Source organism: Coturnix japonica, chromosome 2, assembly GCF_054131305.1.
Source record: "Coturnix japonica strain WE chromosome 2, WE-NBRP24, whole genome shotgun sequence".
NCBI classification, from domain to species: Eukaryota; Metazoa; Chordata; class Aves; order Galliformes; family Phasianidae; genus Coturnix; species Coturnix japonica.
This window is the reverse complement of record NC_140664.1, coordinates 130,842,786-131,996,218: the sequence shown is the minus strand read 5'-3', so window position 1 is coordinate 131,996,218 and position 1,153,433 is coordinate 130,842,786. Positions and strand designations below refer to the sequence as shown.

General features: G+C 39.1%; 11 protein-coding genes and 1 long non-coding RNA gene across 79 annotated transcripts; 7 read left to right on the top strand and 5 right to left on the bottom strand.

The window, feature by feature from the left end:
• Positions 1-43,156: 43,156 nt before the first annotated feature.
• RNF32 (ring finger protein 32) lies at positions 43,157-56,124 on the top strand. Its single transcript, XM_015852833.3, has 8 exons — positions 43,157-43,247; positions 44,323-44,593; positions 48,004-48,146; positions 49,663-49,695; positions 50,094-50,218; positions 50,380-50,488; positions 55,187-55,351; positions 55,720-56,124. Exons 1-8 carry the CDS (start codon positions 43,224-43,226, stop codon positions 55,957-55,959), a joined length of 1,110 nt encoding a protein of 369 aa, XP_015708319.2. The 5' UTR covers positions 43,157-43,223; the 3' UTR covers positions 55,960-56,124.
• Positions 56,125-57,270: 1,146 nt separating this feature from the next.
• Positions 57,271-119,236, bottom strand: LMBR1 (limb development membrane protein 1). Of its 3 annotated transcripts, none has more exons than XM_015852832.3 (17): positions 118,934-119,236; positions 107,373-107,445; positions 105,519-105,558; positions 103,129-103,268; positions 97,002-97,105; positions 80,576-80,702; positions 80,034-80,102; positions 77,874-77,938; positions 77,044-77,116; positions 71,690-71,770; positions 70,787-70,863; positions 70,496-70,573; positions 69,541-69,614; positions 69,215-69,305; positions 67,658-67,724; positions 64,155-64,316; positions 57,271-63,631 (listed from the first exon to the last, which is right to left on the bottom strand). In XM_015852832.3, the coding sequence occupies exons 1-17, from the start codon at positions 118,994-118,996 to the stop codon at positions 63,549-63,551; spliced, it is 1,467 nt and encodes a 488-aa protein (XP_015708318.1). In that variant the 5' UTR covers positions 118,997-119,236; the 3' UTR covers positions 57,271-63,548. The 3 variants fall into 3 exon arrangements, with proteins under 3 accessions (XP_015708318.1, XP_085396816.1, XP_085396817.1); XM_085540690.1 differs by lacking the exon at positions 118,934-119,236 and adding an exon at positions 114,450-114,567; XM_085540691.1 differs by lacking the exon at positions 103,129-103,268.
• LOC116653005 (uncharacterized) lies at positions 119,026-132,130 on the top strand. 3 transcript variants are annotated; one of them, XM_085540693.1, is made up of 4 exons: positions 119,026-119,362; positions 130,338-130,385; positions 131,447-131,532; positions 132,021-132,130. In XM_085540693.1, the coding sequence occupies exons 1-3, from the start codon at positions 119,026-119,028 to the stop codon at positions 131,452-131,454; spliced, it is 393 nt and encodes a 130-aa protein (XP_085396819.1). In that variant the 3' UTR covers positions 131,455-131,532; positions 132,021-132,130. The 3 variants fall into 3 exon arrangements, 2 of the variants coding, with proteins under 2 accessions (XP_085396819.1, XP_085396818.1); XR_014943672.1 differs by lacking the exon at positions 119,026-119,362 and adding an exon at positions 126,710-126,831; XM_085540692.1 differs by lacking the exons at positions 130,338-130,385; positions 131,447-131,532; positions 132,021-132,130 and adding an exon at positions 125,315-125,559.
• Positions 132,131-135,543: 3,413 nt separating this feature from the next.
• Positions 135,544-149,269, top strand: NOM1 (nucleolar protein with MIF4G domain 1). 2 transcript variants are annotated; one of them, XR_014943671.1, is made up of 11 exons: positions 135,544-136,399; positions 137,151-137,275; positions 137,781-137,976; positions 139,815-140,138; positions 140,600-140,710; positions 141,460-141,627; positions 142,254-142,375; positions 145,797-145,865; positions 146,212-146,343; positions 147,342-147,451; positions 148,292-149,269. XR_014943671.1 is itself a non-coding variant. In XM_032442975.2 (11 exons), the coding sequence occupies exons 1-11, from the start codon at positions 135,554-135,556 to the stop codon at positions 148,467-148,469; spliced, it is 2,445 nt and encodes an 814-aa protein (XP_032298866.1). In that variant the 5' UTR covers positions 135,544-135,553; the 3' UTR covers positions 148,470-149,269. The 2 variants fall into 2 exon arrangements, 1 of the variants encoding a protein (XP_032298866.1); XM_032442975.2 differs by having other exon boundaries at positions 145,733-145,865.
• Positions 149,270-157,571: 8,302 nt separating this feature from the next.
• Positions 157,572-160,458, bottom strand: MNX1 (motor neuron and pancreas homeobox 1). Its single transcript, XM_015852810.3, has 3 exons — positions 159,823-160,458; positions 158,459-158,619; positions 157,572-158,332 (listed from the first exon to the last, which is right to left on the bottom strand). The coding sequence occupies exons 1-3, from the start codon at positions 160,364-160,366 to the stop codon at positions 157,991-157,993; spliced, it is 1,047 nt and encodes a 348-aa protein (XP_015708296.2). The 5' UTR covers positions 160,367-160,458; the 3' UTR covers positions 157,572-157,990.
• Positions 160,459-198,315: 37,857 nt separating this feature from the next.
• On the top strand, positions 198,316-258,163 carry UBE3C (ubiquitin protein ligase E3C). 6 transcript variants are annotated; one of them, XM_085540666.1, is made up of 24 exons: positions 198,318-198,638; positions 198,683-198,818; positions 205,388-205,441; positions 208,315-208,389; positions 208,921-209,067; positions 209,617-209,732; positions 210,963-211,120; positions 213,109-213,262; positions 213,912-214,132; positions 214,382-214,536; positions 216,183-216,370; positions 223,376-223,462; positions 223,671-223,828; positions 224,583-224,815; positions 229,462-229,566; positions 230,433-230,520; positions 233,267-233,364; positions 236,286-236,418; positions 238,150-238,397; positions 246,433-246,645; positions 251,484-251,672; positions 251,779-251,845; positions 252,322-252,452; positions 254,588-258,163. In XM_085540666.1, exons 2-24 carry the CDS (start codon positions 198,753-198,755, stop codon positions 254,756-254,758), a joined length of 3,255 nt encoding a protein of 1,084 aa, XP_085396792.1. In that variant the 5' UTR covers positions 198,318-198,638; positions 198,683-198,752; the 3' UTR covers positions 254,759-258,163. The 6 variants fall into 6 exon arrangements, 4 of the variants coding, with proteins under 4 accessions (XP_085396794.1, XP_085396792.1, XP_085396793.1 ...); XM_085540667.1 differs by having other exon boundaries at positions 198,318-198,818; positions 224,589-224,815; XM_015852830.3 differs by having other exon boundaries at positions 198,318-198,818.
• Positions 258,164-260,577: 2,414 nt separating this feature from the next.
• Positions 260,578-372,389, top strand: DNAJB6 (DnaJ heat shock protein family (Hsp40) member B6). 45 transcript variants are annotated; one of them, XR_014943666.1, is made up of 14 exons: positions 260,578-260,670; positions 268,346-268,451; positions 269,909-270,018; positions 271,949-272,008; positions 272,343-272,453; positions 278,978-279,109; positions 279,696-279,837; positions 280,744-280,814; positions 298,043-298,249; positions 357,298-357,425; positions 360,152-360,274; positions 363,909-364,007; positions 368,687-368,943; positions 369,629-372,389. XR_014943666.1 is itself a non-coding variant. In XM_085540675.1 (13 exons), the coding sequence occupies exons 5-13, from the start codon at positions 268,387-268,389 to the stop codon at positions 319,174-319,176; spliced, it is 1,062 nt and encodes a 353-aa protein (XP_085396801.1). In that variant the 5' UTR covers positions 260,578-260,670; positions 264,736-264,831; positions 265,560-265,663; positions 265,940-266,058; positions 268,346-268,386; the 3' UTR covers positions 319,177-325,148. The 45 variants fall into 45 exon arrangements, 25 of the variants coding, with proteins under 25 accessions (XP_085396801.1, XP_085396802.1, XP_085396807.1 ...); XR_014943662.1 differs by having other exon boundaries at positions 368,687-369,428; XR_014943664.1 differs by having other exon boundaries at positions 368,687-369,871; positions 371,309-372,389.
• An 8,256-nt stretch (positions 372,390-380,645) lies between these two features.
• On the bottom strand, positions 380,646-989,312 carry PTPRN2 (protein tyrosine phosphatase receptor type N2). Of its 4 annotated transcripts, none has more exons than XM_032442979.2 (23): positions 989,000-989,312; positions 928,437-928,487; positions 844,305-844,418; positions 785,976-786,093; positions 781,000-781,162; positions 767,796-768,276; positions 760,122-760,385; positions 758,727-758,767; positions 756,837-757,210; positions 737,656-737,742; positions 721,158-721,237; positions 608,367-608,431; positions 482,599-482,811; positions 463,181-463,375; positions 439,332-439,479; positions 433,240-433,313; positions 424,891-424,968; positions 413,464-413,583; positions 412,203-412,369; positions 406,230-406,283; positions 404,123-404,187; positions 390,643-390,716; positions 380,646-385,336 (listed from the first exon to the last, which is right to left on the bottom strand). In XM_032442979.2, the coding sequence occupies exons 1-23, from the start codon at positions 989,118-989,120 to the stop codon at positions 385,265-385,267; spliced, it is 3,219 nt and encodes a 1,072-aa protein (XP_032298870.1). In that variant the 5' UTR covers positions 989,121-989,312; the 3' UTR covers positions 380,646-385,264. The 4 variants fall into 4 exon arrangements, with proteins under 4 accessions (XP_032298870.1, XP_015708299.2, XP_032298871.1 ...); XM_015852813.3 differs by having other exon boundaries at positions 760,131-760,385; XM_032442980.2 differs by having other exon boundaries at positions 767,805-768,276; positions 989,000-989,308.
• Positions 989,313-999,318: 10,006 nt separating this feature from the next.
• NCAPG2 (non-SMC condensin II complex subunit G2) lies at positions 999,319-1,042,688 on the bottom strand. 2 transcript variants are annotated; one of them, XM_032442983.2, is made up of 28 exons: positions 1,042,571-1,042,688; positions 1,041,161-1,041,256; positions 1,038,540-1,038,731; positions 1,038,292-1,038,406; positions 1,037,646-1,037,803; positions 1,036,578-1,036,712; positions 1,034,178-1,034,272; positions 1,033,286-1,033,355; positions 1,031,583-1,031,669; positions 1,029,485-1,029,580; positions 1,027,333-1,027,458; positions 1,025,450-1,025,629; positions 1,024,428-1,024,580; positions 1,016,769-1,016,991; positions 1,016,072-1,016,181; positions 1,015,432-1,015,605; positions 1,014,166-1,014,236; positions 1,013,721-1,013,874; positions 1,013,367-1,013,540; positions 1,012,783-1,012,899; positions 1,012,527-1,012,670; positions 1,011,357-1,011,456; positions 1,010,527-1,010,711; positions 1,009,581-1,009,724; positions 1,008,367-1,008,470; positions 1,007,421-1,007,518; positions 1,006,917-1,007,019; positions 999,319-1,003,508 (listed from the first exon to the last, which is right to left on the bottom strand). In XM_032442983.2, the coding sequence occupies exons 2-28, from the start codon at positions 1,041,233-1,041,235 to the stop codon at positions 1,003,457-1,003,459; spliced, it is 3,435 nt and encodes a 1,144-aa protein (XP_032298874.2). In that variant the 5' UTR covers positions 1,041,236-1,041,256; positions 1,042,571-1,042,688; the 3' UTR covers positions 999,319-1,003,456. The 2 variants fall into 2 exon arrangements, with proteins under 2 accessions (XP_032298874.2, XP_085396785.1); XM_085540659.1 differs by having other exon boundaries at positions 1,041,161-1,041,251.
• A 27-nt stretch (positions 1,042,689-1,042,715) lies between these two features.
• LOC107308899 (uncharacterized) lies at positions 1,042,716-1,049,045 on the top strand. 2 transcript variants are annotated; one of them, XR_001552983.3, is made up of 3 exons: positions 1,042,716-1,042,808; positions 1,045,421-1,045,507; positions 1,047,377-1,049,045. It is a non-coding gene; the product is annotated as an uncharacterized LOC107308899 (long non-coding RNA). The 2 variants fall into 2 exon arrangements; XR_014943649.1 differs by having other exon boundaries at positions 1,042,723-1,042,808; positions 1,048,511-1,049,045.
• Positions 1,049,046-1,049,897: 852 nt separating this feature from the next.
• Positions 1,049,898-1,111,316, bottom strand: ESYT2 (extended synaptotagmin 2). 7 transcript variants are annotated; one of them, XM_015853057.3, is made up of 24 exons: positions 1,110,755-1,111,296; positions 1,088,891-1,088,932; positions 1,088,076-1,088,210; positions 1,086,836-1,086,912; positions 1,083,888-1,083,960; positions 1,082,915-1,083,004; positions 1,075,119-1,075,174; positions 1,071,366-1,071,486; positions 1,070,884-1,071,060; positions 1,070,437-1,070,519; positions 1,069,083-1,069,131; positions 1,068,379-1,068,468; positions 1,067,780-1,067,875; positions 1,065,694-1,065,795; positions 1,061,555-1,061,617; positions 1,059,538-1,059,612; positions 1,057,717-1,057,803; positions 1,056,883-1,057,032; positions 1,056,256-1,056,644; positions 1,055,873-1,055,971; positions 1,055,371-1,055,502; positions 1,054,109-1,054,214; positions 1,053,049-1,053,098; positions 1,049,898-1,052,938 (listed from the first exon to the last, which is right to left on the bottom strand). In XM_015853057.3, the coding sequence occupies exons 1-24, from the start codon at positions 1,111,106-1,111,108 to the stop codon at positions 1,052,893-1,052,895; spliced, it is 2,742 nt and encodes a 913-aa protein (XP_015708543.1). In that variant the 5' UTR covers positions 1,111,109-1,111,296; the 3' UTR covers positions 1,049,898-1,052,892. The 7 variants fall into 7 exon arrangements, with proteins under 7 accessions (XP_015708543.1, XP_085396786.1, XP_015708545.1 ...); XM_085540660.1 differs by having other exon boundaries at positions 1,110,632-1,111,255; XM_015853059.3 differs by lacking the exon at positions 1,065,694-1,065,795.
• A 3,128-nt stretch (positions 1,111,317-1,114,444) lies between these two features.
• On the top strand, positions 1,114,445-1,139,417 carry DYNC2I1 (dynein 2 intermediate chain 1). 3 transcript variants are annotated; one of them, XM_015853056.3, is made up of 24 exons: positions 1,114,445-1,114,604; positions 1,115,586-1,115,639; positions 1,117,000-1,117,423; positions 1,117,873-1,117,922; positions 1,118,547-1,118,870; positions 1,119,790-1,119,851; positions 1,120,792-1,120,849; positions 1,123,232-1,123,309; positions 1,124,480-1,124,675; positions 1,125,800-1,125,902; positions 1,127,749-1,127,878; positions 1,128,385-1,128,496; positions 1,128,864-1,128,958; positions 1,129,258-1,129,387; positions 1,130,258-1,130,430; positions 1,130,968-1,131,130; positions 1,132,605-1,132,718; positions 1,133,138-1,133,199; positions 1,133,906-1,133,957; positions 1,134,506-1,134,566; positions 1,134,814-1,134,910; positions 1,136,113-1,136,244; positions 1,137,676-1,137,899; positions 1,138,985-1,139,417. In XM_015853056.3, the coding sequence occupies exons 1-24, from the start codon at positions 1,114,590-1,114,592 to the stop codon at positions 1,139,154-1,139,156; spliced, it is 3,081 nt and encodes a 1,026-aa protein (XP_015708542.1). In that variant the 5' UTR covers positions 1,114,445-1,114,589; the 3' UTR covers positions 1,139,157-1,139,417. The 3 variants fall into 3 exon arrangements, 2 of the variants coding, with proteins under 2 accessions (XP_015708542.1, XP_015708541.1); XM_015853055.3 differs by having other exon boundaries at positions 1,117,870-1,117,922; XR_014943648.1 differs by lacking the exon at positions 1,133,138-1,133,199 and having other exon boundaries at positions 1,117,870-1,117,922.
• Positions 1,139,418-1,153,433: the final 14,016 nt, after the last annotated feature.

The window sequence follows — 1,153,433 nt, the reverse complement described above, 5'->3', positions numbered from 1 at the left end:
AATTCTTCTATCTAGGTATTGAGGAAGCAAGATGAGTTTCATGTGATTTGTTGTGATCACAGCCCATGCTAGTAAAGCAGCAAACCAGTCACAACAGCAGACATTCACATGATCAGAAGTTTTACTGCTGCTTGCAATAAGGGAATACATCCTCATCTCATAAATCCTCAGTTTTAAAGAACTTCCATTCCCAAGCTTCTCCAACAGAGATAACCAATATTACTAAAATTGATGTATAACATTTATTCAATCTGAAAGAAGATTAAAAACATTTCTCAAGTCTACAAGCTCAAATTTATATTCCTTTTACATTAATATGGACTTTCTACCTTTATACCTCATTTGCATTCACATTTGCAGAAGATAAATGAGAGGATGGGTGGTTTGGACTTAGATTCATTTGATTGTGTAACTCAGACCTAATTGCAGGTCTGCATTGCAGTCCTTTAACACTTTTGTACACAGCGTGCATAATCAGCAGACTTGGATGATTCTGCCAATACCACAGTTAAATGCCTTGAGCAAACACACTACTGTAATTTTGCACCAATTTGAAAATATCCATTTAAATGTTAAATGAAGAGGAACTAATCAATAAAAACATGCATAGAGTCTCTGAGGAAGTATACTGGAAAAGACAACAATAATCTGCCATTAACATGCAAATAAAGACACAGCAGGAAACAATAACAGTATTGACTTCTCTGTCATACTTTCGGAAGAATGTTTTACTAAAATCTGGGCCAAATTCAACTTTGATTGAAACCACTGTAAACACAGACCAGCTCATTATTGCACAGTGGAGAATAACAGATATTCCAAACAGCTACTGATAAATGCTGATTGGCACGACTGGCCCTACTGTATGTATCTGGTGTAAGGCACTGAACAATTATTTTTAATTAGACCACCTAAAAAAATTAGCTTATGATACTACATATAAATGGAGTAAAAGGAAGAAGTCACATAGCGCACAAGAAAAGTACTTGAGCTGGCCATGAGTATTTTTTTCCATCTAACTAGTTCTTTTTTGTGCTAACATAAACACAGCTATTTATCTATAGCCTTCCACATAAACCTCATGAGCTAGTTCCATGAAAGTGCTCAGCAGAAACAGATATTAAATAAGGGATACAGGGAAAAAGAGGATTTCTTCTGAGGTCAAGATGCTTTGATAACAGTTCATCCTCAAAATCCACAGTCAATGAACTTTTTCTGCCACGAGATAACACTCAGGTTGCCTTTTTCACCACTCAGCTTGAACTAAACTACCGCCAACCTACTGCCATTGAAGTGAACAAAAAAGGCCCATTCAAGTGTCAAAACATGCAACTGGAAATTCACTGTTAATCAATACTAGTTTGTCCTATGAATACCCAAACAGCCTGGAACGGTCAGATATTCCTGGAAAGTAAAGATTTTGCATTCAGTAAGATGGAAAAGTGTCTTCTAACTCAAAATGATGGCTATTTTTCCAAACTCCAGAACCTCATCCTGCTGGCAATGGTACAACTTCCCTAAGTGTACATCGTGCTGACATTGAAGAAGTAAAACAAAAATACTCAATGTACTTCTCTTTGTTATTCCAAACACTGCCAGCCACAGACTGTCATCCGTAGGCTGTACAAAGCTTTTCTTTTTTTCTTTTTATTTTAATTTGCCTTGAGAGTCTACACATTTCCGTCCTCAGGACTGACTATCCTTCCCTCCAGCTCTTCAGAACTGGCACAGATGAAGGTAAAATTTAAATGAATATCTGAGAAACAGATTCAGTAACAATACATTCCTGTTGGAATCAAGCATTCACCCCTGAAAGAGGCTAGAGAAAGCTGAAGGCTTATTCAGCTAAGATGCTCCACGTAAGGGAGAAAATGGACTCCATTACAGCAAACAACCTTATGTGACAAAAGCATAAACAGGCTCACTCTCCTGGCTCCTTTTCCCCTCTTGCAAAGTTGTGCAAAGTTAGAAATTAAACCAGTAGAGTTTCTATGCAAAAGATTCTTCGCCTTCTTTTTAGCAATAATTTTCTACAAGTGCTAACAGTTATCCTTAGGATTGCTCTGTATAGTACTTTAGAAATAGCAGTGAATCTTAAGGACAAAATCCAGAGCCCCCTAATTAACCCACTCAGGGGAACATCTTTTCTGACTTTGGAACTATTTGGCTATTTTTCTCCACAACCAGCTAACTCTGATAGCAGGTCTGGACACTGGTTAGAGATCTGTCCTCTGTGGAACATTAACAAAAGCAGAGCAAATAGGTAGGCTCCCACAGATGTTGTATAACAAGCAGACTCCTCATTTCTTTTCACATTTCTTTATAAAAGCTGGGCATGGCCTCCCTTGGCCTGGCCTTAAACAAAACCTCTCTAGTTACACAGTGGTCTAGCAATTGCCACCTTGTTAATCTGTTTGACAAACCTTACTTAAGGCATTCAGTCCGCCTCATACACCTAACCACAGTGAAGCTTAAGAATAAAATATTGAATGCAGTTCCTATTTATACATTTCTGTGACCACAGAGTGGGGGGGGGAGGGAGGGGGGGGGGAAATTTACCTGATGAATCAGACAAAAGGAGCACTGGCATCGGCCCATGCTCTGATCTCACTCAAGCCAGCCTGCTGTCTGATTAATGAGTTGTGATATCATAGTCTGTGAGGAGGCATACATAAGTGGCAAGAAGAATAATAGCACTAGACACCATCAGGCTGACTCTGTCTAAACCTGGAGAGAGAAAAATAAAAGGTTATGGTACAGGTTCTGATAAAGGAAGAAGAAAATATATCAAGGTAGCTGGACTGTTGGAGGGCTACTCCTTTCAATAAAAATATATTGGAAAACTAGTCTTTTTCCCAAACTGCAGAAGATTTCTGTAAAAGTGCTTTAAGCCATTAGTAGTTACTGGAAAAACAAAGGGTATTTTTAACCTGGAGAAGTTCTTGTAGCTGACACCTTTTAAGATTGCTTTGTGCTTTGCTTACAAACTAGCCAAAGGAATATCCAAATTTTCTTGGAGAAAAAATGCTTCTCAGAGCTATTTGAAAATGAAAACCAATGTGTCAGGGGAGAAGGATATTTCAAGGTCAGAGCTGGTCAGATGAGACTCATTTCTGTCTTTTATGATGAATTTCTTAATCATTTTCAAATATGGTATCTGATACATATTGCGAGTGTTTTCATCAAACCCTTCCGGCCCTTGGAGTTTGTAAGAGACTCTGAAGAGACAGGTATTTTCTATTTAAATTATGGGAATGGACCTCAGCATTGCATTTATCCCTGATTTGTTCACAGATTTCATAGCTTACTTCAGAGAAATATTTTCCCTCATATCTCAAATTTCCAGCTGCAAAATACAAATAATAAAATAGAAGAGTCTTGCCCAACATTCATTAAAATATATATTAGGTGCACAGGCATTTGATCTAGTTTATATTATAGTCTCAAGACCCTCATTAGTGCTTAGAATTAAGCTTTCAATAACAGCTCAGTGGTCATGATCTCCTGGCCAGATCTCCCAGTACTGCAGGTCTTAGGGAGGGAGCAGGTATCCCCTTGACTGTAAGTGGCAAGGAAAGGCACATGAAGGGTATGTGGAGAACATCCCAGCAGCGGATCACTAGGTCTCACTGACTGCTGCTGTCTCCACTCCAGCCACTGAGGAAATGAAGCTTTCAGACATAAATGATAGCTTGAAGGAATTAATCATATATCTAGAAAGGGATGTTCAGCAACTGGATTTTGAGAAGCAGTTTTATGGGCATCTACCTCTGTCTCCTAAAAATTATGGAGCTAACATGAGTAAAAAGGGATCTCCTGAAGCCTTCTTGAAATCCTTCACAGAAAATGTTGTGTTTGGTAACTAGCACTGTAAGGAAATCCCTACAATATTTCATACATCACCCAGTTAAGCCAATGTAGAAGATACTGTCTTCTATGAAGACTGAATAAGATTAAAACGATCAAATATAATAAACTGTAGGACGAGGGCCATCATTTTCCTGCATATGAGATAAATTATAGGCTTAAACTCCTTGTGCGTATTAATATAAACACACTAAGGCTACATTTAAACCTACCAGTCAGGTAATATCTTTCCTTAAAACTAACGAACTTCCAGGGATTGATTTTTACCGTAGAGATCCCAGTTTATAGCACCATTTTTCTAAGTGATTCTCCGCACTAGAGTATAATTAAATGATGGGTTCCTCTCAATTACTGTCCATTAGAAGACAGGAAAACATTAAGTTCAGGTGAGGATTATGAGAATTATGGATTACCCTTTAAGTGAAGAGACTGTAAATGAAAACTACTTTTTAACATGTTCATTTCTGATGCTGTATAACAGAATTTTGAACAAAACAGTTTACCTAAAAAAAATGACTTTTAAAATAAAAGCATCTTCAACTGAGGAAAAGCAGACCAGACAGCAAATTAGAAGTGCAAAGAACCCCAAACAGCAAAAATGGTGAAGTATTTCCCATGACTTTTTCCCCTGATTTTAAATGGTCCCTGCAACCATAAAGTAGAGAGTGGCCGATATGTGGTGCAGGTGTTTTGAGCTTGCAGACAGGAAAAGACAGTGAGACATCACAAGCATAATTCATGACTGGGGTAGCACCTTCCAGAAACACACTTGTGCTGCAAACACACATTTTTCTATACGCCAAAGCAGAAGCTGAAGGCTTTTACCTGAATATGTTGAGACTAATTCAGAGATATGACAGTTTGGGGTTTGAAAGACCAATTTGTTTGAAATTAACTTCATGATTCTTTCAGACTTATTTATTAAGTTATTTGTTTATTTGTAGGACAGCTTAATTAGAAACGACTTTTTTCCCCCTTAAAAATGACCAGGATATCATCCCAGTACTATAAGAGTACAAAATCTTTCTCCCTCTGTATAGATTCATGCGGAAGCAAGAGAGGATGAACCTTTCATATGACACAAAAACAATTGCTCTGCAGCTGCTGCTATGACCCTCAGGCTACAGTAGAGTCATGGCACACATCCTTTCCCCTATAGAGATCTTTAGGTTAATGTATCCATTCAGTTTGCAATCCTATTTTATGCCAACTTTTTAAGAATTTCATAGTAGGTTGCTATCTATCTGTACATCCTGCATATCCCCATACAGTAAAATAGCTGCATTTAAGCCCTATCTACTGAAGCCGACACTACCAGAGATTCCAGGAATTTTTATGTTGAAATCTTTGTTTTGGTGAGGTGATTGATAAAAATTGTTAGGCCAGGATATTACCATAAGTCCATTTCTTTGTTTAGTGTATCTGGAAGGAGTGAATTTGTACACCTACATAATAATTTCATTAATATCCAACAGTTCACTTTCAACAGCTTTCATAACAAATACATAATACAAAATAGTCCAAAGAAAAAAATGAAGACAAAAGAGATTCCTTTACAGATGTCTGTGCATCATGTCTGTGCAGTCAGCCATCAGTATTGTACATGATTTGCAATTTTATGGTACTTTCAAGGAAAGCTCTCTACCAAGATGGGTCAAGCTCCTCATCACACACCTAAGAAGACAGAGCTCTCAACTCCTAGCACTGAATATAAAAACATTTTACAGAGAAAGGAGAAGTCTTGAGGCAGAGAGAAACATTGACATCTCTCACAAAAGATGTTTGGATTTTTACTTAAATGAAAATAGGAATTGAGCTCATTGCTTTCCTTTTTGTGTTTTCTTTTACCTTCTGAAACTGGGGCTCTTCTACTCCTCTTTTTGGCTGTACTCCAGCACCTACACATGCAACAGGGATTGATGACAATAAAATACACTAGTATTGAAAATCTACTCATCATTAATAAGGTAGATGAGTCATTACTTTTTCAACATGATGCTAACAGGGGAATAAACTTTTATTGCTATGGGTCTTTCATTTGTTTACTTAGGATCTCTGTTGTTCTTGCCAATGGTTTAAATCTGTAAGAAAATGAGATCATCACAAGCAGTGCAGCAATGACACCAGTCTGACCCCTGTACATTCCACTCCATGACAGTTTTTCCATTCTTCTAAATTGGAATAGGATCAACCCCACTGTAAATCACTGGAAACTTCCAACTTCCTGTTGCCATTTTACAGTGTTTAATTAGGAATCCTTCTTAACTACGCAATCCTCTAAGGACTTGATATACATGAATGCTAGATATAGATTTATTTAATGTCTTTATGCAAAAGGTAGCAAATGCAAAGCCCATGGCAATGATACATGATGTTCCAGATTGAAGCTCTGCATAGCTACAAAGCAGTCTCTTCCCCTTTTCCCACATCCCAGTGCTCACTGAATATGTACTTAGAGAGTAATGTAAAAGCATACTGGGACCATGAATACACCAGGAGGGAGATGACAAACCAAACAGCAACTGGCCACGAAATGATGACATTATACCAAACTAAATATTGGAAAAATTAGTACTCCAGGTTTATGTCTTGAAGTAGTTTATCAAATCTGTGCTCAGGACAACTTTTTTAGAGAGGCCTCTGTTTACTCTGAGTCTTCACACCTACAAATGTCTTCAGTCTTTTGTAGGTTCTTTGGCTTTAAGGCTGTCCAAGACCAAAAGCATGACACTCTTCAACAGAAAGACCCAAGCATAGTAAGACTTCCATTTTTAAAATGAGAGGTACGAGATCCTAAAGCAGCCTATATGAATGAAGCACTTCACAGGGATGTAGGAAACCCACCTTCATGGACACGCTCCCAAAACCTACCTGGATAAATGTTATTTTTCCTATCCTCATCCAGATAAATTTAAGAGGAAGCTACTGCTCTTCCTCTTCATGTAAAGCTGATAGTGGTTGTTACAGAAAATGGGCAATTGTATTAAATCATGAAGGGAAAATTCCCAGGCTTTATCTGAAATGAAGAAGCTGAATATCTTGCAAAAGCCATACATCATAAATTGTGCCTCTGAAATTGATTCTTGCTTTTCCTTATGCCAAAAACCTAAGAATTCCTTCCTTCTACCAAATTGCAGGAAACATCTTATCTCATTAATGCCACTCTTCGTTAGAATCCCTTAAATAGGTATTTTTCATTAAAATTCTAATTCTTGATAAACTGAAAGCAAGATCTGGTGACAAAGAGGTTATAATTAATCTAGCAAGAGCAGTCAGAGAAATCCATGTAATTGAAGGCGAATGTATGAATGAGGGGACTAATGCTACAGAACTTCCAAAGTCTTTTCTGTGGAATTAATACTACAGAGACCCATAAAAGATTAATCAAGATAAGCAATCAATAACTTCTCAAGTGCTAATAAGCACTGCCATGTTCCATGATATGTTGAGCAGTTTATCATGTTTAACCATATGAAGATTTATAGAAAATCCATTGTTAAAACCAAAGGATGAGGTAATGCACCACTTAGTAAATGAAGTGCAATTAAAATTTATGCTTGATATTACACATTCAAAAGATCTGTAAAAATCATCTTGATTTCCTCTTTTTAAAGAAAAGAAATTAAGGTACAAGTTGCACGGTTCCGTAGTAGTCCTGGGATAGCAGAGAAGACAGCAACAGTATTCTTCAAGTTAATATCTGCTTTCAAGGGAAAGGTGATGAAATAGCCTTAAAAATTGTTAAGCTTTCTTCTCACTTCGTTTTAGTCAGTGATCCAACTTTGCTTGAAAATTTTGTAAGTTAAATAGAATACCTATTAGGAACATAAAGGTCTCTGCAATCCATCAATCTGATAGATTTGCAGGTCAGATGAGTGAATGACTTAATGGCCAATTAATAGTCCATAAACTACAGGTCTTGACCTTAGGGTCACTGTGACAGAACTCCACACTAGAACATATTATTAATTAAAACCACCAAATTATGTATTTAGTAAATCAATCCTTTAACGATATTGTGATCTCTCAAACATATTGATATTATTTGTTATTTATTTATATGTCAATTGGAAGCAAAAATCTTCTCAATACTATACCATAAGCATCCTTAATATATTTAACAAAGTTACAGCAACAGAATGTATACCAATTCCATTCTTTTATATGTAGCTATTGCTTGTTTGGGGAAATACTTTCAAGTTAGAGATTCCCTTCCAAAACTCAACAAAAAAAGAATTAATTCATAAATTTTTGCATGGTAGATATTTCCAACAAACAAACAAACAAACAAACAAACAGAAAGCTTAAAATCCTGTCTGCTTTCTTGATTAATTTCTTGATCTTAAAAGATTTGAATTCAATCAGTAATACTCCCTAAGTACATCACCTTGCCCTTGCAGTGTCCCATGCCATATATTTTTTATATATACCTATATAAACATACACGTATGCCAAATCATTTCTATGCTCCCTATTATGGTCAAGCTGTTCCTGTTTTCCTATGGCATGCAGATAATGATGAAGTAGAGAAAATATGCAAGCTATACATTGTCTCTAAGAGTGTACAAAATAACTATCAAACTTCAGCAAGAAGAAGTCGGATTTCCAAAATGCTGAGTGAGGTATATTCAAGACAGCTCTGTCAAGACACCGGTTAAAATAGGTGGCTGCCACCTGGTAGGGCCGATAGTCACATACCTAACAGGAGCTGCATACAAAGGGGCCAGGCTTAGGTGTGCATGGACATACAAGACTAGGATGAATTGGATCCCAGCCTCTGACAACTCCTGAGAATGCTTATTTACGTGTACTCATCCTATTTCAGAAGTGAAACTCTTATTTCATCACTATTGCTCACAAAGAGTGTTTATGTGTCCAGATGTACAGGCTCTCAATTGCCCTCTGGGGTTACCTGTGACTCTCTCTTACTACAGGACACTGAGGTTCCTAACTTCTGCTGTTCTGAATCACACTTTAATCAGATGCCTTAAATAAATACCATGATTTACTTCCCTCTATGGACAATAAACTAACCATACAAATGTATCACTATAAATTAAATCATTATGATAGATACATACAAATGAGGGTTTATAGTACCCAATTAATTAAGTAGCATATTCATCTACAATTAGCAAATAAGCTCTCGACTCTTGGCATGGTTACTGTAAAGTATATAAGGCATGACTATGCGATTAGAACAAAGTGTGGTCCTTTTTTGTGATAGTTTCTATGGGGAAAAGTATTCACTCTAACCTAGATTTGCAAATTGCTCTGATTCACCTGAAACAACATTTTTCAAAACAAATACACTATTCAGAAGGATTATTAAGTTTATATTGGAGACATACTTTGCTGGGACATCATTCTTTCAATGTTTCTTACTAAAATTAGCTGGTTGTTTCAACAGCTTAGCTTCAGATTGGTACAAATTCTCCACCACCACCTCTAATTGCATATAGACTACCCTACTTCAGGAAGAAAGCGTTCCAGAAACATTTCAAGCTAAGGTAAGTTTGTTTGCAAAGTGGGACTGTCTCCTTCTCTGATATGAGTAGTACAAGTATAATGTTCCATACTGCATCACTGCCTGACACATATCTCCATTTTCAGTAGTGATACCTTATCAGTAGACCCTGGCTGAGTTGTACTAGGATCTCTTAACAGCTGTGATCACACTGACTGGGAAAAAAAAATCCTGTTAAATACCATACAACACTTCTATTATTCAGCAGAGAGCTGTTTTAACTGCCTCTGATGCTACCCTTCTTTTAAGTCAAGCACAATATTTTTTGCAACACCAGCTTCTTAGTATAACCTTCCCACTCAGCCATCACATTCAAACCAAAGTACCACCTAAAATTATAGTGCCAAAGCACAAAACCAGTCTTATTTAATTCATAATTTGCAAGCCATACATAAGGGTGGAAGCCAACAACCCACTTCCTTGCTAAGTCAAAGCAAAAATCACTCTTGAATAACATGCAATCATTAGTCATCAATACAAAAAAGAAATCCAGGGATGTTAATGTGTCATGTTGGCTGCACGACCTGCAGACAAAACACTGCCTTCAGAGTAACAAGCATTACCAATGATAAACACGTTCCTTCCTGGCATCTCTAGGGCATAGGGTTTACTGAGTTTATAGTAATAGTCTTAATGTATTATTATATTAAATGTTTCGGGTACTTTCACTTACCTTTCAGAATTAAAGATTAATCAATGCCATGATTGTGGACATCTAAACAAAATGTATTGATCTCATTCATTTTTAAAAGCAAGACACTACATTGTACTTCAATATGTCATATTTTAAGGCAAGCTTATTGATCATATTTTGAGAACTTCTGATATCCAGTCGAGGCTTAGGGTACAGAGTAAGTGTAAGATTTTCATTATGATGATGTGTCCACAGAAGCTACAGTCTTGTGAAATGACAAACTCGGTTTGTGCTGAGAGCCATTACTATTATTATAAGCAAAGACTCATCCTAAGAAACATTCCCCATTTTGGTGTTTCAAGTGATTGCTCTGGACCTGCACATAAATACTAGCTGCAAGGAGAAGGTCCAAAAAACTGAGAGCAGGCTCGTAGATTTCATGTTATAGATAAACCTATACTGCAAATCTGCAGAATCTGGTTAGATTCCTGGGATTTATCTTACTGAACCCAGCTGCTGACTTTCATATTTAGAACTGCTGACTGTTTCAAATCTTGAATGACACAGTTTTGCTCCTTTAATACTCGAGGTAATGTTGGTGTAGTTGTGTACTAGAGGACACACCTCATGGCGGCATTAAGCAACAAGTCGTCAATCTCTGGTACTATTTTCAAGATTTACAGCTCTGTATTGCTCAGCCCTGAATGTTCATGGAGCAGAAAATTGAATTGTTTGGAAAAATAAAAAAACGAACATCTCACAACTACGTTCATCAGTACCAAACTCATATTTCTACATTTTCCCTTTTCTCTGACCCTGTATTTCTGAATAGATGGGCAGAAATTAATCCACATATTCCAACTGCTATGAATTGAAGACCAAATGCTAAATGCATACACAAAGGGCATGCTGGAAACATGCCAGTTACACAGTAGTTTGCTGAAATGGGAATAGACTGAGTTATAAGAAAGGAATGAATAATTTCTGGATGCTACTGGGAACCAGCTTGGTAAGATGATCTAAAGGAGATGGCACATACCCGAAAACCTCTCCTCTGTTCATGCATTTCACATGGCTGCTCTTCAGCATTGCCGACATCGAAGACATTCAAGTATCTTTCCTAAGTAATAAATGTTATGTAAATAAAAACACACATAAATAAATTATAGAGCTCCAGGCAAAAAATAGCTTATACTATGCTACCATAAATTATGAAGACTGAAATTGCTACAGCCTATAACGTTTTAAAACATAATTGTGCTGATAAATACATGTGATAAGGCTGAGTAAGTCTTACTTATTTTCAGAGCAGAGTAAATCAGTTGATTTAAGTCAATGTAATTATAGAAGTAAGGTATTATGATGAAGTCCTCAAAAATTCACTGACTTTCTCACAGTCCTTTTATAATTCCGAGATAGAGGAATGTAAATAAAATCTGTCTAAGATGCTAAAAAACACACAGTGAACACAAAAGATGCTGAACTCCCACACTTACTTTGAGAACCTTTCTTTTCTAGCTACTTCTAAAAAAAAAAAAAAAAAAAAAAATCAATATATTTTTTTCAGAAGAAGTCAATAATATCCTTTTATAGACTGTGCACTTTATTCTAGATCATTTCCTGACATGGTAATTTAGATTAAATATAAACTCTATTGGCACATATCACAAACAAACACGGTAGCTTACTTTGTGAAAGGAAACAAAAAATCCAGCCCTTTCTGCCTAGATATGAGGTTTCTCAAACTGTGTGCTGATTCACCAAAACAGAGCTGAGGCAAAATAAAAAGCTAAAATTCTAGAGGATTGAAAATTGAGATTAAGATTCAACTTGTGACTGCTTTGAAGGAAAATATAAATTTATTAAGCAATTTAAAAAACAAAATTCAAAAGGCAGACTGTCACCCACTTTTCCCTAAGAGGCAATTACATCTGTTACAAATACCAATCCCTGTGCTCCCATATCTGCAGACAATTAGCATGGTAGCAACTGCTTGGTGCAGTAAATGTCTCTCAGAAATCTTTAGGAAAGGCAGAACTGATAAAAAACAGTGACATTTCCCAGTTTGCATTCTGAAGTTCTTCTTTTGATTTTCTCTCAGACAATTTCCTTCAGGTTAATTATCTGTCAGTCTGAAACGACCTCCTCTCCCAGCCAAAAGGTCTCACTTCACCTTCTACAGATACTGTTAGAGCTAGGATGTCTATATTTTTATTGTATCGTTAATCCTCAAGTATCACACCTCAGTAGGCGAACCGTCTTCGGTTAAAGGCATTTAATTAAGATTCTTACGACCCAATAGGAATAGTACCACGTTTCTTTTCCTTGATACTTCTCTAATGGCAACAGTTTTTTCTTGTTGAAATCCCCATCATTTTTCCCTTGTGGAGCCCTCATATCCAGACCTTGAAGCTCCCTTATATTCTAGATCTCCATCTGTGCCCGTATTTATCATCCTTACTGCCTAGAACTTAATTTTCCAAATTCCATAATACATTCTTGTTCTTCTCAATCTTTCCAGCTCAGTTGCACTTGAAACTCAGCTCCCTACAACTCCTCTCTTTCAGTATGTATCTTCAAATCTCCCACATCTATGTTTCTTCTCCCTTTCAAAGCTTTCTTTCAAAGTCACATCTCTACTTTCATCTCCTCCTACACTCTCTAGCTCTGGCATATCTATGCTTTTCACCACCTTTCATGTATATTCCTTACTTTCTACCACCCAATTTGTCTGAAACAAAGTCAATTATTTGCCAAATTCTCCCCCTCTCCTTCTTCATCTGCAAAATAAAAACTTCACCCTTACTAGAAATATAAGCCATTCCGGTTAGCGTAGGTGCATAATATGGGTCTATCTTGCCTTACCTGTAACATGCTTGAATTTTGGATAAGCATCTACAGCTGATGCGGTCTTGAATAAGGTAAATCATAGTCATAGAATGACTTGGGTTGGAACAGATCTTAAAGATTATCCAGTTCCAACTTCTCTGCCATGGGAAGGGATGCTGCTCACTATATCAGGCTGCCCATGGCCCCATCCAACCTGGCCTTGAGCACCTGCAGGGACTGAGCATCCACAACTTCTGGGCAGCCTGTGCCAGTGCCTCACCACACTCTGGGTAAAGAACTTTCTGATAACACCTAACCTAAATTTCCATTCTTTTAGTTTAAAACCTTTCCCTTCTGTCCTATCACTGTCAGACCGGGTAAAAAGTTGGTCTCTATCTCATTTATAGGCTCCTTTAAATATGGAAAAGCTGTAATGATATCTCCCCAAAGCCATCTCTTCTCTGTACTGAACAAGCCCAGCTCCCAAATAACAAAGTCTTTTTCCCAGAAACTGTAACTTTGGGAATAAAATCTTATATAAGAAAACGATGATCAACACTGACTTAAAGTACATGTATACGGTCCCTTAAGTCCTTTTCAAAATTTAGAAGCAGATAAACTGAAAATTGGTTTTCACATAATTTCTTATCACAGATAATATTTTTACCCACTCATATTTGTAAAAATGAACATATAATTATCCCTAATAACTTACCACTGGAGAATCAAAAGAATGCTTTGGGTATTCCAAATTCACTGAATACATGATATTTGGTAGATTTTTGGAGCTTTCTGCAGTCATCATGCATGTGGTAACACCAAGAAGTTGTCCTAAGGGTTTGACATCAGTTCAAATCTCAGAGCTTTGATTGCTATCCAGACTAAAAGCATTTTGCAAACATGCCAAATTAATAAAAATTCCATCTTGATACAGTTCACCTGGCCTTGTATTACCTGTCTATTCCAATTCACAGCAGAGAAACAATACAATTTCGAATTGGAGATTCCAGAATTCAAAAGTCATTTCACTCCTACTGGGAACACTCATTTATCTATACTACTAGATACTAGAGTAAAAAATAGCTCCTCTGCATTAATGTAAGCTTGTCTATGCAGACAGTAGTTTGCTTTCTACTAGGTCTAACTGTAATCAAATTGTAGATTCCATAGATCTCATCGATGAGTCCAAGTTTTTCCTTGCAACTATTACGTTTTAACATTACGTATTAACATAACATAAATTCACTTGTGGATTTTGCACGAGAACAGTATTATTTATTCCTTTATTCATTTATTTACGTCAGGAATGTTTCCTAGAAAGCACATATTTTAATGACATTCTTTATATCTTAAGGCATATCCCATTACTTATTATTAAGAAAATGAATAATGCAAGTACATAAAACACATAAGGACCATCCATCTTTAAAAGGAAGCAAAGGAGACTAAGTTAATAAATAATAGGCTAACACTGACCAGTCTAAAAATATGGCTGTAGAAGAAATCCCTTCAAAGGCCATGTGGTTTGTTGGTTTACTTTAGAGTAGGAAGAAGAGAGATCATCCTTAAAACTATCAGCTCCAAAGAGAGAAAGAATAGAAACAATGGTAAAGCACTGTCAGAAGTGCTGCTGTATAGAAATCACTTCCAGAACCAAAAGTCTTAATACTACACTGCACATTGTCAGTATCTCATTTACATTCTTGAGCTTTTATAACTAGGTGTAGCCACTCCGCTCAGTCAAATGCCTTTTCAGATATATTTTATAAATGGGATACCTGATTTGCAGCTCTGCTATTCCCGCAGAAAATCTGACCTTGTAACAAGAAATTTCTTTCAGAAAGAAAGGAAGAAAGGAAGAAAGGAAGGTTAAATACAAAGCAAGATATAATGCTTTCAACTTTGTGTGGTGGTAACCTGATATTAACATTACTACATATAATAAAGAAACAGTAGCATGCTATCAGGACACCTCATGCTGTTGTAGAGATACAAGAGATTTCAACTTCCATCTTATCCCCAAAGCTCATTAACACACAAAATTGTTAACACTATGCAGGTCTCTATGCACTGTGGATAATATTCTAATATTACTATTAATGTGTTGATATTAATAATATTGGCATGTGGTCAGAAGCACCTGGTTGCAAAAATCACATGCTTTCCTTCTGAAGGTGAAAGATAAAAGTCTACTTTAGAAGGGAGAATATGACAACTTGAATGGAATGCTGGTCTACTTTCATACAGAGCCAAATTTCTCTAATATCAACTCCAGAGTTTCACTAAATATCATCAAGTCCCACTTCTAAGGGCATCTCTTCCTTTCCTTGGAGAATTTTCTCATTTTATGTTGTAGTCATTAAAAGTAACTTAATCTTTATATGTAAAGCTTGTCCTAAATCTCACTAAGTTCATATATAACATTAAAATAATTTTATTAGTTTTAGTAGGCTTTGGAGTCATCCCTTATTTTATTAACTCAAGACCAACACTTATTGTTACCAGAGATCTGACATGGGCTTGTGTAGCAGCACTACAGCCAAACATGCAGGCAGCTGACATATTTAAGATTGGAGACGTCACTGTTAATTCATCAGTTTCAAATGCATAACATTGATTAATGAAGAAAGAGTTGTAGAAGTTAAGAGAACATTATCAACTTCTGAATGTGACAGAGAAAATGCTTGTGATTTACATACTTTTCTGTTTGTTGCCCATATATTGACTTCTACAGCACCTTGGTATTTGGCGTCAATAAGTATTTCTTGGCATAATTCACAAACTATATTTCATATAGTTTTAATTTCTTTATTTCTAATGTGCTCATCAAAATCATATATCATAGAAAATAAACTGATGCAAGAGGACAATATATCATCATAATGTGCTAACAATACCACTACAAACCAGAAATTGAGCACAACTTACCTAACTTCCCTATTTACCTTCAGGTCTTGATTCAGCTCCCCAGATGCAAGCACCGGGAACCAAGATACCACAGAGTCTCTGAAAGTCATCTGACACATAAGAAGAGATGTAGGATTTGAGAGCTCTACACACTTCAGGAATGGCAGTTGCAGGCCATAAGGCATCTCACATGGCTCTAGACAGCTGTGGTCAGTCAAATGAATCCAACTTCTGATGTTAACAATGTAGGGACTAGAAAATTCATATGGTATGGTGTGGACAGGCTCATACTGCATCATATGCTATTATAAACTGATTACACTCTATCATAAAATCTGTAAATATCTTATCTCTCCATAGTTTGTAACAGGAAGTGACATCAGAACGCCCTGATGCATACAAATCCTGTTCATATTGCCAGCTTTATTCATGGATGATTAAATCCTCTCCAGCTTAAATAGCTCTGGTGTTTTCACCCCTTTATAGGTTTTCAGAGAGAAACCACAGTCACCCTAGTGGGTTTGCTATGCTAACAACATTAGGCTTTAATGATGATTTTTGTGATGGCATTAACAGCCCTTATTGCTACTGGAAATATCTTGTCTGTAGTCTGCAGTCAATTTGGTGAACTACCTTCATCTGATTCTTAACTAGTAGATCCCATCCTATCAGTCCCTCTGTTGTTTCAAGCAGGTAAGCTTTCAGATTACATAAGATTTGTCCTTCTATTAACTCTAAGGTATACTATGTTATGATATTATTTCATTTATTTTCTTTTATATGTACAGCTAGGTTTTCTTTCTGCCCCAGTTTAATATATCCTTTCTTTAATAAAACCCAACTTCACTCAGCTACTGCCATCTCATCAGCCTTTGGTGTAAACGAAGAAGCTCTAAACTCACAGCCCAAGGACTGAGAGAATACAAACAAGAAAGGAGCAAGAAAAAGCAGCTGAAAGCAGTTGATTATCTGTAGCAGGTGTATCATTACCCTTTTGAGAAGTGTAGAAAGGACAATGGCATTTTACCAGCATCCCTTCCTCCAATAAGCCCAGAGGATCCAGCCAAAAGTCCACTGGAGAAGAGCCTAGAATAATTCACTTGTCTGTTAGGTCTCTCACTGATTGTAATTGATAAAACAACCAGTTTCAGACAACTGCTCAAAGTGAACCAAACCTCACGTCACTTCCTACTCATTACCTTTGTCCATTTCCACAGTGATATTATTGCTCAGCCAAATGCAAGTCCATTTGAATTTGCTTCCACTACATCTCCTGACTTGAGTAAATCAAATCCATTGTAAGGCACAAAAGGAAAGGCTTTCTTCAAATCCAAATAAATTATGTTCAATGTCTCAGGATTGCCTCCCAATCTGCTAGTGTATATAATGCATTTAAATGAAACGTATGCATATGAATGGTGATTGCTCCTTATTGAAACGCACATCTCTAAACACCCTGTAATCTTGTTCCTTACCAGTGTCTCCCAGAAATTATTCATCATAAGAGGCTCTCTACTTCAGGGAATCATAGAATGGTTTATCCTTAAACCAGTTTTAAAGCCATACAGCAAAAACTGTTACTCGAGCTCCTATATTGTCATTATTTTTACTATTTATTCCCTTTGCTCGCACACACAGTCTTAAATGTTTTTCAGATGTATTAGGGAAATTCTTGAGACTGTAGTTTGGTCACAGATTAAGAGATAAAGCAATAAATGAAAGACAGAAAAGAGACTCTCCTAATATTCTTGTTCAAAAATGAGCAATTATTTAGAGACCTCATCCAATGTTTAGTGACAAGAGTAGGAGACTTCTTCTGTATTTCAATGATTTTTTTTGCAGCCTGAATACTTTTCCCATCAGGCAGTCTCCCAGAACCATCTGATCTCCTAAATGAGCAAAGTAAATGAGTTGCCCTTTCTATGACTATGCCTTCTGATTCTGTATCCACCAATTAAAACCCCAATTGACTCAAGGATTCATTAAATCAGTACACATTGTCTCTGAAACATACACAAAAGCTTTCCTATAAGATTTTGATCATAGCTATGGGGATATGTTTTTACTAATTCTCAACTGCTGTCAGATCACGGTTTTTCCAATCTGCCCACCAGCTCTGTGACCAGAAGTAAATTTCAGATTCCTGTCAAAATGACTTAAAAACTTAAACTTCAGTTCCCAGATGACTAAGGTACTTCAGACTTAAATTACACTGAAAACCTCTTACCTGCCTAAATCCCCTTTGAAAATTGAAAGCTTCATAGCCCTTTCCCAAAACCACCTACATTCTCACAGTTCAGTTATAGCTCTGTCCATTTACTTCCAATTAACAAGGTGGGAAAAAAATAAAAAATATAAAGAAAAATCAGAAAACAGAGATTTCATCACTGAAATAAAGAAAATCATCTAGAATGATGCCATTTAAAATAGGCTGGTTGCAGGATGATTCTTACATAAACAGGTGATGAAAGAAATACATTCCCTTCCTGCCAAAACTAACAGCTGTATTATTAAAAATATTGTCAGTATTGTGCAAAAAACCCGGTCAGATCACTACTGTGAGAAAAAAAAATACCTCATCTGCTGCTGCTTCTTTTTAATACAGTAGCAAATATACTGCCTGGTTTGGCTTCACGCCAAGATTAATTTTAAATTGGACCTCATGAAATATTTATGAGGTCCAATTTAATGGGATTGCTTTCCCTGGCATTAAGCCTGTGTGGATAGCATTTTAAACACTGATGTTCTTCACAGAAACTCAAGACACACACACAAAAAAAAGATCCTTGGATATTAATAGGCTTATTAATAAATTGTTAAAGATTATGACAGCATATTTTAGAAGTATTTTGACAGCCCTTTTGTAGTGAATCTTTACCTGCTTCTCTCTAAGCTTGCACTTTGCAGTTCGTCAATCAAGTGCTGCCTCACATTTAGCGAAACCGTAAATCATCATTTGTTGGAATCAATCTGAAGTGAGAGCAAAGAGATAATCATCCTTAGATGGGCTTCGCTGGGAGCTGACAGTGCTCGGAGCACTGTGGACACCACCCCGTGCCTCCGTGGCTTTCTTGAATCACTGAGACATCATTTACCTTTGGTTTCTAATTACATTTAATAGTTTAACAAGAACAGTTTATTGAGACACACAAAGCTACAGAAAACCTCAATGTTTTGCACAAAGAAAACATCTTGAATAATTGATACATCATTTTCCTTCTCTTTTTCAGTTAAGATCTTAGACCTAATATCTGGAGCAAATCATTTCAACTGCATTTGAGCCCATTTCTATGTAGTTCCTTCACTAGTTTGACATCACTGTTCATGGCGAACAAAAATGAGGACCACAAAGTAACGTTAAAGCCAGTACAGACCACAGAAAAGTCTGATCTCAGTCTTAAACCAAGTTTTTTGCTAGGATTAATCAGACCTTCCTTTATTGTATTGGCATGATGTTTGTTCTAGATACAGCAGATTTGGCTCATTCTTTCCAAATATGATTCAAAATGCAAACATTATGGTGGTTTAACTTTATTTTCACCCAACTTTTACTACTAGGCAAGACTATTGATGTGTGGCCCCTCTTAGAAGTGAAAACTATTGTGGATGCAAAACACCAACTAACTTTTTTAATCAACTCTGCAAGCTGCAACATGATTGCCTGAATTACAGCCAAATACATAACCCATCGTTCTGAGAGGTCTCACCTTGCGTAATTCTGGCTGCAGTGGAGGGCAATGTTATTCTGCACCACCAAATAGAATATATTCTTATGTTTTTCATAACATGATCCCAGGACAATACATTGACTTTGGTAAGAGGCACAGAGCTGAAACGAGCACCTTGTACCACTCGCAAGACTGCCCATCCAACATGCTTTGTTCAACAGAATCTGGAAGAACAAGAGTGCCAACCAGAAGGGTAGAAAGCACCAGCCAGAAGATAGCATGCATTTCAAGAATGAACTAGCTCAGGGGAAAACCAAATGAAATTATATCAAATGACATAGATAGCTGGAAGAGCACCCTTCCATGTGAATGCCATCAGATTTTAGTACAATGCATAACAGCCATAATCACATTGTACAATATGACATTATAAAATAGTTGCTTTTTTACTGCACATAGACGTATTGACCCTCAAATTCCTCACGTATACTACTGATACTCTATTCAAAGAGGCAGAAAGTTGGATTCATCATTTGCATTCTGATGAACCAATATGTTCAACAGTGAAAGTTCTTCAACAGAAATAAAGCTGTGCTGCTAAGAGTTTGGAACAAAGAAATAAAGAGATAAGGAACTAAATAATGAAACTATTAATAAACGAATGAAAATCAAAAAAAAAAAAAGGAACACTAAAATTCATGTGAGGGAAAAGTTGTAAACAAGTGTAGTTTTGTCCCCTTTCCAATACTTCTGAAGCTGACAGCCATCAAGTTTCCACACTACTAGATGGGATGTGTAAGTAACATTCATCAGGGATCTCTTCCTGGAAGAAATCAAACCATATGAATTCCTACTGTAGACAGTAGGATAGAAGGTGAACTCACAGTGTATTATCTTGAATTCATTCCTCACTGATATAAGGCTATGTGTGCTCTTGGTATCCTCTACCTGTGGCACTGAGGGACATAGTTCCAGTGGTTGTGTGAGTGGGCTTCATGATGATGGTTGATGGCAGCACTCTGATTCTGAAGTGCATGCTGCACCCAACCAGTTTAGTAGTGCCAGGTCAGAAAAAAAAAGTCTGTTCATTTTGCTGTTCCAACAAAGATCAACAGCGTTAAAGAAAAGCTAAACACAGGAAGGCCACAATTCATAGGCAGCTATTTCAGATGAAGGAATCCCACCCCACACAAAGCAGCTCTATGGAGTAAAACTTTGAACTAGCTACTTCTGTTCAAGAGTGCTGATAGCAAGATTAATTATCCTTCTGTTGAGAGGCAGAAGCTGCCACGATGATGTGTCACCAGCACTTACCGAGCAAGGATGTATTCATCACAAGTGACAAGAATGTAGAGAAGTGAAATTCTTGTTTAATATTTGTATGCTAATGTTGGTTGAAAACAAAGTTCTGTAAAGCTGGATCAGAGGGGGAAAAAAGAGAAGAAAAAAGAAAAGGAAGAAGAGAAATGCTTTAGTCAAAGTAAACGGGAAACAAGGAAAGCAATTTAATTTTTGACTCATTTTACAGACCTTTTCAGATTTAATCTGCAGAGCCATTAGGGATTTAAAGAGGACTGGTGTTTAACTTGTTTGCCCATTTGACTTAAGACAAATCCAGCTGACAACAACAAAGCACTTCCTTTGTCTTCGCCACCACTTAATTTTAAGGGGACATGTTTACTAGCAGCTTAATCTGTTTAGTACAAATAGCCCTTTACATTCTTAAATCCTGTCCAAAAAAAAAAAAAAAAGAAAAAAGAAAAAAGAAAAAAAAAAGAAAGAAAGAAAAAGAAAAAAGAAATCACCTCCAGAAACCATTTGGTCCCTTCCAAAGCTGGACTCTAAGGCAATTTGATATTAGTAATATTGCCTAGCTGTGCAAACACATGGTGCTGAACAATCTACAGCTTCTTTACAAAGAGAAAAACGTTACTGAGGGTCTGTTGTACTGCATATGCTTCTTTTTTTGGTAACAAAATGATTGGTCTGCAGGAATGATATGGAAATGCATGTGTTTACTTCATATAACTGCAAACACAAAGCATTAACTATCATTACAAAGCATATAGAAGAGCATAATAAACACATTTTCTTTCAATGTCACTTTTTTTCATAAAACTTTCATCTTCTCAAGAATGTTCAATGGGCTTTCTTCAATTCACAATTAGCTTTAAATTGTACATATAATCTTCTTACCTGCATTTTTCTTTTAATATAGTCTCTTCCATGGCCATCAATGTCTCTCGACTGTTTAATATTAGTAACAACAGAAAATATCCTAGAAGAGAAAAACATGATTGACCTGCTGGTCAGGTTTATTCTTTTCTAATGGCCTCAGAATAGCCTGGGTTGAAAAGGAACGCAGTGATCATCTAGTTCCAACTCCCATGTTATGTGCAGGGTCACCAACCACCAGACCAGGCTGCCCAGAGCCACATCCAGCCTGGTCTTGAATGCCTGCAGGGATGGGGCATCCAAAACCTCCTTGAGCAGCCTGTTCCTGTGTGTCACCACCCTCTGAGTGGAAAAACTTCCTCCTAATATTTCTCTCTATATGAAGCAGAAAATATATTACTAAAATACATGCGAGGCTTAGTTGTTTTTATACAAGAAGTTACAAAAATGATCTTGTTTAAGCTAAAGTGCCAGTGTTGTTTCATGAACCTGATAGTTACTAAAATAAAGCTTTTTAATGTCAGATTCAAAAAGAAATGGAACTCAAAGACAACTCTGACAAAAGTGAATAAGTGAATAAATTAATGCACAAACTCAGCCGTACATACAGCTAAGTGATTATTAGTTCTTAGTCAAACAAGGAGCTGGTGGATGAAAGGGGAACAAGACAATACTTAGCATTTAGATAGACCTTTTCACTCAAGAATTTAAAATATTTTACAAAGTAAACGATAACAACAACAACAAAAACAGCACCTCATTCTCAATTTTATGCCATAGGTACTTCATAGCAATCTTCCTCAGAAAATGCTGGTTCCAGTATAAGTTTGTTACATACTTTTTACACACAGCTTTGGTACAGATGTATTCTGTAAACAATATTCCTATACTAACACATCTGCTTTTGAATTCAGATCAATATTTAAACTTTATTACAGAAGCTTCTGTAAAACCTAGTTACATCCAATAGTATAAAATCTAGCCAACTACTTTTAATAATATAAATCATATTACAGCAACTGTATTTTCAAGTTAACAGCACAATAAAAATAGCCTAAAGACAGTTTTGATCCACCTAGTAGCTATAGTATTTTCAAAGCAGCACTATAAAACAGATCAGATTTTCAGAGGTGTGCCTGAAAATTTGTTCCTTAAAGAGAGCACTTAAGATTTCAGGTTCTTTTGGTAAGGATCTGCTTATTTCTTTTGTATTACAGTAGCACCTGGAAGAAAGAAGACTGCATGCTATGTGTCACAGTCATGTAAATGATTTAAAAAACTAGTAGTATTTTCAGCAGTCTTGTTGATCAATTGATGAGAATATCCAGCTTGGCCTCATAAATCTTAGTTTCAATGAGAGAAACAACATCATTCCCCAGAAAACATTGTCCCATCACATTTGTAGGGCAAGAATACTTGGCCGCATGTGCCAACAGCACACTCCAATTTTACTGACTTCTTTTGAAAGCTCACTGGACTTTTTCTTAAGCTTGAAGATCGTAACTGAGGCTGTCATTTCCTTCAGCTGCAAACATACACATGTGGAGTAATTAAATTGCAATTAACTTCTAACCACCTTTTCTCTCAACAAAGTGATTCTCTCCTGTGGGAAAGGAGAAAGTAAATGGGATTTGGAAGAGTGGTTTACTTCCCTCCCTGCTTTTCTGAGAGCTGAGGAATGCCTGCTCCAGCTGGGAAAATATAAACAGTGATTCACTGAAGTCTGGATACCTTGCTCAGTTATTTGATGGCAGATATCTCACAATGAAGTCACTCACTAATCCCCATACCCATGGCAATTTTGGAATAAGACAGAGTATGAATAGCCACTCAGTGAAGACAGAGGCTTTTAATTAGCTTTACTGATAAGATTAACAATTTTAGACCACGCAAGTGGTGTCATTTAAATTTTCTGCCTGATCTCTCGTTACGCTTTACACTTCCATGTACAGAAACTGTAAGAGAAGTTTCAGGTGTCCTTTCTCAGAGGAATTTATTCAAGAGAGGTACAGTTTTTAACATAAAAATAAAATTCCTTGCAGTCAACATCAAAGAAAATGGACACAGTAAAATAAAAGAAGTCCAGTTGAACTTCACAAGTCCTACAGCATACAGTAATTCCAAGGGAATGGCAGCAACCACACGTGTTCCAGGCATAACTTCTGCCTGCTGCAGTGCAAAGCTGGATGTAATTCTGAGAAAGGAGAGAGCCTGAGGAGAAGGTATAATTGCTTTTTAATCAGCAATTATTATTTCTGTCTAATAGGCAAAAGTATAACCCATCAAAGTAAGGGCAAGTGAAAGAAAACAACTTGTTATGGCAAATTTTCTGCTGCAGAAATCTTATGCTATCAACTGTAATCCTTTGCCATTACTGCACAGTGCTTTAGTTTCATATGAAACACTTGAAGGTGTACTTCAAATCTGCTTCGCAGAGAAGACCCCTAATTGCTCATTGGTTATAGCGCCTGCAATTGTTACTGATGTATTTTTGTTTGTCTTTTGACTTTCTATTCTTCTTCTTTCAATTAATATTGGCTGCAAATATGTGCATTTTCAGCATCAGTGCTCTAAGTTGCTCTCTAATGTGCAACCATAAAAAAAAAAACAACCCCTGTATAAGATTGTAACCTGTATTAGAGAATTAGGCCTTTGCTGGGATATATTTGTAGGAAATTCAAAGTTTCTACTTCTGTATGCACATTCTAATGTCAAAATTCATTTCCTATTCAAAATGCTCTCAAAAACGTGTCTCACTTTACTGTGCTACACACCAGGATGTAAGAGTCATAATTCATTTAATGCTTACACAGCATCACCTCCAGTCTCACACTGACTAGTGGTACATAGTGTGCTACTCTCCTTTTTACTCCTTTCTTAATGGTGCTGTACTAATTTTAGTAGTTCTGCTTATTTTGACAAGGTAACACTGATTATCAGCAAGGAACAAGTAGGAAACCATTCACTGAGCACCTTTTCACTGGCCACAAATCATTTCTATAATTAAGATTCTTTTCATTGTTTTCAAGATGATTGTCAGTGCAATTGGAAACAAGATTTACATAAGGGGAATATTGATAAGAATTAGGTGAAAGATTAATCATTTATTTATTCCCATTCCATCAAGAGCCATGCAAATTTCTGTATGTTTAATTTACAGTGGCTGACCTGGGCATTACACTAAAACTGAGCAATGTAATATGTGCTACCAGAAGCAAACAATGGAAAGAGAAACTCAAGAATACAGCCTCATTACTACAGGAAATACAAAACTAAATGACTAAAGGCTCTTCCTTATATACACTCCTTTTGCTTAATGAGCTTGTCAGGACAACAGAGGATGATTTGCAAGTGCAGCGAACAAAGACCATAAAAACGGACAACAAAGATAATAAACTTTGAAGATATCAGGGCTCTTAATCAGACATTCACTATAAACCTGAGCAGCAAAAGTGCTGAGGCCTTTTAGCTGCTAATGATTTTGCCTCTAAAGTAATGCTTTGTTGAGGATGGTGCTGGTAGGAGGCAATTAATCAGAATTTTGGTTTGTTGTGCTTGCTTTAAATACCTTTTGATACAGGACAAGAACCCTACTTTCATATCTTTATTGAAGATTATTGTGCCAAAGCATTCAACAGAAGGTATGGAAACCCTTTTTCAATCTTATAGATAATCAAACACAGATACTCAATAGCTCTTGCTTAGTCACAGTGACAGCTGAGAAGTTATTGCAAAAAAAAGTAAATTATTTGTGAGAGTTACTGTTTTTAGCATTGAAAAGCTAAAAAGGGACAGAAGAATCTAACTGTATGTACAGAAATTATTTCAATGTCTGACTATCTTTCATTCAAGTGAGGGCACAAAACAAGTCTGATGCACATCTGTGAACATGGTGTGGTAAATTCAGATTATGAGTTCTGTAGCACACTTCTTTCCTAGCTCAGCTTCTCCAAGCAAATGCACCTCTCTTGATGCGCTCATTCTTGACAACGAAACGTAACAACTGAAGTATTTGTCTCATTGAGAAAACTGAATGCAGGAAGCGCGAAAATTACAAGTATTAAAGCAAAAGCATATATATGCTAAAAATAATAATAATAAATAAATAAATAAATAAATAAACAATCATATTTATCACTAGTGCAGGAGAGTACTCTGTGAGTTTATGAGTGACCAAATATAAATACTTGATAAAATAGAAATGCCATCTTATACAACTTTACAAAATGTACTGATTAGCAGCCAACATTATCAGCCAGCAAAGCCCCACCATCTGCTTAAGCTGAGTTACATCAACCAAATTTGAGGGTCAAATATTATTGTAATGTATCAGAGGTGATGAAGGGATGGACACAATTAAAAGACAAATGGTATAATGTCGGGTGCAAGGAATGGAAGAGGCATGAAATTATAACACCAGGCAAATAGGAGAATGCAAAAAAGGATATTAGGGATGTGAAAGTACACCACTGCCTGATCCTCTCTCATGCTTTGCAGCCTTTGGCTTTAAATGAAAATAAACCAACAAACAAGCAGCAGCTTTCAAGAGTTTTGAAATGAAACAAAGTGAAAATATAACCCCATTGGACTTGCTGGCATGATCTCATCAACTTCAGTGCTGACAAGAATTTTAATCTCATAAAATTAAATTATTCAACAGTATCGGTAGTTAAAAATGGAAAGATGAAGTATTCGTATTTCAAAAACCATTCAGACTAATTAGGTCTCTAATCTCTTTAATTGCCGTTCACACTTACTCACCTGAACTCATCTTCATTTGCATGAACGGAGAATGTCTCGGTGTCTCTCAAGCATCACATGAACACACTGGGACATTCATAAACAACTCTTCTATTATCTAGCTTACACTATACGTATACTAGGTATATACACTTACACGTATACTAGGTAACCAACACCAAAGTACTCAGTGAACAAAGATACAGCAGGAAAATAGACCAGAAAACAACAAAAAATGAAATTAAACGACTCTGAATGATTTGGGGAATACTTATGAAAAGAAATATATTCATAGAAACTTGGATCAATACATCTGCCAGATTATTTAGACTGGAAAATTACATATATATATATACATGTATTACATATATACGTACATACTTGGATAACATTAGTCAACTTTTTTGTTGAGAACATTTAGTTTGGTTTCTAGTTTGAGCTGCTTCAAATTAAGGTGCTTCAGAACTTCACGTACTTATTATTTTTTTTCAGGAATGTGTGTTTTTGATGTTGCCTGTAAAAATTAAACCAAGTTAATTGAGTATATTGATGCTAGTTAAGGCTGGAAAAGAACAGAAGGCCTTTCTTCTCTGCTCATCTCTAGCAGTGAGAAATCTTAATACCAGATGTGTCAATACACAAGTCAGTCAGTAGAAATTCACTGAGCTCACACCCTGACTGAACCTCTCTGATAAAGGAGGGAAAGCTGTTTTCATCCCTACTTTCTCATACAAATCTCACTGTCAACTGAGTATCAGCTGCTAATGAAAGGTTCCTTCAGACCGCCTTGTACTTTATATCAAAGTATCATGACTGCTTTCACCTGCTTCTGCCACAATAATCATTTGAAAGTTGATCAAACATCTCTGAACCGGTACAAGAGCAATAACTGATGGAGACAGATGCTGTCAGGTAGGAAGAAGTCTTCACGCGCTATTTGTTCAGCACTTGTCACCTTTGGATCACAGTATTTCTGTGTGCACCTTTCTTTTTTATTATGACAACACTGAAGTCCAGTAGCTTTCATTCCTGAAAGCTTGATGAAAATATGTGATGATTTTTTGAAATATGAGAAGAAGCTTCTTTATCTTTGGAAAGATGTTTTCTTTGATGCCGATGTAAAAATGTTTGGAATGCATCTAAACTCAATTAAGGAATATTTGTAGTATCACTTAACCTCCCACAAATGCTTCCTGGCCAATTGTAAGGAGAGTTGATCTTTTCTTTGAACAGAAGAAAAAAGAAGCAGGGAGACGATATTAAAACATGCTTCTTGTGAGAATATGGCAGAGGAAATTTCTTCCCAGAAGAGAAGAGTATTAGAGCTGCCAAGAAAATATAGTGCTGTGTAACATCGTTTCATTAAGGGTTGGATTATTCAAGCTAAAACCAATTGAAAGTATTGGGCAAGTTTGCAAAGACAAAAAAAATATTTCTGTTCCTTAGGTCATGTAAGTTGTGAAGAACTAAAATGGGGTTTAAATTTGAAAAATAAAGTTGTTATTGTTTTAATTAATTTCATTATGGCTGATATGCAAGAGGAAAGACCCTTGAATGGACAGATGGTGTAATAAGACACAGCCCTGAGATTCCCAAGTATGTGAAGAAATATAGACCTCATCACTTTCAAGCTGACCATTTCAATCTAAACTAAGTCACAAGATGCTCTAAGTTGGTGCTTCTATCTTACTATTATTTTACCCATCTAAAGTCTGTAACAACAAACAGGTCATTCTTTGGTTCCTAAACAAACTCTCATGGTCCAGATTCTTATAACCCAAATCCTGCAGAAATCCCAAGACATTTGCTGCTTGTTGCCTGTTGGTCTTCAAGGATTTTCAAACAGAAAGCCCCAGCCAAGTAGAGATTAGGCCTTGTGAATCATGGGTCTCAATATCCAGATCCAAACACTGTCTCCAGGGCTGCTGGTTTTAAATAACAGTCTTGAAGAAAGAGGGGAGGGACAGTAGGGTAACACATTGTGTTTGTTTCCCCTCCCTTAGCCTATGTCACTCATTCAGCTGAGACCAAGCTACAGACTTCAATCTCCAAGAAAGCTGTTCATACAGATCCTCCAGGCACTAATTAAAAAGATAAAAGAAGCTGATTTGCTTTGCTTCTTTTGTTTTAAAACACAGATGAACAAAGTAAACATCAAAACACTGCATGATTCTGAACTTCAGATCTCAGCTACATTCTTTCACTTAGGTGGATGACAGAATTATGACATCAACAGGTTCTTTAAGGAACAATACTGGACCATTTATGACAGAATAAATGAAATGGAAGACAATTCTTTGCCTGTTCTATAAATGCTTACAAGGAAGGGTGTGTGTTTGTTTAGCCAGCATAAGGATAAGGTCAGAGGTGACAGATGAAGAATTAAATGGCAACCTGATAACATCAGCATTACGAAATACTATTCATAGTGACAAAATGTCACCTGTCCTTGATTAGCACTCATGAACAGTAATGGAATTACTCTTGTACTGTGGACAGTTCCCTCCATCACATTTTTCCACATTAGAGAAATGTGGACAATGGTTAAATGAGTGGAGTTTACGCGGGCAAACATCTACTCAAACTTTATGTGCATTGGCACAGTGTCTATTCCACTGTCACTACCACACACAAAGCCATACACAAGCTACCCACAATGAAGTCAGCTCAAATACTGATGCTAGATACCCAAGTATTTGCCCAGCTTCCTGGGAGGGATTTACAACCCATACTCCCATGACAATATTGTTAGTGGTGGCCATTATCTACTTTTTGTACAAAGAGTACAAGCTGTTGACCAAAGGCTATTGTATCATGAGATAAATGACTTCCTGGAATTCCCAGGATAAAGGCCCTGGGAGATAATGTAATACATAATGACCTCAGGTGGCCTTTACACAAAGCCTAAGCTGCCATAAGCAGGAGAAACTGGAATTTCCTACACTGTTCATTGAAATGGGAATACATTTTGGTAGTTTCCAGCCCACCTTTGGCATCAAGGAAATAGGAAAATGGGATGTGGAATTTTAAATCACAGCTCCTTTCCTTCAGTGGGAAATAAGAAAGTATCACACCAGAAAGTCTAGCATATATATGCATGAGGTCTTCTTTTGCTTGATTCCTGCTGATAGAAACAAGCAAGATAATTAGTAAACATGTTAAACCATACGAAGAAAAATATCACATCATTTTTTTCCACCTTGTTTTACTGTTTTTATGCAGTTTTAAATTTACCAGAAAGTGCGTGTGCACTTTTGAATTCCTACTAGTTAATGTTTAAATGCTCTGCCCTCTGAACATTCAGGTCTTTTGATTTGGTTGTGTTATCCAGCTGACCCAGATTGGGAATATCCGACCCTGTCATGATTTTGGGTCATCGTGAATAAAATATTCCAGGTCACTTTGGTGTTTAAGCCAAAATCCAAATACACTCCATTTCACACTGATACCTAATAAATACTTTTACAGGTATACTTGATATATTGTACAGTACCCAGAGAAAAGGATACTACATTGCATTTATGATGTAATGAAGGAACAAAGATTCCATCCCATGGAGCTGTGATTCCAGATTATAAACCCTTGATGTGTGGGAGATCAAGAACAAGATTCTTTTCTCTCTTTTCTGCTCTCATTCTTCTAGTCCACTCTTCCATGTAGTTTTTCATTCTGTAGTACTTCCTTTTCCATGTAGTTTTTCATTTTGTAGTACCTCTTTTTCCCATCCTCCTTAGTAATAATGCTCAAATGATTTAAACACAAGAATATACAAAAAAAAAATACATTAAATATATGAACATGGGGAGTCTTATTTACTGATGAATTGAAAAAGAAAAAGGATCAGTGGGATTATATCAGAAATATCGAGTCACAGAATGGAAAAAAAAAAAAAAATCCTAGATGACTACAGCCAATGTGGATCTGATAAAGTTTGATATCAAACATATTTAGATACAATTTGCCTGAGATTTAAGGTCTTCAATGCCCTAATCTGAAAGCTTAATATCCAGGCACTGGGAAGGAGCTGTTTGTTGGAAAGAGAGGATATTAAAGAAGGCCTGTGTGAACATATAAGTGTCTGGCAAAGGGAAGGGATTAGCAGGTCACCACAAGGATCAGTATGAGGACAGCTTTTCTCACACTAGACATTACATACAGTAAGGACGCACCTCAAGGCAGAAAGGCTTGGCAGATATTTAAATAAAGAAAAGCAAAGATCAGTATTAACTTTGGTACCAATAGTTTTGTAAGTGGCCTGAGCAAACAAGGAAAGCATATGAGAAAATTGTTGACATCCTTCTAGCAGCATGCAGAAAAGTGATTTTTACAACAGTAAGCATCTATTAAATGTTTGTATGCTACAGAGATTTGTATGAAAGGTCCTCCTAATAAGAAAGTATTTGTATCCATTTATTCACTCCAGACTACTTATGCTTCAGTGCTCAGAAATTCTGACAGAGGATTTTAACAGAAGTAAAATCACATGACATCCTAATATTGACATCCAATGAAAAATCTCCATATTTACCTAACATTCTGACTGACCATAAAGAAAATGGTCTACTAAATTATTACAGTGTACAAAAGCAAATGATGAGGTAACATTGCCTTCCATTGTGCAGAGATCAATTCCTCACTTGCAAAATGGCCTGCAATCTTTGGACCTTATCAACAAAAAACATATAGCTATAGATAACATTCCCTCATTAGAAACAGAAAACATTGATAATATTTGAACACTAAAGTTATTTGGGATGCCTATAAGCTTCAGCTGAGTAATTTCTAGAGACATAACACTGAATAAGCTAACACAGCCTGCCATCCAAGCTCCTAGCACATGCAAGCAACGTGCCCCAGATACTGATTGCCCTGACAATAATATCATGATGCCACAGGATCAAACCTGACAGTAAATAGTAAATCTTGCCTAAACTATGATTTTTAGGCATGCATTAAATGGAAAGCCTGGCTACATGCTCAACCATTTACTGGTCCCCTCAGCGTAAACAATCTACTGTGGTAAAAGATTTGTTAGGAAATCTGAGGTGAGGGGCACCTGTTTTCTTCTAGGAAAAAAATCAGCACTTCAAATCCCCTTTCAATCCACTGAATATAAACAAATAGCAGTGAGTCTTCTCCTCCAGCATTAGGTTTAAGAGTGTTACATCACTTTTTCTGATTACCTTCCTATATACTGAAATTACTCTTTTCTGTACTTCAAAGCCATGTCAGAGTAGTATCATAACAACATCTTTATTTGATAGCTAGAAAGGAAGACAGCCTTCTAGACACCAGTGAGCAGGAATGGCATTAATTTAACCTATGAGAAGCTTCTACTATTGGAAGCACTAAATAATATTAGGAATACAAGTGAAAAAATGCAGCAGCAAAGTTCATTCTCAAATGGAGCTGGAGGTGAACAACACCGATTAGTTACAGTCAGTGCCAAATGAAAGATGGAATAGCCTTCAGTTTAGAAAGCCATTTCTAAAGTTATTTGACTAAGTTAGAATAAACCATATTTGTATGTGAAGTAGAATTAACAAGGGCTGGAGTACATATGTACACCCAGGCGGGTTAGGAGGCGTTACAAAAGTAACATACAAAATGTTCTCACTACCAGGATTATACAGTTCACAGCAGTGAACACACTGCTTGCGGAGGATGGTGTACTGGAGCAGGGCCTGTCTCAGAGCTCCCATTAGAAGACCCTCCCTCTGGGAATTCAGTGCTTCCTCAAACTGCAAAGTTTGCACTGAAAGTTTTGGAAATATCTCTGACTGAATCTGAATTTTTCAAAGTTTGAGCTAAAATAGTTCTGCTCTTTTTCAGGGAGCAGAGGATGAATCCATCACTCCCTCCGTTCCACTTATGGGTTGTTTTTTTTTGTTGTTTATGAGCTTCTGTGAATCTGCTCACATGTGCTGAGTGGAAATATTAACTATATAGCAGGTAATAAGGAGCACACCACATATTCAAACCTGCTGGGCATGAGCTGCAGAACTCCGCAAGCCTTTCTGCCCGCCTGCAGTCACCAGACCCACGGCCTAGGAAGGAAAGCAGTAAATTTTCTCTCTCCTGCACTTTTTATTGCCTCTGTCTGTTACCCTTCCTCTCCTCAGTCATGGTTAGGAAGGAATATTGCAAGTTAGACACAGTGGAATGAAGAACAGAATTAAAGAGGTAGAATAGACTTCTGGAGGCCATTTAGTTTAACCAACATGCAGCGAGTCCCTATGTAACTTCAGTTTCAGCAGCTCACCAGCACTAACCATTAGATATATCCACATAAAACCACTTCACTCAGTGTACCCAGCAGACAACAAACTCACCAGGGCTATGCAGGAAATGAGTCTGTCATCTGCAAGATGCTCTCATTTACTGCAGAAGCTGAAGACACGCAGTGTGTAAAGGAAGGAAAGAACGTAGCCTTGAGGTTAAAAAGCATAAATGTCATCCTCAAGTTCTGGAGTCTGTCCAGTTTGGGCTGCAGCCCGTATGCTGCTGACTAAACTGCCATAGAACTTTTCTCTGCTGAACTCTGATTGTTTGGACTCTATTTCCCAAAAATTCCAATTTTCTGAGATCACAGAAACTGATTCATGAAACAGCTGAGAACTCAGAACCACAGCACGAGTCAGCCTCAGATCTGCTTTGGCTACAAGCAGCACAAAGCATTATGAAATTTATCACGTTTAAGGGATCTTACACTGAACTGAGAAAATCCGTGATAGCTTTTGCCCTACATTGTTATCACTTTTGTCTGCTCGTGTGCATTCAGTAGGCAAAAAGCCTTCAAACGGTGATTAATCAAAGTGTTAATAAACCACCTTCTTATGGTACTGATGTAGAAAAGTACTTGAGGAAGTTGATAATCATGCATTCAGTTCTGGCTGGAACGGTGTGCAGCAAATAACTCAGTAGTATACACTGAGCAATTCAGATAAAACATTTAAGAGAGCTCCTACTCAGTGGTGTCTATTGTATGTGTTAATGGCATACACCTCATGGAAAAAGGTAGCTATGCAATCATGTAGTTTAATATCTCTGTCATGATGCAGATGAACAACCAGAAAAATTACCAGAATTAAGAATGCTGACGTATTTTCAGTTTTCTCTATGCTTGATTTTACAACTTTCACACTCCTGTTACGTAGCAAGACATAGTGAATTCCTAAAAACCATTTTTCCACTTCTGAGTATTTCCATGTCAGGAACTTGTAAACAGCTTTTTGTATTCAAGTCTTACCACTATAAAACTCCAGGAACTGAAGAAGTCACTGCACTGAACTTTATAGCTAAAAATATTAGTTCATTGTGCATCTCTGGTAACTTGGAAGGTTGAATCTGACATTCAAAAAATACATGAAAACGCTGTATCATTTATCACATAAGAGTATAAGACCATGTTCAGTGACCCATTTAGGAGAGTATGGGGGTAGAGGCCAGAAATCTGAAACTATCCACTTTAAAATGTCTCCCTTCTTTAACGTGCATCAATTAAGGAAATGGTTTGCCATTAAATTATGGCTCTCCCACACACCATTTAAATACACACTTGACTCCCATTGAAATGGTCAGTTCTACTTAAATTAGATTGAACTGTGCATAAACAAAAGACTACCGGAGACCACAAAACTCCCATAGCACCCTCTGCTGATAAAGAGGGAATGGGATTAACATTCATACAGAGCAGTTCCACAGAGCAGGCAAAGTAGCAGAGAAAAGTGAAAATGGGTTTTCTCTGCAGTTCAGAATTTAAGCTGCTGCTTAATAAAAGGACCCTTTCAAGACATTTACACTCAAAGGCCCCATCCTGTAGTCCTTACTCTGGCAAAATTCCAGCTGAAGTCAATGGGAATATTGCCTCTGTAAGGACTATTCAAAATTAGTCAAACTGTCTGAATATCATTCAATCAGCCCTAATCGCTGCATTGAGAATAAAGGCCGTAATTTTGGCATTTTTTGTCACTTTAAATTCTTCAACAAATACTTGCATTATTCTCTGTAAATCATCTTGCCAAGCAGTATTTGTCAAATAATTGGACAATTTTTTTTCCATCAACCATTGAATAAATTATGAATAACAAGCACTGATTTAACCATGTGACTCCCATCAGTCAATTCTCAAGTTTCCTCTGAAGGGCTTAGCTGAGGGTTCTATTGGTGGCTTAAACATTAGAAAAAATCTCATCCAACAAGAACTCGTCAGCTACCTTTCCATCAGTATTGACAGTGGGAAGGCTGAACCTAAACTGTGATTTACTTCTCAAATGGTGTGGAGTAACATCCATGGTAGCATAATTTTGACAGAATGTCTGATTTAAAACTCATTTTTCCAAGACTGAAGTATAAAGCATGTAAAAAGAATGTGAAGTTCCACTTAGAAGAGATGATATATGTAAAGAGACAATTACTTCTATTACATTAATCTAAATTCTTGTTAAATGTATATTCTTTCTTAGGCACATAAGCCTCAAAGAGGCACAATAGTTACAACACTACCACAACATTAGCAACATTTATGTGTCTCCTATATAATACATTTCTTATTGGTGAGAGAGAACTGCAATTAGAAGTATCAAGGCCATTAGGAAATTTTAAAAGGAAGAAGAAGTTGCAGCTTTATCATCTTTTAACTCCATTATTATTAATAATAATAATTATTAGTAGTAGTAGTAGTAGTAATAAGAAGTATTAGAAACACCAAGGCACCAGAGCGCACCAGCAGCTCAGAGACTAGTTTCTGAATGGTGTGACTTCTGCTTTGGAAGAAACAGTTCCTTCAGAAGATCTATTATTGTGCAATATAGAGCTATGGGAAAAATATTATCTTTATCCAAAGCTGCCATAGGTACTATTGCTGGAAACATCTTTTGAGTACCAATTATCTGAACAAAAATTCCCCCAAATATAGAGCTATGGGAAAAATATTCTTTATCCAAAGCTGCCATAGGTACTATTGCTGGAAACATCTTTCGAGTACCAATTATCTGAACAAAAATTCCCCCAAACCCCAATTCTACCCCCCAAAAAATAGCTTCTACTTCATCAAGTTGGATGTACAAACAAGTTGATGACAGCCATTGACAAGACTAAGCAAGTGCACAGCCAGAGCCTTAGCCACCTCCTCATCTCCAGGATGGACCCAGCAACTCAATGACTTTCCAGCAAGCGATAAAAATAAAATAAGATGGGAATGCGAAGACAAATGAGAAGATCAGCAAGAAAACTGTTATGAAAGTTAACAAAATAATGGAGAATTGGTAGAACAAATGGAAATTCCATAGGGAGAAATTCAACTCTAGAAGGAATTACTACTCTGCGCAGAGCCTGCCCTACAGAAGATTCTCCCTCTCACCCCCACGTGGGTATGCCTGTATGCACATTTCCATCTATCTTACTTAACTCCCATTATCTTTCTGTTTCCCTCTCATTAATTCATCTTTTATTTCAGCTAGTATCAGGAAGTGCAATTAAGCTGCACCGAGCATGTCTTCACTATGCAAATTATTTATGCCGTAACTATTTTTATAATTAAGTGGTTTAACACCACTTATTACATTTTTTCAGTTGTTTACAACTTTGGCAAATGTCAGTTGTTTTCCATGCCAGGTACTTGTGTCAGGAAGAAAATGTTCTGGATTGTTTCCGCAAAAACTTCCCGAGAGTGGGAAAAACACATCTACATTCAGAGTATTTTGTCTCTCACTGATGCTATCAGTACCACAAGTGCAGAAGAGATATAACATTTGGCCATATTCTTCTACGGATGCTCAAGGGATTATTTTTGGAGTTGCCAGAGAGTCATTCCATCCACACAAAGCTCTGAAAGTCGAACCACATTGAGCCTCTTTAACTCCAGCAGTTAACGGATGGTTCTTTATCCTTGTATCCTCGTTGTAGTCTATACACGATTGCTCTGCAGCCAGTAGATGGATGGATACAAGGGCACAGAGACCAAAATCAGAAAAAATACAGCTTTCGGTCTTACGCTGCAGGGTGAGATTTGTGGATACACATCTGGGCAATATAACTTGGGCAGTTTAACAACACAGACAAATCTGCCTCCATGGGCACAGGCCAACCATCTGATTATTAACACAGATTTTCAGAACAGCATTACAACCTTCTCCAAAGCCTATGCTTCAGTGTCGTACTGGCAAGACTGAGCTCCCCATGTTAAAGCTAATGTGAGGATGACCACCAGGCACACTTGCCAGTACAAGCATTCCTTTTCACTCTGTAGCATTTAACTGAGAGAGATAGGAAAACTTCCTTGATGCACAGAATAGCACCTGAGAGAAGGCAAGAGACAGGGATAGACTAAAGGAAACTGGAATATGAGAAGAGAAAACCTAAGCTAAAAATTGAAAGTGACTTTGCATCAGCTGTAAAAGCAGATCCTAAGCAATGCACAAAAGGAAAATAGCTCTAAAGAGGCACATAGTGTCAATTATGGCACTTCCCCACCTTCGCATCCTTGCTTTTGTAATTAGATGGCTTCTACTCTCCGTCTGTGCTATAATCACTCTGGTTTTCTCTCGCATTAGAAAGACATTGGTGTAGATTCTCTGCTAGTGTAAATTGGCACAGTGCCACTGATTCTAGTGGAACTATGCCAATTTTCATCAGCTGCAAATCCGGACCATTCTTGTTAATTTACTTGTAAAGAAGCTCCCCCACATGCCTCTAATCATTTCCATTTTCCCTCTTGACCTTTTCTGTGTTTGGCATTGTTGTTGTTTTTTTTTTTTAATCTTAGAAATGTAGCGATAAAATGCTTTATTTCATTGGGACGCCGTTAGTCATCACTTCCAGCCTTTCCTCCAAATACAGACTGACAATAGGGTGCAGCACATAAAGCTCTATGCCACTGCAGATCCAGGTTGGTATATCTCCATGGCTCAGCATGGTGCAGGAAGGGAAGCACATACAGTAGGTTGCACCACATCTCAAGTAAAAAGATGTGTTTACTAACAGTATTTCCCAGAAGTATCTGTACGGCTTTGGAATGAGGGAAGGCATATGCTTTTGCTCACTGGCAGTTTAGAAGTGTCCACAACAATCCTATTCACAGTCCTAGATGCTCCACTGACTGGCTTAGTTTCCTGACGAAACATGTTGCTTTCTATATTTGTTTTATTTGCATAATGTTAGTTATCAAGTTATTTTTCCTACGATTAACTGTATTACCAGATACAGTCTAAAACAACAATCTTTAGCTCCTTCAGATTCCTAGGATGAATGCCACGTGTTCCAATTTCCAGTGCCACTTAATTCATTGGTTATTGCAAGCCCTGAATACACATCCCTGTGTTTTTCAGCCTTTGTTGTTTGTAAATAGCAGCAGTAGGGAAGGTAGTTTCTTATGATCTGCTCAAGTTCTAAGCAACCAAAATGCTTTGTTCCTGCATGAACTCTTTGTCCTTTCAGCTTGCACCCTTTGTGCCATGGTGACTCCTCACTTATATCCTGTAATACTTTCAGCACACTATCACCACATCTCTAAGAATTCTTCAGGCTCCCTGAAATTCATTAGAGGTTAATTACCCTTATATCTGAGCCATGTGCCTTTGAAATAAGCATTAAATACTTATTTATTGCACACACCAAAAGTTGCGTTCCAAGCTTCACAAAGCTCATAAGGTGTTTAGTTTATATTGTGCTGTGCATCATGTTGTGATATGATATGGAATGATGTCATCCACCTTAAAGCACACTTGTCCTTACGTTTTTCCTGAGAAAAACAAACTGATCTTTACTTCCTATTCCTTAGTGTTAAATTCACCCTGTTCTAAGTATTATTTAGCCTGGATATTCTCTCAAGTTCTTATCCGTGCTTCACATTTCTGAATTGATCTTCCATATCCCAATTTGTTTTTCTTACAAATTATACAGACACAAAATATTGTACCTCACTGATTGTTTTCAGTATCTAACAGGTGGCGTGTTATATCTGAATAACCCTAATGCCAGATATCGAGCCTTACCCGGAATTTCCTTTAAGCTCCTGACATTATTCTATTAGTATTTGCAAATAGTATTACCTTGCAGAAATGTTCCTCTTTCAAGTTCCCTTTGCTTTTCTGCAGCACAGCAGCAGCAGTTGCTCCGTATATCTCCTATTCTTGCACCTATATTACAACACAGAGATATCTGAACAGCACTCAAGGAGCCAGACATTTCAATCTAAAGATATAGTGGGAAGAAAATTATGTAACAATAGGAAGAAGGTTTTGTGCTGCCTCCGCACTAAGCAAAGAAATCCTTGTCCTTCATAATAGGTGTTGATGACAATAAGAGAACTGTAGGTTTGAGGTAGCCATTCGAACAACCTGTTGGTTTTATAACTCAGTGCCTTTTTGGCATTCACTTTTGCAACATAAACTCCGTGAAACAGATTATTAACCCACTGGTTTGTTACTCACAATATTAATTTCCCTAGAGATAGAAACTAGCAAAAGGCAAGTTAATTTTACATTAAATTAGAAACAGGGCGGGAGGGGGAGGGGGAAATAGGGAAAAAATGTGCTGTTACAAATAGCATTTAACATTAAGAGAGAAAAAAGGGGGGAAAGAAACACAAACACCAGGGCTGGAAGTATTAAAAGCAGTCTCTGAAACCTCAGTGATGACAGTTTGAAGAAAGCAGCTTTTATGTGCTACTGAGCCCACCTCTACAATGTCTTTTAAACGCAACTGTTTACCTAGAAAATATAAGCAAGGGCCAGAATCTCGTCTAGAAGAGGCACCTTTTGACTGCAGACACTGAACTGAATCCTTAACTAATAAATTGTTCCACACCTTTGTCTGAAACAAGAAAAGCAAAGGTCTGCATTTTCTCACAAGAATGCACAAGCCCCCTCAAAAGCAATATGTTTTTCTACATCTAAGTCTCAGTATTTGTTGACTTAAAGAGTTTGTATGAATGACAATGCACATCACTGGTTTGTGACTTCTGTCATCTGTGCTACTGAGTGTACCTTGACTCAGATCAAAGTTGAAAGCTTCTAAAAAGATACACAAACCACAATGTGACAAATAGCATGCTTTGCTTGACACGGCAAACAAGAAATTACTTTCATCAGCCCAGGAAAAGAATCCTGTGTTTTCAGTGCTAATTCTGAAGACCGCAGTGATGGAACCAGGGCTTTACTTCATTCTCAAGGAATGAGAACCTCTTACAAGACAAACAGAGAGGAAGAGACACTATCAGTGCATTAAAAGCTGGCCATTGTATGAATCTGAGATTTGTATGTAGTAGACATCTGCAGAAAAATCAGCTTTTACCTGATTAAACTGATTTCCCACAGAATGGAAAATGTCCACATTAAGCAAATATTCAACTGCTAACTGGAAATTACAGATCAGAACAGAAGCAGCACTTCACAGACGCATCCAAAACCGAGCACACATTCACAGCACTCCTCATTCTGATCGCACACACAGTTAATAAAGACAGCCAACAGAAATACTGCATAACAGGTGCTTAATATTACACCAAAGCCTTTCTCAGTGTATTCCGATAAAATGTCATAAACAAATATTATATAATATTATAATATTATATACAACATATATAATATATATAAATAATATAACAATTATATTGTAATTGTTATAAACAAAAAGCACTACAGCTCTGTAAATCCTCACCAATATGTGCACTATTGCGGTGCAAAAGTTTTCACTCTGCCACAGCATCCAATAAAAATGAAAGGTCATGCATGAAATCACATCTGGCTTGGGATCTCATTTGTTCCCAAAGCGTACATATGCAAATTTCCCTTTAAATTAAGCTCTTCCTCCCTCAGAAGGAAATAGTATTTACTTAACAGAACAAGTTCTGAATTCAACTATAAACCAATGACAGCCTTCTCATTTACTTGAAAGGGCTTTAAACGAGAGCTAATAACAGGACTACTACCCTTAATACCTACAGCTACACAGGGAAGCACATGCCTGGGAATTAGCAGAAACTGGAAGAAAGTGCAGAAAAAAATAAACCCAGAGCACAGCAATGAAAAAACACAGTGTCTGTATGTATGTGCGCTTCATGTACTTTACATACAGTAGCATAAATATCCTTATTTCCAGTGGGAAAAAATAATAATAATCTATATATTCAAAGACATAAGAGTCATTCCTCATCCTTTTCAACATTCACACCCTGGACCTTGGCTGGGAGACAATAACACACCCCAGCACTGCAGTAACACTGCTATGTAGCAGCCCTTCCACTCACTAAAGGTTCACCTGAGTACAGCATTCACCTTTTCTTGCTTCATACAACACCTTTCCTGCTTCTTCTTTTTTCAATCATGTCAATATGTAATTTTATAACACGTTCTTCTAAATCTGCCTCTTCAATGTTGATCAATTAGAAATGCCTTCCATGAAGCAGAGCATTCCTTTCAAGCACTACACTTTTTTAACGCTCCTCCAACATAACAAAGCGTCAAAACATGCTGCAAACAGCATCATAGTAAAAAGCCCAGATTTCAGCATTGATTCACAGAATCATAGAGGTTGGAAGGGACCTCCAGAGATCAATGTGTCCAATCCCCCTGCCAAAGCAGGTTCCCTACAGCTGGTGAACCCATTCAACCCATTCAAGCTCTTCTTGGAAAGTTCTTCTCATCCTATTGATGGCCAGGCCATCTGCTTCTGCTATTTAGCAGCACCCAGCTCAGTTGCTGCAGTACTAGAAGGATATAGGTTGGCTTTTCTGCTGGTCCACTTTGTGCTTTAAGACCAGAACCTGCTGAACCCATGTCTTCCACCTTCACAAAGACTTTATTATGTGTCTCACACTTGTGCTGATAACTTGTAGCTAAAACTTCCATTTTTCATAAATCTTCCTAAAAAGAATTCTCCAACCTTCAGGCCTTCTTGGCAGACCTGCGATTTCAGCACTATTTAGAAAAACAATTACCTTTTCAAATAATAAGCAGAGATAAAAACAGATATCATCTATCACTTATTAGTCACCTTTAGAGCAGGCAGCACGTCCATTATGTTAATGTCCTTCGAGTGTTTAAAGCAACCTTCTGCATTTTAAGTGGAGGCTCTCAGTAAAAGGTGGCACTTAATAAGAAATGGCAGTTACTGAGGCGTGCTGCTCTCCAGAAGACTGCAGTATGAATTGTAATTTATTTCTGGCCATGCATCAGCTGGGGCTAACGCAAACATTTCAGTTTAGAAGCAGCAAAAAGTACAGTAACAGCACACACCAAAATAAGAGATGACACTAATCTTCTCTGAGTTTCAATTAAGGCCCAGCACCTTTGGATTAAAGGCTTATTTTAATGAAAAGCCTTAATTAAGCATACGTGTGTATAAAATCACCTTAATGAGGTATGACAGAAATGGAAAAGAAGGTAACCTCTCTGCTTATTAGCAACTTTGAGGAACTCGGTAAAGGATTCAGGGAAGGAAAAAGAAAAACAATACAGAAAAGCTACAAGTAATGCCAGACTAAGTTCAAGGATGATGAACAGTGAAGCCAAAAGGAGTATAGGAGGAAGTGTTTTTCAGTTTTTGTTTTAAAACTGATGCATAGCTAATGTTTTTTCTGTAATCCAACTGATTTATTTTGCAGCTGTGACAGCATTCGCACTTCCACATAAATTTTAGACAGCACAAAAAGAAGTTTTGTATTTTTATTTGCTTGGTAAAATTTATTACTAGAAATGCATTTAAAAGCATATATTATAAAATCTCCCTTTGTGATGTTACTGAGTCAGGTTTGGTGTCAGGCAAACTTACACGTTCACTTTAAAAACTGCTATTTTATCTTTCTGTCCTCAGAAACAAAGGGTGATTTCATGTCATTATAGCCACTTCAGATGTTTTTTTTTACATCTTCCCTGGCACTACAGAGGTATTCTCATTTGCAGATTTGAATTTAAAGTAATTACTTATAATTACAGAGAAGAAATGCATCCAGTGGATTAATCACTCCATTTATATGCTGCTCAAAGGATTACTCTCAGGACAACATCACTGCTTTCTCTTGGAAAATGTCACTTCCACAAGAAAATGATTTTTTTTTTAGGTCAGTAGCGGTTGAGAAGGACTTTGAATGCTATTTAAGCCCAAAAGATTATTAAAATGGCACACCTGGACTTAAGACAGCATCTGTGCCTGTCCTCTGCTTAGGGGATAAAGGATCTGCAGGTGTCAATGCAAAGGGAAAGAGCCAGTGGAAACCTATGCTCTTACTATGGGCTACGAGTCCCTTTGCAGGGCTCTGGGCCAGAGAGGTAACCAGTGATTACCACAGAGAAGCGCAATGCTTCCAGCTCAGGTCATGCTCCAAATCCTGAAAAGTCTCATAGGGAAATATGTTCCTTTAAGCCATCACTTCTTGTTGGGACCGAGGACAGGACACTGGGTGACAGATGTCTTTGGTTTCACCTTTGTGGATAGAGCTCACCTCTTCTCTTTATATATACGTTATTTTTTTAGTAACTCTACAGATTTGCCAAAATGCAAGTGACCCAAAATGACAATCATCCCCATTCCTTCCCTCAAAGACACCAGTGCATAACTTCAAATGGGACAACTTTGTTTTGGTTAACAGGAGAAAGTGTGAGTCCTTCACCCAACCCAGCAAGAGACACAGCCACAACCACCACACTATCCAACTAATGGTGCTTTTAAGGTTGGAGCCACTGGTGATTGGATTGTCGTAGATAAACACCCTGCTGGTGCTAACACAGAACTGACAGAGGAGCACTTGGCTGAAGGCTGTGCACATCCAACAGTCCAGGTTCTCTGCCCCACCCAGGCCTTTCGTTGCCAGGCATTTCTGGCACCGTTTCTGTTCCTAGAGCCAACTGACTTTTATAGACCTGTCTGGGGATGATCGATGGAGCATCATCGTTTTTACAAGGTATGACTGCACACCTTTGAAAGAAGGCAAAGGAGTGGGAAGAACTGTAGGAATCAGTAGATAAACCCATTACCGGCATAAAAATAATGTATTCATTTTGCTCCAAAAGTAATGCCTTCTATTTAGTTCCCCAGAAGATAAAATGAAGAGCACAAAATCACTATTTGATAGAGCAAATTCTCAGCTACAAAACACTAATTTTCAGCATAGTCACCACCATTAGCTATACATTTTTACCAGTAATGAACAAGAGCCTGTATGCCACGCTTGTAAAAATCTGCATGACCATCCAGAGCGTGGCTTATCTTTCACACTGCTGCTGTCACCATTGAAACGCACCATCCACTCACCTCACTGTTGTGATGTCCACTGTTTGGTCTCCATAAACGTTCACCAAGGGTCAATGGATGTCAATGTGTGCATTTTTTTCCTCCTGGAGGAATTCAGTGATGCACCTTTGCTTCATACTCATTTCATTGTCAGACAACAGAGTGTCATGCTGCCCCTCTTCTGCCATCTGTCACAAGGCAAAAAAAAACACAACAGAATATTGGCAGGAAGGTTCTACCTCTACTGCCATATCACCAACATCCACCTCTAATGTTCTGGGCCAAAAAAATAAAATAAGAGGCATTACTTTCAGAGCATCACTAGTATTTAGTATTCTGGAAAACCACGTAAGCCCTTGGGATTGTTTTTAATTGAAATAAAATGTGCTTGGGCATGCCAGGCTTTTATAATCCATGATGAGTTTATTGCATATAGTAATTATGGACTCCATAATTAAAACTGAAAAATTACTGCTATTTTACTTAATACAAATGACAAATGAAAGATATCATTTTACTTTTTGTATGTTAAAACTGGGTTGTGTCAGAAGCATCAATCTTAGACTTCACGTCCATGTAATTGTATGTGAGGCTTCAAGTAAGCGAGTTGCGTGTGGATAAAAGCCTTTGACAAGTCAAAAACTTTGGCTAAGATTTCTTTTAATTTAGTATCACATACATCTTTTTAGATCATTTGCAATAATAATTATGGAAAGCTTTTTTTTTTTTTTGCTGTTCCTTACTAGGGCCTCGCCTCCGAACGAGAGGGGATAGCAGTTTCTGCAGTTGCTTTGCAGGATCATATAATACACAATCATCAGCTCCAAGATCTTTCGTTAGCAGATCCTCTTAAGTCAAGGTCAAGGAACATCAGGAACATTTACAGACCTGTGAAGAAAGAGATGGTCAAAGCAGTGGTAGATACTGGGCTACAAAAAAAGAGAGCTCAACAGAAGAATAAAGAAGATGCAGAAAAGGAGTATGTTCTTGATCCCAATCCTCCACGGCTAACGTTAGGTAAACTTCTTTATATTCTCATTTGTGATTTTCTGCTCTTTATTTACAATAACTAATACGAGGCATCTAGACTTTCTATTCAGTAAGGCAATTGTGCGCTAAACAGCATTAATTCTTGTTTTTAAATTAGTCAAAGTCTGATCGTTTAGGCCACCATATGAATGGTCATTTATAGCAGTGGAATTGTCCTCAGTGGCTTGAATACAGCTTTAGAAATATATTAAGACTTATTCTTCTTATGAAAGTGAATGAGAAAGAAAGAAAGAAAGAAAGAAAGAAAGAAAGAAAGAAAGAAAGAAAGAAAGAAAGAAAGAAAGAAAGAAAGAAAGAAAGAAAGAAAGAAAGAAAGAAAGAAAGAAAGAAAGAAAGAAAGAAAGAAAGAAAGAAAGAAAGAAAGAAAGAAAGAAAGAAAGAAAGAAAGAAAGAAAGAAAGAAAGAAAGAAAGAAAGAAAGAAAGAAAGAAAGAAAGAAAGAAAGAAAGAAAGAAAGAAAGAAAGAAAGAAAGAAAAGAAAACAACCCAAAAAAAAAAAAAACCCTATCTTGAGGAAGAATTCTTCATTAAAGGGCAGGGAGTCTTTTACACCATTTTAATATGCTTTGCATATTGACTGCTGCAACTTCCATTACCTTTTATTCTCATCTTAAGCATGGATACTGTGCTTATTTTGAAGATTGCAGGATGAATAAGGTGGGTTTTATGTCTTTTTGAAATGGTTTCTTTTTTTCCCTATTCAGTGAAAAGACACTTGTGCTGTGTTAAATATGTTCTGTTAACATATACCCACCTTTACTCAAAGTTAAAAAGGTTTGTTTTTGCTATGGTCCTGGGGCTAAATCCAGGGAGAATTAACACCTGTAGCTAAATACCTTCTTCAAATTTAGAAACAAACATGCAACAAGATAAAAGTCACAGATGTGAGGGCTTGGAATGATGCCTGGTGAGAAAACTCACTTTTAAATAGCATGATAATAACGCAGTTGTGCAGCAGTGACAGATAATACTGGCTTTAAAAAAAATCCAGGAATCCAAAGCCATGAAGCGTCTCAGCAGAGCTGGAGTCCAAATGTGCTTCCCAGCAATCAGTTTCCATTCTCTGCTTCCCTTTAAATGTTTCTATGGTATTCTTGCCGTGATCATCCCACCTCCATCCTTTTGGTTGTCTTCATTAGTCTTTTCTTGGAGCTTTCCAGCTCCACGATTTACAGTCTTAAATGTAACAAACTTACATCATCATTAAAAATTGTTTTATTTATTCTTTGTTTATAAAAATGCCCGAGGCCTCTCTGAAGATCGTGTTGCCTTTGCTGGAGGAGCTGTCACAGTAGTCCAAGCTCTAAAGAGAACCATGTAAATCAATGAGGCTCCATACAAGCACAGGCATCTGCCTTTTGGAATCAGCTTGAGGTTGAGGGGGTAACTTAAGATAATACACAATAAGTGAGTGTAGCAAGCATTTGGACAAAGGTAGTAAGACAAGGTGGTTATTAGTATGTTTGCCTGGTTATACTTCTAAAGATGGGAGTTGTTTTTTTTCTCCTTTGGTTCCGTTTGAAGAGGAATTTGAAAGGGGAGAGGATTCCGGGGGCAAAGCCAGCAGAGAGCTACTGGGGTTAACGCAAATACAAATAACGAGTGATTCTGGAAGCTAAATGTGGTGAAAAAATGCAGACCAAGTGTGAGCATGTTCTCTGCAACTACAAGACAAAGTATTTTCTCCTTAAATCCCAGCACTGACTGAGAGATCCTACACGAATGTTTGTGCAACCGATTGCAAAGAATGTGCTGAAAGATTCTAAGAAGTCATTGCCTTTGTGTCTGTGTTTGCTCATTAGTATTTTCACCTGTAATCTCTCATTAATGTGTAATGCTTGTGTCAAACTTTCTCTTTTTAAGGACTCTGTGGTTTAAAACTTTAAGTTGTGAAGCAACTTTGAAAATGTAATTTAATGTGTTTTTTTCTTCTTGAGTTTGTAGGTAATCAAACAACCTCCGAGGGTTCGGTCATTAAATTTTTCTCAACGGGGGCTTGTGTCCTAAAAGCTAATTATAAGGGCTTAGAGGTTATTGTATGTAATTACTTCGCTAATGTTCGTTTTAGGATAAATAACTCAGCTGTGTGTCAGTAAGCAGGTTGGGCTTCTGAGCAGTGCATAAGAATGAAAACTCTTGGATCTCCTGAGCTGTGATAAATGTAGGCTTTCGTTACTTACATTTCTTCCAAGTGCAGCTTCAAAAATATCTTCACAGAGCCTTTTACATCAATCACATATCACTTCTTCTGTGTCCTGCTGCCAGTTTTCCTTCATCAACTGTGTTGTGTAATAGCTTTCCCTTCTAAACACCTGTGTAACCTGTCCCTCACAAATATCCCATCTGGTTTATATTATTTAGAAGTTAAGTTTTGCCTCCAATCTCTTCCTATTTGGCAGCATTAATCATCTTTATATGGAAGTTTTTAATAAGCTTTACTTACTTATTTATTTACTTATTTATTTCACTCCGGGCACATACAAAAGGCTTCCCCAATGCAGTCACACTGTCTTCCCCAGAACAGTTTCTGACCACAGTGACTGGAAGAAAATAAAGGGCATTTTTTATTCTGCGAGTATTTAACACTGTGACTGGTTTGCTGTGTATCCAGATTCTGTCATTGCAAAGACTATCTACACGTGTGTGTTGGACCATCCACACAAGATCCTCTATTCTTACTCATTCACTGATACTCTTCAATATTACTGTCAGGTGAAGCCTGATATATGTTTTTAGTAAAGGTAAGATATGAAACCAAATTTGTTTGGTGTCTTTGAAGAATGTTCTTTGCTATAAGGAAGCTTTATGCCAAGAATTTGGTTGGATCCACTGTGTGGTACAAGTGATAGAGTTGACCCTTTCCCATTTACAACCACAGCCCTCTACCTGGCACCATTGCTTTACATTCTAACTATTTAATATACCTTTTCTTTTCTGATTTTAGCAAATATTATGGATGCCCCATCATGGACTCGTATTTTAGATTATATACCTCAGGCATTCCTCCACTATTTTCATTCAGTCCACAGATGTTTCTTCTGCTCCTCAGTATGACATAGGTCTCATTTTACTGTACCACTTAGCATCATTTTTTTCACTACTGAGATACTGATGCTGACCTATATCCCATATGTGGGGGAAATACTGTATTTTCACAAATTCCTTCTTCGAGAAGACTGATTTATCATGGGCATTCAGCATGGTACCTCACAGTTATCATTTGAGACTGCCTAGCGAATAGGTAGCCAGTATTAGGAGGTATGTTGCCTGCCAGTGGTTTATGTGATGATAAATTTGTATGCAGCATCTGTATGCAGTATTTTTAAATAAATGAATGATGAACGTTATCTGGTGATTTGTTGTTCTAACTGTCTGCAGCTCAGAAATTAGGACTAGTTGAGCCCCCATCCCTGCCGCTGACTGCTGAAGAATGGGCGAAAATAAAGCAGAGATCCATTCAGCATGGAGACTCCATCCAGCCCTGCGCAATATGCAGGGAAGAGTTTGCACTTCAGCCTCAGGTACGTGTGTAACTTGTGGACTACACCATTGTGTGTAACTAAGATTTTCCAGAGTTACTCCTAAAAGTCACTATCTGGAGGAAGAGAAGAAAGAACCAAGAGGTTCAACTTTAGAATGCCATTTAATCTTTAGCAGCTGTGTAGAGCTGTGTTGGCCAACTCTGAACTACTTTGCAAGTGAGATGGTAGAGAAAGGTCGGTAGCGTTTGTTCACTGATGCAGTTATGACAGTAGTGGAAAAGGTAATCAGCAGTTTTGTTTGATTTTGCAAAGCAATTCTAGGCTATATTTTGCTCCATTTAAATTCCCATTAGGTACAAACTTTGGTCTTGTTAATCAAAATTGTAAATACGCGCTAATTAACCAATGTACATTATATTTTCTTTTCTTGCAAATTTCCTTACTTTGTAGTTTAATTCAGTAGTTATTTCCATTTTGAAAAGAAGTATTTCTTCAGATAACATTTTACCTTGGTGTCTTTATTCAACGCCACGCATGTAGCATGAGCACATCCATTGCACTTTATTACAGCCTCTCATGTATCATATTGAAAACGTGAAGTGACGAGTGACTGATTGGAAAGGAATGCTGCTCTCACAAACCTTAGATGGAAGGATTTTGCTTCCCTCTACATGAACATCATTAACTGTAGGTGTAGAGTTGTCCAAAGACAAGTGGGATGGATCTGGCAAAAGACCATTCTACCCTAGAAGTCTAAAGCTGGACCAAAAGACAGCAGTCATTAAGGTTACTTTAGATTTGACACAAAAAGGGAAATGCCCCTGGAATCCTTTTCTTTACTTGTCCTCAGAATTTCTTTTAGGTTTCCTCCCTCAAGGGAAAAAAGCCACTGTATCTAAAAGCTTTCCCTTCAGCTGGCAGCCAGCCATTAATCCTTTTGTGTTTGCCAGCTCAATAGTGCACACTACTTGTTCTGGTTTCCCCACTCCTTTCCCCATTTTCCCTTCCTCTAAGAGCCAACCACTGTTTTTGTCTCACTCTATCTTTTGTCAGGATGGAGATCATCAGCATTTGGTGGGAATGTAGGTCAGATAAAGGTGAAGTTTTCTTGTAGCCTGTGAACACACTTTCTCTTTTTCTTGTTTTTTTTTCATCTTATTTTGTATTTTGATGTAGTTTTATTTTAATGTATGAAATGCTGCATTTGATTTACATCACTTCTTGAATTTTTATGTGTTTATGGGAAAGCCGGGGGGGGGGGTGAGAAACATCTCTGTTTCTTATAACACTTATAATACTTTTATAACACCTTTGTTATAAGTATTGTCCATAATATGTCCATAATATTGTGCTGTAGTTGGCATCTCACACGTTCTGCCACTCCATGTATTGTTAACTCCAAATTCACACATTGGTTTAAGCTGTAACTGATTCAGTAATTCCTACAGAAGACTGAAGATAGTATTTTAACCAGAAAGAATGCACAAGTCACCCGAAGAAGATGACTTAGAATGGATTAAAGATAATTTTCTCTGTTTTTTCCTTTGTAAAACAGGTGTTGCTTTCCTGTTCCCACGTATTCCATAAAGTGAGTACGTTTTTATTTGATAATTCGCGCATATAGTTTTAAATTACTTAATGAGGATCTCAATGAATCAATGTAATCATCCTGAAAAAGGACTTTAATTCCAGATTCTTAAGATAAGAAATACAATTTAAAACTATTGAATGATGAGGTTCTTTATTCCACTGTGTTGTCTTTTTAAGACTCAATGGGAAAGCAGAGTTTGTACCGAACAAGAACAGTCTAACTCAAAAAAAATCATGAGAATATACATAGATTTACAATTAATTTTTAGCATTTTACTTACAAAAACATGTATGGTGTCCATGGGTCGTTGAATAAACGTTTCCTCACATTCTGTAATCAAACCTCTTTCCAGTGATATCAAATGCGTAGGAAATAATTGCAATTATTTTTTTCAGGCATGCCTGAAAGCCTTTGAAAAATTTACAGGCAAAAAGTCTTGTCCAATGTGCAGGAAAAATCAGTATCAGACCAGAGTGATACATGACGGGGCCCGCTTGTATAAAATAAAGTGTGCCACCAGGTGAGCCTTGCTTCTGCTAGAGGTGCCATCGCTGGAAAATATCTATTTCTAAATAATGTTCTGAATTTGTTAAAAACTTTTAATAAGAAACCAGACAGAAGAAACAAGCAGTAAAATAATGCAAATTTAAGCTTCCTCTTGAGCAATCTTGTTTCTTACAGAATTCAGGCCTCCTGGAGGGGATACGTTGTTAGAAAATGGTATAAAAACTTGAGAAAAACTGTCCCTCCTAAAGACACCAAACTAAGAAAACAGTTTTTTGAGGAAAAGGTACGTTACATTTGCTTCTTTGGTCCATTCTTTGGTCTGACTCAGCTCCCTTAAGTCTAAACTCTTGGGTGTCAGCTCTCTACCTTTTCATTTATTCCTTGTCACTCATATCAATAAAGCAGCATTGAAAACACTCTGTTAACAGTCTCCTCATCCCACCCTATTTTCAAGGTAAAAGTAGGGAAAATAATTTAAATACTTAAGGCCTCTCTTAATATATAATAATAAGCTATGTATTGTTCTGGTATGTACAACAAGGCTTTTTCCGAGAGTTGGTATTTCCCTCCTCTTTGTGATTAGTCACAGTAATCTTGTTTTCTGTGAGGGGTTGTGGTTTATTAACAGGAGAAATTAATTAATCCATAAACAGTCATGACTTATTTGCATTGTCAGTGTTTCTTCACACAGCGCTGAACTGGGTAGCTCCATCCTATGGATTTGCTCTTCTCCAGCTTCTGCTCTAATTCAACTCAGGCTGATGATGGAGGGTCCTTTGGCACTGGAGGTGGATTGGATGGAGGGTGCTAAAACATTTGTGTTTGGAAGAAGTGAAGAAATACTTCAGTAGACTGTGACTGTCCTGAAGTAAACAAACTGATAAAACTGCTTAAGTTTCATCAGATGACTGTAAACCATAGGATAATCTTTTAACATATATTTCATGTATCATTCGCAGCACTGGGAGATCATTCTTATACGTAACATTACAGGTTTTGTAGGGAACATTTTTCACTTTTGCTTACAAATATATTTATAAAATTGTCACACGTGAATTCATAGAATCATAGAATGGCCAGGGTTGAAAAGGACCACAGTGATCATCTGGTTTCAGCCCCCTGCTATGTGCAGGGTCACCAACCACCAGACCAGGCTGCCCAGAGACACATCCAGGCTGGCCTTGAATGCCTCCAGGGATGGGGCATCCACAGCCTCCTTGGGCAACCTGTTCCAGTGTGTCACCACCCTCTGGGTGAGAAACCTCCTCCTAAAATTTAAATCTGGATTAGCCAGGTTTAAAAGAATTTGGTGCCAATTAGGATTAAAGGATATGTAGCAGATGATAGATGAGTTTTGCTAAGTTAGCTCTTACACATTTAAGTGCTGGTCAAAGAAAACACCAAAGAAATTTTTCACAAGAATCTGTTTCCAGACACTAAAAAGCTTTTCTAAAATAAATTTTGCCTCAAAAAATAAAATAAAATAAAATAAAATAAAATAAAATAAAATAAAATAAAATAAAATAAATAAATATTGTGGTGCTTTTTAAATGTCACTTCCTAAATGTTAGCATAATCAAACAGCACCTCAAGTGGAAACGAAACTAAGTTTTTAATAATCCTGCTTCTCCTGGAAGAATCACAAAGGTTAAATGTCAGGTTTCACGCTCTTCAATAAATATCACGAAATAAAACAAATGAAGTCTGAAATATTAGCACTAGGAGAACATATATTGCTTATTTCAGTGTGATATGGGAGCCCCGATTACACCTATGATTAGAATTTGTAATAACTCAGATCAAAGGAGATACAAAAGGTCAGAAAGCAAAGCGTGCTACTTCTTAGCACCACTGCACGCAGAAACAGGGCGTTGCTTCAGCAGATGAGGTAGCAAATTTCTTTGATCCTATCCATAAATGTCACTCGTGCACGTCATTTAATTGCGGCACGGCCTTTTATTGGTGCAATTAAATCTTTTCAAATGCATTACATTATCTCCAGCTTTGCTAAATGCGCTGACCGTTGTTTAGGAAGCTGGGTAAGTCACTGTGAGATGGGCTGGCTGGCTTTAGGTTCGTTCTCCCCCTCCATGTGATTTCTCCCAATGATTTTAATTTAAATCTCTCCAAACAGTGTAATGGTCCTAAAATTTGTTTAGTCGTTTGACTTCCTTTATCACATGGAGATGGTAAACATTCTGTTGCTAACTTGAAGTGGCTCCAAGCAGCCAAACGAGGAGGATATTAAACCAGTAAAAGCTTATCAACTGATTCATTGATATGCTGTAAATTCCAGCCTTTTCATTTTACTTTTGAGGGTTGCCATAAGTCAACACATTAGTAAGCAATTTGCTGACACTGGATCACTTTAAAAGGCTTCCCTGTGGACAAAGTTCACGCCGGTGCTTTGTTTCATCGTTCGGTTTTATCATAGCCCTTGTGCTGCCCTACAGATGACTGAAGGAGTTTTGCATACCAACAGAGTTTTTCAAATCCTCCGCCTGTGCTTTGCTATTCACACTTTAAGAAGTTACAGACAAAATAGAGGTATGGCATTTTCAGAAATAAATTCAGTTAGTTTCAGATCTGGAAGAAATCTGTCTGAGTGTAACACAGCAGGATTTAACATGTAAATCCTAGAACATATTAACGTAAGATTAACAAATGATGTGAAGTTTTCATTACTTTCTGTTTATTTTGATAGTGCAGATTTGCCAGTTAACATAAATTTGGAGTTATATTTTAGTTGCAGTTTTTCCCTTCTCAACCCTAGGCTTTATTTGCTGATAGATGGGATGCAGGTTGGGTCAAACCATGCTGCAGGAAATCCAGGAGCAGCTCAAAACAGACCAGTGTCTTAGAAGCAGGGAAATTAATAGAATGCTGACCTCTTAGGCAGCAAAAGAACTTTCTTCTCCCTCCTTTACAGTGACTGCGCAAAGTTGTTCATGAGGGGACTCTCAGGATCACTTAGTGAAATGGGGTAGAGAAGCACAAGTGCACGCTCAGGGAAGAAACGAAGCTTCTCCCCGCTGAGGGAAAAGGAACAAACAACGCAGCACAGGAAGAAAGGGGACACTACGCACTTTAATGCAGCTCCAGCCGCTTTCATTGCCTCCCGCTTTCAGCTCTTGTTAATTTCCCTCAGCAGTCAATCTAATCATCCCACAGTGTTTAGAGATGGGTCAGGTCTTGGAACTGACCGCATGCTGATTGCGCTGCTCTCAGCTTCACAGAAATAGACACTGGATCAGGGATGAGTTAAAATGTAGTTGTTTTTCCCCGAGTTTTGGGTCCTGAGAGGCTCACAGAGAAAGTTAAAGCATCTTTCATGGCTGCTCTACCTTTCAGTTTCATTGCCCTGGCTTTCTTACAAAAACAGTTCCGCTCTGTTCACGTTTGATGCTGACCTAAATGAAGATTGAGCATAAATTGGGATAAAAAGTATTTTCATCTGGATCAACTTTTACTTGATGCAGAACAGAAACTGGGAGTTATGTAAGTCTTGGTTGTAATCTCAGGCCAGGTTGGATGGGGCCCTGGGTAGCCTGCTCTAGTATAAGATGGAGGTGGCTCACTGGAGGGGAGGGGGAAGCACTGGAACTTGATGATCCTTGAGGTCCCTTTCAAGCCAAGCCATTCTATGATTCCATGATCTTATCTTATACCTTCCAAAGTCTAGTTTGGAAATGAAGTCAGAGAGAGCAGTTAACGTTACTGTGTGAAGCAGGTCTGGTTTTACAACTCAGGTGACAGCAGTTCAGATTGACCAGTGACATTCCTAGTAATCTTCATTTATAGATTTACATCAAACCATTAAAGACATACCAATACACTGCACTTTAATCAGCTTATTTTGCATCTCAATTATCATTTGGGGTTGTTTAGAAACCCCATCGTGTAAATACTGGAGAAGGCCTGAAGTGGGATTTTTGTTTGTTTCTTCCTGCACACAAACCACTACTAAAGGTCACTGTTCACATGGTATAGCATTAGAAGTTTTTTCTTTCTTGTCAGTGAGCAATCATGGAGGGAGCATTAGAACATCCATCCAATCTTTGCCAGATATAAAATGTCTCATACAAAGTATAGAAAGTTCTTCTGCTTTTCAAATCACATTGTGATTTAAATACACTTTGCAGGAGGCTTCAGAAGGCTTTTGTTTTTAGGTAGATACACTAAATTAATACCTCAGCATTACCTTGCACTGGTAACTAAAGCTGATTGGCGCTAACATGGATACATCCTTTCAACATACTGTTGTGCTTGAGATCATTTTTTAATACAATGAGGCAACTTAACAGGTCTTAGTTTATCAGTGTATCAAACTATTAAAAAAAGAATAAAGCATCATCAAGAACCAACTGACTTCTCTTCTGTAATGGGTTTCAGTATTTATCTGCCCTCTTTTAATGTTTGTCTTCAAGTCTCCACTGAGAAACACTACATTATCAGTGGAAAACATTCTCTTACTTGTACATTATGTGAATATCTCTCCTCTCTATATATATATGTTAGTAAACATCAGCTGCTTCTGTGAGGTTTTTCATAGTTTTAGAAGGAAATGGGAAACAGAAGGTTTGAAAACTAAATGCTAAGTAAGATTTTCAAGTATTTCTGTGGCTGGTTGTTTTTTGTCGGCTGTTTTGGTTGGGTTTTGTTGTTGTTGTTTGGGTTTTTCTCTTTTGTTATTTGTTAATTGTGTAGCCATTGGATTCGGCCTCTTGCTTCCATCGGGTTTAAAGAATTCACTTTGAATACTCCATCATATGCTATGAAGGGTCACTTTTAGCAGTTATAAGGGGTGCACATGTCTTGGTGTGAACAACTGGCCAGAACTGAGGTGGAACAGCAAGAAGGTATTCAGGCACTGACCTACCAACAGCTGCTGTTACCCCTCACTTCCCATTCCCTCCTCTCTGAAAAAATGTCTGTTTTCCAGGTAAGTTTTCAATCTAACAGCAATCCATTTTCTTTTCAGGTTCAACAGATCAGCAATCGGCTGCTGAGTTCTTACGACATAAACCTAGATGATTTTCTTTCCAAGATAGACTTTTCTATAGCTGCTTGTCGGGATGCATTTCAGCAGCTGGAAGGAAAAGAAATACTCCTCAGTGAAGATGACTGGGAGAGGATCCAGATGCAGGTTCGCTAGCTTTATTTGTTTGCCTGTTTAAGAACTCTGCACTTATCAGCTTTTACACTCTTTGGAGGCATGGCAGCCTTCAGCATAATTGAGATTTTTGAAGGGGACGGCGGAGTTATGTTTTTTAATATAACCTATTCTAAATCAGGAACATTCAACAAGTTTTTTATACTTGAGGTCTCCTTTTACTTCAGCAGCAACTTTCCTCAGTTAAAGAGCCCAAGGAGACTGCAGGCAAAATCAAGAGTCAATGTTGTTTGTTCATCAAAATACACCGGTCCAAGTTTGATCGCTTTAATTAGTAATTTTATGATACATTTACGCTGTTTCACTACCATAGAGGTTTTTCTGTTGCTGTTTTTACTTAGGCATTTCGGCTGGAGATAGCTGACTGTCCTATCTGTATCATGCCGCTCAGCCCTACTGCTCAACCTGCCTGTGTTTTTTCTGGTACCAGCAATCCGTTTTCACGACAGATTGTTCTGCTTTCTTGTTCACATTTGTTTCACCATACCTGCCTTGAAGCGTTTGAAGAGTTATCCTTGGGAGTGCAACATATCTGCCCTCTGTGCCGCTCATATTATCAAAAGAAGATCCTCAGGTGTTGATACCCACAGCTCAGTGAAGTACCTCCTAGCAGAACAGAGCTGACAACAAACGTGCATCGTTCTAACTTGGGAACCTCTTAAGATCCAGATGTTTCAAGTAGTTGCTTTTAATGTACAATGGCATTCACCTTGTCTTCGGAGAAATAAAAGAGTACTGTTGCTTTACTTTCATAGTAAGTTTCACCTTTTGTGGCATTTTTCATCTCCCTCCCTCTGGCACTTTCACCTTCCCTCATTTTCATTTTAAATAAAAATATGGTTATGACTTTTCAGCTACATGTTACCAAAACCAATTCAGGTCACCACATGCAACTTACGGGTCTGAGCACAACGACCATCTCATAGAAGCTACAGCAAAAGTATCACAAAAGTAACAAGAAAGATCATTTTGCACAAAAAGGGAATCGTTGATTAACTATTCAAATGGAGAGCTTTCAAATAATGCTGACAAGATCAGATTGTGTCAAGCATCAAGTAAGGCGGTCATCATATTTCCAGGTACATGCATTTAAAGACTTGAGCAAGAATAGACAAATATTCTGACAGGAATTTCTTAGGCAAGAGTTGTTCTACAGAGGGCAGCATCAAACTGCTGAGAGAACTGAGAGAACTTCACCTGTTAAAGAGAAGACAAAGGGAAATACAGCCTCTGAGCCTTGGAAATACTCATGCAAGCAGAAGAGTTATCTTGCTTACTGTGGACACTTGAGAACCAAATTAAAGCTCAACACGTTGCAAGGGCCACTTACACTTCACATTTAGGAAACCCTGGACAATTAAACAATGTATTGTCAGACAGCACAAAAGTCACAGATATTCCTGGTATTTAACCTGCATCTGAGGGACTAACAGATATTTTTGATCCTGTTCAGTTGAATGGCTCAGAGGTCTGCAGGTCCTTTCCAAATGTGCAATGCTTGGACTTCTTTTAAAGACAACAATGCTGAAGTCTCCAGTGCAACTGTTTCAAAGAGCTTAAGAACCGTCACATTATTAATATGTAAGAATTGCACTTCAGCCATACACCGTTAACATCACACAACCAGGATACTCTTCTATGAACAATCCTCACTTGCTTGGAGCGCTAGAATGAATAACATGCTTGTAAAACAGGGCTGGGCTGTCATACCTCTGTGTGTACACGATACGTGGTATGTGATGGAGATCCACGTAATTTTCTTCATGAGAACCTCAAAAAAAACCATCAAATGCAGGAAGGATGGGAGGGAATGCAACTGACAGAAACATTGAGAATGCTTGGAACGCCACAGATCTTCCTCACTGCTTTAAATAACAGAATCAAAACCCCACTATGAATCACACTTTATTGAAAACACAGTAAGAAAAAAAAAAAACCAAAATCCTTCTTCCTACAAAACACTGAACGTAACATTTTAAACAATGGAAAAAAAAAACTACAACCATGGCCTTCCAAAAAAAAAAGAAGAGTCAACCTGACCACGGCAGCAAGATTTACTTTCATCAAGTTTTGTAACACAGCAAAGTATCCACAACTGAGAACACTGTAAAACACGTTTCTGGATGACCTAAAATACTCTAAAAAGGGTATGGTGGGGAGAAGGTGTTCATACAGAATATTGTTCTGTTTGCATTAGCAAAGAGTGTCATTTTTCAGCCATATTTTACCTTGGTCCAACATACAACCATGTGAAAGAAAAGCTGTTGTTCATGACTACAGACTCTACAAGGCCTTAAGTACAAACTGTACAACTAAATCCATTCAGCATCACTCGGGTTCACACACAGTTAAGATTGTGCAAATTTTCTTTTCAATTTAGAAAAATTAAGACCAATCTAAATGAGTAACAGTACAGTGAAAAAACTGGAAGTCCATGAGGGGAAGTACCCGCTGTCATTCTTACACTGAGAGCAGTAGCAACACCAACAGGAGCACTAATTCACTACTGTACTCTTATGGAAACATCAGCAGAGACCACCTGAAGGTGACCAGGTGTGATGAATGGCCAGCAGCACCCAGGTGCTCTCGTCTCCTTACAGGGGATTTTAGAGGCAGTGCCTTTCAGAGTAATGTACCTTTTTTTTTTTTTTTTAATCTAGGTAATGTAGGATTTGGTTCTCAGCCCAAGGAAGTAAAAGAAACCTACCCTCCTTTTGTGTACATGTTCCTTTTATGCATGTTAAGATTTCAGATCCTTGACCCAAATGTATCCGTTTTCTGTCCGCTTATTTTAAAGCAATAGGACTCAGACCAAATTAGACAAAAGTTCTTTGAAGTCTACCTCTAAAAAAGAAAATGAAAAAAGGCTCCAATTTGTTCTGTAAAACAATATAAAGCAAGAGTGGAAACAGCCACAATGATTTTGTGAAACCAAGTGTTTTGGCCCAGGCTGGGAAAACCTATGTTAGGGGGAAAACAGGTCATACATCAGCTCATTTCCTCCTTGGGCATTTAAACACAATTACAGACACAACACGGGTACCGCCACCACGCTGCATTCCTGCATCATCACTTACACAGAGGTCTGAAATATTCATATATCAGCTTCTTCACAAGAACAGCCTTCTGCACGATCTCACATTGATGGTACAAGGAACAATCTTTCTTGCACTGAAAAGCAGGTAGGTTGCCTCGCATTACTGGAAGTTAAGAGCATGACTGAAGCATTTCACTCCAAATTCAGACCCGGTGGTAAATTCTCAGAGTAGTCAAAAAGGACCGTTTTAATGGAACCCAGTATCAGAAAACAGATAATGTGCAAATGAAGGAATAAATACTAAGATGTTTGTAACAGAAAAACATCATCACTGCATTTCTGGTTGTGCTCACCCTATATAAAAAGATGTTAATAACCAACAATTAAGGCCAAGTTTAGCACAGTTTCATAAGCACTTGAACTTCATCAACTTAAGAATTTAAAATAAGGACTTTTTCTGATGTTCAGTTCTAAAGATCAAGTAGGAGAAGGATGGAAGAGCAAAGAGATGGTCAGCATAGATGTGAGCTACAGTTTTCTCCCCAACTTTTCTGCTCCAGCTTCCTAAAACCATTGTGCACAGCAGGGATTCCAGAAGTCACATTCAGTCCAATTTTCACACAAGACGCAAACTCCTTCCCATGGTTTTGACTGCAGACTCTGAGAACATCAATCACAAGTGATCCAAAAATGCAGCAACTAGAATTGTGTAGCAGATGGACAACCCATGGGCCAAGCTCCTCACGCCTACAACAGAGGTGGAGCATCACGGCTTCTTTGGGCAGTGTCAGATTTTGCCTGAAGGACAAGCATTGGGCAAGACAGGAAGAGGTGGCAGAGGTTATCGCCAGCTGCAGACATCACCTGCAAACCAGGTTGGTCTGGAATCCACATCAAAGCAGGCCTGGGGACAGAGGTCTGCTTCAATTGCTCTCTTGATGAGTTGAAAAGCAAAATTTTTTAACACTCACATGCTATTAATGCAACTAGAACAGACTGCTAGTTAACCAGTAGTGATACATTTAAGAGCACAAGATACTAGGCCCTGAAAAATACAGGTGAGAAGAATCAGGTATATTTGTATCCTAGATAGCCTTCAACACTATTTCAAGTCAGCACTAAAATGAAAAAAATACTAACAGGAAGGGCACAGGGAGCTTACAGCCTTAGTTGAAGCAATTAAAGGTTCACAGTTCATATAAACTTTTTAATCAAACAAAATGAAGTTCGTTTCTTCTTAAAGAGATTCCTAAATTGGTCATAGTGTGCTGTCCCTACTGAAAGGGCTTTACCTACAGAAAGAAATTTAAAATTGACGTATGCATTAAGTAGTAGGATTTAGCAGCGCTCCTGCACTTGGCATTCCCAGTTAAACATGCTGCTCAAATACAGAACACATAAACCTCAGCTACTGCGCACCGCCTGAGCCCACCAAGTTTCTGCTAGAGGAAGAAAAGAAGGGAGAACATAGGCCATCCTTAAAAAATGCAAAGAAAGTCACATGGATGGGGTTGCTCTTTGCTTTTTACCTTCATCCTGTACATTAGAGGGTAAATTTCTTACAAAAAGGGCCAGCTTGTCCTTCCTATGCAGCAGTGAGCCCAGCTGAGCTGCTGCGGATATGGGTGAGGAACAGGAAGGATTGCTGCAGCTCTCCCATGGCTGTCGCTCCTGGTGGCACACATGTCAGTTACATCGAGGAGAACACGGCCCTCTGCAGGACTGCATGCATCCATCCCACTCAACACAGGGCTGCACGAGCTCCTGCCCACACACACAGCTGCCCCCCGTATGGCACTCAAGGTGGTACTTTGGAACCAGACAAGGAGAGAAACTTGTCAAACCCTTTAATTTCTATGGAGCAGTCAACAAGGGAAAAGACAGTGAAGGAGCAGGGCCAAAGATGAACATTGCATTACAAAAAATAAACAAAGCTTCCTACAAATGCAAAAACTGTTACTATACAGTAACCAATACTGCTATTTATCATCTTAAGGTGTTAAGTATTGACAGTGTGCTTTACACTTATAATAAATCCCACGATATTACAGCTCTGCCACTGCACTTAATATTGTGCTACCAACACAGAATGAAGCTAAGAAATGGCTGATCTAAAACACCTAATTTACACCTACTTTGTTGGGTTTTTTTGGTCTTGTGTGGTGTCTAGTTGAAGATGGAAGCATTTATGTGCTTTTTGCCTCCTAAGAAGTGAGGCAGATGTTAATGTTACTAAGATCAGTTGTATATACCTTGAAGGTATAGACCACCTGACTCTACATGAGTCAAAATACTAGGAATGCATCATCATATCCATTAATGAATTATCAGTTGCGTGTATTTAAGTGACCACATATGCTTCTGTGAAAAGTATACAGTGACCTGTATCTTACACACAGGATACTTGAAAGTACCATTGGATCTGTAAGGAGTTCTGCATAAGCATGTCATTTTCAAGGCCAAACATGATGCAGACAGTGTTACAATATAAATAGTTGGTTTTTAAACAAAGCACTGTCACTAACTGCACAGAGTAGTTCTGAATTTCTTATCCACCATGGAAACTACACAGCATCCTTAAGCATCCACCATATTCCAGTGTAAAATACTCTCTTTCAGGCTTTACCCACACATCTCTCTGACTAGAGAATCCAGAAGGGGTGGGAGCAAGTATGGCTGTAACATTCACTTTGAAAGAGCTTTCAAGTTTTGCCTGAATCTTGCAGGCTCATCAGCAGGAGCTGCCTCTGCTCAGCTTAAGTAATTGCCCAACTCGCTTTCAGAAGCCACATGCACCTCAGAAGCCCATCTCTTCCTGCCTTCTTGGATCAGCGATGCTGGGACAAACCTCTCAAAAACATTGTCTCTACTGAGAGAAGTGTGAAAACCAACATCTATGTCAGTGCACCTTCAAATCCATTCACTCAAAGACCATATTTATATAATCAAAGTTGCAACAGAAATACTTTAACAAAGCTAACTAGCCTCACTCACAGCTCACCTGCGCCATTTAAGACACTAGACAACTTTGGTCATACTATCACTTATGTAGACAAGTGGATACATTTCAGATGCTTTTAGCTATAATGATAACACATAAGGCTGCAAGCTCTGAGAATACCTGAATTATGGCCCTAATAAGAAAACTCTCCGTGTTTAAAATGTAAACATTCTCAAAGAAATTCTAATTATAGCTCCCTGTTCTTGGCTGAAGAACTAACTCAGAAAACCTTCCTCACTAAAAGAACGATAAACAACAGAAATAGATGCTTGTAAATCTTAGTAAAATCAAGCAATTTTACTTAAAGTCCTCCGAAACTCAGTACAACACATCAATAGTCAGTTTAACAAGCCTTGAAATTATACTAATCACACAAAAAGTAACTCCAGCATATTTGCTACAGCAGTATTTACATGATGCCCCAGTTCAAGTCAGAAAAGGCAGCCTGTAAAAAAACCAAAAAATTCTCAGGTACACTGGAGCTTGATTTTTTGAAGCTGTCTAGGAAAACAAAGAAAAAAACTACTCTCACATTCACGCACACACACACACACACACACCAATAAGCCTACAGCCCAGTGCAGATCTCAGTAGATACCACCCAACAGCTTCTAACACGGGGTTTACCTCAGAACCCCACTGGTGAGTTAACTGTCACAGTCTAATCACACTCAAGACCTCAAACCACAGACGGACATACTTCAGTTTAACAGGAACCAGAACGACCAGGAACATTAACTGATCCACTACATGCGGTGCACATACTGAAGTTGTCCTTATTCCAACCCATTTGAACATCACCTGTAACAAAGCAGCACAAAAAATGCAACTAGAGTTTCAGCAGCTGTGGTTTTGTTGGTGGGTGCTGGTTTCACCTTTTTGTATTTTTTTATTATTACTACAGACAGCTAATAGGATTCCTAAGGCAGCAGTGATGCTGAGAAAAATGACATTACACTCACCGATGCCATTCTGAATGTAAGGCCTCCGGGCAGTTAAATTGTAACATCACAAAAACTTGTACTACCAAGCTTGAACACACAAGCTTTACTTACCAAACCACCTACACCATCTCTATAAGCTTAGAATTTAATTTATGGTATCTACACATGTAGTCCTATATACATGTTTGTGTGTACATTAAAAAACAGGCTAGTGAAAGATACTGGATTATGCCACTGAACAGAAATCCTCATAACTACCGTATAAATTCAGAGAAGTAATTTACTTCAAATTAAAGAAGACACTAAAAAAAAAAACCTGCAACCACAGCCTCCTAGACTTGTGCTACCTGCATGGGTTACAAGTACTGCTTACACACAGGAGTTCATACAGAATTTTAAGGGACGCACCTAGTAAGATGAGTGACCTCCATGGTACAACATCTTTACACAACTGTAAGAGCTGTGACATGGGGTCTATGCAGCTTTTTTTTTTTTCCCCCCCCAAACCACACAAGGCTCAGATTTAACACTGAACTTAATCTCCATTGTGCTGCTCACTATTTAATTAGACATTGCCTGACTACCAGTAAAGCAACCTGGCATTTACAGCTGGGAACAGAGAACTGAAAACACTGGCCTTCCAAGAAAGCTTCATGCTATCAGCCAACCAAGTCCAACTTGAACTGTGGTCTCTACCAGTAACTTTCTTTTTTAAAACATTTTTAGTGGAACTGCTTATCTACTGTCAAGGATGTCCACTCCAAGTAGCTTGCATTTCCAGTAAGGGCCATACCGGGCTTCAAGTGTATCTTGAATAAAGAATACCCCAAAGTTACTCTTTACAACTGTGTTTGCATTACACAGGAGGTACTGTGCATTCAGAGGGTAGCAGGTTTGTATCTAAAGATATGAGACTGTCAATAAAAAGAAATTAATTATTCTCTTCAGCTTCCAGTCTTCAAGGCACCTCCTGCATTAACTTACTGGGAAATAAACAAGCAGACCAAAAGTTAACTGGAAAGAGAAGAATCTGATACAGCTAAGTTCCTCAGAAGCACACAGCATCGAGAAATGAGACAAGGCTGGACCCAGATTATCAACAAAAGAACAATATAAAAAAGCTGATGAGATGACAGGAATGCCACGAGGTTGATGTTTTCAGCTCTGTTGATTGCAGGTGATTGTCAATCACAGTGTTTTCTGATGCCCATTTGCAGACGGCTTTGTCTCTGAGTCTCTTGGATTGTTTGACAGATGAAGTTTATCTAATCCTGAAAAACATCACAAAATAAGGAAAAAATGAGATTCTTCTGAATTTCATGTGTATAGCTGTTCAGAAAAAATACAAACTAAACACTTCTTCAACAAAGCAACTCTCTCAAATCAACTATGCAACTTTTCTGAAACTATTTTAGCATAAAAACCAATGGATAGATTTACACACTACTTCCCTGGTCACCTGCTCCCCTGGAACTTGAAAACTCAACATCATAAATGACAGAATGGCCTCTGTTAGTCCTAGAGAAAGGCTCACTCTAGGAAGTGCTTGGATTTTGTTCACCAAGTTCCCAGCTCTGGAAAGCAGTAGTCAGTGAAAACTAACACAAGTGCCTTTTAGACACTTCAAGTCGATGTTTATAAAAAAACCCTGAAGTTTCACTGTTAGTCCATTCCATTTAAGCAAATGCTATCCTATGGTTGTAAAAACGAGCTTTATTCATTAGTAGACATGAGATGCAGTAACAACATCAAAGTAACATGAAGTATGAACTAAATTTCCAGTGCTGTTATTACCTAATGCCTTCAGGAGCTCTTCTCGCACAGCAGAAGTGAACTTTCTGACCAGACATAATGTTGTCATGATAGCAAAGAGCAAGTTGTAAGATAATACGATATAGAAGTTCCCCAGCCAGTTAAACCTTCCAAAGTCTCCAAGCAGATCAAATCGAGTAATTCCTGTTAAAATTGAATTTGAGACTTGCATTAAAACCTTGACCACATTTTTAGAAAAGCACACAACTATCACTCTGTGGAAGTGAAGTAACTTCAGACAAAGTACAGTAAGACATGGTTAAACAGACAAGAAAATGCTATCAAGTCGTTTGCCTCTTTGACTACAGTAAAACTAAGACACTTAGCAAAACACTGAGCTTCTGTATGTCTGTGTTCTTCAGAGTATCTGCTTTTGAAACTGAAGTTTAAAGACTCCTTTCCAACCGCACCTTTTTTCCCAGAGCTATCTGCCTGTATTTGCACAGAAGGAAAAGAGCCTGTCTGAAAGATGGTGCTGACAGGTCATCTTCACAACTTTTTACACGGGTAGACAGTGACAGGAATGGTTTTAAGCTCAAGGATCATGGCAACACATTCTCACAGGTCAGACTGTGAAGTTGTGAAGGAAGGAAGCCTATCTTGTGCCAGAACTAAAATGGCATCGGAAACTAGACCTGGTTCTGCAGGGTCTGAAAGCTTTTTCAAAACCTTATTTTTGAAAAGGTCGAGGCCTTTGAGAACTGCAACTTCACCAGTAATACTAGGTGAAGAGACAGAATGGAAGGCCAGCTACCTTCCTTTCAAAGGTAACCTCAGCACTTACAAATCTCACTATGCCATAGTCCTGGCTCAGACCCTCAGGACTCCTCAAGCCAGCCATCATCATATTAAAAAGCAAATGCTTCTTGTACTCCGACATTTAAATTGAAGAAAAAAAAAATTGAATCAACTTGTGTTCAAGCAAAATAGGACACAATGAAGAAAATGAGAAAAGTCTGAAAGGATAAAAGGGGTTAAAAAATAACAACCTCAAGTTGACCAGAACAGCAAAATAGAGGCAAGTAGAAATAAAGCAAGAGAAGTGAAGCACAAGCTGACTGAATAAGTGGTAAACAATTGAAAAATAACAGTTGTTTTCACACTTGAAGACAAGCAGTGCCCTTAAGAACATTTTCAAAGCAGCACAGTGTTTCACTCAGGCTGCAGAGCTACAGGAAAACTGAGAAAGTCAAACTTGAATGTATAGACTTCCAGAGCCTCAAAGGAAAAGGAACAAAACAGGCAGAACATTGGGTGAATTTATCTGGACACAAAGGGGGGTTCAGAAGAATAGCTGGCAATGGTGTGGGAGTTCCGAGGACAAACAGAAATGAAGCACAACACTTCTGTAACATAAGCTACACATTTTCCTCTTGCAAATACAAAAAAGTCACTGCTCATGAGAAAATCAGACAGCATCATTCTGTAGGCGGGCTGGGGAAAAGGTTAACAAGCTTTTGTGACTCCTCAGAAGCACAATCTGCACAGCCTGCAGAAAGAAAAAAAAAGTTCCCAAGACCACAACTTGAAAAGCTGCTCAGAACTGAAAGCTTCATCTCTAGTAGACTTAAATCCATGAAGCTTCACAGCAGTTTCTCAAATGAGGCACTAATTGTTAAAAAAAAAATCATATAAAAATCGGTTCAAGTTAAAAAAGAAACACTATTTTAAACATTTGCAAATGAGTTTCATGGCACTTTTTGCTCAACCATTACAAGCAAAAGAAGATTTCTTGGAAAGTTTTCATCATATTAGAAAATTCCATTTTGTTCACAATTCTTTGCTTCTATATTTCTGTCTATTAAGTGCCCTGTTCTCCATTTGCCTCATGGCAAAACAGTGCTGCTGGGAAACAATTTTCAAGCAGGAGTTCTAAGGTTAAAGAGCTCTGATACAATTAGTTTAGCGTAGTAAGTATCATAGAGTAAGAAAGATTAGAGACAGTTCATCCACATGCTGTTTAATGTTAAAAAACGCTGGAATTTCCATCTTTAAAACTTGAAGAAGATCCATACATGTATCAGATAACTTTTGCTACTTTACCTTTCACATAACAATAATAGTGTTTTCTGCACAGTCTAGAAACTTGCTTATTTAACGCTGTGAAAAGACAATGATCTGCTTAACGTATTTCTTACTTTGCACCTCTTCAGTCCCGCAGGGCAGTCGCATGTAGTGCAACACATGTTGATATTTTTGCAAAGCGCCACATGACTCACTGTACTCTAACACACTCTATTAATCCTGTTTGGACAGCTGTGTCTGTGCATTTGTTAGCTGTGCGTTAATTGTTCCATCCTTTTTCTTCTTTTATTTATCTCTATGGCAAACTATTCAGGAATTTCATTTGTCTGCCTTTTTTTTTTAAGTGAGTTTTACCATTAATCTGTTTCCTACGAGACAACAGTGCACCCAGCATGTATACTTTCTTCCACAGAAACCACTTATTATCAACCGTTAATCTCATAGATTGTTAACAGTTATTTTTAAAAGAAGAAAATTATTAAAGAAAAAAAAAGAGATTATTTAGTATGTAGCACTCATCTGTAGATATACACCACAAAATATACAGCATAGCTTAGTGGAAAACACTAGCTACCCTTGATTGAACTGTATTCTGGTTGGAAATAATTGGCTACAGAACTGCTACTGAGTACAAGTTGCTGCTCTGTGGGCCTGAGCTTTAACTCAAACTTAAGACATACAGTCTGAGATAAAGCTTTTTTTTAATGTTCCCAATTAAATTCACATTAGATGCAAGTATCTTCCACTACTTAAACATCTACTTTTATGTACTTTGTAATAGCCTTGCGATCTAACTTTTACAACTGAAGATCAACTAATTCAACAAAACTGAGATACAAAACATCTTGAACATCTTGTATTTCCAACTGGCTACATCGATTGCTTTGAATTCTACTGCTGGTTCTTAAACAAAACATCAGGATTAGTTGCAATGTTAGATTCAAATGGTTTGTATTTTAAAACTGAAGGAATGCAAAGTGCAAGCAGACTTCAGTGAAACTGAAAGTAGCCTGTTTATCACAGTGCCAAAAAGAATTAATCAACAAAGATTCATGGAATTATTTTAGAAGGCATTTCCACTTAATGTTACTTCATTTTATATTTGAAATCCCCAGATGTATTTTCTCCGTAAGAACAAAGCACTGCAATTTGACAGTGAACACAAAATCATTTTATTCTGCCCTGCGTGTACTGTATATTCTTCACATCTCCTCTCAATAATTCTAAAATCTGACCTGCCTTTTTAAAACTGTGTTCTCCAGAAAACGCATTGCTTCTGTTTTTTAAATGCACATTGTTCAGTATAATAAACAGCTCGTGTTATAGATAGGGTCCCAAACACAGCCAACAGCATGAGTTACAACTACACGTTTTGTTACTCAGTTGAGTGTTCTTTTAACCCATTCTTAAATGCCCTGTATTCTAATATTTTGTACTATAACATTCTATGCTTCACTTACCCAGCGTCCTTGACATCACTGGCAAAGCCGAGCTCAGCACCAAGATTGAGACACAGTTTCCAATTATCTGTTTGAATACATCAAATAGCATTGAGATGATAAACAGGACCGTTGAAAGAAAAAGGAAAAAAAAAAAAAAAAAAAGAAGAAGAAAATCTGGTCAAGATGAAGGAAAAATAATTGCATAAAACACTGTTCAAACTGAACTTATTAATTATACAACCTGTTGGTAGTCCTGATTACCTCTGTCACACCTCTCCTAATGGTGTTACACCATTGATCATCCAAGAGTTTTAAAAAAGAAATCAAATTCATTTATTTTTAATCCAAGTGTTAAGTATGTCCTGATTCAAAGCTACTACGTTGCAAAGCCATCAACTATTTAATTCCTGCAAACATTTTAGAAAAGAACCATTTCATGAGCTGAACTAAATGACTGATACATCAGCTGAAGCTTTGTATGGATTGCAGGATTAGCATTATCTAAAAAAAAAAATTACAACAAAGAGTTTCTTTTCAATTGAATGTCTGATGGCCACTTTAAATGGTATGAAAAAAAAAATCACAGCTGTTAAGATTTTACTCCAGTTTTTGTAAAGCCTTTTATAAAGAGTAATTGAAACTTCTTTCTCTCAGGAGGGATCACTTTCTTCAGCATTAATTCTATCAAAATTCAAAAGAAAAACTCCAGACTTGTTAAAAAACAGTAGATATACATGCATCACTATTAATTTCTATACTATTTTTGTGTACTGCAAACAAACTAAACAAAACATTAAGAATATTCCAACTCCTTAAGTAATCTACTAAACCCTCTCCACGTTTACCTACTTTCCCCTTCCAATAATTAAAGGTAAAAATATTTTTATCCAATATCTTGGATATTGGATAAAAAGCACATTGACAATATGATTATATAATGTGCACAATATAAGCACATTGATATATAATTAAATTCAACATCTGTTCCTCAGTTACTGAACATCTCCCCCTTGTCAGCTGTGGGAATATTTTGCAAAAAAAGAAAATAAACATTTTCCTCAGCATTAGGTAACAGCACTTGTTGTACTCAAGCCAGTGCTAAATTGCAGACAGTCAAATTAGCCTCAAACTGCAAAATGTTACTGAATAGACCTCCTTAGTCTTAGTTTAATTATTCAAATTTGAATTACTCTGTCTGTATTACTTCTAGCAACCAAGTTCTTCAGATTTCAAACAAGCTCCCTGAAGTACAGTTAGCACAATCAAAGTTACTCATTAGCAATACATTTCCTTTGAAAAAAAGTTCTTTCACCAGCTTTTCTATAGCAAGTAAAAAGCTGGGAATAGCAGAGCTTGTTAACAAGTGAATGGATGCCATCCAAACTAAACAGAGCACATCCTTTTTCCCACTCATTCAGCATTTTGAAAATCTTCCAGTTTGTGTTTACGCAGCTTACAAACAAATAACGATCGCTGCAAATGAGCCATTCGGGGCAATTACTAACTAAAAGAGTCAGTCTGTCTTGGGTGGCAAGAGAGAGGAGGGGGCTGTCAGCATCACAGACTTTACCTTACCTTTGTCATAGTTGTATCATCCTTCCTGGGAATGAAATTTTCAAAAAAGCGAAGGCTGTAGAAGCCGACGACAGAGGATACCATGAGATAGCTGTGAGAATCAAGGAAAAAGGAACCTCCAAAGAATGCTAGTTTCACTCAAGTTCTCAGCAGTCTCCTATAAAAGTCTTCAGAACCAGAGGAGAAAAGAAAACAAAAACACTTCGAGTGCTTGAGAAGGACCGACCTATCTCTTTCTTCTTTCCAAGCGCCTTAGTAAAACGCCGGTGTCCCAGAAAACTGGACAGAATGCTTGTTAACAGACAGAATTCTTAAAGAAAGGATACAAAATCAAAATGATTTCAAGTGCTGCTCCCACAAAACCAAAGGTGGATAGGGACGCATTTCCTATTCCAGGACCCTAGAAGAAAAATACTTGGCATAATTTAAGAACATACACACAACATACATACAGTTAAATTATACATCTTAGATGAAGCAAAGCTTTTTCTTAATTAGTTAAGGATCACACAGATGCTCTAACCTGCAAACCTCACATCCCTTGCAATTACATCATCTTGCTTTCAAACTTGACTGAAATGCATTAAGTCAGAAGTTACAAAGTTTCACAATTCATGCACATTACATCTATCCACCACACTGGTGGAGAGCTCCAGAAACTAAAATAGGAGCAGCTGTTCGCAATGCAACAGACAGTGCAGACAACAAACTAAATGGCTTTTACAGCTCTGCAACCTCATCTAGAGCTACAGGCAGGGGAAATCATCACCAATTTACACACCCTTGTGATTAAAAGGACTACTACTCAGTATGCTATTCTTGACCTTCTTGAAGTTTTTTTGTTATTTACCACAAAGGAGGGGGGAAAATATCACATTTTGAAAGATGAACACAATGACCTGAAAGGCTTTTCATATTGTTTCATTACTATCTTTTTTTTTTTTTCCCTTAAACCGAACATTTTTAAACTGTATAAAAGTAGATCATGCCAGAAAAATGCAAAATTCCATACCAGTTACTTACTTGACTGAATCATTACACCTTTGTAAAGACTATAGACAGGTTTTATTATAACACATATATAACATATATAAAATGTTATATATTTTATATATATATATTATAGTATATACAAATATACATGTAACGTATATAATGTGTAGTAAATGCTTCAGCAGGGCTGGAACTCAGAAACAACTTCATAGTTTCAAAGTTCACTTTTGCAAAGTCTCCAAAGCGTTACCAAAACTAAAGAAATCACACAAGAGAAGTTTACTTTACCCCTGATCCTTTTGGCATTGCAGTCTCATCAACCAACAGGTAAAGAATGTTGAAAGCAACTAACAGAACTGAGATGGACTGCAAAGAAGAAGAAACAATCTAATTAATTAAAATCACTCCACATTTGAATAATGAGTATATATATCCTCACCAGAATTCATAATGGTAAGTTCTTTTAAAATGAACAGGAAAAGTATCGAGTTTATTGCTTAAAGATATCACCCAGAATTTTTAAAACAAAATCCCCAAATTCTTCATAATTCCTCCTTTAAAAATAAATAGAATTCTTACTGTCTCAATCAGTAGCAATATCATAACAGCTGGATACACTAAATTCCTCTCCCAAGCAGAAGCTTTTTTCCGACGTTCTGTTCAGAAGGGAAATACAGAAGTGTATTAACATTGATCAGCTTCAAGTAAAACAAGCAGCAATTATTTAGGGTTCTATAAACTCTTGCATGTGGATAGCTAAGCAATCTTCTCACAAACTGACACCAACCAGTTCATCATAATAACCACTCTGAACAGAGGTACAAAGCAATGCCCCAGAATGAAGCCTCCTCTCGGAAAAGTTAGGAAGAAGTATAAAAACAAATTATTCCCTCTTGTTTAACAGTGTTTCCACCATAACATTTTTTGCCCCTGGCAGACTGTAGTTTAGCAGAGATTAAACTTCAATGAAATTAAAAACTTTGTTTACTAATGTTCATAAAGTCTTCTAGATAATGGCGCTATATTCCAGACCTTGCTTCTGTAAGATGTTACAACCAAAAACAAAAGCCAACAGCTCCTTACTGCAGTCTTACCTTTTCACATTGATAAATGCAAAGTATTCCAAGCCTGTGAATAAGTAGGGAGATTCCTACTGGGTGGTAGCCAAATAATTACAAGTGTCACAATATATGAAAAAGATTGTGCTACTGATCTCCATGCCAGGACGCCAAGTATTACAATTTCTTTGTAATTGCATTAAAATTAAGATCCAAATCAGACTCTCTTTAAAACATTTGTTAGACAGGTACAATGATTCCATGTAAGGCAATTCTAGAACCAAGGACACTTTGAAAAGACTGCAAATGCACATATTTAGTTAGAAACAATTGGTATTAATCAGGTGACTGTTGCAAACTGAACACAGTACCTTAAAGTCACTTAAATTGCAATCCACGTGAAACAGCACGAAAAGCGTATTACCTAGATTTGTTTTCTTGCACTTCACTTTTTCAAGCTCCCGTTCCAACTCTACTGTCTGGTTTTCCAATGTGGAAGATATCCCTTTGAAAACACAAGACATTATTTTGTTTTGGATGGGACCAGATATAGTACTGCAGGACATACTGTGAATGTTCAGATTTAGGAGACATCATATTAACACTTGTGGGTTCAAGTGGCAGGTGTTTTCTGATTTTGTTCAAGTACTTTATAAATACACTCATAGTGTGGCTCCTTGTTTTGCCTCCATATGACCATCATATCAAGAAGCAAAGAATCTCTGGATGCCCTTCAAGGGCATTATTATTTAGCAACTTAAATACAAAATGCACTTTTGCTCCCAAATTAAGCAAGTTGGTGACAGGACCTCCTGTTTCAACTTTTACCTCTCTTTCCCTTTTCTTAGCCCACCGAGTCTCCATCCTACTGCTCAACCTGTTGCAGTTTCCTCTGCCCTTATCTCCATTTTACCACCAGCCTATTGTAGTCAGCTTCTCTGTGCCGCAGAGCTCCTGCCAACAACCACAATTCAATCTTCCTCACAGCCACCCATGAGATTCCATTCTTTCATACCCCTTTTCAGTTAATAGCATATACACATCACCAATAACTAATTCCTCAAACTCCTTCCTCCACACCAGCTGAAAACTGGCAGCTGCGTTAGTTCTTCTCTGCCTTGAAGTTCCTCATCAAGTCTTCCTCCCTTCCTCCAAGTAGGTCTGGAGGAGCCAGCCCATCTTTCTTCTCCATCCTTTTCAACCTCTGATTCTCCTTCCGCCAGTTGAACTTTCAAGTGCAAGCACACTTATGTTTCTACCCCTGACTCCAGTTGTTGGCCATCCCCTACCAATGGCCTCACCTTTGGTGGCAGGCTAATTTCTATGAGACTTATAGTCTCACAGCATGAACTTTTATCTCAAATCTTGATCATTTGCCTACAAAACCAGGCAGACTTAGGTTGCTGGCATGCTAACACTACTTTATGGTCCAGTTTGACTGTTTCCTTATTTCTTCAGTACGAAATAAGAAGAAAAATTTCACATCCTCCATCCTTCATATTCTTGCAGTATTCTGCAGTGTGACGTCCCACATGAACATTAAAATAAGCAAATATATCTCTTGGATTATTATATTTTTTTGTGAAACATTTACTCTGTGTGAATTTTTCAATGCAGAAATTTTCAGCACTAAAATCTTTCAGAAATTCATTTCTGAAATGTTGCACTGCACATTTCTTTAACACAAAGGAAATGTGTTACATGCAAAAATGCGTGACATCTAAATGTATCTTTCATATATGTGTTATATTACTGTTATGATAACATCTACATTGGCTTCGAATCTTATAAAGATCTCAAATCCCAGATATAGCCAGAAAGATGTACAGATGCAGATGTTAGTTCTAACGATTTTCATTCGCTTGAATGGAAGTGTCTGCAATGGCCATAATTTAAAATATACATAGAGAGATGAAACTAAGTTTCATCACATGGGGGGGGTTTGTTTTGTTTTTTTAAGAACAGAGGTTGTTCTGCATGTTTGTTTTAATTTGTAAACAAGTCTCAATATTATTATAAAAATAAGCTGATGCATTTCCTACTCCTAAGACAGTGTTTTATGGAACAACTAATTACTGTAAGTTGAATTAAGAATGTAACTTTAGAGCTCAGTGGAAAAAGTCTCCAGAACCCTAATGCAAGCAGTTAAAATAAGAAAACTTAAGTTAGCATCTGACATTTTCTTCTCCATAATTGACTTAGTGGACTCTAGGGAAAATCTTTATTTGAGGTATATGCGGTTTTTTCCTTTTCAATATAAGAACGCAGAGCTCAAGACTAATATCCATGGGAGCCTTTCCAACAAAGTCAGCATAATCAAATTAGATCTCTAATGAGACACTTTCATACAAATTCTGAATTGCATCTAAGTGCTCTTGTGGTTCCTCCTTAAAAGTAGTAGCAAACAGGTTTCTATACAAAAGGATATTTTATGAACAGGGAAGGTGAAGTTTCAGATCAGTCAAAAGAGTGTTTGAAAAGGATGCAGCTAAATTCTTAAAAGCTCTATACCATTAGCTTTATTTCAAACATGTACAAAGTTCAATGTCAGCGCTGTCTAGCCAATAAATCAAATTGGTAGAGAAGACTTGTTTGGACTAGCAATGAAAAGTTAGAAGGGATTCTCCAAGAAAGCCACAAAGCAGCTCATTTAAGGTCAATTTAACGGTATTATTCTGTTTTTCTTCCAGCCCCGACATAAGATTTCAGTACCTCAAAGGAAATTGTAAGAGTATCTATTTGCATTCCCCCTAGGTGATTGGCAGTTCAACACCAATTAGTTCAAAATTACACTGTTACTAGTGTGCAATAAAAACAACACCTTTCATCTTTCTTACATAAGTAAGGATACCTTCAGAGCCAATAACTTTGATCAAGTAAGTATTTTTGATCCTACCCCACCCGTCTCTTTGGATTCAGGAAAACTAATAGCCAAAGGCAACTTTTTTCTTTTAATATAAAAAAGTCCCAGCTTTATTCTTCAACCGTAGGAGTGATGTGGGTACTGAAATATAATACACTGGAAACAAACATTTTCCCAAATCCCAGTATCTCTTCAACAGATAAAAATACTAGGGTAGATAACGCGATCAAACCCCTCCCTCCCGCCTCCTCCAATTTTCACTTCTATACTGGAGAAGGGAGAAAATTAATTTTCACAAAGAAAACAAGCAGTTTCCCAGATATATTTGTGTTCAAATAAGAGGAGGTTTGCATAAAATTTTATCAGTTACACCACAGCCACAATAGTTACATGTACACTAAGAAAGAAGGGCACAGCTCACACAGCCGAACTCTTCCTCGATAGATGCTTTACCCAGCCAACCCTGTGGGAACAGAGATTCATACTAACCCCTGACTACATCCAAGCACTGTCTGAGGAAACATTAATTAGGACTGACCACAGTAATACTATGTGTGAAAGTAATTATTCCACCACAAAATAATCAACACTGATAACCACCAAGTATTGCTTAAGTCTGTGAGGAAAGGTCGAGAGATCTGGGGCTGCTCAGTCTGGAGAAGTTTGAGGAGGCATCTTATCAATGCTTATAAATATCTAATAGGCAGGAGTCAAGCAGATGGAGGCCAGGCTCCTCCCAGTGGTGCCCAGTGCCAGAGCAAGAAGCAATAGGCACAGACTGGAACACAGAAATCCTCTAGGGAACCTGCTTTACCAAGGGTTTGAACTAGATGATCTCCAGAAGTGACTCCCAATCCCTATGATTCCATGATCCTCTGAAAAATGGACTCTGTTTTCCTGGTATAATTTATGTCTTAGAAAGACTTCTGGCAGAAAGGATGAAACTTTCCAGCCTTGCCACATACATGAGAACTATGTTTAATTACTTAATTACTCACAGAAATCTTGCAGAATGCCTTGTGCATATAACATCCACCTCCACCTACATGTTATTTAGAAGTTAAGCTAAAAGGCAGATAAAATCTTAAGTCCACTATTTTTCTCTGTATACTAAGCATATGTTCTCAAGCATTTTTCCAGATAGCAGTGGCAACATCATTCTCTCAGCATGTGAAGTAGAATTCATTTCCCTCTTATAGGAAGAATTAAACACCACATCATTCATCCCTCAAGCTCTATGAGATATGAGTGCATTGCTGATCCACATAATGCTGAATTCTAAACAATTCATCAAAAAAAAATCCAATCTTCCTGCTACAAGTCTGAAATGCAGATCCCAGTAGATCCATCTCAGAAGTGATTGCAACAGACATCTACGCAGAAAAACAACAATCATCTAAATTACATTCTCCTCCTCAATGGTGAAAACCACTCTGCACTACTTCTAACAGCTACGTGAATAACTCTATTGGTTCATTTTTCAGTATTGCTTTTTTCTCATCCCTGAGCACCATCACCATGACAACATAAAATATTCAGTAACAAATATTTTACAGGTGCTAGCCAACATCAAACACACCAAATTATAATTATCCCATCGTAGCTTCAAAGATATTCACTCCAAGCATCATTTTGCACGCTTGTATGCATATGCATATATATGCATACATACATGTCAGTATAAAAACCTGTAACTTCCAAAACAGCACATGTAAACGTTACCTTAAAGCTGAAACAATGCCTGATTATTCCTCCACCCATTTTAAATGTTGAAACAAAGACCATTATCTACTGTTATCAAAGATCCCCTCTCTGAACAACTTTTACCAGAGACTGAGAACTGAAAGAAAAGATTGAGGTATCACTGTCTCCATATATATATATGGAGACATATATATATCTCTGTCTCCATATATATATATGGAGACGTATAAGAGAAAGGCAGGAAATGAAGAAAATTAAAGCTAAAATAAGTCACATCTTCTAGAGAAGACCAACAGCAGATGAAAGGAAAGACTGTATGTTGTGTTGAGGGACAAGGTTTAGTGGGAGCTATTGGTAATAGGTGAACAGTTGGACTGGATGATCTTTTAGGTCTTTTCCAACCTTGGTGATTCTATGATTCTATGAAAGCCATGACATGAAAAATCTTTTTCCAAACTGAAACAACTGTATAAATTGTGGCTCAATAGCTTATCCATGCAGCTAACAGCAGTTTAGAGAAGAATATGTACAATGTGATTTCTAGATTTAAAGAGCTAGAACTCTGACACATTTTCCATAACAGGCATCTGTTAGGCTGCAGTATTCTTCATCCTAGAAGCTAAAGATTCACGTTGCTTTTTGAATACTCTGGAACATGAATACTTTGCCAAGAATTGCAGGAGCATAATACCAACAGAGAAAGCCCAAAACATTTATATAATTTATTACCTGTAATGATTCATTCATGGATGAAAAGTAACAATTAAACTAAACATATAGCTCCTAGAATACAGTAAACTACAACACCAAGATTCTAAGCTAACAATTCATTAAACAACTGAAACAAAAAAAATCCTACAAATAAACAGAACTGAAAGTGTAGGACATTGAGACTTCTGCTGACAGAGTGAGTTACTGCTCTTTGGGCAGGGATAAAATACAGCCATTTATTGATCCAAATTATTTTTACAGAAAGGGTGGTAGGTTTGGTCAACTCCCACTTCATTTTTTATTCTGAATATTAACATATTAGTACTGATGAATATATTAAAAACAAAACACACAAGCCAATCCTGAACACAGTAAGCAATGAACTGTAAGCTTATAATGTTAAGTACAGTTTCATACTATTTAACATTGAGATCGATACTCATAACTAGGAGCACTGTACTCTGAACACTGTATTTGAAGCAGTAGTAGAACAAGCATACCATTAAGCTTCCTCTGAATTGCTTCTTCCTCTAAAGTGATGATATACATCTGCTCATCTAGGTCCTCAAGAATCTGTATTTGGAAACAGAAACATGAATTGACTGATTATCAACAGAAAGAATCACCTTTTGATTTATTTAGGTTTGTTTTGTTCCAGTAACCTTTATTTTAAAAGTATATTCTACAACTCCATATATGAATAGAAGAAAGAATTCCACAGAAGCCTGTCTACCTTAATGTCAGGCATTTCAAATTTAAAATTTACAAGCAACTAAACAGTTGTATGTTTTCTTTGCATTTTCAGGGCTGCCCTGAGCTATGAAAAGGAATGCAGGACCTAAACGCACTCAAATTTTGGTAATTACAAACTAGGAAACATGACAGCAAGGTCACCAGAGCATCTGCCTATGGCACACATTCTTCCATTCCCTCACTTCATTCAATACAACTACAATATAGTAAACATGTTTAAGAATTTCTCACAGTTGCCAGCTACCTACATGCAAAGTCAGTTTCTCTCAGTTAAGTATATCCCCAGGTACCTCTCTGCTCTTGTATCCTTACCTCTTGAGCTCAGAACAAGCACACCTTTCAGGCACTTGAAAAACAGACAGTAGGCAATACTGGCAATAATATTAGCACTGGTGCATTAATATTAACACCAGAGGAAGTCTACACTATTAAAAAAAGCTCTTTGAGAAAAGCAGGCTCTTGTGCTGTAATGACTATAGAAGAGAGAATTATATAGCAGTGCTCTGCAGGTAAATACTGAAATGCCACCGTACCTTCTCCCAAATAGCTCACAAGGACAGGTTTGTGTAACACTTACTGTTGGCTTCACCAGCAACTGACCCATTACTGTAAACATCCGTGACAGTCCCACTGGCGTGCATACTACAGAGGAAGGAACATTACATAAAACAGTCATTTCTAAGTCAAAGGCTAGCTTCTCTTTGCATGTTCAGCATCACATTACACATGCAACCACATACAGTTTTCAAGATAACTGAAAGACCTTCAAACTACACTCTAAGCTTTAAAACCTTATGCCATTATATCAATTTTGAACAAGACAAGCATCACTCCTTCAAGGGTATAACTGATTTTCTTTTTTGGATATCATGGAGATACCTTATGATGGGAGATCTCATGTTTTGAATAAATAATCCTGTGAGCAAGCTTATGACACCAGAGGCTATGACTATTCTAGTGAAATCAGCAGTGCCAGAAGACATTCCTGGATGCTCAGGCTAGACCCAAGTAAATTGCTGTTAACTATCTCTCTACCATGAGATTGCCCTCAGTCAGGTTGTATTTTCCCAAACAATTCCCAGGTGTAGTTGTAGAGCTCACACAGCCCAGAAACCATTGTCTTAGGGCAATATGCACACAGAAAATGCAATATATGACACAGGGGCCACTGTGCTGGTGAACATCTCAGACATTTAATCTGCTCTCACAGGCGCAGTTGTATGGTCAAGAGATCACAAAGATGTAAAACTTACACTGCAACTTCAGTTGACAGTAGGCTCAGTTGTAAGATTTTAAGCACTGTTTTCTATGAAATAACAATTTTTCCTTTTCAACAGTAGCCTGTGAAAGCCTCCAGACATGAAGCATGAATGTTTACTGGGACAAAGTCCCAATCTGACTTTTATTCTATTTATTTTTTTTATTATCAAGTATTAGGAAGACTAGCCTTCAAACACTGACGGGTGAAGGAGATGGAAGGCACTTGTTTGTAACAGCATGAATGTGGACATTTATAGTTAACAGTATCATAAATGTTGTTTAGAAAGGAAATGCAGCACACAAGATGTTATAATGAAGTTTACATTTGCTTTCATTAGCTAGTGCAACAATACAACTACTACGTATCACAGAAATAAAGAAGCATTCAACAATAGCTAACTTAAGCTACTTTTCCTTGACTAAAGAGAGAGTCTGCAGGCAAAGGAGAAAAGAGAAAAGCAGCAGTGCTGCAAATCATCCCAGCAATAAGCCTGTCATTTCCTTACCGGTACAGTGCTTCAGCAATTAGGCCACCTGAAGTTCTTATGAAGCTCTACCCCAGCATCAATGTGTTCCAAGTTGCCCTTGTTTTATTTCCCTCCACCTTCACTCCCCACTCCCTTAACATGGGTTTAAGAATCTCCACATACAAAGAACCTAAGGAGACCCACTAAGTTCTCCAAGCAACACCTTTCCTAGACTGACCTCCTTGGTTAAGTAAATGTCTCAAAGTGCCAATCCCCACCCATTTTTCTGTAATGACAGTTCTGTAAATGTTAACTGTCAACCTTTCAAGACCAGAGAACAGGCGAAATCACAATTTATAGCAAGGACCGTGTTCTGGGCCTCCCCACACTATCAATTTCATTTTATTTTACAGAAATAACATGTGAGCAGTGGAGGTGAAAAGAGCCCTGAAGCAAAGGCTGATTTGGAGCTTCCTGTCATCCTTCCTATTCCCCTAAGTAGGGATGATGGAACTCTGGTTAAGACTAGTTGGAATAAGACTGGTTTTGAACTGTGCTTGTTTTGTCTGGAAGTCTGCTGTATAACTGGTGTGACACCAGTCCTGGATTAACTGCACTATGTTCCAACATTCGCCTTTAAAGGAATATAGGAATATTTTCAATTAAAAACAGGAAGAGCACAGCTTACTGAACACAGGACAAACTAAGTGCTCTAATTTCACGCTGTACTCACGATATCTTGCAGACATTTCATGTAAAAAATGCATTTCCATAGGCAGAATGAGAGTCCCTCCTTTTCAAACGTTTGCTTTAAGAAATTACAGTTACAGGTGCAAATGCAACAATGCATTTGTTAACAAACCTCAGAATTCCGACTTAGCAAACTTAAACCAAAATGTCAACTTATAAAAATATACAATTTTTCACACCCAACTTTGACAAAGTTTCCTTGCATCTTTAATAATAAAAAAGAAAACTACAGTTTTGAAAAAAAAAAGGGAAATACTTACACAGAAGTAACAAGCATCCCATCAGTGATATACAGGAATATAAATATGGGAGGTAGAATTCCCAGAGGTCTGCAAAGAACACAATAGGCACAGCCTTAGCTAATAACAAACGGGCTACTTATGTCATAGATACAACCAAATTAACTCCTTTCCCTAAGCTTTCTTCCTCAGGATTGAAGTATTTCTATATTTTGAAGTATAAACTAAGAATTACTTAATTAACAAATCCGCTGGCAACAAAATCCCGCACCACTTAACTTGAAAAATATCTTCAGCTTCGATTCCCATCCCACTGAAATAAACTGTTTTTAACATACACGTACAACACCTTGTCCACAAAAGCATATAATGTATCTGCTGATATAATGAAGTTACTGAAAGGGAAAAAAGGTATTGACTAAATTCATACAACCTCTTCTCAAATTGTGCAATAGTCACATAGCATTTACTAGGAATAAACGTAATTGAAAACAACATCTGTGTACAGAATTAAAACTAGTGCAAAGGAGTCTTTTATTTCTTTGTTCTTTCAAGTTCCATACCGTACAAAGACTCCATACTGGCAGCATCATTGTCTATGAGTGCTGAAGCCACCCATACGATTCCAAGGATAAGCAGTGCAAGAAGTATGAGCATTACGAGGGTCTCCAGAATGCGTGCTCTGATCCCCTGTGGGCAGAAGAGAGGGAAGAGAGAAGAGTCAGAGACTTTCAATCATACATTTTCAAATATAAGAAAAATATAAACAAATAGCAGTTTCTTCTTCCTTGATATATATCCGTATTTTATTGTGCAGACAAAAGGATACCATGTAATGTGCTTTTAAAATACAGTCTTCCATGTGCATAAAAAGGAAAGTACTTATGGTTTTATAATGCCTGGGTTGCGTTTTTCCCCTTAAAACCATAGAAAACTGCTTTAAATTGCATATGCCTTACAGTTCTCATTAATCTCATTATTTGATAAAATATTCTTTATACCGCATGATTTTGTCTGAGCATTTTTAAAAGATGGATTACTTTTATAATACTTTCAGCAAAGAAAGTGGATTAGCAAATTTTTATCTATGATTCCAATCAAGGGAATGGAAAGCCAATTATGGCAAATAGCCCAGCAAGCATTAAACCTCACATAGGTACAACACACCAATTTAGTTAAAATACATTCTTCAACTGAAATTGCTTCTGCCCCATTCCTCACAGTCTGCAGAGCCCTCCAGCGCGCGCTCGCAGTAATGCTCCTTCCCAGCCAGCCTGCTCACTGTTGCTGCATCGCTTCCAGCAGCACCAGCCCTGAGTGCTGAGCTGCCTTGCTAGCACACACATCACACGCCTGCAGAGCTCCGTCACAGTTGTTTGTGAGTACAAATGTCACAGCACTCCAATAGCCAAGCGTTACATTTGCACATCTATGCCAAAAGTCTTTGTTTTACATACATACACACAATATTATAGTACGCATGTATATGCACACTGTGTTTTAATGCTTGTTTTAAGCAGTCAGAACATCTTCAGATACCCTTACTATTAACAACACAACTTCAAACTATTGTTCATAAAGCAATTTTATTTTTCCTGGAATATCAGTATATGCATCTCCACAAACAAACTCATTTTTCCGTTCCTTGTACCCCAACTTGAGTGCATAAGACTGGAAATCTAACTCACAGTTCATGGAAGGAAGTTTTACCCCATTCTTTACCCACTCTCTCTTACCAACCTTTCACTGCCTGCTTAGCACAAGAGAGTAGTAAACTCCACACAACATCTTTTACCTTGAAAATTAGGCTCTGAACAGCATCAATCAATGAAAGAATACCTGAGACATCTTAATCACATGCATTCATCTCCTATAAACACCAGCTCCTCCCTGCCATCAGTCCCCTGCAGAAGGTTAATATGAAGGTAGCACAAAGGGAAAACCAAACAACTTGAGACCTTCACAGCATTTCTCTTAAGGCTTCAGTGGACGGATGGAAACTAATGCCCATCAAGGCTCTCAGACATCAAACTTCATATTATAGGTAATATGAATTACTTAATCCTACTTAACTTTACTTAATCCTACAGTGTATTTCACGTATAGTACAAGTGGCCTTGAGAGTCATTTATTAAAATGTTACTTTTATAGCACTCAAAAACTTGCTTTATTCCATGAGATATTTTCAAGGCAAGCATATAAGCAAAACACATATTTGAAGATTAAAGACATTGCATAGACACATTAAATACTGAAGTTGTGAATTTAAGCAATAGGTTACCAGAAAATCAATGTATTAGAGACCAATCTCTGTGGTGTTACCCCACCCCAAAACATGAACTTCTTACACATTTAGAAAATACACATAATCTAACCTTAAGAAGTAAATAAAATATGTTAAACCTTCTGCATTCACCTGCATCTGTCCTTCTTTCAGTACAGGATAGATATACAGAACCTTTGCTTTGCAGCAGAAAAAAGCCACAGCAGTTGAAGATAAGCCAAAACACTCAAGGATGCAGGAGGAGAGACCTGCTCCATGCTTTACAAGAAGATTGAAGACTCCTCTCTTAAACAAAAGTGAAGTTGTCCTCTGGGATTCTGACAGCCTGAGCCACAAAAAGTGGGTTTGTAACTTGTCTGTTACAGGACACATACAGAAACATCAGACTCTCCAACTTGTTTCACAGCAGTTTCTTCTGGGCAATATCTGGGAAATATTTCATCTTACGTGGAGCCCAGAACATTGAATTCTCCTCCTCTGGATGGATGGAGTACAATTGTCAGAACAGGAAAACAAGAATTGCACCACGATGCAGCCATAGCTGATAGCAACCATAAACACCTTCCTTCCACATTTACTGTAAGTTTTCTCTGAGGACAACATTAGGACAGACCATGCAAATAACACTCTCACAAAAGGGAGATGAGCACAGAGGTAACCACTGAGACTATAGGTTCAAACTCCACAAACTGCAACATACCTGCATAACACATCCTCCTTTTTTCCATGCTACTCAGAAAATTAGATCCACCTCCTTTTGTTCTCACTAGTTCTATCTCCACAGTTACATAACACATCAACAATTTTGTCGTCTTATGTACACACTAAAGCAGGAGCAAAAATCTTCAGACTGACTTTTTCATTTTGGCTTAACATTTCTCCTTTGAGTCATTTCACTTTACTTCTCTCCAGCAGTTTGTAGGAGCACATTTATTGTTCATGTTCAGTCTGCATCCTATCTGCCTTGAGTGCAGAGCTAACAAATGCAGCTTTGCAGGACTACTTCAAGTCAACGTTTCAACTAAGAAAGGAAAAACAGTTGTACGGTGCTGAATCTTAATGTCAAAGAAGCGAATGCATTTGTATCACCTGGAAACGTCCTTTAGATTTCTTTCTGGTGTGCAACTGGAAACTGCTGAAATCTGTACAAGTGTCAGAGGTGAGCTACCAGCAAGTTGCATGTGTAGGTAGACACGTGTGCACACAGGGTTAAGGCATGTTCAATTGTTTAATTGGGAGAAATAGCCTCATCTGCACTTGTGATCTTTTGCTTAACATAATCATGGAAACTAAACTGATTACAAGAAAGAATAAGGGGGAAAACTGTTCACGGTTTTTGTTTTCTGCATTGTTTTCATGAGGGAAAATGAGATTTAGTCCTCACCTGGTCTTCCTTTCCTGATGGTTCTGACAGGTAGGTAAGAACAAGAAAAGCAAGCACTACAAAACCAACCACCTTGCATTGGGTTTTTTAGAAAGCTTCTCAGTATCACAACTTTGAAGCCTGCATGATAATACAAATACTAATTAATTAGTATGGCGTCCTTCATTAAAGAAAAATGCGCAGATTACAATTCCCTGTTTCATTAATTATTTCAGTGCAATTCAACTTGCAATTTAACTGGTTTTAAAGGAGGAGGGATTTATTTCCAAACGAAGCACAGAAAACAATTCAGAGCCAAAAGGGTACATCAAAGATACTTTCCAACTGAGATAAACTAGTTTGCATCTATTACATGCTCTCGTATATAAAGGATAATTCAACAGCTTCATTCAGTTTGCATTTTTTTCTGTAAGCATCTGTAAAGCCTATAAGAAGGGCATAAAGAGCACAAACTTGACAGCACGATGAACTAAAGGTAGTCAATTAAGTTATCAAACTCAGATTTCAGTACAGCATTAACCACACAGCCTTAAGTAACATTCCCATGCTGTAGACTTATGAGATGAACACAGTCACAACCTTAGAAATAATCAAACATGTTCCCTTCTACCTTAGGCTAAGTTGCGTTGTTGCTAAATACAGCAATAAAAAAAAAAACAAAAGCTGCATGAAATACAATTGCACTTGAAGTAATAAAATGACCTGGGTAATGGAAATAAACATTAAGGTGGTGATAATCCTAGTTTTACTGTTCTTCAGTAAGAGTACTGTTGTGACCTCACAACATCCGTTTCTTTTTGTGGGCACAAAAAGTGGAGTGGGAAAGAAAGGAATATGAAAACTAGCAAAGATCAATTAATTCCCTTTATATATTTATTTATATATATATATATATATATATATATATTCCCTTATATATATATATATGTATAGATGGGATTAGATATAGATATAGATATAGATATATATAATGCCATGCTTTATTCTCCATGACTTGACAACTTGCCAGTAAGAAAGATCAGAAAATTTCCATCTTTGACCAACATGTACAGTCCTCAAAATGAAATGGATGAAGTGATGCATACCATAGTTACTTCTTCAGATGCTCCCTGAAGATCTCAAAAAATAAACAGAACATGAACAGAAGTGAGGGAGATCAAGAAGCATCCTTTTAAAAAGGAGAAAGATGAACTGGATGTGAAGTATGAAGTCCAAAAGGGAAAGGATGGCAATAACAAGAGATAAGAGAATGTATTAGAAGTGTCAGGAAGAAGAATCCAATCCTGTTCTTCAGTCTTCAGTTTTTACATAATTTCTTTAGTAGGCCCCAAAATGAGAGGAACAATTCCACAAGAACAGACTCATCCACTCAGGACCATCCTTTAGGAACAGTCTAAGCCCCAACTGGAAGGAAAATGTCATTTCCTTTGTTAGGCAACAATTTTAGTTTTGGTAGACCAATCTAAAATCTTTTCCCACAACGTTATCTGACAGCAGATTCATTACCACTGCCTCCAACACTTATAAGCACGTGATGATCTTTGATAATTGCTGAACAGGAAATCAAAACACATCAAACAGCTCGCAATTTCCTCAAGTGAGTTTCAGATCATCTGCAAAGCAAAACAAACAGACTTCCCTAAGAAAATTACCTGCACGGTTCCCTGCTGTCAGGAAAGGAGAAGCTTGGCATCACACAGGCCAACCTGACAACAAAAAAGTGTTTTCCAGAGGGAGAATGGAAAATTATGCGGTCAACAAAAACTTTAGAAACTAATTACAAGTTCAGATATTACAACTAAATTCTTTATTAAGAAAATTAGGAAGGAAGACTGGCAGATCATATCCCTTAGCCTCTCCCTTTAAGTGTTTTTTCAACTTCAAAGAACGTTTCACAGTCTAGACAAAAGCTCACCTATGCTTTTACTCACAGCATTTTCAAAATTCATGCAGTTCTTTAAAGTGTGCACTTAACCAAGTGAAATACTTTGTTAAAGAAAGATGTTTAACGCATCAATCCAAGCAACCTGGAACTTGCCAGAAGCCTAATAATATCTGTCATCTTCTGTGTACTCTAATGAGAGGGGGAAAAAAAAAGCATTTGAAGCTTCCAAGGCATGCCTACAAATAAAAGCTATCCTAAGAACAAATTCTAAGGATCTTGTGGTTTGTAAAGCCTTGCAGATATCTGACTCTCAGACTTTCAGCTCTTTAAAAATCAATTGCTGAGACATTCTGAAGTTTTTATACTGCTTAATCCTGAGCTACTTGTACTGCCTGTAGCAGCGGGCCTAAGGGTTCATGTTTCCAGAAATGCTGTGTTTTAGCAAGAAAGGTTTTAATTATTCTAAGTTCTGACAATCTTTTTTTTTTTATTATTCCCCTCTTGCAACTCTGGAAGGCATCATCAGAATCTCACCATGTCGCTTTCATCCTGGATAACAAATATCCAAAATGTATTAAAAACAGCACATGGACAAAAAAAGGTGATTTGCGCTGAAAAGCCCAATGAAGTACAAAGAGCAACAAGCGTTTTGAAAGGATGACAGATGTCATAAGAAATTCAAAACTAATATACATAATTGCTAAGGAAAAAGAAAAATCATTTCTGCTCTTCAGTAAACAGGTATTAAATGAGATTACTATTAAGTAATTGCAACACATTAAGACCCGCTGCACACTGTGTGTTCGTAAAACACCCAGAGGCTGGGTTTTACTGCAGAAGAGAATTTATAAACATAAACATATTTGAAAATAGTTGTAGAATTTAAAATGAAAATTAAAGCTCAGCTTACTGTCCCAGCTAACAAGAAATTCTTACTTTGTTCATTGAAATTCTGTACTGTTACATTTATCCCATCCTAAATACTTTGTCACTCAGTCACAGCGTGCATAACAAATGAAGACCTTCCTCCACACAGATCATCCAAAAGGTTTTGGGTACATCTCGTACATCTCCTAAAGGGACTACTATATAAGTGACAGCAATAAAGCCTGGTTGGGCTCACTTTTGATCTTTCAGTCATGATTAGGAAAGACAACTGTTATTTCCCAGAGGTTTAACACATGGACAAAACACTACCTGGATACAGTGATTTTGACGAACAAATTATAGCTCCTGTAACATGAACATTTCTGGAACTACACTGCAAAAGAAAAACACAGCTTTACATGAATTTGTGTAGATTTTACAGGAGAAAAAAGGTAATTATTAGTGAACTAAAAATCACTGTGTGTTAAACACAAGGAGTCCTAACAATGTTTCTATGGATTCTATGTTCTCCTTGGACATCCTGACCTCTTGTGAGGTAGGTAAACATCACTCCTTTTTTTTACACTATGCCCTGACCCATAGGGAAAGCCTGGGAAACATTTCTGCAATCACAGCACATTTAAAACACACACGAGACCTATTGTTTTCATGTGACAAAAAGGAGTCCTAGTAACCTTAAGATGTGCTCGTTGAGATAGTGGCTGCAACAAACACACATTCTAACATCCGCAAACATAGCCAGAAGCACTACAGAATTAGAATTATGGAAGGTATCAGGTTGAAAAATGTCATTGTGCCAATGGAGCTAGAAGAGGCAGATGAAATCATTTCACTCTGTAGAAGCTTATAGTTATACAGTACAACTAACAAAATATCAAGATTACAAAAAGAAGCACAGAAAATAAAAACAAAGTGAAAATTAAAGGATCATGATGGAAAAAGAATTCATGAATTTTTTGGGGTACCAGCTAAAACCATGAATGCAATATTACAGGCGCAGCCTACGCCGAACTGGAAACAAAGATCCAAATTTACCTAAATAGAGATCAAGAAAAGATGCCCATTTAATAGGTTGGTGAAGGCATCTCTCCAGGAAGCAGTACACCCACTGGAGTGACTCTCTGCCTTGTGAATCTTTTTTATCCACCATCCTAGAAGAGTATCATACGCACTGTAACACATTACAGACTCCCTGAAGGTTTGCATCTTCACCATTAGGATGGAAGAGGGTTTTGTCTTCTTTTTTAACCCTAGGGTTTATTTACTTATCCAAGACAAATCAAGCACAAGGAAGAATGATAACACGAGATTTACTGGTTGTCTGACAGCTAAAGCATTGATTGAAATACACAGATTCATACTACTTGAGGAAAGAGCACACGTCTGACTCTTCCCACATCAAGGCATCATTCAACTGTGTCAAAGCTCACATTATAAGGGACAGATGCAGATCTCCTGTTGACACAACAGTAGAAGCACAAAGCCCAAATATTTGGGTGAAGAAACGTGAAAGGATACACAAGGTAAAATGATGGCTGTCCATCCTCCCCTCTTCCTCCACAAGTTTCCTCTGTTGCTCCACTAGCCAGCTCAGCTCTCGCTAATCAAGTCTTTGGTGCTCCACTCCCTCCGCCTACCAAGTTTCCCAGACTTTCCAAAGCCACCTGCAGCAACAACATGGGAGCCATGGGATTTCTGACAGCGTGAACCTCCCTACAACCACTTAATTTTGGATGAGAATCTTTACGGCTACACTGAAGTGACAGGAAGAAAAATAGATACTTTCCACCTTCTTTGTAGCTTGGCAGAAGATTAAAATAAGTCGTCTAAAAATATAAAAGAAGACTTGGAACTTATGATAGTGGTCTGGTGGAAAGACGCCATAAAGATGAGTTCTCTGAAGCAAATGACACATAGAGGAATACAGATTGCTACTAAAGCTCTAAAATCAAATTAAACCTGAAGGGGGGTTTTTTTGATGCTGATCTCAGCATGGCTAATTAAGGTCAAAAAAGCACATTTCTAGGAACTGGCCAGAGCACCAGAATGCTGGAAGCTCCTTTCAAAAAACTGGGAAAGAAGTGCAAGACAACAAAAAAATAACATGGAAGCGTCCAGGGATTGGAGACACCTTCGTTGCTTTCCTGAAGCCTTTAATTCTGACATGCTTAATTCCAATGCATTCCCATTCCAACAAAATTTTGAACTACTCACTTCGCTCCTGCCTTAAAAAAGAGCATCTAGAATATCTCTGTCATTTCTAAGGATTCCAATTCCAAGTGAAATGCTTTGGCGCACGAGAAGTCCAGTAACAGAAAAAACATATAGCTCCCATGGGACGACGTTATTTCTAGAACCTACGTATTCCTAAAGAGAGCAACGATTGACAAGTTATTTTATCTGCAGCTCCACGTTAAAGCTTTTAATGAAGAATTACAGAAATTCCACAAAACATAAGCATGCTAAGTATAGAAGAACTCTGTAACAGCTGCGCTGTACAAGTTCAGAACAATGTAGGAGTGGGGAGAGCAAAAAGTTCAGCCATGCATTTAGTTCCTGGCTCAGAAGAGCTGGAATAACTAATGCTCCAGTGCTAACTTCTGGAGCCTGATTAGTTTCACAGATGACTATCTGCTCATGCAGGAGTCATCTAATACAGTTTCTCACACTATGCTAGAAAAGTAATGGTCAGAAATCCGCTTTTTGAAATAACACCAAGTACATTTGTTATTTTTATCGCAAAGCATTTTTACTCCAATACTGCTAACAATGTTTCATTCTGTTATCCTATTGATTTTCATAGAATAAACAAAAATGTTACAAAGACTATACATTAAACGAGCACAATTTGCTTTTCTGTCTACTTGGAAGAGCTCATCACAAAAGTATAACCTCAAACCATGAACTACTGCAGATAAGCAGAATCACTGCACAGCTCTGAAGTCACAGCATGGCAGGTATTGCAGAAATGCAATGCAGAGTGAAGTATACTTTTAGTTTATGTCTGGTTACCCTATTTTCCGTAACTTGCTCTGAGGCATTTTTAAAAGAAGTACATTCTAATTTATGGAAGCAACCAGCTGACATTTAACTACTTCAATGAAACGGAGCACAGATCACATCTCATCACATCTTGATCCAATGTGTGCAACAAGCAACATCCACTTACTCCCCTCCTCAGCTGCCCCCAACATTCAGCAAACCACAGATCTGCTTATGGTGACAAAAAGGCCAGATTTTGCTTGTAATGTCCCTGAAGGAGTTAAGAAGTCTTACAAAGCCTTATGAAATATTTTATATGTCTACAAAAACAAATTTGCATTAAGCCATTCTTTCTCAATAGCCACAAATTTCTCCATCCTAGACACTGATTCTCCAGTTTGTTTTTACCTTGATCGTATTGAAACACAATTGGGTCTGAGGAATGCATGTTGTTTACCATGAAGTTGCTGTCTTTCTTGCACAGCCTTTGTTCCTCCCTATCTAAATACAGACAACACAAATAACACATACGGAAGTACAGGCTTTGAAATACAAAAACAGACAGCCCCGATATTCCCAAGCTCTTTCTTACCTATACACAGCACTTCCCAGGTTCTGTCTTTAACTTAATCTTACTTACATCAATTTTGAACAAATAACAGGGATCCCTGCTTTGATTTAATAGACGAATCTATTTTAATCTTCTACTAATCTCCAGTATAATGACATATTCCAACCACAGGTCCACAAAAGCAGACCATGCACTCACCTCAGTCTCTTTCAATTAATTTGCTGGAAATTTTCTTTTCCTCTGCAGAACTACAAGGATCTGGTTGTACAGAACTGTGATTTCAATGTTTCAGGCAGTTTAGCATAGATACTCATCAATGTGACATCCTCATCTACTTTTTCCTGTCATTTTAAAAGCTCTTCTCATAGTCAGCGTTAAATGTGCCTGAATCAACTACAACTTAATAAACAAAATCACCAGGTATCATTGTTCACATGCTGTTTCTGAGACTTCAAGGAAAGCAGGATTTACCATTAAATATGTTCCTTAACTGCTATCCACTGTGCATCTCACTGATCACGTTATGGGTTTGTATAACTGTCAGTTAAATACGCTTTTATTTCAACAAGGGAGGAGAAGCCCTGAGCTTGTCAAATCAAAATCCCCAAATCAGCAGGATCTGCTTCTACACATCAAAAATAGTCTAATAAATATTAAGCGGTGTCATTTTAAATGACTCTGGTTTAAAGAACTAGCCTTCATAACTGAACTTAAGATGTTAGCTTATGTCAAAAATACAAAACCAAACAGCTGCCTTTGATGTGACTGATTAAACAACTTTTGTCTCTGGTATTACTAATGGAAAGAGTAAATGGGCTGCAATATAATGTACAATAATTCAGTTACATACTAGTAAACATTTCATAGAGATCAGAGCCCTAAAGTTTCAGTTCATGCTGAATGATTTTATAGACAAATAAATATGAGCTTAAATGCCAAATAAACATCCACTGCTAACAGGGTACCTTGGGACTATTTGGTGAGCCATTACACACAGTGGCCCATGGCTATTGCCACAGAGGTAGAAATAAGCATAAAACATGAAGTCAAATGCTGTTTTCCAATAAGGTTTAAGTCCCTTGCATTCACTTTTGCAGTGTAATTGGGACAAATTCAGAAAACTGACTGGCTTGAATTCAAGACAATCTCATATTAGGAAGGATTTCCAAGCAAACTTCCCCAGGACCGTTTGTTATAAAGACAAATTGCCTTCTATGAAGTACTTCTTGAAATTAGCAAAACAGTTTCTAGAAATGAATACTTCAAAACCAATTGTGAGCAAACTTCCTATATTTTCATCACGTACCAAAAATATTTTGGGTGCTCTACTTCTACAATTAAACCAGAGTCCTATAACTACTAACGGGAAAACTGGGAATGTTTTGTTTACACTAAGCATGGAAAAAAACAAGGATATTACAATTTCTATAACCATCAAGAAAGGAAAGCGGCAGCTTTAATTATCTACACTGACTGGGACGTTTACTTACCTAAAGTTTGAAATGCTGTAACACAAAAGCACGCAAAATTTAGGCAGATTTCAGCCTTTTTATTTAGTCTAACATGAGTGGGAAAATCTATCAATAGCAACGACAAGCCTATCAACCAACTCAAATGTTGGAGATGGAAGCTGTATACACTGTAGCTCCTTCCAAGTTATAACAGCTTATCTTTACAGAAATAAAAAAAAACAACTTTCATTTGCATTGTGCTCCCTCCCCAAATAAGTAATTATATTTGCAACGAACACTTTCAAAACTATTGAGCTCTGAAGAGGAAGGGAAGAAATCAGCCTTCACTAGCAAAAACCAGGGAATTTCAGTATTGGGAATGGAACCCACTTCCCAAGTTTTACTTTCAAGGGCTAAGCTGCAACTGCTAATACAATTTCTAATACAACCAGGACTTCGCAGCCACGACAACTGAATTTTATACAGTAGCAAGCACTACCCAATAAACTGTTCCGAACTCCCATCTCACCTGCCTTAAGCTACATTTTTAGGTGGTGTTTTTACTAAAATAAACTAAATGAAAATTTGGGAAGAGATATCAAGGAATGGCAAAGCAGATGGAGAGCCGAGCTGACACATAACAATAGCTGGTGAAATATTACTCTTATTTTCTGTAATAAACACCAAGATCAAAACATTATGCAAGTTAAATTTCCTTGAAAGGTTCCCAGCAGGAGTTTTCCTTTTTGTTTGTGCAGTACGCGATTTCCTCTCACCCACAAAAAACATACCAAGAATGTGCATGTGCCACTAACACTAAGCAGCACTTCCTTAATCACTCATTTCCAACAATTTATGGATGATCAGTGGCAAAAAACGAGCAAAAATAATGAAAGCATGCAATGAAAGCTCATTGAGACAAACCTGTTTGGACTTCCTACTCATTTCTGTGTGTCTTTAAGATGAGGGTCTGATACAAATTAGCCACTGGGAAAAAAGTCATCTGGTCATAAAATACAGTACAGGGTCACTTTTATGTAAGTTTGCCAAAAGGGACATAAACCAGGACAATTTCAAACTGTGACACAGGATAGAAGTATATTAAAAAAATCTTTGTTCCTCCTCCATTGTGCTGTCATGTTGCTCAGCTTTATAGACATTCTGAGCACCAGCTCTGGCCTCTTCGCTTCCACCTGGTCTACCTAATTAATTAAGCAAGGAAGTTACCTCAAATTTTTGTACTATTTGTTTTTATTATCATGCACTACTTTGATGTTCCAGGAGTTAACCTCTTAATCCAAAGACTCTGTGTGTTGTGTTCTGAACATTTTGGGATGTCTGGATAATTTGGATAATTGGTCAGGATGTTGCTGTCGCTCATGTTAAACTTTATGCCGTGACTTCGAGTTCAAAGATCAGTATTAAGGTAAAATACTTCATAAAGCCTTTTTAAAACTCTACACTCCTGATTACGCAATACCCAGCTATACCAGTTTCTCACGGTGGTAAATCGCACTTCTGTATTTTCTTACAAGGAAATTACTCCTAAACATCTTTATCTTTGTCATCTTCAAACAAATACAAATTTCAGTTGAAGTTACATCAAGAGAAAGCACATTTTAAGGTCAAGGAAGGTACAGCAATTATCTCTTCAAAAATGCTTGCCTTCCTCACACAGCAGCATTCATGTAATTCTCTGTGCAGCCATATCGTACATGGAAACAGCAGCACTGCAAAATATAGATGCTCAACTACAAATAACAGTTTCCTCATAAGAATGTTAAAGAGCAAGGTTAATTCTGACATAAATGAACACAGCTAACACCTTTTTGGTTTCATAATTGCGCTACACAACAAGAAGACCCATGAACTGTCAGAGGGTCTAAACCCAAAATACAACTTTATGTAAAGACTCTGCAAAGATAGAAATAGATTTATAAAGACATGCAAAAGTTTTCAATTCTAATGCAGGATATTGGAGGTACTTCAGGATATTCCAATATCTCAGTTAATAGAACTGGCTGAGGCATAATGTTACAGTGACACAGTCAACTCTGATTACTTCAGTAGTCTTGAGAAGCCTAATTCACACCTGTTTACACATAAATGTGTGTACAAATTCACACTGTGTATAAAGTTTTACACATCTCTGTAGATGTGTATATATAATATACACACACATCTTATTCCAGATAATAATGGCATCTGCTATTAGATGGAAATAAACTATAGCAAGAAAGAAGACTTAAACTCTTTAAAAGTGCACTGTCAGCCCTCCCTTAGGCCCCAAATGCCCTTTTTGAATTAAAATAGTGGTTTTAATTAAAAGCGAAGCAGAGAATCAGTTTGATTTTTCAGTACAGCGCTGCATCCGCCCATGGTGAGTGTCTAATTTCCGTATTTCTCTCCTCTGCATAATATGCAAGTGGTTGGTTGTTTTAAACTGTTGCCCTAGGGAAGTCAATGAGTCTATAAGAGGGGCCATGTGCCATTTAGAAAGTATACTAGCGACCAAGAAAAAAGACATAGTAAACTGGAAGATGGTTAATCAAACCCATTCAGATTCATGAAACTTAAAACAGTTAAGGGGGCAATACTTCCATAAAAGAGCATTGGAATTAAAGTATACAGACCTTGGAATACTAACCTCTGTGCTACCTGAAATATAGCTTGCAACATACAACAGATGGATAAAATTCAACTTTTAGCACAATCCATGATAGGCAGGCAAACATAAAAGTTAGGGATTTGGGCCCGTATGTAATAAGAGCAAACATTACTGTCACAATATAAGATGAACAAAGAAACCCAATAGCAAAATAAAATAAAACAGTCCATTTCAGATCTGAACCTCTTATCCATTTTTCGTAACTTCTATTAAAATCCAACATGTAATTCTTACAAGAACATCTTCAAATTGGTATCTGGACTGTATACCTAAATCCCAAAGGAACTACATATCTATCAGAACAAAGATTCATCATAACAAAGGCAATTCTATGACCCATTTAAGGTGCCATCCATAGAAGCCTCCAGTGAAACAGTCCTGTCATCCAAATTAGATCTAAGCAGGTATCTAAAATCAACTGCTTTCCCCATACCCAACTCACAACTGAAAGAATAAAGATAAAATATTCCGCATTGAACCTCTTTATTCAACACCCTCATATTTACAGTAGATCACTCTTCTCTTAAATGCTGCAAGCTTTGCTACATGCATGAAATGCTCCTTCAAATGAAGATCACCGGAATCTGATTTTGTCAATTAACTGTAACAGCATTTGAATCTTTTTCTTTTTAATCTCTCTGGCCCATTAATATAATACAGTGAATGACAAGACGTGCACAAGTATTAACAAACTGGTTTTAAGCATCAGAATTTTACAAGGTTTCAAAGTCTTCTCTGAAGAGAAAGAGTTAAGCAATGTGTTAAAATGTAAGGGAAGTCTTTTATTGACATCTACAGACAGATTATGGTTTTATCTCGAGTTGTAAATGCTTCCATGTGTAAACAGGTAAAGGTGACCCTATTTATCTTGTTACTAGCTACCAACAGACCTCATTCATATGTTTAACAGCTACAACATAACTTTTAATGTAAATCCCAAGTCTAAGGCAGCTAGGATACACAACACAACTGTTGCAGTCAACAGCAATCTACAAGTGAAAGGAACACACTGTGTAAATATAATACCTGGAGGAAAAGTAGTAATTCTTGTCAGCATTCCAATCAAGGACAAACTTGACTAAGAGCGGACAACCTACTTCTATACATTAACTGTAGCTAGATACAAACACAAAAGCAAAATGGAACATTCTCCACTTGAAAACTGAAAGGACAAACTGAGCTGCTGAAAGTATTGTTAGGCTTATGGATATCTGAAGCGAAGGAAGTAGATGGAAAGCAGAACGTTCTGTAGTCAAAGTTGAATAAGTAGAACTCAACACAGAAATACAGACAGCAGTTAATCTGCTGCCAGACTAATGAGCTGAAATTAATGTGGTCATCCAAGCTTACACTGAAGTAATTTGCATACATCTACAGTTCAATCAGCAAAACAGAACACCAAACAGGTATTTACACACCATCCCAGTAGGGTCCCACAGGTCCATTCTGACAGAGCTGTCTTGCTCAGTCTACGGAGTTACCAGACACTTCAACTGTAGAATAAAGTCCCTAATTCTTCACATTATTTGTTCTGAATTAAAGTTTCCTTCATGCTAGGCTTTCCAAGAACACTTTCTTTGCTTTTCCTTGGTCCCTCAAGTATCTATACGAACTCAACTATCCCAAATGCCGCACTTGTCTGGAAGCTACCCCAATTCCACCAAGAAAAGCAGTGATTTCACCTCTGTGTATGTGGCCTTGTCAACATAACCGAGAATTCTGTTTTCCTCCGCACCACAATCACCACCTTGTTGATGTTACACACAAACCACTCAGTAGACTTCTGCACTCATCCTTAATCTTTCCATTTTCCTAATTTCAGGCCACCTTCCAAGATCCTTCACTGTCTACTAACCATCATCCAAAGGGTGTGGAATCCCCTTAAGTGTAGTATCATTAAAAACAAAAGTGTTATCTTTTGGATGATGAAAACTACTAAAAGCATGTGCTTCAAATGGTCCCCAGACAGTCATCCCAGTTTCAGTTATCTGATGTTCACCATTTGCAATTCATTTTTCTGCGACTCCCATTACAGTAATTTTTCAGTATATTTCTTTAGTTCACATATCATTATTCATATTATTCTTATTATCACATTATTCAGAAACTGCTTTCCCAAGTTCCATGCTTCATCAAAAGTCCATCCTCTCAACATGATCGCATTCAATAAACTTGAAAATTGTTTGTTATTTTCCACTCATTTAAGACAGCTTTCTTAATGCATTGTTAATACTGGTCACAGTACGCCCCACACATATCAGAAGCACTTGGATAATGCCCTTAATAAAGTTAAAAGCTTAAACTTTTGCTTAGCCCTGTAGTGATCAAGCAGACAATTTCTGAAGCTCCCTTTAAATTGACCTGCTCTAAATAAAATCTTTTTTTTTGTTATATTTTAACTTACAGAACTCACACATCATGCTTTTCAGTTTTCTCTGGCTCGTGTTATTTAATCAGCCGCCCAATTAAGAAGCCTGCACTCCTTCCCACTGCTTTATTTCTAGTGCATTGATTGAACTTGTTTGTGTAAAAAAAAACACTCCAACTAAATTATCTTCCTCAAAAAACAAAACAAAACAAAAACAGCCTCAGATAAAATACTATTAAAAAACAAACCACAAGTTAAACCATTTTCTTGTATTTTCTTGATGTCAGTGTACGTGGGACTTTTCCTAAGGATTACTCACAACCACGTATTGTGTACTCACTTCATCTGCTCGTTCAAGTTGGCACATCTGTATATACACATTCCCATAAGCGTACACAACCCAGCAAAGAAGTTCTCCCAGATCTGTAACTTGTTCCACTAGAAATCAGGACTGAGAATGGAACATGTTCTGCAATTACTCCATACGCGTTTAACAGCATTTTCCTACCTTTTTTAAGCCAGCAAATCCTTCCGATTCCAAGAAGAAAAAGGCAAAGGGCATCAATACAAACAAACATAAATTGGAAAAAAGAGAAGCAAGATTCCACAAACCTGAAATGAACAAGAAAAAGTTTACATTACAAGTTTCTCTATATTAGAAGTTAGTCATGTTACATTTTCCTTTGTTACACACAACAACGAAGCGAACATGCAAGTACTAACAGAAGCCAGAGCGATGGATATACAGTTATGTACAGGTCACTGCTTAAAAAAGAAAATACCCATATCATTCTGCATTATAGGCTTTAGACAAGAATTGGTACTTTACCCAGTACCAACTTCAAGAGAGAAACTGGGTGAAATCCTGGGAAACAGGCTGCAAAATTAGGTTGACTACTTCCACTGTATTCCACATTTTGATATATTCAAAAAACAAATTTCAAGATAAAAGTGCTTTATCACAAGCAAATCTCAAGAAAATCAGTTCTACATATTCACTACCTCACACATTTTTCCTTCAGAGAAACTTAGACAAACTGTGGACATTCTGAAAAATACTATCACTACCTCCAAATTGAAAGGCTGATGTAACAGCAACAGCAGCTCCCACTATGATACAATTAGCTCAGTTGTAAGAGGAGAGTATTAGACTATCTGAACCTTAGTAATGCTTTCAACATCATCTCCCAGAACATTCCCTTGGTGTAGCTCATGAAATACATAATAGACAACTGGACAATGAATGGACTGAACACTAGCTAAGCTTTTAGGATCTAAAGGTTATGAGTAGCAGTATAAATTCAAGCTAGAAACCAGGCACTAGTAGTGAAGCCCTGGAGTAATGAGGTTAACATCTTCTTTAATGACCTGGATGATAGGAAGGAGAGCATCTTCAGCAAGTTTGTCAGCGATAGAAGGAATAACGTTCTGCTGTTCAGATGAACCTCAACAGGTCAGACAAATGGCACAGGGCACACTGAGGACCAATTGGTGAGAAAACAGCTTTGTAGAAAAGGCCTCTGAGGTCCTGTTAGGTACCAAGTCAAACAGGAGCTCTTGCAACAAAGACATCTAAAAGCATCCTTTGCTGCACTAGGAAAAGTGCTGTCAGCACTCAAAAGGAGGAAACCCTTCCTCTATTCAGCACTGGTGATGTACATCTGGAGTGCTGAATCCAGCTGTGGGCTCCTCCTTCATATAAATGGGAATATATTCTAACAAGACCAAAAGACCACAAAAATAATTAATCTTCAAGAAAAAAAAGAGCTGATTTTATCAATGTATATAAATATCTGATGGGGATGATGGTAAGGAAGGCAGAGTTGGACTTCCCATAGTGGTACCCAGTGAAAGGAGACAAGGCAATAAGCACAAACTGAAAACAAGAAGGAAAAAAAACTTTTTCACTGTCATTGTGGTCAAACACTGCAACAGGCTGCCCAGAGGCACCTTATAATCTCCACTTTCAGGTTTATTTAAAACCCAACAGCACACTACCTTGAGCAGCCTTTTCTAACTGACTACATTAAGCAGGGGCATAGACAAGACGATTTCCAGAGGTCCCTTCCAACCTCAACCACTCTGACTTAGAAGAAAAGCCAGCAACTGACTACTGCTAGGACATCTGTAAAACACATGTGACATCTGCAGGGAGGCAAAAGGTTTAGGAAGCAATATGAAGTGATAACTGACTTTTATTAAGGCTATCTGTTTTAAGATTTTCTGATATGGACACCTGAAACAAATATGTACTAATCAACATCATCTTATCAGATGCTTACATGATGCTATTTCTTCTTAGAGAAGTACTGTAGCTTAACCTGCAATTTCATCCTAGTGTAGCTATCAGGTTTGGCTGGTGTTACAAGTACTGCAACTTGAAAATACAGCTTCTATTTTGTAGTTGAGAAAAATACACAAATATCCACAATTCTACGTGACCAGTATATCACATGAAATCCAAAATTTAGCATCAAAATCAAAATACCACCTTCCTTCTCACATACAGACTTGTTTCCTTTCTAAAAATTGTCCAGTTTGGAAAAAAAAAAGGAAGACGAATGTGCTGCATGTTATGAGAAGTCATCATAGAATAAAATTCCTGTATTAGTTCAAAATGTGAAATGGTTTGGAGTTATCTTCACCTACTCGCTCCTAAAAAAAAAGAAGAAAAGAAGAAAAAAGACTTTCACCAGTCTTATGTTTTTTTCCCTGTAAAATATTAAAATTTAAAGGAGGAAGAAAAATGACAGGGGAATGTGCTTCATCAGTTGATAGTGCTAGGACATAAGCTTAGCCAAGTAAATGATACAAAATAAGACAAGAAAAATCTAAATGACACATGAAATACAATACTGAAATGCTAGAGAAAACAAACTGCCTGAAGGTGGCTACACTTAGCTAACAAAGGGGGGGATTTTTCTCTTTAGAATTTGCTGTCAGGAAGCTCCTGTTACCATGCAAGGAACATTAACACACAACAACATCAGGAAGAATGTAATCAGCGGTCCTTATCAGAAATACAATAACAAGTTCTGTTTACGTGTGTATATATTTATACATAAGTATGCACACACCCACTGCTCCAGAAAATGCACAGAAGTTTTTGAGCTGAAATACTATCCAATTTTGGTTTTCTGGGGCGAGGAAGAGGAAGAAATCTTCCTATCTCAGACATTTTATTTAATGGAAAATAGTACATTCAATTATCTGACACTAACAAACAGAACTAACTAAAATTGTTTATATATAGTTGTCAAAATTTCAACAGCTGTGTTACATGTATCTACAGATCAAAACAGCGCGAAGAGATGTATATAATATGTACAGGGCGGGATGGTGGTACACATCTCAAGTGATGTCTATGAAGCTGAAATCTAAAATTTACACATTAGGAGCTGATACACAACATGAAACTGCAGAGCTACAATAGAAATTTAACATCACGAGAGGTAAGGACAGCACTGTAATACGTGTATGTATGTTACCAGCATATATAAGTATATATGTATACATTTCAACAGGTTACTGCTTCTCTTTCTTCCCACCCACTTCGCTGGCTGAAGATAGAGGGCCTTCTACCCCTACTACATTTCTGAATTATCAACTTAGGATAAGAAATCAAATTAAAATACACCCAGAAAATAAATAGTTACTATTATACAGATCGTACCATTAATCTGCCTAAGACGTTTGCAGATCTTAACATATATAAAGCTTTAAGCAGTTCTAGCGGTTTGTTTTGGAGGAAGGTCCCTTTTTTTTTCCTTCAATGTTTTTGCAGCGACGTAAGAAAACCCCTAAAAAAATAAGTTAATAAAAAACTAAAAACTTGGTCTTTGGCAACCATAGAACAGCAATTCTTTTCTGATTAGTGACTGTTTCTTTGCATTTTACCTCCACCTGGTGGCTGTACCTAACAACAGCACAAGTGAACACTTAACAGCTGTTAGAAGCTCAACCCTGTCTGGCTTTAGCTCAACACACATTAGTTAAGATTATTTAATCTGGGCCTAGCTAAGGGTGCTCTTCCTACTTTCAAAAACTGAAAGCATATACTTTATTCTATATGGCGTTATTCTATATGGCGTTATTCTACACGGCGTTATTCTACACGGCGTTATTCTACATGGCAAAACTAAAGCAACAGCCAACAGTAAAAACAACACACCTTAAGATTACAATTAAGTATCTCAGACTATATCTGCAATTGATAAATTAATACAGGCATTTTAAAGCAGTATCAATTTTCCCATTCAGTAACATCTGCATAACAGTAAAAAAACATATATAAAGGCAATGATAGACAGTTACAGAGATAGTAACATTTTCTCTAACAGCTCTCAGCACATATTATTCATAAATCACGTCAAGAAGGCAGGCCATTCATTATACTGGAACAGAGTTATACAAAGCGAAGAAACACTGCTCTGTAAACCCAGTGAATGCCACAAGAGGGAGCCCCTTCCAAAGGTAATGGTTTGAAATGAACGACTCCTGTCAAGCCCCGGGATGCCCCTGGTCAAACCTGAAACCTGTTTAAATCTCTGACAGCTTCACACTAACTGAGCTAAACCCTGTTTTAGTTCAGTCACGTCTACCACTAGCATCAGCTTTGATCTGTGTGTGGAAACACACGGATGCTGACTGCCTCCCATGTTGGCCATTGGACTTCAGAAATACACACAATACCATGCAGGCATAAAGACTAAATCAAAAGATGATGTTTGCAAGATAATTCAGAGGATTTTCCAAGTGAAAACTACATTTTTCCAGCAGATTTCCAAGTAGCCTGCATTTTCTGAAGTACTGTAAAAGCTCTAACATACAAAGAGCATTGCAGAATTGCTCTGTATAGAACTTTTACCCTCTGCAATACTGCCTTGTCTCCAAAGTAAACTCAGTGTGAAGGATTATTTTCTATGAAACGGTCTCTTTTCCCATGTTTGGGAGAGAATATAACTGCCTGAACATCTAAATTCCTCATTGCCATGTGGGGGCCACACTAAATTAGCAGTGCCCTATTACACATGTGACAGCATAGAACATAGAACAATTTGACGACCAAAAAACTTTGATGTCATCGAGTCTCTAACTTAACACAGATTATCTGCAGGTGCAGTCAGGCTTCTCAAAGCTTTAGCCTGTTAGATTTTGGAAAATTTCCAAGGATTTAGTCTCTCCAGACAGCCTCTTAACTATGGATTGTGAAGCATATTACCCTTGTGTCCTGCACACGTTGCTTCTTGCCTCACACTGCATGTGGCAGAGATAAATTCTGGCTCTTTTCTCTACATCCCCATGTAGGCCAATAAATACTGCAGTCAGCACCCTGAGCTTTCTCTTTTACAGAAACTCTTTGCACCCAGGGACACAGCTTACTGATTTTCCTTTTATTATCTAACCCAGTTGCCTCCTACAACACCCAGGGTCTTTACCCTCCCCAGTCTCCCCCTCTGGCACAGAGACCTGTAAAATCCGAAAGCAGATCTCACCAGCAAACACTGAGGCAAGAATTACGTCAAGTTAACAGCAGGATGATGCTTTACTCGATCTTGCTGTATATTTGTCCTTGTGTCCCAGTTAGGAAATCAGGCTTCCCTAATTTCACCCCAGAATATCAACTCGGGTGCTATTTCTATACTCCTCCCAAGGCAGCTCATCCCCACTTCTACCATCTAAGAAACTCCAGGTTTGACCTCAGGAGTTCCCATTAGGCCAAATCAGCCCCTATCACACCACAGCTACTCATTAATGAAACCTTCCAAGTTAGGGATGGATTAATTCAGGAATTTGCTATCCATATTATCAGATGTCTTACTGAAGTGCGTATTACCAAACAAAAATGAGATTTCTATGCAAATCCCAATTACCATCTTAACTTTATTCATTTCAGATTAAGTACCTCCACTCTCTGAAACAACACATTATCTCCTTCCTCCTACCAATTCCTTTGAAGAACATCATGTTCCCACCAGCTATTTCCCTCAGACAAACAGAGGTATGCAAGAAGTTATTAGTATTCATTACATTTATTTTCTTATACTCAAGCATATTAATCAGCATCAGAAAGAATACAAAGCTCAAGGCATCATCCCTCCAAGTACGTTCCCAGAAGTTACACTCTTCTTGAACTGCTTCAATGAAAACAAGTTGCGTTTTTACCCTGCCTCTTTATTATACTTAATACATTTACATTCTGATTTTCCTCTCTTACAAACAATTAAGAGTTGAATTTAACTATCTAATCGTAACTGCTCACAGCTACCATGTTTCTTCAAATGCAATTATGTCTTTTAAATACAAAGTTATCATCAGAAGCAAACAGGCTCATGAAATTTGCATTTACACACAAGGAAGTTTCAACAGTATGTTTCCAAGTTACTTAGGCTCTGGTAGGTCTTATTTACAATGGTATTCGAAGCAGTCATTTTGGTTTATTAAAGGATTACTCAGGCTTTAAGGGATTTAACAACAAAACAGTGAAAACAGATTTTTATGATGCACAATACAGCAGCAAACGCAACTAACCAACAAAACACCAACAATTCATCTAACATCTCAAATGAAAATAGCGTTATTAGTTTAAAAATAATGCAGATATCCATTTTAATTACATTATGCTGAGTACTAACCATGAATTAGTGAGCCATTTAACCACTGAATATAGTAGTTTTGTGGAAAAGAAAGCAGGATCTCATTGCTGATTATTGAGAAAGGCAGAAGCAGGACTGCACCAGCTGAAACTGCTAGAGTGAAGGTGCTCAAGAACAGCCTGAAATTTAAAGAAATGTACCACTGTTACCAACAACAACATGCTCTGAGCAGGGTTAAACAAAGTAGTTAGCTACCTATTAATCAGTGTCTGAAGGCAATCCTGTGGTTTCCATAGTATTTCATATCAAACAAGCAAATTCTGATACCAAGTAGTTTACGGAATACACTGAAATACTAACTAGTAACTAATTATTAGTAACTAACTAGTAATTCTCTTTAGAATTACAGGCATTCAAAATTACAAGATAAATTTCTAAAATTCATGGAATTTCTTTTGATAACTCTTTTTGCTTTTAATTTCCTCTTAAATTCTTACTATACTTTTTTTAAAAGCAGAGTAGTGTTTTAATGTCTACAAAATGGGTACAATTACAGAAATATATTAACACCAAACAAATAATCGCTGCTTTTCATTCACAAATTATGTAACTGAATATCATCTCATAGCTTGGGGGGTTTTGGTAACTGCAAAGTCAATACTGAGGCATCATTAGGATTATGTAAAGTACTCAACCTTATTCCCTTTAGATGACAAACACAATTCAAATGAAATGCCATCTGGTGGTATTGGAAAGAACTGTGCTCTTCAGAAAAATATAAGGCAAAAGCATTCCTACAGAGCAAAACCACTAACAAAGCTGAACAAATTGGCAATTATCTGAGTTTTTAACAGGAAAGTCAATAAGCTACTTAAAGAAATTTTACTTTTCCATAATAGTCTCTGCAAATTTATTATTCATTCACAGTACTTAATTTACAGAAGAAAGTGTGGTTCGTTTCATTTTAGAAGGCATCGCTATATGCTTTTGTTGGTGGTTTGAGCTATTTTTCTTTTCCTTAAGGATACTGAATTATTCTAAGCCAGAATTGTGAAACCTAACACACCGTCTTCTAAGGTGCCACAGCAGTTTGACTGTTTTCTCCCCCACCCACCTCTTAGTCCTGAAAACTGTGCAAAGAAATACCTATTTGCATGTTTGATAGCCATTGCTCTCTGAAAAATAATTCAATGAAAGGACATTATTCTGAAGTGCTAATCCTGTCCTGACTTACACTGCAGTCTTATGAAGTATTTACAGAGTATTTACAATTGATATTTCTTATATTTTTAAGCTAAACTAGGAAAGAAGATGCAGGGAAATAAAATTTGCTACCAGGCAAATTTTACTCTTTGGATGCTGAAAAACTGGGAGTCAAGCTAGGATCACTGCTGCCACAAGAATCATTCAAACCGAAAGAGTTTTAATTCACTGCAGTTTTAAAGCAGAGGAAAGAACCTTCTCTCTAACTTAGAGCTGAGAGCTTCCTACACTAGAAAGGTAGGCATTTTTTACCTCTCTTGATCTGAAGGTCTTGTGGCAAATGAGCACTTCAAATTCATAGAGATATATCAGACATCAGTGGGCAAAGCATATCTAAGCTTTGCCTCATCTTTGTATGCCTTTCAAGCTTGCCACAAATGCACAACCAAAAGTGAACAGCTTGCAATGTACTCGGCACTTTCCCAGAGTACAAGACAAATCAATAAAACATGCAGTGAAGCTCTCCTTCCAACAGGATGACAGTACCACCATGGAAGAGCTAAGAATATCATAAGCAAGTAGCAAACCCACATAGTTTAGCAAATTACAAAACTGAGAGGGCAGCAAAAGCTCACAGATGTTCTTTAAATCTTCAGACATATTTAAATAGGAGAGATTAATATCTAGCTTTATTAAGAAGAACAGGAAGAGAACAGTCTCTGGCAGACCAGCAGGTCTGGCAAGTGTTTCACTTCTATTCATTATTCTTTTATAAGCACTCTTCAGATGATCAAATGCAGATGTCTACTTCAAGGCGAGTTAAATCTCTCCCAAGAATCCATTGCTCCCCTTGTTAAGATTGCTATTAAGTAGCGCAGTGGGACATACTTCACATATAGACGCCCACATTTCAGACACCTTAACTCAGATGCAAATCTTGCACCACATCGTACCTCTAGCATTAGGTCCCCATGCAACCTTCTAACCAACACAGCACTTACCAGGGAGATCACAGGTGAATGAAGTCCTACACCAAACTGCATTCTATCATCACACCTTTCAGAATGCAGGTTCCCACCTAATCAAATATTTTTCCTCTGCCCTACAAAAGCACCATCTATTTATCATCACATTTAAAATAGACTTTTACTTAATTTGGAAGCATACACAATTCCTATCATATATTCAGGAAAACAAAGTGGTCTTAAAAATAGAGCTATACATACGATATTCTGTTAACTATGGCATCTTCATCCTCTTGCTCATCTGAAAATAAATAAAGAAATACATAAATAAATTGGAGCCAGTAAAGGAAAATCTGTTGCTGTATATTCCAATTGTTTGAAATAAAAGAGGTCAATCACTTACACCCCTCGTGTATCCTTTATGCCCTTTTCTGTACCTCTTGGTGTTATTTACACATCTAATACCATCTCAGAGTGAGTTTTGTTCTTTAAAGTCTGAGGTTTTCCATGAGGTTACTCAAAAATTATTTTTCTACTTAAGAATAAACAAACCAGGTGTTTCAAGTTTAACAGTCGTGGACATTCAAAATAAATGTGTAGTCACCAACACAGTGTACTTTTAACAGAAGAATTTCCTAAGAACATGATTTTTTTTCCCATTTCTTTGAGTGGAACCTGATGCTGTTTTGATGGGAATCTTATGGCATTTTCAGAGACCAAGTGCAGGTCTCTTAGGAATTACTTCAGGAAGAGAAGTTGTTGTAAAAACAACAAACAACTTAGAAAACTCCAGAAGTGCCAACTCTACAAACTTATCAGTAAGATTCCAGCAAGCAACTGGAATTTGTCTATGTAAATGCTCACAAGACTTTCAAAAAGCAATGACAGCTGCAGAGCGTTTCTTCTCACTAACTGATGAGATCAGCTGCCAAAGAGGGTAAAAGTCCTTACAGCCAACAGTTTGTCAAACCAATTCCTCCTCCCCAATACATACCAGGATAACAAGGTATTACATTTTATCCACTTGTTTAACTATTCACTACATTTAAAGAGCATACCTCATTTTTAAAGGAATACTACATTAATTTAATATTTTACTTTTTATTTCATACACAAGTCCATCTATTAAATAAATTTTTTATATCAGGTCATTAAAGACCAACAATCAGTTTCTACTCAAATTTAAAGCATCAGCATCTTGAGGCACGCAAATGCTTTCCCAGCGTGACTGACTGTGCATCAAGTCCCAAATAAGCCATCAAGAGTCAAACATTCTGCTGCTGCATACACATTTTTATGCTATTTGCCTTTAGAAGAGATAGAAGAAAATGACAGGGGTCCCTAAAGATTACAGATTAGCTTCAGACATACAGAGTTTGTAAAGTAAAGGAAAATAATTATTAACTTAAGGAATAAGAATTCAGTAAGGAGGTCATAAAGAACAGGTTAAGGAAGAACATCAAAACAACTACACCTGAACAAAGTAAAATCATTAGACTAAATCTACTACTCCCCTTCAGCAGTACTGGTAATGTTTTTATTAACCAGCTAGAGTTGTGAACTTGATTTTGACACAAAAAGACACCAATTCTAGTAAAGACTACACGAAGGAAGATCTAAAGGCAATAGAGACACAATTTCCTACTAGAAATTCTCCCCTTTCTTCTGTCTCAAAACAGTTATAACCCAGGCTGCCACAGCGCCATAATGAAGCAAGTTGAGGCCATCCACACCTCCTCCCTCCAACCACATACGCTCACTCCATCATGAAGGATCAGCTGTGGCACTCGCTGATCTTCACAGACACTTCAGTGTGTTTCCTCCCTTCACGTTATCAGAAGGCACACTGAAGGCTCCAAGAACTGCTAGAGCTGGAATAACAGAAGAGATGGAGAACTCAAGGCTTAGGAACAAAGGGAACAGTCAAAAGGTAAGACAGCAACGTATACCAACAGATCAGCTCAGGATGATGTGGTACTGCAGCCAGAGAAACACATTTGGTCAGAGATCCAGGCAGGTTCTTCTGTTTTTCTTGTGGTAGCAGTAAGGAAAAGAATAACCTGCTCACTCAAAAAGTAAAACACACAATGAACATATTAACAACTTCATGCTTACCTGCTTTTCTTTTGTATCTTGTGATTATGAAGTAGGACACTATGTAGAGTACAGCAAATAGGAGAAAACAGATCTGGAAGAAAAAAAGTTGCATTATTTAGGTTGAAAAATGACTGGGGTATAATAAAAAATAAACATAAAATTCAGTATCAGTCATTTAAAGTTCAGTGCAGATCTATAGTAGTACTGGTACCACTAGCATAAAATCAGCACTTTTTTAATGGCTTATATCTTATAAATAGAAAGTTAAAACAGTAAGAACAACTCAAAGTAATATAATGGATCCACTACAAGTCCATCAGGTTTTGCCTTAAAATAAAAACAAAAACAGCCCTGCCAGCAACAGTTTGTTTGCTTTGTGAGTGTTTGGGGTTTTCCTTTAATTGCAGGGTTGGGGATTTTTTGTTTGTTTGTTTTTAGGTTTGAACCTGTTTAAGTTATGACAATATGAAGAGCAGTAACACATTTCACAAGGGGTAACTGTACAATGGGCTTTTGAAGATCTATAACGGAATAAGCTATCAACATACACAAAGAAAAAAAGCAGCTGTTTGCTGTTTCTATCACATCTTGAGCCCAACCAATTCTAAGCAACAATATACACCAGTGAGACTGTCATAGTGGACACCCATGCATGAGCCAGTCTAACAGTCTCTACAGTTAGAGAAGCCAAGGGCAGAGCTCCCCTCCTCACAAGCCAGACAGCTTATTGAGGTCAGACATACCTGGAGCCTGGGATGACTTTCTAAGTTTCTAAGATTTGGCACTAGAACTTCAATATAATAAGACGAGGCCAAAACAGCTACAAATACTTCAGGAATTTGGGAGGGAAGGAATTGAATGACAAGACAGTTTTAACCCTCCATATCTTCGGGGGTAATAAAAAGAAACAAGTCTCTTGAAGGAGACTTCAGTGGCTCAGCTTTGCGTCCTTAATCTAGTTTACTGATGCCTATTAAAAACATGAGTCAGTCAGAAGACAGTAAAGCATGTCACTCTGTGATGATGTGACCCTTAATCTTCTTTAGTACTTGAACAATAACAGTAAGGTGCTGTATACCAGCAGTGCAATTCATTTTTATTAGCTTGCAAACACAGTACCTATGCGCAAAGGCTAAGAAACTACTTGAAGCAGCCCTAATGACTATTTCTCTATTTCCTTTTGCTTGTGCACAATCCCAGCAGTCACCAAGGAGGTCTCAGAACACGGCAGTCAGCCGATTAAGCCCAAATTCTTTTAGCAGGTTTTATTAATGAAGAGAGTTCACCCTATTGCCTGCATAGGTTTTTCAGTCAGTTCTGCCTGCATCTGCAAATCATAACATTGGAACACTGATACGTTTTTTTCCAAACCAAGTTTTAATCTCCACTTTGATCTGAAATTGCAAAATCACTTCACCAGGCAACACTTAAACTACTTCTTTAATTGGTTATTTAAAAATCTGTTGCCTTTAATCATAGAAGAGCTTGGCTTGGAGAGAACCTTAAAGACTATCAAGTTTAAGCTCCTTAATAGGAAAGATGGACTTACTTAAAAATACAAATGAAAGTAAACTAGTGGTGTTATTTCTCTTATGCAGCCAGAGAGATAAGAATCAAAGCACAGCCAAGCATGGCATCAAGATGCCTGGAGTTTCCCTACATGCTTTCCCCAGCAACAGTACCATGCCATAGGTCTGAAGTGGCAACTGAGCTCATTCTGAACTGACAACACGCAGTGATGACATCAGAAATACCAAATTCCATAACTATGTCTCTGAATTCAACTATTTCATCCAAATAGAGTTTGCTGCCCCAGCTTCCCAGAAGCTGCTTCAAAGACAGCAACTTCAATAGGGAGAAGTGATTCAATAAAGAATACGCTGGTATATTTTTGAATTGGAAAGGGCAAAAACCTTGAGAAGCACCTTGGGTTTTCAGAGCACTCCAATGCAGCCTGTCCTGTCAGTAACAGATAACTCGGTGCTAGTGCTGAAAAGAGTCCTTCTCTAAGTTTCCAGTTCCTTTGAAACTAGACCACAGAGACATCTAATTTTAGGCATCTGCCTTTGAAAATTAGGCATGACATGCACAGGGTCAAGTCAAATTATTTTTACAAAGAATCCACGAGACCCAAATAACTTTGTTTTTGTCTAGAATACCGTTAAGCTCTCTTTTATTTAAGAAACAAGAACGTAAGTATGACTGCAATCTCAAATAAAATAGATGACCTTTACTTTAGCTGTGATCGCAAGGTTACAGTGAAAATGTGGGTCTGTACTCACAAGACACCCCTGAGATAACCGACCTATTTGCAGGGCACAGCAGGAGAAAGCTGCCCAGTAACATGAACTATCAAATGCTGTATTTCTGGTCTTAGATGACAGCTACTTAACAACTCAGCAATAACGTGTAACTATATATCTTGGTGTAATTACCCTTCTACTTCTGTCAGAATGAAGAAAAAAAAAATGTTGACATTGTAAATATTTGGTGAGGTGTTTATTACTGAAAATATATAGAATTTTAATGAATAAAGAAAAGAAAGCAGCAAATTGTCATCAGTAGAAGCTTCAGGTTCTTAACAAGTACAAGTGTTCACAAGTCAAAGCTTTGTACTATTTGAAAGAAGTCAAGGAAACTCAAATGTGTCTCCAGTCTCAATTTATAGACAGTGGAACCCATGGTCCTGAGCTGCAAAATCCTGCTTCTAACTATTTTTAGAGTAGAACTCCTTTAAGATGAGGAAAAGGAATGTGTTTGTCCATGAGAGCTGAAGAATAGACTCCACTGTCTTCTTATGCTGCAGTCCTGGGCTCTTACTCCTCACAGTGCTCTTTGTTTCAAGGCATTTTTGTATGGCAGCAAAAAAAAAGAGTACTTGCTTGCATTTGTGATTGTATGCAGTGCTCCAGGTAGGCTCAAGGCTACCAGCAGCACTACGCCATCCCTTCTGCACTCCAAATAATTCAATCTGTTCACCCAAAAACCAAGTTAGTAATTGAATTATCCTCCAGTCACTGAATTCATCCCTGCTGTTCTCCCCATCTGCTGAGCAGCTCTCAGCATGGGATAGAAACTTGTTTTCAGGGCTCAAGTGCATCACCATGTCTTTTTATCCCCTGTAGAAATCACATCTTAATCTCTACTGCCTCTGTTTCAGGGTATCCAGGTCCTTTGTACACTGTGTTCCACTGATACAGTGTGTTGAGCAGATCGCCTGAAGAAATGAGCGCATCCTAAGAGCAAGAGTTCCCTTCATTGTCAAAGCTGAGCAAGATCGCTCTTAATGCTGAGACCTGAGGAAACTGAATAGCAGATTTTTCCTAATGTGACATCTGTTGTCCCAGACACTACAACCAGCTCCTTATTGACTTCACAGCTCCACTACAAAGGCATATCTACTCAGTTTAAGAAGCGTGTTTATACGTATTCTCTGGATACAGCCCTTAGCATATGCAAAGGAAACAATCTAACAACATTCACGTGTCTTTGAAAAATAATTCTTAGCAACTCCTTTATTTACTCCCCTTAAAAAAAGGCTTAAAATAGGGTAACTCCACATATTTATATGTTCACAGTATCCTAAACCAAAAGTTAACTTGCCTTTCTAATCAAAGTTCTTAAGAAACATCCAGGTAATCATACTGAAATAGAATGCTATTCTAAAAAGCACATCACACACAAACATACATTGGTATCTTCAGTATACTTCAGTAACATATATAAGCTAACACCACAGTGTGCCATTAAACCCAAGTCATACTGCAAGCCATGTTTTCAATCAAGAAACAGTGTTTTATGCCACCATTCATCTCTGCAAGAAGATCTGACAGAAGTTGAAGATGCTGCAAAGGCAGTGAATCTGGGACAAGTCGTATTGCTCATAACCTACAATCTTCTGCAAAGAGTTCGTCACTGGAGCTCAAATTAAGCTCTTCCAGATGCAAAGGGAAAGTGAAGACAATGTACACATCTGTGATTAATGAGGATTCCTGACACTGAAGGCATTAATTAAAAACTTCTGACTTGAAGATTTTTCACTTCCTTACGTTTATTTTAATTTTACAGAAGCATAAAGCAGTCATCATGCTGCTGTAGTCAGGCTGCTCCTAGGAAGCTATGTCAGATCTAACCATGGCATGTTCTCACATTATAGGGGAGGCACACGATCTTTGATTGACCAGGTGCACTCAAATACAAAGGAAACTAACAAGAATGTAATTTTTATTGTCAGGGCCCAACAGTTACACAAAATAATTTGATATGTGTCTTTTTCTTCTAACCACCACCCAGCAACTGAACACAAAACCCATGGATGCGATGCTACATTTACAAAATCACAGAATGGCCCGGGTTGGAAGGGACCTCAAGGATCATGTAGTTCCAACCCCCCTGCCTGGCAGGGCCACCAAACATACACCTTTACTAGATCAGGTTGCCCACGGCCCCGTCCAACCTGGCCTTGAACACCTCCAAGGACGGGGCATCCACAACCTCCCTGGGCAGCCTGTTCCAGGGCCTAACCACTCTCCTAGTGAAGAACTTCCCCCTAACATCCAACCTAAACCTTCCCTGTTTTAACTTAAAACCATTTCCCCGTGTCCTGCTATTGTCAGCCCTTTCCAAGAGTTTACTCCCCTCCTGGGAGTAAGTTCTCTTCAGGTACTGAAAGGCTGCAATGAGGTCACCCCGCAACCTTCTCTTCTCCAGGCTGAACAAACCCAACTCCCTCAGCCTGTCCTCATAGGGGAGGTGCTCCAGCCCCCTGATCATCTTCCTGTCCCTCCTCTGGACCCTTTCCAAAATCTCCATGTCTTTTTTGTACTGAGGGCTCCACACCTGGACACGGTACAACAGATGGAGCCTCACAAGAGCCGAGTAGAGAGGGACAATCACCTCCCTATCCCTGCTGACCACCCCTCTCCTGATGGAGCCCAGGATCCCATTTGCTTTCCGGGCTGCCAGAGCGCACTGCTGGCTCATGTTGAGTAATTTAACATTTAGGTTCTTCCTTTTGACTGGGAGTTAAGAATTCATTTGAATTTCTCTGCATAGAAGAAAAAAAGAAACATCTGGCTCAACCAGCAAATAAACGCATCCTTTCCTGGAGGTCTTCACGTTCATTTAGGAAAGGAAGCACTCTGTGTTTCTGCTGTGATTATACACAGGACAAATCAAGAGAAACCACTTCTGGAGATGCACTGCATTTTGTTGTCTTATATCCAACTCTTCCACAGAGAATCATACTTCTGGATCTGTACCAGACAGCTCAGCTCCTGTGAGGATGAAGCTGGAGATGAACTGCATGCTTTTCAGTTTGTTGCTATGTGCATCTGAGGGGCTGGAACTGCAGACACAGATTAAACACAAGTAACAAAAGTCTGAACTAGCTCAAGTTACCTTGTACATATCCCCAGTAGTCAATAAAGATCAGCTGACAACAATTTGTCCGTGCTGATGACCTTTAAAACCTTGGCAATGAAGTTCATGCCACAGATTGAAAGCCATCCCCCTCTTCTGTTAATTACTCCACTCTAGGCAGTGATGCTGTCCTGCTATGAAAAAGATGAGTATAGAACACAGTGCTTTAACTGTAAGGAACCACCACAGAACCCTCATTTAAAAAGAGCTCACAGCCCTTAGCACATTTATTTAACACATAACCTTTTCACTAGAAAAGCATCCAAGCAGACAGCTGATCACTTCTTCATACTTAACCGCACACTGGTGCTTAGAGTAGGCAAAGCAAGTCTGAAGAAGCAACACAAACAAGACAGTGTTGTACTGTGCTCGAGTGAAATGAAAAAGGAAATATGGAACAAAGGAGGGAAGAAAATAACTTCAAAGTAGCAGCTATGCCAGTGTTAAAGATGAAAAAGCAACCGTTATTACACATCCAGCAGCTGAAAACCTTCTTCCTACTGTTCCACTTGGCAAGTGCTTTTGTTTACACCTGGAAGAATGGCAGGAATAAAGAACAGGGAAGCACAGGTGGAGATGGATCAAAGCTGAATGTATGAGGCACTACTTGTCATGTGAACAACCAACAAGACGGCTGCAGCAGTACCAGGACGCCTCTACCTAGTCCCATAGCTTTTACAGTGATGCATCACCCAAAGCTGCTAATTGCTACATGCGTGAAAGCAAAATACAATCATGATGTTTAAAGTCTCTCCCATTCCCACATTAAACATCATTCAAATGCTTGCACACTACTAACTACCAAGAAGTCAGGGCCCCTAGCCATTTAGATGTACACGTTCACAGCCTTGGAGGGACTGGAAAGAGAACAGAATGTAGCAGAAGTTAAGGTTTTCCCAACAAGAATCATCACTAACCTCCAAAATGAGGATATATATCAAATCAAATATGAAAACAAGAGAAGACAGAAAAGGTGAAAGCACATTAAAAATATATGAATTAATAAATCACTTGCAACCTTCAAATAAAAGCAGTAAACTCACACTTCCACCTCCCTTGCTTCCATTATGTAAACAGAAAAAGCAGAACTCTCCAAGAGTTGCTTGTTTATAAGCACATCCCTATCTGCTCATCCAAGCCATGTGTTTAGAGTCACCTATTGATTCCAGATGGATCCACCAGCACTCATCTTCAGTACCAGCAGCCAGATGATGACTCACTACTTTATGAAGTACAAAACAGCATGCATGTTTACCAGGAAAAGTGTATTTTTAAGATAATACAATGCCGCAAGCATTTTATATATATATAATTATGTTATTATGTGCAATCTTCTACCTTGTTTCTCACGCCACTGCCACAAGAACTCCTTTCTCTTTTATTTTCCCCCCCAAAGAAAGCTTTGGAGAAGAGGCAATACTGAGAAACCTGAGCAAAATTCTTTTTTGAGATGCAAGAAGCAGCTCAAGTTATAAAGTACTCAGCAAATACTCACAGCAAGGATAAAAGAAATGTTAGTGACTATAATAAACCGGCATAAACTTGCAGGTTCTTCTTCTACATGAAGATATGCTACTGCTGGCATTTGTCCCCTATGTGGCTGTATAATGAACCAGAAGACATTTTACTAAGAAAAACATTAGTTGTTTTTAATAAGTTGTTTTTAAACATTACCAGTGCTGCTAGTCAGCATATTCCCCTTGGCCCACAACCAGAATATCATCACTTCTGGCATAAACACTGCTCTGCAAGGACCACAGCTATTGTCCAGAGCAGAAGATGAAGGAAGCAGAACCGGTCACAAACAAGAGCAGGCTGCCAGCAGGCCCACAGCACTCCAGGGGATCAGTCTTCCGACAGCCACACACGGAACAAACACCAGAAGCAGCCACACACCAGATCCCACTGCAGAATCCTGAACACCTCTCTACCCTGAAATACAACAAGAGGACAAAGAGTGTAAATACAAAGCAAGAGAACAAAGCTGTTTCAATATTTGCTGATACTTGCATGAAGGAATTAAAATAGCATTTTTGTGTTCTAACTTATTCTGACCTCCCCCCCCACACACTCCCCATAAGAATGCTCTCAAGAACTAGAAAACTTAAAATAAATAAATACCAACTAATACTGCAGAACAGAGGACTCAAATGGGAACAAATGAGTGTAAGAATATTTTTCAAAGTGAAGCCAGAGGCACTTAACTACTTTGAGTTTGGCTGTGAAAAGTTTTAGCAGCAATCGGGACATTTTGATTATGTTGTATAAACAGATGTAGGAGAGTGGTTAGGCCCTGGAACAGGCTGCCCAGGGAGGTTGTGGATGCCCCGTCCTTGGAGGTGTTCAAGACCAGGTTGGACAGGGCCATGGGCAACCTGATCTAGTAAAGGTGTATGTTTGGTGGCCCTGCCAGGCAGGGGGGCTGGAACTACATGATCCTTGAGGTCCCTTCCAACCCGGGTCATTCTGTGATTCTGTGATGTAGAAATAGGACACAAGGAAAAACCTACTCCCCAAAAGCTTATGTAGCTTCCATGGATGTGCAAGAACTCAGCAAACAAGAAATGAGTCAAAGGATCAAGGAAGGTGAACTAAGCATACAACAAAGACAGCAATAGAATAGCACATGTTACCTGGCATTTATGTATTACAATACTTGCACACGCATGCTGATCACATAGAGAAGGCATGCTGCCCATGCCCTGTAACCAACTAAAGCTGATATGCAGGACAATGCAACCAGAACAGAGCACGAGTTCAGCTTGGTGAGAACAGGGCTTTACCTGGCTTAGAGCAAACTCATTGTTCTGTCATATCTCATGTTTCTAGTACTGGGTCATCAGCTCTCAATCTCCATGTTTACCTTATAGTATTTTAACTGCAAGACTGACAGTTGTTTGTTCTGCTAAGTAATCCAAACAACAGGCCCTACAAGCAATACTCACATTTCAAGGATGGTGCTGAAACTAGGTTAGAGAGTAAGGAAGGGATCATCCTCATGAAGCAACAGAACAAGGCAGGCTACTCTCACGCAGACAGGTACACTCCTGAAAAACCAGACACCACACCAGCACACCAAACAAGTGGATCAGAGATGGATGCGCCTAAATTTAATTGTGCATTAAACCACAGGGAAGGTCACTTCAAAAGCAGATGAAAGATTTGTTTTATTTAGAAAGCCTTTAATTATTCTTGCTTGATCTATAAGCATACATCAAAAACTTTGCTCTTTCAACAGAGAAATTATCAGAAGATGGCACCTATAGTAAAAAAAATCAGATGCTGACAGCAGAAGGGCAACAAGCTTTTGTTTTATGTTACACAGCAAAACTTTAAGGAAACTTAGAAGCTTGCTTGTTCTGAAAATAGATGAAAGAGAAATGAAGCATTACACTGAAGAAAAGCTTCACCTGCCTTTAGGATTCCTCCAGGAAGTACAATCTAGAAACTCTAAAGCCATTCAAAGAGAGTGAATACAATTCACTAAACAGAAGAGAAAAGAGTCTGCTTTTCAACTACGTCAAACTTGCCCTGATTTCCTTTCCCTCCTGAATGCATCATTCTGGCTTCCAGTAAAGGTCATGACACAGAACTAGGTCTGCAAAGAAAGGAAGACACTAACAGATTCCATAAGCTCGAGTGGTTTCTGTGAACAGACACAGAAGTTCACTCTGATGCTGCAAAAACTTCAATCCTTTTATTAACCCCCCCCAGTGACCCCACTGCACCTGCAGCTGGCATGAAAGCCTCACACACACATCAGACAGCAGAACATATTCTCTCCTTCATTGAAGGACCTGTAAATGAACATTTGTGCTGTGCATACATGTCTGACAACACGATTTTCATCATGCAGCTTCAAGACCAGCTAGAGCAGAGCTAAGTGAGGGGGTTGTGAGCATAAAGGTGCATGTAAACAACACGCTCTGTGTATTTCATTACCTGTAAGCTAATGACAGGAGCAACAGGAGGCCACGCAACACTCACACTTGCAATACACTTCTGCACCTGTGCAAGTGCTACAAGAAATGTACACACAACTGCGGCCTTCACAGAGAAATTAAGGGTAAGAACATTACTTTGTGTATGTTTCGAAACTGAAAACTTACTGTCCTCGCTGATTATTAAGCAATAATATAGAAGTTTCTTCTCCAAAGATCAGACTGTAGTTTTTGCTGAGTACTTTTCTCTTCACAAGAAGCAATACCGCACCCCTGAATTATGCATTCTTGCTTTCCCATGTGAATACTTCCATGACTACACCAATAGGAAGAATTAAATTGCACTCAGAAGGACTGCAAAGCTTTAGAGAAGTAGTTTCAGTACACATCAGTTCGTTCTTTAAGAATTCAATACACTAAAATAGCTTAATGAAGAGAATGAATTTGTTAGACTGTGCATCTTCCCCAGGTACGTAAACAGTACATAGCATACAAGGTGTCAGAGAATCATAGAATCACCGAGGTTGGAAAAGACCTAAAGATCATCCAGTCCAACCGTTCACCTATTACCAATAACTCCCACTAAACCATGTCCCACAGTACAATATCCAGTCTTTCCTTGAGCACCCCCAGGGTCGGTGACTCCACCACCTCCCTGGGCAGCCCATTCCAGTGCCTGGCCACCCTTTCTGAGAAGTAATACTTCCTAATGTCCAGTTTGAATCTCCCCAGCCATAGCTTGAAACCATTCCCTCTGGTCCTACCACTAATGACACGAGAGAAGAGGCCAACCCCCAGCTCACTACAATCTCCCTTCAGGAAGTGATAGAGAGCAATAAGGTCTCCCCTGAGCCTCCTCTTCTCCAGGCTGAACATTCCCAGCTCCTTCAGCCTCTCCTCATATGGCCTCACCAGCTTTGTTGCCCTCCTTCGAACGCATTCCAGGGCCTCAATGCCTTTCTTGCAGTGAGGGGAAGAACAAGTCTCTGGGGACACAAGCATGACATTCAGCACACACAAAAAAACCAACCCACAAATGGTTAAAATGAACACTGGGGAAATGAATCTAGCACCCAAAAAGAGCTGCAGGATTTGTGTACGCGCTTCTGCTTTCATCACACAAAGAAGAGAAATAGTTCCTTACTGAGAAGCATTCGTCTCTCAGTGACCCTCCACTGGTCATGGCACTCCTGACACACCTACCATCCATTCACACAAACAGGAAGAGCCAGAAAAAACCTCCCAAAATACCAACTCTCCTCATAGCAGCTTGTGTTGCACTCCTAAGAAAAAAGAAGTATTCTGAAAGTGTAATACCACAGCGCAAGAAAGTTAGTGTTAACACATGGACTTGTAAGATACAGCAATTATCACGCTAGGGATCCAGTCGAGTCTCTTATCGAATAACTGAGTTATGTAGGCCTATGGCAAAACTGACAGCAATATTTAAGACTGCTTCCTTGTATAGCTGAAGAACATTTAAAGCTAGGAGATTATATTCTTAACCAAGAAACCTCCTAATAATCACAGAGTAGTAGCTGCAAAGAGAATGTAATTAACCCAACAGAGTTAGAACTGCATGTGGCAGGCCATAACAGTGCCTCATAGGTGCAGCAAGATATAAGTCCCATCAGAACATCCCTACGGGCCTCGAATAGCCCTGAAAATAACGATGAGGCAATGTGGGAGGAAACCACAACAGCTCTCTCCATCTGCATGTAAGGTGCAGCGCCGAGGAAGATGGAACAGCAAAAGTGCTGCTCTATGAGCTGTATTCCTTCACTCAGAGACCACAGCACAGAGCAGGACCGGAGGGATGTGAGCAATTGTGAAGGTTATACACTGCTTGCAAAGGATGTGTGTTCTTGGGTATGAGCTCCACAAGCAGTGCCACCGTAACCTAAGTATACCCTCATGGATACAAGGCTGCATCTGAAGGCTGAGGTGCACAATACAGCTCAGTACACCTACATACACAGATGTAAGCACTCATTGATGCATCCACACTTACACACCGCCCCGCTTTGCTGGAGGCAAAGGAAGGCACACAGTGAAGCGGGACGCCACAGGGAGCCGGGCCGGGCACGGAGCAACCCGGGCCGCAGCCCGACCCCCGCGCTGCCCCCAACAAGGCCGGGCTGGACGGCAGCGCGGCTACAAGGAAAGCAGCCCCATGAGGGGTTGGGAGGGGGAAGGTCCGGGGGTGAAGGCTCGTACCGTGTACTCCCGCACTTGGCTGTGGAAGTTCTGCTCGCGGATCGACACCTCGTCCGCCTCCATCCTTCATAGTCCCGCGGCCCCTTCGCGCAATGGCGGCCGTCGCCGCCGCGCCTCTTGCTGTCCCCCCGGCGGCGGGCGGGCCACCATGGCCGGCGGCAGCGCCCGCTGCTCCTCTCGAGCCCGGCCGGAGACCGAGAAACTCCAGCGGCAACGAGGACGATGAGGAGGAGGAGGTGGAGAAGAAGGAGGAGGAGGAGGAGGAAGGGCGGGCAACACCGCCTCAGCTCCTCCCGCTGCGTCACCACGCAGCGACCGCGCACAGCATGGCCGCGCCTCCAACAGCCCGAGGGAGGGGAGGAGACAAGTGGAGCAAACACCAGGACAGGCGAGTGTATTGCAGACAGAATCAAACAGGGAGTGTAAGAGGTGAGAAAAATCGCACCCTCTGTCCTTCTGAAGTCCACTGCCTGTGCAGGGAGAGCATCTCAGTACTTACTGAGACTATAGGGACATGAAGGGACCACTAAAAATAGACCTGGTGGAGCAATGAGAACAGCATCTTTGACACAGTTCTGTCCTACTTCACAGCTATTCAGTCCACAGCAACAGATTGTACCTGACAGATAAGATAATTACTTGTGTTTTCTTCAGCTATCCCCTTCAGTCATCTCTACTTCTAGGGATGCTGTGTGCTGGAAGCATCTGTAGCTGCTAAGATGACTTTTGCATGAGACTTTGGCTTGTGAGAAGGTCCTACTCCAGACTTGGTCTAGAGACAATAGTGCAGCTCAGGCAAGGTTTGAAGACAGAAGTAATGTATTTTACCTTAACAATAAACACAAGTGGAAAAAGCAGACAACAATTTGTTATGCAAGAACCTGTTTTCAGTGCTCTCAGCTGTCTTCAGGAAGTATGTCAGTAGACTTCAAAGACAAACCCTATTCTTAGAAAAGATCGCACTTAGTGTTTGTACAGAACAGACAGGTTCCCAGATTTCATTGTCTTACACGCAGTAAATTACACAATACACATACGCTGCAATGGCATGATAATCATTTAGGCCTTCACTGTGATGGAAGCATAAGTACATGTAGCTTGAACAAACTAGGGCTATGATCCAAGGAGGGCAAGAAGGTTCCAGGCAAAGGGGGAAAATGGGAACAATCAGAGATTAGGCCTGCAGTAAGTAGGTAAGAAAGACACATACTGATATGAAGACGAAGGAGGAGCACAGTTGAAGTTCTGGCTGTATATTCAATTTGGAATGTACCCAGCAAGTAGATACAGGACATAATTTGTCTCGTATTATGGACTGGCAAGTTCTTTCATCCATTTCTAGCAGCTGCATCATCAGAAACATGAAAGATATTTATATTTGCTGAAAAGGCAGGAAAAAAATAATAGCTTAACTCCTTTCTTGGGCAGAAGTTATTGCTCAGTTCCAAGGTGTCTGCACCGCAAAGGAAGGTCACGGTAGCTACCACAGCAAAAGCTATTTATATCAAGGGATTTGCAGTCTACTACAGGCTACTGTTGCAAACTGATGATAATGTTTAGCAATAAACACATTGATGTGGGTTCCTCAGTATGAAAGTAATATTGGAAGTGTACTGAAAGAAAAACACTAAATATGAAAATGAAGACTGATGTACCTGTATGAGTAGGTAAAAGACTGCTGGAGGCTTTCATCCATAGCTCTGACACAGAGGAAGAAAGACAGTATTGGAACTGTCCTTGGTGATTCTTTTGACCTACTCTGTAAACCTAAGGAGTTTGTCCTAAGTATAATCAAGAAATTTTTCTCAAGTTGCCAATGTACAAGTACACGCACACCTAAAAAGAGTAATGAAATGCAGACTTATATTAAACTGACTCGTAGAGGTGCCTAAGGTGCTTTCTTTTCCAGTCATCATTCAGCCAAATAGTTTTAAATAAACAGAAAATGGGGTGTTATTCCATCAACTGGTATGATTACTCACATTATAATAATCAAGATGCTACCTAAGAATTGGCCAGATTGATGCCTAATGCCCAATTTATTATGTTGTTGAGAGTGGCCACTGATTTTAGATAGAACTTGGGGTACACACATACCACAGATGAGTAAAATATATCCATTGCTGTTACCAAAGGACACTGAGAAGGTGGAGTTACTGAATGCTTTCTTTGCTTCTTTGCTAAGACCTCCCCTCAGGAATCCCAGACCCCAAAGGTAAAAGTCTGGGGGAAGGAAGAGTTTCCCTTGGTCAAGGAGGATCTGGTTAGAGATCATCTAGGCAAACTCAACACAGACAGATCAATGTGTCCTGATGGGATCCACCCACAAGTGCTGAGAGAGCTGACAGAACTGTTCTCTATTATCTTTGAAAGATCATGGAGAACAGGAGATGTGCCTAAGGGCTGAAAGAACACTGCTGTCACTCTAGCCTTCAAAAAAGGACAATAAGGAGGAGCTGGAAAACTACAGGCCAGTCAGCCTTGCCTCCATGCCTGGGAAGCTGATAGAACAGCTTATTCTGGGTGTCATCTCCAAGCAAGAAGACTGTCAGAAGTAGTCAGCAGGGATTCACCAAGGGGAAATCATGCTTGACCAATCCAGTAGCCCTTATGTTATGACAGGGTACACGGTACAGGGTACATGGCAGGCTGTGTACATGAGGGGAGAGCTGTGAATGTAGTGTACCTTGACTTCAGTGAGAATTTTGACACTGTCACCCACAACATCCTCATAGGTAAGCTTAGGAAATGTGGAATAGATGAGCGAACAGAGAGGTGGATTGAGAACCAACTGGCTGGGAGAGCTGAGAAGGTTGTGATCAGCAGTGCAGAGTCTAGCTGGAGGCCTGTAGCAAGCAGTGTACCCCAGGAGTCAGCACTGGATCCGGTCTTGTTCAACATCTTCATTAATGACCTGGATGAAGGGACAGTATCTACCGTCAACAAGTTTGTTGATGATACAAAGCTGGGAAGAGCAGCTGATAAGCCAGCAGGCTATGCTGCCATTCAGCAAGACCTGGAGTGCCTGGAGAGCTGGGTGAAAAGGAACCTGATGAGGTTCAACAAAGACAAGTAAAATCCTGCATTTGGGACAAATAGCCATACGCATCGATATGGGTTAGAGGCTGACATGCTGAAGTGGAGCTCTGTAGAGAAGGACCTGGGTGTTAGGGGGGACAGAAGGTTGGTCATGAGCCAGCAGTGTTCCTTCACATCCAAGAGGACCAATGGTGTAGCGGGGTACATTAAATAGATCATTGCCAGTAGGTTGAGGGAAGTGATCCTCCCGCTCTACTCTGTATTTACCAGTAGAACCCCAAACTTCTGCCAGGGTCAGTAAATCAAGAAACAAAACAAAGCCTCCAAACAAGCTTCGCTTTCATCAGTCAGAAGTTCATGTCTGATTAAATCAGTCCCTGACAGGGATTCAGCCAGAGTGGATGGATCAAAAGAATAAAAACTTACTACTTCTCTTCATGGTATGTTCAATATTTAATTACCATCTATATTAAAAATCATGCTTTGCTTCTGATTTGAATTTGACTGCCTTCAGCTTCCAGCTACAATTATTTTTCTGTCCTTCTCAAGTACAGTGAAGAACTTTAATACTTCGTATTTCCTGTTAATCATAGAAGTCCACCTAAAATCTCCTTTTCAGTCAATTAAAAGATTTACTCTAGGAAAATTTACCTTTTATTTTCAACCACAAACTCGTGTGTTTTTTTTTCTTTCCTCCTTGAATTCTTACCAGTCTTTAAACATAGGCTGGATGCCTACCATCTGTGAGGAAAAGAGTGGTTTGCAGGTAGATCTTGATGAGCACTTGGACCTGGAAGCTACGGAGGTTTTGTGGTCCCTTCAGTTTAGATGGAGTCACTAAATCCAGTTTAGGAATATAGTGTTTCCTCACTGAGGAATCAATCAGCAGCAATCCATAGTTTCTATTCCAAATCATGGTTTTCCTGGGATATCTCTGGTTCAATAGACAAGACCTTGATTCCTTGTTCTTCATGCATCCATGGACACTTGACTAAATATAAGCCCATTTTATTTTCTATTTCCCAAACACTTCAGATTGCTCTGTGTAATTACTTCATCTTTGTAACTTATCACTCTGTTATTTTCCAGTATTTGCCAACCTTTTTCTTCTTGTGTGTATCATCTGCCAGTGATATTAGCAGTAAGTAGTTTATCAACTGGAATAAATACTTGCACAAAAAAAAAAAAATGTTTCCTTCTCTACGTTTTCATCCAGTTTTGCTCATACTTTTTCTCATCTTTGGGAACTTCCTTGAAGTAATAAGTACATATAATACTTATTTTATTGGTTGGAAATGTTGGTTGCTCATAAGGGATATGATCTTGCCAATATCGTGTGTTGGTTCCATGGCAACAACATAACAGTATCCAAAAGAGTCATTTCATAGTGAAGCCAATATTTTTTGTGTTAGCAAATAATCATTAGAAGCTGTAGTGTTGTTCTAGCACTAGAGGAATGACAGCAGCAGCATATGTTTCAGAAACTAGTCTTAAACAGTTTTTCTGTTCTTACCCAATAACTGCTTTCTACTCTGATATGCTTTCTCCTCAATGTTTAGTTCTCATCCTTAAAGCACTTACACTGCATTATTTAAAAGGAAAACAGCCTCTGCTCTATTCACACTGCATTACAACATTACATCTACACAACATTCTGCACTGGCTTTAGAGTTTCACCCATCATTAGATTTCAGCTTTCTTTGCAAGTTTTGCTGATTGCTTATCTTCCGTTGTTTCTCTCATTTTTGAATATTTTGCTTTGATTTTTGAGCCATTCAACACATTTCACTGGACATCTTATTACATCAGTTCAGTGTTGATTGTAAAACTCAACCATGCATTAGCTGTATTATGAATGTAATGCAAATATCCACCCATACTATCAGCTCCTGGCTACCTAACATTGCTATACACGTTGTCCTTTAAAAGTAAATAAATAAATAGGTAGATAAATAATTGGCAGGAATACATGCTTATTTGGAACTATTCTCAAATTATTTTTCATGACTTCCATATTTTTTAGACATTCAATTTTACAACAATTTTTTGAGAAAATGGATTGCAGTGCCAAATCTCTAAACAATAAAAACCACCTTTCTATTAGTTAAATCATTTTATTTTCTTCTCTTAAGTTTAGTATCTGACTCATCATGACTAAGATAACTGTGCTGTTAAATACCTCATGGAAGGCATTTCAAAAATCTATCCAGTATTAAACTACAACCATTTTTCAGTAAGGTTCAAAAAATGATATGTATAAATTTTGCCTTTGACAGTAAGCCCTGCTCTTTTTATGGAGGACTTTTATCCAAAATGCTAGGAATTTTAAAGGGAATAAATCATCTTAATTTCTAAAATTAATGGGGGCAAGATTTATTCTTAAATCATGGATACTCCTTTCTAATTAAATTCAAATGTGTTTAATGCATCTCAGGAGTGTTAAGATAATAAGTAATCCTTTTCTGGAATTTAACAGCCTCGATCCCTGTCAATATTGGGTGACTAATAAAATATAATGCCAGGCGTTTTTTAAATCTTTATCTTTCTCCTCTGTCTCATTAGCAAAATGAATAGGTTTGTTCCACAGACACCATGTAATTCAGAGAATTCAATGTTGCTCAAGGACGTTCCAAATAAATTTCAGCAGGTACTTCTTCATGCAGTACTCATACATAAAGTAGACTTTCACATATTAAAAATGGACTTTCACAATATCTGCCAGTTACCATGCTGATGTTTTAATTTGATATGTAGGGTTATTGCTAATATCAGAGGCTGGAAGGCCCAAAAAGGCCACTGCAATTAAGGTCTCCTGACCAGCAGAACTTTGTGCAATTATCCTGTCAAAGCCTATACTTCAAGCTGAGCTCCAATGATCAGTATTTGATCCACAGAACATATAACACTCATCCATTGTACTAGTGGTCTATCAGGAAATGCTGAAATTATTAAAACAGATTATTATATAACATAGGCCAATGCTTATTTTCAGTAACAGCCCTCAGATATAGCAAGCCTTTTACCAAAAATCATGCCAATAATATGAAATCAGCTTATTCAGTTTTAAGAGCTTAGCTTCCTTTTTTAAGTAGATATTACAGTAAAGTAATAGCCTCCAAATGATGAAAATATGGCAGGATTCTCAAGACCTGGCATAGTCTTCTGGCATTCATATAAAACAAAATCCATCTATGAAGATTAGAAACCAAAGCATTTGAGTGTCTCTAAGCAATTGAGTAGAAGACTCCAGAGATTTCAGACTGTCTTCCTAGTGGGAGGATAGAACAAGGAATAGGTTGTGACTCATCCAAGTCTAAAATATTTCCCCATTTCTAATTTTAGGCCCTGAAAACCATACTCAAAATATACCCACTTTGGTTGTTTTGATGGTTTTCTTCATTGATGAAGATGTTGAAGAGCAGCGGTCCCAAGATCAACCCTAAGGGACACCGCTTCTGACTGGCCTCCACCCTGATACAGAACCATTAATCACAACTCTTTGGCTGCGTCCAGCCAACCAATTCCTAATCCATCGAACAGTCCATCCTTCAGATCCACACCTCTCCAATTTAGAGAAAGGGATGTGGTGAGGGACCATGTCAAAGGTCTTCACCTTGTTCAACCACTGAAGATACCTCCCTTGTCTAGCCAAGAAGCCTGTTCCCTTCAAAGTGGTTACTGATAAGGTTGCAACATCTATTTTAACTATTTTCAATGCTGTTAAGATTACAAAGAAGTCATCCATTTGAAACAGATGGTCTTTTGTTTCTAAATCATGCTGTTCTATTATTAATCACATGTAAAGGATAGTTCTAAGTTATTGAGGTTTCGCCCAAAGACACTGTACAATTCAAAGCTCCCCACATGTAATTTATTTTTATGCTGCTGCAGACCAGTAATCTCCATAGTGCTTCTGAACACCCAGGAGCTGATATCACTTCAGCACTTTGAAAAAGCATCTCTCAGGTTGTAATGTCCTTCTTCGATTTGGTTCAGCTACCCCTCCAGCAATATTGATAGAGCAGTACATGGCCAGAGAGACTTGGGGAAAATAAAACAGTGAAAATAAAAGATGAAAATGGAATGAGTTCTCTGGAACAGTTTGTGTTCACACAACAGAAGGAGCAGAACAGGCTGCCCAGAGATCTGAGGATGCTCCATACCTATAAGCACTCAAAGCCAGGTTGGATGGGGCCATGGGCAGTCTGATCTGGTGGGTGGCAGTCCTGCACATGGCAGGGGATGAAACTGGATGGTCTTTAAGGTCCCTTCCAATCCAAGCCATTCTATGATATAACTGAGCAGAGCAAGCCACTCCAGCTATCAGTTAGAGAGAAAAGTGCTTGTGAACTACACCATACACTCAAACCAATCACAAATTTGTTTTTCTGTCTGGCCTATCCCATTTGAAATACTGAGAGTAACAGAAAATGTGAGGTACTATAATGTCCATTTTCTTTACACACCTCTAGTCCTCATAGAGAACTAATTAGTCAAGAAGTAACTACAGACTTCAAATAATAGTTCCTGTGCTCTCATGGAGTAAGAAATACTTACACACAATGTCAGCAGGACAAGCTGATGGCATTTTTGGAAGAATTTATTAAAAGGTTCGCTCCTGCAAGAAGTTTTTAAGTGTATGTTTTACAGTTTTTATGAATATCTATATATTGCATTGTATGTACACTTATTCATGCTGTGTGTGTATTTATTTGTGTGCATGCTTATTTTTATTTAAGGTTCTCTGAAATAAACTGTTATCCCACAACAAAAATAAACTACCATGGAAGACAGCATTTCACAGTGTCCTCCACAGAATTTCTCTACAAGCATCAAAATACATTGATAACTACACTGAGGTAATTTGAATTAAGGTATTTATTTTCCTTTCTTTGACAAAATCACTATCTACTGACTTAACTACTGATGGTGTTTTTGCCTTTGTAAAGGAGCAGCAGCTTGTAGTATTCTTTTCAATGAGTCTGTGTACATATATTATAAAACAGAAGAATGCAGTTTAAACTCTTTAACATATTTTAGTCGATTATAAAAACTGGCAAGTTTAAATAATATAAACTCAAAAAATACTGAAATAAAGTGTCAGCTTAGCTATTTCCCTTTGTTACATGCATCACTGCATTCACTCAATAACGTACCACAAATCTATGTCTATGGATCAAAAAAGGGGGGAACTTTAACTACACAGAAATATATTAAGAACTTCACAATGTGACCTGTAGTTTTTACAGAAATAAATTAATGGATGGGATGCAGATGCCAAGATTAAACAGAGCAGTAACAAAACATTAGTAAGCACTTTTAATGTAATTAATTTTTGATATATTACAATTTTTAGCATGTAATTATTTTTGAAGGAACTGCAGACTAATATTGGATCGTGTGTTTATTTCCAGCTAGTTACTAAAGAATAAAATGTGACAACATTTTGAAATTCTATTGCAGAATAAGACTGAGTTGTCTATCACAAATAATGATGCCAAGATTTCTCTCATCTGATAATCAGTTTCAGTGATTCCCTACTAAAAGGTCAACGCTTGGTACTACAAATTCCCCTGGTCAGCCTAGAATCCAAGCAGGCATTGAAATGTGCTATATAAAGCACCTAGGATTGCAGTGACCTTGAATCTGTTTCCTTATTGCTGGAGGCTGGGATTGTTCCATGGCTACATTCCCAGTCTGCATCAAGAGGCTGGTACTAACATCAATCTTTAACACCGGTCTTTAAAACAATTTTTGATGTTGGCCTTGAATAGGTCTAATAATTTTGCTTAATCACCTCTGTTCCTACACAAAAACTGGAATCTAGGCTGACTTCTAATTTTTCATTCTTGTGAAATCCAGCCACAGGCTTCCTGTCTGCCATCAAATATCTGGAATCACAATTAGAAAAAATATGTCAGATGCCCTGTGACACCCAATCATCTTTATTGCATAGAAGTTCACTTTCAAGCTTAGAGTAGAACAAATTCCACTTGGCTCAAAGGTCTGTACTTCCAAAGAAAAATGAGAACACTCATATGCATATTTAGATATGTAGATGTGATGAATCCAATTTGCATTGTCACCTAATGAGAATGACCTTTTCTACTGAACAGAAAAGGCGACTGTTGAACTTGAGCATGTGAAAGTTGTGGTTAAACACAGAATTCCAAATGTCTATCTAAATACATCAACTGCTCGCTTCTCTTAATCAAAAGTAATCATGGTCGTATTCAACTCTAAATCATAGAATCATTGGATGGCTTCAGTTGGATGGGACCTCAAAGATCATAGAGATTTAATCCCCTACCATGGGCTGGTTGCCACCTAGAAGCTCAGGCTGCCCAGGGCCCCATCCAACCTGGCCATGAGCACTTCCAGGGATGAGGCATTGAGAGCTTCTCTGGGCAGCCTGTGTCAGTGTCTAACCACTTTCAGTGAAAAATCCCAGTGCTTCTTCATCTTTAGGTAAATTCAACTAGGTTCAGTACCTGAATTTTGCTTCTTCGTTCTAATTCTCACGACACTTCTTGCCTAGCACCCTTCCTATTCAACCACTCTTTACAAAGAACTTCTAAACACTTCTCTCACCATCAGTGTTAACACGTAGCATATTATAAGTATCTTGAAAAACTAAATTCATAGGAAGGGATTAAGTGAGTTGCTCAGTGCTTCAAAGAGGCAGTTAATACAGCAAGACTGGAACTCAGTTTGACCTTGGTTTTGATCCTGCGTTCAAATACATTAGATCAAGTTTTTAGCAATACTCAAATTGAAATGGAAAAAAGCCACGATCGATTTACCAAGCAGCATTAGAGCTGTATAACCTGAGTTGTTCTATTTCTGTGAATGCCATCGAAGGAAAACAACTCCTGCATGTAGGCAGCTCACCTGTAGACAAATAGTATCAGTATTATGGCCATTTTGTTACTAAACCTTTAGACACCCTCTGTACTGAAACAAAAGGTCAAATAGTCAGTATGCTTGCCTTCTTCTAAAGCATACTCTTTTCATCTGCAGACCACGAGTGTAGGCAGTAATATTACACCACACAGGTGATAAATAGGTCTTAGAACTGGAATCACTCACATGCACCATTTGGGATTAAAGAAATGAGAATTCAAGCAAACATCCTGGCATGCCTTATAGGCAAAGGCACTATTATATATTCTTCCTGTTGTTTCTTTTTGATTAGGGGACTGCATAATCCTCCCATAATAGATAAGGGCTCCATACAGTGAGAATTTAGAAATATCTAATGAAAATATGGCACCTGCAGTTACAAATTTACAACTGCCAGTGTAAGATTAAGAATAAAACCCTTCCAGTTACTTCTGTAACTGTAGTACCCTACATGATACTAACACACATCCTCCTTTCCCATGATTATATACAGGAGTATGTGCACACACATACACAGTTGTGTAGAACCTTGTTCTTTATATTAGTTTACTTGTCAGCATGCTATTTTTGCAAAATTATTTAGGAGAGCAAGAGACAGAAACCTCATGATAAACACTGCAACTATACAAAAAGGGGGGGTTGTGGTTGCTCTTGTTTTCACCTGTGTTTCAGAACCTATTTCAGACTTGGCACAGGTATTAATACAGATGGGTGCAGCAGAAAGACCAACTGTGCTTGTAGAGTAATGAATTCTCATTTAAATCAACACGGGAACTAACTGTCCCACCAGCAGGATATCCTGACACAGTACATTTTTGCAATCTGCTAATGGTGTCTTTTCATAACTCATTTAGCCCAGATGCAGCCTGTACTGCCATTGGAAAGGGCACTTCCCTTTCCTACTGCTGTCTACCCATTTCTGCAGCCAAAAAAAAATAACAAAAACAAAAACACCTGATCCAGGACAAATAACAGCTTCTTAGTTATGTTTGGATCAAATCTTGGATTTGGTGGATTATGCCATGGTGCTAGTGTAAAGAAGGGTAAGGAAATGTATTGCCAGGACAAGTAAGGCAGAATGATGTTATCCTATAGCAGCTGTATAAAAAAATAAGTTGATCTGTAAAGATAGAGATTGCCTGAAAGAGACATTACCAGATGTAGAAGTATGTTAGAGTGGCTTCCAGAGTCAGGTATGTTCCAGACTCAAACACAAGGTTGTTAAAATTTGTATATGCATGATTTTGATTCACTGGCCCATCCTTTGGGCAGCAGAATACCAAATAATACTCGGCTGCCTAAAACAATTGTCTGTAACTGTCATGCAAACCTGCCTCTTGAATCAGTGGAGATCTCACATCTGGTTAATGGAGACTGAGGTGCTGTCCACTTCATTCTGGAACCAGAGTTTAAAATGAATTAGATGAGTTTTCTCTTAAAGTGACTCCATCTTGTCTTTCAGAACTAAATCGGTGCTGCTATTTCAAAGCACTTTGTGAGAACAATCCAGGTAAGAAAAGGCCTTGTCAGGCTGGAATGTTCTGATGATTGTGGGCATTATAAATGTCTTGTGAGAATATAGATTAAAACTGGTGATGATTATAAAGTCATTCATGAGGATAGAAGTAATACTTCTAATCCATCCCTACTCACTAATCCAGCTTTCAGCACAGTCACAGTTGCATCAGCAAATCACAGAGTGTTATGCCAAAATGACAGAGGTACAAACTGGTAATCACATGGTGGATAAAGATGTGATCGCTGAAAGAAGGAAACAAGATACATACAGTCTATGAAAAAGCAGACATCTACAATGACTTTTCAGCTGGACTGATCTCTGCAGGCTCTCTTAATAGTCACTGTAGATTACACAGTGATTAACCTCTTTCTAAAACAGTTCCTCACCTCTAGAAGCTTATTTTTCTTTTCTTTGAGTCAAGAGGGACCCTAGGTTAATTTTCTCAACTATTTATTAGTTACACATCTATTTGCAGATAACTAAAGTTAACTGGTAAAATTGCATCTTCAAGGCATGCAGAGACTAGGAATCCAGTCTTGGGAAAAGTTCAGGTACTTTGATCTGCTTAAGGCTCTGCTGAGCCCTCTGCTTTCTATTTAAACTGCAACAGACATAAATCTCATTATTTGCTTGCAGGCAAAGAAAAGAAAGTCTCCAATTAGAAATGTCACATTCTAGTTATAGTTGGGCAAGTAGAGTTCCTGAATAAGAACTGTATATAAATTAATGCTATGTCAAGAACAATAACATAACATATTTTAGGAATAGATATTAAGATGTGGAACAGCAACCAACAAGTATAAATAGGTATTACTGTTACATGCTGTAACCATGATGTTACCAGATCCAGAGTTTGCTGTCAACATGGAAAGGCTTCCAAGTGCCTGACTGTGCCTTGACTCACATTCATGTCATGTTCTGTACGTTTAACAAAGCTGCAGGAATAATGGAGTAAGACTTTTGGTAATAGTTAAGAACACCCTCTGAGCTTAAAAAAGCTGCTGGAAATGGTCTCTGAAAACAATAATCTATGAATTAACTTAATTTAACAGCGTGTTAAAAGGCAGTGGGACAAACAGTAACACTGAACATCACTATTGACGAATTGCTCCTGTGAGTTACAAGCAACACATTGAAGGTAAGTAATTACAAATAAAAGGAGAAAGAACAGAGGAAAAAAAAGAAACACTCCTTGTTAAATATTTACTTCATCTCCGATGAAAATTGCCTTGTCAATGACAGTATAATACAAGTGTTCTTTAGCTAAGGTCAACTTTCAGTGTAGACTTAAGACTTCTATAGAGGCATTTCATTGATTATATAAATGCCATATAGGAAATGCAAAGTACCATAATGTGGGAGTTTGATCGATGATGTTATCCTGATTTATAACTGTGTATTTTTGGACTGTGATGTGCACAAAGCACTAATTTAAAACCTCATTCTAGTTGCAACCTACCTCTTCCTTTTAATAACAAGAAAGTCATCTGATTATGATCTTCCAGTTATCCCCATGTCACGTATTAGATAATCTCCTTATAGTTTAAAACTAAAAACGCTAATGGATTGGGGAAATGGGATTTTGCTTTCACACATTATACCTGTCTTTTTATGCTTGCCTTTCAGGTCATTTATCTAAATAATAACCTTCAGTACCCACTCCTTCCTTCCAACGAACTAAAACACATTAATGATTAAAGTCAGCAAAGACATCTTCTCCCTGATCTAATTTTGCCTGCTGAGATTACCACTTTCAGCTCCTCCTTTCCTACTTCTTTTTTGGAGGGAGGCCGGGGGGAAGAAGATGGGAGATTGTTGAGTTACTGACTTGTAGAGCTACATCTATGATTAACTCCTAGTTTGTTTCAATTAAAACAGCCTGTTTTAGTTTACGCAAACTGTAGATTGTTGTTAATGAGTATCACCAGTCAGCAGTGACTGAAAGGGCATTGATTTCAGGGTCTAAAAGTCAGAAGTGATATGAAAAACTCAGCAAACATCTTTCAATGAGAAAATCTGTTGGGGCAGCCTATAAAAAAGAGGAAGCAATATGCACCTGCATGTGAAGGTGCTGCAGGTGGTCACTTCTGCTGGCAAACTTGGAGATAAAGGAGGAGGCATTTCAGTGTCAGAATGAGGGAAGATAAGTCATCCTGTACAAAAGAAAAAGGACTGGCCCAGGGCCAGATACAAAAACTGGAAATTCTGGATTGAGTACTTGTGTAGTCCAGCTTTCATTATGCCTGACTTAAGGAGTTGTAAGACATAGTTCTGGAAAGAAGGGGAAAAAAAAAATCTCAGCAACAGACGATGTGTTTTTAAAGCAATGAGGAAACAACTTATCTCACCTACCAATAACTTCAGAGGCAGATGGAACTGAAGCACATTTCAAGAGCCATCAACTTCGTACTGATGTGAGACTCTGGAAAACATATTCCAGAGGATAAACATCCTTTCACAGCAAATCTCTCCCAGCAGCCCTCCTTTTTCACACAAGAACAAATGTCAGTTCTGACCACAGTGATGGCAATATGACATAGGAGTGAACAGTATCTCAGGTACCATGTTAAAAAGGTGGAGCTGTCTCAAGGAAGCTCACACTCTTCTGTTGCTCTCCTTGCTCTGAATAAATTTACCCTGGTACTAACTTTTCAGACTCTAGAGTCAAAAAAGTCTTTGGACTTAGAAAGATATTCTTTACATGAATCAGACTGTTTTCTCCATGGATAAAAACAAAGAATGACCCTGTGAAATCAACCTGAAAGTCTTCCTGAAACAACATAGATATTTCCTGTGCTGATAAATCACAAGCTATTCTCAATAGCAGCAAATTACAAAAGAGCAAGTATTTACCTATCTGTGTAATACAGACACTAAATAACATCTTCCTGACTTGTGGGAAGCGACCAGGAAAAACAGCAGACAGATGGCTAAAGGATGGGTATCCAAATCATTCTGCAAGGGGAAATAAAAAGAAAATCCATGAATAAAATTTAATAGCAAATGACATCTGCTAACAAAGGTTATCTCAGCAGAAAGCAAAAACATGCGGAAGCAACAATTCTATATGAAGTTTCATTTCCAGTGAATCATGCCATTATGTTCAATTTAATTCTAAATACAAAACCTGCCCTTACTGCTTGTTCTCTGCTGTGGGATCACTGTCAAAACAAAGAGCAATTACAAAACGTTCCCCCGGTTCCAAATTCAGATTTGCAAAGTGATGCTGATGTGATGCAGAGATCTAAACGTGAAATCTGTACGGTGGAAAGTGAATTTCTCCCCTTCTGTTTAGATGACACAAGGAAGCTGGAACTGGTTTAAGAGCTTCTTATAACATCATGACAAGAAAACTGCTTTTACTGCATACTAGAAGCCAAACTGGTAAATGTAAAACAGTAATCCACAAAGTTCTAGAGCAGTATCTGAACTACTTGTTATGATGTATTTATCTAGATACGGCATCCCTAGATTTGCATGATATATCAATCTATGCAGACTGTCATTTCTTTCAATATAGCATTTTCTTGATGATTGCTTTTAGATTTCCTCTGAAGTTCTGCTTTACCTTAATTCTTAGGAAGTGTTTGCAAGAAGTGATGATTATTCTACTTCCATATTTCTTGCTAAAGTAGAAGGTCTGTTTTCACCCAAATTTTGGATTATATATTCAGCAAAATACACGTTTTCCTCCAATGCACGAGCTGTTGGTGATCATGTAGGTGGCAAACATCAGCATTCTCTATCTTTGAAGAGATATGAGATTTCCCATTATTGGAAAGCCCTGTTGCCCTGAATGACAAATTACACAATGAGACAGAAGGAGGATGCAAATCTTAGTTTTAAAAGCATCTAATGTTTGCTCAAATTATATTCAGATGTATTTAGCCACCATTCTGGCATGCTGATGGAGCAGAATTATCAATAAATCTATAAATAGGATGCAAAATGCATGTGAGCTGTCTATGCATGAAGAAGGAGCAGAGCAGCAATAAATCAGAGCATAATATATAGTTGAAAATGTAGCAAAAGGAGTGCCTCGACAAATCAACACAACATATTTTGTCACTGAGAGGGAGAGATTCATTATACATCAGCCTTGAGAATGTCAGATTTCTGAAGCATGGGGTCATCCAGGACACATGATGTCATCGAGAAAGCATGGAAACATGCATAGAAAAGCAAAAATAATCTGTAGAATAATAATACCGTGTTAAATTTTCAGCTAAAACTGATTTTTTTTTTCCAGTACTTCAATGCTCAGAAGAGTTCAGGAATGCAACATGAAAGAAAAAAATAACAAAGCCTGACTTCATATGGATTTGGTACCCACGGGAGATTCAAAACTGATCCTCTTTCTGAGTCTGAGTCATATATGCAGGGTTTCCTTTGCCTGGATTTTCTGTGATGTATATTAATGCCTAAGTTTTGTTTAGCTGAGAAACTCTTTCCCCTACAATGGGAACTCTGGGGAAAGTCTGTATTGTGGAGAACTGAACTCTCTTTGGGAACTGCCAAACACGACTGAAACTCACCATGAGATTTCAAAGTTGGCTAGAGGAGAGGACACAGCCACGGGGCCAAATGCATACGCTCAGTGGATTACATAAGCATGGAGGGAAGAATAAGAGACTCAAAATAAGATCAAGCTTCCAATTAGTTTTCCTGCTGACAGCAGCAAAGGGACACAGGACATCTAACTCCTTCTGACCGCAGAAATGACAGACAAGTTGCCTCTTCTCTCGTGTAATCAGTGATAGAACTAGAGGGAATGGTTTTAAGCTGCATCAGGGGAGATTCAAGCTGAACATCAGGAAGTATTACTTCTCAGAAAGGGTAGTCAGGCATTGGAATGCACTGCCCAGGGAGGTGGTGGAGTCACCGACCATGGGAGTGTTCAAGAAATGCTTGGATGTGGTGCTGAGGAATATGATTTAGCCTGGGAGTATTGGTAATGGTTGGACTAGATGCTCTTCTAGGTCTTTCCCAACCTTGATAATTCTGTGATTCTGTAAGAAAGAAGGGAAGAGACACCTTAGCAGCATTTGTGGTGGTAAGACAAGGAGAGCGAACTGCTGCTCGCACTCCGGCCCAGCAGGGGGCGCTGCAGCCCCAATCGGCGCCCGGGATGCGGAAGTGAAGCCCCGCTGTTCCCCAAGATGGCGGCTCCCAGGCGCGGCGTGGCTCAGGGCAGGATGAAGCGGGCGGCCGGCCGCGCTCGCCGCGGCGACGGGAAGCTGGACAGGCTGCGGCTGGCGGTGCAGGAGTTCGTGCAGGCGGCCGGAGAACAGCCGCCTCCTGAACACCCTATGAAAGGCTCGGAGAGACCGAGCCGAAAGAGCCGGCGGGATGCGAAGAAGGAGAAGCGTAGGTTGAAGCGGAGCCGCCGCCGCCTTCTCCAACGTGGAGTGACGGGGGACATCGCCTCCATGGCCCGGCCGGCTCCTGCTGCACAACCCGCGGCTGCCGAGAAAAAGCAGCCGGAGCCAAAGCGGCAGGAGAAGGTTCCACCCCACAAAGCGCCCAGAGCAGCGCTAGAGGAACCGCGGCCTTCTGCCATCGCTTCGTCGAGGAAGCGGGCACTGCTGGAGGCCAACGAGGAGGAGGACAAGGAGATCCGGCGGCTGGAGCGGCAGCTGAGGCTCGGCAAGCGCCGTAGGAAGAAAGGGGAGGCAGCGGCTGAGGAGCTGCCGCAGAGCTTCATGAGGGACGGGCTGGGATACGTGCTTGGTGCGCTGGGATCCGGCGCCAGCCTCGCAGGGCTCTGCCACAGCAGCGACGATGAGGAACCGGAGCCGAGGAGGCGAGAGGAGGGTCCTAAAAAGGCTGAGAAAATCCCTAAAAAGGCTGAGGAGGACCCGGCAGAGAAAGACCCGGCTGAGGCCTCTGACAGCTTCGAGGAGTCAGATGGGGAAGGGCAGTGGGACAGCGAGAGTTCATCCCCTGAGGATGGTGGGATGCCTGAGAGAAGTGAGGCCTCGGACCAGGAGGAGGAAGAGCAAGAGGTAGGGAGCTAGATTGAGAGATGCAAACTTGCTTCTCAGAGTATGTGCAAAGCAGACCTGACGTCACCTCTGCAAAGTGCTGGTGTTTGCTGTCTGACCAGCGTGGAGAGGTGGTGGTGAAAACCATACTGGGTCCAGCAACAGTATTGACTTCCAAGCTACCAAGTTCTAAAGGCACACGCTGGCACTTTGCACCCCAACACATAAAGCCTTGTTTGTGTACACACAGTCAACAAATAAAAGGAACAAAAGTGCCACCGTCCCAGAGCCACATTAAGCACTTGCCTAAGATTGTAAAGGGCCTGCAAGACAATGAATACACATGGGAAAATGGAGTTCCCCTTCTTCCTGTGGATCCCAGATATTCTGCTTGTGTTTGGCTTTGTAGGGCAAGTGGAGGAGAGGAAGCCAAACGTTATTTAACCACATGGCACTGATAGCACTGCTGCAGCTGAGGCTTTCACCTGTGTGAAACCTTTCAGTTTGTCTGGTTAAACCAGAGACCTAAGATGTCAGTTTTATTAGAAGTAATTTACTTAAAACTTCACATGAGGGGGAGAGGTAGGTTCTTTTGCTTCCCTCAAGCTGATCATAAGCAGTAACTTGCTACTCCCTGAATGAGGTTGTTGCATTGGCATTAGTTACAATACACTTAGCAAAAAGTCTGATATATTAATCTCAAATAGAAATGTATACTTCAGTTCACATGTTTTAAATGCTAATCTCATCTGCTGATTGTTTTCTTGCTAAGGATCATAATGACGGTGCTACAAAGTACATTCCCCCTCAAGTGAGAAAAGCTCAGGAGGCAGTCGATGACAAGAAGAGAGAAGAATTGGGAAGGCTGAAGAAAATGGTGAATGGTCTCATTAATAGGTAATGTAATAAGGACGAGTCGTTAATCTTTCTGATTCTATGTGACAGTGCTCATCACTCAAAGAAAAGTGGCGTGGATGTGAACTTTTGTCTTTGCAAAGCGTTTTTAAGTTGGCAGCCGTGTCTGCTATCCTTATTAATAATTGTCTTTGTTGATAGGAATTCTTCACAGTTGGTAGTTATAGAAGTTGAAAAACCTAGCAAATAAATTTAAGCTTGGGCTGAATTCCCTACAGCAGCTATAATTCTCCAAGTGTCAATTTCAATACACCTATTAAACAAAGCCCTGCACTGGGAGATCCTTACTATTCCCCCACCAGTGCACTGTGTGGGGGTTTTAGTTCAGTGAACACAGCAAAATACAAGAGGTCCATTAGATTCACTTTCTCGCTCATTTTAGAGGAACTAGCTGGGCTTAAGAACACGTTGCGAGTTGGATACCTTGAAAATGGTGCAATAGTGCAAAGAGGCAAAACAGCAAACATTGAATTTTGTTTCTCAACAGGTTAAGTGAGCCAAATATGTCCTCCATTAGTGGACAGCTGGAAGAGCTCTACATGGCCAACAGTAGAAAGGACATGAATGAAACTCTAACAGGTATCCTTATGAATGCTTGCGTTACTGCAGTTGCCATGCCTGCAAGACTGATGATGGAACATGTCCTCTTGGTCAGCATTCTTCACCATACAGTAGGAACTGAGGTAATTCCTCAGGGGGCTGGGGCTAATACTGTTGAATGATCCAAGTTGGGAGCATGCTGGTACTTTGGAATGCCTTTTAGTTTCTGATTGCGTGTCACTAAATAGCATCTGGCATTGAACAGATGTTCTCTTGAGCATATGAGAATACCTGTGCACTGTGTATAAAGGTAAGAAAGACTCTATAGTTACAGAAGTCCTTCCACATCAGTGGAAAAAGTCCCTTTTGTTCTCTTAAAGCCCAGTAGTGCAAATCATAGCGAGGTATAAGTGACTTCAAAACATCAAAAACTTAAGGAATTATAGCAGCTTTCCCAGAAGTTGAGACTTTTCTGTATTTTTAAAGATAATGGATGATTGAGACATAATACATCTTGTTTAGCGTCAGGAAGCTGAAATTATAAAGGACATATTTGAGCTAATTTCAGTGATATTTTCTTTAGAGAATTGAGGTGTTTCAGCATCCAATCTTATTACATTCTCATCCTACATCTCTGGGCACAAACTGCATTGATGTAAGTTCTTCATTATGTATTTGTTGACCAGATAATAACTGGTCTCTGAAGCCATATTAAATATCAGATTAATGCAGTTGCACCAACTTCCCTATGCAGCCTTGCTGTTAAACTTATTGTTTCTCTGCTTTCTGGAAGGCTGTTGTTAATACAAGTAACACATGATACTATAATGCCACTTTAAGAAGAGAAAGGTATTCTGCTCAGAAGATGAAACTTACTGTATAATAGGCAGACTGCTTTACATACAAATGATCCTCTTACTCAGTACCTTTGATTATAAGTGTTCTGTTTGCAAAGAAGCAAAATCGTTTCAGACAAGTTCTCAGCAATAACTAGACAGAGTATTCACAGGTAGACCAATAGCCATACACAGAAAGAACAGAACTCACCCAGCTGGTGAAGGGGCTTTCTAGCTACATAGCACACCTGAGGAAGCAGCCCAGATCTAAGAGATGCTCTCCTTTCAGTGGCTGGTCCTTGTATGAACCCAGGGGGACTCCACCCTAGGTCCCTTCTAGCCCAATGTGGAGTGCAGGTACAAACAATTTACCGGTGCTCCCTGAGTCAGCCACACCCCTTCACCAGGTGCTCAGTCACCAGTTCAAGCTGTGTCCTGGTAATTCCCCTACAGTAAGTTTGTAGTGTTTAACTATATTATGAAGTACTGTAGGGTTGTTTTGGTTTTTTCTTCCATAAAAGGAATCTAGTGTATGCGTTACACACAAGTGTAACACAACTGCATTTTGGATTAGCTTGGTCAGTGCGCAAGTTAAGATTCTATAAGCTGTGTTTACACATTTGTGCAGTGGGATTGCTGGATAGTTTAATCTTCAGTTACTGGAGGTTTAGCATGCAAGTCAGTGCTACTGCCAGGATGTACAGATGAAGCAATAAAAAGCAAACAACCAGCTAATATTACCGCAATAGTAATGATGAGGAGAGTGGGCTGAGGGTAGTCATGTTTGAACCCTAGCAGTGATGTGTTCATTACCTAACTATGCTTCAATAAGCTTTTTAATTCCATTCCTTAGCATTCTTTTTTTTCCTCATGAATACAGATTCTGGGATTTTTTTTCAGCTGGGTCTCTTGCACAGACTTTAAAAGGCATCTGTGAGGCATATATGAGGTTAAGCAACACACACTTTAAGAAAATGTAACCCTATTATATATATATAGTGCACCCATATTTGTAGATAGGAGCAACAATATTTCTTTAAAATTAATAATATCAGTGCCCCTGAAATGAATGTGTTGCAGATGTCTGTACGATCTATCAGTGTTTAAATGCTGACTATTTCTTTCCTTAATGGAACTATTGCCAGGTCGGTGCTCACTTTTTGGAAGCTGTGGTGAAGAAGTTTGATGAACTCAGTCGCAGTGATGCTGAAGGGAAAGAATGTGAAAATCTGCTTGCCTTGATTGCTCACCTTTATAACTTCCACGTAGTTCATTGCCTGCTGATCTTTGATATTCTGAAGAAACTTGTTAGCAGTTTCACCGAAAAAGATATTGAACTCATTTTGTTTCTTCTGAAAAACGTGGGCTTTTCCTTGAGAAAAGATGATGCGTTGGCTTTGAAGGACCTGATCAGTGAAGCCCAGAGCAAAGCAAACTCAGCAGAGAAGGAACTTAAGGATCAGACTAGGGTATGTGTATATGAAGGATTTTTTTTTCTGAATCAGCCTTGATAAGTATTTGGGTACAAGTGCTAATTTAACAGATCACCTTCTGCTGTATTCCAGGTTCCCAGTTAGAGCTCAATCATTGCATTTAGTTATTTACTTTCTCCTTATCTATCTTGCAACTGGTGAAACTAGAACTGTTGCGTGTGTTATGCAGTGGGTAATTCCTCTGTTTCATGTTACCCTTTACACTTCAAAAAGTTTGGTGTTTAGCAGCTAAGACTTTGAATTCAAGCTTGAACCCAAACGAATACAATAGGAGTTAAAGTAAACATCCTCCTCTGTGTTTGTATCCATGTCATCCGAATTTCAAAGTACGCTGCCAGATCAGTTCCTTATTCCCACAGAACACTATTTTCAAAACACATATTCTACTTTATTATCTTGCAGCACAGAATTCCTATAAATATTTCTCTTCCCTGTAGGTTCGTTTTATGCTAGAGACCATGTTGGCACTGAGGAATAACGACATGCGTAAGATTCCTGGTTATGACCCTCAACCAGTTGAAAAACTCCGCAAATTGCAAAGAACATTGGTGAGAACTTTGTTGACAGATATAGTATAGCTGCTCTTGCACTACAGATAATCAATTCTGGCTTATGTCATTCGATGATGATAATAAAGTGTGTAATGTGTAGTAGAGAAGATAGTTGTGTTTATGGAATACATATATGTATGTTGTGTGTGTATATAAAGGAGTATTTGGGAGTCCTTTTAACAGTCTTAATCTCTTGTGGTCAAAAATGACTTTAGAACTTGAACAATCTCCTGCCAATCAGAACAATCTGCTAAATTACGTAATACTTAATCAAAGATGTTGAGGCAAAGTCCATGTCTCTGACCATGACAGAGATTGTGGAACGTTTAACAGTTGTGTCGAACAAATGAGTCATCATGACAGGTTCTTTTCTTCCAAAGACTTTTTTATGCATGGATGCAGATACTGCTCCTAAATTGACCATAATTCTGGAAGTTCTGAAAACTTTCATGTGTTGCTTTATTCTTTCCATATTTTCGTATTTGGGAGCCTTGTGGATGGTGTCTAAAACAATTCAGTTTTGATTTCAGTTCGGATTTGATCAACTTCATCTATTTGAGAAACTACAGCTAAAGAAAAATTAGTGAATTTTCTTCAGATTGTTGCTTGGAAGAACAGATGGTGAAATTAAATGAAAGATCTTTTGGAGATTAGCTTTTCCTTGTTTATTTGTAGCGTTTAGTTAAAAGTAATATTAAGTAGATAAAGTGTCTTAATCTTCAAAAACATTGTTTTTGTTCTTCAAGGTTCACAGCAGTAGTTCTGGAAAAGAAACACAGCTCCGTGTCTCCCTGGAGTCCCTCCTCAATGCAGATCGAGTCGGTCGCTGGTGGATCATAGGCTCATCCTGGAGTGGAGCACCAATGATCAATAACACAGACAGCAAGACTCAGCAAAAACTGCATATTGGGAAGGTAAATCCCAGCAGGAGTGGTTATAAATCCCATTGTTGTCTGTGTTCTTCTGAATGTTCTTGATAGAGGTGAATAACTCATTTTGGAGCCCACAAAAACTACTTTGTAGTTTTAGTTTTTGTAGGCTCCTGTAAGATAAAACTTTTGAATTTTAAGTTCTGCTCTTAACTGTTGGACTCACGACCTTCATAAGAGCTATTATTCTCATAATACTTTGTTATAGTTTGTTTCCTCTTTATCCTGTGCAATTTTAACTGTGGTGCTGCAAAAGTAACTTGTTACGTGAAACAGAAGGAGATGCTTAAAGTAGAGCTGATGATTTGAATTCTTACGTGTAATGTTGTCTGTCTATGGGTGGTGTATATCTAAGCTGATTCTGAAAGTAATTTGTTGAGATGGTAATGGCATGGTCCCATATGTTAGTAAAGCACTTCTTAAAAATAATTGGCACAATTAAACTAGATTTCCATAGTTGAAAAAGCTCCTGATGACGCCTATACCTTTATTGGACAAAAGTTCAGGACCTTTGGATTCATGCTTTACCATTTACTGGAGATTTTCATTAATGCTCCTATTGGAGGCTGTGCAGAAATAGCTTTATTGAAAGCTTTTTTTCTTTTTTTCAGGTGAGTTCAAAGATAATGGAGCTTGCTCGTAAGCAGAGGATGAACACTGATATCAGGAGAAGTATTTTCTGTGTGCTGATGACAAGTGAAGACTTCATGGATGCCTTTGAAAAGCTACTTAAGTAAGTACTGACTAGGTCAGAAGAAAGCCCAGTACTAAAACTAGCATTAGCTGGGTAGGAAAACTTAACATTGCTGTTCTAGACTTAGCAGCATTTAATCAATAATATGATCACAGAAGTGTGTAATTGTGCGGATCCTCATGAGGATGGATAAAAGGATGAGAGGGGAATCAAAATTCTGTAAGGACTACAAGGGGTCAGGCAGAACTGACTGGCAATCAGGGGAAGTAAGTAGCTCTTTTTATTGGCATTCATGTCCAGAACTGTGATTTATGTCTTCTTTTGATTTAAGGAGGCTCTATGTTTTTTCTGTTGCAAAAATATGGATGCCAGTCTAGCAGATCCCAGTCTGTTGCAGACTTGCTCTTGCCACCTTATGCATCTCTGCATACTTGTAGTAGTGTTCTAGCACCTGAGCTTCCCTCCTGCAGAAGGTATCTATCCTGGAGAATTTATCAGCTTTGGATTTGCTCCAGGGTCACGTATCACGTTAAGACCAGTTTCCACAACACTTAGCAAACAGCATTTTAGAAGGCTGTGATCAGGGGAGGGTTCAGACTAAGTTATTCTTTGTGTCTTGTCAGAATATTGATTGCAAGCCTTTAGTAAGGGGGAGATCAGGTCTGAGCTTTCCTGTCGCAGACTTGTAATTCAAAGGAATTGTTCTACCAGGATGGCATGCAATTATTTAATTTGCTAACCAAACCAAAACAGGCTCTGTAATAAAGTCAACTAATATTTGATTAAATGCCACTTCTGCAAAACACAGCTTGGATTTAAGACTGCAGTGGAATCATTCCAATATCTTAATATGGCCTTGTTCAATTAAAAGAAATTAGCTGCTGCTGCTGCAGTTCTTGCCAAGGCCTGGTAGCTCAATTTGCAAATTGATCCTTGCTTCTCATCTGTGCTATTTAAACTAGTATACAAATCTGTATACACACAGGCTTGTCAGAAGAACTACGTCTGCAGATTGCCTGATGTGCATCTATACTGATTTCTATGCAGCAAATGCAGATAGAGGAGGACTCTAAAATCTGCCCGCATCTGGCAGAGCATAATGGAGAGTACAGAGAATTGTCACTGAAGGAATTAACTTCGTTATGAACATGTTTTCCAGGGAGTTTGGAAATTTATATGTTTCATGTCAGTCTCTTGAGGAAGACCATGAAGAACACATAGAGATGTATTTTAATTGCACTTGTTGATTCGTTTGCTGCTAGGTCTCTGGCAGAATTGAGGTGTGGTGAAATGCTGATTTAAACTGTTTTAAATCCAGGCTGCTCTAACTTGCTTCTTTCTCCTCCTCTCAACTAAAGCAAGCCATTATATTGTAGCCAGAACTGCTCCCTGAAGTGGCTCAGCATGTGAGTGTTGAGAACATGACTGGAGCCAGGGTGAGACTTGATCCATTTCATTATCTGAAAGGCTGCACATCCTTACCAAACCACACACTCACACTGGAGGGGAGATGAGTGCTTCTAAATTAGATGAACAGGCAACTTCTTAAGTTATTTCATAGACTTGAAGAACTGGGAAAGCTCTGCATTTCACAGAAAAACTGGGACAGTTGTAGAGGTCTTAGATATCCTGTTGTGCTGTGTTGTGCAATTCAGAGTAATGAGTATATGATTGTATCTGCTGTAATCGCCTGTATCAACTTTTAAAAGGTGATACTGAAAGTTGCTGTTTTTGATCTGGAGCCAATGATAGTTGTGAGATTCAGCTGATGATACCTAGTCTGCTTGGAGGAGGCAGGCTTATGTCGGTGATAAAATATCTACTGTAGAGGTAGTTATTTCATGTATAGAGGGAAATGTTTAAAGTGATCAAGACTAGCAAGTCCAAGAAGTGTTGTACCTCTTGAGCAATTTAATAGGTGGGGTGATTGCAGCTTCTTTATTGAAAATAACCAGCCTTCTGAAATCTGTACAGCTGTATAGTGAAGTTATTTAGGAATACGAGGTCTGAAAAGAAGTAGTACTGCTGGGCTCTGCACAAGTGAAGATAAGAACAAAACCAAACTCTGCTTTACTTGGTTACAAATGTTTGGCAACATGAGTACTTCCAAAATACCTAAGTTGTGTTAGAAGTGGTAATGAATAAGGAAAAGGAGACTATACCAAATTAGTGACTGCAGTGTAACTTCATCTCTTAGATATGTTCCAGATAGCTGAGAACTTGTGTATTTCGTTCTGAAAAGACTTCTGTAACCAACTCAGACACACTTTGGCTGATAGGAGAGCAAGTGAATGATATCCCAGATGTAGCAGTTACGGTGCTGTTTTGTTTAGGGAAAAAAGGCTTAAGTTTTCACTGCTTATTAGAAACAAACCTAGAAATCATCTCAATTTTTTCAGTTGTAAAACCTTAAATTCTGTTCTTTGACTGAATGACAGTATTTTTTCTGGTACATATCTATGATCAAATATAATGGCAGGTGTCTGGAGGAGCATACAGCCAATGGCTGTTAGCTCAAACTGTGACAGCCTGTACCCTACAGACTGTAGAGCGAGTTCCAGTGGGGTCGAACTTTGCTACAAAATACATTTGAGTTATATTGATGCCATAAGAAACTTAAGCTTGAAGCAATGAAAATAATTTTGTTTGACATTTTTCAGATTATAATATTAAACATTCTTCATTTTAATTGGTTTTAATGCTGCCAAGTGTTTGACAGCCCTGGAAGCTAAATCATATTATTCACAAGAACAGGTGCATAGTGAGTTAGTTGCTGTTCCTTGCCAAAGTGCCTCAGCCCTCTCTCAGAGTGGTCAAATGTTCAAGTGGGAAGGCTATTTGTCCTTGGCCTTGATGTGAAGAGACAGACTGTAACTTCCTAATGATATTGTTTTCTTGCTTTTGTTTTGATACTATAGATTGATACTACAGTACCAGTACTTTATCTTCTGTATTGGTACATTGGGTTGCAGTGCTTGCTGCAGTATTTCTGCTCACAAAGGTGCAAACAATGACAGACTCCATGATGACCGGTCATCTCCTCTGTTTTCCTTTGTGGAAAGCTTCAAACACGGAGTGGGCTACTTTTCCCTATCCAGGAAGTAATTACATTTGGATCACTCCACCTCTGTCCATTTTGGTGTTGCTTTTGCAGCCACTTCTTTAACACCACTAATGCTTCAACACTTTGATGTTGCCATACCAAAGTACTGACTTAGCTTATAGTTTAAAGGGTTTGATTCTGTTCAGTGCTTTCAGGACTTTGTAAGAACTTCTCAACATGAGGTTTGTCTGTGGGTTTTTTTTGTGAGTTGTTTTGTTTTGAAGGTACTAAAAATGTTGACTGTTTTTTTTCCCCCTTACTAAACTATTTTCATTCTCTTGCCTAAATTTTAGGCTTGGGTTGAAAGATCAGCAGGAGAGAGAAATTGTTCACGTTGTCCTTTATTGCTGCTTACAGGAGAAGACATATAACCCCTTCTATGCATTTTTGGCTAGCAAACTTTGTGGATATGAAAGACGATTTCAGGTAAAGAAGTTTCTACTTTCGGTGCCATTGTTGTAGTGAGACAGTTACTAAATGTCTGACAGTAGATGCCTGTTGAGATCTCATTATCCCAAGGAAAGATTCTCCTTGTATATGGGGATGTATTCAGCAAGATATACTCCGAGTCACACCTGAGTAGGAAACAAAATGTCTTCTTCTTCAGGTTTGCATTCTTCTGTTTTGCATATATGGAAAGGAATTGAACTGTCTGATCAAATATTTCCTGGTTAACAGAAGACTCATAAAGAATAGAAGGTCCAAAGATTTTGCTGTTTCTCACTTAAACAGTCATTTGGTTTTGTTTCATTTTTTTTTCTGCGATATTTAGGTGACGTTTCAGTTTAGTATTTGGGATAAAATCAAAGACTTGGGAAACCTGTCAGCCAGTGCCATCTCCAACTTGGTATCGCTGTTGGTTCACTTAGTAAGGACAAAGTCATTGCCACTTTCGGTTCTCAAGGTTGGTGTATTTTACTTAAAAATAGATGTATGCTCTCCTTGCATTTACAAGTTCTGTGTAAAATGTATATTCTGTTACCCAAATGGTGCTTTAGCTGCTTGTTGCCATAAAGACGAAAGTTGCTCTAAAATAAGCAGATTAATTTCACTGACTACACTAACACTGTCCTTTGGGGATAAAGGAGCCTGAGGTGGCCTAGGCATACAAAAATCCTGAAGAACACAATGCAGAAACATCTTTGCATCTGGTAATCAATTAATTGGACCTAGTAGGCTTGGGTAACTGCCTTGCCATCATGGCTTCTGCATCAAGCCTGGGCTTCTCGTGTGCTGTGCTGCCCTTCAGTCCCTAATTCATGGGGGATGTATCTGTTGTACTGACATAACCCAGGGAACCAGTGGTGCTGCTCTGCCAGACTGAGAAGCTGCCTTGGAACAGGTGATTTGGGTCTCAAAGCTGTTGCCAAAGACAGTGTAGTGTACCACTACATGTACAGGGTAAACAAAGCCTTACAATCCCTGTAGAATTCCGTATGTAGAACATTTATAAGATTTGGAACTGAGGCCATTTCATTAGCAGGCTTTGGATTTTGTGCCATGCATTGTAGTTGCTGTTGGTTTTTATTAGACCAGGAAGAAATGTACAGAGTGCTTGGATTTCAGAATGAGAAGACTGTAGAATTTATTTAGAAGAGTGATTGCAATGCGATAAGCAGGCAATATTCTAGATTGTTCTAGGTGCTTCTGAAGCATTTATCTAATTGAAAATGTATATACTTATACTCTGTTACTGCTGGATGGGTTATTCCTTAGAAACGTGACTGTTTCCTTTTTGATTGGCTTTATGGAGGCAGTGTGCTCAGATCATTCTTCTGTGCCAAACCTCAAACTCAGTATATATGGGAGGCCAGTAGGTTTGCTAAGAGCTCTGTTCACTGTGAAGAGGATTCAGTTCTTTGAAATACTTGAGCTGAATGAATTTTCTCTATTCTAAACCAGGTAATTGAATTTGGTGATCTAGATAAACCCAAAGTCCGTTTCTTGCGACAAGTACTAAGCACGCTGTTAGTCAAAACAGATGGTGACGACATTAATGATATTTTCGGGAGGTAAGTCATCAGAGAATCTTTTCATTAGTGGTTATTTAGAAAGATAAGAGATTTGCCTATTTTGTTTGGAATTATACACTGCCTTTTTCAAAGGCCAGACGTCCACTCTTGATAAGTAAACTTGCCTGGGGGAAGCTGGAAGTGGGGGGGCAGCAGGTATCAGTTGTTTGTTAGTGTAGGTTGTGGTACACCTACAGCTGTGAAAGGTATCACACTGAATATCTGAAAGCCTTATTATGTATGTTTCATAGGATTTCCATGAGCAGAGCTCCGTAACCCTGCATACCTTATTGCTTTGCCATCTGTGTGCGCTGTTTCAGTCTTTGCTGGTAGATTTCTTTAGTAATCTTTCCTTAGTGTTTTCTTTCTTTCTTACACTAATGAGGGAAAGCTTTAAGGTTTTGTTTTGCTTATTGTTCTTAAAGAATATTGTGTGGAAGATCTTATTGTTATACATGGGACAGGGAACTTCTAATAAATCCTTCTCCATAGTGTTCAAAAGACATCAGCTCTTTTGAATGGGCTAAAACATTGCCCTGATGCTTCCATTTCACCCAGTGCACTACAATCTATAAACATATCTGTGTACACCCATGTAAAATGCAGTTCCAACGTTTTGGTTGTAGTGGAGACAGCCATAGTTTACACCTTCCCCCTGGAGGTAAGTTGTACTGCAGTCACAACATCATACAAAGTTAGGGGGAAGTTGTTTCAACTATTTTGCTGTAACATGAGGAATTTCGAACTCTGTGTTTGCTTTGGTTTTGGGGTGTTGTTTGTTTGTTATCTGTAATGTAACTGTAGAAGTCTAATACTATGTTTTAATCTATATCTCTACAGGATATCTGACAATCCCAAACTGGGAATGCTACGGGAAAGCTTGAAATTGTTCCTTACCCACTTCTTACTGAAAAATGCACAAGTCCAAAACAGTGATGAAGAAACTGGCTTGTTAAAAGAAAGAGCTGAACTTGCAAGCAAAGCTTTGCAAGCAAAAGAATCCAAATTCAAACTGTAGTTATGTTTATCAAGTATAACGTGCAGAAAAACTAGGTTTGCATGTAGCTGCAAAGCTTGTTTAGTCTTTCAGACCCTAATTATTGGGAATGAGGAGAGCCTTGTATCCATTTTTGTGATGGAAACTGTGCCCAGCACACTAATTACTGGATTAACTGAAGGCCACATAAGGTGTTTCTGAAGAAAGGGAAAATGTGGTGTTTTTTTTGTCATGTCCCTTTAAGTGTGGGTACTTCGTGTAGACAAGTATCTGGAGAAGAGGTTGGATTCTATTGTGCCGTATTCCTGGTCAGCAGTGGTGTTCAACAGTGCATATTTCAGACTTTCAGGATGCTGACCGCTGTATGTTAACAGCCTTAACCAAAGGCTTTTAATAACTAGCAGTGCATTTTCCTGGAGGAGTGAGCCACTAGATGGCACAAGTACTGATGAGTCACTTTGGGAAGAAAGTAACTTCCCTCTTAAAGTGTTGAATCGATCAACTAATTCTATGAATTGTTGTAGTAAAAAGACTTGAGGATCTGACTTAGCCCAGTTATGTTGGGTGCAGAGATTATAGCAGAGTTTTATACTCCTTTAACCTGTTTTTCTCAGCTTTAACGTTGGAGTTGCCAGTCTTATTCTTTGTGCTAATCAGATTTTCTAGCCGTGAACAATAGCAGTCTTTTAGTCAGAGAATATCTTCTTTTAGGGTTTGCTTCCACTTCCCATTCAAATGCCTTAAAAATTGTGTATGTTTCTTTGTGTAACACTCAGATTACTTTGTCATCCCACAACTACACATGAAACTGATTTTCTGAAGTGTTCTGCTGTTCATGTTGTCTTTATTCCAGCTGGATTCCCAGCAGGGGAGTGACCTGAAATGTGGGGGGCACTCCCAAGTTCACAGTAAGTACCTGCATCTACCTGTATGAGGGCTGCCAGTTAATTTCTATGGCAGGCTTGCCCTCGGCTGCTCAGCAGTCCCATCAGTTACGGTACTTCCTAATTGCATTTATTACCACTGATCTATTCTCTTTCTTTGGATCTGTTCCCATGGGGAAGATTTGCTCCCAGAAGGCATCCACAAGCAAGTCTTGAGTTCTTCAGCAAACGAGCCTTACAAGAATATTTGATTTGTTTTTAAATGGAAGGTGAATGTAGAATATTTTGTAACCACTTAGAATGCACATTTTTGCTCAGTTGGGTCTTAGGTGCAACAGAAGGAAAAGTATGAAATCTTTCTAAAACCCATACTAATTAGAAGCAGCATAGGCAGCATCGTGCTGTGTCTCAGTGGACTATGTGACACGGAAGGCAGGATGCTGAGGTGTGCCCACAAACAGCACCTTTACAAACAACTGTGGTAAACCTGGTCAAGTTTTGGAGGCTGGGCATGGGAGAAAATCTGTGCAAGCCTCTAGAAATTGTGCCTGCTTTGGAATGCATGAGATGCAGATAAGAAGTCACTCCTTCTGGGCTGCAGCAGCCACCCGGTTAATCACCTTTCTGCAGGGATTGAGGAGGATCCAGCATTTCAACTTCTTTGTGGTTTAATAACATACGAATGCATTGCTCTAACAGGGAGGTCACAACAGCTTTGCTCTTGAAGGCAAATCTTGAGCCATCTCTCTGGAATTCAGTGCAGCCTCACTCAGTGATCAGAACTGAGCACCACTGCCCATGGAAATACTGCCTGGTGTTTTATGGGTCTGAGCCCATTCCCTTGCTGCAGCTGGCTGAGGTGGTGCGGTGCAGGTGTTGCTGTGCAATTAGAGGAGATGGATTTAACCTCACAGTCTAAAATTACAATGTCTGGGTTTTTTTTAGTGCATACTTGCCTTATTATTTATGCCAAACATCCATTGTGTTTTGTTCTAACTCACGGCTGATTCTTGCAGCTATTGCTTTCTTTCAGAAGGAAGCAGGCTTTACCTGCCTGCAGCTTTTACGTTCATCACATTTATGCACAAACATAAATTTTGGGGGGGGAAACTGAATTTCCAAGGAAAGCAGCCAAAACTCGCTGCATCCTGAGGCTGTAAGGCACATGTGGAAAGGAAAGCTGAGATGACAATACACTTCTTTTAAACCCTGGAGGGGAAAAAAACATCCCCAACAAAGGCAGCCCTGCCAGTGTTCTTCCTCTATAATTGGGCTCAGCCCATATAACAGCAGCAAGCCCTGTGCTGGCACGCTGCTCCCTGCAGAACTGCAGGCTGAACATAAGCTGCTAGGGGAAGGTATGACAGCTTTGACACTTAGTGCTTTGTCTACCACAGGGTAAATGCTCAGTAGCACATGTACAAAATGGATCTTGCAGAGGATCATAGAATGAGTTGGAAGGGACACTTAAAGGTCGTCTGATCCAATTCCCTGCAGTGACAAGGGACACCTACAGCTCCATCAGGTGCTCAGAGCTCCATCCAACCTGACCTTGAATATCTCCAGGGATGAGGCATCCACCACCTCTCTGGGCAACCTGTGCCAGTGCTTCACTGCCCTTACTGTAAAAAAAAACACTTTTAGAGAAGCTTTCATGCAGGCACAGCCCTCTAAATAATGTTCCCTTTTTCATACTAATTAAGAGGCTGCAGAATCCTTACATGAAGCAGGAAAGGGCTTCTAATTGATGTCAATACCCCACACTGGAAAGGCGAGCAGCTGCACCAATCCTTACACGTGACAAGCTGGTGGAAAACAGTGGGATTTGCATTAGGTGCCTTTAGCTGCTAGCCGGATGCTTGGGGTTATTTTAGCTATGCAGCAGAAAGTTTCCCACTTAAAACTAGGCAGTAGTACCCCCTCACAGCTATTATCACTGCTTCCATTTTTGTTTTCTTTTAAGCTGACCGATGATGTTTTTCCCTTTCTCTGTTTTTTGTATCAATATTAACAGGGCAGTGAAGTCTGGTTTTCAGCTTTGGCCTGAGCGTGAGGCTGATAAATCATCCCCAGTCCTTTTGGCAGGGCTTTAGCTCTGCACCTGAGCGCTCCAAGTTCTCCAAGCTTCTGAACTTCCCATTTTCCATTGTCCCGTGCAGGGGGGGACGATGAGCTGATAGCAACCGTGCTCCGAAAGCGCAAACGCAAGCAGGTCTGCCCTGTTAGTAAAGGTGTGCAACTCAACACCGTGCTCCCAGCACATCTGGGATCGCTTGGTTCGCGCTGTGAACTCTGTGTGCTGGGGGCTGCAGCCTGGGAGCAGCTGCCAAATGCAAACGGCAGAGCTTTCGGCACAACGACTCCTTGAGTGTCAGCACAGAATCACAGACTATCCCAAACTCAAAGGGACCCATAAGGCTCATGGAGTCCAACCCCGGCTCCACACAGCAGCACCCAAACCCAGCCCTTCTCCAGGGCTGCTCTCCAACCTTTCATCCCCCAGTCTGAACATACATCTGCACTAATATCCAATACATTAGTTGCCCTTTCCCAGGTCCAGAATCTGACACTTGCTCTGGTTCAGTTTGATAGGACAATTAGATCCATAGGTCACTTTTCCAGAAGGCTTGGGCTCTTTGGATGGAACAGATTGCAGGAAGTCATAGGTAGAGATGTGACTTCACCCCCTGGAGGAGCTCCCTTCACCCTCTGGTGATGCTCATGTATCCCTATTGGCACCAACATATCTTCAAACTCATGGGCTAGGACGTAACGCTTGGTTGACTCGTGAAAACTAGTGCGTGGATGGGAGGCTTTAAAGTGAAAACATTTAGAAATGGCAAAGAAACATGAGGTAACTGGAAGGAAAGGTGCACGGCAACACTACAAATAGAGACCCTTTATGAATGGTTCTATTAAAGCCTGCTGTCAGTAGCAGTGAAATGAATGTTTCGTTTCCAAATGTGAAAGGTTTCTGAGCATGGCACAGTTTTCCACTAAGAATCAGCTGAAGCTGGGAAGGGAGGAGTGCATGGCTTTGCTACAAAGACAGGAGATCCAGATGAGTGTACTCAGCTTCACCTTGGGAAAAGAAAATCATCCTACTTTCATGTTCTAAGCTTCCACCTTATGCACAAAATCATCTCCTCAGCCAAAGCCTTACATTCTGGATGGATGTTTTTTCCTTAATCTCTATTTCAGCTTGCTCTAAAAGCATCAACGAGATGATTCTTACTTTCCAGATTTCCCCACCTAAATGGTTAGATCAGATGGAGGCAGCAGCCCGCTGCTACAGCACTGAGTGGGTTTGGCTTTCTTGTCTGCAGTCTGAAGGCAATATGGGAATGTCGCAACCCCATTGATGCTTCTGGCACTGCCCTTCTCTGGGTCTGGGAGCTCAGAGCACCCCTTGAGCTGCTGAAGGAGAAACAGACCTTTCTTCTTAGTCAGGTTTTGACACCCCCATGGATGCTGAGCGATGCTTCTCCTAAAATGGCTCCTGCAGGGAGGAGCTGGGGCTGCCCAAGGCTGATGCAGAGCTATCTGAGCCACGCTGAGCTTTCTCCAGTGTTATTCCTTCACTGATAAAATGGATGCTCAAATATCAGATCTGGGTGTAGTAAAGAGGAAGTTCTGGAAGAGCCAAGGAGTGGCTCTTCCACTTTCAGGCATTTTGCCATTTCCCCAACTAATAAAAGAGCTTCCCACCTTAAATCAACCAGCACCACAGGGGCCTGTGCAGTAACTGAGGCATCATCTCCAGACAGATGGTCAGTGGAAGAACTGAGCTACCTGGATGGTTGGGACACACAGTCTGAATCCACTGAACAGCACTTGAGTATGAGCTGAAGGTTAAAACATGGATAAAGCGTACAAGTTTTGTAACAACAGACCTTGTTATCCCATATAGCTGTTACTCCAGCTCCTCAATAGTGATTAACAGTGGCTGTGATCCTTTCAGCAGAGGTCACCAAGGCAAATGAAAAGGCACAAAAAGCTGGAAAGAGCAGCTGGGTGATGAAGTGGAGGGCAGGGAGAGGTGATGCTGCTGGCACGCGCTGTCCCAGCAGAGTGCCCACAGGGCAGAGCTTGGTGCTGGGATGCTCAGGGCAGGACTGCAAGGGCAGCAGCTTTCTGCCTGGCATTGCCCCCATCTGCTTCTCCTCATAACCAAGAGTAAGTGAAAGTGGGAGCTTGGACATCTTCTGGTCTCAGTCAGGTATTCCAGGGAAGATGGGGACTAAAAGGTGGAAAGAAGCAGGAAAATCCCTGAAGAAGAGCAGGAGATGGGAGATGGGGAGGGAGGAAGGCAGCTCAGACAGCGGAAACCACTGACTTGTGCTGCTGGATTGCTGTCTTAATTACCCCTGGCAAAAGCACAGTGATTAACATCACTGACTGCAGACAACCTTTATGTAATTAGTCATTAACATTTCTAAAATTGCACCCACCTGCTGCAGCAATACATGCTTTAGAGATTCATCATGTCGAAGCCTGGAATGAGCCATCAGCTGTCTGTGTAGGGCGCTGCACGTTGCCAGCTGCTGTTACGCTGCAGAAATCAGCAAGGGGAGCCTTCCACTCACCTTCCCATAAAGGCACCCGGGGACACAGGGCTCCCAGCTGGGCTCAGCCCTGCACCCCATCCCCAGGCTGCAATCTGTACCGCCTGCTTTGGTTTGTGCTTCAGGAAGATGCAACCACAGCCCCCTACAGGGACAGGAATTCTCCATCCCTATGGTTTGGGCAGGGGGAGGCAGAACAAGGGGTGCTGCTGCAACCATGAGCCCCAGCTGCCAGCAGTTACAATCGGCCAAGAACATCAGCAGAGGTCCTGTGAATAATAACTCCAAATGATGGGTTAATTAGGGGAAACTGTGATGTGTTTGCTAATATCCTGCAGGCAGTAAAATGGAGTTCAGCTTCCAGCTACACATTGAGGAGCTCTGTGGGGCTTTACAAAAGCAAGAGCTCGTTGTTCTCTTCATCTGCTGATGTTGGAGAGCATCAGTTAGTCAGCAGTTAGAGATGACTCAGAGAAACCTGTGTCTTTACCAAAAGGAAGCTGGCAGCCAAGGTTTGATCATCTTTCTTTGTGATCAGACAAGGATTGCTCTGATCTCCTGAATACCGTGAGCAATTCCATCCTATAAAGGCACTTCCATTGCTTCACCAACGACAGCCCCAGGGCTCAGTGAGCTGAAGCTGTTCAGTTCCCAGAGCATATTCTTCATGGCAAGAAAAAAAGTAAATCAGAAGTTGAACTACTTGGTCTTCAGAGGAACCTTCCAACCCCTTCAATTCTGTGATTCTATGAAAGCAAAAAGTCATAGAAAAGGCTAAAATGCCTAATCTCATCCAGGATAACTCCAATACCCCTTAGCTGGAATGCTGACCACATGAAAACCGGTTAAAATTACAAACAAAACACCAACCTGCTGTACCGCGGTCACCAAGCAGCTCCCAGAATCATACTCAGCTGCCATTGAACTATGGGCAGACCTGAATTCTGGGAGCAGAATGGAATTTGCTCATCCCACACAATGCCAAAGAGAGACCACGTTTCCCTGCCAGCTTCTTACTCCATCGTTCATTCTGTATGTCCATTCATGGGATTCAAAAGGGGCACTGAGATCCCTTCCAGCCCCAACCATTGTATGATTCCATGAGCCATGGGTGCCACCAGCAGGGAAAAGGCACTGCAGGTGGTTGTGTTGGATGGGATCTTCCTGAGCACTGCATGAAAACTGTATTTAATCCATTTAACTTTGGATGAGTGGAGGAGTCTGGGCTTCAGAAATAATCAATAGTCCTTCTGCTGGTGAGGAATTCCATCCCCAGAAGTTTCATGGGGGATTATATATTTATGGTTTCCCATTTGAAAGACTTTTAGCAGGTTTACCTCGACCATATGGCTCCTATTTGGGTTCTTTTGTTTTAGCACTTAATGCTTATGAAATTGCCAGTTAATGACATCCATGCCTAAAGCACGGTGCTTTTTTTTTTAAAGGAAAACCTCTTCTCCAGGTCCTTGTTCATACCTCACCACTCCTCGAGTAGGACAGGGAGGCTTTAAGAGCCCTGCTACCTCCTGAGGATGGGTGGGGAAACAAATAGCGTCATTAAATCACAACTGAGGGGATAAGATCACTATTGAGCACTAGGTTAGAGCCATGCTGGGCTATGTGTGGGGATACTCAGTTGGGCAGCGTAGGATAATGGGGTCCCCCCTTATCCATCTCCACATTTCTTTTATCACTCTGTTCGTGAGCCTCGGCCCTTCAAAATGGAAAATCCCAATTAAAAGGATTTTCTCCCCATTGGAATCACCACCTTTGCATCCCACCGTGAGAGGGGCCGCCGGGTGACTGCAGTATGTTTAATTCCTCTGTGCCCCCTTCTCGTTCTCTTCTCCCCCTTCCCCTCCTCTCGGTTTTGGAAACACCTGGTAAGCTGTAAAATGATTTACGAAGTGAAAGTGTTAAATGAGGCCACCAGCTGTAAGACTGACAGAGCTTTATGAGTTTTATTAGGTGCCCTATTATGGAAAATAAACTTTAATCCGTCCATAAAAACAGAATCTGAAAAACATATTTGCCCTTGTAGTCTGGAACACTGAAGGTATTCTTGTAGGGGCCGGGCTTTAAAAAGATTAATTTTATTGAGACAGACACAATGCACCGACAGCGCTTTGATAACGGAGCCCGGCAGCGGCTGCCCGCACCCTGCGCGGCTTTTGCATGGGCACACAGCTCTGCGGCGTGTCGGTGTGGTTAATTAGCGAGGGGTTAATTGGGTATTAATGGGTGAAGTGTGGTTCTTTTTGAGGGTGCGATCTCAGGTCGCCATTGATAGATACATATATATTTAAAATGTAACTTCTTACTCTTCTTTTCTCCTTATTATGACTATTACCGTTATTCAGAATAACGAGGCAAGTTGTCCGATTCCGGGTATTTCGGGGGAGGTGCAGATGGATCTCAGCCATAGAGGCAGATTTGGGCTCCGGGGCAGAGAAGCCGCCGTGCTGCGCCGAAGTTGCGCACTGAAAATCGCACATTTGAGACTGAAAATCGCAAATCCATCTTTCCTTTCCTTCCCTTTCCTTTTCCTCACTTCTTTTTCTTTTCTCGCTTTACGTTTCCCAAACCCCGCGGCCTGCAGACGAAAGGAAATCGTTGTATCAATTGAAATCAGAGCCCGTAACGCGATTGTTTCCCTGCAAGGGGAGCAGGCATCGATCAGCCTAAATCAAGTTTTCCCTCGATCAGGTTTTTTGACACCTGGGATCTGCCCAGATTTATGCTCTACCCCGGGAACGGCTTTGAATTACAGCGTATTCCTGCGGAGTGTCGGGCAGCGAAGTCATAAATAACAGCAGTGCCGCTAAATCCCATCACGGGGAGCGACGCTCGAAGCAATCCGGGATCGGGATGGGGAAAACTGGGCTGCACTCCGCGGAACGGGGGAAGTGAAGGTTAAGGAGGGACTGTGAAAAAGATGCTTTAAAAAGAACGACAATAATTAAATCAGAATTCGAATAACAATAGTAACAATAAGAAACAAAAAAAGAATTAAAGCATATATGATTTTTTAAATGCACGAAATCAAAACATAACACGGATCTACGTATAAAACGTACGAGGGGGAAGCAGGATGCGTTCCACAGAATCACAGAATGACCCGGGTTGGAAGGGACCTCAAGGATCATGTAGTTCCAACCCTCCTGCCTGGCAGGGCCACCAAACATACACCTTTACTAGATCAGGTTGCCCAGGGCCCCGTCCAACCTGGTCTTGAACACCTCCAAGGACGGGGCATCCACAACCTCCCTGGGCAGCCTGGAGTTCCGGAGGTCTTTAGCCCCCTTGTCCCCCATACAAGCGGTTGCACCCGAGCTGCGCGGCTGCGGCTCCGCCGCTCGTTGGCGAGGTTGAGCCCCGGGGAGCAGGCGGGGCTGAGGCAGTGATTGTATTTAAATACCCTCTAATTGAGCAGGGGAAGCGACGCCGTGACAAGGACCGATTGATCCGCGGATTTATTAGAGAGAGGAATCCCGGAGCGGCCGCGCTTGGCCCGTCGGAGGGGCTCTTTTCAGCCCCGGGAACCCCTCGTCCCTTTGTACGATCCCCTCTCGCCTTCTCAAAAGGCGAATTAACGCCGCTTTGGATCCGCAGATCCACAAGTGGGGGGAATCGCACGTCAGATAGCCCCAGTCCCAACGAGACGAACTCATCCCCACAGTACAAAACGCTCTTTATTTATATTCGTCCCCCCCACCTCACAGCAGGAGGGGCTGGGTAATAATTTAGCATGCATAAGTAGAGGAATTCATTATTATTATTATTTTCTTTATAAATACGATATACAAAAATAAAGACAGTATCGAGATTTGCAGCAGTTTTAACGTTCATGACATAAACACTTTTCCCGATATATGGTAAGAAGGAAACGGTTCCGATGGGGCAGGGCGGGGGGGCTCGAGTCGTGGCCGCTTCTCAGTCAATAATAACACTGTGTGAATCCTCCCCCGCATTCGGCAGACGGGAGATCCCCTTCCGCGTCCCCCTCGGAGCAGGGAGGGATGGGAGCACGGGATGGGGAGAGGGGCCAGGAGGCTCCGTTGCAAGGGGCGGCCCCGACGGGGAGGCTGCGGGCTCACTGCGGTTGTGCAGGGGGTGGCGGGGGTGCTCCGGGCCGCCCCCCGGGCTGCGAGTCCTCCTCGTCCGCCTCGGAGCAGTCGGAGGAATGGTAGGGGCAGCACTGCCCGGCCTCGGCCTCCTCTTCCTCCTCTTCTTCCTCCTCGTCCTCGGGCTCGCTGTCGGGCAGCTCCCGCAGCCGCCTCCCTCCGCCTTTCTCCGGGCCAGGCAGCAAAAGCTCCTCGGCCGCTTTGTCCTCTCCTCCTCCTCCCTTCTGCTTCTCAGCCTCCTGTGCCGCCTGCTCCTTCGCCTTTTTGCTGCGCTTCCATTTCATGCGGCGGTTCTGGAACCAAATCTTCACCTAGAAACGGGAGACAACCTCCTTATCCACCGCCCCTCGGCCTCACCCCCCCCCCGTGCCTTCCCCAATCCCCCTTTTTTATTTTCCTTTTTAATTACCCCATTTTTTCCTTATTTCCCTCCCCACCTGCGTCTCGGTGAGCATCAGTGAAGTGGCCACCTCGAATCGCTTGGGCCGGGAGAGGTACTTGTTGAGCTTGAACTGGTGCTCCAGCTCCAGCAGCTGTTGGCTGGTGAAGGCGGTGCGCGGCCGCCGGCACTTTCCCAAGAGGTTGGACTGAGCCTGAGCTGCGGGAGGGAGAGAAGAAGGGGGAAACGTGGCCATCAGCTCCGGTCGGACCCGACGGCCACCACGGGTGGGACGGGGGCGCAGAGGAGAGAGAAGCGAGAGGGGAACAGAGGAGCGGTGGTGGTGGGGATCCCCTGTAGGGCCGGAAAGGGGTGGGGAACAATAAATAAAATCAATAGAAATAAGAAAAATTCCTTCGTTCTCCCCAGGGCCGCACAACGAAGCGCTGCCGGGGATCGCGGCGAAGCGGCGTCTCCCGGGAGTGGCGATTTGTTGCGTTTAACGCGTTAAGCAAAGCCCGGCGGCGGCAATTAGAGGGATGCGTTAATTAATCCTAACCCCAATGGACGGGATGCTCTGGTTTAACCCTAACCCAGAGCCAAGGGATGCGGCAGCGGCCGCATTCGGTAGCGCACCGTTAAGGGCTGAGATACTGGAAATGCCTCGGAACGAGGGATAAACAAATTCTCTATATTACAGATATGTGCCAACGTTCCCGTTTTAGAAACGATCCAAATGGAGGATTTCATTAACATAAACTAAAATGCAGGAAGGTACAGCGCGGTTCTCACCGCAGTTCGGCACTTTCGATCCTTCGCTTTAGCAAACAGGGATGGCAGCGGAGGCCCGGAGGTATTTTCGCACCGCGGTGAGATTCTGCCATCCCTATTCCTCCCCCCTTCCGCCCCTATTTGAGGGCAGCGCTGGGACAGCGCTATTCTATGGTCCCCCCCTCCCCGTCCCTGAACGCCGCAGTCCAAACAACCCCAACCCGAGAGCAAACAATGGGGTTTTGTCTCCGCGAACGCGAGCAGAGCGTGGAAAAAAAATCCATATCTATTAAAAATCGGGGCTGCTTTTGGCATCGCTCCGGCAGCGCTCATAGACCTGCTCTTATCCCGCGGCCCTTCGTTACCTCCAGCAAACGCGCAACACCCCGAGCTCAGAGGAAGGTGTTGTAAAGCCGGTTAAAGAAACAAATAAAGCGTAAATAAGCACAAGGGTGATGCTGGGGGGGAGATGCCCTCTCAGCACATGGGATTGATCCTATGGAAGGAATAGTGCGGGACTGCGGGCGGATATCCCCGTTATCATAATAATTGATTGAAAATAGTAAGAATAACACAGTCGGCCAGCGCAGCTCGGATAGGGAGGGTTTAAGGGAAGCTTCGGGAGCCGGGGAGCGAGCAGCTCATACTCACAGCCAAAGTCGGGCATTTTGGGCAGGATCATGCCGGCCGTGCTCGCTCGCAGCCACTGGTCCAGCTGGAAGGTGCCGGCGCTCAGCTTGATGGGGTCGGCGGAGGGATGCGCGGGGTGCGCTCCCTGCACTTGCGAATAGGAATAAGAGAGCGCCGGGTGCTGCCCTCCCAACGCCGGGTACCCGTACACCGGGTGCCCGTAGAGGCCCGGCCCGCCCGGCCCCGCGGGGTGCAGCCCCAAGGCGTGATGCTGCGGGTGGCCGCCCCCGGGTCCCCCCCCGGCCAGGAAGGCGGCTTTGGGCAGCAGAGCGCAGTGAGCGGGCAGCAGGCGAGGAGGAGACGGGCTGTCGGTGCGCGGGCAGTCGGCGGGGAGCTCGGAAGAGGAGGAGGAGGATGAAGACGACGACGACGACGAGGATGAAGACGGAGGGCTGCCGCCGCCGGAGCCGCCGGTGACCAGGGCCAGCGGAGCGCTCTGCGCCGCCGCCTTGGGGGGATCGACAGCCAACAGCGCGTCGATACGGAAATTTTTGGATTTTTCCATGGAGGCGGCGAAAAGAACCGGGAAGAACCGGGACTCACCGCGGCCCGGGCCGCGTCTCCCGGCGGCGGGGGCGGAGTGCGGCCGGGCGGCGCTGAGCGCCCCTTCAAGGCCCGCAGGCGGATCCCATTGGGCCGCTCCGCCACCGCCTCCATTGGATGTAGCGGGAGCCGGGGGTCGCCATTGGCCGCACCACGCACCTGTCACGGGTGGGGGCCGCCCCCACCGACCACCCCCCACCCCCACCCTCATCTTTTCCTTTTTCTACTTTTCCTTCTTTATTTTTCCCTTCCTTTTCCCTCTTTTCTTCCTCCCGTTTATCTTTTTTTTTTTTTTGCCCTCCAGTTTTCACCTTTTATTTCTTTTATTTTTTCTTTCTCTTCCACTTCTTTCCTTCCATTATTTGTCCTTTTCATTTTCCTTTTCCTCTTCCTTTTATTTCCGTCTCATCTTTCTCCCTTTTCCCCTTTTTCTCTTTCCCCCTTGGTCTCTTTTCTTTCTCCTTCCTCCCCGTTCCATTTTCATCTCGTATTTCTCTTTACTTTCCCTCCCCACCATTTCCTTATTCTTTTTTTGTTCTTTTTCCATTTTATTTCCCCCCCTTATTTTCTCATTTTTTTCCTTATTTCCCCCTTTTTCCTTTTCTTTTTTCCTTTCCCGTTTTTCTACTTCATTTCCATTTCATCTCTTTCTTTTTCTCTCCTCTCCTCTCCTCTCCTCTCCTCTCCTCTCCTCTCCTCTCCTCTCCTCTCCTCTCCTCTCCTCTCCTCTCCTCTCCTCTCCTCTCCTCTCCTCTCCTCTCCTCTCCTCTCCTCTCCTCTCCTCTCCTCTCCCTCTCCTCTCCTCTCCTCTCCTCCTTTTCTCTATTCCCTCTTTTACTTTCTCCTATCCCTCTTTTCCTCTTTTCCCCTTTCCTTTTCCTTTCCTTCTCTAACATCCCCCACCGCTCCTCCCTCTCAGGACACCCCGCACTCCCGCAGCTCCCACCTGTGTTGATCCAACGCCCTCCCGGGGCCCAACAATGCCCCGTTATCTCAGCGGCGATAGCAGCGCTCCTCCTCTCCCCCCCCCCACACCTCGTTGCTCCCTTTGACCCCCCCGTGCCCGGGACACGCCGACCCCTCCGCTCCCTTTAAGGGCTCCCCGGGACAGCCCCGTGGGAACGGCCACAGCCCCGTTTGGGGTTGAAGGAGCCCCTCGGATCCCCGGAGACGCTCCTCATCTCAGTTCCTAAACAAAACGCGTCCTACAGCGCGACATTTTGTACATGAGCTAATGATACACGAACCCCCCCCTGATAGATGTGACACCCCCGGGATGGCTCTAAATGAGCCGCCCGCATCGACTGCTGATAATGGCGAGTTTATGAAAGCAATTTCGGTGCGAGCAGCGCAGGGTCTGCTCGGTGTAATCAGGCTACTCGGCTAATGGACGGGGCGGGCGGAGAGCTATTGACACTCCGCTGCCCTTAACCTGTTTCCCAATAAAGCTGATTGGTTTTTGTCAATTCATCAGCTCACCGCTCTCGCTGCGACTGCATCAAAGCCGGATTTGCTCAGGGGAAATCAACAAGTCGCTGCGGGGGAGGTGCGGGGGGTTGCGGGGTTCAAAGCCGGTCTGGGGGTCTGCCCGGAACGGGGAAGCGTGGGACAGGCAGGGACGGTGGCAGGGCTGGGTGAGCCCCGGGTCCCCTCCTTGAGTCCCTCCTCGGGGAGCTCTCCCTGGGTCCACCCTAAGTCCTATGGGGTCCTCTCCTTTGGTGCCCTCATTAGGTCCCCCTCCTGGGTCCTCCCCACTGTGACTCCTCTCGGTGTCCAGCCCAGGTCCTATTAGGTCCCATCCCTGGGTGCTTCTCCCCTATGGTTCCCTTCCATGGGTCTCCCCCCCGGCTCCCCTCCCAGTAAAACGATACGTCGGAGGTGTCAGCCCAGTGAAGAGGGGCTGGGCTGCAAAAGGGCCGCTCGAAACCCTCCCGTCTTTTCCGCACCACACCATCCACCGGGGGGGGGAAAGCTGTTAGTTCCTGCGGGTGTAGGCCGTGATATCGGGATATTTCCCTTTCAAAACTATTTGATTTCTTTGTTTGCTTGTTTGTTTTTTTTTTCTCTCTCTTTTTCCTTCAAACCAACTTCCACAGTCCCGTTCCTCGCACTCCCCACGGTTTCGTTTCGTTGTTGTCCAAATGGCGTCACCGTTGCCAAAATCGCACCTCTGATTCTACTCCTTCCACAATCCCCGCACCGGACTCCATTTATTTACGACACGTCCTTGTTTTACTGTGTTATTACTTTATTCTCCTGGACTAACGAAAGCCCGACGGCCCCCGCTCGCCCCCCAGCACCACCCGTGCGCGGCCCCTTTAAGCGCCCAGCGCCGGCCCCGCAGTCCACCCCCCTTCAATTTAATTTCATTAAAACAGAGCATGAATATTTCTATTAAACCTAAAATGAAATATGAAGCCATTTAGACTCTGCCTGCACCAATCACGCAGATTTATGGCTTTTATTCATCACATCAAGAGCTGGGAAAAATGAATTTTCTTCACCCAGGAAGGAAATAAAACCCCTGCCTTGGTCATTTCCAGAAAGCTGTTAATTTGCCCGTGTGGTAATTACTTTCACAATTAACTAAAATACAAATCAATCTGACAAATCGGGTTAGTTTATATATTAATTAGCCGCCTTAAATTTATTCATTATGAAAAGACAATTTCAGAGGACCCCGGGTGTCTGTTTTATCGCCATAAATTAAGGTTAGGAAATGGGGGCAGATAAAATATCCCCCTTATCGGAGGGCGGGGAGGACGCGGGGAGCAGCTCCTGCTCCGCGGGCGCGCAATGGGCGCGGGGTCCCGAGGGAGGGGCTGGATCCTCTCCTTCTCCCCTTCCAACCCCCCCCTGGGCTGCGCTGATTTAACGCCTCATCGATGGGATCATCGGCCGCCTTTTAGCTCGTGATCTTTATAAATGTCCCGCTATTAAATTAGAAAATGATTCTCTCCTCGTTTAATTGTATTCTTTCGTTTCTTATTTCCAATTAATTAGTCCTATCGACGTTGCAATATTTTAAATGACTGGAGTCCGTTTACAGTTTAAAATATATGGGTCAGCACATGCGATTTTAGACTCGGCAGAACTATATAATGCGGCTTTTAACTACTCCGCTCTCATACGTCTTCAACATCTGCCCGAGCGCAGCGTCGAGAAACGCGGCGCGGATGTCTCGCACTGCGCGGATTTTGCGCGGGGAGGATATTTCGCCCTGCGCGGATTTTGCGCGCCCCGCGCAAGTCCCTCCCGCGGGTGCTGAGCTCAGCGGAGCCCGCAGGGAGCTGTGGGGGTGGGTTCTGGAGATGGTTCTGCCCAGCTCTTCGCGACCGACAGCGGTGGGGGCGGTGCTGAAGGTGGGAAGAAACAGCGCGATTTGGGGAGAATCGTGGGGCTGCGGCAGGGGATGATCCGATGGCTGCCCTAAAAGCCGCAGGGTGTCCCGGCTGAGCTCATCCCTCGCTTGTGTTGTCCCGTCCCATCTCAGAGCTCTGCCCCAGTGCCGCTTTTGGGGCTTCACGTCGTCCAGGTTCGGGACCGCTGGGGCCCCCGTGTGCGTGTCAGAGGGACGGCATAAATGTCACCCCGGATATAAGATGAATCTTAAGGGCAGATTCGTAATGTGACAGACGCTGTTGTCTCCTGGCCTGGGCTCCAGCGGTCCCTCCCATTCGTGGGGGCTCAGAAAGCACCAAATGCGGCAAATCCCCAATGCGGGCCACTCCCAACATCAATTGTACCCACTGTCATCAGAGTGGCATCAATCACAGCGACTTTAGGAGACAGTGGGATGTGATTCCACGAGGCTGTCGTTGTGATGTAGCATTGATTAATGCCCGTTCATAAAATGATATAAAATTTACTTCTATTCTATCATTCAGCCCCAAACCGCATCCCAGCCCATATTTCACACCCGTGTTAATGTAAATGCTCAGTGTTGGAGGGTGATGGTGATGGTGTACGTGGGGCTGTGTGGAGGGGTTTGCAGCAGGGGCAGGAAGAGGTTAGAGAAATTATTTCCATAGCAGAAAATTGCTGTCTGCTCTAAATTATTCCAGGTGCTGTGGGGTCAGAACGTGCCTCTGTCCTTCCATTCCATGTGGAAGAGGGGAGATGTAGATATCTGCACTGGGCAGAAACCTGATGGTATGGGGCAATGTTGTCCCTGTGGGCAAGAGGCAGCAAGCCCCTGTGTGCTGCTTCTGCCTGGAGTGATCCTTGGGGCTCTGCATCCTTAATCGCTCTATGATCCCCATCACAATTTGCTCACATTCAGATGGGATTTGATCTGACCCAAGGACTCTGGCTCTCAACACATAAAAAATCCAATGGTTTGGTAGTGGAGCCCACACTGGGAGCTACAGGTAATGGATACCTGTAGCTCCTCCATTCCCTTTGGCTTTTAGCTCATTGCTCAGAGTGTGTTCAGCCAGACACTTTGCTCTCTCATTGGGTTTCTGGATGCTGAAGGCTCTGCTTGGCACCGGGCCTGCTCCGAAATAGCTCATGCTCTTTTATTTCCTTTTTCTTCTTTTTTAAGCCACATACCAGGGATGGTGATGTGCATTCATAATGCTGTGCGAGCCGGGATCCAGCTCTTGCAAAAAAGATCAAACTGGGGAAGCAGGGAGGAGGCTGTGCAGGGCTGCAGGGGCTGGAAAAATAAAGAACAGAAAGGCTGAAAGTTGACATCTGGATAAGGAACGGTGGAGAATTCAACATTTGTTGCTTTATTGTATGCAATTTAGGTACAGATAATAGATAATAGAGAATCCACAGGATCGCTTGATGGGAAATCTATTGACGATCCAATTTTTCTTTGCAAAATGTATGCAAGGACCACAGTTTTGGTTTAACAATAAATTCAGCTTTGAAGAAGCATCTGATTCAAACCTCTGCTTTTTTCTTTTCTAATGGCGTTCACACTTATTAATACCTGTCTCGCCAGCTAAAGAGGTTTTTAAAAGAGTGCGCCGGGTGTTCTGCAATTAGAGTGGCCGTCTGCCCTTTATTAAAACTCCATTAACCTTTACATTAAAATACATTTAGAATGCAGACGCGCTGAAAATATCCAGCACAAATAACAGAGATAAATCGGAGTGGTGTCCCTGCTTTGCTGGCTGCTTTGTGCAGAGCGTGGCAACTCGTGGCACCTCCAAGCTCCTGGGGGCAGGTAGCATCATAGCATCAATTTGCCTGTGCTGAGGATGGGAAATAATTACAAGGAAGTAATGGAATTTAACACCAGCTCTGATTAAGATGCTGTAGAACACGATCTTGTTTATAGCAGGCTAGAAAGTCAATTAAAGTTCATATTATTAATTTTGGAACTAATTGCTTTATTTTAGGGGCAGAACTACTTTGCTTTGCTTATGCGTTTCTTGATTACAGCAGTGGCGTGCCAGAGGGATCCAAGTAAATACAACGATGGGAGGTTTTCTCAAAATATTCTGATAGATTTGGATTAAATTCAAAGTATTTCCAGTAGATCCTGTCACAGTGCTCCCCAGAGCCTCGTGTCTGTCTGTAAGGAGCGAGAGAGGCAGCACTCCCCTGCCTGAGTTACTGCTCCTGCGGGCAGAGCTGCCAACGTGCTCTGTCAATAAATATCCCCCAAACACCCCTTCTGCTTCTCCTTTCTGAGCTCACCAGGTTTGATCAGCAGGGGCTAAAGTTCCTGAGCTGATATATCTGCCTGATTTTTGAAGTTATATTTAAATTCAGGCACCACCATCTCTGCCCTATTGGTGTGGTGTCCTCACTCCTGTTGAACGATGATTTATGGCTGCACACAGGGCAGATCAGTTCCCCTGGCACGGGAGCAAACCTCCTGTCACTGACCCCACAAACCCAGCCCTGGTCCATGTCATAAAACTGTCCAAAGCAGAAACTTCGTGAGCTCTGCAGTCCAGATCCTTGGGTTCATCTTTGCTTCCCTCCCTTTAGCTGCTGTGTGCAGAGAGTAGTGAGAAGTTGGACAGTGATGGGAGGGTGAAAAGGGATGAGGATAGGATGAGAATGGCAGGGGGATGGGATGGGGATGGGATGGGAATAGGATAGAAATAGGATGGGAATGGAATGGAGATAGTGTGGGGATGAGGATGGCATGGGGTTGGTATGGGGATGGGGATGGTGTGGGGATGGGAATAGAAATGAGAGTAGGAATGGAGATGGGGATAGGGATATGGAAAGGGATAAGGATAGGAATAGGTGTAGGGAGAGGGATGGGGACGGGGATGGGGAGGGGATGAGGATAGAATGGGGATGGGATCAGGATGGGATGAGGATGAGAACAGGAATAAGTGTAGGAATGGAGACGGGAATAGGGACAGGGAAAGGGATAAGGATGGGGATGGAGAGGAGATGAGGATGGGATCAGGATGGAATGGGGATGGGATCAGGATGGGATGAGGATGAGATGAGGATGAGAACAGGAATAAGGGTAGGAATGGAGACAGGAATGGGGATAGGTAAAGGGATAGGGATGGGGATGGGGATGAGGAGGGGATGGAGATGGAACGGGGATGGGATCAGGATGGGATGAGGATGAGAATAGGAATAAGGGTAAGAATGGAGACGGGAATAGGGACAGGGAAAGGGATGGGGATGGGGAGGGGATGAGGATGGGATGAGGATGAGATGAGGATGAGAATAGGAATAAGGGTAGGAATGGAGACGGGAATAGGGACAGGGAAAGGGATAAGGATGGTGATGGAGAGGGGATGAGTATGGGATCAGGATGGGATCAGGATGGAATGGGGATGGGATCAGGATGGGATGAGGATGAGATGAGGATGAGAATAGGAATAAGGGTAGGAATGGAGAAGGGAATAGGGATAGGGAAAGAGATAGGGATGGGGATGAGAATGGGAATAAAAATAAAGATAGGAATAGGGATGGGGAAGGCTGAGGAGGGCAGTAAGGGGAGTGATATGATACTGGGAAGCAGAAGCATTGCCTTGCAGGAGAGGCTGCAGCTGTGCTCTCCAGGGCTTGGAGAGGAGCTTGGGATTACAATGCTCTCTTCTCATTGCAGAAGTGACTTTGGAAAAATTCAAGCATTTCAATGATACCAAGGAGAAAATGCTTTTGTTTGCAGTTTAAATTCAGGTCCCAGCAAAGCCCCACTGATAGGAAAATGGTTCTGAGGAACAAAGTGAAATACTCGCAGCCTTTCAGTTGCACAGCTGGTTCCATGGATCACTGTGTTATTTTCTTAATTGCATTTTTGATAGCAGAATCCACATCTCCCTGGATTGAAGGATCATCATGGAAAGAAAAAGAAAGAGCTTAGCTTTCAAACTGTTTTGTGGTTTTCTTAGCTGGGTTTATATATGGTCCTTATATTGACAGTACTTTTTGATTAATATCATGTATAACATTCCTTAATGCATCAGGAGAATTAATTATGCAGAAAGATTTGGGGCACCTGGACGTTCCATTGGTGAAATGATGTTTTATTGACAAAATGACAGTTTAATACTGAGCTTTCCTAAAGCTCTCTAGTGAATAGGAGGTTCGTTGCAGTTAGCAGGATGGCTTGTGTGGATGTAGAAGGAATCATAGAATCATGGAATGGCCTGGCTTGAGAGGGACCTTAAAGATCACCCAGTTCCAATCCCCCTGCCACAGGGCTGGAAAAATAGCTTTATAAAGCTTACAAGTGACTCTGGGGCACGTGTCCTATGACATGACCTGGGTCTTCATTCATGCAGGCGGTACTGACAAGAAATCATACCCGTTATTGGGATCTTAACTTCTCTTTCTTTAAAAACTGGAGTGTAGAGGCAGTTCTGGTGATGGAGAGCAATATTGACTTTCTGTAGCTGATAGCAGAGATCTGAGTGTGCTGGGAGTTTTCCAACTAGATGGTTTTTCGTTGTTGTTGTTTTCTTTTTTTTCTTGGAAAATGCTGATTTATTGAAACTGAAACTTTCCATGGGAACGTATCAGTACTGATTAAATTTTGCTGAGAGAGATTGCTGAGGTCTGAGCCAGAACTTCTGGCTGTAAGCAGAGTGGGGTCCCTGCATGGGGAATGGCCAGCAGGTCAGGGCAGCGCTCTGTCTGGGTCAGGTGGAGGAGAGGATGGACTTTGGAGTTCTCCCATAACAGACACAGCCCTCGGGCTGCTGCTTTTTCCAAGGATCCTTCACTTGTTTTCCATAAAGAGAACTTGAAAACTCCCTGGGATTATTCTACAATGGAACGGGATGTTTATCTCCTATCCAGGTTTTTTGAGATGTGAACATTTTGTCACAAAGGTCTTTGAAGATCGAATGTGTTGAGTTATTGGTGTGCAGCTGTTACTCCTCATTTAGACAGAGCATTGCATTGCTGGCAGCGCTCAATGCAACTGCTTGTGAGAGGGTGTCTGGATGTGAAATCCAAAGACTGAATCCTATGGAAGCAAATTACTGGTAACTGCATTACGGTGATGCTATTATCAGTAAATGTTATTAGTGTGTGGATTTGTCCCCGTGTCAGAGCAATGTTAATACAATATTAGTGAGGTAGGTCTTCGGTGTCAACATGAGAATATCAAATGCAAGCGGAGGAAAATTGTATTGAATTGTGGGAGATGATGGCAAATCAATGACACGGAAAATCTATGGAGAGCAGTTCATCGTGACACCAGAAAGCAGTGTCCACATAAATCAGTAGAGACCAATGGACACTGAAAAGGAATTTCCATGCAAGATTAAGCGAACATTGTTATCATGTCAGGACTGTGTGAAATAAGTGCAAAATGAGGATGATACCATGATAACAACATTTAGACTAAGCAATGTCAACTGAAATTACTGTCCCATAAGGAGAAAACAATAGACTAATGGCCATCTCAGTTAGAAGCTCTGACAGCAGCGGTGGCAGCCATTGGGATAACTGAGGGATCAGGGTGATGGATGATATCCTACTCTGGTAGTGGGCAAGCACACCCATGCCACAGTCCCTGCTCCCAAATCTGGCAGAGATGGGCCATAGCAGAGGCCTGTAAAGTGGACATAATGTACTGAGAGATCATAGAATCATTTAATAATTTGAGATGGAAGGGATCTTCATACGCCACCTAGTCCAACACCCCTGCAGTGAACAAGGACATCACCAACGTCGTACACAGTTTGGTGCCACCAACTCAGAAGAGATTGCAGAAGAAGTTAAGATCGGAGGCAGCCTGTGCTGCAGTGACCATGATGTGGTTGAACTCATGATCTTGAGGAATGTGAGCCTGGCAAAGAGTGGAGTCACGTCCCTGAACTTCAACAGAACAAACACTGAGTTGTTTAAGGAACTGTTGTATGAGATCCCCTGGGAAACTGTCCTTAGGGATAAAGGAACAGAGCTGGCAGCACTTTAAGGATGCCTTTCCAAGAGCTCAAGAGCTCTCTATCCCCCCAGAATAAGAAACTGGATAAATGAGGCAGGAAATCAGAATGGCTGAGCAAGGAGCTGCTGATCAGGATGGGGGAAAAAAAGGAAAATTATAAGCAATGGAAGAGGGAATAGGTAGCCTGGGAAGAATATCAGTATGCTGTCCAAATGTGCAGTGATGGAGTCACAAAAGCAAGGTGCACATGAAATTGAACTTGGAGAGGGATGTGAAGAACAACAGAACTTCCTGAAGGGGGGTTGTAGTGAGCTGGGGGTTGGCCTCTTCTCTCGTGTAATCTGTGATAGAACTAGAGGGAATGGTTTTAAGCTGCTTCAGGGGAGATTCAGGCTGGACATTAGGAAGTATTACTTTTTGGAAAGAGTAGTCAGGCATTGGAATGCACTGCCCAGGGAGGTGGTGGAGTCACCGACCATGGGAGTGTTCAAGAAACGCTTGGATGTGGTGCTGAGGAATATGATTTAGCCTGGAGGTATTGGGAATGGTTGGACTAGATGATCTTCTAGGTCTTTTCCAACCTTGATAATTCTGTGATTCTGTGATTCTGAGAAAGGGATTCTTTAGATACACTAGGCCAAAAAGACAGGTGAAAGACAGCGTACCCTCTTGATAAATGAAAAGGGAGAGCTGGCCTCCTCAGGTATGAGGAAGACTGAGGTACTTCAGAGTTCTTTGTGTTGGTCTTCATGGTCAGCCAGGCTTCTCATGCCTCTCGTGTCCCTGAAATGCTATTGGGGGCTCAGGTGAGCAAAATCCCTCTAAGGGTAAGCACAGAGCAAATCCAAAACCACCTCAAGATGATGAATATGTACAACTTTATGAGGCAAGATAACATGCATCCCATGGTTCTAAAGGAGCTGGGCACAGTATGAGAGAACTGGATTTCAGGGAAATTTGTGGGAATTTTGCCACCAGTTTGAGAGTGAGTAGAATCAGGCCTTGTGTCTGTAGAGCAGCGTAAGTGTCCTAATGTGTTTCGAGTGTTTAGAAAATTACTGGAGTCAGACCCATTTTTCAGCCCAGCCCATTAGCCTTTCACATGTGTTTGTGTGGAGAGCAGTGCCCAGGCAGACTGGCGGCTTGTAAATGTTAAATGAGCATAAATATCCCAGCCCCTGTGATGAGCAGCCATGCGGCGACGTCCAGTGCGATTAACATAGTGCAGGGGAAGGAAATATTGGCATTTTATACATCCGTATCTCGATAATGCTGCAAGAAAAGTGATATCAGTAATGCTAATGGACGCGTAATTGATGTTACTGCGATCCTTACCACTCACTGGGAAGCTTGTAAAAGAGATAAGATTAAAGGAGATAACAGCTGTAGTAATTCCAGCTACATTGCTGGCAGCAAATTCTGGGCGCAGCAATACTGGTAGTGTGATTGCAGGCATTTACCATTCTGCAGCCACAGTGGGTGCAGGGGATGCTGAGCACCTCACAGGACAGAGCAGCTGAGGGTGCTGAGGAGCAATAGACAGACATAGGGATCAACAAAAGGTACAGCCGCTTGGCTTCAGGCAGTGCAGGTGGCTGCTGTTCAGGAAAGGAAAAGCAGAGCTCCCTCCCAGTGCTGTCCATGGCAGGGTTGTGCTCCATCTTTACATTGCTCAGCTTGTATTGATAGCAGAGGGTGCTGTGACCTAGGCGCAAAACATTGCACTTGGCTTTGCTGAGCCCTGTGAGGTTCTGTCAGGCCCACTGCTTAGCCTGTCCAGGTGTCTCTGGAAGGCATCCCACCCCTTGGGGGGGATTGTACCACACACAGCTTGGTGTCATCCACAAACAGCTGAGAATACACTCCATTCCACTGCCTATGTCACTGATGAAGATAATAAACAGCACCGGATCCAGTACTGAGCACTGAGGGATACCACTTGTCACTGGTGTCCATTTGAACACTGAGCCATTGACCACCAAACCATTTAATGGCTGCTGTGTGATCTGCAGAACGCTGATGTGTATATGTACATCACGGTCCCTCGTTGCTCACTCATCCCCAACTCCAGTGGTGCTGATTTTGTATCCACCACATCTGAGCAATCAGGTTCAGTGGACAGAAAACGTCTTTGGGATGTTGAACAACCTAAACTCTTTAGTCCACAATTGTTTACCCCCAGAGGGATTTCGATAACTTCTCTAAACATGGCAAGCATCCAGTACGTTGTCTTGAATCACAGCCTAGTTCCAGAACAATCAACTCTAAGTTGTTTAAGAAGACTGTGTACATTAAAAGGGCTGTAAATCAGCATAACAAAAGCAACAACACATGAAGAAATTCGTTATATATCTGATCCACTGGGGTGCTATTTTATTATTTAATGCGTTTATGCTTTATGCCTGTTTCACAGCATAAAAATCAGCTGATGAATGGGAAATTACAAACTGCCGCCACTTCTCTCACAGTAAACAGAATGCATTAAAAAAAATAAAATAAACACCTAAATGTTTTATTATAATAAAGTTACTTGAGGCCAAGAGTTCAATAAGGAGAATTTATAAACATATCATCTCAGATCTTGGAAGGATTTCAACATAATTTGCTTGTGGTATGGTAAGTGAGGTGAAATCCATCTACAAGGCTCTTGGGAGTAATAAATATAGAGAACTGTCTATTTATATTTGCTCTGAATTTACTGTAGAACAAAAACACTCCTGACTATCCCAACCAAATATGTGTGATTTTTGGGTAAGGAAGGGATTACCTGCGCATCTTATTCTTAAATAAGATCAGTGTTGCCTCTTGGTGAAACCAAAGCCCTGTCCTGTCCTCATTCACTGGTCTTGGTGCCAAGAGCCACCAGTGTAGCTGAGGCTTTGAAGGATCAGACCCCAGGGCCCCACTTCCAGCAATATTTTTGGATATGCTTTCATCTGAGTTGACAATGTAAATAAATTATCATAATTGAGTCTTCATTTTATGTCCATTTGTAAATGAACATAGATTTTTCAATTCATCTAAGTAATTAACCTTTTTTAGAACCACTGCTGTAATGCAATGACAATTTCATACACAAACAGGCGCCGGTGACTATCTGGGGGCATTTTGGCCTTGCTAACTAAGTCAGCTCTTGAGCAGATTCTGTTGTGCAGGTGGATCATGAAATCACAGACTGGCTTGAACTGGAAACCTCAAATATCACCCTGTTCCAAACCCCAGCTGGGGGCAGAGCTGCCAACCACTACCTCAGGCATCAGATCGGGCTGCCCAAGGCCTCATAGTGGATAAGTTGGAAATGCCCCCTCTGCTAAATGCCTTGTCACAGCAGAAGCATCTGCCTCTATAGGATAGAGAGATGTGGTTGCAGTGGTGGACAGCTTTGTTACAGCTCAGTGCTTGTCCTTGGGGGCATTGCTGGGATTTTCACCTTTGCTGCCATTTATCATTTATCAACCTATTTCACTAAACACAGGACTCTGAGACCTTACACAAGGAGCAGAAGGAATGAAAAGCCACCCGAAACCTCTGGTGCAGTTCTGTTTAGGGGAGCTGCCAGTTGCCACCACAATTCACCACTACCACAATTCACCAATGCCACCTCCTTTCTAGATGGGTAGTTTCAGGCTCACTTTGTAGGGCTGCTTTGTTCACTTTGGGCCGACTCCTCACATGCTGAGAATGAAGCCCTTCTAGGTATGTTTAAAATTGTTTTCATAGAATCATTTGAATTGGAAGGGACCTTTAAAGGTTATCTAATCCAAATCCCTGCAATGAACAGGGACACCTACAGCTCCATCAGGTGCTAAGAGCCCCATTTAGCCTGACCTTGAGTGTCTCTGGGGATGGCGCATCCAGCTCTCTGGGCAACCTGTGCCAGATCTTCACTGCCTTTAAGGTAAAATAATCTTCTTTATATCCATTCCAAATCTCCCCTCTTTTAGTTTGCCACCCTTGACCTGTCACAATAGACCCTGCTAAAGAGTCTGTCCCCTTTTTTCTTGTAGCCCCCCTTCAGATACTGAAAGGCACCTGCAGTCTTTGCTGCATAAGCTATCCCCTTCCAACACACCTGCAAGAAAACAGGTTAAGTCAGGCAGGGATCACTACAATCAGCCTTTTTTCAAGCTCACAATCAGCTTTTCAGTTGTTCCACCATGAAGGGGATCTGCTCGCAGGCATGCCATGTAGGAGCAAAGAGAAGCCTATGTTTAATCTACAGCAATGTGGAGGATGACCTGGCAGCCAGCAAACTTGTCTTTCAAACTTCCACAATTCTTTTCCAGTGCAGTCTTACAGAGCCTAGAAATCTGTTTGCTCTGCTTAAAAAGGAAGTTTTAATAAAGACCTCCTTATTCCACCTTTACTATTGAGCCAGAATTGAGGAAAGCGGGGAGTGGAATCAAAACAGGATCAGGGTTAAGGCTGTACCAGTGGAGGTCCTGTAAAGCATGAAGGGATAACTACAGAAGCAGGAGGGGCATGAGGTCTAAGACAGCAAAATAATTTTTAGCAGATTAGGCAGCAAAAGATCAATCAGAGATTAGGTAGGTGTTTTTGGGGTTGGACCAAGGGCTTCTAAAGGTCTGTGACAACTCTATTTCTAAGGCCTGACAGCAGCTTCAGGCTGAACTGCTGAAAACCTGCTCTGTAATATAATTGATTTTAAAAAGTGCTATGAGTGATTCTGGCCAATCCAGGGGAGAGAACATGTCCCTTCTGTCCTCTTGGCATGCAAATGTAAGATGGATAATAAAATACAGGTCATGACAGAATTGCTTTTCCCTCTGTTTTGGAAATGAATGACTTTAAAGCATTGGCAATCTCCTCTTGCCTGGGTTTTGAACTCCCAAACCCACATTTTAGCATGCTAGGTTCTTTCCATTGAGAGAGGCAAGGCAAGCATTTAAATGGTTTTGATTCTGGCAAGAAGAGCAAAAAATCATCAAACCCTAAAACTATTAAACTGCTCAGAAAGAAAGCAACAAAGTCAGCAAAAAGTTGCAGTGGGAAGGAGCCTCCATTAATGAGGGGGCAGAAGGAGGATCCTGAACTTACTCTGGGACCACAGAGTCATTGCCGTGCCCATAAAAAGGCAGAAGCTGACAGTGGGAACTTTGAACTGGGAACAGCTTTAACAAGGAGAAAATAGTTGGCAATGAGTGAAAGTATGCACAAGATTAAAATTTGGAAGAGCTTTGAAATCAGATCCCCAGAGAAGGATGTTTGCACACCTCTGCTCATCAAAAGGAAGAGATGAAGTGGGAAATGTCCAGTTCTGTCTGAATAGTGGAAGGTGCTGTTACAGATGAGGAAGGGGAACTGGAACCCGTCCCTGACCTCATCAATCTAAGGAATCTTATTTCCTGTTAGGAAAACTTTCATTGTTGATGTATTTAGAAACTCCTTCCTGAATTCAGACCTTTTTATAGTTACCTCTCTAACTCATCCCCAACAAAGAAATGACAGGTTAAAAACTTATATATATATATATATGTATGTATATATATATGATTATTCTGCTTTTGTTAATAGAAAGTGATTTTGGAGAATGGAAGTAGGCTAAACCAATGCTAAGGAAGCTGGAAAACAGTCAGCATTAAGAAACACAGCAGAGAGAGATTGCTTGTTCAGTCTGCCCCAGGCCATGGATAGAACAAGTAATGCATCATAAAGTGCCTGATGAGCACCTAATAGAAGATAGTACCCAAAATAATGTACCATCCAGAGTCCAAGGAGGGGACGGAAGGAATGACAGAATTTGGAGTCTTAGAATTTGGGTCCTTGAACTTTGTTGGATGCTGTTTGAATGTCACCACCACCTGATTTGCCCACAGATTAACCATTTTTGGTTTTAGGATGTTCTGTCAGCTTATAGGTGGACTAACCCAACATACTGTGGCTTGCACATTCATTCATCATCTCCCAGTCAACTTCCTTGCATCCTCCCCCCACGTGGCTACTATGTAGAATGCCTGCAAGACATCCATGCAGAGTTTGACTGAGCCTTGCTAAGAATTCCTGCTGTGAGATGCTGAATGAATGACCAAGTGTCCCTTGGGTATGAAAGATTTCTCATGCCCTGAATGTTCCCCAATACAACCCATGCTTGAAAACCTTCTCTTCATGTGGAGGCAGTTTGGCCAGAATTGTATTCTGGGTAGTTTTCAACAGGCAGTATAGAAATACCCAGTCCTTCAGTCTGAGCAGGAGCTCACACGCACTTGTGAGTCTTAAGTGAAATAGAGACTGCTTCTACAACAGTTGAAAACTGAAACAAAACAAAACAAAACAAAACAAAAAAAGCAGTGCAGAAAACCTGATGCTGATTGGATGCCCCAATATAAGGGAACCATCATGGAGATTCCAGGAATCTGTTTGATTCAGGTGTGTTTCTTTCCCTACAGCTCAGTGTATGGTTTGTGTCTGTGGAGTGTGTTTTCTACTCCTGTTTGGAGTCATCACGCAATGCATCAGCTTTAATGCATCCTGATACCAAACTGACCAAGAACAGAAAGATGCAAACAGACCCAACCCAGAAAGTTTCAACCTGGTGAATACTCAACCACTAAAATCAAGATATCATCCATTTTCCTTGTATCTTTTATCCTTTGAACTAGATGTTCTTAAATTCTGTTATTTAAATGTAGTTTAATTAGAGTGATTAAGCAAAAGGGGCAACATACACTGCGTTGGGACGGGAGTTGCACTCTCTCTCACTCGGTGCACATTGCTTGGAGTGAAGCAGCCCTTTAGGCTTACATACAGTATTAGAAATTAATATAAAGTGAAGACATATGGATTCATTCTCCTCCCAACTGTAGTTAAGCAACCTGGGAGCAATTTCATTAAAATCAGTCTTAGCAGTCTGAAGGTCAGAGGTACCAGATTTTTGGAAAATTTGCTTTTGCACAAGAATATCTGCTTTCATTTCTGGCTTCTTCTCCGTTATTGATTTGTCTCTATGGTGCCTAGTCCAGTATCCACAAACTGGTTTCTCTCTAGACATTTCCTCCATAAAGTTCAGAATATTCTTTCTGTTTTGTATTTATTATGTGGGCTGGATGTTTGGTACCTGGAAAAGATACAAGTGCAAGTCTTTGCTCCAGAAGAATGGCAAAGTATTGCAATGGGAACATAAAATTGATACCTCATGATTAAGAAAGTAGGCGTATTGGATTCTGGGAAGTATTGAATCTGATTCTGAGTTTTAATAAAAATCAGTCAATCTAAAGTGATGATATCTGTATCTGATCGCTGACTTCCACATCTGTGATACAGTCAAGTTCATTATGTTTCTCTTGTAGAAGGGACTGGGTGACTATTGGAGTTGGGAGCATGTTTGTGGATCCCAAAAGTTACAGGAGAGAAGACGAATATTCTCAAGTGGGTGGCAGGATGGTGTGTAATTGTGGCCACTGCAACTTCTTGGAAGGAAAAGGCGTAGATTGTCCTACTCTGCCAGATAGGGTGACACAAATTGATGGGGCAGTTAGGGAACCCTTGGGTCAGCTGAGAAGCATTTAGGAGGTCAGGAGGACACAGCCAGACATCTAACCCTCTTCCATGAAGGATTTGATTCAAATCCCTATGAGGTGGAGAAGGAACATTTCTGTAGACCTCGCTGGACTCAGGCCATAGCTCAGAGATGGGATATGTTGCCTTTCTTGGACTACATTTCTGAAGTGTCCATAAATGAAACAGGAACTGAGCAGCACACAACTGAAATCATAGAATCATAGAATTGCTCAGGTTGGAAAAGACCTTATGATCATCGAGTCCAAACACAACCCAACCATACTACCCTAACAACCCTCTTCTAAACCATGTCCCTGAGTACCACACCTCTGTGGTGATCTCTGTGGTGACTCAATAGAGACACATGGCTCTATTGAAACTCATACAGTTAACCTTGGCCCATCAGTCCAGTCTATCCAGGTCCCTTCGTAGTGCCTTTCTCCCCTCTGGCAGATGAGCGCTCCCTCCCAACTTGGTGTCATCTGCAAACTTACTGAGGGTGCACTCAATCCCCTCAAAAAGATCGTTAATAAAGATATTAAATAGAAGTGGCCCCAGTACCAAGCCCTGGGGGACACTGCTCGTGACCAGCTGCCAACTGGATTTAACTCCATTGACCACAACTCTTTGGGCCCAGCCATCCAGACAGTGTTTCCCCCAGCAAAGTGTACTTTCCAAATGTTATCCATCCCTCTCACCCCTCGGAGACATCTCATGTGCTCACTATGGGCATTCCTGCACAGTAGACTTCTGCTGGCTTAGGTAAGTGAGTGGAGAATGAAAAGTGACTCTGATGAACACCTCATGTTGTAGGCCCCAGTCTTTGTTGCCCATTGCCGCACCTGGGGATTTATCTGGTCCATGGTTACAGCTGTGTCTACACTAAGACATTATCTCTGTACTGCTTCTCCAGTCCTGGGAAAGGGATCATAAGTCGTCTGGAAAAGCCATTTGACCTCCAGTAGCCAATGCAGAGGGGAAATATTTGCACTGGCCAAGCCTCATTCTTGCTTGCTCAGAATTGAGCAAGGCTCTCTGGAGGTCAGTCCAAACTTGCTCATCACTGAAGCACTGGCCAGGCCATTCAGCTTGTAAGAGCAAAAAATATTGCTTGGCCAATGTGTATCCCTGGTTCATTCTTTCTGAGTTAAGTAAAGATGGTTAAATCCCAAGTCCAGACAAACAAGTCAGCAAGCTGAGTAGAAACACTTTTAATGATCTCAGGCTTAATTCTTATTTCACAACATAGACACAGATGTACTGTGAGGGGCATTGTTCAATGGAGTCTGATCCAGTCCTAGAATTAGGATGCCTCAAAATGAAACCAACGTGGTATTTTGCCCTCCCTCTTCCATCATGATTTAAAGAAGCCAGGTGAACCTTGTTTCAACCTTGTTCTTGGGTTCTAAGTGATTGTTTCATTTAGGACATTTGACTAAAAGCTCTTCTCATGGAACCAGCTCCTGCAGGAAAGATGCCAGCAATTAATGAAAGATGATAAAATAATAAAAGAAGTAATACATTAACTATATTATCTGTGCACATTTGGACAGTCCTTTTTCATTATATCCTCTTTATAGACATCCTTCAGCAACATTTGAAAAGGTACTTTATTGCTGTTCTGTGACTGTTTTGATTACCAGACATTAACAAGTTATTTAAATGCAAAAGTCCTCCTTTGCTATTCAATTTCCTATTGATAGATTTGATGCAAATAATAATAATAAAAAAAAATACATTGCATCTATACAGTTTCAGTGTGTGTGAATACCAATACAATAGGAAATTGGACCTTTGGCTTCTCTTTCTTTCTCTTTCCAGCACATAATCAAGTATACCTTATAGATACCGCTATATACTCTCCTGGTTGTGTAGCATAGTACTATGAAGACATATTATCTTTGATTTACATTATTTATCACCTGAACCAATATCTCCTGAGCAGAGAAACCAGAGTTCACCAGTCCATGATACATAATTTTCTCAGCACCTTGGAAGCAATAATCTCTCTCCATTTTGGGTTTGATGGGAATCACACTGGAGGTTCAGGACAGATTCCTGTCTCACAAATGTTTGAAGGTTGAGTTACTCCTTTGGTGCTAGTTCTAGAGATAACATGAGTAACGTGTGTGAATGGTCTGGAAGCACCATTCAAAGCAGGTAGGAATGGATATTTTTGGAACCCAGGTTCAACCTGCAACTTGTAGTATTATTATGAGATATGAAATACGGGTACGGTCAAGTCAACAGGCAAAGTTAAAGATCAGTTTTGTTTTATTCATTCATTCAGTGCTCTCCAAATATCTACAAATAACTCATTAACAAATACAGCAGTGGAAATAGGGCTGAGATGTGGTTTCTAGGCTGCGTTTATACAGCAGGTCAGGATGCTTGCCTCAGAGTACTTTTTATGCAGCAAATGCTGTATCTGATTTTTCATTCTACAGTAACCCTGTGGCTATAGAAGTCAATGAAACTAACACCATTCTCAATGTTATTTTTGTTTTCCACATATAGAGCCATCACTCTAGCTTTGTACATGCATACATACACATATGCATCTATGTATATGGATGCATATACTTAAATCCACAACTATTAAACAGTAGTTTGCCAACCTGGAAGAAGAATGTGAATGAACTGTCAATTATTTATACTGAATAGCTGATTAACTGGCACAATGTTAATCTCTAAATCAGGAGTAATAAATTCTATCATTTTTAATCTTGACCTAAAAGTACTAAAACACTTCTAATTGTCACTGTTGCTGTTGTAGGATGACTAATTAAACTGCATTTGTATCATCATCTTTGATGGTCCTAGAATCTCCAAATGACAGTCACATCAGTGACTCAGTGCCAAGAAAGCAAAGGGATCTTGCTTTTTCTTTCTCTCAGGAATGCCTTGAATGGGAAAACCTGCTGTTTTTCCCTGGCAGTACTGGACACTGGCCTCTAGTTTTAGTTATTGTTGCAATATTTATTATTTCCTGTGTCGAGTCCCAGTGTGTTAGGTGTTATACAAACCCAAGATAAAATGGTTCTAAGGCTGAGAGGTGAAGAATAAGTACAGGTAGGAAAGAAAAAATGTCCCAGAGCAAACAGTACAAGACACAAGTTCCATGACATCAATTTCTTGAACTTTTGACAAGTTCTCATCAGACATCAAAACCAATGGGTGTTTTAAAGAGATGAACATTTAACATTATTTTATACATTATGACATTATTTTCTAGCAATTCAGCAGCACATGTACCTTGGAAGACAGCTTTACCCTGACTCTTGTATCCATTCCTAAGGGAAGGGCTATAGCCCAAATCCCACTCTTCTGGTGAACCATAAATCCTGGGGGCCACAGGCAGATGGGACTAATGAGGAACAGCCCAGTGGTCCCAGGATTAGGATGGCAGTGTCCACGCTTCCATTCATGTCTTCTCTAGGCTGAACACAGCTCAGCCTGACTGGAAAACCCAACCGTCTTGTACTATCATCATGTACAAATAGAATTTGTAGAGTAGTATTTTAACCTTGTGAAAAACAGTTTTCTGACAGCGAAGCGAAGCAGACCATCAGGAGCCAGCCCTGCCTTCTTTGAAGTTAGGGGAATAAGGGATGTTTTCTGGCAGACAAAACATCGCTCACCCTTCCTGTGTGAGTTATCCAAACTGCTGAGAGATTTGAGTGGCAGCTTCATGTTGTAAAAACCTACAAAAATGAAGTAAAAATAATAAAAGACCTAAATCCTGCTGGATTAAGCTGAGGCCCAACTTCTAAACTTTTGGGAACTAAGTCAGTATAAAAACTCGGCTAACAAAGTCACAATGCTTTCCATTCCAGATCCTTGGATTCTGTTCTGTTTTCTTCATTATCAGCCCAAGTCTTGTAGCTGCAACTTTATTATCGTTCTCATTCCACATGTAGTTCGCAGATGAAAAAATGTTGAAACTGTACCAGATGTGATCTGGAAGAAACTGGGAAAAAAATAAATCCAGACCACCATGTCACAGAAACCACAATTTTAGATATCATAAACTTCATCCTGCAAGCAAAATTGCATTTGACAGTATTAAACTATAAGTGGTTCTAATGCCTGAAAGTAAGAGTTTACAAAGCTGAAAGCCTGTGTTTTAGCAGAAAATTGACTGAACTTATTCAACACATCTACAAAACCATTAGAAGGATCTGAAAACAATGTGAGCAACATCATTCCTTTTGCCTCCCTGCATGTTCTCATAGACCCAAGGACAGCACTGAGCGCTGCAGGATTTTGGAGAGAGACGCTGGCAAAGCAGAAGGAAAGAAGGAGTGGAAAGGCACAGCCCTCAGCTCAGGCTTCTCTCAGTAAATACAAGGCAAAATGCCTGTGGGGGCAGATTTAGTCACAAATATTTGTGTTGCCATCTTGGGAAGTGAGAGTAGCAGTGTGAGATAGGACAGAAATGTCTCTTGAAGATGAGGAGTTTATCTCCTTATGGACATGCAAGGGGCTGGAAGGCCAGAATGCTTCCTCCTTATGATAGAATATTCCCACATTTTCTTCCTTCAGTGATGTATATGGTATGGGTGCAGGTGTCAACTGGAAAGTGGGTTTACTGGTGTGGTGTAAATCTTCTCCCACAGATCAGCACTATGGCGCCAGAAGGCCATCAATGAGTACTGGTGGTGCACCGTTGTTCCCGCATCTTTGAAACAGCAAGGAATACACTGAAAACTTTTTATAAGTATTTTAATTCATTTGGGTGTTTTTTGGAGAAGAGGACTTTGTGGTAGTTCTCAACGTTGCTCTTGTTTGCTTTCCTGGGGAATTTCATAGATATAATGTAAGCAAGTGGTGAGCAGTGACTGAGTGAATGGAGCAATGAGCTTAAGAGGAAATAGGGCTGTGAAGCCAGCCAATTTAATCTTCTCCATGTAAAACCTATGGTGAGGAGGAGGAAACTCCATCTGATGGCCATCTTTCATCAGACGTTCATCACCTGAAGTTTCCTCTATGAGGATTAGAAAGTATAACAGTATAGAGTACTAATCATAATTGATTTGGCTTTTAAATTGACCTCTATAATTTCTTTAGGATTTCCTCTGCTTTCAGAGCACCCAATTGCTCCATCTTGTGCTCTAAAAGTAACGTGAAAACGACTCTTCTATCTTTAACTAAAGAATACATGAAGGATTTGTCTTGTTTGTTAAATAAAGAGCTTACACTACTTGGTTACTACCTTAAAATTACCTGTGATTTCTCTGAGCACATCTGTAGAAGTGGGTGTACCCTGACTCCAAAAGAGAGAGCTGGCATCTAGCAGCCCAAATATCAGTGTCTGAAATGATACGGTTATTAAAACCAACACCACCTTGGAGTTCTCTGGGAGCCACTTGCCCAGTAATCCCTGTTTCCAGCTGTCATTCTCCTGTCTCTTGTGATGTCTTGATTCATCAGCTTCAAGGCACTCTGGATTTCTGGTGCAGGTGGGAAATGACTGTGTCTAAACAAAAGAAATAAAAGTAGACCCTAAGAGAATAACACATTAAGCCCCAAATGCATACATAGAACACGCTTCTTGCCTTCCTTGGATGTCAAGAAGAAGACAAAAGAAGGGTACGAGCTCAGTTTAAAAGGAAATTCTAGTAGACTTTGTCCTGTATAAGGATAGTTCCTGGAACACATCCAGATGTCTCATAGCATTTCCTCATTTTTAATGTATATGTGTCCAAGCTGACATATCTTATTACAATGCTTGCATCCATAGGATGATTTGTACAATAGGTAGAGATCATATACCTCTAAAATGACTTAACTGGGAGCGGCCATGGTAGGACTTTGTGAGCTTTTGGCACAAATCTCCCAGTACTGTGGGATATGTGACTTTTCACAGGAAGATGTGGGATTGCTGATGGATTTCCTTGGCTTTCTTTGTGTGGGGTCACATCCATTTCTCATGCTGCCTTCTCTGGCCTTCAGTCCTGTGGCCAAGCATCTTCACCACAGCCCCAGAGCTGCACTTAAACAGAAATGATGGGGTTTTAGCTCTGTGGGAAGAAAACTCTGCACACAGGAATGGAGGAAGACACCAAAATGGGTGACTCTGTAAGACCTCTTGAAAGACCTTGTATGGCTTTAAAATGGGAGCAGAATCCATGAGTAGTTGAATGCTTCTGATTTCTAGCATACAAAAGTCCTCATGGATTTCAAGCTTTTCTCTAGAGTTATGGAAGCTGTAACTGAAAGCTGAGATTCCCATAGAGCCACTTGCTCTACAGGCTGGCAGAAAGGCCGAGAGAGAGAGAAAAGGGCAAGTTTGGGGCTCAGATTGTGGCGGCAGGGCCTCAGCGAGGGGCTCCTGCCAAGATGCTCTCACCCTGCAGGAGATAAGTTTATAACTAAGTCTCTGAAGTGCTGCATCACTTGACTGGCAAAGCCGAAGTTACTCCACAGCTAAAATATGTTATCTCTGCTGTTCTCTGGGTGACTTGTTCTGGGGAAATACAGCACATAGCTTATGCTTCATCAGAAGGAATTAATACAAAATCAATTATGTGATGCAATATACGCCACGAAAAGTACTTCATGACAAACTAATTTGAAAAGTAATTTACATCAGATACATTTTGGGAAGAGTTCTATAATATGCAGCAAGCTCTGCATTATGAAATTGTGGCGACTCTACTAAAGCCAACATCTACACATTACGAAACCTTAAAATAGCCCGTGTTCTAAATTTTAGAATAATCTACAAATGGGTCATTTTTCAACCTACTGACTTTAGAAACTCTATTGTTAGACAGATCCAAAGATGATTTTTATTTGCCAATAAAATTTTCCAAAGGAACTGCTTTAAAAATGGTTTGAGCATAATGTAACGACTTTATCTAACAATTTCAGCTAATGGGTACAGTTTCCTATGACTAAGAGTTTGGGACAGAGATATCTTATTATTCCTATATTACAAAATAATTTCATTCCTATTTTAGATGCAAATGTCAGCACTGGGCTCCCTTTTAGCTATTTGTCATCAGATCCATTAGTCATCTGAATCTGAAGTCCATTTGTGATTGGATCCATTCGTCACATCAGACAATATTTCTTTTAAGGTAATAATCATTGGAACATTAAGTGATAACATTCACATGATGATTTGAAGATTGCAGAGGCAAGGCAAAAAAAGATATTACTGTATCAACTTCCAATTTTCCCCCCAAATTTAAAAGAGTTTTAAACTGCCAAGATTTAAAAATAGTGTACTGCAGTTGCTACAAACATAAATTAGAAGTAACAAATCCAAGGAGTAAGAAATGCATCATTAGCAGATTCATAGAATGGAATGTACTTTCTGTCTTTACGTGATCCTGGGCAACCCATGAAGACTCTTCATGTCGTCTCTCCAAGGTTATAAATATTCCTATTCTTCAAACTCTGTTTTGTCTATTAGACCCATGATTTGATAGGATGAGAGCAAATGGCCTCAAGTTGCACCAGAGTAGGGTCAGGTTAGATGTTAGGATAAACTTATCCAGAAGAGTGGTCGGGCATTAGAACAGTCCGCACAGAGAAATGTTGGAGTCACCCTCCCTGGATGTGTACACAGGGACAGGGTTTACTGCCATATTGGTTGCAGGTGGGTGATTGGACAAGATGACCTTTGAGGTCTTTTCCAAGCTTAATGATTCCTTGATTTGATGAAAACAGGAAAAGCGTTGATTGTTTTTTATTACTGTTTCAAAAACAATGTAGCTCCAACTTCAAGATACTGAATATGCTACCATGATAGAAATAACTGTATTTCCTGACACTTCTCTGTCTCTCTTGTTTTGTTTTTCCTTACCTGTTACACTGCATGTTTTTGCAGCCATATTTCTCATTTCCCTATTGCAGAACCTGGTGATGACTGCTCTAGGAGGGCTGGATGGCGAGGGTTCTGTGACTGCCTCCTGTACTTTGTTACAGTAATCTGCTCAATGTATTTCATTATCAAACACAAGGTTAAATACATTATAGAGACATTTTAGGCTTGAGACTTGCAAGGTTAATGCAAGTACAGTGGTAAATGCTCTTTGAATATAATTATACTTTCACCATATTCACTCAGCTCTATATATTTTTTCTGGATACCAAAGTCATGTTATGGAAAATGTTACTTCCCACTAGGCCTTGTTCTTGGACTTCTCAAGGTTAACATTCTTAAAACCAACATGTAATCTATGAAAGATGTCATGTCTTGGGAAATTTTTAGCAGAGATACTACATTTAGTGAATTAATGATACCAGTGACATACTGCAAGCAAATATAATATGGAACTGCTCTGTAAAACTGTCATTCTAGTAGCAACAGACTGAAACTAAGAAAACAGTTTTTCTTGAGTTCAAAAGTTAAACATATCTGTAAAATTCAATCCTCCTTTCAGACTCATGTGGTAGATAATGGGCAGGGCCAACCAATATATATCACAGCCTGTATGTTTTTTGCACCATGTGGTGCTTTGTTTGCTTTTGTGGGTCCTGAGGACAGCAGCTTTATCTAAGAAATATCAGCTCAGTGCAGAATCAGGAAGAAAAACTGAACTTTATCACCATAGTTTCTAAAGAAAACCTTCACCACAACTAAAATTAAGTATTCAAGATCTCATTGTTCTATCTCTAAAATCACGTAAATAAATATCTAGAGATTATTTGTGGTATGGTTTCTAGTGCCCCAAGCCCATACTAAACATACCACAATATCATCATTTAATAACAGGATACTTCCTAAAATTCTGTGCTATAGTCACCTGAAAAACCTTATCCCCTTCTGTAAGAAACTAAGAGGATCAGATGCACGAGTCAGCCTCTGAAAGGAAGTCATGGTATTTTCTTCACTTAAAGTTAGCTTTAAAGCATGCTGTTTCTAGGAAGACTTCCAAAGATAGCCTGGATTAGAAACAAGTCCCATTTACAAAGCTCAATTTGAGCAAACAAAAATAACAAGAGGGTCATAGTAATGTGATATAACCTGTGTATCTTTTACTCTTTTCTCTTTATCACTTATTCCCTCCATTAGATTTTGGTTACTGTGGACTGTGAAGAAAACAGTCCAGGTCAGGTTGTCTGCCATAATGTGGCTGCTTTGCATCACACTTTCCTTAGAATGACTGTCATCCCTGTTTAGTTACTGAAGAGATGCTTCAGTGAAGAAGAAACTGTCAAGCCTGTAGGGTCACCAGAGATGTTCTCTAAAGCTTGTCCAGCCTGCCCTGTATAATATGAAGGTCACTCCAAAAGTAATGCCTCCTATTCGTTCTCATGGAAATGACAGCAGATACAAAGAGCACAATATCACTATTTGATGGAGCAAACTCTCAGCTATAAACCACTATTTCTCAGCATAGTCACTGCTATTAGCTATGCATTATCACCAGCAATGAACATAACATGCCGTAAAAATCTGCAGCAGTGGAGGTGACCCATTGCTGCTGTCACAACTGCTGAAACACACCACCCGTCACCTCACTGCTCACATCCACCGTTTGGTCTCCATAAACATCCAGCAAGAGCTGATGAATGTCAGTGAGTGCCGTTTTTCCACATGGAGGAATTCAGTTCTACCCCTTTGTTTCATATACACTTCCACGTCAGACGCCATTGAGTCAAGCTGCCCCTCTGCTGCCATCTGTCTTACCACAACAAATGGAACAATACTGGTGGGAAGGTTCAGCCTCTACTGCTGTACCACCAAAGTTCACTTCTAGTGTTGTGGAGCATCTGTCATAGTGCTGTTAATAACTTTGAGACATATGAAAATTTGCCAATAAATTAAAAGGCACTGTCAGTACTGAAGTAAGCCTGAATATCCTTCAGAAGGTACCCAATAACTGAAATTATGGGATTCAAGACACTCTTTGTCAGTCTGGGGCCGTGCTCACTGCCCTGGGCAGCCCGTTCCAATGCCCACCACCCTCTGTGGCACAGCCTTTCCCTTACCCTCAGCTGCCCTCCCCCAACAGCTCTGTGCCTTTCCCTCAGGTCTTGTCATGTCCCTCTGCTCCCTGTGATGAACTACAGGGCCATGATGCCCCCCCTCAGCCTGCTCTGCCCTGTGCCCAACACACCCAGGCACCCCAGCTGCTCCTCACACCCCTTGCACTCTATCTTTGCAGCCCTCCTTTGGACACTATACTTATGTACTATATATACTTATTATGTTGTGGTGCCCAGCACACAGCAGAGCAGGATGATCCCTTCCCTCACCCAGTTAGCGTGGTAGATATGAGAAAAGTAAATGCAAACTATGTAATCAAATAAGTAAATACAAGGAGATAGGGTCCTGGAGATGGCTACAGCCAGACTTGCTCTGTCTCACTGCCTACTGAGCTGATGCAGCTCTCTAAATTGGCACAAAGTGTTTTACGCTGAGTTATTTTTCTACTAGTTTAATAAGCTGAATCAAAATGTCAGACAAGAGCCAGAACTGGTTACACAGAATAAACACATAGCCAGGAGAGAGAGGAGGAGACAAAAATCAGGGCTCATCCTTTTCAATGGCATAAGCAGCTGAGTTGACACAGCTGGGTTCTGGAAACCTCACCTAATACAGCTGGGCAAGGCTTGCTCAGACTAGTGAAACTGGAAGGGGCAGAAAGAAGATTCTGTTTGTGTTTAAACACTCCACCAGATAAGACAGAGGCCAGTGCTGGTGTGAGAACAAATGGATATAAACTTGCTATGAGTGGAGTTAGGCTGGAAAATAGGAAAAGGGTTTTAGTGTCCGTATCAACCAGATTCTGCAATAGCTTCTAATAAGAATAGGTCAGGAAAATGAGAAAGGCCTGAAAGTTGTGGAACAACCAATATACACTCAAGTGCAAAAAGTAAAGCAAACAAAAGGCAGCACTTTTTCACCCGTGGAGAATTTTATAGGCATGCAGCACCAGGATTCTGCTCTTGGAGAATGTTTCAGAGGGATGAATGAACTGAAAGATGGATTGGCCAAATTCCCGAAGGATAAACCCATCAGTTTTTAATTCAAATAGCCTAAGTTTTGTTAGGCTGGAGCTCCATAAATTTTTGCAAAGGATTATACATGTGGAGCCAGTGGTAGCAGGGAACGTGCTGGTTGCAGGATGCCTTCTCAAGCCCTACATCCAAAGTGTACGGATCACTGCAGAGGAAAAGGATCAGATTCCACATCCTGCATTACACGAGCCCAAACCAGTGTTCTTATCTGCCAAAACATTTATTTGTGTAAGGATACTGTATCAGATAATGTAAAGCAAGAAAAGCTTGTAGACAAGTTTCCATGTCTCAGTGAAAAGTGTTGTTGATTCTCCATCATCAATTGTTGTTATTGACTTCAGTAGCTGATGGGACTAATTGATAACCACAGAAAATGGAACTGATGAAAGTTAGGATATAATTAATACGGAATACACTGTGTGTGTTATTTCTGTTATTCAGTTTTCATTGTTTAATTTCTAAATAGCAGGCTATTGTTCCAGAGATGCGTAGTACCTAAGATTTACCAAAGTCATACCAGTGAGTTACACAGTTCCACACAATTTTTCATGGGCAGCCCATAAGTATTTAAAAATGATAAACTGAGCCTCAATGATTATGATGCATCTGTAAGAATTTTTTTTTTTTTTTAAAGGAATCAAGAAAATTCTGACTGCATTAAAGTCAATGACAAACCTTTCATGAAGTAAATGACAAAATCCATATGGGAATCTTTTAAATTGCCTCTTGTTTTTTATGAGCCTTCAGAACTCACCTATGTCCCACTTCCAGCTTCTGTAACTAGAAAATTAATTTTCCTCTTTAACTGACTGCTGGAGTTTCTCTGCAGCCTAATAACTTCAGAAGCTGAAGCACTAAGAGAAGCATTAGTTATCGTAAGGTTTGGGTGTCGTTATGAGAATCAGCTGGGGTGCAAGTGTGTCTTCTGTAACCATCTTAGAGGATGAGTGCAGTGTCTGTCAGGGATTTGACTACCCTTGGGATGAAGAGCTGGGAGTGTGGTCCAGCCAGCTCTGGAAGGGTGCAGGAGACCACACTGGGAAGGTGAGAGGTTGAAGCTCCCAGCAAACCTGACCTTGCCATGCTCCTTATGGGACAGAAGGGTTGGAGCAACACTGTCTGCTTTTGGCACTGTCCACTCCTTTCCCCATTGCTGCCACTTAAAGACCTCTCCTGATTCTGGAAGAAAGAAACATGGAAAATAGGTGGGAGTAGCTACCTGAAAAATAAGAATTCAGCCCAAGGAGGGAAAAAATGAGATAAATCTGTTAGAAATAGGAGTGACAGCAGAGGGGCAAAAGTGACAGAAGTATTTCAACTAAAAATAAACCCAACTTCTCAAACTTAAATATATAAAGCTGTCCATTAAAAAAATAGCTCCAGATTACATCTTTACAGTGCCAAATAATTAATGACTTTTAATAACCCTAATAAATTTGGATTTCATCAAAACCTTGTTGCATATCACTGACTGTTTCAAGCAAGGACTATGGGCTCTTAAGGGAGACTATCACCTGTATTAAAAACGTACACTGCTGACATTGTTCCCAGGTACATCAATTATAATTAAAGAGCTATAAGAATGCCAGGATGGACTTCTCAGGCACTTTCATGCGGGAGCCCCAGCATTTAAAATTAAATCCATTAATTGTAACTACTGTAAGTTTGTGATCTCTCAGACAGCGTACAAACTAATTCATTGCTTTTGCAGTCATACCGGTCTGCGTTAATTAAGGCTTGTGATTTATTTAATTTGAGCAGAGATGTATCAGAGTGCCCAAAACCGGACTGATAAAAGGTCAGTAGTTCATGCTGCTGGAGACAATTTGTATCTGATCATGACAAACGTTTCTAGGAGCCTGACAAAAATTGATTAGTAAAATGGGCTCTAATTGTTTAAAGGAAAGCTTCATATTTTCTTCAACCCAGCCACCTGAAAGTTCATATGTTAAGAAGTTCTTCTCACTCTGAACTGGCTCTGAAATATATTTGAAGATAAAAGGCTGTTTAAAAAAAATTAAAGGAAAAAATTGTTGGCATTGCTTAAGCGAAGAGGCAGCCACAGTGCTGTCATCAAATGGAAACTTTATTTCTTTTTTTCTCTTTCCATATATAGCAGCCAACATCACAGTCTGTGCATGATACTCAAATATTCCTGTATCTGGTCTTCCAAAAAAAATACTGAGGTGGAAGTATCTCTGTATCTTTAGAAATGGCAAAGTGAGGTAAGGAGCAAAAGGCTGATAGAATAAGTTGTTACGGCTTAGAAGAGGCTCCTTTTGTCATAAAAAAAGATGTCAGCAATTGAGCAATAATGCTGAGCATGGACTGGTACACCTCATCTTAAAGTCAATACTGGATGAGTCACACCATTGATATCAATGGGAACCGAGGACAACTAGCTCAGATGTGAACAGTCACCCTGCAGCTATCTAGCTAGCAACATAATCAAAGAACTGGAAAACAGCTTGGGAGATTGGAAGGGACGTACTGACTTAGTACAACACCTCTGCTCAAAACAGGGGCAACAGGCTGCTCAGCACCTTGAGTAGTGAAGGCCTGGATATCACCAAGAATGGAGGGTTCATAAAGTATCTGTGTCCTGTTGCAGTATTTGACCATCTCTATCATGAAAATTTCCTTCATAATAGCCAGTCAGAATTTCACTCTTCACCACTTCATTGCCTCTTGTCATCTTGCTGTGCAATACTCCAAGAGGAATTTGGCTCCAGCTTCCCCATGCCCTGCTATTATCTACAAGGAGCAATAAGGTCTTTCCTTCAGTTTCTTTGCCTAAGGCTAAACAAACCCAGTTCTTGCAGTCTCTCTTTGTATCCTATGGTCCGGCCTCTCACCATCTTGTTGGTCCTCTGACACATTTGCTCAGGTATTACATTGCCTTTCTTACTTTGAGAAAACAAAATGGGAATCACTCAACAGTCTTTGGCTCTTAGCATCCACCTGTGATGATAACAGTAATGATAAACAATTTGCCATCTAGGTCTCAAAGTCTGTTTAGAAGTACCTAAACATTAGGGCTCCTTTATGGATGAGTGTTGTGTGGTTTGTCTTTAGTAATGAGGAGTGTAAACTCATGCTGGCTAACTTCAACCACATACAATGGTCAGCACCTACTCTCTTTCACAAACGGGTGGTCAATAAACACTCATAACCAGCATGTGATCAGCTGAACCCAGTATAAGGAGTCAGAAGAAGGAAGTGCTTCTTTCTATTATGAGGTCTACGTGAAGAGGTTAGACTAGAAACCTAATATTTAGACAGCTAAAATTAGATGACACTGATCTCACTCATAATGAAATACTAGTGTAGGCAGGAGTAAAAGCCAGGAAACTTATTCTTGGGCAGCATAAATTGTCTTCATTTCCATTGAATTGTGTATAACCATGCTGATTTTTATCAGCTGCAGAGCTAAGCTAATGGATCTTAGCTCTGCAAAATTTTAGTTTATAAAGGAACATACACACATCATTTAGCACGAAGCAAATACAATCAGAGAAGAAAATTAATCTGAATAACTTGAATTATGTTCAAAGGTAAGTCAGAAGAATCTTCTAGATCTGCATTGAGCAGCTGCAGTAAATTGTTCAGTCATTTAAGATATCAGAAGTTTATTGTTTCCTCTTAGTTATCTTAATAGGGTACTTAGTTATCTTTAAGGTACTATGGTTAGGCTGTGGTTGGACTTGATGATCTTCAAGGTCTTTTCCAGCCTGGGTAATTCTGTGATTCTGTGATTAATTGGTTTCTCTCTTTTTTTCCCCTTGTTTTCTCTTAATTATTTTCCAAGGATTATAATTTATGCCCTTTATATAATTTTTGAACAGGTATTCAGAAGATGACCTTGCCAACTGCTTCCAATTTCCATGCTTCTAGTAGGTTTTGAAGGTCACTTTCATCTCATAAATATCTTCTGACTGGGTATGATGTTGGCTTATATTTTCATTACTTATTTTCACTGTTATGAGAGCCAGTAGACCAAACAACCCATCTGAGTGTTTGTTAACGCTTAACGATAGGTTGGTATGTACTGGGATCTTCTTCAGACATTCAAATCCCTTAAAGTTTTCAATTATGGGTAATTTTTTATGAAGGACCTCTTCAAATTCTTCTTCTGTGAGACTTTGCTAGAAAGCACTTCCATATAGATCTATATCCATATTTGCATGTATGTGTGTGCTTTTCACTGGATCAGAAGGAAGTCCACGTAACTTAAACTAAAGAACTAAATTGGTCTGGTTTTCTTCCATTCACATGAATGATTTCACTTAGATAAGGCTCTTGTTTACATGGGCACCAAGGGAGGGTGAAAATACTCCAAACAATTTAAATAGGAAATGAAGTGGAACATATTTTGACAACAGTTAGATATGTGTACATGTTTCTGTCAGCATAAAATCAGCATGTTGGAATTTGCTTACAGTGGTAATTTTTACAGTGCTTATATATAGGGAAAGCCTTTAGGTGTATTAAAGGTGAGCCAAAGATAACAAAGGTAAGTATGAAGTTACATTCGTACTCACTCTTTGGCAGTTACTCTTTGTAATTGGGTTTTCGAAACATGTAAGGATTATGGACACTCCATTTCTATTAAAATAAATTAATACTCGAGTTTTTAGGCAGACTAGGGAGAGAGCATCCTAATCTTTACTTTATTATTTAGCTGAATATCTTTGCAGCACTAGTATTGGAATTAAGTGTGTTTACAATTTTTAAATCCAGAAAACAAACTAGGATTTATGGATAACTAACACTTGCCAAGTAACATAAAATGGCACTCAATTACAGCTATAAAAGTATAATAAGCCCTAATCCCCACACTACTTAGAACTGGATGCCTAAAAGAAATGATCTTGTTCAATCAAAGGCTGTGAATCAAATGTAGGAATCTCTGAGGGGGAATTTTGCTATGTATATCCTGTAACAGAGCTGAAACCACAGGGTAATAACAGGTTTGGATGGTTTTTTTGTTTTTTTGTTTTTTTCTAAGATATTGGAAACTATGGATATGAGGTTCCTCAGTATCTTTAGTTAGACATTCCTGCAGAGGAATAAGGTGTCAGTATTGTGAAAGGTACCAATGGTCTGATTGTTTTAGAGCCCTGGGAGCACGAATTGCAAGCAACCTAGAGGTATTCACAGACCTCTAATGGAAACCCCCAAATCTGCTCAAGTCAAGGCAACGAAACATGAAACAATCACCTCAGACCGGACTCCAAATGCGTTGCTGTAGTTCGCTGATCTGATTAGTTTTGTAGAACAGGATGGATCTGGTCCATCTTTCAAAACTGGGCTAAAGCCTTGAACAGTTGTTTTGGTAATGTAGATGAGGCTTTAGGTCTTAATAGTTCCTGCAATTACTGCTGAATCTGGCCTTGGCTCAGGAATAAACTCCTTGTACTGAAAAGATTTACTACCCTAACTATATCTGTATCTCAATTTAATGAAAATGTTAAGGATAATTTGATGGTCTCTTGCCAGTGTAATTTTAAATAAAATGTCTTCATTCCTTGGCAGTGTCTGTTGGCACTCAGTTTAACTAAAGGAAGTGCTTAAGTGAAGTGCTTTTTACCTTACATTCTTGCCAGTATCTTCTCTGATAGAAGAGATTTAATTTTCAGTGTTTTACCCAGAGTAAATAAATTAAAAAAATAAATAAATTATGCCCCACTATCAATCCTTATAAGTAGCAAACCTTATTAAAGTATTTCTAGAAATCAGATATTGGCCTATCATAGCATTTGGAATATTCTCAAGCCTCATCTCCTGTAAATTAAAGTATTTCTAACTTATTTACTCTTCATTTATTATGCACTCTCGCAAAGAATGTTTCTGCATCTTGGAAAGAAATATAGCACGCATAGATTTTCATCTGAGTTCAGCAAGTCAGCATAAAAGTTTAGGACACTTTATTATAATTGCAGAGGGAATGGAAAGTAATGGTAAGATGGTGACAGTTTGGCCATCGTATCCTGTGATACTGAGCAATTGCCAAATACGCTCTTGATTGCTTACCTTAAATAAGGATTATACCAACAGGAATAATGGTACAGAATAGAGCTGGACTGACAGTTCATTGGAAGTTAAGTGATTTGGGTACTAGTTTGACAGTAAAAAACTCTTGTAGGTGAAGAATGGTGCTCATCCAATGGGTAAAAACCACATGCACAATATTTGGTTTTTAGGGCTTCTTTTTTAGTATATAAAAAATTTATAAAAATGAGAAAATGCCTTCCTCACAGAGACAGAATGTGCCTCTATTCACAACATAAACTGAAGGCCTTTGTAATCATTGGGAAATCATCCTTTTTTCCTTTTCAATACTGCTCACCATTAAACGATCATTCCTGGTTTACTGCTGCTCAGTACCAAGGAGTCAACAAACTACGTTTAGGAGAGATCTTTGCTCCAAGTCATGCATAGAGAAAAGAGAAAAAGACAAGAGAGAATAAGGAGCTATGATCTTAAAACAGCCAGATACAAACCACACAATTTTTCCTGTACTTTTTATTCTTAGGCCCGTGATTCTCTTCAGCCTGCGACAGAATCTTCAGAAAAAGTTCTTTCTGATGAGAACCGAATTGCACTTTGCCCTTATTTTTCAACAAACACAACTGTTGTGTGTGTGTTGCTGCTTTCATTTCTACGCCATGCATTAAACAGAAGTTACTTTCATAGCTACTCCATACCAGGGCCAGAACTTAATCTGACTTCAGTTTAGGCATAATGTTTATCAGTGTTTCATTCTCTGACCCCCATCTTCAAGCAAAAAAGCAATAGATAGGCAAAACTTGATGACATCCCAGAGGAGCTGTGAAATATGCTGAGATTGGGTCACTGGACATACATATTATGGTTTAGATTTTAATGATGTAACCACAGATTTCTGTCATTGGACATCTATGCTCCAGGAACGCTCCATCTACGCTACAGCAGGAATGGTAGTACATGGTGCAATCCTATTTTTTCAGTGCAGTAAGCTCAAAGGCACAAGTTTAGAAAACTGCCATGCAGTTCAGCCTGCTTCATTCATCACCACCTCCTAGTGGACCTTAGCTTGTCTCATGTTGACCAGTTCAGGGTTGTAATAGCAAAACTATTAAAAAAAAAGTAATAAGAGGGAGGAAAGAGTATTTTTCTGCTTGTGTAGTTCATCTAGGGTATGTTCGTGAGACAGAGGATGGGAATGTGTAATGAGAAACAAAGTAAGTGGAGTGGGACTTCTTGTTCTGCTATGGCCATGCCCCTACCCCCCTACAATGAACAGGGACAACTACAGCTTGTTCAGATGCTTAGCGCCTCATCCAGCCCTACTATTAATGTCTTCAAGGATGGAGCATCTACCACCTCTCTGTGCAACATGTTCCAGTGTATCACTGCCCTAACTGTAAAAAGCTCTTTCCTTGCATCCAGTCTGTATCTTTCATTTTACTTTGAAACTATTTCCCCTTGTCCAGTCACAACAGACCCTGCTAAAGAGCCAGGCCTCCTTCTTTCTCCCTTTCAATACTGAAAGATATTTTAGACACCAGAAGATACTTTAGATACTGAAGTTCCTCAGTTGCAGTGACTTATCTACACTGCACTAAATACAGATGCATGAAAGGTGCTTTAGAGCATTATATAGTTAGAGATATATTATTTAGAGATATTTTGTATGTATGTATGTACTTAGAGAAAGTGATTCTTAGATCATGGTGAGGGTTAACAAATCCAACAACACTGAAGAAGAAAAGGGAACTTGAAAATGGAAAGAAAGGATGAGGAAAATGGAAGAAAGGGAACTTGTCATCAGTGATTCTCACATATTCAAACTGAATAGCCCAAATACCTGCTTTCAAATAAGAGGCAGAAAAGATCAATAAGGCTCAGAGGAATTAAGACAATTTTGAGTAACAGAAGATTTTTAACAGTTTGCCGTCTGGTGAACAACTGGACTTCTGCAGGCAAGTAGTACCTGGAAGCAATGTGTGCATATACATGCAAAGAGGAAAAGGAACAATCAAAGGTCATAAAACTGTAAGAAGGAAAAAAAAAAAAGCCTCATGGAATGTGCAATAAGAAAGGAAATGGGAAAGATGGGAAACTGCACATGAAGCTAACTTCATTGCAGCAGGAGAGGCATGTGGATGTTAACACAGGCATCCATCTGAGGTATTTGTTTGTCAATGCTCTGAATGCACTAAGAGGACTTAATTGTCCTGATCAGCTTCAGCTGGAAGTCCCACTCACTCCTTGCCCCAGGAACAGCCCAGGAGAGCTGTCTCCAATTCTGTTTCTAGGATGAACCTTGGGCCCATCTCTTGTTTCCGGCTACTTGTGGTTGGGCATTCTGGACTCTCCCTCTCACCATGTCTGAGGCTGCCAGTGGATTCTGTAACCACTGATTGGGTTCTGCCTGCTATTTTGAATCCTGTAAGATTATGTCCTGGCATGGCGAGGGCATTGCCTGTCCTTGGGTCAAACCTGCGCCCACTCATCTTCAAGGAACCTTGCTCTTGATGCTCCCTGAGAATATGAAAGCAGTCCCCGCACTGACATCTTGAAGAAGAGTTTTCTGTCTACTCACCTGTCTTCTCCACTGGTATATAAACATATATTTTGCACTAAATTAAAAGAGAAAACAGGTTTAGTTTCCTGTATGCCTCCTTAAATTCACTGTATTCAAAATACAAAACCTCAGTTTATCCTTAAGTTATCCTTGTTTAATAAAATGACACCTAGTGTGGCCTCTAGGGGCACGCACAAATCATTCCTCAGGCAAACATCCATCAGTTGGGTCAGTTACCAGCTGCTTCTTCAGCAGGGAGCATCCTGGGTCAGCAAAGGATCTTGTGGCTTTCTAACATTGAAGCTGGTCCCTGCCAGACGTGTATTAGTCCCAGATCCATTGTACAGAAACCCTCCTTATGTAGAGTATTCCATTTTCTTGGTGCCAAACTGCCCAGCAGTGGTGTGACATTACATCAGCAATACAGCGTGTTTCAACTGTGAATCAACACTTGACACGGTATTTCACAACGCTCTAAACCTCAGCTGCACCAGTAAACAGTATTTATAGGCCAGACTTGCTCATACCGAAACTGTTATCTCAGGAAAAGCACAGCTCATATACAGCCTTGCCAAGCACTTGTGCCATTAAAAGACTGATATGTTAAAATCTAGATGCTTTGAAATCATCAAAATTAGAAGAAATATCAATGAATTGTTTCTTAGCTTGGAGACTGATGCAGGCCTGGATTTCCACACAGCCTTACCTCACGGATCCTTGCCATTACTTGGGATGCAGCAATGTGAGAACTCACATTTCCACTAAAGGAAATGAAAGCGGGAGTGGAGCACATAGATTCACTTAACACCTCATAGCTGCAGAGTGAATAAATGCTTTTTGTTATTGCCTTCATCCCTATCACGTCTGTGTCTGAAAGGACACCAAGAAATGGCAGTTGGTCGGGCTGAGGAATGTGACATAAAGAGCCTGGGGTGTAGTTTCACCCCAAGGTGTGCTGATATGAGGTGACAGCTGCCGGCCTGGTGAGGCCCCAGCCCCACTCACTCAGGACTGTTTCTCTGGTGAGTTTTCAGACTTCGACTTTGCAATGGGGGTAACAGCAGCCACAAGCTCATTCTACAGAAAGGACGGATGAATTTAGAAGTACTGGTGTTTCACAGAATGACCCGGGTTGGAAGGGACCTCAAGGATCATGCAGTTCCAACCCCCTGCCTGGCAGGGCCACCAAACATACACCTTTACTAGATCAGGTTGCCCAGGGCCCCGTCCAACCTGGTCTTGAACACCTCCAAGGACGGGGCATCCACAGCCTCCCTGGGCAGCCTGTTCCAGGGCCTAACCACTCTCCTAGTGAAGAACTTCCCCCTAACATCCAACCCAAATCTTCCCTCTTTCAACTTAAAACCATTTCCCCGTGTCCTGCTATTATCAGCCCTTTCCAAGAGTTTACTCCCCTCCTGGGAGCAAGTTCCCTTCAGCAGCTCCAGGCTTCTCCATCCCATCTTAGGGAACTGAGGGGCGGCGCGGCCCCATCGGTTGCGGGCGGTGCGCGCACGCTCCTGTCGTCGGGAGCGCGCGTGGGAAGCTGCAGGCGGCGGCCATCTTCTCTCAACCGCCGGCTGCTCCCCCAAGTGCAAGTAAAGCAGCCCCGCCAGCCCCCTCCTCCTCTCCTTCCCTCCTCCTTATTCTCCCTCCCACTACGCGCAGCCGCGGAGCCGGTCAGGAGGGGGGCGACCGGGGGAGAGAAGGCCGCGGGGCGGGGAGAGGGGACGGGGGGGGGAGCGGCGCGGGGTTCGCCGGCTGCGGGGTGCCAGCCTGGGGGGGAGCGGCTCCCCGGGGCCGTGGAGATCCCTTGGAGATCCCTTGGAGATCTCTTGGAGATCCCTTGGAGATCCCTTGGAGATCTCTTGGAGATCCCTCCGCTCGGCGCTGGTGGCGGTGTCCGCTCCGGGCCGGGCTCCTCTCTAGATGGGATAAGCTGTAAACATGTTCAGCTTTGAAGGCGATTTCAAAACAAGGCCCAAGGTGTCTCTTGGAGGAGCGAGTAGGAAGGTAAGAGACGCCTCTTGTCTTGTCTCCGTGTTTACGTCCGCTTGGCTTGTCCTCTGTTGTTATTTTTACCGTTGGGCCTTTAAAAAAAAATAATAAAATGGGAGCAGCTATGACTAAGGTCTACCACGGAGCCCAAATCCTCCCTTCCTGATGATGCGTTTATCTCCCTGCCTCTTTTCTCTTATTTATTTCCCTTCCCTTCACACCACTCTTCCCCCTCCCAGGCTCATATGGGCCCAGAGCCGGGGCAGCGGCCTTAACACGGCCCAGGTCAGCGCATGTTGCTGGGGAAGGCTTCACCCGCACGGCTGGAGCTTGTCAGGTCGCTGCAGCTGGAGCTTTGCTCTCTCAGGTTTCCATACAGCAGCAGTTTGATGGCTGCTGGCTTTTATGGATGGAGAAGAAGCAGAGTGGTTTATTTTGGTTTGACTGCCTTGTCCCAGCTGAATGGTTGGGCGCAAGGAGTGAGAGAGAAAGGCCTGATGTGTCAGGGACACTCTAATGCACTGCTACAATACTAGTTCCCTGTGTTATCATTGTTACATCTCTTTACTGTTTTCAGTGTTATTTTAATCTTCATGGGAGCAACAAAAGCTGTTGTTACTGTGCACTATAAGCGAGTTCAGTTCTCTTGTAGGGTTTGGCAGTAAGTTTGGAAGGTAACAGAATACTTAAGTGTGTGACATTAAAGTCATGACAGAGTTTTCTTCAGGCATCTCACATCTTTTAGTACCGAGAATGTTCAACAGAATGGCATTGAAGTGCAGCTTCTCACCTGAATCATCTCATCTGAAGGCAGTTCTGTTCATTAGACCACCTACAGTTGCATTACATGAATCATAAATACCATCAATGTTGCCTGGTTGAAGTAGGAATTGGCAGAACATGCCCTGGCCCTTGACAATAAGCTTTGGGAACTTGGCAGCTTTTAGCATCAACTTGCTAATAGCATTACTTATAGAGCATGTTTCCTCTTCTGAAAATAAACAGTTGATACATCCTTTGTTAAACCTACTGATTTCTTCATGGAAATTCAACAGAATTTCTTGTTATACATATTAGTTGTATGTGCTGACTTTCTGCAGGTACAGATTTACCAGAGTGAATATTATACAAGGAAGGAAATGGAAACTGAAACTGTTGTATAAACTTCACTCAGTCCAATAAAGGGTAATATTTCCCAATCAATCAGCTTTACACTGAGCGGTGTATAGATTGCAGGGCATTACTGCACTATATGGGATGCTTGTGCTGCATCAAGGCAAAACACTCAGTTGCAGCTCTGGCCATCCTGAACAGCTGCTGGTTTTCAGAACCTGTGCAGTGTTAATGACTTGAAAGTGCAGTTTATGTGCACATCTATGTGAACACACTACAGTGGAGCGTGGTCTGTGTCTCTTGTCTCATGTCCTAGGCTGTTTGTGATCACGTTTCCTTTTACCTGTAGGCTTGTATGCTGGCTGCTTAGTGCTGAGAATAGTTTGATTTGGGGAACTTTCCCACATTTTGTTGCACCTGGATAGCTGTATTTTGACAAAAGCAAGTGTAGAGTCTTGCACCTGGGTAGAAATAATTGCATGCACCAGTACAGGCTGGGGGAAGACCTGCTGGAGAGGAGCTCTGCTGAGAGGGACCTGGGCGTCCTGGTGGATGACAGATTGACCATGAGCCAGCAGTGCACCCTTGTAGCCAAAAAAGCCAATGGCATACTGGGGTGTATTAAAAAGAGCGTGTCCAGCAGGTCGAAGGAGGTGATCCTCCCCCTCTACTCTGCCCTGGTGAGGCCTCATCTGGAATATTGTGTCCAGTTCTGGGCTCCCCAGTACAAAAAAGACAGGGATCTCTTGGAAAGAGTCCAGCAGAGGGCCACAAAGATGGTGAAGGGCCTGGAGCATCTCCCCTATGAGGAGAGACTTAGGGAACTGGGTCTATTTAGCCTTGAGAAAAGAAGGCTGAGAGGGGACCTGATCCAGGTTTATAAATACCTGAGGAGTGGGAGCCATAGTGGCGAGACTGGTCTCTTTTCAGTAGTGCGTGGGGATAGGACTGGGGGTAATGGGATGAAAGTACAGCATAGGAAGATCCGTATGAATGTACTTCAGAGTGAACTTCTTTACAGTGAGGGTGACGGAGCACTAAAACAGGCTGCCCAGGGAGGAGGTGGAGTCTCTTTCTCTGGAGATATTCAAGACCTGCCTGGACACCTAGCTGTGTGACATGGTGTAGGGAGCCTGCTTTGGCAGGGGGGTTGGACTCGATGATCTCTAGAGTCTCCCTTCCAACCCCTACAATTCTGTGATTCTGTATTTAGCAGAACACGAGCACGAAGCCAGGCACTGCAGTGTGTGGAGTCGGTCTGTCAGCACTTCACATGCCAGCAGTGTTGTTCTGATGTGGGTATAACTACACCGACATAAACCATCAGCAAACCTGACTGGTAAAGGAGAGGTTTGGCTAATAATAACTACAGCCACAGCTGGTAACCTTGTTGGTCTTGGGTCACATATGCTGGCAGCCCACCTGACATTGCCATTTACTTCTGTAGTGGAGATGTACCAAGACTTCCTTAGGCCTTCTGACACCTGAGTTCTACCAGCATATGTACAATGATCCAAGTATTGCTGTGTCTAAGATGGGACTTGTGGTGGCAGTTAGAAAACTTCCAGTCCCAATGTGATTATAAATTTATAAAGACTTAAGGCAGATTAAAGTTAATAGATATATTAGTTTGAGGAGGTCAATTGTCAGATTGTCAGACCTACACAGTAGGTCTTGATGTATAGTGTGTGAAAATAAAAACAGGGGTTTAAAAAAAGGATGATGAGATGTAATATGAAATGTTTATTTTAATTACTAGCAGCTTTCCCTACAGAAGGCTCTGAACCCAATGTGCTTTCTCACCACTAAGTTTTACCATGTTGTTGAATGGAGAAAGCAGCAGCTTCAGGTCTGTGTTTACGCTGTATGTATCTTGTATGTGTTACACTGTATGCATCCCATTCATTGGGATGGTCTGGGCTGTGAATGATGTAGAAAAGCACTGAAATCCAGCTTAGCTTTTTACCAGGAGTTTGCTAAGTCTTGGATTGTAGGATTAATTCAATCAAAATGACTGCTGCTTTCAAATCGTTGTGACATTTTAGTGCTATATTTTATAATAGGTGTAAAATATAGATGACATTGTCAGCGTTTGGACTATTCTGTCCACCTCCTTTCACAAATCTGCTGATTCATCTGGGTTATTGCACTGGTTGTGTATTTGATAGAGGGAATGGATGCTGTTTTGGTGTTTTATTTACAGTGTGATAAGTTGTACTATGCTATTGCTGACAATAGCAGGACACGGGGAAATGGTTTTAAGTTAAAAGAGGGAAGATTTAGGTTGGGTGTTAGGGGGAAGTTCTTCACTAGGAGAGTGGTTAGGCCCTGGAACAGGCTGCCCAGGGAGGTTGTGGATGCCCCGTCCTTGGAGGTGTTCAAGACCAGGTTGGACGGGGCCCTGGGCAACCTGATCTAGTAAAGGTGTATGTTTGGTGGCCCTGCCAGGCAGGGGGGTTGGAACTACATGATCCTTGAGGTCCCTTCCAACCCGGGTCATTCTGTGATTCTGTGACTAATGTTAGGGGTCTTTATTGTCACCGTTAAAACACAATTCCCTGCTTCATGAGGCTCCTCAGAAGTTATTTTCATATGTAGTTTTAATTATAACTGGTACAACTTCTTAAGTATTTCCTAAGTTATGTAGGCCCCAAAATGCATGCTGTTATTTGGGATCGGTATGGGAAAATCCTGTGGTGTGCTGAGCAGGAATAAAGGGGGACACTTGAAGAGCTGTTTTGGGGTGTACTTCAAATTGAGTTAACCTGCAGAATCACAGAATGTAGCTCTACATTCATCATGTAGGTGATGAGCTCTATTAACGACTTCTTGTAAGTCTTCAACAGGGGAAAAAATGGTTAAGATGTTATGAAGCCAAATGTATAATCTAAAACATATGGAGAAGTGCTTTTACAAATCCCAAGACTTTTAAAAATAGAGTAATTTTAAATTACAAAATGAGACAGCTTTACCAATAGCTTTACAAAGTCCCCTTTGTTTCTTTTAATGCTCTTGTTTTTATAAGCAAGGAACTGTTGCTTACCAAGTTCTGTTTATTTCTGTTACTGACATCACGTTCCTGTATATTTCCCCTCCAACTTCCAGGTAAAGTGTGTATGGGGAATTAGGTAGTTAGTGCATATGAGGTCATTGTGGGTGACATTTAACATTCTCCTCACTTGAAAAGAAGCTACAGGTTGTAGTTAGCTGGGAGTGGTGATGGAATTGCTGCTGTCAGGTACAGGCTGTTGTCTCACACTTGAATCACATTTCTGCTCTTATACAGGTGTGTATTTAGCGTAGACTATTTTGGTGCTGAATAGAACAGCGTTTTCAACTTAAAAGGGGAATAAGCTCCTCTATTTTTACAAAGAAATCACAACGATTAATATTTCAGTTGTTAGCATTGTTGTTTTCTTCTTAATGTACTCAACGTTTAAACACTATGTGAAAATAATTGCTCTGTTTCTCATTTACACCTCATAAAGTTAGGTTTTATATTGTCTGGTGTGGAGTTAAGATGCCTTAAGCAAGATGACTGTCAAGTGATGTTCAGTTTTGAAGGACTTGGCAAATACTGGGAATATTTGGGGGAAAAAAACCCAAAATTGTAGGTGAGGAGGGGTATTTGAGAGGCATCTATACTGTATCTGGCTATAAGAAGTGAGTGTCTTACAATGACCTCCATAGGCAAAGATAATTTTGGTCATCTCCTTCCCACTGCGAGTTTCTTTTCTTTTGCATTTTCATAGTGTTATTTCTTAATTTCTGAACAGGTGATATATTGAAACTGTGCTGAATAACTCTGAAGGAGATATAATTATTTAAAATGCATTTCTTGTGTTTAATTTGGATACAGCTATAGGCCATATATTAGATTCCATTCCTGTTTCTCATCTGTTTGTGTATCATGTGAACAAGAACAGGAAATTTTTTCTTCAGTTGGGCAGTACTTACCTGTATATCTAATCCTTTGGCTTGGGACAGTGCATCTGTTACGTTTAGTTTAAGAAGGTGATGTATGCCTTCAATAATAGTCAAAGAAAGTACTTGTGTTTGTAGTCAGAGTGTATTGACTTGAGAGGAGCTCTCTTCAGGGAGACCCCAACGCAGAGCTGGAGATGCATTGAGTGAGGAGAGGCTGCCCACATACAGCTGTCCCTCTGACCAGCAGCTGGAAAAGAATTAATGTATATTTAAAAAGAAAAGTATTGGAATTTTAGGCTACCTGTTGGTTATTTCTCCATTTATTACATTATCAGTGTATCTTCTATCAGTTCTTTCACTTCACGCTTCCAAGGCAGACACAAACCCCTGCCTGTTGCTTGAGTTATGTCGTTTTAGGTATGGGCTTTGTTGTGATTTCCTCTTATTGTGTTTAACAAGTGGAATAAACCCTTGTATTTAGAAGGCAATAGCTGCATTTAGTGGTGTCTTTGGCTGTAAAGTACTGTCTTTAGAGGAAAAGCTGGTTAACCTTATTGTGGGATTTCTTTCTTTGGGCTTGCTCCAGTGGATGATCTGAAACACAAAACCAGTTCTCAGTTCCTTATTTTTTTTGCATCAGTGCTTTGCTTTTCATTGCCCGTGGTGCTCTGTGCTCAGGTATTTTTGGTCCTAATGAAACCGGGAGAATCACGAAGCTCTTGCTTCCTCTCTACCTTCAGAAACATTAGGGAAGAAGAATTCTGCCATCAGTTTTCGTTTCTGCCTGTAGACATTGAAATATTGCAGCAAGTTGTTTCAGAAGTGATTCAGTATTAAAATGTTTGTCTGCCATCTTCAGGTTTATGTTTCAATATTTAGATGCAGGATGTTTTCAGCTTGAGTGTATTTTATTTCGGAACTGCTCTGGCTTAGAAAAGCCACAGAAAGAGAAAGTAAGTTATGTGTATAAGAACAGTGAAAAAGGAAAGTTTCCTTCAATCTGTTGCCTGCTCTGAATTGGATTTAGGAAGGTTCCATGGTTTAATCCTTCTTGCAGGTTAGCGTGGAGCTTTGTAGCAGTAGGTGATTGCTTTGAGGTGCCACAGCTTGCAGTGCACACCTGGGCCAATAGCTCACATGTCCAGTCAGGAAAGTGCTCAGCAAACATTCGAAGTACCAGGTAGAATTGGGACCCTATTATGTTTCCACTTCCTCGTTTATTAATGAATTCTGTTTACCTTGGTTACCTTGGGATGCCAAGAACACAAATCTGAATGTAGGCCGGTGGGTTTTGCTATTGTTTGCCTATTCTTGTGGTTTTTACACAGGCATTGTCATTGTTCTTCTGGGAGGGCTGTGTTAGGTGTGCTTTTAAGTGCAGGAAATTATTAGTACTTAACTCTTGTTGAGTGTTGTGTGTATGGCACTATGAACAATCCCCCCCCCCCCCCCCCCCCAAAAAAAAAAAGCTTTGATGAAATATTGTGAAGGATTCAAAATCTTGTGTTTGAATGAAAATAACCTTGTATCTTTGTGTTGTTTAGGAGGAAAAGGCTTCGCTCCTGCATCGCACTCAAGAAGAAAGGCGAAAACGAGAGGTAAAGTGGACTACAAGCATTTCCATGCATGCAGGATTTGTCTTTGATGCAGTAACCTTTGCAGTCCAGTGTTGCACATCTGCTTAGTTCAGGATTGCTTGCTTTCAGTTGGCAAATCTTGTGCAATATCTTCCAGTATACTGTAAGCAACAAAAGCGAATGCTTTTATGGTCCTTCCCAGAAGTGATTTTCATTTCAAAAGAAGATAATTAAGTATGCTCTGGGTGCAAAAGGAATTAATCACAGAATCACAGAATTGTAGGGGTTGGAAGGGACCTCTAGAGATCATCGAGTCCAACCCCCCTGCCAAAGCAGGCTCCCTACACCATGTCACACAGGTAGGTGTCCAGGCGGGTCTTGAATATCTCCAGAGAAGGAGACTCCACCACCTCCCTGGGCAGCCTGTTCCAGTGCTCCATCACCCTCACTGTAAAGAAGTTCTTCCACACATTCGTGCGGAACTTCCTATGCTGTACTTTCATCCCATTACCCCTAGTCCTATCCCCACACACTACTGAAAAGAGACCAGACTCATCATTATGGCTCCCACACCTCAGGTATTTATAAACCTGGATCAAGTCCCCTCTCAGCCTTCTTTTCTCAAGGCTAAACAGACCCAGTTCCCTATGTCTCTTTTTTCTTTTATTTTGATGCTCATTTGATCTAGTCTTTGTTGAGAAAATAGAGGAATTTGGTCAGTAAATTCTTCCATTTATTTATCTTGTAGATTGATATTGGCAAGCCATTTTCTATGCCTGTTTCTGCTGTGGCTTTCAGAATGACCTACAGTAAACCTCTGCCCAGTTTGAGTCTCAGTTCTGAAAGGTGCAGTTGAAACTATGATACCTGAATGTGTGGTAAAGCTGTTGGGAATCAGCTGATAATTAAGAAAGAGAGAAGCAGTTGTGAGGCTGATGTATGAGTTTTCAGGGAATCTTACTAATAATGTGTGATGTGCGTTACTGCCTTTCAGGCATTTGAGCTGGAACAAAGCAGAAAAGGGGAAATACACATAGGAAGGAAAAAGTTGAGTTCTGAAGCACAGTGTTGTAGTGAATATGTTCCTTCCGGCTTGAGCTGTTTTGTAATGCTGTGCTATGTGCCAAAATGAAGATCCAGTTAGTAGTATAGTGTGAGTGAGTGTATTAATGTGGACATTCTTTTGTCTGCTAATAGGAGGAGGATAAGAAAAAGGTCTTGAGAGACGGCTTTAAAAGTGTTCCTGAAGTTTTCATGCTAATCAAACAGCTATTTGCCCCTTTGAATATGTTTGAGCCTTGCTGGATTAAATACAGTTTTATGGCGGCTCATCCCTTTCTTTGGATAGTTACTCCTTTTTTTTCCCTTTTCCTCTCTAAACTAGCTATGAAATTGCTAGGATTTCACTGGTTACTTAAGAACATTGTTTGTAATCAGATTTGCAACCACTGGAGTTCTTATCAACATAGGCAAAAATTCGCTTGTACTTCAAAAGCATTTTGCCGATTATCAACCCATTCAGTTGCATGTTTATGAATATAATAGTTGCATCAAGTAGCTCAGAGTTGATGCAGTGTCATATTTCTATATGTATGCACTGACAGACACGCGATCTCGTGTGATGTGCATCAGTTCTTCACAAAATGAATGGGCTGCTCTTGGATAGGAGTGATTAGTATTATTGTTTTTGAAGGATGACTCCTCTGAGACTAAGACCAGTTATGTCTTTAAAAAATGCCTGTAGCTGAACCTTAGCAGTGACCTTAGACTTAAAACCTTCGCAATTATGGGTCACTAATTGACTGCTACGTGCACTAGGGTAAAAACAATATCTAGAGAGAAAGAGGAGATATCCACTTTTAAGTGGAGCATTATATTATGATTATGAAGAGAGTATGCAGGTCTGTAATTGGAACTCTCCTTCTTGTTCCCATACTTTGTACTTCTGCTGTTGAGTATCTTTATTCTCTGCAGTATTTTTTGGAATAGAAAGCTTTCATTTTGGCTCAGGCTTGGGAATTAATCAGAGGATTTCAAGGACAGGTTTATTCAGAGGAGTTGTTTAAGTATTTTCTTCCTTCTTTCATCTCCTAAGAAGTTGTGTGGATGCTGTTGGAAAGGGATTTATGGTAGCCACTTCCCAGGGTTATTCCTGTGATCAGATGTGTTGGGGGTGTTGTCAGGGAATGTGCTGGTTTCTTTCTCTATATTACGTGAAGCAAGCAGGCTTTCAGTTACCCAGAAAGTAAGCTCTCTTACAGGGATGGTTATAACTGCTCATTCTAGTTGGTGATGAAGGCTTCATAAAAGGACTCTGACTCACTTTCTTTGTCTTGTTTAAAGCAGAGCAGGATTATTTTTTTCCTGTAGTTTCCCTGTAGAGCTTTTAGGTTTGAATCATTGCCTTCATTTTTATTTATTCTGTCCAAATAAACATTGTGTGTTTTGTTTTTATTCTCTAGTTGTTGTTGCCTCCACTTGCTAATCTAAACTGTGCTGGGTTCTAAGTACAGATTTATCACTTGAATGGAAAAGGATGTGAGTCTTCAATGTCAGCTGATCTGTGCAGAAAGAGGATTAACATCACTGAGTTTGAGTTCTTCAGCGTTGTAGCTTTAGGGCTGTCAAATAAAGTGTAAATGTGTTTGTGTTGATTTCTGTGCTATTATGTACTCACTGAGTATTAAGAATTCTTTTGCTATAAGCTGGTGGTAATTGCACACTTGGAGCTTGTGTGTATTGGATGCCGAACATCAGATACTTTTTCCTTAATGATAGTGCTTAATTTGAGCTAAAGAAATGTCCTTTTGAATGCAAATTTATCAGATAAAATTGTAGAAATTAGAGCTGGTTCCACTATGTTTCTTTTTATTTATTTCTCCTTTGTTTTACAGGAAGAAAGACGAAGGCTGAAAAATGCAATAATAATCCAATCATTTGTAAGGGGTTACAGAGACAGAAAACGTCAGGTAAGTACTTGTTTGTTGAGAAACAGGTAAAGCAGTCTGTGCTGGAAAATCAGTTTTCTTTTTTTGGGGTGAGGGGGAAGTAATTTTTATGTATTTGGTGTGCTGATGAAGTGTAAGTTCTTATTCTCTATTGACATCTGCTGAGACTCGGTTCTTTAGCGGGTTAATGCTTATTCAGCAAAGCACCTTCATGACAGCTGACTTGAGTGGGATGATGTATTTTTTTTGACTGGACACTTACATACTTGCAGCTTTCACACATCAGCAAAACTTCCTTGGTATGTGTAACTAACGTAGTCATCTGAGGCAGAAGGATATTCTTTTTAAGCTGCTTGGCTTGATTGTTCTGGGAAAGAGTTCTGCCTGTTTACATTTGCTAACATTGATTGAGTAAACTGGCTGAAAATGTTTGGTGTGATAATTTTGCTACTAGTTGGGATGGGAAACAAATGAGATTCTAAAAATGCCACATTCTTATGTAAAATCATAACAATTATCAATAAACTAATGTGTATTTTCCTTTGTTTGAAGTACTCTATCCAGAGAAGTGAATTTGATCGCTGTGCTAATTTGGCCCAAACTGGAGGAACCTTTTCTACTGCTAATGGAGCTAATTTGACTCTTTTAGTTCGTCAGTTACTTTTTTTCTATAGACAGAATGAGGATTCTAAGCGTTTGGTGAGTAGTGTAAATAGTTTGATCTGTTCTTTCACTCGGAAGGCTTGGGAAGGGATGCAGAAATGGATTTGATGACTTCAAGAAATTCATTTTGCTGACCTGCACTCTTTTGTTTAGATGAAATAACTTAAAATTAGATTGAATGATGAAAAATCCTTTGTGTGTGGTTCACAATAATTTATTAAAAAACATAATAAGAAATATTTTTAAGTAATTTCCTGCTAACTCTTTGGGAATTCTTAAGATATTTTTATTAATGAATTTGTTATAACAGCTATTTGTAAGTGTATTTCTGTTAATATTGGAAGTTAATAGTCATATTTTGTGTAGTTCAATAAACATTTTTTTCTTTAACTGGTATGATTGTCTTATTTTATGTTTAAGTTCTCCAAAGGAGGTGTTGCATACATTATAAAATCAATTTTATGCAAGACCTGTATTTATAAAAAAATGGATATTGAACCTTTGTTACATACAGCTGCTCTTCACGTGCTTGAAACAACAGAACTGAGATATTGTAATAAATAAACTTGTGTGTATGTTTTCCAGATATGGTTGTGTCAGAATTTAATTAAACAGAGTTCTCAGTTTGTTAAGCAATTGGATGGTCCAGACAGACTTACTTGCTTATTCCAAATCAAAAGACTGTTGGGGCTGTGTTGCAGGTAAGTTCTTTTTTCTATACGCCGTTGCCTAAAACACGTTCAGAAATTGCATTGCGCACTTGCTTGTTTCTTTGTGCAGCAAATGGAAAGAACTTTTTATGATCACTACAAATATAGGCTATGATAAATGACATTTTTTCATGCTTGAGAAAAATGAAATGCTCTCAATTCCGTTGACTTTTAAGTTCATATGCAATACGTGCTAAAGAAACATAATCCCTAAGGACAGACTTAAGTCTATCCTTAAGCGTTTGCATGTAGCAAAGTCATTACAAGTCTTTGTTGGAACCAGAAGGTTTTCTTGAACTGATAGTGATCAAAAAGTATCTGAGGAGTTTGACTGTTTTTCCAAGGATGTGCTTTGGGTGTTCTAAGACTGATGTTGAAAATGTCCTTCCTTTTGCTTTGGACTTAAGGCATGATAAGCAGTTATTTTACTGTCTTCAACAGTTGATTCATTATTTGTAGAGACCTTTTTACATTCATTTCAGAGAACCAATGTACATCTATGTAACTGCTGGAGTAACTGTCAGCTAAAAGCTGATTTCGGAAATGATACAGTTTATTCAGAAATGATACTTTTTAACAACACTCTCTTAGAGCCTTAGAGAAATCTTGTTTCCTTTTAATGTCCAAGATTTTCTTTTTGTAAATGAGTGCATTCAAATCACTGAATCTTGCTATGCTGTATGGATTGTTTTGTGATCTACTTACAATTTGGTGCAGAAGCCCAGAAAACAAGAGGGTGAGGAGCATTCATCTTTTGTAAGCTCAGCTTTGTGACAAGTTGTAGCTTTTGACATTACTTTTAAAAACCAAAGGTTGCTTGATAGAAGCTGTGTCTGCCCAGAAGTTCTTGTCAAAGTATCTTTAATCTGTTTAGTGAAATGCCTGAGCCGAGTTATCAGAGTCACTTCTGCTGCTAATGTCCTGTCTTACTGGATGGCTGTGAAAGAAAGGGCACTGTCAGGGCAACTCTGCCTGTATGTGTCTCATTGTAACAAATAGTTTTAATTCGGAATGGGCTCTGAATTGTCACAGTTTCAGTCGTTGCTCCTAGTTGTTTCATAAGCGATTTGCTAAAAGGTTGGGGATGGGTGTATTTTATGTCTTAAGTAAGTCTGTAGTCAAGGATGTTCTGGGGAACATCATATATTTAACTAAAACAGTGTTTGTGATGAAGTAAGAGGAATCTCGGGGTGAATTACTTTTCTTTTGTATCGTCTGTAGGCTATTGCAAAACTGCAATGATGACAGTCTGAATGTTGCACTTCCTATGAGAATGCTTGAGGTATTTTCATCAGAGAATACGTATTTACCTGTTTTACAAGATGTCAGCTATGTAACATCACTAATTGAACAAATTTTGCACTACATGATTCAAAAAGGTGAGTAGCTAAGAACTGGAAGTTCTCAACAACACTCAAGAGCTCAACAAAATGCACAATACCTGAAGGCTGTATTGTTTCAACATGTTTTTCAATTACTACAGACACAGATTAAGTGCTACATACACTAACCCATGCATGAAACAGATATTTTGCTTGTAATGAGATCACTGCTTGAGAAATTACTATTTAAATTCTTCAGATATTCTGTTCATAAATTTAGTATTATCCTAAGTTATATATACAGGCTTTTACTACAGGGTTTGAGAGTAGATGGATATAGTTCTCTGTAACTGCTGTTGATCATTATTATTGTAAATTGGTATTTTCTTCTCGCTAGCACTAGAAAAAGACATCTTAGCAAAGAGATTGTGACCTAACCTTTATTTGCTTCGTGGCATCATCTGTAAAACTGTTTGCTGAGCTGCAATCAGTTACACCTGTGCAAACATACTGGAAGTTAATGAGTTGTGTAGTTATCGCCAAAATTCGTGTTGTCTTGAAGAAATGTTGTTGCTCTGAGGATGTGTGAAAAAAATAATTTGCTTTTATGATGCCACTTGAGTTTACAACGACTGGTAGCTGGGGAAAAATGCCAGAAATGGTATGAAAAAAGACCCTGGATCCAGCTTTGTGGCTATAAAATGTAGACTAGCACCTTCCAATTGGTTAATCTTTACAATAATTCTGTACTCGTGAGTTTTAGAGTACATTCAGTAGAACAAACCTCTCTTAGGCTATAAGGATGTGTGCAGATTCCACACTTTGAAGTTTCTCTAGGGAAAAAGTGAATTCTTCTGTAGCACTTTTAATTTCCTTGACTAAGCATAATTAAGACTGTGGAAATACTTGTATTTATCTCATTGTTTACCTCATAATTAATGACTTCAAAATCGCTTAAATATATTTCTTCTTTTAGTGTAATATTCACTCTGATATATCAAGGTTTACCAGGATGTTAAACTATAAATTTTAGTTAAATAAATAAATGAAATAAAATTAAATATATATATATATGTGTAAATCAGCTTTCTAATAATGATTAAAACAAAAAGAAGCATGCATGCACAACAAGTGTAGAGCTTCCTAATGTATGAGGGTTAAGTTGTAAAGAGGCCTTATTCAGCTTTTAATACTTGCTTTGAAATACAGTTCATTCTCCAGGTGAGTCTCGTCATTCCTCGTAGCATTTTCCTTTTGTTACATTATATCTCAGTTAGGGTTACTGTGACAAAGTGTCCCAGACACAGTCTCTCAATGAGAGATAAAGTGCTATTTATGCATTTACAGTGGTTCCTGTAGTAGTGGAACTTGTCTTAATTTAAGATTTCATTGAGTAAGAGGAAGTTGGATTAGGAAGAATGAAATCATGTGATTCCATTTGTATTGTAGTGAGGCAGAAATAGATTCTGACAGTGAGACACATTACCCTCTACATGCATCTTTGTGGCTCCAAATGGTAATACATTTTATTACTGTCTGAGAGGTTCCTGTTTTGGAACAGTAATTGTATTCTTCAGTCTGCTAAATTAAGGTATTTGTAAACTTGAGTCTGAGGAGCCTTGTTAGCAGAATGTGTAAGATACCCTCATGTTTCTGTGTAGAGGGAGAAAATTTCTGAAAGAACAAAAAGCAAGCTGTCAAAAAGAGGAAAACTTTTCATAGGTCATTGTCTGAAATAATATATCAAATTGCTCACTTAATCAGCAGGATTGGTTGGTCTTTGAAAGTCAGACTGACTCTGAATGCAGTTATTTATCTCTGAATTTATAAAGTGATTACTTCCAAAGATAAAGCTGATATCTGTTGTTGGTTATGTGAATATGACTGTAGTGGTAATATATATTAATATATAATATAGATAAAGCTTCTTATATTGAATTACAGAGTTTTTTTAAGGTTATAATTGTTAAGTAAGTATTTGTTTTATAAAGAAAAGAAGTAATACTGTAACACTGTATTTACATAATGATTTTACTTATTTGCAGGCCACTACAGGTCGCTTTATTTGTTAATTAATAGTAAGCTTCCATCAAGTATTGAGTATTCTGATGTTTCTCGAGTCCCTCTTGCAAAAATACTTCTGGAGAATGTTCTGAAACCATTGCACTTTACATACAGCTCCTGTCCTGAAGGTGCAAGGTAAATAAAAATAGTATTAGATACTTGTACTTATTTATTATTGTCAGATCTTCACAGTTTATTGTTCTCAGTGCTGTTCAATTTGTATGCAATAGTAATGCTTTATGAAGGAGCAAAGGTGTGTGTGTGGAAAAACTTAGTTGAGTATAAAGATGTAGCCAGAGGCAGATGAAAAGAATTCTGCATTTAAGAATTGTGACAGGTTTATGAAAGGGAAAAAAAGTGAGTCATAGCTTGCAGGGGGAATGAGTCAGGTATGTGGAAAGACAGAAAAATGATGGAACTGGCTCTGCTACATGTGTCAGTTTTTTCTGTTACAGTTAAAAGTGAAAATAACTCAATCAGGATTTTTTAGTTTATTTCACGATTAAAACAAATTTAACTTCAGAATAGTTTTCCATGAGCTGACTTTAAGTGTAAAGGGTAATGTTACCATTAAGATAAGCAGGGAAAAGACAGTGTGTAAGTACTGTATTTTTGAAAAAAAATCTGAGGAATTCAGATTACTGGCACAGAATTGAAGTGTCACTTTGCTGTCTTTTTGGTTAACGTGTTCAAACTTGCAAAACTGGAACTCTCGTTCTATGAACGTACTTGTAGGAAATGTCACCTGTATTTTCCATCAAGATGTTTTTTTTAATCTTTTTAGACAACAGATTTTTGCAGCCTTCACAGAGGAGTTTGTGGCAGCACCTTTCACAGATCAGATATTCCATTTCATCATTCCAGCGCTGGCTGATGTGCAGACTGTTTTCCCTTATGAATTCTTTCTGAATGCACTATTATTAGCAGAAAATGGATGTTCAAGAAAATGTGATCGAGCTCCATGGCTTTTTTACTTCGTGTTAACAGTTGGAGAAACATATTTGGGTGAGAAAGTTACAACCAGTTCATTAATTTTTCATATTTGCATTAGTATTTCACGTGTTTCCATAACCTAGTTTGTTGCTAGCAGTATTAGAGATCTATGTTTTTTAGACACTTTTCCTCTTTTAGGAAGAAAGCATTTATTTGGGAGGGTTTGGCATAATGTGGTGGGGATTTTTTTAGATATTTCCAGTAAAATACATTGAAGAACTGCCTAACTAAAGATCTTTTATTTCAATGTATTTGGTATAGGATCCCTTTCAGAAGAAGGACTGCTTGTGTACTTGAGAGTACTCCAGGCTTTTCTCTCTCAGCTGCCTGTATCTAGTGCTGGTACAGATTGTCAAGATGCAAATAGTGATTCTGAAGATGAGGATGAAGAGATCAGTAAAATGACAACTACACCTGTAAGCATTATAGAATTTCTTTGAATCAGTTTGATTTACAGTATTGGCAAATACAGGCAAAACCATGTTCACTGTAAGTCCATTTTTTTTTTAGATACTCATAGCAAGGGCCATGTTGGCATCTTATGAGTCGGTGGCTGCTCATTGCAACCAAATAGAACTCATTGTTTAAAAAAAAGTAAAAAAAAAAAAAAATTCAACACAAATAAAGCTTTTAGTAGAATAGCATAGTCCAGAAGTTACACTACTTGAACAACAGAGCTTTCTTCCTTAACAAAAATGAAGCTGTACTTCTTTAATTTTACAGAGACTGGTACTCTCCTCATTCTTTAAGGTCATGGTGCCACTAGGATGTAATGAAGCATGCTGATTTGGTCTTCCAAAGTTGTATTTTTTTTTCCTCATGGAAATGCACATTCAAGTATAGTCTTTACCCTGTTGAATCAGCTCAGTTTTTAAATATATACATTACCTTCAAAGCCTTCAAGGTGAAACACTTAGTTTCTGCAATTATTTATAGAGAGTAACATAAAAATGACTTTTCACTAGAGTTTAAGCATGTTGTAAAACTTTGACTAACAAAATGAATCCATGCTAACTTTAACCTCCTAACACTCAGACCAAGGTTTTGAACAAGAGTGTCTGCAGAGATGTAGATTCCATGGTTTCTTAGTGGTCTTTATATAATCTCTCAAAATATATACTACTACTCGGAGAACTAATGCAGTGTGTAGTCTTCTCTTGTGCAGTGTGTGAGGGTACACCAAATTTAGTGTTTGTTAAAGCAAAACAAAGAGGAGTTGGGGGAGCCTAAACACCTGTGTGGGTGATTTTTGTCTCCCACACTGAACTGGGGTTTTTAGATGGAGTGTATTACTGTTAATAAAAAATCTTTATCAGTATAGTGTGGATAAACTGCCTTTTTTACCCAGTAAATAATATATTGTCCAAAGTACAAAGTGATTGCCATTTTTTAACTCTATTTCTAAGCATGCCTATATTAAAAAGCAACAAAGGGTATAGATTGGAACTTTTATCCTTTAGTGGGCCAGAGTGTTTTCTGCTTTCTTGGGCACGAGAAAGAAAGAGGAAATAAATAAAAGTATTTTAAGCTCTGCTCTTTTCTGTGCCAGCAAAAAGGATTCCTCTTTGTGTACTTCTTACTCTAGCTTGAGCACATGTGTTAGGCACCCTGAAGTTTGTTAGTCCATGGGTGATGAATGTGAAAATGTCATTTCTAAAAGAATGCACAGGAGGCATCCATTTCTGGATTTCATACCCAGTGCTAACAGATTTCGCTGGGGGAGAGGTAAGTATTTACATATTTTATGCCTGTAAATGGTCTTACCTTATTGTATTCAAGTGTTGAAGAGCATTAAAGGGAATCTTTCCTACTGACTTAAGTGAGAAGATCAATAGCCATGATCCAGCACTTGCCTGCCTGTCAATTTAAATTGACTCTAAGGTGTGATACTCTCAGGAATGCTCCTGGTATAGACAGATGTGCTCGTGTTGTAAATATCATACAGGAAATATTTGTTCCAGTGAAATTCTGATATTTTTTATTATTTTTATTTTTTTAGAAAGGAGATACTTGATCATTAAAAGTAATTCAAAGATTTTTTTTTTCTTTGGTATGTTTATAGGGTGACGGGAGAATATCAGTTCAGTACATTACTGAGGAGTGTCTAAAGAAACTGGATACAAAGCAGCAGACAAACACTCTGCTGAATATGGTTTGGAGAGATTCAGCTAGCGAAGAGGTCTTTACCTTGATGGCATCAATCTGCCACACGCTAATGGTACAACACCGAATGATGGTGCCAAAAGTCAGGCAAGTATAAATAACAGTGACATTGAACGGTAGTACATCTAAAATTCTTTTAGCTGGATAGACTGGTTAGATACTTTTTTTTTTTATTGAGATCTTTTATGATTAGCTGAAATAAAGAAGAATGTTCATTCCATTCCTTATGGCCAAATCTGTGAATCCTGAAGTGTGAGCCCATGTTGTTCGTGAGTTGCATCGCTGCGTTGAGGGACTGTGGGATGGTGTTTGTGATCAGAAAAAAACAGTGTAAAACAGGTGTCAGTGGCCAACTTCGTTTTGTGTGATTTTTACCATTTTATCATCAGTAAAAAATCTGTAAGTATTAAGGCAATTGCGGCGCAAGTAGCTGTGAATAAGTGCTAGCAATAAACTAAGTATTTAGGGAATGCTGTAAACATAATCAATTCAAACTGCATTGTAAACAATGATACAGAAAACTAATTTGGTGCTATCTAAGCTCAGTGGCGTTTATAGCTGTTGGAGGAAGTAAGATGTCAGTGAAGCTGTGATTGCTCGATTACGGTAATTAGTCCTTTGTAGACTAATTGCATTAGAACAGGATGTGAGACCTGAAGATCATAGCAGCAGTTGAATGAATTACTATCCCCCCTTTATTGTTGAAACTAGTACATTGCCTTGGATAGTAATTACTGAGGTTAAATGCATCATTGCTTTGACTTGAGGTTTTCTGGTGAACTGTGGAAAGGATGCTTAATGAATGAAGAAATCCTACACAAATTTAATTATATGAGTATAGCATCTATTTCCTCTGAGAAGCCATATTAGGTCTTTGCAGTCTGTTATATCAAGGTAGTTAACGTAAACTCAGAAGCTATGAAGTCTCTAGTCAACATCTTCAAATATGGGGATTGCTTTCCATTATAGCTCTTGAATAGTTCCAAAGTAGCTGAATTTGCCAATTTTAGAAGATACAGTGTTTTTAATGGGTAATGCTTGTTGAATTATTTTCACAATCAAAATTATTGCATACAAGCATTTGATAAACTAAAGTCAATGTTAACTAGTTCTGACTCCTAAGTCAGTTGTGATGTTGGGTTTACCAAGCATAGTTGTGTCAGTATACGTATATATATATATATATAATATATATATATACACACACATACACACACACACACATACATATATATATACACACCATATATATATACTATATACTATACACACACACACACACACAACATATACATATACAATATATATACAATATATTTTGTCCTGTTCAGACCTGGCCTGATTTTCCAAGCAGATATTCTAACTGTTCTTTTTCAGAGTATTTTTCAAGGAATATTTGATGCTTGTTTGAAAGTTAATAAACAATCTGCAGTTTAAAAATAACGTATTTTCTTTATTAATTTCAATGTTGGTTTTGCATGTTTTTTTTTAGTTGCCTAAATTATTTTATCAAATTCAATGAGTATTTTGCAAGACGCTTAATCTTTTTGAAGTTAAATTTAACGTGAGTCAATATTTACTATAAAACGCTGATATCTCCTTAGACCATGCTGAAATAGTTTAGATAGTTTAGTCAAGCAAAAGTAATTTATTTACAGTGACTGGAAATTTTTAAGCTCTTAGAATACATTAATATATGTATTATATATATATATATATATAATATAATATATATAATAATAATAATAATATATATAAGGATATATATATATATATCCTTAGATCTATCTATCTATATGCATGTGTGTGTGTATATATATATATATGTATATATACACACACACACACACATATATATATATATATATATATTTCCTTAGATGGTCCCGGATTGTATTAGCTACATTAAATTTTGACTGTATTTTGTAAAGATGTGAGCAAATTCAATTAAAAAGGAAGCCCACAACACAAAAATCCCCACAAGTCAGTATAGCCCTCATTGCCATTATGAAGAGATTTGCAAGACTTTTGTCCATTGAAGCTATACTTCACTAACAGATTCTAATTCTGTAAAATATTTAGGGAGATAATTTATTATTTTAATTTATTAATTAATACCATAAACTTCAGTTCTATCAGTACAGTTTAGTATCAACGAGCCATTGGCACATCAGTAGTTGTCAGCGGTCTGGTTGGTGGCCCAGGGTAATTGCTGGCTTGGTTGAACCGTTATGTACGTTGATGCTGTTTTATTTACATAACGCTTCTAATCTTACCCTGTGGGTGAGAATTAACTGGAAAACTGACTTAGGGTGTAATAGGAGCAGTCTGTGCCCATGTATGTGCTGAATGAAGATGCTTGGGCTGTATGTAAGGCTGTTACAGCACTTGATTAGGGGACATTCTTGTGATTTTCTGAAACCAGAATCATTGTATATGAAGCCTTGACAGTTTTTAAGCTTCATCTTCTTTATTTTTTTTTGCCCAGTACAAAGAGACAGAAGCATCAAGCAACTTAGAGTGATGAAGTGAATGGCAAGATTGCTTTGCTGCTTTCCCTTTGCTGTGCCACCTTGCAGCTGTGCAGTGCCAGCCCCCCTGCCCCGCTGCAGTGACCTTTATCAGACGCATGAGCTCCTCTCGTCCTGTTGTATTCTCTTCATTAACTTAAATGGTCTCAGTGGGAAACTGGGCCCAATTTATGGCCTAGACTGAAAATCTTGCCTTTAACTAATTAACTCGTAGTGGTGCCTCAGCTAAATTAAGCTTAATGGGTCATTTAATCTGTCCCATTGCGCAGGAGGAATTTGACGCTTTTTTTTTTTTAAAACCAGAGGTGCCCAAAAATACCTTTCTGGCAAGTAGACATAAATCATGTGGCCCATGTGAACAATTAGATGCCTACAGAGAGAAACAAGGTTCTAAGTAAATGGCCATTATGTTAGTACTTCGGGGAGCGGATAATTTAATTTAGCATGTGTAAAACAGATATTTCACAGAAAGTCGTGGAGTGAATTAACTCTGTCATAACCTGAGCTGACAGTCTTCATTTTGCTGCTTGAGAGGAGGCTCATCCTTTTTGTTAGTTGAAAAATGGTTATTCTCCCAAACTATAGTGATAAATCTGAGTATTAAAGCTTACGAGAAAAATCTATTAGTGAATCCATTATATAAAACCACATTCAATGATCTCATAATAGAGAATTGGTAATAGACAGTAAGATTTCTCAAGAAATTCAGTAAAAGAAGATAGGAGGGGGTAAAAAAAGTCAGAATTTAAGCTTTAGCTGCTTCATTTGTTCTTTAAATAGTACAAATTATTGAAAGTGAATTCCTGAGTTAGAGTGTAAAAGAGAAATGTTTCCTAATCTTTTTCATCTCAAGTGGTTGTGTGTGGTTTTGAGACTGTTTGAACAGTCAAGCTTTATATGAACTTTAGCTCATCTACAGACTTTGCAGACTAAAGGTGCTTTACCTTCTGGTTGTGTAACTGTTGTTACAGTTGTGTAAACTGTAGGATCACCAAGGTTGGAAAAGATCTCTAAGATCATCCAGTCCACCCATCACCAATATTTCCCACTAAATCATCTCTAATTTTCTGCAGGTTCTCTTCCATTGCTGCTTTATGTTGTGTCAGTCTCACATATTTTTATTTGGAAATGCTGATGTGTAGCACATACACATTTATTTCTGATCTGACCAAAGTCAGTGAAGTGAGGTAGATTTTAACCTATTTAAATTCTACATATTCAAGCTCTTTAAATTGTAAAATTTTAGGCTTTTTTTTCAGGTTTTCTTATTTTGAAGTAAAAAAATACTGAAGCTATTTAAAAACTACTTCTATTTTTTCCTAAGCACAGCTGATTTCTCCAGCCTTTGCAAAGATGTGACTCCTCACAGGGTCATCCTTGTCTTTTTATTGTTCATTTTCCTAAATATCAATACCTTTGATTTTGAATGCAAAGCTTTGTGCTTAGAGCAGGAAGGTAGGGGGGTGGTGTTCCTTCAGCAATCAGTAATACTTCCTTTTAACAGACTGATGAACTCGGTCTTATATATTTAGTTTGTACTTTTGTACTTATTTTCTGGTAACTGTGAGAGTGTTAGAATTGAAGAGTTTTTCTGTTTTGTATTTAGTAAGTATTTTATATTGACAAAATAATCTGTATGATAACATCTTCTACCTACCGTATATGGTGTATTTAACCTGATTTTCAGGAAAGGGAATCACAAAAGTTGAATACATCCAATGTTTCTGGAATTGGGCCATAAAATGTGGCAGCTGCTACACTTGGCTGCCTGGATTGCCAATACAGAATAAAAATGGGTAAAACCGAGACAAAGGTTATTATAATAAGCTCTTAAGGTTTGTCCTTTTTTCCCTTAATTATTGCTGAATGTTGCTAGAATGAAAAAATGAATTCCATTATTACGGGTTCAGTGTCCATAATGTTTGTTCATTTCTGCTAAACCTATTAGATAATTTCCAGGGATGATTGTCAAATTAACAAGTTTGTACTTGGAAGCCCTCTGAGACTTCACGGCACGGTGCCAAATTACTTTTTCTTTCCATAGGAGGCTAAAAACTGAAGGTCAGTAAAGAGGTTTCTCATCTTAGCAACCAAGATGTCTGAGCTCTCGTTCAGATATTTAAACGTTAAAATATATATCCCTATATTTCTGAATTATCTTGATATAAAAACCCCTTCCTTACATATTCTGTAAATTCTACCCAATTGTCCTAATGTGAATCTAGAAGAAAATAAAATTAGCACCTATCAAATTCAGGTTAATTTAATAATAAGAAAAAATCTGCATACTTGGAATAGAGGATAATTTTACAGTTAAAGCATACATTTAACTAACTTTAGCTCCAGTAGTTTGACTTACCCCAGGCACCTGTACAGGCTGGGAGGAGTGGTCCTTGAGAGCAGCTCGGCAGAGAAGGACCTGGGGGTCCTGATGGACGAAAGACTCAACATGAGCCAGCAGTGCGCTCTGGCAGCCTGGAAAGCAAATGGGATCCTGGGCTCCATCAGGAGAGGGGTGGTCAGCAGGGATAGGGAGGTGATTGTCCCTCTCTACTCGGCTCTGGTGAGGCCCCATCTGTTGTACCGTGTCCAGGTGTGGAGCCCTCAGTACAAAAAAGACATGGAGATTTTGGAAAGGGTCCAGAGGAGGGACAGGAAGATGATCAGGGGGCTGGAGCACCTCCCCTATGAGGACAGGCTGAGGGAGTTGGGTTTGTTCAGCCTGGAGAAGAGAAGGTTGCGGGGTGACCTCATTGCAGCCTTTCAATACCTGAAGGGAACTTACTCCCAGGAGGGGAGTAAACTCTTGGAAAGGGCTGACAATAGCAGGACACGGGGAAATGGTTTTAAGTTGAAAGAGGGAGGATTTAGGTTGGATGTTAGGGGGAAGTTCTTCACTAGGAGAGTGGTTAGGCCCTGGAACAGGCTGCCCAGGGAGGTTGTGGATGCCCCGTCCTTGGAGGTGTTCAAGACCAGGTTGGATGGGGCCCTGGGCAACCTGATCTAGTAAAGATGTATGTTTGGTGGCCCTGCCAGGCAGGGGGGTTGGAACTACATGATCCTTGAGGTCCCTTCCAACCCGGGTCATTCTGTGATTCTGTGACTCAAGTTCAGTAGTGTTCATCATCACAGAACTTTAATGATGTGTGGCTTCCAGTTCCTTTTATAATATTGAATATATTACGAGGATTTAAAATCTGCACTTCTAACAAAGGGGATGTTACATCGGCAAAAAATGCCTTGCAAACTTTCTTCCTTGTCTTTCATTTCTCCTTTGTGCTCCTGTTCTGGGCCAGACTCGCAGGCCCTTTGTGGGTCCGCCCACCCTTGGTTGGGTGCATGGCAGGTGAGAGCCTGAAGAAGAGGTTGGAGGCATGAGAGTGGCTGTGCTGTAGAGAAGGCAGCAATAAAAGAGCCCATGGAGCTTAAGCAGCCAGTAAGCTCGGACCCAGTGGCATATGATATTGTGCAGTATTTGTGTGTGGGTATGCTAGGGATTTTGTTTTCCTGTCTTGAAATGAATTGTTGCTTAGAAGCTTTTCAAATGTTCTGAAGTGTTTACTGAATATTTTACTTTTTTTTCCTTGATTAAATGTGTGCCTCCTTTTACCATCTGGCAAATTTTAATTTATCCACGTGCTCTGTAATAAATACTGGTTTCTCAGACAGCCCTTCTTGTCTGTTTTCCCTGCTGCATTTCCCAGCTTCCTACTTCCTGTGTGTATATTTGGTTATGAGAAATTTCAATGCTCTGAGACTGTCGATGTCTAAGAGGCAATGTCTAAGAATGTCTATGTTTCCGTCTTTAGCCTGATAGTGGTTGGGATACCTTGGAGAGTAGCTAACTGAATATAGTTCTTCAATATCAGTCAAATGATAGCTTAGTCAGTCAAGTCCAGATTTGGTTCTTTTTACTTCTAGAATATGTGATTTGTTTGTTCCCAGTCTTTTTTTTTCCTGTGGAGGAAAGGAGTAGGTTACTTTTAGTATCAAGATGCTCTTTATTTTTCACTTCTATAGAAAGTTTATCAACTCAAATCATGTCTGTATTGACATTGTAAAGTCAGTCCTGTATGTGGCTGATTTGTGGGCATACTTATTTTTCCATGAGTATAACTACTGTTGCTACTGGTATCAATTTTAAGGCATTAGAATCTACTTGCGGTGAAAAAAATTCTTTATTTATTAGTGTCAGATGAATCACAGAAGTGACCTCTCTATGAGTTAATGTGATTCATTACATTAATTTCTAAACATTCTCAGAAAAATAACAAGTTGTATTTATTTAATGCTTATTTTTGTGGCATACTGCAAATTTGGGTCTGTATCACATGGTTGTTGCTGAGTTAATGGAAGTGTATTAGATGCAAGGATTTATGTGCTTCTTCTAAAACTTTGGAGCTTTTACCAGATATGATTGGAATAAAAACCCCATCTTGAAAAAGCACACCTGAATTGTTTAAGTTTGAGGAGTGCTTGACAGTAAAGTTATGTACGAAGCATTGTGTTTTGTAAATATGCTGTACTGGCAGACATGATTTATTTGAACTTCCTCTTACAGGCTTCTTTACAGTTTAGCCTTTAATGCCAGATTCCTGAGGCATCTTTGGTATTTGATATCTTCAATGACTACACGAATGATTACAGGGTATGTATTACGCTATCTCTGAATCTCAGTTGTTTGGGTTTTTTTAAGAATACTATATATATATATATATATATATATATACACACACACATATACATATATATATATATATATGCGCTATTTTATTTTTTTACTGGAATGCTTAAGTTAATGTATTTTTTCAAGTGTTTAATTAACAATGTCTTAATTTTGAATATTGTGTTTTCAGGTCTATGGTGCCACTTCTTCAAGTAATTTCAAGAGGTTCTCCAATGTCTTTAGAAGACTCTAGTCGAATTATCCCTCTCTTCTACCTATTTAGTTCTTTGTTTAGTCATTCACTTATTTCTATTCACGATAATGAATTCTTCGGCGATCCTATAGAAGGTGAGAGTTTGAAGCATACTTGATAACAGTGCTTTACAAAACAGGTTTGTGTAAGGCTACTTAAAATGTTGAACTGTCAGACTTTGAGGACTAAATCCATGCAATTCAGTTGCTTCTGGGTGATCCTTTGTTAAGAAACAGGAATATTAACCACCTTCTACTTTTCTTAAAAGAATGGAGATTCACTACATGCTTCTAATATGACAATTCTAGAACAAATGTCCTGCTGCCATATCAATTGGCTGGGAACTGCTCAGTGTCTGCAATTTACAGCTTGAGGATTCCCTGGGCAATGATTTGCTGACATCTGTGGGGAAGGTTTTGCTGGGTTGAATTGCTGCCTGTCCCTTGAGCAATCATCTGTCATGTGGTTCTTTCATGATGATTGCATTTGGGGGGGGGTGTGAGGGGAAAGATGGTCTGCACCATGGGAACCATAGTTTTACAGGGTCTATTATGCAAGTTTTTAATCATGGTAATTTGCAGTGAACTGGTGAAGTGAATAAAGGTCTGGACTGAATCTATTGACTAATTCAAACTTTTAACATAGTTGCTGGAGAAAATAAGATAATACTGTAATTGTGTCTGTAAACAATTATGAGGTCATTGCTTTTTATAAAGATATTCTCGTTTTGTGTGATGTTTTTGATTGATAGCAGATTGTGTGTGAATACTAAGGTTCCAATGAAATCAGTGCTTTTTTAATAGCAAAAAAGAAAACATTGAAAGAAACTTCAACTTCTGGTTTTTTTAGTTGTAGGTCAAAGACAATCATCAATGATGCCTTTTACACTAGAAGAGCTTGTAATATTATCACGCTGCCTTCGAGATGCGTGCTTAGGAATCATAAAGTTGGCTTATCCAGAAACAAAACCGGAGGTTCGTGAGGAATATATTGCAGCATTTAGAAGTGTTGGAGTAGCAAAAAATACAGAGATGCAGCAGTGTATACAGACTGAACAAAAAAGGTGGATTCAGTTATTCAAGGTAAGTTGTGTCAGTTTTCTGAGTAGCTTAAAATAACATTTTCAGACTTAGGCTGAATAAATGAGACTGGATGTGTTTTATTTTTGCTAGTTTTTTTGGTTTTTTTTTTAGCACTTTTCAGGAATATGGACTCAAAAAGATTGATTTTTGGACTAGATGCTGAACTTTAAGTAATAAAATTCCGATAACTGTATTTTTCACAAGTCTTTGTTTAACTTTCAAAGAAAATATAGGTACTACATAGAATAGGCATTTTGACTTGAAATCCTGCTCAGCAGGATGCTTAGTATGTGATTACAGCATGACGTGGGCATGCAGTTCTAATGGGATCGTGTGGTGACTCGGGTACTTCAGTATTGGAGGCTTCATTAAATTGCTACTAGTCTTCACCACTGGTTTGTTGGTGTTTTACCAGGACGTGATGTTGGTACTCCTTTTGGGCTTGCTGAAATACTACTGAGATGGTGAATTTGGCTTAACAAATCTAAACTTAATGTACATCATTTCTGGCTATCTACCAATATATTTCTGTTAGTTTTATCCATGGCATTCTAAGACATAAAAGAAGCTGAAAATGTTGGCAGGGAAAAAACCTAATTTAACTGTTGCTGAAAAATGGAGTGCTTGACTTGTCACGAAAATTCTGCAGCAAACATATCTAGTCAGCTAAAATTGCTCATTAAAGAAGTGGGAGCAGAAGAAATGCATTTTCCAAATTGAATGGTAGATTTACAGTCCGTTTAATACTGGTGACCTCTCGCACACTAATGTTCAGTTCGAGTCATCAGCTGTCCCTTCAGGTCTTTTATCACTGCTTTTGTCAAGCTATCTATTTAATTGAAAGAAGTTAATTGAATGAAAATGATCAACTAAGCTTGTATTAATATTGCTAATGGAACTTTCTTCTTGGCCATGTTTGGAGAAAGATGTCATGCTAGACTTTAGGAAAGGCCCATTAAGACTTGCACTTAACCTGATGGGCTAATTAAGGAATGCTTATTCATTCTACAAGTCTAAGATAGCCTCTATCCAGCCTATTCTGTCTGATTTTACAACACATTTCACTTATGAGCATAAGCATTAATAGCAGTGAGAGTAACTGATAATGTTTTGATTGCATTGAATACAGTCCTAATGCACCGCTGAATCTGTAATTTGCACTGATTGATCTAATATATGTTTGCACGATTTAATTTAATTACTTGTCTTTAAATTGCCAAATAAACTTTCAATTTAAAGGTCACAAGTGAAAACCCCAGTATGTCTATTTCTCTAACAAGAGCAGCGTATTAGGAGCGTTTCTCTGTTAGCGGTTTATTATGTGCCATCTTCTGTTTGTTCTCCTTCCTTTGTCTTATTTACTTGTTTGTTAGCATCTTAAATTTCCAGTGAATTTGATCATACTGTGCTTCCATGCTGCAAGTTGTTAAATTCCAAGTTACTCTTCCTCACTTTTGCAGGCGGGATTCAACTTGTATCAACTTGGTCTGCTGCTTATACTTTCAGGAGCCAGAGTTGTCTTCCGTTAATTGATACGTCTGTGTAAATCTTAGGGGCATCTTGAAAACTGGTTTTACCCATAATATAGCAAGTAACAAAGCTTAGCTTGCATATTCCTCCAGAAATGTATTGCATATAAAAGCTCAATACAACTGAAGTTCGCTCCATTAAGAAGCACAAAATCTTTCCTGAGGGCAGTTTCCAAGTAGGTTCTCATTGGTAAGCAGGCAGCAGTATCTTCTTCTAAGAAAAACCATCTTAAAACAAAGCTGAAGCAGTTTATAAATTTAAGGTGTTGAGGTAGAAATTACTTTTATTTATGCTGTGTCAAAAATGGGAGACTTGTCCTTTCTGAAGCTTTTGCAAGGTGCCTACAGACATAGGCATGTTGCTTCCCTATTATCCATTGCTTCCCTAGCATTCCTTTTAATTTCTCACACAAGTTTTCCATGTCACTGATGTCTGTATGGAGTGCATACCAGCAGCAAGGCAGTGGTAAACCTGAAAACAGTGACTGCTAACAGTACTTTTTGGCTGGCAAATTGTAAGTTCTTGGAAGGGTAGGATTTACGTATGAAAATGTCTTTATTTATTAGTACCACCTTTTTTTTTTTGGCTTGGTGTAATATGCCTTGTAGTCAGCTGCTACAAATTCTGCAGAAGAACTTAATTTCAAAGAATTAATTCAAAGCAGTCTGTGTTATTCCTTAATGAAACTTGTTTTCATGTACTCAGAACTTAAGGAACTCCAGTCTCAGCTAGTCTGATTCAGCTTCCTTTAGGGTCTTTTATAACAGCTTTTAAAAGCACTTTATTAGCATGGTCTTCACGTGGAAAAAAAATTTCTGCCTTTTTTTTTTCCCTTGAGTATAGTGGTAATAGGACCACAGAGCTTCAGTGACTCATCTCACCTGCATTGAATTTTATAAGGGCAAGGTGATGAAAATTCCTGTGTAATCAGACAGTTCCCTTAATAGCATTCTTTTGTTCTTTTATTCAACAGGAGCTGGATCTTAAAAGGTCTTTTGTATAGCATCTAGACACAGATTCCTTTAGAAGGCCCATTAAACACGGTGTCACTCTTTGACACCTGCCTATTAACGCTGTCTTTTAGGAAGATTACTTCAGGAAAGCTGTGTGTTTTTCTTCCTTTCTCAAATGCTCTAGTTCTAAGTTTCAAAACAGGTGCGTGTTTATCACAGCAGCGGTAACTTCTTTGAGGCTACTAAGTTAAAATCGTATTGATTCCACTTAATTTTATGTAACATTGGTTGAAGTTGATTCTGTCTTGCACATACCTTGTACCTACTTTAGGGAGAAGACATACATGAAAGTATGCCAGTGCTTTTGATGGAGTAGGTGTTACCTTGATGCTTTTCCTTCTGTTCTGGATTGGAGGAAACTGACAAGAAAAATAGAATTGCAGACTCACTCCTATGATCGTGACAGACATTTTTCCCACAATTTTCTGTTGTTTTCTCATTTTCGGGCTGTGTAGTTATAATGACAAATTTACCTTTCATCGTTTGAGCTCCTTGTGAATTAGAAAGCGAACTGAACATAATGGTTTAAACTAATGCGTCATGCCTTGTGGTTGAGTGGCACAGGGTTGTAACATCATGCAGTGTAGTTCAGCTGATAAGCAGAAATCTGTTAGGCCACTTTACCACATGGCTTCCAGGAAAACGCTTATACGTTTTGCTGGGCTTACTGACTTAACACACTGAAGGGCTTTTACTTAACACATCTTAGTATGTAAATAACATTATAATATACTACATACATATATATCAAATAGAAATTGCAACCCACCATGCTGTGCATGTATTTTCAAGACTGTAAGTCCTCCTTACGCTTCTTATCCTGACCACTAGAATAATATTGGCTTTGATTCCTTTTTTGCAAAGCTGTCCATTTGTAGTCTGCTGTAGGCTGGGCCCTTCTCAGGAACATGTTTGCTTTATGAATCTGTTAAATTGAGTCTATTAAGAATCTTAGAGTTTAGCTAAAAATAGATAGAAATAACTGAGCTAGTCACACTAGGAGCTGTTCTAATAGAGACAGGGTCTTTGAGGGTATGGTTTATTTGGTAATAGTTAGATACTTTAAGATAACTTTTTTTTTTCCTACCTAGCTCTGACGACAAAAAAAGGGAGCCCACAATCTCTTTGAGATGTAGAGCTTTTAAAAATATCAGCATTTGTTTTTCCATGTGGATAATCACTTCAGTGAGGTGATATAATTGGCAGATGCTTATGACTTCCCTGAGGCACCTTTAGCAGAAAAGGAGTTAGTGCAGCAACTAGAACTAGTTACATCTTTCATGTACTTCAGAAATGCAACTTTTGGTGCCTGTTTAGTGCTTTTGCCTTCTCCTTCTGTTCTTTTTGAAACTGATGTTGGCTTCTGTAGACTTTGACCATTAAGGGGCATATCATGTGATCTTCTGCTAGCTTGTTAATTAAGTTCATCAATTGTAGGCAGACATACCTGCTGTAATTGATTGATACCTAAGAATTATCTAGTGTGGTGTAGTATGTGACCTGTGTTATCTTAAGATGGAAAGCAAAAGTTCCAATCTTCTGTAGATCATTTTCATTGAAAAATGATGCATGGAAGTTTGAGAGACTTCTTTCCTGTTGACAGAGAGAGAATTTAGCCATCTGCCAGGTTGTTCAGAATCTTGGATTTGGGCTGCTGTATAATAAAGAGCTGGCATATATCTGTCTCTTCTTAAACATGCATCTATTTGTATGCTTAAGTTTTTAAAAGCCTGTATAAGTAAGTGGGGGGAAAAAATGTATAAAGCAGAGTTAAATGACTCAGTTAACTATTATTTCTGTAAAGAAGTAATTCAGTGTTAGTAATGATTTGATTATGCTTTGCTGAACCAGCATTTCACTTCATAGGTGTGAAATCCTAGGGATTACTAAATCCTAGCTCTTAAAATTTGAAATGAGTCTTTAATAAGCTAGGTTTTTTGGATTACATACTAAGTTATTTAAGTGTAAAAGCAGGGTTTAGTAATGCATGAAATCAGTACTTACTCTAACTTACTTTTTTTCCCTCAAGTTTTAGCTTGTAATTTCTAGAATTTCGTTCACAGTTCTAAGTGTATATTGAATGTATGTATTTCTGACACCTAGGTCATCACAAACTTGGTGAAAATGCTGAAAGCAAGAGATACAAGGAGAAATTTCTGTCCACCAAATCACTGGCTCTCAGAGCAAGAAAACATTAAAGCAGATAAGGTAAGTGTAATTATATTCCTTCTCACAGAGCATTACTGATGATGAAGCTTAATTTTTGATTCCTAACAGTACCAGCAGTGTTGATATTTTGCAGTTTTAACATTGGTTAAAATGTGTAGTAACACTGCTTATCTCTGTAGTATAGAAGTCTTGCATCTGTTACGAAGCCTCTATGTTAAATTGCTTTACCAGACCATAGTGTAGGACCCACACTACAGTGCAGTATTTCAATTAAGCTCTATATACAACCACAGAGAATTGGAAATTGTGTAGCTTTTTTGCAGTTAATTTTCATATTATTTTAAGCTTTTCTCAGTATAAAAATAGGGCAGTTGTTCTCTCATGGAATCATACCTCAAAATTTACTTCCAAAATACAGTAAAATTCAGTCGAGTTTTCTGTGCTTATCTCACATAGCGATCACTTCTTTCCTAAAAGCCCTTGAACAAAATGGCATTGCTTGAACTTGTGTATGTATGCATGCATATGAAAACGCTGTTGTAAATGTACATGCGCCTCCTTTGAATCATTGAAGTTGGATCTTAAGCCAATCATATCTGAGGCAAACTACCATGCAGTGTTAGATGTTCCAATAGTTGGATGTGCTGCATGGCAATGAAAAGCTATAGACTGTTCCATTTATTTTTGATTATTGCTTGTTTGCTTACCTTGTGTTCAAGATTTCTGTGTGACAGTTCTTCAGAGTTGGTGGGAAATAATGCCCACCCACCTTAAAGTAGTAGTCTTAAGCAGTAGTGTTATTTTGATTCTCAATTCAAAGTAAGAGGATTTATTTTACATCTCAGAATTCAAACTCTACTTTTGTAGGATCTTAAATATCAAAATTTAATGTGTTCATCTACTAGGTTACACAGCTCTATGTGCCATCTGCCAGGCATGTATGGAGAGTCAGAAGAATGGGAAGAATAGGACCATTACAGTCTACTTTGGATGGTAAGATACAACCTTTGGCTTTACTGAGGCAAAACACAGTTGCCTAATGCGTAGAAAACCTATCTTTTACAGAGTTGAGCTGAACATCTTGTATAAAGTTTTAATAATAACAGAAGGCAAAGCAGTCATTTATGGTCTTATTTGAGTGTGTTTGTTTATCTTTGGAATATTGTGTAACAGCTTCTCCAAGCTTCTGCTGGTTTTGCTGGCATTGATGAGGTGTAACAGTAACAAGTGATAAGTGTTAAACAGTGTGAGTATGTATGAAAGGCAGTTGCTGAAGACAGAAAATGCATATATTTGTGTAATATACAATATAATAATGTTTTATTTTACTGTATACATATTTTTGGTATCATGATAAGTATTACAGTTAGTAAATATCGTCTCTGATTGGACTTCTTTCTTTGAATCACTCAAAATAAGTAAACTTTTAGGTGGAACTATTAAAGAAGCATGTGAGAATTGGGCTAACTTAGATATCAAGGAAAACTTACACTAGTTTAATTAAACTAATGCACTTTTTAATTTTGACAGTCTGCTTCTGCTTTTCAGGCTCCTTTATCTTCACTATTTTAGAATTCTACCTTGCTATGTTCTAGTTAAGTCATAAATACTTGGGAAGATTTTAATATTAGATTAAAAATGAGAACTTTAAGCAGCAAAATAATTTGTCTGTGAGTCCATTCTCTCTTTGAAGATTATTTCACTTCCCAGTGTCATAGCCAGCAGATCGTTTACAGAAGACCATAGCCTTTGTATGCTACCATAGAGTTCTGCAGAACTAAGAGATTTGTCCAAGTTTGAAACATAAGGACTTGTTCTTGATGACCAATTTTGTTTGAATAGTTAGAATGATTTTAGTTTACTTTGATTACTATAGTAATCTAGTTATTAGGTAGCAACTAGTTGATCTAGTGTAAGTACTCCTCAGAACTCTGAATCAAAATTTTTTGTTCAGTTTAGTTTCTCCTTTTGGAAATGACCAGCTCTCAGCAGTGGGTAGTAGGAAGTCTTGAAAATAAGAGCTTAGCAAAGATTGCTGAACATCTGTGTGCTTTCTAGGTATTGCCGTGCTGTATTGCCTCAGCCTCTTCCAAATTCAACTTCCTGATGTCAGGCCTGTTCCATGTTTGTTACTCCCAGGTTCTCATCCACCTCCTATCTTGCTAGCCTCCTGCTAGCCCCCTTCCCCTCAGACTTGAAACACCTTGAGCTCGCTCTTTTCTCTCCCTTCCCATAACTCAGTGTTCTCTGTTTCCCGGGTTAGCTTGATTTGGGTGACAAACACATAAGTAGGCCTGATAAGAGCTGAAATCTCTTTGCTTTTCTGTAGTCACTAAGGGAATTTCTGTTCAGCCAGTTGCAGGTTTTTTTTGCAAAATTTGAGGATTTGTGAATCCTCTGTTGAATTTAAAATTAATCTGTTTAGTTCAAAGATGTATCGAAGGGAACACGTCAAGAGAAGATTACACTGCTGGTGTAAACATCATTTTGATAAGAAATCAGGCTAAAACCCGTGCAGTCACCTGCTTGTTTTTGCACATTCATGTTAAGTGTGCGTGTGACTTATGCAAGCCCTCTTGACTCCATATGGGATAAAGCCAATTAGCATGAAAGTACCGCTGCATCGCATATGGCCGTGTTTATTTGCACTTTTTCATTTGCCTAAATGGCAGACTCGTAAGTTCTAAATGCCCTCTGTATTGATGACTCCATCCCATGTTTCTCTTTAAAGAAAGAAGCTGTGATGGAGAAATGCAGATAAAATTGACTAATTGACTGGAATAATTGAACCATTGAAGTCGTGTAGTAGTTTACCCTTGCTGTACACGCACTTTTTATTTAAAATGCTTTTAACCCTTAGCTTAATAGACAACACACATTGACTTTAATTAAAAAACTAAGTGTAATCACAGTTAAGTATTTCATCAGAAATTCCAAAGGCTTGCAATGTTCAAGGTTTCCCCAAATGAGTATACATCAAGTATAGTGGTGTATTGGGTTATGTCCTGTTAATTTAGTGCTTATTATATCTCTGCTTAAAGTGCTTTAAGGAGTAAAAATAACACCAGAATCAAACAAACAACCCCCCCCTTCCCCCAAGCAGAAAAGCCTGACAAAACAAAAACCAACCTCCTCTACAAAACATCTCATCAATGAACATTGCTGCGATGCCCTGTTGTAGAAGGGCAGTATTTCTGTAGTAACTAAGATTTCTTGTGATTACTGTAACCTTGCTATTAGGAGAGAAAACCTAGAGAAACAAATGCTATTTTTATGTTAATTTTTTTTTAGATTTGTTTAATTCTTATTTAATGTGTAAAAGAATTTGTTTGAAAGTGGATATTGTAGTTGAAAGCGCTTCAAATGTTTTGGATATTGGGATGGGAATGTTGTGTATTCCTGTGATTAAAGTCATAATTACGTATATCTTGTCTTCTGTGATGTGCTTTTTCTTAATTAAGAAGTTAAAAAATCAGTGATACGACAGTAACTTTTCTTCTGAAGAAACTTAAACATGAATACGTTTGTATAGATTTAGTTCTGAGACTGCTTTTTATTTCTGGTTGCCTAACATGTTGAGAAAGGTAAGGCTTTGTGTTACTGTTTCATAAACTATTTTAATACCTGGATTTTAATGCAAAGTAAATTGAGTTACTTGATTTAAAGAAAGAAAAAAAAAAAAAGTCAGAACTGTTTAAAATTGTTTCCAAAATTATTAAAATATTATTTCTATTTTAAGTGGGTTTGGAACCAGCACCTCTTTCTGTATCTGAAGAACGACAGCTTGCAATTCTGACAGAGCTACCTTTTGTCGTTCCTTTTGAAGAAAGAGTAAAGGTACCTAATTTCTAAGTTAATGTTCAGTTTTGGTTTTTGAGATTCTTTGTTTCCTTTTGTTTTTCAGTAAGCTTAAAAAAGCATGTGGCTAACTAGAAACTGGATTGTTTCTCTGCAGAAGTATGTGACATGCCATACTTGTTCATGTGGCACCTGAGTATATAAAGTCAGACTACTTTCTTCTTTTTTAATGATTCTGTTGTCCTTTATAGTAAATGTATTAAAATTAGGAACACAGATTCCAAGATATGAGAGCAATGATGTATTAATTCCTGATTGATCTACGTGATTGCACCCTCTTGTGGTAAGCAGTGTGTTAGCTTGTATATCTACGACCAGCTGATTGCAGGGGCAAGACTGGAGCCTGGTGCAGAGAGTGGATTTACTAAGAACAAGTTGATAGATGTCCATTTTAACAAAACATTGACTTTTTGCATTCAATGTCTGAGCAGATGAACATGAAGAATAATCCAAAATTATTGTACTGTTTGACTCATTTTTCTGTATTTTCTAGATTTTTAATATATAATTGCTAGTTCTATCAGCTATTTCAGTTTGCAGTATATACTTCTTTTAAGCTATAATTGTCATAGGGTTGTTTTTTTTTTTAACTGCTATTGTTGTCGAAAGTACCAATTACTTAAAAATAAAATGCTCAGTGAACTGTCTTGGAAACATTTAATTACAAGGCACCATCAAGGGAATGAAGAACAGCTCCATAGGGAAAGTAAATCAGTATTTGTCAAGTACTGCCATGTGGCAGGACTGAACTGGGATCACAGCAAAACAATTGGAGGTGACTTCAAGCAGGGGCTTGTATGTTAATATCCTGTCACTGTCTATAACCTCTGTACTCATAAAGCTTGAAGTTGTACATATCTTAAGTTTCTGGGAGTCACAAAACCTGTTTTCTATTATCACAAAAACTGAAACTTAGGTTCTTGTTTTGGAGGATAGCATATTTTCAGTCATTAAGAATTAATTGAGGGTTTGTGAGAAGGACAAAGCTCCAGACTACACGCTTCTGTTATTCAAAGACAAGATCCTCTTAAACTGCTTGTCAGACCAAGTTTGGTCCTTTTTGTGTAGCAATAGGAGCCTACATGCTTGTGGAGTTTCCTACCACTCCTTTTACTGCAGGTTGTTTTGTAGGAAATAGCATTACTATTATTTTATCCCCTTCCCAGTTGTCATCCCTTATAACAGGCCTGGTGTTAAGGTTATGTTTGCTCCGTATATCCTTTCATTTTCTAACTTCTTCAAATTTCCAAAAGTTAGTCATTGTTATAAGCAATTACTCAGTCCAGTTTTATGGTGAGTTGCTCAGCTTGCTAGACCCAGGTTCAGTACAGTTGTTCAGACAACTTTCAGTCTGCCTCACTGTCCATTTCCCTTAACCCATGCTATTGTCAGCTTGCCAGCGATGATGTTACAGTGTGTTTCAGGCACACTTTTCCATCTGTTATTCTTAAGTCACTGCAGATACTTCAGTTGCACGCCCCTGTTCTTGGTTTCAGGATTTGCATTTGCATGAACATTGAATCATGTAGGAGTCCAGACTGTACCAAAACAAACTTTTTTCTTTGACAACCCCCCACAAATCACTTACTGTACCTAGTATTGTGCAGTAGTAGCTAATAAATCACACTCAGTGTATTCATATGCCCTGTCCATAAAATGAAAGTATGCCTGGTTGTGTGTCTTGAAGACATTCAGCAATAGGACAATTTAGATCAGAAGGGACTTGTTGAGGTACTCTAGTTCACTTCCCACTTCAGTCAGGGGTACATTCAAAGTTAGATCATGACGCTAAGTCAGTTGTCCTGATTTCACAGTCTGTCTGTATGATCTGTTCTGCTATTTCTGATTTTTCTTTTTTCTTCATGCCTGCTGAGTGTTTCTCTTTCTGTACCTTATGGCTTTTATTTTCTTGGATTTTGCTGATCACCATAGGGAAGTCTGACTTTGTCTACAGTGATTCTCCTACCAGGAGAGTCTTGTTTGCTAACTGTAGCATCCATACAAGTAGTAGATGTTAGATTTCACTCTAGTGTTGTCTGCTCGTGTCAGATTTTCCTCTTTCAAAACGTGTGCATGTGATTGTAAACATCTGTGCAAAAACATTTTTAGTTATGAAAGCAATCTGATATTACTGGGAGATTACATCTCTTAGAAAATATACTGAAGTATTCATTCGATATGGGAAATATGTGAGAGGACATCAGTAAACAGATACTCCCTGCACTGGGGGTATTTCGAACATTATTGATGCATTAGGCAAAAAAGCCATCCTGCATTTTGGTATAGAAACATAGTTACAATTATTATTCAGAGGAAGTCTTAATGGGTTCCTGTTGTGATGACTTGCACAGGGGCAATGTGAAATTCAATTTATGCTTCAGCTGGCATTATTATTATTATTTTTTTAATGTTAGTTGGTATGACATTCAGGCAGTGCTGTCCACTGTATCACTGGGAATTACTTGCTCACTGCTTCCAAGAGGAGTACTGAAACCTCATATCTTGCTACTGGAAATAATTGTTAACTAAATGAGGATTGCCTCTGTGTTCAAAATACTCATATGACCTTTTCCCTTTGTCTTTGAATACTTTGCATTTCAGAACTCTGAAAGTTAGGGAGAGGAAGCTGGAATGACTGACACAAAGTCTGTAGAGGTGCCTCTTTATGTAGAAAGAATTGAGGATGATATCTTAGCACGAGAAAGTTTTTGCATGTCTGTCCCCTCTTCTTCCCTCCCCTGGGACATGGCTCTGTATTTCTGGAGCTCGATGACAGAGAAGACAAATCACTTGAAAGTGAGTGCCCAAAGCAGCTCAAGGGACAGTAATAGTAGTGAATAACCATCTTTTATTGAATGTCTAGATCTATACAGTAACTTGATTTCTTTTCATTTTAACAGATTTTTCAAAGGCTAATCTATGCTGATAAACAAGAAGTTCAAGGAGATGGGCCGTTTCTGGATGGAATTAATGTCACCATTAGGAGAAATTATATTTATGAAGATGCTTATGATAAACTTTCTCCTGAAAATGGTAGGTTTACAATGAAGTTGTCAAATTCTAATGTATTTAATCCATCTCATCAAGTATTTATGTATTTGCTTACTTGAGCAAAACAGTAATGAGCTACTAGATCTTTTGCAATGGCTGTGACTAAAAATGGCTATCTGTTTTTTCTAGCCAGCAAAGGAATGCGGGAGAGCATTTCTCCTGAGTGAAGAACTAACTAGTAATTTTTTAAACACAATTCAGTTTGTGGGAAGACTGGGCAGTTCCTAGTAGATCTAGATGTATTCACTAAGTTCAATGCTTGGTGGTTCAGGAAAGATTGTGATGCTGGGCATTCTTTCATGAATATCAATTGTCCATCCATAGTCTGTGCATGAAATGAAGCAGTAGAAGGTTACTTACTTACTATTGGTTGGTTAGTTGGGAAGTAAGTATGGTCAATACAAAGTTTATTATAAAAGCTGTGTTTATAGTCTAAAAGCCTTCAGTGAGTTGAGCAAAAGGGCTTACGTTCCCAGGTATGTATACACAGTTCTAGGATTCAATATTATTTGCTCTAGGATTTGCATTAGAAAAATTCAGAGAGAATTTCCAGTGAAGTAGGAGGAAAAAAAAAAAACCACAAACATTTGAGCCACTTCTGTCTTTCTGCCACCTCCCCACCTCAAGTAACTGTTCACATTTCCAACAGAGAAATGGCAGATAGCAGCTGAAGTTTAAGATTAGATTTTTTGCAAGAAAACTGAGTTAACCTCTTGTTGCTCACGAAGCACCATCAGCTCCTCAGCCTGGGTATCTGAATTGCCTGTGGTGCTGACCATGTTCTTTTCTAGGGGTAAGCAGTTACCTATCAGAGCAAGCAGGAAAGTAATCCAAAGAAAGGGATGAGCACTAAATCAGTGAGCTGAAATGGATCACTTCAGGGTTGAGAAGAGCGGACCTATGGAAAAGGGGATGAATGGTGGTGGATAAAAGGAGAGTGGGAGCACTTCATTTGATGGTAACAGGCTGAGAAGTGGTTTCATTTATTTCTCATTTCTTCATCCTTTGTGTGTGAGGAAGGCAGGAAAGGATTGTGGATGATGGTATCACCTGTACCTCCTTGTAAGGTTTCTCTGTGTTGCAAGCAGGTTTGTACAGTACAGTATTTTTCAATCAACAAATAAATTAACAATGCAGTGTTGTAAGGTTATTTCTAGGATGTAGCAACATCGCAACTTCTTAATCCCTCTCAAAAGCAATCTTCTGTGAAAAAAGCAGAACACATTGAACTTCAACACACCTTGCTCAGTGGAATTATGTGCCATAGCATGGAGTCCAAAGTAGCAGAAGTATTAAGTTGGTTTCAAAGAATATTATTTAAGGTGTTGCACAGCAGTCAGTCCCTCTAAAGGAACGTAGCACATACTGACAGTTCCTTCAGACAAGACAGAGTAGAACCTTTCATTCACAATGCTTTATGCAAATAGAATTGTCAAATAATTACTGGGGCTTGTGAAAATATTTAGTAGAATTTTTCTTCCCCCACCAGTGTCTTTGTAATTCATCCTTTGAGCTCTTACAGCAAGATGCCTTGTGCAAATTGAGTCCTACACATTAAATATCCTGAAATTCAAGCCAATTTTGCAACAGTACTACTTACTAGTGCCTGTTTTTTTAAATATACAAATAGCATAGATAGAAACATACAAGTAGTGGCAAGCAAAATTCAGGTAGCTAGTTACATTTAAGTCTCTCTTTCTCCTTTCTCTGCAGAACCTGACCTAAAAAAGCGCATTCGTGTTCACTTGCTCAATGCACACGGTCTTGATGAAGCTGGTATTGATGGTGGTGGAATTTTCAGAGAATTTTTGAATGAACTACTTAAATCAGGATTTAACCCTAACCAGGGATTTTTTAAGACCACCAATGAGGGTCTTCTTTATCCCAATCCTGCTGCACAGATGCTTGTTGGAGACTCTTATGCCCGACATTACTACTTTCTTGGAAGAATGCTTGGAAAGGTAAAAACAGAGCTATGTAATTTAAAGCTATTGTAATACTGAAATTTTTCAGTGAATGTTTTTGGATGGGGTAGATGGGAAACGTTTTCCTCAAGTGTAGAAAGATCCTCAGAACTCTCAAATGTTGGGTTTGAGCATTATTTCCACATCTTACTGAACTTTCTCATTCATTTCACTAAGTTGCATCAAAAGTTTTGCTATCTAAAATGGAATGTATTAAAAATGAAGTCTCATTTGTCTGCATGAAGTATTTTGGAGCCTAAACCCTGTTGATTTACAGTGAGATTTCACATGTGGTTGGATGTCCTTGTTTTAATCCAGCTGTAAGCTTACGAGGATGTTGACAAACCTGTGCTGCTGAAATAGATTGCTGTTCTTTAGTTCATATGATCATAGGAAGACTTCAGTTGGAAGAAACCTACGTAGTCTGCCCTATAGGCTTGTATGTGTAGTTACAAGAAGAATATTTCAATAAAATGATTGTAACTTTGAATCTTTAATTTTTTCTGGCAAAACAACACATAGTTTTCTGTAACTGGATTTTAAATGTTACTGCAGAGAGAGAAGTTGTAGAGGGTATTTTATCTCCTGTAAGTTGCTGCAAGTACACTTTCGTCTTTTTAAAATCAGAAGGTCTATTATTGAACTTTTTGAAGGCGTAAATTGTTTTTGTATTTGCAGAATGTTTGCGTAAGGTATGAACTGACAGCATCATTTAATAATTACCCACATCCAGCTGCACAGGCACCTTTTTAGTCATGTATTTAGAGACCTGATGAATCCAACAGAAAGATAAGGCACGACCATACAGTTCAAAACCTGCCTGTATAGTGGTCTCAGTTCAGTTATTGAATACCCACTCACCTGTTTTTAACAATGTGTCTACTTTATGCTTTGCACAGGGTTATTTGAGAGCAATAGTAGGTTATTAAAAGCCTCTTTGCAAACAAAGCGGATATATTGCAAAGGAAGCAATCAGGCATCCACAGCAATTTCTTATTTGTGGAAACCGGTATGTAAAGAACACTGCCACCGAAAACTCTCACTTAACAAGTTTCAACACTACCAGAGAACAAATGCATTAAAATATACTAATCTATCAAAATTCTCTGTCTCTTGGTAACCACAGCTCAGCTTTCTGTACTGTAGGATTGCACCTGATTCACTTTTTATTCTCATTTTTAGAGATTTAGAACTTACCTTTAAAAATTGTGCATATAAAAATCATGCATTTAAAAATTACTGTAACCCTTGAGTGAATTACTAATTGTCCAGGTTGTACTTGTGTAGCTAGACTGAAATCCATGCTGTGCAAACTGCATGGCAGCTTTTACTGATGGCTGGATGAGCAAGAAGTCTTGTGAAAAAATACCATGTGATGATGTAGTCACTTATGTTGTCTGAAACCATTTGTAAAAAAAATAAAAAAAGAAAATAGACAAAAAAAATCCAACCAATATAGAAATGAGTTTGCTTAACCAGGAGCTACTCAAACACTTCCAAAGTTTACATTTCTCAACTTTCAGTGACTTTGCTCTGCAATGTATTTTATTGCAATGTTATTTTAACGTTAGAACTTTTTGAGCAGTTTCCCTTTCTTGAGAGTAAAAGCTCAGTTTACCATGAGCACCTTGTGTAGTGGTATCATACCATCGGAGGGCTTTGCAGCTGGAAACTTCTCAGTTCCCCTGCTGGAAGAACAGTAGTGGCTTTCTCAACCCAGAGAGCTGATGCTGTCGTGTGCTCTCAGGGACATTCAGACAGAGGTATTCTATCCCCAAATCCTTCTTTGTCCTTTCTGAAAAGTGAAGATTTGACCCATGTAGCCTTTCACAGTTGAGGATGGGATGTTGCAATCCATTTGCTCTCACAGTAGGTATGATTGGGCAGTCAGCAAGCAACCTGTTTGGTTATACATGCAGTAATATTTTATCAGTGCTGAAAATCTTCCCATGTGCGGACTTTGCTGTTGCAGCTTTGGCAGCGTAGCAGACTTGATTTGCTAGAACACAGAAGTTGTGTTGGCAGGCAACCGAACCTTGAAGCGACAGAACCAGAGAGTGGGAACTTGGGAACAACACCTGAGAATCTGAAGTGAGGGGTTTCCCTCGATTGTTTTTTGAATATCTGCTGCAAACATGGAAAGTTGGAAACATTGTTAAGCGCTTCAACAGAAGCAGGGATCAGGAAAACAGTGACAGCTGCAGAATTCTGTCACTGGGCACCACTGACAGCCGAGACCCATCCACTTGGCTCCAATTCTTTGCATTTAGAATTAGTTTATATCAAGTATAGATAATACAGTTGTTTCATGATATATTAGCATTAGTTTAATTACATGTCAGGAAATCCACTGGAAGAACTATCATTTTTATGGTTTCCTTCCTTTTAGACTTGAACTTGCTGATTTCTGTTTACGTGGCTCTGCAATGGATGTCTTTGCACCTTTAAGAGGCTGACTCTGAAGCTGGAGATTCTAGTTTCATGCAACGTCAGTTGTACTGAATTCAACCATCTCCAGTTCTCTTTCCTTATTCTTGCATATTGAAGTGAACAAGCAGGTTGTGCATTCATTTTGCTGAAGAACATAAGAACTACCTTTGACATATAATATTAGGTTTCTTATCTTAAGCAGTCTGTGGTCTTTTGAAGACACTGGATTTCTGAGAAGGTTCATAGTTGTTTTGTCAGAACTCAGATTCAACTTAGATGTTTGGGAAGGCAGAATCCACGCTTAGGTTCCACCACTTCCACCACTCCGCTTTTATGCCAACCCACCCCTTTGCTTGTTGTCCTTTAAAGATCCTCTTTGAATTGTGAGTGAAACTGATAGTTTGTGGAAGTTATTTCCTTACCTATTAGTGTAGATGTAAGCTCTTCTGAATCTGTTTTCTGACATGGTTATTCAGCCTGACAGTCCCTTTGTGTACTGGTTCATTTAACATAACCAATTATCTTTTGATTACAAATAGCTATATTGGTAGTAACCTTGTAAATATATGTCTAATGCTAAAAGACTACCAAAATGTGGTATTTTAACTCTAAATCTTTAGGAAGGAAAAGTGTGTATTGATTGATTGTGATATTTATTGGGTCATAATGTATTTAAATTTTCTTTAATGCATATGTTAGTGATTGTTTACCGTGATAAAGTGCATAGAGGTCTCTGCAAGGAGTTCTGCATGGAAAGAATTACCTCATGTCACTGGTCACTCCTCAATTAAAAGTTCCATTAGCAGATGATTCCTGCTTCTGGTTTGTGTACTGATTGCATTTTATTGCCTCTAAATCAGGTTCCTAGACAGGGAATAAATAAACAGCTAGAGTGTGTGGTAATGGTATCCTGATCTTTTTTCATGGTTGGAAACACCTACATCCATTTAAATCAATTAAGTTTGGAATATTTACTGAAATTCTTTATTGGATTTGAACTCTCTTTGAAAGTGACTATTTTCACTGCTATTATAATACAGATTTATCTTAGAAACCCATCCAGAGGTTAGTCACATAGCAGTGAGCGTTCCAATTGTTCCAAAGATTGAAACTTAAATAAGGAGATGTCCACCTTTTATCTTCTGTTCTTATTAAATTATGTTTAAATTTGAGTCAAGAAAATCTATTAAGCATTTACAGGAACTTCAGTAGCGAATGATTAACTCTTAAGTTATCCAGTACCTATAACCCTTCTCTATCCCAAATGATACTGATTGCAGTTGATGCTGTATATTTAGACTAAGTTACAGAGGTAACTGATGACCTTTACCAAAATTTATGAAACACTCAATTTTGGTAATAAAACTTCATGTAATAAAATTGTATTCTAAATTCTTAGAATAAAAGTAATTGAATGACTTGACACTTTGAAATTGGAAATGAACTCGAGGTTGTTAAAACTGTTATGCACCAACAGTGTCTAGAAATGCATCCCTGCTTTTAAATGTTGATGTGTTAATGGGTCAGTCCGGAGTTCACTTTATGCTCATCTCATTCCTGTAATCAGTTTTGGGTCTGTACGTCGAGCAGAGCAAAGCTGGCAGGCAAAGCCCTTCACTCACATCTACGCCTTTGTCACCCAAGATGTTCCCTGAGAAAGTGACTTAGAGCTACCAAACAGTGGACATAGTGCATTGTGGCATGCATTAAATAGAAGTAATTTTAGTTTCCTGTTTTGCCATATCAGTTTGATTTTGCCAACTTTAAAGGATGTAATTGAGTCTACCTTTAAGAAAACTATTTTACCTTAAAATTACTAAACAGTAACTTTAAAAATGCTTCAAGAATGTTGGGCATATGTCAGTTTTTACTTATGTTTTAAGTTTTATCTTTTTTGTTTGCTGGCCACAAAGCGTTTTTGACTATGGTGAAATATTTATAGAATATAAATAATGCAGTAGAAGGAAGTGATAATGCTTTTGCCATTCTTTTACTGTTTTAATTAATGGTTCTGTACAGCTTTGAAGATCTATTGCGCTCTGTAAGTGCTAAGTATTATTTAATAGTAACTGTTTAAAATGACTGAAATACAAGGGGTTGAGGTCTCGAGGGCTGATTAGGGAAGTAACTGAATTGGAGTCCTATCATTTACTGCTTCAGCCCATAAGCCCTGCATCTTTCTAGGGGTGAGACTGTACTCTTGTTTAGGTTTTAATATGCAGTTCTGGGCTGTGAAATATTAACATAGGTGGGAACAGTGGTTAATTAAGTTTTACCAAGAAAGAGTTTAGTTGAAATGATAAAAGAGAAAATTAATTGCACACCTGAAAGTGTAAGTAAAAGCAGTAAAGCTGCTTCACGCTCACAAAGGTTTAGTTGGTTCACCTGGGAACTTGTTTACACAACTGGAACTTTGTTCAGCATGTTGTAATGTCCTGCGTCCTCTCCTGTGTAATGCTGGTGTGTGTGTATGTTTGTAGGAAGTGATTTGATGCTCTAAACTTTGTCCTGTTTTAAAGGAGGTAGATATAACTAAACAGGTACGCTGTGGGACCTGTAGTGCTTGGATAATGGACATACCACAGTCCCACTCAGATGTAGTTCTTGTTATTCTGAAAGCAAGGAAGAGCCCTCTGAGCCCTGAGAACTGCATGCTGCATATTTCTACCTGCGTAGAATCATAGAATCACAAGATTGGAGAGGACCTACAAGATCATCTGGTTCAACTGTCCCCCCACAACCTGCCTTCGTAGCTGCTGCCTACAGCTGAGACGCACTCGAGTTGCTGAGATGCCTCTATTCTGAAATCTGTTTGCCTGAGCTGTTCCCTGTTCCTGACATCACAGATAATTAACAATTCAGAGTATTTTTAAGTATCTCAACATAATACCCTCCTAATTCTCAGTTTAGACTATCAAATTGTCATCCATGTTGCTGAAACGAGTAAAGAGTTTTGTAACTACTCAATATTGCAATCAGTTTTAATTGAACCAGGCTGTACAAATGCTTTACTGCAGCTGTAACCAGCTAATCTTGTTAAAAAGATTTCTCCACAGCTGGTTATCTCTAAGGGGTGGTCATGCTTCCCCAACTGTAGCTGTTTCTGTTGCAGATGGCCAGTTCAGAGAGCTGGGTGGGCAGGAAACAGCTCAAAACTGGGTAACAGTAGCTCCCAAGGCAATTTGTTAAGGGAATATGAGGGAAGGAGTGGATCTCTCCCCTTAAATCTATAATCCTGGCTGCACCTTGGAGGCTGGAGTTCATGATTTTACTTACCAGCTTTTTACTGACCTTTTTTTTCTTTGACTTTATTAGGACAGCTCGACTTTTATACTAATTAAAACATTATTCTTTGTCTTTTTCCCAAAAATAATTTGCTTCTAACTCTGCAATTACTTAACTAAAAGGAGTGGTACTAATTAAAGTTATTTTCAAGTTGCAAAATTTAGTTTATTTAAAAATGCTTTCTATAGTTTTTAGATGAAGTTATAAATGTTCACTTTGGAATTACCTGAAGATTAATAGTGATGCATTTCAAAAGCATTATTTTTTTATTGATTCTTAATGTAGTAAATTACTGAAGTTATTTGGCAGCAAACAGAAATAGCCAGTGATGTTGTTCACATTTATTTTCCTGATAGCGTCACGATTTGCATTAATTGCATTGCAGCTGCACTCACTTATATTAAAAAGCTTCTACTATAATTAATCCTTTTTATTTCAAATCATTTTGGCACAATTTCTAGCAATAAACACTCATAAAAGACGGACACTTGAAAAATAACATACAAGTTTCTTCAATATACCTATTGCTGGTTTTTTCCTGACGCGGAATTATTGATAGGCTTCTAGGATCAAGTGTTGCGAGCGGCTGAGACTTAAGACCAGTTTGAAAAATGCTAAGTGGATTATTTTGCATAAAAAATAGACAGGTTTTGAATTTGTGTAATTAACCTGTGTTTAGAAAATACCTTGATTTATGTCTACATTTGTATTTCACTTGCATACATTATGGAAATTTAATTTATAATCCATTTAGCTGATGTGATCATAGTTTTTAGTGCTATCATTTATTAGTCCTTGTATATTAAATGCTCTAAAGGCTTAAACCTGCCTCGTGTAAAAAATTGCACCTCTGCATTTCCATTTTATGAGTCATAGATGGAATCCCATTTTAAATCTGGGTAGCTTTGATATATTTAAGGAATTACAATGGCTTTATTGTTACTAATGCAGGAACAGCAAACACTGACCTTATACATTGCAAATTAATGATTTATCCCTCTAGTTTGCTTTTAAAGTCAACTATACAAATGAGGATTTCGACTTTACACCTTGAATAAATCATATAGCTCTAAATATAATGCACCCTTTGGCTTTGAACTCGTTATTGTCAATTCTTTCTGCAAGGTCTAACTCACCTCATAGAATTGTTCTTTCAAAAGTTTTAAGAAATTGTGTGTATTTTTCTTGAAGTCTTTGGAATATCATTTAGTGATTACAGCTGCATTTATTCTTTCTTTTCCTTTATGTTCATTGTACTGTCCTGATTTATGTATTTATTAAGCTTGCAGCAGGCTACAGATGAATTAAGCAATGCCAAAATACAGGTTTTGCAGAGAACAAACAGCGGTGCTGTGTTGATGATGCTTTTCCTGATCAGCCCAGCTGGGATAGTACTGATAGCATGAAAATCTGAGGTGCAATGTGGCAAATAAGCTGGGCAATAGGAAAGGCCATAAGTAGGCAATGTATTTTAGGGCTTTCTTGAAAGGAAAAGTCTTCTATGTTTGTTTTACTCATGTAAGCTTTCTCAAAATGCTTGCGTTTCCTAGCTATGAAGTTTCCATCTCTCCTTTTTGGAAGAGTTTCTCTGAATGTCTTTATCCAGTTATGAACGATTATGTGAAAAATGTGTAAAGTTGTACTTTACTAAACTCTTCATTGTAAACTGAAGTGTAATCTATTTATGTACACTGAATCAGCCGAGTGTTTCTGTGATCTTGTCCATTTTCAGTAATTTCCGAGGAAGGTTTAACTTTACATTAAAAATACACATTTTCATGAATACTGCAAGTTCAGCTCAGACTCATTTCTGAATCAGTAGCCATTTGGCAGTGTAACGGTACCAGGTGTAGGAAGAACGAGACATACAGTACAGGTGTGACAAGTTCTCCACTTGGACGTAAGCAGGAGTACCATCATTCATCCAAATATGCAGCAATAAATTTGTAAAAGCTGGATTTTTTGGTTGTTAAAGCATAGCTCTTCTTGCAGAAAAAAAACCTGTACAATTTATGCTCTTCCAATTTGCCATAATACTTTGCACACAAAGATCAATGGTAAGTAAGTGGTGACCTTGCATTTTAAGTCATTGCATCATTAATTTGTAAAATTTTGGAGCTTTCTATTTCACAAAGATGTTCAAGTTTCAAAACTGTGTTGAAACTTTTAAGATTATTGCAATATCTGGGCTGTTGCCATACTTAGAAGATCCTATTTGGGCACCGTATTACTGAGCTGAGAAATAGACAACGGTATTTGTAATTCTTTCATGTATCACAGTGAAATGTAATGTGCTTTTAATTGCTTTGCTTTTCAGGCTCTTTATGAAAATATGCTGGTGGAGCTGCCCTTTGCTAGTTTTTTCCTCTCAAAATTGCTGGGGACAAGTGCTGATGTTGACATTCATCATTTAGCTTCATTGGATCCAGAAATGTACAAAAACTTGCTTTTCCTCAAGAGCTATGAAGGAGATGTAGAAGAACTTGGACTAAACTTCACTGTGGTAAACAATGACCTCGGGGAAGCACAGGTAAGGAGCGGCTTTGGGGTTGTTTGGGTTTTTTTTTTCTCTTCAGTGTATGGCTGACGAAATATTAACATCTCTACTCATTTATTTTCATTTTGAAAGTGATAAGGAATAACTGTGACAGATAGTGTCTGTTGTGAGGTATCTGTAGGGATTCTGACCCTGTGTTTGAAGTAGGAAATAATGCTTTTTATACTTTGGAACTGTACTTTTGACAGTGATAGAAGGGTCTGGCAGTTTGAATAATAAATAATAGTGATGTTATTTGATTCCACTTCAGACAATTGCAGAAGTTAGATGATAAGCAGACTATAGAAGAACTGTTTGGTTTTGGAATTGGAGTTAGAAAATGGTGCTTTTAAATAACAGTGATCCCTTGTGAGATACGGGTGGTTTCAGCTGTAACCAGTAGTCAGAGGAGAGGGCCTGAAATGGAACTTCAATTTTTAGAGAACAACATCTTCATTTTTCTGGGTTACTGAGCCACCAGTGAGTCAGAGAAGTGGAATTCGCTGCTTCTAGAAGTGGGTTAGTTAGGTCCATAAGTTTGAGTCTGTAGTGCGCTTGCATTTTGCAATTAGACTATGGCCTGTTTACTCTGTTGTCAAAGCTAATGATCACTTGTGTGTGCTCATGGTAGAAAACAAATGTCAGCGTGTGGTTAATACAGCTAACCGCCTTTGTCACGATCCTCCTTTGACTGTTGAGAATTTACAGTTGGTGTGCTTGTGGACTGCTTTCAATGCTCTTTAATTAATATTTGGGTCAAATAGTAGATCTGACGACATTGTGATGTGCAGCAGCATACTGGTTCAGGGCTTTTTCCTTGTGAAATACATAAAAGCTCTATAAGTGAGAATCGAGTTCTCTTTGGGTTGCAAGCTGGCTGAGGAAGGCTTGGTCTGGGCATGCTTGCACAGCAGTAGTACCACTGAGATGCAGCAGCGAATCTTTGCAATTGTGATGTCGAGTTCTTTTATTGCTGTTTAAATCATAGCCAGATTGCTGTCCAGGACTTGTCTTAACAGCATCAGGCTTAGACTTGGTCTTTACTTTTCCCGTTACCAATTTCCTGCCATTTAGGAAGCTCTTAAAACGTGGATTGTATTGCAATTTTAAAATAATAGCCTCAGATTTTGGGTTCCTGGATCATCACGGTGAGTTGATTGTAAGTGGCTGAATTATTATACTGAATTCATTTCTCTGCTATAGGTGCATCTGGTTATTGGGTTGCAAAGCATACGAGATGACAGTTTCTAGTGTAAACTAGGACTTTCTTGCTGGGAGGGGAGGCCTGTTACTGTGTGTATTCTCTATCTTCATTTACATAAATCCAGTTTAGTTAATATCTTCTGCAGAGGTGGTAATTTCCATACTACATATGTCCACTACATACACCCTCAAAAACTCAGCCGTACCAGCAAGTTAGAACCAACCTCAACAAGTAAGGTAGAAGGACACAGAAAAGTGAAGTAGATCAGAAATAACACACAGGGAGATCCAGGACAGACATGATGCCAGTGGCACCTGCTGCCATAAAACTTGTAATAAGTGTATACTTGCCTTTAGTTACTTGGCATAACCTTAAAGGTTAAATGTAATAGTGAGCTTTTGAGTAACTAAGTGAAACACAGGTTAAATGAAGTACTGCTGTTTATACTTGGAGAGAGGACACTATAATCTTGAAGTATTAACTGTCTTTTAATTAAACTGTATCTTAGTGCAGTTTGATACAACTAATTGGTTCTTTTCAATATCTTCTGTGTTTTAATGCAACAAGTTGCTTCTTCTATTTCATTTAATTATCTTAATAAACCTTGTGGATAAATACTCTGTCTGGTATTTGACTCGTAACCATTGCATACTAATTGATTGTGTCAAGGTAATGCTAATTCACTTTGGGAAAAGAGCTTAATTTGGCACTCCTTATGTTGAATGTACATTATCTCCAGTTTTCATCTAAACAACCACTTTAGTGACTAGTGAATTAGTGCTCGATAAATGCATCATAAATCTATCATTGTAAGTAGCCATCTGTGTGACAGTGTCCATCCAGCAGTTGTGGCACAAAAGCATTATCTACAATGAAAGACGCATTCAGAAGGGGCTCTATTGCCTGTCAGTGGTAGAAGGTAGAAATTCTATTACCAGAGTATTGATTCCAATCCTGTAATGTGCTTTTAGATCCCATTAAACTATTGTCAAAGTGCATTCACCAGAAGTTGAAAATGGTACTTAATAATTTGCACATTAGACCTGTTAATTGGGGAGCTCTGCCATCAACCTTACCTTCCAACACTAGATAGCTTTAATTTTTGATGAAGAACCATCTAATGCAGTAATACCAAACTAGTTTTTAGCTGCTAGATCAGCTGTATAAAATGGCAGCAAGTAAAAAGTCTCAAAAGGACTATGAGACAGCAATTTCTATGAAACTCAAAGTGTAGAAGTTGATGTCAGGACATGGTTGGCTTCTTAAAGCAGATGTGAATGCTGTTTTTGTTACTGGAAGTATTTTAACAAATGAAAGTTGAGTTCTTTGCTTTTAAATTTCTACGGGAGATGATTCTGAATTCTTAAAAATAACCACATAAGTTTCTTTTGTGGTGGTTTCATTATGAGGATACAGTAGGTTGGATGGGTGATAATGGAAGTTTTTTGAGAAGCAAAATGTTTAAATTGAGGCTGATTGTATTCAGACAGATTTATAATGCTTTTAGCAGTTGCATTCTTAGACAGTCGAGTTTCCTACCTGGGACTCTGCTTGAACATCTGGAAGGGAGATGATAGGGAAAGGTAGGACGTTTATCTACATGTTTCCAGAATGGGGAAAAACTTCAGCGATGGTGTGAAAGGGGAAAAAACAACAAAGAGTGATGGGAGGCCAAGAGAAAAGAAGAATATATTCATCTGTGCTAAAAACAGGCTTGTAAGAGTTCTTGACTTTATTTAATAGAACAAATGCTTTTTGAAGTTATGTAGGTTACTTGTCTTAAGTACTCAGATGCAAAGAAGAGTTCTTCATACTTCAGAATGCCTAGGTGACATGGCCCTTATTCTTTCATAAAGTATTCCACTCCCTTACTATTCCCTTATTCTCTGTGAGCCTGGGAAGCCAGTTGCCACATCTGTGCAGGAGTTACATTAGTTTGCTAGTAGAGTTGCTGCTGATTGCCGCTAAAGACATTGCAAAGCAGCCTTGCATGTTAGATAATTATCAGCGAACCAGAAGATAAATCTCCTGAATTCATTCTCCCTAAGTGGTATTTTCTACTGTTTCTCATGGTGTGTATGTATATGTACTTCTGTTTTATTCTTGTGTTCAAAGTAGTAGATGCAAGTCAAATGTGTGTCCAAACTGTTCACTTGAAATGCAACTGTACAGAAATTGTGTATATATTTTTACAAACTGTAATGGTCATACTCTAAATAGGGATACAAATGTAAGCTATGCGCAGTTTCTGGAAGCATGTATTTGCAGTAACATATCATTGTCTTTATAGCCTTGAAAGTTTTAGGTGGTAATAAGAAGTGTGCGCAACAGTAACTGGAGGTATCTGTAACCTTGAGTCAGAGGCTAAAAGCAGAACTTCTTTCCACAGTCCTGAAAAAACAAAGTAAAATTAGAAGTAAACCATCTTTCCTAGCAGATTTTAACAAGTGTGATACTTTTCTATCCCATGTTAATATATTCTTTATTTTGAAGACACATTCTGTGAGTTTGGAATAAAATTACAGTGTTGTATGGTATTGTCTGAATTATCCAAACACCTAAATATGTATAATTCATTTGCTTTTAAAAATGCATTATTTTGGTAAGGAACAAAATTAAAGTGGAATATACGTTTTAACTTAGACGTACATGATAGAAAACAAGGTGATGGCACAAGGATTTGCATTTTGGGAAGCCTCTGTTCCATCTTGTACCTGTGTGTTGCTGCTTTGCACCATCTAGTGGCAGAAGGTGGATGGATGAAAACCAAAACACGCTGATAGAACATTAAAGACACAGTGGCTTGTGTTGAGGTCTTTTTGAATAGGAAATCTTTACCTGGCATTCTCAACTTTATAAATTAAATAGGAAAATTAAACACTGAATGCATTTTCCCTTTAATCCACTGTGACGATACCGCTGTTACAATGCAAGCGTATGCTTGTGTTTGTTTTCTTTATCTGCTAACCTGCAAGACTAAACTCATCAGTGGATTTATCGAGTAAAAGGCAGGAATCTCTGAATAGAATTCTGTAGCCTGTGTTATCTGGGAGGTCGTATTCACAGATCTTAATGTTCTCTTTTGGCCTTTAAAGTCTATGAATCAGAACAAGTGTGAATGCTCAGGGGAGCTGTGTTTTCTTTAGTACTGAAAGAGCTCGTGTTATTGGGTAGTGTATTGCAAAAGAAAAATATTCCTGTGTTTAATTCTGTATACTCTAAAGAAAGGATTATTATTCCTGGCTGAAATGCACTACCTTAAAAATAAGTAAATCCCTGTCTCTGCAGGGTGGAAAGCCAAGCACTATTGTGAAAGGTTCCAAAGGTGACTGTATTGCAGCTTTTCAGTTACTTAATCCTTTCAGTACTCTAAAAGTCTGTTTGGATTGGGCTGCTATTCAGCAAAATTATCCCCATGTAGTAAAGAGTAGAATAGGTAAAAACCAGTGGCTTTTTGATGACAATTACTGTTTTATGTCTAAATGCAATTACAGTAGGTTTGTTTTCCTCCATTTTGTTTTTTTCCATTACTTTTTTACATTCACATACTAGAATGCCTTGCCGTTCAGTTTTCCAGTTCAATGGGATTAAAGTTTATCAGGGTGATGAAGCCTAGCTGTGTTTGCAGGTGGTTGAGCTGAAGCCAGGTGGGAAGGACATTCCTGTGACCAGCGCTAACCGAATCGCCTACATCCACCTGGTGGCAGACTACAGGCTGAACAAACAGATCCGACAGCACTGTCTGGCTTTCCGTCAGGGATTGGCCAATGTTGTGAATCTGGAATGGCTACGAATGTTTGATCAACAGGAAATACAGGTACTCCTGCTTTAAACTGCAGAAAACATGCTTTAAACTGCAAATATTGGTTTTTTAATTATTACTTTTGCCTCTAATACAGTTGTCTGATTTCCTTCACTGTTAGGTTTTGATCTCTGGTGCCCAGGTTCCTATTAGTTTGGATGACCTTAAATCTTTCACAAATTACTCAGGTCTGTATGTTTTATGTGAGGTAAAGTAAATGAATAAATAAATATCTGTTATGACTGATAAGGCATAAGTTAATTTGCTTCTTATGCAAGTGTTTTTTTAAGTAAGCTTAAAATGTAATTCTGCAAATGACTTGGTCATTTATTTTTCAGACAGCCCAAAGAGAGAATTCATACTTATTCCTTGTAAGAAAATGTAAGGTGTCTTCATTCTTCTCTGAATTTACCATGAATACAACGAAAACTGTTAGGTTTCTTAGTGGTTAAGAAGCTGAAAGGGACAGTAGCCATGGATAAGCAATGAATGAGACACTAGAAATGCCGTCATTGAAGATACCTTTAAATGACAGAGTTAGCCTTGTGAACCTTGTGGCGTTGAGTTTTTTTGCAAAGTTTTCAAAATTGTTGGTATGTTACCTGAAGGGTTTATTTCTTGCATAAAACTGCTCTGTCCGTAAATCCGTTAAATCTCTTTATAGGTGGCTATGCAGCAGACCATCCTGTAATAAAGACGTTCTGGAGAGTTGTAGAAAGGTTCACTGATGAGGAGAAACGCAAACTACTCAAGTTTGTAACGAGCTGCTCTCGGCCACCTCTTCTGGGGTTTAAGGTATGTGTCATCCTGACTTCTTAGCCAGTTTCTCTCAGCATTACGTCTTTCAATACAGGCTCTTCTGTAGATTTACTGGGCAGGAGTTAGGCCAGTTACTTGCGTGGTGCTTGCGGTTTGAGTTATCCTATGATTTGTTCACATGGGTTATCTAAGTCTTTTGTTAACATGGCTTAACCAACAAACCAGGGAGTTACCAGGAAATGAGTAATAGCCTGTGACAGTGTGATGTTTACATCCACCCACACCCTTCCACTTTTCTTAAAGTTAGTGCACATTAAGACAGAATAGAACATTTCAGTTTGAAGAGTCCTTTAAGAATGATAGAGTCCAACACCTTCCCCTCTCTCAGAAGCTGTAGGGAGCAATGAGGTCACCTCTCAGTTTTCTCCCCTCTAGACTAGACAAACCAGACTAGGGAATCTCTTGACATTCATAGCTTATACACAGCACAGCCTAGCTTTGCATCATTTAAGAATTTCTCACTGCCAGACTCAGAATAACATTTGCTAAGGCTAATTAAAGTTTAATAAGCTTAATAAATGTGATTGTTAGAGACACACAAAAAAATAAATCATGAAAGCATAGTTGAAAATTGTTAAGTTCAAATCGGGTCACATAATAAATTGATGATACATTTTACTTCCAAACTATTGCAGTTTCCTGCTGTGCAGTATTTAATTATGCAAAAAATGGTGCCCTTGGCGTGACATTTCAATTTAGAACTTCATTTTTCCATTTTTAAAGCTAAAATAGAGGAATTCAATTAGCATTTTGAAAGGAACACTAAAAATTGCAGCATTTTAGCCATGAAATGCTTTTTTTAAGGCCTCCATTTGAGTAATAATTTAGCTTAGAATCTCATTGACCTTCTGCCTTTGGAGCAGGGCTGGTTTTTTCAGTTTCTAACATCAGAAGTGTTCTACTTCAGGCAACCATTTGATCAAATGAATGCTTTGTTGCCAGGAGAAGCAGTACTTTAGAGTAACAAATATCTTTCTCACTATGGTCTTTCTGGGAAGAAAGGAATAGTCCTACTTATTGAAACAAAATGTTACATACAGAATTACATGCAAGGGACAAAAGTCTATTCTTCACACCTATGGTTAATCATATCACAAAAATAGTCAGGATTTGACAAATGTGTATCATTACAGTGTCCTGTGATTGTGCACATCTGTTTCACCCCCATTAAGAGCTGGGTGATTTTGTAATCACTCTATGAAGAAACAGAATAATTTATGTAAATAAAGTTAGTTCTTCATTTGAAGAATATCTATTTCTGCTTGATTTAGAGTTAGACTACACTAGTGGAAACAGTTGTGAAATCTTACACATGTACAAGTCTGTTCAAGTCATTAGTTCTGCTTGCCTTGAAATTAATAAATTTTAGGCTTAGTGAAAGATTAGCTCAGATAACCGGAGTTACGTATAGTAGCAGACAATTGAATTAAATGAAGAATATGATTTTGGTGGGTAGAAGTAGAGCAAAGACCACATCTGCTTGAAGAATTTATTTGATATACCTGGAGAATGTCTGCAGACTAATGCTCTGGAATGTAGAAAGGGTATGTTTGATCACGGGTTGTTTATTTGTTTAGGAGTTTGGTGGTTTTTGTTTGTAGGTTTGGATGTCAGAGAAAAGAACTCAGTGTGGTAATACAACTTTATATATAGTCCGGTCATATGCATTTGGTAGGGCCTCGTAAGAAGAGTCTGAAGTTCTTGATCCTTTGTTTCTCTAACATACAACTAGAATTTTCTGCATGCTGCTTTATGATTTCCACTTCATATTTCATTGTTTTGTTGTGTCACATATTTGCAGAATAGAGTGTGTGGACAGTAACAAATTACTGTTTTTCCTTAGAACTAGGTAAATGGCTTTGTGTTCTGTTAGTTATCTCATCCCCATCAAAGCCATTGGGGGAGGCACTACCCTATTAAGAGGGCTTTTGTGGTCATCAGGAATGAAAGAAAATGCTATTTGAATATGTCATTGTGACAGCCTTTAATCTAATTATTTATTTCCTAGAAAACTATGGCAGCTGTTACGGGGAAGCTTTTGGCATGTATTTATTTCTTGGGTTTTTTTTTTGTTTTTTTTTTTTTTTTTCTTTTATTCTTGTATTTTCCAGGAGTTATATCCTGCATTTTGCATTCATAATGGAGGATCTGATTTAGACAGGCTACCTACTGCCAGTACCTGCATGAACTTGCTGAAGCTTCCTGAGTTTTATGATGAAAATCTTATGCGGAGCAAGCTTCTATATGCCATTGAATGTGCTGCTGGATTTGAACTAAGCTGAGTCGAGCTGATGCCTGTTTGGATGATCTGCAGAGGAGCGAACCAGTGCCTACTCTATAAGCAGCACCCGTATCCACACAGTTTTGAGGGAATTCTGTGTAAATTTCTGCAGCTCTTATGTCTTATCAGATGCCCTCGAATAGTTTTCATTTTTAAACAAACACAATCCGTTAGTTAGCTTTCATTAATTAACATTACATTGACACTGCTTGATGATTCAAAGTACCGAATGCTGTTTGCAGTGTGATTGTTCTCCGTGTTCATGGGAAGAAAGAGCACATGTAGAAAAAAAAAATAGTGACATCTCAGTGAAATTAACCAAAGACGAAGCTTTGGCTTTGTGCTGTTCAAACAAAAGACAAAAAAATCACAAACTGGCATTAAAGTTGTGTACCATGCAGCACGTTGGGATGAGATGAGCCTAACATCCTGTGAGTAGTCTCTCTTAGATGAAAGTGAAGCAGATGGTTGCAGATATCCCACAACTGAGAGGATGAAAATGTTCATTACTGATAACCTAACATCTTCACTTATGCTGTAGAACTGTTTACAAACCACAGTTGTTGCAGTTAAGACATAACTGATTTTGATACTACCTTCCCTTAAGATGGTAGGCACTGAGATAAAACGTTTATGATACTTTGTGCTTTCTGAAATACCTTGAAGGAATCAGATTCGCATGCTTACTTTGAGTTCGACCTTTGGCTGCATCATTATCACTTGAACACTGTCATAAACTGATATGATTATCCACATTTTTCTCTGTTCTGTTTGTCTTTTTGTGCCTGTACAGACTTTTAATGTATCAGCCTCCTGTTGCATATACAAAGTACATGCAAAAGTCATCACTTCAGAAAAATACACATGTAACAGCTATTAAAATTATTTAAACCAAAGTTATCAGGCTTCCTTTTATATTTGAAGCCTGTGGTGTTCACATTCCTTTCGCCTGTCATTTTTTTCCCATCCTCAATACCTATCTGTGCTGTAGTTGCTAGGCTAATCACAAGAAATAATGAATTTGACAGCTTTGACATCCATCTGCCTGCAGTATTTCTGCTAAGAGAAGTAGATGGGAATATGCTGCTTCGTGTAACTTCATTTCTGTGAGTGACTTGGTTTTGTGTGGAAGGAACTGATCCTCTGACCTACTTGTAACCTACTATAGGGAGCCTGCTTTAGTGGTGGGGTTGGACGGGGTGATCTGCAAAGCCCCCTTCCATCCCTATGGTTCTGTGGTCCTGGTAGTAGGCACTGGGTGTTTGTATGGGAACTGCAGTCAGTTTGAAAAAAAGGAACTATAGTCGAAACTGTAAGATTAATGAGTGCATCCATCTGAACTTTAGTTTTATATTTTAAATCATCAAAATCTACAATCAGTTTTATATTCATCTCTTATGCAAAAAAAATAAATAAATTAATTAAAGTTGCTGTTACTGAAAACTGTTGGATTTCGTATTTAAAAAAGCAGTAACCAGCAATGTCCTTTTAAATGTTGGGAAATGGAGTGGTTTTAAGATGTTTACTGGTAACCGTATAAAAATGTATAATTTCTTAAGTTGGGTAAAAAAAATGGAGTGTTAAAATGCTGTTTGTAGTCTCAATGTACAGAAATAAAGTAATTGTTTTTCTTTTTGGTTTTGCTTTAGGCTTTTTATTTATATTAAATAATACATAACCAACCTATACGTTATCCCAGAACTCTTTTCATGTATATTTTTTCTACGTAAATTATGAAGCTTGTAAAGAAGTTGAAAAAGAAATGGCTAACAGTGAAACTGCCTCCACTTAATTGCAAAACACGAACACTTCTTGAAAGCATTATTTATTTTATGACCCGATGCTTTAAATATTTTGAAATTATTTTTCACTTTCGTTCTTTTGGGAGTGTTGTGTCTTTATTTTGTAAAAAATGATAATAAACAAATAGTCCTATTGAAGTACTGTGTTGAAGTCACGCTGTGTAATCACAACTGGTATTGTATGCTTTTAGCTTTGGTAAGAGGAGGCATTGCGTGCTGTTCTGTTACTGCGAGCTCAAGGCGTGGGCTAGGCTGGAGGAAGAAGTACTCAGAGTGCAATAAGAAGCAGGTAGGGCTGTCTATTGGCAACAGGTTTTTCAGTTCCGACTGTCAACTGATACAGGCAAGTTGAAGTGTGAGATCCTGCTTTTCCATGCTTTAATGCCGAATATTTTAAGGGATAAGAGGATGAGAAATAGTGTGGTTAGTCACGTCCTGATGAGCGGAGTGATTTAAACGATCTCTTGTAGCGCTCGCATGGCAAGAATTGTTAATATACAAAAATGGATTTTCTGTTTTTTAACACCAGTGCAAAGTTCTTCCCAGCTGTGATGCTCACGGAGTTTAGATTTAAAGCACTTTGCGTTCCTGTAGTTCTTGATCATCAGATGGGCTGTCCCAACTGCAGTCATGGAGTTGCAAGGGAAGCAGCCCTTCCGTACATTCTGTGTGTTTTCCTCTTGGTTCAGTTCTTTGGAAAATGGCAGCATCTTCTTTTTGCCTTTTCAAATGAACTTTACAAACAGGCTTAAAAAAATAATTAAATCCATCTTTATGATGGGCGAAGTACAAATTGTTTGTCTCTCCATGGTTAAAAGGAATAAAAGAGACGTGAAAGAATAAATTTAACACTTGGTCTTTGTCTGTTGGTGAGAATTCTTCTGGATGTAACTTTAGTCCTGCTTGCTGGTATTAAAGCCCCACAAAAATGGCCTGCCATGCTTACGTACATTTTGCAGATCTCACTTCTTTATTTCTAGGGAAAATATCCATCTACAAGGAGAGATTTATCTCTGGCTTCACAAGTGAACACCGAGCTGATACAAGGTTGAACAAGGATATCTTTGGCTAGTTTTCTGTGTGGTGCTCCGTATTGGAAGTAAAATGAGCTGCTTGATGCTATCAGTAACGGTGTGGACAGGAGTTTTGAATAGCCTAGTAGGAATATCCTAACTTGATCTACAAAGGGGCTTGGAAATCAAAGGAAGACTTCAAGCCGTGCGGCGAGCTCACGCTAAATGGTGGTTTAAGCTCAAAGCACTTTGTTAAATGCCAATAATGCAGCACATACTCTTTCCACCACTGGAAAAAAAACAAACAATGCAGCACAGAAACAAGGAAAAACGAGCTGTTTTTTTTGGGAGTGTTTTGTTGGAACTGTAATACTTTCTGTATTTATATGCAAAACCTTTAAAACCTATTTGCTCATATACATGAGTCTGTGTTAATAATGGTCTGTGATGTAAATGCTTGTTATTTTTTTTCCCCATGTTGCTTTGCCTGTCAGTAAAGGAGAAACAAACATGGTCTGTAAAACTGGTCAGGATATCTATATTTTTATTGACTTCTGCTTTTGTGAATAAAACAATTTGAGTTTTCTTGAAGCTTTGCAGAAACACTCTTTTTCTTTTATTTTGCAGTGCATTTGGAGCTCAGTGGCTGAAGTTTGATAGCATTCCACAGCTTATAACAGGGGTGCTGCTACGGACTCTTAGTTGGTCTTGAAGTTACCGCAGCTTCATGATGTTACGTAACTTCAGTTGTCATAGAATCACAGAATGACCTGGGTTGGAAGGGACCTCAAGGATCATGTAGTTCCAACCCCCTGCCTGGCAGGGCCACCAAACATACACCTTTACTAGATCAGGTTGCCCAGGGCCCCGTCCAACCTGGTCTTGAACACCTCCAAGGACGGGGCATCCACAACCTCCCTGGGCAGCCTGTTCCAGGGCCTAACCACTCTCCTAGTGAAGAACTTCCTCCTGACATCCAACCTAAATCTTCCCTCTTAAAACCATTTCCCTGTGTCCTGCTAACATGTCAGGCTCTGGGGTTCCCACTGTGAGCCTAGCCTCAACCATAAGGCTTAGCTCTGACTCAGCGCATCCTTCCATCAGTGCACTTGAGAGCACAGACACTCTGATAAACTATCTGCTGCTTTGCACAAGCACGTGTTCTGTTTGCAGTATTTAATGTATCCATAAGAGTGGTTTGCTCAAGTGTCCTGTATATTCAAGATTATGTTTTTCTGCCTCCCTACAGCAGCCGTTAGTTAATTCTATGTTATGTCTGGACGTTACAAAAGATAAGTTTTGCTTTATTTCTCTTTTGTCCTGCTTATAGTTGCACATAGTTCTTGGCTGCTGAAGGAGGAAGTGTGCATTCACCAGATGGTGTTATTGCGGATCATCTTGCTAATTCTGCTCATCCAAATGTTAGATCCAGGAAAAGCATTTCTCGTCAGCTGCTGTGCAGCTTTGCTTTGTGCCGTCAAACCCGCCTTCTGAAGAAATGACTTCCTTCTTTCTTTTGTATCTTTCATCAGGAATGATTTATTTCCATTACTGCTCTGCATAGCATTTTTCACCTCTTGTACTTTCAGACAGTGGCAGAGCTCTGAGTTATTTGAGGTGTACTTACCTGTTAGACCTACCTGGCTATATCATTCTTACTTACCTGTTAGACCTACCTGGCTATGGATGAAGAATGACATAGAATTAACATGTATTTGTCACTGGCGTACAGATAAGGAAGCACATCTCAGATCAAATTAATGAATAGAAACGCTGATCAGGCCGTCCTTGCAAGGAATAAGCACCGTTCACAGGCTGTAAGATCTCATGGCTGCCAGCAGCTGCTCATCAGTAGAACATATCTGATGCTTCATGTCGTAGTTCTCCTCAAGCCTTTGGTTACAAAGAGGCAACCGGATAAACCTGCATCCTATTGATTACCTAAGAAGCTCCATACAAATGAAAACTGAGATTGTGCTCAGCAGAAAAACTCGGGAGAATTCTAACGATAATTGATTATTTTGTGCTTTTAAAGCTTCTGCTTAATGTTTTAAACGTTAGGTGTATTGCTCGTATTTCAAGTCTAATTGTTTCTGATAAGGTATCAGCAAAAAAAGTTAGTGCTTATATTTAATTAAGTGGCACTTTCCAGAATTACTTTGCCAGTATTACTATAATTAAATGATGTGAGAACAGTCTTTGATGCATGCGTTCTTCGCTAACACCGAAAATAGAATCTGTAAATAGAAAAACTGGATTCATTAAGCATCTGAGCAGAGCAGCAGGCCAAGAAGGCTACAGCCATTACCGCATCAAAGGAACTAATATTAGTCCCTCTTTTATGCAGCATTTTCAAGTGTTTCTTATGCTTCTGATGGGCTTTTCATCTTTGACCCCCATAACTGACCTCAGAATCACAGAATTATCAAGGTTGGAAAAGACCTAGAAGATCATCCAGTCCAACCATTACCAATACTTCCCGGCTAAATCATATTCATCAACACAACATCCAGACGTTTCTTGAACACTCCCATGGTCGGTGACTCCACCACCTCCCTGGGCAGTGCATCCCAATGCCTGACTACCCTTTCTGAGAAGTAATATTTCCTAATGTCCAGTCTGAATCTCCCCTGGCGCAGCTTAAAACAATTCCCTCTAGTTCTATCACCGATTACACGAGAGATGAGGCCAACCCCCAGCTCACTACAACCCCCCTTCAGGAAGATATAGAGAGCTAGAGAGCTGAGAATTCCTTAGCAATGGAGATCCTCTGATAACAGGATGCCAGCCCAAGTCTTCCATACCAACACCCATAAAGCCACCATCCCTTATCAGCTGCCATCACGAGACCATATAGAGACAAGCGTAATCGATGACCGTGATAAAAGGAGGCCGCCCCCTGCAGCTCCTCGCTCTGCCGCCAGGGGGCGCTCCACCCCCGCCTGTACAGGAGCAGACGGTGCGTGCGTCGTTCGAGAAACTTCCGGAAACAGCCGGGCGGAAGTGACGGCGCTGTGACGGCTCTTCCTGTTTGCGGCTGAGGAGCCGCCGCCGTTGCCGTTGTCCCGGGGCTGCCGGCTGGGAGGTCACTGCGGCGGGTGAGCGCGGGGCTGCGGGCGGGTGTCGGTCGGTACCACAGGGGGAAGGGCTGGGACAGCGGGAGGGGGCGCCGATGGCTGGGCCGGGCCGGGCTGGGCCGCGGCTCGTAGCGACAGCGCTGCTGGGACCGGGCCCTGAGCGCGGCTGTTGGTGACGCCATGCTGGGCCGCTGCGGGATGTGTGATGGTGGATCCGCTGGGCCGGAGTGGGGGGAGGGAGGGAGGCTGCTATGGGGCTGCTATGGGGCTGCCCTGCGCTCAGCTCAGCGCTGGGGGGGTTGGTGAGCTGTGGGATGTCCCACACCGGCTGTTCTTCGTGGTTACCGAGAGCAGGGAAGGGGAAAATCCGCGTTTCTATTTCTGCTTGGGCTGGTTTCGGCCGCAAAAAGCGAGGAGTCAGTGATCTAGAGCCTATTGAACAGGCCTTTCTGTTTCCTTTGTTCACTGAGTAATTTTGGCACGCTTGTAAATTAAACGTGCCATTTTCTGTCTTCTTCTTTCTATCTATCTATTTCTTTTTCTGATAGGAATTGAGTTCCGTTTTCCTTTTAGTAACTCAGAGCAGGGTCAGAACTAAGTGTTGTGGGTGAAGGCAGCAGCGTTTTGAAAGCCGGATGTTTCCAGGTTGAGCTGCAAATTCATTGTAAGGCTGATTGTTGTCATGGTCAGTGTCTGCTGCGCTTCTGTCTGAGTGCTGGGCTGGGAAATGAAGTTATTTATGGCCAGTATTTCTGTTTGTTGCGCGAGTTCATGTTGTGTTGCAGTTTGTCAGCACTACTGAAAACTGTGCAACATCCGTCAACCCACAGAAGACAGTAGAAAAGGTTCATCAAAATGTGGGGGCAGGTTCCTTTTAAATTATTCTGATAAGAGTAAATTGATTGGCTGGTTCCAATCTGGGTGAGGTAATGTCAATAAGGTTGAATATAAAATGATGGGGATGCTTTTGATGTTGCATAGCCGGTGGTCTGGGCTTGATGTTTTTATGGGGTGAAGTGTCAGTGTGTGAAGAACAAGGTGTTGGTGTGGAGTCAGCCCAGCTGCTCACAGAATGACCCGGGTTGGAAGGGACCTCAAGGATCATGTAGTTCCAACCCCTCTGCCTGGCAGGGCCACCAAACATACACCTTTACTAGATCAGGTTGTGGATGCCCCGTCCAACCTGGTCTTGAACACCTCCAAGGACGGGGCATCCACAACCTCCCTGGGCAGCCTGTTCCAGGGCCTAACCACTCTCCTAGTGAAGAACTTCCCCCTAACATCCAACCTAAATCTTCCCTCTCTTAACTTAAAACCATTTCCCCGTGTCCTGCTATTGTCAGCCCTTTCGAAGAGTTTACTCCCCTCCTGGGAGTAAGTTCCCTTCAGGTATTGAAAGGCTGCAATGAGGTCACCCCGCAACCTTCTCTTCTCCAGGCTGAACAAACCCAACTCCCTCAGCCTGTCCTCATAGGGGAGGTGCTCCAGCGCCCTGATCATCTTCCTGTCCCTCCTCTGGACCCTTTCCAAAATCTCCATGTCTTTCTTGTACTGAGGGCTTCACACCTGGACACAGTACAACAGATGGGGCCTCAAAAAGCCAAGTAGAGAGGGACAATCACCTCCCTATCCCTGCTGACCACCCCTCTCCTGATGGAGCCCCACAGCAGGCCCTGGCCCTTGGTCCTCCAAGGCTGCACTTCCCACTGCGTGCTGACCTTGATTTCTGTTTACCCTTTGGAGATGGTTGTACTTTCGTTAGGGATTATGTTCAGCTGATGATCGAGAGCTTGGTTGCTGGAGCACCATTCGGTTTGCTGGATTATGTTGACACAGAAGATTTGTTTGGCTGAGCGAGTGAATGTATTTACCCATCTCGTCTCTGATTGCCCTTTTTTTGCGTGTTCCTTTTCAGTTGTTTAAAACTAGAAGTAAATACTGAAGTAGCACACAGCGCTTGTGTAACTGTTTCCTACTCTTGTCTCATGCTGCAGTTGGAGCAGAGAGCAGGAGCTGCTTGGAGGTGCAAGTCAAACTAGGATTCCGTTTTCTTTAATAACCACAGGTGAAGGTTGTATCTGTTCCTAGCACTATTCGGGCTCAGCTATATGGATAAATATACACTTTTAACTCTAAGATTCTTCAGAACTCCACCCTGTGTTTGACACATTTGAGGTTGGATCAGAGAGATGTTTGTGTGTCCATGTGATGTTTGGCATTGCGTTTGGTCTGGCATTGAGTGAGGTTGGGCAGTGACACAGCCATGCGTGTTAACGTTCTGCTCTTGTGCTGCTGGCGCATCTCACCCATGTCAATACACAAAGCTCCCAGCGTGCAGTAGATCTTCTGCTTCATGCATTAGAAATCGTGATGCTTTGAATGGAACGTTTTCTATCAGCAGCTTTATTGTGGCCATAACGTTAATCAATTTATTAATGGAATGGAAAGAACAGCGACAAGCTACTTCACCTTGTCAAAACTTGTTAGTTTTTGGGATGATTGTTTGTTTCAGCATAGATTTGAATTGCTTTTTGGATCATATCCAGAGGAAGACCCAATGGCTGGAACACTATAAGGACAGGCTGAGAGAGCTGGGGCTGTGCAGGGTGGAGAAGAGAACACTGGGGAGACGTGAGGATGGCAATGCCAGTACCTGAAGGGGAGCTGTAAGAAAGGAGATAGAGTCTTTAGCAGGGTTTCAAATTAGAAGATGGTAGGTTTAGGTTGGATGTCAGGAAAACCTCTTTTACAGTGAGAATGGTGAGGCCTTGGGACATGTTGCCCAGAGAGGTGGTGGATACCCCATCCCTGGAGACACCTTTCAATACCTGAAGGGAACTTACTCCCAGGAGGGGAGTAAACTCTTGGAAAGGGCTGACAATAGCAGGACACGGGGAATGGTTTTAAGTTAAAAGAGGGAAGGTTTAGGTTGGATGTTAGGGGGAAGTTCTTCACTAGGAGAGTGGTTAGGCCCTGGAACAGGCTGCCCAGGGAGGTTGTGGATGCCCCGTCCTTGGAGGTGTTCAAGACCAGGTTGGACGGGGCCCTGGGCAACCTGATCTAGTAAAGGTGTATGTTTGGTGGCCCTGCCAGGCAGGGGGTTGGAACTACATGATCCTTGAGGTCCCTTCCAACCTGGGTCATTCTGTGATTCTGTGAAATTGTGCTCTGTCTTAAAATGTAGCGTGAATCTGGGGAGGTCTGTGTTTGTCATACTGAGAAGGAATGTTACTTCTTCAGTTGGTTTAAATAAAATCAGACTCAGAAAACCACTTCAGGACAAGTGTTTTCTACCATGGGGGCATGATGTTTGCTGTGAGCATAGGATTAAAGTAAGCGTTATGGAATGTCGATTTGGTTGGATTCATCTCTCGGGGATGCTCGGTAGTATAATGTGATGAGGGTAAACGTTGTAATTTAAGTACATTTTGCTAACTTCAGTTATGCTGCGTATTTACATTTACATATTTACATTTTTCATGCAAGAAACCAGTTTGTGGAGCCTCTGAAATGAAACTTCTGAGCTGAGGTCAGTGGAAGTTAAAAGTGCCGAGGTTTTGCGTGTAAGTTTAGTGTGCTGTGCTGGGTCAAACATCCTTAGTTGTTGTACGAGTGGGGTTCTGTGCTGAAGAGTTACATGTGCTGTTTTTTCTATGGCAGTTAGTGCTTTAAGATTGACCTTTTTTTACCCTTCTTGTAGAAGATTTGCTTGGAAAGATAGAGTGGGCAAGTCATTACAACGCAGGGATTATATTGGAGATCTGTAGGCGGTGAGCAGTCGACGTGACTGTATTTCATCCATAGGTTGTTATTTTCAGCCTGGAAATATTAGGGTATGCCTCTGAGTTTACTGGACTGTAAACAATAAGACTTAGCACAAGTATTCCAGCTATATAAAAATCAGTTAAAGAGATACTAGGAGACTTGAGTGTTGTGTGCCATCCTGTCCGTGGCCTTGGATCCAACAGTTCTAATGCTGCTCGGAGTGTTTGTTCTTTGAAGGAGCGTAAAAACTCATCAGGTCTTACACTCTGCTTTCTAATAAAAGCTCTTGGAATGTGAGAAATCTGATTTCCTTAATCACAGGTTGTGATTCTCAAAGATCCTAGAGCACGTTTGTCATGTGAATGCATCATCTATGTGACATACCGGAGACGTCTGTGAGTTGCTCACTTGCTGCTGGTAGGTCAGACCCAAACTGAAGCTGAGCTGGCGTTTGAAAGAGGATGTTTTCCTGTGTTGCTTTCTGGATGTAATGATTCAGATGTGGAAAGCAGGCAGGTAGGAGGGTTCGGATGGTTGGGAGGCTCATAGGGTGTCGATACCAACTTGTTGGGTAAATTGTGGGATTCAGGAGTTTAGGGCTGAATCTCCTACCCAGGTGACTGAACTAGGCACTGAGCTTGAGCTGTTGTGGAGTCTTTCAGGACTGCCCTTGTTGCACCATTGCTTCATGGCCAGAAATAGATAACTTTCTGACTGCAAAGGTCACATGTTGTCTAAACTGACTTGTCTAAATTCACTCCTGGCTTATTTAATAACTTCTCATTTAGGTGCCTACTCTGCACTGTATTTAGTTTGGGCTGCTGCTTTGTCATTCTGGAAGGCTGTGCATCTGATAAATTACCTCTTCTTTGCCATCTGATCTTATAGAAGTTTATGACTCTCTACGTGTCTTTTGTAAATATACTCCTGCCTTTTTTGTAGCTGAGGGCTTCCCTGCATAGAGAGACAACGAGACACGTTTCATGATCATTCTGAACTGATTTGGCTTCGGGCTTTACCGTAAGAAGAAAGTCTCAGGCCTCAGCATGTTGGTTGCTTTGTATGAGTGTGAGTTCTGTGCTCTTTGCTAAGCCAGAACTTCTCCTGTGAGATCTGAGAAATCTATGAAAACCTTTATTTCACAGGAATGTTTGGCAGTTGAGTTTCTTCGTGCTCGTGAGGAGTTGGAATAACTGATAGAGTCCTGTAAACACAGCGCAGTGACGCATACAAACAGCTGTAGATTTTTGTGAGTAAAAAAAAAACCCAAGGTTATGAACAGTTTGTGTCTGGGATATTTTTGCTTGATTTTTCTTTTGAGCTTTGAGGGTTTGCTGTGGTTGGAAGCGGGCAGTTCACTAATATGGGCTGGAGTCGCGGTGGAAGGAAGAGGACCCATGAGTGCCTAATGAATGGAAATTGCTTGTGTATCTGAGGACAAATCTTTGACGTATTTGAGACTGGGAAAAGATCTGTGTGTCATTTCGATTGGGGCAGCTGAGCAGTTCTGGGTTTTGCTTTGCAGGGGGGTGGCTGCTTTGTTTCTTGGAATCGTTGGGGCATTCCAGCCGTGCAGGTTACTACTGCCTTTAAACTGCCAACCAGAACTGTTACGTTGCAAGTTGATGGTGGTTGTTTTCCTGGGTAAATACTTCAAATCTTTTATTTTCCTGTGTTGTGGGCAGGTTTCTTTTCTAATTTGTGAGGTTTTTCCCCCTGCTTACTGGGTGCTGTGCTGAAATCCAAGTATTTTTAAGGGCCAGGACTTTAGCTGATGCTATCTCTTCAGTGGTTTAGTATGTTTTGCCTAAGCTGGATGATAGAAAAAGCTTCAGATGAGTTTTCTTCATGTAAATATTGTTAAAACTTTCTCAGACACAAGAAAACATTCCGTTGATGCCTGAAATTGTAGCGGGGCAGTTTATGCTTTAAGTAACAAGCAGATAGAAATGTTGATTAATTGTAGATGAACTCTTTCTGTTGCCTGAATGGTTGAGTGAGAGAACGCGAGCAGTTTGTTTTCTTCAGAGAGCTGCTTGCGTGTCTTAACTGCATGTCCCCCATTGGTGGCAAGTAAAAGCTGAGGAATACCACATCCACAGCAGAAGCGACATGCCAACACACTCGATGTTTTTCCTTTGGATTCTTTCTGTAACATATATGTTCTAGATGTACTATTGCTCATGATGATCGGCTCCAAGATTAGATAATGTACTTAACCCCTGCTAACTGTGCTGCTCATCTGTGTGATAGTAGGGCTGCTCTGATCATTCATAGAATGGCCTGGGTTGAAAAGGCCCACAGTGATCATCTGGTTTCAGCCCCCTGCTATGTGCAGGGTCGCCACCCATCAGACCAGGCTGCCCAGAGCCACATCCAGCCTGGCCTTGAATGCCTGCAGGGATGGGGCATCCACAGCCTCCTTGGGCAAAACCTGTGTGAGAAGTGTGAGAAACTTCCTCCTAACATCTAACCTAAACCTCCCCTGTCGCAGATTAAAGCCATTCCCTTTGTCCTATCACCATCCACCCTCGTAAACAGCTGTTCCACCTCCTGTTTATACGCTCCCTTCAAGTTTTGGAAGGCCATAATGAGGTCTCCCCGAAGCCTTCTATTTTCCAAGCTAAACAAGCCCGGTGTCCTGGTTTATTCTTTGTAACCTGTTTGCATATTGAAACTTGCTCTTATTATATGTGTACTGGCATTCTTGATGTTCATTTTACCGTGTGTCTTCCAGCATCCCTTCTTAGTGTTGGTTGCATTATTAACTAGTTTTTTCCAGTGTGGAGGTTTCATCAAAGAGCAGAGTCAATTAGAGGTCTCCTTACCTGCTGCACTTTAATGTTTTCAGTGTCTGTGGGACTTAGTAATTAATTAGATTGCAAAAAGCACGTAGCTATTCCAGTACATTTGTTTCTGTTGGTAGGCAGGTGGGAAGTGCATGGCAATGCCAGTTTAAGCAAGAACCTGCCATTTGGGGAGGTGTGTATGTTACCACATCCCCCTCCTTTATAAATTCGTTTGGCTGTAACCTGCAACAGCAGTGTTATTTTGAAGTACCACCAAATTACTGTAAAAGGAGGTTTCACTTCAGTGTTTGTGTCTCAGGGTATTGAAGGATGCATGTAGCATCAATGGAGTAACTTTATTTCAGAGTGTTGTGCTTGATTCTTACAGCACTTCTTGGAAGAGTGTAAAGATGGAACTACCTGGACTGAAAGAGGAAACACTGAGTGACTTGAAGGGGGGGGTGGAGGGAACGTGGTTTCAGTTTATTTTTGGTCCTGTGAAAACTCTGTTCTCTCATTCTAAGGACTACAGGCAGCTTCCATGTTTGAGTTGGTTGGGTAGCCTTTGGTTCAGTGGTCTTTTCTGGCTGTGTTCTTGCTGTTGGTAAACAGTAAATGGCATTCAGTAGCTTTGGCAAAGCGTGATTTCTCTGTCAAGATTTGAGTACAAGAAAAGCTCCTAAGAAGTACCGTGAAAGAACATTGCTGTTTGCTTACACCCATGTGCTTAAGATATCACCTACGTGCCATAAAGTGGTATGATGTGTGGCTGCTTTTCCATTTAGAAATCATTCATGTATATAAAAATGATGGCATGCAGTACAATTCCTTCTTACTGTAGTGATTAAAACCAGCTTTTTTGTCTGATTTATTTCAGAAACCTGCTGTTTTCCTTAATCTCTTCTCACTGTGTTTCAGTGAAATTAAAGAATGTGGATCCAAATTAGAATCAAAGTAATGGCTCATGTGTCAACCTAGAATAAGCAAATCTTTTGTGTGTGTGTCTGTGTGTGTATGTTTGGAGCATTCGACTATGTAAAGATAGTCTGGAACAGGTTTGGTAGTAGCACATACTAAGTTCTGCCTTGATCTTAATGCAGCGTTACTGTACAGACTTCATTTACAAGCTCTTGTTGTTGCAGGATTTGAAAGTCCAACCTGTTAACAAGACAACTGCAGAAACATGGTGGATTACTATGAAGTTCTGGGAGTGCAGAAGCATGCCTCAGCAGAAGATATTAAAAAAGCGTAAGTATTGCTTTGGTATACATGGGATGTTGGAAGGAGCGAATGTATCCTCTTTGTTTTCAATACTTGGGTGAATAGTCATCATCTGAGGTAATATTCCGTGGCTGAACTGCAACTCATTTTCCCCTCCATTTGCAGAGGTGCTTAGATTTCTAAGTTATTAACAAGTATTTGGCATGCTGCCTTTTGTTTTGCCCTAAAAGATACTGTTTACTTTACAGCAAACTATTGGGAGGAGACGTTCCCACAGTTCGTGTTCCTAGTATACCAAGAATGTTTGACATTAGGACGCAGTTTTGAGTGACCTAGAAATGCTGTGTTTATCTTGCCTTCTCCTGGGTGCCCTGCTTTACAATTAATCAAATTGCTCTAGTGCATGGCAGCTTATTTTTTTGTCCCTTGTATGTGCAGGAATTTGCACAAGATCATCTATGTCAACTCAGAATTTGAACTGTAATGCTGCATGGCTGTGTGAAATGCTGCAAATCAACGTTAACACAAGCTTAGCTTTGCTCCTCTGTGTAGTTTTTGAACACTTAGCCTGAAATATCCCTTTTGAGGATAAGGATTGTATATGAGTGAGCCATCAAACGTGCCTCTGATATGAGATAGAATCACAGAATGACCCGGGTTGGAAGAGACCTCAAGGATCATGTAGTTCCAACCCCCCTGCCTGGCAGGGCCACCAAACATACACCTTTACTAGATCAGGTTGCCCAGGGCCCCGTCCAACCTGGTCTTGAACACTTCCAAGGACGGGGCATCCACAACCTCCCTGGGCAGCCTGTTCCAGGGCCTCACCACTCTCCTAGTGAAGATACTACCATAGTTATTTACTGAGATGCTCCTGGATCTTTATCGTCTCTGTTTGGATCACAAGAGTACTCTTGATGCTTACAGTAGTTGGTTGTGGTATAGTGTAGATGGAGTATGGGGTGTTTAACGAGGAGTGTATAGCAGAGTTGTTATGGTTTTGCCACACCTGCCTTGTGTTCAGAAACACTCAGGAATAATAAATCTAAACTTATCTGAAGAATTCCAGTTTTTAAAAACACTTTTTAAGGAAATCTGGGTAGGCAGTTCTTTGTATGCCTTCAAGATCTGTTGATGCTATTCTAGAGGCAAGATATAAAGCACTGTGAAATCTATAAGTACTTGAGTTCCTGAAAACTTGTTTGACATATTTTGTGTTGAGAATCACAGAATGGTTTGATTTGGAAGGGACCCTTAAAATCACCTTGTTCTAACCCCCCTGCTGCAGGAAGGGACACCTCCCTCTTGACCAGGTTGCTCAGAGCCCCATTCAGCCTGTCCTTGAATGCCTCCAGGGAAGGGTCATTCACAACCTCTCTGGGCAGCCTTTTCCAGTGTCTCACCACCCTCACAGTAAAGAATTTCTTCTTGATATCTATTTCTTCACTTCAAAATAAAATATCCTTTTATTTCCTTCCATTTAGGTACCGTAAATTGGCATTAAAATGGCACCCTGATAAGAATCCAGAAAATAAAGAAGAAGCAGAGCAGCAATTTAAGCAAGTAGCCGAGGCCTATGAAGTTCTGTCAGATGGTAGGTATTTTAAAAGGGCTTTTGCACTGCAGCTCTCTGGACTGTCAGTTTAAGACTGAAAATGCTGAGGAGAAAATTCATGGTGCTCTTTAAGGGGTATTTTAACCTTATCTTTCTGTGCAACTAGACTACTTCCTGTGCAAAAGGAAGAGGGGGGTGGGGGAAAAAAAAGCTTGCAGGTAAGAGAGAATGAGCAGAAATTTCGAAACTAAAAATTCAGTATCTTTCTAGATGAGTAGCCCAGACAATTTCCTTCTGGAAGCTAAGATCTACTTCTGTCTAAGGAGATCAAATACAGGGCAAGTGTCATTTGGAATCAGTTGCTTAGCCTTACCTGGAGGAATTCACTTTCTAGTTCACCTGTGTCTTTTTGCTTGAAAAGCAGCATTGACTTTTGCAAATGTCTTGGCAGAAGCAGTCTGAATCATAATGAAGTGATTTAAGCAACTTTGATTATTTTCCTTTATAACTGACTGCAGCTGTCTGTATTCTATTTCTGAAGTGTCCTTGATTTCACCTGGAACCAGTGAGTGAGTGGGAAAGCTCTATTTAAAGTAGCAGCAGGATCTAGATTACCTTTCAGAATTTGGCCTGGTTTAGCTGTCTTTTACACCGTGTCTTCAGTTTGATTTTGATTCTTAATAGAAATAAAACTGAATTTATGAATTTTCATCTTCTGGAGTGGCTTCACCTTCTTAAGTAAATTCTTTGAGTAAGCTGAAAGTAGGATGCTGGTCTGGGTGGTATGCAGATCTTTAAGTTCTTTGGAAACAATACATTCCTGGAATTTTAGAACATGTTCTGAAAATATTTCCTGTTCTTGGCTATATACCAACCCAAAGTTACTGGGATCTTAACAGTTACCTGTGCATAAGCATAACTAAATCCTGAGCCCAGTGGTTGAGGGGCAGTCAGTTGTCCTGCAAACTTAAGTTTCTGACACCATTTCAGGCTTGGATGAAGGCAGATTCTGTAAGGAGAGTAGCTGTGTAAAGGGTTACGTATGCAAAGGATGTTGCAATGGTCTGATCATAGAGCACACTGAAAATGTTACAGTGGGAGTAACACATTAACATGAAGAGTCTGAAATCAGATGTCCTGACTGATGCTTCCACAGTGGTGCAAGTAAAATACTCTTGGATTCCACTCCAGTGCCAGCAGTGCAGGCTGATCTTGTGTAGTAATGTGGAATGAACTTGCTTTCTCTTCCTTACTCATGGATACTGGGATGCTGGTTTGCAATGAAATGAAGAGCATTCCATGTCTTTTGAAACAATAGAGAGCAAGCAGTTTGGTCTCCTTATTAAAATAAAATGTCTGTAATTGAATTTATAGTCACACAAAACCCTATTCTTCCTCTGTTACTACTTTCTCACAATGAACTTGGTCTTGCAGAATGAAAGACAAAGATCTGCAACAAGGGATGTTCCAGTTGAATAAAAGGAATAAAAGATTGTAATCTTTACAATGAAAATCTTTCAGCACAAGGGACAGTTTGTCAGAGAGCCTGTGGAGTCTTCTTTATCGCAGATAGGTGACCAGGGCTTTATCTAGCCAACATAGAGGGTTGAATCCTAGATCTTTGCAGGTAAAAGTTTTCCATGGTAGCTTTATAAAGACGGGTTGTCCTTTTGAGGTTTGTTCATACATTGCAGTATTTTTTTTCCTAGTATAAGGGAGCGTAAGGTTCTTTAACTATATGGTAGTAAGTGTAAAATGACTTGTCTGCTCTTTCTGAACCTAAACTGCTTTGGTAACCCTCAACAAGATTTTTTACTAGTTTCTTGTCAGAACTTAAATAAACTGGCTTTGAGAAGAACTTTAGCTGAAAAGGCAAGTTAAGTGTTTTGTTAATTGTTATTATTTTGACTTTTTTTTAACCAGTTTATTGTATTTATTTACTGATACAATTCACAACTTCTCCTTGTAGCTAAAAAACGTGACATCTATGACAGATATGGAAAAGAAGGCTTAATAAATGGAGGTGGAGGTATGTTGTCAATTGGCAGTTCTTTCTTTGTTCTGCTGGAAAGCCATTTTCTGCTGCTTTTTTAAGGAAGAATCTAGGATTGCCTATACTATAACCTAAAGAACATTATGATTATTGTGTTTTATGATTTGTGTACTGATACCTGGGAAAAAAAAAAACAAACATAGAATTAATTGCATTAATATTAATTAGGAATTAAGTATTACGTTCATTTACTTTGTGTGATACCTCAGATGATGTTAGAAATATTAGGGATTTTAATATATGTTGGCTTGAACTTTATTGGTAGTGCAAGTGTGTGAGGGTGACTGAAATTCAACTTGTTTCTTTGCAGGTGGAAGTCATATTGATAATCCATTTGAATTTGGCTTTACATTCCGTAACCCAAATGATGTCTTTAGGGAGTTTTTTGGTGGAAGGGACCCTTTTTCATTTGACTTCTTCGGTAAGTAACCTACTTGTTTCAGTCACATCCATCTCTGGTGTGGCTGATTCATTTTGAGCTTAGAGAACATACATAGCTAAAGCAGCTCTGTGAGAAGTCACTCTGAAAGTAAGTGGTAAACAATTCTGTATTAAAATGTCTGTTGCAGTCTCCTTTTTTTTCTCAGTTGATTGATAGTACAGGCTAAGTTTGGATTACCAGCTCATGTTTGTCAGAAGGCGTGGCTTAAAGAAAACTTAAATTTGTGGCAGCTCTGGCTCTGTAGGTTGGAAGGAAATAACATTGGACAGAAGTACACACTGGGATTCTGTGTGGACTTTGCCTGCTGAATTTGACCTGTTTTGATCTGTAAATATTGAATGTAGTTTGGAGAGCTTCTGGACTGACTGGGTTACTTTGATAGGTTACAGTGCATCTCCCAGGGTGAACTGCTATATGAGAAATGATTTTCTGTATCAAGATAAGAACAGCTGCATGCATCATCTAGAGAATGTTCCAGGTTTTAGGTCACTTGTTTTCCTGAGGGATGGAGCCTCTGTAGGTACAGGTATCTACAGATAATGTAGGTATCTCTTGAAGTCTGTGCTTCATTTAGGTAGAGGAAGCAAGTGTGTGACAAAATTGTTAAACTGATCTTACCATAGTGCTGATGCTCGTTTGTCATTGTGATTGTATTTGCTCAAGTGTGTGAGGATCTTCTCTGAAGTGGTAGAATTCAGCATCTCAGTGTGTGTTCTGCTGCATGAGTTGTGACCTATAATGGAGATCAGATCCTATGTTCAGTATATACTCTATAACTTCTGTATGGGCTGGAAAGTAAAACCCAGGTTCTAGAGCTGGCCACTACCCTTCAGTTAGCAGGAGCTAGGCAGGATGCTTCAAAGTATGTCAAACAACATTAGATGCCTGTGTGTCTAGACAAATAAATCCAGCAAGGAATCGTGCTTTTCTCTGTGGTCAGATATGTTAAGCTGGATGTTCTTTCTGGACTTTGGCTGAGAAAAGTCTTTCTCATTCTATATAGATAATTAACTTGGCAGCTCCAGTGCGTATAAATGCTTGTTTTATCAGTGTACCTTTTGAGATCCAGAACTCTGACAGTACCTTTGATTTCCAACAGTAAAAATGTAACTTTGTTATGTGGCCAACTAGGCAGATGTTTTTGTCAAAGAGGAACTCAACTGGATATGTTATGTAGTTTGGTTCCATTATATAACAGAGACTTATTGCAGGTTGATTTCTGCAATACTGATTGCATAAACAATAGGTGGATGTTCTGGAGAAGTGTGGTGAGTTACTTTTAATGTGTAGTCTAAAGAGTCTTCACCTGGAAGAGGAAAATTGCGTGCAGTAATCCTTGTAAAATGTATTTTATATGAAATATATTTTAGGACATTGTTTCAAAAGTAGCATAACTTCATGAGGCTTTTCATCACAAGGACAGAAGGTGACTATTGAGTAGTTGGAGCTAAGGGAAGATGAGATAGAAATAAGGGAAGGTGACATAGAAATTTCAGGGTAAGTTACCTAGAAATGGCAAGATCACATTCAAAAGCCTTTTTAATTTAATTTTATTTTAAATTTAGCTACATTCTTGCTAGGGCATAAGAGCAAAACCATAGTTTTAATCCATGCGTAATCCCATCTTGTGGTAATTGTGATGACTAGATATTCTAAGGCAAAGCGAATTTGTTAGTCAACATTTTTTACATTAGTAAAACTGCAAATGAAGGTGGCTTTAAATTAAAGCTGTCTTGTATGGAAGCATGCAACGGTTATTCATGGCGTGATCTGGATCTTACTGTCAGTGATGTTTCAGAAGTAACTTCATAGACTCAAAGGAAGCATTTCCCCCACCAACATTATCACACAAGAACAGATGGAAATAATGCAGTGACTCCCTACAGCTTGTGCTGTTGAAGAGTCCACCCTCCACATTCTTCTCCGTATCTTAAAACTCAGACCCTTGGCTGCTGTCCCCCTGGATGCAATGAGGAGCTGTTTGATAGCACAGTGGCCTAAGAGGAAGTCCCAGACGTGCCTTCTTTCTACCTTTAGTCAACTGTATTAATTGTGTGTGTCTCTGAGCTGGTTCAGCTTGCTAGTCTCCAGAATCGTATTTTCCTTGGATATGTCACAGGTTAAATTTGTCTTTAAGAGGACAAGCAGGTCATACAGTGATAGTAGAAGAATCCTTCGTTTTTAAGTTATGCCTGAGCATTTGCACAATGATCTGTATCTACGTAATTATGGCATAGGTGGGATTAAACGATAAGTTCTCAGTCTCTTTTCTGTAGGAAATTGCTAATCCAGAATCACTGCTATATATCTTTAGGAAGACTTTTCAAATGCTAGGACAATTCTGCTGGTAAGCTTTCATAAGTAAGTGGGACAAGCATCTGTTTGACATTTCATTTATGGAATGTGCAATTATAAAAGACTGTGGTGAAATATACTAGGCAGGTGAATCAGCGCTGTTTGCAACAGCATCTTCATTTTATTGTAAATATGTGTTATAAACCTATAGTGCTTTGTTTGAGCATGCTATTCTGATTCTGCTATTCTGATTCTGCCATTCTGACCTGCATTTATTACAATGATTGTGATATGGTCCATACAGTTACCTACAGTGTGCTTTGATACATAGAGTTTGTGGCAGGCTCTGTCTTTGCTTGCTGAAACAAGGCAGACTGTAATACTGAATACAGTTCAGTTATACTGCTCCCTTCTGTAGGGGCTGAGCAGCTTTGCAACATCATTTTGCTCAGTGCATTGCATTTATGGTGTCATCCTCCTGCATATGCAATATAGGCGTTGAGCTTTTCCTCAGTGTCATATTTTAGCAGAGGCAATAGTGTGGCTTCCCTTGCAGTAAACAAAAGGAAAGAAGGTTTACTGGTTGGGCAGGTAGTCTATGGGGTGGTGACTGAGCAGTGATGCTGTTTTTATAGTGACCCTTTGCATGCTTAATTGTAAGATTGCCAAAACCTCTGACTGCAACAGTTCGTGCAGTGAGAACACTTGCAGTGTGACTCTTCAGTTTTTTAGAGGTGAACAGGGGCACTGCGTTGGGATAAGCTTTACTGTGTCATGAGGGTTAACATGGTAGTACTGCTTATTCCTTTCCTCCACTTTATCGTGCTTTCCTGCCTGCTTTCTTTCAGATACTCCAGTCTTGCCAGTGCTGAGTCAGGTTAGCTCACGGATGCAGGGGAAAACTAACAATACAAACATGCAGTGTTTTCTTTTGGATCAGTGAGTTAATGCCACTTGTCATACAGTCTGCGATCATAGGGCAGGAGAGCAGAAAGGAGCTCATCTTTTCTAGTATTCTGCAAGTGGGTCATGCTGCTGACAGTGAGAAAATCCTGTGTCACAGCTGAGAACTGAGGGTGAGGAGGGGATCACGACCCGCTTCATTTTGAGCTGCAGTGAGATTTTCGGTGGTGGTGGTTGTTTGGTTTGTTTTCAGGTTGAATGATGTTGTGTTCCTTCCTACCTACATATTAACTTGGCTTATGTCACTGCAGACTTTCCACCTAACAACAGCAAGAATCCCAGAGTCCTTTGCTGTGTTTCATTTTTTCCTAACAGTTTAGGGTGAATTCTTTGCTTAAGCACTTTTCTCTCCATCGTCCCTGTGTCATCCCGCTGATCCCAGTAGAAAGCTTTCCCTGTCTTCCCAAACCCTTCACCTTTGGTCCCTGTGCTTTTTACTGTTTTCATGATGCCATGAGTTTGACATCAGATGTGTGCTGACCATTTCTTTTGGTGCCGCATCTGATAGTTTGTCATCTCATAAGCTTCTGATACTCACCTGATTAAAGTGAACAATATCCAGTAGTACCTTAAGGTCCAGCATTTTGGCTTTATGATGTTTGTCAATTGCACAGTATATTGTATTTTCCATTTTTGGAAGGGCCTTCACTCGTGGTATCACAAATTACAGCAAAATTCTTATTGTAAGAGGAGTCATTCAAACAAAACCCCCCAATATTTTGCTATTAGCTTCATTTGGACCATTTTGGAGAAGCTGTCTATTTGAAAAGGTTCTCATGCATTTGAAAGGTGGTGCTAAATCATAAAAATAGAGCTGACAGGCTGAGATGTTATTATTGTGCTGAGTGGGACTATTCATCATCCTGATTTACAGCCTAAAATCATAAACAGTGCCTGAGCAGTTGTGGGGTTGCTTTATGCGTGTGGATGTGGTGGTGGATACAACAAATGATGGTGCAGAAGCTTCCTGCTGCCATCACTGCTCAGTGTTTTTTGGCATTTTTTTCTCTGTACTGTACTTGAATGGCTGTCAGCGCAGCCATGAGGAGAGAATATTGCCTTGGAAAAGCTCCCCATGTCCCTGCCTTGTGAGTTTTCTTGCTGAGGATTCAGCAATCAGTTGCAATCAGGTTTCAGCATGTAATTTATTGGAGAGAATTACTGGCAGAACATGGGAGGTTTATTAGCAGAACTGCAATCTGGAATCACCTGAGGCTGGAAGTGGAGTAAAGACTTCAGGTTTTTTTGGTGTGTAGGGTTGCCAAAGGCTGAAATAGAGCACACCCAAGTGTAGGTTAGGCAAGGAGTAGGCAGTGATGCGTTTACAGCTGTGTTGACAGTGGGGATCTCTGGGGGATTCTGGGATCTCCCATAAAACCATCATTTTTGGCTGCTGCTTTGTGGGAGAGTCCCCTGTAGAACAGGCTGATAGAGTGGGGGGATCGTATACTCAGAGCTTACATGGCAGGTTGTTTTGTTTCTATTCAAACTCCAGGTAACAGGAAAAATTGAGCTATTAATAGAAAGCTTAGCAGTGAAAGTAATATAATATAGATCATTTGTACACGTGAGTGAATGACCTTCATAACTAACTTCTGAGTCACCCAAGCAAGAATATATTAGGCTTCAAAACAATTAACTGCATTGGTTTGACTTACCAGCTGATAAACTATCTTGGGGGGGAAGCAGCTTTAAAAAGAATGGTTACAGTACTTGTTTGGGAAATGCTAACCATAGTTATAGGTTCCCATGTTGCTATGCCCAAGAACTGGTTTGGCTTGTGATGTTTTAAAGATAATAACAGATTATCTTGAGGTAAAAAATAGCGCAGGAGCACAAAAACAAAAAAGCATGGAAACAAGGAAACTTAGTCATTGCTTGGTGGCGTGGGTAAGATAAAAGCTTGGTCCTGCCTTTTCTATTTAATAACTGTGTAAGCTAGGGTTGTTTTTGTTGTTCCTCGCATTTTCTATCTTCCCTAGTGGGAATATGTTTTTGGACCTTAGGAGCTTTATTTGTTCAGCCTTAAATACAATGTGACTCTTCTGTAAATGAATCACGTGTGCTAAGTAGTAATTTTTATTACCAGATTGATTGCTTTAGAGATGTCACCAGTGAGTTTACTTGGTGATGTAGAATGCACCAGCTTGGGCTTTTGTGCTGATACCAGGAGTGGGCTAATCTTTTATCTGTTAATCTGTTAATCATCTTGTTTGATGAGTTGAAGTTCTTGAACTTTGGAGTTTAAAATAAGAAATATATATGTTGAGTATGTGTTACGTGATTGAAATCTAAAGCTCTTTGTTTGAAGAGCGTTAGTAAAAATCTTTTCAGATAGCCACAGTAATGTCTGTATTTTAGGAAAGCTTGATTGCTTCTAAATAAATAGGGATATTCTTGCACAGGTGTTTATGTACATATATGAAATCATACATAAACAAAAATGTGTTAGGTGGGCATTTTTATATGTATATAATATCTATCTTTAGAAAGAATCTATTGCTCTGCTAATGGGAATGGAATTGATAACTGATGCTGACGTAACTGTTGTGTGTGAATCTGACATGTTTTTTTCCATGGCACTTTCTGTTTTTCACCTTTTTCTCCTGCTTGATGGTGTCTGAACGTCTCTTCATAAGTTTGTGCACAGTGTCCCGTAATTTACTACTTAAATCTGCACCAGAATAAATGTTTAAAGTACCTAATGTGGCAAGGGCTAAAATAAACACAGAGTAGTTGAAATTTGAGTTATTGTTCAGTCATTGATTGGGCTTTTTATATTTCTATTATTGACACAAACCGTTTGGAAGTTACTTTTCAGAGATCCCATAGTGGTGGAATGCAATAGATCTGAAACAGCAATAAGCTGTGGGCAGTATTTATGTCCAATATTGTAAACACTGTTAAGTTCTGAGATTTTAATTTTTCCACAGTGTTACTCCTTACTGCTGTGTAGAGATCGTGATAATGCATCTGATGAGTTCTAAATCTGACAAATACTGAGTGGACACAGTCAAGTTGGTATTTATTTGCATTTCTTTTATCATGATACCCAGTCAATTATGCTGTGTGAGCATCTGAAATAAGTAAACTTCTGTTATAACTCTTACTATGCTGAGACATTACAGTAAGTTTACTGTTGTTTTAATACTAAATGGCTAAAATGATAAGGAAATCAATTGCTTATAATTGTAATTCTATATGTGAGGTGAGATTAACCTCTTTAAATGTCTTTTGTTTTGTAGAAGATCCTTTTGAGGACTTCTTTGGGCGCAGACGGGGTCCAAGGGGAAGCAGAAGCAGAGATGGTGGATCATTTTTCAATGCCTTTGGTGGATTCCCTGCTTTTGGAAGTGCTTTTCCTTCATTTGACACAGGTAAATAGTGTAGCATTTAACAAAGAATACTTTTGTCTCACAAAGGATTTCAGTGTGGTAAGCAGATAAATACTTCGAAAAGTTGCCTTCATTCAGGAAATTGTGAGACTGATATTATGGGAATTTAGTCTGCTTTCTAAAAAGTCTGAATGTAAATAAAACCTTCGTTACAGTATTTGGTCTACTTGAAAGTTGATAAAAAGTGAACAGACCTCTAAGACTACGTTGCAGTTGTTTATGGCTTGAGAATAGTTTTGGTTCTGTTTGTCCTTGAGCATTGGTGTGACTGTGTTAAGTTTTGGAAAGCATCCTGGGAATATTGTGTTTTGAAACTTGTGGTACTATTTAGAACAAGTTCTGGAATAGTTAATTTGAATGGTGAGGTCTGTGTCTCAGAGCTTTTTGAGAGTTTATGGTAGTTAGTATTGTTTCAAGTGTTAAGACTGAGTATTTGTTGGGACGTTTGCAATACAAAACAAAACTAAAGCTAGGAGGTGGTCTGATTAGCTGATAAATTTGAAGATCACAGTCATGCAAAATTATGGCTTTAGTCAAATAATTGTCACGTTAACATTTTCCCCGATAGGTTTTACTTCATTTGGCTCGCTGGGACACGGAGGCATTGCTTCGTTCTCCTCTACGTCATTTGGTGGTAGTGGGATGGGAAACTTCAAATCAGTATCAACCTCAACTAAAATAGTTAATGGCAGAAAAATTACTACAAAGAGGTAAGAGAGAGATTTCCATGAAACTATGTAGAAATACATAGTTTTGCATGTGTATAACTATTTACATACACACAGTATATATTTATATTTGTATTGGTTTGTATTACTACTCTTGATGCTGTGATCATCAGAAAATTTGGATTTTTCTGAAAAAAATAAAGGCAAAAAAATGGTGTTGGGTTCTGTGACCATTGGCTTTGCTGAGTTGCTTATAGTTATAGCATGTAAAAATGGAGAAGGTAGTGGTTTTGTCTGAGCTCCTAATAGCTGAGAATTGTTCAGCCTTGTAGGGCCTGCTGTGGGACTGCCCACTTGTGAAATGAAGGTGTTTTCAGGTATTGCATGTAGCCTACACATAGGGAACGGAGAAACTGCTATATTTGGGAAAATGTAGAGTACCCTGCATTATGTTCAGTACTCTTTCATCTTATTGATCAAGTAATTGAATATGATTATTGCACTTAAACATTTAAGGAAAAGAAATACCCAATGAAAATCATTTTTGCATAAAGTTTTACTTTTGAATGGGAAGCCATTCTTCCATTTTATTAATGTGGATGTGTTTTCCTCACCGAGTTTGATTTCCAGAGTTTATATCCATCTATTTCTTCATTTTAGTCATGAAGGGAGAATGCCATGCTAATTAAAATCTAGGTGTGAATTAACTGTATGATTCAAACTTACAGAAGGAAAATTGCTTTCTGGAAATGAGCAGTATGAGTGATGGAATACACATGGTTACTGGTTACAGCTTCTGCACTGTTAATTGTGAAACGTTGCCAACTACTGTTGTGTTAAGCAGGCAGTGCTCTGTTACACTTAATTATCTAGAAGCCTAGGTTTGGTGTAGGCTTTCAGACTGCTGTTAGCGCTTTAAAATAGGTAACTGTCTGTTCTGTCCTACAGAATTATTGAGAATGGACGAGAGACAGTAGAAGTTGAAGAAGATGGCCAGTTAAGGTCGCTAACAATAAATGGTAAGGAGCAGCTGCTGCGCTTGGATAACAAGTAATTCAACGCACGCATTTAACAGAATTTTAAGCTATAACAGCCACCATTTGAGGATTGACAGGAACAATTTTTGAAGATTTCAAATGAACTCAACTTTCTGTATATCCGTACTTAATCTTAAGTAGTATAAATAGCTCACTGGAGCTCGTATTTGTCATAGACTTTTGAGTTAATTGTTGGGACCACATCAATAGGACCATTTTTTGTCCTTAAAATTGTTGTAAATTTCTGTATGCACTTTTCTTTTTAACATATATGATCCAAGGTGAACCATGATCCTTCAGTAGCGCTAGGGCAAGATGTACACTAACAATAGCATGAATCTTGCTTTCTCCAATTTGTTTGAAATGTGAGCCAATAGTAGTTTAAGTCTGCTGTGAAGTTAACATTTCCAGGATAAGGGTTTAATAATTTCAACTTTTTTTTTTTTTTTAACGTTTACTAGCGAACGATGTTAATACATTTCTGGTAATGCATTTCTGGTTTAAATAAATTAAGGATGTTTTCTAGTTGTGCATGAATGCAGACGACTTAGTAAGTTTTGACAAATGTTTAAACGTGTAATGTAAGCAAAAGGTTAACAAAAGTGAAGCAAGTAAGCTGGGTCTTTTGTCATTTGCTAAAAAAAAATAATTCAAAATGAATAAATGCTGATGTTTGTGGTGCATTCTTTCATGAATGGCATTTGTAACCTTCTTGTGTCTGTGTGTGATTCGGGCAACTTGGGAAAACAGTGCTTTATTTTTTTCCCCCACCACCTTTTTCTTTCATCTTAAGGACGAGGGCCTTTTTTTCTTTGCGAATGTTTGCTTCAGTGTGACTGAAAATGTATTTAATTTCTTTTCTAAGCCTGTGTTTGAAGCACATGTTTTTAAGAAGCATTCATTGGCTGACTTTCTTAACTCCATCTTTTGCCATAATGCTGTTTCCCAACCCCCCCTTCCTCTGGACCAAAAGTGTGTCCCTCCATTTAAAAACAAACAAGTTTCCTGAGGCTTCAGGTTCTGAGCCTAATTCAAAAGATAATGTCCAACATCCAAAAGAAAAATCAGCCTTTCTGATTTTGGTTTCTGAATGCTAAAATGTTTTTTGCACATTTTGAGAACAAGCATAGTTGATTTGGAGAAGATTTATGCAAAACTGTCAGGGACAAATGAAAGGGAAACGTCTGGATGAAGGAACTCGGTTTTGACTTTTTGTCATCAACTGAGAAAATGATGGTTGAATGTCCCTCTCTCTTTCAATCTATATCTATATATCTATATCTGTACATAGATATATAGATATAAATTTTTCCTTTCAACTAATTGAGTAAGGCAAAGGGTCACTTTGTAGCTAAGTCCAGATTTTCAAAGTTTAGTGAAAGATGATTTGAGAATGTGAAGAAATATGGCACGCAAAGAAATATTGGTATATGTGAATGCCTGCCAGCCTCTGTGTAATGTCACACTCAAATCATGGGTGTGCAGCTTCTGGCTTTGCACAAGCTTTGAACATCTGGCCTTCACCACGTTCTGTAGTCTGGCTTCATGTTTAGGAAAACAGCATGGTGTTTTTGGGTTATCATTTAATGCCTTCTTATTGAGCACCATCTACTCAGTACTAACAAATGCATCGATTATTAAATACAACAAAGATTTGCTCCACTTTGTCATGCAAAAGAGCTGGTTCAGCTTTCACCTAAAGCCACCAATCTGAAAAAAACTGCTATAATTTAATGCACATTGAGAGCAGAGTTAGCCTCTCAAATTTCTCACGTTAAGTGCAGAGAACCAAATTGATAGCAGACATTAATGTATACTTTGATTTTGGGACTAGAGATGTTATGTCCTTTTTCAAGTTCTTTGCAGAATTCTCAGTTCTTCAGTGTTGTGGGTTATTTTTTTGTGTAGAAGCACAAACTCAGTCTGGAACTTAACAGACAGTGTTTTCTTATTGATGCTGTTTTTTCCTTCCCCTTGTGTGTTTCCTCTTGATCCAGATGACAACTAGACAAGTAATTTATTTCAATCTCTGACTTTGTGCTGTCTTGAGTTCTGAAAAATGTTAATTTACCTTTATAGGATGTGTTCCTTTAAGTTATGTAAACTGTTTAAAAAACAAAAAGCTTCTAAATTGATTAACCAACTCAAATAAAATTAGGACAATCTGGAGCTGAGTTTGAATTCCTTCCTGTCGATACCCATTAGGTTTTATGTTGAGCTGCTGAACTTTACCTTCTATTTTATTCTCTTTTTTGATTTTTAGTTTAACACTTAAAGTAGCTCAAGTTAATGAGGCAGTTCTGGTAGCACAGCTGCACGTGGCAGTTCTGTACCGATGTGCTTGCATTTGTTCTTAGAGATTTAAAACATTCACACAAGGGTAAATTGCAGATTGAAAAATGGACACCTTACACGTGACCAAAATGTTGTAGTCTCCACCTGTTTCAATATGTAGGATTATTAAGAATAGTTGAGCTCCACAACACCCAGCTTGGTTTCTAAAACAAGAAAGAATCCTCATCCCGTGCTTATTGTGGATCCAACTTAACGCTCTTTCTTCCTATTATATATTAGATGTTCAGACTTTGTTATTTTGCTGCTGAAACGAGTTTCTTTTCTCTGGAAAAATACATTTATTAGATTGCTCTGAAAACTTTTGTATCATTTCTTACTAACACGTACTTAGCATGTTATGTTCAAGGCTGACACACTGTGGATCATCCCAGGCAGCAAAAATCTCCTTACACCTCCTATTTTGGCCCAGGTACCTCAGAATACTTAATAACAGCAAAGGTTCCTGATTTTGGTGAATTCTACACATCACATACGCAGTAGGATGAGAGCAGACAAAAATGGATGTCATATGGTAAAAAGTATCATTTCTTCATACTGGAGGGATTAATTTGAATGCTTGGGGGCTCCACCCAGTTTAAATCAAACCTCTTCTGGCGGTTTGGAAAAACTTAAGATGGAGTTCTTGAATCTTTGAAACCTTTGTCACTTCCTCTTTCATGCCCTGCTTCAAAGTTCATTGGTAGAACACAATAACTTTGTAATGCTTTCTCTTGGTGCAGCCTCCTTTTGGTCTGTTGCGCATGGTGGTAACTTCAGTGCAGCACACTAAACTTTTCAGATTGCATGGCATCTACCCTTTTCACTTTGCTTTATTGAGAACGCTGTGATTTTTGCCTCAGAATGCTTCACGTTTTAAAATTGTTGCAGCTGTTGTGGCTCTCAGTTCTTAGAAGACCTCATCCTTTGAGAATCACGGGCATTTTTGTGGTTTAAGTGGCAGAGCTGTGCTCTGCAGAGTGAACACGCATGGTGTTTGTAGGTCAGACTGTACCGGCTTGTGACTGAGGGACTCTGTCTTCGGATGCCGAAGGCAGGACTTGGGAAAGACTTTAAAAAACCCAAATGCTCTAAATAAGCACGAGTATATTTTGTACTTCTCTGTTATTATTTGTGTCTGACTGTACTGTGTGCTTGCCTCCCTGCTAGCTCTAGGTGCAAGAGGAGATACGGCTGTGTTGTAATTTAGTGTGCTTCTGTGTTTCAGATCATGACAAGGGATTTGTTTTTTGAGTCCTGAACTTTCTTCCTGAATCTGTTTCTGTTCTTTCTGAAACATGAGCTTGCTTCCTGTTTTGCCTTGGTTTAATTTGTGAGTGTAAAAAGATAGCGCCTAGTTCTGAGTGTTGCGTTTTGCAATGACTGTGTTATAGATGTGTGATGCTTATGGCCAGAGAACTTCTCAAAAGAACACTATATTAGTACAATGCTTTAACATGGTGTTAGAATTCTTGTTGGCCTTCTTGTGTTTTAAAAGTGATTTTGGAAGATCTTTCTTTGGTCCTGATGTTGTGAATGTCTTAGACTTATTGTAAGTCATTGTGTTCTCTCCAGGTGGTTGCAATGCAGACATCAGTAACTGGATAGAGCCAGCTCTACCCAGACTTTGAAACTACTGTTTGCTCCCTCTGGCCTTGTTTACTTAAAGACTGACTTGTACCTTTAAATTTGCTTTTCGTCGTACTAAAAGTAGTTTGGGTTTTCATCTTGTTGTTGCTTGTCTTCAGGTGGTTGTCAGAGTGCTGTCAGCTGGTCTTTTCAATGCAGCCAACTTCAAGTGCAACTTCATAGAAAAAGGGGAAATAAACCTGTAGTTGCTGACTTTCCAGCACTTGAAATAAAGCTGAATTATTTAACACAACTGCATGTTAATTCTGAGAGAGATTAAATGTTAACAACTTGTAAAGACTGCAGTAAGGGTGCAAGTCCTTTACGTGGTATGACAAATGGCGTGTTGTATTCAGGAGGCTTCAGTTCTTATTGACTGTTGAATGTGAAATATGAAGCCTGCATTATTTCTTACCTTTATGTTTATCTGAATGGGTTAATGGTGTGGGTTAAGGAATGTACAGCCTGAGTGTCCATGTGGAGTTCAGATTTTAGAGCACACGTTCCTGATGGCCAGAGGAGAGTTATTTTGGTTTTGTCTGTAATGTAGTTGCCTGAAGCTGTTAGCAAAGCAGCTAAAGATGCAAAGTAGCAGCTCTGGGATAGAATTTTTCTATCTTTGCTTTAATCACAAACTTGATTGAAATTTGTTCCCAGAGGGGACTTTAGCTGCAGAAACAACTCCTTAGGTCTGCAGAAGCCTTTACGCATCCCGTAGAGGAGCTGAGCTGACCAGTGGCCTTTCAGTTTCTCACCAGAAGTACATGCGGTGTGTGTTAATCATTGAACCTGATACATGGAATAAGATTAACTTGCTTATTTAGCACAGGTTTGTGTAACTGTCTCTATAGCCACCTCTGGCAGTTTCCATGGGCATGTTGTTGGAGGCTGCCCTTTACTCTGAACCGAACAAAAATGAAACCATAAACTTAATCAGTATTTGTCCTCCTGTTCTGATATTTGTCTTACTCAGCAACAGGCTTTCACTTATTTATGTGAAAGTACCTATTCCATAGTGCTTTCACATTTGGTCTCTGTCATTATCCTTCCAAAGGGAGCTGGGCTGGGAGTATTTTGAAGTTGTTTTGGGCTTCTCTTTGGAAGCTCAGCCTTTCCTCCAGGCTGTCTTAGCTGTTCATAAGACTAAGTATTTTTTCTTCTAATAATGCTACGTCTCGTCAGATTACTATTTGGTATGTTGATTTCTTTGGAAATGCCCTGTTAGGTTGTTGCTCAGGCATGTCCCAGAATTATTCTGCTGATCTCTACATATATGTGCCTCATGGCTGCTTATGGGAAATACAATCAGATCCTTATCATCATATATACTTAGTTTCAGTAGAATCATAGTATCTTCAGTTGGAAGGGACCCCAAGGATCATCAGGTTCCAATCCCCCTGCTGCAGGAGGGAGATTCTTAAACTGTTCTTTACAAACTGGGAGGTGAGTGAATGTTGTGGGAAGCAGTTAGAGAGCTATAAATTCAGTTTGCTTTGGATGCATTCAGATACTGCTGGCAAGCATGTGTAATGTTCGTGTACTTCTTGGCTTGAGTCTTAAACTTAGCTACTGATCAAGGCCAAAGTAGTAGATGGTTTTTCTCTCAGAAGGGTCGAAGAGAAAACAGGACAGTCATCAGACTCTTCTTTTCACTGCATACATCCAGTTGAACTTCCATTTTTCTGGCTTGTATAGTTCAGCTCCAAAAAGAAACATCCTTGATATTCATGATGCTACTTCTCAGTGTACCTTGCAGAGCAAAAAGCCAGTAAAGGAGAAGTAAGAAACCAACTCAGCCTGTTTGGGCCATAGATTTAAATTCCAAAGACTTTTTCCTTTACTTGGCCTTTGCCTTTTCTTGTCAGGAAAACCTGATCACAAGCTGTCACAGTGAATCGAGAAGAAGTGGGCACTTCTCACATCTGTTCACACCTCTGTGCTGGCAGATGCTGTGTGCCAGGGCAGAAACAGGAGGTACCTCTGTAGTCTGAAAATGATGTGCCAAATCCAGTTTGATTCTTAAAAAAAAATAATAAATTAAAAATAATACTTATACCAGAAAGGTAGAACTGCATGTTAAATTGTGCCTTGTTTGGAAGAATATAAATGTTTGTTTGAAGCAAGACAAATTAATATAAGGACATGCGTTTTTTAACGCGTGGATGACAACCTGTTGAAGAAGCTTCCATGAGAAGTGGTTTCTCTGGCTTACAATGTCTTGAAGTCCATCTTGAAGTCATGCCTATAACGTTTTTTTAATGTTTTGAATGCCTTAGTGATGAAGGAGTTGAAGGGATGGTTGGGGCCGCGTGTGGTGACGACTTGGCTGTTGGGAGGGGCGGTGGAAGCAGAGTACTTGGGAAGACAGGAGGCAACACGTGCATCTAGGACACAGGTATTGTGTGATGAGTATTGCTCTAGAGCATCCAATTTGGGATGTGTGCCTGCCGAGAGTGGAATTTATGTGGGGAAGATGTTCTGAACTGTTAAGGTAAGTTGTTGCTTTGTTGTAGTGGGCAGATTGGGTGTTTCGTGACAAAAAGGAAACCTGGACAAGGACCTCAATGACTGTCGCAGGGAACTTGATTTGTATTTACTGTGTGCCCTTATATATCTCCTGTTTCATTCCAACAAAACCTTCAGAGATCCTCATTTCAGGCCCTGGGATAAAAACAAAGACATCTCTTGTTAACATGAGGTTGTGACAAAGACAAAGTTTTGCATTATGGACTGATTGATCAAAAAATGTTCTCAAAAGCTTTAATGGTTTCAAGTTTTTGTTCTTAGTGTGAGTTAAATCTGAAGAGGACAGCAGTGTGCGTGTCCTGAATGTGGAGTCACTGCAGTGGAAGGGGATGGCTTCTTGTTAACTGGAGCCGTTTTGGTAGTGTGCTAAATACTTACATAGTGTCATAAGCAGCATCTCCTACAGGGCCTATGTGCATGAAAAATGTTGGTCTGTAGATGCTTATTTGGGTTTTGAATACACCCAGAGCTGCATTTGTTAATATATTAATATTCATCCTGAATCAGATTTATTTCTAAGAGAAGCTTGTGGACAGGCAAGTTCCTGGAATTCTAACTCAGCAGCGTTTGGGTCATAAAACCATAAAGCACATCTTGGAACAAAATCATAAGACAGTGTTTTATCATGTAACTTAATGGCACAGTCCTGGTATTTCAAGGTCCTTCCTTACTTTATTGGGAAGGTGCCCTGTGTGGAGAGCACTGGAACTCCAGAACTAAATTGGGTTTCTTCTGAGGTCATTTCAACCATATATTTGAAATCTAAATACTCAGCACTTAGAATAGCTTTTGTGAAGCTTTTTCTTTCTATACAAATTGCAAAAGCTGTGTTTCCCTTTACTGATTAAATAGCAGCCTCAAAGCAGGGCAGCTTCACCAAAATAGCCATAGCTGTGGTACCCTGGAAATTCATTAATAGAAAAACTAATAAGTGTATGTGCCAAACTGCTCGGCCCTTTCCTGGCTTAGAAGTGCTGCACAGAAATCAATCTACACTTGAAGTATGTAGGCACTGTACAGCTTGTATTTACGGACACTTTGTTAGCAGATAAACCACTTCAAGGCTATCAATTTCAAAAGTGTCAGGCTGTAATTTGTTGAAACAAAATAGTTACATCCAATTTACCCATCTTTTCCAAGGAACTTCAGCGTTTTTGAGTTGCATTCTACAGGGAGCCTGTTTGAAGTTAGGGAATGCAACCGTTTGAATGACACGAGTCCCCTTGAGTTGTGTGTTCAGTGTCCTCGGGCAAAACACAACAATTTAGCTGGGGAATTGGGTTGAAAATGACAAAGTAGGTTATAGTCTTCTCCACTGCTTAATAAAAAGGAAAGAAGTTTACTTTGTGATACATGTTCTTAGAGATTTGTGATGTTATGTCAATATCGGCTAATAATGGAGGGTGTATCACTTCCAGTATCTTTTGTAAGGAGGGATTGCATAGGAAAGGACCTAAACGGTCGTTGAGTTCCAACCTCCCTGCCATGGGCAGGGTTGCCAGCCAATGGATGAGACCTTCCAAAATAGTTCTAAAGCTACGGTACGGACTTATTTTTTGCTCCATTTTGGGAACGTTAACCCAGAAGAACTGGAAGAAAATACTTTTCTAAAGGTTAAAAGGCAGTTGAGTAATCTCTCCCAAATCCTACCCCAAGCAGCGTTTGCCTTTAGTAATCTTAACTACGCAAACAATGGTTGCAATACAGAGTTATGTGCTGTGCAAGAGGAGATGGAGATGAAAGTTCTTCCTCATGCCATGAAGCTAGAAGATAATTCCTACAGTCACTCCTTAAAAAGCTAAAGATGAGGAAATAAGCCATTTCTCAGAGAAAACTACGGGTGTTTGAGCCAACCTGTTCTTGATGAACAAATTCAGGGACGAAAGATTCTTTGAGCACTGTGCCGTAGTTTCCATCCTTCCCTCTCCTCTGCTCTGAGATCACGTGTGTGCTTTGCTCCTTGAAATGTTTATGTAAGATGACTGGATCCCTGGTAACTGTATTTGTAGAAGTCAGGGAGCTGAGTGCAGGGGAGGCGCTTGTTGCCCTGGGCCGAATAGTTTCCAATAGCAAAAGCTTTTTTCTTTAAGCAGGAGGTAGGGGTGGGTGGGGGTGTGTGTTTCACCTCCTGGCCTCTTCTCTAACAAAAAGTAGCCTTTCATTCATACCTGGCTGGCCCTGGGTACAACTAACTCTTGTGTTTTCCAGGTGTGGTGCTAAAATCCTCCCAATTATCGGCATCTCAGGTGTTAAGTGTGGGCCTGTGAGCGGCACGTAGCCAAGTCAGCAGCTTAGAGTGCAGCTTTAATGTTGGTTGGACAATATATTGCTAACAGAGGTTAAAGCCTCTCCAGTTTTATGCTTTTTGAGACATGTTCCCTTAAAACAGAAACATTTTCAGTTGAGATAGTAATGTAGGTGGACACTAAGGTCCCTGCAGAGTTTTTTCCGTAATCAGACACATCCCAGTGTCTTTGTGTTATGGGCATGGGTTTATTTATCACTTCTCACTGGAGATTCCGTGTTTGAAGGCTTCCCTTAGTAAAGCTGTTTCTCAGCAGGTGCTGGGACTTATGTCAGTAGTTGATTTGCATGCATGTAAATGTGTGGTAATCTGTTTCATCTGTTGTGCATCTGTTTCGGGTTTTCTTTTGGTACCACAGGGTCACTGCAATACGCTTTGAACTCTGCAGGGTGAACAGTAATGATTTTTCAGAGTTGGGGGAGAAACGCTGTAGTGTAAATGAGGTTTGGCATCTTAAAGCTTAGCGAAACTTGGCAAGCGTTTCCGGGAAGGTTTTGAGTTTATTGGTGTTGAAGAGAGGAAGGGAATTAGGTTGGCTGGATCCTGCACTTTGGTCTGCTCACTGTACAGAAATGCGTGTAGTGAAACAATTCTGATGAAGCATTTCTTTTCCCCTCTCAAATATTTATTCCGCTTGGTAGAGTGAGTCTGCTGATGAAATCACTGAAGTATTTGGAAAGGCTTTTTGTTGCCATTGCAGAGCCACAGGAGATGCAGGGTAAGCTGGGTGATGCTGAGCAGAGCTAGTTCCGTCAGCCGAAGGTGGTGAGTTGTTCTCCTGGCATGCAGCTCCAATGTGGGTGCATCACTGGTACATCACTTCCATGGGTGCGTCTGCCTCTGCACCGAGTGCTCCCCTCTGGGACTTGGCCTTCTGTGATTTCTCAGCCTTTATGGCAGCTCTTCAATTCAGCTCTGCCCTTTTTGCCATTTGGTCCCAGTGATTGTGCCCCGAAGGTGTTATCGCCGTGCTTTGTGCTTCACCCCCTGCATCCCAGAGGTGTAATAAAAACAGAAAGCAGAGAAATGGCGTTTGGGATGGTGTCAGACAATGGGCAGCTGCCACTTTGTGCCACGGTTGCTCCAGTGCCGGATGCATCTCAGGTGGCCTTCCCAGTGTCTGCGCTGAGCGTACCAAGGAGATGCTGACATCAGTGTCCGAGCTCCTCCTGCTTCATAAAGCCCTCTTGGTAGAACGCCCTCTCTTCCAACTGGATCTCTTCAGAATCAGCATGGAAAGTGACTGATGGCGCTGTTTCCAGACACAAAGGATCATTGTAAGTACTGCTGTTGCTGCATCATAGAGTTTCTGGTGTGGTGTTTTTTAAGCTGTGAAAATGTTAATTTCTCTGCTTTGCACTGGTGGGTTGATTTGGTCAGGAATTCAAGCAGTGTGTACAGGAGTGTCTCTAATTTTGTATGTATGTGTTTATGTATAAGTGTGTATAAGTTGTATCAGCATTTATTGTGGTAGGCCTTAGGTTTGGGAAATACCTTGTAGCATTCATAAGCTATTGTGGGTTTGAAGGCTGAAGAGCTCAGTGTAGTTGGTTTAGAAGGGGAGATGTTGAACAGCAAGAAGTGCTGTAGCTTGGGAGTGGGGGGCACCTGTGAGACCTGAGTGCAGATTTCTAGGTAAGAATTTAATCAAAATCAGCTATTAAAGTCAACTTGCAAGATTATTTTTTTTTCTCCTTTAAATTAGGTTTTTATTTGTCAGTATTGAACTAACTGCACAGTGTTCTTTGTTGTCACGAAGGTGTCAAAAAATGGCATTGGGTTTTGCTGTGAAGGTTCATAAAGCAGTGCCAGACCTCTGTCCCAGGGAGCACGTGGTGTTTTCAGGGTCATTTCAAAGGTTCTGACATTCTTTGTGCTCTCTGTAAATCAGGCAGCTGTGCAGACCCTAGAACACTGCTCTGGGAGCTGATGTCCTGTGTGCTGTAATAGATCTTGTGGGGCGTAACCAAAGAGGGTGGATAGCTCTTCTTATAACTGTATTTGAAACCCTTGTTGTTGTATTTAAGGCTCGGGGTATAAGAGAATATATTTCAAATGATGAACCTGAAAAGATGAGAGCTGATAAACTGAACAAGGGCAACGCAGCGTCAAACGTGGAGCCTGCCTTGTGTCTGTAAGGCTTCAACAGCACTAACAGCCATTGGGTCAGCACACAAACTTGGCAGTCTTTTGCTTTTGCCAAATTACTATGGAAGTGTTGACAAAAACAGCTGTGGAAGTCATTCATCACATTTCTGTGAAGTCACTCATAGGATTCTTTTTATCTTCTAACTGTGTGGCTTTGCTTTTTGTGCCGTTTCACAGCGGACTGGGTTTGCTGTATATGAAGCCTTTGAAAGATGATTTAAATAATCAGCAGGTGGAAAAAGCAGTATAACATGGCGGTCTGATTTGCAAACTGTGGCTTGCTCTGGGGATGCTCCTTGGGGTGAAGGCCACTAAGAGGACACAGGATGCAATGCCTTGAGAATTCATTATAGTTAAAAGGGTTAAAGATGAGTTTGCAAGAACAGAAGAGATGGAAACCAATGAGCTTTAAGTTGCATCATAAGAGTTGGTTGTTTTTTCTTTCAAGAAGCTTTTTGTTCATGCTTCAAAATCCGATTTCAGAGTGAAATGTGAGTTCTGAGTCCCTCATGGTAGGAAGGAGACCTGCTGGCACGTTTGGCTCAGGCTGAGGTGGAAATCTGTGATGTATCTGTACCCTGTCAGGTATTGTGGTTCTGTACCTTAGCACAGTGTCAAGTGATTCAAAGGGAAATATGGCAGGGATCTGGCGTTACGTGGCAGCAGGTGGAAATACACTGAGAGTCCTCAGAGTCACCTACTTTGTCTCAGGTCTTTTTTGGCATGAGAAATATAGATAGCATTAGCTTTTAAGTAAGTCTCTATGAGTAAAGACCTCTGTGTGATGGAGCCTTCTGCATGTAATGAAATTCACACTGAGGAGCAGCGTGCAAATGGAGACGTCTCTGCCTGCTGGGAGTGTGAGGGTTGGTGTTACTGGGCTTATAAAGGTTCATCTGGTGAGTATGTTCAGACAGTGAGGAGATGAATCCATGTTCTCCCCTGTCTGCAATGCACCAGGCTGCAATGCTTGGTGCACTCAAACAGGAGTGGCTGTGGGCATTGGTAGCTCAGGTTGGATTCACATAGGATTCGTGTTGGTTCAGGCAGGGCTGAAGGGATCAAGGGGGTGTAGAACATTGCTCCTTGTTGGAAGGCGCGGGGCTACAAAGGATATTGCACATATCCCAGGTTAGTGGTGTCAACAGAAGGAAAGGGGCAGTGGGGATTCCCCTGCCTTCCCCTATAGGGGAGCGTGGGTGGTGCAGGAACAGGCTGAGCACGGGTGGAGCAGGAATAAAAGGAACAGATGTGTTGCCAGCTTTTAAAAGCCAGAAGGGCAGAGGATTGCAGCGTGCGTTAAGCAGAAAGCATGGAGGGAGCCCTGCCCTTGCCCAGATACGAGGCACGCTGCAGCCTCGGCTGTGCCTTGACAGAAATAGATGCTTAGTGTTGACTTCAACACTCCGTCCTTTCTCCCTGTCCCTGTTCTTTCCATCACTTCCCGGTGACTTCACCACCACCTCCCATGCTTTCTGCAGCCACTGTGGGCTTGTTTTCCTCTCTCAGCAAATGGGCTCCCACAGAAGAAGGGAACAACAACAGCCTGGGAAACCTTGCAGAAAATCCCTGAGATTACAGATTTAGCAGGGGAGGCTGTAGCAGCAGGTGGATAACATGGGTCTGATGCCACACAGCTGTGAGATGAGGGAGGGGTGAGGTGGAACATCCCCACTGCTGGTTGGAGAAGGCATTGACTGATGGAGAGCCCACAGCGCACACTGTTGTTAAGCAGCTCAGCACTTGGGCACTTTTCCAGCTCAGTGTTTCTTGCATGGGGGACATCAGACACCACAGCAAAGCCCTTCATCTCCTCCCTTTGATAATGGCACTGGGGAGGGCTGGGCAGTTGCTCCAGAAGAAAAACTATCACTGGTAACTGGGGAAAGAGCTCAAAATGTCCAATGCTTCACTGTTACTCCCTTACGGTTTATAAAAGCTCTGCCCAGCGGTGATGGTGCAGATTCTGCAGCTGCTTCAGCATTCCCCGGATGGTTTCAGAATGATTTCAGGCTCTTTGGGCTTCAGAGGCCAATTGCGTTGGGGTTTTTTTTTGTTATTATTATTATCAGTAGATTTCAAAATGGCTGCTTTTCCTCTCAGCATCGCAGGAAATCCCCGCTTCCTGGTGGCAGAGAAAGCAGCTCTTGTAGCCAGCGGCAAGTCCCTATTAGCCTTGCTCTGTGTTCTGCTGTAGCTGCTTGTTGCCCTGCCCTTCTGTCCGTGCTGCATGACATTGGGCACAGAGCTCTAAGAGAAGGAGCAGCAGGAGCAGGTGATCTCTGGGAGCTGCTTGGGTTCCTCTAAAGCACCGCGTTTCCCAGCAGTGCCTGGTCTGAGTCACAGAAGAATCCTGCTCTCATCCACCGAGGTAAATATCAACACCGCAGCTGTTGTAACAGCGAACAGCTGTACTGCTATGACAACCTTATCAGCGGGTTGTGGCACTTGTGACGTATAAACATCCTCTAGTGGGGATTTAGTTCTCAGCATGGCACAGATCACAGTGAGCACACGGCTACACCGCAGTGGCCCCGTGAGTTCAGTGCTTGTGAATCACCTCAAATCTGAAAGTGTTAGACGGGCACTTGGCCGCACTCAAGGCCATAACTGAGAAAGATAGGAGCAGAGCGAAGTTCTCAAGGCTCACAAACAGCCACGTGGGAGCCTTAATGTGTCGCCTGGTTCCTGTGCCCTATTTCTCAGTGCAGGAGATAATCCTGCGTTGGTTTTCCTTTTCATTAAGCATGCAGAGAAATGTCGTATGAATAGTAGGGCTGCAGTGCAGGAGCCACCAAGACTCAGTTTCCTTTTGCACGGGAAGTGGTGGTAAACTGAAATACGTGGTTCAGTATCCTCAGGATGTTTACCTCCATTTGCTCTGCTTCTTTTAATTACTATCTTTCCATTAATTACTACCGATTCCTGGTAGGAATTCAGTTCAATTCCAGATAGCCAGGATATAACACTAATTAACACAAAATAACGATGCTATCATTATAAAAAGTGTTTTTAGGATGAACACGTACATATTTGGTGGGCAGGGCTCCTCCATTTCAAAATGAGAAGCTTTTACACAGGTGATGGCATCACCAGCCTCGTGGTGTAGGCGTGCTCATTAGCCACGTTGGGCAGGTGATGCAGCCGTCAGTAAAGAGCTATTACTTCCCACAGCACCTGACTGCTGAGGCACCAGCAGCTCCAGCATCACTGCCGCCCACTTCATATAGATGTGAACGTGAGTTGCTCCGTGTGCTTTGGAGGAGAAATAAATGCTGGGCTTCTGCCCCCAAAAAATCCTGAAAAGCATCAATTATCCCGTATTTTAAACAGTCAGTTTAAGTTTTTCACACAGAGGGTGGTGATGCACTGGAACAGGTTGCCCAAGGAGGCTGTGGATGCCCCATCCCTGCAGGCATTCAAGGCCAGGCTGGATGTGGCTCTGGGCAGCCTGGTGGATGGTGACCTTGCACATAGCAGGGGGTTGGAACTGGGTGATCACTGTGGTCCTTTTCAACACAGGACATCCTGTAGTTCTATGATTTCCATTTCCCAGGTGTGGATATGGGCCCCTTGGCTCTTTGGCTCCCCAGAACGCCCAGCCCAGCCAAGCATCAGGCTCACACATTGAAATCCATACATTGCCCAATAAGTCAGAGTTGGCAGGGACTTTTCCGATAACATTCCCCCACGTGATAGGCAATATTGCCCTCTGCTGGTCAATGACAGCTTAAAGTCTCTACTTCCCCCCACGCCTCAGCTCTGCTACCACATGCTGGTTTTCATTCCCGGGGTCTTATTTGGTGCCTTGAGACATCCCACCCTTTGGTTTGTTTATCACCAGAAGCAGCTTTTCCTTGGGAGCACCTGAAAATCCAATTCTAATGACTGTTTTTAAAGGTTAGAGCCGTCATTCTGAAACCCTCATTTTCAGAATTAACCCTTAGAAGCATAATTTCTCCGAGCTGGTTTTGCAAGTGAAAGAGCTGTGAGACCTTTAATTAATATTTGCTTTGGTTAATGAGATCTTCTGTGTATGGCAGCTGTAAGCTGGGCCCCGGGAGCTGCCCCGTCCCCTGGTTTTGTGGCACATAAGGGCTGAGCTGAGTTATAAATAAGCTGATGGAAAGAGCATTATTTTTAACCCAGGTCGGTCCCTGCTGTGGGACTGCAGACGTGGGTGCTCTGGGCAGGGATGAGCTGGGGGACGTTGATCCAGAGGTGCTTTGGTGCTGCGCTGTCCCCAAGCATTGGGATTGATCTCACACACAACTGGGTGTAATTTATTGGGGTGTGTGCGGAGCACCCAGTTTCATAGCCAATTGCAGGAGGTACATGTGAGTTCAATTGGATTATGATGCACAGAGTGAGATGCTTTAAGGCCTGCAGTGCAGTCAGTGCAAATGCTGCGCGTTCATCAAGACTTATATATTGGAAGGAAAACAACATGGTTTGTGTTTCCATGGGAGGGATGTCCCAGTTCTGGTGCACTGTTAGGATGTGAATGATCTCGACTGGTTTTTGCATGTACAGTTGTTGATATGTGGCTTTCCTATTCCTTCTCATTCCTGGTGTCTCATTGGCTTCACCTTGCTAGAGCCAGTACCACCAGACTGACATGTACTTCAGCGCTGTTTGTATAGCATGCGAGTGGGAAACCCTGTAGGATCTTATGGGAAACTGGGAGTTGCTGGGGGAGGTTCTGGTTGGATATTAGGAAAAAAATGTTCTCAGAAAGAGTGTTGGGCTGTGGCACAGACTGTGCAGGGAGGTGGTGGGGAGTCACTGTCAATGGAGGCGTTCAAGAAATGTGGCAATGAGGCCTGTGGTCCGTGGGCATGGTGGGATGGGTTGGAGTTGGGCTGGATGGTCTCAGTGGTCTTTCCCAGCCTTTATGATTCTATGTTCTATCCCCTGAGCTCTTCCTTGCCCGCTGCCTTGCTGTCCCCATGTGATGGCAGCCAGCCGTCCCCTGCCGCAGAGACCAGCGTGCCCACAGCCTCACGCTGGCATGGTGTTTGGACATGGGGACGTGAGCCTGTGCCAGATCCCTCCTCTCCCCGAGGCCTTATGTTGTGCTGTGAAATGACTTCTTAAAAAATACCTTGCCTCCTCTTCATCGTGCCCTCAGAAGCATCTCCCAGGGTGCGCTTACAAGGTAAAGACGATGCCGCCTGCTTGGTTTGGAGCGTCGGTTGTTTGGTGCACACCGTGGGGTATTGCTGCAAACATGGTCCTTTTTCCATCTTCAAAGCATTTTCCAGCCATGAACACGCTGAGAGCACACACCCCTCCTGAAGCAGCTGATGCCCAGGAGAAACCTCCCCAGTGTGACGCATCGCTTTTGATGCAAACAGAATGACGCCGTATTTCATCAGCGCTATTAAAAGTATTTAAGTAATTGAGTTAATGAAACTTCCAATAGCCTTTAGGAGACAAATCTGCTACACACCCTTCTTGTCAGTTTTTCTTTCTTTTTTTTTTTCTTCTTCTTCTTATTTTCTTGTTTTCCCCATGGAATGCTTTTATTTGTGATCTTACCATTTGCTTTTCGATGTATGGGTTTTGTGTTAAGCAGCCGGTTTCCGTACTTCACAGCATTGGTACTGTTGTGTATTCAGCAGCAAGAGTGTCTTCATTTACAAAACACCATGAGAATGACTGGAGTGCCTCATCTTTCATAGTACTTTTACCAGACATCGGGTTTCCGTTTGCTTTGCGTCCATTGATTAAAGAGTGCATCTGTTTTATTCCTTGAGCTGTGCTCATCTTTGGCATCTTCAGCCTTATTTCCCACCTTCATTTGATCTCCAGTGCTTCTCCACCACCCTTGGATATCCAACATCCATTCCCTGTGAATCCACGTTTGCTTTGTTTTTCCCACATGGCCCCCATAGCTGTTCCTAGCGTGGGTATTTCTCCCTATCCCTTGCACTCAAACAGGGCACCTCAAACAGGGTGTGGCAAACTGCTGTGCTCTGTATCAGTGCAATATTGTCCTGGACAAGGTGCTCGGATTGCTCGCCCTTCCTTCCTATATCAGGGTGGCCCCAGTATGGTGAGAGGCAGCTGATGGAGCCTTCAGCTCCAAGTGCTCCCCTTCCTACAGGCAGACCTGGAGACAGCTCTGAAGCCCTCTTGCATGAGTGGGCAGACAGCCAAGGCAGGAGTTCAGTGTGGCCCTATTTTCAGCCCCCATTTCCATCGTTTCACGTGAGCCCTTCAGCATTTTGGATGCAGCTCACTTTTCTCACTCTCTTTGATTTTCCAGGTGAAGCAAACGAAGAAGCCTTTGCTGAGGAGTGCCGGCGGAGAGGACAGCACGCCCTGCCCTTCCAGCCCACCAACACTCGCCTGCTGAAGTCACACAAGCCTGCCAGTTCCCCCAGATATGCCTATCATTACAATAGCGATGAGGTGGAAGAGCAAGAAAAAAGCCGGGTTGCGAGCAGCTTGGAGAACCCCTTTTATTTATCAGGTGTGCAAAATCACGTTGACAAGAAATGCGCAGAAAAGGATTCATCAGCTAGCCCAAAGGGGAAAAACAAAAGCCAAGACAGGGGGTGTTGCTGTGTGATTTAATTCTGGTGCCCGGTAGATAATAAATAGCCGGTTGAGTGCCTTCGTCTGCGTTAGCTATGCTCATCCGTGTAGCCTAGATTCACAAATGTCCTGTGATACCCAGGGCCTGACCCAAGGATCCAGGGCAAACTTTGTTTTGTTGTGCTGCTGAAGTGCCCGTGCTCTTTGTTCTTAAAAGTGAAGGCCTGTTAGGGAATAACTAATCGCAGTACTTTGCACATTCATTTATCTAAATAGTGCTTGGCTTCCTTGCTGAAGGAGAAGTTCAGCAGCTTCACGTTAATTCTGAAAGCTGCAATTTTGGGCATCTAAATCCTAATTGAGGGGGCTGAGGCTGTTCAGGCAAACAAGGAAGTGTAGCAATTGGCCTGGTTATTTTTGGAAGTGCTTAGTCCTTTAATGTATTTCCCATCTGTAATGTTTTGGCAATATAGTCCAGAGGCTCATTTGGGCAACAGAACCCTCAGAGCTACTTGATTTGATCAGAACATGCGGTCAAGGCTCGCTCAGGACTGCCAGGACAGGTTACTGTGTTAGTGACTGAGCGCCGGCATGGGCTGACCAAAGAGGCTGTGAGGTGTCCATGGAGATCTCCAAAATCCACCTGGATATGGTGCTGAGCACCTGCTGGGCAGGGGTTGGACCAAATGGACCCAGAGGTCCTTTCAACCTCAGCCACTCTGTGCCTCTGAAACGTGAAGATGCCTTGGTGTGTGGATGCCCATGCTCAGGGCCCTTCTCAGCAGTGCTGGATTCAGTGAGCTGCTGGGAATTAGGAGTGCCTGGGCTCCTCAGGGCAAACACAGCGCGTGGGAAAGGTGTGCTGCAAAAATAAATGAAGGAAGAATACCCCGTTCCCCAAAACACGCACACATGGCACACACGCTCCCAACGCTATACCAAATCCTACTGCATTTGAGCCTTTAAATCTAACACCCTGTACTCTACAAAAGACCTGCAGATATACCATATTATACAATGCCAGCTTGCAAAAGTAATCAGAAATATTCGAATAAATGTTTTCCTGATCAGTCACTTAGAAGTTTAGTTTCATGAGGGATAATTTGATTCCATCCTTAAGAAAAAAGAAAACTCAAAAAATCTCCAGAATCCTCCATCTGGGCTGATGTACTGAAGGCTCCTGTACAAGGGTTACAGGGCCAGTTTTCTATACATATAGCTGGCAAAAAACCCCCAGTAACTTGGCTCACTATTTGGGGACTTCAGGTTCCCTGTGATCCTAACAATGTTTTGTAGTAGTTTCCAAAGAGCAATTGGAGCTGTTAGAACATTGCTCGGGGCTTCTAGCTGTGAGTCTATTTATGCTCCAAGGTGCACAAGTTTGCAATTAAAATTAATTTCCTGAATTATTTGCACAATCCCCAAATCCTTTGCCCTACCCATAGATTGCCATAAAACAGATATAAAAGATTCAGGGTAGAAAATAGGATTGCAGTCAAGACTATGATTTTACTGTTGCTTTAAATGTTTTGCCTGCTGTTCCTCTGATAGACAGACAGTGGCTGCTGAAGGACTGGTCGAGTTAGTCATAAAAACCTACGTGAGTGTCTTCATTTCTGCCTGGGAAGTTCATGCTGAGCCCTGGCCATCAATGCTGTTCTCCTCCATGGGTGCTCACCTCTGTCAGCTCAGCAGGCCGGCTCCACAGCTCTCTCATTGCACAGACCACTTGCTTGCTCCCGCTTGGCTTCTCATTTATCACTGTGACAGCTGCCATGCGCGGGGGAAAGAGCTGCATCGTTCTCTGCCTTGATCCAAAGCCCGCTCTGCAGTGGAAAATAGCAGAGCTCAATGGGCTCAGCCTGGCGCAGCGCCACTCGGATGGGATCGTTTTTGCCACTGTTGGCACGCAGCCCTTGGCAGCGATTGCTGCACAGCAGTTTTAGATGTTGTCCCAGCTCTAGCACCCAAAGCAAATTCTCAGTGGTTAATGAGTCACCTGCAGTGAAATGGTCCTCTTTTCCCAGCTTGAGGAGTGGGAATGCTTGTGTTTAAATTTGAAAGTCCTTAGCAAACTGAATTGGAAGGGCAGGGGGGTAGGTTTCATCTTGGATGCGTGGTGAAGCCCGTGTCTCCCTAGCACTGACTTTCAGACCAGCGAACCGTATTCAGACGTGCAGTGAATCCTCTCTGCAGTGAGGGCATCCAGTCATTGCAGTGAGGTTTTAATAAGAAACTAATTCAGTTGGACCTGATTCTCCACCTTAGTTGGATGCTTTGCGTTGAGGCAGGAATTGCTCTGGGTTTCATGTTGTTATGGTTTCACAATGGTCACCTTGTGTTCTGGGGTTGCTAAGAACAGTTTTCTAGCTCCAGACAAACAACTTTTTTGCCAAGACCTCAGGTGCTGCTAGTGATGCACTCCAACTGTGTGCTGTTCATCTGAGTAAAGGTATCCAAGCTGTACTGTAGTGGTACAGCATAGTCCTTCAGGTTGCAACTGCTAATGGAACTGAGTTTTGATCTGTATCTAGCAGGAATGATTTAAATACTTAACTGTAAAAATACTGGGAAATACTTGATACACAAAATGGTTGTTTGAAAGACGATATTGCAAGGTTTGCTCTTCCTTTGGAATGAAATAGCTTGTGTTAACCTAAAACTTACTACGTTAATAATTCATTTTTGATTCATTTTCATCTGCTGGCATCACCAAAGAAACCTCTTCAACAGAATGAGCTTAACTAATCCTGATCCTTTCTGGCATGGGTTCCTCTGCTGGAAACTTGAGCTATTCAAGCTTCATTATGTCTTTAACACAGTGTCCGTTCTTCTTACCAACGTACGATTTCCTGAATTACGCATTACTAACTAGTAAATTTGAAGTGCTGGTTGTCCAGACTAATTACCTTGTAATTCCCTCACATACTTCTATTTGGGTATGTAATGGAAAGTAAAGCCGCTTTGTTTTCTGTAGAAACCTAATACATGAGGAATGCTGGATGTGCGGGTGTGATGGGAATGAACTGTCCCGCTGCTCTCTGTCCTGCAGTGTGGTTCCCTGTCCCGCTCCTCTGTGGGCAGAGGGTGGGAAGAATGCCTACTGGCTTGGGCTCGTTGCCTCCCTGGCTCTACTGGAGCTGCCCTTGTGCACGGGTTTTTTTTGGCTGCTGGTAGTAGAGCATCCCATTATCCTTTTGCTTCCCGTAGAAAGCGGCTGAATTGCACATGGAAGGGCTTCCAAGGCTACAGAGCCTTGCAAGCTTTTGCTTGCCATGTGGGAGTAAAACCTTGGACTCTATTCAACAATGCGTTACCTTAATTAAGAGTAGGTAAGCAGGTTGTATCTGGCTTGGTACGTTCTTCTAACAATTCTTCGCAGGATTGGTGATGAAAATAGTATGGTGAGCAAGCATGAAGGAAGGCCCCAGTAAGTTTTTTCAGTCCCCTAAAAGATCAAAGTGTGAATTACATCACGGGGTTGGACAGTGAAACTGGAGAACTCATCCCTTGGATTTAACAGCCAAGGTAATTAAACAGTGGAGTGACATACCTAGGCAGGGTGGGATGTTTTGTCACTGCAGCCCTTTACATAAAGGCAGGTTCTTTTTCCACAGTGCTCTATGGCATGGGCAGCAGCCATGGTTGTGGTGAGAGGATTAGTAGGTCAAATTGTGGTTTCTGTTGGGCTGTGGCTTGGACTGAAAGCAGGGAATGTGAAAGTAGAGCTATAATTGTAAACTGAGTAACATGCATGAAATTATACTGAAGATGTGACTGGGGGTGAATTTTTGTAATGGTGTTTCTGAGTCTGGCCAGGCTGCTGTAGCAGTTGGTGGCTTCAGCTCAGATAAGCCAGCAAACTTGGAAATCACTTTGAAATGTATTGTTTTGATTAGAGAAATACCTCTAAGAGCAGAAAATTAAGAAGCGTGGTCTGCAAAACCCAACCTGCACAATGATCTGCTGGCCCATTAAAGGTCCACGTGTGCGTTGGGGCCTCCTGGCTTGCCCCTTTGGGTCCATCGCTGGAATTAATACACCTCACTTACCATTGCCTCCCAAGAAAGCAATGAATTCAGAACAAAACTAGCTGTGCCTCTGCAAGGTACAGATGGCTGAATAGTGATAAACCAGGAGGAAAGTCAATCTGGGACTCAGCAGAGAGGCTGCCCAGTTTGTTTCGGTCCTTGTTGGGTGGCTGAGGGTTTTGCATCAAAATGTTGAAAGCTGGCTTCAGCTTTCAGCAGCTTCCTGAAGACCAGAATAATTTCTGTGCTCTTTATGGGTCTTCTGGAAGGAGGAGAGAGGGAGAGGTTCAGCAAGACGCTGTTCATTGTAGAAAAGAATTATCCAGGTTGTAAAGCAGGTGAAATTCCAAATGGTGTGAATTCTTGCTTTATCCATTCTTGGCAGCTGACAGCAGCAAGAAAGTACCAAGTTAGTCTGATATCTGTCTTCATTTCAGTGAATCTGATTCCAAATATCAATGCTTTGGGAAGCTCTCAGAAACTATTCTTCCTCCACCCTCCCCAGAGGCTCTTTATCTTAATATAACACAATTCTAGAGTTTAGATGGATAACAATTACTTCCAAGGGTGGAAATTTGCCAAGCCACTCTCCAGGACCAGGACTGCTTGGTTGAAGCCCGTTCAGCTGGGCACCAACTATGGCAAGTTTCCATGAGCACTTTGTGATGCTGGCGACTCACCAGGACACGTTTACTCCAAATTAATCAAATAGTAATGGGGCTGCTGCTTCCTAATTCAGATGTTGTTCTCTCACGACTTTGGGGCTAGGCTTTGAAACCAAGGCAGCTAAATATGCTTTTAATTAGTGCTGATTGACGCAGTCCAGTGAAAGGTTACATCTTTTGTGTGCAATACTTATTTTTGTTAGGAGCTGCTCCACTTGTTTGGATCAGACTTCTGGCTGTTATCGCCCAGCGTAGCATCACCAGAGCTAACGGACAAAGTTCGACCTATCCTTTCTTCTTTGGTGAGGGTAGAAAGGGAAATGGTTGGGAGTGAAATTATTTATCACAGCAGGCTAGCAGCAGAAAGGACCTGGCAGTTTTCTCCTGAGGAATACTCTGTATTTGTTTGTTATCTCCTACTTTGGCCAATCTGTTTCTGTGTGTCAGCGATAACACTTGAAAGATTTCCACTTTTTACCCTTATCATTCCTGTGCTGGTTGGAGACTGCATTGTCAAATAGCTAGATATCTTCATACTGCATTACTTTAACATTTGAATTGTTTCATTTGTAAGACAATGAATTATGTGGTATTCACTTGGAGCCATAATTTACATTTGACTCACAGTGTTCTTAAGGAAAAGTTGCTGGGGTTGCTTTCACAACCTCACACGTTTGAAGAAAGTAGATGAATGCGCAGAAAAAGAAACTGATATAAAATAGCTGCATCAAAAGCAATCGTGCCTGTATGTGGAAGCCTTTTGGAAATGCCGACAGTGTTGTGAAAATGAAAAATGACCAAGTTATGACGCTAATCACCTGTTGGGGTTTAATGATGCTTTCCCAAATAGGTGTTAATGTTTCATCGTTATTACGTGAGGTTGTTCTGATCAGCCGATATGATGCTGTTTTTCCCTCCAGTGAAGAGAAGAATCCTTTGAATAACACTCTTTGAATGACCAACCTTCAGGAGTCGGCATGTCTCCTCTGCCTCCATTGGCCTCTGTGGGAAAGCCAAGAGATTTGTGAGCCCTTCTGGGCCGCATCCCTTACAGCATCTTTTAATGCCAAGGGATCCCAGTTCTGACAGTGTATGGCAGACTGAGGGGCTGATGTGGAAGTAAACTTTGTGGAAGGGGCTCTTAATGAGGAAATGCTGAGGCAGTGTTGCCTGGAATGGGGCTGTGTCAGGAAGGTGAGAGGGCACCAGGCAAACAGATCATCACCTGCAATTCCACAAAGCACTGGTAGTTTTTTTCTTCCTTAAACCATAGCAGTGTTTTCCATTCTAACTTTGCACAGTCTAGTCACTCATGGCAGAATTTCTAAATAAATATCCTTGTTCTTGACTCAGATGGTTGCAAAAGATGAAGTAATGCTGTTGATACAGCGTAGGAGCTTGAGTGATAACCTTGGAGCAGTTTCCCTTTGCTGCAAGGGAGTGTATTTCCTCCAATACACAAACCTTTGCTGGCGTATGAGGTGGCTTTAGCCCAAACACTATTGTGTGATTCTGCTGAAGCCTTAAACTGAGGAATTACAGCACAACAAAAGTAGTTGTGCTTGGGAGGAGCTCATTTAGATTGACCTCAAGGAATCCTGGTGGTCATGGCTCTCTGACCTCATGCCACTTCCTTTCTCCACCTTCATTTTGCTGTCAGTGCTAACTGGAGGTGGTGAGGTGGCATTCTCAGGGTCCCATCTAACTGCTTGCAAACCAACTGGAGAGCAGAAGCTGAATTCCAGGCAGGCAGAGCTGTGCCCTTGCTGGCCATTCTCCAACTTACAGTCTGGATCCTTGGTGTCTTGTAGGGGCCCCATTCCCTGTGTGGAGCACACAGATTCCCAGGGGCAGAACACTGCTGAGCTACAAGATCGCTCTCAACACCTCGTGACATGATTTGCTTTTAGTTATTTGAGGGAAATGCTTTCTACCTCAGGGTTGAGATTTCAAAGTGCACTTGGTAGGCACAGTGCTGGCTCTGCACAGTACTGGCAAGGCTGCGCTTTGCTGCAAACTTGGAGGAGAGGACATGATGCAGAGCAGGAACTGATCTCCATGCATTTATCTGGGTTGAAAACCACTGTTGGGATGATGATCACATGGCTGGAAGCTTGTGCCTATTGAACCAGTAGCAAGTAATCGATGCTTGAACATGAGCTGCAGTAGATAGAGCCTGTGGCGCATAGTTAAGCATGAGCAGGCTGATGACCTGCATGTAAAATGCATATTGGTAAACACCGAGCACCTTATTTCCTCAGAATTCTCAGCATTCCCCATTCTTTAAATGGAAATGCAAATATTGTGGTAACTCCTGAACTCCTGTGGGCAGGAAACACCAGTACTGAAATGGCTCCTGTTGTGTAAGTCGTACTTATTGCTTCTGTCTGGAAAATCATTCTGGGTTTGCATGTGCTCTGATTTTGAAGCTTTTCCTGAATGGCTTTGAAGTCTTTTGGAAAGTTCTGAGATATTTTCAGACTTCAAAGATGTGGTTTTCTTTCTGTCCTAGTAGAACAGATGATTGAAAAACAAACCAACAAAAATTGGAAAGCCAGATGTTTTCTTTAAGACTCCTTAATCCATTCAGAGAATGTGTGCTTTTGATAAGATAGAAAAGGCCTTGGATACTGTGAATGGTGTTTCACAAGCCCTGTTTCCTCAGGATACAAAGAAGGCAGCAAGAGGAGGAAGCAGAAGCAGAGGGAGGAGCAGAAGAAGAAGAAGTCAACCAAAGGGAGTTACTAAAATGGACATCTCTGCTATGCCAATCCCTTTATTAAAACGGCAACTTGTGTTACATTTGAGCACACCTCTTCTGTGTGTATTTTTCAATTGTTCACACTGCTAGTAAGGAAGTGACTCATGTTTAAGACTGTACTAAAATTGCACTATATTATTCTTTTTAGTTTTCACGGAGTGGCTTTCTTGCCAGTCAGGTTAAGGAGTTTGGTTGGGGCTGATTGTGGTTAGAAGTGTGTTATGTTAGAAGATCGGAGGGTATGACAGAATCTCTTACCTCTTCCTTCCCTGGGACTGAAGTTCCCCTCGTCTTGAATTAATTTGCTTTGTGGGATACAGAGGGTTGTGCAAACACCTGTTTGTTCAGTCCCCCCAGCATTACCAGCAGGCTTGCTGAAAGAAGAGTTAAGCACCAATCCTGTTCCCTCTGTCACTGGGGGTAGGACTGAGACGTGAGCTCTCTCATATGATAATTTATGCAAACTTAATAGATGTCTTCAGTGTTTTTTTTGTTTTTTTTTTTCCTTTTTATCTCCCAAGCTGGGCAGCAAAGGTTTGTCCCTGCTATGGGAATGATCATTTTAAAGCGTATGGTGAAGTTACATCCTTTGGTTTTAACCAACTTGGCGTAATGATGGTCTGTAAGCACTCCTGCTGATTTCTGCAACCGTGGTTGACTCCCAATGAATCATTTAGTGAAATCATTCCTTATTTTAACATTTTGCTTTCAGAAACTAGAGACGAATGACCTAAGTGCCACTTTACAACTGCTCTTCCTGCTGAGTAGATTTTTAGATAATGAACGTATTTCAGAAACCATGTTAAGATTTTATCAGGTTGTTTCTGCAAAGAACTCACACCTTTACGTATGAAAGCATTCTGTATCACTTTTATTGCAGGACTTTGTTGTTGTTGGTTTTTTTAAATTTTATTTGGAAATATGTCTTCAGTTTAAAGGAAATCTGCATTTCCTGGCTAGGTTACTTCCTTGCTTCCCATAATTCTCTCATGTGCATGATACATTGCTTCCCTTAACCTTCTAGTTTGTACAGTGCCCTTCTGTTGCCTTAAGCATTTACCTGCATGTTTCTTGTCAATACGTTGCCTCTCTTTTAACCTCCAGGCGGGAGTTACCAGCCCATGGTTTTGTGTTGTTCCTTGTGTCTTCCTCTCGCCAACGCGCTGTTGATGTAACAGGCTTAAACCTGGCAATATTGAAAGTCCGCAGTTCCTGGAGAAACTCACTCATCCTAATAGAGCAACGCATATAATGGTGTAAGGAAGGAGCTAAACAGAAAAATCAAGTCTGCATTTTAGCGTGGTTTGATATAACAAATTCTGTGTCTGGTATCGGAGCGGTTTAGCTTCAAGTACATGACGTAGTGTAACCTTTTGCAAACGTATAACCGTATGTGAACTGTTAGGGTATAGAAGTTAAGCTCAATATGAAATAAGCCTGAGTACCAGTTTTCTGTCACTTAAGTATCACTTTTTCATTTTGTGCAGTGTTACTAATATTTAAAAATAAAGAAAGTTCTCCTTTATGCTTTGTCCTCTTGCACTGTACTGTAGACTAGAGCTGGCACCAGACCTTCATCTTTAATTTCAATTCTAGTTTAAGCTGTAGGCACAAAAGAGAGAGCCCACCTGCATAAAACACCCACAGCCTCACCCTCCATGATGCCTTTTGCTGAATCCACGTGTGACTTGATACAGAAATGAAGAAATGTGGACCCAGTGCCATAATTCTTTCCTTATTTCTGGATATTAACTGAAAGGCAACGGGGTGCCACAGAGCAGGGTTACCGGCCTGGGTGTTCCGATGTGTTGGGTTGCAGGGCTGCCTGGACCTGGGTCTATGTCTGAGCAGGCACATTTGTGAGGGCTTTGCATCCCTCTGCCGAAAGTACTTTAGTTATGTGCTGAGGCCGGAAAATGCAGGTGGACGAGAGATAACACCACTGATAGCGTTGGCCCACGAGTGATGTGTGAATAAATGGATTATGAAAGGTAGGAAGAGATTTCCTGACCATCCAACAGCACTCGCATGGAAGATCTGAGGATAGAAACAGACCTGGTGTGATGTATAAAATGTGTTGCAAAAGGATTTGTTACAGAGCTGACACTGGGGCTCAGAGACACGAGGTGTTTTCAATCCCTTTCAGTATCCCATGAGAAAGTTAAATGTTACGGGTGAAGAATACACAGCGAGCTGAGAAATGGCATAATTAAAATGATACACTGAAAACAAAACAGTCTTATCTTCAGGTGGGAGGACGTGATCACAAACAGGCGAAACAGCGAGAGATAAGGGTTCCTGCTCCGGCCACTATGAAAATGGTTTGAATTCAAGGTTGTTTTTCACACCTTTTAGAGATGTGCACAGTCTGTTCTTTGAACTCTGGTTTGACAAGACTTTGATCTTAAATGATCTCGGGGAGAATAGGTGTCAAACTGATAAAAATGTGCTTTCAAGTTGTTTGCCCAGACCAGGATTGATCGCACCGGGGCAGCCTTCAGACCTGGAAGCACCGCTCCCGAAGGTAAGACCAACCCCAGCTCATATTTTAGTGTTTTCCTACTCCATCTTTCCTATCAAGCATCTTTCTTCCTTCCCCATAACTCCTATGTTGACAGGGGCAGCGGTAGCACCGCCCTTGATTAAATATATTTAGTTATTCTCTTCCTGGTGTGTGAGCTGGAGTCGGGTCTTCAGGGACTTTTTATCACTATTTGCAGAACTCTGCCCATTTCTATCTGTAGCACTGAGAACTCTAAGCAAGGCAAGGAATATGTCCTCTCTGCTGATTGAAACTGGGGCGCGGGGGGCTTAGAGTGGTCTACAGATGCTCAGGTTCAGTAAGCTGAATTCAGTAAGCAGATTCAGCTGCCTTGTGTCCATGCACTTTGGCTTCCCACAAGTGTTTCTAGCAGAAAAGGCTTGGGTGGGTTACTGGGATGCGTCAGGTTTGCTAAGTGCCTTGCTAGTGCCCTCTGAGAGCAGCTGTTGGCTTCTGACAGCAGGAGAAGCATTGCCAAAGTGCTGAGCTGCTCCGAGGGGATGTTTCCATGTGCAGGGTTAGGTTACATCATTGCTCTTGTCACAAGGAATAGACTGCTCGCCTTATTTTGCGTATCCTGAACTGCAGCACCCCAGAACTTCCTTCTTCCTGGATGCCTCATGTTGTCACTGCAAAACCAGCCCGAAAAGTGAGTGTCAAAGGGAAATAAAAACACGTTCTCATAATGAATCTGAATACTTTGATTTCAGGAAAACACCTCTGTGTCTCATCTGGAAGTGATCACTGATCTTCTAAAACATCTCCAAAGAGGGAACAATACCTCACTGCACTGCTCGATTGCATCTCCTCAGCGTTGTTTCCATTGGTGTGCACATGCACCTTTCTACTTACAGAGCACACATCATTTTTTCCATCCCTTGTTTGGGAAGTGCTCATCCTTTGATCAATGCAGAGTGACTTGCTTCTCCCGTAGGCTGCTGGTGGTTGCAGTGTGTTGTGATACGGAAAGTGCTGTTTTTACGTTATCCCAATATTAAAGAGTTAGGCTTGGGAGAATTTCCTTAATTTAAAGAAACAGAATTTGCTTCCGGGTGTTTAAGATGAAAGCTTACAGCACAGAGTGGTTGATCGCCCATTATGTGAACACATCTCATAGAGCCATAGAATATCCAGTGTTGGAAGTGACCCGTAGGGATCATGAGGCCCAACTTCTGTCTCCTATCTCGGTAATGTATACAGTTAAAATTTATGAGATATGTATTTCTGCTTGGATTTTGGACAGCCTTGGATGTTTTAATATGCTAAGCAGAGTAGTGCTGGCTGCATACTGCTACGTGAGACCAAGAGAGAGGTTGAAGCTCCTGTAATTAACTGAGCACGCAGAGAACTAATGAGCTTCAAGCAGCCACAGAGGAGCACTAAGTAGATGCTTTTCACAGCACCCGGAGGGGACACACACCAAAGGTGCATGACTTGATCCTGCAGCAGATGCAAGCCACAACCTGCTGTACCAGTAGTGTTGTGACAACCTGGTCTACACTGCTTTTGGATCCAAGTGAGTGGGTAACCAGCACCAGGTCCTGCCCAGCGCTGTTAGTCATGTTTTACACCCACAAAAATGATTTGTTCCCTCCCTGGCCCACTGGCCTTCCTTCATTAGTGACTAATGGTGGATGCTTAGAGGAGAGCACAAGAGCAGGCTGAGCACGTAATAACATTTCACTGCACTGTTTTCCCAGCTGCAGCACTCAGAAGTCAGAGGCTCCTAGAAATGCCGGGTTTGGGTTGCTTAATTTTTGTTTGCATTGATTTCCATTTTCCAAGGAAATTGCTTAATGTGCTCAATATCCTAAGGCAAGGAATCTGCTGGGAGAAGAAAGAATGCATTTGTTTTAAACCTCACCCTTTGGTTTTCTCCCTTCCTCCATCCTTTCATTAGAAGAGACCTGGTACACCACATTCTCATTCACCTTTTCCACACTACGCCTGATTTTCCCATGAAGCTCAATGTGAGCTCATTGCCATGGTAGTATCTCCAGAGCATGGAAGAGACTTTAAAGGTCATGTAGTTCCAACCCCCTGCCACAGGCTGGTTGTACCCACCAGCTCAGGCTGCCCAGGGCCCCATCCAACCTGGCCTTGAGCACCTCCAGGGATGGGGCATCCACAGCTCTATGGGCAGCAGTGCCAGGGCCTCACAGCTCCCTGAGTAAATGGTTTCTTCCTTCCCACACCTTCCCCTTCCTTCCTACCCACATCATCTAGCAGTCCCTAGTGGCTGATGGGGTGCAAGTCCCTGATTTCTGCAGCATGACACCACTTTTCCCCTTCCAACTACATTTTGTTCCTTATCCAGATGGTATTTCCCAGATGTGGAAATCAGGGCTGTGATCATCCCTATTCTCCTCAGCACATTTTGTTCAGGAAAGGCTGCATTCAAGCATTCACTTACTGGATTTTAGGATCACCAGCTTCATCTGGGAAATCTTAAACAGCTGAGCAGTTAGTCATAAGGAAATATTAGTGATGGTAGGGGAGGATTTGCAGAGATGGGAGGGTGCAGGAGATCAAACGATTCTTAAAATGCAAAGTCAGTGCTGGCCTATTGCCTAGCTGGATCCAACCCCCAAAAGCTTGTGTCAGAATCTCTCGTGTTTCAGAGCTCTGAGGCTCTGGTTTAGATCCCTTTCCACTTTGATTATGATTTTCATAGAATGACAAAGGTTGGAAAAGACCCATGAGAGCATCACATTCAGCCATCACATTTTGCCCAACCAGTCCATCCTAGAACAGACACAAACTCGAGCAACAGTATCTGTGCTTGCAGCGTCTCTGCTCCTGTAACAGCCCTGCTGTGGTCAGCAGGAACATGTTTTGTGTGCACCTGAGCCCAACGTCTCTTCTTTCTCAGCAGAATTCAGGTGTGGTGCTGGTGATTTTTTAATCAACGCGATGACTTTCCTTGGAAACACAGATTTTTCTATCATGAATGCTTAGGAAAATATTATTCAGCTGATGTGTAATGCGAATCTCAGGTTGCATTTGGTGATGGGATGTGATAGAACACGATGGCAATGAGTCACCTCATATCATGTTTTATTGTGATGTGTCAGCTGAGAAAGCTGAAGAGCTAAAGATGTTTCTACCAGAACAATTATGAAACAATTGCTGGTTCATGCAGAGATTACTAAGTTTTTCCTAGGCTAGTTCGCTGATAGGTTTAGGTCCGTGGTTTAGCAATGTTTTATTAAAGTTGCTAACAATGAGTTGCTTCAGAAGCTATTTTCCACCCAGAGAAGTCATCAGTCTGTTGTTGCCACGGGTCAATTTTAAAACTGGAGTCATCAGGTGAAGAGTGGCTCCCCAAGCCGAGGGGACATGCTTTTATTTTAGGGCTACTTTCTGCTGGCTTCGACTAGAAAAATGCAGTGATACCATCATCTGTTGCTTCCAAAGAGCTAACAGTATGAAGGAATGATGTGGTAATGTATAGATGTGGTACTCAGGGACATGGTTTAGTGGGCAATATTGGTGGTAGGTGGATGGTTGGACTAGATGATCTTAGAGGTCTTTTCCAACTATAATCATTCTAAGATTCTATTCTATGACATTCAGAAGTTTAGAGACTGGCCTCGTGCTTTTCAGTTTAATCCAAAGATGCCCAGAGACAGGCAGATGAGCTCATAAGGCTTCCTAAACAGGCTCTTCCTTCCCATTACTGCTGGCTGCACTACTGGCATTGGGTCAAAGCACTGCAGTCATCAAGAAGCAGCAAACGGTCCTTCAGGATTTTTGTTTATTTGTTTTTTAATACACGTTTGGGTGAGTTCTGGCCATAAGGATTTGTGCGTTCAGCTTCTCTTGCAGCGCCATTTATTGTGCATGTGAGTGACACTAGCGGTGGCTGTGGCCCCATTGCTCTGTGCCTTCCCCTGGTGGTGACTCCTCTGTGGCTCCCTCCCTCAGCCCCGTGTCTCTCTGCAGCACAAAAAACCAATGTAGTTGAATGTTTTTGGGGCTGTTTTCATGTTGATAAGCTGCAGCCAGGGTGGGACCTTTCCGCTGCTTTTGATGCTATAGTTGGGCCTGCAGAGAGAAGCTGAATAATGGAAACGTTAACAGACCTTTCATTACACATCATCACTTAATTTCTTTCCTTTTGTCTCCTGCTTTATTTATTTATCTCCCCCCTGATCAATAGCATTCATCCTACTCAATGAACGGACTTGATACTGCTTTTATGGTGTGAAAATTACTGTTGCTTTGACTGGCTCCTATTACCAGGTGACGCTGCTTGACAGAAAACAATGAATCTTCCTATTATTTGGAAAATAAACGTGATTTATGGGACTGGCAATCGATAGTGGTCTGTGTCTTGCAGTCAGAGTGCCTGCTCTCTTGAAATAATGCTTTTACCTTTGGAGTGTGAAGGCTGTTTATCCACTGCTGCTGAGCTATTTACAATATACATGTATTAACCTGTGCTTTTATTGAGAATTTTTTTCTAAACGTGATGATCACCTGTTATGAAAGGTTTGAGGCTTGTTTGGAACGTGGTCAAGCAGGTGTGAAGCTGTGCTGGCAGGGAAGGATGCAGCATGGGGGGAATGGAGGAGCTGAAGGGAGGAGGAGGAGGAAGGGGGAACAGCGTTGAGCTCTCACCTCCCTGCACTCACTGGGAGATGATGGTCAGCACTGAGGATTTATTGTTAAGTTCCACAATACTGATAAAAAAGAAAAGCCCACACAGACCAATTTAACTGCAGGGATGCAGGGCTACTTTGCCCAATAGCTGTGCAAGATGTTACCTAGAGCTGTCTTTCGATGAAGCTGTTCCTACTTCTTTTCTCTGTAGCAAACAAACAGCCTGACTGCTGGGTGAGTCCTCTGCTCCTTTTGTGCCTCTCCTAGGCAAAGGGATTAAGGGAAGGCTCTGATGTGTGTGGTGCAGCCAACACACCCGAGGGATGGGATGCCATCCAGAGAGGCTTGGACAGGCTAAGCCCAGGTGAACCTCATGAAGTTCAACAAATCCCAGTGCCAGGTCTTGCACCTGGGTTGCCAATCTCCCTCTATCAGTACCTGCTGGTAGGTGTAAGGAAATAGCGCAGCCCTGCTGAAAAGAACTTGGGGGGGGGATGGTGACTGAACATGAGCCAGCAGTGTGCCCTTGCAGTGCAGAAAGCCAGCCATACCCTGGGCTGTATCAGAAGAAATGTGGTCAGCAGGATGAGGGAGATGACCCTGCCCCTCTGCTCTGCCTGGTGAAGCCGCATCTGGAATATTGCATCCAGTTTGGGACTCCTCAGTTCAAAAAGGACAAGGATCCCCTAGAAAGAGTGCAGCAGATGGCAACAAGGATGATAAAGGGCCTGGAGCATCTCCTATATGAGGAAAGACTGAGAGATGTGGGGCTGTTCAGTCTAGAGAAGAGAAAACTGAGAGGGAATCTGATCAATGTTTATAAATATCTGAAGTGCAGGAGGCAGCTGAATGAGGCCAGGCTCTTCAGTGGAGCGTAGTGATATGACAAAGGAGTAATGGCCAAAAACTGGAACACAGGAAGCTCCACACAAGCATGCAGAAGAGCTTCTTTACAGTGAGGGTGACAGCACAGGAACAGGCTGCCCAGAGATGTTGTGGGGTCTCCTTTGGAGAAGATCCATCTGGATACCAGCCTGTGTGACCTACGGTAAGGAACCCCCTGTAGCAATGGGGTTGGACTCAGTGATCTCTGGAGGTCCCTTCCAACCCCTGCGATTCTGTGAACACAGACAGTCAGAGGTAAGACTCTGGGCTCGTTTATTGCTTCGTATATGTCACATAAATAAGTTAGTATTATGTATGTCACTGAATCTCACTCTTAATTTGATGATATTACCAGGATGTACCTGGTATGAAAGATCCTGAAATGGGTTTCCTTTTCAAATCGTACCTTTTGGAGTGCACAATGCCCTTCTGAATGCAACTAACCAAACATTAATCTATCCTTAGCTTTTGCTGCACTATTTGCACTAGTATATATTGATATTCAGTGAATTACATCATGATGTATCCTTCCAAGTGCAATGGTTAAAAAATCCCATCAACTCACATTGCCTTTTTGCAGCCCTTGCCAAGTAATCTGTACTGCTCCATACATGGAGCACTTCACTGTGATTAACTCAGATACCCACACAGTAAACCCCGAAATCCTGCTGTCCTTTATGCATCTAGAAGGAGCCTTGCCCACTGTACTTAATGTACTCCCACCAGGTTCATAAATAAAGCAATGCTCTGCTTTCCCACAGGAAGAGGGTGGCATGTTCCTGACTGCATAGGTCAAGTTGAAGGTGTTCTTAAAACAATTTATTAGGCATCAGCCAGTATCTTTATGTATTGTAGAATTTTGATACAGCTGAATTTCCCAGCTTGTTAGCCTCGTATTTATCTACTTTGTAAAAGCCTGTTACAATTTCTTCTTCAGAACCCATTTGGTGTTCAGCAATTCTTAGCTTTGGGCACTGCAAACTGTATTACTCTGGGTGGTTTGATATATGATACATGGCCACAATGCAAGCCTAACTCTGTTCTTCAGAAGAAGGCTTTCATGGTTGAGTGAGCAGCCTGGGACTTGGGGGATCTGCACACAGTTCTTGACTCTATTCTTGTACTCTTTAGTCAGTCCTAAAATGGTTGCCAACCAGCTGTTCATTTGGGTCCCCGTAATATAAAATAAAGCAATTTAATCCCTTTCTTTTGCACTTCATTCAGTCCACTTAGCTCATTAATTCTTCAGAGCAGCACCTCAATCGTGCCATTTCATAATGAGAGCGCACAGAGAAATAACGTAGAGCAAGCTTAAACAATCTTGTAGCCTATAAAAGTTGAATTCAGCCCCACAGAGCACTCTCCCTTCCTCCCAGTACCGAGATAACACACTTCTGCTTCTCCCTGAAATCCAGAGGCACCAGAAGTGGAGATGGGGAGGTCTGCTGAGTGCTGCGCTCCACCCTTCTGCTCTCATTGCTTGCCCTAATAGTATTTGCAGTGCAAGTATTTGTACAATTACAGTCATATCTGAGGGTTTTCCCAGAGATAAGGGGTTTTATTTCACTTCCTATCTGAAAAAGCAATGTAATTAGTTTATCCCATATTTGTCAAGAGAAAACAGAACCGAACTGTTTAAGTGGTGTTTGGAGGAACTGCTATGGCAACACGCTTCTGCCTTTGGCATTATTCAGCTTCTAAATCTTTATCCAGCTGTTCCTGCGCTGTGTCTGTGTCTCCTGGATGTGACATAGAGCACGACTATAGGAATAAATATGCCTATTTTAGAGAAAAAAAAGAATTGCACATCCATCACAGGAATGTTATTCAACTCCTTCAATTATTTATCTTCTGCATTTGTAACCTGCCAATTGCAGGTGCTCACATTGCTGGGGCATGGTTTGACGCAGAAGCAATGTCATCCATTCTCTTCTTGCTTTCCTTCAGCTCTGCTGAACCAGAACAGACCTGTGACTGTCCTCTGCGAGGGCCTTAAATAGATCATCCCACTTGTTGGATAGGCCCAAAGTAACCCTGACTGGCCCAACCAACTGGTGCAAGGAGATGCTGCAAGATCTCAAGAATTCAGAGCAAACGGAGGAGCATTTAAAAAGCCTCCTTTCCCCCTTCTCCCCCCCCAGACAGCTACCTTTAATGGAATTAGAAAGCTTATCTAAATAAATAAGGAGAAGCTGTTTCTTGTGGAAAAAAAAGAAAAGATTTCTCAGTGATTTCCCCTGAGGTAAAATCAGCAGAGCAAAAAAAAAAAAAAAAAAAGAGTCATCGTCTACAAAAAAAAAAATCCCTCACCATAAACCCAAAGGGACTTGTCAGCTCCAAGGCAGAAATTGGAGAGACCACTCAAGCAAGAAGAGGATTAGGCTGTCTCCTATCAAAGCATACACGGACTGGATTTTTCCAACGACTTCAACAGAAAGAGGGGTAGGGTTTCTTTTTATTTATTTATTTTTTGTTCCTTTTCATTTCCAATCGTGGAAAAAAAAAAATTGGAAGCAAAAAAAAAAAGAATTTAATACGGACCTTGAGGTAATGTCTCTCCAATGGGACCAATGCCTGTGTCCTCCTCCTGGGTCTGTCAGCTTTCACAGTTATAAGACTGGCCCCGAAGGCAGCATGAAGGATTTAAATCCGTACAGTCCAACACATCACACTGCTTTGATTTGGAGGTGAGCTGGCCTGGCTGGAGAAAGAGATGCATATGGGTGGTGACAAAATGGCTGCCGTGATGGACTTCCAGAGGACCACTCAGAGCCAGGCCTCTCTTTATAAGACTAGTTGTTTTATACCAGAGAGCGTGTATTTTGCCTCTGGCTTAGTTTATGAGACTACCAAGCAGACTGTGTTGACAGTGGGACATGGGTAAAACACTGACAGCAGCTCCCTGGGGCTGCATGGCCTTCCACCGCGAGTCCAGCCTCCTAATCCCCATCCCAGACACATCAGCGCTCAGCTATTTTGAGTCTGCCTCAGGCTTCCAAAAATACCAGGCATGCTCTGAGCACACTCACATTAGCACAGCCTGTGCTGTGAGAGTGTGGCATGAGCTTGCTAGCAATGCACCTCCATGCTAAAGGGTGCCACGTGCGCCCACCAAGCCACCCGCCCACCGCTGTAGGACAGCACCGCTCTGGGTATAAACAGCAGAGATCTGGCAAATTGTGAAGGGGCTACAAATGGATGATTCCTTATTAAAAATCCTTTTTCTTTCTTTTTCCTCAATGAACCTTCATGATTCTATTATGAGGCTTTATTAATTGTTTTGTAGTAATCCATGCTAGGGCAGTGTAACTGGGTACATGTGTCTTCAGACTTGCTGGTGTAGGGTGTGTTCAGTGCCTGGTCCTTCCTTGTCACACCGTGATTCAGCCCAACTCCTACCCTCTGCTTTGTGTTTTAACCAGTTTTCCTCTGAAGAGAGAAAAATATGGTTTTAATTTGGAGTCTGCTTCTAGGCTTTCCACTGTTCTCAAAGTCATTCATTCTAGGACAGACTGAATTTTCCTTCTCTGTTTTTGCCTCAGATTCTGGAACCACTGAGGTAAATTGCCTCTATTTATCGAGCTTTTAGTTATAAAACCCTTGCCACTTCCAGAACTCTTTTACCTTGCCACTCTACCAACAGCTGGGGGAAAAGTGTTATCTCCTTTCCATGGGCATAGAATGAAAAAGCCCATGCTTCAGGAGCTACTCCAACATGGTTCTTTAACACTATACTATCAAATCGTACTCAAGGATGCCACTGATGTACATGTGGCTGTGTCAAGGCTAGCTGTAGTAAACCATTCATTGCTCAATATCACTTAAAGTGGATTCCATATCTTTATGACTTATGCACTTAGCTTCAGACATTTTATTACGGTAGAGATAAGCTTGCAAAATAAACACGTGTGTATCGTTTTACACTGTAAGGAAAGTGACCATCATTCCTACCTTGCCTAGTTTTCCTGTTTTAAAATGTCTTGATTGGGATTTTTCAGATCTGTAAAACCTCACTTGAATTATTTCAGGATAGAAAAATTCTGGGAACCTGGGAAATATTTTGCTGGTATCTTCCCCACCCCCCAGAAAATCCATTCATATTTTAAAAACTAAAAATAAAACCAGATTATTTGCCAGTTCCCAACTGTGATTTGCACTTTATATCTTGTGGAGCACTGCCAGAAACTCTCATCAGTCCATTAGTGATGTATAGATGGCTGTTTCGAAATAACGTATGGCTGGAGACGAGGTGTGTATGTACAAGAAAATAACGGCTGCTGATGTTGCTATCAAAATGCTCTTTGACCTTGACCCTTGTCTGCACTATGTGATTAATTTAAGTCCTGTGTTGTCCCTTCACTCGTAATAGGTGTTATGTGTGGCCTTCATCACTAACAACTGGATACATATTTCACAAATAGGGAGTACAATCACAGCACCCCCAAAGCCCCGATCCATCCGCTGGGTTTCTTACTCTCAGCGCCCTCCTACTAACAGAGTACAGGAACAGAACTAATATTAGAAAATATTAAACTTGCTTTTACTACAGAATAATTTCATTTGAAATCACTAGCCTAATCCCAATTGAATTTATTTGATGAAGCACAAGCCCTTCGTGTAGCACAGATACCATTTTTTTTGGCGTGAAAGAACAGATTCTTGCTTAAAAAGATTTATATGTTATTAATGACATAGCTGCATTTAGACTGCATGAATCAGTATGTGTCATAAACTGCTTGAACACTCGTTAAACCTGATAAATTAAATAACCCTCCTGGGCTGGAGAGAGATGTCGCTGTTAGATTTTATGATATATCATACATCACATCTGTTTGTTATTGTTCTACCCGTGTTATTTTATGTGTAAAAGGGATAAAGCCAGCAGGAACAAGTCCCACTTATTTTGGAGGAAACAGCTGCTCTGCAAATAGGAGACAGTGCAAAAAATCTGGAAATCTGCTGGAGGTCTCCCTTATAGCCTCAGGAAACACTGCAAGACTTGTCTACATGGAGAGAGAGCTTGGAGAACGTTATGATGTTATTATTACTTATTAAACTTCTTTTTTTAACTTCAGTTGAGCAACTTGAGTTCCAGTTTCAACTGTTGGACTGTAGAAGTGCAGCCACAGGGGCTTGCTGATCCTTTGCTTGGGTCTCTTAGGCTGGAGCCTGGTCTCCAGCGATACTGATTTGTGTCTCCTCTTCCCAGGCAGTACTGGACTGGGGCCCAGACCTGCATTTCAGCAGTGCTCTAAACCGTTTAAGGCTTGGGTGAAGGTAAATCCTCTTAGAATTGAACGCCAAACGTTGTTCTTTTTGTTTTATCTAATAAACTCTTTTTCTTTATTATTATTATTATTATTTTTTTATTAGCCGGTAGCACAATTCCCCCAGTTCTCAGGTTTATGCTTTTGGTTAGTTGTGTATGCATTGGCGGGCTCAGGGCAGCTAATATCAGCCAGAGCCAATTCCCAATGCAGTCAATGGATTCTGAGCCAGGCCAGCTGCCCTTGGCTGTGAACTGTAAAATAAACATTTCTCTTAAACACGGAGCATCTCGAGCATGTCAAGAATGTCTCAAAAGCCAATCTAGGCTATGTCACATCATCTTCATATGCAAAAGGGAAAAATCCTTTCAGAACTGAAGCATGGGAAGAATGTAATGCTGAGATGTGTCATTGTCTAAACTTCAGGCAGGGTGGGATGTTAGGGGAGGTTTCCAGGAAACCAGAAAACTTTCACAAACTTACTGGCTGACATCCACAGCAAATGTCATTCCCGATATGGCAGAGAATTAAGCAGCTCTATAGCAAAATAAACCACATCCATAAACTAAAGATTATAACACTTTTATTTTCACATTTAACGGTAAAAAAAAAAAATCAAGGGCTGTAAAAATCAGTGAGGCTGGGGAAGAGACTTATGCTCTGATTCCTATCACCCTGGCAGAAACCTATATTAAGCTTGAGCTGAGTCCTACTTTTCTTGTTCAGACTAAAACCCTGACATGTCTTTGTAGGTACGCAGCCATTGCTTTGGGTGGAAGTTTTCATCCTTCCTCCCACTGACTCTGTCTTTCTGCAACCTTCCTTATTGTGGAAAGCGATAACCTTATTCTGGGTCATCCAGGCCCTCAACCTGACTGAGATGTAACCAAGCTGTCAATGGTTCCTGACTGCTTACTTCTTTTACAGCCAACACGTCCCATCAATGCACACAGCTCTCCTCCAGACATCCACATTTCATTCTGGATCACTGCAGGTCCTTTTCTTTCACCCTGCTATTAGCCAAGGACTGCCAAAGCTCATTCTGGATCATCACTCACCTTTCTTTTGCAGGGCCATCACTGACAACTTCTTATCAATTACACTGAACACATACTCTCAGGGCCCACCTTGGCAGGTTCCCTACCTTTCACATCAGCTTTGGCTGTCTCTTGAGGTGGTTACTCTGTGCCAAAGTGCCATCACCCACTTGTTAAGCTTTTCAACAAACTCCCATAGTCCATTCTTCCATCGAGCCCTCAGGCTTGGGAAAGCCACCCTGCAAGCAGCCGCCAAGCTCCATCATTACCTGCCTTCCAAGCTCTTCAAGATCTTCTTTGCAATAAGACTTAAGAAAAAGCCACCTTTGATTTTACGCAGACTACAAAAGTATATTATACTAAATAATGTGCACTTTTTTTTCATGATTTCCCATATTTCCTGTCTATTATTTTCTTTATTTCTTTGACTACAAACTCTTTGGGAATAAGAAACATATTCTCATGGGTTTGTTATTGAGACTCCAAGAATCAAGATGATGATGTAAATACATGATAGGATAAATAAAGGTGGATCTTCTCTTTCATTCTTCTTTTTCATTAAAGAGAAGCACATGCCTGTACTTCTTGTCGATCGGATGAACTGAACTCAGCCTAATTCTCTCACCTGACACTGGCACTGTTTCTAAGGTAATAAGGGGTTGTTAGCACTGGGAGACGTCAGAACACCTCATTTCATTTCGTGATATAAAAGACTTCTTCTGTAACGCTGCATTTTTTTGATAAGCCACTGGAGGGACACCTCCGCTACAAAACCAAACCCAGCACGACCTGCGGGAGAGCTCCCAGCCCAAATGGAAGACTCCAGCCAGAGGCGGTTATTTTTCTGCTTAGCAATTATTTCTGGTTAAAAACGAAAGCTCTAACTTGACCCCAAGTCATTAGTTCTGCAAACATGTTGGGAAAAGAAAGAAAGGAAAAAATGTTTTTTGTATCGCTTCAGCCTGGCGTTACAGCTCGCAACTTCACTGAGGGGATTTCACAACGGTCCTGCAAAGTCCAATTTGCTGCTGCAGTGTTTTTCCTTTTCTGTACCAGGACTACTTCTGTTATTACAAACCATCTCCTGCCACATCACAATTTCTTCCAGGCTACATCAACTAATATTTACAGCCCATCCGCTACTTTCCTGTGAAAAGAAAAATCACCCAGAGAAAGTGTCAATCTGGGGAAGAGATGCCAAATGTGTCTGAAACATCATGGGGCAGATAGGATTCTATTTTTGTCTGGAACAGAAGGCAGGAAGCATTTATGTTCCTCGGTATCTAAATTTATCTTCCAAAGAATATTTATTAAAGTCGCCATAGAAACAGTTATTTAGAACCCTTATAGTTATTCCAGTTTTTCACAATTACTATTTGCTCTACAGCTTGATCTGTTATGTAGAAAATAATGAACAGCTCAGGATCTGTCACAATCTTATTCTATAGGTTTTTGCTCCTTGATGGAAAAGCATATATTGCAGCTCGTGAAACTGAACTGCTGTGGGCTGTTTTCATATCATGAATTCTGAACCAGTGCCCCCCAGTTAGCCCAGCAATGGGACACAGCCCGAGGTGTTCCCTATGTGTTATGGAGGGGGTTGCACATGCTGCCTTCCTGCCTGATTTCCAGTGTGAATGAGTCTGAGATGAGAACTACTCTGGGCAGTGAGCTCCCTGTAAACAAACATCCTACAAGTGCCAGGATCAGAAATAACTGCTTGCATGTGCTAAAAAACAACTATGGCCATTAAAAGTGTTCTGTGTAGAAGTAAACAGGCTCTGTACTCACCCACGAGGTGCAGCATTTCACACTATTTAGTATGGTGGCTATTTCAGGTTAACAATAAGAGCTGTGCAGTTTATGGTACAGCTGATGGGAACTTCCTATCATGGAAGCTTCACCTTCCTTCTCCGACATATTTTCTAAATGCAACAATGTAATCCTGTATGCAGGGGTTATATTTATCACAGCTGGCTTAGGCAGAGACAGAATTAATTAGGAAGTGTCTCAAATGTCAGATCATTAAATGCAGTTCTAAAAAGGTAAATCGTAGTCTTCGGTGAGCAGATACAGCACAAAACAAATACAGATCCCTGGAACAAATTGCAGCTGCTGTGAAATATTCATTTCTTCTTCCCAGTCGCTTCCAGGGACAACGTACATGGTTCCATCTAAACACCAAAACTTCCTAATTTGATGTGAAGGTCGGCATAGAGGTCATGATGAAGAATTTCATTCAGTCTCCGAGGAGCGACTAAACACGGAACAAATATTTAATTTGCATTTTACATTACTATTGAATGGACTTTTCTTCTTCACAGAATCCCCCTGGAGTTTATCTCAGTTCTTCCTTTCTTTGTTGAAAAATTACAGGAGTAAAGGGGGGAATAAAAACAACACCCAGGTATACATAACAAACAGCTCGCATTATAGAAAAGCTTTCCTTTTACTTTGTTCATATCAAGAAATAGTATTCATATTGCAACAGTGAAAGAAAGGAAAACGCAAAGTATTTTTTATGCATTCTAATCAAAAGGATCAACTTTTACCCTGAAATCAAAGAGATAGATTTTGATGGAAGAAATGTGTAATATACATACTTTCCAAGCCCTGATGGTGAGGGATGCTATCTTAACATGCTGTTTGAGTCCAGAGCCTGGCAGCAAAATTCCACAATCAAGATGCAGTTACTTGCATTAAAAAAGGTAACAAGTTAAGACAGAAAGCATGTGGGGGACAGCATGCTATCCTCCTCCCTTCTCCCTCTTTCCTCCCCAGATCAATCTGTTTCGACTGAATCACTTTAAGCTACCACATCAAGGCACCATGTTATGGCAATGGATGGTTTGAAGGGGGCCCCATCCATTTGCTGGGATATTTTGCTGACTGTTTTGTGAATATACAGGCCCTTGCTGCTTGCTGACATGACGAAGAGCAGCCTGAATACATGTGAAAACACAGAGGAGTAAACAACCCTTATCCCTGCAAGAACTGCAACAAGAAATGGTACTAAGAGCAAGTGCCCTCCTTTCTCCCATTGCTTCTGGTTTGTGTGGGATGCAGGAGATCCACAGGCAAAGAACACAGCACATGGCAATCAGAGTTCAGGCCCATGGATCATACGCTTGCTGTGCTGACAGCAGACAGGGAGGGCTTGGTGTGTTGCCTCTCTTTGTCTCTTGTAGATTCAAAGCAGCATAATTTGGAAAGGTGGGTTTCAGTGTTACACCTGTGACTTACCTTTTCCTGTCGGCACACAGTGGGTCTGGCAGCTCAGCTAAGAGGTGAATGCATTCCTAACCTGCTGTAATGGAGAAAGCGGTTGCATCTGGATCCTGGCAGCCCCACACGCCTGTCGGGCTCACAGCACATGCTATAAAAACGTCTGTGTGCTTAAAGGAATCCGAAGGGGACTTGACCATCAGCGTCCAATCTTCTGCCAATCTTGCTGAATTACTTTCATTCAATCTTCCTTTGTGTTCTTACCTTCTGATATCACACTTATCCCTTCATGCACGTTCCTCCTATTGAAAGCGTGAGGCTTAGTCATCTGTTAAGAGGGTTCAGAGAATGTTACATGAGTGTATTCTTGCAATTTTTTCTTTGTGAACTGTTAAAATTGCTTCTGGTGGATGTGAATGTCTTTTATGGCCACCTCCACCCCCGTCTTCCTCTTTGTCTTGAGAAGTGTGGGTCATGGTGCGTGGGGGCATGGGATGTATGAAGCTTAACAGACGAATCACAGGTGTTCTGTCTCATTCATATAGAAGAAATATTTGGGGATTTTGTTTTCTCTTAAATGGATCCTTCTGTGAACAGGCTGATGTTGGGCATCTTTTTAAAAGGAGATTCCTTTTCTGAGACAGCAGCAATTAGAAATTAGGTCTGACTGCTTTTTATTTCATATTATACAATGATTAGCCTGAAATAACTATCAATTATATTTGTGTAAGAACATTTTTCCTCACTGTTTTTAGCCACGCGTGTTGCGCTGATTAAAGGGAATTGATCTTTGCTGCCATAGGAAAAGTGGGAAAACAAACATGAACTCAGTGATTGTACAAGATGTGCTTGAGGGCCATAATTCGAGCCAAGAGGAATGCTTTGTGGATTAGTCAGACGATGCAGACGAGTCTATCAAATGTACAACGTGTCATATACAGATTTCTGTTTAGTGGACCTTTCTGTCCCAGCCTCCACATTTATCATTGTCTCCCTGACAGGAGCTCTGCCCTGTTATCCTGACTTGTATGTCATTTATCAGTGTTAAGTACAACAAAAGAGTATCTCTTTAAACCCCCTTTACCCTTTCACATGCTTCCACCCTTGAATAATGATATCTGTCTTTGCAACCACAAATATTCCATTTCATCCTTTCCTTTGTATTATGTTAGTTGCTCAATAAATGATTAAAATGGCATTAATGCACTTTAAAAATGAAAATTATTATATTATTGTTGGAGTCGTGTGTAAGAGAAGAGATAAAAACATTTGGGTGCTTTTGCCCCCTTTTTCTGCCAAGTCAAAAGTATTTTATATATAAAAAAGCACATCCATAAACTCAAAATGCTGCGTTGCCAACTCAGCCCAAATCACACAGACCCAAACCCAAATCTAAACTTTCAGCCACGGGTATAAATCATTATCTCCAATGCAAAAAGAGTGAAATAAGAACTGAAATTAAGGTAGCATCAGTGGCCTTTGAACACACTTTCACATACGTGTCTTCCACTTGTTTTATTCAAGGACCAAGGGGAAGGTGTGGGAAATGGGTCATGAGAAACAAAGCGCTAGAAAAGATGCTTCCAAGTAGCATTTCACATCTATGTCTGCAACCGTATTTAATACCAATGGAAGGTCTTTATAGAAAGGAACATGCTGGAAATCATAAGTGTGCAGAATTTATGTCTAGCTGCTGTCTTGTAAAATATTTTATTGAGATGTGTTAGCAACTCTGTATAGCGGGTATGGTTCAGGCTCAGGTTATTAACTCCAGTTTGGAATTTCAGTTTATAATCAATAAATATCCCAAACCAATTACCACTTTGAAACTTTGCCTCTCATTCTCTCACATGTATGTTAACATAAATCATTTAGTTCTCACACCTCTCCTCTTCCCTCTCCAGTTCTGTTTTCCACACTTTGTTCTCTTTCAGGAAGACAGAAAACAGCCTGTCCTTTGCATTCTGCCCTGCCTTCTCATGCTCCTTCCCTTCTACATGCTGAACCTTTTGGATGTGGTGCGTTGGATGGGGATGCGTGACCCCGAGCTGGGCGCTGTCCTGCAGCAATGCCCTGCTCCCTCGGTTCGGTGAGGCTGTACCTCACTTTCTTACCACTTCATGCAGTAGCTCGTCTTGGATTTTGTGTTCTAGAAACTGCTGCTGTAACTGCGAGTCTTATACTGGAGGCTGTGTTTTTATACTGTATTTTTGTACCACTTTTTGAGAAGTATTGGTAAAGAGTTTGCTTTTTTATATAAGAAAAACTTTTTGGATGTGGTGCTCCTCACCTTCATGCTGTATCACCTTAGGTATCACTTAGAAGATGCTGATGCTTAAGGGATGAAAATCAGGTCATCAGCTCCTGAAGCTGGTACCACACCTGGCACAGGATTAGAAATGGAAACTGGGGAGTTGTATGGAAGGCAGCTTGATGCTGGGAGCTCCAGATTCCCAGACCTGGCAGCTGGAAAGGCTGCTGGGTGTCCAGGTGCTGGAGGTTGGTGGCCATCCCTGAGCAGATCTGCCATTTGTATTTTCTTCTTTGTGAGCACTCACTTTCAACACTGTAACTAAGAACCTGGCCATACACCTTGCAAATTTCCTCTTCTTTTTTACTTGACTCCCTGTGCACACTGTTCTTAAACACATTCAGCTGGAAGTTGGAAGATTTTTAACCAGTGGAGGGATTGGGTTCTGGACCACTTTTTCAGTAGAAAGGAATAAACCCAACCGTGAGATTTACAAAAAAGGTCCAAATAAAGGAGTTTGCAGCATTTGTGTGTTGGCCTGTCAGACACCAGGGAGTCTGAGATATCCTTGAAGGCAGTGCCTTTTGTTGATGAGTCACTGCTGACTAGAGGCCTAGTTAATGCTGTCTAGGAATCAGGCTCTCCCAAAGGCTGTCGCCTAGAATCATATACATTCTTCAACTGTCAAGTCCAAACCTTTGACTGAGAGTATCTCTGGAAGGCAGTGAGGAGGTCTGAACATGCTTAAGTCCCTTCTTTGGGTACTCTGCAAGGATACCACCAAACAACGTCATTCCTACACGATCATCAGAGTCCATGAAGTATTTCAGATGAGCTCATACGCAAACAAAGCTTTACTCAAAGACTAAAGTCCAAATGTCTCCACTTTGAAGAGAGGACCAAGCCATTGGATCAGTACACTTGGATCACGATACTTAACATATACATCCATAGGTCTCCTAGAAATAAGACTTTTGGAATAGCTGAAAACAGCTGTCTCACAACTGCCCCAGGCTGGAGGCACACAGCTGCCTTAAGATCAGCTCCTGACCTCTGAGTCATTTCCCTGCAATGAGCTCCTACCTCACAGCGGGTGATTTGGACAGACTGGTTTTTATTTTCTATTTCGAATGAATTTCATCTCATTTCTGTCTGTATTTCCAGTCCAAAGTGTCACACAGTTCCTTCTGTACAACACACCAGTTCATCTCTGTTTCAGGAACACCTCCCAGCTCTGTGCCATCAACACACATCACCAACACACTCCTGACATTTGTGCCAATTTAGCATTTGTGCTTAGGCTGTATTTCCAACAAACCACACGCTACTTGGTACGCCCTGGTGGAAGATGACTTAACTCCATGCTGTCACTCAGCACAGCACTTGATGCTGAACACCCTCCTAGCAAAACTGCTGTAACTCCCACTGAAATCCACTGACGTAGAGTATCAGGCTACAGCATCAAAAAGACTGAAACGTTGAAGAACAGTAAGGGGCAAGGTTGAATATGCCAGTCATTTTTAGGGTAATTTTTGTAGCTTTGTATTGATCAATACAATGGGGAAAAAAACCCCAACACCCTGTGTTTAAACAAAATTACAGTGAATTGCTCAGAGGCAAAACAAAATTCTCTGCTCAGCTGTTTGGCTCACATTCATCTCCCTTTACTCCTATAGAACTGACATTTTAATTAACTGTGTCAGGTGGATGTGCAACGTATCTGCTGAAAAGCCTGTATCTGCTCAGCTGTGTGTCACAGTTTCCATACCGCAGACGTCTACAAGAGGTCACACTTCTGTGGCAAGAGGATCCAAATTCTGAACAAATGCTTGATAATACATAATCTAGCTCAACTTTTTTCTTCTGCTTGCACAGATCTACAGAAAGTAGTGATTTCCCTGTATTACTGAAATACATGGGTTTGGGGCTTTCTTTGTGAGCAAGTGAGAAGTCTCTATGGCTGGATCAAAAATCAGTTCTTTGTGGGTAATAAACAGTTTTACGTGGGACTGGCTGGCGAAAAGGTAGTGATTTTGTTCTTCAAGTGAGTGCTTTTAGCTCTGAATACCTAAGTGTGCAAATGTAAAACACTGCTCCTGCAAATATATGTGCAGCTCTGAGGTTCACTTTCTGTGAATGTTAATGGCAACAGAATTCAATCGCATGAATATTCAAAGAAAGTGAACACAAAAGAAGCACAAATGTGGCTGAAGCAAATATTTAAAAATGTAAGCCAAGAAACACTAGGGTGAGTGCCTTAAACTTTGGGATCTTTACAGTACTGAGGGGACTCTGAATTCTTCAGGTGAACACATAAGTGATACAAACCATGAGACTGAATGGAATCTTTTGAGGAAAGTATTGATTTTTGTCACAAATTTTGACTTGGATAGAAAGCTTTTATAGCTTATTGCCAGCTCAGATGTAGGTTATAATGCTGTGGTGAGAGCAATGCTTCTTCTGGGGTGGCACGGACATGGCCAAAGAAGAGCATCACTAGAGGATGGTACAGGAGGAATGAGAGTGGGCAAGGGAAAAGAAGTGTGAAATTCTATGAAAGGTGAGGGAGGAATACAAGCAATACTTTTTAGTTTTGGACTGCCATAACAATATATACTGGGGTTTAAAATGCAAGTGTGTGATTGTAACAAAGATGAGCGATTGGCAGAAACAAAGGAGAAGTGGAAAAGTAGATGTGCTTCTACATATACTTGAATATATATTCTCAATCTGTCACCCTAAGACATGCCCACTTAGCTGCAGCTGCGAGTGGGAACCTCTGAAATAGTCACTGAAGCAGGAGTGGGCATACAAATATAATTAAACTGCAGGAGGCTGGAGTGCTACATTTTGTCATTCAGGAACTTTCCTGATGCATTTTGATTTTACCCATAAAGAAATCACACACAGACATGCTCTGTAAGGAAAGAACGTTGGAGGTTATGAACGAAACCAGCTAAAATTAAAGCGAGGCAGTTCAGACTTTTGGAGAAGTCAATGGCATTTTCCTGAGGACATTATGTGCATGTGTGGGAGCTCACCGTGCAACTGTGATGTGGTTTAATGGCAGCTCCCCCAGCAATAATGGGGAAACTGAGACACGTAACCAACTGGGGGACTGGGACTTTATTTTATAATGAAATATGTATATTTTAAATATTTTCCTAAGATAAAATTGCAAGAAGATCTCAAGACCACAAAAGGAAGCAGTGGGATATGGGATTGGGTCAGAAGTACTGCTGGGACACAGCGGTGACTGATGAGATGGCAGCAAAGTGAGGAAGTGAGGAAGAGCAAGGAGCGAGGTTGATATTGGATGGATGAGATATGAAGGTACGTAGGAAGCCTCAGAGGGAAGAAGTTTCAATTGAAATTAAATATAGCACACTTACCATGCAGAATATGTATTAACAGGTTTGGGTTACGTGCCCTCACAGTACATCACATAAGCAGGGGATACTAGGGGAAACATCACTTTCCCTCTCCATTCACCCTGCAAGATTTGCAAGGCATGGAAGGGCAGAAATAGTTCCATTTATTTTCTGCAGGTTCCTTCCCAATCCTTTTCATAAAAATTTAAGCAAAGCTACAGTGGTAAGTTCAGCCTCTGTGGCCAGAATCTGCCATCTTCCTTTCTAGCACACTTCTTCTATAGTTTCAGTGGAATACAGATTGTGTTTATATATTTAGCTAGTAGGAAGGATTTGGGATCTCAATGCCTGTTCTATCTGCTGATGACAAGCCCTCACCCATCAAATCTAAATGTATTTTTAAGGAAATTAAGTACTATCTGTCTTCCATTATACCTTCTCATTGGCACTATGACAGCTGCCATTTTACTGATGCTCCTTGAGAAAAGAGATCTGATGGAAAACTGCATTCCAGTGTACATTATTTAAAACAAAATTTATTGTAGCATTCTGTGGTTGACTGCATAAATGTCTCACGATTGTAAGATTACAACTAACTCTGTTTATATACTGTTACATTAGGACCTACCAAAACTCTGGTACACAAGGTCCATACTCTCTGTGTGAATCCAACAGAGTAAGTCTCTCCCTCTTGCACTCAGCATCCACAACACCTCCCTCTTCTGGAAATGCCACTGAAAGACTTGGAAATGGCATAAACACAATCATTTTCCTAAAAAGACTGAACATTGATGTGTGGTGAGATTTGCTCTGATAACCTATGGAAAACTGCTGGAAAGGCTGCTGTCCCTGGCTGTTTTTCCATTTTTCTTCAGTGAGAGGATATGGTGAAAAAGCAGTTTTCATCTCCTGTGACTTGAATGGTGTAGGAGTCAGGCACATAGTATATACACCAGCCACGTGGGGTCCCTCTGCATTCAGTGAAAAGGACAGACGCCTTCATCCCTCTTAGGGTGGGCTCTCAGAGATGATGCCAAGGGGCCACTCTGTGACTCTGAGCAGTCCTTCCTCAGGAGAGATTTGTTCTCTGCTCAGAATTTTGGCTTAAAAAATATCTGCTGTCCAAAAGTTTACCTTTTAAATGTCTGCTTCACAAAAACCTCTGTGTTCTTTGATAATGCTCCGATCCTTCACTTTGAACAGTATTAAAATACTGAAATAAAACCTAAACAATGTCTTGATGCTAATTTTCCATTCAATACTGCCTCCTTTCTTGACATTTGTCTCTTTCTTCTCCTTCATTTTTCCCGTAGAGGGAAAGCAGAACATAAAATATGGAGAGAGAGGAACAACCTATTTAACTACAATGTCAAAGGATTTCCAAACACAAAGCCAGGACCCAACCTGGACTTTCAGAATAAGCATGACTTCACTACAGGACATTTTCTGCAGAGGCGTATGGGATTAGGTGAAAGGGTTACCTCTTCACTTCCAACTTAGCCATTAACCCCCAGCAAGGTGCTCTTCATACTCCCTGAATTCTCTGAGTGGAAGGGATAAGACAGAATTTACAGTAATGGCTCACTTGTACCAGACCTGGGCTCTGGCAGCAGACAGGCTGCACCTTTATCAACCTGTTGACTCAGAGCAGGCAGGATGCTGCAAGTCAGACACAGCAGGCTGCCTGATTGTTTGGCAAATATTTTGCTCTTTCAAATTTGCTTACATATCAAAATATGGGTTTAGCTGATAAAGGCCAACGGCTCCATCAGAGTCCATTACAATCTATCAGGCAAATACTCAGTCATTTCCAAATTATTACATGGGCTACAATACATTCAAGCGATCTTTATAATCTCTCATAAAAAAAAAAAAATCCACTGTTACAAGAATTACCTAAAAATGGATTTACCAGGCAGATAGCTTGCAATGTAAATGACTTGTGTTTGTATAGGTAGAATGCATAGCAAAATGCATGCTCAAATGAGAGACCATATTGACTCTTTCCAAGCTGTTATGGTCTATTAGATAAATATTATCTTTGTTCTGGATTGTGGTAGTTTTCTATACGCACAGTTTCCTGATAAGCCATATGGGCTTTCAGATAAAATTGTGTCTTCAGATTTAGAAAGTGATATGGCTGAATAGCTGTAATGAGTATGAGGAAGCTCCTGTTAACCAATTAATCAGTATGTGTCACAAAATCCCCCTCCCCTTGTTTTAGCATGTGCCATAATACATATAAAAGGTGTTGCGGTTACAGCAAACACACTTTTCTTGGTGGTATTTCGACAAAAAAAAAAGCATTTCCCAAAGGCATGGCAGCCAATTCTTGTGCGGATAGAAACACAATCAAAACTAATGGTTGTAGCTGTATCACAGCATACATAGAATAGGGTTAAAATACAACCCTAAGTCTACTGTGATTCCAGCTATCTTTCTGTTTGGTATTTTTTTCTACAACGTTTACATACTTAACATAGACTTATAATCATGACTCACTACAATTAAGAGAAATAAGTACACCAGTTTCAAAGGCAAGGATTTCAGTCACACACTGCCTTCTTTCATTTAACAATAACAAACTAAATGTGTTTTTCATTCCTCAGGGGCAAAACTTCAGTGGATTCACAGCATTTCACCTATGTGTAATGTGAGATCCAGGGAAACCCATGCAGCTTGTGAAGAGTTCACATGCACTGAGCAGGCTAACTCACCAACTAACAGGAGAATCACACACTAAACCCAGCTCCAAGCTCTGCAGGTGACACACCAGGCTCCCTCTCCATCTTTAATGACTGCAGGCATTTGTTCTGTACATTTATATTGCATTGGTGTCTTAAGTTATGTGAGGAATTTGTTTGCTTCAAGTGACTATGCATCTTTAGGGATGACTTTTTTCTTTTCCTGCTTTGCACATCTTGCAACTGCTACATAAACAATTCCTATTTCTTCTGGATAAATCCAATTTTGTCTACTTTTCTCTGTATGTTTAAAGGAATAGCTTTTCTTCTGAAGGACAATTCAGTAACACACTGTTAATGCCAAAGGGAGCCAGTGGGATATAGTGTTGATATGCAATGCATGCATGTGTATTTTCACATACATTTTTAGATCCAAATTTACTTGCTCTGCTCTGCTTCCTACTTGCATACATTCATATACAACAGGCTTTAGATGGGAAGTAGGGTATTTTTCCGCCTAAGAAAAAGCATGCATGGTCAAGCAAGGGAAGGCCTGGATGAACACAAGTGTTTGCTGTTCACACATAAAATGCTTCCTGTTCTGGATGTTTCAGTCATTTGCTTTGGTGCATGGAGTTACACAAGCTACTCTGGGAAACGAATGACACAGGTGCAGGCAAGGGCCAAGAGTGCCACTGTATTATTATTACTCACAATCAGGTTAAGCAGCTTTATTTTAGACCACTGCTTATTTCACTTCCTGACCCTAGAACTTAAGGCAACAGATGGCATATTAAGAAAGTAATTACATCAGGTGACAACGTATCTTCATTTGGACCTCTGTCCCATGACTTTCTTGTTTTATTAATATTATTTAAAAGTAACTCAGCCTTGAACGGCTGAATTCATTCTCTGAAGCATGCTGCTGAAATGTAAACAGCATGCAACTTTGATTTCCTATGAATATAGAACACATGCTGTTACTGAAAAGAACACAAGATTGCCACGCTTTCGGAAATCAAATGTTAATTATAAGTTGGGACTGGAGGATACAGTAAGCTTTTGCCCATTCATTGTGGACAAAGGTAATTCCCAAGCCTTTACAAGATTCTTAATTTGCAGGATTGTCTGAATTCCTGTATTTTATACGGAGTGCAGTACTTCCAACTCCTAGACATTGCACAGGGAGCTGGGGCTGCAGGCACTGCCTAATGCTGTCGCTTACCTTTGCAAAGACAGCATCTAAATCTTGCCTGTGCTCATGTTTACAACCATCTCCCATAAGTGAGTTGTAAGATACTCAGCTTTAAGCAGCTTTGCTGTGTTGTAAATGTGCTATTGACACTTTTTACACGGCTACATTACATTTGTCGTGAAAACGTACCTCTTTCTGTGAATGGTGGTCTTTATGTCGAGCTTGGAATGTGGAAATGATGCGGTCATGAGCCTGAAGCATAAAGAGGCGTCAAAATGAAACAGAAGGCACACAAGCATCTCTGTCCAAAACATGAGGCTGTTTCCATGTGAAGACAGGCAACTCATTTTAAGTAGTGATTGCATCCACTGAAATGCGCATCTTACTGAATCAAAGTCGCTCACCTGGCAGACATTTTGGCCTCCCCTTGTTTTTCCATACTCAGTTGTTTTATTCAGGCCATTTTGACTAACTTGAAAAATAAAGTGAGAATGAGCCAAGCATTGATAATAATGTCCTAAGTTCTAAAAAATACCGTGAGTGTAAAAAAGCACATTGACTCACCAAACCCAAGATAAAGGTGCAAGAACATCCTATTTCCAACACGTAAGTCATGTGGGAGGAATTCAATGCTGGGCAGAGCAATAATGGGCAGTAAATACCACACATTTTATTCCCGCTGCCACAAGAGCTCAGCTCACTTTATTCCAATAACCTTTTAAGAAATAAGCTACATTTCTGCACCTTGTATTTTAGTAAGCCTTCTATTGCACTTTCAGACTCAAAACCAGCATGACACTTTGCAGATGGCTGTTCCGAAGACAGATACTCCTTCCACTCTCCAGGAAATGCTGCTTTCATAGGATTTCCAGCGCAGCCCATGATCTGTTCAAAAGGTTTGGATAGGCTTGAATAAACAACTGACCTTCTTGAGGAAGAAAATGCAAACCTCCCTCCCCTCCCACCCTGGCTGTGATTCTTTTGAGGTTCTTTTCTACTATTTGTCCTTACTTATCAAGCAAAGACAATATGTCTGCCTCTAAACAGGAACAGAAGACTTTCAGACTTTAGGATTTCAGCTATATTGGAAACAAGTGAGGAAGTTCTACATTCCAGACAGGCACTGAGTTTGCAGAAAGGAACTGCATGGCTTGATCAGCCAGGATTTGGAAGCCTTTTATGTTTTTATTTTAGTAAGGCATTGCCTTTTTCAGCCAATTTTAATGCGTGCCATCAAAACCCACAAGTAACTTTAAAAGATGTGAGTTTTTTTATTAGATGCATACTTTTTCACCTGCCTATTTTCAATGAACATTTTACATCCTCCTTCAAGTTGTTCTAGGTTCAGTCTCCAAGAGAGTAGTGAGGCAAAATCAGGCCATTTAAAAATAAAGTAGATTACTTCTGCACAGCTTTCTTTAATCAAAACCATTATAACTGATGGCTCAGAGCCTTGATTACACATCTTCAGAGGGCACCCCTTGATTTTGTGCGACATCCCTGATTATTTTATTTACTTATTTATTTATTTATTAGCTTTTACTTTCTGCCTTGATTTCTAGGTCACTGAGTTGAAGCTCATTCTTGCTTTAAATGGATGTGCTTGTATCACAGTGGCAGGTTATTTTTCTTACAGGGGCTACAAAATAAACATGCCCCTTTTTCAGAAGAAGACAAAAATTCCTGTGATCGCATATTCCTGGAGTTCATTCTCTCTCTCTATTTTTCCCTTAGCCCCCGTGGAGAGTGAGATTGGACCAAGAGTCATTCCCCCTGACCTCTCCCGAGCCCCTGCGGAGCTAAGGGCCAAAAGGTCATTTTCTCAGGTTCCCTCTAGAGGAAGAATCCAAAGGTCATTCCCTCCCTCCCCAACTCACCCCCAAGTGCAGCTGAGAAACAAGTAAAAGTCCTTTGAAGAGGAAGGGGAGCAACTGAGTCCATGTGCTTTACCTACGGTCCCTCAACAGCAGAGATATGAGGTAGGCTGGGAACCTGCAAGCTCCTACCAATTTAGGGCTGCCCTTGGGTGCAAGGTTTGGCACCCCATGAACTTCAGAAGGGATGGGCACAGATGCTGGCACTGCTGAGAAGTGGACCTAACAGCTTCTGCTTCCTTTCAATTCCCAGATAGACTTTCTCCATCCTACAGCCCCCAAGATCCTCTTTCATCTCCTCTGTGGCCTGGGTTTCAGTAGAAACTTTACAGATGCCATTGGGTGGTGAGCTCCAAGAGCTCTGAATCTCTCAATGAATAAAGCCTGCTCCTAATTCTTGGGAACTGAGTTGCATGGATTGTTCTGTAGATGTCCCTGGAAAACAAAGCCAGACAAACACAGTTGCATTCAGAGCCAGTGCTGCTGCTTGCTAACCTGTCATCTGTGAACACAGTGGATCAGTTTGGGAACCACTCCGTGTTTTCCAAGGCAGAAACAGCAAAAAGTTAGTACCTCTACAGTCCTGCTCATTCATTTCAAGGAAAAAGAGAGAGTATTCTCAGCGTTAATTTCTCTGACCTGCCTGAGGAAGGAAGGAAGAGAAGAGCAACAGTTATTCACAAGGTCCCCTGCAGAAGCGGGGCAGTAAGGGTCACTTCCTCTCAATCCATCCCTTTCGAAGGAGAACAGTCAGGCTGTGTCAATGCCACGGTCTCTTTTGTGGTAGATAGGCAGCCGGAGGTCAGCCCCTGCCCCAGCCTTGCTCTCGCAGCGTATGCACACCCTCTGTGGCGCGCCTGCTTTCTCTGGCACATGGGGGGTAGGGAGATTATTTCTTTTTTCCCTCTCTTCTCTTTGTATGAGGGAGCTCACAAGTCACTACCTGGGCCCCTTTTGGAAAAAGACAATAACAAAAGGGTCATTCCTAGTTTGCTTTTCTGAAGAATTTTCAGGGGGGCTGCTGAGGCATTGGTCAAACAAAGCTTTAAAGTCCAAATAAAAGGGAAATGTTGCAGTGTAGGTTTGAAGCCACTTGGAGGCAAAGTCATAGCAAGATTTTTGCTGACCTCCACATACACAGCAGCCCTAAGTCGGGATCAGCTCCCGTGAATTGCTGTGAGAAAGCAAGGAACAATGAAATACATCAGAAAAGGCAAGTTCTGTGTTGTTTGCGGTATGAACTACTGCAAGATAGCCCAGAATAGTCTGATCCAAACATCTTAAAATCAGCATAAGTGTTGGGGGTGAATTTCACATGCTTTGGTTCATGCCATGACCAGGCTTCCATCTTTACATCAGTCTCTGGGGAGGCCTTTAAGGGACTATCTGGAATTGAGATCTCTCATCAACAGCCTTGTTTTTTGCAGATGATCTGAATCTTTCACATCCTAGGGCCAAATTACTTTAGAGACATGGCCCTGCAGTTCACAATGAAGACCAGGAGCTGGTCATTGCCACCTCTAAAGCAGAGCCATGGAAAATAAGCAGTGTATTTCTGCTTACACTGGAACAGGAGCTTAGCCCAAAAAACACAGCAGAAAATTCATTTCTACATTGTAAAGGCATTCAGCCTTCACTATTTTAACTGGCAGGAATGGCAAGCTGCTCACAAAAATATGCACGGACTTCCTATGAGCTCACAAGACTGGTTGAGCAGAGAAACTAATTTGTCAGTGTAAATTAATTTGTACCCAGAGCCTGCATTAAATTGCTTAGCAAGACTCAAAGCTCCCCTTGATGAAGTCCAAGACCATTTACAGGAAGACTAATTGTAGTCAAGACTTCTTTCTTTTCTCCTCCTTCTTACTTCTGCAGAGTCAGAGTGACTTCTTTTAAGGCTTGTTGACCCCTGGTACTGTGACTACATTTTACCTAAGTCAGTGTACTGAAATTATTCAGGGCTTTCCCATCCAGCCCCTGAGATAATGCACCATCTCCACAGAGGTAACAGCACTAAGTGTGAAAAAAACAGATTTTCATCCCTCAGGTGAAACGTATCTCTGTGATGACCTGAAGCTTGGCCAACGAATGGCTGCAAAATGCTTTGGGATCCCTGTGAAAATGTGCAGCACTGTTTCTACAGCACCTCAGCACTGTGGAGTTGAGGAGAGATGCCATTCGTCACTTCATTAGATGAGGATTTAGCCCTTTGTAAGTAGAAATTATATACTACTCTACTCACTTTGTTGTGTGTGAGTGGGCTGCGGGTCCTCCGCACAGCAGTGAGCTTTCCTGTCCACACATGGAGTCATTCACAGATGTCAGTGGGAAGAGTATCCTCTCTCCTGAATAGACCCAATGGACTCCTTTGAGCATGAGCTTTTCCCACGTGTGCCCATGGATCTGTTGCTCTGCCTTGGCGTGTTCCACACTTCACACTGAGCATGCAAGGATTCTTTAATGGTAATGGTTTCATTGAGGAAGTTATTGCCACATGGTGCTTCTTGTTAAGAATCACAATGAATTTCAGTCTTCGCAGTACCCAAATGCAAAGCACAAATCCACTTAAAAATCTGAGATCTTTTGACTTCTACCCGAAACTTTTATCCACATAAGAGGATAAGAAATTCATTAGCTTAAGTTGTGTGATTGTAACAGCTCATTAGAGAACACTGTGCCTTTCAGAGTGAGCATGCCTCCAGCCCTACATTGAATCTGTCAAAGTTAAGGAAAAAGGTGTGGGACAGCTTAACCATCCTGGAAGGCAATTTCTTATTTTTAACTATGCAGACCACAGGGTTCATTAAATGATTTTAATGAACAGTCACAGGCCTGATGTTCATGTTTGCATTGGTGTCTAATTGCAAGTAAAATATGAAATTGCTAAATTCATCCTGCTCGCCAAAGAAAAAAAAATATGTGAATTTTAATTTACAAAGAGTAATTATGTTTTCAGACTCACTGTGACTAATTGTTGTTGTTTCCTTGAGGTAAAACAAACATCTTTATTTCAGGTTTAAATGCTGCAAAATACCACTACAAAAAAAATTTGTACACGGCTCCTCTTCAAACAAAGGAAAACCAGCCACTTTTAAACAGGAAACGTAGTAATTAGGGCTACTAATTCATGGAAAGAAATGAATCATAAAGAAGAGTTATCAACCATCTGACAGATAGAAAAAGTTGGGGATATGGTATTTTTTCATCCGTAGAATCTCTGAAGGAATGGGTCTGACAAAGCAGCTTGTTTGCAACGTTTTATAGAATACACCAGGATAGATTGGAATGTATTTTTCAATCTTCCTCTGGGAGCCTTCATGGCTTTAGTCAATTTATGCATCATCTGTTAAAGTTCAATATGGGGCACTGGGTCCCAAAATGTACTTTGAAGCATCAATAGCAAATCTTCTAATCTCAGCTTTCGCTATCTGAGCAACATATGCATTAGAGTGGAATTTGGGATTGGCTTTTGGGTTGAGGGTGAAACGCTTGCTTTAGATAACCTGCGGTATCGTGGCTTCAAGTGCAATGTTCAGGTTTGGATAAATGATTGCTTTTCATTTTCCCAAAAGATAAACAAAAACAGATACAGTTTTATACCAGGATTTATATACCTCTGTACCTGCATATAAATGGACACAGAGTAGTTTAAAAAATTTCAGTTAAATATGAATATTTCCAGAAAAGCATTTCCTTGTGCCATCCAGAGAGAAAAAAAATGGATTATTTTAGAGAATACGATGGCTGCAATAAGCTGCAATTCTGTGCCTTCAGGGATCAGGCGGCTTTCCTATTTACAGTACACTTACTTAATCCAAACAAAACCTAGCACCTTTCCTCCCCCTCACTAAAGGAAATTACACATTTCTGTGCAGGTAACAGCACTATGACTTCCCAGCACTTAACAAAACTCCACAACCGAGCCGTGTGTGGGAAGGCTCCGTGCTTTCTGCCCTTCTATTGCAGCTTCCACCACTCCACCTTTTTGTTTCCGTATCCCCACTTCCTTCATTTTGGCTTTGTTCTGTGTCAATGCAGAACAATGGCAGTGTCACAGGAGGCAAGACAAGCTATTAGTGTGTAAGGGCAACTCTGCTGAGCGGTAATTATTGTTGTAGGGTGCAACTTTGGGAATGAAATACCAGTTTTTCAAGGTGATGCTCTGAGCAGACCTTGGAGTTGTGGAGTGCGAATCAGAGCAGGTTATTCCTGCTTTTGACGTAGGCACCTGCAGTTAGAAACCTTTATTAACAGATGTGCACAGGTGTCGTGCTACACACCGGCCTTTTCCCTTACAGAACTCACCCTCAAGCTAGAAGCGCTTCAGAATATGTACTCTTGCCTACAACCCACCCCTATTCCATCTCCCGTAGATCAAAACTCACCCCACCTTTTACTTGGGGCTCATTCCAGACATACTGTTAAGGTTTGGTTGGACAGCCTTCCCAAAAAGCATCTTATTTCCACACAACGAACCCACCCTCTCCGAATCACGAACTGCACCACCTCGCCTGGGCGGTGCTGCCCGATGGGCGATGGCGCCTCCATCTCTACCGCCCCTTCAGATTGGCTGAGCGGCCGCTGTTGCTATGACTCTGTTGCTATGGCCTCGGCCGTCTCCAGGCCCTGCAGGAAACATGTAATGAATTATGGATGCTTGATTTTCTCCAAGAGGCCTGATCTGTAATGCAGATGAGCTGCAAGACCCTCCTTTTCTACTGGGTTCTTAAAAATATATATATTAAAAAAAAAATCAGAAAAAATATAATAATAATAATAATAATCTGAGTTTTAAATAAGAATCTGGCATTTGCGTAGTCACCAGTCACAGCAGTGACTCCTGAAGGCTGATGTTAATTCTTATGCAAAGATGGGGCCAGAGGTCACTGTCTGTTATTTGTTCAGGAAAAGCTTGTAGGATTTTCGCTGAACTCTGTGACCCATTGGGGTATTATTTTCCCCCCTTCTTTGGTTCAGAGACAAAATAGGATACAAACAGCAGAAGTGCTATTTTGCAGCAGCTGGAGAGGAAATGTTTAGTGTTTGTATTTTACTATACTTATAACACTGATGTAAAAGTAGACATCTCTCTCGTGCCTATGCAAAGTTAAGTGTTTTTCCTTTCTAGTGACAAATTACTTCTGTCCTCTCTGTGTTAAGCTTCTGTGGACAAATATGAATTGAAAAATGTGTCTGGTTTGGCAAAAATAATGAGTTGTTTTGTGTTAGATTTAACCACGCGTAATTTTGGCATTCATTAGCACAAAGGCCAGGCTCAGCCAGGTGTGGGTATCCACAGCTGTCTATATATTGACCACATCAGGGGCTCTTGGTACCTAGAAGGTTCATGACTGATGTGAGGAGTATGTTGGACCCACTCCCCCTCAAAACCCTGCTTTTAAGGTGACTACACACTAAGCAACTTTCTCAGCAAGGAATTAACTGAGCAATTAAATGAAATTCTATAGATTCTGTATTTTGGAATTCATGTTCGTTACACCTCAGACTGTTTCATGGTTCTTCCTCAGGGAGAAGTAAGTGACTTAAGTGAGAGCTCTGAGATGAAGATGAAATACATCTGATCCTGCTATTATTCCAAGTGGAATGATACCTTATTTCTGGGATTATTAAGCAAAATGTTTTGTTGTGAAAAAAAAACCCAAAACGAATGAGTACTGAAAAAATCATAAGAAAATCCTTGAAATGTCATATACAGATATAGAAAAACATGCTCAAGTCTGGCCACTACTTGGCTTAAGAGCTGTGATGACTCTTACATTTTATTATTTTCTATTAGTAAGATGTTTTATGTTGAAGAAAGTAGAACAAAACTGTATTGCCTCTCCCACTCATTCCTGACAGAGCACTAATCAAATTCCATTTTAAAAAGTCCAGGCTACAGATGTGTCATTAGAGACACAATGGTGCTTAAACCTCAGAAATGTCCAATGAATGTTCTCACTGCTCAGTGAAACCATTGGAAGATTATTATTTGTACATCTTTATAAATGGAGCACACACCATGAGATTTGGAATAACTTAAATAGTCTGCAAATGTTCTGGACAAAGATACAGTTTAAGCACATACATGTTTCCAGTGCTATAAATGGGCCTAGTGTCCCTCTATTACTTCTACTGAGGAAGTAGAATGATAGAATTATAGAATTGTTTGAGTTGCAGGGGATCTTTAAAGGTCATCTGGTCCAGCTCCCCAGCAGTGAACAGAGACAACTAGGGCTAGGTCAGTTTAACCTCGAATATTTCCAGAAATCTAAATCTGGATGCAGTACTCCAGTTGAGGTCTCACCAGCGCAGAGCAGAGGGACAGGATCACCTCCTCCCTGCTGACCACTCTGCTTTGGATGCAGCCCAGGATATGGTTGGCTTTCTGGACTGTGAGGGCACTCCACTGGCTCATGTCCAGCAGTACCCCCAAGTCTTTTTTGACAGGGCTTGTGTTGGTGGTTGTTGCTATATAAGAAATTTAAGCAGTGTGACCTTTTGATAGCTACAGGTTGTGGCAAAGTCTTAGTAAAGCTAGACACTCTAATGATATCTGCTGCATTGATTATGCTTTCATGCGCTGGTCCTAATATCACCAACAGAGTACCTAACCTGCAGAGCCATAAGCCCAGTGACTTACACAGGACGTTCTGAAAGCAACTTCTCAAGGAGGAAACTTGCCGAGTTTTCCTGAATAAGATTTTATAACTCCCAGGCTGTGTTTGTGTTCTGAGGGGTGCAGGAGGGTTTAAAGGCCTTTACAGCGTGGGCATAACAACAACCTTACTCAAACAGATACAGTATATATTGGACAATAGTGACAGTAGTTCAAGTGCAAGAAAGGTTCGGAGTCATCAACAGGGGGAAAAGTGGTGTGGAAAGCTTTCACAAAAGCATCAGCTCTTAAGGAAGGAGCTGAATGACGAGAAGAAACTTTCTGGTGCATGATGAGTGGGAGGCTGGTATATGCTCAGACCCATGAGGCGATCTTCAGAGTGGTTATGACAAAGGAAGGCAAGGAAGTAAATTATATTTCTTTCTCTATATCTGTAGCATCTGATTGAAAAAAAAAAATCAAATCTATTTCCACTGAAAACATCAAAGTTGTATTTTTCTTTCTCCGAATTTTTGTTCTTTATTTTGGTAGAAGTTTCTTACTTTTAAAGACAAAGGGCATTTTTTTCAATTTACTTCAAAAGAGTAAAAACTTTATAAGGCTTTCTTTCTATTAAGAACTGTTGAAACAAACAAACAAAAAAAAAAAGCTTTGCATTTTTAACTATAACAATTCTAAAATACTGCTTTGACACAAACGTAGTCTTCACAAATATGCTTCTATAATTTAAAACATTTTCTCTTGAAGTAATTTCAACTGGTTTATTCTGTCAATAATCTTCATAGAGTTTACATTAATCCACAAACATTGTATGGTGTGATGAAGTTGATGAGAATCAACAAAGGATAAAGTAGAGTACTGCAGCCCAGATAAAGAAACCCACTGTTTAATGCCAGCTGCTCTGGAAATGTCAAAAGCAAAGTGAGTTTCAGGTCAAGGGCACTGGGAACACTCTGTTAGCAAACCCTAAGACAGGCAGCTCTCGTTATTAGTATGAACAAGGATATGGTGAACCCTTCTTAATCTGTCCCTGGGCCTCTGTCTGGCTTCACAGACACAAACCTTATCCATTTGGACTCACCTCTTTGAGACTATTGGGAGTTTTCCAAAAAATACCCTTGTTTGACTTGTCATAATATACAAATCTGTGGTAACAGTTTTGTAGTTGGAATCGAGGATATTAGGAGTTACTGACAGGGAAGAAAGAGCTGAGTGGTTCGGACCCAGCTGCTGCCACAGAGGTTTTTGCTTCTTAGAGTGAGGCAATGTTTCAGACTTGGTTTTGTCTACAGTCTAATTATCCTTCTGCATGTTGGTAACAGAATGAAGGAAGTGCAGCCAATGCAATGCAGTCTAATAGGGACCAAAACCTTCCATTTCACAGTGATGGGATTTATTTCATCACATGTTAGACATTTACAGAAGAGATATCTACAGTAGATATAGTGAGCTCAGACAATGGAGATTAAAAGGCTCTTTTTGCTTGGTATATTTAGTTCTGTCTTCCTTGGGTTGAGATGAACCTATGTTTTGGAAGTCTGCATGTTGGGATCACTAGACCCGAAACAATGTGCTGTCATGATGGGCTGCAGTCTTTAAAGCTTTTCAGGAGGCTTACTTTGTCGTCTTCAGAGGAGCTCAGTATCATCTTAACACTTACCGGTCATGCTGTTATTTGCTGTTTACTGCACAATCTTCTGCATGCCACTTGTTTCCGAGACTGGAAAAAGCCAGAAACTGTTATGCCAAAGGAAATGGTTGCTGTCCTTCCCTTCCCACTCCTGCAGCAGCTGTTGTTAGGATCAATGCAAATGAAGCCACAGAAAATGCTTTAAAGGCAGCTTGGTAGGCTGGCAGGTGACTTGGAAAGATGAAGTCAGCCAGTAGCGAAACGATCTCCAGAAACCACTGAATATTTGCAGCAATGACCATAGTGACACAGCAGTGTGTCGTCTGTGTTCTACGGTCAAATAGAATAGGACAAAACGTTGCCATTTATCCAAAACTGAGATAAAACAATGACATAAGAAGGATAATGAAACTTTGGATATGGTCTTCATATCCCATAATTTCACTGGATTTCAAATACCTGACATTATGTATCTCACAATGGCCTGGGGAAATAAGTTCCATGGCGGGCAGGATACTTCTCTAGACAGGACCACAACAGCAGAATTCCAGATGCTTGATAAGGAGCGAGTGCTCATGTTGCAGAAACATTGATATGGTGGCTGGTTGCATGAATAGAAGCGGCACAGATCATTAATGTGTGTTTGTTAATGTTACATAGCTTATTTGCAAGCAAGAGCTCCAGTTCCCCTTTGGCATATCCTGTGTGACCCAGTGGTCTGCTTGATTCTGCATTGTTTGAGCTTGTCAAGAAGGTCTTGAACTCATAGCTACTAGCAAAGTAAGTTGGTATGTTTGAATCATGCCTAGGCTAACTTTAAATTTATAGGAATTTTGTTGACATTGGTACCAAAACTCATATTGTGATCAATGGAAACACTGAACATTGATTTCTTGAAGTTATTTATAAATCCCTAAACCCCTAATCATATACACCTGGCCAACTGTGTATGAGGCAGAGGATATCCTTTGTATCCCACCTCGCTGAGGCTCAATGAAACCACTTCTTTTAGGAAGGTGTTCGGTATCACCTCAAAACCTCCAGCCAATAGTGAGAGCCCCACTTTTGCTGATAATCTTTTAGTGTTTAATTACCCTGTCTGCCAGAAAATTACATCTTGTTTCAAGGTTGAATTTGTCTAACTTCAACTTCCAGCCATTCAATCTTGTTCAAGTTTTTGTCAACAAGATTGAAAGCCCATTATTTGGTATCTTTTCCACAAGTAAACACCTATATAAATTGATAGAGTCATTCTATAACTTACCTGAGGTTTTGCTTCTGGAAAAGCATTTCCTAACCCTCGCTCGCCTCCTGACAGAGCTTCCTTTCTTCTACATGCTGCACAGTTGGAAACCAATCCTGTCTTGTTGCAAGAGATGAGGAAAAAGAAAGAACTTATCTAGGAAAGAGAGAGGAGAACTTCAAAAGGAATGAACGAATGATTGATCACTGCTCAAGTATTTGGAAGAGGCATTTTCTCTTGAAAAGCAAATCTCTGCTAGACGCTCCTTCCCACCTCCAAGCAGCCTGCCAGCTCATTTCTACAATACTGATAGGTAATGTTTGCAAAGCCTCATCCTCGACCGTACCTGATATTAATCAGCCAAACTCCAATGAGGTTGTTTCCTGCCAGTGGAGCTCTCATGCTTTATATCATTTGTAGATGTAGAAGGTGCTTAATAAACAGGCACGTGGCTGTTAATGAACGCTGGCTGAAGCAGTGATAACCTGCAGCACTCTATGACATTACACATCCTTAATTCTCTTACCCTCAGAAAGAGTGAATGGTCCCCAAATGATCATCAGTGTGTTTGCAGCAACAGCACAGAAAACACCAACCACTTAACTTAGCAAATCTGTATTAAACGTGAAGGAATAATAAACATTTCACTGTCAGTCTTCTGTCCATATGTTGTTTCTCACCCCACCCATCCATTTATTTTCTTAGCATTTAACTTCTACGTCATGAAAATATCAAAATAGAGCTGCCAGTCTAAGACAAAAACGTAATGCCATCTCCATTCCAGCAAGCTTGTGGGACTGTAATAGAAACTATTTATAGCCGACTGGACCAAAGCATTTAGTGTAGAAGGAATGAAGGAGCCAAAACAAGAAGGTGAGTATGGCTCTTCCCCAGGGAGGAGTCACGGTCAGAATTCAGCCTTTGCCATTGTTGTAGTTTCTGTGTGTACCCTGCAGGGTAAGTTCTGGAGCAGTGATTTATTTCAAACATCTTTTGTTGTTGTTGTTGTTGTTGTTGTTTTTCTCCCAGGATGAAGCGAATGTTTTAAATTACAGCTCTGGAGAGAGAATTTAACTAAAGCAGAGATATGAGTCACAAAAACATTCGTGCCTTATTTTCAGGGTAATAACTAAACACCTGCTAAATTCCATTTTTCAAAAATTACCTTGTATTTCACAGTGTATTTTATCTTTTTGTTTATTTTCTCTCTTAAGCTCTACTTGGATCTGTGTAGGAAGATTGTCTCAGCCACGCAGAGCTCCCAAACCTTGCAGAGCTTTGTGAGTACCAATGTTCTGCCCAGGTGTTTCTGAAAACATGATGAGAGCTGAGGTCTGAGCAGTGGGGACAGCACTTTGCTGTATGTTTAAGCACGGTTTTGGCACAACAGTTTGTACCAGCTCAACACAAGAGATCATTACACACAACAACAGCAACGACAACAGTGAATCAAAGCATGCAGACCATCAGAGTTCTTTGAAAACACATGCGATGGAAATAAGAATTTCTGTTAAAAGTTGGCTGATCTATGCTTTCAAACCTTTCTTTTCTCACATCCTACTGTTTGATTCTGTTAGCAACTTTAGTGTAGTAAGGAGTCGCTGATGAAGAGAATGCTGTAGGTTGGCATTATTTCCCCAGAGCTGTAGTGAGCTTATCTGTGTACTCTTGGGATCATGGCAGAGGGTTCGTGCTCAGTTATCTGTTTTGCTTTTTATGTTTTCTTTAGTTGTTTTCCATTTTGGCACTGAGTGGGCAGACAAGACTCTCGAACAATCTGTAATTACATAGTGTCACAGTTGATGAGGTTACAAAGGAGTAAATATGTAGTTGGTATTAGAGAGGATATTTTTAACAATACTCACCCTACATCTAATAGAGTGCATCTGTGTCCTCTGCGGGCACCCTGCCTCAGATAATATAAAAGGAGAGCAATGAGGAAGAGAGTAGCATAAATAATATCTGCATAGTCTTCAGCAAAATCAGTTTCTGCAAATACACACTTGACATCTGAACTCTTTCATACCAGTGCTGCTCCTATTGATGGCAGTGGCATCTTTGCCCTTGAATAGGAACAGGATTGGATTCTGACTGTTGAATCTTATGACACAAGAGGTGGAAGTTTCCCAGTGTGATCTGATTGCCATAGTCAACAAGAGTTTTAGCAGACCATCATGTAAGTAATTCTTGACCTGGGGTCATGACTGTGTCTCAGGGAGGCATGACAACCCTCCTTTTTGGCTCACAGGGAGAGAACAACAATCTGATATATTTTTCTGCTGTAACATGGATCATAACACAGCATAGAATAAAGCAGTTTCATCAGCCTGCCCCTGTTGGGTTCTTACACGCTGTGTTTCCACTTCTGCTAGCCAAATTTCGGTGTCTTGGTGATACAAAACAGCCTGATCTGGACAGCACATGTTTAAAGTCATGAAATCCTATTGTATCTATATCACTCCGACCTGAGGGAAATAACTTTTTAAAGAGTCAAGGACCCTTTAATTTTATTTTATGAAAGCAATGTGAAATGATTTGTTTAAAAGTCCTTTGCATGCTAACGTTTGGTATCCCATGGCTGCAATAGGTACTAGACGTGCTCTTGGTCATCTTCATTATTTATACTCCAACACAAGCCATTAATTTAGGTATCTTGTCCAAACATATGAAGTGACATTACTTGAAAGTCCACTAGTTCTTGATTTTGGGGCAGTTGTGAGAATAACTAGACTGAGTGTCATTAAATACTGTCAGTTCACCTCTCCATGTGCTCAGCAATTACAAGCTGAGGATGTGACTCAGGCTCCTGGGAACATCCCTTTACCTCTCAGCTTCACAGTTCAGCATAGTGCCAGCGTGCTGATGATCAGCAATGGCATCTCCTTGTGCACGTGGCAACGAAATGGCAGGGCTCCCCTGTGACTGGGGATATTGTTCCTTGACTTATTGTATGGCAGTAAAGGAAAAATCACTATTCAAACTACCTGTAAGAAAATAAGACAAGGGCAACAGTATGCTTACTTTGCCAAAACATGGGCAGAAGTGTGGACCTGCACTATTTGCTAAAGTTGCCCTCTGATTCCTGAAGAAATTGCTAATAATCTGTTTTTGTTCTCCTTGCCACGCTCTGTCTCTTTCTTCCTCAAATCCTGATGGCTTTCAGCATCTGACAATAGCACTGCCTACGCGATACAGCAGCAAGGATCAAGAAGTAAGGGGAGTGGTTTAGAGGATCTGCTTCCTGAGCAGCCTGCTAAAAACCATCTTCAGTATGAATAAGAGGAGTCAAAAATGGCATAGGAGAAATCCAGCAGGACTCACTTGCTGTTTTCCCCCTTCCCTTTAGCCACGGGAGCATACCAAAGCAATCCAATCCCCCCGGGCTGGTTGTGGTTTGGAGGGATTATCTCTTCCTTCAGGATGAATGCTTATTTGTGACTTCTTTTGTTTGCCATTCATTCTGTTTTCCCTGTTTTGATGATCTCCCTCTCGCATTCAAATTATATTGCTCCTCTGTTGGCAGCAAGATGCGCTGGACATAGCAGAGCCATGCCTGCCTCCATCTAGATGGCAAAAAGAGAAGCAGTCCATTTCCAATTGACTTCAGCATATTTGGTAGGGTCCTGCCTGAGCTGCACCAGTGATTTCTCCACCTCTGCTCCTCCTTTGCTCTGCCCATTCAAATCTTCCTGCTGCTCCTTTTCCCCTCTTGTCATTTAAAACCTTGATGATGTTCAGGTAATGAATGCCACCTCACCTTTTTCTCTCTATTCGCTTCACTCTGATGTGAATGAGCGCAGTGACACCAGAAAGAAGGAGATAAGAAATCCCCCAAAGAAACACAATATAATTTGGGGCAAAAAATCTCTGCGGGTTTATTGAAAGCACCCCCTTTCCCCACCACACACGGATTTATTTATCGCTTTACTGCATTTTGCTTACGTCAAGAGCTGGCTTGCTCCTGTGCAGCCCCCTCACCAGGCAGATAATTGCTACATATTCTTTTGTGTTGCTGCCACCACCTCCGCCATCGGGCTCATTCTCATGCCATCGCCCGCACAGCCTTGCTGCAATCCATCTCCCTGCAGACAGTGGGAGAACGGTGCTTTGATATTAGGGGTCTCCCAGGAGCAGGTGAGAGTCTTGCGTCTTTTCTTGAAAATCAAATGAAGTAAATACCGTGCATCTCTCCTGCCTTTTCCAGATCATTAGCAAAGATGTTAAATAAAAACGGGCTGTCATGCTGACAGTTCCAGCCTCTTCGTGATGGTATCTCATTGGCCGTCACTTTCACGCAGACACACCGACCTGATGCAGTGTCATTTATCATTACCTTTTGTTTACAGCCACTCAGCCACTTGTCACTCTTTGTGACAATGCCCATATTCAAGCCAATATGAATTTATTCCTCAGGAAAGACTTTCTGAGCATAAAGTTCATGCCTCACTAAGGACCCAGCTATACTGTGTTACTGGCAAGACTTTTTCCTCCACTGCCACCCATTATATTTCTGATTAAACAAATCTTAGCGTAGCCTGGACTTTCTGTTCTTGCACCTCACTGCTCAGGGTTTCTTTGGCAGTGCTTGTCTTTTTGCTGGGTATTCATTAAAAAGTCCACTGCTATCTGTTCAAGCAATAGCAAATTTTAGGTTTTCTTTGATTTCTTCCACCTGCCTCCAGGTTCAGTCTGGTTTTGCACTCAGCTCAGGACTGCCAGGCTCCATCAGCTGCAAGCAGCCAGATCCCAGCAGTGCCAGGACTAACCGTGGAACCCAGCTGGTGTCATGGGACTGCCCAGTAAAGGTGGGAGAAGTGGCAGATTTGGTAGCTGGGCCACATCCGGGTGTCCCTCTCCAAGTGAAGAAATGGCTTTAAACTGCAGAGGGTAGAGTTTAATTAGAGGCTAAAAAGGAATTATTTGCTGTGAGGGTGGTGAGACACTGGAACAGCTTGCCCAGTCAAGCTGTAAATGCCCCTTCCCTGGAGGTGTTCAAGGCCAGGCTGGATGGGGCTGTGAGCATCCTGGTCTAGAGGACTAGATGGTCTTAAAGGTAACTTCCAACCCTTAAGAAGATTCTTAATCGTATCAGGATGGTATATTCTATACATGCCTAACATCAAAAGGCAAATAAAGTATTTGGGTAAATGAAACATTTTGTTTCATCTGACATGTTGATTTTAAAGATATTTTTTCTACTTGTTAAAAATAAACAAGACTATTTGGAATAAGACACAATAATTTCAATGACATTTTTTCCATTGCTACCAGATGGAAATCAATTACCTGTAAAGCTCAGATTAGACGGTCTAAATCAAGAATGTTGTGTTGAAAATCTTACGTCTTTTAGGAGGTAGATGCTGGATACATATATATAATATATATGTACATAAGTGTGCAGTTATATATATATGTATGTATTTGAGTGTGTGAGTGTAAAGCTTAAACAAAAATAGATTGTGTCGTAGCAGTTTTGTCCACAAATATAGTAGCTCAATATAGCTTATGGAGGGGCATGCAGTGTACATTGTTAAGGATATTATTTCTCTACAGCTTTGGAATCAGTCCAAGTTTTAAGCACATATTTATGTCTGAGTGTATCAGTAATCACACTGAGCTTTGCTTGCAAGTTTTCCTTAAGTCTTTCCTAAAAGTCTTCCATGAATATAGAAAGTGGGATTTTGTTACAAACCCTCTTAATAGTTCCCTGTATTCCTTGTTGCCTTCTGTTGGAAACCATCCCAACCCAAGAGTGTAGAGCTCTGTGCTGTGTGTGCTAAGTGTTTGCATCCTGGCCTTTCCCTGTGATTCCCTCGAGCTGGGCCACACGCTCGCTCCCATCCCTGGCAATACCATCATCAGTAATTTCAGCCTCAAGCCTCCCCAGGTGTTCATGGATCCATCCTCATCAATCCTTCATCCTCAAGGCAAAAATCTCAGTTTTACCAAACCCCTCTGAGCCAGACTGAGCAGCTTTTGCCTCAATATGGACAAAGCCTGCACTGGGCAAGAGGCACAGCCATACCAACACTCTGCAGATGACTTGAAGGCAAGTGGAAGCAAGCAGCCATAGCTCAGGCAGCAGAGTGCTGTGGATCAGCTCCCACTGATGGACAGAAGCTTGGTGTGGAGGCAGTGTAGCATAGCTTGTTTAATGCTGCATTATGGTAATGCATACCAGCGAGCCGTTAACACGGGAATCTTAGATTTAGAATATAAGTAAGCACAACGTTCAATGTTTTGTAGCAGTGTGTGTTCTGGAGTCATAAGCACATAGTTTTTTGATCAAGTTTCAGCCCAAAGCAAATTTCCACAGCTAAGTTGCTCTCCAATCTATCTATTCACAGACATACATATTTGTTTTTAATAACACTTGTTAATATTTACCAGACGCATAATGGGACAGTTATTTTTACCCAGAGTGCATAGTTTACCTATTAAACGTTGTAAAATCTTTTTAAAATCAAATTAAGTGAAAAGATTAGCATCAATCCTGTGAGCGTAAGCACTGTTTTAAACATGTAGATGTTTCCAAACACCAGAGTGAGCAGAAAAAATATTGCTGCCTTGACTGTCAGATTGCATTTCTTTCCTATTGAAGCTAAGTGGGTTAAATTAAGTGATTAATTAACTATGCATCTGCACAATTAGGTGGGCATTTATATTCCATTTAACTTATATATTTATTTCTAGTTTGGGAAGAAAGGAACCGTAAGATGATGAAGGGATGAACACCGACAAGAATTAGAGATTTCCAGTAGCATTATTATATCTGTTATTATTATTTCCACTGCAGCACTGTGAATTCATTGGGTTTCTAACTCAGTCACGAAGAATTGCTCCACAGTGAAATTTCTCAGAGAAATTTTTTTGGGTTAGATTTTATTTGCTGTTGTTTGTAGACTTAGGGATGCCGTGCCAACATCTAACAAAAGTAACCAACTTTAATGCAGGTTTCCTGAGTTTCTTCTTGCCTTTAGCTGACTGAGCCCAGTCTACTATTGAGATGCAATTTCCAAAGCCAGCTTCTGAGCTGCACACTCTGTGGTGTGCATGAAGGGAAGTCTGACGCTGCTTCACAGCTAGGGAATGGCTCAGATCATGGAGGAAGCGTGGGGTGAAAGCAGCAGTTCTCCATTCCCACCCTGACTTTGGAAGTGCAGGTGAATACAGTGGAAGAGGAGCACCTCAGCTCCTTGTGCAACTGCCTGGTGTGGGAGGCAGCAAGGAGCTGCTCCTTCCTCAATGCAGCTGTATGCTGCCTTGTGCTGGATTTCTTATCAAATTCCCCTCCAAACAGCAAAAACAGAAGTGTTTTTTCTGCACTGCCATTTGCCCAGCCTTCATTCAGAGACTGTTTTTGTCTCCAGCCCTGCCAGAAGCCTAGGACAAATGCTGTAAATGGACTAATGTGGGCCCAGCAAGAGCTGGACCTACTGCTTTGAGCTGTGCCTTTGAAAATAATGAGCTGGATTGTCCCAGCCCTCTGTCAGCAAGGCAAGAGAATGAGAACCCCGCTGCTCCCCTGTGCAGGCTGCAACTCCAGCTGCAGGCAGCGGTGGCCATTCAGCAGAGGGGGCCTCCAGTCAGAAAGGGCTTTTGACAACATAGTAGTGTGTTGTTTTTTTCCCCTTCCTGTAACTTTTGGTTTATCTCTCCTCTCCCCTTCCCTTTTCTGTTCTCCCTTCCTTCTCCTTCTCCTTCTCCTTCTCCTTCTCCTTCTCCTTCTCCTTCTCCTTCTCCTTCTCCTTCTCCTTCTCCTTCTCCTTCTCCTTCTCCTTCTCCTTCTCCTTCTCCTTCTCCTTCTCCTTCTCCTTCTCCTTCTCCTTCTCCTTCTCCTTCTTCTCCTTCTCCTTCTTCTCCTTCTCCTTCTTCTCCTTCTCCTTCTTCTCCTTCTCCTCCTCCTCCTCCTCCTCCTCCTCCTCCTTCTCCTTCTCCTCCTCCTCCTTCTCCTTCTCCTTCTCCTCCTCTACATTCCCTCTCCCTTCTCTTTTTCTCCTTTTCCTTTTCCCTTTCATTTTTATTCTGCTTTAATTTAAACCACTTTGAAAGCAGCATGACTTTGTTTTGGAATGAGTTGTGCTTGTACAAATTTTATTGTGGAGGCATCTCTCTTTCAGTGACTACATCCATTCTGGCATTCTTCTGACACTACTCACTTCCTACAGCTAGCCCTCTTTGCCTTGCTTCAGGCCTCCATTAGGAGGAGAGAAGCCATGGGAACAAGGGCCAGGACCACAACCCAGGAACATCCAAGCACCACTAGAATACAAGAAAACTCTCTTACCTCCCCACACCTAAAGTTCTGCACATGTTTTTTTTTTGTTTATTATTATTATTATTATTATTATTATTATTATTATTTTTTTTTTTTTAATTATAGGTAGGTATAAATAGTAATAGTTATAAGTGATTTTCTTTTTGCAGTTTCCTTTCAAATCTACCCCCCATCCTTCCCTGCTCATACGGTGCTTCTACAGTTTCATATTTTTAACAGCTTAAATTCCTTCAAAGAGTTTAATTCTGGAATAACTGGTCAAACAGCACATCCTTTCTACATGTCCATGTACTTATTTCTGTTGTGTCTGTTTAACCACTGTTATAGAATCATAGAAGCAGAGTTGTTTGAGCTGGAAGGGACCTTCAAGGGTCATCTGGTCCAACTCCCTGCAATGAACAGGGACACCTACAGCTCCATCAGGTTCTTCTTCCTCACTCCACACAACAGAGTAGGCATTAAATATCAATATTGTTCATGACATGGTCCACAAAACTGTAAGCAAACACTGTCTTAATTTCTTAACTTCATTAACAGCAGAGGAAGTAACTTGCCAAGGTTAAACCATGAAGGCATTACAAAAATCCACAGAGATGATAAGATAGAAATTCCCAGACATCCTCTCTTACAATTCCTCTTCCAGGCTCATGAGCTCATCCCCACCAGCATTTCCTGCTTGGTGCGCAGGCATCAGTCTGGGAACAACTATTATAAGGAATTCTTGGTTATTTCTAATCGAATCCCTGGAATTTTAACAATTCAGATTTGAACCTATTATTATGTCTAGTAATTTTGAAGTGTGCTTCAGTGACTGAGAAACATATGGAAGAGGATGTAAAGGAAATTGATGCTCAGTGACTGTGCCTGGATTATAGAACAACGCACAGCATCCTTGCAGGGCTGTGCTCATCCGGTGTTGCTTTCCTACTCCAACAAGGTCTTTCTAAGCACTGGTCTGGTACACAAGCATTGCTCCATTTTTCAGGCCTTTTAAAGCCATTTCAAGCTAGAGGCATTTCTGTTTTGCAGCCCAGCATTTCAAGAAAACATCCAATTACATAAAGGAAATCCATGAAGGTTAAGAAATAATTACAAACCTGTGCTTAACTATTATAATTACAAATAGACCCTGTGCACAAACCACCCTGTGCTGGTAGTTAGTGGTTTGAAAATTGGGCACAATTGGACAAATGAAATGAATTGCAGGATGAAGACTATTGGGAAGTGATTAGCTGGTCCCTATGTCCTGGAAGTCCTGCAGTGTGCTTTAAGGAAGCGCATCCCTAGAGCCAATGAATGAATCCTGTATTACGGGATGTCCTCCTAGGACACTGCAGAGTTATTCTGGAAAAAAAAAAGAAATACTTCAGTACTTCAATAAACTTGAAAATTATACTGGCATAAAGAATAAACATTTTCTTAGGCATGAGGCTTAAATGCATAGGAAAATGGCAGGAAAATTAGGCAAGTGGTGGTGTTTTGGCTTGGAAATCTCTCTCTTATAGAAGAGTGGCCTTGAATTTCATTAAGAGAAGCACAGCAGTTATTTCATTTTTGAGCATGCAAAGAGAAGAGAGAAACAGTGCCCATTCCCCATTCTACCTCTGCCCCAGGGCAGCTACAAGCTGTCCCCTGTTCAGGGCAGGCAGTGCAATCACAGCTCAGCACAGCCTCGTGGGGCTGCTCGCTGCCCTAACAGCTATGTTTAGTTGTGTGTATTTTCAGAATCAGGACTTGGTGCTGTAATCCACATCACACAGCACCTGACTGGCAGATGTCTGGGTACACAGTGAGGCTTTGAGGAACTGGTAGCTTGGAAGCGCTGAAGATTTTTCAAGTGTCTGTGTTGATCACATTGTCTGTATTGCAAAAGTAAACTTCTAGCTACGCCCACAGTTCTGGGCCAGCAATAAGCCATTATTTGCATAAAAACAATCTAATTTGTAATGCTACAGAAATGGCAAGATCTTTGAAAATCTGACAGATCATTAATAAATCGCAATCCCAAGTCAACCTGCTTTAAAATCACTTAGTAGATGAGATCTCATTTAGCTGACAATGAAATGAAGTTTAGAAAATGCAGAGCGTTGGGTTTTTCTTAAAAGTCTTGTTTTTATTTACTATTGCCTGTATGTGTTTATTTCAGTTTAATAACTATAAAAGCATGTCTGCGTTCTGTTCCTGGCTCAATTCCTCTGAATAGTTCTCTTGTTCAGAGTGCTATTGGCCTGGCTTGTTGGTTCACTGATCAGCATGACTTTAGAATCAATGTAACACAGGAGAGGGTTTACATTACCGCTGCCACAAAATGTAATCAACTGCCTAGCATATTTGTCTGAAGAATTATTAAAGCATAGAATGCAAATTGGCAGAAATAGAAGTATAATTCTGGTAAAATCATCAAAGGATGCAATAACTGAGTTAGAAAGTGCAGTGACAGATCTAATTAACGAACTAAATTACAATTCAGTCCAAAAATAATTGTCATTAGAAGTAAAATCACATTTCTGTCTGAAGCGTCTCAGCATGTTTGCCGTAGTGATTGGTAAAACTAGAAAGAAACCCACTCTCATTATTTTTTTAATGCAATTATTACACACGAAAATCAGTCATGAAATCGAATGTGCCAGTTTAGCAAACCGTTCCCAGTTACAAGCCCTCCCTCTCACACCACGAGGCAGGGGGTTAGAGGAGAGCTGCTGCCTTGCAGCACTCCCCTTTTGTGCTCATGTTGGAGTCCGTGCTGTTTAAGGACTGATTCCTTCCTCCCAAAGACTTCTTCATTTTCTGAATCAAAACAGCAGAGCGGTTATTTTCTACATTCACCTAATCAGCATATTTGAGTCAGTTGGAAGCTAGATAACAAAAGGAAAACACTAGCAGGACATGTGCCCGTTGCAGTTTAAGTTGGGCTTGCCTTTAATATAAGCTGAAGAGCTTTTGTATTAACCTCTAACAATGGGTAATACAGCCGCTGAGCTGATTACTTAAGCATCTTCTGGATATATTCACACAACAAATTTGAATTCAAAGTATTTTGCATACTGTTTCCACTTATGTAATTGTCCGCTGGCCCTTATCATTATTTATTATGCAAAACTGAGCTTTTTTTTGAAGCGTGAAGAATGAAGTAATTTAGTATGCAAACAGTTAAAACTCTCATGTGGATTCCGATTTCGTATGTGTTGATAAATTCACTTACGATGACTGACAGTGTGAGATTTTTTGGGGTCATATCGGTCACTCTTTCCATGACACTGATGAAAATGATAAACTAAATGCCAGAAGTGTCCCTGGCGCATCGTAGGATGAAATGTGTAAAATGTCAGTGTCTAGCCGATGTCTATTAATAACTAAATATGATTGCGTGTAATGAGCAGAGATTTTCATGTTGATTGAAGTATGATTTCTTTTGATCTTCCAGATGTTGCTGCTTAGAAATTCATATTGCTCTTTTGCTGCTAAATGCATAATGACCTTTTAAAACCTTTTAACTGTTAAAAACCCCATTATTTGCAACAACAAAGTCAAGCTTCGAGCTTTTCTCTGTTGGTTGGAAGTTCCTGTCTGCTTCCTTCCTCACATTCCCTTTTCTCTTTCATTGGTCCCCTCTTCCTCTCTCCTTGCTCTGCCCTTCTAATGCATTTCTACCCTTACAAGTACCTCTAATACAGATCTCTAGCAAAGTTCATGACAGCACACTGACTCCTCAGAGAGTCAGATGTGGCACACGATTTCTGGACCCCATCGCTCCTCATGCCACCTCTACTCCCTCATAGAATCTGACCCGACCAACTGTTTCAAGCAAATACACAGTCACCTCACTTCTGAAGTAAAAAAGACACAATGGCAGGTGTCAGAAACAAAGAGTCTTGTAGCTGATGTTGATAGCAGAGTGATCTGCTCCAAAGAAAGGAATTGCAGAGCATTGTAAGCTTTCTGCATGCATAATGCATTCGTGTCGCTCATTTTTGGGCTTAGTCACACCCTGCCTTCCACATTTGGCTCTTTATAGTTGCACCTGTGCATGAATGGTGACTGGTTGAGAGCTTGCAAGAACAAAATGAGTCCTGTAGCAAAGGCAGCAGCAGCAGCGGTGGCGTAAGCTTCCCTTTATGGTTTAGCCTTTGTGCCTCCCTGCAGTAGTGTAAGGCTGCCTCTGGCCTTCATGACTCAGCCGTGTTAATGCAGGAAGCTGCTTCTGCACTGTTTTAAGCTCTTCACTCATTCAGTGGCTGGCCACTGTATCAAGCCAGCGCAGAAGGGTCCCACTATTCACAGCAGTGCTAACTGTATGAGCTTTAGGATGCTTCAAGATAAGATTTACAGTTCCAAACCCTCTTCATAGCCTTATTTGGAGCAAATGCACTGTCTTCAAGCAGTATTTATTTACTCCCGGAAATTAATACAAGTACAGATCTGCTTGGAACAGCAGATCTGTATCCCATAGCAGACCCTATCCCATTGCTTCTGAATCACCCTTTGGGCCCACTGCCATCCCACCTAGGAAAGTTCGCTACTTCTTATCACCTGGATGCTGGTAACGATGGGAGGCTGCCAAGGGAAAGAGTGAGGTCTAGGGCCAACCAAGGTGTAGTTTAGCCTCTGAAGCAAGGACATGGTTCATGGATCTGTTTTAGCTGCTGTATAGCAGGGCAGGAAAGTGTATTACATCTGCACAGTCAGTATACAGATGGAAAAGATGTTAAAAAATAGTCTTATAAATTAAAAAAAAATAGCACCTTATAAATTAAATCTCATCTTACAAGGTGTTCTACACCTGGGCAATCTATAAGAAATGATTCTGGTATCAATCGCAGGCTCTGTGGCAAACATGCCATGAAAACCCAGACTCAAGAAGTTCCTAGGCTCCTGGAGGATCAAGTCTACCACAGCACAGCAAAGTGGTTGCTGCACCAGATTCTGCCAGATTTTTTTGTCTTCACAGGTGAGAAATGCTGCCTGCTGCATAGCATCTTTGCACTATCTTCATTGCAAAGATGGCTCTCTGTGTCCATGGCTGCATCGTTTGCCAAATTCCATTTGGATCTGTTTGTCTGTAATGCAATAGCGACAGTCCAGGGACTCGATTGCTCTCAGCTACTTCTGGTTCCTGTGCAATGTACTGTGTCATTCATTATATATGCTGGTCCCATCTGGTCTAACAAGGCTTCTCCATCCTCAGAAGCGATTACAAATAGTAATGATGACAAAACCCAGAGAATTTTTTTTTTTTCCGCTTTATTTTGAAAATGATTGTTTTGTGTTGCATGATGGAACCTCCTGCATATCTCTAGGGGCACCTGGCAACCATTTGCTAACCTCCCGCCATCAGATCCATATCAAGCGAGGGCATCTGGAAGCTCATTTGGGTGGGAGCTGCTCCCTTTCACCATCCCTGCTGGCCTTCCATGGCCAGAGGTGAGGCTGTGCATGCGATGGATTCATGACCATTGCCGTGAGAGAGGGCTATTTAAATATATATTGTAAAGCTTCCATTTGTGTGCTGCCAAAATATTAAAAGAAAAGCGGATGCTAATATTGTATCAACCAGCAACACTGCATAATTAAGCACGCATTATTTGCAGTTGATGTTTGTCTGTTTAATAGAATTAAGGATAATTAAGAGAAAACAGAGAGGAGACATCATTGCAAGATATAACAATCTACCAAAGGAAGAGGAAAAAGTGAAAGCAATGTTTCTGAGTAGGACTGTTACCTTGTGTTTGCTCCTTAGTTTCCTTAATGGGTTGCCAAATAATACATATAATATAATACATATATATGCATGTATATTCACACACATATATTTATTTACAGACACACATATATGTATGGATTAAGTGAAAAAAATCAGTAGGGAAAGCAGAGAGATTGTGGCTAACGACATAGTTACTTGAAACATCCTGAGCTCTGAATGTATCACCAACACGGGCCAGAATGGCCTGGGGAACATCTGCACTTCAGCTTTGCTCAACAAAGATAAATATGTCTCACTCAGTGCTTTGCTCCTGTATTAGTTTCCATATTGGTAGAAATAATTCAATGTATCTCGGTAATTTTGTTAAGGCAGGCTCACCGGTTCCCCCATCTCAGATTCAATAGTAATTGGGTTGATAATACCTGCAGGTATCTTTGCTAGAAGATGCTGTTAATATCACTACTCCAGAAGCTTTATCAATACATTAATTGGTGCTAGAAACTTGACAGCCTGCCCTTATGAGTATCTGGCTTAGAGCAACCTGAAACAGAAATTATTATTTGAATTATTTTTGTTTTGGAAGTTAATGCACTACAGTGAGGCTATAACAGGCAGCATCCTTAGATGGCACCCTGCTTTGATGAATGGATACCTAATGCAATCACTACTTTTATTTGTTCCTGTAGTGAAGGCACACCCAGGGGCTTTGGTGAGGATTAGGGGCTCAGTGCTCAGTCCTATGTACAAATCTTGCAATCGAATGTGGATTCATATATAAGAAAATGAAACCAGCCATTGCCTTTCAGAAAAAAATTGAATTCCCTTCCCCACAGGTCAATAATGGAAGCTCAGACAATGGCGGTTGTAAAAGGGAGCTGCCACAGCAGCTTCCTTCCTTGGGAAGGTCCCTCGTCTCCACAGGGCTCCAACAAGATGAGTCTTGGCCCCTTGACAGAGCTTTGGGAAAAACTGTGCTCCGAGAAAGAACTTCACCCCTCTGTCTTCCTTCTTCCAGGGCTGCCCTTACAGACTGGCACAGATGGTTCCCTGCAGCAGCTGGGGCTGGTCCACTGCCTCATTCTTCTGACCAGCTGCTTGTGAAAGCTCTGTGGCACATTACAGCCCTGGTGCCCAGTCTGGTCAGTTGCTATCTGCACAGCTACTGGCGTAGACTCAAGGAGTCAACCATTCCTGGTTCTGGAGTCAGCCTCCTGCTTCCCTTCTCCTGAGCAACAACCAAAGCAGCTGGTCCTGCTCTCCTTCCCAAGCTGTCTCCCTTCTCACGTGGTCCAGCATCTCCTGTTCCCCACTCACTCAGCATTTGGGCAGATGGTTCAGCAGCCCAGAGAGAACTTAGAAAAAGCATTTTTTTCCCCAAACTGGTGTCTCCCAGCTTTTCCTTCCTACATCCCTCCCCTAAATATTCCTTTTTTTCCCCCCTCTGCCTTTGCAGAACTGAGTTTTACCAGCCTTGAGCTGGCTCTGCATTCCTCAGCCCTGCTGGGAGCTGATCTCAAAGTGCACCTTTTCTGCTGGATTTTGCAGAGCTCTCTAAGGTCTGGTCCCCATGGGCTGCTGAGATAATCTCAAAAGGGTAATGAGGACTACTGCCAGCATCCTGAGCCCAACTGGTCTAATTAGCATACACAGATGAAATTTAGGGACCTGGGATGAAGAAAAAAGAGGGAGACATCCATTTAAATCTCTCTGTCAGGCAGTGGCATAGGAAGCTATAAAGACTTGCAGCACAGAGGTTGCTTCTATTTGCTTTGCTTGGGGAGGGGGGGGTGATGGGGTGCAGCGTAAAGAAAAGGAGCTACTGGAAATGTGAGTTGTTTTCATGCCTTTGAAATTTGCTAAATCTGCTTTCCTGTAAAGTGGGTGTGTAGTACTAGCGGAGCCATTTCCTATGTTTTAAACTACTCAGCAGTACAGCCTAGGATGGGGGATATCTAACTCTCAGCTTTCTTCAGCCCGAGATGGAAATATTCTCCCATTTTCAAGACTAACAGAACATCCTGTATCCTGGATGAGAGCACCCAGCTCTTCTTTTCAAGCCAAGCCGTGAAAGCAAAGGAGAACCAAGCAGCAGCCAGGTGAGGCATTCATCAGGCACGCAAGAGCATGTTGCATTTTGCCATGGCTTCCTATTGTGTCTTTATCCAGCAATGCTTGCCTTCAACATCAGAGACATCCCAAAGTGATTCAGCCATACCAACAACAGGGAATTCACCCTGGTGATACCAGGAGAAATCCCAACTCATCTCCAGGACACTGAGGCAGAGTGTAGGAGCCTGTAAACCTCCACTGAGGTTGGTTTTGGAGAGGCTGACCCAGCTGGGCTGCAGCATTAGGGACTGCAGCAAAGACCCTGAACAACATTCAAGCTAAAACTGCACAGTTTTAGATACCAAGCGTCCAAACATGCAATTGTTTTAAAGGATGAGTTCCATCCAGCTGCACCAGTGTGTGATATTCGTAAGGCAGTGTTTGTATGTGTTATGTTTGTTCACACCATTCTCCAACGGCCCAGTTCTTAGATTGGTGTGAGGATAGCTCCTCGGAAATTAATAACTGTTAGGGCTCTGTGGCTCAGTGAATTGTTTACTTCCTCATATCATTAATACTATCCTTGTGAGGGGAAAGAGTGTTGGAGATAATAAACACCCTTCATTAATATTCTGAAGACTGAGGCAGCAGAGGCAAGACAGGACCGCCAGCTATTGTGGGGCCTCAAACACACAGCATCCAGCTGCTGCTTTGCTCCGTGTTCATGTCTTTTCTCGTCACCATAATGAAAAAGTGCTATCAGTAAACAAGCCGAAGTTTGCTCCTCTTCTGGCGTAGCGACTCTTCTGCTGTCTCTCTCTCTGTGTACACGCACTGTGTACAATGCTGACAAAACACGACGGGTTTCACAGGTGTGGGTGATGATGCATCTGTCGGGCAGCCGCCCCTGTGAGCTCAGGGTTCAGTAGGTGGCACTGTTCGCTCTGCGTTCCGAAGCAGGACTGAGTCCCAGCGGGGCTGAAGGGGGCGGGCAGCCGGGAGCGCCCTGCTCCAGGTTAGCGGGTGGGGGGTTACCTCTGTGAGCTGCCCTGCATGGGAGGAGGGCTGACCTTGGCATCGTGCTTAAAATTCACTGTGTCAGTTCAGTCTGTTTGTGTAAATGCCTTTCGTACATTCAACTGTGTGTTGTGTAGCCGGCCACTCAGTTTACTACATTAACTAGTTATTGCTGCCTACCCCAGAGATGGCTGAATTCCTGTGGTGGAAAAGAGATGTGTCCCTGCGTATTTATCCTTATAATACTTGATGGGAGTATAAAAACAGGAGGAGGAATGGCTGCTTATGAGGGTGGGTAGTGATAGGACAAAAATCTGAGACAAGGGAAGTTTAGGTTAGATATTAGGTGGAAGTTTTTCGCACAGAGGGTGGTGATGCACTGGAACAGGTTTTGCCCAAGGAGGCTGTGGATGCCCCATCCCTGCAGGCATTCAAGGCCAGGTTGGATGTAGCTCTGGGCAGCCTGGGCTGGTGGTTGGCGACCCTGCACATAGCAGGGGTTGAAAACGGATGATCATTGTGATCCTTTTCAACCCAGGCCATTCTATGACTCTATGATTCCTCCCCTCACAATGTTGAATCTTAATTAATTACCACTTATAAAGTGCTTTGCAATCCCTGGAGGAAACAAACAAACAAATGAAAACACCCCTCCAAACAAAAAAAGCACAACTGTATACAAGTGCAATGTATTGTTAATAGTTATTTTAGCACTTTTAAAGCACTAAAAAGACCCAGCCCAGAAAACCAGCCACAAAAAGAAATATGCTCTAATTCTGAATTCTGCATGAGAAAACTTGAGGTCACAAGGGAATTTGAAAGGTTCCTAATTAGGCAGAATTCACAAGGCAGACAAAAAGCTGAAAGACAAAGGTTAGACAAAAGAGGCGAGAATATATTCCATATGAATCCAAAAGAGAATTAGAGAAGTGCGGCACAGGAAGGTACTTGGTGCACACTGCAGAGTGGCTGCAGGGAGACATGGGTCCACCAGCACTTATTGCACTGGTAAATGCATGGGGTGAGCTCAGGCTTGTGTTCACTCCAGCAACCTGCTTGGGGTGGCACCAGAATCTGCTTGGTTCCTTTTGTTTGGCTGCTATCGCAGTGGCAGAGCTGGGGAATTCTTCTGACACTGCAGTACAGTAGGGAGTGGCTGTCTGTGTGCTGCTGACTGCCCATGGAGGGTTTGGATATTGTACTTCCCCCTCTCTTATTTTTGTTGTTATTACTAGTAAGTCCTGGAGTGAAGGAACAAATGGTTATAAACATGGAGCTGCGAGGAAGCAGCAGGCCTGGGGCTGAGTTAACAGGGACAGCTTTATTTTGTAAGCCCAAATATAAATCACTTCTTACCCCCTATCTCCTCCCAGGTATCACTCAGTTCCCTAAAAGTCCAAGTATCCACTGGTAAAGTTTGCCAGGTGCCGTGGTATTGGGCTTGTGTGGATCCTCACCTGCAATGTGCTGACTGAGATGTCTGACATGAGTTCCACGGATACATTTCCCTTTGCCTTGAGGAAAGGATCCTGCAGCCATACCTGGAGCTTCCATCCCTCAACTCCCTGCACCTTCTCACACAACGCAGCCAAACACTCCTTTCCCCCTGGATGCTCTCCCTATGGTGGAGGAACACCACAAGCCAAAGCCCTGCTCTGCTGTTCCTGATCAGTATCTTACAGCCAAATCTCCCCTCTTCTGGACACCTTATACTCAATGCACTGAGTTCGGCAGGATGAAGCAGTCCCAATCTATCTCACAATTGTTATTTCCCATTTCATAGGAGATCCTACCTGTACACATATAACTTAATATTCAGAGAATTAGGGTCCCAACCCTCTCTCTGCCCCTGGTGCATGGCAGGATCCAGCCCCCAAGGCCGTAGAATCAATTCCTTACAGTTTCTTGCTCCCTGTGATTTAATGAATATTTATGTCTTTATTGCAGTGTGGAATAGCTCAGGTCCCATGAGCACAGCAAGAAGGGGGAAATGTTTGATTTGTGAGTCTGAAATAGGGAGCTGCAGCAGCTGAAATTCAGGTGCTGTGGGGACTTGCAGAGGGGAGGGGAAACCTGGACATCTCTGTAATTTAGGTAGCAAAGAGGGGTGGAGGAGAGCTGGTCTGCAACTTAATGCACAAAACAACAGTTAGGCACCCCAGCACCCTGCTGAATCTGGTACCAGGGACTATGGTACAATATTCAGTCCTTATCTACATATTTCTGTTATTCAGAAAGATTCTCACCTCCCCAGAAGATTAAGCACAAAGGGCCTACTTCTATATTCTGCTGTGATATCACTCTTAATAAGTATTGCCGAAGTCGATCAGCAACGCAGCGCTTCACATCTGCCTTTCTGAGAAAGGGATTTGTTCCTTGTCTACTGGACAGCAGTGTTGTCAGCAGACTAATCCAAATGCCCCCAGAACGGCTCCTGTTTTACAGTTGCTGTAGCATTTCCTCTTTGGACGTTTGCTGCGTATCTGAAGAAAACAGAGCTTCTCCTTCCTTCTTTGGCTGATTGCACCTGTGTTCAGGATGCATGAGTCAGTGCTCATCTCGGGGGTGTAAAATACAGCAGATTAGTTCAATATCCTTAACAGAATGTCTCAGCTTCTTCATGGGAGAGTACAACAGTTACTTATTGGGGTTGAATCTTTGCAGGTTTTTGACGCTGAGTGTCCTGAAGAAGATGCTGAGATCACGGCAATCAGCATTCACTGAGTGAGCGCCCACTGCATGACAACCCAGGTGCTTCCTCAGGTAATGCTTCATGAGGCAGCTCGGCCTTTTGGCTCAAGTGTGTTCTTCTCACTGCAGATGCTGTGCCCTCCCTGGTCCCCTTGCATTCCCCAGGCTCTTGTGACACCTTGTGATCTCAGCCTATGAAAGGAACACAGCAGGTATGAGGCCATACTCCATGGCAGAGATCTGGGAGCTTGCCCATCTGCCTGTGGTCCTTCACTGTAGGGGTGAACAGATGTCACTCCTCTGTGTGACTCACTTCCATCAGAGCTCCTGTCCAGCCTGTCTACAACAAGCTAGACCCAAATGCTTTAATTAGAGCATGCTACCATTACACAGACCACAAAGCAGAGGGGAAAGAGGACACCTATGAAGTGGTACAGGCTGAGGCAGAACACGGGCTGCTTTCCCTCTGTGTTTGAGCCTAATTACTGTACTAAGAGTCTATCTCCATTGGAGTCGTGGAGCCTTAAGGCTCAGTGCTGAAAGTGGGTAAGTGCCAGCAGCAAAGCAACAGGGTACTCAATACCAGGACAACAAAAACATCTTCATGAAGGCAGTGACCCGCACGACTAATTAGCTCTGGTAGCAGCAGGACCCAGCTGTGATGCTGAACACAGATCTGAAGCTTGAAGAGACGCTGGGCAGCCACAAGCAGTTTGCAAGACTGTGCCAGAGGGAATAGGGGAAAATTCTGCTGCGGTGACATGAAACGGCGCTCCAAAGGTGTCTCAGGCTCTCGTGCCAGCTGGCTGAGTGGTGGCAGAGCTGAGTGATAGAAACTGATTTCTGGGAAACATAAAGATATCTATGCTGAATATGGCCCGTTATGTCTGTTTGCAGCCTTAACGTCATGACCATACACAGGCTCCAATCTTCTGCCCTGTGACCCCAGTCACCTGATGGAAGGTCATTTCTGTACATCATGTTCTTCTGGGTTTCCACTTCCATTTTCTACCTAGAGAAATGAGAACCATGAGGAACTTCAGTGCTAAATACTGATGTTTGCCCATGCACTCCAAATGCACCGATAGGTTATGAATGAAGATGGGTTTAGGTTAAACTGCTTTGTCAGTTTGAAGATGACATGCCTTTAGACTCGCAAGATGAGACAATTCAAACTTGGCCTTGCCACTCCATGTACTCCTCCCTGTGTTCTCACAGAAGCTTGTGCAATTGTGTGTTAATGTAAAAAGGCACTTTCTTTCCTTTGATTATTTATGTAATCAGTAGGAAAAGAAACAACATGATGAACTAAACTCTGCGGGTCAGCCTCTGATCACTCTAATTTGAATTCTGGATGAAGAAATAATGTCACAGGCAGCCAATATCCTGAAAGAGAGAAAATTCACAGGGATGCTGACAGGGGACTGGCAAAGAGTTGTCACAGAAGACTTCTCTGGTTATTTGCTGTCTTTCTCCCTATGTGTCATCTGGTCTTTTGCTCCTGAATTACTAGCTTAGTCTCCCCTGCATGCAAGGCAGATGCCTAATTTGTGGATAACAACAGGAGTCATATCCAAAATAGATGCTGATCTGTTCAGACCTGTTAAAGCTGAGAAACTTCTGTGTATGTCCAAGAATACATTAATTGCTGCAGGAATGCTGATGTTTGAGGCTGTGATGACCACAGATGCTGAGGTCCCACCTGGTTTCACAAAAGCAGTAGTTTAAAGATGCTACTTGTGATGAACTTAAGATTCAAAATGATTTAGTGGTGGTATGGGCTTGTAAGTAAGTCTGAGCCCTTGGTGTTTCTGTGTAGCAAAGATGGGATCATCTCTGCCTTGCCAGCACTGCTTGCTCAAGGGAATGGGCTACAGCTTTGCAGTATTCAGACTGCTGCAGCTCTCAGAAACCAACAGAAGGAGCTTCAATTAGAAACACAAAGTCCTACACATTGGACAGAATCAACCCTGGCATGGTAAAAGGCTGCCTAAGCCACAGTGTTCCTGGAGATGCCCTGGAGGAAGATGATGTTGGCTGACTGTGGGCCAATGTTGAGCTCTGGCAGAGTGTTATTGTAGTGTCCTGGGCTATATTAAGAGAGCAATGGGCTATATTAAGAGAACTCAGAAGTAAGGCTGTGCAACATCCATGATTCACGATTTTCAAGTTCGAGCTACACAGAGCCCCAGACCTGGTTAGATGGTGAGTAGGAAGATGGAATCAAAAGACATCCAGAAGTCTCATCCAACCAACAACTCAGTGATTCTGTGATTTGGACAGTTCTGGGCATTTCTGTAAGCTGTTATCTGCAGCACAAAAGCAGTTCCTGGCTTCTGAAATGATGATGAGTCAGACCAGGAAACTAGAACAACAAAAAAATTGGAGAGCAGAAGTTTTACTCTAAAAGCCAGTGTTCCAGAAGAGTGGATTAACTTTGTCCATAAGCTGGTATAAAGCAAAACACTGTGTGGTAACCGGTACATACAAGTGGACCAACTGTGCATCTCTTGTCATGTTACAAAGATATAAGGGATAATTTCAGAAGGAATCTGCTGGAAAGAGACACTACATGCTGCAGTAGTGAAAAGCTGCATCTCAACTGACAGCAGAACAAAGCCTTTTTATGCTCTGAAATTATTCTTATAGAGACCAGGCAGCTGCTCTGTATGGGGAGCTCCATTCAACTCTTGACAGAGGTGGTGCTCTGGATTAAAATTGTAACAAGACAGAAGAAAATACCTTGAGGAAAGGAGTCTACATTAATTTTACTGTTACTCGGTTTGGGAGTGAGTAGTGTGAGTAGTGCTGAAGTCTCAGTCTTGCAGTTATCCAATAGCCCCCAATTTGCTCTGCAGCAAAGAAGTCTGCTGTCAGCACACATACACACATACACCACCTTTCAGATACCTGCTAGCACAGCCAGCTTCCTGTGTCATTAACACATTCCTCCAGAGTGGGCAAAAGTAACATTTCCAGTTTTCACTGTACAACAAATCTCTGGCTGTATGGGCTGGCTGCTGCAATGAGAGCAAGGAGTGCATTGCCATGTCGCCTAATCTTGTGTATCAAACCAAACAGCAGATGGAAGCTATGGTGAGCACACATCAATGTGCATGGATATGAAACCTAAAAGAGAAATAAACTTGTAGATCTCCATGGATCTACTTAAATACAATACTTTATTCCATTCCATGTAGCTTTTTAAACAGTTTTTATCACCATGGCAACAGAGGTCCAGCTCTTCAGAGGTTATTTAGGTATCCTTCAGCACCCAAATCTACCAGGTAGGGGTATTGTCTTCATTAAAATCTTATTAAGCTGCTGCACACTCCAGTGTGTGTCCAAGATGACTGAGTAATTGTGCTGCCTGTAGCTGAGAAGGGTTCCTTAAAAGCTCTGAAGCAGGGCCTGAAAACAGGTTATTGAAGTGAGAATTTCCCCAATTGAATATCCAGTGCCTTGAAAATGTTGTAGGAAGATGGTTAAATGGGATATGGCTCATCCAGTAGACGTGCTAAGGACAAGAATGTCCACGTATTTCATAGAATGATGGGATCATTAAGGTTGGAAAAGACCATTAAGATCATCTTGTCCATGTACCAGCCCAGTACATCTTGGTGGTTAAAGCACCTGTGCATGACAGACAGGTTCAAAATTTACTCTGATTCATCTGAAACCCAAAAGTACACCTCCTCCTCCACATCCCGTCATAACTCTACTTCCACTTCTCTCTGTTTGAATGAACAGGCTGAAGCAAAAATATTTCCTCTGCAGAACACCTTCCCCCTAGGGGAAAGGTTCAAATCTTGCCTCAGATGAAGCAAAACCAGGGAGCTGAACTAAGGCTTCCTGCAGCACAAGATTAACAATCATCTGCCATGGTTTTGTCCTGTTATCTATCTTGCAAAAGGAGATATGTGTGCAGGGGAATTTTAAAAATAAACAGATTTCTGTGCATATAAATGGTGTACTTCTCTGCACGTTCCTACATATGGATAGTGTATGCATATTTCACAGCACTGTACAGATATTGTATGAACAAAGGTTTCTGTGCACACTTTTTTTTCTATGTTCCCCTCTCTAAATGCCTCAGTATGTATTGCACACTGTAATGTTTATGTTTGGTGTGCAAGGCTGTGTGTGCATGTGCCCTATTTGACGGGGGAAGGGGATCTCCTTGGCACAATACTTATTAGTATCATCAATCATCGGGAGTGTCATTTCCAAATTCCCTTTCCCATACCTAATTTGCTAAACCTAATTCTTTATCACTCTGCAAAACCCAGCATGAGAGATGGAAGTGATAATATGAGGTGGCTTGCTTATCCATGCTCTACTGTATAGAGGCTATGTCAGCCAGGCGACTACTAGGGAGAAATTTACCACCCTCTTTCTCCTTCCATGTAGTCTCAACCCACAGCAATGAGCAGCCCATTGCATCCCTATTTCACTCTGGCTTTATTTATTTCTGGCTTCTCTGCGTCCTTATAAATTGCTCGGGAGTGCCTAAGTAAGGCACCTCGCTATGCTCTTTGCTGGTGCCTTCTTGGCTTAGATACATTTGCTAATGCATCCAGTTCAGGACACCTCCAAAATGTGCTTCATTAATCTCAACAACCTAAGGCTATATATATTTTTTCTAGGTCTGGTACTAAATTAACAAAAGACCTTTATCAAAAACTTGCTTTATTGAATTTGCCAGCCTTGTTCAGCTTGTGCAAATAATTACATGTCTTTAAAACTTCCAGGGAAGAAAACAATGAACCATGAGTAGAATCTAAACTACCAACTCCCAACTCCCATCCTGGACATGGATAGGGACAGAATTTCATCCTGTGCTGTGCTGTTGCTCCCACCCTACAATCATCCTGTTCTTGTCAATGATTTTCACCATTGCTCTGGGTTTATTGACTGGAATGTGCTACACGTGGACTCCTAATGGGAGCAGTGTATGGCATCCTGCCCATGTAGATTAAAGCACTGGACTGGGGCATACCATTTACAGGTGTGATTTTCTTTCACCAACAGGCCTTCTTCTCTCAGTTATCATAGAATCATAAAAACATTAAGGCTGAAAAGACCACCAAGATCTAACCATCAGCCACCATGCCCACTGACCAAGTCACTCAGTGCCACATCTCCACAGTTCTGGAACACCTCTAGGGATGGTGGCTGCACCACCTCCCTGGGCAGCCTGTGCCCAGGCTCCTTCTGAGAAGGAATTTTCCTAATATCATGAGGAGAACGCAGGAATAAATGAGAACAGTAATAAGGCATGTCAACAGTTCTAGCAAGAAAATGACTGTCAAAATCTCATACACCGTAAGCATAAAAATATTTGTTTGTTGCAAGATGGGGAATGTCTGTCCAATGAGTGAAGCTTGTAACACCAACACAGAGAATCACTGAAGCCTGACTCTTCTGTTCGATCAGGAATGAGTAAGACTCGGAATACGAAGATGTCACCAATTAGCAGCATCTTAGCTCGAGGTGTGAATATTTTTAGGAAAATGGGAAGAATGGGAGGTTTATTTTTAAACAAAGAAGAGCTTTTAATCAGATGGAGAAACAGATATTATGGGGGATGCTTTACAAAAATCCTCCGGGAGCTTGGTTGCTTAGTTCCAGGAGGAATGCTATCTAACACTTCTGGTTTCTTTCTTCACTTTGGACATTTTTAATTCCCCCAGTGATGATGCAGTCCTGCGAGGCCGACCACGTGGGATTCCCTGCTAAGACACAGTCAAGAGATGACATCAGTCTTTGTAGGAACATAGGAAATTGCATCACAGGTGAAGGCACAAAGTACTGAAGTTTCGGAAGAAAAAGCAACAACACAGAATCTTTATATATCAACCCAGTAAAAAAAAACAACAAACAACATCAAAAAGACCCACCTCAACCTCACCACTTGGGAAGGATCTACTCAAAAGGCAAAAAGTCACGTCAGTACTTCAGCCCAGCAGCAGTCAGGATTTATCAGAAAATTGGAAGAGAACATTTCTGACACAGAAACTGAGATAACAGGAAATGTACAGAGAAGGGTCTGCTTTGATAACTGGATTCACGGTGGTGCACTTTACCCACCCCATACGTCCCCCTGAGGCAGGCAGACAGATGTGCAGGAAATCTGTGTTACTTGAACAGCCCATGTGCAGCAATGAGAATTCACTCAGCTGTTTGCTCAGAGGCCCTGAGACCCCAAAGGCTGCTGTTCCTTTACAGAGTGGGTACCTGTTTGCTCAGCTTCCTGACTGCAAGTTGTGCTGTAGCCACAGCTCTAGATAAAGGCTTGTACAATTGTATTTGTCTGCTACACTGACCCAATATTCCTTCATCTATTCTTCATTGGCTTTGGGGCATCTCTGTAACATTTATTCTCCAAGAAAAAAAAAAATAAAATTAAAGACTAGAAAATCTAAATAACCCCATCAAGCATAAGGGAGAGCATGTGCTTGCTACAGCTGAAACCTTTGTGGTAAACTGTGCTCTGACCCAGTCATGCCATGCCCAAAGGGATCATGCTAATGCCAATGTCCTATGCTGATGGCCAACTCAAGAGCTGCTTAACTTTGTTTAGACCTTAACAACCAGCCACAAAAATTAGTGAAGCTCTTACCTGCAATGGTTGTGTTTCCCCTCCACAAAGGCAAGCAGATATTGGGTGGGTCTCAGGCTTTTTTTTTCCCTTCTTTCAGTCTGTAGAGTTTTAGTGAAGTCACCAAATGATTGCTGTGATAAATCTTCCTCACATACTTTGAAACCGAAATATATTATACTTCGTGGCAAAGAGTTTTTTTTGACAGCTAAGTACTTCATGATTCACGTTTTGCTTTCATCAATCACAGTAAAAGTCAGGTAAGTCAAGTTAATGCCGTGCCTGGTAGATTTTTTCCACAAGGCTGCAAGGCTAACCATTTCTACTATTGTATCTACATGACTGCCATGGCCACCTACAACTGGGTGTTCTATACTAAGAAAAATCATATTAATTTTGCATATCCACCCTGTTGTGCACTGGGGTGCGATTCAAGCTAGTGTGGTTATGAAGGCAGTAGGCACAAGACCCCTGCTGTTCAAAAGTCTGCAGAACAGTTCTGGCCCGGGACCCAGCTGTGCACTATGTCACAACACCAGTAACGTTCACCTTGGGGTAAGGCTTAGTGGAACTCATTGGTTTTAATTTGCAGCTCTGAGAAGTCTAGCCATCTATGTTTTATAGATTTTTCTTTTCCTATGAGGGATCTCATCAACTTTGATGTCTGTAACTATTGATTCTCTTTATTAAGGGATTGGTAAAACAGATTAACCACAATAGCATGTTAATTAAGACCATGTTTCAGCTTTCCAAAATTACTCTCTTTCTGCAGAAAGCTGATGAGTTGACTGGCATCAGAGACTTTCCAAACCAAGGAGTCGGATGGAAAGGACCACGAGGGAAATTGGCTGCATACCCAAGAGAAGGCTTTGAAACAATGCAATCCCGTTTTCACAGTGTCCAGAATGGAGATGTGATGTCCAAATCTCCAGTGCCACTGTGCTTGCACGGGCAGAGCCCTGCCAGCTGTTCAGTCAGGCTGTGGCTGAATTTGCCATAAGTGCAAGTCCTAGGATTTGGATTCAAGACGAGGAGTGGGACCTCATCCCACAGAAAGCTTTTCCACCAAGCAAGCCTGGGGTGTCAGACTGGGAGCCTGTTTCTGTTTTCTACATTGTATTCAGCTCAATCAATCATTCAGCAGCTTCCATCATCCTTATTTTTCCTCTGTCTTTCCCAGTTAGACCTTGTTCTCTTTAGACCGGTGGTAGGTTTGTGCCTTCTACAGAGGGTGCTCACCTGAGCTGGGGACATGATGGCTGCTGTCACGCTGATCATAATTTTCCTCAGAAAGGAAACAGCAAATGCCTTCATGCTTTGTTCTCCCACCATTATGCTCCCAAACCCCGTCTCCAAGGACAGGACCCCTCCCCTTTGCCTCCTTTTTATGATTTGCCTTGCCTTCCCCAAGCCCTGCTGCTGACTGCACTCTCACTGATTATTTTTTTTTTAGAGGCTGTAAACCTCAGCTCCAGCTCAGCTCGCATTACTGTCAGAGAAGTATCTCTTGGCTGTTTACAGAAGAGAAAATGGAAAGATGAGCATTATTTCATGTGAAATGTGGTAGAGAGCCTATGCTGAGCTTCTTTGAGAGGCCTGAGGCTCCAGCTACCTGAAGAAGGCAGTGAAAGCTTCCGTCATCTGGTGATTCAGCTCTCCCTGCCACGGCTCTGGCCCTGCTCTGCGTGGGTGTCTCACAGCTCTCATCAACTCTGATTTTGATGCAGACCAGGAGCTACTGGGCTGATCGCCCAAGTTTACCTTGTATGAAAGAGTTTGCTGGCTGTTCAGTTGTCTGGTGTTCTCTTGAAGATGTAAAATAAATAAATAAATACATACATACCTAAATAAAATTCAGGTTTTTTGTAGATTGTTTTTCAGCTATTTCTACTAGGAGTGAGAAGACGGGGATCGGTGCTCAAGGGATGGCTCTGGTACATGGTTATACCAGTCCCAATCCCCTCTTGGAATGAGATGATAGCACTGCATGGTGCCTAAAGTCACATTCTTCATCAAGCGGAATCCTGTATCCAACTCCCTGCTGTCCCCATTACCCATGACGAGGGCATCCAGCACCAGCAGAGTTTTGTTCCTTATAGCACAACATGAGCTGAAATGTAGGTTGGGTTTCCTGGAAGAAACACTTCAAATACAGCTCCTCATGGCCACATGGACATTTCTGTTAATTCCATTTATATTTGGGAGCTGCAAAACTGAGGAGCTTAGGAATATTGTTTAAAATTACATCTTTCCAGGGCAAAAGGAAATGTGAAAAATGTGGGTATCTTTTAGAAGTTTCTGTCTTATTATTACTTTGGTTTCCCATCTTCAGTCTTTTCTGGATGGGAGAGGGATGTTTTGTTCAGAAGTCATTTTAGCAGGTTCCATCTAGTTTGCTGAGCTGAATTCCTTCCCCCCAACCCTAAAAGGTTTTCTTTTCAATGACAACTGTTATTTCTTTCCAAGTGCTGAGGAGAGGAGTCCAATAAACCCCTTCTTGGGTTGCTTCCAGAAATAAAAAAGCATTTCGGCTGTCATTCAGGCCTGGCTTTTCATTAATTCTATTTCAATGGTGTGTTTTATATGACCACATGTCTGCAAAGAATCTCAGTGGGATGGAGCAGCTTAATCGATCGACAATCCTGGTCACCCAGAAAGGGTGTTAATTGGCCTCGGTACTTGAAGCATGTGACACCGCCTGACCTAATCATCAGAGCTGGAGGAGTCAATAAATTAGAGCAATAATGCAGATGGATAAAATAAGGACACAGTTCTGTACAACATGCTGTGAACATTCTTCTTGAAACCAATAGCAATATATGGAAAAGTCAAGTCAAGCATTTGCTGGATAAGTCTCAGGGGAGCTAAGAGCAAGGATAATTTTATGTTGTCAGAGCTTCACCTTTAAGTCTTCCAGTACATGTTTGATGTGTCTTAGCAATTTGTCTCCTAACAGAATCTATGAAAATAATCCATTTTCCTGCTCTAATGACCTTTGGAGAGGGATACTGGGAGGGGCAGCTCTGTCCTCACTGCACTCATGGCTGGTCCAAAGTCCCCAGGATATTTCTGGGGAAGATGCAATGATAAAAAGCCTTGGTTTTGCATGTGTATGAGCCCTGTTCAGCCTATGGTCGTCCCATCAGCTAGCTACCAGTGTGAGTAGATCAGTGGTGCATTTAATACTCACTGCTGGCACGTTCTGTTGGGATGTGTCAGATGACACAAGCTTCTCAGATGGTGAGACAGGAAACCAGGGGACATACACCAGTCTCAGGCATGGAACAATTAGGACTGAAGCTCCAGGGATAAGAATCCTTGAATTCATCTGCCACACTGTTTTAAACATTTATTGCCTTCTTGTTTTTGTCTTTAAGGCTAATCGTGAACAAAGTATTGTGACTATTCATGCAGCCATAGAGCAGCTCCTCATGGCTGGGATGGTTTAGTAATAAAACATTTGGGGACACAGTAAGTGGTAATTTTTCTCCACCCAGAACTCTATGGTGTGATACTACAGTCTTCTGCCTACAGAAAGTGGCAAGCACTCAGAATCTGGCCTGAGAAATGGAAACAGAAATGGAGAGTTTCTTATTCAGACCAGTAGCTGTGTGGTTAAAGTCTCACTATGAGACAACCAGTTCTCACTGAAGGGTCCTTTGAATCCAAGCATCCTGAAGAGTAAATTTCCAGACTTTTTTCCCCATTGATTTACCACTAAACATTGTGTTGTTCAGTTGAACTCTGTCAGTTTTACAGCAAATTCTCAAGCTACTTGGAAATTTTAAAATAACTATTTTAATTTTAAATCTGTCAATTGGTATTAAAATTAGCTCCAGAAATCCTTGCAGTGATGCAGATAATTTGACCTTGTATTTTGCATCTTGACCCACTGTGTACAGCCACAGGAGGGAGAAAATCAACCTCAGAATGTGCTACTGCCTGTACACACTTCCCAGTATTTAGCAAGAATGAGTGTCACAACCCTTGTTTTATACATGGAAGAGGAATCTGAGCATTTATTCATCCCTGAAGTTCCATTAGGGAATGAAATGTGCTGATTTCCATGTTAGAAACAACTACCTCCCTTTTGTTATTTTATACACACCCCAGACTACATCTACAATGAGTGGTTGCTGGAAGTCTATTGGATTTGCAGTTTCCTTCCATTTAGAACGTCTTGTGTTGGTGGAGTCTCCACAGGGAACATCAGGGTGCAGAGGGACTGCTACCAGCCAGGAACACTAATACAGGCAGAATGACTCCAAGCTCCCAGCAGAGCCAAGATGGTAGCAAAGGGGTGGGCGTCACCTACCCCAAAAAGCTACAGACGCCCAATTATGAGTGAGTGAACATGTGCTTGGTAGGAGTGCAGTGACGCTATTTTATCCAGCACCAACGTCTGGAGGTACACTTATCCATCTGTTGGCTATTCATATCCATAGTATTTTTTTTTCTGTTGTTGTTGTTTATGTATATATAGGTCTGTGGTATATAAAACACTGCTCCAGAGCTCTTTGTGTGGATAAACTGTATGCAAGGCATGGGCCACAGTGGGAAAAAACTGTGTTGGTAGAGAAGCTAAGCAAATTTGCAGTCCCATTAGTTGAAATTGTACAACAAAATGCGTTTTCAAACATAATCAAGGCGTAGATAAAGGAAAACATCAGGAAAAAGAGCGAGCAAGGAAATACAAACTCATTTAGTTGCACTTTAAGTGCTAGGAGTTGTTCAGAGACAAAAGAGCAGTTTATGCTAAGTCGAATACGGAAGGAAAGTAGACCAGATTATAGTAGCCTGCTGGCCTTTCAGTGGGGAAGGTAGATTTGAAAAAATAACAATAATAAAGCTTTCCATTTGTATTTTAATAAGGAAACAGTCCTTTTTATCAGATTACCGGGCCTCTCATGACTCACCTCCAAGCCCTTCATTTGGCTAATGAATTTATGCCTCTCTCTCCAGGGGCAGAACATCTTGTCAGTCACATAACAATGCCATTATCAGTGTATCTCACACTGAGGCAGGGAAAGCAAGCCCTGTGCAGCTCCATTTGTGCTTGGAGCCATAAGGTCAGGTCCTCACTTGGCTCTGAGTCTGCTCTGCACAAATGCTGCTGCTCCACCTAAGAGCATGTGAGCTCAGGAAGGACAATGGTGTACTGTGAAAAAAAGCCACCTTGTGTTTTCTGAGATGGGGATCTGCTTAGCCTGGCATGGTGCAAAAGGCTTCATTGATCCTGCTTGGGTGCAAACCAAGTGGAATAGGCTCTGCCATTGCCTAACACAGCCCATCATGTACATAAATGTTGAACCCAGGATGACATCTTGGCTGAAACGTGGTCAAAAGAAGTCTGGAATTTGATCTCATTTGGGCCAGAAGGTGACCCTGTGTCTCTAGTGTGGACAAGATCCTAACCCAGACAGCCCCAGTGCTACTCAGGTGGCTTTGCCTAAATCCTAACTTTATTAAAGACAGGTTGTATTCCATTCTCAACAGCACCTAGACATTTCACACCACACCAGGGCAGCTTCTTAGCTTGGCTTCACCACCCCAAAGGTACTGCCCAACATCTGGGCTCACCCGGCAAACTTAAGTCTGAAGATGGCAGAAGAGCAAACTTGTACCAAGGCACAAATGATATATCTAAGAACTGGAATGCAGTCCAGGTATGGTTGTTGATGTGTCTGGCTAAAAATAAAAAAAGAGGAACCAACCAAACAACAAAATCTATGTTTGTTTGTTTGTTTGTTTTCTCTGCAACTTTACTATACCCTTATTCACAATGCCTACACACATGGGCAGTTCCTGCTGTCCGCTCACCATCTGTGTGCCACAGCCCTCACAGCACATCAAGGAGGTTCTGTTGGAGCTGAGCCCAGCAGCTGCCCATTGGCATCACCACATCCTCAAAAGAGATACCATTTCCCTGACCAGAGCCCTGGGCATGCTGCAGATCAGCAGCTTTCAGGGGAGATGTAAAGACACAGCTTTCAGGGAGAAGGCTTCCTACATATTGTGGTTGGACTAGATGATCTTGGTCTTTTCCAACCTAAATGACCCTATGATCTTGTTATGATGCTTTTTCTTCTGTGACAAAGCCTAGTAGTGCCCAGCTTGTATTTTCCATTGGAAACAGTCTTTTTCCACTTTCAGACCCCAGACAATCTAGGCTAAATAACTTGCCAGAAAGAAAGAAAGAGAGAAAGAAAGAGATAGAGAAAGAAAGAGATAAAGAGAGAAAGAAAGAAAGAGAGAGAGAAAGAGAGAAAGAAAGAGAAAGAAAGAGAGAAAGAGAAAGAAAGAAAGAAAGAAAGAAAGAAAGAAAGAAAGAAAGAAAGAAAGAAAGAAAGAAAGAAAGAAAGAAAGAAAGAAAGAAAGAAAGAAAGAAAGAGGATTCATCAGGATTGAAAGCTGTGGATCCGATTTGATTTCTGCCTAACAGATGAGGTGTAGGATCAGTAATACCATGGAGCCAGTCTTGCTCATGCTCATGCTCTATGGTAATATCTGTATGCAGGAACAAACATTCTAACTTGGACAACGCAAATGAAATCTGCTGGAAAATGGAGCAGATTTCCTGAGTGAAGGAAATAGCTACCACATTTAGAAACAAGTGCTACTAGAAAACGGCTGTTCACTGGTTTCTTTCTTTATTTCTATTTTTAACATGAACTCAGAATTCAAAATACCGGGTTTTTGGCCACTTTTCTCCTTTTTTCCCTTCTTGTGCTGGAAAGCAATATTGCCGGTGCTCCCACACAGGGCTGTCACTGGCTGTGAGGTACACAAAGCCATTCAGTGTTCCCTACCAAAGGGTTGACTTCCAGTTGTGCCCTATGGTTGTCACCACAGCACCTCGTGCCCAGCCTTGGTGTATACTCAAGAGACACTGTCTGCTGCAGAATCATGGCTCTCTCTCAGATTCAGGGCTAATGGGAATTCAAACAAGCATAAGGATGATTTTCAAAAAGTGCTGTTCGTTTGGGGGCAGTGGCTGCTGTCCTGTGAAATTCCCTCCTGTTACTTGAATTTCAGTAGAAGCTACAGGATACAACAGACAGAAACAGGATATGGGGTTCAGTTGCACGAATTCAGGTACTGATGCCATTTGAAGCTCCTTGGGAGAATTAAGGCACCAGTACAGGACTGGCCAACAAAACACAAGGCTTCAGACCCTCAAACATTTGGCATGAGTGCTGGAGGCCAAGCAGGATGCCACACCTCAATGCCATCAAACCCCAATGCCATCAAACATTTTAGTTGATTTTGTGTATTTAGCTTTCCTAAAAGTGCTTGGGAGAGACTGTCTCAAGAAAGGTTATTCTAGAAAACTGAGCTGCCATGGGTTTAAGGAGAATCTCTTTAGTTGATCAGTGTGTGGTTAAAAGACAAGAAACAGGTTGCAAAGAAATGGGGAGTTTTTGCAGCTCTGGTGATTCCCCAGTAGAAACAATGTGAAAAGGGAGGTGATAGTGAGGTGCCAGTGTGTGGATGACACATATTATCTACAGTCCTAAAAACAAAAGTAAGTGCCAAATGTCATGGAGAGATCTTGTGATAATGTGAGACTGTGTGAAGATGGCAGATGCAATTACTGTTGATAAACATAAAGCAATGTGCATCACAAAAGACATCCCTAACAACAGAGATAATGATGGTGGGTGGTGAATTATTTCCAGGGAGACAAGGAAGCGTGGTATTGCTATGAATGAAATCCTGAAGAAAAGAAAAAAGATAAAAACATTAACACATGATGGTGCACTACAATCTGGGCCTTGTTCCCACTCAGTGCAATTGTAGTAGAAATAGAAATTATAGAATCATGGAGTCATAGAATATCCTAGGTTGGAAGGATGACCAAGTCCAACCCCTGGCTCTGGGCAGCACCATCCAACATTCATACCCTATGTCTGAGTTGAGGTGCTGCCCTCAACTTGCCCTATGGAATTCTCACCACCTCTGCAGCCCTCCTTTGGACTCTAACAGTTTTATGTCTTCCTTATACTGTGAATGGGAAAGATAAGGTGATGGGTAGCTAAGTTGATTGGGCACGGGTCAAGCTCTGTAAGAGGAGAAACGAGTCTTCGGTATAGAAAAGGAAAATGGTTTATTTTCCTCCAGTGATAACAAAGGGTTGTTATGATGACTCTATGCAAAAACTACACAAAGGTTAGTTGAAACTGACTTCTAACTTCTACTGTAAATGATGGAGTACCACATTCCATTATCTTCGAGGACTGTGGCCAAAGCAGGTGAAGGGGAAAGACATCATATACCCTAAAACTTAGCTTAAGTCTATATCTCCCAGGATGGACTTCCACGTAGAACCCCTTTTCTGTATTGCTGATTTGCACACGTGGGTGTAGTTGGAGCATTCTCAAGGTGGAAGTTAATTTTTGGTTTAACTCCACTGCAATATGAAATTCCCTAGGGATTCAGTTGTCTGAATCACACAGTGCACTGGTCCTAGCACTAAGCCAAGAATAAACACAGTCTACTGTTTACCCCTCCCTATGGATGGTAGCTCTTTATATTTGTTCAGCATGCAAAATGGAAATATCAGTCCCATCAGCCCTGAAATTTTACAGCAAGCTCTAAAAATGAACACCCCGAGGCTCTTCAGGCAACCTGAGAAGACTTTGTTTTTCATCCTGCCATAGCAGAAGCAAGTCTCTCCCTTTTGCCATATTGGGACAGAAGAGAGGGCAGTTTTTTCCTCCTCCCCAAGGCTGCTGAGGCAGCTGGTGCAATGATGGGCTGGCATCAGGACAAGGGCATGCCATGGCTCCTGTGTGTTTCTGCTGGGTTTCTCTTACTAGTGCAAACTCAAACTCAAACTCAGCTCTTTCCTGAGACCACCAGAAGTTAATACCCAGTCTGAGTTAGAGCTAGTGATGTGTAAACAAGATCATAAGCAACAAAGGAATGCCCTCTGAGTGCAGCTGAGACACTAGCCCACAGTCTGAGAGCATTGTAGGGAGCAAGAATGGGTGCATCTGAGTAGCACGAAGCAAAAGCAAGCAATGTCTGTATGAACTGATGTATGCACAACTGTCCTAGAAGATACATAATACTCCAGTAGTTATATAGTTAAATGTTTTCCTCTTTTTGTCCTCCATCTGATGTTACCAGAGGCTTTCGAATGCTATCTTGCAGATGAAAGACCTCCTAAATTACAGCAACAGGAAAATAGCTGTAATGGTGCATATATTCTGCTTCCAAGATGAAAGTCACCTTCTTACACAGAGAAAGCCACAGATATTAAAACAGGCAACTACATAAACAAGGTTAAATAATGTAAAATATGATTCTTCAGATGGGAAAGGAGTGAGCTGGATGAACGTGGTTTCTGCCTTCCTGTTTATTTACATTTTTCTTGTTATTTTCAGGTAAGCAGTGAACTTCAAAACACAACCGAAGTTTCAGCACACAATACACAGCCATGCAAATTGCCACAGCAGGGCTGTCTAATCACAAAGCCTGCCTCTGATAACAGCTAACAATAGATGCCTCATGCGAAGATACAGACGTTCATACAATGGACTGTGTTGATGGGAAAATTACTTTCTATCTCCAGGGAAAAGGCCGGTTATTTTATTCTGAGCTTACATGGGAACCCTAGTCTTCACTCCTCTTAACCTTACTTAATGTAACAGTGAATATTTTCCATTACCCATTCAAATCCTTCTGTCAATCCTGCAGCTGTTTTAAGCCTGTGAAACCTCTGGCAGCCCATAACCCCCATTATGCAAAGCTCTGACCCACCAGCCCACATCCACAGCCCACATTTTTTTCCACCTCCCTGTTGCACAAGGAGAGTTTCCATCGTGTGGTCATTCTCCTGTATGACCTGAATGCTGGGGTCTGCCTGGAGCAGCGCAGCCTGCAGCCCTCCCTCAGTTGGGAGCTGCAGAGATAGAAGCCCACACCCCAAAGGCAGAGGTGGCTGCAGCACCTTGCAGCAGAGAAGAGAGCACCTCTAAAGCTCAGCAGGACCCTGCCTGTCTGCTTTGTCAGCATGGGGATAAGGATCCAGTGACAGGAGGAGCCCTCCTGCCCCCAAATAAAAGCAAACACCAGCTGCTAATGCTGCATCCACAATACCGTGCTCCACAGACAGCATGACTTTATTCACAAATATGATTTTTACAGAGGTAGAACAAAATACTTTGTATAATCTTTTTTCTTCTTCTTCTTTATATACAGAGAAAGAATAGAGTGGCGAGAAAGAAAAGGTTGTAAATGAAACAATATTATGCCATCAAATACAGTACAAACAGCATGCAAGAACAGCTCCAAATGAAATCTTGCTGGTGTAACTTTATTTCTAATGTGGTAAATGAAGAGTAGTAAAGAGTCATGCTCTAATTGGATTGAGTATGCCACAGCTCTGCAATTTTGTTCTCATTATGTATTTTTTTTTTTCTCTTACAATAAACCGACAGGACAGCTTCCTTCTCACTGTGGTGGGGGATGCCTTTGTAATGTCCAATGTCATCTGAACAGAAAAATAGAATCATCAAATCTACAAAGTGTGCTCTCATTTAAAAAGCAAAACCATAGAAACTGTACAGTTTTAAAAAGCGAAATTACCCAGACTGCTTCTTAAAGAGAATCTTCCGAACAAAGGATAAAATATGCAGAATAAAAATTAGGAGAGCCATTGTTCTGTAACAAAGCTAATCAAATACTTGTTTTCTATTCCAATAAACACTTATTTATTTATTTTTAATTAATGACTAGTCTGGAAATTATGAAGTGGGCCGGCTCTTATTAATTTTTCACTTGACAAATAAAGCATGAACTCCTTACAGGTTCTATAGCTGTCGTTCCCCTGGGGATGGATGGAGATTGGTTCTGCATGCATGCCAGAGACAGAAACAAGGTTTAGTCACTGGTGTAGATTTAAAAAATATTCATAAATGTTTTAAACCTCTCGTAGCATCTATAAAAATAATCTTGCTTGCTTTGCTATTGAATTAAGATTTGGATGTGGGATTTTCTGCTACAACTCATTCTTGACCCTTACAACTGCCAAAGACTTCCACTGGCCGTCACCCAGGCTGTTCCAGCTCCCGTGAATGATGGTCAAAGGCAATGGATAGAGCTTCACCTGACATAGGTGAAGGTGACAGCAAAACCCACGCTTCTTTCCCCATGGCAAGGACTGAAAGTCAAGGATCTGGGCTTTGGGGAACTAAGTTGTCCTGTTCTTCTGTCCCTCCAAATCCAGTGCTTCTTGTGGGAAGGGTGAAAGCAGGGGAGGGACTGTGCTGCTACGCCTACAAACTACCTGTGTTGGTAGCAACCACTTCCCTGTCCCTCATCTCTACACCCACTGGCACTATGTAAGTTTGGGGCTACCGGTATCTATCTGGTCACATTCACTGCCATGCTGGTGGGAAATGAGGCTTCTCTCCCTGTGCTTTGAATGCTGAGGAAGGAAACTTCAAGTCCTGGAGTTAAACTGCCCTCTGTCAGCTTCCCCTTTAAATATCATTTTAAACTTCAACCACATAAGCAGCATCTGTAGATTTCATTTGCCTTCAAGAACACCATGATGGTCCATATTGAACATGTGCTGTCTGTGGGCATGAATAAGGTGTCAACCCAGCATCAATGACTGGCCATTTACTAAAAATGAAGCAGAACATTGACCAGGGAAGGACTGTGGGTCTCATCTGACCTTTGGCTCTTGTATGATGCTGGCTTCCAACCCCACTTACCAGGGAACATGGAGCAGGTTTCACATCCAGTGCAAGTGGCCTGGAGCAGCCCAAGCCACATCCTTTGTCCAGCTGTAAGGATCATGAACTGCAGTCAGAAAAGTAAAGAAGTACCTGTCCTGCATGAGAAATCTATCATCTCTGTGGTTTCACCAGGTTTGTTTTTCCATTTTTCCATGATTTTGGCATCTCCTTGGGAAATGGATTATCAGACCCTTCTGGATCACCCTGGTGCAACTGAACTGCATTTCACTCATAGGCTCTGCAGCAAATGACTACCCACAGAAGCAGGGCGTTTATGGAAAGGTGTGAACAATGTCCTACCTGGACAGATGAAATTATCTGTGTGGTAGCTTACAGTCAACAGCATAAGCCCGGCACCTCTTTGTGGAAGAACTGTGCAAAACACAGCTGAAAAAACAGGATTGTCCATGACATTCAGTGGGAGATATCCCAACCCTCTGAGTAAGATTGCATCATTCCATTGTGTAAATCAGCCTGCAAGTCTGAATAAAACAACACATCCTTGCCCCATTAGCCCTGGGGAAGATTAATGCCCTCTAATTTACACTAAATAAACTCCAAAGCACGAAGACCAATATTTTAGTCTCATACTCAGCTGCTTGTGAAATAATAGAGATCACCCTGAAATTATTCTTATGAAATGCAAATATTGGCAGAAGAACAATTAAGAAAATATTCCTGAAGTGCAAATGAACAGCTCGTCAGCCATGTTTGTGGTATGCACAGGGATGGTCAGGAGGAGAACACTAATGAATCTCAGGGCAGAAATCTGTGCTGAAATCCCATTATCCCACTGGCAGTAGGCAGCGGTTCAGCAGCTTGCCCTGAGAAATAATTTTACCCAAGAATCTGAGAGGTTGACTTAGGATGCCCTTATTTTGATTCCTTGGACTGTTTGTATGGATATAACTACCTGTATTTTCAGAAAGCTGCAGTACATGGCTCACAGTAAATCTACCTCAAACAGTTGCTGATACTGCTCAAACTGATCTCATCTGCCCTGATCTGCAATTGTATGTTAGCTAAAGTAATAAAAGAAACCTGTTAAGCCTAAATTATCAAATGAAAAAGGCAATTTTCTCATTCATACTCCATTAGTTTTTTTAGTTATTGCTAGGAAAGCTCTAAAATGCTTAGGCCATAAAATAAACATGTGGCTTAATGTACAGCATATGTACTTAAGAGGATGATGGCATCTGCAGTAAATGCTCTGTACTGCCATAGTAATGGGATGCACAAATTAAGCAACAGCACATATCAAGAAAAGCATGCAGAAATGTATGGTGAGAACTAACAAGTCTTCTGCTTTGTTGTCGCTGTTGTTGTTTAAATAGCTCTTTAATTGCTAAAAAGAAGAAATCACCACTACGCATGCCTACAACACAAAACTGCAACCTGGGTGATTTCAATAGACGCCCATTACCTCCGTTCCAGCAAAACTCTCCAACGTTGAATTTTTAACATTTCACCAATTAGAAGTTCATAAAACCTTCACCCTCCCAAATTAAATTTATTATGTATTTTCCAGGTATTTAATGCCATTAAGATTTTGGGAAAAAAAACCAAACAAACAGACAAAAACAACCCAAAAACCCAACCCAAAAAACCCAACACGAAAATCCTTAAAGTCACAGAGATACAGGATAACAGATGAAAGTGTCCAGTTTTGAAAATGAAATTGAGCCACCTTCGCAAATGTCACTTTCAGGCCCTTCATTCAAGCAAATCAGAGTACTTTCCATCAGTAGCTTCAATCCTTTTATAAGAGTGCCACAACTAAAACTGTGGATTCACACAAGCAAAATTGCATAACCAAGCCATTTACAGACATATTTTAGCATTACTTGGCAACAGTAGGCATTAGGATTTTGAGAACAGAAGAATCTCTGAAATTCAACCTATGTGCTTCTTGATCCATTAACAGTTAAAACAGGCGTCATTCAGGAAAAGGAAAGAGCAGAAAGGTGCAACAAATGTCTGGCTCAGACAAATTTGATGAGGATCATAAAATGCAGATTGGCAATTCTTCCTTCAGCCAGGCTTTCACAGAAATATATTTCCCTGGCTCAAAAGGATGGCACAGCACAGCTTCAAAGAGCGAAATGCAAAAATATAAAGAGAAGAGTCCCATTTTCTTCCTCAGTAATCCCATAATGTCAACAATCCATGTCCATGCCAGCTCTGGACATGTACCTGGTGGGCCAGGCGCCTTGCTCATGGTTGGAAGAGCATCTATGCTTGCCTGTTCCACACTGTAGATACTTGGCCAGAGCTGTGGTGCTCACTGTTCCCCAGGTTCCCATTAATGTGACCAACTTGTTCTCCCCAGTTGCAACAACTGTGCTGGCCTATTTACTTATAGCTCAGATTTTCTTCCATTCACAGCACAAAGCTGAAAAGTAAACAACAGTTAAGAAAATGTTTGCTTGCTAAAGCTCAGCATGAGAAGGTGCAAGCTCCCTTTGCCAGAGCCCGGAGCTGTGTTTACTCACACTCTCTGCACAGTTCCATGCCTTCGCTTGGCATTGTAGAGGGACAATCGCCATCCCTTTCAGGCCCCTCACTCTCATTTGGTTTTTAAGGAGTTACGAAATACAACAGAACACTGTTTTCTGAGACTATATTGACTGCACTAGTTACCCACAATACTGAATATTTGCTATTGAGGAATGTGTGCTTTCCAAGTTTGACATTCAGGTCTTCAAGGATGAGAGAGGGATTAGGTGGAATGTTCTGTCACTTAATCCGAGGCTTTGATGTACTTCTTTAAAATTTGTTTTAAAACCCCAAAACAGAAGACACATTTTAACTGTTGAACTTTTACCAGCTAAAGGAGTTTCTAAGGACCCTACCACTATGTGGTTACAACAGAAGATACATAGTTAAGGTCAGGTCACGGTTTCCAAGAACATTCACAGGGACTGAGGATGAGGAAATGAGGAATGGATCCTGCGGGAACCTCCGGGACACCGAGCTGCTCACTGGGGAAGTGCCTTGAGTATTGCGTTCACTTCCTCTGCCACAGCTGTCAAAGCAAATTCAAACTGCTCCTGTAGAGAGAGCAAAGGCATATGATAGAGTCACAGAATATCATGAGTTGGAAGGGACCCACAAGGATCCTTGAGTCCAACCCCGGCTCCACACAACAGCACCCAAACCCAGCCCTGTGTCTCAGAGTGGTGTCACAATGCTCTGTGAGCTCCGGCACTCAGGGCTGTGCCCGCTGCCCTGGGCAGCCCATTCCATGCCCACTGCCCTTTGGGGCACAGCCTTTCCCTCACCCCCAGCTGCCCTCCCCTGACAGCTCCATGATATTCCTTCAGGCCCTGTTGTTGCACCTCCACAACTTGTGCATGGCTGGTGATTGCCCAGCCCTCCAATTAGTTAAGATCGGTCTGCAAAGCCTTTCTGACCCTAATTAATTAACCAAAAAACTTTCCGACAGCCTGGAGCACTGCTCTGCAGCTGAGCATCCTCAAGACATTGTTGAAAATGGGAATATGCAGGACGAACTGCATGTTGCAACAGCAAGGAACGAAATGTTTGGGGGTTATTGATGCCATATAACATGTTTGACAGCCTCTTGAAACTAGAGTCATTTTAATGGAGAAAAATGTTGGTAGCAGAAACTAAGCTAGTGGGACACAATGATGTATTGCAATTGCTTAGCCATAAACATTTGGGAGTAGTTGATCACCAGCCATTTCTTTCTGACACAAAGATGGAAGCTCATTAACAAAACTGAGATATGAAGTAGGTGATACGCTGCAAAAGAGAGACTATGGCTTCTCTCAGGTGTTTCTAGTTGAAATTAGCTAAATATATACTTCCTTACATTATGCCTACTAAACAGAGAAGTGTCTGCTTTTTGCTTTACCTCTTAATAGTCTTTCCCAGCTTCTTTTTTTAACTGCTCTTTGGTACCCATAAATTATCTAGCGATATTTTGTCCACTTTATTCACATTTAGGAAATAGTTAGGAAGGTTTATGCTATTAATTTATCATAAGCACAAATACAAAATGAGTAACAGATTTTCTGTGCTGAGTTAGGGGAGGTGTGAAGGACTCCAGGAATAGCCACTACACCTATTTGAGACCCTAATATGCTCCTAAACTGTCTGGTTCTAAAGAAGGACAAAGGAGCTTTGCTTCTTCAAGGTTGGCAGGTGTTGTATTTTCTAGAGCAAGTAATCTTTCTCAGAAATTTACCTTAATGAAATATCTGACAGGATGATTTTCTGTCTGCTTCTCTTCAGATGGAAAAAAAAAATGTGCGTGGTTTACTTAGAGAATAAGCAAACCAAGGACAGCAGTCAAGGACTGTGCAGAAATGTTTGGATTTTCTAGAAATATTCCAGTGGTTTACAGCAACTGGGGTTAAAAGCTTTTGAGGAAGTGACTTCAAGAATAGAAGTCTGAGATGAACCCTGTGTCTCCAGACAGAACAGGAATGTGCAGCAGGAGCTGCCCAGGACTGCGTGGGATGGATGGGTGCAGCAGTGGTAAATGGCTGTTGAAGACAGCCAGCCCTGAAGGTGGTTACTGGTCTGACAGCATTCACTTTCAACAATGGAAGTCTGCAGGAAGGATGAAAGGACAAACTATAGGTGAGTGACTCATAACTCAGGAAGACAACTGACTTTTGAATCCTGCACTTCAATGTCAGTCTCGTCCACTTTGTCTTACCACTGTGCATCTATCTGTGTGCAGATGCCTCAGAGGGAAGCCATAGTAGGCACAGATACCAAGCAGAAAAAGAAGTCTAAAACTCAGAATAACTTCTTAGAGTAACCAGTGATCAAGAATTTTACCCTCTGTTTGGTTCTGTCAAAATGGCATTCTTGCACATTTGCTTGACTGCATCCAGTGTTTTTTAATCACGCATCAACCTCAAAGATTAGAACTCACTCTCATTAGTAAAACAGAAAACAGTCTGTGGGTCTGCCTGTGCCTGCCTCAAGGTCTCTGCAATTAAAGAAGATGAGGAAATGCTGGTGGTGGCCACCCAAGAGCAGCAGCTGTATTTTGAGCACAGCACAATGAATGTGTGAGCATAGCTGGAGGGCAGGGAAGGTGGTCATCCGGATGTACCATATCAAAACCAAAATGGGGAGCACAACAGTAGTAGGGGAGCTGATCTGAGCACCGCTGGGCTGCAGGGTGATGCAGCCAAGTGTCCACAATGGGCAAATGCCCCTTCTGAGAGGCTGGTGCCAGTTCAGAAGGAGGGAAGCTGCCATCACCCATGTAATATGGTATTTAATGTGCCCTTCATTTTACCATAAGGAAAAACTTGTAAGATCAGGGACTATAATAATTTTAACATTAGCCCCATTGCTGAAAATAACTTAATTCGCTGAGCAAATGAGCCCTTAAATGCCTTTGCCTTTTACAGAGGGTCACACAAGAGCACAGGGCATCGCTGCACTGGTTATGGAGAAGGCAGCTCTCACCTTAGGACCCTGAATTGTTCAGAACCAACTTCCAAGCTCAGACATGCATTTTGGAGACAACCTCAGTGGAGACTGCCAGCTTGCATCAGGTGTGACCTTACATCAATGAGGCAAAACAACTCATAGAGCATCTTTATGCCAGAGCTCCAAAGTGACTGTGAAATGTTGAGGCTGAAAAGAAGATGTTTGATCATGAGATGTTTGAGGGTCTTCTGGGGATGCTGCATCTGAGCTCTTCTCCTTCCTTCTGTCTTCATAACACACGTGGGAGAAGAACACAGTGCAGCTCCCATCAAGGTGTACTCTCATTTCCCAAAGAAAAGCCTTCATATCCCTCCCATACCTACACATAAGGACAACCACAGATAAAAGGAGCTGCAGCGATTTTAAAGGAGCTCAGTTTGTCATTCCCTAGAGCTCATTCACATGTGCTACTCACATGGACAAGACTGGCTTAGATACCTAGGCTTTGCCTAGAAAATGAAGCTGGGCAGACGTGTTGTGTTTTCAGCCCATCTACAATGCAGAGGTGACACGAACATATTTAGAAATAATACATTTAGAAATATATAATAATATGCCAAATTTCTGTAAGACATCAAGCAAAAATTCTCTGGAAAACAAAGTAGGTGCATGTAGTACATAGCGTATATGTATAATAGGCACAATAGTACAGATTGCTAGTGGAAAGACACAGGAAAGAGAGAAAGGAAATCTATTTTTCTCATGACAGAGAACACACTTCTTCCTTCATTCATTACTGTTCCCTCTCACGTGTGGCATATCAATTTTATTTTATGATTCCCCTGCAAAAAAAGTAACAAAACCACAAACCCTCTATTATGCTCCTCAGAAATGCAGAATGTCGTTATGATAATTTCATTACTGTTTATTATGTAGTGCTTTTGAATTAAAGATCCTTTCCAGAAGACAAAATGTTACAAACAAATCTTTCACATGCTTATTGAAAATGTGGAGCGCTGCCTGCTGGAAACACAATCACATTGCTAAAGTAAGTTGGTGTTTATTTTGCCCAGGGATATTCTCTAACTGGCATTTCTAACCTGACTTTTAATCCATTGTTTTAAATTACTCCAGGAGTCTAATATTCCTCATTTGTATTCAGTTGGGAAAGCACAGGGGTTTGTTTAAATCCGTCAGAAAAATTCTCTGGGGATAGCACACTGCTAGCATGCAACCAGATATTTATAATTTGCAAGACATTAGCTTGAATAAGTGATTTGGGTGGTTCTGAGAACATAAGAATGATGGAAGAAGGAGCAAGAGGCGAGATAAGCCACAGCCTGGGAAAATTTCTCATCCTGGGTGAAAACATTGGATACATTTGCTTTTCTGCAGCTCGTCCAGAGAGATGTTTGGAGGGGAGAAACATGTCTCCAGTGACCTTCTCAGAGGACTCAGGTAACTATTACTGAGCTAACTAAGAGAAGTTATCCACATCATCTCATTCTTTGCTTTTGAAGATGTTCCTTTTTCCTTTTGTTAAAGGCAATAAGCTGTAATGTCTCTGAAAAGAGAGACAAGCCAAAATCAGAGCTCCATATTTCTACAGAGCTGCCATAGAAATTGAGTGCATTTACAGAGTTAGCTCAGGACTTGCATCTTTCCTTAGAATAAATATGTGAGATACTGGATGCTGTGTTCTATGGGCATTTTTTTTCACTAGTCTGATTAATCAAAGCAGAAGAAAGATGTGTGCAGTGTTATGCCTTCCTTGCTGATAAGGGTTAGTTAGCCTTGGCTGGCTCATCTTAATTTTTCACCTTCTTTCTTACTGGGTAAATAACATCTAATGCCCCTGCATCCAGTCAACCCTTCTCCCAGTTTTCCAACATCTTTTCTAGTATTAATGAGAAGATAGCATGATTAAGAACTGATTCAGGAGAAGTTATGAACCAGTGATTCCTGCAAAACAGATTTGTTTCACATTTGCCCCCCAGCAGCTTCAACCCCCTAAATGTTACAAATGTTCCTATCGGTTCCTCCCTGACCATGACAGTGCTGTCACTTTGCTCCAGTTATTCACTTTGGGGTTATAACTCTTATTCAAGATTTTACAATATCACATTCAGATTTATTTGGTCTCCATGTCATGAACAGCTTTCTTTATGGTCATATGTGCAGCTTTAACTTGCAGCAAATATCCCCCAATATCATTCCATATATCACTGAAAATTGTAACAATGAAAAAGCTTCCTTCCTAGTGGAAGGAACAGCAGTCACACAATCAGCTATCCTTAAAAGTTATATATATAATATAACTTTGAGGCTGCTAAAACTGACGGTAATTACAGAGTAAGATATTCACCACACCACAGGGTACAAATGCAGTCACAGTGTTTCACCCATAAAGGACACAGCTTTAGGCACGCTGTAAGCTCTTCCCCTCAAAGGTGCTAACAATGACTTGATTTCCTTCAAAACTACATTTCCTTTAATTCAGAGCTTTACTTTCAGGAAAAGAAAAAATCAAATCCAATAGCCAAATTCACTTTAATGAGTTGATGTCTTTTAAAAAATATTAAATGCACAGTTAAGCACGCTTGCTCTAAGAAAATAATCCATATTTTAGGATTAAAGCAATGACATTTTTTCCAATGCATGTTTTCTTTAGGAAACTACAGGCTGTTATCTTGACTGCCCTTCATATATGGCAATCAAGATAGATGTTGGGGATGTTGCAAGAAAGAGCAGTAAACACCAAAGAACGTAGCCTAGATAAATCTTCAGCATAAATAAACCTCAGTTGGTAGGGAGCCAAACAGTAATCAGCAAGCGACCTGCGTTAAATTAGGTCATACCCTCTCTCTTCTGTCATGAAAACAACTACTGTGAAAGACCTTTAATGTATTTAAAATCCCAGTGGATTTATTGACAGTACCTTTGTCTGGACCATGCCTGGTCTCTGGTCCCTCAAGTGCTCCAGGGTAGCAGCAATATCAATCTCTTTAGCACCTGCAACAAACCACAAATTGGGCTGAGTTCAGAGCACAAGATAATCCATGCTGCATCTGTCAATCTCTTGCTATCGGGTTCCCTTTGGGCTAACAGTACAATTGAAAATTATTACATCCATCTCTCAGCAGACTTGGCAGGCAGCTGCAATTTTTGTGTTCATATAGAAAAATAAGAGGTTGGGGCAGCTTTTATTAACATTAATTTAAGAAAAGCCAGAGAAAAACAAATTCTAAAAAATGCCTTTGTACCCACAGCAGAATTTATTTAGCAGAACCTAAGGGTCCACTGTGGCCAGGCCACCGAGTGCCCTTTGTCACTTCTATGAATATGCGTGAAACGAAGGGCCTAACCCCACACAAATATGGATGTTGCTGAAACAAGGTTTAGGTGAACTTCAGCCACCCGCCACCGAGATCCTGCTGTTTTCCTCCTTGATTTCGTCTTCAGTTTGAGATTTCTCTTGATCATGTCATTTTCCTTCAGTGCCTAACCAGATATGTGTTATTAGAGAAAAGAATCAAAGTTCTGGTTCCTCCCGTTAGTTTCTGCATGAACTCCAAGAACAGAAGTAGGGCTGGAAACCCTCCCTGCTGAGAAGTTCAGTGATGAAATTTGGCCATCTCACACCTGTCCCGTCTGCATCTTGCCAGAACAACCCGCTGCACCAAAGCAATGGGCAGATGGGCAGTCACCATGTCCACAATGTGACTGTCCCATCCCCACTGTACATCCCATACCGTCCCATATATTTGTCACTTCTTAAGAAGATAATCAGTTTGCAAGTGCCTCCCTGAAAATATCAGCTGTATCAGAACTGGAATGAATTCATTCGGTAAATATAACAGCACCAGCTTAGATATTTTTGCTTACTCTAATGGCTTGGGGGCATTGTATGTTTGTCCTGTCTCTCTCCCTCCATACTGTAGAGGAATTTCCAGAGGATGGCATTAGACAAAGTAGTAAGTTTTATTAAAAAGCAAAAAAACAAACAAACAACCCAACCCACATGTTTAAAAGGATCAGAACAACACGTATTAACACATGCTTTTAGGTCTGGCAACAGTGACAGTAGCAGTAATTATGCCTCAGGTCTGCTGTAGGTTTTACAGCTGCGTTTCATCTGGAAACCATCAGTAAAGGTACAGTCTTTGTGAAGGCGCAGCACAGGAGCTCATTTCGGTGTTTGGTCTCACACAAGCACAAATTAGTGGGAATTTCCTGTCCCCCCACTGCCTTCCATGGGAGCAGGTTTATATAAGTATCCCACATGCTTTATAGCCTTACTTGTGGCCTCATTACATTCCCAGGATTAAAATATCCTACTAGCACATTGGCTCAACATAAGAGGAATTCTCTTTCTCAGAAATTAAGATATGAGGAAAATTTAACATGCTGACATGCATGGATGAGGTTAACCACAGTTAACCTGGTTAACATCCCTGCAAGGATGAGCCCCACTGAGTTGGTGAGCCCATGTATCCCATGGGCTGTGGCGGCAGATGCGTGTGCGCCCTCCACAGAGAGGGATGCTCTTCATTTGAAGCTACCCTTGCCTCAGGACAACACAGTAACATATTAGGTGCTGGGTAAAGGTTTCTGACAAGAGCTAATAACACTCCTTAATAGCCAGATGGGCTTCTGAGCCTATGTTTGAAAGGGTTAATTCCTTCAATCTCTGTGACGCAGATTGCAGGCATTGGTGAACTGATGCTTGCTTTTTTATCATCATTAACAGAATGACAGGCCTAATAGTATGAACAATGCCTGACCATAAAACCCTGATTTAGCAAAACACTAAAGCATATGCTTGCACTGGAACATAAGAATAGTCCTGGTGGGCTGAGATGCTTAATGGGAGGCAAGCTTTGGAAGGTTTTGTCAACAGAAGTCCCTGGATCAACAGTTTTTACTGATCAGTAGCCCTGAACCCATGGGTTGGGATCAGCACAGCACCCACAAGTACTTCTGATGGTCTCAAGCGGAAGTCATAGAAAAGTAAAGTGAGCAGAGTATGATTTTGCCCAAGGCACGTGTCTGTCTTAGAGAGACCAGGGATGGAGAGGCAAAGGCAAAGCACAGGCACAGATTCATTTTCTATCCCTTTCTCACACTTCTGAATGACTCTGGTACTATGGTGAAAAGAGCTACCTAAGTGCCTGGAGAGGCAAAACTTCATGCTGCAAAGATGGGCACCTGTTTTGGAAGAAAAATAACCTGGAAAAGAAAATTCATGAGAAAAAGGATGAAATTAGTGGCAATGGATAAAGCCAGCATGACTTTTTTCTCTCCACTTGAACAGACCTCTCCCACATCGAGCACGTTCTCCATCCAGTCCCTTAATATGCCTAAACCAAACAAGTTTGAATATTAATTGCTAGACACAGAAATGTGCCAAAAAGGGAAGATTTTCTATCTTTTCTCCCCTCCAATATTTATTTGTTTAACAATACTACTGGTATCTGAAATTAAAAGGGGAGATGAAAGAGGGAGCATTTAAAGAATGAAGAACTGCCTTTTCACTTCTGGCTGTATTCCACCCAGTAGGGAATACATTGGGTTCTGTTTGTGATAGGTTCCTTTTTCACACAGGGTTTCATTACTTGCTTTTAATGAATGGGAGAATGTAACTCAGAGCGAGACTGAACTAATGCTGTACCAGCAGTGATGCAAGAAAACAACCACGCAATCCCTTTGCAGCTCAGTGAGCTAGCTGAGCAAATACCTCCTAATGCATTTCCACACCAGCACAATGCAGATTTTAAACTTCAGTAATTAACCACCATCCTTCTAAAGGCTTTAAGTATGCATAGTAAGTGCACAACAGTCCGCATCAGAAACAACTGGATACACTGAGAGAACACAAGAGAAGATGCGAGCTGAATTATACTTTGCCGCTGAGGAGAAAAGCAGTTGCTGAAGTTTAGGGTCATATCCTTTCCAGCCTTTTCTCTCTGCACAGACAGCAGTGCAGGAAGCATGCTAGCACTTAACAGCTGGTGCTTCTGATTAGCAGGCCTCAAGGGGTTAAAGTGTTTGCCCTCAAATAGCCATATAAATGGAGGATCCAGTGTGTCATGAGAGCACGGGTAAAAGTGGAATCCCTAGTTCCTCATGCAATAAATAATGAGCTAGCCAGTGCTGCTGCATTAGGCTCTATGACACGACCAGCAGCAGCTCAAAATATTTAAAATGATTGCAAATTTTCTAATGCTAGTTTTATTATTGTAAAAATGTAATCTTCCCCCCCCTCCCCCCCCCCTTCCTCCTCCCTCTAAACCTGGCAGAGGACCTATCCTGAAAGGCACAAGATGCATGAGAAACACTTGGTAAAGGATGCTCCCTTCCACTCTGCTGCAGCACTGCAACCACAGTGATGGTGTGGGAATGGGGCGAAGTCTGCAAAGAGGATAAATGTGTTTTTATACATAAGCTGGGAAGAAATGACGATGCCTATCACGGAAAAGTGGTTTTCAGGTTCAACAAAATGCAGAGATTGCACACCTGAAAACATGCTGGCATTTCTTCAGTTCTAACAACAATCAGCATTTGTTACATTGGTTGAAAATTTTGTCTTAATTAAAGCAAGCTTTGAGCTTTTGTTTTTGTGTAATAAGCTTGAACTGAAAGCAAAGGCAAAAGTCCTATTATTTTATTCATTCCTAATGAAAAGGGCAGTGCAGATTCTGTGAGACTGAGAGAATTTTATATTAAAGCACAGTATTAAAAGGAATTTTTTAGATTCAGGATTCTCTGAATCTTCTGTATATTTATATAAATAAAATGATCCTTAAATACTTCATCAAAGTAATTATTTGTGGGGGGTTTCTTTTTAAATTACCAAAGCTGAAGAGTTTTCTTTGTGCATGTTTCACAAATACATATCACTCATAAATATTACATTAAAAAGGATTTTTCTAGCTGGGAAAAAACTTTCAGATCTACAGGCACATATCCTCCAACAGATAGGATTATAACTCTGCAGAACAGCTATAAATTCGTTACTGCAAGTCCTAAAGGACAGCCTGGTCATTAGGGTGCTATGTTTAGACACATTTGACTTCCCTTCCAGCCTCAGATTCCACCTTCCTGCACCACTTCAGTTAAGTCATTAAATTCACCCTATGTTTCACACCAACATTTCTAAAGTGAACCATCTTTCTTCCTACCTTGCAAGTTATTATGAAGGCAAATCTGTTTACAAGATGTTTGGATAGTAAGAAGGTGAGGACCTAGATAAATACTCTGTGTTTTTTTGTTTTAATTCAACACCCTTTAAGCCTTTCTCAGCCCTGCTTCTGCTCTTCGTGATCACAAAGTGATCCCAAAGCTGAATATATGTTGCAGGAGTCACGGTGAGAGTTGTAAATATGGGATTATTAGCACTGTTACCATTTCTCCTTAAGGAGCTGAAGATGATCGGAGGGGGAGTAAGAATTTATCCCACAGAAAAATAAGCACTAAGGGGAACACAGAACCAACTTGTCAGACACCTCAATTTTTGCAGCAGTAAATATTCAATAGTCAGATATTACCTTCTTAATGCATCTTTTTATATGTATTATGTTCTATAGGTTTTGAATTAGGCCTTAAAGGGCAAAGAGACTTGTTAGGTCAGATTAAAAACGGGCTTGTTAAAATCTTGAAGGAAGGGTCCCCAATGCCGTTCTTTCCACTGATGTTGCTAGAAGCTGAAAAAGACCCAATTAATATTTGCAAGAGGCTGCTGATTGGCAGCTCTTAGCCTCAGAGTCGCTCAGTCGGAAGACTCACACCTAACGTTATGAACTAGTAAGAATACAAGTGAGAAAAAAAATAAGGGCAAAAACACAGTGTCGGCACAGACAATCAGTTGTCTCATCACAGCAGGACTGCATTTTGGAAGAATACAAGCGTTTTTCATGTTTGGGTGATGACTGCATGACTCACACCAACATGAGATGCTTCAACCAACCCCGTGCACAGCCGCTTCACACTGCCTTTCCTCTCACCCCACGTGAGTATTCTCACAAATGGGCTCTCTTGGGTTGAGCACAACATTTTCCAAATCTTTTCAGAGCTCAGCTTTGTCTCAGCCATGAGGCAGACAGGGAACTGTGGAGACGCAAGGACAGACATCTCCTGAAGAAGGGCAGACAGTGCCCAGAAACAGGTCTGTCAGAAACCTAATGCCAGCATGGTACAGGGTACAGTAAGAAATAGGAGTGGGCTCTCTGGGGAGTTTGCAATGTAAATCAGCACTCATGGACTATTACACTCTCACAGCTATGCTGTTTCTAGTGTCCATGCCAGCTGGACATAGCGCGGATACACCACAGATCTGCATTGCCCCCAAAGCCCTAGATGCCTTCAGCTTCCCACTGACAGCCACTAAAGGATGGCTTGCATAGCTGCTCCAGCCAGGGTCTGCACCATTGAGTGCTTAATGTTGCTGTGAAACATTTAATCACACCATATGAGGGGCAAATTCAATCTGATTAAAGAAGAGAGGGTCATAACTAGGGGGAGTGTAATGCCACTTCTTCACTGACCATTAGTTTTAATGGCACACCGGTAGTATTTACTAACTAGCTGAGTCTCAGAGGCTCAGCCTCATCTTATCTACTCCAGCCATCCTTGAAGTTCGAGCAGGAGTTTGCCATCTCCTCTCCAAACAGCCAGGGGAGTGAGGGAAGACCCTAGTGGGCAATTCATTCACCTGAGAATTACTCTCCAGAGGTGCTAATCATTCTCGACTGGTAACTAAAGAGACATAAACAACTAGGTTAGGTGAGATGCTTAATGCTAGATGCTTTATACTGCTACAGTTATCTGTAACAATCCTGAGTTGAAAAGAGATGAGTTTTTGCACTGTGGTTTCAGGCTCACAAACACTGAAATCTGTTAAATCTAATGGTGTTTGACTTGTGTGTCTTGTGGCTGCTACCTTCTCCTTCCCTTACACCCTGCTTTTGAAACCTTAATCGAAAAGGCAAAGGACTTCAGTTACTTTAATGAAGGTAAAGAGATGAAAAATATTGTGTCAGTATTATACACACACACACAAACACGGCATATACATACATAATGTGATACTGTTCACATATTTTATATTTGAAAACTGAGCTTGCATGTTACCTGGGCCTATAAAAGCAACTGATGTGGCTCTAGTGCAATGCAACTCAAAGGTGATACTAAAGAAGGAACAGCTAGGAACTGCTATAGGAAAACAATTCTGCTGTGCTTTCACTCATTGACAGCAATAGAAACTCGCTACTGACACACCGGTTTTTAAGGTAATATCCTTTGCCAATGAAGAAAAAACATGCAGATCAGGCTCAAATGGGAGCTAATGTGAGGCCCAGGCCTTCCCCACTTCCACCATACATAAGACAGTATTACAGCATAGTTCTCAACATACATAGCTTCTTTGTTACACACAATTTTCCCCAGAAGTAATATGCCTAAATTACTATATGTGAGAAATTGAAGTTCAAAATCTATACTCCATACGGGGTAATACATCCCATTGTCACCCATGATGACTCCAGAAAACACTAGGGCATGCACTTACATTTAACTTACACATGCATGCTCACACATGTACACAAAGGGTAATGATGACTCAACAAGGATTGTGGATGCGCTGCTACTGCCTGCTTATAGTCAGCTCCTATGGAGTTCTACACAATCTGCTTCTTTCTTTCTACACCTCTTCTATAAAATGCCAGATAACGAACCGAAAAGCAGTTCATCTCCATGTGATAAAAGAAATGTGAGCAAAGTTAAGATGCTTACCAAAAAAATCTTATTTCTGAAGATGTGCCTCAGTTTGCCCTATGAAGTCTTGGAGTCCCCTTTGGAAAATGTGAATTTACTTTACCCAGGACTCAGAAGCAGCTCGCCCACTTGAATCTATTAAATTGGAAGAGCTATGTTTTAGATTACTTCGATTTTATATTGCACGTAGGTGGTAATGCTTTCACAAGACAGTACATGGATTGAGTTGAATAAAAGATTCAACTATTATGGATTCCTCCTTCATGAGTTTATCCTTAAAAGTGACTAAACCGGTAAGGCCGTAGAAGTTCACTAATATATACTGTACCCTTTAAAGCCAGACCACCACCATTCAATTAAATACTTCTCTTCAAATTGTCTATGGACTTCTGCATGAGATTAACTACAAAAAACTAGTTATTCACTCTGGATGTAAACGTCCCTTTCCAAACATTTGCCCAGCTGCTTCTTGAACCAACAGCACTGTACCAGTCTATGACCAGCTTTTCCACTTTTCCATACTCTAACCTACCCATTGTGCAAAAAAAATGCCGCCCAAATTCCTTATCTGCTTGTCTCCTCCTTAGTTTCAGTCAATGACCTCTTGTTTTCAAATTAGTCACTATCTCAAGCTGCTTACAGACATCAATACATTCCTTTCAGGGTCTTCTGACGCTCTATGGGGACCCCCCTTCGTGCTCCCTTTCCCAGGGAATAGCCCATGTCTGATCAGTCTTTCTTCACAATTCCTTTTCCCCAAACCCTGAATAATTAGGTTTGCTTTCTACCACCATTTCCTACTCCCAGTTCTTTTCCATCAAAATCCCAAGAACAAAAAGAAAGTACAAAATATATATATTTCAGAGTAATCCCTGACCACTAAACTATTGAAAAGAAAACAAAGAAATTACATCAATAATTTCCTTTTTATTATATATTTTTTTCTTTTTGCTTTTAAGTCTCCATATTTGTGTAGGAAATCATGTAAAAAAAACAGCACACACAGGGAAACAACCAACTACACCTTCTAAATGGTCACTCATTCATTTTAGTAAGAATCTGTAGAACATGCTAGGTTTGTAATGGATCTTCATATTATTTTTTTTTCACTAATTGATGAGCGTGGTGTCAAGAATATGTCAAAATTTCAAAACTTTATGCATTAAAATATAGTTTGCAAAAGAAAACAAAAACAACTGTTCTAAACAGTTATTTTTTTTGCCTAAATAGTGAGAGTTTCCTAAGCATCACAGGCTGGACCATAAAAAAACACCCTATACATTCTCTATACACTTCTGCATGTAGCTGGGGGCCCAGCTCTCATTGTGATTAATTATCTGCTGGGAAAGGCTGCAAGAATGAGCACTATTTGCCTAATTGTGTTTCCAGGGTAACTCATTACATAAAAGTTACAATACATAAATGCAGCTCATTTGAAAAACAGACCTTATAACATACGATATGTTTACAAGGACACTACGAACTTCCTTTAGAAATTGAAATAGTTACGTTTCAGATTTCCACGGTTAAAACTGCTGCTAAGAACTGAAGCAGTCTGTGAATAGCTCAATATCACACAAAGAAAAAGCTAATTTTTTTTGGCTTTGGCAGCCTGTATTTTTTCCTAGTGATAATCATCTATTTCACACAAACGTCAAAAAACAGTGATGCAACAGATTCAGATATACGACATGAAAATAATTGCATTCTAAACTTCTAATCTTTTTTCCTGCTATGATTTTTTTTTTCTCCTCAATAATTCCAGTTATTTCTAATCCCACTCCTTTCTCTCTTAACATTAAATACTGTTTTTTCAGAAAGCAACATACTATATATTCCCTCAACCAGCGTTCCACCTGTGGTATTTGAAGTTTTTTTTTCATGTGAGAAAGTGGATTCTGGGCTGAAGAAATACCCTCTCATTCACCAAGAACGTGTCAGAAATAGAGTGCTCTGGACTTGAATCTGTACAACTGAAGACTAGAGTATCCTCTGAATTTGCATAAGGACTGAAAAATAAGAAAACTGAATCCACTTCAACATGAATATGGGCAATAATTTTCTTTCATAAAATCCCTTCAAAGAGGAATCAACTCCACGACTTCACTATGATCTCTAAATTCACACATTAGATAAGCAAAACTTCAACAAGCATTCCGACTAACCAAAATCATTTGATTGGGATGAGTCAGAAGGTGGCTCTAGGAATCTTCTGTTTTGTCTTAAAATGTCATTGTAGAAACTGCACCTGCTCAGGAGCTGACTCACAAGACCCTCAGACAATAGTGTGATGGGGGCAAGGAAAGGACTTCGGGAGATAACCTTTGCAGTCAGCTCAGGCCAGAGTGCATGTGCTCATCAATTACAGTCCACGCTTTTGAATGGGAGAGAAGAAACGTGGGTTTGCCTTCATTACATCAAATCTTTTTGCTGGGTTTTAGAATTCTGAAATCAATACTTTAAAAGGAGTTGAAAATTCATATTCACTTTCCCTTTGACTCATCTTGTTCCAGCTAGTTCAAACAGAAGAAAATGGATGGTCAGCAAACCCTAAACAGCTGCCAGCTGGATTAATATCTAAAAATCAAACTTTTATCAACACTATCCAAGCGTCCCAGTTCAGAAAAATGAAAGCAGGAAGATCCATAATGTTATTCTTTTCTTCTACATGCCAGAAACACTTAGTAAAAATGACTTGTAATACATCAGACTTCTAGCTAATAAAATATGACTGCAGGAAGGACAAGAAATTAGAAAATTCCCAAATTTGCTGTAGATAAAACAACAACAACCCATACTCATCAGCTCAGAGTTACTGTGAGTTTAGGGTGAGGAAGGAATACCAAGTAGATTCACCTAAAACAGTTCATCCTCTTTAGCAACAAAAGATAAAACCTGTAAATACATAAAGAACATTAAAATTCTTAGCAGAAATCATCCTCAGAAAAACAGCCTGTCAAAAATCCAGCAAGTACTGTTATCTACAAAAACAACCGATTATCATTTTCTGCACTTATTTGAATCATGAAAGCACCCAAGGAGCTGAAATACATCACTTACAAACTTCTCACTCAAAACTACAATTTGCCCTAACCCGTCAGGGAAATCAGAATTAACTCTTATAACAATTTTCATATTAATGTAAAGACAGCATGCTACTTTAAGGCCAGGCTCCACACCACAGAGTTTTTGTTATTACTTTGATGGGGATAGGACTAGGGCCTTGTAACTTCTCTGCTCATAAAAATAATTATGGTAATACGGTATATGATATACAGAAGCACTGGATTGCTGGAACAACTAAGCAGAAGTACATCCTTGCATTTAAAACTTTCCACTGACACGACACAGCAATGACAGTGCTGAATAGACATCGTTGTTCTCTCGCTGTTCCAGTTCCTAATAAGATTATTTAATGTGGCTCCTTGGAGTGAATGCACAGATGCAGCCATTATATTTACTGCAGACAGAATAGCGAAATTCATTAAAACCTTGACCCAACAGGAAATCCTTCGTGCTGCCGTGCTGCTGGGGGAGGCCTGTGGGCTGGCAGGCAGCTGAGACCCGGCCCTGGCCTGGGGGCTGCAAGGCCTCGGAGGGGACATTGCCACCCCTTCCACTTCTCCTGTGCATGAAAATAAGGTGCCTTACTTTTTATTATTATTATTATTATTATTATTATTATTATTATTATTATTATTTTAATTTTCATGTTTAATTTCACTCTTGCTTTCTCAATGGAGCTGCAGCTGCCAGCCTGGTGTGGCAGATGTTGAGCACAAAATCCTCAGTTTCTTTCTCCCTGCTTTAGGAGCAGGGCTCTTGCTGGTGGTTTTCAGCGTGTAAAATAACATAAGTCACAGCAACAGGCAAGATAGGAGGAGATATCAATTTATAACATGCTTAATAGACTAAGTATTAGCACTAATTCAATGAGCAGTAGGGGAAAAACTGTTAATAACAAAGGCATTTACAGTTAACTGTCTAAGAGAATGTGGGGAAGTAAATCATTAGATGAAAAAGGAGCTCCCTTTCTCCATCTACCCCATTAAAAACCCCACTAAAGAGCCAAGGCATTTTTTGATTGCTTTCTACTTTCCCACTGCCGAAACTAAGTACTCCCCTATTTACTTTGATTTAAAAATGCATTATTGTCTACTTTCTAATAAACCAGACAGTGGAACAAGAAACTCAAATTATTCTAAGTTTATTCTTAAAAGTCCTTTTTTTTTTTTTTTTTTTTGAAAGACTGAAGGCCTTAATCCTTAAAAGCCTTTTTGAAAGAAATGTTACTAGATGCTGGCCCTGCAGCTGGGCCCAGATTGAAAGTGCACTTACATTTTTATGTTTAGCACTGAAGGACTCTGAAGTTAGCCCTCGCACTCTACATAAAAGCTTTGGAAACGGCATTCTTTGCCACTCGTGCAATTCATTCTCTAAGAAAAGGAAATGGAAAGAAAGATTTCATGTCCAGGGCTTCAAGGCCTTTGATCATTTGATGAACATTGGATCCTCAACCTGGGCCTCCAGCTTCTCAGGCCAGACAAAGAGAGCTCTGGCCGCACAGGCTGGGCCGCGGTTCCCTCCCGAACAAAACCTTTGGTGGCCGCACAGTGTGACAGCCTGGGAAAGGCCCACCTCAGCAGGGCTGAGATGCTCGCTCTGCCCTTTGATCTTTCATTTAAACCCCAGCCAAAGCACCAGGTCAGGGGATTTCGTGCTGCACACCCCCATCGGCAGAGGGGAGCAGGTCAAGAACAAAATGGGGGTGACCGATCTCCAAAAAGCCCTATGACGCCTTTCTCTGGCCAGTTTCACATGACTTGTCTCGTATTGTGAAACACTAAGCCCGCACTTAAAATGGAATTTGACATTACATGGTACAATGGAGTCAATAAATGGCATTCTTCAGTGCTTTTACAACAAAGTCAACCCTCCCTTAAGTGGCTGAAAGCCCGGAGCTAGAAAATACTTCTCATTTACTTTCTTATGCAAGTAAATTGCATATGTTTTAAATCTAGTTTTCATCACAGCTTCATGTTTCTGATGACTGAAGTGAGCTGAACAAATACCTAAGAAAGGTGTATATTAATTTTACTTCATACCATTGCTCCTGCTTTCAAAGACTAGGCTGTCATGTGGAATGGAACAAACACTGTGAATATCTCCATATTTCCTCACAGAGGGAAAACCTATTTTCCAGTGAGCATGAAAAACTGATCTCATCCCACTGGAAAATCTTCAGGGCATGGCTAAGAAGAAAACAAGCACACAACCTCTTTTAACATCAGGACTGAGTTCCACATTATGCTCAAAGGCACAAAACGTGCCCCTTTATGTCCATGTGTGACCAGGAACATTAACAGTCAGAATACAGAGAGGAAAAAAATGGTAGTCTTCTTTCTGAAGGGGCATCACATCAATACGTCCCACAGGACTGTGATATGTGGATGCAATAAATGACTGCAAAGCATGGAGTGTGTTTTTAAAGCACATCTAAAAGTAGGACTATGTTAGAAGGTTTTCGACAACAACTGTAAAATAATTAGAAGTCAAAGGACTAAATACCACTTCTCCAAATAAATTAATTTATGTTATTACAGTAATCCTTTTTCTATAAATACAAACACATTATGCTTAATAACAGATCAAGGCAGCTTACAAACTCAGCATAGGAATTAACAAAGGCAAATGACAATTTTTTTAAATTTATTTTCTTTCTTACAGGCTACTTTTCCTCCTGAAATGCAGTTCTATGACAGTGTGACAGAAACATGGACAAAGGCATGGGGAAGGGGCACGATAAATCAAGTTGACTAATATGTCATGTTTACTTGCCCACTTTTATCTTCCCTCCTTTTAAAAACAATATCAGTATTAAAACCATGGTTTAGTTCTACCAGACAGAGATTATTTCAGGGTACCTCAAGCACTTCCCACTAAATGCAAACCACTTGGTGATCAATAAGATAAGTATCCCAATCTCTAGAGGATCTATAGGCTTTGCTTTTAACAAAGAATAGTATACATTTATGATAGGACAGATGATTTCCTACTTCATAAGTAAAGTAGGTTTTCCAGCATTTAACAGATAGTGGCAGACGGCGAATTAGGTAACTTATTTTCAGTCCCTTGCATTGGTCACTGTAGCATTTTTCCTCCTAGAAGACAAATCTGTGCACAGGGTAACTTTTCTGGTAACAGCTCTTCAAGGCAATACAGTGATAACAGCAAGCTACACAAAGAAAAGGAACTGTGCTTGACCATCAGGGCTGGATAGGTGACAGCAGAGAGAGCAAAAGTTATGAGGCATCCCAGGACCTAACCCACATAACCGCTAAGCAAGAATTGTTCAGCCACAAAGTATGTTCTTCCAAAAACTGTAATAACTATTTCCAATAATGAAAAGTTTAAAAATTCAAATAGTTCTCAACAGCTCAAGAACATCTGTTCATTCAAAAAGCATTTGCATTTCAGTTTGTTGTTTGAAATCATTATGAAAATAAAAACTTAAGAACATTCAGGAAAATATACAATTTGCCTCTAATTTATTCTCAGGTTTTCTGTGAATATTGCTCCCCACGTTGCCATAGCAACACAAGCACATCTTTCAGTACAGAGGAAGTAACAAGCCTTTTGATTCTCACCTTTAGCCATTTTATTGAGAACCATGTCAATTAGAATGTAGGTTCCACTTCTTCCTGCACCATCACTGCCAACAGAAAGGGAAAAAGAAAAAATGAAGCCTATCAATGTGCATCTCAACATAAAGGTAACTGCCATTATGTTACACTCTTACACGGGAGGCAGAAGATTGAATGAGGGTAAATGTAGGGTACTGAGGAGAGAGAAAGCTCACCCTGAGTTAACACTGGCTGTTTGGGGAAGGTTAGCCTGCATTGATAACGGAGCTTTGTTTTGTTTTTTAACCAACTCGCATTTACGCAATAAAAACATTTTAAACAAAAGTGGAGAAGTCAGTAGCCCTAAAACAGGATGACATTTCTGCCAATAAATTGTAGATACAACATGCTTATGGTCACCTGCATATGAGTTCAAGAACCACAGAATAAGCCTAACCTAAGCGTTATCTAGAATTGTCCTCAAATGTTGTGGATTACATTTGAATGCTGTGGTCAGTGAGAACACGTGCAGAGACCTGTCTAAGAACTGAAATATTTGATTAATGATGGACTGCAGTCTTTCTTCAGTGTAAGCTACAAGAGATCTGTCTTTTTATTCTTTGCTTTATCTCTTCCTTAGTTGCAATGACCAGAAGAAAAATTATCAAGTAATTCCTGAGAAATGCCTTTAACTTTTGGTACCCAAAGTCATTCCTCAGAGATGTGAGACCAAGCCTTGGGATGGGAAATGCTCCCTAATGTGAATGCAGCTTGTGTCCCTTTCAGACAGCAATGTGTAATTGCCAGCATGATGCTCTGTTAGAACCGTTGTTAGCAAATATAATTAAGACTTTAAGTAAAAGCTTTTTTTCCTTCCTTCTCCAAAAATTGTTTTCAGAGGTGCATGTGTGACCAATTAGAATGTATGTAGGTTTATTAATTAAGCCATTATTTTTATTGATAGCTCAATTTGTGTACGAGTATAAGTGAAAGGAAAAATAATAGAACAATGTGAAGCTTGTTATTATGTTCTGTTTATAGACAGGCTGTGAAACTTAATTTTTCCTAAGTCTGTGTAGACAGGTTTTTTTTTTTCTCTTGTCCTTCCTAGATCACTGCTTAGAAAGAGGTAATGGTAATATATTTCTTTCCTATGTCTGTGAAGGGAACAAAGACACAATCTTATTAGTTAAGCTGAATAGCAAGAGACAAAACAGTGATCGAGTCCAATAAAAAAGCTACTGAATGAACAGTAGACATTTTCATCCATTATAAGAAAGGAGGTGTAGGAAACTTAAAAGGCTCTTCATTTGGCATCAAATATTTCTTTTCTCAGGCTTCCTAAAGGCAATGCAAAGGAGCCTGCTCCAGGCTGCTCTCATCTGCAGAAGGCCTCCTGGCATCTAGTAAAAGCAGCTGCTGAGCCACCAGTGGCACACATGCTCCCCCTCTTCCCTCCCACAGACAGTGGAATGCCACATGTCAAACAACCTGCCTCTCAGCAAGGCTACTTTTTTCTGCCTTCCTTGTCCATGAGGGTATCTGAAATAAATAAGTACAACGTTCTTCTTCTAATTTAGAATCCCTGAAACCAAACATTAGCATTCCTATGGCAAAGTTTTCCATTGACCTGCCCAATAGGATTTGTTTGCATCTATGAGTGTCAGGCCCAAAGAGAAAGGTTTACTCAATCTGTGGGTTTGATTCCACTCCCTAACACTTCCCTCTCCTTACCATGATCACTAAAAGAAGGAGAAGAAGAAAAATACTTTACTGAGATTGAATAAAACAAAGATGACTAAATCAGAAGGGAACATGTGGAAAAACAGTTCTTTTGAAAGACATGATTGAAGAAATTGAAGAATTATTTGTATTTGAAAAGGTGGCTATACAGTATTAGTTCAAGACATAACATCCATGAAATCACAGGTATCAATAATTTTATTGTGAAAATAAGCCCTAAGCATTATTTAGCTATAAGAACCAGATGATTTATATTTAATACCTTCAGCCTGCCTTACTATCTGTTTAGTGATTCATCTAAAGCTTTCATCTGCATGTTTTGCTTACATCTGTATTAACTTCTTGCTCATAGAAATCTCTGCGAGGCTATGTTAGAAATTGTACTTGCCTGCAATGAACAACTACTGGACAAGAGCGACCCCTGTAGCACTTGTTTACTTTCCTGAAATAAAACAGACACAAAAAATTAATTAAGCATATTACACACTGCTTCTTCAGCCACATACCAAAAACAAGCAATATGAAAAAGTAATTATTACAGCCCTTAAAGAAACTGTCTAATCCATAATCTCCTGATATAACAAGCAGTTGTTACATACGTCATCTTGTTTAAAGTTTGCTTCTGCTTGGCTGTTGCAGAGGTCCCAGATAACATCCCTTCTTGTCTAGGTAAATGAAATGATCTCCTTTCTCCAGTGTCTCAGACGTTAGCTCCAAAAAGATCATCATGAGATGTTTTAATTTTAAAGCCAACTTTGAGTTCATGAGCTTACTCAAAGAAAGACTGAGGGGCATCAAACTTAAAAATGGTGATTCTGGTAGACTTTATATAGTGCATATAATGCTTGCTGTTTTGTAAAACCAATCCTTTCCAAAACGGCAAACAGTCAACCTTCTGAAAAGCTTCTGACAAAAATCTAACATGTATTCCATTTGTTGTAAAAATAAGTCGAACAGTCCCTAAGATGTACCGCTTTGGGTCTAGCGCAAAGGTCTGAAACATTTAATATTCGAATGACTGCCTTCTCCAGCTTTCTAGCTGAAGATTCTCAGTGGTGAGAGAATGTATCTGAAGGGAAACAATAAATGTACATCTATGTAAATTCAACAAAGGCACCTAGTCTATGAATAGAGTTTGCAACATTGGCTTAGATCTATTTAAATTGTCTTACAAACACCAAAATCCCAAATCTTTTCTTCTGCTCCAGAACGTATTTTGCATATAAAGTATGTTGCACATCTAAAGCCCCTCAAATATGCACACATATGTTAACAAGGCAAGCCGAATAAAGGATTAAACAGTGAAACTCTTACTCAGGAAATCAAAACCTTTCATTTTCCTTGTTGAGCTGCCTGAGCTTAATAGAGCTGGAAGGTCTCCTATAAAACCACATCACAGGGCAGCTTTTGAGGGATGCCCAGCCACCCTGATGGTGGCCAGCTTAGTGCAAGTGTTGCAGCAGATCCCAACTGCTGAACTGAAGAAGTGAGTTGCTGGAATCTGGGAAACTGCTACGATGTTACTATGAATTTTAAAACATAGCTAACCTCCTGAATCATTTAGTTCTTTCTTGGCTTTTCATCTATTCACTATCATCTGTGCTGTGAAAGCATGCATATAACACTGCTTACAGTACAGCCTGAAGATGCCTAAGCTTCTAAATCTGACAAGGAGTCTGGATACCTGGAACTAAATCCAATCAGGCTACAGAGATTCTGATGACGATGCAAGAAGCTGGAATTTCACATTCTGCTTTTTACCATTTAGGATTCTAACCAAATGTGATATTAAGTTCTTGTAATAATTCTGTTTAAATGTTAGAATTCAGGACTTTTCACAATCCTTTATCTTCTTTTATGTAAATTCATACTTGCATTCTATTTGTTTTTATATTCCTTGTATGCAACTAATTGGTGCCATAGGAAAACTTTCTATTGAAATAAGTGGCAAGGCACCAAGAAGCACGTGAACTTGGAAATGATATAGGACCTATGTATGTCCATGAACACAGACATACACAGGCACTATCAAGCGAAACACTTCTCTGCTTTCAACAACTTAAGCTGCAGTAGGGTTTTAGCATGAATGAGTCACTTGATTCTTGATGGCCCTATTCAAGGATACAAGGATAGAAGGGCTGCTCCAAAAGTAATGCCACCTATTTTATTATGTTGGCCTTTGAAAGCAGAGGTGGATGCTGGTGGTGGGGCGGTAGAGGCTGAACCTTCCCACCAAAAAACCATTTCATTTTGTTGCTGTGCAATGGATGGAAGCAGAGGGGCATCCTGAAATAATGCTGTCTGACATGGAAGTGCAATATAAAGCAAAGGTGTAGAAGTGAATTCCTCCATGCGGAAAATACTGTACCCACTGACATTCATTGATGCTTGCTGAACATTTATGGAGATCAAACAGTGAATGTCAGCACACTGAGGCGGTGGGTGGTGCGTTTTAGCACTAGTGACAGCAACATGAAAGACAAGCCATGTTCCAGACGGCCATGCAGATTTTTACAAGCATGGCATGCAGGCGCTCTTGTTCATCACTGGTGAAATGGTGGTGACTATGTTGAAAAACAGTGTTTTGCAGCTGACAATTTGCTCTATCAAGTAGTGTTACTGTGCTGTTTGAATCTGTTGCAGCTTCCATGGAAATAATTAGGAGAAATTAATTTTGGAGCAACCTACGTACAACACAAAAGTCTCATTTTTATTTTTCACATTGCACAGTAAACTATTTTTGAAATGTCTCTAACATCATCTGATAAAATGAGTCTGCATTCCCCACAGCAGCTGGTTATCCTCCCCCCATCACGTGCACTAGTAAGGAGTAGTTTCTGAATGTAGTAGATTACATAAAGGCTAAGAACTGGAGGGGTATTTACCATTTCTTTTTCTGCTTGTGTGGTTCCTTTGTTCCTTGACACTGCTAATATGACACTTGCATGTTGTGACTAGCCACCTACCACAATCCTAATATACTTTCAATGACAAATTGAACTAAACCTATCAGGAAATCAATCAGAGACGCACATTAGGGAAAGACACCTTATGTTTATCAGTTTTATTGAAGGGTTTCCAACATTTTCATTATCACACATTTCAGAAAACACATTAAAATAAAGGGTTTCAATCCAGCTGGTGCATAGCTCTATCTGTATATAGTGTAAGAAAATATTTAGAACTGCGGCAACATCTCACTTCATTCCTAGTTCTGGCTAATGAGACTGAGCTGAAAATTCATCAGTAAGCAAAGTTCTTGAATGTTGAAGAAAATATATATTATATATATATATATATACATATACAGGAAGAATTAACTTAGAAAGAATGATTAGTAATACAAACCAACCCTTGGCTCATTGAGTGAAAAAGAAATCATCATGCAAACCATCAGCAAGCAAAGGTCAGAGGTCGTTAGAGGCTCAGAAAAGGGGTTTCCCACATTGTCCCTGCAGCAGAGTCACAGTTTCCAATGATCACTTTTGTGACTATGCAACTGGGCTCATATTACTAGCTGCAACATCACAAAAATGACACTGGCAACCGCTAATTAGCTGGCAAAATAAGAATTTGTCCATTTTTAAAGTGAGCAGTGTTAGTAAATGCCATTGCACACAGCAAGAAGTGATAGCATAATAGATATATAGTTTAAGCAAAGCCCTCACATGTGATGCTAATTATCTTTTAGCTTAGCAGTCCCTCTTTATAGTGTAAATGTGCTCCCTCTGGGCTCAAGAAATATTTAATTACACATATCAGTGCATGACTAACAAGCTAGTCCAGAGCAATAATGATTGGTCTATTGTTCAAAATGAAATTAGGACTCCAGAAGCATTTAGAACTGACCAGCAGTTTCTGCAGTAGCCTCACCTCTCAGGGACTGTCTTTTGTACAGATTTTTGAGATATGTAAAATAATCTCTTTTTGGCAATTTATACCTGCGTTATGAAAGTTATGACAGATTATTCCCCAAGGTTTAATGTGTCTGCTAGATTCTAAAACACTGATACATAGCAAGAGAAATGTAAGCTTTCACTTTTCAAAGAGACTTGCAAAATTCACTTGAATAAAGATTGTAAGGTCCATATTTCCACAGACTCTGGGCAAGGTAATTTTGGGAATCCAATTTTTCTTGGTGATGAATTATAAAAAATAGAGGGTTGGTTATGTATATGCTTAATTTCATATATGTATGTGAATATATAAATATACACACATATCCATATATATATACAAACACACTGAATGCACATAGAAACATAGATTAAAGGAAATGAGAGCAGCCCCTTCCTAGCACCACCTTACTGTGAGTATGGCAGTGCTGTCAGACATTTATTCTGGGGGCTTTATGACTCAGCTGTTGTTATACAGCAGAGCTTGTACTTTAAATAGGAAGCTTCAGGTGCAAACATGTATTGTATAAATGAATGCCAAATGCATTCCCTTTTTTGTCCTTCAAAACCAGCAACATTGGATGACCAAGAAAACTGAGATTCATAGACCAGCCACTGTGCATGCCAAAATTCCTTTTCAGAAGGAATTTTACTATGCATTCAGTATTATGAGTTCATTGTACAAAATCTGCACGTAGCAAATGATTACAGTACCCTACGCTGGACTGCGAATACATATTAAATGAACACTCAGAATTCAATTAAATCTTAACAGGTTCATTCCCATACTTGCTTTAAATGGAAAGGATAGCAGCTCAGCTACTCCTCTCATCCAGTTACAATTTTGCTTTTTCAAGCTATTGCTCAACATGTCTTCAACACGGCTGTTAAACTCCTACTCAGTGTCTCCAAGCAGCACTTGATTGGAGATGCAAGATGTGACACCTAACCCTGCAGTTCACAGATGGACCTCAAGTCTTATTGACTCAAATGAGAGTTGAGGGGCTCCAAGCTTTAGATGTACAGGCTGTACAAGCCGATCAAGTGATACCAAATTTCCCACCAACTTTAAAAAGCAGAATCAGGCACTGTGTTGAACCAGTGCTGCAGCCTTGCACAGCTTAGCGAAACCCATTTAGTATTTTCACTGCAGGCAACTTCTACAATACCACAAGCAAAGGAAAATCAACTTATAAAAATCACATTAAAATCTGTATTTGAACTCAGAAGAGGGAACTTTGGAAAAAATTCAGTTACAGTTTCAACTCCATCCTGAGACTGTGCTTCCTTCCTGTGCTCCATGACTGGAGCATGTCCTTATGTTCTTACCTAGCCCCAGCTCTCAGTGACTGCTGCACTCCGTCACTTGACATGCAATGAGTGAGGTGGCTCTGCCTTGAGAATGATTGCAATACAAGACTGCTGGTGGATAAATGGTGGCATTTGGCCCTAAATTATTAAGGGTAAAATTATGCCAGCAGACAACTGTGCAACCAGGTCCTGCTTGGACATAAGCCAGCGTATCACCACAGATGCATATCTCTGCATCAGAGCTCTACGACTAACTGATAGAAACAAGATTGGACCTTATGGGCCCTGAGCCCTGTATAATCACTTTGGGGGGTTGTGGATAATACTGTAGTGCAGAGAAGAAAATGGGAGATCCCAGGGGCTGCTCATGGATTGAGAACCAACTCTTGAAACCTCCTGGAGATTCTTTTCATTAGTCATGAGCGCACTGCAGTGGATTAGTGGGTACACGCTAACGCCTACGCATGGTGTGCTGGGCATGGTTTGCAATCAAGTGAAGATTATTTCTCTCCAATATTTATCATGCACGGCTTTAATTTTTGAATTAAAATTTAGACAGACCCAGCAGACATGAAGGAAGGTGACAAGTTTTCACAGTTCTTGCCTTTGTCTGTTTGTATTTTAAAGCCACACTGACTTTCTTTAAAATCCTAGAGGGCATGCTTTGTCAACATTTTCATCTGCTTTCTCTAATTTCCCCTTTTCTTCAACCAAATAAAGTCTAGAGGCTTCACAAGCAAACACTACCATGGCAATGCCATTATTGCCAAGTGACTCCAGCGTGATTTTCTCTTTAAGTGTGCTCATACAATGCACTCTATTTGTGAGATGCCTGCAATAAGGATCATAGGAAAGCCACACAGAAGGCCTGGAATTTCCAGACGTCTAAATACTTGGAAAACAAAGAAGTACAGAAGCACTGAAGAGCTGTACAAAGGGAAGAAGGTAGCAATCTCTAAATGGGAACTGAGTGCATCTATTTGTGAGGCAATAGCAAAAATCAGTCTACTGCAGATTTTTAGGTTAGTTTATCATTGCAACATCACAGGATGAGGATGCCCTTCCAAAAGAGAATTATTAGAATTACAGATAGTTTAAGTTTAGTTCCTCAGATTTGAATTGCCTTAAATAAACTTCCATACTTTGTGCTTTACCTGCGGAAATCCAGCAGTGACCTTGTGGAAGCAGGAACTCTCTGATCATTCCAGCTGAGGAAATGGAACTGAGTCACCGTGCGGGTCTCATTTGTCTGCAGGTTCTTCAGGTAGAAGCTCCTCACCAGGAAATCCTCACACCAGATGTGCTCGGAGACAAGGTTTACCTGCACCCCAGAGAACAAATGGAGATCAGGAATTCTAGTTGCAAGCCCAACTTCAGAATTGCAGGTGTAAGATGTCTTGGATGAAGGAACTGAAGGAAATTTTATTATCAACTTGAGCATTGCTGTGAAAATAACTTTTTCTAGCAATCCGTGGTGTCAGGAAGGGGTTAGCTGCCTCTGCTGTCTCATTTTAAACATTAAAAAAATCACTGATAGTTTTAATGCCAAAGGAAAAAAGATGAAATTGAAACCTGACATTGTACAAATGCAAAAGGCACTGCCTAAAAACACACCAGACTTCCAGATGCTGTGCACACAGAAATGCCCACCATCCATTGCTCAGCCCACACAGAGTGGTCTTAGAAATCTCACAGTGGAATCCATGTGAGAAATCAGAAGTCAGATTTTCAGCTATGTAGAAAAATAGGCATAAAAACGGAACTTATTTTCAGAGTTGGTCTTTTCAGAAAGGAAGCTTTTTCACTTGTTAGTTTAAATAGCAATAGTTCTTGATATTTTCCTAGTTGTATTTGGCATTATGGTGTTATTTTCTCTCTCTGCTCAGTGAGACAGCTGGAAAAACATGACAGCCATTGTCAAGGCTACACTTCAACAAAACTGATGACACAGTATTTTGGGCTAGCAATGTATAGCAGAAAATAAAAACGTGTATTTAGTGTTGTGACTGAGGCAAATGGTAAAAATAGACAGCATTAATTACGAAAGCTATATGGAAGCTTTTCTACAAACATATACATATGGCTTTCCTAAGGCACAATCCACCAGTTCTAAAATTACTATTAGTCCTATAAAATATAAAAATACACTTCTGTATATCAACCACTTACAAGACTGTGTTAAAGATGAAATCACTGCCCTTGTTTCCCTGTAAGACTCAGTTCATGACGTTATGAGGTGCAAGCCTCAAGGCAATTAAAACCACCCAAATTTTTGGCCAATCTATGACTACTTGGAAGACACACTGAGGCTATTTAAGATGTACAGGACAGACCAGGTGAGACAGCATTTTGCCCTGTATGAAATGAAGCCATGCTCTTCTCGCCCTGCTTACACCCAGTGCTTTGTTTCAGTACCTCGTAGATGTGGTAGAGGTTTGACCCTTCGTCAGGCCAGTAGTGGTAGCACTGCTTGACTCCGCTTTCCGTGAGGGGTGTCAGCATGACAATAACGACACAGCCGTTCTCCCAGACCATCTGCAGACAAAGAAAGACACCATAGCCACACTGTGACTGCCTAATTACTGCGTGACATGTATAATTACTGCACTCAGACACACAATCAAAATTTATTCCATTCACAGGAAATTTATTTCATTTTCATTAGACACTTTTACTCTGCAGCTGCTTTCAAATCCCTGAATAAACTGGCACCATATTTTGCAGGCATCCATGAAATATTAAAGAATTTCCAGTGATTTCAATTCACGTCTTCTGTAAAACCTCTCCTTGTTCCTGGTACTGTGTTCAAATGCTTTTCTACCAAACTTTTAGATCCACAAAGGAAGCACTGAACAATGCTTGCAAAACACTCAGCTCCTTGGTGCTTGATACTGAATACCCAAGGAGCACAGATATGCCATTAGCAGTGCTTTGACCTGCTATAGAAGTCGCATTTGCTGAAACCCGTGTGTGTTCTCATCCCTGATTCCTTTCAGTTTCTCGCACAGTCAAAGCTACAGAACTGCCGCATTGCTGAAAGTGGCATAAAAGTTGCATCTCAACAGTAACAGGGAAATAAGTAAAGGGCAAAGGGAAGAAATAAACTGACCAAACCTCTTCTTCCAGGAACACTTCAGATGGAGAAATCACCCTTTCACACAATTAGAAAAGAATCATTGCAAATGTGCAATACTTTCTTCTTCCTTCCTTCATGTTTCAGTTTCTTTCTGCTCCCTCCTTCCTTCTTTTATTACTTTTTTCTATCTTTTTCTTTCTCTTTTCCTAACCCTTCTCTTCTTATATTTCTTCTTCTTTTTTTTTGTAATCCTGGCAATCTGAGGGAAGTCCGACCCATGCTGCAGACTGTGCCCCCTTGGAGCACAGGTACAGCATGAACGAAGGGGAGCTGTATCTTCCCCATCAGCATGAGCTCTCAATAATTCAGACTGGCCACAGAGCAGAGCACAGGAATCTCAGCCGAAGGATTTGCGGCTGCCTCACACCAACAGCAGAACAAGATGAGATGCTCTGGTCTGGCGCATCTCTGTTCCAAACACAGCCCATGGCTGAACAAAAAGGCTCCTATGAATTAATACCAAGCAGCATAATCACTAAAAACTGTTATTATTACGCTGTACATTGATGTTATATTTGCATACAACTTTCATTGTCTTTTTGCTCGCATATGAAATTACTGAATGAAGAGTAAACGGCTCTTTTTGTGAAGGGTTATGTTTATTTCACAGAAATATTTATAAGCGACTGTATTGACATGTAAATTTTGTAAACAAAAAAGGCCTTTGTCTAAACTGAGCAAGGATGAGATGATACATTCAATTCAAGGATTATTTTTTTTTAATTACATATCAAATAAAAAGGTTTCCCATTCATGGATAATGATGTTTTCTTCTCTTTTAAGAACAGCTTGAATATATAGAAACAAATAACATTTTTTCTTGCTTATTTTTCTTTCCCCCATTTTGTAACATAATAGAAACAACTTTTAAAAACAGCTTAGAATTATTTAGAGAAATTGATGTAGGCTTTGCACAGAATGGACTTATTTGTAATTTTGGACAGAAGCAAAGGAAAAAAAGACTGCAGTTGAATACAAGGAATAAAAATAATCTTAATTCTCTTTTTCTCCCCCGTGAAGAGATTTTAAAAAAACAAAATATCCATAATCCATCCACCCACCCTCCTGCTAAAAATTGACAGCACTGCAAGAAGAGCAAAATACTTTAAACTGATAGATAACTTATTTTATAGACTGATGTGGATTCAGCATTTATATCTTGTCTCTGCGTTCCTTTTGGGACACAGCTGGCAACTTTCTCTGCATGTAAGGAAAACAATACAGATTTCATTCATTCTGTTGTAGTTTCACCTTTTTTTTTTGAGTCAGCAATCAGATTACTATCAGAATTCAAAACATGTATCTTACTTTAAAACTAGACCCACTAAATCAGTACTTTCATCACATAACAATTTAATGTGCCTCTAGAAGGTATAGAAGCTCATTGAAGCCATTACGAAAATGAGGAGAAACACAGTTTTTATGAGTGTAATAAAAATACAATGATCTAGACCATAAACTAATCATCGAGCACTCTGCTTGTGCCACCCAAGTGTAACATTATAAAAGCCCACTCGTTTAGAGAGGAATCCTTACAGTTTGGCAGCCCCGTTCATTGGTTCAAAGACACAGCATTTCATTAGACAGGGGCTGTCTGCATCTCCGAAGATTTCATTAAGCATAAATCCAAATGAAAGTTAATTTAAACAAACAATTTGAAAGTTACTCTGGAGTATAATATTTCTTTTCAGTCATAGAGAGAAAATGTCAAAGTCAAATCTACTAAATCAAGAAGGTAACGCAATCTATTGGCAACATGCCTGCTTCAAGCAATTGTCAGTTCATCTCCTTTGCAAACCATTGAGATGGGATATTCAGCAAGACTCACAGGCTGCGACTTGAGCACAACGGCTCTTTTTTTTTCTCCTTAATAACTTAAATATTAGAACATTTGGCTGTTACCCAGATTGCTTTCCAAATGAAGCAGAAGAGGGATGAGTAAAAAGCTGTTCACAGAGTTTCATACAGTCCATTGTCCCATCTGTAAGTCGGTAGAGGATTCAGGAACAGCTCCCACCACCCAGCACTCAGCTGTGCTTTAGAGAGTGTGGATATGGCCATGTGCTAGAAAGTGGCCCCAGTGACTGCCTCTGCAATGACAGGCAGGTAGCATAGCCTTAGGCTATACAGTGCTCCACAAGCTCTAGGAAGCGCCTTTGGCTACCAAATGAACATTTCAACTGGATCTAGAGAAGGAAGGATGTTCCACTGCAAATTCACAATAATTTACATAGTTCTGAACTTTGTATTATTGCATAGCATACAGGAAGCCACTGCATGCAATATAAGAATAGAGTGAATGTAGGGTTCTCAGAGCAGGAGCTTTTCTTTTTAGGTATCTGTGCGGAGCCTCACAAAATTAAGTCTTAGACTCTAAGTGTTAATTACTGTTAGGCAAAGAACCATATAAAACCAAATGCTAGATCACTTTGCACAGGTAGTTTCATGTTTGTAATTTACAGTAATATTTGGAGGAGAAGAAATGAATAGAGATTTCCAAACAGAAAAGATAAAGTCTGAGTTACATAGAGGAGCTCACCACAGAGTTTTAACACAAACACTTCACTGAAAAGGAAAGACTGATTAATTTTGTGTGACGTGTCTACCTTCGACCTACATGCTATGTTAAGTATCTCTAACGAGCTTCTGCTGTACATATCATTCTCAAAGCATTTCTCAGACAAGAAAAATGGCATCCCTTTCCATTTATTGCAAAATAAAGGCTGAATCCTGCAGCCCAAAGATGAGCAGTGAGTGCGTTTGACATCTGCGGGATTCCCTGTTGATGAAACCTACCATGTGTAGAGAACCCACACTGTGGCTATTGAGTGTGCCAGTCCCACAAGAAGGACTTCTGCATTGGGAGGAATTAACTTTAGTGTAAATTACTTGCAAAGGAGGACAGAACTGCTTTTTTAAAGAAGCCACAAATAGGAGAATCACTGCTACAGCAACCATAAATCTAATAAAACACCGTCTTTTGGAAGCTAGTAAGTATATTTTAAAACCGTGTTCTTTACTGGCTTGTAAATTAGATGGCTAATATGAATTATGAATTCCTTATATATATATATATATATATTTAGAAACTTAATCACTTTGAAGCTTCAATTTACAGTGAGAGATCCAACCCAAATCCTCTTTTTAGCCATTCTCTTCTTTATTTTAGTGATGGGGAAATGACAAGATACATGCTTGCATTCAGACACCGTTCTTTTGACTAGAACTAGTGAAAAAGGCTCTACAATGTGTTTATTTAAAAGTAGAAAATAACTGGGATGATCAACTAAATCCAGTCTGTTAATTAAAAATTACATTTTAACCACAACAGCAGCATTTTGAAAGAGATCTTCAGAATCAGACTCTTAACTCCCCAAATAGTTGGAAACTGCAGCTGTTTGGATAAGCAAGCAAACAAAAGCCAAATAATTTTTAATGATGATCAGAAATTAATATGGATAAAAACAATTCCTAAAACAACAACAAAGTAAGGTACTAAACCTTACATGATTAGAATATACACCCAATGCACATCTCCACTGTGATTTCTTTCAGGTTCTCCACTAGAAATAGGAAATGTGTTGAATAGAAGGAGCTGTAAAACAATATTTTATGGAATATTTTAAAACCAAGGCCCGTTTTTTTAAATGGATTTGAGAGAAAAGGGAGGGGGCTTTTAACTGCAAAAATATTTGGGGGCACTTGGAATTTTGGTTTTGTGCCACTCAAAATCAAACTTTTTGCAAAACGTTTTGGTTGTCAGTGGCATCCTTTGGATATGAAGAAGGGTCAAATCTGACAAAGTCAGTGTGTCCATTTACAAATCCATAGGTGTGCCAAACAGCTCAGTAGATCTGTAGTTTTAACAACTAGCTATCAGTAATCATCTACGTTTAATTAAAAATTGCAGTTTCAAAGGCATTTTAAAACATGAAGTGAATTCAAACTGCTCCATACATCACATGCACTACATCTGTGCAACACTTCTTTGGAAACCATTGAGGAGGGCAAACTCAAGATGGCTGCATGTGTTGCAGTAACTTCTGCTGCACCCAAGAAACATGAACTACTCTTCTTCATGGGAGACTGATAACTCAAGCCTTATGAATAAATTATTTAAATATTTCAGTCCTTCCTTTATTATTGCAGTGCTGACAAAACCACTCTAAAGAGGGACAGTCCCACCAAGACTGCCAGAAATTAACTCTTCACTTCAGCATTTGAGATATGGAATATAAAAATTAAAGGGACAGAATTTATACAAGGACCACTTCTAGGTACCTCCTCTGACCTGAGCCATAATTAGAAGTGAGCGTGGTAAGCACACACTCCTGTACTGAACGCTTATGGAATTCCTAATGCTGTATTTTATTTCACGTTGCTTGATAAGTTACTAGAGCTCTAGGGGCTACTGTTCTGTGCCTCTCTCTCCCTTGCTGTTTTTCTTTTATTAAATTAAAACATGCATATTTTACACATTGAATTACTCTGTGTCTTTTCATCTGCTCTTCTTTCTGAAGGTGAAAACTGATTAGACATGCAGAAAGTCCCTTCCCAGGCAAGGAAAATAAAACTTTGGAGCCAAAACAGCTTGAAAGCACCACATTCTGCACAGAACAAAATACCAAAAAATAATTTAGTCTCTAAATTAATTTCAGCACTCAAAATGCATGCTGAACTGGGGGTATGTAAACCAGCAATTAGATCAGGAGAGGGTCTGCTGTAGCTGTGCTTACTCAACCCACGGGCCTGAAAGATGGATTTTGCATCCATCTTTGATGAGGAGACTCATTAAGTTACAGACACATGGACTTCTGTCCATAGGGATTTTCCCTTGGAGATCCTGATGACTAATCCTTTTTGCATGGGAAACAACCAACAGACAATTCAAAGATTATGTTCTGAACGTGCTGGTATGATCTGTGAGGAAAATGACTGTCAAATTTTGAACCATCTGACAATATACTCTTAAATATGGATAGAGACTTTTACTATAAAAGTAATTTTAGATTAAGAAATACAGACTGGGGGCAATGAAAAGCAAATGGCATGTGAACTCCATGGGCTCAAATCAGGGCTTTGGTCTTGGGACTCTTTTTGCACCTTACAATTAATAGTCATGCAATAAAAAAAGAAAATAATCAAAGGAGCAGCTGTATGCCCCAACCACAGGAGCATAAACCTCTGTTCCAGCCAGTAGTAGTTACTTGTCTTTAAAAAGAAGTGTGAAATCTCAATTTTAAGAATATTTCATGTATTAGCAAATAGTAAAGATGCAGTAATGAAAAGCATGGGTTTGATTCAGAACATGTAGGCAAAAGTTCTTATTTCTTCCTGGAAGGATATCCTAACCTGAAAGGGTCAACACCTGCATTCTGTCCTGGATCTGTGACAGACCCAGAGCTGTTCATGTGTGATACCGTCATTGCCAGATCTCCAGGAATAAGGGTCTGGGTGAACTATCTAGCCTGAGCTATGCACCTCTTCAGGTAAAAGACTGGGAATTTCCTGGGCCAGACTACAAGTGCTGACTTTATTCAATTTCATGGCTTACCATTGTAGGTGCTTTTAACTTTATTGCTTCTCTGCAAAATTAAGGAAGTCATATTTCTCTATTCCTTTCCCAGAGGTATATGGTGTTCATATACTTTGCTGATTATATTGGCCATGGATATGGTCATGGATATGGGAAATCGCAAAAAGACAGCAAATACTTATGTAAATACTTATGTAAATAAGTATTGTATCTGATTTGACTTTGCAAGGAAACAAAGAGGTATACAGTAGGCAGTTTGGCAGAGACTGCCTCATTCCTCTCACTATTTCACCTACTACAGTAAAACAGAATTAAAAAGAAATGCCCTTCTCCAAAAAGGAGACACAGTGAGGCACATTGTGGGATACTAACAATTCTAAAAGGAGAATAAGACTGTATTTTCCAGAATAGAAAAGATTATTGCCTCCTACAGCAATCTCCTTTTGGAGGCAATGAACTTTAGCAGACATGCAATTTATAGAACTGGTGTAATTAAGCACATTTTTTTTTTCCAGTCAGCTTGAAATATCCAAACTCCTAGGACAGTTTATTGCATATTATCCCTGGTCTTAGAATACCTTAAAAGTTAAGGCATGTACTTCATGTCAAATACTTCATGGAATTATAACCCAGCACATACGGAAAATAATAAAATTTTATGCCTCCAGAATTATTCACAACATGGAACTCCTGCTGCGAAAACTTGTTATAGATCAGAAATGTTCTACATCCTCTTTCTTTTGAATTATGTTCAAAGAGATGTTGAATTTTAATAGTGCTACGTGAAAGAGCTGAGTGAAATCTCACTGAAGCTGCTGGACAAAATCATCACCTTCCATTCAAGATAAATGCAAGAAACAAGCAAACTCTTTTAAGTAGCTTGATAAGTGAAATTACAGAAGTTATCATCAAAAACAAATGAAACATGAAGCATATAGACCCATGAGTTTTTCCTGAAACTGATATGCTTAATGTAGAGAGAGAGAGGCACTAATAAAGGCAAGATGATTAATCAAGATAAGATGCAAAAACATGTAAAAGGAATAAAGAAAGCATCAGCACAGCCGACAAAATAGCACTGTGATCCTGGTAGAAGAAAAGCTGTAAGAAAGGTTGGGGGCAAAACACTTGGTGGATGAGGTTTGGGAAAAAAAGAATTTATTACCTGTTATTTGATTCTGCCTCTGTTTATTTCTGTTCAAAAAAATAAAATTCTGTACTTCCTTTGTAAATAAAATGGAACTGTGTCAAAAGCAATGCCCTGTCCTGATGATGAATTCTCTTTCCAGCTGAGAGGAAAAAAACACACAGACCTGGCAAATTGCTTAAGCACTCAGGTAAAAATGGATTAAAACCGTGTGAGAAGAGTCATCCAGTCTTCAAGAAAGGGAATTGTGAGGTGGAATTCCCACTGAAGCAAAACAGAATCAATGAATGAGGTATATCTCAGAAATAGTAATTGGTAAAAAGAGATGAAAACAAGACCAGATGAAATTAAAAGAAGGCCTAAATCAGCTGGAGGCTTTTCAAAATTAATTAAGTAGTGGCTGGAAAATTTCCAGAACAGTCTAAGAGATGACATGCAGGCAGAGATGAAATCTCTGCTTGAGCTGCAAACACAGGGAATCCAGACAGATTAGGAAGCCCTGTGGCAAAACAGATCAATGAGGTGACTGACAACACATCTGCTGCAGGCTAGAAAGTTTTCAAAGAAAAAGGTAAACCAGGGAAGCTGGAACTAACTTGGGGCTTGCTGGCTGACAGGAGTTATGGTAAGGATATAAGGAGCTGGAGAAGTAGACTGGAGGGAAGTCTGATGCCTGGAAGTGGATTTGCATCATCAGAAAAGCCACAGTAAGACATTTTTTTTAGCATTATTCTTTTTATGACCTGAAGTTGATTTGAAAAATATTTGAAAATAACCCACATATGGGTGTGTGGGGTATCTACAGCTTAAAGACTGCTTCTCTGAAAGAAAAACTTCCAGTAAGCAAATCTCTCTCTGCTTGACATTAAAATCCAAATGAACAGAAACACGTACAGAAAGTGCTACATCTAATCAGCAGCTCTAGTGGCCCAAGTGAGATGGTACTGAAGAACAATACTTGCTCTTCTTTCTCATCTTACAAAAAATAATATTAAAAAAAAATAGTGAGAAGATGGAAACTAGTCGCCTTTCAGCCTCATAGGGTACTAGGCCTGGATCTGCTCATCAGTGCTAAACAAGATAAGCTTGGATAAAGCCACATCAGTGATTAATAAAAACTGAATAAATTAAATAAATCTTTGCATACACTGGGAAAGAGAAGACACTGAACTGACCATGATCCCTGTTCAGATCTGGTCAGTGTGAAAAGAGTAAATAGGAGTTTGACCACTGTGTGTCTAACAGCACTTGCATGAAAATACTGGGCACAGGATCAACGTACCTGGTTTTAGAAGGCCTGACAATAGAACCAGTAATAGTTATCCAAAACTATATAATCAATTTGGTATTAAACAGAGATAATGAATGTGAGTGACCACATGATAACACAGAAAACACAGAGATGCACAAGAGCAAGCACTGCAGATCAGTGTTGGAGCTAAGGAACTGGGTTCCTTAGATTCCTGAGATTCAGCAGTATCTACAACTTCATCCCTCTGCCAACATGCTTTTGGTCCATCAGACCACCAGAATGTTGGTCTAATGTAAAATCCACAAAACAAGTACAATGCCTGACTGGTAGAAGAATTCAATCCAGGTTTAAGAGAAACTAAGTTTAGAAACTGAGTGTCTGGAATTAAGCATTGAACCTAATTAAGACAGGTCAGGAGCAGTCTGGGTTTCATGATGGATATTAGTTGTGCTGTAAATGCCAAGAAATTGTTATACAATTTCAAGTTAAACAAATATTTGTAGACAAGTGTTTTCCTGAAAGCAGCTTGAACTGCTTAAAGGAGTGGAAACAATTACACTGGCTTCTTGCTGGGGTAGCCTGACAGCCAAGGAAAAGTGGAGTGGCTGGTTCTCACTGTGCAAATAGGATTTTAGCCTCTGTCTGCAAAAAGAGGAAGCAATAGATGAAGTAAATACTGGCAATGAAAGCAATGCCAAGCTTCAAGATTCTCTGTTGGAATTGGTAAAGCATGGCGTTGTGCATTTAGACAAGGAGAAGGTGAATGATCCCTGGTCTCTCTACTGTGGAACTGGTCACTGTCATAACCATCAGTTGGTTATGTGTGGTTAAAACTGCTCCACTGAGCATGCAGAAAGTGAAAAAGCAGCTCAGCTTGGCATCAGCTGACTTGAGTGGAGGAGGGAGAGGGAGGAGAACCACTGAGAAGATGTAACAGAAATGAATAATTGAACCTTTAAACAATCCCTGGTGGCAGCACCACCATCTGAATAAACTACAGAAAACCGTATTCAAGTAAACATGAAAGGATTATGCCCTGCAAGGAGTTAACACTCTGTTCTCCATGGCAAGTTTCCCTTACTTTACTTAATATAGCTACTGTTAGGTGAAAAATGAATGCAATCTCAGCTCCTGCTTCTGGACATGAAGGACAGGAAGTTCAAGCAATGGCTTTTTACTTTTGCAATGGACTTATTGCACTTCAGCGGCTATGGCTACAACACTATGCAAGGGGTTAGTCTCTCCTAGTTTGTTTATCACACCTGGTTAATAGCTTGGGCCAGGTAATAAAGCTTGGGACAAACTAGAATGTGACTTACAAAATATCTCCTTTACACAACATTGATATGATTAATTCTGATTTCTGTGTCAGCTGCAATGCTTTTATACAAATTGTTCTTTGAACATCTCCTTTAAAATTGAGGACATCATGTTTCTCAATAGTAAAAACAAAGCAACAGGTAAAAATATACAAAATATAAATATACAAATGTGAAAGAAAAATGCAATTGCAAGAGATCTTAAAATAGGTCTGCAGAATAGCTAACATGGTATTTGATTTTGTTTCTTTACTTAAGATGCTCATTATCAGGTAGGATGCCTGATACAAGGAATGCTCTCACTAAAGAAAAAAATATCAGCCTTCTCAACTGTTCCTAATTACCAAACACTGAAGGCAAAAATCACAATTTACTTGAAAATTTAATCCAGAACAGCAGCTCAACTCACTTCAAGCAGAATGCATTTGTTCTGCACTTCTAAAAACAAGGCCCAAAATATCTCAGGTTGAGCATTTAAATATCCAGACACTCCAAGTCAAACAAATGTTCTGAAAACTTCCTGATTGCTCTTCTATTTGAGAAACAGTAGGGAACTGTGCTATGAAAAGCATATAGCATTCTCTTTAGTAGGGTCCCATTGATACTTATAATCATAGACCTATTGGTGCGGACAAAGAAAGAAGGTGATTTCAACTCAATGGAAGCTCCTAAACCACAACAGCTTTTCTGAAATACATACTTCATTTCTCTTCGAAGCAATATAAAATAAAAAAATATGCTCGTGTTGATAATAAGCCCAGATCAGTTTAAGACTTTCTCCTTCATCAGCTTCCATAAACTTTCATGCAAACTTCTGTGCTTTCAAAGGAGTACATACAGCATGTAATGGAGGCACTTAGCCTGGCCATATGTGTATGCCCGCAGCGGAGAGCTGCGCAAGCACTTGAAAATGCTACATGCAAAGTAACTCCTATTTGTACACTGGTAACTACTGTTTATAGTCCAGCAGAAAAGGTATGGACCTATTTTACTTCATGTAGCAGGATATTAACTCAGCATTCAGCTACCTGTGGTAGGGCAAATACACAAGCACTTGAGCATTTTGGAGAACTGGGGTTTGCAAGAAATAGATTTTGGTGCAAAAATTCACAACACAGTGTGCTGGGTCCTTTTTGATCTGGAGAATGAGACTGAATTGTAACTATGCCCTTAAGAAGGTCAAGAACTCTGAAAGTCACTCAATCCTTGACAACAGTTTAGTGATATGTTTTTCCATATCGTTTCTAGATCAACTCTTCCTTAGAAGGGATTCTCACATTCATAAATGGTTTTAATATCCACACACTAGATTTGAAGGAGTTATTTCAGCTATGGTTTTTGCAACTATTGTAACTCAAGCACAACAGATTTTACACTCCCTGCATTTCGAGAATGCAAGAAAACATTTGACTTGCAATATGAAATCAGCTTTCAAAGAGGTGCTTAACTTACCTGCCAGAAGTCAGCAACAGTAGCAGGGAGAGGGCCCTGGGTGGCAATAAATGCTGGGTTTCGGGGGTCGTGGTCCATCTGAAATAAGGAAAGAGAATACAGACTGGATTTAGTTGAAGGAAAATCCCTTGCTGTGTTACAGACAGGAAATATGCTGGGGCACTAACAAGGGTCTTCCTAAAGGCCTGCTATGTCACTCCATCCTTCACTGGCAAGCAAAGAATTTTATTTCTATTTATATGCCCAGAGGAGACCTTTTTCCATGAAAGACTGATGCTACCACATGAATATCAGCACGCCTGATGAGCAATGTCCTAGGTCTTCAATACGCAGAATAAGATCATTTTATGGTGGCTGTCAAAGGCATTTATTTGAGATCAGTGCTGTGGTTTCATAGCAACCTAGAAGCCATCTGAAACATTTTTCTACACTGAGTGTTAAGAACTCTCCAAACATCTAAAAATGTTCTTCATTTCCACTATGTCAGTCAAGGGCTCGTGTAACTCAAAAAAAAGCAAAAATGGGGAACAAATTCAGTTTCTGGCTTTTTCTGGTTAGATGAGCTGTCTAAATGCATGGATTTGCCCTCAACAGAAGAAGATCTGCCTAAAGACCTTAATTATAACATTTAATTCAAGGAGCAGAAAATTCACTGAGCAGAAAAAATAAAGAATCTAAGAAACAAAGCCGTGAAGAGTAAATAGGATTAGTGTGTTACAATGAATGTTTTCTAACTGATGGGTGGTGGTTTTTTTTACTTCTAAATCACAGGAACCATTCTTCTGAAAAAGAAGATCTGCTGATGGGAATACAAAACAAGCAAACTCATTCCGACTCTGAACTAGGCAAGACAAAACTTTGAACATAAAGAAAAAAGACACTGAAAATGGCAAAGAGTTAACTTATACCCATGTAGCTGAAGGCAAAATTTGTCTCAATGCATGATTCTGTTCTATAAGTAAAGATCTGAATAAGAATGAATGTGAGTCACATTTGCATTAACAGGCATCTCCTGAATTTATTCATAGCCTATCAAAATGTTCAGTGATGGTACATGTCAGCATAAAAGAAGGCACCTCATAATTATATGCAACATAAAAGAGGGAAGAACCATAAAAGAACAGATGTAAGTTATTCTAACAGAACAACAATATGATGAATGTTGCAAAAAAGAAGAGAATCCTTTAATGCTTCTAATTTTCTGATGTATAATTAAACCAGACTTGATATTAAAATTCTCCATGACAACACAACACAGGTAAAACGAAGCCACTGAACAAAAGCTTACTTCTAATTCACCACCCATGGTTATCAGAAACCTTGACCAGAGTGTCTATAATACCATCATTTTATTCTGAGCTTCACCGAGATGCTTCTCTGATCAGCAAACAGCTCTTCACAACAAGCAATTGCTGAGACAAATTCAGCCTTGCCTCTTGACAAAAGCAATTTTGATAGCAGGACATTTACTACTGGGTATTTTGAGATTGGTGGAAAATAACTTTCTTCAGAAAGCAGTATTAGTAGAAGAAACTTACAAACCATTTCAAACTGGGTACTTTTTTGTGTGCTTTGCTTTCTGTTACATTTGAGACCCTGAATTGAACACTGAAAACAGCAACGGATGTGATTAAGCAGAGGCAGGCCTAAAGGTTATTTCTCTCTATGGGCAGCCTGGTCTTGTATTAAATGTGGAAGCTGGCAACCCTGCCTGCAGCGAGGGCATTGGAGCTTGATGATCCTTGAGGTCCCTCCCAACCCAAGCCATTCTATGTAATGGTAACTCTACAGCTAAATAATTTGTTTTGTTTTGTTTTGAATCCCACAGAGATCCATAGGACTTAATCATGTACTTAAATGTTTTCCTACTGCATAACTAAAATCTTAGCTTAGAAAAATTAACCTGCACCAACAAGGATGTACTACTCCCCATGGAAACTCCTGAGAGCTGCTTGCATGCACTTGAAGATGATGCTGCCTGTCTACTTGTGGGTTCAAGAGCCCGACTTGGAAATATAAGCAATGGTGAACACATGAAACTTTATAAAGATAATAGTTTAATTTGTCCTTAAAGCAAACTCATTAGTACGTAGACATGCCAGAAAACAAAGGCAGAAGAAAACAAGGATGATGCAAATAGTGCTGTCATGGAGGAAATACTTGTCAACATTCAGCTGGTTAACTCAGAAATAGGACAATCGTGGCATTTCAGCATAAATCAACCTCTCTCACAAAGGTGCTGTTGGAACACAGCAAACATTACAATAAGCACAGAGTAGTGAAGTGTATCAGCAGTTTAGCAATAATTCAAAAGACAATTACAATTATTACATTCCAAGCACATTGTGTTGCGCAGAAAACAATTATGAGCAGAAACTCTTCTTGCTTGGAGCAAATAGAAGACAGCAAAAAGCCCCATCACACTATTAAATGATCTTTAACTGAATAAAAATGAAAGGAAAGATTAAACTAATTAAATTAAATTCCTGGTTTCATCAATTTTCTATTTTATGGACTCCTAAGGCCACATATTTTGAGCCAAATGCAACCAATCACTATTCTGGTCATTCGGTTTTAATGTGACTAGGTGACTATAAGGGACAGTTCTTCAATGTTTTTGTTGTGGTCTTTTTAATTGTCTCAGGGTCACCAAGGGCATCTTAATATATCAAAGTTAACAGAAATTTGAATAGAGAAATAATAGGAAGCAACAGGTTTTAAATTAACTAACCAAAGATCAAGTAAAAGGCCTTTTTTCAGGCAAGGATCCCTCAGATTTCTCACATCACAAAATAAAGCAGAAATTGTATTCAAGAATAGGGAACAGAAAGCTTCATACTATCAAGTATTATGAAAGTGAAAATCAATTGCTTGCTAGTATTTTACTTAGGAAAAGCCTTCACAAATCATTTGAACAGTAATGGTTCAAAAAAAGCAAGATTTTTCCCTTTATGTTCCCATCAAAGCACAACATTCGCATGACTTGCATCAAAATTGGTGGAACAGCCTTTTTTCAAAAGAAAAAAAGGTGCAATTATTACAACAGTTATGCCGTGGTAGAAATCACATTTTCTGATGTAATACTACAGAGGCAAATCTGGTGATAACGTTTCAGCATGGGATTCCATGTCACTGTATTAAGGAAAAAAGGAATCAAGGAACAAATACTATAACGGGCCATATTAACTGCGGTCTTTCGGTCACTACCAAAAGCAAACAGGATCAGCATTCATGTTTATTGCTAGAAGACAAGTGCCACAGGAAGCAGTCCCTAACTATTAGACACATTAGTGGCATATCGATGCTTTGCCACAGTAATTTGTTTCTTTCTTATTAAAGTTGGTTTACTGTACCTCAGAGTAGAAAATGTAAACTGACTTTACTAGTGACTAAAAACAACTTATTTCACTTTTCATACAAGGGCTCCACTATCCAGTTGTTCCATTTCTCTGAAGAATTCTGTATTTTTGTGAGTTAGAAATCCTACGGCTGCATGATTTCACTGATAATGCTGATGAAGTACAACAATATCAATACATACTGGGAGAAAATCCTCAAACCTATTGTGTTCAACAGCAGTACATATAGATCCATGTGAAGCAGTCTTCATAAAACTGGAAACTGAAGTAAAAGCAAAGCTGTTAACAGGCATTGATGGCCATTTTAAACTCTCATGTACATCATACATTGATTCATTCCTGCCCTGTACCTTCTACCTCAGATTCTCAGATCCTTAATTTCCGCACACTAAAATGCTGGGTGTGATGTGCTCTCAGCCACACCATATTCACCTTGACCTAAATCTAAGCTGAAATATTTCTATATCATATAAGATCAGAATGAGATTCAGTGGAGACTAAATATGATGGAAAGAAAGTTGAACTTTGATTAATGCCTTAAAAAATTGAATGAATTTGAGGTACTGGATAGTTTCACATTCAATGAGCTTATATTGTCCAAATAATGTATGTCTCTTCATCTATTTACAGCACCCTGTGAGGCATAAATAGTCTATAAAAGGGAAAAACAAACAACAAAGTGAATCCAGCAAATGCTTTTGAACTTTGCAATCACTTAAACTTCAGCATAAAACAAAAGAAGGTAGACTAGGCCTCACCTTCATGTTTGGATTAAAATTTAAAACAAATTTTCCATCCCTCTTTTAAAACCCCTAATGGAATGAAAGAAGTAAATCTGGCTGTGAATGCCATTATGAATTTCAGAGCCTATTCTTGGTGATGAAATTTGTATGCTGTGTTTGAACAAACTGTCACGTTAATGACATTCCTCAGTCTGGTGTCTTCAGTAATAAGCAAACTGAGTTTTTAAATGTAGTTGATGGGATTTTTTTCTCTCCCAGACACCCTATGAGGAAAAACAGAATTCCCATTTACTTTCATGACCTCTGATTTAAAAGCAAAGATTGCACATTATTTACCACTGGATGATTTTCCCGAAATTTAATGAGGACTAAGTACAAATATGACAGATGTAATTATCACAGTTTTATTCTGCACAGTCAGGGTCTCCTTGTGCTGTAATTGCAAGCCTTTCATTCGGCAGCCAATAGCAGAGTTATTATCATAGCACTTTATTTTGTTCCAGAGAGGAGGGAAACAGATTTCTTCCCCACTTTTACCCTGCAAATTCTCCCAAGGATTCATTTTTCCTGGCCTGGCACTATGTGGAAATTAAATGGCTACAGAAAAAAACAGGACTAAATCCCCGCTGGTTCTCCTCACCTTCTTCCAGGTATACTGAGGCCATCAATCTAACCCCAGTTTTCACATCCTGCTAAAGGGAAAGCTCCTCTTGAGGGGGCAGCACTTTTTAAAAGGAAGGAAGATGTGGGCAGGTGGCCAGCTCATTGTCTAGCAAACAAGATTTTTTTACTGTGTTCTGTTGCACTCATTTAGACTTAAGGTAAGGTTGAGTGATCCCCAGCTGGAGGCTGAACCACTGACCCAGAAGCTGGAGATACCCAGCAACATGTACATGACTGGAAGTCTCCCTGCCCAAAGCTCAAATATAATGACTTTATTCTGCACTTTTCCTCTGTCAGACAGCTCACAAACACTGGGAGGAGAAATTCTCTTGCAGTGTAGAGCCTCTGCTATTAGCACCCATCTTGCAGTTCACGATGCTCTCCCAACCCAAGCGTTGGGAGGTACGAGTATACCAGTAACATCACAGTATTGACATGGTAATTACTGATGTTATTTAAGTAGAAAGGCAATGTTCTGGAGGAAAGAAACAGCAGAACATTTGGAGTATGAATAAAAGTAGACTTGTTTTTACTCCAAATCCACTAAGAGAAAATATCTCAAACAAACAGTAGTAGTAATAGCAAGTGTGACCTGCTCACAGTGCAGAAAATACTACAGGATCAAGGGCCTGACAGAACATTTTGGTAGGCTTCTGAGGTGATGAGGAGCACTGAAGGTCCCCATCACTTCTATATTCTACCTCACTATACAGAAGCAATTCCAGGTTGACAAGAAATTTACTGTAACCTTAGGATATCTCATTCCTCCTGAAATAAAGCAGTTTCCAGGGAATCTTTCTAAACCACGGGCTTATAAACTAGTGATTTCTTCCCACCAACCTTTAGGAAACACACATTTTAAGTACTGTTTTCAAAACAGCATGACTATTGAGTTAGCTAAACAAACGCACAAAACCATCTGGAGCATCTCTTTCCTTGGGCTAACAGGTTGTCTACGCAAATGCATGCACACTGCAGGATCCCTACCCTTAACTGTTTCTGTTGGCAGTTTTCTATGGCTATGAAAGATCATGGGTGCTTGTCCACACCCAGACAAACACTTGCGTACTTACACATCTCTGTGCACATAAATACCACTGTAAGAGACAGGGAGACAGCCTGAAGAAATTCATTTCATCGTGTGACTTCTTTTATTGGACAAAACTCTCAAGTCTGATAAAACTGTATAAAAGAATATCTCTTCTAAACTTGTAGAAGATATCCTTGAGTGCTGGATAGAGAGACCAGAATAGAACCCCTTGTAAAACCAGAAAAGTTAATGCTGTGTCAGTGGAGACCCTCTCCCTGCAGTAGCGTGGTGCATCCAGACAAAGTAAATATCTTGCCAGTTATGTCAGTGGAATATCTTGGCTTCTCCATTCCTGGAACTACTTGATCTAATACTTGGCTCATCAATGCAGTTAATCTATACTAAAATCCAGAAATGCAATTGCAACAGGTATATAAATGCATTTCAGATTTTACCCCTCAACCAAGCAAAGCTGCGTACCAAAACCAGTTAGACTGTGCCAACACAGGCTTGCAGGCAACTTGCAGAAGTCCGTAGTCTTTTGTTCAGCAAAAATACAGCATCTGTGCTGCTGCCAGCTCTGAATCTGTCTTAGAACCATATATTGCAAAGTTGCAGTTCCATTTCTTGTAGTAATACAAATTAGCACCATGCACTTAAAGGAAAAAAAAACAGTATCTCAGTCCCTGTAAACACCCTGCACCCCTGCATGTGCTTCTAAACCTCTCAGCTTCTGCTATCACATCAAAACTTGGGCAAACGGAGCTCATCCAATGTGCTATAAAAACAGGCAAAAAGAGCACTGAAGCCCTGGACTTGAGCCTATGGTTTTATAAGTGGGATACAAATTTCCTGGAGCTCCAAGTTACTTTGATGATCACCTGATCATGGGGCCAGCTAAAGCTTGGTCTACAAGTGCTTGAAGATAGCCTCAAAACAGCTTCAATCCATTCACATCTTACCTCTGTCCTCTGAAATGGCAGCTGGCAATCCCTGAAGACTGCATTTGCTCTTGTCTATCTTCAGCCAAAGACAAAAGTTTCCCGAGTATGTCTGCTGCATTCTTTGTATTTTAACTCTTTGAATTAAACATTTGTATATATTCAATGAAATGAGGCTTTTGAACTTCAATCAGAATAAATAATATGAAGAAGAGAACAGTTTTGATGTTTCCCAGCTCCTCCCCTCATCTTCTTTTTTTGGGGGAAAGTATCATCAACAACATTGGAAGGAAACAGCCTGTAATCTCACGCTGTTGCAAATTGCCAGTTGCCCTGCCCACATGAATTGATTTAACTGAGGGAGTGATACTCCCCAGGAAAATGAGACAGTAATGGCACACGTAGCCCACTCCATCCTAAATTCTTTATCATAAAGTTTCACTCTAATAACTTTTTCCAGTAATGTGATTAAAAACCACATGCATCGTAGTAGTTTCACAGAGGTCAAAAGAGACAGCTCCTTTCTTCCCCTTCAAATGGCATCCTTACACTTCCATTGAGAAGCTAGGATAGAGCAGCGCTACTGGCTCCATCAAACCTGCTTTGTGTCTAAAAATAGAGAGCTTTTCTCCCTATCACCTTTCACAGACAAGCAAGGATCCATACTCAGTGTGAGTAGGACAAGAAAGGGCAGCTGGGCTGTGCTGAAGTACCTGGAGGCAACAGCTAGGTAGACATAATTTGCGGTTTGAATGAACATAAAGAGATAAGGGAACTTGCTATTGCTTTCAAAACAGCAAGCCCCCCAAAGAGCCAGGGGAGCTAAAGAAACACACAGCTATGTACTAGGAATGCAACAGATGAAGTAAGGGAAAAGGAAATGTCACTTCTTGCTCCAAAAAATCAGAACCTTGGGAAGGTTGGTGGTCTGCACCTAAAGAAACCATTCCTCTTCTGACATCAGTCAGTCAGACAAGCTTAAAATGAATGAATCATAGTTCACAGAATTGAATGAGTTGGAAGTGACCTTTAAAGGTCATCGAGTTCAACCCCCTTGCAACAAACAGGGACACCGACAGCTCCATCAGGTACTCAGAGCTCTGTCCAGCCTGACCTTGAATGTCTCCATGGATGGGGCAACCAGTGCCAGTGCTTCACCACCCCCATCTTAAAAAGCCTTTTGAATTATATCCACGCAAAACTACCCCTCTTTTAGTTTGAAACCATTTCCCCTTGTCCTCCCACAACAGACCCTGCTCAAGTCTATCTCTTTCTTTCTTATAGCCTGCCAACCAACCTTTGCCTCCTTAGAGAAGGACAGCAAAGCAAAAGGCGTATCACTGATTTTTATGATCAGTACATTGCTAATATCAAGTAAAGAAAACTGACATTGGGATAGAGGAACAACTGCATAGTGACTCTGTTGTTCTGATACATAATCCACAAGAGAATTGAATGCAAATGTAGGAGATTTCTTTCTCTTCATTTTCAAAGGACACCCTGAGACATCAGTATTGTGTGGCAGTGAGGTACTCCAAGGCAGTGTATTTTAAATAGCATGGAAATGCAGGGAAAGATTACTTGGATTATTTCTCATAAGCTGCTGTACTTACAATTGGGCTAGCATTGATGTAGTCTGAATTGTCGTGGCTATTTTCAGCTTTCAGACATATCCTGGAGTGATCATCTGCAAAGGCAAACATAAAGAGATGAAAGTTTCAATACAAGTATCCTGTCCACCATAAAGAAAACTGAAATTCAAAGTCAGATTAATCAAAGACAGACAAACAGGGTAAACAGCAGACAGGATACTTCCTTCTGACTCCTAACACAGAGTAATTTTGATACAACCACACAGTCACAGCCTGGCTCAGGAATGAAGCTCTGAGATATCTCGGGGGCTGAGTATCAATATGTGTGCACCACAATATGGTGCTGCTCAGGGAGTATGAGATTTAAAGTAGGAAAATCACTAGGAAAAAAAAAAAAAGTATTATAGAAAACAGTCCTGTGTTTGCAGGGTCATGGGAGAAGCAAGCTGATGGACTTGGTCCATCTGGCTTCTCTATAAAATGAACAGCAGGAACACCGAAGCACAATTTGGAGCTGGACAGAAAGTTAATCTGTCCTGATCAAACACCACTGCTGTGTGGTGCTATGCCAGTGATGTGAGGAAACAATATGACTTGGCGATGCTCCTAGGAGAGATAAAACACAGAACAACTACAACTAAATGTATGAGTGGAGCACACACAGATGTTGCTGCACTGCTGGCCATGGAGCCAGTTCAGACTTCGTTGGTAAAGAATACAGCAGCTCTGGTCATAGGAGACTTATTCATGGAGTCGTCTATTGTCATGATTCTTTTAATTGGTATTTTTAATGGCTCTAGCTCAAATATGCTTACAGCAGGTACATCTGAAATGCCAGATCTCTTCGTTTAGAATTTCAGAATGTACATAATAGATGGAGTTTATTTGTCTGTATTTAGAAAGCGACGGTGCAGATGTCTGCATCTGTTCCAGTCATCGAGACTCACTTTTCGTTAAGAGAAAAAAAAAAAAGTTTCTGGGTCATGAATCATCTCATCCTGATTTAGCTGTCTCAAACAGGCGAGACAAATTGCTCTCAAAAAGCGCCCGTTTCTTTCCAATAGACCAGACCACATGCAGATAATTTATGCCAGAGATGTCTAAATCTTTACATATGAATCTCAAACAACTTGTATCTGATACATAACCTGTACAGTTTACACTTCTCAGCAAAGCTACCCTGCATAGTGCTTTGCGGAGAGAGGTGGAAGAGATGCCCCTCCAGGAAATCCTCTACTTTGGGGGCTTCCAAGTCTGCTTGTATGACTTCATTAAAGTCTTAAAGTCACTAGATCACCACCAAAATTTAACACACTGATGTGAGCAGTATTCTCCTGGAATAAGACTAGATACGTGCAAGGCATGTCAAACAAATGAAGATCCATTCTTTACTATTCACACAAAATGCACCTTCAACATAGCATGAGGAACAAGAAGATGAGAAAGAGAGCTTGCTCAACTACATTGTTTGCTTCTAGACTTACTTTGGCACTGCTATACCAAAAATATGTAACACAAAAATGATCTTGTTACACCTGAGATCTTGGGACTAGCCAATATTTCTTAGAGGAAGCTTTACAGTGAGCATTTCCACAGAGTGCCTGAGGACAGCTCTGAAACTATAGGACTCACACAGGTTAAATGCACTGGATGTGATCCCTCACATATCACAGGCCAAGTAAGCGCTGAAGAGAAAGCACATTCATTGGACAGCAAAACTATTTGAACTAATCACCAACGAAAGTATGCGAGGAATTTTCAAGTAATGAATGTGGGAGAGTGGAGACAGTGATTCATCAGTAGTTAGCAAACAGATGTCAGCGTGGCTCTCCAATAAAAAGTCAAGATTCAGATCTGTACTTTTTTATTTAAAACACTGTATTTTTTCCCTACCCTCTGCTTTAGTGTACCTTATCATTATCCCGCTGCCTTGTAGGGTGAGATAAGTTAATGCTTTGGTAGTGGTGAGATTCCATTCTTGCTCTCAGAATAAAAAGGGTGCAAAAGAGGTTGGACACATGTCTTCTGCATATATCAAGAGTTTTCACCCATGTGTGCTTCAGTTGCAGCATCAAGTGTTCGTATTGACAATGAACAGATTGTGCTTGTCTATGCCTGTTATCACCTCAAAGCTTCTAGGAATTAGCATAATAGTGCCTCCGAAACAAGCAGAAAAAGAAAAATGCAATGGGCACGCTTTAAAAGTGAGCAATGTCAACATTATCAACAAGCGACAATAAGCAATAGGAAAAATGCTGAATGTACAAGCGTTTATTGTTTTGTAAACTACCTATTCATTATGTTAGATGCAAAAGAAAGAGGAGCAAGAGAAGGAGGAAATACAGAAAGAAAAGAAACGCACAAAGGAAGGAAGGATGAGAGGAACACAAGAAATATTAGATTAATATAAGAAGCAAACAAGATAGATGAATGAAAAAAAAAGGAGAGGGGAAGGAATGAGAAAGAAGACAAATACTGTTACTTGCTGTTGCAATCTGGGCAAGCTACAACTAGCCATCATTTCAAATGTCTACAATAGCTGCAGCCAAACGCTGCACTGCTCTGCATTTTTTATCACTCCAGCCAAACCACAGCTGAGACAAATAAAACACATAGATGAAGTGTAAGGCAGAGAAAGGCTTCCTAAACAAGAAGTCCACTACCAACCTATAGCTGAGGAGAAATACAATGCAAGTTGTGTTTTGTATACATATAAAGTATAAGTGTAGAGGATGGAGGACAAAGGATAAAATATGCAGCAGATATGTGTGAGTTTGTACTATATGGATACTTAGTCTATTGGTTAGGAGGGCACAGGTCTCCCACAGAGTCTTTGTTATTCCTCCTAGTGAGATGTGGCTGCCTTGCCTATTTTAGGCATCTCAAATGGCACTGAACTCCTATACTTAAGCAACTGAGTTGGGCCCCAGAAAATCCAAATTATTTCAACAATCTTCAATACTACAATAGCATACCATCTCACAACCTTCTGCTTATCTCACAGTGGCCCTGTGACTTAATGATTAATCCATTACCTCTGCTGTTTTCCAGATGAGGATTGAAAGCTTGGCAGTATAACTCACAACTTAGCTAATGCTTTCTGTCTTCTGTGTCCTTCTAGTTAGACACTTTTGAAGGAATAGAACCAGCAAGAAATTCCAGACACAACAGATATGAGAAGCCTTGGGTTCTATGAATCCAGGCTTTGCACAGCAGGGCACATCTCCCAGCAATGAAGATGGCATATTCTGCCAGAAGTGTCATTTTCTTTCTTATAGATTTAGACTGTTATTTCCCTGCCCACACATGAATGTATAAAAAAACACTTTGCAGAACTGCATTGGGGTAAGAAAATGAGGAATGGCTGAGGAGCAAAAGCAAAGCAGTCTGAAGACTGTGAAGAATCTGAATCTACTAATCAGTTATTTTGCCCATAGGTTATCTATACAACATGGAACTCTTCTGAGATCTGAACTGAAATCAAGTTCATTTATCCCAAAGCGTTTGCCAAATGTTTAAAAAAGATATACCCATCTATGTATTCCACTGCCCTAAGCTATAGCAGTGCTTGTTGGTTGGATAAAAAGGATGCCATTTATTAACCTAGGTCTAAATTAATTCACTTATTAGAATTTTTTTTAACAAGCAGTCATTTAACTAAAAGCAGAGTCAAGGTGATTCTGACACTCAGTTGTATATAGAGAAAATATGTAAAAGAGTAAGTTATGAAAAAACTGTGACATCTATAAATGGCACCAGTTGTGTAACCAGTAAAAAATAATATCCTCATATTTTAAGACCGGTTGAGAAAGGAAAACATAAAGTAAACACAACACAATATGAAAGCTCCTTTGAAGCTTTCCTAAGATGAAATCTATTACATGAATTGGCAATCCTGATTTACCTTGTCAAGGTGATTATGAATATGAAAAGGTCAAGGATATGCTAACAAGGCATTACTTTGAGAATACACTGAATGCAGCATAACAACTTAGCAGCGTATCAAAAGCGTATCAACAACAGATAAAAGAGACCTGCTCAAACTTTTTTTTCTCACCCCTAATTTTAGAGTCTACAATAACCAGCATCTTATCAAAATGCCACACTTTCCATCCACTGAAGTAGTTCTAAGGATGCAACATGACAGCTGTTTACCAGCACACAGCACACACACAACCTTGGGAAGGGAGAGCAGGTAGTTCTGTGCAATTCAACTGAAGAGGAAAGTTCCAAGCACACCCAGAGCCAGAACAGAAGCTTCCATATCATAACAAAGGCAATAGATTGTTATTTACTCTTGCAAAAGAAAGAAGGCTTTTTAAATGTGCCAAAAGGCTTCTAATTAAATCATCAGATAAACTGTGGCTACTGTGCATCTGTACATGGGTAGCACAGGCACACAACATGCTATGCAAGAAGCGAGGGGCAGAGAGCTGTACACTCATGGCTGATCACTACAGGCTGATTCATCCATGTGGTATGATACGATTAAAAGAGACAAACTGCCAACTCACCTCTGAAAATAGATCAGCTCTCTAGTGTGGCATGACACCTAAGCTAAAACTCTCTGCTCTTTAGCGCTGCTACAGCTATATTGCTTCTGGACTCACTGCCAGAATGGCCTGAAGGTCCCTATCTTATTGCTCACCATATTATGCAGACACGCTTACTGCATCAGCTGAACAACCAGCATCAATTTCTGGCAACACCTGCAGCTTCCACGCTGCCTCTGAGGCAGGACCCAATTTGGCTTCATTCATGAACAGAGACTCAAAACAGCTTAGGACAGTTCAGCTGCAAGTCCACATTGACAAGAATGCTTTAAGCAGAAAGATCAACTCAGATCAATACATGTTATGGAGCAGTTTTCACTTCAGATTATGTCCATAAGTGCTATTTTGGGGGGATGGAAAAGAGCACAGAATTATCACACTCTTAACTTTTGTCCTTACTTCTTTAGAACTTTTCAACAGACATGATCCCCAAACACATGAAGTCAATCAAGTCTTGCTACTGTCCTAGCAGACTTTTGACCTGCTGGTATTTATTCAGAAGAATGTGTATTGCCAAATTACAGCGCTCCTCTCCTAAGCAGCTCAGTACTGCAGAAAGAACCTCTAAATTAAGATGAGAGCCAAATCCCACTGAAACAAATATGTGGGCACTGATGGGCTCAGTGAAATTACCAAGTAGCTCCAAAAAATCTTCACTCCAAATCTGGCTCTGACATTTACTTAATGTCTTACCTGTCAATTCCCCACTTCTAAAGGAAAAATAGTACTTACACGAGGCTCTCATAGGGAAAATTAATGTTTTCAGGGCACTTGAAAAATTAAAGTAGCTGTATGTGTTTGCCAAGCTACCCAGCTGGATTGTGGGCACACTGACTGAGAGCATTCTTGTTACTGTGGACTCTGCATATATTCTCAGCTTCAGTTTTGTTTCATTGGTTGCTTAATAAAATGTGTGGTCGCAGATTACCAATGTAAACCATGAGAAATACATCTGCATAAAAAAAAATACATGTTCTTTTTATTTCAAACTCAAAAAAGTGGCTGCTTACAGAAAAAGCAGATTCCAGGAATATAAACTGGCTCCCTTTTTATTTTCCTTCTTTTCATCCTAAGCCTAGCAGAGGAAGAAGCCAGTTTGCAAGCTTATCCACTGAAGCCTAGAGGGGCTCATTCAGTACGGCTGAGTATCAGATAAACAGATCATCCAGCTCTGATTACAGACTGCTGGTATTACTGTTGGATGGACACGATAGCAACTTGTCCAAACACAAGCCAAACTTCTTTCTGTTGAATGGCTACAGATGCCACAGAAAGTATATTCCAAATCACTCTGGCTGTTGAATTTCATGAGACAGCACAGCTGCAGCAGCAGTGATTGGTGACATAATTGTGCATTTTTGTAACATATACGCAACTTATGAAGAGACAAACAGGGTCTGAAATGACAACAGGACATGGATCCAGACAACATTTGTAGCTACAGTTCTGTAGCGTACATATACACCACTCTGTATTCTGCTTGCCTGGCATCTGTAAACTCCCCAAGCACTGTGCAAAGGATATTGAGAAAAGAAGCCACGGAAATTAAAGTATACATACATGGTACTACAGCCTGGGAGCGATTCTTCTGTATATTCTCCTCCTGCTGTGCAACAGTGGTGGCGTTGGGTTCAGCCTGGTAAGCACAAAGAGCTTCCCACTCTTTCTCCAGACGATTCTTGTTTTTCAGGTGATCTTCCATGTAGGACTGGAATTAAAAGAACACTGTATTAAGCGTTGGCTTATCTGGTCTCAAAGCCTCAAAGCTAAGCTAAAAAGATGCATCTCGGGATGGTAAGCAGAATAGGAAGACATGAGGTAATGATTAAGAGCTTCTCCAAATATAAGTACTTGCTCGGAACCTGTTTCCAGTGAAAGCTCAGGAACTGCATTTATCCTAAAGTGAGGGGAGAATGGTCAGGAGTGAAAGATCAGAGAGTAGGAATCCAAAGCTCTGGGACACAATACACTGCTAATTCATTTATTGAAGTGACTTTACTTCAAGCTCATTTGTGCTATACAAAATCAGATCATTAACATGTACCAACACTAACTGAGAAGAAATGCCTGAAACCTCCAGGCGTGGAGCTTGGGGAACAAGATATTTCTTCTTCAGAGTCTAGAAAAGTACAACTGCCCACTTCACCGGGCAACACAAGAGGAATCAGAGCCCATTGATAAAATGACTCGTTACGACAACATTTCCAGTCAGACTGAAGGCTTTTAAAACTAATGTTCAAGCACATGTGCAAACTCAAAAACAACACAGCTACTGATAATTTAAAAAGTGCCAGACTTAAGTGCTGGGCCACAAGGAGTTCATACTGCACATGGACAGGCATCGAGTAAGCTTTGCACTGAGAGGGTGGTGTTAATAACATATGCTGTTAAGGACTGTGCCTTGTACCTGCTATTCAGTAAAAGCAACAGTTTTTAGGGGAATTGCCTTCGAAGAAAATAGAACTGCTATCCCAGGAATGATGGCCCATCAGAGTATATTGGTGCATATCTTAAGTCTTTGAGGCTCTGATAAGACCAGAGGTTCTGTACAGTACCAGATTGGGAATTCACATCCAGAGGCTTTCAAAAAATGAAATAATAATCTGCTCCTTCACCTCATGGACCTGAAAACTGTTCTGAATAGGTGAGGGAGGAGGAATGTTTGGGAAGAACATCCTCCCCTCTTTGCAGCAATAAAATAAAGAAAGCTACCATCTGGTACTGCAGGTCAATTTACACATCCAAATTACCTTTCAGAGCAACAGAGTAACCACACAGCACATTCAGCTCATATTTGTTAACTAACCTCCTCAGTACCCTTACAAGTTTGGCTGAGGGGCTCCTGCTGGACCATGCCCTGCTGCAGTCCCATCTACACCTGTTTAGGAAACGTTCTTCTCAATCCTCCCCCGCCAAAACTACAAAATTGCTTAATTATTTTTTTTTTCCATGTAGCACCTCTGTTGTACCGAGGAGTCTTCAAACGTACTTTAAGGAAGGGGAGTTCTGCCCTCTCAGCAGGCTCAGCAGAAGGTGCAAAAAGCTCCAAGCTCATCTTCTGCCAAACTGAGCTCTGCTAAAGCTGTCACTCACCACGCTCCCCACCTTAGAGGGCATGGGAACAATTTTTCACTTACAAAATTGCTTCTGACACACAGCCATGTCTCTGTGCAAGGTTTGTTGCATGTGTCCATCTTTACACGAGATTTATAAATCATGCTTGTTACTGAAATGCAATTTGAGAAGTGATGTTTCCAGAAAGACCAGCTAAATGTTCCTTTAAGGAAGCATACTGCGCTAGAAAAAAAGGCCTCTAAAGGAGGCAGAAAATAGTATTGGCCTAGATACAATCAAAACACACAGTGCATGATTGCTTCCTAGTGAAAATGAGGGGAAAAGCAGGGCAAGAGATGGGGCCTTTGCCTGCAGGATGGGGGGCTGAGGGCATGAGCAGCTCCATGAGGGGAGTGGGTCAGTGAGAATGGGCCTGGCCCAGGCTGCTGGGATGGAATCACCCATCCCTGGCACTTCGCTTGTCACAGAATACATCATAGAATTGTAACCATTGGAAAACACCTCTAACATCATCTAATCCAAATGCCAAACCATCCCCACCACACCCACTGACCACGTCCCTCAGCATCACATTTCCATGGCTCTTGAACACCTCCAGGGATGGTGACTTCACTACCTCCCTGGACAGCCTGTTCTAATTCCTCATCACTCTTTCTGAAAAGAATTTTTTCCTAATATCCAACCTGAACATCCCCCAGAGCAACCATTTCCTCTTGTCCTGACACTAGTTATCATCACTAATTACGGCTAATTGTCCTTGCCAAATGGCTGCTGCTGCTGGGGAAACAGGGGCATCCCACTCTTTTTGTCCAGTAAATCTGAGCCTGGATCTGGACACTGAGCAGAAAAAAAGATAATCTCTCCTATGCAGTGAACAGTTGGTACATAAGAATCGCAGTGAGGCAAAGGGGAAAAAAAGCAGTGACATCTGACAATATCACTGAGGCAGCCTGCTGCTCGAGGAGAGCAGTTCTGAACACAGCAGGCAGAGCTCAGGCAGGCACGGGGCAGCCGCCAGCTCCTTCCCATTCTGAGCTCCAGTTCTGTAACCTGCTTCATTCTGACATGCCCGTCAACCCAGACTTCAGGAACACTTTATGCAGATACATGGTTCTGCCAACAATGAGCTTTGCTCAAATATCACAGGATCCATGAAGGAAAGGGTCCATGAATGCCTGAGCACGCAGCTTCCTGTTGGCTCCAACTTGTCTATTTGATGACCTCAAAATTTAAGTTTTATTAAGGAAGTTAAAAAATATGCTTTAAATTGTTAAACATGATGTAGCTAAGGTATTTTGATTGCTTTCAGTGGACATGAACTATTAAACAACTGGTCTCTTCTATAGAAGGAATATTTTCTACATTTACCTTCCTTCCTCAAGGAATCCTGAGTGTAAATAAATGAATGCACAAGTTAAAACACTGAAATCTTCACTTACACCAGAATCACTTTCCATGTAACCTCAGTGCCTGCATCACACAAATGAGATTCATAGGGCCTTTCTGCCAGGTCTTGAAAAGGCCTTGGACTATATAAGCAGACCTGTGGAAGGCTCTGCTCAGTATGAACATCTGCTTTATGCATGTTTAAATAGTGGCTGAAAAGAAGCCTGCTTTAAAACATTCAGAAGTCAGACAATTCCCTCAGAGTTAGGCAATCTTTCATTTACAGTCCTTCAGCGCCCCTACTCTCATCCCCATTTTGCTAAACAGAAGCTTAGTGATTTTGAAATGTTCTCACGGGAGCTGCTGGATGTACATTAAATTGAGTGGAACTTCTGATATTTTAGAGATTGTATGTCTACTCAGATCCACTCCTTAATTAGGATGTTTTCATGAGACGTTCTGCAGCATTTGCCTGGTACGAAAGAAATTCATTACCAACACGTCAAACACACACATAATTTTCCCTGTCCCACAGCAGCAGGCAAAATAAATAGAGGTTGTCACCACTGCTATTGCAATGCTCCTCAGAGCCTGCTACAAAAGGCAGAGCTCTGGTCTCACTAAGATGCCTGCATCAAGACATGTCCCATAACCCTAAGTACATTCTATTTTTTTAAGTAGCCTTCTCAACCACCTCACCTGACATACCTTAATTTACATTAAGTCTTAATTTTCCCTCCACAACAACAAGTGGCAGCCCAGTCTGCACTTTCTCTTCTATGCACAGATTAGATACTCTTGCTACCAAACATTTCCTGAGGATAACAAGGATGCAACGTCACCCCTCTTTCATCAGTGTACATGGAAAGGGGGAGGTGCAGAAGCAGCTATCACTATTGTGTGAGATGTGCCAGTCATAAGCAAAAAGATTGGCTTTCAGTCAGAGGATAAAAAAAAAACATCTCAGGGACAGTGAATCTCCAGCCAAGAGATTCTGTGCCAGTGGCAAATGCCAAGACAGACTCACGTGCCTTTACACAGACACAAAGAGTACGACGGCCTGGCTCAGATTTGGTAAAATTTCCTGAGTGCTTGGTTGATTCTACATTATGGTCACAAACTGCTTTCTTTCCCTTTGCTTTTTCCTTTACTCAAGAAGTGGCATCCAATACATGCTCTGCCGCTAAATTAAGGTTAACAAACATCACAGTTAACTTTTTTATTGGTCAATCTCCAAATACCTTCTCCAAGAGACACTAGACACTATGGTTTGCATCTGACAAGCTATTCGTTCTAAAAATGCCTATTTTATTAGCTGATGCTCAGCTATTACAAAAAGCAATTATTTTTGACAACATACTCCAATACGGCACTTGATTAGGCACTCTCTTCCTGGCTGAGGATGTCTCCTTTAATGAAAAGATGGGCAGCTCTTAAATTGACAGACTTGACAGCTCTAATTCAATCTCAGATGTCAGCTGAGGAAGTGGATGGGACATTATCTTAATCCTTATGAACGGTGACCACTGCAACCCACACCCTTCACCTAACAATGTGAGAACCACTGCTCTCAGACTGCTGCTGCTTCTTCCACATGTGTAGAGAGAAAATCAAAGTAAGAACCAGATGTAACAGCATCTCAGCTGTTGTTGTTGCTCAGGGAACAGGAACATGGGTGAGCACAGCATTACTGCCAGGTACATTAATGTACCATTTCTCCAGCAAAGAGAAATGGTACTATATCATAAATCTCAGTTGCTCTGGGATAATTCTCACACTCAGCCTCTGCTCCTCTTCTGCATACTCCCCGGAGGCTATTAAAAAAGTGAGCTGCCCAAATCAGGGTAAAAGCAAGAGTAGTTTTACATGGCCCTGAGGCACACAGCTCCCAAAGGGAATCAGTTCCTCCAACACAGACATCCTTATCAAACTGCCAACCCTTCTGCCCTGCCTCCCCTCCATGCCCCAGAATGGCACAGCACACGCTAGAGCCTCCGGAGAAATCAAACCCTCCCACAGTCCTGGCTTGTCCTGCATCGCTGCATGGAGGTGGTGGGGTAGAGAAGGTAACAGGGGCCAGGCAATGTCATGGTGCTTTTCTGGCTCCTCAGTAGGATTTTGGATGGGAGAGAATCAGTCTCAGCTATTACAGAGTAGCTGCAAATGTGCACTAACCACTAAAAATCCATACTGAAAACCATTCATTTTATTATTCTCACTGATTGACATACATAAAGGGTTGGTTTCTTTGTTTTTTTCCATCTTTTTAGCTTTGATTCTTTCCTGTAGACATTCCCAGCATTCTTGTCATTCTACTCAAAACTTCGCCTTCTTCAGCGCCTATTTCAGTCACTGCATGTATTCACTATAAAAACATGTAATATACTTTTCTGTTTAGATTCAGTTTACTTTCAGTGTAGCACATGTTCCTCTTCTTGCATTTTCTGGCTCAATATTTTATCACTGGTGGCATCAGAGTAACATTTTCCTTCCCATTCATACCACTCACTGTGTTGTAAAAGTTAGAGAGCCCTATCTGATTACCCACCTTACATATAATGCCTTGTTTCCCCTACCTCACAAAGACATTTTGCAAGCTGCGTTTAGATGTCTGTATCTAAAGGAGAGGTCCAAGACACAGTTCATAACTATTCCTCAAAACACAAACATTTCTGGACTATACATACTACTTGTGGAAATGGTCAAATATTTCCAATAAGGAAGAATGGCACTTATCTGAGATGGCTTTTTCAAAGGCATGCCAATACTACAGTTTTCCTGTTACAGACTTAATGTACTACTCATTGTCAGCAACCCATGTATTTCAACTCTATTTTGCTCATAGAAAACATTATTCTTCTATATATCTTCCTTCCTTTGTACATCAGTGTCTTCACTGTGCTGGTCCATCTATGCAAAATTTATACCTCTTCTCTCAAGGCTCTTTCCTTGAAAGATAACTTAACTCTATTTGTTGTACATGTTTTCAGGTCTAAGCTTTCCGTGCTTCTGGATCGCTGCTCTGTCATCACCTCTGTGCAGCACCTTGCAGTGTGATACCACTTGTGAAAGCCATTAAGTCACTTCCATCCACTTCCAGATCACTGTTTAAAAAGCTAAATACAACTGTAACCGCCATCAGCTCCTGTACGCTGCCAAACACTACCATACTGCATTTAATCATTACTCTTTCTGCATCATCCTTTAGCCACATTTCAGTCCACATAATTGTCTTCTTAAAAAACTGACATTAATTTTTCAATTAACTATTCATGAGACAGTTTCAAGGCTTTATTAAAATGTAGATATATTACATCTGTTGTTTTCACTTCATTTCACTTCGTTTTGTAATTTTAGTTAAATAAAAAGCAATCAAGTTTGTCCAGGCAAGATTTACTCCATATAAAATTATGCACATTCTTACTCATTGTCCTGTTATTCAATGGAAAGGATGGAGGAGATTAGCAAACAAAGGAAAGACTCCAGTCTTCCCATCATCTTAAATGAGACCCTCATACTTATCTCCCTTTTGTGCCCTTGAAAAATCTCTCCCCAGATAATCAGCAATTTCTTTTTTAATATGTGTTTCATTATTTTCAAGAGCTGGAGTCTGGACTCACATAATTGCAAAGAAAACGAGCATTTCTCTTCTCCTCTTTCCTTCTCCCCATTTCTCCTTTTTAAAATTATGATTGCATTATTCTTCCATTCTCTTGCACCCACACTTGTCCAGTACAGCTCAAACAAAGCCCCCTAAGGTGCACCACCATAAGCATCCTGAAAGAACCATATTCAGACCATGCAAATATTTCTTCACTTTTATAAGCATCTCTTACATCTCCTAACAGTTTAATATTAGTAATGAAGTTACTTTGGGCTCTCCCTTGCATACACAAGACCTATCTTTCTTTCTGAGCTTCTGTGATGCTCTTACAGTGCCTGGAGGCTGCAAGCTCAGCACGTGTGCTTCCATGAAGAATGCTCTTGGTGGTGACCCATGTAGAAGAAAGCATGGAAGCAGAGTCAAATCATATCCATATCTTTTCCACCTTTCTTCTTCAGCAAAGCAGACCTTAAAGACAGGGTGTACTATCTCAATCAATGTAGTTCTTTAAATCAACCAATGCATTAAGAAAATCCCAGCTTTCAACACTGGCTACACTTCCATTGAAGCAACATACATGTTCTTGATGTTCTGATCCAACCAACCAGCAATAACGTGGAGCCTATACATGTTCCCAAGACCAAATCCATGGCAAATCCAATTTTCAATGTCAACTGTAGAAAACTGTGATGCCATTGGGTACTTAAGTCACAGTACATGAATGAAATAAAATCAAATTTATGTTGTGGCAACTAATTTTCACTATCTCACAGAACTCATATCTGACATAAATTTCAATAAACTAACAACAGGCTATAAGTTCTCACATACTTTCAATCCTGAGGAACATTCTGTATCCACTAATGTCAGTGGAAACACAGGATTTCACGGGAGCCAAGATTTTATCATCTCTTTTGTCAGTCTTCTTATTAGGGAGATTCTCATTCTCTTCTCATTTGTCCCATACTACCCTGGATCTCCCAGTGTTATCACTGTGAATAGTCTAAAGTAACCACAAATGAAAAAAATGGTAAACAAAAGGCTGAGGGTGTGCATTTTCACAGAATCACAGAATCATATGGGTTGGAAGGGACCTCCAGAGATCAAGTCCAACACCCCTGCCAAAGCAGGTTCGCTACACCAGGTAGCACAGCTCAGCGTCCAGGCAGGTCTTGAATATCTCCAGAGAAGGAGGCTCCACAACCCCCCTGGGCAGCCTGTTCCAGTGCTCCGTCACCCTCACCGTAAAGAAGTTCTTGTGCACATTCTTGCGGAACTTCCTATGCACTAGTTTCTGGCTGTGTCCCCTTGTCCTGTCTCCACACACTGCTGAAAAAGGTCTGGCCTCACCACTTTTCCCCCCACACCTCAGATATTTATAAACCTGGATCAGGTCCCCTCTCAGTCTTCTTTTCTCAAGGCTAAACAGACTCAGTTCACTTAGCTTTTCTTCATAGGGGAGATGCTCCAGGCCCTTCACCATCTTTGTGGCCCTCCACTGGACTTTTTTTGCCTTTGTATAAAAACACTGAGAATCTGTTTTCTCATCTTCTTGTAGCTGGAGAGTAAACACAGTAAGGTGTTTTGAACTAAATTTCTTCTGTTTCTCAGGATATAAATACAGCAGTGAAAATAGTAATTTTGAAGCCTTTTAAATTAAATATTGAAAAACACTCTGAAGCTCTCCAAGTATTTTGGCATAAAACACTATTAATATAATGTATAATGTTGTAGATAATGATGGAAAAATTAAAAAAAAAAGAAAAAAAGGATGAAGGCTATTCTCTGACAAAGCAACTACTCACTTGGGTTGCAAATAATTTCACTAGGTTGATTCAAATCAGATGTATTGTCAGGAATTTAATAACCTTCAATGGTGATGTCAGCCAACAATACAAAATGACATTCCATGTTTAGGTTACATCTTCAGATGTAAAGACTATTGTAAACTACTAAGCATGTACACAGAGCACAACCATGCTTCAGGCATGCCATGTTTAGGAATTCAAAACATTTGTCCTTGAGTTTCTAGAAGAGCAGAATCCTTACATGAGCCATGTATGGCATTATCTACCTAATGACTACTGAATGACTTTTGTGAGAATGACTGTAATTCACAAGTACATTAAATATCAACTTATGTTCTGTTTACTTAAATTAATACACCGTTGATGTAGCTTATATTACTGCCTCGTCTTCGCTTAACGGTCTGATAATAGAGTTTTGTAACTTGTAAAAGGATTACTTCAATCCAATCAGCAGGTGCTGGGATCAGTGTGTCGCACACAAACACTTGCTAATCCCTTTTCTTACAGCTCCCAGCTGCCAAAGGTGCTCAAAGAAATCCCAAGGAAATGTCTGGATATAACCTGGTGTGGATTGATGTAAGTTTTCAGCTCTAGACAGAATCTTGGAAAATATATGTGATGCTAAATATTACCCAAATTGGGAATTATGGAGGCAGATGTGTTTTTGAAAGGAAACACAACCAAGAAATTAAACATTAAAAAAATAGAATGCTTAATTATGAAATATTTACTCTACCAAGCTCTCACTAAACATAACAGAAGGTGAAGAAATTCACTCTACAAAGAAACCCTTGTCAAGGATTATCAACTACTTAATGGTGTCTTCTGGGTCTCAAAATACAACCACCTCCAACTCTTCATCCATACTCTCTTTCTTGAAATCTAAGTTATGCCTAAGAAGTTTCATTGCTGCAATTATTTTACTTTAAATAAACCTCAACAAAAAGGAGATGATTACTATAAAAGGAATATAATCTGCTCCCTTAGAATCGCTGTATTTCTATAGCTCCTTCTGCCCAGCTATTTGGAAGAGCTCACATTACTTCCATAGGAGAGGCAAGTATCATTGCCATTTCTTGGATGAGAAAGAGAAAGGGCAGAAATATTGAACAGGATTTCCCAGGGTAGTCATCCAAAATCAGGGTCACAGTATATGTTCCTAACACAGTCAGGATGCAGGGAAATTCAGAATTCAGGATTCTTGACCACTCATTTTTCCTTTTCCCGTGACCATGCCTACAGAAAGAGCTGAAGGTTGTGTAGCCTTCATGAATACCTGGTAACATTTTGGTAACCAGAATATACCAAACACTCAGAATTTAATGGAATTACAACAGGTTTTGGTTTGGATGTTTTGTTTAGAAGAACAGGGTTTAAGTGGCTGATAAATACAGGTATTCAATTTAGAAATCATAGAATCACAAGATTGGAAAGGACCTACAAGATCATCTAGTCCAACCGTGCCACAATTTATGCACGTTAGGTTCTGTTTCTACAACATGAAAACTAAACAATAAAAATGCAGAAGATGAATTAGAGAAAATTGGTTTCCAGTCCTTCTGTATGTCTTACAGTAGGTTTCACAATAAAATTGTTCAATAGTTAATAGCATTAAAATAAGAGAAAAAAATTGAATTAAAAAATCAGGGGATTTTTTGGGCTTAGCCACATACTGCTGTTTCACAGCATTTGATGTGTTGTGACGTTTGTTAAAAACAAAAATGAATTCAAAACAACAAAACTTCTCTACTAAAGGCAACTCCTTGCTGTAGAAACTTACAGTGAGGGCAGTGTTACCTGAGTTGACCAAGGGAGGCACCTTGGGAAGAGCTTTTCCTTTTTTCTTTCACGTGTTACACAGCTGAACAAAAAGTGAAAGAAAAACTTTGAAACAACAACACCAACAACAAAACAAACACAAAATCAAGTCCTTGAATACCTTGTGACAGACACCGAATGACCAATTCCATTCTCACAGGAAATTCTTGTTTTCTTCTTACACATAAAACCTATTTTTCACAACCCCTTCTTCTCACTATATCTCTATCCTAATTGTTTGAATATCACACCACAATCCCAGACATAGCTGTGATTTATTTATATTCCTGCTAATGGCACTGTATACTTAAAATGAATATTTTTCAAATACATCACTACATAGTAATTACCTAGCTGAAAACACAAACCCAAGTACCCTGCCTTCTTCCTCTCCAAGCTCTGCTAACTCAATTAAGCATCTAAATTTGGATTCTCAGTTGGATACTGTATTTGCAATTTTAGATCTTAATGAATTAAAGTCTGTGTCTCTTTTTAGAGCACTTGTACAGTCACCTTCATTTACTATATATAAAAATCACCAAGAGCTAAATAGAGAATTCTGAAAATGTCATGTTTAAGAATAATCTCCTCTTCAAGCATTGACAAGTTCTTCAGAGATAATCAGACGAAGAAAACCCAGGTAACCATGACCAAGTATGTCAAAATGAAACAACACATGATGTGTTTGGACAGATGGACAAAGCATGCCTTGGCAAGGTGGTGGTCATTTTGAGGGTAGGAAGGAAAATATTACTTCTAAACATCCCTGTAGGACCAAAAGGGTAAACAGCGATACTCTTACTGCTCTTCTGAAGGGCATGATTAAAAGTCAGAGAGTTTTTCTCTAGGTTCCAATCATGCTTTATAACAGAAAACTCTTCTACTTTTCAGAGATTTTTTTGGTAAAAAAAAAAAATAGTTTCTATATATACAATCATGTACAGATGTCTGTATCTGTACTGTATTGAAAACTGAGAATCTTCAGAATGAGATCTAAGAAGTCTTGCAATCCACGCTACATCTACAACCTGCAGACTCTGTGTAAGCAGAAGGGAACATATGGTCACCTGTGAGAAAAAAACAGGGGGAGAACAGACTGAGTAATCAGCATTTTCCTTCGAAAACTCATCTAACAGCCAGAATCAGGAAACTTCAAAATGCACGAAGGGTCAAATCTTAGCATTCAAGATGATTTTGAAACCATATCAGGAGACAGAACAACACTGGCCATGACAAAGATGTGGCTGGTATCTAACCAGCTCCCAAATAGACAGAAATATCAAATGTTCAGGCTACTTTTAAGCTATGTTCTCTGAGATTTTCTGTTGAGGTTGACTCAACTCAACGACTCTCAAATATTTTTCTCACAAAAACATTCAAAAGAAGTTGTGAAGTGAAGGTAGAAAAGCTTTAGACGTAAACTGAAGAAATCTAGCCTACTCTTTGGACTCCCGGTCTTGCATGAAAGTATATGAGTTGATAAGGGATCCTACTGCAAAGAAGTTTGAGGAACGTTGATCTAAGGCACAGAAGAGAATATTTTAAGTGATAGACTGTGATAATAATAAGAAAGGAAATGCAATGTGAAAGAGGACAGAAAAAGAAGCGAAGTACAGACTGAAGAGGCAAGCAGAGAAGTAAAAGGATGAAAGACACCATGTTACTAAAAAAGAAGAGCGGAAAACAAAACAGAACCAAAAGCCACAGTGAATGAAGAAACTGCTAAAGAAGAAAGCATATCCAGTAACTGTGAACTATACACTGTGCCTTTTCCTTGGAACTCTTTTCTTTGAGCTCTCAACCAAGGAAAAAACATTAAAAAAAAGGGGCAGCAGCAGTTTAGTGTAGACAGCACAAGTTGTGCTTATTGCTAACCAGAAGAAGAAAGCAAAATGAAGAGCCTAACAATTGATGCATGTGTGCATGTGTGGAAAGGATAAGGATTGAGCAGTCTTGAAATATACTCCTGACATGTATTTCATCTCATTTCAGAAGAGACCCACAAATGAGTAGATGACACATCACAGGGATAACTATAACCAAACATTGCACATCATCAGTTTGCTTCTCATAAGCTTTCCATTGTGTATTTAATATCTTTCTACCAACTCCCCAAATATGGAATAGTTTGCTATTATACAATGAGGCAAAACTAAACAAACAATACAACATGACAAAAAGAGGGGCAGCGCTCCCAAACTCTTTCACGTCACAATTTCATGTCTTTAAAATAGGCCAAAAAGGGACAAAAAAAAAAAAAGGCAAAAATACTACACTTCAACATGATTCCCTGTTCGTTAGAGCTGGTAGGATTATCTGTGAGAGCAGAGCACTGGAACATCAGAGAATCGGGGTCTGTCTACTCATGGCTCTTCTTCTGACCTAAAGGTTAATCTAGCCATGAGAGTTCCTTATCCAAGCCCGAGCTTTCTGGAGTAAAGGGACAGGATAACGACACTGACCATTAAAAAGAACTTTGAACCTACTGCTCAAAAGTTCATAAAGTATAAGAGTCAGTTTTTTATTACTGTTCTGGTTACTGAAGTTAGCTGAAAAGCTTCAAATGACTTTAATCAAAATTTCTCCAACAGGGCTCCCAAGTACCACCTGAAGGACAAAGTATCCCAAAACTCAGTTGTTAGCACACACATATGCTAAGTCAGTGGTTGGTGTATATCCTCTGAGACTACAGAGTTTTCAAGACTGGCAGAAGGACATAAAAGTCACATGTGGACATCCTTGAGAAATAATGCATTAGGCATATTCCATGTGTGCTAGAAGCAATTAGGTAATATTAAACAACAAAATATGTAATGCTTTCAGTCAAACTGGTCTAATGCTGAGTTACCAAGAGGCAAAAGGAGGTGATGAGGACACAGAACGACAGCCTATTTCTCGGACATGCAGCACACATGGCCAGCTGAGCAGCAGCAGCAGCAGCAGCAGAACCTTCCTGCCACCACCAGTAGATGAATACTTGCATCAGAAATGCCTTCAGAAAAGTTTTCATTTGGGATTTGGAAATAATTTAATCCTTGACAAATTTTGCCTCAACTACAGCCTACCATGCTGGCCGCGGTCTGCACTGTTTGTTATGGTTTTTACAGATTAGGAAGAAACTGTCATACCCTTGACCTCATGCATAATTATAATACATAAAAAACACTCCCATATAATGAAAGTGCTTCTTCAGGCTCTGTTACTGCATGCTGTTTAACAACTAACAGCTAAAAACCCTTCGATTCTGCTCGATGAATGAAGAGGACATTCAATGGCATTTTCGGCTACCATATTACTGCAAGACTGATGCAGAGAAACATTTGTAGGACTACTGATAATAAATTTGCTCTGTAACCTTTAATTTTAGGAGGGAACTCACAGAAATTCCCACATTCTGCACAGAGGTACAGCTCAGAGCAGTGAGGTTGAACACAACATGGGGTTGTTTATTTGGTGTTTGCTGTTTTGATAGTATCTTTAAACAGCGTCCATCTACTCACACACATCATGTCTTAATCAAAGCATTTAAGCAACCTCTATCTATTCTGCTGTTTAGATTTGTCACTGGCAAAAGCATGTGACATTTCTTATGTTAGCTTTTGTCTATAATGGGATGCAAGCAAATTAATAGCGTTGTTTAACTTACATCTCCTCCAGTATTTATGTGGCGGAGACCACTGCAAATTAAATTGCATAAATTACCACTCCTTTGCTTTTCACCATTTATGTCACTGTATATTTGCTGTTTCCTCATCCTGAGCAATCACAACAACCTCACCAGCTTCAACGATACGCTCCTGTATGAGATTATAATTGCAAAGGTATTACTGAAAAGTTTAAATTTTAAAATATCAACTAGTTTTCATAAACATTTGAAAGATGTGCATATTATGCCTCTGCCCACAAATATTTACCTACTCTTCTACAAAGACACTGCTGCTGTACATGGTATTTGTATACAAGCGTGCAAGGAGGTGTTGAAGGGCCCACTACTGAATTCTTATCTTAAGGTATGATGTGACACCGGTAAAAATAAAACCTGGAAATACACCATCATCTGGAGGAGTATAAAGGCCTCTTTAAACAAGAACTAGCTTCGTTACCAGACATAATTAGAGCATTTTTTTTTCTTTTTCTTTTTCTTTTTTTTTCTTTTCTTTTCTTTTTTTTTTTTTTCCACATAGAAATATCAGGGAGATCTGGGGCCCAATTCTGATGCAGCTCCCACCTGCTAATCAGCAGCGAGCAGATGCAGCCTTGGGCACAATTTCACCTCTCAGATGCTGTGCTGCAGCTTTTTTCCATTGTTATCTCAGCCGACATCTTAACTTTTGTCAGATGGATATTGTACCACCGCCCTGCTACGCATTCCAGGAATACGAACACAGCGAGCAGCTCGGCATCAGCTCACACATGAACAGCCCTCGCTCCCATAAAATATTCATTCATTTAAAAAAATATTTGCCCCCCGCTGTCAAACTTAGACAATTTCATTCCGAGTCTCAGAAAATAGCTGTTTTAATGGTAAATGATATTCCAGAAACCTCTTTCAGGCTAAACACTCTCGTCAAAATTATTTTAATAAGAAAGATTAACAATTTCAACATTAGCTGCTAATCCCCTTTCATTTGAAACTGTGCTGATAAAATTCTTTGCTTGTCATTCAAATAGTAAGTAATAATTATAGATTTGGGGCCTCCATCTCGTGCTTCATTAATAGTAAATTGCATGGAAGTCTGCAGCATAGAGTCAGCTTTGATACATCTCAAAATGCAATTTCCATAGCTTTCCTTAGCTATGTACAATTAATTACACAGTTAATAAGGGGAATATGTTAATGAAAGGGAAATTATTCACTCAGACCACCTGGTCTTACCGAATTTCTTTAATATGTTTTCTTCTTGCTGTGAATCTGGATGACAGCAAGAACACAACTCAGAGCATGCTTTGCTAGTCCTTCAGTATTGCTTTTTCTTTTTGGCAAGAAGCTAAGATCTACTTAAATTAAAGAAGAAAATAATGCAATCAGTACTAAATAACTGACTGTTATTTGTTTTCTCACACCCAGTACCTTTTTGATGTTAAAACAAAAATGCTTAAACGCATTTGTAACGATCAGATTCTCCCCAATGCTCAGAGTATAACTACAATGGATTCAGTAAGGAGACACTGTCATTTTTTATTTGTTTTCATTAATGGAATGTGTTGTATATGCACATATTTAATCGAACAAGTACAAATACACATACTTCAATTCACTGTGCCATGACAGCCACTGGAGCTCAGTTGCTCCGTACGTTAGGGCTACTGGATGTTCGCAGGAATATTTTTAGGTGACAAACAGCCAGGTCTAAAGGTGGAAAACTTCCACATAATTCATCTTATTAAATAATACATTTGTAATACATGGTCAGTGAAACCTGTTCTAAAGACATGCCAAATCCAGAATCCAGCCACCTTCAACAGTCATTAATGTATTTACTGCTAACCAGACTGAAGAGAAAAACATCATAGGATCTGGGCACAACTCCTTGTAGCAGTTCCAATAAGAAAAGGGTACAGACTAATTCTCAGAGCAGTAACAAGTCATGCTTGAAGAAGGTAATTCTTGTGAGCGCTTGCCACCTCTCCCTTCTATTCTTAGTTCATTGAAGTGGTAGAGCCAGCAACAGAAACAAGAAACAAGAAAAATAATTCTTAATTCTTCACTCTCTTAGTTGTTGTGGAGGCATTCAAGGCTGGGCTGGATGTGGGTCTGGGCAGCCTGGTCTGGTGGTTGGTGACCCTGCCTGTGGTAGGGGGATTGAAAATAGATGATCATTGTGGTCTTTTTCAACCCAGGCCATTCTGTGATTCTATGATTCCCCAGCTTTGATATGCTTTCTTTTGACCAGCTGGGCAACCTCATGGTGCACCAGCACCCCGCTTTAAGACAACAAGATGAGAGAGACATGGAAACGCTGTCAACCAGAAAAAAAATGAGACACTAATCCAGCCCAAAACAACAACAAAAAAGGAGTTATACAAAAGAGAGAAAATCACTGCCCAAGTGTATGTTTTGTAAGGACATGCTATGGGTGATGGAATATTTGAGGGTAGTAACCCTCCATTGTATCTGGTTTTGACCAAAAAATAACACACTCCTCCTTTATGAAGCAGCAAATATTAAGTCATCCACAAGCGTACTTCACAGATTATTTCAGTGTTTATCTCCTTATTTGAAAATTTTTCCACAGCTGTGTCGTGGGTGCATATGCAAAATTTGATCGTCATAGGAGTGTTTTTCCTGTGTCCTACATGTTATATTTTAAAAATAACACCCAAACTCAGATACCTTACTCACAAAACAGTGCCAAACTAAGGTCTCATGACAGAAAACGTTTCAGAAAGTATATTATTTGGTGGGTTGTTTTTCTGTTTTCATTTTGCCCTGAAGATGAGCATAAACAGATTTAGTTGACTCAGTGGAGGTGCCTTCATGGCCAGCAGGGTCTTAACCATCACTTCCACTGGTGCAACACACAAAGAGAAGGAACTCCTCAATATATCACTGGAGATTTCCTGAGTGTTTTCAACTGCAATTAGTACGCTAGTGCAAAAACATAGGGCTAGTGTGATGTCCTCTCTTTATAAGCACCAAGAAGCAAGTTGCAGCCGGCAATATAATCTCATTATCCTGAGAAGTCCTTCTGAATCACTCTTAGTGCCCTTCTCCTTAGAAATAAGCATTTCCAAAATACCATTAATTATTGAATCTGCTACAATGTGTTATCAAGGACTTGATACAAAGACAAATACAGAGAAAATCAGAGCCAAAAGACCATCAGCCTCCTTGGTGAGCATCCACCTCTACTTGTTTTCAATACAGAGGAACAAAAAGCAGACCTTTTCATTAAACAACCTCCCACCTCTTCCTATGGTATGTGCTACAAGGGGTAATAATCTTGCCTTGACAATACTTGGACTATCACTAGAAATGAAGAAAAGCTGAAAGATGCAGGAAGAAAGTCAGAGAGCCACCAGGTTTTGTGCCAGCCATGGCAATGAGCCTTTCTTTTTACTTGGTGAACCCAGTTGCACAAGCTAATCAAGCACCAAGTATTTCACCCCATGCAACACTTTAAAGATTGCCACTCTACAATATTGGCAAAGATGTTTTCTTCTTCTTTTCTACTAATAGCCTTTCTTGGAAAGGTACAAAGTAGCTAAAAGTGTTCAACCAAAGCAGCTTGCAGGAAGCTGAGTTGAACACCTCCCTGTCAAGCAACAGACCAAGATGTATTACAGAAACTTGGCAAGTTAATTCTAATGGTGAATGCATTTGGGAAAAACAACCAACAGAGGGAAATTCGGGGGGGGAAAAAAAGATTTTGAAATTAATATCAATCTGTATTCAAGAGGAATGTTTTTCCTAATTTAACGTTGATTGTAATTGTTGTTATTTCCTAAGGAGTATTCAACAAGATTAATATAGAAAGAGGAAGGCAACTGAACATGAAACAGGAATAAAAATGCAACAAAGTAACCGGTTCACGAGCACATTTTTTGAGTTTTATTTCAGAAATGAGTGCGTACATCCGTTGATAGGATTTCTGGCTCCGTTTGCAGAGCCATTTTTGTAAGCAACAAGACTTCTTGTACTTTTTTGGAAGCTTTTCTTTGTTACTGTATCTCAAGTTCTGACTTTTAAATAAACACAGGCAAATGTTTCCAAACGATTTAAACACTGAGAGAGAGAGGAAAAAAGAAACAACATCCTAAAATGAAAGGATAAATGCCATTTCATCAACAGGAAACCTCCCAACTCTGCTTGTCCCTAAAAATGTGACAAGTCAGGGAGAGAGGTAAAGATTTTCTCATCCACAGTATTTAAGTCCTTTAGGGGATATTGGCTATCTTGTCACTGAGTGATGCCATACGCACAACAGCCTTTTCTCATGTGGCTGCTCTAATCTGACTGTCTGTGATGAAATGGCCTTTAGGGCCAAAGCCTTCCTGGGACTCACATTTCAAGAGACTCCTACATCTATTTATACTGGTGCAACTGAAAGATAAATTGGGATTTAGATCCACTTAACATATGTGTAAGGAGCTCACGCTTTTAGGTGAACTTTGCCACTGCCTTGTCTTCCTTTCCATGCGAGGGAGGATTTTTTGTTTGTTTTCTCAGGAGGAAGCTTTTATAAACAGAGTATCTATAGGCTCTGAATTCATGAGGAGCTACGGAGAAATTAATGGCGGCAGGAGGAAAAAACAACATGGGAAAATAAAACAAACAACAAAGCTGCTAACTAATCAAACACGGTAATTGCGACAAAGACCCTGTTCTCACTTCCTGCACATCTCACCTTTGTCTCTGCTGGCATTAATCACCCTGCAGCATGTGTCTCCAGGCAGTGCAGTATGCTCAGTATGCTCACACAGTGTTCCTTACGCTCCTTTGCTCAGGAAATGTTTTGTGTGCACTGGGATTAAACTCAAGGTGGAAAGTACGCCTGCATCTGGCACAGTACTATCAGTCCACACATGCTGCGAGTTCTCTGTTTGGGAAAGTGGGCTTAGATGCCTTCTGCTCATGCTTTCATTGCAGATTTAAGAATACCCAGAATTTCAACTAAATGTGGTTGAGGATTTAACATTCACTCAGAAAGTGGTGATGCACTGGAACAGGTTGCTCAAGAAGGCTGTGGATGCCCCATCCCTGGAGACATTCAAGGCCAGGCTGGATGTGGCTCTGGGTAGCCTGGTCTGGTTGTTGACCCTGAATATAGCAGGGAATTGAAACCAGATGATCATTGTGGTCCTTTTCAATCCAGGCCATCCTATGATTCTATGAATCTATGAAGAAGCCTTACACTGATAAAGCATCAGAATGGAACTGCATGCAAAATTCAAGTTATTGGCTATGACTGGCTTCCCAGCAGCAGTGTCTGTCCCCTAGACACCTTTGTACCCCAAATGGTGCTCACAGGCCACAAGAACTTCCTATTGACAAGCAGTTCTCATAGCAGGCCATCCCTTGCTTCTCTGTGGGGAAGGTCCTTTTGGTTTAGCAAGTATAATGCTAAGGGCAAAGGGATCAAGTGGACTTACACCTCCTCAAGGCAAAGCTCTCAATTTCAGTCTCTTGTTCATTTGCTCCCACTGCCTTGTTCAACCCCATAAAGATACTTTATTCTCCTACTGAATACCAGAGTATGCATGAACTATCTCAAACCATTATTATTTCCAATACATACAGCAGTTTTGTATCCTCAGGGAGAACACTCCTCAGACTACCAGCTTATACAACTACCAAAAATGGTCTTGGAAATTCACATTTTCTGAAACTCTAATTTATATATAATGTTTCAAATTTTGCATGTGTATCTTTGGAAGGAAAAAAACCCAACAGTTCAAACACAGAAAACCACTTCTGCTTCTGAAAATTCCCTCTCATATATAGTATTCAGAAAATTACATCAAAATGTTTTCAAAAGCATAAACTCCCTTCTTTCACCACAGTTCTTTACTAAAAAATTCATAAGGTTGCATTTATTTTAATCAAACAAGCAGGGAAATACATGAAGCAAATGTGGAATCCAATCTACCTAACCTATGTGCTGAACTTGTGCTTGAGTATGAACATTAGAGATTCTTTCATCTAAATTGGAGATACTCTTTCTTGGAGCCATTGAGAAGACATCTGGTCATGCTCTAGACATCCCTGCTTGAAGAGGGAGTTGGACAGGACGCAGAAATCCCTTCTGACCTCAACCATCCTACGATTCTGTGAGGTTGAAGATGTCAGTGGGATGCTGCAGGCAGAATAGCAGAAGTCCCAAGAGAAAATCCCTCTGTTTAATTCTCTGGAGACCTCTGTAGCCACCCACTCTCTTCATCAACTACAAAGGCAATTTATGGACTCAAATTAGAAACACTGCTTCATCGAGTACCTGAAATGTACGTAAAATTAGGGGTTGCAGTAAATTATGTCTCCTAGATACCTTCAAATTCCCATGGTTCTTCTCTTGGACTATAGGGAGAAGTTTATTAGGACTTTATTAGGACTTCTCATGGAACATGAAATATGGATGTACACATATGAATAAAGTGGATGGAAATCTGATTCCAAGTTTCTGCTCTTTCCCTCGCTCTGACCTTCTGGAAAACAATCATTTTCTTACAAAACAACAGTGACTGAATTCAGGGCACCTTTTTGTTGTTGATTATGCTGAAATCAGACAGTCAGTGCAACAAACATGACTACATAAAACATGCTCCTCTAATTACATTTAAAAAGTGCTTGTAACTTTTAGAAAGATGACAGAATCAAAAAGTGCCATATGGGCCATCCTCCTGCTGCAAATGTGAGGAAAAAGAACGTGAAAAAGGAAAAAAGCACAGAACATTGGTATGGCTGTCCTTTGGGGCTTCCTGAGTCCTCCCTACTCTGTACTGCCTAGAGTACAAGCTGCCTTATACTACCATCAGCAGTGCACAGAAATTGCCCTTACTGTACAGAAAACTGACAGAAACCAAGACTCTCAAAGACTGATTTAAGTTCACCTGAGGAGACTGCCCCACAGCCACATGGGTTTGGCAGATTCCTGGTTTCTCCAGACCTCAAGTGCTGCAAGTGATCAGCTAATGACAAGCAGCTGGTCCTCTAAGAAAAATATACTTGTGGCTGGCCACAAACTTCAACAGACTCAAGGCTTGGGTGGTTTGGACATTTCCAGCAAATTAAATGAACTTTACGGTAGCATTTCTGATCAACAGGACCAGTAAGAAAGAAAGGGACTATGTGGAGTCACTTAGCAGTTGCCGGTTTATTTATTCTAAGTTATTTCAATTCAAGATTTATTCTGTTTATAAATCAAAATAAAATATTTCCTGCTGCCACTTTACACAGTAATCTATTGTTTCATTTTCTCTTGGGAGGCCTTGGCACCTATGAACAAAAGGCTGAGGAGCCCTAACTCCTCTAACTGCTACATTGCATACACTGTGGAGCTGAAAAACACATTTATAGAGATATAAGTGCATTTACCCTGCAAAGCAGATGGCATTTGCTATTCTTGCTGGGCCCCTTGCTAATATTTCTTGTTGCTTTTTCAAGCATTGAGATATCTTTCATAAAAAATATCTTTAAAAATTCAGAAGATGAGAGGAATCTAGCAGCAGGAAATAGGAAGAACTGGGAAAATTCTTGCACTGAATGATCTGTAAGTTGCAAAGTGGGACTCTTTACTCCACTCAACTTGTAGCTACAGGGCAGAGGGAGGAAGAGCTCATCTCTGTTGAGTCTTCCTATTGCTGAAGTTCATCAAGTCACAGCCTCTCCAGAGGTGCAGAGATTCAGGCAAATAAGGTATTAAGGACACATGCATTTACTTTTGAGCAAAACATAAATTGGGTCAGATCTCTGGTTTCAGCGTGACCCACAGTGACACAAAACAGGAGTAATTATGATCAAGTCCAATCATCTGCCCTAGTGCTGCAACTGTGTGATGCTGATCTTCCCATGTAAACTTAGCCTGGTTTTGCCTTCATCAAATCATGAATTTATGGTTTAACTACCTCCCTTAAGTAAACAACCCCGTGCTTGCCTGACCCTCCTATTAGGCTTGCCCTGATATCCAAGCTAAATGCATCCTTTTGACTCTAACTCACTTCTTCCTAACTGTATCACCTGCATCCATTAGGAATGACTTTTCTCTATCCCATCTTTCAAAGCACAATACACAGACTTCTCTGGCTCACTGACTTTTGTTTGTTCAGTTCAGACTAAACAAATTCACTACTTTGATTCTCTCTTTGTGGTCTTTACTCTCAAGACACTACAGAGTTTCTTTTACCCTTCCTTGAACCCTTACCACCTAAGATATAACATATGCTCTTAGTTAGCTAACATATGTATGAGTTTGTTCAGGGTTAAACTAGATTGATTGTATTATGGACACTGAACACCAAAACAGTGATCTTGTGCAATCATCTGATTCTATTTAAAAGTTTATTCATAGACTTTTTTTTTCATATAGCTTTATAGCAATTTTGCAGAAATTCTCATATCCAGAATAAGAAAAGAATTTGATCAAGTAATTGGAATGGATTGGAAATATCAAATGCATTTTGCTATATATATAGGAAATTTTGCTTTTACTTCCATACAGATATGGAGCACTATCACAGGAACTTGAATTTACTTTGAGGCTGGACAACTGGAGTACTTTTTCTCAAGCATTTTATTTAACTCTGAAAGGAAAATCAAGTGAATTTCACTCCAGTTAGGCAAAAATTGAACAATAGGAATGGTGACATATGATTTTCTGCCATGGTAGCACCCTCTCCAAATTGCAATTGTCCTTCAGTGTTTAACTTAATATTTAATTAACTCTTTTTTGCAGGGACAGGGAATAAGTGTTTACTCAGGATGACATTTTGAGATAAAGAGTCTGGTTTTCAAACCTGTCCTGCTTTTGCTCAGTTTTATAGCTGACTTGACCAAGGCTGAAGGAGGTCAGTAATGTGGCTGGTGTCAAATTAGCTCTATGGGTTTTGCCTGCCCTCATTCCATTCTCCATTAGGTGAGATGACTTAAAAGAACTCAAAGAAGGTCTACAAAGATAGAACTTTCAAATATAAATCCAGAAAGAGAGAAAGAAATGAAACAAATATGACCCCAAAGTATCACATAATGGAGACAAGCTTCCTTCTCAGAAATCCCACAGGTCAGTCTTCAGAGTTGCACAGAGGTGCATAAATAAGTCAACAGGGAAGTGTCGAAAAGCATGGCAACGGTACCAAATGGAGAGGGTCCTTACTTGAGATCAGTCCTACTAACAAATAGCAGAAATCAAATACAGAAAGTGAAATAACACAAAATAACATGATCTTTGCCATCACCTTACAACTTCTCAGTCAATTTCAATGCACTCTACAAAGACAGCAAATACTTAAAGACTAAGGGACAAAACCCAGGGATTACTCCACAGCTCTCCCAACAAGACACTTAGAAGTGAGAGAAAGACAGAATCAAGCAGCAAGTCCCGATCACTGGCCTCTGTTTATGGGCTGATAGAGATGTTCCATGCACATAGGTGGATTTTCATGTGTCCATCTTCTACACTGACACTAATCACAAACTAGGTTTGGAAGTAACCCAATATTTCCAAAGCAGCCTTCATTAATAGAATATATTTGTATCCTTTCAAACATAAAAGAGATCCAGCTTAGAGGGAAGAAAACCTGATAAGAATAACAAAATTAAGGTCTTTTTTCCATGAAAAAGAAATTGTTCCATACTACTATGTAATATTCTGCTGCATTCTCAACTCTGATACCTCTGCACAATAACAACACACAAGAAAAAGAAACAACCTGATCAGAAATTTAGCATTTTCTTCAGCTTTCCACACGGCGTTAAACGTAAATTAATAGCACAAAAGGACAAAGCAAGACTTATCTTTTTAGAAGCAAGCACACAAACAATGTGTATGCCAAAGATAAAAGAATATTCCCCAGAGAGAAAAATAAACAATATAATGAGAAAGAAATGGAAATAAAAATCCCTTTATTTTAATTATACAAAGCTAAGATTACCAAGGAGGCTCAGGAATATTTCTACATGTGAAAAGGCAATCTCCATTTGTGTATAAGTTAACCCCCACCAAAAGCTTAGCAGTCACCTCACATTCTGATGACATTTCACATGCCTAGAAGAAAAACCGCCTTACCAAGATCATGTGGCCGGTGGAGATGTCCATGTTGGATTGCACCGGCTCCTCACACCAGGACGATGTGCTGCTGCGAGCCGAGGGGCTGGGAATGGGCCCATCGCTGAACTGAGAGGAAACACTATTGATACGAGAAGCATGCAGGGGCTCTGGGCGATCAGATGTCCTCACGGCCATGCGCTGACGGCATAGCTCCTGTGGAGAGAGAAGGAAGAAACAACCTATGGTTAAGGAATAATGACAGGAGACATATGATTTACGATATGTTTCTAGGCTGGAAGTGTTTTTTAGTGTTTTTTTTGGGGGGGAGGGGGAGGTGGGAGGGAGGCTGTCTGTATCTACAAAGTTTAAATATTCAATGAAATTACTACATGATGTCTATCTGAACCTTTGGAAAGTTTAATTATGCTACGTACCCATCACCTTTCAGATAACTGAGAATAATTCTCTGGAGCTTGACTTTTCCAACAGATCTCCCTTTTTCCCTAACACTGCCCTGCCTTCAACACAGCCACTTTTGAACTGTGTAACCTACTGAAGTTAATGGGGTTGCACAGGAGTAATTGAGAGCGCTACTTGGCCCTGAATATGCAAACTCAGCAAGCTCAAGGCAACTGAATTGATGTGTCCTCCACCATAAATTCTAGTTGATAGATGCATCATTTCTCTTCATTAAAACAGCAAACTCACAATGCCTCCTCCCTGATGTGGGGCAGAGAGGATGAAGACTGACATTAATGAAGAACAAAAACAGAAATCTGTCACTGTATCATTTAGGCAGCTTTGGCAAAGAAAGAAAATTTGAGCTACTGCACACCCTAATGCAAGCCATGTAAAAACACCAAAATAGACTGCACTAAGAATAAGTATTTTCACTCACATCTGTGCATAGAATTCACATAAAAATACAGAATGGTGATTAGGTAACAGAACATTCTGTTGGTAAAAGCAACTCTTTTCAGTACAAAAGTCTGACTTAAATGGGATAAACAGACCCGCACTTATACTGTGATTGTAATAATATTCTTAGAATCACTTATCTGTAGTAAAATCTCAGAGAGTATAATAAAATTATCATTTTTTTAGCATATGTCTATTGTCCATGAGAGACATTTGGCTGCCTGTGTTGCACAGCAAGACTGGTTAGTCCATGGGATCTGGGCATATTGCAGGCGCAGTGTGGCTGCACATTTGTCGTGGATTACTCATTCTGCACAGATGAGCCCTAAGAGCACAGTTTTTTGCCTCAAGCTAACAAAATAATACAGTCTGAAGAATTCATACTGTTGAAATGCTGTGGCTTCTGTTTTCTCATTCACTGATAATATAGTTACAGCCCAAATGCCATCAGTAGGTTGATGTGAAGAACTCCATATATCAAGCACAATACAATCTTTTTCACACAAGAGTTAGAAATAGAACTTTAGGAGAAAGGTTTTTATTTGACCTCACAAACTTTCAGGTATTGAAGAGGGATCCTAATCCATGCAGTAGCAAGCGTGCAAACAGACAAAACCACTGACACCATTGTAAGGAGGCTCCTCTTGTTTCAACGTGGCAATGATTAAAGACCCCTCCATACATTTTCCATTTGCCTGTCTTCTACCAAAGCTTCCACTTGCCTTGTCATTAGAGGTGCTTAGTATTTACAAAACAGATTTTTTCCCTTGCTTCCACTAGAACATCTTCTGTCACTTGTTACCTCTACTGACTTCTTACCAGCTTCAACAGACCAAGTATATATATATATATATATATATAAATAATTTGAAATCGAGTCACATTTATTAATGTTAAATAAGTAAGTCAGTCAAACTACCAGTGTATAAAAATACAGACTTTTTTTTTTTTTAATATAAAAAATACCACTTTTTCTGAATGTTCACACGTTATCAGAAAAGACAACAATAGTCCAAAATGGCCTTTGTTAACCTCCAAATGACCTTACAGCAGGGCAATTTCAAATCCTGCCTTTAACAGATTTTGGGAGAAGTGTAATAGTGCAGAAACTTTTTAGACAGAAAAATACATCTGCAAAAAAACAGAAAGCTCTTCAAATTGATACCAGCTATTCTCAGAGGGAGTGGCTGACTGAACTAGGCAAAACTATAACAAGTAAAGGTAAAAAAAATACATAGTCTATCACAGAACTGCTAAGATGTGTCTTCTGGCTAGCATGCCATGTGGCATAGATATGAATTTGTTTTATTCAGCTAGACATCCTGCCACTTGATTCACTCCAACTCTCTACTAACAATAGCATTTGTACTCAAACAGGATCTTTGTTTTTAAGTTGATCTGTTCCTGCTGCTCATATCCTGCCCGAAGTCATAATCCTCTGCTTTTACAAGTGGTTACTGTGGAAAGGATTACAGATCTCTGCTAACAAAATAGAATCAAGAACAAATGAACTCTACAAAATTAATGTAACATTTTTATGCAAATGCTAATGATAAAAGAAATAATATTATAGCCAACTGGTGCTAGATTAGATTAACTTCCAAGTAAAAATAATGTCTTGGACAAATAATTTAATATGCTACTGAGAATCTTTGTTTTCCAGCCAGATTTTAACATGTTAACAGTCCTCACAAAGGAAGGAAAGGTTGAGAAACACAACGAATACAAATAAGGTTCTTTTTAAAGAGTAACTTTATCCCAAATATCAACATGTTTCTTTCCTGACATATATACAACCAGAACAATTATTCCCAGAACTGCTATAACTGTCAAATACCTTAAACAAAGCGAGCATGTCACTGTACGCAGCCAGAAAAAATGTTTAATGTAAACAGGAAGGTCGAATCAGAGTCACACAAAATCACCACTGAGTTTCTTGATTGGTGTTTTAAATCTTCAAGACAATGGGTTGTTCCCTGCCTGTAAACAGATTTTTTTGTTGTTGTTGCTTTAATGTATCTCCAGATTGGTCCAATGGCCTTGGGCAGCCCTTCCTCCCCAACTCCCAGCAGCCCAGTCTGAGCAACCTGCCATTCCCCACCTGCCTCGCATGTCTGCAACTTCTTCCAAGACACCCTCTGTTAAACCTGACCATTCTGACACCCTTTAGCATAGCTCCATCTGCAGCCTAGACTTTCTCTGCATATAGTTCGGGTGCCATTATTCATACCTAAAAAAGCAATCATAAAGCATAAAGTGAAATACAAAGTAGTGACCCTTTTCAGCCTTCAGGCTTCATCAACATCACCATCTACCAAAAACTTCAACACAGAGTGCTTTTGGAGGGTGCAAATAGGTTACTTCAGGACACTGGGACTAGGGAGGTACAGCTCAAAGTAGGTATATATCTAAATGTGGGACTTAGGCTTGCATCACACTCAAGGTGGGCTGCTCTGGCCCTATGAAAGGCATGGAGAATACAGGGTGTTCCACACTTGGTGCTTGAAGGGAAATCCCACTGCTGGGCACTTATGGAGGTGTCATCACATCACAAGTACACAAAGCCCTCGGAGGTTAAAACCCTCCTTTATAGGATACTTGCCAGCTGTGCACCTCACCGCACACTCAGGTATTCTCCTCCCAGTTCTCCAAAGCATTTAGCAAACTACCACCTACCAAACCATAATTAGAGTTAGAACTTGGCTAAAACGTCAAAGCCTCAAACAGTAGGAATGAAACGAACAGCTGTATTTCTGTATCGTCTCAGCACATGCACTGTTAAAAATATTTTCTAAGAATGAATTCAGTTTACTGCTGCACTTCTATATTTAGCAGAGTGGCTGGGGCTATTTCTGCCATACTGCGACTCAGTAACGTCTAGCCTTTGTTTGTGTATAGTTTGGGTGCCATTCTTCATTTAAAAACATCATTTACACCTAAAAAAGCAATCATAATGCATACAGTGAAATATGAAGAAATGATCCTCCTGACCCTTCGGGCTATGATCTAATGGATGGGTTGGACATAAACATTTATTTAAAAGGTAATTTGAAGTTTATGACATTATTTCCCATCACATGGGAATTGCTATCATACTGAGGCACTTACTCTGTTTTTTATTTCCCAACATTTATTATCAAACTTATGTGGCGGTCACATGCAATATATAATGGAAAAGTAATATCACTGCTTGACAAAAACTGCCATAACCAAGATAAATATTCTGTAAATAACGTCCAGTTAAATGAGTTCAAAGTACAGCACAATGATCATCTGTAGAGAGCTTTTTATTTGAGACATAATTGATAACCTTAAACAAACCATAAACACTACACTCAGAAAAAAGAAGGCTCTCTTCCAATGAGGTTTTAAAATGTTTCTAACGCTTGGTTGTCCTCACAGATACAAAGAAGCACAGCTGAGGTACAACAAATGGATAGAGAGCCAGTCATACCACACTGCTTTGTTAGAAGGGGTCTCTGAACCTGAAGGAATTAATATGAGGTCTTCTTAACCAAGGAGACATTGAGCCTCTTTGGAAGCAAACCCCACAGATAGCTCTCCATGTGTTTTACTGAAATATTTGTTTCAGAGAGAAACTGATGTATACACTCCGGGGTGGGGGTAGGATGACAGAAGAGCATGATACTAAAACATGTCTGAGTAATGGTCAGTATTAAATTTTTCCCCTCGTATTCAGAGCTTTAGGTCCTGCCAGAACCATCAGCTCCAAGGAAGGAGTCCCCAGCATCCCAGTAAGGGTACAGCCAACACACACCTCAGTGTTATATTCATTTCTCTTACATCACACACACATTATATTATAATGTGCTTATAATTATTATATTATAATTTTTCCTTCCTATATAACGATGAAAATAATATTTATTTATATATTTTTTCAACTGTGTCCCAGACTTGAATAGGGAAAGAAAGGAAATAAGCTTGACATTTCCACACTTTCCAAAATCTTCTGCTTGACAAGTCCACACAGAAATCACCTGAGCCAGACCAGAAACAAATGTGACACAATTACCTTCAGAACTAAAAACAACATAAGAAAGAATAAACAACTCCAACAGCACAATTACTGAGAAAATGCAGAGACATCAGACAAAGAAACAGAATGTTTATTAACAATAACTGGTAGATGGGCCTATACAAAGCCTTTTCAACCTGACCTGTCAAATATTCTAGCAGAAACAAGTAACAAACGTACAGAAACCCTGTACTCATTTTATATGCAAAACAAAACTGTTTCATTTTAAATTAAAAATGCTGTATAAATTGTATGATTATCCTAAGCTCTATTTTGTAAAAGAATACATAATGAAAATTAAGAATATACATAGAATCATAGAATGGCTTGGTTTGGGGGGGACCTTAAAGACAATCTAGTTCCAACATCACCTTTTATAAGCTGAGTGTGAGAAATAAAGATCTTTAAAAATGCTTTTCTTAGTTTTAATACATGTGAATATTAGCCTCTCTTTCCCTTAAATTAAGGAGGCATTATTCACAGGATGAGCAGCAGCCTGCGCTTACAGCGTGGATTTAACCATTTTGCAAAGGTTGCATTCATAATGCAGTGAGATTTAAAAGATGAAAAAAATAAAGTAAGCTCTTTTTTTAAAAAAACAAATGAATGCAGGACTACAAACATCATTATTCTCTAACTAAATTTGCTCAGTGTTACTACAGGGTGAAGCTAAAGTCATTTGGCTGCCTTTGTTTTGCTTTTGCATACTTAATACGCTTGCAGGTGTTATAAATTCAACTTTAACTTATTTACAGTGTTTGTAGCTTTGGGGATAATTACAGCTTTATTACCATTTATTTTTGAGTAATTGAAACATACTTTCAAGCTTTAGTTTTATTTTAGCATCCTTTTTGTCCAGGAGTAAAGGAGCTTGTTATACATGTGGAATATTAACACACACGTTTTCTACCACAGCCAGAAAAGGCAACTATTGAGATCAGCCTGCCTTCGAGAAAGGAACAGAGAGAACACTGGAAAAATGTCTGTAGGTAATATTTAGAAAGATCCCATTTCTGACACGGTACCAAATGCATCATTACACAGCCACACTGTTCACTTCGTATTTCTCTAGACCTTGCTGAGGAGGTGTGCGTGGGGACCATTAGAACAGAATATGCACACATTTAATTGTTTTATAACTGTGCCCTGCAACATTCAGTTGAGAGTGACAGTTGTTGTGACTACCTGCACACTCACACCATACCACCATCTGTATACTTGCATCCTGTAGGGGATTTAATTTCTTTTAAGTGACCTAAACGGCAGGGCTGCTGATTCTGAGTTAAACACTCATTTTCCTAACAAGACTCTAGTTTTGATTAGGGATTCAACATTAAAAATTTCAACTTTTTTTTAGCATTCCAATTATTCCCTCGTGGGGATTCACATAATTATGACTCCCCTTTTTTTGCATTCGCAAAGAAAGAAGGGACCAGAGGTTATTCTCTGATGGAAAATGGCTTTTTCTTCATTTGAATTTATTTGTTTTATAGCCTCTCCTTAAATTCAAGCATTTTCACTGTCTTATCCTAAAATCAAACAAACAGAAAGCCACATTGCATCATGATCACCCACGCAGCTCTAGAAATCTAGCAGGAATGAATACATACCAAATCAAACACATCAATTACCCAGCACTGTTCAAGGAAATATCCTTAAACTCCTCCAGTGACTCCCATCAACACAGTGGACACCTAAACAGCTCAGAAGTTCATAAAGGGACAGGCCTTCTGCTCACCAAGGGCATGGCAGTATAAGTTGGGTAATACAGCCCTGAGATAAAGGGAGGGCTTCCTCTGCTACCCACTCCAGGAAAGCACAGGCTTCTTTGCAGACCATGCTGCTTCCCAGGGATCAGGGTAATTTGAAGACCATGCTTAGGTTTACATTGCTGGTGATTTTTGTCCCACACAAAAACACAAGAGACCACTCTGTGCAAGTAAGACAGCTTATATCTTATTTCTGAAATAAATTGCACTCTACAACCCTCATTGCGCTCTACAACTTCCTGAAGGGAAGGATGAGGAGGAGCTTGGCCTCCTCTGCCAGGCAACAAACAGGACCCAAGGAAATGGCCACAAGTTGTATCAGATGAGGTTTAGACTGGACATACGAAGGAACTTTTTTTCTCAGAGAGTGGTCAGGCACTGGAATAGCCTGTCCAGGGAGGTGGTGGAGTCGCCATCACTGGCAGTGTTCAAGAAGCATCTGGATAGGGAGATAGGAGATATGGTTTAGGGGTTTTCTGTAGGTATGGTAAAGGGAGGACAGTTGGACTAAACGATCTTATAGGTCCTTTCCAACCTTGTGATTCTATGATTCTATGAAGGACGTAACAGAATCCGAGTTCAGCCCTCAACGCTACTATGAAACTGAGATATAGCACCCAGTTACAAGCACATAGTCCCATATCCACAGCAATCTACACAACTGGCTCTACAGCCATACCCTTTATGTGTAAATCAAACTTCACCTTTTCTATAAATTGCCCATTTTAACCAACTCCAGCACAGGCTGATGCTGGTGCAGTTGCAGATTGCTATGAATCTGAAGATCAAACACAGCACTAGCAGAGGGACAGCCACACAGCATGCCTTACAAATGAACAGTAGTAATGACTGCATTAACCTGCAAGGCCATGCAGAACCACGTACAAATTTCTCATGCTTTGACTTTTCCTCACACACCCCAAGCTGGACCAGCTTCAAGCAGACACCAAAGCTCTGAAGAGAACTGCCACAAATGTTTCCTCTTCCACTCCGAGCATTTATAGCTGCCTGGGGCCCAAAGCAGGCAAAACTGCAGTCCCAAGCCAGCTGTAGTTTCTCAGGAAAAATACACATTAAAGCTGTGAAGTCCACTATTTTATTGCCCTGCAGGACTGAAAATGGGAGATCATTTCTGGTAGAAATGAGACTCTCCAGCTTGTCAGCAGAACTCAGCATCCTCTTCTAGCTCAGAAATAAACAGCCACAACCTTATGCCTAAAAATGTTGTTTTCTCCCATTCTGGAGATTATTATTGCTTCTTCTAAAGTGTGCATAACCTCATTCATGTAACAGAGTCCCTAAAACCAAGCAGAGAAATACAAAAAGAAGTCCTAAAAACTTGTAAAAACCCTCCAGTCCTTTCTTTGAGGAAGGTGGCTGTGCACATCAGACGTGATGCTGGGAGAAGGAAGTATTTATCAAGAATGGCCATCAGCGACATTTTTTTTCCATAACATCATCTGTCATGACAGATGAATGTGCCAGTCATTACCCGTTCCTGCCTTAAAACTGAAGACACTGCTTTTTACACTTTCCCCGCTGAAAATAAAAGAGAATTCACTGTTCAGCTCTGCTTGGAACAGCAAATGCAAGTTTTGCAAACAAGCAAACAGTGGTGAAAAAAAAGGAATTTATAAAGCATGGCAGTCTTAAGTAAGTCAGGGCAGGTTATCAGGAGCTCAGTATGAGGTAGTACGGTGAAATCCTCCTAAACTCTGAACAAAATATTATGTGTGAGTTCTATCGTATCTCTGAGCACAGATATTCTCTCTATCACACACTGAAAAAGCCTTCAAAGATTAAAAGTGTTGGTCAATATTTCTACATATCCACTTCATTACCATTACAGGAGATACTGGAAAAAGTGAGAGGGATTTTCTACTTGGAGCTCAGTATTGATGTGCAGAGGTACAGAGGGACCTCACATGTAGAGTAAACAACCACAGCAGCAAAGATTTTAGCCTGTATTTAATATTGCTGGATGTCTTTGCCTGGTGCTATCCAGAAGTGAGAATAAGAGTTACACTTTTACTTCAGCTCCTCATCTTACAAGCTTTCTACTATTCTACACAGAAACAGCCACTTGTTACTGTTTCAGAAGAAATAACCTGTATTTTCCATCTCTCTTCGTACTCATTTTCCCTGCCATTAATCATTCTTGTCACCTTTTCTGCACTCCCTCTATTTCTGCAGCGTTCCTTCTGAGATGGAGTGACCAGCATCCGCTCAAGCCTCAGTCATTGATTTTTTTTCTTAATTAACTTCTAAGATCCTCAAACAAGCAAACAAAATTATTAGTCAGCATTGCCTGGAGAGCCATTGCATTGAACCAGACCTTCAAAACCAAGTTCAAATTTGGATCAGATTGGTAGGCAAGCCTCCTGCATACTTTAACCTCACATTCAAGAGCTTTCCAGTGAGGTTAATTAGGAATTGCAGCTCTTTATTTCACTTAGGAGAGTGACACCATGGGGACTTTACACACTCCCATTCCCATTTTGTTATGTACAGCGTTTCTCCAGAGCACAGGAGAGATGCTGTATGACATAATTGCACTATACAGTGTGAATTTACTTATGTAGACCATTCTTTCCCCTAAATCTACATTCAGCTCTGTGACATTGCTCCTCCCGCTATGACCCACTGCAGTGAAACCTCTCCCAGTAAATCACCCCATTTCAACCCACAGGAAGTATTTGTCCTCCATAGAATTAAGTCTAAGTGACAAGATGGAAAAAGGCAAAACCTTTGGTGGCTCACACTGTCAGAAGAGCAGCGGTGTACTGAATTTTTCCTTCCCATCTTTCTCTCACTCTTTTATTCATAGTTAGTGAGAAAGATCAGTAGTTCTCTGACATCTGCATATATTCTCCCCTATACATTTTTGAAGATTAGTGGGAAGTCCACGCCATCACTAGTAGAAAGTAGGAAAGGTTGGTAGTTATGGCCCTACTGCTGCTCTCTTAAAACCATATATTTCAGCCTGAGCCAGGAATAGCCTTCCCACCTGCATGAAATGAATGAATATCCAAGTTAAATGGCATTCAACATGGGCAAGGGGAGTGATTCTAATCAGCCATGGTAAGCACGCAAACTCAATTCTGAAAGTGAGTTTTATCATGGAAATGCTGAGCTATCCACATACTGGAGGACAAGAGCAGCCACTTCTGAACACAGTGCTGCAAAGCAGCAGAAACCCTGTGTAGAAAGAAAAAGCAGGATTCATCAGGAAACCTGCACTGCGTTAACCAGAGAGGAAAAACAGAAAAACAAAACCTTCATGGAACACGAATAGCATTTTATCCATTTGAAATATTAAAAATTAAAACAAAAAACACAAACAATTTCCCTGATCAAAATGTCTGCTGGTTCAAAATGCAGCATCCCAAGCAAACATCAATAAAACATCACTGATGTGTCTTTTGCAAAAAAACCCCACAAAAGTCTAGAAATTGCCTGGGAAAGCTTAGAGCAAACCTAATGCATTTTCTTCTTTGGCCAAGCCACCTACGCTACATTTGATTTTCTCCAATTCAAAAGCTGTTGTCTCCCTTCCCCCCAGGACTGAAAGATTTCACTTCTGGGAGTGCTGTTTTACAGCCTCTCTCCTTCAGTCTCAGTTTGCTTATTTTATAAGCATGCGAGCAGTGAAAAAAGACCTACATGCTGAAAGAGGGGAGTTCAAACTGCAATATGCATCACTGCAAGGTGATCCACGTTGCAGAGACATCCACTGCTGCTATGAGGGTTTAGAAACTGTAATAGCAATAATTACAGTACAAAGAAGTCAGATGAGTCATCTCGGTCCCTTAAAATGAGAGGCATACTGGTCTCACACCTGGGGCACTGGGAAGATGGCAGCAGTCGTGTAGCAAGATTCCAGGAAGGCTCTGCTCTGCTCAGACTCCTCTCACAGTTTATATCACAGCAAAACCAGCAAAGTTATTGCAGCCCATCCAGAATGGTTGGCTTTGCAACACTCAGTTCCCTCCAAGAGCTTCACAGACAGAATTACAGGATTATCAAGGTTGGAAAAGACCTAGAAGATCATCTAGTCCAACCATTACCAATACTTCCTGGCTAAATCATATTCCTCAACACCACATCCAAATGTTTCTTGAACACTCCCATGGTCGGTGACTCCACCACCTCCCTGGGCTACAGGTAGAGGGGAAGCTAAGGAAGTAACACCTGCTTTTGTTTCTCTGTCCCATGAAACAGCCAAGTCCATACAGGTTTCACAGAATCAAAGAAGCATAGAATGGCTTGGGTTGGAAGGGACCTCGAGGATCATGAAGCTCCAACCCTGCTGCTGGGGCACAGCCACCAACCTCCATATCTAATACCAGACCAGGCTGCCCAGGGCCATATCCAGCCTGGCCTTGAACACCTCCAGGTAGGGAGCATCCACAATCTCTCTGGGCTTTATCAAGGAAAATCAGGTGGCAATGGCTGGCTTCACATCCTTCCTGAAGGCTGAGTACAAGCACACAGTGCAGAAAGGACAAAAGATTCTCACTTCCCTGAGTGAGAATGATGTGCATGATGAACACAGGCAGTAGGAAGAACACTTGTTCTGTGCCTTTCAGACTTCAAACCGTACACTGCAACCTGTTTCTGCTCCCAGGCAATGTGTCCTACAAGAACCAACAAACAACACCTACAGCGATTGCTTATGTACACAGAATGAATCTTTACTCTCTTACAGGGAACGTGACACTAATACAAGGCTTATTCTGCAAAATAAAAACCCTCCCAGCTAAAAACTTTCAAAAATACATAGATTTTTTCCCCCTTTAGCACAGTACTTGGAGGGAATAATAGGAAAGGCTCAGAAAGCCAGATCTCAGTGTTAGCTGAGGAGTGTTAAGAGAATGTACAATAGAGAAATGTGTCAAACCTGAAACAGGATAGGAGAGTTACTCCAAAGAAAAAGAAAAAGAACATCTGAAAACAGAAAAAAGGGCAGAAGGATGTAGGAAATATGGGCCTGAATTTCCTCTATATTACATCAGAAAAACACTACTGAAGACACTGTAGTTATTCCAGAAAGAAATCAGAACACTTGAGATGATATATGGATTGGAAGTACAGATTAAATGCTCTCCAGCCCATTAAGCAGGGCTGTGCTTACCGCTACCTCCTCTTGTGCCCAGGCACAGCATGGGATGGATTTACCAGAGGCAGAAGACCCATTGCACATGACTCCAGCTCCACTGGCACTGGGCTGACCTCAAGTGCAGCAGTAATGGCATTCCTCTCTGATCAGGCTGCCCATAAGACTCAGAAAGGTGCCCAGTAAGAGAATACAATTATTTTCTTCAGCTTTTGCTAACCGTGAGATGAGTATCTTTTGGGAGAAGCCTGGGCAACCCAGCCTGATGTGGTGCCAGGGCCCTGCCAGCCATTTCATTTGCTAAGTGAGATAAGGCCCACACATCCAGGGTGCCTCCAAGCCTTCTTCTAAGAAAGGCCCCTGGGGTGGGGACTCTGAGTTTCCCAGTTATTAAAAATGCATCATCATCTCCATCTCACCTCTATTTTTCTTCTTAGCACTTTCTTTCATTCTTGCTTGCAGCAATTTTGTCCTTGCCCCAAAACACACCAAGCCCATTCTGTCCCCTTGGATAGGGAAAAATGAAGCAAGGGCATGAAGGGCAGAGCCTGACATGGCTTCACCAATGGAAGGTCATGGCTGACCAACCTGGTGACTTTCTATGATGGAATGACAGCACTGGTAGGTAAACAGAAGGCAACAGAGGTCATCTACCTGGACTTATGATGAGCCTTTGATATGGTCTTCCATCACATCCTTATCTCAAAATTGGAGGGAGATGGATTTGAAGGATGCACTATTAGGAGGATAAGGAATTGGTTGGAAGGTCACAGGCAGAGGGTTGTGGTCAATGGCTCTATGTCCAGGTGGAAGCAGGTGATGAGTGGTGTCCCTCAGTGGTCTGTCTTGGGTCTGTCATACTTTAACACCTTTACCAATGACACAGATGAAGGGACTGAATGTGCCTTCAGCACGTTTGCTGATGACACCAAACTGAGCGGTGAGGTTGATACAGCAGAAGGAAGGGATGCCATCCAGAGGGACCTTGGTAAACTCTGAAGATGGGCCCATGTGAACTTAATGAGGTTCAACAAAGCAAAGTGCAAGGTTTTGCTTGTGGGTTGAGGTAATCCCAGATACGTATTCAAACCAGGAGAACTCCCCACTAAGAAGGACTTTGGGATCCTACTTGCTGAAAAACGTAACATGAGCCAGCAATGTGTGTTTGCAGCCCAGAAGGCCAATGGTATCCCAGGTTCTATCATAGAGGGTGGCTAGGAGGGTGGGGGGTGATTGTCCCTCTCTACTCTGCCTCCATCTGCAGTCCAAGTCTAGAGCCCTCAACACAGGAAAGATGTGGAACTTTTAGAGAGGGTCCAGAGGAGGGCCACAGAGATGGTCAGGGGGTTGGAGCACCTCTCTTATGAAGACATGCAGAAGGAACTGAGCTTGTTTGGTCTGGAAAAGAGAAGACTGCGGGGAGACACTACTGTTGCCTTCCAGTATTTAAAAGGAGCTTATAAGCATGAGGGAAATAAACTTTTTACACAGGTAGACAGTGATAGGACAAGGGGAAATGATTTTAAACTAAAGGAAGGGAGATTGAGATTCGATTTCAGGGAGAAGTTTTTTACTGGGAGAGTAGTGAGATGCTGGCACAGCCGTCCCATCCCTGGAGGTGTTAAAGGCCAGGTTGGATGGGGTCCTGGACAATCTGATCTAGTACTTGATGTAGTGGTTGGCAACTCTGTGGCAGGGGAGGTTGAACTTGATCCTTACGATTCCTTCCAACTCAAGCCATTCTATTCTATGTTTCTGTGACACCACCTCCTCTTGGCCCTATCTTGCAGCTTAGTGAAGGGTTACCCCCTTCAGATCTGACTCCATATGGCACCTGTTTTCCTTTCATGCAAAGGGAGGGCTTCCCTGGAGCTCCTCACTTCCAGGAGCTTAAGATCCATTTTAAAAGCTCCTAAGTTAGATCCACATCTACACAACACTTGTTTTACCTCATTCTGCTTTGGTCATCCACCATCCAACATCAACAAAATATTTAAGCATAAAGCAAGTCCTCTGCTAGCTACCCTTACACATTACTCAACTCCTTCTTCTCCACCTTTATTGCTATGCACTACACGGCATGAGTATTTGGAAGAGTGAAATAACTGTTACAGCGCTTTATCATCATAGAATCATAGAATGGTTTGGGTTGGAAGGGACCATCCAGTCCCAACCCCCCAGCCATGTCCAGGGTTGTCACCCACCAGCTCAGGATGCCCAGGACCCCATCCAACCCAGCTCTGAGTACACCACAGTTTGAGCTCTCTGGGCAGCTGGGCCACTGCCGCAACACCCCAAGCAAAACAGTTCTTCCTAACATCTAACCTAGATCTCCCCTCTTGTAGTTTACGTAACAACATTACATACAAAGTATTTGCAGGTTATTGTGGATCTATTTTAAGATAAAACTCTAATTAAAGAGAACTGCTCACGTAACACATGGCAGAGAGGCCTGAAAGGGAAAGAATAGCTCTTCCAATACGTACACCTCCCAGTGTATGTTTTATTGCAAACAATTAGTCCTGTTGCTTTATAGTCACACAAGACAACTTTTTTTTTTCTTTTTTTTTTTCTCTTTTAATAAGGACAACAGAAAGAAAAAGATGAGAAGTGTGTTCTGTCCTTTGTATTCCCAAAAGAAAATACATTGAGCCTTATAGCAAAACTTGCATCTATCCAAAAGCCTTATTAAAGGTATTCCTTACTGACAAGTTTACTGAATACTCACGTATTGAATATTCCCCATCCTCAGTGATAGCTGAGGCTTAGTGAGAGCCCTTAGAGGCAATTTACATAGATGTGAGCACTTCTGCAGGGCACTGAACAGCCCCAGTTTCCCACCTTACTTTGCTCCTGGACCTGATGTTAACTTGAATGTTACTAAAAGCTTGACAAATAAGGTCAGCAAACTTCGCTTTTTTTCTTAATTTCATTTAATTCACAAAACTCAATTTTCTAAGGAGTTGATGTATAGTATTAATACTATGTTAACCTCTAATACTACAATAGCATGTTTGCTTATGGAATCAGTCCAGATTTTAAAAGACAAAACCATATTAGATGAAATGAATTCTCCGTATTTAAATACACAAAGTGGGCATGATGGCTACTCAGAGAGTGGGTTCTTTCAGTGGGAGCCTTTAAAAATACTTGTAGCAGCAAAACCCCTGTTGTAAATGCTTTTCTCTCTCCAAAACTACCAGCAGGATCATATCTTTCAAAGCACTGAGAAGTTTTAGTGGTTTTGAATCCAGAAGGATCGTGTAATTAATAAGACTGAAATTGACAAAGGAGTATATAATTTATATATAACATAATACAAGTAACAATACCGAATTTAACATATAATTCACAATTATAAGCCTGCCAAGTCACGTTACTGGAACAAGCTTTAAACCAGCGGATGATGTAACCCAGCTGCACTGACGGTGCACAGCTCGCGTAACCTTGAATATCTCAGGCAGCTGCAGAAGGACCTCACTGTAAACTGCCTGGTCTTTGCCCCCTCACTTTCTAAAGGAAATTCTTTTGGCTGAGGCCAAGGAGAATTAAAAAGCACATTATAGACATAAAATATTAAAAAACAGCTCTCCGAAGCCAGCTTCAGTGCATTTTAACTTCTGCCTTTAAGTTCCATTATGGACAATGTTTTACAGAGCGTTACCAACGATGCAGAAGATGATGCTTACAGTAAAGTTCTGCAACTGGAAGTAGAAAATATGCTGATTTACCATCTTGCCCAACCCAGCGTCCTGCACATAGGGGTCAGAAGGCAGAGTTCAGCCAGACTCACCAATACATCACCCAGAATCCAACAGAGCATTCCTAAATAGCTGTAGTCACTAATAGGCACTCATTACATTAATAGATTGCTCGCTAATGGGCGCAGTGATGAGGGAGCTGCCCGCTCTGCAGTCCCACTCGCAGCCCATCCCTGCGTCCCTGTGCCCCATTCTCTCCGGGTGATGCTCCAAAGCCTTCAAAGGGCACGAGGAAAAATCTGCTCGGTGTGGTGAAAGAAATCAAAGAGGCAATGCTGAAAATTCCTAAAACGCTTCTGCCCTAATCTTCTGGAGCAGAGAGGGGGCTCGCAGAATACTAAACTTGCTTTTCAAAGGAGATCAAAGCAACTCGAGCAACAACTGCAAACATGAACGGAGGTGTGTGCATGGGCGCGGGGAAGGCAGAGAGCCTCTCTTCAGCCGCCCATGAAGGCTCCCCCTAACTTATCTACCCATTACACATGTGGTTTGAAAGGAAAGGAGACGCGTTTAAAAGGTAACACACGAACGCTCTGCCTTTGTACGGGCTGCGTTTCATGCACACGCAGCGTTTTACGAGATACACTGCTGCCATTAATTCTGAAAAGCTCCTTAGCCACAGTCTCATTAAACCAGCCTATAATTTCGCGTTTGTTTAGCGATTCAAAGATAAATGAAGTTGCGGCTGGGTATCTCCCCTTCCCGGTGTTACCCTGCAGTTGGGGTTAGCCTCGCAGACCGTATTTAACACTTTGGTAGCCAGATGCTTGCTTAGGAAATCCCCCTCAGAACAGATTCACAGCTCAGCCACATCCAGCAGATATATTTGCCTGCTTCAGCCTGCCCGTGCCCCTTATATCTCCATCAGAGCCCCCCGTATGAGCTGCACTTGCACAGCAGTGCTGATGTGCGGTGTCCCGGCAGCACTGGGGTTGGCTCCCAGCTCTGGCACTCAGCACTGAGAAGCCCCAGCAGCCAACTTGCAGTTTCCCTGACGCTACAATTTGTGTTTTCTCCTTCCCAATCTGCTATTCCGCTGTGTAAACTAGAACCCAAAATAAATAAATAAAATCGAAAGGAAAACAGCTGTGGGAAAAAACTCTTCTAAGTTCACAGGGTGAGGAAGGAATGAGTAAAACCCCAAGTGAACTCTCCTGGCTGAATTGGGTTAGGATGAAAAATGCTGCTGCTAAATCTTGAAAATTTAGGTCAGTCTTGTTTATGTGGAGATATAAAGCACTGACATTTGGAGAAGCATGTGAACTAGACGCAGTATTTCAGCGTTCCCTCTGAATCACAGTGGGCCACGGGGCCCTTTCATACCGACCAATTTCCCCTCCTTCAAATTAAAACAAATAAATCTGAATTGTCACTTAGGCTGCAACCGGCAACACATTGGAGTATCGTGCTTTAAAGTCTAGTGGCAGCAGCTGCTGAAATATTTCATACTTTTAAAACGGACTGAGTTAACCAAGTAGATACTTGGGAAGCATTTAACTGATGCAGAAGAGAACAAAGTAGGTACAATTTCCAAAGCTATCTGCTTTTTTGTTTCTTCCCTGTGTGAATACGGGTCACATTATAGCCCTATGAAAACCAGAGAAGACAGGAAAAGGATAATTGATGCTTTTTTGAGACCTAATTGATGTTATCCGAAACACGCATCACACCAGATACCCCCTCCCTTTAACACAGCTCAACATATGGCAATTCTGACTATGCAAACAGGGCTCAGTCCTATTTCTCCTCAAATCCATGTGAATAACTTATTATACACAAAACGAGGCCCGGCAATTCATTTTGCTAAAAAGCTACTTAGCAGCAGCAAAACTGCTCAAGTATTTTGCCTATACTTGGGCCTCCTACGGCTGCCACTGAAACCAATGGCAAAATTCCCATCTCCTTCCATGGGAGGGGAGCCAAGCCCTTAGAAACCTTTGTATTTAAGGAAAAACAGTTTTCCTCCCACTCATGACTACAGTTCTCCTGAAAAACCAATGGAAATGCTGAAGAAGTCAGGTGGTTCGTATTGGGCCCAAAGATCAAGAACAAAGAATACGAAGGCAGTTCTGCTATTGGAAAACTGAGCAGCATCCTCAAAGCACTGCCTGGCTTCTCTGCCTGCTTGTTTGTTTGTTTACTGTTATTATTTTTAACAGAAAATGACACTTCTAGATCCGACTAGGGAGATTTTAAAACATATATAAATCCTGGAAGAAGAAATGAAGCGCACATTTCATTTAGTGTCTGGATTACAGCTCCTTATTAAACAAACCAGAGCTCATTATAAAATCAATATCAACTTAACCACTCTGCTCCCAGGAGAAACGGCAAAAAAGGTCACTCCAAGAAATTCAAACAATTTTCCTGCTGGAAGGGCACGATTTTAATTACAGATACTATTAATTAGAGCTGTCACTAAGAAGATTGTCCTGTTAATTATCACAAATTCAGTTTCAAGTGTGATTTTGAAACCTGGAGGGCTTTCTTCAGAAAAGTAAAATAAAATCAAGAATTTGTGCATTCATGTTTAATGAAAAAAAAGGGGGAAAGGGAACTACCTATGCCTTCTGTGGCTGTGTCTTGAATAAATCAACAGCAAACTCCCTACTGAAAACAAACAAACATGTTTAAAGCCATGATCTCTCCGGCCAACTAAACTCAGAGGATGAGTTGCTGGTTGGGCCACACATTGTCCTGGAGGTTTCTCCATTCTTTCATTGGCAAAATAAAAAAGCACTGGAATTGCTTTTGCTCTCACTCCCTCTCGCTTTAGAATTCATTACATGTAAAGACCTAAAGGAGGTCTGAGGATTTTCTCTTTACAGAAAGGATTGCATTCAAACTGAAAAGCAAAACCGCTCCTGAAGATACTGATTGTTAAAGAAACATCTGCATTTATCACTCATCACTATCACCTCCCCATCTTGGGGACAAGCACTGCACATTCTCTGACACAGAAGCAGCACAGACAGACCCAAACTTCCCGAGTTTATTCCTGGCTGCCAATCTGAAGCCTCACAATACCGAAAGGCCATCACGCCTGATGCAAAGCAGGAAGGTAAAACAGAACTTGACAGAGAAGAACCAGGAGGAGGACCCTATCGGTGTGCAGCAACAATATCTACACATTCTTTTTCCCAGCCAAACTCCAATTATTTGGGGCTAAAACGCAAGAGCTGCCTGGTGTGTGACCAAAACACAAGCAAAGCCGTCACCAAGAACACCCCAAGAAATCAGTTTCAGGAGCTAAAACAAACTCCAGCAAGATGCAGACTCTCTCCACCCGGCACTTGAAACTGAAAGAGAAACCCCGGTGGTTTGTGATGTGTTCCAGCAAATCTGAGCGCAGCACTCCCGCCTTCCTGGGCACACATCTGCCACCATTGTTCTCCTCGAAACAGCCCCCATTCACCTCCCCATCTATCAGCATTACATTTCATTTTATCTGAATAATGGCAGAAGGTGGCAACAGATCGGGTCAAAGGCTCTTTTCATATCAGACCCCGAAGAAGTCGATTACTCAAAAAGAGAGACATCTTCAGATAACCGTGCAAACCATTCCTCAGAAACGCTAAAGATTTTCCATTATTAATAGCAACAGGGGTGACAGATTATGGATATTAATGTTATTTTTCAGAGAATTTCAACAGCGAGGGGCTTTCTTTTCCTTCTTTTAATGTTTCTAATTGGACACAAATTTACAGCAAGAGCCACGACGACTGCCCAACAGTAAGGGAACACTCAACGAGAGATAGGAGGGGGGAAGCGCTGAAAACAAACGGAGCTGAACAGGGCTGGGGAGGAGGAGAAGGAGGAAGGCTGGAGCTTACCTGATAAGCAGCGGTAGCGTCGGATCCGGCGTCAGCCCCCAGGGCCGAGAGCTTCTCCTTGAGCCGGTGGTGGGCGCGGTGCCGGAGGCAGTAGACGACCCCCGAAGCTGCCAGGACCCCGGCGATGCAGGCGAGGGAGAGGAGGGTGAGGAGGAGAAATTTGGCCGACTCTGCCTCTTCCCCGCGCTGCGGGAGCGGCGGGACGTGGCTTTTCTGCAGGGGAGGAGAGAGAGGCAGCGCCTGAGTGCGCGGAGCGGAGCGGTGCGGGGGCCCCGTCGGGGGAAGCCCCCGGCAGCGCCGACTTGCAGCGGGGCCGGAGCCCAACGGCAGGCAGGGACAGCGCTGCGACCCCCCCCGCTCCGTCCCGTCCCGTCCCCTCCCCTCCTCTCCCTTCCCCGCCCGTCCCCTCCCCTCCCGGCTTTCCGCTCCCGAAAGGCGGAGGCGGGCGCTGGGTGCGCGCAGCGCCGGGTCCCCCCTCCCTCCCCAGCCATACGGAACAGCGAGGGAAAATCCGTTTGGTTTTTTTTCCTTAGCGTGAAAAATAAAACACGAAACAACAGAAAAAGAAGAAGAAGAAGTAGGTGGCGGTTCTTCCTTTTGTCTGTTACAGAAGAAAAAAGATTATATCTATAAAAAAAGAGCCGGATAGTTCCAAACTCCTCCAGATGACTATTATTTTCGCAGTAATAGGAGAGAATCCTTCTCGTGCATTTCACTTGTCTCCATGTGCTAAAAAGTTGTACAATAATTTCCCCTCATTAACTTCATTATAAGCTATATTAGCAACAATTAAAAACGCAACATGAAAATGAAAAGACCAGGCGCGCAAATTGCAGCAGGACTCATTTGGCCCGCGTTCCCCCTTTCACAATTACCAGGGAAATGAATTGAAAAGCACGCCCCTGCCTCAGCCCTGGTTGCTACAAGATGAGAACAATTAGCAAACTCCTTTCCACCACCTAATTTCGCGTGGTAACAAAATGGATTTTTCCCCATGAATGCCTAGCCGGCCTATTCATTATCTCTCCTCTATTAGTAATTTTCTGCTCCGTATTCAGCTAGCCAGCTCTTAATTTCCTCCTGTCTTGCAGTGTACACAGTGGCTCTTATGTCAGGCCCGGTCCATTTTTATCTTGTAATCATAAAGGCCACCAAAGCAATTATCGCTGGTCTTGACTGTAAAAGCTTGTCATTAATTAGCCTCCTTGCCTTCAGTGCTGCGGATTAGCCGGGGCTGAGGCTGAGTTAATGGAAATGCGGCTTCAAGGAGCCTCCCGGATTTTCTCTCCTGGACGCTGGGAGCGGAGGATGCTCGGCCGGCTCTGGGAAGCCCCGGGGGCGGGCGCGGACCCCACTCGGCCCGGCCCGGCTCAGCCCGGCTCCGCTCGCACCGCCCCCCGGCCCCTCCTCCCAATCCCACCAGCCACCAGGGGGACGGGGCCGCTCCCCCCTCCCCGGGGGGCTCCAGGGGCGCCTCCCCTCGCCCCCCACCCCGGGCCACCTGCCCCGGCCGCAGAGGGCTCGCAAACCGAGCCGGGAGGGGGCAAACCCGACGGCATCCCCCCGGGGCCCGGGGAGGCGCGGCGCTGCCGCGCTCTGCCATTAGCATTTCAGTGAAAGGGACGCCGTCCCCTCGGGGCCAGGGGTCGCGATCTGCATCTCAATAGGCGGCCCCCGCTAAAGGGCCGCCGCCCCCTCCCCGACGGCTGCGCCCCGGGACGTTAATCCGCCTCTCCGCTCCGCTCGGCCCCCCGATAGCGAGGCACAGAGGAGCCCCCCCGAGCCCAGCTCGGGCCCCCCGCGGTGCCTGGGGCCACCCAGCCCCCTTCCCCCTCCCGCTCCCCCTCCAGCCCCGAAGGCGCGTCCCCGCCGCGTAGCCCCGGCTCTCCCACCCCAGAGCTCACGGATCTCCCCTTTCTCCGGTTTTAGCACCGCAGTTTTAAATGCTTTTTTTCCCTTCGCCTTTCGCCGTGTGAAAGAGCCGCGCAAACGCCAGGGGGAAAGGGCTGCGCGAGGGAAACAATGAAAATGACGGGAGCAAAGTGCTGTCAAGCGCCCTGAGTAAACACGGGGGAGAGAAGGAGCGTGCTTTCCCCTCGACTCCCGTAGTTATAGTGACGGGAGCGCCGCTTCCAACTTCTCGCAGCGCCGGGCTCGAGTGACGGCCGTGCTCGGAACAAAGCGGCGTGGGCAGAGATCCGCTTCTCGTAGCGGGAAACGCGGGGAAACTGCCGGGTTTTGGAGTGCGAGCTGGGGAGTTTAGGGTTAGGATGCCTTGTCGGCACCACGTCGGGGAGCGTTTTCCATGGGGAGCTATGGAGCCGCTTCCCTGGGTGCTGGGCATCAGACGGCCAAAGGCTTATAGAAATCCAGATCAAAACAAAACAAAACACAACACACGTCTTCCCAGGGAAGCAGCCAGGAATGACCAGGAGGGAAGAGGCGTTGGGGCAGCGGCAGCCGCACCTCTGCCCCATCACGTCGGGAGAAGTCAGCCCATCTCCCGGCCGCCGTCCCCTCTCCCCTCTCTACCGCCGGGGTCGGTGCGGAGGAGCAGCCCGGGGGTCGGAAGCCGCCGGCGGCTGCGGGGCCCCGCGTACACCTCCGCCGTCGATGAGCGCGGGGCTGGGGCTACAATGAGGCCCGGCCCCGGGACGCGTCCCGACAGGAGAACCTCAGGTCCCCGGTGCTCCCAGCACAAACCCACAGACCCGCTGCCCTTCAAGCACATCAACCGTCAAACGGGTAAAAATGAATCCAGCGATCTCGTTCCGAGCTCCCTCCTTCCGTCCCTCCTCTCCCTCCCAGTCAGGAGCTGAGATTTCCCCTCGACCAAACCTCTCATTCTTCTTTCCCCGCAATAAGGCCTCAGCCTGAAACGGAGCCCAGGGTTAATTAGAGGCGTCCTGTCAGACTTGACTCGAAATTGAAAGAAAAATGTTTAAATATTTATGAATTTGACATTTACAGTCGGATGTCTTTTAAGGCACAACACCTCTCCCTGTGTTCTCTCCGGCTGCCACGGTGCGCGCCTGGGGTGGAAGGGGAACAATAGCTGTTGCATAACAAGAAAAACAAATCACCTTTCCTTCCCCTAAGGCTCAACAAATAAATAGACCACATAAATTACACATAATTAAATATTAAACTCAGCTACATGTAACTATGCATTTTTTAAACTTTATAGAGCTGAATATATTGACATCCCCCTGAATGATTTCCTTTTCGGAAACACGTGTAGTATGAGTCCCAATGAAGGCAAAACCACTGATCCTCAACAGACGGCTAAGGAAATAACTCTTTGCTATGGTCTTTGCTTGCTTTGCAATGGCCCAATCCATGCTAAATTCCAGATGACAAAGCTTTGCTCTATCCCAGAGCATCACACCGACCAACCACTTCCACTCTTCCATTCTGCAACTCTACACTCACCAGTGCTTGCTGGAGCTACACCGCTTCCATAAAGGTTGCCCTGCTGTCATCATGATTATTTTAAGAGGGAAAAAATGCACGGGATCTGATCTCACATTGGCTTTCCCAGTCTCTTGGCAGAGCACATCTACACACAGCCCAAAGTGAAGCAGTCAATAGCGCAGCGTAATGCCGGAGTCACAAATCACCGCTCGAATCAAAGTGCCGCGTCCCGTTCCGCGGCGTCATCCCATGATTCAGCACAAACAAATCCCAGGCAAATGGCAGTAAATATTTAATGGAGGCTTTCATGTAAGTAAGTTCTCACACCTATGTTGGAAGGAGAGTAGGGGAAAGCCTTTGTGACAGCAGAGAGGGCTCCGTGCAGGGGTGTGAGCGCTCACCTTTCAGGTGCCCCAGCAGAATTAACTCCGTTATTGCCCCTAGGACACAGGGCCTGATTCTGCTCCAGACTGAAGCAGAACTCTCACTGAACTTGAGGTTTGAGGTCCACTTTATCAGTGTAAGGAGGTATTTCTGACAACGCTCAGCTGCTGCACCCAGCCATCCCTCCACGTTGTAAAGGCAAAACCACTGTGATTCATTTAGGAACAAGCTCACTCTGCATTTTTGTTTTGCAGTTTGTGCATGCCTTGATTATGACTTTCCTATCAGGTAGATTGGTTTCTAAGCAATAATAATAACAATAATAATAGCAGATTTCTTCGTAAATGTGGCCAAAAGGAGCAGCTTGAGAATATGATTTGTTTCAAAATATCAGAACGTTAAAAAACTCGAGAGGTGCTATTTTTAATTTGGAATTCACTATAGAATCTAATAAATGAGAGAAGTGAGGCGGAAATAATCATGTATTAATTCTGTGCATTACAAAATCTTTTCAGAAGCTATTATCAGAGCAAGAGGCATTGTGGTTTGGATTCAGGGTGGGAGAAATCCTTTGTGCAACTGAAAGCTATTGTTCCTCTGTGCAGATGAAATTGTACTTGCAAATCTGCCATTCAAGGAGCGAAAAGAGTGCCTGGGCAGAAGAAAAGAATTCTACAAGAAAATCGTTCCTCTTAGAAATGAACTTCAAGAAAATAAGTTCTAGCTCACCAGCTTCTCTTGTTTTTCTAAAAGGACCCTTTGCAAATAGGCTCGGTGCTAGAAGGGAACGTGTGTTATTTCCTTGATAGATAGATGAAACATGAAGAAAGGGACGGGTGGGGGTCTGTGTGGCTGCATATACTATATGTACTCATATATATATATATATATATATATACACACACACACACACACACACACACACACACACACACACATCTGCTTGTTTAAATGAATCTAAACTTAAATCCACTTCTAGTGAATTCCTGCTGCAGGGTGATTGGAAATAGAGGATGAGATACTCTATGCTCTTTAACTTTGATAGGTCACCAGAAACCCAGAGGCGCACTCAGCATCAGGACAAACCTGGCTACCTCACTCTGTCCCTAGAAAACCTACAGATACCATCTTCCTTTGTAAAATAAGAAAGCAAAACAAAGGGAAATCAGCAGCTCCCTCTGTTTGGTGTCTGCCCCTCCTCACCCAGGTGGGTCGGTGGGGCACAGGGATGCTCACAACATGGGTTTTGGTTCAGCGCTGTACTGCCAAGCTGCACGGCCCAGGGTACTTGTTGGTGCTTTAAGGGGATATCTGTAGAGTGAGGAAGAGGTGTGTGGGGCTGCTTGGCCTCCCTCCTTACACCCCACCCTTGCTGGGCTTGCCTGATGCCAGGATGGCTTTCAGCAGATGTCAGTTCATCACCTGAAATGAGGTCAACGTAATGCTTTCACTCGAGAGGGTGAAATCGGAGGGGAAGGTGCTTTTGGCTTCTTCTAGGGGTCGGGAAGATTAGACAAATCGACGGGCAGAATGGGCAGATGGATTTCTGGGAACTGCAGCTTATTCAAATCACTGAGAAAGGTCACTGCGAGAGCCACAGATCTATTCATCGGTGGGGGCACAATGATCTTTCCGCAACCTTCAACACCACAAAGCACTCTGGAGCGTCTCTATACCTTTTAGTAGGATTAATGCCGCAAACAATGACTGAATACAATCAAGAATTCAGCGAGTTCAAAGATCCTTTGATCAATGGTAGATATTTTCCTCCTAAAGGCAAACAGAAGTGAAGTTTCTGGTTAGAGTTACGAGAAACGATGGTAGGCATTGTCCTGAGTCCCACTACGAGGCGATGCTGAGATGCCCAGAGGTCTGAGAACCCCGAAGAAGTTTGTGGTGTAAGGTTGCAAAAGAGGAAATGTATCGTAAACGTCAAGGTTTTCTCGAGGCTCTGAGTATTAGTTAAAGTGCAGCACGAAAAGCCTACAGCATCAGCTGAGATGTGCAGGTGGGAAACAGGACAGTCACATCCACGCCTGCGGAGGAAGAAGGCAAAGCCGGAGGTGTGGAGAGGAGACGCCGGGGTGAAGAAACTTCCATTCCCAGCTCCGAGGAGCGATGCAGGGAAAGCAGCAGAACGTGAGCACCGGGACGCCCATTTCCTCCTTAGCCCGGGCTTTGTCAGCCGGAGCAAAACGCGTAAGCAGAGGGACAGAGAAGGTCCAAGCCACAAAATCGAGCCAAGAGTTCGGCCAGCGACAGCTGAGCTCGGTCAAATATCTCCGGCAAAGAGCAACGCGAGCCGCTGCGCCAGCGCCGACCTAACGAGGATGCCGAAGGCACATCGCTCAGAGATGAGCTAAAAGCTCCCTCCGAACGGCTCTCGGAGCGCAGCCGGAGCCCCGCAGCGGAGCCGGCCGCCCCGTCCCAACGCCGGGCCCCGCCAGTCGCCCCCACTACCCCCGTGAGCCGAGCGGGCTCCGACGGGGCGGGCACGCAGCGGCCCCGCTCGCTCCTCGCCGCCATCCCCGCTCCCGGCGCGGCTCCCACCGCCCGCAGACCCCGCTCTGCGCTCCCCCCGCTCCGCGTTTACCTGCTGCCATGGCGCTGCCGCCGGCGGGCCGCCACCGGCTCCTCCCTCGGAGGGCTCGGCGCACCTCGGAGGGCTCCGGCCGTCCTCCCCCGCTGCCCCCTCTCCTCCCCTCCTCCTCCGCGCAGACAAAGGCGGCGGAGGCCTCCACGAGCGCTCAGCGCAGCTCCAAGCGCTCCGGGGGAAGCGGGCGGCCCCGAGCGGCCCCGCGGGGCGCGGGCGCGGGCGCAGGATGCCGGCGCGCCCCGACGCTGCCCTCCTTATATCGGGCCGCTCGCAGCCCCTGCCGGCTGCCGCACATGGCCCATCCACCGGTTGCTATAGAGATGCCTCCCCTCCACATGTTGCTGGCAGCAATTGGCTAAGGAGGTCTGGGCTGTTCAGAAACCCTTCGCCGGTGTGAGGCGATGAATGGACACCGCCTGTGTCACTCATTTGGAAAAGCTGTTTGGGGTTTCTGTCGTGGATGTGGGTTTATTTTTTATTTTATTATTATTTTTTAACGTGTTCTCCCCTCCCGTCATTTTTTTTTTTTTTTTTTTTTTGTGCCATTCTCTCAAGATGGAAGCGGCGGGGGCAGAACAATGACGGAGGAGCCAAAATAATAATAATCATAAAAATAAAATCATCAAATCAGGACAGCGCAGCAAACCTAAAGAGCATGAGAGCATTTGCATGACAATACGGGAAAGAACCCCGCAATATCTCTTCCTGAAAGGACTTTTCTGCGTTAACAAAATAAAATGAAAACAGCCCAGGGTCGAACACAAGAGGTCCAAACTTTCCTCCACCCGCCCCCGTTCCCGATACCGCACGAAGCGGGAAGGGCGCGGGGAGCTGCGGGGCCTCTCCCGCAGAACGAAGCGGCCCCTGCAGGTGACAGGTCCCACGAAGCCCCCTCCTGCTTTCCCATTGTTTCCCCTTGCCACGACAGCTGGAGGCGGCAGGCAGGGACCGGGGGAGGGATCCTCTTCCCTTTCCCTGATCGCCTCCCCTCGGGGAAAACCCGGCTGAGTCAGGAGAGCTCCAAATTCCCGGGTGCAAGAAGGCTGCCGGGCCGGGTTGCCCATTCCCGCAGCCCCGGTAGCCGTCGGGGGCCCGACCCACTGCGGCCGCTGCGGACTGTGCCTTCCCGGCAGGGCTTGGGCTCTTCACAGCCTTTCCTGTGACACTGCAGCAACCCTTGGGGCAGCTTTCCCTTTCCTCTTCCCTATCCCTTGTTCCCCCTTTTTCCTTTTCCTCTTTGATTCTTTTATATATTTTTTTACAACGATCACTCACAATGCTCCTTATTCCTGAGCCCCTCCACAGGGCCTGCCCATGGAGCCAAGGAAAGGTGAAGGCAGCCCATGACCCCGAAGCATTACTCCTGCCCCAGCACAACCCCACTGAAGCCTACAGGGAAGTGCCAACAGCGTTGTTCTACTACTTCCAGAAAGAAGAGAGCTGTCACATCACACTCCCACCCAATCGCCCTTCCCATCTCAGGTTTAGGAAGATGTTGGCAGAACACAAGTTCTGACCTTAATATTTTTGGGGGAGAACAAGCGCTCCTCACGTTCATCCCCAGCTCCTACTCATAGAAACCCCCTCAGCATCCAACACTATTCAATCAGCACCATGTTTAGTGCATGGCCTCAGTGACTGCCCTGCTGCATGCTCCTTCCACCAGCATCCTGCCCCCACAGCACACACAGTTTGCTCACTAACATGTATTACTCAGGTTGGAAGATAAATGAACCCGCCAGGAGATCTCATTAGGACACGTGTGTTTGCATATTGATCCTCCCAATGAAGTGTCTCAAATGGATACCTACTTCCATTCCCTTCGGTGTTTATATCTCTCACTTATAAATATTGTAATTATCATTTGCTGGGTGAATGTTGAATCTTCCTAGGGCTGCTGGGAGATAAACTAGTGGAGCAGGACGTTGGCCAAAAGGGCCAAGAGACAGCATGATACCACTTCAAATACACATTTCGTTGTTACACAACAGTGACATTTTGAGGATTTTAGAGTGAAATTTGAAGCTCTCATTTTTTTTTTTACATCATTTTCATGACTGTTAACACTTGCTAAATACAACACTTGAAAAGACTTCAGCGTCAAACCACAGAGGAGGCATTATTTTAACGGATTAGTTAATGTTCTGTTCACTAAGTGCAAGATGTGCTGCAAGCTGAAATAAATGATGCTGAATAGTTTACTGGTTTAAAACTTGTACAGCTTTTTTGAAGCCCTCATTGTACTGCTGCTCTCAGCCCTCATTTGAGTCAACTAACTAGTGCTTGGTAAACTCATTTTCAGTTGAATAACTTACATGTATGCCATCTAAACATGTCTTTTCCCCCCCAACCCAATATGATTTAATGCATTTGTAAACAGGAAAACATCACAAAACCGATCAGCAGCATTTCAATAGAGGATTTTTAGAAAGTTTTGTGCCTTTTTCCTGGAAAATATGGGTAAGTAAAAATGACTTTGAGGCATTTCCACTATTTTCAGCGCACATAAAATACTGGGATTTGGGGGGGTTCACAGCAACATTCACTCAAAATAAAGAGCTGCATTTGAACTACGCCTAAGCAGAAAGATCCTGCTGTGGATCTTACAATTGAAATGAATTTGGGAACATAATTCCAGTTTTCACAGTCTGACAGGCAGCAATGCTCCACGTTTGCTTGGATTCCCCATAAAAATCTCTTCTTCATGTCCAGATGCCAAGAAGTGCTCTGACCTTCTGCCCTTGGTTTCTGACTGATGCCATATTGGGAATCTGCCCGTAACATTTTAAGTTCAGTTACTTCTACAAATGCCTCCACAGCGTACAGCACAACTTAGATTTTCATTCTTTTAAGGGATGTATAATTAAGATAAAAGCCATTTAATCTCATCTGTTCTTTTGTTGCCATCTTGTTGAAAAGTTTTACCTAACCTATGCTGGAGCCTGGCTAGTTACAGTCCAGCCCAAGAATGTTACACAGTATTTCCCATAGATTTTCTGCACATGTATCTTAACATCAGAGTTAAATTTCCCTCACTCCTATGAAAAAGAAGAACTCTTTCCCAAATACTCACTTTCTGAATGTGGAACACGAACATGGACTTAGAAGAATGTAAACTACTGAGCTTCACTAAGTTGTCTGTCTTACCTTTTTGTGTTCATCTCTGAAGATCAACAGCAGCCACTTCCCACTTACAGGCAAATTCTAGAGCCCTCAACTTTATTAACAAAATGATTTCATTCTGGCTAAGATTTGAGTCTAATTAAAGCCTTACATTTTTAAACCAATCAACTAAATTTGAGCTGCATACTATTCTTCAGAGAAAGCTTAAAATATTAATTAAGAGTGCATTTTTCATTTAATTACATTAATGCCATTTCAATAAATAAAATAGTTTTATGCTTCATCAAACCAAACAAACTTGAATGCAGATTTTCCTATTGATTCTTTCTCTGTTCTCATTGGTCCCTATGAATGTCTGTTTTGAATTGGGAAAAAGGTGGAGGAGGTTTGGAGGTTCCCATCAGTGAAATCAGCTCCAGCTCTCCAGGAAGGTGAGCTCAGTCCTCCAGGAGGGTGATAGAACCTGCCCATAGCGTTGCTCTGATAAGGCATGACCTGTAAAGACCATCAGGGATTTAAGAAATGGATACATATATGGGCATTTGTAGGCAAACTAAGGTTTTCTTTTCATAGACTCATAGACTGATAGAATGGCCTGGGCTGAAAAGGACCACAGTGATCACCTGGTTTCAACCCCCCTGCTATGTGGAGGTATCAGACCAGGATGCCCACAGCCACATCCAGGCTGGCCTTGAATACCTGCAGGAATGGGGCATCCACAACTCCTGTTATACTTTTCCAAATAAATTAAAACAAATAAATTAGATCCCTCTGTCCTCCTGTCTGAGATGCTTAGTTATCCACAAACTATCACCAAACGGGTAGATAACTGAGTTTTAGTATTCAATCTAATTAAGGCAGGCGTGGTTTAGATGTGCAGGTGAACCTCTTCCTAGAGATAAACTGATGGAGGCAGTCTTGTTAGGAGCTACGTGACCAAAAAATAGTGTCATTCTCCCCTTTTCAGTACTAATTCTGTCCTTCAAATATTTGAGTGGCAGCTGAAAGAAAACTAAATATTGGAGAAAAAGTTTCAGAATAGCCAGGGAGTGGCAGCAGGTGTTTGGGCACATGTCCTTCAGCTGTTGCAGAGCACTCTGAGCCCCTTTGTCACTCAGGGCCCACCAACCTCAACCTGAGAAATTCTTTATAAATCAACAGAGCTAGCGGGAATAACAACTGGAACACAACAGTAAATGTTTTCAGGGTCAGGCTTCGTATAAATCAATATTTCATAAAAATGCATGCAATACTGAAGCCTTAATTGCGTTGTGATTAGGTTTACATCCAGAGAATATAAAAATATTAATTTGAGTTTTAGCATGAGAGATTAAACACTGTTATTATGAAAGCCTGATTAAGAAGCCCCTATAAAAGCGCCAACTCAAAACCTGTTTAGTGGTAAAACATGATGAGAAATGCGGGATTCTCTACCAGGATCTTGTTATAACCAAATGTGGCAGTCGCTGCAATGCTGAACTTATTTTACACATTGCCACAGTACATGCCAAGAATTGAGAGAGCTGTTAGGTATCAGTTTTCTCTACTGTAACATAAGCAGATTAGTTTTGTTAGAGTGTTATTTTAATACTGTAGTGAAAAGGTTATTTATTCCCTCTTTCCTGCAAGGAAAACAAACTAGTGCTGTTTACACGTGAAAAAGAATTTTTGGAACAGTAGCCAATGCTGCAAATCCAAATGAGATCTGAAATCAAGATGCTTTTTTTCTGCATTTGACACAAGTATTGCTCTTTTTATTCTTCTAAGCCTTAGGACAAGCACAGATTACGTTAGAAATTTGTTATTCATTATACTGATGGTATAATCACCTCCAACCTACCTGAACCTGACATTAGAACGTATATTAGTTTTAAATTGTTTGCATTACAAATTTGAAATAAGGAAATGCTTTTCCAAATAAAGTCCTAAAGTAGACGGGTTTCAAAGTTCTTACATGATTCACAGACTTCAGTTGGGTTTCTTCTTCCACAAACATTCTGACTACAGAAAAAGACTGTCTTTGTGGAAAGCACAGCAATGCCTCCTAGAAAACACATTCAGGTGGCTTTTTGATTGTTATATGATGTTATTTTAACAACTGTCAGACCAACAACTGTTTTAACAACTGTTAGACCAAATCAAAGCACCAGTAGGTATCCACTGTATTTAGGATTTCTGGCTGGTGCTGCTTTGGGATCCCTGATCAGGGACTTCTGCTTTCAGACATGACACAGATAGAAATGGTGGAAGTCATACTAGTTCTGAAGCTGTTTAACTGGTGATTTGTCAAAGGTGCCAGAAGCCTGGTAAAATCTATTAATATATTATTTCACTCCATCTAACAATGATCCCTCCTCACCAGTTCCATAGTTTAGAAGACAATCTTTCCAGTGTTTTCTCTCATTTCTCCTCTTAATGAAGTAAATGAGGAGAATGCTCCCTGATTTCAATTGGTGTGTAGGTAGGCCCTTGGTCAGTGCAATATGCAGGCATGTGCTAGGCACTGTTTTTAATGTAACCAGCTTCCTGAAAGTACAATAACCTGACAAAAAGAGAAAGATCCTGAACCATGTAGGAAGAGAGGCAGACTGGATTACTTTCAGAAAAACTCTTTTCCTCTCTTAGTCACAGGCACTGAAGAGCACTGATAAATTTTTGCCTTTTCTGGCTATAGAAATGGAAAAATGACTACATCAGTTCATGTAACTAGCTATAAAACCTAGATAATTAATCATGTGTGGCAGCATGCTAAAAGAAGTATATCACAAAATCATTTTAAAGATATGTGCATTAAATGTGCGCCTTCAGATTACACAGGGAGTCATAAAGATGGTTAACAAAGTACTTATCCTATGGTTTGCATTTTGCATGTAATGAGGCATGCACATACACATTCATTAGATTTTTTTCAATTAATTTCAAAACAAAGCTCCATAGATCTAAAATTCTACAAAGAGTAATAATAAAGTGCAGAGTTGCAGCTTTACTAACAGATGTGCGTTCGCACACCCTAAACACAGGTATGCTCACCAGGCTTTCATCTACACTTGATCACACAGTGTTTGAAGTGATCATCACTGAAGACTCATTGTTTTAAATGGAAGACTTGTACAACCAAGGAATGGCTTGGATTGGAAGAGACCGTTAAGATCATTCCATTCCAGCCCCTCTGCTGTGGGCAGGGTTGCCCTCCTTTAGATCAGAGCTGCCCAGGACCCTGTCCAACTCAGATGGAAGAAGAGTAGCAAGGCTGATTAAACAAACAGGAGCTTTCACCCTTAAGCAGTGGTTTTAAAAGGAGCACTGAGGGCTATATCCACACGCTCACCAGTGGGTTCCCATATCTTCATCAGAATTTTCAGAAGGGCAAATAACACAGGAGCCCTGTGAGAGCTTGGTGAGACAGACACTGACAGTGCGAAGCTAATTGCAGTAGGAACATTAGAGCTTCTGAAAAGATCTTCTGTTTATCACTTTCCTGCACAATATCTGCCCTAATAGATAAGGCATATATATACAACAATAATTGGAGGAATTAAAGGCTGAGCATGAACTTACTTTTTAAGCTTAATATTTGAAATTGGATCAGCTGTAGTCTTCCTATTTACTACTAGAAGGCTGTATGACAGGAATATAATAATTTTTTCTCATTTATGTACTTGGTGTCTGTTTGTAGCTGGGTGGTTGATGGAACTCCAGCTGACTTCAGTGGGAACTCCATGCATGGGGTGATGGATTTCTCAGGCTTTTGAAAAGAAAAGATCTTGCCTCCTCCGTGCTACCCATTCTATACACAGTATCTTTGTTCAAAAAGCTTTCCAACAAATTTCAAAGATTCCTCTTAAATCAATATCAAATTCTAAATTGTCAATAATACTAATGATACAACCCTTTCAAATACACAGCTTAGGAAAATTTAAGAGTTCTTGCACAAGCTACGTATGGAATTTAGTTTTCCATTATGAATTATAAATTCTCAAACTCCTAATTTTTATGTATTACATTTCTGTATGAATTCAAGGAAATTAATGAGAAAGAGCACTTATGGAAAATCTTGCTCTGGCAGTCCTTCCAGCCTCCTTGATCCCATCCTTGTGCTCCTGAAAACACTGTGGGGGTCTTAGAATGGACTTCAAGCACACCCAGGAGAAAGCTGCATGTTTGGTGCTTGGATCAGTCATTTTATGCATGAAAGTACAACTCTCAATTAAATAGCTCAAAGCCAGGATATGTGGGCCCCAACTGAAGCTCAGACCTTCTCATACTACCTAGCATTGCTTATGGGACAAAAGCACACTAAATCATAGATAGAATCATATAATGGGATCACAGAATGGCTTGGGTTGGAAGGGACCTCAAGGTTCATCAAGTTCCAACTCCTCTCCCAAAGGCAGGATTGCAAACTTCTAGATCAAGTACTACATCAGACTACCCAGGACCCCATCCAATCTGGCCTTAAACATCTCAGTGATCACAGTGAAAAAAATCAAAAAGAGAGAGAGAGAAAAAGAGAGATTATATCTTAATATTGAATTTTTTTTTTTTTAATTACAACCATATGATTAATATAATTAATGGAGACATTCTGCAATTCAGCCATTTGAGTAAATGGAGAAGATGCAGCAGAGAAAGGCACATGAAGGGCAATGTTTAAAGTCTTCATTATCCTAAGTTATTCTCTTTAGGTCACTATGTTTAATCTTTTTTTTTTTTTTTTTTTTTTTTTTTTTCCCCTTTAACTAACAGAAGTCTTGAGACTGACTATTCTGCCCTCTATAAATATTTAACCCTGCATTGCTGGGAACTGCTTTGTATACCCATGTTGTTCTTATTGTAACCCCACTAACCATGCTCCCTGTTGTACGCCTGTGCCTTCCACCCAATTTTCTTGCTTCCCAACACCCAAATAAATCCAAGAAACACAGAAAGCCCTTTAGATCCCCATTTGAGGGCTTAAGTAAGAAGCAACCAGTCTCTTGGCATCCTGCATATTCAAAAGAGTGCATAGCAAATATACAGTTTCTTCTCATTTACATTCAATATAGTAATTACTCTACTGTTGATCACAATTAAAAAACAACTGAAACAAAAATAATCTCTTTAGAAAAGTTACCATAGAAACAACACAAGAGAATTCCCTTTAAAAATGTCAAGATTTCCCTCACATTTAAATATGGGTTCTCAGGAATTACTCATGCATCATTAAAAACTGCAGTGAGTCATTACCTTAAAAATAAATACATAAATACACACTCGCTGAGATGGAGGCTTTTTTTTTGTTTTTTGTTTTGTTTTTGCCTCAACAAATATGTATTATAACACGACCTAACTTTTGATTTTATCTCGTTCCATGGTACATCCCTAGAGAAAAGCTAAACACTGACATCTCTCATTCAAACACCTGTTTGAGGAAGGGAAGGGCAAAAATCAAGAGTGACAAAACACACAGAACATGAGAAGCACCAGCAAAAGCTACTCAGAGAGGAAGAATAATTTTGGATACAAATGTACACCGCCGTTGACAAGTTGAATGGAAAGAAAAATGTCTGAAATGAGACACTGCATAACCCACATATAGGGAGAATTTTAATGTTGCATCTTAAAATAAGAAATTTTCAAACTGAGAAATTTCTTAATTTAAAGTAACTGAGGCTGCAGTAATTCATTTTCTGCGCTGTATCAGTTCATTTCCATTTCTTTGTGCCAATCTGTAGCATAACATCAATCTCATATATTTTCCTACTCCATTCTTTGGATGCCCCCTCTGTCCTTTGCCTCACTGGCAAAACCTCACAAATTTTGGTGGAGTAGAAGGAGGTCCATCTGCATACGGCAATTTGATCATATGGAAGCAGAGGAAAATATGCCAGTCAGAGTGGAAGGTGCTCCAGGTAATAACAATGCAAATTTGGAGAAAATTCAGAACTGGTCACAAAGAAAGCTGATAGTTTATTCATAAACTCTTGCATATGTAGAGAAGATAATAACATAAAGGTATTGTGCCTTTCCTTTGCATTACTGGCTCTGCTGTAGATAAATAGCATGGCTGAATGGAACCAGATTAATGATAATAAAGACAGTTTTCCTATTTTCTTTGTAGTAGAGAAAACCTGAAAATAAGGAAAAACAACAAAACTTGATGTAAGTTTTGTTCTGTGGGATCTTATAGACATGTTTTATTTCTTTCACTTTCTTGATGCAAGGAGTCTTAGAAATTCAATTCTGAATTTCTAGTTGCAGTTGTCTTCCCATCCTTGCTTAGTCCTACTTCCTCCATTTTTATTTTTTTTTCTCCCCCCCCCTCCCCCCCCCGCTTCCCTCATTTTTTTTACAGTTTAATAAATGCCAAACAAAATTACTTTTCCTCTTTCCAATAGCATTTGAATTTGTCAAGGTGTTGCAAATTTGTCCCATGTTGAAGAGAAATCTCAAGATATTTTATTAGAATGTTTTGCCTCTTACTAACTTATATAATCACCATACCTTTATAATCACAATATGCCTCTGGTTCTTGGCTGTCAGAATTGTCTTTTTGTTGCTTCTTCAACTTAAGGACAAGGAAAAAGAAGAATAAATCCAAGACTCCAACACCGATATGATAAAGGGGAATGGCATTAAACTAAAAGGGGGAAATTCAGGCTAGAAGTTAGAAGGAAACTCTTTACTCAGAGGGTGGGGAGGCCCTGGCACAGCTGCCCAGAGAAGCTGTGGATGCCCCATCCCTGGAGGTGCTCAAGGCCAAGTTGGATGGAACCCTTGGCAGCCAGACCTGGTGGTGGGCAAGCAGCCCTCAGCAGGGGGTTGGAACTGGATGACCTTTAAGGTCCCTTCAAACCCAAGCCATTCTAGGATTCTATGACTGAAACAGATTGGGTGAAGAGATGTGGAATCAGGATAGACAAGAACAAGAACTTGTGCCTGGATATCAAGGTTAGTTGATTAACAAGCTAAAGTCACCTAATGGTGAGCTCTCTGCTGACTGTATAGATGAGCAATGGGTTACTTGGTGGTGGAATGCAAGATTTGATAAAGGTAGGTGCCCATTTCTTCAGCACACCTCCTCACCTAGTTTCTTCAGCAGGAGGTATTTACTCAGCAGGAGGTATTTACTCTTTCTTTGGGAGAATTTCTCCACATTCACCTCTTAACAGCTCTCTGCTGCTAGATGTACAAAATAAAAAATCAAAATAATAATTAGAAAAAAAAGATGTAGAGACCAACATAAAGGCCCAAGCCTCAGCCCTGAAAATCTGCGGTTTTTTTTCTGATAGCTTTGTCACGTAGGAGTAACACAGCCTGACCAAAATCTCTAAGCCACTTCTCTGGTCTTCGCTCTAAAACACAAGTCACCGGAGCTCTCACAGTTTACACTGGGGAAGATCTGTCCTCATCTATTTTCATTCACATGTATGAATCACACTTCCATACACCACAGCTAGAAATAAAACCATAGTCCACCTCAAAGCTTGAAATTATTTAAGGCTTAATTAAGAGAATGGTAGAATAGATCTGAAATGTAAGAAGCAATCAGTGGGTAAATCACTGTAGACACAAGCTCATGTGTCTGCTGTATACCTCAATCTGGTGTTTTCATGTAGAACAAATTTCCCACTCATTTTTCCCCCTAGACATAACACAGAGTAGTGTAATAACTATGATTAACATTATATGAAAATTAAACAATTTTGAAATTGCAGGGTTTGGAAACATGACTATCATATGTATGACAAGGAAAAATGATACATCTACAACAGCTTTTCTTGTATGTGGATGACGGTTGGATCTTGGCCCAACCCAATCATGTTGTGATAATCTTGCAGTGTTAAAACAACTGCAGGGCTGCCTCAGGCAGGTCTCTGAGCACCTTCCTGCATGAAGGAAGCAGAAAAGCAGCCGCATATTGATTCCTTCTGGCCTCTGTAGAAAGGCCACTCCTTTTGGGTGGGAGCTTCTTTTTTGGAGAGACCCTTTTCATTTGTGATTAGTGTGAAGCTGGATGAGTGGTCCTTTGAAAGAGGAAGCATTTCAGAAAGAGGACCAATCTCGCCTTCTGTCTTATCCATGTTGGATCATCTATGAATCCTGCATGCTCTTTACAAGAGTTCATTTTCATGGAAATGAGCAATGGGATAAGGCCCCAAAGTGCTTCTCATCATATCCACTACAGCTGGCACTTTTGTCAATGGGACTCCTGGCCGAAATGGGTCTATTTTATAGGAAAGCTCCCTGTTGCACTACACTGCCTGCAGTAAATGCATGGTGGGGCTATGATGCAGCAGGTTATCCAGCTGCTTTGACAGCTTCTTGGTTCTGCATCCCACTTTTCTTACGCCAATGGAGCAGCAGAGGGTACATACAAGCCACACCTCGCTGCACTAATATCAGACCAGCTTCTAATTTCTCTTTGCAGTACCCATTCTGTCTCACCATTAATATCACCTTTGAAAAAATCTCTCCGTATCACTTTGGATTTTAAAAGGCAATTCATCTGCCTGAAGGTTAATGAGAAGAAAAGCAAACAAACAAACAAGCAACAAAGATCATTATTTACTCTTAACGTGTGTTCTTTCTGTGGGCTTCACACTGAATTCTAACCTGTTTCTACAAGGAACAGGTTTTAGGGAGAAGATCAAGGATCTGAAACTAAGAAGGTTCCATTGCTTTACACCCCATTACAACAAACGCTGCATGAATAGAACCTAAAGTTAGGTTTTAGTCCTGGTTGTGCAATTGTTATGATATAAGGAAGGGAAGATAAATTCTGAAGAGCGTTAAGTATTAACAATGTACAGTTCTGACTGTAATTTCACTAATGTATTAAAAAATATATAGATTTAGATCTGAAAAAAAAACCAAAACCACAACCCAACAAAACAACCTCTACATTTGCCAGAAAGGTGGCCCTCCTGCAATCAAGATCTAGAGAATAAACGTGCTGCAAATTGCTTTCAAGTCACTGAGAAAGGAAATAAATCCAAAGTCCTTTTATGAAGCAGAAGAAATCAGGCAACTGTACCATTTCACAGTTACAGTGTATGGTATAGGGCTACATTTACGAATAATCATTTTCAAGAGTGAACTCCCTGAATGGAGACAGCAGGCTGAGTGATCGCGGCCCTCAGTTGCATGCCAGGGAAACGTGACAGCCCACCTCACCTGCTCCATTAGTCACTGCTAATTGCAAGGGTGTAATGCCATGTGGTGTCAGCCCTATTCCTTTCCCCATTCAGTATCAGGCTGAAGTCCCAACTTGTAGGAGCTCACATGTTAGATTTTAAGGTGGCACTGTACATAGGAGACAGCAGATCAAAAAGTAGGCCCATATCACAGGGTCTGTCTCTCCGTTCCTGCACACCCCATGGTACCTGGAGCAGAGAAGCAAAGGATCACCTCCACACTGTCTTCCATGCCTTCGAAAGAAGATCTTGACCTGTACTAGAATTGACTTTTTGTTGCATGTAAAGGCTCATGCATTGGAAAACTCTGTGTAGGGGTGGAGTGAGGGAGCTTGGACACGGCTGGTAGCCATCATGGACCTCAGCATATCTCTGAAGTGGCCATGTCTGAGCAGCAGAGACCTTCACCGCATCACTCCAGGAGCACTGTGCAGCAATGGGGCAAGTGGGTCAGGTGGGCTTCCTTACAGAGACACCTTATGGGGATGACACAGACCAGCACAGACATTTCAACCAGCCAAGTTAACAGAAGTTCCTATTCTCTGACAAATGCAGAGATTCAGAGCATATGCTGTGTGTCACCACTCCTGGAGGTGCTCAAGAAACATATAGACATGGCACTCAGAGACATGGTTTAGTGGGCAATATTGGTGGCAAGTGGATTTCACAATCTTAGAGGTATTCTCCAGTCTTAATGATAGCATGATTTTACAAAAGCAAAGTGGTGGAGTTGGGCTGCCAATTGGTTATAGACACTTTTCAGGCTCCTAAATTCTGAATTTGGCCCCAGTTCTAGGGGTATCAGCTGGTGGCATTACATATCTTTCCTTAGATTGTCAGCCCTCACACTCCCAAGAGCAGGGAGAACACATTCGTCATTTACAGAACTTCTGGATTATTTATCATTGAAGTAAATCAAGCTCTCTTATTGTTACATTAATTTAAAATATTAATATGAATCTATTTGTCAGCAAAACTCTAAATGGCTATAAAGTACATGTGGTGCAGCAGATCTTACTTACAGGAGCATCAAATTATACCTTAACATCTCTGTTGAAATTCAGCTATGAACTCCATGACTAAGATGTGATAGTAACACCTCTCCAGCAGCTTGCAGCTTTTCTTTATTAAAAAGAATCCTAGTAGAGTAATTTTTCTTGTTACAGATCACTTCTTACCCCTCACAGTAGAAAATTAGCTCACGCTAATTTCTATATATGAGACTATTATTATTACTACTTTTGTAACGATCAGATCTGAACAACATATCCAGTCAGAATGATTTATACATCTCATTTCAATAAGAATAGGACTCAATTTGATTTTAAAGGAAATATAGGATTTTTTTTATTTTTTATTTATTTTTTGCTTGTTTGTTTGTTTGTTTCTTTAAACAGCTGAAGTAAAAGTGGCTTATGGAGACCCCTGGAAAAATACAAGATGCAAATTCCTTACATTTATTTCCTTACATTTGCCTGATAAGATTGTCAGCACAACAACAAGAGCTTTATTTTAAAGCCCGGAGGATTATGCTTTTAAACACATTTGGTATAGTAGGTGTTTAATGGAAGGTGTATTTTAGAACTGCTTCTAGCTGGGATTGTTTGCACAGATTTGGGATCTGCATCTCACAAGCTGGACCAGTACATCCTCAGTGTGGGTTGGTGTCAGTGTACCTACTCTAGTTGAGGAGCACAACTGAAATCTGCTTTAACATAAAATTTCCAGTGCCACCTTATCAGCCAAATCCCCTATCCCCACATTAAACAATGCATTTTCTGGAAACAACATTCTCCTTTTCAAATTTAAGTTTTGTTTTTTGCTTTGTTTTCTTTTCTTTTCTTTTTTGGGGGAGGGGGGGGCGGGGTGGTGGGGGGATGGGGAAGGATGTATAATGGGGAATACATGGGGATCTCTGTCTTCAGACTGATGCTAGAAAAGCATTTTGCTCTATTTCCATGTGTTTTTGGACCCTGAGAAGGGAAAGTGGTAAGTGCTCATAGAGTTCATGGCTTTCTCCCCGTGACAATGTGGTATAATCCTTTGCAAATTATGACAATTCTCAGCTCCTGACTTTCTTGTTTCTAAAATGGACAGAGCAGAATTTCTTTCCTTCACAAGGCTGTTGAGTTCATTCAATTCATTAAAATTTATAAGACGCATTGAAGTTTTGAGCCAAAAGTTGCATGTATAAATTGCAAGGCTTCTCCATCAAATCTTGTAACATCTGTTTCCCCACACAGCTGAATACAAACCAGGATTAAATAAATAAATAAATAAAATCTTGTTCATACAGGTTTTCTTGTACTGCTATAACCATCTTCTACCTTTTTCTCTGTTGTCAAAGCTGAAAAATTATAGATACTTACAAGCAGTTTTTAATAAGATACAATTCCCCTTTATGACCACCAAAGGGACATGCCTCTAGGTTGTGTGGGTATCTAGCAAACAATACCATGAACTCACTGTCTGTGGGGTCAGCTTTCTGAGCTTACTGCAAGACTTTGACACAAAGCCTCTAACAAGAAGTTGAGAATCGGACTGAGTATTGAAAAAAAAGCCACACAATTAAGTTAAACAAGACATGCAAGTATTTTCACTCTGGCTTAAAAAATTAGGAAGACAGGCACACTACAGTTAATGTAAATATTACAGCTGATAGACAGATGTTCAGACAGATTCCCATAGCAAGTGCCATAAAGCAGGAATAAATAAAGGTGGCTTTGTGAGAAATGCCAATGCCAAGAACAGAATGACAACGGACAAAGAATTCTTTTTTTTTTTTTTTTCCTTCTTATTTATTTATAACTAACTGGACTTTAGAATGAGTTCACTCATATCACTGTAGTGCCACCCGTCAATTTCGTGATCTTCCTGGTATAGCATATAGATGGGAGAAGTCAGACATCCTAGCTCACCTCCGTCCATAAAACATATGATACAAAATATCTGCACCTTAATGAGGTGTCCAATAAGAGACAGTTTCATTCAACAACACCAAAAGCCTCTTGTTTCAATGCAGACTTGGAGAGAAAGAGGAAAAATTAAAGAAAAAAATATGTGAATAACCTCCAAAATAAATTTGTTACTGTAGGCTGGCCAGAGGAATGGACTGCTGGCTGAGCATGGGAAGACTTGGTACATAATAAGACTGGCATTCTAGTAACACAAAAGCACCAGCTCCAAATGGGGGTAACGTTGCATACAGTCAGTAGCAAATTCACATGGAAGCCAGAACTCCCAGGGTCTATTTCTAGCTTTTGACTTCTCCCAGGCATGCAGTTTAACTTCCCTATGAAAGATTTTCCATAAACACCAGAGGGATTCATAAATGCAAGTCTCATTAATTTTCATTAGATTTGTGCAACTCCACCCCTTGGGTCCTTCAAAAATCTCCCATCCTGTGTTTTTTAAGTTAACTCCCTTGTTAAGTAGGGATAATAATTACAACTGATCAACCTGTTTAAATAATACCATTATAATATCACTATTATCTTCATAGATTATATTCAGCACTGAAATAAATGCATCATAATAAATAATGCACAAGTTTAACATCTGTTCTGGTTAGTAAATAATTCACAAGTCAATAATTAATTTTCTAGCTGTTCATTTATAATTCATAAATATTTGCCAAATACTCAGAATCCAATTTTTGTTTTTAAAAATCAGAACTATTATGTGAACTTCTTCTTTTAATTATTACATATTCACTATTTATGTCACTCAGTTTGTCATCTAATTAACATAATATTATTTCCTTTATTGTGAATGAATGAAATTTCTCAGATGTTTGGTAAAAAGAAAAAGTCGCTGTTAACAGTGTATAATGAATATTCACTGTATGAATTTTGTTGCCCAAGAAAAGTTGCAGTGCTTTGAGGATTCACTATTATTTGTGGAGTCAGCCTCAGTGCATTTATTCATGGTCCATGCACTTGTAGTATTTGACTTCACCCACTTGCTTGCCCATCTCCAACTTTTAGATTAGTCAGTTCTTCAGTTTACTCCCTGTGCTTACTCCTATTAATGAGTACTTCCATGATGATTTGAGATTTGATTATAAACTTCTGATTGGGAATTTTTAAAACAATTCCATCATCTACAGAAAAAAATTATACACTTCTAATGTATTCATTCAATCATTCCCAAGACCTGGAGTGCCATTGATAAACCTGTCACAGTATAAAATGTAATAAAGGCATCTTTAACACATCAGGCCAGGGCTGTCAAACAAACAAAACAAGAAAAACCAACCAACAGACCTCAAAGGCCCCACTGCTTTTTATTATGGAAAAACGCATTGCCAAATATCATAAATAACCATTACCATCAGTGGATTTAATGATCCTTATGGTTTCCTTCCAAGTTGGGATATTCTATGATTCTATGTTAATGGAGCTTGGCAGCAAAGACCTCAAAGACTTGGGTTATCCAACCTGAAGCACCTTTCTTGGGCATTTGAATTTAGTGATAGTTTCTGTAGGCTACTGGGGCTACAGAATGAAGGGAGTCTGCCCTAGAAGGCAGATCAGGCTGTGGGATGAAATACTTTATGGATACGCACCTTACTCTTCCCCCAGTGAATGCACACAGGGCCAGAGCAGCTCTCCTCTTTCACCCCTTTTGTTACGAGCCCTTAACTGCTGATGAAGAAGCTCCTGTTATTTCCAAACCAGGACAGCTAAATATTCACTTGCCACTTTTCTGCTTAAAAGAGGTATTCACCAAGTGTTCCTGATTAAGCCTCTAAAATAGTCTAGAAGAAAAATGTTAGTCGGATTCTCCAGAGGACTCAAAATATGGAACTGATTTACATCTGGACTGAAATATTATTTCAGAACATCCTGAGCAAAGATGCGTGCAAATTCCTGCTCATGCAGGTGCTTGGGTGACGATACAGGGGTTAAAAATGAGACTGGAAGATAGACTCAGGGCATAGCCTTCTGTCTGCAGCACTGATGGCTGTACTTCTTTCACTAATTAGACCTTGTTCACATTAATCATGCACGCAGTCCTCCTCAATGCAATGGGACTACTGCTGGGGACAAAAATAAAATGCAAGTTTAAGTGCTGCAGGTGGTTAGACTGTTGATAACTAGAGCCAGAACCTTTCATACAGCAACTCGAGTGGGGAGAGGCTCTCTTCTGCCCAGCATTTCCATACCTATTACTTCACCAGAACCATTAGGATTGTTATACAGTGAATATCCCTGAAACAGCAAAGTATCATTATAATGGATTTTTTGTTAAGAGTTCATAGCATCCATAAGCCTATTCACACAGCAATGTGCAGCCATAAAGCTTTGAAGAGTGGGGTTTAGAGAGTGAAAAAGTAGCACAAAGGTAATTCAATAAGATGTTGGTCTCACAAACAGTATCAAAAGACTAACTTTTACACAGAATGTGACATTTACTTTTAAAGCTAAGGAGATTTTTCGTGTTCATATTACTTTCATTAGGAGGCTACACTTGTTATGGATTTTCTTCCACTTAGGCACAGATGAATGAGACAAAAAGCCAGATATTTAAAACATTAATATAATGGCTTGACACACTGTAAATAAAGCTTTGTCGATTATCCATTTACTTTAAAAGTCTTCTTTGTTAAAACTCCATTTTTAGGTCATCTTTGCAGTTTAAACCAAAATAGCTGTAACAGGTACAAGCCCTTGAATAAAAGCATCACCTACAGATGCAAAAAGCAGATGGCAGGTGTGTTCTTTGTACTCTGCCGTGAGGGTCTTTGCACCTTTTGAAAGGGATTTGGTGCAGCCTAGGATAAGGCCTTCACTGTTATTAATGACAGAATAAATTAAATTGACTTTGGAACAGACTAAATGGTCAGGGCAATCCCAGTATTGAGGCTGCTAAAGACACCACTGCCTGTTAATTTATACCGGTCTACTTATCTGTATACTTGTTTGGCAATTGACACTTGCAGGTTTGATACCCCCCTCAGCCTGAGAAGAGGTTGAAAGAAGATGAAGAAGTAAAGCACTACAGTGTTTGCCTATGGCTCTGGTGGCACGTGTCCCCTTGAAGTTCATACATCTAAGCTCTGTATAACTTATTTGAAAAATTTCTTTTCATCTCCCCTCTAACTTTAGAGGTCTCAAAACAAAAAAACCCACCAAACCATAAGCTGTCAGATTATCAGAAAAGATAACCACTCTTTTCATAGCCTTGTAAAGAACTACTGTTGGATCTGGCCCAAACCTAGCAGTGCTGAGAAGGCAGATGAAGAAATCTGCTGGAATCCACAACTCAGCAATGCCTCTGCCTGTTTTGTAGATTCCTGCTCTCACAAATACTTGAAATGAAATGGGGTTTCATAGGCAGAAAGTCTCTGTGCTTCACTGAGGACAGAATCCTAACTATGATGATGCCTTTCTAGCCTGACATATATTTAATTCCTCCATGTGCAATGCAACCTGAATAGGACAGCTTGAAAGAATATGCCTGAGAATGCTCTGATAAGTTGAAAAATCTCCAGGAGATGAAGCATGTCATATAATTCCCTAAGCAAGAAAAGAGAATGAATGGAAATTGGTGACCTAGAGGAGAGAAAACACTGGGCATGGTTGCTGTCTCTAAGTACTGTTTTCTTTAACACTGTCTAATACATAAAAAGCTACTAGTAGAAGAAAGCTTGGGTTTTTAATTCCTAACCAGCTGATTCTTTTTCTATTTTCTGAGAGACACGTGATTTAATATTTTTTGTACCCCTTAAGCAGCTCCCTACGCATCATGCCAATTTAATGGAGAATTGTACACGTAAGCCCTCCTACTCACTGAATGGGTAAGTTGTACACTGAATTCTTCAAAGACAGTAGACACCCAGAAGCACAGGTGCTAAAAGTGTTGGGATGGGAAAGCTTATGCCATTTTATAGGATTAGCCTTAACTGACTTCTCTACGTCAGAGAAACACCACAAATCAGCCATGTGAGTACCATGCTGCTGCCATAAGTGAAGAGTTATTTTTCCATTTCCTTTGGAAACCCCCTGCTAAGAGCTAGAGGTTTGTTTAATAAACCAGTTTGTATAACAGTAAGGTTTTTAACAAATAGCAACTAGAAGGAAGTTATTATAAAAAATAGCCTTTATGAATCATGTCCCTATTATTGTAAACACATTGGTGAGGTAAGGTTAAAACATGTCATTATACACGTCATTAAATCCATGTTGTATCTGAAGGAGTAATCTAAGTCACAACAGGTAATCTACACCAAGGATGAAAGTATGATGACTTTGCATTTGAAAAGAATTCATAAATTCTGAAAAAAAGCAAATATTGATAAAGATGCCTATTTCAGACAAAAGTGAGATAGATTGGATCTAGGCAAGCTGGTGTCAGAAGCAAAGGAATTCATCACAATTTGACCAAACTCTTCCTCTAATTTCAGAAAAAAATGCATGATTAGAAATGAGAGTAAATCAACATCTCACCACCTGACGTACCTTCCACTCACAAGTTACATCAGCATGCAGATTCCCAAAATAGCGATTCACAAAGATGCAGCACAGTTGTCCAAGACTTCATGACTGTCAAGAACTTTTACACAACATGTTATTGGAAATAATTTCACACACAATGTCAGGTTCATCCTAAGCATACTTGGTGGCAAGAGTTCTGTAGAAATTATAAGGCTAGAGAAGTCTAAGGGAAAGGAAGCTTAGCACGTCATTTGCTGTGAGGGGACTAGCCTTTTCTTTTTCTAAAGTTATGACATTTTGCCTTTGGATGATTTTCTTGGGAAGTACAATAGACCAATGTCAGGAGGGGAGGAGAAAAAGAGACACTGTACAATACCTTCTATTATATGCCTCATATGGTATCTTCTGGTTCAGTAGACATAAACAGCTTTAAAGTTCAAGGCTAATTCAAATTGGATTTTAGAAACAGTCTTAAAACACTTGCACAAACTAAAGGATTATACTCTTACCGTATCCTTAGAAAGGCTTTGGAAAAAAAAAAACCAACACAGTAGTTCAGATTTTAAATTGGGTCTTCAAAACCCTCTTGTCTGTAGCTGTGTCATCTGCTTGGTTGCCTATTGTCAAAAGGTAAAATGTCTTACAGAGAGAAGGATTTGCATAAATTGCTATCACCTGCTGGCCATCCCAGGTTAATGAAAGTGGGGAAAAAGCCACATAAAACACTCACAAAGCCTTTGAGACTCATTTTTCTTGACTGTTTCTGTGCCAACACAGATGAGCAAACCAGTACTGTGGTTATCTTCTTAACTTGCAGATCACACCTAACTTGAGTCTAGTCTTGTCCTTTGCTGTCGCTGAAACCTTTAACTCCACCTACTGAAATCAGTCATCAAAAGATGGAGGAACCTTTTCATAGTAAAAATGCATTTAGGCTTCTCCTACCCTGAAGAACTAGAAAAAATGTTGTATGGAATACAGGTTGTACTAAAAGAAAATTCTCCCTTGGCATTTTGAGTGGAGAATACATAGAAATAAGACAGACTAGAAAAAACACATGAACAAAAAGCATGGTAGGAAGTACACATACTCTAAATTAATCCAGTAGATGAAGAAGGGGAATAGAAAGGGTTATCTATAGCAGCCTACAGCTACCTGAGGGTTAGTTACAAAGGTGGCAGAGCCAACCCCTCTGTCAGGGCTGGATGACATACTAAAGGCAGCACTCACCAGTTGTGGTGATGAAGATGGTCACCAGAAGAAGGCAGACCAGAGAGAACAGTGGCTTTCGAGACTCAGGAGGACCACACTATGTCTGGCCCAAGAGCGTGTGATAGCTGCACTTTGAGATGGAAGCTGGCCTAGACTTGCTCACGTCCCTTCCAATCACCATTTCTGTGACTCTATATAATACTAAGTAGGAAACTTAATATGTTGAATGTGACTATTTACACAAATTATAATAAAAAGTACAGCAATTGTGAAAGCAGTGATTTAGTTCAGAGGTAAAAAGAATGGTTCTGACAATTTACTATGGTTTAAAGGTTTTTTTACCAATCATATCAAATGAACTGGTTTTCATAGTGCCTATTCTTCAGACAGTTCAAAGGAATCTATAATTAATATTCATGTAGATTTTATATTTACATCAGACGTACAGATGACAAAATAATAGGCAATGCTCACCTACAGGTGAGTCTCATTTTAAAAGCAGCCTCCACACTGCACTTTACTGTCTTAATAATGTTTCCCAAGTATTTGGACTTGAAAGTCTCTGTCTTTCATAGGAGAAGAAATGGGAATCTGGCTTAATGCTGACAACTTCTAAACAGCTGTATTACTGACCAAAGCACTGCCTAGAAATCTCAAAGAAAACATCACTGCATGTGTCCCAGCCTATTCTCTTTTTCATGCTGTAACAAATATATTATCACACATATTAAAATACATTGAGTTCTGAATTACAATAGTGAGGCCCTGGATTATGCACAGTAGAGATGATTTATCCACAAAATAGGTGCTTGATGCCCCCTCTGCAGGAGGGCAGATTGATTATGCAGTGCTGGTACTGCTGCTTGGTTTATTTCAAACGTACCCAGCTCAAAGCACATGCAATGAAACACATGTTTCTTTCTGGGAAATCTCTGATAAATCTGTAGGAGACATACCTGACTATTTGAATGAGCATAAGAAACAGTCTTGTATATGCAGAGCAAAGGATGTCCACAGAAGGTTAATCCATTCTCAGAAGTTGCTAAGTAACAGTATCACTCAGGATCACTAATTACTCAACAGCTCATCTCCAAAGGCTTTGACTTGTGTTTTATTGGCTGAACATTACTATTTCCTGATAGTCTGTTTAGGCAGTAGGGGTTAGGGGGATGGAGAACACACCAACTTGATTTATATTTGCAGAGAATCTGATTTTCTCTGAGTTTAAAAGTTTGAGTTAATACCTCAGTAAAAATTCCCTAGTCAAGAGAAAACTCATTGACTTCTAGACTGGTTTATACTAATATGGCTAACATTATTCACTTCAGCTACAATAGCAGTATCTCTTAAGAATGTTCAAAATTCATTAAAAGGCAGATGAAGTAAATTTGATTTTGTCATGTTATCATGTGAGTGCAGTATTACATAGAGAACGGAGTGCACTTATATTTTGCATATCCTCGATACATCATTTCTGTTTGCTGGAGGCTATTTTCTGGCTGGCGAGGATTTTTTTCCCCTTTTTTAAGAAAGAATCAATCAAGTTCCCCCTTCTCCCAGCACACAGGTAAACACATTTCTACCAGCAACAGGATTAAGGTCAAAAACAGAATGAACATTCTCCTGTAAGCATCCAAGATTAAAATAAACATATTTCTTTTAATACTGTTAGAAATCCAACCAACATTTAAATGCTGTGACATTTGAACAATAATAATCTTTCTGCCTCTCACCGAGACCTGCATTTTTGTTAGCAAATACTGTAATACATTACTTTGTGAATCCAAAACAAAGTTGTATCATACCTTTAAGTCAGAAGAAGACCAAAGCCAAGGGACCTATACTTGATTAACAGATGTCATTCTAATACATGCAAATAATGATGTGCAAACAACTGAAATTAATTAGGTGTAAACATGGTTGCTATTTAAAAAAAAAAAAAAAACATTTTAAAATGTAAAAGATATAAAATCATGTAAAGCATAATGGAGTTGCAATTCCTTGTAGGAAAATGATATTTTACAGGAATTTGGCAGAGTGCATCTGGAGCTGAAATAAAATTCAATATAATTTGTTACATAACTGAGACATAGCTTGATTATCTACTCTTCAAATTAATATATGGGTTAGCAAGGCATACGCCAAGTCTCAGTTTTCAGGGCTTAGAAACAGCTGGGAAATACTGCAGATTGAGGTGATGTGAAAATGCTGACAGACTTGATGAAAATAGCATTGCTGCTACATCAGGTGGGAAACTTGATCCATGAACTATTAGTGATTGAGTGTAAACATCTAAATAACTATCCACAGTTTCAGTCCAAAGGGTCCAAATTTGCCCAAGGGATAATGCCTACCCTATGGTTCTTTACTTGCACTACTCTTCAAACTAACACTGTACCTTAGGTGAGCTTCAAATCCACTACATCTAGAAAAAGTATGCTGTAGTGGATCACCAGCACAAGGCTTGCATGACAGCTGAGTCTGCTTAATGCCCTAAAGAAGGGATTAGCAGATGTATTTTCTCAAGCACTTTGTGTGAGCCTCTTCTCCTCAACCTCTGCCAACTGGGCCCTGCCCTGCTCTGACGCCATGGAACACTTGCTTACAGCAACCACACACACCAATGGAAAAGAACATGCTTCCTATATACGGAGTCTGCTGTAGCCTTTCCCCAGAGCTGAAATGCCTGGATCACGCAGCAGCTCATGGCCACACCTCAGTCCAATCCCTCTGGATGAGGCTGATATGGTTTTCACACAAAGAGGCTTGCTATCCAAGTCATTTGATAATGTAGCAAGTTTATCTCACCAAGAGCTCTTCTCAGTGTGTCCTGGCCATCCTGGGCAGTCGTAGTGGAAAAAAAAACCCACAGCCCCTATATCACTGCTGTGTGTACAAAAGGTTTTACTTTTTCCTCAGGTCAAGGCTAAATACAACTTGTGCTGGCTTAGGACTATAAAGACCCTTTGTTTTTCTTTCATCCATGGCACATCTATGCCTCATCCAGTATCTCCCTGAAGTACAAAAAGTAGCAAAATGAAACCAAAATGTAAAGAATGAGACTTCAAATGCTGTGCTAAGCATAACATTCCCTGAGGGGTGAGGTAACTGCAACACCTAGGAGTCACAGTAACAGGCACTGCTGCAATAAATGCAACCTAATGTGTGTTATCTTTGGAGGTGAGGAAGGGGTTAGGTAGAAATCTCCCCAAGCTTGTTTGTCTACAGGCACTAGCACCTTTCACTGCATGGAAACTCACCTGACGCATTTCAGCTGAGCACTGGATGTTCTTAGGACAAAGCTTTGCTCAAACCTGATGTCAGGTTTCATAAACCCCAAGGAATAACACTAAACACTTATAATTTGGAGAACAGAGCCTGCAGTTTTCTAGAATGTGTGCTCCTGGATACCACGAACTAATCTAATATTGTGTAAACCTCTTCACTGCTTGCCTTTACAGCCATCACATCAGCATGGGTTTGTAGCCAGTGTCATGCTGCCCTGGAACTGAGAAAATCAATGAAGGTTAAAATCACATACATGAAGGCATTGTGTTGATTTGCACTGCCATTAATTTAAACCATTTGGGGAGGCTAAAAAGCATCCCAATTGTTTTCTATTTGCAATTCTTCAGGAGGGCTAATACACAGAGCAATACCTAGTACATAAGGAAATGTAAACCTGTCAGTTTATTGCTAAGTGGCCCAGCTTATACAGATGTAATTAGAAAGTTATTAAACCCAATTCCCTTTAGCCATGGCTTCAACTGAACAGCTCTGCTGCTAATACTATCCTTTAAATTGCATCCATTTATACCTTGAATACTATCGCTTTTTAATACTATTACTCTTAACAATCAACCAGCATATGGTGCTTTGAGCATTAATCTTTGCCTTCCATTGACAACTTCTAAACAACAATATGAATTGTTGTAGTATTCTTGCACATTGTAATTATGAGGGTAAAGTTTATAAGAAACTAAGTAACCCTTACACCAAAGTGTGTCTCACTTTCTGTCCTGGCAGAATTTAGACAATTCCTGGCCTTTCTTCAAATGAAGGTTTTTAGCTTGATGGATTCCCACTTTTTGGGGGGCTGAAGGGTTTGACTATTTCTATTTTCATCCATACTGACTGATATGCTTTAGTATGAGAAATGGCATCATTTCTGTTACAGTTCTTATTAAAATCAAGTGTTTTCCTAACTTTCGGCCTTATCTGTAGGAATGACATTTGCTAGAGATTGAATCTGGAAGCATCCAGGCTTCTGAGGTTGTACTGCATGGAATAGTTTAATTAGGTAATGGTACATCAGTATTTTTAGGAGAACTTTCATTTATAACATGGAAGTGATCATAAAAGTTGAATGAGCCCTGGAAATAACTTGTTCTTTTCTGAGACTGTTCAAAACCTCATCTTTATTTTTAGATTTAAAATATATCTTAATTTTACACTGTATAGATACATCGTACTCAGAACATATATAATTAGAAATGAGACATCTAGGTTGCTCTCGACCAGGAGCTGAAAGTTTCCCTCAAGACTGACAGTAGAATTGAGTGCAGCTTAAAACCAAAGAAAAGGTATTTCTCTGTAATAAAATGGTTTGCTTCACATATTCTTTCAGGTGCAATCATTCATCAACTGCATCTGCCAGATCTAACCTCAATTCCAAAGATACCAAGACAAACAGAAATGAAGGAATTCTCCTCCTATCATATCCTCTGTTCTTTTCTCCCAGTATTTCTTCATTCTTGAGCTGCGGTATTAAATTCTAAGCACAAAGGCTACATCAACCTCTCATGAAATTACCCACTGGAAGCCCTGTTCTTCCCATGCACCCGTGAAATTTCCTTCCCTTCACTACCTACTATGTAAACTGTTTTTGGCCATATAGGTTTCCGCATTGATTTGATCTGAAAGCTTGCTCATGTTGGCCAAGGCATTTTTAAAATGGAAGTATTCAGCTCCTATACCCCAAAAGCAGGAAACACTGTGATAGAAAGAGCCTGTGCTTCTTAAAACACTTCTAAGAAAAAGCTGCAAGCTTCAGCAGATAAAACTTCCTGTTATTATGCAGTGGAAGATCACAGAAGGAACAAATCAAAGAAGCTAGGCAGTGCTAAAATACTAACAGCAGTACTGAAACCATCACGTCTTAAAGCACTAAGAAATAGATGTGCACTGTCTCATCAGAAATGTTAAGTGTACACTGAAAATATTAACGTAGAAAGAATCAACAAAGAAAAACCTCAGAGTTCACTGGAGTACATTGCCTTTAACAATGGAGAGAAGTAGTCTTTAGACAATTAGATGAGCAATCTTAATTTCCCCATTCCTCATACTTGCAAATCAATGGCGCAGCCCCAAAAATAACATGATTCTCACTAAGCTACATAAATTTATTTGCATGGTTTGCTCAGCAGTATTTACTCTAGACGAGTCCTGTATCAGAAAAGAAAGATGATGTTCAGTGCCTTGCTGAATTAGATGCTTCATGCTTCCTCATTACAGCAGTCTACTACATACATCTACATTTAAATTCAGCCCCTGATACTTCCTTTTCCAGGCAGCCCTGATCACTCATCCCTGGTTTTTACATCTTATCCTGTCTTCTGTGCCTTGTGTTTGTTCCTGTATTGCTTACATTTGCTTTCAGGCTTCATCGTATCTTGCTGGTATCTGAAATCCTCAGCTCACAGAAGGCTCCTGTTCTTGCCCCTTGGTTTGATTCCCTCATGACCTCTTCAATTCTTCATCTTGTTGGTCAAAATTTGTCCTGGCTTTCCTCCTGATTCAGCTGAGTTTAAACAACAGGCAGGAACACCTACATCCCAGTTGTGACAAATTAAGTCACACCTGCTGCACCTGTTTCTATCAAGTTTGACAGCCCTGACTACTGTAAATATATATAATCAAAACAACTTGTGGAGACTGGGAGGTTCTACACTCTGCTCAGTGGAATTTTTTCTATTGAATGTAACACAATAAATTTTCAGAATGGCACATCTGCTCTCCTCCACAATTTCAGGGGGAAGTTAAAGGCAAGTTGAAAAGTTGAAGGAAGAAAAATGTAACCATGGCCATTAAACACAAAGATACCATCTGTGGTTCAAGAATTCCATTGATTGCAAATCAGCTAAAACTGGGGCAATACACCAGCAATGTGTCATTGCACACTGGCCCTACTCCAACCTGCTGCTGCCCACAGTTGGACACAGACTTACATAGACCAATGTGTTCTTACGTTCTCAGGTAATCGGGGAAAATCATCACTAAATTTTACAATGCTATAATCAAATGTATTTACCAGACAGAACACAGAAAACTCAATGCAGAGCTATACAATCTGCTGAATACTGTCTCTGCTTCAGGTATCTTTGCAATTGCCTGAATGTCAGTGAAAGGACTGATGGTACCAATGGACATCTTCCAGAACAACAATATTCCTACATGAACATCTTGTAGTTAAGGCAGTGTCTTTCCAAATGGCTGATACTTCATAGCCAGAAAGAAGATGATGGCATTCCCTTCTCATGACTGTGCAGTGACCCAGTGGACTGCTAGGAAGAGCCCAGATCCAGGGCAATCAGCGCAAACAATAGCGAATATCTCCCTGTCACACATCACCATATAGCCAGGGCACAGCTCAGACATGTTCATTCTCTGCAAAGCTTATGAAGAATTTGCATTAGAAAACAGAGACAAATGGAAATGCTGGCTTTTGGTGCTGCTTTTAAAGCAAATGTCACCCGGTTACCTACTTACCTATTATGCAGTTTCTGTTGCTGATGATGTAAACTTTGCAGTATGAACTTTTAATATTTATTTTTAAGCAATAGCAGGAAATGCATTTTTTCACTATTAATTATATTAATAAAGACATTTTTTTTTAATGTCAAATATTTATTCTTCTCTCACTGTAAGTCCTCCTTTGATACTGCACATACTTACAATGAAAAAAAAATAATGCATTTTTAAATGTCTGCAACCTGGTTTTGAGATTATTCATTAATCACAATTCATTAAAAACCTCAAGGTTTTAATTGGGGGTTTTTGATTTTTTTTAAAGTTTTTGTTTTCAATGGTCTGTTTTGCTTAAGTTGGCACAGTGAAAAAGAAAAAAAACAAACTAATTTGGGTTCAGCATGTAGAATTTAACTAAGCTTTATTTATTTTATTGTCAGAAGTAATAATACAGAGTAATTTAAGTACTTTGAAGATGTGCATTTAGTGGTCTTTGAAGCATAATCCCATTAAGATTAATAATGAATTACGTCTGAGAAAGACTATGTCCCTTAATGCTAATGTCTTTTGCAAGGTGGATAAATTGCTCAATTTAACAGCAAAGATGAATGTACAGAGAAGCTGTAGTTCCATTGGCTTATCTGACTTTGGTTGTTTTTTGGGGGAGTTGGAGGATGGGAGTGGTTGTTTTATTCAGAAGGCCCTGAGTCTCTTGCTCATTGAAAAGATTTGAGGAAAGCCATACTTAGGGATGATAAGCTCTTCAGAAAATCACCACCTACTTCCCGTGACTACAAACCTTGTAAAAAGTTTATTGCCAAATCCTTCTGTTTCCCAGCAGGTTTTGGTCACAAAGTGCATGGAAAACCAGAAGCAGCCAAGGTGGGCTGAAGAGCTAAGATAATGAAGACAACATAGACGGCCCACCAATCTGTCTGAATAAGCTGGTTTTATGTGTCCCAGACTTTCACTGGAACCAGTCTTTCACACCATACCAATTTCAAGCTTCACTCAGTTCTACCACAGAGTTCCAGAGGGAGGAGAGTGAAATGCAATTTTTTTTTTTGCAGTGCACATAGCTATGAAGAGAAAGGTTGATGCAAAGAATGGCCTGGCTCATTTAACGATCAAGAGGCACAAACCCAAGGACTGAAACAAAGCCTATAAACGCTGAAGTTATGAATCACACCTACAAGATTGTAACAAGGAGGAACAATCACCCCTCATCCTCATTCCAGGTCCAGCCTTGCAGCAGAGATGTGGTGGGGCAGATCTCTGTTCCCACTCAGGTAGGGTAAGCATCATGCTCAGAATACAAGGCAGAACCTCCTCCTTCACCTCACTATTACACATGTCCATAAGCTAAGTCTTCATCCTTCTTAGTTTGTAAGAGCTAAAGGGATCACATCACACACTGGACTGCAACTGCAAAATCAGCGCCGTTTCACCCAGAAAATAATGATGTATGTCGCTTCTGATTACAATCGGTTCAAGGAGGCAACAAACCTCACAGTATGTGAAGCCTTCAAAGCACCTATTAAAAATACATTTTTATGTTGTAATTGCTTACTAAGATAAATGCATTGATTTTTTTCCCTCGTGTCTGAGAAGTAATTGCATAGACTTATACTCAGAAGAATGCACATAATATACTTGAAAAACTAAGCATGAAGAATCAGTTTAAATTTCACCGAGTGTGAATTTGGGGAGAAAAATTATGCCTCCACCTTCTCACTACTAATGCAGTAGGGTTTATTTTTGAATGAAGGCAATATGAGCTTAAATTAAATGTCAAATATAATTTAACATTAAAGCATGAAGTGGCTGAGTGTGTGCGTGGCAAAACTAGCAGCTCTTCTGAGTGGTTAATTGCTATCTACAAAATAATAACCTATAAAAAGATCTCTCATTTTCAGTAGTGAGGCTTAAATTTACTGTGCTGGAATAATTCTAACAAAATAGAGCTCAGAAGCCTTTATAGCTACCCATGCCACATGAAGACACACAATGCCAAATAAAAACATCTGCAATCTGGCTGCCTACTTCTCTGGGAGATGTATAGACTCCTTTTGTAATCAGCAATGAGAAATAGACACTTCTCAGCAGCAGTTCATCTTGTCTTAAACTAGATATCTAAAATAGACCAGAAGAATCACATCTGAAAAATGCTTATTTCTCTCTGCTGACTGTAAAGGAACCCAGGAGTGATCAATTCAGAGGCAGAAAGCTACAATGCAATGTGTAACTTTAATATTTTTTTCTGCCAACAGTTTCAACAGAGCAATACTACATTTCTTTTTTTCTCCCACTAATACCAGGTAGGCAAATATTATTAGAACTAGAAAGTAGCTCCTGTTTGCAACATGCTGCCCACCTTAGAAAATCCTTGCCAAATGAAACTCCATCTCCTTTTGGAAGGCATTACAACAATCAGAACAGCTAAAACTGAGAAAAATTGTCCCAAAGGACATAACCTCATGTACATTTGTACTCCTGCTTAATTCTAGCATAAAACTGTCCCATGGGGTAGATGTAGACACCTTTTTAAGTAAGTTGTTGGCTATCAGTGGGCAAAGGTCTGTGTTCTGTAGACCTTTGTCCAGTGCTGTAGACCTGCTCTCTCCATCTCATTTGGTCAGTTGGAGAACTCAAAAGCTCCGTCCTGACAGAAGGAAGGAGCAATGTTGAAGCAATGAAAACAGAGTGCACATCACATACATTTTGAACTAGTATATATATGTTCCTAGTGCACTGCAGTAGGTGAGCTGCTGATGTCAGTGTGAGCTGCTTTAGAGAAAACTTGAAAGGTTCCCCTTTATTCCACTGAGAATTAAGATATTTAAGGCAACTTAAAAGTAACATCTAATATATGTTCTGATGACATAAGGACCAGCTATTGCTTTTTTTTTTGTTGTTTGTTTGTTTTTTGTTTTGTATTTTTATTTTAATAATCATAAATATATAACAGCATCAATAATACAGAATATCCAGACTGAAATGAATTGGAATAGCTACAGAAAATCCTGATATGTTAATGGCCAAGCCATCACTGACTTAAATTGATTCACACTTTCAATCTTTCAGCATTCATAACAACTAAAAATCTAAGGTGGTTTCCAGAATATGAAATTACAGCATGTCACAGTAACAGCTCTAAAACTGTTTCTGCTAGAATGAAGAGGAGATCTGAGATAAGAGAAAAACAGAAAGCAGTTTTATCAAGACATCATTTATCTCAATGAATATAAAATTGTTAGACCGTATTTTTAATTGTGATTTCTTGCAGGTATTTGAGGATATTTTTCAAATGTGTAACACAACCTACACATTTCTATGTGATGACAAGAACATGCCAGGTCTGTTTTAGCATATCCACTGATACAGAAGTTTTGATATGAAAGTCCAAAAGGGTCGTGCAAAGCACATTAAGGAGTGACCATGACTATTGGAAAGTGAAATCAGCAAAATCTCCCCCAAATTACAAATAAGATAAATCAGGAATTACCGTATTCTCAGAAAAGCATTTCTCTAATGCCAGGTATAGAACAGAGTGAGCAGTATGAATGGAAGAGAGGGAGGGTAAACAGCCTGGAATCATAAAGGAGGAAGTAAGCAATTCCTGTTCAGACTTTTCTACTAAAACAGATGCATCCAAAGCGTAAGGAGCTGCCTTATCACTTTAAGATGAAGAACATGGAAACATAAGCAGGGATTAAGTTTCATTGAAAGCTACTGTTCAGCTTGTTCTCCTAACTCCAAAGTGCTGGGAGCAGGCAAACAGTCTGATACAGGATGAGACCAGAGACAGCTCATGGCCCCTGGTAACACAGTCACTCTCTGAATGGCCATTGCCACACGTACAGATCTGCTTGAGAGCTTCACGCAGTGGCAGAGCCTTGGGCACAGTGCTGACATCTCAGACCACTTAGCCAGCTTGGCCGCTGCTTGCCTTCCCTGCAGATTACCAGGTGCCAGCCACAAGCAGTGTTGAGTGGATCCCAGCAATTTCTGCCTGCTGTGTCTGAAATGAGGTGCTGCCACATTGGCAATGGTATCCCAGCACTATGCAAGCAGCCCTGAACTGTCTCATTTGCAACAGCAGGAGCATAGGCCTTCATCTGCCAAAGCAACAGTCTCTCTACGTGGCCAGAGAGATGACAGTGGCTATGCAGGAGGCTCCTCACCCCTGCCAGCTCTGGCTGATAATGAAGCTCAGATTGGTTTTCCAAGTGTGCACAGGACACACAACCTTGTCTGCTGCCATCTCTCCGCTTGACAAACCATGGACATGCACTGACGGGTTTAGGATTACATTGTGCTGATATCTGAGGGCTATGGTACAGGATGATGTGTGCTCCAGGTTTCCAGCTGGGCTACTGATGTAGCTGCTCTTCCTCATGTAGTTTATGTGGAGCCTTTTACAACCTCAATGCAATTCTCACTCTGGGACATCTCCCTCCACTGTCCTGGCTCACAACATGATGCAAGGACAGCCTACCCTGTTACCAGATGAGAATCCACACCACAGAAAGTAAAAGCACAAGAGGATTATGATTGTCACATCTTTCTTGGTTCAGAGGCATTCCATGCATCGATGTGCAACTACTCTTGCCAGCCCAAGTCAGAATAGGTGAAGACAGGTACTTTGCTGGGATAAGTAGAAAAACACCTACTTTGGCTAGTGAAAAAGCATCCCCTGGATGCTACAGCACTATCTGGATTGACACATATGGAACTTTCATTGGAGAAGGGTCAAGGAAATCTCTGTGAACTCAAGTGATGAAGTTGTGAGAATGTAAAGCAGGGCAGAAGAAAAGGCTTGAACAGAAACTGCAGGAGATGCAGTAAAACTCATACACAGGCAAATGTTATTTAATTCAGCATAAGGTAGGTCTGCTGGCATCAGCTCTGACAGTTAAATGATCTTGTATTTCCATGTTAGCAACTCTGAACTGATTTGTGTCACTTTGTTAATTTGTTTTGTTTTCTTTTTCTCCAAGAAAACACTGAGTGCCCTTTTGCCTGCTCTCAAGCTACTGCCTCAAGCTCCTTGTTCTCAGGCTCCTGTACAGACCTTGGAAGATTTCAGATGAAGTCTGGTAACTTGCTTCCATCACTGGCATAATTCATTCACCAGCAGCTCTGCCTTCTATGTAAGGAAGTCAAAAGGAAAGTTTTCAAATGAGAAATAATCACTTTGCCTAACAAGAAAGCATCTGACAACCTTACAATATCGGTCTTCATATTAAAAATCTATCTGTGGTATTTGAATGTATGATCTTGCATTCTTTTGCAAGCTAAATTCCATCACAACCTTAAGGTATAATGATTTATCAGAAGAGATGGGCTGTAACAGATGAACTCTAGCAATTTTGCAGAGGTGCTTTAGATGTTATTGCTCTCAGTTATTTTTCCCATCTTTCTGCCAAAGTTACTGTCCCTGGACAGAAGGACAAACTGAAATGTGGGCCTGTATCACACTGTGCCTTCAAACTGCTGAGATGGTGTTCAAAATGATGCCCTCAAAGTACAAATGTTCAGTCCATTTTTGTTCACCCTGTGAATGTGCAGAGTTAAACAAAATACCTTCAGCAAAAGCCTTAAGAACAAAAGCTGGTAAAACAGAAATGTCTCAAAACTATCTCTGTTTTCTTTCCCTCTTCTTCTCCCAGTGAATCCAAGTTACAACTGTATTTCTTTACAGCTGTCCTGTCTTTGCTAGCTGCTAATTTTAGTCAGGGTCCTCCATTAAAAAGAATGATGAAAAGGAAGCTACGAAAGTATGGGATCCATGGCTTTCCTAAACCTTTCATATTTGTAAGTTTCCAGCCAGCTCCTAAGTATCTCTTCTGGTTCTATCACGATTCCAGTACATAAAATACAAAGTGCCAAACAGATTCAGCTATTTGTAAGAAAAAGCCAAAACCTTCTGTCCTCTTTCAATGATCTCTGACTTTCAGAATCTCGCTTGAACATTCATCAAATATTCTCTTTGTCTGTTGTCATCACTCTTAAATACATAAAGAACTCATTCATGAATGTATAAACTTTTGTCAGTCTCCAAAGTAAATGGAGTTTTCTTTTAAAAGGCTTCCTTTAAATCAAAATCACTCAGTGCATGGTGCTCTGCAGTGCTATCCTCCTTTCTTCAGAGAGCGTGTCTGCTTTTGATCCTTTATTCCTGACTTCTTCCCAGCACTGATTTTTGCTGTCAGTTTGGGAGCTGTGCCCTGTGTTAATATTTAGATGGCGTATTTCAATGGTTTTCCTTCTGTATTTTTTAAAAATATCTCTTTCAATATTGGTGCTGATAAAGGTTAATGAAGCTCAAGGATAACGTAATTGAGGTTTCTGTTCGCCTTACCCACTGCCCGCTGTTATCTGAAGATACTATGTTACTGCAGATGGACCAGAAACCTCATTTGGGTTTTACCAACCTCTGCATCCACATAGGTACCAAGTTTGGTCCATCCTACTACAGAGTAAGGGCTCAATCTCATCAAGGGCAAGGGATAAGTTAAGGAAAAGGGATCAAGTTCCTCTTCAGAAACCAGATATCTTTCTCTTCATTTCCCACCCGGAAACCGTCTGTCCCTCATGTTACAAACCAAGGGAATTACAATCTTGCTGTCATAAGGCATTTCTGTCATGTTCATTCTGCAAAGAGACCACCAATCAGGATTGAGGAGTCATATTAGCTCTTTCCAAATAGCATTCAATACTATTTGGACATCATTCCATGTAATACCCGCCACTAGTGGTTAAATTGTCTTTTTTCATCTAGGTAGATGAGTGGCAACTAGGTTGAAGATACCGAGCCAATTCTAAGATGCAATGGAGCCAAAACATAAAGAAATCTTCCTTTGGCTGAATTATAACTTCTGTGCATCTATATATATCAACATCTCATATATATATATATATATATATATATATATAATAAAGTATATTTTAAATAAACTTCTGCATTACACTCACTTGCAGAGATAGAGAAGTCTCTGTTAAGAAGCAATGGGGAACTCTGAGATAGAGTAATTGGTAATGTGTCTTTCTGCAGCTCCTATTCACTGCTGGTGTTCAGCAATAAAAAGAGAATTGCAACCATGAATCACTAACACTGCCATGCTGTCTTAATACTGCCTTTCAACAACTGAAAAGACAAATACCATTTAGACAAGGAGAAACCTTCACATATCTGATACACCTCCAAATGCTCTGTGATTAATGTTGTTTTATTTTTTCTTAAAAAGAAAAAAAAAACCAACCCCAAACAAACAGTGCTTGAACAAAAAATCTCACACTCAACAATGTAGGCTTCTAAAACTCTGATGGAATGAGGCCACTGGTAAGCAACAGTACAACTTTACATAGAAAAAAGCCCCAAACACTTTACCAAGGCTATCAAAAGAGCTATTCTTTTAGTTAGTTTTGGAGTAAATAAAACAAAACTCAGTCCTTTAAGTGATTTGTTTGCAATAAATGATTCATTTGCATTTAGTTGTCTAATCCCAGGGAGGTTATTGTGCTGCAGCATACTCACGCATTCAATCAGACCATTCTTTAAAGCCAAGTGCTGTGGCTTCTTAAGTGGAAGCGTGGATGTTGGATTTCAGCAGAGTTGGAATCCACTACATAAATTAGTTTGCTATTCTGTATTGTCCCTATCATGTTTGCTTGTTTAAACAACACCGATCTTTCAGCAGTGGGAAATGGGTGGCCCTGGGGAGCAGGAGGGATTCCTGACATGCCACGTGGCCCCTCAGGAATCACTAAGGGTTGTATTTGCAAAAGCACTGATGGCTGTGCTGTTCTTGCTGTGAGTACTTCTTGAACTGCTTCCATAATAAGCCTCTTTGGGATTATGGTCCTGTAACGCTTAGCTAGAAGGCAGTTCGAGCTTCAAGAGTGGACCCCTCCCCAAAGTCAACATGCCCTTCATACCTCAGTGCAGGGCTTGAGTTTTTTGTTAGAATGGCTTTCATGGTCACTTCTGCCTATCTCCTTTTGTTGCTTCTTTTGCCCTTGCACTGGTCCTCATCCAGATTACAGAACTGAACTGGTAAAAGAGTATAAAAATATGAAAGATCTGATTTTCACCCATTTAGTGATCCAATGTAGCCCACCATGGGTGAATGCTGGTTTAATGCAAAGGAAGAAAGCACTAACACATGGCTGCCACTGGGGTAGGACAAAAAAGAGTTTTTGATGACTGTTTAACTGTATTGTTAAACCACACTCAGTTTATCCATCAATAAATAGGAGTAAAGGTCCTTCCCCACACACAATGCTTTAGGAGCTGTGATTGTAAAGACACTTACGTAAGTGCTAATGCACTTGGAATAAACGTTGGCATTTAGGCAGGGGCAGTGGGGGTGGGAGGTGAGACAGCCATTACATAACATAATCCAACACAGATTTACATCTTGAGCAGGACAAACTGGATGTCTCAGAAACTAGCAGTTAAACAAACACTGAATCTGTAAAACCTATTCAGAATTTGTAAAAAGTATTGTTGTTTTATTACTGTTATTTATCTTGATCGCATTTGTTCTGCTTAGAAGAAATAAAACACAGGCGCTCTTTCCCTTAATTGCTGGGCCTATTCTTTAGTAAACAATGAAAAGTGATTAGAGATGTTTTCTGGCATGCACAGTCCAAAACCACCTAGTGAGAGTTCAAAGAACAAAGCAAATGCTTATTGGAAGAAATTACTCAGCTAAATAAACTTGTATATCTGAGTCAGACATTTTTTCAGCATCTTTACCCCATTTATCAACGCACAATTACTGTCACTATTGAGTTGTGTCATTAGGCGTAAGGTTACAAGTGCCAGTCGGAATAAAAAAATCGCAGTAATGTTGGCATAATTTTTCATTATCATCTTCATTAACCACAGCTAGTGGGAGTAAGAGTTTATCCTTGCTGTTGTCATCGTCATGACAACGCTTCCAAAGCTTGTCTGCCGAGAGTCCACCAGATACAAAAAACTGAATGTCCTCATTATTCCGCTTCTCACACTCTCACCCATGCCAAGGGTGATCCAAGATGCACAGGGCCCTTGATTTATCCCCTGCGATTTCTCTTGACAGCCTGGTATGGTGTCTCAGCTTAAGGCAATCGGTCTGATTTCACAGTTTAATTACTGCTAATCTGAAGGAGCGTGGCCAATGCTAATGAGCCAGCAGCAATCAAAGCAATAATGGCTAAACTCACCCTGTTTCATTCTTCTCTTTTTATTAAACCACCTCTGCCCTGAAATAAGCAAGTAATTTCTCCCTCTCCACACAACTGCATTGAGAGAACAGACAAGTCTGATGTATAATTTGGTGTTATTCCAAAAAGAGACTGTAAGATTCCCTTATATTTTGCACTTTAATCCCTGTTTACTGCTAGTTTCTAAGCAGTTTTGATTCAATAAAAGAATTAATAGCTATAAGAATCACTAGGACTCATTAGCAATCACTACTATCTTGACCGCAGAGCATCCACAATGATACACTGGGGCCAAATTTAGGATGGAGGCCTCCTAGATTTTTGCAGCCAGTCATCACTGAATCATACAGCAAATAAAAATACGTATGACAGCCATGCTGAACAGAACCTAGAGGAAAGGCCCAGAAAGGACTTTACTGCAAAAGGAGCCAGTTATAAAACTGGGTGACAACCTACTCTGTGAAACGAGTAGTGCCCTCATTCACCATCATCTAGAAGCAGCAACCTGCACATACTCCATTTTCCTGATCTTTTCTCCCACTGTTGAAATAGGTGAAGAGAAGCCTGAAAAAAGTGATTAGGACTGATTCGCATCGGCACAAACATCATTCACCAGCAAAATGGCAAGATGCAGCCCGCATGTCCACCTCCCTGCACATCCACCAGTTACCACTTCCTTCAAAGTTTCATTTGCCTTTTTCTTCAACAGGCAGTGGGCTCTGCTCTAAAATACTAATCTTCCCTGGGATGTATCAGTGTATAAAACCTTTTACCAGTTAATGTTTAACCAAAAAGAAAGTCACACATTACAAACAAGGGGCCCAACATCCTTGTAAATCCTAAATTTTTCAGGCAACACTTATAGAGCTATTTCATATTTACTCTGGTGAGCCATAAGCAGACTCTGGACCATTTTGAATTAAGCAGCAAAGCTGTGCTTTAGAGCCACTACGGGTAATTTATGATATATAAATAGGAGGTTAGGCAATATTTTGCTTGTTAAATGACACAAGGGGAAGAATGATAGAGAGATCAGCCATAAATAAAAACCTTTTGAGCAAATTCTGAAGAATGTGAACTGCTTTTCCGGTGCTTGTCTTAGGTTTATCTGTCACTGAGTCACATTTGGTGGTGCTCAGTCAACCTGAGGGAAAACAGATCTTAAGAACTTTGTGGACATCCAGGAATACCAGACCAGAGTGGAAATAACATGTCACCTCTGCAGATAAAAGGTGTTCAATAAAACAATAAATATTAGAACGTACCATTTACTTCTTACAGCAGTGTCATTTTAATGGGCAATATAGCAAGACTATATCACTCAATCATTTTGGCTCATCCACTCATTCAAGACCTGTTCTTTCATTGATAAATTTTACATTCACAATATTGTATTAAAGATAGAAAAGACCAGACCGCAATACTATAGTTATGCTCTTATTTTGCAGTGTTTTCAAACCTGTTTTCCCTGTTTTCTTTTATCAGTATCTGTACAAGAAAAACAATGCTATGGGTACTTATGGCATATTTCCATAAGATATATGAGAGTGTGTCACAGGAGGTGAACATCTTTCTAATAATATTTTGTACTTCATCATAGCACTGTCAGGAGATGCCAATGGAGACTCTAAGTCATTTTAAAGAACCACTTCATTTACCGGGAAGGAGTTCACTCCTAATTAAGTTGGAAAGCCTCTGGGGCTTTCTCCAGCCTTTGCAATTCTGATTTCCTTGGAGAACTCATGGTAAATCTAAGTGATTCAGAGATTTCAGTGTGATTAAGGCCCTGTTGACAAAGACTTTAAAAAGCCGCTAGTCAAACTATGCCATAAACCCTACACAAAAAATCCCTGTCCACAATAGCACAATGAACTTGAAAAAGAAGTCTGCTGGTAAGACAGTAAGGTGGCATAACTAACAGGCACAAGTGATAATAAAGAAAAGAATTAGGAAAAATTTGGATTAAAATTGTAAAAAACTAACTAAAAATAAAAATACAACCAAAAAAAAAAAAAGCCAACAAAAACACTCACACATCTATAAAATGGAACCGAATAACGCAAATCCCATTTAAGCTGTTATATTAGCTCCTTCTGAGTGGGTTGTACATGTAGAGTCATTCCAACATGGAAGGCAAAGAAAGGTCTTCTCTCAGTTACAGTATTTGAATTGAAATATCCACTCTCAGTTTTTCCCCTTTTATTAAATATCCATCAGGCGGTCTGGGTTGATAAGATGTTATCATTCAAGAGCAAGTAGCAGACACAGGGATTTTGGCAAAATTGAGGCCTTATAAATTTGGGTCAAAGAGAGGAGTTACGCTGAAAAGCTGTAACAGCTCAAGGAACTAACTTCATGTTTTCCTGAATAAGGAAAAGTAGCACAGCCATTGCATAATCCCTCTCTTCCCGAAAATGGGAACTGACAGCACAAGTGTAAAGGCTTTTTGTCACTCAAGTGCTAGTCATCAAATAAGAGATGTCATTAACAAATGTAGGGTATTTTAGTGAAATGCGGTGTGATGGATTCTATGACAAAGGAAACACAATAACGAGATAAGACTGCTAAAACATAGTGCAGGGACATAGTAGCTGCACGGAAACAATACAAAGAAAGAACAGAGTAGAAAGAAAAATGAGCTGATTTCCTTCTGAGTGATCCTTCTTCCAGCACAGACTAGCTGTGGATCTGGCATCCTGGTACTCTCCCTCAAAAAGGAACCTCAGACGATCTTGCAAGTGGATAGACTCAATGCTACTGAGAAAAGGATTCTTGCATAGTTTGAACTGCCTCGATTTTTAAGCTATGCAAAAGTACTTGCCTCCTATTACTCTAAAAGAATATTGCAGCTGAGGGTTTTTTTTTCGTTTGTGTTTTTTTTTTTTTTTTTTTTTTTCCCTTCTTTATTTTTTTCTTTTTCAGAACACAAGCAGAGAGCACTGGCAGGTCACCACTGTGGAATGAAGGAATCTGAAGAATCACATGGAAGAAACAGAATAGATCGTGTTTGAAGCAGATACAAAGACAGAGAAACAAAATGAATAAAATTGAAGAGACCTTCAAAAAGAAAGAAATGTCAGAAGCGAAGGAAAATAAAATAAAAAAAAGCAAAATTGGTTTGTTTAGCAACCAAGACTAATTCTCCTTCCTGTTAGAAAAGACCTTCATAGATCAAAGTATTAGAGCACTCTGCATTCCACTTGGGCAACCAGTGATATCCTGATTAGATTTGTATTTAAACAGAATTCTCATACATTTCAATTATTAGAATCGTTGAAGCCAAGTGCTCTTTCAAGTTAGACCTAAATTATCCTCTCTCTAACAGAAAGTGAAAAGGCATACAATATTGATACCAAACATTGTTCTGTAGAGCCATATATACTTTTAGCAGTCATGAGCATAAATGGAAGCACTCTGTATTCATACACTTTCACTGGTTATTTGAATACTTGCTACAGCACAAAAAAAAAAAAAAAAAAAAAAAAAAAAAAAAAAAAAAGAAAAAGAAAAAAAACCCACCCTAGCATATTACTGGCTATTAATTGCTGAAATATTGAAATTACAGTCTTTCAGGCTAGTCTTCTAAACTATTCTAAAGAATAATTACCCCTGTGAGCTCAAACAAAAAAAAGAGAAAGAAAAATGAAAAGAAGATACTACAAAAAATTTTCATAGATTGGAGAGATGTATGTTCTAAAAGTAAGTGTCCTTGATGGAAAGTCAGATTTCAAAACCAGAAGCCTCTTTAGGTGATGATGTCTGTTGATTTGCACATTTGGCAATCCCTAGTAGTGAAATAAAGAAATTAAGAGATCTATTGAAACAGCCCTGGAAAGATGTGCTTATTCACTGTTACTAAAAAGTAATGGGTAATACCACCCGAACAAAACATAGAAGTCTGGAAGGTATCTCTAAAGGAGTTTCGGGAGCCAGTGAGAATTCTAGTCTTGCTGTAATGCACAAGAATGTGTACCGGGACAAAAGAATCTTCTTTGAAAACTCGACAAATTCTGTAAAAAACTCTTTCTCAGATTCAACATCAGCATTTTGAAAGCAGGATGATAAAGATCCTTGTATTTCTTTGTAATGCATTTTCGTTTTTAGAGTATAACCAACGCTACATAAAAATTACTAATTTTTAATCTTCAACTCTGATTCTCTTACAGCACTGTATGAGGTTTAATGCTTAAATTTTCTTCGTTGCTGTTCAGTAGGCCAATAAGGGTCATGCTGTTCCCATGGCTTATTTGGTCTGTAAAATTTTAATGTGTGCACATGAAAATGGGGAGAATTGAAAAACACAGGAGATTTTCAGTGAATAATGTCAGATTCAGAGAACCGCCTCCCTGCTTCCACTTCCCAGGCTTTTACCACCGAAAAAGATGATTCCAAAGAATCACAGGGGCTGGAAGAGTTGGAGATTAAGTCTTCCTTATGGCATGATAATATTCCTATATTCCTCCCAAGCAGCCAGGCCTCTTTTCCACATTCCGTAGACTTTCTTTTTCCATTTGAGCTCCTTTATCATTATGATACAGCAAAAATGTGAGTTGCATCAATGTTTGTTTCTGTCTTGAACCTGCAACCAACCCCATCCTGCTGAAAGTAGCCTCTTTGTCCTCGCTGCATTTTCCATTTCCTTCCATAGTATCTGTGCAACCTCCTACTTCCACTCTCTGATAATTTCCTTACTCTAGCACCAATTTTATCCAGAAGATGACACCTTGTTTGCAAAAAGCAAAAGAAAGTAAAAAATGCTTAAAATATCATGGCTATACAGAATTTTTTTTTAATGCATCTTCCCTGCAATGTCTTCCTGTGAGTTCCAGTTTCTCTGTTGTATTAAACGCAGTTACCTGGACAAGCTTTTCTCTCACCTAATAAGAAACCTATTTCTCTGACACCCTAAAATGAGAATACATAATAATAATAATTAAAGAACAAAGAATGTTTGCAACTTTTCCTTTAACCTGATGAAAATCCAAGTGGAACAAACCTATCATTTATCTCTAAACTCATCAACAATGTATCTGAATAATGCTTTTCTCTTGTTTGGTAGTTGAAATAATTTTAGAAAAGTGTTAGGTGTACACCTGCTGTTTTCACCAAGTAATTCTTCCAAAAGGCAGGAAAACCCTTATTCCTATTTGCAGTTCTCTTATGTAGAAAAATAAACAGAAACTGCAGTAGGAATTCACCAGTCAGGTTCAGGTATAATTTCAAGTAGGTAAAATGTCTGGTCTGGAAAAGCAATTCAAATGTACAGAAGATTAAAAAAAAAAGAAAGAAAAAAAAAATAGCACTGTCCTGAAAGATAAAAATTCAGAAGTGGCATAAATATGGCAGACATTGCTAATCTGTCCCTTCTCTTGTGTGTAGAAGGTATCATTTTATTTCTTCAAAGGACTCAGTTCATCTAACCGTCTCATATGCCTAACAATCACCGTGTCTAGCTATCGGTATCAATATTTATACTGCACTGCATCCTGTGTTCTCACAGGACCTTGTCACCGTGCAAATTAAATGTCTGTTACCCTGTTCTGCCTCATCAGGTAAAGTTCCAGAGTCACAACTTCACTTTGCTTTTTGTCACTGAGATGGTAAAACATCCAAGGGCTTTCCATTGCTGGAGAGAAATGGGGTCATCGTCATTAATGGTGATAACAGCTCAAGGAGGCTGTGCAGAACCTCTGCAGAGCTGGAAATGGAACACTGACAAACCCAGATATTGTTTTGGGGTATTCATAGTCATTCTGTATAGCACTTTTTTCTTCTGAAACATTTCCATACCAAACAGGTGCAACGTTCTCTAGAAATGGTTTCCACAGCATTCCTCCCATCCCTGCAGCAATATTCAGTGTTCTCAGTGGGATACTTTTAGGGTGTCACTAGGTGTCTACTCCTACACAAACCACAACTGAGGCTGGTGTGAAATTTCCACTCCTTCTAAGCCTGCAGCCCCAAGCTCAGCAGACTGCCACATGTAGGCAGCAAGCCACAGAAGTGACAAAAACCAGGAACTGTCTCCCCTAAAACCATTAAGAAAGCACACACCCCACAGAAACACTGCACTATGTTAGGCATAGGGCGTTACAAAGTTTCAAATAAATCCTTTCCAAAAGATCATATAAATATTAGGTTTTTTATATATATTGTAACGAGTATTAAATAATGATATATAATATGGATATAAATAAAGCAAAGGTGTGAAAAAATCAAATTTCCTTAATTCTAAGCAGCCTAATCAGTTCAGTGGGAGAACTGATGCACTTCAAACCATTTTACCTGCCACTAATATTTAACTCTCCGGTACTAGAGGTACTGTGCCATCCTTTACAATAATCTCGGTAGGACAGGAAGGAAAACAAACACCCACCTTCCATTTCAAATTATTTTTAGTAGGACAGATGAATCATCTTTGTCAACATAACCCAAAGGATATTGAAAGCCACTGGAAATACTAGCAAAGGTTACTTTTTCCATCACATCATTAAACATGTCCAAAATAAATCACGCTCTGTCAAATACTTTTGAATAAAACGTTATTAAGCTTCTTAACCATGTTCTTCAAATAAGAACACGCATGATTTTTCTGTAATACATTATTTATAGACAGGGAAAAAAAAATTACAAACAAGCAATCTCCAGGCTCCCGGTTTGATAACTTCACATAATTCAGTAGAGAACCAGAGATGCAACAGATATACACATTTAAAGCAGCTTTAGTGATTCTGGAGAAAGATTGTAGTGAAGCACCAAAATGAATGTATTAGTCAGCTGTTATTTTAAAGGCCTGAACTGTGAAGAGACTGGGGACGGGGTAGGAAAAAAGAAGAAGGAAAAAGCATTTATCCAAACATTTAGTCCTACACGAGGCTTGGACAGCCTGCTGTGCTCTTGGGCAGAGCCACAAAGGGATTCAGACACGTAGCTCTTTTGGGGATATGCAGCTCATAATCCCATGGGAACTTCAATGCTTAAAAGCCTTGGAGAATGTGGATCTCTGTGCTCTGCTCTTTCCCAGCTGTGCTGAAACAGCAACAGCAGTGGCCAGTAGTGAGAATTTACAATAAACAACATTGTGTTATCCTAATATATAGCATTTTTACTTATATACCTCCCTGCTTTGAAGTCATCCTTAGCAGTGAAAGTGGTAGTATCGTCCAAACTGGACAATGAGTGACTCATGACTGTGATGAAAACAGCCTTCATCTCTCATCTTAGACCATCTTCTGACTCAATCTTGTCAGTTTGCACTTAATTTGCCTCTTCATTATCTTTTCAAGCGTAAGAGATGATTTTTTTGCTACTTAAATAAAAACTAAGGAGATAACCGAACATCCCCTGCAGACACAAAGCTCTGTGGTTTAAGATGTGTTTATTATTTCCACTGCTTTAAAAACTAAAAGCCTCTCTGACTGTCAAGTCAGAAGACCACACCGTGTGGACCTTTCTCATTCATCCTAAGGCAACGGCACCTGGGTTATCACATAAAGCAAGTCTTCCCTCAAAGAAAATCAGCTTTAGAGTTTGGACCCTTGCTATTCACTACTTGAGCCAGTCTAACTCATCTTTAGTTAGGCATAAAGATATGCCTACCCCTGCCCTAAGATGTCTTCTAGAAAGTGTAAAACAAAGAGTCAAAGGGACCATGATAGAAAGAAAACCCAAAGTGGGAAGCCAGAAGGACGGCAAGACAGAGTTTGTGTTTCCTGAGAAATAACCAACAGCACACATAGGAGCAGGTGTGAATGTAGGAAAGACTCTTCAGAAGAGAATCTTTTCCCTTCAGGAAACTTTAAAGATGTCTACAGTCGGAGTATTCCAAGCTTGGGTCTCAGTTGTCCTTTCTCAGATATGTGTGATATACAGAAGAGCCAAGGAAAGCTGAAAATTCATGCCTACTAAAGCATCCCCACTTAGCTGAAAGCTGTAAAATGGTATTTCCCTAATGTAATCTGGAAATTGTATCCAGATCACTGCATTTAATAACCTTTGATGCATCTTTCTGTCCTGAATTTGTCTAATCATTTCTTAACCTCCTTTAAACATGCAGTATCCAAAACGTCTTGTGGTAATGAAATTTCCAATTTATTTTGCATTACAAAGAAAAAGTGCTTTTCAGCTGCTTGGCAATTTTAGGGTGCCCCTAATTCTTGCTCTGTGATGATGTGGGATGATCATCTTTCCACATCCTCCAGATAACTGACAACTTGTACACATTTACACATCTTTGTTGTCTGCTGTATCTAAGTGTCTCTGTACACTTTATGAGTAGACTTCTTTCCCAGAATTAAAAGATTTTGTCCATCCTCTCCTGGCAGGGAAACTGAATTCCTCTGCTCAGGCTTCCATCTTCCTGTTCCATCACAGCCTACTGGAGGCAAGCTAACAAGAGCTGCAGAGCTTACAAAACACACATGTCACATGTTAGAGCCATGAAGGAATCCACTTTCCTTCACTATTCCTTTCCTGATAATTCACTTTTGTTTGATGAAGCTGCATTTTTACACACTTCTGGGCTTTGTGCCAGCATGATGCGAGATGATGACATTTTTTGGTGTTGTTTTTACAAGCCCTCGCCTCTCTCCAATTAGCTGTCCTGTGGGATGGCTTTCTGGGATAGAAACGAATTGGCCAAGATGGAAGAGTCACTGGAGCTGGCGCTCAAGCCACCCCTGCTATTGATTTCATCTGAAAGCGAGTGTTGCTGTTCTGGAAATTCCCTCTGGGAGAAGGCGGGTTGCACCACGGCTGAGTGGCTGCATTAGATGCCACAGTATTCTAATGTAATTAGAAAACAGCTGTGAAGGAACAGCCAATTGTTTTTTGGCAGTCATGGCTAATTTTGCACCAATAGAAATGATGAATCAAATCCTGCAAGTTTACAATATCTGCTGAGAGAAAGTAATGGCAGAAGTCATGGTAATGATTTTAAATCTTGTTTATACCACTTTGGGCTGACAGAATGGTCTCTTATCCCCCAGAAGCCTCTGGTGTGCAGGAATTCACACATCCTTCACCATAACACCCATTGGGATGGGGAGAGGAGAGCCAACGTGTTGGGTATGGAAATCATGCAGCTACTTCTCAGCTACAGACCAAATATGGGACAGTTTTCTTTCTTTTGAGAACAGGAGCCATACCACTGAGCCATGCATTATTCACCCCTCACCAGTCAAGAGAGAAAACTGGCAAGAGTGTGTAATACAACACATCCAGTTCATACTACGCTTTCTTTGACCACCACCCCCGTACATTCACTGTGTATTAATGAATCAGAAATACTCAGCCAGAACAGTGTTATTCCATTAAACACATTCCTCATGCCAGTTCTCTTAACAAATAAATACCCATCTCCATTAAGGCTATCGAATATTAGCCTGTGAGCTATCATCTGCAGCTAAAATATGTGCAACTTTACTATCTGAAATATGAAAATAGTCTCTAGGGCCACATTTTCTTGCTTAGGCCCCCACAAGATCTTACAAAATTACTGCATGTGTCAGCTGGGATTAGAGATACTTCTTAACGGGATAACTGCTGAAAGCATATTTTTGCATTTGTCTCATTGCCCATTAACATGAACAAATTCAATCCAGTTGACAGTATGTTCACATAAATGCTAACTTCGCAATAAATGTTAAAAACGATATTTGAAAATGGCCCTTTGCCCTTCTTCTGCCCGGAAAATAGCTGCATGTCAGTCTTTAGATGGCGGTATTTTTGGCCAAATAGCCAATAATTTTAATAGAATTAGCATGGGACAGAAATGCCATCCAAAAATGGATTCATGTTTAATCTGGTAATCTGATCCCATATGGCACTTTAAAGAGTGGGAGGAATTAGTGTTTGCTGCTTAAAGAAATTACCCAGAAAATGACTGCCAAAGATAGACACAGCAGCAACTCATCAGCACTCAGTGTGAAAAAGACAAACAGCACAGGAACAAGAGAAGTTAAAAGGTGAGCCAGCACAGAGAGACAAAATTTGTCCTGCATGACTGGGAGAGGGATAACAATTGGATGATAAAAGCAACCTCATGGAGTACTGGACAGAATTGAAGAGGCATTAGAATATGTTGCACAGGAGGTTGGAAGGCATTTTGAAGGCTGAACCTAACAATTAGCCAAGCTCCATCCGTAAATTCCCATTCACCTTGTGTGTTATGAATGCATAAGAAAGCACACATCATTCCCATAAATCTCTCTCATCATTCTGTGCAGGAAGCAGAGGGACACTGGAATCACAGTGACTGCTCTGATTCCAACCTGGGGCTGTTTTTCAGGTGACAGTCTCAGGGAACTTTTTCTGGATCCCTGCCTGCCTCCTTCAGCCCTGCTGACCCATTTGTCTGCAAAGCCTCATGGCTGAACTGGATGAGAAACTCAACTCACTGCTAATCCTGTTAAAGAATTAAAAAAAGACTGAGTGTGTTTTTAATTCAGCTGAGGTCACCCAGTTCAGCTACGGCCCTGCAGAAAGCGGCAGTGGCACAACCGTGGAGCCACCTCTGGAGGGAACAGCTGGGGATGAATGGAATAAATAGATGGGGGTGGAAAAGGGAAGAAAGGGAATGGTTCACTCTGCCTTTGGTGCCACAAGCAATGTCAGCAGAAATGTAGCCTCAGAGCTCCCAGGGTGGGCTGCCTCTGGGAGTGTGTTAATATATATGAAAATATAGCAAATAGGGCCTCTCTGCAAAGAAAAAATAAAAGTAATAATGACCAGAGAGGATAAAAATTGCTGAGATGAAATGTGATGGACATCCAAGCACTTCAGATTCTGGGCAGACACGTCAATAATGTAATGACATCTTTCTACATTCCTTCTATCAGGATGTGCAGCTTCCCAAACCTGCCCCACTCTGGCAAACCTCCATTTATGACACTTGGCCTATCTGCCAAAATCCTGCAGGGCATCAAGAGTCCTTCTGGCTCATTGAAATTATGGAAGCTGAAGGGCAGCCAGTGATGCTGCAGCTAAACCAAAGCAGGATTTTATCCTCACAGGTTGTAAATCTATTTAGTGGTTCTATAATGTGACATAGATGTGTAGCACAGGTTAAAAACCAGAGGAAAGCTACTTTCCCCCTTCCGTCTCCCCAGAAAGGGAAGTATTTAGCACAACAAAGTGCTTGCTGGAAACCAAAATAAGATGTGACTGTTCCCATATGGAGATTACACAAACTATACCCCAAAAGAATTATTCTGTTGCTTACTCCTGGGGTAAGAGTGCAGGATTTATCTGTAAAAGCAGCTCAGACCAGGGCGGTACAGTGGCTAATGAAAACCATGCCAATATGTGTCCAAATCCTTTTCTTTGTGTCACCGGTTCAAGCACACCAATTTGTGACAGAGCTACGAAATGAAAAATCACAGCCCAGTGCACAGAGATAATATAGACAATAACTAAGCTTTTGCTGCGTGCTTATGCACACATGCAACACCCAGCATTCAGCTCTTTGCTGCTTCACCAAAGCCAACAGCCCCAAGATAAGAAGTCCAAATTAGGGTGAAGAAAATAAATAAAATATAATCCGTCAGGTTCAGCCTGCAAACACAACGAAGCACAATACATTTTCACTCTTATCCAATGGTTCTGATCAGCCACAGCCCTCAAGTCCTGCACAAATATCCAATGGCAGGATTAGTGCTATGGTATTATGTGCTTAATGGATAGACACTTTCCTCTTAATTCTCCCTTTGCTGCCACCCACCTACTTTCTGTCCTTTTATAACACCTAAGAATGTCAAAAACCTCCCCAAAAAATGTAATTTAAGAAATAGAATTGACTGCATCCATAAGGTTCTTTCATTACTGAGTTAAAAATAAATAAATATGAAAAGAAGATATAAAGATATGAAAATCCTATGTGTTGTCTAAATGAAATATACCTTGTGTCCTTAGGAACCTGTTTTGGGGAAGAAGTCTCCTACAATGCCCTTAACATCATAGTGAGACCACATTAGCCTTTTAGTTGTCCCCATTTGCCATCAGCCAGAGGCTGATCTGGATGTTTGAGCAGCTGATTTTGATCTCAAACTGAGATCCGTTTGAGCACCAGATCTCCACATTGTGACTGAAAGTGCACAGCAAAGGGGGTAAAAACACAAAGGCATATAGGCATCTTCCCCTTCACCCAGCCCTCTCAGCAGTACTCTAATCTCCAAGACACAATGCTGCAACATACTCTCAGGATCCGTTTCACTAAGGACTGGCCATCTCTGCACCTCCATAAACCCCCAGCCTCCTGCCATTACCAGACAATTACATGGGTCAGTATTTCATAGGATTACAGGTTTGGCCTGGAAAGATTACAATTTGCCAGGCTAGCAGGAGCTAGGCTAGAGGGCTTCCCCAACCAATAGCAACCCTGGTGCTATCTCGATTGACCCTTCCCAGGCAGTGCTCCATTCCTCTTGTTCTGCTTCCCCTTTCCCTTCTCTAAAATCCTCATTAACTCTTTGCAGAAAAATAACAAACAGGTAAGTCGAGGTGACATAAAAGCAATTTCCCTACACTAATCTTTGTGCTCTGGTCAGCCAGGATTTTCTTATTTCACATAAGAGAGAGTAATGTGTTGCTAAACCAATATTTTGTTTGCCCAGCACTCAAACAGGCTGTGTCACTATCAGTGCATTTGGCTCAATAACAGCTCAGTGGTTGCTGCCCATCAGCTTTTACAAAAGAAAATTTATTGGCAGGTCAGAGAGTAAAAATGGCAGATTCAATGTACCTAGAGCAACTGTAACTGTAATCCCTCAGTAAACATATCCCAGAAGTGGCCTTCAGATTCTGAAGTGTGGTTAAAATGAGGGTGTCAGTAAACACCTTCTCTTTTAATTTTTTTAAAGAAATGGGATTCAGTTAAAATAAGGAAGATACCTTGTCTTTTCAACTGTTGTAAAATGTTGTTTTAAGGTCTTTGCATTGCACTGCTTCTTTATGTTGTTTCCAGATTCAGGAACAACCAGATGGGCACATATTATGGTGTGTCCTGCAGTAGATAAGACAGAAGAGGGACCCTTGCTTCAGCTCAATGGTGAATCATTGAAACTTCAGGACAGATGTTTGACACAAGTTCAGAAGAACAATAGTGTGGAATTCATTAATTTGTCTAGGTGCAAAACCAAAGGGAACTAACTACTGGGGACCCTGGCAAGGCAACAAAGACTCTGAGCCCACACCTTCAAAGGATTTAGGCACTGCTTTAAATTTAGCACAAGTTCCCGTAACTTTTACTAAGTAAACTAGAAACATCACACTAAAAAAAATAAAATACAAAAAAAAATAATCAAGCAATTAAGCTATATTATCTAGAAAGACCCAATTCTCCTTGCAACACTGCTTTTGCTTTTACAAAAGTTTAGCCTACTACTTAATATGAAAAGCACGGGCTGGAGATGGGAAGGGGATGGGTAAGACAAACGTCATGAAAAAAAGCTGGAACTAAAGGATGAGTCTCATCAATCTTGGCTTGTATTTGTGATGAAGACAGTGCAAAGTGAATATACACCTTAAATAAGAAGGAGAATGTCAAAAGCGTGACAGTTTTAAATCCAAGGTCAACAGTTGCTTTGAAAGAGTTTTCTTAAGCACTTTTGATGGATTCATAATTTGCTGAAAGTTTTATGTAAGACAGCTTGACACTTTATTGCCATAACTTTCACGGCATAAAAATTTCAAAGCTTTCAACTAATAGCAGATCCATCTGAAGAAGATTACAGCCCCTCAGCCTCAGGTTAGTTAGACCATGAAGGGGTTCCCAAATGCTTAATAGGAATGCTAAATTTTGCCAAGAAATGACACTTCTATTTTTTTTTTTTTTTTTTTTTTTTTTTGGCTACATTTAAAAACCAGCTTAGTTGAAACCAAAGCCCACAGTTGATACAGAGCAAACCATTTTAACAATATAGATCAAACCCATAGAACATGGAATAAAATGTGAAATCTAAACAGTGTTTCCAGTGTTATCTTAGGTAAGTTCAACATAGCCCCTACCACAGTATAGCAGTGCACGTTTTACCTTGAACTTCTAGATAGTTTCTCCTAGAATGTAGCCTCATGCAACCTAGTTTTTTGTTAATATTTTAATGCTGATCCCCACAGCTTTATCTGTTCTCACATGGCTCTTTCAATCTATCCCAAAGCCTCTAAGCTCCAGGTGAGGTATAGAGCCTTGGGGAACAGCAGGTCAGGATGGTCTTCCCAGGAAAGTGGCACCTTCCACCTGCAAGAGTGCAGCTGTTCCTGAGCTCTGCCAAGTTCCACCTTTCTTGGTTCAAAAGGTGGGAGCTGGGGGAGCATTGCTCCTCCTGCTGTAAGCAAAAATCATGTTTGTGACTGTCTGAGGAACCCGAACATCTATAAGTCTATGAATCCTGATGAGATGTGTCTCAGAGTCCTGAGGGAATTGGCTGATGTAGTTGCCAAGCCACTCTTGATATCTGAAAAGTTGTGGTGGTCAAGTGAAGCTTCTGGTGACTGGAAAAAAGGCAGTCTAGCACCCATTTTTCAAAGGGTAGAACGGATGACCATGGGATCTACTGACCTTTCAGCCTCACTGCAGTGCTGGGGAAGATCATGGAGCAGATTCTCCTGGAAGCTATGGTAAGCCACATGGATGAGAAGGAGGTGATATGAGAAGACCAGTACAGCTTCCCCAAGGGTGAGTCCTGCCTGACCAACCTTGTCGCTTTTTATGATGGTGTGACTGTGTCAGTTGTTACTGCGCCACTGATGTCACAGAATCATAGAATCAGGTCACCTAACCGGGTGTCAGTAAGGCCTTTGACATGATCCTGCATAACACCCTTTTCTCCAAATTGGAAAAATACAGATCTATCATTTGAGCAGTATAATAGATGTGGAACTGGTTGCAAGATTGTACCCAGTGAGTGGTGATCAAAGGCTTAATGTCTGGATGGAGATCAGTGATGAGTGGTGTCCCTTAGGGGTCAGTATTGGAACCAATGATCCTTAACATCTTCATCAATGGCGCTGATAATGGGATTGAGTGTACCCTCAGCAAGTCTGCAGCTGACACACCTGAGGATGTCATGAAGAGGGACCTAGACAGGCTTGAGCAGTGAACCCAGGAGAACATCATGAGGTTCAACTAAACCAATGCAAGGTCTTGAACCTGAGTTGTGGCAAACCCTGCTGCCAGAACAAGCTGAGGGATGTAAGGACAGAACACAGCCCTGCTGAAAAGAACTTGGGAATACTGGTGGATGGCAAGCTGGACACAGGAAGCAGCACGACCTTGCAGTGCAGAAAGCCAGATACATTCTAGGCTGCATCAAAAGAAATGTGGTCAGCAGGAAGATGGATGTGATCCTGCCCTTCTGCTTGGCACTGGTAAGGCCTCATCTGGAGTACTGTGTTCAGATGTGGAGTTGTCAGTAAAGATCTGGACCTCTTGGTGCATATCCAGAGGAGGGCAACAAAAATTACCCCAGGGATGGAACACCTCTCCCATAAAGCCAGGCTGAGAGGGCTGGGCAGCCTGGAGAAGAGAAGGCTCAGGGTACCTGAGAGCAGTATGTCACTACCTTAAGGGGAGCTGTAAGAGACTCTTGAGCAGGGTGTGGTGTGATAAATGAGGGGAAATGGTTTCAAATTAAAATGGGGGAGACTTAGATTAAACATAAGGAAGAAGGTGGTTTTTTTTTTTGTTTTTTTTTGTTTTTTTTTTTTTTTACAGTAACGTTGGAACAAGCTGCACACAAAGGCAGTGGAAGCCCTGTCCTTGGAGATACTCATGGTCAGGCTGGACAAAGCTCTGGGCAACCTGATCAAGCTGTAGGTGTCCCTGTTCACTGCAGGGAGTTGAACTAAATGACCTTCAAAGGTCCCTTCCAAGTCAGAAGACTCTACGATTCCATGAGTCCTGGCCTGGTTTGCCATCTATATTCCCACACAGTTAATATTGCAGTGGATTCCTTGCAGCAGTGGGCAACCTAATTCTGCATTCCTCCTTCCACAAATTTTCCACTGTTCAAATAAAAGCAATTTTAAAAATTATTATTATTTTTATTATTTTTTGCCTGTTTTGAGCTACATCTCTACCTTTGCAGTCCTACAGCAATTCATGCACATAAAATCAGAGATGTCAGATGCATGGGCAAATCTACAGACACACAGATGTACTCATACATGGGATTTCTTCCCTTTTCCTTCATGTCTTGGTCAAAATGAGAAATTATTTTTCAAGTATATACTGGGAATTAAACCAGGAAAGCAGTAATACAAACACACATCAATTCTGAGGAATTACCAAAACAGAATTTACATTCATACTGTGGCTCATATTGGCATCAGTCACAGAAAAGCATATCCAAGCACTGTGAAATGTGTCACGGTCTCATTTCTAGCTATAGAGGCTAGAGTTTATAATAGTCTGAAAGATAATTTTCACAAGCAACCAACCTCCTGCCACCAATATTGACTTCAACTGAAGGAACATCACTTTTGGTGTATGTCTGCTTTCCTATATACCTCCCAAGGGACTCGATCCTTTGCTGCCCTGCCTACGTATCTACACTTCTGCACAAAAGCCATTACATGCTGCAGTTCCTGTGGTAGCACTCACTCCCACCTTCCTCTCCCACTGAGCAGGTGAAAATGAGCACACAAGCTGCAAGGCCCCTTACACCTGCACCTCCATTACTAAACCTTTTCTGTTGGAATCCAAGCACTGAAAACCTAGGAGAAAAGGGAGTATTTTTACAGAAATGAATTTCTCTTTTTCTGTTCAAGTTGCATAAATGCAAAGGGTGTTATATGTTTTACCTGTGCTGAAAATTTGAAAATAGTTACAATTTGTAAAGTTAAAAAAGAAAATAATAAAAGTATTATCATTAATAAAATTTGTCAAATATTTAATTTCTTTGAAAAAATATTTTAGATCTTTTCTGGGAAAATAAAAATAAAAGTATATCTTTCCAGTTTGGCATCTCTCTTAAGTACATCTAATCCTCACTGCAACCACTATATCTCACAGCTTTTTGCTTCTCCTTGACCCTCACGCACAGCTCTGTGCTGTTGTTGGTGATGGCAGTCACAGGCAGCAGGGGGGGCTCACACACAGGGTTGCTTTGCCCATGCATATTTTCATGTTTATTTTTGCTCTCTGCTGCTGGTAATGGCAGAACAGAGACATTCCATAGCAGTACTAAACTTTGGGACCTGAATTTTCTGGTAATTTTCTTTGGAATTTCTGTACATGAATACTTTTGATGATAATTTATATCTATTCCTTGCATTGAGACATTCATCAGTAAATCTCAAAGCACTGCAGAAAGGAGATCAATGTCATTATCATCATTTTGAAATTAACTTACCAAGAGATTCTTATTTCTGCTACGAAGTGATTGCTAATATAAAAGCAGTATGAGCACAATGGCTTTTGCCTTTGTGCCATAAGCTTATGACTGCTATCTAAAGATTTCATTAACCAAATCAGGATAAAACAGAATAACCTTTACTGCTCTTAAAAGAATGATTAAAAAAAAATTAAGAAAATGGGTACTGAAGGAAATACGTCTCTTCTCAACGAAGTTAAGAAATCCAAGATAGTATTACTCCATGTTTTACTTAATTGCTACATATTTCCCTTAGTCACAAATACACAATTCCAGATAGACTGATATACTTGCTTGCCAATTTACGCGGTCTTCCACAGAAAAGGCCCTGCTGACATCTGTTGGGAACACTGGCTGGGTATGGAATAACGCTGGGTTTTCTCTCTCTCCACAGAGAACAGCTGCCTTCAGAGGATTTTATGCTATAATGCCATATTGAAAACTGTTGTTTGCTTTCAGGCATTGTTCTGTGCTGCATCCCTGACAGGACGCGGATGTGCCCTTACAGCGCAATGCAGCATTGTGATAACTCCGTGCAAGGGAGGGAGATCGAAGGAAGACGTCATGAGAAATAAGAAACAAAAGCCAAAGTCTTCCTAAGGAGAATGCTTTCTTACTAACACCTTTAGTACAACACCTTTCTGAACTGCATTTATTTATTTATTTTTTTGCATATGCTTGCAGGAAGGGCTTGAGAAAAAGCATTATTTAGATTAGGAAACAGAAACCAGTAACAGTTAAGAAGAAATAATCATTTTTGCACTTACAAAAGAAACAACATCAACAACAAAACATGGACAAGCATGTGTTCTGAAACAAACAAGAAATCCAGAGATTTGTATTTTGAATACAAAGAGACTCGTGTTTTAAAAAGCGAAACACATGGGGTTTAACACCACTGAAGACAAAAAGCACATACAGCATGAGAAAGTAACCTTTTCAATATTCTTCATTAGACTCCACCAGCCACAGCCCCCAGAGTGAACTGCACCATCAAATCAATTATGCCAAAGCCTCCTCTAACTTATGAAAGGTCTCACCACGGAGTTTTCATATACTAGTTATTTAAGTACTGAAAAGTCTTACCTATAGATCCTCAAGTAATTACATACTGAGAAAGCTCATGCAGAGCAGATTTCTAGCAAAGGAAGGCCACTGCAGGAACAAAAGGCTTTTACAGCTGAAATCAGGCATGTATTACAGGTTTGTGTTTTTATAGGGCAGCATTAAGTCCTGAGCCCTGAGACTAGCACAAAATGAGCACAAGGGGACTTTCCCCAGCCATATCTCTGAGGAGATATAAAGGCATTCCCAGGACCACCACTATGATCAAAGTCAAGTACCATCTTTTCCCTTTTCAACTGTCCCATCTTTTTGGCGACTGCAGATAGCACATATACACACATGTATGTGGTAATTCCTACAAATATGGTGGAACATCAGCTTGACATCTTGGTTCTTTCCAGTGAGGATCTCCCAGTCTGCACAGCAGTAAAGGCAGCAAAATAAAAACTAACACCCTCCTCTTTAACAGAGGAGACTTCCTATCACCCTTCCCTTCCCTCAGCCCAAAGTCTTTTTGAGACTGATTACCTGGCCACAGACTCAAACCAGCTCAACCCTTCTGCTCGATTACAACCAACTCAGTAGGCTGCAGATTTGTTGATATTTTGGGAAGATTTCTGCATTTCTTTGGCTCCTACAGAAACCCAGCTCTCCTCAGAACTAATCTACATCATTTTAGAGTTGGTTGCCTCTGCGTGTTGCTGATAAATACTTAGACATAATCAAGGTATACAGAAATATATTTTATACCTGTTAAATCCTTATCCAAATGCCATTACAATTTTAGCACAAAAGACTACACAATCACAACTCTCTGATGCAATTTATGTGAGGAAGATTTTTAAGTATGGCATTATTAAGTCTTTGCTTTAATTTTTACCTGCAATATTTGTATGCAAGCATATATTAATTGGGCTATAATTTCATTGATATCCCAGGAGCTACAATCATTTTTGCTGGGCATCCTCAGTCAAGATTTAGAGAAGGCCAGAATGAGTACAGGGTCCTTCCAACAAACAGAAAGAGGCAGGTATTCTGAAACAGTAAAGCAAATGATGCTGTTCTGCACTGGCACTTACACAGAACAATGAGCTTACCCAGACCACTGAGCAGATGCACTGCACATTTATAGTCATTTCATCCTTTAGAGACTGACACTTTACATGGATGTAGAAGAGGATTTTCAAAGCATGGAACACCTGACTCCATTCAGTACTTTTTCCATCAAGCCTAATCCTAATTGCTTGATGAGTTACTTCACTGATTTCTTCATCTTTACCATTTTAAAAACATAAAGACTGAAGAGCTGAGGTTTGGGTCTACCTACAAGAACTCATAATAAAAATACAGCATCTGGTCACAAAGATTTTGCTCTCAAATGTGACAGAATTGTCACCGATAGAAGTCCAATTTATCTTCCCAAGGGAAATAAAAATGACAGTATTATTCAACAGGTGTGGCCAGCCATTTTCCTCCAACATACTTTTAGAAGCAAAATTATCCTCAGATTCAGCAATAGGTGCACTGGCTTTCTTACAACTGCTATTATTGCAGCACTAATGACTTCCACTTGTGCTGGATCACACTGAACGGTTGTATCACAAGGCTCCCTTTATCCCAAGGGATGCTCTGGCTCCTCAACAGCACACACACACACGGATGGCAGACAGCACCGTCTCCAATGGCAGCAGCATCCATCAGCTGCCACGAGCCAGGAAAGAAAGCAGCTGTTTCCAAATCTTTTTAAAATGATGTGTAATACACTCAAGTGAACCTCCCTTTCTCTCTCCTGGGATGTATTCTAAATATTATGAATTTGTATTATTAATAGTGTATGAGTGTTAGAATATTTATTGTAAGTGTGGGGCCTTAACATTTGTACAACTCAAGTGTGCCTGGGGATTCTCTCACTAAATGCTGATATGCAACTGCTCCCAGATCAGTGTAAATAGCACAGAACAAGGCTGCAGAGCAGTCTGAGGCAGAAAGTGAAATGTGTCATATGATCCAACGCTGGAAAGCATACAGATGCATGACAGGCAGCCACGAGTGAATTCTGACAGGGTGCTAGGCAGCCAGTCTGGCAAAAGTGCAGTAAGATTGCTAATGAAAAAGAGATCAATAGCCTTTTAATTTCTCCACCTGAAGTGCTGCAAAATGCTCCCCGTAACACAAGGTTTTCCACAAAAAGATGTCAACTGCTCGCTAATCAGAGCTCCTTTCTGCAGCAGCGCTGTGCCTCACAAATTGCCCTTTAAGAAACCATTCCTGATTTACTTGAGAATCAAATGGTGCTCACAGTCCGGTGTGGGATTACTGTAACAGGAGAAGGCAACGAAGGAGGACACCTACTGATATATTACTTTTCTATTTTATTAGCAGGAGCTGTGTTAAAGCCAATTAAATTTCACAGAACAGAAAACAGTTTTGATCTTCTGGAGATTCCTGTGAAGGTTTAAAGCTAAAATTGAGTGTCTCCAGCAGAATCTGTTAGTTATGATTGTTCTTAATAAAGAGGAAGAATAAACAAAGCCAGAACTTGAAACTATTGCAACTGACATTTTGTTTAAGCTTCATACATGAAAACTGTTCTCAAAATTCACTCAGCTACTGGAGCATCACCAAAACTGTTCACCACAAGCAGAGTTATTTTTTTTGATTTTCAGTCCACAAAAATGCATGAATTTTTTAATTACCTTAAAGCATTAATTAAGTAAGCATTTCTGTCAAAACTTTCTGTTTAATATCTGCAGCATAAAAGGTTTGGAAATGGCTGCTGAAAGGTATTTTTCTCATTGTGATATAATGCAAAGACCATTCTGCTGGACTTCTCAGAACTGATTCTGAAACAGTTACGCATTCTGCTGCCCATAGTTTTACATGTGCAAGAAGCTGAGCTAACAAAGATTAACCTGAATTGATAAATGCTTGGCTCACTGCTTTAAAGAAAGCTTTAAAAGCCATTTCTATTTTTAATTAAAAAATTCCGCACATGCTGTGTTAAGAAATTTCTCAGACAAGCTATGAAATTATAGAATCATAAAATAGCTCAGGTTGGAAAAGACCTGAAAGATCATTGAGTCCAACCACAACCTAACCATAACACCCTAACTCTAACAACCTGCACTTTGGCTACAATAACCCCCATGCAGCGCTATAGGCTTGGGGCTGAGTGGTTGAATGACTGTGAAGAAGAAAGGGACCTGGGGGTGTTGGTCAATGCATGGCTGAACATGAGCCAACAGTGTGCCCAGGTGGCCAAAAGGGCCAGCAGCATCCTGGCCTGTATTAGAAATAGCGTGACCAGCAGGAGCAAAGAGGTAATCATCCCCCTGTACTTGGCTCTGGTGAGGCTACACCTCGAGTATTGTGTTCAGTTTTGGGCTCCTCACTACAAGAAAGACACTGAGGCCCTGGAACTTGTCCAGAGAAGGGCAATGAAACTGGTGAAGGGTCTGGAGCACAAGTCTTGTGAGCAGTGGCTGAGGGAGCTGGGATTGTTTAGTCTAGAGGAGGCTCAGGGGAGACCTCATTGCACTCTGCGCCAGGGTGTCTCGCTCCAATTTACAGGAGGGAGGCAAGGTTCTTTTGTGTATATACCCGGCGTGAGATTAAGAAGCAACGGTTCAAATGTTGGTCCAACCAGTTTATTAAAGTCCTAGCCGTTTTTAGGGAGATGGGGAAGGGAAGGTAGGCGATAGGGAAAGTAGGAAATGTAAGCAAGGAGTCTTTGCAGATAGCAAAAGAGATATAGTCACCACCGTGGATCCAGCGAGGTACACAATAGGTCCGTGGATCTCAGGAACTCGTCTGATCACCGCGGGGGATGGGAGACAGCCAGGGAGCTCCGCAGCAAGCCGGTCCCGGGGGTTCTTCCGACAAAGTTTTCCCCTCAGGGAATTCTCCGTCAAAGGTGTCTTTAGGAGTTTGTCTCCAAAGTCCCCAGTTTAGCGAGGGCCTTTTATCCCCCATTTCAGTGGGGGTTCTTCTTCTTTGAAGTTTGACTCAGCATTTTTGGGAACGTATCTCGGGCAAACACTGGACTTCCAAACAAGCAGGTAAACACACTTTGTAATAGGGTTTAAAACCAGCTTTTGTGACATTCCTGGCCCACAGATAAGCCAGCAAGGAGGGGGGGGGCTCTGTTGCCAGACACAAGCATTATCACCTTCTGCAGTGGTCAGCTCCTTCGAGCAGCACCCCTGAAGAAGACTGCTAGTCCTGCTTCTGCTTATCTTTGCAATCATAAGCAGAGGTACTGTGGCACAACAACACCCACCATTCACCCTCCTAGATAGTTAGCAGTCGCCAGTCAGAGTCTTATCATCAGAAAGGCCTCACGAAGCAAGCTTTGAGACAATAAAAGAAAAACAGTTCCGTCCTTTACACAGGGAGATGGTGGAGTCCCCATCCCTGGCAGTGTTCAATAGGTGTCTGGATGAGGAGCTATGAGATAAGATTTAGCGGCTGTGGTAGCAACATTAATGGGAGGAGGGTTGTACTAGATGATCTTGCAGGTCTTTTCCAACCCTGTGATTCTAGATCATGACCCTGAGCATCACATCAAACGGTTTTTAAACACATCCAGGGATGGTGACTCAACCACCTCCCTGGGGAGCCTATTACAATGCTTAACAACCCTTTTTGTAAAGAAGTTTTTCCTGATATCCAAGCTAAACATCTTACATTTGCATTTTCATATTTTTCAAAGGGCTTTCTTTTATTTACTCAAGAAAATGTGATCAGATGCCACTCTGGCAATGGACATTTTGTACATCCATCCCTCAAAAGCTGCAGGTGGTTCACTGCCAACTCAGAAAATGCACACAAGAAGGACAAGCTGGGCTGCCCCTGCTATGTCATGACCAACTGCTCGCCCTCTCAACCACTGCAGATTTCTTCTGTCCTGAGCAAGCTCTGGGTATCCAGATTTTGGCAACTGCCATCTGTGTTCTTACACATGGGTCATCACTTCAAACAAAGTTCCCTGGACTCCAGGATTCCCTGAGCTCTCTTCCAATCTTTAGGATTCTGTGATTTCTTTAGTCTCTTATTGCAGGAATTTGCCTCTACTATCACCCCATGTTTCCCATTTTGTTCTGAACATTGTGAATGACCAGCATCTGACACAGTATCTTAGGACCTTACACTAGAGTCTGTTGGCCTAGACCAAACAGCCACAATTGGATCCTCTTTGTTCTGCCACTAGGATCTACTTCACACTGTTTTGCCTTGGCTCCTACCTCTTCCTCTGCAGAAACCTTTTGCTTCTTTCCTATGCACATACATATATATGCAAACAAATACACAAACAGGTATGATAAAATCATATATATAGATATAAGAAATTATATTTTCCTTATCTTTGGCATTAGCTTATTTATTTTAGTAACTAGCAAAAGTACAAATTCTTCCTGTAAATAATCAGAAAAGATCTTTATGAAGTTATGTAGTAAGTAACATGGGCTCCCCAGATACCACATTCTGGAAAAGTACATGTAATGAATTGCTTTAGAAACAGGTTCTTTTTGCTCATACTTTTGGCCCTTTAAAGTCATGATATATAATTTAATGCAAAAATACAGAATCAATAATGATTTAGTTACAACTATAAAGCAAGTTGTGCATGGATCAATTTTTATAACATGCTGGTAATCATTTAAACACCAACTAATGCTTAATATAAAAAAGAAACCAAACACACTCTGAGGAACATTTTGACAATTCTGCCTTTGAAAAAATAGATTAATTCTGAGAAAAGATTTAGTAAAACAGAGCCTTCGTTCTGGAGCCCTCTTCCCCTTCCATTGCTGATCAATTATGATCCATCATTCAAGAAGCATTGGATTAGGGCTTCACAGAAAAATACAACATTCTAGGATGTCATGAAAGATGTACAATTTTGAGTCTATGAAGCTTTCATAAAGCTGTGGTCTTGACGTTAAATAATCTCAAAAACACAGGATTAGGTGTTCCATATAAACCTTGCTGGTTAGGATAGCTCATGTTATGGAAATAGCAATAAGGGTCGGGTCAGCCTTTCTAACAGCTGCCAAGACTCCATAAACACAGGCCTTGCATTACTGAACATGAATTAGTGACATGGATATGTCAGCACTACTTCCAGGGCAAACTCGACCATTCACAGCACTGTAAAAGAATTCCAATAGTAAATATATAACCATCCAATCATACCATCTTTTCTTCTCTACCATTGCTGTGTAAATACCTGTTTGCACAGTCCCAGATCCCTGCAGGCATCACCCCACAGACCTAAAGGCGTTTTGAAGTTCTATGTGCTCATGCTTCCCAAGGGAAAGAGAAACTTGAAGAAGAAGGGGGAAATCGGAGCCAAAAGGAAGTCCTCTGGCTTGCAATTCAACGAAACCCTTTTAGAGTTAGTAGGGCATACAGCATGTATAGCCTGCAAAACTGCTAATTACACCTTTGCAACTGAAACACAAATTTCAGATTCTTCCTCTAGCACAATATTTCATCTTGAGCTACTATAATAAAAGATTGGTTACCTGAAAGTTTGCTATTCACTTTTGGTTGAACTTGCATAAGTAACAGCTAAAGTCAGGTTATGAATCAGAAATAATAACATACAGCTCATCAGATGTTATGATACAGTCTTGTGTTTCAGACTGAGCTGACAAGGAAACTTCCGCAAAGATGAAGTCTACACTGAAAGCCAGCATTCCACCCTGCATGGAGGAGCATTAGCTTGAAATGGAGTGGTCCATGTTTACCTTCTCACAGTTTCTAGAAGCCTCGCCTTTGACTTCACATACTTTAATTAAAAAAATTGGCAAAGCTTCCAATCTTCAAATCCACCATATTCATCTTTCCATAGTAAACTGCATCTTTATTCATTTTGGGTACTGTAACACAATCAACAGTAGTAGTCATTTATCTATTGAGTTTCATCTTAAAACATGAAACACCTTTTAAACTGTGAATTTCAATAGAGAAATGTCACTTTTGCAGTGACATTTACTGACACAGATGTTTCTTTACGTAGTCTTGTATTTATAGAGCAAAACCAAGCATCTCAGTGATACATAGCTCTCCTCAAGAGGCAGCACAGCAAATTATTGTCTTAGAGCTGACAATTTACAAGTTCCTCATGTTAACACATGAAATTGTGTAGGACTGTGTGAAACCATTTTTAGGATCTATTTTGCTAATATGCACGATAAAACTTATTTGTATGTATTTCCTGTCACCTAAAAGATCTCGCAATCCTTCACAAACTTGAACTAACATCCAAATCATGTAGAAAAACACCAGCTCCTCACAGAAAGTCAGCATCTGTTTAACAAAACCAAATATAAATTCACCTTGTTCGCTCTTACCAAGTTCTACAAGAGGTAATAAAGTATTAATGCATTGAAAAAAGTAAGTACGTTAGAGCACAAGGCAAACATTTCTAAAAGCCTGTTGAAAAAATCTCATAAATTGAGACATCAATACAAGCAAAAACTAAAAAAAAATGCAATCATTGATGCTTTATCACCTCAGATATGAGAGAATTTATGCCCCCTTGTAAGAATCACGTGGAAAACAGAAGAAATTTGCCAGTTTTATGTGGAGCGTGTGGAGGCTCCCACTAAGTTTGCAGACGCTGACATTAACCTGTGAGCAGCAGCACCGGGGAGCAGAGCGATGATCCTATGGGCCTTGTCAAAGTGGGAACAGATGTAAGCAGAGGGTGAGAGGAAGCAAAGCCCTCCCAAGCCCCAGCAGCAACGAGGACTATAGTCTTTTTTGTTTTTTCTTCTTAAAGAGCAAAATAAGGATTGATTTTTCCTGAAGTCCCAGATGTGTGTATGGTTCAGAGGCCTTGTTCCTAACAGCCCGTAGGCTGCAAGTTCCCAGGCCTTGAGTTTCAGTCCCACTTTTGATTATGCTGTGCTTTTGGAATGATTTATAAAGCAGTCTTTATTATGAGAGGGTTTTGACTGTTATTTTGTGTAGCTGAAACATCAGTTTCACAGAGGGTGAGTGTTTGCTACAGCGAGCGAGGTAATTAGTGATAATGCTTGGATCTGAACCATTTCTGTGCTGAAATAGTTTTTTTAGAAACATACACTTCTTTACCAGCTTTATCACTTTCAGCTACGTTCAATAACAGCAAAATCTGATGTTGTGTTTCCCTTCTGTGAAAATTAAATTTTGGAAAAGAAAGAAGAAAGTTACAATAAAAACTGTGCTTCAAACGTATTAAATCCATACCAGTAACTCTGATGGCATTTGATTAAACGCCATGTTTTCAGAATATCTACTTTTCACCACATAAGTGCCATCCATTATTTAAACATTGAAATGCACAGTCAATATTGTTTTATAATTTCACTCCTTGAGCATCAGCGTGAGTTTTTTTTAATCTCTGAGTAATAAAAATCAATTGAAGAGCAATCTACCAATAAATAAGCGTAAATCGTTGGAAGTACTAAAAGGTGAACTACTGCTACAGAATGGAAATATTTCCAACTCTAACACTAGGAGCACAACCCAGGCCCATAATGAATACGGTAATTCCATGTGCAAGCAAAAAACCCCAAACAACAAAAAAGGAGATTTAGTGTCTGGAACCAAGCTCTGTGTTAGAGGCTGTACATTATTTTCCAGCTCCTTTTGCTCTTTTTGGGTGTTTGTGCCACACAATTCTCTTTTCCCTATTCCTTTTCTACCCTTCCTGAATTTCATTTCATCAGCAGGAATATTTTGCTTGATCTATTCAAAAATATGTTGTCTATTTCTCTCCCACAGCTCCAAAATCCACAGCTGACCTTAACAAAGCATTTCAGTATAGCACTGCTTCATCTTTCACACATAGTCTGATTTCATTATACAGGTCAGAATTCCTCATAATGAAAAGATGAACTAATAACAAGGGGCACCATTGATGCCTCTTGTTTCCTCATTAAAGGATTAGACTTCAGTTTATCATAAATGGAACTGCAACCAAATATACAAAGGGGAATCATCATCAATTTTAACTTTTTGCTCTTATTAAGAGAATAGCATTATTTTTTCTTTCACTGCCTTCTCACTTTCTGAATAAAAAGTATTCATATAGCTTTACTTAGTTTCATTTAGATTAATGGCTGTCTTTCTGATCTGGTTTGGTTAGATGTTCCACTCACAGTATAACAGCAGCAGCAGTTCTTAATGCACAGCTCTGCATGAAAACATAACACAAATCCCCAGCTCTCCACCCACTGTGCAATGGAATCTGTGGGTGAAAAAGTGCATCCAGAAAAGCACATTTGCAGCCAGTAACAAAACAAAATGTTATGATGGAGAAGAGAGGAAAAAAGGAAGCAATTTTTAGAGAGTCTAAACCATCATTTACCCTAGCGGGAGGATATGACTGACTTGCCACTTTATGGCTTTATTGATTAATAAGATTTGAAGATACAGCATAGAAAGACTTTTTTTATTTTATTAATAACTTCAAAAGGTGGTTCACAGCTATTCAAAGTTGCTCACATTTACCTTGGGATTGAAATGAAGCCTTTGAGCATCCTGAAGCCATTCCAGAGGGAATAAATGATGTATTTTGATTTTTAGACTTGCTATTGTACTTTTAACAGATCTTTTGACAACAGTTCAAGTTTTTATTCGTTTAAAATTGGAATGACTTGCTTATCTGTCACTGAACAAACCAAAGCAGAGGCACCACTGTTCCTATTTGCTGCTATGGGAGATGGGATACTTACTGATTCGTAAACACAGAACTAAGCTCCAGATCTGCAGCTGACTCCCAGTCTGAAGCATGCAGTTGACTGCATGATAAGAGCTTCCATGTTGGTTAAAACATATGTTTTTTATTACCCTGAAAATATGAGGTAATTGTAAAGTACTCTAAATTATGGATTATTTTCACATGAAAACTGTGCCCATTTTAGGATCCAGTCAACATATGTCTGTGCCTAACCTGAATCTCTTGCAATTAGATCTAGATGAAAATGAATAGCTTAATTCTATACTAGTTGTGGCAATGAGTATTTTCCATTTAATACATTTAAGAGAAGCTGATATTAATGTGACTGCCATTGACCATGCCCAGCTAGAAAGTCACATTGCTGTAAAGCCAAAGCAAGAGAAAGCCAGGACCAAAAGAGTTGTTATTTCTTCCAGCTATTTTCAGTTTTACTTATTATTTCTTTTATGTCACATACAAGAAAGGATTCCTTATTTTTCCCTCACAACACTTCCATTAAAAGAAAAAATAAAAAAAAAATAAAAAAAAGAAACAGTAATTCAAAGCTCAGAAAGAAAAGGATGCCAGAATTCAAGAATGAAATATTTTTTTTCCCCATTTTCTTTCACAAAATGTCCTGGTTAAGAGTTCAAAGCGCTTCGCATTTTTTTCCTTACAAGCAAGTCTGGAATAAAATACTACGCCCAAGATGTGAAGAAACACAATTCTTAAACCACACGTGGAATTAAAATTGTCAATAGGAGAAATCTGCTACGTAAGGAAAATATCAGTTTCTTCAGCATTCCTAGCACTTATGCAACTTTATGACTGTGTATCTTCAGAGAGTAAACCACGGTAACTAAGAAACATTTCCTAGTCATTTGACCTAAAGACACAATCACAGAATCATACAATCATTAAGGCTTGAAAAGATCATGAAGTCCAACCATCAACACATCCCACACCATGCCCACAAACCACATCCCTCAGCATCGTATTTCCAAAATGCTTGAACACCTTGAGGCACAGTAACTCCACCACCTCCATGGGCAACACGTGCCAGTGCCCCAGCACTCTTTTAGAGGAGAAGTTTTTCCTAATAACCAACCTGAACCTCCCCTGACACAACTTAGAGACATTATGTCTTGTGCTGCTGCTAGATACCTGGGAGAACAGACAATACAATTGCTTGTACCAAGGACAGAACCACCACGCAGTGTCACAAATGAACCGAAAACAGATGCTGTTTTCGGCAGTCTTGAAACCTGGTCCCAAACTCCTTTATGAAAATGGAAAGAACAGCTGCATATTTTTTCTATGTCCACAAGACTGTGTTTAGCCAGTGTATCAAAATCCATAAACTTATTTACCATGACTTGAGCTGGCACTGCACTGTGCCCTTCCCGTGCCCTGGTTCAGCCCAGATAAGGATTATAGTGCACCAGTGGGTTGGTGCTGAGTGATGGGTGCATGCTGGGGCTGGGCAGAGCCAATTCTGCCATGATGGCATGGGTCAAGGGGTGGCTGCAGTGCGAGCTGCACTGGGCCATGCCAGATGCAGCCTGCAGGCCATGGCTTGGACATGCCCGGTCATTAAGCATTTCAGCACTCCTGTTTATAAGCCTCTTCTGTTTCCAGTGTTGTATGGGAAATGGAGTAAACAAAGATATTGAAGACTCCCCACATTGAAATGAAAAAGGAAGCTTTGAAGGAAGATGCGGGAATAACAAAACAGTGTCAAAAGATGGCTGCTGACACACAGAATTTTCATTGTATTAAACTGGGACTTGAAACTGTGGTGATGGCTGCGTACGTTAGCTCTGTCAACTAAAAAAAAAAAATAATAAAAATCATTTTACACAGAAACTGATATTTTTCTCTGCAAAGTTTGGAACAGTCTCTTTGTAGCACTTTAATAAAGATCCACACTAAGTTTTAAAGAGTAATATTTACAAATGCCACAGGAAAGGGGCTTGTGGAGGTGAAAATCTGCAGCAGTAAATCTCTAGCAGCAAGGCTATTGTGCTATGGACATTAAAAGTGCCATTAATTGTAAAAGCTCCCACTGCCAGCATTACAGTTTCAGCTACTGGTCAGTACTGTGTCTGCAGGGAAACATGACGAACATCAGAATTAAAGAGAAGTTCTTAAAAGCCTGGGATGTGGGCTGTGCTCTAATTAGGAAGTTCAGTTGTTTCTGTACACAACTGTGAAAACAAAGCCCCATGCAGGCTATACTGTCATGATTCTCACTAGCAGTAGAATGAGTGATCTGAACATTCATTCTGATTTTCAAAGTATTGCATTACTTCATAAAGATCACTGTCATTTCTCAAAAGATACAAGGGTTTCACAAAACCGACACTGCCCCAATTCAGATCTTTCCTTCCTCAGAATTAATTATAACCTTACGTTGACTTGTACACATACATCCTTTAGGAGACCAGATACACTCCAGATCAGTTATTGATTGCACCCCACATAGCTATTTTCATACACAGCTGACCTGCAGAATGTGCCCGTCTGCTGCGATGCAACTTGATGTTTTAAAAGCTCAAAACCAAATTATGTCTTCACTTTTCCCCTTATGCAGTTGTATTTTATCAAATCAGGCAAAAGCTTTTCTTCTAACTGTATTTATTGGTGCCCAAAAAGATGCTGTTTACAGATGTCTTGGAAAAAAATAACATTAAAAGCCATAAAGAATTCTGCATATCCCCATTCCTGCTGTCCTTACCCCTTGCCAAACTGAGGATGAGTTATAGACCAGCTATAGATTCCAGAGGCACTGTTTGCCCTGCAAATGCTGATGAGCAACCAGTGTGTAGAACAGCTCTTGCTAAACACTGTCATAACCTGTCTCATTTGTGGGGTTTGTATCACCACTTCAGTGGTAATATATTACCAGTTTGGCTGTTGCCCTATTAGATGTCTGTTAATAGATTAAGTAAATTGCTGTTGTACATTAAAGCAACCAAATCTGACTATTCAAATGCTAAAATAACTAGCAGTTACTGTTTATTTCATTGCTGATTAGAAATCTGGCTTTTGCACTGAAGCAGCATTTACAGGGCATTCATGTAGCAGACAGACAGTGTAATCTTCTTTCTCTGCAGCTGACAGCACACAGAGATGTTCAGTGTAAAACTCAATGATGTACAAAGAATTTGACTGCTATGAGATAACTGGGCCTTTTCTTAACCCTCTCCTGATGGATTGTGGGAGGCAGAAAAATAAGGATCTGCTACCAAGCTGATAAGTGATTTCTGTTCTCTAAAATAGGGAAGCAGGGCCATATTAAAGGTGAAACCATTTATAAATATAGCCCTGAGAAGAAAGAGATGGACAAAAGGTTATATGTGATGTTTGAACACCTATTAAAAGGAGAAAGAACACAAAACCTCTGCAGACCAAGATTTTTGTTTGCATATGTCTATTAATGTTTAGACAGTCTTTTAAAGTACGGTAGCCAATAGGTTCAAGTATAAGTAACAGAAATTGGGCTTAGTTCACAGTTAAGCACATAGCAGGTTACTTGATTTTCAGAGGATATTTGAGACTGAAATCCAAATTGCAATCACCTACCTTTAGGCATCAAGCAATGAAACTGCTAACAAAATTTCTAACCTCACATGCCATAAACTCAAGGAAACTCAAAGACTTGGACTAGTGTAAGGTGGAACAACACAAAGATGATAACAGATATTCAAAAGGTTATTTATAGGGAAAAAACTCACAGAGATGGATACCTGCACTGGGAAATGCTGAGGCAATCTCCACCAGAGAGCAATCCCAAGAGATGCTGCCTTAGTGGTGGTCAGCCCTTAAATGAGGTCTAGAGGAGGTAGAGTCGAGCTCCACCCCTTACGGGAGCACAGCTAAATTACTCTCACCTGTGCTCCCACAGCTGACCCAACACTTGCCTCAGCTGATTAATCAGAGGTTCAGGCTGTGATTACCAGTTTCCCATACAACCAAATATTCAACCACAGGCAGGATTATTTTGTACGCTTCTCTGTGATGTCATTCTTTTTCCAGACTTTTACAGATGATATCTGTATCAATGTATCTGATATCTGAATCAATGCACTGTATAGTGAGAGAAAGCCATAGTGGACATATAGTGCATCTGATGGAAAAGTTTGCCTTTCTTTCCAAGCCCTGATCTGCATCCTGCTCTTTGCAGAGGTTGGTGCTGTACTATCAGTTCTGTCCTTATGGATAAATGTGTAGTACAGGCATGTGTTCATCTCTCTTGGGTTTCAGAGCATTAATGAGATGCTCTCTTTCCAGAACACTATCTGTATGTGTGTGTATATACACCGACAAACAAACATATGTGTACGTATGGTTGAGATACTTCCAGTACATATTACAACATATTTCCTTGAAATATTCCCTTCTTCAAAACATGTCATCAACTGGAAAAAAAAAAAAAAAAAAAAAAGCCTTTGTGATGTTTATTTCAACAAAACAAATCAATAAAAGAAGAAGAACTTGATGGCAGGTGCTCTGGTTGGAATTATGGAATTACTGATTGCTTTTTTCTTTTTTATACACTATGATCTGCTAATAAACTATCATAGGAACTAGGGTAGAAATTGTTCCCAAGAAAAAGGTAAGTACACTACTTAACAGTGAAATATTTTAAAATAATAATTCTTAAATAAATATTTTGGTCTGTATTGAGCTTCTGCATTTCATTTATCTTCAGCTGAAAAGCTAATCTATCATATTTTCTCCTTAATCAACCTAAATTTTGGTTATCAGGTTCCTTTACTGTTCTGTCTAGTTTCCAAGGACTGAGATAAAATCCTATAAAAACTTATTTTCCCATGTAAATCTTATTAAAAAGACACGGAAACATTCTCTGGATTGAATTTTTACAGAAGCCTGTTCTGACAAAACCTATACATTTTAGATCTAACACTTTTTCTTAGGTGCATTGATTAAAAAGGATAAACTTCCCCAGACACATTTTCTTCTCCACAGGAGCCAGGGTTTGTTTCAGTTTCAAACTTCACTGGAAGCATCAGAAATCAAACCTTTGCCCTAAAAATTACAGGCTGCATAGGCAGTGTCTGAAGGACTTGCAGGAATTTTATTTGCATGTTTTCCATTCCTCATATTTCATCTCTGCCTTTACACCAACTGAGCTACACACTGTGGAGTGAATATACAAGCCTGAGTGCAGGGGTTCTGCCTGATAAGAGGTTTATTGGATATTTAAAACCATACAGTTTGCTAGTTAAAAGAGCCATCCCTCATTTATTTTTGAAATGCTATTCCTTTTTTGAAATTATATTCCTTTTTTGAATTGCTACTGTTTTTCAATTCCCTCTGCTTTCATAGAACCATAAAATTGTGTTGGAAGGGACCCTTGCAAGCCATCTGGTCAAACCCCCCTGCAATGAACAGGGACACCTACAGCTCCATCAGGTGCTCAGAGCTCTGTCCAGTCTGACCTTGAATGTCTCCATGGATGGGGATCATCCACCATCTCTCTGGGCAACCCGTGTCAGTGCTTCACTACCCCTTATTGTAAAAACTATTTACATTTTGCCCGGATCATCAGTGAGGAAGTGTGAGAATGGAACCTGCACTGTCTGTGCAGTCAGCCTTCACAGGAATGACTGCCATAGCAGAGCTGAGCATGCTTTTGGTTTGCTCCATTGTGGTAACCTAGGGAACTACAGTCACAGTGATTATTATCACACAGAATGACAGAATGACCCAGGTTGGAAGGGACCTCAAGGATCATGAATCTCCAACCCCTCCACCACAGGCAGGGACACCAACTTCCACATTTAATACTAGATCAGGTTGCCCGGGGCCCCATCCAACCTGGCCTTAAACACCTCCAGGGACAGAACATCCACAAACTCTCTGGGCAGCCTTTTCTAGCACTTCACCACTCTCATAGTAATGAACTTCCCCCTGACATCCAACCTAAACCTTCCTTCCTTCAACTTAAAACCATTTCCCCTTGTCCTGCTGTTATCTACCCTCTCAAATAGTTGACTCCCCTCCTATTTATAGGCTCCCTTTAGGTACTGAAAAGCTGCAATTAGGTCAACATGCAGCCTTCTCCAGGCTGAATAAGCCCTGCTCCCACAGCCTGTCTTCATAGGGGAGGTGCTCCAGTACTCTGATCATCTTTGTGGCTCTCCTCTGGACCCTCTCCAACAGCTCCCTGTCTTTCTTATACTGGGGGCTCCAGACCTGGATGCAGTACTCCAGATGGGGCCTCAAAAGGGCAGAATAGAGAGGGACAATCATTTATTTCAATTTATTTTATATAACTAAGTCAAAGGGATATAATACAAGCAAAGCCCTGTGTAGAGGCACTCAGATAAAGTGCAATGTGGGGGAAAAATAGTAATTAATGGATCTATTTTCATCTGGAATGCTAAGAATTCTATCACTGTGTCATTCATATAACTATAGGATGGTTAAGGTTGTAAGAGACATTTAAAAATCATTGAGATGGTAAGATATTCATTCTCCACGTAGACCTGTAACAGTCCAACTGAAGTACAAATAAATTTATTTGGTTAAGAAAAAATACTGAAATCTTGAGATTACTCTAATATGAGTAAACATTAGCAGATTTTGGCTAATCTGAGTTTTCCCTGACAAGAGTAGCAGATTCAGATGCATTGTATTTCATCACTTTAAAAACTGCATTATTTACTGCTGTTCTTTCTCTTATTATTTTTAGTTGCAATGCAAGAAATGAAAAAGTGCATTAACACTCCAAAACTGATAATGGGGGAATATCCCTTGTAGCTGTGCTCCGCAGCCTCAGGCTGATCTCCTGTGATCTGCCTGGTCCTGACACTGCCAGCCTTCTCCTACACAAACCTTTCACAACTTGTTGATATTCAGAGTAGGAATTAGAGCAGAGTGCTTCCATTTGTGTCTGCGTATTGAAGCTGGTGAAGCAATTAGGAGTGCCCTACAAGTCTGATTTAGTTAAAACTACAGGAATACCCAAGAGCTGACGAACTCGTCAAACTCAGATCTGTTCTAACAGCCCTCCAGCAAGTGGATATTCATCAGCACCTCTCAGAAGAAGATGTGCAAAAAAGCACGGGCTGCTATGTGAGGATGATTGCTTCTGCAGGTGAATAGCCATTTGTGCAAGATCTGAACTGTGCTAGCCCAGCAAACATAGCCCCCCTCCCAAAAACCAGCAGACATTATTTTGCACAGTAGCACTACAGCTTTAATTAATAATCAGCCCTTACAATTTTGTGGGCTGTCTCAAAGCACTGTCACACATTTCCATCAGCGCGCTAGCTTGCTTTTGGAGAAACAGCCACAAGATTGACTAGTGCATGAAACAAAATTACCCCTCTCACACCAGAGTTGGGTGTCCTCTCAAGGTCACGTTCAGCCAAATGGCATGAGCTGTGTACTAAATCTCCAGCAATTTACCTGGGCTCTGGATAAACAGAGCCCTTCAGAATCCTCTGAAGCGCTAATGCAACCCCTCCTTCCTCTCCTCCTCCATCTCCACTATCAAATTCATTGTGAAGTTTCAAGGGGGAAAAGTATTCACAAAGGTTACTGTGAAGCTCAAATCTAAATGCGTTTTTAAGCACTACCTAACTCACTGCAGATGCCGCACGCAAGACAAAGAGAGGCAGAAGGTCCACAGTAATACGCTAATTCCGCTGCCAGAAGAAAGGGAGAAGGCTTAAATCAATCCTGAAATTAATTTTACGTTTAAAAATGTAACAGCCTCTGCACTGCGTAGAGTGTCAATTCTTTTATCATTATTACTTGTTATGTGTCAAACCATTTAGTCTCACCTCATATTTTGCCATGATTAAGTTCATGGCAGCAAACATACTGGTCATAAAAACAATGGAAGTTTGAATGCTGCCCTAAATATTTGTTCTTCCAAAGCTGAATAATCAAATGCATATCATGACTTTTTTTTTTTGTAAACAACTTTAATTTAGTTCTGTTTAACTGGTTGCTTATGCCTTAACCACTTTGGCTATATAAAGGAGGCCTGTAGGACAAATAAGTAAAGACAATAGATCAAGCTCACCTTACTGGAAATAAAATCACAGCCAAGAGCTTTTAACCATAAGTACTACTTCCACAAAAGCTTCTCTTCCAGTAACACTTTTGCTCACATTTCTGGATCCAGCTGTCTTCAAAATTGTCAACCTAGATCCCTAAAATGAGATCTACAAACTCAGTCAAGTTTCAAAGACTTGAACTTTTCATAGCACGTGTGTTTTAGGCACATGTTGGTGGTTTGTTAATCAGGAAACATATGGACTACTTACTGCTCACTGACCATGCCAGTATGTGTAGCAGGGAAAAAGGGACTGCATTAAGACAGAGGCAAACCTCCAGCTCATCCTCCACACTCACCAGTATCCTGCTTTCTTCTGGCAGAGGACATCAGACACCACAGTGAGGGCCGCTGAGGCGTGTGGGGACCTCAATCATGAGGCTGAGGGCATTAGGCCTTGGGTACTTCTGAGATCTGCTGCAGGACATCCTCAGGCCCTTCTGCATCATAGTGCATGCAGATGTCAAAGCATATCATACACAAATAGGAAAGCTGACTGAAGTAACGAAGGAAAGAAAATGAAGCTCTTCCAGCAGCCCACCGCAATGTACCGCTAATTGTCTGAGACTGGCATGGCTGCTGCAGCAGGGGACATGGGGTCCTGTGAACTTCTACTTTTCAGTCATTTCTTCTTGAAGATGTACAAAGCTTTGAATGTTCTGCTACCGCTGTTATGTGAAATTTATTTGTTTGATGTTTTATGTGAAAACTATTAAAAATTTCTCCATTTCTCTGTCCCACCACAGCCTCTCCAACAATTAGTGCATTTCTAGAACACAGCATTTCTGCAAAGGTTTTATCAAATTCCAATCTGATAGGCAATATTTTACTCCTTCTGTGAAGCTAGGTACAAATTTCAACTTTATTTGTTACAAAGACATTTTCCCCTAGAAAATGAAAATGACATTTTAGTCTTACAGTCCCAGCGAGAATTTCTGAATATGATTTCACAAATAAATGAAGAAATGTGTCAACGTGCCAGTGTGAGTATGTAAAGAAATAAAAAAAAAAAAGAAAGAAAATAGGCTGTTTTGGACATGGTTTAGAGCAGAAAATGGGGCAACACAGAGTGTCCAATGCTGGCATTGTTATCCACTATCAATTTTTACAGACTGTTTTCTCTGCCTTACAATCTTTAACTGCTGGTCCACTTTTCAACCTGCTCCACAGATCTGGGGGCACTGCAGCTCTGCCCACAATGCTACTTTATTAACTGCACATAATGAGGTACACAGCACTTCAAATAACAACACATCAGTCAGCAGAACGGGAAGCCAAAACGCATGGCTTGTCCTGGCTTGCTGCTCACCTTCACTCAAGCAATTATAATCGCTTAAAACTGTGACTAGAAAAAGGAGATGGTATCATTTCTCTTTCTCTCTTTTTTCCCCCTCAGAGAAAACCTTTGTAGTAAAGAAATATCCAATTTATTTAAGCTGAATTTAAGTTTTTTCTTTTTTCTTTACTGGAGTATGTATTTTTATGTCTTATATAGGTGAAGCCACTGCTAGAGGAAATAGAAGTCCTTTGGTTTCTCTGCCTACTTTGTCCATCCCTTAGCTATGCCTTGTCTGTCCCCTGGAATCACAAAATTTCAGTTTGGACTGAATAACTTTAAGTTTTGACTGAATTATGGTTCTGTTTTCTCCATATTAACTTTTCGTGCACATGATGGAAGTAACTAGACCATCAGCTTTCACAGAGCCAGAGAACCAGACCCATTCCTTGCTGTAAGATAGCCAAAACTGAGAAATATCTGGTGTGGAACTGAGCGAGAAAACACCATAAATACATAAAACTTTATTCTACCTTAGAAAGCTCTCATGGAAAAAAAAAAAAAAGAAAAAAAAAAAGAAAAAAAAAAGTTTAGTGTATTTACTGGTTCACATTGGAAATAAAATACTGTAATATAACCTAACAGTGTTCCTTGTCACACTGGCCAAAAATCAAAAAGTCACACAACAGCTGTGCTAGAAATATTTTAGAAGCAAACAATGGAAACAATTAACAGGCTTATAGGGTATGCCGCATTTCTGATGAGCATGGTCTACAAACAGCAAAGACAATTAGCTCTTTGAGACTGCACTCATTTTTCTGCATTGCTATCGTCTGTCCATCTGCATTTATAAATACTCTGAGCCATATGGGGATTACTTTAATTAAACTGATGAAATAATTAATATATTAATTATCTTCAATATGGTAAGATAGTAATCTTAAATTGCCTCATTGAAGAAGACTATCTTTAATTCCTTACAAGGGGAAAAAAAAAAACAAACCAAAAAAAAACCTACCACTGCAAAACCAACCAAACCCAGAGCAAGAACTTTTGCTACTTTTGTCTGTGTTTTCTATCCTAATTGCAATATCCATGATTAGCGAGAAAAGAATACTCTCTTCTCCTCTGGCTTTCCATTCAGAAACCATGTTATAATTTGAAATGTGTTTGCTTTATAGATTGATACTGATGACAATGGTTGCAAGACCTGTGATATTTTCAGAGGTGAAAATGAACTAGAAATACATGTGACAGTACTGAGATTATTTCTAGAGATAGAGGAATGTTTATATGGTAGGAAAATACTGAAGATGAGCTCAGATCATACTTGACCATGGAGGGACTGGAACAGATTCTAAGTCATGGGGGATGCTTGTATCATCACATACCCGTATCAATGCCTGAGCAGCTGATTCCCTTTGGGACTTCAGGACAGGTCTTTCAACAGCCTGGATGCAAAACCCTTCAATTGGAAAAACAGAACTTCCCTCTAAAGCATTTCTATCATTTATTCCACAAGCTTATTCTCAGAGTTCAAACATGCCCATATCAGAGCTACATGTCAGTGCAAGAGTGCTCTGATTTCTTCTTTGCAGTGCCCATCACATTGTGGACATTCTTTGATATCAGAAATGCTTCTATACAAGCATCCTCAAAGTCAGAACTAAACCAGTTACAAAATAAATAAATAAATAAATCACCAAAGTACAAGACCAACTTAATATGTCAACAGATCAGTGTTTCCACAACTAACATGCAAGGCTGGAGGCTAGGAAAAGTGGGACTTGTGGCTATTTTGATATGGAAAAATTCTCTTGATCACCAAAATGCAGGTAGGGAATGAAGAGGAACTACAGACTGCAAACTCAGGAACAACACCAAATGAAAATTATGGTAAAAAGAGAGAGATATATGCCCTTTAAAAATCCATTAAACTTGACCTAATTTCCACTGAACTGGTTTCTCTGTCATGAAGTCAGACTAAGGGATCACAACTATCCAGTTCTTTTTTTCACTATCTCTGTTTAAGTAGCACAGCCGAAGTTCAAGCTTGAGAATGACCTTCTGGCTTACCAGGGCTGCTTCAGAATAAGTGAGGAGATAATCAAATACCTCCTATCAAGGGATGACACTAACAATTGCTTCCTAGCAATTAACGGGCAAAATAATACCTCTTTCTCCCAGAGGAAAAGATATATCAGGAAAGTTTTGAACGCTAAATATGTTACTGTGATTATATATGAGATCTTTGACACCAGCAGAGGAACAATTTTTGCATAGAGCTTTGGCTCAGGTAATTTCAAGATCTACCAACCAGGTACTTCCAGATGCGCATGTAAATTTAAGCACTTAGAAAGTCATCTCATTTTTAGTTTCTGAATAGCTGTAGTTTTCATTCATTAACTATTACAGACTAACTACTGTCATTTTACTTAAGCCTCTAAACTTCAAACAGGTGAATTTAAAAAACTTGCATAAGCACTCCACAAAATTCAGACTCACAAATTTATGTCCACCTATAACAGCATTCATTCTGAGCGAACAATGCCAACACTAAGAAAATGAGCTAAGATCTCTTCTTCCCTTCCTTCAACTACATAAATGTGCCATACTGAACAAACCCAAATGCTGGTGACATTTCCAATTATCCCCCACAAAAATCAAACCAATTATAGGACCAGAAAATACTGACTGTTAAAAAAAAAAAGTAAAGGAGAGATAAGAAAGGAAGTACAAAGGTAAACTTCTTACAAAACTGTTTTGTATTATCAAAACTTTTTTTTTGACAAGCTCCATCTCTGCTCTTTATATACATAGAAAATTAGCATATCATTTGATAATGACCTATCAAAACCTATGCTTTGATTACAAGCAGCTGCATTTGATTACAATCAATGAATCACTAATTTGTGCTCAACCACAGAACAGTTGGACTCCATCTATTATTCATTCTTGAAGTGGAGATCCTATTTAGAACTAGATTCTGAATTTCACTAAAGCTTTTACCCTCTTGGCTATTATTAATTTTGTTTTGAAGTTGGGTCTCTAAGGTTTCATTGTGGCCTCTTTTGTTACACTTAAACTCTGAAATAATATCCTCAGCTGCTGCCCAGATTTGTGCATCTTTCTCCCTGACCATATGTCTAGAATGGGCTAATCTAAGTCTCCTAACAACCACATGATATGCTTTTGATTTTCAAAAGCCCTAGCCTTCATGTATAGTACAAACTGAGCTACACTCACATGGGACTAATATAACACTGTCTATGATTGTGTGACATGGGAGTTGTATGTTTATGTTTCTTTACAACATGTATATATATATGATATGATAAAAAGATACACAGTTGTAAGATGCCCTCTCAATTCAAGGTATTTAGCTTTGAGTCATGGGATCTAATGCAGCCTTTTATAAGTACATGTGCATAAACACACATTCTTAAATGATAAATTAAGATAAATTTGATAAATTCAAACCTTTTGAGCTCTGAGATCTCCTGTTCAGCAAGCTGTGATTACATTACTTCTAGTTTAAGATAAGCAACCATATGGTATTTCTTAGATTATCAGGGAGACTTTCATGAAAATGTATGAATGACTTGAAGTGTGGAAACAACTCTCTCTTCTGTAAATGCATCCAGCATAAGTCTGTCTGGCTCACAAATCTGCATGGCTCCATCAACCAATGTTTGAATGGCACCTTATTTGATAAATAGATGATGACTAAACCCAAAAAGAATTAGCATTCCATGTTTGCTGGTTTCTTATCACCAAGAAATACAATAAATGTTTGCCATAGAATCATAGAATGTCTTCAGTTGGAAGGAACCTTAAACATCATCCAGTTCCCACCCCATACTGTGGGCAGGGTTGATACTCACCACATCAGGCTGCCCAGGGCCCCATCCAACCTGGCACCAAACACATACAGGAATGGGATATCCACAGATTCTGTGAGCAGCCTGATCCCATGCTTCTGACTAAAAATATTACTCCTAATATCTAATCTAAATCTCCCATCTTTTAGTTTAAAACCATTTTCCAGACAAATTAATTTACAAAGCAACAATGTCAAAAAGACCTTGCTACTCAATAAGTAAGTCTGATAGATGGATGCCTTCAATTTAAAAAGTCTATTTTATAAAACAGCTAAATTCATACAGTAAACATAGAAACTTTTTCAAACTGCACCTCACACCTCAGAGCCTGAATACTGCTGTTAAGCTAAATCTGAAGCAGACTGCCAGAGTCCAGATCTCCAAAAACATCACCAGGACTTATTGCAGGGAATCACAATCCCACTTTCCTATTAGGAAAACTTTCTTTACTATGAGGGTGATCAAACATTGAAACATGCTTCCTAGAGAGACAGATGTTGCCTCATGACTGTGTTTAAGAGGTGTCTGGATAATGCCCCTAATAATGCATTTTATCTTTTGGTTAGGCAGTTGGACTTGATGATCTTTGTGGATCCCTTCCTGGCAAATTATTCTATTCTACTCTACTCTACTGTATCATAGAAATCATAGAATGGTTTGAGTTGGAAGGGACCTCAAGGGTCATCAAGTTCTAACTCCCCTGCCACAGGAAGGGCTGCCAGCTGCTAGATCAAATACTCTATTCTATGCTACACTGTGTTATGTTATACTATACTATGCTCTGCTGCCATGCTATTCTTTCCTAGCCACAAGCTTTCTCACTCCTTGAAACCGCTACTGAAATATGTCAGAAACCATGCAACCAAAAAGCAGCTGGAAAACAGTATCAAGCATCGAGAGGTGCACTACCACGACAGTAAATCTGGAGAATGAAAATGCAGATAGCAGGCTGAGAGTGGTGTAGCCCAAAGAGAAAGTCAATTTTAGCAATAAAATAAAGCACTCTGCCAATATTCTCTTTTAAATTCATTCTTAAATTGCTTTCTAATTTGGCAGGTGAGATTTACTGCCCATGATAAAAAGCTGAGGGAAAGAGAAATACCTTGTTAGTTCAAAACTGCGGGCACAATTCATTGCAAGTGTGAAGTGGTACCCACAAAGCCAAAGATGCAATTTAAAAATCACACCTCACATTCGACCAACACTGGCTACTGGTGACCCCAGTACAGTCTGCATCTATAATGAATGCTTCCTGCTCCTCCTATCTCTTCCTGTTGACTTTAATATAAATTGTGACATGATTTTATAAACTGTCAACAAAATGCTCTAATCTGCAACTCTTACTCATGTTAATAAGTACTTAATCATCTCAATAGGATCAAGATACACATTGGGACTCCCCCTGAGAATAAATTACTTCCCAGTGAACATAAGGACTCAGGCCCATTTTTATTTACACATTGTATGTGAGATTCACAAAAAGACTGTGAAAATCCAGCCAGAGGCTTCATTACAAGAGTTGCTGGGAGCTAAGTGCCTTTGAATATCTGGCACATAGCAGCAAACATCTGAAAATCAATCTGTAAGAGGCAAATTTTACCCTCAGATATATGCTGCTCCCTCTGAAGTCAGCAAGAGTTACACATATTTCACCAGGGAGTTTGACCATAATACAGCAGTTAAGGCAGGCTGGCATTTTATTGTTCATTTTTAAGCAAGGCAGTTCATTAGAAAAATAGCCATGTAACTAAATGTTTAACCACCAACACATAGATCTGAAATGTCAGGGAGGAATAAACGTTATGTTTGCAAGTCTTTTTATTTCCCAAGGAAAGCCACATAACTCACTGGGCTCTGTACAAACAAACAAATAAAAAGAGGAAAAGAAATGCCTTCATGCTCTTGAAACACCTCTGGGAAGTGGACAGGCTGAGCAGGGCAGCACAGCCATTCATCTCTAATGGCCAGTAGCTTCAAACAGCACAAAGCCTGGATAAATGTCAGATTTCCGCTGCTGGCAGACTGAAGACTTTACAATAGAGTTGTTTCAGTTAACATTCAATGTCAGCTTATGCCTTAATTGCTGTTAAAATATTTTGTATCATATCAGAAATCTTACAACTTATACACATATCCTCAACAGGTAGATAAACAGACAGCATACACCGAAGCAGCTATAGATGGTTATCAACACCGTAAATGAAGGAAAATGACTCACTAAGGTGACAGACAGAGGTTTGGTGCTCACAGCAATAAATCTGCACAGGATTTTTGGGGACTGTGGGACCAGTGCCCAGAAGTTACAGGCCCTGCTTTAAAAGACATGGTCTGCAAAGCAAAGCTGGACATGTGTGGCCTATTGCAGACTTAGGTGGAGGAAATTTAGCTAATGAAATCTGTGGGTTGAGTCCCCTTACCTTGTTTTACACATTTCTTAATTCAGCTGAATTTGCCTGCATGCAAGTTAAAACAAACATGAGACCCTATAAAACTGATCTACAGGATCCTGAAATGGTTTATTCTATTTTAAATAAAGTATTGATGTGATTATAAAACTACTTTACTATGGAGACAAAGCATAAGGTAAGCTGAGTTTGCATTGACGTGTTATGAATTATCATTATTTGATGTATCACAATACATGTATATTCGTAGAATTATTAAGGTTAGAAAAGACCATTAAGATCAACAAATCCAACCACCAATCCAACTTCACCATACCCACTAACCAAGTTGCCACATCTCCGTGTTTCTTGAACCCTTCCAAGTATGGTGACTCCACCACCTCCCTGGGCACCCTGTGCCAATACCTCAACAGGAACATTGCTGAAAAAAGCAAAGATCAATTCAAAAGTTGGTTCCTTTCAGCTTTGTGGGGGGAGTTTTGGAGAAGTGAGGGGTTCTACTGCCAGAATGTGCTACCAAATTATGCAGCACACAGTACACAGTTATGGGAAATAACCACCCACAAGGATTTCGTGTTGTGCACCATGCCATTGTTGCTGTTGGACGTGGCTGTCCCTTCACATTTTCTTTCTTCATGAAGTATTCAATTTGCTAGATGAAAGACAGACACATGCAAATACCTACACACAAGCTTAAACTTCTCTTTCACTCAGTATTTTAATTAACAGTTTTGTCATCTCTTACTTTCCTAGGAATAAGCAAAAAAAAAATAATTAAAGATAGTGAAGAAATAATAAAATCATGTAATTAAAAGTTCAGCAATTGCTAAGCTTTGAGTGCTGCTTCAGAACATGAGTGGCGTGATATTTTAATGCAGTTATTAACAAAAAATTCATATTGGTAAGAAGAACATGATATGCAGCATTGAAAGACTGCTGTTTTCCAGAGGCTGAAATTCTCCTGTGAGATTTAAAAAGCATTTGAGACTTACTTTTTCACATGTTAGGTAATTTCATATTCCCTAAGTTTTCCCATCTTTTTCTGGTTTTCTGGTGTTCTCTGAAAATTTTGTTCCAAGTAACAATATGAAAGACAAAGTCTTTCATAAACAGCCTTCTATTAATTATCACTATTGTCATTTACTAAAATCTTATGTGATATATTTGACAAATGGGAATAAGGAATTGTGAACTGGAGGAGACTACTGAGAGGAACAATGCATTTCCAAGGCCTTTACATACAGGCATGTGATATTCCCCAGCCTACTGTGCATCTAGCAAATTCATCTCTTTCTTTTTTGCCCTTTACAGCTTTACCTCTAGTTAGAGGTTTAACACTGCTGGAGATCTAGGGATAAACCACGTTGTATTTATCATCAGATATCTGACAAGCATGAGTAAGCAGACAGGAGAAATGCTGTGTACAACAATCTGCGTTAAGGCACAAAGCAAAACAGCATCTACCTTCAGAGAATAGAACTGTTCCTAGCACAGCACTACTCTGTACCTTTATCCACATGAATCTTTGTTCAGTCCTTCAGTTAGTGCCGGTTGCATTTCCTGGTCCTGTATTTGTGTATTTTGGAGGCTTTCATACAGGAAGGGCAGTGCCCAGGAACAAAGAGGAGGTCATTCTGATTTTAGAAGAAAACAACTATTCCCTTCTACATAGCTGTATGAGTTGATTATGAGTGAATAGTATGTAAGTTATTGGTATGTCTTAAATACTAAAATCTGCAACCTTGGGCAATGGACAGACATGGAGACTCACTGTCTCTGTCTGTGGAGCGAAGTACGTGTAGTTGCAAGAGCAAGAAACTGCTTGTATCCTTCTTTCTTTCAACTTCAGTTCCACAAAGAAAGATGGTCACAGTTCAGCTTCCAAGTAGAGAACATCAGAGATATCCTTTCAAACGTGGATATGATGAAAGTTTGATTCAAGGAATATCAGCATCTCCTATTGCCTATCCTTTAAAATATAAGATGCACAAACTAGAAATCTGGAATGGCTATATTTTTAAAATCAATCTGCAGACCAATGTTTGAAATGGTCTCAAAACCAGTTGGAATTTTCTTTCACTGAGGCAAGTAAAAAACAGGAGACATAATTTTTCATAGAAAAACAAGCAGTAGAGATTAAACTTAGGTCTGTGTATTCCACCTGCAGTGCCAAAACAAGCTTTCAGATTACTGCCTAACAGGAACTAAAAGCATGACCTATCCATTCATTTTTGCCCCTGCCTTTCACTGTTCTGTTTGTTTTTATTGCAAGCCTTAATTAAAATTAATAGTAAGTCAGACTGGCTTCAGATTGTTTGTAAATGCTACCGAATAACTGTATTGTATCCCCACCTACTGTTAGTACTCAGCTATCTTAAGAAGGGTATATGTGCAGCATCTCAAGGTACTGACATATATGATGGTCTAGGATACAAGCTGGACAGGTCATGAAAAACAAAAACAACACCAAATTGATGGGAAAATTTGAGTTCAGACTAAAACCAAGGTGTTATTACTTCTATAGAAGGGCTTCAGCTGAGAGCTTTGAGCTGCTTCTGTTGTCTGCTGTTTCCTTTTGTGTGTCAAAGTCAGGTGCATTCATGCAAGAGGAGCAAAGAGCCTTTCCTCTTATTTCCATATATCACTTTGGAGATTTTCTCCTCCTTTTTCTCCTCCTCTCAGAAGCACCAGCATGCTTTGAAGTGCATAGTTTAAATACACTTCAGAAAAGGTTTCTCATGAGCAACCTTGGATCTTATACTAATGAAAACTTTTATGCAGATTTCCCTGCAAATGCTATCTATCAACCTGTGTACTAAATCATGCCCATCCCTAAATATCCACTTTTTGTAATCCTTGGGCTAGAACAACCCAAGGGATCTAGACAACATGACTGCAAAAATTACCTCTCAGATGCCCTCCTGCTGAGGGTGTTTCCCAACTTTGAATTGGGATACAAAAACCACCAGACTGAAGGGTTCACAGCTAATATGCCACTGGATCTGCTCAGCCTACTGAGTGCAAGATGTCAAGTATTTGGGTATGGCTTCATGCTTGCCTCATTCAGGAAGTCATTAGCACAGGGGCATTTATTTGCATGTATGGTTCACAGATAAATACTATTCTCAAATGAGATAGTTATGCCTTTTGTTTAGGGAAATAAAAGAGGTCTGTTTTTTTTTTCACAGGCCAAGGACAAGATGCTTGTGCCCCTTTCCATCTAGCAGTTCAGTACTTAGAGCAGTGGTCTGCATGGTATGGGCCCCAACCTTATTTGAAGAGCTCCTCCACCTATGGGACCAGCAATAATCCCTCCTGCCCAGCAGCTGAAGCCACCAGAGCTAAGGCCTCTCAGTCCATTCTGCCAAAACTCTTAATGTAGCCCAGTTAAATATTCATTGGGCCATATACTGAACATCGCACAGCAGCTTAGCAGCTGTAGAATTCTCAAGGGAGGGATTCCCATCTCAGTTCTGATGAATGCTGAAGTATTTCCTATGAAGTATTTACTGGAATAAAGACATAACAGCATTCAGTTCAGTGCACAGTGAGAAAGCATGCGGGTGAAAAGATGCAACAGGGAGGAGGGATTTGACTTTCTGTTCTACATCTGGGTTGTAGGAAAAGCCAGCTTGTACTTCCCAAGAGAAGTTTTGTAAGCATCCTGTGGGACTTACCTGCTGCTCTCTGCTCGCACAAACTGTTCCTGAGGAACATTTAAATTACTGGTCTGAGGTTGGAAAATGGAGCACTCAGATAGCAGGAAAAGACAGGGCTGAGGCTGGCTATTCAACTATTCAGTCTTGTTGGTGTCTATGAGGCCACTGGCCTTATTTCCCTCACATTACACAAAGCCTTTCTGGTGACAGACATCAGCACTAAGGATAAACTAATAATTTTCAATGTTTTCATTTCCTTGTTCAGTACTCATCATTCCAATATACAACCACTCCAAAATCTTAATGAATTTCATATCCTGCTTATGATATGAGTGGACATTGTTCCCTCTTGAAAATGGGCAATTTGAGGCACAGGGATATTTATGTCAAAATGTACTTATTAGTTCTGGGTACCCAGTCTGAAATCACTCTGTGTTCCATAACACTTCATACATTCACATGTAGTTCATACCTATTTTGCAGAAGTGCTCACCAACCTCATGGATCAGGCCCCAGGGAACTCTACATCTAGAATACAAGAAATAAACAGTGGACAAAACTGCACTAAGATTACCTAAGTACATCTGAAAACTCTCTTGTAAAAACAGGATGAGAGAGCTACGTTTGTTCAGACTAGCGAAGAGAAGGCTCCAGGTAGACTTTCTAGCAACATTTCAGTATTTAAAAGGATGCCTACAGAAAAGCCCAGGAGGGACTCTATCGGGGAGTGTGGTGATCAGATAAGAGGTAATGGCTTTAAACTGAAGAAGGGGAGACTTAGTCTAGATATATGGAAGACACTTTACTACGAGTGAGGTGAGTCAGTCAAACAGACTACATTGAAAAACTGCAGATGCCAGATCCCTGGAGATGCTCAAGGCCATGTTAAATGGGGCCCTGGGCAGCCTGTGCTCATGGATGGAAACCAGCCCATGGCAGAGAGTTGGAACGGAATGATCTTTAAGGTCGCTTCCAACTCAAGCTATTCTATGAGTCTACGGATATACATAGATTGTTTTAAAAGTAATGTCTCCTATTTATTTCCATGGAAACTATAGCAGATAGAAAGAGCACAATAACACTATTTGATAGAGCAAGTTCTCAGCTACAAAACACTACTTTAAGACATAGTCACTACCATCAGCTATGCATTTTCACCAGCAATTTTTATTAGTCTGCATGCTGTGCTCATAGAAATCTTCACCAGAGGGTGTTATCCATCAATGCTACTGTCATGATGGCAGTGTTGCCTGACATGTAGCCATTCTATGGATTGCTGTGTTGACTCCAGCTTGTTGTGGTGACATCACATCTAGGAAACTGTCACCTTCAGCCTCATATTATAGGTGGCTGGTCAATGAATTGGTTCAATCTGTATACAGTGTTCTTTCTGTTCCAGTGTGAACATTCATGGGAAACACCTGGCACAAACTCTGCGATATTTCAGCATTGCCACTATCATTCCCAACACACTGAAGCTGATAACAGCCCCACATATAGTTTCATGGTCATAATTCGCTGGATCTTGCAGATGAGCTGATTGAGTCTCTCTCCATTTCATGCTGTGACAGCCGTGCATGGCTGTCTGAAACACAGCTTGCTTTTTATGTTGCTGTCACAACTGCTGAAATGCACCTCCTATCAATGCACCGTGTTCACATCCACTGTTTGTTCTCCATAAATATTCAGCAGGTTTTTTTTTTTTTTTTTTTTTTCACATGGAGGAATCCAGCCCCACACTTCTGTTTCATACACACTTCCATGTCACATGGCATTTTGTCAGGCTACCCCTCTGATGTCATCTGCTGCACAGCAACAAAATGGAATGGAATACTGGTGGAAAGATTCACCCTCTACAGCCAAACTACCAACATCCACTTCAGGTTTTGCTTTGGTGGTAGATCTCCTGTGGAGCATTACCACACACTCAACAATTCATCACTCCTGGTTGGCTCTGGAGACAACATCTGTACCAAGAAGGCATCCCTGACAGCCCCCTCAAATCTTCATGACTTCTTATGCATTACCATATTGATGATGCAGCAAATGTTGGGGAGCTTCAAGGTGTCATATAGGAACCAGATCTGTGATACCAGACCTCTTCCACTTCTCACCTTGATCTTGTGGTCTGCAACAAGCTTTCTAGACCATGATTCACAACCAGCTTCTTCTCCATTCTCATCTGTCTATTAAGGGGAATAAGCTCCCTGGTGAATCCAGATAATAAAATACTAAGGCAGATGATACAAATTTCCAAACGATGAAAGTTTTCAGCCTAAATTTCTAACAGAAGCACTAAGAAACTTTAATGATTAGTCATGCTATCTCTAACCTGCCCACAGCTACAAGGCATGTGTGTACAACCTACTAGTTTTATGGTTTTATGTTTGTTGTTTCTTTCTTTCTTTCTTTCTTTCTTTCTTTCTTTCTTTCTTTCTTTCTTTCTTTCTTTCTTTCTTTCTTTCTTTCTTTCTTTCTTTCTTTCTTTCTTTCTTTCTTTCTTTCTTTCTTTCTTTCTTTCTTTCTTTCTTTCTTTCTTTCTTTCTTTTTCTTTCTTTCTTCCTTCCTTTCTTTCTTCCTTCCTTTCTTTCTTCCTTCCTTCCTTTCTTTCTTTCTTTCTTTCTTTCTTTCTTTCTTTCTTTCTTTCTTTCTTTCTTTCTTTCTTTCTTTCTTTCTTTCTTTCTTTCTTTCTTTCTTTCTTTCTTTCTTTCTTTCTTTCTTTCTTTCTTTCTTTCTTTCTTTCTTTCTTTCTTTCTTTCTTTCTTTCTTTCTTTCTTTCTTTCTTTCTTTCTTTCTTTCTTTCTTTCTTTCTTTCTTTCTTTCTTTCTTTCTTTCTTTCTTTCTTTCTTTCTTTCTTTCTTTCTTTCTTTCTTTTTTGTTTTTTTTTTAATGTTTTAATAAAAAATATAGAAAGTAATTTTTTTTCTACTTATATATATTAACTATATCTTATTTATTTATATTTATTGTCTTGGGTCACATATATGCAGTCCAAGGCAATTTATCCTCACTCAGTGCAGCTCAAGCAAACCAAAATGTTGGACACATGGGAGGTAGGTATAAACAAAACACTTAAGAAAGATTTTTTTTTTTTTCCTGGATGGGACATCTTTTCACTGTACCTTGAACATTACCATGAATGAAAACAGTCTCTACATCCCGTTATCAAAAGTGTCTTTTCAAAGTACCTTTCAAAGTAAAAGAAGTACATTATACAAAAGCGCTGTACTGCTAACAAAACCAAAAAATACAACCCTAAGCAATACGAAAATCAACTTCAAAAATGAGCAAATACTCAATATAAGTGCTTAAACTGTACTGTTCTGCTCCTGTGCTGTATCATTTCACATTCAAGTGAATTCATTGAGAAACTGCATTTGTCATAATTATTTCTTAAGCTCACAGACACAGCTTGTTTAGAGAGAGACTAGAATAAGCATCAGCCTGTATTTCTGACAGTCTCAAAACAAAAAAGAGAATGCTCAAGAATTTTGAAGGGCCCTGGTAGTAGCCTAGTCTATAGCACACACACCATAATGCATGCACTCAAAATGAGTGCAAACCTTCCTTTGTATTTATTGGCTATGCTTTCTGGGTTATCTTTTTTAAATTAAGGCCGTGATTAACTTTGATGTGTCTATCATCACTAGATCATAAGCTTACTTATCCAGTACTGCTTGGAAGCTGAAATATTTTAATGATGGTCTGGAAATAAGAAAAACATTAAAGGAATAAAAATAATAAGATTACATTACATAAAAGCCTTCTTCTAAGATGCCCGTGCACACCTCAACATCCATTCAAATACAGAAATGAACCTTAGACTTAAGTGTTGCTACATAGTCTGTCAGCTACTGACTACCATTTGTATCATGAATATCATGTGAATTGAATGACAGCCCGAAATTCTGTAACATTATGCAAAAATTACTAGGTTAGGAAAATCATTTAACTTTTTCAGATCTTATCCAAGCACAAATCCTTAACTTCAAATAAATTTTGTGAGGAATTCCAAATAACAGCATGGATCTATCAAAGTATCTTGGAGCACCCACAGCTGATTGACTGCAACAAAACATAAGCCGTATTCACAAGAAGTTATTTTAATAGCTCCAAGAGTCAGCTTTTTCCAAAAGCATTTACAAAAGCTAACGCCAGTAGGAACAGGCATTTTATGTCTCAAAGTAATAAGGAAATATTGATAAAACTACTGTTTCTTATCATATATATTTAACAACCTGTAGCAGAGCTAGTAATTTCAAGCAGCTTCATGCTACCTCCCAGTGAGTAATGCAGGGCATCGTCCTCCTGCAGCCACCTACCGCAAAGATGATCCAAAAAGATCCATATCCTCCCACCTACCCTCCACCATTGGAACTGTAATTTCAAATGTGTGGGAGATATCTCCTTTTATGTTTTCCACTAATTGTGCTGATGCTAGCAGAAGATGCAGAAGAATGTTATGTTACTGCAAGCAACTTTAATTTTGATGTATACAATTCATTTTTAATCAGGACTACATGTTTTTCCTTAGTAATATATTTAAAAGAGCCTGTCATAAACGGCATTCTACAAAGCAAGGCTATTTATAGGGAGAAACAAAAATCCAAGGATGCTGTTTTCAAAGGAACTGCTTATGCAGGTGCATGCTAAAAAGCTGGGTTTGTTTGTGCACAAAAGCCTATAGATTTTTCTGGTAATTCAGAAACTTGGTGTGTATGTAGGTGGTTTTAAAAGCAGCAAGAATACAATATTTCCATATCAAACAAATTTTGATATGAAAGACTGCTCCTGCAAAATATAAAAACACAACAACTTTCCCTATAAATAGGGAACTTTTCTTCAGAAACAAGTTTTCAAGTTTATTGAATAGGGAGGCAGGAGATAAAGAACCTCAAATGAGATGTCCAACTAGAGCAGCTCAGGGCAGCATTTCAGTCCTGCCACTTTGAAGGTTGCCACCATATTCTCCAGGACTCAATAATTTTGGTTTCAGGTTTCCATGGTTGGAGCTGCACTACTCAGGTTCACAATTGTCATAGAGGCTGTGGCTGTAGGACACGGAGAGTTATCTGGAAAAAAACAGAAAATTCACGCAGGGATTCTAATTCTGACATCCCACATTGTCTCAACGTTGTGACGCGGGAACTTCGTATTGTTGACTCTTGCCATTTATCACCTAGATATGGCCTGCTGCATGTTATGCTTGTATGCATTTCATAAATGGGAGCACAAGTTGTACCTGAGGCCAGAAGAAACATATCATGGTGCTTCAAGGTAGAGAAGTGGATGAGAGCTTCATGATGGATATCATTTAAATTGGGCTGGTACCAAGAATAGCAGAGAGGCAGAAGATAAATAGGGAATGATGGCACTTACAGTTTAAACCTATAAATTTTTTAAAGGCCTGTAAGCCTGGTGTGCATTTTTAAGTTGTGTTTTCAGAAATAAGAGGATTTTTTGGGCTGATCAGAGGCAGCTGTACTTTTCAAAATGTAGCTGTGCTTTACACTACGCTAATGGACTTTTCTAAAGCAGCAGCTCTAATCCATTTGGGTTGCTATGGATGGCTACATTTCTGTAAAGTGGAGATAGTTTTGTCCCCAATTCAAACATGGATTTGAATGAATGTTAGTGATGGGCAAACTGAAATTCCAGAGGTACAGTTTAGTTTGAAAAGGACCCAAACATTTATTATCCAAACCTCCTGGACTTACACAAGTGCAACTGCAAAAGATCTTCGGAAAAGCCTCTTGTGACACTTTCAGTATTTCATATATCCATTGTAGAATAAACCCACTGCTACAGGATGTGCAATAAAAATGGGTTGTTAAAATAACTGTTTGAATATTACTTGTTAAATGTTAAATCAGTCTGGAAGACGAAGAAATGTCTAGAATTGCTGTTTCCTTTACTTATATGTATATTACAATAAAGCCACTGGGTATCAGAGAATATGTTGACACTATTTCCATGCTGTGTGTTTCTAGTTTCTAGGATGTGTTTTACTACTCTGGAAGCACTTTCTCTGACACATCCATGAAACAACTGGAACCCCTAGCATTCTCTGAGGGCCATAACTCATTTCCTAATACTAAGTACTGTTCTTCCTGCTTAAACTATATCCTGCCACATATACAGTTGGTTTACTGAAGAAGAGGTATTATGCAACCTGTCCAAGGACGCACACAATACACAACACACTCCCTTGGATCGCTGCCCATCCCATCCATGCAATTGTGCAGCACTGCCACATCAAATCCAAGCTGCAGACAACTTTGCTGCAGTCATGATCAGAATAGGAAACGTGGATGTAGACAGAGAAGCTTTGCAGATTTCAGGTTCTCAGGCACTCCTTGATGCCTGTCAAGCTGGCAACAGGTAGACTGCAGAATCATTTCCTTGTATATCTACCTGAAATAGACTGTTGCTTTATAAATCATTTGGGATAATGACTGTCATAATAAAGGATTTGTATCTTTCTTTTTACATTAACCAAACTGTCTATTGTTCTAAACTATAACTTTAATGGATTTCTTCACAGATATAAATATATCTTTCATTCATCTTAAAAGCCTCGGAACACATCCACTGTCCACTGTGCTGTGAAGGTGCAAGGGGAAACACAATTTGATCCTACAGTATTATTTGATTCATACCCTGAATTGCAGTAATAAAAGTAGATTATTGAGTTTTAAAATCTCTAGATTTTAGGTCTTAAAACTTATGGCATAAGTTTTAATCCAAGTGCCCAAATACAAGAGCAGAACCACACATTTGTCATGGCCTCAGCCTTCTGAAAAACAAACAACTTGGACATTTCTGGAAAGAAGAAATAGACTTAAAAAAAATAATAAAAATACCCAAACCACCTTTTGGAAATAGCATTGACACACTCTTCAAGAGAATCCTACTTGTCCTCTTGCCAATAAATGCCTTATACAAAACCAACCCATAATTATGGCTTTTTCCCTTGCCTTTCCTCCAAATCTCTCACAAATCTTCCTTCAAAAGCAGCATCCAAGTAATTTTTGTCAAAAAGAAATGGGAAAACCTATACTACTTCTTTTCTTCTTTCCTTTTCAAGTAAGGTACAAACTTTGGTTTTACCTCCTGTAAGTAAAAGTTGTTATGAACAGGACAGCAGCAACCAGCACCCCACTTGTATTTTCTGGACTGACTTTGCTGCTCTCTCATGTATTATTCAGTACAAAGCAGGGCAATGAATGAAATAGACTTAAGAGATCTCTGAAAAAGAAAACTGTGACAGAAAAATAAAGGTTAATCAGAGAACCTGGTATTTTTTTTTTTCCCTACAATTTATGAAAAAATTGCAGCTTTTATAGAGCTCGAAGTTTCCTTACTTGTTATTACAGGAACACCTTCAATTTTGCACATTTCTCCATGCTGTCTTGCAGTCCACAGGGTGCCTGTAGAACAGCTTATGGTACAAATGTGGACATTTTTTTCTTACTTGAGAACCATAGCACAGATTTGGAAAGCCAGCATTTTAAAAATCAACACAAAACTTCAGAGTTTATTTTCTATGCTGGTCCAATTAGAATTACCCTGAAACTCCCAAACTGAGATACAGAGCCTTGGCCTGAGTACAGAGAGCGAAAAATGTGCTCACCTAATGTTTACAGGCATTAACACGTTGCTAATGTGGTTAATAGGGGTCTCATTTGCTAGGAGTCAGATTTGCTTGAGAAAAATTGGGATTTCTACACATATGAAGCACTCAGGCTGGAAGATAATTGGGTTACAGTTATACTGGGGATTAAGGAATCCAGCTTTATTCAAACTTGTAGTCCCAGTGATTCTTTCTTCTTCTTCTTTTTTTTTTTTTTTTTCGCTAAGTCTCTCAGAGTATTGTGCAGGAGATGAATGATATATAGGACGCTACTTTATATATATGCACAGACCCTGGGAACTCCACATAAGTTGTTACACTAATAGAATTGAAGAGCAGCTGGCAACGCATGTTCAACAAAGAAGGAAGATGTGACAACTTCAGTTCAGCCAACAGACAGAATCACTTGATTTGGTCTCTGCACATCTTTAAAATCATGCTCTGTGAACATTGTTATGACAAGGAAAAACAAGATTTTTTTTTTCCCCTGTAAAATTAAATGTCACTCTTGATAGCATAATATCTGAAACATCATCCTTCCAAGTCCACACCAATACTTTACACAGAAAATTAAACTCTCTCTCTGTTTATTGAGTGGATAATGCAGTCTTTGAATGTGTGAGAACCCCTGCTAGGTGAGAAATTAAAGAAGAAGCACTATAAAGTCTAATGGTATGTATGAAATACAAAAAGAGAGAGAAAAAGGTAACTTAATTGGTAATCAGAAGAAATCATAAAACTAATCATGCAATTAATGTCTTAAAAAGCCAGCATATGAGGTGTGTATAATTACCAGAAAACAATGCAGTGATGGTTTCAAGGATTAATGAATTAATGGTTGTTGGGGGAGGAGGATTTGATCTGCAATTTTATATGTTAGCCTTAAACCCACGTTCAAGTATGACTTTCTTTTGTATACAGGAAAAGCCCTCACCATGCACTTAGAATTTATATTTGAAATTAGTTTTATTTAAATATTACATTTTAAAAATTGTGGTGAGAGAGATGCAGATGTGTTTCCTTCTCCTTATACATCCCCATCTTCCCCTCTTGTTCACGAAAACAGACAACACAAGGTAAAGAGTTTGGACACCACATACAGCAAAAATACACAAAGTCCAGAGAAATTCGCCAGTTGTAGCTGCTGGAATAATTTAGCAAATATATTAACATATATGAAAATTTTTATTTTCCCTATAAAATGTAAAGTGTTACACCACAAATTAACAATTGTCCTTTGCTTTGTACACGCATTAAAAATGAATGTGTGTTCTGGAGAATGCTAATTTGCTGATGATCTTATATATCAAGAAGTTAATTTGTTGATAAAAGGAGATGATGGAACATTACAAATGACTTAAGAATGCTGTACATCAAAACATAAGCATTCCTTTGATTTAATTGCCAACCACAAAGATTTCAAACCATCCTATGGTAAACAATGGCCTTTGGTGTTTTTTTTTTTTTTTGTTTTGTTTTTTTCCCCTCCCCATGAGTGCATCTGCTGCTAAATGCAACATCAGTACATGATGGACAGACACATTGATGAAAGAATTCTTCTATGACAGTGGGCTCCTATAATTCAACAGCCTTCAAGAAAGGGCAAAGAGGATGGCCAAGGACCAGAGAGGGCTGGGTTACCAAATGTATCTTATAATCACAGAATCATTAAGGTTGGAAATGGCATCCAAGATCACCTAGCCCTACCATTCACAATACATCTTTACTTTGATGGACTGTCTGGAAAACAGGTGCCCTTAAGCATGTCTGGTAGCTGGAGACTATAGTAACAAGACAAGCATAAATGGAACCTGCAAAATGGCTTGGCTAGGGAATTAAACATTTTTAAAGTATATATATATATATATATATATATATATATATATATATACACGTATGAATAAGACCTTGTGAGATGTGACACTGGTAGAAATTGGAAACCTTTCCATAAAAATTTAGATAGAAGACAGCTCCCAAGAAAACCCACAACCCAAGGTTTTTCTCAATGTTGAGCTGCAAGTAGTTCAGATCTTCCTTAGTCCCCAGGTAATGCTCTCTGTAAATGGGCACAGCACAATATGTGTAAGGATAGGCAGTCGCAGACATAGTTGCCTTTAATCAGTTTTGGAACACACAAGAAAAATAAAGAAGGAAATGTTCACCCCTTTCCAAAGATCAGGGCTTCCTGGAAAATCCCAGAGGAGGCGATCTCCAAGAAGAGATCCCTCTCCTTTGATTGCTAGCCCTTAAATAAGTTCCGGTCACACAGGTGAACTGCTCAGTCCTGTGCTCCCAGGGCTGGCCATGCCCCTTCACCAGGTGCTCAATCACTGAATCAGGCACTGACCTATCTGTTCCTGTATAGTATGGAAAAAGAATAAGAGAGAATAAAGAAAAGAAAGTACAGAAATGAGACTGTGAAGAAATGAAACTAATTCTCAAGTCCGGTGCTGATGTTCTGTGTGGGCTTAGACACTCCACAGTGAATCTCCACGCTCCAACTCCCAGCTGCAAGGGTGATTATAATACTTGGCTGCACCTCAGAGGGGTTCCCAGCATTCCTTCATTAACGGCTGGGAGCGCTCACACCATGGCAGTAATGGGGGTATAAGACAGGCTGAATTAGTACTACATGTGAAAATGGTGTTTGCAGTTATCTGTATGCTAAGAGCTGGTGTGAGGCTGGATAACAATAGCCGCTTCATATGAAATAATCACATATATTTGGTAAGTCCTAGGTTCCCAAGTCCCAAAATCAAACCTGATTCAGCTACTGGCTGCTACAGCCTCATTGTTTCCCATGTATTGGCAGGGCAGCACCAGAATGAATGAGACCATAATGTCCAGGTGTTAAGGTCTCAAAGTCCATTTGACCCTGGGAAAATCCAAGAGGAAGAGATGTGATTTTTTTGCAGTACAACTCCTTTCTTCAGTGAATATGGGACTAATCTTTTTTGGATATTTTTAAATTACTTCTTTTCTCTTTTGCCGTTGCCAGGGTATCTGTGACCCATCATGTGTGACAGTAACTGCCTTGTCATCCCTGTGAAGTCAGTGGCACAAGACTGCTGGGAGCTCTGGACAGGGTCATGTTTTGATTTGGCATAGTCATGACTTCACTAGATCTTCACTGCTGAAAGGAATTTATCTTACTTGATTTTATGCAGTGTTAGATTTTGCAATCCTTTGAAATCACATTTTAGGTCACATAAATAAGATTTATGATTACAATCATAGAGTCACTTAGGTTTGAAGTGACCCTTAAGATCATCAACTCAGCCATCAAACTGACCTACAAAGTGCTATGAACTTTGTGCCATGTCCACAAGTCTCAAATACCTCCAGGGATTAGGTCTCCACTGCTCCCCTGGGCAGACTGTTCCAATAGGGTAATGCATCAGGATTATTAAAACCACAGTTATTCCTGCTGTGTTATCCCTATCATTGGCTATGATAGACAGCTTGGCAAGGATTGTGTGTAAGCTGGTGTTCAAGGAGCAATCTCTGGGAATCCTACTACTGGAATTTGTGCAAAGATGTCCTGACACTGAAATTATATTGAGTGATATATATATAGTGAGGATGCCACTACATCAGTTTCTGCCCCTCCCTCTTCAGCCGCTTTCTGTTTTTTCATGCTGCAGGAAAAGCCTTGTCTTCTCCTACATTTGCTCAGATGATGTAAGTATCTCTTCAGTAACAGGATCTGATACTTTCTTAATTACTAAATTAAACTTGAGATATGAATTTCTCAGTATTTAAAAATGCAGGAGTGACCACAGTAAGTTTGACCAAAATGTACATATTTCAACACTGCCTGCACTTAATGGGTACAGGGAGAATAGGTTAAGAACAGCCAGAGAGGCAAGTCACAACACTTTCTCACAGTGTCCATGTCATGCTCTCTCCCAGTCTCCATTCTGTAACATGGTGGGATTTAGATTGGAGGCTGAAGGATCTTGAGCTCTTCTGAAGACTTCAACTGATCACTCAATGGGGTCCCATCTATTCATGGCTCTAAGCAGAGGAGGGATGTGTTTTACTGCATCTCACATGAGGCACTCAGTTTAAATGGGTTTTGTATACTGAAGCTTGGGCATTTCTTGCCTCATCAGAAAAATCTAACTTTTATAAGCTAAAGATGAAGTTATAATGCATTGGCCTTTATCTTGCCAGGAAGATGAGAACTTTTTAATGAAGGTATAGCGACAGATTTGATTGCTATGCTTTATCAAGGGGAGCTTGAATTCAGTGTTTAATTCCCAAGTATAACAATTGTGTACTCCCTTGAGATGAAAAAAGGCTGAACCAACAAAGCAATTCTACATCACTGCTGTGGTTATTTCCTTAACTATATCCTGCAATATGATGTGATGGTATCCAAGAAACCTGACAGAGTTACACCTCACTTTGGCTGTCCATAAATCCAACAAAAAATAGCAACCTCACCTTGAAGAATTTGCCTTGCCAAACACGCAACACCAAGAAAATTCTATTGATGGAGGCAACAGAAAATTTCTCCGTACCTAATTTTCCTAGGCACCAGAGCCGTTGGCAGCTTTTTCACTAAGAATTAGCTAGATTGGTTAATTTTCCTCTTCAGAATTTTTTTTAAGGTCTCAAAATACATGAATTTATGTCACGTAATCTGAAAAGCCATTTCAACCTGATGTAACATTTTAAAACCAAATCCAAATTAATTTAAATGAATTCATTCTTAAATCTAAACATGGAAATAAATGTTTTAATTATTAGGACTTGGTAACACATGAGATAGAATAATAGATTACAGAAATTTCTACTTGAACACCAAAATTACAGTATAAGGAAATTCTAAAAATAAGTGCCAGTAACTTTAGAACTGTAAGATTCTAAAAACAAAGCTTCATTTTCAGAAACTCTTGACATTCCAGCTCTCACCTGATTCAAATTATTGCTTTGAGTGTTTCCTGGGTTCTAGGAAAACAAATCACAGTGGCATATGCTTAAATCCGAGCCTCAAATCTAAAGGCTTCAAAACTGAAATGTGTTTTTGAAAATGCATTTGTAAGAGCCTTGATAAGAAAGTAAAAAAAAGTGTTCAGCAGAGTAAAGAAATTTTTGAGACTTCTAATTCTGCCATGGCCACAAGACTACTCCTACCACCTCTAAGTTATGATCTGCTTTAATATATGCTAACGCCTTATGTTTGTAGTTGTTGCTTAGACCTATCTTTCTCAATTGTTTGTATTTTTCAAAGCAATTCAGTATGATTTAATCTTCAATGACACTCAGAGAGTGCCTTAATAATTAATATCCCAAGCAAAGGAGGCAAACAAAATCACCTATTAAATTAAGAAACCAGATCCTTTCTATTAGAGCATAAACATAATTTAAAACATTGGTCTTAATAACTCACGCTCTATTAGGGAAAGAGCAGGTGGCTTAGCATTGCTAATGCTGAATTGATATTACTGAAAAGTATGAGAATCTTAGGTTAGTGTATAATGCACTTCAGTTGCTTTCTAGCTGAACTATCAGCATTTAAATCATGAAATTACATTCCTATTCATGAGCCACACTCCTATGAATTTTAAGATGCATATTATAATTATTGTTAGAAATTAAGGGATAATGTTTATTCCCAGTGGATTTTTTTTTTCTTTGTTATTATTGAAATAGTGTATTTTTTAAACATTATCTACCTAACCACAGGAAGCAGGGCAAATACCACTCCCTGAGTCAGTAATCAAACACGCTCTTTCCATTAGCAGGGTGAATGGAAACAGAAGCTGTGCTGAATTTGGTGTCCACTGAAGTGCCCCATCATTAAGTGGTCAGGAAATCTCACTGGTGAGACTGCAGACAGCTTTATTGCACTTTTTCTCAATTATCATTTAAAGTTTACATTCTGATCTTTTCTGTTCACAGACCATGCCATGAAGCTCCTCTGCACAGCCTGGAGCTGCTTTGCACACCTTCCAGGCAGCAGCAAGGAGAAGCTTGTCTCCTGCTTGCTCTGTAGACCAAAATTCAATCTTAGCTTACACTGTGTAGCCTTGTTGTAAGCCAATAGCTTACACTGTGTTACATTAATGTAACAGACAATAGAGAGATCTTGTGTTTGTCTGGGTGGTTTGTCAGTTTTGCACTGTTTTCTTGCACTTTGATGGCAAAAATGTAGTATTTAAACACATACTGTAAAGCAAAGATGAAAACAGATGCCTAAAAGCCAGCACATAGGATCCACTGTCATGTCTTCATAAATTATGAATGTAAATTTATCATAACAACCATTTATTGATAGAAGTTTCCTGATTTCCTGTTGTATGTTTTGAGACTTCAGGTATTCATTCACTTTCCCTTTAGTGGAATAAAACCCCTATTCAAATATGGATAGAGCTTTACATTCTCTTTTCCACATTGGATGTATGTAGAGGGCGTATTCAGTAACACAAGGGAATGAAACCATCATTAAGAAGAATTGCCACATGAGGAAAAATGTAGTGTGAAGTGCAAAATAAGATTATGTATTTACTTAAGGTTAGTTTGAAATGCCTTATCATAAGATCCATGAGCTCATGAGAAATGATCTCCCAACTCGGGTGCAAAATCCCTCATTTTTACATCAACTGGAATATAATTCCAGATCAACCCCAAAGTTTACTTCTTTGGGTTAAAGAGAGATAAAAAAGACAAAACAAAACAAATACAGCTCTACAGTAATGGATATCTTCTGTAGGTATTTTTCACTTGATAAGTTAATGGCATATTCCAGGGCTGTCTTCAGAATCATTGTCACCCATGCCAGGGCTATAGTGCTTCACTTCCGTAAGATTTTCATTAAACACGCTGACAGAAATTGTTAGGAATTTAACACTAGGATAGAGACAGAGTTAGGGATGTCACAGATAATTCAACTTGAGATGAATCTTTTCACAGAGAACATGATTTTTTAAAGAAGGACCACTGTGTGCTTGCCAGTGAATGAGGGGTGGATGATGGAGACAGATGCTGTTCACACCTGCCATACTAGCATTGTGTTAGAGTTCATGATAGAGACTTCAGACAAATAACTCATTGCTTATCTGTAATTTGTATCTAGGATGGCTTGTTTTTTGGAGTATTTCTGATGTGAAGGCTCTGCTATCAAAATTAACCATTTGGATGCTCAGGCTGGTAAAACAGGTGACTAAAAGTGGGAAAAAGTATAAGGGGAACAGTTTTAAACTAAAAGGAGGGAGATTTAGATTAGATAACAGAAATTTTTCACTGAGAGGTTAGTAAGGCCCTGGCACAGGCTGCTCAGAGAGCTTTGGTGCCCCATGCCTGGAGGCTGGATAGGGACCTGGACAGCCTGAGCTGGTGGGTAGCAGCCCTGCCCGCAGCAGGGGTTGGAACTTGGTGATCTTTGAACTCCCTTCCAACCCAAGGTATTCCATGAGTCTATTAAATGAAAACTGTTATGCAAAGCCAGTATGTGTGGAGGCTCCCAGTTCAAAGCTTTTGATGACTCTGAAATATAGCAATAAAACAGAAGCAAACATGCAGCAAAATACTGTTCTGGAAGCTAAAAACACTTCACGTAGTCAATGTTAAATAATATGCTCACAGTAATTTGAAAAATAATACGACTAGAGCCAAAAGAGCCATGCGTGCAAAGTTGTCACTGAAATAACAAGGCAGTGCTTCTGCAGTGCATAAGCCGGGGTTGTGTGCCCTCCCCAGAGAATGACAGGAAAGCTCCATTCAAAATGTTATTAGTAACTCCAAATCTGCCTGCTAGGATTTGAAAACCATTTATTATAAAGGAATAAAAAATGATATTTGAACCTAGGAATGAGGAACAGGAGACTTTGGTCCCAGTTTTCCAATTTTGATCTCATTTTTATGGGCTTAATTTAGCAAATAACTTCCCATAACTTCATGCTGCTTGAAAACTGCTGTTGGTGAGACCAGAAGCAAAGTGCTTCCCTGTACTTTCAGGCAGAGCTCACATCCAATACAGTCAGTTAGAAAGCTAATGAGGCAGGGCTGTAGAAACAGCACCTTTCACTGGGTTGATCAGCCCCTTTACAAATGAACGTGGCTGTTTCCTAAAAGAAACCTAAGCATGCTAAAATGGTACTTAAGTCCATTTCTGGCTACATTTCTTCCTTAAAACACAAAGAAAGATATAAATGATTTAGAGCAGCCATGCAGCAAAGTCAGCCCCTGACATGGTGTAGCACCCCTTCATGGTGTGGGGTTGTTTAATAAATGACAGCACAAATTCTGCTACAATAGAAAAACTATGAGAAAACATCCTGTACATGTGCATTCATAGCCACATTTTACAGAATGAAGCATAAATGGATTGCATGGCAATATCCATCTGTTCTGTACCTGTACTTTATATTTAATATTATGCGATAAAATATCTCAAAAGTCACATAAATCACTACAACAATCTAATCCATCTTCTGTGATCCCTATTTAGAAACCACAGCAGCTGTCTTTTAAAGTGTCCTTTCCAACAGTAACAAAATCTGACCCTATTAATGACAGCAAATCTTAAAATGACTAGGTAGCAGTCAGTGACAATTATTGTTCTAATTGCCAAAATTGAACCCTTGCACCCATAAAGATCTTCACATTTCACTAAACTAAAAATGTACTCTTCTTTAACTAACGTATAAGTGCCAACAGGAACAGGTCCTACATGATGCTGAGACAGATGCAGGGTATGGTCTAGGAATTACAGTCGGAGCATAAAATGTATACAAACTTTAATATATCTTTGAGTTCACTGTGGAAAAATATTTTCTACACTTATCACTTTATCAATTTACATCATCCTCAATGCCATTGCTGCCTTCCAACGGGCCCAGCTCTGCTGAGTGCTATTGTGGTGAGCAAGGCTGTGCTTTTTCCTTTGGCAGACTTGCCCAGTGGCACTTTTGTCTTGGAGTTATGCCAGAAAAGTGAACCCAAGGGAATGGGGTAATAAGAGGAAGTTTCTCATTATCCTCACCTTTTCCTTGTACACAGGCACAGATGGACAGAATAGACTTACTACTATCTGTGTTTTATCTCAAATCCTAATAATCCTAATGAATTTGTGTGGCACCCAATTCAAAACAATTCATCTACTGATTTCGCTGTAATTCAAATCAGTTCTACTGTAAGCACACAGTGTGTGCTTCTCCAGAGCTGGTGGGGGGCACAGGGGAATGAGCTTTGGTAGCAATAGTGTCCATAATGATTCCAGTCAATCCTGAAAGTTTCACTAGGGCCAAATAAGACTGTAGCACACTCATCTGAAGCCCCTGGCAATTGTTAGAGGGAAAATAGCTGAACAGAACTTTGTTTGTCAACGCTGTCTTGCACCCACCAGTTGACAAAGTAGGATAGCCATAAAAATGATGGGCATTGCTCGCCTGTGTGTGAATATGGGAACACCACCACCTCAGCCAGTTAGGGATGGAAAGGATGCTTTATGTGATCATTGTTGGTCATCACCCCAAAGACATTTGTGGCAGATATTTTTATTGCAGAACCTTTGATGTATAGTTTTGAGTGTGGTCTTTGAGCAGGTGAAGAAAGGAAAGAGAACTCAATATTATTTATCATGTGCCAGATGACAGCAATGCCAAAGTCAGGATTGCTGTCCTGGGAACACTTAAATATCAAAAGTGGTCAGCAAAAAATTAAGAGCATAGAAAATGAGTCCTCAGAAAAGGCATAGGGCCAGTATACTCAAGTAAGTTAGGACTAGGAGCATCTGAAGATAGATGATGATTCCTTGCAGGTTAAGATCACTCTTTTTCTTCTACCTTCAGAGATTAGTACTTGTTTCCTAACACTGAACCTCGAGTTGCCTACTCAGAATATAAAACTGCTCGACACAGTGTTGGCAGCTGCCCTCTTTGAGCATGAGATGGGATGAGGTGACTCCTGCTCCCTTCAGCCAACATTTGCATAATTTTATGGTTGATTCTCTAGATTGTTTCTGGAGCCAAAAAAGCTGTGAAATACAACAGTACTGTGAGAAGATTTGACCATACTTCTCAGGAACATCCTTGCATGCGGTCAAGGAAGGGCATTAGTAGTCACGGTTATTTGGTGTGCAGGAAGATAAAAGCAGAGCTGACAGCTCACTGGGAGCTGCCAGAGATGCTCTGGACCCTCTGGTGAGTGATGGGTGACCCATGGGTGTGCCAAATGCTGCGCATCTGATGGATATCTGGTTCATTGGGCAGTACAAATGTCTGCTTTTCCTGCCAGGGTAGGGAATGAACTCCTCCAGATTTCACAAAGCCTTCATGCAGAAGAGAGTATTTGTCAGGTATTAGGTAAAAATATTATGGTCCGAGCTAAAGGATCTTTGCAAACAGAACAGTGAGTCTCAACACAGCTAAATCTGAGAGGTCTCTCCTCTTGCTGGGACCTTGTATGACATCAGAGATATGGACAGTCATTTCTTTATGCAGTTAAAATTTAAAGCATTAACCATGTTGCAGAAAATTATACTGAAATCCTTTTGAGATTTCATTATTTTCTCTTGGTAATGCATTTAACTTACAGCAATCATCTGGAAGACATAAAATATGACAGGAAAGGTGGGTGGGGAAAAGGAAATATGCTAACTGTTTGCTGGAGAGATAAGTGACAGTTATGATCTGACTTGATATTCACTTCTGCGTGAGAAGGGGTTTGCAGGAGAATCATAGATTGGTTTGGGTTGGAAGGGACCTTTAAGATCATCTAGTTCCAAGCCCCTGCTGTAGGCAGGGACACCTCCCTCTAGACCAGGATGCTCACAGCCCCATCCAGCCTGGCCATTAATGCTTCCAGGGAGGAGTCATTCACAACTTCGCTAAGCAACCTGTACCAGTGTCTCACCACCTTCCCAGTAAAGAATTTCTTTTTAATATCTAGTCTAAATCTAATCTCTTCCAGTTGAAAACCTTTTGCCTTAATCCTGTTGCTATATGCCCTTATAAAAAGTCCCTCCCCAGCTTTCCTGTAGGTGCCCTTCAGGTACTGGAAGGCTGCTAAGAGGTCTCTTCAGAGCCTTTTCTTCTCCATGCTGAGGTGCCCCAGCTATCTCAGCCTGTCCTCATGGGGGAGATGCTTGGATATATATTACAGACTGTAACCTGTGAAGACGTGAGCTAGTAACTAATCACTTTTGCTAATGGCAGCAAACAGTTGCTAGGTGACTCCCAACAAGACCTGTGCATTGGCTGCCTGGAAATCATGAGAGAGAAGTGATTCCCTCCATCATCACCAGCACAAAACCATCCCTTAGTCAAAGTGATCACACAGAAGTCTCTGTTTTGGCTGATTTTACAGGAAAAAATGTTGACTATATTGTGTTTAGACAGACAAAATCTACACACTTGTTGATAAAACCCAAACAAATGCTATCACTGAAGTACATTTGTTGCTTTTTCAATGGATTCACTTACTCCATATGTCATAATGCTGCACACTGGAATCCCAAGATCTCTGGATAATTTATTTTTGTATACTTTAGAAGATGTGGAGCATCAGATGACTGGAACCTAGTCTGAAAATGAATAAGGAACAGATATATACTGTCATAAATGAGCAGAATCGCTCTTTCACAATTTTTTACTATAATTTTTTACTGTCACTCACACTACTGCAGTTACAAGTTTGAGAAAAACTCAAGATTCAATTCCATTTGAGCAACATTTTCCCTGGTTTTGGTTTATTAGGTTAATGTGAAATAAAAAGCCAAATCAGTTAACAGTTTTTGAGGAAATATATCCTTACCTGTTCTGAATAAAAGGAAATTAATAAATAAAATAATAGAAAACCAAATCAAGATAAAAGAGAGGGGAAGAAAAAAATGTCTCCACTCTGAAGAGTTACATGGAAACAGCTCACAGGAAATGATGTTTGATGTTTTTTTACCCAAGTGTCTCCACAAACTATTTTAGCAAATAGAATTGCTTTGTCTCGTGTAACAAATTCTAATGTCATTCCACGCCCTGGAAAATGAGGCTGTCTCCAGAAATCTCTTTAAAAGGAATTCAGAGATATTCAAACCTATTTTGCTGTTCTAAATTTATGATTTTTTACAATGTGTGTGAGTTGTCTCCCTCTTCTGGCCAATCCAGACAACCTATGGGATCTACAACGTCCCATTCAAAAGTGTGAGGTTACGGGTTTGGTGTGAGCAGAGCCCAGTCCTGGCTTCTCTATGTCTGTGAGTATATTCGGAGACAGCAGTATCTACCAACAGGTACAGACTGAATGAAAGAAAGAACAAAATAAGAGATGACAACATTATCATATTTTCTTGTGAGTTAGCTTTGAGGTTAGGGGACACACCAGGGGTTTCTACACTACCTGAATAGAAACATCGTTGTTCTCATACACTACAAGTGACACAACTATTCTTGTAACCTAGTCACACATCTCCTTTGCTGCTATCAGCCAGGGCACTTCCCATGCCATACATTGCTCTCAGTTTGATGCAACAAACTGCCCCAAAACTATATTGAGAAAGAGCATGTTTTATTTTACTAATTTGTAAAACAAAGACATACTGCAAGCTGTGCTGACTGGGATGTCATACATCTTTAACAAAAAGTAAAAAGGAAAAGAAAAGAAGGAAGCATCCTCTAGTTACAGCAGACACCTCCCGCTTTTTTTGCAAAGTGCCCTGTCAGCATGGCTGCCTTCGAGCCATTCTTAAACACTAGCAAAAAAGGAATGATATCCTTATTGGCTTTGTATTTCATAAGTTATTATTTGGCAGTTCGTTGCCTGTAAAGAGAGAGCTTCAGGTTACTAGAAGTGGAATCAGCTACAAATCTGATGTAGATTATCAGGTTGTGCCAGAAAGTGGTTGAGCACTGAAACAGGCTGCCCAGGGAGGTATATGTGTCATCATCTCTGGAGGTTAAGAAATGTGCAGATGTAGTACTTAGTGACGTGGTTTAGTGGGCAGTGTTGGTGGTAGGTGGATGGTTGGACTAGATGTCCTTAAAGGTCTTTTCCAACACTAAAGATTCTATGATTATATGAATATTCGCCACATAGAATTCTATGATTCCATATCCACCACATGGGCCAGAGAGTCTCACAGTGTTGCCTGTGAAGATAAGTTAAGGATAACAAGATTCTGGGACATCAAGATCCAGCCTGGTCCAGAATAACATGGTGCAGACTTAAGTCAGTTTTCATCTTCCCTCATATTCAAAGTCTCTCCTCTGTCTCCCAAGGAAATACATTGCACAATCACCTCAATGGGCTCATCAAACCAATGTGGAGACAAATGAACATGATTTGTACCATTCACATCTTCAAACAACACTACAGATCACAGGCAAATTCGTATATGCCAACTTGAACTTGTTATTTATATGCCAGAATCATTCTGACACCTCAGATGAAGTGGAGATCAAACCTACTAAATCTTAGCTTTTAAACTAAATCCCACTTAAGTATGCAACTCAAGCCTTTGGCTTTCCCTGTAATCAGTAGTGGGAAACAGAAGACAATTCCAATCATAGCTGGACTTTGCTGATTACAAAGCTCAGTTGACTACACTCCAATCATAGATGACTCAGTTAAATGTCTGTACAACTAAGTTGGGGAGATAAGGGTAGCCACTAATAGACTTTTCTAATTAATGGGTGCACATCTTACTGGAACAGGAAAGTGTTGGAATCTGTGAGCCACTCTTGGCTCTCATTTAGGCTGTTTTCAATGCTCTGGGAAAAGTCAGAGCTACTCTTGAGAACTGAGAGCCTGGAAACTGGTACCTGCAACTGTGTGTCCTCCAATGCACTGTTAAACAGATATGGAGAACTGTTTCTGCAAAAGAACAGGACTGTACCAAATAAATAACGTGCATTAATCATTTTCCTGCTCAGGAAAACAACCCAGAACAGTCTTATGTATTTATTTACTTATTCATCAAGTTTTTAGCATGAGGGGAACTAGCCTAGCATGGAGCTAATACATAATAGTAATTAATAATAAAGATAGTGGACACTGGGCAAGCAACAAGGAAGAGGCCTTACTCAGAAAATTTTACAGCCTGATTGAGTTGAGCAGGAGAACAAAACTACTGTATTGCAAATAACCATTGTATCACATCCCCTGAGTCAGAAAAACCATAGCTGACAAAGTTTTTTCTAAGGCTGCTCTCCTGATGTGTGGTCTGATGGCATGTTTCTAAGACCATGTTTTAAGTCAAGGCTAGGTTCCAATATAATACATCACTGTGCTATTGTATACATAAAGGTGGCTGCCTTCCCCCATTTTCTGGACGTTATTCACATTAGCAATCAGTGAGAAAATTTGTCTGAGCAAATCTGGGAGACCCTAGGATAAAGCAGAAATTTAATTGCTTAAAATGTATCAAGTTGCCATATTTTGTTTATTTCCTGAGATTCAATTACGAAAATTGCCAGTCTGCAGCTCCAAATTGCATGACAACTGTTGAACTTACAGTCTCGCAAGGATAATCACCCCAGAGCACAACACACACATCACTCCGCTCCCATAAATTAATATAATCTGCCAGTAATTGAAAAAGGCAGAATAGACTCCACACCTCCTTCATTCACTGACTGGTATAACAAGGATGTCATTGTATTGTCTCCTGAGTGGGATCTTTTGCCACTTTTGTTGTTATAGGGTTTTTTTCCAGACACGCTGGGCACAAATATGGCTTCACCTCACAAAATGTCTCCATGCCCTCACCAGTCTGTTCATCCCTGTCAAACCAGGATTTCACACATGTTTTCCACATATTCTGAATTCTTAGCAAAAGTTTCATTTCCCCAGCCCACTGCCCTAGACTATTACTCTGGCATAAAACTGAAATTCAAAGCAAAACAAAACAAAACAAAATAGAGAAAAGACAGCAGCCATAGCTACTATTCTTCTATTTCTCTCGTCTCAGATAACAAAATATGCTTAATAGCCCCATTCTGTAATTGGAAAACCAGAGAGACACTGTTGTATCTTTTCATGCTGTAACAACATCACCTATCCCAGCCCACTGATGTTTCCAGACTTCACTATGGCAATAAACAGATGAACATTTTGCTGTCTACTGGATACAAAACTGCAAATACAATCTAGAATTAATGTTACTTACCAAAGACCTCACAAACTACACAAACACTCTACAAAACACCCCCTGAGTACTGAAAAAAATTCACCAATATACATTAAAGACATATATTAACAGTTCAAAATTTTACATATTAATAGATTTTTGTTGTTGTTGTTGGTCTTTTTTTTTTTTTGTATCATCTTCAGATCTTAGTTATCCAACAGTCTTCCATCATTTTTAGCTTTCTTTCCAGAAACAACAGAATAACAGCATGGTTAATATTAGAAGGGACTACTGGAGGTCCTGGAGGTCATCTGGCCCAACCCCACTGCTCAAGCAGGGACATGTGGTATCAGCAAAGAAACTGAGAATGTTTAGAAAAGATTTGAAATTATTTTGCATTAAGAGACAAATATGTTTAAAAATGTAATTAAATCCTACCAATTTTTTTTTTTTTTTTAACAAAGATTTTGGCTTCAATAGTCAAAGAACCCTCCGGTTTAAAGAAGACTGATTTTCCTTTTAGCATTCAAATTTGCATACCAATACACTTTGCATATAATTTACATACCATACTGTACCTCAGCCACTTTGTCTCTTATTGTAAAATCAAAGATCAGCTCCTAGCATTTCGCAGCTAGGATTATTAAAACATTTTGTTAAGTCAAGTATGAAGATAAGCTTTCTTCCTGATGTTCCTGGAATTGCATACTAATGGGCAGGGAAGGTAGGTGTCTGGCTTAGGCACTGGATTGGGCTTTGGTATTTCTCACAGACTTGTTTTCACCTTTGGGTAATTTCACTTCATATCTTTATAACTCAGATAATCATTTCTAAAATAAGAAAAGTGACAATGTTTATTCCCTTTCTTTTCTAGACTTGACCTTTTGAGCAATTCCCTGTGACTGCTCAAAGGCAGAGTTTTCCTGTCAGTCTATGGCTGGGAACATACCCAGTGTGATCCCAGTCCTGCCTCAAAAGCATTATTGTAATGTCCCTCTGAATCAAAGCAACTCAGATTTTTTAAAATTTTTTTTAATTTTTTTTCAATTAAATGAATTATGCAGAGAAATATCAGTTTGATACAGAATGAAATTCGTATGCATGGTATTTTTGTGGGGAAAACCGGAGCATCCATCTTTAAACTGCCTGTGCTACTTCAATAGTCAGTGTGAAGTAGCACCTTAGAAAAGGGATCTGTATCCCTAGCTGAGGGCTGTGGAGAAACTGATATCTCTCCTTTGATTGTGGAGGTCTGTACTCACTACAAAGCACCTTAAGTAGCTACAATAGGTTATAGAGGTTATTAGCGTGTGCACTCAATGTTGTATATATTGCTTACATGTAGCACTGTATTGCTTTTCTCCAGATGCAACATTGAGATGTATTGTTGCTTAATATTTTTCTTATCAGTACACCATCATCCTCATTGTCTCTATTGGAGACAAGCTACAGTAGAAGCAACTATAATTGATTTGACCTTTTACCCTGAATATTCATTTACTATACCCAAAGTTACTCGTTGCATATGAAGCATTCCCAGTTCTCTCCATAATTAAGCATATGTATTCTTTTTGCATTAAAATTAGTAGTAATGCCTATAAGAAGGTGAAGCAAATAAAGAACTCGAATCAGGTAGTACTGCCCCATTGTAGTGCAGTCTGTCTGCACTAGAAGATAATAGTAGCTTAACAGAGCCAATTTAATATTTTGCAAAAGGAAAAGAGAAAAATAGATAGCTCTGGTTTGAGCACCACTCTGGTCAAATGGGTGACAGAAGGGAACTTAAATAATCTCAGACCCAAGTCTTGTTAATGCATACAGCAGTAAATAATGAGGGTGTCTTTCTTTCAGGATTTCTCATGAAATATCAAACTACCTCATAGTATCCAGTACCTGAGTGCAAGATACCCGTATCAAAAAAATATCAGCTATATATGCCACATGCTTTTTTTTCTTCTTTTTCTTTTTAAGCTTGGCAAAGGAGTTGAGTAGGAAGATAAAGTCTCTGGAAAACATCTTGGACAAAGATGCCAGCACAGATTGTACAGTAAAAGATATCGGGTCTGCCAATACATGCAAACCAATCTCTACAGTCTGTTTATACTTACCTATCAATGATTTATTGCACATTTACTGGAATACTGAAATAGTACAAAGTAAATCTCCTTAATTCTATTTGGTATAGATTTGATGATGAAAGGATGCAACCTCCTCAACAAGTAATATCTATGCTTTCTGATCTCCTTCCCTGGTCAGCAAGCATATCCTTTCTTTCAGAGCAGTCCCTGCTTATCTCTCCTTTCTGCTCTCTCCTGCTTCAGGCAAAACAACTGAATGCAGTTGATATGACTGCTGTCCAGGTCGAAATCTAAAAAAACCCATACCTTGTATAGGACAGAGTCTCCAGGGGTTAAATAAACTTACTGATGGTATTTGGAGTTTGAAAAGGACAGCGTCATCCCTTACCTGTGTATACACAGTGAGTGATCATTAGCTAGAAGATACTACCAGTGTCCAGGAGCACCCACAACTCTGCTTGGTAGGCCTAAGATAAAACACCATCCTACTAAACGATGTGCTCACATAGGTGCAGTTATTTGGAAGATCAGGACCTTGGCGATACATTTCATTTAAAAGCTAGGTCATAAAAATCCCTGAAAATTCAAGGAAGGACAACAGACTACATACAGCTACTGAGTTTCATTGTTCAGACCACTGGCAAACACCATCTGTACTCATAGAATAACAGTAAGAGCAGAAAGAAGTATGTCAAGAAGAACACTGATGTTTGGAGGCAATGCTGGAGGAGAATGTTTTAGCACTAGTGCAGACAAAAACAACAGTATCAAGAAATATGCTTTAATGAACATTATAACAGAAGAGTGTGATAAATGAATATATTAGCTGATAGAGAGAGCACTCGACTTTTTCACTTTTGGGGTAAACTAACACATCTTATTCATGTGATACATTTTTTACTGTAAAGAACCTATTTTCTTCTCCAGCTGTTAATTGCTGGACTCTCCCATTCAGTGCAGAACACTCAAAACAGACAGAAGGGTGAGCTCTTCAGGTTGTGCATATGAACGCACAGATACATAGATATGCACACAGAACCCTACAGCAACATACCGCACTTATCTTCTTCCCATTTTTAGATCATACATATTTCATTAAGCTCCATGCAGAGCATCTTCTGATTTATGGTAATTGTCAACAAAAGCAAAAAAAAAAAAAAGAAAAAAAGCCCACAGTTTTAACCCTGCAGTAGTGAGGATTTAAGTGGGATAAAATTAAACTGTTTAAGGGGAAAAAACCAACCCACCACCCTAAGCCGCTGGGAGGTTGACCCTTGAGATGTTGTCAGTTTTTTATTTCATTTTATTGTGTTTGTTGTCTGTAAAAGCAGACGCCAGCAGCAACATCTGACGCGCCGGACACCTCCAGTATTATCCCAGCATGCTCATGGCCTGGAGGACTTGGAGTGAGACTAATTTCCATATCAAACCCAATTTAGATGAAACATCTTGGTTTAAAAAAAAAAAAAAAAAAAGAAAGAAAGAAAAAAAAAAGCAGTGCATCAATAGCCCTTGATTAGATTTTCATCTCCTGAGCAGACAAATATGAATATTTATTACCATGAATGCAGATTTCCCCCTTTCCATTGCTCTGATCTTGAATATTACCCATTGCTAATTTTTATGAAAATTTGGGCAACATAATGTTTTCACATAAACTGACAGTTCTTGAGATAATCCCGTTATTGTTTGGTGGGAAATGACAGTTTCCGCTTATTCATGTGTTAACAAGGGATTAAATATTGTTTTTCATCACCATAATCTAAAATAGACCGCAAATTAAAATTTGAACATTGTGCATTAGCAGCGCTTTGAAGACCAGGATTTGTTTGCATTCACTCAGTAAAGATCTGTAAATTAACAGATAAACAATCAAGTGAAATCGGGATCATAAAAACAGCACTGATGTTTGTAAAATGAAGCCATTGCTCTACCTGCGAAAGGTAAAGAGCTGGAGAAGGAAATGATTCACAAAATGACACCCTTTTGCTGAGCAAAGTGCACTCTGAACTGTTGCCAGCCGCATTGACCCTCAGGCATTGATAGAACAGGTCATTTTTCCGCGGAGCAGAATCATGTCCCTTTTCCTTGTCACAAGTTCTGATTCTCAAGCACTTGATATCTGCAGCTCACATTGAAAAAAAATGGCCCTATCATAGATCTATTCATCGTGCTAATAGCAGTCATGCTGACCCAGAAGTTGTCTTCTTGTATGCCAAAATGCTGTGCTCACACCCTATCAGTCTGGGTCTTGGTGAGCAGTACATAGGCACATACAGTCTCTCGCTGATGGGGGCATTTTGCTACAGATGCAGCATAGAGCAATAAAGGGTTGGTTATCTCCTCGATGCCTGTGCCTAATGTCCAGAAATGCCAGTGAGAGACTGTGTCATAGTGAAAACAAAAAGACCTGTGATGTTCTTCAGCTCTTGAGCCACTATACTGCTTAATGTTTCTACAGAAGCTCTGGGTTTAGTGAATTTGCAACACTAAGAAAAAAAAACCACAACAATCCACTTTGATATCTGCCAAAATGCAAAAAAGCCAAAACTTATGCTTATTCAAAGCAACACAAACACCCGTCTAACTAAATCTTTAGGCTATTTCATCAGAAAAATCCCAAACACTACTACAAGAAAAAATAAAAACAGAACCTAGTTTATACAGAAGTGATATAATAGAATGCCTTATACTTAAATTTAGGGCTTTTCAAAAATATTCTGATTACAATTTATTTCATATGTGCAATATGCAAAGCTTTGCATTCTGAAGGAAGCTGAAGTGATGCATGCAAAGCAACAGTACAGCAACATTGCCTCTAAGGGCGGAAATGTAGCTACAGACACAAAGTAAAGGAGGGATGGGAAGAACGAATGAGAATGTGATACCAAGCTTCAGTCTTCACAGAAAGCAGATCAGATCTTAAGTTTTACAGCCTGGTACTAAGAGAAAACACAGTGAATGGCACTGATTCTAGAGTCCAGATAGAAAATAAAAGTCTGTGTCAATAACTGCAATTCAAACTAATTCTAATGAAAACATCATTTAATGCTTGGAGCTTACTTAGGCTTTGGACTTGCAGGGGGAGTTTTGCTGCCCTCTAGGACTGCCCACTCTCTAGGATTGCTAGAGAGATGGTGAGGAAATGGGATCCACCACCTCTTCCACGATGCAAATTACAAAATCTCTGTTTGAGATTGCTGAATGTCCACGTGTTCCCGTCCTGATCTAGTACCAGCCTCGAGAGGTGGCAGAATCTCCCTTCCCAAAATACCTGATTATGTCTAACATCCAAACCTCAGACAGCCAAGCAGAATTCCATCTTCATGTGCAGCTCCTCCAGCCATCCCATCACAACAATGACTATTTCTTTTCCCTTGGAGTCAGAAGGAACCAGTTGATGGTAGGGGGAGGATGCTGTATTTCATGAATCAGTAAGATATCTACTACAAACAAGCACGGCTTTCTATGTAAAGATCTTGCATCTATTCTTTATGAATACATCAAATGCAGGCTATCAAATCATAGGGTTGATAATAACATTGATTTTTAAGCAGAATAACTCTGCATTTTGCTCATGTATTCAGTGCTAGCATCTAAATTCTTTTCTGTAATGGTTTTTAAAGAACACTCTGCTTTAAAAACAGTGGTGTGACATGGCCTAAAAACTAGACAAACCCTTAAAACAAACATGCTATTTTTTTAAAGGAAACTATTAAAAGAAACAAAAAGAAATGACACTGGTAGGATGTATAAGTTCCTGAAGCCACAAGGCAAACAGGATCTTGTTTCATTTTACATGATACTGAATAAAAATTGAATTGCTGCAGTTGCCATAGCAACTGTCACATCACTTGGCACTTCTGCTCCTTTAAATCACATAGTGCTACTGTAAAGGAATTCATGAACCAACATGACACTTGAATACTTGTGCTTTTTACAGTATTTCGGAAGGAAAACATAAATCAATATACACCGAGAGTTGTCTCTGAAAATCGGATTTGTTATATTTTTCTTAACATTATAATCTCCTCATTTTCTTGTCGCGTTCTTTGCAAATTTGCAAAGAAGGTGGAGGGCGTTGTCACAATCAGAGCACAAGGAAAGAAATTACTACTGACACCTGATTTTCAAACTGAAGCTGTGACCTGTCACTCAGATGTCAAAATACCTTTGCTATGCAATATTCAAACCAAATACAAGGGATAAACATTGGAATTTTGCCACTCCACAGCCGGAGTTGGTGTGATTCGTGACAGCAGACAGTCTCAGTGGCATATAGGCATCTATTTCAAATTACAAGTAGAGTAGAAGGGAAGTCTGACTATATACCCAAAGCTAAGCACATGATGTTTGCAGAGTTAGAGCCATGATTTATACTGTTTGAGAGTGCTCTGCATACATCATGAAGTTACAGAAGGCATACAACAAAATAATGTCAATATATATATATGATGCATGTTTATATGTGATGCTTTTTTTTTTAAATTTTTTTTTTATTTTGCTGTTTATTAACACTCGGGATGCAATTTGTTTGAAAAGCAGCCCTCTAGTGGGCTATGTACCTAATGAATAGTTAATAAATAGCATTAACATTATCTCTAAATATTAGTTAAAATGCATTTTGCAAAAACATACAAGATCTTAATAAACGAGCCATAGATCTCCATCATTCTCTTTGGAGAAATTTAATGTTCTGTTTAGCTTTATTCCTTAAGGACCCTGAAGCATTATTTTTAAATGCAGCTTTATGATCAACTTCTGATTAGTATCATTTTACTACACATGTATATTGAATAAACTGCAATAGAAATATTATTCACTGTCAGTAAGGCTCCATAAAAGGTGCATATTATTATTAACGTTCTATTTAATACGTAATCTATGACTTTTTAAGGGTGACAGAGAATCTATAATTGGGGAGGGCTGAAGAATAAAGTAACTCTTCCTGTGTATTCACCAAGAATATTACTAACATAGTAACACCTTAAATTTTTTTCATTTAATTATTATTTTCCCCATTTGTCTGTATAGCCTTAAAGTTACATGTCATAAAGCAAAGTTTTCATGTGCAGAGTGCTTTTATTCAATGAAGTAACGTGACTTTATGTAAGATCAACGTAATTCTAGATCTATCAAAATATCTGTAAGCGAAAATGTCCTGAAACATCAAAACATCTCTATTTTAGAACATCTATAGAGATAGTGAAGTGTTCATTTCTACACATATTTTGGGTTACTTCCACTTGGTTTAGAAAAATATTCAAATTATGTCAGTCATAATATGAGAAATATGATTCGTAGTCTACAAAGACTTTTTTAATTCCAATGATGAATGCATTTTGTGTTCATTTAAAGCAATGTGTTACAGGGTGGGTCCTGTTTTACCAGTTCATGACAGAGACAGTGTCATTTCCTTAGTTTATTTTGGGCCTTCATTCAAAGAATTTGTTATTCAAATCACAGACTCCTAGACCCAGTAAACTGATTTCAATTATTACACTTTCTTGAGCCATTGGAAACCCTGACTTGTTATTTTGAAATTGTCTTGAAAAAGCAATTTCAGCCAAGAGAAGTCTTAAGCAGTTTTTAGTGTGTGCACTTGGAACACTGCTTGAAATTTTCTTGAGCTGGAACTGGCCTGGTCACAGTCAAATCTGGAGTAGCATCAAACTGAAAAGTACTACTCTTTTGTGATTGTTTAAAAGTGCCTAAAGAGAGAGAAGTAGTTAAATTCTGGAAGGATTTGGAAGTAATTCCAGGTTATCCAGTCAAGCTACGTCAGCAAAGGACTGGGAACCCCAACCTTGATGAACCCTGAGCTCAGTAAGAATCAAGTGGATTCCTGTGCTCTGGTAAAGTTCTTCATTCATGGACTAAACACTCTCCCTGAGATCTTGTAGGGATTCTCAGCCATGCAGAAGAATGAGCTCAGCTCCTATTTCTGCAAAACACAGTGCTTCCCATCAAGTTGGCTGCCCAGTCCCTGGAGACATTCAAGGTCTGGCAGGATGGGGTCCTAGCAATGTGATCATGCTGTAGGTGTCCCTGTTCATTGCATATGGATTGGACTAGATAACCTTTAAGGGTTCCTTCCAACTTCAATGATTCTATGATTCTGTGATTCTAAGTTGGTAGAGAAATAGGAAAATGGACTTATAGCCCCTGTGGTTTATTTCTTTTTACCAGTACTGTGCCTCTTGTGGTGCTGTATACACATGCATAGCACAACATTTATGTTCACACTCTTACATACACTAACTGTAGGAGGCTGTTGAACACCTGAAGATGAACTTAGGGTTGCAGAGATTTACTCTGTGGGGGGAAGATCTAAAGAAAATACTGTAAAGTCAGCATCATCCTACCTGAATAACCAGGAAAGTGTGAAAAGCTCATGTTGAATTCATGAAGCATAAACATCATATGTGACAATGACTCAAACCTTGCAGGGCTACCATTTAGGAGTTCCAGGGTTGTCACAGGTGTTGGTGAACTCCAAATAGAAAATAAATGTCTTGGCAAATACAATGTCAGAGTTAGCTGGTACTACAGCAATGCACACATCTGCAGTACTTCTTTATCAGGCCTGTTTTGCTCTAAAGCAGTTATTTCTGGTTTAACAGCTATCTTACAAATGGGACAGATGACAAAATAATTTGCTCTTTAAGAGTGATACACAGGATATCAAATTCCAGTTTAATTCTCTATATCCCTAGAACACCAAATATTCCACCAGCAAATGTTAGATGCTGAAGCGGGCTTGCTGCATCAACAGCAGGAAGGGGTCATTGTTCCACTATGACCTAAAAGCTCTGCTTACCTACACTAATTTCCAAGCAATGATTTTCTCTATATCATAGAATCACATACTAGGTGAGGTTGAAAGGGACCTCTGGGTCCATCTGGTTCACCCTCTGCTCAAGCAGGGCGACGTAGAACAGGTTGCCCAGGACCACATCCAGATGGCTTCTGAAGATCTCCAAGGAGGGAGAAATATACAGAAATATATATTTCACTCAAACCTTATAATGGAATGCACAGAGCTTTTAAGCGAACGTTTTGACACGTTAACAGCTTTTCCTACGGATAAGGATCTCATTTTTAATTCAGATGAAGAAGAGCCAGAACCTACTCTAAACTGACACAATGAAGCTAACTTCAGCTTCTATCAAAAAGACTCACTGAGGCTGTGTAAATCTTTTGTATGATGATCACAGAATCATAGAATCTTTAAGGCTGGAAAAGACTACTAAGAGCATCTAGTCCAGCCATCAACCCATTCCCACCGTGACCACTAACCACGTTCCTCAGTGCCACATCTGCACAGTTCTTGAACACCTTCAGGGATGGTGACTTTTGTGTTGCTGCTTCTGAAATGCTTCTTTTGAGAGATGGAGGGGAGGTAGGGGGAGACGGGGAGGGGTGGGATGGGGAGAGAATGAGAAACTCAAAGAAGCATTTCTTTTCTGCACAGAAATGACAGTTTCTTTCCACTACACCCAATGGCTGGTGTCTGCACGTTTCTCACTGTGGCACAAGTCCTGTTAATCACAAACCCAGGCCTAAAACAGATTCTACTGTCCAGAACAACACATGAATTATTTCTGAGCTTTAGAACTGTTCCTGTATTTGTTTACACAGCTGTTCTTTTTGCCACCAGTATCACAACTGTTTTTCTCTTGAGCTATTTCAGATATGAAGCTCTCCATACAAAATCAATTCCTTTTATTTTACAGTCCTGCAAGTGAAGATTTTATATCCATTAATTTTGTCATGAATCTGACCTACTGTACAAACAAAAAGGCCATTTCTCACTCTGAAACCAAAGTTTATTCTAAGTACTTTTGAGCATCATAATTTTGATTAACAGTTAGCATTGCATATAAACATGTTCCTACAGTGTGAAGCTAAAGAACTTCTTACACAACAAAAGATTAATTGTGTTAAAATATGTATTTTGTTATTTTGGTGCTGTTAAATAATAGGGTGTATCAAGAATAAACAGCAGAAGCAGTTTAACAAAGTTAGATTTAACCTGAAATAAACTAAATTTCATACTCTGTCAACATAGAAACAATTTGGTTACTGCATCCTATTATTTTTCATGTAGTTGAGACTGCAGAATTGTACTAATTATGTACACAATCATGGCTGAAAAGGTTCACAAACAGGAATATACAGAGCTGGGATAATTCATAACTCAAGCAATAAGTAAACTGCTAAATAAATGTTCCTCTAGCACTTGAATGTTCCAAACCACTGGGATCTTCCACTGCTGATCACTATATCTTAAATATAATCTGGAATACACTAGGCCTTAAATATCTTCTTCCCTTTGGTTGATTCATTTTCATTTTTTTTGGCCCTATCAAAGTACATATTTGGCAGAGTATAAAACACAAGATTCTGTGAAAGTCTTTGTCAAGCCACATAGTATCACCATTCTTTTTTCATTACGATAGCTCAAATATACAAGAGGTGAGGTCTGCAGTGAAGAGTGATGACTTTTACTAACCCAAGCTCAAGAATCAGATGAGATCTCAAGCAAAAGATCCTGTCCATTTGTTCTAGTTCTATTAGCTGGCCTTAAAAACATTTAGGAGCTTCTTGAAGCTATGGCTCCAGTACATGCTTAGACTGCCGTAGTTACAGCAACCTTGTTATTACAATGTGGATTATTGGTGCATTTCAATCATCCAAAAGTAGTTTCCTTGTCCATTGACCACATGTAGGATAATACTTATTTAACTTTTAATTTCTTATTTTATGAAAAGAAGTGGGCTGAACAGAAACTGAAGAGTTTGCTTTTCCTGAGCTTGAAGCCAGCTGGAATCCATTCAATTATTGGAACTGGACACAATACATGGAGATGTTTCATCAGCATACAGAATACCATTGGATTCAGATTGAAAAGTTATATTGCTTGCGGCTGACACAGTGTGTGCCAGTCCTGGTTCTGTTATTTACCAGAAAATAAGTCCTGGGGAGAGCACAGACACAAGCCTTCCTCCGGCCTTAAGTCAGGACACAGACTGAGGTGCCCATTCCTCCCATAGGATACCCCTCCCAGCTCTTGAGTTTACACACGCTTGAAAATCTCAACTAGTTAAATCAGAGTCAGTGAAGGAGAGATGCTGGCTTTCATTTTCTGATGTCGCTATCTATGCTTTCATCAAAGATCAAATTCCTGCAGCTCTGACCCTGAGAATCAAACCAAACACCACTGCTGATACCTCTTCAGGACCAGAACTTGTAATTATGTGAATAAAGTTATGCAAAGATCCTCAAAACTCATGGCAAGGTAAGTTTTTAGGCATGAGTTGATAAAACCCAGCAATGTTACAAAAAACAACACCACAAAAATCAGCATATATATATTTAAAAATGTTTAAATTCCTTCAGTATATTACAAGTTAGTCGTTCATTATTCTTAATACTGAGAATAACGTAATCACTAGAAACAGGTATTTGTCTAGCTCTGTGAGTATTCACCACTAGCAAAATTACTTAAATGAAAAGGGAAAAAAAAAGATAACTGTGTACACAAAATTAGCACGAGAATTAGCAATCAACTGTAGTTCATACAAGGTTCTTAGCAGATAGCATCATCTTTATTAATAAATGATGAACTGCTTAGTGGAGCTTTTGCTTGGTGATATCACCATAATAACAAACACATGTTTTATTTATGTTTCAAGTTACATCCAAAATATGCAAGCCATTCACTGACAGATTCTCTCTAACATCTGAAGACTCTTTACCCCAGATTTAAACTTTCATTGATCTAGATGAGATAGTACTCCATCAAAACTAAGGGGAATAATACAACGACTTCAGTCACTGTGCATGATGACTTCGGTTTCTGCACTCATCTCTGGGGATTTCTTTCTATGATACAACAAAGCAAAAAACTGCATTTCTTAAAGCCAGCTGCACTTTCCTCTTAAGGATGGTATTTTTTCTCTGTGGGATACAGTGCTATTTGTGCAGCAGATTGTATTTTGACAGATCTAACTGTATCATAAAAAGGCCCTTAGCACTACCAGCCTGGTAGCTCACAAACGCTCATGAGCTCCAGGATTTCATTAAAACCAACCAAACAAACAAACAAAAAAAAGAACCTCCCTCCCAAAACAAACAAACAAGAAAACAACAACAACAACAACAACAAAACACAATTAAAATGTTTTTGAGAGTGTAAAATGCCTCCAAGCCACTCACCTCCCCCACGCCAGTCTGCAGAATTCTCAGCCCAGTTGTTTTTTCAAGCTTCTCTTTGTTCACGGCTGGAAGGAAAATTAAGATTGAAAGAGTTATGGGAAAGCTGAAATATGCATAATTTTGCAGTACGTGTAGTGTAACCATCCTCCCTTCCTATCCTTCATCAATAAAGTCATGACAGTTTCTATCTTTGCCATCTATGGAATATTTTTCCCTGATAGTCACTGTGCTATTCAGTGTTTTAAATGCATAAATGTACTGTTCATTGTTCACTTTTCTGTGAAAAAGAAAACCAAAATACTTCTTGCTCCCTTGTATACAGGACATCACACATTTAATAGATGCACAATGTATCTGGGAAGTTGTCTTTAGTAGAATCTTCCCACTGTCTTTCTTGAAGCAAGGAGCAGCGTGGCATCTTACCACAGCAGCAGCACTGTCACCAAGTAAGACATTTCAGAATAAATTACAGTTTTATCTAGCAGGAAAGATAAATAGTTTATCTCACAACATCAGGATGCAGTGCACAATATTTTCCTTTCTAAAATTGAGATTTTTACTATTTATCTGTTTCAGGATCAGTAAAAGCACTCAAAAGTAATCAGGTATAAAACAGCATAAACATATAAAAAATGAATAGTAATTAATGAGAATAAGTTATACTTATAACCTAGAAATATCCTATGCATGGACTTGAGCACCACCATTGCCCAAACTAAACAAGGATGAGATTATTCAGAGCTGAGAGTATGCGGTAAGGAAAATGTTAACCATCCAGATGCATACTAGATCAGTTGGATTCATGGCCAAAAAACAGACACTCATCCTGTTTTATTTATTAATAAAAATGAAACCTTACAGCATTATTAAACTCTTCTCACTTAGTTGTCTAGTCACTGACTATCTAATCCAAGTGAGTCATCTAGGTTCTCTGTACAGTCAATGGGAAGATATGAACATTTAATACTATGAGTCATCCCACACAGCTTACACACATCAGGAGGCACCTCTCTTTCCACTGATTACAAGGACTATTGGGATAGACTCAGCTTCTCAATTTAAGTTAGCTGAAGGAAGTACTGCTACCAGAAAGCACAAGTGTGCCAGAACATACCATAAACAATACATTTACAAAAAAATGCTGAAAAGAATTCATATAGTTTTCCTTCATCTTGAAAAAAATACAATTTAATTGCAGCTGTTTGAAACATTCAGAACAATTCACATCATAGCAGACAGTTCATAGGAGCAATATTATTGTGAGATGATGCTTTATTTAGTTTGTCCAAAGTAGAACTCAAATGACTCACATTTATTTCAGAGTTGAGTTGTATTATTAGGGCTCATTTTCACCTCGTATATCCAAAATGTAGAATTATTTTTGTAAGTATTTGCATGTGCAAAGACTCAAAAAGTAAAAATTTAAGCAAATCTAATACAGAGAAATTTTTCTGACTTCCTCCAGCAAGAGATTAATTTTGTGCATGATTCAAATAGAGAGGAAAGTTCAGTCCATCTTTTAGGCCCAGCTGTTTTGCTGATGAGAACAGAGTCCCTAGCACAAACGTGATTTGCTGGATCACAGCCTAAAAGACACACACAGTACTCACATCCATAATACTTAGACCATGCTTTACACATTCACAAATATGTGTGTCTTTTACACTCAGAGTCATTGGAACTGCACAAGGACAGTTTGCCTGGATCACATGATTTGAGGCTACATTTATATAAGTTCTACTATATATAAATTTCCAAAAAGTAAATCTTTGCAAACAAGCTTGATTTTCAGCCTTGAGATGCACTCCTCTGGATTGTGTTGCTTTATGGATGGTGGATAACTTTCCACACTGATATTTCCCCCTTTGGATGTGCCCTGCTAGCACATTGATAGAATCGTGCTCACTATACATTAAAGACAGATTTCTATCAAATGCAAAAAAAAATTAAAAGATTAAAAAGAACCGGAAGGCCTATGGCCTCCTTCAAAAAAACTGCAACAAATTATTCTTTGGTAGCTTGGGGCAAATACAGCTGTGCAGCAAAGTGGCTGTAAAATAAATGAGGTACAAGTAAACAAAAGGCAAAATCCTACTGTATACTTGTGTACTGCAAGAAAAGCTATCAGGAAATATTTGGTCTGCTGAATCACTGAATTTTGTAATCACTGCTGCATATTTGACCACCCTCCTCTCCTCTTTATAGGTTTCATGTAGACTTTGGTTTTTGAAGCTTTGAGATATATATACATGAAGTGTACTTAATACACACTTCCCTCTTGATATTGGCTAAAAGTAAAAGGACAGCTCTGACAGCTGTGCTAACCTAAACCTTGCCAAAACAGAGAGGCTTGAAGGCATGTTGTGTTACTGATCAAACCAGAACCTAAAAAGGGTGAAGCTCAGGAACTGTCAGACTGCAGAGAGAGACCCAGCCAAACATCTCCAGCATCTTCACTCCCAGTGTGCAGCATGAGCATATTTTAACTACCTTTAAACTCCACAAGCAGTTTAGAAAAGTCAAAAATTCAGTCAAAAACAGCGGTGCCAAGCCTATGCCATCAACCACATAACAATAAACTGCTTGAAGCTTCTGAACATGATATAACTTCTTAACTTTTTCTACCTATAATTGTAATTAAGATGTCAAACATAGTAAATAGGCTATAGTTACACGAGGAAAAAGTGGTGAGAAAATAAATTCACTGAAAACTGGCCAATATTTTAAAGGGTATTTTACTGTGCTACCTACTAGTTTTCACTTCAGTAGGAATATTCAGCAGATAATATTTCTGATGCAGAATTTATGGACTAGAAATACTAATTTTTTGTAACGTGGTATGTTGCACAAAGTTGATTTGTTTCAACCTTGGCTTAATGTCCTGACATACTAATGGAGGACTCACAGAGTCATCAGGAAAAAGCCATAATCCAATCTGGTGTCCTTCTGTGATGCACTGATTGCAGCAGCCTAAAAGGGAAGGCCAACTGATATCACCTACCTGTAGTTCTGGAAGGCTAATGGTCCCACACCATATCCTTATCTCTATACTGGGGAGGTATAGATTTAAAGGATGGACTATATGGTGAATAAGGAACAGTCTAGAACAGCTCACTGAGAGCAGCCCTAAGGAAAAGGACTTGGGAGTTCTAGTGGATGAAAAGCTTGATGCAAGTCCTGGAAGGCCAACTGTATCCTGGGCTGCATCAAAAGAGGGATGGCTAGCAGGGTGTGGTAGGTGATTGTCTTCCTCTACTCTGTGAGGCCCCATGTGGAGTATCACACCAAGATTAGAAGCCACAGCACAAGAAAGACATAGAGTTGTTAGAGAGGGTCCAGAGGAGGGCCATGAAGATGCCCATAGGTCTGGAGCTCCTCTCCCACAATAAAGTGTTGAGGGAGTGGGACTTGTTCTGGCTGGAGCAGAAAAAGACTTTGGGGACACCTTATAGTAGCCGTCCAGTACCTAAAGAAAAGCTGGAGACTATTTAAGCAGGAAAATATCACTTAGGATCTTCTAAACTTAAAGATGTTATATATATGTTAGAAAAGGTTAGAAAAAGTTCTTCAGTATGAGGCACTGAGGCAATGGCACTGGTTGCCCAGAGAAGCTGTGGATGTTCCATCCCTTGAGGTGCTCAAGGCCAGGCTGGATGGAGTCTGGGCAACCTGATATAAGAGGTGGCAACTGTGCCAATGGCAGGGGCATTAGAAGTAGATGATCTTTAAGGTCCCTTGAATCCAAGCCATTCAATGATAGAAAAAACAGCTACTGCAAAAAACACCCTCAAATAAATAAACAAATAAAACCAATTCCATTTGCAAAGTTTAAATCCCATTTTTTTAATCTCCCACTGAAACAAAAAGAGCCTCCAAACACACAGAAAAGGAGGCTTTTAAATTAAATTCACTAGATGAAGGATATGCAAATTACCTGGAGAAGCAGAGCCCTATAATGTTCTCAAAATTCTGCAATAGCCTATTTAATTAGTATTTTAATTTATCAGAATAATTCTTTGCACTTGACAATTTATGCAGTATCCCATATAATTAAGCACGTAGCTACAGTGGAATAATTTTGCCTTCTCTCTGTATACCAGTTATTTTAACCTGAAAGAGTCTGTGGAAGTCTCTTCTGTGATCTAAATTACAATGGGGACAACTTAATGGCTTTGCTCTATTAGGGAGCACGATGAGGGTGTTACTGAGTGTTTCAGGGTAGCGACTGTCACTGTTCGTAGTCTTCACCAACCAGAGGGAAGTCTGATGTGTTTCCCAAGGGCTACCATTTATTTCCATCAGAAAAAATATCTGCCAGTGGCATAGTCAGGAATTTGACTGCCTAGTTTTGTAGTCAGCAGGTTTGACCTCAACTCACTGGTTATTAGCAGAAACAAGTTACAGACAGCTGCAAGTAGAACTCCAGTCTCATTATAACCCTTCCAGAAGAAGGAAACCCTGAGAAATGAGTAGTTCACAAAGGTTTGATGTAAAGCAGGTTGCCAAGCATAGCTATACCCTCCAAAATACTCATGGGAGCACATGTACACTGGTACAAGTGCTACAGGATTTACCTGCTCCATGGAAGAAACCACCCTAAAGATTAAGTATTTGTGGGAAGATGGTATTTCTCATAAGGAAATCTTATTTTTCTGCTATGTATCTGAGTGTGAGGGCTTGTTTTATCTAATTAAACACAGAAGACAACAGTATTTACAGCCATATGATTCCCCTGACCTCTATTACACGCCCATTTCAGAATGAGTCAATTCATGCCCTGGACTCACTAGCGATATTGACTGAACCTCCAGTCAATAAAATGATGGAAGGCAATTAATTGAGATTTACTGTCCAATGAATTCTACACCAGTGATCGTCTTCACAATTGTTTGTTGCAAAAACCCTTTCACAAAGATAAATTCAGAAGAATTTCATCTATTTTCCTATCTTTGAGGGAACAAAAGGGAAAGGGAGGAAGGGAAACCCAGAGAAATGGTATTTATTATGCTTCTAATTTTTTAACAGATTTCACAAATCTAACACAAGCAAACGTTGCATTCATTTACATCAAGTGTTTCCTCCTGTCCTGCCTCCAGATTATATGGGAAGTTTCTTTATAGGGTAAAGGAGAAAGACTGCCTTTATGGTTGCCCATGGGTGGCATACATATACAGTGCATACAAAAATCTTTGTCTCTTGTAATTCAGTGAAAATGGATTCCCATAACGTTTGGGCCCTTGTTCTGTTGAGAATCTCCAGAACAAACCTGTTCTTACACCTCCTGAAACTGCTGAGGTAGTCACAGAGCAGAGGAAAAACACAGAGACAGTTCAGCCCTGTCTAGGTCTTTCAGAATATTGGAGTATCTGGATATGTAATATAGGTTTTCCAACTGTGTGCACTTGGTTTTGCTGGAAATAATTAAAACGCATTTTAATGAACTTGAAATTAGATATTTAGGTATTGCCACGTTCAGAAGAGTAGACTTTCTGGAATACAATATAAAATTTCTCTCCCTTTAGTACATATCTTTGAATTCTTCTCGGCACTCCGTCCACGGAATGCAGCCAGTGAATTCCTGGGCATGTGTAGTACTGGGCTGCAAGTAAATAAGTCAGAAAACACAACACCAGCATCTAAAGTGCTCCAGCCTGAAACAAAAGTTACTAATTCAAGAAGGCACTTACAAGGAGAGGAAGGTTCCTTCCAGTCAATTTTACAATTTAGTTAGTGAAGGAAAAGTATACAGACTGCAGGGCAAAAGACATTTTGTCTTCCATTCGTCAGTGGGTGATGAAGAGAGATTGTAGCTTCATGTGTAATTTCTAGTTAACTGGCAGCCAGGCCTGGATCGAAAATGGTTGCAGAGAAGTCAAAGCGACATATCTGTACTAGTGACAGCTTGCTAAATATTATGTCATATTCAATTTTCAAGTCATTTTTCAAATGATTTTAATTAGATATTGTTTCAATCTCACGTGCATTAATTTAATTTCTGGTATCAACATTTCAGCTTTCAATCTGCTCAGATACAGTACCTTGCTGCCTGGAATAATTTAAAATATCGTTTGCATCTCTAGCGATTTTCAGGGCACAAATCATTTACAACCTTCTCTAGCTAATAAAACTAGCAGATGGGAATTCAGGCCATACTCCCTATGCCCCTTTGGATTTTCACTGATTTTGGTACAAGGTAGCCAAATATATATGTACACAATCAAAGACTTTCCATCTCTGATTCTCTTCAATTCTGTAAAAATGCACAAGAAAAAGAGCAATTTTTCAGGCAAACAGCAGTACCACGAAAGAGAAAAACAGGCCCATATCTGAGAATCTGAAAGTTGTACATTTTTAAAAACTCATTTGCTAAAATAAAATCACTTTCCCTTAACTAAAGCATTCACCTCTCACATCCCCAAAGTCCCTCGGTCAGAAAATATTGAAGGATAGGGCTGCAAGCATCTGATACACCAGGACCTCTCATGGCTCTCTGTTTGCATAGATTAGACACACGTATTTTAAGCATATTCTTTCTGCCTGACTGCTTGTTTTGATTTATTTTTACTGATTTAATAAATAGCTGCTCCGTTGTATGTTTTCTCATAACTGTCCTTTAAAACGAGCACAGTGCTATTTTAAAATATGATATTTAAATTGTAGTAAAGGAGTGTGGAATATATCAGATAACATTTTTGCATTTCTCTGGAGGATTTATGTTAATAGTAGGATCCCTCCCTATGAACATTGCCTGTCTCAATTAAAACATCAGTTGAGGCTCGCTTGTTACACAAGAGCAAACGTGTATTGCCAGAGACTGAATTATCCCATCTTGAGATAGGCATAATTTCCTCATCACATATAAACATATATGATGAATATATATGGTCATACAAGATATTTTTCCACAGGCAAAGAAATATATATATATCAGCTCCAAAATACTTCATCAGTAAAACACTCCTACAGACAACATCACAGCTACAGAGAGGAATGTTTTAGGTGCAGTGTCAATGTGATGGTTTTATCCTGGAAGTATGAACAACATTACTTTATATGAATTAGAACTGTAAGAATGAAAACCATTTATTTGTTCTTAATACTTTCTTGCAGAGCTTCCGAAACCCATTTTCAAAACTGTTTTCTTAAATCATTTAAGGAACTCCACATCCACCGACTGTAGAAAACTGAGTACTGATAATAAAAAATAGCCATACTTTAATTGTGTATGTTTTAGAACTGAGAATATACTTCAATGACTTATTAACTTTTTAATACTGCTAACCACAGCAGTTGTAATAATTCAATCCTGCACATTTCTTTATGCTCTATATGGCACATGTATGTGTAACAATTTGCTTGCATACTTAAAACACTTATCTAATATTTATAGCTAAAGATGTACCAATTCAGCCAATGTTAGCTGAAATGGATGAAAAGAAGTGTTACTCTACTCTTCACATCAACTTTTCTTCAGATAAAAATTCCTTGACAAGTTTCAGCCCCATAAAACTAATTGAGATAGAACAACCTGCAGTAAGCAGAGCAGAAGCCTGAGTAGAATACATTCAAGTAGACCACTGCAGCACAAGCAGACAATTTTTCTTAGCAAACTCCTTTCTGGGCTGATTACTAATGTCTAGACTAACTTTTTAATTGTATTTTTTGGAGTCCCAGTCAGCTTAACATTGAACTTCACCATCATATGTTCAGTCTTAACATTTACAAATTAGAAGGCAAGGTCCCAGGGGATGGAGGGTAAGAAGGACCATCTGGTTTTCTCTCAGCCATTCTCAGTGTGAGGAAGGCTTTGCCTCCTCACCTTCACAACAGTGTGGAAAGTAACACTTCACAAAATGAGCTTAAAACCACAGTTTCTTCTCTTTCCTTTTAAACAAACAGGATCACAGAATAGAATTCTAGAACAGTTTTTCTGCTTTCTTCTATTTATACTTAAGATTTTAACAGATTGTTTTCATTTTCTTTTCATAAAGTACTAGAAAAATATGAAAAACAGATAATTGCAGTCAGATTTTCAAGGTTAGCTACATATTCTGGAGTTCCATATCTGCTTTTTTGCTTCTATGTGTATATTCTCTCCATATTCCTCGTTTCAGTCCCTCAGGATATACACTGCATCTCTCTTCTTTGTTTTATTGTTTTCATATCATAGAATCATAGAATCATAGAATCATAGAATCATAGAATCATAGAATCATAGAATCATAGAACTGCTCAGGTTGAAAAGACCTTAAAGATCATCAAATCCAATCACAACCCAACCATACTACCCTAACTTCAACAACCCTTTGCTAAATCATGTCCCTGATCGCCACATCCAAATAGTTTTTAAACACATCCAGGGATGGGGACTCAACCACCTTCCTGGGGAGCCTATTGCAGTGCTTAACAACCCTCTCTGTAAAGAAATTTTTTCTGATATCCATCTAAACTTACCATGGCACAACTTGACGCCATTTCCCCTCATCCTGTCACCTGTCGCCAGTCAGAAGTGACAAGCCCCACTCTTACTTTAAGCACCTTTCAGATATTGGAAGAAAGTAATAATGTCTCCCCTCAGCCTCCTTTTCCCCAGCCTGAACAGCTTCAGTTCCTTCAGACTCTCCTCATATGGCATATTTTCCAAGCCCTTCACAAGCCTTGTTGCCCTTTGGACCTGCTCCAGTACCTCCATATAAGAATTATCTGTCCTCTTTACAAATACAAACAGCTATGTAAGATCAGTCTTTTGTCCTTTTAGCATTTTAGAAGTGGAAAAAATTGGAAGCTTCTATGGTCATCTCCGTCTTAAAGAAATAAACATATTTACTTACTTCCTGCCCAAGAAGAGTAATATCTAAAATAATTCTCTCTCATGTTTTTTTCTAAAAATACTAATTGGGGTTGAAGTAAAAAAACATAGAAGTGTTGCAGAAGCTGGTACTCGTGATGTTTGTAGTTTCACAGAAAATCTGGACTTTAACTGAGGGAGAACCACTGTTTACAAGGGCAGTGATAGGACAAGGGGGAATGGTTTTAAAATGAGACAGGGGAGGTTTAGGTTGGATTTTAGGAGGACATTTCTCACACAGAGGGTGGTGGCACACTGGAACAGATTGCCCAAGGAGGGTGTGGATGCCCCATCCCTGAAGGCATTCAAGGCCAGGCTGGATGTGGCTCTGGGCAGTCTGGTCTGGTGGTTGTTGACCCTGTACATAGCAGGGGGTTGAAAATATGTGATCATTGTGGTCCTTTTCAACCCAGGCCATTTGATGGTTCTGATACTGTGCTTGTGTGTTTTCACTGGAATGGTGTTACTAAGATGAAGGAAAAGACTAGACTGTCCTTCCAGCAGCTGACCAACTACATTTTTTATAATTTCTATTATGTTTCAATAGGAAACAACTGAAAGGATTCAGGAAAAGAAAATGGAGAACAGTCATTCCTCCTGTAGAGCAGGGATCCACTCTTTCTGAAGGCTCCCCTGTAAAGTACACTGGCCTTTTTTGATATTACAACAGATAGTACTTAGAACTATGCAGGTTGGCTGGTAACTATTAAGTCTCATCATTGTTAAGCTGTACTTTTTTAGCTTTCTCCTGTTTACATCACTTAGAGTCTTCTCATGGAAACAGCCTGAAATGCATGAATTATTCTTGCTCTTATTTAAAATCTGTTGGAATTTTTAGACAGATGTTGTAGCATGTTTGCACTGCTATATGAAAAATTTAAGAGGCATTACCACTAATTCACAGCATGCCAAACTGTCACTGTTTTTAATAAATACACATTCAAGAACTGTCATTTCTTTTTCCAGTCATTTCCTCAACTTCCACAGTTAATAAAACAGTACCCTTTAGGTTCATTTCTTTAATGATCCAAAACACAACTACAAGCCATGCTATTTGTTATTCATCTGCAACTACACTTAATGTCATCCTCATGGCACAAATGTAACAAGACTGAGTTGGGAAAACATTAGCAATATTTCAACTGACTGGTTCACTAAATCATGAATAACACAGCTAATGCACAAGGTCATTCACTAACAAAATCTATTTGCCATGCCCTCAGAATAAAATGAAAATATTTATTACTAAGGAAGCCACTAGTAACAGGAGCCACAATAAAGCTTTCAGGTGGAAGTGGATAGCGATGATGTCAACTTTCGTATTGTTTCTCAGAATGATTTTTCACAATGAAAATTTGGAAAGTAACTTCAGTAACCTTAAAAGAATTTATTTGAAAAAGAAATTCAGCGAAATATGGAAGATTCAGTGAAACCTGCATGTAATTCAGAAACACAGTTTCTAAAAGAATACCAACTTTGACTGCATCTTAAAAAAAAAAAAGATAAAATCACATTTTGCATAGGATGAGGAAATGCAAAATAAGGATGATAAATGTTCTTCCACAGGAATGACTGAGTCCTAAGTGCATTTATAGAATTTCCATATGCATGTGTGAGGACAGCTGTGCATACTCGATGGGAATGATGAGAAAAAGGATTTAACAGAGAAGACCTACATGCATAACGAATGGCTACCTCGCAGACTATGGGGATGGGAAAGGTTGCCAGTCTCAGAAGACTTTGGCACTTATTCAGTAGCTACCAGAAGTATAAACTCAACACACTGAAACCCGATTGAGTCCTTCTAAATGCTTTATTTCTCCCACTGGAAAGACAGAAAGGATTGCTGAAGCCATACTCAAAAGAGTTATTATTATAAATCATTGTACCAAGTGCAAATTCTTCTCATAGCCAGCAGCCTTGTGGGTATGGTACTGTGCAAGCACAGAGCAAAAAGGTAGTTCCTGTGCAAAAGATCTCATAACTACCAAAAAACTGGTGACATTGAATAGCTACAGATAGGAGTAAAGATAGCACAGAATTAATATTAGCCAACTGACAACAGAATAACAAAGCAACATCCATTCACACATTGCTCTTCCTCTTATTTTCTGGCACAGGAAATGATGTGATTAGCTAAGCCTTATAAATCCTTTAAAAGCTGCAGCACTTTTCCCGCTTCGCTGTTTAGAGGAGCAGAAGAGATTTATTGGCAGGGGTTAAAATAAGGAGAAATGTCAGGAAAGGGCATTCTGATCAGCTTTCCCAGAACTGCTGGAAGCAAAGGCAGAGCTTTCCTTTTCCATAATTGGAGTGGTGGAGAGGTCTCTCTTTTGCTGTAGGCTTAACCCAGTGCTTATTGGCATGAGAGTCTGCTGGCATCGTCTCTCCTTTAACAATGCTGTGAAAACATTTTTACAGATTTCTCTCCAAAGTGTAAAAAGGATACCTGGTCTGCCCTGCTGTCTGTGGTTTCTGTTGAATCCTAGTGAGTTATAGACCAGATCAGAGACCTCTCATTGGGCAAAATGCCTTTCTGTATTTCAGAGCTCTGTTCACTTTGTGGGAGGAATTCCAAATTCGGAAAGAAAAGCATTTTTGCCATGTTGTTTTCTGAAAATAAATCTTCAAGAAACTGCAGAAATATTGGAACTGAATCAGATTAACTGACAGGATGGGAGCTTGTGGGCTCTTTCTCAGGAGCTAGCCCTGCTGGTACCCTTCAAATGCCAGTGATGCACTCTTTTGTATAACCCCTCATCCTTTTGGCACCACTGGCAATAAGTCTTCCATTCATACCACCTGGAGTTCCCTGACAAACACTGACTGATGTGGTTCACAGACACCAGATCCAAAGCAGAGATAACCTCTGTCAAGGGTACAATAACTGCTTTCATTGGCACTGATGCATTCAAAAGAGGACAGTGGCCCACAGCCTTTATGAGACTGTCAGACTTGTATGGATTATGCAATTTAACGCATAGAAATCATTACTGGATACAATTTACTATAAATGTAAATGAAATGCCTATCTGCTTTATGCATACCCGGGCATAGGTCATTATTAGAGTGTCAGCAATTTCAAGCAATTTCTTCATGCTGTTTTCTGTGAAAATTAGCCTGATAGCTTCTTTATGGGGCAAAAGTCTATAGGAGAGCTAAAAGCTAGGTGAGATGCTTGTTCCATTTGGGCAGGCAGACTTCCTTCCACCAGGACAGGCTGTTGGCACACCTGGGATTTCAACCTGGTTCCCAAAACTTCCCCTGAATGCACTCCTGCTGAGAACCATCCATAAAGGTAACATTTGCTCTTGGAGAAGAGAAGGAGATATCACAAGGGTTGTGCAGATAATTACTTCCTCAGGAAAGAATTCTGTGAGAAAATGCTTTGCATATTTCCTGACCGCTCTTCTTTTGTAGACTGCCTATTCCGTGACTGATTTCTAAAAGAAAGAATGCTCTTGAGAAAGCAATTTAGAATTCCTTTTATATATATCTATAACATACACCAGGGTCCTACGGTAATCTAAACTTATACAACTAACATGTGTGTCTCAACATAAGATATATACATATATCTTATTCCACCTACTACTCTTCAAAAATGAATATGGAACAGCAGTATAAACATAAATTAAGAATGAGGTATACATCTCCGCCAATCGAGATGAATGTATATTATTATCCCTTGACCCTTTCTTAATGTTCCATTTTACCATGTTTCTAAAATATTTATACCATACAGGGTGTTAAATTATAGCAATTAAGACCATAGTATGGTTTTATTAATATTTCATCAAGAATGTTTCATAATTTGAATTTCCCTGGTGTCCTTCTGTTGCTTTGCTGTGCACTGTGGGGATGGAGGGCAGCTCTATTTTGTTCCTCTTCGTCTTTGCAGAACTTTACTAGCATTCTACTTTATTTAGCCAAATGCACTGTTTTGCACCTAATGTTTTGTTGTTTGTTTGTTTGTTTTCCACTCTGTGACTGACTCTCAACAATTTGGGGTCCTTTGTGTCTGGTTCTGTGCCTGCAGCACAATGTAGGCATCAGGAAATTGAAGAGAGAAGCAGACACAGTGTGAGTAAGAGGAGGGCCTGAGGTTTGATCTGCTGGGTTTGGAGAAGAGGAGGATAAATGGTGACTTAACTATATTGCCATCTGATACCCAGACCCAACTGTAAAAAAGATGGAGCCAGACTTCTGCAGAGATTCATATCAAGAAAACAGAAGGTAAAGGGCACATCACAAGTTGGATACAGGAAAATCTGGTTGGACAGAAGGAAGGGACTACTCACTGAAGCAAAGATGGTTAAAGTGGGAATGGGCTGTTTTGAGAGACTTCTAATTTAAGTTTGCCTATGAATATAAATATAAACCTACTGTCTTGTAAAGCAGTGATTCTATTTTGTTGTTGTTGTTTGTTTGTTTGTTTTAATACTGATAAACCCTTATTTCAAATGGGCTCTGCAAGTTTTTATGAGGAAAGGTGGTGATTCTCAAGAGTGTCATCATCACTCAGCCCCTGATTCAACACTACATTTTTATTTCTGGTTCAGACTATTCTTACACAGCAAAGCACTACAGACATTTTCAGATGATGAATCATGGCCCAAGAACACTGGAGTGAAAAAGAGAAACACAGAAATTTGAGGAAATTCAAACTAATGTTTGGAGTTTGTCATTTAGTTTTTGTGGCACACAAAGCTGCACAGTCCTCGCAGCAGTTTAGAGGAAAACCAGAGAGGTGGGGAAGATAAAAGAAAGAACATTACGTGAATTATGGCAAAATGGAAGCAAAGTTTCTAGACAAGTTTGTTAGAGAAAATAATATTAGAAACAGGCAAAGAATAGCAAAGAATAAAGAGAAGAAAAAGAATAATACAAAATGTTGCTCAGGTATGAAGAAACAGCATATTTTCTCCTTGAAACAGCATAATTTCACTGCATAAATGGCATATGAATAAAGGAAACCACTGAGTTTTACTGTTGCAAAAGCACGAGGCAGATAGACACAAAGGCAGAAGGGGAGCAGGTACAGACCCAAGGAAACAAAGACCGCTGAAAAATTTCCCAGGACTTTCAATTAGGTTTGACTATATTTTCCATTCTGAATTCCAAAGATGGACTCCCAATGGATTGTTAAGTATATATAAATTAGGCATTTAGTAAATGATTCTTGTCTGCTTTCTCTATGGTGACTAGAGAGAAAGAGGCACTTCCAGACACTTGCACTCAGATAAACAATCACAGGTAGAAAAAGTTTCACTATCCATTCCACATGCAGCCACAATTTGCCAAAAGCAGCTCAGGGCTTGAAGCAAAGTAACAGCCAAAGATTTGAGGAAATGATTTGTGAGATACAGAAATAAGGTGATCTGACAAAGAAAAGTGATGGACAGTGATGACTGACTCAACCTAGCAAATGAATACAAGAGTTAAATGATAATTGTGAAATATTTCATTAATTTTAAAACACCAAGGATAGATTCTATGAGGAACAAATTACAGCATCTTATTTTTTTTTTCCCTAAACCATTAAATTGCCCTTTTTGTGTGTGCTGTAATTATGTTGCATTAAATACTTTGATGAATTGTTACATTCAGCACACAGCAGTCTGTTTTCAAAATAATGAAATGCTACAGTTATTATATTTCAATTTGGAAAAAGCAGCATCATGTGTATCACAGGGATCAATTTTCATTAATTTCTGATAATGTCTACAAAAAGCTTTTTCCCCCCCAAAAAAAATTTCCTGAACAAACAAAGCTGCCACATGATGAGAAGGAACAAGTGCTGGCAGGGTTATCCTGAAAGGATTTGGATGTTCTGAGAATTTATACAAATGGAGGCACCAATGCAAGAGCACAGATCTCTTTATTACATTGTCATGCAGCAGGAAGAGTTGATGCTCTTTCAGGTAAAGCTGTGCCACATATAAAAATAAAGAGCAGTTTTGAGCAATTAGTTTCACCAAAGGTTGAGTGAAAATTTGAACTTTCTTCTTTTTTGCAAGTGAAGCTATGAAAGTGAAAGGAAGGTTGTTTTTCACTTTTAGGATGGGTGAGACTATGAACGCAAGATAATTAACAGGTTGCTGCATCTCTGCTTTTTGACAGCCAGCTTAATTTGGTGTTCTGTAATTTCCTATCTGCACAATTCCTTGGGTCAATTTGGGAATTTAGTTCCCACAAAACCTCATCTATAATGGATAAGAGCACCAAGTTCTTGTAAAATGGAGATATATGGAGGACGTAATTATATGTAAAGTGTGTGTATTCTTTGTGAACTATGTATGGTGCTGGAGTGGGATTTGCATATATTTGAATATTCATTAGATCTTCAATATCTTGTGAAACAAAATGTAATAAAGGAAGAAACAGAGATTACAACGAGAAGATGCATCTCTTTCATTTTCCTAATTTCACACTGTATAATGATCAACCCATCTACTTTATTATTTAAAAATATCAACAAAACATTTGATATTAAAAATAATATTAAATAATGGGTATTAATAGTGCATTATAAGTTTGCATTCAATCATAATCTTTAAATTAAACCCTAAGATACTAATACTTAAATAATAATAATATAAAATTAAGCTTTAAATATAGGACTGTCATACTTCATGGAAATAGTATTAGTAGTTAGAATACTTTAGTAACATAAACTTTTCTAAATCACATTCCAAGCACTATTGAAAATTCATTAGAAGGAGCTGAAATTCATTTATCATATCAATGATAATGATATATTTATTATTGACCGGATTACATTTTTAAATTATTATTTCACCACCTGTAGAGTTAAAGGAAAGTAGCATTTTTATACAGCCTAATACATTGAAGGGGAAAGCACTCAGAGTATCTAAATATGTTTTTTATGCACAGTTTGAACTCCAGCTGTTCAAAGTGAAGTGCTGCCTTTGGTGTGGAACATGAAGTACTTGGGATAGAAGAGCAGAGCAGCATCAAAGAAGGACCAACCATCTGATGCCACCAAATGCATGTATTGATTTCAGATTTTGAAAGCTCCCTTTACCTTGAATATTTAGCACATACAGTTAAAGTTTGAACTGATCTGTAAGAGTTTAAATCCTGCTTTAACTAAAACATGATCTCTGAGAAGGACACACAAGTTATATGTATCATTATGCTTGTTATCAGCAAACAAGATAGTAATTCAGAGACTAATAAATGGCACAGTGGATTTCTGCACTATGGATGTTAAAAAACTACAAATGTTACATGCATTTATAATCCTCAATAGACTACGAGAAATAAATGACTATGAAACATCTTCTGTAGATTAGGCTGAGGATCCTTTTTAACATCGTTACAGTTAGAATATTTAATCTATTTCTTTGCTACTGGTAATATTCTATACTACATTTTCAGAATTAGAAAAGCTACAAAGCAATTAAATTGATCATTGGATTTAAGTTTCACTTTCATTGAGTCTTTTTCACATATCCTGTAGCCTTTCATTTTATTCACCAGTTTAATTATTAATTAATATTTACTTTCAAAAGAATCACATTCATTATTTCATTTGTAATAAAATCAAGACCTCCTTGTCATATCCAAGATGCTGATTCCATTTTAAATCTAGGTGCTAGATAATAGCATTTGAGAAGATAGTGAAAAGGATAACCATGAATATCGTCCATGGAGTAGTTCAAGAGCCATGCAGATGTGGCAGTGAGGGATATGGCTTAGTGGGCATGGTGGGGATGGGATGAGGGTTGAACTAGATGATCTTTGTGTTCTTTTCCAACCTCTATGATTCTATGAGTCTATTTTCTATGTGGTATGAGGTATTTGGATTTCTTTCTCCAAATGCTACATCTCATTAAAACAAAAACCAAGCAAAAGCCAACAAAACTAAAATGTAAAAAACACAAAGCCTGGGGCATTGAAGCTGTGTTAGACACATCCGACAATAGTTTCAAAACATCTTCCATAAACACCTTCCTCGTTTTCAGTGATAAACATCCTCCATAACTGATCCAAACAATGAGGACTGCTGATCTGCTGACAGAAGCTGATGTTTGTTTTATCACTATGCCTTCTTAATCCAAATCTGGAATAAGTTTTCCAAATTAATAGTTTATTTACCACAAAAGATGTTTTTTCCGTGATATGAAAATAATAATTCTGTTTGCATGAACTGAAAATGCATCAGTACAAGAGGGATCATTGCACATATGTTCAACAGGTATTTTGGAGAACGAGAGAAAGCCGTTTTATGAGAAGTGAGAATAAAACAGGCAGAAAACTATTTTATTTTTTTTTTTTTGCCTCAGTTGCTACCTTTTCTTCAAACATATTTTAAAATTCCTTTTTCTTATGAACATAATTATTTCCATTGTTCATATAATTTGCATCTGATACACACACAGGTAAGCTCCATGGCAAAGTCTATAAGTGTATACCTGGGGGAACCTAAGGAGTTTCTAGCAATAGTTGCATCTGGTATAATTTTCATGGAAATTATTACTGTAGAGCAGAATATGCATTAGTGCCCAAGCTGCCAAGATGAACTGCCACATCTCAGCATGTTCTGCCCTCCCTGGGCCTGGCAGTGACAGGGAACAGCAGGACATATGCCCCAGACTGTTGATCCACCACAGAAATGATAGCTCTTGGTAGAATAAATGAGTAGCAGCCACACACAACACTTTATGTCTTGCAGCTAAAGCTATCTGAGCATATCTACCTGAGTCCTGCAGCTTACTCCATCCCATGTGCCTCTCTGTACAACCCAATTAATCTCGCTTTATTAGGAATTCAACCCTGAATAAAGGATATTTTTCCTAGTGAGTGTGCATTCTTTGCTTTGCTATTTTAATTTAGCACATCCTAACCAGGCAGTACTGGTTACCTGCCTGAAGAGAGCAACTGAATAATTTGTGGTTATAAAAATACCACTTAAACATAACATGAATTTATTGCAGCAGAGGTAAATTCTCTCCAAACAGCTCTGCTTTGTTAGATCTAATTGGATTAACTGTTTTCTATTCTTTTATTTGTTTTGTTTTCTTTTGTTTGTTTGGTCTTAACTCCAAATTTGATTCAGGAACAAGTCTTGGTGTGAGGCAAAAACAGTTTTGCTCCTCACTGAATTCACTGCCATGCTCCATGTGGGCACTGTCAAATGGGGAACTTACCCTTTCAATTTTACAGGGTCACATTTTCATAGGGGTTCAGTTCTATTCATTTGAAATTTAACTGCTGTGCATCAGTTACAGTTGGACATAAAAGTAAACAGAGCTGCTTCTGTCTTGTGAATCACATAACGTAAACACATACCCTTTATACAATATTACTCATGTTAGTAAGAGTCTTTGTCTTCTGTATAAGATAGGAAGGCTGTGAAGAAGGAAGACAGAATTGATTTGCCCAAATCATGCAGTAGCCTATCACCAGCACTGGAAATTCAACACTGTCCTGAAGCCAGACTTAGTGACACTACATTACATCCCATGGTTCAGCGCTGAAAAATATCTAAATACCATTTGTTTAATGTATTCAACACAGCCTGGAGTTTGGGAATCACCGTTGGGAAGGGTTTCAATATGAAAGAACTATATGAAAATGTAAAGAAAAAATTTAGAGCTAAATGAATTGTCTGGACTAAATACCTCATATTTACCCTTAGCTAACTGACTTCTTTTTCTGATGAAAGATAAATAAAATTCTTCTCGGAAAAGCAGAAGGTACCTTTGAATGAAACAACAGCAACCAATGCAAATAATAAAATCATAGATCAATGGAAAGGTTCCTTATTATGAATACATCTAACAATTCATTGTACTTGGTACTTCAGGCCCATTCAAAAATGAACTGATACAGCAACATTATTTCTTAGATTGACAACCAGCACAGTGAATTTCAGGGAGGTCAGGAGCTTACTTGTTTATTTATCTGAAGTAGTCTTTTAGCTCTCTGATCTCCCCAGTCTATCATCATTATTAGTCTTCCCTGAGTTCTGGTTTTCAAATACCTTCTCTCCTGCTCGTTTTGCATTTCCTATTCAGCAATTTAACCCTACAGACAGTTTATAAAACAAGATAAAATCCATAAATTAGGCACCCATGTGTACTTGTGCCCTATATCTTTGTCAAGGATGATCACAATCAAATGCTTGTTTCTTGTGACAGGCTGTCAGCTAGTACAATTTCGAGTTCTCAGCTTCCATTGCCTAAGCATAAGACAGAAGTAAGTCTCCTGTAGCAAGGGAAAGAGCTTCCTATTCATTCTTCTTTTCTTTGTGCCTGTTCTCTTAATTCAATTTATCTTCTTTACAGATAGCTATTAATATTCTTTTGCAAAAGCAGAACTCTATTACATATGCAATATTTATATTCCTTTCAGAGTCAGTGAGAAAACTGGAGTGTAATGCAAACACAACCAAGCTAGGTTTATCCTGGGGGTCTGGCAGCTCTGCCACGTCACTACCACAGTGTGAACAAATGCCAAGGTAAGGCACTGGTCCAAGATGTCATCTCAGAATGGCTAGCAGCGTTCCCGATAGCTTAAACCCTTTGAAACACTAATGTAAAAATATGTAGAGTAGAAATGTTGCAGTGGACCTTACTAGGATCAAAACTAAACTGTATTTTATTTTTTGACATTAGTGGAAAGACATGGTATGGACAGAGAATGTACGGACAGACATCCATGACTCCTTGCATGGGAGTAACACTGGACTCAGAAACATATTTCCTGTAAGTAGTGATCATTTTTGAATGAATGTTGTGGACCACTCATCATCTAAAGCAAGAGCTATTTTTAAAAATTCCAAATTGTGGTCTGTTGAGCAAGAAAAGATAATAAGGGTCTAAGAAGAAAACCCTGCGCACCATAGGTCACTGTGACAGAGTTGAATGGTAGGAGAAAAAAAGGTGGGTTCCTGAGATAAAATTCATACATATTTAACAGATTCCACCTGAAGTGTGTTCTAGTACATTATATACATATAAAAGGATCATATAATGAGCATCTGAAGTTCCTGTCAGCATTGCAACACAACACAGAGTCCTCACTCCACCACATACTTTCTTCCTTTCCCTGATACGTGCCTTCCTTATCATCATCATCTTCCCCATATGCCCTCTAAGAAATACTCATAGGACAGGCTTGAAGTTGTCTGTTTGAAAAGAGAATCCAGGGCACAGCTGTGGATTTAAGAACCAGGTACTTCTTTCCTTGCATGCCGTGAAGCAAATGTAACTAAATATAAGTCTCCTGACTCCATTTTCTATTTCTTACTTAAAGGAAGCAGATTTGTCATCTCAAATACCATTGACCATCTAGACAGCCAAGCAATGAACTGACACTGAGATACATCTTGTTCATGATTTCCAGGACTACCTCCTGGCTGTCACATTTTCTGCTTCGAGTAAATACTGCCAGTTGAAATATTACTCCAATTGTGACAGGCCAGCAGGGAGATTATAAACCATTAATTAGTTACCTTTGATTCCAACAATTCAGGTACATTTTACCCACGTACTGAATGTCTGAACATGAATTCATGGATACTAAAGGAGACGATGTCAAAAGCTTTGTTTAGCTCAAAGTAGGTATAAATGACTGTTCTACATTCATCCACAAAGATTATCATTTCCTTGCAAAAGACAGTAAGGCTGGTCTGGCATGATTAATCCATGATTAAACCATGCTAGCTAGTCCTAGTAATCACCTTGTCCTACATGTACAAAGTTGATAATACTCCCAAAATATTCAAAAATATCAAAATAAGGATGAGCAGCCCATTGCTGCCTGGATCATTCCTATCCTTTTTAAAGATGAGTGCAATATTTGCTTTTTTTCCAGCCTCGTTCCCTCTTCCGTACTTTTGAAGATAATCGAGTGGCCTTTCTGTGACTTCAATTACCTTTCTCAGCACTGTCATGTGCATCCCATCTTGTCCCAGTGACTTTTCTGTGTTAAAATTCCTTTGAGATCCTTGGCTCAGTCACTCCTACTGTTGTGAAAATTCATACTTAAAAAGTGTATCTGCATGCAAAAGTCTGGGAGACCTGATTTCACGGTTGATAGTTAGCTTGCATTTATTATAATCATACACCTTGATATGAGGACAGAAAATTGATTTAACTCATTCTATCAGGATTTTAACTTTTACTTTTGAAGTAAATGTGTTAGCATTTCATTCCAAGAATCATGTGCCTAGGAAGAACCATTAGGGTGTAGCAGCAGGTTTGCTGTACAACTCACCTACTTTGCACAAGGGTGCCGGCCCAGAATAGTCTTCTTGTGCCTTAATGTCCTTTTTGTGACCATGTCTTTAAACTCAGTCTGCAATCCTTCTTTGGTTCAGTGTTCTAGCTCGTAAACTGCAACAGTCCATACCTTGGCACCATATGCTGTCATTCACAATTTCTGCAAGGTATTTGCTTCTAAATCAGACCAGCTCCACAGCTATAAATTAGATGTGAGGCAGGACAGAATCACATCAGTGGAAAGCAAAGCTGTCATGACTGATGTCTGTATTTTGGAAAATCTGTATTGTCCTGGTGAGGCTGGGTGAACCCAGAATTGCACCCTAAGCTTCACTACTTCACAGGATATCTCTGTTGTGCCTTTCTGAGGAGGTTTAATGAATTTATATCCCACTGTATTTAGGCAACATAGGTTTTATCAGTCCAAATTTGAAGATATTGCTTGGGAGGATATTAGCAATTTTTAAGTGCAGAATACTCTAAATTAAAATTCAGGCCAGTGACCCCCAGAGGCAAAGGCAACAATTTCTGAGGCCTTGGAGCTTTGTGGTCTTACAACATTATCTCATCTCACAGCATTTCAAAGTCTTCAAACAAGTATTCAACACATCTAAAAAATTTAGGCCTTCAGGAACCAAGGCTCCATGGTTTTTGATCTCATGTCTTTAAGTCTTTCCTTAATCTGAAAGGCTTTAGTCTTGGTAACTCCTTTTTGTAGACAGACCTTGTTACTAGCACATGCAGGGTCAGTATCAGATGGCTGATTCTCATTTCAAAAAACTTTTTCTATTTCCTTATTTATTTATTATAACTACCAACTTCTATGGACATCAACTAACTAGAAAACTATTAATCCTTTGGTCTTCTTTAATTGAAGCTTAACAAGATGTCACTAAAGAATTACTGAGGAATTAATGCATCATTATAGTTACAAGCATGAGTCTCCTGATGTTCTTGTGGCTCCTATAGCATTTTTTGCAGTCAGTCAGGATTAAGCGTTTCAAGAACTGATGCATAAGGAGCTGCTCACAAAAGACAGTAAAAAAAAAAAAAAATAAAACCATTTTTTTTTTCTTAAAAGGGAAAAAATAAACAAACAACACCTCAAAAACAGTTGGGAAATCTTTATAGCTCTAGGATGAAAATTAGAGGAAACTATATGGAGCTCTTCCTGTAAAGCAAATGGGATTTTTTTCCCGTGATGTTCTTCTTTGCATAGTTAATGCTAGTTCCCTTCAGACCTTGCCTCTACCCTATAGCCTTTCTGGCTGCTGAATCTCTGTGTGAATGAATGTGCCACAGGGGAATGAAGCAAAAGGCCCTATCTCAAGCAGCAAAGAAAGGTAACAAAGTAGATTTCGGAAAGGAGAATCCCTGCTATTAGTTTCAAAGATATAAATAACTAAGAAGAGGAATTCTCTCAGAAAGTCCATAGAGATTTCTGTGCGCTACTGGAGTAGAATTCAGATAAGATGCATTAATATCAGTTCAGGAAAAAATAATTTCTAAAGGTGAGAGCTATTAAATTGTGAAACAGCCTCCTGCTGCAAGTGGTGAGAGCTGAATAGTTTGGGTCATTTAAAATTGAAATGACTGCAACTTTGAAGGATAGGCAAAGGGGCTGTTACACATACCATTCATATACTTCACATGGAAGTATATTTATGCTGTCAAAGGCAAGCATTCCCTTTTAAAAAAACCCTGCTACTATACATTCGAGCAGTCTATGTTTAGAAACGCAAAAGATAATATTCTCCTCATCATCCATTATGTTTTTCTTATGATTTTGCTTACCACTGGGAGCCATCTTGTTGCTTTCTTTACTAGAGATGCCTAAGAGAACAGGAAAATGCATGCTGTATATAATGTTATAGACGGTTTGAGTTCTTCCTTCTTTCAGAGAGTAAGGATCAGAATTAAATTGCCATCTGCAATTTGAATGCTTTGTTTGTTGTTGTTGCTGCTGTTTTTTCTGAATGGAAGAACATCTGAAGTGCTGAAGTATAAATCTATTTCCATAGAGCTATTCTCTTCTTAAGGCAGACATATAACTGCCACTAACAACAGAAATCTGCACATCTGCAATAGCAAACTGTTGTGTCTTGCCCTCCTATAGACATTTTGTTACACCAGTACTTCAAACACTTCATCTCCTTTGCTAAACATAGGAACTTTTGCACAATTTTTAATCGGCAAAAACATTCATATGAATACTTTAAAGGACACTTCATATAAAACTGTAATGAAAATCATCAGGTGCTTTAAAGCACCTACCTGAACAGAGAATATAACATTATCCAGCACACAGATCCCAGGCTTTTGGTCAAACGTAATTGTGCTGTTACCCAGTGTCAGCACAGTTCTGCAAGCTGGACACTCTGGGCTGCTGCAAGTCCTCAGCAGGACTTTGCTGGTACCCAGATCACTTCTCATTGCAAATTTGGCACCAAGCAGAGATATGAGGCTTTTCACAAGCTACAGTGGGTAGCAGAACCATTTAACCTGACACTTTGCCTGGGTTAATTAGCCCTGCAGAGAAGACAAATCAGTTCAAAACACCGTAGCATAACCGACCTCCTTTTTGTACATGAACTGGCTCACTGAACACTGTCCAAGGTTCAGAGATATGCAACTGTGGGCTAATAGTGATGTATCACAGGAAATCAACACACAGACCAGGAACAAAAGAAGAAACTAACCAAAATTTGGAGAAAGAAGTCAAAATCCCATATTATATCTTCTTTAGCCTCCTCAAAATACAGTTATCTTTGAAGTAGATAACTGGGACAAAGTTCTTGACAGGAAAAACATATTTTCAAATCTTGGCTTTGTGTGAAGACAAAGTAGTTCAACAAGCTTTATGAATACATTTCATGGGCATGTAAATTATTTATCCCAGAAAATCAGTAGAGATATTTTTAAAATACCTGTAAGTCAAATATTTTCTGGAACATAACTCTGGTCTCAGCACTATTGCCAATTTTTCATAGCTTTCAATAATGCATTTTTCAAGTTTACCAAGAAAACTGTCCGACAAAAGGAGAAAATTACTGTAGAAATGGAGTAAAACTAAAAGTCATGCCTGTTCATCCTCTAGCAATCCAGTTTATTTGCATTATAGGAGAACAAGCAGTAAATATTTTTGAAGTCACAGTGAGGTAAAGAACATACAGATGACACATCATCAGTTCTGAATAATTACAAATAAGAATTATAAGGTAATAATTAAAATTAATTACTATGTCAAGCCTAAAAAGACAGGAGAGTGGAAGAGGCACTGAAAATGGCTTTCTAGGACATAACCTCAGCCATCTAAAATATAAGCATCTTGTTTAATACTGTGTGGATGGAAAGATCAAGCATTTGAGATGGACTTAAATGACAAGTTGTCCTGTTGTGATGTTATGTTTAACTGCTCCTATGCTTCCTTTTGCATTTTCCAAAATCAACATTTCCTCCTTTAATGAGAGTTAGAGTTTTTAAGATTCTATGATTGTAATTGTCATTATCTACTTTCGTGGTCACAATGGGTTGCTGAGATCTTTGTCAGAATAAAGTGACTCATCACACAATATGATCTTATTTCATATTGATTATTTTGGTATTCATTCATTACTTTAAAAATCCCCCTGTTCTCCTTACTTATTCTATATTTTTCAATTCTATGGATGACACTTGCTTAACACAGGTCATCTAACACCTCTTGAATGCTCTTGTAATTGTATTGCTTTGCTTCAACTCAAAGTGTAATGCTGCTTGGAAGAGTATTTAATATGTATCTCTTGTAGGAATTAATTAATTACTACAAAGAATAATTTGGCATCATCATATAAATCATATTGAGTTCTAAAACACTGTCCCAAAGATCAAGCTGTACATTTTAAATGAAGGTTGTATGTTTTCACTTCTTAGAATGTCTATATACACACTCTTTTTAGTAACAAAATATTGTGCCTTTCAAGTTCAAAACAAGATGCAAACAAGACTCTGAAACATCAGAGCTTGAGCCTCTGTCTCTGCTTTCCCTGGATTACCTTTGATCCAAGGCTTTGCATGAGTTATGAGTGTGTTGGCAAAGTACTACCAATGAACAAACTGTGGAGATGCAGAAGGAGAAAGTCTGGAGTGAGCAAGGTAAGACACTGATGTGCAGAATGTAACCTTCATATGAAGGTGCAAGACATTAAACTAAAGAGACCACATTTAAAGACTGTCCCCAAATAGTAACTAACTGGTTTGCATTTTAAACTTTAATGTTTTCCACTGACTTTTTCATTCTTAAAGACAAGATCGTGCTGCCACCATCCTCTACATATAAGTGTATGCAGATTCAACCCCCTGTCATGCTGTGTGATACAAAGACCAATAAAACAGCTTTAACTAGAAAATCTGCATCATGGATTCCTGATAGCTCACTGTTCAAGGGTGAGATGTTCAAGTCCACACTATATCATCTACATAAAATCACAAAAGGAAAAGTTCTGTCATATCCTGGATAAGTATCTTGAAATAAGGTACAGGTACTGACCTCTCTGTATTAAGTACAGAGGAATATAAAGTCACTAATTCAGATTTACAGGTCTAACTTTCAATGTTTAGATTACAGCAGACATATAGTCTCCACACTGTGAAAGAAAAAAAATGACGTAGAAGTATGGTGCAGAGTACAACCAAATATACACATCATTATTTTTTATTATTTTAAAAGAAGAATTGCAAAAACCATCCATTTTCATCTATCTAAAACGTGCCCACTGCTAAGTGATTTATGTTGGCTCATGCTATGAATCAAGATTTGTAAAAGAAAGCTGCATCTTTTTTTTCAATGGATTATGCAGTTTACTTGCTTTTTCCAGTTACAATAGTGGGTCCAAAGTATTTTCATGATAGAAGTCCTTTTTCGCTCACATTTCTAATGAACAGAACTGTAATAATTTACAATGTAGAGAAGATGAGTGGCCTTTTATGGCCAGGCTGGATGGGGCTGTAAGCAGCCTGGTCTAGAGGGAGGTGTTCCTGCCTATAGCAGTGGGGTGGGGAGACCTGGACCTGTTGGAGTGTGTCCAGAGGAGGGCCACAAAAATTATTCAAGGCATGGAACACAACTCCTACAAGGACAGGCTGTGAGAACTGGAGCTGTTCAGCCTGGAGAAGGCTCTGGGGAGACCTGAGAGTGGCCTTTCAGTATAAGAAGGGGGACTGTTAAGAAGGGAGTAGACAGACTCTTTAGATGTGTCCGTTGTAACAGGACAAGGGGAAATGGTTTCAAACTAAAAGAAGGGGGATTTAGATTGGACATAAGGAAGAGGTTTTATACACTAAGGGTGATGATGCACTGGAACAGGCTGCCTACAGAGGTGGTGAATGTCCTGTCCCTGGAGACATTCAAGATCAGGCTGGAAGGGGATCTGAGAAGCTGATAGAGCTGTAAGGTGTCCCTGTCCATGGCAGGGGAGCTGGACTAGATGACCTTTAAAGGCTCCCTCCAACTCAAAATATTGTATGACTCTACAATGTACTTATTGAAATAACAGGTCAGGAGAAACACTATGTAACCCTGTGAGAATCATTTGCATTCTAGAAGAGGCACACAGTAGAGATTGGGCTGCCATCAACCACAAATTCCTGAGAGGAATCATTGTATTTGCTGGTCCTCATCAAGTAATTCAATCAGTGCAGAGTTCAAACTGAGCCAAGTCTTAAGACAAAAATATATTTCAAGTCCATTACAGGAACAGCTCTAGTGGCTTAGCTAGCATCAGAGTTAACCAGACAAATCATAACATCCACTCTGAATAGTCATGCACCACTTCCCTATCTCTGCAATCAACTGAGCAATCCCTTCTGTGTCTCTTCCTATGGGATGCGTAAAACAATGCATTTCTGTGTGCCCTTGTAACAACCTGCATCTGTTAGAACTGTGGGTCTAATAAGCTTCAGTGCAGAAAAAGCCAATAAAAATACTGATTAAAGTGAAAGAAATGGCTTTGCCAGTAAAGTGCACTGGAAAACCAGCACTTCCATGCTTGTGTGCTGATTGCTACGTGTCTGATAGGATCGTACTTCATCATCAACTTCTTTATTGAGAAACCATTGAGAGAGGACAAGAGAAAACATCTGGGACTTCAGTGAGAAATCTAATATGTAACAAAAACAGGAACTCTGAAACAAAAATAGTTCAAAAAATTCAGAACAAATTCTCTGAACCTGCCTTAAATGAAAGATATGGGTTGTAGGATTTTTTGGCTACCCTAGAGGAAACAGAGATTCACTTAGAAACAAAGATGTTTGTGGATAATGGAGAGGACATCAGAAAGCTTCTTTGGCACGTCCTGCACAAGGAACAAAGTCAGCAGCCTAGACGTCCTGTCACTGCTCACAGGATGCTCCCATCACCAACACCTGGCTGCCATCTACACCCTTTTCAGTGGCTTGCATCAGCACTCCTCAGCACTGTCAAATGTTGTACATTTTCATGCTTTAACCTCCAACCTTACATCCTAGGGATGACATCCCGCACAGAAGACAAAAGCAGATAGATTTGAATAAAAGTTATTATATGAGCTTTGGGGGAAGAGCTTTTTTTCTGTTAGTGTCAAGTTAAAAGAGGTTCCAGGTGAGAGGAAGCCAGCTGCATCTGCCAGGATAAAAAGACAGCTATTTGAACCTAATTTGATATTTTATTTCCAGCAGCCTAAAAAGCTTTCAGTTAACTAAAGGCCAAATGATGCTCAGCAGAAGAAAATTAAAAAAATGTATAGAGAGAAGGACACTTTTGGTCCCTCTAACGTGAAATGCTGTGAACCATACAATTCCAATTTCAACCTCCCACTTAAGTATTCATGTAGATATCCTTTGCACTGCAGTGGGGGGAAAGGCGCTCCCAAAGTCACAGTAATATAGCTCTTTCTCATGGCAATATACTTCAAAGGAATAGGTTTACAGATCTACTTACAGGTGCTTAGGATCAATTTGAAAATGTGAGAAGCATCAAGGCTTAGCTGACCTCACAGATTAAACACGATGTCTTGTCTGCAGCAGCTTGAGAAACCTTCCCAGGGCTGCTTTTCTCCCCATAGATTTTGTCTTTGGTTAACCAAACAATCCAACTTCTTGCTTCTTGCAATCAGACTTGCTTCTGTCTGTTTGCAACTGGTTCTATAAAGAACTTGATCATTAGAGGACTCAGTCACGCAATGAGGTATGTCAGAGAAATGGGAGCAACAGAGTGGCATCCATCAGAGCAAAGGAAGAAAAAAAATCAAATCTAGAAATCAAAATCAGAGAAGTGTTTTTTTTTTGTTTTTGTTTTTGTTTTTTTTAATTGCAAGCAGTCAGATTAATTAAAAATACCTTAATGATCTATTAGTATGAGATCAATAAAGACGAAGAGAAATTCAGACTCAACAATGTGGGTTAAGATGTAGTACAGCTAATGACATTATATGACTTGATCTCTCACATGCAAGTTCCATATTAAAATGTTTCTGCTGTCTTTTGAAGTTATAAATATTCAAAATATGTCTATTATTAGCTATTATTATTAATTAAAGAGAAATTAGTTTCCCATTTTAACAAGTACGACATAGTAAAGTTAACAGCCCTTTTGGAAAACATTTTTAGAACAGAAGGTGACTGAGAACACTCAGGATGAATTCATCAAAGGTAAAACACGCCTGATCAACATCACTGCCTTCTCTGATAAAATAAATGGATTTGTGCACGTGAAAAACCATTTCCCTCTTTTAAACGCACTATCAACAGTAAGTAGAAAACAATTAGAAATAATAAGTGCCTTCCAATTATAGGTCAAGATATAAGTTCAGATTTAAACACCATCAGGAAGCCTTACTTCATATCAGAAAACATTAAAAACTTCAATATCAATTCAACAGTGTGCTGTTATTGTAGAAAACTACGTTTCATTCTGAAAACCAAAATCCTACCTCTATTTTTCCTTGAATGAGCACTTTACTGAGGAACTCTGATGTTATAAAAGGTTAAATTGCATCTTTAATTTCTCAGAGACAGGTAGAAGCCAAGTATGATTCCTGGACTCCTTACAATCCTTTGATGAGGTGAGATCCAAAATGCTACACTACATAGCAGCTAATGGCCAAAAACCACAGTAGCTCCAATTGTTCCCTTTCACTAGAGCTGAAAGAGCTCTCCAGGATTGCTCTTACTTCACCAAAAATTGTCATCTCTAAATGGCCGTACTTTTGTCTCCTCCTTCCGCACACTTGGAAAGACATACGGTGAATAACTAGCAGAAGTTGCTGATAATACTCAACTGTAAATTTTGTTCCTAGCTGACCTTCACCACTATAACAATAGAATGGCAACAAGAATCAACATCAAAAGTCAGCAAATGTGAATGAAGAACAGCTATGAAGAGTAAGGAAGGTGACTGCTCTACTGAAGGCAGACCTCCAATTTCCCAAGGCTGTGCAAATCTTTGGGTGTCATCACTTTCCAAGTTGCAATTTTAGATTGCATTACACATATTTTTAAAAATTATTTGTAGTCTATGAGGATTGTTATTTCATGCTAGAGAAGGTATTAGTCATATACAGAAGCAATTTGTGTTGCCTCCTCCAGGCTGAACTCCTTTGATATACTATATCTGATACCAAATGTGCAAACACTATACTGCTCTTTCAGACATAAAGACATTTAATCACCAACCAGCATAAATAACATTATTTTAAACAGAGAGCAATTATGAGTCAGAAAGCACTAATTAGAGTAATGGGATGGAATCGTCAAAAAACATAGTTTGCCCTGAGAAGGTGAAGCAAAAACACCATTGGTGCCATTTAAGCTACAAGGTAGCTGAGTTCACCTTTGCCTTCCAGGACCACAATAATATGTTGCAGCAACTCCTACAGAAATAAATGTTTGGTTTGCAAAAGTGTTAATTTACACAGGAGAGATGGTGTTCATCATTTTTTAGACACACAAAAGACATACAAAGCCTAAAATAGGCAAAATAAATTATATCTTTGTCAAAATTCTTAACAATCCTTGGGCCGCATGCTGATCCTATAAAGACGAAAAAATGATTAGTAGCTTTAACAAAAACCAAAACATTAAGCAAATGAAGTAAATAGAAGGGGGAAAATGTGTTGAAGCATCACCCAGTGAATACACTTTTTCTAGTGATGAGGAAAATAAAATTTACAAGAACAAATAACTCTGACTTCCTGTCACTACTAATGAAATTTCATTTACTTTTTCTATTTAGCAGCTATCAGTCTTCATATATCAAATTTAATTTTGCACAGTTAGATGTTATTTTTCAGTTGTATCAATAAATTAACCTCATGGATTGTAGAGCCAGATGGGACCACTATGAACATCTAATCTGACCTCAAAAAACCAAAGAACATTTTTCTTGATTAAATTCAAGCTTATAGTATGTGTGTGTGCACATGTGCACATGTATACATATAAATATGTATATTTTTTAAAATGAGTGTCTACGACAATGCCAATAAAAGTTCTGATCCAAAATTCAAGCCTACCAAATCCACGGGATTACAGAACAGATCCTTAGGGCTGATATGACCAAAAGATATAAATTCATTTTAATTTTTGGATTATTTTACTATCAAATTGGAAAGACGGTGTCAGCTGCCTTTTAGCATATGTATATCAGTGTGGGAAAAGGATCAACATTTAAAATTAAAATTCATAATTACCTTTTACTTACAGCACCTGAATAATTGTTAAAAACAACTAATTACTTGCATTCCAGAAAGCACATTTAATTAGCTGCTCATAAACAGAGTACATTTCAAAAGCCCTCCAGGGGAGACAGGTACAGAAATTCCATTAACCAAGTTGTGCATGAATTTGTGCATTTCTTCAAAAATACACTCTGCAGACCACTTTTATGCATATTAGCTTTTTTTCTTCAAAATAATTTCCTTCTTCCACATGTGCATGAATGAAAAGATCTGTCCATCTACAGGGGTACAGGTTTTTATGAATGGAGGATCTGGGGAGGGAGGAGGATTGCCTTCTGTAACTGAGGTGAGTGAGAAACATGTTGAGCATTTTATAGATTCAATAAAAAGTTACATCATCAGAATGCAGTTTGAAAGCGAATATCTTTATGCAAGAGATTAGTTTTATCCACACAGGGACAAAGGAACTAGCTTCTCGGGCTTGCCAGGCAGCTCTGCCTGTGATCACACATCATGCAGAGCATTATCTCTCCCCAGCACTGATACAATACTAAGACAATAGCATGATAGTGAAAGAACACAGTCACTCAGAAACAACGCTATGGCCACCAAGGCACATAGACACACAGGCACACATTTGATCTCTTGCATGCATTCACTCAGTTCTCAGTCCAGGATGAAGCTGCAGCTGGCAAACAAAACAACAAAAAATAACAACTACAACAAACGCAAACAAACAAACACCCAACAAACTGAAACAAACGGTTTCTCCTTTAAAAGGAAAAAGGTATCTGGATTCCCTCTTGATGAAGTAACATCAGTGCCTGTGAACCTTATTTCTTTACTGCAGAAATTGTCACCTTCAAAATTAATGGTTCTTTTCAGGGAAGACTGCCTATCTCAAAGTATTTATCTGACAGAGCTGGTACCATTTTTCCAAAAAGCCATCCCCAGCAGAAGATGCTGTTTCATTATAATTGAAAGCCTTAAGTGAACATGTTTATTTTTATAGTATTTGACAGAAAAATTCAAATGCTTCAAATAAAAAATGGAACATTGAGCTATCCTACCAGATTTTGTCATGATGATACAATATTGTTCCATTTCTATTTGCACTTGCTGTAAAATTTAATTTCTAAATAATGCGATCCAATTTCCTATAATTCAATATCCCATTGTGGTGCACTGACAGTGTCAGGTTGAACTGTTTTGACACTGCTGATATAAAATCTTTAGCAACAGTGGCCCACATATTTAAAACTATCTACTTTAAAATTTCTTTGTGGAATTACTTGTTTAAGTTGCAACTCCTTGATTCAACACAGATTAGAAAGAAGTTAAAACACTGGCATTTCCCTGAAATTCTAATAACTGTGTATGTAGGCAAATGCACGTGGATATTTTTACACATAGCGCTTTTCATTTAGTCTCCTTCTTAGAACAGGTAGTTCAATATGTTCAGTATGTTCAAGAAGGTTTTGTCTATGGATTTACATCCTTATACAAACATTTCCCTCCCTCCCATCACTGTAAGCTGTGATGATGATGACACAAAAATTCTTCAGGTCAAAGTTTTGCAGGAAGCTTCCCAGTTTGACTTTACAAGTAAAATTTTTAGAAGATACAGCCAAATTTACTCCAGTATTACCAGGCTTTAACCAGAGCAGCTGCATTTGCTGAATCTCAAAAGCAGTTTGCCTCTTGTAATTTTTGAACTAATGTGGAATTTTACTGTAGTCTTAGGCACTGCTTATATTGCAATAACAGTTTCAAATAGTCTAATTGTAACATGATTGATCTCCTGGTCAAAAAGGTGAAAAGTTGTCAAGTTGTCAAGATGAATGGATGAAAACTAACCATTTGCCTGAATGTACTAAATCCCTCAGCAGACTGTGGTTTTATTTTAGGCAGAAAACAGTGATATTATTTGGAGAAAAGATTTCATGAGTGCTTTTGCAAAGGTTCAGATAGAATCATAGAATGGTCCGGGTCAAAAGGGACCACAATGACCGTCTAGTTCCAAAACCCCTGCTTTGTGCAGGTTGAACAACCATCAGACCAGGCTGCTCAGAGCCACATCCAGCCTGGCCTTGAATGCCTCCAGGGATGGGGCATCCCCAACCTCCCTGGGCAACCTCTTCCAGTGCATCACTACCCTCTGTGTGAAAAACTTACTCCCACCATCTAACCTAAACCCCCTGTCTCAGTTTAAAACTATTCCTCCTTGTCCTATCACTATCCACCCTTGTAAACAGATAGCCAGTGACTATGTTGGGACTGGATCTGTTGGCAAAGTTTGTACAACATAAATAGCTCTGCCTCCTCCACTTCTTTCTCAAAACTCCATGTACATAAAGACAAACCCTCCCCTCCTTCAGTTGGGCAATATTCATTTCACTTTTATTCCAGTAAAAATTGTATCATTTATCCTTAGGAATTAAAATAAAAAAGACGAAACAAGGAACAGTGAGCCCCAAAGTGTGTCTAACTGTGAATTTTAAAACTTCTCCTTTCTTCTCACTTCGAATATAAATTTGATCGCCATGAGAACTATCCAAACAAACACAAAAATATTCTGAAAAGTCTTATCATTTCTTCTGCATAAAAGACAAAACAGAGCATGTTTGCTGATATTTTTAAGCACATGTACAAAGATATATATATATATATGAATTGTTATCATGCTTTGAAGATCTGAAAAATCATTATTATTTCTCTGGAATTTCTTATGATAGCAGTAGTCATGATGGAATCATTCATGGTAAATTAGGGCTGCATGAGTACCTTCACAGTTCTTCTAACATACCTCAGCATTCAGTGACTGCAAAGTATCACAGAATTTTTGCCATCAGCTGATGGGTGATGCATTTCACATGTGCATTAAAACACAAATCCAAGTAAATTGAGGGAAAAAATTGCTGCTTATCTATAAGGAAGTCTGTTGTGAAATAGCAAGGCTTTTCTGGCCTGTGGCTACCACGCTACTAGTTTAACTCAGCGGTCAGAGCAATCCCTGGGGAAGCAAGCCTTAATTCTTCTGCTACAATAATTTCCCTTTGTTAGCAGCACATGTACAAAATTATTTTTAAAATAACATCACATGTATTAAACACTCACTCCTGGCTTATAAAAACAATGTTCCATATGTGCAAATTAGATTTTGGTAAGTGCAAAATTATATGCTGAAATTACATTTGGGTATGGAAAATACTCTTTCCTCTAACCCAGATAGATATTTAATTTCTATGGGATAAATTGCCTGCTACCTATTCACTAACATAATTTTCCCACTGATGATTGACATTTAGATATCAAAGAGGAGAAAAGATAGCATAACATTAGATTGCACATCTCCAAGGAGTAAAAGGTATTCATTAGAATAGGTATTCCAGCAAATGGCATGCTAAAGTCTTGACAAAAATCATGTCAAAAGTCATGTCAATCTTTTTTTTCCTGCTACTTCAAAAGCACATCTGTCTGTGGATGACAATCACTCATGCTGGCAACTGAAATATAACAAATAATACCCACTCTCGAAAAGATGAAAGCTGGAATCAATGAGCGATACACAGCATTGCTGACCGGTATTCAAGGACACGAAAATGCAAATAAACACGGCTACAGTGTTCCCACAGGGACGCCTTCCAGCTGATGTGCAATAAGGACAGAAGGAAACTATGGCAAAGGAACTCCAGCCCTCAGGGGTGTTTAAACCTCCAGGGAAGGTGCAGTGCTGAATCAGCAGTCAAGCCCCAGAGCAGGGGGCAAGGGGCACGTGCCCCTCAGCAGCAGTTCTTCCAGGCAGTAGAGAAATAGAGCATACTTGCTCCAGAGAGACTCCAAGTCAATGTATGTAGTTAAAAAGAAGATGGTATATTTGATTAAGCCTTACTGATTTTTGTGCAAGGGTTAAATCATGAGGAAAAACGAGGAGTAATTTTTAGAACTCTAACAAGTTCTGGGAGAAAGCCAGGGCCTCTGTAAAGAAAATAAAGAGAAGGCTGCATTGCTGAATAACTGGATGAAAATGACTTCCTCACATCAGACTGAACTGTTCAGAAGAGGTGCATTACGTATGGAACAAGTATCCTGCAGCTAGTGCCTAGTTATGCTTCCCTCAAAATGAATGACACTAACAATATCACAATAGCAAGATAATGAAGGAAAAGAGGAAGATTTGCGTTATCTGTGTTCATTAACCTGATCTATAATGCTTGCCTGAAATATTAAATACCTTTCTATCCTTAGAAATACAATGCGAAAGGCTAAAGAAGTACATTATGTGGGGATTTTTTCAATTTTTATTTTTTTTTTTCTTTAGAGACAATGAGAAAAGCAACACAGCCCCTTTAATCCTGTAATCTCTCTGGTAGCAATCAGCTTGGGGTACATTTCAGTTTGTTCACTTGTCATCTACATTAAGAGTCCTTCAATGAGCTTTTCTTTTAAAGTAAATACAGAATGACACATTTATAATTAGATCTCTCTGACCATTCCTTTCTAGGTTTGAAGGATATGAGATGTAGACACATCATGCAGTCCCTGCTCCTGATCAGAGTGCTAAGGAGCTTAGACTTTCGCTGTTGATTAGCGAATTGTAATATAATGGACAAAATACACCATGGGTGCTGCTGGTTCAGATATCGTGGTCTCAGTTATTCCCTGCATGAAGGAACTGTCAGAAACTCAAGAAATATTTTGAAGAACGTTGGAAAAAAAAAAACAAAAAACAAAACCTACAGTTAATGTCCCCTGGAGTGTGCCATTCCATGAAACATGTTGAGAAATTGGGGAAAAAAATCCAACATGGTGGGTCAAAATTGTGCTCTGAATCATGATAATAGAAAAGCAATGCAGAGATCTCAACAGTGATTCACTGATCAAAACTGCTCTTGATTCATGTGTACTTTAGTTAGTATAAAACCATGTGTGCATACCAGTATAGACAAACTTATTTGTTTCCTGTTTGACATAGAAAGTTAAAAAAAAAAAAAAAAAGGTAATCTATATGGAAAATTAAGTCAAAAAAAAAATATTGTTCTTTGAGTAATTGAATAACCGAAGGAATATGAAAGTTGACTTGCAGAATGGGAGTCAGCTATCAGATTCAGATCATGAAAATAAGTATCTACCAGTGATTTATATGTCTAAATTGATTCATCCTGTATAGAGAAAGCCCATTTACATTAAGATACATTATGTTCTGTTAATACAAGTGACTCATGACTGAAGCAGGAACACAAGTAAAAATCTCACATGTAGCCATGTGGAGGTTGAACCCTATCCTAGTCTAAACAATAATTTGTCTGCTCACTCACTGAGATCTATAGCAATTTTGATGCCCAGTGGTACTTTTTCTGGCCTCTTGTAGCCACTGCAGAAAGCCGTGGTCTCGTGTGTGTCCTATGTCATATTGAACAATTTGTTTGCACGTTTTGAACTCCATTTCAAGCAAGATACCCATGGGAGAGCAGGTGATGTGATTCTGAGCTGTATGCACCTTGTCAGTGAGAGAGACTGATACCATCAGAGTCACTTGTGACACCATTCATTCCCTCCTGAGATATTGGAAACATGCTGAGCATTTAATTCATATGTTCAATATTTGATAGTCAAGAGTAAGATGGTATGAATTTGGCATGAATTCCAACATAAGGAACAAACTATCTGTATAATTATGGGGATTTCTACATATACTGCTTCTGTTATCTCTTTCCACATACCTTTCTGTAAGGGATGGATGATCTAAAAGGTAAACTGAATTTATCATTATAGAATTGAAAAAGTCTTATTTAACGTTAGTCTGAAGGACAGTCTAATGCTCCTGAAATAAGAGATACTCTGATGATAATTTTGACAGTGCCAGAGCTTTATCCAAAACTCCTTATGTTGGCACCAATGATCTCTCACAGAAACCAGGCTCTAAATAGGGCTTTGAGCAACCTGGTCTAGTAGGAGGTGTCCCTGCTTATAGCATGGGACTGGAACTAGATGATCTTAAAGGTCCCTTCCAACCCAAACCATTCCTTGATTTTCTGATCATTATAATGCAGATTATGCAGCAAAGTTTGGTATTCTGAGAAAGCTGCAGCCAAATAACTTGCAAATCATATTGCCAATAATGATTCATCTAGCACTGTGCTGCAAAATACTATCTCAAGAAAATAAATTTTTATCAAAATGAAATAATAATTTCTAATAATCAAGAAATCGAGGGGAAATTGAGTCTTGATTTCATGGGGTGCTAAAAGAGTGAAGCTCTTCAGAAAAAAAAAAAAAACTAAAAGAAAAAATATTTTTTTAGTTATTTACCTATACCTTAAGAAAAAGAGAAGATCACTAAAAAAAAACAAGAAACATGATCTCAGTGAACCCTTCCAGCCATAATGATTCTTCCAATGACTCTTCGGAGAGAAACAGATAAGGAAGGTTGTAAGGATACAATATATCTAAACTACATTAGATAAAAACAAACAAACAAACAAAAATATAATCAGATCAATGGGAAAGACATGATCACAAAATATAAATATGCAATGGAACGAAGGAAGCCTGTAAAGATATTTGAAGTGAGGACTAAAGTCATCAAGTCACAAGCAACAGTAATGAACTTAACTTTCTTTAAAAAAGATAAACACAAATAACAAAAAGAACACATATAAGAATACAACTCTTAAGTTGGTAGGGAGAGATATCAGCAAGTCTTAGGTTCATGTCTGCTCTCTAGAAGTAACAGGACAAAACCGAAGAGAAGTTTGGTGTATTTAATTTAGCTGTTAAAGTTTTAACTCAGCTCTGGGATATCAATTGCCAATGTTAAATACTGCAATTCACTCGCAAATATTACAGCAAATATTTAGGGAATATCCCCTGGAAAAAAAACAAATAAATGTATTTAACAGTTCAACAGGTACAGACCCGTACCACATGCTAGCAACAATGTCTGCTTAATGAAACCAAGGCACTGAATTAACAGATGGGACAGATCTCTTCAAACCAAGGCAAAGATTGACATTAAAAGAGAAGAATCACGAGCAGACAAAGAATGAAATCCAAACCAGAACAACAAAAAGAAACAACCAAACCCAACAACAAATTCCACTGTTTTTCCTTTTAATATCTTGGTAAAAACAGCAATGAATTTTGAAGAACGATGATTATGCGAATTAATGGAATTAAATATGAGAAAAAAGTGGTCTTAAATTTACCTTCACAGCATTTAACAGGAGATCAGCACATCTCATACTTGTACAGCCCCATTGATTTCAACTAATTTAACTTTCTGACTATAAATCAGAGAACAGAATCAGTATCAATTAGTCTCAAGGCGCACAAGCATTGCAAATAGCCAACAAAACTCTCAAGAAACTGTTATGAAAAAGCTTTCAGTATAGGGAATATTTTGCTGCTCTATGTGGAAGGCATTAAGCAGTCAGTGTTAATTTTGCATGGGTTTTCATAAGCCTGTGCACTAGAAAAACAAACAAACAACAAACTGAACATCTTAATTGAGCTTATTTAGAATTGTTCTTTCTGATCAATGTATTGATTTAGTCATAATTTGATTCCTGGCCTGGTGATCATCTTTATATAGCTCTGTCAGTGTATTGTGCATTTGAAATGCACACAAATATATAATGAAATCCATTATCCGACAAACCAATGAACAATCAATTTGTGAGCAATGGTGTAAATTTTGAAGATAAATGGTTAGTCTTCTGGTAGGGATTCTTGCACAAACACTATATAGTCCTCTGCTTTAACATCACCTTATTTAATAGTGAGAGAAATGTGGCATTGTAAAGTACAGGAGCTTGCTGTTATTTATCATTAACTCTGGAATAAAATCTGATTATGTATTTTCTTTAACATTAGATCCCTATTGAAGTCAAAGGTAGAGTTGTAATTGATCTTTCATGCTTCATCTGTTTTCCTATCCACTACATATTTGTGTGAATCTTCTTTACAAACTCAATTAAAACCCGATCTTGAGCACAGAAGATTATCTTTATGAGGAGTCCTACAGAAATCCTGTTCTTAGGGTGAATAACGTTACTCAGATGATGCTTACAGGGTGAAAATTAGTGCGTAACCAGCAGACATATTCTGATCTCGCATCTCTGTAATTCAAATCCCTTGTGGTCTTTGGAATTAATCTAGTCTAAATTAGACGCTATTCTTGCCCAAGTGTTCCCAATTTCCTTCTGCACAATAGAGAACAGAATGATTACCTGAGACCACCAAGGTCTCAGGGGATTTTTCTTCTATTTCTCTTGGGAATGCTGAGCAAAATTTCCAATCAATCATTTTTCTATGACATACTAGAAACAGATTTTATTTTTTTTTAATAAATGCTTCATATTGTATTGTAGCAAGTAGTAGAATTTTACTAGAATTACAGAAGGTCTAACTTGACTATTATTATTTCCTAGCCTCATTACTTCCCTATACTATTTTCCAAAATTTCAGTTCAACTTGAGTTGGAGGCAAAGTTAGGTTTTTTACTTCAGATTTTCATTTGGGCTCATCTTTCAAACACTTATTATTTTTCTTGCTGGCATATGTTTGCCCATCGTCAGTTAAAATCTGCATGATTTTACATTTATAAAGGAAAGTTAAGCAATTCAACCAAAACCATAAACTTTTTTTCTAGGGACCAAAGTGGCAGTTTTCTCATTACATATCAATTTACAGCTCAAAATCAGGAATAGATCAATGCAAACCATCTGCACCTTGCAAGTTTTAACATATCTCCCTTTCGTCACTCTCAGTAAAGCAGAGGAAGTTATGCAGAGCATGTGGTCTGCTTTCACAAATAATTTCTATGGAAAACAGCAGTCAGACAGTAATACAGGCCCAAGGTGACCTCATTACTGAAATTTGTTCTAGTTGTCATTAGACATATCACACTGTGTCATTCAAATCGGGAAAGGAATAAGAGATACTGACACGCAGCACCAGTGATTAGAGATGAAAAATACTGTTACACCATAAGAATCCCTTGGTGGAAAAGAAATATGTATAGCATTTAAGATTCAGTCACCCCCTGATCTGTCACTGCTGCCTTTATGGCTCTATTCTTTTTCTACTTGTTAATTCTCCTTCACAAGGGACAACATCTTTTCTTGAATAGTATTTCACAGGCAGATGTTTGCTGCCCAGCTGCCTTGCATAAAATACTGCCAAATTTTTGGTGGTGAAGATTCTGTGTTGTGTAAAGATAATCACTGCCGTTATAGTAGGCCAACTCAGGCAATTCCTTTGTTGTGTTTCTTGTCACTGCCAAACTTCAGACATTCCTCAGAATTGTAAGCAATGGTTAAATCAGGCCAAAAGTTGGCCTGATCTTTGTTAAGTCCATAAGCTGCAAGGAATGATACCAGCCATTCAGAAACTGGCATCTTGCTAGCATAGCATGGCTGGCAAAGACCTCAGCACGGCAAAGACAGCATGAGAAATTAAACTGTGAAGCCAGTGTTTGGTTTCTCTCTCCAGCTTTTCCCACCTTGGTAACCAAAGATACAGGTAAACACAGCTTCTGGGCCTTTTTCCCACTTACATTCTTTATATTATTCTGCTGTGCATCTCCACATAGTCAAAGTCCCTCAAATGGGGCAGACCACCTGCAGCACAATAATCTGAATGAGGTTTAGTGCCAGATGCTAAAGCTTAGCTGATTTACCTTGATTTAGGGGAAAAAAAAAAAAAAAAAAAAAAAAGTTTTTAATGCCAGGTGCTCATCATTTATCACTATCAAAGATTTAAAGATGCTTTTTGCAACAGTGTCCAGAGTAAGAGCAAAAGAATTGGACATCATCCCAAATGTTATGGCCAAATTCCAGTTTCACTAATTACATTCTGCTTACTCAAATTCTCACTGCTAAGCAAAAGGAAGGGGATTTGTTTTCCATTTCTGGCTTGGACTTATGGACAATTGTTAATGTGCACTTTAACTCTGTATTTTTCCACCTGAGAGCTGATCAGTCAATGGAAATATTAACATGAAAAGATCTGGAGAATCTACACAACGAAAGATGTTATGTAAAAGCAGGAATTTTGTTCATTTTTCCTTTACAGATGTTGGCAGCTAGTTTGCTGTAGAAAATAATTACTTTTTAAACTGACCTCAATTTGCTACCGGGTAGAGGGGAACTTAGAAGATTTTTCTGGAATGTTAAAATCAACCATACAATCAAAAATCAAAAATAAATAAATAAATTAATTAAAAAAAAATAATTTCATCGTAATGACTCAAAGATAAAGCCCCCTCTTAAAAGAAGTTTCATCTTCTGTGTCTTGAATTCCTCTTTACTTGGCTTCCTCATCATCTCTTGAAGGTATTTTAGTTCTCTTTGTATTCAGACATCTGTTCTAGTTGCATGGTTTCTTAAATCAAACATATTTACGGCTAACCTCTTATCTCTGAAGTCTAAGGCAACATTTTTGATTGCTGCCTTCTGAAGGCCACTATTTGATTTTCAGTGAAATCTAAATACAATCTTTCTTAAGCTTCTTATATTTTAGATTCTTTCTTTCCAAAGGAAAGTGTATTGCACAATGTGAAAATACGTATACAATTGTAATATTGATAGGCTACATTTTTCTCAAGGTGTATATTTTTGTCAGTATCTTTTCAGACTGGTACCTCCTACATTTTTTAATCCCATCTGAAATCAGTGGCAGCCCTGCTATTAAATTTACTAGCAAAAAATATAGGACAATCTAAAAATGAGAAGTTCATTCTGAGACAGCTAATTATTCATTATAAACCAGCTTCCCTACAACTGTGGGAAAAATTTTCTCCTGTGAACTGTTCTGCAGCTGTTAGGGTTCATGTTGTTCCCTTGTAACCTAGAAATAGGAATTTTTATTCACTCTGTTCATAATATAAATTACATGAGTCTAACTTCATGATGCAGATTACTGTGCTGCCAGTCTAGTTTTTATTTTGGCATACTACAGTGCACCTCTTCTATGAACTCTACCATCACGTAATAGGAAAAGAAAGGACAAACACACAAATAGAAAAAATGCTAGAACAAAACCTTAGGTATATAAAGAATTATTGCTGCACTTGCACCTGCTCTCATAGGTTATATTCTTGGCAGTTTTACATCACTAGAGTGAATGGTTCAAGTGCTTTGCCCATACTTGACAAATACTCTAAAGGTCAGCGCTGTCACATTTTCACTAAACATCACCAAAAATAGCTACGTAGCTGTTCTATCTAGGAGATTTTGCTTCATTTACTGAAGAAAACTTGTGCTATAAGAATTTTCCCAGGTCCTTCAGTGAAAAAAAAAAAACAAAAAAACACAACAAAATAAAACCAAAAAACACCAAAAAAAAAAAAAAAAGAAAAAAACAAACAACCACAAGGGTTATTTTTAACAGTGCTTGATAATTAGAATTTGTGAAAAACTTGTTGCAGATAATATCTATTCCCTGTTGATTTTCTCAAAAATAAATTTACTTTCTAAAATTTAAGATATAACCCATCAGGACTAAGAATGGCTTTGCTCTTCACAAGAAATATCACACACTCCTCCTCCTCCCTACATATATTTCATTCAGTATAAAAAGGGGTAATTTAATAAACAAAGAGAGGTCAGAAGAGAGATGAAAAAAATGTAGCTCATGTCATGTAGACAAAAAATAGAGCCATTTCATAAATACCAACAATAAACTGAAGCTGTTCCTGCAGAGATTTAACCTGAAATCTGTCCTTTCCACTCAAGCATAAGCAGAAAAAAATCATTTGGCACATGTATATTTATTAGAACGAATACATATGTTATAGTCTGATTTCTTTCCCTTACAAAACAATATATCCATTTCATTCTTCCGTGAAGTCTTACATTTTGATACACCTTCCAGTAAGCATCAATTTAAACACTTCTAGAATACAAAAAAAATGTGAATGTCAACCAAACCTGTTTCAGCAACTTGCTTTAGAAAGTAATAAACATTATGACTAATCTACAACCTATTGGAACGCTGAGAATGAAGGTCTCGCTTCCCCATGCACTTCTGGGCTCTTCTTTAATTGGTAAGAAATTTCCAGGGTTATAAACAGAACACCACATCTCAGCAACATATATTTATTCCTGGCTTTTCACGTCAAATAAAAGTAATAATTATCAATAGTTTTCCAATTAATTTCATAACTCAGCATTGCTTGAATAAAGAGTTCCTCAAATCCAAGACTTGGATCATGGATTTTTACATCTGTCTCCTCTTTGATTTCATTTGTTTCATTGTTTTGGTCTCTAAATTATTAATTATTCCTTTGTTTTGATTGGAAGATAAAATGCATCAGATAATCAAGTTTTCATGTTAAGGAGTTGTGGTGAAAATGTGGACCTGGATTCAGGAGGTCTCAGGAGTCTCATAACATGCTCTGCCTCTGATTCGGCCACATGACCTTGCTCAAACAGCTCACTTTCTCTCTGCAACACTGAATAATCCTTCCCAACCTTAGTTTCTTGAGACCACTAGCTCAAGAAGAATAGAGGTGGCATCAAGCTCAGATTTGCACAGTGCCTTGAACAGCTCAGCAAACAACTACTTTCACGACAACATTTCTCTCACCCTCATTATAAATACTGAATTAGTTCAAAAGCAGTCCATAAATATTTCCCACGCTTTTTTAATGGCATATAATGGCATCTGATAAAATCTTTAAGATGTGCAGCATATGACTGAGAACAGTAATTATTTCTTTGGAGACCGGATAAACTGAAATCTGACTCCAAAGAACCAAATTTTTTTTTTTCTCTACAGTTTTAAAATAAAAAAGACTTCTCTCTCCCTCCCCCCCCACCCCCCTTAGAAAATAAAGCATAACAACTAGCTATTCCAGATGTGAGCTTTGCCAATACTTGTTTATTAAATGTAAGGGCTTGCTCCAGCAATTAAAACCTTTGGGAGTGTATGCAAACCAGAACATTTGCATTTGGCCTTGAGCGATATACCTTCTGCACAACAGCATGCTCCCCACAGTTTTGAACATACTGACAGACTAAACTAATCAAACCTCCAGAGAACCAATGACTAAAACCTGCAATAATCCAATAGGAAGGGTTACTGGCTTCTAAAACACAGTGTGGCAAACCAGCACATAGTTTGTGGGTGAACCAGTATCAGTGGTGACCACTACTGCGAAAGAGGAAAAGTTTAACATGGATGCCAACCACACAAAGGTAGAATAATAAAAATGGGAAGACTCACTGTTTTGGAGCTGATGAATGCAATTTCTGCTGTTGACCTTTTGGGGCCAGATCTTGAGGGAATAGGCTGACTGTACTGCTCCTGTTCTCAGCTGCATGATCTCATGCAGATATGATGATCACATGCCCACATGACCAGTATAAAACCAGCTGCTGTCCCTGGGCTCATAGTTCATAATTGTTGAAATTAAAATGCAAATAAAAATCTCTAGAAATTATTCAAGCAATTTCTAAAGAAAAAAATCTTGTTTCATTCTGTGTAGAATCATCACATTACATCTCATTTTCACAAGAACAAAAAATTAGGCAGAACTTTGAATCTGTAGTAATTCTTACTACTTGCTTGTATATGACAAAAAATGTTTTCTTTTCCTTTTTAGTAATTTGTAAATTTCTACTGATCCTTGAACCTAAGATTGATAAACTCTACTGCTAGATAAGATTAATTGTATTCTCAGTCAGCCAGACTGCCTATTTCTTTCATGGCATCTTTGATAGAGGATTTTTGAGGACAAAAATGTTGGGAACTATGGAAGGGGCCTATTCTCACGTCTGTTTTATCTCTTTGCTTTCGACAGAATTGATTCCTATGCATATTATTTCTTTTCCTCGTTATTTTAAAATAATTTATGGTACATATTCGAAAATGAAATTGAAAAAAGTTGGATAGGCTAAAATCAAGACTAAACTTTATGTTTTTAAGCTTTTTTTTCTTTTTTTCTTGTCTTTTTTTTTTTTTAATTAAAATCTGTAAATATCCATGGGGATGAATAGCAACCAAAGAAACAGACATCAAAACCACAGCAAAAACAAGACCAATGTGGTCTTGATTCTTGGGCATTAATCAGGAGAAATTATGAATTAAAAAAAAACAAACACCACACAACCAAAAACAAAACCCAAGCCAATAAGGTTATTAAGAGTTACCAAAAAACTCAAAGGAAATTCTATTTCCATGTGAGCTACAGCAGGCAAAATGAGAAATTTGGGAAGATATACAATATGCAAAAAAGCCATAGCTTCTTTTGCAATTTGACATGCACTAATAGCTAACAAACGAGAGGCTATTTCAAATGAGCTGTTCCTGTACAGCTGGATTATGATAGGCAAATGGGATAGGAATAAATTATAGAACACCACATTCCCTGTCACAATTTTTCTTTGCAAAAGCTACTTCCCTTCAGAAGTTATCGGCATCTGCCAAAGTCATAGGGATTACCCCTTCCCTAAGGCAACATGTAACAGGAGAGGAAATTTTGGCTCCTGACCAAGAAGCCAGAAAGAGAAAAATGTACTAACAAGCAAAGTAAGAAATCTAAGCCAAAACTCTTTTGGATACGAATAGATTTAGCTGTGTCCAAGCCTGACTCACTGACTTTTAGCCTCTGCACTGCAGCATTAATACTATTCATAGAACACTGCGGAAAATGGTAGAAAAATCTGTATTTAAAATGTTATGCTCCATCACTCAGCCTGGAGATGCTTAAGAACATGAAATTTACAGAGGCTTTACCCCTGAGAGTACCCTGCCCCATAAATAAAATTTTATCAATGTATCTGACCCCCAAAGCGAGTTCCAGCCTCTCAACTCTGTATTCCAGCTATTAGAAGGCCCTCAACAGAAAAGCATTTAAGCTCAGTTCTGTGCTCTTCCTTTTCTCCAAACATTATCACTGGAGAACCCAGATAGGGCACTGCTTCAGCATTTTTTCTTTTATCAATTTCTGCAACCAGCTAATCAGCAAATGCATCTATCCACTAAGAGATCCTGTGTTCTGAAGTGTGACAGCAAAAAATTAGTGGGGAAGGGATAGAAGTGGTACACAGGCAAGGGACAAAAAGTACTTAGGGAAGAAAGCCAATGGAGTTGAGAGGTCTTCCCTGTCTACGCTGAAGTTCCCTCTAGATTTCTATGGGATGGTGGAAATTTCATTTTTTTATATTTTCTTTTGCAAGAAGAATGCGTGCTTTGCTTTCACTCTAGTGATTGATTCTCATAAAAGTTAAGTGGCCATCAACAAATAATATTTACTTTAAGAGCACAGTTGCAAGTTGTCTTTGCTATAAAGATGAAGATAGAAATACTGATCAATTAAGTGCAAGATAAGTATTGTTCAGCAGAATAGAAATTCTGTTTTACTACTATTTTTCAGAGTATCAGATATTATTATTTAGGATCTCATTCAAATTCAAGTATTTAAAAGGTAGGAAATTTCAGATTAAAATTGCTTATGTAACTCAATTTGGACCTCTTGAACATATTTGCTATGAAACCTACTTCAATTATGCGATCACAGACTACTTTTCCATGGCATAGCTTCAGCACTTTTTGTGTGTACTGTGGACACTATTCTGAGAAATGGTATTCTGGGAATTAATCAGGTTTATGTAGTGAATGGGGCTTTCATTTCTATCTGTCTCATTTGCTTCAGGAACTAGAAGAGATATAATGAACCAGCAAGGGACTGCAGAACAAGAATAAGAGTTAATGGTTAAGGCAGCTGCCACTGAAGACCCAAATTCCATTTCTGGATCTGCCACATGGTTCCTATGTGATGCTGGACAAATCACAACACATTTCTTATAGATGACCATTAGTTTGATCTTCCTCATTGTCTGGCCTCTCTACTCAGCCAGCTGAGCTGAGCTAAAGAATACTTACTGCTGCTAACAATGTAGATTAAAACAGCATTTATATACAAATAAATGTTGATAAAAAATAAGGGTATGTAGAAAAAATATTTAGAAATTAGCTGGTGCAGTATCAACTATTTTGTTCTTCATCTTTCTATATCTCTGTCCTTCACCTGTGAAATGGGAATAACAAAACCATGAATAAGCAGGTTGTTAAGCAGGTAATAGCATTACTCTGTGGAGGATTCAGGTATGAAAGCTATGAGAACAATCAAGCAGCAAATAATTTTGTATTCAGTGCATGTTTTGAATGAAGTGTGGTAAGAGAAGCCCTGGGGCAACATACTATATGAAGAAGATAGGAAAAAAAAAAAACAACAAAATCTGCCTATAAAGCAGGGTCATGTGGTAAAAACAGTATTCATTTTTGAAACACTGTCACAGTGTCTGAGCTCCAAGGGTCCAAGTTAATATTTGCAGTAGCAACCTTGGTTCTGGCATCACATGGTTCCTGTACGGACTTTTTTGTTCAAGTCACATAGATGGGAAGTAGTGTTGTCTGTTTCTAAGATGCACTCTTATTTATAGTGTAGGTTTTAGGTGAAGAAGAGAATAATTCAGGTACCCACCACCTCTCTACTTTCTGACCTAGACCAAACAGGATGAGCAGTTTGAATCTAAACCTGTTTCAGGCAGGTGTGCAAGCAGAACCTAATGAAGGTTCTTGACCATGGGAATGAACAAAGACCCTCTTGGATGGATGTGATTCTACCATCTGGGAAGCCTACATCCAAGGTTGGTGCCTTGTCTTGCCTACAAAAATTAAATGCTCCCAGGGGGAGAATATTCACTTTGTAACGGGACAGGACCCCATTTAGTCACTCATACACTCAGGAAAATCAAGTCTGAGTGCCCAAACACCCTAGGTCACCAGCAAACGCACTCATTAAGTTATGAACAGATATTAAATTTGAGCTGGTACAAGAGGTAAGTGAGGCAGTCTGAGGTCCGCATAGGAGCTTGGCTTTTATCTCACACTGGAGTTGGTGGAAAACTCTACCATGATGTTTGCCAAATCTGGGACAGGGTAAACCTGCAGTATTTTCTGTTTGATTAATGCACCTGCACTGAGGACACCCACCTTTACTTGTGCCAACTGAAAAAACAGAAGGAGAATTGTTTTTTCCATATCAATACACACACATCCAATGGAAGGAAGAAAGTAAGTAGGGATACCTTGTCAATTCACAAGAGCTTGAGTTATCAAACGAAAACCACAATCCATAGAAATCCTGTCTTGTTTCTAACTTTCCTATTACACAAAAGCCGTGGAAGAAATGAATATAGTGATGGAGTTGTGACTTTGCTTATAAAAGCTACATATTAAGTTTGAGAAAGATTACTACTGAATGCCTTGTTCTAGTTTCTCCTTTTTTTTTTTTTTCTTTTCTTTGAAGCCTTTTTGTTTTTTGTGTGTGTATGTGTGTGTGTGTGTGTTTGTGTGTGTGTGTCATACCTACTACTGTTGATTTTTCGCTTTGCTAAAATATATTAGAGGCCACGCAGAAGATCATATATCAGCAAATAATGGAATTAAGTTAAAAGGTAAGTTTCCCATAATGAACTGATCTTCTCATTTCAGCATTAAGTTCAGGTGTTATATTGGGAGAGAAGATTGGCTTTAAGGTATGTTTTAAATTTCATTGCCTACAAGAACTCAAATGTGTAATTCAAAATTTCAGAACAACATGTCTTATTTCTAAAGCTAAGAGCACTTTCATTCATGAGTTTTATATTTTGTCAAAGTATTTCACTAGATTTGCATGCAAATTATGAAATACAAAACCAATTTAAAACAGCAAAGAAAATGATTTCAATCACTAAGGGAAATAAAAGAAACTTTTAATTAGAGCATGAAAAGAAAGGAAAAGCAAACAAGAGATTAAACTATCCTCTCTTGATGAATTCCAAAGTTTGGCCTAGAGATTAGTGAGAAAGGGAAAAAATATTTAAGAATGTGTTCAAAAAAATTACCAACCCTAAATCTATATGCCAAATAAATTAAATATGCCTAATCTTTCACATCTTCATTTGAACCTTTCCTGATAAGAGCAGAATAAAAATTGTATAGAATCATAGAATTAGTCAGGTTGGAAATGACCTCAAAGATCATCAAGTCCAACCATAGCCTAACCATAGCACCCTAACTCTAACAACCCTCTGCTAAATCATATCTCTGAGCACCACATCCAAACAGCTCTTAAACACAGAGATGATGAGTCAACCACCCCCCTGGGGAGCTTATTCCAGTGTTTAACAACCCTTTCTGTAAAGAAGTGTTTCCTAACTTGGATCTTTTGGACCAACTGATGCAAGTTTTTGATTCTGAACTCCAGACAGTAGAAGTTGTCACAGTCTCACTGAAGTTCTTCAAGTTTTGATATTTTTCACTATGTAAAGAATCAGAAACATATTACTTCTATCTCTGTTTACTTTATTTGTGATCATAATCACAGTCCTAAGCAAATACTGTATTTTAAATAACCAGTGAGTTAAATTCACTTCATATTCACAGTCTGAGAATCTTAGAATCGCATAACTGTTTGGGTTGCAAGGGACCCAGATCCTCTAGTTCCAGTCCCTCTACCACTGTAAGGTTCCACCATATCAGGTTGCCCAAAACACAATCCAACCTGACCCTGAACACTTCCATTCACTGCTTCTCTGAGCAACTGGCATCAAGTGAAGAATGCATTCCTAATTCAATCTAAATCTACTTTCAGTTAAAAGCCCTTACCCCCTTGTACTGTCATAACATTCCCTAGTTCCCATGTGGTCTTTTTAGGTAGTGGAAGACCAGTGTAAGGCCTTTAGAAGCCTTCTCTTCTTCAGGCTGAACAACCTCAGCCTATCTCCATAGAAGAGATAGGTCCATGCTGCAACAGGTCCATGTCCACATGTTCGGAACACAGCCAAAGTGCCACAAGAGTGGAGTAGAGAGGGTGAATCACCTCACTGGATCTACTGACCATGCTTCTTTTGATGCAGCCCAAGATGTGGTCAATTTTCTGAGCTGCAGGTGCACAATACAGGCTCATGATGAGTTTTTCATTAACAAACACCTGCAAGTTGTTCTTGGCTGCTCTCAATCAATTAATCTCAGAGTTCATACTGATTTGGGGGATTTCTCCAATCCAGGTGCAGGACCTTACACTTAGTCTTATCAAATTTCATGATATTTGCATGGGTTCACAGTTTTACATTCATTGACAGACTATAGTTAACACTTGCACGTCATATTCTAACACCCATGTTTCTGCTCTCCTGAGACAAAAAATACTCACTTCCTTTGTTGTTTTCAGTTACCTTTTTGTACCATTTTAAAGATCGCAGTGCCCAAACTATATTATGATTACATTTTTGTAATTGCTATAGCAATATTTAAATAAATAAATAAGATATATTTGTCCAGATAATCCCTTATGTATTTTATAATAGTAGAAGGTGAATGATGATTGTGGTGGTACAATAAATACATACCAAAACATATTACACAGGATTTTAAGAAAATGTGGAAGAGGAAATCCAAGAGTAAATTCAGAAAAACTGTCTAATTACTTTTGGAAGTAAACATGCAGTAACAACAGCTTTAATGCAGCCAAGTAGTTCTGTATTGGTCCATGAGTGGTATAATGGTTGGAAAATAGAACAAAAAAGAATTGCCTTCTACCAATGAATATTTTAGGGACCAAACCCTCTGCTGGACTCCTTTGAAGAAATCTCTATCCTTTTTGATCTAGGGAGCCCAGAACTGGGCACAACAGTCTAAGTGTGGCCTCACCAGGGCAGATTATAGGGACATCCACAGACCCTCTTTTAATGCACCCCACTGGCTTTCTTGGCCACAAGGGTACACTGTGACTCAAGGCCAACCTGTTGTCCACCAGAATACCCAGGTACTTCTCCAGCATATCCAGCCCCTCTCCAGCATATCATTTCCTAAACTGTTCTGATGCATGCAATTATTCCTCCCCAGGTGCAAGTCTCTACACTTGCTCTTGTTAAACCTCATCAGGTTCCTTCCTGCCCATCTCTCCAGCCTGTCCAGGCCTTGTTGAATGTTAGCACAGCTTCCTGGGGTGCCAGCCACTCCTCCCAGCTTTGTATCATCAGCAAACCTGCTGAGGGTAGACTCCATCCCTTCATCCAGGTTGCTCATGAAGATGTTGAGCAAGATTGGATTCAGCAGTGACCCCTGGGGAACACCACTAGTTTCAGGCATCCAACCAGACAGTGCAACTGATGACAGCCCTCTGCTCTCTGCCAGTCAGCCAGTTCTCAATCCACTTCAGCATCCACTCATCTATCCCAAGTGAGGCTGGCTGGCCTGTAGTGAGGTAGCCCTCACACCTACCTACGATTTCAATCTCAGAAAAACAGGGCAAAGAGATTATGAGAAATTTTCATTCCAGTCAGCAAGGATCAAGGTATTATTTGCAATGAGCAAATAAAAAACACATACAATTCTAGCATACAAATATCACTCTAGAAAAAATACATACTATGAACCTTTCCCTTAGGCAACTTGACTTACAGAATCAGCCAGAGACACTCATGGATACACCAAATCATCAGCCCATCTCAATAAAGCAATAAATATTTGCTTGTGCTACAGCAATTTCTTAAGAGATGTTTTCTAGAATAGTGGTACAATCTGAAAAATGTCTAGAGAGATAAAGTCCTGATGTGCAAATATCAAAGCTCAATACAAATCATCACAGTTTTTAGATAACTGTGAAGAGAAAAAACTACACTAGTGAGATTTCCCATCATTTGATAAAATGAGTCATGGTGTTTATCAGCCCAAAACAATGCATTCCAAGATAGGAAACCCACAGAACTGGTGCAGAGAAGAGCAATCGTATTCAGTCTGTGACTCAAATATGAAAAACATGGACAGGAGAAGCAGGTTTGCACAACTTTGAAGCCTAGAAACAGCCTAGAAACTCTACACAATTCTGCGTCCCAGCTGTGCAATAAGACCTTTATTTTTCTGTCTTCCCACTTCCAGTTTCCGTTTTCTTGTTGGACACAAAAACTCTTGAACTGAAGGATCACCATTATCCCATATGCCAGCGCTACTGGTTCCTTCAGGGCTGCAGCCCCGAGGGGACACTGGCATAATACATCAGGGCTGTGTGTCATGGCAAGAATCTAGTCAGCTTCAGATTGATCTCACTGTGCACACAGTCCTACAACGTAAGCAAGCACAGTCATTTCATGCATGAATTAAGCTTGCATGATAATCAGAAAATTCAGCTCTTCACATCTTTTAATACTAAAGCTGATACTCAGTGCAAAATGACAGAAAATTGCTATTTTGTGTCAAGTTTACAGGGGAACATTATGCAACAGTTAATATAGAGGATGTATGCATTGAAATACATTTTAAAGCTTGGTTTATACCAAGTAAAGATGAAAAAAGAATTTTTCATTCATTGTTTTGTAAATAGATTTTGTTTACTTATCATCACTTACATTTAACCAAACAATCTGAATTCAGGGTTATTCTTTACTGAGATGCATGTCCAAAACATTTACCTGCTATTAAAAAGGCAAAATACAAAGAAAAAGTAAGAATTACTACTATATCACTTTAACAGCAGAATTATTTAATTTGCTATTTGTTTTAAATCATAGAGTCAAGAAATCACTAAGGTTGGAAACAGATCTCTTAGATCATCTTGTCCAACTGTACACCTACCACCATACCACGTCCTGAAGTAATACATCTTCCCTTTCCTTAAACACCTCCAGGAATGGTGACTCCACCACTTCCCATGGGCGATGTACAATACAAAATGTATAACTTTTAGAACTATGAAAATAATGCCAAGGTAAGCATTTTAATTCCCTGTCAAAGAGACCAAAGATGGTTTTCTTCAGATATTCATGGAGCTTAAATGGAACTTAAGTTTTCCTGAAGAAAAACATAAGAGCTTGCACAACAAAAAACAAAACAAAGCAAACAAAAAAACACAACAAAACCAACAACAACAGATATCTGTCCCTGATGTCAATGCTACAGGAAGGTATTAATCAAAAGTATATGAATGGAACTGCCATCTTTCACACGAGGTAATGATAGTTCCTCACTGTTGCCTGGTTGAGAGTGACTCCAGGGATTTTTTGCTAATACTGGAGATTTTGGCCTGCTTTTTTTTTTTTTTTTTTTTTTTTTCAGGACCAGTTTTAATCACATTCTGTACATCTAATTCCTCTCTCAAACTCCTGGAGTGCTAAATGTATCTTTCTAAAAATCTGTTACACCACCATTTTCTCCCTATACTTCTCTTTCATTAAGTATATTTCCCATGTCTTGGGGAGGAACAACAGATATTCCAAATAGAAGCCTTTAATTTTGGTTAAAATACTCTTGAGACTAAAACTAAATATGGACAGAATAGTCTTAGCTGAAAAAAATGCGCACAGGGATCTTTGTTTCTGGAATTTATTTAAAATTCTTCTTTTGTGTTGGCTGTTTCTTAAAAAAAAGTAAACGGTACCATCTGTATAGACCATCTGAACTGAACTGACCCTGAACAGAAACATGAACAGAATGAACCTACAGATAATCCACAGCACTTTGTCAAGCCTGATGGTAGCTAATTTACTTCCAGATTATATGGACAGGCAATTATTACCAGAAAACTTCAATGAATAAAAATTGAGAAGAATTCTGTTACTTCTGCAAGCATCCCTTTCCACAGGAACTCAGTCCAAAGCAAAATGTTCAGCAAAATAAAATGATAAAGAAACGAGTCATAGAGGTTGGTTCTGAAACAAGCATCTGTTTTCCCACTCTTGTCAAGATCATTTACCATTATTTAGTGTGAAGTTTGGCTTGCACATTAGCAGAGCCTATGATATAGTGTATCAGTAAATGCCTATGAGAATTGCACAGGCTGCAAAGCCATCTCCAGTGTGTCTGCATGTCCATTCCCACAGACGCTGCTGGTTTCCCATATGCTACCAATAGCAGCAAATAACAATCAAAGAGAGGCAGATAAAGAATAATTATGCTTATGAGATGGGGCAAGAGACTGAAAAAGCCCATCACACATCCAAATACCCTTGACGAGATCTTGGCTTGTGTGGCTTCACACCGACTCGGTCCTCAGCAGCTCCATCTCTCACTTCTTAAGCCAGCTCCTGGACTGTGGGTGTTGCATACCCTAGGAGGGCTGGCAGCATGATGGGATGCTGCTGGTAGGCCTCAACTTCCTGATCTGCTCCAAATGCTCAGCTGCTGCTACACAACCAACCTCTGCAGTGCTGGAGCTTGTCTGCCCCGCAGGGAAAGCAGGATAACTCGATTTACTCCTGTCAAAGAGATCGGTCCCAAGCCAAGGATCTGCTTCTGCCGAGCTCTTGGCACTGAAATCAAGCCTGCAGTTCTGTCATGCCCTTTCTGTTGCTCAGATTCATGAAGAAAGGCATTTGGACTGCTTCCTCTCTGCACACAACTAAACCTCTCTTCCACCGTGGGAGGCCTGAACCATGCTTTTAAACAGGCTCCCTGCTGCTCTGTGTCAGATTCTCTGTTCTTCACCTTCCACAGCAGTTTAATATATATAACAATCTAAAACAAAGGGCAAACTCCAAAAATGAGCATCCCACACACAATTTTCCAAAGTTCATAGCCAATTTGCTGTGTTCTGCTATGAATTCCATAACAATGAATTCAGAAAGTATTAATATGGCATCTGATCCCTCTCCCTTTTCCTCCTGTTCCCATCAATGCTTGTGTACCCACACTACATGAAACAAAGGGCAGGAGGGGGGATCCTCAAATTCCAAACTCTTGTTGTTTATGCACTTTTACATGAATTAAATTAACCCAGCAGCAGCGATCAGTTGACTTTAAGAAAAACAATTACTACAGTAGAAACATCAATTAATGTATTTAATCACATCCAGGGAGGTGAGTGAATGAAAAATTTGCACTTTCGACCTTAAAATTGTGATTCCTTTTAGTATATGTAAAATAAACAGTGTATTATATTTGCTACTTGCCTTATACTACGGATTACAGTGTATTTTTTTACAGCGTGATGTTCTCTGCAAGAAAGCAGTGATGACAGACAGGTAGAGAAAAGTTAAAATTCATAGGAAACTCTTTGGCTTTTAGTTTCTTATTGCCAAATGTACAAATGCTTGTATGTATCTATATACACATATAGATACATACAAGATGCATATAGATGCATATAGATACATATAGATAGATAGATACATATATATATAAAATAAAAGTCAGTAAAACAAAGATTTTCTTTGATTTAATTTAAAGAAAAATGTCAAATGTGAAGACACATCCACTATCCTTTCCTAGACATCAAAGCTATTTTCAACAGAAGGGCCCCTGCTCAGACAAAAATAGTCTGCTTCCATACTACAGCAAAAGCTCAAAGAGAAAGAGAGGGAAAAAAAAAAATAAATTCAGTTTTCATGGCCATGTACCAATTTCTACAGGATGAAAGATGAAAGCATTTTTGGTTGAATCAGCTACTATCTTTTAATTAGGAGGAGTATTTCCAAAAGCGTCTGGCTGTCTCTAGGAACACAAGACTCAGTCATTGACTTCAATTCTGCAACAAAAATTACACGATGACTTAGTGACATCTTTCACAAAAATGGGTCAATTTTTCTTTCATAAAAAATGCAAGAAAACCCGACTTTCAAGTCATTTGGCCTTTTATTATAATATATTACATCCTATGCACCGTCTTGATGACATTTACTGTTTCCTATGCAGGATCCTACAGTATGTACAAGTGGTCCAAAGTTCAAAGAGGGCAATCATTAAAATTTGACATTTATGTCAGTGTGTACACAGGGAGTTTACCTTTTCATTAGCTGTATACATTCTTTTTTTTTTTTTTTTTCTTTCTGGGGGAAGAAGCTGAATACGAAGTCGTGAAAGACTTGGATGGGTTCTGATCCCAGTTGAGGCTAATGGATACTTCTAGATGATTGCAATTGAGATTACTGGGTAGAGGAACTGATTAAGGATTTTTTTGCTGTTGTTATTTGCTGAGTTGTCAGAAGGTGTTGAATCATGCTGTGAGAAGTTTGAGTACTGAACCTTCTGCTGTCATATAATATTACACAGCATAGAAAAACAAGTTAAAAAAAAATCTTTGTATATACCATGGTATATTGGTAAACAAATGTTATCAACTTCACAAATCTGGTTTTCCTTCCAACTGTATGTTATTTTTGCTGTCTGAGAGGCTCAGTTTTTCACAAGGACCAAGTACTAACAGATGTCTTTTTCCAGATGAGCAAACTGATTGGAATACAGTATAGATATGTGCATTGTCAGCCAAGATTTAATAGATCTTTCTTTTGGTTCCAAGCCGATTCTCAAGCTCCTTCTGAAAATAAACTGCATATGTTGCAGCCTTTCTTTGTTCAGACAGGTTAAAACAGTTCCGTAAACTTCTGCCTCTCTACTCTTCTCCAAGTATTTCTACTAATTACATCATGATTTACTGAGGAAACACTGATGGCGATGCAACATCCAGTACTCAAGGGAACAGTTTTTCTTCCAGGCCATGAAGATGACAGCAGGAAATTTTGCCATGATTTTTACCTTTAACCAGCTGAGCTCAGATGCAAACAGAGTAGCCAGAATTCCAATGGGGGCTCTTGGATGGGACACATCTGGGCTCCCCTTTGGCTTGTTGGCAGAGAAGAACAGAGCTAGTAGAGAAAAAAAGTTGCCCAAGGATCATGTAGCTACGAAGGCTTAAATTAACTCGCTTATATGGAGGCATCATCTGGAAAAAAAAGCATCCTGATCACCTCCCCTTGAAAGTCTGTGACAAAGGACACTGAGGATGGATGAGAACAAATTTATCCATGTTCCACATAAAAATTCTTCCCACAGAAGCCCAACGGAGGGTGTTTAAATAATATCAAGCCAAACTTTTTTATCAGCTCTTACATAGTCTAAGTGCAATCTTGTTGTTCTTTAATCCTGTGATTAGAAGACAGACTAGGCCCTCCAAGCCCTTAGAAGGAATTTCTGAAGTTCTCTGTGCATTCAGTGGCGGTAGCGGGCATTATACTTGTATATTACTTTCTCAGCACCATGAATACAATCATCTCACTTCTGTTACATTAAAGGCAAGAACATGCCGTGCAGAAGTGGACATATATTTGAGGAGTGTAGGAGTAGTCGTAAGTGTAGGAGAATCAATGATCTAAGTATATTCAGGAGCCCATGTTCAGTAGCTTTTATTCAAGCTCATTTAAGAAGCTGAATTTGTCTGATAGAAGTGGGTTCACGATAAACAGTAAAATAAGTGATCTTACATAGCCAGTATTTAAAGCCTGTAGCCTTCAGAAGCTGTAAGTTGACATGGGGGGATCAAAAATCAATCACTCCAGGAACAGTTCCAGAAAGTATAAGTTTTTTCAGTATTAACAAGAGTGTAAGGAACCAGCTAAATCAGGCCAACAGGAAGTATTTGGAATACCAGCAAAATGGCAGCAAAAAGGTGTCTTACTTTACTGCTGTCCTCCGTACTGTTAATATGTTTATTTAAGAAAAAGAACAGCAAATAAATAGGTTTCAACTGAGATTTCTGCCTTTGTTTTGCATATAATAAAAGTTTGTACAAATTACAGAAGAGTTTAAAACCAGCAGAGTAGAAGATGTAGAATAATAAGACTCTTCATTAATTTTCATCTTTGCAGAAAACGTAAGAAGGAAAACTACTCGGTCGAGACAAAGAGAAAATTCATACCTTCTAAAATCTTCCAAAAAGCAGATTTTTTCCAAATTAGATCAGTACAAGTATCCTCTACATCTCCAATATGAATTGAGGTAATGTTAATCATTTGGATTCTTAATTAAATAGTAAGAAAAAAGGATTTTTTTCTCTACTCTCTTATTAATTTGATTCTTCAGGAATGAGAGGCCATTTATGAGGTCCGCTATATGAGAGACCACAATGTAACTCCATGAAGTTATAGCTCGGACCAGAGTACCATGTTTTTCCATCTCTCTCATTAGAAACAATCTAACTCAAAATATATTTATCTAAACAACTACTTGCATTTACAGCCAAAGTAGTTTTTCGAATAGTTCTTTTCCATTGCAATATTTGCATAATTATTACAATAAATGCAATAAATGCTGCCCACAGTAGGGCAATGGTTTTAAAAATCTTTTGCCTGCTTGTAAAGGTTTCACTTTGCTCAGATTCCTTGTGCTACATTAACTGACTGATGTGCAGCTTCTAACACCGTGCTGACAGCCACATTTTAGATTTCTGGAAATCTCTTAAAGACAATTACCGAATTTACTCAATGAGCTAGACTAGGAACATCCTAATAGGAGTGTGAAAGGCTAACAAGCTAGAAGTCTTTGAGGTGGCATCAGTGTCTCATGTCTCTTGATGTCAGTGAGTTGATAGAATTATTACTAGTTCAAGAAGGCACGTATCCACAGTTTCTCCTTTCAGACATTCCCTTCAACTAAGGCTAGATGGTTAAGGTCTTGTATTTCAGATACAGTAAGTGGACTGAAATGTCAGAATTCACTCCCTAGGACCTTGATAAATGAGGCAGTTTTGTGTTGCAAGGACTAAGCTGTTGGCAGTACGGAAAACTGTCTCATTCCCAACTCACCTACTTAGTTATTTACTTTTAAAACAAATACCATCTCCAGCCTTCTTACTCCTATAATCTATGCAATGTGTTGATGAAAGGATAAGGCTTCTTTTAAAGCTCATTCTTTCTTGGAAACATCAAGCATGATGCAGCAATTATTTGGTCATGTATGACCTGGCAGTGCTTAGTTGAGTGGAAAGACATACCACTCCATGTTCACCCCAGGAAACCAATCCACTTTGTGAAAACCACACAGTGTTTAACTTCTCAAAGCTGGCAGCCTCCCAACACTGAAACAGAGTCAGCCTCACTCCCAACCAGACTGAGCCTTCCTTCCCACATTACCCCAATGACATCAATGGCATTATTTCAGCTGCAGGTACAACACGCTGGGAGCAAAAATAGCAGAACTCAACACAGAGCTCTGTTAATAAACATAACAACAGTAATAATTAACCCAGCAGTTTCCATGTGCTTCTTATATAAATAAAGTAGCAGTGAACGTAAGTACCAGCAACATCAGCCGTTTAGAGTTTAGGAGAACACAGCAACATGAGGATGGACAAACTGGTGACTACAAATACCATTTGCATAAACGCTGCCTTGGATGTAAACAAAGATGCTGGTCCTGCTATCTTGAACAAAAAACAAGCACTATATAAAGGGTGACTGAAGACTGATGCAGAGGAGATCGATGCAGAGCAGAGAGTGCCACCTACAGAATTCCTAGCAACACTTACTTCAACACATTAGGTCCCTTTCCATTTGCAGATCATCTACAATGATGTTTAGTTAATGCCATCTGCGAGACTAAATCCAAGCTGCACTGCTCTCAGAAACAATAAATTGACTGAAAAGTGAAGCAATATAAAAGAAAAGCAGCCAAACAAAAGAGACATTTGAAAAATTTGCTAATGCTATAAGAAATAATCTTACTAGCTCAGACCAAACATGTTCTGGATGCATAGTCTTTACATATGCTCAACAGAGTAATACAACACATTTAATACTCAGAAAATCTGCAAGTCACAGCACCAGAAGAAAACCTCAGAAGTACTGCTACTGTGATTTTATTTTCATATGGACTTGCAGGATTAAAAGATCTCAATGAAAAGAAGCATGGAAGTTGAAATTATGCATTTCTTCTCATTCTGCTCTCAATAGCTGAAGGCCATAAATATGCTGTGCAGTAAGGATAACTGGGTGGCAGCTTTCTTGGTAACCAGAGGCTCATCGGCAGCTCAGAAACAGATGGTAGGTTAAACAGTCTCAGCTGGTAGGAGTTTTTGCTTTAGCCTTTTACACTTCCCTTTAGACCAATGCACGATCATATTGTGGTGGGAAGATTTTAAGCAGTAGTCAAAAGGTAAAACAAGCATTCCTTATTTGCATGCAAATATTTCCCTTTCTAGCCTACAAACTTTTGTCATCCATTTAATGATGACCACAGACATAATGCCAATAATGTGCCTAGGCTACAAAGTCCAAATCCTGTTTTAAAAGATGCTTTGTTCTGGGTGAGTAATACTCAGGTATTTGGTCTACAACATAAACACAGAGAAGGGAGATATGTCATGGGGAAGAGGTAAAAAAAAAAAGCTTTTGTATCCAGCATTTATAAAAAGTTTTAAGAACATTTTTGAGTGTGTGTGTCATACGGCTTGTGTATCCTGAAAAATTAGACTATGTGGGGCTGAACCTCATCAGTCTGCTCAGTTATGAAGCGTCTGCCAAGGTATGAGCCAGTAACATATTGTAAGAGCCAGTGCAGTAATTATGCAATCTGATCTCTGCAGGCTACCAAAATAAACTCATAGCTAATGATGGCAGCGCTACCACCACTTAGCAGGTTGAAGATGCGTGCCATATTTAACGCCTTCTCATGAGATCAGTTTCCTAATCTGAAAGAGATTTAAGACAGTCAGAGAGAAACGTGCAGCTACTCCTTTCTGCTGTTTCCAAGCCACTCCTGGTCACATTGGGCCTCTGTGCTCCATCCTTCAAATAAACAGAAAAGCTGCTTTCACAGCTCATCTCCAGATACGAAATTACTTTCATGGTGGCTGAGCGCTCTGTGCTATCCAAATTTCTCACAAAAACCATTGCTTTCATTTTCTTGCGCTACTGAGCTGAACAAAGATAAAAGGAGTCAAATCAAGATTATTGATTTAATGTTATCATTTCTCATTCTTTTTCCTCCTTAGGAGCGCTGCTGTGTATTTTATACCAACATATGCAGGGGCAGCAGTGTCATGAACAAGGCCGGTTTGAGACTACTTGCAGGTTTGAGTTATCAGCAGCCACCCGTTCCGCATGCTGTACTGAGGAATTAGTGATTTGGAAAATTATCCAATCCATACTATCAAATCAAGGGAAAGATCTACTGTTTGCAATTACTCTCTCAGAGCTTGCTGGTGCTCCTCCTTGCACGTGATAAAATTCAGCTTGTGAACTACAGAACTGACTGTTTGCAATGAGATTTCATCTGGCTTTAAAAGTTTATTCTCAATGCCACAAAATATGATAGAAATATCATGAGGGGATAATTATGATGACTTTTTTCCCATCTCATGTTGAAGCTAGTTGCACAACTTCTCCGTTGCACAACTGAGAATTTAAAGTTCCATCCTCAATCCAACTATGCATACAAACCCAAGCAAATAAAAAGTTATTAAAGCAGCACTGCAAAATCTAATGTCCTCCATGATACTAATGATGACAAGAAAATAGCAGTTGTTTTTTTTATTTTTTTTTTCTCATGTGTCCTCATGGGGCAACCTAGTACAAGCCTCACTGATGCCTTTCCAATAATGTAATTAGCTCAGGTTCATTAAATACTTCCACAAAGGACAGAAAAAAAGAACCTTTCTGGACCCAGAATCTTGATAAAATACTGGTATAGCAAATGGTTCAAGATCTATGAAATGCAAAACACTGTGCTGTGAAGACCTTTTTTCTTAGAAGAAAAAAAAAAAAAGAAATCATCACATAATGACAAGACTTCGAAAGAATAAACTACAACATCTAAAAACAGTGAAAGCCACTAGCAGCACTTGACCAATGTAGACTATCAACGTCTAAGTTTCAGGAAGGCAGACTTCACATTTACATTACTAAGTACACAAAATCATGCTTTAACATGTATTTTATGACAGACTAGGAGTAGAAACAGGCTAACACAGTTCCCCGCTTAGGAAAGACACCTCAGGCTGTGGTGAAACATGACCTTTATAGATATCTAGCAAAAAGCATTTAAGATGCAGATATAACATCGTGACCTTTTTAGATACATAGCATAAAATATCTATGGGGGAAATCCTACCCTTGCCAGAGAAGCCATGGACAGAGAGAAGCTGCTCAGGGGGGTGGTGTTGGTACCAAGATCTGCAGGTTTTACTAAATTCCCAGATGCTGATAATAGCAGGACTGATTACACTCAAATTTGCCACCTACATGTTTACTACTTAGACTTTCTTTGTAGTTTTGGCAGGCAGGCAGGCAACTCCAGAAGCTACATTTAAAATGTAAATCTAAAGCAGAATATATGAACTGTAAAACAGAGCATCTAAAAAGTTTTTTAGAGGTACTTACACTGCACTGACTACAGAGGGCCTATGATTTACAAACTCAAGTTATCTCAGGTGTCTTGTAACTCAAGGAATGGCACCATTATCATATCTGCTGGTTTTATTGCTTTAGTATGCAGGAAAGCTTGCATTTTAATGGAATTGATATATACTGAAGAAGCCTTGTGTCCTAAGTGTATACAAGACTTGGCATTATATTCTGCTGTTGGAGCACCAAACACTTTTTGTAACAGCAAATATTTTTGTAAAAATTGAATAAATTCCCTGTCAGATATTTGTTTCTTTTCCTGCTATCATAAAAGGTATAAAAATAATTTAAAAAAAAAAATCAAGGAAGAGTTTCATTGTAAGTTTGAGAAATAAAAGGAATACTAGGAATGACTGGCATTGCTCAAATAAAAGTTGAGAGTATCAAAGGCTTGATTAAGAAGGCAGGAAGATGAGAATAAACTCTTAACATCAAGATCCAACAGGTCAGCCAAGTTAGATGCACATTATCTAAAATTAGGAAGAGTTCAGTAGAGCCACAATGGAACTAAAAGTTACAGCTGACTCCTGAAAGAGGGAAATCTGAGACTCTAAAATAATTATGAATTGAAAGCCAAATAAAAGATATTTGTAGGACGCGAGAATGAGAAAAATGATAAAAGGAGCAGAAAAGTCCACCTAAGGAGGCAAATGACCCTTTGCCTCCTTTCCAGTGATTAAGATGAAATACTGTCAAAACAAAGGTGCCAGGCATTCTGCAACAAATAGCAAGAACCCAAAGCGTCTGACAAAGCTCATCTACAAGTTGTAGATTGCATTTTTTTTTCAGCTCTACATTTTTTCTTTCAGAAAATTAATCAGGAAAAGAAGGTAGACTTTAACAGCAACAGTAATTAAGATATCAAGATCAAATATCATGAAGTTTGAGACACCAAGCTTAGTCTAACAAAGTATATTCATCAATGCGAGCTCATGCACACATGCTTCCTAGTTTTTGTTTGCCCTTTAAACCCTAAGACTTCTCATTTGGCCTATCCTCACCTTCTAAAAACATTTTTTAAAATTATTTATTCAATCTCATTCTCTCAGATATTACTTCACAAATAAGCCTATTTTCAAATAAAAATCAAAAGAATAATGAAAATGATCCTGTTCTTACCGGATTTCTAAGACGTGTTCAGACTTTTACAGTTAATATCACTCAAAAGTTTATTTGAGGATATTTTATTTTTAAGAAGTTGCTTCTAGAATGAAAGTCCTGGGAGATTTATCTGTCAGTCCATCTCATGTGAACACAGAGACACTTCTATAACTTCTAATTTCTTTGTATGGCACAGCTCTATAAACAGAAAAATTGTCCTTGGAAAAAAATTGTTCTTGAAATCAGCACAGCAGCCCTACCAGATATACAAGTGAGGAATCATGAGACTATTTCTTAAGGTCAATGCAGCTTATGGTAATGAATATGGAAAGGTTACTATTGTTGTCTTTTGTTGATTTCGCCTCAAAAAATGCAAAGAATAAAAAGGTCACTAAGCAATGTTCCTAAGCTACCTTGGAATTTACTAATCTATCACTGAGGAAAATAAAAAAGGGTTAATAAAATATACTGTAGACATACAAAATCAGATTAGAGGTGGCATTTCACTGTGAAACCTTCTTTAGACAGAGAAAAAATAACCCCATAATCAGAAAGAAAAGGTAGTTTCAGACTTTGATCGCTAAATAAATATTTACAAACCGAATAAAGCTTTTTAATATGAGCCTGGAGCACCATAACACATCATTGAGGAACACATCTGTGACAGTGGAACTGACATCTAATACTGTAATGAATACCAGATGTAACAATTTTATGAAAACAGTACTTGTCCAGATCAGTGGAAAATGTTACTGTATATTGAGTTCTATAGACAAAGTCTATACAGGAAAGAAGTAATTGGAAGGTGATAATGCAACAAGAAGAAATTAGCATTTAGTACAATGTAGTAAATTAGCAACTGAGAAATTCTGCATTCTGCCAGCACTATCAAGCTTGGATAGCAAAAGGTTTGAATTAGAGGAACTCTGAAATGAAGTAAGTAGAAGCCTGTTGATGGCAGTCCAGATTGGCAAGATGGCAAATGGACAGAAGCATGTCTAAATGTACCGCTCATTTTTGGGGAACATTTAAATGCAGGCTAAGTTAAAAAGAACATATCTCTCTTCTCTGATTTGGTTTTGTCCATAAGCAAACGATGAATTCATTTCTAGCCATTATTTGGTTTCTGTTAGTGTCTCAAACAGATCAAAATCTGCAAATAAGTCAGATCAACAGTAGAAGCCCCTGGTGTTATTGAGGAGCTGGAGGGTGAGCAGACAAACCAAAGGAGAAGTTTAAACTGAAAAAGGAGAAACTTTTGCTTCTAACTCAAATCACAGAGACAGGGATAGAGAACCAGAGATACACAGAGGTGACCTTTAGAAGCTATTTGAAATTTTGTCAACAAACATTAAATTATTTTCTAAGTGAAATTAGTAAGAAACTAATTGTGCTTCTAAATGGATATTTCCAGCCATACACGTATGCCCACAGAATACGCACAGCTTGGATTCTGAGCTATTGCGTATACTTATATGTCTGTGGTATTGCCAAGTTGTGTGACCATTTAGCTTCACAGTGCATTGTCTATGGTATTTGTGTAGTTGATGACAGAGTGGAAGAAGCATCATCATCTTGACATTTTGGCATTACCCTTCATTTATCTTGTTTTTTGTGGTAATGTTATTTAAAATGCCAAAGGTTCAGACTACACAGATAAGCCAAATTCCATGAATTTTAATGGGAGTGTTTTATACTTTAAACTCAAAATAGGCTTCTTGTTTGAGTGGAGAATCAGCTTTGAAGATAACTGTGCAAAGAGTGAAATCGTTGAATGAGCCATTTGGTAGAATACATTTTGAATGACGGTGAACACAAGTCTTTTCATTGAAGCAGCCTCTGACTCTTTGAGGATGGGTTACTCTATTTTAGAAGTGCTGAAACTAATAAAGCAATCTAAGATTTTTATGTACAGGATGATGTTGCAGGATTTATATGAACATTTTTACATAATATGTTGAAATTAGAGATTACTGAATTAAGGAAAATAACCTATAATAACCCAAGTTGCACTGGAAATAAGCACCACTAATTTAATCATCTTCTACTATATATAACATTATGTTTAACAAAACAAAATTTAAACACCTTTTTGTTTTTTTTAAATGATAAGATAATTATATTTAAAGCAAAACTTCCTCTTTTGTGTGCATGTCTGTATTTGCAAAGATCTGAGACTGAATTTGCTGTTCAAGCAGAATTTATATTGATACCATATATGCTGTAATGTACAGATGTAGTGAGAAGAAATGAATTTCAGGTTTCATCTGCATTTTCATTTCAATATATATGTCAAATGCTTTGCTTGGTTTAGATAAAGGTCAAGAAAACACAGATTTTCTTTTTATCTTTTTTTTTTTTTATTATTTTTTAAATAAAGCTGGGAAAATATAGTTAGAATGATTTGGAAATGAGTTTCTTTCAAATTCTGTACAGTGGCTCATTCAATTCCTGAAAATATTGTTTAAATGTTGAAAGATATATCCCTCCACTGACAGAGCATTAACTACTCTGTCTACAAAAAGGAATAATGAAAAAATTGAGAATATGACCCAGTCTGCCATGAACTATTACATAGCAACAGAGCAGGCACTGAGTATAGCAGTGCTGCGGGAGAAGGGAAGTTAAAACAATAATAATTTGTCCTCTCTTCTACAATAAGATCCTTCAAAGCCACTTTATATATAGTTGTGGATATGCACTATTTACTTCAGCACCGGTAAATTAAGCACCAACATAACAATGACTTTGGGGGAATTATAGTCCTTTTATTATTACATAGTTAAAAACAAGAGAAGAGGAGTATTTATGTTTCTAATTCTTTCACAAGCTATAATATTTGGCAAAGTAGTTGTATATTTATGAGTAAGATGAAGACTAAACAGTTATGAGAATAAAACTGAAGGTCAGCAACATTCCTAAAACAGATTTACTACATCTGCATCTGTCTCAAATTATTCTGTGACACCTCACCTTTTTGCTGGAACATTTACGAGGTAAATACCTGTGTTAATTACCTGCTTTCAGGGTGTAGTAAGGATTCACTAACATCCTTGGACAGAAAGGAAGCAGAAAACCCACACATTAGCTGGACAAAAATCAGTAAAGCACTCTATAATTGATGATGACAATGACTCAGAGATTCACAACCACAAGTTATCAAGGTAGCAGGGGATGAAAAACTACTTGAGAATTCCTGTAAGAAAGCAGTCATAATGGCTTTTCACTCACTATGGATAAAATAAAATATTTTTTAATTTTAGAAGGAAAAAGTATAAAATATAAGAAAAATGAGTGAATCTCCTTTTACACATTTCTTATCTCTGCAAATAAGCCTGGATGAAAGTAAGATGTAGAAGTTTGCACTAATTAGATTTCTAGAAATAATTACCACCACTAACCAAAGTGAATAATAAATGAAATCACTTGATTTCAATGATGATATCAGTCTACTACACATTAACAAAAATAGATCAATTTCTTGATATATCATTAAGACAATATCAAGAACAAGGTATTCAAGCAGTCCAGAAAATTAGGTTTTTCAGCAAGATGTTACAGAGTTCTTTTACAAAACTGAGTTGCTTGAAGAATGAAGTTAGTTTTGTCAGCATATACATGCATAAGAATAAACAACAAATTTGATAGAAATCCTTTCAAAGAAATACTTTTTTATGAGAGTGTATGAGACACGAACAAGGAGCGATGTCCTTTTCAACCCAGGCCATTCTGTGATTCTGTGAATTTCGATCTATTTTGAATAGATTTTGATGCCAGCATCTTTACATTTGAAAATTAATCAAGTGTGTTCAGTTTGGTTAACATTCACCTAAGTTTGTACAGCAGTACAGACATGGTAAATTCACACATTTTAGAATGAGATAGGAAGGAAACATTTTGAGACAGAATGTACACTTAAGAAAACAGTAAATAGTACTAATACTCAGCTCGATTCTTCTCTAGTTTAGGGGGAAAAATTAAACTTCCAATTTCTGTTCCTTTAAATCTTTTCAGGTGTAAATGAAATAAAAGCCAATGGATTTTTTTCTTCTAAACAAGTCTCTTTAGAAAAAAAATCATAACTGAAAAACCCCAACAATTTAGAACTTTGCCCTTCCTCATTGAAGACTTTCAATTGACTTCACTGGCATCGGGGCTAAGAGGTTGTAGAAATCAGGTTTGAATAGTGTACTAAGTAAGTAGTCCTGTCTGCACTCCTTACCCAGATACAAAACTGATCATTAATTAACTGTTAATTTAGGAGAAAAACATCAGGGTTCTCAAGAACTTTTAAAAACCAGTCTGAAGAACTGCATTCAAGGAATAACGACAGCAAGGAAAGAATAAAATTGCAACTGCCTTTTTCATTGTATATATAATATATATATATATATATATATATATATATTATATATATATATATATAATGCACTTCACACAACAGAAAGTACTGTCTTTTTTCTTTTTTTTTTCTTTGAAACATAAATGAAGATAAATACTTTAATTGGTGAAAGAGAAGCATCAGACAGATTTGAAGAAGATTTTCATCTCTGTGAACATGAGTCAACTCTTGTAAAGAAGGTCAGCAGAACTTCAAAAGAATTAAAAAAAAATAAATAAATCTAGCCTTTAGGGTTTTGTTACCCCCTCCTCCTCATCTTCTTGGGAGAAGAATTCTACATGGATTCTCACATGAAAAGTCCTACATGAGAATGCCTATTTCGTACCAATAACACACAGTAAGGCCTCTTCCCAAAGCCCTTCCCTACAACAACTTTGCATTACATCCACTGCAAAGTTAGCACAGCACTCTGTCCGGCTGAAGTATCTGCAGCCAACACCAAATTTACAAAATGCAGATATATATATATTTTCAAAAGAAATGTAAATAAAAAAAGGGTTTGCCTTTATCTCGAATTTATTTCATTTTAAAGAATGAAGCATGAAAAGTGGAGAGTCAATCTTAGCAATGATCTGTTCTGAATACAAGGCAATTTGATATCATTTGATACCAAAATGACAAAAATTTGGCAAAGGGAGCTTGGAAAGGAATGATTGGGAGAGGTTGAAAGCTCATTCCTGTAAAGATTTAAAAATAAATTCTCTGCAATAACACAATTTCAAGATGTGATGTGAACTTCTCTTCAGCTTGGATAAGGAAACATCTGATATCTTGGTACAGAAAGAGGGCTCATCCCTTTTCTCCAGAAAGCTGGTGCATGTTTCTATAGAATCATAGAATTACCCAGGTTGGAAAAGACTTTGAAGATCATCAAGTCCAACCACAGCCTAACCATAGTCCCCTAACTCTAACAACCCTCTGCTTTCATCTTTTTCTGCCCCTTTGCTCCAGCTCTTTATTCTGTCTTTACACCTCAGGTATCTTCATGTTAGGTCTCTCCACTCTTGGATTCTTTTGCTCACTTATGGGAGATGCTCTCAGTAAAGCATGCCCACAGACTGCTTTTAGAACAGGATGAGAAGCATGGCAGCAACCTTCCCACATCTGCAGGCCAAAATTAGCAAGCCTCAGGAACTGGCAATGGTCTAAAGCAGTCCCCATCCTTTCCACTGCACAGCCTGAAGGCAGGAGATGCACCATTTTGTTAATGCCTGTGCAGCATTTTTCCATTTACCATGCCACAAAGCCATGGATTTGTCCTATTTATCATTTAATTCATAATGGCCAGAATTAGACCTCGCAGAAGTCAATATGAACACTCCATGGAATGCTGAGGTGCCATTTGGTCTGCAGGACTTGAAAACAAACCCATAATCCTTCCCTGTATGAGTCTGACAGTTCTAATATTAATTGGCTATCGTATAGCATCCATGCATGCAGTGCTGGCAATTAAGGCAGAGTCAACAGTTGGACACCTCCAGGTTTAAAGTAAGATTGCTCAGTTAATTAGGATACAATTTGGTTTTGTATGCTTCCAGAAATTGTTCAAATAATGTTTGTGTATTATTATTACAGAATTAAAAATCATCAGCAAAGCATCTATATCTAAAGTTTCTGACATAAGGGGGTAACACCTGGACTTAGAGAATCATCTTTTTAATGGTATCAGAAACATTGTTCACATTTAAAAGAATGAATCTATGCAGGCAAGAGGAAAACCAGGTTTCCTGTTTCTCAGAGATAATACATAGTATTCAGTTTCTTTCTTTACTTTTTTTTTTTTTTAGAAGCACAGCTGTACTAAATTAACCCATTATTACAGACAAAAATATGACACATTCCTGAGTTCAGCAAGAAATGAATTTGCAGTTTAAGGACCACACCACAAGAACTTTACATACTGTATGTGACACTGTATCTGTTGACAAAGATATGCATCTCAGCACTGCAAATTGTCATTTTGAGGGCAATGCATAGCAGGGAACAACAATAAAGAAGGAAAAAAACCCACTACAACAGTGTAAGCTACAATAATAGAGTTTAGGATGTAATCACTTAGCTGCTGTCTCTGACCACAGTGGTAGAATACTACTTTCCAGCTGAGTTTAGTCTCTGAAGGTCATTAGAGATGTGTACCAATAAACATGCACTCTGCTATCAGATTAGCAGACAAAACAGTTTCCATGGCAACCATTGGACAAGAGAGCTCGCCTGAATTCAGCATTAATTTAAAATATTTTTTTTTCCTCCCTCAGTCTCCTTGGAGTCAGTACTGTGGAACACAAGTGCTTGCAAGCTCTCTAATCTGCGGCTGCCTTTGAAAACCCATCCAATGTGTGTTGAAGCTGAGCCAATTAACGTTACGAGAATTGGGTAAATTGCAGAGAATCTGGCAAGGCTGTGTTTACCAATTAGGGTTTTTTTTATGATGCAAATGTTGCACACCATGCATCAGGAATAAAAGCCAGCTATGCTGAATATGAAACTGTTAATTGCATTTTTCAGAGACACAGCTACAAGGTGAAACTAATCATACAAATGATAACTGGGTTTTACCACCTACGGTGCTTTGGTATTGCACTTTCACTAATCTCTATTAAAATAGCCCATAAATCTTTACAGCAACAGAAAATGCAGACTTTAGTACACCCATATGAATTCTAGGGGACATAAGAACCACGGAAATTAGATATGGTTTAAAGGAAGGTAATCAAATTATTAATAATAAATTGTGACTTTTTAAAAACAAAATACACATTTGCTACAAGACAGAGAGAATTATAATCTCTTCAGCTTACATGGAAATCCTCGTGGTAAAAGAGTCTGGTAAAGATGTCAGTGAGTAAGAAGTTTCCCTGATTAATCAGTACAAATGAAGACAGGGGAATGGAAAATTACTCAGATCAAAACTCCACGAGGAAATAAGACAGCATAGACAGCATATAGAGAAGTTTACTAGATACTTTATAAACAGCGGGAAAGTCCAATATACAAGGTCCCAGGTTGCTCATAGTACTGGGGCATCCTTTAATATATTTTTATATATTTTTGAGAATATATTTTTGAAAGGAGTGAAATGCTACTTATTTTTTAGTATTATAAATCAGTGTAGGAAACAGCAGAAAAATGAAATAATTTAAACCTGTTATCTCCAAAGGTAAAACTCACCTTAATTAAGGAATCAATGAGAAATATCTAGACAAAACACAAATTATATTCTTCAATAAAACTTCTCATGGTGTAGCACTACTCAGAAACAGAGCAATTTTGTTTGAATGTATGTTTTCCTCATAAACTTCTCAGTAAGGAAAACATCCAAGCAAATTAGTTTTCTGCTTTCTTCCCCCCCCCCCCCCCCCCCCTCCTTCCTGTACTGACATTTATTCATTAGATAAAGACACCTGATATTACATCTCTCAAATATTTAGAGAATAAAGCATTTATAATATTTAGAAGGGGTAAAAAATAAAACATGTTTCCTTCCCCTCTACCAAGAAACCACAGATATTGCAACCAACACTAGCACTGTCTCATCCATTTGCAAGTAAGCAGCATGTTACAGATCCTTAACTAATTCACGGTTAAAAGGAAGGTATTAAAATTATTAATAATCAATTATGACCTTTGTTTTCTATGACAAATTACGTTAAACAGCAATGACAAATAAATCTAGAGCCTCCGAACATTTGAGTAAGTCTATTTAATTGTCTTCAGGTTTGATAAAGACCACAGTAATTTTGGGACCAGAGCTTCAAAGTGATCATTTAGAAACTCAAATAAGCTCTTTGCTTAAAGTATTTGTTGTTTATTATTATTATTTTTTAAATCTTTCCCATTCTGGAAGTGATTTTCATACCAGGCTTTCCCCTATTATGTCCATCACGTAGAAATAGAAACAGATCCAAAATCTCATCATCAATTAGTTAATCATAAAATTGTCCCTGTGCCTACACCTTTGTCTTCAGAAAACAATGTGTGAAGACAAACATTTGGAGAGAGCAAATATTTGTTAAACTAATGTGTTTTGTAGCCACCATCACGTGTACATGACACTTAGCAAAAGAAGAACAGCATCAGGCAGAGAGGGGTTTCAAATAGTGCATTTAGAGGAGAGGATCAAAGTAAATGCTGCAAAGAATAACCACAACTAGAGTAATACACTAGACAACTTCAATTGAAAGTGGCATGGCTTAAAGTAACAAGATAATAGGACTGAATAATGCAAATGACCATATCCCATGTGGGTTTGCACTACAAGAGATCCTAAAACCACAGAAAATTAGGAAAAGGCATTGAAGGGGAGATTCTTGAAGAGATTTTCCTAAAAGAATAGAGAAAATGAGGACAGCTGGGAACCTTGAATGCACAGCAGGATGAGGGGCAAGGGAATGATTTGCTCTATAATAAGAGCTGAGGGAAACAGTGACAATTGTAGAAAGTGCATGAAGAAAACTAGCCAGGAATGAATGGCCCATGTGTTTTTGAACTGCACTAGCAATCAATCACCTATTTTCCAGCAAAAGACAAAATACACATTTGAATCGCAACTGCTGCCAGAGTGTGCTTAGCCCAGATCGGTACGGCATTAAGACAGCAAGAGAAACTCTGACAGACTTGATAAAATGGTTATTAGGAAGGACTAGTTTTTGTGTGCTTCGGGAGACAGATGGGTCATGTTAGACATAAACTGCTTCTGAATGACACACTTCTCTTGCTTCTTTTATATACTTATGTACTTGAGATTTTCATAATCTTGGATTGATTAACGGGACACTAAAGACATCCAGCACCACTGGCACATACAATTCTGGGAGCTAAATGTTTGAATTCCGTTCAGAGTTTTCTTCTAATCAGGAATTTACTGCATGTCTGTTCGTTCCTATTGTCCCTAATGTTCAAAGGCACAGATTTGTAAAATTTATTTTTTCAAGAACTGAGCAGCTATTCAAACGTGGCCAGAAATCATTTTGATTTCTATTGTTGCAGTGCATAAATTTGAAGACCTTGGATCATGGGCAAAAAAAAAAAAAAAAAAAAAAAAAGAGAGGAAAAATAAAAGTAATCGAGATAATAATCAATGGATAACAAAACACAATTGTTACAGAGGGTTATAAAGCACTGAAAAATCTGACTGATTATCTCTGCAAACAAGCTATCAGATTACTGGAAATTGTTGGCTGCTATTGGGAAAAGATAAGTTCGCAATGAATGACAAAATTTTGATCTGTCTTTTATCACTGAAGTTGTAGAGAGATGAACAACAAATCATCTGATTTTTTAAGAAGCAAATCTCACTTTAAAATTATTTCTTGAATGGCAATCTGGTATCAGAGTATAAGAAAACTTACACTTTTGAATAAGGCTACCTGGCAGCAGGAAGCAACCAGGAGAGTTAGAACATAAAGCATGTAATACAAATTAGCATTTTGCAGTTGTAGGAAGTGAGATGCAGGACATTTCCCAATACTTAAAACTATTATCGAAGAATAATTTTCCCTTTTTTTTTTTTTTTTTTTTCCCCAAACACAAAAATATGGTTTTGCACATCACCCAAGAGCCACACAAATCCAGTCATTTAAAATTACACTGCAGAAACAGAAAGTTCACTGTATTCATAATATACCTGTGGTCAACAGACATGCAAATGATGCCTTCCTTGAAGATTGTCTGGTACTAAAAAGATAAGAAAAGAAGAAGAGGATAAGAAGGAATAGAACAAACATTAAAATGATATCTGGTTGGCTTTTTTCTTGGCTTTTTCTGCCTTCTGAGGATTCACTACTCCTTGTTCTTGATGCCAGTTCTCAGGGCTCTTACAAGTGTCATAGAAAGGATTCAAAACCAGAAAATAATTCATCTTAAGTGACTCAACAGGAAGAGGTACCCTATTTTTTTTATTTTTTTTTTTAAAGAAGTTTGAGGAAAATGTAGCTATAATAATGATTAGGAGAAATAATGCCATTATTTTCTGTTTCTGGATGCTTCTTCAGCCTGCTCCAGAGTCTGAAATCCCAGAACAATAAGGTAGGCCTATACACAACCAGAAGTAGAAATGCATTGTAAGTATGCTGGAGATATGAGTTGTTGCTTCTGTGTTAAACAAGGAACTTCTCCAAGTTATTATCATATCAAAATGTTTTCTGCATCCCAGCACCATGGCGACTACAGCACCAAAAATAGAGATGAATGAAGATATGAATGTGGCATTCTGCAAGCCACAGCCAGTAAAAATCACTGAAATTTGAATCAAAATCATATGTAAAGAAAACTCACTGTCATTTTTCCAACAAGTATTTGAAATGTAACTACAGAGATGGAGCTACATCAGCATGAGTCAGTAATATCACACCTGTCCTTCCAGAAACTGACACAGTTTCAATATTCAATTTCCATAGTCGACACAAAATACTTTCCTTTGACTACAATCCAGTCTCAAAGGGTTTTAGATTCTTAACCTTACAAAATATCATAAAATATATCAATGATAAACCTTATAATTAAAATACCATTTCCACGCTATTTCTACTTCTCCCAAATTATCATTTCCATTGGGTTAATTTTTTATTTTCTGAATTATAAGATTATGGTTGATATGTACCAGAGTAACTCATCGGGTAGCTCTTGTAAAAAATAAATCAATCAATCAAAGAAAAAAACAACCACCTGTGGGTTCTATAACTGAAAATCAGCTTAAGACCAGACACCTTGGGAAATAATTTCTGAACCATTAAGTATTGGGATTTTTAATCTGACCTGTGTTACTGTCTGTACATGTGTACTACTGGTATCTGAGAACAGTTATTGCAATCCTAGAGTTAAAAGAAACTGTTCCTTCTGCACAGGTCATTGAGACCTCCACAGAGAGGAGAAGCAATCAAAGTTCAGGATGAGACTGAATAGTGTACAATTTACAACACAAAGCAGTAGGGTGTTCATTAAATTTCAAAATAATCTGCTATACAGATTTGAAGTAATAGAAAAAGCTAAAGTTCTGGTTTATTCCTGTAAGACATTTACAAGTGGAGCTTGCAAGATCCACTCATTGAATAGAAAAGCTTCAGCTCTCTGAGAAATAAGAAGGAAAATTTTCACTTGTGGATTGGAAGTAAATGAAAAGAGGTGATGCTAGAATGTCCTTTAATCTATATTTCTAGACTTCTATTGCTGTTCACTACCCCAGATGTTAAGGTTATCAAGTCAAAAGCAAACTCTCACGTATGAGATACACGAAGACTATGTCAATTTTCAAAAAACTGAAAGGCACAAACATTTTGGAGAGTGCAACATTAATTTCCCTAGACATCTAAAGCAGTATAGAAAAGTGCAGGGTTAGCCTGCAGATATGAAATGATTGAGGGAAAGGGTGTAGATGGCTCAGACACCACTGTGAATACTGGGATCTAGCAGTGACCAATCTCTGGGCAGGAAAGGATGCACCAAGTCCAACTGAAGGCTGACTAAGGGGCTCTGCCAGCACATGTGGTGAGTGATTTGATTGTGTGGATTCACTACAGTCATAAGTATTCACTGGGCTGCAATAATCACAAAAAATAAAAGCCAAACAACACCTGGGCCTTGCAAAAAGGAACTCAGATAATCTGTGTTTGTGTTCAAGTGTTAGCGTTGAAAGGTAATAGAAGGGCTCTGGTTTTTAGAAGGAGTCTTCAAATATTTTAATCAAATTTATAATAAGTTCAGTAAAAGTACAGTGCTTAAGTAGAAGTGTAGTTACTAACTTTGCACATATTTTATATAACAGCACTGAACATCTTTTGGACATAGAAGAGGAATATGTATGACGTAAGTACTGGGAATTATCGGTGTATATGTGAAATAACTGTAGATAGAAATCTGTACTGTTAATTATACAAACAATTTATTTTTTTTATTCTATTCTCCTCAAAGCTATCAGTGAAAGTAACATCAAAGGAATGAAAGAATGGAAACATATAACATTTAAATAGCACACTGCAAAGAGATACATAAACTAAAAAGAGACTCAACAGAATTCTCTTTCATCATTTTCTTCCACCTTTCTCATTCTTAAGATTCCTTCTCCAATAACTGCAAAGTGCCCAGTAATGACTGCTAGAGCGGCTGCTCAACAGTTGCAAATATATTTTCTAACAATGGTCATGAGATTCTGAAAGAAGTAGCCATGACATTCTACTGTCCCTTCCAACTGAACTGTTCTAAAGCGTAAATCCCCTGGGGCAATGTGAAGAAAAGAAAACATGATGCTCCCAGATCACTGGGGCTTCATATCAGTTGTAGCCATATTTGAAAGATAAAACTTTCCTATTTGAGATACTCTCAGGACAGCCTAAACTTGAATAGCCAGGACAGGTTATTCAAAGTCAACATCACAGAAGACAAGTTGTTTTGATTCACAAAGTTTGTACTTGTTTCTGTAACCTGAAGTTATTTAAATATATATATATATATATATATATATACATATATATATATATCCTGTAACAGTTACAAGGTATTACAACTGTTGAATCATTATTTGATAAATACTGCGATATTTAATAGCTCCATGTTAATCCATCTCAGGAAGACTTCAGGTGGAAGCAAACCTACTTAACCTTTTAGGAAGCTTCTACACAAAGATTCTTCCTTTCTTCTCTTGATGATATGATAAAAGAAACGTATTTTGCCAGAGGCTCATTTTGTCCCCCATAAGTGTTCTTCCCCAGCTGAAATAAACACAGCCACATATAAGTAAAGAAGTCCTCATCAATCCCCAAATTTCAGAAACTGATTGTATCTGGCATCTTATAAGACATGTCAGCAGTTGTTTCATTTCACTTCACTGTTTTCACTTGTAGTACTGAATACAGTAATTCAAACATACTCATTTTCAGCAGTGCTATGGAGAAAGGAATGGACCTATAGTACTTTAACGAAGGCTCAGTTAAATTCCTGCTATAGCTACAAATATTTCACCAACCAAAACAAACAAACAGCAAAAGAAAGAAAACTAGAGGACAAAAATCATTCAGCAAGCCAAATCCATTTATGTCTAGAAGAGATGCAGTAAGTAGTCAGAAAAATTCATACAGTAACAGAGATAAAGACCAAAGAGAAATGCAAATAAACTTTTTTTCCCCAAGTACATATAACCAAAGTAAAGCTTTCTGGGTCCCTTCCAACCCAGGATATTTTATTCCATCAGAAAACCTCCTATGAATCCAGAACAAAAATTTCCCTTCAGTTTATTTTCTCTTGTATTGGTTACTTTTCCATTTCACTGACTTTGGTAATGGAGGCAATTGGTCGTTATTGACCATTTATATGGGAGTTCGTTGACAGTAGCATTTTGAGAGAAAAAGTGCCTTTCCAAAAGATCCTGTGTTGCTTTAAAGCATGTAACAGTTTCAGTATGCCAAATGCACGTCGTGCTGTGAGCCATCACAGCAGTACACAGATATTGATTTAGATAGAAACCAGAGGGCTGGGGAAGATAGAAAGGGCACAGTGTGCTTTCTGATGTGTATGCATTATTTAGCTTTCATAGTTTCATCTGAAGTTAGTGTCTATTTAGATAAAATTATAGAATCGGTATCACTGCGGTCAATACAGGTACATCAAATTACTTCAGAACTAAAGAGATACAGACGATACAACTTATTTGCTCTTACAGCTCTCAAGAAAATGGCTTTTAGGAATGATCTATTTTTGTTTCTATTCAAACCATATACCTGGAAGAAGTATTTCACCACATTGTGAGAAACAAAGAAAACCAGTCTTATCTGCTTGGTTCACAAATGTGTACAATGGGGAATTCTATCACGTAAATTCCATCAGTCCTAATACCAAGAAACCTCAAATGACTGATTTGAAACAACTAATTGAGAATTTCTGAAGACTGAAATTACCAAAATACACCAAAACTGGGAGGCAAAGGGAAAAAAAGAAAAAGAAAAGAACAAGGAAGATGTATTGAACAAGGAAAGGGAAAAATTGGAAGGTCACAAGAAATAATAACATTTACTTTAGTTACTTGGATTAACGTTCCATTTTTAATTTTTATTTTTTAAACTTATTTCCCAGTTTTTATGTAATGTATTTTACTGAAATAGACAAAGAGTACTTCTTAGGCTCAAAACCGAAAAGCCAAGGTGAGAGTACTTGCTCTGTACAGCCATTTTTTTTTCCTTAGAAAACTACCATAAATCAGACATAACTTTTTCTTGTGCCAGGTCTTTCTGATACCTCCAGAAGACACAGAAAGGTATGCATTTAGAGCACCATATTTTGCAACTCTTACCACACTTTTGTGTTAACATAAGACCATGAGTGACTGACCGAAAAATGCTAGAATTTCAGAATATGGCCACTATCCTTTTATTCATGTGTTCAGAGTTCATTGGCTACCAGACATTTGTATGGTAACAATCTAAATTAACACTATTAATATCTAAAGAACTGTGAATAAGAACTCGCAGACCAGACTGAAATGCTGCACAGTCTCAGACAACAAGCTGGCAAATAAATGTATCACATGGAAACGCTTATTTGGGTTAGCAATGCAGAAACATTGACTACTGAAAACACACAAGCAGATGATTCTTACACATCAGCCAATGAGATATGAAAAATCTCTAATAACTATAAGTAGCCTTTAAAGAAAATGAAATGCTTCCTGTTATATCTTTCTACCAAAATATTAGAGTCCAGTAAATTTTAAAATTTAGGCTGTGGTTCACCTCACAAGTTTTCTCTTTTCAATGAAAAATAAGCCAACTACATCTGTCACAAGCATCATCACTACCTATATGATATGCATTCATATCATAAAGAGTGTATATATTGAGTGGAACATTAAAAAAGCCCAATAATAATAATAATACAAATTATAAAGGCAAACAATTATTACTGACAATTACCTGTAAGCAGTGTAAGAATAGGAGTGGATATAATCCTCCAATTTTGCATGGCATAAGGAGAAACATAATTTATTCAAAAAGCAAATTTTCCACATGCCATTAATACTGACATTTTAAAACACTGATGATACCTTATCAGCATGAAATTCTTCTGGGCAGATTTAAATCTTTATCTGTTAAATTAGGATTCTGCCTTCATTATATATGTTATTTATAACCTAACATAAAAGTGCACAAATAAATAGATAGCATACATTTTGCCACAGAACTGCATGTGAAAAACACTGCTCCAGTGGCTTCTTTTCTATTACCCACATTCTAATTTAGAAATCCCTTGAAGGCCTCAGCTAAATTAATGAATTAATATCCAGCAAAACTTCAAAATGACATTTAAATTCTATTTAAATAATAAAGCATTGCTTCTTCCAAATTTTAAATCACATTTTATCTATAATAACAATAACTCGGCTCCCCCTGACCCAACAACACACACACACACCCCAGATCAGATCTTGTCCAAAATTTACTAGGAGAACATTTGTGACAGCAAGCCAAAGCCATGAACCTTACACTGAAAATAACACTGAGGGAGATGGGCAAGTGAGGACTGGAAGATCATCCCTTTCCAGCCTTAGACCTTATAGAAACAACGAGAAAGGACAGTTCCCCAGCATCATTATTTGTGGCCTGGGTCTAGCCAGTCTTTTCTATGCACTTTTCCTGCTGAAAACATCACAAGAACAGCTGCTTTCATAGGATTTTTCATGAAGTCTCAGGGGATCTTCTTGTTACGTTACTGCAGTATTTTGAATGACAGTCAGCCAGCAAAAACAACAAGAAAAGGATCCAAAGAGAGAAAAATGTGGGGATGGGGGGGACATAAAAAGACAGGAAAATAGAAAGAAAAATAAAGAAAAATGGATTACAAAGACAGGAAGGATCAGAGAAGACCAGCAAAAATATGTTGCAGAAGTAGAAAATGAGAAAAAGAAATTTAGAGGAAAGAAGATTTTTAAATGAGAAAAAAAAAAAAGAAAAAAAAAACCAGGCATAATGCAGAATGCATTTAAATAGTTTAAAAAAAAAAAAAAAAAAAAAAGAAAGAAAAAGAAAAAAAGAGCTTAAATATTAGAAAAACCGCAATGGAAGGCCTGAGTGAGGCCTATGTGAAACTTACAATGAAATGCAAGAGATGAATACAAATCAGACACTGTCTAGCCAGAAAGACAGAGTAATCAAATGGTGAAGAATAAATGACATACACAAAGCTAAGAACATGTGTATAATTTTATTTTCCACTGTTAATAGAAGCATGCATTGAGTTCATATTATCCACTTCTATCTTCCCTAAAATATTGTAAGAGATGGTTGAACTTGCCTGACAAGCAATGATTGATTCTTAGATATTGATATATTTCACTTCTTCAGTATGTGCTTCTTGCATTCTTTGTAATGATGCTAACATTAAGCTCAAATGCACATGTACAACACAAAGCCTACAGACACACACCAACACAAAGCCAAGATGTGTTTCCTTTTCTTTACACAGCACCCAAACCATAACTTTAAAAATATTAATATTATGTAAACAATTGCAATTGGAAGACAACGGTGAGCCCATACCAGCGAGGGGACTGCTGCTGACACTGAACCTGCATTTAAGGTTTGATCCAGATGCTTTCCAAGCACTGGGGAATCTCCTGTGCTGGGACAAGAGGCAGCCATAACTGTGAGTACACAGATAGGAGAGGGAAGAGACGAGTCAGGATTTGAAAAGAGGAGTTTAAAAGGATTTAAGGGTAGCAGCAATGAGTGTGTGCATTAAGCCTGAGCTGAGGGCTATGGATGTCAGACAGAAAGCTTTCCTCGGCAACTGTGGCCTCTGACTCAAGTTCTTTTACACTAAGAAAGATTATGGTTTGGGAAGCTGAGAGATTGAAATCTTGCTACACAGCATTAAAACCCTGTTCTCTACGTCCAGTGTGGCAGCCCAGTTGTAACTGTGGAGTTTCCAGCCAGACTGCCAAGACCAAGCCAGGAGAGTATGGCCACATGCACACAACCTACTGTGGTTTTCAAGCTAGTTCACAGTTTTCCTTTCTCCTTTCTATTGTTCATGAACATAACGCAGGAAAAAATAAATAAATAATATATATATTACAATAATATATATATATTACAGTATCTATCTACTACTGCAGTCTTTCTATAAAGTGATTAGAACCTTCAGATTCTTATAAATGAGTAATTTAATAAGGCAGTATTTTGACTCATTGCTGAAATGACATTCCTCAAAAGTAAGCTCCACCTTACCTCATCAATGATTACTTCAGGGGGAGAACAAAAAACATGTCATAAAAGATAAAATATATGAGTTCACCGGTAATAGTTAAGTCTCCACTTAATAAGCTGCTAAGCATTAACAAGTCTCATCTTAATAAAACACAAAACGCTGTTTTCCTTGAGCCTACTCTTTTCTTGCTGCCTCCACCCTACAGCCCCAAAACACATATGAAAAAAGTTTAATGACAGCATGAATAAAAGAGTCCAAGTATGATTTCCACTTTTTTTCCCCTCGTGTAGTTTTCTAGAATTAGCTTTCTAAAGGAAATAGGATACAATTTCTAAATCTCTTTTCCATCTTAAAATATTGCTAATACATGAACTGAGAGGGTTATGTCTATTTTTACTTTAGAGAATGTAGATAAAAGGCACAGCATATTTTTTTTCTGTACTGCTTCACATGCACATACACCCCTTTCCAGTGTTGTTTTAATCTCAACTGGAGGTGACTACTCATTTGTAAAAGAAAAGAGGTTAAGAGGCACTAAATAAAGATGACAGATAGCTTCATAAAATAATTTAAATTACTCTGAAAAGGAGCTGGGTAGAAAACAAAGATGACGCTGTTTACAGTAACAATATTTAAAATGTATTAATTAAACCCAGAGCAGAACTACAAAAGAGAGAGGTGCTTTGAAGATGGAAAGCTCTGAATGCCACAGGAAGCTTTGAAGTTTCTCAGTTTCCTTTGTTTCTCACTCATAATACATGAGGACACTCTGCAGTAGCTAAGCTTTAACTTTCAAGGGACCTTTTTCTGTTTGTTCCACCATTAATGAGGGAAAAGGGAAAAAAAAAAATAAAAAAATCATACCCTGCTCTTGCTATTCGTCTTTAGAATTCATGGCAGGGAGATTCACTTCTGCTGTGAGAGTTTCTGGATCCTTTTTGGGGAGGCTATTTCATCTATTGAAGGTTACTCCGCAGACAGTTGTGCCAAATACACTCCAGATTTTTGCAGAAATTGTCACATAGAGCAAGTTCAGTTAAATTACAGACACAAATACAGCTTTTTTTTCAAATAAACTCTTAAAACTGAAAGTAAAAATCTCAACTTCACATACAATTACATGTTGGTTTTTGTTGTTTTCTTTTTTTCCTTTGGTTTATCCAAAAAATTATACCAAAAGCAGGCAATAGTGTCTTGCAATATCTTCTTCACATGTTAGGAACAAAGAATGCAGGGAACTGCAAGAGTTTGGGGAGAATTGTAACTTCTAGACGATGTTCCTAGCAGCTGCTGAGTTTAATATTTGAGTATATTGAATCAAAAGGCTCATGTGCTCTTGGCCTGACCCAATGGAGAAAAACAAAAATATCCTTCACTTCTTACATATGATTCCTGCAGAAAAGTAATTTCTCCTTCTCTTCCTCCATCCTACTTCGTAGCTTTACATAGATATGTCCCACTACATGCATTAGCTCCAGAGATAATGCCATCCAATTGTTATGCAAACATGCAAATCACCCCTTCCAGTTGCCATGGTTTCAAACTGAAACACTTGCATACTTCTATCATGGCCCAGAATAACTTATTTAAAAAAAATAAAATAAAAAGAATGCAGAAAGGAAGCTACAAGGGAACCAGCTTGCCTCACACTAGGGGAATTTAGACAGCTCTATTTTGTTGAGGACTGAATCCCAGGTATACTTTTTAACTTCCCCTAAAACTTCTCTTACTGCATTTGGGTTTTGTTAATTAAAACATTTTTACATAAACTGGCTTGCATTGCCTCTAATTTAAACCTTAATGAAAGGAAAGAATGTCAGGTTCCCAGCCGTAACACAATACCGTAGGGAACGTTCAGCTTTCCACTTTTAACACTCAAGGAAGTAGTGCATTAATGCGGTCAGAGTAGCTTTACGTTAAGTCTATTCATCGATTGATTTCACATAGACTTAAGAAAAAAATACTACAGAAATGAAGTCCAAGCAGGTGCAGTTGTGCTGCCTTGGCTGGAACTACCTGTAACCAGTGGGAATGGGCTAGGTGACTGCTCCAGCTTTCCTGGCAGTGGCAGCACTGGACTAATGATTGACATCTGTTGGAAGGAACAGAAAGACCTCAAATTTTCTTGTAAAAAATTAGCCAGCAGATGCCCACTATTTTTAATATCCACAAGCATAAAGTAGGTCCAGAAAAAGAATGTTACCACTCTCTTACATTTCAGCAACCTGCATTTCACTAATGGGCAACTCAACAACATTAGACACCTATCTTGCGGCATCTATATGAAGAAGCTGATTTTCTAAAGACCTTTATAAACCAAGGAAAAGAAAGAAACTCCTACACAAGGCAATTCAGAGTCACAGCTCAACTTAGATGCTCCACATTACCCTCTGGGGATGTTTCCCTTAAGAGACCGACCCCAGATTTAGTTACATAAATCAGGCAGTTTGAAGTCTGAAGCATGGAAGGGCTTCTCAAGAGCTCACTAGTCTGTATCAGGATAGGAATACAAAGAACAAACCAACAGAGCAATTAAACAAAAAGGTCAGGTTATTCAGGACATCTCTGGTTATGCTAAGTCCTGATATGAAATCTGGAGGGAGCCTGGACATAGCCCTCTGCAGGAGTCACCATGGAGAAGCTGCTGCTGCCTGTACAGATATGGCTGTGACGGAACAATGCTTTGTTTCTGGTGTCTCTCCTGCCTCAAATACCTGAAATTGGATTTTTGTTTGTTATTCATCTGAGATAAGCAAAAATAGAATCAGTTACCTGAGAGTTAATAAAACTCAAATGTTCTACATCAAAAAACAGAATATGAACTCAAATTTAAAGTATTTACTACACAAGAATGCTCACTGTTATCTTCTTTCTCAAAATTAATATTTATCATACTTAATTAAACTCTCTCTCACATCCATGTATACTCTACTTCAAGCCTGAATACTAAATGTTATTAATAATTATGTGTAATACACTGATTCATGCAAACACAAGTCGCATATCTCTAGAGTCCAAATAGGTAGTCAGTTTTCATTACAGGAAGTCCCAAGACATGAGCTCTCACACTCCTGATTTTATGGAAGATTTTCAGTGTGTATATGCCTTCATTCAGTAAGTTAAAATACCATGTAACTTCACATTACTTTGAAGCCCCTTATGGATTTTTTCAGCACCTTGATGGTAACCTTTTCACCATCTATGGCACTCATGTTCTGCACCCTCATGTCAGTGTCAAAGAAAAGGATCTTTTTGTTAGTTGTAATTTTAGTGTCAAGGACAGATATGATCTCTTTGTCCACTGCTGAGACAGCAAAAGTATAGCCCAGAAGAAGTGACAATTCCTCCAATGATCTCAGGACAAACCATTAGTTTCCAGTACAAAAGGGCTTTCAGAATCATTCCACGATTTCTGTACTTTGTTTTTCTTCACCTATTGTATCTCATTTACAGGTGCCAAACAGACCAAACAGGAATTTATACTCTGACAACAGTCCAGACCAAGTGATATTATCCTTAACAAACCTATAAAAGAAAATGTATAAATCTTTTGTAAATAAAAGTATTGTTTTGAAATAAAATAGCAGCAATTAGTCCTCACATTTCTGTGATCACGCAGCCCTCACTACATACCAGAGCTTTCTATCACCCTTTCTGAATTGTATCCGATTGCTTTCAGTTGTCATTTCACTTCTTTCTTAATACCTTATTTGATGGGCCAATTACTCCAAACACTTCGTTCACGTGGAGAAAAAGATGTTTAGATTTAAGGAGATGTGGGCTAGCGCACTCAGGAAATCTTATCCTTTTAAAGAAGAGCAAATGAAATTTTCACACCCAGGAAGCCTTATCATCCTTTTAAAGAAAGGCAAATGAAATTTTCACACTCATGAAACACAAAGTATATACAGATACTGACTGTTTTTCTACCTTCTTATATTCAATATATGATACTTTTCCTGGAAAAAAGAGATGCATATTATTTGCCTTATGTAGGAAAAGAAGCATAATTTTAATGTCTATTTTTGAATTGAGTCTCCTAAGGTAAACATTCCATCTGTCTGTCAGCACAAACTAAGAGAACCCCAAATTATTTCATTCCCAGTTTTCCTTGGTGTTTATTCTCCAATGTGTTCTTGGTTTTTTCTTTTTCTGCTGTATGTGCTTTTCAGATGATCCGGAAGTATGTAACTGCCTGGTGGCTTCTCTATTTGATGCAGCTTTGCCAGTCACATTTATGTAACATCTTAGTCTTGGAATGGAGGAAGTTGTCTGAAAGCAGACTTGATTGCCATTGTTACTTCATTGATTTCAGATAAATTCAAGGAGAAATAAATCTGGGCCAACAGGATTCTAGATAACATTATTCTTTTAGGAGCACTTAAAGACTTCTAATTAGTGTAAATCGTTATTATGATACCAAGCTACAAATGCAAACATTCTTTAAACACAGATCCCCAAATGCAATTCACTACAGTGTGTCCTATGCAACATCTCCACTCCAATTACAATTTGACAGGCCTATATCATATATTTCTATCAGTCCTGCCACTTTAAACTAACTCTAATTTCCCTGTATGCCAGATGTTCCGTATCTTTGATCTTCCTAGTCACACCTCTCTCTATCTTTACCAATAATAATACACCTTTCCGAGGAGGGGAGCAGAGCTCCGTGTTGTGTTCATGTAACTGTATGATTTGTAAAAATACATAATGACTTTTTTCTCTTTCCCCCCTGCCCCCCAATTACCCTAACATCCAATTTGCTGTTGATATTGAGCTCTGAACTGGCATTTTCTTAGAACAATATGGTATATCTTCAAATGTCATTCTTGAGTGCTTACAGTGACCTTAGTGTCCAACACTTCATACAGAACACCAGAATTGAGGATCTTTTTCACCACTAAGCATCACAGAACACTTATAAAATTGATCTTTATCTGCTAATGTATTGCCCAATCACTGATATGGGCTTCTTCAATACAACACACTCAGTCTTGAATATCTCAGCTATCTCAACAACCTCAGAAAGTGACTTTGTCCTTTTTACAGACCACTTGTGAGTCTGCTGAAGAGCATAAACCTCTGGGGAATTCAGCTGATGACATCCCTGTATTGTGAAAATGGATTATTTGTTCCTACTTTCAGCTTCCTTTCTTTTCATTGCCTGTTTATAAGTGTGAACACCTCTCTCTTACCCCAGAGTAATTTTGTTTCTTTGGAGATAGATACTGTCAAAAGACTTTTGGAATTCCATGAAATCTACGTCAATGGCATCTCCCTACTCTGCACACTCATTATTGAATTCAACAACTCAAAGCTGGGAGCACAACTCCAAGGTGTGAGCCACCCCCTAATGCTCCATACACACCCATGCTTCTGCTAATCTCGTACTTGGAAATACTGTGCACACATTAACTGAATATAGATGTTGGATTTACTGATTTTTACCTTCTGTGAATTTATCTTTTTCTACTAACTGGAATCATATTTGCCATACAGTCAGTTAGGATGAGGCTTTCTCGTCACACCTAGTGCCTCACCTACTTCCTTCTGATGATTTGTTCAAGTTCTTCCATACAAGTGTTATATGACCTTCTTAATCTGACTTACTTGCTCCATAGATTCAATTTCAGACATCATCTACAAAAAGAAAGATTCTTTCATAGAAACGTTACTGAATAACTGAATAAGGGTTTCCTGATACATCACCTAGAAACCTCCAACACATCCAACTTGGCCTTGAACGCTTCCAGGGATTGGGCATATGTTTCTTATGTCTACTTATGTCTACAGTTAGATATTTGTTTTCTACTTAAACTGAGGCTGAGTCTTGGGACACTTTCTAACCTTACTGGCTTTACAGAGAGCTAAGACCAGTTGACCCAAAGCCTTAATCCTCATTTGGGCAATTTGCACGGAGCCTAAATACAAACCAATTTCAGACCTCAGATTGGCACAGAAAACGGAGCTGGTAATGCACTTTTGCAGCAGCCTGCTATTCAAAGCACTGTGTGTACTTTATGCCCTACCATGGAGCGGTCGCTACAGGGAGTCAGTAGCTTTGGTTAAAGGGCACTGCAAAGCTTCCATTTTTCTTAGCAGACTAAAACACTAAAATAGAGAAACACTCACAGATGAAATAATAATTGATTTACCCTACAATGGTAAAATAACGATTAAAACATTAAGTTACATATCAACACCATTTAGCTAGATGCAATCCACAGCAAAATCATCGTAAAATAATATTTATAATTCAGAAAAAATAACGCACAATGCACAGATTTTAATAACACTGCAGGTAGGCAACAAATATGCAGAAGCTGAAGCACTGATGTGGAATATAATGTACAAATAGGTCACTCCAGAAATACAGCATCCTATTTATTTGTGTAGAAACTACAACAAGGGCACAATAACACTATTTGGTACAGCAAATTCTCAGCTGTAAAATACTGTTTTTCCACACAGTCACCACCATTAGCTATGCATTTTTGTCATAGATGAACAAGAACCTGTATGCTATGCTCATAGAAACCTGCAGCAGTGGAGGAGATCCACTGCTGCCACTGCTAAAACACACCACCTGCCACCTCAATGAGTTCACATCCACTGTTTGATCTCCATAAGTATCATCAAGCATAGATGGATGCCCATGGGTGCAATTTTTTCCCATGTGGAGCAATTCAATAACACATCTTTGCTTCATACGTGCTTCCACGTCAGATATGGAGCACTGGAACAGGCTGCTCAAGGATGCTGCAGAGTCTCCTTCTCTAGAGATATTCAAGACCTGTCTGGTTGCCTACCTGAGCAGCCTGCTGCAGGGAGCCTGCTTTGCAAGGAGGTTGGATTCAATGATCTCTAAAGGTCCCCTCCACCTCCTGTGATATAATTTTGTCAGACTGCCCCTCTACCACCATCTGTCAGACAATAACAAAACGCAAAAGACTATCGGTGAGAAGGTTCAACATCTACTGCCATACCATCAACATTCATCTCTGACATCACGGATCAACATAACAAAGTAGGAGGCACTGATTTCACAGTAGTCCTCATAGCAGCCTGAGTAATTTTTTGCTACTCCTGCTCTGTGAGAACCACAGTAGGATCCAAACTGTTAAATACATTTTCAATACCTGCACACACAACTTGCAGTTTTCCATCCCTTAAGCATTGTAACGCAATGGAAAGCACAGCAATGACAGCAGTGCAGCAAGATTCCAGGCTACAGTAAGTAAAGACTTGCTCAAATGCAACAGCCATAAGCACAAAAATTAAAAATAATTAAAAAACAAAACAAGCAAGCAAGCAAGCAAGCAAACAAAAACCTGCTTACCTTCAGAAGGCCTCAAGTATGCAGGGATTTCTAGTGAAAAACCTTTGCCTCCGCTGCCAACCCTCAAATGAGGTCTGCAAAGGGGTGAAGCCAGCACTCACGCTTTCCAGTCACTCATGTGCACTGTTTGCACCTGAGCTCCCTTGGGTTGCCCCGCCTTCCCACCAGGTGCTCAATCACTGGCTCAAGCCATGACTTAGCATTTCTGATACAAGCATCTCTCATTTCAAGGAAGGAACTGCACAAACATTTTGCTTTTGTTGGTATTCAAGATCCAGAATCCTCATCATCTATGATTAAATTATAAGCCTTTCCCTGCACTGTGGCATGCAGAAGTCGGTAATTTCCTGGCTCTTAAGAAGGCTGATACACAGAAACACAATACATCCTACTTTGAGCAAAGAAATTTAACTACTTACTATTGCTATTCACAGACATTGAGGAATACAAAATTGAAAACAATAATTGTTGGGTAAACAGAAGCAGTGCAACAAAAAAGGTGTTTTTCAGCATCTCACACAGTACACTTACACAGCTCCTTGCAAATTTTATCTAAGCTCAGAAAACTCTCTTAGGCCTTCTGTTACCTCTCCCATTTAAAGAATAATCAAAGGAACTTCACTAAGGTCACACAAACAGCACTGGTTAAATTAAAGGTGTGTTTCAAACTGATGGAGTTTAGTATGTGGAAGATTGTGAGAAGACTATCACAGACTTACTGTCCCTTCAGACTTATTGTCCCTTCAGATTATCTGGCCTCCAACAGGAAAAATAATGCTGAACTGATGTACTGTATGCAAAATAATAGCATTTACAGAGAAATACATGTCATCTTAATGAGTCAACTTTTAAAATGTCACCTAAACTACTTAAACTGGCTTCTTCCCAATTTATATTTCAAATCTAGCCTTTTTTTTTTTCCACAGACATTCATGAATAAAGGATATATTCAGACAACAACAGGAAAGCTAAAATTTCACAATGAGCAATTACAACATACACATGAAAATCTCTACTCTCATATAAGCATAAGTTTTCACTGTTTTCCCCTCTCCTTTCAATGGCAAATATAGCATGGACAACCTATGGTTTGTCTGAGAGAGCTGGGGCTGTTCAGCCTGGAGAAGGCTCGGGAGAGACCTGAGAGCAGCCTTTCAGTATCTAAAGGGGCTGTAAGAAAGAAGGGGACAGATGCTTTAGCGGGGAGCAGGGTCTGTGGTGACAGGACAAGGGGAAATGGTTTCAAACTAAAAGAAAAGAGATTCAGATTGCATAAAAGGATTTTTTATTATTTTATTTTATTTTTTTTTTTTACAATAAGGGCCGTGAATCACTGGCAAAGGTTGTCCAGAGAGGTGGTGGATGCCCTGTCCTTTGAAAACATTCTATGTCAGGCTGGACAGGGCTCTGAGCACCTGATGGAGCTGTAGGTCTCTCTGTTCATGGGAGGGGAGCTGGACTAGGTGACCTTTAAGGGTCTTTTCCAACTCAAATGATTCTATGATTCTTTCCTGTGTTTGTAGTTGTCTTTTTCTTACATGGTTGAAATCTAAGCAAAATATTAGAAAGGAAGATTATTTTAATAGAACGCTGAAATGAGCAGTGAACCAGACAAGGAGCGGGAGTGTGCTGAACATATTTATGCACCGCAGTATGATAGAAAATTCTAAGTATAGCTAACCATAGAGCAGAGGTGAGAAATCAGAAGCATTCACCAAACAGTATATTGTTACTGTTATTGTTACAGTTATTGTTATACAGTTCCACAGTATATTGTTTAAAAGGATAAAATGGATCGACTTTAAAATTGCATTTACTAGGGAAATTCAGACATCAGTGGTAAATAATCAGAAAAGGGAGAGTGTTGTAAGTTTATACTTACATGTACACAGGAGGGGCCTTCAATTGGCATGTTTGCTTTTACTCGAGAGTGACTCGGTTGCAGCTGAGTAAGTTTGAGCTTTCCCTATAAAAACTATATATTTTAAAAATATATTTAAAATTCCTGTGAAAATCCCCAAGGCAGAAGGGCTGAAGTCTAAATGTCATTGCTCTTGTGGAGACAAGATCAACCTATAACCTTATCAGAACACAAATGATGTCAGTGAACAACATCCAAGACCCGACGAAGCATTTCAGAGATTTTTGGCGCTGGATTTCACTCACTGTTTTATAACTTTCAGGATTTTCCTTTTTTTTTTTTTTTTTTTTTTTCTTCTTCCATTTCTATTTCTTTATTGGCTACAAAAGTCCTGAAAATCCATCACTTTTATCTTTGTGCATCTTCATGATGCATAATACTGATTAGAAAGTGTCTCAGCTGGTAATAAGTTCCCCTCACATTTTTTTCAACTGCTGTTTTTATGCAGTTCATACAGGAATCCAATTAGCATATCATTGTGACTGATTAAATATGCCTCACGTAAATTTACATGTCAAAATACATACTGTACTTAAACAAACAGACAAGGATGCCAGTCTTCTGTAAACAGCTTTGCATGCATAAGCTAACTCAAAAGCACAAAAGCTTAAATTTAAATTCTCAATGACTACCTGAATAAAGATAGAGTGAAAGGGAGACAGAAAGGTAATGTTACTCATGCATGAAGTGAGAGAATGAATATAGACATTTGTCTCTCTTTGTCTCTGAAGAAAACTATTGACAAGAGATTCCCCATCTGCATATGAGGCTGTCACGTCAGATTAGCTCATCAGGTAATGGAAATTTGGCCTCTGATCCAGAAAAGGTCCCTATGCACTAAGATTCGAGACTGTTTCAAAGAGATTGTATTATCTTAGACAGCAGGATTAAATTAATATGGGAATGACTTCTACTGGAGGAAATTTTTTGTTAAACATGTGCTAATGTTTATTATGCATAGCATCCACTTCTCATAAGTGATATTTTTTGACATTTATTTATTGCTTTTTGACCTTCTTGGTAACTGAAAAACAAACAAGTGAAGTGCACCTTCTATGAAGCATGGATGATGTGGTTCACACCAAAGCTGCTGAATGCACAGTCATGCTAGCACACAATAGGGAACAGTAGAAGAAAATACACTGCTGTCAGATAGAACAAACTAATCCCCCCTAAACTGGAAAAAATATTGGGTCAGTCAAAAAAAGGGCTGCATTCACAAAATGGATGTTATATCTACAGTTCTTAATCAGCAAAAGGAAGAACGTAGCTTCAGTCCTTTCTTCAATAAATAGTTCACTAATTTACACTAAATATGCACTGAAGAAAGGACATGGAAACAAGCAGTGAAACTCCTGGGGAGTAGCCACATACTAGGATACAGTGAAGTGTTTCTTTTTGCTCTCATGCACTCCAGGAAAGTGAACATTCCATTATTCCCTGTTAGTCGTGCCAGCTTCGAGAGCAAAAGCTGAAAATCTCCTCCCAGTACATAGTAGCACAATGATCAAGGAATGGGTTCAAAGTCTCTGAGGTTAAGGAATGCAGTGAACCTGTACCCACAGCCTGAATAAGTTTATTTCTGAAATAAGGCAGCTTTTGTCTACAGAAGGAAGAACAATTATACATATTTACATTATGTTTTTTAGTACAGACAAGAAAGAAAGTACATATAAGGAAAACAGTGAGGGACTGTAGAGCACAAGACAAAAATCCCTGTATGTGACTAGATATATTCAAGAGCTGAATGCCATTCCATGTGAAGTAATAAGTCCTTCTAATGAATTCAGCTGAAAATTGGCTGGGCTATCAATGGCCATGTCAGAAAAACAAAAGACGACCTAACAGCATTGACTTTAATATTATAATATGTGAATAAACATGGAGTTATTTGACCTGTCATCTTCTGAAATCATATGAACCAGAAGAGAAATAGGAAGAAAAAAAACAACAGAATGGATATATGCAGGTTGTTCTGAAAGTAATGCCTCCTATTGATTTCCATGGAAACTACAACCAATACAAAGAGCACAACAACACAATAACACTATTTGATAGAGAAAATTCTCAGCCACAAAACACTCTTTTTCACCATAGTCACCAACATTAGTAACGCTGTTTTGGTATCCGTGAATAACAGCCTAATAATAAGAGGTTTTTCATCAGCCCAGATAGATGGAAGTCAGAAGTCACCAAATCCAGACTATACAGTAGCTGTGGTAGGACAGTCCAGTCAAGACTGGCAGTGTGCTTCATGGTCTCCTAACTTGTACGGTGCCTGGTGTTGTCCTGCTGTAAGAGAGACTGTCTTCTTCTCTGGCCTGACTCTGAAAGTTCAAGCCTTCAGCTTAGCATTACAATGTAATGGTCAGAGTTGATGGCTTCACGAGGTTACAGAAAATCCAGATGGATTGCCTGTTTCTTCATCCAAATTACAGCGCACATTACCTGCTGAAAGCTGTACCTTGAACTTTTTCTTCGTTGGGGAATTCAAACGTCACAATTACATGGAATACTATTTTGAGTCACCAAAAATCACCAGAAATGGTCACCTTCAGCTTCATATTTGTTCAGTAAACTTGCATACGGTGTTCTTTCTGTTCTTCTGCAAGCATTTTTGGGACCACTTGGTACAATATTCCAACACTGCTACCATAATTTCCAACACACCGAAGTCAATATTCAGTTCTGTACATAGTTTCCTTATTATAATCTGCCAATTTACATGGATGAGCAGATTGAAATGCTCTTCATTTTGAGGTGTGACAGCTGTGCATGGCCTTCCAGAATGTGGCTTGTCTTTCATGTCACTGTCACCACTGCTGAAACACACCGCCCACAGCCTCACTGTGCCCACACTCACTGTTTGGTTTCAATAAACATTCAGCAAGCATTGATGAAAGTCACAGAGTGCAAATTTTTTATCTGCATGCAGGAATTTGATTCCACATCTTTCTTTCACATGCACTTTCATGTCAGATGTCATTTTGCCAGACTGCCCCTCTACTGCCATCTGTCGCATAAAAATGCCAGCAACAAAATGTAGCAGAATATTGTTAGGGACATTCAACCTCTACTGACACACCACCAACATCTACCTCTGATGTTGCAGACCATAAGAAAATAGGAGGCATGTGTTTCAGAGCAGCCTTCATGTTTTCTGCAAAGCAATGTTTTGTGTCCTAAGGGTGAGAAAATCTAATAGTATGTCCTTATGGAAAGATATACTACATATGCAAGTAAAGAAATTAATTAAGGGATTTGATTGAGGTACATTTAAAAAAAAAAAAAAAAAGTAGCATGTTGGAATAGTAAAATAATAGAAATATCAGGACAATGAAAGTCAATGAAAGACACCTTGTTATCTGCGTTACAAAAACCCATGATTTCATTTCATCTAAAATAATTGATATTTATTGGTGATTGTTTTTAATACCCTTTACAGGTCCCATCACTTCATTAAATACATCAAAAAATTAGAACAGTTTCTTGCAGGGTCCAGAATCTAAAATCAGCAAAATGTTTCTTTGCCAGATTTACTATTGGCAGAATTAAATGTAGACTAAGTTTTCTGTCAAATGTGAAGAAATATTTTTTAAAAGCTTCAAATTGACTTTGAAGCTTTCAGTCTATATTAAAAGAAGTACTGAATGTTCTAAAAGTAACTGAAAACAGAAATTTGTTGCCGTAGTTCTAATTACCATTAATTAAAGGGATGAAGTTATAAAATTACCAAATTCTTGATAAAAGCACAATGAATTATGGCTGGGAAATAACAGGAAAAAAAATAATAACGTTTAGGAAAATGTTTATATCTCTTAAATCCAAAAAAGGGTGCATATCCCTTTATGAACAACAACATCTAGTAACACAAAGCAACTACCAGTGTTTTAATTGTTCAGACAAATTATTATTTTCATTAAAAAAGATTACCCTTTTTTCCCAACTTTTGCTTAAGACTAATTTTCAGTCTGAAGGGTGTCTCATGCGGCTTCTTCAGAAAATTTAAGCAGATCCCACACTAAAAAAACACTGCCAATTCTTTTGTTGCTCAATAGAAAGAAGCATTAAGACCTCTAGTGCACTAAATTCAGTGGAAGCTATGAATGGAACTTGGCTCTCAAATTAAGACATCCAAACCTAAGTGCCTACATAGAGATGCCTACATACCAGTTGGTTGCCTAAGCTCCTAACATAGATCATAAAGACTAAAGCTAATACAGTTAGGAGGGCTATTCAGATCTCTCTGAATCGGGCACAAATTCTTGTCCATCTCAATAGCTCTCTGCTTTACTGACTGCAAATTGAAGAGAAAACTGAGTAAAACTTAGTTATTTGAATATCTAGTCTCCTTCCAAGTGCTGTTGGTTAACATGCCTGGACTCCAGAAAGATGCAGACCTCCTACACGTGAAGTACCAGGAAGGTATCCTGGATAGCTACAGACATTTCCATCTTGCAACTGAATTACACTATCATGATAATAAACGCTTACACATATAGGTCACTTATGGGCACCTATATATAAGTATATATCCACATTTAAGTGGGTATCTTTGGGAGCCAAATATTATCCAAAGCACTCCTTTCCCCTTCCTTATTCCCAAAAAGTACTTCAGGATCAAATCCATGGAAGAAGGAGAGAAATCTAAAGACAGGAAAATATTACAATTTTAGCAGGCAGTTATTTGGATTGCTACTAGTTCTTCAGTTTATATCAAGCAAACAAGGAATGCTGCACCTGAACATTTCCTTCATCTACTGTTAAGTCAAACTGTGCTTCAGAGACCATTCATACACATTATAAACCAGAGAAAATATAAACACCCACATGGAAAATTCTGAGAAACTAAAGGAATTTATCCCACACAAGTTTCTGAAAGAAAGATGGTATTTGATCTTCTCTTTAAACTGTGCCATCAGCCATTGCATATATGGAGACCCCATCCCTGAAGACTTTCAAGGCAAGGCTGGATCAGGCCCTGGGCTGATCCAACTCTAAGGATTCTATGAATCTATATATTATTTCATGATAAAAAGGTATTTTACTTTATTTTATTAAGAGAAAAATCTACTGTTATACTGACTAAAACAGTATGTATGCACGCTGTGTGAAAAGAAGCACATATGTATGACTTTCTAGAGGGGATTTGTCTTCAAAGCAGTGTGAAATTACATAGCTTGTGGCTTAAAATATATTATTTCTGCTTTATCTTCAATGAAGACATAGCTTAATGTAAGTAAAAGAAAGCTCACAAGAAAAGCTTCATTAGAGAAATACATCTTCAATGTGTTAATAAGGCTGTAATGTTGTGTTTTTTTTGAACTTAACAATCAGTGATATGATTCGTATCATGAAGTTCTCAGAGAATGTATATATTCTTCAGATGGTGACTCCCAGAAACAATTCAAATGAAATTCAACCAGCAATGAATGCAATATTCTCTTGATTAAAGCTAAGAGGCATCACAAGAAAATACTGAAATATCAGAAGTCACAGTAAGTAGAAGTGACAAAAAACACATCTGTGTTTTAGGAGCATATGGCTTTTTTTTTCCCCCTCAGTTTTTAAGAGCAATGACATTTAAAGATGCTAAGATAATATGTTCAAAATGAATTTCTTGACATATTTATTCATAACCCAACAAAAGTTGGAATTACTCTTAGAATAATAAAAAGGTTGTTTAACAACACGGTAGCTTATTTGATTAGACAGTGGCACAAATAAGAGGGATAAGACACTGCATACTTGGGAAGAATAACAGTGTTAGTTTAATGGCCAATAGAATCATCTATGCTGAAACTTTCTTCCTGAATTAGAACATCATTTTCACCCCTACTGCAATATTTTTTTTGTTCAGACTCCAGTGAGGTAATGATTTCAGCAAAAAACAGTGCAAGGGTAAATCATGTTCGTAATCCTTTAGCAGGTGAAGACATCAGGGACGTGTCTTCCCAAAGAAGACATTAATTATTTTCAAGGGAATAAGAATGTTTTGCTCTTTTTTTTCAGCAAGTGATACGGAGATTTAGTTATATATATGCAAAGTTATCTATATTATGAGACTTTTTAATTCAATGGACTGAAAGAACACTCAGAGATATTCTAGGCCCCCACAATGCAAACAGCTGCTGCAGACATGAAAAAGAGTGGGGAAAGAAAGTAAAAAGAACTGTGTGTTTGTATTAGAAACAAGCTAGTCTTAAAAAAGAATAATTTCAACAAAAATTGCAACTTACCAGAAAACATACTTCAATAAGGTCTGTTGTTCTTATGCACTGATGTGCAATTTGGTGACTGCTTTTAACACATACCATCACTTTTTGACAAAAACAGTAGCCCTATTTGAGTACTCAAGGCCAGTGTCTGCTACAGAAAGACTGGAACTGTAACAGGCATTTCTGCAAAGATATTTTTCTGGTTGTTTTTTTTTTTTTTTTGTTTGTTTGTTTTTTTCCCCCCTTAGAAATTGAAAGGATGAATGTGTACTACTTAATTATTTTTAAGTGGATGGAGTTTGCTCTTAGAAGAAACTAGAAGTGCACTGAAGTAGAATAAACCATTACAAAATGACTTCAATCTCCTTTTGAACATCCAGGATTCTCAGAGTTAAAAAGCCATCCAAAATAAGCAAACCTGTACTGATATAACACAAAAGCAGGTATATTCAGGTGAACACTATGACCTACCTAACCACCGTTATCTTCTGTTACATAATTATTTTAGCTCTTTCTACTCTCAGACTACTTTCTTTAATTTGTAAAACACTGGAAAAATACCATATTTCCTAAATTAAAAGTACATACTGCCATAAATAAATAAAATAAGATTAAAATTCAAAACACATGTCCCAGTGGTAGTGGCTTAGAAGGTCAATGTCTTCTAGAGAAGTTGCAATTATGAACTTCATTTCCAATTCAGTGACATCCTAGCTTAAAAAAAAGAGTCAAGGCTCAACTCCATAGGGCTGGAAATATCCTAAGATTCAAGCAGGCTTAGAACAACACCTTTACACATTAAGAAATTTGACATCATAAGCACAACTACATAGCTATTCAAGAACACTTTCACTGCCTCACGGTCATCTTCAGCCTTGTGCCATGCAGAAGCAGAAGTGAAGTGGGTATAACTTAAAAAAGCCGTAATCAACAAATTGTTAGCCTTTCCCCCTCTCTTTCCCTTTTCTGTTGACGATGCACAGTAGCACACTCTCTTTGGGATGAACCAAGATCAGATATCAGAATGAAACTGGAAGAGGTGACAGAGCCATGAGAAATGACCACTTTTCTAAAGCAGCATTTTCCAGCCATATGGGATTTTTGCTCAGTGCCCAAAGTGCTGCCAGATCGTGGTCTTTAATAAACTGCATCCCATCTTCTCTGCATAAGAGAAGACAGAAATGTCCTTTTCCAAAAACTGGTGCTTATTGCTCAACAAAAGATTTCTCAGTCCATATTAATTCCAAAATGTGCTCTAAAGGTGCTTGAGGCAGATCCAAGGGATTTGTTTTCATTAGGAGATCTTGCTTGGCCTTAAATTTAAGCAAGACTTCTGTTGTAGTTAGTGAAGAATAACAGGATCCTCAAGGTAATTACATACTCGACCTATCTTAGACATCAATCAGAAGTGCGATAGACATGTATGAAATAGATGAGTTATAAAAGATACGGATGAAACAGACACCTCTCATGGGATGAAATGAATTACCCTCTGGAAGCACTTATTACATTCAACTGATTGTGAAAGGAGCTGAGGTTGACCAGCTTACATTGAATGTACCTAAAACACAGACACCTGAGTCAGAGAAGATGAAATCCACTCTTATGCTTAAATTTGATTACAAAGAATTGAGTTAGCTGACACAATACTGACCATGACTAATTGGGTCTGTGCATAGAAGGACAACTCCAATTCAACACAGAGCTGCAAGGCAGCTACTGTAATTAGTTGACATGGAGCTAAATACTGGCTTTTCTAAAGCATACAGTCAACTCATTTCTAGCATGAGCGGAATTGTTTAACAGCCAAAAGATGTTAGTCTCAGAAATATAGGGCAGCTGGGAATCAAGCATCCAAATTTTATGGGGAAAAAAAATTGCAATTGCAATTCCATTATGGAAACTTTTAAATACAAAATGCAAACATCGTTACAGACAACCAAAGAACCATTTCATTAAAAAGCATTTTAAATGGGAAATTACTTATCTTCTGATGAAGACGTGAATTAGTGTTGAAATAAATTTAGAATTGCTAAACTGAACACTTCTGTCAAAGCAGGACTGTGTGAATGCAAAAACTGACACATTTTATCATTGTAAACCTAAAATATTTGAAAGCTTTTCTTTAAAATAAAATGTGAAATTAGCTTCATGCTGCTTATGATACCATACAATCTATCTTGATTTTAAACAACACAATTTTTGCTGCTTTAAGGAGAGACAAGAGAGTACATACATGTATTGATATTTCAAAACTTCAGTACAGCTTATACATATTAAGAGTTTTATGTAAAATACAGGCATAGAATTATAAAGAAACAAGTGACAGCATTAATGCATGAATGGCATTTTATGTTTTCCTGGAGATGACTAACAAACTGAATTCCTATGAAAATATAATATGCATGACATTTTCATACCTATCCAATGAGTTCATAATGATTACTGCTATTACAATGAATACAAAATTAATGAATAATAAATTAAATCCTCACACCAAATTGATATTAGGAGCCTCTTTAAGTCATTAATTTTTTTGTAACAGTCAAGGCACAATCCATAATAACCTTCGGAGAATAACAAGTTATGGATTTAATTACAGATAAAATGAAATGTCTTGTATTAAAAATGTGGGAAATTATGCCCTAAAAAAATAAAAATGGAAATCAGAAAAAAATGTTCATAAACTAAAATAATAACATTAATAAAAAAAGAAATTAGAATGTCATGCTTTTACTTGCAGTGTTTTCAAAAGAACTATTTCAGGATTAGGATAAAAAATGAACTATTTATGAAAACTTTGATTAGTTTATGACATGCCAATTGCAGAGAAACTGTTCCATTTCTATACACCAAATTGCTGATACGGGTATTTAATTAACATCAATTAATTAACAACAATTAACAATCACAATAAATGTCATATCTAAATCTTGTAATGCTCCCTCTAAAATCCCGAGAAATCTAAAATACTAACATGAATTGTTATCCATGTAATCATCCTAGAAATCTTCCAAAATAAAAGATATCAGCTCCATAAGTATGTAGAATCTTGGAAATTTAACCATTAATTGATATAAAGTGTGAGGTATTTTAAACAGATATGTTCTACGTCTGTGTTTAACACATTTACTGTTAGACACTCTGTATTACCAATATTTTAGGCAAAGTGGTCAACTTTTAGAATTCAAGAGTCTACAGTCTACATAGGCCCAATGTAATACCAGAGGAGACCTATTGTTGCACTTAAGACAAGGGTAAAACCTGTCCTTGCAATTTGAAAGGCATTCATGGACCCTTTTAGATACATGAATAGATGTATCTAAAATATCTAAAAAAAGGCCAGATGTTGTGAATATAAGAACATTCAAGATCATACCGTTTAATCATAGAAGCACAGAATGGTTTGGGTTGGAAGGGACATTTAAGAACATCTAGTTCCAGAACTCTACTACAGGTGGGGACACTTCCCTCTAGACCACATTGCCCACAGCTCCATCCAGCCTGGCCTTGAATGCTTCCAGGGAGGAGGGAACCACGGCCTCTCTGGACAACTTGTTTCACTGTCTCACCACCCTTACAGTAAAAAATCATTTGATGAACATGTGTGAATTGCTTATGTTTATACAGAAGAGGAACTAGGGAGGTTCAGGATATTCATCAACCGTAGTAGTATGTTCTGTGAAAAACTGGTAATGATAATTATAGCCATTACCAGGTCTGCACTAAGGGCCAAACAGAAGCTATTCCTAGGAGTGCTAAAATTGAGACTTGAAGTGACATATGATAGTGGAAGCAGGCCATGGGTCGTCTGCTGTGTTACTAACCATTCTGCCTTCATACCTTTAATTTACCCTCTTCGTTTTCTTCATGACTCTGAGATTTAAGCATCTTTTGGAATAAAGAGTCTCAGATTCCTATTGCCTTCTGTCTAAAGCAAAGTTTTATTTAACTGTATGGCAGTACTCCACTAACCTTGTTTAAAACTCTTAAGGGTAAATTATAATTCATTTTGATACACAAGCCCCTACACATAAATATGATTGCTTGAAGTGTAACATATCTAAAAGACAAAATTGGAGTTCTTAAATTCTCTGAGAGTCTTTACCTACAAGCAACACACCAAGAAACCAATCTAACATAAAAGATGGATGCATTTATTCACTCTGGCAGAGTACCAGAGAAACTAGAGCAGTATGTTAAATATATATAAAAATATGCTAAATGCTTCATCACCAGTTCAATAAAAAGAGAAAAGGATCAGCTTCCTCATCCATACTGTCACTTCTGGAAACAGTTATCTGTACCTCTGATATTCTAAGCTGTCCATATCACTCAGCTTTCAGTTCTTTTTTCATCCACTCTGCTGATTTCAGATTTTTAGTTATACTATGAGAGTTCTGTTACCAGAGGGAAAATGAATGATGGAAAGAATATAAGAAAAGGAACCAAAAAAGAAAAGCAGAATCACAGGGGACATAGAATACCATTACAATCATTAGAAATCATCCATGTTTAAATCAGATAAATCAAGAGGGTCATCCTTTACCAGGTACCTTAACAAAACATTGACTTGCCACCAAATAATAATTCCTAATGCATTTTCTTACTGTTTACAGAAAGCAGAGTACTGGGACCTATGACGTAAGCAAAAGTTTACTAGCTAAAATGTCACCTAACTTTGTAAGCATTATGCCCTAACTTAGGTGGATTCATAGTAACTAGATTTCTCAATTTGAAATGCAATAAAATAATGTTAATATACTTTTAATTTAATAGAAAATAGTACTATACCTTGGTTGAATTCTCAGTTGTTCAGTGGAAATAACTCGTTTGAACACGTCAATCTGTTTTGTAGCCAAGTGCAGTAACTACACTCACTGTGGCTGATTTTGTCTGTACATTTCCCATTAATGGGAACACAGCTCTATTGCTGCTCATGGGTAGAGAATATACTTTCAAGTTATTAAATGGCAGTGAAAGAAGAGAACAAATATGCGGTGATTCCCCTGAAGAGGAAAAATGCCAGAGATAGAAACATCACAAAGAATCATACAATACACAAAATTGATTCAGAGAATGAAGGATAGAGAAAATGGAAGGGAAGGGAAGGGAAGGGAAGGGAAGGGAAGGGAAGGGAAGGGAAGGGAAGGGAAGGGAAGGGAAGGGAAGGGAAGGGAAGGGAAGGGAAGGGAAGGGAAGGGAAGGGAAGGGAAGGGAAGGGAAGGGAAGGGAAGGGAAGGGAAGGGAAGGGAAGGGAAGGGAAGGGAAGGGAAGGGAAGGGAAGGGAAAAGCTCCTTGTTTATCTCTTTCTGCCATATATACATATACACAGATAATACTGCACAAATAGCACAGTAAGAAAAGTCAATGTTACCTTAGCCTGATCAGGACAGAAGTACAATGACATGAAAAAATAGTCAGCACCTTACAAAAAATATGTGAGAGTTGCTCTGATAGTAATGCCTTTCTTTTTATTATGCTGGCCAATAATGTCAAAAGCTAAATCCACCATACAGTTCTGATTTGATGCCATTTGACTTCCACCTGCTCACACTAATGAAATATGGACGGTGTGGGCAACACTTACCCAGCAATACTCCAACAAAGCAGTTGTGAAACAGTGGGTGACCTCCACCAGTGCAGATTTTTAGAGTGCGGTATGCAGGTGCTTGTTTATCGCTGGTGAAAATGTGCAGCTAAATGTGGTGAAAGTAGTGACTGTCTTGAAAAGCAGTGTTCTGTAGCTAAGAATTTGTTCTATGAAACCATGTTATTGTGCTCACTGTATCCATTGTAGTTTCCACAGAAACAAATAGGAGGCACTATTTCCAGAGTAGCCTATGTACTTTTTAAAGACAGTAATTATTTCCACAATTATTTTAATATGTACACTTGTTTTTAAGGTGAGGGAGTGCTTACTTTCTTACATTTCACCAAAGTACTTTCTTTAAAATACATAATAAGAATTCATTCATAAAATATTGCTCAATTAAGTGAAATTGATACATCTGGAAAAAAAAAAATATATAGGAAAAATAGGAGGGTTTTTTACATACAGTGAATTTTTCCATGTGAAATTTGCTGTAAAATTCTACAGCCTGGTCCAGTTCAACAGATATATTTTTCCTTTTGGTTTTCTTTGATTTTCCTTACTAAAATAATATATATATATATATATATAAATTCAAACTAAAATTATTAGCATTATGCATCTCTGTTTATAGGTATGCCTAATTACAAAGACACACTTATAGTGTACACACACACCCTTTCATATGCATCCATACAGTGCCACGCATATATATATGCATATAAAAATATATTACATTTATACCGCACTATCAGTTTTTCCATATTTCTCCAATTTCCAATGGTATGCTTAATCCTAGGTGTACATTTAGCCAATTTAGTAAGCTATGATAAATGAAATTACTTTGTATTATTAGTTCACTTCTTCCCAGAACCAAAATACAGAGAAAACTGGTTTCCACAACTTCTAATTACAAAACATTATCTACCTGAGTCTTCCCCAGCTGAGCAGATTAGCATAGATCTTCTCTGCTGACAGCTTTGACCTTCACTCCAGCAAACACTTGTCAAAATGCCAAAAGTAATTACCTGGCCGTTTAGGAAGGAGTAATGGGGTGTAGCTACCTACCTTTTCCTGTTACTGATCTAAAATGTCTATAAAACTTTACCAAGAAGCACCTTCTGGATTTTGGCACGCACATTTCTTCCTCATCTTTCTTTCTTCCTTTCTCTGTTCTCTCTCTCTCTTTCAATACCTTCCTTTCTTTCTTATTTTTAATAGTTTATCAAATACCAGCTATATGATCTCCTGCCAACCAACCCCATCACCCTTCTGGAGAACAGACTAAAAACCCACTTGATGGATCGTTCTACCAAAATGATTTTATGATTGCTGTCACCCTGATTTTGCTACCAGCAGCATAGGGACAAATTAAAATCATTAAGTAATAGAAGGCCACACTGTTAATCCTGTTAATCCTCTGAACTGTGTTTTAGAAAATCATTATACTACAGCCTTTTTTTTTTTCTTTTTTTTTTCTTCTCTTTTTTTCTTTTTTTTTCTTTTTTTTACAGATTTCAAAATGAGAAAACAGATGTATAGACAATTTACATGCACTTCATGAAAGCTTATAGCTAGATTAAATCTAGCACGTCTTTTGACTTTAGCCACCAATAAGCCATACAACCTCCCTTAATCTGGAACACTGAAATGTATGGAATATATTTTTGAAAGAACAAAGAGAATTATCCTGTTTTCCTGAACACTCGATAATACTGGAAAGATTTAATTATCTTCAAACTATTAAAATAGTCATTATCCTTGCACGTAATTTTCACTATAATAAATAATAAATGAATAAAAAGCATTTCCTCCAAATAAAAATCAAGATTGAAGGCATAAATGTGATTCTTTCTTATCTTATATGCCAGAAAACACACACCTCATGGACATCCAATCACTTGTCTTGTAGACACAATATTGCCCAACAGCTCCATGGGCCATGCATATCAGATGGCAGCAGCAGCTGTTGAAGTAGACTTCAATCCATGGGAGAAAGACTGCTCCAAAAGAAGGCAGTATTCAAGCATGGGACTGAAATCTGATGATCAGCGTGCTCTTACGAGTACATATATAGCAAAGTTCTCTTCACAGACCCTCCAAAAGCTCTCAAATAATTCTTTTCCCATGGTCAAGAGCTCATTATTTCCTCTCTCAGGTAGATTCCCATATATGCTATCAGCAGCAGAAGATCATGCAAGAGGCTATTTTCAAGATAGATAATGTGAGACTCTGCTGGGCCTCTGAACTAAGCATTTGTCATGCAACAGTCCTGCACTTGCCCTTTCATCCCGGGTCATGTTTGTGCCTCCTTCCCAAGATGTCATCCCAAAATAAATTGTGTTCTACCATGAGAACATATTGCTACCAGCATCGGGTCAGCCAACCCTGCCCATTGCTACCAAAATGCGGTGCTTCTAGAAAAGAGCTTTTTCATGTTATTACCCTCCTCCAACAAAAAGGGACAAGTGCCTCATTGTAGGATGATTCTGCGTGTATTGTGTTCTTTTCTTGTGCTCTAAATAACAGTTATTTTTCACAGAACCCTGTAGTACTGTTCTACCTCTATTTTTTATGTATTTATTTTTTAAGTTTTGTTAATATTTGTCTGATAGTAAAGCCATCACTTACAATCACAAGATTGCTAATCATCCAATTTCATACACTGAAAACAGGATATTTAGTAACATCAGATAAAGAAATACTTCCCACTAAAGTAGCTGGTATGACTTTGTCCTCTGTTCAATTTGATGCCTACTGTTTATATGCATGTACAGTTTAAAATGATTAAGTTTATCTTGTTCTACATTTTGAAAAGTTATAATCAACCTGTCTAATGGCTACGAAATGTTCTGACCGCTCCTTTTTTCAGGTTACGGTTAGGCTAAAATACTACCTGACCTGAATTTCAGTTTCTTTAATTCCCCTGTTTATAATTACCTAAAAAGGTACTTATTTATGAAAAAAATATTATATCTGCCTACTTATTCTTTACACAAAAGCTAGCTAGCTTTAGATTAGCCAGCTAGATAGCTTTCCTTACTAGATTTCTTCTTACTGTATCATTTCTAAATAATATCTTTAAATATGCTTATGATCTGTTCATAACAAATAGAGTTTCTTAAGTGTACTGTACATGAATACATAACACTTTAAGTTAAGTACTATAATGTTTAAATATGTCTGGAATTGCAAGCATTATTATTGACTATGCCACATTTCACATATATTTCTATTTTCCTGGGAAGTGGGGAGCTTATCATAAAAATGTTAAATAAAATAGCAGCAATTTCACCAAATAATATGATGAAATATGACATTAAATTGGTTGGTTTGGGCTTAGAGAATTTTTCTTGCTTTTCTGTAAGTCATAATGTAATTTACTTCTCAAATGTTTCAGGGTCGGGACACTTTGATACCACGTTCGCAGTTTGACTTGATGGTCCTGTTGCTATACAGAAAATTAAATAAATAATACAAAAATCAACCATTTTATTCCAATGACCCATTCTCAGTGCTAGGGTCTCCACAGCATTTGTTTCTTGATTTATACCAGCTGAGAACAGTCCTTTTAAAAATTACATGTCTGTTTCAGATATCTGTGAAAGGAAATACATTGTGACTGATTCATTGGCGTTATGAGCTGATTGCAGGAATTTGATAATTTAAAAATATTACATGAAGCAATATTTACCAAACTCAAAATCTTTGTAAATTTACTTAATAATAAATTAATTTTGAATTCTTAAAGAGCTTTCAGTATGTTTCCCTTGGACACTGTGAATGAAGGAGATCTAAGCTGGTGAAAAGATGTTTTTCACTGGAAGACTTATGAGATCTAGAAACAGAAAAATATTTTTGAGTATGTTACCAAGCAGGGACTGCAGGAAGATTCTGAACGTTTCCTGTATTAAATTGTACAACAAATATCCCTGGATTTTTTTATTATCTGCTGATATGAGTATTATCAACATCTATACATCAGACAATCCATTTTTTTTCCTTGTATGTAGAGACAATCTATAAAAATGGTTTAAGTAAATGCCTAACTTCTAGGCAGCTGTAACTGAACTATGAATTATACAGCACAGTGCAGTAAATTATACTATACATTATTTAAAGAGGGCTTTTTAAAAAAATCAGCTTATAATCATTATTAACCTTTAAACTGATATAAATTACATCTACAAAATCTAATTTTTACCTACTTTCATAGGCCTGACTACAGATTATAGAAAAAGCAACCAATGGAAACACGGGTAGCTGTAAATCAGTCTTTGCAGCTACATATTTTTCTAAGCTTCAGTTCTGCTAACCTTTGTACCTTTGATAGACCCATTTAGTTCAGGCACCAACTATCAGATTCTAATATCAATAATTATACTATATCAACAGCATGCTTGTTTTCATCTTAGTTTATCACTAATTTGATGTTCTTTTAGGAAAGAATCTTTAGTAAGAAGCAACAGAATACAATGAGGTGAATTACCACCACTACAACTGATGGACAAAGGCTACATAATGCTACTTGGCTATTGGCTTTCTCTACCCAATTCTGTAAGACGCTTATCTAGCTTTATAGTTCCCAACAGTTAAGAAGCTTTGTTTAGGGGCTCATGCTGGAATTATAGCACTTTACATGGCAAACATAACAAAGTCTTTACAGTCTCTGGTCAACTGAAAGTGGACTTAAAGACACTGGTTTCAAAGTAAAAAGATTTCTTTCTGAAATAAGATACCTCTCAACTATTCTTAGATGAGAAGTGTATTTTAAAAGAAAAGGAAAAAAAACCAAAAACCTACTCTTAATAATTATGGCAATGAGCATCACTGTTAGAAGGAAGTAAGTCACTGGGCAGCTCTGTCCATGGCTGGGGGTTGGAACTAGATGATCTTTAAGGTCTCTTCCAATCTAAGCCATTTTATGATTCTATGACTTTATGGTTCTATGACAATCGAAGACATTTTCTCTTGTTCAGGACTGAGGCATATTTACCAAACTGTAGTACCTGTTAAAACTGCTAAAACTCATTCCATGATAAAGAGGATATTGGCTGTCATAGTTGTAATGTTTTTCATTATAAGAACAAGCTGGGAAGGAAATTATGATCATATCAGATATTTAATAACAGAGGAGATTCTGAATAATACTTTAAAAATATAATGACGTTTCATAATCAGCACTGGAAGAACCTGAGGAAAATACTTCAGATAGATTTGATGATACAGTAGGTAAACAGGAATTGATTCACTAGAGAAAGGTCAGGAGGTGAAAAAGGACAATGTGATCTAAGGAGTTTTGAGCAGAAGAAATCGGGTTTTGATCCAAAAGACTTACAAGAGCTAGCAATAGAAGAGAGCTGTCAAAACTTTACTTTTTGCATTAAAGACCAAAGAATTGTAATTCACCTTAAATCAGGGCAGCAGCAAATGCAATCAGATGGACCTCACAGCCTCCTGGCTACGTAGTCCAAAGTTTCTGACACTGAAACTGTCAGTTCACTTCAAAGATGAACTTCAAATTATTCATACACACACTCTTTCTTAGCATCTCAGACAGAAATATATCTAATTACACGATCTACAAAAATCTAGAGAGAGGGAAGGAATTCAACGACAGGCTTTCATCTTCCTCTACTCATTTTATTACAGCTGAATTATGAATCTTATTGTTCAAGATTTATTTCTCATTGTCCTGTTGTTCCTATTTCTATCTCTTTTCCCTAAATTTATGCATTGTTTATATGTATGTCTTCATACACTGATTTATTATGTGAAGATACAAAGTTATGTTATATGAAAATACATTTGAAGACAGTTCTCTCTGAATGCCTCATAGAAAACTTTTTTCTTTTTTTTCTTTTTTGTAATGATGCATAATAAAATAAAGCTATCATGTTGTTATCAGCAATGCTGCTATGGTCAGTACTTATTGGCTAGAGAAAAAGAATGAGTCTCAGGAGCATTTCTGGTATTAAAAGACAATCAATTTAAGTAGCATACTATATCCTCATCAATTGATTTTGTGATGTTAGGTAAATTATCTTCTCCATATGCTTTACTTTGCTAAATTTCAGACTGTGAAATTTATTATATTATGCTGTAAGCTGAAAAAATGCCACTTCCCCCAGCCAATACAAAAAGAACTATATTTCATGACTACAATGAATACAATAGAATATTCATATAAAATAATATGTAATATTTTAAATTTAAATAAAATTTGCTATAAAGTTGAAATGTATGTTTCAGTTATGCTAAAGGCTAAAACTACCAACTGCTGCAAACAGCTAAAAATGAGTGCATCTTTGGTACAGACCAATTGTTTGTACTTCCATGGTTAATTCTTTAAGAATATATTTGTAATAAATCTTTGTACAACTGAATTTATAAGGAAATCATACAAATTGATACAAATTGGAGGAGAATAAGGCATAAGTACCTTCAACAATCAAGTCCAGGGTCACTAAAATGACAGGTCATTTAGTCATCCTGATTAAGATTAAAACTATGACATTTTGGATCACGCTAAATCAATGAGACGGCATTAGTTTAAATCACTAGACAGGGTAAGTTAACTAAGTGCTTTGAAATACTGTTTTCATCTTGAAAGTATTGTTTAATACTAAAAGCTAACAGTCCTATTTTGGTTGTTGAGAGCCAATAATTTTAGCAAAAATATTCATTTCCAGTATCAAAAATTCTTTATAATATTTATTGCCAGTGATGTTTCTCAACAGCTGGGACAATTACCAAAATCTGCAGATGCTGAATCTCAAAATCCATAGGTTTTACAAATGCAGTTGTCTGCAGTTGTTTAAAATGCTAAGTACTTCTACCTACATGCTATTATCCATTCTAATACTTTGCAGACAGCATCTTCATTCAAATTAACTCGGTATGCAGTCAAAATACAATGATACAGTGTTTTTGCTCTCACCATCCTTTTACCACCAAGACAACAGCAATCTAAAGATACATAAATCAATAGCCCATTTAAAATCCGGATGGAATTAAATAAATAAATAGATTCTACATATTTTAATGTAATGTAATGTATAAATCCTTATTTTTTTAAAGTGAAAATTTGTGACAGGTGTTAACTGTGTATATCACAAAATATCTTAAATCCAAGAAGCTGCACACAAGACCTGCTAATTCCTCAATACCTGATTATACATTGCCTTTCACTGTACTTACAGTTCCCCTTCCCTATATGCCAATGCTATGCATACACCACTTCGCTCTTCAACAGCTTTTTAACATCTCAGCTGTTGGCTTTTTATACAATACCAAATTGTATTGTACAATACCAAAGCACAAGTATGATTCTTGAGAAAGGCTACAGTTACACATAAGTAAATGAATGTGCACAGGATTTTTCTCTCCTCCAGCCCTTTTTCATGTGAGCAGAACACATAATGATCATATTTTGGTCACCCTAAACTAAAATTCTGCATTTGGAAACTTCGGAAGTTTCCTCTTTTCTAATTATCACTGTCACTTTAAATGTTCTTGCATTTATCTCTGTTATTCTGGATTACCTATTAAGCTGTAAACATTTGAATTCATTGCTTATTACTATAGTGACTATATGGCAATTTTACATAAATAGAGTTATCTTCCTGTTAGTTGTTCTTTATGAGATTTCTTCTAACCTTTAAACTGCAGAGAAATGAAATCCATACTCATTTGTCTAAATGATGTCATGTGCCAAGTGCAATTACTCCTAGAACAGGTCTTCTATGTCTAGAGAAAGTTTATTTCATCAAAATGTTGTGATGCACCATTGAGTCTGTCTTATTAAACAGAAAGAGGTCATAGGACAGTTACAAGAGCAAGATATGTTCTACATCCTGAACATCAAAGTGTGCAGCATTGGTAAAACACTGGCAGTTCTGCTCTGCAGTGAAAAAAAAGTAAAGGTATTGTTAATTGCATTTTGTATAGCCTGAGAAAGTAGGATATACAGAAGTTTAAATTACTCTCCTCTTAGATTTCACACAGGAATGTGTAACCCTAGAAAGTGCAAAACATTACCAAAACATTTACAAGAATAGGGACTGTGAGATACCAGATAAAAGATAAATGAGCGAGAACATGGCTGAAGGACTTTGGAAAGCTTTTCTCTCTTAAGTGAGGGTCTTGTGCATACAAAAAAGAATGAATCTCAAAGATCAGGAAAATACAGTAAAACATTTTTATCACCATAATTTCCTATCTCTGTTTTTCAGTAGATACTTTTAAGTTATCTGTTTGCAAAGTTGCTGTGAGTCCCACACCTTCTCTAGCCTGAATATTTGTCAAACTCCACAGAGGAGAATGGAAAACTTTAACATAGTTCTCTATGTTTAAACTTAAACAATGCAAAGGAAGGAAAGAAAGGATGTAATTTATCCATTTTGGTTACAAAAATACACATATAGTAAGAGCTAAGTGTTGCACAGAGCATGTTCCTATGGATAGTAATGAGACAAGAAGTTACTACAAAAGTTGCAAAAATAGATTTCTTTCTGCAAAAACGCATAATTTATATTCCCAAAATTACTGTGGCATCTGAGTACCTCAGTTTCTAAATTTGTTTAGTCTCTAAGGAAATTAAACCGACAATCTAAGGATAGACAGAGAAATTCTGTCAGTTATACCTATTCATTTTCTGTAAAGATGGAGTAACATATTTACCTGGGTCTCCTCTGGTAGTATTCTCTGATTTACTCCACATCACCTTCCTTTGTTAAATTATATTTTTGAATCTTTTTTTTTTTTTTTTCAATAAATTGTTGACTTTTAAAACTTCTAATTACAGCCAAAGCCTGAAAAAAAATCTTATGTAAGTATACACTGTGGTTGCTCTTTCTTCTAAATCTATGAGTGCAAAAACGTTTGCTTAAAATAAGTGATCTGATTTACAAGTACATTGTCAGGCTACTGCATCTTTATTTATTAGTTAGAAAAGGAGGAAGTACTTTTTAATTTAGAATGTTTGACTCCTGGACATATATATATAATTTATTTTTGTTATCATTTTTATTATCATTATTTTGCTAAAAGGCAAATACAGGGTTTAGCTATATAAAATACAGTTATACTTGGTGGCATACTGACAGGAGTTGATGTAAGACTCCTACAAATGTTCTTCTGCAGCAATCAAAACCTGAACATTTTAATGCACTAAACAAACTGAAGTTAGGAAATGCCTGGAATAAGAATTTATATATAGTATATAAAATGCAATTTAAATGACTAAAATGAGCTCATGAGTCTGGAGAATTGCCTCTTGCCACGAAGACCTCTCTACCTTGTCTGAAATCTTTAGGGTAAAGAAGGTGAAAACAACTACTTTGATCCCAATGGGAAGGAAAAAATAATACTACCTCCGTTTTGCTGAAATAAACTATTTATAGCATTTACAGCTGCATTCGAATGTATTCTGAACCTGCCTTCTTCTAGCTTCATGTGATGCTGCATAGTAAAAGAAGTTGCACAGTCCTGTCCACAATCAGACACAGAATGACAGGGGTTGGAAGAGACCTCAAGAGGTGATCGAGTCCAACCCCCTGCCAAAACAGGTTCCCTACAATAGGTCACACAGGTAGGCATCCAGGCAGATCTTGAATATCTCCATAGAAGGAGACTCCAAGACTCCACAACCTCTCTGGGACAACCTGCTCCAGTGCTCCATCATCTTACTGTAAAGAAGTTATTCTGCGCGTTTGTACAGAAACTCCTGTGTTCAAGTTTTAGGCCATTACTCCTTGTCCTATTGCTGTGCACCACAGGGAAGAGCCTGACCTCATCCATTTGCCTCCCATCTCCAGTTAGATATTTATAAACATTTATCTGATCCCCTTTCAGTCTTCTCCCCAGGCTGAACAGATCCAGGTTACTCAGCCTTTCCTCATACGGGAGATGCTCCAGGTCCTTTAACATCTTTGTTGCCATTTGCTGGGCCTTCTAGGAGTTCTATTGTCATTTTTGATCTGGGGAGCCAGATCAAAATGGTAGTCTAAACATGAACTCATGAGGGCAGAGTAGTAGGGGTGGATCAAATTCCTCTACCAGCTGGCCATGCTCTTTTAATGCACCCCAGGATACCACCAGCCTTCTTGACCACAAGGGCACACTACTGGCTCATGGCCAACCTGTTGTCCACATGAACACCCAGGTCCTTCTCTGCAGAGCTCCTCTCCAGCACATCATCCTCTAATCTGTACTGATGCATGTGGTTATTCTCTTACAGACTCTTTGAAATAGATCCTTGATCCTACAGTCATGTGCAAAATTGAAGAGTTGCTGAATTCATCCATAGGGAAACAGAAGTTGTTAATGGACAGCTCTGGGATTCCAGTGGTTTTCTAAATGAATTTCTTTTTGTTTCTCTTTGTAAGCAATATTGCAACTTGTTTGTTTATCATTTTTAAAAGCTATCAATTAGGTAATTTGGAAACAAATCAGTTATCAATTGAGTTGCTTTACAGAAATGATTTCTTTCAGTCAACAACTCCCTTATAATATAGTTGGCAGCCAAGTTGATTAGAAGCCAAGAGCAGTCCTTAGAACAGTGGTATTTATTCAGATGCAGTTTAGTTCCAGATATACAGTATTTACTCCAAGGATTAATGGGTCATGAAAATTGCATAAACAATGCATCAGCGAAGATATATATGTTTATATCTTCTTTTGATCTGGAAGTTAAGGCTAAGACACAATACCTTTTTTTTCCCCCTCTAAAAGTATCAAAAACACAACACTATTAAATTCTCATTAAAAAAAAATAAGAAAATCTAATTGTTTTTCTGAGCTTATGACAACACGGATAATTTTTTACCATGCTAAGCCATGTTTATTAGTCTCTGTTTAATCCATCTTCTCTAGAAACACTGAATTCTTGGGCATTTTTAATTAACTAAGAGTCATTATACTTTCCATATGAGCCACTCACCCCTCAATTGTCTACCTTCTTAATGCCAGCCTTCCAGGGAGAATGTGTGGTCTCCATGTTGTCTGTCTGCCTACAGCCCTCTAAACTGGGAGGACACAGTTTTGCAGAGGGGGATAAGGATTCTTACCTGCTGCTTTGGCAACATCCGCAGTTGAAATGTTTTGGAGGTTTGAGTGCACTCTGAAGGTCACAGCTGGTCCCAGCATGCTAGAAAAGATTATTAAAAAATGTAAGACTCAATCAAGATACACGGCATAATATTCTTTTTCAAAATAGGTTTTTAAGGAGAAACCATTAAGACACCATTTAGCCCTGTTCCTTTTGCTTCATTAGCTACATTTGCATACATTCTTATACCTCTTGTGGTTTTCCTTTTTTTAAGCATGCGTCTTATGTCTGTCTGAAAGAATTTCAGAGATAAAACTAAACTTCAAAACAATCCTGTAAACACTGTTCTTATTACAAAAATGGAAAATGAAGGCATGGAAATTATTATTCACCCAGGAGCAACACAGAACTTCACTGGAATTCAGCATCTAAAAAGATTACATAAAGTTTCAAATTAACATCAGTACACGTTTAGTCCTATTGTCACAACTCTAAATCAGAGGAATAATAAAAGACAACAACTCAGAATACATATGTTAAACATGTTCTGTAAGAATATACCCAGGGAAAGATTTTGGACTTAGCTGATCCAATGGCTGATTTTGACAAGAAAGATGGCATAAATTACTATCTTTTAACAACAGAGGTTACCATCTATGTGAATAACTTATGAAATGATGGAACTCTGTGGTGACCTATTTGGGTGTATCCTGATGGATATTTATGGTTTTAGAATCTACAGTGCATTTGCAGAGTAAGATACTAATTAGCTAAATAAAGAGAAATATATTCAAGTTTCAAATAAATAAATAAATAAATAAATAAATTTGTATTTTTTTCAGTGCAAATAAATCTACATATGCAGTAGTGCATTCATTCTCCTCTCATCTCAATAATATCCAACTTTAATGCACATCTGATGAAAGAATAAAGAGATTTTCATTCCAATATTATACCAAAATACTAAAAAAAGATACTAAAAAGAAAAAGAAAACAAAGATAAGAAAACACACACAATCATGGTCAAAGTAATTTTAAGAAAATTTTTCAGATTGCAAGCTACAGTAGTAACTAGAATGTATATTTATATAGCAGAGGAGAGTGCAACACGAAAACTGGCACATAGCAATTTTCTTACATATTATGTGTTATGTGGGTGCCTAATTTTTTACTATTCACACAAACAGTGAGAAGCATTAGAATTATACTATGGATAACACGTGCTTCAGCTGTGGTAAATTGATGAGGATCATACAGGTAACATGCTTTGACCTAATATAGCCATGACTCATGAGAGAGTGAAATCTGAAAAACTGCTGCACAAAAGAAGTTGAAAAATAATTTTGCTGCAGGGCTTGAAATGAAGTATTAAATTATTCTTTTACTAACAATTTGCATTTATATTCTCCGTTCATACAACGGAGAGTAGTTAATGAAGTGCGAGCACTTAATTGCATCACATGTATCCTAAACAGAAACACCTTTAGACTTGCCATTTTAGGTAGAAGAAAAGTACTATTGATTGTTAAGACTTTGCTTTGAAGTCACAAAGGAATTGGAGTAAGACTAAGGAGCAATATTTTACTAGTAAAGCATGCATTGTGCATATTTTATTCCATAGCTAATAGAAACTGTCATTAATCAACCATTTTTCTTTAAATATTCTTCCGGATGGGAGAAAACTAAAATAGCGATTTTATTGCTAAAGGATACTACAGATGTCAAGTCATTAATGTTCAAGAAATGCATTTTAATAATGTTAGGCAATTATAAAGCATTTATGAACATCATTTAAGCAGTATGTTTGCTTATAACACTCTACAATTGCATTACTTAAGATATATAAAACGTGTTACAGAAAAGCAGGCCATTCCCCATTTCTGCCACTAACATAGAGATAATCAACCATAACAGCCACCTGGGAGTTTGATTTTATCATGCATTGAATATAACGAATCTTGCACTGTCCTTCCTGCATTCCCAAACTATGAGAAATGATGATTTCTCTCTGGCAGCTCAGATACAGTGTAATTAGTGGTCTGCTTCAAATAAAAGCAGGCAACAACCTAGTACACATTTGTCCCACACCCAGGACTGCATAAACAAAGAGCTTTAAATAATTCTCCCAAGTCTCCATCACCTATTTCTTTATAGTCAAGAATCTGGAATTTATGCCAACTATTAAACATGGTGTATTTACACTTGCTTTACGAGCAAAGACAAAGTAGTTGACTCCACCTGAGTAAGCCCAGTGTACTCAGGACTCAGAGCAGATGAGTTGTACCAATGTATGTGCTGTCACAAGCACTGACAATGCTCCTCATGGCTAAGAGGATGTAGGGAAATAGAGGGAAAGATAGAATGAGATATAGAGTGGGATAAAAATTCCATATGGGACAGGGATTATATTAATACTCACACTTGCTGCAGGAAAGAAGAAATCTAAGAATCATTTCAAATACCTATTCTTGCACTACTGGATGGGATGCTATTTTTTTTCTCCATTGTAATCACTGAATGATTGAACATGAGGAACTCAAGCACAACATAAGCAGAATTTCATTAGGAACATTTGCAAAATAAAGAAAATAAAGTCACTACTTTTTGCACATTGGTATTCTTTCAATTATTTAAAAGCAAACAAAAGACCCTGGAATTGTATGGCCAAAATTGCTTTTCTACTAGATATTTTGGGAACTGACTGCTTGAGAAGCTCATAAAACAAGATTTTTCTCATGGGGGGCTTCTGGCAAAAGCACTCAATAAATAAACATTTCAATAACAATAGATGCCCTTTGGGGAATTCCTCATTGTTCATTTATATGTTGGACGAGACCATTTAAACAAAACCAGTAATTATTAGACTGCAAAATATTTTCAAAAAGACTCTTTTAACAAGATGGTGATCATCTTGAGACAGGATAGAACGATGTATCAAATGCATCCCTGGTCCTTTCCTAGCCAGAAACTTTTCTTTAGACAGGCAAGACTGCTTCCTTACGCAGCTGTCAAACCTTCTGCAACCTAGAAAATATTAATGGCAATTCTCTAAATACCAGGGCTTGCTGAAGTGCACAGTAATGTTTATGACCAGATGAATTGCAAATATACCACTACCACAAATCAAGGCCAGCATGACCCTGCTCAGAGGCAGGCAACGTCATGCCAGAGCCCAGCCAGCCACGCCAAAGAAAGATACCACAGATCTAAGAGACACCAGAAACATTAACAAAATCTAACACACAATGCATCATTTCTTCTTCCTTAGCCAAGAGATTAGAAGTGGTAGGTAATAGCATCCTTCACCTATGAAAGTAATGTTTTCAGTAACATTTTTGTTTAACAATTTCTTTTTTCCCAACAAGATGCATGCTATGCTGCTATGATTACACCTATGTAAACGTGCAGTTGTCTATTCTGACATAACTGAACTGAAATCCACCTTGTGAGTTTTGGAAGGCATCTGAACTATACCACCATAATCCCATATGCTATTTTATTTTATTTTTTCTCTCAGAATACTATCTTCTGATGTATTTTTGAATAAAGTTAAGCAGCTCTGGTATCTACAATAATAAACGGTGACTTCTCTCCATGCAAAACGTAATGTCTGTTACAATGACCTGGTAAATTTATTACTAGAAATTTAGTGAGTAATTACTGTTGGCTGTCACAACTTCTGCTTTTTTATAAATATATTTCAATAATGTCGCCTTCTGCCATATTAGTTGGGTTTTTTTTGTTTGTTTGTTGTTTTTTTTTTTAACAATGACATTCAAAGCATATTGCAAATTGTCACACTTATGTGCTGTTGTCTTATATTCTGTTTACTAGAGATGAAGTAATTACGGTGTTTATACCAAAACGACTTGAAGGTTGATTGCTGATTTAATAATATTCCCTCCCCTTGGGTTTTTATTTCCCATCTGAAGGTGGGAGAGTGCACAACACACAAAGAAATAAATATTCTTGAAGTAAAATAGAAGTATTTATTTTCATTAACAGTTTTACAGATTAACATTTTTATTCTGTCTGTAAACAAATGGATGATCTGAATAAACAGAGCTGGACCATGATCAGTATGGCAAGGTCCATATCACTTTCAAGCCTTTGCTTATAATTATATTTATGAATGACAGGTTTTAAATCTCCATAAATTATGTACCAAGCTTTGCCTGCCTGTTCTTCTCCCTCATGTGTGTGTACTTTAGTACTACAATAACATTCAGGTTTACTGTGAAATAGAGTCACAGTCTATCATACCCCCTAGTGGAAAAGGATTTGAGAAACATATGCCAACATGGTTATATGCATTCTTGAAGATGAGACATAGAGCTGATGCCAGATGGAAATGAATCAAGGTTGCATCATACTTTGAAAAAATAAAAGTAGAATGTGATTTCTCAAGATAGGAGGAAGATGAGGGGATCAGGACTGGATATTGCCGTCATTAAACAGTCTCTTAATTACACTGTTTCGTATAACAGATCTTGCCTTAATAAAGCTTAAATTTGAAATTAGAGTTGCCACTTGTCTATATGCTCATTTCAAAATCCTTTAATCTCTGGGGGTTAAGAAAAGCAATTAGTAACGCTCCAGAGGATTGTGCAAAGTAAATTTTATAGCAGTGAAGGTAATTGTTTCAGGAAATGTTTGGTGGGCTTGAACTAATGACTCGCAATGTCTACATATTTCTGTGCTTATTGTGTTTAGGAATTAAAAGTTGATGTCCATTGTTTAGATTGCTCTTCAGCCTCCTTTTCACCTTCTCAATTTTGGAAAAGTAAAACGCTCACACTTGTGAAAATGTGTTATATATTAAAAGTATTAGCTATAAACATATCAGATTGAATTGACAGAAAAAAATGCAGGTGATGTGCTTTTTTAATACAGTACGTTTGGATAACATGACTTAGAGAGCATAGCAAAGGCACAGTAATGCACCTGGTCGCGTCCTTATATATTACAGAGATGAATTAAAAGTATATACTTGCTATTTGAGCTCCTTCTGTTATTCAAATTAACTACAAATACATCAATAACCTGATACAGGCTTCACCAGTATTTTTGACCAGAACCTTTTATCAAAAGTTACTTTGTGGATAATTTCTTCAATACTATTTATATTACATATGCAAGTACTGATTATACCTCTAATATTCTGGAAATCTGTGAAGAGTGTATTGTGGTCTGGTGTCAGCTTCTACAAAACAGCTTTCCTGGACTGCTGAGTATTTTGACCATCAGCTAGACTTAGTACTAAAATTGGCCATCTTTAATATACTTACTGTTTATAAGCATGCTTAATTTTTAATTTTAAAAAGAGGTAAATTATCTGAAGTGATCAACTCAATGTACAGCTGTGTCTACTCTCATTTCTTACATCCAATGATGAATTTGATTTTTTTTTTCCTATTTCAGTCTTCTCTTTAAAGAATAGTTCAAGTTCTTGGAACCCTCCTCTGGTAACTCTTAACATGCTTCTCAAATTGCAGAGCAACAAAGAGTGTTCCACAGTGAGCTGCATTACTGCCCAAAATACATGATCTTATCCATTAATATTTATATCATATACATACATTAAATTTGTATGCATTTGTTTGCAACATGGCCTGCAGACATGTTTCTGTATTCAACTTCCATCTAACTTGCAGAGGGAAAGTTAAAGAAGATACGTTGTACAAACATCAACACCATCAATACTTGACAATGGCAAAATACTAAAGATGAATATCTGATTTGAGACTGCCTCCTGAGAATGAACATTGTCTAGGGCCTGACAACATACATCCATACATCCATAGTCCTGAAGGAACTAGCTGATGCTCACTTATTCACCAAAGTGGAAAAGGCAGGACTGGCAGGCCAAGTCCCTGGTGACTGGGAAAAAAAGGAAACATCACTCCAGTTTTTAAGAAAGAGAGAGGATCCAGAAAACTACAGTCCAGTGAGTCTCACCTCTGTACCTGGGAAGAAAATGGAGAAGATCCTCTTTGAAGCTACACTAAGGCACACATGAGATGAGACTGCCTGACCAGTCTGGTGGCTGTCTTCAAGAGAGTAACAGCATTGGTGAACAAAGGGAGGGCAATGGATGTTGTCTGCCTGGACATGTGCAAGGTCTTTGCCATCATCCCACACCACATCCTTATCTTTAAATAGGAGAGGGAGAGCTATGTATTTGAAGGCTGGACTATCAATAGATAGTCGCAGCGAGGGAGTTGTGGTTACTGGCTCTTAAGTCCAGGCGGTGGCCAGTGACAAGTGTTGTCCCACAAGGGTCTGTTTTGGACCAACACTGTTTAACATTTTACCAGTGACACAGACAATGGGATTGAGTGTATTCTCCACAAATTTGAGGATGATGCCAAGCTGAATGGTGCAGCTGACACAACAGAAGGAAATGACTGGAGTACTGTACCCAGGCCTGGGGCCCTCAGTAAAAGGAAGATGTTGAAGCAGGTCCAGAGGAGGGCCATGAAGATGGTTAGAAGGCGAGAGCACCTCTCCTTCAAAGAAAGACTGAGGGAGTAGAGGGTGATGAGAAGGCTCAGAGGGACCTCTCTGTGGCCTTCCAGTACTTGAAGGGAGCTTACAAACAGAAGGGGAACTGACTTTTTACACAGTTTGATAGGACTGTGATAGGGAAAGGGGAAGAAAGTTAAGATTAGATGTGGGGGAAACATTTTTACTTAAGTAGTGGTGGGGTGCTGGAACAGGTTGCACAGAGAAGTGGTGGATACAACATCCCTGGAAGTGCTGAAGGCCATGTTGGAGGGGGCTCTGGGCAGACTGTTCTAATGTCTGGCAGCCCTGCCCACAGAAGGGAGTTGGAACAAGATCACCTTTAAGGTTCCTTCCAAACCAAGCCATTCGACAATTCTATGAAAAAACAAAATCCTTGCCATGGGAAAGACACCAGTGGCAAAGCTTACAAATTCACCAGCTAGTGAAGAATTTTCTGTTACTATTTACATTTGATAAGAACAGTTTACGCCATGCAGCAGGGTATGGTGTATTCAGCAGATAGATTAGAAAGATTAGCTAGATAGCCAGTTTCAGAGCAACCAAATCCTGCAAATGGAATTACATGGAAAAAAAACTTTGGGCCAAACTTGATGGTTACTGATCAGATTTACAACTGTAATCCACATACATAGCCATCATAAATCAGATAATTATTTGGACACCTTGCACTGTCCTTTCCAGTCCTTCTTCAATATGCTCCAATGAAGTCATTCTGGTGCACTTGTCTCACTGATTCTACTGTCATTAGGATAATTTCAAGAATAAAGTCATAGAAAACATATGATTCATCCATAAAGGGATATTTCCAAGGATAGCGGTCTATGTCTGGAGAGTAACGGATACCAATCAATATTAAAATGGTTGACTTTTACATATTTTTACATTAATCATCTGATATGGAAGCTTTTTATTTATTTATTTATTGTTTATTATTATTATTATTATTTTTTTTTTTTTTTTTTTTTTTTTTTTTAATTATTTCTGAATACACCGATGCTCATTTACAAAGCAAAACTTGAGGAGAGAGTACTTTAAAGACTTTACAAATCAGTTCATTTTTGGTGAGGATTTTTTGCTAACCTTAAAATTTGAAATAGTTTGAAAATGGGCAACGCTCAATTTGGAGATCGATGCTATATTCATTTGTTCTTATTTTTATTATTCACCAAATGCAACCTTCAATGATCACTCAAGATCTATGAATAGCACACAGTTTTTAAATATTTTTTCTATTAATCCGTCACAAGCCATGAAATTTGACATTTTCACCATGGTGAGTACGTGAAAGTTGCCAGCTTTGCCTGGCATGCTAATATAGTTCTTAATTACAGCATCTAAAGAAAAAAACAAACAAGTGCTATAATTTTTTTTTGAAGCAATAGACCTTCAGACTGGGAAAATGGCCTCAAAATTCTGCTTAAAATATACAGTGTATTTTTTCACTCTCAAATGATTAAGCTAAATAATAACAAAGTTATGTCTTTTTTAAAAGGAAATGAAAAGATAACAATATTCTATTCATATTTCTCTTGGTAGTCTTGCTAGTACACAAACAGAAGCCTTAAGGTTTTAGGCAATAAACATTCAATGCATTTTGCTGTTATCAGACCTACTTTGGCGCACCTGTAATAGTATATTAGTACACCTGTATTACTAATACACCTGTATTACTGTATTAGTAACTGTGTCTGCTGAACTGTTCAAAATGTGTCTCCTGTGTTGAAAGCCACCTTTTCCTCAGTTTGCACAAGTGACTTTTAATTGGCAATGAAAAGCATGACTCACATGCTAGGTCTTCTGCAGAGGTAAAGGTTCAGCATGCTCATAGATTTGACAGGATCCAGATAGAGCACAAATTTTTTTGGTGTGGATTATACAGCACAACTGAGAACCAAAGAAAACAAACTGCTACCACCGTCATTCAAAAAGCTTTGAAACTGAGCTGGATGGTGACAACCAGAAAGTACAGGAAGAAGTATGAAGTTTAAAATAGATAAACTTTTGAAGCTCACTTATCTACAAAAAAACCCAGCTTCTTCTGAGTACATGGATATACATTTGTAACACAGAATTTCATTCTATGTTTGATTACAAAGGTGCAAATCCTCTGTTTTAATGAGATGAAATGCTGTAATGGAAAGCTGAACTTAGTACATTTTTATTTATAGGAGTCTTCCTAGATTTTTGTAGTCTCTCTATTTTGTCACCTACAATTCATAAAATGCTGCAGGCCAAAATCCTTCTTGTTATTTTTAATATATTTTTATATTTTTCTAGTGGGAACGTTGCAGTGGGAAAGGCAAAATGATCTTGGTTATATGCACATTTATTAAAGAAAAGCACACAAAATATATTGTACCTCAGGGGAAAAATACCACAAGACTAATGTAACACCAAGGCTGAGAAATCTCTCATTTTTAAGTAAAGGAATGCATAGTTGAAACTTCCACCTTATTTTTGTTTCCTTGTCCTCATTTATATAAAATTGATGCATCTTTATATTAAAAATTAGTTGTCAAATAAGACAATATGTACCAGAAAACACAATGTAATTTCTTATAAAAGCCTGCATGCAATGAGTTACAGCAGTACATTTTTCAGACAATTTGTTTTCCAGACTCATTAAATCTGTAGAAGAAGTCAAGTTTGAATAAAAGTGGTGCCATTATTTCTGAGTTATGCTTTTATACCATTTTAAACAAGATTATGTCAAATAACCTCAGCCTGTTGTTTTGTTATTTAAATTTTAAATAAATAAATAAATAAATAAATAAATAAATCACAAATATTTTCCAACTTTTTTGAAAGGTCTCAGTTTTTATTGACACTTAGGAAAAGTACAGTTGTAAATAAAAATGTTGCTTAATTTCTGGACAATGAATGTAGTGGAAGTAAAAATTCAACCTATTGATAGTTTATACTACACCAAAATAAGAAGATGGATCATATGGCTTTTTATAAGCACGGTATTTGAAAACTCCTCTCTAACTAGCATAGATGGTATAATCTGCCAATCTAGAAATAAAAAATTTCACAAGATTCACCCACAGGTGTACAGAATAAAGATGCTTCACACTGAATCAAGGAGAAAGGAATCATGGGGAACTTGTACAGCAGTGGGAAGTTTCATGTTACTGGCAAGTACAAAACCAAACCAGACACTGTGCTACCTGTCCCACTACAGTTCACTGGGTTAAATAAGCCTCCCTCACACTATCCTGCCTTTCAAGCTACCAACAATTTACTGAGATGTTCACATCTAGAGCGTACATATACCAAATGTCATAATCCATCAGCATGATGAAATGAAAATACCAAGTACTGTTCCAGCATTTAGGTTCTGGATGACTGAATATGATTAACTGGCTGATTGAGTTTTTCAGGTGTTAGAAAAATAACACGACAAACAATGAACAAAACCTATATAGCATGATTAGGACACTACAGCCAATGCACATTCATAATAGGTGAGACTGAGAGCTTCACTCATCAGTGTGCCTGCCCTACATTTTTAATTTGAACAAGTTTAAAGCTTTCCTGAACTTTCACCACTTGGTTTGATTTTCAAATATCTTTCTCAGTCCACGTTCTTTTCACTGGGATGGTTGGCTGGCTTTTCAGATTGTATTATTCCAGCCCAACCGTTTCAGCCCTTCCTAAGAACAAGGGTAATGATAACTATTGTTTGGTCATGTGAGGTTTGTTTTTCTTTTAAAGAAGCCAGAAAGTGCCAGTACCCTCACTACTGAAAAAAAACAGTAGTTCAATAGCATCCCTGATGTCCAAGGATGGTCAGATAGAAGAGCAGATAACTATTTTTAGGATCTTTAACGCCATTTTTTGCAGACTTTGGGTAGTATTTTACAAAACAGATGTGGAGCTATAAGAATCTTAAGGACCTTTCATTACCCTGAATTCTGCTGGTACCACCTCAGATTCAAATTAAGACTCTGTTCATTTGAAGCCAAGTCATGGAATGTTTTCTATATTAGTAGTATTATTACTTTACAGAAGCATTGCTTAAACTGACAGCTGACTTCTGGGACTGCTGAACACTCAGAACAGTAATTGAAGCCAACAAGATCTGTGTCTCAATATTTGAAGTTCTTCACAGAAGATAACAATCCAAGACATACTCTTAGATATCAGACTGGACAGTTCAAATTAGTAGATACTTTGTCATTAATACTTTCATGCATAAACTCTAGCTCCATATTGTTCTTATAATGGCTATCAATTGAAGTTTGTCAAACGCTTTGATAGACTAGAAAAGAGTACCACAGGAAAACAAAACAAAACAACAGCAAAACTGAGAAGAAATGGATTTTCTGACCTCAGAGCAGGATTTGAATAACATGGAATAAAGAAAGCCTGAAGCCACACACTGAACAATGAAGATAAAATGGAACATAGAAGAGCTGCTCATTAGCTGAGCATTTCATTTCCTGCATATGGAATCAGACAGAGTTCCATAAAAACATATATAAAGATATTATAGAATATTTCAAGACTATCTCATGATTTGTTGCTATTGAAAGATTGATATTTTTGGTCAGCTGGACAAAAAATTAAAAAAAAAAACAAAAAAACAAAAAACAAACACCAAACGATAGCTTGAGTTAGCTCCAAAATTGTTAGTTTATTTTTTATCACCAAAATTGAAGTATTTGCCTTCCAAGCCAAACATAATTAAATTTTGAAATGAGACATTTCTTTAAATTGAAAAATTATAGCATTTTACTTTCAAAATGTCAAACCACACTGCTGTGACTGCTAGAAATTGTTTAACATATTTGCCAGCTGAAGCTTCCACATAGTTTCCATACATAGCACTATTTAAGTTGAATTTTCATTTTTCATGTAAAACACAATTTGACTCATTGAGTTCATCTCTAATCTCAGTGAGAACATTCAGGTGAAAGTTAAACAGCCAACCTGAGGCCTCTTACTTTGAGCTTTAGACTCCAAAAGCTCCGTGATACAGGTTTTTATCTTAGCACTGGATGTATGATACATGTGCAACCAACTGTACTGATAGGGTATATATTAAATGTTATGGTTTTGCAGTCCAGGAATTCACATTAGATAATCAGAATCAGCTTACAAAATCTGTTTACATTAGCACTTGAAATTCAGTGAATACCCTGTGTACCCCAAAAATTACATATATAGTTTAAAGACCTATAAAGACAACAACTGCTAAACTCCAAAATATCAGTAACACATAAACATTAAAGATTTTTATGGAATTAATACTGGGTGCCCTATTACAGGTTTTCCATTGAAAAATTACAGAAACACTTTTCTGTCAAGTTACCACATCTTCTGGAAGGGCAGTTTATTGAGTACTTCGCTGAAGTGTATTGAAAGGCAAAAATGACAAAGATGCTCATTGAAATGCACAGGAGGAAGCAAAAGTGATAGATTAAAATTGGGAAGAAGAGATATGTAGAACAAGAGACCTACAACAGCAGTAGAGAAAATCATAAACAGGTAAAGAGAGAAATGAGAAGGAAAAGAAAAAAAATCAGTGCTACTGCAGTGTACATAAAAGGATGTAATATTCAGGAGAAAATATTACACTTGACTGGATGCTGAGAATCGTATAATATGCAGTCTGAAATACTATGACATCAGAATAATTTGTTTTCCTTTCATGTAAAGGTGTTCAGCTAAAATTAGAACTGAAAACCTCCCATTAGCAATGCTCTCACTAAATATCCCAGGTATGAGAAAATAAGAGCACAGAAATAATTTGCATTCCTGTAAGAAACCAAAGAAGTCATGTATGTTTCTTTTACTATACATTCTGGGTGTTCTTTCCACTACTTTCACAGCTGAGCTAACAAATTTTAATAGCTTTATAATATTTGGATGTTTGTTGATAACCTGTTGCATTCACAAGTTTATTCTATAATGTATCAAGAGCTTTAATTACAAAAAGGTCGATATTGCAGATTGCAGAGGTAATATTAGCTTTAAAAAAAAAAGCCCTCCAAGCACTCCTACCCATCTGACTGCAATCCATGATACCAGTCCAACAATCAATCACCAGAGGCATTGGACACCCATAATTAGATTATAAAATCATAACTATAGTCATTTTACGTCTGCTTGCATAATTACATCAGCATGCTAATATCCTTTTAATGGTCTCTAATGATGTAATAAGAAATAATGGAATTTATTTGACAGCTACATAACCATTAACAAAACATATTAAGCATAACTATTACTTCCATAAAGATTCAGCCTGTATCCAGAAGTGACAGCTAACATGCTGGATCTTTTCTTCAGTATGGAAGTTATTTCTAATTGTGTATTCCCCAAATCTATTCCCAATCATCTGCTTCACAGGGTGAGCAAAGTTTATGTCAGTGCAAACTTGACAACAAACCAACTGTAGAAGTGGACTGAACGCTCTGGGAGCCAAGCCTGAGGGTACGTTGTGAAATGCAGGCCATCGGTTAAAGTTGGCAGGATTGTGAAAGAGAAGATAAGATAAGCTGATTACTACCATGCATCAAATAAAATCAAGAAAAAAAACATGGTAATCAGTAGGAACCCATTGAAAAAAAAAGCTGCTGTTCACTTAACCAGACTCTGAGGCAGAGGAAAAAAATAAAAATATATGGAGGAATGAAGGATATCTGCAGATAAAACTAACTAAATGTAGTAATGTCTTTGTGAATCATTTGATCATTTGAGATCAATTTTTGCATATAGGACAAAATACCTTATTTGAGAACATTAAAAAATTCAGCACTCACTCTCTGTCCTCCGTTTTTATACTATTCCTCTCACATGTGATGGCTTTGTCTGAACTATGAAATTTGTGGCTCTCATTAAAATGACTTTAATCTGAAATCTTTGCAGTATTCAGACTTACACTCTCTTTTCCCTTTCAGAATTCTTGGAAGGGAAAGAGAAAACTGAAAATTTTAATCCAAAAAAAAGAAAAAGAAAGACTGGTAAAATAAAATATTTCCTCTGAAGTCTCATCCTCACATTTCAATATGTCAATGGCAAATTAGAAATAACCATATCATTAGGTGTTTCTCCAAACTGCTCTCCAGTATGCCATTCAGACAGTAACCAGAGTTTTCATGTCCAGTTTTCCAATGATGGCTGTGTAATGACAATAAAAGAAAAAAAAAAACAAATGCAAAAAATCATAGAATGGCCTGGTTTGAAAAGTACCTCAATGATCATCCTGCCGCCATATGCAAGGCTTCCAACCACCAGACCAGTCTGCCCAGAGCCACATCCAGTCTCACCTTGAATGCCTCCATGTATTGGGCATCTACAACCTCCCTGGGCAACCTGTTCCAGTGTACCACCACCCTCTGTGTGACAAACATTCTCCTGATCTCAAGCCTAAACCTCCCTGCCTTAGTTTAAAAACATTCCCCCTTGTCCTATCACTATCCACCTTCATAAACAGGCATTCCCAATCCTGTCTATACGTTCCCTTCAAGTACTGGAAGACCACAATGAGGTCTCCCTGGAGCCTTCTCTAAGCTAAACAAACAGATCCCTCTACCTTTCCTCATAGGAGAAGAGCACCAGCCCTATGATCATCTTAGTGGCCCTCCTCTGGACCCGCTCTAAGAGCTCCACATCCTTCCTGTACTGGGGGCCCCAGGCCTGGACGCAGTCCTGCAGATGGGGTGTCACAAGTTCCAAGCAGAGGGGGACAATCACCTCCCTCTCGCTGCTGATCACCCCTTTTTTAATGCAGATCAGAACACAGTTGGCTTTCCAGGCTGCAAGCAAGCACTGCCAGCACATATCCAGCTTCTCATCCACCAGGACCACCAGGTCCTTCTCCACTGGGCTGCTCTCAAGGAGATCCTCCCTCAGTTTGTATAAATACCTGGGGTTGACTCAACCCAAGTGTAGCACCCTGAACTTGGTCTTATTGAACCTCATCAGGTTAACACAGGCCCACTTCTCCAGCCTGTCCAGGTCCCTCTGGATGGCTCCCCTTCCTTCCAGTGTATCGATGGCACCACTCAGCTTGATATCATTTGAAAACATGACTTCTTTTCATGATGAGTTTTTTTTTCTAAAGTTTCTGCTTCTGCTGTCTGGTGTCCAGCTCTGTATTTCTATAGAACTTCATGGGTTTAACCTGAGCTTAAGTACCTCGTTTTTTGGACTAAAGATTTATAATGGATGAATTCTTCCCTAACTCTGGATTTGGGATAACTTTTTACAGATTTATAGATGCGTTAAAAAGGCAAAGATCTATGAAAGCATTGCTCAGATAGACAAAATAGTCTGTTCTTCTTGTAGTTATCATCATTCATAATGCACTTCTAAAATACGGACCATATCATACAAATACTTCTAATTCTGTTATATGACTGCATGTTAATGGGTGCAAAATACTCAGTTTCCCTGAAGTTCCATACTAAGGAAAGGAAAAAAATTATTCATAGCTTGCTATTTCATTGGAGGGATATTTTCCACTAAAGAACAAGTCTACAACTTGAGAATTGCAATGTTGTTGCAATTTATCAAATGGTTAAAAAAAGAAAAAAGAAAAAATAAACAGGTTTTATGCTAACAATTAGAAAGGTAGGTGAAAGATCTCTTTTACTGTAAATGAATGAAGTTAATGAAGTAGAACCCATTGATTCCAGCAGAGAACTTGTTCTGTGGAATTATCCCTTTGAATGTGCAGCAGGCTTTGATTTATCTGCTAGTATTCAAATTCAAGGTTGAAAATTCTTTTTATAAGGAAGGCCATATAACATCGTTTTTTGTAATTACAAAATTCAGTTTTCACTAAAAGTACATTTCATAAAATGCAAGTAAAAAAGTCATTAAGCTGTATAAAGGATGGTTCTAACATCACATGTAAATATTTTCCTTCTAAACAACAAAATTATTTATGCCCAATTTTTGTCATATGTCAAAGTCAACCCTTACTAGTACTCTATTTTCTATCTTATATTCTGTAATAGAATTGGCAGAATTTATTTTTTTCCAAAAAATAATAAACATTTCCACCAAATATTCAACATCTTCAATCCATGGCTAAAAACACAGCATTAAAAAATATGAATTGCATTCACTTGATCCAAAGGTTAAGGCAAAAGCACAAGAAAGGCTAAGAAAGGCACTGCCCATCAGCAACACGACTCGCAGCGAAAACCAAGCAGCCCCAAACACTGAAATATAGGCAGAAGCTGGATGTTACTCAGATAAGAGTTGTTTTCTGTGAACCAGCATATGAGTTCTTTCCAGCATGCTGTAACAAACCAACCACAGATGATTCTTCTTTTCCATTACTTCCCTATCAAACTATTTTATTAACTAAACTAAAGGATTATAAAGTAAATGTTCCCACCAAAGTGGTTTCAGAAAATCTCCATTATATAAATATATGTATTACCACATGTGGTATATATATATTTTTACCAATTAATATATATTTTTTACCAAATGTGGTAACTCATAACCTCCTAACTTAGGTGATTACCATACAGCACATTTAACAGCACAAACCATAAGAAAAGCAGCATTTCAACACAGCTGAACTCCCTGTAGTGGTTAAATGTTAAATGAGTAGCTGTCCAAGCAGCATGACCTAGTGTGCCATGTGTCATACTGAAATCCAGGAACCCAAGTTTTTAACCCTCTGTGATTTTCTCTCACCCTCAGCAATGCTGAGTATGATGACCATTTACAATACTTGCTTAACCAACCTCTTTTAAATAAGATGGGTATATATTTACAGCACCTTGAAGAGATATTTCCCTTTGGGAGCATGGGGTTATTTCAGTCTTTATAGTTTGTATTGAATATTTTTTTTCTTAAATGTGTATAGGGGACATTATAAAGATGATCATAATACTCTCTTGTTTGTGCATATACTCTTGTTAATTTTGGTATTAAAGGGAAGTCATTCCCTTGTAAGATGAATGATTGAAAAATAATAAACACAACAAAATAAAAAGAGGCAAATTCCGTGTACATACTTGACATCATCGAAGGCACTCATCTGCAGCTTCAGGAGATCTGCCACATCCTTTATTAACTCCAGGCCCTTTTCCACACTCAGGGGGCTGTTGAAAGGGAGCAAGAAAACACAGCGTTACGAAAATGGAACTCATCAATACTTGAGAGGCTAGAAGTCCCAAAAGAGTTATCACCTTGGCCTCTTAGATTCTGAAAGCCACCAGTAACTGTATTCCTGTCACATAGTGATCGTGATATCAAGGGAATTGGGATCAGGTGCTTCTTCAGGCATGATGAATCACCTGAATTTTCCAGCAATAAGACAAACAATAAGGTGTAAATGGAATTGTTAGGAAGTGTAATGGGCCCATGATGCAGCAACCAGTTCATCTTGATCCTCAATAAAAAATGTAATAAAGTAAAAGGACAGAAAGAGAGAAAAGGATTGACGAGACAAGGAGGGAAACAAACAATGAAAGTCAAATTGCAGGCTCAGTAGCAAATGGACAAGGGAAAAGCATATTTTTAAATTCATTAGTTTTTAAAATGAATCTTTGCCCAGTGAAAGGATACAAAATTATTATGGATTTAAGAGTAAACAATGGAGCAAGGCACACAGACCAGAGGACACTGATTAGATACATAGGATTTAGTTTGCTGTGCGTATGCACTGCTGACAGAACCCACTTTAAATCTTTTTAACCTTTGTCGATGCCACATTTACATTTTTTAATTTGGAAAGCAGGTTGCAATCAAGCGTAACACAAGAGGACTGCTAGCATTAAAAAGAAAAAAGAAAAAAAAAGAAAGCATTTATCTAGATGCAAAATAGATATCTATAAAACTTTTGGGTTATTAGAGTTGCTAGATCTGTAAAGGTGTGCTATGAACATTCTAATAGACAGACTGTACTTTGTTTAGCTGTTGTTTAGTGCTGTGAAACCAAATAAAAATGTATTTAGAATGTAAAAAGATATGAAAATTATACAACAAGATATACTGAGAACAATAAATGCAGCATTCTCTAAATTGTGATCATAGAATTATTCTCAACACTGTCAAAGCCCCAACACTCATAACACTAAACCTTACAAGCCTGATACTTATCTGACTTATGCCACTTTAAATCAGAAACAACTCTGATGAAACTAACCCAGGGGAGAAAAGGTTCTGTATCTTTTCCTTCAAGGGTTTATAACAAGTAAGAGAAGGAGGTGTCAAAAAATTACATACTGTTAGACATGATCTTTTCAACTGGACTAAGGGGAAAAAGACCTCTCAGAGCTCTGTGCCTAGGTTATTATTTCTGCTTCACAGTCAAAGTTTTTTTGAATCTAATTTTATTGCACTGTAATTACGGCTGCAGATTTATTTATCGTCTGCAATGAGAGCTGCTTATTTATTTATTTATTTACTGTGCTGGGTTCTGCATACACTGCCCTAAGGGCATCTCTATTTAAATAATGGGATGTCTCGGGGATCTTGGTTAGGCTGGAATTGTTCAGCCTCCCTTCATGCTACTAACCCAAAATGCTCAAGAGACCTCCTGTCACACAGGCAGAGGTAGCCCCTCAAGGCACCAGATAAATTTAGAGTTTTTCTAGATGTATGAGACAGAAATGTTCTTGTCTGAAAGTAACAAAAGAATCCGATTGTTTCTGTAAGGAAAAAAAAAAAAGTACTATAGATTATTCATAAAATCCTATATTTCAAGGACTGACAGTGGGCAGAAATGTGATTATTCTCATCGCTATGAAAGCAGATTGTCATAGTGACTCAGGGGCTTATGTGTTAATTAAATCTTTTCTCCCAAAGACATTGGCTTAAATTTTATGGAAATGTCTGGTGTCAGCGAGTGGGCTTTTACTGTAACAGCAAAGATACACAGAGGTGCAGGGAAAGTCTGCTGCATACATTGATGTCATTTTCTTCTTTTTTTTTTTTTTACCCAGGGAGTCACATTTGTAAAAGCTCAACCTTCCATTCCTGCTTACCCCTCCCTTCCCTGCAAAAGCCTTTCCCAACCTCCAAACCAATGTATGCTGCTATGAGTCAATGTAGTAACAGTAATATGTAATCAGAGCATTTGAATGCTACAGTCCAGCAAGAATGCTGGAGAGAAAATCAGAGAAAAAAGGGTGCTGGCAAGTCATTCTTCTGCAGGTTGGAGCATCTAGTAGCAGTCTTGTTAAGCCTCATCCAATAGCAAACTAAAGAACACAGGTTCCCAAGCTCACATCTGGTGTGTTAGGCTAAGAAATGGTCATTCATAACAGCACAGAAGTGTGTACTTTTCAAAGGCATGGTGCTATCTGTAGGTGATCAAGGCCAGGCTGGAAGGGGCTGGGCTGCCTGATCTAGTGGGTGGCAAACCTGTCCATGGCAAGGTGTTTGGAACTGGATGGGCTTTAAGGTCCCTTCCCATACAAGTCATTCTATGATTCTAGGATTCTACAGTTCTGTGACTACATTTTCTTCTTTGGTATCAGTATTATTATTGATCCCATTCTCACATTTAAGGATTCACATTAAGAATGATTAATTTATGCCCAAGTACCTTCTAGTATCACTTTTACGGTTTCTAAACATTGCCACATACTAGTACTGCTGCTTACAGTTCTGTAACAGCTGTATAGTAGGAGAGTTGAAAACGTCTAATCATTAGCCACACTCCATTTCCCTACTACTTTAATTCATATTGCATTTTGCTCATTGTTGCACAATGTGTGCTCACATAGTGATGGACTCTAGCGTTACTTATGCTGAGTGAGTACACCATTGCCAGCAGTATTGTATTAAGCAAACTACCCCAAGCCGAAGGAGAACGTCCCACCTCTGATAAATGATAAGGAAGAGCTGGCCTCCTCAGATATGGAGAAGGCTGAGGTACTTAACAAGGAGTTATTTGCCTTGGTCTTCTTGTCCAGTCAGGCTTCCCACACCTCCCACATCCTTGAACTTCAAAGCTGGGGTTGAAGGAGCAAAATTCCTCCTAGTGAGAGGAGCCACCTCAGGAGGTGGAATGTATTCAAGTCTATGGACTAAGATAACATGTATCCCAGGGTTCTGATGGAAGTGGCTAAAACAGTTCATAAATATGATATCTCTACTGATTGTGAGAATTCATCCACAGTAGAATTAATTAAAAGCAAAGTGTTATATAAAGCAAGAAGTAAAAAAAGAATACAACAATTCAGACAAGGAACAAATGGAAGACACTACAGGAAGAAATTTTAATAGAAGAAAGTCTCTCTGGATGCAATCGTGATGACAAGACCAAAGTCTTGGAGGAAAGGTAAGACTGGTGTAGGGTTCCTACAACTTTATTTGAACTGTTAAGTTTCAGAATCATAGAATGGTTTGGGTTGGAAGGGACCTTTAAGATCTCCTAGCTCCAAACACTAGAGGGACACCTCTCCCTAGACCAGGTTGCTCACAGTCCCATCCCATCTGGCCTTGAAGAGATTTATATTTCAGTTTCCTAAAGCAGGAAGAGAGAACAGAGAGCCATGCTATTAGGGTAACAGTGGCTGCCTCTACTCACTCAGAGCAGTGTGGTGCAGCGAGTCTTAGCCATGGTCACTTCACATCCAGACACACTGCAGCACAGATCCTGCCCATGTAAGTTTTTCTTCAGTTTGTGATAATATATTTCACTATACCAGCAATGGTAAACCCTTAAAGGAGAAATCAGAGCTTGCAAAGGACTTGGAGATAAAAAGCACATACAGAAAAACAGACGAGTAACAAGACCTACACATGGATGCTCTTTAAGTCTTGTACGTTCTCTTGAGGATGTGTAATCCTCATTTTGCTAAAGAAAATTAATGGGTTCTGCTGTATCCTTAATAGTCCTTGATTTTCCTAATGGCCTTGAAAATTTCTGATTACTTTCAGGAGCCCTAGCTTTAGGAACAATAAACCTCTGGATGGCATAGCACCTTTTTGAAGATCATATAGCTTTTGATCACCAAGATCTTGAGGCAGAGTTTACTTCAGACTTAGAATCACAGAATCACAAAGGTTGGAGAACACCTTCAGGATCACCTACTTCAACCATCAACTCATCACCACAATTCCAACTAAGTGTCACATCTAAACATTTCCTGTCCACCTCCAGGGATTATGACTTCACCACTTCCTTGAGCAGCCTGATCCAACGCATTACCACTCCTTCAAAGAAATTCTTTTCAATATCCAACCTGAACCTCTCCTGGCTCAACTTAGAGCCATTCCCTTTTATCATTTTGACCTGGGAAAAGAGGCCAACCCCCCTCACCACAACCTTCTTTCAGGTAGTTGTGGAGAGCAATAGTGTCTCCCCTGAGTCTCCTGCTGACTAAATGGTCCCAGTTCCCTCAGCTGTTCCTTATAAGACTTGTGTTCCAGGTGTTTCGTAGCTTCATTGCCCTACTTCAGACAAATTCCAGGGTCTCAGTGTTTCTCCTGTAGTGAGAGGCCCAAAACAGTACTCAGTACTTGAGATGGAGAGGGAACCTCACTTCCCTAGTCCTGCTGGCAAAATAATTTCTGATACTATATATGTTTCCTATCTTTTCTAAAATTTCACTTGCAGTAGATTTCTCTTTTGCATTTTTAAGTTAACTATGTTAATACCAGAGAGCAGTCAGGGTCCATGCGGCTCAGCTCCTGCCCCAGCAGGGCCACCCAGAGCATGTCTTTTTCAGGTTTCTGGCTCCAGTTCTCTACAGATAGAAATACAAAGGGAGAGTCAGAAACCATGTAAAATTCACTTATAAGTAACTCTCCTATTGCTTTGCCTCCTAATATCATCTCTTTCTGTAAGTGCTAGCCTAAATATTATCTTCAGATGGCAAATTCAGACCCTACAGAATCAGTATCCATAGTCTGTTTTACTCAGATTCCAGTTGCTACATCATATTATTTGCAGAATATACTTTGTTTGATGAATTTTAATGACAATGAAGAAGTAAAGGGGGAATAAAACATAAATATTTCATTTGGGGTTTATGTAGCTATATATTTTCAAGTCTGGCACAGAATCATCTGAAAAATGCTGTTTTTGTTTAATCTCACATTGCAGCACGCAGCACTTGCACTAACCTACTTATATCTGCTAGAGCATATGGCTTGTATCTCTGCTAACCACAGACAATATTATATGGTAGTACTACATCATTCCTTCAGATGAAATGACTCCCCAGCTGACTGAAAAGATTTTGATGTCATGATTTAACATCATGACAAAACTATGAAAACTCTCACATCTGCTTAAACTATGTGAAAAATAAATAGCCCAATACATAGCCACTTGTCTGAGATAAAATTCATGATCCAGTCAGCTCTTTTTAACTTCATCAGGAGTTCTATCTAACAAGAAAAGCAGATCTAGGCTATAAAGCTGTTTTATTTAGGAATGGGTTTTAAATTAAAGTGCAGGAATAAATATCCCTTTACCTTAATGCAGGCTGTTGAGCACTTCTGAAAATTAAGTAATCCATTTAAATTCTCAAGAGCAGATTTGGGAGACCAACTTTATGTAATTGTTGGTTAAAACGTTTCCAGAAATTGTACTGGACATTGGATACAGGAAAATGAGATTGTCTGGTGAAAATAATAATCCATATCTTCCAATATCTAAATTCCTCCTTGTGAGGGGGTTGAAAACAAATAATTTAAGGAACAATCCACTTACAGAGGTAATTCAAATAACAGAACATTGGATTATAATCTTCCTCTGCTATTGTCTATTAAAGATTTCACACTTCATTTGCTCAATTTGTAAGAAAAACATAGGATTGAGGAGTTATTTCTAAAATCTGTTTCCAGAAAGCTGGCATCACCTAGAGCAATCACATTAAGTAATTTCCTTCTCAATCACTGCTTCATATAGTTTGTTATTCTATTTGTCTACATGTAAATCTATCTCATTATCTTCAGTGATTTTATACATAAATGAGAATATCTGATGAGAAACAAAAGATGAATGAAGAAGAGGCCTTAATCAGGTGACCTTGGTCAAGATGCCTTCCTGACACTCAATTTCAGCATCTGTAAAATGAAGGGAATGATACCAGCTTTTTTGCCACATGACTAGTATTGCTGCTTAAAAGACATGCAAGCCTTCTGGATCTACGAATAAAAAGAGTAGCACTATTAGCAGTCCCTAAAAGCTAATCATCTCTTCCCTATCAAACATGGAGAAGATGTTGTGATAGCAAAGACCAAGAAACGTGAGAACTAATTTTTAGTTATAAGAAAAATTTCCCTACCAAAACTATTGTTCAAAATTATTTTAACATGGGGAACTGGTTATCTTCAGAGCACAACTGACTGATTGTACAGCATGTTTAAAGCACCTGGGTCCAGGTGAACATAAATTCTCCCTCACTGCTGAATGCGTAGCCTTGCAAAACACCTGCTGTGGGAAAATGGAGTAGGTGTCAAGAACTTCATGGACTAGACTTGTATCACACATGGCCAATTAAGCCACTCCCCCAAAAAGGTGCTGAATATTGCATGTTGATCTCAATACCAGGAAGCTTCACACCGCAGTTATCCATACAGTGTTGCAGATGGACGCCACATTCCCAAGAAATTCCCAAGATAACCTATAAATCAGAAAAGTGAGTACAACCAGTTTGAATAATGAATTGCGTATTTCTGACCTGGACCTAATGGTTTATTCATTCGAGGCTCAAAGCTTCCACTTCTGGTTAAAGAACAAGAAAGAAACATGTAAATGAAGAAACAGGAGGAGTTCTGCAGGGAGCGACACTGGCAGCATGGCCAGCTCTGCATGCTGAGTTAAATGGAGCTCAGATTCTAATAAAAGCCAGTGGGCAATGTCAAAGGGAACAAGAGAAAAAACAGCAGTAAACAATGATGAAAACTATATGTTCTGTATTTCCCAACATGCCTGTCAAAACAATCCCATAAATTGATCCATTTAGGTCGCAGAAAATCTGATCCAGTTATACAGATGGCTTGACTGCTCACATTTGCCAAGCCTGCTCCCAGGAAGGAGAGCAACATGTAGCTCAAAGTTACACTGAGGTTATGTCAGTCTCACAAGCAGTTGCTCTCGTTCGTTTTTCCTTCTCCCAACTGCCAAGTGTCTTCGAAAACCCACTTACGGAACTCTGAAATTCTCCCTTAGTGCCATCATTCAAATTATGTATTGTCTTTACCAGACTGTACCCCTAGTGCCCTTCCAGTATTCTGTTTAGCAATTGTAATGCAGAACTATAACGGACATCCAGTCAGCCTTGTCAGATTAGTTCAACTGAATCATTTTCTGCAAAAATGAAGAATAATCTACAGTACAGAGATAGGCTTGACATTGGGAATAGCACTCCTTAAACCTAAATGTCAGCCCAGTCCTCAGTGAAATCTCAAGTAAGGTAGGATTCAGTCTACCTGTTGTATTTATTTTTAAACCAAGACATAGGCAATGAAGTCCAGTACACCCATTTTGGAGAGTGCTGAGCACTGCGCCAGAATTACAAGGCATTTATCTACAGTCAGAAAGTTGCCTGAGTGCTTAAATACAGCCCTGCCAGCAGCATCAGAAAACTCATGTTCTGCAGTGGTAGGTGCCACTCTATGAACCAGCTTCTCTTTTGCTGTCTACATTCAAGTACAACGGCATCTGAGCTCCACCTATTTCTCACAGAGAAGGCTCAAAAACTGGTTAAACTTGTGCTCAAATTGAGTTGAACCCATATTTCGACCAAAGGTGGGAAGAACCCTTCCAAACCAAACCATTCTACAACTCTATGTTAACTCCAGTGTTTGAATCAGTTCTCAGCAACAGATGTGAGCACAAGCAAGGAGGTTGCATTACACAAACTTGTACATGCTACTGCCTGATTTGAGCAAGCCAGCTGTAAATCACGAGAGCCTGAAAATAAGGCCAAATAAAAGAAAATGAAATCAAAGATAACGCTGGAAAAGTTCTTAAGAAGGAGGGTGGGTGGAAGAAGTGATTTTTGAAATACAGCTCTGTTAGGACTAACTACAGAACAGTCTGTCCTGGGAGAGACAACTCTGTAATAAACTGAAAACTTTTGTTCTTTAAGTTTTGGGTGTTTTTTTCCCCCTCTTGAGCACTGCTTCATTCACACTGCTAAAAGTGAAGAAAGCAAGATGTTAAGGAAATCATCTAGTGACAGTTTTCAACATTGGTCTCAGTTCTCTGAGGAAAAAGTTAGAGGTGTGAGACTTGCTATGAAATTGCCAGTATTATGGCAGCTGCCCAAAGCCCACTCAGAAAGGTGCAAAACACTACCCTAGAAAAGCTAGGGACCCTGACCTAATAAATCATACTGTTACACAAGAAAAAGCAGAATCTGTCTGATCATTGATCTGACTCTAGAGACATTATGATGGTGACATTTTTTCCTTATTTGCACTTTGTGTAATGCATGTACCATGTGTTTCAAGATCGGGATAATAATCTCAGCCATGCCCACTCATTGCACTGCAGCCTGGGCAAAGACTGAAGAGAGATCAGGAATCAGCACTTCTTGCCCTTCTGAATCAAGAACATTCCTTCTGAAAATAAACAAGCAGGGCTATCACTTTCTTCTACCAGTAATTGATTATGCAAGTACTCATCACTTATTAAAATCTCTATCTTTAAAAAAAATCACCCTGCTAACTTGTTGACCTCAATGATATATTGGACTGGTTTGTATTTTTTAAGTGGACAGACAAATTCAGGATTTGCATGCCTTCTTTTAAATTTCCAAGTCTGGAAACATGGGCCACCATGTCAATGGCAGGATGGATGCATCTAAACAGGGCATTTTTCTCAAAAATTCCATGCCTTAGAGCCCAGAGTATGAGGCATTTTAAGAATATCTTTTTCTTTTTCTTTTTTTTTTTTTTTACTATTTTTTCCCAGAAGGACTATTTTTGTTAATGTCTATTATTCTGTCACACTTATTCAAGCTGAATTTCATCTACCATTGTGCTCCTTAATCCCTCAATGTATTTAAATCCATCTGGAATTTTTCTAAATCCTCCATAGTTCTTCCTAACAGAGACAATTTGCCCATGGGGTACCACTAATCCCTCTACACGCTGAGAAGCAGCAGTTCATGACGAATCTTTCCCTCCTATCTCATAACCAGCTCTTAATCCGCAGAGACACCGTGGCCCTTGCTCTGTGAGTCACACTCCTTAAAGTCGGTATGAAGAGCATCCCATTTATCTCCTGTTGATTTGGAGGGCAGGTACAACTTGTGGTTTTTTGCTGCAACAGCAGCTTTTCTCCCAGGAGAGGCTGATGCATCTCCTCAGAAGGTACTTTGCTCCCTCGGGGCTACTGGGACCAATCCTACCACAGAGGTAAAGAGAGAGACTCTGTCACGGTCTTCTGGAGGCAGAAGCACAGTACTCTTCCAATAGAAATAGCCAAGACATATGATGTGAAAGTGGTTTATCACTAATGTTGTTTCAGAGCATGAGATCACAGCACAGAGAAGCTGGAAACAATACAAGGAAAATGTTTATTTTAAGGAAACAGATTTTTTTTTTTCTCCTAAGACTGGTAAATTCAGTTATGGAAGCATGAAATAGATGGATGTGAACTTCTCTTTGTATGCAAAGTTTAACAGTAACTGAAGAATGGAAGAGCTACATCACAGAAAAGAGTCATAGTTTTAACAAGGCTTCTCAAGGAAATCTCAAGAAAAGACTACTGGAACATTTTAACATCAAAGTAATTCATAGAGTTACCATTATATTCTGTCTGAGCCCACCAAGCCTAAAGGATACTTAGACACCAAAATTGTACTTATTTTTCTTTTATGGAAGTGCCCCTCAGAGTAACCCACATGACATACTATAATGAAAGTCCTGGGCACTGATGCTTCATCAAGTACATGGTGTTACAACATTTGCCTTTTCTGTCTTAGTTTGAGTCTTTTGTCTGTGTTCCAATGTAGCTTCATCTATGTTGAAATACTCATCTCCAGTACATACTGAGAGAAGAAATAAATTTCAGCACTAAACATATTTTATCTGATGTGAACTCAGCCTGTACGTCAAATTCAGTTATATCATAATGAATTTTGAAAATGATTCGCATTTATTCAGTAGTGATGTAAGCAACCAAATATTGTCAGAGTGCAGAGCTACTCACTGGGTTCCTGGAGAGCCGCCTGATGTCACAGCACACTGACTGTAAACACTGAAAGGATACTGCAATTTTATTGCTTTAGGTGCAGTTTGTTTTAAGATGATGCTTTTCTCATTGGCTTTATTGGCCTTTAAACCTTTTTAAACTTTTTTTTTTTTTTTTTTTGACAGCTCAGCAAATCCCCACTTTCCATATTTTTTTTTCATCTTTTTTTCACCACAAATGAGTGTGAATTTAAACCCCTTAATACACACAGATTCAAGTCCAGACCAATTTGTAACACAGATGACACCTGGTAAAAATCAATGGCAGTGGTAAGGCTACGAAGGTCGGAGTGATAACGGCATTGTGGAAACACAAGAGTGATTGAGAAGTCAAGAAGGATCAACTCTCTGGAGTTATAATTGAAGTGTGACCCTGTTCCAGCCTGTGCTTGTATTGTTCCAAATAAGCAGTACCTCCAGCTATGTTAACAGTGACATATTCATACAGACACATATTTAATGGCAAAAAAAAAAAATAAAAAAAAAAATGGGAATAATGGCAATAATCTGTGCCATGCTGATGATATTCTCCTTTTCAAGACTGTTCTCCACCATAGCACTCCTTAATGCATTTTGAAGCTGAATGTCTGAAGCAGTGATGGAGTTTACTTGTCATAAACCCAAAATCTGTGATACAAAAAAAAGTCTTGACAAAGCAAAAAAAAAATTTTTTTTTTGTTTTGTTCTTTTAAATCAAATACTTCCTTCATATGAGTGATTAATAAATGAAATTGAGGACAGCTGGTGACATACTTTGATGGACTTCTAACTTTTCATATATTCTCTACCTTAATATCACCAAAAATGTTTTTCCTTCAAGGTAACTTAAAAGCCCCAACCACATTACAATGCAGATGGTTTAAACTACAAAAAACAAAGTACATCCATCAGCCTAATGTTTAAAGAAGGAAAATAGAGAAACGCAAACATTTCTGGAAGACATCAAAACGTTTAACATTAAAAAATTACTTTTTCTGAAACTCAATCTCCATTCTATCAATAAATTAAGTCTGAATTTATCTCTCCATCAGACACACCATAATCTGAAGATTGTAGCATACCTGCCTCTAAAACAGCAAATGGAAATATCTATTTAATAGTAAAATTAAATTATTTTCCCTGTTCTGATTTATTAGTGTTCTGAATTAGTCCTCACTGATCTTCTCCTTGTGAAACATTTTCTTGCATGTCATATAAATGATTTAGAGTGAGATAAAAGTGGCTTCATTCTAATTTTTAGTGATCAGATGTTTACATTGAATACATGTTATCTGAGTCAAGAAATTCCAAAAATTTATCGGGCATGAAAATCAAATCATTGCATGTTTATAGCTGAACCTCCCAGAAATGAGCAGAACACTGATGAAAAAGTGCTAGTAGATGATGGACTGCATTATAATTCATTTTGATGAATTCACTGGAATTCCAACCTTTATTTTTGTCCTTTTCACACATTCCAAAAGTTTAATATTTGTCACTCTTAAAATGATTTACATGGTAATTACCAGAAAAAGACTGCAATGGACTAGAAGGATTGACCATATGGAATTTTGAGATACCGCATCATCTCAGATGTTTTATGTCTGCCACTGTTATAGAAGCAAAACACAGTTTAGCACCCCATCCCTATGATAAGAAGCATATAATCCAATGAGGAAAAGATCTGTAGAATGGAGACAGCAGAATGGCATGAACCCACTCAAAGACAGGCTTTGGTGCCTCTGCACTGGCTGCAGGCCCATGTGACCCAGAAAAGAGATGCTAATGCAGAAGAGAAGACATGGAAAGAGAAAATGGTGGATCTAGGAACATTTTTAAGAACACCAGCCATATTTGTTCAGCTGGGCAGAGAGATATAAATGTGAGCTACTCATTGCGGCACTCTTGGGACTCCAGGTGCACTGCTAAAATTACCCACTGCATTTCATCTGTTCAAGGGACCAGACTTAGTGCCATTACTCCATGTCATGGATCAGCTGGTTACCAGTTAAATCAAGCCAAAATCTGGCTCTGGATATTCCTCTAGAGGTGATTCACAAAGCTTCACCCACTAGCAAACAGAGCAAAACATCTGGGGAAGTGAAAAGTGGGATAGATGGGTGCCTAGGTGGACTCTTGTGAAGTTATCTACATAGCAGGTTCTGGGATAAGGTAGTTTAATGTATTTTGGAAGAACAAAAGTGAAGGGCATCAGAAGTAGAATAGGCTATCATACCACCTCTGCATGTAAAACAAAGAAGAAATTAAAAATATTCAAAGCTGAATTCTCATACAGCTATTAAGCTATGCTTAACCACTGTTTTTCTGCTATTTTCTCATACATGAAAAACATGCAGTATAATTTGCCTATGAGAATGTATAACATTAGAATGAAGCTGAAACACAGCATTAAAGCAGTGATGTGAAGGATGCAATTTCTGCCACTGAGATTCACAATGATACTGGAGGATTAAAGAGGAAAAAAATGATTTTGTGTCTAGAAAACACTAGGGAGTGTGAATAATTACACGTGAACAGCTAACCAAGGAATATTCTAGATTTACTTCTAAATATTGGTCATGGTGCTGAGACAATGACAGAACTGTCTTCTCACCAATAAATTCACAGGCAAGTTTTTTCTACTTGTATTATTTATGTAGCATATCAAGCTATATTATAAGAAGCAAAATTTTTGGCTTTTAGTTCAATGTAGGACAGTTATTTATTTACACATGGGCAGAATCTCCTAGTGGAATTGATAAATTGAGCAATAAAAACTTTACATTTTTCCTTTTTTACTTTTTGCTGGCAAGCAGTGCTGTCAGGAACTGATTTTTACAAACTTTAGTACCAAGAACATTTCTGTTTTATTTCTTTTAGTTTTTAAAGCTAGTTGTAGAATTTAAGTGAAGAATATGCACTTTTTTTCCCCCCCTTGATAAGATATACTTGCATATAGAACAACAGTTTCAAAGAGGACATTGAGATACGTAGGGAAGCTCAAATCAGCGTTTCTGTTTGTACATGTGTGTATTAAAGGACAAGAACATTCAGTTATTATTTTCTAAGGAGAGCTGATAAGGCTCGTGAAGTACAAATGCTCAGCTTTTAAGATGCATCAAGACTTTCTAGTCACAAAGAACAATAAGATCTACCATTCCTGTTTCCCTGTATACATTGCGATTCATTTTTATTTTATATTTCATTCTTAAAAGCAATTAAAATGCCCTGCATATCTCTGGTAGAAATAACACATGATGAAGATCATGAAAATACAATTCTTTAACGACTTGCCGAGGAAAAGAGAAAACCTGCAGAATGAACTGAGAATTCTGTACAGCCCAGCTTCAGGGTCCTAACCTCAGCAACATCCTGTAGCAAGTAATCATTATACACAGAGCAACATCCTTTATCACCTTTATGAAGGTGCAAAAATAGTTTCAAGCTCTTAGAATCAACCTAATCCTTAGCATATTACATGGGTCAGACTAATCACCTTTCGTAGCAATCTTATACTATGAACAGGAGATAATTTTCAGCTTTTTTTCTGAAGTAACTCTACAGATTACCAGCTACCTCAAATTAAAAGCACAGAACTGACTGCATAATCCAATTAAGTTTAAATATCGTGAACAGATTTACAGCCTATCTAATTTTACATAGACAGTCTGGAATTGAGCTAACATGACAAAACACAAACTATCTAGGAACTGACTAATACAACAGTGCCAGAAGTTGGCTGACAAGCCAACAGAACTGCTATGAACAGTGTGGATTTAATGTATCTGAATACCTTAAAGTTTTGAGTAGTTTATTTGGAACTGACCTGAAAAGATGATCAAGTCCAACTGTCTGATCAACTCAGGACTAAGCAGATTTAAAGGGTGATGTACAAATTCCTCCTGATCAGCCAACAGGCATTATGCATCAACTACCTCTCTTGGAAGCCTACTCCACTGTTTGACCATCTTCAACTTAAAGACATTTTCGTGATGTCCAAACTGAGCCTCCACTGGTGCAGCTTTTGCTGTTCCCACAAGTCCTGCCATTGGTTACCAGGAGAGAGCTCTGCTTCCACTCCTCATGGAGAAGCAGAGAGCAACAAGGTTATCTCTAAATCTCCTATTCTCTGAACTAGAAACAGTCCTCATTCTCTTCTCATAGAGATGCCTTTCAGCCCATGCTTTACAGCACACATATTCTGATAAATCACAACATAAGACAGGATTCTTTGCATTTGAAGTCCAAAATATTATGATTAGGCAGTGAAAAGAAATAAACTTTCTACTCTCCAAATACAATTTTCCTTAGTGCATAGTCTAGCTACTAGTTATGAAACTCCAGACCAGCTTCACTGTTTACACGGCTGAGCAAGCAGCAGCTTGCATTTAGTTTTGCTGGAGCCGGTAAGAACTACGTGTTCTGGATAGTCAGGCTTTGGATTGCCTCATGAGGGACTCAGCAGCTGTGTTTAAATGTTTTGATTGTGGGATTTTGGCCCGCAGCTCAGAGCACATCTTGTCAGACAAATGAGAGTATTGCCATCTTTCCATTTTAAACAAAAACTTTCCATACTTGAAGAAGTTCGAAAAAGAGAAAAAGTTTTTTAGTCTGAGACTTCTCTGATTGAAGAGCTCCCACTGATATATTCCCACTATAACAGGGAGGTATTTTATAGCTATGGCTGAAGCAGCATGCAAGTGAAAATAACTTCCTTCAGATAATTTCATTTTATAGGATTATTTCAGAGATTAGTAGAAACAGCTCATAGCGGTAATTCTGAGAAAGAAACAAATCTCTTTCACACAAATCCTACAGTGGTTGAATATCAATTTTTTGAAGGAGAAAAAAGTAAACAAAGTAAATCACCCAATTTGATTGGTTTCTCAGCATAATAAAGTGCTGAAGCAGCACAGTGGAGGATTTGCTGGACAATTTTCTCCACTGAAGCTGTCAATTCATTCTGAAGCTTAGTGCTGATGGATATTATGGATTGGTATGGATTGCACTGCTCCAGCCATCTGAAAGGTCACTAGACAAACACAGCAGGAGTGACCTATTGTTCTTGCCATTGACAATCACACTGCCATTTTGACAAATCTTTAAACTATCACAAATCTTTTATTTAAGTATTACATGGAAATGTTTATCTTTTCTTTGTGGCACAATTAAAAGCTGGCATCTTAGGAGTTCACTGAAGCAGTCGTAATATCTCCTTGGGTCACGCTTGCAAAGCCACGGAAGCCTGAGAATCTAATAGTGAATGGATCACCTTTGACATCTGTCAACTATACCACTGAGTATAATCTTTTCAGTTCCATTTTCAGATCACAAGGTGAAAAGAACTCAAGCTATTATCCCTAGTGTACAAATATGCTGGACTATTTCCCTTTCTTACTGAAAGGCCACTGTTTCAGCCATAAAAATGAAGCTTCACTGCACCAAAAAATCGTGGCCAATAAAAACTGATGGGTTGGAACTATGACATATTGGTTTGTGGAGAAAAGAGAAAAACATACAAAGACGGTATTATCAGAAAATAAAAAAGTACTTATCATGTTAGATTTCTGCATTTCATATCATGTGCACAAGCTATGGTTGGATTTCACAGTTAAGCCCCACACTAATAATAATTTTAATTCTATAATCTTAATTGTGCTTACTGCTGTTAGAAACATACTTCACATTTGTCTAAAACGCAGGCTTAGAAAGACATAATTCACACACATATTTAGCTCCAGCTTCCTTCATTTAAAATAGAGCCCTTTAAAAAAAGCAAAAAAGATTTAAGTGCAAAGTATGTAAGATCAGTTGTCAGACAAACTTCCTGAATACTCATAGACTACAACCACCACTTAAGTAAGAGAGCTTTTAGATTCACATAGATTAAAGAATTTACTGGTTAAAGTAATAGTTAAAGTCCCTTTTCTACACTGTGAAAGTATAATATACATGCACTGATAATATATATGCACTGATATATATAAATGTGCAGCATACACTTATTGCAAAGCCATTTGTTACTGTTATTTATTCAATGCAGTAAGTGACTGATTTTGTACTGATTTGCAGTATAAAAACAAACTGATGCAGGGAACATTAACATTTCCCTTCTGTGCAGTAATAGTTAACAAACATCATCATTTTCTCTATTCTCTCTCCCTAGAAAGGTTACAATTACAGCAACATTCATGAAAACAAGTCTTTATTAAAACTCTCAGCTACACTAATCCAATTGCTCTCTAAGGCCACTTTATGAACTAAAGAAATGTTTATGAAAAATATTAGTAAGTAATAGATAACCATTATAGAACATATTTCACTGTTCCTGCAGAGTGGGCAAGTTCATTTTTAGCATGTTTAATTTCCCAGCTTTTATTATTCTTACAAAGTTTCAGAATATATTGAAAAATCGCTTTTAAAAGATAAAATGTTTCCATTTTACTTTTTTGTTGCAATTACCCATATTTAAGACAAAGAGGATTAATGACTCCCCCAAAACTAGCAAACAAAAAAGAGTGCATTTTGGAAGCTGAAGTTCTGAGAGAAGTCCTCTTCCACTGCAATGAAATTGGTTTGCTGTAGTCCAAATGCTATTTCACCCCGATCAAAAAATATATATTTTTTACTTTAATTCTATTACTAACTCATTCTAGATTACAAACTACAAAAAATAAATAAATAAATAAAAATACTTGCATGTTCTCTACAGTGACTTTGGAAAAAAATGAGATTCAGTCGTTCCTATTGTGCTTAGAATGTAGTGAGGAGTTATCAGTTAATTTAACTGGATGCAGATACTATGCACTTTATGTATCAAGCCGGTTACCATTACATATACATATATAGAGAGATTGGGAGGGGCGTGGGGAAAGACCAAGAGAGAGAGAAAAACTTGTGTATTCGAAACATTTAAACTAGTTTAATATCATTTGCTAAAAAAAAAAAATTAAAAAAAAAAATCTGTATATTTTGTATCTACATCCCTGTGTTTATCTAAAATCATCTTGTCTGAAAATGACTAGAAATGCAATAATCTAATATGTATGAAATATACATTTTGTCCTTCTTTTATTAAAATTTGTGAAGGAGATGAACAAAACTACAACAAATTGCATATGTGTACACGGAGTCCTCTATGACCAGGAACATTTAGACAAACAAACCTCTCCAGCAATTTCCATTGAGTAACAAGAGACATTAGCTGGGCTAGTTAGGAGAAAACCTTGTAAGATGAGTGGACATTCTACATGCTGCAAAGACAGCAAGTCAGAGCTTAGAGTTATAAAAGCTTTTAGAGAATTTATCAGTAAAGTAAGTCAGTGTGGTGGCAATGGGACATAAAGGTGCTTTCCAGACTGATTGGAGCTGGGAGAAATAGCACTGAGCAGCAATAAAAAGTAGTTTCTACTGTTTCACATAGCATTGATATGCAGGACACAGAGCTGCGGTTAAACTAGAGTCCTCCATCAATTTCTACTAAACTGGTTTCAGTAACTTAGGAGACTCCCGAGTGCCTTGTTGGCAACCTACCTGAAGGACTAAGATGTGACCTAAACAAAAGACTGGGAGAATAATCTGCCAATAACTAGCTTTTTCTAGGAAGAGGTTGTTTAGAATAGTTAACCAGGCTCCAGTTTCCAGTAGTAACCAGTCATACAGCCTGAGTGTGTTACAGGAAAACAGCTTGTAGCTGCAAAAGTGGTTTAATCTGGTTAACTAAATTCAAAGCACTTGATGAGTAAGTGATGAACAACTGACACACAAGCAAGTTATCAGCAGTGTAAGAGGATGCCAAATCATTTGGGACTCTCCTTAAGCACATACTCCAAAACTCCCAAAGAGTGAGTACAGTCCTTCAGGATTTCTGATTCCGATAACTAACTTTTGTTTTCTCCAAGGTAACCTCTGAGTCCTTATGAATATATTCCTTACATTATCTCTGAGAGCAGGTGTTTGTTCCCTACTTTTTGAGTTATCTCTGTCTTTCCATGTCTCTTTGATGTTTGCACGCTGCCAAGCCTCAGCTTTCACTCCCTCCTCTACTGCCTGTCCCTCCATGCGCTACATAAAATCTCTTCTCTCTTCCCCCAAAATATCATCTTGCCTTTGCGATCCCATCATTTTTAAGTGCAGCCCCTGTGAGAAAGATGTTCTTTCTGGTACCCAGCCACTTAGAAACAACAGGGTGTGGACAAAACAAGAACTCAACAGTCCTGTTGCCTTCAGTCTCATTAATGAGTCAGACAGAAGAGTCTATCTGTGCTACAGAACTTTCTGTCTCTGTTTCTCAGTAGTATCAAGCAGAGAATTGTATGGTCATCCTAGGAATTCCTAACTTTTCAGACAAATTCAGTTAGGATGGCTAATCAAATATAACATTGCTCTTACAGGAAGACAAGGATGTAAAAGCGCTCTTAATGTTCTAAACTCCCAAATGCTCTTATGTTAAACTGTCTATCCCTAGTGGAAAAAGTTGCCTTTTGAAAATATAGCATGAAATGTCAAATTCATTAGTGACATGACCTGAAATAATTAGGTCTCTCTTTCAAAACCAGCTGCATATGGGAGGTTTAGATTGCTAGTTGTTTTTTTTTTCCTGATCAAAAATGAAACCACAGAGAAAACATTGTGCTCTATTATTGTGTGCCATTTTTTCAAAGAATGAGTCAGGCATTGATATTTAGGCCACTTTCAAGTCAAATATTTAAAGAGCACATCCTAAGCATAAGCACACTTACTGACATATTGGAAGGTCACTGGAACATGAGAAGATAAAGTCTAAGCAAAAGACCTACAAAACTAAGTATCTTCCATGCTGGAGGAGGAAAGGCAACTGTAAAATAAAATAAATAAAAAAAAATAAAATAAAATAAAGGAACTGTTTTCTTATATTTTCATCAAAGTACTGAACCAGCAGAAAACAGTTTCAGATGTATTAAAAATCAAGCCTGTGGCATTTTCCTCTTATGCATTCATATTTCATTAGGTGCAATGACTTCATCTTTTATACATTTAAAAAGCCATTCAAATTGGCTGCTGTACTTACTCTTTCACTGTCACAATATAGCCATATTCTTTCTCCTCTGCAGACTTCACTTCAAGCTGTATGCCTTGTCCTGCATTTTTCTGAGGCTGTTCATAGGAGTTTCCATCCTTCATTAAAGCATTCTTAATCCAGTAGCGGGTCTCGCTTGGGTCTTTGGAGTCAGATTCAGTGCTCTTTGTAGCTGTCAGCTCCCTGGAGAAAGTCTCACTTTTTACATTTTCCACACCAGCATTTATTTCTTCTGAGGAAGAAGAGTCAGTGTCTTCAGATTTCTTGGTTTCTGACTTAGTTGATTCTCCAGGCTTTAGGTCTTTAGGCATATTTCCAGGTAATGCATTATTTTTCAAGAAGTTAATTAATTTTGCAGTGTTCTCCTGTATTAAAAGAATATAATTATGATTTGTAAAGCTAAATGTGTTACAATGAAAAACAAAATTGATATATTCATTCAAGTTTATATTGATATGTTAGAGCATTAATAGACTGGCCATCTTATTTATTTCTGCATGTTTCAAGATGATGCAGGAATGAAATATTTATTCAGTAATAACAAATGAATGTTAAATTATGCCACTGCAATTTGCAATAGATTTAGCATGGGTGAAAGATTTTTATATTATATATATAATATATATATTTAATATATTTTATATCTAAAGTTATAGTCTTATTCAAATACCACAGTATTGTTACTCACAGAAAGTCTGTCTAATAAACTGAAACAACAAGCAAACGAGCAAACGTCAAACAATTCCCAGGAATAACTCATTAGTTGGATTCATTATATAAAAATTTATTGCAGCCAAGGACTTGGGAGGAGATGATGGCTTATGGATTCTTCATGCTCTGTGTCAAATACATTTTTTTTCACATCCTCTATTCAAACTGTCACCAATAAATTCATTCATGGGATTCTCTATAAGTCAATCATGAATGCACCACTTTATCCCCCTGATGAATTTCATGTAGGTGGTTAGAACTCCTGACAAATTGTCCACCTGCGCGTTTGCCTTGCTTGGTAGATGGACAGCTATTGAAGAGATTTTATTGCAAACAGAAAAGGATTTACTCAGCTTTTTGACAGAGCACATAGCAGGAAAAGTTTCATTGCAGTTTATAAAAAAAAGTATTTCCTTGAGTATTTTTGCTTCATGAAACCCATAAAAAGAATGATGAATAGTCCTAATAAAGGGATGAATATAGAACAAGTCTACAGGGTATGATTCAAAGTTCATGAGGAATATTAGTAAAGTTACTTGGATTAGAATCCAAAATCTGATGTTACCACCTTGGGAAGTGTTTTCATGCCTAAAACTTTTGAATCATCTCTGATATTAAACAATTTGGAATAATTAACTGTAAAGTAAAAAACTGATGAACAGCAGATTCTATGCAAGGAGAAGCAATTCTGAACCCACCCAGACAAAGGTGTCCTCAGAGAGAGCATGTTTTATTCAACTGCTTCTCAAAACCAGGTATCTCAGCCACGATACTTACTTTCCCCAGGACCAGAATCCATATGGCAGAGGAAAGCAAAGTATTCCCAGTAGAACACCTCAGTACTCCAAATTCACTGACCAGGTAAAGAGCCTGAATTTATCTGTGCTTTGGGATCTGTTATGAATTATGACCATTTACAGCCCAAAGAAAGGCAAAGAAAAAAAAAAGGACTTGACCTTCTACGTTGGAACCCTTCTTAGTTAAGGTTTAGATAAACGTCCATTTAAAATTTCAATGCAGCAACAAAAAATTTCTTAAGCTGTGATAATGAACTATACCTGCACAAGACACAAAACATTTTTTATGATTCAAAAATGTGGGTTTGACCTTCTCTGTATGAAAACCTGACATTCTGGGATGGAATGATTTGTTAAAATACTGGTACTCTACCTCTTGGTCAGTTCTGGCACTGGCTTCATGCACTCCATTGTCTGTGGGATGTGAAAAGCACAAATACAAAGTTATGAAGGGAAAACATCACATATGAACCAAACACTGCTTAAAGGCTGCTTTGTTTGTAGTGGTGGCCTTTTCATGCAATTTAAACATTAAGACATCAAAGCTGAAAGGGCAGAGTAAAGAGCACTGTATAATTCAGTATTGTTATTCTAACCTCAGTTTGACAGCAAATTAATGCAAGATCAATAGACAGAGTACTTCAAGAGCCAATCTAATAGTGTTATTTTGCTAATTAAGTGTCTGATCTTCATATCAGTTTATCGATATCTAAGAAAAAATCAAAAATTATTCTAACTGGCTGAATAGGCATTTACATTAAAGAAATAAGAAGCATAAACGCCCCTCCCACATTTTTGTGGAAAATAAAAAAAGAAAAAGAAAGGAAGACCTATATTGTGTACCAAAATCATGTTACAGTTTAACTACAATGATGATATGTAGTCACTTCATTAACCTCAGTCAATGTTTGGGTGTTTGCTTTATGAACTAAGACTTATTCATTTCTCCCAGCATGATTCAGGACAAATCCTGCTCATTTTCATCTTTTGTAGAATTGGCAATTAAAATACCAGAACATCTCTAACCAGTGAGGTTTTCAGCATATCACCACTCTTATCATTCTTCTTTTGGGACGAAAAGAAGACAATAATTAAGATCACTGATGTGGTTTGTTTTTTGGTATACTGGATGTCATAACACTCCTAAAGTAAAGAATGCGTAAATAGATATTTAAGTTCTGCTTTGATAGCAGCTCATTAATACTACATATTGTAGCTCCTCAATCTGCATCACCATGGAAATATATGTCCAGAATGAAGCAGATAATCATAATAACTCTGTATGTTCCCTAAGCATATAAAGGTACAAGCTGTTTTCTACATGTACCTAAGACTTTCTTTTGCAAGGCAATTGTGGTACATTATGGAATGATTATCTGTAAAATTCAATTATTTTTTCCACATATTTTGAAACACATTCTTGGAATACAATCATCTTTCATTATCCTTTTGCTTAAACACCTCATTTTAAAGAATGGAAAATTAGACCATGCAGCATTAAGCAATTTGTCTTTCAATATAACTGTGTGTGTAGGTTTATCTTGTTTGTGTAGCTTGAAGATCAAGCATTCACAAACAGATGTATTTTAGGTAAATAAAGTATCTATCATAAAAAGAAAACAACAAAGCCAATGCTTTGCAGCCTTTGAGGAAAAAACACAAAATCTTTCTTCCCTGTCTTCTTAAAACCAATTATAAAAAATGGCAAGCACTAATGTAAAACAAAGGGAAATGAGGCTTGCTATCCTTCGCTGTACTTAATTCTTACAATCAATACCTGGTATGTCAACACTGTTTTCCATTAATCCAGTATGAATTTCTGCCCTTCCTTGAGCATCTCCTTTCTTAATTTTTGCTTCTGGTTTTTCTTCTTCAGTTTTTCCAGCACCATCTTCTGTTTTTTCCTGAATGCCAGCAGTCTGAATTGCATTAGCAATAGTATCAGCAATCTCATCCAGTTCAGTTGAGCTGAGATTCTCCACATTCACCTGGTGTTTCTCTAGGTCCTTCAGTATGCCTTTAATAAGTGTTTCTGGATCACAAAACAACATAAGCACAAGATTTAGCTGTTTTCAATAAGTATATATGCTTGTATCAGAAATATCTTTAGTATTTCCTGAAAGGTATATTTCCTTTTTGAAAACTGTCTTTTTTTCAGAAGTGCATACAAATTCAGGGAGCCAGTACATAAACTGAAGTTAGCTGATGTCCTCACAAAAAAACACAGTATTAAAAATGGTTGCTATGGTTAATGATAAGGTGAATTCTATGCCAGTACAACCTAACAAGTTGTCCTATGGAGATGAATATAACATTTTCACTTTACAAACTCAGCACCATCTCCCAGTGCAAAGGGATTCAAAAACTGAAGAGAAGTATTAACACAGATCAATTTTTATTTTTAAGCTGCACTAAAAATCAGCACCTATATAAAGTAGATACAATAGTATTTATTAGATGTCAAGCTTCTTAGCCAATTTGCCTTCTGCAACTGCATACAGTTCTGGAACAGAAGCAGTCAGGTATTTAATTGTTCCATCAAAAAGGTGCACTCCAACTGAAAAATATTTCATACATGCACACGTAATGGACAAATCTTCTAAATCATAATGGTTTATCTTGGAAAGTATACATTTTGACCAAAATGAGCTTCACCAAACACTGTTTTGGTTTGTCGGGTATGAACAGCATAGGGAAAATATCCTATAAATCACATTAAGGAAATAAATGTTAAGATGACAGTCCAGTCCAAGAAAATCAAATGGACACAGATTTAGGAAGCAAGCAAACCACCACCACCACCAACAAAAAACACAACACCTGAACCAATGTTGATGTGAAAAAGGTTTTGAAGATGAGAAAATTCAAAGAGAGTAGATATTAAAGGTGAACTAGAAGATGTAGTGTAGCAGCTATTTGGGAAGGGTACCTTTCTGACTGCATATTTCATTTTGTTCCATTCCATGTAACTGTAATATTCAGCCTAATCTCTTGGAGAAAGAAACATGAAACTAAGACCTTCCTCTGGCATGCCGAAAAACATTTCCAATCATGAGTCTGTTCTGCTAATTCAAGTTCTTCAGAAATTTGACATATATATGTATGCAAGAAACCTTTCAGTTGTAAGAACATCAAGTTGTAGACTGCTGAATGTATACGTTTCCATATAAGCAGTCTAAGGCACCATCCAACCTTTTCTATAAGCATCACCAAATGCCTTACCACCTCAAGGCTAATCAAAAGATAAAGCACGTTACTGAGAGCATTATCCAGATGTTTCTTTCACACTAATGGGCCTGGGGCATCAAACGTAGGAAATCTGTACCAGACTTTGAGCAACTTTATGGTAAAGATGTTTTTCCTAATGTCCAGTCTGACAAAGATTAAAACATCAAAAGAAGAAAGGCAAAATAAAAGGTTTTGTTTCTCACAGCACTAGGTAAGAGACTTTTCTGTTCTAGGGATAAGGTAGAAGACCTGTGATTTTGCAGGGACATGAACCAAGGATTGTTTGTAATTGAGAAAAGAGGCCAAGACTTTGGACATTTCTATCATTTTCCTTTTGACCCCACAATTTTAAAATCATAGGATCATCTGGGTTGGGAAAGACTATGAAGATCACCAAGTCCAACCACCAACTTTACCTACAGATACCCATCACTAAACCATACCCAGATCCCCTTAGCTCACCAACTAAAGTAACTCTTATTTTCCCTGGATTATTTAGTCAATAAAAGCCAAAATAGCTTAAGTATTTTAAATAGTAGGTTTACTGTGAGTTGAAGAAAGTCTGAAGTTCTGTTTAAAAACACAGGACAAGAAAAATGTTAAGCGAGAGAGTTAAAGACTAAATTCCACAAACTGACAAATTCTCCAGTCTGTGATACTTGGAGGTAGAAAAATTAAGTCTGAGGTTTGCTGGAAGCTAAGCAGTAATAAATGTTGAACACGTTCTGCTTATTGTATTGTATTCAATCCCTGTATTTAATAGTAGAGGAAATAATAATAATAATGACAAAATACATTATTTTAGAAAGATAATATACAAGAGCAAATTGGTTCAAATTTCAATGCAAGTTTTCACTAGACATGATTGAATTGAATTCAAGAAACTTTTCTGTTATTTTCATGACTATTTAGAGGATCGCCATTAGGAGGAAGTGTTACACAAAGCAGCAATGCAGGAAATTAAGCTGTAAGAAATACCAGCACTGCCAGGTTACCATGCAAGTCTTCTTGCTGCTTAAGTATCACTTCTGTTCTTATGTTTTATAGAACTGTCAACCAATAACATGACATGACAGAGAAACCTGAATTATTGAAGCAAAAGTAATAAAGTCAGCAAAGAAAAGACAGAATATGTGTCAGTGTAAAATCAAAACTAAAACTTTTCAAGTAAATGCATAAAGACACATTGCAAATGCACTGAGGTAGGAAAAATTATTCTTGGAACAGCCTGACTACCTGACATCTGTGCATCTAAAACAGAATGAAAACTATGATGATTTCAGTATTTTTTCAAGAGCTTTTATCCATTCCTCCATTGATATGAATAAGCCATGAAATACAGCAGTTAATCATCTATGAATGAAATTTCAAGGTTTTTTGAATACCTCCAGAAAAATATTTAGAATCATTTTTACTGCAGATGTAGGAGCCGCCTCTGTATTTCTAAGTCCCTTTGTAAAGGTGGAATGGTCTTAGAACTTGTCTATAAAAAGACCAAATGATTTTTAAGAACAAAAGCAAACTAAGAACTTTTTCTAAGAACACACATCACTGATTAATGTCATTCCCTTCTAGGCAAAAGAGGAATGGCAGATTGGAGCCCTGTACATGAGCCTCCTGCAATCCAGATGAATTTCCTAACTATTCAGTGATACTGATTTAGGGTCACTCACTCACCTCCCAACAATAGTTTTGAAGCATTTTCAATTTGTTCAGCTTCAGAAAAGAACACACATTTCTTTTCCCTAACCTTAGGATGCCTGATTCTAATCATAACACATTGAAAAAACTGTCATCCTTCTATTCCAATTTTCAAGCTATTAGGAAACATCTTACCCAGAAATTAGATTTATGAAGAAGTTTCAAAACCACTTACATGCCTACTTGCTCAGGCTCTATTTTTTTTACAGATTTAGACTTGTTAGGATTTCATGTTCAATAAATGCTAATGCTATTTAGAATTCTCAACATTTATCTGTTTTACAAACACAGGAATAAAACTTTTGAAGTAGTTTAGTGTCCAACATACTACAAAGTTTTACATGAGGAGACGTTTCAAATGAATTTTGGCAAATAGAACAAAGAGAAAAACAACTGAGTAAAAGTTGTTTAAAACACGCTCATTCATTTAAGATAAGTTAGTTCAAATTACAGGAATTCAGTAGCAGAGTCAAGTCTAAAGTTGCTCAGAATTTGAAAAATCAGCAACCTGGGGTTTCCAAGATGAAAGTAAGTCTTAAACCTCACAAAAATAACTTCCTTCTCCTTTTGCCTGTTAAATTTTATGTAAGCAAGTTACTGGCCATTATATCAATACCAGAAAAGAAATCTTAAAGCAGAATTATGGTTCAGGTAATGTATCATTAAAAGATCTCTATTAAAGTAGCTCTACAGAAATTTTGTTTGCTTGCTTCAGTTCTTTTCCTGCCAGTTGTCAGAACCAACCACTGAGCTAATCTACAACATGTAGTCAATACAGCCTTGTCATTTCCATTCCAATTCCATTTCACTTTTCCAAATCTAGTGTTTTTTATATGTATTAATTTACACAGGCATTATCTCTGCAGCCCAATTCCAAAGGATAATTGTCAATAACCTCCAAAAAAAAAAAAAACAAAAAAACAACCCACACAACCACAAATCCACCATTAAAGAATGTTATAGGGAAGCCTCCCATTCCTCTATTCCTGCTAATCCTTCTCTGGTCAAGAACGCCCACAGCTGTGCTACTGTAAGTGAAAACTTAGGCTGCTTTAAAGAGCAAGTGTGAATTAAAATGCCAAGGACTGAAGGCAGTAACCAAAGGTAATAAGCACGAGGAGAATCATGTTCATACTACACTGCAAGGAAGGGTCACCAAAAGGTCTATAACAGCCTGGTGAAACTGAGGTCTACTCATAGAGTCAGCCATCTGATATGGCTAATACACACAAATATAAATGTGTCTGCTTAACAATCGTTTTTGGAGGACTGAAAGGAATTATTATGTTGGGTTTTCTTTTTTTTTTTTTTTTTTAAATCAGAAAATATTGTTGTAGAAAGATCAAAAAGCAATGGGCTACTGCAATGGCACAGCAGTTCAGGAGCATTTGCTTGAGCATGCACAAATCTCTGCACTGTCTTTATATTCTCCCACCAGCCTTTTGAAATGGAGCAATCAAGGCTCAGCCATGCTTCACAATGCCTATGCTACTGCAAACCAGACTTCTGCCTCAGCTTCATCTTCTGAAATGAAGAAGGCAAGTATCCCTTCATAGTTACCACAGAACTGTGATGATCTTAAAAGCACATATATCACAGATGGTATAATTTTTAATATCAGCTTCATCGTTTGAACTCTCCTTACTCACTGACAATAACAACTCACCACAGAAAAAATGGCTTTTATTGTGCATCACATAAATCATGCCCCATACATCACTGGGGCAATGGCTACAGTCTGCTCAACAAGTGGTGCAGAGGCAGTAACTTTGTTTAAATCATAATATGTCACTTCCTCCTTGCAATCAGTAGTCCAATAGGGAGGACTGTTCTTTTGTAACTTACCATCCTGGTCAACACACATCAGCTGCCCTCTGCAGCTTTGCAAGACGGAGAACACACACAAATAGTTGTGCTCTATAAATATGGAAACATGCTATTAAACATTGGAATAAGCTCCCCAGGGAGGGGTTGAGTCACTGTCCCTGGATGTGTTTAAGAGCCATTTGGATGTGGTGCTCAGAGATATGATTTAGCAGAGGGTTTTTAGAGATAGGGTACTATGGTTAAGCTGCGGTTGGACTTGATGATCTTTGAGGTCTTTTCCAACCTGAGTAATTCTATGATTCTATGATTCTATTTTTGGAAAAATAAAATAAGACTTACTAATTTTGTGACTTTAGCAGAGCAGCGGAGAGATATCTTCTCTCTATATAGTATAGATATAGTATCTTCTATACTTAATATAGAAAAAAAAAAAAGAGTATACTAGAACAAATAATTTTAAACAGAAAAAATTCTAAATAGTGCTGGTGCAGAATGCAGATTAATGATTCCCCTGTTGCACAGTGACTACAAAGGCAGCACCCACAGATCCTACTAATACTAGAGGTAACAGTTCTCAAATCTGATTAAAAATAGCTCCACGTTTCCTTCTCTTCTATTTCTCCCTCAGGGTGCCTTGTTAGTTAATTCACCTGCCACAGTTTCACCACAATTGTCCCTGCTAATCTGCTCAGTACCTTCTGGATTGTTCTGCCAGAAGAACCGCTGTGTCTAATCCTGCACAAGATGCAGCAGAGAACTGAACTCGTGCAACTTCCCTGCACAGTTTTTGAATAGTTCTACAGTTCAGAGAAAGCAAGAGAGAAACAACTCACATACAAAAATCCTGGAGCACCAGAAATTGGAGATAAGTTAAAATCAGAAAAAGATATTAGCCAGGCAAATCCAAATCTTGACCATCATCATCCTAACATATAGCACTTCAGGCTATGAATCTATTCACATCTGTCCTCACCACTTCCTTATAAGACTATTAAGTGGCTCACAAAAACAAAGGAATCCATGTTATTTCCTACTCAAATGATCGTAATTTTATGTCTATGAAACATTTAAAAGCTAATGCAATGGAAGAAGCTCCTATAAGGCATGTTATGTATGTGAAGTCAAAGCAGCACAACCTGATGAATTGTGAAACGTGTTATTCCCTCTAAGTGTTAAGCATTTTTTTCCCAGTAGGCACCTACTAGGAAAGGTGAAGTGGAACAGCTGGAGGATAATGAAACCAGCATGTGCCTAGTTTGTTTTGAGTCTAGCAACAAAATTGTCTAACCTGTGTGAGAGACTTACAGTGCCACCTGGATTTGATTTTACATTATAGTTCGTTCTTTGAAACCTATTATCTCTGGGCACCATACCAAGAATGCTTTCACTTCTGAGCATCCTTTAGATTGCAAGCATTATCTTTCCCTGCCGCATCTTTGATGTTTTTATGTGTTCTGGCTTTTTGTTGTTGTTGTTGCTTTTGTTTTTCTTTAAAAGTAGTAGTAATAATAATAATAATAATAATAATAAAATAGAGAAGAAAAAAAAAAAGGAAAAGGAAAAAAAAACACAAACAACAACAACAACAAAACACAGCAGAAATTTAACATTAAACTTTAAAGATGATAATAATTACAAAAGGGATTCAAAGAAAACCGCTTGTATACAATGAAAATCTATTGGGATGGTAGTAAATGCAGTGTAAGAGATGTAACTGCTTAGCAATGGCCAAGGATCTATTATTTCATATTTCTGACACTGAACCACTGGAATAACATCAATTATTAGTTAGTTTGAAGAGACACTGAGTGACTAAGAGTTATTTTCTAAACTCTACCCGATCCTCTGCCACAATATGACAATTCACCTTGCAGTACAATGCAGCACTTAAAATGCATCACGGTGTCCTATAAGATGCTGCACTCAGTGTTCTTTTAAGTATCTGTCAAACTATCACATACAAAAGAAATCAGAATCCAGTCATAGCTAAGTTGCATTAGCGAAAGAAGAAAGAAAGTATAGCAAATAAGTTGTAATAGATGGCCCAGCTAAATTTAGCTCTAATTTCATCTTGTAGAATATAAAAACATAGGATATTCTGAGTTGGAAAGGACCCATACAGATCATCAAATCTAACTCTTGTATTATCGTGTGTCTGCATAATTAAGAGCCTTCTCCCCTCCATATGTACTGTGCCAAAATTTATGTCAGTGTTAATTTCTGGGCCTAACTTTTTTACCCATTGTCCTTGAATCTCTAGATAAATACATAAAAATTAAATGAAACTAGGCATGTCTATAGTACCTATATATAGTGTGGGTTGCATACATAAAAACAGATGCAACAGATGCAACATATAATTATGAATTGTTTGAAAAGTGTTTTGAAAATATAACAAGTTACATAAATGCTATGGTTCAATAAGTGCCATGTATATCTGTATGCATATGGAAGGTGGGCTAAAGACTGTGGGTAGATGTTTGAAGGAAGAGAGTCGCTAGAATGGTGAACATTATTACCCTGAGTATTACAGTAAAAAGACAGAAATATGTCAATTGTAGGAGATATGTGTCAATGTCTATTTATATATATTTTAAAAACAACAACAACAAAAAAACAAAACAAAACAAAACAAAACAACAGAAAACTTGAGGGAAACTTCAGAAAAGATAAAATAAATAAGTACCAACTTTACCATCCACTACCCTCAGCAGGTCCTTTGGATCATTCTGGGAAGGAGACTTATGACTGAGCATCTCTGGGGCCGGCCCCAGAACTCCAGAGGCAGGCTGTGGCTGGAACAGTTTATTCATTTTGAAATCTTCTGCTTTTCCTCTGGAAAATCCGTCAGAAGGACCAACTTGAGTTGAGTAGAATCTATCAGCATAAACGTGTGACCCTTTAGTCCTACTTTGAGAGCTTTTATCACTGCTTTGTGCTGACAAGTTCTGAGTGATGTACGTGTGCAGTGCAGCCATCAGAGCTTTTTGGTCAAGCCCTGCTTCTGACTCTGTTGAGAACATGTCTGGCTGAGGCTGGTTGAAGGTCATCGCCCGGAGATTTTCAGCATACTGTTGATGAGATGTTGATGCATGGGCCAAAGGAGTTGCTCTTTCTTTGGGACTTTGCATCAAGTAGTACCTAACAGGATCATTATAGACGTAGCTCTAGAGAGAACAGAAGGCAGAAAAAAAGGACTGGGTCACTATTTCTTCATAACCATTTTTGTTACACAAGAATCACAGGTGTAAACCATCAAGTAAACAAGAAAGGTGTAGGGTGTTGCAAATCTCACATTGTTAAGTTTTTCTCGACTCACTATCAGCTTGGCAACAACTTTGCAAAACAGTTCATTAGATTATTAAATCATGAGAAAGAGATTAGAGAGAAAGAGATAAAATTCAAACTTGATGTTAACGATGTATGCAGTGTTTGCATTTAACTGGACAAAAAAAAAATTAGTGACTTCAGCTTTCCTTTGTATTTTAATAGACTTCTGAGATTAATTCTTATTTTTTGTTACTTAGGAAAACCTTGAAAGCAAAAAAACAGAAATATAATCTCTTAAAGAACACTGAGAAAATATATTTAAAAAAAATTCTATACAAAAGATACTTTGTTATGCTTAAAATTTAATCTTTGATTTTTGGACTAAATTAAATTTGTAATCAGAACATCCATTATAAAGGATATAAAGAATATAAAGAAGATACAAAGGATATAAAGAAATGTAAAAACTTTTAATTCCTTGATTATCTTTAAATGAAACAACCGAGCAAATTAAACATAAAAATATACAAGATGATTCAGTTACCCTAAATCCACATTTTAATAAGAAAAAAAAAATGCTGAAAATACTGGTAAGAGTGGGTAGACACAGAAGTTTTCTGTTCTCAGTTTCAGAGATCAAAATGGGAAATGCAAAACTACGAGCATTGTGCTGTTCTTGTTGACCGCTTTTTTGTAGATGAAGAAATTCAGTTTTGAGGACAAATTTTAAGTGCCCACTTAGCACTTTAACCTTTCTTTGATACTTAAAAACAAACAAACAAACAAACAAACCATTATTTCCTATTACACAGACTGTGATTTTGTTATGATCACAACCTTAAGGCAGGATTTGGCCTTTTTGACAATCCATTTCCACTATCCTAAATTATTTCAGTCCCTACTACATGCCAATTTGAACAAAGGTTTATTTGTGTTCACAGTTATTCCAACTATTTATCATTATTCCTTCAATGCAATTTGCTGTAATTGTATCATTAGCAGGGTCTGTTGTAAAAGGACAAGGGGAAATAGTTTCAAACTAAAAGGTGGAAGATTGAGATCGGATATAAGGAAAAAGGTTTTTCACCCAACTCTGGAGATATTCCAGGTCAGTCTGGATGGGGCTCCTGATAGAGCTGTAGGTGTCCCTGTTCACTGCAGGGGGTTGGACTAGGTGACCTTTCAGAGTCCCTTCCAACTCAAAACAGATGATTCCACTATCATGTACTGCAACATGTTGAGGAATATGTCCTGGATCTCTTGTGTGGATTTTTGTGTAAAGGGTCAGAAAAAGCATCTCAGACAGCAATCATTTCAGCTCTCACTGCTGTGAATCACAACAGATCCCTGGTGTCTCTACACTGACAATAGAACAACTGGGGACTGAGAGAGAGCTGAAGCATAAATTCAGAGACACGAAGAAACTGCACACACCAGAGAAGCCAACAAGTAGAATTTAGCCTGAAAAAAAATCAAAATCACTGTTCTTAATGAAGACCATCTACATACTTAATGGCAAGATCTGGATGTGAAAATCTACTAATCATATGCATGTATTTCCTAGTGCCAATAGGTCTTTGCATTGTGTAATTAATTCTTATGATACTGCCCAGAAGGAACTGCAGAGGATAACAGAAAGCAGGTGATTTTACCTCATCTCCATTCCCTACCACCTCATCTCCATTCCCTACCACCTCATGCTTCTTTCTTTGATGTCATTTGTAGGACCTTCTGAGGATAAAGGCAGGGAAAACATGACAGGGAAAGGAGGAAATTCCCCATTCAGACAGTGAAGAACATAGAATCAACTAAATCCATCTCATGTAACTATACGTTAATTGAGATCTTTCTCCTCCATCCAGTTGCCAATTTTGCTTCTAAAGATTTACTAATAAATCACATCTTAGGGAAAGCATAGCTGCTAGACCCTCTCAAACTACTTGTGAAAGATCAGGGTCAGGTGATGTGGGCTGGCTTTTGATGGGCTATTTTACAAGTCCAAACAGTCTTTAACATTAACAAACCGGTGACTTCCCGCTTTTTCAGACAAGATCATCTTGAAAGAAAATGCAACAGAAACACCAAGCGATTGTACACAAATTGCGTATGTGTGAGAGTTGGCCCTGGGCTCAGAGCTGCACCTTTGTCAAGAAGGGCAGCTGCTCGGCAGCTTGACAGGTCACACTTTGGGCAGTAAGGGATGAAATATTAAAAGTTCTAATTAAAGCTCAGCATCGACAGCTCAGCTGTCTTCACAGTTACCAGCCCATCTCACGTAGCTCGGTCTGACTTAATTAAAGGGCTCTCACAGCTGTATGGCAATCCTCAACGTGGGTAAGAAAGAAATAAAACCTGTTCCTTGCTGTTTACCATCTCAGAAAAAAACACAGCACCAAAACATATGTATAAACAGAAATAAGACAAAATAAAAATAAAAGTGCAGCAATGGATAATTACACTAGACTCTCAGACTTGAGTAAGTGCCATGGGGAAAAAATATCTACTTATTTCAAAGTTAGATGGAATATCCCATGGTCAATGAAAAGAATCTGTACAACTCCTTAGTTGGTGCCTTTGGAGACCCTGCTAACATTGTGAAGAACAGGAAAGTGGGGACCAGGAAAAGTGTAAAAAAGAAAATTCATTTCTACATTGATGAACTGACAGCAATAATAATAATAATAATAAATAACATCCACGACCAAACAACCAACCAAAAAATAAAACAAAAAAACAAAAAACCAAACCAAACCAAACCAAAACAAAAAAACCACATTAAATGAGATATGCAGAACTAGGAAATAATGCTGCAGTACATACATAATTGTTAGCAGGCACTTCCCTATTACAGAATCATAGAATCCTTGGAGTTGGAAGGGACTTTTACAGACCATCTGGTCCAACCCCTGCAATGAACAGGGACACCTACAGCTCCATCAGGTGCTCAAGAGCTCCATCCAGCCTGACCTTGGCTATCTCCAGGGACAGGGCATCCACCACAGCTCTGGGCGACCTGTGCCCATCACCACCATTAAAGACTTTTTTTTAACATCCAGTCTAAATCTACCCTCTTTTAGTTTATTATCACAAGCACATTTTTTATCAGATAAAATAATGTTCAAGAATCTCATGTGACTAATACAACATCTTTAAGAAGTACTTTGAATTGCAAAAACACTCAATTAAAAAAGATCTTATTTCTCCATTTCACAAGATTTGCCTCCCATTCACCACCTTTCAAATAACTTATCTCAATAATTCACACATTATCAACCCCCTTATATACACTAACCTTTCTGAAGATGGAATTGTTAGGGTGATGTCTTGTATGGTTTAGCAATGCAAGTAACTGACATTTTCTGTATGAAAGTTCACAGAAGGGCACATTAAATGACACCCTGCAAATGCACTCTAAGTCTATGAACTATATGTTTTGTTTAACAAAAAAAGTAATTTAAAAAAGGGACAGGATGAGATAGATACATCATAAGGCACAGATAAATACTGTGCAACTTATCCACCGAGGGGCAGATTGATTTGAATGTCTGGCCAAAGGGCAGAAGAAATAGAATTAAATTTATGACAAAATACTTCATTTCTTAAGAATACATTTTATTAATCTTAAAGGGAAATATGCTAAAAGAAACTCTTCAGGAATATAAAAAGGAAAAAATATCTTCCTCCCTCAGTTTCATTTGGCCTTTTTTTCTCTGTTTTATTTATTTTTTTTTTCAGATATTAATTCATGTTTACTACCACCCAAATTTTTTGGACCACGATTCCACCCACATTATTTACTGTGCCTATGTGAGATACTGGCAATACTCAGTCCAAAATTTAAAAACAAACAAACAAAAAAGCCAAAAACAAAGAACCAGGCTATCCCTCATCAGCAGAGTCCTGGGGCTTTCATACTTTAACCCACTGTGTGAATGGAAAGAATTTGGCTTCTCCTACCAGCAGTTTAGGTGCTTTGCAAAGTGCATGCACTTGCCTGACCTATCAACCCGCTACCTGAGCAATTGCGTACATCCATGTGAGCCCCTATCTCACAAAGAGCACAGGGGCTGTGAGTCTGTACACCTCCATTTACCTTTGCCTTGAGAAACATCCAGCTGACAATGAAACTTGAGGGCAGTACCAGTAATGTGAAGTGAATTACAGTGCAACAGTTCCTCGGCTGGAGCTGGATAAGCTGTATAGCTACATCCTCACAGACTGTTCTGCACAGTTCTACACTAACAAAGCTTCAGTTTTTCCAGTCTGTGAGCAGGTATATCCAGGTAGTGCTGCACTGTGAGGAGGATATCTTAGCAGGCTTCAAGGTAGATGAAGGGGAAATCTCTGCCCTACAAGTCCCTGCATGCTGTAGATGTGAAGATACACAAATAAATTCTTCGGCTTGTTGAAAATAAGTATAGCCAAAGAAAAAAATTCCATCTTCCAAGCAGTGGTAGAGCAAAAGTATTTTCCATCAACTTATAATAGCCTTTTCACTTCCAGTAGACAGTAATATTATTATCATGCAAGAAACTACTGCATAAAAACAAACCCAACAACTTGGAAGATTAATTTGTAACCCAGAAAGCAGTAAAGAGGCCAAACCAGTGCCTTCTGCAGCAATGGGATGCTCTCAGGCCCGTGGTCTTTAAACAGATTTGCGGGCCTAAGGAAACAGGGACGACTGCAGTCATCTCATAAAGCCCATTATTTCACTAATAATTTTCTGTAACTATCTCATATTTTCTTCCTGAGAATTACAACAGCTTTGAAACCATTTAAGAACTACATCAGAGAAGTAAAGATGGCAAAGATTGTTAATTAACATCCTGTAGTTTGCAGTGTCAAAAGTTTGATCAAGCAAAAGGGCTCCTCAGAGCTTCCTTTGATCAAAACTAGTGATGACTTTGCTTCCTAATTCTGGTTGTGGAACTGCAGCATAACAGGATTGTCTGGAGGTCCGCTTGTATATTGTTCACTAATCTACATTGCTGTAATTTCTGGTGGCAGAGATTTGACTGCGAGCAGCATATTCTACCATTTTTAAACAAAATCACCTCTAAAATAAAGAAGAAAGAGTGGATAACTATGTTGGTTTCTTTCATGTATAAGTAACTGTTTAAAAAATTCACTTTTAAGTCTCAAATGTTCCCAGACACTCTTGGTCTCCTTTGAGATGTTCTTAGCTACACAGACTTTCCTGCATAAATAATTCTTATCGTTAGTAGCCATTCCTTGTTCTGCTGAGGAACATGCTAGCTGTTTGTTCTCTCCATTTCTGACAGATCTCCATCCATCATAAACTGAATGAGATTCAACAAGGCCAAGCACAAGACGTTGCCCTTGGGTTGAGGCGATCCCAGATATGCATACAGACTGGGAGAACTCATTCAGAGCAGCCCTATGGAGAAGGACTTTTGGGATTCTGGCGGACATGAGCCAGCAGTGTGCTCTCACAGCCCAGAAAGCCAACTGCATCCTGTACAGCATCAAAAGAGAGATATCCGGCAGGACAAGGGTGGTATGTGGCTGTTCCCCCCTGTTTTGCCTTCATGAGGCCCCACCTGATGTACTGTGTCCAGGTCTGGAGCTCCCAGCACAAGAAAGACATGGAACTTATGGGGCACGTTCAGAGGAAGGCCACAAAGATGATCAGAGCTAGAGCACCTCCCTTGTGAAGAAAGGCTGAGGGAGCTGGGCTCGTTTAGCTTGGAGAAGCTCTGGGAAACATCACTTCTAACTGTTCTCCAGGCTGAGAAAATGTCTATTGTGTGTCCACGTGTGCCTATGGTGATCTGAAAGCCAAGAGCCAGAACTGAACCACGAGTCCTGTGATGTATGTGGCATACGCTCACCCTGGACTCTGGCTTGCTGTGGGCACTGAAAGCAGAGGTAGCTTCAGCACTGTCAGGCTACCAGATTAGTCTACTCCCTAACATTAATAACAGGAACAGGATATGACAGTCAGCCCCCAGTGGATGATAGAAATTGTGCAGGATGGTGATGAGTGCTGATAGATATACTTGGGTTTGTCAGCCTCCCTCGTCTGAGAACAGTTTGCTCATATGTCAATAAGCCTGTTACTTAAGGTTTCAGTGAAAGATGTTTAAACACATTTTCTCTAGGCATATGCTGGTATACTGAGCTAACTCATTATCTAAAAATGATTTTCATAGAAACATGAAAATCTTCATCTGTCAAAAGTTGAGCACATTAGCACCAATCCAACGTATTTATAACTTCAACATATGAGCCTAAAGACTACCTTTATCCAAAGAAATATAAATGAACAGAGATTTGCAGGATCCATGCCTGTAACAATCCCTCCAAAAGCCACAGACCATTTCCTGTATGACTGCTGGAGGGTATTTACCATCCAATTAAAAAGTAAAAAGAAAAATAAGTTGTGTTGTCCTGAAATTTATGTCCAAACACACACAGATGTTAAATAAAGCAAGATACAAAGTTTTGCAAACTCTACCTTCTTATTTAATTACTATGATCTAAAGTTAAATATGGAATACACTTAAATTTGTATGACCTCCACTACCTTCTTAATTACAGAAACAAGAGCCTCAAACACTCAGTATTCAGCAAAATAAAGAATATTAAGAAGGTGGGGAATCTGAAAAAGCAGGAAATCATTCAGCTTTTGAGATTTTAAGACTATCAATCAATGCTTTAGTAATTACTATGTAATTACTAGAAAGTAATGAATCAGACTTATAAAAAGCCCCAGACCTGACACACATCATTTATTAATACCATTTCTATAGCACTTGTACCTTCCAATAATTGTACAAACAATTAATCTATACAAGACAGACGTTTGATAAGGGATTAGGATTTCTATGTTAATCAGAGAAATGTCATCATGTCATTGTACACAAATCCAGAGACTGTAGGTATAGGCAGGTGTTACATCTAAGGCTTGAAAAGCACGGTACTGGCACTATAATCTTCACTTGCTAAATTATTAAGTTAAAAAATTAAGTCACAGGTCACATTAGATCACAAAAGTCTGTATTTATGGTGCACAGAACCTGCCTGTAATTTTGTTAGTCTTTGAAGCCATGATTCCCTCAGAAGTATGGGTACCAAACTTCCCCACAAAAATTTGAAATACACACAAGACACATTTGAATGTTGAATTTACAGTGTCTAATAATATATTTTTAGAAAGTCAAAATTTACTGCATTTGCATATTTATAACATATTCATAATGTGTGTAAATATATTTATGTACTCCAAGTCATATTTATTTATTTATTTATTTCAAGTTATATAGAACCTGGAAATTCTCTTTTCATTCCACTGTTCATAAAATGAGTTTAGGCTGACTTGAACTAACACAAACACTGGTATTTTGTTAAATGAATTCTTCCCCAATTATTGTGAGCTTTTGTTTGCTGTTTTGCTTTGTTATAAGAGGACTTTAATGTTTCTATTTAACTGAAAAGATCCATGAAGGAGAAAATGATCAAACAGATGAAGTACTCACTTGAGGTTTAACTTTAAGTCTGCATTCTACCAAAAAATTCCTCCATGACCTTAGAAAAGCCATCTAATCATTCTGTGAAATAGCGATGCTAGTTCTACCCTACTTTCAAAGTGCATTAAGTAAATAAGTACATCAATGTTTTGTGACATTCAGATGTTAACTCTAATGGCTGTTGCATCGATAAGCCAATAGGCAGGAAATTCTTTAGCTTCAGGGAGGTACACCTCTATCAATTATTCCTGATATGTCTACTAAATTGTTTATGCACAGGGTATATTATATTTTTCTTCCTTGTACAGAATTCCGCATATAGAAAATATTAACATTTATACAAGCCGAATTTAAATATATGCACGGCAGGAAGGTCTTTTACTTTTCAGCAGTCAGCCATCAAATCAATTTTTGACAGTCTTCATTCAGTACTGTATTTTAATCAATGTTAGACAAATAAGGGTCCCGCTTTTTTGAAATACAGTTCCAGATTAAAATGAGCAATGATTGCATAATTTCTTACTAGTTAATAAGCATAATCACTGTTTGTAGATAAATTCAGAGTATATCTTTCACCATTTATGTGCTCTGATTTTCTAAAACAAATAATAATCCTTTTAATAATTATGACACATCTTAGTTCTTTCAGGAGATCGATTACAAAGGGACAAATAACTGATTTTCAACCCAGCAATCTGCAACTGCTCTTCCCTGAACGTGAAAGGGGAAAGTAGAATACTCCATCTTGTACCTTGGGTTGAAAAACAAGCTTTACCAAATGCTCTGCCTAACACCTTTGCAAGCTTTGAGATTGCATCAGACTGACTCTGCCTTGGGTATTTATTTGCTTCTTTTCTCGTTTCAGCACCACTGTACCACTGATCTACCAACCAGCCATTGCTTGCTGCCTCTAGCCACACTGTATTTCTCTATTTCTTTTGCTCTTTGTGATTCTTTAGAGACCTTTATGATGTCTCCATTAACTTATTTTATAAGTTAGTTCTTTAATGTAAAGAAAGATTTAATTTCTTTATTTTACAGAATGAAACTCCCTGAAGACTTAATCAATTTTCTCTCTACACTATGTACTGGGGCCTAGAAGAACAGCAGCCTAAGGAAGACCTCAGTAACACATAGTCTCTACATCTAAGGATTTCAAAAATCAAGTCAGACTGAAGGAACAAGAGCAATAACATTTCTATCCCTATAAACACTAACCCATAAAACAGGCCCCTGCAACAAGAAATGCAAACTTAATCCAAGTATAGCAGACAACTTTCTTAGTCCTGTAGCTGTTCAGAAGGTTTTTTGGAGCTCAGAGGAAAAAATAACAAGACACAAAGTGCACAGTCTTGCATCTAAAACAAACCCACTGCAGTCCTACAGTACCAGAGCAGAGCACTTCTGCCAGCCTAACGCTTTAAAAATTCAAAAGTCAAATTATCACAAAGCATGAGAATATGTTAAAATAGCATTTGGAAGAAAAAGTAAGCCAACCCAGCTGAGTTATTTTTACACTCTTTCTGGATTTGAGACTTTTATGTACATTTGGATCACATTTCAAATCTATTTGTGCGATGACTAAAAACTTAGTCAGATCAAAGCAGTATAATTGAAATCACTTGCGATTATTTAACTGCATGCATTTAAACTTATTAAAAACATAGAGGACCAATTATACAAGACCAGCCACTACCTTCTGCCTTGGCTACTGAAAAGTAGACAAAAGCAGCACTTGTTTCCATCTTGATCTATTTTACTGCCTTTCTTTTTGCTTTGCTGTAGTAGTCAGAGCCCAGCAGCAGGGCTACCAGCAGCATCAGTGCAAGGGAGATCATCTTCTGCAGCTGGATGGCTTTAGTAATATCAGCTGTGTGCTGTCCCTTATAAGCTGGTAAAAGCATGTTTCTCAATGTGAGAAGAAAGTGTTTTTTTCAGGTCTGGGTGGGATTGTTTTAATTAACCAGAGGGGAGAGGAGCAGATGAATTCATGTCACTTGAAGCTTTTGCATGTCTTGCTTCAGCAGATGAGATAAATCAAGATCTCTCATACTATTTGTGCACATGGCTGTATGTTGTTTTCCATACCAAGTACAGGTTTAATAGAAAGGAATCACAGAGACTGATAATGCAGCATTTTGTGAATGGTAAGATCTTCATTAACCCTGAGTAGGGAAAAGAAAGGGAAAAAAGGGAAAAACAAAAACAAAACAAAAAAACCCAACAACTAGCTAATGCTTAAGTAACAAATGCCACCAAGTGCTCATTTTCTGAACAACTCTTTCCAGCTGAACCAAAGAGAAATGTTCTTTACAACCACAACCCTCAGGAAACAAACTCACAAAATCTTCCCATTTACTGTTACTTATCCACAGGCAGAGCAATTATCATCTGGCTAGATTACAGCCTGCAGAAGATAATGTCTCAATACTAAGAAAGAATTATCTCAGTGCTTCAAAATCCAGTCAGAGAAGACCTTGCTATATAAGGTAATGTGGCATGATTTAAGCTTGATATTGTTATTTCTGTCACTGTCATATCAAGCTCCTGGCTGACAGCTGTTTGAACATGAGAAATATCAAGCCAGCTTTTGTTTTAAGTTGTGCTGTACCTCATTTTACAGCTTTGTGAAAAACTGTACGTATGCCCTCTGCTTGGTAATTGTAAAGCCCTGTAGCTGTATTCTGACAACACACACATAGAAGATGGTAGAAAAAATAAAGAACAAAAGTTTATGGAGCAGTCTTATTAAAAATATCTAAGTTAAGATACTTGATAAAACTTTTTGATTATAACAACTATTTCATATCCTCTCCCTTTTTCTTCCTCTGTTTTATTTTTGGCTAGAGTTCTCTGATGACAGTTTTGGAACAAATCAGAACCCACTCCGGGAGTCTGCCTAGAAGCACTGCATTTCTGCAGGATTCAGCTATACTTCATAGAAGGTGGAGTATCAAAGCAACCAGAGTGGCATTACATTTCCTGCTCTCTGACAGCAAGGATAAAGTAAGGGAGATAAATATATACTTGAAAGAAAACGATTTTGTAAGAAAGGCAAAGGCCCTAAAGCTGTAATTCTAAGTAAGATAAAGTGCCTCTGTATTAAACCTTAATTTTAATCGGAATAATGCAAGAAAGCTAAAAAGATAAGAACCTGCTACAATTATATGACGTAGGTCGATATATGAAATACAAAATAAAGCAGCAAGATTTTGTTGAACATGCAATGGAAGTGGTTAATATAGTCATTTACAACTGTAGGTTGTATGACCGTATCAAATGCAGCTTCTGCAGTTACTTTCCTCCCTGCTTGTCTATAGTCATTGATTTTTACTTTTATTTTTTCTGCTTCATTGTTTCTTTTATTTTGTTTAAAGTTATTCAAAGAATGACCCAATGAATCAAGGTACAAACACTGCATCCCTTGTGTTTCTTTATAAAGAATAACAGTCACATCTGATTTGCAGAGCAAACAGCAGCTTCTCCAGGATAATGTAAAATTGGTGATTTATTACTATTTTTTTAAGATATTTTTCTTCTTTATCTTTCTCTCTCTCTCTTTTTTTTTTTTTTTTTTTTTTTTAATTTAAAATTATAGCTAACATGTCTGGCTCGATGTCTGCGTTTTAAGATTCTTCTTAGTAAATAAAGCATACAGTTTGCTTCTATACATGTCTCATTTCCAGATTTTCTCGTCTTTGTCCCACTCCCCCAGGCTTTAGAGTACCCATCTCCATGGCAACACTTGATAAGGTTGGTGGGTGGTGTTATCACAGCAGGCTTCCACACAGAAGGTCTCAGCCATATGGATTATTTATGAACTTGCATGACAGCAGCAGACCCACTGAAATACTTCTTGGGCAAGTTTTTTTCTTCTCTCAAGCCAGTGATTCAAAGCAGGGCATCTTCACTGCAGTCAGCACCCATAAGTAATGAGCTGGGGCAAAGCATCCTAAAGGTGGTCACTCATCCATCTCCAAAAGCTGCCTTACCACTGCCTGTAAGTTTCTATTACTCCATACGAGCACTCACTGGTGTCTGCCACAAATTGTAACCTAGTTGTAAATGCCAAGCAGTGAAACTGAAAATCTGCAGCTCCTGAACAGAGTACGGTTTCAGATATCCCACAATTAAATAACTGATATGATTTACACTGCTATTGGGCGTTGCTGATGCAGATACACTGCAGTAGATTTATATTTCTGAGTTAGTTCTTGGGAAAAAAACAAAAACACAACAGCTGATTTTTTTCTAAATGCTCAGTAAATTTTGTAGCTAAAGCTGTTGCATTTAGACTGCATTCATGAAAAAAGCCCCTTCCCGCCCCCCCCCACCACCCCCCCCCCCCTTTTTATTTTTTTAAGGATCCCTATTCCTTTAAACCAACATTGTTTGTTGTTTTAACAGGAGCATTTTTCGAGCAAAGCACGTAGGGCTGTGAGGGCCTGTCAATGCATCCACTTCATCCAGTTATTTTTAGGAGTTTATCAAGCTCAGTCTTAGAACCCAATGGATTTTTTTCCAGGAAAGGAAAAGATTCTTTCAGTTCTCAAATAGGCATTCCTGGTTTGTTTTGTTTTATCATAGGTGATACTCAAGATCTAACAGGTGTGATTTCTCTTCCTAGTTGTATTTATTATGTCTACATCTGCATGTTAATTGATCGTGCTAGGCTTCCTTTATGATTAATAAGAAGTAGAAATTTTTGAGGCACAATTGATGAGATTTCTTGTCAAAACCTACTAAATATTTTTATTAATTTTACTCTAAGCATCATAAAAACCATGAAGAACTGACAGGACAGTTTGGCCAGCTCTTTTTAGTGGAAGGGTTCAGGTGCTTTAACAAAGGTTTCAGATCAGCCAGTAAAGATGTTCCAAACTTCATCCTGTTTTCCCTTCTCCCTAAGACACTACATAAATCAAAATGTTCCTGATTAGAAGAGTTTTGTGGCTTACACTGCTGAAGCTGACTGTTCATCTGAGGAGGCCTTGCAGTTATGATAATCAATTGGAAGAGACACTAAGAAAAAATGTTTGGTGTCAGGACATGATAACAGAAAAATAAAGAACATCCACAGGAGAAAAAAAAAATCAGAGAATGTAGAAACCACATTAAAAATACAACCTTGACATTAGCTTTGTCGTTCCTCTTCCTTGGGTATAGATTTGTAGCTGCTGACCGGGAGAGAAGGCCCAGATATTTAAGATATTGCTGAAGAGATTCGGCCAAGTTCACATCGTTTTCCAGATTAGATTTTCTTTCATTATCTTCATTCTGTTCCAAAATCCTGCACAGCAAAAGCAAATAAAATATCATCATAATGTACAACGTGCCTAACAAAAAAGTTGCTGTTTATACAACAAAACAATTAAATTAGTTCTATTCAGAAGTTCTGAATAACAACAACATAAAAGACACTTTAAAGTGCAACAATCACAAATATACAGAAAATTCAGTGCTTCAGAAAAAAAAAAAAAAAAAAAAAAAAAAAAAAAAAAACAGCTCAGAAAACAGGCACTACTAACAATTTACCGCATGAATCAAAGTTAATGATCCAAGAGTAAATCAAATAAATGCCTACATGGAGGCAATCACACGCAGAAGAAATTTGTCAAAAAAACTAAATAAATAAATAAATAAATAATAGGTAGAAAAGAAACAATGCATGACTAAAAAGCATCCCAATAAAAGATATGAGATGGCTTTGAGATTTCAAATATTTGCTACATGATAATGAGAATCAGCACAATTTTGGCCACATGTAATTTACAGGATATGTACGCTCCTGGACTAAGCAAGGCAGCTTTAGCAAAAAGCTTAACAAAGAAATACAGAGATGGAAAATAGCATTTCTTGTGTTATTCTCATGCACTTGGGAATCACAGAATAGCTGTGTTTCCTGACTCTTTTAGACAGGTCTCACTGATGTTTGTGAAGAAGAGCTAAAAAGGTGATTAAACAACAGCAGCGTAGAAGCTCTTACACAGGACTCAGAGTGCTGTGTGCAATGAATCTGAATTATTACCACCTCTCCTCATCTATCTCAACACCACATCAGTGATTATGATAATTTAAATGTCAACACCAGCAACTGTTTTCCTCCACATGCAAAACAGCAGAGGGAGGATTCTCATTCTGCTTCCTTGCCTGTGAACTGCATACTGTTCATAGAACAATTTGAGTTGGAAGGGACCATTAAAAGTTATCTGGTCCAACTCTTCTGCAACAAACAGGGACATCTACAGCTCCATCAGATGCTCTGAGCCCCCATAAAGTCTGATCTTGAACGTCACCAGGGTTGAGGAACCCACCACCTCTCTGGGCAGCCTGTGCCAGTGCTTGTTTTGAGGGAGATGTCAGCATATCCTGCCTATGTGCTCACACACGTTTTCAGTGAAGAACAATTCCAGGTGGAGCAGCTTTCCAGCTCCGGAAGACAAGGCATCATTTCACTCCCAACACTTCCAGGCCACAGTAAGCTCATGTCACAGTGCATATGTAGGGACACAGCTTGAAAAACTACCATCATCTCATTTTCCAGATCTTCAATATAATTATTTTACCTTATGCAAAGTAGAAGTAACATTTCCTTGAATGTCCATGCTGTATCAAATGCATGTCCTGACTAATTTCATACCGATAAATAAAATTAATGATCTAATTTGCTGTGGTAGCATTGCAACCAATAGTTCTTACAGGGTTGCTCACTTTGATTAAGAAGAAAAAAAGGCCCCTTCCTCCATCCACCAAGGGACAGATCCTAAGAGAGGAAAATTTCATTCTTCTGCTTCAGCAGGGTACTTGTGAAGCCAGGCTAAAACTGTTCTACACTTTTAGAAAGAGATGGGCAGTATGCTTTCTGCTTCAGTAGAGATGAACTAATCCAAAGAGGTTCTCATCACGAAAGGTATCCCAGTTTAAAGTACTCATCTTTCATTCATCATTTAATTCCAACATCTCCTTTCTTCGTTAACTTCGAAAAGGAAGGGAAAGTGGTAATACCAGACCAAATGCTACCCTGAGGATTTCCACTTGAGCTAATGGGAACTGAATGCTCAGATAAAAGACAATTTTTAGCTTAGCTTTTCAAACTATTATTTACACTACGTAATTGCTCTCACCAGTGCTACAGACACAAAATCTGAGATGTACATTTCCTAATTTTTGTTATGGAGGTAGGAACTGATCTCAAATTATGTTTAAATTCCATATTATATGTAATATTTTGTATCTTATACTGAAAAGTAACAATTAAAATAGAAAAGGCTAACAAAGCATTACATTTCAGTTGAAGACAACTTTAATAAAACCCTACAAATACATCTGAAAGATTTGTTAAAATCTTTGTAGTTCAGCAGTATATCACTGTTGTTCATCTTGTTAACACAGAAAGTCAAATACATTAAATAAGCTATTATGGAAACTGAATTAAAATATTTCCTTTAAGTGATACTGGAAAACATGAAAGAGAAACATCTAAAAACACCTAGTGAGTATGAGAAATGACTGCCAGTTGAGTTCTTGTGCACTCATTTGGTAGTATTGTCAGTTTTAACTTGTTCTGATAGAAAGACTGCATTCAAAGAACCATAATGTATAAAGACAATAATATAAATAATTATTTATCCGCAGAAATAATTATACAATTCCTACAATAAACAGCTCTTTGGGAGCTTCTTCGTGGACATACATGAATCTCTGCACCTCAGATATTGTTTTTCTAGAATGTTCTCTATTAATAGATACCACAATTTAGTATAAATAGATTCTCCTTTTAAAACGCTGTCAGAATCTTATTACTGACTTAATGATGGTTTTATTATAGAAATAATGCTATACCCCACTTTATTCACTGAAGCTTGTTGGAAACGTTTGTGGTTTTGCCTAATTGCACTGATGAACACAACTGACATTTATTCCCTGTGTGAGGAACGGATTTTTTTCCTGTATCTTGGATCCTCTTTTAAGAATGTTTTTGTTATTGTTGTTGTTTTAATTTAATAAGGTCCCAGGAAATGCCGTGTGCTCTCCAGCTAAGCAGCAAAGAACAAACTTTCATCTTGAAATCAAGCTCCCCATTTCAGGGCTTTTTTAAGATGAAATCCATGTCTTCTATCAGATTTCATTTGCAGTAATTTAGCCTAAGTCAATTTACCTTTCAAGTGTCTGGGTCTGTCTCTTTGCTCTCACTAACTCTGTGGGGATTAATGACTCATTAATATGACTTCATATTGTCTTATTACACACTTTACCCTTAATTAAAGGTCTTCGTGCCATAATGTTTCTTTGATAATCAGATACCTACACTAAGTTTCTTTTTAAACTATTTAATTATCATCTGATAATCCTTTAGGAAACACACATGTGCAATGGGCTTAAAGCAAATTTTATTAGAAACTACAAGAAGACAGGGAAAAAGTTCCTACTGTTCTCTGACCTACAGAATGCATTGCAAATGGACAACCAGAAAAATCAATTAACGTTTTAAACTGTTGGTACATAAGATAATGCTTTCAGAGGCACAGCTTGGTAACTTCAGAAAATCTATCCACAGTGGGAACTGCTGTAAGTGGAACACATTTGGAAGTCTGATGTACCTGAAGTGTCAGTACACAAAATGTTTGTTTTTCAAGTATATCCCTAGCTAAAAATACAAAACAGCTCAAACCTGATTCCAACAGGAACTCCTAGAAGTGATAATCTTTTCCTAATCCAGAACCTACATTGTTTTTCATGTTTTCTTATACATCTTATTTTTGTGCAACTATAAATTGAGAAAACTGCAGAATATAGATTTGACTTTGCAGAAATCTGGCCTGTTTTATCTTAATCTCATGAATAAATGTTCTAGATGTTATATATAAAAATATCTTACAAGCTTCTATCTTACTGTGCTGCTGAAGTGCATGATATTGTGATTTTAAGATCTGTTTTTGTTTCTTTTGCATTAAATAGATTGGAATATGTGCAAAGCACAGGGTCAGATTATGAATTAAATAAAGATAGTGGCAAAACAAAGCTGAATCTGTTGGATGTTTTCTCTTGTAGTGTTACTATTTCAATTAAAAGAATAATTTATTACAGAGAGTGTTTCTTATTCTTTGCTGTATACGAAGATCCAACAAACAATATCTTGCCCATGACGGTTAGCACTTCAAGCTTTGTTCCACTGTGAAGAAAGTTTTCCAGCAAAGGGTAGTTTCTATCGATTTCACTGATTTTGGTATTGCATTTCATAGGATCACATAGGAGAAATCCAAATTCTCAATTTTTTTACACTTAAAACCTTATGTACTTCAAATTTCCTTCTTGGGGATAATGCAATTGACTTGCTCTTGAAAACTGCAGAGATAGAACAGGCAAGAGCTTATTTATATGTGTATGAAGAAGTATATATTTATGCATGAATTTATATGTATACGAAGATGATATAATTACATGCTAAACATTCATATCACTCTACAGTTACTGATGCTGTGTCTCTTGCCTCCAATAATCACAAGGAAATTGCTTTCCATAGTGTAAAGAATACATGTACGTATCAACTTTTTCTGCCATAGGATCTTCTGTGAATCTCTTCCTGGACAGATTTTGCAAATGAAGCAAACTATCCACTGACCACAAATTGGTTACAACTGTGTATTAGAAAAACGCACATTTGACATTATTATTAGTTAGCTAGAATCTCATTCAATTCCTTGTTTTGCTTAGATTTAATTGTCTTATTCCAGAACAAGATGCTTCCTGTGAAAGAGCTGCTGTAAAGGTCTGCCTTTGGAAGCCAGTCTTAAGTACAGCTGGCTGAACTGAGACTAGCCAGTGCATGAATGGACAGAAGACCTGATGTTTGGATTTCTGACACCTAAACTAACAATAGAAGACCTTAATATTTTCTTAACCTGATGATAACTAGAAGAAAAGGGCTGAGAGTTTTAATCCCTTCTATCCACTATTTTCCTACCAATTTCAAGTGCAGCCGTACAACTGTTATTTGTCACACACAGAGAAGTTTTAGCAATGCATTTAAGTCAGCTTCAATTTCCCATCATTTGTGAAGACTCCTCAAAGTCTACCGTGCAAAAATACCATAGACGACTTACCTTCCTGTATCAGAGGCTTCAGATGCAAAGATGTCAGGGCGTCTGTTGTGGACTTTGTGGATGTTTGAGAGTTCCTGACCAATGACATGCTGTGTATAGTCATCTTGCCAGGTAAAACCTGAAAAAAGAGAAACAAACAGAAAAAAGAAAGTCACTGTTTTGTAACTTGAAAGTCTGACAACTGTATGTCCTATATAAACAATATATATATATATAAAGCAGCTTTTAAGTTGAACGTGAATCCAAGATTAAACTACAGACACCTCTCTCCTGTAAGAAATTTTGTATATCAAGCTTTTCCTAGCATAATAGAAAGACAGAAGATAACACAATGAGATTTTGAAAGGCTTTATTTTTATATAACTCTAGCTACTTACAATTTTTTATGTATAAAAAAGAGTTCTTTGGGGATAGCTATTGAAAAGAGATATTTCAGTGGTTGGCCATTAAAAGACAAAGCATCTTAATTCTGAATGCTAGTATCCATCCAATAGTTGCTTCCCAGAGGTGATTTGTTCACTTCTCCCTCATACACACCACAATGACCCTTCTAAGCTCTCTCCACTAAACTACACTTTTAGACTACTAAGGAGGTAGTATTGAAGTGGAAAAAAATGTTTTGAGTTTTAATATAAAACACGTGGAGGTCAGTTTATTTTATCTTTATATTAAATGTTGTGACAAAGAACTTTACAACAAGGGGGAAGTGCAACTGTGAAGGCAAATTCCAGTAATTACTCATTAATTACATGCACTGCCAATCTCATGGTAATTATACTTAGAATAATGATATAATTATAAACATAATTGTTATCCGATTTGTAGATTTTAGATGTTACAGTAATACTTTAGTTCATAGAACTTACCCGTAATTATCTGTAATTATCTAATAACTAAATATTGCATAATCACAGTGAATTTCTTTTATACCATGCACAATAGAACACCACAAAACCCCCAGATGAATATCGATAAAGCTCCAGATATGGTGATCTTGCTAATATCTTCCTAAAAAAAGCCACTTAAAGAAAAATCTGCCCTAGCTGCAGATGGGAAAGGATGTATCTGCTTCTTAGAACCAGCCTCGGAAGCAGGTTCAGTTCCTACTGCAGGCACACACTGTAAATTTCTGCTCCACTCGCAGTCAACAACAGATGTGTGCACACTCAGGACCATCAGTCCCAGCACAACCTGGAACTCTACCACCTCACTTCTTGGATGAGAGCTATACCCAGTGAGCTCTTCAAAAAGCATTGTATTCTTGAGAGTCTTATGGGGTATGAAGGTTGAGTTTATTGTCTGTTTACATAAGTCTGGATTTTACAAAGAAGTTTAAATAGGAGGTTCGTTCATTCTGCCAAAGCAGACGGTTCTGAGCATGCAGAAGTATAAATAACTTTAACATTTATCAAATTTTTAGCTTCAGTAGGAGATGCATAAAGTTGATGTAGGATTAGACAGGTCTAAGGAGTATTCAGACTGTGCTGCTGTCTGGGATTTAGGCAAATTTTAGAGGAGAAAACTCCTAGTTTTGGAAAAAAAATATATAGATTAACGTCTTTTTCATCAAATAATGAAAATAAACAGTCTAGCACCCATGTAAATATGCATGGGCTTCCACAAACAAAAAAACCTCTTTGACGCCTCTTATTAAATAAAAGTGTTTCCTGAGTTTATTGAGAAAAAATTCACCTGACATCATGGTAGATGTTAATGGCTACAGTAGATGATTCCACACCCCTGGGAGAAGGAAGAAACTTCGAGATACTTTTAGATCTGATTCATCCTTTTCAAATGCAAATCTCACCTTTTCACATGTGCTGTAGAAGATGGACTCAAATCAGTCTAAGGCTGCTCAGAACAAGTTCTTATGTGAATACACAAAAATGAATCACAAAGCACCTATGATTATTTTGGTGTAGTGGTACTGAAGTTATTTCTGCAGTGTGGTTTATACATATGTGTGTAAGTTTACTTCTCTGTTTTCTAGCATTCCACATCTTTAGTGGTTCTACAAATTCATGTGGAAGAACTGTGATAACATTCAAGTTTAGAAGTGCAAGAAAGAAGTTTGAGTAAAATACACATTAATATCAAGAATTAGCATAGCTATAAAACTACTAATTTATGAACTGTGCTTCCAAAATCACTGCAATTTCCCTTTCCAACCCCACTCCAACCAACACTGGCCCTATTAAATGCTAACAATTATTCAGTAATTACTATAAACTTTGAAGAAAAACACACAGAATCTCTCTCAAGAGTTTTGTTCAAATTAAAGCATGAAAGAGTTCATCTCTGCAGCATCTCCATAAAGACAGGAAATTAATCTCTTTCAATCCCAAGCAACATATTTGGGAGCAGACAGAGGTGTCATTAGTTAGGTATGTCTTTATGCCTCCATAAGGCTGCTTTTGTTAAAAAGAAAAACAAACCATTCCAATCCCAGGACTTAATGGCTTATTTCATTCAATTGCATGTATTTTCTTTCTCCTGCTGCACAATTTTAAGATACAGTATTTAACACTGAAAAAATAAATAAATAAATAAGTGAAAGAAAAGAGCAAATAAGTGAAAGAAAAACAGAGTATTTATTACAGAGCTTAAGAAAGTAAAACTAAGGGAATACGCTTTCTCAGATGTATCTCCCAGCATTTCTAACTCAGATAAGAGGTAGAACGCATGGATGAAAATGCAAATTTTATCTAGTTCCAGGAAATCTCCCCACTGCAATTAGTTAGCATTGCTGTTGCTTATGTAACTGCCTCCAGAGCTGCAATGTGCTCAAAGCCAACCTTACACCAATTATTTCCCAGCATTGTTTCAGTTTCAAAAAAAAACAAAAACAATCTCTCCCACACACTGAGCTCAACAGAATAGCACATTCAAGAACTCTAACACCACGCTGACAGCTGCAATCAGAATTAAAGTTGAGAAGGAGCGTATGACGCCGGATGGTGATTTCCTGTTCCCTTTGTCTCCCATGTCACACCTAGCACCAGCGTCCCACTCTCCACCCAATTACAGCGATTTGCCTCCGCTGGCTGAGCAGGATCACAGTCTGCTCTTGTACATACATTACTTCCATGTCAGTAGCAGGGAGCTGCACAGGGACACCCAGCCTGTGGAGTTCTTTGCTACTGCAGGTCTGCCCAGAGCTCACGCTTCCCAGCCCTGAGTTCCCATCAACAGGCAACTCCAATGCATGAACAGAAGGAGGCTGATGGACAGCGAAGCAGTACGGACAAAAAGAATTGCTCTCGGCTGAACAGCACTGGGTTGTGAGTCGTCATGAAAAAAACAACAACCAGAGGTGCAAGCCTTCCCTACAAGAAGTAATGCTTCACCTTAGTGACAGTCAAAATGCTAATTATTGCTTTGGGTTTTAAATTAAAGATCAGAGTCACAGAATTATAGAAAAGATGGGGTTGGAAGGGACATTAAAGAGCATCAAGGTCCAACCTCCTGCCATATGCAGGGTTACCCACCACTAGGGCAACCAGGCACCAGACCAGGTTACTCAGGACCCCATCCAATCTGGCCTTGAAACCCCTCTAGGGATGGGGTATCAACAGCATCTCTGGACACACAGTGAAAATTTTCCCCTGACATCCAATCTAAATCTTCCCTCTTTCAGTTTAAAACCATTCCCCCGATCCATCCATGTAAAAAGTCAGTCTCCCTCCCGTTTATATGCTCCTTTTATGCATTGGAATCACTGAAGCTTCCAGTAGAAGAAGCTCAGGTCTCTCAGCCTGCCTGTGTTGGAGAAGTGCTCCAGCCCTATGATGGAACTCCACAACCTCAACCTATGTGAAAAGGGAGCACGTAGAGGCTGCAAAGGCAACCCCCATATCAAAGCCAGTTCAGTTACTCCAGATAAGGCTGGGTTTTATTATTATTATTATCAGGGCTTTCCCCGGATCTTTTCTTTCATCTATAAAATTAATTATTATAATTACTTACAAGAAGAAAAAAAATAATAACAAAATTGGTACTTTCTAGGTTCCCATTAAGTTCAACACAATTCCATTTGTTAATTGAAATCATATTGAAAGTGAGCAGTGTTAGACAGTGAAGAAACAGCTTTCACAAATGCACACTGGCAAAGAAAATCTTACGTTCTGTCTCCAAAAGTAGAATCAAAGATGATTTCACATCAACTTCATTTTTAACTTGCTTCATTGGTTTTGTCACACAAAATTATTTTAAAACAATCAGCATCCAAATATGTCTTTTCTTTTCTTGGCTGTTCAATTTTTCTATGTATTGGCAGCCTTTAGTTTGTTTCGGACTCTGTTTTTCATCTTACAGAAATCTGATGCCTTTGCAGATATGTCTGACCGCATCTTTTATGCATGCAAATTAATGAGCAACTGTTGAAATCTTCTGCTTCTTCTCCCTCTTAATTTTCTCTAACTCATAATCATTGGCACAATTTTTATACCTTTGAATGCCCAGGCAGGAAAACTACAGCTTTTAACTTTGCAATGGCTTTGTGGTGTACATCAGCAGAGCCCAAATTAAGTTCTTTGCAACACTAACTGTTCTCAGTGCCTGGGGATTTGGCTGTGCACACCCTCCCCAGCAGGCTGAGAAGGATGCTTAGGCTTCACAGGGATCTGTGGGCACTTTCACTGAGACCTGTGTGTGACAGCCTAATGCAGGGCCCTTCCTGCTCTTTTACCACTTGAAATCCAAAATGATTAGTTCTGCATCAATATTTCGGCAACAAAATGATTTTTACATATCAAGTCCATTCAAAGTGACAGGAGATTATTTTATATTAGCAGAAACCTATATACTCAAATGTGGTTCTTCTTTGTCGGGAAAATCCCCATATAAAAATGCCAAATAACCTTCAAGTATTCACACTTGAAGCCATAACATATTACTATTTTTCAGTTGTGACGTTATTTTTTTTCCCACTTTTTGGTTTTATTATCCATTTTGTCCCTGTACAGTCTACAATAAAACAGGTTTTTCACTGATCTACCTGCAACTGCTTCTTCATTTCAGCCAGGAAACTCTCAGTTGTGGAACTCAGAGAGTTTTGTCCCCCATGCCATGTGTTGCCTTCCTGAGCTGTCATAATGCCTGCAGAACTGGGAATGATTGGCTTTCTTCCCTAACTTTCACAACAGACAGGTCAACATACAGACACGGCTTTCTGCAGGTTCCACATCCTTCACAGTTGCTGCACTTCTTTGCATCCCACACCTCTGTTTTCAGATTTCAGGAACAGGCCCAGTATGGTCCACTTTTCAGTATTATGATGAAATTGTGTCTTTAATGCTGTGTGCATATCAAAACAAATTTTTTCAATTAGTGTTTTTTCTACCTAAGAACATAGCCAAAAGATAAAATCTTGATGTTTCCCGTTACAGAAAACTAGAACATCTTCCAAGAGCAATTTTGTAAAACAACTGACAATGCAGGTTTAATGGCAAAAATAATGATGGAGAAGTTAAATCCACCTCTGCGCTGTAAAGGTCACTGCTAGCTTTCAGTATGAACTGGTGTGCCACAGCACTTAACTCCCCTGTATCTATGGTATCTATGGCTTGGCGTATTTGTTTATTTTGAACTCTGTGACTGAGGATGGGTTCTGTGAAAGCAGGAGAAAATATGGCAGCACAGTTTTATGTTACACTTCCATGAGAACTTGCTCTAACTATTTTGTCTTGCTCTGGTCTAACACTTTATTGTTTCCTGGGTTAAAAGAAACCCTAGCACAGCCTGTATTTGAAGGAACAACACGGAGCTACAAGCAGCCATCACTGCTCCTGCTCTGCGGTCTCCTGAATGTCCCCAGGCAGTAGTACTGCGTACCAGGTTTACACCACTGAGGTTTTTGTCCTCTTTTGGAAATTCTAGTAGGAACTTCTCTACAATATGCAGAATGTTCAGTCTCTGCATTCAGCAGCAACTCATACTCAAAAGGCAAAAAGCTTCTGCACTTGAAAGAACAGATGAAAGGGCTGCCTAAGGATCACACTTTCAAATTTTCATATATTGTTTTATTATACATAAAAGAGATAATCTCCACAGAATTAAACAACTGGCATGATCTTTTTACAGCCCAGATTTAATTTACTCTAAGTAACTATCCCGGAAGGTAGAGGGAAGGCTTTTCTCTTCTGTTTTTTGGAATTTCTGTCATTTAAAAAAACCAAATGAGTACTTTATTTGCCAGGAAGACTATAAAATGCTCTCACAGGGCCTAGCATGCAATGTTTCCTTACCTTTATTTCAGCCTGTGTGGACAGATATAAATAATTGGTTTATACAAGTTTAAGTTTTTAAGTTTTGCATAAGATTTTTCTGCTGCTAGAGCTGGTAGTAAGAAAAGAATAATGGGATAATGTAAAATATATAATGTAACTTCCAGCTAATACAGGCTATTCTCCATAGACTAGAACAGACACACAAAAAAGACTGCAAGCCCTTGACATAAATCCCACGCTATCCACTATGTCTTATAAACCATCTCATAAACCAGTGACCCTCAACCTTGAAAGCAGATGGTTCTGTGCACAGAAAATAATTTTAGGAAGTAAGATATGCAAAATGGAGCTTCTTTCATGGTTACAACTTCATATGAATGTCCAGCCTAAATTTAATTCATGATCAGTTACATCTTTAACTGGAATGGCTTTCTGGAACATCTTAGCTGTGACATACTTATAAAAAAACAATCAAATTAATATATGGTGAGTAAAGGTGTATCTTCTGTTCCTCCATTTCCTCCTGCCCCTGCACCATGAACAGGCATGTCCTTAACACTGTCAGTCCAAGGGGTTTACAGGAATGCAAGGAAACATTCAAATACACCCAAAATAACACTAAAAGAAGAAATGGCTTTGCTTGTTTCATGAAGCTTTGAACTCACTTGTGTCAGCTGACAAACACATCCAAGTGTAGGTGAATATTCCAGATTCAACCTAAAAAGCCTGATTTTAGTTCTACTCGGTGAAACAGCTGTCGTTACCACATTAATCCTCCGCAGTCTCCTATTAGACTACAGTAGTAATCTTTCCTTTTCTGTTAAAATATCATTTCCTTTTTCTAAAAAATTTCTTTCTCATTCCTTTTGCTCTTTACTATTCTTTTCCATGAAGTCTTGCACTACTCTAAACTTCCATTCACCCATTTCATAATAAGGGATATTTTTCAGACGTGGAAATCAGTTATAATGCTAGACTATACAGTGCTAAGAATGGAGATATTGTCCAAATAGGAGTTAACAATGCGTATAAAATCAGCAGGTCTTCCTTCTCATTTTATTTTATCCATTTCATTTCATGCTAACAGTAGGATGACAGCCTTATTGTCTGAAAAATACAGTTCCTTGGAAAGCACTTTTGAAGTGCCTTCAATCTGGGAATTAAAACATCACCTGTAACAAGGCAGAATTGGTCAGAAATGTCCTGGCACTTAAATTAGCATAGAAAATTATGTGGATATGCAGGTTATACATATGTGAGCAAATTCATCTCAGTTCTACGGTTCTTCATGTATTTTTAAACACCTCAGAGCAGAGCTGTTCTTTCAGATCCATGTAGCAGTTCCTACTACCACTTCTTGTAAATGCTGATCTCTTATTGTTGTTTGTGAAAAATCAAATTTTGGCTGTCAGATGAGGGCTTTCAATTGCTCATGCAAAGTCAATACGCAGGAGTGCAATCCTCGGCAGTACAGCAATGTCTGATGTTGCAAATGCATCTCAGCATTTAATTCTGAATATACAGCCTATCATACAACAGTATGGGAGGAACATCAGCATGAGCCACAGCAAAGCCTTCTGCAGTATATTGACAGGGTGAAACAGGGAAGTGTGAAATCTTTTATCTAGCAAGAGCCTTCTTTTTACTTTTTTTTTCTTTTTACTACTCACCATTCACTTCTTATATCAAGACCAATGCAAACTGTAGCAGAAAAAGAAAAATCTTTGATAAATTTAAATTTCAGAAACATCCATAACTATATCTACATAGTTTGTGGGAAACTGTTTTCCATTTTTCACTTTTAAGTCATTTCTATCAGAGTCCAAATTCCTCAAGGAGGGCTTTTTGTCCATTTGTGATAAATCACTTCAGAAAGTTTCATCATTTTTTGCTCATAACCATCAAGAGTTGCTAGATCAAGATGGCATTTACTGGAAACTATCATTAACAAAATGCTGCAAAGAATGCCTTGGTGGAATAACACACAAAACACAAAGAGGGAATATGATAACTCTAGTATTCCAGGAAGAACCATTTTATCCCATTTTAATGATCTAAAAGGTCAATTAAAAACCTGAACATCCTGAGATAGTCCCAATCACTTCACATCACCGAAGTCTATCATTGACTGCACAGACCTGCAATAACCCATTGTGTTCAGTAAGAGCTAGAGAACTTCCTCTTAGCAAAGATCAGACACGCAGCCTGGATCTGCGGGCTGAGCAAACTCTAACAGCAGCAACAGGGACCAATGTACATCATGGAAATGACGGCCTGTGCCTTCTTCACCTTCATCTCAGCTTATGACACAACGCAAACTCAGTGACTCACTTCTCTATCTGCAAAATGAATAAACTAAAACACAATGTCAGGGGTTAAAGTTGTGTTGTATTTTGTGATTCATTCCTGTATCACAGAGCTGCACCAGCATAAATAAGAAGCAGTGAGAAAAATGGGGTCCACCAGGAAAGACATTGAGATGTCATTAACTAAACAGAAGGTAGTCACTTTTTTCCTTGCTTTTGGTATGTTTCTGGTATTTAAGGACTAGCAACTAATATCAAGAAAGTGAATGCATTTTCAAAAATACCATTCACTCAAAAATGTGTCTGTCAGCAGTTCTGAATGGCACATAGGGCAGCAAATATCCTTTAGATCAAACAATTAAGTGAGAAAGCAATAATGTTAAAGCCTTTCATTTTTATGAATAGCTCATATTTATTGCTTTAAGTTAGTATTATTATGGAAGATAATTCTTCTGATCAGTGGCTGCTAGGATTAAGAAAAAGTGATATATTTCTAGATAATCAAGCACTCCCCATTACCATACTTTTGATGTGATGGAAAGTTCACGTGCCTTATTTTTACTTCTTTAGGGTATCCTGTTAAATGTCACGTGTATTTTTCCCACACGTTAAGGAGAAAAAAAACATCTGAATATTAATTATTTTTAAGAGAGGTGTATATGTAATCAGGAGGTAACATTGATTATTCTCTTTTCTATAAACTTATTAATAGGCACATATAAACAAAACTTAAAAATGTAATGCAGCCTTAATTATCAGCAGTGTCACCCCCCTGTTTATAACAGTCATGATAGATGAAACCAGCAGCAATCAATCTGATCACTGCAATGGTCACTTAAGCTAATTCATAGCAAAAGATGCAGAACAGAAGTTAGGCTGTCACATATCTTTTAAAAGCATATTGTTATCCATTGTGGGATCTGTGTTTCACCACAGTAATGAAATCCTGAATGAATGTTCCTGTAAATATATTGGAGAGATACGGTGTCCAAGAGCTCCATGTATTTCCCAGTACAAGAATTAGAAACACAGAGAACTGCCCATTTCTCAGACCAAAATCTTCATGGTTCAGCTCTCCAAGTTTAAAGTCCAACAAGGCAAACTGCTTAGGAAATGCCTTTTGCTACCTTATCAAAGGCACAAATTTTGGAAAAGAGCAATAAATGAATAAACTCCTGAAAATGTCCTGTTTCACCCATTTACTTCTAACAATCCTGGCCTTCAGCTGGTGTTCCCTATTCACATCACCTCACACCATACTAATAAATGGTAACAGGAAAAGAGAAAGCTTTGTTTGTTTTTTAGGGAAATGATCATTTTATTCTACACTTTAGGAGCATTTCTTGCATAGAGTCAACCACAACCTGGGACTTACTTGTTCTATTTACAGCAGTCAATAAAACATAAATACAGGACAACACAAATTCAAGAAGTTACTGATAGTTTGCTGCTCCTACTCATCATTGATTTCTATGTCTGAATATAAAATAAATTGCCTTTACAGGCATCGATTTTACTTTACTAACAGTGTATGACACATGGAAGAAATACTTCCATCTGCAATTACTTTTAACTAAATGCCAAAGGTTCAAACCTAAAATCTGTGTAATTCTCTCCTTTGTACCTTCTGCACATTACATTATATTTAGCATGACCCATGGGCTCCACCCAACAACTACACAGCCTTGGTAGCACAGGGCTTCACAGGGTGGGGATGAGTGGCAGTTTGCATAACTGCATACGAGCAGAGGCAAATCTACCCCTTCTGTCTCTCCCCATGCTAACTGGCTTTTGTGTTACTAACAGAAACAGGAAGCCACATTCAATGTTTTTATTATTCCATTATCATTTGTATTAAAGTTGTGTCACACAAATCTGCTCGTGCAAATGAGGATCCTAATGGCTGTAAACTATTTTTACCTCCAGTGTAAGTTCTTCAAATGCCAGCAGAGTGTTGCAAAGCGCTTTTGGTAAAACAAAAGTTAGATCCATGGAAGAGTCACTTCTACTGAAATATTACAATTCACTTGTCCCTATCCATTATGCCAAGCCCTTTCAGGCACATAGCCTGGGGTCTTTCCCTTCTCCTGTTATTCTTTGCACTAGTTTCATTAGTCAGGAAAAGCTTCCCTGCTATAGTTTTGACAATTCCACAATTAATTTGTCTTCATTTCATCTTGTCCTTAATAACACTATGTAGGCAGCAGATGTCAAGTCCTTCCAAGTGGAATCAAGCAGAAACAAATTCACATCCCTAATAAATTGTTTATTGAATATTTATTTTTACTTGGATGACAAACTGTTAGTGAATCTGCTGGTATTTAAACCCATGCTTACATGCTACAGCACAACATTTATTGAAGCAGGTATTCTTGCCAAATCTATATTGCATTTATAAATCTTCAAAACAAGCCCTAGTAAATGTCACTTCTTCTTAAATGCTCAGCAGAATCAATGGCAAGTGATGCTGCCTTTGCCCTTGAAGAATTCGTGTTTGGATCTGAGTCCAAATTCTAAGAAACCTGTTCAGTAAGATACAGTGTAAATACACACGCATCACAAGAACTGAAATAGAAAGGAAAAGTGCAAATGCAAAAGCTAAATCCAAACCAACTTCCACTGCAATCTGTGGGAAATCACCTACAAGAACCATTAGCTTACTCTGTTTCTGCACTGGGACATTTTGCACTGGTCTTCCAAGCATTACCCAAAAGCAAGCAAATGTTCTTGACATGTTATCATGATCACACTTGAATCTCTTGAAATACACGTCAATATATAATAAAAATAAAAAATTAAAATTTACCATTACAATACTTAATTATATTTAACAACACAGTTTAGAACCATTAGGGAACAGTTGTGCTACGTATTTATTTTTCCTAGCTTTTTTGAATGACAATTATGTTTTCTCTTCAAGTTGAAGGAGATATGAAAAACAAAAACTGAGCAGCACTCACATTCTGTATCTTCTTTAACTTCTCAAATGGCACCAGTGAACTCTACACCAAGGATGTCAATGGGATGCTCATCTCCAAGAACAGAGCTGTTCGTAGCAGTACAGCCCAGATTTGTTGCCACAGCACAATCCAACAGAATGCTTTTCCAAAGAAGGCACTGCAGCTTCCTCATTTTACGGCTGATTTTGTAGCAGCCATGGTTTAAAAGGGTAGACTATTCAGGGCCCTCTGAATTTTACGTCAGCCATCTCAGTACAAAGACACGCATCTATAGCAGAGCCACCATAAAAACCATCTGATTTCCCTTGGTGCATTTCTCAGGGTTGTGTAGCATTTCCCCATGCAGAAACACTGCCAACACAGTGCAAGAGATTGAATAAACTCTAGAAGTCTCTCTCCATCAGAGCTGTGATACCCACAGAACCCTAAACCCTTCACAGAACTGGAGGTGCCGCAGCCTTACTTGGTCCTTCCACAGGTTACTGCTCTTCAGGGCAAAAACTGAGCAAGAAGTTCTCCTGAACTGCCCCATGCAGATACTCACACACTGCCTGCACTAACCAGAACCAGCTTTTCTTCCCTTTCTAGGGAAATCTATACTTGTTCCACTCTCAAACAATGCTCAGTAAGTTAGTTAAACAGAAACTTAATCTTAGAAACACTAATCTTAGGATGATATTCACTGATAAGATACAAAGTGAAACAAACAAAAAAAAAACAACAAAACACCCATACATTGATTCAAATCAAGATGATCTGCTTGTTGCTAGAAAAAGTCACCCCAGTCAAAACAAATAAATAAATTAGTCTCTGGCTATTTACAGCTGCCAGGCTATTAATTGCCCCACAATAGGAAACTGGCTTTGAAATGGAAAGAGTTTAAAAAAGCAAACAACAAAACACTGCCTAGATGGTAACAGAGGGCACAAAACAACTTCCCAAGCACACAATCAGGAAAAGAGAAGACAAAAGGATTATGTGATTCTTTGCTACTTTCTATTCCCCCAAATCACATTCACAATAAATCAGTAAATAAAATAATAAGAAGCATCTAATCCTTGCCTATCTTTATATTTGAGAAAAAGACACATAAGCTGAATAACCTAAGTCAGCACTTTTAATCTGTTTGGTAAAATCCCTGGGGACAGTGTGTTGTAGTTGAGATGAAGAGGTTTATTGTGCTCAGTGAGAGTTTAGAAAACTGGATTATTTCATTATCGCATTTTTCTTAATTCTAAATTAAAAATCCACCTTTCTTATCATTTAGATTTGGGTTTGATGCCCACACGTATTGATATCACTCATAAAAATGCTTCAGCACACACCTCCACTTTTTGTCTCTCATACAGCTATAACTGCGAGAACAATGATTTGGAATAATTTGGGTGCTTTCTTAGTGTTCCCCTAAGTGCAGTGAATCAGTATGGGTTAGAGTCTTGAGGAAACAAGCACAAATTATTTGTGGTATGGATTGCACTGAAATCTACATAACAGAGAATTTCCTCTCCGTAAGAACACGTTTAGTCATCTCACATCTTCTTTATCCTCCTGGTATCTCCCTACAAAATGTTTATTACTGTATGATGGAGATGAAGTATGACAGGCCCCTAACCTATGAAATAAGTGAAAAAATGGGTTTTTTTGCAGAGGCAATCATACATTCATCTGCTGCCTGATTTATAGTTTCCATCTGGACTGTTGGCAGCCACACAACAGCTCAGGACACCTCAAAATGCAGCACAGAGGTTTGGTGAACTCTGACACAGAAATTCAGTAAGGGAAGAACAGGTTCTCACTAAAATGACTTCTCTTTGCACATCTACCAGTCAAATGAGCAGTAGATTCATTTCCATTTTTTTTCCAAAAACAGAAAGGTAGAAAAACACTTGAAAGCTGAAAATATAATCATGGTAAGGTTATTGTGCCCTACATTTCTAGATTTAGTGTGACAACCAGAGAGGTTTAGCCCATTCACTTTACCTATTCAACTTTTCCAGATACAACTAAGATGATTTAAAATCAAATCAAATCAAAGGGGAAAAAAACAAACAAGGTGAAAAGGCAGCATTTCCAGAAATACCACAGCATTAGGGGCATTCTCCCACCACTGTTATTCACTGCATCAAACAAGAAAATGGAAGCAAAGGCATCTTCTCTTCTTCCTCTTTCTGTTACCCTGTTGTTAATTCCAGCTGCGAAACCAGTGACCCTTGAAATTATTTTCACATGCCTGAAAAACACATGTGGCTTCTGCTTACCTTTATCTTTCTAGAATTGTTCTTTCAAAAATCTGTGTGCCCCTGGAAAACATTAATTCACCCAGCATTCTGTTAATAAATATCAATACTTAGCCTTCGTTTTAGCCTTAGAGACTTAAACATCTAATGAGGGAATTTAGAGTTCAGTTTGCATTATTACCCACCAGTAACATAAAAACAGGTTCAGCATATGTAACACTGCTGCAGCTTAAGCACAGCAAGATATACCCTGAACTTTCAAATCCCTGCTTCTTATTTGAACAAGCCACACTATGAAAACAGACACTTTTAATGAATTCACTGAGAAATCCTTAGTAGAAGTAACAACAGCAGACTTAGAGCTGTAATATTTAAAGTAACTGCAAAATTGTGCTTTCATCAGGAAAGGAACAAAAGCTTTGTTATTTTTGAAGCTTACATTTATATTCAGCATAATAATTCAAAGTATCATTGCCTGTCACTATTAGGAGACAGAGGTCAAATATGGCAAGTGAAAAAAAAAATTACATTCACAAGCTATACAATAGAGAAAATAGGCTCAAATTGTATGAAGTGCAGTGACATTATTTAAATGTCTTTGTTAATCAGGGTCCTGACACAAGAGATGGTGCTGAGAAGAATTTGCTCTTCAGACTCTGCTCAGCATGGGTCAAATCTGCTTAATATTCCAAACGCTGAGTCTAGCTGAACCACGTTACCCCTTTATGATCTCTCATCTATTTTTTTTTCTTTCTCCTTTGAATTCAAGATGCACTGGTATTTTCAGTTTTCATCACTGCTAAAGGGCAGGGAAGCTATAGTATAAACAGTGAAGTTCCTTTCAAGCCTTGTTTATGATGATTTATACATTATACAGCTGTTACACCTGCAAAAATTTTTGCAAAAAGTCAGAACACAAAAAGAAATTCAGGAATGTTAGCTTTCAACCTTATTTATTTTTTTCCAGTTGCTCAACAAGAGCAAAAATGGGAATACCTGCTGATTCAGAAATGAGAAAATAAATCTAATTTTTCCAGCCCATCCAGACACAACGTTGAGAAGCCCCTGCAACATGAAGGACAGTGAGGCCCACAGAGCATTCAGTGTTCAGATGGCAGTGCTTACTTATCTGCATCAGCATCCCATGTGAAGAATGCTCATGAAGACTATGAAGGATGTCCCACATGATTACTCTTTTATTGAAAAACAAAAACATCAGTTAAACGATAAAAGTTCTCAGTCTCAGCCAGTATTTTAGTTTCATTTTCCTGGGATGTATGTGGAGAACAGAAAGGATTACTCTAAAAGAAAATGAAGGTCTGGCCCTCCCATTGGCATCACAACATACACGATGCACTCTCCAATCACAAAATCAATAATTTCTGTTTCTCTACATCCCCTCCTTCCCCCAGCACTCATACTGCAGCCTGCTGCTTTCCCATCACCCAGACTTCCCACCTCAAGTGGCCTGGAGTCTATTCTAGTTTCCCTACCAAAAGACTCCAAACATAGAAGATTTTCCCCCATTTCAAACAAGGCATATAGGGCAATGGGGTAATTTGCCAGGTAGCAGCTGGACAATTTAATTTGATCCATTGTAAACATTACAGGATTGCCCTAAGACTTTGATAAGTCCAGTTGTGTTCAGAGCTGCTCCCCCTGTTTGCAGCACTGCAAAGCCATAAGATGGATGAGATTGCTCTTGATGAGACGAAATCCAGCTTAAATGAGTGCAACCATGTTTTCAGTGGGGACTTGGGAAGGATCCACTATTATAAAGACCAGCTACAAAGATTTCGACAGGCTGATGTAACTGAAAGATCTGAGAAGCTCCAATCAGCCAGCTCACACCTAGTCCAGTTGGATTCTGTTTCAGGCATTCAAGTGCAATAAAGCTTTCATGCTGCTGACCAGAATTTGTTTCCAGAATGTTCCTGTTTGTAATCAAACCAAGTCATTTCTAACTCCTCGCTACCCATATCCCAAATAATCATTTAATGATTACCATTTTAATTGCTCATAGAGATTTATGGGAATGCCACTTAATTTAAAAGGACAAACAGCACTGAACTGAGCTTTGAGACAAGATTTCACCCAACCCATGTATACCACAAGGGTTTTCAACTCTAACAGTGAAATCAGTGCAGTAGTGACCAGACAACCTCCTGAGCCCAGTAGCAGGGTTATTCTAAAGAAAATTTTCCACATTTTCAATGGATTCACTATACATTTTATTGTTTCTAACTCACGCTTTCAATCCCTCTCCTCCATGATTGCCCTGATGCAGATGCCCAGTCCCACTAAGAGCTTGGGGGGATTCATTAGAACCCTGCAAGTGAGAAGGAAGAAGAAAAAACACCAGAAAGGTTGAAAGTGTTTTGATTCCTTCTTCCATGATCAGCACAGGCAGCGACAACCAGGTGCTGATGCTGAGTCACTTCTCAGAAGCTCACAATGTTTGTACTGTGCACTGTGTTATTCTGAAATTGGGACAATTCATTGTCACGCACTTCATTTATAGCAAAAGCCATCAGAATGCAGTGCAGTAACAAAGAACAGATCACAAGGAAGCGAAAGGGATGATAGGTGGAAGGGTTTTAGAAAAGAAACATGGAAAGAAAGTTTAAATATATTTCTTCCCCATCTTAAAACTTTCTTCACTTTTTTTTTTCTTTTTTGTTTTTTCTCCTTTTCAGAACCAGCTTTGGAAGGGGAATATTTAAGGACTGAAAGAGAACTCTTCAGAGAACCAGTTCCACTAAATGTAATGTTGACAGGCACCGTGCAGCTACTGTGTGTATTTGGGAAGACATAATAAATAGGAACTGAAAAGGTCACATCTCACACAGGCACCTTTGACGACTCATACAGATTCTCTCTCAAAATACAGCTCAGAAGTAGATACAGTAACACATTCCTTCCCTGAAGCATCCACAGTAAGTAGGATTTCAAAACAATTTAAATCTTCTCTTAGAAATCTTGACTCAAGAACATTGGATTTAATACATTCCCAGCAAAGCAGTTGTGCTCTTGTATTTCATTCATCAGTCCAAGTCGGACATGAAATTGTTTTTTTTTTTCTTCATAATAGAAAGTAAAAACCACAGTTTTCAGAGGAAACAAAATAGGCAGCAATGCATTTATGATGGTATCTGACTCGCTCATGCTCATACCACACTGCCAATAAATATTTAAAGAATTAACGGGATTTCAAATAGCAGAAAACAGTAAATAACTGCAATGATTTTAAATAAAAATCGAGCATGGCTTGATTTCTTATATTTCTATGGTCACTCTTGGGATTGAATGGGTTAATTTATTTCCTGAAACAGAGGACCTTGGATAAGCTCAGTTCTTATGTAAGCATGCCTGGGTTGCTAGGAGTTTAAACTACCAGTTTGCAAATACAGCTATTTCAGATCCCAGGTGATCCAAAGAAGAGGTTCTCCTTCTGCATGGAATGATGCAGGGATTATATAGAAAAATATAGTATGCAATATGTCATCACACACTGCACTATAATGCACAAGCACAAAGATGCTTAATCAGATAGTACAGACAGTGCCAGAGTTACATTTATCCACCTTTTGAATGTTTGATTTGCAGTCCTCAGACAATTTTTCTTTTCTATTTTTTTCTTTTTTTAATTAATCTTAACTATTTTGTACAGCATACAGAATATGATACAGTGCTGGGTTAAAATGAGAGCTCTTGTGTGTTGCTATTGCTCATTAACTGTCCTGGTATTTTCTTTACTTGAACACGAGGATTTCACTGGTTAATGATATCATATCTTTCATATATGAGTTCAGTCAAGCATATGACCACTTGATTGCCTCACACACACTTTTAAATCTAATTATCATAAACACTGATGTCTCAAGAATTTTCTGTGACTCAAAGACCTGTGGTACTGGAAACAGGCAGCACTCTGAGCAACCTCAGAGCCTGGATGGTCACAGTACAGTGAACCTGTGCCACTTCACTAAGTCTAATGCATCATCAATAAGCACAAACACTGCTGCACCAGTTTCAACAGTTTTCCATTACTTGTGTTACACTCTGCATTAGGACAAAGGCTAAAGCCATAGAACATAGCCTAGAATAAGGGTGGGAGCTTCAGGGGAACAGAACTTGATGTATTGTTGGGTTTCTTTTTTTTGGTTTTTTTTTTTTCTGATAGCTTATATAAGCATAAAAACCACCCCCAAGTACTTAGTTAAGGAAAAAAAACAAACAACAAAAAAATAAAAACAACAACAAAAAAAAAAACAACGACAAACAGGCTTCAGTTCCTCCAATGAGGAAAGTAATCAGAACCCATCACACAGTATATAAAATACATTCAAACACATACTTGACTTCAATTTATTGGCGCTAAAGCTCCCAGAGAATTAAACTGCAGTTCAGGGTGCTAAGCACCCCTGTAAATCAGCAACTCCGTGCACATGGGCTGCAGTCCCAGGCTGCCTGCTGCAGAGGAAATGGCTTTTATCACTGCAGCCAGTCGAGGAGCAAAGCCCATGATCAGAATGCTATTTTTATCTCCTGAATCTGTGATTCAGTGTAAACTATTTCTACAGGAAATAAATATGTAAAGGTGGCATCAATTATTACAGTTTCAATTAAGGTACTGAAAGGCAAGAGATGCCATGCATAAAAGAAATGACTAATTTGAGAAGGGAATAAAGTCTATTTTTCAGATAAAGCTGAAGTAATTTGTGGGCTTGGTAGGTGCTTTTTTTTAAGAAAAAAAAAAAAAAAGAATTTAGGCAGGATATTTATTCTCTTTTCAACAAAGCAGATGACAGTATCTATGTATGATACGTATCTTCTTGCTTCATTCTTCTAGACAAAGGTGGAGACACAAGGCTAGTTTCCATATTCAATTATTAGCTTTACTACCTCTCAGCCCTCACCAAAAGCCTCAGCTTTCTGCTTTTCTTAAAGATAAAAGTAAAAACTCTGAGTATGTGATGCTAAAATGAGAAACAGGGCAGAAATTAAATACGTGTCCACACGTGTTTAAATCACCAAAAATTAATAGCTCATGCATCATCATGCTAAAACATCCTCACAATTGCAATATATGATAAATGAATGTTGATTTTTACATGAAACATAATGATGAAGAATCTGATTTGTAATGTTTTTACTCATTACAAGTGTTTGAGGAGAAGCAGCAGTAAAAAGAAGTTGCAGAAATGATACTGGCACTGATTCGGTTTCCACTGAATTTGGTGAAGCTGTCCCATGTGCTACCTTGCACTGAATTATACCCACCTGCTAAAATTATCTCCAAGATGGCCAGGAATGGCAGGACAATTCTTGCAATCAGTAGCTGAAGCGGATAAGAATGCAATACCCTACATTCATATGGTGCCAGACAGCCCATGGATACTAATACACCCAGACCTCCTGCGTGAGGAGAAGTCATCCAGGCATGGTGAGAAGTCAACCAGTTAAAGTGGTCCTGGCTCTCTGTGGACCAGGACAGCAAACTGTTTCTGTCCAAAACAACATGAAGTTTTCTTTTCCATAAAAAAGAGAATCTCTGATCTCTTTAGGTATGAAAAAGCAGCTCACGTTTCACTTCACACAACTCAGATCCCTCTCATGCCTGAGTCTCTTCCCTGCCAATATTTCTCTGCTTTGACTTTTCTTTCCCTCTAGTCAACTGCAAACACATACGACGATTTGATTTTTGGGAAATACCTTCAACTCAGTTCACTTCAGTTGAATTTTCAAACACTCAGCTTTTCAGTCAACCGGGACACAGATATCAGTAAAAATCTGTACCCTGCAACCTCCCCCATTCCCTCTGTGTCAGTGCCACTCACAGGTTCTCCAGGGACTTATTTCTCCACACGAATGGCATTTTAAATTCAACAATGTGCAATTCATTTTCACTGCCCTCAAAGAGAACAAATACTCACTGGTTTTAAATTATTGAATCGTTAACTTAAGGTACCTGAAAATGATCAATTTTTATGGACAGAAATGAATTGCAATTATAAGTAATAAAAGTATAAGTAAAGAGAATATACAGACGTGCCACAGAGGAAATATCCCATTCTTTAAATATGTTTAATTAGCGGTGATTTCTAATTGTAGTACATTACCTATAAAACTAGCACATTTTATATCAAATAATACCAAAGTTGAAAGTCGTTTCAGCTGTAAATGATTCTTGAGTTTTATGAATAATTCCCCTGAGTTCAGCCTTCCTAGAAGTAGCAGGAAGTGATTACAGGCCATTATGGCATCTTCAAGTAGGCACATAACAAATTGTGTGGACTCAGGTGTAAAACCATAAAATTTTAAGTAAAGAGTTAAAAAAGCAAAAGATGACTTTTCATTAAATTTGTTGCAGCTATTGCAGTAATCATTCTTTTCCCATTTACCTCAATTAAACTACAGTGCTGGATGCAACCTGCAGCACTGCTCCCATTGCAAGAACACAACCTCCATTCCTGGACAATATGTTTCTTGGGCAATGTGAATTTCCCTAAGCAGTTCCACGTGGAAAAATAAAAGGCCATCTCCTGCTGAAGACAATAGCAAACCTTTCATAGTATTGAGTAAGCTGTTTGCTCCGGCTGCTATAATATTGCTTGCACAAAACAATAAAGTGTCATATTTACCAGTGCCAGTGGCCACTAATCTGGCAGCATGACTGATTACTGCAAAATTCAATATCCGAATCCAGACCTTCTCCTAGTGTTTATATTCTATCAACACAAAATAATCCTTTGAAATTTTCTTCTCCATTTATTTAACAAGTCTGGCAACAGTGACACTGCGCTGAGGGCTGCCTTATTCAAGTTGGAAGAAATTAGTATCTCAACTTGCATTTTTCAGAAGGTATCGTGCCATAATTAAGGGTGTTTCTTTTGTTGTTTGCTTGTTTGTTTCTGATTGCCCATTTTAATTCATCTGGATTCAGCTTTCAGTCTACTGCAGCCAATTCTTTTCTTTCTCTGATATATTATGGAGGTTTCTGGTAACTAATATTTCAACACATTAAGGCACTTCTGCACTGTAAACAAATCATCTCTCTTTCTTCGAGAATAGCAGAACAGATGGAGCTGTAAGCTTCTCACTCTAAGACGTTCTCTCTAAACTTTTTTTCTGGCCCATTCCCGTACCTTCTTTGATTTGCGAGCACAATTTCAACAAATGCAGACACAAAACTGAAGATGCCATTCCAGTATTGCCTGACTACTGCAATATAGATAGATGAATAACTTCTCATTTCATACACATTTGGACCACAAAGACAAGAATAACCTAACTGCAAAGCAGTACAAAAACATGCAAGATGGAAGTACATTAATGCTTTCTCAATAGTGATATTTTAATCTATATGGGTTCTGTCAAGGATCTAAAACCTTGTTAATTCTCCCTAGGCCCCAAATAAGACCAGATCACCTTTAATGACAGATTACTTTGTCTTTGGGGGAGATGCGTGGTGGGAGAAGGAAAAATGTAGCAGTGTGAAAGAGGGGTCTGAAAGCAGATACAAGTTCAAAATAGAATAAATATAAAAACCTTCATTATTTTTCAAACTGTCTGAACCCCAGAAAGCAGAAAAGCACTGAAATATGCACAGCAAATCCATTCCTCTGCAAGCAGCAAATGCAGTTTTCACTAATGCTAAAATATTTCATGAACAGGAAGCCTTCTAACGGTGCCCATACACATAGCGTATATATACTAGAATATACATATACATATAGTGTTACTGCTCCTTTACTCCTCACTTCCTCCTTCTTTGCTCTCTGCTCTCTGAGTTAAATGACCAAAGCTGCAAACCTCAATGAAATTTCTAATATAATCAGTAAGATGCCACAAAGCTGAATATTTGATGCTAGTTTGTTATTCTCATTGCATTTCTGCAGCTTCAGTCTCCCCCTGCAGTCTCCTCCCTCTTTTCTGCAAGTCTCCTCCAGCAGCACCAACAACTCTGGCTCAAAAGCTGCATTACCTCTCATTTTATGAAATTTCTGCAAGGAATAACCTTTAACCCGTACTTTGCCTCCTCCCCTTCCCTGCCAGAAGCTTTATTCATTCAATTCTTTTTCAACCCCAATTACTTCCCATTTAACAAATGGTTGGTATAGCAGTGAAGCACTACAGTAAGAACAAAGGTTGGTGCTCCATTGCAATCTCTTCAGGGTAGAATTAAAGGCAAATTCTCTATCAGAGAAAGCCACCTCTCCTCGATTTTTCTGTCACTGCAGTATTATTATACAGCTTGTCTCTGAAAGGAAGGCTCTCAGGGTGTCATGAACTCTCAGAGAATTTCTAGTCTACAATGCCTTTCAGTAAAAAAGGGAATGCTCCAGAGAGAAAATAACCTTTGTGTAAAGAAAGGTTTGTTCTGCAATACTGTCTGAGCGTTGGCTTTACAGGGAAGAAATGAATCTTTGCATTTGCATCACCAGAGCGTAGAAACTGGTCCAAAAGAATATCACTGTTCACAGTTGAGATACGCTGCTCACTTCCTTCTGACTGAGACAGGGAGACTTGAGCAGGATTAGGCAGTTCACCCAATTCTTCCACTACTGATAGGCGTCCGCAGTAGAAAACTGAATTCATAAAATGGGAATCCTATTCATTTCAGGTGATATTCTTTAATTTAAAAAAAGCCATGTCACTTGTGACATCTCTTCTTCAATCTAATTTGGAGCTCAAGGGAAGAGGACATTCCTTCCTGCCTTCTCTCGCATTCTCAATCTTTCTCTCATACTTCTTTCCCTCATTCCAAATACTTTAAATGCAGGCATAAATTCCTGCCTTTGGCTGGCATGTCGATAGCAGCAATTAACGTCAGCAACAGGACAACACCCTCGTATGGACAAATAAGCAAGGATTCACAGGGTGAATCTTAAACTGCCTTATCAAGAAAAACACAGTACCTATAGCCATTATAATGCATACGTATATTAACGTGCACATTAATGCACAAATTTTGGCCTAGGAAAGAATGGAGGATAGACAAAAATGACAGATACTCTTAAAAAAAGGGGGGGGGGGGGGGGGGGGAGTGGGAATAAATGAGGAAGCAGATTCCAAGATGTGAGAAATTAAATGTCCATTGAAATAATTAGAACTCTGATAATTAATTTCAGTTAAGGATCTGCCCCTGAGAAAAGAGTCTCAACCTGTTCACATCCTATTTTCTAGAACAATTTTAATTACACAAAAAGTTAGTTCTTTAAGTCATTATTTCATATGATTTTATGTAATCCATCAGCCATTTCACAGATATCATTTTTTTTTTTCTTTCTATTTTTAAATGGAGCATCTTAAGCTAAACATGGCTGGAGAAAAAGAACCCTGAAAACAAAAAGGAAGGTGAGATACTTAATGGAAACAATGACTTATAGATACAAGGAAAACAAAACACACACACAAAAACCAAAAACAAATCAAGAAAAAGAAAAGTAAATTTTGTACTATTCAGATTCAGCTTGAAGTTCAACAAGAAGCATGTTCAAAATACATCCTCACATGAGTGTTACAGATTAGTGAATACAGTGGCAATTCATATGCTTTTCTTAATACTGTTTACATCTTTCTGGAAGCTGTAGAAGAAAACTTGTCCTTTAAAGGCATGCATGTGGATTATTAGCTAAACATGATGGCCAACACCCCTCACAAAAGATTATTTTTTCCCCTAAACCTAAGAAAAATGATATCACACTTGATGTTCTGCAAGCATTTTAATAATACATTAAGTCTGAGTTATAAAGGAAAACAACTCAAAAACAAATCAATGAAGTCTGCAACACTCAAAAATTTCAATTTAGCCTCCAGTTACTCTATGTTAGTGTCCCTGCATGTCATACAGGGTACATACCTTTTTGTCTAGGATATTCTTAGCGCTGAGAATCCTTTAAATGTATCCCAAGTACTGAGATAAAGTTACTTAATTCTCTGAAATAATAAACAATTAAAAACAAACTAACAAACAAAAAAAATACCACTACAGATGTCATTCTGTTATACTTTAAAAGCAGCATGGCTAAGCAGCGATTACTCTGATTGCTGTCACCAATTGACTGTGGACTGCGCACAGAGCAAGTCTATGCCAAGATATCCAGTTATTTTTTGTTACTCATCTTCTCTCTTCCTACTCATCAACTTTACCTAAATGTGTTTTTCAGCTATAACATGCTCAGTTTTACACTGTAGACTCCTAAATGCACAGATTATCTCTATAAATTGGCTAATACCTGTTAGAAATGTCTCAGACTGCAAACTAGATTTTCAGCCCAAGACTTTGGCAATGACAGTATCATCTTCAGAAATAAACTTGAATCCATATGGGTGAACATGAGCCATTAAGGGTTAAGCCTTTAGTCTCCCGAAGACATTTTTAACAGTTTGAAATCATAGAATCACACAGAATACTGGAATTGCGGGGGTTAGATGGGACTTCAACAAATCATTGAGTCCAACCCTCCTGGCAAAGCAGGTTCCCTACAATAGGTCACAGAGATAGGCATCGAGATGGGTCTTGAATGTCTCCATAGAAGGAGATTCCAGAGCCTCTCTGGGCAGCCCGTTTCTGTGCTCCATCACCCTTACTGTAAAGAAGTTCTTCTGCATATTACAAAACCTCCTCTGTTAAAGTTTTAGGCCATTACTCCTTGTCCTTTATCTACGCGTCATCTAGAAGAGACTGGCTTCATCCATTTGCCTCCCGTCCCCCTTTAGATATTTACAAAGACTAATTAGATAGTCCTCCCACCTCCCCTCCCCCTCCCCAATCTTTTCCCCAGGCTGAACATAATCAGGTTATTCAATTTTTATGCTGAAAAAAAATAAAGGAAACCAGGATTTTGTGTGCTAGGGAAAGGAGCAAGCTGCAGGCTACAAAATTTTAGGCTGCCCATTTGTTAAATTACCAACAATTTGTAAAATTATTTCAAGTTTGAATGATATGAAAGGTGAAGATAGACATAAATTAAGTATACTGCAGTTACCTGCAGCATTTCACAATTCACTTCCAGAATATTTTGGGTCTTGTACTCCACAGCTCTTTTGTATAAATGGTTTAGTACACCTGGCCAGCTCATCATGACAGTACTCCTTCAGTATGATGCAGGAGAAATCACAAGAGGCTTTTAAAAAGGGGGGGAAAAAAAGGTTTTCAAAACCATTGTCAAAATGAGGGTCCAGAAATCAATTTGTAATTATCTGCCAACACAAATCTAAAGGCTTTTCTGTGATAAGGGTGGTAATACATAGGGCTGTAATGTGAATTATTTCAAAGAATAAAAGACTGATTGTCTTCATGACCTATATAGCTTTTAGTGAGCTTTAAAACAAAATTACATTTTATACTTCTCATGAATGGCTTTCTCCCCCCTCTTTCCCCCTTAAAAATGCAGGGTTTTTGTCCCATCTAGTAGGCTTTCAGCTTTAAATAGGACTCGGTTTCTTCCAATGTTGATACATTTCGTTCCACTGAAAGTGAAGGCTCAGGCTTTGCAAAGGAGCTGAAGCTTCCCTTGTACAAAAGGCAGCCTTTTAAAAGTAAACTAAAAACCGTATGACCACATTATTTTTACACAGCTCAGCACCAGCAATCTTTTAAAAAAGATAAAAATTTAAAAAAAAAAAAAAAAAAGATTAAAAACATAAAAAATACAATGTTTCATGAAATATAAAAGTATGAGAACCGTTCCTCAGTAATTAAAATAAAGTTAAATGTATATAAAGAGTGCGAAGACTTGATGCAGATCAGAGTCATCACTTCACCTTCTAAGCCATACAGGCCTGATGCCAAAAGAGTGGCTCTGGCTGTCCCCACAGGCCCGGCATTTGCTTGTTCACTGGCACAGAACATGCCCCACAGTCTCACAGCCAAACCCATGGCAGTTTCCATACCTGAATACAGCTGCACTTATACAAAGCTGCGTCCACCTGCTTGTACTTGTGGTGGTTTCCTGCTTGAAAACTGTTTTCCAAGGAGACCAGGTAGTTTTAGCAAACTATTATGATAAAGAAAACAACTAAATGCACTATACCATCATTAAATTTGAGAGCATGTTTCAACAGAATCATTTAATTTTTTGAAGGAAAGCTTGGTTTTCTTTTGCTGGTTTACTCTGAGATTCCAATTAGATTAAGTATTACTTTGGTGTATCAGCCTGGATGCTTTCTGGATCTTGGAAAGTAGAAGCTCCCTGAAGATCAGTATATTCATCCCACTTGTTAACAAAAAGCCAGTATTCCTAATAGAACTACCCACAGTCATGGATGTTGGGATTCCTTTCCGCTATCAGCTAGACCATAATTTTGAAAATATGATGCATTTCTTTACCGTTTTAAGATTTTTAGGACAATTGTTCATATGAAAATAATAACTCCCAAGTGGCTTAGTTCTTTTCTCTGCTGATTAGCCAGTTTTACACAACAGTTCAATGGTGAAAAATAACAAAAGCTGTCTGCTTTGACTTCCAAAACAGGACTGATAATTAGTTATTTCCTTGTACATGGTTTTAATCATTAAAAAAGAGTTCTCTCGTCTTTTACAGTGAGATCTCTTCCTTCCCGTATCTAGTGATTATGGAGCTTTTTGTTCTGTCATATTCTTCCTGCATAACACAGCACCTCATTTGGGCACTGACCCTGCATATTCATACACTGCCTGCCATTTTCAAGGCAGCATTCAGAAGTCCTGCACAAGGCCTTGTAAATAATAAATAAACAGTGTGCCAGTGCATCCCTGCCAACTTCTCTGCAATTGGCAGGCACTGCTCATTTAACAACTTTACTTTTCACTAGAGAGTAAACCTGTCCTCATAAGCCATATGTCTTTTTCTAACATTTGTTTCACTTGAACTTAATTTCTGGAGGGACAGTAAAGTACAGAATGTCACAACAGCTTGCTGATATATTTGCTAATGCTGCAAGCAAGGTTATCCAGTTTGTTTCTCAGCCTTAAATGGCTCCTATTGGGACAAAAAGGTTGAAAGAAAGCAAGGTGGAGATCAAAAATGTCTGGTTCCTTCTTATTTCCCTGCTTTTGTATTCTAGAGAGTGACTCAGTGGTGTGTTTACAAGACGATGAAAGCACAGACTGGACCGTTCATCCGGTGCGCAGCAAAACTACTGATGATTCTCTGACAAATCCTGTTCTGAGTTCTGACTCCTTCCAGTTGGCAGAAAGGTCCCAGACAGCAAATGATAAGGGAAAAAAGATGCAAAACCAGTGTAGAAGTGCCCTGACAACGCTCAGCTGACACGTAGTCCTTCTGGAAATGTCATCTCCCAAACACAATTAGAGGCAGCTCTGACGTTACTCTAAGCTACACCACAGACAAAGGAATATGTAAATCCTCAGTTGGCACAAACGTAAGGGCAGGAAATTACCTTCAGCATGTTACCTTTCTGTCTGTAGTTCAACCTGAACACAGCACCTGGCCACTGCACCAGTCAAACATCGCAGAATAGACAGTTCCTCAAAACTTCCAAGACAAACTTTGGTACAACTGCTCTGTTAATCAACTCTTATCTTTTAGGGGAAAAAAAATGCAAATGTAACATCATTTAAAGAAATGAGAACTTTTAATGAAAACAAGAATTACTCATGCTACTCCACAGAGGATAAAAGATCTCTCTTTGGATTGTAGTCTAATCTAGTTTCAGGGTAATTATTAAAGAGTTTGAAATATCTTCTCTCTCCCTCCCCCATATTTATATTCTTCTTTACTGCACGGATTGCTTTTAATTTGGCTGGTTGAATGTCGGCTCTGCCTAAGGCTGCCTCTCCAGTATGAAGAAGTTCAAGTGTGACCATGGGCCCAACAGTTTACTCAAGTTTCAGCTAAATAAGCATTTCATAAGAAATAACCTTCCCTCCTTTCCCCATCAGCATAGGCCTAAAATGCCTGTCATTGTCCCCATGTCACAGGAAAAGTTATTGATTTCTCCCCAGCCCATCCTGCCGGGTCCTCTCCTCTCTTTTCTGCACATAGCATCACTTTGCAGAATGGAGTCAGTCCTACTCCAGCACTCAGTGTTACAGCTCTTAGATCCTGTTTTGCTTCTCCATTTTTCTTACTGTCATGACTTTCATGTGCTTAACAGCTCAGGCTCTCTTATGAATCCGTGCTTGTCCTGCAGAGTACATCTTAATGACCTTTATGCCACTGTCTAATGTCACACACTAAAGTCTATGTACCAGAGTCACACATCACTATGAAATCCTGACTGTAGTCTTGTTCACTTCAATTGCTTTTCTGAAGTTGTCACCCCTCTGTGTCTTTGAATAATCCCATATTTTTTGCATTATTTTCTGGACTGCCTTGAACCAGATTGGTCAGGGGAACTGAACCTACCACATACCAGCAAGAGATGTGTAAAAGTTTCTCACCTTACCAACTATTTCCCCCAAGCAGTCACCTCAAGGCACAGAAGTAGTAATAAAGGCCATGTAACATATTTGAAAACACTACTACTTTTCTCCAGCTCTATCAGCCTCAGTAGGAAATGATCCCAACAATACATAACAGAGAAGCCTAGTGGGTCTGAAAATGTATCTTACAGTCTGAGGTCAAAGCCTTTTTGGCTTTGTTTTCCTTCGCCAAGTTAATGGACAGTGTGTGGTAGCTCAGCATGATTGTCACCAACTTCTCACCTCCAGCACTCCAGTTTATACTAAGATCAAAGCAAGGAAACACAAAGGAGGATTCTATCATATGGATCATGGACAAAGATCTCTTTTTCATCCCCTTTGTATACAACAACCCTTCCGATTACTCACATTATGTTCAGTTCCTCTTCCTTTTTTATATTTTTAAGCCTCTGCAATATTGATTGGTACAATGGCAACAAAGAAATTCATTCAAAAAAGAAACAGACAGCAGAAGAAAACTACTGATAATCAGAAGAAGAGTTGTAATAATTACTGACGTTTGAGTGAAAGGTGTAGTGCTAACTGCAGAAGCCCACTGATTTCAGAGTGATTGTAAAAAGGCAAACTACCTATCCAACCTCAGGTTCAGCAGCATCCTCCCCATGCTGACAGCACAAAGCAATCTATCTTAGCCATGTAACTGGTAAACTTAGGCCTTCGTAATTCTAATTCCTTCCACTGAACAATTCAAAAGCAGTGTATATATCTTTGCCAGCTTCACCTAATGATTATTCAAAGCTTTACAATCTTCCTCTAACAACCCTAATAATATGTTTTGACAACTTGAACTCTGTGGTGATTATCCTTTGGGGAATCAAAAGTGTTCTCATCCTATTATTTGCTAGCAACATCTCCTCACAGAAAGTATAAAACCAGGATTGTCATTAGGTGGTTTTTTTTCTGGCATGACTGATTGAGGTCTCTGACAGGTACTAACAGGACGGATGCTGCTGGGCACTGAGCAGGTATTTGTGACCTAGGCAGAGTGTCTGAGAGCATCACTGTGTATCTGGGGGCTCTGAGAACATCACTGTTCATACAGCTTCTGGCATTATTTGATATATTGTTTGATTAGATTCAATCAGTGATAGAGAAAAAGCTTAATACAGGGGGGTAGAGGAGCTATCTCTGTGTAAAAATTAATACAGCTTACAGTAGAGGACAAACCACTGACAGAAGTTACCAATTCTTTCTGCATCTGTGGGCTTATTTCATCTTAGTCTTTCCAAGGTTATGAACATTATCCTAAGCACGTCAAAAGGGAAAATACAAGACTGGCAAGAAAGATTCTAAATTAATGTGAGATCTTAATCTTATTTAGTCTTGTTGTTGTTCTTGTGACTTAAAAAAAAAAAAAAACAAAACAAAAAAACATTCACAATCATTTTTCATTGTTGTAGCTGCATGAAAACTTTGCAGACTGAAAAATGATAGTTGATTTTTCAATTTCTCATTTTAAATGTCATAAATTCAGGGGGGCGTGGAGGGGAGGAAGCCTTTGGAATTAGTATTATTTCAGTGGGGTTTATGGTATCCTTTTACCAGTGACAAATACTACCACAAGATGCTAAATTTCAAGTAGCTAACTGAATACTGTCACAAGATAACTTTCCTTCTGCTCATTAAAGGCAGAGAGCAATCACAGTGGTTCACAGCACTAGTTTAACCACCGCGTAAGGGTAACTGACTATGCAAATAATGGTGGAGACATGACCACGCTCAGGTCATTGGACATCTAACAGTTCAGCATCAAATCTACCAGAAAATGACAGGGACAATCACCAGGTGATCACTGGCCATACTGGAGTATGGTATTATTTCTGATAGCATCCACAAGCCATACAGGACATTACTGGTCTTGCTCAATTTCCAGACAAAATAGTTTAACCAGTATTAATGTAATTTAGAGTTTAATGCTCCCTCACACAAATGCTTTCTCTTTCCACTCCAACAATCAACAATCTCTTCTTTCCATCTCATTTGAAGCAATGATTGTCTCTCAAGGAGGTACAATGCACCGGAGCTTATACCTCTTCAGCACTACTGGGGGATATTTCAGCATTAAGCTTGTAGATGCCTAATGAGACAATTCCAGATTTCGAGGAAAAAATATATGTTTTCCAAAGCGAAGCTCATGGATTTTGGTACAGCGCTGGTTTTGAACAGACAGAAGCGACTACGCCAAAGAAGACAAAACCTGAATCTTATCTTGGAAATTTTCAGAAAATAGATAGATAGATAGATAGATAGATAGATAGATAGATAGATAGATAGATAGATAGATAGATAGATAGATAGATAGATAGATGATAGATAGATAGATAAATGCCTCTTTTTAGAATATATTATGGCTTCACAAGTTTCTGGGCATTCTAAAACAATGAGTTATAACACAATTTCTTTAGAGATTATCTAGATTTACCTCTTTACATCAAATCCATTTCCCCCAGACAACATGTCTTTCAAATGTTAACATTTCTTACAGATGAGAAACTCTGGTGCCTTTTTCCACTTCTTCTGTACTCCTGTTGTCCTGTAAATTGTTTTGTCTCAGTACAGAATTTATGACAAACTTGTATTAATTATCCTGAGTTATTATAAAAAACAAAAAAAGAAAACAAAAAAAAAAACTAGTGCATTTTGTCACATTACTCACAATTTATGAAAGCAGCCAAACATACTAATGGAACTGTAGCAGCCTTTCTGGTGAATGACAATGCAAATACACACAGTACTCCAGTGTGACAGTAGCACAACTCACTGCAGGGAAAATACTTTCAATGTAGGCAAGATTTAAATAAATAAATAAATAAAAATGACCAAAGTGAAGCTTACATCTTTCTTACAGTCCCTCTCTGGCTTTCTTCCCATCTTTCCTATGAGACTAAACCTCAGAAGTCTGCCTTTAAAAAAAAAAAAAAGAGCCGGAAACAGATACACACACTCTCATTTCTGTTATACAATAATTTCTATTCTGGGACTTTCCCCTATCACATTTCACAGGATTTCATTTCCTTTTGGAATAACATTTTCTCAGTATCGAGCTCCAAGATTGTTTTCTTTTTCTTTTGTAGCAAGAATTTGAGCACCCTAATTGGCATTTCAAGTGAAAGTCAAAATCCCACCTTTCTTTTATATGCATGCTTTGCTCTATGGAACAGTACTAAAGCTGAAAAAATGAGGCCTGAAAATAGAAAGGAAGCTAGAAAATAGTCCATCGCATTATCTTCTACTGAAAGCAATTTGTTTTGGGATCTAGATCTTGCTAGTAAATCTTTGAAAAAACTGGCATTGAGCAGTTCTTTCATCTAACAATGTATGATCTTGCATAAAAGTCTATGGAATCTTTCAAATTACTTGTTTAGATACATTTAATTTACTGCTATGCCCATGGGTGAGCCTTTTTTTTTCCTGACACGGATTTCCATCATTCAGTTTAAGGCACTGAGGCTCCCTCCTGCAAAATAACATGCCGCTTTCTGAAGTGAAAATGGCACTTTTTCTCTGGCTGAAGTTACCCAAGGTCTTACTTAACCCCAGTAATCTGAATAGGCCATAACCTCAGCTGAGGAAACAGACAAGTATGGATGTCCATTTTAAAATAAAGACTGTAAAATAGTAAAAATCTCTACATGTTTATGAAGTTAGAATTGCTATCATGCATGCATTTAGATGTACAAGGCTACAGAAGTAAAATTTGATGTTGGCATTAATGTTGGCATTGTCTGATCACTTGCACAGCTGTTGAACAAACGCAATGTTTTGCCTCTAATGCAATGTTCATTTGTTATTTTTTGTGAAGTCAGCGGGTTTCTACACAGTGCTATTTTTTTTTTCTTTCTTAAAATGTATTTATAAATAGTTGTGAAGAAATAATGCATACTATATAATCATTTTTCTGAGAGCACCTTGACAAAATTCACTTCTGTACCTTAAGGCAGATGAGATGAACTACCATTTAATGGTATTGATGATGGATGTGGTAAACAGCTTTAGGCCTGGGAATATAATCTATGACTCCTAGAAACTGTTAGTGTAGCAAGATGCTCATTTGCATCATTTAGATAGCACTAACTATCAGTCTATGCCATGTAAATGGGAAGAAATAGGTTGTGTTTTGGGATGCAGAATGTTCTACGAAAAGTAAAAGGGCTATGCCTTTAATCACATCCTGTCCCTGCTGAGCACTTCAGATCCACTATGGGCCGTGCAAAGGCTTAGATCAATTATCTAATAATAACATTATACTCCTTGGAGGTCCAGGCAGAATAACAGAGCAGTAGCAAAACTTCTTTTCCATCATCACTCCTTTTTAGAAAAGAAAAACTTTATCTTTTTCTCCCAGTATAATTCCTCCAGAATATACTAGGCAAAATTCCTCCTTGTGCACGGGTTAATTTAAGGCTAATTTACCAGACTGGATATTAGGAAAAAAAAATAAAATAAAATCATAAAGAGTGGTAATGCACTGAAACAGGCTGTCCAGAGAAGTGGAAGAGTCAGTGACCCTAAAGGTGTTCAAGAAAGAGGGAAGATGTGGCTCAGAGGGACATGGTTTAGTGGGCATAGTGGCGATGGGTTGACAGTTGGACTTGATGACCTTAGGTGTCTTTTCCAACTGATCCTACCACCCAATTCCCACTGAAAGACATTCATGGGGAAGTAACCACTCTGCCAGTACATCAATATATTTATTTTAACACGTGGTGGAAAAATAGGGGACCACTGAATTACCTACTCACTCGAGATGACAGAGGAGGATTACATACTTCAATCTAAATACAGAAGAAATGATTCATTAATCTGTAGAACATTCAGTTCAACTGTTAATCTCTTAGCCTGTTCCATGCACTGGCTTCTCTACTGAGACCAGATTGAAAGGCAGAGGTTTTGGTAGGCATATTTTCTGTAAATTGGATAGCCCACATAGAATCAGATCACAAATCTTAAAGCCAACAAAACTCGTAGCAAATAAAAGGCAGGGAAAGCTCTTACTTGTAAGTTCACTACCACACCAAAAAGAACAAGACCCCAGGGAGAAGGACCAGACAACCAATGCTTTAGTGAATATATGACTGCTGTCCTTATAAGGGTTACATGCATACAGGCTAAATTTTACCATTAATGCTAAGATTCTGATGTTAGCTATAAATGCAAAATATTTCCTCTGTGAAAACAGAAGAAAAATGGTAAACTTTGTATGTCTTTCATTTTGTATGCTAGTTTAATGCAGGAATTCGATCCAAACTAGACTTGTCCAAAAATCTACTAAAGGAATCATGCACAACCCACTCATAATGACAATGATGGAATCAATAAAAAACATACTTCAATATAATGAAAAGGATAAGCACAAAGCTAACACCTGAAAAATCTCAAATGCTACCTTAACAAAATGGTTGGGTATTTTTAATGCCAAAAGAGTAAGATTTTAAAACTGACAGAAAGAGTATATCTACACAGCAAATGAATGAACATGAAGAGGTAATAATAATAATAAGCTGGCACCGACAAAGCTACTGTACAAAACAAAGTACTGTAAAGCTTAGTGGGGCTAATTATCCAGGAATACCGCTATGCTGACAATATTATATCGAACTTTATATAATCTCGTTCAGTGCTAACCAGGTTGAAAAGGACATAAAAGCATCACCTACATCTCTAACAAAGACAAAAACATATTGAAATTTTAAATAATTATTTTAACTGCCATAGCAGTTTGATCTCTGATCAGCTCTAACAGAGCTTTCAGGGCAGTTTTTCATCATGTCCCTTGAATATAAACCAGCACCTAAGCTATTCTGAGCAGGACAACCAGCAGTAAGTGTATCAGCAGAACTCATCCTGTAAACCTCACAGCCCAATTACTCCTTCCTGTCATGGTGAAAGACAACTTCTCTCCAGGCCCTTCCCAGTCACTGCTCCAGCTGAGCCTGCCTCACCCTGAGCTTTGATAGAAGCGACCAAGGGCCTCCCATCTCTCTGTGTCAGTTAATCACCTTTACCTTTCTTAGTTAGATCACAGTGTGATCCTTCTTCCTCTATGCTCATCTCTGCCTCTATGAAGCCAGCACTAGTCTTGGCTATGGAAGAATATATGCTTTGCTAAAATTACAACTCAGTTTTGTTGTAAAGGCAACCAGGATGCCAGTGAGGCCCTGGGAAGAGGTTTTGTTCATTAACTGCTATAGCAATTATAACTACTTTGTACAGCTACGTGATTACCTCTTTGCCCACAGTAACAAGGTTAGTGCCCATGGTGCCGAATCCCTGGGCCCCATCTCAACCAACAGCTGACATGCCTGGATAATGCAGGCATCTTTCCTTACACAAGAAGGTTTTTGTTCTCTGTTTAATATCTGATTTCTGTAACAGAATGCAGAACTTTTAAAACCAAAATCCGTGTTGAGAGTTTTCCCTATCAGCAATTGTCACCGTATGTATTTTAATCCTAAAAAATAATTCTATATCAAAAATAAAGTTCATTATTGTAATTCTGAATCAAAAATAAAGTTCATTTTCATACTTAAAATTTTTATGGAAGTACGAATATTATCCAGGCACTTCAGGAGCTGTTACAGTCTTCAGCAAAAAATATATATATTTCTTTTTTTTTCCAAAGCAGCACAATGTTCTTTGCCATTCTCCTCTCACAATGACAGGTCATTTTGAACGCTTGCCCATCCCTGCCTGAATCTGATGCTCTTGACATGAGACACGCACACTTTAAGAGAATTTCTAAAAGGGTTCTTTGAAGGAAAGGGTAACCTGACAGGAAGAAAATGGTACTAAAAATCTCCCAGAGTACTTTCCATGTGAGAATCTGTTGTGCAGCCACGCCAAACCTACACATATTGTTATAGCTTCAGTAAATACAAAAGGAAGAACAGAGAAAAAATGAGAAGTAGTTTGGGGAGGAAAGTATACAGAACCCCGGAAGATAATGTAACATTTATCTAAGAAACTAATCATGTTCTCTGTTATTAATGTGCTATTGCACATCGTGGAAAATAGTTTGCAGTAAAAATACTATGAAATTAAAAAAAAAAAAATCTGCTATTTGGTTTCATTTCATACACATTTTTGTGTTAAGAAAATGAAAGCTGCGAGCAAAACTTTCAAATTATGACCAGGTCAAAAAGTATTAAGATTAAAAAAAATATGTATTGCTGTTACCAACAACTTCTGGCATAAAAGCACTGGAAAATTATAGTGGATTTTTTTATTTTTTTTAATTTTTTTTTAATATTTTGCCCCATGTGAGCTGGAATATAATGCCTGTCTGATAGCATAAAGTAAAAGTGAACAGCTAATAAGAACAATGATTACATACGTAAAATGGATCTTTTATGGGTGTGGGAGGAATTTAGGAAAGAAAATTGTCCAAATAAGGTTTGTGTCAGACACTGGAATTTATATTCTTCTTGTAAAAAGTGTCTATCATCTTTAAAATCCAAAGGGGATCAAGGCATTACACTCCACAGCAGCATCTGTGCCTGAAACAGCACGCTCCTCTCTTTAGAACAATGCTGCACTACCGGTTTAATGTTTAAAAAGATGCAAGAAGAAGAAAAAAGATTTAAAAGAACAGCAACATAACTTTTTTGTACAGGGCCTTCAGTTTAACACTGGTGGTTTCCTATTCGAGAACTGATTTAAATCAGCTTCAATCATAAACTCCAACATTTTTTGTAGTCTGACCTAATCAGAATTATACAAAAACTTCGATCCACCAGAATCATTATATATTCTTTTCCACACTGAATAAAACAACCAATGCTATTGAATATATTCTTATCAGTGCAGGTAATTTTTAATATTCCACAATTTGGAGATTTCTCCTTTTCCCTTCTTTAAGAAAGTATGACACTTTTTGGTTTTGACATATTGCTCAATAGTTAACGAGAATCTCACCAGAAAATAAATCCATAGTTGTTTTCATGACAGCAAATTACATGCCAAAGTGTGACATTTAAATGCTGAATTTTAATGACTTGTCAGCAGAAGTGAAATGCATTTAAAAAAATTAATACGGGAGAGAACAATGTGTCTGTCTATAAAATAATTCCATTCATACTAGACATGAAAGGTAAATACAGTGTCAAATGTATTCTGTTTCTCAAAGCACATCTTCATTTAGTAAGAAAGGGGCTATGTTAAGAGGGGTTAAATTCTCCTTTCCTGCTAGCACAGTGGATCTCTACTGGTTGGGAAACTCTGACCAACACCCAAGAGGGCTCAATATGCATTTGTAGCTACACCATCATAGCAGAGGCACTACAAGGCTGATTGGGCAGCTTGGGGAGATGGACACACTTCTTCACCACTCGAGGGCGCTCAGTGACATCTGCCACATGGCAGCTACGTACCCATTTCCCTGCATGTAGTTATGATTTTGATTTTCAGAGAATAAACTAGAATCAACCAAAACCTAATCTAATTATTTTCAGTCACACGTGTTTCCTCCCTCCTGTTTATCTTAAGCATTTCCACTAATACATTTTATGTTTGCTTCCACTAATACATTTTATGCTTGCTACCAATAAATCCTTGCGTTACACAAAACCTTGAGACTTACCTTAAAAATAGCAGCAAGGAGAAATCTCTTTTCCTTCTGCAATTATAATGATATAAATAACAATTGTGTTTTTGTGCTCTTGCTTACGTATAAGGTCCCTTAGGATCTTCGGATTATTTAATAGCAGAGTATTAAGGAGGTGTGACAGGTGGTACCAACATATTCACAGTCTAATAAATACCCTTAGATTAAGTAAAATCAGACAACACTGTGAAGAATTAGGTTCTTGACAACATGTGGGAATGTGAGAAAACAAAGTTAACTGCAGAAAAATGCAAATTTGGTATTTTGGACAGAATGATGTGTTTACATGCTGCGGGGAAGCAACTTAATTCTGTTTATTTTTTAGGGCAGAAAAATAAATGGAAAGCTTCTTCGTGTGTAACTATGGACAGTGAAAAATGCTGAGAAGCACAGGACGGCTGCTACTATTACTAAAACATTAAAACAGCTGCAAGTCCTCACTAAAATACTCTGAACAATTTTGCACTGATTATTATAAAACAAAAGAAGAAGTTCAAATTTGACAGTGAGAATAATATTAAAGAATAGAAATCATGTTTATGGAAAAAGATTGGAAGGGTTCTTAGTTTGGCAGAAGAGGGAATGATATGAAAGGGTACCAATTACAAAGGAGAAGCAAACTGTCTCAGAATATAAGAATATGATCATACATTTGACACCATATTTAATAAGTTATTATTCAAGTAAGTATAAAGGCTAATGAAGTCTTTATTCCTTCAGATACAAGTCTCAACCTCCACGGGAATACCAATATCTTTCAGTAGTTTTGCTGCCTTCTTGCAATTCTGCTTTGTCCTCCTTACGTCACCAAAGCTCCCACCCCAGGATCTCTCTTTTTCACTTTTATCCAACTCTTACTACTTTAAAACACTTACTCTCTTTCAAGGATTCTGGTTCTTGTGTCTGATTCGAAAACACCTGTGTATCCTCTCATCATACACACCACACAAATCACAGTCTGCTCCTGTAGCCTCTCCCTCACAAGCAGTATTCACTTAGGAATTCCTCCTTGATACAGCCACCAGTGTCCACTAAGCTCATATACACCAAACACATTTGAGACTCTGCCCTTCTTACAAACAGGCTATGTACAAAACTGCAGGACTGAGTAGAACTCATGCAGTGACCATCCTTAGAAGAAGTAAAAAAAAAAAAAAAAAAGCAAAATGACATCAGGTAAGTAATTGTGAGAGACTCCCCTACATGTGATATCATGGATAACACACTAGAATTGCTAGTGTTAGATATCCATTTAAGTAAAGACATCCAAAGTTCTGTAAGAATGGAGAAACAGATTTCCTTTGTACTTTAGAAGAGAGCTACCATGCAGTGCAGTTGCACTGCCAGTTAACACCAGAGGCAAACATGTCCAAATTACAAAACCACAGAGCATATCATGTGCTAGCGCTGCCAGAAGTATTACAGAATTGTAGAGGTTGGAAGGGACCTCTGGAGATCATCCAGTCCAAATGATATGATATTAACTTAAATGAATAGGAATTTTCCTCCCTTCCTGGACAACCAAAGTACACAGATTGATGTGGATCGATACATTTCTCTGATCCAGTTCCAATTTTCATTATTATTCCACGTACCCTTTTGTTTTCCTTTCTCCTTCAGAAAGACTCAAATGACTTCTAAAAGACTGTCAATATTAGAGGCTAAATTCTCTCACCTACAGAACAAGTAGTGCATAGGAAATGGCAAAGCATAATTCCTTAAACGCCCTGACAACACGCCTCCATCCAAGAGCTCATCAGTTCAGCTGCTCAGCGCCTGCCCTTTATACTTGAGAAAAAGGCTGACGTGTCAGAAACTTGTACATTTTTTTTTCCCAAGTATATCAGCTATTACAGAAATCATATTACCCCTTCCACCAAAGCATACATCACTCAAAATGATATTAACTTAACTTTAACTTCTTTCACTTTGCCCAAATCATATGACAATAAGTGCAGTAAAGCTCAGCTGGTTAGTTGAGAGAAGAAAGACCTGAATTATTATCGTTATCGCTCTCGAACATTTGTTCTTTTGACAGATGTTATCTTGACACACACTCTTATGATGATGACTTTTATTTAGTTAGCTTAAAAGTATACTTTAAAGGAGACCAGCCACTAAGCTGTCTTATTCTTCATATTTTGTCATTGTAATTCATGAGTGAGACACTGAAGGTTTTTCCTTAGAAGACGACATAACTGTCTCCCTTTGCAACTACAGGCTTCCACTTCTGGCCTTGAAAAGCCAGCTATAAAAAAAGGCAGCACGAGGATCAAATCCACTGCACAGCAATTAAATGAAAAGCCTTTAATCAGACAAGCTTCTTTAGATGAAATTTGATTTAGATGAGATCTAGGATTTGTAGTTAAAATATTTTGGTGTGTCAGTCAAAACTCAGCCAATTAGCAACATGTAAATTTCATTTTCAGAAAATATGTACAAAACTAAAGCTGTTCTTTATAGTGCTTTCAAGATTGTTTGGAATATCTATTTAATGTAATTTCAGAAATACTCAGACTGGAAACCATGCTCTGTAAGCCATATATACACATACACAAGGCACTGGTAAAGCCTGCTGTTTAAAAAATACAACTATTGGGCAGAATTGTTGAAAGCAACACTGTCTAATTAAGCAGCAGTGACCTGACAGAAATGTCTTCGCTGCTGCTTCTGCCGCAAACATTTAGAAAACCTCCCATTGAACGCTAACATAAATACATTCAGTTCAGCTTCAGGGATGAAGGGCTGTCAATACAGTAACATTAGCATGCACTTCTGATTTTCTCCAACTAAACATTATTAAACACATACTTTAATAAAGTGAAACAATTTTAGTGCTGTAAGTGCTAATACCCAGATATTGGATGAACAGAATCTGTTAACAGAATGGTAATGGAACTGCACTTGAATTTTCACTATTAAAATAGCCAGATAAGTTTTCAGTTTTCTTCTGGGCTCTGAATGGAAGGATAAAATCAGTCACATAATGAAGGAATAACCTCAAGATTTATTTTCACACATTCTTTTTAAGGTATGGAAACAACTGAACTGGAAAAAGAAGAAGTCTTTGTATCTATCACTTGAGATAGCTGATATTCCGAAAGCTGCACACACCTGTCTTGATCGAGTGAATTGTTTATGCAAAGACATTATCACCCTTGCCTTAACTATGCAGTACTTGTGCTGGAGCAAAATTACTGCCTGTGTACAGACCAACATTATTTCAGAGCTTCCTTATTCTGTGCTGGCCATCTTTACAGGACCACATGTTTTCTCTTGTAGGTTCTCTAGAAGCTCTCTGTACTGATTCCATACTGTGTTAACAAAAATAAAGTCCATAAGCAGAGCTTCTAAATGCTACAACAATCCTGTAACGTGAACAAATTAATAATCACAATTCTATTTATCAGAATTTGCTTATTTAATTTTGAGCTCCTAAGTCTTGAGTTGGTTTGTTTGCTTTTCAAGGAAGAACCATTGTAATTTGTATACAAATAAAATCGTATATTTATTTATTTAAAAATAAAAAGCTGCTTTGTTTTTCACAACTGTGTCTACAACAGAAAGGGAAGTACTGTAAAAAATACAGATACTGAATAAGTAATTACCCCTAATTTTATCCTTCAGACCAAAAGGATTAAAATTGCTGTTCTTAGGAGCAACCCAACCTCAGTCTAATTCAGTAAGACCGCATTGTGTATTACCTTCTTGAACCCAGAAACCATATATTTGATGAAAGGCATCTTTTTATGCATTTTTTCCCCTCTGTTTTTTCTACACTGTTTTTTTGTTTTGTTTTGTTTTGTTTTGTTTTTAAGTAGCCTTTCCTTTATTCTTTCTTTTTATGTATAACACAGAAAAATACTGCTTTGTTTCAGGCAGAGGAAGAAAATACCCTTACTATAACAATCAATATAATTACCCTGTTATCCTACATTTTGATATTTACATTCCTCTCCAGAATTAATTCCAGTAACCTTTGCCACTGTATCAACAGCTCTTACATCAAAGTGGAAGCAAGAGACCTTATTTATTCATTTTAAAATCAGACCTCTGTTCCCAGCTGCTGAAACAGAAGAACAGAGTAACTGTTCTTCATCACATTTTGGAAGATATTTTGACCTGCGTGTTATTGCCAATACTGTCAGTGTCAGCACACAAGCGACAAAAATAACAGCAATATCTTTTTATTGATACTGCATTCATTTTATCCCCCAGAGTGGAATTTATAGCTTTCCCCAGAGAACTGAGATAATATTCACATACTCATCAGTACTGTTGTATGAGCACCACTCTTTAGAGCCAGCATCAACCACACATATCGTCTTGAAAAGCATACAGTGCAAACAAGTCTTCACTCTCTGACATGGAAAATTGGAGTTTAGTTCTCAACGCAGGCTCCACCTTCTTTGTTTTCAAATGTGTCATATTACAAAAGAGGTTTTATAAATATTCAGAAGCTATTACATTTACCTACTTGGTGCCTCTGTTCCAAGGCACTTCCCTCCCCTCCCCCCCAACACACCTCCCCCTTTTTATATTGACTCCTTGAACAATACAACACAAAGAGATTTTACTCCTGTCTCTCCTCCAGCTTTTGATCCAACCACTGGCCATCTCCTAGCAAGTACCCGGTCTTTTGTAAATGCCTTTTTAAAGTCATTTCTGCTTTACAGTGCTCAAGGCCAATAGATCTGAAAGCAGCTTTCCTCATCTCTGTCCCATTAAGCTAAAACTAGCTTGGTGTGAATGGAAGGCACAGAGTTCACATAATCTCAGCACGTATAAAACAAAAAGGTGAACTCAGAGAATACCAAAGTGTTCAGAGCCCTGTGCCACCACTGATTTCCTGTAAAATCTCAGATAATTGCTACGGTCCATGTCCAAAACCATTTTAAGCAGCTTATATAGATATGAGACTTGCCAATGAAATTAATGGAAATATAAACATTTACATATCCCCATGAACCTGACCCCTCAGTGCTCTCATGTTCCACCTGTAAAATGAGGATAACATTCATACTTAATCAGCCAGAGAAAGAGTGTTATCAAAAATACTTAAAACTAAAAGGTGTTCAGATTTCACTGTCATAGAAAACAAACAGCAAACAGGGAAATTATGTTCAATGGGAGAAAGCCTTAAAACTTTGGGGAATCATAGATGGACTCAATGTTAAATTAGTCTGAAATGAAACCTTCTCAGACAGGAAAGATTCTGATTTAAATACTGCTTTATTTTATTGGTGGATTTTCTGGAATGTGCTTCCACAGAGGCAGGCAATATAGGATACAGCAGATGCTGAACATTGTAAGTCTTTGACAGTTACGATTTTTACATAAATTTTAACATAAGGCCAACTATACTGTTTCATGTTTTTGCTGCCTCATTTAGATCAACACACTTCTTCAGTAAGAGCACAGAAACTAAATAATGGAAGCAGTTTCCCATTCTTTGTCCAGCATACTGGCATCGCATTTTTAGAGGCCTTGGGATGTTTTCTGAGGTCCATTACAACAAGGGAATGGTCTTAATATTGAGCCCAAAGAGAAACACAGGCATCTTCTATCAAGATTTGTAAACTCTGCACAAAGTGAATTAAGGTCACTTCCTTTACCCTTTCTCTTAGCATTTCTGAGGCAGTTTTTGCCACCAGAGAGTCTTGTTCTTCAGCGAGCTCAGTATCCTCAGAAACTCGGCTGAAATCTGATGAACATACTTCTCAAAGAGCACCCAGAGTTAGTGGATTACCCAACAGTAGCACCTTGTCCCAAATACCAAACTATAGCAGTGATTGCAACGGGATATAAGAAAGATGCAGCAAGCCCAGATCCAGCTTCTAAATTGTACTAGCGCATATTTTCTGGCAGGATCCTAACATTGCCTTTCTGCTAATATTAAAGTTCCAACAAATTTCTCCCTAAGTACCATGCTTGACACTGATTCCATAAAGAAAGAAATAAACTAAAATAAAAATTTAAAAACTATATATTTTTAAGTAATGAAAATTCACCGTAGGACTTTAAACTGAATCTTGATCCTGAAGTGGGGCCAGATTTTCATACTAATTAGCAGCAATTAAGAAATTATAGTGTAAATGAACCTATTAGATTATCTATTAAGTATATGGCCCATAAAGAAACAGTGAGTCTGACAGTCAAATTATGTATCATACGGCACAGTTACTCTGAATCCCAAAGCTGCCCATCTTTAGAGGCTGTAACATTTCTTAGTGAAAATCCAGCCAACACACAGATTTTCAGGCAGATGGAGTTCAGCTTCCAGAAATTCAGTTTCCAGAAGACTACGGGGCAAATAACTGGTTCCTTTTCACAGCTGGATCACAGTTAAGCCAAAATATGTTTTGAAAAAGATTCATGGAAGATTCCTTGTTGCATTTAAACTTTGGTGTACTTTTCCGCAACATCATCATTTTCAGCAAAATCTGTCCATCTGTTTCACAACCCAGACCAGAAGGTGCTGATATTTTCCCTTTTCATTAAAAGCACAAGCATATGATGTATGAAAAATTCATAATGAGAATCAGTGGTGAGACAGCCAAAGTAAAAAAAAAAAAAAAAAAGAAAGAAAAAGAAAAAGATACCATGGGAGTCTGATTAGATGCGAGTAAAGGGAGGAAGTGACAGGGTACCTGTTATGGTGAAAACCAAAAGCAAACCTCCTATGAAATGCATCACTAGCATAGATATTCCCTTACAAATAAGGTTTCAAGAAACTAGTTAGCTTCCTTTAGAAAGAAAATCAGCCTTTCCTGCTGATAGGCTAAGCAGTATTAGGATAAAAATACCACATCTAGACTTCATTTATACCATATTGAAGTCATTAGAAACAAGGAGAAATTGTCCTCTGGTGGAGCAGGCAGAGGAGCAGCGTGCTCTCCCTCAGCTCTGACACAAGTGCCCTTGGAAATGCAGAATGTTCTCTGACTGTGGCTCTACTTCAGAATACATCAGTATGACCAAGGGATGATCACAAAACACTTTGGAAGTCATGGATGAAAGAAGTAACTATTAAGAATTAGAAGAGTTATTTTAACAAAAACAAGGCAGCTATTCCAGGATGTGTTCTGCTTTTTTCTTGAGAGAACTCAAAACACAATGAATAAGAAGGATATACAATATTCCAAAAAATTGTTCCAACTTGTTTCAGACTGAATTTGAGAGAGACGGAATCTCACAGATCTACAAACAAACACTCTGTGTGCTTCTTAACTGCAATTTTTACTTACTTTTCCCCCTAGTTCATCACAGACTTCACTCCTTTAGTAAAAGTAGTTATCTCTATATATTATAAATAGTTTTTCCTTAGTAATACACAATAATTTTCAAGTCTCTAAACCACTACATGTCAACAGTCATAGAAGAGAAAAGCTTATTTCATACTCAGTCTCTTCCCTCCCTTCGCTAAATATCTGCCACTGATATCTGCCAGCTTTTTAACTGGATTGTATTTTCCAGCAGTTAAATTATTATTATTTTTTTATCTTCCAGGTATCTTATTGCAAAGTTTTTACCCCGTTTTGCCAAAATGCAAAAATGTGTTGGATTCTATTCTGCGTCATACTGAGTTAAATAAGGAAGCAAAACAGAAATTAGTCAATTGTGCAGCTCAGAGACTTTCTCTGAGTATTCCCTTTGCAGGTCAAGTTCACAGTGCTCAGTATTAGCAACGCTGGATTCAGTGATGGACAATTGAAGCAAATACTGCAAGTCTCAATGGCCCTTCATCTTTAACTTGTAAACAAAGCAAATAGATGCAGAGGTTAATGAAAATGATTACTGGGGTTGATAATGTCATTTTCACAATTCGAAAACTATGCTTTACAAAATAATTACTTGCATGGAGAGCCGTGTAACCTTAACCATCTGAATAACACCAGTTCAGATGGAATGAATACATAAGGCTCAGTCTCACTGTACTTGGCACTAATAAAACAAGTATATTGATAAAAACTTGCTTCCTTCTAATGCTACATTCCTTCTAATGCTATATCCTATAAACAGACATACAGTCTGCAGTGTCTGACCTGTTTTATTGCTAACCAACTCAGGTGGAGATTGATGAGCGATGCTCTGGTCGATGAATGATAAACTTTAATTTCATCTGAAATTTCTTAAATCTCTTACTAATAGGAATTGGAGAAAGCATTTCAAAGATGTTAAAGAAAGTAAGCATCACTGGTGCAACAACGGACAGCACAATGACAGCTAAACCCTGGACTTAAATCCATTAATCAGCACTGGAGCAGAGCAGGTAAGGAGACAATCATTGATTATTTTCTATGTACCTGTGATTTGAACAGCAGATTGAGCATTTTTCTTTTGCAAGTATACACAGACAACAGTTGAACCCTCTGAAATTGTAGAGAGCACGTGGAATGTTTAAAATTCACAGTACAGAGTACTGAGCAATATAGCAAGCATTGTTATAAAGAAAATTCTGAGTCTGCACTACCATTTATAAGACATAAGAATTCTTCAGGATACTTTCTTCTATCTGAGGATCAGCAACGCCACTATCAGAGTTCTGGTATTTTGCCTAAATCCAGCTTTCTGAGATCCAGTGTCCTGCCATGAAACAGTCTTTTAAACCAGTATGCACCCCCCTCCCACTGCTTGATCTTTAGTGCAGTTCTGTCTTGAAGTTACATCTACACAGGGCCAGGTTGGGTGTTTTGTAAATTCATATAAAAGGTTATAAATGCACTGTCTTTCAGACAAAGCTTCAGCTGGTTTCTGACATCATTTCTTGAGTTACATGTAAGAGTGACTCACCAACTCAACTGAATGCATTGACAGAGGACTTGCAGTCAAATAATCAAACATTTATATAGATATATTAATAAAATTGCTTGTGAAAAACTTAGAAGAGGTATTTGGTTAGGAGAAATAGATAAATGTCAGTGAAAACAAATAATGAAAAGGCACTGTCTATGCCTTAGTCATCGGTAACAGCAACAAAAAATCATATTGATCTAATAATACCCTGCTTCCCAGAATACTGTTATATTTCTGCAAGAAGTTTCAGGGGAAAGCTTGTTGGCCTATTCATCAGTCATCAGCATTGGAAACCAAAAGTCTTAATTCTTGATCTCTCAAATCCTAGATGGTCATAGGCTGCTAAAGCTATTTCAACTAGTAGAGCACAAAAGCCTTCCAAGGTGTCAGCATAAATCCTCCAGAAAGTAAGTATATTTGGGTTTTTTAAGGCATGCTTTGATTTCACAGCCCTCGACTTGTACTTCTGAGCATTTTTGTTCTGATTTTCTGGAAGAAAAACAAAGAGAAACATCCTGAAATATTCCTGTACAGCAGAACATATAAAATCAATGCCATTTCCTTCTCAGCATCACCCACCCTCAGCGGCAACTTGCTCAGTCAAACAGCAGGGAAGTGAAAGCTTCCAGAATGGAAGGTTTCATTATAAGAATTGATGCTTTCCGTAGCCCTTAGTGAGGGTGACTAACATAAAAACAGTGACCAGTGCTGTATTTTGAATTTAATGAAATGGCATAAAAGAAGGAAGTTCCACACATACTTTACTTGTTAGAAGGAAAACCTGTGTATTGCTGTTTGTCCAACAGATCTGTTACTACAGCATTTTAGAAAATTATAAAGTTATTCTAGCTTTTTTTTTTTTTTTAAATTATTTATCAAAAGAGACATTGAATGTTCTGAAAGATCCAAGTCAGTCCAACCATCTGCTCAAACTACTATATAATTTATAATGTTGTTTCAAGGAAAATGAAGGAAATGTGCGACATGGAGGTACTGGAAAATGAACGACACATAAGCAGGCTTATCTTGCATTTAGTTTAAAGAAAAAAGGAAATATTCTCAAAGATAAGAACTGAACCTGCTTCCAGTGAAGGAAAGTTCATACCAATAGTTGACAGGGGCGGACCTGAAGCATGACCTGTCAAACTAAAGTTCAAGATAAATCCAGGATCTACTCTAGCATGAGTTGCACAAAAAAGTTGACGCCAAAATAACACAGCGGGATTAGAAACTGCCTGCACACCTGCTATTCAACAAAGGTCAGAACTCAAGCACTGATTAGTTTATGCTGCTACACAGATAGCTGATGAGCACCCTGAGGATTTCAGTACGATAATTAAAATATTGTGAGAACATGGGCCAGGGTAAACTGCAGCAAAGCTGATTTTTTTTCACTGACCCCAGCACTGGGAATTTTAAACTGTTTCTCACATTCTGTTTAGTCTGTGTAAAACTATTAAAGCTATACCAGAAGCTACTTATCCTTAAAGTACAACTTAATTCCTCTAAGCACTTCTCCACAGGGCCCAAAGCATAGCTAAACTACATCACATCCAGTGAGGCACAAAAAACAAAATCCATGTGACTAAATGAAAATGCAGAGGTAATCAGCCAAGGTCTCCCTAGCAAATGGAGAGCAAAACAATATGGTCAGTCAAATCTAGGATATGATTCACTTCATCCTACAGTTGTCTAAAATTACACAGATGAATCACACCCTGAAAGTGCCTGCTTCTCTGCTGTTTATAGAGAGCCCCAGCAGACACAGATTGCAGATGATGGTTGTGTGTGATGAGTGCTGTCCCTGCAAACCAAGCACGCATCTTCAGTGCATCAACAGCAGAGTCATCCTGGGGGGTAAAGAGCCCAAAGTGCTGCCCAGGGACTGGCTGTCCTTGGGAAGGGATGGGGCAAGGAGGAGAGAAAGGGGGGAGGGAAAGGATGAACAGCTGTGCAAGCTTTCTAAAATTTTAGTGCCAAAAAGGACCTCTCCATAGAGCAAACTTAAGCCTGCTATCAACAGAGCTGCTGAGGGCAACTGATTGAACATCTCCATTCACACAGCATATGCTGGTATTACCATAACTTGGATCACCTGGCTGTGTGTGCATTGAGCCAACTGCCATAAGGAACAAGATCTACTTGTGCAAAAGGAGACAGGAGACTTATGCTAGGCCTTTCTGAATTGACAGATTGCAGAAAAAAAGATGCTAGCCCAGCAAAAATGAGACGCCATTTCTTCCCCAAGTTCAAAAGAGAAAAAGCAGTCACAAGGAACACTCAATGAAGCAAAGGGCAAAAAGAAGAAAGCTGAATTGCAAGGTCTTGTACAAGGAATAATAGAGAAAGACTTGCACACGTTGCTAGGTCACCACTGCCAAGAGAAAAGAACTGATTTTATAAACAAGATATTAGTTTTAGAACCCATGATTGTATCTATTTTTTGTATGTTAAGTTGTATGCTGAAGGTATGTATTTTAGTCTATCCAGTACCATGTAATGCTTTGCTATCAATATTTAGCTAAGCCTTTAAGTTTTGTGGCATAATACAGGAAGGAAATCTTCTGCATTCTAAACCATACAAATGCAGTAGTGAAGATAAAACAATCCAATTATTCTGAAAGATTTCAGCAGAATAGGTAAGTGACCAATTTTATCTAAAAACTTACTAAAACATGAAGTGGGATTTCTTATATACCAAGTGCTAAAGTTGAGCACTTAATTAGACTGTCAAATCTAGGAGGACCAGAAGTAGATTAAACTTTGGATACTTATACAGAGTGATCAGACACTGCAGTGCAAAGGAAAGATTAGATGATCATAACTAATCTAAGTTTTAATTAAAATTTAAAAGCAGACAGGTTTCGCAGTGCCCACAAGGGAGAAAAAGCTGTGCTCTACCAAGATGAGTTCAGGCATACTTTCCACTTTTAGGAACTGAATTTGGTATTCTGTCTTTTGAACGTTATTCTCTGTCTAAATTCTCCCATTTTGAGCAACTTACATGGAGGGCCACACTCCACTTGTGTTTATTGACTGGCGGAATTACCTCATGGGTTAATAAGATCATAACTAAGTAGTTTTCAGTTCTGATTAATACTGCCCTATGTTTCAAATCATTGTAATACTCCGTGAGTATTCTCTGCCCCCTGATCAAGACTGCATACAGTGTACAAAGTTCATTTTGGTGGAAGGAAGGGAAAGAACACAGTATCACCAGTTCTCCCGCATAGATGCAAACACATACTAATGGCCAATCTTGCAGAGATTTTCCAATAGACACTGAAGGTAATGGCAGAGATAAAACTCAAAACATAAGATAATGCATTTCCCTTCCTATTTTGGGCTGATTGACTTAGTCATTAGGATTTCATTAAGTGGTCAGTTTAAACCTTCTTCTATTTCTAAATGGTTTCCAGCTCATTTCTGACTTCTGTAAACATATTCATTATTCATATATATTCTATGAAGTGTTTAGGTGAACAATTTTAAACTTAATGATTTTTTTCCATCTGCTTCTTCTCCAACTGAGAGTCAGTGGCTCAAATCACACAGAATCAACCTTAGCAAATATTTCAAGCACATAGTGATACTTCATTTAAATTAGTGTACATAAAGCTTTTTCTGGTATGAAGAAAAACATACAAGGTTAGAAATCAATGAATGATGAACATCAAGTTTTCAAAGTTTCTGAAGAGTCTAAGTGTTGTTTTTGAAGATGAAAAATCCAAAGCTTTAAAATTTTTTCTTTTATGGAAAATAAAATTAAGGAGATACAGGGAGGAGATACAGGTGATCTGTTAGAAGTAGCAGATTGCAGGTGGGCTTTTAGCCACCATCACTGCAGCCTACAACAGCATTTAGGGTAATTAAGAAAAAACAGCGTCCTATTTTTGGCTGACAGTAAAATGCAGTGCAGAAATCACAAGTAATAGTTACGGAGGCATGGGAAGGACCTCTTCTCTCAGAGACTGGTCTCTCAGCACTTTATTTAATGTTAATTCTTTGAATTACATGTCAAGCATTTCACATAAGGGTAACTCAAGAATTAATTATACCATAACACACACTAGTAAATTCACACAGTCTTTTTCACTATAAACAGATCCGCAGCAGTGCATATTGGTCATTTACCATGAAGGACATAAGCTGACAGCTCTCAGTGAAGATGGACATGGAATATAAGGTTTGCAAAAAGAACCCTGTCAGAAGATCTCACTTTGCAAATACAGCAATAAATGGAAACATAACAGCTACTTGAAGACAGTAAAAAAAATCTTTTGCAAAACATATAATAGTCTCAGATAAGGAATAGCGAACCACCTGGAAACTCAGAGAAACTCAGAATGTTGTTTAGTCAAGACAAAACAAGCTGGAGTCAGTTTCAAGTTGTACAAGTGGGTTTGTAAAGAAACAAGGACAAGTGCCATCTGCCAGAATGAGTGACCTTCATCCTATTAATTTATTCCCCCAACTAAAACAGACTTCTTATCATCCTGGTCATGGTCATTTCTTATTATTCAAGTGCAGCAAGGATATTCCAGTGGGTTACAGATCAGGCACTTAAAACACTGAGGGGTGGGAAAAAAATAACAACGGGACATTATTAAGTAAAATGGAAAGATTGTGGAATTAAATTGGTGGGAAAGACTAACATATCTTTGTCATTGTTAGATCTTTTATATTTTTAACGTTTTAATCGTGCGAAGTCGAGCAGTGTTATCCTACCTAGAAGGGTAAGCAACCCTTTCAGGGACCAGAATCAAGTCAGTCTGATTCAAATCAGTTGCTTCTCATCAGCTGGCCTCTCCTCTCCCCATCCCTCAACCCAAGAGCCTTTTTAGTCAATTACCTTTAACATTTAATTTAAAAAAAAAAAAAAAAAAAAAAAAAAGAGTGGGTGTGTAGGGCGGATGGAGGGAGCGAGGAGAGGAGCACTGTTAGTGTGTGAGCTCCCAGCCACACATCTAATATGATCCCCTGAGCACAGTTCTATGTTATTCCAGAAGTCCACTTGCTGTCCCCTGACCAATATAATCCCCCTGCCATTTCCTGCACTATTTGCGGTTCTCCTCCATGTGTCCCAGATAACATTTTTGGTGTGTCAGATAGGTAAAACAGGCTGAGTATGATCAGCTCCAAAACAAAGTACAAAAAAAAAATAATAATAATGAACTGGCTCTAGCATATGTATGTGACAGCCAGATGCTTCCAAACAAATGGGTATCAGCAGACTTCTTCCCAGTCTTGCTTTTTGCTCCTCCATTTAGCTAGAAACTTTCAAGAAGATCATCTCATGATATTTATTGCACATAAGAACTTCACAATTGGTACAATAGTGTAGAAACTGGGAACGAACAAAAAAACTGCTAGAAGAGGAAGTAGATGGGTGGACAGAATTCTTCCATCCCTGGTAGGGCATTTCTGTCAAAATAAAAAAGAGTAGCGAATAAGAAGGAGTATCTAAAGACTCTCAAGATAGCTTTCTAGGAATCCATCAAAGAACTAGTGGCTGCTCACGCAGGATTTTTTTGCTTCTTCACAAAAGCAAGTAGTAATACAAGAAAAAAAAAAAAAAAACCAAAAAAAAAACCTAAGAGGAACAGAAAGCTAAGTTTCTAAAATACTGCAGAATCGGCAACCCTAAATTTTCTTTGAGTCAGAGTTTCTGCATAGTTGGCGGCCTGCAGGTAAAATAAAGAAAGGAAATTATCCAACTATGCTAAAGGAATGGGGAAAATACTACATTTAATAATAATAATAAAGCAGAGTGAGGGTGGAAATGTAATAGCTATGTTTGACAAATGGCAAAGTCAAGAACAGGAAAAATACTTAAAGAATTCCTGAAGACTGGAGACATTTTCATTAAGTATGCAATGGAGGTCTGTACAGTGCTTAATTAGAAACCAGATAGCAAAAGGAATGGAAAACTCAAAATGGGAGGAAGGTCTGTCATATAATTTTAAGACTATGTAAGTGCAAAAGAGAAACTGAGCAACGTACATGTGTTGGAAGGAAAGAGATAATACCATAAATGAATATGAAGCCAAGTAGATTGAGATAAAAGCTGTAGATAAAAAAGAAATATAGAGAATTTAGAAATTGAAAGGAAAAACAAAATGAACTCCCTATTAAACAATTGAAGCTAAGGAAGAAATTACCATCAGTGCCATGATAAAAAAACAGTCTTATGTTGAATGGTAAATAAACTATATAGAATTATAGATTAATAGTCCAGAATGGCATAATAAATTTTGATCTGCTCACTTTTTATTCACAGTTTTCAAAAGGAGTATTATTAGAGGACAGAGCAACTAAAAAAATTATCTCATGCTTCAGTTAATATTTTCTGACATTCCAAACATAAGAGCAACTGATATGAACTGCAATTTGATTGCTGTTTTTTTAAAGGGTGTTTTTAAGCATATTGCGTGCCCATATCACTTTAAGCCCAGTGCAGGCACAATCCAGTGGTCTTATGGGAGGCATTACGTTTTCTAAAGAACGATCTAAGAGAATAAGAATAAAGTTCAGAGCTGCATGTGACATCATTAACAGAGCAGCATATTAATGAATAACCCACATACAAAGACCTTCTGCTGTTGGGCTGTTAGTCCAACATTGAAAACAAGGCTATCTAAAGGAAGCCTGTGGAGCTTGCTCAGTGAAGTTTAACAGAAAGAGGAGACGACTATAGACTGACTTCCTTCCATGGAAGGAAGACACACAGACAGACTGCATATTTCAAAGATCATAAAAAGAACTATAGAAAAGGCAACACAGCAAGCTTAATGGAAAAGAGATCTTCAAAACAAAGGAGGTAAGATAGGAATTGAAAGACAGAGCTTTTGATATTTGCATTATATTATCCCTAATTCTTATGTTTCCTTCAGAAGAAAAGCTGCAAAGTTATCTAGCCTACAAAATATTTGATACATTCTGATCCCAGTCAGCAACTGTCACCGCTGGTTGACAGAAACATGACACAAAGGAGACAAGCAGACCTTTTCTCCTTTCTATCAAACATATAAGTTAATGTGTTATTTTATCAAAAACACAAGTCAAAACTTCCATTGATCATCATTTTAAACAAAAGAAATAGAATGATATAAGGCTGACATATACTGAATCAACATTCAAATGATGCAAAATAAATAAAAAGCTGTATACATGTCACGCACAGAAATAAAACTAAATACTTAAAGTTTTCTTCTGCACTTGCTAAAATCTTTCCCACAATAGATAGGATCTATTTTATTCATATAAACAATTTTTGTAATGCCAACACATTCTTGATAAAGACCAAGGTTTTTGAAAACCTAAAAAAGCAGAAGTGCTTTAGCATCTTACAAAGACAGGAGTTCTTTGCAACTTTTTCAGTTTTACCGTTAAGAGTGTTAAGAGTTAAGGCAGTGTGACAGTGATACCAGGAGGAGGTAAATACATCCAGTCCCAGTAGTGTTCCTCCAGTGTAGCATGTCATGGGGTTTACGCTTCAATTCCTGGCTTCAGCAACCATATAGGAGAAGAATTTGCCAAGTACACACCTGTCTGGAGCAAGCTGATGCCCAGGAAATTATTTGTAAAGGCACTGCTTTATTCAAGTAAAGCATTTTTTTCCCCCTGAAAATCAATAGAAGAGTTTTTATTCCTTTACATCTATATAAGTTTTTTCTTTATAATATAAAGAAAAACCTGCCTTCTCCCACCTCACTTGGTTTCAGCTTTTTGCATACCTCCATAATGATGTAGTGTTCACCTTACAAACATGTGCACAACATGCATCTTTCTTCTAAAGTTTACTTCTAAACTGAACTTATGAAAGTTCACTTTCAAGTCTCTTTGTTACTGCTGCAATAACATATTATATTTTTTCTAATTTTCGCTGAAAAATAGTCCCAACTGAAATATTTAGCAACCGCTTTGTAATTCACAAGCAATGTGACAAGTCACATTCATTTTAATTTTCAAGTTAACTGATTGTATATCATTTTAGTTTTTAAAATGAATTTGCTATAGGAGTATAAAATTATTTCTAGTAAAGTTATATTAATTACCTTACATTTAACTGGCTAAGAAGCAATTTAGCATAAATACTTTTTCCTCCCTGTCAAGTGCTTCCTGGGTTGCAAAGAAGACAAACAAGTGAAAAAAGTGCTATTTTTTTCAAACATATTATAAATCTGTTGTCTATTTTTACAACCCATAATATTCATCTCGCTGATAAGGAATGATTTAAAAATGTATCCCACATTTTTTAGTTATCCTAATAACACTGTTGATAGTCAAATACTTTTAGAAGGACTGGCTTTCAGACAGCAGATCAAAAACTGTTTTCCTTAAAGGAAAGTTTAGAACAAGGCATTGCAGCAAAAAGTAGTGACAAGCATAGTCCAGAGCATTAGAAATGGGTACAGCTTAGGTGAGCAAAATAAGAAACACATGTGATTGTTTTGTTCAAACAGGCTTGCATCACAGTTCCTGTGGCAATTTAGAATCACAGGTTCTAAGAACAGAAGACAAACACTGAAGTACTGATTCTTAGTGCAAAATGACTTGTTTCTAATAGACAGTGTCCTGTAGAACAGTGCTAGAAACTCTGTCCAGGGGGCATATAAACAACACAAAAACAAGACTTCAGGCTATGAGGAACCATATGCAACCAAGCATATAATACTGAGAGGGATTATCATGTGAAACATTTCTGTATGCTTGAACTTTCCTCATATTTCCCCAGACAGGCACAGCGTTACTTCCATAAACTGAATCCTAAGATGGACATATGTCACGATCCTGTGCTCTAGTGCTTCAGGCTCCATCTCTGAACTCTCTCTTCTAGCAATGCCTTTTGCTGTGGCATTGCACTTTCACATGGTTAGTTGTACCACGTACATACAGCACCATGTTATCAGCTACTCTATGATATAGAAACCATTATATGAAAGACTGAGAGACCTGAGACTTTTCCCTCTGAAGAATATGAGAGATGGTCTTACCAAAGCTTATAAATAACTAAAGGGCAGGAGACAATTGGGTGGATCCAGGCTCTGTTCACTCATGCCCAGCAACAGGACAATGAGCAATTGGCACAAACTGGAACACAGTAAGTGACAGTGACAGTGTCAGAGCATTAGAACAGGCTGCCCTGAGAGACTGTAGAGTCTCCTCTGGACATATTCAAACCCCACCTGGACAGTTACCTGTGAAACCTGCTGTAGCGAACTGCTTTTGCAAGGGATTGAACTAGATGAACTCTAGAGAACCCTTCTAACCCCTAGGATCTATATGCAATTCCCTCTTGGAAAAAGCAAGTTGAGAAATACCAGTATGTACTTTCATTATTGCATGTGCTGAGACTTCAAGTACTATTTATATGTTCTACACTTGAGTTATGTACCGCTTATCTCACATTCCATGCTTTTTGTTCCAAGAGATCAGTATGAACCTAAACGTTACCACAATCTTACCAAGAATCTTAGCAAGTGATGTGATGTTTTTGCCTTTATGGTAGCATTGCTGGGACAAAAGGAACACCAAAAAAAATTATAATCCATTTCAGTAAGAAAAGAGATTGCCCACTTAAACTCAAGCAGGGGAGTATGTAGGGCTGACTTGTCATTTCTGGCAAATTCCAGGCAGCATCACTTCCTGGATTGGACAAGGAATATGCAGAAGATGTGCATACCCATAAGAACAAGTATTTCCAGTTCCTGTAGCACTACTCATTCACTGCTCTGTGCTGTTAATACCTCCAATTCCCTTTCCCAGTGTTTGCATCCTATAGGAACAGCATTCTTCTGATTGTTCCGTTTATCAGACAATGAGAAATGTTTTAGCTCCTCACAAACCATAAACTACAGCACCACCAGCTGCACAGGGTGATTCATCGTGACATTTCACCAACTGTGAGAAGGGCCTTTCCCACACAGAATCTCACATTCATAAAAGTGGTATCTTCAGAAAATCTTATTTATGAAGGTATTTAGAAAGATTTGACAAAATCAAGGGCAGTTGGAGTGAAAACACCAAGAAGGATATTTGAATGCCAACAGATAATTTCTCTAGGAAACCATCCAAAATTCTGAGGAATTTATTTCTATCATCAATTTAGTAGATGATGTAAAGACAGATACTTAATGTATAAACAAGACAAAAAAAAAAAAACAAAAAAAAACTATATTTTTATGAAACCTGAACTCAATTTTAGTCCAAGTCTTTTATTAAAGAGAATATAATCCAGTGTGTCAGTCACCTAAGCTTCTGTTGAATGCTTCCATATCGTAGTAAACATTCTGAGTTGGCAGAATCACAAATGAGATTTGCTATTCATACCACGTTGGTTTTTGTTTTATAGCACCTGATGACACAATCTTCCAATTTGGACCTTCACTCAAATATAGGTGTTACTTAGAATTGATGAGGAAATAAGGAAATATAGCAAGATAAATTCTGTGAGAGTTTTATCAGTTACTTTAACTCTATGGGAATAGATGCAAACAGACTATTACTGAAAGAATAGAAATAATAATAATTAAAAAAAGAGGACATTAGCAATGTTGCATGAAGGTATCAAAAAGGAAGCAAAAAATAAAAAATGAGGCACATTAAATATTAATAAATTCCATAAACCAGATATTTCTCTTGAATGTATCTGGTCCTTGACTGTATATACGTCTAATAAAATTAGAAAATATTTTATATACAAATTGTTGGAAGTTTTACTTCTCTTGGAATCTAGAATACAGCCTTCCAAAAAGAACTTGTCCCACTCTTCACAAAAAAGAAGAAAACAGATGCTTTCCCTGTCCCTTCTGGGCCAGCTGGGCATCAGTAAGTGAAGCTTGCCAAAACTCGTTTGGAAAGGACAAAAATTCAGTAATATAATGATAAAAGAAATGAGACTTGAAAAGCATGACTTTTCTGGAGGTTGGCTGAAATATTTGAGTTGATTTGATACTTTGCTTATCTGTGTTGCAGGAGCGGTCATAATGTTTTGCACACAATTTCCAGGGGAACAGCATTAATTGTACAAGTGACCACATAGTCAGGGTATATGTCCTAAGGGCTGGCATCTGATAAGACCAGCAAACAGCAGCCTTCCCTGAGCAATCTGATATGAGCAACCCATTAATCTGATAGCCTATATTGATTTTATTCCTTCTATATTTCTGTCCTCGCTTCAGAATTTACCAAGGAGATTGAGAATAATATATATATATATATATATATATATATGACTTTATTACATCAATCACTTTGAACAAGGGAATTATATTATCTCTTACAAATGTATTTAAGATTCTCATCACTAGGATGTCCACAGGCCACAAGAATAGTCTGTGAAAGTTTTACATCAGTTCAAAGCATGAACACGTTTGTGTATGCACCTCTAAATGTCACAAGCGAGGAAAGATGAAAGTACTTTCATTCTTCATCATGGTTTCAATCTGGGTGTTCATTGTCACTCTCTTTCTATGAATAAAACATGAGGCAAGTCCAAATTTCAATGCCCAAGTTTCCTTAAAGTGGTTTATATCAGAGAAGCAGAAAGTAGAGAGGCCTTCCTCAATTCAAGTGCACCAACCAAAATCTCATGGTAGACAGAGTGATGCAGGCAGGTATTGATTTCAACACTATGTGAGATAACTGAGGGTCCATCAACCTCTATCTGCCTCTCCAGAAGGGTGAAATTTACCTGCAGATTTTCTGCCTTGTCTTACAACCCCATGGAGGAATGGTGACACCAATTTATGCATCTGAGATGAATCTGTCCCCCCTTCAAGTGACAAGTGCTTCAAGTACTACTCACTTATACACATTAATCTAACAAGAGTTACCAAAATTAAGTTTCATTCAGAGTTTGCTTCCTCTGCATGGGCTACTAGACAGGACATTTTCTGAGTAACCTAAATCAGTGGTTTCCAAACTAGAAATCGAATCCCCAAATATGATCACAAACTTCCAAGAAATCAGGGTTTTTTTCCTCATAATCACACTTGGAGCATGATGATGCATCATGACTCATTTGTAAAGGAGTTTGGAACTGGAATCTGCTTAGGAACAGATAACCACAGAGAAGATGCAAGTGCAAAATTAACCATTTTAAGAAACCTATAGGAACAATAAAGTTCACGAAGATTTCATAGTCCTGCAGCTGTTTCCAACAGAGGTATATTACATACTTTATCTTTTACTTTGTCCAGATTTTGATTGATTAGCTCAAGTTATGTCATTTTGAGGTTAGAATATCCTTTTTCAGCTTCGGAAAGAACAGAGATAAGCTTAAGAAAGATTAACCAAAATTAAAAGGAACACAGTAGATGCTGCTTATAATGTAATCAGAGAAAATGGACTTAACTAAAATCCACTGGAAAGTAAAGAATCCTTTCTAGATAACTAGATCTTGTGTGTTTTGTACACATGCACCCTGAAATACACTGTGGTGCAAAAACATGTGCAGCAAATTATTTTTCTGTCTTGATGGTGTATTTATATGACACCAGCATTCATGGATGCCAAGATTTTATTGTATATAGCATCCATCACAGATACGCATTCTATAAGGAGGAAGCACCTCCCCTGAATGGCTTCACCAAGCCCCGTTGAAGATTCAGCGAGTCAGAAAGCTTTTTACTTTTATGAAGTCTGCACCACTGGGCCTGGAACGTATTGTGCTCAACAGCTTCTGAAGATCTCACCATAGAAGAAGCACAAAGTAATTATAATCCTCAGTGCAACTGACTCTCGGTGCTGGGTTTCTACTATACCTCTGTGTGCGAGCTTCTCCAGGATGATCCTTAGGCGCTGAAGAACAGGAGGTGAAATGTCATATTTGTATATGTCTCTTACTGGCACTCGCTGACATCTCCCGAATATTCCATCTGGAGGAAAGAGAGAAAAAGAAAAGGAAAAACATACATTTCACTTTTGGAAAGTAAGAAATACTTCATAAAATGCGCATTTCCAATGTATCCTAATTATATTCTGAAGGAACCTTTTAAAAGACACTAAAAAGTTATCAAAGGACTACTGAAGTCATGAGGCAGAGTCAAAATAAATAAATGCTGGAAAGAATACTATTTGGAGGAAGAGTCTGCTGTATAAGTTATGAGTGCAGTTTATTTTATAAAGTTATTTCAGACTTCTGCCTCCCAAACCTTTTGATGTAAAAGTTCTTTACTGCCAATTCAGTGGGATAAAAAAAAAAAAAAATAATGTTCAGAGCCTACTATGTTGCAGATGAAAAGCACAGCAACCAGAAATATAAATATTAATTTGCAGAAACTATAAGGAGTTGCTGAAACATTTTTAATGCAGGAGCTGTGTGTTAGGCATTGGTAAATGAGAACTGAATCCGTAATGGCTAGCAAAGGCTCATTTCAAGAAGTACTCTCTAATGAATGCAATAAAAGAAAGCTGCTCACAGAACAATGAGATATTAATGTGGCCTAATTTATTTAGCTCCATTCCATTTGTCTAAAATGACAGACTCTTCTCATCAATGTCTTTTCAAATCACACCTTCTAATTAATTTAGCTTCTTATTAGTCTTTATTTAGAGAATTGTTCATTTTGAGACAAGCTTCCTGTGTATGTGTGGGAGGAACAGGGAGTTCAAACATTCAAATTACCTTTCTCTCTTTCACACAAAAGACTAATTCAGAGCCTAGGTGCTTCACATCCAATCTGACCATCTGCAATGGTAGGCCTCTAAGAAAGTGGGTTCATTTATTGTTCTAAACAGTCCAGTTCCATACAGTGATCCAAAAGAAGCAATTTAAATGCAACAAGTTTAATTAGCAAAATATTCTGCGGCAGTACTAATTTTAACACCATAATTACTTTTGCTCTGATATTATATCTACACTCAAAGAGCAGAGCTACATCAGATTAGCAGAAAATAACAGTAAGTTTTAATTTGCAAATATCCATTACTTTATCTCCTCCTTCACAGTAGCTCAAAGACTCCAAATGGAAACCACTGGCACAGCACAGCTGTTCACTAACACAAATAATGGTATAAAAAAAAATAAACCAATCTCAGATAAAGAAAAAAATAGGCACTATTAGCCTTCACTGTTAAATACAAATAGTCCACTGAAATTACCCAACTTATGCTTTCTTTGCCTTTCTGATCCTCCTGCAACTGCTAAAATTAAATTAATCCAAATTAAAAATTTACTTCTCACTCCTAGTTTAATCTACAGGCATGGTTTGTTTTTTTGCTATAGGAAGCATAACACAGCATAACAGCAAATTAATCTGGGTGGAATATTCACCTCTGCATCAAAACCTGTTATAGCTGGAAACGAGAGTATAGAAATATCAGTCCCTTGTAAGTGGGTGGGTAATGGGAATAAATCAGGTCCCGACTCAGAAATAAAGGAATATTTCAGTGTTTAAGAATAGGACTGTTCTAAATGAACCATGATTGGAAATAATGAGTTCTGTTTTGAAATACCACCATAACTGTCTACTAACAGCTAGGACAAAATCTGTTGAAATAAACAATTAATATTCTATGATTTCAAGATAATATACCTTAAGCATAATTATAAAACATGTTTTGCAGCCTGGAAAGCATTTATACTTCACCACAAACTAAACATATTCATATAAAGTACTGTTTAAAGTCATCTCAATGGCTACAAGAGCTCATTCATCCACAAGCTCTAATAGAGGCCTACCTTTTTTTTTTCGAAAGACAGGTTTGCAAAACCTTTAGATCACTGTCTCTGAATACAACGAAAACTATTTGCATTTTCAGTTAGCATATGAGTCTGTCCTATCCAAACACACTGGGAGAAACTGCAAATTCTTTTGGCTTTTGTGCCTGAAATATGGGCACAATATGGTTTATAGAGGCTGCAGTTGCAAACCGCGCTCTGCAAAGCACTGCAAAACACAGCACTGGGACAGCTGAGAAGGAGATGAATGCCCTACAGAGCAGTTAGCAAATACCATCGCTAAAGCAGAAGGATCTTTACAGTGGGGATTATAGTCTGACTGGAGTTGTGCAAACAGTGGATTTCATATTTTGGTGCAGCAAAAAATATACATATACATTTCCCTACGACTTTGTATGTGATTGCAAGTTTTCTATCGCAAGATATAAAACAAAAATATTTAATTTCACACTGAGCACACAGTTTTAAGGTTACTTCTTCAGTAAACCTTGATGTTATGTATCTTGCAAAGAAAAAAAGGAGAAGGGAATCATTTTATAGGGGCACTGAGTCCAACCCTGGCTCCACACAGCAGCACCCAAACCCAACCCTGTGTCTCACAGCGGTGTTCCAACACTCCGTGAGCTCCAGCACTCAGGGCTCTGCCCGCTGCTCTGTGCAGCCCATTACCCAGAGCCCACTCCAGGGTACAACCTTTCCCTCATCCCCAGCTGCCCTCCCCTGACAGCTCCATGATATTCTCTCAGGCCTGGTTGTTGCATCTCCATTCCCTTTGAGGAGCTGCAGCCGCCATGATGCCTCCTCTCAGCCTGCTCTGCTCTGTGCCCAACAATCCAAAGCACCTCAGTGCTCCTCATATGCATCTTGACCTCAGGACCAAAGACCAGCAAACTGCCCATCCTTACCTCAAAGCAAAAATGGAAACTGGAAAAGCAGCCGGATTTTATAGCTGTCATATGCTGGAGGAAGTTCAAGGCATGAGTGATGCTTTAATAACCGTTACCCAAGGAAAAGTACTGAAGGTCTACAGCCACAAAGGATGTGTTTATACTGAACTTAGATTAAAACTGTACTCTGAGAAGAAAGGTAATATGTGAGAGACATCTGCTCTTTACACATGCACAGCATGAGGATAGGCTGAGACCGCCAATCAATATACACATATGGTTGCTATTAAAGTGCTAACCATTAGCAAAAAGTAGTCTGAAATTTCCATAGTAATACTCTGTAAGTTATACTTAGACCTGGGAACATCTGTGCCAGCAGTATGGTAATGTTGTCTTTGAGACAGACGCTACATTTGCTTCCAAAGAAGAGATAAAAACATAGGAATAATATACCCAAGGAAACAGTGAGATACCTCTTAAAGTATTTACCTATTTTGCTACTATTTTTGATACTTGAGAAAGAATCCAAACATAATTTAAGGGCTCCTAATTAAAACCTTACATTTTGACAAAGACGTATTACAGAGTGTCATGTCTTAGATACTAAGATGGAAAGACACAAATTTAACCGAAGCCAGATGCCACAATAAGATCCAAAATGATTGCAGATAAACCTCTTCTACTGAAGACAATATCACAGATCATTGTATACTGTTCTACTGAATAAAAAAAATAAATTAGCTGATAAGCAGTGAACAAGTCAAAATACAAGGATAACTGTTGAAGGAAGATGACTGGCAAATGAAAAACTTCCATCTTCATTCATTGATTACTCTTTTGCATTGAATTGTTGGATATCTGTGCTATTTGCTACCTGCTGAGAAAGGAAACAGTACACCGTATTCATGACCAACACCGAGGTACTGAATTATGGAAAAGATGACCACAAAAAACTATAGTTTGAAACAGTTTTTTAAAGTCATTTTGTCAACATGTCGAGCTGGAAAACTAGGCAGCTTCACATGCTGAGTAGGTACTAAAACTCCTCAGAAATTTCCAGAGTAACCACCTTCATCACAGAGGTGAGCCTGGTTCTGAGCAGCTGATTTGTTCAAGTCATTTTAAATAAATATATATTTTATGCATGTACATACAAAAGCTATCTTTGGCTAGAGAACCATATCCCATCCTAAAGCCATACTTGGTGTATGGCTAACCCAAGAAACCAAGGAAATATACAAGTCTTGGCCCAGTTTTACACATCAGAAAAAAAAAGATGGAGTTCTCATTAAATGTATTTCTCTGTTGAGCAAAGCTATGAGGACTGGTAGAGAAACTGGAGTTTGTGTGCAGGAGGAGGAAATCTTAATAGATGGAAATTAAAAGATTGTGTTCTGCAGTAATTAATTATTTAGATGTACATGCAGTGAAATTTTCACAGGATGCTGACAAGTGACCTTTGCAGAGGAGCCTCCCAGCAGCTGCTTTGAAGCACCCAATGCTGCCGCTGCTCAAGGTTCGCCCAGTCGCCAGGAAGAAAGAAGCAATTCAGACAGCAACAGTATTCACATTCAGAGGCCACTGTGCTTCAGCTACCTCATCCTAATTACCTGACAATTGCTGAAATATTATAAAGTAGACCTTTGTCTAAGAAGTTTTGTCCCATAGAGTAGATACTGTGCTTAGTTCCTGTGTTATAATGTGAACAAGTCCACATGTCCAACAGTAGGTCAAATTGCATCTGCTGCCACCTCTGCCTTATTTGTGCTTGTGTAGTTATCATCAGAGGACATCCTCATGTCTCTGCACAGTTTTCAGCCAGCACCACCCCTCAGCAATGAAATCTTCTGTAAGAAAAGGATTCTTCTCACCAAGCATGGAAATTTCACTCACCTTCACCTACACTTACAGCTGCATTTAAACAGCTGTAAGGTCCAAAGGTAGTTCAGGACTAATGAAAACACCAATACTTCCAGTGCGAATGAATACTTGCATCTCAAAAGTTAATGAGACTGGACTTCAAGGTCACATATGTTAAATGTTTTAGCAACTATAAAGGAGACTGCTGAAATTAATTTTGCCTTCCTGTTATTTTTACTAGTAAGGTATTTGTTTTGCAAAATACTTCTTAAAAAAAAAAAAAAAAAGTTACTATTCCTTGAAGAGCCCATTAAGTTGCATTTCAGGAAGCTTTTTTCAGAAGACATCACTCACAAATCTACACACAACATTTACATGTGAGCTCTTCAGCAAACAACATACTTTTAATACTCCGCTTCTTTAAAAACAATCACAGAATCACCAAGGGTGGGAAAGACCTCCAAGATCATCAAGCCTTACTATCCATCTGCCACCAATATTTCCCCACTAATTTATGTCCCTCAGTACAATTTCTACACATTTCTTTAACACCTCCAGGGATGGTGACTCCACCAGCTCCCTGGGCAGCCCATTCCAGGGTCTGAACACTCTTTCAGAGTAGAATTTTTTCCTAATATTTAACCTGAACCTCTCCTGGGGCAATTTGAGGCCATTCCCTTGAGTCCTATCACTAAATCATTTGTTCAAAATTTATATCTCTACTTTAAAATTCTCTTTACAAGCAGTATAGAGATGGCACAGATGGAGCAACCATGACTTCTACAGCGTCATTTCTAATGCAATGTATTGAAAATACTATTTCAATGCAAAGCATCGGCAAATGCTTCCCATGCAAGCAAAGTGAACTACACTGCAAACCTGCAGTGCTCCATGAAGTGTGCTGTGTTTCTAGGAGGCAATCTTTCCCTGTTAAACTTTTTTATTTTGCTCACCTATGCGCAGCCTCAGTACTTGTTGATTTTTTCTCTTACAGAGCAGTAAGAGTGGCATCTAGTGGACAGTTTAGTGCTTAGGGATCAGACCTGAAGCACTCGCTATTCACCTGCTGAATTTATTGCTTTCAGATGCATTTGACTTCATCAGGATTACACAGCTACGCAGTGACAGCCAACCTCAGCCTTCCCTATCTTAATGATCGATGAGCATGTGGAAGTTTTTAAGGCAGCTGGGTAAAATTAAGGAATAATGCCAAAATTTATACCTCTGATTAAGATATATGTTACTAGAATTGATAGGTTAATTAAGACAAACTAAATGCACACAGGTTGTTTTTTAAAAGAGTATGGCATGGTAATCTGCTTTTTCTGGTGTGTAAGGCATTAATACATTATGTGATAAAAGCATATCCTTAACTGTAAATTAAAAAGGAAAGTATATTTTTGTAGATTCATGTTTTACACTTAATAGACAATGTCTGAAACAGGAAAATAATAAAATTAGGAGGTCTAAACCTGATATTATTTTTTTTCTAGTGTATATTCATTATAATCCAGTGAATACTTCCCTACTCAACAACTACATAACCTGCTGCATGAAAGCCAAAAGTAACTTACAAATTCTGCTGAAAGCCAGACAGCTTAACAGTATGAAAGGGCTCAAACAAGATTTAATGCCTTTCTTCGCCTCTTTGGACACAGGCATTTAAGGTTTCAAACCACATGCCTGGTCAGTTTTCAACCAAGAAATCTCAAACCTGACAACTCAGAATATTTCTGATTATGGAAACAATTGGATGGCATGCTAGTGATTACACAAGCACTCATATTAAATGATAAAATTTCCTATTAACAGCAGTATTAGCTAGCTGTTGTGCAAACACCATGATATGGTGGGGATTTGCAATGCTCCAAATACTCCCGGGGTACATTTGAAAGTCAGTAGCTCCCCTGAGGTTTGCAGTCTCCTTCTTTTTGACAAGTAATTCTGAGAGCTAGTTCTGGAGGACACTGTTCTTCCTTCATCAAAAAGAGATATAACCTTCAAGAGAGGGAGGGTATCATTCTAGGAACTGTGCCAATCTGCTGATCTAGGTGTAGGGCTATATGGTTGCAAAATATAATGCATGCTTTACCTTGAGAGATTTTATGTTACAAAAAAATATATATGTGCAAGTAGTAGAGAAAGTAACTAAATATATATATATCCTACTCTCACCTGAATACAGAAAGAAGGAAGGCAAGGATCTTAACAAAGCTAGCTATACTTTTACAAAACAATAAGACAGCCGGCTGACCATGAATAGAAATACTGCCTACTCCTGAAAAGCCCCTAATTATTCAGCTAAGAGAAGGAGAGATCCAGATTTCAATGCCTGCTGTTCACGATTCACAGTGCAGAAGTGAGCCCCCACCTTAATGGGTCCTCCAATGGCCTCCCAACCAGAGCAAGAACGGCCATTATCTGGGAGGAAAGGGCAGCAAGGAGAACAAGGAAAGGAAAAAGTAGAGTTGAAAAGAAAACAAATCTCAAACTTCTGCTGCTAGATCCAATGTTTCTGTGGATCAACATTTGAATCACTTGTTAGAGAACCAAACTTGAATCTTCTATAGTCCAGACAACTGTGGAATAATTCTGTGGGTTTTTCTCAATGAGAACGACAAGGGAGGATGACAGAGCCCTGAGTGTCACCAGTGACATCTTTCACATCCAGCTGATGTAGCTTCTAAAGCACAGAATTAATTTGCCTTCACTTTTAACCACAGAGAACAGCCCAGATGCGATGCACCGTTTGAGAAAATGAAGCTCTAGGTGCAGTTCACTAAGAGGAATTCCTAAACTAAATTACACTCAGTATTTGATTATCTTTAAGAAAAAAACTTTGCAATCGAAATTATCAGAGCAATAATAGTACTAAAAAGGAAGAAAGATTCAGACATAATTCTTCCTCCAACAGGAAAGATACTTCAAATTCAAGTATTAGTAGCCTTTAATAAAGCATCTTTAGCATATTTAGTCACTGGACTGCAAGATTAACATGAAACTTTCTAAATTCCATCTTATTGTTATTATTTCATCTTATTATTGCTATGTGTCTTATTAGAGATACACCTGAGACGTACCACGCACCACCTCCCATCTAGAAAGTCTTTTTGAGCATACAGTCAGAATACTGTGCTAAAGGAAAATGAAAAGAAACAAAAGATAGACATACAGCTCTTTAAACAGTGACCTATGATTCTGTATGGGAAAAGACTAAAAGTTTGTGCAACTTGGTTGATTAATTATTTATGACATTATTGTTCTGAATCAGAACAAGTTTCAAGCAGGGAGAAAGTATTCTGAAACTGTTCAACAACCTTTTGCAAGAGCAATGCAGCTCCCTTTACCACTGAGCCAAAGCAACGGAATGATGAAACAGGAACAAATCTTTTTTCCTCCTGAATATGCAATTACAAACAGAGGTTACTGGAGGGACTAAGAATTTATTTATGGAAGCAATGAGATGCAAATATACTAATGCTTATTTATGCGCACTAATTTTCCAAGTATCACTGAGATGTACTTCAGTCACTTCAAGGATCCCCATTACATTTTTGGTTGGTGCCAAGAACCACTTCGGTGCTGGCAAAGTCTTCACTGTGTGATCAGACTAGAGCTGCTCTTGCATCTATATTCCCAAGGCTAAAATAACTGCGAGGAAACACATTCAGCAGAATGAATTTCTGCATTAATTTTCATTTGGTATTGAAAACAAAGTAGTGTGAGTTTTAACCGGAGCCAAATGCCAAGAGATGTATTTGAAGAGTTAGTTTTATGGCTTCACAGGAGACAGCGTTTTCAGGAAAACAGGATTACTAACCATTCCATTCATATTCACTGCCAGCAACATCTACTAGTTAGGGCAAACTTGGTTTGTCTCTGATCTTTGCCAAACGTGAAGCTTCCCAGATCTTTGCAAAAAAATATTTATCGAGACAGCAGATTACTTTTGTAATCTGATCCACTGTATTTATTCCTAAATACTGACTAAATAATGACTTCAGACATGCATGAAGTTATAGTAATAAAGACCTCCTTGTTCCCTAGCTGCAAAGTACTAGAAAAATTATAGGAAATTATGCTAATCAGACCACATCAGCTGAAATTCTAAATGCACACCTTTACAAAGGGTAGGGGAAACCTTTACAAACTAGGGTACCTGCACAGAGTACACCTAGAGGGCTGATTAAAGCTGACTACAGCTATCCCAGAAATCTCTACACATGCTGTAGCATGAAATATCAGCATGGCCCACAGAAGCCCTGACACACCAAGCTGCCTCTTGCAGCATGCACAGGCACCAGAACAGCCACTAGCCTCACCTCAGACAAGGACAAGGGGCTGCTAACTGCTTCTGCTGATGTGGCTGGACAGAGTGTAAAATCTGACAGTATTCAAACTTTGACTTCAAACGGCTAAATATTGTGTTATATAACTAGGACCACTTATTGGAAGCTGCGTCCATAAGTCATTTCAATCACAATTAGAGATCTGGACACAGTTATGCTCCCCCACCCCCTCACCCATGATAGAGCCGGAGCACCACTCACAGCTTTGCTACTGGCAAGAGAGATGGAAATGAGACATTACAGTCCTTCCTTGCTTGGTTCAGATCTCAGCATTCAGTCTGAGACAGTAGCAGGAGTAAAGCACTAATAAGGTTTGTGGATATATGAACATGACAGCAATAAGTTGGAATAAGGAGGTGATGTCATTTGCTATGCACCACTGATGAGGTCAGTACAGGAATACAGTGTTCCGGTGTCCAAGTTTTAAAATGAATGATAATTTTTGGAAAGGGCACTGAGGAACAAAAGAGATTATCTACAGGATAGAAAAAGCCCTATGGTGAAAAGCCTTTTACAGCACAGAATTCTGCCTTCAGCACAGAGGATGATCTTTTGTCTCTATGAGTAAGCCCACAGACAGATGAAATGATATGGGAATGGAGATGTGCAGTAGGACTGGGAACAGCTGCAGAACTATTTAATTCTCAGCTTTATTACTGTTCAAAACAAATTTTTTTAGATTTGCAATGTCTGAAATTGTGGTAAGAATAAATGCAGAAAGCCAAACTGTTTTTGCTTCTGCAGTGGGTTTCACAACCCCTGAATGCATATGAAACATGCAAGTTCAAACGGCTTCCTATTTTATTCACAGGATACCATACAGCTCTCATGAGATATCCAATATTTAAGCATATGTATAAATAGCAACATGCTTTTAAAAATACTGTATAAAACTACAAGCTGTTATTAAATGGGAGCTTTGGGGTAGAATTTAAGCTGCAGTTTGTGCTTTAGAATTTCCTGCAGTTTGAGTGGTTAAGTACAGAAGTTGTATACTTAGCATAAAGACTTCTTAAAAGAAGATAGAATGTACATGAATAATCTTGAACAAAGAATTTGTGCCACAAAAGGAAGAGGTTTATCAAAGTTGCATAATAAAAAACTTGGAAGCCAAGTTCAGCAAGAAATTCACTGAAACAGGATCTCACTAATGAGTGCCATGCATCTAAATTTCTCCTTCTTCCTACATTGCTTATGAAGTAGCTGATTGCTACTTTGGACAACAAAAGTGCACAGAATACTGAAGATCTTCATGTTGTCTCATCATATACTTCACCTGCATGCTCTTCCAGGTAGAAAGTATTAGTTTTTTTCATCATGTTTACACAGTGCTAACAAAAAAGATTTCAATCATAAATGAAAGAAAATGCTTCTGCCCAAAATCCTGTATTCTGAAATTTCTGCTGAATTCTAGAAACTAGTAATACGTGATTCAATAATACTGCTGTAATTATGATGCCTATTCGGTAGGTAACTACTCACCCAGGTCTCTGCACAAAGGCAGCCTCAGCGTTTCACTCTTCTGCCAGTGCTATACCATTCCCCAAAGCCTTCCACTAGCCAAACCTTGCCTCCTCTTTTGGCCAACAGGAAGGTTGGCTGGATGGAGCATGATGATTTGGGCAACCTCTCCACAGACAAATGTGTAAACAGAAGCATGCACTCAGTAATGAAAGCAAAGGGACAAAATGGCATTTTAAAAATATGAGGAAAAATGAAATACTTGAGAAGACAAAAAGCCTACCAGCTTCTATCCCTCATCAGATTTTAGCCTTGTTTTTCAAGTCAAAAGTATGCTTCTCTGATGAAACGCAATTTGGGTATACCGAAACCAGAAAGATTCCTATTTCATGCATGGGTATAAACAGTTTTTCAGTGTACCCAGACATTTTTGTTTAACCTACAATAGCATTTTCTCCCAAAGGCATCAACCAAAATCCTCTAATCCAACTTGTGCATATTCAGCGACTGGCAGTAATATTATGGCACATTTAATTTCTTTCCTTAATGTCACTGAGAACTGGAGCCATAGGAAAGTATTTCAAATGTTTGCTCCTATTTTCAGAGTTTATGAATGGACAATGTAAGAACAGAGCACCCCATTTCCGTCACATCTGGGACATCACCCGTTCAAATAAAAACATTCGCTCCAAAGTCAAGGAAGGGCAGTCCAGCCAACAGCCTGCAATTTTAATAAATTCCACATTTTTTTTATGGCAGCACCTGAAGTCTTTTGTGCAAACTTCATTTGCTGCAAAGTTCATATTCCGCCTCAACCACTGACTGCTGTCATATTTGGTGCAACTTGTTATGGTTGGAAAGATAAGCAGCAGGGCAGCAGAAAGAGGAGGTTTATCTCTGGCAGCTAATCTCCTCAATCAACAGCACTCAGCTCTGCTTAACAGCCGTTGCCAAGTAACGGGGAGCAGCTTTTCTTATCGGCTTCATAATGTTTCATTGACTATTCAGACTAGAATAGAAAGCTGTGACACTCAGGGTTATGAGCAGCACAAAATGAAAATGGCATATTATGTGGTATGAAGAAGAGAAATCTTTTAGCCTTCACCTTATCTGGACAGTGACTGTTACTCCAAAAAAAAAATAAAAATCATCTATCATTTTCTGCTTTGCCTATTTTAATATCAAAAAACAAACAGAAAAAAATATAACTACATAAACAAGATTTTCTTTTTAAATGTTGTTGGCAGGTCCTCGGCAATTCACTGACACTACTGATACCTCTTACACAGAGAGACAAGGGTTGTATGGATCCCTATTACATTACTGAAAAGCAAGTGTTTGCTGCTTATTTTAAAGCTATTGGAAGCAGCTTCCCTGTGTTGAGGGATGTCTTCTCACAGCAGGTGGGATCTTCCTCAAACCATGATAACGATGACCAGAATAAAACAATCTATGCAAAACCGACAACATTACATTTCTTTAACAGTATTACTACTCCTCTTTCCTATCTTCATCTCCTCAAACATTCTGATTTTCCACTCCACTATCGATGTTGTTCACGTACTGCCACAGGAATAGTAAAACCTTACTGCATCTCCAGTGATTCTGATTTTTAGTGCCTGCTTTCCAAAACTTAAATCAGGGCCCATCTAGAATCATCATGAATTACAACAGTCATTGTATTTGCACGATATCAACATATCCAAGATATTAGCCTTGGATAATAGAGCATCACAAAATGATGTGCTGTAAACAACAAAGAGATTATACAGAGATACACTTGCAGTATAAGAAAACTGAATGATACTAGGAATTAAATATGAAAATTAGAAATCAGACACTATATTTGTTTACTGTCTTTCAATTCTAAAGTCATCATATGCAGAGAACTATGACCTCTCAATGTTTTGTCTTTGAAATATTAACCATCTGCCCCGGAAATGGGAGGAATGTCCTAAAATGAATTTTACATTGACAGAGTTAGGGTTTGGGTTTCAGGTAAACAATCATAAGCATGGAAGTCTGAAACTACATCCAAAGAGTGTCACCTTCTCAGTTCTCCTTCCCACAAATTCCAAAGTGTTCAGCAACTGTTAGACATATGCAGTGGAGTATTTCTAGGTTCAAAGACAACTACCTACTTAAGCAGTTGTCTCCAATACAGTCACAGTGTTCTATGGGTTCTTTTGCATTTTCAAAGTTGTAGAAAACTTGAAAAAATTAGTAGTAGTAGCTTCAAATATTTACATGGCAAGGTTTTGGTAGCACAGGGCTGCAGGGATGGCCTCTGTGAGGAGCGCCTAGCAATGCCCTGTATCTCATCAGAGCTCCTGAAGATGCCCCATTGCTGCTGGGCAGAGCTGAGTCATGAATGACTGGCTCATGGGAGAGCAGATTTAAGAAAGGGACAACCTGCTGCACAACAGCATCTGAAGGAGAGGAGTGAGAAATGGAGGATAAGCAGCCCTGTAAAGAAGGTCAGTGCAGAAGGAGGGCAGGAGGTGCCCTAGGCACTGAGCAGAAGCTCCCTGCAGCTCAGGAGAGACCCATGGAGAAGCAGACTGTCCACCACAGCTCATGGGTAATGCATGGAGCAGATCTTGATGTGCAGCCATGGAGGAGCCCATGGTGCAGCAGTGGATGTGGCCTGGAGGATGCTGCAGCCATGGAGACTCCTGTACTCTCACTAGAAAACCTGCAGTTTATCTATTCAGACTGGATTTATCTAGATAATCTACATGTTATTTTGGTAACCTAGAGCAATGCTATCAGCTACTCCATCTACTTATCTCCTTCCATTTTTCACTGTTAATTAGAATTGAGAAATTTTGAATGAGAGAACACTCCATTTTTAACAACGAATAAATAAAGGCAATGCTTCTTCTCATATTTAATAATCTAAATTTTATGGAAAAGTGTTCATAAATTTGATTCACCACACCAAATCCTGTATATGAAATTAGACAATTTAGGAGTGTAATGGCCCCAAGCTTTCTCCAGAATCAATGAAGGAGCAGCACATGCAGGAGGTAGTTCAGCTAACCCAAAATCTTTATACTGAGTAGATAAATGTATTGGTCTGATAACGTCACAAGGCTTTATCCTCACCATGATAAATGGAACAGCCATAATGAAAGAACAAACTCTAAATAAATAAATAAATAAATGTGAGTACTACTTTTGCTGAGGTTTTCAGTTTTTTATCGCTTTTCAGACAGCTTTGCTTTTTGGCAAGTGAACACTAAGAGGAGGTTTGAGTCTATTTCAGCCTGAGTGCAGTAATAAGGTAAAATAAGAGATGGCTCAAAAGAGAGCTGTTGAGTTTTCTGCATTGCTCAAGTAAGTAAATTTATGAATTTATGACTAATTTGAATCTCATAATACAGTCCAAATAAAACAACTAAAAACAGGACCAATATTAATGCTCAAGCTTTTAGAACTGGACATGTCCATTGTAAGTACTCACATCTGCATGTCAAGTTCTTAAGTAAAATATTATAATAAATAACTACCAAGAATTTATTACAATATTTTAAAAATATGGATAATTATTTTAACTGGAGAGTTACAAGAAAAAAAAAATGTATTTCCAAATATATTTTTATATAGGTAGACACTGTAGAAAAAACTGGGAATATAAGCAATTTGGGTTCTTAAGGCTTTTGGTTTTTGTTCTTTGCCAGGGAGAGAATGTTAAGATCTCAGTCATGGAGAGATGACAAGGTTCATTAAAAGAAAATGACAGCATAGACTGAAAGAGGCAAAATGTATTTCATCTTTTCATTTCAGAAGCAAATTCAGCCTAATATAAATGAGAGGCCTATTCAGCCATGACAACGTACCATGATGCAGAAGCACCACAGGTAATCGTAGAACTAAAGTTTTCAGTCTCGGCTGTAAGACTGCACAAGCTTTTGGAGCCAACCCCTGTTATGTCAGGATATGTTCATCACCTGAAGTCAGTTCTTGAAATATTACTTCAAGAAAACAACTGATACTTTGGCAGTTAATAAAGAGTACCACAGCTTTCAAAATGCATTTAAATTTCTCTTTCTACAATGTATTCTTCTTCTTTTACTCCTGTGCCATATCAGTGGTGACATTACTTTTTGAACATCTGCATCAGGATCCCTAAGGGCCAGATTTTCTAAGCTGAGCACGTACACATAAGAAGCAAAGGAATAAAAGTATCAGGTATGAAGATTCATATTTTCAATCAGTCATACAGACTGTCATAGAGAAGCAAATATGACCTGCAATAGGAAGAATTTCCATATTATGATGTACAATCTGGGAGAGACTGCTAGGCGAAAATGAGGGCAACATCTATTGTTATTGTTTTGACTTCTGTCCCATGGGAACACTGTTCCAAAACTGTAATTTTAAAATCTCTGTCATGTTTTTTCTGTCCTTTCCCATTTCTGGTGGATGAACGGGAGAAGAAAGTGACTAAATAGAAGCCACAGTTCAGTCAACAGTGCTGAACAGATGTTGGAAGAAAAGTTTTGTGAAGAAGTACGACCAGATTTTGTACATAAAAGTAAAGTAAGGTAAGATTATATATCCAAAACCAAATGGCCTGTTAGTAGTTAGAGAAATACAGATCTGTTATTAGGCTTAGGTATTCTAGTTGAACCATCAGAAATGCTTGCTTTATACCTACACGCAAAGCACTTAAGCTAAGCTGCTTCCATACATTTAAGGAATTTATTTCAACAGTACTCCAAGTTTGGGTTTCTTTTTTTTTTTGTGCATGTAAGAAGGCTTCAGAATAATTTCTACAAAACCAACATGGATCATCTTTAATTACTGCATTGCAACCACGGCTATTTAAAAATCCAGCCTTAGCAAAGTAGATGACAAACATTAATGAGCAGTAATGCACACATGGTATTGTAAATGAACGGATAATGAAAGCAATTTATTTGAAAATTAAAATATGATTAAGAATGGCAGTCTGTACTAGGACCCAGATGCCAACAGAAAGCAACCAATGTGCAAGCAGACTGTCATTAATTTGGGAACTGTATGAAATTGCTTTCTTTTCTTTAACTGTTTTTAATATAAAGTAACTTAACTAATGGACAGCATGTATACACTGGAAGTCATAGGTCCTGTTGAAATGCTTACAGGTAGTAAAGCACACTACAAATTCTCCAATAAGAGATTCTCTGAGAGGGAAGGACATTTAGAAGATACTCCAAAATTTAGGTAGGATGATCTACACTCCCCAAAAGCTCCTCTCTGGAGAGACTATCCATTCTTAACTTATACAAGGCAGAGTGCCAAAATTCAGGTCAGGAGAACCCAGGGCATATCTCCAACAGCAGGTGTTTGCGCCAGCACCGTAATTAGGAACAGAACACTTGGAAAGCCAAAAAAGCAGGTGCACTGGAGTTAGCTAAACACACAGAGAAGACATCTCAAAGCAGCTTAACTACAATAAAAAAGACAAAGAAAAGTAGTTCCCTTTAATAAGTACACAGAACCAATTTAGATCCTAAGCATATTTGCATGTGATACCTGTGCAGTATGGGCTACAAGTTCAAGTTTTTATCACTCGATATAGAGACTTTCTCCAAATCACACTACTGTAGCATACCTTGAATGCCTGATGTATTGCATTCTAAAGTAAAAATGGTCTCACCTCCCTATCTAAAAACAATGTCTGCTTCTGTTGATGCAGGAGCTAGCCATACCCAGCTGACTGCTATAAAGCTGTCAGATCTACTCCTATTTAAATGTTCATGTTTGAAAATTTCAACCTATGTAGAGATGCCTGAGCTCCATGACAAATTGCTAGACTATATGGCTCCATATCAACACATACGTCAGGATGTACAGAAGGCACTGAACGTTGTTTCTGTTTTACAAAACAGTAAGTTAACAGGCCTGATTAAAAGGCAAAAGGAAAGAGCTAAAGACAAAGGACCACACTGTCTTGGTAATACTAAGCACACTTGTTTTGTTCCAGTTGCAGCAGGCCAGGGGAAGGTACTAAACATTAATCTATATAATTACAGGAATAAATAGTAGTCATCCAGATAACTATTTACAGGAAGATATAGCTCCAGAAGACATGTTTTGTGACAAAAATTCATTTCATATACTAATTAGCTTGGACCTGACATTCCGTTCTAAAGAAAATAGAATAGAGTGCAACCACTGTCAAGATTTTGTTTAGTATTTACTACAATGTTTGTACAATGTACATAAGCTGTGAGGAAAATCGGGGAAATCAATAACTTCTTTTACCCTACTTCCTTGAATAAATTTATATTTTATGTAAATAAATCATTTATTGTCCCATCAAAAGGCAAATCAGAAAAATAAATGTAATCGATATGACTCACAGACCCAGTATTTCCCACTTATTCTATAGCCTTAGGAGATCTTACTCAATGCCTATCTGTGCATCAAACACAAATCCACCTAGCTTCTTCTTCATATCTGAACCCCATGCTATTCAGGAGCTTTTGTGTCTTTCTTCTATATATGGAAGCACATTTACTTGTTATGGGTCATAGCAAACATGACAAAATAGTATGTTCTAGCTCATCCTGGAAAAGAATTGCTAAAGAGCATATAATCCCTCCAAACTCAGCATAATAATGCCATCACTGAAGATGTGATTTTAGCAGCTTAGTGCGGATATTCACTGTGGAACACTGCAGAGATCTTCCATCCATTTTTTGTATTGGATAATTATCTACTGTATCCACATATTACAACCATGGAAGTAAATATATAATTGTCTAGAAAAATAACTGACAAGATTTTAGAGGTAACAACTGTAGCCCAGCTGAGCTGAAGTTCCATCATTACTAACACAGTAAAGACAAAGAAAACCATTTTATCTACTTTAACAAAAAGCAACTTCACTCCCTATGCTCCCCTTCCCTACCCTTCTCTTTTCTTTTTCCTACTACTGCATTGCTTTGGATCTTACTCAATTTTACAAAGATTTTTAAAATCTTCAGCTTCTGATTACTTCTTTTCTGTCAGTCAAACCAATCACCCAACAGATCTTAGAAACTGCTTTGACCTCTGTCTGAATGATGCCACTTTTGAGTAGGTGGAAAGGACTAATCATCAATGAAAAAAAAATATAAATAGGACCAACGGCTGCTTAAAAATATATTTTAATCCTTAAGAAATCCACTGGGATATTAACAAAAGGTGGTTTTGTCTGCAAAAAGGCATTAACATAGCCATTTATAAAACTAATAGGAAAGCGAGCACTGCTCCAGTAATAATGAAAGTACACTGCAGAATAACATTATGGAAATAGGATACCAAATTGAAGAATTGACCTTGGGGCCCTGGCTTATCCTGGATGAAGATGACTTGTGAAATGAAAATTTGGCTGTAATTTGTTCTTGCTTTGCCTAAAAGGTTGAAGGCATTTCTACTCCAAATGAATAAAACAATTGTTAATTTCCTAGCATTAAGCTAGATGTTCTTAAATATAGGTTTTTTTTAAGTGTATTCAAATACGTTTTCAGGTCTTATTTCTATTCCTGGAGAAAGAGAACTGATTGTCTACGATTTCTGTCACAGCCAATTTCCAAGAGTTAATTTTTGAATCACTTCAGAGAGAAGTACCTGCTAGAGCTGAATCAGTTGGATGCTCTATACTTATCTATCAAGTGTTTACTCATGATTTAATTGGATGCAATGGTCTGAGAATTCAAAACTAACAGTGAATGTGAAATACAGAGCATGAAGATATTCTTTCAAATAATCACATTGCCTTCAAATAACACTAAAAATTTATAATTTCTTCCACAAAATGAATTAAGAGCCAAAAGCATTAGCTTGATAGTTTTTTTTTAACATAAGAACCTTATCCAATAGTGGCCATCAGTGCATCCATTTCAGCGAATGGGCAAATGTCATAACATAGCGGTTGAAGTCAGAGTTGAAATAAAATGACACACAGCAAAAGGAAGACATGGATCACACAATATACAAAGTAAAAAATCCACATACAGTATATTGTCCTTGAAGGTAGCAAGCATATGTTAGATGGCACCGAGAGCCAAAGGAGAAGAATGTGGGCTGTAAGGTCCACAAGTTTTTCAGCATGGTGTTTTGCAGCAGGAATTTTAATTACTGATAACATGGTAGTACCTAGCATCCTCAATAATTGTTCAGGGAATATGACTGAAAAATATGCATAGTGCAGCAGCAACAGAAAAATATATATATTTACTTATTTTAAGTATATTTAATTATGTATCTACATAAATATAATAATGAGAAGAAAAACAAACAATACAGCAACTCGCCCCAAACAGATCCCATTCATAAGTGAGTATTTCTGTTGTTTAGATACGTATACAATGGTAAGTGCTTAGCAATATCAGGCAGGACAACCAATGGTAAAAACAGCTCAGGTCCTTGGACAGTTCTGCGTGCTTGAGAAAGGAGAATTTCAAGAAGGAATATGAAGGACAGGTTTATGCTGCTTTATAGATGGTTATGGCATTTATGGAACATAGGGGATATAAGGGAAAAGTGCAAAGGAGCTTATTTGGAAATGATGACAAAGACCAATAATGAGATAACCAGTAAAACAGAGAAAAATAAAAAACTTTAAAAAATAAACTTAAAAATGTACATATTTTTCTTGTTTCATTCTAAAACAGATTGAAATTTGATCTAAAACCCTTCTACTCAAACCATATGGGTGGTTCATGGGCTACAGCATTTCAAGGAGCACTGAACGCAGTGCACACCTGGCTGGCTGCTGGCTGGAGGTGGCCCAGTCCTTGCGGCTCAGATGCAAGGACAAAGAGCCCTGGTTATGTCTGTAGCCCACATACACGCATACTGTTAAGCACACAGCATAAACAGTGGATTGATTCTTTTGAGGTTTTATTTTCTGGTGAAACACCTACGCATCTTACAGGCATCTGAGACTATCAACAGAAATACAACTTTGTCTAACGGACAGCGCAGCAAATAAGTTCAAAGTCAGCTATAGAAGAAGAACAAAATTCTTCTAATGTGCACTGCGCATCAAAATAGCTGTCATAAAAATGCATCAGACTTCACCTTAAACACATTTCTCACTTCTTCCTGCAAAGCTTCTATCTCAATGGCTGCACAAGAGACCAAAGGCTTGGAAAGATCGAGTCTGAATTTAGCCACGACTCATTAGTACCTATTTGTTCTAATGCTCATTCTGGCCTTTAGCTTATATAGCCTTTTTCTCTCACTCATATTTAATCAATAATGGAGATATCAGCTGTATCATCAGGTATCATCTTGATATCAGGTTTCATCTCTCAGGCTTAATCTGCAAGGCTAAATAAATGCGCCCCTCTAGTGTCCTCACTGAGAAGACGCTTCATTTGCTAATCTTGTTTCTAGCCTTTCCTCTGCACATGCTCTATTTTCAAATAGACTTTTATCAATCTGGATGAATGGAAAAGTCTGTATGAGTATCCCAGGGGATGACTTGAGACCTGCACCCTGCTACTCGTATATCGCTGCCTCCGTGTCCTAGATAGATGCATACAAAAGTTTCCCATTGTTTTTCAGTTTAATATCAAGGCAAGGATGTGTGCTCACCCTGCAGTTGATAAATACATTCAGGCTCTTCTCTTCTGCTATTTCCAACTGAGAATTTTCTAACATTTCAGATTCTGGTCTTCAACTGCGTGGCCTCTCACATCGTACTGCATATGGGAAATTCTACTTCTCACAACTGCACGCTCCTATGAGTGTAATATTCCTCATGTCTTTTTATTATATAGGTTGCTCTCAAAGTTGCTACTTTATTTTCTGGAACATTAACTGCTAAGGAGTATCTTTACGAACTGGAGCTTTGTTTCTACATCCTGTCTATTTACGAGGCCACATTCTGCACACCTAAATCCAATACGGTCCAAGCAGCCAGCCATTCACTAGGCAAAAATAAATAAGATTGAAAAATATATTCTGATAATTAAGTTTTCTTGGCTCTTATTCAGACAAACAAGAAAGTACTAAGGGAGAAGCATCAAAAGAGGCTTCACACAGTAACAGTGGTGTCTCTCAACAGATCGCACACGCTAAAAGAAGAGTCTATTTCATAGATGCCCCTAAGAGCTGAATGATTTCTACTCACTCAGCAATCACCTCTCAATCTTTTCTACAACACAGCACACAGAGGCATGACAAGGCACATGGGAGCTTGCAGTTCTGCACACTCCCAGGTCTGCATCTCTTTCTAGTACTCTCACATCTGTTGGTTCTGGAAACCGCAAAAGCAGATCTTATTACAGTTGTTAGTATGGCTTTCCTGTATATCTGCACTTAGAAATATCTCAACACCTGCCTTAAAAAGCAAGTGTAGCTAGTGCAAAATAGGAGAACACTTGAACAGAAATATAAATACAGGTGTTTCTCTTACAGGTTTATATAATTCAGTACTGAATAATGCTATTATGTCAAAGAGACTTTGAAGAAATGTTTCATATGTGATTCATGCAAGTACAGAACACACACATATCCCTAAATAGGACTAAAATATATGAAGTCTATCACACTTCACAGCAAGAACAATGTGGTCTGGAAGACATTTCTGTTCTGAAATTTGCATGGGGTTTGAAAATGATTTTCTTCTGTTAAATTGCTCTTTTGCTCTTGTATCAAAAGAATTTTTAACTATAAAAGTTCACGTTTGTTATTGCAGGTTTGCTATTTCAAAGATAAAATAGACAAAAATGTCACTGTGAAAAATCTGACATGTAGAAATCTCCTCTCTGTTATAATTTAATAGTATTGTTATTACTGGACTTAAGCCGGAAGTCTAACTAAAACAAAACAAACAAACAAAAAACCATGAAAGCTGGAACTGACAAAAACAAATGACACAAAAAGCTCTCAACTCCCTTCAGTGCTCAGAACACTGAATTAACATATTTATTGAATTACATTGGCAATGAAGACAGCAATATATTTAAATTCATTGATTTTTTTTTTCCTTGACTTAAAAGCAACACAGATGCTTATTACAAAACAGCGGTTCTTCTCATTTTTATCAATCCTTTTTTTAACAACCACTGACATTGACAGTTTCAAGCTTAATTGTACATTCAGCATGTACTGTTAATGACATTAGATAAATGCATCACATCAGAATGCAGTAGCGTCAAAAGAGACCACGTGCCAATCTTACAAATTTAAAATCAAACAAGCTACTCCGCAGACCCTGACTCTTCAAGTTGTTTATCAACTGAGTACTAGAGAATATTTTGAATGTCATTATACATCAAAAGATGAAAGATGTGCCTACCACAGCCTGTGTTCCCTTTATACAATGAAATTTAATTACATGTTATAACTATGCCATCTTAGAACTATGGTAATTAAAGGGGTACAGTACATTGGCGTTTTATTCATTGTAAGCCCTTATTTTCAGAGGACTTAACTCAGCCATGCAAATTTACTTATCAAAGGGAGGAGTCTGTCACAAACACAGCACTGTTTGCTGCAGCCACACTAAAAAATATTTGAAACTTTGCAGCATCGCTGTGGATGTTGTTGGAATTAACCTGAAATCACTTTTTCCACTGCAGTATAAGATCTCAGAACAACAGCTCTTTAAAATACCAGTTTATGTTTATGGGCATGTTTTGTTTGTGTACGTCTCTAATCAGATCTCCGAACAAAATAGCCTCGCTGCAAACCATCTTCTAGCAAGCCCATTATTAGCACAACTGGTGAGCCTCCCAAATGATTAAGAAGCACAAAATCAAGGTCCTTAAGCAGCAGGGTGTTTGGATAAAATTTTCACCTGTACAGGCTGCTGCAAATTGCAATCCTTTGCATATGCACAGGCAGTCAAGCATGAGACAGTGGCTGAGCAGGGCAAGGGAACTGCCAAGCCATACCCATGAGGGCAGCCTGGCGAGGTGCCGAATTAACGCATCTCACGGATTTCCAACCCTCGTTCATTCCCTGCTCTACAAAAGCAGCCCTGCCCCTGCATCTCCCAGACATCTGAGGGAGGTTGTGCTGGCTGGCTTCGTACGTGTGCAGTGGCATAGAACATACAGATCTATCTTTCAAGAGGCATGCAGGCACTCAGTGAAAGCTGAACTGCATTTCCTTCCTGGATAAACTCTCACGCATTCTTGGATTTCCAGAGAAAATGGAAACAAATTCATAATTGGATTATTTTTTTATGGAAATGATAAAAAATTATCTACAAACTAATCAAGGCTCATGTCACCTTCCTTGCTAAATCTGCTCTTCTACCATTCTCAATGCTAGGCTACTTAAAACATGTTGATGACCAGTTGTTAAGGAGTACAATCTCACCAGATCTCTTTCGTCCACTCAAATGATACAGTACAGGGCACACTGCATTTCTTGGGGTAAGATGTTGAGCAAACACTTTTTTCTCCAAGCACACAGAGAGAATTTACTCATATAAAGCAGCAGTAAAACCAACTTTATCCCCAACCCACTGAACTAGGCACATGAATTCTAACAGGCAGTTGTCCAGTGTAGCGATGTCCTGTGAAAACCAACAAAAGAGACAATTTAAGGACAGAGCATTGCCTTGCTTCTGCAGATCTAAGACTTATTTTAAGCTTGTGTGTGTGTGAGATCAAATCAGCATCAACCCAATTATGCCTAAGGTCTATTTTCTTGGTAGATGGCAGGGTCAGTCACAAATGAGCAGCCTCTTGCAATTTTCCATCGAATCAGCTCTGTAATTTGAGAGCTAATGCAGACATCTCATGAAAACAAATCATCAGGCAGCATCAGTTCTCCCCCTCCTTCCCAAAACCAAGCATTTGAAGGGATTTGGGTTTTTCTTTTAAAAGCCAATTCTCCTTTTCATGAAAGCCAAAGCAATCTATAGTAAACAAAAGTCAGTACTCCATTTTAGACCTCCATGAATATTTCAAACCTGCACACCTTTTTTCCAAAGCATTCTCACTTTGTTAGGTAAAGGATAGATTATTAATTTCAAATAGAGGAATTTTTGCAAGAGGTGAGATTGCGAAATGCAAATCTGTAGTCATATAATTATCTGCTGAGGGCTCAGTACTTTTATAATAATAAACATATTTGGGGGGGGTGGAGGGGAAGGGGCAAAGCATGTTCTTTTTCATGAAGTGCACTTCATAATTAAAAGTGTCTGAAACCTTCAGGAAAAAGAAAGCTGGTTATTTACAAGGAGAGAGAAGTCTGTGCACAGTGAAGTTCAGACAAAACCCAACTTGAGCTGTTTCATTCCCCCAACTTCTGCTTTTTTTCTTACAAACTAAGCCATTGAATCTGTACATCTAAACTGCCAGCAAAAACAGTAGAATGATAAGGAAGATCCCTAAATTATTCAAAGTGGTTTCTGGGCTTCAAAGGACTCCTTCACTTTGTTCCTTTCTGTATCTACGGTTATTTCAGTTCGCCTGCGGCTCTGACACAGGCAGCATTGTGTCTGTGATGTTGAAAGAGAGGAGAGATTCTGTGAGCTTGGGCAGATGCCGGAGCCCATGAAGGACACGACAGCCACTTCAGCAGATATTGGGATGCAGGGAGTCCAAAGGAGCCGTTCCCTTCTCCCTTTTGCTTGCCCATCCATTTCCTCCTATACTATTAGCACTTCCACAGATGTTAGACAGAATTTGTCAATCTGAGGTTCGAAATGTAAGATGCTATTAACATATGCTTTTAGTGTTTAATAGCATATAGACAGCACTCCCAAGAGAGACCTTAGGCTTGTAAAGAGGAAAAAGATACCAGGGTCAACATCCTGCCCTAATTCACTAGTGCTTCCGTGCTTCTCTAATGCCAGCAATCCCATTCTTAACATCAGATAATAGGCTGCCAGAGACACCAAGCTTAGGAAGGCACAGAGATTTCTAGCACCTTGTCTCTTGGACACAGGCACCTTTTTATTCTCCCATCCACAGAATAGACCAGTGGAAATACCCTTCTCAGTCCTGCCAGCTGCAGGCGAAGGGCTGGTGAGCCTGCAGCCTTTCATACAGCCTCCCACTGCAGGCAGTGTAGTTGTTCACATGAACACAAAGTTGCTAAATCAAGTACACAAGAGGAATTGAAAAGCTACCTGCTAATCAACTTAAAAATCTATTTTCATCACATATGTGAATATACAGGGTGTGCTTCTCTGTGTGCTCCTCAGCTTTAAAGACTAAAATGCAGAAAAAAATCTTGGACTGAAAACATGGATACAGTCAGAGAGAGGATTGGAGCCAGGGCACAGGCACAGCCCATGGAATGACAGGGCATATTGCATGTAAACATGCCTCAGCTATCACCATCTCTTCTTGAATAACTCCCATATCTACAAACAAAAAGGAAAGGAGAAGCAAAAAGAAAAATAATAATAATAATAGAAATCCATCAGCTCCCTGAAAGATAAGGGTTTTGTTTGCTTCCTGCTGGAGTCCCTTCAATCTGCTTTTCATCAGCGGTCCAGCCCCATCCCCGCTTCTGCTCACACTAACATTTTGGAGCCAGGACATATAAGAAGTGAAGATTGCTTTCTCAGATAAAAGGGATTTTCTAATGTCTGGTTTTCTGGGTATTTCTCGTGTCACTGTATGGCATATAGAAATACAGGCTGTCCAGTTCAGTTCCAGAAATCTCAAGAACAGTTTTGTTCTTTGCCAAGGATACTGCCATGCTATGTATGCTCACCAGATTCCTGTGCGCTCTTCCTGTGTATATTCAGAATCAAAATGTATACATGTAAGCCTCATAAGCAGGCGTAGCTTTCTCAATCCAACTGCTACAGTAATGTTCAAGTAGAAATATAAATGTATTAGGGAGATATGATATTGCCTATAAAAACTTACATTATGCATTGCATATATACATATATTACAGTTTAAAATACTATGTGACTTTACCATAATACAAATCTAACATTCAAAAGAAAACAGCTCTGGAAATACCAATCCAGTATCAGAGACTTCCAATAACTTTAAGGTCCACAATAATTCTCTTGTAACTTTTACAACATCAATTTTCTGAGTGTATATCACAATAGGTTACTGTAGCAGCACTCCTTTTGGTTGAGCTTTCTGTCTACATCCCAGCATTACTAAGCATTAGCCAGAAGAGAACCAGTCGCACAAGTGAGGATGCAACTGTGGCACAGAAAATAGGGACGGGAGGAGAAAGGAAGTTGATACAGACTTTATGGCCAGGGTTGTGCCTGCCCCTGCATTAAATGTCATGTCTGTATTCCTAGCACCCTGGATTAAACTCATACCACTCAACTTCCCATAGGTTTATTCACAATGGGTTTCAATTTACAGTGTGTAAGATGAAGAGAGCACTGCCAGCAAGGATCTTTCTGTAATAGAACTAATTAGACATGCTTAAAATTAGCCCAATCATAGTTTCTTTTCTTGAGTATTTTCTTCCTATATCAGACTTTTCTTCTTCCTAAATTTCCTCACCAGTGCTGGTAGTCATGAATTGTGCAAAGGTCTGTCCTTTAAAACCAACAGAGCACCACACAGATTCACACTGCTGATTGCTGAATCCAGTTTCACCACAGCAAGCAGCAAACTGTGACTATGGCAGGCAGGAAGGAATATAGTTCCCTACAAGAAATGTCATAAAATCCATTTATTCCTTTGGGAATGTCTATACCACAGGGAAGTACATACATCGATCACATACTAATATTGCAAATCACCAGTAACTATGACCAAAATCTGGGGATATTATGAGGCAAATGTATGAGTTCTCAGCACAACAATTCATAATGGGAAATAATATGCATGACCAAACAGAAAACACACAAGACTGAGATATTTTGATATATTATCTGAAACAGGGAGAATTGTTCTCTGAATATTTTATGTTCACACCCAATTAGATATGCAGTAAATGATTCTTCCCTTGCAACACCGTCACCTACCGACCATAGACGCAATGAGAATGAATCTTTAAGTATGAGAAATATTCATATGTGGGATCTAGAATCTACTCAGGATATAGGTTGAAAATCTCAAAACAGTAGCAATTACATGCAATATAGAAATTTCCTTCCAGTTGCCCTGACAGCATCTTAGAGAAAACTTACAAACATATGCAATTCCTAGACTGTAACAACAACTGGAAGAAAAATAACATTAATCTAGTACAAAAACCCACCAAAACCCTACCATTGTCAGATCCAAGATAAAACTGTAATTCTAGCAGGTTATGATGAAGTTACACTATAAAGCAAAGCACTATTATTTGCTTTTCCTCAGATCCTTTTTTCTTATTAGTGGCTTCTGCCACTATGGTTGCAATATCAGTTATTTCCCATTCTTTTGCGCATGGAAAAGGGGGAAGAGGAAATAAAACATCCCTTATTTGCTCATGTTTGGATTTTCAATATTTTTTTCCCTTGATAGCTTCTCCTTTGAGCAGTAGCAGTGTCAATTCCCCAAGGGCAGAATTCAAGTCTCAGAAATAATGTACACAGCATACAAATCTCCCTAGTGCTTTCTAATAGTTTGTTAAACTCTGAGAAATGTTACCTATTGAAATACATATATGCATTTCATAAGTCCAAAACCAGGTGCTGATGCCATCTATATGGAGCCACTTATTAGCTTTATAGGCAGAGCACATAGTTTATGCAAACAGCTGAGTTTGAATAGATCCTGCCAAGATGAATATCGCACCTATGAACACACACACTTCCATACACATTCCCCATGAACCATCTTCCAATCTGCATGGCCTGGTGCACACAAGCTACAGCTTTGTGAAGTGTTACGGAAATCGCAGGGCAGACCTGCCTGCGGACTTCCAGCTTTGTACACAGCCAAAGAAAGCCTTCTTTGTACTTCTATCCAACCAGCCGATCCCCAAGCCGGAATTCATTCCCAGTGTCACAGAAGGGCAGTTCTGCTTCCATAACCTGTGAAGCTCTGAAGCTTTCTGCCAATTACCGTAAAAGGTGGTGAATTTGTAATGTGGGGTGTGAGAATGCAGCGGTCACTAAACACCCAATAATGGAAAGCACTCCTAAGTGCTCCCGATTATAGCTTAATGTATAAGCAATGGGCTGCTGATGGTCAAAAATTAAACGAGGGGAAATCTTCCTCAGCGCATGCCAACACCCACAGTGAGGCTGATTTTCTGGGCAGACGGTTATTAAATGAGGACTGAAGGTTTGCTGCAGCAAAAGCACTCTGCAGAAAATAAATTTCAATTGCACGCATTGTTCTCAGTTCTCAAAACAAGCTGCCAGCTTTGGTTTTTTGTTTGTTTGTCTGTTTTGTTTTTTTTTTTTTTAAAGGAAGATATCTAAAATGCAAACATTAAGCAAAATGACAGCACCTATACGGCCACAATTCAGCTAACCTCTAAATGACATTTTAACTTTATACTCTGTGCACAATACAGTTGTGTCAGCAACGATTCCAATGACATTCCAGGTCATTTTTCTGTTTTCACAGATACTTCTAGAAAGTGAAGATCCAGGTGAGGCAGGTTCTAATCACTTTACTAACATAAGCCTTATATCAAATGAAATTGATGCTGGTATTCTTTTGAGGCATTTTACCAAAGTTGAAACACTTTGTTGAAATTATTTAATGGGCTTAATTTCATATTTTATCATTAGAAATGAATGGTGGAATTCCATATTCTTTGCATCGTTTATAAGCCATTAGGTTGAAACAGCAAAATGTGTACGTTAGCGCCCTTTTGCTTAGCTCACCTGCAGAAACAGCCCTTACGAGCTACACATCTACTTCTAGAGCAGAAATAATTCCCAAGACACTCATTCTGAGCCCAAACTGATAAATTTAATGAAGCAGATATCACAGCACTGGGGTCTTTCACGTCAACCTGCTGGAGGAAGAGTTCACAGCACAAGCGAGAATGTCATTTGGAGCGGAAGCACCAAACACAATGCCATTAACAGCACTAGAAGTTCAGAGCAGCCATTAATTCTCTACTTCCAGGCCTTGGCCATTTGAAAGCAGCATTCGCAGAATAAATATATCTTGGATGCCTTCCCAGTTCATTGGCTTTTATGTATAACCTTAACTGACAACACACTTCTCATCCTCATTAACATACAATATGCAAACTAAACACAGATACCAACACAATGCATGTGGTGCACTCTAACTCATCCAGCTGAAGTGCAGTGTCTGTCATCAGGTACTATAAATACCAATATGATTTTATTATTATTATTTTTTAAATCAGCCTCTTTCAAACAAAACATAGTGACCACTGCAAGAGAAATGGCTTGGGCTGAGATTATATAGAAAGTGTTTGCAACCATCAATGCAGAGGGATCAGAATAGCATGTTCCAGATCTTGCCTTTCAATTCAAAAGATGCTTGGAATTTTAATGGAAATTGGGTTGAAGCACAAGACAGCAAGTGCTAAAATGCTACCAGAGATCATACTTTCGTTTAAAGATAAAACTTCTTAATAGAATAGTAGAATATGTCTCTTCCATATTGGTTTTAATAGAAGAGCTATCAGAGCCAGTCACACAGAGTTATCAGAGCCAGTCACACAGATAAGATCAACAGGATGTCCTGAATCACCGCACCTGCGACCCATAACATAAATTGAGATGCTAAGTAAAAAAGGCATGTGTTATGAATATTTTCTGGATGTTTCATCTTCCTTTACATCAATTTTACATAGTGTTGACACAGAAAAAAAAAACAACAGTCAAGCCACATGATTTCAGTGAAGTCAGGATTAAAGTGGTTTATTGATTGATTAATGGTATGTAATTAACTGGCAGGTAAACCACAACACTAGGCACTTACAAAATGACAGGAAATGCTTACCAATTTTGTAACATCTGTGGCCATGTTCATACTTATAATCACAATCACAACTCTTTTACAGGAACATTCACCCTCTTCAGCAGATGTAGGGCCTCCAGCTCTATCTCTCTTGCTTTCCAGTAACTCACAGAAGCAAACAAGCCCTCACAGCCAGATACAAGTCCTTGAGGTGAGTCTCACATTCCTCTCCGCTGCTATCCAGGCCATGTTGCTATGAGGGGTCATTCTGACTTCCTACAAACTACTTGTACTGTATCTATTATGCTGGGGCAGGAGATGTGATAAATGAATCAAAGTTAAAAGTCTGAGTTCAACCACTCTTGCAGCAATGGTTACAATCAGGAATATAACCATTAGGTATCAAGACTAAGTTAATACGAACAAATTTCACAGTGATGAAGTTTTAAAGTTGGGCATTAGTGGTGCCATTTCACAACATGAATTAACATGGATTCATCATAGGATATTTTATTTAACAACACTGATATCAGAAGAATTGTCAAAACACAGGTATAAAAGATAATACAGAAGAAACATGCTTTCTGGATGTGGGAGTTATCAGAGCTTCACTGAACTGAGGCAGTGCACCCATGCAATAAAATGAACACTTTCATTTGCTACAGATTACTTTCTAACAGGATGCCCTTTGGTCCTGCACTAACATCCCTCAATGAATACTTGCAACCTTTGCAGAAAATATTGCTTATTCTTCAAAATAAAGGACACTGAATTTGCTGTTTTGTCTGAAAACTCACAGGCAACAATATTAAGAGCAGAAAGATGAGAAGAATGCCAAGCATCTCAGTGCAAATGGATATACTGGACTCTTGACAGATAAATGATAGCTCAAAACACAATCAACAGGGCAAAGGAAGGACCCAAAAGTAATTACAAAGGTCACTCATTAGGTAAGTCACATACGTATAAAATATTTTAATGTATTTTATGTCATATGTGTGCATAGTTTAAGATGAAAAGTTACTAATAAGGAAGAAACATTGAAGTCCATTTTCGGGAGCTACAGCTCCTAAAGCAGTGTTACTCTTCCACAGGTTTCTCAGGTAGGAGTAAGCAACATGAGGTTTCAAAACCAAGTGAAGAAACACCACCTTCCCTATGCACAACCTGTGTGGGAATTTCAGCATCCAACCAATTTTGAGAATCCTGGAGATTACAAGACTGTGTTCATTTCTAATTGTGCTTCTAAGTGGCTCAGGCTCTACAAGTACCTCATCCGAGACAACTGGTCCCCCCTCACCTATTACCATTATCCTATATCATTCTGAAAAATCACCACTGTACATAGATACAGAACTTCCTTCTGCTGAAAATCACAATTTACCATCCATGAGAATCTTAACTGTATCCAGCCTCCAATCATTAAGGTATCAATCACCTCTAGCCAATCCTCCTTCCTGCCATGTGGTGTTAAAGATCTTTGTGTGGTGACTCAGTGTCCTGACCAGGGCACATCCCCCACTGGAATGACCAATATCACCCTCAGTTCTAACACAGCACTGGGCACGCGTCATAATCTGGGATTTGGATGGTCATTCTCCATTTGGTTGCTTCCTTCTGATGCTCCAGGTTGCTTCGTCTGGGGACTCAACACTGCCAGCGCTGTGCAGTCTCATGTCATCTTTAAATAGTCCTGCTAGGCCCACTGTCAGTCCCTTACATGGAAGACTACCACACAAACAGCTGATTTAACCATTCAGTTCCCTGAGCATCTTCATAATAAAATACCTTGGCTCCTTCTACACCACCACACACCTCACCAGAAAAAATATCTACACTTCATTGAGAGATTAAAATATAATAGATGATCATTCTTGACTCCCTAAGACATCATTAGCTGTTTCTGTGTAAATCCACTCACATGTACCTATAAGCCTCAGGGAATGAAAAAAAAAATAATTTGCACACATTCAGCATTGACAGTTTCAGCCTTCCTCTGATCTCCCATTTCCCAGCTGGCTAAATAACACTTTTCCTCATTGAGCAAAGTCATTAATCTTTTTGAAACATTTATATATTGCAGTAGTGATTAACACTGAAATGCTTATGAATAAATTAATAATTACCCATTCAGCATACAGTGAGGATACAGCACACAGTATACACAGACTAATGAAAATAAATATAAATATGCAACAGGTACTATTCATTGAGCACAAAGAGATGCTTACATTCAAAGAGCTATTTAAACGTGGACTTGCCTAGGTCCAGGTCTTGTCACATAAATAAGTATGCCAGGGAACCTGGTCCACTGGCTCATAACCTCTTCCAGGTGATGAAATCAAATGGCAGTTCCCATTCCCACTCAAGCCCAAAATAAGCCACTACTGAACGGCAGATAATAAATATCACTTGTGACATCATCCTAAAGGGTAAGAAGCGATTTATATTTATATGACTAGACATAGAAGACAAATATGACCTATGGGAATATGCTAAATGTCTTCATGTGAAAACCAGAACTCTAATATTAACAGAAAAATTGTCCCTCTGAAAGATATTTTCTTGAAGTCCAACTGGTATCAACATACACATCTGCTAACATTTGTGTTAGGTAACTACATTTGCACACCTGATCATCTTTCAAAACGGCAAGTGCCTTGGTTTCATCAAAAACACAAACATACCTCAAAGCAAAATAGAATAAAAAGTTTCCTTAAACACAAGATTATAAATCTAGTAAACCACCAGGAATACAAGGATTTGATTTATAATACTCTCTGTGGTTTTGAAACATAGAAATATCACCACCACTACCTTTTTAATTTAAATGGGCTTTGCAGATTTATTTACATTGGTGGACAAGTGGATTCAGACCACAGCACACACCTGGTAAGTAAACATCTCTTAGGAAGAATGCAGGTCACTAGTGGACAAAGTGGATTTGGGAACTGCTTGACTGTGTTTCTTCTCTGTATTCAACACTCTGGGCACCTAACCTGTTTGACTGTACATTGTTTATTTCAATTTTGACATTTGAGAATTTTAGACCTTGAGAATCAGAAGTTACAGAACCTGAACTCCAACCAGATTCTCAGAAGAATGGTGTTCACATTCAGCACAAATTAAGAATCCAAGTTAAAGTCCGGGCAATTCTAATTATTGAATGAAATGCTTCCAAGTTCTGGTCTTGATGTTGGACCATCACTAGTAGCTCAGCACACAAACATTCCTCTGTTAGAGACTGTTTTTTGAAATAGTTTGATAAGAAAACTGTAGTGTTCAGATCACGTTATATTATTAGGGTGAATTCACCAACAACCATGACTGAGTTTCATAATACTGCATATGAGTACGAAATTGAAGACTGCCAAATTCCTGAGTGTGAGCAGCAGTGTATTTGGTTGTGTTGGGTTCTTTGGTTGTTGTTTTAGTTTTCTGGGTTTGTTTTGTTGTTGGTGGTGGTGGCTTGTTATTGTTTTTAACTGAGAGTGACCTTAATTAGCAGAACTAAACTCTATGAATTATAAAAACTCTCTAACAATCAAAATAATTCCCCTAGATTTCAACCACTCTTAATGAACAGCTTAGTAGCTAGGAGACTTGATGCTACCGAGACTCTTTATTGCCTGTATATTCTTCACTTGATTCACTGTCATGAATGAATCTCTTCACTTTCCAATAGGCAATTCTGGGCAACTGTTCATTTCCAATGATTAAGTAATTTCATAAACTAGAAAACAAACAAGCACTCAAGGGTTTTCTTATTGGGTTTGTTTTTTTCCCCAGCGAGCAGTACGGGTGAGAATAAGGAAGACAAATGGAACAAGAAATAAAAGTGTAAGGAACAATATGCACAGACACTGCAAGCTTAATCTGCAGAAAACAAAGGACATCTCCAAGTAGAAGCAGCATCTCTCACAACACCTGTCCAACTGTTTTAAGAAAAGTCAGCTCATAAACCATAAAATAAGATGCAAGAAATACCTTAAATGATCTGAAAACTCTTGTAAGATAAGAAAAAGAAAACTGAAAAAGATCTGAAGATAAGTTTTCTATTTCGCCCTTGACTTCTCTGGTCCATTAAGTTACATCTTGCCTTTGCCTTTTCTATACTGATAGCAAACTGGTGTGATATTATCAGGTTTCTTATCCCTCACCTGTGTTTTCTGCAAGCCCAGTTACTAATGCTCGCTTCAATTAATCATCCTTTCACCTCTCGTAGTTCTTTAAATTGCTATTTGTAAAGTATATGAAGGTTGAAGGTTTTGTACTATTAATGTTTTCATGAAGCATATGGGAAATGCATCTGCATTTCCTCAGCTACACAGCTTTTTTACTTGCAGAACATTTCCACAGAGGGAAGCAGCAGGCACAAATGAGCAGGAGAAGCTCCCCAGACTCTGTGAATGTCTCTTAAAAATCAGGATGAAATCACGACCCTACTGCTCATTCCAATACAGGCACTTAATACTACATTAAGGAAAAATATTGACTGTTTGAAACCAAATACAGCTTAGAAGCTGCAGAATCCTGCTGTACAGAATTTGCTAAAAAATTAGCATACTCCTAAATAGTGTTATTGAATATTTAACAGGTTTCCATCACTTTTATCTCCCACTACCCCAAATAAAATATTACATGCGGCGTAATTTTATTTCACAAAACAACAAACTTTGAGGACACAAATGGACAATGTAATACATCTACTGTCTTTCTTGAAAAAAAATGAATTTCCCTTTTCAGTATTAGGATTCAAGAAGAGATGGAGCTTCCAGTAGATCTTAAGGTGTCAGTAGTGAAACAATATAATTCTTGAATTATGAAATAGAGTTTTTGTCTGTTGGCTTTATGAAGATGACTTTGGCATAAAAAAGCATTATGTTACATTTTCAAAGCTGTTATTAATTCAATACAAGGCCAAGAGCTCACTAGCAATGCACTTATCTTTCTCTATTTTCCTCAAAATCCATATGATGAAAATATAAGCTGGTTTCCTTTAGTAGCCACAAACATTTTCAGTTAACTACATGCTGTTAGTCCAACTGATGACCACTGACTCTGGTACAGCCAGTAATTTATGACATCTGCTATTCTCAGAAAAGAAGAACAAAGCACTGATCATGTCAGCCTGGGATGCTTTATTTCAAGACGTTTAAAACTTATCAGTAAAAATGCTCAGACTTATTTTCAGAGAGAAAAATAGCAGGTTGTGTGTTAAGTGTACATAAAACAATTAGCTGAAGAAAGCAACTTTGTTCTGGTGGGAACTCCACTAGCTAGCCATTCTGCCAAAGATTTATTCTACCATTTTGCAAGTATACGTACTTCCTTTACAGAGCTGGCGCTGTACAGCGGTCTATACATACATAATGCTTTAAAAGTTCCAACTTGAAAAAGCAGTAGTAGAACAATGCTTAGTGACTTAGTGACTTCATTGTCAAGTTGAAGTTAAGCTGAACATGTACAAAAACTGTCCATAGCTTTCAGTTTAAACTTCAGACACGTAGGTTCATTAGAAAAAAAGATTTATGGTACTTTCTTCATACCATGTCAGTTCAATTAATTCTGTTTGAAAAATGGAGAACACCAGACTATAGAACTCTTTAATTTTTTAAAGTATTAAGTAATGCAACAGATCTCACAAATTCAATCTGAATTATGAGACATTCCTTCATCCCACTATGAGACCACCCTTCGGGCTATCTACATCTATATCTCTGTAGTACATGTACCAGTTTTAAAAGTAAACCTGTAGTTCAAAAAAAGAACATAAATCGCCAAAGTGTTGTGAATAGAATCCATGTCAATTTTCTTCAATTTCTTTGGCTGAGATTTAAGGCTATATGCCAAAACCACTGAACATGTGACACACCGAATTAGGATTGCCATTAAATCAAACTGTAATTTACAGTGTCACGAAGAACAGGCATTCCCCAAACGATTACTCTTCTTTATTTACTACTTACTTACAAAATTTTCATGTGTAAAGAGAAGGGTGATATATAATGGAGAAATAAACTGAGTTGCAAAATCATGTTAACCACAGGGCAAAACTGAAAAGACTTTTTTGTGTGTTTGCTTTATATAGTTTTCTGAATCCTTGTTACAAGGACAAAAGACATTTAAAATGTTTTGTTTTGGGAAACTGCTTCCCTTCAGCTGGTTGAGATGCTCTACAATGCTGCTGCCACAAATTCTACAGGAAACCAAACAATGACTCGAGTCTCAAAGTTGGCCATTTTGCTTCCACGATACCCACATTCTAGTGTTACTCTTTTTTTTTTTTTTCTTCCAATTACTAATCTCATATCTGATTTTCCAGATTGGGCTTTCATTCTAGGGCTAAAACTAAAGTAGCATCCAGCTAAATCAATCAGCTGGTGAAGCACCAACAATGCAGAGTTGCAGTCAGCCCATATACACTACTCCAAAAACACGTCAAACAGTGCAAAGGCTTCCCAGAATTATCCTGAGGCTACTGGTACCAACTACAAAACAGCCAACTACATCTTGTTTAATTCTCTAGGCTACATTCGCAATTTTTTTGTACCCAATTCAGATAACAACTTACATCTTAGAATGGCTTAAAAATAGTCTCTAGAAACACAGTCAACTGTATTTTCCCTGAGTTGAATTCTAACTTGCCACCAATAGTTATGATATTTTCCAAGATGATGTTAACACAAGTATACCTTCAAGATGACACTGGTGTTGTGCTAGAGACATAAGGAGGCAGTAGCACAGCTTCACTCCCTCTGAGAAGGTGTCAGTGCATTCTGCTACCTATATCCTATTGGGACTCGACATTGTAAACCTGTAGAAGACTGAAGTCCCGGATGTCTTACAGAAACCCATCTGGATGCCAAAAGGATGTCTTAAATAACATTTCCTTTCAGGCAATGAGAATGCATTGATATACTGACTCAGTACACATTGTATACCACAGCCTAAATCGTTTATCCACCATGTGGAAATAAAGCTAAGCATTGAGTTCCAAAAGCCTTCAAACCCCATTTAGCGAACGTGGACAGTGAAGATGTTGGAGCACACACTAAGTAAGAGTACACGTTATAGCAAAATTGCACTGAAGCTGTGCAGTGCGAATTTGTTTCACAGGATCCCTGTCCCTACAGTTACAGTCTTCAGCTCTATATTCTGCTTAGAAATAGAAATGTATGGGTTTGAGGGCTTTTTTCTATTAAAACAAACAAAAAAAAAACCAAAAAACTCTAGAAACAACCAAAACACTATGACAAAAAAAAAAAAAGTGTGAAAACTTTGAAACAGATCAAAAGTACAGTGACTTATTTGATCTAATTTGCTTTAAAAGCCAGTACTGAAATATTTCACATACTTTGCTCTCACATAAAAAAATTATTGTGCAATTTCCCTCTTTCCCCCAACCCTGAAAACTCTACGAAAGTGACTCCTGCTTTCTTTCCTGTAAAAAGCATCCTAGATCTAAATCAACAGATTCACAATTATGGAGCGATACTCTGTTCTGTGTTGAGCTGAGTTCACTTAAACTCATCATCAAAATGTACAATACACAGAATTATTTTGTGGCTCTTGTAGTTCTTGTGTTTGTAGGAAATTAATATTCTGACAAGGTACAGTTTGAGTGTGACTTAATTCACAAATGATATCAACAGTAAAATAAATCATGTTACATACTAAGACATCGTGGCTTTTTTCAGATGAAAATTATCCTTGAAAACAGACATAAAACATAATCAAATGGACCAAGCAAAGAATAAAGGAAAATCTCAGAAGGGTTTAAGTATTGAGATAAAAGACCTATGAAACAACTTTGGATACTGAAAAAACACACTTCAATAAGAATAGAGAGAGATACTGAAGCAAAGTAATATTTTTGTGCTCAAGAGTCCATGCTTTTTCTTTACTCTGATCCCAGTAAAACCAGAAAGAACTTAGAAAAACTTGTACTAGAAAAGCAACGCTGAAATTATTCAATAAATGTGATAAGAGAAAGCTGAAGATTGCAGCTATACTCATTGTGTGATTATGTATTTCATATATTTCATACCTTCAATTACAACTATAAACAAGGAATTTTAATATTTTACATAGGTGTTTTATAAAAACTTTTTCATTACTAAAACAAGAACCGTAACGTGAAAAAAATCTTACTAGTAGCTTAGTAGTAAGCAAAAGAGAGGATATTTAGGTTAGATATTTGAGTTAAATTCTTTACTCAGAGGGCAGTGAGGTCCTGGCACAGCTGCCCAGAGAAGCTGCTGATGCCCCATCTGTGGAGATACTAAAAGCCAGGCTGGATGGGGCCCTGGGCATCCTGAGCTGAGGGGTGGCAGCCAGCCCATGGAACTGGGTTGGAAGTGGATGATCTTTAAGGCCACATCTTACCCAAGCCATTCTATGATTCTCTGAAATCTTTATACACACAAATCGCTGATGAGATCACATTGCTCAAAATTCTTTCTTCAAAAGCCCATTCTCACAGTGTAGGTCTGCCGTCAGTATTTGTATCTCAATCACGTAACATACAGTCACAGCAAGTTTCCATTGTTTTGTCTAAAGTTATAGCTTTATAAAACTCTTTGCAGATGACCTTAAAATCAGAGCCTAGTTCTCCAATCCTTGGGCAACAGCAGTTTCCCTCTGGAAGGAGGAGGAGACCAGCTCAATGCAACCAGCATCACTGGTCATCTGAGTCAGTTATCTGAGTGGCTCTTATGAGGTTGCTGGGTGTAGAGCTGACCACCCACCTGCAAGCTGCCCAGCATTGCCATGTCCATGTCATTTGCTGCATGGAACTTTCAGCCTCAGGGTGTAACAGCATTCCAGTATCAAATTATTTTGCCCAGTTGAAGACAGACACTCACAAAGTAATCATCTGGGGATTGCTTGGGTCAATACACCTTTCAGGACACTTAAATTAACGTGTTTATGGCCTAGTTTTAAATATTTTAGACGGATTTTTCCCAGTGATGCTACTATATTTACAAACCCAAAGCTGTAACTGAATCCACTTTGACAATGCCAAAAAAGAAAAGTTAAATCCCATAATCAGTAGGTGTAAGCAGACAAATTTTGTACAAGTCTGTGCCAGTCCTGGTATGGAAGAGACTCCATGCAACTGAAAATTGAAAGCAAGGATGAAAGACAGACTGCACCAAGACTGGGTCGTGAGCAGTGCTCTTCAACTTGGCACAAGAAAAAGTAACGGAAGTTTCTTAATTGGATAAACCACATCTGTCCAACACTTTGAGAGAATTAACAATGAAAAGTAAAGTCTGTTGCTGCCACTGAGGCATATTGATACGAATCTGGTAATTTGCATAATTATAAGCCAGTCATTTTTATAAATATTTTATGAGAAATAACATGTCCATAACTCTAAAACTCTGAACTCTTGAATGTCATAGCTCTTTTCTGAGTGCATTATAAACTTATGGTCTGATTTATACCAGTGGTTCCACCAACTGCAATAGGATGCTCCACATGAGCAAGGATTACAAAACAGTATCCTACAGACATACATACCACACCCTTACAAACGACAAACAAAAAGTTCTTTCTGGATGTCTATTCAACCTTTTGAGTGCATATTTACCCACGTGCAATGAACATGAGGTCAGAGATAACCAAGCTAGCACGTTTATACAGCACCATGCAGGGATATTAGCTGAGGTCTTGGAGATGATATGTTGTTAGAGTAACATTGTGCATGGGCTAATTAGACCTGCCTCTCAAGCAAGGCTAATTATCCCCAGTACAGCACCACACTGATAACGCTCAGCTAGTTCCGGAGCTCGGTTGTTCAGCAGTAGCTCAACCCCACGCTATACTCAAAATTGTAAACAAAATGGTAAAAAAAATTGAAGTATTATTCCAAGACAGCAGCAAGAATACACTGCACCATCTCAGTTCATCTACCAGCGACACCAAGATGAACAATCAACATTCTGTGTACTGAAATCATCTTTAAATGGGAAATTCCACCACTAGACCAGTGGTTGTTCTACAGTGAAAAGTTGAGCTGAAGGGAACAAATTGCTGAGGACTGGTAGACTGTGAAGAAAACAAAAAATGTGAGAAGAGGCTAGAGAGAGGTTCAAGACTTCTGCTTAAAGATCAGCTTAGAGTTAAAGCTAAAGCAAAACAAAAGGTTTCATATTCACTTGGCAAAGTAGATCTCAAATACTTTTAAGCATAAATCAGAGTTCCTGTGATGAGGTCTTGACCATCATTGCAGAACTGAATGCAGCTGTGCTTTTACACCACTCTCACAAGCAGCTGAGCTGCAAGAATGAAGGCATGGCAAACCCTGCTAGGACCTGAGCCCCGCATTGCTGCCACACTTCCACCACAAGATTGAATGGCCAAGGACCTTCCATTAAAGATGGTGTTTCCTTCCAAACCTTATGAGGTCATTAAATACCAAATATATTTTCAACACAAACTCTAACAGGAAGCATGAAATAACAGAAATACATGCTAACATTTTAAGCCATCAGTATACAGTAGTCACTTTTCTTTAACTACTATAAATAACTGCCAGTAGATGCAGAACATACAAATAACGGCTGTTAATTAAACGGGGAAAAAAAAATGAAAAAGAAGAGAAATGCAACAACAGCTTATTCTATGGAATTCCAATAGAACTGACAATTGATTTTGTTGAGGGGAGAAGAGGGACAAGGCAGAAAGACATCATTCATTTCAAAGTCAATCTACCTTTGTGGTTACCAGGCTGTAAACGAGCACCTATTCTGAAAGACTATGAGCAGAGAGTTCTCTGAGGGTTCTGTTTAACATCTGCCCCGTACAGCATTTACTGGTCCAAAATTCAAATACTGGGCAGAATAGCAATAAAACAAGTAACAAGAATATTTGGATTAATTTGCAACCATTCCTTCCTGCTCACAGTCTGTCAGTGAATCACAGGTATATATGTCTATGTGTATTACCAAGAATGGAAGAACATTCACATCATAGCCCACATCTTTTCTCATCACACAGTTCAGATCCTATGCCGGCACCCAAAACACCACATTTTAACTCCAGCAGGAGAGGGAAAAGCCATGAATTCCAGCAGGTATTGGACTACTGAAAAGTTACCTGTTAGGCTAAAACAGCTATAAAAAGCACAAAACCTTAGACAGGAAGAGCTCATGAGTTAGGAAAGAGGGGGAAGGGAAATCTTGCTCAAAACGAAATAAATAACAAAGGGCACACACACACACAAACACCAACAGTCTGTAGAAAAAAGAAATGCTGATAGAAACTGAACATTTCATCTTTAACTTGCATATCCATTTTCCACTCCATTTTCAGAAATATCGTTATCTATTCTGTACAAGCTGACAAAATGAAAGGTTTTAGTAACTCAAAGCTTATCCCATCCAACCTCTGCACTTGTATACTGCTTAATGTGCTCGTGCCTGATTGTTTCCGATAAAAAGATATAGGATATCTCAGTAAAGCTGGTGATGTGCCAAACGCTCGGTGATGCAGTGACAAATAGCATTCCCGATTCCTGACAAAATACTCCCTCTGCTGTACAATACACACCGTTACATAAAGTTCAATGCACATATATACATATTTCAACTACAAAGAGCTAACGCATATGGACAGCTTTACTTAAACAGGCAAGAAATTCTCTCTTCTAGATTTGTTCTGAATGGCCTCACTGAAAATGGAAGTATCATTTGCATCCACCAAATATAAAGTCATTTGTGAGATAATTCAAACAAAGAGCATGAGAGTATGAAAGTATAAACATATAGCAGGTACCTTGATCTCAAAGACTATAACATTTTTAAATGACTTAGTTTAATTTGTAGCAAATGCTAGTAAATAAAGGCTCGTGTTCCTCGTTCAGACATGACAAAGAGGTCAAAAGACAAATATCTTAATCTAGGTAATACAGAACCAAGAATACAAAACTATTCAGCCATAGTTTTGCTTGTATTTTACTACTACCATCATATAGTCAGAATATGCTTTTACTCTGAGCTGCTCTGTGTCTCTATAGCTTCACCATGCTTCTAAAGGAAACAGTAAGATGTGTATAATAAAGCAAAAAGATTAAAATTTCTGATGGGCTAGAAAACAATCATAGAATCACGTAAGATAGAAAGGAACTGTATTGGTCACCTCATCCAACTCTCCTGCAATGAACAGGGACACCTACAGCTTTGTCAGGTGCTCAGAGCCCCATCCAGTCTGGCCTTGAATGTCCCCAGGGATGACGCATCTATCATCACTCTGGGCAACCTGTGCCAGTGCCTCTCCACCCTTACAATAAAAAACTTTTCCCTCATATCTAGTCTAAACCACCCGTTTTTTAGTTTGAAACCTTTTCCCCTTGTCCAGTTGCAAGGGGAAGTGTTTCAACCAAAGTTATCATTTATAAAAGCAAATGATCCCAGCTGTGTAAGAAGCCTCAGAAAACCAAATGCATTCAGGAGACCAGAACTGGAAGAAAATGTAGCAGTTGGGCAGAATAAACCAGAATAAAGCGTCCCATGTAAAACCAGACTGACTTGAAGTATGTGAACTAATGGAGTGGAGTTCACATGCCATGCATGTTGCAGGATCCCCACACCAACACATATGGAATGGTCTCCCCAAGTTTATATTACAAATCTATTTTAATATCCAGTGCACTCAGCCTCCCCTCTTGTCTAGAAAGGCGAACACTTGTAGGCACAGTACCAAAGGATAACAAGACACAGAATTAAACACTACTACCCATAATGGCTTAATTTTTTTTTATTTTTTTATTTTTTAATGCAAAGTAGTTATTAAAGGGTGGAGATTATTTTTGGCATTCAGAAAGCTCCTTGATCTACTACACACAGAAATATGTCTAAGAAAGCAGTAACTGAGGAATAAAATCACCTGCATCTGACATCCTCATTCTGTGTTTGGGGATATACGTATGTTTATATATGTTTGGAGATGTCAGTAAATTTAGGTCCTTAGGTCTGATTTAAGACTTACTGACTTACACACCATACACAGAAGCTATTCAGAGAGAGAGGAATGAAAACAGTCAAGACAACTCTGCTGTCTTGTCTGAGGGTACAAAAACACAGGGGACTCCCCTCCAGAAATTCCATTAAAAACACTGTTTTTAAAGCTAAAGTAGAGATGAATGACTCCTACTGAAACACCAGGGAACTAAGCTGGGATGCTTCACACAGAACAAGCTCCAGAGCAAGGCTGAGCCCAGCACCACGCTGCAGGCGATCAGCCCCTTGCATTGCATCTGTACTGCCACGGGATGGCAGAAACGACACCCGATTATTTCCGTGGCTTTGCAGATTCCCAAGATGCTGCTGAAAGGCAATACCAGATGCATCGCCTCTGCATCTGCAGAACGAATGCCGACGACACGCAGTTGCATACACAGCAGTGCAACGCCTTAAACGCTATAAAAATGCGGTGTAGTCGTAGTGCTGCTCATTTCCACCTGACAATCACCTAACAGCTACTACAGTTTATGCCTTGCTGGGGGGGGAGACGAAGAAAAAAGAATCAGTTGAATTTGAGTGGTTGCTCATTCAGCTTTTTGGACAATAAGTTGTTCATACTTTCCTTCAGCAATGGGATCTGTAACACTGCAGATTCTGCCTCCATTTCTCCCTTTTCCTGTGAGATCAACATGATGGGAAGTTTGGGAGGGAAACGTGGGAAGTTTCTCAAATGTAGAAGCTCAGAAAATAATCATAACTTTGTTTCTTTAGCCAAAGGTTCCTGCATTGGATTTATATCGTTTGGGGGTTGCAATGAAGCTGATGAGAGTAAGTCTTAATCACAGAGCCCTGATCCCATCCTCTGCTCAGTATTTGTAATACAGCACCTTCCCTGCCCCTTAGTGAGGCTCACCAGGTGTTTGCTGCTGGTAGTAAGAACCTTTTCTCCTGGCAGAGCTGCTGATTTCTGAGTCTATCCACCTGGAATTAATGGAAGCCAATAGCCTCTGGAGCAGCTTCTATCTTTCATGACTACCACACATTTCCTTTCATTTCTTCCACAGAAAACACCACATGCTGCTCTCTGCTTTAATAAGACACAGCTTAACTGAGTTGAAGCAGTTGTAAATTCATTATGGGTGTCATCCATCCCTTCCGCTGACATCTCATGGCAGCTCCACCTTTAGCAGCACCTTTAAGAATGATACATGGCTGCAATTTTCTTCCATCTGCTAGGACTGCCAGCATAGCAGCAAGCCAGGAGACTTGCTGTTGTTGCCAATATTTTTGATGGCAGCATCTTTACACCTTTAATGCAAACAGCACAATTTGACAGTGTGTCAGGAAAGTACCAGATTTTGACCTGCTCTGCATTGTGTCTACAGCCACGTACTTATTTTGCACAGCCCAATGCACTGCTGAGAACCTATTGATTTTTCAGCAGGGTGAGCCCCAGCTCACTCCCTTAACTAGGCTTGAATGTTGCTGCTTTCAGATAAGCAAATGCATCTGAGACACACCATCACCGCTCAGTGTTTTGTTAATAAATGATAGCACACTTTACTTGGCTTTCTCAGAAATGTCTGTTTTGCTTCACTGCATTATGGATGCACACAGATTGGCACTGTGAACTTTTTCTCCTTGTTTCTGTCCGTGAACCTTAGCAACTGCACAATTACCCTAAAAGCAAGCCAGAGCCTACATATTAGCTTCAGAAACAGTATCTCTTCAAACTGCTTTTTAGTCATGTTTTATTCATAATTAAGCGATCACTTTACATTTGCATTTGAGAAGCCTCACGTGCTTCCTAACGGTTGTACAATTGAAATGCCTTGCTTTTCTGTTACCTGCCATTGATTGCTTTCAAGTGTTTAATTTATTTTATGATTGAGAATGCAGACTGTAATATTAAATGTTTTCATGTTCAGCCCAGTGTAAATTCATGCTAAAAATAAACATGAAAGGCTTAACATAATAAGCAAAGTGATAGAAAAGTGAACATCATAGGCCAGAGCAGCTACTATGAAATAACTGTATCATGAGCATGGATGAACCAAGAGCAGTTGCAGCATCTCTTCTCCAAGTTATCACATACACATTCTTTTTTCCTCATAGGTGAATCAAAAATAATTCTCAGTCCTTACGTCTTCACAGGTGAGGAAAAAATCCCTTTGAAGCGAATTTTCCAAATATTAGTGCTTTCATTTCACTAAGACAGTAAATATTTCAGTAAAGTTCTACACCAGAAAGAGATGGGGAAAATATACTACTGCCATAACAGCAGTGCAGTGCCCATCAGTCCAGCTCCAGCTTTTATTTTTCTGAATGAGAAACACATAAAAACTCCCCTAATTTTTTTCTCTATATTAGATTTGTTCTGCATGTACCTCACCTCTTGCTATATAAAGTAAGAAAGATTGGTTGTTGCCTACAAGGCAGAAGGTACAGGCCTGCTGCATTCCCCCACTACTACATGCCTTGTCATGTGTCTCCCCCAACCCTCACAGCTCTGAAAGACCATTCATTTTTAGTTAGCTCATCAACATGAGATATAAACTCAGTCTGTTCATTTTTGGACAAAAAGACAACACTGCAAAAGATGTTATAAGCCTAAAAAGCAGGAGAAGAATTGGGAGAGGTATCCTATAAACTCATTCTTTCCTATCAAACCCTGCATACCTCACGCTGAAATTACTTTCAAAGAAGAACTTGAAAAGAAAAATACTGCTAATAGTAACATAAAACCTGCAAGAAAATAATCTTTCACTATCAGTCTGTTGCAAAACTTCACGGTTGGCTTCTCAATGACTGCCAGCAGGGCTGAAAGGAAGAATTCTTGAAAGGCTATTAGTATCATGGTGTTTGAATACAAGAGAAGAACTTTATCTATCTACACATTCAGGTAAATACTGGACTGCAGTCACAACGTAAAAGCCATTCTCATAATTACAGTGGTCAGTGATTCTGATTTCAGAACACAAGATGGCAGCCTCCAAAAGGGAATAGGAATTCGTCCCAAATCACTTCCTGGAACACCTTCAAACTGTACCCACACACCTTTTAATAAAGACTCTGTGTTTTGAACTGCAACTGTTTAAAACAATCATATTTTTCATGGGGATTAATCCCTGAAATCATGAAGAAAAAAAAAAAAATTGACAAACCTAAGAAATATAGGATGTATTTCATTAAGAACAGGGGTATATTAAAATATACCATGGGAAATATTTAGTGTATTTTTCATGTATGACTTCTCAAAAGACCATGCTTCCAAAGCAAAACGCAGACTGCTATTCCACAATTAGAATTTGTAAGTAAAACTCCGTAATTGAACGGTCATCCAAGAACTAGTCTTCCCTTTACTATTTACAAATGAAGTGAATGCTTCTTCCCATAACAGAACGTGCACATGACTGAATCATGATTTACACTGGAGCAGCCAAAAGATAGATTTCAGTCACAAACACCAGGCCCTACTAATCCTCAGTAAGCTTCACTGACATTGCTGCTTACACGAGACTCCGCTAAGCAGAGATTTAGCACGGTTTACTTTCCTCCTTAAACAATACATGCACATGGTTTGCATGCAAATAGAAATGGAGATGGAGTTCATCTTCCTACAAGAGCCAGAGAAGCTCTTTCTTATTCTCAGAAAGCAGAGAACAAAATAAATAAGCTATGGATATCACAAGAAAACTCTGGGGAAAGAAAAAATGAAAGGATATTTTTTCAACATCGTTATGACTTTATCATAGGCTGCATATGAGGTTCCACAGCAAATGAAAGTACTTGTTTAACATTGTTCCATTCACATTCGTATCACAATAATAATGACTCTTAAGTCACAACATCTTTGAAGTATATTTATGACTACCCCAAAATGAAAATAATTCCTTGGTTGTTTTTCATCATTTTAAAGCAAACATATTCTAATGCCAGTGAACCTGCGTACTGCAAACAGCTAGTTAACAAAAAAAATAGGCTTTCCACATCAAAGATGAACTGTGTTTTCCACTCCCTTTGTGATTAAAGCTTCTATATCCTTTTCTTTCCAGATGTAAATTTCGTAACTTCATCATTAACCAATACAATTCTCATTAGAAAGTTCCTATTGCCATCCATGGCCATGAAGGGAAGTCTGATCTGGTTTAGGCTAAACATTTAACTCTCTAACTTGCTAAAATTAGGCACATCAAATCCCATATTCAAATCTGGTGCATCCAGCTGAATAGAACCTTCAACTGCAACACCAAATAAAAGTGCATGTGACCAGATAATTACATTTAGAGTATATATTTAGGACTTATGATCAGAATGGACAACAAAGATGCATCAACAACAGCCAGAGTCACCTGATAACCATTTGACCTGGAAGGCTTCTGTACCACCCAAACACTTCCCCACAACCTCAAATGCTTTGTAACATACAAGACCAAAGTGACAAAAAAACTTTGATGCCTCACAAAGTTTAAAGGCAATTTAAAGCTGGAGGCTGGCATGCAAGATGAGTGTGTAGGCAGGCAAAATCTTTTACAAGAGCAAGGCCTGAAGGATGCTGCAATGAGAATTGTAACTAATATAACAGATGGTGGAGCACAGCACACCCTTGTGTTCTGGCACACTGCAGTTACTGCCTATCATTTGGTTGCACCTGTGTCTTTCTCTACTCAAAGATTAAAGTCCTGGGAAGCTGAACATATTTTGCTTCCATTTTTTAATCCCTACCACACAGTTCTTCTGGCTCTCAACTCTCTGAGGTCTCCACCTATGCAAGTTAACATCGCAGGCGAAACAGAATGCATGTCCCAACCCTGGGAGATCTGACAGCCCATCACCCACCTCCAAGCAGAAGCAAAAATCCCAAAGCCTTTCCTACAGGCTACAGCCGACTTGGAATGTTTCAGTACCTGCTCCCTGTAGGTTTTTGACTCTCTGCCTCGTGCTTTCTCTCCATGTCTCACTTTGTAGTTTAGCTGCAAGGTTTCCTTTTTGGTACAAGGAGGCCTCTATGTCTCATCTCTCAGGCTTTTCTTTTCCAGACTAGGAACTCCAGTCCCTTTAGTGCTCTTCCTTCATATCACTCCTACATTACACCAAACTGATGCATTTCAGCATGAGAATCCTTTCTCCAGAATAAGCTTTACTAGAGCAGACCGGAATGGAAGTACTCTCTCTCCTACTGCATAGCAGTACACTGCACATGGTAAGTGTAGCACTTCATGCTTTACAGGATTACATTACACTTATTTCAGGTCATTTCTTTATTTCTTTACCCCCCCCCCCCCCCCCCCCCCCCAAAGATCAGTATTAATTTCAAGTCTGTCTCTCAAGTATACATATTTCAGCATCTTCCCAGAAATTCATGCTATGCTGAGAATGTACCTTTCCAATTCTGCAGCTTCATTTTTAAAGTTAGCCCTCTGCTAACCTTTATTTCCCTTTATTTCTCCTGGTACCCCAGGCCCTCTCTGTGATCTCTTTAAAAGTACAGACTGAACAAATTTCACTGCAAACCACCTGGAAAAAAAAGGTGAGGCAACCTCAAATTATCTCATTTAAATAGTCTCTGTCTTGTGCTTCCTCCCTGCTCCAGCTGAGCTGTTACTATCTTGCTGCTTACACATGCAGAGCTAACCTTTTCTGCAGACTAAATATTGAAGGACTGAGGGACAACACAAAACTTGACTCTCTCCTCTAATCCTTGGTTGTAAACCCTCCATATGACTGTGAAACATCTTTGTCATCTGTCAGCCGTGAAGTCCATGGAGCAAAGAAAGATGGAGTAGAAAAAGGAAATTAACATCCTCATCATTCTTCTCTTATATTTAGCCATTTTATTGCAGCATAAGTGGCTTTTGTTGTTTTTTAGTTCTAGGATTATTCCTAATGAAAGTGCTCATAAGTTCAATAAAATACTAAAAATAATAGAAAATATCAACAACCAAAAAAAAGGCTCTGGATGATCCATAAGAATTTATGGCAGTGCCTGCATACACAATTCACAATAGAAAAATAAAGTTTAATAAAGACTGGTTAAATGAGGCTGTTCACATACTGATCCACTAAAAATATAAGAGACAGAATCTGAAGAACAACATTGCAGAAAGTGCTGCAGCTCTGATGTCAAGAACCAATCAATATTCCTGAGAAGCACAACAGCAGCTGAAAAGCACATCAGCAACTATAAAACATGAACCAAGGAATGAGCACTGACTGTCAATAGTAGCTTGGTCTTAAGAGCACCTTCCTGAATTAATAGATGGGTAGGACTGTTTTAGGGGAGATTGTTAGCATTGGTCCCTATGAAATATATACACACACACCAGAATTCATCTTTTCTGCCCTCTTTGCCTACAAAATGGTTTTGCTTTAGATCATTTATTTCACAGACTGGCAAGCATTTTTGTAATGGAAGACAGTGCTCACATGACGTTATCAGTTATGTTACTTTTTCTCTCTAGAAAAACATGACTCCTTTGGATACCATACTAACAAAAGCATGCTTCAGATAAAACTTGAGTTTGGATAAGGTTTGCATATAAAATCTCACATATCAAACTTAACCTTTGGCATGAAGACTTAAAAATGGGAGGAGGAGGGTTTATTCATATGAAGTAAAACACTGCTTTGAGTCATGTTTTCATAGCATCCTCCTCACCGAACACACAACGGTCTCCATACCGAGCACATGAGTTCATCCTTTATGATGGAAGTGAGTGTGCCCAGTCCCTGGACCTTCAAAGGGAAAGCGCCACTTGCAATTCATAAAAGCTTTGATTTCAGGTTTGCAAATAAAGTGTTTCACTTGATGGGTCTACTCCAATCACATCACATTATGTGCTAACATCAACACAGCCATAGTCTAGTTGAGAAACATCTTGCCATCCTTCAAAATCTATAATCACATTTACACAGTCTCTTTCTCTCTGCTTTACAAGAAAGCATTCTGTCATACCAAATGTTCCCATGTTATTGATATTTACTTGTTCTGTGAGTTTCTTACCACTGGAATGATAAAGTTGCTTGCTAATTAGGGTCTTCTCATACAAGATGCTTTCCCTCCTCTGTAACCTAATACTTTATGCCTCCCCCCATGAGAGAAAATGGACAAGAGTTAAACAAGAGAGCAAGAAAGCTGAATCTAAAGCTCATGTTCGAAGTATGATTTGAGGCATGTACAATACATACATACACAACTGAAAACAAGACACTCAACTTCATACTACTTTGTTGTTGTTTGTTCACACATCAAAGGAGCTGAAAAGGCAGCATTGTCACTAAATACAATGGTCCCAGCTCTGTGTCATGAAAGTACCCCGGGCTTACAGTCAGAGAATCAGTAGAACACAGAAACCAGCACAACTGCTGCCAATACACAGCTTCCACAGCAGTCAGCTCCATCTGCACAGGCACCCTCAGGGGCAGCGGTATAGCCCAGATGGTCTTTCATTCACATTCTTTCCTTCTCTCATAAGAATTTCATATAGAGTAATAAATGAACCTATTTTCCTGAATAAATTCCTAAAGAAATGAATGTTAACATACCTGCTAAATCTGGAGCACAACAGGTAAGAGTGAGAACAACAAAGTAACAGAGATGTTAACAGATTTCCTTCCATCAGTATGAACTGCGTTTGACTATGCAGATATACACTCCCCTGACCTAATTTTATCAGAAAATAAGAACAAAATTCTCTGCAGTATTGCAGTTTACTTTGGAGAAAAGGTGCTGGAACAAACACACAGGATGGGAAGCACTACCCTACAAGCCTGGTCTCATTAGCATCAATACCAGAAGTAAGGAGGACACTGATACCTAAACTCTCACAGCCAACCATGATGGGCTGAAGGGTAAGACAGCAGGCAAAAATCTCAGTTATTGAAATCAGTAGAACTTACACATTGTTTTAATCCAAAGCATTTCCACAATTCTCATGGATTAAGGTGCTTTCCACACTGTATTATGACAGATATCCAACCAAAATTTGTATGGGAAATGTGAATATTTTGTACTGTATGAAGCTTCCACACCAGTATTTGAAAGTTATGCAGATCAACAGATGTCAAGCTCAGAAAGCCATAAAGTGTTATACCTGTAAAGCCTGAGCATCGCAGCACTTCTTATATGATATATATGCTTGGTAAAATGAATTACACATATTTGCAGAAATTACACATCTGCTCTAAAAACGTCAGATCTTGCTGACACAAGGAAAAACACAGAAGAGTTACGGGAGCAATATGCTATAGTTGAAAATTCTCCAATGAGTTCATTTTGATTAATGCTGCTGCTGCATTCACTAATGAATGACAGGCAAGGTCACAAGGAATTTCAGTAGTCCTCTCTACTGCGGACTCTACAGCGATGGAAACAAAACTCGGGATCTTATAGCAGTACTTCACTGAGATGAAATAAAATATTTCAGAAATCTTAGTGACATACGTAAAGCTGAGACCATGTTATTTTTAACATGGATTTGAACTTCCTATGTATTTCTTCATTTCTGTGCTAAAAACTACCTTGACTCATCAGTAGCTGAGTGATTTCTACTATGCAGTCTAACAGTCTGCCCACCTTAGCACTGAAGAGCACCAGTGACTGCAGCAGATGTTACCAATATCTGAGGAAGAGCTCCTCCTTCAAATTCCCCCTATCGCTGTAGTCAGTGTGAAAAATGAGGTGAATGAGGACTCTTCACTCAATAAGTTTATTTAACACCATTCCAAGCAGTTCAAGAATGTTAGAAAAATGTCCACTTTTCAAACATACTCCATTTCCCCCAAATTTTATTGAGATTCATTTCAGCTAAATCTTTTGCTATATATTTTTTTTTATTTTATTTTAATCTCAACCACTTCTATTTGCATAGTTAAACAGAAACAGGCTGCTGCAGGGGAGGGAAAGAGGAAATAATGCACTTTATGCATTTAATACCTGGCCATCTGGTACCTCAAACATATTCAACTTCAAAACAGTGAGAAAGTAAAATGAAGGAACACATCCACCAAAACAGATGGAAAATGTCCTATATGAGGAAGGGCTGAGAGAACTTGAACTGTTCAGCCTGGAGAAAGTTCCAGGAGGGCCTGAGAGCAGTCTTTCAATATGTAAAGACCAGATAAAATATATTATATTTTTATAATATATAAATATTATATATATTGTATATATTATATATATATACAATATTTAAAAACTGTTTTTTTTTTCTTTAAAAAGAAAGGAAACAGACTCTTTAGCAGGGACTGTTGTGATGGGACAAGGAGAAATGGTTTCAAACTAAAAGAGGAGAGATTTAGATTGAATATAAGGGAAAAATATTTTTTACAATAAGGGTGGTGAAGCACCAGCACAGGTTGACCAGAGATGCAGCGGATGCCCCGTCCTTGGAGACACTCAAGGTCAGGCTGGATGGGGCTCTGAGCACCTGACTGATCTGAAGATGTCCCTGTTTATAGCAGGGAGTCAGAGTAGGTGACCTTTTAGGGTCTCTTCCAACTCAAACAATTCTATCATTCCATGAAAACAGGTTTTGCTGCAGCAAAAACACATCTGTGCTAAATAAGCAAAGCAACTGACAGCTGATGCAGAGGATATATGTGTAAATCCAAACACTAATAGGCAGCTAGTAAATGAATAGAATGAACATATGTAAGCAGTATCAATGTAAGTTAAAGAAAACCTCTGTCCTTGACATCATTATACCACTTCCGATCTTGTTCTCCATATCTCTCCAGAAGAGTAAGAAGAAAATAGGATGTTTATGGCCCTTACTTTCACCTAAAGAAGGAAAACAAGAACTGCATCAACACTAACTGGCTTTAGCATCCTCAGGAACATTTCCAAAAGGCCTCAGAGAAACCCACAGATACCATGCAGAACCTCTCATTAGCACATCAGCTGTTTTCAGTACCAGAGAAAGGGAGCTTTTCTCCACCCTGCTACAAATACAGGCCTTAAGACAGGTGCTAATTACCTTATAGGAAGAGATCACAAAAGTTTGTTTCCCTGATATGTCCTGGACAAGTTACTGCTTTTAGTTTAGAAAAATTATTTGTTATGTAATTTTACTGGTTATAAAATTGTTTGTAATCTGTAACTTCTACTTTAGGTCTCATCACACAATGATGCTCTCAAAAAGCCAAAGTTCAGTAGCATTTCAGGATAAGTATCTGTTTCTATTGTAAAACGATGAGTCTTTACCTCTGTTAGCTGCAGAGAAACCACAATGACATTTTCAAACTGAAAGACTCAAACACAGGAAGGGAAAGTGGTAACATACACTCTTTTCACATTAGTAGTTTTAAAATAAGGAAAAAGCAAAGTACATCATAATGAAAGTCCTAATATCGGTGATACTTTGAAACTATCTAAATTAGGATTTTAGCCTCCTCCACAGCCACATTAGTATCAGTGAATTATTCAAAATTATTTAAGGATTTATACTCATCTCCATGCATGTTTTTTGATTTGCAACAGAATGGTGAACTGGCAATGATCATTAAGACTTCTCGAGAAAAATCATAAAGTGGCAACTGGATTCTAGAAAGAGCAAATTCATTGCGCATAAAGATCTGATAGGCTGATAAATGGCAAGCTCTACAAATTACTCTTCGAAAGAAATAACTTTGGAATTCAAATTACTAAGCTGAAATACAAAAATACCAGAAACACAGTGGGATAAAAGTTGGAAAGATCAAAGTCAGTATAAATGAACGGGTGGAAAGATCACATTCTAGAATGAACAGTGAAATAGCTAATACTGAGAGCAGTCAGTAAATAAATTGTTCAATACTTCATGGTATCTCTTGCCTGTGATTGGTGGGCTACCTGAGATTAGTCAGACAGTGGTTCATATATTAGCAGAGAAATAAGGTATGTATACTGTGAATGTTTGTACTGTTTTCTGCAGGATTTAGCAGAAAAAAAAATAGGGAGAAAAAAAAGTAATGAAACCCAGCAAATGGTTCATTAATAAAAGCCCTTGTTGCTTTACTGCGTGAAGAGAAATACATAAACTGTTTTAAAATCATTAGGCAATGCATGCATCTGTATGGTTTGTTTCACTGCAAAAGTACATATGCTGAAAACAACTATATGTTATTCAGGAGAATAGGTGACCAGGAGAAAATATTCAAATTACTTAAGCATCATTCCACACTGGAAAGAGAACTGCAGTCAGACAATTAATTGTGCATTAGAAAGAGGAAGACAAAAGCTGGAATGAGGTAAATGAGCATTTAGCCAAATTCTACATTTTCAAAGTATAGGCTTGATGGAACTCATCCTTAGAACATGAACTGAAAAAGATGTAGAGCACTTGGTACCCTGGTAGTTAAAAAGACTCATGGGAAATGTGTGGTTCAAGAAGGCTGGAAAAAGTAAATCAAAATATTTATCTCCATAGCAAGAGAGAAACATTTGGAAAATGAGTGCCAGAAAAGCACTGGATCAAATAAACGTACCTAGAAGACAGAGCAGATTATATAAGTCTTGCCAATCAATTTGGATTTAGTAAAAACAAATTTGCAAAACCAAGCTGATTTTCTCCATTAAGTAAAAAGTTATGCAACAGGAAACAACATCAGTAGCTAATTTATATTACCAGAGCAGTGCTTCTGGTACTTTCCTACATGACATTTTCATTAGCAAGTTTAGATGAAGCCTCTCTACAATTGGTAAAACTGTCTTTAAAACCATACTTAGAGCTATCAATGGAGAGCTGTCAAAACACGATGTCAGAAAAAGATCAAGTATTTTGCAAAGGGCCTGTCCTGAGTCTAATACCATTCAGCAATTTCATTAATCATTTAGATGACAATAGAGAGAATGCTTATTAAACGTGACATTTTTCTGCTTACAAGGCAGGGCCTGCAGCTCCTTTGAAGCCCCCAGAGAACAAGATTGGGATCGAAACAAACAGAACAAATTGGAAAAGTGGCATAGAAAAAAAAAAAAGGACATGACTCAGTAGGGAAAAATGTGAGATACGACACCTATACCTAGGTAGATATAATCAGTTGTACAGCAAAAGTTACAGACTAGTTGGTTTGAAGGACACCTCCTGATGAGAAACTCACGGACAATAATGGTTTACCTACATGATTCAGCACTGGCATAACATTACACGACATGGGTTTTAGTGAAATAATACATTGTAAGGCTCCATTAAGTTCAAATACAAGCTCACAGTCCAGTTCAAGAGCAGACAGCAGACAGAGCAGAAATCTGTCTGAACTTTCTGCTCCACCAATACTAGCATCAAATTTCTGAAGCACCTCAGTCATGTTATTAGAAGATTTATGGCGCATAGGACATGTTCTCTCAGGGAATGATGTAGGAATGATAATAGAATCAGTTCTCATCTGGGAATCCGTCCCAACAGAGGGAACAACTGAACTCTTTTCAGCTGGCTTGAGGCTCACCAGACCACTGGGACGGGTCCCATAAGTGAAAACAAACTTGAACTTCATTTGGCATTATGATGTAGAAATACACATTAAGGATATAGTAAGGAATTTAAATAATTACCAGGCTTTGGAACAGTTATCGGTGTCTCTGAATTTGGGCGATTTAAATAAATTGTGCATTAAAACAAGCCAACATTTGCTTAGCTCTGACTTTTCTTGATAAATGGGTCCCTTAAAATGATAGTGTAGACTGGAATTGCAAATGGGAAGAACTTTGGTGCACTACTGTGTCTCAAGACTCTTAGAAGAAAAGTCTCCTATTAGCCTCACTTCATCACATTTATGTGGGCAATAAAGAAACAAATAAGGTTTAAAAAAACCCAATCAGATGGTCAGAGTCGGTAGGATAAAAACCTGTCCCAATTACAAGGCAGGACTGAACAGCCAAAGTGAAGCCTCAAACTGCAGGAGACTATTAAGTTTCTACATCAGCAGTGTGACTTACACAATACTTAGTATATGCCGTGTTTGTTTCAATTATAACAAATCTTTCAGACCAACTTTGAACTTGGTATCTTACAATGAAACTTCTTTCTGCACATCCAGATAAGTTCCCCCCAAAAAATTACATTTTATTTCATGTTACTACTATATAAAACAGTGAGAATCTCTCAGGCTTTTGCATCACTTAGATTGGCAAGTGTTTGTTATTTCAGGGCTATCAAATAACACTTTTTAGGCCTGATCTGCTGTTTCAGTACTTTGATAGGCCTGCTTTCAGGATTAAGATTTTGAATTGCTGAAAGAAGAAACCCATTACTTATTGCCTATTTGTCTATTACTCCTCTTAGAACCAGATAAACAATGTAACCCTCTTGTATATCCATTAAGCGATCATTAGAACTACTATAGATACACCTCTTACAAGTTTATTTTGTCCCTTCGTTTTCTGCTTTTTCTAATGCTGATGCTTTCTGGGAAATTCTCTACAAGTGCAAATCACAAAGCAGTAAGTTTTCAAAATTCAGTCTGCATGATTTCCAGCCTAATGTGCTTTACCCAACACGTAGATCCTCCCCCTAACACCCCGGAAAGAGACATTGTTATAAGTCCTTATGTATTAAATATGTGCTTGGAAATCCTTGGATAGAAACTAAACTGAATCACAGAATTATCAAGGTTGGAAAAGACCTAGAAGATCATCCAGTCCAACCATCACCAATACTTCCCAGTTAAATCATATCCCTCAACACAACATCCAAACATTCATTGAACACGCCCATGGTCGGTGACTCCACCACCTCCCTGGGCAGTGCATTCCAGTGCCTGACTACGCTTTCTGAAAAGTAATATTTCCTAATGTTTCCTAAACTGCACATTGATATTAAAATATTTTTAATGAAATATATATTTCTTCCACTCTGCAAAATATGAGTTCCACAATGGGTAGAGAATCATACATAAATTATGTTAAACTATCAGTCAGAAACGAATCATCACCAAAACACATCCTGATGATCTCTTTTCACACATAAATGAAAGAAGAGCCACTAGCCATCTGGATGCAGTAATTTCACATATTCAGTTCAAGCAAGATATAAAACTTAGTTTCCAACCTTTGTAGCAGCAATGGCATCCTCGGGTCCATAATACAAACAGAAAAGGATCACAGATCTAGCAGGGAACTTTCTTAATGAGGAAATATGATTGCAGCTCATTAGCTACTATAACAAAAAAATCAGAAGAAAATAAACAAGGGAAATAAGACTGAAAATATATTTATATTTATAACCTTCCTCATGATGAGAAAGTCAAAGTGGGCCCCTCATTTCAAGTGCCCTGCCTATAAATACATTGCCATTATTTCCATAAAATGATCCCCTGCATTAATTGCTTTCTCTACTGTAAATTTTTATTACGGCTGCAGATTAGCTGATGGTTACAATTTTATTTATGCAGCTGTGAAGCAATGGTTTGACTAAGCCAAGCAGAAGGTACAAGTAATAAACTCAGTTCTCCTTATATTAGAAACAATGTTACTTCCTGTTACTCACCACCAAAATTTTAATGCAAAGGATGTTTTATGTAAGTCTTTTGCAGGTGAATCTTAGTCCACTATTGAACTTGAGTATAGAAGGTGACGAAAGCTTTAAAAACATACTAAATTTCTTAATACTGCATAATATCAAATACGAATATATATTTAGTCTTAAAAGCAGTTTTTGATTATTTAGTGACCATGAATATATAGTATATCTTTATACCTCTTGAAGTTTCTGGCCTTTGACTTACAATCAACCCACAGAAGATAAACCTCCCTGAACACACATATGTCTTGAGAAGAAACAAATGATAGCTGAACCATGAGGCCATATCGATCCCCTCTGTTGTAATGCAACTCAGAAGTGAAGTGCAGCATCATTATCAAAGATGCTGTACATTAAGTTTTCCTTTCTCTGGGAATCCTTAATTATAACTTATTAGCAATACATGCCTGAAAGAACACTGCTCTAATTTCAAACTGAAACAATGCTTGCATCCTGCTGTGAGCAATTTTAATTAAACTCTGTTCTGTTTTCCCTGAACTCTCTCTCCATTTGACATTCCCAGGTAAACGGAAATAAAAATGTATGTCAATATGTAAAAATTAGTTACTGGCAAATACATCATGTAACTAAAATATTGGCTGTTGAATGTCAATTTAAATAGTTTTCCTTCGGAAATTCTCTTTGTTTGTCCATGCAATTTCATGTAATTGTATTTATTAATAAGAGTAATCGTATCATGCACTCTCTGCACATTTGACAAGTTGATAACATCATGAAATATACATGCATGCTTTCCAGGATATTAACCTCAATGCCAATTAATAAATCACTTGATTGCCATAGTTGTAAAATTAACAAACACATGAAACTCAAAAGCAGAAAAAACAAAGAATCAACAAGCATTAAGGCATATAAAATGAAATCTTTGCATACACAATAAAACAATGCCTCTCACAGAACAGCAATAATAAAAATACTTCTGTAAAAATTCAATAGCTGAAATATATCTTTTGCCAACAGAATTTTCAATGTATCACACATAAATACACACATATGGAGGTAATAATGCCGATAATGTCCACTCCTAAGGAAAAACACCCTACGTGGAAGCATGAGATCTGCATGGAAGAAAGCTCCTACTGTCATTTCTAGAAGTATCCAGATTGCAGTGGTCTATAACAGTTATGATGACAACTCAATTGAGCCAAGTGAGACTTCAAAAAGTTGATATATTAAAATCTTGCTAGACATGCCCCTTATGGGATTTATTAGTTGTCCTAAAAGCTGTTTGGTTCATTTTTATAACTGCCTTCCAGATCTTCATTTTCTCAGCTAGCTGGATGAAAACGTTTACACATGTTAAATGTTAACAGGCCACAGTGAACCACTGTTTTTCTCTTAGTGTTATATTTCAACCACAAGCACAGCAATCAAAAACAGGATCATAAATTGAAATTCCACTCATGTTTTAAAAAATATATACATATACATAGAGAGAGTTGTGTCTGAATGGAACACCTTTCTGTGGAAAATGATCATTTTGTAATGTAAATCACAGAATGGCATGGGTCAAAAAGGACCATAGTGATCATCTCGTTCCAACCCCCTGCCATGTGCAAGATCACCAATCACCAGACCAGGCTGCCCAGAGCCACATCCAGCCTGGCCTTGATTGCCTCCACAGATGGGGCATCCACAGTCCCCTTGGGCAACCTGTTGTAGTGTGTCACCACCCTCTGAGTGATAAACTTCCTCCTAATATCTAAACTAAGACAGGGGAGGTTTAGGTTAAAACCATTCCCCCTTGTCCTATCACCATCCACCCTCATAATCAGCCGTTCCCCCTCCTGTTTATATGCTCCTTTCAAATAATGGAAGGTCACAATGAAGTCTCCTTGGAGCCTTCTTCTCCAAGCTAAACAGCCCAAAATCCCTCAACCTTTCCTCATAGGAGAGGTGCTCCAGCCCTCCGATCATCTTAGTGGCCCTCCTCGTAAGCCATTCCAAGAGCTTCATGTTTTTCATGAAATGACTTTTTTTCCCTTTATTTTTTGTCAGAAAAGATATTCTAGTCACCTTTAACAAAGGAATTCCACCTGTAATTTAACTACCTCCAGTGTCATTTAATAGAATTTCGCAATACATTTGATTTTGTACTTGCAAGTACATTAAGCTCATGTAAAATTTAAAGAGTACAAAATTGAATTACTATAGTAATACAGTTCTAGATCTGGGAGGCATTCCCCTGGCACATAGAAACAGAAACCTACTCGATACCTGTCACTGAGCATGCAATTCAATACCTTTCTACAGTCTAGTAAATTAAACATCCTTCATTTCGTACATAAATCATCATGGGTGCAAATCTATTACAGCCAGCCATAGACAAGGGCTCTCCAGCCCCAGCTACAGAGTGTCATACAACCAGCTTCCATTCTCCACCTCCAAACAGCTAGTGGAAAGTGGAAACAGACCACCAAGGGATTAAAGTACCCTGCAAATATTTCCTCTCACTTTCTTACGTGGGAGATGATCCCCTACAACTCCAAGGTTACAGGAGCTGTTTGTATCTCAGCTTGGCATAATTACAGGCCTCACCTGACCTTCCACTGAAGATCCAAATTCAAGACTTCAGCTTTAGAGCAGCCACATCCTCAAATGGTTTACATGCCAAAGCAGCAGCAGCAAATAAAAGAGGAAATAGTATATAAAAAAGTAATGAAAGTGACTTCATTTTTAAGCAGAAATTGGCACAGGTTTCTGAGCAGATCCAAGCACAGCACTCAGCTTTGATTAACAGAACAGTTCTAGTACAAGAGCTTGGGTTTCTTGTCATTGTGATAGTTAGTTTTGCTTGTCTTCCCCATTTCACAGGCAAGAAAATTGTTGTATTTGTGTGGCACAGAAGCAGATTCTTGGTAGGAAGCTACAGAAGAGGTAGAGTTCAGTTTTTTCCTGTTTGGAATTAGCCAAGAATGCTTGCTTGACTGATACAGGAGTGGCCAACAGTGATTTTAACTTTCACATAACAGTTCTAAGGTGTTGTCAGACAACAGATAAAGAATACCACTGATACACAAGGTATTGTGGAAAAGTAAACTAAAGTAACACCTAAAAATACCGAGCAGACCTCATTCACTGAAAACAATAAACTCAAGGCATAATTGAATCTGACAATCTACCAATTACTGCTGCTAAAGCAAAGGTGAAGTTTCATAAACCTCAGCAACAGTACTAGAAATGCTGCATTTCAGCCCTTGAAAAAGATAAAAGATTGAAGGAGAGGGAAGAAAATCATCAAAACCAAAAAGAAGATTCGGTGAACAACTGAAGAGTTATAACAGCAAGTTCTACAGAATAGCCTTATAACATGCAATATCTAAGGTTAAATCCAGCTACTTTCAGAATGCAAAAGGATTTTGACTAACAAAACATTAAACAGACCTCCAAAAAATAATAATAGTGCAGCATCTGCACAACTGTTTCACAACAAACTCATTGAAGAGTAGATGCAATTCCCATAATTCTGATCTCCACTTATTCAATGATGGCAAAGCCCTGTGATTTATAAAGTAAAAGTGCTACTAAGTTTCTTAAACACTATCCTTAAACTAAACATACAAGTACGCTTCTGAATTAGCCATGTACACATATCCATATCCAAAACAACACACATGTGGATACATATGGGCCCTATGTACATACATACATTACATCTGTGTGGATATGTATAAGCTCACAAATGTACAACCCCACTGACAAGCATTTCTGCCAGGCAAATGAGAAGTTCTTCAGTCTGAAGAGGTTTCACTCACTATCATAGGAGAAACCCTACCTATTAGGCGTTGGAACAAGACTCCTTTATGTTGAAGCCAGACCATGAATAGAAAAGCTCCACAGAGGAAAAAAGAGAGTAAAAGGAAAAGCACTGTGCTGCGATGTAATTGGACCTTCAGCTGGTGAGAGTGCAATTATCAGTTCCAGCTTCTGCTTCCAAGATGGTTCATGCATTGTACGTTAAGTAGCTGTTAAGTGAAAATTGGACATAATCTTGGGAACCGGACTCAATCACAGTTTATCCACTAGATAGGTACAGTTCTGTTCCTACATGTCCTCATTTTCCAGCTCTGCAAGTCTTATCTTTTCTATAAAATATCTTTAGAAGAAGGGAAGGTATGTCTTCATACAGCATCAGTCTGTACTACATACAGCTACAGTCTATAGCTTAGTAATTGCCCCAGAGAGTTGATAAGACCCTAGATTGTTGCAGGTACTTCTGCTGAGTGACACTTTTGGATGAGTAGATTGAGAAGGGAAGGGTTCAAGGCAACAGTTAGTAGTGCGACAAAGGTCCATCATCTCAGGCTTGGCAGCATAATCAACTCTTTGGCTGAGGCTACACTGCATTCTGTTGTTGATATGTCCATCACAACTGTTACTCACTTCTACTTAATTTAAGGAAGTCTCCTTCACAAGGGATAGTTGTTTTGTTGTTTTTTTATTGTTTTCAGATGAACAAATCTGCCAACTGCCAACTGCAGTTGGTACTTTGTACCCTGCCAACTCTTTTGTTTTCAGAGCCGGTACAGGCTACTGTCCAAGACAGAATGGATGGGATTGTTGTGGTAAACAGTAGATCTCACACAGCAGACCTAGTCAACCTGTCCTTGCCTTTTGTAGAGCTGTAGTCAAGTGAGAGATTCACCTTCTTCAGCAAAGACCCAAAACATTTCCAATCAGTTGCCATCTAAAAACGCCTCTTTTACCTTAAAGAGAAAAGGGAACTATGGACTATCAAACATAAAAATAGTATATATCTATGGTTAAAAGCCCAATGTTTCCCTCTCACAATTTTCCAAAGCTGAGCTTTCTCTAACTTCATCCTTTAAACTCCCATGCACTGACATGAAGATACTGACCACAGTCCTGCTTTAGGAAAAAGTCAGACCAGTCACAAAGATACAGCAAGTCTTTTTGTAAAGCTTTTGATAGGTTCCAGCCTCAGTGAGTACTGCAGCAATATCAACTTTGAGGGCTTTTTTCCTGTATCTCACTTTCTCCTGAACTCTCACTAATTTAAATAAATTGTCATCATTTTTGTCATCAGAACTGCAAATTTGCATCCTTAGACTTAAATTCACGTACAGTACTCATAGGCATAATACAAGTGCAGTTCACCCACTAGATGTAATGAGAAGCTCCCAGATGTCAGTCACTCCTTTTACAATGGAAATGAAGCACAAAAAGCAGGTTTGTTGTGGGGACATGACATCTCCTCTCACTCTTCATAGGATTCGTAACTATTTTTTTTGTTCTCCGAAATAAATGTTTATGTTTTCTTCCTAATCATTTGAGCAACTGAATAGAGCTGAACCCTACATTAAAGCCCAGTTCAGGACTATTTTGACATTGGTCAACCATCCAATCAATTAATATGCAATGACCATATGTACTGCTCTTTTTTCTTTTAAGAATCAAAGTGTTATACAATTTTAAGCTCAAAGTACTTGAAAAACTCAGTGCCACCCACATGCAACTTTATCAGCTAAAGTTATTGCTTTCCAAGATCTAACTTCCTTGCTGCTATAAAGACCTTCTTCACATATAGCTATATTAATTAGCATTTAGCATAATATCTTTAAAAAAAAAAAAAAAACTTAATTGTATCCTATTTGATCTTCGCATTCATCTTGACTGAGTTCAAGGCTAAGTAAACCACGTCACATTCCTACTTCCTTTGCTGGTTATTCTCCAAAATCTCATATGTTTCTGCCATTATTTAAATACAAAGATAACTATATTCATCTGTTAATGCATTTATACCAAGGCTTGAATTTTTTCCAATAGTTTTAATATATTCATTCCCTTAAATCTCATGAGGAATTATTAATTATTATTTCCTTAATAACAAAAGTAATATCACAGATTTTTTTTGCGTTTCAGCGGAGATGTTAGAAGGAAAAAGTAGTGTAAAAGAGGATAATTACATTCTTCACAGCAGAAAAATATAATTAAACTTTATTAATATATTTAAATAATGTAATTAGTATTTTAACTTAAGCTAATCTAATTAATATCAAATTTAGATACATTAAAGAAAAATTAAACTAATCAGCCAAAGCTGTATAGAACCACATTTTGACTTTAATAGCTGTATATTCACATCAATGTATTTAGTACTTCTGATATCAAGATATTACTATTTCATTTTATTTATAATTTCCACATCACTACAGCTCCTTTTGCTTTCTGAGCTCACTGGAAGCAAGCAAAAAAGTCCATTTCTCTTCTGCTCGTACTGCCTCTACTACACGAATGAAGCTCCTTGCTACAGTATGAACAGTGAAATCAACATATAAGTGTGCAGACATACATACATTCACATAAACATACTGTACTTGAAAGTTAACATATTTACAGTTGCTTACCATTGATTAATACAGGGGGGAAAAAAAGGAGAAAAAAAAAAAAACAAGTTACCCCTTAATTTGCTTTCTGAGAGTTTGAAATATAGCTTCACTTAGGTGCTATCTCCATTGCAGATGTTCTCTTACTTCTCAGATAGAAACTCTGCAATTATATTTTGTAGATTTCTTCTTAAATCTCAGTTCTGTTCTCAGTAAAGCAGAACTAAGCACTGGCTCAGCATCGTTGCTATCTTCGTGACTGATGCATGAACCTGAGCTTTTTGCTTTATGTTTTGGAAGAAAAAAGGCCATAATATGAGAGACTAATGAAAAAGGCAGGACAAATCAAGAAACTGAGGATCATATTAAGATATAAAAGCTCAAATTATAAGAATAAATATGGTTATTTATAAATGAGGTTAAAAAAATTCCAACAAACTTCATTTATCTTCTTTCTTGGGTGCCCAGCCACAAATCTTGATTAAAACTCTTTTCCTAGTAATTATTACATGCTCTCAAAACAGGGAAGTTAACCTGATATCTTACTTGTAAACAAACAAGTAAAACCTTTTGCATAACAGAGCCTATTATTATGTATGTCCTCTCTTTGTATTCATAAAATTGATGAGAAATATATCTTTAGATACAAGAAATAGCCAGATTTTATTTTAATTGCACAGCTATTTACTCCTTACAGTTACCATTAAGAGGTTGAGTTTACCCCATAAAGATTCTGCAGTTCAGTTAGAACATATCATTACCACAGATTGGGCACTTCAACACACTCCCCACCAAAACAGGGCTTCAGATTACTGACTCAGACACACTTCATAAAAGACAGTAAAGAGTTCATTGCTCAAGTCTCTATTAATTACACCCTCTGAATAAAATGGAATCCAGTTAATTTGCTTTTTATTCTCTTCTCATTTATACCAGTTCATTTCTTAAGGGAGAAAACAGATCACTTCAAGAAACCACCTATGCCCTGGCAGCATCAGGACCACAATGCAGATGACAGGTAAGAACATGGAACTCCATTATTACTAATTAGATGGCAGAATTGCAGAAGCAGAGACAACAGCATAGAGACACTTCAGTGAGGACCAGACAAACTGAAATGCCCCAAGTGTCTTCTCCAACAATCAGTCCAATAATCAACCATGGAGTCAGGTTTTTTTTTGTGTGTGTGTGTGTGTAAGTAGCCATATATTTAGCAAAATTTCTTACTCTGCTATAAACTAAGATCAGATGGACTGATCCAACATGCTTTTTTCAGTTAAGGTATTTACATGAGTTATTTCATACAACTGTTACTCATAGCAAAAGCACAACTCATTTCCGCTATGTAGTTCTCCTCATATGTAACAATAACCTCATACCACAGCTACTTCTAACCCTATGTAAAAACAAGCCTGCAAATGCTTTTAGAAGATATTTTTGTTTCCAACTACAAGACTCTGAACATTAGAAGAAGCATTTAATAATCATTAGTACCGCACCTGTCAGTAAGGTCTAAATGATAGAAGAACAATGAGAAGAAAAATGTCAATGCTCTCCAACACAGGAGTTGGTTGTTGGGGGTTTTTTTGGGTTGTTTTTTTTCTTTTTTCTTGCAGACTCGGGCAAAAATAAATAAATAAATAAATAAATAAAAAATCAGAGCAGCTATTAAAGCACAATGGAGACTCAAGTTTTATAAAGGAAATCATACAGCATGAGCTGAACACTGAGAACAGAAAGGTACGAACAACAATTTAATCATTTAATGAACAACAATTTAATCATTAATCATAGGCTGCGCCTAGAGTACTGTGTCCAGTTCTGGGCCCCTCTGAGTGAGGGAGAGACACACAATCATAGCAGAGAGACCCCAACAAAGGGCTAACAAAGATGAAGGACTGGAGCATCTCTGCTAGCAGAAAAGAGGGCTAGGACTGTTAGACCTGGAGGAGGCTCAAGGCTATCTCACTGATGTCCATAAGTACCTGAGAGAGCAGAATAATAGAATCGCAGTGTTGGAAAGTACCTAGAAGATCATCTAGTCCAACCATCCTCCCATTACCGTAGCTACAACAAACCATATCTTGAAGCTAAAGAAAAGATTGAATGAATAGAGCCAGGCTCTTCTCGGGGCACAAAGGAAGGTATGTACAGCCATTTATCCACATTAAAGTGTATATATTTTAACAGTGTATTAATGTATTAACACATTAGGCAAGGAAACAAAGAAAAACACAAAGCACAATGTTAAAAATCTACATTCAGTGTGAGGATCACAGCATGGAAAGCATCGCAGTTCCAATAGGTGCTCTCCAATAGGTAGCTGAGAGACTTTTGAGAATCAAACATCTCCAGTTTGATCCATTAATATGCCCCTACCCACCCGTTCCAGCAAACAGAAGCCACATGCTTAGGTGATTAATTGAGCAAGAGTCCTTAGAGGTGAATACATTTATTCTCCAAGTAAGGAACTAAGACAGAAACACCACCTCTGGGGCATTTACATTTAGTTCAGAAGTGTTAGTTTGCAAAGAGAACAAGAATTAAAAATTAAAGCATTTAGGATATAGACAGTAACTCGATTGCCATTGCTTTTCAGTGCATATCAGAAATGCAGTATTGCCCCTAAGAATCTTACATTCAAGGTCAAGTGCTAGAAGAATAAATACAACACAGGTTACCTCTGTACGCCTGTCCTTTGTTCCTTTACATTTTGACACAGAGCATCTTAACCCTGTACAAGTCTTACATTCAGACTGCAATTGAAGCATCTCCCTCAGACAATGTAGTCCCTGGCTGAATACTTTAATTCAAGATTATTATTATTCCCTTGTAGGTTTTCACTGTAGTATCTAGGATACAGAGTTAGATCCAGAGTCACAGAGCACCACATATAAGGCTATGGGAACTGTAAGGCCAGATTTGCAGTAAATACTCTCCTGCCATTCTGTATGCGATGGAGCTGGGCCTCTATTGATTATGATGCATGCTGTATGACATAACTGGTATAACTTAATGCTGACATACACCTGAACTATATATATTTGTATATACTTATGTATTGTTGTTAAACATATAGAAGCACTCCAGAAACCTATTCTACCTCACAGGTATACAAGTACATTTGAATTATTTATTTCTGTATTAGGTTTGTGCTCCGGTAGCAACTGACTGCTTGTCAAAGAGCTGCATTTTGACCTCTTGTACTACACGGTGCTAACCTAAAGCACCAACTTGAATCCTCACCCAGAAACCTGAAAACCCAATTACTGCACAAGGGCAGTAAGATGAACAAGCCTTCCCAATGCAGTCACACATCCTCTGGCACACCCAAATCCAAATGGATGCAGACAGAAGGAAAAGGGAAGTAAAAGAGAGCAATGCCAAAATGTGCTCTGGAATCCACCCTTCTGTTGCACTTGCAACCCACTGATGGGCAGGTAACTTTGACACCTTCTTCTCCCTGTTGCATACCAGTCAAAGCTCACCACTGGCTCTCCAGATTCATCTTAAACTGAAAGAGGGTAGTTTTAAGTTGAATATAAGAATTTGTGAGGGTGGTGAAGACACTGGAACAGAGAAGTTGTGGATGCCCAATCCCTGAAGGCACTTGAGGCCAGGCTGGGTGGTACCCTGCACAGCCCAGCCTCATGGGAGATGTCCCAGCCCACAGAATTGGGCTGGAGCTCTATTATCTTTAAGGTCTCTTCCAACCCAAGCCATTCTATGCACCAGGTTTGAAGCTCAACTGTTTTGGCAAGCCTGTACACCCACGTCTTCTCCATGACTTCCCACTCCTACCCCAGTACTGAGCAAAGGCACAGCACAGTCACTAGGCTGTTCTCCAGCATGCCCACCCAGAGATAGGAACAGTGAGCTCATCACACTCAGGACTTTCAGCTGCAGGTTTACTTTTCAGTCTCACAGCTTTTCTCTGGCATATGTACAGAATGTCTTCCATGCCATCTGCTCATCTATGATATAAGCAGGGTCAGCACAATGTTGCATCAAAAGTAATTTACACCTATTCATGCTGACTTACCAGTACTAAGACCGCAGACTTTCTAAGTTGCGCAAGCATTACTGACAGCCTTCCCTAGTTATACCAGAGCATACACTGTATTATACGCTGTATAATACATGAGTTTACCATCACTCCATCCACCACAGAATGGGTGACACAAAGCTAGTTGCACTGTAGTTATCCTACAGCAGTCTTAGTTGCACAGCCTTCTAACAGGTTGGTATTCTATTGAAAAAAGTGGAGAAGCTTCTCAGTCTTCTCTCAGATGACTGAATCAAGATGGGTGTTGGTTGGTTTCTGAACCTTAAGTTTTAAAAATCTCTTTCTTTGTGAAGCTGCAAGATTTACCAGAACAACCCAGACTGTATGATCTACTCCCTCATTTATTCTGAAGGTTGCCTGCCTCAGCAGGGTACAAGAGAAGGAGGCTGATGAGGAGTCAAGAGACAGAGCTGCATTCACATAGGAAAATAAAAGGTAAGAACTCAAGGAGGGACAAAGAAAGATAACCGGAAGAGAGAACAATTCATTCTCTGGGAGAACAGATCTTTAGCTACTTTAAATGTCATATGAAGATAAGAATTTCCTCTCCGCACTTTTTCCAATATGACAGTGCTGAGATGACTCCCTTTCAACAGAAATAGCCTTATTAAATAAAAAATGGTATGTCAAAATGCAAAACATGGCATTGTGCTGAAACATCTAATCTCCTCGCTATTACTACACTGAAAAATACTATAAATGGAAGTAATGCATAATTAAAAATTTAAATATTTTAATTATAGATAAAATTAATATATTCTAGCACTTTAAGGATTTTTTCCTGCTTTTATTAACTATTTCTCATGTTAAATCACAAATAAAACATCATTTTGACTGCACAAAGCTGTATTCTTCCTATTACTGTCAAAGGATGAGCAGTTCACTAAAATACAGTTTGCGTACATTCATAAAACACTTAAAACAAAAGTGATGACAAACCCTCAGCAACAATATTTCCCCTGAACACACGGCATATAAATTCATCTTGTTTAATAAGAATGTCGTCTAATAGGTAGGTTAGCAGAGAACTGCAAAGCAAGCAGGGTAACTCCACTGCTACAACTACTCCCCAGACAATACTCCCATCACATACAAGATAACTGTTGTTTCATAATAAACACAAATAGCGTAAGTCCTTTTAATGGTGAATTTTCCAGATATTGAGTACCGCTGTAATTTCTCCCTTAACAAAAAACGCTTGTTAAAGCTGTACTGTCAAATATGAATACTGCACACCCCCTGAGCCATCTAAAAGTGGAACCTTCCTTATTGCCGCATCTGTGATTATTACAGCAAAATAAACCACATATGAATGGGAGAAGGGAAGAGCAATCAGAAGTGGCCAAAAGGGACACAGTAATTGATACTCTTAGTAATTCCAGTCGCAAATCAGATTCAGCAGAAGTTGTTCGAAGGGGTTTTTAGTTTTGAGGTGTGTGAGAAATGCATCTTCTGCACCTTTCTTAACTGAAAGGATCCAGGGAAATATCCATACAGCTACACCAGCCTCATACTAGGGACATCCCTTCATTTTGGGTTGGAAGGGACATTAAAGTCCCATTAAAGTAAGTTCCAATTCCCTGCCATGGCACACTTTGTACTAAATCAGATTGTTCAAAGCCTTATCCAGCTTGGCCTTGAACACTCCCTCACATGGGGTGGGCATCAGTAGCATCTCTGGTCAGTCTGTTCCTGTGTCACTACTCTCAATGGGAAAAATTTCCTCCTAATGTCCAACCTAAAACTACCCTGCCAGTTTAAACCCATTACCTCTTCCTTTACAACTTCACTCCTTGATAAAGAGATCCTGCTCAGCTTTCCTGTGGGACAGCTCCTCTTTAAGTGCTAGAAGGTCTCTATAAGGTCTCCCTGGGGCCTTCTATAGAAATAATATACCCAGGTCTTCCAGCATCACCAAGATTACTTTAGCTGGACCCAGGCTATTCCTGGCATGAAAGCAGAGGTAAGCAGATGTACTCTCCATCTAAATGCTCACCAGAGTGCACAGCCTCAAAGGACACAGCCTTCACATGAAAAGTCAAAAAGGGATACCCACATTATCCTTCCCAGCATCAGCCCTCACACACCATGAGCAGACAGTCCAACCACTGCTCAGAGAACAGGAAAGAGGAAGCACTATTTTGACATCATCATCATCAGTGACTAAATAAGGAAGGGAGAAGGCAGAGACTCAGAGTGGCCAGGCTGCCTCCTTTTGCTCATGAAGACACAAAGGAGGATGGGAAGGGAGCATCTGGAGGATGTAGAGAGAAGCCAAGAATCTTAAATGAGGATTAGAGTTTAGAAAGACCACAGGGACCACACCAGTGCAAACAAGGCTGACTTGCAAGAGCTGCTTCTGGTGAGATCATTCCCTAGACCACAATATCTTATTATTTAGGTAACAGTGTATGTGCTTTCAAGACCCACAGAAAATATATCAGAGATATGGAAAACACAAACATAATTTTAACATTGCTTCCATATAGTGGGAGAGCACCTCAATACCAGTTTTATTTAAGATTCTACTTTTTGACCACGTCAAGATTACTACATTTGACCATGTCCACATTGCTGGAACACGTGAGCTTGTCTTTAAGACTAGAGACGTGTCACCAAATAAAACCAGCATGCTGCATTTCTATAACATTAGAAAACGAATAAATATTTTCCTGACAGAACAGCGGTCTTACTAAGAGAACACAAATGTTATAAACAATAATTTGTTTAAATCAGTCACTGCTGCCACTTGCAGCTGATAATGAATCATTCTGAACAAAGACCAGCAAAGTTACAAGTGCTCACATAAGTACTGCAAAACTTTGCCATTTGAACTACTTCTATAAAAACTAATATTTCTGTTCCTTCTTCTCTTTGGTATCTGTCAGCTCAATCAAATTTCCTTAAGTTCCCTGCAGCTATGATTTCTTTTTTGCCACCTCTATTGTCCAGTTCCAAAAGCAACCCCGAACCACCAGATTACTACACACCATTATGTTATTGCACACCTATTTCAGTGATTCTTTTTTACTCTCTGGCAACTAATTTTAGAATAAAGGATACAAGGATGAATATAACAAAAATTAACTAATATTTCTAGCTCCCTCAGACTGATCTCAGGCAAGATAATTTCCTTGGATTTCCTTTGTATCATATATAATGCCACTTCGCCTGCTAATTCATTTATTGTACTGGAATGCAAAAAAAAAAGAACATAAATCAAGTAATCATAACCAATTACTTCAAGCTACTTTCTGCCCTTCAAAGACTAAAACTTGGAGCAGTTAATTCACCTCTGCAATGTTCCCACTTACCAAATTCATATTGTCTACCACCAAAGTAATGATGGAAATACTAGGGAAATACTAGGAAGGCTATTAACGTAACTTGGAAGTAGAACTTAGTATCTGGCTTTATCTTTTCATTTAGAATTCCTGGCAAAATTGATGGAGCTGCTACTGTGGCACCCATCCACAACTCCCCACACTGCATTGACATCAACATCTGGTAGTGCAGTCTGCTACTTAAGTAATGAAATTTTCTGCAGAATCACCCATTACATTGCACTGCTCTGCGGTGGCTTCAGTCACAGCCCTGACACCATAAGGCTGGCAAATGAACCTGTCCAACTAACAGCTCCATGGCACTAACACTTTTTATCCCACCTTAGCATCCTAGCAACCTCATCCAACAAAACAAGCAGTAATGGGATTTAGAGATTAGCTAATTCATCCAGTTACTGCTGAACCGCTGCTGGTTAGGGCAAGTTGGTAACAGACTAAACCTATGTAGTCACATAGTGATTAGAGATGATAGACTTTTTAACCCACAGTGCCTGCTCACCAGCTTAATTCAAACACTGACCAACCCAAAACACTCAGAAACATCAGGACATTAAAAACAACCAAGCAAATCAACCCTTCACAGGGCATCTGAGGATGCAAGGGTTGTCTTTTACAGCCTATTTTGGAACATTCTAAACTCACTTTAGGCAAAAGGAATCTGGTTTCCTATTTTCTTCATTTCCTTTTCTATGTGTCTCCTTCCCAGATACAATGTTCCAGAGCTCTGCACTCCCTCATGTTAATCGGACTTTTAGCCTTTCCCTTGCAAAAAGCATTCTTAATGCAAACAGGCAGGCAGTGACTCATGGAATAAATTACAGGGAGGGTCCCTGATTTTATTCCTCCACAATGGCACTGCACTTTTCCTCCCATTAAATAATGCAAGTTTCTCATTTTAAGAACATGTATTATCTTACAAAGTTAAAAATAGTCATATGCTGGATATTCTAAACTGTACTAAATTACTGATTGCCTTAAACATAATATAGAAGTCAAATCATGCCAACAGCAAGTTGCATAAGTTTACATGCTATTTCTAAATATAATCTCATTACATAGAAGTTACTGATCTCTCCTTAAACTGCTGGTGAGCTGTTCTTTTACTGAAGCACTATGCATCTTTCAGACACACATGAACTTCAGAAACCAGTAAACTAATAAACCTCAGCTATTTACTCAGCCAGAAGTCTTACCACAATAGGATGTGTGTAGGGTTCCCATGGATCTAGAAAACAATTATTTGATTTGAATGTTAATTCGGGTTAGCCAGAGCTTTGAGGATGGAAGTTGAGGTACACGGGTTGCTCCAAAAGTAATGCCTCCTATGTATTTCCATGGAAATTACAACAGATAGAGCATAATAACACTGTTTGAGAGAGAAAATTCTCATTTGAAAAAAAACCACTTTTTTCAACAGTCATCATTGCTGGCTCACTAATGATCAACAGGAGACTGCACGCAATGTTTTGAAAATCCATGCCATTGGAGGTCATCCACTTTCACCACTAGTGAAACACCACCCACCTCCACACTGTGCTCACACCCACTCTTTGGTCTCCATAAATGTTCAGCAAGCACTGATGAACATCACTGGGTGCTATTTCTCCCCCCCACCCCCCACATGGAGGAATTTGGTTCCCTACCTTTGTTTCATGCACACTTCCATGTCAGACGCCACTATGTCAATCTATCCCACCATCACCATCAGTTACACAGAAACAAAATGGAGCAGAATATTGGCAAGAAAGTTCTGCCTGTACTGCCATACAATCAACATCTGCCTCCAGTGTTGTGGATCAATACAATAAAATTGGAGGCATTACTTATATAGAAGATCTTGTATAAGGGGAGTTGTCAACAGAAACAATATGCAAGATTTCTCTGTGGGTACCTGGCAAGCTCATCTATTTGCATTCCAGAGCATCTTAGATCACTGCAAGGAGAAAAGGTGTCACATCACAGTCAGATTGCTCTCATACCACAAGGACCAACACAGCAGGACACAGAGGAACATAGAGCCAGAGAAGCCTAAAGAACAGCCTCCCCAGCTCAGCTAAGGAAGGGCATGTTGCTGCTTATAGTGAGCCTGTCCCCTTACTTCTGCAAGGAATACTTCAGCTCAGAATAACCCATCACCATCTAGTTTTGGTTTTTAAGAATCAGCTGCATTCTTTGATCATTTCTCAAGCTGGTGCAGATATTAACAGCAAAACATGAAATCATGCACTGTAAAAGACCCACACAGGTTTTCTTTCACTTCCCATTAAAAAGCAGTAATTGCTAATATTCACCATTTCTTCAAGTGCAATCATGCAAGGCCTTTCTGAGACACAGCTCAATTAGCCTCTCACTGCCCAACAACTGACAGCTCCACCAAGCAAGGGCACAGCTGGTAAACAAGCAGAAATCAATCTCTTCCTCCATAAAAATCATTGCCACTTGAACTGCAGCATCTCCCTCACTGATATTGTGGATGATTTGGTTTCATCTTGATTATGACCAGCAATAAAATCTTTCACATTCTCATTTTACTCAAGCCAAACAACAACCCTGCTACAGTGACATACTGCCCTGCTCCTCCACCAGCATGCTAGCCTGCCTACAAATATCGCCTTGTCTAGGAAAGGATAAAGCAAAGGATGAAATTCAATGACCTGTGTTAATTTGTATTTTCCACCAAAAAAAACCTCATGGATAGTCATAATCAGCTTTTTTATACAAGAGACAGATTAATGTTCTCAAGTTGTTTGCATTTTTCCTCCCTTAATGGAGTGGTTTTAGATGATGCCATTGATGAGATAGCTGTAATGTGCATTTTTCCAGCAAAGAGAGTTATCTCAGAGTTGACAGGCTGCAGAACGATACCCAGTATGAAACTGAAGCAAAGCTGAAACAACATAAAACAGCCTAGGGGATATGGACTAAGTATGGAAAGTTCTGCATTGCCTTGAAAACAAGATGCAGCAGTTCATAGCTGATTAGTAATGTACAATTTTCAGCCTCAGGGGATTTGTTATCGTCTCTGCATTTAAATTAATTTATTTTTAAATCCAAACAGCTTTCCTGTAGGGTACATACTGACATCTAAGTGAGTGTTCCAAACTCCATGCAATGGGATCAAAACACCTCCTGCTCTTCTGGCAGCATGCTTCCTCACCATACTAATGCACAATGACCACATGCTACAGCAAGGGCAGTAATTACTCCAGGACACCTCCCTGGGGAGCAAGAACAAAAACTGTCATTTCTACAAGGCAGCAATAGACCTGAAACTAAGGTTCTCAATCTCTTGCAGTAAACCCTTCCTTGCTGAACAGATTCATTTTCACGTGGTTAGGAAATGATTCACTACTTGAGGATGAGGGTTGAAATAAGAGCTGTAGCTCCATAAAACTACAGCACCTGATGTACAAGCACCAGTCTGTTACAGACAAGCATCAAAAGAATTTATGACTCCATTTTCCACCTAAATCTACACCGAAAACAGCTGATTTCAGACAAGAAAACCATTTATTCTGTTTTTAACACAATGTCTTCTGCCTGTGCCAGCTATTTCTTAATAGTAAATAGGATATAAACTGCATGACATACAGGAGCAGATTTTGTTTAGCAAATGCCTAATGTCATTGTCATGGTTTCTAAAACAGCAGCTTGTTATTGCACTGAAATTTGCACTTACTGAAGCTTAATTAACAAATGCCCATTTCCCCATTTATTTCTCACATTGAGACATTCAAATCAAAAAAGGGAAATATTTACTCATATACTGTATGCAGATGAAGCGTATGATGAAAAACGCATTGCCCTCAAAATGTGAGCTGTCATTTTGTCTGCAATAAAATACTGTAATAAATAAAATCTTGTCTCAATATGGATTAACTTATTTTAAACAATAAAATCCCCATCCCCCCTGAGCAGTGGGAGTCCAGGAGGACCTATGATCTCATCTTCAATGTAGTCATGGGTATAACATACCAACTGCGGGATAGCCAACATCAAGTACTGCAAAGGAGCAAAGGCCTTAGATTAGATGAACATACCAGCCCAGTTTGTCTCCCCCAAAAATAAATCAAAGAAATTGTTGAAAAATAACAAGTGCAAGGACTAACAATGAAAGATTACCTCATTTAAGATTCAACCAGTGAGAAAAGTGATGAACACAATCCTTCAAACACATTTAAACATGCAGAATTCAAGAGAATTCTTAACTACTAATGCCAGTGAAAGGCTAGTTTGCTTAAATTACCTAGTATGAGCCTTCAGCAATATTCTATTAAAAGGAAGGTAAATTCACAAAAATAGTAGAAAAATATCTCCAAAGGAAGTTAACTTTGCAAATCCACAAGCCATTTTGACCACTTCCAGTTTGTTATCATATGCTTAGAAATGACATGTGAATGTCATTTGTAAGCAATCAGGCTGACCAAATGTCCATCCCTCTACCTGTCAGCCTCCACCCCCAGTATCTTTGTTACCTAAATTTCCCAGGAATACAGATAGTATCATGACAGTCCAGGAGGAGGACTACAGAAGAAAGAAAATCTGAATGAAGATAGTCCTGAGTTTTCAACTCCACCCCAGTATTTTCCCCCCGTGGTCTCCTTCAACTAGAAACTTCATTCCCTGACGTAGGATAATACACCACCTCTTTCCTATTTATTCTACGGTCTATTACAACTAGTAAGAGACAGAATGCTAACAGAAGAAATTCTCACCATTGAAGCAGCTGTGTGCATGCAACTGCTCACAAGCAAACTTGTCTTACTGCTTCTGGAAAACAACCATGGTAGTGCAGTCTGATTGCTGGACAACCAAATACTGCACTTGAAAACTAAATGGAAGTGTTCAAATTGCTATGCTTACATAAAATAATTTGGTGCAGCATTTCAATTTCACCACAAAAATATGTCAAGTTCAGTAGTCACAGATGTATGAAGAATTACGTACTAAAAAATATTCCTTTTGAGAAAGACATTCTCTCATGCAGTGCTCACAGTCCAAACCATAGCTGGTGACCTGCAATTCTCTGGAGCAGTGTTGTATTCACCACTAACCCTCCCTTAAAATCAACTGCTGTTACCAACTTTAAGTCACACTGATCCTACCTGAGAGTCAATATAAGTATATTATATATAGTATAAGTATCTCTCAACATACACACAATATCAGCCAAAGCTATTTAAGTGAAGGACTACAATATAACAAATATTTTCAGACCATAAAATAGATTTATTGTTCTTTGTACTTCTAGAGCAACTTCTCTTCCTGTTGCCATGGAGTCCGTAGGGCATGAAAGAAAATTCTATTTAAATTAAAGGCTTTGAAAGGCTTACGTTGGAGAGTGACTTTTCATTAACAGGTCTTTACCTCTTAATGAGCACCACTCTGATTAGTTCACTTTCAGAGTGTTCCTAATTATTAAACAAGGACATATAACAAAAAAAAAAATGGCACTTTATTATAGAGTTTTAAGCATTAGAAGAAAGAATGAGTAATTATTTTTAGGCTCTTTTTGGAAGAACAATCTACTTGATACCCAAAATAAGGACTTGCAGCGATAGGCCCACACACAAATCTAACAAGCCTTCTACATCTTTTTAATAAAGAATATAGATGAATTTTGTATCTGTTTCACGCTTGATCTCAGCAGATCAGCATTTATGGAAGTTATTTTTATATGTATTAAATATTTATGTTTTCATATTCATAGCAACTTGCATCTTTTATTTAGACAACCATGGATTACAGGCAATTCCCTCCTTCTCAGTTAAGCGACATGTCAAGGGTTTTACTTATCAGAAATATTTCCCCATATTTCTGTCTTCAGAACAAAGAGTCAGGATGCCTTGCAGAAGCTATAATCATACATTCTGTATGGGCAGAAGTGTTTTCAGGGGATCCAAGTCATAAGGCTTGGTTACTCATTTCTCTCATCTTCTTTGAGCGGTTACTTGGCCAGGACCACAGTATCCCTCCCATGCCCCTCCAGAAACCATAAATAATATTTGTTGCATTACATTTATTGAGTAAGGGGAGATTGGAAGTAAAAAATCCATTAGTGGTTTTCAAATGCCATGAAGCCTACAGACAAGAACTATTATCAGCGCACACTGTCTGCCTACCACTGCAGCCTGGCAAGGGAGCTGGGAAGACTGACAAAACTTTTGAAGAAAATGTTTATTCTTCTAGGAAAAAAAGAAACTAAGCTGTCTTCAGTAGGACAATTTTTAAGTGCTAAAGACATCCCAAAGAATCACATTTTAGAGGCATTTATGAAAGAAGTATACAGCTTTACTTCCCATACTGGTATTAAATACAAGAGAACTGTCAACAATCATTAAGGGCCTTGTAAAGACTGTACTTTTGTAAGAACAGTCTGATTCACTATCCCATATTTTAAACATATGTACAAGATTACTGAATATTTCAAACAAGATATAAGAAGTGTGATGATTAAAAACAATTTTATCAGGCAGGAAATTTGTTTGAAGTTTTCTAGTCTTTCCTTTTTGATGCTTGTCAATGGCACTGTTAATTATCCAAGTACCTTCATGATCAGTGACAATTAATCTGACTCATCCAGTTAACCACCACCACACAGAGTCTGTATTCACTTATGGATATTCAGGGGGACACGATCCACCTCTACTTAGCTTTGAAAAACTCTAGTGCCATTCTTTGTTCGTAAATATATTTATGCAGAGGGTGGGTTGTCTTTTGTTTCTAATGAAAGGTGAATAGTTCATGTTAAAAACTGCCTTCTGTTCTATTTTAAGATCAATAATCCAAACAATTTCATCAAGAAGTAAACTTCCAGATGTTCCCTAACGCAAGACAGGGAGGAAGGATGATGGATTTGCAGCAGAGAAGCACTGCTGCAGCATCACTCCAAAGTAGGATTCGTTTTCTTTCCACCTCACTGCCAGCACATTATCCCCTGGTGTTCTCTTCTTACCTGCAGATCACGCTGTCCTTTTGAGGCTCTCATGTTTCATGATTCATCAGGCACAAATTTTATTGAGACTCCCTAATGTCTTAATAAAGCTGAATGTATTTTTCTATGGTCTCCTAAATATCAATTTACAATTATTTTATTATACAAAAAAAGTAATGAAATAGAGAACGTCTCCAGAAAAATGGGCCACCAGCTGCAATACAGCCTATCAAAAAGGGTCCACTACATATTAAAGATACACAAGCAAACAGCACATCAAACACACTTTAATTAAAAAATAATAATCTGCTTGTAGAATACACATTATTTTAGATAATATGCATCTTTGTACAAGTTGCAAAAAGCAGCAAATAAACACATGACAAAGATCTTTTAAGAGCAAAGACTTAGTATCAACTTGATTATTCTATTACTAAACACTAAGATTTTTAAGGAATGGCAAACCCAAAAAGTTATAGAACGTTATGCATGCATACACATTATCACTCCAAATACACAGTTCAGATAAAAGAGAAGCGTATGACATTGATCCATTAATCTATCCCTCACCCCTCCAAAAAATCCTACGTGTGGAACTGGAGTCTTTCACCAAAGCTCTGTGAATCAAACACTAAACTCCACCCCATGCCCCCCAGAGTCACATTAACCAATTTGACAATTTTTCTTTCAGTGCTTGCTCTCATCCTGTGAAGCCCAGTGTTAATACTTTGAAAGATATGCTATCACAAGTCACAACACTGAGAAAGAAACACAAGTTTCTATGTGACAACACATTAATGTTCTTAACTGAACTGAATGTTAAAGAAAAACAACAACAGTTTCTTGAAATAACACTGAGCCTTAATTGCTAACATAAGAAATAGAAATATAAAGGACATCCTAAGGCTGGAGGCAAACTAAGGAAGTAAGCTGGTTATTTATTTGCAAAGCAGCACCTTAATACGGTGTGGAGCTGAGAGAGCACTGAGCTCCTCCAGCCTAAACTGCAGAGCAATCACCCCTATTATATATTATAACTACTTCTAACTAGTTCCTGCTCTGGAACTGTCATTAACAGAGGTCTCCTTTATTTATATGTTTATAAAATGGAGTATATACATGATGCAGAGTACATACATGCAGGTTGCACATGTTTCCATGGAAAGTAAAGCCTCCTGTTTATTTCTCTGGAAACCACAACAGATGCAATGAGCACAACAGTATTTGATAAAGCAAATTCTCATCATCCTCATAACCACCTCTGGAATCAGCTGATTCAGAGGTGTTAACTCGCAGTTGAATTAATTTTGTAAATACATCAAGATATTTCAGTTTTTAGAAGCCACGCTACAATGATAGGTTTTTTGTTTGTTTTTGTTTGTTTGTTTTTAAGTTCTATCCTTGAGTACCGCACCAGATTTTGACACTCTTCTGATATACTTATTCAACATACTTCTTATTGTTTTTAATTGACAAAAAGCCATCCTGTTGTGTCCTTCAAATGGTGTGGAAGAATCCAGGAGTCACTGAAAGTAAATCCTCACATTTAAAAATCACTGGTCAATTTTTTGCTCCAAGCATCCATACGTTTCTATTTATCTCAAAAATCAATCTCAACACTATAACACCACCTTTTGTGGTAAATCTCACCTTAAGGCTTCAGTTATTTGTAAAGAATTCCCACAGCCTTGGAAAGCTCACTGACTACCTATGGATCATAAAGCAGAACACAGAGCTTACACTTGGCGTTACTCCTCAGAAGTCTACATGTAGTTATAACAAGTACTGACGCTTAATGAAGAACTTTGGAAAGCTTAGGCACAGATCTGTAGAGTCATTTGACAACATTCCAACAGCTTTTGTAAGAACTGTGCCTTGCAAAGATAGGTGTAGCTGGAGACATCTGTTAACTAAACAACACTGAGGTGCACCTCCACCTGTAATTCCTTCCCAGCTATGGGCTGGAAAGCATCCAAGCATATCACATTAAGTTCAAGAAAGTATTTCAGGTATCCTGATTAGTCTCCCTTATCACCTGTAGCACACATTTACCATTTATGGCTCATCATCAACACAGGCAATCACTCATATGCCAAGTGTTCAAGAAGGTCTGTAGCTTAGGAAAAAAAAGGGCATTAGTATTCTGAGCTGTTTGGAGACATCCAAACTAGAAAAGGCTCACAGCTTTATACTGCATGCTCAGAAGCCTTTGACACACAGCAGTAACTTAAGTCCCTCCTAACAACTACAGCTTGCATACATCAAGCAATATTGACTCAGCTGTGCATAACTGGTTACAAAGCCTTGCAAATGCACAGAAGCTTCAAACACTGCTGCAGACATTAGAGCATGTCTTCCTAGCAGAGGTTTGGCAGCTGTCAGCAAGGCTTGCCTTACTGATACACTGTGTCAAGCACTATATTTAACTAAATTATTTGGTTGGCCTCACAGAACTGTTTTCTACAATCTGATCTTGCCAGCATGAACCCTCTTACGGCTGCATGCCGGAAGGACAGTGCATGAATGAAGATGTTCAGATTTACAAAGGTTATCCTAATAAGAAGTAAAGATATTATGGTATCTACACACTGATAAAACAGTACAAAGTTTTTTTCTGAGGCAAATATCTGGAGATTAAAGCTGAAGGAGAGAATGCCATCCCTCTAAATGAGGAGTTCCAGCAGTTCAGTAAAGGGAGAACCCAGGACAATATAAGGACTAGTTGTTTTGAAAAGGATGCCTTTATCTACACCATGTGGCACTATTACCTATTATTATCATGTGGCACCTTGCCCAACAGCACTACCAGAACTCAATAGTGAGCTCTCACCAGAAAGGATAAGCACACATCTGTACTGTGCTGCTTCCAGCAGCTTAAGCCTCAAAGTAGGAAGATGACACTTTGCATGAACTGCTTTACTTATCACCTGAAATGAAAAGCATGACATTCCCACATATACAACAGCACTAGGTTTAGTGTATACATAGATTGCTCTGAAAGTCACATCTGTTTATTTCCACAGAAACTACAGCAGATACAAACAGCACAATAACACTATTTGAGAGAAAAAAATCTCATCTACTGAACATTAATTGTCATCATCATTGCCACCATGAGCTGAGCATGTTCACCAGCAATGAACAAGAGCCTGCATACAGTGCTTATAAAAATCTGCACCAGAAGAGGTGACCAACTGTCAGCACTGCTGAAACACACCATCTGCCATGGTGCTCCCACCCACTTTTTGGTCTCCATAAACATTTAGCAAGCATCAACAAACATTAATGGGTTTTGGTTTTCTCCCCACACGGAGGACTTGAATTCCACACCTTTGCTTCACAAATACTTCCACCTTAGATGCTGTTCTGTTAGGCTGTCCCCTCTGCTGCCTTCTGTTACATCACAACAAATGTAATGGGATATTGGTGGGAAGGTTCAACCTCTACTGCCATACCAATGTCTGCCTCCACATGTGGTATATGTGTTCATGCATTAATAATCCTTATCCACAGCTGCCCTCACTTCATCTCTTTAGCTTACTCTATTTTACATAGCTACACATCTTGTTTAGTTAAGATGTTTTGTTATTTGCCATCTCTGGCATCTGCAGCAGATTATAAGCAAGGAGAAAGCACTTCCAAGGTTATATCCTGTTTACTTTCTATTTGTGTCTGCAGCTCATAAGCACATCCACCTCTCACATCAGGTTTTTTAGCTTCAAGTTCTCAACTTCCAAGCATTTTAGGCAGCTGAAAACATCAGTTTCTCCAACTGCCAATTAGAAGTAATGATCTACTAGAAGTGAAATAGATGACACCTAAGCCATGTTTTCCCCATAAGTTCCATCTTGGCAAATTAAAAATCCTAAGAAAAAACTCAGTTCCTCATTCCATTAAAATAAACATGAAACAATATGTTCTTTTTCAAACCACTTGGTGAGTCAGTGCAGCTCAGGAAACTGATAAAAGGTTTATGGAAATAAATTAATATTGCATGAATGCTGCTGCAGTTATTAAATAAGTGAGAACCCACTGCTGAAGCCAAGAGACCTACATATGATAAGGGAAAATTGCAGAAAAGTCAGTAATTGTTATTACAGCCAAGTCTCTGCCCTACAAAATGTCACATGATCTAAACAATGTAAAGGATGCAAATGATATGGTTTTGTTGTTTATAACAGAACTTACAACTGGAATAGTTGCTCTTAGCAATTAAAAAAAAAAAAAGCTTCTTTAATTATTTTTTTTAATTAAAGAGAAGATATTTAAAAGCTTTCAGAACTTAAAAAAGCAGTCATTAATATAACTAAGAAGTTTATTTTCCTTAGCATTTTTTCAGAAATTGCATAACAATGAAGCATCTCAATTACTGACATCGTGGCTGTCCTTTTACAAGCCTAACACATGACTAGCACTCCACATCTCCAGACGATGACATTATGCGAGATGACAACAAAGATCCTGACTGACGTTTTCACTAAGAAGCCCAGCTTCATTTCTGAAAGCAGGGTTAGTTAGCAACCTTTGCTTGCGGCCAAGAGGAAAACAAGCATTGCCAGCCTTCCTGCAGGAGTCAGACTCACACCTGCAGATCTCAGAGCCTTTACAGGTGTTGCATAAAACTGGCTGCTGTTTCTTGCCACTTTCACACTGTACTTCAGAAAAATATACTTGTAAGATCACAAAGGAGACGAACCCTTTGGTGAACTTGCAGTACATAACTGTAGGCTGTGTTCCTGAGCAAAAAGGTCCCCACAGACCAGCTCCTGAGCTTTCGATGTACCAGGATTTCTGTAGAACTACAAGGATGTACCACAGGGAGGTTAGACAAGAAAATCAAGAAGGTACATGCAGAAGCAAACAGCTCTCTTCCATTCTCTTACTTATAAAGAGGAAGTCCTGAAAGTATTTTGATACTTCAAACTATGTTTTTTTCAAACATTCTGTTAATTTTCTCAATAAGAGTGTATACGTTTTACTGCAGATAACATCCATTCATTCAGGTGGGTGAAGGGAAAGACATCAAAGCTTCACAGTAATGAAATACATTGATAAAATCCCTGGACATATACATATATTTCTATTTTAATTAATGTCAGCCATAGCAAAGTACCACAGATAGACTGGCATATTCATTACTGACCATTAAGTCGATGATGCCCCCTCCATGCAAGCATTCAAGGCCAGGATGGATGGGGCTGTGAGCAACCTGGTCTAGCAGGGGGTTGGAACTTATCTTATAGAAAGATTTGGGTTGGAAGGGACCTTTAAGTTACAGCTGCACCAAAATAACAAAAACATCTGCAGAAGATGCTCATTCAGTATTCAGAGATGCAATATCCAGTTTAATTTCGCAATCCATGGAAGTCAAGAAGAAGAAACAGTATTTTTAATTAAGGAAGCCAGCTTCAAGAAAGAAGCTATCAAGTAACCTTTAGAGCAACACCTTTTAAATACTTTTTTTTAAGTAATCTGCTGCATAATTCCTTCATTACATTCAGGGAGGCACATATAGCCGTGGCCATCCATAAAAACCTATTAATCATACACACACTGGGAAGAGCAAAGCCAGGAACTCATGATGACTGCAGCCACTGCAGAAAATTGCTACTTCTCATTTTGAGTCAAACACAAAACCCCACACACAGAAATTCAGCATATTATGGAAACAACTCAAGTTATGATTCTACACTATTGTTGGAGATATTAATAAACTTTGTTTCTAAGTTCATATAGACTCAAATTCCTCCAGACTTTTCAGCCATATTTCTGTTTGTCACTACCCCCCTTGGCTGACAGTGGAAAACATCAGGAAACTCAAATTTACCTTAGATATTCCTTCCATTAGGATTTTAACAAAGTCCATTCATAAGCAGACATTATTGATACCTGCATTTGATGGAAAAAATACCTCAGCTTTTTTCCACCAAGAGAACGTATGTAGATCCATAACTGATTTTTTTTCTGAAATATTGTGTTTATAATATATTTGTTTATAACATTACAGAAGAAAACAGTTATGGATCTACATACTTGATGAGTGTAGTTGCTTCAGAAGACCTCTCTCTAAACACAGTTCATTCATCAAGATTTAAATCATTCCATGTAGCACAGTGGATTAACCTTAGACTACTGTCAAAGGAGTCATTCCTACTGTCCAATTATACCAAATCATACATGCATGTCAGCTTTTTTCTTTAAAAAACTAAAATCTTACTGAAGGAAACTGGAAAAAAAAGAGTAGAAAGCTGCTTCTGTAGAGTTTCATCAAGTGACATCACAGAAAAAGGAAGCAGTATAACCAAAAACAACGCTAGTCTTTCACCGAGACCTTCCTTCTTATTACAGAAGTAACTTCTTGATAAAAGGAGACTGACAATTATTCAACAACATCCCTTAAGAAGATGAACAACCTGAAGTTATTTTTATTCTGTACTAAAGACAAATTGAATTTCAGCATATTTCAGTGTGTTTAATTTGATTACAAACCAATTCCCACTACAGGAGATGATGTTGTTCAAGGTTGAGAGATTATTTTCTTTAAACAAAGTCTATTAAATTACCTCTTACTGATGATCAGAATAGTCATAGCTACTTGGTGGGGTTCCCTCCACCAACACCCTCATTCATACATAGTTTCAGTTTATTATATCAGCCACATATAAGTTACACAGCAGAGGACATAGTCAGAAAAACAAAACATTCCAGACTTACCATTTACACAGATTTCAAAAGATTTGCAGAGATCATCTTCAACCAGGCAGCCTAAAAATATAATAGAGAGGTAAAAATTAATACAGATTTCAAACTGTGGATAATTAGCACAGACTGAAGTCCCCTCAGGCTATTAAGTTCTCAGCAGGTGTCAGACACTTGGTTGCCTTTAGGAGTCTAAATTAAGCAGTACAGAACAGTAAGAATGAGGAAACAAACTGGTTAGACAGCACCTGCTTCCAATTGGTTTCAATCAGAATAACCTTTGATGGTTCTCTTCTTATTTCTCCGCTGAGGATTCAGTATTCTCAGTGGTGTCCTTACACAAAAATTCAAGAAACCTTACATTCCCTAATTTTGAACACAATACTATTCGACAGCAGAGTAATGCAGTAACACACTACCAGAAATCAGGAGTTTCCTCAAGCAATTTACACTGCAGTGAGATAAATCTGTGAGCTAGGTATAAATAGCTCAAAACAGGTGAAAAAGCTCCAGGCTCTGATTTAATAACTACAACCTCAACTATGCTTAGGTCCTCAGGAACACTTCCTCATTATAGAAAGGCTTAAAATTGAAGCCATCTACACCAACACTACAATTATACCCTCAACTGACAAACCAGCACAGCTTCTAGAGTTGGCTTTCACTCCCATATGAAGCAGGAAATGTGTGCCAGAACTGGTTCCTTTGCAACTCCCTGCTATGACCGCCTATACCTTGCCCTAGAAACTGCACCCAGCTTAGCAAGCTCAGCTTATCCACTTGGATGCATCCTTCTGGAAGAAATCAACCCACTGCTGATACCACCAAATCAGGTATGAGACACTCATTTTTACTTCCTGTCTCCAGGCAAAATGAGCTTATGTTCCTGAGAGCAGCAGGCACGATGCTCCCTGCTCTGGTCACTCCACACCAGGAGACAGGGACACAAATCAAGCACTGGAACAATTGCAAATTATCATGCTACTGTCAGGTCTATGTGCACTGTTAATCCAACCAGTTTATTTTCTTTTCTCACTAACAACTAGACCTCATATACTGCGGTGGATGCCTCTTCCTTGGAGAGACATTCAAGGTTGGGGTGAATGGGGTTCTGCACAACTTGATCTAGCTGTAGGTGTGCCCGTTCATTGTAGATGGGTTGGACCAGACAACCTTAACAATTCCTTTTCAAATCAAGTGATGCTAAGAACTACAAAGAACAAGGCTGTATTTTGAATACAAAAGCTACCCCAGAGAAAGTACTCCTACAATTAAGCCTTTTAACATCTCCATGAAGTACCTTAACTTTATAAGTGAACACAGTTACAGAAATCAAATGACCTTGACTAGATCCCCACTGTGCATCAGAAACCAGCCAAGAACTTCATATCTAACACCAGAGCACATACTCTTTCTCCAGAAGCATAAATATATTAAGTAGGATGTTCTTACCAAAAAGAAAGCAAAAGGCTCAAGACTCTTCCTATTACTCACATCCAAACTCTGCTAAAAGAAAATTTCAGGGTGGAGAAAGAATGACTTGTGCATGCTCACACAGCCTTTCAGCGGGTACCTGTATTAGCACATCATTAAGCCTGAACTAATATATTATGTCTCTCAGCAGGATTTATTAGCACAGTGCTAGGTTTGAGTTAAGCAAGCGTTTCTACACTAATTCAAGTGTCACTGGCACACTTGAAGGGGCACACAACCCCTTCTGTCCATCTCCACTCCTGTTTACAAAGACCACCAGAAACAACCTTATGAAGTAAACACCCTACAGCACATATGCTGACAGAAGCATTTTTTCATCCTTTTAACTATGCACCAATAAACTGTTGGTACACCTTCAGCAGCCTCTGAAAAGGAGTTCCACACTGAGAAAGATTCTACAGAGCACACAGGACAGCATGTCTAAAAGGCCAACAAACTCCAGTTTGTGACATCTTTGAGACAACTGTAATTTCGTTCCAGACACGTCTACTGTAGCAGCTGTTTGACCTGAATTAGCATCTGAAAAGTGCCTGAAGAAATCTGATTGCAGCCTGGGTGCTAACCCAGCATAGCAGAAGGATGCCTTAACTCTGTATTGACTCATAAAGAACCTAAGAGGAGAATGATGACATGCAATGGCCAAAATGCATCAGTAAAGGCTAAACAGCACAGCTGGAGTTCTAATTAAAGTCCAGAAATGGTCAATTAAAATTGGAAAGCTTGGAGAGGAAAAAAAATTCAGAGGACTTCAAGTACTAATGCAGACTAGACAAACAATAGGTGTGCTTCAATATTCCTGTTTCCAGAGACTTGAAATTGACATTTCTTCTAAAAGAAGTCTTTATGGTTAGGACAAAATCCCTGGTAAAAGTTGCCTGCCTTGTTTTCCTGATAATTTCCAAATGGGTTCAAAACGGAAGCCTGATGTGGATATTTCCTCACAGGAAATTGTTACATGTCCAAAGGAGAACAGAAGCCCTGCAGCTGACTTAATTACAGAATGGCTCAGGTTGGAAGGGGCCTTTAAGGTCATCATGTTCTAAGCCTCCTTTCTCTCCCCGTGGTGGCCATGCTGTACATCCTACAAGTGTTGAAGAGAAGTTTCAACCAAGAGTGTTTCCAGAGGAGTCCCAAGGTAAAAGCATTGATGGGTTCGTGCAGACTCTTCTGCTTTTGAAACACTTGGACACACAGGTGGCTGTAGCCCTTGTTAACAGTTCCCAAAGTCACCTGTGAGACATCAGCCATCCCATAATATACTGATCATCTCAGCAGTGGAAAGCTTCCAATTTAAAATGAACTAGCCGTGCTTATTCAGATACAAAGAAATAATAAGCCAGACCACATCAGTACAGAACTTAAATTCAAATCCATTCTGATTTTCTTGATACACTTTGTGCTACCCCCAATAGGCTTTCCACGAACAGAAAAAAAGAAAAGCAATTTCACCACATTTGAATTTTTCCTTTAACAGTAACTGATTATTAGATGCTGACTATTTCTAGTTGACGTCATTAGCCTTGGAAATTTATGCCTTGCAGAGCAAATTAATCAAGTCAATGTATGGAAAAATACACCAACCAATGAATACCCCTAAAATAGCCTACAGCGACCTTGAAAGCTCCTTGAAAAATACTGTATCAACTTATGGCTAAAGTTGATTATTACATATAATTCACCCAACTAGTCAATGTACTAATTTAATTGCTAATTTATCTTCTGTTGTTACTGCTGTGACATTAAGACATATCATACTTCATTTTAAATATCATTTACCAACTAATAGTAATGACAGCAATAAGTCACTGCTGAAGAGTGAAGAGGCATTGTCTCCAGTAGGCACTTAATTCAGTTCATGCCTTATGGGATCAAAATTACAGCCTCCCTAAAATAAATTCTCCATATAACTTCAACCAGATGAAGACAACTAGGCTGCACAGGTGGACTAATTCACTTATTTGATTACACCTGTAAATATGCCAAATTACATTCTTTAAGTTCTTCCACTCCAGACAGAAGTATGTTCAAATGCCTCATTGATGCAGTAAAGTGGAAATACAAGTATTTAGCATTGCAGCATCAAAACTACATACAGCTAGCCCCATACATCTTCTCAAGAAAGCAGTTTGAACATTAACTAACATCAAAATCTAGCAACAATCAAGACCTCATAACCTAATAAACTTACCTTTCATTAAAAATTGGCCTTTCCACTAGCAGTCATATGGCCCTATTTATAAAATCCAAGTCTCAGTGGTGACAGAGAAGTCTAGAACAATAACATAGTTGTGGGTTGGTGCACCAGCACCCACAAGAACAAGTGGAATTGTAAGCTTCATCATCAACTCCTCATGTAAGGAAAGCTCACAGGTCTATACCATGTGCCTTGGAACAAAGGAAGAGTTCTTCCCTGACACATGAGAAATTAGCTGTTTAAAAAAAAAAAACAGACAGCTTGACAGTAAGGATTATCCTATTTATAAAGATAAATACGTGTTTTTCATGTTATTATACATAAAGTTCTAATTCCTAGTGACATAACCCATTAGTCTGCAATTCTAGTAGATTATTTCATGTAACAAGAGCACTTTCATTCAATCCACTCACATACACACCTTCTTTAAAACTTATTAGATTTTTAAAGCTTTACAACTGTGTAAAATCAGGGTAGGCAGCTGAGCTATACATTACAGTACTCTTACATGGAATATTTTTTGTTCATTAGGCAAGAAAGTTGATTTTGTAAGGCTTCAATTGTGAAAGAAAGAATTCTATAAAATCCATTAAACAAATAGACTGTGTTGTATTTCCTTCTCCATCCTTTCCTCCCACTTAACCAACTATACTACACACAAGTCATCTAATAGAATTTAAGAAGTCCAAGCACCTTTACAAGCTATGATATATGTAAGCATATTCCTTAGTCTTTCATTATCAAAACTTACCTTGCAATACCAAAATAAGAAAACAAAGAAGAAACAACAACAGCTAATTTTCTCCCATACTTATCAATTAAAAACTAGGGAAACACAAACCTTGTAAATCCTTACTGCTGTTGGGGCTTTTCTCTGTTTCACAGTCTTCACTCAACAACCACATAACCATCCAATAGCTTGTCATTATTGCAGTTCATAGTGACCTTCCCTCACCATAAAATTCTAAACAATGAAAACTCCCTTAACAAAAATATGCTAATGCTCATTAGCACTTTTAATAACCCAGAATCAAAGTTCATTCCACATCCACCTCCTTTCAGGTGCATTTGCTCTCTGGTAAGGAGACCTTGAAGAGTACATTCTGTTCAAAAGTGCTAATGAGTAAAAAGGAAACACCTGGATGTACCAGCACTGGGCATGCCTGATGGGCCTCCTTCAGTCCTTAATGCCACCTGTGAATGTTTTAAATAGATGATTCATGATGGTTTGTTGTTTGTTTGGTTTTTTTTTTTCTTTCCACATAGTTGTTTTAAGAAATGTTCTTTAAGAATTATGGTTTTTTAAAGTACTGAGATCACATAGCAGGGATATTTTGAACTGCAGAAATTCAGATAGCATATAACAATTATGATAATATAAACTGATGGGAAGAAAGAAACATGACTTTCATACAGAAGAGTGAAAGTGAAATGCTCTTCTTGCTGGCGTATGTGAGAGAAAATGTCAGTCTGCTGAAGCTGTAACCCATCCAGCATATCCTCATCTGTCTGCTCTACGTGTACGTCTAACAAGTCTAGGATTACACAAGACTACAAGCAAAGCTGGGGAAAATATACTTTTAGCTCATGATGGGATCCTTTTGTTTTCCCTACTCTGGTTACATAGGCACTACAGGTGCAATGTACTATTCATTACTCACAGCCTGTCAATTGTATGTGAAAATCAGCTGTTTATTCGCTTCAGCTTTACTTCGTTATTCACTTTGATATGAAATTTAGATGTTTCTTAGTTCTCCAAACTTTCTTTTAATCTCCTCCTTCTCTTTTCCTCTTTTTTTTTTTCTCCTCATTCCTTTTTTAAATCTGTTCTGAATTTCTCCATTCTCTTTTCCAAAGTACATTTTCTATCTCCTATCTATTCTCTTCTACTCTCCAAAAAAAACTGTTCCGTTGCTTTTTGTCTCTCTCAACATGTATTAATCAGACACTAACTTTCCTACACTTATTCCTCTCTTCACTCATGCTAATGAACACCCTGTCTTTCACTTCTTTAATATTTTTGATTGCTGGTGAATACTGAATCTCCATTCTGAACCTCTTCCACAGGTGCCCTCTAGCACCTCTTCTAGCACACTTGGGTATTCCTCATTCATCTCCCTCCTTGCTGACGAGGTGCTGAAGAGAGTTCAAGAAATAGGTAGAATTGGTTCCACCATCTCTCTGTGCTCAGGAGTGGAGTAGGTTTACATGTTTTCTTTTGTCATTCTTGGGATCTCGGGATATCTAGAATAGTCCTCATTGAAACAGGCATTTCATGAAGACACTGGAACCTCTGACACTTCATCAACAACTGCTTTAAATCCATTTAATTTTAATCCATCCAATTTTAATCCATTTAATTATGGATTAAAGCAAATCTACTCAAAAATAATATTAAAGATCATTAAATCTAAGTGAAATTTCCTCCCAGGAGACAAGCGTAACTAGTACTGAGTTTTGATCTTCTACATTTATTTTGTCTTATATGTTTTAGGAAGTAACGGGTGCCTAATTTTTTTGTAATAAACTCTTGAGAGCAAAGGTTCTTATAGTTTTCTTTTAATTGTGTGCATGTGTATAAAACACAACAAAGCACCGAATCCAGGCCTTACTGTAATCAAAAATAACAATCAGGATGACACAAGAAATCCCAGCAGTGGTTAACTGGTAGACAGTCTTTTATACAAAAAGTTTCCAAAGTACAGACAGATTTCCCATAAGTGTTAACATATGGTGTCAACACTCCCCTAACTCTGAGTTATTGCTTCTTTCAATCATTCATTATACGCACTGTATATTAAAATATGATCCTAGCCAGAATAATTCTCTATAGAATAAGGAGTTCTCATTCAAAACAAGAAAATGCCAGTACTAAGCTCACAGCCAAGACTTGCTCCTATGGCCTCAATCACAGCTCTTATTAGCACTTCAATTACCCCCTTTATATCATTTGTTTTTCAAAATGCGTGGACTAACACACTATGTATGCAAATGAGAGCAAAAACGCTGTAATGTAGGATACCATTTCTCAGTGCGCAATGGGGCTGCCATGTTCTTTCTGCATTTAGGTGGAAAAAAAATAAAAGTACATGCATCTGGATGATGAGCTATGAGATATGGTTTAGTGGCTTGTGGTAGCAACAGTAATGGGAGGATGCTTGGACTAGATGATCCTGTAGGTCCTTTCCAATTTTGGGATTCTGTGATTCTATGATCTTTTCTTTTGCATATAATTAGCCCTGATCCTGTCCACTATGAAAGAAAGGACTTGTTTTGTGGTGAAAATACTGTTAACTTATCCGATTACTAATGCTGTGATTGCAATGACGTGGGGCTTTTCTGCTGGAAAGCACTGAGGAAAGGTCACTGTTACGAATAATTGAAGATACAATCGGTAATAATAATTCATGAGGGGAAGACACAGGGAAAGGCCAACATTAGAAGAACAGCATTCACATTTTTGCCCAGGGCTCAAAAGAACACAGCATGCCATGGGCTGATACAAAAAAATGGATGTTTTTTTATACCTTTTTTTTTTTTTTTTTTTTTTTTTGGTCATTTTTTTGTATGGTAAACATTAAAAGAACTTTGTCTCCCCCATGAAAAATCAGTTCCTCAGTGCTACATGTCCCACCTCTGGTTCTGCAGCTCAGATAATTCAGCAAATAGGAAGCAAAGACAGAACACTCCGGGCAAATATAATACTTAGTTTTACTGAATGTTCTCCATTTAAATGATAATTTTAAAAAAGCGGAAATATCCATTCTTGGAGAAGAAATAGTTCACTTAAAAACTAAGATTAAAATGATTACTTGGTCTTTATCCAAGACTTTCACTCATATCCATTAACTGTGACACGAGAGATTAAATATGATTTTGCTCAAATAGCTTGGCCTCAAACAAAATATATTTGCCATGTTGGTAGTCCGTATTGGAAAGAAAGAAATACCTCTACAATATAAAGTGTACAAAATGTTCTTTCAAAATTAGAAATTGTTAATTGAAGTGCTCACAAGCTGTAAAATCTCATAAAAAATCAAGACCAGTACTTTAATAACTGCGATTCAGTTCCACCTGTTAGTTACCAGTTGCTGAATTTCCTCACTGAGCAGTGAGCTATCATCTTTCATCTAACACACACTGAAATCACAGCTCTGAACTAAGCCAAACCTTTTTGTGCTTAGCAAAGAACTTAAGGCCCAAACATCCATTGAACCAAAACAATTTCTACATCAGTGTCTAAATGCACCAATAAGCAATCTGAAATCTTTTGCTGCTATTGCCTGCATGATATTTTTTCCTTGTTTTGAGAAAACTTCCAATATTCACATAACCAATGGAGGAAAATGAGGTACATTTATCATTTTCCTCTAATAATCAACAAAATTTTGTTTTCATTATGTATCAGAAAATCTTAATGCTGTGTTTGGAAAAAAAGATAAGCAGAATTCACAGTTCTGAAGGCCAGTATTTAAGGATGATTCCAGATGTGTCTTTTAATTGACAATGTGATCAATACCTATCACATACAACATTCATTCTCCTATCTCTTCTTACTTACGAAGTCACTCTCCTTTCTGTTCCATCTCTATTCCACAGCTAACCAAATACCAGGGTAAATTATTGTGTGGATGTGGTAAAAAACAGCTTGAGAAGAATGAAAAATGAATGTCATAAATCAGCAGAGCCTGAACAGCAAGGGGATAGTCCACAGTCATTTGTTAGTGGAAAGAAATTCTCATAGACAAAACAGCACGCGTGGGTTTGGGAGCTGTGCTTTACAGATGAGCCTTCAAGCAGGGACATGGGAATGAGACAGTACTCTAAATCTGTTTATTTCTGCATATCCATATTGAAGACTGCTAGACACTGAAAACATCCTCAACTGTTGTTACTGGGAGGGTGTTTGGAAAAACAGCTTCATAACTTTATCGTGCAATTTTGAGTCATTATATAATGTTTATCTGGACTGATGAAAACGCCTATGTTCATCTCATGAAAGATACACTACTGTAAACTTTTAGTAATTTCTTTAATAAAGAGTTTAAGCAGCCCTGAGTAATCTCTATTAAATATTCATGTGTTGGAGAAGCATAATGAAAGTCAGTGTAGAAGCTCATAGTCTCTTAAAGCTCTCAGAGGAAAAAAGAATAATATTAGGTAAAATTCAATGGACTGTGGCACCAAGATTTATCTATATAGTTTATCCTGGGACTTAGAATTGCAAACAAAGCTGAAGCACCCTCTATTCGGGGACAGTTATAAGAAATAAGTCACACAAGGATACTGGTAGCACACCAAGTTCAAAAGTACTTAGTGAAGAAGCCTTAAACTTTTCTCTTTTCACAGAAAAATGCAAGAATGTCATAAATATTTCTGTAGTAGAAATGCCTGTACATTTTCCAAGAACTAAGGTGTTCCAATCAATACAAATTATCTTTTGACATACAATCAATGAGCAGCATCACGGTGCTTTGTTCGAGTCCTGATGGACTTACATGGAACTGCATATCTGGGCATCGCTGCAATCTTATCAGAGACTGATATTAAGAAACAGTATTTTATTAAGCTGATAAAGAATAAAATCTATCCCATATTGATTCAAAACTCATTCCAGGCAGTAGTTTGAATTCATTACATGGTAAGATTGAACATTTCTACTTACTTCTGTGAAATTGCACTGACTTCAAAGAAATTCTGGCTCTGAGAGTGAATGGTCCTGATTTTGACTGGTAATTGTGCTCTAATTACTTCTGAATCACTCTGATGTATATGAGGTTGACATTAGAACCAGCTGTCCCAGAACACATTCTACTCTTGTCTCTGAGAAATAGCTCTGCCCACCCTGTGATACCAGGAAGATGGTTTTTTTTTTCCCCAGGGTAACTATTGAGAGGCAGAAATTTTATTAACATTATGTCAGAGAACTAGTAAAGAAAAGGACTTACAGAAATTACATTAAAGCAATTTGGGGAGGAAGCCAAGAAAATTAGAGACAGTTCTGTAAAACAAATAATCTGATACGTGTTGAGCAGCACAAGAATTCATATTTCTGATTCCTTCCTAAAAAGTAGACAGAAGACATTTTTTCTCTCTCTAGAAAAAAACAAGGGAAAAAAAAAATTAGAAGACTAAGCTTTCCAAATGTTTGAAGTGCGTCTAGCTACTGAACTCCTTTTAATGATGAAAAAACACTGCACTTGAAAAAAGTCAGGAAGAAAAACTCTCAAGTTTGCATCCAGGAGTGTCTGTAGGTGCCTTCAACTTCAAGAGTAGCCAAAGGTCACTACTATATCATAACCATACAGTTACCTACTCTTATTGACTTAACATCTAATGCCTATTGATCCTGGCAGAACTGATGTGTCAGAGCAGGTTGGAGAATCAAGGAGCAACTGCCTACTTTTAATTTTCTTTTATGTATATATTTTGTTATTTTTCCCTCTGCAAATAAGAATCTCTGAAGTGTCTGTGTGAAATCTGTTCAGTTGGAGGAACACAGAGCTTTTATATAACAAATGAGAAAAGGATGTTAACAGTTGATGATGCACATCCCTTAATATAAAGAGGGCACATTAAGCTACTTTTAAGCCAGGCCTACTAGCAAGACTGCAAAACTAGGATCCAGCAGGCTGGAATCCAAGTCTTGGTCTTATTTTTTGCTGCTGGTCTGAGCAAATCATTTTACTGCAGCTTTCCTCCTGTAGTTTATCTATTCTTATCGTGTTAGATCATGTTTGCAAGTGGTTGGTAGAGTGGAGACCTGCTGAAGTTTGGGATGCTATCAATCACTTTAGTACAAATATTAAACTTTTTACAACTTTATTTAACTTATTTCCACACCACAGAAGTGTTTTCAGCTTTAGAAAGAAAGCATCTGCATAAAGTTTCCAGGAAGTATTTGGAACAATGCAAACAAGCAAAGCTGAAGAGGACATTTTTAGCGGTAATTTAAGAAAAGCCAGTGCCTTCCACCTCTCTCAAAAATGCAAGGATTTCCACAGAAACTGAAAAATATATCCTTGACAGCCACTGAATTCAGTAGTATGCAAGCTTTTGATTCTTTTTCCATGGCGAGTATTGAAGGTAGGAGGATAAATATCTCTGGGACAAGAATTCTCATTCTTAGCATAAAGGAGCAGAGGAGGAGACAGCCAAGCAGACCTCAACACTTCAGGTGCAAGCTGTACATATCTCTATTTGGCTTTGGGAGAATCAGCTGTCATTTTGTGTTGGCTTGATATATATACACTTATTAGAAAGTGATTGTTCCTCGAGCCTCAGCTTGTGTTGATCCTTTCTACTTTAATTTTGAGTTAAGAACATGTCTGATTTTAATGGAAGGCAAAATAAAACATATAAATACATACAGAAAGGAAAAAAAAAATAGATTTGAATTCTAAATCCATCCACCATCATGTTCCTTGTGAATGATCAGCAGTCAGCATGATTATATACATTTGCTATTTATAAGGCCTGTACAGTGCATGTTACATAAAGCACAAGGAAGTTCTGGTGCCATGATCCAACAGATCACAGTTCACTTTGGAGAACAGGTTAACGTCAGTCTCAGATGGTTTTCCTTTTCCCATCTAGTCTTAAGCTGAAGACTGAAGCTGAGTATATTAGTGTCTCTCAAAGTCTCCGAAGCAAATTTGCCAAAGACAAATTCCACACAGGAAGAAGTATATCCCACTAGAATTCCTACTTCGCTGAATTTCTACACATCTCACTGTGACAGCTTGACATCATTACAGCTTCTTCCATGACCATTCCTATGCTATCATGGATGTTCCTTTTTTTCTTGAGAGTTACGAGGCAGAAAGCAAATAGTAGAAAAGAGAGGGGAACAGAGATTTTCACGTCAATATTTACCAATGAAAAGCTACCTCCCTGCTTTCTCTGCTACTCTACCAAACTTGAAGAGCTGTCTCTGCTTGCTGCTCCAGCCTCTCACTAGTAATGACAGTCAGCCCAAAGTCTGCACAATAGGACGCAATGTGGCAGATTAACTTCATGGCAGAAACACTGGAGAGAGACCACGGTTTGACAGAGGAGATGGTACGCATTTCACTAAGCCATAAGAATAGGAATGTAGGAGAAAAGAAGAACTAGGAGGAAAGAATTGGAGAAAGTGAAGGAAAATGACCTTCACATATATGTGTGCAAAGCATAATGAGTTTAAAACAATAAAAAGTCTGAAGTCCAGAGATTAGCCAGCAGCAGAGATAAGAACAGCTTCAAGCTTTCTGCCAGCATGTTGCACTGACTCTGTAGTAGTGCTACCTTCAGATTTCAGTATGGTAGAAGGGGACTCATTTCCTGCAGACATCCTGAGAGCAGAAATTGGTTTCCAGGAACTCCATTGATAGTTCACAAGCCCATTCCAAGCTTTCATTTATTCAAGAATGGAATTTTAAAATTACAAATTTCTTAGTGAGAATACTTCACAAAATTAAAGTCATGAGTCTTCAGTCTATATCTGACTGTAAGATGACTGGTATTTGCATAATTTTGTGAGACATGTTATTCAGTGAGGCTTAGAATCAGTCTGGCACCTCATATGTGAGCCTTCTTAAGAATTCTTAAATTATTTTAATGAACCAGTATTATTCAAAACAATTTTTTTTCCCTTCAGGATTTGAACCTTAGCCAAAACAATAAACCACAGTCTCTATGTGTGTGCTTGGAGACTTTCTCTTTGATGAATACCTTAAAAATATGGTCTTGTGTTGTTTCTGAACTTAATACTCTGCAGACAGCAAATATCAATGTGTACAATGTTCTGTACACCAATGTAATGATTGCAAAAAAACCTTATTATAAGAGGAAAGGAAGAGAAGATGAAAGGGAGAAAGAAAAAACAGAGAGAGAATGGGGAAAAAAGAGAAAGAAAGAAGGCAATCAGTGACCTTTATCCCTGCTCTACAAAGCATAAATCATGCAGTAGAAGTACAGGCACAGTGTTTAAAAAAATAATAATATAGTACAAATAATGTATTTTAGTGCCACTTCATTTGAGGTGTTCTTTCAACAAACATGAGACTGCAATGAGAATGTCTGAACGTTGTCAGCTCTCAGGCTGCTTCACAGAAGTTATGCCAAAAAATGCAAATCATGGCAGCGTAGTCTGTTATCATACATGAGTTTGCACAAGGACAAAATACACTGCAGCTTCTCTCCATTTAGCTCTGCTGATAACAATGCTTAACTATCTAATTCACATCAAGCGCTTGCATTTTCAAGGAGCTGCCTTCACCTTCCTTCACACAGCAGCTGAGTATCCAGTCAAGGACCAGAACAACAAGCAGTGCAGCTACACTCCTTTTGCTTTTGTGCAATTTCCTGGAACTGTTTCACTGAGGAATACGCAGAAAAAAAATAATAATACATGGATTTCACAGAATATGAGCTGTGTTGTTACTGCTGTGGAAAAACATGCCCCAGCAGGCTTAGAAGTTTGGTTCAGGATAACATCAGGATTTTTACAGCTGAAAGGTTTTGTCTAATAATTCAACATCCCTTTAGCTATTAATTAAATATCGGAACAACTAAAATGTATTTTGCATCACTTTCTTTGTTATCACCACAGATATTTTTAACGATTTCACACAGCTAAAGATGTGAAATTTGGGAGCATAGGTTAAAGGATAAAGCATTCCTCAGAGAAACATAAAATAATACAAGTATAAAGGTTGGAAAAGAACACCAAGTTCAACTAGTCCAGTCAGCAACCCAACACCAACAAAACACCAAACCATGTCTCTAAAGTGTGGAAAAATATGGCCAAGTCTGCTGGGATGTGCCATCAGGGTAACCCAGCTCTTCTTTCTCATAGGGTTAACACAGTGTGAGGATGGAGGAGGGCAGCTCCTGGTTGTGAACAGACCCACATCCTCCCTCACTCCCAGAAAATCCTTACATTCCCCACTCTCAGAAGCTTTGTTGACAAATGACAATTTAATGACACGCAATATCCATATTTCTGGGTTAAAGGTAGAGCACACATATAATCACTACACATTTACTCTTGCTTTCCATTCTCATGTTTTGCTTACAAGGAGAGATTAAAGTGTTTGCACATCATAAGTTTGAGGGGAAAGTAAAAGAACATATAACCACAAGGTTCTGGATCCTTTTGTCACTGCAGAGCTCTTAAGCTTTTTTGCACTGTGAATGCAACCTTTCTAGGGGCACGATTCCTTTGTTACTGCTTTCTGATCAATCTTTACCTCCTCTCCTTACCTGGCAGCCTATACAGTTCATCAACATGGACAGGGCAGTATATTTAGGCCTCAGATTATCCACTCAGCTACTTTCCTATCCAGATGTATCAACCTGAAGAAAGCTGACAGGAAGGAACAACTTACTAGTTCATTACTTCATAAAACACTTTTATGTAATTTTTAATAAAATACCATACGAGATTTAAGGTGACTCACAAACATCTAAAAATAAGGAAGTTATTTTCAGCCTGTGTTTTTTCCTTTACGATGAAGGGAGACTAAGACTACTCTGCTTCTGTTTCTTGTTATTTTCTGCCTCGTTTCTACCCTCCCTTTTTGTAAGAATAATCACGTACATTATGCTTTTCTTGAGAAGCTCCTGACTGAGTGCCACCTGTATCAGCAGGAGGCAGGCAGATGAAAAGCACTAACCACATAGTTGCAATTACGTATCAAAGATGACTGCTAATCTCCATAATTGCTAGTGTTAGTTTTCCCATTTTCAGCTAGTTCCATCCAGTTTGACAAAACAAAGTTAATGACTGTCTTTGAAGACTACCAGAATATATCTGTATTACAGATATACAAACATGCATATTAGATTAACCCATATGTATATATTATATTTAGAAATTCCTTTTTCTCCCTAATTCTTATGCTGAAATAGGGATGAAATTTCATGATGCAAAGACCTGAATCATCAAGGACTGAAAAAGGAGGCAATGCGCAATGTGTTCACCTATTTCATGAGGCTTCCAGAGAAATGTTCTTTCTGCATTACACAGGAGAATCTTCAACCAAACCAGGAACAGAAAAGTTTCCTACATTTTGCTTCAGTCTCACAGAAGGCCTTCTGCTATTTATAAGTAAAACTGTGAATTGGAAAGAACTTCACGCTTTTGCCTGTTGCTATTATGGTTAAGATGCAGGGCTAACGCAAGAGAAAATAGTCCCACTTTGGCTCTTAAAGCAAAAGGTAGGAAATAGCTAAATAATTTTGTGTTGCATGTGTATCCACCCCCCTGAATACCTGAAATTGTTCAATATTCCTAGAAAATAAAGACTAAAACGTGAAGATTTTTCTTGCAGATGTAAGGAGCTGCAGTCATCATGCCAGGTCACTGGCACAAACTGAAAGACAAGCTTGTGTGATTAAAACAAACCTAATGGGTTTATTTTTAAATACAGGCATTTCATAATGAATATTCAGCAAGACAGCTGCAGCCCAAAATCATCCACTGAACATAGGCTGGAATGTTTTCAAATAATCTTTGAATAAATGTAAAAATCCAGAATATTCCTCACAGGTCTGTCTCCAGCCTACGCACTGGGGATTTTTTTTGTCATTTATTAGGTCTGTGTACATGTTCTGTATACCTAAACACCACTTAGAAGGTTCAGAAAGCTAACAAAGCAGTGCCTCTGTAAGCACAAAGATTTTTCATTCTGGAAGTGTTGATCTGTGAACTTAAAAATGTTTGACCATGGATGCAAGACAATGATTTAGAAGCTTGGCTATTTCTCCTTTCAACTATATGGGAAGATACAAACCCATCTCTTACTTCTGCAGTTAGTACTGGAGCTGAAATTCACTTACAGGGTCTATCCTACATCATGGTGGTTGCTTACTTACAGAACAGTAGTGTAAAGGAAATGAACACTTCAATCTTCCTTGCATCACCACTTAATCAGTGCAAAATTGTGGAGTTATAAATTAGTCTGCAGGGAAGACTGCCATCATACAGACATATATATACACACATATGTATACAGAAAAGAGATCAAATAAGCAGGTCATAACTCATCTTCAAACCTTCATAGACATTTATAATGAGGCGCTGATATTCAGTATTTCTCTACATTTCTAAACTTGCTAAAACTGTATGCAGACAATGACATCTTTCCACCTTAAAATTAGGGACAAGCTCTCCAGATTTATATTACTGATTGAAGCCTAAAATTTTGTTTCTGGACACAGTCAATGGATATGATACAACAGCACAGAGCACGCTTTTAAACAATCATCTACGTTGGTGGAAATCAAGCAACGTTTCATACATGCAGATTTAGTTATCATTGCATTATACATTCAGTTCAGAACAAGGAGCTCTAATACTGTGAAACACAGAAAGTAGGCATGAATAGAGATTCTACTTTTCCAAAACCATCTTAGTTCAGAGGTTAATTTTTAGCTGGCAAGTGAGAGGTTCATTCTCTATTTCAGTATTCCACTGCATCCGAATCCTTGAATGATTCTTACAGAACAAGTGAGAGTGAGCAAAAACTGTGAGGCCATCTTAAGTCTATTTCAAGTACTGTAGGAATTTGTGAGCACTGCATTTTTCAACTTATATGAAAATACAGCAGGATAGCTTTATGGATTGTACAGCTTCATGCTGACAAGAAAAGGCTAGAAAGGATCTGGATGTCTCATGCAGTCCAAAAGATGAAAGGAACACTATCAGCAGGTTACTTTCTGCAGGAAGGCAACAGTCTTAATGGAGAACAGCAGTGAAGGAGCCCTCCATGACTAGCCACAGCAGCTGGAATCTAAGCACAGAGACACAGCGAAAGCATCCAAGCTCATTTGCCCAGTTCACAAAGAAAGACTACACAGGATCTCGGTTGTATTTCACTGTAGTAGGCTGGCTCACATGGGGCAATATCTTGAACACTGGTTATGACTAATTTATGGTGACTGACTGGAGCAGTTTCATTTTTAATGGAAATTATTCTAATCCAGGAGAAATAATAAGAACTGAAAAACATACATTCCTGCTATGTGACCCAGTTTGAGCTTATCTAATATATGCTATTCCTGCACCGTGAACTTTCTGCTCGTGTTTTGTTTCCGTTCTTCTCGGTATAAGGCAGCACTGCCAACCATTTTGTGTACTCTGAGGGTTCTCTTCTATCTCCTTAGTTCAGCAGAAGGAAACCCATGAGACAGAATAAGCAATGTTTTCCTTCCCCTTTTATGACAGCAGACGTTCAGTGGACTGAGGTGGCACTGATAGCCCAATAAAATCACCAGCGTGCAACTTAATGCTTCCCATAGCAGAGTGCAAATTTAAGTTTTGCATCAGGGGAGCTGTGTCCAGACCTGGACTCTGGTTCCTAAAATGGGAAGTGGCAGATGTTCAGAAAGAGAGCTTCAAAAATACTACTCAGTTTAAAAACGTTGATAGAGTTATAGGCGATGCCTGGACCATGAGGCTTGAGAAGCACCAATTCTCCATCCCATCTCATTTATTCTTTGGGTTTCTTCAAAGCCCCCATGACAAGCAGGTAAACAAATATTATCTCCTTTATATTGTGGAAGAAAATGTATTATATCATGTGTGCCAGATGCCATGAAAAACAAGCTCTGAGAAGTAAGCTATTAACAGTCTTAGCAGTGGTCTATGTGCCACTTGTGCATCTCTTTTTGCCTTAAAGATCTAACAGCCTTGACAGATGGCATAAAACAGTCCAGTCGAAAGGAAATCAAGTTTCTAGCCTGATATCCTGTAAAGTTATTTTAAATATAGGCATGAGCAACTGTTTTTTTCTATATCACTGCATTCCTCTGTATTAGTGCATTAGGTCTTCTGTTTGTTCATATCTGACACAACGTTGTTAGACCAAAAAGCTTCCCTGACTTCCTCTTGCCTTCTGAGTACCTCACTTTCCTACATAACAGATTTAAACACTTTTTAAAGCCATCCGTGGAAGAGAGATTACTTTACAGAACACAAAGTAATGTTCCATGTTCATTACAGTCGAACTGGACCTTCAGCAAAGTGAAGTTAATAGCATTTTTCTGTTCTTCAGTCCTAAAATAAGTTGTAAGAGACTTTAATGAAAAAGACTCAAATTCTTGAATTCAGGCTAGACTTGAAACCAGTTTTAATATATTTCATTACTCTGCCTTTAAGCAGCAATTTATGCTTTACATAAAGTCAGGCATAGACTGCTGGGATCTGAAAACCTAGGAGATACAAGGATGATGAGGTATTTTGTGTTTATTTAAGGAGACTTCTGCAAACATGCATAGATCATATGTAACTAGCAGTGCTTTTCATGCTAATGAAATTACTTCCTTTACACACTGAGCAATATTATCAACTTGAGTATTTTAAGAAAAAAATTTTATTTCATTTATGGAAGCAGTAGTGTATATCCAAAGGAAAACACAAATGCTAATGTTCATATATTAAAGTTTTACTGTTCTTTCAACAATTGTAAAATGTCTGACTTTTTCTTTCCACTGGCCAAGTGCATCTAATTAAGATATTTGAGAGTTGTTACTGGTTTCACGAGCTCATAAATCTCTTGGGAAGAACAAAACTTGGACAATTTAAGACCTAGAGATTAACGTTTTGGAAATATATCTGCATGTGATAAAAAGGGGAAAGAACAAAAAGTTTATGTACTTTGTATAACCTGTGCCACCTGCTCTCCTATAAAAGTGCTCTGAATTGCTCTACAAGCTTTATGTGAGCAGAATTTTTTCAGTACACCTGAGTATTAACTGGTAATGTGAGTCTAGGTCTAAAGCGTAACAAGTAACTTTTATATGTGTGCAGTACAGGTATGTCACTCTTTGGAAAGACAATCTGTTCTACAGAAGAGCGCAGTGCACCTAACTGTGTAGTAGTACCAAAAAGAATGCCACAGGGTATGATCGTTTCCTGCAGTTCCTGGTATTCAGCTTCCCACATGACACTGACTGACGACTGTAACAGTGAATCACAGGAATAACTGTAATTCACATACAGATTTAGATAAAAACATCATTATCAGAATGCATGTCTCCAGCTGGGCAACAAAATTACTGGTGTATGCCACACATGTACATTTCCTCAATAGAGTTCAGGGTAGCAAAGGAAACAGAAAATCCAAAAAGAACTGAAAATGTTTGCTCTTGTCAATGTTCACAACAGCCTCCTTTGCTGAAGCTTCTTACCAACAGCAGGAAAATAACAGTGGGTAATATTTAAGATGCTTAATACGTCCCCCATTACACATATAAGAAATACTCATTCTGCAGAGGATGACTCTAAGAAAAAGATATAAAGGATCATTTATTGTGTGATTATTAGTGGTCACTTTGTCACCTGAATCAGTACACTGGATAAAAGACAGAACACTTTACTACAAGCAAATGCGATCTGTCACAACTATTTTTAGCCCCTCACACTATTAATCAGCAAACAATAGCAAGATCAAATTCCTGACATCTGACAAACAAGAAATGGAACAGAAGTAACCCTGTGAGCAGAGCAAGGGTGGCAGCTGTAGTGCAGGAAAAAAAGTAGACCAGGAAAGAACCTGGCTTTGGAAGTAGAGCAGAACATGAACTTTTTGATGTTGAATGTCCCTGTAATAGTCGTGTCCAAGTGACCAGAAGCCAAAGTAGAAAAGATTGTGCCAAAGTCAGAATTAGTTAATCAATAAAATATCACTGGAGGAGTGCTAAACTAAAGCAAGCATATTATTCACTGCTTTGGAAGAAAATGTGAGCACGTAGAAATAGGAACCAGCATAGAACAAGGTACATAGACAATAAAAAAATGGAACATTTTACCCAAACTCATATTTCCTATAGTTCTTTTCTTTAAAAATATCTAGCCAAAATGCACATCATAGGTTTCTATGTTTAAACTGAATTTGCACTGCACATTTTCCAGTAATTTTATCATGTTAGGAGACCATTTTGAAAGAAAAAAGTTCCTACTGTTGATCTATTTATAAGTAACACGTTTAAAGCTCACTCTGGTTTAATTAATCTAAATAGTTTTCTAGTGTGCAAGAGACTGTCTGCGATAGGCGGCAATTTATCTGGTTATATGTACCCTTCCTCTAGGAAAAACGGTGAAAAGAGCATGTTTGCCATATGTCGTTTAACAACAGCATCTTAATTTATTAGGAATGATTTTAACGTGTCTTTGGTGCCAGACTGAGTATGAGAATCCAGATAAATTACCCCAGCCAGAGCTCTGTGTTGGCATGCAGGTATACTGCTCAGAAAGCCCTGGAGGTCCGTACAAGTTCCCTTTGAGTGTAGCAGCATTTATCCATAAGTAACAAGAGTCAAGATGCGAGCTTTAAGAGGCAGTACGCCCTCTAAGAGTTTGAGAGGCCTTCTGAGACCCCGACTGCTATATTCTTAACAGAACTGTCTGTTCCTACTCTACTCAGAAAGAATAATGTTCAAAGTATTTAAATTACCAGAGAAAGCTAATTCCCAAAAGGAGAAGCAAAGAGGAAACTGAGTAGGTATGAACCAAATCCATTTTAGACAGCCTGTTAAGATTAGGGAGGAAATTTTGTCAACCAGCAAGCCCCAAATTTTTCAAGGTATCATTCAGAATTACAAGCATCATCACCTTCAACTCCTACACTTGCATTTCTTGGAAAATAAACAAGATGGCAGAATGTATACCAAGGTCTTCTGCATACAAACACTATCCGCTGCCTCGTTTAAGAGAGAAAACCTCAGCAATTCATTGAAAAAATGCAGGTCAGACAGCAGAAAGTGAAATTTTCTCATTATAATATTCATGAACAAAATCTCAGTTGTTAGGAACTCTTTTACAAGAGAAGGGTAATTAAAAGACTAACAGAAAAGCCACCTTCTAGTCAGCTACTGCAGTCCTGTAATCACCAGGCTCCAGGCCAGTGTAGTTTTGAGACAGTGCCTGCTGCTCTGCCAAATAAGCTTCTTCCCAGCACATCTCATGGGCTGCTCTGCACTACAGGAAAGCACAGACTCTTCAGATGTTGGTGGTTACAGGAATAAACAGAGCTACCAGAAATGGGGCTTCCTCTCAGAATGAACCCAAAGGATCATAATAGGCCTTACAGTCTCAGCCCTCTGCATCATATTATTGAACACCAGTCCAGCTGCCAGCAGGGTAAATTGCACTGAATTATCAGCAGTGCCTATTATTGCCATTGTTTCAAGTCAGACATGAATGGCATATTCTCCTACTGTTCTGACAGTCTGGCTGAAGTCAGCACTTGCCTGAACACCAGATGGCTAATCCCAAAGCCAGAACAGAATGAGGTGTGGAACTTGAGCAAAAGATGCCTTTTAAAGAATATATTATAATGTCCATTAAAGCAACATTTAGGAATTCCCAATTCACCAAAACAGTGAACCCCTTCCAGGTATGCCTCAGAGAATAAATAATAATACGCTTGCATTTCTGTCCACTTAAACTCTATGAATTAATTATATCAGTGGTAGATGTGGCCATGTAAAGTTAAACCAAAATTTATTGGCCGAGCAGAGTTTGAGAGAGAGATCTGTGGGTAAATGGCTGCTGAGTCCATCATAAAAAAATAAATCCCACAGTGTATTTGTACAAAGCTTAAAACAGATGTTTTCCAGCTTAAAGTGCCAAATGCTTCAACCACATATCAAAAATAGAAATGGTAAAAAAAAGGTGGATGGTATCCTGAGCTGAGTGAGGAGTGCTGCCAGCAGTCAAAGGAGGTGTTCCCATCCTTCTGCTCTGCAGTGGTGGGCCCCCCCTGGGACAATGAGTCTAGTTCTGGGCCCTGCAGTATTGAGAGACCTGCACATACAGGAGGGAAACCAGAGAAGGGTGACAAAAATGTTCATCTCTGCTATGAGGAGAGAACAGAAAAGCTGGGACTGCTCAGCCTGGAGAAGAAGAGGCTCAGGGACATCTCATCAATATCCAGAAATACCTGAAGAGAGTACAAATAAAATGGATCCAGGTTCTTGTCGATGGCAGCCAGTACCAGGACAAGAGGCAATGGGTACAAACTGTACACAGGTTTTGGGGTCTTGCTGGAGATTTGCAAAAGGTACCTGGATGTGGTGGTGCTGGGCACCCTGCTCTGGGTGTCCCTGCTGGGACAGGGGTTGGGCTGGAGGGACCCAGAGATCCCTTCCTACCTCAGTCACTTTGTGATTCTGTGGAAAGAGTTAACATACCAGTTAAGTTGAATTCAATTAAAAGCACTTCTGAATGCCCACAAACTGTGAGTGTGTGTTAAATGTCATACAACAAATCCCTTTGGAATTTACACTTGTAATAACTTCAAGTTATCTTGTTTATGTGTGTACATGCAGAACACTAGCAATTTTTTCATATTTTGGAGCTATGTTTTCTTTCCTTTTCTGTTTTAATGGGGAAAAAAAAAAAAGAAAAATTATAATTATATTTAGAAATATATATGCTTTAGAAAACTCTCTATATCAGCATCTGTCTACTCTGTAGAAGAGGTCTTCCAACCTACAGGTCTGCATCTTTTGCTAAAAGCAAAAGGTTGAGAGACTGGCACTGCATCAAACTGACCTTGAGCTGGGAATTCATTTCCAGAAGTCCAATTTTTCCTCTCATATTTCTTTAGCAGATTTCAGGCTTTCACTCTGCAACGACTCTTATTTCTGCAAATGTGGTGTTTTGGTAAACTAAGGTGGAACACTTTCAAATCAAACCTTTAACAAAATGTTTTCTTCCAGAAGTTTAATCATATTTTCAACTACATCAAAATATTCATGTCATCTATGCAGTACTTTCATTTTAAAAATACAGAGTAGAATATGCTTGTACACATTTCATTAAAATATTTTCAACCTGAAGTTAAAGTGAGAATTTAAGCTAAAGCAGCATGAAAGGCACATGACGGAAAGCAAAGATCATCTGCAAAGATATTAACCTGGTTTGCCACAAAATGTTGCAATAAGAATAAAACAAAATCCTGGCAAAAGATACTCCATATTTGCTATCCTCTTTTCCTTAGAGTGAGTATACATGTGCATAAAATACCTTCATTATTGAAAAATGGAAATATAATTTGCAAATTGAAAGCATTTTTTTGAGCTTTCTTAAACAAGTTAATAGAAATTATCTTACATAAGAGCATATCAGTATTTTAACTTTAAGATCACTCAAGGAGAAGGGACATCACACTTAGGTAGATTCCACGTTGTCAACAGTGCCTTATTTTTCACAGCTAGGCCTCTGCCAAATCATTTAAAAGCAAGCTTGCTATTTTGCACATCACCAACGCCTACCCATCCTTCACATTTCACTCTACCTGTGCCCTTTTGTATTATACATCAAAGCGCAGTTCTCCTAAATAGCATGTTAAAAAAACTAGACGCTCTAAGGTTACTTACATTCCATCACACCGTTACTCCTTGCTTTTACTTGTCATTCTCTTTGAATTCCTTATTGACGTGACACACTGGGATGTGGATATAGTACAGAAGCAGCATGATTCATCAGGAGTATATGGCCCCACTTTCAACACAAAAATGCTTTTAGAAAACATCCAAGTTCATTGAGTCCCTGCTTCTCACTAGGAGGCTGTTTTAACATTGGTTTTCTTAGTTTTCTCATGCCAGAGTAGTGCTGCTGATCCTGCATCCAGCCTCTGAAGTCAAGTACATTGCTAAGTTCCCTTAGGTGCAGACACCAGGCTAAAGTAAATAAACCTCTGCTAAAACACTAGCGCTCCTTGCTAGGTTATTCTCTTCATTCTGCCTTTCTATATTCAAAAAGAATATGTGAATTAGTGTTATGAATTTTATGATTTAATTTTAACAAATTCTGACAATTTATTGATGCAAGAAGTACCTGAAAACAGCTCTGTTGATGAGAGTTGACTACAGCAACCTGACTGGGATTAAGCAGTAAAAAGAGACAAAAGGAACAGAGGGCAAAATTAAAATAATTCTTACAGGTTTGGATAATCAGGAGTTGTCATTAAGGAATTGTAAAACATTTGGCAGAAAACCCTTGGAGCTGATAGAAATTTTATCTGACAACAATCTCGAACTGCTGACATATGACAAGGTAATTGAATCGTTCACAACCCATTGCCAGCTCCAGCTACTTTCATTTGCTAAGAAAAAAGCTCTATTTTGGAGCATAGCTTTGCATGACACCAGAATATAGTGGCTGGCTGATGATGAGGAAGGAGTTTACTCTGGCTCTGTCCCAGAGAGGAGAGGACAGTAATTATCTGAAGAGAGAGATGGAAGGAAAGAAAATCTGGAAAATAAAAATTCCACAGGCACTTGATACGTGTGTAAGGCAGCAGGATCACAGCTCTGATTATCGATTCCTGCCTCTCACTGGGACACAGAATCATAGAATCATCAAGGCTGGAATAGACCACTAAGATCATCCAGTCCAACTCCAGCCCACCGCCACCATGCCCACTGACCACATCCCTCAGTGCCACATCTACACCATTCTGGAACGCATCAGGGATGGTGTCTGCACACCCTCCCTGGGCAAGCTCTGCCAGTGCATCACCACTCCTTCTGAGAAGAAATTTTTTCTCACATCCAAACTGATGCTCCCCTGGCTCTACTTAAAGCCATTACCTCTTATCGTATCACTGTTATATAGGAGAAGAGGCTGAGCCTCCTTTCACTAGAACAATCTTTTAGGGAGATGCAGAGAGCAATAAGTTCTCCCCTGACTTTCCTCCAGATTGATCAATCCCAATTCCGTCAGCTGCTCCCCATAAGACTTGTTCTCCAGACCCTTCACAGCTTCATTACCCTTCTTCTGACACACTCCAGAGCCTCAATGTCTTTCTTGTACTGAAGGGCCCAAAAGTGAGCATGTAGTTATCCAAACTGGGACAAACAAATGATTAGTTGTGCAGCCAGCCTGTCAGATTCCCTTGCCAGCAATGAAAGGTAAAAGTTTTGGGGTTTATTTCAACTTTGAAATTAAACTTGCAACCATCAAGATTATGGAAGAAAGCTGTAGAATATTGTATAGAATACATACTATTTAGATCTTGATTTTAGGAAGCATCTCATCGTTTTGCCATTTTTACTATACTGCGTTGTTTTGAATATTGTTGTGTTACTTCATTTCTACTTCTGTATTTATCAGGTGAAATTTCCAAATTCCTAACACTTGATGGCATGGCTGTTTGTAACCCAATTTCTATTTGGGAAATATTACTGAAATCACAAAATCATAGAATGTCCTGGGTGTGCTCATCTAATTCCAACCCACCTGCTATATGCAGGATCCCCATCCACCAGACCAGGCTGCACAGAACCACATCCAGCCTGGCCTTGAATGTCTCCAGGGATGGGGCATCCAAATGATTTCACAGAAAAGAAGTATGCAATATCTGAACAAAATGTATTTGAATGGAATTTTTTAAATGTGTTTGCTACAAGATGTATTAACAATAGCAAAAGCAACTAGATGTGAAAAATTTACAGCAACATAAAAAGAAGTCAACATTAGAGAAACAAGCATTGTGTGAAACGGACTGATGGCATGAATTATAGTCAAGATCTAAAATTTGAATGAAAAAGTAAATTTTAAAATACTCATACAATAATTGCAAAATTAAACATTATTCCGAATCTAGAAACCTGGATAATCAAGTTAGAGTAGTACTATTAGTGTATCTAAGAATCTCTACAAGTCCTAGAGATGAAAATAAGTACCTTTCATCCACTCTGATTTACATCTATGCAGAGTCTGGAGCAGTTACAAGTTTGCTTGAAAAGCAGTTTAGCATGTGAATGTGACATTCACAAACACACAGATGAATGATAAAACTTGTGCTTTAACTCATCTCAGGGTCCCCATCAAACTCAACAACTAAATTTAACACATCCACAGAACATATTTAAAAGGAGACAGAAACGTGTCACCTCATTTATTATGTACCTAAACAGAAGACAGAGAGGTCCTGAGGCTGTGGATTCCAAGAGATGTGAATAACACCATGCTGCTGTACCTTTAGTGAGTGATAATACAGGACACAGAAAATATATGCAGGGAATGAAGAATAGATTTTAATCCTGGGTTGTCTGTAAATATTTAAAGCTGGGGAAGGATATGGCATTTTATTGGTGATACTCATAGGAACAGAGGAGGAGAATTTTTTCTCACAAGTAAATCACTGCTCTGCCTGCCAATAAATAACCTGTTATTCCACACTACTACATCCTAGCTGCTCCTACTTGTCACTGCAGTGTATCTTCACTTTGAAAACAAGTCTCTAAATATAGCATTCATGCTACTTTATATTTAATGCATTTCCTGCTATCATGTGGAATTACTACTGTGGCTCAGTGGAAATAATACTGTTGGCCAAATTTGATCACAATATACTTTACGCAGAGCAATGACTAAAGCAGTCACTCAGTTCCTATAATGATGAACAGTAACAGTGCAGTGGCAGCAAGATGAAGTTTAGGGACAGGACAGGTAGAGAGAACAGAGAGCAGCCAGCATCCCTCCCCAACAGTGCCCTCTGGAGCCATCCAACTCCATTCCAGGGCTCAAAATGAGAGGCAGATTATCCCAGATGACCTCACTTCAAAAGCAACTAGTATATCATCACTAGTAAACTGCCATTTTCAAAGCTGCCATCTCTGCAAAATTAGTGCACTAGGCAAAATTGGTAACTTAGGCAAAAAGAAACAAGAGAAGTTAAGCGTAACATACAGTTCAATGAGATGGTGCAAACTCTGACATCTCCATCAAAACAAAAACTCTTTTCTAGATTGTTCTAAATTTTATCAGAGAAGAAACAAACAAACAAAAAAAAGCAATATATTTTTAATAGGTTTTAATTATTATTAACCAGATATTATTACTAATAATTTTAATCACAAGCATGATAAAAATTCCTATCTTCAAAGCAAAACAAAGCATTTATCGGCAATCATTTCCACTTGAAAATTACAGGATCCTTTGTATCGTGACTGCTTTGTGTCAGCCGTTTCTAAGCTATTACAACTAATACAATTCTATTGAAATAGAGCATTCTTACTGTTTCATAATTGGAACTGGAGAATTAGGAGCAAGTATTAAATAGTTCAGACAGGAGCATCTTTGCATTTTATTAATTACTGATTTATTTTCTCGAAGTACATCCAATTTATAGATGTTTAGATGGTGTACAGAGGGGCATGGTTTAGTGGGAAATATTGGTGGTAGGTGAACAGTTGGACTGGAAGATCTTGGAGATCTTTTCCAACCCTTGGTGATTCTATGATTGACGATTTTCTAGTTAGAATGCACACCTATCTGTAACGTCAAGAACAAATGCTCTCTTATTGAGCTTTAACATAGAAATAAAGCAAAAATATTCTCAATTTCTACAAATAATCTTAAAAAGGGAAATGCATATTGTAGTATATAGTGCTATAGGACAAATAAACTGCAAGTTTATTGCTGCTATCAAAACATCGGATATTCTACATTTAGAAAATATGTTTTAGTATATTCTAAATTAGCTTCCTTTATTCTGATTTTCTATTCCTCTTGATATAGATAAAACTGGAGTTAGTTTCTAAAGGGGAATTTCCCAAGGACTGGAGATTTTAAGATTACCCAGATTACACTATTTCAATGTTTTACATTTGTTTTCTTTTTTGTTTTGTTTTGTTTTTTGACAACCTCACCAAATTCATTCAGTTCATCAATATCCTTTGCAACACGCTACTATTTATTTATTATTTTGGACCTGATTTCCTTTAATGTTATGAATGCAACAGTAAATATCTTGGATGCAATAGTTTTCTTGGGAACCAATCAGTTTCTTACTGATTTAGAAAGCTTTGGCTAATCTTCATTTTCTTTCCCCTTGAAAGAGTATGACTATAAAATATTCCTCAATTTTAGTGAAAAATCCAAAAGATGAAACTGCAGATACAGTGAATTCTTGCTTTTATTTACTTGCCTGCTCCTTACAAAGTGTATTTTATATTAGTGCAAACTAGGACTAGATTAACAGCACTTACAGTGTAAGCAGTGGTTGCTAACATAGTGGTTAGATGATCAGGAACTCATTTCTCCTTCAATTATGACTAAGGAACAAGATCTTAGACTTACATTACAGGGTTCCATGAGAACATCACCTCAATCTTTCATTTTTCGAATAAATAAATTCAGAAAAAAAACATTTAAAGATTACTGCTGAGTCCCAGCTGAAAGACAGGGAATGAAAGAAAGCTTCAAAATTCACAACCAGCATGGAAAAAGTGAATGGCAATTATTAATTTCATCATCCCTTCTAACACAATAATTACAGGGCATCAAATAAAGCAACAGCCCAGTTTTCAAAAGTAATTGTTCTTTTAAAACTTGAGAACTTAGTTCTTAAGAGTATTATGACAGACACAGGATTAGGAAAGACCAAAAACCACTGGGAGGAACTCATGAAATGGAAGTCCAAAGCAACTAGATGTGCTGATGGAACCTTTCATTTGGGTGTCCCTGTGCTCACAACTTCTGAAGGTTTTATCAGAAAAATGTGACTACATGCTTGCCCTCTTCTTTTGTAGTCTTTTAGGTAAACACTACAGAGAATATGCAAATAGAGGGGTGAAGGCTGTATGGATCCTGCGTGTGACCAAGAGCAGCTCTTATCAGGTTCAGTGGCAGGCGGCAATGTTCCACAGTTAAAAATAGGACCAAGGTTACACAGAGGTAAAGAGAAGCCAAAAATAGACTAAGGATACAGAAGTCATAGGTGATCTCAATTGCAAGTATTATTTCTCTGGAACATCTGTTTATTGGGGGTTGAGTTAGATGCAGATATTGCAGAGAAGGGACGTGTAATTTAACTTGGCCAACAGGGCAACGAAGGCATTTTGGAAATAACAGGAAATTCTTAAAATGCAAGTTTGTGATGAATATGACTAAGGGCATATTGTTTCTAAAGAATGAAGTATCTGTAGTGGGCAACTAGCCCACAACTTTTCAGCTCCCTTTCACATAATTACCCACATCTGAATGACTGAGTAGCTCTCCACACTCATGGAGATTATATTGACTGCAGCAGGAGCTTAGATAACTAATTTATGTACAGACACCTACATGCAGACATCTAAACATATGTGTCTTAATCTGAAACTGAATCCTGTCACACATAAATCAAACATGGCTTGACTATTCATATTTAAGTAATGAATATTATAATACTTCTAAGATTTTATTATCTTCCAGTTGGGCTTTGGTTGCCGACCCCATTTAGCATTCCAGTTAATAGCTGTTTGATGATTTGCCAAAACCAATATCATGCGTACAGGTTGTTCTTTGCTGACACTGTTGATTCAGGACTTATTTCCAAGATCATGCCTGCTCCATTTGTAGATGTTCTGTTCTCCTTAATAAGGACAGGAAAACTGACAAGTCTTGTTATGAAATTCATGTGACTTTTCTTCTGTTATTCCAGTCTGCTGCTTCTCTGAAAACGTGCTGCTACTATTCATTTTTTTTAAGTCAGAACCAGTAAGTTGCACACTTTATCCATTTTTTTTATAGCATTTTCAGAGACCTAATGGATTAGACTTCTCAGCTCTCATTAGTAGTCACTGGAAAGTGGGTTTTTAACTCTTTTGAGTCTCCTTATCTTAATCCTATAAGCCTCACATTCCACAGCTCTCAGTTCAGACAGTGTGATCACTGAAACAATGCATGGCCTGAAGGACTGTTTTTAAATTGAGGAACCGCTTACCTGACCACAACCAAAGCTTATACCTGTATATTACAAGTTAGCTAGACAGTCTTATGATTTCTTAACGCAGGACTTCAAAAGTCCACTAACTCTGGGATGTTGGTACTTGTTCTTTCAGGCTGCTTCTAAAAATAAATGAAATGGGCCAGCAACAGCTCTCTGACCCTGATAATGACGAGCACAGCATGGCTCACATCCATTTGGCTGACTTCCCTCACTGTACTCCTATCTCCCTGCCCTCCAAAACAGACCATCTGCATCCTACCTGCCTCCTTAGAGGGGTTTTTGGTCCAAATCCTTGCATTGGTACAGTCAGGAAAACTACTTATTTGGAACTCCAGACTTCACCATGTGCCATGCTAGTAATCCAACAGTAGAGATTATCATCTTTCTGCACACAGGAGAAAAATGTGTCCATGCATAGTTCATTAATAAGGACAATAACATGCTTCTAGAGTATAGTGCAGTTTTGTGACTGTTGGATTTTTTTGGTATGGACTGTAAGTAGAAGTAGATCTGTTGAGTACATTTCACCAAAGATTTATTTTCCCAAAGCAATTATATGGATTTTTAATTTTTTTAATATATACATACATATAAATATATATTTGCTGAGATGTAGCTTTCTCTATTCTTTCTCAACATAAAGACATAATGACATTCTATGGAAATGGAGAAATCACTTAAAAATCACCTATTACTCTCTTCGATATGGTGAGCTCTCTCTGCAGAGTACAGGCAATATACATATCAGAAGACAGCCTTAACAAAACCCCTTAACCAAAATATTTTGAGAGGTGGCTATTTCATTCACAGTGTGTCAATGCAAATGTAAAGACCTTTGGTTTCAACTGTATGAAAGCTTATTAAAACTTTGAGAAAGCCGCCCTTACTGAGATAAGAGTGAACTTCACACTGTTCCTTCTGCAGACTTTCCAGCTGGTGCCACACATTTACAGTCTTGGTAATATACATATTCTCTAGAATCCCATTTCAGTCAGGATCTGCATTCTTCCTGTTCCCTCTTGAGAATGTTCATTGCCAAAATGAAAACTGCTTTGCCAGATAATTTATATACATTGCTGTAATAGATTGCAACCACATCTCTCTCTGGTACTGGTCTTCAATGCTTTTTGCTAATTTCTCCTTGCCTAATTCAGACATAATTTCCACTTACCCAGACCTTCAGCCTTAATGTCCCAGTCTAACCCCAGGACATTCTGGCCTCTACAGCTGTGCTCAGTGACCTGGTCTCTTAGCCATGCCTGGTCAAGGTCACTGGACCTGCCTTGTCCAAGGGCAATGGGAGCAGGCTGTTGTGGTGAGGCTGCTGCCTCCACCAGCCTTGTCACTGTGCTCAGTTTTGTAGTCATGTAACCATTTTTTTTTCACTTTTCTATCTTAGAAACTTCTTGAGAAACTGGGGGATTACAATCTTTTCCTTTTGTTAATATACATATCCCAAAAGTCCGCCGATTTCCCTTTTACCTCTTTCTAGTGTTTGCTTTCTTTCACATTCCTTTTCTTAAAAGGCTTTCCTCTTCAACACTGCAGTTTCTATTCTTAAATTGAAGGCATGCTTATCCAGTTTATCTCCATTATCTTCACTACTTCTTTCAGTTTTGTTCTATTGACTCCACAGAGACAAATAATAGAACATAAACGTAAACTAGGAAAATTCTGGACTTCCCAGCTGCCACCTTTTTTTACTACTACTTCCAAACCACATTCTACACACCTGCACTTCACTTGCAGTTCAAACATGAATTTGTGCTATACGTCTGGACTGCATGAACTTTTTACCTCCTGTTCAGTCTGTAAGTGCTTCTAAAAATATTGTTTCGACTCTTTCTTTCTAAATTTCTTTTTTTCATATTTTCACTGTTTCGATTTTAGATCAATATCTCTTATTCCCTTTGAATACCCCTTCAAATGACTGAACAGTCACCTGTTTGTTTTATGTCAAAAGCTATTTCACTGCCATGCCCTTCTGTTGTTCTTATCCTTCTCTTCATCAAAGACACTACAAATAAAATGGAATTCCAAGCGGTATTAGCCAGGTGTTGTTTTCATTGCCTGAAAGCTTCACAGATACTAAAAAACACATCCTATCCTTTCATGTACAGTAAGATGTTATTCTTCACATCTAAGCCCAGTATGGAGAAAGCAGAATATTTATGCAAGACTAGAATGAAATTAGAAAGTACATGTGACTTTCTTGCAGCTTTTGTGCTGTGAAGGAAAGGAAAAGGTTTGTTAATTGTGCCCTTGGAGTATGTCTTTATTGAGAACATTTACTGTCAATGATTCAACCTCTTTATGAAAGAATTTATGCTGTTATGATCTACATCTGTGTAAAATACTTTGCTGTGAGTCATTTGGCTGATGGCTACTTTCCAAAATGTTGGAATTACTCACCACAAATGTACTGCAGTGACAGAAGTGTAAGTTTTGAATAATGGCTTTAAGGAGCACATATTACTTTTGTGCTCATAAAAAGTACTACCTTAAAATAGTCATTTAATATATGTGTGTAGTGCAGCAGCATTCCAGAAGAACTCAACAACAGGGTGACACAGGACACAAAAAACTGAAGGTTTTCTTGAGTTTTCTGAAGTTAGTTAAGATAAAGTTTAGAAAACCTTAAAATCAGAGGTATCTAATCTTTAACACCAGAATTATTATTTCAGTCTCTTAGGATGTTATCTGAAAGCCTTAATCTATTTTCCAAAGTAATGAATAAACCTAGTGGCAAATGAGAGGTTTTCTTGAAAAGCAACAGAGAATACAGTATCTCCATCTTCAACCCTTCTTCCTCTTTCTTTTCCTGATATTTCAGTATTCTGCCAGGCTCTACATATTAAATAGGGATGTGTCAACATCCTCACCCAAAATGGTGCTTTTCATCATCTCCTTTTCATCATCTCCAAAGAGAAATAATATTGTTTACCCCCAGTGCAAAATGCAGAAAAGGAACTGGGGGAAACTTTGATGGACTACAACATGTTTACAACTGCAACATTTTGAAGGTGATAAACTGAGTGTGCTGGTTGTGATGCACTGAATACACTGAAGACATTAACTAAGCTGCAGGAAAAGGAGAGGTATAAATTCATCGCTTTTCTCTGCAACTTAGAGAGCTTAAATACTTGAGTATTTATAATATAGACTTGCAAGCGCTGTCATAAATCATCCAGAGTTTGATCTGATACTGGATTTTTTCCATAACACAGTGATCAATTTGTATTACTTTCAAAAATGAGAACAGCAGTTTGAGTCAATTATAGAAATTAACAATCTCTGGTTTAACTGTCTATAGTCTGTCAGTGTGGGTCAGACGCTGGGTCTGACACTTGGGTTTATTAGTGTAGACTGTAACCATTATGTTCTGCTGCATATTTGGGAACCAGTTTCTCATTTCATTCCTAGGATTTATTTAATGAGCTAAAGAAGACCTTTCATATATATTGATGATCCTGTGACTCCATTCAGGTGCAGGTTTTGCACAGATTTCATCATTAGCAGATAATTACTGCTAACCCTTCCTTTCTGTCACATCGCTCCACTGATCTTATTACAGTCATAAATATTAAACAAAATATATATATATCACATTTCTTTTGACACATACTTCACTTCCACGATTATTTTAATATTAAATACCATGCTAATTTTAAGTAGATAGGCAATTTTCTATTTTGCTCAGGTGATACCTTGCGTACAGAGCAGTATGGTCAAAGAAAATTAAATGACTATGCCCTCCAGCTAAGAATAAATGGTATCCCATGCAACTGAAGGAAACATGCTAGTAATACTATTATAGTTAAATAAGAAAACTTTTCCAGAAAGTCACACATAGGCAAAATATTTCTTACCATTTTTCATGTGGTGTGGTAGTATACATCAATATTTCTCTTAACTTCTTAAATACTCATAGAGTTTTCTGTTTCTTTTCCTGTGGTGTAGCAATTTTTTTGTTTGGTTGGTTTCTTTTGCTGCATTATTTTCAGACCTGCTGTTCTACCCTCTACACTTCTCACTGTACTCCTGCTGCTCTGAGCTTGCCTTCTCTCCTCATTTTCTGTACAATCCTTCCAAAAGTTGCATTACTTGAAGCTGATTAGAGCAATCTTGAAATAGTAATTCAACTGTTGATACTAGTATATAAGTATAGAGGAGAGGAGATTCAGGTCAGATGTTCAGAGTTAATTCTTTACCCACAGAAGCTGTGGGTGCCCCACCTCTGGAGGTGCTCAAGGCCAGGTTGGATGGGACCCTGGGCAACCCGAGCTGGTGGTTGGTAACCCTGCTCACAACAGGAGATTTAGAACTGGGCAGGCTTTAAGGTCCCTTTCAACCCATGCCATTTTATGATTTCATCATTCTATGGAAATCCAGAACTGAAAATCAAATGTAATATAATAAAGAAACCATAATGGCAACATCCAAAAAACAAGCAAAAATATTCTAAAAAAGTAATAAAGGACTATTATGAAAGTGACATTGGGAATTTGTAATGTAGACATTATAGCATCCTTAATAACACAAGCCTCACTTGCATCTCACTTGCATTTACTTTGTTAAGATCTCTAAATTAACAGTGTAGCATTTGTTGGTTTTGTTTCTCTGTTACATAGAGAATTTAGTAGAGGTCTATTTACTAAAGTGGATGACAACTAATTCAAACAGAGTTTAGAATGTGTTTCAGGTGTTTCTGTAGCAGCTGGTGAAACCAAATGAAACTTTAAATTAGTCCAGTTTTACTGGAGGGGTGGGGTTCAACTCACACACCTTGAACCATCTATAAGATATATTTGTGTTACGTGATCTCCCGTGGTAGAGATGCGCTTCATAGACAACTAGAAATGCATTTAAATCTAGCAACAAAATTGTATTCTTGAGCTGCTTTCCACCCACCTCAAAGTCTCTCCGTATTCCAGGCTGCTGGAAAAGATTCCCAAGATTTTCACAAGAGTTTTGGTCCCTAACTTCATTACTTTTGTAGCTGGAATCGTGGAAATATACTGAGAAAACCATCCAGCCATTGGGATTTACCTACAAACAGAACCTTAGCCCACCTCTGCTCAAGTCTTATTTGCCTTGAGCTAGACAGAACAAAGATATTGACCAAGATGGGTATGTGTCCGGGACATATTTATCTTTTAGGTGTCATTCAAATTGTTTGGGTTTTTTTCACACAAGCATGAACTCAAACTGAAAGGTTCTCACCTTCATATTTAACTATTTAAATGTACAAGTACAAATACTAACATATAAAATACTTCCATGACAATGGCTATGGGCCTGATCTTATGCTGTCTTGTTCCAAACAAAGACAATGAACTTCTCAGAAAAAAACAAACAAACAGAATCACAACTGTTGCACTTATATCTGATTCTCTAGTCTCCTGCTCGAGCTCCGTTCTGTAAGATAAGTAGTCTTTTCATTAACCTTCCTATTTTCCAGTAAGCTTCCTTAAACTCCTGAGCCAACAGTACTGCTGTCTTCTGCCTTGGATATCATCCAAAGATTTAACAACAGTTGCTGAAGTTCGCGTAATACCTCAGTAAACAAAACGCTTTTTCTTTCTGCATCATGTTGGCTGTCAGCCACCTTCTATGTTCCCAAACAACACTGAGCCAATGTATCAGCAATAATTTTTAGCTGTCACTTTGGAAGAGCTGAAACTGTGAATATCTCTTCAGACAAACAGTTCATCAGGGCTCCTTACTCCTGTGGTGGTCTTACCACTGTTTTCACTCCTGTGTTTCATCGTGAGTTATTTATCTCCTGAGCAAAACTATTCCCAGTTTAATAAATCACTTGGACTACTTTCTGTTCTCTTACAACCCCATAAAACAAACACACAACTCTTTCCCACTAGTAGCAGTGCTTAAGAAAGTCAACTGGTTTAGATTCCATACAGGAACCATGACATGATTAATCCACTTTGAAATGAAAACCTGAATGTTGCGTGCCCCTTTACAGTTCACTGTGATTTTTCCAGGCTGGTCTATCAGGTTTGTTGCTTTTCACTACATATGTATCATAATTTAGGTCAGACACAGCACACATAAATTCTAACTGATCAGATATGCCAAATTGCTCTTTGCGGCTTAGTTTCTGGGGCTTTTCCCCCCCACTTCCTAGGTAATGTTTTAAAACTAGTTCATTAAAATATACATTTTGCTCACGCAACTGCTTTATATTTGGCTGAACTTATGTGAAGGTTTTTCAGTTGAGCAATCCTGTACATCTAGAGCAAGGAAGCCAGAAATGGTTTCCAGTTTGGAATCACATACATATTACGTTTTGTGGCAATGTTGACCTTTTCAACATATTTTTAATAAAGCATGGGGAAAACAAACAAACAAACAAAACTAAGTAAATATAAAAAGAAAACACACATCTGGAGAAAAACAGATTTCTTCTATCTGCTCAGCTACATCTGTGTGTTCATTACTACTGCATCACTGAGAACAGACCTCAAATCATACACTGGCTGTAGCAAGATGCTCAGCACTTTCTGTCCAAGGATGGATATAATTTCCTAGTAATGCTGGAAAGTGGAAACTCAGAGAGTGCTAACTGGGTGAGGAGAAAAAGAGAAGGCTGAAGCCAAGCCAGCAGCCTTCACATTTTCAACATAATCATCAAATCCCCCATAAGGATGGGTATCTTACTCTTTTCGGTTTCCAAAGGAACCAGTGCAATCTTAACCATTCTCCTAATCCATTTTAGAGGTAATAAAGAAAGACTGACAAATCCCTTATTATGGAGATTATAAACAGTCAGTCTGCTACATATTTACTATGGAGCAGCAACAAAGACACTTGCTGAGATCATTCAACATCTGTCAACGAGTTAGAACTAAATCACCGGAGACTTTCAGGGGATTTTTGCCAGTCAAGTAAAAATCTAAAATCTGTGCAAAACCGTCTGTCTCGCTTTGCTTTTGTATTAGGTCTCACACCTCAACAGACTGTATTTTGCATTTTTCTCTTTCAAAATTAATTATTTCATTAAATTAAATAATAGAAACCACCTAAATCTGTACCAAAAGCCATCTGACAAATTCCCTTCCTGAGCAAAACAAAGAGAGCTGATAGTACAGATTGGCATTTCTGCCTCATCATGGTCCCTTACTCTGAGCAGAAAGATATCTGAGTATGTGTTCTGTAGGAAGAGAAAGTGGAGGAAACTAATGCACACAGATACTTTCAGTTTCATCCAAATCTGAACAACAGGCAACTGCGTACTGTCTGCAGCAGAAAGGAAATCAGAGCCTATAGTTAACATTCCTAATCAGACTTTCAGATGCTCTGAAACATCACGTTCAGTCCTTCAGCTACCAAGGTGTCTCTGGCTACATCTGCCATCTCTTCCAAATCACTGATTCAGCCTGCCACATATTAAATTCTTTCAGTATGTGTTTGCGAACCAGCCAACCTGATATAACTTCTCCAGCCAGGCAATGTGCTTCCATTTGCCTCCTTCATTTGTTTCTCTTTCTGCATAGTTTACACTTGTAAACTGACATCTGTTTTCAAGGCATGATAAACCACTATTTGCATTGCAACTGAGCACGAGCATAGATCTGTAATAGCAGCAACATAATTTGCTCTCAAGCTGAAACAGCCACGCTTACTGGAAGAAAAATGCAGATGCTACTTTTGTGCAATTAATTTCCTGTTCTTTACTATAAAGTGAGCCTACTTTAATATCATGCTTGGACATAAAGCTTAAATTGATGTGTCCATACTACACGCTCATCACCAAACTAGATGCCTACAGAAAATGAAATTTCTTCTGTAAGGGCCATCTCAAATTATCCATTATTGGGTTTCTGCCTTTATTAATCATAGAATCACAGAAACACCAAGGTTGGAAAAGACCTAAAAGATCATCCAGTCCAACCGTTCACCTATGACTAATAGCTCCCACAAATAAGGCTTTGGGGGAAAAAAGAGAAAAAAAAAGAACCTCAAACACTTGCTATCAGATCCTATGTAAGACACCAACAGAGTTTTTAGCTAAGTGCATAAAATCCTCATTCACCTTTCTTTTTGCTGCTCTAGAGTTCAGTCCATGGAGCTCAATGTCTCTTTTAATCTCTTTCCTCATCCCATTTTGCAGGTAAGTTCACCTCATTATTATGAGCTCAACAATAGTCTGTGAAAAATTACATTTGACAGCTCATTCCAATCTATGCCTCCAGGATTCCATGAGGCAGCAATTCTCAAACTTTTTGGAAAAGTAACCCTATTTTGGTTGTCTGTCTTGGGCATGATCTCTTCCCTTCCTGACAGCTATTTAGATTTAACCTATTATGCAGCATGGTCCAGCTTCCAATTTTGTAACTGTTGGCAGAAGCCAGCATCCTTCAGGGCTGAAGGGTGAGAAGAGGCTGCAATTACTGGCTATACGTGTTTAACTTCCCAGGGAATTGCTACCTGTCAGCAATTAAAAACAGTTACCATTGCTATAGCAAATAGAAATATCTGCCTCCAGAAATGGCATCTGCTTGTAATTCTCCCTCCTGGACAAAATGAACTGTTATTCTCCTACCTGGATAGAACTCCCAGGCAGCACTCCTGCAATCTCATTCTAGTGATGCTTGACATAATTGTTGTCTACATAGAAAACATAGATTTCTTACACAATTTAAAATTAAAAACAAAACAGAAAACAACAGAACAAAACAAGCTCATTCTTACTAGATTACTAAGTCTTGTGAATTGTTTAACTGAAGCATTAATTCACCAAGGGTACAACTGCAAGGCAATCTCAATTTAATAAACCCAAATTTAGTTCAGCAATTTGAGCTGAATTTTGATAGTACTCCTGATGGAGAAAGCACAATGTGGTTGGTGCAATGCTCCACCTTAGCAATTCGGTCTATATTAGACAGTGTGAGGAATTTGTGCAAAAATGCCTTTACAAAGTCTTTGAGAGTAAAGATCTGTAACCCAGCCTCCCCAGACAACCCAAACCACCAACTCTCATTTCCAGTCTACTCTTTTTTTAATTACAAAACGTTTGTATTTTCCCTTAAAACTGAACCTAACAAGGCATCTTTGAAAATGAAATGAACAATTATGGTTCAATTAAAGCATTTTTGAAAGAATACCTTAAATTTACGTTAAAACATCTGTATATAAAATATGTAACTATTCCAAAACTTTTTGCAGTACCATTTGGGGCACTTCAAACCCCAGATGTCTCCAGTACCTACAGACTTGAGGCACATACAAAAAACAAAAGCCTTCAATGCACTGAAACTTCCCAACGTGTTTGAACTCCATGACTTCTAGATAGCAGTCAGCAGCCTTCTTTCTTTGCTGTTTCCACTGCCTCAACATTTTCTATCACCTCACTCTCAGGATTTCTTGTCACTAAGCAAAACAGCTGTGCCACCCTGCACCATTATCTCAAACAAGATGAAGACAGCCGTATGAAGGCTCTCTGTCTATAAAAACCGATGATTTCTTTCTTAAGGATGAAGTGCAAGAACAGCACACCTCATTCAAGGCCCTCCTCGCTATCACAGACATCTTTTAATAGTTTTGAAAGGATAAAAACTCATCGGAAGATTCATTATTTCAATAGTTGTTGTTTTTTTTTTTTAAAAAAAGCAATTACAATGGTTGGAGAAAAAAAGCCTGAAGGAATACAGAATAAAAGAAACCTCTACTCCTTCAAAAATAACTGTTTCGCATCTCAATTTTCCACAGATACTTGTTCCATCTTTTGTTGTGAAGGAACTATACGACGTTTTCTATGGCTTTCTTGCACTGTAAAAGCCACTAATTTATCTCCTTATAGGCATTTTCAGTCACACAAATTCTTGTGATATAAAACAGAGGGAAAATACAGTTGAATTATTTTATATCACTTTTTTATTATGCAAATCACATTTGCTCTTGCTGTCAACAAGCACAACTTTTATCCAGTTAGTCTTGTTGTCTTGTTAGCACAGATACGCACAAGGAAGATTAAGAGAACGTTAAAAGGAATACTACCTATATGTATACTTTCATATATATGTGTGTATATATGTATATATATGTATAGTTATGTTGTTACATATTGTTACATGTAACATTCTAATGCAAACAAGCTAAGGGCAGGGGATATCCCTTCATGTTTCCGTGGTCATGGCTATATTTCTAACTATTACTGCATTATCTAGCAGTTATTTTCCTTTTCACTTGTAAGTTTTAAAGATAACAGCAAGTTGAGCCATTAGGAAACATTTCTTAAAATAAGAAAGATGGGGGGCCTGAACCACTCCTGATCTGGTGACACAAAACATATTCCATTTCCAAAGTGAGCAATGCATCAGAGAATACTGCAGAAAAAGGCACTGAAAGCTTCACTAAAGCAAAACAGCAGGTCAAAAAAAATAATGGTCCCACTTCCATCAAAAATTTAAGAACTCCATTCAGTCCTTTGGGGTCAAAAGATATTATTGCTATGATTTAAGTTCAGCTAAATCAGATTTTGTTCTGTGTAAATTTGGTCCCAGATACCATAAGCCAGCCCTATTTGTATTACATGACCACAAACACTGCAGAGGGAACTCAACAGACAGAACCCAGTGGTGGCTCTGATGCTTTCTGACAGCAACTGTGGACATCCATAGGGAATTCTTAACAAGACCAAAGCGTGCCCGAGCGCATGGCACAACAGATGATTGAAGAACGGTGAACAGTCATGAGCACTGCTAAGTGCCTCAACACAGAACTGTGGAGTGGGTTTCAGTATAAGTAACATACACACATACACACCTGCACGGAACATTGTTACACACTGAGGATTTCACTGTTTATCCCAAAATGCAGCAAGCTACACAGAACACTATAAGGGAAGCACTGGCACAGATTGCCCTGTGAGGTGGTGGATATCCCATCCCTGCAAACACTTGAGGTCAGGCTGTTCCAGGCTCTGAGCACCTGATGGAGCTGCAGGTGTCCCTGTTCATGGCACAGAGACTGGATAGCCTTTAAAGGTCCTTTCCAACTCAAACAATTTTTTTATTCTAAGCTTTTCATTGTGAAGCAACTGCTGTTCTCACCTTGACAACACATAACCCAACCCAGTTTGGGTTTCTATGACATACTTTTTCCAACGCATCGTGCTGCTGTTCCATGCTACATGAGATAGAAAAAGATCGCAGTAAAGTGTATTTAGTTCTCACAGAGATAAAACTCATTGTATCCTCAGGTCAAGAACTGTACATGGAAGAATCCACTCTTCTCCAAACTTGTGCAGATGAAAAGCAAGAACTAGGATGAAGTCTGATGAATGTTCACTTAAGGAATTATTTTTCTGTTCTGCTACTTCAGAATTCTTCTTCTTCCTATTGATTTGAGCATTTTAGGATCAAGTTCTCAAACACCAATATAAAAATAGTACAAAGGGAACAAAAGTCATTTTTGTTACCACTGTTGCAGAATACAAGCACCCTTCTTTTCTTATGCAATTTGTATAGGAAGTAGCATCTAAGTAAAAGACTGCAAGCAGACAATGTAAGATTTATGAACACAAAACAGTTCAACTTCCTACATGTCTTCCCACTACAAAATGCATCACTTTGCAATCAAGTGATATTTCAACTTAATCTGATCAGTCATTTTGTCTTTGTACTGCTAGTTAAGATTGGCCGGATTTTCTTGAAACCTGCTGTTTAGAATAAGTAAAAATTGCTTTATTTCAATCATCAAACCATAAAATCACTTTGATGTGGAAGAAATATTAGTTGTCACCACTCATCCTGGACAAAAAGTAGAGAAACGGTGATGAGGGAAAAATCTATATAGAATGCATTTCACAGGGATATGTGGCATGTAATGCTCTCTAATGCATGAGATAAACAGAAGCGTGATTTACAGATTTCAAGGTCAGCACATTTCATGGTGAGCATGTTCTACATTAACAACACCAGAGAATGTCATCAAGTTTCATCAAGTGGGCTCTGCAATCAGCCCACAATTTCTGTTTCAGTAGAACTATTGCATCATATGTCTCTATTCAGATCAGTTCAATGGTTTATCATCCCAGAGAGTAAAAATACTCATCTTTTAGCATTAATCTATTTAGCTTCAGATGTCAGTTTCCACAAGTCTTTGCAGATTTTTTTTCTGGCAAATTAAAAAACTTCCTTCTTTTACCAGATCTCGGTAACCGCTGTCAAGTGAATCTTTCATCTTCATTTCAGCTCAAACGTCTAGGTTTCAAAATCAACTTTTTGCACAAGGATAGAGAGGATCTGTATTGCCCTGCCTCTTAAATAAATCAGGTTTTCCCTAAATCTGTAGGGCCACAAAAATGATCCAAGGGTTGGAACACCTCCCCTGCAAGGAGAGGCTGTTCAGGATGGAGAAGGCTCCAGGGAGAGCATAAAGTGACTTTTCAGCATTTAAATGGGGGATGTAAGAAAGAAGGAGTTAGACTCTTTAGCAGGATCTATTGTGATAAGGGGGAACATTTCAAACTACAAAAGGGGAGATTCAGACTGGATATAAGGAAAAAGTTTTTTACAGTAAGTGGCATTGGCACAGGCTGCCCAGAGCTGCGGTGGATGCCCCATCAGTAGAGATACTCAAGGTCAGGCTGGATGGGGCTCCAAGCACCTGCTGGAGCTGTAGGTGTCCCTGTTCACTGCAGGGGAGTTGGACCAAATTTGAAGGTCCTTCCACCTTGATTCTATAATTCTATGATTTATGAAAAACTCCATTTCATGGTCTGCTTCTGGATTGCTGTCATGTCCAACTGCCTGTCTCTCACTCTTATTCATTCCCTGTGGTAAATTTTTGCTTATTTTTCTTTTACAAATGAAAATCACACTGTGCTGTGTATCTGTATTAATGGATAGAATATAAAAGAGCTCATCCTCCATCAGGAGTACATTTGTCCAGATCTCAGATGGTTCTTATGCTTCCTTCACGTTTCTAACCTAAGTCTCAAACTATACATACATTCCTCTCAGTTGTACAGATCAGACTTGTCTAGGAGATGCAGTTTTTATCAGCAGTCCTCATCCCACATCTATGGTGGAACACATCTTGAGTTATTAGACCATCAGGAACCTGCCTGCTGAATGGCTCGTAAGCAAGGATACAGGCTTTCAGCTTAATCTGTAGAAGATGTGTTTGGAGCAGAAACAACCTTCATGAACATCACTCTGACTGTGTTGCTGAATACATGCAGTGCCATATTCTGTGTTACCTGCTCTATGTAAGAAACAATAACTTTAAACCAAAGACTATTCCTGAACAGTAATACAGATGAGAGGCAACAATAGTGCATAAAATCCAGGTCTGATCATCACCTACCAGCACAAGACACAGTACTTTTGCTAGATGAAAACAGTGAACAGTAATGCTTGAAGATACTGCTGCATGAAAACATCAGGTATCTCACAAGCATTCTTAATATACTGCTCACAAACAGATTTAATTCTTTCCTATTTTCTACCTTCAACAACAACAAAAAAAGGCAGCCTCTTGTTGAAGCTCCCCACGCACCTTCAATTTATGGACTATCTACAGTGCAAATCTGAATTTCATGCAACTGTTCAAGAATCTCTTCCAAATACATTGAGAAAGGGTACCAGATAGCACTGCAAAGTGGTACACGGGATACAGATACTAAGATTGGTAGAATCCATTGTTTTTCTGAACTGATTGGATAATTTCCATTTTTAAAGCAGTGTTCTGGGGTCTTTTTTGCTTTTGGCAAACCTGAACAATTACAACTTCCATATTTGTCATAAAAAACAATGTCAGTATAAATCCATCTGTGTAAATCCAGCTATTCTCAACAGGATGACAGTTTCTCTCCCGTACTGTATTCTGCTTTTACAAAATGTATCACCACAAGCACACATCATTGGCAAGATACTGAGGTTTGGATCTTACTTGGAAAAAAACATCAGCACAACAAGTGATGTAAGGATTGTTCCTATTAGCCAACAATACCATTTTGCATGTTTCTCTTATGTAATGAATAGGAACATTCAACACTCCATAATGCAGCATAATAGCTTAATATAATGAAGTCCAAAAAGAAACCACCTCCTTCATGACCTATTCAATATGGCCACAGATTACAAGGAGACTCACCTTGCAGAAACTTGCTTGCCATAAACAAAAAGCTTTCCATGCAGAAATCAAGCCCTCCAGAAATCCTGACTGCAGCAAAATATGCTAACAGGGTGCTACTTAAAATACAGTGTGAAGTCAAGGAAATTACAAATTTAATGCATTTGTATAATTCAAGATTTTTTAAATATTTCCATTTACATTGCACTGAGACCAGAGCTGGCACCACAGCTCCTCTGCTCAGTATGCAAGCATCATCCTCATTTTCTGCTCATAAAAAAAACCCAACAAAGCAATGTCATGATTTGTATAATGTCACATAGCAGGAGGCAGAAATCAAATCCTGTTCTATGACTACTTGACATTCAAACCTCTTCATTATCTGCTTCCTAATATTCCTCTCTTGTCCTTTCACCCTCTTCTCTTTCAACACCCAAACAACTCAAGCCCTCCAACTTCTTGTATACTTGCTCTTACGAATCTGTCTTCACACAGCTGATACTTCTGGAGCTTCTTCTTTTAGCCAAGACACAGCTTCTTTATTTTTTAATGCTCAAGTTAAAATTCACTCCTACATGATTGTCATGGACCTCTGTAGGAAATGCTGTGTAACCGATGGTCAGTCCTTACCCATGTCTACAGGAATTTTTCAGCCCATCAGTTGGGTTAACAGCAAACAATTCATTAATGAGTCACCCTTTTCACAATAAGATAAAAATATCTTCCCTTCCTACAGAAGAGCATTTGCAGTCATGACTTTAAAATCAATTAACATAAACAGCATATTGTTAACCATCTTTATATTACTATTCATTTATGAAAGCTCTAAGTCTTAGCATTTATTATATTTTCTATATAATTTGTCGTCTCCTTCAGGCTGGAAGTGCATCTTTTCAAAGGTCTTCAAAATTCCCAACACAATCAATGGCAACATTAAATAAACTATTTAGTTCATTATAGAAATCTTAGGGGGGAAAAAAAAAGGGCAATATTTCTCTATATGAAGTATTCCACATCATGAGAAAAGACGAGGTTTGTTTCCCGATGAACATCAGTATCCCTTACATGTTTCTTTACAAATTTCACAGCACCAAGGCAAGTTAAAAGCCTGAGAAAATAAGAGTATGCTGAATGTGAGCAAAGCATTACAAAGCAAATACAGTCAAAACAAGGAAGGAATGTGTTCTCAGTGAAGTGTGTCTGTGCTCACACATTTTCATGGCCAACACATTTTTTTTTTAATTGGAAACAAACAGGAATTTAACTGCATTTTTTTCAGTTTAGAAATAATGAATATTTAGAATTTACCTTGGGAACTCTGGTATTTTAATTGCTTATTTCAAAAAATATCTATATTAACAAATCAAAAAGATCCCTCACAGAATTCAAAAGAACTGATTTTTTGAAAATGTCGTTTAAACCCAGATTAAAATAAACTGCACTGTTGTAAAGCCAAAATGTACTTCATGAGAGGGAAGAGCGTGGCACCCATCTACAGAGTTCCTGCTACTATGGTTCTGTACATTTTTAGAACTGTGCAAGAGAATATATTCATAGAATCATAGAATCATCAAGGTTGGAAAAGACCTAAAAGATCATCCAGTCCAACCATTCACCTATTACCAATAGCTCCCACTAAACCATGTCCCTCAACACAACATCCAGTCGTTCCTTGAATACCCCAGGTTCCTTGAATACCCCAGGGTCTATTCACCTTTTATTATCATAAAATCATAGAATGGCTTGGTTTGGAAAAGATCTTTAAGACCATCCAGTTCCATCAAGTAGGGAGGGACACCTCCCACCAGACCAGGTTGCTCACAGCCCCATCCAGCCTGGCCTTGAATGCTTCCAGGGAAGAGGCACCCACAGCCTCTCTGGGCAACCTGTTCTAGCATCTCACCACCCTCACATTACAGAATTCCTTCCTCACATCCATTCTAAATCTTCCCTTTTCCAGTTTAAACCCATTTCCCCTCATCCTGTCGCTACATGCCATTATAAAAAGTTCCTCCCCAGGCATCTGGCACAACTTTTAGGTGCAACTGCTAAGAATGATAGACTTCAGCATTTGAAAATACTCTTAGAGAGGATATGGAAATCATATCATTTATGAAAGCAAAATATTTTAAATGGTATAAAAAAATATAAATTACAAAGTAATATGGAGATATATGAGAATATATTTGGATAGGCATTTATAATTCTTTGCCTTTAACACAGCCTCTGCTCACACCATGCCTCTTTTGCAGTTGATGGAAAGCTAGTGAGGTTTTAGCCAACTGTTCCTGGAGTACCATTCATCTCATCCCCAAGCAGACAGATAAAATGGGTCAGATCAATTATGTCCTCTAAGTGCCTCATTCACTTCAATCATTAAAACGGGCCACAGAGTGACTGCCTGATCTGCAGACATCTGAAGATAGGTAAGAAGAATTTCACATCCCACAACTAAGTACCCTGAATAAAACAAGACTGTAATATTGGTTTCCAAAAGAATACTTAAAACAAATATGCAAAAGCTTAAATATTTAATAATCTAATGTCTAAAAGTACTAAAGAAAGTACTAAAAAGCTGAAAAAAATAACTTGTCATATGTTGTTATTTCTCATAGTGTTTGCCAATAATCATGATTTCCAGTCTGGTAAATATATTAAAAAGGAGAGCAGAGCCCATTTTTGCTAGATTCCCCTTAGAGGACAGATATCTACACACTTATGCACACACAAGCAAATATGAGTGGTGGGAGTTCCATTTCAAGTATTCCAAATCTCCTTCCAAGATGTGACAGTGCAGCATGGATGAGCTGAGGATGGATGTCCAACCCCCATGACAAGCCTGGGTCAGGCTGACACACAGCGTGAGCTCTGACACTGCCGTCCTGCCCATCACAGCCACACAAGGATTTGAAGATAAAGCTTCTAGCATCTGGAGCAGCAAAACTTTCTCTCTGCCCTCAGGCTGACAAACTTGGCAGTTCAAACTGACAGGTTCAGCGGTACCTTAGAAAATGTACTTTTAAATGTACTTTTAAAATGAAGCTCTGCCTTCTCCAAGAAAAATATTTTTAATGTCTTATTCTATGAAAATATCTTGGTTTTACATTTTTTGTCCTGATATGAAGCAAATTCAAGTGTTGACATAGCAGAAACTCCCATAAGAAAAAAAAAACAAAAACCTGCAAATGTTGAACAGATAAAATAGAAAGCTCCTGAAGCAACACTCCCATTTGCAATGAAGGAATGAAAGCAAATAGAGAGGTGCAAAACCATCCCAAAATATCACTTACTCTCTTTATAGAACCACAGAATGGCTTGAGTTGGAACGGACCCCAAGGATCATCAAGTTCCAACCCCCTGCCACAGACAGGGCTGCCAACCTTCAGATCTGACACTAGACCGGGCTGCCCAGGGTCCCATCCAGCCTGGCTTTGATCACCTGCAGGGATGGAGCATCCACAGCCTCTGGGCAGCTGTACCAGCACCTCACCCTTGTTCTGTTGGCTCCTATGATACATAACTTCAGTATCTGCACTTAGAGTTGTAATCCAATGATCACACATATCTAAATACTCAAGTATAGCAGCTGTACAGTATATAACAGCCATACAGTACTTGGGGCAATTGGAGATCTCTTGCTCTTCAAGAAAAATCTCACAGTTATTGCTCAAATAATCGATATACAACAACCTACAATAAGAAAAACAGTCACTTTCTGTCACTGTTGTAATTTTTGGAGAAGAGTTGAATGCATCTATTCTCTTGTGTTATCTTTATTTTAAAGAAAGCAATAAATCAATGTATTTAGAAGGGTTTTTTTTAACAAACAATCTGGTTCTGACTGCTAAAAAATTCAAGAAACCATTAAATTGTACACTCAGATAACTAAAAGCAAAGGACGAAGATGCCTATATATATCTTATATATATATCTTAGTCAAAAATCTCCCGCTTTCATCCTTTAAGGAAGCCTTCAGAAGTTATACCGAGTGCTTCTGAGGTTACAAAGTACCAATGGATCTTCCAGAAGCTGCACTGCCTTTCTTATTAATATTATCATCTTTTGTTTGCTACCTTCACTTTTTTTTTTATTTTATTCATTTGTGAAGATAATCCAAGGTAATGAAAAGATGGGTTTGTTCAAGGATGCCACATCCACTAATCTAGTGTAAGGACAAATCAGTAAAGGAAACACCTACTGCACTTTAGTTCTACTTTATTCAATAATGTATTTTCCTGACTTCTTTATAGAAAAGAAGTGGACGATTGCTCCAAAATGAGACAGAAGGGTAACTGATCATGAAAAAAAAACTACAAAAAGTCTTTAAAAGAAGAAATAACAACAGTCTTTGTCCTACTCCTTTCTAATGCACTTAGGAGGCTGGAGCAGTGGGACTGCTCAGGTCAGTAGGAACCTCCAGCTCAATATGTGAAGTGTGTCTCCATAACACTGTATCTTTCCATTCACTGTTTCTCACGTGTACTGGAATCCAAAGCATAATACAAGGCTGTGGGGTTTTTCCACTGTCAATGAATATACTTTCCATAACTGTAGGAAAGCAGCAGGAACACTTTAACACAGCGCATTTTCTGCCCACGCTGACAAGAAATACTTAGCGCTGTATTAAAAGTTCCTAATAAAAAATCAACTTACTGTTATTTCTTACAAAACATCAGAGTTTCAGGATCGAATGAGCCAATATCAACATCATTTTTGATTTGCAGTTTCAGTGGCTAAATGCTTTTGCTTTGATGAGTCTGTGTATAACTGCATCTAGAATGTTTGTCTGCTTCAGGACTGTTATGTCCCAAGTCAAAATATCCCCAGGACTGAGTCCCTTGTGCCCATCGGTCCATATGGGAATGTAAGTATGATGCAGGGCAATATTCATGCTTATTAAGTTCACTGCAGTCTGAAGTTTTCTCAGGAGCAAAGTATACAAAGTGCAATGTCAGATGACACCCAAACTAGTGTCTGATAACAATCATTAAGAGATCACAAAAGGAGAGAGGGTCAGAATGGGACAATACACCCTGATGCTTACACCGCAGATCTTGCACCACTTGACCACTATACTAAACTACTATAATTCATTCCACAAATGCCATATATGACATTGACAAAATTCTTACTGTGAAATCTGGAACAGATTCAGTCGATAAGGACACTGATGCTTTTTATCAAATCTAAACAATATCAGTTAGCTGTTGTTAGAGGATCATCCTAACAAGCAATTTACATCCAATTGCCGGCTTAAGAGAGTTTTAGGTCAAGTCAAAATCACAGAGAAACTCCTCAGAAGAATCAAGTTTATATTCAGCACAGGTAAGAGTGCAGCAGAAAAGGTGACTGAAGTTTTTAGTTATTTCCATAATGAATTCTCACTTGCTGTGGTCTGTCCTACTTTTCTTCCCCAAGGCCACACAATGGTTTCTCTTCAGTGGATAGAACTCTCAGCTGCCTCAAAGGGAAAAGTCCCGATAATTTTTAATTGTATAGCAACACACCATCATCATAAAAAAAAAGCTTACATTTGCAGAAAGATGTATTTGCAGATTTAACTTCGCACCTCCTGAGATGAGGTGCAGAACAAAAAGCTATTTCCAACTTCTCACATATGGAGAATAACTGCACATAGATAATATATGAACTGAGAAACTGCAGAGCGAATACAAAATTCATTCATCTGGAGATTATCATAGGATTTTATATTTATTTGCTCTGTAACTACATGACACCTGGTGTTCTCTCACTAATCTTCAAGGTCCACAGTCAAAATCATTATTCAGAGGCAGAGCTGGCAGTGTGCATTCTGGGGATCACCTTTGGAAAAGGAGAAATGACCCATTCCAGTTTCCATGCAGTTGTAAAGCATCAGTCAGTAGGTTTTTGGCAGCAATCCTCTCTCAGAGAAATGCTCAGTTAATTTGCATCTTCTCAAATGAAGGTTTTTACAGCCCTTCCCAGATGTCACCAGGTACCTACTCATCAGTGGAGAATGAAACTCAAAGCTTCTAACTCATGGTAAAGTGGTGTCATTTTAAAAAGCATTGTTACTGTGGAAGGTATTCCAAGGAGCAGTTTCAAAGTAATCTGAAGAATTCTAATCTTCAGTTTAAATCACTGCTCTAATTATCTTATTTGAAAATATCACAAATTCTTTAAGTAGCCCTAAAAAAAAAAGTACAAAGTTGGCAGAATTATGAACATTTTTATGGCATTTTATATTATATTATATTAATATTTTATGTTATTGAAGTTCCCAATTACCAAAAGAAAAAGACACGATTCTATTATAATTCAAGGTATAGGGGAAACTGCTCTAATCTATGGCTAAAGCAAAAGGGCAGTCCCATTTCCTAAGTGACAGCAGCACTTACCTATAGTTAAGTATATGGCTAGGAATTTGCACAGGCAATCAGAGAGACTTAATCACAGCTTTTAGGTAACAAACTATTTCAGAAGCAGCTCACTAGTGACTTATGACGTGAAAAAAAGTGATCGTCGTAACACCTGGTGCATTATTCACAAATGAAATGAGACTAAAAATAGGTAATGAATAAATATCACATAAAATACAGTGGAATGAACTAGTGTTAAGAAAGTACATAATGAAATTGATCACTTTGCAATCGGGCTGCCAGTTTAGTGATTGTTTATTTTTGAGGAGTGGGAAAGAGATGTGTGCTGACTCCAGCAGGACAGAGATTATCACACTATGTTAACTTACAGCTTGCCACATTTAAAGGCTATTCATTCCTAACACTCTTGTTCCTTATTTCTGATCTCTGTGGGCGTTCATTGTTTTTACTGATACACATTTGCATAATTAATTTCTGGATATTTATAAGAAAGTTACGTATTTTATCTAATGTGTATTCAGGAAGATTCATATTTGCTGAGCGTACACGGTTTATTTTTACAAACTAGGAAGGACTTTCCAAAGGTTATGTGGCAATGGTGAAGCTGGTCAAACAGAGCTCTGTTAGCACAGCTGCCAAGAGCTGGAGGGACTGGAAGGTGGAAAAATCCCAGTTCAGAATGAGCTTTCACTCCACAAAAACCACAGTGGGGAGATTCTTCACCTCAAGTCAGAACTGGTTTTAGAGGATGAAAGGTGACCAAAAAAAGAAAAAATATCAGGTCTCTGTGTGGGAAATTACATGAAGCATTTTATAATAATGTTAATCTGGCTGAAGTAAAAGTAGAATTATGGGTATAGAAATGTTACATGATATTTTTCTGCACTTCTTTCTGTAATAGTTCTTTGCCAAGCTCAGCATCATGCAGAACATGCTTTCTGTCCATTTACAAACAAACATTGTTTAATGTTAAGGAGTGACTTAGGCGTGACTGGCAAACTACAGACTCTGTGTTTTCCAGAGGGTGACAAACCCTAATAAAATAACCCACAATCCCCATTCTGCAGGCTCAGAGAGGTCAGAAGATACACCACCAACACACCAAACCCCAGCCTTCAGCAAGAAGAAACCTCTAAATTGAACAGAGTTCAGTGAAGTATCTTTGTCAAGTCACAAGACAATATGGGTGATCCTGAAGGAGCGCCATCTTCCAGGATGTTACAGAGATGATGGAAAATTGACCAGAAAGAAAATGTTCAAAAATGTATTTGCTAACACTCTGTCTTAAATAGAGCTAATCATGTTGTATAAAATCAGCCATATGCAAGCTCTATTCAAACATCGTATATATTAAATCACCTTAAATCCAGGAACTCTGGACTAAAACCAGCAACATCAGAAAGCACTGAAGCTACAACTGACCTCTTTTAGAACAGACACAAAACAGCTTCAGAGAAACAGGTGAAGCTCTTTGTGTAGGAGTGAAGGTTACACTCTGTTGGAAGCAGAGTCCTCTTGTGTGGCGATGAACTTTCATCTGAAGGCAGGCTGGTATGGTTCTAATATAAGATAGCTATAAAGAAAGATAATGAAAAGAAGGCCTCCCTGTGAAAGGAGTGTCAGGTAGCCAAACACATACACCCAGATTCAGATTCTGGCAACTTCACACAGGGTTTAGGTGAGGTCCACTCCCTGTTTACATGTATCACTACATTAACAGTAATTTAGTTTCTCTGACTGTATAGAAAACAAAGTCTGAATGACATCGACTTCCCAAAACTGCAAGAGAAGGCAGCACAGCCGTGCTACTCCTAACTACCTGCACACCCAGCCCACCTTTGGGCAGCCGGCCATTTCAGGGCTCCTCCATCTCTGCTACACTACAAGCGTAGTTCCACAACCAGGATGATGTTGCTCTAATTTTCTCTTAAGTAATTATTTAATTAGGAAAAATAACAACCAAGTGTGATCAGATCTTTCATTCAAGCGGGATCGTATCCTTTGTTAAAGCTGTGTGCTTTGCTTTCTAAAATGTCAGCCATTCAACAGCTGTTTATTCTCAAGCCTGTGTGCTGTGCCCATTTCCTCCTCCCTTCTCAGTTATTTACTTTCAGATTATCAACTCTTTAGAGCAGGTGTTACTCAGAGAAACAAAAGCAAATGGACAGGGGGAAAAAAAAAGAAAAGGCCTCAAGTGCAGATCTTTGTCCTGCTGGGTGGCGTAAAACCAAACAGGCTCAGTACTAGAACAGCCTTCTCATTCTGCTTTTGAAATGATAACAGCATTACACATTTTGTCCTGCCTAGGAGTGTGATTGCTCCCTAAGAAGACCTTTACTTGTTTATTTTTCCATCGCCCTGAAGATAGAAATTAACAGCACAGATCAGTTATCTCTGTTTTCTCTTCAAAACTTGTTTCTATTATTGTTGCATTTATTTTGAATAAATAATCTTTGTTGCTGTCTTTTTGCCTTGGAAATCACTCCCTGCATATAAGCACGTAGTTTTTGTCCTTTTTCAGGACATAAGTAAGAAGTAGGATACCCACTGGTGACTGCAGTCTTCTCCAACAAATGAAAGGAGGAGGTAACATCTCTCATATCAGATATCAAATAAAGTTGGAAGTATACAAAGTATTCCAAAATCTAAATTAAAGTTAAAACAAATCATTCCACATGAGAATTACACCATAAGGTATATATTCTTTAAAAACAGAATTAACATCCACATTCTTTGATGGTGTTTTATCTCCTTTGATTAAAGTTTATAATATTTGATGTCACATCTTTAACTCAGACTTGAAGAGTAAATAGAACCTCAAGTCTAACTTAGAAATATTTGCTGTCAAAGGTTAATAAGAGACTGTCTTTTGTGAGGACACCACGAGTCCAAATGTCATGTTGTGGGGAAGTCAGCGGCACTATCACCATAAAATCATTCAGTCTCCAGGCCAACTCCCTGTGGCTGTTTCAGGGACACCAGTTCTAATATCAGCACTGATATCATTTGTGAGCAAGACTGTGATCCAGATCCTTTTTTGTCCCAGCAAAAGCAAAGCCCTGTGCAAAAGCAAGATCAAGCAATTACAGGCAGGAATACCATAAACTGCTCTTACTGCCAAATATTCTGTATTACAAAGCTGCAACTGGAAAATAGCTGAAAAAACACAAAAAAACACAGATAGTTTCCTAAAACAGAATTCTTCACCAGGTCTATGGATGAGACTTTTACCTTCCAAGTAAACTGCAAAGTTTAACTGAATTGCATTAAGCAGCTAAGAAAGTTTTAGGGAAAATACAGCCCTTCTGGTGCAGAGCAGAATAATAATAAGGAAGAACCATCTTTAGACCTTGTAGGACAGCAAGAGACAGACAGATAATTATCTGCTACAGAACAGTGAGAGCCGAATATTTTCACGTGCCAAAAATCCAAAGCATCTATCAGATCTTCAGCATCCAAGATTGATTTCTGGAAGTTAATTTTTAGATTTTATTGAGGTTTAAGCATGAGAGATCAAAGATGAATGGGGAGGAGGGTAAAACTGTTTGGGATTTTATTTTATTTTTTTTATGAATCTGAATGTTTCTGCCTTTTGTTGAAGTTTGTATGTTCATTACGTAATGTTTTTTCAGTCTCACTTGCGCTGTTTTCTATGAGGGGATCTAGAAGTACATTACATTTTAGGAGGCCATATATCTCTCTGCTTTACCTTGTGCTCGTTGGCTATGATTTCAAGCTTATGTAATCATCATTGCACACTGTTAAGATAGGACTGAAAGAAAAGACCTTACACCCACTACAACCAGCTGTACTTCCATATATATTCTATATATTCTTCTAGTTACTGATTTTTACACCTTAAGATAGCATTTCTTATCAAGCTATTAGTTGCAAGTATAAGAGTAAGACGTGCAGTAAGAGAGACTGCACATCAGCAAACTGTTTAGCATCTGTCAAGTATGTTTCACTGAAACTATAGAAAAAAAAAACATGAAGATGTAGTTCTTTCCTAAGCTACTTTACTTCTCAAGAATTCCTTGTCTAAAGAAATAAATTCGATAATGCTAAGCCTCACTAATCTTTATAGAGAAAAGTTCCCGAAGTTTTTGATGAGCGCAGCTGTTCTGAATGGCATACAGTCATTGGGGAGTCTGTAGTGTATTGACACCATGAAATTGTTGAGATAAAAATAGAGCCCTCTCACCATCCCTCAAAGTAAAGCCCCTAAAACTCGCACAGGAAAACTCACTAATCCCACAGACACATTAACCTCCATGCCCTGCTTGCTTTCTCTTGGCTGTCCAAAAGGAGGAACTCTCTGAGGGTCCCTTCCTTCAGCAATCCCAACACCAGACTTTCCCCCTACCATTTATCTGGCATCTTACCTGCTTATTTATCTGCTTTTTTTCTCCTTCATTTCCTCACTCCAGTCTGCCCATTTCTTTCTATAGTTACCAGAGGTGACTGCCTTGCGGATATTTATTTCCCAGGACTACTGATATCCTTCAGCTACATCACTTGTTTCAGTCCCTAACCTTCCTGACTATCACAGGACCTTCCTAAGCAGCTGACTGGTAAGACATCTCATAGCCATGCCAGTGGTTCTGAAGTAAGACAGCAGGTAAACATCAGACCATCTTTAGTTCAAACTACTTCATTCTTTCTCCTTCATGTAGTAAGACAGACAGGTAAATCATCCTCCAAATGTGCTTACCTCTCCCCGGGTTTAACCTGAGCATCTGATATTTGAATTGCTATGACGCAGTGCTGACCATATAGATGTTTACATCCAGGTGGTCATGCTGGCCTGGGAAACTTACACAGCACAATACTAAGTGGAAGGAAATAGCTGCATTATGGGATATCTTTACCTAATCCATGTTAGGTCTGTACATTTGGGTAGGATGAATTGAAATGTATAAACTAGATCTAGGTTAAAATATGCCCTGAGTGATAAGCTCAAATAATTACACTTAGTTAGATGAATCCCATCCCTCACGTTAGGAGATGTACATCCTTTTGTTCTATCCCCAAATCACTTTCTCATAGTCTACGCACATTCCCCGACTCCCCTGTGGCTATTCATTGATCTGAATGCATGAATTGATATTTCTACTTTTCCTTCCTGTCACCTTGCCTCATTTTCTCACGCCCCCATCATGTCCATTGAGAAGCTCTGTTTTGCTGCTGCATTTGACTGTCTTCTACGAGAATGAGTAACCTCATCCAATCATCAGTTATTTATAGATTGTACACAATGGACTAATCTCCACTCGTGGCCTACAATTCCATTAATTTTACATATCATTTCTCACTTCTATTTCTAAATATCCACATTCCCAACATGCCTCTACCCCTTTGCATCTCTTCTGATTCTTCCTCTGCAAATACACCGTTCATTACTTCTGCATCCTCACCTGCTTATTTTTCATCTGCAAATATAGAACTATTTCACTAGGCAATGACATTACTTACTTTTTAACTTTATCAGTAATGGCCATGCTGCACCTGACCAAAGACAAGTGCAGCTCAGCATCCTGACTGCAACAGAGACCAGCAGTGGACTTTCCCTCTTGGATACTTACTCTCCTCTGCCACCTTTATCACGAAAACCAGACTGATTTTTCCTTCATTGAATGCTATCCTAAATCTGCCTGTAAACGCTAACGCGGATTCTAGAAAGACTTTATATACACTGATCTTGCAAGAACAACTTCAGAGATTTATCTAAATTTTAGGCCATACCATAAGTGGGATGAGCCCCAAATACATATTTCCCTTCAGCAGACTGACAGATGACATGATGATGTTGGTGGAATATGATTGAAGTCTTTGGGACTAGTACTACTTCTTCAAACAAAAATAAATAAATAAACAGATATATTCTCTTTTATTTCACTATACAATCTGGAAAATGTAGGGGTATGGTCAGGTGTGAAGTAAAAAAACCTTGTCCAAAGCCTATTTTGATTTTGATTTTCTCTCACCCAGTTAACCAAATAAAGGTTCTCCCTGAGAATCCCACCCTATGAACAGTGTTCAGAATACCCTGCAATGGCTTCCTTTTACCAATAAAAAATAATTCACTTCTCATGTATTTGTAACTGTCAACAAAGCCAAGTTAGAAGATAATAAAAGAAGATCCGGATAATCTATTTCAGGTTGAAAAGGATAGCATAGAACAGCCATGACATAATGCCAAAACCATGAGTGCATGTTGTGACATTTACTTCCATGGAACTAACAGACACACATGCCTTGATATCAAGTGATACATAATTATTGCTTTCTGACATAACTGCTTACTTAGAAGCATTTCAAGAACATTGTTCTAGAAAACAAGCAAATACCTTTGACAAAAGGAAGCATATGTCTTCCTACATTGAATCCTTCACATTATGAGTACACAGCACTGTCTTATTTGCATGATTGCGCTGATGTGTTTGCTACCATTATATCATAAATCACAGAGAATCTCTAATAATTGTATGAAATCAATGTGATACCAAAATATCTCAGTGCCTAATAGGAGTTCCAAATGAACGTAACTGGAAAGTCAGACAATTGTTATCTACTGAACAGATGGCAACACTGCAATTCCTCTGCTTTCTTAGCCAGACTGCTGCAAGCCTCAACCACAATTCTGATCCGAATGCTGCTGAAGTCAATGGGAAAGTTGACATTGACTTCAGTGAGCTTCAGTTCAGCTCAAAGTTACTGCAGGAAGCAACATTTCAGCCCAGGCTCAGTCACAGCTCCCCAAACCAGTTGATAGCAATGGCTGAGAGCAGTAGTTGCATTCATTTTGTTACGGGAGCATCAACCCAACAAGAACTAAACTAAGACCCACTTTTGTGCTGCTCCTAAAGGTCTCTTTCACAACATCCTTTGCATTGTATTTGAAGCACTGGCTGAAAAGCCAAAGGTTTTGTATTCTTTTCATCTACCCTGCTATTCATTTCATCCTCTTCTAATTTAGGAATTCACACTGAAGAAATTGTTTCCACCTATGGTAAATGAAATCCGTGCTCCTCTAATCTCATGCTTCTGTTCCGCTTTAATCCCATGAAATTCCTAACCCACACCAAAATTGGTTTTCTTCAGCTGTCAGACACATGCACCATACTTTGTGAAAGTCCTACAACGTACATGCAACGTTATTTATAGGTCTTTGAGTGCAGCCAGTCCCATTTGAACACCAATGAGATGTAAAGCACACACCGCTATGTGTTCAGAAGAATTTGCATGTTTATAAGCTGATATTTGACCATTGTATCTTTTAGTCGATTAAAAAATAAACCCCCAAGCATTCGACTTACAGAAATTTTGCATTTGATGATTGTGATACAACTTTGAAGGAATTTCTCACACAGCGCATGGAACTGTTTCCAGAAGTTTCCACTGAATGTTAATGTACTCATTTAAGAAGAAAATGCAGACTAAAATGAAAAAAAGCCACGAGATTATGAGCAGCACAAAGCGTCCATTTAAATTACTAAGTTCTACAGTCGTCACTGAAGGTGATAAGCATCATTTTACACACTAGAGGTCAATGTGAATGCACTGCAGCGTGCTCACTCCGATTCTCTTTACCAGTGCCATGTCAGAATGACTTCTGCTCTAAAGTATTGTTATTTTAGGACTAATAAAATAATAGGATAAGCAACGTTCACGGTTTGTTTTGTTCTGAACCTCACACAACACACCTAATAAGAAAGCCACATAATGAAATAAAATAGAAGCATCTATTTAGAAGGCTAAGCAAGTGCAGGAAGTTTTTTAATTGGTGGAGACATGATTTGTATTGAAGTAAGTGCTTAATGTTTTTTGGTAGACATTTTAAGCTTAACTGCTTCCTTGGCATGATTGTTTGTTAATAAGAAAATTACTTATTGGAAAAAAACATCTGAACCACCACCATTACAGGAGCAGAAGAACCAAAATGTGATGAATTTAGCAAACACAGAATCATAGGTTACCTTGAGCTGGAAAGAACCCAAAAGGATCATTGAGTTCAACTCCTCTATCCAGTAAATCAGGATGTATTGTTTATTGGTGATTACTTTGTAAGGCACTTTTTAAAAGTCCATATTCTCAAGTAGACTGTGTCTCATAAATAAGTAAAGGTTAATTTGGAATATTAAATGCCCAGCCCCACCATTTCATCAAAGACCAATCTCAGATGTCTTTTCCAATCTTGGTGATTCCATGATTCTATGGTGATTCTATGAACACTAACAATGTACTAAGACTGCTTTTTTTCTATAGAAAGAGAAGACAAAATGTGCTCTCATTGATAATACCATCTAATAAAAACACCTTCCCACAGGAATAACCTACAAAGCCTCATCAATTATACAGACAGAAGAACAAATCCAAAGATCTATTATTTTAGTCAGTTGTAACTTTAAAATATCCAATTCCTTAAACAAGTTTGTTAACCATATGACAAAATAAATAGGTCACCATTTCAAGATGCCTGGTAGATTGGGAAACTGAGACAAAAGTTGAGGAAAAAAAGGCAAAAGGAATGAAACTGAATGAAAACATCCAAAAAATACATTGCAGTGCTCTACCTTCAGAGGTCCAGCTTTTAGGACAACCTTCTGAATCACTTAATAAAAACAAATTAATTAAAAAATATTTATATATTTGCATGGCTTTTAATGCATTTCCCAGTGTGTATTATAGAGGTAATATAATGCATCTGTGTTTAATCCTCAGTTAAAGAAAATGGGACTGTGCACAAGAAGAAGCCAAACGGGAATCTTCCATCTATAACCACAAATAATCCTCAGACTCAGATACCTCGTAGTATTGCATTTCCAACTTCTATTTCTGCCTTAAAAAACTGTAGCCTAAAATTGCATGACATCAATTGTAATAGATAGTTTGATCTCAAGGTTTGTAATGCTGGTCAGTAAAAATAAAATAAAAATTAAAAAAAAAAAATTAAAAAAATCAAGGAATTATGAAAGAAGGGGCAGGTAAACCTGTCTCAGTTTCAGTAATACAGACGTTCTCCTGCATCTTGTAAAGCATAATAAATCCTTCCCCTTCTTTCAAAACAGATCTCTGGGGCATCAGTTATTTCTCTAACCCAGCAGAAGTAGAAAGGTTCCATTTGTTCCAGTGTTACTGCAGTATATCAGAACCGCACCTCCTGGACCACCAGCTCCCCACACACATGAATCCTGTTCTGTCCCATTCCCTGCCATACAAGGATAACCCTCACAGGCTGGCAGGCCTTACTGAGGAAGGAGCTCAGGGAAGCTAAGGGGAAGTGACAAACACACAAACACTGTTTCATAGCTACAACATGCTGAAAAATATTTCATGACCCAGATTGATCTACAGTTTATGTTTAAAGAGAGAAGATCCAGGTCTGGCTTGTCTGAAAGCACAGTGCATAACCCATGGCATTCTCATCAAACACACAAATTACAGCTCTTACTTTCAGTATCTATGCAAGCTTTCACCCCGGAAGGCTGGGAGAAACAGTCTATATCTATAGCAACCAGGAGAGAGAAGGGAGGGGTAGATCCATCCCAAAATGCGTCTCCTCTAAACCTTGCATCGCTACCTTCACTAGATCCAGCAGCTGCTCATTTTCACTGCCACTTGGCCAAAGACTCATTAAAACAATAAAGGTCAACTGATTTTAATTTCTCCTCAATAAACAGCATATGCAAAAATACTTTTTTTTTTAAGAGGCTTCCTTTGTTAATGAAAGTCATTTCATTTTTATTTTATTTTATTTTATTTTATTTTATTTTATTTTATTTTATTTTATTTTGTCTTAGGAATAAAAATCAAAAAGGATTTCTTAGAGACAGACAGCTCAGCTTTCACTCTCTGATCCCCACAGCAGCCCCAGGTAGCTGTTTAACTGGGATAAAAACAAGTTACCACCTCCTTGGTGCAAGCTGAGTTTCAGAAAGATACTACAAAGTTAAGTGAGAGCTGCTGTGTGCCATTGGAGACAGCTCTGGAGCGCAGCTGTGGTAGCTCAGTGCAGTGAGGGCTGCACAGAACGTTGACCCGAATGGCACTGAGATTGATTTGGGGCCCCTGTGTGCCCATGGGGAGCTTCCCACGAGGTGTCTATCCCAGAAGGTATCCTCTAAAAGAGGAAGGGCTCAAACTGTGATGGTCTCCTCACAGTAGGAGGCTGCTGAACAGCCTTGGCAGAACAGGATGGGGATTTTGAGGCACCTCTTACAGCCTCAGCCAGGTGGTCCCCATCTCCGGGGAGATGGAGAGGAGAGAGAGAGAGGAGCCGGGCTGTGGCCTAGGGATCTCCTGCGGTTTCCAAACACCGCTAATCTGGGACGAGCGTTAGGTACGCAGAGGCTGGAAGCGTTTTGTGGTGACCGTGTGCCCACCGCGGCCCCTCGACTTTAGCGGCCTCGGGGTGGGGGGGGTTGAGTTGTCAGGGCGAAAGGTGGCTCGGTCAGCCCGGCTCCTCGCGGAGCCTCGGGGCAGCTCCGGCCGCGTCCCAGCAGCGGGGCTCGGGGCTCGGGGCTCGGGGCTCGGGGCGGCCTCTGTGGGAGCGGCTCGAGGGCCGGAGCCGGGAGGGAGGGGCGGCAGGACGCGGCACCTCGTCGAGCAGCGGAGCGCCGTGCGGGCGCGGCCAACGGGATGGGGCGATACCGTGATACACGGAACCGGGGGACGTTGCGGCCCCGCTCCCCGCCCGCCCCGCTCCCCACTCACCGATCCGAGCCTCGGCGGCGGCTCCGGCGGAGGACAGCGGCTGTCCGCGCGGGGCGGCGGCGAGGACCTGCAGCAGCGGCGGCAGCAGCAGCGCGAGGACGGAGCCGAGCGCCCCCATCATGCCTGGCCCATCGCACGCGGCCGTCCCGCTCCCCGCCCGCCGCCGCCAGCCCCTCACTCCATGCCTCGCACTCTCCCTTTCCCAGCCCTGTATCCACCCGCAGCGGATTCAACACCCAGGACAGCGACCGGCGCCGCCCGCCCGCCCCCGAGCCGGCCCCGCCCCGGCCCGACCCGCTCCGCCCGGCAGAGGCGGCTCCCTCCTCCTCGCTCCCCGCCCGGGGGCGCCGCGGTGCGGGGCTGCCCTGAGGGGGAATGGACGGGAGGATGGTTCTGCCCGTTCGTAGCCTCTAAAGATGAGGCTCTAAACCCTCTGAGGATGAGGGTTATGAAATGCTTTTGCCTCACACACCTTGAGGGAAAGCGGTGCTGCAAAGTTTTGTCTTTATAAATGGACGAGTGGGTTCTCCTTGCAGCCTCTTCAGTAGTGTCATTGAACCATGGAATATCCCGAATGGGAAGGGACACACAAGGCTCGTCGAGTCCAACCCCGGTTCCACACAGCAGCAATGACCAAGACAACCAAGACAACCAAGTGATGGCAAAGTCCCAGGCCTTTCACCCTCTCTATCTGCTTAATTAATAGAATCATGGAATTGTATGAGTTCGAAGGGACCCTTAAAGGTCAACTAGACAACTCCACTGTAGTAAATAGGGATGCCTACAGCTCCACCAGGTGTTCAGAGCCCTGGCCAGCCTGACCTTGAATGTCTCCAGGGATGAGGCATCCACATCTCTGGGCAACCTTTGCCGGTGCTTCACTGCCCTAATTAAGAAATATCCTTATATCCAAAGTGAATCTCCCATCGTTTAGTTTGAAAACATTTCTCCATGTCCTATCACAACAGGGCCTTAAAGAATCCATCCCCTTCTTTCTAATAGCTCCTCTTTAGATACTGAAAGGCTGCTCTTGTTTCCCCAGAGCCTTCTCTTCTTCAGGATGCACAACTCCAGCTCAAATTCTTCTGCTGCTGAAATTCAGATTCTCCTTATGTTCATCTTTGAGGTCAGTGGCTCTAATTATACACTCTGAAAAACATCCTCCTTGACTTCAGTCATAGTCACAGCAGACTCACATTCACAATTATTGGAGAAGAGTTAAATTAGTAATACATGAAGTGACTTTGCCATAAGTTAAATAATGAAACCCCACAAAACAAAGGTTGTTACTGCACAAGATTTGCGACAGGATCTGGTGGTCTTTCAAGGGGTTTCTGTGATGGATGTCTCTTATATGGTTGCTTTCATCTCGGAGGGGAATGGTTTCTGGAACACAACAGGTCCTTTTAAGCCAAGTATTCCTTACCTCAGGAAATCAATTCCAACAGTTCTGAAAGAAATCTGAGCACTGAAAATAGAGAGAGGGGAAAAAAAAATGGGGAAGGAGGAGGGGTGGAGGTGGGGAGCAAGATGAGGAATGGAAGTGCAGAAACATAAATTAGTATATTCTCATGGGTTATGCAAACCATCTGGATTTAAAAGCTAGTAGTAGGAACAAGGAGAAAGGTCATCTGAATTAGCAGGGAACTGCAAAACAGCTGAAGGTAGGAAAGGAGCAAATGGCAGACACGCTGAGAGAACGGGTTGTTCCTCAAAGCACAAAACATCGGTGGTGGTATTGGAAGACATTGCAGCTCTGCAACAAACAATTTGCACAGCTCCTGTAAATTTATGATCAAATACTCTGCAGATTTTAAAAGGAAATCAAAATTCTCATCATGCCTTTGTGCAGAGGATTAGCAAAATATAACATTCGTTCAAATCCACGTGAAACAGTGTGAAGAATCAAGAGAGAAAGGACACTCATCAAAGCCAGGAAGAAATTGTTGAGTAAACAAGGTTAGGTAGAGAAGAGTAATGAGTCAAGGAAAGAGTGAAGAGTCAATTGGTGGGTGAGTGCGGCATTTGGAAATAACTCAGGTAGCAGTTCTTAGGAGCGATGAGCCTGAAGTGCTCCCAGCTTGGTTGTGTCTTATGGTTTTATGGCAAGTAGTCCGCAGCTAAGAAAGACACACAGACCTTCCTTGAAGCTTCAGGAACAGAGACTGAAGTCAGCAGGACTAGTTAGAATGAGTTTAGTTAATAACAAGGGTGAAAACGGTAAGACTTGAGTCGGCATGTGGATCAGATGAATAACAGAATGACAGTGGAGATAATGTGTTCTGACACACGCAGGTTACTTGCTGGTTCACCATCTTTTTCTCGAGACATTTCTGAATGCCAAGATTTTTAACAGTCTGTGTCATAAAATAAGCATCCATGCTCAGGTCTGGCAGCCACGTGAAGTGGTTTTTATTCTGATCATTTCATGTTTTCTGAACCGTGGAAAAAGAAATCCTGAAGTGTGCCTTCACTTGAGAAAAATGATAGGAAAAATGCAGCTCCATTCTTGAAACCAGGGATGTTGGGGAGATCTAATAAAACTTCAGGACCTGCCCGTAGAAGGCACCAGTAAGATATTTTTGTAAGGACATTGCTACATCATTTGATAAGGGATTCTAAACTAGTAAAGGCAGTGGATGGTTGCTGAGGGGTTCGAGTATCAGCTATCCATTGCTGATGTGTCTGGAGGTGAATGTGAGACTGTGGATGAATGACATTAGCAATTATAGATCAGAAAAATTCAGCACGGGGAATAACATTAACGTTTAGCGTGTCTTTAGTAGCTGGAGCTGAATCTTTATGATACCACTACAGGTGTAAAAAATGTGCTAGGCAAAGTGAAAGGAGAGCTGGACAATCCGTTTTTTTTATATATATATATATATATGAAAGATTTACATCCTTATCCATGGTAACCACAGCTGAACAGGAGGTTTTCAAGGAAACACTTTTGCTGTGCTGTCTGACTAAGGCTTTTCGTGAGAAACATATGTGCCTGAACTCAACTTCCAGCAAGAACTGCCTTTTTCTGAGGATGATCCCACTATGGCTCATTGCCTGGTAGCTAGGATAGCCAGGACAACTGCCTGGCTGGAGATTTTAAAGGCTCCCATTTTGCTCTGGTTGATTCAGAGACATGATCCAAGCACTGGACTATAAGGTCATTCTCTCTCTCTTTTGCTCTGCCTCTCATTGGGCCATTCAATATTTTTGTTGAAAGCAAACAGCTTTGCTAGAAAAGACATTGGTAAGCAGAAGTTGTTTGGCATGGAAGAGACAAGAGGATGAGTATAGGATTTATTTTGTTAATTTAATACTGCTTGGAATGAAATAGTAGCAGGAACAAATTAAAAAGTTGGAAAATGAGTTAATGATAGAATTTTTACAGATGTAAGGAGAAAAGTTGCCAAATGACATGAGCTGAAAAAGAGGGCAGTGATAAAATAGTAGGTAAATACATTAATCCATTAACGTAGAACATTGCCAGGGAATAATTGAGGCATAAAGGAAAAAAAAAGAACACAAAGAGAAAATACTCATAATAGTTACATGCTTATGAGCAATTAAGTGATGTGAGTAAAACGTAACAGGATTAAAATAATGCACGAGAGTAAAAGATTAAGTATAGAGAAGATAAAGCACAGAGGTAGCATCTGATTTTTCACTCTGTACTCGGGTACTGGCATCACACAGGTTTGGTTTCTCTTGTTTAGAGATGTGAATGATGTACACATGAGCACAGATACACCTGCAGGACCACAGAGGTTGTGCATTTGTGCATGGTAGAAATGTTTCATTTCAGGCTCACAGAAACTATGTGTCACTTTATCCAAGAATACAGAGCGTGGATAAAAGGTCAGTTCCAGATGTGCTAAAGACATTCTACCTGCATAGAAAAATATACCCTGGGAAAAAAAAAAAAACAACCAACAAACACTTTAGAATTACCTTAATCATTTTCTTTCTTCCCCTCACTGCCCCTTCAACATCTCCAATCAAGACTTTTGAGCAGGTTAATTGCAGATCATTTGTCCCATTAATGGGCCCCAAATCCACCGGGAACAATATCTGTCAGGCAGTTTATCTAAGATTCAGTAACCTACATATCTTGACACAATGCTAAGATGTATTGATGGGGCTGGGGAGAATGAGGAAGGAAGGAGGTGGAGAGGTTTGTGCTATATTCCTGCCCAGACAAGATGGAATTTAGACTATTCTACTATTTATTTTCTGCCTCTTGAGGATGTAAGTAAATCATAGAATCATAGAATGGCCTGGGTTGAAAAGGACCATAATGATCACCTAGTTTCAATCCCCCTGCTATGTGCAGGGTCAAAAGCCACCAGACCAGGCTGCCCAGAGCCACATCCAGCCTGGCCTTGAATGCCTGCAGGGATGGGGCACCCACAACCTCCTTGGGCAACCTGTTCTGGTGCATGATATCACCACCCTCTGTGTGAAATCTTCCTCCTAATCTCTAACTTAAACCTCCTCTGTCTCAGTTCAAAACCATTCCCCCCTTTTCTATCACTATCCACCCTCATAAACAGCCAGTCCCCTTCCTGTATATGCTGTCTTCGAAGGCAACAATGACATCTCCCTGGAGCCTTCTCTTCTCCAAACTAAGCAAGTATCAACTGCACTGCTCAGTTTGGTGTCATCCACAAACTTGCTGAGGTTACACTCAATGCCATCATCAACATCATTGATGAAGATGCTGAAGAGCACCGGTCCCAAGACTGACTCAAGGGACAGTGCTTGTGACCGGCCTCCACCCTGACAGAGGGTTATGAAGGTAATGAAGAGGTAATGGCTTCATGTTGCACCAGGGGAGGTTCAGGTTGGATATTTGGAAACATTTCTTCTCTAAAAGTGTGGTGAGGTATTGGAACAGGCTACAGTAACCCTCCAGAGTCTTGTTTATGACTTAAGGACTTCTTTCAGAGGACTTTGAAAAGCTGGAATAGAAAAACCTATCACTGAAGCCATATCTTGGAGAACCTTGAAGAACACAGGAGGAATAGAGTCCTAGAGATTTTTAATGAATTCTTGATTAATCCAACTTAGCACGTGAATAATACCTGCAAGATCTAGAATACATCAGGTTATCACACAAGTACACAGTGGTTTCTGGGCTTAATCTGTATTTAATTGCAGGCCATTTGGCCCTGGGTTGCAACTGTGCTGTCCATACACACAGGACAGGGTCAGTAAGCGTTCGTTATGGAATTATAAACCCAGACCACAATTTCCCTCATGCTTGTGAAGAATGGAGAACTTTTCAAGAGAGTAACAAAGAAATGTCAGCGTGTTGTAGTTAGATAAAATGATGTCTGCTTGACGGAAGAGTAGGATTCATTTCGTGACTACCGCAGCAATTTGGTTGTATTTAGGAATGATGTTTTAACGTACTGCTGATTTCAACTGCTTTAAAGCTCTCCTTGTTTCCAAAACAGTATTTGAAAATATCCTTGGAGAATGGTAAAAGTTTTTCATGAGACCTTTCGGCATCAGTGAGAAACTGGAATTCAATACAAAGCCAGAAGGGAAAAAGCAACAGACAACTGCGCAGCTGTGTGACTGGCAGAGTGTTAAAGAAAGGCAAAGAAAGTAGGTTGATTTTAGTTATGACTGCCAGGCTCTGAGCTGGTCTTTTATTCCCTGTGCAGTAACAGAGTGATAATTTTTTTTTAACATGCTGCTGGAAAGAGCAGCCGGAAAAGAGCCTAAAATGGAGCTTTAAGAACCCAAGAGAAGGAATGCAGCCAGAGGAAATCACCTGTGAGAATAGCAGAAGTGAGTTACATTCACTGACAAGTGTAAATGTGACTTACGTTAACTTGGAGACCTAAGCATCTGTTTGTGAGTGCTCAGATTAGTGTTTTGAGCTGATTGCTAAAGCTGTAGGAACTCTTGGTACGAGACCAGCCACCTCAGCACACAGTTTTTGTAAATGTAAGTCTGGACTGAACCTAAATTTAATGGAGGTTCATTTGAAATTCTGGCTGACTTGTTCAAATAGCACTTATGGTGGTAGCTACATTAAATGGGGGTCTGGTGGAAAAGAAGGAAAAGGTGGAATGAAGCAACCTTCAGTTAGCAGTGTGTGGGTATTCAGAACATGAAGAACAGCTCCCTGTTGTTTCAAGGTGGGAGGCTACAGTAGCTAATGAATCCAAACTCAAGTTGTTACATCCAGATTGAATTAGACTTCAGTAAATACTGTTGGCTGTTGCTGCTGCTGTTGTGAATGGATTCCTGCTTTTTGGAATGAAAAGTTGAAACCAATAAGTGTGCAATTAGTAATTAGATTTGATTGCCATTGGTTCAAACTGATTTCAAGTATCAGTTGGGAACCACATTTTTAAATGAATTAGGAGCTTTGAGATTCTTAGTGGGAGGGAGGTGAGAAATGGTTAACGAATCTGGTTTTAAGCAATTTCTCTGTGGTCTGTGAGGTTTGACACTCAGCGAACAGATTTTACAGTTTATACCTAATCCCCTGAGAAAATCCATTCCTCCTGTGCTAAATTAAAGGATGAACGAGATTAATGCACTTTGTCATCCTGAAAAAACAAGATACGTCGTTGATTAAATCACCTTGTCCTGCAACACGGGAATTAATAGGCCTGAAAACAAAAATATTGTTCAATATATTACAACACAGACACTGAGCAAAACAATATTAAACAGATTTTCTGTCTCCGGCTGTCAGAACCCTCTGGTTAATTTCCAAGTGATTTTTATTTTTCTTGCAGATGTTGATGTCTTACAATAGGTTGCTATTTTCCCTCAGCTAAAATACCAATTTTTGCTATTCAACTGACTTTTCAGCTACTAGAAACTTGTTTTTGCCTTCAGAAATAGGATGTGTCTCAGGAACACTCGCATGCATTTGAATTAATGCTGCCTAATGCTATCGGCATTACACACGCATACATATTCATTCATAACATAAATAATCCTTAGCAAAATCTAGATGTTACTCAAAAATGAGGGGCAGTTCTCTTAAATGTGGAGACTATTCTGAAACGCAGAATTTGAACCTGTGTCCTACTCAGTATCTCTTTTCAAGTAGTGAAATCTAATGAAATGTCAAATTATTTCAAGGTGAAAGTTGCTGAGCCTTTGGTTACTGCCCTCGCTTGGGTGACCCAAGTCCTGTAGGCTTCATTCAGCCAATGGCATCTCTGCCATCTGTACCTGTGTCCCTTTCAGTGCATCCCTCTGTCAGGTAATGAGCAGTACAGGATCTTCAGCAGAAGGAAGAAGATTGGTGAACAGTACTTCTTGGAGAACCACATGTCTAAAAAGTTCTTTGCTATTTACTTATATATTTTTCCATCATGGTAACCCTCCAGCTTTCACCTGGACAACTATGAGCAGCAGTCAGCATCTCTTTAACCAGCAATTTCAGGACAGTCCCTCTCCTTGGGATCACAGTCTTGTCTGGAGGCTGAGGTCTGAGTGAAGGACTCACAGATGGAAACAGAAACCTGAACTCCTAGGAGAAGGCCAGAGAGAAGGCAGATTTCAGAGATGGACTTTGACAAGTGGAGCAGTGCCCCCAGGTGCCTGACTGATTGTCACTATTCTTTGCTATTACAAAGCCCATTGGCAGTGTGGCTTTTCTTCCCTCTTGTTGTCCACACAAGATGATTATCCATCTCCTCTGTAGAGCCTGGTCTCATTGCATAGAGAAGACAAACCTATGTTGGTGAACTTGGGTGTTTCACTAAACAAGACAGCTTGCCTTTGCAGCATTAGTTAAAATCAAGGACATAAAATTGGGGACAATTAAGTGCATGTGGAGAAACACACAGCTGAACCATTACCATGGGGGTCTGGTGCCCCAAAGAATCATCTGTTTTTGCTGTGCTCCTGCTGGGAAACTCTAGCTGCACATTACCTCACTTTCTAAGAACCTGGGGTCTGATTTAGACAGTGCTAAGCACACATAACTACTGCTGAACACACGTAAGAGCTGTACTTCGAGGTAACAAGTGCTACACAATGTGACATCTCAGAGAGAGTTCCCAAATTTCACGGAAAATGTTTAACTTAGGCTCACTATATATTTGTAAATTGGCAATAAGGAAACCTGCAGGGAGCTGGAAAGGTGCATGAGTCATTGTGAAACTCTGGGACTGCAGTGGAAAGTACAGGTGTCACGTCATTGAAGAAGTTAACAGTTTTGTTCCCAGAGCTGGGTGTGAACAGCACGCAGCACATGAAGAGTAGAGCTACGCATTGAACAGTGATGGAAGATAAAGCACCACGTACTTGTTGTGCTTTCAACAGCAAAGGTTTTGAATCGTAACAGAGCAGATAGAGCAGTTTGTGTGGAGTAAGCAGCTTTTCTGAAAGTAAGTAAAAATACCGTGCTGTTCCATACATACTCAGAGGTGAGCCTAAAGCCGTGCACATCTTCCTTTTGGCATCTCCTGATGTTTGAGTGCCTGACCTTTCCATTCTAGTAGATTTCTACGCTGTGCTTTCATATGTTACGCACAAGGGAGGCTCTGTATTCACAAGGCACACAGTGTGGACAATTGTGTTTTCCAGCCTATTGTTGTGATGATAGGATGACAGAGGATGACAGTAAGTGGCCTCCTCTCCAGTTCTTGCTCTGGCTTTTTCTTTGGCTGCTTATTATTGAAGATGTACGTTTTTGGACTAAGCCCATCTTCTCTTTGTGTTCTACCTGGAAATGATTGTTCCTCTGCTTATTGTAACAGACACAAAGGAAAGCCTCATGGTGACTTAGCAACTATTTGCTGTATGTCTATAAACTTGGAGTATCACTGAGAAAAAGTCTGGGAAAGAATCTAGAATAGAACAATATGTCCGAGAGCAGCACAGAACAGAGCAAGAACTGAGCTAGCCTCAGTTTTATAGTTTAATGCCCGTCGATGGGGGTTATTCTTATTTTGATTGGCAAAAAGATATTTTGTTCAGTGCACTGGTTGTAGATTAAAAATTCAGAACATCTTGCTGAGGGCACTGCGATATCTCAGAGCACAGCACTGTGATGTGTGTTTCTTTTAAAGAAAGATTATTAACGATATGCTGTGACCAGAAAGAAAAACGTAGAGAAAGTTCACGGTAATGACAGCTGCGTAAAGGAACCTTGTTTTGACTGCACTGAAATTACATGATGTATATTTGTAAGCTCACGGTTACAAATGGTTACAAGAACACTCATAGGTCGTGGAGAAACTATTAGGAGTTGAAACGTAGAAGAAAGAGGACGCTCTTTTTCCGTTCTGAATCACTACTTTGAAAAGCCTCCCCTTTGCTCTCTTTTATAGCTCTGTGTTCTGATGGAGAATCAAAGACCAAACAAAAACTCTTATTTGGCTTCTCAAGGGAATCTGACTCTCAGATGAGCCTTTGCAATGAACTTTGACTGAATCACACTGGCTGGTCTTACTTTTCTTCTTCTCCAGCTTTACTACAACCTAAAATTCTAACAGAAGCATATGTCTGAAAAAATAATTAAAATAACCCACTAAAGAAAGGTAGTGCAACTTCACCTTTTTTCATTAGAAATCAGGTTCTTGTGTAACACACAGTATGCTGTGCAGTTTAAGCCTCGGACATTCTTTCTACTGTTTTTAAGTTTAAATGTTATTGCAAAGATCCACAAAATTGAAATATCTGAAGGTAGGTTGTTGTGCTCCGCACACAGGGCACTCCCCCAGCAGCTCCTGTATGTGGGTGGATCTGTCTGCCTGTCCTGGTGGTGGGCCAAAGGCCATTGACAGAAACAGCTTGCACTGTAACAGAACTTTACATGTAATTGGCAAATGGCCACGTGGAAGCAGCCATCCTGCAGATCAAGAGCAGTGGTCCATCAAAGGAAGTCTGGGGACAGAGTCTGAGAGGGAGAACTCTTAGTTTTGTCACTAAGGACGGTCACTTAGAAATAAAGGACACTGCTTTAGTCATTATGATGACTAAAAAAGGTCACGCTCACCCAAAGGAGCTTTTCCCTCATTGGAGCAGTGGGATAACTCCGGTCATGCTGACCTTAAATAGCTTTGAGTAGTGACTAAACTCACTTTTTTTTTTTTTTTTAAGTATCCTCTTGGTCTAATTGGATTTGTAACCTCTTAGAGATGCTGCATTTTTACTTTAGATGCTATTTTAAGAAAATGAAGTTGCTAATGCACGCCTCTTTTAATAAGCATGGCAAGATTTCAGAAAGGTCAGCGTATGAAACTGACATTTCTTGATATTAAGCTGGCATTCAGGTGCCATTTTAGGTAATTAGCAAGTAGGAATTGTTCTATTAGGAACAAAAAGAAAAGAACGCCAGATCAATATTCTTTATTCATATGACCAGCACAATTTGTGCATTTAATAATTCCCCCACGAGGCAAAAAACCATATGGCATCATATAGGCAAAGAACCCAGAAGGAAGCTGGGCTGGCTCTGTCCTATCTGTTCCTTGAGGTAGGCATAAGGCCCTACAGGATTCCTGTGCCTTACCAGCAAGGACTGCTAAAATGTAATGGTTTAAATGGAAGGCTTTACAACAAAGCATCTTAGTGTAGCATGTAAAAACAATATTAAAACCAGAACAAGGATTATTACAGGAATCATTACAGGAGGGTGAGGGACTAATTGAATGGAAGAGGGAAATAGATTTGGTTTAAAAAGAATTACTAATGATGTTTTGGAAAGGCACCTCATATGATATTGTCATTAATGACAGCACCGCACGCACACTGTAAGTATTTGTAACTTATTTGCAGCAGAATCAAAAACAGGACTAGAATGTTACATAGAAAGAATTTAGTAACATGAAATCTGAAGTAACATAAATGAAAAGGAAAGACTTGTGAAGTCATAACTTTGAGAAGTCTTACTTTTACAATAGCAATGTTGTCCTCTGCCAATCAAACCAGATAAAAGCTGGTAACAGCTTCTACTTCCAAGTCGTGAGGAGAAATAAAGTAACAGCAACAGAACTGCCACTGGTACTGCCTGGAAAAACTGCTGACTGACAGAGCAGAAGGTTCATTTCCACTGCTGAAGTTCCATCAGTACTATAATGCACGCAATTTCTGCAGCTTCCCCAGGCCTCTGATGTATTAACCCATGGTTAGAAGACGCATTAGAGAAGATGTAAGGAATGTCTGCTGAACGATGTAACCTTGTGAAAAAGACTCCAATGACTTCTGGCTAAACTAAAGCTACAATTACAGCACAATTAAATTACATAGCCGCTAGAAGCCTAGGGCTGTGAGTAAGGTTATGCTCAGCCAGGTGGCTGAACAGAGCCCAGGACTAAGAACTCTTATTATCTGAAGTACATTAGAATAAACATGTGCCTAGTTGCCATGGCTTAAGAGAACTGCTGGCTGCCTGGGAAAAGGGAAAGGCTACTCCTGAAAGCTGTCCTTGAGCAGCTAATCGTCGAGATAAAAGTACCAAAACACGCTGTGCCAGCTGGAACAGTCAGCTGCAACTATTGCTGCTCTCAGTACAGCCATGGAAGGAAATGGCAAGTGGTCTTCATTCACAATAGAAGCAGATCAGGGAATAACAGTGCAAGTTAATTCATTTTGCATCACAGTCCTCATGATATTTTTTTTGCTAAGTGCTTACCAAGAGATGAATGTGTCTTCAAAATTAGTCTCTCTGATTTCCTTTTCTAAGCCAGAAGACCTCAAAGCACTTAACAGCAGTACATGCAAATAGGAATGCAAAGTGAATTGCAGCTATCATTAGATTAAACATCAGGTACAAAACAGATTTATTTTTCCTTTTCCTTGGCAAGCTTCAAAGGTTGTGCAGTTGGATCCACACTTGAAGACATTTTTGTTTGCTAAGGAGTAAGCTTGAGATCTTCCCTGGGTTTCCTTCAGCTCATCACTTGAAGCTGTTATAGATGGAAGACTGCTGGGCCTTGTTTCCCAGCCAGAAAACAGAGCAAACTAACTTTGTTCTCAAAAAATGGGACCAAACCCCTAACAAATACAGCAAACTAATGAAGATAAGATTCATGAAATCATTTAAAGAAATTCATTTCTTCACCAAATACTTAATCTGGGTATACACGTATGGGGAGAACCATAAGCATGCCATTTATAGGTACAACTTCTGACTAGAAAACTTATTCTTCAGGTAGTTGTATGTTAACAACGACTGCCAAGGCAAACTGCCCAAAGAGCATCTTAGAATGATGTTATATTGGTCATATTTCAAACAATTTTATTAACCAAAGTCAAAGTTATCCTCTAGGAAAACTGAACAGATCTCAGTGCGTCTGAAAACTGTGGGAAGTTCTATTACATACAGTTTTGATAGTATAGAAAGCCAAATAAACTCAATATCAGTCACCCTGTAACAATAAGCAAACACCAGTCCCTCTCCCCCAGCAATACTGCAAAGGCACTCTCAATTAGCAAGATAAAATGTGTTGATCTACAAGTTTCAAAAAGCTAATGAAACTTAAGAAATGGACACTTTATATCTTGAAAACAAGAACATTGTAAGGATGTAACAGTTCGACAAATCTTATTTTGCAGCGAGAAAATCGAGTAAAATCTGAGTACAGTGTTGGAAAATTTACAAAGACCCAAGGAGAAAACACATGACAGATTTTGTCACAAGGAATTCAGAGATCAGTGCCTGTGTTGCAGAAAACCAATGGTTTTTCAGCTAGGAGAGGAGCTATAATAGAGCTGGGTTGGATCTTGAGATCTACATCAGCACTGCTACTGTAGAACTATTTCAACCCCCTGGAGCACCACTTGAGCATCAGCCACCAGGAAGACAAAGGTTCGTCTTCAAGCTTTCTTAATCCTTCTTGGCAACCTCACCTCCAAGTTCCTCAGAATATATCTGCCTATTTCTGTTGTTGACAGTTATCTTTATTTCAGGACCTGGAATACTGGGTCCGTAACAGTTAGTCCATCAAGAAAAACAAAATGCAACTGAAAAAGCAGTGTTAGAGACTGAGGAGAACAAAATGGCAGTAATTCTTATCATCTAGTGTGAGCAAATAGCAAAAGTCCAAAAGCGGAAGAAAAATCTATAGTGATTTACATACTCGTTACCTAATTTGTATAATCAGAAGATTTAAAAGGTCATTACAGGAACACCTGCCTGTTAGCAGATGTAGAAGAATGAAGGCCAAAGGACACCCAGTTTCTAAAAAGATGTTGATAGATAAACAGTTGGCAGATCTACAGCTACCTGCTGTGGCAGGATAGATTTTGGCTTGGGCTACTGTTGTGGAGAAAGTAAATCTGGAATTCACTTCTCTATAAGCATATGCACTGACTTTACTGTTGCAAAGTCTGACAGTTTACTAAGGATGTGATTATTTTTAAATATCAACATTCCAGTTATGTAAGCTTCTACACTGAAGATTAATGTACTACAAAGATGCCTGTTTAGATAGATGGCAGAAGAGCACTGTGCACAGATCCTAATCAAGAATTAAAAGTCTGACTTAATTCAGGTAAATTTACTGATTTCAGTGCCAGTGCCACTCAGTAACACTGGAGATGTCAACGAGCCATTTGTGTAAGCACTAAATGAGAAGCATTCCATCCCACTTCGTAGACAACCATGAGATATCCAAGTCTAAGATAGTCATTGTTTGCCATCTTTTAAGTCCCTACCTGAATCAGTTTCTGGGGCTGCCCAGTAGACCTAAAACAGGCAAAAACATAGCATTGTGAACTTGATATATCTAATTTATACATGCCTCAGTTAAAGCAAAACAACATTCTGCAATCAACATTGCATTACTAGTTTCAAGAGAGCAGCTGTTCACATTAAAAAGCTAAACAAGTGGCTTACACGTCTGCATCGCCTGTGGTATTAATTTGTAAGAAAAGCCAAATACAAAACAATTAAGCTTATTTAAATTGAGAGGAAGTCACACTGGCCAATTGAGTTCTTGTCAGCTCCAGGGATGGATCTTGCACCGTCTTTCTGGCAAACCTGTTCCTGTTGTTTTGTTTCACTTTTACCAGGAAAAAACTGTCACATGTCCAATTTCTCTTGCTGCAACTTGCATCCATTGCCTCGTTTCCTTGATTTCTACTTCTGAGAAAAGTCTTCTCCAAACCCTTATCGCGTAGATGAAGACAGCAATGAGATTGCTCTTCTGCTGCAGTATGGAATTTATCCATTGCAGGTAGAGGACTTTGCATGTGTCAGGGTTGAACTCTACTATCTACTCTAGTAGATAAAAACAAGATAGTGATTTTTACTCTCCCCCCCGCAATGAAATTTATACAAACAACCTTCTTAAAGGTCTCTGACAATCTTTAATACTGCATGATTTCTATATACACTCCTATGCTTTTTTGTCTTCTTAACTGTACAGAATAGCAGAAAATAAATCTTAACAATTAATAAATTTACTATATAATACTTCCTTTTAAACAATGTATCTTTTGGTTTTCATGACAGAAGCTTCCACATGGTCAAGGATTCAGAAGTTCATCCAAAATTTTCTGAGACGATTCGTACAGAATTCTGAAACAGCATAAAACAGTGCATGGCACAGTTAGACAACTGACATCAGTCCTCATCTACTTGACTGCAAAAGAGTACAGGTAAATAGCCCATTTCTTTGGCAACCTGTTCTATTAAAAAAATAAATATCCCTTTACAAAATTACTTTTGAAACAGCTGTTTTTCTTCAGCTCGTCCATTCTCCTGCTGACCATCTCTAGCTGTAATCTACAACAAATCAGTTTAATTTACTAAATTCTTCTCTCTTTGTAATTTTTTTCCTCAACTGTGTTCATTTTTTCCCCCCAAGCCTGAGCATTGTCTTTTCCTTATTAACAATTTCCTCCTTCAGCTGCCTGTAAACCCACATTCGTCGCTTTCTTTCTCTTTTGTTTCACATTATTCCTAAACAGTCTCAAAAGTCAGCTTTGGAACTTCCATTTGGAAGGCTCCTTTTATTTTGTTACATTCCCTGGAACTGTCACTCACAGGGGTGCCTTTGTAGTTGCATTTGAACACAACTTCATCTAGTAATGCTCCACGATACCCTATGTAGACAGAAGGACTTTGGTCTTCTGCCAGACCATTACTTCATTATTTCAGTGTTAACCCCTATAAACTTTATCCTTCAAGCTACTGTAGTATTATTGTTGTTACAGACTCACACTCAAGAAGCAGTCGGATATTTATCACAATGAGGCAGGGCACTCGTTAAGAGACACCAAAACCAGACATACAACAGACAAAGCAGTATATTGCTTGTTATATCATCCCGAATTTCTACAGCCATGGTAGTGTCACATATTTCTCCTTTAAGATGCTAATAGGCTTTGATGTTGGGAAATACTGCTTTTCTGATAAAGTGGTTGGGTTCTGGAATGGACTGCCTAGGGAGGTGGTGGGGTCACCGACCCTGGAGGTGTTCAAGATGTTGTGTTGAGGGACATGGTTTAGTGAGAACTGTTGGTGATGGGTGGGTGGTTGGACTGGATGATCTTGGAGGTCTTTTCCAACCTCGGTGATTCTGTGATTCAAGAAATTATGGACCTCAAATGACAAAATAATCTAAGATTAAACTGTGCTATTAAATGACTATCATTAGTTAAGTACTGTGTTCCTCTGCACAGTGCTACTTTCTATATTTTTTGTTATAATTTAAGGCTAATAGAACATCACTTCTGGGCACATAGCTGGGCTATGTACCAGCAACAGAATGGACCAACCTGCACACAGTAACCTGTCTACCAGTATGACTGCAGGCGTGCCCAGACAGGTAAGCTTAAGGCAGTTTTTCTAGGTATAAACATAGTGATCTTGTTGATACGTAGCAAACAAATCATACACAAAAATTATACTACAAAATAATGCAAGAATCATTCATAGATGCAAAGAGAGCGCAAAAAGAAGAGTGGGAAGCCAGCTAAGTGATAATACTAAAGAAAAACTTTTTCATTTGCTCTGTTTAAATTCTAGCATCCATATACTGAGATGCTAATTAAAGTCATTACAGAATACCAGGAAAAAAGGTATTATTTCAAAGCAGATTCATTTCGAAGAGCATGGAACACTTTTTTTCTAGCCTCCAAATCACTGCATTGGCAGCTTTATTAGTGTTTTTTTTGGCTAGAAATAAATACCTGCATTTTATAAACTAAATTAATGTGCGTGCTATTACTCTTGAGGAAATTCTCTCAATATACAATATGCTGTCCAGAATTTTAAAGTGCACTGAACAGCAATTTTAAACCCATGGGGCCTTCTTAAACTGCTCGCTCAGCTGAGGAGGGAAGACTAATTTATAATGAAAAGTTTTGCTTCTAAATTAGTGTAACAATTCCTTGCTTAACAGCAGCGCTTTTAGTCCACAGGACAGGTTTTTACCATTTCTTTTTTCATTAATATGTAATAGATTACTTCTAAGTTTAAGATGCTGGTGTAGAATGACAGGTCTCTTGGGAAATTACAGCATCTTGCCATTTCCTAGTATACCCGGGCATTACATAAAGCAGTCCACTGAAGTTACTATAAGATAATAGAAGCAATAATATTACGAACACTATGAAGTATCGGTTAAAACACAGCAATAAGTTTTAGCATCAGTGCGACACCACTTGTTTGTGGCGCTGTGCACAGAGTACCCATCAAACATCTAACTTGCAGCATTCCAGTATTAATATTTTTAGGTTTGGTAAGCAAAGTGGGAAAATACATTAATAACAAACTTACAAAGAAGAGTGCACGTTTCAGCCCGTACAATCCCACTGTAATAATACAAGAGCACAGTGCAACTAGAGCACTAAAAGGGGCATGTCAACAAACACTACAGGCCCAGCCTGTTCTGCAATAATGTCTAAGAAAGCACAAACATAATACATTAATCCTAGAAAAACTAATAATTGAACAACTTTCTCCTAACCTTCACCAACATGAATCTGTTTACCTTCCTGTGATAGGGAGAAAAAAATAAACACCAACTCAACGTGTTTGTGGGTGTTCTTACTGTACAATTATAATTCTCACAAATTCAAAAGCTATCACAGAGCTTTGCAGAATTTTTTGTTATCATTCTGTAATTCAGATTCTCGTTATGAACACTTCCCACCATCATGTTTGTATTCATAAGCTCTGGATTTTATCTGCAACTGGCTTTTTATGATAAGAAGGCAGCCATTCACCCATCATAAAACTAATCACTGTGTAGTACCTTATGCTCTTCATCTGCCTCAACTTCTAGGCTGGGGCATAAAGGTTCACATACATTCATAAAGCAATTATCTGTGTTCTTACTGAAATTTATAGTCACTAGTGCACTCAAGAGGCTGCAATTATTCATTCTCATGTGCCTATTTATTTAATCACATTAAGATATGCTATTAATCTTCAGCCTTTTCTTGATTAAAGAATTGCAAACTGAATACTCTGCTTCTAGCCTTTCCTTACCGGTATATAATTATCATTTAAAAAAAAATATGTTGGTATAACACTTGGTAACCCAGTATTATGTAACTTAACAGAAAAAAAAAAAAAGGTTAATTTTTGCTTAATTTTTTTTTTCTAAGGTAGGTCTCAACCAAAAGAACTTTGTTGAACAACTAGCTAAAGCACGATTCCCAAGTAGCAGTCAGTACTGTGAAAATCTTACTTGCAGTGAGTACTGCAATATATGGGATGAAGTCATAACACATTCAAATTAAATGCTTCCCACCCCCTCCCAAAAAAACCCAAATCCAAACTAAACTAAATGTGTAATGATTACAATCACAGTCAAGACATGGGCAGTAAATTTAATACTGTGCTGAACTCAGTGTCTCACAAGGTTTTTACCCCCTATTTTAAAATGTGTGATCATTCAGAATGCTTCAGCTGCTTTATAAACACAACAGAAAGGGTATAGGAGAGGTTAGTGTTCATTTCCAATAGCAAATTTACCTTTCAGTATTGTTAGATTCTTCTGTGGCAGCTTCCTTGTAAGTTATAAGCTTTCTCTGAATGACAGGTGCAACATCTTTTAGAAGTGAAGTTTTGTGCTTACCTATTTGAAATAGGATTATGTTAAAACGCTGAACAAAAATAACACTTCACCAAAAAAAAACCCAAACCCTTTTGCACATTTTCATAGTGTGTCTTTTAAAAAGACAAAAAAACCCACAGCACTTTAATAAAAGATTAGATATGACTAGATTTTTACTGCCCTAAATTAATGTGTGTTTCACTAAACCAAAATATAGAGATGGACCCTATGAGTGAGCAGTCGTATTTTCCAACTCACTACAAAACTTGTAAGTCCAAACCTTAATACCATCATGTACAAGTGATAGGCCTTAGTGCCTGCTGAATTGGCTTTTTATATTATACCAGCAATATATACATATATATATATATATACATATACACACACACACACACATATGGTACAAAATGGGTTTGACTGACCTTTAATTACAATTACAGTGCATACCACAGACGTAAGACTAAAAATCCCTTCAATTTCTTCAGATAGAATGCATTCCAGTAATTCATTTAAAAATGACCTAAGGGAAAAAAAAATGTAAATATACTTTCTAAATCATGTTTATTTCAAAACAGAACAGAACAAGCTTGTGATTATACTACACCACCACCATAGCTTTGAAGATACCATATAGGGCAAATGTGTGCTTATGGGGTGATGGACAACTACAGGCTTCTTATGGGACTTTGAGTGTGAGTTCATACATTGCTTGGGAAGAAAAGAAAGTTTTCCCATAGAATAAGTAGCTTGTCTGAGAAATTAAGAGCTTGTGGAATATTTTGGAAAGAACAGTCTGAAAAAAGTACTGTAACCACTGGAATGCAATTTGTACAATTTATAGTGAACTTGCTAAAATCAATTCATAGTGAAGTTTAAAATACATTATATGACTCCGGTGGATTGCCAGTAACAACTCAGGCCTTTAAATCTAATTCTACTTGTAGCTTAATTGGAACCCAGAGTTTAATTAACATTTTGTTCTAAAATGTGTATGTCATAAAAATTAATTTGAGGTGTTTCCAATTAAAAAAAAAAGTGAACAACTCCTTTATCAAAGTACAGGACTTGAAAAAGGTTTTGAATTTTATACAGCCATTCTTTCTTGTGAATCTAAAAAGGAATGATGTCTGATTAAAGACCTCAGTTAGGTGAACAGTCTTGTAAATAAGCACTGTTGGATATTTAAAACTAAGAAAAAGCTCAGCAGTCAATATCTCCAAGATTACGATCATGCAGGTGAACTGAATAAGAAGTTTCAGTTTCTCAAAGCATATTTGAATTCAGAAATTAAAATGTTATTGAATACACAAAAGCTGTTCTATTCTGTGTTATTAGCAACCTTGGACAATTTAATGGAGAAACATTTACCTGACCACATTAACAGACTTCATAATGATTGCCATTAAGCTGCTTGAAAGAGGTGGAAGGTCTGAAACTGTCCTTGGTATTGTGAAAGCTTTTTCACTGGAAGCCTAAAGAAGAAACAGTCAATAACTTAACATATATGCAGAAAATATCCAGGCAAATCTGTACTGCAGTAGTTAACGCTAAACAGGACCTAAACAGCATTCCCATGCACAGTTTGAACACCTTAAAATCAATTGTGCAGTGCCCAAAATAACAAAAAATAAAATCTAGGCTAAAACTGAAGCACGTAAACAGCATCACGGGAAACAGTCTCCACAGTCTGCCTGAGTACCAGTCTATGACCAGTCACTATTTATAAACACACAGGATGCTGAACAGAAATAAACTTGAAGACACGAAGGATATTTAAGAATATAACACAATTTCTTAAAGTTAGATGCCACTGATTCCCCAGGCCAACTCTTTTTGTATGAAGTTCTCAATAGTATGGCAAGTATTTAGAGCGCATGTTTTGATTTACTAGAATAAAAGCTGCACATACCTGTACAGCAAAATACAAAATTAATTCCCTTTGTGCCAATGATAGGCACATATCAAGCCACTTCCTGGAAAGCAAGGCTGGAAAGAGGCTCTCTCTGACAGAGAGCATAATGCTTGCTTGGAAAGACCACAAATGATCCTTCTTCCTCCTTGTTTCCCTGCACTTTGATTGCTGAGCACATTATCTGGTCTGAGGTGAGCCTGTGGTCAGTCGGGGTCAACTGTCTTGGCTGAGGGAGTTTGTCACTGTGCAAACACTGTTTAACAACAGCCAAAATTGCTGGTGTACCACCAGTGCTGTTTTCAACTCAAACGCAAACCACAGCAGCAGACGGGCTGCGATGAAAGAAATTAACTCCTTCAAAGCCAGACTCGGTACAAATACACACACAAAGAACTTCTCAAAAAAGACCACGTTGTTTACCCCCAACACTGCCTAACTTCTAAAATTTTCTGCAAGAATCAGATACTGAACAAAGTATCAAGACAGGCATCTTACATGTGTCTGTAAATCCAAGAGATGCATTTTAAGATCAAATTATGGCAAATAAAACATCCTATTTGTTCCACGCCATAACACACAAAGCATCATCTGCGGTAGGAAAAACACATTTCCTGAACACAGCTTTCTACTTCCAATATAACCTTTAAAAAGCAATCAGCATTAACTTTACCTCCTGTAGCGCATACTTGATCTCTGCCAGTACTGCAGCTAGGAGAGTGGAGAACACACTCTGGTGAACTGCTGGGCAAAATGAATGCCAGCACTGGACTGCGTGTAAGAAATCTCCAAGAGGCGTTTGAATAGACTGAATCAACTGAAATCAAAGAGAAACAGATTGGCTGCTTGAGATTACATGAAAATGATGAAAATATTTCAACAAACCGCTGTCTGCAAAGAAGTGCAGATGACACCCTGAAAGTCACTGTGGTACTCATTCACTTGGCATCAGGAGGGCGAATCGGTAACAAAGGTCAAAATTCTACTCACTAGTTTCAGACAAAAGCAAACAAAGCAATGATTGAACCAAAAAAGCCCTTATTTCAAAAGACCTAATAAGCATATCGTCATATCTTCCACTGCGATCCTTCTACCTTACTACTATCTTCTATGCTATGAAATGCAAGAAGCTAAACTTTCTGTGAAGATAGGATGGTCTGAAGAACTACAGGACATCATCCACATGTTGAAGCTGATGAAATTCATGCTGAAACAAACAGAAATAGCCATAGTTTTTTATCTCTCTCAGGATCAGAACATATATAACCAAATCCCTTGCTCAGGATTAAGCCCATTTTCATTGACAAGAAGGTTAATAATAGTGTATCTAACCTGTGACCTAACCTACAGTGCTAGAGTAGGTAATTGGTACAGTAGATCATTCATAGGGTACATCACTGGCAACATAACACACTGTTCTCTTGTTTATTAGCAATTCTGTCACAAGACCAACAGTGGTTAAAGAACCTACTGGAGATGGGGAAACATTAATACTAGAAGAAGTGACTAATAATATAAATCAGATGAATGGAGTAACAACCTCAAAGCGTAACATCACTTTGCATTTGAGTACAAGCATGGATTCATCTACATAAAGGTAGCGATGTTAACAGTAATACCTGAATCCCATCTCCCGGCTGCTCCTTGATTCTGCTTGCAACACATTCTAAAACCTTCTGGAACATGGTCTGAACAGCATGGAGGACATTTGCTACTTCATCCACCTCAGTGCTCTGAGTCAGAGAAGCTTCAGTAATTTCTCTTAGTGCACACAATAGTATTGGTGTACAAAAGGCACCCCTGGCTAAAGAGAGAAATACCGCAATATACACACTGAAATGGGATATTCTTTAGATGCAAATTTTTAACAAAACTTCTATACCACAAACACAGCTACAGTTTCCTAGATGATGCATTTAGTTTCTGAGCACCTTCAGCTTTACTTTTCATATATCTCAAATAGTATTTAATTAAGTATAAATCCAGTGTTCCTTAAAAAATTTCTTGATGTATTCAGAATAAAACTCTATTTTGTGAGGAGGAACTGAGCTTTAATTCTGTCTCTGCTGTCAACTTAACTTTCCAAACGTGAGCCAAATTTAAACTGCACTACAGTTTTGTCTCCTTAGATACACATAAGATCAGTGTGCATAAATATTTATGTACATATACTACTGTGTGACATACCAATTATGTAACAGGAATTTAACAGCAAGGAAAAAACATCAGCCACCAACAATGATAAGATGCTGGACAGTTTCTCTGCTTGTTTTCAACTTGCTGAAAAGCTGTTGTTATTTCTCACCATATGAATGATATTAGCATCAACTATAAATACTGTTTTTTGAGAAAGAGATTCCACAAAACAAAAAAGCAACAGTTCTGTCAATATACAAACATGTCACCTAATTGTGTGTGAAGGTGCTGATGTTAGCACTATATTTCGTACCTGTTTGTATTACTGAAAGTGCCATATCTAAAAAGTGCAGTTGAAACTTGACATTTCCAAGACCAACCATTATGACATCTTTGCAGATTGACAGATAGGCCTAGAAAAGAGAAGCAGAAATAAATCAGAACAAAAACATTACTATAAAAAACAACAGTTCAGTAGTAGTGAGAAGCAATAAGAATATAAAATCCAAGGAATCATTTAATTCTCTTTTGTTAATCAGCCAGCATTTCAATGAGTTGGGCCATTCAAAGACACAGACTGTGATTAAAGTTTGTCCGAATCTTTCCCTTGACTAGAATTTGAAAAGACCCACAGCTCAGTGGTAAAATCTGCACTATGTTAAGTGAGACATATGGGAAATACAACAGAAGACAATTAAAAATTTGCTTATATATTACCTAATCACGTGCCTTCTGTGTACCTACTAACAAGGAACATTATTACTGACTCATCATGCAGAATATCAGTTCTGTTGTTGATAACTACCTATTTCATTTTTTATCAGTACATTCATTTTCGGTTTCTGTTCAGACCTGGGAAATTGATCAAACACATTCTAGAAATTCTGGTACATATTCTTTATTTGGTGTCTTGTCTTTCTGTAAGATTGAATTCTATGACCGCAATCTTTTGACAAATAGCCAGAGCTGCAGCATGCATGTCAATTATTTCATTTTGAAAAGAGACAATAGCTTATTAAACACACAATTAATCTGTCCCAGGAACAACTACAGCACTTACTTAATGCCTCTTTAGAGCCTTCTAAAAGTCATTTGGCTGCAGCAGTGCGAATCCAAGTCAGTGAACGACTCACTTCCTCACTACTCCCTCATTAATTCCCAGGGAACTCCCACTCTCACTCTGCTGACTTCCATAGATATGTTTCCTGGTACTCAGTACCAGAATTAAGTATGCTGAATTAATTCCTCAGGATATAGTTCTACCTGTTTCTTTTGGGAAAGCAGGAAGGAAAGAAGGAAGCAAAGCAAACCAACACGATTAGATTTAAAACCTCTTCTACAATAACATGACCTTCCTGGGCTTCCAAATCATCCTCTATAATGCACTGGACATTTTGGATAACAGTGTTTGTAAACCTGAAGTTTACATATACCACTTATTTGGCTGGAGGTAGTTTGATTTATGTGAGAAGGGACCTCTAACCTGGATTATTAATTCAGGAACATTACTCTGTTTTGAAATTCCATCCTCTTGTTCACTTGCGAGTAGAAAAGGTAAAATGTGACTTTCTACCCAAGCTCCCATGTCCTGCAGATGTGACAGATAATCTTTTCCTTCTTCCGAAAACTGGAAAACAAAATTAGAAGTTTATAAACTTTTGAATTCCAATTCTTTTGGAATTTCCTTAGACTGTCAGCTTTAACTCCTGCTTATACTGAAATATAAAGTATAAACATACCTTGTTTTGAAGATGAATACTCAACCTGCAACACAGGCTGAAGGCTCTTAAGCCAGTTCCTTGATTGCAGCTACCACGATTCATTTCAATTGTTTTCAGAACTGAGCCAAGAATCTCCTGAAATATCAAAGTTCACATTTATATTTGCCAGAAAAATCTTTCAAAAAAGTTTTGTTGTGTTTTTCTCAACACTTTTAAACAGAAGATTTTAAAATAAGAAGGAAAAAAAAAAAAACAAAAAGGCAAAATTAAGAAGCCTGATTTCAATTATTTTAATTGTGAAATGCTAGAACTGATTTTCAAGACTATTCCTTACATTCTGAAAGTCAGGTTCCTTACAAATACTCAACACTGGATCACAAAAATTAGAGGCACCTAGAAGTGAAAAAGCAATTAAAATTTGCCACCGATAAACAATTGTGAACTAATAATATACTTCCAGTTTAGAACATCTGTCTGAAGTAGAAGGGGAAGAAGCTGTAACAAAGCCTACTTAGGTATTCCCAGAGCTTTAATTTGAGAAAGGCAATCTATAATATGATGCACTCTTTTATAAGCATTGCTTGTGGTAAGGATAACACTACCTTAGCAGCACTGAGAACTTTCAGAAGATGGTTCAGTTTCTTTTTAGGAACAGAGAGTAGGTAACTACGATTAACAGGATGAGTCAATAAATATTCAATGTAATCAAGTGCTAATTCTGGCTTCGATTCATGTGTCACGTGGATACGTACTCGCCGTTCTGATGTTTTAACATTCTAAAGGAGAAGGAAGCACAACATTAGTAAGGTACAGTTAGTACTTTACAATTTTTACAGTTAATTTCAAAGAAAGAAAATACAGCATGTGAGAAGCTGCTCCTTAAAGAAAAAAGAAAAAACCCACAACAAAGGAAAAACGCAGTTATGTAATCTAACAATTCCTTGATGTCTCCATACCTTTTTTGGGGTTAGCGTGTCTGACAACCAGTCACAGGCAAGTTCCAACACATGGCTCACTTGACCCCAGCGACACATACAGTCTATCAGAGTAGAGTATTTGCTTTGGTCAGCCCCACTGTCCATGTTTCTGAGTTTGGAGATCACACCACAGCTTAGATTGAAAAGATAAAAGGAAAAAGATGTGTTAACTTCATATTTATCATTGTAGAAATTATTCACAGATAATCAAGTAATATACCACCAAAAGAGACACGCAGGTGGCTCAGAGATATATTTATACCATGCAGATTTTATCAACTCGGTACATTTATTTAGCAGATTATTTTATACAAGTTTACCCAAATTATCCAATCTATCAAAATGGGCATTTAAAATGTCAGCTTGTGAAAAATTTAACACAAGTCAACAAGTGCCACTCGCATTTTGGATTTAAAAATAGTACCTGAATGTAGGAATAGCAGCAGGGGGCATAAAGGATGCCAGGATAACCAATGGAGTTATGCAGCGGTCATCCTATGAAATAAAAGGTGCACTATAATGACGTACACATACAGACATCATGCAAAATTTAAGAGATAAAGTATGATTCAATTATATCAATTTAAGCATTTATTTCATTTCACTAGAGGTGGAAGTAGAAAAACATCACGTCTTACAATCTGCAACTGACAAATTTAACACAGAAATACCCCAGAAGTTGTTACAACACATCAAAATACGACGTACAGAAACTGACCAGTGTGACAAACTGTTTAGAAATAACGTATCTGTTGTCCACGCTTCAGGAGTTCAATCAAATAAAATTATTATTCATTTTAACATCTGAAGAGCTGAAATCTTTTAAAGTTGATTTTTTAAAATAACATTTTAAACAACAACAAAAAAAGCACGTAGGTTTTCAGGATAGAGATACTTTGACTCAACCTGTAGTCTCCTAGAAAATAAGCTCCTGATGACAAGATTGTTTTAGATGCAAGCTGCTCACTCACTGTAAGAATATCACTCAAGAGGTTGCTTGCTGAAGCTGGATCTCTTGCCTGATCACCAGAACTTCAGAGGAGGGTTTCCAAAAAAGGCTTGGAATGTCTTTGACAAATCCAAACATTTTCGGGGTAGAAAGAGTATTTGCTAGATCTGTACTGCAGAATATAATGTAGAAATGAACAGACTCTCAGCTCTGATTACCTAAGGCTGATTAGAACACTAAGTAGTAAGAATCAAAAGACTGTTAGAGAGTAGAATCCAATTATCAGAAGACAATCACAAGAAAGTAACAAAGGAGCCTCAGCTGTTTCGGCTGTTCCAGCAGCTGAAGAGAAACTGGATCATAATAACAAGTGATGGTGGTGGAAGGGTTTGGAGGAAGGAAGTACAATGTACAATACATGTGGACTCTCATCTGAAAAGAGTATTTTACAGTGGCGCATCTTCAGTGACTTATTTCCAAAAGTTGAAAAAACTTCAAAAACAGAAGAACAGAGTCCTACAAAAGGCAGTGCAAGCAGAGAAGCTTATTGGATAAATATCTCTGTGCTAACAACTTAAATAATGATCCACCAGATTCTGGAACTGAGGATAGCTTTTCTTGTTGTTTACAGCAACAAAACATACTTAATACCATGAAAATAGATAAAACACACAACAAATAACATCAGAAGAAAATACCAGAGCAGTGACAGGAAAAAGTTAAAATCTAGGCTTTCTTTACCTTAAATACTTTTAAATACTCAGGAAGCACAGAAGCAAACTTTCTTATGGTGTAATCTTTGGCATCTTCATTGTGATCCAACGCTTTGTGAATACTTCTCCAGAGAATCACTGTAATCTCCAATAAACTTGCCATGCTGGCCACATCATTTACTGACAACACATCATTCAACACCTGAAATACAAACACAGATGATATTATGTCCTAATACACAAATTTACATTAAAATAAAGCTTCAAAACACTGAAAATTCTTACATTCATTTCCCATAGGTGTTGTGCTGATCTTAAAGCATCAACTCCATGATTCATTCACAAGCTAAATAGAACTCGAGTCATCCCGCTACACTGTATTCTTTGAACACTTGATTGCAAAAATCAAACAAACATAATAAAGTGTGAAGTGAGAGAAATATTCATTTTAAGTGTGCTCCACATGCCTTCAAGCTTATTTTGTGAGCTGTGTGGAATTTCTACTATCTCAAGGCATGAAAGTGCCACGCTAGTGGTTTTCCCCTTCCAACTCCACAGATGTCTAAATTTTTCCTTCAGATTTCCATCACACCACTAACTGCCTATATCTGAAATCCAGCACCACAGACAAACATTACCAGTACTTATCATAAAGCAGCATTTCTTACATTTTGGTTCTCCTTTTCACCTTCATCTTCACCATCATCATCAAAATGCTCTTTCATTGCTTTCTGGATGCAGGCATTCAAGCAGCGTCGAATAGTTAGCATCAATTTAGCTACATTTAAATATGATAAGAATAAATCAGATGTTTACTATTAAGAACATCATTAGTAAATGCTTCTCAGTATAATGCTAGATAGCCATTCTGAAGAGCAGGCAACTGAAGCAGAAATAGCTAGAAATAAATATACCAAATTTCCTGGTAAAAGAAAATGGAAAAATGGACAAATGTTTCATAGACTCAAATATGGAAAAGAAACAGCCAACATTATCATCAGGTTCTATAACTTCATTGTTAAAAACACCTATTCAAAGAAAAAAAAAATTAAAAAAAATCAAAGTAGGACCAGAGGAAGCTCCTACATAGTCCAGAAGTACCTTACTAAGGTGATACAATCTCTCAAGGAGCGACAGATCCTCCATTTTGCTCAAGTCACTCCACGCTGACTGCTATGTTCTACACTACCAGAATCCATCTGAAACAAAATGTTCCCAATCTCACGTGGCTCACAGCACTTTTATAAAATGCAGCTGTGCTCTCTGCAGTACAAACACTTGTAACCAAAAGTCTTCAACTATCAGATTAAAAGACATTAATAGTTTTCATTTTCTACAGAAGACTCAAAATGTTTTGTACTTCACCTATATTGGTGGCGGCAGTATACTCGTGAGCATATTGATAGAACTTTCTAGCTGCTGCTGCATTCATCTGGATCAAAGTAATGCAGCGCTCACACCACACATCCTCAGGCTGGTTAACGGGCAGGAAGGAGTTGAACAAGAGATTCACTATGCGCCGTGACACGGGCCGTGAATCAACCTCCAGACGAGCCAGAAGATGCTCCATGGGACAGATCTTCCAGAACTTGAAAAAGCGAGTAAAGACATTAAAGGAATTAAATAAATGGATGTCATGGTTTTGTAATTTTGTAATTTTGCTATCAGTATTCCACATCATAACATCATGTCAAGTATGGATAATTCTGTTGAATGTGCAGTCCACAGAAGAAGACTACATATCCCAGAGAACAACAGGGTTAATGATAAGTCACGGGACCAGGACTCTATATAATCTCGTTCCCAGGCTGGAGTGCCCTCCTTCTTCTCTTGAACTTCTCGGAGAGTGGGAAGCGTTCCAGCCGTGTCGCCTAGAGTTCACAGTAGGCCTCTCGGTTTTCGGAGACTCTCTCTCTCTCTGTTTCGTTCGATTTTGTTAGCCTTAATTATATTATATTGTGTTATCTTGTATTTCGATATCATATTTAGTAAAATAAGTTTTTCCTCCTTAGATTGTCGCTGTTTTATCCCACTCCCTTTTTCCCCCTCCTTTCCGGGCCCCGGGAGGGGGGCCCACGGGGTGGCTTCCCCTGTCACGGGCATAGGTAAATCTAAGTAACCCGTGACAGATTTTTTGGTGGAGAATGCGGGCATAGAGCTTTTTAGCTTTTAGAATGACTCTCTCTTTACTCTTAAAGAGCTTCGTTAGGGGAGTGTTATCTTTTCGTAGCTGCTCACTGAGAACGTGACCTTGAAATACCAGACAAATTGTCAACATTCAGGGCTGCTGTACATTCTCAGCACTGCTATCTAACTTTTGTGTAGAAAACAAAGGGATTTCTTTCTCCCTTAGAGCAAAGCTAGCTAGCTCTGACTTTTACAGAGCCTGCCAGCTATGAATCCACTCTTCATCCCAGTTGCTCTGTTTAAGGGATTGAAAGCAATTATGATCTTCTTAAAGTATTGGTCAACTATTAACACCATAATTTGGTGTTGTGGAATTGTGCAGGTATATAGCCTAATAAGGTGGATACTGATGGAGACACCTGCCTGGTACTTTTATGAGATGTGGTATGGTCAGAATTTTGGCACCTACATCCCAGATGGAATTGTGAATCTTACAAACACTTGCATCCCAGATGGAATTGCGAATCTTACAAGTACTTGCATCCCAGATGGAACAGGCAATTTTACAAACACCACCATGTTTAATTCATTGTACAGGCTAAAAAAAACCTTTTTATTTAGGTTGTACTCTCAGATTTCCACACGCCTTTCAATAACTGAGATAGGGTTCATACTTGCATCCATGTTATCACTATTAATGAATGCATATATGTTCCTATGCATTCGTTCTATGCGGAAGTCTCCTCCAGAACCAGAGAATGATGACTGGCAGGGAATATGGAAAGGTTTAGGAAAAGTCTTAGAAGCATGGGGACCCGCAGTGTCATGGGATTTCACTCTTGAACACCTAAGGGACCCTAAGAAATTAAGTGAGTATTTGGGTCAGAGATCTAAGGAGGTAAACCTTATGTGGGGTTTGGCTTATGCATACCGTGCTTTGTATCATACTATTCTGGAGAGAGAGAGTTTCCGATCTGAGATTCAAGCCCAAATTAATTCTGATCAGTCACAGGAGGCATCAGTAGCAATATCAGTTGCCCCTGTGGAAGGCAAGAAATGGAAACGGGTGTCCACGCGTCTAGAACGAAAAGAAGGAGAAGCACAGGGGGGGGTTGCAGAAGACCCAGGTGCCGGGCATGGAGCAGTACCGAAAAAAGCAAAGGCAAAAACCAAGAGGCATGAAGAAGAGACTGATGATGAGGAGGAAATCACTTATTGTCGACCTCTGAAGCTGACTGAAATCCAAGGCTCAAGAAAGGAGTTCACATGGCGTCAAGATGAAGGTATCCTTGCTTGGTTGCTTCGCTGCTGGGACAACGGGGCCAACAGCTTGTCTCTAGATGGTAATGAAGCTCGCCAACTAGGAAGCATTGCCCAAGATGCAGGTATCGACAGAGGGATTAGCAGATGTTCGGATGGAGCTGCCACTCTCTGGTTGCGGCTGTTAGAAGCCGTGAGAGAAAGGTACCCCTATAAGGATGCTTTGAAGCCTAAATTTGATAGTTGGAATACCGTCCAAAAAGGTATTCAGCGCTTGAGGGAATTGGCCATGGCGAAAATGTTGTACAGCCCTGATCCAAGCGAACTTGACCCTGAGAGAGTGAGGGCCGATCCTGACATGTGGCAGAAAATCACAAGTACAGCACCAGAGAGAATTGCACAGTCATTGGTAACAGGTTCTAAAGGGTTCATGGACAGATGGCCCCGAGTTGTTGAGCTGATTATAATGCTTCAAACCACCGATCAGCAGCTCCCTCAACTGCATGCCGCAGTTTCTGCCATCTCACGGCTAGAAGACCGAGTAGATTAAATGTGCAAGAAATTGTTTCCATCAACTAATCGTAATGATCCCGTAATAGTATCAGAAACAACTGATGAAGGTCAATCCTCGTACGGGCCACCAGGTCTAATGAAGGATCTGATCAAAGTATTCCAGTCCTACTCCTCACCTGCATCATCAAAAGTCTCAGCTGTTAAACGTACACGCTTCCCAGCTCGAGCAAAGAACAACAGTACAATTGCACCGCGTGTTTCCATGTGGCGCTACCTACGTGACCGTGGAGAAGACATGAGGAAGTGGCATGATCAGCCTACGTCTGCACTACGAGCACGGGTGAAATAACTACTAGACATACCAACCACCAGTGGAGTTGCTCCAGTCATCACAGGTAACCAATAGAGGGGCCCTGCCCTCAGTCAGGGGAGGGAAAGGGATAATAGAGTTTATTGGACTGTGTGGATTCGATGGCCTGGCACATCAGAACCACAGGAATATAAGGCGCTGGTGGATACCGGTGCACAGTGCACCCTAATGCCCTCCAGTCATGAAGGGACAGAATCAATCCATATTTCTGGAGTGACTGGGGGCTCTCAAGAATTGACTGTGCTGGAGGCTGAAATAAGCCTCACTGGCAAAGACTGGCAAAAACATCCTATTGTGACTGGCCCAGGGGCTCCATGTATACTGGGTATTGATTACTTCAGAAGGGGGCATTTCAAGGATCCTAAGGGGTATTGATGGGCCTTTGGGATAGCTGCTGTAGATATGGACAACATTAAGCAGCTGTCTGTTTTGCCTGGCCTGTCAGAGGACCCGTCTGTTGTGGGGCTGCTACGAGTAAAAGAGCAGCAGGTACCGATTGCTACAAAGACAGTGCACAGACGGCAGTATCACACCAACAGGGATTCCTTGCTCCCCATTCATGATTTGATTCGCCAGTTGGAGAATCAGGGAGTGATCAGTAAAACTCACTCACCTTTTAACAGTCCCATATGGCCAGTGCGTAAAGCCAGTGGAGAATGGAGGCTGACAGTAGACTACCGTGGCCTGAATGAGGTCACACCCCCATTGAGCGCTGCTGTGCCAGACATGTTGGAACTCCAGTACGAGCTGGAGTCAAAAGCAGCCAAATGGTATGCCACCATTGACATTGCCAATGCCTTCTTCTCTATTCCTTTGGCTGCAGAATGTAAGCCACAGTTTGCCTTCACCTGGAGGGGCATTCAGTATACTTGGAACCGTTTGCCCCAGGGGTGGAAACACAGCCCAACCATTTGCCATGGGTTGGTCCAAACTGTACTGGAACAAGGTGGTGCTCCTGAACACCTGCAGTACATTGATGACATTGTTGTGTGGGGTGATACAGCAGAAGAGGTTTTCACAAAAGGAGAGCAGATCATCCAAATTCTTCTACAAGCTGGCTTTGCTATTAAGCGAAGCAAAGTAAAAGGACCTGCCCAGGAAATTCAGTTCTTAGGTATAAAGTGGCAGGATGGACGTCGTCACATCCCAGCAGATGTGATCGACAAAATCACTGCCATGTCTCCACCAACTAGCAAGAAAGAGACACAATCTTTCCTGGGTGCAGTAGGCTTTTGGAGGATGCACATTCCAAACTACAGCCTCATTGTAAGCCCCCTTTATCAGGTGACGCGGAAGAAGAACGATTTTGCATGGGGCCCTGAGCAGCAGCAGGCTTTCGAACAGATTAAACAAGAGATAGCCCGTGCTGCAGCTCTGGGGCCAGTACGGACTGGACAGGATGTAAAGAACATCCTCTATACTGCTGCTGGAGAGAAAGGCCCCACTTGGAGTTTGTGGCAAAGAGCCTCAGGAGAGACCCGAGGCCGACCCCTGGGATTCTGGAGTCGATCATATAAGGGGTCTGAAGAGTGCTACACTCCAACTGAGAAGGAGATCTTAGCCGCGTATGAGGGGGTTCGGGCTGCTTCCGAAGTAGTCGGGACTGAAACACAGCTCCTTTTGGCACCTCGACTGCCAGTGCTGAACTGGATGTTCAAAGGACAGGTTCCCTCCACTCATCATGCTACCGATGTCACCTGGAGCAAGTGGATTACGCTGATTACACAGCGAGCGCGAATGGGAAACCTCAATCGTCCAGGAATCCTAGAGGTAATCATGGACTGGCCTGAAGATAAAAGGTTTGGAACATCACCAGCAGAAGAGGAATCACGTGCTAAAGAGGCCCCACCATACAATGAATTACCAGAAAATGAAAAGAAATATGCCCTATTCACAGACGGATCATGTCGCATTGTAGGGAAGCATCGCAAATGGAAAGCTGCTGTGTGGAGCCCCACACGACAGGTTGCAGAGGCCACCGAAGGTAAGGGAGAATCAAGTCAGTTTGCAGAGGTAAAAGCTGTCCAGCTGGCCTTAGATGTTGCTGAACGGGAGAGGTGGCCAATGCTGTATCTTTATACTGACTCATGGATGGTGGCAAATGCCTTATGGGGGTGGTTACAGAGGTGGGAACAAAACAACTGGCAACGGAGGGGAAAATCTGTTTGGGCCGCTGAATTATGGAAGGACATTGCTGCCCGAACAAAGAATATGGTTGTAAAGGTGCGTCATGTGGATGCACATGTGCCCAAAAGTCGGGCTACTGAAGAACAACAAAACAACCATCAGGTAGATAAAGCCGCCAAAATTGAGGTGGCTCAAATTGACTTGGACTGGCAGAATAAGGGTGAATTATTTCTAGCTCGATGGGCTCATGAGACCTCAGGTCATCAAGGAAGAGACGCGACATATAAGTGGGCCAGAGACCGAGGGGTGGACTTAACCATGGACGCTATTGCGCAGATTATTCATGATTGTGAAACATGTGCCATAATTAAACAAGCCAAAAGGATGAAACCTCTCTGGGAGGAAGGGCGGTGGCAAAAGTATAAATATGGAGAGGCATGGCAGGTTGATTATATCACCTTGCCACGATCTCGCAGTGGTAAGTGTTATGTACTCACCATGGTAGAGGCAACCACTGGGTGGCTTGAAACATACGCAGTACCCCATGCTACTGCTCGAAACACCATATTAGGTCTTGAGAAACAAGTCCTGTGGCGACATGGCACCCCAGAAAGAATTGAATCTGATAATGGGACACATTTTAAAAATTCCCTTATAAATACTTGGGCCAAAGATCATGGCATTGAGTGGATTTATCATATTCCCTACCATGCACCAGCTTCTGGTAAAATTGAACGATATAATGGGTTGTTGAAAACTATGTTGAAAGCAATGGGTGGTGGAACATTTAAGCACTGGGAGAAGAATCTGGCAGAAGCCACTTGGTTGGTGAATACTAGAGGATCTGTCAATCGTGATGGTCCTAGTCAATCTAGCCCCCTACACACTGTAGAAGGAGATAAGGTCCCTGTTGTACATGTAAAGAACATGTTGGGAAAAGCTGTTTGGGTCCTTCCAGCTTCTGGAAAGGGCAAACCTATCCGTGGAACTGTCTTTGCCCAGGGACCTGGGTGCACTTGGTGGGTAATGCAGAAGGATGGGGATGTTCAATGTGTGCCACAAGGGAATTTGATGCTGGGGGAGTGCAGTCAATAATTTTATGTATTTATATATATATGTTTGCATGTGTAGTGTATTTTAGTTATTATAGTTGTACATTTAGTTATGTTACATGTAATTCTACTGTTTAGCTATCATAATTTTACATACGTGTATATATGTGTATATATATTTACCATGATGTAATAATGTAGAATAAGGGGTGGAATGTCATGGTTTTGTAATTTTGTAATTTTGCTATCAGTATTCCACATCATAACATCATGTCAAGTATGGATACTTCTATTGAATGTGCAGTCCACAGAAGAAGACTACATATCCCAGAGAACAACATGGTTAATGATAAGTCACGGGACCAGGACGCTGTATAATCTCGTTCCCAGGCTGGAGTGCCCTCCTTCTTCTCTCGAACTTCTCGGAGAGTGGGAAGCGTTCCAGCCGTGTCGCCTAGAGTTCACAGTAGGCCTCTCGGTTTTCGGGGACTCTCTCTCTCTGTTTCGTTCAATTTGTTAGCCTCAATTATATTATATTGTGTTATCTTGTATTTCGGTATCATATTTAGTAAAATAAGTTTTTCCTCCTTAGATTGTCGCTGTTTTATCCCACTCCCTTTTTCCCCCTCCTTTCCGGGCCCCGGGAGGGGGGCCCACGGGGTGGCTTCCCCTGTCACGGGCATAGGTAAATCTAAGTAACCCGTGACAACTACAAGCTTAATTCTCTCATGAACAACAGAGAACTGTGCACGTTCTATGCAAATTCACCATATAAAGTCACAATTAAGTATGTCACGGTAACTAGGCTCAACAAAAGACAAAACCATCACTGAAATAAAACCTAAAATTTAGATTAGTAAGCCATTAATAGCAGAGAGTGGAGAAAGAATCAAAGGAGCTCTAACACCCAAGGCTGCCCAGCATCACCCTAAATAAGAATCCACAGCAGAACGTAAAGTTTGTTTCAAATCATTATGAAAAGAAATCAAAATGCCAAAGCACGTGCCCACAGACGGCTAATAAAAATGATAGAAAAAGGTAAACAAGAGTAAAAAGGAGCTGTTTGTCTGACTGTTCTGCCCAGGCATCGCCACCAGAGGGCAAGGAAGACAGAAACACGCTGAGAAAAAGATGCACTGAGTACTTGGTGATCCCAACAACCAATGAGCAAGAGAAACCCAAACCAGTAAATACAGGAGAAACTGCTGGACCTACTGCATGCAATAACAACCCCGAATTAGTTGAAACTTAAAAAAAAGTGAGCAAGAGCAGAATAAGATTGTACTTGATTTAATTAAAAACAAGCTTTCCATTGTATACACCAAGCCTATAAAATCACTGCCACAGCAATATCCATACAAACTATTATTCCCTATGGTTCCCCCAGTTGAGACAAACAGCTACAGAAAGACCAGAAGTTCATTAAAACTAGTCACAATTAAAACATTAAACATGTAGGTTGTTTTTTTTTCTTTTAAGGCTAACTGCAGTAGTCTCAAAGGTACATTTGTTTTTAAAATCAATGCCCTGATTTCTATCTCCTGCCTGATGTCTATCAAGTGCCACTTAACCTACCTTTGCTGCCTTCATAGCCTTAACTTTCAGCAGCATATCTACAAAAGCCACTCGCACTTTCTCTGAATTGTCATGAAGGCTGTGTTTAACTGCTGGCAGGAGCTGTTCCAGTAATGGATGACTTAATTTGTTGTCCAAAGTTATTGGTAGACACTGCAAGAAAAAAAAAACAACACAATTACAGTAATTAAAAATATTTAAAGAGTAGATTTGCAAAGAAGACAAAGCTAAAACCTGTTGCACTAGACCATGACACTTCCAAGGTGAACTTTAGTAGGGGCTGATACTCTGTAGGCATGTTTTTCTTTTAACATTCTTTACTAAAAGTTCTTTCAAATTGCCATTGCCCTGCATTCAGCAAACTTATTTCAGATGAATAAGTTTCACATATACACTGAGACTACAGTCTTGCCTTATCTGAGGGCACAATGTAAAGTACCTTTTGTGGTAGCAATACCAGCTCCCCAAACTCTACTAATTTCAGATTAAAAATTAGTCTCTTTTTATTTTGCCAAGTTACATTTAACTCAGCTCTTTCTACTTATTCAGTATAGATTTCCACACTGCTATAGTGGAGCAAGGGAGAATTAACATGAAGACAGCATCAAATTAAAAGTGAATCGATACATGTAGAACACTTTAAGTGGAAACACAGCATAAGGGGATTCTCTAGGGATGGGTTAAAACCAGTGATACAGAAATATACCAGAACTTGTCTGCATAATAAGCATAACTTCCACTAGCTAAAATTATCAGGTCCAAACAATGCAGAAAGTATATTGGACTAGAAATGTGAATGGGATTCAAGGAAGCCAAACAGTCACTACTCTGGAAGACATTTTTTCTCTCCAGTTGTATGAATTTTCTAATAAGTGCAGAATCTGCATGTACCAGGAACTTCACTGCATAAGTCACTCTGTGGAATAATTACTGTGCTTGACTTTAAGTGGCCTGGAAACTAAAGCTTCAGATAAAAGTGTAGAAATTATAATCACGATTTTCTATTTAGAAGAACGACTTGCTTTAAAAACAGAGCATCGAACATCAGCAGAAGTTACATCACACGCCAGCTCATCAATTAGCTTTTTTAAAAGATCAGCAACCACTGTCGGAGGAATCATCTCCCAGTATTTGGATGTTATCTGACTGACTCCAAGTATCCCTGTAGAGCGGACAACTGGATGAGGATCTTCCAAGAGTCTCTATAACAGAAAAACGTGAATAGAAGCATTACTGCTCATCCACTATTTGACAATAACCTATAACCCACAAATAGAATTCCATAATTATTATGCAAATCATTAAGCTATGAGTGAACAACAGCATTGATGTTCTCTCAAGGCATTTTATTACAAAGTGAACAAGAACATTTAAAGCAGGAACAAAGTTAAGATAATGACAATATTAACCAATTCCTTTTTTTTTTAAATGAATTTTGGGTCTTTTTTGCATGGAGGAATTCGTGCCACCTTTTTGTTTTATGCACACTTCCATGTCAGAATCCATTTTGTCAGATTGTCCATCTGTCACACAGCAACAAAACGTAATGGGATATTGGTGAGAAGGTTCAACCTATACTGCCATACCACCAACATCTGCCTCTGATGATATGAGCCAGCATAATAAAATAGGAGGCATTACTTTTGGAGCTCTCCTTGTAAAATATACACTATTGAGAAACAACAATAAAGAAAAGTACAATATGTATGTGACCTTGTTTTTCTGAAACTAATGCATCTGTCTGGATCAATGGCAGATGTTGCAATTCTTGGTAAGCTTTCAAGGTGCTCAGAAATCTTTTATGAATTGTTACCCTTCCTGTACCTTTTCACAGAATCACAGAATCACCCGTGTTGGAATGGACCTCAAGGATCATGTAGTTCCAACCCCCCTGCCTGGCAGGGCCACCAAACATACACCTTTACTAGATCAGGTTGCCCAGGGCCCCGTCCAACCTGGTCTTGAACACCTCCAAGGATGGGGCATCCACAACCTCCCTGGGCAGCCTGTTCCAGGACCTAACCACTCTCCTAGTGAAGAACTTCCCCCTAACATCCAACCTAAATCTTCCCTCTTTCAACTTAAAACCACTTCCCCGTGTCCTGCTATTGTCAGCCTTTTCAAAGGGCTTCTTTGATAAAAGCTGCTCACAAACCATTGCCAAAAGCAATGACATCAATAAGATGTAACTGTGAAATGAGGGATATTCTTCTCTGTTAAGAGAGGTCTTACAGAAGTCTAACAAAAAGACATCATCAAACATTCAAGTTGAATATCTGATTGCAAGTCTACTTGCTCCATTTGAAAATTTGCAGGTAATATATGTCAACTGCAAATGGATTTGCAAAGATAAATTGATTTTTTCTTTCTGGCAATCTTGAAACCTGTTCTCAAATTCCTGTATCAAAACAGAAGACACAGCTGCATACTTTCTGCTGTTCACAGGACTGTATTCAGTCAGCACCCCACAGTGCATACAATTATTTGCCATAAATAGAGTTAGAACTGCCCTCCCCAGAACCTGCGTTCAGCTAAGACTGTTCTGGTCACACATCAGTGTGTGGCTGTTGTGAGTGATGACTGCACAGCCAAGCACTTGGTGGGGAAGGGCTGCAGTCAAGAAGCAGGTCACACTATGAGCTGTGCTGGGCAATATGCAGCCCACGTGCTGGAAACACCTGATAGAGCTTTCAAAAGCACCTTTCATTCACATCCCCATAAACAGATAAAAAAAAAGATGTAGTGTTGCCTGTTGCCGATGTGGTACATGAAACTAAAATATTAGTCTATTATTGCATTTTCTGCATCACAGGCATACATACTATCCTGAAATTCCATTCACTTTAACTATACAAACAGCTTGTTTTTCATTAGCATTCAGCATATTAGTTACATTAAAACTTACAAAAAGTTCTTCAAATTGTTTCTGAATTTCAGCATCCATCTCTTCAGTGTTAAAACTAGGATCACGAATAGGAAAAGCATCAATAAACAAAAATGCTGCATTTGATCGAACTTCTGAGTTTCTTGCCTGTTACAATGAAGAAAAAGTTATTACTTCAGTAAGAAAGTACAGACTTAAAGGCATATCCTAGGAAACACTTCTCTACAAAGTCTTTTACCAAGTTATTATCTTTAATTAAGTAAATGGGAGATAATTTCTTAAACATATGGAAGAAGTTACAGTAACATGATTTTTTCCACCTTACATTTCTGCCCCTCTGTAACATCTGAGCTTTCAGAACAATAAGCTCTCATCTCTAACGATCCTAAAGAGCGACAGTCTGGGCCCTTCTTTCTGCAATGCTGAATAAGTCAAAAACAGTTGGGATTTCTCTTGGTCACCTGACACACATAGTTGGGCATGAATTCTTAGAACTCCTCTACAGAACACAAGAAATCTTGAATTCAAGCAAAGCTTTTACCATTAAGTTTATACAGACAGGCAATTACATTGAAAAGCTGGAGCCTATTTCTTCAAGAAAACACTATTTAGAAACTAAGTACCATCAAGCCTAGAGTATAACATCCAACATGAACATATTCAGTTCTGCATCTATGCATGCAAGTAATAGGATCATGCTCTGAGTTTCTGCCAGCTAATCAGAAGCCTGAGATAAAGCCCCTAGCTCTGCTATTTTATCATTTGTAACCATTTTCAGTGTGCTACTCAGTGTATTCTGTTGGCTGTAGAGCTCCAAACATAAAGAAAAATGAATAAAGTGTATATTTAGGAAATCAATGAAAAATCACTGGCCCCCGCAGGCTCATAAAGGATAGAAAATACGGAACAGTCAATGAAATGAAGATGAGATTCAAGGTATGACAGGAAGAAACCTGAAATATAATCAGCAGAAAATACTTTGTCAAAGACATCAGTCCTTGATATTAGTGTTCACTTCTCTTTGAAGGAAGAAGGAAGCAAAAATTTTGTTTTGATTTTGGGTCCAACTAAAAAAAAATATAAAAAAACATACATAAAGAGTGAAAATGCATAGCACTATAAAAACTTAAGGTAGCATAAAGGTTTATAAAACTCATGGAAGCAAAAGCCACAAAGGAAGCTTGTGCTAGCTAATATTTGCAAAACTATCATTTCAAGAAGAAAAAGAGCTGTGTATTCTAAAGAAACATTTTAGAGAGCAAATCAACACGACCAATTCTACAGCACCTTGTATTCTTATAGCCAAAGTAGTTTTCCTGTTTGCATAGAGGAGGAATAAAAGGGTTTTTTTTTTACGAATTCCCTTTCTTTTATACAACCAGGAACAAGATTTGCTCCTCACTATATTAAATTAAGGTTTCATACAGTGCTTAAAATATCAAACTGGTTGTCTAAAATGAAACTGAGATTTCAAGCTTGGGGGAGGAATCCAAATCACTTCTACTGATTGTAAGCTTCCCTTTTAAGTTCTGTATCTTAAAGTATTGGTGACTCCTAAGACCCAGCAATAGTCCCCTCAAAAATGGCAAATACTTCAGCAGTGCTGTACAAAAATGAAGGATGAACTATACGAAAGTAAGATAGCAGCCTAACCAAAAATAAACTGCCCCATTTTGATTTCCAGCTACATATTTCCTTTCACCTATGATAAATATGGTATTGAATCATCTGGAATGGAGAATCTTTCCTTGAATTGAATCACTGCATGATTCATATAATTGCTGCATTCAGCTTTTTACAATCCCCCCTTGTACCTTTCTGAAGTTTATGTTCACAGCAGTCGGATTACATTGCTGAATTAAAGCAAGTTCTTCATGACCTACTTGATAAACTTGTTTACTTCTGAGCTGAACGTGTTTAACTCCATATGTAGAAGTTAACAAAGTAAAAAGCAACAGAAAAATAATGAACAAGAAATAAACCAAAAACCCCCAAAACCAGAAGCAATAAAAAAAGCATTGTTCAAGTGATGAAACCATAAGTGATATGAAAATTATTAATATATTTAAGCAAAATTAGATGCTTGTAAGTATATTATTGTAAACAGAATACGTGGGAGGGACCCACAACTTATTAGCTGGGGAAAGCACTACAATCTGAAAAGGAAAATTACCTTCAGTGCTCTCCAGAGGATGGGCTTATACAACCGATAGAGCATTTCTTCAACTCCTTGGCGAGCTTTACTTTGTTTGTGAAAATAACTCAGGATCTGGCAAATCAAACAACAAAGAACATGTTTTCCACACCTGTGTACGTTCAAGAAAGATGGGGTGCTGGGGATGTCAGAAGTATTCATAAGGGGAGGGTTGTACCTGTTGCTTTTGGGTTGTTGTTTTGTTTTTAAATCTACTGTCCTTTCAGTAAAGTAGCCCAACCACTGCTCATTTGACTGAATAACTGTTTTTTAGTTACTCTCCGATTTGTTACAGGAACTTTTGCAATCTATAAGATCTTTTTAAGTTAAATTCTAGTATACTGAAAAAGAACCAGTCATCATTTGCAAATTTATTCCATGATCCTTCCATGCCTTCTCAATTCAAAAGGGATTTATTTACAGTACGGTCCTCTTTTAAGATCATAAGCTTCTCTGGTTTCTAAATGAAATGAAATTAAAGTCTGTCAAAACCTCATTCCATCAAAATTCTAAGCTTGAACCTTGTAAAACCTTTGTATCTGAACACACATTCTTAACACAAGTTTAGGTATAAATCTGTACTTATGTTCTTGGAAAAATATGAGAAGTATGCTCAAAAATGAAAAACTATTTTCAGTACATCAAAGTTAAGACAACTGATTGTGTGTTAAAATGACTGTTCAGCTGAAATACGTGGATTCAGGGGATAACTGAATCTGACAAATGGGATCAACATACTGGTACATTAAGCTGTGTATTGCACCCTGTATAGCCTCCAGCTTCTACATATTTGAGAGAAAGGCTACATCAGATATGAGTGTCTTCTCTTAAAAAGCTTCTCATTCAACTTCAAACTTTCTGCTCAGGAATAAAAGCCATAGATAGACACTAGAATCTGTACCCAAATCAAGGATTGCCCCTATATATACATACACAACAATCAATACACAGCATCTCTCTATATGTATAACAAAAGATATGTATCAATGTAAGTTTTATATATCTACAAAAGGCAAACAGAATTCATTTCAGACCCACCTACTAAATTTGCTTTAAGGAGCTTATGACTTTTTTTCCACTGTGATCAAATATGAAAAGGTCAAATCCCTAGGTAAAGAAAAGCACAGATAACAGACAGCAAAGACTATTTCTGGTACTCTGCTGGAGAGCAGGAAAATAAGGGGATTTTTACAGACAGGAGAAATGTGATGCCAAACTATAAGAAAATTCCTCCTAAGATTCATTCTAATAATTTGCCTTTCAGAATATCAGAGTCTATTTTACTTTTTTAAAAAGTTAATTCAGTCACAAGTAAAGCACCAACAACCACTCACCCATTGCTTTCTTTGGTGGAATAACAGAAAAATCTGGGAGAGCAAAAGCAAGAAAACTTGTGGGTCTAAATAAGAACAGTTTAATAACTGTTTAATAACTTTAGTGTGCCCCGATGGCACAGTGGTAGAAGTGCCGCGTTGCAACACCGGGGCCCGGGTGTTCGAATCCCCCTGTGGCGCAAGTGGTAGAAGTGCCGCTCTGCTACACAGAGGCTCGAATCCCGGGGGGTTGGACTCGATGATCTCTAAGGTCCCTTCCAACCCTCACGAGACTATTGCCTATTACCTATATTACCCAACTGAAGGAAAGAGGAATAAAAAAACCGATCACCCACCACATCTCACAGCCAGTCTCTGAGCAATGGTCAAAATCCCTCTTCTCTGAGTTTTTATTACTGAGGGTGGCATTATAAGGCAAGTAATATCCCTCTGATCAATTTGGGTAAGCTGTGGCTATTCCCAGCTCGTTGCTCACCCCAGCCTACTTGCTATGAAGGCAGAGTAGGGACAAAGACAGCCTCAATATTGCACTAGTTCTGCTCAGCAACATCTACAACACTTGTCTGTATTTACTGTTTTAGTCCACAGAACCAAAACCCAACACAATATGGGCTGCTATGAACAAAACCAATTCTAACCCAGCCAGACTCAGCACAGCATTTTAGCAGGAAATGGAAAATTCCCACTTCATACAAACCCAGTTCAGTTTGATACCATCAGTTCATGTCATGACACAAACTCACCTCTCTAACTTTAGAATAAACAGAAGAACTTCTGGGAAGATGAATTCCATGGTGCATGAAATCCTGAATACAGCTGTGTTCAAGCACCTACAGTAAAAACACACATACATGCCACTGTTAACACACAAGAAAACAGTAAGTACAGGCAGCCATCCAGCACCATTTTTATCTAAAGCAAACAGTTGAAATAATACATATTATTTCATACTCAGCTTCTGCTTAGCTAAATGTTTTCATAGTTTCATAGTTTCATAGTTTCGTGCGGGTTGGAAGGGACCTTAGAGATCATCGAGTCCAGCCCCCGGAATTCGAGCCTCTGTGTAGCAGAGCGGCACTTCTACCACTTGCGCCACAGGGGGGATTCGAACTCCGGGCCCCAGTGTTGCAAGGCGGTGTCTTTAACCACTGCGCCACCGGGGCACATTTTCCATGCTATGCTTCTATCAACATAAACCTATTTTCAAGATATCAGCATACTGATATGAGAACTTGACTTCTGAGAGACAAGTTTTGAATCCTAAAGTATTTCCACGTGAATCTACAGGTGGTGGAAGTCACTGTACCCTCAGAAAGCTTGCAGATGACACTGAGCTGAGTCGTGCACATAATACAACAGAAGGAATAGATGACATCCAGAGGAACCCTTAGGGCTTGAGAGGTGAACCCATGCAAATCTCATGAAGTTCAAGAAAGCAAAGTGCAAGGTTATGCAACAGGGTTGGGGCAATCCTAAATGTCAGTACAGGCCAGGGGGATGAGTAGATTGAGAGCTGCAGAGCAGAGATGGACTTGGGGGTGTTGGCTGATGAAAAATTAAGCATCAGCCAGCAGCACAAGCTTACAGCCCAAAAAACAAATCACATCCTGGGCTGCATGAAAAGAAGCATGGCCAGCAGGCTGACAGAGGCAGTTCTCTCACTCTGCTCAGCCCTTGCAAGACACCACATACAGCATTGAGTTCAGCTGTAGGGCCATGAATGTAAGAAAACATGGAGCTCTTAGTTGGTCTAGAGGAGGGCTGGAGCACCTCTGCTAGGAAGACAGGCTGAGGGAGGTAGTTACATAGCTTAGAGAAGGCTCTCAAGTTCAACTCCTAAATCTACGCAGGATTATCTACAAATTAAACCATATGTCTAAGGGTGTTGTCCAAGCACTCCCTTAACTCCAGCACCTTGGATTTGTTTCCACTGCCATGGGGAGACTGTTTCAGGCCCTAAGACGAAAACACTGAAGACAACTGGGGAGCCCTATTCACTCTAATGATCTGAGCCTGCATCTGAAATTTGGCTGGGACTTTGCTGTGATGCTGTAATTATGCTTTTGACCATTCGCCATAGAAATCCACAAAACCTTGATAGTTAAGCTATCTATCAAACATACAGACGTGCGCATACTGAGTAAATGTTTCAGTAATTTAGGGAACTACTGCATTTACAAGAAATGTTGTGTATATAGATAATAGTGCAAAGAATTATTTCAGCAGCAGAATTAAAAGCACTTAATAGCAACCAAGCTGATCAAAGTGGCTAAACATAAGTAGCACAGCTTGCTCTCACTCAGTGGTGCTGTTGAAGAGGCCCTTTCCTTATGGAAAGCATTCCTTAAGGTCTGCTTAGGAACCCTTCCTAGGATGAATATTCATATAAACTCCTCCCACCTTAAAATTTAGAGCTATCCAAATAAATATTCAAACATAGCAATACCTCTAAAGTTTCTCCTGACACCTTCTTCCATGCTCTGAAGTAAATTTCTGAAATGTATTCCATCAAGGATCTGCATTAACACAAGGGAAACACTATCAATCAAGCATCCAATGTACGACTCATATCAATAATCACGCAAAGTTTTTAAGTATCACAATTAATCTCAATTTTGTGTACCAATGCTATTTGTAGAGGAAGCAAATATCTTGGAAGATTACACCAACAGAAAGAACAAAGCTAAAATAAAGCCAAGCACTCTTAACAAAAACAAAACACGAATATCTCTTACCAGCTGGAAATTCAAAACAGTAGCACATATATTTTATAATTTTTCTCTTAACAAAAGCCTTAAATTGTTTACAAATACATATACACCGTTGTAACTGAAAACCTCTGATTTTAATATGAAGTATAATCTGCATAACACTTCCCTGAATAATCAAAGAAAAAAATAAATCTACATTCTTTGTACATCAATCAGGTTCTCAAGCTATGACCCTACTGGTTATTTGTTATTAAAATGTCTCTGTATCATCTTACCATATTAAATCAGAGGTTGTCCACAAGAAAAGTAAGACTTTACAGAAGCAGAAAAAGCCTTGCAATTCTCCAACACAAATATCACAAGTCATACACCACAATTTAAGTGAAAATCATTTGCTTTAGATAGTTCTAAAAAAGCACTTCATTAAATCTCTAATTGTTGCTTTACACAAAACTATACACACAATTAAATGAAGTTGTTGAAGCAATATGGTACTTAAGCTCAACAGATTTGATGTTCTCTGGATGCTAATATATTTTATCAACATAATAGGTATTTCAGCTTGAGACAGACAAAGTCTTAGCCAGGCCTCTAACGATCATTAAGAAGTGTAACTGTTATGCATACCTTGGAAAAAACTGTAATTGGTTCTTAACAGTTCCATGTATCATTTTAATGAAGTTGACATTCCAGCTGAAGAAAAAGCTCAAAATTCTTCTTCCCTGTTGGCAAAGGAAAAAGGGAGGTGTGAGGTGTATGGGAACTGCAAGGTCATGGCTTGAATCAATGACCGAGCACCAGGTAAGAAGGGGTGGGTAACCCAGGGAGCTCAGGCACAGGTAGTGCATCTGAGTGACCCTGGATCCACCCTTCCTCACCCTGTCTTAAGGGTTTAGCAGTCAAGGGAGCAGCACTTCTATTCAGAGATGGTTCTCTTCTCAAGATGCCATCAGTCTTTGGAAAGGGCAAACCATCTTCTCATATATTGTTTTCCAAACTAAATCTTAACAAATACTTCTATAAGCATGCTCCTATCCTAATAGAAAGCATTGCTTTCACCTTCTATTGTTCCACAGGTGGAAAAACAAAAAAGTAAACAAAACAATACAAAAGGGAAGACAGAACCCAGAAGAACACCCAACTTCAGAGCTACTTCAACAGTAAATACAGATCCTTAATTTTTAAACAAAATCCAAGTGTTGCAGTTTCTACACCAAAGAGGAAACATGAAACAAAAGCCATGTGATTTACACGTTTGCATATTTTTCCAATGTACAATCTGTTCTAAGATGACTTAAGGTAATATTCCATAAAGGGACCGTACAAATCCAGGCTTTCACACTAAGGGTTATCAGAGCTGTGTCAAGGGTACTTTCATTCTAGGATGATGCTGTAAAGATGGCAAAGGTTCAGATAAAACAGCATGACAATTCTCCATCATTAGATACATTTTTGGACAAGCCCACAGACAACAGCTGGGATGCTGAAGAAGATGAATGTCCTGATTAGCACAGACAATTCCCTTCATACTGTCTCACGGTAGGTAATAGCGCAAGCATTGTGGAGCTGTTTTAATTCATGAAAGCAGAAGAAAACTTTTTTTTCCTTTAGCAAGACAGAAGTGTTGATGAAAACTCTAATGAGCAACAAAACTTTTGCAAGAAGAAAAAGTGGAAGGAATGCTGTGGAAAGAGGAAATAAACCCCTCTGGACTGAGAGAGATCTGCCCTTGGAATTAGAACCTTATACTCTATCAGCACAAGTATACTTGGTCTGTGTCATCATACAGTGAATGTCCCCAGCTTCTTGAGACTCTGATGATGCATAATGGTGAGTCAGCCAGTCGCTAAGTTCCTTTGCACTTTTCTAGCAAAAACAAATTAGGAAAACTCATAAAGAGATGCAATAAATAAATAAAGAACCACTTGTCAATGAGATGCTTCTACCCAAAAAGAAAAACAGTGGATAATAAAATAAAATTGTAAAAGAAAGTCACTTCACCTTTGGTAGTCAGATACCAGCAATGCACTCCCCCATCAAGATCCTTGAAAAACTTCAAGGTCAAGGGAATCACAACCTACAGCTCCTACCTCAACAAGGCAAAGAAGAGACCTCACTCAAACTGTTTCCATTTTCTGCAATCATAGCAGAAAAGACAGATGAAGAAAAGGCACAAAATAACTTTCTGTCCTGTGAAGTGAGGAAGGCATCCAAAAGAAGTCTGTATTCAGTTTAGTTTAACAATTCCTTTTTCCTTCAGTTTCAATGGCTTGACCTCAATCACAAGAACAAAGCAAATCCCTTCAGTTTAATCTCCTGCCTGTGACCAGTGGATCTCACTAAAACAATTCTCACTATCAATATCCTCAGCAACGTGGTGACAAGTGAACTCACTCTCCATCATATTGGTGTAGACATAACACGTTGTGATTTGTCAGATGTAATATATATATATATATATACACAAAGTTTGCAAGGAAAGATGAGAAATCAGACCTTCTAAGGGCTCTCCAGGTGACTGGAAACCCCACTACAACATTTTCATAAATCACACAGAGATAAATTCAGAGGAACACTGCAGGAACACTGCCTTAAAATAAACTTGTGAGAAATATTACTGTGTTGAATAGCACAGACTGGGAAGGCAGAAAAACTGAACCACGGGCATCTTGTATTGCAGCATAAATGTGCAATTCTGTATCAGTCTAGTTTGATCTAAAATCAAGTTAACACAGTTTCTGATCATCCCTTTCTCTTCATCTCTTCATATGATGAACCACTCAAAGCAGCCTCATAATCTTACTTGGAAAAAAATAGATCAGCTACCTCCTAGAACGAACCCACGACAGTGCTGTATGAACATTCATGCTGACGAAAGGAAAAAATGAAAGGAAAAAAAATCTGTGGATGGCTCCAGCATCCCTGGCAGTATGTTAGAACTTACCAGTCAAAAGGCTTTATTTGTAACCATTAAAAATAAGCAGAGCTCACTCACAGAAAAGCAGGGCAGGAGAAAAGTTTGCTTACCTCTTCTTTTTTGATGTGCTTTACGCTCATAAAACACTGAAGTAACAGGTCTTTGATTTCATTACTCTCCTCTGAATCATAATCAAAACAAAGTAAGGTCTGATGTAGTTTCCATAGACAAACGATGTCTGCACCCTGCCAAAAAAAAAACAAACCCAAATTACAGTGATCTAGGCGTACTTTTAATGTGAAGAATCATTTAATGGGTTTTAGACAATGAAACTGAAATGCTTTGTTGCAAATGGAAGGTTTTCAGATTGCAAAATTATGAACATTAATCAATTTTCACTTCTCTCATTGGGAAAAGATTACAAAAGTATTTTAAGTGTGGAAATACAGACTTCCAACAACTGAAGAAATGCTTTCTGTACAGAAAGCTTGTATTTTACACAAGGCAGATCAAAATGGTATTATTCCACTTCTCTGCTTCTCAATGAAAGCATTTTACAGGGGAAAATAAAGGATAGAACACATACAGGGTTATAGGGTTAGCGCAGAAGATTACGTCACATCGCTCTAATTAGCTTTCACTTGAAAACAAAAAATTCATTTAATAGATGATTAAGCAAGAAAAATTATCATCAAAGAATCATAGATTCACAAGATTAGAAAGGACCTACAAGATCATTAAGTCCAACCATAATTATTTTTAGATACAGAATAACAGAAAACAAAGTTTCCCACTTAAGAACTCTCCATGAGTTGCTGAGAGTAGCTCTTAAAACCAGAATTAACTCAAAGAGCTAACAGCAACTCAAACCTTTGTCACTGGGCTTTACAAATGAGCAAAGGAAAAAATAAAGATTGTAAAACAAACTGTTTTCTGGTGAAACTACTGCCAAAAGTCTTTAAAGTTCATTCCAGAGAAGGCAGCATTTTGATACACTATTTATAGCAACTATACCAAAAACACAGTTTGTAACCAATGTGCACAGTAGGGTTCAATAATGGAGAAGCAGTAGGACACAAGAAGGTATAGCTGGGAGAGAGCATCCTTCTTGCAGTATTCACTAATAACTTAGCACTCAGTATAGCTTCAGCCATATATAGCATAGTTCAGCTTCATACCGTAGCAACTTTGCTCAGACTTTTTCTTAGCAGTATAATAAATGCTGTTTTCCCTAGCTGCTCCTTTCCTTCCAGTCCTTTCTCCCACCACATTTCACATACACGCTGGATGGCACTCTGTAGGGTATTTTCAGATTCAGGTAATGCAAAAACAATACCTACAACAGGAATAAAGTATTTATTACAATGTTGTTATTCATGTAAAACACCGGTTAGTTACTACACTAAGTGAATTTCACAATATCTATCAACTCTTGCCATATTTATATGCCTTTACTTATTTTCACTGTGCATATTTAGGCAGCTTTGCTAATTCTAAGGTTTGGGCCAAGTTTTTCTATTACTTGCAATGGAATCTTCAATTTTTACTTATTCTGTGGCTTATAGTCTTTTTTATGGCAAGTCATCCATCCTTGGGTGAACAGGTGTGGGGAAAGAACACTATTTAAGTTCAGATTGTGTAACTGATGTTCAAGCAAGTGCTCCCTTAACATTATCTCTAAAAGAACTTGCATCAGTACCAACTTTTGTCCTTGTGTTGTTTTTTTTTCCTCTCCACAGAGCCCTCAGGTCAAACAATAAGCTTAATATTGCCACCTGCTAAAAAGCAGTGTAATGATGTAAGGTAAAACAGACAAGCACGCACCATTTAATATAAAGGCACATTCTAGAAGAGCTTCATAGCTCGCTGTTTCATCCACTGCAGGTATGGAAGCAGTAACTACAGCTGTCACTCCTTGGATCACAGCTACAGTTTGTTTCTGAAAGAAAGCAATGTTAAGGAAATGATTCTGCAATTTATTTTACTCTTGCATACTTAGAGTTGCCATGAAAATATTCCATTTTATTTCCAGGTGAATATTAACTATTATTTATTTTAACATGATTTTTTACCGTTTCTGTTGAACTCTCAACTTCCATGCCATCATCACTTCCAGCATCCTCTAACCTTTGCCATGTTTCCACAGGTTTCTCCATCAAGGTCTCTTTCAATAGGTGTCTCAATCTTTCCCATAGTACTTCTTTTTGCTTTCTTGATAATTCTTGAAGTAATTCATTCAAATTGAACGGATCAAATGTATCTTTCTGCAGTCAGAAGATAGCACATAATTCCACATCAGTGTTGGGACACGTTTTTCCTTTCTTCCCCCCCCCAAAATTAACACTTTTCTTGCCATAAAGGATTACTTTCCATTCCCTGACAGTTACAGAAAAATTCCTTCTGCAAGTTTTACTTCTTTAAAAATAGCATGAGAAATTTCTGCTGCCGCCCATTATTGTTAAACAAGGATGGCTTTTAAGATTTTAGTCCTCAACAATGACATTACTAAGCATGAATGATGTCCCTACAACATCAAATTGTCTCGTGTTCCAAACGCTACTCTCCTAATGGAGACAATTCCACATCCTCATCTAAGAAGCTTGGAATTAAAGTCCCTGATCATAGCTTTACTGGGTTAAATACAAACTGATGATGGCAGATGATGGCATTGATCACCTCATGATTCTTTTTTAGCCTTGTGTACCCAGTCTGGGGAGGGAAGGCATTTCTGCTGAGCTACTCTTCAAACAAAGCCTCCTCTATCATAGGTATAATTTCTAGCAGCACTTTCAAATGCATTTTCACTTGTAATCATGTGTATAAGCAATCATTCTTAAATTGTCATGTACAACTGAAACCACAATTCCAAAAGGAAAGGTAGCACAACCTACCAGGGCTGCAATAGTTGAACCATTTAAATACATAAAAGATCTGCTTTGATTTGTAAGGAGTATCCATTTTACTAGGAGACTGATGTGAACTATTTGATCAGAAGAATTATCTCAGATAGGAAAAAAGAAACGTTTCCACAATCTCAAAATAAAAACACCTTTAGTTTGAAGATTTGCTAAAAAAATAAATAAAAAAGGCTTGGAAAAAAAAGTTGAAGGTAAAATACTAAAAGAAGATGCAGTATTAGGAGGTTCCCAGATGCCAGGAGAAGAAAGATCCTGTTACATATTTACGTCAGTATTTCTATTCTATTCTACAGCTGGAAACAAACACAATAAAGCAAAGGTCACACAGGGAGTTCTGCAGCCCTGTACTTCAAACAAACCCAGAAGGCAGGATATTAAGACATTGAACAAAAAGAACAGACTCATAATAAGACCAGAGCTTTCTGATCTTTCTCTGAGATGATACGATAGAATTATTCCAAAACCTATGAGGGAGAAGAAGGCCACTGGATGACAGTCGTATCTGTGAGTCATATTCTCTAAGTGTTTTCTTGAATTAGAACAGGATTTAGTGGAAAAATGTAACAGTGCCTGATAATGACAGTGATACTTAACACAACAATATAGAAATGTAATCTTTTAAAAACAAAGAAAAGTGAAAAGCCCAAGGCAAATCACAGAGAGAGAGCAGTGAAACCCCAGAGTTTTAGAACTGAATGAAACAAAGCAAGGAGAGAAGGGAAACAGGAAACTAAAGCAGGAGAAGGGGAAGAATAGAAGTACTGCTTGATTGAAGTTTAGCAGCAAAGACCACAATGTCAAAAAGGCAAACGGTGTATGCAACAACCAAGTGTTAAGAAAATCAGCATGTCTATAGCACTGTGTCATCTCAGATCCCACACCTTCACAGAATCACAGAATTGTAGGGGTTGGAAGGGACCTCTAGAGATCATCGAGTCCAACCCCCCTGCCAAAGCAGGCTCCCTACACCACATCGCACAGCTCGGTGTCCAGGCGGGTCTTGAATATCTCCAGGGAAGGAGACTCCACCACCTCCCTGGGCAGCCTGTTCCAGTGCTCCGTCACCCTCACTGTAAAGAAGTTCTTCCGCACATTTGTGCGGAACTTCCTATGCTGCACTTTCATCCCATTACCCCTAGTCCTATCCCCACGCATTAATGAAAAGAGACCAGCCTCGCCACCACGGCTCCCACACCTCAGGTATTTATAAACCTGGATCAAGTCCCCTCTCAGCCTTCTTTTCGCAAGGCTAAACAGACCCAGTTCCCTAAGTCTCTCCTCATAGGGGAGATGCTCCAGGCCCTTCACCATCTTTGTGGCCCTCCGCTGGACTCTTTCCAAGAGATCCCTGTCTGTTTTGTACTGGGGAGCCCAGAACTGGACACAATATTCCAGATGAGGCCTCACAAGGGCAGAGTAGAGGGGGAGGATCACCTCCTTCAACCTGCTGGACATGCTCTTTTTAATACACCCCAGTATGCCACTCGCTTTTTTGGCTACAAGGGCACACTGCTGGCTCATAGTCAATCTGTCATCCACCAGGACGCCCAGGTCATTCTCTGCAGAGCTCCTCTCCAGCAGGTCTTCCCCCAGCCTGTACTGGTGCATGCAATTATCCTTGCAATGTGCAAGGTGTTACTGGCACATGCAATTACCTTGATCAACTACAATCCACTTGCAGGTGTCAGAGAAGCAACTTCTATGCCAGATATCCCACGCACCAATAGCAGGCTTTAGACTTTAATAGTCATACACACACATCATGGTTTACTTACAGAACTTTGAGTGAAACGCAAGAAATCCTCCACTGAGTTCTTAGACACAGCTTGTAAAAATGCTTCACGTTTCATTGTGCTCTTGTTTCCCCTTGCCTCATAAACAAAAAATAAGCAATAAAAGTATGTTTTACTTGCATGTTGGAGAAAAGTACCGTATCTCAAAGTGTTACCACTTCATGGTTACAGTGAATAACATACGAAAATACATTCTTTACCTACACGGTTATAATGGAATTATATGATTAAGGCTGTTAAGACCACATCCAGTCCAGTCACCAACCCACCCCCACCACGCCCACTGACCACATCCCTCAGTGCCACATCCACCCTCTTCTCTTATACCTCCAGGGATGATGACTCCACCACAGAATCACAGAATGACCCGGGTTGGAAGGGACCTCAAGGATCATGTAGTTCCAACCCCCCTGCCTGGCAGGGCCACCAAACATACACATTTACTAGATCAGGTTGCCCAGGGCCCCGTCCAACCTGGTCTTGAACACCTCCAAGGACGGGGCATCCACAACCTCCCTGGGCAGCCTGTTCCAGGGCCTAACCACTCTCCTAGTGAAGAACTTCCCCCTAACATCCAACCTAAATCTTCCCTCTTTTAACTTAAAATCATTTCCCCGTGTCCTGCTATTGTCAGCCCTTTCCAAGAGTTTACTCCCCTCCTGGGAGTAAGTTCCCTTCAGGTATTGAAAGGCTGCTCCCTGGGCAGCCTGCACCAGTGTCCAACTGCTCTTTTAGAGAAGTCTTTCTAGACATCCAACATGACCCTCCCCTGGCACAACTGAAGGCCATCACCTCTCAACCTATGGCTGTTACCTGAGAGCAGATGCTGACTCCAGCTCACCACAACCTCCTTTCAGGCAGCTGTAGAGAGCAATAAGGTTCCCCCTCAGCCTCCTCTTCAAATAAAAGATGCCCACCCGGGTACATTAGTTAACTAACTCAACACTGGCTAACTCACAGCTTGGCAGTGGCACTAAGCCACACTGCTCTCTCCTTTTTATTTTTAATTAAACAAGGCCTGAAAAGAAAGCTTGGAACATCGTAGCTGACCACTTCACCTTAAACAGAAATAGCATCACCAGCACGAACACCCTATTTACCCAGCCACCATTCCAAACAGACGCATTTCCTCACACGAAAAAGCATCTGGAAGGCAAAATATCGACCCCTTTTCCTCCTGTCAAACGAGGATAAGGTGGAATCAAGCCACTTTCTGGCTCTAAGCGCTTCATTTTGTACTACAGCCCATCACCCATCCGCGATCCCCCGTTCATCTGGGCGGGAATCCTGAGTTCCTGTTGTTCCACAGCTCTGACTCTGCAGAAAGCCGTCCCAAACACACTGCCCAGAAGGAGGTGACATGAGGAGGAGGCACACAGGCCTCTTACCTACCTGTGGCGTTCCCAAACACGCCTGCCTGTCTGTAAAGGAGGAATAAAGAAAGGCAGCGGCACCCGCCCGCCCTCTCTCTGAGGCCCCGCCGCCACGTTCGAATCGTCCCGCGGCGGCCGTTGGGCGCCAGTGCAGCCGAGTTCTCATCGCGCGAGAGTTGGGAGTGTCCGCTGTGGGCGGGAGCGATGCGCTCCCTCAGAGGCAGTGCGGTATATGAATAATGAGAGGATAAATATAGGTAAATAAACGGCGTTTTTACCTTTTGGCATGTGTCTGAATGGAGCCTTCGTGGCTGTGGCCAGGTGATATTTGCATCTCGATAAGGTGGTGTTTTGATAACTCAGAGTTTTATTCGTATTCCTACACTTTGCGTGGTTGGAATCAAAGTAAGCATAAGCAGCCTTCAAATCTAGTCGTGTTCTCCGTTCCACTCACAGATTGTAACGTTTCATGTCATACAGGCGACTTACTGACTTATGCCATTACTTTTTTTAAGCTTCTGAGTAAATTATTTCTGTATTTTTACAGTCTGAAGACTAAAAACTAAAGAATTGGCTTACTATATGCTTATTCCATACAATTAATGCTATTCCATATAGGTTTGAGATGTAACAGATGACTGACATTACTGAAAACAGGTAAAATATGGTTTCATTTCCTGAGTCAACAGCCAAGTGCACGTACAACTTCTGAAGTAACTTGGATTTAAAATAAGTAAGAGATTAAACACCCACAGGGGAATAGGTGACATTAATTATGATATGGATATGATGATGGAATCAGATTTACTCAAGGAAGGGACAGTATGACAGAAGGTGTTAGCAGACAAAAAGCTCATCTTGCCCAGCACTCCTCAGCTCTGCCTGAACCCAAAGAAGTACATCCCTCCTCACAGCGCTTTGCATGTAGGCAAAGACTCATCATCTTTCAAGTGTGGAAAAGGCCACTCAGTGAATACCAACATCAACCAGCCCACATCCAGAGAAAGGTCCCTGCAGAGGCAGATCTCTGACCTCTAAACCCCACCAGGTGGGGACAGCCAGATGTTGGCTTCCAGAAACCAAATACCACAAGAAGGGAATATTTTGCTACCCTGAAGAAAAGGGTCAGGCATTAAAGCATGTTTCAGATCCTGCCTTTGTTAAGCTTCTTCTTGCACTTAGTGCAAGAAGCCAGTGAAGCAGTTTGCTTGAAATAAGTTGCGTGAGCAATTATACTTGCTGAGGAGCAAAAGTACATAAAAAAAAAGTATGAAAACTGACATTTCTGCGTAGTGCTAACGTCTGATTTTTTGCATGCATTAAGAATCTTTGACATTTTTGATACAAACTGATTGATTTGTTTATCACGTCTCTTGTGTGGACTGAATATTTCATTAATACCTTGATTAGGCTTTAATTAAATGCCGCATTAGTCACCTGGTTACAGTTTATTTAGTCAGGCACCTCTCCATTTAGCAAATGAACTACAACATATTCTAGCTTACAATTCGTGTCGCATAGCAACCACAAAATGATTTTTTCACGGTCTTGAAGCTAAAAGTTGACACAGGTAACGACGGGCTGGTAACACTGATCCATTCTAAAGAGCCACATCTAAAAGCACAGAGGCAGAATAGGGTTGTGTTGGTTTTATTCAAGGATGGTGCTTGAGCTGCGAGCTGGTAATGAAGCTACAGCCCTATTTTCAGTTTCTCTAATGTTCTCCCTTTCACGAGTACCAAATTACATGCCTCTTTTTGACATGTCTGTTCATCTGCTCAAAATAATCTATACCCTTTGATAATAATCTCATATTTATTATCATTTTCCTGTCAAGTCAAGTTAAGGCAAAAATGAAAAATAGGCCTTCCACACATGGTTGCTGAGCAACAGCAAATAAAGATTTGCTTTTGTGCTACCGCTTCATCAACTGGTCTTTATTCTTGCCGGTAGCCTGTGTAAGAGATCTCAATTACAGATGGCCTCTCAGGAGAATATCACTGTTTGGACGTCACAGATATTCTGTTTTAACCTGTATGTGACAACATTAGAAATGCTTGTGAAGAAGTAAGCGAGTAATTCCCTGAGTGTCAGATGCTTTCTTGACATCTATATTCTTTTTTTTTATATAATATACAGTGTTACTTGCTAGATAATAACTTCCAACGATATTATTGTACAGATTATCTGCTCACCTATTAGAATCATTACTATTTTTCATTGAATATGTGATACAATATAGATAATACAGTATCCATGAATCTGCTCATCCATGAAGCATGATGTTTATCAGTTCCATGCCATCATTGCCCTTATCTTTTTGTCTTCCCATACTTTGATAAATAATGAGAACAGCATGTTGGACAGCTGTAGTATCTGAAATGCTGTAGAATGCCCTCAAGAATCATAGAATTACCCAGGTTGGAAAAGACCTTGAAGATCATTAAGTCCAACCGCAGCCTAACCATAGTACCCTAACTCTAACAACCCTCCACTAAATCACATCCCTGAGCACCACATCCAAACGGCTCTTAAACACATCCAGGGATGGCGATTCAACCACCTCCCTGGGGAGTCTATTCCAGTACTTAACTACCCTTTCTGTAAAGAAATGTTTCCTAACATCCAACCTAAACTTGCCCTGGAGCAACTTGAGGCCATTTCCCCTCGTCCTGTCACTTGTCACCAGTGAGAAGAGACTTGCCCCGCTCTTTGGCAATATTTGCAAGGTTCAATCCATTCCACTGTAGATATAAGAAGTATTACCTTTCATGACAACTGCAGCATTTTATGGCATAAATTCACAAACATCTTTCAGATTATTATGTATCAATTGAGTGCATTTACACTTATCTGTCGTTTGTTTCAGATGTAAAACACTCCATCTGCTGTTGCCTAGATTACTTTCACCCTCCTACATGTAACATCCTGAGTTGTTAAGAGACCAGCAGCTCTGGTAAGTGTTGTTCTCCCTTCAGATCACAGAATCACAGAATGACCCGGGTTGGAAGGGACCTCAAGGATCATGTAGTTCCAACCCCCCTGCCTGGCAGGGCCACCAAACATACACATACACTAGATCAGGTTGCCCAGGGCCCCGTCCAACCTGGTCTTGAACACCTCCAAGGACGGGGCATCCACAACCTCCCTGGGCAGAGATATTTCAGTTGTATTTTAGTATTTATATCTGTATTTCAGATATTTTAGTCTATATGGACAAAGAGAAGAACTGTTTCTGAAGTAGAAAAATAACTGTTATTATTGATTTTGTTAAAGCTTCTTAGGTTTCAGTGCAATAGAGAGGCATCATCAAGATATGTGATTAATTTGATGTGCAATTATCAGGTGGAACATCTGTCCAGTAGAAAACTTGAATTCATTGTGGAATGATTTACTCGTTCATATTTGTTCTTATATTTGTGTGTGTGCATTTATCTATCTATATATACACAGCATACCAACTGGTTGCAAAATATAGCAGCATTTATTTGTCTCTCACATCACTGTTGGCTTTTTCAAGGCTGAGACATGAGCTTTCCCCATGTTCTTGATCCAGATCAGGAGCCCAACCAAAGTCCATTGCACTGTTCTTACACACCGTCTGTCCAATTTCCTTCACAAGGAAACAAATAGGGAATGTAGGGGTCTGTACTGCTTGCTCAGGGCTCTCCCAGTCCGTGGGGATGTGGCTGAAGCCAGGTTTAGAAGTGCTTACAAGCTCACTTGTTTGGATGTACCTCTTATTCCTGTGAATAACAAGAATGCACACATCAAACAGATTTAGTATCACTCCTGACAGCGTCATTGGGCATATTTTATGATCATGTCCTTAAACAAAAAGCATTTTGTAAGATCTATTTTTCTGTTAGAATTTTGTTTTTGCCCATTTTTCCCATGTTTATTGTATTGTTGTATGATGGAGTTTCTAGCTTCATTCTTCAACCACTAGAAATAAATGGTTAAAGCTTGATAATGTTTCAAGTGTGATGGTCAAGGACTTTTTCCCATGCTTTAAACTGTAATTTGACTTCTGTCTCCTCTGATTGGTTTCAAGTTTTGGCACTTAGATCCCATGATGAAACTCAATTCTTTAAGTATCAGCTTTGCTCCAGAGCTAAAAGGGAGAGCAGGGTGTGTGACAAGTGTGCCCGTATTTCACTGCTTTTAAGCTACAGTGACTTCAGGGTCCACTCCGGAAGATGCCCAGGATCCAAACTGCTCCGCTGCTGTACGAGAAACAAAGTGAACAGGCAGCAAAGACTTTGCAAAATAGGGTCTGCAATGCCATCTAGAGGAATGCGATGGTGCTTTCAGGAGAAAAAAAAAACACCGTGTCCATGAATCCAAAAACTTTAAAAGTCATTGTGAAAGATAAATAAGCAAAGCTAAAATGCTTTGTAAAAATAAAAAAAAAAAAAAACTGTGTTAAAAAACAATAAGCATGCCTTATGTTTCCAATAATTGGAGCTAGAAAGCATGTGTTAAATACAGTGAAAGCTATGACCTAGAACAGAGCTGCCCAAGACTCGGCAAGGGCCTCAGCAATTCTAGTTTGAAAACACAGCGATGTGGTGATGTGAACTAAACTTCCAGAGACCAAATGGGGATCGTGCAAAATACTTTGAATACTAAAAGAAGTATTTCTCCTCTGTTGAGGGCTGCAAAGAACTGTCTTGGAGAGCATTAAGTTATTAAACTGTTTATATAACTTAATAACTTAAGTTATTAAACAATTTAGTTTGCAAATCCACTTGAAGAACAAAAAATTCTCATTTGAAATTCAGTGTTGGAAACAACAACTATTAAAACTGAGCACCTGTTTTAGTTCTAGGGATGCTGCCGTCCAGTAGAATGAATGATCTTCATTCAGTACCTGCAGACAGCTGTTGCTGTGCCAGCATTATCTGTGTTACAGCTGAAACTGTGTGCATAACTGGGACATCACAGCTTTCTTCTGACAGTCACTCCTTGCACACCATCTCTGCGGGGTGTTGGATGACCAGGAGTGCATCCCATTGTCCCCAGGCAGGAACCAGCCCTGGGATGTGGACACATTCATTACCACTGTGAAAAGATTTCGACTCGCTTTGTGAGTCCTTGTGTCTATTTATATATGGAATTTAAAGGCAAGGATGGTGGCAGGTTGGCCTTACAGTGAAGTTTGTGGCTAGTGAGGATGCAGAGGAACACAGGGAAGACATTGCTGGCTTCACTTCAGTTGCAACTGAAGACCTGCAGCATTCTGCTCAGACTGGATCCCGCTGGAGGTGACTGGCAGGCAGTATTCCCTGCACATGGTGAGAACAGAGAGCGAGAACATCGCCTCTATCACATGAATACAGATTAGAGAACTTGGCTCCCAGAGCTGCTGTCTAATCTGGCAGCTAAAGTCACTGCATAACACTGAAAGAAATAAAAGTGAATTTCTTACTGTAGTTGCATTGCAATTTTCAAATAATGTATTTCAGAAGATGGCAGAGAATACTGACAGCCTGACTGTAACCCTTAGGAAATAGCAGAACAGCATACAATGATTATTAGGCACTTCATTAACCTCTATGGAAGCAGTATTTGTTATTAACTGGCTCAGACCTTTCAGTGGCCAGCTACAGCCACTAATGGGTCTGGGAACCACGTCCAGTTTTGGTTCTTTCTACCAAATATTGAAAGTACCATCAGTTTGTCTGGAGGAGCATAGAGGTAAATAGGAAACTAATTTTGGATTCAGCTCTTAGCTGTGAAAACACCTTAGATGACTCTACTGGTAGCCATATTGGCAAATACAGCTCTAAGATACAAACTAAAGGATGGTCCAAAACAGATTAAACACAACAGGAAGTATTAAGTAGGATAAACTTGGCTGAGCCTGTCAAATTAACAACTGACTCCATCTGGAATGTCATATGTCATCGTTTCTGCTCCCTGATAAGCCTTGGGAATGCATTGTTTCCAAGTGCAGACACACTCGGCACCTGAAGGGAAGGTTTCATTTGGATCCCAGTCTGGAACATGGAGACACCTGAACAGCGCTGGGACTGGCTGGAGGTTTGCCAGTCAGGAGTTACTCCTTGATACTCCCATTATGGAGGTACAAACATGAGTATGGTTTCACTCGGTGTTAAACGCCAACTTAATGCTAAGAATTCAGACACTTTTTTTGCTGTTTAAGGAAAGAGGTTTTTATTACAATTAATTAAAACAAACAGCATCATTTCTACAGCCATTTTTCTGCAACAGACAGATGATCCAATGGTACTTCTCTACTTTATCGAGTACGTAGCTGTATTTTCTTCCAATATGTGCATTTCCGAGCAGGTGGAATGAAATAATGCCATGTAGAAATGTGATTGTTCTAAATCCAAGGCAAAGACATGCAATTTCACGTCCTTTCAAAAGCATATTTCATGATAATTATTAGGAAGTAGTAAAATTCTGAATTTGATTGATTAAGAAAAAAATAAAAGGAGCACTTAAACTGAGCCTACTAATTCATATGTGTGAACCTGTTGCACTTGGGCCAGGGCAATCCCAGGTCTGTGTATGGACTGGGAGAACTTATTGAGAGTGGCCCTGAGTAGAAGGAACTGGGAGGTCCTGGTGGATGAAAGGCTGGACATGGGTCAGCAGCGTGTGCTTGCAGCCTGGAAGACCAACAGGATCCTGGGCTGCTGGGTAGCAGCAGGGAGAGGCAGGGGATTGTGCCCCACTTCTCTGCCCTCGTGAGGCCCCAGTACTGTTTCCAGGCCTGGGGTCTCCAGCACAAGAAAGATGCAGAGCTGCTGGAGAGGGCCATGAAGATGGTAAGAGGGCTGGAACCCGTCCTGTACCAGGAGAGGTTGAGGGAGCTGGGCTCGTTTAGCTCAGAGAAGGCTCTAGGAAGACCTTCCAGTGCTGGAGGGGAACTTAAGAAAAGGAGGGAGATAGGCTTTTTACACATCCAGTATGATAAGATGGAAGAGGGTGGTGGCTTTAAACTTAAAGAGTGGAGATTTAGGTTAGATGTTGCCAGTTAAAGTTATTTCCTCAGCGTGCTGTGAGGCACTGGAACAGACTGCCCGGAAAAGCTGTGGATGCCCCACGCCTGGCTGTGATGGGGTGAGCAGCAACCCTGCCCACCACATGGGATTGGTCCATTCCAACTCCAACCATTTCATGATTCTATGATCCTGCATTTCTTCATTTTCTCTTATGTAAAATTCAACAATCTGCCCCAAGAGCGAGGCTACCTAGACTAGAGTGCTTGGTGTATACGACTCTACTTAAGAGCATAAGAAATTCTTATAAGATTGCAAATAGGACAGGAATATGAAAATAAAGGGGTGTGTAGAGGGAAGCAACACACTGGCTTCTATATGAACCATTTATTGAATAAATACATGCATCATAATGTAGAATTACATGAGCAAAAAAGGCAATCTGTACAAAATTGATTACCCTTTGTTCTCATTCAACTCTCACCATTAGCTGCAGCTCTGATAAAGGATTCAAGACAAGATTAAAATTCTTTGATTCCAAACTCACGTGATACGCATGCTGAGTGGAGTCTGGGTTATACCACTGCGGTCAAAGAGAGCTGGTTTTCTCATCAGTGAAGCAGTTATTCTAAAAACAGTTCCAGCAGTACATGTTGGTACATACAGGTAACAAAGCTCAGTTTTAGCCACTTCTTAAACTTCTTCATATGTTCATATTTTAAGGCACAGGATATACAAGAACTACAGGAACAGATATCAGTTGATACTAAACACACTGACTTGATAATGAGGTGCAATATCTGCCCAGAGGAAGAGTGTTTGTCCTTACATCCATACAAACAGAACACTTAGAACTTGGTAACTATGATACAGAGGTTTGATTCCATTACGTAGAACAGCCAGTTATATTCTGATCCAAATTCACAGTGGAGAACACTTCTAAATGGTTTGACATCCACAAATGATTATTGTCAATTGGAATTAATCTTTCTAAATTACAAAAAAAAAATAATTCCTTCCATTTTAGATTCCTAATTGGGAACTTCTCTTTGAGATCCCATTCCTAATGTGGGGTCCTGAGCTATTTTGAAAACCTATCCTATATAATTCATTCACTTCTTCACTTTGTGATATCACCTTGCATTCACCCAAACACTGCCTCTTTTCCTCTGGAGACTTCAGAAGACAAAATACACACTCTTTTTTGTGCAAGTGCAGAAACATCTATCATCTGTCCTCACACCTCACTTACAGCTTGAAACACCAGATCAGTCTAATGACTTATTTGTAGGCTAGGGATGAAACTCTGATGAGTTGCTGGCCAAGATGCTGAACCAAAGTCTGTCCACCTCTGGCTGAACCAAGGCAAAGACAACTGTGCTGAACGACTGCATGTGCACCAATTAGTTCCAGCAGCTTTTGCATTCTGCATTGCAACTGCATTAACAATCATTCTCTGTCTTTCCATTCCTAACATTTTAATGGAGAACTAGCAAAGAGAATCTGATATGAACAGATGAGTGTACGGATACATGGAGACACTCATACATTCTGATATAGAGTGAAGCCTTCAAAAAGAAATGTTTTCTTACAATCAGGCTTGTTTACAAACCATGACATCAGGCTTGTTTACTAAGATGTCTTGTTCAAGATGTGACTGTAAGAAGGCCATCACTGTATAGAGATGTATGTATGTCATGTGACAAATGTTCATATCAAACTGAATTCGGACAAACTGAAATGAGTCAATTCTTACACTGGAAAATGATGAAAAGCTACATTTATGGTAGGCACTTTGGTACATCTAGTCGTAGGCATATTCTACATCTAGAATTAAGGTTCTGTCAGTACTTTTACAATAAAGCTAATTTCAGGAGTTTATTATTCTGCTTTAAAATTCTTTCTTGGCTGAGAAATCATTCTAGAATCTTAAACTAATAACATACTTTGTCTGTCTAATTGCATACTCATCCAAGAAGGAGGCTGCTGGCTCTGAAAGAGCTGAACTGTTCTCTTGGATTCATAATGCACTTTATATATATATATATATATATATAACAGTCTGAGAAAACTAGTTCTGGTTACAAAAAAATTCCCCTTCATTCATAAAACTGGAATTGTGAGCTCAGCTCCTGAGGCTGATATTCTTCCTTCAGCTCCCAGCTGTCTACTTCCATCCGGTTGTGCTGACTGTGTCACTGCTGATCTTGCAGCAGACCATGGCAATGCTTCAGCACAATGCCATGATTTCTCAAGCAAGCAGTGTGGACCACTCCATGCACCAAGCACACTAAGAAGCCGTGAGGCAACTGTACAGTATCAACTCAGTTTCACACTGTCTTACTTGTTGGTGTTCCTTTGTAGTATTAGAGAAGGTACAACATAATAACTATTTAGCATAGCACTGTATAATAAAAATAACATGTTTTGTACATATGCCCACTGTGTGATGCAAGCTGATTTGTATACTTTATCAGAGAAACAAGGCAGTAAGGACAGTTCTGAATAGCCAGAGATTTGGTTTGTAATACAGACAAAGCCCTGTTCTCATGTCTGCAGTACTGGAGAGTAGAGGAATAAATAACAAAACCCAGCAAACCTGTAGAATAAAACTCCACCGATTGTAATGTTCACTCTGTTATGTGAAAGCTCAGATTTATAAACCGATTCATGGACCTCTTTTCATACAATATTTATAGAATTTTCACTTTTGTTTATAATATTCCATAGCATGATTTTTTTTTGAATAATACATTTATATATAAATATTAAAATGTTAATGTTTTGTACATTTCCAGAAGCGTGATAAAGTAAAAACGTTTTTCTGCACTTTGCTTTTGAAGACTATCACAAAATGATAAACATTAAGACCGTTGTGCTGCAAAGACAAAAGATTCCTTTGAAGAAATTCACATGCATTTACAAGAAAATATCTATATCCTTTATCCAATTTTCTTCTGAATTCGAACCAGAATGAAAGGATTATAAAAAAATAGTATATATTTACATAGTACAGTATATCTTGGTGAGATATAAAACAAGGCAGGAAAACAGCAGAACATCTTTTCACTTTCTAGTTGGTCTAACTGCCATAAAGATCGATTTGAACACAAAAGGGTACATTACTGCATTATTGCACATGACAGTAACACGTAAAATTGTCGAGCAAATTAAAATACGAGGTTTAACCGTGAGAAAGGATATGTCTGCGTAAAATGGCCGAGCGTTATAAAATTATTGGGGATGTGTCTAACAACTAAATTGGTAAAGCTATAAAAATAATATCGGTACATCTGTGAGAACAACGCTTTAAAAATATATAAAGGTTGGCATAAGTAGGTGTTGGGATCTGCCAGCGTCCACGGGCCTAGCTCGCACCATGCGGTCTTGTACCATCTTCTGTTAAATCATACCTTAAAGAAATAAAAGGAAAACCTTTTTATTAAAAAATGTATGTTATTAACACTACTATCAACGCACCAGTTCTTGGTTATGTTATTACTAAAGGAAATACCGCACTTACCACAGGGTCCAGCCTTTAGCAAGTTCTTCAGATGCCAGAGGTATCAGTACCTATGGAAAGTTAAACTCGTGCTTAATGCATTCTGGCTTTCATTCGATTTAGTTTTTTAAAGACTAAATTTGAAAATCCTCAAACCTACAATGTAAATAATGCCATTAAAAAATATATTTTACAGTCTTCCTCCATAGTTATCTGTCAGCTGCAGACTTGTAGTGAAGCCTGAAATAGCTGCTTTGACCTAATCTACACCCTTAAGTAATAACAACTTCTGAACCAGGCACACAGCAATCAGGTGATGTATTTATGCTAACAGTCTTCCTTCTAAACTGAACAATGTAAGAATAGCGCTCACCACGAACCGGCCACAATTCTGATCTATCTTATCCTCTTTACAAAACTTGATTACAGCAATCTGTGTGGGTGTAAGAACTTCCTATTTCTTTTTGCGTGCCCAGATCATATGTTAGGAAATAGAGTGATTTAATGATTGCCTACAGAATGCAAGGCAAAAACGCAATAACTGGTTGTGGTATTGGGAAAGTCTGCAGTAGCAGTTTTTCATGGATTCCACAATCTAGAGTATTAATTACTAAAGCTAAATGTGTTGTGTGCTTCTAGACAATGTGTAATCTTGCTTGTATTTCTTGTCTGATATAAAGCAGAAGCTGTAATATCACTGCTACTGCAAATAAGAGCCACCTGTGTTCAAGACTACCAATTTTGTCAGACCATTTTCAGAGCTGTCCTTAGTTTTCTACTAGTTATTTCCTTTCTCTGGCTGTATAATTACTACATCAGACATGCAGAGTTGGTTTTTTTTGTTACTGCCAACCTCAAAACTCACCATTCTTTAAAAGATCACCACCCCACAGTCTGATATCTGTCCTCTCATCCTCTGCAATTTATTCCTTCCCTTAATGAAGCCTGACATCTAAGCCATTTTTAAAAGCTTACTACCTGAACTGAGTATGTCAGTCAACACTAACAAGCTCATATCACAAGAGGATTTTAGTCTTTATATAACAACATACTGTAGGAAAGGAATTTATTTTCAACTTACTTTGCCAAGCAGCCCTTTATCTTTGGACAAGAAACCACCGCTGTTCTTCACTGCTACATCTAGTGTTCTTCTCTGCACTTCAGGCAGGGAAACACTGAAATCAAACCTGACAGGCAAAGTGATGTTTTAGAGAGAATTTCGTAACTTAAGTGTGAGTTCAGTTCCTACAGCTAAACAACAATTCAGATGAAAATCAAATCATCTCCTTTGGCAAACCATAGAAAAAGAAAAAATGCTTTGAGATAAACGACATTTAAAAAATCCCAAAGATTTGCCAAAATATTTTCTTCTATGCTGTGATCGTTATCAATACTCAATCAATATCAACTTCAGACATTAGGGACTTCTGCCCAGCAGTAAAACAAAAGCACAGAAAGCAAAGGCATCCCGATACCTTGGCAGCTCTGCACCACTGTTCTGCAGAAAAGAAAAACTAATTGGACTTGATCCTCATTCATCTACAGCTCGTTATCACACTGAAGAAACCTACTAACTTTTAAGGAAGAATGTGCTTAGTTTTCTAGATCTGAAGCTTATGGAGAGTCAGCACTTGACTGTACCACAATCTACATCTGCTTGTCACTACAGTTCTTAAATAGCTTTATGGCTTTGCAATATCCTGTACTTCGATGGGCACAGTAAAACCAACCTGGAATAAACAGGAGTGAACTGCACTAACAGGTACACCTGCCAGAGCCTCTAGCTGATCATCTGCCCAACAAGGGCACTCTACTTGTTAGCTATCAGCACAAACAGCATGTAACAGACATGGATAAGGCAGAAGAGAGGAGGGGCTGGTAACAGAGTAAGCAGGGCTACAGGGAGAACAGGGAATAGGAGGATGAGAAGAGCTATTACAACTGAAGAAAAAGGTATGGCCTCAAGTTGTGCCAAGGTAAGCTTAGGTTGGATGTCAAGAAACACTTATTTACAGAAAGGGTAGTTAAGTACTGGAATAGGCTCCCCAGGGAGGTGGATGAGTCACCATCTCTGGATGTGTTTAAGAGCCGTTTGGATGTGGTGCTCAGGGATATGATTTAGCAGAGGATTGATAGAGTTAGGGTACTACGGTTAGGCTGTGGTTGGACTTGATGATCTTCAAGGTCTTTTCCAACCTGAGTAATTCTATGATTCTATGACCAAAACTGGTGGTGACAACTGGGAGTTCCAACAGCTCACACATTTAGTTAAGTAGAGAAGCCTTGGTTTGTCAGCTTTATGATTTGATGATCTAAAACTACCACACACAATTTAGAACATACATTTGATCAAACACCGGGTTTAATGTCTTCTTTGATACATGTGTTTTTCTTCTTCCTGATCTTCTCTTATCAGGCAATAAATACATTCGAACATATGGATCAGATCCTTCTTCTGAAAACGCTATCAAATTTCTGTGACAAGTGAAAAACAAGGAAAAATGCTTTAGAAAATAAATGAAACACTGCTAAATGTGTCTACATTACTATCTCTCAATTTAGCACTCTTTACTTAAACTTCTTATCACCACATACATATTTTTGGTGTTTACCATTTTAAACTACAATCTGATCCAGGCAAAGAAAAAAAAATTACAGCAAAGTCTTCAACAAAGTTTCTACTGCTCTGTCTCTGTATGAGTTCATACTCATAGTTACAGCTAGCATGTCATTTTGAAAGCAACAAAGAAGGTCCATACAATCGAACCCTTTCAGAGTTAGCCAGGCTATGCTGATGCTTACAAAGAAACACGCACAGAACGAATATTTGATCTCTGATGCTCACCTGCAGGAATGCACCACCACAATCAATTTGTTTCTTTGTGAGCTATGACGAATTGTTAGCTGTATCTGTCCTAACGGAGACTGCCCCAGAGTCGTTCCACTGTGGGGGAAAATGCAGAACAAAGGTTTAGTTCTAAAAAAGCGTATTTACAGTAAGATCCAACTGAAACACATAATGAGTAATATTTATCCATTTCAGTTTTCACTTCATCAGTGTGAAAGAAGAGAGCTCATGCAAGTTAGCATGTGAGTGTATCATTACAGGTCTCTTGTAGTTTAGGTCTTTGTCCAACAGCTCCATTCTTCAAAAGAACGAGCTATGGGAAATGAATTTTTAAAAAAAGCAAAAAAAGAAAAAGCAAAACCAAGTAATGAATATCATACTTTTCAAGTTGCCGTAGTCTTTGCCGGAGCTCCTGTGTGGCAATGGGCAGAGATATGTCTGAGGCAATGCTAGGAGTTGGTTCTTTGACTGAGAGGTGGCTGGGTGAGTAATTGAAGTTAGAGGCGTGAAGACTGGAGGAACTTCTGCTGAGATCTGTTGGCCACTGTGGACTCGCATTAGGAGGCTGACTTTTTTCAGCCACATCAGTCTTTTTATCACTGTCTGTCGCTGGGGAAGCTGGAGCATGTTTGCTTGAATCGAGCGGTGGTGAGACAGGAACCTGAGGCTTAAAAGATGATTTTCTTGCATCTTTGGAAACAGATGGTCTTTTTACTTGTGCTGAGTGTTGATGATCTGGAGATCTTGCTTGCTTTTCAAGAGAAAGGACCTAGATACAGTTAAAATACATACAGTGTTATAATAGTATAAAAAAGAGGAAAACGTTTGTTTCTTCCAAGGTACTAGTGACAAGGTGTTAAATTAAGACAGGGAACCAAGACTGAAAACGCTTCCACTTACTCTACAATAGACACTGACGCACACAAGGAAATGTACTATCTAAGACCAGAGTCATATTAGTTGTAAACATGCTTAAATATTTACAATTTGAAAAGTTTTAAGCGTACCCTGAGTGCAATCTTCATGTTTATGGTGCTGTTTGGACCAGAGTTGCTCAACTGGAACCGCTGATGCATCGTTAAATCTTCACTCTCCAGCAACTGGCTTAGAGGCAGTTTGAAGTTCCCTAGAGAGCATTGGTGCTGTTCATCCCTCACCTGAAGGAACACAGAAGCTAAGTAACATGACAGCATCTGTTTCGTTAACATTCAGAGACAGAAAACAATGGTTTTATTTAAAAACAAAAGCAGTAATGCACACAGAACACAGTTCTTCATCCAAGCTTTCCCGACCATAAATTTACACTGAAGAAGGAAATAGCAAATAAGCTCCACACCTACTTCATCTCCATCTTCTAGAGCAAAAGCAAGACAGAAGATTAACCATCAGATCTACATCTAATTGATCCCTGACCTGTGGTTTCCACCTGTGCAAAATGAATTCCCAGAATTGTTAGAGTAAGGACGTTGACAGCATGTTGACAGCAAAAGGGATATTTGGATAAAGCAAAGATTTCCTCAGTATAAGAAAAGAAATAAATCAACCATACGTAACAGCATTTCTGCTTGTAACTGAGAAGACTGTTAGGATTCTAAACAGACATCAAAATTTACTTTTGTTCGTATTTTTTAAATCTGACAACTATCAGTTGTTATGTTCTTCTGAGAGACTGCTTATAATCTCTTGTACTTATAACAGTAAATACAAACAAACGTTTCATTGCCCGCTCTTCAAGAATAAAATTAATGGTGTTCACAATATGACATTCATGTCATAACAGCCTGTAACATCTGAATATTGCTTCTGAAATGTCTTAGAAAAGAAAGGTATCTAAAGTGTACCTCAACTTCAAGATCCTGTCTTTTGGGATTGTGTACAAAGAAAGTGAAGTTTTCCTCCCATACTGGTTCATTGGTCTTGTATCGAATCTAAAATTAGAGAAAAAAAATTATAGGAAGCAGGCAAATTACTAAAAAATTGTCTAATAAAGCTTGTGTCAAGAGGACATTTTATTTATCTTTGCAAAGTACACAAAGGGACCTTCAAAGGTCACATAGTCCAAATTCCCTCCAAGGAACAGGGACATCTACAGCTCGATCAGGAGCCCTGTCCAGCCTGAGCTCGAGTGTCTCCAGAGATGGGGTATCCACCACCCCTCTGGGCAATCTGTGCCGGTGCTTCACCACCTTTACTATGAATCATTTTTTTCTTATATATGTTCTATATCTGTTACCAGTTTTGATCCCATTCCCCATTTAAGAAGCATTAAAGCAGCTCTTGAGGGTTCACCAATAGACCGTAAAGACAATCAGTGAGTTGGAGAACTTGACATATGAAAGAGGTTTGAAGGAATTGGGTTTCTTTTACAGACAAAGATGTGCAAGGGCTAAGGGATCACAATATTCCATTATGTGAAAGACAGCTATTGACCAGCTGAGGGTACACAGTGACAGCATAGGAGACAACAACCACCAAGTGCTTAAGGTAAATTTTAGTCCACGTATATTAAAAAAATTATTTACCATGAGAACAACTAAACACCGGAATAGGCTGCCCATGGAAGTGGTGGAAAATCATTTTATGGAAATACTCAAGACAGCTACATAGTACTTAGGCTCATCTAAGGTTCTTCTTTAAATTGTATCATAGAATGGCTTGTGTTGGAAAGTACCTTAAAGCCAGCTCAGTTTCAACTCTCCTGCATTAAGTAGGGTTGCCAGCCTCCAGATCAGGCTGTCCAGGGCCCCATCCAACCTGGTCTTGGATGCTTCCAGGGATTGGGCAACCAGAGCATTTTTTGGATGTCTGTTCCAGTTCCTTAAAACTGTATCCGAGTACAAAAATTTCCTCCTAATATTTTATCTTAATCTCCCCTCCTTTAGTTTAAAGCCACCCCCTCCTTGCCCTATCACAGTCAAGACTGTAAAAAGCCAGTCTCCTGCTTATAAGCTCCCTCAAGAACTGGAAAGCTGCAGTGAAGCCTCCATTGTCTTTGCCAAACAGAACAAGCCCCACTCCCTCAGCCTGTCCCATAGGGGAGGTGCTCCAGCCCTCTGACCATCTTTGTGGCCCTTCTCTGGACCCACTCCAATGTTTGTGTGCTGGACGCAATACTCCTGATGGGGCCTCATGAGGGCAGAGCAGAGAGGGACAATCCCCTCCATCTCCCTGCTGGCCACCCCTCTTTTGATATAGCCCTGGATGCAGTTGGCCTTCCAGGCTGTAAGTGCACATTGCTGGCTCACATCAAGCTTTTTGTCACCACAGAACCACCAATTCCATAAAACTGATCCTGATGACCTTCAGAAGTTCCTTCCAATCTGGACATGTCTGTAAATCTGTGATTCTATACATTTGCAAATCTTGGTCAGTGTTTTTGCAGCCTGCTCTTTGCTCTCACTGTTACTTACACAACCACCATTGTAGAAATCCCAGTTGCAGATCATAATCCAGACAGACATCTAAAATAGTTATAAACCTGTTTTCTACTCGTTACAGCTTGAATTAAGTTCCTGCTCAATCCTCAGTTTTCCATTGGCAGTTTCAGTTCTGGTGACACATTTTATACAGTGAATACACTCAACCTCTTCATAGCCAATACCAAGTGAGCAGAGCTACCAAATGCCTATAGACAGAACCAGATATGGAGAGCAGCAACTTACCTTACTTTCCTGTGCCTTATGTCCAACTGACAGCAAAACAAGTGGGTTGGGATTGCTGTTTAGTTTCTTTCCTGACTGGTAAAGAAAAAGCAAAAACTTTGTCCTCAGAATAAACTCTCCTCCTAATTGCCTGCTCTGAAACTTCAATGTTTTCTTCTTAGAAGTACAAATCATTTACATTCTATTCTATGTGTCTCTATTATTCTCAGTATCGTACAGTTTTATGCAGCAGGCTGGAATGGCAGTCGTGCTAGTAAGTTGAAAACACATTAACATGAATGTGTCCAACTACTCCAAGTTAGCTAAAATAAACCACTAGAATTAAGCAGAAGTTTTAGACTCCTTCCTGTTTTCTTTGGATGAAACTGATACAATGCAAACTGTTATCTGTTAATGAGCATTAAAACAACTCCCAGATCCCATGAAGCACAGTTCACACTGCCAAATGAGAATCTCATGCAGATGGGAGATATGGAGAAAGCACAAACTTGGGAAGCTCACTTTGTGAATACTGCAGTAGAATAATTAAACTGGATGTAATATCAGAACATCAATATTCTCCCCTTTTCAGTCTGGGGGAAACGAAGATGCGCTATAATGTACCTGATGTATATTTGTACAGTTTACCAAATTCTCTTTATCAGAGAATCAATCATCTGCCATTTCTGAGCCTTGCTCACCAGCTGTATAGCATTACAGCAAACTGTGAAGATAAACACGGGCTTAGAATCAAATTATATAAACAAAGATACATTCTGAACTACATTATATAATAACAAATTAATTTAAAACTTTAAGTGAGAAAGAAAGTTAGACATGAAAGTTAATCATCTCAAGTAGGCGTTAATGAAGTTTTAAAGGCCCAGAAAATATAGTATGCATGGTTAATAATATACTTTGAGCTCTATTCGGTAAACAGCAAGTTAGTCAAGATCTGCTTAATGCATGTAAGGTCACAACCAGTTCAAATAATTTAAGAATGAGAGTATTTGAGATATTTTTGGATCTGAATTTACATCTTTGACATCATCATACTTTCACTAGTATTACTTGATTTTAACGTGACACGCTGGTTATAACAATACTTTCCTTTAGAAGAAAAAAAAAAAGCTGGTAGGAATTTACTCCTTTCTTGGATGAATGCTGCATTTCTTATGTGATTTCTAATCAAAACAATGTAGTTCTAACCAGAGACAGTGGAACACAAAGGCTTATAGAACACCAAGAAAGCTACATTACACTCTAACAGGTGGTATTGAAAATAGTAAGCAAAATTTGTTCCATTTTTACTTCATCTATAAAAAGTGCCCAAAGTTTCCTTTCTTCATAAAATCAAGGAATTACCTCAGTTTGCAAAAAACACCATTTCTATTTATGTATCAGAATAAGCATCAATTTTAATTCATGCTAAATAGGTAATAATATCTGCACACACACATGATGTACCACTAACATCTGCCACTGACAGATTTGCTCCTGACAGGATATTCAGACTATCTGAGCTTGCCTACTGTCCAAGTTCTTCAGCTAAGAACTTGGCTTATGCCTTCCAAGTCTGCTTCTCAACACGATGTCTTCCATATCAAATGGCTGGGTTGAATTTATTCAGCATTCATATAAGTGATGTAAAACCTTCTGAAAGCATCTAACAGAAAGATTTCAAAACCACATTAAGATACCGGTGAGTCACTCAAAGTTGATCAGTGAAGCATTGTTCAGTATGTAAAAGATGTCTTAGCTTTCATGTCAGCTTTGATCTTTAAATATTAATTCCTACCAGTTCTCAGGATTACTTTATGCTGATCTCCTAAAGCAGCCTATACTCCACTCAACTGATGCAAAATCAGAATTACCTCATACCACAGTATTTTACCAGTCTTAGCCACTACTTGAAGCTGGAAGTAAAACTGAATTATTCTAAAGAAATCCCATCTAGTGTTGGAAGAAAAACGTTGCAGGCGTTCGTGCATTTCCAATTACTACTGTGACCTTAAATGGACAACTATGTTAATTTTACCTTTAGGGCTTTCTGAACAGCAGACTTCTTCAAGCCATCAGGGTTAAATTCTAATGGATTATGCTTTTAAAGTCAAGAGAGAATGAACACAGGAAGGGTTAATAAAGTCATGCAAAGAAGCAATTTCATTAAGGTTAATTATTACATGACAACACAGGACAAAGCAAAAAGAAAAAAAACCCTCAAAAAACAAAACAAAACAAAACAAAAAATCCCCATAAATAAATAAAAACACAATGAAGGAATCACCCAAATAAATAAATAAAATCTGACAAAGCTTTTGCTTTCTGTCCTCTCTGGGTGTTTGCGCTCTGCTTTAAAACTAAGCCAGACACTTTCTACTTCTATTTGCCTTACTGGGTCTTTGAAAGATAATACAGAAAGTTCATGCAATGGTGCTTCACTGCCTTTTAGTTGAACCTTTCTGGAATTTGCTTAAGTATCAACATAGAAGTTTCTCTAAGTTATTACACAAAGGAGCTCTTTGCTGAGAGAAATTACCATGCTACAAATATTGTCAGTAATTTGATCCTTATAAGAATCTGAACCTCTTGAGCCTCTTTACCAGATGAACGGTGTAAAGAATGCTAGCTAGAATTAAATACATTTTACTGAGTTGAAGATGTGAAGATACCCTATTGAGGGAAATCTGAATTGATATATTACAACAAAACACCTCTGACTATTTGCTTTTAACTAAGCAGAGTTATGATTTTACTAACAACTGTTCTTGGAGTGATACAGGTAAACTACAAAATCCTTACAGAAAATCTGCAATAGCATTCAACTGTTTCAGGAAAAAAAATACTTTTTTACTTGAAATTACACTGTCAGCTGGCTTCTTTTCAAGCACAACTTTTTGTTTCAGGGAGGAACTCTGATTTAAAAGCTGGAGTATGTGGCAAAAAGATTCATAATGGCATTTTGCAAACTTGCTGGATGATAAACAAGAAACAAGATAGTAGCGTTGTGCCAAAGTGAACGCCTTCCTGAAACAGAAACGTAGAGGTAACTGACACTTGAAGACATTCAAGTCTTATGCAAAAATTTATATATATCTTCTTTGTTTTACTTTTTTGGGGTGGGTTGGGGCAGTTGTCACATTCTAAAGTTGGCCAATATATTAATAATAAGGCTGTTGGCATTCAGCTGTTTCAGAAGGAATGTACAACATAATGAAACTGGAAAAAAAAACATAGAAAGAAAATAAGAGTTTGAAGTTTGGGGGGTTTTGTAGAATAAAAATAAGAAACCTCCCACAACTATTTAACTGGGTATTTTAGGGACTAAGGTACTTATTTTAGGGACTAAGGTACTTAAGACCTTCAAAGGTACAGACTACACAATATCCCCAGGCACATCAATCAAAACCTTCAACTAATCCCTCTAATTACAAAGCTATACTCCTTGTTTGCATTTAAGCAGTGCTTCCTGTTCTCTGACAAACATGACAATGTCTCTGTTTGCAGCAGTCCCGTGTCCTTTCCATCTTCACATCTGCCTCCTAAGGCTGAACCGATCCTACTTATTCTTCCTCTCTTAGTCACGTTTTCTAGTCTTCTCATTATCATTGCTGCAGCCCTCCAGATTGATTTTAATTGATCTCCGCCCTAAATTGCTGCATCCAGAATCATGGCCTTACTAAATCTAAGCAGATTGAAAGTATTAGTCCACACATCTTACAGGCTACACCCCTCTTTATGTAATCAATATGATGTTTGTGCTTCATAGCATGATGCAGCACCACTGCACAGCTGTTTCTTTAGGGCTATCTATCAGACAGCAGATCCCAGCCCATATTTACATGGGCTCAGATGTCTTCTCTTGAAAAGCACCCTGGTTTTTCCATATTATACCTGCAGTTCATCCAGATCATTTTGAATTTTTTATTCAAACTTGACAATTCTTCCTTCACATTTTTTTTTTTTTCTTTTCCATATTATTGTTTCAAAGGATTTTAAAAGCCCCAAACAATCATAAAGGTAGGTAGCCAATGACTGGCAGCTATTGAGCATGTCTTAGTTCCTCTGGAATCATAGCAAGGACAGGGATATTAGCTGGGGCAAATATATTTAAGCCAGACTTCAGATTAAAAGGGAACAAGCTACAGGTCCATGAGGAAGGAGGCTGAAAAGCATGGAGGGAGGAGACTATGAGAAGAAATGGGAGTATTCGTTAAAGAAAGTCAATAAAGGATTTGTCTTGGGTGACAAAATTGTTTTGCCATGGTTCTGTTTGTACAATTACATGAAAAGGGGATGGTTATCCAAAAAACGACACCAATAACAACACTGGCATTCTCTAATGGCCAATAATGTTTGCAGTAAATCCTAACAGCAAACCCATACATTACGTGGCAACTAAGAAACTGCTTTAATACTAAACCAGATGCTAATTTGATATCCTTTGAAGTACAATTTATATCACAATCAGGAGTTCTCAACCTCAGATCCCAGCAACCAATAAAAGCATCTAGAAAGAATTAGAGCACTCAGGACTTTGGATTTTCCTCTCCTCCATATAAAATGAACCTCGTTTTTAATGGCCACTAAGCACATACATACCCACAAAAATAACTCAGACATGCCAATTATATGCCTGGACTTAGAGGTGTGAATGTTTGCAGAAGACCTCACACTTAAGCCCTTGAAAACAAGGTGCGGTTCTACCACTGTGCTGAGCTGTTATCTCCAGCCTAGACAGTCCGCTCCTCCCTCCTGCCCTGCAGTCAAGCATCCTGTCCCCTGCTTGCTGCCAGTCTGGCACCCATGCAGCTGCAGAACAAGCATGGTAACCTGCTGGAGGAAACTCAGACCTGGGTATGTTAAAACAGTGCCATGCTGGCTCCAAGAGAGCTTCAGGGATTTGGAAAGCTTTGTCTTGTGGTGCCATTCTGACACCAAAGACAATGAGCCTAAGATTGACAAAAACACCAGGACTTCACTTTAATCATACATTTTGATTATTATTTTCTGTTGATGTATTTGTACTTTTTACAATTAATTTGTTCTTTATTTATATTATATATAAATAATATAATATTATATATTCTTTACAACTACTTATCAGTTGTCAACTGAAGTACATCGTTTGAATCCTTACTACACCTACATGTGACGTGTATTTCCTCACAAACATATACCTGGTAATAAATCGCATATCTCATGTGTTAAGTTTTAACACAATTTGGTGATGGATGCAGAGTTTTTGATACTTTCAGATGAACTTCTATACAGAAACTGATTGAAAGGACTGAGAAAAAGGATTTTGTTATGTTGTTTTTTTGGGAGAAGGAAGAGTGTATTTAAATCAATGATATGAAACAAAAGTAGCAGGCTACAAATTAAACCTGCCCAATCTACAATGGCATAACTAGCCTTCTGAAAAAGAGTTCTTATTCTGAACAGACATTCGATCTTTCTGGGGATACTATGGTTGTGTTCAGATCTCAGTGTTCAGAGGCTCATTAGTTTGCAACCATCTCGTAACGCTGAATTCAAGGAAAGAATATTAACTCATGCTTCTCCCTAGCTTGGATTTAACCGACTACAGACTAACTTGGGGAGGGGAAAAAACATGAAATAAAAAGGAGCTTGGGAATTTGCAAAACAAGGAGCAATATGGAGTGAAACAGGATTTACAAGGGAATTTCAGAGTCTGGGATGCACAAAGAATCACAGCCACCTTTACATTTTTAATGCAACACTCAAACCTTTGCGGAGAGGTTGCAGTTGTCGCAAGCATTGACTGCATCATGATTCAAAGAAACTGGAGGGATGTTGGTTTTAGTTTTTAGTATTGTTTCATTTTTTTCTGCAGTAAAAACCAGCAGCTGACCAGTATGCATTTATTTCTCAAAATGAATCACCAATTTCAGCTAAATGAAGAGCTTTTGTAACAAAACTTATATTGGGTTTGTATCAGAAAAAAAGTTACTTACCCAATGATATGCTGACCAATGAAATTTAAATAGCCTTTAAAATGCAAGAAAAATAGCACAAAAAACAATGCACACTTGTTGAAACCATGCAGCAAAACAAATTGCATGCTCTCATTCCACTAGAGTGAGTGGCTTTAGTAGCACTAATCCACACTCTGGCAGATAAAAGATACAATACAAATAATACCAGAGAACTCACAAATAGTGCTCTATAGAGTGAGGTAGTGTTTTCACAAAAGACTAGTCCCGATGCTCTCCTCTCTTTTAAGTATCCACACCCAAAGTTTCCCTCGTAGATACTCTTAGGAAGATGGAAATGGAAGGAGAAAGCAGAGTGATGGGATTGTGGCAGAATGAATGCTTAAGCAGCTTTACTACACAAGAAAGTTAAAGAAAACAGTCAAAGGATTCCAGAGAAAACAGCAGATAACAAAAATATTTGTCATTATGAATAGTCTCATCTGTTAAACAACTTTCTGAAGTGCACTAAGGTGAGAAGTTTTTATTAATTAACAGCACTTTATTGATTTACTCTTTGTAGTTCCGATTTACATGGCAGACCCAACTAAGACAATTTAGAAACCAGATTTCTAAGGCATTTCTCTTGCACATAAAACATATATCTAATAAATCATCTTCGTGTTCACAAGTTCACAACTATGGTGAAAATAAAGATGCAAAGGAGAAGCCTATGATAATAATCCATAGTAACTCAAATAAAATAAGGCCAATGCCATATCTAAAACATACCGGTGATAGGCAGTAACTTAAACAACAATACTGAAGGTAATTAAAAGTTCTTATTCATCCAGAAAATATTTCAATTTTAGCATAAAACTTGTGGACAAAAGTCCTCAAAGCTATTAATAAAGAGCATCCAATATAAGCAATCCTGAAGAGCAATCAATTTTACTATTATAATGTATATATATTATATATAAGTATATAGACATATATTACAAACTTACTACATTAACCCAATCAACAAACACAACATGAGCAGCTAGCAGACTTCCATGTCGCTCCACATCACAAACTAATGGACATTAGAAGGCTGTCCACACTACTATTAGCTGCATTTTATTAAGGAACAGGATCTAATTATTGCTATTAAAGGATCTATGGAAAACTTTCCAATTCTGCCACATGATGAAGTCATCCCATGGTATTTTTTTCCCCGACTACTTAATCAAAAGGCCTCTTTGTATCTGTTTTTGGTACAATGCGAATTTAACACAATGTTGTATTTATTACTGTTGTAAATGTTATTTTTAATTTCTGTTGCTACTTTCATTGTATTCTTTATAACACATAACTGGGCAGAGAATAACTTGCAATTAAATACTGTGTTTTCCACAGCGACTACTTTTACGGCCTGGCAGAGAAAGAAAATGAAAGGGATAAACAGGTCTCACATTATGACCATCCTTATTCCCAGCCCCACCCATGCAATCCTATACTGTAAGCAGAGCATCAGACACAGCAGTAAGAAATTTGAGATCATGTTTCCAAATTACTTCACCAGTCAGCTGCGTGTGTGAGGAACTTCCTCTTTCTGTGCTCTATAGTTCAGAGATCTACTAGTCGAAAGTACTGATTAAGACACTGACATGAAAATACTGCCTCATTAAGCAGGTTAACTTGTGGCTTGCAATCAAACCATTCTGATGGAGGGAGACGATGGTGCAGAATATTTAAAATAAGAAGGAAAAAGCCCTAAAATTTATGACAAAGCCTCTAAGTATTTGCTGGAGAAGCTATTTATACAAGCAAATAAACATCATTTCTAATGGCAACCTGACAGAAATCTCATGCAAATATCCTGCCACTGAAATATCAACAACACAGCTGATATTTTATGTTGAAGGACTTTATTTCCTTCGAATCTACCACAGATTGCCTAAACCAAAGGAAGCAAGTTTACCTGAATTCAAGGAAGTAGGCCTTTTCCCAGTTAGTTCTTAAAATTCCCCATGCTGATCCCATACTATTTATGGACAACACTGCATAATAAAAACATGCAGCCTTTCAAGTCCAGGAAAGGAGCATTCTTTAAAGAAAAAATCACGCTGATTAAAGAGTAATGTTTTATTAAATATATAAATATATGACCATACTAGCAAAAATAGAGACCTTACATTACACGTTTTGAAAAGAGAGAAAGTGTAGAACACATGGCTTAATGTGTGTTAGTGAAGCAGTGTGCCATACTACCAAGCAAGACATGCTGGAAAATAAGCAAGAGATACCCATGAGGAAAGGGTATCCACAAGAATACAACTTACAGGCAGGTTTCTTGCCGAGTCCAAATAGAGAATAAGCAATGCAGAAGACAGCCCATCATTGGCTTGGTCTTTATCAGCTCTAATGCTTGTTAATACCTGAATCAAAAACATACTGTGAGCTTTTCTATAAATCAAATAATAACAGTATTACTTCTTTCCCATTCCCAAACAGTATTATAAAAACAGCTCCCCAGACCCAAACATTCACAAATGCCCATTATAAAGTATACAATGACTTTTTAAGACTTCATGCAGATGTAGGTATTTCCATCAGCTCCATCTCACTTCTTAACTGTCTTTTCTTTTTACATTGGAAAGATTATACATCACTGCCAGCTATAGCTCCAGTCCAATGAAACATTAGATGATTTTTTGAAGCCATAAGATTAAGAAAAAAGCAAAAAAGCATTTAAAATCCCATGTCACAAATGTACACTAACATTATGAGTCATTTGAGATTCCTAAAGAAAGACAGCTTGAAATAAAGTTAGGGATTTATCCAAATTCACTACACCTAGAAAACAAATTACTTATCTATTTAGAACAAACACTAACAAGAAAAAAAAGGGTAGGATAAAAGTAACGTGTTCCTTAAATACCTTGTCTAGGTTTTCTGCTGTTGGCATCAATGTGAGCCATTCCAGTTTTAAATGCAGTTTTCCTTTGGATACCTCATCCAAAGTAAACCACTGAAAGTTAAGCAAAGCAATGTGAAATAATCAGACACCAAACTAAGACACAAGTGCAGGAAACTTAAGAGATGCTACAGCATACTGGAAAATCACTAGAGCTGAAATCTGCAAAACCCCAAAATACATCAAAAGATCTAATTTATTAAACCATTTTTTAAAATATCAAAAGAATTTTTTTAGTTCTTTAAATCTGGTCTGCAAACACAAACCCTGAGTAACATCCTTGTAAAACTGCTCTTACGTGTAGGATAAAAACTGCATCTTCTTCTAAATTAGTTTAATTAGTTTAAAGTCTAAAAGTAGTTAATCCAGTAGTTAATCCAAGAGAGTGCCCTCACTAAACACTTAAGTCACTGTTTTCTGCATTCATACATTGGTAACCTTAAACTCCAAAGACAGAAGAAGAATAAGAAGAATGCCATCATTGTCAGCTATCAGCTATCCTTAAACTACTGCACTGCACGCTGTGGAATTTATTTCTCCAGCATTAGGGTTATTCAAGCACACAACTATGGGAAAAGAAAAATACAAGAGCTAAATGTACAACATATATTCTGTTTTGGCTTTGGTTTCTGTTGTTTAAAAACAAAAGAACTTTAACCAGCACTTACCTCATCTAAAAGTCGCTCCTTTTCAACTTCAATTAAATCTATCATCAAACTAGGGGAAAAAAACAACACAAGTACGGTGGTTTAGACAAGCACCAAGAAAATACAGAGCTCAAACCCCACCCTGTTCTTGTTGGTTTCCAGTGAGAGCAAAAGAGCAGAACAATACTATTCTCTTAGCCCCTAAGAAAGAAGGAAAGAAAGAAGTAGGGAATGTAATGGCTGAGCCAGAAAGAATGCGGAATGATAGAAAATATGCCTTAACTAGAGCCCAGTCTGTAGCTGAGGGAGAAACGAGCAACATATCGCTCACACACATATGACAAAACTCTCCAAGCAGTGACCTCAACTAAACTACCCTCTGGAAATACCCCCTGGACACATGACTGAATTCATGCTTTAGTACTGGCTGCAAGGGTGCTGGTTGGCACAAGCCAAGAGCGTAACCAAAATTAAACAGTGCGGGCAAATGTATGCTGGTGCATGAACATTTGCCTTGACGTTTTATTTTACTCATACTGATACAGACATCCTGACCAAGCTGCCACTTTCAGCCCCCCACCACTTCAGTGTAAGATTAGGGAAGTGCAAAGAAAAGAAGCCTTTGTACTACCTACTTCTTTATTTAAATGAGAAGAGAAGTAGGTACTGTTGCTCCTGTTAAGAGAGAAGGAGCTGGAAAGATAAGGGAGTTCTACTGTGTATGGAAAGCAACAACTGGAAGCTCCAAAACTCTGCAAGAAATAAAGGTGACAAATTACTGGAGAAAGAAGCTGACTAAAACCCTGAAATGTTTATGGGTAAACACTAAAGGTAGGCCTATGGAATCTAAGGGCGTGTAATGTTTACACAAGCAGTAGGGCAATATTTTTTCTTTACCCAAACTGCCAACATCAGCTCTTAGAGGAAAAATAAACCATGAGCTAAAAACTAGGCAGATGAGAAGATACAGAAAGATACAATAATTTGTCCAAAAGAAACAGTTGGCACTTAATGCTCGCCTTAAGGACATTAAAACAGGTAGGGTACAACTCCTTAAAAAAATGTATTTAAAATAAAACTCTTTGAGCACTGATAACACTTACCTTATTTTTTTTTTCCCCCAATAAATATGTAAACATAGATATGTGTATACATACACACACGCGGTATTTTAATATACATGTTGCCATGTATGGAGATTCCAAATAATTAGGAAATTACTTAATACCAACATTTGAAAAGGTAAGTAATTTGTAAATGCAAAAATGTAACAGAAATTCTACAGCAATTCAACACCAAAAGGGGAAAAATAAAGAGACATTGAAACACTTCTTCTGTTTCCGATACCTACATACATATTGTCCATGACATTTACCTTCCAAGGAAGTCATCTTTGTCTGGATCTTCATCAAAGAGCTCAATCTCCAGCTCCTGTCCTGGATGTTCATATACTAAGGCCTGGAAGTACATTAAGACAGCACTGTTAAAACTGACTGTAACCAAAAACCCTCTGATGCAGTATGATTTAAAACACAATTTGATGAGTTGAGCAAGCATAAAATCTTTGCACATGTAGCCTGTTAATGACGGCATTAGAAGACTAAATGGTTTGCATTATTAGACTAAATGGTATTTCAGAATTACGGATGTTAAGTCTGAGCATAAAGTTTATACACCAGTTGAGAATTTCTGTTTTGTTGAATATGGAGCTTTTAAAGGGGAACATCAAGAAGTCCCTCAAGGAAACACACGAAGTGTTTTCTTTAGAAATTATAGGTGACAATTGACAGAATGCACAACAGGACATTTTTCTTGACCGTACCTCATAAACTTCATTCCATTTTGGGTTGAGATTTTCTTTGATGACTTTGCTTTGGAAAATCTGGTTGCCCACACGAATGATTCCATAAGGATCTGACTTGCCTTTGACAATCCCTTTAAGGTAAGTATCTTTACCCTCCAGGTCCTGAGCTTCAATAAAATGTATCCTTAGAACACCCTGAAAAAATGAGAAGCTGAGTTTACGTGGTAATCTGAAACTCTCTGTATTATTACAATTGAAGCAGTGTAAATTTTTCTAATTCCTATAGCAGTTTCTTTAACATAAAACAGAGTTTAGACATGCTGTGCATAGGGAATTACCATGGCAGGTCTAGGATTCAGATTCCTGAAAAGAAAAACTGTCATTCTGTACTATCATGGTAACTATATTTTGCAATTCACACAGATGTGAATAGCTGAGACAATTAGTACTGCGGAAGAAAATAAATGCTTAATTATTACTATTAACTGAAACATGTTTACCTTTGGGATGGGAAACCGCAGCTGAGCAATTTGCACTTCGCTGACAAGGGGGACCGTAATTCTGTTTGGAAGGACCAGGTAGTTGGATATTATGTCCAATATTATCGTATCTGATAAGCCACTGTTAGAGAAAATAATCCTCAGTTACTTCATGGGAACTGAACGTGTCACACCAATGCAGCTCAAACACGAAACTTAACAGATGATCACATTAACGTCCAAAATCCTTTTCCTCTTTTATAAACTTAAAAAGCACAATGAAATAAGCCTAAGTACTAACATATTTTTCTTTCAATTACATCTAGAAGCTAAGAGTGCGTTTTGTTACTTTTAGACATAACCAGTGCTTGGAAATTGGGGCAGAACAGAAAACAAACCGCTATGTCCTTTCAGAACAGCAGTTTTTATCATCTGCCTTTACCTCTTTGACTAACAATTACCTACATGGACAAATATTGACCCTTTTTTGGGGGCAGAAGTCAAATCTGGCCTTTAAACATTTATATTATTTTTAACTGAAGGATTCCTGCCAAAACAGCCACCAGGTGGAGGCAGCTGATACTGAATAGCAGAAACCAAAGACATGAACATACAGTTCTCCAAAGTTCCCATCCCCCTTCCAAAGCCACCCAGAGTGAAGGGCTATTGCGTAAGTCTTCTTGTCAGGGTTGCATAGAACCAAGCAGATGTTAACTGTTAATCTACTTTCACATTTCAGTAATAACTGCCCCTGAAAGTTTGGCTACCCACTGTTGTATTGTTACAAAACAAGCTGTCCTCTGGAGCTATAGGGCTGTCATTTCAATAGCAACACAAAGAGAGCATGCTTTGTGGACAAATAAAATATAGCCTAGGGAGGCAAAACAGGTTTTGTGCTGGTAAAAATAAAGGGAGTGGCAGCACAAACACAGCAGTAATGAATCATTAAAAACTCCGATCCCCAATTAGAAAAGGCTTCCTGAGCTAAGAGTTCACCCAGTTTGGGTCTGAACTGACACAGATCATCAGCACACAGTCAAACACCAGTGGCTGTACTGCCAAAACTGCCAGCAGGCAGAAGGGGATTGGTACAACTCAGTGCATACAAGGAAACAGGGGAATGTCAGTGGTACCAAGAGGGATTCCCAGACAAAACCATACATAAAGGTATTGTGGAGATTGTGGAGGTACTTTGAACTGCAGGCACACAGATCCTGGCAGAACTGAACTGGGGATGAATGATTTCTCCACCTACATATGCTTTCTTTAAGATTCTCCTTTTACAGTCTTCATGAAATCATGGTGCAGATAATATGTTCGATGCATTCTTCAGGTTAAATACTTGCATGTCATCTTTTTGATGTTTTTCTAAGTCTGAATTTGGGATTGGTGCAGCTAGCTTATTCATACAACATACATTATAAATCTATGTTATAAATGTAATATATATTACATTTTCCATTTGGGAAATTGTGAGCGATAAACATATTATGGTAGATATGTGTAACAGAATTAACACATTAAATACAGTCTAGCCCATGTCAAATCCACACTGATCTTCCATGATGGAGAATAGCAACCTGAACAGCCCGCATCCTTTAGCAGCCCTCCTTCACCACAAATGTACCCAACTTGGCCTTGAACACCTCCAGGGATGGAGCATCCACAGCCTCTCTGGGCAGCTGTGCCAGCACCTCACCGCTCTCTGTAAAGAACCTCCCCCTGACATCCTAATTTTAGCCAGTAATGAGAGGTTTCTGGGTTCCAATAAAGCACAGCTAAATAAATGCATAATGGTGAGACAACAGGAGGAACCTGTGATTACAGACTGAACTGTAACGGGTGGAGCATTACCAGTTAACCTCAAATACTTACCAGCTGAGCTCTGAGTGCTAAACTGTGCATAGCATTTGCTATGTTTATTACTTCCAGTCTGGAAGAAAACACACTATTGCCCTCTAAATGTGACATTAGTGCTGACTTTGGGGAAAAAAAGAGTACAGCAAACCAATGCTACTGATACAACTGCCAGAACCAAGGGCTTTCGGAAGAGATACTGTCTTGTTTGGCTAACCTTGTAATGAGGGAAATCAGTCAAATTTGTGAAGATTTTGAATCTACAGGAATGTTAAACCCTACATACTTATAGTTCCAGAGTTGAGTCACATAGAATAATGGAAGCTGATAACAGCTGGCACCAACTTCCAGTAGCAAATGCAGATATTTACTTAGCAGTACTAAAACAGCTGCAGAATACAAACATGTAACGTGCACCCAGCAGCCATGGGATGAGAAATGTACCTGTGGCAGCAACAATCTCTTGTTCATTGCTGTTTGTAACAACAGCAATATGCCAGGCTGTCAAACCAAAACACACAATCCATCTATATGGGTAAGAAAAGCAAATACAGCACTGAAGAAATCTACAGGAGAGGCAGAACATGAGTCATCTCAGATACAGTTACTATAGAAACCATACCACATCCAGCCAGCACCATTATACACCAAGCCTGGTTGCTCTGGAAACCATAAACTTGAGATACTTAATGAGACTTCATTTACATTGCAGGTTTTCACATTTCCTGTCAGGCAAATAAGTAGCATGATAGATTCCTCAGGAGCCTCGTAACTTGAAGTACTAAATGTAGATTTATTAGCCTTATCTCACAAGAGCGAATTATTACACAGGACCTGTATTCTGGAAGATATTTCCTCACTCATCAAGGAACGTTTTTCCTTGCAGGCTGTCTTAAACAGGATTAAAACATGAGCAATTCCTGCCACCATTAACCTGATTAATGCAACTTGTAATTTCAAGCTGTTCAACTGGGATTCCATGCAACGGCTTCATGTCTAAGCAAAGCAGAAATCATTTCAGGTGTGCAACTGAGCTCTGAAGGATTAATTAAATATCTAAATTCAAACTCTTGCTTTTAGATAATGAAAATAAACCCAGAATCAGTTCAGTCTTGAGTGTGGGGGTTCAAATAAAAGAGCCAGTCACAAAACCTGTGTATCAGATACACTTATTATCCTCTTAGCTGCTGCCTCAACATTAAAAAGCCCCTGGGTGAGCATTATAACTTTGATAAGTATTAATGTCTTCATGGATTTAATCTTTTCAGAACTGCAGTGATACAAAACAATTTATTTTCTTTCTGTACTTCTGCTTTTTTCTTTGTGGTTTTCTCATTTACTATTACTAACAGCTCTAAATAAGCCACGCATTTTTCTCCAACTACATATGTTAATGTTTTTGCTACTCCATTTGATGTTCACATTATAAACTGAAAGCTCTAAAAGGAAGCACTGAAAAAGATTAGTAAGTTTATTTAACTTGATTACAGTCTTAAAGGTGTTTCTTAGTAACTTTACACAAGCAACTACTGATTTATCAGCATAAAAAGCCATAGGCCAAAATGCTGTTAACACTGTGGCCTGAGAAATAAAACAAGGCTCTGTCTTTTTGCTGTCATAGAAGAAGGCAGGTATGAAATTCATGAGATTCTGCAAATCTGGAAAGGCTGAGAACACCAAAAAAAGCAGATTAAAAACTATATTTTCTCAGTATTCTTTAGAAAGACGTACTTGTTATACTTTTGAGGTAATCACAACCACTGCCTTCTCCGTATGGAGGTATTTCACTTAATTCTAAGCAGATAAATGTTCAGAGTCATTTAACCTAAAATGATTAGATGGGTCTTATTCTGGGTTTTATAGGGGCCGCTGTTGAGGGAGAAATTGACTATCAAATACTGCTTTATATATACTCACTTCAGCCCTGGAACATCCAGAAGATTGGTCAGCCCAGTCCAGTTTATTTCTAAAAGCTGTGAATTATAGAGAAAGAGGGGGGAAAATAAAGAAGAGAGAAACAAAAAAAGCAACTTAAAATTCACAGTACTGAGGAAATGCATCTGATGGCAACAACTTCTGCGAAATTTAACATTTAATTGTATCCAGGACTTTTTTTAAACAGAAAACCAAAACCTATTCCATTCAAAATAGTTTTAGTGATGGCTTTAAAAACAGTACGAGAACAACAACGCATCATCCTATAATCCATCCCTCTACACATGTAAATACACAATGCACATGTCGTTCATGTCTCAGCTCTGCTCAGCACAGGGTCTCTGTAGGGGAGCTGGAGCTGGCTCTGATAGGACATAGAGCTGTGCTGGGCTCTGCTCACAGAGGCCACCCCTGCTACCAAAACCCTGCCACATAAGCTCAATACAACCCAGACAAGAGAGGGCTCCAGGGAGACCATATTATAGTGCCCCTCCAGTACCAAAATGGGGCCCCGTTCTATATAATATATAGAAACATCATATGTATTTCCTTCTCTGAAAACCTGTACAGAATATTAGGTATCTAAAAAGAAGTAGAACAGGTACTCAATCTGTTTTAGTGTTGTTGGCATTAATTCCTAATTTCTGGTATATTTTTCAGTCCTCTGGTATTCTCATTCTGCATAAAGAAACTGACAGAACCAACTCTTTTTTCTTTCTTACTAAGAACTTTATATTAGTAGTGTAGAATTTAATTGAATATATGCAACATATATTGCAGTGGCACAAGTGGTAGGAATGCTGTGTTGCAACACCGGAGGCCCTGGGTTCGAACCCCTGTGGCGCAAGTGGTAGAAGTGCCACTCTGCTACACAGGAGGCTCGAATCCCAGGGGGTGGACTCGATGATCTCTAAGGTCCCTTCCAACCTGCACGAGACTATGATACTATGATGATACTATTCATCTTCTTATTGTATAGGAATAAGTGTGGAAAAGGTTAACTTTCAAAATGTTAAAGATAAATCCTTTTCCATTCAAAGTTGGAAGTAAGAAAGTCAAAAACATTAGTGAGGTTAAGCACTTTACAGGATTACTAGAAGAGCTTTGCAAATAACTCTCAAACCATGAAATGTTTTGGAAGGGATCTAAGCTTTCAAACCCCTGGCAGAAATCAAGCTTTAACTGTTTGAGCTTTAAGGATAAATCGCCTTTGTGGACAAGGATTGCTAAGTTTGCCCAATGCTGTGCCTTCCTTCCAGTTCTACCCAAAGAGACCAGCACTAATTGGAAACAAACCTGACATCACTGTAGGAAGAAAAACAGAATACTGAACAAAAAACTTTCAGCCTATTCAGTGTCCAAAACAGCTGAGCAATACCATTTCATTCTTTGCCACCACCTCAAGCAATGCATAATTATCTTGGTGTAACTAAACTTAAGGGGTGCCAGCTGGTTCCTTGCAGAACTAACAGTGCAGCGTGAAGGCTGTGTTCAGAGTTTGTCAGCCAGTGAAACTCTGCCTGTAGCCATAGACTGCACAGCATCCTTCTGTAGCTCACTGCAGCCTCCAGGTGAAACACCTTGCAAGGCTGTCAGCAAGATGCCCCAGGGCAGGATTTCACACAGTCATTATAGTTTCCAATTAATAAGTATGTGCCATGTTACTCAAAGTTCTTCCAATTCTTTCTCAGCTGACAGCAGTGGGAAAAATATTCGTTCCTTCTTGAAGAGAAGACATTTGTCTTATCTACTCTGTACTGAAAGGCGCTCATACCCAGACAAATCCTTATTGCTGTAGGTGCCTTATTATACAAACTAAAGGATAGAAAAAGGAATTTAAAATATGTGGAAACCAGCAATTGGCCAAAATCTGTCCAACAAATAGATGAGGTGTACATGTGCTAACAGTATTCAATGACTTTGTTACTGCAATTGGAATTCCAATATCAAAACATGTCTGTATTTAAATACTGACTTGGCTCAAGGCTTGTGCTAACGGGCTGTTCTAGGCCTACTGGTTCAGCCCCTGAGCCAGCAGTAACGGCAGACAGGGAGATGTGCTCCAAGGAGGCACATACATGAGGCTGAACATGCAATTAAGAAGCCTGGAACTACTAACACACACCAAGGACTGCTTATACGATGAGCTCGCAGTGCAGCTGCTGACAGTACACAGGCAGTTAAGCCACAAGTTCCAAATATCAGTTGTGATTCCCTTTGTTTTCCTTCCCTACATCTTTTATTTACAGTATTTGAGACGTGAGGCAAGGCGGGGAAGCCCTCAGAACCACAAGCTTTGGAATTCACCAACTAACACAGTAGCAGAAGCACCGTGAGAAGTGGAAAGCTTCCAAAAACTATTTCAGAGAGCTTTCAGGACAAAAATGGAGAGCTCTCAGATATTTTCTACATATAAGGGAAGGAGTGGGTTGGTTACACGCAATGCTTATTGATCAGCTGGAAAAGCAACAGTGAAAAGAACTAAAAAAACACCCCAAATATACAACCTTTTCTATTTGAAGAGACAGTGAAGGAGTTCAAGAGTGCCTAATGTACAAGGTGTGATTCTTAGTGCTGATAAAGCAAAACAATGCAAATAAATAAATAGGTATTATTGAAACTCGCTGGCACAAAAATAGCCGTGCAGATGTTACAGCAATCACATAAAGCTTGACATCAATCTGCTACTACATTAACAAGTTCCATAAGTCCCTTTATTAGTTACATGCAACACAGAACAAGTCCCAGGATGTTTAAGTAGTACAGAAGAGTAGTTCTGAGGTTCACAGGTTTTTAAAACAGGAATAGAACTCTCCCTAAAATCAAGTGAAGATCAACAGTCTGAGAAGATGGGATTTTAACAAGGATAAAAAATGGAGGAATGGATGTAAAGCAGGCGGATGTGACATGACAGACTTGTGCAGCTCTTGTTAAAACACAAGAAATAGCGATGTAAAGATGTGACTTGCACTTCCATTTATTACATGGAAAAAAACCTAAGTCCATAAAGTAGAGATCCTTTAAAACACACCACTGAAGAAAGAGAATTGTAACAGCTTTTATCTTCTGTACGATAAGCAGGGCTTAGTTTATTGTTTCTATTTGATTCAACCCTGGAATTACAGTGGCAGTATGACATGCAAGAGAGACTGACTACAGTTACAATTCTGCTCCAAACTCCATTTCTTTTGTGATATTCTCAATCCATTCCTTCATTTCCCATGTGTTACAATTGAAGTGTTAAAAAAATAAACACACACACCCTGCAGCCTATAAGAAAACACAGGCTAAAAACTGTTGAGTGTATTTATATATTGAGTGCTTTCAAAACTGCAGATGCCTTATAAAGTGAAACAAATGGACCACAATGTAGAATATACAGTGCCATTACAGAAGTCCACAGCAGCACAAAATGCAACCTCTAAACAATGCCAGTGTTGGGGCTTTATTTGGCTGCTATAAGCCCGAGTAACCTCAGAAGAAAAGCCACAAAGCTTTAAAATGCTGAGGAACGACTTCCTGCTAATCAAGTTAAGAAGTGTAAGATTGCTGCAGGACAAATTTGAGCTCCACTGCTGAGCACAGGAGTGCAGTTCCAGTGGTAAGCTGTGCTCCTTCTAAGAAACATACTGTGATTGGGAATGATGTGTCCTCTTCTGTTATTTGTGAATGGTCATCCAGGGATAAGTTTGTTCCACTAATTTCATAACATTCCCCAGAGCTTTTCCCCAGCAAACAGTAAATGCGTAACAAACTCAGCACCCTGAGCAAGGCGAGACCATGCAATGTCACAGGAAGAGGAAATTACATCATTTTTCATCGTTGTTATAAGAAACAGATGGGTATCTTTGCATGGAACTGTTTATCAGCTGTAGGCTTTTCAGTTATAACTGTCTAAAGATTAAAGCATGACAACAGTTACACAGATAAGAGCAGGCAAGTTTGAGTGAAAGTGACCGAAAAATTTCATGGCTCATCTGGTAAAAATCATCTTAGAGTCACCTACTCAAAGTTATAATTCAAGCCAGTTCCCCCTCAATTCTAATCTTTTCCATCCTTCTATCACTCACACTAGTCCTGACACACTGACCTTGTGAGCAGAGCCCAGGTCAGCGAGTGTTGAGCACAGTGAGAATACAGAATAAGAGCTGTAGAGGAATTCCATTCCACATTCCAGCCCTTGTTTATTCAGAATACTAATGTTGTCAGTTTTGGTTTTTGGGGTGGGCATTTCCCTCTCTTGAAATTTCTTACAAATTTAGACATACTTAAAGCTGTTAAAACTTCTACTTCACAATAAGAAGAGGAAAATACAGTATCTTAGGAGTTCTGTGCAAAGTAACAACTCTTGGAGCATTTACTGCTCCATGCATTACTCGGAAATATGAGACTGGCAAACTCATTAAACAAGTATGTTCAGAACTATTAATTTGGGCAGCATTGCCTTATATAGTCATTAAGGCCAGCAAACAGATGATACAGAGCAAGTGGAATTGTTGCCAGTTACTTTAGACTGGAAAATATGAGAACAAAATCTACCGCTACTGCCAGCTAATTTCAAACCTAACAAAAAACTAAAAGTAAAGACAAGCTTTTAATGGCTGCAGCCACTTGCTCTCTAGTAAAGTGACAGAGTTTGCTTACAGATATAATAAGTGGACAATCCACACTTCAGTTTGCTGGGACCTTGATCACTATCTTAGCATTTAAATGAAAACAGGGTGAAAACTAGTTTTGTTATCAGTTTAGGGTGTGTGTGTTGACTTTTTGTATTTTCCTAGTTCAGTCTACTTCCCATCCTTTCCTGTCACACTAAGTGAACCAAACCTCTAATAAGCTGGCAGGGGCAGGGCTAAAGACAGAGTCTTTAGACTCTGGAAGTCTTTCCCAAAGTCACGTGTTGGGACTTAGAAGGTCCTGATAACAAACGTCATTGTTTCATTTGATAAATTTCCATTTTAGTAGCTTAGGTGTAGTATGAATTCAGCATTTAGTACTGAGCCTTCAAATGGATTGGGAGGGCACTAAAAAGAAAGAAAAACGGTGACGCGGTGCAGACTGCTCTAATGCAACATTCAGTCCTTCTCATGGCCGTGTTTAATTTGCTAGTCTAAACATGAACGTTAACGGATGCCCTAAACCCTCACTTCTTGTGCCAGAGGATAAAAAGGAGATAAAACTAAGCAGACATCTCCCCAATGTTTAGACTCAGAAACGTGCAGATATCCAAATTTGGTTCATCTCAGCTTATTCCTCCAGTCCTTTCCAAATAAGACAAACGATGCTTTTAATGGTCCTTCATGAAGTGCTTTCCTTTAACCAAAGGGCTCGAAAAATGACACGAGCCACATGAAAGAAGCAACCAACACTACATTTTTTTCTTAGGCATTATGCACTCACACAAACCCACCTTTCCACCAAGTCAACAAAACCAATATCATAAGACATTAGAGCAAAATAACTGTATTAAAATAATGGAATTTCACTGAAGAATATAATAGCCTATCTTCCGATGTCATTCAGTTAAAGGGTATGTTTCCATCCCTCCACACCATAAAAAAAAATAAAAGATAAATTTTTCAGAGTCACAGTGATGAGGAAACTAAGATAATCTATCTGAGACTGTTTCAAAGTGCCCAAACCCACATATTTGTGGTTTATGATCAGGCATAAGCTGAAACTGCTTGATGCTGACATCACCCTTTTTACATTGTAATTAGAAAATATCCCAGACACAAAACCTTCCAATGCAAAATATACTTCTGAATAATAGATAGGAATAATTCATTTCTTTAAAGAAGTCTGTATATTGTATGAATTTCTCTTGTTCTCTTATTAATTAAAAGCAATCAAAGTTCACATTACTGGAACTGTCCCACACACAAAACATCAAAGGAACTTTCATCCATCAAGCACGCAACATGTATTATATAATCCTTTTTATTTTACTAAAACAAGGTTGTTGTATGGACAGAACAGTTAGTCCTGGAGTCCATTTCCAGGCACTTGAAGAAATAAATGAGTAATCAGCATGGATTCACATGGGACAAGTTGTGCTTGACCAATGTGACCAGCTACAACAAACTGAGCAGCCTGATGGATGAAGGGAGAGCAGTGACCCTTGTCTTCCTGGAGCTCAGCAGGGCCTTTGACACTGTCTTCCATAAGATCCTCATACACAAGCTGTTGATGTAAGAGCAGACAGTGTGGTGGGATAAAAACTGGCTGAACAGACAGCCCAGAGGGTGACGATCTGTGATACAGTCTATTTAGAAGCTGGTATCTAGTAGTGTATCTGAGATATCAATACCGTGTCCAAGCTTTTGTAACATCTTCATTATCATCTGGATGATAGGGCAGAGCGTACCCTCATCAAATTTGCTGATGAAAAAAACTGAGAAGAGTGGCTGACACAACAGAGGGTTTTACTGCTTTCCAGAGGGACCTCAAAAGGCTGGAGAAATAAGCTAACAGGAATCTCATGAAGATCAGCAAGGCAGTAGTACAAAGTCCTGAACCTGGGGAGGAACAGCACCAAGCACACCACTGGGGATCACTCGGGTAGGAAGCAGCCTGGCAGAAAAGGACCTGTGCTCCCCGGACACAAAGCTGAATGTGAGCCAGCGATGTACCCTTTCCACAACAGCATCCTGCGCTGCACTGGGCAAAGCATTGTCAAAAGGTTGAGGGAGGTAAGAACTGTTTGAAATAGAAGAGCTATACTTATGTCAGTCCTAATGGTTGAATGTCCATCAGAAATTCAGATTATTCTTAAGCAGCCTATTGAAGACACTCCCAAGCACTACCAATCTTGCTTTCCTTCATTTTCCTTTTTGTTCAGCTTGAATCTTCCTTGCTGAAATTTGTAATCCTGTCTACCATGTATATATAGAATACATTACATACCACTTTTCTTTAACAGCTCTTCACATTTTTTAACAAAATAAACAATTTCTATTCTTTTGGCCCATCCTTGATAGTCAATTCTCTTCTCCCTACTTTGGATACTCTCCAAACGGTCATTATCTTTGTTGAAGTCCTATCCCTGAAACTGAGCATTTCTTGCAAGCTCTCTTGTTTATACATTCCAGTCCAGCTACGACATTTTCATACCATCAAGACACTGGCAGCTCAGGGTCTGGCTATTCTTGCTGCCCAGACAGGCACTTCAGCCCAGCACTTCTTCTAACCAAATTACATGACAACTTCTCCCACCCTGCTACTGTCACGATCGATTTAAATGTCAATTCTATCTCACTCCGTGCTGCATCTGTTCTCACACTTGGGTCACTGGTAAATGTAATTAAAATTGCCTACCTGCTATCTAAGTTAAAAACTTCAATCATCAGAGTAAACCATCTCCATATTTGACTTTAATCTGAGGCAAACAGCACCATTATGGCTTTTACAACTCTGCACATACGTGGTGGAATTTTAACACAGACCATACTCCATAGCAGACTGTCACAAGTAATAGCAGCAATGTTTTCTTACAAACCATCTAGAAGGTATCTATTGCTCTTCTTATAACCATAAGGCTTGTAAGGAAAATTTGACAGCTTTGACACATATGTTTCATAATTACAAGGTAATTATTATTCATCTTGTTTTCTTCTAGTAATAATAATTTTTTTCCACTATTTCCATTGGAAACTAATTCCAACCAACCAGCAGTGATTTCCCAAGTCTGTTCCTTTTGCTGCTTATTTCTCTCTCCATTATCTACGGACTAAAGTTGTTTATCACCTGAAGAGACTAGAAATGGAGATACTACTTACAGGTTTCCTAAGGAAAAACAGTGATAGTGCTCCAATCAGAGGCATGTCTCCAATTAGTGGTTCCAGGATAACCCTCATAGTACCATGGATCTGGGAGACAGAAACAGAAAAAGGCAATGGAACTGAATTCAGTTTAAATAAAATCTATTCACTGGCAATGCTCACAGTTCTGATTCATAATGTTCTCAATTTTGAAAGACTTACGTGTATGTATTTCATATATATACTTATATTTATGTATAAAACTTCATCCAAATCCATAAAATTGTACATAGGCAATAAATACTTGGACTTGCAAATTCACTTCATTCATCTAAAAGGAGATGGGAAGCAAATGGATGAGGCCTGGCTCTTCTCAGTGGTATGTAGCGATAATGACAAGGAGCAATGGCCAAAAGCTTGAATACAGGAAGTTCCATACAAACACGTGAAAGAACTTCCTTACGGTAAGGGTGACAGAGCACAGGAACAGGCTGTCCAGAAAGGCTGTGGTGTCTCCTTCTATGGAGATGTTAAAGACCCATCTGGATGCCAACTTGTGCAACCTATTGTAGGGAACCTGCTTTACAGCAGGGAAGTTGGACTCAACGAGCTCAAGATCCCTTCAAACCTTTGAAATTTGGTGATTCTGTGATCTACATTATTAGGTAATACCTAAAGCTAAGATAAATGATTCCTCTTATGAACCCACACACCAAACGTACATTTACACTGGCTTCATTCCCTCTCTCTTTTCCAGTAGAAAATGGTACTGATTTAAAACAGTTCTGTATCTGAATGTACCCTTTTCAGCTCAGTCAGGTTACTGAAATTTTACATAATATCAATACCATTCAATTCTGAAAAAACAAAAAAAGCTAAGTAACAAAATCACACAATTATTTGTTCTCTCTGGCAACCTGCAAACTATTTCGTCCACAAACTGCAATGCAGTGACAGCTGGATATCAAAATAAAGAAGGATTGTACGTTACCTGTATACTTTTCACACCAGCTCTACAGAAGTATCTCTTGATCTCCAAATCAATTTCACAATTTCCAACGAAACTATAAAAGAAAAACAATAAAGGAATACACTTCATTTTTATAAATTGAACTCCAGTAGAGTTACTTCTGTTCTGCACAGCTGGGATGACGTCTTAAATCTCAGCTAGAAAATCACATTAAAAACAATTGACATTTTTCCCTGTCGAGTTATTGCACCTCATTTTGGGAGCACCCCCTTCCTAAATCAAATGCTTATAATTTTGCATGTGCTGGCCAGTAAAACCAAAGCTTCTGCATGTTTAATTTCTTCCTGCTGCTCTTGGAGCTACTGCAAGATTTCCTGTTCCCTTTGAGTTCCAATTCAAACACAGGAGAATGATCTGGCACTACTATTAGTTTCTCAAGTCATTCAAGCAGTAAGAGTAGATGAGTTTTTATATTTATATCAGATATCTGTTGATAAAATAGACAGGTATTTTCTCGTTCTTCCAAGCTTATCCTTATGAGTCCAAACAGTGCCAATAATACTTAGAACAAGGTCAATATCACCTGCTTGAGAAATCCTAGAACTGATACACTCCAATCCTGAAAGGTGAATTGATTAACAGACCAATTTCTGAAAAATTATGTAGAAAACAGAACTGCCCACAAGGTAGAATCAAAAGAGAATGAAGGTGAGAATCACCGCATTCATACCTGTTATTCAAATCACCTCCAGTTTAATGTGCTCTGTGTATGATGACACTATCTGATTTCAAACAAATACAGTCAAAAGAAAAGCACAAGAGCAGCAAAACATTCTTGTAATGACCATCACTGGAATTTATTTCAGACTATTTAAAATGACAAGTTTGTGGAACGGGAAGAAAACAACACAATGGATTTAGGAAAGTGACCATTGCTTTCTATGGAAAGAATGCAGGGCGAGTTTACAGTTTAAAAATAGGTATATAATTTTTAATATACAATTTTAAACGATGTAATTTCTTTTTATATCTGTATCTAACAAGTTAGCTATTTATATACGTATGTATATATATATATATACACACACACACACAGCCAGCTCTATAAGTATATGTTATAAATTTACGTAACATTACAGAATGACCAACTCAAACCTGCAATTGAAACTTCATTCCTGGCACTTTGTAACATCAGAGTTCTTTGTGTAATGATGACCGGGAAACAATATGTTCATCTGACAATCCACAATCAAATGATCACTAATTGAAGTAAATAAAAGTAATGAACTGCATTTGAGGATGCAGCATCGACAGCCTTACAGTAAAGCACTAAGATATTTATCTGGGTCTGTCAACAGTGAAAGCAGCACAGAACTCCACAGCAACATTAACACACAACTTGAAGACTCATTTACTCAGCAAGTTCTATACATTCAGATCATAGCACCCCAGTAAAATTATGGCTCCCGTAATGTACAGACCACAGGGATAGATTACAGTTTAATGAGGACAGACTTGTGTGAATACAAGAATAGCTGTAGTGAATCAGATCAGAAGCCAAGTACACTTTATGTGATCACTGCAGCCAGTAGGAAATAGCCAGAGGAAAAAAGCCTTAAGAACAGCATAAACACATTTCCCAGATTGCAGTGATCTGTGATTCTGTATTCTCAACTACTTTCATTATTTTAAAAGGTCTACTAAAGCAATTTTTTGTCTACTGCCAGTGCAATAATAGCAATTTTTTCCATTCCAGCCTCAATTGCAAAGAGCTACGACAGCTCCATTTCCATTTTCTGCCTGCAAGACAGTGCTGCTGGTAGCTGTGTCAGGCTGTTAGGCTTGTTATTTAAACTACTTCAAGGAATTTATTTCAGCCTGTTAGACTGGATTCTTCTCCAGCTGTTATCACTTCTCTAAGTAGGTTGCACTGTCATGCCATGTAACATATGGCAGGAGATTTCACTGAAGTCGAGGAAATAAGGCATTCCTGGGATTTTTTTGGCCCTTGCTCACAGAGGTAATCAACCTCCCAGAGCTGAAGCCCGGGATGCAGTAACTGATTTAGATCTCAACACTCTGGAGCCCACCTTAGAAAAAGGAGCCTACAGTCATAGACACAGCTGGGATTCAGAAGAATATTTCAAAATTAAAAATAATCAAGTTTAAAGCTTGGAACTAACTAAAAAACAGGTGCTGAGATGCCCCGTTATCTTTCGGTTACTGTCGTGGAAGCAGCAAGAAACGCAGAATGCTGCTTTCTGCAGGATTACAATGGACTGACAGATCAGCCTTTCCACAAGCTACTGGCAGGCAAAATAGTCACCATAATACTTATCTATCACTGTTAAATACAGAAACGTTGCCGGGTTCACTGAGTGTGCTTCCAAAAAACCCTGTAACTGCAGATACTGTTGAGGAAAGTCTTTGGCAAGCACGGGATAGGTCTATTTATAAACCTATATGAAAGGGCAAAGAAACCTGAAGCAATTGCCATTATATAATACATAGATTTACTGCAGTTGGAGGCATGACCACAAGTTACTTAAGCAGCAATCATTATCTAATATTGTGTTTATAAAGAATGTAAGAAATCGAGAAAAGACAAAAAATAAAATAAAATCTTACATTTGAAATTTTAGATTAGACCAAATCCTATGGCAAAGTTGTAATGAATAAGGAAAAAAGGCAGTAACTCATAGATCATACTTTAGCTTTGGAAACCTATTTTTTTTAATTAACTGAAGTTAATTGAATGATGCAGTCATACAGAGAGTTGATCTACTACTTCCCTCATTTAAATGCCATTTACAGCGTGCAGTTCCTTCCTCCACTCGCTTGCAATCAGAAGCAACATTTGTATACCAAAGCAATTCTTCTTCTGCCACCCCAACATAACTGCCCACTTAAACAAACAAGGCACGTATTCTAAAGCATATGCACTGTTGCAATATGAAAATAAGGATCACCTGATCTGAAGATCCAAAATGATCTGCCTCTTGTCCACATTTTCAGTGTACACTTTTACACCATTTATCCTCAGAGGCTGAAAAACAGAAACAAACTGAAGCTGAATCCTATTACTGACATATGTAATATTAAACTCTTAAGTTAGAAATAAAGGTGCACATACACCTAATTATGTATGAAGATAAGACAAGTCAGACATTTACTAGAAGCACTATCGAAGGTGTGAAGTAATTCTACCGGTTTAGCTGAAGACAATCAGAGGGATCTACTCACAGCCCTTCAGGCAATTACTCTTGGTTTAGACCAGTAGATTACAATGTTTACTAGTTCAATGTTTACTAGAGCTTTTATATCAAACCTCTCCCTCAACATCTCTAGTAAACATCAATTTCTCTGTACTAGAACACATCTTACACTGTCACATTATTGTGCCGCTTCCCTGTGTGGGTAAAACTGCTATTAAAACTACTTTTCCTTAGAATAATTTAGTCAGAATGGATGAAAAGGTAATAATCCATTAACTCCAGACACACACACACACAATATACAACAGGTAAAGTACTTTGTTTGCTTTTCATCTTCTCAAAAAGTAAAAAATATTGGTTAATGCAGGTAAGAATAAGTAGTGTAGTAATAATAGTGCTAACTTATTCTTAGCTTGGACAGGTCAGACCAGCTCTCCTGCAGGCATGAGTTATATACCATGATCCCTTCTTCGTGGGACTGAACAGCAGGCAAACATCTATCTGCTCCCTGAAACTGTTAACACACAGCCCTATGAAAAGCTGAGCCAGAAGCCTTGTCACTGGACCCCATACATTACATGCTGTCAAGTACATCTGTTACAACACAAGATAATTGCACTTGGAACATCTGATAAGAAAAGGATAATGTTCCCTGCTCATTTAATCTAAAGCGTTACATGAACAGTATTAAGCAACCACGTCGCTATGTGCTCTTCACATAACTAGATGCTGCTATACTTTGAGACTTCACCCTGTTCTCAGGCAGACTTTTGCAGTAGAGTTAGTGGGAAAATAATAAATAAAAAAACCCCAAACCACATGAAATCTGAACTCTGATAAAAAAAAGCCACGTTTTTATTTTAATGTTACACCAGAAATCACAATTAGGCTCATCAAGCACCGCCAAAAACCTATTTCTGTATAGATTTAAACAGCTTACATGAAAACAGTACTTCAGGTAGAGCCTCTTAAAAAGTTTTGACCAGAAACTGACCTGATGACCAATATCAATCTTGGTAAAACTGAAGGTACTGAGGTGGTTGTTTGCTCCTCTTACTGCTGGTTCTATGGTCTCCCGAAAGAGTTTCTCAATAAATTGGCAAATAAAAGGCCACATTTGTTTTACAGTCTACAAAAGAGAAAAAAAAAAACAAGAAACTTACTCAAAAAACAGCTTCAGAAGTAACTAAAAATATTTTTGAAGGCAGATGTTCAGAAATACAGTACAATGCTTTGAACACATTAGTTTTGTAGACAGTTCATTGCAGACATAATAAGGAAATAAAAAGATATAAAGAAATTTCTTCTTTTATCAGATGTATTCGCATGCAGCCTGCACATGGTGAATGTTAAGTACATACGCTTTATTTCCTAATTAACTCACTTTCTTCTTTGATCTCTGAATGAAACACATTGAATCCAAGTTACGCAGATCAGTATCTTACATTATTATTACACACACAAATCAAAACTGCAAAATTGATTTATTTTTAGATTGTAGGTCAGGAACTTACAGTAACTGGAAAGCATCCCAGAAAAGTAGAACATAAAAAACTGTGTTTACAGCTGCGATGATTTCCACACAATTATAGCTGTCGTTATTCTAATGCCACTTAAAGTCACTCTCCAAAACAATATCTATTGCGACTCTTTCTTGCGGCTGATTGGATCAGCAACCAGAAACTTGCCAAAAGAGCACAGAAAGCTAAAAACCATCCAGTTCTCAGGTTCTTCCCCACTGCCTTTTAGATCTTGAATTCCCCTTCCTCCCTGGGTTTTTCGGGAAGCAGTGCTAATTGCTGCCCTTACCTTGTTGAGCCATTCTGCTCTCTCCGTATCTGGAAAATGGACCTAAAAGAAAGACAAATCAAACATTAATACAAAGTATGTATTGATTGGTCATATCCAGTTATTTATAATACAGGAAAGCTTAGTGATCTGCATACAAGTGCTGTACTCACGTGAACAACACATTAAGTACTTAAGTGTTCTTGATAATATTATTTGAACTCAAAGCAATAAATGTGAACTCATTTCCAAACTACATGAATACAAGCCGAGGCATAAACTTAATAGCGACATCTGGAATTAACGGTTGCTTTAAAACCACAAACAAGCTAAAAAGAAATAATAAGCATAGCTGACAGCTAGTGCAAGGTGTCAACTAACTTCACCTCTCATGTTTCAAAGGCTTTAACACGACTGCCAGAATTCCGACTTCAACTGTTCCTTTCACTTGTGCCAGGTCTTTTGCAACACCAATAAATTACGATTAGAAATATCTATTACATTCAGCTGCATCTCAGATACATGGACTTAAGGTCTCCCAACAGCTCTTCAAAAGACATTTTTAATAATTCCCATTTCTAAGCAGCTACAGGTCGCTGAGAGACAGAGGAGTGATGATGGCTGGAAAGTATCCATCACAACAGGGAAACAACAAATAGAAGTGGTTTTCCAGAAGGAATGCACGGTTAGTAACTTCATCTCTTCCACACAGACAAGACAGGTAGAAAAGTGTAGTTCAACAGAAGCAAAGTTTTGTTTTCCTAACGTCGTGACCAACTTCAATGACAGGTTGCAGGTCACGCTACTGAAACATGAAGAGCCTCTGAACACACTAAAAATCCGTGACCTACATCTGCTGACTTCTGTAAAGCCACGTCTCAAATGAAACGCAAAGTCTTAATCTCTTCATGGCAGAACAGACTGTAACGCAGCGTAACAGACTTTACATAGCAGTGGTGACTAGTTATTTTCTCTAATAACCTATTACACACACAAACAGGGAGAGGCACGCTTTTTAAACTGCCTTTTCAACAATTTGAATTTCAAAGCCCCCTTAATGAATCTTTTCAAGTTTAATTTTTACTCTATTTTGGCACTAACAATCAGCATAACCATACTCTCAAGCACACTCAAGTTATCTCCAGAGCAGCACCAAATTCCCCCCAGCTGTGTGTGCTTTAGCCATGCTGCAGGGTTGCTCCCCAAAGTGCAATCACTACTGCTGTCAGTTATTTTTCCATACAACCTTCTATAGCTGTCTCATAGATCCATCAAAACCACTATAAGGGTGATCAGGATCATCCGCTTCGGATGGTAAGAAAAGCATTCAATCGCATTTATTTTTTCAAGTAACTGAAACATAAATAAATGAAATTAACCAAAATATCCCACCATGTTGATGCTTTTTTCTCCCTTCTGTTTTCCCTTGAGGATTACAGGTAAGAAGAATCCCATTTTAGACTACAGTAAAATGATGTTTCATGTTGGCTGTGTTTCAAAGACGCTCACCTGAGGCCACATTACTTAGTGTACAGCTGGATCCTTCCATCTGTACTGACTGCTTAATTATTTGTTGCTCCAGATGGAAATCTTAAATGGAAAGGGATCTCAGCATTAAGAGTGTAACACAGCGGGATTCAAGCTCAGCTTAGCAGCGCTTTACTTTTATGTGTTCCATTCAGTAAGGCAGGCAGGTTGAGGGACATTTTTGGTGAGGCAGAGCTGAACGGGGCCCATGGTTTAATGCTGTGTATTCCAGGCAGCAATTTCCTTCTCTCTCCAAAACCTGGCAGCAGCAGGTGGAGGACTTCCTCATTCACACAGAGGAGTCAGCTCCAAGTCGTCTTCTGTTCCACCCAACATGAAAAGGCTGCTGCTCAAACACAACCACTCTTTTCTAATGAGAAGCAATTGTCCTTAAGTAAATTTACACTAAATGAGAGTGAACTGGAAAGGAAAGCAAGCACTGCTCCCCCCACTTCTACTGCCTGCCTTTCACTTTGTCAGTGATAGAAATATCCTATAGCTCCTGTATCTTCTGAATCACAGCATAGAAACAACTGCAACTACTGTTGCAGAACTGCAGGGTAAAGTATTCCTGAAACATAAGCTGAAACAGTTAATAATTAGGCTTCCTCAAAAACCCTGCAATAAACCACAGCCATTTGTTGCCTAAATTAACAAACAATTGCTGTTTCCATTACTTTCCAGCAATCTGATTTGCTTCCATTCAGTATCCTTTGGCACGGATTCTGTGTTTGCAGCCTTAAGTATATTAAAATCATTAGCCCGTGCAAGGCAAAATCTGTATTCAGTGTTATTAACACAGTTTGCTGTCAGTAGGAGAACTAGGCAAGGACCCTGATGCAATTTTACTGAGCATCACTGTGCATGTATTGCACAGGGGATGTCTTCGAATGCAAAAACATCTGTAAGATCCGGAGGGAGGCTGAGTATAGAAAAGCAGTTTTGTCATACGTACTGTTACAGCCCACAGGGTAATCCACAGAACCGCACCTGCAGTGACCTATGTGAATCAGTGAGATTAACCACATCCTGAAACTAAAAGCTATACATAAGCAACACAGGGTTTGATGGTAATAGGCCATAAACAACAATAAATACAAAAGTCAAACATCCAAAAATCAAAGGGAGAAGAAACCACCCCCACTATAAGTCAGAGAGATAAAGGTGCAGAAGGGGCCTCAGAAGCAACTGCTATGGCTCCCCAATCACTGTAGAAGCTAAAAGTAAAGTGGAAATAGCAGAAAAAATGGAAACCTATCTAAATGGAAGAAGCAGTTATAATGGCATGCAAGGTTAAGGATTGCATTTATTTATAAACTGGAATGTGAGGCATCTGAATGCTTGGACAACACATCGGAAAACAAAATAAACCATTAAAAAACAAAAAAGGATTCCATGCCCTTTGAGTCAGATCTGTACCTATGAGGCCGAGCAGCATTAGGCACATAGTTGGTGTCACACCAAACGTTCCTGCAGCACACGCTGCCCCACGTGAGCTCCGCTGTCAGCCCCACAAGCTGCCACAAGGCACAGCAGACGTCTGCTCAGCACACATTCCCTACAGCGATGTCTGCCGTGTTCCTCGCTGTCCCACAAGCTTCAGATCAGAACCAGGGCAGGCAGCGAGGTGAAAGAAGGAATTCCTTCAGCAACACGGCAGCTAAACACAGAGCAGATTGGTGCTTGTAGGAAGGCTGAAATAAGCAGCTTTTCAGCACATCCATGTCTAAATGCTAACATGTGAAAGCTACTATACAAAGGGAATATACCTTATGTATTGGAAAGGAGATACTTTGAGTAGTTGGGAAAACTGAATTTGATTGTAGCCCTCTGTTACTTCTGTGATTCTCTTCCTCCTGTCATACCGAGTGGTTCAAAACTGAAATGAACAGCAGCTCACACACACCCGGGATAAATATCCCGGTAGTTCAGAATGGCAACTTCCTAACACATTTATAGTATTATTACATCTGGAAGACAAGGAAAACAACAGCAGCAGTGCACAGGGCATTCTTTAGTAAAACCAGGCAAAGGAAGCACAGCGAAGGTCTTCAGAAAGCTCTGCGAATGGTTGAGGTACTGCTGTGACAGTCAACCCACCTACACACACTGCTGGATTCAATCTATGCCAAAGTACAGGGAGAGATCACACACTCAGGGAGAGATCACAAACCTTTCTGCCATGCTGGCATTAAGACATGAAATTGAGCTGAAAATATTTAATGCTTTTCTAAACACCTCACGTATCCCTTATCAACGATTATAGAAATATCTGCATTTCTCTTTCAAGTAATATTAGAATGCCATTTTGCTTCAATATTTTTAAAGAAGTTATACCGAATGTGCATATCAGATTGTAATTGGGAAAGTGACCCAGAAGGGCCTTGAAGCTGTGGATCCCTCACTCAGTCCATCCCCACTGCAGCACCACCAGTGTGCTCTCATTTGGACATTCCACCCGGCTGCTACAGCAAACACTGCCTTTGGCAACACAAAATAACAGTGTATCTGCAAAGGAAAATCCTCCCTGAAACACTGCTCTGATGTGACTGACACAATGCGGGACCACTCGCAACTGAAGGATGCTGAGGCAGCATAAAGCACAAGTTCAGCTTTCTCCATGTGTACCTTTCACTTCAGTATCTACTAAATATGCTTCACTCACACAGGCAGTGAGGCTTGTTGAGAACTGCAGCACTTCTCAGCAATTTGACTCATCAGTACAAAACCTACATAAAATTTGCTTAAGTGCTGCTATTTTTTGCATGTGAGTGCAAAGAGAGACAGTGCAAATACACTGCAGAATGAAGTTATCCAGAAACCTATTTTAGCAGCAGCTTGCCATAAAATCCTCAGGGATAAGCATTATAAGCAGCTGCTCTGGAAGAAGGACAGAACAGTAGTCTGCAAGCAGTGGAGCTGGGAAGCCCTTCTTTGCCTTTGCAACCCCAACTCGAGGAATGCTGGTCAGCCCAGAACTTGACCAAGCACTAATGAAATCACTGGATATAGCAGGAATGCATGGATGAAAACAATCCTAATGTTCACAGACCTAACAAGGCATCTGGCTGGTCTGCCCACAAAAGGCAGCCCTGTGATTTTACTGGTTGATTTCATATCCTTTATTCAGAAGTCACCAAGAATAAGGATTGAAAGTAATCCTCAAGTTAAGGTGAAGTGAAAGATTCCCAACTAAAATATTTCCATTCTTCAACTGAGACAAAAGATTTACCTTCTAAACTGCCAGTTGGAACAGAAGTGTTGAACACTTCTTGAAGAGAGATGATCAGCACTTACGTTTACCGCTTAATACCCAAAAGATGAATACCCAAAATGAAGGACTGAACAGCATGACATGAAAACAATCAAGAACTAGATTTACGCTCTAAGTCTTGCTGTCCCACCAGCTTACAGACATCTAACTTAACCAGAATTCACTAGGTCAGACATCTCCTGATAGACATCTCCATGCTATTATGTCTCCGGGTTCCCACAGCTGCCACTGAAACTGAGACTCCGAATGATCAGATTGCTGAACTGTAGGGCACGAACCGAACTTCCCAGGACTCTCATTGAATTTTGCTACTTGAAAAATGCCACTTTCTGACACATTGCTCACTTAATCTCTTGATATTCTCAAAAGTCATTTCATTCCTTTTCCTCTTTTCCCCAGCAGTCTTAATTACCTTGATGTTTTAGCTTTCAGGTTATCTAAGTATTGTAGGGCACTGACACCTTATTTTTAATGTTACATTTTAAAAATATCATTTTTTTTTTTAAGCATAGATGACAAATTCCTTTCCAATTCTCTTGAGAATCCAGGCATGTTCCCAAGGATCCTTCTGCATGCCAGAGTGTTTTGCTGTCTTCATGATCAACAGAAGAAAAATTTCCTCTCTGGATTGCTAAATACAAGCTTTCAAACTAGCTTATACAACCAAGTACAGCAGCACAGTTTGTCATCCTTTGAATGGACTTGTGCAAAGCATTTGTCATTGTCCTACATGACATCCTTGTCCCTAAACCTGAGAGACACGGATGTGACAGATCTTATCCACTCAGTGGATAAGAAAAGGGCCAGATGGCCACACTCAAAGTGTTGTGGTCACACTTTGACAGCGCCCTCAGGAAGCCTGTTGATAACATCCAGCTGTTCGTTGCAGTCAACACAGTAGAGAGAAGGGATGCCAACCCAAGGGACCTGGACAGGCTTGAGAGATGGGGCAATGAGCAACAAGGCCAAGTGCTCCACTTTGTCTGGAGCAATCCCAAACAAAAACACCATCTGGACAGAGAATGGATTGAAATAAGCTCAGAGGAGAAAGACTTGAAAGCACTGGTTGATGAGAAGCTCAGCATGGCCAGATGCGTGCACACACAGCCTAGAAGGCCAACTGTATCTGGGGCTGGAACACTGTTCCCATGAAGAAAGGTTAAAGAACCTGGGCTCGGTCAGCCCAGAGAACAGAAGGCTCCAGAGACATCATTAAGGCCCTTCAAAATTTAAATGAGGCTTATAAACAAGATGGAGATCGACTTCTTCACGGCCTGATGACCCACCCCTGGAGTAGCTCAAGGCAAGGCTGGATGGGGCCCTGGGCAGCCTGATCTGCTGGGAGGCAATCATGCCCTTGGAGGAGGGGTTGGAACTGGATGATCTTTAAATATCCCTTCCAACTCAAGCCATTCTATGATTCTATTAACTCTGTGGGTCTCTTCCAATTCAGGATGTTCTGTGATTCTAAGCTCTTTAATGTCACCTACAACCCAAACCATTCTGATTCTGTGAACTGTCTCCAGCTATGAAAAGAAAGGCTGGCTTTTGGGTCAAACTGCCCACAACTCACTTCTATCTGTACTAAAAGGTTAAAGAGTTTGTCACAAAAAAGTTCTCCCTGTTGCTATTTTCATGTTTTCAATTACAAGTTTACAATTTGCTCACCCCAAAACCAGTAACGTTGCATGCAAATTCAAGCTGGGTTAACAGCATCCTTAGAAGCCAGACAAGCACACAGAACACAGTCATTATATAGTTCTTACACTCTTTTGCCTGATTAACTTCTATGTGCAGCAAAATCTATGCATACTGTATTGCATACAGTACTATCTAGCCAGATTTTATTCTTCATATTAAATGTTTTTTTTCTTTTTAAACATAATCAAAAATCATACAAGGTATAACTGACATCTTAAAATCTGCCTGTATTGTTTCTTGCTGAAAAACCAGAAGCTCACTACGTAAAATCCAGGAGGTATAAAGGATACATACAATGTGTGGCAGTTTGGTTGAACCCGTAAATACTCTGTGATAAACCCTCTCTGAAACTCTAAAACCATGCTGAGAAACTGACAGAAGGCAGAATAGTCTAATAACAAGAAAATAAATGCAAAAAAAAACCAACACCCCCCCCCCCCCCCAAAAAAAAAAAACAACAAAAAAAACCAAGCCAAACAACCCACAACCACAATGTTTTATTTGGGTCTCAGTTCAAATTGTGATGATAAATGCTACAGAGAAAAGCTCAGGTTAATCGATAGCATAAGATAGTGCATATGGCACAAAGCATCTCTTTCTTGTTTTCCCATTCATGCACTTCATTGGACACGCACAAGAGTTCTCTGAAACTGTCCATGTTTGTTTCATGTCTTCTCCTTAAGGACACCACCCACTCTACAAATCAGTTACAACACGCTCGCCGGTAACAACAGCACTTCATCCAGCAGTGCAAGAATCTTGCCTGAACAGATACTGAGCACTGGGAAGTCCAAGCAAACTTCTATAGGTATAAACACAGGCACATAAAACCAAGTGATGTTTGTACACTTCTGGGCAGGTTCTTATGTAGAGCTCAGTGTTTTTAATGATCAGGTTTGCAGTAAGATTTCTAACATTTGATTTCTGTGAAAGGATTTTTTGCCTGCCCTCTCCCCCCACAAAGGGACTCCATCTCAGCACAGTGCACATCCTGCTGTTAGTTGTTTACAAAAGAGACTCAGAAAACAACACATACTTACTTGGCACCACTTACCAAGCCGTGCAGTAGGTGAGATCAAAGGCCCAGCCTTACCCTGCAACCACAACTGAGGCTTAAGGAACAAGAAAGCAAGCAGTATTACGAGGCTATCCTTCCCTGAACATACTTGCAATGTCTCCACAGGCTGACTCTAACCCTCAAGCAGGATCATATTGAGAACAGGAAACCAAAGAAATGTGTAACTGGGAGACACTGACCATTGAATTCTAACCCACTGCAACTGCAGGCATCGTTATGCTATTTCTGTTTATAAACTCCACCTTTAAACCATGGAGTTTGCTGCCATTACTCAGAACAGAGCAGGAAGGACGGCTTTGGTGTGTTTTTGGTAGCGTGGGTTGCTAAGGAAAGACTGAAGCACTCTGCTAGACCGAGTTTCTATACTTAGGTATGCTACATCATGTGTTTGAACTACAAGGTGGAACCAATACTCAGCCTGCCACCCGACTTATTTAACTGTTCGCTTCATTCTTATGTATCAGCCTTAGTATTTACTGCAGGCATATCCATTGGCTTAGCAATAAAATAGTGTTTTCTTTGTAAACCGAGGAGATCTTAAAACTACGTTTCCAATCCTGCCTACAGCTCATCATTCCTCTATTCACCCAAATTGCAGATCTGTTTCAATAACCTACCTTTCAACTGGAATAACTGCCCCGTGACTGAGCTTAACACCTCTTACCCACTTTATAATAAGTACAGCAAGTGTGCTTAAATTAGACCTGGGATACCATATAAAAAAACAACGAACCAACATCCACTGCTGAAAACAGACATGTTTAAGCTACCGGACTGCACAGTAACATCCAGCAAGCTGCAAATCTGCCACAAGACCCTGTGCTTTCTGTCAGCCTCAGTTACCATCAGAAAAACATCATACAAAGTTTGGAAGCAGTTGGGTTTTCACATGTAAATGCCGTATTTCATTACCCTGGCATTAGAAAAACAAGTAAAATCCTGGTTCCTGTAAAGTAGCTGCTGAACTCCTATGGATTCAGCAGGTTCAGGACTCGTGGCAGCATTATATTCCAACACACTTATGCACTGACGATAGCATGAAAACACCACAAAAACTACATTAGGAAGAACCCTCCAGCAGGTGGGAGCAATGCATGGGCAAAGCAGTCACAGACTGCAGATACAGTTGAAACATTCCTAAATATTTACTGCTCTGTTGACCCTTTGACTTGTGCACACAGCAACATTACACTACAGTCACTTGAATCTTCATGTCTTTATAAACAACAAAACTAAGGCAGGGAAAAAAAATATTGCTATAAGCAGTAAATTTGGAGTTCAGAAATCAACATCTGACTAGAATTTTGCTAGAATATCCTGGATTTTTTTTTACTTAAGCAGTTACAAAACCAGCCCTTCAGTGGGATCTCAAGTTACGAAAACATCTTCAGTATGTTGCAAGGATTTTCCAAGAATAATAATGAATTACTTTCAGGTAACAAGCACAATCCACCTGGAGACATGAACCACAAAGATGTTCCTGTACATACAGCCATAGTTTCTGCTCAGCTAGTGCTTACATGAAGATGTTTGCCCAGAACCAAAACTAATGGCCTCAAGTTGGGCCAGGGCAAGTTTAGGTTGGATACTAGGAAGCACTTCTTTACAGAAGGGGTAGTTAAGTACTGGAATGGGCTCCCCAGGGAGGTGGTTGAATCGCCATCCCTGGATGTGTTTAAGAGCCGTTTGGATGTGGTGCTCAGGGATATGATTTAGCAGAGGGTTGTTAGAGTTAGGGTACTATGGTTAGGGTGCGGTTGGACTTGATGATCTTCAAGGTCTTTTCCAACCTGGGTAATTGTATGATGCTATGATTACCTTTGTATAAAGGCAGCCACTGTCCTTCACACCAGCTTCAAAGGTTTCCAATTTAAAGATTCAAATATTGATGATCATAGACTAGATTACTCTTCTCTCATATTAAATCTGTATCCTTTACACGTTCAACAACAACCTCGACTATATGCATGTGCTTTATCACTAATAGAGAGAAAAAAGGACCTCTGGAGATACACATCTGGCAACATGTGTCCCAGGTCAGAGACCTCTGAAGACGCTTTTATTCATCACAAAGAAAGTCTCCAATGAATGCAAGTTTGTGTCCAAACTTAGGTTAACTAAAGTCAACTGTATTTTCAAACAGCGACTAAATATCTTGTGCCTAAAAACAATCTCAGTACCAGTTCTACAAATGGAAAGAAATTTCTATCAACTAAAGGCAACAGCCTGAGCTGACAAAAATCAGCCCCCTCATTCCATAGAATCTAGCATCAGGAAATCTTGCACATGACAATGACAGAATAACTGCAGCACTTAAGTGAACTGCTCCAAAGCAGAATCATCCTTAATCTGTAGTTTTCTTGACAGAGGTTACATCTGTGCATAAGTAAACCTGTACATACATTCAAAGTCACTGTTACCACCTGAACTCTCAACAGATTTTACAACAGATGCTGTTGACAGCGCTCATCCTTATTTTTTAATTAGTCCTATAAAAGAATATTTACTACATGAATTAATTAAAATCCAACAGCTGTGCCCAGATTGCTAATTTTAAGCATGTAAAAGTAGCAGTGAAGTTGTGACCTCATTACTCCGGGTTCTTATTGCAAAGAGGGAAAGGGACCTCCTGCAAAAAAATGCATCTTACTCGTTCTCACTGACTAAAGACAGATGGCAGAGAGAGCCGTACATCTCCAGAACGAGGTGCCCATGAATCCACATTTCCGTTTGCTATAGCAAACCTCATTATTTGTGCTAATTGGCAACAGCTTTGACTGTTGATTGTGTTGTTTCAGACCTGAATCCCAGTCCAGTATGATTAATAGATACTTTCAGCAGCCTAACTTTGGTCTGTATGCAGATCTTAATCACATGTAGTAACTTTCTTGCAGAAGATATTACTCGAATTTAGAATGCAGCAATGACAGTTCAAGAGGAGTCAGACCTGAGTAAAAAGCTACAGTTCTTTTCAGAGGTCTGCATAAATAATAATTCATAGTTGTATCATTCCAGCTGAAAAAAGTACTTCAAGGAACTCAATGGAAGGCTTTTCCAAACACAACTGGCCTCTGGCAAAGGAAATAAAAGCACATTTCTTTCCATTATAAAAGGCATACAAAGGTGCAAATCAAAATGCAACAAATGGCCCAGTACAATTTGCTGCATGTAAAACAGCCCCAGTTCTGGTCAGCGCATTTGAAAAGTTCGCAGGACATCAAATAGTCGATAAGCTTCACATTTATCCACAAATGATTTTTGTTTCAACTATGCTGAAAATCTTCTGTCTTCACAACACAGTTGAAGATTTGTTTGCCTGTGGAGAAGTCTTCCATCAAGAGATTTGTAAATGATACTGGAAAAAATTACACCATCTTTGAGATAGGTATTGCAATGTTTCATTATCCATGCTCACTTTTTGTCCCCGGAGGCTCAACAGAGTTACTTTCTGCTGAGTGATATCACAGAATTCACACAGAATCACAGAATGACCCGGGTTGGAAGGGACCTCAAGGATCATGTAGTTCCAACCCCCTGCCTGGCAGGGCCACCAAACATACACCTTTACTAGATCAGGTTGCCCAGGGCCCCGTCCAACCTGGTCTTGAACACCTCCAAGGACGGGGCATCCACAACCTCCCTGGGCAGCCTGTTCCAGGGCCTAACCACTCTCCTAGTGAAGAAATATCTTAAGTGCTGTGTCATCCACTAACTTGAGCTGTCCCAAATCTGCCTGGTTTTAATTTTATTTCTTCCCATTTCTCTTACTCAGTGGGAGATGACGGCATAACAGCTTTACTTATACACTGCATTCACCAGAGTACCACAGATAGGAACGTTATTTCTACGAGCTATGTAGCGCAATCAATCACAGCGATAAAAAGCAGAGCTGGATTTCATCACTTTGACTGCTGAAAGAAGAAACAAGAACAGGCAAAAGCCACAAGACAACTGTCATTTCCCTAAGCACTGCAAGCCTCAGGCAAGAAAACAAATGACCTTACCATCTCTCACAGGTTACATCTCTAATCTTGAGGCTCCTGTGTTACGTGGGAAGCACAAATCAGAACTTTACAGTGGAGGAAATACCTAAATGATCTGGCAGAGCTTAAAATCTGTTACTTTTAAGAATAATTAATAATTCTGCTCTGTCAAGTGGATCTATTTCTGTTATCTTGTCAAAAGTTGAAGATATTCAACAGTTTTTCAGCTGAAATGAAGATATCCAACAGCTTTTCAGCTGGCACTGTGAGGACACAGAAGTGAATTGATATTATTACAGTCTAGGATGAATGCTTTAAAGCAACTGTAAGCAAAAGCTATGATCACTTTCATCCCTTCAAGAGAGTTGCATGTAAAGCAGAAACATCTCCGCTTCTTATCTGAAGAAAATACCTGCTAAATATTCAACATGGCAAATACCAGATTTGCTTAAAGTGAAGATGAAAGATTGGATGCCTTCCACCAGAACTAACAAACAAACACTGTCCTACGGTTTCCTATCACCAAGTGTTCGAACATCTTATAAAACTGCCCAGTAGGTCTCACATCCACAAGCTCCAAACTGCCCACCACAATTCCTTCCTGGTTCTGCTCAAACATCCAGAGTAACACTGTGCAGATTCTCTCTGCAGACTTAACATAAGAGGTGTAAGACCTAGTAAGAAGGTGAAGACAAACACAAAAACAGACAGTTTCAAGTATATAAACTTGTATTTCCAGTGACAGCTTTGCCAGCAGTTCTAGTGTACCAGTATCATAGGCATCTCTCCCAGCAGCGCCAGTACAACACAACATTCAGTATACAGGATGCTGGTACACTAAAAACAACGAGAAAGTTCTGGAAAGCAACACGTGAGTCCCAATCTACTGTTTTGCAATAACATTTTTGTAGTTCCACATCTCTCCTACAGTAAAATTAAGGTTTTTATTCTTATATGAGAACCAAATCAAGTCTGTGGTTCTATGAGTGGATCTAATGAAGTCAAAAAAAAACAAACACCGGGGAGTTTTTTAGCACATCAGAGCACCAGAATGAACAGACTGGTAACGTTTTTGTTATTCACAACCATACTTTCAGAGCACTCAGAACACACAAGACAGAAACTTCACAGACTACAACTGCAACACTATCAAAACACAAAGGAACTGAAAGAACAACTGCTGGCAAAAGATTTCTGTTACAAAGGTTAGACACAAAAAGTTATTAAGTGCAACTTTGACAAGTTTTATGTGTAGACAAATCTGGTAAATAACCAATTACCACAATAAAACTTATGTGAATGAAACAGGAATAAGAAAATTGAGGCTATGAAAAACAGATGGATAACTGAAGCACATTCGCATCAACACGAAGCTCACACCTAACACACCCTGAAAAGAGAGGAAAAAAAAGCATTCTGAAGTGCAAATATTTTCCTTAAAAGATAGACTGAATTGTAGATGATCATGAGACTACAGTTTAACTTATCACCAAATCAATCACCTAATTTATCACTATTAAATCTTCTTGTACCACATACAATTCTAATGACTAAAATGCCAATTTCCCCCTTCCCCACCTTACCATTTCCTGGCTGCTTCTTGACATGTAACTGGCAGTGAGTGGGTGGATGGCAAAGTGTTCTCTTTCTGGTTCAAGTATTTTAGGAGAAAGTAATCGGTTGAGGAACATGGCTGTTTAAAATACGTATTTAGTCAGCATCATAAAACTCACTACTAGACTAAGATAACATATCCAAGATAATTTAGCATTCTAATTAACAAGATGAATCAACAGACTGGAGGAGGAGGGAAAGGAAAACAAAATAAGAACAGACATTTCTTCATTTGAAGTGTCACACATTCACTGCAGTAATGACAGCCTGCTTGGAAACATGCAGACAGATCAAACTTGCTCACCACCAACAAATCTGCAGAGTTTGTTCGCTGCGGCTGCAGGCTGCAGCTCAGGGCACGGCTCGTAAAACTCCTTCCAGCAGCACAATAACACAGGAGTTCTTGTCAAGTTTTTGCATACAGAATTCCAAGCAGAATTCACTACTGCATTTCCAAGCTAACCAAGTTAGAGGCCTACAGAATATACCAAGAAGGGCATCTGACAATAGCAGGACACAGGGAAATGGTTTTAAGTTAAAAGAGGGAAGATTTAGGTTGGATGTTAGGGGGAAGTTCTTCACTAGGAGAGTGGTTAGGCCCTGGAACAGGCTGCCCAGGGAGGTTGTGGATGCCCCGTCCTTGGAGGTGTTCAAGACCAGGTTGGACGGGGCCCTGGGCAACCTGATCTAGTAAATGTGTATGTTTGGTGGCCCTGCCAGGCAGGGGGGTTGGAACTACATGATCCTTGAGGTCCCTTCCAACCCGGGTCATTCCGTGATTCTGTGTGATCTGAGAAAGCATAGAAACTACTTTTCAGGCCACGTGTTACAAAGAAGCAACAGTGCTTAAATACAAAGCTAACCAAGATCTACCTCAGCTGATTCTACTTGAAGTTTTGTGACATTAAATTCTCTCCATTCAAACAAACAGATGGAAAAAGGCGTGCAATTTACACTAAGTACAAATCTCTTCAGCGAAAGCACTTGCTTGTGAACTACAATGTAAACCTGACCCTGCTGCTGCTATATGATAAGGACAGCCAAATGACAATGTAATGCTTGCTTGTCACATGATGGTTATTTTCAGCCAAGCAAAACCAGCTCCATATTTGCAGTAACAACTTCCTGAGGCATCATTCCAGGCTGCTCCAGCTGAACACCGTTAGCCCCATCTCCAGCATTCAACTGCTACGGAGAGTTCCACAGTCACATCAGGGTGTAGCAGGCAGAACTCAGTGCAGTGAGTCATTATACAAGAACGCTCTGCTTTGGAAGGTTATTTATATAACTGGAGTTCCATTGAAAATGGTGAGTTTTAGCAATTTGCTGCACAGAATTTTAATAATAGCTATTTAGCTGACAGCCATCTCAACAACTTATGAAGTTGTACTTCTTCAAAGATAGCCTCCATCTACTCCTTTTGCTGGTAAGCTTAACACTTAACCAAAGTGTCTTAATTCCAGCTAGGATAGACTGTTTTCTTCAGAGTGCGAGGTATGCTTTGGTTCCAAGTGAAAAGCAATGTTGATAACACTGATGTTTACAGCTGCTGCTAAGCAGTGCCGTACAGAGCCAAGGCCATTTCAGTTTCACAGAGAAGGAGATGTGAGGAAGGAGAATTAGGAGAGCTGGCTTAAACTGGTGACAGGGATATTCCATACCATTAGATTTCATGCGAAGGAGTCTTGAAGGGGGTTGGAGTTCATCTCACTCTTCCACTCGCTGGGCATCAGTTGGTAGGTGGTGAACAACTGCTTGTGCATCACTTGTTATATACATTCATCTACATATGCACATATATATAGTCATAATTACTATTCTTTTCATTTTTGTAATTAGTTTTATCTCACCCCATGAGTTCTTTGGTGGTTTTTTTCAGTTTTCCCTTCCATCCCACTGGGAAGAGAGTAAATGCCTGTGTGATGGTGAGCTACCTGCTGGGTTAAACCACTACCCAAATGCTGCTATTTTATGCAGAAAAGGTTTCTTATCATTTGCAAGCTGCAGCTGGAGACTGAAAGCTAATTAGATTGTAGCTTAAAACTAAACCAATCATAGGATAATTGATGCTGGAAGGATCCTCTGGAGCTCATCTGATCCAACCGCCCACTAAAACCAGGGCTGACTCTGAAGTTGGCTCGAAGTATCCATAGTTGGTATATTTGATAATTAAGTATGTTTAAATGTTAAAGAACCTGGATGTGCAACTTGACATTATAAATTTTCCCAGTGCATATTTTGCCTTCCCACAAAAACATCTCAGCAGTGTAATTTGCCACTTGTTTCTAAGAGAGCCCTCTCTGTGCATGCTACATTGTTCCATTTCACTTCAAACCTGACCATAGACTTCCACATCCTCCTTTTTGTAGGCAGCAGCTCTCATGTGGCAGCACAGATCGCTAACTCCAGGAAACAATCCAGCTGAATGCTCAACCTGGCAAAAATCCGTGCTTAGTTGGCCAAGTAAATTCTAATGCTGGCACAAGAAGGCAGTGGGAAAATGCAACTGTGTGCAGGACATGCTTTTTGTCAGGAGTGCACTTCATTTTGAAACTGCAGAATCATTCGCTTTGATTTAACTGCTGGACTCCCTGATTCTCTCTGGAATAAGCTTATTTGAGCACAGGGAAAAGCAGGACTTGGCTTACACATAAAACCTAGAGATGCTGTTTATATACATTCTCATGAATAAGGAATTGTTAACGGGAAGAAGCTTGAAAACTCCCACTGTTCTTCTTTTACCAGTATCACAGGAAGCACATAGATGGAAAAGAGCAAAAACGTAAAAAGGCTGCAGCATTTGAGCTGCAAAGAAAACAAGGCTTCACAAGTCCAACAGGGATTGGAACATGAAGGTTGGCAGGAACTACATAGGAATAAAAATCAGAACTGAGCTGAGGATGGGGATCAAATAACTCCGCAAAGAGGCTGAGAAGCACCTTTCCTCCACCCCTGAAATACCTTATCAATGAAATTCAAGAGCAGATGGGATACAGTTTACCTGCACTATGAGCTTAAGAGAAATAAAGGAATACGCTGAGGAATGAGAGATAGATCAGGATAAAGTACCTTAAGAAACAAATGGAATGGATATAGCCAGACCAGGGTATCTACAGACAGTAGTACCTACTGAATATACCCAAAAGGTGAGCTGATCTGGTGGAGTCTCCTGTCCATGGCAGGGGGCTGGAACTAGGCCATTTTAAGGTCCCTTTCCACCCAAACTATGTTATAATTTTACAATCCCGATTATTGAAATTCACCTCTGTAAAAGAACATCCTAACAAAGCTGAATTTGGACTTATTCCAGTCCAACGGGGAAACAATCAACCACTGCTATCCTTTATTTTCAGTAAGAGTTCACAAACACCAGAGAAAAATAAGGATTTTCCTTTCAATAAGTGCAGTATTCTCCCTAAACATGGAAATGCAGCTCTACGTATACTTCAAGTTTTGCTTGCCAAGCTTACATCAAACTCAGAAGGTGTCCCCAGCCAGTTCCTGAGCTCCTGGTGGGGTGTTCATTCCCACCTCCCTTAGGAAAGAGTAGTAGCTAAAAATAATCAGAGCAACTATCCACATTACCAACATCAAATACAATGGAATCTATAAAAGATAATTCCAGAACAGCAACACAAATAAGAGATCTTTGTATCTATACAATGAACCACACCAATCCAACAATTTAAGTTAGTTTATAATCATTAACTGCTGCTTTCAGAACCTGATATACAATATAAAACTCTACCATCTCAGCACAGACATACGGTCAGCAAGAAACTGCTGTACAGTTCAAAAGTTACACCAAAGGCAATTTAAGCAATTAGAAAACTTCCGTGCAGTTGTTAGCAATGGCTGGGAAAATGGGAGAGAACTAATTTGATTTATATTGCAGCTTAGGTCAAAGATGCTTATTTTACTAGAAACAAAAGACTACTTGTTCTTTCATATTAAAATACAGGAACGGGATGTTAAAGAATTGCTTTGAATGCTCAAAATTTCTACAGCAGGGTTACAATACTATAAGCCAGTATGAAAACATTTGGATAATAACCTTCCTATTTACCAGCAGGCCCTCATGCAAAGTGAAAAGAAACACAAAAGAATGGAATTCATGCCCAACTACATTCTGTGATGTGTCAACAACCTCAAGCAGCACTAATGTAAAGCCAGAAGAAACTCGTAAAAGAGGCAGAAAAGGTCGATGGTTCTCTTGGTTCCCCTCCTCCCTTCTGTAAAACTTTGGTCTTCGCTGCCAAGACCTTTATGACTTCTGCCTATTCTAATACAGCTAAAGTCAGCCCCACCCCTGTATTCAAAAACTCAGGCATGAAAACAGCACTGTCAGACTTGATTGAAGATAAAATAAAGATACACCTTCCTCAATTACTGAGACAAACAGCACAATTGAAGAATACATTTGAAGTTGTTCCAAAAGTCGCTAGTAACTGTTAGATAACATCAATTTGTTATATTGGGGAAAAAAAACCCACAATGATATAAACATGTGTGTAGAAGGCCTGATGAAACTGAAACCAGTTCAAAAGTCACATTATTACTTTCAGATTAGTGTTTTTTCTACAGTATTTGACATCATATTGATCAGCTCACCACATGGTTTTCTACCATAAGTACTCCAGAAAAGGATATTTTTGTATGAAACACACAGTGATGCTTTTATCACATTATTACACGAGAGTATGAAGTATGTGACAGAAATAAACTCAGTACAGTTTTAACATAGTAAATCTGAAACCTTTGTTTGAGAAAGACAACAAAGTTGTCACCTGCCTGGTCCCCATTTATCTGTTTTATCCCCATTTATCTCTGCTCTCCATTCCTAATACCACCATTCACATCTCTTAATCCCGTGGTACTCTCACAAAGTCACCTCCATTACCTTCTGAAGTACAAGAAGCAACACTGAACCAAATGAAACTCCTTCCAAAACAAAGCAAACCAAAACAAAAACACAGAATCACACAAATCACGTGTGATTACGTGATGTGGACACTACGAGGCACTTAGAACAGAAAGCAGTTTTAAAGAAAAACAAAGCATCAGGAGGAAGGATGTGAACTTCATTTGTTAAGTACTCTCCAGTTATTATTCAGTTCTTACTCACACCCTTTCATACTTTCCAGATGCAGGCTGGCAGCCTCGAGTATACGGCCATGTGTGGTACTCACCAGCTAAACTGATGAGATCCAGCTTAGCTGCAGCTACAGCAATAACAGCATTAACTGAAGGTATAATAAGAAGCTGAGAGAAAGATCTTTTTGTTCAACAGGAATTAATAAGCAAACACGGCATTGCAGAAATCCATTTGTTTACCAGGTGTACTGAGCACACACTTATGTCAGCAGAGAGTCTTTGGGGATTCTATCCTTTACTATCAACCTAAGACCCAGTTCTCAAGTTTGATTCTACATCATTCAGAAGTCTTTGTGCCAAACAAATGTAAGAGCATCACCACCTCTACCCTCTGTACTCTGCAGATGTAACTCTGTACAGGATATGACTCTGCAGTTACAGCTCTAACGTTTCTTCTTTCACAGTCATACTGAGTTATCAGTATAAATCAGTTATTACTGAAATCTTCACTGCTCTGACCACATAACTGGAGTATTTGACAAACTTATAGAAGGGTTTGGGGGAAAAAAACATTATATACATATATATTATTCTAACATAAGACTAAACACAAATAACTTCATAGTTCTCTGGGCAACGTGTTCCTAGCATACCTGGCACAGGCACATACAGAAGTAACTGAACTTTGAGCTATTATTTTCTTTCTGCACTAAAAAAGGGAGCAAACAATGTGCTGCGATATCAGAACTCGGTAGAAAAAGCAAACCTGACATATCAACTGCCACCAATTCATAATGTGTCCAAATCAGAACATGCAAAAAAGTCACTGTGAGTTTCAGGAAGTGCAAATAATTCATAGGAGACAGATTACTGTGGAGAGTTAAACACATAATTTTTATTTTCCCAAATCTATCACCATTACAAAGGAAAATGACCAAGTGATGGAAGGTGACAGGACCCAGTGACTGACCAAGAGGTCCCTGACCAAGGGGTTGTGACATCAGTGAGATGACTGCCTACCCTGGCCTTGCACCTGGACTCCAGCTGAGCATGTCTGGAAGATCTGGAATGTTGAGCCAGGCTTTGCGTCATTGAATGGCTTGGGTTGGAAGGGACCTCAAGGATCAAGTTCTAACTCCTCTGTCACAGGCAAGGCTAAACCAAGAACTAGATCATCTCATCTTGCTTCAGTCATGGTGTGGTGCTGCTGCCATCAGTTCCCAGTGTTCATCTCTGCAGCACTGCTTACATCTCCCATTTCTGCCTGGTATTTCCCCAGCCCATGGTGATGGAGGTGGCATCACACCGTATCTATCCAGATTGTGGGCACAGTCAGGACGATGTCACCAACCTAATCCTTGTCTCCATCAGCTTTACTCTGACTGTGTGGCGTGGTGGGTGCAGAACAAACTGAGCTGTTTGGGGATGAGTTAAGACCATTAAATACTTGGTGAAGTCAGACAACAATTACTTGCAGTGCTTTGTCCCAGAGCCTGCAAAACACTCAGATGACAGCCTGCAGGATGAGCAGGGAGCTGCACAGCCAGTGCTCAAGGCTTCTAAAGTCAGCTTCCCACCTGAGGTGTCAGCAACGCTATTCTGGAAGCACACAGGTGACCTCAAACCTCTGTTCTAGCGGCTGCCACAGGAGCTGGAAATGGTTTCCACCAACAAATGAAAGGAAGTGCTGGTAGGGCAGAGCACCATCACATGCTTCCTGTGCATATACAGGCTTGATCATGATTAGAAACCAAGAGGGCATACTTCAGTTTGGAGCTCACATTGAAACAGACAGATAAACTGGATAACAGCAACCTATCAGTACTAAAGAGATGTCAGACTTTATATATACCTAGTACCACTTGTTTGAAATACTGAAATTAATGAGTCTCCAGGATAACTTTAAAACAGAAGGAAAAAGAACAGGTGTTGTCCAAGACAAGTTACACAGGCAGCAAAAAGACTCACGCACAGCTTAATGATTATGATAGCAGACATGAAGGGTCACGTTTGATTTGGGTGGTCCCTCAGTCCTCAAAACTGCTGTTTTCCATATTGTATGTAATCTGGAAGCTACATTTATTTGGTTGCAGGATGCTTCCAGGATACAGCATACACCTAACAGAACAAAAACAACCAAGCAACCAAATTGGTCTTGAAAATCTGAGAATAAGATTAAAGAAGGGAAAAAGAAAAGCTGATTTATATCTGCCAGTTGATGAAGGCCACACTCAGGGGAAGCCCTGCCTATCGATCAGATGCTCTCTCACTATCCAATGATACACAGCTGTTTGCAGCCAGCACTCATCCTTCTCTCTAATGCAGGCAGAAATCCAAAGTCAAGAAGTCCCTTTTCAGGTATTCAGACAACTCCACAGAAGAATTAATTGCTACTTTATCAGAAGTAACAAATTATGAAAAGGAAAAAAGGGGGAAAAAAAGGCAGCAGCTCAATGATTTCTAATTTAATACTTGCATTTCAGCTCCAGGCAGTAAACCCATTTTGCTCCTTTTGAAGACAGCCCCCGCTCCACTACAATGTTCCCCTTGAACTCAGGTAAAAGATGCAAGAAAACAGAAGGAAAAAAGCCTCCCATTTCACACCTGTATGCTGTACCTGCTCTGGATACCCAAAACTTGTATAACTTCCTTACTGCAGCTGGGATGGGCCACATCAGGTAGAAGTCTGACCATGTGAAAACAGCAGCTGGGACAGTTATTGCAGCCTTGATTGTGCGGGGTCAGTGCACCCAGCAGAGACGGCTAACAGAGAGGAGCAGGGAGCAGCCAGAAGCAACGTCTGGTGGGATGTGTTAGCAGGAACCCTCGAGGCTGCTGCTGTAAGAGCTGCAAGCCCCGCACAGCAGGTTACTACGGCAGAACAAGCTATAGGATGAACACTGCCGGGTAGCTGGCTGTATGCTGTGCTTAAAAAAGCGTTAACACTCCAAAGTAAAAATTACAATGAAAGGGTATTCAGCTTTGGAGCCGTTTCAGCTAAAGCTTAAATTAAAAATAAATAAATAAGGGAGCTCCAAAGACTTATTAGAAAGCTCTAAACCTCGCATGAAGGTTTCACTCTCCAAGGGAGCCCTACACAACCAACCACAGCGCAGCACAAACGAGGCCACCGCGCACATCACAGCAAAGCACTGAAACCACTCGAACCACCACCTCGTCTTTCTGTTACCGTTAAGAAACGCGTTATTTAAAGATGCAGCACAGCTCGAACACTGATTTTGTCATCTCTAATCTCAACTTTCTCAGAAAACGCTCCTTCCCCAGTGCACATCACAGCGACCTCACAGATCTGCAGGGGGAACACGCCGGTCTTTTAAGTCCTCTTAGCGGGGGAAGCCAGTGGGGCCGGAGGGCAGCGCCAGGCTCGGGTTAACGGCGGCGGGGCCGCGATGCCGAGTGCATGGATGCTCCCCGGGCTTGCCCAGCAACACACCACGCAGGACGTGCCCCCAGGTACGGCATCCCCTCACCTCGTCCCTCCCGGCCCGCAGGAGGGGCTGAGGCCCCGGCCCGCCCCACAGCCGCGCTGCCCGCCGGGCTCGGAGCCGTCTCGGAAGCGCCGAAGGGTGTTGGCCGCTCGCTCCCTCACTCACCCACGCAGGCAGATCGGCGGAGGAGACGCTGAGCCGCACCGCCTCCTCCTCGTCCTCCAGGAAGGCGAGAGCCCGGCCCAGGCGGGAGGTCTTGCCGCCGCGGTGCCGCCGGATCCAGAAGAGCCCGCACAGCGCTATGAGCACCCAGCTGAAGCTCAGCCCCAGGTAGCCCAGCACGTACACGGGGAAGATCAACACGAAGCTCCTGGCGAACTGCGACACCAAACCCGTCACATCCACGCTCAGCATCGAAGGCGGCGGCGGCTCCGGCCCCGCGTCCCCCCCGGCCGCCGCTTTCTCCGCTGCGGCGGGACTCCCCGCTCCGGGGCACTGCTTCTCCGCGGCCCCGCTCATGCTCTACCGCAGCGGCGGCTCCTACGACTGCGGCCGCTCCTCCCGCTGCTGCTCCTCCTCCTCCTCGTCGGGCGCTGGCTGCGATCGAGCAGGGGGCAGGGCGGCGTTGGCGCCTCGCATCCTGCGCCCGGCCCCGCTCGCCGCGCACCGACACCAACCGCCGCCCGCTTCCGGGTTCGGGGCGGCCCGGCCCCAGGAGCCGACCGCCACCGAGGGGAGGGAACAGCCGCCGCCAGAGGGAGCAGCGGGCTGAGCCGCGCTGCGCTGCCGCCACCTCCGTGCCGCCTCACGCAGACCCCTCAGCCCGGCCCGGGGAAGGTCCCATCAGTTAAAACCTTCTGTAGAGCTTCTTGTTTGACTTCGTTGGGGGAGATGATTAAGAGACGGAGTGATAAATGAGTTAGAGGGACCAAAGGCTGGTCGCTCCCCACACGAGGTGCAGGAGGTGTTTTCCAAAGCCCTGCTCTTATCCCAAATAGAGCAGGCTTCTCTGTCATCTCTGCACAGCAGTTCCAGGGCATTACACAAACCCTGATCTGTGGAACTAAGAAATCTGCTACAGCTTTGCATCTTGTATCTCTCTGTGACAGTAACATTCACTTCTCCCACCCTCCCTCCTCCCCTTTCTTTATCTCTTCAGTTATTTTAATATAATCCTGAATGCGTTGTTCCTGTATCAGCTTCTTCCCTCCATTCCTACACTCAGGCCCAATGGATGATGCGAAGAAAAACTACTTCAAGCCATAGGCTCACACTGCTCTTAATTAACTTATTCTTTTCCATCAATAGTACATGTTCTTCACTTGTATAATGAAGTTACTGTCAGGATAACAATTCAGGAAGAGCAAATGCCACAAAAAGGAGTAACAGAATTAACAATTACGATGATCTGGTAATCCAAGCTTGGAAAATGACCATTTACTTATTGTGAGAGAATGGAAAACTTGCCTGCTGCGACACTTAGGGGACAGAAGGACAGTCTAATGCCCTATAAAAGCTTGTTACCTTAAGCTGGACATACTGAGTATAACCGTGACCCATCTGGATACCAACAATATCTAACCTGTAAGTGTGGGTTGGTTGGTATAGGTCTTGGGCTTAAGTGCTCCATTCAACTTCTCTGTCTAGTTTCACAATATCAGAAACAGAATATACCTGTTCCACAAACCAAAAGGAAAAAAAGTGATTGAATTAGCATGACATTTTGCCAACCGACTCTGTACCATATGTTGCATCTCGTTCTCCCATCCTTTATGTCTCAGTGAGTATTGTGCAAATGAGCTGGATATAGAACTCATCGAGGGGCACCCTGTACAGTCAGTAACACACATCTGAAAAAGCTGAATCTTGTAGTAGCATTTGCTATGACAAACATAATTGTAGGCATGACAGCATTGATCTTGGGCAGCCTAATGAATTAGTCAATACAGAACTCTGATGATTCAGAAGTAAAGGCGTACAGTGCCAATCAAGTAGGCAAACAAAAGCAGGATCTTCTAAGATTAATCCGAACGCGTTTATCTGTAGCATCAATGGAAAGCTCTGATGATAAAGAGGTTACTGCTGACTTCTCAAAGCTTCTGTAGATAACTGATCTGGCTCCACACAGCATTGGGATGAAGAAAATGGGTGGTATGAAATTAGTATACTATGATTATAATAGGAGCAATAGAATCTCATTAAGATACAAACTCTGCTGCTGGAGGATAATTTAAAATCACTTATTCTATTAGAGCGTTTGATACCGTGTTCTTGATAAACAAAAAAGCCAATGGCACACTGGGGTGTATTAAAAAGAGCGTGTCCAGCAGGTCGAAGGAGGTGATCCTCCCCCTCTACTCTGCCCTGGTGAGGCCTCATCTGGAATGTTGTGTCCAGTTCTGGGCTCCCCAGTACAAAAAAACCAGGGATCTCTCGGAAAGAGTTCAACAGAGAGCCACAAAGATGATGAAGGGCCTGGAGCATCTCTCCCATGAAGAAAGGCTGAGTGAACTGGGTCTGTTTAGCCTTGAGAAAAGAAGGCTGAGAGGGGACCTGATCCAGGTCTATAAATATCTGAGGTGGGGGGGGGGGCAAAGTGGCGAGGCCAGACTCTTTTCAGCAGTGTGTGGAGACAGGACAAGGAGAAATGGCTGGAAACTGGAGCATAGGAAGTTCCACACGGATATGCACAAGAACTTCTTTATGGTGAGGGTGATGGAGCACTGGAACAGGCTGCCCAGAGGGTTGTGGAGTCTCCTCCTCTGGAGATATTCAGGACCCTCCTGGATGCCTATCTGTGCGACCTGGTGTCAGCTACTTGAAGGTAGTTTTTGTCCTTCAGGCTCTATATGGAGGACATCACCTCTGTGGAATATCCTTTACTAAGCAAATGCCTACTTCCATGCACTTATAACACCATCACCACCTTGGCTGAAAAGCTTTTTGAGTTAATTCAAGTTGGCTTGCAAGAACATTCCTACTTGTTCAGGAAAGATATAAAATGCTTATGGATCATTGCTTGGCCAAAGACTGCTAAATTATTCATATGAGTGTTTATAAATAGTTTAGCATCCATAGATACTCATATTTAGCGTAGGTCTTAAGTTTTAAGGGGGGAGATTTAGATTAGCTGTCAGGGAATTATTTCACTGTGAGGGCAGTGAGGTGCTGGCACGGCTGCCCAGAGGAGCTGTGGATGCCCCATCACTGGAGGCATTCAAGGCCAGGTTGGATGGGGTCCTGTGCAGCCTGATGTAGTGGTTGGCAACCCTGCCCACTATAGTGGGTTGGAACAGGATGGTCTTTGAAGTCCCTTCTAACCCAATGACCTGTACATGTTTGTCAAGAGACTATTTAAGTCCAAGGGTTACATTTCATAACTGAAGTCAGCGCTGCAATTCCTCTACAACTAAATCCCGTGGGGATTTATTTTATTGTTGTTTTTTAATGCATAGAAATTAAAAATACCCGGTTAGTGCCCGCAGGATCTTCCAGCAGAGCTCTGAGGCGGAACAGCAGGTTACAACGTTATAAACACGCTGTGAGAACAGCTCCCTGCCCGCAGGCCCGCAGCTCCCTGACTGCGTGGGACAGAGAGCTCTGGTGCTTGGGGGAATGTTATCCGCGTTTTTATAGGTCTATTTTATACGTGACGTGTAGCGTATCAACCTCAGCGTTTCTCTTCAGTAACCGCGGATAACTTCACTAAAAGAGAATGATCTGCGCTCAGGAATGGTTTCACGGTTATCAGCCAACAGAACAGCGTGGAGCAGCATAATGCTGGCCCCTCTGACCGCATGAGGAAACCCGGGGCAGGCAGTAACGCCTCCCACCCTTCTAAGCTCCGCCATCCCCGCTCCCACAACCCTGCGCGGCGCTACGAGCCGGGCCCGCAGCCGCAGCTCGCCGCCCGTTGCTAGGCAGGCCCGGACGCGGCCGCCGCGCCTTGATGCCCTCCCGGAGGCGGCCCGTGGTGTAAGGGGGGACGTGCTGCCCCGCTATGGAGGGCGATAAGGTGAGGGGTCGAGCTGCGGGAGTCGGGAGAGCCGTCACAAGGCCCGGCTGGTTCTGCTCGGCCTGGCCCAGCCCCGAGTGTCTGAGGTGCCCCCGCTCCGAGGCTCCCTGAACCGCTCCTATGGCTCCCGGTTCTGCTGGCTCCAGTGTTGGTTCACTGGAGAGATGGCTTTAATTCTAGGAGAGCTCTCAAGTAGGCAAATGGTGTTGGAAATGAGAGGGAAGTGGTGAGCTGGCTGTGGTGTGGAACGTGTCGTGTGAGTGGTAAAGCAGCTAAGGGAGCCACTGAAAGCAGAGGGAAAAAAAAGATGTGCTACTGTTCTCAAGTATCTAAAGAGGTTAGGTGGAAAAAATAGAGCCAAAGTCTTCACTGAAGTGATCAGTGAGAGAAGACAACAACCATAAATATCATTGAGGGAAATTATGACATGGTGTAAAGCAAACATTTTCACATGGGAGCGCTCAAACCCTGGAACTGGGTTCCCCATGCGATCTCCAACCTCAGAGATATTAAAAATTAAGTCTCTGACCTGGACTTTGAAGGTAGAAGCAGGAGGTTAACATTAATACACTGATTACTTCCCAAAGATGTGCGGCCCAACTGTGTTTACTCACTTGGTCTGTAATACTATTGAATGGCTATCATTGAAAGAACAAAGAATTTTGAGCTTCCTTAAAGGACCCTAAAGGTCTGTCATCATAAGCACTGTCAATGAGGCTTTATAGAAGCACCTGGTTATCCAGTAGAAGTATGTGATTCAAGCCTTCTCCAAGTCTAGTCAAATAAGATATACTGCAAGTACCTGAAAAGAAAGTACCTTAACACATGTACATTAAGACTAAATCAAATTAGTGTTTATATAACAAAATATAGCATTACTTGACGTCTATATCTTGATCCTTGCCTTTGAAAAGTTATTATTTTTAAGTGATTAACTTCTCACTGAAATTGATTACTGTCTTGTTATCTTTTCTGTTCTAGAGAAGAACCAAAGAAGATACTTGGAAATCAGAAGAACTTAGGAAACATCTTAGGGTAATTTCATTTCTATTAATTTTTATATTAAGTTTCCTTGTACAGGTGGCATCTATTGACACTCTAAACAGAGAGGTATGACTGCTTGTTCTACTTGGAACTCTGTGTTCTGGGATCTTTAGCTCCACGAGGTTTTTCTGCTGTGCTTTAAAACTGCATTGTTGAATACAAGCAGTACAGATCATTAATGCATAACTATTATCTTTCTTTCTACAATGGGCTATTCTGGAACCTGGATAGTCCAGCTATGTCCAGTGTCTGGCGCATTCAACCACTTCTAGCTATGCAAGTCATGTAATATTACCACTCAGATTTCATAATTAAGTAAATGGGAATAATAGCACTGGTGTGGGAATCACATTACACAGTGGGATCTGATTTGCCAACTACCCAAATCCGAGTTACGGTTTTTCTTTATACATACTTAATCAGTTTCCTACATCTACATTATATTAGTCATGTGCTCTTAAGCTGGTTAATCACTTTATTCGTTGGCCAAACAGTCATTCTTGCTGTGATCAGTAACACTATTCACATTCATCACGTATTTTTTTACAGGCTGTTTTCCAGTGCTCATCTTTCTTTTCTGTCTTGTGCAGATTCTCATTAGTTCTTTGATAATCAGTAGATACTCTCCTTGTTCATTACCTAACTTTCTGTCAATTGCATTCCAAAGCTTTCCATTAGTTCAGTGCCGGTGCTGTAGTAAATGCTTTGTACTTCCATGAAAGGTAAAGCTAACAAATATGGCTTGGAATGTTTTGGTCCCACCCGAAATAGAGTGATTGGGCTTTTATTACTGTGAAACAGATGGATAAAGTTTAATTCACTTTACTCACTGACTGTAATCAAAGAAAGTTCTGTTTGTTCTGCATTAAATAAATAGTCATAATCTTGGATGCATCTAAACCAGTGGGTGTTTGGTACATGCTTCAGGAGCGTTCAAATATAACTTCTTATAATGTTGAAAAGATACAGGGATAGTAGCATCCTCGTGGGATCTAAGCCAAAAATTTTCTTTCACAACTTTTTATGTTGTGTTCTGCTTTAGGATTTACTTGAACTGAGTCTTCTGTTCTAATGGCAGTTACAGGATGCCCAGTTATCCATCATTGCTCTTTATTTTTGTTATACATTTTACAAGATGGCACAGTTTCTCTACATGAGCTAAATGGTTTAAGACACTCTGATAATTTTGTGGCCCAACTCTAAACAGAATAACTTACAGTTCTACTGTATTTTTCTTACCAAAATCTTTTCACGCATATTGTGAAGTGCATCTTATAAATCTCACTTATGTTCTTTATGTTCTTTCTAACAGTTTTGTTTTTTGTTTTTTTTTTTTTTTTTGGTACATCAGGCATCACAGCCAGAGAGTCAAAATGAAGACAGAAAGCACAGAGAAAAGAAACTGCACAAAGAGAAGGCTGTTCATGAAATAGGCACTCATAAAGATGAACGCAAAGACAGAGGGAAGAGCAAGGAAAGGATGAGAGAGAGACTGAGGTCTGTTGAAAGAGATAGGGATAAAACAAGAGAGAAAGGAAAAGAGCACCACAGAGATCAAGACAGAGAGAGATATCAGGATAAGCTTAAGCAGTCAAGTTTAGAGAAGGAAAGATACAGTGTACCTAAAGACAGAGACAGGGAGAGCAATAGAGAACGTGATAAAACACATAAAAGACATGAGATAAAGCCAACAGATTTGCAAAATAACCTGAAATCATATGAAGGAAGAGATAAAGAACATCACAGAAGAAGAGAAAAAAGCAGGCAGCGTTTGGGTAAGTTGCTCTGTGTTGCTCTTTTACTTTGAAATATTTCAGTTATGTATCTTTACAGGATCCTATGGCATATATTTTATTTTATTTTTTAATTTTGATACCAGTTTCCCTTTCTTTGAAAAGATAATGAATTTCACTGTTTTTGTTATCAGTTGATTAGAATGGTAAGCACATTCCTGCACATATATTCTCTACTGCCTGATGCATTTGAATCCAAAATAGTACTTAGTAGCATGTGTAGTTACTCTTACTGTTACAAAAGGCTATTAAGAACAGAGGGATTCATCAGGAAAGTAGGAAGCTCTGTAGAAAGAATTTCAACTGAATCTTATTTTGGAAAATAATATGTTTTAGAAAGTCAGGGTCAATGAAATAATGTTCTCTACATGCAATTTTCTACAGTTAATTATGTACAAAGTTTGTGCACATTTTTACATGTTTTCTAGAAGAGGAGAAAACAAGAGGTGAAGAGCGAGAAAGAAGACATACAGGGAAGAAGGTAAGGGAAAGGAATGCAGTGTTTTGTGATGGAGTAAGATAAGATTGGAAAATAAGAAAGAAACTGGATCAGACCACACTTCCCAAGAAATTCAAGAGCTGCATATAAAGCAAGGTTTTCACAAGTGTTTTCTCATCTGTTATGCTTGGTTGTATAGATATTGGTAGGTATACAGCTTATTTTATGATAGATGATCTAGTAATTAAATAATTAAATTTGTATGTGAAGAATATAGTCAATAGACTACAGTAAACTATGCAACGCCTCTGAAGAAATATCAGAATCTGGAGTGTTTTGGTAATTCAAAACTTGCTTCTACATCATTGCTTATGAAAAAAAAAATTGTCAGAAGACCTATAATGGCAAAAATAGAGATAATTATAGAATCATAGAATGGCCTGGATTGAAAAGGACCATAATGATCATCTGGTTTCAACCCCCCCACCATATGCAGGGCTGCCAACCACCAGACCAGGCTGCCCAGAGCCACATCCAGCCTGGCCTTGGATGCCTCCAGGGATTAGCAAATCTGTATGTTTTTATCCATTTAAACAATGTATTCATAAGATAGAACAATTCTGTAGAGCTTTCTAGCTCATCAGTGTTATTTTTCCTATTTTGTAGGATAATCATATGAAAACCAGCATTGGCACGTTTTTAGCAGACGAAGTTGGAAGAGGTGAACATGGACACAAGTTACAAAAAGAAAAAGAATTGGATAAAGAAGAAAGAAGGAGATACAGGGAAAAAAAAGAACATGCCATTAGGCAAGAAAAAGACAGACTTTCTAAAGAGAGAAGTCATAAATCTTACGCAAAGGAAGAGGAAGAAAGACATAAGTCAGAGAGGTCTACAGAAGAATATTCCCATGGAGACAGAGGACAACTGGCAGAAGACAGGAAGAGAGTAAAAAGTGGAGAAATGGAAAGAAAGCAGCTTGATCTTAGGGTTAGCGTTTTTGTTTTTACACTTAAAAGCGTTACCTTATAACTTATAGTTAATTAAAAATATAAAAAAATATAATTACTGCTAAGGTCAACAATCAAAACAGTAGGATTGCATGCCAGCATTTTCTGAAGTTTGAGGCTAAGATGGTAGATTAAAATACTGTCTGCATTCAAGTGTTTGAACCCAGAGCTGAATTCTACCCATGAAATTTGAACTGGAAACTTATGTATATGTCAGAAACTTATTCTTTTATAAAATTCTTGATTACTGTGACCTTCAAAAGTCAAGAGCAGGCTGGAGATGCGTTAAAATGTAGTCACTTATTCAAGTAGCTGTTAATGAATATACTCAGCTATGCTGATGATTCTGTTTCAGAGTTACATTCCTTTTTCTGATGCATGTGGATAGATAAATAAAAAGGAACATTGTCTTGAACAACCTATTGAGTACATTTCCAGACTTTACATACCTTCCTAATATAGACTTATATAAATATATATATATATATATAATATTGACTGAAGAGTCAAGTTAAATATTGGGAAACCATTGTTAACTATTGTAGTAACTTTAAGGCATCCTTTAGATTAAAGTTTTTACTTGGCCAGAGTAAATTCTATAGGGGTTGTGTTAAGCAAAGGAGAAGGCTCAAGGTCCCTTTTCCTTTACTCTCCAAAGTATTTAATATATTCAGGATAAATTCATTTTATGTATGTAACATATATTTTGGTTTCTTTCTTCAACGTAGCTGTAAAGGGGAGAATATTCTGAAAATAGTTAGTAACCTTCTTACAAGCAATGACAAATGTGTTGTTGCAATTAATTTATCGTAAACCTGTTTTACTGTTAAATATCACTACTACTAATATAGGTATTTGTACATATTTCTGACACTTAAATATTGTGATTTCTTTTACAGAAGAGTGAACGCAGAACAGAGGAGGAAAATCAAGGAGAAGAAATGAGCCATGAGCTTGTAAGGTAAATTCAGAGACTCAAAATGAAGGTATATTATATGGCTTCTACTCAGATGCAGTCACCACTAAAACATTAAGCATGAATTCTTGATCTCATAGTATCTAGTGTTTTGTCTCCAGTTTAATTTAATTAAAAATGCGTATATTTATGTTGTTTGGTTCTTCTTTTCTGCACCATCGTAGTGGGAGAAATTTTGCTGTCCTTGCAGACTACAGATATATTACTGTAGGCACTTAGCTCAGTAGACAAACATGCTGTTGTTTTACCACCTGAAATTCACTATGTAGTCGTGTGGACAAATGTAAGGTTTAAGAAAACACTACCCTATTTTTACTGTTGCTTCTTCATCTTTGTCAGTCCAACCACCAGTATATATGAATAATTTCTTCTTTCTTAAGAAGAACTCAGAACAATCTTGAAGTCTGATACTCAGTTTCTGAACTAATCACAGAAATTGTTAAGGAGCAGAAGTGGTTCTTGATTTTCTCCCTTATTGTATTGTCCTCATAAAGAAACCCTCAGAATGAAACACCAGATTTGAATGTCAGACTATGATTTACATAGATTAGCACACATTACACCAATATTATCTTGAAGCCTGGTTGACCGTCGGTATTAATAAAATGAATATGTATGGGTTTCAATTTTTTCCCATCTTTTAGATATTTTGCATTGATGGTATTACTGTCATTACATCTGGATGAGATTTTTTTGCAATTCTTGGCTGACTAATCTCTTTGTGGTTTCACTTTTACTTTATATCAAAAAAGACATCTATAAAAGTGTTTGTAGAAATATTCCTGTTTATATTGGAAAGTCTCAGGGTTGTTTTTTTTTTATTTGCAGGAAGAAACAGTGATTTTTTTTCTTAGAAAAAACCTCAAAACTCAACAGTGCTTTCTTCTGAGCTAACTGTTAAAATTCGTGTTCGGTTTTTCAACAGGACTGGAAAAGATAAAGGAAAAATCAGTGAAAAAGAGAAAAGAGACGCAAGTCAAGAGGTAAAAATACTTAATTTTGATCATAGAATATTGTGTTTTCTCTTGGATTAATAACAACTACAATGTGTATTTCAATACAGTGTAATTTTACCATTCCGAGCTGATCTTTATGTATATTCCTTGATCTTCAGATATCTATCACAATCTCTTTTCAGATGTAGCATCAGAAAGTGGCTTTATTCTGTATAAATTTGCCAAGCATTAAAGGCAGCCATATATTAATCTTTTATCAGTATCTTCTACACTTGAAAAAGCAATTCTCAGTAGGTGGGAAGACTTCAGGCATACGTAAGGTAAAATAAACTACATTTATCTATAGTTACTCTAAACAGCTGACACAGGCAAAGAAAATGCAGTGTAAGCCAAATGAAATGCAGCTAGCAATGTACTTTTATGTTACTTATAACACTTGCCACAAGAAAGAAACAAAGTATTTTTGTAAACATGCAGGGTGTTCATTCTTTCATTTATTTGTTTTAAATTGAAAGGTGCAGACAGACCTGGGTTTTCAGCAAATATAGTATGCAAGCTCCATAAACTTGGGATTACTTGAAACCATCTGCACAGATACAGCATAATCTTATCATAAAAGGCTTTAAAATACTTTATAATATTTTGAACTATTTGTAACCATCCTCCAAAACCCAAATTCTTTTTTGGTGTTTGTTTTGTTGGTTTGTTTTGTTTTGTATGATTGGGGTTCTGATGTGAGAAAATGTGGTAGTACTGGTTGAAGACGCTTTTTTGTATTCTCCTGTTTTGGGCAGGCATTTCTTTTTCATACATTTCTCTAATGTATCTTTCAAAGACGTTTTAACTTCTATTAAAACCTGTTTTCATGTTACAAATACATCTGTTTCAAGACTGTTCTAAGACCCCTGTTATCTGTTATTCTCTTATTCTAACTTCCTATACATTACTGTTATTCTTGCTTTAGGACTTAAGTTTATCTTAAATACTTTTTTAGGTTTTCTTCTAATGAGTTTATAGGAAGCATCTCTGTTCTTTCTCTGACCTTCCTTTTGTGACCCTTAGAATCCAAACTCTTCATTCCTCCCACCATCTGAGCATCTGCTGCTTTGTTTCAATTTGCATTCACTTTTCTTTAGTATGGATGGCCAAAGCTGAACTCAGTATTGAATGCAAATTGTCATCAGTGCCTTGCATAATACTGTCCAGGACATACTTATGTGTTCCTGAAAGAAGCTTTCCAACATTTTTTTTAATATGCACAGTTCTTTTCACTGTGGTAGAGAGTCATGCTGGATTAACTAATACATTCAAACTATTCTCTTCCATTGTTTCCAACAGCTGAGGTTCCAGGTTGCAGCTGGCATTGCACTAATCATTAAGGCCCAGATTTAGCTTACCTTTAGGTATGAGTTTGTGGTGAGGACATAAACTTCCCTGAATTACCTCTGTAATTTGTGGGGAAAAATAAGTAGTTTAATTGTTCTAGGTTTGGTCTTCTGCATTAATTTCTCTGTCTTCACTGGCAATAGAAGGCAAAATAAGATGGGGTAATTAAGCCAAATTCCGTGGGGAAATTTGGCCCAGTTTTGTCCACGTTGTTCCAAATGGACAGCCTAAGTAACATAATCTGTTCTTGATCCCAAGATTAGTCTGGAAAATAACTGAAAGTGGCAGCCAGAAATACAAGTACTCTGGTTCTAGTTGTACCAGTTTGATGACTGAAAAACAAGGCATCTGTATAAGCTGTCTAAGCTTTATAATGTCTGTAATACTTTTGAGAAGAAAGTACTACATTCTTTGTAAAATAGGTAGCTAGCAATCCATGCTGTAGTTGCAGTTGATAGAAATGGGGTTGTAGGCATTGAGCTAGACAAACTGCTGAGATGGATTTCATCAGTTTCCAATCCCTGGTCCTGTTGCAGAGGGTTTGTAGGGGATTCCTAGACTGAAGACTGTTACCTGAGACAGGAAGCTCTTGAACAGTCATGAAAGGATCAAATGTGTGACTAAGGATTGGATGGGTTGATGTGTGTTGGTTAAGCTTTTGGTTTGTTTTTTATTATATTGGGGTTATTACCATGTTAATGATTTTAAACGAGTTCACTACGTTAAAGGCAGCTTCTCTGAAGTTATTTCAGGGATTCTGTAAATCTTATTGCATGTAAGTATAGTAGGGAATTGAATGTTAACAAAGTTTTTTGAATGTAAGACTTATTTTCTCATTGCATGTACCTCATTTCCTGATTCCTACATCTGCATTATTTTATCAACAAATAGGGTTCTGAAGCACAATTTCGGTATAGAGATATTTTTATGTAATCCCCTTAAAAAACAATTTGTTTTATTTTGTCATTAAAAATATGATTTTGGTAGTAGTATGTAACAATTTCACTTGCTGTTTTTGTTTAGGAAGTTAAAGATACACACATCTATAATTCAGACCCAGAACTGGGTAACTTTTCAGCAGATTATGAAGATGATTTTGAAGTAAGTAAAAACATAAAATTGTCCTTTTGAAGTAATTCTTTAGTGTCAAAATATTGGTTAACTTTATTAACAGAAATGAAAACTAAAAGATGTTGAATGGTTTTTACTTTTACTTTTTGGTGGCCTTAACTTGGCTATCAAAGTAAGTAACTAAAATGTTATGTTGAAACTCTCTACTTCATATTTACTCGGATACCACTGGTGATTGGGAGCCAACTTTCTCTTTTGTTGAAGTCTTCATAAGATGCCTTTTATGTCTGGCTGGCTTTCAATTATTTAAATGGGTTTCTGTGAAAAATTCTGTACTTCTTAAATTATAGCAGCAAATTAACAATTTAATGAAGAAAAAATGGCCTCATTATTTTCTATTGCAAAAATGCCTTGGAAAAAGTATTGACATATAGCAGTCCTTTCACTTATTTGTTTCATTGGACTCTCCTATTTTTATATCTCTTTCATATAGTTTAAAGTTAAGATAAAGATACTGAACCAAATGGGCTTTCATTGCTAGCTGAACAAAGTACATTGTCATCATTCAGCCTGGAGAAGAGGAGGCTCAGGGGAGACCATATAGCTCTCTATAACTTCCTGCAGGGAGGTTGTAGTGAGCTGGGGGTTGGCCTCTTCTCTCGTGTAATCAGTGATAGAACTAGAGGGAATGGTTTTAAGCTGAGCCAGGGGAGATTCAGGCTGAACATTAGGAAGTATTACTTCTTGGAAAGGGTAGTCAGGCATTGGAATGCACTGCCCAGGGAGGTGATGGAGTCACCGACCATGGGAGTGTTCAAGAAACGTTTGGATGTGGTATTGAGGAATATGATTTAGCCTGGAAGTATTGGTAATGGTTGGACTAGATGATCTTCTAGGTCTTTTCCAACCTTGATAATTCTGTGATTCTGTGATCTTTGTTCAGCTAAAGTAGGATTTTTTTTCCATTGAGGTTAGGTCTGATTTCTGGCATTGAAGTATCCACTATATTAGCCCTTTGCATTTAGTGGAGATAAGCAAGCAGTAGTTATGTTTAAGTTCCATTCAGTCAGAGGATTTGTAGCCGTATGAATGGGAGTTTTGTTTTTATTAGGAATGCATTTCCTGATTTGTTAAGACAATCTTGAAAATACATCTGTAATCCATGTTTATTAGTTACTGAAAGCACTGTTACTTCTAAAGGATTATGAAGATGATTTTGATGATTACGATGAAGACAAAAGTGAAGAAGGAGATACAAGAGACAAACAAAGAGAGATTCATTTTTCCAAAACATCAGAAATTGAAGAAATTCAAAGAGCGATTAATGCAGAAAATGACAGAATCTGTGCTTCACTGCCACAGAAAATCAAAAATGAAAAACAGGAACCAGTCATGGGTATGTAAGTAGGGACCAGTCTTTTTATGTTAAATGCATGAGTAACCCATACAGCTTATGAGTAAACAGGCCGTTTCTTCCAGAAGTCTACCAAAAGGCAGAAATCTGGTCTTTCAGATGAGTCACTTAGCTTTGTGGGTAAGTGCTGTAAGTTCTCATATTGCTAAGGAGTGATTCAGAGGCGTTACTAATCATTGAAAATGTGAAGTATAAAAACGTACAGACTAACATTTAATATGGCTTATTTTGGGTAAGAGAAGGACGAGGAGGTCTGGATTTTGAAATATGTTAGAACAGTTTGGGTCTTTTGGTGACATGAATTGGCTTTCTTTCAATCAAGGTTGTAGTCACTGCTCTGATAGGGAGGGAGTGAAAAAAGCATATACTGCTTACATGTGTAGTTTTGTTGCTTTAAAAAAAAGCCAACAGAATTCGGTGTTTAGGTTATTCATCCACTGGCATCAATTATGCTTCTGTTAATGCGTCTTCTGGTTGCTGCAGAGACAAATTCTTCTGTAGAGGTGTAGCAGGCACCTGGTGTATTGTGTGTGTGTGTTTCTTCACTAGGAGAGTGGTTAGGCCCTGGAACAGGCTGCCCAGGGAGGTTGTGGATGCCCCGTCCTTGGAGGTGTTCAAGACCAGGTTGGACGGGGCCATGGGCAACCTGATCTAGTAAAGGTGTATGTTTGGTGGCCCTGCTAGGCAGGGGGTTGGAACTACATGATCCTTGAGGTCCCTTCCAACCCGGGTCATTCTGTGATTCTGTGTGAATTCAATGTGACTTGAAATAGATTGTTTCAGTGTATACAGGGTAAGAGAGGACCAGCTAATGAAAGAAGAAAGGAAGAGGCACTTTCTGCATCAGTCTTCTAAAGTGAAAATTACAGTGTTCACTTGTATTGATTGACTAGTAATGGGCCATAATTAGGGGAAAAGGCTGGTCAATTACTGAAGTTAAAAAGCTTATTATACCAGCAATGTGCTAGAGGTTGTGTTATATGACTTCTAGTAACTTTTTAGTAGGTTTGTGGTAAGAAATCTGTCACTTTTATACTTTAGGCTTCATGTTTTAGTGTCATGTGAATTGGGACTTACAAGACTAAAAGCATTTTTTAATATTACAGAAACGCAATGCCCTCCTGAGAGAAACTCCTTTTGTGGAATATTCATGGATTTCGAAACAGCAAATCGAAGACAAAGTAGCCAAATTATGGCTAGTAAGCAGAAGTAAGTGAGTTTTAAATCAAATGTCAACATGTAAAGTGTCTTTTTTTTCATAATACTTGAAATATCTGAAGTTTAGAAACTTGTGACCTTTAGAGTCAAATATAACTTTGTAACCTAAAAGCAATTAGTTCTTAAGTAGGCTTTTGCTGTATGTTATTTTACAATGGAAATTTACCTTTGTATCAGTGTGTGTAGTGTTTTGTTACACAATGAGTTGACAGCATTGTCATTTCTCTATATAATTCTTCAGTCTCTTATTTAACTACAGGCTTAAAACACAAGAGAGCAAGCCTCGGGGCTCTGTTATTTCTTGAAATATTCAATATGCTACGTGGTAAATGCTATTTCCAAAGTAGTGTATTCCCCTTTTGGGATAACATCAGGTGGTGTAAAAATGTGTTTTTACTGATTTTTTTTAAAATGATCTAGATTTGAGACTTCTAAGACAACTCTGCTAAAAAAACCACAGCAATGCTTATTTCCTGTGGAACTTGTCAGTAGCACCAGGATTTATCTGAGGCACTGTATATCTCTCTAATTTGCTTTTAAATCAACTGGATACGTGAATCTTAAGAACATGCAGTTTTAATGTTAATACTGGATTCTGTTGCTTTTTCTGCTCATCAGGGGTTAATTTTCACAGAAGGAAAATTTTATTGTCTAACCTAACTCATTTTGCTTAAATTTATATGCCCAAATTTCACGTGAGTTCATTGGCTGCACATTCTCAATATACAGTGGAGAGATTAGGAAATTCAGGTAGGCCTCTGTCTGAAGAATCACCTGAATTATTTGTTACTCTCTTCTGATTATGAAGGGAATTTGAGCAAGCAGTTCAGATAAATAACTTCAGACAACTGAAATCCAGTAGAGTGAATCTCCTCATCAGTGTCTGATTTAAATGCCTTCCATACAAATATATATAGCACCACTCTTGGGAGTCCATATAAATAGCTATGCATATAACCTTCTTTACATGCTTAAAATGTATGTAGCCTGTGAAGATAACTAGAATTTTCTCGGAAGCTGAAAAGGTTTCTGAAATTTAATACTGTGATAATACGTTACTACCAATAAGTAGACTGACAGCATCCCATATATGAGCTGCAGTACTTTGGACTTGTATGTGTAATGATGAGGCTAGTTCACATCATGTAAGAATTTTCTGAATGTGTCATTTAAGATTTCTAATAAGGAAGCTATTTTCATGAGTTTGAAATATGTCTCAGTAATCTGTTCCCACAGTGGTTCTGAAGAGGTGATGTATTAGGAAGCAGAAGTAAAAATAATATGGACAAGAAAATGCAATAGCTAAAATACATCAGCAAAAGGGAAATGTGAAAATGCTCCATATGCATAAAAAAAATACAACTGAAAACACTGGAAGAGCAATTCTATCCTATGTTACTCTAGTCTTTTTCTGTTTTAAAGACTATCTTACTGAGAAGAAATTAAAACTAAAATATACATCTGGAACATGGCTTAAGTATGTATGGTAGAGGCCCATAACTGCTTGAGTTGAATTTGTACTAAGTATATTAAAGAAATCTGAAAGTGGAAAAAGGGAAAAGACAACAAAATGTTCCCATTGCAAAGCAATCTGTATTGTAGCATTAATGTGTAATTCAGGCAGTAAACTTCTGAAATGTAAATGTTTTAACAATTTTATGACATCAAAATAGATGGATTGTTGTATCCATTGTGACAAAGATTGATTTTTCATTGGCCACATATCTACACAAGTGAAGCAGTAGGATTTCACACAGATCAATGGATTTTTAAATAGGAGCTGATGCAGAAATATCTTGGTCTTAACTAATTTTGTGTTTCTCTTTTGAAATGTAAGAAAACGGATTGCAGAGCTTCTCCCACTGATTGATCTGGACTTCTCAGTTAGTTTTTCTTTATTGGATTTGCCTCCCGTAAATGAATATGACATGTATATTAGGAACTATGGTAAAATGAACACTAAGCAGGTGAGTAACTAATGGTGTAATATTTTAATCCTGAAAATGTCTTTTCCTGTTTTGGAAAATAATTTCCCTTACAAAATGAAGTTATTAAAGCTAATAAGATAGCTCAATAATAAATTGTTACTTTTCATGTCTAGACTTTTATTGCCATAAAGCAATAATATTAAAGCTTTAAGGCCAAATAGGCCATTTCCTATCTGCATTAGAAGAGATCTTTCTTCCTTCCCTGTTTTATAAAGGACTTTCTGTATGTTTTTGGCTCCCTGCCCCAGGTATTCTATACACATAATATGAAGTGTTCTGTATTTTTTCAGTAGGTCAAATACTCTTGGGCAAAATGTGTTTAAATGTGTGTATGGTTACACTTTTTGTGTTGATATGCTTAGATCTGAATTCAGGAACTGAAGAGATGGAGCACATCAATTTAAAAATGAATATTTCTATGCAGTTATGTTCTGTGTTGTCATTCTTTGCTGTGTTACCCATCCCACTTGGTCTTTATACTTCAGGCCTATGTTCAGTGTAATGAGGACAATCTTGACAGAGACGTTCAGACTGAGGAGGTTGAGACACTGGAGAAATGGACACAGCATCCAGGGGAAAGTGCCCTTGTATCTGGAGGTGAATAATGTTTTAATGTTAGTCAGTTATATGTATACACAAGTAATCTTTCTGTATTGAATCCTCATAACATCAGAACTTGTAATGTGTTGATAGAAACCTGCTGTAGGCACTATGAGTTACCTGATGGAGAGTGGAGAATATGTGGCAGAAATAGTTTCTTCCTCCTGGACTGTTGGCAGTGGATGTGATTCCCCAATGGAACATGTTATTCAGTACTATAGTTACTGCTGAAAAGAAGCTGATTCCTGTCTCTCCTTGTGTTTAAAACTTATGTTGTTCTTATGGTTTCTCTTAATTGATTTCCTTTTGAGTCAAGCTTCACATTTCTTTTTGTTGTTTTGTTGGGTTGTTTTTATTTTCCTAGGTCCCATTAATGGCCAGGAGATGTCAGCAAATGGAGCTCAAGCACCCAAAATCGATTCACTAAGATTAGCAAATTTCCTTCGATCAGCAGGCCAGGTACATTCTTAATATCCTTTATGAGTTGTGTGCATAAATATACAATGTGGCAGATCACTCACACTACTTATTCTGTCTAATCTAAATAATTTACCTAAATAATGCTTCCTATCAGTGAGATTCATCTCTCTGTAAAGGCATGGAATTAGATCTGTGCTAAGGTGTATTTGCAAAAGTAGAAAATTAATGTGAGAATTAGCAAAGATTTATTAAATTAATCTGCTTTTTTAAAGCTACAGTAGGAAAACTGAAAGATAAGATGACCCTTTTACTTCTATAAATGTAATTATGTTTGAAAGGTGATTGCTGTTTTGCTAGAGGAAGATCAAGCTGCAGCGCAACCCGGATGGAAACTAAGATCTCAACAAACCAGTCTGTCTATTAGTGATAGCTGTTTCCAGTTAAATACTAACCAACCATTCCTCCATGGTAAGGGAACTTTATTCTACAATTCGTAGTATACAGTTTGAACTCTTCCTTCTGCAAAATACCATTCTGTTTATCTTAACTGAGGTACAAACAGCATATCTCAGGATATAGATGATGTAATGCTAACTTTTCTTTAATTGTTCCAATCTTGCTGTAACTTGGTACAGAATGGCTTCGCATGGGTTACATCCTAGCTGCTGCAGAGCCAAAAGTATGGCCATTGATTAGCATGTCATGGTGTCCTTGTTCTATCTTCTTGCATCTGTTACTGAAGAACCATCTCACAGGGTGTCGTTTCACATAGGCTCTTCAGACTGAAAGTAGGGCCAAAGTAATAAATAAAGCAAAGTCATTGAATGGGGAAAATATAGCCTGATATATTTCAAGTGCTCTGTATCTTCCCCACATAAACTGGTAAAAATTCAAATAAAAAAAGAAATGAAAAATGAAATATCTGGAATTGCATGAGGAAGACCTACTATAACCCCAAAAATGTATGTATCCTAACATGATCTTGTGAGATGAACCAGAAGCCTGGCCTGTGCTGTTTCCTGTTTGAGGCTCAGCTTAATTTTCAGTGTATATACTGACATCAGTTCTCTTTCACTGGCTTGCTTATGCCCAGAATGATTGTACTATTAATTTCCTAAATCTATTCCTTTTTGCTTTCTATTTCCTTCTCTTGGATTTCTTCTCTGATCCCTCCTCTTTTCTTGAATATCATTAAAATCAATCCACTCTTAACAGAAATATTCTTCGTAATTGTGTGGTAGCTTACTTAGCTGTTGTTATGGCAGCCAGGTATTTCATCTGCAGTGATTTTTTTGTTGTTGTTTCTTTCTTTCTCAATGTTTTATCCCAACATTTTAGACCGGAAAATATCCTGCCTATATGTCTCTCAAGTTCAGAGGCAGGCACTGCTTTCTGTTCATGGATTACCTGATAAGGCAGGTGTTGCTTTACTGGACAGAAAGAGCATCATATGTGTTTGGAACATCTGGCAGCCCTCCAGTCCTCAGAAAGTTTTAATATGTGACTCTGAGGTATGTTTTAATATCACTGTATGGTTGAATAGATGACACTATTGTGTATATTCTGTGTTGCTGGTATTTTTGTTTTGTTTTTTGTCTGGTTGCAAGATATGCCATCTTCTTAAAAAAAAAAAAAAAAACCACATTTGGACCTAGCAAGCAAGCAATATTCTATTTAATACTAGAATTTAGTGATGATCTTTGTTTTGTTGTTGCTTTTGTAATGTTGGTTCCATTTAATGGTTTAAAAAGGTGAACACAAGTAGAACAGCTGGATCAGATGTCAGGACATCTCTTTCCTCCTCTCTGTGAAACAGTTGAATTACTTCCTTCAGCATTGTGGCAGGGCCTGACACAGATTACACAACTGTCTTTACAAGTGAGGGCCTACTAAAGGTTTTGTGTTCTACTGATGAATAGTCCTTCTGCAGCACACACCTGTAATCTGTCTGTTTTGGGTTTACATGCCCAAGAGAAACATATTTCAGGCTTGTCAAATCATTGATCTTTTTCCTTATATCAATGATGTATATTTTTCCTACTTAACAGGTCTTATGTTGCTGCTTTAGTCCCAGTAAAACAACGTTAGTTTTTGCTGGAACAGTAGATGGCTCTTTGTTGGTGTGGGATCTTCGAGAAGACACAAGAATGCACCCTCATGTCACATTCAGTGGAACTGACTGGACATTTAGGGTTCCAACATTTTCCACTGGTTAGTATAAATGTACTCTGATAAATCACTTTGTGGGCAGTGGAACAATTCCACTACAATTCTGCTGGCACTGTTTCTCGGTAGTCTTGTGTAGCCACTGCAGAGGTTATGTTTAGTCTGTTGAGGGGTTGGCACGATACTTTGCTGTGCTCCTCCAGCAGAAACTTCAATGTATTAGATAGAACATTGTAGCCATTTGTTCCATTGATTAAAAGTAGCTTAGTGTTACCCACATACTGGAAAGCCAGAAGACAGTTTACTTTCTAGAAGTGTTTGTGTGTGATATTTCATGCTCTTGTGTTTTCTTGTCATTGTGTTTTTCCATTTTTCTACACCTCTGATCCTTTAGTGTATGAACAAATAATGCAGGTTATTGTAAACTTCTTCATAATCTATAGGTGACAAATTCAGAAGCGACAGAAGTTTATTATGGCATATGAATAATATTTGTAGACCCAATCCTACTTAATTAATTCTGCATTTGAATTAGTTCATGAGATCCTCACAGTCTATGAATCTGATGGAAATTAATGGATCTTTATGCCTGCCTGTTACCATTGTTTTTCAGTGCAAAATTAAATAGAGTAGCAAGTTATTACTTTTCCTGAAGTATTCAATGTATGTAGTTGTATGTTGAGAAACTGGGGATGAAATATATACTGCAGCATTTTGACCTTTGATTCATCTCAGTCTCATTTGTAATTTGTTGCCATTTTACTTTGTGCTGTGTTGTACCCTCGAGTCAAAAAATTACACACAACAATTTTTTGTTAATGGATGCAAAATTAGTCTGTCTATTTATTTTTCCTTTTCATGTGAGCAAGAACTACAGTACAACAAAAGTACCAAACTTAGTTTGTTCACTAACTTATCTAATTGCAGTAGCCATGTTAAAGTAGACATGAATTGATTGTTAATAGACTTTTGATTTCTCTTAGTGGGATGAAGATGTTTGGACTTGCATTGCACAGTGGGCTGGTAGTCGAACATATGGTGAACTGTTTATTTAAGGATAACTACTGTCAATTAAATAATACTTTGGAAAAGCCATTTTCCTTCAATTTTGTCTTTCCTTTTTTGTAAGCAGTGATTTATGTTTTCCTCTGTTGCTTATGGAGGTTAAAAGTAACATAATTCTCTTCGTGGTGGCTCCAAAATGGAAGATTTTAATTAAATGTGTGATAAAGCAACATAAATGCTGCAGCAGCAATTTGGAAAATTAGAAGTGAAAACAAATGATGAAACATTAATGTCTCCTAGCAGTGTGTTGTTAATTTAGAGAACTGTTTGCAGTGTTGTATTTTTACTTTCTAAGAGTAACTTCTAAAGTCTTTTTAAAAATGACTCACTGTGCAGTTCATTATTGTGCATATATTTGTAATCATCTTTCTACTATAAGCTGTAAAGTTGTTACAGTTTTGTTGTTTTTATTGAAAACAGTGTAGCGTTTACTTTGAATTATTCTTATTTACAGATGGTATTTTAAATTCAGTCAACCATACCTCTCCTATAGTAGCAGTGGAACCTGTCTCAACTCCTCTCTATGCTGATCAGAATTATGGGCTCACCAGCCTCTCTCATCAGGAAGGTATGTGAACTGCTCTGCAAGGAATCAGTACATCTGAGTCTTTAGGTATCCAGTAAAATAAATACATCCCAGCCAAATTCTAGGGGTTTCTTTAATTGCATTCTGCCTTCTAAGTTCTTTTTAGTATCAGTTACATACAACATTAACATTTATTTTCTGTTCTGACAGCTCTTAAAATGTGTGACTATAATTGGTGCATTTTCCTGCACCTTTTGCCTAAATGGCCAGCCTTCATAATAAACTTTTACCCTCATGTCCCCAAATTCTCAGGCAGTGTGATAGAGGAGACATTATTAATTCCATTGCAAGAATACAGAAGTTTTAGAGAATGCATTAATCCAGGAAATGTTTCAAATCCATTAATATCATTTAGGATGAAGGTGATTGTATGAATATGAATTGTTAATATTCTTCCATAGAAATGTCAGGCCCTCCATTTCAGATAGCTTCAATGGATGAAAATGGAATCCTCAATACGTGGGTGAGTAATATGTGTATGAAAAGGTAGAATATGGCATCAGAATAATAAAAAAACAGCAATGCAAATTTTGCATTTCTGATGAGAATTTCCTCTCTGCAAAATACAGCAGTGCTCGCCATTCTGCTAGAATTCTCCTCAAAGCGTTTGACCAGACTCCTTAACTCTAGGCAAAACTATTAACAGGAAGATCACAAAGCATGCAATCAGTAGTTCTACTTCACAGGAGTACGTTCAGTTATTTCTATCAGTTGAACGATGGACCCTGGCCCTCATTCATACACGTACTTTATTTTGTTTGAATCACAGTGGTTTCAGAGTGTACTGAATGTATGGGAGAAGTCATGTTTGTAATTTATATGACTTAAAAGTTGAAGAGGCAAAATGTAGAAATCTATGGATAAGATTATCCTGCTGATTTTTTGGTTCCCAGTTACACCAACATGGTGGTAGCTACCATTCTAAGTAAGTATAGGAAGATATTTCCCATTTTCTGCCTTCCATTTGGAAATTTCTGATGGGCATGAGGAACTATTTTTAGCATTACAAGTATTGACAGGGAGTAGAGAGTCTGCCTGTAATCATTGTAAGATTAGAGTTAACTCCAAAAGAATGTTTAGATAGGCATGTCATACATTATTACAACCATTAAAAGAACTTTAAGGTTTGGTAAATATTTATTTTTTAATGTTGAATGTTGACTTTTCAGGTAGTTGTAGAATTACAGAAAGTGGATTTAGCTGGTTCGCAAACTGATTTAGGTGAGTACTGTATATTAGATAAAGTAGAGATAAAGCTTTTAAGATTGTGAAGTTTCTGAGGAGGAGGAATGGTCTGTGCTGACAGCAAATAATCCAGGAGAAAGCAACATTGCTGACAAAAAGAATTCTGAATAGGGCGTACCTTTGCTATTTTGGGTAAGTTAGCTATGGAGATGGGCTGAACACAACATTAATTCTGCTGGCATTCATTTTCTTTTCGTTTGCAAAAAAATTTGAGTTTGAAGAATTTTGGTCATTACTAACAAGTAACATGGGATACTTTCTTGTAACAATTCTTACTGTCTCATTACTGTAATTAGTTGCAAGGGATCCAAGTCAAAGGTTAGAACTTTTTAGATTTTAATTTGGAAATAAATTGTTGTAAAGGATGTAAAATTCTTACATATTAACATATTAGAAAGTACATCTACAATAAACAATTTTATTATGAATTAAACTTTTATTCAGTAGTTTTGGTTTTATTTTGATGCACTTTCTTAATACAAAATGCATGAATCAGTTTAAATAATTCATTTCTATAATTTTAGGCTTAATTCCTGGAGGGAAAGTGAAGTTAGTACATAGCTCTACCATGGAGTTGAATAAAAGGTAAGAAATTGGGGGCTTTTGGATTTTACATATGCATCTCATAAAGCTAATTTTTCCTATACTTTGTTGAATTACTCTAAGGGATATTTCACAGTATTTACATTATTTTTTACATTTTTCTTATGAATAGAATTCCTAGAGCTGTCCATGCACGTTTGGGTCGAATGTTTCTGTAATATACTTGCATTGCTTTAGGAGAAAGCTTTCACTATTCTCTTGTCATCTTTTACCTTTTTGTTTTTCCCAGTCTTTTCCCAAAGGATGTGCTCCTGAGGATGCCCCAGATGCTGATGGTTAAATTTCTGCCATCTGATCCAAATCATTTCATTGTTGGAACAAATGTTGTGAGTAATATACCAAAATTCACTTCGTTGTCAGTTTTGGTTTTGAGTGTGGACCCATTCACTTGGATTTTTATCATGAGTCTGTATATAAAATTTGTAACTTGAGAATATTATCAAAATATGCTTACTTCTCATAACTATTAATAGCCTATCATAGAATCAGGTTGGAAAAGACCTACGAGATCATCTAGTCCAACTGTCCTCCCATTACCATAGCTACAGAAAACCACTAAACCATTTCTCAGAGCTCCTCATCCAGATGCCTTTTGAACACTGCCAGGGATGGCGACTCCACCATCTCCCTGGACAGGCTATTCCAGTGCCTGACCACTCTCTGAGAGAAAAAGTTCCTTCTTATGTCCAATCTAAACCTCTTCTGGTACAACCTGCGACCATTTCCTTGGTTCTGTTTGTTGCTTGGGAGAAGAGGCCAAGCCCCTCCTCATCACAACCTCCCTTCAGGAAGTTGTAGAGTGCAGTGAGATCTCCCCTGAGCCTCCAGGAAGTTGTAGAGTGCAGTGAGATCTCCCCTGAGCCTCCTCCAGGCTAAACAATCCCTGCTCTCTGAGCCGCTCCTCATAAGACTTGTGCTCCAGACCCCTTACCATTTTCGTTGCCCTTCTCTATATGTGTTCCAGGGTCTCAGTGTCTTTATTGTAGTGAGGAGCCCAAAACTGAACACAGTACACAAGATGCGGCCTCACCAGAGCTGAGTACAGGGGGATAATTACCTCTCTGCACCTTCTGGTCGCACTATTTCTTATGCAGGCCAGGATGCCATTGGCCTTGTTGGCCACCTGGGCACACTGTTGGCTCATGTTCAGCTGAGCATTGACCAACACCCCCAGGTCCCTTTCCTCTTCACAGTCATACAGCCACTCAGCCCCAAGCCTATAGAGCTGCATAGGGTTATTGTGGCCAAAGTGCAGAACCTGGTACTTGGCCTTGTTGAATCTCATCCCATTAACCTCAGCTCAGTGATCCAGCCTATCCAGATCCCTCTGAAGGGCCTGCCTACCCTCAGACAGATTGACACTACCTCCCAATTTGGTGTCATCTACAAACTTACTGAGGGTACAAAGGTACCTTTAAAGGTAGCTGTTCTGTGAAGTAATTATATAAATGTAAACTTTTGAATTACTGATGTTATCTTGTATATGACTAATAGTGCAATTAATTTCTGCTTTGTTATGTTTTTGCAGGGTCTGGTAGGCCATGGTACAAGACATGATTTAAAAGTTCTTCCAAAGCTATTCAGACCCCAGGAGAGTGGGATGAGATCGATAAACATCAGTGCAATTGATTTCTTCCCTTTTGGAAAGTCACTCTTTTTGGTATGAAAACATTTTTATTTAATGCAAGTTTATTTTTAATTACCTATCAAGGGAAATTTTCCAGTGTGACAAATTAAACTGGACGTGTTAATTGATTTACCTGGTAATTCCAACTGCAAAGAAGGGTATCAAACAAATATCGTGTCCCAAAGTTATAAATTTGCTTATGTACAGGATAGAGCATCTGGGGCTCACAGAAACAAATGTCAGTCTCATGGATGCCTTTGGCTTTCTAACTTATTCTGGTGTTACTGAAATTCAGCGTTAGTAGGAGGTCTTATGCAGTGATGAAGCGTAAGCTGTTGCTCACTCTTATTTGTATGCATTTCAGTCACATAATCATTCTGGAAATAAGATACCTGTGAAAGAAATGTCTGTGGAGCATCCGTGGGCATTCCTTGCCATTCTTTCCAATTCATGATTTTGGAGCTGGCCTGCTAACAACCCCTTCCTCTTGCGGTATGCCTGGCAGCATATGAATCCTGCATGTGGTCAGGTGACTTTAGACCTGGCTCTGCAGTTCCTATGGACACATAGCATTTTACTCATCTCCCTTGTGATAGTTATTCAGTGTAAATTGACTCTAGCTCCATATCTACTTTCTATCTACTTATCCCTGCATATAGTTGTACTTGATCCTCTCTTAAATAATGCATATTGCTAAATATGCTATAATTTACATGACTTCATTGGGATTGCTTGAGGTATAAAATGAACATGTTTGGCTAAAGTGTCCGTATCTTGTGTCACTATGAGCAGTCCAGAGCTTTCATGTTTATCTGTGGAAGTTTCTTCCTTTTTCACACGTGTATGTATATAGAGTGATACTGATCTGGAGTTTGTATTTGAAGAATCCTTTTGACTACGAGTACAATTTGCAGGGTCATCTTTAAAAGTCATTGTGATTTGAAAATCCTGGAGTCTTCCTAAAGTGATGAAGGCCACCGTAAAGCAAAATGGAATCAGTATTTCTGCCTGCCTTTGTATTTTGCTGTTCATTATGAATCAGTTTAATAATCATTATCCTGTTAAGCACAGTCTGTTTTACTGAAATCTGTTTCTGCTTTTACAGTTCACCTGTGTCACTAAGTAGCCTTCTGAATTGTTCTCAAGGCTCAGACCTCACCCTGGGTCAGACATCTGTCACATTGTGCTGATCATAGTATTAGTGAAATTGGTTGTTTGAGAACTTTTCTAAATGGGAAACTGGAGCTTCATCCCAAGATCAGTGGATTTGGTTACTCTGGTATACTCATTGCAGACTTACTGCTTTTGAACTCAAGGTCACATTAAAAGTTAAAATCTGGATAGTCTATACAGTGAAATGTGATGAATATGTGCCACCCAATTCAGATAGCTCATTTTATTTATGTGCCTGGAACTGATGTGATTTTTAACCTGCTTGTTTTCTTCTTTTTTACTATGGCATAGGTTGGCTGTTCAGATGGAAGCATTAGATTACACCAGATGACATCAGAGTATCCCCTCATGCAGTGGAATGGCAGCACAAATGGCCAGCCAGTTATTGCCCTGCAATGGGCTTTAACCAGACCTGCCGTGTTTTTTGTCCTCGATGCATCATCTAATATTTACATCTGGGATCTTCTGGAAAATGACTTGTTTCCTGTGGCAAAGCAAACTATTCCATCAGAGAAGTAAGTACATTACACTGTTCTATTTTTATCAAAATATTAAATTTCTTATGATCTACATTTCGTTTAGAGTTTGAGTGGAGATCTCTTTGCTTAACATTAAATCTTCATTACGATTTGATTTTCTAATTGTATTTTTAAACTACTTGAAATTTAGAAAGAGAAACTACATCTAGTGTAATTTTAGTCTGTGCTTATTTACATATTATTTTATACAGTCTGACACAGAAGTCATGTTAGTATAAATCAAAATCAGAAATAACCTTATCACTGGGACAGCAGTTTTTCAGAATGTGGAAAAGTTGTTTATATGTGGAGGATAATGTTACCCCACTGAAAACAGTGGACTGCTTGAGAACAATGTTAATTTTCTGAATCAGGATCAGCCTCAGAAATACACATATGGAGAATATTTTAGATTTGTGCGTATATTAAGTTATTAACTATAAAAATACATATTGTGCTTATTGTTACAAACAATATTTTTGGCTAGCATACATTCACCAAGACTAAAACCAGGGCAGTCTCACAGTGCTATTCCTATAGAGAGTTTGCGCTCAAAGGATGCCTTGGTATCCTGTAGATTGATCCATAATCAATTCAATTTAGCCTTTCTGAATTACAGTCTTGAGGATTCTTTTTCTTTTCTGCTGGGAACACTCCTGGGAAGATCTCTCTTCCTTAAGCTATTTTGGTGAATATCCTTCTAACCTTCCAGCTATAGAGAACGAAGTGCTGCTAGTTTGGGAAGGAATAAATGTATTTTTTTAAAGCAGTTTTACTCTGTGGTTTAGAAAATTCTACTAATGAAAGTATCCAGTTCATTTTTGCAAGCTGGAGATAATTTTAAGTTATGATTGGAAACTGATGATGGAATCCATGAACAGGGGAAATATTTCCTTTTAGATTTACATTAAGTGATTGCTTCTGGTGGAAGGTTGGAGAACATGCTGGGACCTGAACTAGGGAGGAATTTTACACTGTGATAAAGAGGAGATACCAGAAATAGTTTAGATAAATATAAATAACTTGCTAAACCATTTTATCTCAATTAACCATACCAACCTCTTCCCCTCTTTTGATTTCAGTGTTATAACTATGGCTTTGCTTGGGGAACCAGAAAAACCAAATGGATTGTTAGGCATTGTGCTGGCCAACAACTCTGGAGAGATCGACGTTCACTGTGTGAAGAAGAAATGGGCATTACCTCAGCCTGAGGAATCTGAACAACTAAATCGGATCCTGTTGAGGTCGTGTTAGAAGCAGAAAAGTTTGGTGCAAAATATTTATGATTTTTTTATTGTATTAAAAAGATTCATAGCATAATTTTGTATATTACTTGTACATATTTTAAATAAAATCTGTGCATTATTTTAGTTGAAAATATATATTTTATCCTAAAAAATGAAAGAATCAAGTTTTGCTTATTATGCTAAAAAGATGGTCTGTATTTCTGTGTGGAAAGAATTCTAGATTTGTATATTTTCCAAAAATTCCTAAAATATATTCCTATAAATTACACCCCTGTTTTCCATTGTTCCATTCAGAAGTGAATGTTTGCAATCCTTCATTTGGCAGACATAAAATTTTCCCTTTGTCTAAACAACCTGAATATGTTGCAGCTTTTACCTCTGGTCTTTTACACTCTTAGTGCCTGGTAAAGCTTTCTGATGCCTACCTGAAAACATCATGCAAACAAATTCACACTTACAGCGTTACTGCTGATTTCATCACGGAACCTTTGCAAAATGAATACCTGGAAGCTGAAGCTGTCCTGATACATACACTGAGTCAAACCCTAAATATTATGTACTTGGGACATGAAATTCTAATTCCTTTGGGATATCCAGTGTAAATTATCCTGTTTGATTCTGTAAATCATATTGAAAGCTTTTATAGGGAGAGAAAGAGTTGAACTGTAACATTCAACTTATTATATTCTGTTGGTAAAGTTTGTAAAAACAAAATCACCAGCAGAAAATGTCTTTAATTTTTTTAACCTTTCTATCTTCTCATTTAAAGATTGTGACGGAAAATGTCGTTATATGGAACAGAGATCTGGGGAAGAAAAAGACATTTTATCTGTATAAACTGGTCCTTAAATTGAGCAAACTCAGAGTGGCCACATGATGGTGCCAAGCCACTGCAGTAAGAGATAAGTGCCTTATATAGTGCCTTATATAATCATCAATATACCACTCTGAGACCGAACTTCTTTTGCACATTCCCTTCTCAAAAACACTATCGAATCACAGGATCACCAAGGTTGGAGAAGACCTCTGAGGTCATCCAGTCCAACCATCCACCTGTCACCAATATCTCCCACCAAACCACGTCCCTCAATACAACATCTAAACGTTTCTTCATCACCTCCAGGGATGGTGACCCCATGGCCTCACTGAGCGGCCCATTCCAGTGCCTGACCACTCTCAGAGAAGAGCTGCAATTCAGAGCCTGATGAGGTACAGGTGTGATGTATAATATATTCCAGAAATCCATGGTCAGCCTTAGGTTCTATAATGGGCACAAACAAGAGTGACTTCTCATCTTCACTGTGGGGTTTCTGCAGTTATGTGCTACTTATGCAGGAGAATCTCAGCAGTGGTTGCTTTGCTTTCTAATATCACACTGAAGCAAGTAACCTCAACAACTGCACTGTGAAAGCTGTGGTGGTCTCACTTTTAGGTTAGGTACTTCCAAAGGGACAGGTCTGCATTGTATGTGTGGATCAATGCCGCTAGAAGGTAGAAAACCTGTAGTAATTTGGGCAGAGAGCAAACAACATTAGTTTTTGGAGGAAGGTGTAGCACGTAGTAGCATGACTACTGAGGCTCAGAATTAAGAGAAGGAAAACTAAATCTCTCCCTCTCACACAGCCGTATGGATGGAAGCAGTGCCCTCTTCCCACCCTCCAACTTTAAGTCAGAGTAAAGCACTGAAATTATGCTGCTCTAAAAGAAGGCTGTTGCTTACTTTCAATTCATCGCTTTGAGGGCTGAATTTTCTTACTGCAAAGCTTACCTGGAAAACAATGGCTTGTTTTTTTGTTTTAGACTGTATGCAGTTCTTTTTAGCTCCCAATAAGAAGAAAGCAGAACCAGTGACTGCATTCACACAGAAGGATCTGGCACAACCTCTGAGCAGCCATCAACAGGTACCACTGAATTTAAAGATCCAGATATTTTAGACCAGTTATGCTTGTACTGCCTGGAGAGCTGAGTGTGTCAGTTCACACACTGAGCCCATGTTTCTTGCTCACTATTAATTCCTATGTGTTCTCATATCCATTGCTTTTTTCTTAGCAGTTTTGATGTATGTACATATGCAAACACATTCTACCGAGTGATCTTTATTTAGGTGATAAGCTCTGCTATCTATCTTGAAACATTTAAAATAGTCTCAATAATAAATATATGGATTTCGCCTTTGGGCAATTTTGGAATCCATATTTTTCACAGAATCAACTGTGGTTAAAACTCACTGACTCATCTAATAGAAACTTTTAACACTCAAGTGACATAAAAGCTAAATCACTATCCACTCATATTAGGAACTATTATAAAGTATCACCTCTAGGTCACAAGCCGGCAAATCCTGGCAGCAAAGCTGAAATGTTTTAAATATGCAAAATGCCAGAAAGTTTTGGACCGAGTTCTGCTTTTATTTTCCACTTTATGAACATGCTTTGAAAGCTTTTCCTATTTAGAACATAAATATTAATGGTGTTTTTATTGGATTTTTGTCATCTCACAGATGGGAAAATGAAGTTTTCAGTAGCTAAATAAGTTCACAGGAACGGAATCCTTGAATCAGATGGCTCATTTCTTACAACTGTTTTCAAATGCTGTTATTAATCTGTCAGCCTGTATTTGCTGTTGAGACTGGGAGAACAGGAATAGCGCGACTCTCCTTTTGTACCGGGATATTTCTTTTTAATTGCATTCAGTGTGACCATCCCACCAAATACAGTTTCGCTTTAATTAATCATAGCTGGCATTTAGCTGAGATGTGAAAGGCACAGGAGCACTGCAGCTTCCATAGCAATGGGGAGATGCTGAAACAGCTTGAATATGTATAGCAGAACATATCGAAATCATGACATTATTCTTCTTATAGGCACACTTTGGGGTTTTTCTTTTTCCCAAAGGAGTTAGAAAGTATGTCCACATTTGTTCTACATGTTGAAATTTATTTAATCTCTTTAGTGATTCCCAAATTTTTTAGAAACCCTATTGATATAAAATATTTTGCTCCAATCCCTGGGGTAGGCCTCTTTGTGTCTTATTGAAACTGGTTTAGAAGGGCTCACCTCTTGCTGTTACAACGGTGGGTTTGGTTAGATGCTTTGGATTGGAAGGGACCTTTAAGATCATCTAGTTCCAGCCCCATGCTGTACACAGGGACACCTCCTCCTGGATCAGCTTACTCACAGCCTGATCTATCTTGGCACCGAGTCCCTCTGCATGACTTGATCGTGCATTGTTTTCGACTCTTCCAGGAGCGGGCAAGACATCAATTAAATTAAGGGCAGTGCTTAATTGTCCCTTGGGTGTTTTCTGGGCTCACAGTCACCTGGGGGTCATCCATTACACCACCCTGTGGGTCAAACACTCTGAGGTCTCCAATAGTGGTGATCTGCACATTGTGACGACTGGGAGAAGGAAGAGAGGACACAAGACATCATACATTTAATGACTGAAAGGCCTATCATTAGAAACAAAAATCCCAGGTGTTGCTATACAACTGCAAATAGTCAACGGCCATGATGAGAGCAGATATAGGTTGTGGTGGGAATGAAGTTATAATTTCCCACCTGATGGTTTAAATGGACTGACATAATTCATCTGCCAGGTCTGCCACAGTATTTCCTTATCCCAAATAAGGAATATATCCCAAATATGCACTTTACTTGGATGGTCTGTGCTAAGTCATAACTGACCTTGTGAACAGGCTTTTTATCCCTGCTGGACAGGCACACCTGTGTTACCTGTTGGTCAATTTGTCCTCCTGGAAAAGGTGAGTTTGGGAGCCTGGGCCTGAGCAAGGCTGTCCTGTTGTCAGGTCTCCCTCTCCTCCCTCTGTTCTTAAGGAGTTCATTTGTTGTGAAGGTGATGGTCTTATTGTGGAGTCTTTGAGCTGATTCCAGGCATAACACAGACAGGAGCTCCTTGTTGGTCAGCTCTCTGGGGGAAGCCCTCTTTACAAAGGGAGATAAAAACACATCAGGTTTTACACAGCTTTTCCTTTTTGTGTTCTGCAGCCGCTGCTAATGGTCTCACTATAAAGGTGATGAAATTATATTGATTAATGGGATCAGTTGGGGCTGTTTCAAGTGTTTTAGTCGATTACTGGTAGTGGGAGCTGGGGGTTTTACTTCTACAGCAGACGCTGCATTGGCAGTAGTTAAGCAGTCTCTGTGTCTGACGATGCCCAGTAATGAAGCAGTCCACACTGAAAAACTTTTTAATATACTTCATAGACTGAATTAAAGCCAGCAGAAACCAATGGAAATGTTTTTGTACAAAAACTGTTTGTCCTCTAAAGACTACAAGAAGTTTTGGAAAGTAAATTCCTCCCGGCAGGTCTTTATTTCTTCATGTTTTCATATACTTGTGTTTACAGGCACTGATCACCCCTTGCCTCCAGACACACACTCTTCTCTCTGTTTGCTTTTGGAACCTATATTGTTTCTCCTGTATAGTCAACACTATTACGGCTTGATGTCAGCTAATGGGACCCTTCAGAGAGGTAAAAGAGTTCAATCTCTGTTCAGTAGTTTAAGGCAGAAAAGTTTCTCTGAACAAGTGTTGAAGAAAATAGTTTCTAAATCCAGTAAAATGGTCTGAGTGAAGCGAGCTGCACAAAAAGAAAATGATGGTGTGTGAGGTCTGTCTCTACCTGCTCACAGTAACCAGACCTGGGCACCCTGCCTCACTCCTGAGCTGCCAGCTCTGTACCCTGCAGGAATCCTGGAGCATGGTTCTTCAATAACAGTGATGACCTTTGAGAGTGAGGAAACCAGGCTTTTGTCTTCAATGGGTTATTGACAGTGTCGCATACAACTCAATAAATTACTAATATATCCCTTCTTTGCTCTGTATGCAAGGGTGGGTTATGCTGAACATTGCAAACCATCGCATACCCATGTTACTGAGGAAGCACAAGGAGGCCTGCTGCTCTAAATGATCTGAAATCAGTTCCCATCCTCTAAGCATTTTCCTTGTTACAAGGAGCAATGGGAGCACAGGGAAGAGGATGTTACCCACAGCTGCTCCCGCCTGGCTGCTACTTCAGCTGGACCTTGGCACGCCTGAGCACACGCAGCAAGATAAGGACAGCTGAGAGCATCCTGCTTTCCATCAGATCCACTTTGGGATGACAAGGGAACATGCAAAGCACAGATTTAATAGTGTCTTGTCCCCTGTGGTGGTGCTAATTCAGGCGCTCTGGGAGTTGCATTGTATACACATTTGTAATCAGAAACATTTTCTTCTCAAAATGCCATTTACCAGTAGCTGAGTGTATGTGGTCCTGAGTTAATCTGGCTTTTGGCAGACATGAGGGCATCAGACCAGGCTTAAAGATGTATTCTGGAGGAGGGCTCTTCACTGATATTGATGGGCTTGGTTCTGAGTGCAAAGAAATCTGGATTTTTGCCTTCATACAGGATACTGACAGTGTTACATACAGACCAATAAATCACAGCCATTTGTACACAGGAAGATCTGCAATTTTTTTTCTCTTTCATGGATATACTTTAAACTTTTTGACACTGTACCTTTAAGCTGAATTTCAGCTCCAAATAATTTATAACCTATTATAAGCTAAAGAGGCCTAAGTGCTCTGCTTTCATTTTACACTGGCACAACCCAATTGAAAATGGTGATGCTATTCTAGTAAAACCAGAAATAAAGTAATCTTGTAATAGCCCCTAGTACTCATTGACATTTATAGCATGATTATTTTGATTATTTTTCACCTTTAGTTGAACTCTTACTTCTACTAGATTCATTAAATTTTGTAACATATTTGTTGCCTTTTCCGGTAGATGTCAAGTAGTTTTTCCTCTTAGATTTTGCAATATAACAGCCTCATTGGAAACTAATCCCTAGCACAGGTCAGAAAACCTGTTGCTGCTGAATAGGTTTAATACAACAAATGGAGAGCAGTTCGGATACATTATTAGCTTTCTAACACAGGGTAGCCACAGGGTTCTTCTAAAGAGGCCCATTCTCCTAGCCAGGAGTTCTGCTCCACCAGCTGATAGTTCCACTGCTGTTCCTTTTTTATGGTGCCTGTTCTTGTGACCAAACTGATGTTCTTCAAGAATCATGCAGAAAATCCATAATCAGGTATTTGTATAATCTTTAAAGAGCAGAGTCAAACAATGATGGCTTGCACTGAGTTGCACAAAGACTGAAATTATGATGACTACACACAGTAGAGCAAATTTTTTATGCCGTACCTTAAGGTCAAAGAAATAAGAGAAAAATTTAATACATTTTCATCAATTAAAATCATATTTGACAGGGAGTCAGGAGTCAGTCAGTTTCTGTTGTACCATCGAAAGAAATGACCAAGAAAACACTCTATGTCCCATGGAGCTTACGTGATCTGGATGGAAAAGATTTTTGTTGATTGCTGCATTTATTTGTAATTGTAACACAATACTCACATGGTTGAGCCAAAGGGCAGCCTGATTAATTCCAGAAAAGCAGAATACAGGCAAAAAAATGACTTTGAAACCACCTCTGTGACCATCAGTTAGAAATTAAAGCTTCATAAGGTTGCTTTAGATATCCAGCTATTTTTCACACTAGAGAGCAGTCTTAAAGGGCTTCATTTAAAGATTAACTCATCCTATGCAGTAACATTTGCACCAAGTTTAATGACATCCTCTCACTAAAGTTGTTGGGGTTTGAGTTTGGAATCTGCAATACAGAAAGGCTCCACAATGATGTGTATTTTGAGCTTCCTTGAGTGTTCAGTTTACCTGCTCAATGCTTTCAGCTCTTCAGCAAGGAAACTTCACTAAGCAAATACGTTGTTACTTACATGAGGAATGCATACCCTACAAATACAACTGAGAACTACCTAGTCATGATTTCCAAGACATGAAGAGGCCAGGCATTTGAGCTTGCTTAAGCTCTAATTTGTACTCTTTTTGTATTTTACAAAGATAAGGATTGCACAATGTACTACATCCTGTCTTAAAAAAAAAAAAAACAACCCCAAAATCCAACCCTCCAGCTGTTGTATGTCTCCATTGGTCTCTTTTGAAATCTGTCTACATGAAAATAGCCATATTTAGACAACAGGTCAGCTTCATCCCATCTACACTGGCCAACAGCAAATGTTGAAGAAATAAGGAATAACACAGGAAGCATGTTATGATACTTTTCTTCCAAGTATGGTATGTCTTCCAAGCTTCTGGCAATCTGTGGCATAGGAATTTTCTGACTCAGATGGTAACAGATCACAGTGTTTAAGAGAAAGGAAGACACTTTTCCCCATTAATTCATTTGACAGCTTTTTAAAATCTATCTTTACTTTGGCCTCCAAAACTTTCATGGCAGTATATTCCACCAAATAACTATATTGTATAAATGAATACCTCTGTTTTAAGTCTACTGGTTATTCATTTCATTCACTGTGTCCTAGATCGTGTGTGATTTGAAAGGGGAAAGTTTAGATAGCAGATAAATAGGGAAATGACTTTTTCCCATGCTGTCCCTGTATATTAATGACTCTTCATAAAGAAATTCTTCCAAATCCTCATCATCCATCTCCCCTTTGAGGTGAGTTGTATTTACAGAAGGATTTGGGCTCAAATGTTAACTCACTTTCAACTTGCCCAGCAGTACAATGAGCTTTTCTTTAACAGTTACACCTGGGAATACCAGGAAATTGCATCAGCCCCTGCTGCAAGGACACCTGTTTTAGATAAGGAAAGTAGATATGTGTTGAAATTAGATTCACACAGAGCCTGGGAGCTTTGGCATTGGCCTGGTGTTATAGTCTATTTGACTTTAGTAAAGGTTACCAATGGAATGTGTCAGTTTTTAAAATACATATTTTGGCATAGAATAAGATCAGTGATGTAGAAGGTCAACCAAGTGGCAGCTGACATGACAGTAGCAATCCATGTTCAATTTTCCCCAGATAAATGAGTAAGGTGGCCTTCATTTAGAGACTGAAGATTCCCAAAGCAGAGCAGAAATAAGGGAGCGTTACAGCTGGGCTGAGCATTACTGGGGTGAGTGAAGACGTTACCATCCTTATACAGACAATCTGGAACAGAACAAACGTCCTGCAATCCAGTGGAAACTTTGGGCTTGTCAACTTTACAGGACACAAATCTCCACAAACCCCAGGAAGAAACAAACTCCAGGTTCTTGCGACTTCTGCCACTCCTTTGGCACAGCTGTACACATACCCAGTAAGCCTCATCCATCAGAGAATGGGAATCAGAGACTGTCCTTGTTGCTGGAGGCTCAGCTGACCAATATACAGATCTGTCATTTTGACAACAATAAGTGTATGCCTTTTTAGTGTCTCTGGAGAGATGTTCCATTTCAGAGTGAAAAAACAAAACCAAAACAAAGGGATATCCAAGCCTGAGCTAGTTACAAGAGATGTGGTAGAGTATGTGATGGGAATGAATCCTCTGCATAAGGCAATGGAAAAGCTGTGATTCTTTGGAACACACACACACACACACACTTCCCCTATTGACAACTTCGATATCTTCATTTAGGTAATTTAGAGATCTAAAATCCCACACTCTACATACATAACACCACTCTATTCACCCAGCTGAACTGAATCACTTCAGTATTTTGCCTTTTCTTAGCACATGCTAACAGTGAGTCCAAAGGAGAAGCTGACAAATGCAATGAACATCATTGCACCAGACAGATAAGTTGGAGTGAAAGCACAGTCCCCAAAAGGCCTACAAGCCTCAGCAAGCATCCAGGAGTCTTGGGGCCAAGAAGGCCCCCTTTGTTAACTTAGCTCTCACCCATACTCATGGTTGTTTCCATCATCAAAACAGTCATGTCTTAGATTTTAAGCACGTCTGTGTTTTGGTTTACAGATATTATTACTCATTATTCTGTCAGTTTGTCACACCCATTGTATTCAGGTCATAGCAATACCCAGTGAACCAGGTTAGTGGGAAAAATCTGTCAGAAAGTTTGATGCTTGACTTAAGATTGTGGCTCATAAAGCTCTGCTACCCTAAAATAATTATTAACTGCTGAAATCACTTTCAAGTAATTTTCTGTTCCAAATTAAAGTGCATCTTTGCAGCATAATTAAGTTTAATTTACAGACATAGTTATTATTTATGGCTTATCATTCATATATTATAAGTAGTTTGCTACAATCTACATTTCTAAGCTTGATAGGTACATTAACATACATAATTTAAATCAATAAATTCTTAAAACATGAACATCCATAGCGGCTCAGCTAACAACCAATTTAATGCCTTTAAAATACATTCAAAGGTACTGTGATTGTCACTCAGGCTATTTCCATTATAGCACATACACATTAATTTACAATAATAGCAATAACATCACTTAACCTATTGTTTAAAATAATGTATCTAATATAGAGTAAAATCAACAGGGAAGAGGGAAGGCAAGAAAGGGGAACCATTTTGTGCTGGTTGCATAAAGAATAGGCAGATGTATCCAAATGCAGGAAGCTGCTCACAGAAAATGTTGGAATTGATTGAAATATGTTTTGATTTATGGATAGAATAAACAGGCTGCAGAGTGGGATCATGCATACAAAACCATTGTGGATTTACTAGTATTTGTATTATAAGCTTTTGAGCATCATTTGAATTAAAGTCATTACGTGTTAACAACCCTTAACTCCAATCACTGCCCAGCAGCCCTGCAAGGAGCTGCTGGAATCTCACATACTGTATTTAACGCCCAAGTAGCGCAGAAACAGCTGCCTTAGAAACACTTTATATAGAACAGCACAGCCATCCCTGCTGATGGAATCCAATATTCCATGATGACCACCCAGTTGTGAGCCTGCAGAAGTAATGAACTGCAGGTGTCAGAGCAGCGCTGCTATGCTGCTGCAGTGATGAACGCCAGGGGTTTAATTACTGGCACACCTGTGGAAAATAAATACGAAATACTCACAGATAAGTGGAAAATAAATATCAGATTCTACCAGTCACTCGTTTTGTAGTGCTTAGTACTCCTATCATGAATGTTTGAGAAGCAACAAAGTGTGAAGCATCGACACATCAGGAAAAGACAGGAGCTCAGAAAGGGGCTGAGCTCTGAGCAGGATTAAACTCAATAGGCAGCATGCAGGGCTTGAGGGAATCAGCAACATGCTGTGGGCATTTAACAACTCCTTTGCCCCATCACAGCAACCTCATCTGCCAGCCCTGCAGGCAGGCAGGCTATTCACCTTCATGAAGACATAGAAGGGGGTAAGAAGAGCAATCCCCCTCTGAGCTTTCTTTTCTGACGTGCCATTGACATGCGGACAGCTTTATTTTTGCACCCAGATCAAAACCTCTTTCTCTCAGCTTGCTGCCAAATTCACAGAAGGCAATCAGCATTTTTCAATACCCAGTGGCACAAATACCAGATGCACGTCTCACCATGAATCACTGGCAAACCCAGAATGTTCTAAATATTAGAGTGCTGGTGCACAATATATCTTTTTTACATCTTCATTTTTCTCATCCCCAAACACAGTTCCACACAGTCTTCTTTTGCACTGCTAACATGTAATACATATCAGCCGTGGAGATGTTAGCTTTGCAGCAAGACACAGCATAATACAGCAGCCTTTATTCTAGTAAGGAGAGGGGCGTAGATTGTCACATCTGCCGGAAATTAAGCTGTAAAACACATTTGTTTTATAAAGAGAGCCATTTCAAAGTAAACCAACAAAAAAAGTCCCTGGCAAAGACAGTGTCTGCAAAACACTTGAGGTATCCAGCATTTTATTATTAGTTCTCAGCCCAAAAGTGTTCGCTATAGAGACTGATGCTGAGGGTGCTGAAACAATCTACAGAGAAGAGCAATAGTGCCATGAATGACAGCGCTGTAGCAGCCTGACTGCTGCATTCAGTAGATTGTTGGCAGCAGTTAGAAAAGTAATGACGATAGGAATTGTGCTGTTCATCAAAGTGACACTTGCAAGGAAATAAGTGGTGACAAGAGAAGGGTCAGAGATGGGGAGCAGCTCTCATGTAATGAACTGGTGGAGAAGACAAGCAGGCTGGGGTGGAAATTGGGAGCTTTCTCACTGTGTGAAGCACGTGAGTTGTTTCATGACCCTGTGTTTTAGCTGTGTTGGTGACAAACTCAACCACAAATTAGGATCCAGAGGCAGAGCCTGTGCTATTAACTGCTGAGAGGCAACAGATTTGGAGTCTGAGTCTCATCTTCCTCCCATCTCAGGTTTGATATCACATCATCTCTGCTGATCTCATAGGCCTCAGGACAAGTCTGCTTTGCCTGGGGGGGTCAGAGGAACTGCCTTTGGGCCCCCACCCAAGCTTGCTTTATAATGCACTGCTCCTCTAGCTAACTAAATAGAACAAACGTTTGCCTGCCATCTAGGATAGGAAGGGGTCAGGACTTGAGAGGAGAATTTTAGCTGGTTGGATAACACACAGTTGGATAATACACAGGTTGAAATGCTCCAGCTATTCTATTTTTTATTTTTATCCTAATCTTTAAATAATGAGCCAGTCTTTTTATGGCTTTTTTATTTTTCTCTTTCTTTCTAAAAATAAACGTGTTCAGGCAAATAGGGTGCGAGCTGGAAGGCTGCCTGGCTCCCAGTCCGTGCGAGGTGTGAGTCCCAGCTGAGGCTGCTGGGCTGCTGCCAGCCCACTGCAACTGAGAGCTGGTGGCTGCCTCCAGCACCGGCTCTTTCCAGCAACAACGACATTATTTACAGCTACGTGCAGATTTCCAGATGGGTCTGGAGGGGGAAAAGCAGTAGCAGTTACACTTGCATTGACTGAAATACTCCTTCTGAGCTTACGATCCTCACAGAGTGCCTGATGTCTTTTGGATTTAGCAGGGAGGAGCTCATTTGGGACAGTAGTCCAAGTCCCCCAGCCCTGAGGGTCAGCAGTGCACAAAGGCTGCAGCCCATCTCTGTGCACATAGGGAAAAAAAAGATGTTGTTTTTTCTTTCTTTTTCAGCAAAGCTAAAAGCAGCTCACAGCTTTTCTATGTTTTGCAGAAGATTGAAGTAAATTCATAACTACACAATAAAATTTAAAGCCTTGCTTTGTGTTATTAGTTCTATAAATCTCTACCCTTTAAAAACACATCTACATGGAAGACACACAGGACTGGACACCTGGCTTCTAACTTCATCTGTCAGCAAACAGCCTATTTTTTCTGTAATATTAGAGTCACATATCACAGTTTTCTTGGTCTCTCTCACTCATGGGTGGAACCATGCCACGTGGAGCAGTTCCTCTCCCAGGTGGAACAAAACACTGCAAAAATGATCTTACAGCAGACAAACACTATTAAATGGAGTAAGTGAGGAGAAATCTTCAGTGCCTCTTCTAAGACAGGATGAACTCTTCCCTTGATGATGACCATGGAAAGCTCATGCACCTTCAGGTTGGTAAAGTCCCCAGTACAGAGACCAGGTTGCACTTGTGAAGCTCTATTAAGTATGAAAATGAAACTCTAATAAGTATGAATACTTGAATAGCAAATTACCATTATTACATTTTTCAGTGTCTTCAGGACACCAAAATGACAGGATAACACAAAGAATATGCAGGATTTGGCCTTAAATCACCACTGTGCTGCTTAACAGACTCGGGCAGACTGCTAAATGGAGATAATCATTATCTCAGTGAGCTTCAACATGAAGAGAAACCAAAGACTGTGACTAATGTATAGCTGCTGAACAGAGATTAATGTACACTCTGTTCCACAAAGCTCCTAGCAAATACATGTTACTCCAAATTCAGACCAGTTTGTGTGTAGGATTTCTGAGAGATGGAGGGAAGGGATATTCTTTTCTGTTTTACCACAATTGCAACATACAGGGTGATGGCATAAGTTGTCCTGGAAAGGCTTCTGAAAGGCAAAATGTGATGTCAATTCCAAAGATTTCCATCAGCATCAACAAAACTGTGATTTAATTCATTTCTCTCCAGGTTCTGCCTGAGGGACACAGGATGTGTCACATAGATGCAGGTCTTGCACCCAGCGGCTGCTAATGGGCTGAGCTGCTGTTTCTGGAGCTGAGCGAGGGAAACGAATCCACTTTTAGAGAGTGGTTGCTAACCTCATCCATCTCACTTCTCACATCTAAGTCCCAGTCATTTGGATTACTTGAATTCAGGTCCATTACAACTCCGAAAGGTGGTTTTATTTTTCCCTTTTGGAAAGTGGGGTTAAATGGAGAGAGCGCTTCGTCACTTCTGCCGGCGTGTTCATGATTCACTGCCAGCAAAAGTGCCATTTGCTCATCTGTCTGGGGACAGTGCTTCCTGACAGCCTGAAGTCATAAATGAAATTATTTTGCTCGTGTCATCACCATCCCTCCCAGCCACAGCTGTGCTGCACCTACCTATCACACTGAGCTGATGCACAATGTGCTGAAATAAGTGTCTTTCAACATTTATTATGATATAGAAATGGGATAGAAACACCACTGGAAAACAAAGCAGCTCATAGACCAAAATAAGCTAAGCATTTGCTTCTTTTTAAACAAGCACGAGTAGTCACAAATACTGAGCCTGTAGGCCTCATTGCCTCAGAGAAGCTGTTCATATTACATCCTCAGCTGCAAAGCAAGTTCCAGTTTCATTAAGGTATTGTTTACATACTTGTGGACTGTCCCAAATATGCTGAGACAAGCCAGGTAGCTGAAGCAAACCAGCTTCATTTTGCAGTAAGGTAAGCAAAAAGCAAGTGCCTGCTCAGCAGCTCCTTAGAGATGGAGCAGCACCAAGTAGGAGTAGCCCAGTTTCTGGCGACTACAAGACACCCCAGAGGAAAATACAGCAAGGTCAAGTAGAGATATGTGAAACCCCAAGGCATTCAATCCCAGTATTTTTTGCTCTTTCTGATGATATTTTTTCTTGTTGCAGCCAAAGGGTGGGAAGGCCAGCTTAAACTTTGTTGCATGGGTTTGCATCTTTTCAGGTTTTCTCAGCTTTTGATTAAGAACCAGGTGACCTCATGCTTCAAATATGTCCTGTAGGATACAAAGATAATTATTCAGAACTTTTCTGTTTGTTTGTTTGTTTGTTTTAATTTAAAATTAAAAAGTGCAGGAATTGTTTTTTAACTTAAAAATAGTTTCTGGAGTTTTCCATTATATCTGTCTCTTTTCAAAATGTGGCTATTTTCAACACTTTTGTTACGGTTTCTTACATTTGTTGTTGCTAACCAGCAGCAGCAATGTATTCCTATTAACATGGCTCTGTTCCTGCTGCCTTGTTCTACCACTGGAATATCTGCTACAGTCCTAGATAGTTGTTTTTATCTGTCAAAGTGCTGT

What these genes read in the sequence shown, in the direction of transcription:
- RNF32 (XM_015852833.3), top strand. Translation starts at nt 43,224, where the DNA reads ATGGAGCATCATCGTTTTTACAAG. An exon ending in TCCTCCACGGCTAACGTTAG is followed by an intron (nt 44,594 to 48,003) that starts GTAAACTTCTTT and finishes AACTGTCTGCAG; the next exon opens with CTCAGAAATTAGGACTAGTT. An exon ending in GTTCCCACGTATTCCATAAA is followed by an intron (nt 49,696 to 50,093) that starts GTGAGTACGTTT and finishes TATTTTTTTCAG; the next exon opens with GCATGCCTGAAAGCCTTTGA.
- LMBR1 (XM_015852832.3), bottom strand. Translation starts at nt 118,996, where the DNA reads ATGGAGGCGGACGAGGTGTCGATCCGCGAGCAGAACTTCCACAGCCAA. An exon ending in AGTTGCTGGTGAAGCCAACA is followed by an intron (nt 77,117 to 77,873) that starts GTAAGTGTTACA and finishes TTCCAAATACAG; the next exon opens with ATTCTTGAGGACCTAGATGA. An exon ending in AGTGATGTCAAGGACGCTGG is followed by an intron (nt 64,317 to 67,657) that starts GTAAGTGAAGCA and finishes CAATTTTAACAG; the next exon opens with GAATTACTCGATTTGATCTG.
- LOC116653005 (XM_085540692.1), top strand. Translation starts at nt 119,026, where the DNA reads ATGGCGGCCGTCGCCGCCGCGCCTCTTGCTGTCCCCCCGGCGGCGGGC. An exon ending in TCAAACAGGGAGTGTAAGAG is followed by an intron (nt 119,363 to 125,314) that starts GTGAGAAAAATC and finishes TTCTAATTTTAG; the next exon opens with GCCCTGAAAACCATACTCAA.
- NOM1 (XM_032442975.2), top strand. Translation starts at nt 135,554, where the DNA reads ATGGCGGCTCCCAGGCGCGGCGTGGCTCAGGGCAGGATGAAGCGGGCG. An exon ending in AGGAGGAGGAAGAGCAAGAG is followed by an intron (nt 136,400 to 137,150) that starts GTAGGGAGCTAG and finishes TTTCTTGCTAAG; the next exon opens with GATCATAATGACGGTGCTAC. An exon ending in GATATGAAAGACGATTTCAG is followed by an intron (nt 145,866 to 146,211) that starts GTAAAGAAGTTT and finishes TGCGATATTTAG; the next exon opens with GTGACGTTTCAGTTTAGTAT.
- MNX1 (XM_015852810.3), bottom strand. Translation starts at nt 160,366, where the DNA reads ATGGAAAAATCCAAAAATTTCCGTATCGACGCGCTGTTGGCTGTCGAT. An exon ending in CAAAATGCCCGACTTTGGCT is followed by an intron (nt 158,620 to 159,822) that starts GTGAGTATGAGC and finishes TCCCTCCCGCAG; the next exon opens with CTCAGGCTCAGTCCAACCTC. An exon ending in TGATGCTCACCGAGACGCAG is followed by an intron (nt 158,333 to 158,458) that starts GTGGGGAGGGAA and finishes TCCCGTTTCTAG; the next exon opens with GTGAAGATTTGGTTCCAGAA.
- UBE3C (XM_085540666.1), top strand. Translation starts at nt 198,753, where the DNA reads ATGTTCAGCTTTGAAGGCGATTTCAAAACAAGGCCCAAGGTGTCTCTT. An exon ending in AAGAAAGGCGAAAACGAGAG is followed by an intron (nt 205,442 to 208,314) that starts GTAAAGTGGACT and finishes TTTGTTTTACAG; the next exon opens with GAAGAAAGACGAAGGCTGAA. An exon ending in ATTACAGTCTACTTTGGATG is followed by an intron (nt 230,521 to 233,266) that starts GTAAGATACAAC and finishes TTCTATTTTAAG; the next exon opens with TGGGTTTGGAACCAGCACCT.
- DNAJB6 (XM_015852821.3), top strand. Translation starts at nt 268,387, where the DNA reads ATGGTGGATTACTATGAAGTTCTGGGAGTGCAGAAGCATGCCTCAGCA. An exon ending in TTTTTCATTTGACTTCTTCG is followed by an intron (nt 272,454 to 278,977) that starts GTAAGTAACCTA and finishes TTTGTTTTGTAG; the next exon opens with AAGATCCTTTTGAGGACTTC. An exon ending in TTTTCCTTCATTTGACACAG is followed by an intron (nt 279,110 to 279,695) that starts GTAAATAGTGTA and finishes TTTCCCCGATAG; the next exon opens with GTTTTACTTCATTTGGCTCG.
- PTPRN2 (XM_032442979.2), bottom strand. Translation starts at nt 989,120, where the DNA reads ATGATGGGGGCGCTCGGCTCCGTCCTCGCGCTGCTGCTGCCGCCGCTG. An exon ending in CTGTTGCTGACTTCTGGCAG is followed by an intron (nt 413,584 to 424,890) that starts GTAAGTTAAGCA and finishes CTTTGTCTGCAG; the next exon opens with ATGGTCTGGGAGAACGGCTG. An exon ending in CAGGCATGGTCCAGACAAAG is followed by an intron (nt 385,337 to 390,642) that starts GTACTGTCAATA and finishes CTCTCTCTACAG; the next exon opens with GAGCAGTTTGAATTTGCTTT.
- NCAPG2 (XM_032442983.2), bottom strand. Translation starts at nt 1,041,235, where the DNA reads ATGAAACGTGAAGCATTTTTACAAGCTGTGTCTAAGAACTCAGTGGAG. An exon ending in TGCGTTTCACTCAAAGTTCT is followed by an intron (nt 1,038,732 to 1,041,160) that starts GTAAGTAAACCA and finishes TTCTGACTGCAG; the next exon opens with AAAGATACATTTGATCCGTT. An exon ending in GTATTCATCTTCAAAACAAG is followed by an intron (nt 1,012,671 to 1,012,782) that starts GTATGTTTATAC and finishes TTTGTTTTCCAG; the next exon opens with TTTTCGGAAGAAGGAAAAGA.
- ESYT2 (XM_085540660.1), bottom strand. Translation starts at nt 1,111,108, where the DNA reads ATGAGCGGGGCCGCGGAGAAGCAGTGCCCCGGAGCGGGGAGTCCCGCC. An exon ending in CTGTTCAGAAAGCCCTAAAG is followed by an intron (nt 1,059,613 to 1,061,554) that starts GTAAAATTAACA and finishes TTTCTTTACCAG; the next exon opens with TCAGGAAAGAAACTAAACAG. An exon ending in GTGGTGGTGCATTCCTGCAG is followed by an intron (nt 1,055,503 to 1,055,872) that starts GTGAGCATCAGA and finishes CACTTGTCACAG; the next exon opens with AAATTTGATAGCGTTTTCAG.
- DYNC2I1 (XM_015853055.3), top strand. An exon ending in ATTATGAAGATGATTTTGAA is followed by an intron (nt 1,123,310 to 1,124,479) that starts GTAAGTAAAAAC and finishes TTACTTCTAAAG; the next exon opens with GATTATGAAGATGATTTTGA. An exon ending in TTGGAAAGTCACTCTTTTTG is followed by an intron (nt 1,136,245 to 1,137,675) that starts GTATGAAAACAT and finishes ACTATGGCATAG; the next exon opens with GTTGGCTGTTCAGATGGAAG.